Source organism: Vicugna pacos, chromosome 8, assembly GCF_048564905.1.
Source record: "Vicugna pacos chromosome 8, VicPac4, whole genome shotgun sequence".
NCBI classification, from domain to species: Eukaryota; Metazoa; Chordata; class Mammalia; order Artiodactyla; family Camelidae; genus Vicugna; species Vicugna pacos.
In genome coordinates this window covers 47,579,537-48,732,969 of record NC_132994.1, presented here as the reverse complement: position 1 = coordinate 48,732,969, position 1,153,433 = coordinate 47,579,537, and the positions used below count along the sequence as shown (strand labels likewise).

General features: G+C 35.6%; 5 protein-coding genes, 1 long non-coding RNA gene and 3 pseudogenes across 17 annotated transcripts; 5 read left to right on the top strand and 4 right to left on the bottom strand.

Moving 5' to 3' along the window:
- The first annotated feature begins 240,647 nt into the window (after positions 1-240,647).
- On the top strand, positions 240,648-752,581 carry PTPRK (protein tyrosine phosphatase receptor type K). 3 transcript variants are annotated; one of them, XM_072965854.1, is made up of 32 exons: positions 240,672-240,999; positions 354,717-354,839; positions 429,653-429,924; positions 498,007-498,088; positions 500,610-500,725; positions 519,258-519,432; positions 545,821-546,114; positions 636,515-636,817; positions 644,034-644,143; positions 645,186-645,387; positions 649,453-649,558; positions 659,193-659,466; positions 662,114-662,150; positions 710,384-710,522; positions 718,453-718,613; positions 720,439-720,474; positions 722,347-722,358; positions 724,682-724,866; positions 726,549-726,636; positions 727,708-727,784; positions 730,359-730,395; positions 731,688-731,785; positions 732,202-732,318; positions 737,219-737,373; positions 739,526-739,661; positions 739,894-740,043; positions 740,935-741,108; positions 743,995-744,126; positions 744,266-744,391; positions 746,960-747,123; positions 748,036-748,171; positions 751,098-752,581. In XM_072965854.1, exons 1-32 carry the CDS (start codon positions 240,903-240,905, stop codon positions 751,149-751,151), a joined length of 4,368 nt encoding a protein of 1,455 aa, XP_072821955.1. In that variant the 5' UTR covers positions 240,672-240,902; the 3' UTR covers positions 751,152-752,581. The 3 variants fall into 3 exon arrangements, with proteins under 3 accessions (XP_006200100.1, XP_006200101.1, XP_072821955.1); XM_006200038.4 differs by lacking the exons at positions 720,439-720,474; positions 722,347-722,358 and having other exon boundaries at positions 240,648-240,999; XM_006200039.4 differs by lacking the exons at positions 720,439-720,474; positions 722,347-722,358 and having other exon boundaries at positions 240,658-240,999; positions 710,387-710,522.
- On the bottom strand, positions 596,910-602,910 carry LOC140697720 (uncharacterized). The gene is made up of 2 exons (XR_012074989.1): positions 602,801-602,910; positions 596,910-597,040 (listed from the first exon to the last, which is right to left on the bottom strand). It is a non-coding gene; the product is annotated as an uncharacterized lncRNA (long non-coding RNA).
- Positions 739,253-773,432, bottom strand: LOC140697719 (ADP-ribosylation factor-related protein 1 pseudogene; annotated as a pseudogene).
- Positions 773,433-773,488: 56 nt separating this feature from the next.
- THEMIS (thymocyte selection associated) lies at positions 773,489-962,743 on the top strand. 5 transcript variants are annotated; one of them, XM_072965848.1, is made up of 6 exons: positions 773,489-773,548; positions 848,904-849,062; positions 870,502-870,960; positions 885,244-886,292; positions 948,890-949,043; positions 961,121-962,743. In XM_072965848.1, exons 2-6 carry the CDS (start codon positions 848,918-848,920, stop codon positions 961,135-961,137), a joined length of 1,824 nt encoding a protein of 607 aa, XP_072821949.1. In that variant the 5' UTR covers positions 773,489-773,548; positions 848,904-848,917; the 3' UTR covers positions 961,138-962,743. The 5 variants fall into 5 exon arrangements, with proteins under 5 accessions (XP_072821949.1, XP_072821948.1, XP_015091250.2 ...); XM_072965847.1 differs by lacking the exon at positions 773,489-773,548 and adding an exon at positions 799,077-799,192; XM_015235764.3 differs by lacking the exon at positions 773,489-773,548 and adding an exon at positions 813,047-813,299.
- On the bottom strand, positions 829,512-830,615 carry LOC140697901 (T-complex protein 1 subunit alpha pseudogene; annotated as a pseudogene).
- C8H6orf58 (chromosome 8 C6orf58 homolog) lies at positions 899,796-1,008,623 on the bottom strand. 5 transcript variants are annotated; one of them, XR_012074988.1, is made up of 9 exons: positions 1,008,321-1,008,623; positions 1,005,663-1,005,749; positions 1,004,015-1,004,199; positions 1,002,988-1,003,088; positions 998,400-998,638; positions 987,987-988,145; positions 921,027-921,094; positions 902,961-903,058; positions 899,796-900,262 (listed from the first exon to the last, which is right to left on the bottom strand). XR_012074988.1 is itself a non-coding variant. In XM_072965852.1 (8 exons), the coding sequence occupies exons 1-8, from the start codon at positions 1,008,619-1,008,621 to the stop codon at positions 907,868-907,870; spliced, it is 1,155 nt and encodes a 384-aa protein (XP_072821953.1). In that variant the 5' UTR covers positions 1,008,622-1,008,623; the 3' UTR covers positions 907,835-907,867. The 5 variants fall into 5 exon arrangements, 4 of the variants coding, with proteins under 4 accessions (XP_072821953.1, XP_031535940.2, XP_072821952.1 ...); XM_072965852.1 differs by lacking the exons at positions 899,796-900,262; positions 902,961-903,058 and adding an exon at positions 907,835-907,882; XM_031680080.2 differs by lacking the exons at positions 899,796-900,262; positions 902,961-903,058; positions 921,027-921,094 and adding an exon at positions 909,104-909,229.
- A 50,431-nt stretch (positions 1,008,624-1,059,054) lies between these two features.
- On the top strand, positions 1,059,055-1,095,353 carry MTCL3 (MTCL family member 3). The gene is made up of 6 exons (XM_072965844.1): positions 1,059,055-1,060,314; positions 1,060,773-1,060,997; positions 1,062,794-1,062,952; positions 1,086,595-1,086,666; positions 1,092,655-1,093,821; positions 1,095,243-1,095,353. The coding sequence occupies exons 1-6, from the start codon at positions 1,059,220-1,059,222 to the stop codon at positions 1,095,351-1,095,353; spliced, it is 2,829 nt and encodes a 942-aa protein (XP_072821945.1). The 5' UTR covers positions 1,059,055-1,059,219.
- Positions 1,095,354-1,106,813: 11,460 nt separating this feature from the next.
- KIAA0408 (KIAA0408 ortholog) lies at positions 1,106,814-1,122,778 on the top strand. Of its 2 annotated transcripts, none has more exons than XM_072965846.1 (6): positions 1,106,814-1,107,044; positions 1,112,324-1,112,564; positions 1,116,497-1,116,859; positions 1,116,947-1,117,026; positions 1,118,469-1,119,792; positions 1,122,183-1,122,778. In XM_072965846.1, the coding sequence occupies exons 1-6, from the start codon at positions 1,107,013-1,107,015 to the stop codon at positions 1,122,354-1,122,356; spliced, it is 2,214 nt and encodes a 737-aa protein (XP_072821947.1). In that variant the 5' UTR covers positions 1,106,814-1,107,012; the 3' UTR covers positions 1,122,357-1,122,778. The 2 variants fall into 2 exon arrangements, with proteins under 2 accessions (XP_072821947.1, XP_072821946.1); XM_072965845.1 differs by having other exon boundaries at positions 1,118,469-1,119,801.
- Positions 1,122,779-1,123,884: 1,106 nt separating this feature from the next.
- Positions 1,123,885-1,139,324, top strand: LOC102533058 (iron-sulfur cluster assembly enzyme ISCU pseudogene; annotated as a pseudogene).
- The last annotated feature ends 14,109 nt before the right edge of the window (positions 1,139,325-1,153,433 follow it).

Sequence of the window (1,153,433 nt, the reverse complement as noted above, 5' to 3'; positions counted from 1 at the left end):
CAAGCGAAAGGAAGGCCCACTCTTTCTCACAGAGTCTAGAAGAGAAAGTGGAGGTTTAACTGTATAATTAGGGGAAGTCTACCACAGAAGAGAGGACAAATTTCAAAGAATAATTAATTCACAGTTATTAATATAAACCATAGAGCATATCTTAAAAATTTCTACTATTTCAGAGGAAATTTGTCCGTTTCAGATTTTGCTATGTACTTCTGCAGTATGATAAACTTAAAGCCCTTATACAAAACAAAAAATCCATGATAAAGCTTGACTTAGAGTTTTAAGAATATAGAATGATCCCTGAATCAGCAGTCCTCTGAGCAGACAAATAGGATTGAAATTTATATCTTAATATAAAATAATGTTCTTTAGGATCAAATGTCCCACTTACCTATTAAGCCTCACAACATTATCATCATTTAACTGAGATCAAAATAGTTCCATAATCTACATGAAGGCAACAATCATAAAAAGGAATATATAAAGAATGACAAAGTACTTGTAGGTTCATTATAACTAGTGGAGTCCTACAGGAAATTTCCGCTGAAAGAATATTTACATCAAAAGTGGCATTCAGAAAGAAAACGATTTGACAGAGTCTTAATTTTGTTAGTGAGCAAAATGCCCTTACAAAATTCAAACACTTTGTTCTTCTCAGGACACACAGTCTCAAAACACTCTTAACCAGAGAAATTTGGGAATGACTAGAGGTGATATTCAGAATAAAAGGTTATTTTAACTTTTTTATTATTTGATCTTTTCTACCCCTTCCCACATTAGAGAAATGATCAACTTAAACTAAAATTCTTCTCTCCTGGCACATTTTTAAAATATTTATTTATTTATTTGTTTGTTTGTTTGTTCGTTCGTTCGTTCATTCATTCATTCAGTGGAGATACTGAGGATTGAACCCAGGACCTTGTGCATGCTAAGCATACACTCTACCATTGAGCTATACTCTCTCCTCTCCTTGCACATTTTTGATGCAGGCCTACAAGGATTTTTTCAAGGCCTCTTTTAGTTGTATTTATGATATGAGTGTTGCAAAAGATATTCACTGACCCTACCAATGTGGGGATTACACCTCCCCACTGTGCTGAACTAAGGTTTGTTGTGTAACTTGCTTTGGCCAGTGAAATGGGATGTGTGATATTTGTCATTCTGTGTGCTTCGCCATGCGTCTACCCAACTCTGTCATGAGGATGAGCAATGCTCCAGATAAGCCAGTACCATTGGCCTGGGTCTTAGAGTGACATACAAGATAAGTGAGATACAAATATTTGCTGTTCTAAGACCTTGAGAGTTTTGAATTGCTGTTGACTCGATTAGAGCATTCCTATTCCTTCAGATACCAAGAATCATCCAGGAGAAAGAAGAAGAAAAGCCTTCAGTATTTTTTCCTCTTCTGTGTTAAAAGTAAGTAAAAATCTATTTTTTTAAATTAATCTTTAAGGGGTTGAACTGACTGATTAAAACAAAAAAACAATCACTTGGTCTAGTAATCTACAGACTTAATCCCTTGCCATTTTTATTTCTGTAAAAACTTGCAACTGTTTACTAAATAAAGATGTTTATTTTAGTCCTGTCTTTAAAAAAAATTATCATCTGATAACCGATCTGGAATGAATGGCCATTTATTAAAAGAAAACAAAGTAATCTAACTTTTTCCCATTAGGAGAAAAATGCATTATTCTCTAATTCCTTAAAGAAACAAACTTCTATTTATTTTTACTGTAAATAAGCATACTTTAAATTAATAAGAGAATGAATAATGATAGTGCTTTTAGAAAGCTATGTAATTTTCAAATGAAAAACACTAATCTTAGCACTTTCTTGGGCAAAGAAGATTATGAGCTACTAAAGAGAGCATGATGCTTTCAATTAAAATAACACCACTGAAAAGGGTCTCTACCACCTTTATTTGAATAGTACTTCTGTTGCAAGAGAAAAGCTGCCAAATGTGTCCAGAATTGATTAATAAGGAGAATAATTGCTTCCTACTAATTTTAATCTTTTTACAGCTTTGCCTCTCATGGGATAAACATGAGGACTATGTGGATTTATCATCAAATCTGAATCTAACCATCCCCTTGCCAGCAGCCAATGAGGTGCAAATACAAATTAAACTAGATTGAGGATTATACTGCTTGGCTGTTTGAAATTTTATATTACTGTGAAGCATGCAGGCGAAGAGTAGCAGATGGGCAATACTGAGCAAAATTTTCTTTCTGGATATTGCCCATCTGTTTTCCTTTTTTGCATTTCTACTTCAAACTATTCTAGATGTCCTAATTTTTCTTTCTTTCTTCCATTTTCCTTTCTTTCTTTCTTAATGGTGTCATAATTTGTTACTCAAATTTTCAGTGGTCAAACAAGTAACTAGAGCTGATGATTTCAACGTAAGCAGTAATAATAATTATTAATTTACACTATGTTCTTGCTAGATTACAGTCACTCTCCTAAAACTTTTAAATGTCTTACCAGTTTTTCATAACCACTAAATAGATACATTTATTATCTTCATCTTACAGATGAGAAAATTGAAGAGTGAGTTCAAGACAATTATCCATTTTACATTGTTAGGAAGTGGTAGAATAGGGATTCAATGCTGTTTTAAAATATCAAGTGTTGGGGAAAAATACTTTTTTGCTCTAAAATTTAATATACTATCATTGACACTTAAATTTTATGTTTATAATCAAACTTAAAATATATTTTATTTAATTTCTCTCAAGTTCATCAAAGAATACAAAGTATTTCACATATTTCAAAAAACTGGTTGCAAGTGGTAAGATTTCACCAAACCATTGAATTTCAGATTTGGAATAGACATGAAACATCACCTTATCTAGTGCTTCTCAAAAGTCTTTGTTCAATGGAACCCTTTCTTTAGAAAATCTAACATAAAGACCAGTAATCTAATATATAGAACCAGATCAAAGTGTCTGAACAACGATTGGGTGTGGTGGAAGTGTTGCCATGGGAGGGGAGAGGGAAGAGACTTGGCCCCTGCCCCCTCAAATAGTTCTGTATCCTTGACCCTCTTTATCCCTTGCCCACAGTATTTCTTTTTGGACATTTAGTGCATCATGTGTTCCTGAGTAAAATTAATGAAAGTCTCTAATGATAATATCTGCCTAATGAGAAAGTGTTTATTTTACAGGCCTCAGTTTAACTAGAACTCAATTTTTAGATAATCTCAAAATGTAATCGCCTACTTTTAACCACTGTCTCCATCCTCAGGTTTCTCCTGGGCCACCAAAGGAAACTTCTGAAAAACTTTAAATTTTTTCGAATGATCTGTGTATTTAGAAATGGAGAAAAAAAGGACCTATAGAAAGTAGAAGAGCTTGAGTGAACCAATCTTGGGAGCAGATATACAGGCAGAGCAGCTTACCAACAGGGTGTTTCATGAACCCAGATTGAAAGCCTTCCCACATTCACATGCAAGCACAGTAATACAAATATCAGTGTAAATTAATTTTTAAAAAAATAGATAATTTTGGAACATGGGTCCTTTAGATCCCGTAGTAAGGTTGGGTCAGTGCTACACTTCAACAACGAGGTTAGTAAATTAGGTTCAGGCAAGGAAGTAGAAGTACAAAAGAATCAATATGCAAGATGTGAAAATTTGTTTCATTCTGTTTTGTTTATAAGACCTAATGGCAGGAGAAGGCTTTTCTTTCTTCTACTGCATTTCATGGCTGTCTTTCAACAGGACCTAAAATCAATAACATACTATCATACTGTACCTACTCTATAGTCTAATAGGACTAAGTTGGCTTTTTGGGCTGGCCTAGTAACCAATCTGATTAAAAATATAATACACTTTCATCTAGGAATATCCAAAACTCAAATAAACAACTTGTAAAGGAATTGTTAGAAATAAATCTGTTCCTTTATTGAGGCTGTCTTTGCACACACTTACAAACACACACAAACACTCACACACACAGATAAACATGGTGGCTATGATTAATCAGGCTCTCAAATCTAAAAAACAATTAAGGACACTGTTCTGACTCTTCGCTTATGTGTTTGCAATCTTGACCCTTATCTATGTTCATTCTCTCATACATGCTCTATCACAGTATAGCTTGAGGGGATCTGGAGCAGCTGGACTTTTCAGAGAACAGCATAATGTTTTCCTCTGTATCAATGACTTCATCCTAAAAGGGCCACATAAGCAGTAAGAGGCAACTACCTCAGAAGTCTTGATAACACAAATGGGTTCCCAAAGGGGAGAAATAAGCTATGAAAATTTGGGGGCCTACTCTATTAGTGAAATTTGGGGAACATGCCAGTAGATCCCTTGAAAGGACAAGGCAATCATTATTATCTTACACCTCCCAACATTATAAAGGAATCACGGGACTTGGTGGGCTTCTTGGGGTTCTTTCAACTCTTCGATGATGGTACTGACTTCCCCAGGAAGAGGGTATTGGTTTCAAGTTATTACCTTGCTAGGAAAGGAAAGCTCCAAGGAATTTCACTTGGCCCTCCCCACCACAGTAACCTACATTTTACAGTTCAGATGTGCAAATAGAAAGTTTTGCTAGTTACTAAATATATGTACTCCAGTCATACACTCAAGATCTGGTAAAATAAATAGGGGACGATGTGGCAGAGTTTATGGGATGATAACATCCAGTTCCCGTTTCATCCTTGCTAACATCCTCACTTTAATTCAGAGAAGCAATGTGACCAGCTCAACTGAATGCATTTTTCTTACACTTTCTTATTATCAGGACAGACACCTGTGATACATTCCTAGAAATGATCTCTTATCAGAATATGTTAGATAGATGTCAATTCTTTGAAAATTACTAGCTTTATAAAAGGGGAAATTGGCAGCAAATTTGGCCTTTTTTCCTTACGTTGACCTTCCCATGAGCGTGAATATACAGGCAGCGATTGCAGGGACTGTCCTTTCACATGAGAGAATGGCAAAGGGAAACACAACCATAGCCTCTGACACCACAGAACTGTTCAACTCATTGACAGCTGCTATGTCCACACCGCTTGAGACAGGTGCAACATAAATGCTTGCTTATTTAAATCACACTAGTTGGATTTTCTACTATTTGCAGGCATACATAATCCTAATTAATACAGATAGATGCATCTGAGCCTAATGGGAGGTATACATGGGTCAGAATTCCATTTATCAACCAACTTCCTTAAATCTTAACTCTTTCCAATGGCTTATCAGCATACTTATTCCCCTAAAACCAGGCTGTGGTCCAATCATTCCTGATTCATGTGGGAATTTCTCTATCCACAGTGCACAGTTATCCTGGCTAATGGTATCCTGAGTATCACACTACCACTAGGAAGTCCTCCTTCCACAGACCTAACCTCCCTTAACCGTCCCCTCCAGGGACGGTGAACCTGTAAAAAGACTCAGGTTTTGTGAGTTCAAGTCAGGCCATGTTTCTTCAGATCCAGAGTTTTTGGTACATATAAATCAGGTAGGACCTTAAAAAACTGTCCATCTTTTTCAGTGACAGAAATTCCGTGGTCAATTAGCCACTTCAAAACAACCATCAAAACACCTGTTTGTATGACCAATACAATTTCTAAGATAGTCCTAAAGCCTTTAACAGTAACCAGTCCTATTCTGCCTCTGAAAATGAAATATTTCTATTGGCTTCTATAGATTTACATGTATGGAGAATGTGACAAATCAGGGAGAGAAGTGAGTGCTTCGTATATACTAAATCCACTCCAAAATGTCTAACATCTTTAATACTGGGATTCTTTTTCTTCTCTATCATAGTGAGGAATTTCTGGCACCTATCTTAATGTAGAGTCTGTCGCTACTGAGTCTAACGCAAAATAAAAGAAAAAAATTGAGATTACTTCCACCAGATCAAGAAGCACATTGGCTTCAGAATTGCCAGTATTGCCAACCCAAATCAGTCAGTTCAGGCCGACTCCAAACTTTGTTCTCTTCTCGTTGGCCTAGACTGAGAGTCAGCAGACTTTTTCTGTAACAGTCCAGATAGTAAATATTTTTGGCTTGCATGTGGGAAAGTTTCTATCACAACAATTAAACTCTGCTATTGTAATGATAAAGCAGCCATAAACCATATGTAATTAAAAGAGCAGAGTTGTGTTCCAATAAAATTTGATTTATAAACAGTTACTTGAACAGATTTTGTACACAAACCACTTCTAATCTTCAAAAACAATCCTACATACGTTTATCATATTTTTACTCACATAAATTTATAAGTCCCTACAACATTTTATGTGTGTGAGTATGTGTGTGTTTGTGTGTATGCACATAGCTTTGTAAGATTTGACCTTGTAATTATGCCCATAAATCATGCTGGGATCTAACTTTTCTGACTGATTTAGAGATGAGGAAACTATTGGGATAGGACATCAGTAGAATTGGCTTCCTCCTACCAATTCCTTCCTTCCTCTCTTAGGTTAGACAAGCAAGAGGGGAAACCTCATCACAACAGAGGAGTGGTGGCTTTCTGGAGGCAAAAAAGGCTCAGAAAGCACTGGAGGCCCAGGCTTCTCTGAATTTTCCAAATATCTCAATTCCAATTTTCACAGGCATTTTCTTTTTCAAAAAGTGCTCTCACTTTCATCAAAGAAAGTCAATGAAGCAATGAATTCACTCAATATAATTCAGCAATGCACAGACTCAAACTTATGTTTAGTTTCCAGTATATTTGCTTTGTGCAACAAAAGATGATAGGGTTTTTTTCTTTTAACACAGACATATAGATTCTCTTATTTGCAATCTGTGCCTTAAGCCAAGAATTTTGAAACCTGAGCAAACCATTCTCTTTTTCTTTTGAGATGTCCATGCATTTAGAAAAAAAAAATCTCTCATACTCATTGAAATGCTCTTCATACTTCACTGTAATAGCCACTGCATCCTCATAGCCTTGCTCTGAATTGTTATTTTACAGCAGATGACCCAAAGGGATAATTTAATTAGTGGCTCAGGCCACATACTACTAGTTACCGAAGTTCTACCCTTTAATATTTGCTAGAAATTTTCTGCCTTTTAGCCAGTTAACAAATCTCAGACTTCTCAAGACGCATGTGTTCATGTGCTCTTTTGCCACCCCACTCCCTATTTTCCCTTAAGCTTGTTGATTTCAAACATTTCTGGTCCTAATTTTATATTAGTCAAGGATCTTCACTGAAAGCAGTAAACACTGACACTGGCTGATTCAAGATAAAATAATGTTTTGAAAGAAATGCCAGTGGGGTTGGAGAACCAGACCCAGAGGCCATGCAACCGGAGCATCAGCCAAATAGTACCCTAGAAACTGGCCATTTCTTGTGCCACTGTCACGGCCACAGGAAACACTACTGACAATTCTGGAAGTCACTGTCAGGACTCCTGCCCTGAAAGGTGGTTGTTGCTGCTACAGTTGTCTTGGTCTTTTAACAAACAGATTCACTTCTGTGTATATTTCTTTGTATTGATATCTCATAATTTAAAATGTTGGTTACACACAGTTAGTTTTCAAGCCTAAGTGCAAAGGAGGTTAGACATGCAAGCATCATAAATACTTGCTATTTAAGCTTCTATTCACAAAGGTTTTTAGGTGGGGAATTCCCTGGGTAGAGGAAGATGATCTGAATGATAGACAAACAAGCAGAAAGGCAAATATTCAATACAAATTGTTAACATTTATCAAGTCCTTATCATTGCCAGGCAGTGTTATGAGTTTTCTATCTTCTAATTTATTTAGTTCTTACATTATTCTATTTTTCCCATTTTTGGAGAGGAAACTATAATACAGTGCATTTAGACAACTTCTCTGAAGTCACACTAATAAGTAACAGGAAAATAAAAAGGCCTGTCAGATGCTAAATCCACCCTCTTACCAGTTATGGACGTTGTTTATAATTGCATAATTAACTTCTTACAAGGTCAAAAATGTATAGTAATTTTGACATATAATATTGCTTATTGTTTGGAGAAAAGTGATAAAGTACTAAAGAAATGTCATATGAAAAAAGAAGAATATAAGAGTGTGATTGAATTTTAAAACTGACTCATTAGATTAAGACTTTTGCCAAAGGCCTAAAATTTCTTAGGATTGTGAAATTGGGTCAGAAAACTCTAGTTACAAAATTACACTTTACTTTAGAATATATTGTAAACCTCTGTGCAAACCTCAGTAGACATTTTTATTTTTTGCTTTGAGACAATGACTCAATATTCGCTTTATGGATAACATCAGCAGAGATAATAAAGAAAGTGATATTGCCAGAGGACTTTTCTCTTTACTGGACAACAAAATAGCAAAATAGCAGATTCTGACATTGATAGCAGCTATATGTTATGGTGGAATACTCTCTTTCATGACAATTTTTGAACATAATTTTTCTTTATTTAACAGTATTTTTATATTTTACGTGATAGTATTGTTTTTATGCATTTTGAGGTAGCTTAGCCAAAAAATTAGAACAAAAAGACTAATAAAAGATTACAGGTTTGTATTATTTATCAGATAAAATGGTCTCAGTCCTGCTCAATATAGGACATGAAACGTAACAGGTGCTCTGTAATTGCTTATTGATTGGAGAATGCCAACACTTTGACTCATCACTAATTATCTGTCTACACTATTCTTACTGGGTTTTCCAAGCCTCTTTTCCACTCCATTCAAGCCGAAAGTTTTCCTGCCCCTTTATCTCAAGTTTTAATTTCTTCTTATAGTTTATTGAAAAGAAGAGCATCTAACATGAACTCTCAATATTCTTCTCCATTTCAGTTTTTTCCCTTTTCTTCCTCTTGTTCTTGTTCTTCTTCCTCTTCTCCTCCTTCTCCTTTTATTTCTCCATCTCTCTCTCCTTCCTTGCTTCCCTCTATCTCTCTCCTCTCATTCTGTTCCTTCTGTCTCTCCCTTTCACTTTCTGTCTTTCACTTTCTTCCTTCTTAATTCCTTTCTTCCTTCCTTTTTCTTCCAGAAAGACCAGACAGAAAAGCAGAATCAGAAAAACACCTATGGCTTTGCTTTCCAAATTTGGATTTCCAGGACAAGATTTTGGTCCCTGAAGGAGAAGCTTAAGGTCACTTCAGGGTTAAGTATTTCACATTTTTTAATGAATCAAAGGACCAAAAAAGGTGATTAAGGGATTTTGATGGCACAAAGGATAATCTCTGTTTATTTCAGTAGAGATCTATTATGAGCCAAGTTCAGCCCAAAATCATGGAAATACAAAAATAAGTAAAATATAGCTGTGACTTTAAAATACAAATTGGGATTTTCCAGGCAATAAACAATGTGAAATCATTCTAAGGAGAAAAAATGAGGAAATACGTAGTTGGAGCATACAGTATGCACCTACAAAATAGCATATAATTTAGAGTAGGCAGAAAATATTTATAAGGCATAGAGATAAGCCTGGAAATGTAACCTGGAGTTGCTGTGAAAATTCTTGTGTGCTGTGGTACAAATATACTCTGGAGGTTAAAGGAGAATTATCATAGGGTTCAGATCAGAACTCTGTTTTATGACAGGCAGCATCACAGAATGCTTTCTTCTAAGTGCCTCATATATATTTTCTCTCCTATCCCTCACAACTAGGTTCTACTATCCCCATTTTATAGAATAAGAAACTGAGGCACAGAGTGGATAAGCAACTTACTCGAGATCAGGCTACCAAGATAGGGCGGGAAATTTAGCCTAGGTGATCAGACAGCTGGGTGAAAACTCTTTGCCACTTCACATATTAACTCCAACTCTTACAGGAATGGTTTAGAAAATAAATGGTAACCCATAATGGAAATCCAGAAAAGCCAATACTGAACGACCAGACAAAAGAAAGATGAGACAAAAGATGATAAAATTATTTGGGAAAATACAAGTAGAGGTGAACAGTTGAGACTAGCTTTTGAGGTAAAAAGGATAGAATTTAATGAACAACTAAATGAAGGGTAATTCCAAACTTTCTTACTTGGATATCCATGTTAGTGGTGTTACTGAGATAGTGAATTTGAAAGAATATGTTTCCACCTATAAAAAATGAGTTCATTTAATTAATCCACACATCCTACTAACAGGAGCAAGCAGAATCCCAGCTTTCAGAAATAAAAAGGTGAGAGGGAGATTGGAAGCCATGTCTATCAATAATGCTGAACCTCAATCTACTGAATAAGCAATCCGTACTCTTTCTTCCCTTGTGTTTAAACCAGTTCTAAAACAAAGTTACTGTAGGCAATTACTGTGAGAGAAGAAAAATTGTAGAGCCTGGAGAACCAGTTCAACAGTGACATCTAGTTTAATACTCTAAAATAATACAATTAAAGTTCTATGTGTCTTTCAGCAAGTCCATAGAAAACAAGATTCATTTTACTTCATTGTTTGTTGTTCAGGACAAGGTTCTTGGCTGAATATCAAAAACTATTATTTCTATTATAAGCAGAACAAGAAATACATTGAAAGGCTATTGGATAGCCTTTAATATACCTGAAATTTACTTCACCAAAAATTTTCTATTTAAATTCATCAAAAGATATCCAAATTAGGGCAATGGTAGAGTCACTTATGCCAACTCATCAGACACTCCATGTATTTCTCATAAGTAAATACTTCTGAAAACACTGACATTTAGTAATCTGAGAAATTACTCTCTAAACATTTCCAAATGTAAGGCTAGCCTCCAACATTATAAGAGAGATCTCTGAGTCTTCTTTTATTCATTTAATTCTTCATACTTCAGGTGATCAAACTAATCTCTAAACTTACAGTAATAAACTATCATTTACACAACTGAAGTTAGAAGTAACCACCACAGAAACAAGGTAGAGGGGAAACAGCTCTTGAAATACATAGCAGAAAGAGAATATACCATTCTTTGCCTTGATATTCATTAATCATCTTTGTTTTGGTCATTTGTTATTTAGTTTTTTAAGATCATAGTGTTAAGAAATGAGCTATTGTCGCATCTCTTACCAATATGAAATAATCCTGTTAACAACAATACTTCAAATATCACTGGATGATTATGCCTTCTGTCTATGAAAAATACTCAGCACCTCCACCCAGTTCCTCAAGCCCTGTTATTTGTCTCGTATGTGCTCACAAATAATTTTCTACTCTTAGTCCAACATTTCACTGAAGTTTGCTGTCTACCAAGGCACTCTGAGTGGGCACGCTCATACTGCTGCTGCTGTCTGTGCCCTTCATGAAAGTATTACTTCAGGACAAGGGTAGCTTCTCTTGTTGCTTATAAAGCAACAAACTCACTAGAGAACAAAACGATACTGAATTTCCTTCAGTCTTCACTGTGTCTGTGTCATGCTGTGTTGCCCTAAAAAAATGAACAAGTAGAATGTGCTTCTCTCTTGGCACAGTTTAAACCAAAGCACTGAAGTGCTTTGCTGGAGCCTCCCTTGGTTCATGGAGTATTTTATAAAAAGAGCCCATAGGTCTATCTCTGTACCTCTTCACATTCCCACCCCAACCAAGCACAAACCACCTCCAAGTCCTTTCTCCTGCCTGTAAATAATCTCATGAATGGCCTGACTAAGCAGTAATTCTCTTAACATACAGTACACAGTGCCTTGACTATTGGATTGTTGGTTAAACATGCTTTTCTGGAGGATTTTAAGAAATAGTAGAACCATATCTTTCTGAAAAATTTTAAGACTGGTTTGGTCTGAAGATATGTGCACTATTGAGATGTCCTTCTTAGAACTCTTTTCTATGCTAAGTAATGTTTTCTATATCCCTAATCCTTCTAATTCTCTCCTCCAAAACAGTTATATACAAATTCACGTTTATTTGTTCTGTGTAGTTGTTACATGTGGTTTAAAATGTATTTTTAAAATACTGAAGAATTTTGGCTCTAAAACCTTAAAAGGTCTGGAGCAAATCTTTATATCTATTCACTTAAACTGTAAACAGAATTGCCTTTTTCAGTTCCTAGAGAACTTTTAACACAAACCATCCTGCACTTGTACTGCAATATTCGCCTAGTGTTCTCAAGCTCATTCTAACTGGAGCTTTGCCTCAGCTCATCCGGAGTGATTTGCTAAAACCAAAAAGACAGGAAAAGAGTGTTAACTCTTCTTTCCCCCTTCAGACACAGTTGTCAGTTCTGGAAGTCAATTTGAAATAAGGCAGTGTCATTATTGCTAGCATCAGAGAAATGGGAGAGTGAAATCATTACAACTTTGATGTATACTACACTCTAGCATTTTAAAAACTGTTCATTATTTAACCAGATCTATAAATGCAATATTATTCATGCTTCCACGTGACATTTGGCATGTGGTTCCATGCATGATGGAACCACATGACACGTGTCTTCCAGATGCCATCAAGAGCAAGTTATCAGGAGGCTTATTTTCAAAACAAGAGTTCAGTTCCCATATCTGACAATGCTCTTGGTTGGGACACATTACCTAATACTTACAGGCATAGTCATTTAAGACTCTTAGATTTCAAGATCCCTAAACTTCAATAAAATCTACATAAAAAATAGATAAAACCTCTGGGAAAAAAAGTTCTATTTGAGGAAAAAAAGTCAAGGGATTACTGTAATAGCTGTAGGTATGTTCTTTACATGTGCTTTTATTTATCTTATATATAATTTAAGATATAAAGTTAAAGTTATATTTACAAAATCCCCATGATTAGTTTTTGTGATTCTTTTTGCTGATTTTGATAAAAATGCCTATAGTGGATTTGCTGGCCACCTAGTCAGCTCTATTGTCTCCTCTCTCCTTCCTAAAGGCATTAGTATTTTCAGTTTGGGTATCTACCATTTCACCATGCAGCCCATGTGTTCTGGGGAAAGTTAAATTTGGTAGAGTAGCATCTGATTGATCTAAACCAATAAACACATTTCCATTCTCTAACACAGTGATTGGTTCAGATGTATGTGACCTGAGCCAATCTAACCAGAAGCTGAATTTTAAAAAGTAAATTTTAAGACGCTGGCTTAAAACCCTGAGAAAGAAACACTTCTGTTTCTGGGGGATGTGTGTTTACAAAGACTGGAATTGCTGGAGCTATTCTGTTAATATAAGGAAACTTCTAAGATGAATTTGACCATGGAAGGAAGAATGAGAAAGAAAATTGGGGTTTTTAAATGTATCATTAAGTTGCTGAATCATGATGAACTCAGCATGCTTCCAGATTTACATATTTATCAAAGCCAATAACTCCTATTTAATATTTAAGCCACACTCACTGGAGGTTTTTTGGTTACATGAAACAAAAAAATACAAAATACAGTATCAGATAGTATAGTATCATAGCGTATAGACAGGACAAGGTATATTAGCTATGGAAATGATTGCTTCTTCCCCTGGAGGGTCTACATTTAAAATATGGCATTAGGCAGAAACAAATTTAATACTCTGCCATTTTTATGTGATAAAAGGTAAAATATCAATTACTCTAGTTACTTATCCTCCATTTTAAAAATATTTCCACAACTGAAAATTTTATAATTTATTTTAAATTCATATTAGTATTGTTGAAAGCCACATGATTTTTGCTTTACTTTGGAGATTACATGTACCACCTGCTTCACTAATAGTGGAAAGAGCAGATGGAGTTGTTAATATGTTAAAATAGCTTAGAATTTGACTAGAGGCAACTCCTAACATTCAGGAATTTTTTTTCCTCCAAAATCTCATCCAAATTATTAAATTACTATGTGTTTTGATAAAAAACAAACTTCTTAATATTAAAACTTTTTTCTCAAAAGTCATCAATAATAAGTTACTTTAAAAGGTCAGTAATTATAAAAGAAATATCGTCTTTAAATTATTTAATTTACTATTATTCTTAGGAATATCATACATTAAATTATGTAACCATGTCATATTCTAAAGTATGAGAATGTTATATATTGCATCATGATTGACAATATTAAATTACATAAACATCAAGAGGTCTGATACTTATGAACACCTAAATCTTATAATTAGATATTTTAAATGTCTATAATACAAGCTGCTTGAACTACTAACAGTAATTTATTTTTTTTTATTTTCTGATTAATCAGGAATACATTCTCATGTATTCTAATTCTTGGGGGTTATTATTCCTTATTTACAAATAAAGAAATTAAGGTTTATAGAATTTCAACAACTTGGTCAAGGTAAACAGCTAGCAAATAGAGAGCCAATGCTCAAATCTATGGAATCCAACTTCAAGCCTATAGGACTAATCACTGCAAAATTCTTCCTAGGATATCAGAACTTCGCCAATTTAAAATTTAGCAAAATAAGAAATTTTAAATTACTACAAATATATGACAGATGATAAATAGGCAAATTAAAGAAAATAATTAAATCTATCAATTAAAAAGGGTAATTATTTCCAGTAGTGATGTATATTTTGTGCAAATGATACATCAAGAAAATAATGAATTACAATGTTTATATATTCATGTAGATTGAACCGAGAAACATTTATGAGGGGATGAAGTTTTAGAAACTTTTTAAAAGATGAATTTTGTTGTTAATCATATGTTGCATTTTAGAAAGCCAGGAATCTATGCAGAGATGGGAGTAAACGATCAGATGGTAGATATCTTATTAATAAGTGTTCCAATTATTCTGACAAATTATGTGAAAATATTTTTTAAACTATTTATAGTTTTTGCTGTTTTACGTTCATAAATATTTGGTGATTTCCTATCATTCTATCAGAATTCATCTACTTTATCACTTAATATATTTCATGCTCACCCAATGTCCTAAAAATACTATCCAATTATGTTGAAACCATGTACCACCCAGCTACCTTAGCAGTTTCTGAAAATGTACAACTCTTTCCAAAGATAGAAAGAATTTGTCACCATAGGAATGCTGTCAGACCTTACTGTCAAAGCCTTCTCAAAAAAATAGATTCCAGTAGGGCATAGCCACAGCATGGACTGAAAACATCTTACATCAGCCATGGAGTTACCAAGACACTGAGCACAACATCAGGAAAAAATAAATAGGTCACTATTAAATAAATTGGTCAACTGCTCAAAATTGATTTTTGATAAAATGTAGGTTTGTGACCTCCTCAGTGATCTTTCTCTTTGCCTGAGCCTCCACTTTTGGTAAATTACTTAGCTCATGATTATTTATTATTCCTAACGGCACTGTAGTTTTTTGCATATTTTACTTAGTCTTCTCCATAATTTGATTTCAAATGCAAAATATAAACTTTATTTCATAACAACAGTGCTTGATATACAAGTACTTCTTGTTTGTAAATAACGTGTCAAAATGGCTGCTCTAACTATAATCTTAGGCCCTCTGCATCCTCTGTGCTGGTGATTTGCTATTATCTCTGGGACCTCCCCTCTCCCCATCTATTCTTCTCCTCTGTTAATCCCATAGACTACATCATTCAAGTTCCCTCATTGACTTCCTGTAGGATTTAGACAAAGGAAAGCACTATCAAAATAGAGAGCAGGATTTAAATTGAGATATTTTATTCTAACTACTTCTTTACTTCCTTACTTTGGGCCATGTTTCTGTCAGTAGCTTTCCCTCACCCCACCCCCACCCCCAGCCATCCACAGCTCCCGCTGTGTGTCCCTTCCTTTATTATTTCTATTCTTGCTGGGCCCCAGTATCAGGATTTTCTTACTTGGACCCTTCAGACCTAGGCATGGAGAGAAAGATACCAGGAATGCTCCAGAACTGAGAAAAGGCAGTGTGAGGACACAGTGAAAAGAAGAAGCCAAGAAGAGAGGTCTCACAAGAAACCCTGCCTGCACCTTGATTTGGGACTTCTAGCCTCCAGGACGATAATTTTTTGTTTAAGCTGTGGTATTTTGTTGGCAGCCCTAGTGAATTAAGTATCTCAATCTACTACGTATAAGATCTTCAAAGCTATCTTGCTTTTCAGATTTAGTGAGGTGGCTTTAATTTAGATCCATCACATTTTATTTTAAGTCGAACTGTCTTAATTTGTTAAACATTTTCCTTATAGAAAATATATGAATGACGTAAAAATAATGTGGAAACATCAAATTGTAGGTAGAAGCTAAACACTGACAATAATCGTGGATATAAAGTGAATCTAGACACTCTTTAGAATTTATTCCCTCCAGTAAAGAAAATGGAGCTTTTCTACTTTTTTTATTCCCAGGTTTCATCATATAGTAGGTATCAAGATTTTTACAGAATGGTTGAATTGATAACTGAAAAAAATCATATTTTACAGTAGTGGTTCTTAAAGTGTAGTTCCTGGGCCATTAACTTCCATGTTACCTAAGAACTTCTTAGAAAGGCACAATCCTGAGTCCAACTCTAGACTTACTGAATCAGAAACAATCCGAGTTTTGAAGGCTCTCAAGTGATTCTGATGCAGGCTAGTGTTTGAGAACCACTGCTTATCATTACAGTAATCCAAATGTCTCAACAATAAATGGGTAGCTTTGAAAAGGTGTGTGAGGAGAAAGAGTCCTTATCTCATAAACTAGTTGAATTATTTCTTCCAGATGTTATTTTACAGAGATAAGGAAAAAAGTGAGTACTAGTGAGAAAAATAAGTTTGATTTAATATTCTAAAGGTAGACATAATGGACATGCACTCAGAGTCCTGCAGGAGCTTCTCAGTGGTAGCGGAAACAGTTACCATAGTAAAAGACAGCAAGGACTCTCAGAGAATGGGAAAATGAAAACAAACACATGAACTGGCAGAGTGACAGGAACTCCTGCACCAGTGACAGGGGAGAACTTAGAGACTGATGCCTCTGTTACTTTAGCTCTAGACTTAGCCTGTTCTCAAGGCCGGTGTCCAATTCCTGAAGACAGACTAAGAAATGCAAAGAAAGTAACAATAAATTATCAGCACCAAAGTGTCTCTCACAGACCTTGATCCTCATATCAAAAAAATCTCTTTTGTGGCTTCTTTGAATCCATAAACAGGAAGTTGGCCATTAGAAAAGTGATGTGATTGTACTTTTAAAAAAATGATCAATTCATAACTATTGAAGAGTTAAATGTTAACAATACAAAGCATGTGTAAGTGCACCACAAAAAAAGTCTAGCCATAAACGTCACTTCATCACATTTGCCACTGCAAAACACCAACAATCAAAACTAGAACTGTACAGGTGTATCATATTGAATCTTTTTCCTTTTAGGGTTCTGCCTCATTTTATCATATTTAATCAACTTTAAATAACACTTACAGAGCATACAACTGCACAATGGTCACTCTTAAATTGACCTCACCAAGTGTTTCCAAATAGTCTTTCTAGCACTGACAATTTTTTATCCTCCTCAATTTCAAGATAGGAATCAGTAGAAAGGTATTAAGGGAGCATAGCTGAGGTGTTAGACCTGAAGCACGGTGGCAATGCCCATGGGAAAGGCTTCACTGACTCAGAGCTCTCCATGGCTTTTGAGAGACTGGCTTTTTTGTCTTTGAGAAAGCTTATAACTGGAGAAGAGGACCCTTAGGCAACTTCTCTTGGGGAATAACAATTACAGAAATTGTTAGAGAAAAATGACTGTCTCTCCTTCCCTGTCACAACCCTGGAAGAAAACTTTTGTCATGGTCAGTAGAAGTAAAAACAAAGCTCTGTCTGAAGAAAAAATGCAGAAAATACATCATCTTGCCTTTCCTAATATTCTCAGTTACTCATTAGGAAAATAATGCAGTTAATTAAATTGGCAATTAATTGTATACATGATTCTTATTTGCTATTTAGAATAACTTAAAAGTTATGTATTCAGAAAGTTCTGTTATAAGGATATTGAAAGGAATAACAATTTTATATCAACAGTCCAATTTACTATACAGATTTTTTGTGTAATACTGGTATCTTTCATAAATGTTCCAGTGTTCTTATTTTTTTACCTTTATAGAGCATAAAAAGTTCATCCAAGTACTATTCCATTATGCATTTATATAACAGCAAAATTCTTATGTATCTGATAACAGTTGACTAGACTTATCTCCAGTGTCCAGAGGCACTGGAAGTAAGTCTAAACTTAGTTGTTACATTTTTATATAACAGAACAAAATATGAGCAGCTATTTGTGGTTACTGCTTCATCAATTCTGAGAATAAATTTGTAAAGTCATGTGTGCATGGTGTAACTGTTCCATTTTTGTTGTGTTCAATAATATACCCAGAACATTCCAGTGATTAGGGAATTGCCGTATCATGTTACCTCATGATGAGCAACATCTCTTATTCAGTGATATGCAACAAATTCTTTCTATGCTTACCTCATGTCATTTTATAAACATAAAGATCCCATAGATGCAGAGCCAAGAAAATCATTGATGGCTGAAGTAAAATAGTAGAATGACAAAATGAAGGTCATAAAGATGTCTGACAGGGAAGGGAAGTGGAAGAGGCACCTCCTAACACTGAATAATCCTCTATCCATTCTCTGTTAGGAAAGATCCAAGTGTTTGTATTGTCCAGAATACAAACATTTCCTCTTGTTCAAGAGTCCTTCCTCCACCCACATGTGGCCTCAACAAGCACAAGCATTTAATGAACATCTGCTATGTTCTTATCTTGGAATTTAGTACTATTTGGGATTCAACTACACATCAAGACTTAATGGGTAAGGAGCTTACAACCTATTTATGATGTCATAGCTGTCACAAAATCATTAAGGCCTAATAAGTAGTACTCATTTGAAGGCAACAATAGACTGAATCCGAACAAACTCAGTAGGGCTGTGGTATCTTCATGGACTAATAAGTAGGGCCTGTGATGGGGCTTAAAGCATAGGAAATAAACACTCAGGATTAGAATGATATTAGGTATCCTGATAGAGATGATCCTCAGATTCCTAATGGAGTTGATTAATGTGGTTATTGGAGAGAATACGGGTAAGGATTCTAGGGTACAGGGAAAAGAGAAATAAAAATTGTCTATACAAAGGAAAAAATCAAAACACTAAATGAGAGGTTCCCTGAGACAGAGCAGTAAGAGACAAATAAATACTTGTGACGATGGGCGTACTCAATGATACAGCGTAGAGGAGATAAAGGCAACTAATATTTATGCATGACTCCTATGCCCACGCAATGTGCTAAATGTCTTATTTAAACTACAGCCGAATTAGGTATTCATAGCTTTGTTGCAGTATCCTCCAGATATCCGTGACAGTATCCCGAAGTATTGTCTTAATATTCTACAGTCAACAAACACCAGGTTATAACTTTGGACATGACTCCCACTAAAGACTTTGTGACAATGGAAGAGATTTCTTGAACAGTAAATAACTTACACTATGATGTAGGGTAGCCCAAGCCTAGGAGCTATTTACCCTGACCTGCCTCCCTGTGTCCATAAGCAACTTAGACCTCACACTCAAAAACTCTCCTGGCACCTCCAAGTGTCAGAAATTTCTCTGCCCTGATTGAGGTACCCGTTCATACCCTGTCTAAACCAGATTTTTAAAAGTTTTGAAAGTCATTTTCTTCAAGAAGAAGATTTATCTTCCATTATCTCCTTTTTTCTCCACCTTCCATTTCACTTCCATTATCTCAGGAAACATCCATATCAAATCTTCAATATCCTCCACATTTCTGATCCATCTAATGCTATGACAATTGCCTACCTCTCCAGGCTCTTTAGACTTTAGAGACTTCATCTCTTCCTACAAGGATTGGCAGCCACTAATGGCTGTTGACCAGATAATCAAGCTGCTTCTGTGCCATTGGGCATATTGGTATGTTGTTTCCCTGTCTTTTCCAAAGAATCATCACTTCCATTGTGAAATTTAGCCTAACACCCCAAAGCAGATTTAATTTGTTATATTCTTTTAAAATATTCTGAGTACACTTCTATGCCAATCATTATTCCTGGAACTGGAAATATAGTGTTGAACAAAACAGGTAAGATCTCTCTCTCCTCTTACAAATTGAGCATCCATTCTGAGAGTCTGAGACATAAAAGCTCTTTCGTCAATATTTCATGTATGTACCAAGCATACTTCTCCAAACTACATGGCAGTGTACTTTTGTGTTTCCACGTCTCTTTCTCACCATATTATAAGCAACTTAATAGAAGTACATTGACTGTCACCTGAGGGTCTCTAGTTCCTAGCAAAGTGTTTGGAACATAGTCCTGCTATTCAACACCCAAGGGCAACGTTGTCATCAGCCAATGTTGGTGAAAAGTTTTAATTAACCAATTTTTAATCAATTAATATATTGACCTTTTTATATATCAAAAGGCTTTTAAACATTTTTATTATTATTTATGATAGCATCTTCTCAAAAAACAGCTCTTGTTATTTTCCAAAATTTGGATGATAAGCATCCCCTAAACTCAACATTAAAGAATTTGTTGTTTTTTCCTAAGGATATATACCCTCTAAAAATACTTTGAGAATTGTACAAATATAATAAACCTTTTGCTAAATGATTTCTTAATTTCATTTTTTGGTTAGATTTGATTCTGCCCTCCTCAAGTATTTTTCTTCATAAAAACACTGAGTTGCTTTTTTGGGGGGAAGGGGGCTGTAGGTGGTGGTTTTTCACTTTTGCTACTGTTTTGCTTACTTTCTAACATACCTATCCTTCATCTCTGGAAACTGGGAAATGACCAAGAGAGAACAAAGAACATCAGTAATCCTAAAACATATTCATTCTTTATCTTTTTTATTTTTCACTCCAAGTCAACAGTTTCTGTTTGCCTCTCCTCTGAGGTTTGAATCTTTAGGCTTTGAACCTTCTGTTTCTTAGTTTATATATACTAACTTCTGAAAGAAAAAAAATGACTCTTATTTATCCAATTGTTCCTCCACCAATTTTCTATAACTTCAGCTGTCGCTTTCAGCTGCTGAATCAAAAATGTTCTGCAGGGATGATAGCAGCTTCTGCTCATCACCTTTTCTCTGGCACAGGCAGGGGGCCAAATTTATTGTGCAAAATATAGAGAGATTTTAGGACATTATTTTTCTGGGGCAACATAACTGATGTCACTTTGTATTCTCTCTCATCAATTTACAATCTGTATGTTGCAATATATGGGTACTATTTTTTTTATATTCCAGTATATGGTTATGGCATAATTTCTTAACTAAAAATAAGCACTTTGTCTAACGCTCCTTTGAATTCTCTAAAATCTCAATAATGAGCCTTTATCTCCTTCTCAAATATCATCCTCTCATTGTTTAGGTGTCTCACTGTGTACCTTATAGCTTCCCAGAGTTGCTCCTACTGTGTTTAATCCAAACCACCAAACACTGAGTATTAGAGTCATCTTGTACCAGTCAAAATGCAGCTGTCCTGGGCCAAATTCTCCAATTATTAGACTAGGTAGCTGTCTGAAGTAATAATTTGCATTCAAGATTCCATTTGTAATTTTCAGTAGTAAAACTTCATCGAATCAGTCTCACTAGTCACTATCATGTGATTGCCTCTATTGCTTACTAGTTACAAATTTCACTTTTCCTTTAAAGCCACTTAACTTATTTATCTTGAATATCATTACAGTATTTCTTTTACATGATATAAATATAATTTATTGCCCTCTCCTTTATCCAGCCAAGTATTGCTGTGTTTTTTTAATTCCCCTCCATATTACCTGAAATGCACTCAGAAATTTTCCTAATTTCTTATTTTAAAATATTGCAGGAATGCCAATCCTCTCAACAACCACATTAAGGAATTATAGGGAAAGCAGTTGTCCTGCCACTTTAAACAGGGAGAAGCTGGGCTGCAAATAAAAGTGTGCACTTTTTATACAAGTCAGTCAGTTGTTGGTCTGGGAAAGGAGCCCGGGGAATTTACCTCCAATTTTAGCATATCAGTAAACAGACTGATTTTTACTTTCACTTAAGGTCAAATCATAGGACTGGACTAAATTTTATTTTCATTTAGGGTTAAATGATAGGACTGGAAGGGACTAGTTTCCATTATATACTAGGCAGGATCCTATCAATGCTATGCCAGAAGAAAGTTTAATTTCAAAAATATTCATAGAAGAATTCTCTGTAACATGATTCAATCAGTTTTTTTAAATGTTAAAGTCAGAGAACTGTAACTCTGTGTCTCAAATTAGAAGCAAGACTAACCAAGAGAAAATGGCATAGACTTCTTTTGGAAGAAATTAGTAGTCATTGTCATTATGATATTCATAAACCCTTTCTTTGAGCATGCCACTAGGTCCAAATCTATCTTGGTCGTAAGCTGTCATTTATTAATCCATTCAATAATTATTTACTGATATTATATGCCCACCCCAGTAAAAAAAAAAAAGTAGACAAAATTCCTTCCTCAAACACAGTTTACAATCTTTGAGAAATTGTTTACAGTGAGTTAACTCTTACCGTAGAAAATGTACAAAGCTCAATGAGAGCACGTGGTCAGGGCAATTCCATAAAATTTCAGGGCTCAGCAAGGCTCTCTAAAGGAAGCAGTATCTTAAAATGAGGCTTGAAGGGTGAAAAAAGAGACAACTCAGTCAAATAGGAGATAGCGTGGTTAAAGAATATTGTAGGTACAATATGTAGAAAGCCACAGATGAAAGACAGCATTGCACATTAGATGATCTATAAGAAGTTTGACATCGGGAGTGGGAAGTGACTGAGATGGGGCTGATAAAATATCCAGAGCCAGTTGGAAAATAAAATAGAGCGAGTGTTGACAAACTTTCTGTAAAGGCCTGGGCGGCAAATTTTTTTATGCTTTTAGGCTTTGTGGACCATGCAGTCTCTTGTCTCAACTACTCAAATCTGCTATTGTAGAGCTAAAGCAACCTTAGACAATTTATAAATGAGCATAATTCAATTGATATATAGATCAATTTATGGAGAACTGACATCTTAACATCATTTAGTCTTTTGACCCATGAACACAGTATATCTTTTCATTTATTTAGCTGTTTCATTTTACTCAGCAATGTTTTATAGCTCTTATTGTACAGGTCTTGCCTTTTCTTTTTTCACGTGTATCCCTATTTCATATTTTAGATGGCATTATAAGTAGCATTATTTTACTTAATTTTCCTATTGTTTGTTGCTGGCATGTAGAAATATAATAGATTGCTATATATTTATTTTGTAATCTGCAACAGCACTTATTAGTTATAGTAACTTTATTGAGATTCCATAGGATATTCTACAAATAGTCACATTCTTATGCAAATAAAGTGACTTTCTTTCAAATCTGGATTAATTTCTTTTATTTACCATATTGTACAACCTGCAATATAAAATTGATTAAAAGTGGTAAGACGGAATATCCTTGCCTTTCTCCTCATCTTAGGACAGCATTTAGTCTTTCACAATTAATATAAGGTTTACTGTAGGTTTTTCATAGGATACTTTTATCAAGTTAAGGCGGTTTCCTTCTGTGATGGTTAATTCTATGTGCCAATTCTCCTAGGCTACAGTGTCCAGTTATTTCATCAAACACAAGTCTAGATTTGCTATGAAGGTATTTTTTAGATGTGATTAACATTTAAATCAGTAGACATTGAGCAGAGTAGATCACCTGCCATAATATGTGTGAGTCTCTTCCAATTAATGTAAGATAGAAGACAAAGACTACCCAAAAAGGAAGGAATTCTGCCTCCAGACAGCCTTCATACTCAAGACTGCACCATCAACTGCACCATCCCTGGATTTTCAGCCTGAGAGCCTGCCCTGAAGGTTTTAAACTTGCCAGTCCAAACAATTATATGTGCTAATACCTTAAATATTTCCTTTTCCCTCTCCCCTGCTCCCTCTTCCTTCCCACTCTCCCTCCTTCATCCTGTCTCCCTTATCAACCCATCCCACTTCTCCAGGTAGATAGATATAGATGATGGAAAAACAGATAAAAATATAGGTATCTCATTGATTCTGTTTCTCTGTAGAATACTAATATACCTCTATTCCTAGCTCACTGAGTATTTTTACCAGGAATAGAAGCTGGATTTTATCAAACGTTTTTTCTGCATGTGTTAAGATGATCACATGATTTTTCTAATTTAAGTTTTTCATTTATAAATCATATCATTAATTTTCAAGTGTTTTTAAAGTAAGCTTGTATTATGCACATGAACCCTACTTGAACATAATACTTTATCATTTTGTTATATTGTATTTGATTGGCTAAAATTCCCTTAATAATTTTCACACCTGTGTTCATAAGGGTTATTGATACCGTGAAAAATGGGGCATGAGAGGATGGTCATGTCCCAGGTCTCAGATGAGTCCCTGGGATGCACCCCACCAAGTGATGGTCCTTGGCTTCATGCAGGAAAGAATTCAAAAGCGAGCCATAGTTGAGTAAAAGTAGATTTATTCAGAGATGCACACTCCATAGACTGAGTATAGGCCGTCTCAGAAGGCCAGAGTGGCCACAATGCATGGAGGGCAGGGATGGTAGTTAAAGTAAAACCAGATATACACTCCACAGATAGAGTGTGGGCCATTTCAGAAAGCAAGAGAGAGAGTGACTGTGAGATATGGGGTTTTTAGTTTTTATGGGATCAGTAATTTTATATGCTAATGAGTAAGAGGATTATTCCAACTACTTAGAGGAAGTGGCAGGGACTCCCAGGAATTGGGCCACTCTCACTTTTTTTTTTTTACATTTTTTAATTGAAGTATAGTCAATTTACAGTGTGTCTATTTCTGGTGTACAGCATAGTGTTTCAGTCATACACATATATACATACATTCTTTTTCATTATAGGTTAGTACAAGATATTGGCTATAGTCTCCTGTGCTATATAGTATAAACTTGTTTATTTATTTTATATATAGTAGTTAATATCTGCAAATATTGAACTCCCAATTTATTCCTTCCCACCCTGGTATTTATCCTTTCCCCCTGGTAACCATAAGTTTGTTCTCTGTGTCTGAGTCTATTTCTGTTTTGTAAGTAAGCTCATTTGTGTCTTAACTGTCCACTTTGTGATCATTTATGGCTAATGATGGCCTCAGACCTGTCATGGCACCTGTGTGAGTACAATTTTGTATGCTAATATATTACAGTGAGTGTATAATGAAGCTCAAGATCTACTGGAAGTCAAATCTCCCGCCATCTTGGGCCTCAAGGTCTATTGGGAGTTGAATTCTCCACCATCTTGTTGTTAATTGTTCTCATTCCTTTAATGGCTGTGCCCTGCCCTCTTCCTTTCTGTCTCAATATTAATCTACAGTTTTTTTTCCCTTGTAATGCATTTGTTTGGTTTTGATGTCAGAGTAAAGCTGGCCTCAAGGAAAGTATTCCTTCCTTTTCAACTTTTTGTCAGAGTTTGTGAAACCATACTAAATTTATTCATTAGTTGCAGTAGACTTTGTTTTTTGTTTTTTTTTTTTTTGTAAACTGCATAAAGTTTATTAAGTACACAACATGTCATCCTCAAATAAAGTTTTACTTCTTATTTTATTTTCTTGGTTTTTTTCTTCTTGCTTTATTTTACTGGCTAGGACTTTAATTTCAATGGTGAATAAAAGTGAGACTGATGAGTCTATTATTATTCCCCATTGGGGAGATGTTCCAGTCTTTCACCATTATATGTGTTGTTAATTGTAGTGTTTTCATAGATGTCCTCAATCAGGTTGGGAAAGTTTCCTTGTATTCTTATTTTGGGAGAGATTTTTTTTTTCAATCATGAATCAGTGCTGAATTTTGTCAAATGATTTTTTTGCATCTATTGAGGCGATCCTATTTTTTTTTCTTTTTTTCTGTTAATGTGTTCAAATTACATTGACTGACTTCCAATGTTAAACCAACCTTGTGTTCATGGAATCAACTGCATTTGGTCAAAACTTATTATCTTTGTTATATATTGTTGCATGTGATTTGCTCATTGCTAGGGCTACCAAAACAAAGTACATTACTAAGTGTTCAAAACAACAGAAATTTATTGTCTCACAGTTCTGGAAGCTAGAACTTAGCAACACTGAAACGGTAAACTCTTTTTTTTCCTAAGCAACAGGCAGCAATGAAAACCTCTTCTCATTTTTTCAGCCTCCAAGCTTCTGCTTTCCTTTTGGCTCTTTGGAGTCTTGCTTATCATATGTACATTTTAGGAATCATCTAAATAGTTGAAGGCAATACGTATGCAGAATTTGGAGGTAGGCATCCCTTCTTCCTAGCTTCCTCCTTTCTGAGATTATTCCCTTAATTTCCAACTGCTCCTGTCTTTTTCAACCTCTGTCTTTTCAGTCCAACACTGCACATTTTTATTTGAATTCTACTATTCTACATGTCTCAGGAAACTGGGAAGTGACCTCAGGGGGAAAATCAACTAAACAAGAATATCATCTTGTTTACTTCTTTTCTTTAAAACATTGTGTGTTATGCACTTTCTGATGCTTTTGATTGCTTTTAATATCACAAACAGTTTTTTTTTCCAGAGTTACAATAGTCATCAACGAGAGAATAAGTTTGATAAAAGTTACTAGTACTGGAATGCAAAGCCTAAACAGTGTTCTGTTGATTAAAAAAGAAGTTTCATAATGTAATCTCCTTCATGATTCCTATATATTAATTTATTATTTATATTTGTGTTTTAAGTTTGATTTTATTAATATTTTAATTCTATAATATAATAAGCAAAAAGCATTTCTAAAAATAACATTTAATACTACTAATGAGGCTCAAATATATATTCTTTATTCTTCAACATGATCTCATAATTTTAACATAATAGTTTAATGTAATTTCTTAATTCTTAACATCATATAAAGCATAACTTAAAATGTTATAGGCAAGAAAATCCTCACTGTCCATGTTTTCATTATCATTAGCATCTCTTTCTTCTCTTCCCTGCTTTGTATAAACAAAACAGTAATGTCCTTACATTAGCTATAACTTGATGTAATTAAGAGAGGTCCAAAATCATTCTGAATGTGGAAACATAAAAGACTAGAAATCAGCTCTGGGAGAAGGTGAAGGTAAAATGAGCTGCTAATGAGCTAAATTCTATACCCCCAAACGAGAGACTTCACTGGTGACTACTGCTCCCTTTTCCTTCCCTCAATTTTTTATTGGTACTTTCAACTATTAAATAGACTTATCCTAGACCGACAATAAGTAGGACATAGTAATCACAAACTTAAGAAAAATGACTAAGGAAATGTTTCCCTTTAATATATAGGACAATTAAATCTGTAAATGATTAATTACATAGTATTAATTTTTCACCATTTTTTACTCAGTTGGGTTCAACACTGCATTCTCATAAAATTTTTTCAAAAGAGACTAATATATCACTACATTGTGCTGAGTACAGGAGATGCAAATATGCACTAGATGTAATCCCTACCCTCACAAAATACATGATCAGTCAATAGCTCATTTGCCTTCTCAAAATGTCTCATGCTTATCTCTGCCTCTTTCTTCTCTTTGCCGAATCTCTAATATATATTTTATAACACATCTAACGTATAGTAACTTCCTGTGAGGCAGAGCATGATGGCAGAAAGAACATGATCTTTGAAGTCAGAGAGACAAATTCAATTCTTAACTTTAACACATATGAAGTGTATGTTTTTGAGGAAGTTATTTCAACTCTCTGGGCTTAATTTCATCATTTGTAATATATGGGCATTAACATCTGTATCAAAGTGTTTTTGCAGGGAGTGAATGAGATACAAGTTGTGCAAATCTCCTGGGAAATTATCAAGGGTAAATAAGTCATTATTTCCTATATTCTACTGGCATTGAGAAAGCAGATGTAAATGCATATTATAAACTGTGAATTAATCTACTAATTTTAATTTTGTTTTGAATCTATCAAGCATATTGCAGATAACCTAATCTCCCTAAGCCTCAAAAACCTTGATCAGCTTTCTGTTTCTTTTCTCAAGTAGTCCAGGTCCTCTTTCAAAGTCACCAAAGTCACGTGATCCCTATTCAATCATTTCCCAATTACTTCCTGAGGTCTACTGGAATTTCTAAGTCCTCTCTTGACAATTTGGACAGGCATGCATATTCTCTCCCTTCTAGGTCTTTGATCTTACTTCTAGGACTTCTAGCCTCTAGAACTGATACAACACATTCTGTTGTTTAAGCTACCCAGTCTATGTTACTTTGTTAAAGTAGCTTAGCAAACCAATACATGTCATCTTTAAATCTTTGCAACTGTTCCCTTAAAAACAATGGAACACTCAGAGCAGCAAATCAAAAACTGGAAAATCTCTACCTCAATACTAGGTGACAAGTTATTCCCCACAAACCTTAAAATGTTAATAGGAGATCATGCACACCTCAAGAACAAGACCCAAATAGTCCTGTTTGGATGACTGTGCTGGAGGAGGCAGAGGAAATTTTCAGAGCCATAGAGCTAGGGAACCCCCAAATCATCAAGCTCTGAAAAGCTAAGCAAGCAAATACAGGAACAGTAGCAGATTTAGGACAGAACTTGACAGGTTCCAACTTGTGGGTACAATGTAGGAAAACATGGTAAAATCATACAGTGTTGGAGTAGTCTGAGCTCTGTGAATTCTTAAAACACAAAGAAAACATTAAAAGCTCCTTCCAAAACATGCTGGGGATAGGCACAAAGAAAGAAAAGGGTATCTAATCTTAGAAAGGAGAAAAAGCCATACGATCTCAGAGAGTAAACTCTTCTCAACACTTCACTAAACTAACAGAAGAGGGAGGTCTAGAATCTTGAAGCTAGAAAATATAATCTTACCCACTTTTCTCTCCTAAAAATGTAAGAAAATTAATCTCAAGCATGAGCAATGGAAAGGATTATCATCAAACCACAGATAAAATTATTGTAACAAAACCGAAATTAAGGAGAAAGTTTATGTCCCTTCAGAAAATAGAGGTGCACTACAAAGATATTCCCACAGAAGTCACCTACTCATTAAAAATTAGTCCAAAAAAGTTAAGAAATTGTTACAAACTGTGAATTAATAGCTTAAATAAGAATTATACAAACTCATAAATGTGATGACTAGACAAAACTATATTTGGAAAGATTGCTGACAAAACTTAGAAAGAATGCTAAACAAAAATAAATAAATAAAAATCACTTCAGAAATGAAGTCCAAACTGGAAGGGACATGGACACATACACACACACAAGCATGAATAATGGCTTAGGAGAAAGAAAAGATGGAAAGGAGTTAATGTTTAAAAATCAAAATAAAATAAAGAAATAAAAGAGGATTGGAAAGAAAATTATAAAGATCACTAGAAGATAGGCAAGATTCAACATTTGAAAGCTATATTCATAAAACAGAACAAATACGAAAAACATAGTTCAAAACACTCTTGAGAAAATGAGAGGTCGAAAGTACATACTGTAAGGCACATTGTATATGTGGCTAAATGAGCCAGAACAGGAAATGCTCAGTCATATTTAGGAAAACTACTGAATTTTAAGAAAAAGGAAAAAGGGGTGAGGTTTGAGCATTTAGGCAAAAACATCAAGCTATCTAAAAGAGAAAGAAAATTAGATTACTGTTAGACTTTTTGACACCAGCACTTTATGCTTCATAAGACAATTGAAAGAATAGATCTGAGAAACACAATGAAAGAAAATGTAAGCCAATAATTTTTATATTCAGGCAAATTGCCATACAAGCATACTACAAATACAAGCTGAAAAGAAAGCATCCAACTACTAGGAACATCAAGAACCCAGAGAATATTGCTTCCATGAGCACTTCTGAAGGAATCTATTAGAGGACAAGTTTCAAGCAACCTAAATAAATGGGGAGCTATCAGCATGATGTCTGGAAGAAGCTTTAAGTATACAGTTATCTGCAGGACTAAAACTAAATGATGGTTATAAAGAAAATAGTATAGTTACAATAACCATATTCGCTGAAAGTATAGATACACTACAATTATTTTACACTGAGTATGGGGAGGAAGAACCTATACTAAATGAAGTAGTCCAACAGATGGCACCCCAAAATAATTTGAACCTAATTCTAAGCTTCTGCATATAAATAGGTAATATTGCAGATAGAGAAACAAGTTAAAGGATACTATAGGAAGAAATATGCCAAATCCAGAATTCCTCAGAACATCTGACCCAGGTTCTTCAACAAGTCAATGGCATGAAAAACTAAAGGAGAGAAGACCATTTAACAGTAGAAATTACTTTAAAAAACAATAACCAAATGCCATGAGAGTCCTTTGCTTGGATTCTAATTCAAACCAACTGTAAAAAGATATTTGTAGATAATTGGGCACATTTGAATACGAACTGGATATTTGATCACAATAAAAGTGATAATTATATATGATGTGACAATGGCACTGTGGTTATGTAAGAAAATGCTTCTCATTTTTGGGATGCATATTGATATATTTAGTGGTTGAAATGACATGAATTCTGGGAATTGCTTTGAAATACTTTAGTAGAAATAATTGGAGGACAGATAGAGCAAGTTTGCCAAAATGTTGCTGGTTGGGTGATGGCTTATTTTTCAAAATAAAAATTTTAAAAGAAAAAGAAAAATGGCACCCAAAAGATATCCACATCAAATCCCTAGAACCTGTCAATATTACCTTACTTGGAAGAAGAATCTTTGCAGATATAATTAAGTTAAGAACCTCAAGTTGAGATCATCTTGGATTATCTGAGTGTGCTCTAAATCTAATGGCAAGAACCTTTTAAGAGACACACGAGGAGAAGAGACAGAAGAGCAAGGAGGTAATGTTGCCATGGATACCGACATTGGTATGATACAGCAAAAAACTCAAGGAATGCCAACTGCCAACAGAAGCTGGAAAGGGCAAGGAATGAAGTCTTCCCTAGAGTCACTGGAGGGAGTTTGATCCTTCTGACAGTTTGCCTGCTGACAGTTTGCATTTAAACTTTTGGCCTCCAGAAACATGACAGAATAAAATTTCATTGTTTGAAACCACCAAGTTTGTGGTAATTTGTTGTGATAGTCCTAGGGAAAAAAAACAACAACAACACTAAATTCATTACTATTCATAGCATGGCAGGGGAAACTTTGCTGGGCCTAAAGATTAGAGACTACTCTGTGTTCCATTGTCTGAGTGGCTCAGCAAACATTTGTTTACCAAATATTTGCTTTTCATATCCATATGAATTGCCTTCTCCCCTATGAAGTCCCAATCCACTACCCTCAACAGCTTCTTTTGTCTTTATATGAGAGTAATATTTAAGATGAGGATTTTGGCCCTTTTGGTGAGTTAGTCAGTTTTTCTGGGTCTCTCCTATGTATACATGTCATTAAACTTTTGTTTGATTTTCTCCTGTCAATCTGGGTTATGCTAATTTATTTCTTAGACCAGCCAGAGGAACCTAGAAGGGTAGAGGAAAATTTCCTCCTCCACACATAGGAAACGTATTGCTTGTTTGAACTCAACGTTCTGAAGGCAACACATTTCTCATTTAGGAATACTGATCTGGTTTATATACTGGATACCATGAGATACTGCTATCTCTCACTACAGCTGGAGCAGATAGGTGATATAAAATGGGTTCAGGCAAGGTCAAGAGCCTGCTGCTTAGGCTATACAAGTTAGCAGACCCTTTATTAAAATCTCAGTGGTATTTAAAGACAGTGAGGGATTTATGGAAAGCCACAGTAGGTGAATCATAATGCAGGCAGCTGGAGTCATCACTAGGAGTAAGGTCATGCCACCTGAAGTGGAGAATTATACACTTGTTGAAAAGCAGCCCCTGTTAAAGATGAAACAGTTGTCAGTGGAACACCAAGAGCACACATACAGGACTGCCTATCATGAGCTGTGTTCTGTTAGGTCCACTAAGTCATGAAGTCAGGCAGACTCAGCAGCCATCCAGAATTCAATGGAAGTCATATATCTCAAATCAAGCTCAAACAAGACTAAAGCACATTAAAGAATAAGACACTTATGCAGGTATCCCAAAATTCTGTATCGCCCATCATGCTTGCAGCAGTGCCACTCCCTCAACTCACAGATGGTCATATGGGAGAAGAAAGTTCCAATACAAACAAACGAAGAAACAGGAAGAAACCTGAGCTTAGTTTACAAATGGTTGAGATTGCTTTGTCATTGTATTTGTAGATGACATGATGCAACGTTGGAATTTCCTTGAAAATAAGCAGTAGTGGATAGCATACAGTAATGAAGATTGGTCATGGATTGATAATTGTTAAAACTGTATGATAAACACATGGAAATTTATTATATGATTCTCTCTCATTTTTTATATGTTTGACTTTTTCTATAATAAACATTTTGAAGTAAATTAAAGGTGATTATAGGTGTGACAGGAAAATAAGGAAGCCCTTGGTAAAATCCCATAATATTAAATCTTCAATATGAAATATAATTTCTTGGAATGATAGTCCATATTTTTCCATCACCAAGCCAATTAGCCTACCAAGAAATTTACAGTGATGAACAGCAGTGCATTGGAATGTTGTGGTATTCAAAGGATTATTTTGTATGGAAGGGGTCATTTTGTGCTTATCACACTGGAAAGATGCCGAATGCTGAACTAAACTGTAAAATGAATAATGCCTTTATATTCAAAATCAAAAGCCCACAATATATTTATTGTCCTGTTACTACAAAATGTTCAGTTTGCAATCCAGTTTCTTTTGCATTTTACTAGAGCGAATCTCTTAATTATACAGTCACATAAATAGAATCATAGTGTTTTAAAACTTAAAGAAAATTGGAAGATTATTTACTCTAACTTTTGTGTATTTTACAAATAAGAAAACAGGATCTTTTGAAGTTCCCAAAGTATTACTGACTGAGCTGAGACTAAAACTCGAAACTTCTGTCTCCCAACCTAGTGCTTCTTCCACTACCTAAACTAAAAACATGATACGTAAGATAATGTCCCTTTCAAAAAAATCCATTCTGATTGCTGCTAATGGGAAGTTTCCCATGAATACGGAAGAAAGCTTTCTCTCACACCTTTCAAATAGCTCCATCTCTTATGCTGCCCTAATAGACAGTGAATGTCTTAAAGGAAACTTTGTATCTGTTATTGTTAACATTGATTAACTTTGAGAATCAATTAACCTTAATTCCCCAAGATCTATCACAGTGCCTGACATAAAACAGGCAGTTAATAAATGCTCACTGGAGAATAAAGGATGTGGCAGACCTACATGTTAACAATTGCAAAGCTTTATCTGAAAGCAAAATGAGTGCCACTTTTTTCAATTAGATGACAGAAGTGATGTGATGTATTTCTAATATACAGACATAGTTAGGTTTGAAGGACTATTGTTGTTGTGGTTTTTTTTATTTGTTTTTGAAATGAAATAAAACCCACTTTCACTAGTGCAAGTTGGTATAAGCAGTATGTAAAGTGTCTCTTGATTTATGTGAGGCTCATAAAAACACAATACACAACTTTAAATAATGAAGAAACATTGATAAAATCTAACATAATATATTAAAGTTTTATAGTTTACATTAGAATACATGCTAAAATCTCATCTCTATTTCTCCCAAATAATTAAAAATTCTTTTTAGAGAAGGAAATTATCTTCCTTTCTAATTATTTCTTTATTCCACATTTCTCTAATTATAATTATAAAATGGAATAAAGAGATAATTCTAATTATTTTGCATTTGTTCACAAGTATAAATGTCTATATAAATTAGATAATTGAAGAGGTTCATAACAAATCTGAAGATCACTGAGGCATTTTAAATAAATAAAATCAATATTCAAAATTATCTACTGTATTAATTATCAAATTATATAAATTTTTTTAAAAACTTTACTGAAGTGCAGTTGATTTAGGAAAACTAGTTTTTAAATGTCAAAGAAAATTTTTTTAAAACTTGATAATTCATTTTCATGCCTGAAAATGAAACAATTTTAAAAACTATGAAACAATTTTAAAAACTAATAATTAATTATTATAAAGAAATTCTTATCTGTTGTATTTTATTGATAAGGGGAATTCATTTTTTGCTCCTATGCATAGAATTTCTAGTAATGTAGGAAAGTTCTTTGAGTATGAACATCTCCATGTGAATCCAGTAGAAACATTTTACTGTTCTGGATAAGAGTTATAGTAAATTAAATAACTGATTCTTGTGTTTATGAGGGCTTCTTAGTGCACCCTTGTGGTCAAGTAATATGTTACAAATGTGACCTTAAACATTTCTGAGCATAAAGCCAGACTAACAGAAGCCACTGTGAGACATCTGTTTGGTCCCTTCTGAAAGTACCAGCTGTTATATCCTACCTGGTTCTGGGAAAAAAAGATTTAGTATGAGTTTTGCTTTTCGAAAAGGAGATACAAGATAAACAATTTGAATAAAAAGGTTTAAGAAAAAAGGTAATCTCAAATTGTTTGCAAGAGAGGCCACTGAAAATGATGTTGAATAATATTAACAAATATCAACACTGAACAAATATCAGTGGATTCATTTACTGCAGTGTGCTTGATCAAACTTCTGTGTTCTGTCATGTGAAAAAACGGTATTTGAACAATGCTTCCTAGTTTCTTTCAATTTGTCAAATGCAGTCACAACTCTTGCCTTACATTTTTTTAGTTGAACACAAGAAATCATTGTTCTGGGTAGAAATGGATGTTTTGTTCAAATCAACTGATAAACTAAGTGAGATATAACATAGTATTTATCTATTTTAAAAATTTAGCAAAAGAGCACTGTGTATACTTTTGAAAATAAGACAATAAAGAAAAATATTTGCAGAATGGACAGCAAATTTGAGATTTCTAACAAAATTGACTTTCAAAAAAAGCATTAATATCATGTTTCTACACATGTGTTTATTACAATAGATAGAACTTGTCTTGGATACGTAAGTTTATATAATAGCAAAATACAGTCTAACACATTTTTATTTTTCCTGGTAACTTTCAGGAAACTTGTGGTTAATTCAGATAATTTTATATTAAAAAAATCTCAAGCAAAGGTAAACTAGACATATATACAGAATATTTATATTGGTAATGTTTTGTTTATAATAGCAAAATTTTGTAAGTAATCAAAAGTACAGTGACAGGTAAATGGATGAATAAATCATTCTACATTCTTAAAATGTGGTAATGTCAAATAATGAATGAATAAATGTTACATGCAACAACACCAATGAATGTAAGCAATTTAAATTTAAGTGAGAAAAATAAGTCCAAAAAGTTAAAATATTGCATAATATATTTTAATAAAATAAAAAAATTAAAGCAATCTACTTGTTAAGGATACTTAGCAATGACTAAGACATATATTTAAAAGCAACATAATATCCTTATATGATCCAAGGTAATAGTGACTAGAAGGCAGTAAGACTCAGGCTGGGGGAAGAAATGGCAAAAACCAGGTCATTAGATGTTTTATTTTTTATATTGGGTGTCAGGTTAATTGGTATTGGTTATACTATTGTTCGAAAACAAACTAATGTATAAAAACTAAAAATAATGTATGCAAGAACCACTGATGAGAGTGTGTGATAAAACAAAGATAAATATTAGTCCAATTCTATGTCCCTGGAACTCAAACATAGAAACAACAGGATACAAAGGAAGACAAATGTTAATTAATATATCAGTTTCTACAAAGTACAAAATACATAATAGGTATGTAATATAGTTAGGCATTATAGATGTTCTAAAATTTTGTAGTTCATCTCTGAATCAATAACTGGTCTTTGAAGAGAGAGTATATAGCTCAAGGGGTAAAGTGCATGCATGGCATGCATGAGGTCTTGGGTTCAATCCCTAGTACTTCCTCCAAATATAAATAAATAAATAAACCTAATTACCTCCCCCTCATTTTATAACAAATGGACATGTGATTCAAAGATTAATCCAGTGTACATTCATACGCTCCAAAAATTAAAAACAGAGAAAAATAATTATTTTCTAAAAAAATAATCATACACATACTTTAAAATCATTTAAATAAAAAAACCCTTTGAAACACATTCCAAGGTATATGTCAATAATTAATATTATATTTTTACGAGAAAATTCTCTTGAGGATCTTTATCTAAAGGGTAGAAATAAAATTTTGCCCTTTATTTTCATCCTTTATTATTTAAAAAAATTTAAATGCCACATTTGCTTTCTAGTTAAATAATTTCTGCTTGGTGGTTTGTAATAAGACTTGGAATCTTGCCCACCAGCAGTCAAGGTAAATAGGCTTTGCCTTATTAGAGAATCTGGTGTGTTATGAGAAAAAGCCAAGGCAAGAATAACCTGGAACAAGAGACAGGCTACGAATATTGCAAATGATTTTAAGATGCCAGCTGGCCTGAGGAAGAAGTAGAAGGGCCTTTCCTGGAATAAAGTGGAATGATTATGCCAACCTAGAATTGGGTGAAAACAGAGAGCCCTGGAGAAAGGCCAGACAACTCAGTAGGAGAGATGAAGGAAGAGAGAACAAGTGGAAAAACTCCATTGCAAACTCAAGTGTTGCAAACAGCCATACTCCTAACTGCTCACCGGAAATGGAAAGAGCTTAAGAATATAAAAATTAGTAACTTAATTTTACTCAACATTCATTTAATTTTTAAAATGTCACAAATATACAAGATTAATCTCTATTTTCAACATATCCTCCCCACACTAACCACAGATAACAATATGTTAAAGGAAATATTTATTATGTGCCTGTTATGTGTTAGGTACTTGAGTTAAACCCAGAGAAAGTATACTTTAAATGAAGAAGTGAAGGGTAAGCAGGGCACAGCTAGGAGAAGGGGGCAAGGGTGTGTGAACATCTAAAGATGCAAGATTCTCTCATACCTTTGACGAACTTCAGGTTAAGTGCAGTTGAAGAATGGGAAGGTACTGGATTGAAAGGATTAAGGCTAGATTTAGACTCTAAATCATATTAAACTTTCATTAGATTTTATTCCACATGCTAAATGCTGTAAGAAGCCATTTAAGTGTTTTAACAGAGTTCTGGATCAACTATGTATTTTAGAAGAATTACTCTGGTTGTAGCAAAAGGAAATTATTAGAAGAAAGTGAAATTGAAGGAAAAAAAAGATGTAGGAAACTCTAAAGATGTCCAGGTAAAACAGAATGGTAGAACTTACATATGTGGCCCAAAAGGAGTAGGAGAGAATGAATTTACCTTCCTACTTGAAACGACTGAAAAGATAAGAAAATATATGAAACAACATGTTCAACATATCATATGAAGAGTAGTGATTCCTGAGATATGGGACTCAGGTGAGTTCTACTACTGTCCCAGCTTACTGCCTTAAAACAATTTCCAGGCTCCTGTGCAGGGAGTGGTTATACTGGAGGAGACTAACAGATTCCCTGAGTAGAAGAAACAGCTGAAAATCCAGAAAGACCAGGGTGACAAAGTCAGAGGAAAGAGTGTCAGTGAGAAGACAGCTTTACAGAGATTGAACCCCAGAGAACTGTGGCAGGTTCCCCTCAAGTAAATAGGCAAGTATTCATTGGAACATCAATGTGAGAAAATCACCCAAGGCCAAGGGGGAAGAAAAAAACACGAACACTTGAAATAAATAAAGGGAGCAGTACCTGGTGCCCCCTCCTCCAGACCAGAAATAATGCCTCTTCCCTCAAGCCAAACTGGATAAACCTCATAGTTCAAGGTGCACTATGTAGACTACTCAGTATGGAGTAAAATTAGGCTTAAATAAAATGATGTGCTTGTCCCAAAAATCAAATTTTGAAAAATAAGACCAGAATGAATCAGTTTCCAAGTAACTTAACTCCATTGATAATAAAGTTCAAGAATATTTCTAGAAATACAAAAGCACATAGTACAAAAGATGAAAAATTCATATTTCCTGTCATTCAATAAAAAAAAATCAAGAAGCACCCAAAGAGGCAAGTAATTATGTTAGGAGAAAAAGCAATCAACTGCAGCTGACCCAGAACTGGAATAGATGTTAGGATGAGCAGACAGAACATGTAAACATGTTGATCATTATAACTGCTTCTTGTATATTCAAAAGCTAGAAAAATTGAGCATGTTAAATAGGGCCATATAAAAAGAGACATAGAGATCATACATCATAATCAAGTGGGATTTATCCCAGGGATGCAAGAATGGCTTGATATCTGCAAATCAATCAGTGTTATGCACCACATTCACAAATTGGAGAATAAAAATCATATGAGTATCTCAACAGATGCAGAAAAAGCCTTTGACAAAATTCAACTTCCATTTATGATAAAAACTTTCCAGAAAATGGGTATAGAGGGAACATAGTAAAAGTCATATATAATAAGTACACGGCTAACATAATACTCAACAGTGAAAAGTCGAAAGCACTTCCTCTAAGATCAGGAACAAGACAAGGATCCCTACCCTTACCACTATTTTTGAACATAGTATTGGAAGTCCTAGCCAGAGGAATCAGACAAGAAAAATGAATAAAAGGAATCCAAATTGGAAAGGAAGAAAAATAATCAGTTTGTAGATGACATGATACTATGCATAGAAAATCATTAAGATGCTATCAAAAAAGTCATCAATAAATTCGGTAAAACTGCAGGACACAAAATTAATATGCAAAAAAAGTTGCATTTCTATACACTAACAATAAACTATCAGAAAGAGAAATTAAGGAAACACTCTATTTATCATCACATTAAAAGAATAAAATACCTAGGAATAAACTTGCCTAAGGAGGTAAAAAATAAAAACCTATACTCAGAAAACTATAAAACACTGATGAAAGAAATTGAAGATGACATAGATGGAAAGACATACTATGTTAATGTATTGGAAAAATCAATATTGTTAAAATGAACATACAACTGAAGACAATACACAGATGATTCAGTTCAATCCCTATCAAAACACCAAGGGCATTTTTCATAGAACTAGAACAAATAATTCTAAAATTTGTATGGAAACACAAAAGACCCTAACTAGCCAAAACAATCTTGAGAAAGAAGAGATATGCAGGTATCACACTCCCTGATTTCAAACATTATTACAAGGCTACAGTAATTGAAACAGTACAGCACTGGCACTAAACTAGACACACAGATCAATGGAACAGAATAAAGAGCTCAGAAATGAATCCACACTTATATAGGCAATTAACCTACGACAAAGAAGGCAAGAATATACAATGGGGAAAAGAAAGTCTTCAATAAATGGTGCTAGGAAAACTGGACAGCCACACACAAAAGATCAAACTGGACTACTCTCTCATACCATGTACAAAAATAAATTTAAAATGAATTAAAGACAAATGGAAGACCTGAAACCATAAAACTTCTAGAAGAAAACAAAGGCAGTACTCTCTTTGACATTGGTCTTAGTAATATATTTTTGGACAGGTCTCCTCTGGCAAGGGAAATAAAAGCAAAAATAAACAAACATGATTACATAAAACCAAAAACCTTTTGCATAGTGAAGGAAACTATCACCAAAACAAAAATACCACCAAATGAGTAGGAGAAGATACTTGCAAATAACATACCTGACAAGGGGTTAATGTCCAAAATACACAAAAATTAAATGTGGAATCTACACACACACACACACACACACACACAAAAGACAAGTGAATTTATTTGCAAAACAGAAACAGATTCACAAACATAGGAAACAAATTCATGGTTAACAAAGGGGAATGGGGGTGAGAAGGAATAAAATGTGAGTTCAAGATTGGCAAATATTAACTACTATATATAAAACAGATAAACAACAAGGTTCTACTATATGGCACAGGCAACTATATTCACTATCTTGTATTAAACTATAATGAAAAAGAATATGAAAAGAATGTATGCATGTATATGTATGACTGAAACATTACACTGTACACCAGAAATTGATACAACATTGTAAACTGACTATACTTCAATTTAAAAAAAAAAAGCAAGGTGGAGGAAATGGGCAAAGGATCTGAATATAACTTTTTCCAGAGAAGACAAACAGATTGCCAACAGGCACATGAAAAGATGCTCATCGCTAATCATCAGGGAAATGCAAACCAAAACCACAAAGAGATATCACCTCAGATCTGTCAGCATGGCTAGTATCCAAAAGACTACAAATAACAAGTGTTAGCCAGGATGTGAAAAAAAGGTAACCCTCATACACTGTTGGTGGGAATGTAGGTTGGTACAACCACTATGGAAAACAGTATGGAAATTCCTCAAAAAATTAAAGATTGAACTACATATCATCCAGCAATTCCATTCCTGGGTATTTATCCAAAGAAAACATAAACACTAATTAGAAAGATATATGCACCCCTATATTTACTGCAGCATTATTAATAATAACCAACATACGGAAGCAACCTAAGTACCCATCAATAGATGAATGGATAAAGAAGATGTGGTTATATACATATGAAATGTACTGTGTGGAAACAGTTAACAACTAAGTAATGTCTTTGGTGACATGTCATAACTAGGCTTATTGTAGTGACCATTTTGAAAGGTATAGGAAAAAATCACTATGTTTGCAAAAGGAACTGACATAGCGTTGTAGGTCAATTATACTTCAAAAAGAAATGAACATACAAACAACCTCATAGATAAAGAGATCAGATTTATGGTTACCAGAGGCCAGGGGTAGGGTAAGGGGAATTGGATGAAGGCAGTCAAAAGGTAAGGTAACTTCCAGTTATAAGATAAATAAATACTACAGATGCAATGTACAACATGATAAATATAATTAACACTGCAGTATGTTATATATTAAAGCTGTTAAGAGAGTAAATCCTAAGAGTTCTTATTACACAAACAATTTTTCCTGTTTCTTTAATTTTATATCTAGATGAGATAATAGATGATCACTAAACTTACTGTGATTGTCATTTCATGATGTATGTAAGTCAAATCATTATGCTGTATTCCTTAAACTAATAGAGTGCTGTATGTCAATTATATCTCAATAAAACTGGAAAAAATTAATTAATTAACTTATTTATTTATTTATTTATTAGAGACATAGAAAAATATACATTACGGTGTATTAAAATTAGGTAGTGAGATTCCTCTAGCTTTATTCTGTTTTTCAAAACTGCTATTTTAATTCCTTTGCCTTTCCATACTTATTTTAAAATATATTTACCTAAGTCTACAAAAAAACTATTTTTGAGAATTTCATAGGTATTGTGTTTATAGATCAATTTGTGGAGAATTGGCATCTTTATTATGTTGAGCTTTTCAATCCGTTAACATTGTTTTCCTCTCCATTTATTTAGATAGTTTATACTTTTTATCACAGTTCTGAAGTTCTTTGCATACAGATACATTAGTGCATTTTCAAGTGTTGAACTAGCCTTGAATAGCTGGAATAAAATCTACTTGGTCATTATGCATAACTTTTTTAATATACTGCTGATTCAATTTGCTAATATTTTGTTGAGGATTTTTGTGTCTATGTTCCTGAGAAAGTAGCTTTTTTTTTGTACAATCTTCATCTGGTTTCGGCAGTAGCATAACGCTAGCCTCAAATAAAGTTTTGGGAAGTGTTTTCTTCTCTTCTGATTTCTGGTAGAAATTATGTAAAATTGATATTATTCTTTTTTTCCCCAAACTTTATTCTTTAAATTTTTTTTTTTGGTGGAGGGGCGGTAATTAGGTTTATTTATTTATTTGTTTTTTAGAGGAGGTACTGCGGATTGAACCCAGGACCTCACGCATGCTAAGCATGTGCCTTACTACTTGAGTGATATCCTCCCCCCCAATATTAATTATTCTTTAAGTACTTGGTAGAATTATCCAGTGAAACCATGGGAATGTGTTTTCCAGAAACCTTTAAATTATGAATCAATTTCTCAAATAATTACAAAAGTATTCAGATTATCTATTTCATCTTGAGTGAGTTTTGATGGTTTGCAGTATTTGAGGAATTAGTCTAATTCATTGTAATTTGCCGGTATCCTGGCTTGGACAATGTACTATGAGAGATGCCAACGATGACAGAATCTAGAGGACGGGTACATGGACTCTCTCTGTACTATTCTGCAACTTCTAATGAGTCTATTAATTTTCTTCAAAATAAAAAGTTGAATAAAAAGAAATACATGTATTTTTCATAGTAACTGTTAATTTGTAAATTGTATACGTTAATGCAACTATTTATTACTATGAGAGAAATTTTACCCTGTGATTCTTAGTTTGTTGTTTACTTGATTTCAACCCTTTCTGGTTTGAAATAGAAAAAAAAAAAAGAAAACTCAGACTGTTTCATCCTTAAATTAATTTAGTAGGAAAAAAATCTCTCAATGCTGCTCTCTGTGCTCACTTCTTATACGTAGTATACCATGTAATTGTGATAGGTAAGCTCTTTCAGATTGGAAGAAATCTTTTAAGTTATGCTGGTATTATTTCAGTTGACAGGAATTTATTTCACTTATAACCAGTATTCTCAAGCCTTAACAGACCGCAAATTTAAAAAAATGTAGATATATTTAATTATGACTCATCAACCTCTTTCCTACCTGCCTAAGCAGGAAATAAGGTCCTCTCAACTTGTTCTCTAGTTTGTTTCTTTGTTTTTCTGGAAGTGCTCAAACTATGTTTCAATTATGCTTAAAAAACAATCTGTCAAGATGCAGTCATCATGTCACATTTATACTCATCTTCAGCTCTTCTTTCGAGTTCACATAAGTTCACAGCCCCTGACTGCAGAAGCCCCTGGAAAAGAGTCGCTGCTTCTAGAAAACTCCCAATGCCCCATGCTGTTAGACTCTAAAGGAACAGAAGGACAATGCATTCAATGCAGATGTGGGAAGAATAGCCTTCCACTAACTTTGAGCTGTACTTTGTGAACATAAACCCTGCTCTGCAGGGCCCCTGGTACATAGCATCTACACAAACAGTTTCATCAGATTTGGTCTAATCTCTTGCCTGAATACCACAAAGTTCTTTCAAAGAGATAGAGGAAATGACATCTCTTTATAATCGCTGTTGTTGTGTTTAATTCCCTGTTAAAGGATAATAGGTTCAAAAGTAAAATAACCAGCTTCTCTATCCTTCTGCTCTTAAAAAATCCGTATCCTAACTAAAATTCCTCCCTCTTTTCCTAATTAGGAAACAAAATTGCTTCACATATGTGGATACTGATATTCATGGCAGGTAGAATTAGAGAAAAGTGTCAGCAGCATCTTTGCACCATCTTAGCTGGTCAAAATGTCCTGTTCCAAAAGGGAAGAAAGGAAAATGTGAACACAACATATCAGCCATTGAAATATGTCTGAGAAAGCCTGAAATCAGTGTTCATTTAATCACCTGTTATCCCTGTTTGGCAGAACTCATCAAGCAACTGATCATTCATTCTTGGGTCAGGCACTTACCCCTGATGTAATTAGCCATGGAAAAACCTTTAAGACAGCATTCTTAGATATGCCAATTTCCCAGAACATAATAGATTCTTCTTCTGCAATTGAGATCTTGTTAGCAGATGGTCATGTTCAATGTCTCAAGTATCTTAAATGAATACAATAAGACTGTTAAGCCCATCCACTGCTGGCATAAGCTTCAGAGTCAGACAGGCCAAAATTCTACTGTGTGTGCCATGTACCTAAAATACAAACCTGATACGTATGTTTTGCCATGTGAATATTTGCTGATTAAATGGAACAATTTAATCTATGTCTCAGTTTGCTTATCTTTAAAATAAAAATAAATGTTAGTAGTATAGCTGTTATAGACTAAATGTTTGTGTCTTTCCTAAAATTTATATGTTGAAATCTTAATCTCTAATGTGATGATGTTAGGAGGTAGACCTTTGGGGAGTAATTACTTCATGAGGATGGTGTACTTATGATGTGATTAGTGCCTTTATAAACTGAGAAATGGAAGCTTGCTTCCTCACTCTCTGATCTCTACTGTGTAAAGATACAAGGAGAAGACAGCCATCTATAAGCAGGAAGTGGGCCTTCACCAACACAGGATATACCAGCACCGTGATCTTGGACATCCTAGTATTCATAACTGTGAAAAATAAATGTTTTTGTTTAAGCCACTCAGTCTGTGGTATTTTTTAGAGCAACCCAGGCTGACTAAGACAAGAGCTCACACACAACCAGCATTGCAAATTAGTCAATGAATGATAAATACTGATTAACAACAAGCTACCAGTAGGTACTATATTTTAAAAAAAGGATATCAAAGTTAAATCATAATCATAGATCTTTTGTGAGCACTTATATCAAATACTATTCAAAGCACTTGACATATACTAATTCATTCAATCCTCAGAAGAAATTTATGAGTCAGTTGTTATTATTCTCCCCATCTTGTAGATAATGAAACTGAGAAAAACAGAGGTTAAGTAATTGGCCCAAGTTTCACACAGCTGGCAAATGGCAGAGTCAGAATATGCTCTTGAGTTGCCTGACCAGAGACCTTGAGCTCCTAATGAATGTACAAAGCAACCTTTCAAAAATAAATTTGGGAATTATTATGCTAAGCAGATTTCTATGATATGAAAGAAACTATTATGTTTCAACGCATTGAATCTATGAGATGAAATATAGTTTATACTTATTATACTACATTTATTAGACCATAAAACCCTTTGTGTTTTCATGAATCATCCCACAGGTTATTCTGAGGATCTTGCCTTAGGACCTGCTGCTCAAAGTATGAAAATTTATTCCATAAAAATGTCTCATTATTCCTTTACAGTCAATTCCCACTTATTAAATTCCTGAAATTTTAAAGTGGAAACATTTTATGCATGGTACCAGCACTGTGCCTTTACAATGTCTTTCACGTGAACAATACATACTACCCACAGAAACCAGTAAGAGGCAAAATTCCAGAAAGGTAGCATTAGAGCTTTAATTGTTTATGTGCTATTTCAGAGACAAAGACTCTGTGATTTGATACAAAGAAGAGTATTCCAAGATCACTGGGACTGGAATGAGTTCTATCAGCACCAAAAAGAACATAGGGAAGGGTCACAATATCTGTATCGCAGGAGATAAAAATAATAATTTGGGATGGAGAAGGAGAGCATAAAGTCCCTTCAGAGTGACACATTTAAATATGAGAGCAAGCTAAAGATTCTCAAAAAATAAATAAGCAGTGTACCAGACTGTCAATGACTGTCTAATCAAGGACAGTGGGATACCTACTTGGTTTTCTCTGTTAATGCTTATGAGTTCATGAAAACAATACAAGCCTACTGTAATGAAGACTTGGATGGATGTGTAAATATGTAAATTTGATCTCTGTTGCATGCAATCCTTAATTACAATTTGTCACAGAGAATCAGTTTCTTGTAGTTACCTTTAAGGAGTGCAGTGGAGAAACAGGGGGTATAGGGCTTCTGTGTAATAGCACTCCTGAGTCCCACTTCAACTGAGGAGGAAGCACAGATGTTATGAGGGTAAGGGAGGAAGTGAATGATTATGACAAGATAAAGGTAAAGAGGCCAAGTGAGAAACATGGCCCGTGAAGCAATAATATTGGTTTGAACTCCTGAGGTACACAGGAGGCATGGTTTCAGAATAGGATCTGTGTATTTAACTATCTTTAGCCTACTTTTCATGATTTCTCTTGCTCCCCCAGGAACTGCTTTCTCTCAAGCACTTAACCAGGTAGTTTTTATTTTCTAAGGTTTCACTGAAGCCCAGGGGAACAGAGCAAATTCAAAGAGACAAACTATAGTCCTTTTTTCTCATTGATGGAAATTGTGGTAATATTTGTGACAACTTTTTTCAGTTGTTAGTATTGCTAGGTTGTTTGCTTGGTATAAAACATCCAGCTGTAATAAAGCAATATTTTTAAAGCTGGAAAACATTGATCCTAGGCTAACATAATTCATAATATTAGCATAATTATATTAATGCTACAAAATTTATAGATCATATATCTATTCATTAGGAGAATATGTACTATATATCTATATTATCACTTTTAACATTTGTATAAAAATTAATTTGATCTTTATGAACATGTGATTTCATTGAAGTTAGAAAGTCTTACATCATTTTATATTCTCTCAATAAGTAGTAATGTGTTATACTGCAGATGCTAAATAAGCTCAATAAATGTTTGTAGATTGAATAAACTAATGAATAATCAAAGTTAAGTTCTTCTAGAGTCAAATAAACAATTTTTCTCCTTTCACATGTCTCCTGCATTTACATAAGTTTTTTAATATTTATGTTTCTTTCTACAAACTTAATTTCAACTGTAGCTATCATATATGAACTGCTCATATCTCTATATAATATTACATTCACTTTCAAAAGTTCATAGTTTTATTGGAATTTTGGTTTATTTACTTAGTTTTAATTTTGGAATTAAATTTTGTTTTATTTACTTAGTTCATTTCAGTATCTTTGATAAGTTACTCAATCTTCAAAAATATAATTTTATTGCTATAAGATTGAATCAAATTAAATTCTCAATTTCTTATGTAGATTGCTCATCTTAAACCCTTTGATTACCCTTAATATTTATAAATTTAAATTATTAACATTACTTTGAATTTATGAGTTTTCTTACTAATAGCTCAGACATGCCAGTTCATTCATTTATCTACCACATAGCACAGAGAAAATAAAACTGTTTTTAATAAGGAATAATTTCTTCAGACTAATCTTTTCTTGTCCATCAAATCTGAACATTACTAAACAACTAAATTCAGAATAATAGTTTACCAAAATAAGTTTAAATTATATTTTTAATAAAAGAAGAAAAATTCTATGGATTAATAACATATTAAAAACAAATATACAAAATGTCACATTCCTATTTTCATCATGGCATATCATATACAATTAAGTACAAGAAAAGAAAGATCATTAGAGGGTATTGCACTACAAGATTCTATTTTCAACTTCATGTTATTGAACTATTACTTTCTTAAGTATAAGCAAATGTATGAATGGAAGAGAATATCAAGTCCAGAAAGAGATATAAGTATAATCAAGAATCAACTGTATGATAAAGTTGGTATTTCAAAGCAGTGGATAAAGTTTTAAACAGTGCTTTGAGAACTCATTTGCTAATTAGAAATTAAAGATGTTTAATTATTTTCTTATTCCATAACATACAATGATTTTTAGGAGTTCTGCTTCTGATCAAGGTAGAGTAACAAATAATCCAACTAGCTGTTTCATCATCAACAATGAGAAAACTAGACAAAAATGTATGAAACAACTGAGGGACAGAAAACAAGTCAGTGAGATTCACATTGCCCACACAGTCCAGATGTAAGTTCATGGAGAAGATTCCAAGGAAAACACAATGACTTTACTGAATTTAAGAGTGAAAAGCTGGATTGAGGGAAGTTTAGGTAGCTGGATATTGCAGGGCAGTCAGCATTCTACAGATTAGGAGGTTACACAGGAAAAGAGCTCCAGAAATATTCACAGTGATACCCTTAATTCCTTGGCTAAATATATGACAAATTTGTATATTAAAGACTTCAAAATATTGTTGGACAATGTTTTAAAATGTCTAAAGAAATGGAGATATATACCATGTTCATGAATTCAAATTGTTGAGATAATTCTCCATAAATGAAATATAGCTTTAATACAATTCCAACAAAAATAGGCAAGCTTCTGTGATAATTAATAAATTGATACTAAAATTATATAGAAACACAAATGATCAAGAATAGTTTTTAAAAAGAAAAAAGTTGAAGAATATGCATTACCTGACTACAAGACTTAGTATAATACTGCAGAAACTAAGATAATTTGTCTTTAGTATAAAGATTAAGCTATGGATCAAAGGAAGAAAATAGACCTACACATGGGTGGTTAATTAATTTTTGACAAAGGTAATTTAATGGAAAAAAAAGTAGTCTTTTCAATAAATGGTACTAGAACGACCATTTATAAATATGGAAAAAACATAAACCTCAACCCTAACCTTATAGCATACATAAAATTTAGCTCAAAGTGGATTACAGACATAACCATAAGAGCTAAAAATACAACATTTCTATTAAAAAGCATAGGACAAAATCTTTAAGATTCTGGAGTACGCAAAGATGGGGGAAAGAAAGCATCCGTTTAAAAAAAAAACTGGTAAACTGATTTCATTAGAATTTAAAACTTCTGTTCTTTAAAAGACACTGTTAAGAAAACAGAAAAAGCAATCCACAGATTGAGGAAAAAAAAGTCCTCAATATGTATGTTTGGAACTGACTTTTATCATTGACATATAAAGAACTTTTACAACTAAATATTTAGAGGACAAGGCACCTCCCCACCAAAATAGGCAAAACACATAATTAAGTACCTTACCAAATAGTGAACTCCTACAGGAAAAAAAGCTCAATGTGATTAGAAATTAGTTAAATGACAATTATAACCACAATAAGTTACCTCTATGCTATAAACTGAATGTTAGTGTCCCTCAAAATTCTTATGTTGAAACCTAATTCTGAATGAAATGGTATTTGGATATGGGCCCTTTGATTAGGTCATGAGGATGAAGCCCACATGAATGGGGTTACTGCCCTTAAAATAAGAGACCCCACACAGAGCTCTCTTATTCTTCTCCTGTCATGTGCAGCAAGAGCACAGTCATCAATGAGCCAGAAAGCAGGCCCTAAGCAGACACAAAATCTTTGGGCGCCTTGATCTTGGACTTCCTATCCTCTAGAGCTATGAGAAATACATGCTTGTTGTTTACCCAGTCTATAGTACTTGTGTTACAGCAGCTTGAACTAAGACACACCCATTATTATGGCTAAAATAAAGCCTAATGATATCAATATTTATAAAAATGGGTAACCCCTGGAACTCTAAATCATTACTGGCAGGAATATAAAACGATTTAACCACCCTGAGAAACTGTTGGGTAGTTTTTTATAAAGGTGTACACATTCCATACAACTTATTAATTCCATTCATAGATATTTACTCTGTTGAAATGGAAACATATGTTCACATAAAAACTTATATATGAAGATTCTTAGCAGCTTCATTCAAAATAGCTAAAAAACTGGAAGGATGCAAAAAGTCCGCCAGTAGATAAACGTATTAACAAGTTTTGGTATATCCATATAATGGGATACAACTCAACAATAACAAAAATAATGAATGACTGATAGATACTAAAAAATATTTAGCTAGACAATCTTACACCAAAGAAAGATTCAAATACAAAGAGTACATTGTGTATAGTTTCATGCAGGACATATTTATAGTGACAGAAAACTAGTGGTTGCCTGTGGCCAGGGGTTAAGAGAATTTGTGTTTAAAAAGGAAGGACTCATAAGAAAAAAAAAATTCAAAACTTGCAAATAGGCAAATGGATGATTGCATGTCCTTTCAATGTCATGCTAGATATTTTTGTGGCAGGTTTATCTGATAAGGATTAGCTAATGCCTAAGGGCATGTGCATTTGATTATAGCATTTTGTAACTCTGTAAGGGTAAGTGTTGGTGAGTAGAAAACTGACGGTGATGCAGATGATTCTATTTCTATAGCAATGCAGATTAATTTTGTCCTGTAGAGATGCAAATGATTTTTATGCCATAGGAAACCTTACATATCCTGTAGGTCACTGATTTTTTTGTATGCAATTTAGAAATCTTAATTTAGCATTCTTTCTTTCCATGGCTATAAATAATTCTATCTACCCTATAGTGTTTTTTAATCAGCTTTATCATTTTATTGATTCCATCAATAATGAGTTAAATATATCTCTGATACATATCACTTTTTAAAAATAGCCTTCTCCAAAGATTCCTGTGGGTTCAAATATTTAGATTACCACCTCATCCCTGCTGCATATTACTATACATGTACCTGTTTGTCTCTGATCCTATTTAACCATAAACACTTAGCTTCAGTCATTCTGGATCCCAGCACTCTTAATAAAATCAAAGAACATATCTCACTGGCAGAATCTCCTGTGGTTATCAGGAGCCTACAGAAGATAGCCATCACTGGGTTTTTTAAGGACCCTGGTGGTCAATGCCTTAGTTAAATAAGGATTTTAGGTCTCTTTAGAAAATATAATGATAAGGAATGCACAGGTCATATATGATAAATATTCCAACATTCATATTTCCTAAGACTTTTGGATTCCTTCCTTTATACTATGTTAGGGAAATTCTGGATATCAACCTCTTTCAATCTAAGTTTCCATCAACAACAAAACAAATTGTTAAAGCTATTTCCAGCTGTTCAAGTTAATAAATAAAATCTAGAATATCTAGTAAATTTACCCATTTCAAAAATTGATCCAATCTAGTGTACATTCTGTTCTCCTTGGTCTAATGCTCTTAAAAGACAATTCCACATCTTTTCCTCAGGCAACTGCAACATGTATTAGAAAAAATTTTGCAATTTTTTCATAAGTGAGCTATTTCTTTCCTGCTCAGATTTCATACTTGCCACTGTGAAACATACTGATAAATAACCATAGCTATGGATCTGTTGCCGGTGGATGCAACCAGTGTTTCAGGTTCTTGTCCTGTCCCAGAAAGAATTCAGAGACAAGACGTAGAGGTTAAAAAAAGTAAAGTGAGATTTATTAAAGGATGGATAGTACACTCTTAAGGGGAGAGCAGGCAGGCTCAGGTGAGTGGCTGCCCTGTGTGTCTATGGCAAGTTAATTACATAGGGTACAAAAATGAATGGGCGGAATATTCATTGAGGAGGGAAGGGCTTGGGGTCGAATTTCCTGAGTATCATCCCAACTCCACCTTCCCAAAAGGAGGAGGGATTTTTGTTCTTATTTAGTGTGGATCAGAAGTGTCATGGTGTCGGTGCATGATGGGTACTTCTGATCTGCAAGTCTAATTTTATTGAAATGAGGGCATAATGAGCAAAAGGTTACATTTGGACCCAGGAAATTCCTGCCTTTTTTTCACCTTTCTTTTTTGGTCTCCAGGCCAAAAGGTGTGGCTGGCCCCTTATCAACCCAAAGATTCCTGCTTTTCTTTCTCTGCCCAGGGACCCCTGTTGCTTACATGATGTATGTTTTCCTGCATTTGGCTTGTGCCCCTCCTTTATGCCCAATTCCTGCCATTTAGTCTGTGTCCCCCTTTCTCTGCTCATATCTAGCTATCTGCCTGCTCTAACAGATTCAGTGACAACAGTGGTACTTGAGGTGTGTGGTAGGCAGGGTAATGGTCCACCAGTGATGTCCACATTGTAATCCCCAGACTCTGTGGGTATGATACCTTAAATGGCAAAAGACTTTTCAAATGTAATTAAGTTAAGGATCTTGAGATGATTATCCTGAATTATTCCAGTGAGTCCAATGTTATCACATGGTTCCTTAAAAGTGAAAAAGAGAAGGGGAATGGGAGGTCAGCATGATGGGATATAAGAATGACAACCTCCACTGCTGGATTTGAACATGGAAGAAAGGGATCATGAATTGAGAAATACAGGCAGCTAGAAAAGGCAAAGATGGATTTTCTCCTAAGGCAGCCCTAGTGACACTTTGATTTTAGTCAAGGAAGACCCATGTTGAGCTTCTACCTACAGAATTGTAAGATAATACATTTGTGTTGTCTTTGGCCACTAAATTTGAGATAATTTGTTATGGTAGCAACAGGAAACTAATACAGGGTGAGGAGATTAGGTACCCATTACCAGGCAACTGCCTTAGATGAGAATATTGTAAGAGATTCAAGAAAGAGGAGGCTAGTCTACTCAGAACCAAGAAGAGGAAACTCTGTGTTGGTCAAGGGCATATCTGAAAGACTCCATTAAAGTCAACCAAGTCTCAGGTCTTCATTAATGGCCAAGTAACATCACTTTACTTTAAAAGTCTGTATATTTAGGTTGCCTTATACTTCTGCAAACTGCTCAATTCAGTTTTGCACCTGATTCCAACAAAACTGTCCCAGAAATAACTACCAGAAATCAGGTATTTTTTAAAGACAATTATAAAATAAGCTTTCTAGCATCATTGGGTAGAATAATAGAGTGGTAGCTTAAGCATTATGGGTCAGAGAAAACTTTTTTTAATGTTAATATTTTGAACATATTTAAATGTCAATGCTTACAAATAAGTGAAAAAGGAAAAGCTGATAACAAGGAATACAATACACCAAATGAAGAACCTGAAAAAGTGCAAACAGGCTGACTCTGGAGGATAAAGAGATAAAGAGGTGGAAGATCTAGAGCACAGATGGGAAAATTAATAACTGAGATGAAAGAAGAAAGAAAACATGAATGTGACAAGATGAATTTGTTGGCATGGTGGCTAACTGAAGTTCTTTCTCGAACTTCTATTTTTCTCTGAAAAAAGCAATGAACGCAACTAATAAAAATAAGAATAGACAGGGAAGAACTAGAAGAATAAGAAAAGTGGAGAAAATTTCTTATAGCTACTGTGGAGAAGAGAAGAAATAATTGATTAGGAATCGATATAAAGAAATCTTAGAAAATGGTTAGGGGTGTAATTGTGATTAAAGATACAAATTTATGACTATATAATTTTCACTAATAGTTTTTAGCTACCTATGTATAGGTGCAATGAGGGAGCCAATTGGATTAATATAGGCTTGGTATGTCAGGCACTGGCCAATGGACTTCCAAACACTTCTCCTGTTTGGATGAAAATTCCCATTTTATATGACTTGGTAGGATTCACTGCCTCATCTTCCACTACAAAAAATGAAGACAAGGATATAGACGGTTGAATCAGGTTCAGTCTAACACACTGAGATGGAAAATTGTATATTTCAGGAACGAGTTTAAAATAAAAATTCCAAAAGAAAATTGAAAATATTCCTACCTTTTGAAACTTGCAATTTTTGTTTTTGTTACTTATTTTCTTAGACTAAGTGGTGGATTTGGTTTGAAATATCTGGTATCATACCATCATTCTATGGAAAAAAAGACAGATTTCTATAGAAGCCAAGCATGTAGGATATTAAAAATAGAACACAAAATATGTGTCATTACCAGGAATGTTGCATTCTGGTGCACTATTGTTTACTGTATTTACCATATTATTTTTAAAAATATAGTGTCCTCCAGCAATAAATTATCCTGGATTCTATGAAATGCAAACGCAAATATCAGAAAGCACATATTAAGAAAAAAATCTATTATACAAATTTGAAAAATTATGTTTATATATTGTTTAAAAGTGTTCTACTAAGTATCTTGTTTTAATCTTATTTTTTATTGAAGTGTAGTTGATTTATAGTGTTAGTTTCAGGTGTATGGCAAAGCGATTCAGTTATACATATAAATACGGAAGTATCTTTTTCCAATCATGCTTTTTGTCTATTTTTCTGTCAGTATAAGAATATCCATATACTAAGTGATCCCAGAGTTCTCTCTATTCTCAGAATAAAATCAATCAATCAATCAATCAATCTTTCCCTGCTAATTATAAGGAAAAGTTGAATCAACTTAATTTTTAGCATTTAAATATTTGTATGGATTTAGAATCCAACCAAGGCAGGGAAACTTCTCTATTTCTTTTATACTAGCAAACGGGTTGTGAAGTCAGGGACTCTGTGGTAAGGCTGATATTTCTATAAGCTAGTGGTTTTTTTTAGGCCACTCCTAGTCCCTAAAGCCACTTAAGTAGTCATTGTTTCTGCCTGTCAAGCAAGATAGTTATTAGCCTCTGTGAATATTTCCCTAATAGCTCCACCAATCATTTTTATCTCTCCTGCCAACCTGAGCTTTCATTAGCAACTGTGAAAAATGCTCACAAAGTTAACATAAAGAGGTACTGGACCAATGCAGTCTTTTTGAGTTTTTACTTATACCCAGTGAGAATTGTTACACTCTTAGGAAAGACTTTGGAAATCACTACATATCTAATATAATTTTTTTTTCTCTCTCAATAAAATAGTCATGTCAGCTTTTCCAGGTTTTCAGTCCAAATTCATGGAGTCAGCTAATCTTCTTACATTCCTTATGCAAACATTAGCAAAGCCTGTTGGTTCCATCTCTGAAATGGACTGAGAATCTCCTTCCTCTACAGATCCCACATCAGTCCAAGCATCACCAGTCCTTACCTGTACTACTCTAATAGCTTCCCAATGCTTCTGCCTGCCTCTACAATTAGTTCTACTACAGTCTATTCTTTACACCACACACATAGCAGTTTTTTAAAACATAAGCTAGACTATGCCCTTCTGCAAATCAAAACCCTTCAGTACATGTTCATTTTACAGAGAAAAAATTCCAAAGTCCTTATTTAGGCCCACAAAGCCCTGCATGATGTGGCTCCTGACATCTCAGACCTCATCTCTCACTCACCTGTCATGGTGCTCCAGCTACACTGCTTCTTTGTAATTTTGCAGGCATACAAAGCAAGCTCCTCCCTTGGCTGAATTGTTTTTTCCTCTGATATCGCCCTGGCTTACTCCTTCATTTAATCTATGTCTATATTAAAGTGTTATTGCATTAGGGAGGCATTTTCCTACTAGCTAAAATAGCACCCCTGTGAATTTCTCTGTCCCTTTACTCTCTTTATTTTTCATATAGCATGTATCAACAAACACACACACAGATGTACACATATATATGTATGTAGGCATGTGTATATGTGTGTATGTAAACATATATGTGTGTGTATACAAAATCTTTGCCAAGCAGACTACAAAACTGTAAGTTCCAAGCAGATTATAAATTCCATGAGAGTAAACACTTTAATTTATTGATTGCTCAGTGCCTACGACCTAGGATAAAGTCTCTCACATAGTAGAGTTTTTCTTTTAAATAAATGAATGATTGTCTACTAAAAGAATATAATCTGGATAAACAGTTTATACACATACGTACTTAAGAGAAAAAGAAAGAACAAGGCATAGCAGAAAATAAGAGTATCATGCAAAGCTCAGCCATTGAATTGAAGGACATGTATGAATTTGCATAGAGATCATGTGAATAAAAGAGGATGAATTACTTTGACCTGATTAGTTCATTTCTGAATTTATGCTCCTGAAGATTCACCCAAGAAGCAGGAACCTTGAGCAGGGGCTAACATATTCCAGCTTCATAACCATGCGTCTTTTCATCTACTCGTCCCGAATACCAGAAAAGGAATATGCATCAACACTGTCTGCTGTCTTCTAAGATTATTCTGCTAGTTATAGCACTGTCTGAACTTTTGAAATTAGTGAAACCATAGTATGGAAATACAGACCAGATTGTTTGGATGAGTTAATCAAAATTGGTCATTAGGGCAAGCTCTGACATTTTTCATCCTTGATAAAAGATTCTAACAATATGTTCCAAAATCTAAAATAATAAAAGATGACAAAATCTGCTTAAAGAGTGGTAAAATTGTGTTAATATCTTCGAGTTCATCAGTAAACATTAAACTAAGACTAACTCACGCAATTCATATTTGAGTATTTCTCTGCCAGAGACCCCTGTTTTAAATCAGTTAAGAGAAGACAATTTAAAACAAAAACAAAAACAAAAAAAAGAAGGATCAAAGAATACATGTGTGTTTGTGAATTAAATTGATAAATCATTACTGACATTAAAATAAGTTTGAGAGGTATTGTAAAACATGAGGCATTAAAAAGAGCATTACATTTGGAAATAGGAGACATGGATTCTAATTCTAACTCCTCACCTAATTTCTGGACAATGTTGGACAAAGATCACTTTCAATTGCCTTATTAAAAACAAACAAAAAGCTATATTAGATAACAAGATGTTAAAGGTATTTACCCCAGAGGGGTGATAATAAGAATTCCTTTAAAAATTGTCTGAAGTTGATAGCTGTCTTCCTGGTTTATACACTCTCCAATTACAAGTATTTCCTTATATTCAATGTAACTATTGTTTCGGCTATAATTGAAAATCCCTATTATTCCATAAAAATAAAATGTGTACTTAAAATACTAATAAAATTCCTCTTAGTTTACTTAAAATCATTTCATAATTTCCTATCTCCTCTTCTAATATTAATATCCTTGAAAGAATCAACCTTAAGTATAAATGTATAAATAAAAAAGTTCCCGTAAGTTCCAAATGCAAAAATTCATCTAGTTAGATGAATACTTTAGGTAGCAATTTACTTCTTTTTTTTTTTTTTTTGCACTTTTTTTTTGAAGTAGTCAGTTTAGAATGTTGAGCCAATTTCTGGTGTAAAGCATAATGTTTCAGTCATACATATACATACGTACATATATTTATTTTCGTATTCTTTTTCATCAAAGATTACTACAATATTGACTATACTTCCCTGCGCTTTACAGAAGAAACTTGTTTATCTGTTTTATACATAGTAGTTAGTATCTGCAAATCTTGAGCTCCCAATTTATCCCTTGCCACCCCCGCTTCCCCTCTGGTAACCATAGGTTTGTTTTCTACATCTGTGTGAGTCTGTTTCTGTTTTGTAAATAAGTTCATTTGTGTCTTTTGTTTTTTTTTTTTAGATTCCACATATGAGTGCACATATGAGTGCTATCATATGGTATTTTTCTTCCTCTTTCTGGCTTACTTGATTTAGAATGATGATTCAAAATGGCTTAAAGACTTAAACATAAGACAAGACACTACCAACCTCCTGGGAGAAAACATAGACACAACATTTTCTGACATAAATCTTAGCAATGTTCTCCTAGGGCAGTCTACCCAGGCAATGGAAATAAAAACCAAAATAAACAAATGGGACCTAATTAAACGTATATGCTTTTGCACAGCAAAGGAAACCATAAGCAAAACAAAAAGTCAACCTATGTAATGGGAGAAAGTATTTGCAAATTATGAGACTGACAAAGGCCTAATTTCCAATATATATTAACAGCTCGTACAACTTAGTAACAAAAAACCAAACAACCCAATCCAAAAATGGGCAGAAGACCTAAACAAGCAATTCTCCAATGAAGGCATACAAATTTTCATGTGTCAATAGGCAACACGATCCAGCAAACTCACTCCTGGGCATATATCTGGAGGGGATTCTAATTCGAAAAGATACATCCACCCCAATGTTCATAACAGCACTATTTACAATAGCCAAGACAAGGAAACAACCTAAATGCCCATCGACAGATGACTGGATAAAGAAGTTGTGGTATATTTATACAATGGGATACTACTCAGTGATAAAAAAAATAAAATAAAATAATGCCATTTGCAGTAACATGGATGGAACTAAAGATCATCATTCAAAGCAATTTACTTCTTTTTAATGCCAATTATGTTCTATTTTATTTCCTGATTTACTGCTTAATTTAATAATGACATACAAAGTTGTGATATTCAGTAAATATGTTGATCTGGAGAGAAAAAATACTGGTGATGTGAGTAATTTTATATGTTTAATACCTGATTTTAATATTTTTAATGATTTTTCACCAAATTTTTAGAAACTAAGACTGCAGGTGATCATTTGGAATTTTTTAAAATTCCAAGAAAATTCTTTCAAATATTTTTATGTAATAACACCAAAAATTTTTTTTCAATTACAGTTAAGACCAGGTAGCAAATAATCACAAAGTCTATATGCTAATAATCTCAACAAGCTGGAAGTGCTCCTTCTAACACAGGTGTTATCAGCGGACAAATTATGGGTTGTTTTGAAGACAACAAACTACTCCCTCACTTCTTGGAAATATCTTTGTCTCTGGTTTAAAATTTCTATTAATAGATTCACTTATACTGAATTATGACACTGACGTCAAAAGACCACTATTACCTTGGGAACATGCTGTGTGAGTTGAAAATTGGGAAACCCACTATTTTTCTTCCATAAGGAAAAATAGGCATGTATCATGCACAAAGGAAATTGCTCAGCTTTGGGCGGTATCCTTGCTTCTTATTGTTACATGCCTGAGAACATATAGACAGTTCAGTGCAGCTCTCAGTTGAGGCCTGTATAATCCTCTTACAAAGCTGTAATGTTGCTTCCCATGAAGGAAATAATATTACTTGTTTTTCCCCAATTAACTTCTATTTTGTTATTTTAATTCTTTATCTTTATTTTTTTCTTTGTATTGTAATTATGGACATCGAGGATCTCATCAAATCAATTTAAAGATGAGTGTAAAAGGAGGAAAAAAGTCAAAATATTTTTTAAAGATCTTAAAAAAATGCCTGTGTCTCGCAGGTCAACAAGAATGTATTTATTGTGAACATCTGTGATACATGTATTAATAAATAGAGTCATTACCAAAAACTGTATACATTGGGGTGCATGTGTCTTTTCAAATTAGAGTTCCCTCCAGATACATGCCCAGGAGTGGGATTGCTGGATCCTATGGTATGTCCATTTTTAGTTTTTTGAGGAATCTCCACACGGTCTTCCATAATAAGCTGCACTAAACTATATTCCCACCAACAGTGTAGGAGGGTTCCCTTTTCTCCACACCCTTTCCAGCATTTATCATTTGTGGGTTTTTTAATGATGGCCATTCTGGCTGGTGTGAGGTGATATCTCATTGAAGTTTTGATTCACATTTCTCTGATAGTGATATTGAACATTTTTTCATGTGCCTATTTGCCATTTGTATGTCTTCACTGGAATTAACCCACTATTATTCACCTACTACACAGCTCAGTTTTGTCAATTTGCTAACTGTCATCTTGAAAAACAGGAAAAAGAACGCTAAGGGAAATTATCCTCATGAGAGACGTGAGATTGAGAGAGAAGGTCTAGGGTATAGGGTACAGTGCAATGAAGATACACCTGGAAAATGTTCAATGGTGGGGCTCTGGGCATTCATCATAGTTGTAATGTGAACAGTGTTGACAGATAAAATATAAAACATCTAGGTAAATTTGAGCAGATATTGCAATTTGGGACATACTTATATTTAAAATTCATTCCTTGGTTATCTAATATTCAAATTTAACTAAATTATTATTATTGTTGTTGTTGTTGTTGTTGTTATTACTACTTAATAAGTCTGGTGACTATAGGGTGAAGGCAGCACCACTTAGGATAAGTGGTTTGAGAAAAAGACCATTGTTCATTTTCTTCTTGCCTTTGCATTTATTCTTGTCTGCTGCCACAACTAAAGGGAAAAGAATCTTCAAAATTTACCTTCCCACAGAAATGTTTTTGCTTTTACTTTGTTTAAATTTTTATCCACCTTATTATAGTCTTCATACATCAACTTTTCCCTTGGGTGTATAGATTATGCAATGCATTGCATTAGGCATACACTATGATACAAAGAATGTAAAAAAATCCCTTTCTTTACTGATCTTACACTCTCATAGTACAGCAAGAACAAGCATGCAAACTAGCAATGGTATATAGCACAGAACATGTTATAGATATATAAAAGGGGAACTGAAGAAAAATAATATTTCCAGATTGTTTAAGTGAAAGGTTAAAAGCTATATGAAGGCCTCAGAAGTGACTTATGTTTTCTATCAGTATGACACACTAGATATTGTCCAACCACAGAACGTCTAGAAGTGCTGGATAAAATACAGAAAACAAGCTTTTATAAGCACAATTTATCTCACCAGAGGGTAAGGAAATTCCCAATGGTTGCTAAAAGAGTGAGTGAGAGAAGAGAGAAAGGAAGAGAGAAAGCACTGACAACCTCTATGGTATGCTAAAACCTCAGTATGAGTCTTCATAAAATATTTATTGATTTTAATGAACTAAAGGCTTGGATTTTAAGGCATAGATAGAAGAGACAAGATCTTGGACATAACTATAAGCTGGACCCATGCAAAAAGGTTTAGGGAAAAAAAATGGTCTGTCAGCAAACACAGACAATTGGGATAATTCTGTATCTCAAAAAAAGAAAAAAAGAAATAAAGAAAACACAATATAACATAGTTGAATTTCTACTTCTCAGTAGGATGCAGAAAAATTAAAAAATATATATTTTTCATGGTATCCACAAGAAAAATGACAAATAACAAACCTATACCTAATATTCTACAGGAATATCAAAGGTTGATGGATTCATGGAAGCCTTGAAAAGCTAAACCCCAGCAAGAAATGAACCATGCATAGAAGAGTAGTGAGTCAAGACAGCTTCCATGCCTAGGGCACATGCCTTTTCTGGATACAAGTGAGTTATAAGCAGGCATGTCACAGATAAGACTTTGCAGAAATGAGGAGAAACCAGCCCAGCTTTTTAAAACAGTGTAGACTGGCAGAGAGGACTAAAATTTGGAAAAGCCCCAGATGTGAAAAACAAATCAATGTGCCTGTCAGTTTTTCCCACAACTCCCTGAATTTTGGTGAATAGTGGCAGTGAAAGAGTATGAAACAGAATTCATGCAATTTTATGCCTTCTGGGGTGTACGGTTTCCAGAGCCCTGCTGAAAATGAATATTCAGAGCCATACCGGACAAGGGCATTAAAAGAAAAGAAAATTACAGAACAATATCTATCATGAATATAGATGCAAAAATCCTTAACAAAATATAAGCAAACTTAATCAAGGAATATATAAAAAGCTAACATAACTTGACTGAACTGAATTTAACACAGAAATGCAAAGTTGGTTTAATAACAGAAAATCTGTCAATGTAGTCCACCATATTAACAAAATAAGTCATATAATCATTTCAATAGATGCAGAAAAAAAATTTGACAAAATTTAACACTCACTCATGATAGAAAGCCATAGCAACTAGGCATAGAAGACAACAAAATCAATCTAATGAAGGATATGTACAATAAATCTGTAGTACTTAAGTAAAACCTCAAATGCTTTCAGCTGATACACGAAACAAGACAAAGATGCCCACTCTCAACACTTCTACCCAAAAATTTTACTGGAGGTCTTAGAGGTACAATAAGGTAAGAAAAAAGATACTTTCTTAAATATTAAAGGTATGAAAACAAGAGATAAAACTGTTTTTTCACAAATTGCATCATAATATTCAGACTTAAATAATCCATAAAACAAACTATGAGAATGAATAAATGAATTTAACAAGTTCATAGAATACAAAGCCAATATAAAAAAAATTAATTCTGCTTCTCTATATTAGCAAGAAACAATTGTGCAAAAAATCTTTTTAAAATACCATTTATGTAGGCATTAAAGAACACAAAATACTTAGGAAGAAATTTAAGGTGAGATATACCAGTCCTACATACTGAAAACTACAAAAGCCATATTAGAGAAATTAAGGAAAACAAATAGAGGGATATTGCATGTTCACAAAAGGGACCAGATTTGTGAGAGGCTGCTACAAGACCTTTTTCATTCAACTCTCAGGTTTTGGAGAGGAATGAGATTCTGCTTCCCTCTCCCTCCTCCCTCCCTCACTTCCTTCAGTACAGCTGCAGGCTATAAAACTGCTTAGCTATAGTCTAGATACAAAAAATATCTAAGACATAGTTGTTGCCCTCAAGTAATTTATAATATTTACAAGAGACCAAAATTTCCTTGATTCTAGCAATGAAATGTACATATTAATTTTTCCAGTGTTGGCCCTGAAGGCAAAATAAATACCTCACAGGTGGGTCTTCATCTATTTTGTCTATTAAATTTTTTTAAAAATTCCTGTATTAAACAAGAGAAAAATCAACAGGTTGACTGCAGTCTTAATGATTATTATGAAGCTGAAACCACTTCATTTGCTACCAAGTTAAAAAAAATGCAACTACCATACTCAGTAATAAATCAAGGGCAAAATGAACTACAATAAAATTTTAATATGTATTTGATCAGGTCTAATTAGCAATTAATATGATGTTTAAAACTTTTTAATGGTTTCTTTATTGTGTCATACTGGAAGGTGCCTTTTGAAGAGGAACTCAACTAGAGTGAACCTGATCTCAATGCTTTATAGACACAATATTTCAGCACTAATTTAATAAGACTATTGAAAATGGATAACTGATGTGAGGATTTCATTAAATCTAAATGGGTTCTACAAACTAATAGAAAGCATAAGCTTGGTGTATAAGATTAAGCAGTTTCTAAACAGCCATCTGATTTGATTCTAAGTTGCAAATGAATATATCCATGGATGAATGTAATTGTTTTAAATGTTACTATCTATAAATTAAAATCTAAAAAGTAGTGCTTCCATATTAAATGAATAATCAAGAGTAGATATTTAATTTAGGTTTAATGTTATAAGACATATTTTTATGTGTTACGTTGTTATTGCATCTCACAAAATATGTTCTCCAATTAGTCAGGCTTGATGCAGTGGTGTGTATCTAATATATGCAAATAGCCTGTGAGTTTGAACTTATACTGTCAGAATAGTCACTTCTTGCATCTGGAGGTATGGGTTTAGGTCACAAATGAGAAGACCATAATTATCACTTGTTTCTTCCACTGTTAAAGTATGAGTGACTTTGAGAAATTAAGCATTTCAGCACAGTATCTTAAGTTGTACACATTTTTATTGTTTTATTCTCTCCCGTGTTTAAGAAGAGCTAGTTTTGAAAGGCTAATCCAAATTTTGAAAGTTTGTATAACTTCAGGACCCTATTGTAGGCAGAATCAAAGAAGGATTTATACAATATGCACATATAAAATGCTCTCATCAATATGTTCTTTTTATTTTAGTGTCTTTAACTAAGTTAATTAAATTCGTTGTGGACAGGTTAAAATTCACAAGTATTCCTCTCAAGTAAAATATGTGTATTTTTTTAAATGTATGTATTTTTAAACATGTAATAGAGTGACTGCATGATTGTTTTCAACATTTGCTTATCATTTTATTGATATATACTACTAGATAAGTGACTTAACTGAAAGTTTTTACATAACGGCACAAAATACATGGCATTTCCATCCCCACACTTTGATACTTCACCAAATCTATTTAAATTTGAATGTGAATATAAAGTTATTGTGATGAGAGGTAAACTTTGTTAACTAAATTTTTAAGCAGACGAATCTATTAATTAAAAAGAACTGATTGTGATCTCTTAATTTTAAGGGAAAAGATTAGGATTTGGAACAATCAAGATATAAGTGACTTTTCAGAAGAAAGCATATGGTACATTAGCCAACTTGGGATACCATTATTTTACCTTTAATCCAATTCCTTTTTTCCTTTTATGTTTTGAATTCTAGTAGTCAAAACAAAAGGGAAGAATTTGAAAATTAGCTCAAGCAACAGTATGAATGAGAAAAAGTGTTATTAAGTGAAGACAATAAAAAACTGACAGGTGAACTTGATAAGGTGAATGATTCAATCTCATATTGACTGACACATGCTAAATGTTCAGCACTATGATAGAAATTATAGATACAATTTTATATTTGGTGTACATTTTTAGTTTAATATTTCTTCTTATAGATAAGAATTGCCTCTGTGGTACAAGCAATTTTTCATTATACCAATCTGTACAGGAGTATTCTGGAAAGAGGACTTGGCTATCTTATTCTTTGTCCCAATTATTTTTGAGCTCCTATTCTTCATTTCACTTTTCATCTCCTCTTTTACTCTTTTCTCTCATATTCACCACTTAAATCTGTCATGGCTAGCTAAGTTAAAGCTGGTCTTTGTCAAGAACAGGACCATTCAGTTTATTTATTCAAAAAGGCTTCTGTGACAAGACTGTTTAACTGTCCAAAAAAACTCTCATCTCTTTTCACTAATATAAGAGTTCCTGTGGAAACCTCTTGTAAATCAAAGTTTACAATTCCAATTCTTTACCATCTTGAGGCAGTGACACCAATGTAATGTGAGTCAAAGTGATGCCACCTGAGGTTGAGAAAGAGCCCTGCTTTATTTATACTCTCTTTTCTTATTTACCAACTAAATGCAGAGGACTTCAAGGTCCTAAAGAATGGTGGCAACATAAGATGGAAGGAGGCTGAACTCCTGAATCACTCAATGCAAGACAAATTATCAACCAAGAGCACCTATACTGGATATTACTTGAGCAAAATATAATCTTCAGTCATATAAACCAAAATTTTATTTTGTTTGTGTTGTTTGTCAATTTTACAGCATCTGGCATTATCTTAATTAATGTAGATATTAGTAATTTGAAGTGGGGTACTTCCTTTAAGAAATACCATGCAGTGTCGCACTGGCTGAGTAATCAGGCAGGAGACAGTGAGAAAACTGATATTAGTAATAGAAAAGATGGCTGACTATACTATTCAGTGGAAAATATTTGGTAAAACTATCAACATCAAAACACTGAGAGTCACCCAGCTTGTAGCTCCAGGGAAGGAGGTTATAAAAAGTCAAAATGTTAATAGTATAAATTGGTTGTCATCCCCTCCATATTCTGTATTGTCATGTGTTTTAATTCTTCACATATATTAAGCACTACTAATCATTACTATTATTGTTGTTGTTTATGAACAGTATAGGTTTGGATTTACCCATATATTTATCTGGCCTCCTGAATTTCCGTACTTCTATATAAAATTATTTTACTTTTGTTTGAAGAATTCCCCCGCAAATTTCTGTTCATTCAGATCTGCTGGTGATTACTTCTCAATTTTTGTCTGTCTGCAAATATTATTAATTATTTTATCTACATTTTTGAAGGATTATTTTCTTCATTATAAGATATGTAAACAATCTTATGGTTACTGGGGGTAAGGGAGTGAGAAGGGATAAATTTGGGAGCTTGAGATTTGCAAATGTTAACCACTAGATATAAAAATAGATAAAAAACAAATTTCTTTTGTATAGCACAGGAAACTATATTCAATATCTTGTAATAACTTTTAATGAAAAAGAATATAAAAATAAATATATGTATATATATGCAGGACTGGGGCATTATGCCGTACACCAGAAATTGACACATTGTAACTGGCTATTTTTCTACTGAAAAAAATAATAAATAAAATAAATAAAATTTTTAATTCATATAGGCATGTCTTTTCTCTAGCATTTTTAAGACATCATTCTATTAATTTCTGGTTTCTATCATTTCCACTGAGTAACTGGCTGTCAAGCTATGAAGATGAAGTGTTTTTTTCACTTTTCCTACTTTTAAGATATTCTCTTTGTCTTTGGCTCTCACAGTTTTGCTATGATATGCCTTGGTATGATTTCTTTCTATGATTTCTGCTAGGGGTTTTTCTAGCAGTCTTTCATGTACTGTTTCTACTGAGTCTTTCATAAATTTTAGGTAATTCTTGGCCATTATTTATTCAAATATTGCCTCTGCCACATTTCCTCTCTCTTTCTAGAACTCTAGATCATATCCATGTGTTCAACGTCTCTGACATTCTTTCTCCTTCAAGGATTCAAATTAGAGATTTTTCATTGAATCTAGTCTTCTGTTGTATCTCATCTTTTATAGAGCTTTTAATTTTAGCCCTAAAATGTCAAAAAATTTTAAAGGCCATTATATGAACTCTGGCTTTTACACTAATTAAAATGGGAAACCAGTGGAGCTTTTCAGCAAAGAAGTGATATGAAAATTCATTATGTTTTAAATGGATCACTCAGTCACTGCAGTGGGAATAAACTGTAAAGGAACAAGGCAAGAGGTAGGAAGAACATTTAGAAATCTGTAGATGGTGGGTCAAACAGAAAAGTGGTTAGATACTATACATACTTTGAAATTACTGCAAACAGGATTTCCTGATGATATGATGTGAGATAAGGAAGAAAGAGAGGAGTCAAAAATGAATCCAAATTTGGGGGCTAGGGCAGCTGAAAGGATTTAGTGTATCAATCAAGATGTAGATGACTTTGATGGAGTTTGGAAAGAATGAGGTGGTAGAGGAGTGCCAGACTGAGAATTCAGTTTGGGATTCACTAATTGTAAGCAGATAGATACACAACCTGATATTCAAGGGAAAGATCTGGTTGGAGACAGAAACCTGTGAGTGGTATTTAATCACTGAAATTGATGCAAATAAAACATGAAGAACCCCTAAATGCATGGAATCAAACTGAAAATTGAGAATATTTTTGTAAGATTTTTTCCCTTCATTTCTGTCATCATTTTAAGGCCATGTTGTCTATAAGGAGTTGTGACACCCGCCTAAATTCCACTAAAAAGAATGTTGGTTTTGCCAGAGGAAACGGGCTTATCAGTACTCAAATGAAAGAAATTTTGAAACTTTCAACATATATTTTTCAACTGTCAGTAAGGCCCAGGCTTAAGCTGATATAAAATATGTTCAGAACATTCAAATTTCTATATAGGAAAATGACTGGATTTTACCCCCATGGTACATTCACTCTCTATTCTGTATTCCCTTTAATCATTTCCATCTGTCTTTTTCATTACCACATCACTTCTTACAGGCTAAAAAATTTCAATATGTCTTATGTCAGTAGAAGGCAATAAACTAGTTATGACACAATTTTCAATTGTTTGGAATGAAAATAGCTGCTATAATGGAGATTAGGGTGAAAGACTGAAAACAAAAATACCAGATACCTTCTTATAACTGGGAGTCAAAGATCTAGAGACCAGCTATATGTGAAGTTGAATGATTTTGACAACAATGTTAAATAGGTTGGTGACACTTAATTTGTTTTTCAATTTTTTACCAGAACTGGCATTTAGATAAAATGAGAAAAATGTAAGATACATGCATAAACATTCAAGAATGTCAGCCTCCTCATTTCAAATAAGTTGGTAATAAAAGAAAAGAAATTAAGTTACTAGTTTATGAAGGTCTATTTAAAAAGATAAAATATGTGTGATATATGTATACATATACCATTTTTTAACTATGGTGCCTATTTTGAAAATAAATTTTTAAATTAAAATTTAGAATAAATGACAGTATTTCTATAATTAGTAGATAGGTTTATATTAAGGGCACTGAGAAATGATAGAAGAGCCAAGTTTATCTTCAAAACTAATCCATGTATAATCTCTGAAATATATCTCTAATCATCTATCACTCCCACTAAAAAAATGTTTTTGTGTATGAGCAAAAGTTAGGTAGACATTCAAATTCTTTTCATGTTAAAGAAAAGTAATAAACTGTGTCTAGGAATGTTACAAAGCAATAATAGAATCTTTCCAATACATATTTCCAGCCTATGGCAACAAAAAATACTTTTTAAAAAACCCACAATAATACAAATCCAAAGCTCTACCTTCAAAGTATATCCAGAATCCAAAACCTAGAGTCTGGATCACCATCATTTCTCATCAGTTTTATTTTAATAGCCTCTCAACTATTCTTTCTACTTTGTCCCTTGGCCACATACACTTTATTCTCAGCACAGCAACCAGAGTGATCAGTGAGATCATACGACTCTACTGCTCTCACTTTCTAATATTCACTTCAGTCACTCAGCACCTGCATCCTGGTCCCCTTGTTATCCTCCATCACCCCAGGCATACTGCTCCTCAGAGACTCGAGTAGTTTCCTTTCCCCATCGTACCTACAAAATCTATTCCCTTCCTCTTTCAGGTTTTTGCCCAAATATCACCTTCCAAATGGGGCTTATCCTGACTCCACCATGCCCCTAATACTTCCAATCCTCCTAATCTCCTCTGCTTTCTTTTCCATGGTGCACTTTTCTTCCCTGCTAGGAAGTGAGCTCTAAGACGGCAGTAATCTTGGATGTTTTATTCACTGATACATTCCAAATGCTTAGAATCATACCGGCCACTTAGTAAATGTTTAATAAACACGTCACTAATGAATGAACAAAAAGTTCAGCTTCAACCTGAAAATATTATCAAAAAAAAGTTTCTGAAAAAGAAGAAAATTAAACAACGTCCAATATTATAAAAAAAAAATCGAGACATCACACAGCATGTTATAGCTGTTTCTTTCGTATTCCAAGCTCATTTTACCACTTAATTCCCATACATACAAGTGATTCTGTTTCTTCTGCTTTGCTTAAAATTGCTCCAAAAGAAATCATAATAGCAACAAAAGGAAAACTACAGTTAAGTTGAGTTTGTTTTCGTAAAGAAATAGGAAGAGGCAAAGTTGAAAAATAGTGTTTTGTTTACTGACACACAGTGGGAGTATTCTAATGTATGCATTATCACACTGTGTATGTTTAGTGTTTGTGTTTATTTTAAAAGAACTATAGTCCTCTCTTTTCTAAATCTTCTTATGACATTGCTGAAGTACTATTATAGTATAAAAGAAAAGTACTGAATAGATTTAATAAACAAGTCATTGAAAAGAAAAAAAACAATTTTGGAAAGTTAGTTTGTGGTACTGACAAAAAAAGTTATAAGTAATCATATTCCTTATTACTAAAATATTACTTTTTAGATAAAATAATAACAATGTTGACATTATCAAAATAGGGTAAAAACAGCACCATTTATATTTTCTGAAGGAAACATTTTCAACATGCTAATCAGAACAAAAATAATAACATGCTAATTGTATTCCTAACCCTTAAATCATAATGTATTAATAAATACATATGAAGATTCAGTCTATGTGATTGACTCAGCAAAGTTACTCCCTCCATTCCCATTATAAAGATACTGACTGGTGTCCACTGCATCCTGAATGCTGCCAATTATTATCCAAGTACCCTTACACTTCTGCTCAAAGAGCTCATGCTGGAGAAAATCTTCAACCAGAATGCACACCTTGCTCAAAGTAAAAAAAGAAGTCATAGTGGGTGGAAAAGGAGAATGAAAAGACTGGTCAATATTCAGCCAGGTCACATAATCTTTCTCAGTCTTGGAGAATTAACACTAGAGAAAAATCCTTTGAGTGCACTGAATGTGGGAAAGCCCACAGTAATAACTTCTAATTTAAACATCAGGGACCTCAGGCAAAGAAAGGACCATACATACATTGTGAATGTGGGGTGTGCAGGAAGAGAACATCTCTGACTTATACAAGAGGTTATAGTTATTTACTAATAACTATTTATTTACTTCTTGTCTAATCTACCTTTCCATCCTGGCAGGGATACTTATTTATTTTATTCATTCTCACATCACCAGGACAAAGCATAGAGCCTGGTACACTTAAGTACTGAAGGGGTTAGAACATGCCACCCCAAAATATACCATGTTATTAGCACATTGATTATTTTAAGTTAAATGCACTTAAGAAATAGAAGATATAGGAAAGGAGGTTAGAGACCTAACCTCCCCCTTTCTGTGTAAAAGCAGGTCATAAAATTTTCCATGAGAAATATGTGTTCCCTGTATCAGGGAGAGAAGAACACTCTTATCACCAGAGACTAGGAGCCAATAACAAAATGAATCTATACAGTTACTCTCTCTTGCCTTTGGAGACAGCCCACACTCTGTCTATGGAGTGTGCATCTACTTTTGCTTTAAACACCTCCCTCACCCCCCACACATCGTGTTCTCTGGCCTTCAGAGATGGCCTGTACTCTGACTATGGAACGTGCATCTCTGAATAAATCTACTTCTACAAAAAAAAAAAAAAAGAATCTATGCAAACAAATCTGCTAAAACAACCCTGTATTTCCATTAGTTCCCCTCTATTATTCCTAGTCACTGTACCACTGTCCCACTAGCCCCTAAGACCTTTTGTCTTGTCATATCCCCACAATTTATTATTCTTTATTTTAAAAGATATGAGCTTTTAGACCTAATGGCTTGTTTAAGCCTTCATTTTTCTTTTAAAAACTCTCATGTACATGTACAAATATGAAATAAAGCTTATTATATATGTTTTTCTCCTATTAATTTGTCTATGTCTGTTTAATTTTTATACCCAGCCACAGAACGTTAAGAGGACAGAAAGTTTTCGCTCCTAGTCAGTGAATTTTTTTTTCCACTGGATAAGCTTCCACTCATAGAGTTGTATGTTTACCAAGATACAGTTAAATTTCCTAAACTCTTTATGCCAGTTTTACTTGCTAGTATAATTATGTAATTAAATTAAATTTTATGCAAACTGATGAAATGTGATTGATGATGGGTTTGTGATGTAAACTAAGTTAAATGCTAAGATATCATAATTGTGAGTCACTAACATATATTCCCTGTTGTATGAAGTACAGACAGTAAAATTGTTAAAAGTTGACACAGACAAATCTAGAAGGAATATGCACTTTTTTTTTTTTTGGAAGAGCATGGTCTCTAGGTCTAAGTTTAAGGAAAGTAAAATCAGAAATTACAGAGTGTATTGCAGATGTGTTTCTATAAGAAGGAAAAGTAGAATTTCTCTCAGCAGATCCACCAAAGTAAATGTCTTGGATCTCCATCAGCAGATTGGCAAATAAATACAAATTTACTTTTTTAACTTAGAGTAAGATGTTGAAATATGTACCTATATTTTATCCTGATACTCAACTTAAAACAATTATTTCAGTTAGCTTTCTACCTCCCAGTCCTGAATTCAGTAGAAGGGATATTATTACATAACATATAGAACACGTAACTTAATATATACTTTGGAAAGGTTTTTCGGTAATTATTTCATGTTGTTGATGAAAGTAACCAAGTTTTGCTAATCATAATGAAACTCAGCATAAAAATATAATAGTTTTAATTCATGCTTTGTCTGGGACAAACTATTAATATTTCTCTTCCTTTGGAAACATTAGCTCTGATGAAAACATTGTTTATGTTATGTTCTGTTGCTCCAGACAACCAAAGTTTCCAAGGAAATATGCTTTAAATTTTTCAGTATTCAAATGAAAACCTCTTTTTTGTATAAATTGCCTCTGAGTGAGGGACAATGCCTGAAACAATAACCCAATTCAAAGTTTAAAAAAAAAAAACTGGCAAAGTGACTCCAGTGGTTTTGTTCAAAAGCCATGAAAATCATTCTCCTTTGCTTTACAGATTTTACTACCCAGTATCAATATTTGCCTATTGTCAACTGGGGAGAGATTAAAAATAAGTTGGGTTTAAATGCTCTTGAATTTGCATGGTGGTTATCTTTACCTCTGAATGATATTCATTCAGTGAGCTGATTATTGAGATTAAACTGCCTTGTAGTGCAGTTTGTGACAGTTGTTTAGCCTTCTTTCTACAGCTGAATTCAATGTGACTTCCCTGATAAAAAATGGAAACAAGAGACTATTAAAAAAAAATTGAGGAAACTGGAAAGCTCTTGACCCTTGTAACATTATAAGCTAGTTATATACCCACAATATATTTACAAAGATTTATCATTTGACCCATTAATTAATTATTTTATTACTATAGAAAACGAGGAGAAAGAGAAGAAGTAGTAGTGGTAGTCCTTGACCATTGCAAGCTTGTCAAGATGGCAGAGCAGTAGGACTCTGAGCTGGCCTCCTCTCAGGAACACAACAAAACCACAACTGACTGCTGAACAGCCATCAATAAAAAAGACTGGAACCTACCAAAAAAAGATTTTCTTCAACTGGACATAAAGAGAAAACCACAGTGGGACAGTGGGAGGGGCATGCTCACAATATAACTGGGTCCCACATTCCCCAGTTGGGTGACCCAAAAGCAGAGAAGGATTATATTGCAGAAGTTCTCCCACAAGAGTGAGAGTTCTGAGCCCCATGTCAGGGGTCTCAACCTGGGGATCTGGCATCAGGAGGAGGAACCCCCAGAGCATTTGGTTTTAAAGGCCAGGAGAGTTTAATTGCAGGAGTGCCACAGGACTAGGGTAAACAGACTTCACTCTCTTTAAGACTACACACAGAATCTCACATGCACTGGGACCAAGGACAGAGGCATTAATTTCATAGGAACTTGGGCCAGACCTTCCTGCTTGTTTGGGGAAATCTCCTGGGGAGTGATGGGTTGGAGAGGGTGGCTGTGGCTCATCCTGGGGGCATAAAAGATAGTGGCAAACATTCACGGAGTATTCAGCCGCATGAGCTTTCCTGGAGGCTGACACCTTGCATGGGTCATTAGCACCAAGACCTTACCCCACTCATCAGCAGACAGGCTGCCTAAAGACTTCCTGAGGCCACAGCTGCCTCTAGACATGCCCCTAGACATGGCCTTGCCCACCAGAGGGCCAGGACTCAGCTCCACCCACCAGTGGGCAGTCATCAGCCTCTCCTCCCAGGAAACCTACACAAAGCTCTAGTCCAGCATCACCCACCAGGGGGCAGACACGAGAAGAAAGAAAACAACAATCCCACAGCCTGTGGACCTAGTCCACAAATGCAGACCAGACTCTACCCTGGTATCAGTTGGTCCCTGGCCCTTGGGTGATGAGAGGGGCATGCACTACTGGCACACATAGGACATCTCCTATAGAGGGCTGCTTCTCCAAGGTTGAGAAACATAACTAACCTCCCACATACATCAAAATACAAATAGAAATTTAGACAAAATGAGGTGGCATAGGCACAGGCACCAGATAAAATCCCAGAAGAAGAAATAAATGATGAGAAGATAATCTACCTGAGAAAGAGTTCAGAGTAATGATTGTGAAGATAATCAGAGAACTTGGGAGGAGAATAGATGCACAGAGGGAGAAGTTTAAAGTTTTTAGCAAAGAGTTAGAAACTGGTTCTTTGGTAAAGAAACAACCAAACAGAGCTGAAGGATACAGTAACCCAAATGAATAACAGATTAGAAGAAACCAAGAGTAGACTAAATGAGGAAGAAGAACAGATCAGTGAGCTAGAAGACAGAGTTGTGAAAATCACTACCACAGAACAGAAAAAAGAAAAGAGAATGAAAAGAAATGAGAATAGTTTAAGAGACCTCTAGGACAACATGAAGCACATTAATATTCACATTATAGGGGTCCTAGAGGGTGAACAGAGAGAGAAAAGCCCTGAGAAAATATTTGAAGAGGTAATAGATGAAAGCCCCCCAGTCACCCACATCCAGGAAGCTCAGAAAGTACCAAACAGGATCAACCCCAAGAGGAGCACACTGAGGCACATAGTAACCAAATTAACAAAAATTGAAGACAAGGAGAAAATATTAAAAGCAATAAAAGAAAAGCAACAAATAACATATAAGGGAACTCCCATAAGGTTATCAGCTGATTTTTCAGCAGAAACTCTTCAGGCCAGAAGGGACTGGCATGGTATATTTAAAGTGATGAAGGGGGAAAAACCTACAAGTAAGAATACTCTACACAACAAGTCTCTCATTCAGATTTGACAGAGAAATCAAAAGATTTACAGATGAACAAAAACTAAAAGAATTCAGCACCACCAAATCAGCTTTACAACAAATGCTAAGGGAACTTCTCTAGGTGGAAAAGAAAAGGCTACAACTAGAAACAAGAAAATTATGAAATGGGGAAAGCTCACCAGTAAAGGCAAACACACAGTAAAGGTAGGAAACCATGCATACACAAGCTAATAGGGAAGTTAAAAGACAAAAGCAGTAAAATCATCTGTAACTACAATAAGCAGTTAAAGAATACATAAAACAATTAGATGTAAAATATATTAAAAATAGTAATCATGAAAAGAGGAGATTATAAATGCAGAGTATTTAAAATGCATTTGAAACTAAAAGATCAGCAACTTAAAACAATCATGTATATACACAGACTTCTACATGATCCACTCTCACCATTTTTATTCAACATAGTACTGGAAGTCCTAGCCACAGCAATTACAGAATAAAAAGAAATAAAATGAATCCAAATTAGAAAAGAAGCCATAAAACTCACTGTTTGCAGATGATATACTATACATAGAAAATCCTAAAGATATTACCAAAAAACTACTAGAGCTCATCAATGAATTTGATAAAGTTGTGGGATACAAAATTAATATACAGAAATCAGTTTCATTTCTATACACTAACAATGATGTATCAGAAAAAGAAATTAAGGAAACAATCCAATACCACCACATCAACAAGAATAAAATACGTAGGAATAAACCTACCTAAGGAGGCAAAGGTCCTATACTCTGAAAACTATAAGGAACTGATGAAAGAAATGGAAGATGGCACAACAGATGGAAAAATACACTGTATTCTTGGATTGGAAGAATCAATATTAAATATTAAAATGGCCATAATACCCAAGGCAATCTATAGATTCAATGCAATCCCTATCAAATTACAAATGGCATTTTTCAAAAACTAGAACAAAAAAAGTTAAAACTTGTATAGAAACACAAAAGACCCCAAATAGTCAAAACAATCTTGAGAAAGAAGAACGGAGCCAGAGGAATCAGGTTCCCTGACTTTAGACTATACTACAAAGCTATGTAATCAAAACAGTATGGTGCTGGCAAAAAAGCAGACACACAGATCAATGGGACATGATAGAAAGTCCAGAAACTCACATACTTATGGTCAATTAATCTACAACAAAGGAGGCAAGAATACACTATGGAGAAAAGACAATCTCTTCAACAAGTGGTGCTGGGAAAACTGGACAGCTACATATAAAAGAGTGAAACTAAAACATTTTCTAACATCATATATAAAAATAAACTCAAAATGGATTAAAGACCTAAATATAAGACCAGACGCTATGAAGCTCCCAGAGAAAAACATACGCAGAACACTCTCTGACATAAATCACAGCAATGATTTTTTGGATCAGTCTCCTAGAAAACAAAAGCAAAAATAAACAAATGAGACCTAATTAAAAGTTTTTGCACAGCAAAGGAAACCATAAACAAAACAAAAAGACAATTTATGGAATGGGAGAAAATATCTGCAAACAATGTGACTGACAAGGGATTGATTTCCACATATACAAGCAGCTCACACATTCAATATCAACAAAACAAACAACCCAGTAAAAAAAAAAATGAGCAGAAAATCTAAATAAACATTTCTCCAATGAAGACATACAAATGGCCAATAGGTACATGACAAATGCTGAATATTGCTAATTATCAGAGAAATACAAATCAAAATCACAATGAGGTTTCACCTCACACCAGTCAGAATGGCCATCATCAAAAAGTCTACAAATAATAAATGCTGGAGAGGGTGTGGAGAAAAAGGAACCCTCCTTCACTGTTGGTGAGAATGCAAACTGGTGCAGCCAGTATGGAGAACAGTATGGAGGTTCCTTAAAAAAAAACTAAAAATAGAGTTATCATGTTATTCAGCAATCCCACTCCTGGGCATATAGCTGGAGAAAACTCTACTTTGAAAAGATACGTGCCCCCTCAATGTTTACAGGAGCCCTTTTTACAATAGCCAAGACATGGAAACAACCTAAATGTCCATCGACAGACGACTGGATAAAGTTGTGGCATATATATATATTCAGCCATAAAAAGGAATGAAATAATGTCATTAGCAGTAACATGGATGGACCCAGAGATTATCACACTAAGTGAAGTAAGCTAGTCAGAGAAAAACAAATATCATATGATATAATTTATACAAGGAATCTAAAAAATGACACAAATGAACTTATTTACAAAACAGAAGGAGACTCACAGATACAGAAAACAAACTCATGGTTACTGAGGAGGAAGGGATAAATTGGGAGTTACGATTAGCAGATACAAACTACAACTACTATGTACAGAACAGATAAACAACTAGATCCTACTATAATAACACAGAGAACTATATTCACTGGCTTGTAGTAACCTGTAATGAAAAAGAATATGTATACGTATGTATAACTGAATCACTATGCTTTACAGCAAGAACTAATACAACATTTTTTGCAGATAACAAAGGCAGGATTGGGGATGGATAGATTTCTGGTTTAGTGGATGGTCAAGCATGCTCTATGCATGGACCCTAGGCACAGACCCTAGCTGAGAGTCTACTTCCCAGTTCCTTAGTAGGAAAGTTTGTATGACTAGAGAATGACAACAACTAGGGGGCAGTACTGCCTAAAACCACGAAGGATAAAGTGGTGGGGAAGAAAAGCATTGCCACTGGCCATTCCCTGCAATTTACATTATACCAAATACACAGTCTCAGAGAAAAGAGGAAGATTTTGTACCTCCACCTCTACACCCACACTAAGCACCACAGCCTCACTCTGCTTATAACAGACTCTCATGTCTTCCTGCTCTTTGATGTGTAACAACCCAGAGGCCTCCCTGTGGCTGGGAGGGAAGGAGTGCTACAACTGGCTGGGCCTGGGTCAGCAGCCCATTCATATGATTTGGGAGATTCAGGGACTGAAAGCACTGAGACAATCACCCTGCAAAGTTGGGGAGCAACAGCTTTCCAAAGGAAGGGAAGCAATGTGAGGCTAGCTCAAAAACAAGGAAAGCTAGTGTGCAAACTAAAGCACTGAGTGTCAAACAAGTATTCACCAGTTCTGTAATATATGTATATTTTTTCCAGTTCATGTAAAATTTTTTTTTCATTTCATGCATCACTTGGACTTTTATCTTGGTTTATATTGTCTTTTGGAATAACATTTCAAAATTATGTAGTAAATGTATCCAATTTTTCTTTATAATTAATTTCTTATATTTAAAAATACATAAATTAGTTAATGAATGATGTCTTAGGCCAAAGCAGAAAATGTAAAACTATCATCTGAAGTACTTAACTATGAGATGGAATATGGTCATATTTTGAGGCGGGATGGTATTTCAGGCGTGGAGTTAGTACATTGACAGTACCTAGGCCTGCTCTTGCAAACAGTTCAAAGAGTTTTCCATTTTCTCGTGAGTTGAAAGAGGTATGAAGAAAACTCCAGTAGGAATGGGAAAGACTGGTGGAATGGAACAACTGGTCCTTGAGAAAAGAAATGCTGGAGTAGTTTTTAGACACTTATTTAGAGTAAAACTTAAAAGTGAAATATTTATACAAGAAAACCTGTTAGACACAGAGGAGATACTCAGATTCAAAGAAGGACTGGAGAAAGAGGAGAGGGAGAAGAGCCTCGTGAACCTCTCCTGAAGCCTTGAGTGCCACAAACAGAATGAGAATCAGGGAGTCACAATGTGTACACGCAGCCTGCAAGTAGAAATGAAACAGGAAGGGGGCAGGGCACAGCCATTCAAGGAATGCTACAGCAATTAACATAAAACTGGTGAAAGATTCAACCCCCAGTAGGCCCTGAGGCTCAAGATGGTGGGAGATTTAACCTCTAGTAGACCTTGAGCTTCATTATATGCTAATTGTAATATATTAGCATGGTGAGTAACATGCCTGCAGGCACCACGGCTAGCCACAAAAGGTAAAAGAGTGGGAAATGGTCAACTTCCTGGGAATCCCAGCCCCTTCCCCAGGCTAGTTAGACTGGTCGTTCCACTTATTAGCACAGGAAGCCACTGAGCCCATAAAAACCGGCAACACCATGCCTCACGGCCAGCCTCTCCCCCCACCACCCCCGTTTGGAGATGGTCTGCACTTTGTCTGTGGAGTGTGTATCTACTTTTACTCTAATCTGAGCACTCAACCCTCTCACCTCATGACCTTTCTCTTGCCTTTCGATGTATCTCTCTAAGTAAATCTACTTTTCCTCAACTGTGGCTCGCTCTTGAATTCTTTCCTGCGCGAAGCCAAGGACCCACACTTGGCAGGGCACGTTCCAGGGGCTCAACCAAAGCCTGGGACACGGCCCTCCTCATGCCCCATATCCGTTTTTCCTGCATCAGAAAGATCTTGGTATATTCAATGCACAACAACGTGAATGTACTTAATGCCACTTAAAAATGATAAAATGGTAATTTTTGTTAGATATATTTTGCCACAATAATAACAACAAAACAAAGGCAGATTCTGCCATTTACTGGATAGGTGGCACCGGGCAAGTATCTTAACAATGTGGAGTTTTAGTTCTTTTTCAGCATATTATCACAAGTCAGAACTTGGTTAGTGCGGCATTAAAATTGAACAGTTTTACCTCAGTCTTCTGTCAAAGCCCTTACACTGCATATCAAAGTCAGGTGTAAGACCACCAATGAGATTTGCAGAAAATGGTGAGAGGAACTGATTTTGTGAGTCTTCAACTCCCACTCCCACTGAGTGTATAAAACGGCTGGAGAAATCTGGGGAGAATTTTGGGGGAGTTGGTATGCTGAGCTTCTCCCCTAGGAAAGGGATTTAGGGGTTCATTTGTCTTCATGTCAAAACCAAAGAGAAGGCCTTGAAGAAACCATTTAAGGAGAGTGATACATGTTTAAATATGAAGGTGAGACAGGAATGAAAGGAGGGGAGGCTGTGAGGAACCTGAAAAATGCCTTATGAGAAATAGGTAGTTTGAAACAACATCAAGTCCCAAGGAGCTCAATGCCAGCTCACGAAAACATCAGTCAAGAAAGAACCTTTCTGCTCATTTCTTCTTTTCTCTCCACCAGTTAGCTCTAAGGCCACAGGAGGAAGGAAGAAGGATTCACTCAGAGAAAACAGGAAGGAGAAAGTCTAAGGACAGACAGAAGTTAATATAAAGGTGGGCATGTGAATGCCTTCTATGGCCTCCTCAGTCTTAAAGAGAGTTTCTAAACTCAAAGAAAGTATATTGAGTATGAGTTAAAATTTTGTGGCAAACATGGGAAACTGGCAGATTTCATGACCTGATTGATTCAGAGTGAACCTTAGCAGCATGTGGGGATGCAGTGACAGAGATGCCTCAGTGGGCTTCTAGATTTCAAGAGGATGCTTGCTCAGCCCCCAAATCAAGTTTCAGTCAACTCTGAAAAAGTGAAGAAAATTTAATTTCCTATACCAAACTCAATTTTGCCAAAGATTATTTTAACCTTTCAAGTACAATATACAGATTGCCATCTAGAAATTGACACAGGACAGCTATCTTCATCTAGGAATGGGGTGAGCCTCATCACCTCCTTTCTCTTTCTGGAAATTCAATTTGAGCTTGCTCTCTTTCCCTTTCTGTCTCCTAATCACCTATTACCTGCTGCATCTGCCTAGCAAAGCATCCTCATATACCCCAGCCCCAATCTCCATCTTCCTAGTGTTGAACAATATGATAGCCTCATATTGAAAAATATGGCAAGAGTCCTTTAAAAATTGAGAGTTCATTTCTTTACAATCATTTTTTCAGTTTCTCATATGTCTGACAATGTGATACGTGTTGGGCATGCTACAAAGAATAAGACATTGTCTCAGCTTCAGTGAATTTGTAGATTAGGTACAGAAACAGGAAACTCAAGACATATTTATGAGCTAATAAGAAAAGTACAGTAAAAGATATATACAAATTGCTAAAGGAGCACAGAGGAAGGGAAAATTTGTTCTTCCTCTGGATTTAGGAAAACCTACATATAGAAAAAAGACAGCTAAAGAACCAATTAAACATAATTGAATCCCCTTTAACCATTCCCTGTCTTCTTGTTCAGTACACTGGAACGTCACCATGAACAAGCAGCAGGGGTGCTTCATCTGCTTATTGCCATGGAGACTGCTGGTCCTGCTTAACCACCTGAACAAGACTCTTCCCTCCAAGTTGATGTGGCTCCCTTTGTAGGGAAAATTTAGAGTGTTGTATGATCCTCACTGTTCCCAAATAGCTGCCCTACTAATCACTCCTTTGAAATTGCATCACTATCTTTAGATGGCTACAGATAATTGTATATTTGTTACCTAATGTTTAAACGTCTCTTTGGGTGTTTCTACATGTGTTCTGTGTAACTGATATACAATTGTGTGGTCAGCTGGCAAACTCAGCATAATCTAGAGCTTAGGAGCTTGATTTCTGCAGTCAGGCAGCCTCAGTTCAAAGCCTACCTCTGGCACTCTACATAAACCACTGTGCCTCAGTTTCTTCATCAACAAAATGAAGACATTACGAATACTCAATGCCTAGTACATAATAAGCATTTTATAACTAAGAGTATTGTCTTTATTATCTGGGAACCCACTGAAAACAAGGAAAAAGGGAGAACAGGCCAGAGATAAAAGTTTCTAAAAGAAAAAAATAAGACTGTTGAACAGAATTCTTGGAAGAATAGCATTCTTTGGGATTCTGAGTGATCTCTTTTATTGCCACATTATGTTTGAAATATTCCAGAGAGATACATGCTTCTTAATAAAACTGTAAAATCTATCTTCAAAGTTGAACTCTGGAGTAAATCTTGAGCTAGTGATTGCTACTCTGCAAATTATTTGCATTATTATATATAGAAATATTCTTTCAAACAGAAACACCCATTAGAGAGTGAACAGCATTGTATGGTTCATTCAGCATACACTTTTATCTATAACTTCATTCTCAGATATTTTTTATAAACCCATAGTTATGATAGGCATAACCATTAATTTTTAACTCCTCCCATTTCATTTTATGAAGATGTTAGTACTATTTTATTAAGCAATATCATTATCATATCTATAAGTAAATTATTAAGTGAAAAGCTCATTTTAAAATTTAATGGTTTTAAGTAATACACTATATGTTACACCCTAAAATGCTTATTGTCTTAAGAGTCCTACTTCAAATCAAGTGAGTTAATTTTTATTCTCAAAATACTTTTTGCCCAAAAGAGCTCAAAGACATTTCCTCATTCATAAAACTCTGTTACAAATTTGGTCTTTATGACAGAGCAAGGACAAAAAGCAAAATTACTAGCACTCTTAGTGCTGAAAGTCTTTTGCTTTCCTTAACAAAATTACTTAGTTTCTTCTGAGATTAATGGACTGTCAGTGGGTTCTGGGCAATGACTAAAACTTTAAAATAAGGAAGGGTGACCCCTAGTGTTGGCCTTTAGAAACCAAATTCATACAAAACCACAAAGCTTCAAAAATGTGAGAAAGAACAGTAGCATTCGTTATAAAACAAGTCAAAATACCTAATTTACTTGCCTTAATTGTCTATAGACACGTAAGTCATTATTATTTAAGATACTATTAAAATGCTTAAAGAAAATCTTTTAAATGACAACATAGATCCTCCCACATAAATTTCCTTTCATTCACGGCAAGTGTACAAATCAAAAAAGAATAAAATAAGAGGAAAAGGCACAAGATTTGCTTGAATGAGCAAGGAAAAAACTAGCCAAGGTAAAAATAAAGCATAAACATTAACTCCATATTGCACTGCAGATGACAAATTATACTTAAGCCACAGCATTAGGCTTGTGTGAAGTATTTAGTAAGGACATCTTCGGAGAATAATTTACTTCCTTACTAGTTTTTGCATAGAAAGATTAACCTTCAACAAACTCAAAGTCACCAGTCCTGCCCCAAAAAAAGGAAAATAGTTCAGCTTAAACACCTATCACTTGTGATAAAATGAAATGAGAGGTCAAGAGTGACTTATTGCATCCTTTGAACTCATTGTCACTCAACAAGAGAGGCTTTGGGGGAAAAAAAATGTTGGGACAGGGAAACCTTTTATGTGCAGGGGAGATCTTCCTAGAGAAAAAAATACAGTATGTAGAAAAGTCCGGCAGTTCTTTTCTATTAGGTTTTATTCCCATTATTTACTAAGGTTCCTGACTGGAGCTGGCTTGACACCAGAACAGAGCTAAGCAACAATTAGACATTTAATGTTCTCCTTCTGAGTTTCAAGTGCCATAGTGACATTAAAAAGTCACTTCATTGCCTAGGCAAAGTTTGTGCTGAGGACAGCACTGCCACCTCCTTTTACTCACATGGACTCAAGAAGGAAAAGTACAGAATGATTGGGGAAACAAGGAATAAGAAAGAAATTGAATATGGTGATGAAATTGTCAATATAATATGAGAGGTAGAACTTAAAAGGACAATGGAATTTCTGCTAATAGCAATGACTGCTGACAAGTCGCCCATCACTTATACAACACATTTTGTTCTTGGAATATGGCTTCATTTTCTTGCTGTTTGAACAAGTCCATGAAAAGAGAACCTTCACAACTGGGATTGTAACCTTTCTGGGCGCCAGTTCTACCAGCATACAATTTCTATTAGTCATTTAAAACCTTCAGACCTTCCTGAAGTCCCTAAATTTTGTTCAAAGTGCGTTTTTCTTTGTATTTTTCTCTCATGCCCTCTGATTTTACACTGTAGGGCCCCTTCACCTTTCTTAAGAAAGATATTACCTTTTATGTTTCACATAAATGGTACCTAATAAACATCTATTCACAACTGTAAATTATTTAGATTGCACATTAAATTATTTAAAATAATGCTTTAAAATAACTGTTTTTATAGTAATAAAAGGAAGATGTTACTCTCTAAGATGGGAGCACTAAATGATTTATTTTATTCCTTTTATGTTTCTCATTTCAAACATTTGGAAGAAAGTAAAATATCCTTTTTTAAACTGCATTTTCAATATTTTTGTAAAAAGAAATCAAGCAAACAAGCGGCCTCAAGTTTCTATTGTTATTATACCCACTTTCGATTACAAGCAATATGTCTCATAAAAAAAAAAACTTCATTCACTTAGCAAGAAGGCAATTCTTAATAGGTGCATACGTAATTTCATTTTGCACGACTGATTCACCTGCCTACTGATGCTCATTCTTGCAGAGCCTTAGCACTCTGTGGGAACTTTTGTTTCTTATAAAAGCTGCATCAATTCCTTCCAGTGACTAATTTCATAAGACACTGAAACGGTTTCTGTGAAATTCAGCTTTCAAAAATGTATAGAACTCTAGGAAGGAGCTTATGCACACATTTTGCTTTCTTTTATACATATTACTCCTCCATGTAAGCATATCAGGCTCCTAAGAAATGTTAGAAAGGCATTCTTTTTTTTGCCAAATAATAGTACAAAATAATTCCCTATTCAAGTGCACACACACACACACAAATACAAATGCATATGAAAGTTAAGTTGTAAGTACTGTGCTTTGGAGAGGTGGTATTCAAGGAAACATGAGAGTGATGATACTAACAGAACACATTTTCTTGGAGATGGGGAATCAATTTTATTAAAGATTTGGTAGAATAAATGATTCATTCTATTTCATATTTGAAGCTATAATTTCATATTAAACATTATGAAGTGGAATTTAGAAAGACTTAAATTATACAGATAAAACATGGAGTTTCAAGGAAATTTAGTGTTTCCTGGTATGCTTTAAGCTATTGTCCCAAGTCCTTTAGGTTTACAGAGATTTTATTTTTCTATTTGGAATATTTCTATGGAAAATCTCATGGTCAAATTCTCTGTTCAAATTTAGACTCTCCTGGGAGAGATAACATATAAAGCTGTTAAAGGGAAAATGTGTGTTTATTATATCCACGTGAAAGTCAAGGGTAATATCTGTACAGAAAAAATAGGTGATAGAGAGACTGACAGACAGGTGAGAGAGAGAGAGCTATGAGGAAAAATTGGGGAAGAATGACCATACAATGCTTCTAGGTGGGATCAGGTTGGAAGACATGACTGGAAGACAAAGCAACAAAAAGAAAGACAGAAATGTAGGAACATGCCAAGGATAAATGGATGTCATCACAGTTTTGTGAAAGTCTACCTTTCTTTTACTGACTATATCCTTGAAATAAGGAGGTTTTGATACTAAAACTCAGACCGTATATCCTCTCCTTGCTTCTATGCAAGGAAAAGTTTTTTTATATAATTTAGATATATATGTAATATCTCATAACCTAGGAAAAAATATGTTTTGTTTTAACTACCAAAAGTTCCCATACCATTTGGATTATGTGCAAAGAAATGGTCTAAATTAACAAGATAACATTAAATTAGATAAATGTAAGGTCTTGAACTTAGGTCTAAACATTTGACTACAAAAGGAGAGTGTGATTTAGATAAAGTGACAGTGAATCAGGTTTCTAACACGGATCTGCTTCCAATTACTAAATTAAGAAGAGGTTGTAAGGAAATTTTTCTGAGCCTGACTTTGTCGCATCAGTCTATGTCTCTCTGTAATTCCAAGCTAAGCAACATGTTTATCCTATAGCCACTGCCAACCTTATGATTTTTCCTAACACTTGACTTTTATTTTAATTATACAAGATTGTGTTTTTGCTGTTAAAAAAAAAAAAACCCAATGTTACAGAACTGTATGCAGTACGTAGTAAAGCACTCCCAGTGCCTCATGAGTTAACATTTGGATGTGTATTTTTTGAGATTTTTTTCTATATACCCAAATGTATCTAAATGTATAAATACAGATTTTTAGCCAAATTAAATCATATTAAACATGGTTTTTCAAATTGCTTTCTTCCCTTACTAATATCTCCACCACTCAACCAATCAATATCTACCTAATTGCTAGATCAAAGAATACACAAATGCCTCACCTAGATATATAATGCCATATTAGCACCCCCCCCAATACTGTAGCAAATAACACTCCCAACAAGCATGTCAAGGTATGTCAAGCATTTATTTGCACATATTGATTAATTTGAGATAAAATTAGAACCATGATTTCATTGAAATTTTCATTTGAATTATACTCAATTTATAGATTAACTTAAGGACAACGGATACGGTTCCATGCTGAATTTTCCTAAGAACATCCTATATGATGGTATTTCTCAGGTCAGCTCTTCTCAATATAAATAAGTGGTATGGTTTTTCCTTAATCTCATTATAGCAGTAGTTTCTCTAATGCTTAAGCATGGCTGTATTCCTAAACTTTGAGTTTTAAATCATATTTTATGTGAGATGTGACGTGTGTGTGTGTAAGTAAATGGGTCCTTTCTGTGACATGTTTTGCTAGTAGTATAGTACTACTATAAATTTAGCAATTTTCACCTTGTCCTACTTGGGGAAGCAGTTTTTAAAAACCTAAATATCTTCCATAAGTTAGAAGAGTTTGTTCATAAAATCATCTAACCCTACTACCTTTCTTAGGTACTAGTTTCTTTTCTAATTATTGCTTTATTCATGTTTCCTACTTTATATGAGTAGAATTTAGCAATTTATATTTTCTTAAAGATAAATTCAATTAATCCAGTTTTTCAGTTATTTTGTCAAATACTTATCTAAAGTATTCTACTACTCCCTTCTATACCTTTAATTAAAGACCATTTCTTCATTATACCAACAATAACTAATATTTCAGATTCTTAATGTATGCCAAGCACTGTATTCATTAAATTATTACAACTTTTGAGATAGGTAGCCTATTTTTTTACCACTTTTCAAAGGAAGAAATTGAAAAATAAACCAGTGTTACTTATCTAATATCACACAGAGAGTAAGTGCCCTATCAAGGGTTCAAACTTAAAACCAATGTTCTTAATCTGTATACCATAAAAATCTAACAATTGTTAGGTTCTTTTGGTTGCAAATTGAACTTACTTCTGTGAAAGGAAGAAAGAAATTCTCACCAGACCAGACCTCTGCAGCACAAGTTTCAGGGGTGGGTTTTCTCTTTAAGAGAGGTCATCAAACATTTTGCTTATATATCTCCATAAGAATTATTTTTATTGAGATATAATTGACATATAACATTTTATATGTGTCAGGTATACATGTATTGATTTGATATTTGTAAAGAATTTTTAAGTTGAAAATTAAATATTGTATTATAATTTAAGTAGCTGCAAAAAGATAATTTTTTGTATATTGTAAATATATGATTTAAAAAATGAAACTGCTCTATCACTTTAAAATGGACCCAGTGGGTCCTAAATACCATAGTGATTGGACACCCACCAAAATTTCACAACATCCCTTGTTTCCTTTTTATGTTTCACTTGACCCCATAAAACTTTATATCAAGGTGATGCATATTTTTATGCTTGAGCATCTTTATTATTTATATTTTTCTTTAAGAAAACTATGCACATAAATTTAATTTCCTTTGACTACAAGTTTCCAAGTGTTAAATTATTTTTTTCTTTTGTACTGAATTATTATTGTAATTGCTAGTTATTATCTGTTGATTTAAACAAGTTCACAAATTTTGACAATTATCAATCATTAAATGTAAACTTTAACTAAAAATGCATTCCTTGTGAAATGGAAGAGACTAAAGATTTTATATGTTTTCATTTATTTTTATTATCAATTCATATATTCATTGATGAATGTTAGTAGTGCTTGAATGAAATTGGACTTAATGTTCATATGATCCCTATTTTCATTTTCATTGACATAAGTGCTGAGAGAGTTTTTTCATATAAATTAACAACTGGTCCTAGAAGGAGTTTTTATATAGCAATGTTATGGGATTCTTAGAACTCGTTATCAGTTACATGACAAAAATTACCTAGTGATATTTCTTTAAAAAATATTTTTAATGATTAATCAATGGAAATCTATTAAGTTCTCCTTAAATTTTATTTAATTCAAAGACAAGAAATCTGATTTGCAAGAGGATTTATAACCTAATCATTAGGCCTTCCCTTCAATACCAGCATCAGTATTTCCAAATGTTCCTTCTTTGGCAGCCTGGTGTTTTTTATATACTGGTACAACTCACTATTATAATATTCAAGAAGTCTAAGTGAAGTATATGCCTTTTTTTTTGTAAAAGAGAAAGGGGCTACTGTGAAAATAAAAATGAGAAAAAGCATAGAGTACAGACGGACAATAAAGTTGTGGAAATTGATTCCCTTAATCTATCCATGAGTCCAAGTAACTTTAGAAGAGTCTGCACATATGTGCAGAAGCACAGTGAATCCCAGATGATGACCATTTCTCATATGTTCTAACCACTCTCAGTCTATTTCTCACAATCTTAAATGTCAAAATTCCAGGGGGGGTGGAGGGGGATAATTGGTCCAGCTTGGGTGAGTTCTCCAGCTTGCTCAATGAATGACGGCTACTGGAAAGGATCACATACTATAGATGGGGACAGTAAGAATCTGTCACTGTTCATTAAAGGCCAATCCTAGAAGAGGTAAAATTGTGAGCTGTACCACCCTCACAAAAGTTACCTACAACGGTCTCAATGTGCTTCTCTTTTTGTTCTGCTTCAAACTGGCCAATTTTCTCCTTTTTATTTGTCTTTTCAAAGAACAAGTTCTTAGTCTTATTTTATTTATCTTTAATTCCTGCTTATAGCTTTCTTCATCCTTTCCACTTTGCTGTCTTAATTCTACTTTTACCTAAACGTTTATTTTCAACATATGAGTTACAAATTTCTCCCCAGCATCATTCTACCCATACCCATTAAGTTTTAATATGTAGTAATGTTATTAATTTCTAAGGAATCTATAATTTCAGTTGATTTGAAACATCAAGACACATTTAAGAAAGTGTTTTTATGCCGAGACTATCTTCCCTGCTTGTTCTGTACTTGTCTATTGTCAAATCTCAATGGAGTACTATAATGGATATTTTAAATATAAGTATTCGTGGTATGCTCGGCTAAAAATCCTACAATAAACGTTTAAGTTTTGAATAAATTTCAAACTCCTTACCATGGCTTAGATCACTTCCTTGGTTTGGCCCTATACCAAACCATCCTCACCTGCTGTGATCTCATCCTCACTCTCCCAATCTGTCTACAGTGACCACCTTGCTTTTCCTGGAGCACAACAAGCCTGATGCCACATGAAGGACTTTGCAATTGCTGTTTATTTTGCCTGGAATTTTCTTTCCCCAGGTATTCACTGGATATGCTCAGTCATTTCATTAAGATTTCTGCTCGAATGTGACCTCCTTAAGGACAGCTTCATCACTTCCTTCATTATTTGTATTAAAAGGGGGTAAGGGAAGGGATGAGAGAAAGGTGTGTGTGTGTGTATCATATATATATATAAATCATATAATATTTGTTCATATATAGAACATCTCTGGGAGGAGAGAAATGGGGAACTGCTAAGGGACAGAGACTGTTTATGTTCCATGGTAAATTTTGAATCTGATACTACCTGACTAAATCATCTATTCTAAAATTGACTATGTAATGACATTAAGAGAGGGGGATGATTAATGAGAAGAAGAGGGAAAATTCATAGGGGAGTGAAAAACATTTGTTGGGTCATGGAGTTTCTGTAGATTTATGTAAGGTGATGGGAGAGGAGACAGCATTCCAGGAGACTTGAACAGCATATGTGAAAGCATAGAAGGTGAAAGGAAAATAAGGAACATGCTACTGAATATTTTATGCAAATTTGTATCTTCAGGGCCTAGTTTACTAGAGACAAAAAATATACCTGTCTCAGTAGGGCAGTAGAAGCTTGTTAAGGAATAATGGAAAATAATATCGCCTAGGAAGAGCAGGAACAGATGGAGGATTTTAAAATTCAAGGCAGAAGGTTAGCTTTGTTGTACTAGGAAAAAGTAAGCCATCGAAGGTTCCTGAACAAGGGAATGGTATGGTCAAATAAGTATTTAAGGGAGATTATTCTACGTCACTGTAATGAAAGGATTAATACAACTAAAACCTGGAGGAAGGTGTCCAAGTAGATGAAACTTACAGTTATTCTCAAAGGAGATTGGGACTTGGTTAGGCGAGTGGCTTGGGGTTACAGACTAAAGTAATAATGAGTTTTTTTTTTAATCAACAGGATTTGGAAAGTATCTGTATATGAGAAATGGAGAGGTGATATCAAAGTAAATTCAATTCACAAACAACCACAGACTATTATATATAAGCCGCTCTGTTATACATGTTTGTTCACGTAATTCATGTTTGTTCAAGTAATGAACAAAATGCAGAGATGTACAAAATCTGACTCTGTTCAAGCGCTTGATTTTAATCATGATTTACATTTTACCATGAATCTTATAGTTTATGAACATCTTCACAAAAAATTTCTCATCATATCCCACAAATACTCATTTGAATTATAATCCATCCCACTGTATAGCAAAAATAATAAAAGTACTATGAGTTTAGGTGTTATGACCAAGTCACAGTACTATAAAGCTGAAGGGCACAAAAATGCAAACTGAATCTTCAAACTCCAGGTTCTGCTTATTTTCATACTATTATGCTTTAGGAGGTGAGTTAGCTAGTAATTTTTTGAGCACTTACTATGTTCTAGCTATACATATTATTATCTCATTTAATCTGTTTAAGTATCCCACAAATTAGGCATTAAATTATTATTAACATTATTTACCAGTAAGGGAAATGAAGCTTCAGAAATGTTAAGTGATTTGCAACAAGTCATCCAGCTTGTAAGTGACAGCACAAGGATCAGAGTACAAGCCTGTCTAACCCAAGAACCTGAGCTCTGATAGACAGTATTCAGCAGTATCAGGTTGGGAGCAAAAGAGTGCCCTAGGAACAATGTTGTGAGAAGGTTCCTAGGAATCTTGGGATCAGGTGAAAGAGTTGCCATTTAAGTGGGCTTTTGAAAGATGGGTTGACAGGTAATGGTGAAGACCACTGTGATATTGTGACATAATATGAAATATATACTTGGTTTTCATCCCCAGTTCCTGGAACAGAGCTCCTAAAATCCTTGAAAATTCCTGAGTGATCAAGATGAGGAGTGTCTTTTGTCATTCATAATAAGCCCCTTTCAACCATATCTGAGTTTATATTGAAAAGGTGATCCTTGATGGGCCCTTAGGTAGTGGGTGCTGGTTGCCAAAGGAATCAACCATGTGTTTGGAGGGTTGGAACTTTCAATCTCACTCTCTAACCTCCCTCTGAGGAGGAATGAGGGGGGACTGGAGGTTGAGTTAATCAACCCTGGCCAATGATTTAATCTATAGTGCCTATATAATGAAACCTTCAGGAAAACCTTAAATAAAAGTGCTTGGGAAGCTTGTGAGTTGGTGAATGCATCCTTGTGTTGGGAGGGTGGTACATCCCAATCTCCATGGGGACAGAAACTCCTTTTCTCAGTACTCTTCTGGACCTTGCTTCATGTGCCTCTTCATCCGGCTGTTCATTTGTAGCCTTTATAATATCCTTTATAATAAATTGGTAATATGAAGTGAAATGTTTCCCTGAGTTCTGTGGGTCATTGTAGCAATGTAAAGAGGAAGCAATGTGAACCCCTGATTTGCAGCCAAATTGTACAGCACTGTGGATAACCTGGGAGCCCACTACATGTGACTAATTTCTGAAATGGGGGCAGTCCTGTGGGACTGAGCTCTTAACCTGTGGCTCCAGGTAGTTAGTGTCAGAATTGAATTAAATTGTAGGCAATCCAGTTGGTGTCTACAGGGAACTGGAGAATTTCTTGGTGTGAAAAACCAACACAATTGATGTCAGAAGTGCTGTGAGTAGAAACAGATCATTGTAGCCACCAAGAGATGATAATCCAGGTTAATCCCATTATAAGTCTGTAATGTTTGAAATCAAATTTAACTCAATATTTTGAACTAAATGACCTGGCTAGTAGTTGTATTTTTAACCCCAGTAGGGAAGTTGGGAGGAGACACTGGATGGGACAGAAAAAAGATTGTAAATTTAATCTTGAATATTTTACTGGACTATATTTAAATGCCTAAATAAAACACATGTCAAGTTGTATTTCAGAAAGTGGCCAGGTAGTGGGAAACTGAAAAATATGAATTTGGAAGTCTATAAAATGAGTATAATAATACCTACCTCATAGGTTCATATTAACAATTAAATATAATTAAATACAAACAAAAACTCTTTAAAAATGAGAAGTCATTGTTTTTTAAAAATAATTTGTCACACAGACACAGGGACAGCTGCAGTTCTGGGGGAGATGAGATCTCTGAGGTGTATTATTTAACAGAGAGAACAACAGGGGAGTGAAAAGGAATATTTGGGAAAAGATTGAGCATTTAAGAGAAAGGAAAAGAAGAAAAATTTAAATATTGCAGAGCAATGAAATGTTTTCCCAGAAGTCAAGGAAACACAATTTTAGGGAGTGAAATGCATTAAAGAATTAAGTGGATTGAGAGTGAATAAATTCACTATTAAATTTATTAAAGTTGACAATAAGTAGATCTTGAGAGGTCAATCCCAATTGAATGAGAAAGAAGAAAAACAATTAAATGAATTTAAGGTCACATGGATAGACATGAAAGGGACATTGAAGATGATTAGCAATAAAGTAAAAGAAGGAAAGAGGACAGTAGCTAGGGAAGGATGTGAGAACAAATGTGAATGTTAAGCAGAATATAAGATTCTAGACTGGAAAAGACTATCTGTGAAAATAATACTGCTTATGAAACAGGAAGAACTGGGTCAAGGACAAAGAGACAGTTTGGTTTTATAGTATAATCATCTCTTTCTCTAAAATTGAAGAGAATCACAAACTGACAAGCCGAGAAGGAGGGAGAGTGCCCTGAATCTTTCCAAATAAATAAGAAAAATAATCATTTGATGAGGAATAAGGATGGAACTTGAGGAAGAAGGGAATATGGAATTGGAAAGATGAAGGGAAAGAGAACGAAACATCCACAGCAGCTACACTTTTGAATATTTTGTGAGAGAACCAGTAAGAGGTAGATAAATATGTAAAGAAAGAAAGAAGGCAGTGGTATGGGCTCAGTTAAAATTGGCATGAAATTGTGGTAAGCTAGAGCTGAACAATTTCTCGTTGTTTTGTTTTGTTTTGTTTTTTCTTATTGAGTTGTGTAGCCAGGGATAAGAATCAGATTACACAGGCAAAGCAAAACTCTGGTAAATCAGAAAATCAAGAGTGCTTTAAACCATTTGTTTTTCCTGCAAACAATGCATTGAAGTTGGAATCAAGATATCTACACTTCAGCTTAATTATGAGATAAACAAACCAGTTTGTGGATTATTCTTGGACTGTGTCCCACTCCTTTAATGTTGCTGCAGTAAGAAAATTACTTCCAGAATTTCTAAACAATGATCTTATAAGTGAAACTTTTAAAATCTCATTCATAAATCACTAACTGCCTGTGCTCAAGTTAATTTTTAACTGAAGACTGTGTTTAATAAGTAGTTATGACGTTTTCAAATTTGCAGTTCCATAAACTGGAACATTAAGAAAAGTAGGAAGTAGGAAGATCTACTTGTGGCTATATTTCAATAAGTCAATATAGATATTTATAGTAAATAAGAAATTTTAAGGAAAGACTGTATCACAGAAGACTCTAAACTATTTACTGTAATTTGTTTCCAAAACTACATAGAATTTTTATAAAATGTTAGGGAAAAGAGAAAGATAATAAAATTAAATTTATATGTAAATTTTTCTTAGAAAACAAACTTCTACCACACACACACATACACACACTCCTTGAGCTTGCAAAACTTAATGTAAGGATATTGGCATTCTAAAATTCTCAAAATGAAATCATTTCTTGTTTGTGACAGAAAAAAAATTTTGGTGAAAAAAAAGGAGAGAAAAGAAACAAGGAATGAGAAGGGAGAGGAGAGAAGAATAAAAGAGAAAGGAAAATGAATAAAGGGAAAACCAGATTTAAAAAAATTACAATCCAAAAAAATGTATAACACTTGTCAAATACACATTAAGTTCAGTGTTGGTCATAACATTTCTCTCACCTCTAACTTTTTTTTTCTCAATTTCATTTTTTTCCTAAATGGTTCACTAATATTCTCACATTTTTCTATGCTGTATCTATCTTCCCTATAGAGCCAGAGGGGGAAAATGCTTAGAATATAACTAATTATCCTACATATATATACTTTGGGGGATTTAGTACATACTAGTAAAATCCAGTGATTTATACAGCATAAATATTAATTATGAAGCTCTTTAAACCACGCAGAGTTCTAAAGTTTGAAGCTTTGTAAAACGTAAGTTCAGAACATTATCTTACTTCAATTCCTATACTTATTTCATGTATAGCAAATAGAGAAACATTTCCTAAAGCAAAAAGGAGGGAGGGAGCAAGGGAAGAAGGGGGAATAGCAAAAGGGGAAGAGAGGAAGAGAGGAAGAAAGGAGGAATGAAGGAAGGAAGGAAGGAAACACAGGCTGTTACTCTCGACTTTTAAAAGTTGTTAAATGTAATGGAAGCTTTAAATACAAAATATTAACTATAAGTCTAATTTTTCTTTTAATCTCAACAAAATCAAATATTCTAATTTAATATAGCATCCAGATAACTAGCTTATTAGCAAATGATATAAAAGCAAAAAGCTTCAGGCATACCCCAAGCCTTCTCAAATGATACTCTCCTTTCAGATGGTTATTAACTGTGACCCAGATGTAGTTTTCAATTCAGTAAATGAATCACCTCCTACCTTTCCTGGCTTTTCAAAAAATAATAATCAATTAATCCTGCACCCAGAAATGACAATGAAGCTTGTTTTTATTCCTTGATTATGAAGTCTGATTGCCTTTAAGCTGTTGATATATATTTTTAATCATATCAGCATTAAATTTTAAACAGGAAATTTTCTTTATTGTGTTATTTTATTTTTACATCTTTTCATGCATACAAGTTTTGGAGGATTGGTTGTTGGTAATTTAATAGCTTTAAACTGGTAGTTAAGAAGTCACGATTTACTAAGACCACAAAATGCACACACTCACTTGCAAAAACTAGTGTTAAAGGAAAGCATATTTGTAGATACAAAATTCTTGCCCTAAAGGTTTTATTTCTCTTACTGTTTCTTTCCTTCTTACTTTCTTTTTCTTCTGTATGAACAATTTCAATCTCTCCTGGCTGAAAACGTTTTTCTCCACATTCACGTTATTATTGGAATGTTATTAACTTATTATCCTGTCACAGGGCATCTTTGTTAAAAGGCAAAATTCCAATGGCATACCTATGACCTAAAATAAAGGGTAGGGATAAGAATAAGAAGCTCAGAAGATGATATGGCTGGCACGTGTTACAAGAAGCTATTACTCAAACAGTGTTATCACTATGTCTAGGACTTGGATCCCGACTTAAACATTCAGCATCTTCTCACTAGTAGTAACTTGCTGATATTTAGAATTTCATCTGTTTGAAAGAATTGCATCTATTTTTTAAAATATTTATATATTTATACATTTATATATATGTAAATTTATTTTACATTTAAGTTATACCATACACCATACACTGCTTTATTTTAAAGATCACTTAAAATAAGCATTATATTTTATGTGTTGATTCCCTGTAAATATACAAACTTTCAAACTAAATTTAGTCTGTTCAGTTTTCCAGTCCATTAATTTTTGTTTTATGGTGAAGACTTACTGTCTGACCAAAATATGTTAGAAATCCTAAAAGAAATTCATATTGCCCAGCGAGTTTGCAAATTGGGATGATAATTTTCAGTTATACTTCCCGTAATTTCTTTCTTTCATAAAAAGGAAGTCATGTATGTGTTGAGCTACACATTCTTTCCGTCCAGTGTATGCAAGAAGACTTTCATACTACATACCTGATCCAAAGAAAGAGACCCAAAGGAAGGGTCATTAACATCTTTCAAATGCCAGTGAACCTGAACCTCATCCTGAATACTCAGCTGTCTTCTCCATTTCCTGCATTTACATAGGCAGAAATACTTAATACTTTGACATTTTAGTGGCTGGTTTCCTCTCCAAGCTTTGATTGTTCTTAAATGTTCTTCCATGTAAACTAAGCTTATATCTCTGCCCCAATATGCTTAAAAATGGGCCAGACTGGCAACATCAAGTGACCAACCAAGATTTTCCCTCTTTCCCTCACTTTTTCAACTGAAGATAAGGGAGTGGGGAGTGGAAGTGATTGTTTTCATTGAAATATAAAAGCATTAATGTTCTTTTAGATTTATAGCCTAAAAGTAATAATATGTATGAGGAAAGGATTATGAAAAAAATATGAAAGGAAGGAAAGATGATTGTTCAAAAGCTAAAATTTTAAGCACTTAAAAATGACTTAAATGAATTATAATGAAAATATTGGTCAGTAATACATTGGTCAAGGTACTTTTTTCTTCATACTCTATCTTTCTAAAATGAGGATTCTTTTGAAATCCCACAACAAATAATTTACTTCCCTGAACTTAGCTTTCACTGAGTACATCCTATTATTTTATAAGCTGTGCCCTGGATAAGTTATTAAAATCCACACACTTTGGTAGTCAAATAGAGGTCAGAATAATTAAAAGAAAAATTAAGTCAAATTCATTTCCCTGTGTCAGGTTGACCAAAAATTATATTTGATTGATTTAATGCTTTGTTAATAAATGAATTTATTACAGACATACACACATATATTCAAGGTTTTCATCTTAAACCACACAAAGCAAAATAGACAAAATAATATATTGGGAAATCATAACAATAATAAAACAACAATTGTTAAAATAGACAAAGGATCTGAATATACATTTTTTTCTAAAAGATATACAAATGGCCAATAAGCACTTGAAAAGATGTTCAACATCATCAGGGAAATGCAAATCAAATCACAAGCTATCTCTTTATTCTCACTAGGATGGCTATAATCAAAAAGACAAATAAAAACAAGTGGTGGCAAGGATGTATAGATATCAAAACCTCATACTGGTGAGAATGTAAAATGGCACAACCTCTTTAGAAAACAGCCTGGCAATTCCTCAAATGATTATTCATAGAGTTATCATAGGATCCAACAACTGCACTGCTACACATATACCCAAGAGAAGTGAAATATATATTCACTTAAAAACTTGTACAGGAACGTTCATAGCAGTATTATTTATAATAGCCAAAGGGTAGAAACTACCCAAATGTCCTTCAACTAATGAATGGATAAATAAAATGAGGTATAACATATATCTCATTAAAAAACAATGATACACTGATATATGCTACAACATGGATGAGCCTTTATGCTAAGTGAAAGATACCATCTTAAAAGACCACATATTGTATGGTTCCAATTATATGAAATGTCTAGAATAGGCAAATTTATATAAAGACAGAAGTTAAATTAGCTGCGGTCTAGGGTTAAAGCAGTAGTGGTGTGGTTGGGAGAAAATGGCAAGTAGTTGTAAACGGGTATAAGATTTCTTTTGAAGATCATGAAAATATTCTAAAATTAGATGTGCCGATGGTTGCATAACTGTGAATAGATTTAAAAAACATTGAATTGTATACTTTAAGTGGGTGTATGTATAGTATGTGAATTATATATAAATAAGGTTGATAACAAAAAATTATTAGAACAATAGCAACTGAGAATAACACATCACTTAGTATTCATGGAAAAGGTCCTGGCTTAACTCACACTAAGTACGTAACAGTGTCATCTAGCATTCTTAATACCACCAATTGGTAAACAATCTTTCTCCTTCCAAAAACAAAGACGAAAGATGACTTTTAGAGTAGCTAAAAGTTAATCTTAAAGTCTTCTTGCTCTGCTAAATAAATAAGATTTTTTTCTTTAAAAGCTTTAACTAGGTATCCCTTGTTTCACTAAAATCCAACAGACAATCAAGGATTTAATTTACAGACTACTTTCAGTAGTAGAAATATGGGAATGATGTAACACTTCTGCCCTCCATTTGTAAGTATGACTTCAAACCAGCGTTAACCATCTCTGATGAAGTACTTTGGAGCATGAAACAAGACCGGAAACAGAATAAATAATAAACGCAAATTTATTACTTATTTAATAAATAATATATTGAAAGAATATAAAATTAATAATTAATTGCTATCAAATTCCTCTAGCCTATTTCCCAGAATTCATGTCTGCATGAGGATACTTTATGATTAGTTTATTAAGATTAGTTTATTTTAAATATTCAATATATGGTTCACTTTTCTTATTATATAGAGTAATGCTGTTTGTATTTCCTTCACCCAGCAAAAATCAGTTTTACAATTTATGATGAAGTAAAGCAAACTTAATAAACAAAAACACAAAGGACTTATATTCTTTGTTCTAAAGAGATACTAAGTAAAGAGACCAATGTCACAATTTATTTCACACTGAATATAATTTATTATGATAGGAAGAAACTCATAAAGGACTCTATTAAATGCATATCAATGTTTTATATTAAAAGCTGTGAGTCATTTAAGTGATTAAAGTAATTTGAAAGAAAAAGTTGAAATTTTCACCATGAGTAGTGTCAACTCTTATTGAGTTATATTAAAATCACCCATCGGTATAAGCTTGGACATACCTGCCCTTCAGGAACATAAAATTTACCTACCAGCAATATTTTATGCAAATCAGACTTTGAAACAGTTTCAGAAGTATCTGGCAAAAAAAAAATCTAATTTCTTGCCGTTGTGAAAAAAAAAATCTAATTTCTTGCCGTTGTGATGTAAGCAACTATAACTGATTTGAAGTCATATTTCTGAGATGTGAACTAGCAGAGATCTGCAGAGTTAAGTCTAATGTGCAATTGAAAGAATATTAAAATAAGTCTTTGTAAAAAGTTACAAGCATCTATAGAAATTTTAGTACACATTAACAAAGAACTGTAGTTTTCAGATGTCTGAGAATTTATTTAAATAACAAATTTTTTTCCTTAAGAAATAATATAGCCTTTTTATTTTTATGCATTATGTACAATAAAAGAAAGAAGCACTATGCAGTGATATGGTTGAAAGGTTATTATTACTCCAATGACAGAAACAAAAGTATATTATCACTTGGATGATGTCAATGAAAGGGTATCATTACTTTTTCTAAGGAGAACATTCTGGTAAGTAAACACACAAGTACAGTATTTATTACATTTTATTCTACATGTGTCTCCAAGGAAATCAGGAAGAAATGTAATTAGTTTGTGATGTTCGGGAAAAAAAAAAACTTTGGTTTCATTTGCTCAACAAAAGTCTCTCAATCAATTATACTTTTATCAAATGTCCCTTCATATCCTAGCATTCTATTTTCCATCCATTCTGTATTTCTCACACATATCTATCTCAAAAGTTATCTTGCTAGAGAGAGTGAAAAACAAACATCCAAATTCTACAAGAAAATGCTTAAAACTTTCAATGTTAAATCTATCCACAGTTATATATATTAAACAGAATCATGTCTACTGCATTGTTATAAGCACCTGAAAATAAACATGTATGGTAAAAAAAAGTCATTGTGATATATAAATACATTTTTCCAAAATGTTAGATTATTGTAAAGTAAAATTAAGCTAATTTGTTACTTAAATTACTTCTTACAAGCTTCTTAGAAATCAGTGCTTCTTATTCTTTGCATTTGTCCAAGCAAAGTGTCAGGTGTAGAGACTTAAATACTACTGATGATGCTATATAGGTGCAACAGGTAACACCTAGAGGAATATAACTCAAAAGCAGAATTATTTTTGCATAAAAAGGTAGCAGCTGAATGGTAATACATATTAACAGCCATGGTTCTCTCACCAAATTTTTCTCTCCAAATCTACATAATAACAATCAAAAATATTAGATAGGAAACCACAAACTTCAAAACACATGCATGTCTTACTTCTACCATCAGGGATAAAATATGCAGTCTCTACACAGACAAAGCTTTCACCATGAAAGTTAAGGAAGATTCAGCTGGGCATGCTGGCTACCTGATATTTTCCAGATGCTTACTGCAGTTGTCATTAACTAGAGAGAGTGTCTATATAACTAATAGTCAGGAAGAAGATATACTTAATTTTGCAATCTGTAGACTATATAATTAACCCATTAATCGGTGGATTAATTCAGAATAATCACCTTTATATTTCTTTATCTTCTTTTGGAGATTTCTTTTTTTGAGTTTTTTACCCCTACATAACTGATAATTTATCTGTTCTTTTTCTTTCCTTCACCTCAGAAATCTGTCATTGATATTTTGATTTCTTATAGTTAATTCTCATTTGTTTGCAATTCTCCAGGACAAAAGTCATGGTTATTGTCCCCCCTCTATTTTAGGGTAAGTTTATTCTCAGCTTTCTTCACAACTCCTGAAAATGGATCATCATTCACTGTAATTATGGCAAAAATGAATTCCCAGCTTTCCCCCCTAATTCTAATTTGAATACAGCATCTAAGTGGTAGGAGACAGTTGACATAAGTGATTTATACCTCATACCTGTTAGAAGGAATCATGCGTTCAAAAGTGTTTGCCACAGTGGAATATAATTAGTATAATAATATTAGGACACCAAATTTTTGTAATCATCCTTTTATATGTATACATTTCAGTTATTTTGTTGATAATACAAAAGACAGATTTCCTTGTTGACAGTATTAATGCATATGTTTTGAGATTCAGATGGCAGAATGAGGACCAGTAGGTAGTAAAAGATTTTCACTCTACATGAAAAAGACTTTTGCAGCAACTAAAACTTCCAATATTTTAGCACACATATCCTAAAAAGGACATGCTTCTAAAAAAAAATACAATACAACTTCTAAAACTAAGACATACTAATAACAATTTTATAATGTCATCTAATTTAGTTGTTATTCAAATTTCCCCAATTATGCTCAAAATATATTTTATTATTTTAACTCCAGTATCCAAAGAGTCACATATTGCAATAAAGATTGTTATGTCTCCGAAATCACTTTAAATCTAGAGAATCCTTCAACTCTCCTAGAGCATTTCTTCTTTTCTCTTGACTTTGACTTATTTAATTTTTACTTTCCCTTGTCTTTGACTTTTTAAAAAGTCCAGACCAGTTGGCTTTGAGAATGCCCCAAGTTACAGATTTGTCTGACTGATTCATAATAAAGCTATTTAACTTGCTTCTCTAATTCCAATACTTCTTGTAAAATGCAAATCAGATAGGTGTTTTATTAAGAATAAACATTTTTGGAAAATCACTTTATTGGCAATGATTTATATATGTTATAATACATAGCAAAGCAGACACAAATTGTCGTATAATCCTATTAATAGCAGATGCTAAAATTGTCTATTTGGTTGAGGTAGTGCCTGCAGACCTTTTCATACGAAAGGTACATTTTCCTTTTTGCAGTTAGCAAGCAATCTGTGAAGTGATGTCTTATCACTGTGAGACTATTGTGTTCCCCAACAATCCACTGGTCAAAGGCTTTAGCCTCCATTGACATTCCTGCCTGAATCAGGTATTATATTGATGCTGCAATAGTTTTTTTTTTTAATCTACATTTCTCTCTTTCTCTCTCTCCTTTGGAATATCTCTATTGACTATGAATTTTGGGTTTGTTTATTCAAATTTTTTATGATCATTTACCATCATTGTTATTTGTTCTTTCTTTTAATGTTCAAGTTTTCCCACATTAGACCAGTGAGAGACCTTTCAATGTGATCTCAGAGTTCTTTTAACATAATCCCATTAGTCTGATCACTTCCTGTATTTCTAGCATCAGAGATGACCTGGACTTGATTTTATTTTCCTGGCCACAACTTGTAATCAGCCATTTCTCCAAGGAGCCTTGGTTCCTTTTAGAAGTTAATGGTATTCAGAAACCAAGATCTGTGCTCTAGGTGTCTGCGAGTGGGATATCACTACTTTCATGACAGTACTCTACTATTTCAAAAAAAAAAAAAAAGATTAAGAAACTTAGTGCCCATCTTAAAAAACAGAAAATAATTTTAAAACATAGTAAAAAGACAATATAAGTATTTCAAGAAACTACATGAGTCTGGTAATGAAAAAGACTTTCTTAACCAATACTAGGAACTACAAAATATAAAAATTCTTACAACAACAACAAAAAAAAACTAAAAGCAAAACCAATACTCAAACAATATGACTGGAAGAAATATTTGCAATCCATATCGCCAAAGCTAACATCTATAATATCCAAACACACTTATATTCTGAAAAGAAAAAATACAAATGACCAAATGAAAAATGTATGATATTTTAAATGGGAATTAATAGCTGAACAAATCCAATCAACTAATAAACATGTGAAAAGTGCCCAAATTTGTTAGTCATCATAGAAATGCATATGCCCAGTCACATTTTACCTTCCTCACTGGCAAATATGTTTAAATGGACATTTCTTTGACTTATGTGTTATGGGAGAAAAGATGCTCAGACATTTGGTAGAAACGTGAGTTATCACACTCATTTCAGAAAGCAATCCAGCAACATCTATCAAAGTAAAAAGCAAATGTAAACTTTGTGTTAAAAATCTTACTCCTGAACCTCAAGCTATAGAAATGAGGCACCAGGACTCCGAATACATAGGTATGGATATGAGTGTGGTGGTTGTTTCACTGGTTATTGTTTCACTGGCTGTTGTGGAGAGAAAAACAAAAAAAAACCTAGAAACAAACTGAATACTCATCAATAGGGAAATAAATCCATGGACTAGTACACAGAAATTGAAAATAATAAATTAGAAACAATGGAGGAATTTCCATATGATATGTCGTGTGAGAAAATAAAGGTACTGAAAGATATGAGGAGTTGGATTTCCTTTTAATAAAACCAAAAGACCAAATAAAATCTCTAATGCACATGTATATTGATAAATATGTTTATGCATCCATGGCTTTAAAAGACATCAGTATGAAAATGAAAAGACAAGACATAGGCTGAGAGAAAATATATGCAAATAATATCTGATAAAAGTCTTATCTCCAGAATATAAAAAAGAATTCTTACAATCCAAAAAGATGTCCTTATAAAAAATGATATGCAAATGTACAACCCCCCCCAAAAAAGGCGTTCAACACAAGCAGCCATTAGGAAAATGGGATATTAAACCACAATGTGATACTACTCTATATCTACTAGAGTGGCTATAATCAGAACAGCTGACAATAAGGTATTGGTAAGGATGTGGAGAAACTGGGTAAGGTATTGGTAAGGATGTGGAGAAACTGGGACCCTCTTACATTTGGTGGTGTCAACATACAATAGTACAGCTACTTTGGAAAAGTGATAGTTTGGCAGTTTCTTAAAAAGTGAACTGTATACTTAATGTATAACCCAGAAATTTCAGTCTTAGGTGTCTACCCAAGAGAAATAAAAATATATATTTACATAAATACTTGTGGGCAAATAAGCATTATTTATATTCCCTTCTTTAGAACAATTCATAATAGGTAAAAACTAGAAACAACACAAATATCCATCAACTGGTGTTTGGATAAACAAAATATGATATATCCAAACATGAAATACTGCTCACTAATTAGAGGAAAAATGTATTAATACTTACAGCAACATGGATGAACCTCAAAAGCATTATACAAAGAAGCTAGATACAAAAGACTGCATGTTATATGAGTCTATTTATACAAAATTTCTAAAAAGGGAAAAATTATAGACATAGAAAAAACATAGATGATTTCTCTGGGGCTAGGGTAGGAGCAGGGTTAACTGCAAAAGGGCACAAGAAAAATTTTTTTAAGCAATTGAGTCTTATAAAGGCAGATTGTGGTGATGGTTTGCATAATTATATAAATTTAATAAGCTTCATTGAAATGTATACTTCAAATGAGTGAATTTTATGATATGTAAATTATACCTCAATAAAGGTGTTAAAATATAGGAACATAGGTTACTAGGGGAGGGGAACGTGTTAGGTGATGCTGGTGAATTGAGGAAAAGAAGGGTTGGGACAGCAACTGAAAAAGAAAAAGCTTGGAGATGATCAAATTCGTATCTTCAAAAATAAAGTGTTTTACAATATCAAGTTCTCAAATATTTCTCTGAATGCATCAGACGTAAGACACTATGAGAAATTTTCTGTTGCTTTCTATTTTCAAAAAAATATATGAATAACAGACATTTTAATAATCAGAGATGTATCATTCAGGCTGAAAACGTTAATATTTTTTTAATTCTGTAGCTAAAATAAACAATGGCCTACTAGTAATTTTGTTATACAACCATTATTATAATCCCTCAGGGGGACATTCTCAGTTATTAACTTATAGGAAATGCCAGCTTTGTTAATGGAAAAAATAATAAAGATCCCTCTAAGTTGACCCGCAGAAGAATATCTCCTGATGGGAAAAAAATCACTGGATCACACCAACCACCCTCATTTTGTTCTGAGATTCACACTGGTCTTTTGTTATCTTACAGATTGCTGCTGTCATCACCATGCTAGACAAAGAAGACCCTTCTTTTATCAGGTTGGATAAATGACCTATTCCTTGGGTCCCCATAGCACAGTTGGAACATAGCTGGAAAGTTCATAGAAGTTTATATAAAAATCCTTAAAGGCAGGGTCCATATCTTATTCATCTGCATATTTCTAGAATTGCTGGTAATTACTGGCAAGTTTGCTGCCCAGTGAATATAAATTAACTTAACTAAACAACAAAAGTAAATACAAAGATTATCTTTATATAAATTAAACTGATTTGTTAAACAGACACATTTTTTTCCCTCTGGAGTGTATGCCTATTTCATCCAAATGGGACCCTAGGACAAAGATGAGATTTTGCCAAAGTCTCTTTATGGTCTCTGGTCCCTCTCCATGTGGTACACACAATCCACTATATGTCCTTCTTGATGTTAGAGATACTTTAAAGATCAAATGAAGGAGATAGAGTCCCCGCTTCATTCTATTTAGGGTCTGACTTTGAAGTTCAAGTTTCCCGTAAGAAGACTCACTTTTCCTCCAGTTAACTGACACCAGGAGTTACTTTCACCATTAACTGAGTCTCTGTTTATCTAAAAGATTATTGTCATACTTGTGCATGTTAATGTCATCTCAATAAAACTCTAACCCCAGTAATCATATGAGATAAATACGATTTGTACCTATAAAGGAATTGGGGAGCAGAGTTTGTTTCTTTGCATCATGTTCTACATTTTCATTATCAGCTTTCTGTACGTATCTCACATCAGCCTTCTACATTATCACATCCAATACATGTTCAACTACTGTCAATTATACTAGTACAATTCCTATTTTACTGTTACATTCCCTGTCAATGCTGAGTCATTATTTTGACTTTTTAAAGTATTGTCTTTATTTCCTGAGAGTTAGAAAATAAAGGAAAACTTGAGGAGCAAAATATTAATTACTCAGTATTGACTATGCATCTCAGTTGGTCTCCTTCCCTCCTTTGCAATCCATCTCCCAGAGTGCACAGGTTTTTTTGAGCCACGTCACTTGTCTAAAACCTTAAATTTGCTCTGAAATCAAATATACAAAAGTAGGATTACATACAAAATATCAAAATGGTTCTGCGAAACAGCCTAACCGCTGAGGTGTGTCTTACTTAAAAATATGCAAATCAATAAATAAGCTAACAGATAAATTCTCCAATAGATTCTCATAGGTCATAATATAACATTTAAACTTTTCTGGACTCTTTCTTTTGCAGAACTCTTTTTATAAGCAGCTACCATATGAGCATTTTCCAAGTCATGTGTTTCATATATAGAAATGAGGCCCTAGATTGGGTAATATATGGAAAGCTTAAAAAGGATTTAAACATGTAGACAGGTTCATAAAGAGGAATAGTGTAGAATCATAAGGCTTGCCACAGGTGAGGAGAACTGCCAGCCCAAGGTCTGGAGAGAGGATAGGGATGAGTTTATAGGACTGCTAGAGTATAGCTTTATGAAAAGGGCCATCTGAAAGGAGCTGTGGTCCTCTGTTAAGGGATGCAGCTAATCTGTGGTGACCTGGTTACTTAGGAGAAGAATAAATGCCCTAATCATTCTCTCCTCTCACTTTCACCTTCTGAAAGTACAAATGTCTCAGTTGGGCTAAACACAACCAAAACCAAACACAAGGGCACTCAAGCATGAAATCCACAAACATCAGCATCCTGGGGGCATGGAAGAATATGGAGAATAGTAGGGAGTGAATCTGGAAGGGTCAACAATGGAAGCTATCCAACACATTACAGATTGCTAATCGCTAATAGATGTTACCCCAAAGGAACAAAAAGGTATGTTGGCAAAATAACTGCTGGCTAAAATAAAGCCAAGTCCTAAGGCATGAGGAAAGATACGGTATATAGTCTTTTCAAAACTTTATCTTTAATTGAACGATTTTTAAAGACCGTAGAATTGTTGTTTCACAGAAGTCAAATGCAAAGATTCACTAGACATTCAGTGGCTGGTTTACCTGCCTCTCTCTAGTTACACTGTACAATTGAGAGCAGAAACTATGTTTTTCATTTCTCCGTCCTCATTGCCTGAGATATAAATGTTTATTGAATGAATAAGTAAGTGAGTAAGTGAGTGAAAAGAATGAATCAACTCTATAGTCTAACCTAATACTCAAGAGTCTCCTATTAACACTTTCTTTTAAAATTTTTTTAATTCAAATATAGTTGAACAAATTATGTTAGTTTCAGGTATACAGCTTAGTAATTTGACAATCAAATACATTATGAAGTGATTAACATAAGTCTAGTAACCACTGGTCACCATACAAAATTATTATAGTATTAATAACATTCTCAATATTACCTACCTCTGTTTCTCTACTCGTGTCAAACTATTCCAAATATCCTATACTTTCTCCATCGGTACCTTTGATAACCCATTGTTTTCAAAAACAGAATTTCTCAAGACTGGCTCTATTGTCATTAAGGTCAGATTATTCTTTGTTGGGGTTAGGGGAGGTGGTTATTCTGTACATTGTGGGATGTTTTAGCAGCATCAAATGCCAGTACAAACTAAAAATCAACAGTGTCTCCAGACACTGCTAAATGTACTCTCTGAGGTAGGAGGGGGAAGTAGGAAAGGGGAGGATTGCCCCCATTGAGAACCACTGTTCTGTAGTATCATTCTTCCCTCCTTTACTAATAAATAAAAAGCTACCTCTAAGATGCTAACTTCACAGAAATTTTGTATTTCTTGAAACCATCTATCTCCCTTTCTCAACCACTGAAATAATGAATGACATTTAGCCTTCTATAGAGAAACTATCGCTTTCCACCTTGAATTGAATTACTTGAATTCTTCTATTAGATGCAATTTCTGTATTTCCCAATGTACTTGGTGATTTGTCTTTTGTAGATTATAGTATATGCCCAATAAATATTTTTAAATGAATGAATAGTATTATTTATTTTTCCATATGCAGAATTGCCATGATATAGTCACACTTGCTCTTTGCATTAAGTTAAAGACTTTAGAGGTAGGTGAATCTTAGAGGCTTTAACATGGCAAATTTCTTTTTATAATAAGGAGGTGGGAGCAATACTTGCTCACTCCCTGAGATATGAAAGAGGCTTATGACCATGAGAAAAACAAAATTCAGGAAAACAAGTTATCAATGATTTCACAGTCTAAACATCAAGATTCAAACCAGGATTTCACATCCCTTTTATATGTTTTTTTTTAAATTCCTAATTAACATAAGGATCCAAATTAAGCATTTAAAAAGAAATTGAGGAGACCAAATGAGTGACTTTCATTGGTTGATATTTACCATAAAAATTTACCTTTAATAATAAGGCCTATAAAATTGTTTTCATCTTCAAAGTGCTTTAAGACATTAATTATTGCAAGACTCCTGTGCAATAAATTATTAAGTATTATTATCTCTCCCTTTATTGATGGGAAAATGAAAATTGTTTAAGAACTTTTTCCAACTTATTTAGGTCAGCTACAATGTTAAAAGTCTAATTCCTCTCAGCACATCTTATTTTTCACTCTAAAACCTGATTTAAGAATGATTCTTACAAAATATATTTTATGAGGTTTGGTAACAGAAACCTCAAATAATTTCTAATATCAGAGATATAAATAATAAACTCTCCTCTTCCACTAAATATTAAATCAAACTTCAATCTTCAGTATTCCAGTTTGAACTATAAAACTTTAACAAGTGGTAAGTGATTTCCATAAATTACATTTCCATTCCTTCAGCATCATTATTAGTAACTGGATGAACATTTTCTTCAAGAGAATATGTAACCTTTTAAAATTCTAGTTCAAAAAGAAAGTTCAAAACATAGTTTGATAATATTCCAGGATTTACAAACCTAACACTTCCCTTGGGAAATAAGTGCCATGAAATCTACTATGTTCTGTCATTTTATAATGTGTTCAGAAATAAACTGTTGGAAAGGTTTACATATTTCTGTCAATATTCTGTTTGTAAATTTGCAGTTTTAGATAAATTATAGGATATGTTCACAGATTTAAGAAAACAAATTGCTTGTTTTCTTAATTCTGTAGAGTATGGATGTGTCTTTATATTTGCACCACTTACTCATAATGCAGGTATTCAAAATGTCATCTACAGTCGCCCACTAAACATAAATGGATCTTTTTCCTTGGGATTGCCAAACATTTCTGTGCCTGTTTCCCAAAGTGGTCATTTAAGCAGCAACTTCTCACTAAACACCCAATTTCTACAATCCTATCTTGCCTTCTGCTGAGTAGTACTTACTTCTATATAACAGGTCAACCAACAGCAATTTCACTTCTTAAGAAAATACAAACTAACATATTAGTTTTAAAATTGTATGCATTAGCTGCTTAATAACTCAGTGTTACAATGTACGAAGCATTTAAGAAAGAAAGGAAGCCAATAGAGCTGGATGGTGAGAGAGGAAATGTCAGTGCTTAACATTTCAAATAAAGGCTGTCCACTCAGTGTACAGGAAGGTGAGGAGAGGAAGCAACATGATGGGGAAATACAAAGAGTTTCTACAGTAGCAGAGAGGAGAGATTTTAGGAGCAATCATTGTCAATGCTATTATTTCTTCACTAGTGGAATGATTTAACTGCTAACTATTATGGATGTTCTGAACTCTGGCAGGAGACAGATATGGATAACACCCACAAAAACAGCCACTTCAATCTGCTGCCCTGAAATAGCCTTTTTCTTACTATTTATACATTTTTAGGCACCTATATGCTTGCCACTCCTATGACATTAATCAGAATGTATCAGTGAGGGAAATCAAGAGTAGAATAAGAAATACCCCTGAGAGGATAAAGAAAGCAGGCAACGCTAACATTTCCCCTAAATTCACATAGAATATGCCAGTATAAAAATACTCACAGTCAGAAATATTTTGTTTGTCCTTTGTTCTTACAGAAGTTATCTGAATCTGCAGTGACTGAATAAAAATTTGGCAAAATGTGACTTAAGAGGTATACTAAAGTTAAAGCTTATATTAGGATATTGTTGTCTTTAGTAAAGTACAAACATGTTATTTTGGAGCGATGGAGGCCAAAACGGAGGGAGAGAAGGATGGACAAACATAAGAAAAAAAAAGAAAGAAAATCTTCATTGACTACCTACCAACTCTGTAAGATGCACCTGTTAACAACTTTTATATGCACCATATTTAATTCTCACAGTATGCCTATAACATGTATTTACATACTAATTTTTGTAAATAAAAAAATCATACTCAAAGCTATTAGGTAATCTGTCCAAGATTACTCAATTAATATGAGTAGCAATTTTTAATCAGATCTGATTCTGAAGAACAAGCTTTTGTACTTCACAATGCTAATACCTTTTTACTCATTTATACTACTAAACATTTAAAAATCTAAAATCTTTGTGAGAACATTGGAGAGAAAAAAAGTGGCAAAGAGAAAACAGTGAGGGAAGGAAAACAGACCATTCCAGAAAATAGGGAAAGAAAGAAGTTTTGGAAGAAAGGTATGTCCTCTCCAAAAATTTTTAAGAATAAAGGAAACCATACAGATCAGGCGTCTGGAGGAGGAAAAAAAAAAAAAAAAACTTGCACCCACCACATCTATGAATGCAGCTTCATGAAAAGCAGATATTAAAATAAGACAAAACAACCAATTCATGATCAATTCATCAGTAAATTATAATTAATCAAAATTCTTAGGGAGCACAACAGGCCAACATGTTACATATGTTGATTGATTAGACTACTACATAATATGATCCTTTCACAAGACTAATAAAAATATGCTGAGAAAGAGAGACACAAAAGAGAAAGAGAGAGAAAAAAAGAGAGATTATCATAGCACTGACTTGTTTCTGGATAGCTCTGCCAAAAATTAATGCTATGGCATTAATCTTACCATGTATTTATCACCATCAGACAGTTTTCAATTCACTCAATGCCACTCATTTGTCAGCTACAATGACAGCGCCAATTAAAATTAATTTTTCACATATTTCTTCAGGTACTTTTAATGGTTTATTAAATTTCAGAAACTACATATTGCATCTACTATCTTTCTTCTATTCTCAAAGTTTGTAAGTTGACATGAAGCTATCAATCTTAACATAATTTATCCTTTATAAGACCATGTTACTTGTTGTTCATTGATTCCAGTGCCCTCTAAATTTTCCAAGATGCTATATATATAACAGTTTGTAGGAAGAACAGGTTTACCAAAATCAATTAATTTTTTTATGATCACATACTCTTTCTATTTCACCTTCCATAGTATCTACATATTTCACATAGATATAAAGACCTAAAAATAGAGTACTTTCTCTTTTCTTGAATAGTTATTTTCTAAACATATTGGTTCCTTCAACATCTAGAAGATCAAGTTGGTTATCTCACAGAAAGGAAAACAATAGATTTTTTTCCTGCTAAAATAGACTATAATTTTGAGTAGTTTGAAATGACAAAGAGTCAGAGGTTACATTTTGTATTGATTTTTTGGTGCTTTTGCTATCATAAAACTCTAATACCTATCTGGAAAGGATCAAATCCATAAAGTATCAAATCTAGGTTCAGTGGGCCATGGAGTTATTTGTGTTAAATATTGGTATCCCTTGATATATCATTTAGAATTTGGACCCACTGCATGAGACAGAAAACAAAAATTAACAGTGACTTGAATAAAATAGTAGTATAATTTCCTCTCATGTAAAATAACTTCGGCAGAAGGTAGTCAGAGTTTTCAGAGACCCAGACTTATTTATGTCTTTACTCCACCATCCTAATGCGTGCTTCTCATTCTGAAGGTCAACTCATGGTTCAAAAAAAAAGGAAAGGAAAACAAACAGCATATATCCTCTTTTTAAAGAAGATTTTGCTTAAATCCCTCATAACACTTCCACTTATATTAATGGAAAGAAGTTAGTCACATGATCATACCCAACTATAAGAAAGGTAACAGCCTTTTAGCTGGGAAAAAAAAAATCAGGTTTTTCACAAAAGAAGAAATGGACATTAGGAGGCAATTAAAAGTCCATGCCACAATAGTGTTCCCTCTTTGTCCCTCATTTTTAAGAGCACTCTTTAAACATATTTGAAATCATTCGCTATTTTCTTTCTTTGGGTAATGGCTTTCATTAATCCAATATCCAGCTTATCACTGATATAATTATCATTGTCTTCAATGCTATATTTATTATTCAGTCCTGTCTCCTAAGTTCCTAATTTCCAAATGCCTGTTGTCATCTCTACTCAGATGTTCTACAGTGTGACAGACACAATGCTATGGACTCACCAAATCCATTCTGTTTTTTTGGAGGGATACACACAAGAAGACTACATTTACCAGCCTCCCTTACTATCAAACTTAAACCGTATGACTAAGTTCAGGCCAATGGAACAGTGGAAGAAGCGATATATTCTTAAAAGGTCCCATTTGATTGTTTACTCTTTCTCCTGTATCTGAGACAAAGAAAGATGGACTCCAAGATGGGAGAGCTACAGAACTGAAAAAGTCTACAGGTGTGAGTCACTGCTTAGCGATAAGCAATCCAGGAAAGACCACTGCACAAACCCGTATCAGACTTCCTGTTAAAATTATGATATTTGCAAGGTTATTTGTTCCATAAAGCATTAATTACACTGATTAAAACAAACAGGTATCAATAATTTAGGAATTCATTATATTTTCTAGTAAGTCAAATACAGTTCATACCAGATTAGTTTGGTAAAGTAGACAAATCATGTTTAGAGTTACAGGTTTTCTTGATATCAACCAGACAGATTAAAATCGAATGTTAAATTATAAAGGTTAGAGGAATTACATATGATAGCATAAAGAAAAAATCACAATCAATTAGGGCAAATTCTGGGGACTTTGCAAGAGAGTCTAATGATTTTGATTAGCATTCCTTCATTGCTGTGTATAGCTACTGTAGCTACTCCTAGATTATATGACCCTGTGATGAGAGCTGTTGTCTAATCTCTGTTTTAGCACAAACACACAGCATCTCACTTTGTATGGAATAAATGTTCAATGATAATGATGATAATATTGATGATGACAGTAATAATGATATTGATGAAGTTGATGTAAAGATTGTACACTGGTGTCATTTTATCAAAATTAGGAAATATATAATAAACACTAATTTGAAATAATAGGTTTAGAGTTGGAAGAGTTAAAACTATTTCACCATCATTTAGTTTTTTCAATTCCCAGTGTATAATTTCTAATAGTGCTAAATTCAGCTATTTTTTTCCTTTAATTTTTGGTTACCCCACCTCTTGAATAAGTACCAAGTTTTATCATATGATCACTTTCACAAAAATGTTCACTTTTGAGCTTTCTTCTAAATTTGTACTTGTGAAAATGAATCAACACATTTAAATCCTAATTGGCACCCTCACCTTTCACTAAAAACAAAGTGTCTTCCCCTGAAATCTAAATGTCAACACTTGCTACATCACTTTTTTCCTTGTTGACATGTGAATATTTAGTCTTCCAATGTCTCCACACCTTAAAAAAGTCACAAGAAGGATTCCCTACCCAAATAAGGAAGAATTAGAGAAAATAAGCAATAGTGCTGAGACAATGACCTATGTATAGTTTTTGAACATTTAAACATGAACTGCAATACATTTAAGTGCTTTTAGATAACAAGTACAGTCTTTTTCATGTTGCATAATCTATGAAGAAATAATGGTGATATTTATTCTAGTTGTTTGAGCAGAGGTCACAGTAAAGTCATAAGGAAGATATGATGAGAGGGATGAAGAGAAACTTTTACAAACATAATGGGACCCCTTTTAAAGTAGTTTTTAAAAAAACTTCAGTAAACACTTGTACTTAATTATGACAAGAAAGACAAAAGAAAAGAGAAGAATATTCAAAAGAGAAAGAAAAGCATGGACAAAAGTTTGGGTTTTTTTAACTGCAGAAGAGAAAAAAATATGAGATATAACAAAGAGCACTAAATAATATGGATTTATCCTATTCTACTTTCCTGCAATTTTCCCTGAAAAAAAATGGTAATGAAAACAGAAAAGAGACAAGGTTATCCTAGGTAGGAAACCATTCAGAAACAAGCATATGGAGTAGAAGGACAACATCAACTATGGAAAAAGACTGTTGCCAAGTACAAGGGAGAAAATGATGTACTTGGTAACAACTACTGCCCGTCGCTCCAAAAAAATGATTTTAAAATTCTTCATGTTTAAATAGAAATATGGTCAGATGATAAGGAATTTAAAAGGCCTCAAAGTGCCTTCTTTTTGAGTGTTTGCACTTCTGTTCATTTTCATGTCCTCACCACTAGTCCCTAGCCTGAGCTCCCACATTACATACAGTACCTACCACAGAGTGCAGTTATTAAATGTCTAAGGAAATTTTCATGAATTCAAAATGCTGTTCTATAGAGGGGTACAAAAAGCTTTCTTTATGCCCAATGATATTTTATATGTTGATAACTGCACTGAACTGATATTACATTTATGTACTTGATTTTCATATCTTTGATAAAAACCCTTCTGTATCTTGGAAGGTGTCTTAAAACTGTCCAAGACTGCAACTTGGTAAAGGACACAAGTCGAACAGTAGAGGGGAAAGATGATAACCAGAAAAATTAATTCAGCCAAATTTTCCTTGGTGATTAATGGACTGATGGATGTCAATGCCAAACATCCTTATATTGCTTCTCAGGAACTGTGCTGCTGCTAACATAAATATATTAAAGAACCAATCTAGATGATCACAATACAATGACTTTTGACCAGCTGAGAGTGATGTGTAAGCATGAAATAAATATTACAGTTAGCAATTCTATCAAAAAACCTACCAGTTCTATGTGATATGCTCTTAAAAACTTAGAATGTCAGCACACTTGCTGATCAGACATGAAGGAAGATAACAGAGAGCTATAGAATTTTTTTCCTTCCTGAAATAGATGATAATCTTGAGTGGTTTGAGAAGTGACAAAAAGTCATGGGCTACCTCTTCTACTGATTTTTTATGCTTTTGTTGTCAGGTACCTCTGATGACTACCTGGAAGAAGTCAGAAAATTGCAATATCCAGTCTGGTTTCAGTATGCCATGGAGGAAAGTTAAAGGAAGCACAAGATTCACAGAATTTAATCTTTAAATTTAGAAGAACAATGTGTGGGTAACATAAGTAAGAAAATACAAGGCAAACCATAAAGCAGTAGATAACAATATAAAATGGTCTATTTTTAAAAGGAAAAAGGAACAAAATCTAAACCAACAAGGACCCCAGACATAGGGCTTAGGGACTCTTCAACCTATCTGGCTCACAGAGAAGTCATAATTACCCACTGGAGAGATGATCTTGCTGTTCAAAAGGGCAGGGAAAGGTTGTAAAATGGAGTTAAGGGAGAAGACTTTCTCCCTAAAGAAACAGATCAGAACTTAAAAGGGGACAATTTCCACTGACTTGTGCCTATGCGAAAGGAATTTTTGAACCAGGACTTCCACTTCTGGTCCTACCTTGTGTCTTCTCCCCTCTGATTTTTTCTGAAATCACTGCAACTTATTTCTATATCTACTGTTCTATTGACTGTGTTAAAAAAAAATCAACAAATACCTACTATAAAATGTTTTTGTGAAATACTTGCAACAACAACAACAACAACAACAACAATAAATGCACTTAATGACCTTACCATGATGAGTTTTATATAACAATCTTGTTCTGCAAAGGATGTTCCTGGACTCAGTACTTTTAACTATTATCCTGTAACACTATACAACTTAAATCTGTAAAACACTTTTTATTTTTCAAGGCTCTTTCTTTCATATTAATTTGCTCTGTGAGATAAAATAAATATAACTTCTAGTTTTAAAGGTACAGAAAATGAAGCATCAAAGGGGCATGTGACTAAATCTAAGTACAAAACACTTCCCTGTTCTCAGCTCACTGAGAAAATATATAAGTTAAATTCTCTGCCTTGTATTTACCCCAACCCCCTCCAGCTGTACATTTCAACCACATACTTAACTTAGTTTTTAATTAAACATTAGTGAGACATTTTAATCTTATCATCCTAGAATAAGTTCCATTAAGTCTTTTTTGTTCATCATCATAACTCTCACAGAAAGTGTGGTCCCTGGCACATTAAAAATGCTAAACAGACAGAACTTGTTGTATGAATGGATGCATGATTTTCTTTTCATCAAGTGGTACCTAATTTTTGTTCCTTCATCTAATTGTACTTCAACTACACCACTTGCACCTCTTATACTTGGTTATCTCTGCATGTACACATCTATTTCCTTCTGCTAGACTGTAGATTCTTAATGACCTATGACCATCAAGACCTAATATAGGTCTCTGTCCTGCAGTGGTATCCAATAAATGATTGAGAAAATGAAAATTTTCTCCATGCAACCTAGGTAGTTTACTAGAACAATTATATCACTTATTAGAGACAAGCCACCTACCCAGTAAGCCCCTGATGAATTTCTGGGCATACAGCATTTTCCAAGTGAGTGAATAATTCTCTCTTGGTCTAGAGTCGTGACATATTTTATAGCAGCCATGACTGCTGTCTGTCAATCCATGTGAGATCACCTTCTTCCTTTAAAAGATACCCTTTTTAAGCTAGTATCAGAGAGCAAGTAAAGTAAAAATTGAACACTTAGACTGGCCATTTGAACTCTGACATTTCTTGATAACGTGCTAACACTGCCACTAATTGCTCTCAGTTGGGGACTGAATTCCCTAATACAGGTTGTGATTTTTTGCAGGTTCTGTTTCTTGTTTTTACATGAGCATCAAGCCCTTATCCTTGAATGTGAGAAATGCCAACAGTAAAAAAAAAAAAAAAAAAATTTGACCTAACATTCTATACAAGTAGAAGTTGTACTTGATGAAACTAGAAAACTGAACATTTCTAAAATATTTCCCCCACACCTCACGCCTCAAAGGGAGAAGTGACATTTTCAGTTCTTGCTTCTCAATCAGGAGTAAGTTCTAATTTAAGAAAAGAAAACAGGAGTAATTCAGAGACATTTTTAAGGTCAGTAATATATGACACAGAACTGAAGTCTGTGAAGAAAATCACTACTTTGAAAGGATAAAACTATCCACTCAACCTTCAAATATACTAATTAAAATGATATCTTCCTAAAGAAAAAATGCTAAGTCAGATACTTCACCAAAATAACAGGCTAGTTTCACTTAAACTCAATTTCATATAACCAAGAGGATCTTAAATGTCATTCAGATCCCTACACAAATGATATCCACAGTGACATAGAGACATTTTACTGATCATAGGATTCAAATCTCTGAATTTCCTTACTCCTAATCTTTATTTAAATGGATTAAATTTTGTCTCATTTATATGTCTTCTTAAAGGACAGCTGGTAGTTCTCCACTACCTTAAGTTTCCTACAGAAGTGCATTTATTTTTATACCTGAAAAATAGCTGTCTGTCTGATCCGTTGCTAGTTCTTAATCACATGATTTTGGTCTTTCTGTTTTTACTGTTAGTGATCATAAAAATAAGAGAAGTGTCTTAATTGTAAACTATTAAAGCCTTTAAAATCTGCCTGTGGATTTTTTTGTAAATCACTTTAGTTTTTTGGGTTTTTTTTTTCCTCAACTCATTTATCACCTCAACTTTGCTCTAATGATGCTTAAGACTTGGTTTTACTATAAATGTAAAAATTATAAATTGTAAATATGTCTAACATGAAAACAAAACCCCTCCAATCTGCTTTAGCTCCTAGAGAGCACACCAGCCCGAACAAAAGGCTCAAGTTGAACCTCTGGGAATACAAGAGTGGTTGCCTTGGTGAGCCCAGGCCACTATAAAAAAAAGCCACAAACTAGGTGGCTTATAAGAACAAAAATTTATTTCTTATAGTTCTAGAGACTGGAAGTCCAAGATGAGGGTGCCAGCATGATTGAGTTTTGGTAAGAGCCCTCTTGTGGGTTGCATACTGTCAACTTCTTGTATGGTCCATATGGTGAAAAGCAGAGAGGAGCAGCAAGCTCTCTTGTGGCTCTTACAAGGGTACTAATCCCAGTCAAAAGCAGCACCCTCATGACCTCATCTAATCTTAAATACCTCCCAAAGTCTCCACCTCTTATTATATCATTTTTGGAGGTGGGATTTCATGAATTTCGAGAGGATACAGCATTCAGTCGTAACATGAAATAACTACTACATGATGTTGAAGGAATATACTACTGCAAAATATGTCACTTGGAGTAAGGATTATTTTGAGCTGAAGGCAACTGAGAAGCAGCAGATGCAAGAAGAACCCCCTACACTCCCCTCTTTTCCTAAAAGCACAGCATATATTTCCATTTGTACACGTGTTCCCCTCTGCAGGAAGAGGAAAACAACTCTTATCTGCATAACAAAGTACACTCAATGACCCTTATCTACCATACATTTATTTTCTAGTCATCCTCCCCTAATTTAATACCCCTAGTAACCCAAACCTCCTTTGTTTTGGCTAGTCATTTCTCTGCAATTTATGACTATTTGTTTAAATGATATATGTGCCCCAAATCTAACTCCCTCTTTGTGTTTTCTTTTTCTCTGTGTGGTCTGAGTACACATATAGATATTAGTATCAGTAAAGAAACATTTCTCCTGTTCATCTGTCTTTTGTCAATTTAATTTGCAGGCCCCCAAATGTTGATACTAAGAGGGTAGCGGAAAGTTTTTCCATCCCAGCAATGTTTTTAGCTATAGGAAAGAGAAAAGCCATTAAAACAAAACTGGCTTCAGTAAAGACATCTGTTATGTCATATGGGGATTCATAGCTATTCATAGCAAGGTAGGAATGGTTAGTTGGTTAATTTATCAGACCACTATACCATGAAGAACTCAGGATCTTTCCATCCCTTCCATACTGCCATCATCAGAATGTAGACATGTCCTTAGGCTTGTCTTTTCCTGATAGCAAGATGGCTGCAGTAGCTTCAAACATTACATCCTCACAAAACAACAGTCAAAAGCCAGAATGAACAGGAGACATATTCTCTTCATATCCCTAAATAAGAATGGCTAAACCTGTCCCAGAAGCTGTCCAACTGACTTCCCTTCACATTTCACTTGCCAAAATTCTGTCACATGCCCGTGCCAGAATGAATCACTTGGCAGGGATATGGAATTACCATAATTGGCTTGGACTAATCAAGTTTCACCCCTGGAGTTGGGGAGGAAGCCAAACTCTCCTGATGCTCAACATCCCTGGGCAGAGCATAAGCAAAAATCAGTGAATGTTGACATGTAGGCCCCCAACCAACACTATCTGTCATGTTATAATGTTATCTCTTTGATCTACTCATGCATTTCTTTCTCTTTTACTTTTATTATATACTTAAAAACTTACTTACTTGTTTTATTTTTCACACCCCTAAGTTTGTAGCACCAGCTAAAGAGTTCACACCAGACCACTTTGTGACATGTCATAAATAGGCTCACATTCAGTTCACAAAAGACACACTTACAAGCACATAAAGAAATGCAATTCTCCATTAACCTTCCTAATCTTTGAAGATCAGCAACATAATTCACTCAAGATACCTGGGGGACAGAAAGTAGCCACAACATTACTCAGCAGATTCTATTACCTCAATTCTTCAGACTCAAAGACTGTGATGTTTGTGGTAACTTAAAAACTCCTCAAGAGCAAAACTGTCATCTCCCACAGTGATGACAGTCCCATAGCGTTATGGGCACCTAATAAAGATTAATTGGGATAAATTAATTAATTAGTTATCCTTTCTGTGACTCTCTTTTACAGTCTGACTAGATGAAGATTGCCTTTTAGAAGCTCATTAAACATCCTCTATCTATTTATGGTTTGACTCTCCTTCACCCTGGAAAATCTAGATTCATTCTGCAAAAATGACCACTTGCTTTACATTGGACTACACAATCCTATTTCACTACACTTCAGAGATCTGTGTTATTGCTTGACAAAAAATGTGTATCTGGAGATTGTAATGACAGCATTATTTCTTCTCACATTACAGGGCTTGAAGGACTCCACTTTAGAATACTCTAACACATGTTAGTGCTCAAGGCCTTTCATGAGCTGACTTTTGCCACAATCCAGGGTCATGTAATGCCTTTTGACAATTCCACCAATGTTCTACAATTCAATTTGCAATTTCCTCAGCATTCTCTACTTTACCCTCTTTAGTGCATTTGCCTATAGAATTTCCTATTCTTGAAATGCCCTTTTCTACTTGGTCTAACTTTGGAGCTTATCTTGAGATTCACTCTTCGGGCATAGCTTGCTAGATAACCTCAAGCAGAATTAGATGTCCTTTTTCTAAGCTCCTTTAACCATGTTTTATTATAACTTTATTTTGGTTTGTTTTGACTTTTAACATGCCTGTTTCCCTATTTAGATGGTGAATTTCTTGAAGGCAAATTCTTTTATTCTTTATAAAAAATTTTTCCATTGCCTTTTACAGTAGCTTGAACATAGAAGGTACTTATTAAATATTTGCTAAATTAAAATTTTGAATTTCACATAAATCTAAAACAACCAAAGAAAATTTCTAATATCATAATAGTGCTGGTGTCCTGTGTGCCGTGTAGAGACTTACTGTCAATCCTTTCTCACTGTTTAGTAAGACTATAACTAGTCAAGCCTCACTGACAGAAATACTATTGAGGAAAACGTATTTCTCAGACTTAAATCTCACTATTACAAACATGAATGAAAACTGCCATATATTGAAGACTTTTTGTTTTATAAGACGTTTAATACCCAGTTGATTCAATGCTGTTTTCTGGCTATCCGAAGCACTTCAGATCTCTAATTCTTTTTCTTTATCTTTCTTTTTTTTCCTGTCTTTTTCCTTTTCTATCAGGTCACGTAGAACATTCAGATGGATAAATTATACCATTATTCTGAAATGTTCAATATAAATACTGTTCAGTTACTTTATTCTTTAGTTCAGATGGAATATTAATGACAAGTAATATTGTCTCTTTCAAACTACAAGGAGCAAATTTCTTACCTATTGTTTTAGCACAAAAATTTAGAAATACCTCCATTACTTTGTAGCAGTTTCCCCTTTCACAACAAGCTCTTTGTGGTGCCATAATTGTCCTATTCACTAAGGATTTCTACATCGTCCCCTAGAATGTAAACACCTCAGAAGCAGTAACGTTGCTTTGCTCACTGAAGTATCTGAAGTCCCTAGAACAGTGCCCGGCTCACAGAATAGGGATTCAGTCATTTTTTTGGTTAAGGTGAATTAATATATGTATAGCTCTTATATCCATGCACATACAATTACAAAGACCTTGAACGATTTTTCCTTATCATTTTCTCTCATACTAGTTTATAGTTTCTTCCTCATATTAAATCTTACATGAACTTCTATATGCTACATTAAAAAAAAATCTAACACCAACTTCATCTCTTTTCACTTCCCAGGCTGTTTTATATACCACAATCAATTTCAACTTTCAAAAACACTTAAAGATCCCATTTTACCAATAATACCTTAATTGGAATCCAAAGACTTCTATAATTTGGCCTAACTTAATTCACCTCTAATTCAGCTTGGCTGCCTACTCATTATTTCTGAACAAATTTACTTTATATTTTCCTGCCTTAAATCATAATTTGTACTCCTGACCTCTTAAAGGATGTTCTCCCTTTATCTGTATGTATCACTGCCCATAGGCATCTTACACAACTTTTAGGTGCTAAGTTTATCTTACCTCCTCCTCCTTCTTACTTCCTCCAAGAAACCATCCCTGATTATTCCAACAGATCACCCAACGATGAGAGCAACTATGGTTTTAAAGTTTGAGGAGAAACTAATAGGCATGTATGAATCCTTTCTTCAGAGAACTATGAATATACATATCTGCCCAATATCCTCCTGAAGAGTCAAAAATGCCTTTCATATCCTGTGCCACTAGCAAACTAGCTTGTATCATCACGGTGTCAACATTTTTCTCTCCAACTGAATTATAATTCCTGGAGAGTATGGAACATGTCATGAACATGCATACATTCTTATATAAGTGCTACAGTTTCTTAATTATAGCTTAAATTTAAAAAAAAATACTTAAAAATCTGTGGTTTATTAAAGTCCATCTTATAAATAATTTTAATAGAATTAATGACAAATAAGCTTGTACAAATTTTCTACTCATGCTACCTACTGCACAGTTACTTACACATGTGCTCATAACTACACTTTGAAAAATCTCCAAATAATATTTAATACCATTCCAATTCGAGAAATTCTAAAAATCTAAATATAATTTTTGATAACACTTTGATTATACAGGAAGAAAAAAAGCAATTTTCTGGATAATGTTGTGCCTTTGTTGCTCTGTATCTTCACTTTGCCCTATATTTTATGTTCCAATATCAACCATCATATATATATTTCATAATACATTATGAAAACAAATGGATATCTTTATCAATTCAAAATTATAATCAAATGCTTAAGTGCCAAAGTGCAAAAATGTGATGAAGGCCAGAGAAGAGAATCAGAGAGCGAGAAAGGATCTCTAGGAAGGAGAAAAATAATTTCATGTCTTTAAAAGTTTCATAGTAACATGCAGAGGAAATATATTTTTAAGTCCCCAAATGTAGTTATTTTATGTTATGAAATACTCCTCTCTAGAAGAAAATAAAACCCCTTCTCTATTATAACTTGTTTCTATAATCTCATCTCTGCTATTAAAGCTATGAAATACTGTAGCTTTTCAATATATAGCATTCAATTTGTAGAGAATTCTTACAATCAAAGATAAAGCCAATTTCAAAGGAATACGTAACCATATTAGGATTCTTCTGCAAGAATGTACTTGTTTCACTCAGATTCTCCAGAGGAAATAAACACATTTCGAATATACAAAGTACCATTCATCATTTTGTTAAAAGTATAAATAATCCACTAGGGGGAAATGTGGAGGAAAAAAACTCAAGAGCAATATGTGACTCTGGAATACAAAATTAGTTTGGACAGATTATTAGAAAACACACTGTAAAGAATAATACTTCGCTCTCCACAGACTGAGCAAAGTGACAAAGAGAAATTCACCTTTTTTCACCCAATAGAAATCTCCTCCTAGAATAACTGAAAATATGAATCAATCTTTCAACAGGACAATTAATCATTCCTTAATTTGCATCATTTTCCAGCTTATGCAAAATATGTTCACATTTTTAGGACTATCCAAATGGATATATCATGGATTCAAAGATGGAATAAGACTTTCAAACGTCAAAAGTCTGAGGTGCTACCCACAAAATAACTATGCAAATCACAAAAACCAGCTATTCATAAATGAGCCAAACTTGTGTAACAGCCTCTGAACCAGCTCTAAAATCCTTTCAGCTTTTGTGTTTGGTCTGTTTATTCAGTCTACAGACCCATGTGGACCAAGTGGTATGATATTTTTATCAAAAGCCCCAAGGTTTCTAGCCCTGAAGATGATTAAGACCCCTGGAAAGAGAAGTTTGATCCAAATTTTGTTAACTCAAGAGTGGATTTGGGAGTCTAAACAACTCTTGTCCCTTCAAGTAAGAATTTGAAATCTTAAACTCTTTTAATACTTATATGATTGAACTTACAATACATCTAGACCACCTTGGCATGTCTGGGCAAGAACTGGATTGTCCCTGTAAAACTAGAGGAAATAAATTCCAGATCCACTCTTTCTTTTACATACCACAGGCCACATTTCTAGTTCAAACTCTAACTGCCTCATGTTTGCCTTTTTCCCCCTGTAATGGTAGTATTTACAATTTCTCTTATAAGCTATTCATGCATACAGCCTTTATTTGATTTTTAACCCGTATTTATTTTAATTTCATAAAATAACTGTAATAAAATATATTTTAACAACTGTTTACTTTAGCCAGTCATGATTCTAACGCTTTACAAGTATTATTTCAATTAATCCTCAGTACAATTCTATGAGATATGTACTATTATTTTTCTCATTTTAAAGATAAGAATGCCAGAGCACAAAGAAGTTAATTTGCTCAAGGCCACGTAATTTGGAAGTAGTGAAACTGAGATTTGAATAGGCAGTTTGACTCCAAAGTGCATGCTCTTAATCACTACATTCTCTGAAATAGTCTCCTTAGATACAATTTTGATTCTACAATTGCCACATTCCTCCCTCAAGAAAAAAAGGGGGGAAATGGAAAGAAAAATCAGCCAATCAATGTAAACTACTACTCTTGAAAAGGGCCCCATTCTTTTTGGCCAACTCCATCATGGTCCAGCTAATGTTCACTGATGAAGACAAAGGGATTTGCTTTTTCTTATAATGAATTTGTCTTCTTTGACAGCACAAGTCACTACTTGTGCCTTCCTCCTCCTTACAGTCCATGCTTTTTTTCTGCATCATGCACCTTTCCCTCATAAGGGGCTGCTAAAAGGCCATGTGGATCTGTAATTTGTTTGTTATTTCCTTACCTGAATTATCGTCTAATGGAACCTCCCCCTGCTAGCTGGAACATGACCTCTTGCCTGCTAAACCTACAGTACCTAAAAGATTCCTTTTACTTAATGAACATTTGGACTTGGTCCTAAACAGTCAATTTTTCCCTGATACAGTCATTGCTCACTCATGATATCATCCTTCCAAAAAGTATGGTTCTTTCCTTCTTCAAATATTGCTCAATATTCAGCTTAACAGTACGTTTAATCTAAGAAATACCTGCATTTTTTGTATAGCAACATATTTGCCAGTACAGTAACACATTTTATACTTAGTAAGCTCTCAATATATATTTCTGGAAGGAAAACAAGTTAGCAGAAGAAAATAATGGAGGTGGGGGAGGCAGAGGGCAAGAGATGAAGAAAGACATGGAAAAGCTACTCACTTAAGGTATTGTTTAAAAGGATAAACTTAAAGCAAACTTCTTGTGCCCTTACATTTTTAATCTAAACTTTGACCCCCAAAAGACAATTATAACAATTAACTCTTTAATTATAACTATGGCCTAACAGACAAAAAAATATATATAAACTAGGATAATACATGTACCACCAGTCCCACCCATAAAAACTTTATCTAATAATCTTGAATTCCATTTTTAAAGCCCAATCTTTTAAGTAATGATTTATTTTTTATCATTTCTAGAAATGTTACTCCAGGGGGAAAATGAGACCCAAAAAGATAAATGTTAGCAATTAAAGTAGAATCTTCTATCTTATGCTAGATGGTGCATTTATAAAGCCACATAGAAAAATATGAATCATCTTTATGACAATTGTTAGAAGAATCATTAGTACTAGTCTTGCATTAAGTAAGGAAATAAATTGCTTCGCTCAAAATTTAATCCAACTATTCCTTTACATATTTGCTAAAGTGAAGAACACTTTACATGCTAGAAGGGCAGCTAAGGGCACTAAACTCTTTGAAGCAAACAATTAATATGCTCTACTATAACAAAATATCTAAGTGCTGATTGCATAATTAGACTAGATACAATGTAAAGGCTTATTTCATTGTTTTGATTGACCTGACTTGTCAAATCAAGTCAAAGCCATCAAACAATACTTGACATAGACAAACAGTCCCAGGCATGTGAACCCCATTTCATAACCTATTATAGTAGTGATTTTGAACAGCATAAATAGGAGAATAGAATTTTTTAAAAGACATCTTATATAGAAACAATAATTTTCATAAGAGTTCCTACCTTTCAAAACCCATGACATCTTTTCAACTTTCAACTACATAAGAATTAAATTATCTTTTGGTATGTTCCTTATTCACATACTTTCTTCTTCCTCTTTAGTCAGATGCCTGTTGGTTATTTATCTAATAATTTACATTATGTCCACTTACGAAGAAGAGTCAAGTTAAGAAGGCAAAACACAAACCAGTTCCTTGTGCTTTTTGGATATCTTTAAAATATCGATAAAGGAAACACATACTTAATTTTTTTTTAAGAATAGTTTTTTGTGTTACAATGAAGTTAATTCATCAACCTACAGACCTCTCTAGCAATATATGTCACTATCATTTGTGTATAATTGGCTCTGCTGCCAGTCTGTTCCTGTTTGGTACTGCATTCACACAATTACTTTTTAATCTACTTACAAAAATTCATTAATTCTTGTCAGTTCTGTGCTTTAAAATACTAGCTAGCTCTCCATGCCTACAGAATAATTCTTTATCATGGCAATAATACCCTTAATAATTTGACCTAAGATGAGGTCTAGACCTTTTTTCCTATGTCTCCACCATCTTGTTCCCTTTTCCAATTCTATGGGCCTCAACCAAGCTCAGCCTTCTGTTAATTCACTATACTCTTCCATACTATTTTTTCTGTTGGAATGTTCTTCACTGCCTCATAAATTCACGCATCCCTCAAGGCCCAGGATAAATGTTACCGTCTTAGTGAAATCATTATCTACTATTCAAGGAAGAGGGGGTTGCTTTCTTCTCTGTTTTCCAAACAGACATTTATTCATAATTATTATATCATGCATTAAGTTAGGCCATAAGTATTTATTTACATGAGAGGTATCGAAGTATATTGACAACAGCTTGCCATCTAGAGTCAGCCTAACTTACCCAACCAAGTTTTTACAGTAGTTGATGTAGGTAAGTAGTCAGACCATTATACATGTGTTGTTAAATTAACAAATGATAAAAACTTTCACTTCTCTCTATATGACGTGATAACCTAAGGATATACTTCAAATACATAAAATATTTTACTTTTAAATATTTTTTTTAAATAAAGCACAAGAGTGATTATATGAGTCTTGGTTTATTTACATGTTCAGAGTTAATCTTTATAAAGTAAGGATTCCATATCCCATATATTGACAATAATGTCACAGATTTTAAAAGTGTAACATGTCATCCCTAATGGCTTTAAAATAGTTTATTTTTAAGTGCTAATAATAAGTCCATCATTGGCAATCTTAAGTCTCTTTTTAAAATTTATTTTTTCAGATTTAACATTTTAAATTTTGTATCCAGCCTTTTTTGAGACCTATGATTTTAAATAAAAGGCAAGATAAGCAATAAAGCTAGTAAAATATGTTCTTAGCTGGAGGAATATTTGTTATTTCAAGGAGAAACCCCCATAGGTGGCATGTTGAAAAGAGTAATAAAAGGAGTATAAAAAGAGGAGTAAAACAGAGGATATGAAAACCAACCCCCACATTCCCTACCACTAGTGATGAATAAAACACTAAACCTAAAATAAGACTAAAATAAGAAAATCTGAAATAAGCCATGTCTCTGAAATAAGTGGATTGAGGTAAGGTTACGTGCAAAAATTACTACTAATATTCAATATGTTTGGTTTCACGGATCCAGATTGCAATATAATCCTTATGAAAGTTCTTTGAATGTGTCTGTCCCGAGCAATTTGGGAAGTTTCTACTGTAGAGAATTGGAGGATGGGGGACAAATCTAACTTACATATGCAGGATAAATACAACATTTCCCTCATAAATTATATTTGGATTGGGGGTCCATTATTGAAGCAACATCACTTGAAATAAATATCAGAAAGCAGATTTCGTGTTTTGCAATAATTTTACACTGACTGAAAAGCTACAAAGATTGGATCATAATCACTGAGACCCTGGGTAGAGCAGATGGATTATTATCTAAGCACACAAGCTCAACCAGCAGAGCTCAAGCGTCTTTCTACCCACGGAGCTTTACCTTGTTAAGTAGGCAAATTTTCTGTATTATTCACAATAAAATGTCCTCACAAACAGCATCATAAACAGGGGCAAAATAGATGTGCATTTATATGTGTATATTCTCTATGTATAACATTTCAAACCTACAAATCATTTAGAGAAAAACTATAATTCCAGATGGCTGCTTAATTTTATCATGAAATTTTTTCAAAATCTTCATACATTTTACCACTGATAAACTATATTGGCAAAGATATATGTGATTGATTAAAATTGATGTTTATAGCAGGTGGCCAAATTACACAAATCTGCTTTGCTGTGAAGCAGTATTAAAAACACCACTCATAAAACTAATCTGCCATTTTAAGGAAACAGTTCAAGCCAATCCAGTAGCTACTGCTTTTTTAAAAAAATTTGACCATGCCCCACCAATATGCTAATACCCATCTGGAACATAATCCATTAAAATAATCCAAAGATGCCAAATGAAATGATGACAAGACTCTTTCATTTGATGACCCAAAATAAGCTGAAAACATTCCTAAAGCCTTATTTTTCTCACTTATATTATATCAAGTTTTATATTATGTTGGAAACTTATGAGCAAAATGTCATACTGATCACAGAAATATCTAAGTCCTCTTACACTAGGATCTGTTATACACTTGAGTAAAACTGAATATTTTCCAATATGCCATTTGCCTACTGTAGTTTATATAACTCAACATTATTTATAAAGATCTTATCTAGGGGGAACTAAATTATACAGATGATAATGATCAGAAAATAATTGACTCACATCTAACGTTTGGTAACAGTGTTGATGGGGACAGTGTAGCCACAGAGCTGGAGATCAAGATGTGTCTTCTACAGCTGGCTGGTAATGTGCTGACATCAGTTGTGCCACGAGCACAACCAAGTGGACCGTTTTGTTAGAACTCATTACTAAAAATGAAATCAAAATAAAACAAATCAAAAGAAACTAAATAAAATAAATTGGTTTATACTTTAAAAGTCATAGATCTGACTACAGGAATTACTTATAAAATCTGGATTCCTATCAGAAACTCTGATTGTTGGGAGTAGAAGAAATGAGTGAATTTCTATTTTTGAATTTTTTAGTTAAAATAAATTGAATTTTTTAAAAAAACTCCAATGAACTAATATTTTTCCAAGTTTTCAAAATTTCACCATATAGAATTTTTAAAAACTACTTAATAAGGGTGTGTGCATGTGTGCACAGCATTTATATATACAGCTATATGTATCATTTTGGTGTATATATTTACGTATTTTTTTTTAGATGGCATTTTGATTTTATCACCCTAGTAGTAGTTGATATTGTCACAACACTTTCTGGTATGATTTAAAGTATTTAATGTCACAGAAAACAGTGTTATTAGGCTTTGGGAAAGATGAGCTGGTTTTATTCATAGGATACTGAACCACTAAATTTATACCCAATTACAAGATTTTGAAGTTTCTTTACCATTTATTTGACTGAGTCCTTCCAGTACCTGTGGGCAACTTCATATCAATTTAAGTATGTACAATGTCGAGCAGGGTTTTCTCTTTAAAGCTAAAAAGTTCTTTCAGTTCCCACCCATCTAAGAACTTGCAACTTTGTTCTATCAGAAGAACATTAGCATTTCTGGTCACAAAGTGGGAAACAACTTAAACTCGTGATAACGCCTTGGTACCTACAGGATGAAGATGCAAATCCTCCACTGCAAATTCAAGGAGTTTTTTCATTTATTCATTCAACATTTATTTAGTACAGTTGCATCTGTTGCTATGTAAGACTATCTACAATATGTCCAATTTAATGATTCCTACCTTATTCTACACCTGGTTTACACACACATACACACAAACATTCAATTGGACTGACCTGTCTACTCCTCCCTCAAATACACTCTATTCATTGCCATTATTGTTGTTTTCCACACATTATTTCAAAACACACACTCAGAATCCCTATCTGCAAGGAGACTGCAAGCCTCTATGGGTAGAGAGCTTCTTTGTTAAGGAAATCACCCTCTCAACAGTTCTCATTAGTTCCCAATAATTACTCATTGGAAGAAAAAAATACCTGTAATATATAGGATTACAAGAAGCTAACTTAATATGTTGCATGAGTGTCTTCAAATGAGCTCTACATAATAAACCATGGCACTACTACATAAAAATATTTTGAGGGTTTTATATAGCATAGTATCTCTTTAAATCCGATTAAAATAACTTCTCTGAAAATTGCAAAATCCATAGATTCTCACTATTAGTGTTCGTGAGATTATTGTTCAATGAAAAGAGTAAAATATTATTTAAGGCACATTTTTAAAATTTGAAATTTGTTTAATGCTATGAGTTACTGTATAATATAGCATCTCTAGTTTTAACCCAAATCATTGCTCCATGCTTCTAAAAGTCAAATCTCTCCGATATCCCACCATGATATGTAACATCTATTAGTTTGGGAAGGATACACCTACATGTGTAGTAGGTTCTGTTAAACATTCAGTATTCTCTTTGGCAAATGACCAAGAGATTAGTTTATCATACTCTGAAACCTGGAGGAGCCAGCAGTACATTGGAATGACCGTTGTTTCAAAGCAAGACACCTTTTCATTTCACTTAACCTAGCCTTACAGAGCACACACTGGATGGTGCTCCTGGACTGTCTCTTAACCTATTTACATGTGTCCAATTTCTTCGCCTCAGAAGGCAAGTAGAAAGTGCCAACAGAGGTATGTACTCCTTAAAGTCTAAATTGGTAGGGATTAAGTGGAGTTTAATAATAAAGTAAGAGACTTAAAACGAAGCCCTTTAAAAGACACATTTCTCTCCCTATTTTCTCTTATTAAGAGTAAACCATGGAAGTTATGGAGTAAGGCAAGAGAGAAAAGAGAAAAGGACAAGACTGCTTCCACCTTGGCCCTTCTCCCAATGGCTATTGCAGGTGCTTACTTTATCCAGACACCCCAATGGCAATCTTATAGAATGCTATACAGCTCTTATGACAAAGTCTCTTATGTCATCCAACTGCAAGATTGAATATTTAATATAAAAAATTTTCCAGAGGTAATGTAGAGTAGGTAAGGGTAAGTTCCTGTGTGGGTTGCGGGAAAAATAGGTACTGCTGTAAAAGATATTCATGCAGTTTCAGGCTTAAGTCCATCCATGGAATTTCCCTCACATTTCAATAGGCCATTCTGCCATTTCAAGTCTCTGCCAATAACTAATCTACAGTTAGGATGTGTAAGAAGACAGGATGGCAGTTATCTTTGGTAAGTAAGGAGATACACAGTGACTGAGCAGAGGAGTTTGGGGTGCTGGTCATGTTGTGTTTCTTGATTTGGATGTTTGTTATACTGGCATGTTGACTCTGTGGGAATTCATCAAGCTTTTCATTTATGATTTATGCAATTTATGTGATATATATTTTTAAAATTTTCTAAAAGTAATAAAATCTGATGCCAAGTTAGAAACCCAACATTTTCCCTACTGTCAAATGACTTTGAGCTTTCTCAACTTGACATTTTATCTGCCAGTACAGAAATGGCCTTCACGCTAAGTCCTGAAAAGAAAAAAAATGATGTGACAACTTGAAAATCAGCAAAGAAAATGTGACTTTCTGTGTTCCAATATTACAAATGATGCATATTATCTAATATAATTAATGTCTAGAGTTATGAATCTACTTATTTTTATTTAAACCACCAGAACAGTATTGTAATATCCCAGTTTCTCATAAAAACATTCCCCTTCAGAGAGTGAACTCAACTTCAGATATCATAGACCATAAGTTTTCAGTGGAAACTATTTCTGTCTCTTATCCTTTTTTTTGAAGTTAAGCAAGAACCAGTAATTAGCATCCCTGATCTTCTGTACCACTAGCCTGGCTAGATGGAAAAAAGATTATAAGGCAACAATTTCTACATCAGGATTTCAGTTGGGCAGTCTAGGAAATAGAAGTGTCATTTTGTTACTTTCTCTTTGCAGCCTCTTGGTCAGTACTAAAGGGTATTGTTAGTGGTCTCTCTTTTAAAAAAAAAATCAGCTTTTCATTGCATTCACTACAGAAAAAATTCTAGTTTAAAATAAGTCCACCTTGTTCCTTAACAAGAGAAGGAAGTATTTATTATTGTTGTCAAACATAAGAGAGATGACCCATGGCAACCATTTGTATAGTGTTCCTAGCTGGCTGGCCACCCAGGCAGGCCTGCCTTCACTGTCCTCTTTTCAGGTGGTAAAGCAAGTTAGAAAGGAGGTGGATTCTAGGTAGAATTCTCAGCATTTTAATTATAGAAGTACCCAAGCCCCTCTATGGGTATAAAAGCAAAACACATTTTATTACCTAGGACTGTTCTAGTTCTGAGTAACAGAAAAATGTAAGTCATGATGGCTTGTGGGAAATAAAAAGGGTAGGGTAATCTATAGGCTTAAGAAACTGCACATTCAAAAGGCACTATATCCAGTGGCTCAAATGACATCAGTAACGACTTGGTCTGTTAGATCTGTTTTTTTCTGCAATGGGCTTCATTCAGTTAAGCTTATCCTGAGGTGGGAAGCCCCATAAAAAGACCAGCACGACCCGCAGGCAGGGCCACTACTCTCCTGCCAGCACCATCCAGTTCCCTGGCCCAGCAGCTCTCTCTCACTTTTTACCTCTGAAAAGGCTTACCTCTAGGAAAGTGGAACTTACTCCTAAAATTCTATTGGTTCCCTAAGCTAACTCCTGATTGGTCCACTTGTAGTACTTCATTTGCATGGAGCTCACTCCTGATTGGTTATTTTTCTCACTCCTGATTGGTCCATTTCCCTTACTCCTGATTGGTTATTTCTCTCCCTCCTGATTGGTCCATTTCTACAAGGCTTGTTCCTAATTAGTCAACTTTTGTTATACCTTATTTGCATATGATGTTGCAAAGCGTAAACTGGCAGCCTATAAAAGCCTGTGTAAACCTACAGACGGGGTCCAGAGCTAGGAGTGTTAACTCCTCTGGGCCCACTGGCATAATAAACCTGAGTTCTCCAACTCTCCGAGTGCTGCTTTGTCTCTTGCCGGGATCCAAGTTGCTGTCACAACTGAGTCATAACACTGAGCTGTAACATTGAGCTATAACACGTTTTTCTCCAACAATCCCAGGGAGTAGCAAAACAGTTTCTAGCAGTTCTAGGCAATGCTTTCTACCTTCAGCAACTGGAATGGGAAAAGCTCCTCTTTTTCAATAGTTCAACCCTAGGATTGCTCTGCAAAATGTGGTTCCCACTACCCCTCAAACCTGCTCTGTAGGCACAGGAATTGAATAAACTTAGTATCTAAGCCTGGATCACAGTCATACCTGGATCTAGGTAAGTGGTCATCTCTTTCAAAATACAAGCCCTAAAAGTGGGAGCAGGATAGTCTTCCAAAGGTTGGGGGGGAGGATCAATGTAAGAGAGAAAGGTAATGGATTCTAGGTGAAAAAAAGAAGTAGATATCCAGTAGTAACTATATTCAGATGAGTATTTTAAAATAAAATGTCAACTTCCTAAGGACAATGGAGAAAACACAGTCAGTTTACAAATTGTCACTTTACACAGCTATGTTCAATGCCTTATGCCAGTTTGAATTAATGTTCCCAGTTCACTGTCTCTGAAAAAGACACAAGTCTGCCTCTCCAAGAAGCCTCCTCTGAAAACAAAGTCCCTTATTTCCCTTTTATTTTAGCAACTACCTACTCAAGCCCTTTCCCACTCAGCCTAAATTTCTCATTCAACTTTAATTCTATTACTATCTAAATATCCTCTTTCATTATTGCTTCTAAACCTCGTCTAAAGATGAAAGGAATGCTACATAGAATACAAAAGAAAAGACATGATTGGGGTATACAAGTTTACACTTTAGATAAAATTAAGAAAGGAAATTTATGTATCATTTCAAAAGAATAAGCTGATTCTCATCCTCCCACGGGTCTATTAGTTAAAGTACCAGAATGACATGATAATAACATGGGCTGTTGAAATTCTGTTCTAGTACCATATTAAGAGGAGACTTGGAAAAAGTGTAATCTTTGAAAATATATTTAAAAATAGCCTACCAATTAGATGCTGTCCAAAGAGCTTATAAAGGAAATACTGTGGCCTCTCCTTCACAAAAGATTTTTAAAAACCAAAAGAGTGATGTTTTTGGTTAGTTTGAAGGCTACTGGGCCTGGAGTCAGAAAAATAGACTCTCTATAAGCCTTCTCAGCCTATGATTCAGGGACAGCCAAACTACCCAATAATGGGATAATCTACAAACCAACTGTTATATGAGACACTCAGAAACAGGCTAAATAAAAACCTAAAGACAAATTACAGGGTTAAATCCTCAACTGCTAAAAGATGGAGTATTTTGTCTAATTTTACCTATTGTTTTTGTTTTAGTAGTTGTTATGTTGTTCTCTCTTTGAGAAAAAAATAACTTTCAGTATGAAATATTGTAAAAATAAAATGTCCCATAAAATCTGTATGATGGAATCCTTATTTCTTTAGGGATCTGAACATTCTAAGCTTTTAGGCTTTTGTGTGATTTTCTAACATAAATGTCTCCCCTTTACGACTGTTTCATTAATATCTAGACTTCCTTTTTCCTTTTGAGGCATAGTTTTTATGTTTACCCTTCTGCTGTAAGGTAGTTTCCATTGATTTCCACTTTTACTTATCGATATTTTAAAATAATTTTTAGCCTCATTTTGACTAATTTTCTTTTCTCAGATTGTTGTTGAATTTTGATTTTCCTTTTCTCAGGAAGCAAACCTGGATTAAGTTTTTTCTTCATTCAGAAGGAATTAGTAAAAACTCTCAGTTCAGCAACTGTCATCAGAAGATTTAAACTATTTCTTTTACTATAAGCTAATGTTTTAACATCCTACTTCATCTGTTTGGGTCACTTTGTAAGTTTTGTTCAAATTACATTACTAATAAATTTTACAATATAAAAGCCATTATATTTATTCTTCAGTGCTCCTATAAGACCCTATTACTGCCTCTATATTATCTCTCATGAGCAGTATTGTAATTATTCTTCACTTAATTTCCCTACTGCTCTGTAAATACTTTGAAGGTAGACACTGGATCCAATTTGTTCACTGTGGAATACTAAGCTTTGGACATAATTCTCAATATATAGTAGGTATATACTCTCTAAATGCAGTTTTCCTTTGGTATATATATATTGAATGTAGTTCCCTGTGCCATACGGTATAAACTTGTTGTTTATTTATTTTATATATATTAGTTAGTATCTGAAAATTTTGAACTCCCAGTTTATCCCTTCCCAGCCTCTTCCCCGCTGGTAACCATAAGTTTGTTTTCTATGTCTGTGAGTCTGTTCTGTTTTGTAAAGTTTGTTTGTCTTTTTTTTTTTAGATTTCACACATAAGTGATATCAAATGGTATTTTTCTTTCTCTTTCTGGCTTACTTCACTTAGAATGACAATCTCTAGATTCATCCATGTTGCTGCAAATGGCATTATTTTATTCTTTTTTTATGGCTGAGTAGTATTCCATTGTATAAATATATCACAACTTCTTTATCCAGTCATCTGTTGATGGACATTTAGGTTGTTTCCATGTATTGGCTATTATAAATAGTGCTGCTATGAACATTGGGGTAAATGTATCTTTCTGAATTAGGGTTCCCTCTGGATATATGTCCATCAGTGGGATTGCTGGATCATATGGTAAGTCCATTTTTAGTCTTTTGAGGAATCTCCATACTGTTTTCTATAATGGTTGCACCAAACTACATTCCTACCAACCGTGTAGAAGAGTTCCCTTTTCTCCACAGCCTCTCCAGCATTTATTGTTTGTAGACTTTTGAATGATGGCCATTCTCACTATGTGAGGTGATACCTTGTTGTAGTTTTGATTTGCATTTCTCTGATAATTTGCAACATTGAGCAGTTTTTCATGTGCCTATTGGCCATTTGTATGTCTTCATTGGAGAATTGCTTGTTTAGGTCTTCTGACCATTTTGGATTGGGTTGTTTGTTTTTTTCTTATTAAGTTGTATGAGCTGTTTATATATTCTGGCAATTAAGCCTTTGTCAGTCTCATTTTTTGCAAATATTTTCTCCCATTCTGTAGGTTGTCTTTTTGTTTTGCTTATGGTTTCCTTTGCTTTGCAAAAGTTTGTAAGTTTAATTAGGTCCGATTTGCTTATTTTTGCTTTTATTTCTATTGCTTGGGTAGACTGCCCTAGGAGAACATTGCTGAGATTTATATCAGATAATGTTTTTCCTTTATTTTCTTTCTATACACTAACAATGAAATATCAGAAAAGAATTAAGGAAACAATTTCATTTACCACTGCATCAAAAAGAATATAATACCTAGGAATAAACTTACCTAAAGATGCAAAACTCCAGTACTTGGAAAACTATAAGACACCAAGGAAAGAAATTGAAGATGACACAGATGGAAAGATATACTGTATTCTTGGATTGAAAGAACTAATATTGTTAAAATGATCATACTACTTAAGGCAATCTACAGATTCAGTGCAATCCCTATCAGATTACAATGGTACTTTTCACAGAACTAGAACAAAAAATTTCAAATTTGTATGGAAACATGAAAGACCTCAAATAGCCAAACAATCTTGAGAGAGAACAGAGCTAGAGGAATCATGCTCCCTATCTTCAGACATACTACAAATCTATAGTAATAAAAAACAGTATGGTACTGGCACAAAAATAGACATGTAGATCAATGAAATAGGACAGAAAGCCCAGAAATAAATCCATGCACTTAAGGTCAATCAATCTACAAAAAAGGAGGCAAGAATATACAATGGAGAAAAGACAGTCTCTTCAACAAGTTGTGCTGGGAAAACTGGACAGCTATATGTAAAATAATGAAATTAGAACACTTTGTGACACGATATACAAAAATAAACTCAAAATATATTTTAAAGACCTAAATGTAAGACCAGATACTATGAAACTCCTAGGGGGAGACATAGGCAAAATACTCTTTGACATAAATTGTAGCAATATTTTTTGAATCCATCTACTAGAGAAATGGAAATAAACATCTTTGATAAATATAGATGCAAAAATTCTCAAGAAAATATTAGCAAACTGAATCCAACCACACATAAAATAGATCACATACTATGATCAAGTTGGATTCACTACAGGGTCACAAGGATGGTTCAACACACATAAATCAATCAATGTGATATACCACATCGACAAAAATTATAAAAAACATACGATCATCTTAATAGACGCAGAAGAAGTATTTGATAAAAATTTAACATCCCCCCCAAGCAATATTCAACATCCATTCATGTTAAAACTCTTACCAAAGTGAGCATAGAGGGAACATATCTTAACATAATAAAAGCTATTTATGACAAACCGACAGCTAACAGAAGACTTAACGTTGAAAAACTGAAAGCCTTCCTGGTGAAAACTGGAACAGACAAGGATGCCCACTCTCACCACTTCTATTCAATGTACTACTGGAAGTCCTAGACAGCAATCAGACAACTAAAAAAAAAAAAAAAAAAAAAGATCCAAATTGAAAGGGAAGAAGTAAAATTATCATTATCTGCAAATGACATGATACAGAAAATTCAGAAGACTCCATACAAAACTACTAGAACTGGTAAATAAATTCAGTAAGATAACTGGATACAAGAAATTTGTTGCATTTCTTTACACTAACAATGAAATATCAGAAAAGGAAATTACAAAAACACTCTCAAGGGGAGGGTATAGCCTAGTAGTAGCGTGCATGCTTAGCATGCACAAGGTCCTGGGTTCAAATCCCAGTACCTCCATTAATAATAAACAAACAAATAAACAAACTTAATTACCCTCCCCCATCAAAAAAACAAGGATAAAATAGTGGGCTTTAAAGAAAAAATATATAGAAAAATTTTTTTTTAATTTTTAAGTTTTAGAAAAAGAAAATCAAATCAAAAAATTTTAGAATACTTAGGAACAAACCTGACAAAGAAGGTGAAAGACTTATACCCTGAAAACTCTAAAACACTGATAAAGAAATTGAGATGACTTAAAGAAATGGAAAGGTACCCCATATTCTTAGATTGGAAGAATCAATATTGTTAAAAAGTCCGTACTACCCAAGTAATCTACAGATTTAATGTGATCCCTAACAAATTACCCAGGACATTTCTTCACAGAACTAGAACAAATAATCCTAAAATTTATATGAAATCATAAAAGACCCAGAATTGCCAAAGCAGCAGTGAGGAAAAAGAACAAAGCTGAAGGCTTAACCTTCCCAGGCTTCAAAAAATTCCACAAAGCTACACTAATCAAAACAGAATGGTATTGGCACAAAAACAGACATATGGATCAATGGAACAGAACAGAGAGCCCAGAAATAAATACACACACCTATGATCAATTAATCTTTGACAAAGGAGGCAAGAATATATAGTAGAGAAAAGACAGTCTCTTCAGCAAGTGATGTTGGGAAAACTGGACAGCAACATGTAAATCAATGAAGTTAGAACACTTCCTCACACCATACACAAAAATAAACTCAAAATCGTTTAAAACCTTAAACATAAGTCAAGACACCATAAATCTAGAAGAGAACAGAGGCAAAACGTTCTCTAACACGTCATAGCAATGTTTTCCAAGGTAAGACTCCCAAGGCAATAAAAATAAAAGCAAAAATAAACAAATGAGACCTAATCAAATGCATAAGCTTTTACACAGCAAAGGAAACCATAACCAAAATGAAAAGACAACCTACAGAGTGGGAGAAAATATTCACAAATAAAGTGACTGACAAGGGATTAATGTCCAAAATATACAAACATTTCATACAACTCAGTAACGAAAAAACAACCCAATTAAAAAATGGCAGAAGACCTGAATAGATATTTCTCCAAAGAAGACATACAGATGGCCAATAGGCACATGAAAAGATACTCAGTGTCACTAATTATCAGAGAAATGCAAATCAAATCTACAACGACTGATCAAAATGACCACCATTAAAAAGCCCACAAACAATAAATACTGGAGAGGGTGTGGAGAAAAAGGAATTATTCTAGATTGTTGGTGGGAATGTAAAGTGATGCAGTTACTATGGAGAACAGTATCGATGTTCCTTTAAAAACTAAAAATACAGTTACCATATAATCCAGCAATCCCACTCCTGGGCATATATTTGGAGGAAACTCTAATTCAAAAAGATACATGCACCCTAATGTTCACAGAAGCACTATTTACAACAGCAAAGCCATGGAAGCAATCGAAATGTCTGTCAACAGATGATTAGATAAAGAAGATGTGATATATATATACACACACACACATATATAACAGAATATTTACTCAGCCATAAAAAGAAATGAACTAATGCCATCTGCAGCAATGTGATGTACCTAGAAATATCACACTAAGTGAAGTAAGTGAGACAGAGAAAGACAAATATCAAATGATATCACTTATATGTAGAATCTAAAAAAAATGATACAAATTGATTTATTTACAAAACAGAAATAAATCAACTATACTTTATAAAAATAATAATAATAATAATTTGCGTAAGGATTGTTTAATTTGGTTGAAGCTTGCAGCTGGGCTACTGAAAATTTAATTAAGTTTTTACAAATTAGTTAATGCCCAAGAAGTCATTCCACAAGAAAAAGTTATTTTTCCATTATTTTCCAGTAACCCACTCAGCCCAACTCAACCAGGCCAAAGGAGAAAAACACCAGAGTATTATTTCCTGCACTTGAAGTATTTGTAAGAACTTTTGGGTGGTAAGAAAAAACAAAAACCAAGATCAATATAAAATACTCAGTAAGTAAGCTTCTTGCTTTAGAATCTTGAACTCTTCAAACAAAATATGGTAAAAAGAAAAATAACAAAACAGTGTTTCCAGTAATTAACTAATGAAAGATAAATAGAGAATTCTTACCTGTACAAATGATATGTATGATATATAAGAAAGAAGGTGTAAAGCTAAAACAGGCAGCTTATCTTTCCTCCAAAAATACACCTTTATTACCTTCCTCTGGTAAGAAAGAAGCTTTGGGGAATACATTGTGTTCATGTAGATGAACATTGTTTAAATGTTGTTCATGCAATACAGGTCTTTTATGTGATAAAATACATCACATGAAATACAGGTCAATACAGGTCAGAAATGTGATAAAAATTTTCTTATAAGGAATTTAAACTTAGCTCTGTTTCTAGAAATACTGTCTGAAAGTGGAACCCAATCTCAAAATTCAAGATAATTACTTGTTACTGGTTTGATATAGAAAAAAACAAAAAAAAACCCCAAAAAGACTCAATTTCAGTTTCAGCCCAGATTATAATATAAAGGGACATAACTATAATCTTTTAATTTAAGATTATTTTCACAACATATCAGTTTAAAAAAATTCTCTCTGCCTTCAACCTCCTTAGCTTGTTTATTTCTTCTGTCCTATTAATGCCTATTAATAGAGACAGACATTCAATCAGCATTGGGGACTTCAATCAAAATCTTTACAATAATTTAAAGAAATTAAAGCATATGTGCTTTTTACTTGATTATTTCAATCCATTTTATTTACGGCTAGTCTTTTCTATTATATTTACTTTTTCATTTCAATTAGCTTCAATATAAATATGGATACTGGGTTACATATATTACTTTTAAAAGTATAAAAGCTACACAGGCACTTTACTACTATTTTACTAGTGGAAAAGCCATTCAATAACTCTGAGTTAATATCTATTATCTCCATTTTATAGATGACATAACTGAGACTAATAAAGAAATTACTTTGCCCAATCTACATCCAAGTCTCTCTGATTTCAAAGTACCTCTACTGTGTTTGAGATTCTAAAGCAGAACAATAAAAAATTGGAATGCTTTTAAAATGTGATAGGCATTATTAATCATATTCAGTTAAAATAACTGTTAAAATTTCATTTGTCTCAAAACTATAACCCTTTTAGGTGACAATCAACTTGCTGTGTATTTCTTCATTAGTACTCCCCCCCAACTTTTCTCTTTTCTTAGTACCTTTCTTTTCCTAATGATTTATACTTTGTTTCACCTTCTGTAATGCTATATTTCCAAAAACTCATCTTTACCCATTCTAATCTGTTCTTTTCACTTGGACATTCTTCATCTTCAGATGCTAAATTTCTTCCCACTATAATTTATATAACATCATCACTTGATTAGACTTGACCTTACTTGTCACAACTGCCTTTAAATACATTTTTAATAGGCCACAGATAATATTCATGTTGTAGTGCTCTGTCACCAAGTTAAAACAGTTATAGTTCAGAACTTCTTTAAGTCTGGTGTTTGCAGCAGTTTATGTTGGTGCAATACTGTGTACATATAACTGAAAATCAATAAGAAGTTAACAGAAAGTAAATACCATAGGGAGAATCAGGCACTATACTTGATGTACTTATAGAGCAAGAGAGAAAACATTTCAAGCAAATGTATAAAAATAAGTTTGGAAAGTTGAAGAAAAAATGGATCTTTTGTTTTATATGATGCTTACCTTTAGGGAATCTATAATTTGGCCTTAGGTTCAATATGCTTTCACTTTTTCATCCTATAAAAAACGTCTGACTGGGACACCTTGAGGGACCCAGATTAAGATGATTCACCGGGGTTTGCTAGGAGGGTCATGTATCTTCTTATTCTCAGAATTAGAAGAAATGAACTATCAAAGGCTTGAGTATCACTCAAATGATAGATGTAATGAAGAGCTAAAAACAAAAAGCTAAGTTCAAATTGCTCCAGCCACTGACACCTATCCAGGGAGGAAGAATTAACTCCAGCCTCCTGAATATTCCTGTTGACCAAAATCATGCCCTTCAGAAAATTAAGAATTGGCTTCTAATAAAAAATTCAATTTATAATTAAAATATGAATTATTCGTAAGAATTTTCTGAGCACTTCATTTGTTCTCCACATATACCTGGCTTGGTGTTACATATCTCAATCATTCATTCAATGATTTATAATGAAGAGGCTGTATAGCACAGTGGTTATGACCATAGGCTCTGGAGTCAGACATAGCTTGATTCAAAAGTTCATTCCGCCATAAAAGTCTAGTTCATAAGGTTGTGTGGGAACTAAAACTAAAAAAGAAAAAAAAAGTATTTAGAATATTTAACCAACTACTTTGTGCATAGTATGTGCACAATAATGTAATCTAATGTTATTATTCTACCTGATAGTGTATATTAAGTTTCTTGTTATCACTGTCACAAATTACCACAAATTTAATGACCTACAACCATGCAAATTTAGTTCTAGTTGAGGAGGGTACAGCTAAAGTGGTAGAGTGCATGCTTAGCACGCATGTGGTCCTGGGTTCAGTCCCAGTACTTCCTTGAAAAATAAGTAAATAAGTAAACCCAATTACCTCCCCAAACCAAAAAAAAAAAGGAGTTCTAGAGATCAGAAGTTCGAAATGGATCTCAGTAGGCTAAACTTAAGGTATCAGCAGGGTTGCATTCCATCTGGAGGCTCTGGGGGAAATTCTGTTTTCTTGCCTTTGCCAGCTTCCAGAGGCTGCCTGCATTCCATCTTCATAGCCAGTAATAGTCTTGCGAGTTTCTCACATCAAACCACTCCGACTCTGATACTTCTGCTTTCCTCTTCTGCATTTTAAGGGCCTTTGTGGTTACTCTGTACCCACCCCTCCCCCAAATTCAGGATAATTTCCTTATTCTAAAGTCAGTTGATTGGCAGCCTTAATTTTATCTGCAATCTCTTTCCCCTTTGCCCTGAAGTTATGCCAACTTAATTTATTCACAGATTTGAGGATTAGCAGGTGGATATCATGGAGGGGAGCTATTCTTCTGCTTATCATATACTAAGTAGTTAAACAATATTATTTAATTTGCTAACTATAACATTTTTAAAAGTTAGGCATAATAAGAAAAGATTAATATTTGTAAGATCCCTTTTCAAAATAACCCAGTGATATGAGATAGTAACAAATTCAACAAACTGTACATGTATTGTTCATTAAACTAAATATATTTTTACCAATAAACTTTTCTGTGAATAATAATCAAATTTACTTTTAAGCTATAGAAATCTGTGATGCTAGATGAGTTTGCATTAGAATTCAGCTTTTATCATTTAAAGAAGCAATGATATTTTGTGAAGAAATATGTTATTTGTGAAGAAAAATTTTAATTAACTTTATGATTAAACCCTTGTGCTAGAAATAAAAGGGAGATACAAAAGGCATACAAGAACTATGTCTCTTGGAAATTTCTATCTGATTTGTAAGAGAAGACATTCATTTCTCAAACCAGTAAGTAGCATGTGAACCAGTTTAGTCTTTCAGAACTGCTTCTAGAGTGTGGTCAATTTGGGCTAGAGTTTTCAGGAACAAGGCAGGATTTTGAGCAGCTACCTAACATTTTGACTCACTATTTTCTCTTAAATCTGGTAAATATTATGGACTTGCTTCTCTTGCCCAATCCCAACTCTGAAATACAATTCTAAGTTTTTACTAAGTCCTTGAAGCCTATACACAAACCCCAAAGGTGTCTGCAGCCTGGGTGAAAAAGTTCTGTTCAGCTAAGAGAATTAGACATGATTAGACTAATAAGGAAAAGGATAGCTTTCAAAGGACAAAGAAGCAGCAAAAAATGGCCAAGCACCTCCTATATTATCTGGCACATAGTTCATGCTTAAACTCTGGTTAGTTCTATCTTCTTTCTCCTCCCAGTGACTGAAGATTTGGAGAAAAGTCTGAGCAATATGAGTTGGATAGTAGAAAGAAAACAGTCTTCCGGAAACAGTTTAAGGAAATATATACAATAGCATTAAGTTTACTTGATAGTTAAAGCCTTTTCACTTAGAATGGTAAATTTCTTATGCAGAATAATTCTTTGCATTCACTGCACCCCTCTGACAAAGCTAGGCAACTGTATTATTCTCTACATTTTAAGTCACAAGACTAACACTTATTTCAAGAAGAAGATTAATGTCAAAGGCATAAAAAAAGGACTCAGAAATTTAAACCCATACACGTTTACATTTCTGCCACTTTTTTGTTACAAGTAATTATGAACTGATTTTTCTTTTTAATCCACAGGCCTATTGGAACAAGTATGCCACTTTAACATCTGGTTTAGAAAGTATATACAAAAATGCTTTATTTTAGTTGCTCAAAGAGTCATGCTATGTTATCCAGTCTTGATCAAGTTCCTTCTCTTAATGGTTCTCCCGAATAGCACTCCTCTAATAACAACAAAGAAAATAAATGTGTAATTAATTATTTAATATCTTTCTCTTCCATCTCCACAAGAATATGAGATCCACAAGGAAAGGGCAGTGTCTGCCTTGGTTTCCGCTATATGTCCAGTGCCCAATGAAAAAATTAATGAGTAACTAAACTCCTTATCCTTGAGATTCATCCTAGATTAATTCTGCATGGATTATCTCATTTTCCTAAATGTTACTTCCAACCTTTTCCTATCACCCTTCCATTTGCTTCTGTCCCATCTCCAGATCTAAAGTTTTGGTACTTAAACCTCCCACAAAGAATTTTTTTAAACCTGGCTCAAGTCTAATCTTCCTCTTAGAAATTACAAAATCTGATATAAATCTGCATTATCAAACTCTGTCTTGACCTTATCATCTTTCTTCTGCAAACGCCTTCATCTGCTGCCCAGAAGATAGTATTAGAGTTTGTGTAGTTTAGGGTGGATGTTGGATAACACATCTGACGGTTTATACCGAAATGTTTACTAAAAAAATTCAACACTTTATTAGTTAGAACTCCTACCTTATAAGCATTATAAACTAAATTTAGCTAGATTAAGCAAGAGAGAGAGAGAGAATTTATTATAAGGATATAGGTACGTTTTATTAACGACTTAGGATAGGAGTGTAGGTTGGCTTTAGAGAAACACTGAAACTAGAAAAGTAGAAGACATCAAAAACCCAGAACATTCCCTTTCACCTCCTCTCCCTTCTGCTTCTTGCTGAGTACTAACTTCATCTATTCATCTCTCTCTGAAGATTACAGGATACAGTAAACAAAGATGCCCATCTTCAAGCATCCTAAGATTGCATGTTACCCATTCAAATGGCTCCCCTTGTTTTCAATTTAAATTTTAGAGCCCAGATTTAAAATTTCAGAAAATAATGTTAATTAGACCATCATGATTCAGATGGCCATTGTGCTACAATAAGCTATCATCAAAGAGGAAGAATCAGATTGTCCCAACACGCCCATCATGGACTTGTCCCCATGATGCTACAGATTAGCCAAGTGATGGGGTGAGGGCAGTCAGGAAGGAAAGGACTGACTAGCTTCATCAGAAGAAGAGAAATATGTGAGATGAGACAGCCTTCCAAAATGTCTGCAAATATAAAATAAATATTCACCAATCTAGCAGAAAATAGGATTTAATGATTATCAAGTCTCTGCATTAGTGATTAATTCATTCATGTGCACTGAAGTGAGAGAAAGAACAATAAATGTAAAGATTAATTGTTTTTCACTTACAAGAATTTAAATTTTGTAGACAACAAAATATGACTAAAATAAAAAGGGCAAAAGAAAACTAGAAGATATTAAAAATAAACGATAACTCCCCTAAATCTAGATATAAAGAAGCTCATACAAGTAAGACAGAAAGCCCCAGTAAAGATTTTTTAAAATAAAAATATGTTCCAAGATCCTTAATTCAGAATAACCGTAGTCACAATTTTTACAATGGAATTGATCTCTAAAAGTAAAACTAGTAAAAACATATAATTACTGAATTACTCATTTATGGGAATAATTCATGTGACTATTAGTATATGTAAGTAAAGACTTTTGGAAACACCAAGTCAGGAGACTAATTAGCAAGACTGCAATGTGACTAGGACTAAAAAGGCTACAAAAATATCACCAAAGAGAGAGGGTTTATCAAGGAAAGATTATGTCAGCAAGCAGCAAAGATAAAGGAGAATAAGATGACCAGATTCACAGTCACAAGAGCATTTCATTTCCCCAGCAGTCAACATCATTTCAGAGCCAGTGTACCCCAGTCTCTGACAAACTCTTCAGCTCTCTGTGAAGAAGGCTACATTTTGCTGGTCAGAAGGCCAAAGAGAAGAGAGTTGCACACAGGGAAGGATTCAGATGTCTTCAGGGGATCTCACTTCCCTTGAGTCTTTGACTGAATAACGACCAGTGACTATCTGTGAGGAAACTCGCTGAGGACAGAAAAAGAAGAATCTACGGGGAAAATTCACAAAGTTCTCACAGGGCCAGGAATAGTTTTTCTACCTACAGGCCAGAGTGAAAAATAGGGCATTGGGTAGAATACATATACTGGTTTTCCCTAAGCACTGTGGCAAAATTAGCCACTCTGATCCCCACTAAAAATGATTAAACTCAATACCTGAAAAAGCCAATCTGTTTCCAAGTAACTTAACTGTGTCCCAGAACAAAGCTCAAAAATACTTATAGTAATACAAAAATACCCAGCACACAACAAGGTAAAATTCACAAAATCAGTCCTCAAAAAAAAAAAAAAGCAAGAAAATAAGTTTCAGAATGAGTAGAAAAACAAAACAATCAAAATGATCCAATATTATGAAGTTGACAGAGTCTGTAAATGAGGACATTAAACCAGTTATTACAACTGGATCCATGAGTTCAAAAATCTGGAGAAAAGATTGAGCATTTTAAGTAGAGACATGGTGATACGGAAAAGACCAAATTAAACTAGAGATCCATGAGAATTAACAGCATATGTTTACAGAAAGACTTGTATGTGACTATGCATCACGTTGATTGGTAAATAAATTGTGGTATATTCAAACAATGAATACTATGAAACAAAGAATTACTAAAACATGCAGCAATTTTAATGGATCTCAGAACAATTACACAGGGATGTATATAAATGTCAAATCACTATATTTTATACCTGAAACTAACATAACATTTTATGTCAACTGTATTGCAGTTTAAAAAAGAAAAAATAGAGAAATATTAGACAGTTGAATGAAGCCAGACATGAAAGTCTACATACTGCATGATTCCACTTATATGAAATTTTATGAAATAGGCAAAACTAATCTAGGGTAAATCAGTGTTTGTTTGGAAGGGAGAAGTGGAGGTTCTGACTGCAAAGAAGCACAAGAGTATTTTTTTAAATGAAGGAAATCTTCTATATTTACAGTTTTGTGGAGGTCATAGTGTACACATTTGCCGAAATTCATCAAATTATATATCAAATTATCCAGAAATGAATATATTTGTGTATAAAAAGTAATGCATTCAACTGTTTACTACTTAAAAGAGATGGCCGACCTAAACCATGGAAAATGTATAACAGTTTCCCCATTGCTGAGGATTTTGAAAAAAACAAAATAAAGAATTAATAACATGAATATCTGAATAAGAAGTGGTAAACTTCTGGGCATTAGTAAGCTTGAAATTATGTGTTGTGTGCCCAAGTAAGTGCTCACAAACAGGTATCAACCACAGAGAATTTCTCCAATAATAAAGTGGAGAAAATAATACTTTCTATGGATATTAGCCACCCCCTTTCCCCAGGCACTCCAGCTTGACCAGTGGGCTCATAAACAAAGTATTCAAGGCACCAGGGATAGAAGCTATGCATAGGTTAAAAAATATGGTTTGCCCTTCAACAAGAATAATTCTGACTGTCATTATTGCTAAATACCTAACATGCCATCAGCTGAGTCTGATGCTGATCCCCTTTTGTGGCACCGTACCCAAGGTGATCAGCTAGCCAGGATGACTACCTCATCACAGAGGAGGAAGCAACATGTCATGAGGAGAAACACAATAGATATGGACATATCATCCCTGTCTGCACTGTTTTGTAAGCACCGGTACCCATAGGCTAATGGAATTTCTGACTTTCTATCATGATACCCACAAAACTTTGCTTCTGGCCAAAGAACACACTTACTAGCAAAAAATGAGGGAAATGTTCACACTCATGGAATTTATTGGTTTTATGATGTGCCACATCACCTCAAATTTCCTTGCCTGACACAACAGTGGAATGCCCTATTAAAGACAAGTAATAATACCTTATTCAGTTAGGTGCTTTTCTATATTACTTTGTGGATATATTAAACCAGCAATCAATATTGTGCTATTTCTCTCATAGCCAGAAGACACGGACCAAGGAACCAAGAATTGGGAATGAGTGTTTTCTCTCACTGTTATCCTTAGGGACCCAATCACAAAAGCTTTTCTTCTCATTCCCTGTCTTTTGGCTTTACAGGTGTAGAGGACATAATTCCCGAAAAATAAATGCTTCCACTAGTAGACCTAACCATGAGTCCACTGAACTTGAAGTTTAAACCTTGAACTCTTCATGCCACTAAGCCAATAGGCAAAGAAGTGTTTGCTGTACTAATGAGAGTAATTGATCCTGTTATCAAGGAGAAAAAGTTACTGCTACATAATTAAGGCAGAGAAAATTCAAAGGATTCTCTGGGTTGCCTAGTACTGATATGCTCCATGAAAAAAAGGTTAGTAAAGTAGTGGAGCAAGTCAAAAAAGCAGGGCCATTAAAAACTCCAGCCCTTCAAACATGCAGCTTTGTGTCATCCCATCAGGTAACCATGACCAGCTAAGGCGCTTGTTGAGAGCAAATGGAACAGGTAGGAGAGAAGGAAATTATAAATACTGACTATGGCCTCTTATTTACTTGTGGGAATAAGGGAGGTAGAAGCTAAGCCTATTTCTTTTTCTGCTTTATGATATACATATTTGCACAATCAGTTTGTTTTCCAACCTTCCTCTTCTTCTACCCAACATAAAGTATATTAGTAGAGATTAACCTTACAGTTCAATCTGTAAGTTAAAAGCTATCAAGGGATAATTGGAATTAAGTTAGAAGAGGAATGGACATAAGCCGGGGATAGATAGTATTATTCATGGAATTGTGTGTCTACGCTTTTGTGGAAAGGGTAAGTTATATGTGGCTGTATGTATATATCATAGCAGAGTTATATATCACATCATGTAGAAGCATGAAGTTGAATGGCTATTGTTTTTGAAGTTAAAATGTAAGTGGAAGGGTATATATAGACTTTGAGTTGACAAAGCATGAACTATGCCAGACTGTGTTCAACTTGGCATCACTCCTGTTCCCATTTGCTTCGGACTGAATGTTAGTGTGAATCTAAAATTTGTATGTTGAAGCCCTAATCCCCAACATGATGGTATCTGGATATGGGGCCTTCGGGAATTAGCGTTAGATTAGGTTATGAGTGTGGGGCCCTCAGGAAGGGACTAAAGCTGCCTTTATTAAAAAAGAGACACGAGATTTCTCTTGTTGCCATGTGAGGACAGAGTGTGAAGATGGCCATCTGTAAACCAGGAAGGGCCCCCTCAACAGACACTGGATCTGCTGGAACCTTAATCTTGGACTTCCCAAGCCTCCAAAATGGTGAGAAATAAATACTTGTTGGTTAGGTCACCAAGTCTATGGTATTTTTGTTATAGCAGCTCCAATTGACTAAGACAGCATTTTATCTTTTAGTCTGCTTCAGAGGAGAACTTGAAATATCACTCTCCAGATCCCCTTTAACTGGGTGGTTCCAAGTTAGTCTGCAAATGGCAAACAAGCATTAACATGCAGAAAATAGCAAAGAAAAAAAAAGCACTATTTTCTGGCAGCAATTAAAAGAAATATGCACAGGTAGACATGAGATTCTGTATCAAGAACTTCCAAATCATCCACTTTGGGTGTCTCAGACAACAGAAACATTAGTAGCGACTTCTTGGAGATTCTTAAAATTCACAGCTTTCAGACAAACTCTTGAAAATCCTCTCCGGGTCTGCTGGCTTCCCTATCTTCACTCCCCAGCCATAACAATGGTTATGCTTGCAATTCTTGTGTCAAACCCCTTCCTACTGAATATTCAGAAAAGCTTCTGCTTTTAAACTGAAACCTACCAATATAAGAAAATATCATGTTTGGAATGGCCAAAAGTGATTGAGAGATAGTCCTTTAGAAACTTTAAAAAGGAAAAAAAAAAAAAAAAAAAACTACAACCAAATCAGTTCTGATGAAGTACAGATCAGGGGTTTTTGCTATGTAATAGTCTACCCCAAAAGCTACTGGCATGGGAAATAGAAGGGCTATTGTTAGCTTCATTTACTGCCAGAAATTATCCAAAAAATTTTTTCTGGTTATGCACTTTTTGATAGGAAATGGAGGAAATGTAGTTCACTTCATGACTATGAACTCAAAGCTTTGGTTAAAGGAATGAACCATCTTTTTGGTTCTTACTCTAAAGGCAGAATAATTTTTCACAGGCATATCTCTCACCTAAATTTCAGTTAATCTCAGCAAATTTATTATAGATGACCACTTATTACTATATATAATCTATCACATTTAATGTTATAACAATAGATTGAACTATTTTATAAATTATGCATCATTTTAGATCATTGAAAATATGGCATTTAATATCAGAGGGCATCAAATTATGAAGGAGTTAGTGCTCAAGGAAAACAAATTCTAATTTCCTGCTCCAATTTCATGCCAGTGATTAAAATTTGAGTTTTTTGTTTCAAAGTTAATCATAAAACTAATGTTGATTTAGAAGAGATCTTTATGCATGCAACAGTTAAGTTAATCTGAACAAAGGCTCACTTCTAAGTATTAAAAGTTCAAAATGAAAGCTTTCTATGTTTGTGATTTTACGTTTAGCTTAAAAAAGATTACTGTCACTTAATAGAAAATACTTGTGGTTGTCAAAAGAAACGTTATGGTCGATTAATGCTGTTGGTAAGCGTATTTAAATATTTCACTGTTACAGAAAACTCATCATTCAAATCACTAAATATTTATTCCCTTTTCATGTGTTAAGAACAAGGCTAAATTAAAGAAGTTATTCATTAAATATCTATTTAGCCTATAAGAAGTAAATGAAGCTTCTCCAACTAAAAATAATCCTGGCCTCTTGCTACATTTTTAGCATGCTAACAAATGACATACTGATATTCGAAAAGCTAGACAGTTACAGTGAACCCAATGTGCTTTTGGCACAAAGTCAAACAATGTTCTATCAAGCAACACTACTGTCTACTATATATTATGACACCTAAATCTATCAGTAACATCATATTCAGCTTCCAGATAAGTTTCACTGTTGACATGTTCCTCTTAGCATCAAGTGACAAGAGAAAGTGTCCAGTAAAAAGTTCTGAACTTCAGGCACTCCAGAGGCATGACAACCAAATCTACATTCAACCAAACATTCTGGTCAAGTGATAAAATGTAACAAGTGACAACCAATTGTAGAAGAAGTTGATTCTAAGGCAATTGCACAGAGGGCAGAATATCTGAAATGGTTCCAGAACATGTTACAATCCAGTCTGAAACAATGCATGAACAGGACAAGAGCCAGAAAATTATAATAGCAGAGCAGCCACAACTGTCAGAGATGGAGCAGAAGAAAAAAATGTAACTTTGAGAAAGACTGAATAAAGCTACACTCTGCAAATGATCACCAAAGAAGGAGTTATTTTCTAATGGGCAGAAATTGGTACAGGAAAGACAAAAGCTGATTTTTAGGCAATATTGTTTAGTCCTCTGACAATGTAATACTATTTATGAGAAAATAATGATGATAATTGCCAATTGTTGACACCTATTAGATGCCAGGTATTGTATCAGGCCCTTTATTTCTTCATCTTTAATCCTGGTGAAAATACTTCAAGATAGTCATCATTATCTTCATTTTATAAATGAGGAAATTAAGGTTCAGAAGCTCAGCAATTTGCCCAAGATCGCACAGCTATCAAGTAAAAGAGCCAACATTTGATCCCAAATTTATATGACTCAAAGTCCAGGCTCCTTTCCTACTCAAAATTTATGACTCCCATATTTATGAATGCTATGTACATATATAAACATACATGTAGAGAGAATCCGAATACACATATTCTTAGTGTATCATTCATACGTATATCTTACTAGGTGCTAAAAGGGAAAAAAAGCTATGTTTACTATTTCTCTGTTCATCGTATTCAGTACTTTGAAAGACCGAAAAAACATAACAATCACAGGGAAAAACTGGAAAGCTTTACGAGAGAAATGGTTGTTAGTACTGTTTAAGAATACATAAAATGATGTTAGTCAATTTTCTGGGATTTTCATAGTACTGAAAACAATCTCCTTAGAGAAGTTTAAATGTTAAATATGGGCTTTATAAGACATAGAAATAAAGAGATTTTCATAAGGATTCTTTTAGAGGAAAAAGCATCAGCATTCAGTGAAATTTGGGGATAGCTCAGAGAAAATTTAAAAATTCTTTATATTATTTGCCATAAAATAAGCAGCTTTGAAGGTGCTGCAGAGGATGGAGTAGGAGGATGAAGAAAAGGGACAAAAGGATTCAGAAACTGAAGGTTGATTTCCTAGAGAAAGAGCTAAAAAAAAGGCTCTCCTGTATTAAATAAAGTTCTGAAGATTGTAAATACTCTATTGCTATGTTTTTGTTATCATGTTTTTTCCTCAAGTTTGAAAGTAAGAATGGAGTCCTCTTTAATTTACTGAGAGTGATGATTCAGTCACAAACTATCTTTTCATATAATCACCTTAGAAGGCTCTCTTTAGCTGTCTTCTATTTTTTTAAATTTCCTCCTTTGCTTTGTTTGAGTCAACTTAGCAGGAAGTTCAAAATATCTAGGATGTGTTTCCCTGCTAGCTTACAAGAAAAATCAGATGAATAAAAGCATCTGTATATTTAAGTAATATAAGAGAAAAGCAAGATCTTTCGCTAACTAGTAGTGTAAACTTCAACAACTCAGTATCTTTGTGCTTCATTTTTCCCCCACTTTAAATAAGGGAAGTGGACTGGATAACACCTTCAAATTTATCAGCTCTTAATTCTACAGTTTTGTACACCAAGCTGTTAACCATGGCTGATTCCAAGGAGTGGACATTCATGGGAATGTCTGCCTTTATTACAGCCCTTGGTTTTTGTTTTTTTTTTTCTTTTTTAATATTATGCAGTACTTTTGTAAACTAACATTGATACAGATTTTTCAATCCATTATTTTGTGATAAGTGATATAACAGAATTCTGTTATCTTTGGTGCATACCACGGCACATATCCACTAAGTGTCTTCTAGAAATAATCCTCTGTACACATATTTTAAATACCTCGCAGAGTATCCTCCCTTCCTTCTTTTACACTCAGAGGGGATTGATTTCATTGGTCCTTTCAGCAAATAAATACCCCATTCTTTTCAATCTCTTCCTTTCTTTCCCAAATTTATTTTACTAACTCTAACGAGTGACTTGACTGGGCCCCTCACACTATCTGACCAAACTCAGTGTGACCCGAACTCTGAAAAGAAAACCTTTGCATTTTCCTTTTGATCGTTTTAAAGGTACGTCAATCTCTGAATATCACTCTCTTGTTCTAGCAAGACTAAGTCTGGTCCCCACTGCCAGGCTGTTATCAAATTTCTCTTGCTTTTGTGATAAACGTTTGGGATTTCAACTAACTGAGGGAGGGCTCCCTGGGACTGCGGCTATAGCTGGATTCCCTGAATTATCTTCATCTGTCCCACATCTCCATGCATCAATGGAGCTAAGGTCTGACAGCTAGATTATAATGTTGCCTTTGTGTAACATGAAAAACTTTTCTTTTGTCTGTCAAATGTAAATTTACTAGGTCTGGCATCCACAAGGTAGTTTTGAGGAATGAATGCTTTGGAATGGATCCAGTTTGAGTTTTGAAGCAGCAGTTATTTTGGCTTTGTTTTTTTAAACAAGTAATTTAAGCCATTTCTTTAAAACTAACTGTTCTTCAGGTCCAGAAAGATGAGTTAGGCAATTTTCCTTCTATTGGTTTCCTTGCTGATAAACTACAGCATAGATTCTATTTACGCAGCTATGCAATTTTAAAGGATAATCCAGGACTTGGATGGAAAACAAAACAAAACAAAACAATTCTCATCCAGTATTGCAACTAAAACAACTTCATCCCATCTAGGTGGTTAGATTTAATGTTTCAACTAAAAGGGAGATTGGGACACTCAGAAAAGAGACCCTTTTCCTCTTATTCTCCCCTCCTTTCATGCCCCAGTCCTCTTACAATAGCAAATGTTATTGCTGCCACTGTACTGCTAGATCCCTCCCACCACTGCCTACTTGCTTTTCAAATTTTACCTTTTACCATATTACAAGCACACTTAAAGTCATCTTTCTCCCCAACCAATTGCAATGAAGATGTTTCCCAATGTAAGTTATTTAAGCTAATGTATCCATTTCTTGGGTTGCAATAAAAAGTTACCAAAAATTGAATGGCCTAAAACAATAGGAATTTATTCCCTCATAGTTGTTCTAAATACCAGAAGTTCAAACTCAAAGTGTCCACAGAACTTGATTCCCTCCAAAGGCTCTAGGGGAGTATCCTTCCTTGACTCTTCCACTTTCTGGTAGCTCCAACTATTTTCTTGGCTTATGGCTACATCACTCCAATCTTTGTCTCCATGGGGACATTTCTTCTCTTCTGTGTGTCTGTGAGGAGTCTCCCTCTTCCTCTATCTTATAAGAACATTTGTGATGGTATTTATAGCCCAGGGGTCAAACCATCATAATCTCATCTCAAGATCCTTAATTTAGTCACATCTGCAAAGGCTTATTTTTCCAAATAAAGTAATATTCACAAATTTGAAAAATTAGGATTTGATATCTTTCAGTAATATATGCCACAGAAGACCTGAGCCATAAGTAATTGTACTTCTTTAAATCCTTAGAATAAATAGTTACAACTTATTAAAAAATTGATATCAAGTCTCTTGATACCGGTTTATATATCAACCTACAAACTGCCTCTTAATTTTCCTTATAAACTGTGAATATTCGTCACAAGATGAGGCACTTGTCCCTAAACTGTCCCTACCTCAGAATGATTTCTCTACTCCTTTCAAATGTCTTCTCTACTTTCTATCTATTCTCTGAAAACAGTGTTTAGTCTTTCAACTAATAAAAATATTTATCATATCAAAGGCTACCTTTATCTCCCCCTGTGTTGCTTTTTTTAATCATTTATTTCTTGAGTCCCCATAACATTCCAAGGTCTGTGAGAGCCAGTGACTTTTAATCCCAAAATCCTTTATTCTTAATTTACCTAGAAGTCCTACAGATTTTCATGAAAGCATTCTTTTAGACTGTCCTGCCAATAAAGTCCTCAAGTAGGTGTGTAGACAGCTATAGTCAAGCCTCTGAGGACTGCTAGATATCTCCCATTGACATCCCAAAATTTCAAGTACTTGTTAAGACACTCAGTACACCTCCAGAAGTTGTAATACAGTACCTTCAGTAAAGCATGAAGCTGACCAGCATGTCAGTGAGTAACTAAAGGTGGAATGAAGTAGTTTACCATTTTCAACCTAAAGATCCCTTCACCAAAGGGAGGTGCCACAATCAACAGTCTGCCACGGGGAGTGGTTTCTTAAGAGGGAAAAAACTAAAGTACTCAAAGTCCAGAAGAAAATAACTAACCTGGAGATCCAAAAGTTAGCCCAAGGAATTATCATATGAGAGGAGATCCCACTGACAAGGTAGCTGAGCAGGGAACCAGATGAAAGGACTCTTCCTGTGAAAAACCAAGAATTATATTATCAGAAATTTTTCTAAGCTTATTTTTCTAATTATAAACTTAATGTAAACTTGCAGAAAATTTGAAAAGTGCAGAAATGTATTCTAAAAGACAGACTAAAATTATTCATAATTCCCATCACCCAGATAAAACCATAACTAACATTTTGCTGAATTTCCTCTGTCTTTTTATTAAAATGCATGTTTATCATTCATTATAATATTAAACTTGCTTTTTCTCAATCTGTCTAAACCAACATTCAAAAAGGTTCCAATGCTCAGGCAAGCTCTCTCTAAACCACATCCATTAAGGCCATGCTGTATGTAGGTTACATTTTCTGAAATTTGCGGATAAGGCAGACTGAACTGATACTCAGAACTGAATAGACGGCATATATATTCACTTCCGAAGTTTGGTATCTTTAATGAATAGCTTTCTACTTTATCCAAGCCTTTTGCACTGAGAAACTACCAAAGTTAATTTTCTATTTCATAAAGCACTCAGCGTATTGTTACTGTGAATATTTGCTTCTCTCTCCCCTGTTTTGAAAGGCACTTTTGGTTTAATACATGGAGTTGTGCTATAGTTGCCCTGCACTTGAACATAAGGATGATTTATAAAGGTTTCTTACAAGTGTGTGCTATGCAATCTGAAAGGGCTGACCTTTAGCCACTCTTAAAATTGGGAAGAAATTAGCTCATTAAATGGCAATATCATATCCCTTATTCAGCTGTCATGAAGTTCAACCTGAAATACAATATATTTTAAGGCTAGGCATATATTCTATCCAAGTATGAGTTTGGTATTTTACTTCATACCATTGTAGTAGTTCAATATGTTTTGTGTAATTCTCTAAAATTCCACCCTAATGTTTCTTAATAATAGCAAAGATTCAACTGTACTGCAAGAGAAATCATGTCCTCTCACTTAAAGGTTCATCATGAATTTCTCTCGCTTTATTACCAAGTCTATATGTGGCCATTATCCAAGTCTCTCAGCACCACTATTCCAAGTGAATTTTACTGTATAACATCATGAGCTATACACATTACATTGATTAGAATAGTCATTTCAGTTCTGGAGTCAGGAGTGGGGTTTCTGCCCATGGGCACATAATTCTCTACAGCTCAAGCCATGTGTTCAGCACCAGATTCATATTTTAGAGTATGAAAATCTGAAATTTTGCAAATGATGAGTAATCAAGATAGACTGGGTAAGGACAAATATTAACCTATGATCCCAATGCACAGTTTGAGAACTTCATTTCGGCAAGAAACACATCTTATCACCATTATAGTGGGTGCTTATCATGGGGCACATAGAGGTTGTTTTGTAAAATGAAGGTAAAAAGGCAATGAAGTTAAGGAAAAGGGAGGACAGGAAAGAAGGGAGGGAGTGAAGAAGAAAGGGAGACTGAAGTAACACCATATGCAACTGCTTATTGTATTTCAATCTCCTATTCACATATTTTTGGCCAATCTGTCCTTAAACTTTGGTGCTATAATTATTTGTGTTGATTATGACCATTGTCATTCTTGATCTTGACTTAGTCACCTGGCTTTGTTTTCTTTTACTGTTGATTTTGGCTATATAATACAACTTTACTAGGTGTTTGTTTGATTGTGATCTCAAGGTCCAATTACTACCCTGGTCTGCTGTTCAAATGGATTTATTTTTTTGTTCCAGAATCTTCTCTGTGCACCAATAATTTGCTTTGGAATTTTCTAAACTGGACCTTGGTTAAATTGGCCATTTAAGTGGGAAGAGTTGAATTCTCTTGTGCTGAATATTAATCTCACCAAAATTCTAACTGGTCCAGCTATTCCAAGAGAATATATCCAGTTTTGCTTAGAATCCTATTTTTTAACTATTCTGAAGATGATTAGAATTATCTTTGTGACTATGTGGTAGCAGCCAGTAGAACTCAAAAAGTATCCTTATGTGCAATTTAGAAAGGACTTTAAGAGCTGCACAAAGAATAATTAGCATGAAGGTAGTCTAACTTAAAGAACAACCAAAAGCAAGCTGAAACTTTCTGGTTCTCTCTCTCTCTCACAGACACATACGCATACACACACACAGAAACAACACATCAACAAGCATTTGAGTGTTTTTTCATAGACTTAGTCTATTTTTTATCGTAATGGAAAGAATATAATCTTATATTTCAAATCTGGAGCTCTGATATTTATAGTTGTGTTATTAGGGTTTCATTTTTTAGTAATAAAATATTTTTTGTAAAGAAATGTACTTTATAGTTACAATTAGTTTTATAACTTTCTTTCAAAATTATAAAAGTAGAATTATTTAAAAATTAAATAAATTTGTTTATTTAAATAAGATACATTAATGTTAAAGACATTGTCATTTTTACCATACATATTTAAGTTTTTTAAATAACTAGTTTACCCTCTTACTAATTTATTTTGAAACTTTTCACTCATTTTTTTATTTCCTAAAAACTATGGTACAAATCATCACAGAAAATCCCAAGTTTCCTCATATCTTTAAGAGCATATAAAATCAGGGAATTTGAGGGTCAAAATTCCACTTTCTGGAATTTCATCACCTTTGCTCTTGAAATTCCATAAAAATAAATTCTCATATTCTTCAAATTTAAAGTAATCAATTAATTACTTTTACCTTGACTGTGAATTTTTACTTGTGAATGTTGGAAGTTATAGTTAATTAATAATCAAGAAGATAATAAGCCAAGTTTGAATGTTCTGGACTACATTTACTCTATGTTGGGATCATTAGAGAAGAAGAAGGGTCCCTAAGAAGACTTAAAGACCACTGGGTGTAGCAGCAACCATCAGACAACTTGAAGGACAAATACAACAGCATGAGTTATGTGATAATAATCACATAAACTTAGGTAACACTTAACAGCAGTCAAATTTATTTTCTTCTGTGCCATTCCTATACCCACCTTTTGCTTTAATCCAGTAAAAATACCCAAGAAGAACTTTACAAAAGATCATGCCAAGGTTATGACTTACTAAGAGGCAGGACTGGAACAGCCAAGAGACATTTGGGACTAATGGATGATGCCAAAACTGATGGAGCTGAAGGTCCCAAAATGGAGTCCAAAGTGGAGGTAGAAGTAATAAACAAAGGCCAATGATCAAAAATGAACTAAATAGTTGACTAAAAGTGCAGTGATAAGATGCTATTGAAATTGTGACAACTTAGGCTTCCATAAGTAAACTGCTAAACATTTTCTGCTCTGGCCAGATGAGGATATGATCATTCTAGGACCCAGCAGTAGGTGGCAAGTGAACCAAGATAAAAATATAATACGCAAGCTATTATAACAAGAGTTAAAAAAAAAAATGCAGTGACCAAGAAAGAGCTAGTCATGACGTAGATTGGCATAATGCTTCCAATTGTAGGTCATTAGTGTGCTGATAATAAAGATCTTTTTGACCAGAGTATCTTCTCTCTGTCTTTCTAAGCCCTTTTGTGTCTAATTACTCTTTCTCTATATAATTTTAATTTAAAATAATATATTTAAACATTAACTATCTATCTATGTGATAGTGGGCTAAGGAGACAGAATACAAAGCAGAAGAAACTCTACGCCTTCAAGGAGTTTACAAAATAGTGTGGCAAATGAACCAATTAAACAAATAAATGTAACAATATGAAGAGTGGAGAATTTTGTGAAGTCAGAGGAAGGAGATAATATGTTCAGTTAAAGACTCAGGAAAGGCTTCACAAAGAAGTGACATTTGAGAAAGAAACTTAAAATGATTAAGATTATTGTCAAGTAGAGTTGGGAAAAGAGTGATTTGCTAGCAAATAGCAGTCATTGAGGATATTTCTGAACAAGACTGGCGGGCATTGAAAGTCAGAAAGATGTCACCCTTTGTAGACAGGGTTTGTTTGACAAGGAGGAGCTAAGGAATTGCCCCCACATCTTCAGTGGCAATTTTATTCATTCTGAAGGAAGATTTTGATACTCTTTCAAACACTCTTTAATTTGTCCCAGCAACCATCACAAATTTAAAACTGGTAGTAAATTTTATAAAATGATTAGCCATTCCTGTAACATTTCACAAGATCATAGAAATTTGAACAATGACCTGTTACTAGTTGGTAACCTTTGGTTATCACTTGTTTGATAACCTTAATAGAGAAGTGTATCTCTTTTCTAAAGCATCTTTGTATAGTTTATGAAAAGTTACTCATTTCTAACAAGATAGAAATTATACTATAGCCATGAATATCAGGACTTGAAATCTTCCACTGCAGAGTGTAATTTCACACTGAGTCATGCATTGAAAATCTTGTGTGCATTCAGATGTATGTGATCCATGTGCTTATATGGATATATACAGTGATTTTCATAGGTGTCTTAGGTTGGATGTACAGTGCTAGAGTATTAAAATATTTAGGTAAAAATTCTAATTCATTTTCAAACTGAAAATTATATTCCAAATATATGTAATTCCAAAATTATATTATTTTAAAACATTTTATATTATAAGTGAATTATAAATAAAATTGGTGCTTCCAGATACAGCTCCATGGGGGATTTCTGGAAAGTTTCTCTGCCTCTAACCCTCACCTAAAGCCTAGAGTGCCTCTCTGACTCTGTAGAGACAGGAGCTCTTCTGACCCTCACAAACTGGATTAGAGAACATCACAGCTCTGTGGATGTTCTGAAGGCCAAGGGTTCCACACAGTTCTGCTAAGTTTGTTGAGAATAGAAATTCTCTTCATCAGTCTTGTCTTTGCCTGTTGTATGAACAACAGATCACAGAAGTAAGAACATGTCTACATACTCAGTAAGGAGACCCTGACTTAGGAAGTGTTACACTTTCTGGAACTTCCCGTTTTTAACTGTAGACATGTTCTATTTATAGAAAAATGTTTGCACTGACCTGGAATGAAATCAGTAATCGATTCAACTTCTCTGAAATTCTTAACCATTTACATTGTGAGTGCTAAATATTTAGGAAACATAGTTCACACAATCCTGTTTCAGGAAGTGAGTAGCCTCCTGGAAATATCCCAATCTTTCATATGCCCAAAATGTTATTCCTGCTGCCATTTTTCACCTGTTCTCTCTCATAATATTTCATCTCTGGCATCCAGGTCAGTGTTTTCTCTGCTCTCCTATACTGTCCAAGGCTATTTTGAGCTTTTGTAATCACTCCACTTTGAAGTAGAAGTTGTTTACAATACTATTAAGTAATGCAATTAAGTATTTCTATTTCTTTCCTCTCTTCTGTCTTTCTCACCAAATTTAAATTTCATGTAGTGTTTCCCATATTTAAGGGCTAAACTGGAAAAACTGAATCAGCTGGAAAGCAATCCAGCTCTGGGCATAAGTTTTCCTTGATCCAGCTCTGGGCATAAGTTTTCATATGATTACATAATATGTAATTTCCTTACATATTAACTTGGGTAAGCCCCTCTTCCTGAGAGATTCTATGGGGTTAAAAAAATGTTAAACATTGTCTTAATTTCTTCCAATGTCAAAGTTGTATTTTACACTATACACACACACACACATATATATACATACATATATATGTGTGTATATAGTAGAGTGTTAGAATGGCTATTATCAAAAATACAAGAGATAAGTACTGAAGACAACATGGAGAAAAGGAAACCCTTGTTCTCTATTGGTGGGAATGTAAACTGGTGTAGCCACTTTGAAAAACAGTACAGAAGTGCCTCAAAACATTAAAAATAGAACTACCATATGATCCAGCAATTCTACTTCTGGGTATGTAAAAAGGAAATGAAATCACTATCTCTAAGAGGTATTGCACTCCCATGTTCATTGCAGCATTATTTACAACAGCCAAGATATGGAAACAATCTGTGTCCACTGATGGATGAATGGATAAAGAAAATGTGGTATATACAGTTAACCCTTGAACAACACAGGTTTGAACTGTGCAGGTCCATTATTTGTGGATTTTTTTCAATAAATGTGTACTACAGTATTACACAATCCACAACAGGTTGAATCCAAAGATGCAGCACCAGAGATAGAGAGTGCTGGCTGTAAAATTAAATGCAGATTTTTGACTGCCTGGAGGGTCAGCGTCCTTAACCCCCAGCTTGTTCAAGGGCCAACTTTATATACAATGGATATTATTCAGTCAAAAAAAGAAAAATTCTACCATTTGCAACAATATAGACGAAACTTACAGGCATTGTGCTAAGTGAAATAAGTCAAAGAAAGACAAATATTGTATGATCTCAACTGGAATCTTAAAAAAAGGAACTTACAGAAACAGAGAGTAGATTGGTGGCTACCAGGGTTGAGGAAGGTGGGGGAAATGAAGATGAAGATGATCAAAGGGTAAAAAGTTATAAGTGAGTAAGTTCTGGGGTTATGTATAGTATGGTGACTATATTTAATAATACCATATATATACTTGCAAGTTACTCAGATAGTAAACCTTAAAAGTTCTAAGCACCAAAAAATTAGAAACTATGTGAGGTGATGGATGTATTAACTAACCTTATTGTGGTAATCATTTTACAATATATATCAAATTATCACATCATACACCTTAAACTTACACAATGCTATATGTCAATTATATCTCAATAAAGCTGGAAAAAATTGCATATTTAATACCCATGTTATGAATTTAGAATCATTAGTGCTAGTCTGGAAAATAAAATTCAGAATTACTATTTAAATCAATAAAAGGGATACAAATAATATCATGAAAAGAAAGAAATAGAATCTCAAAGGCCAATTTTGTCATTTTGATTTACTAAAATCAACAACTGACTGAATTAATAAGGATGATGAAGGAGCAAATATAACTCCCCTCTTTTCTTTTAACTAAATGATTAAAGGGGCTTGTGACATTTAGAAGATGAAGGAAATACTTCTATGGTATCAGAGTGGGGTTTGTTTTATTTGGTTTGGTTTTATCCTTCCAAGATAAGTCCTTTTGCTTAACAAAAATCCTTAAAATGTCACCTGAATTTTCACAAATGAGGCAATGGCCACCCTTGACTTTTTAACTTTTAAACTGAGTGAACAATTGCAGATCCTCATCTTACTTGACCCCTCAGTAACTTCTGACACAGTGACTATTTCTTCTACCTTGAAATTATTTCCTCCATCACCTTCCAAGTTTCTACTATGTCTTGGATTTATCCTTACTTCTATGGTAGTCTCTCTCAGCCTCCTTTAAGTTTTATTTTCCTCCTTTTCCTGTAAATACAGTTTTTTTCTAAAATTTCTTCATGTGTACTCTTCTGATTTCCATTAACCCTTTGTCCTGAAACATCTTAGCCAATCCTGTGATTTCAACTACTATTTGTTCAACAGTGAGTTTCAAATCTGACAGTCTCTCAGATCTCTCTCCTGAGCTCCAAACCATGTATCCGTATGTCTATTATACACCATTCATCTCTAAATCAATAGATTACCAACTGAACTTACCATTTTTCTTACCTCTTTTCCATACTCACTCCAAAACTCTCTGATGTGCATCACCATCTAACTACTAGGCTGAACCAGAAATTGAGCAATCAACTTTAAACATCCTATCATTTCCATCCCATATTTGATCTTTCACCCTGTCCTATCTATCTGACCTCCTTAGTATCACTTAAACCAACTCTATTCTCTCAATTCCTATCACTGCTACTTCAGCTCAGGCACTTGTCACTTGTTACTTGCAATACCCAATAGCCTCCTAACAGATCTCCCAAGTTTATTCTGAAACTTCTCTATCCACATTTCATACTGATCCTAAAGCTGTTATTCTTAACTGAGTGACTGGAAGAAAATAACATAATACTATCTAAATGTTAGGAAAGGAGTAGGATGAAAGATGAGAGGCTTTGTTAATTAAACAAAGCATGTTACTGATACAGTAATGTGGAAAATCTTACTGTAAAGTAATAATTTTTATTTTGAATTTTAAAATCTTTTAGATGAGGTCATATTATTTCTATGTATATTGAAAGAATGTATTTAAAAAGGAAATAAAGGGAAAAAGAAACTGTACAGTATAAAACTCTTCAGAGGGGCCACATTATCCTTAGAATAAAGAGCCATTTGTTTAGCATCTTTTGTAAAGTTCTCAGTGATCTAGTTTCTTGTTTATCTTCCCTAGCTTCTCATCAGTGATCACTAAACATAAATACTATATATAGTACAAGTGATAAAGAGCTATTTGATGCCTTAACATCTTTGCACATGCTGTTTTCTCTATCTGAAATACCCAGACTACAGGTGTGCACACATGCACACATACACATACATTTCCTTCTGGCTGTTATCTTCTTTTCCTTCAAGAACCCCACCAAGTATAACTGCCTTTAAAAATTTTTCTTTGACAACAAAATAAATTGTTTCTAGTGTAAAAAAATGCCTTTCTCTGCTCTCATCTTTACATATTGTGTGAATTCTATTATATTACTCATCACACTAGAATGAAATGCTTGCTTTTCTTATCCATATTCCCTACAAGACAGTGAGCTTCTTGAGAACAAAGATTACATTTTCATCCCTATATCTCCAATATCTAACCTTGAATAGATGTTTTCTGAAACCACTGAGCCTTTTTAAAATGTTTTAGTAAATAAGAGGTAGTAAATAAACACCTTTATACAAAATTTTCTTGAATAGCTCATATTTGAAATTCTTAAGCTTATAATGTAACACCACCATAACATTCAGAGAATAATCATTAAATGACCCCATTCTACAGATTATGTAACTGGAAAACTGAAGTCTAAAGTACTCAGTGAAAGTCACTAAAGGCAAAATCAGACATAAAATTCCGTATTTTTTTAATTCTGTAAAAGTAAAAGCTAGTCAGTTAAATAAATTAGGCTTAGTTCATTTGGTAATTTTCTCTTTAATTGGCTTTAAAACTCAAATTTATAAGCCTATTAACAAAAGAAGACAAATTGGTTCTAGCAGTCAGAACATAAAGAAATTAGGTGAATGCAAACTAGCCTGAATAAATTATACTGCAAATCATTTTGGGAAAAAAAATAGCCCATTTAAGGAAGATAAGCTTGCTATTATTAGCTAAAATGGTCCTTTAATGTCTTTATTATATGCATTAATTATTATACAACCAACTAGTTAGACAGGTCAGCTTAGATTTGTTCCTACTGAACATACAATTAAAAGTTACCATGAAATTTGAGGAATTACAATAATGATGTATTCATGACCACCCTGAAAATATGTTTAAAACATCTGACTGCCTGCCAAAGTTGCTTATCATCTCTTATGCTAAAGAATTGCACAGGGAGTTGAAGAAATGAAAACAGCTTTTGTTTACAGCTCACCTGGCCTGTTACACAATTACTGTGTACACAGTGTGTAATTAGAATCCAGAGAAAGATAACAGCTTTACTGCCACCAACACAATCAGAAAAAAGAATCACCTCTAGGTCTCACTATGCTCCCTGGGCATGGCCAACACCTGGGCACTCAGGCCACCAGTACCCAACAGGCTGTAAGGGCAGAGTACAGAACCTTTAGTGTATTATTCAAGGTCAACTCTGCTGACTTTCTGTTGTATCCCTGGTCTTACTCCCTTCATTGTCTAACCCTCTAACTATCTACTAGATTCATTCATTCTTCTACTCATTCATTTACTCTTTCACAAAAAATGAATTAAGTTCTTACCTTGCACAGGCTCTGTGCATCATACACAGTACTTGGATGATTGAAGATGTGGAAAATGAGCAAGGTTCCTGCCCTTATGGATTTTTTTAGTTTATCTGAGGAAATAGGCATTATTCACTTAAATATATATAATTCTTACCAAAGTGTCATAAGGGAAAAATAAATAGGATAATGAAGGTATCTTATGAGGAAGTGAGAAAAGGATCTCCTTTAACTCCTCTTAGTCGTACTCCCCTGCTCAGAAATTGTCTAGTAGCTCTCCATTGACCAAAGCCTTATTTCTCAAACATCTTCATGGCTCCTTACCTGGAGCCATGAAGGTGTTTGAGAAATATTTTCAAGTGACAGGGACACTACTCAGATGTACCAAATGTTTTTAAAGTATTTTTAAGTATATGTCTTTAAATTCCATATATATTTTCAGCTTATGCAATTTCTTGGAGTAATGATATAATAAGCTTACTGTCCATTCTGTAAATGTAGAAAAGAGATCTTTTGGTCAATTAATGGCCTTATAGGAAGCTTTTGGATCTATTCCAAATGCTGAAGGTTTGATGGAGTTGTCCAAAAGTTATGGAAAATATGAAAATTCAGTTAACTCCATTTCCATTGGAGTTAGACAAGACAGAAAACAAAGAATAGTATCGAAAATCTCATGGTTATCTTGAAGGATAATAATAAAGTTATCTTATAGGAGATAATTACTGTGCACTAAAAATGCCCCAGCACTCATACTACCACAATTCTATGCCAAGGTAAGATTCAGTCATACGGGGATGATATTTAAAGCAGCAGAAATTGTAAAACAATGTCCACTGTTTAACAATGAGCATGACTGGTTTTACATATGGAATAAATTCTGTAAAAATATTAATTTGACAACCACATATTCAGAGTTAGTGTTACATAAACTGTCAACCAGTCAGGCTGAAGTGGGGGGTGGATATACTCTGGGGAATCTATCTTATCAGTATGCCCTACATCATTTTTTAAAATAAGGGAGCTGAAGAAGTCAAGGGCAAAGTAAGCAGAGCTGCAGAGTTTATGAATGTCTCAGGTTAGGATTTTACTGCTTAAGTATAGATGCATCCTTGGCTTTAAGAGTTCCCCTTTCACTAGCACAAACTTCTCCTGTCCTCGCACCAGGGATGACTTTATCACTGAGGACAAAGATCAATAACACGTTCTAATTCAGGACACAAAGACTTTTCCTGGGGGACCAAAGATACGATATCACTTCCAGGCAACAGGGCTTTTCCAAAATTTTTGAAGCTATTTAGACTGAGAATTCTACCCCATGGGAGAGTGAAAAAGGCAAAGAACAACAGAACAGCCCTTAGTCAAAAAAGATTTTAGAGGTCAGGCATCCCCTCTCAGAGCTACAACTTCTTGGAGCTCTTGTCATGCCTGCTTCTGCCCCACCTGTCTGACCTACTTGACTCTGTGCCAGTTCCAGTCTTTCAGATCAAACCACCTGCTTAGTCCCTCCCCAGCACCTTGATCTAGGCTGACTGCAGCTTCTCAGCCCCAGGCAACAGGGTAGGCCAGCTCTTTAGCCAGAACTGGGGCGCCGCTGGCTAGTCCAGTGCTCCCTGTTGTCTCCTGCAGCTTCCTATCCACTTGAATCTGTCAAAGCTGTGGGCACATGAGCTAGTTCTGGCTTTGAAAACCACAAGTATATACACAGTCACTGCTTTTTGTAGAGCCTTATTTTGGGAATTCCTACTTCATACTCATTGGATCCGCTCAAAACTGCTTAGAAAGAGCTCCCAGTTTGTATTTTGTGCCTATTCTTTCTGTCAAGGTTATTTTTCAGCTGCATCTTAAATTAGCCTGCATAATTTTTATTTATTTTTGCCAATTCCTAATGAAGATTTCCTACCTCAACCCCACAGAATAGCTATTTATATATCCTGAAATTATTAATTACCCATATCGATCCTGTCTAACAAAGTGATACTGCAATAGCATCATTTTTTTGCCCAAAGAGTTTTGAAACTGTTAGTTTGATCATTGTATATCAGTTAATATTAATTGTGGTTTGGAGATGACAATGATTAAAAATGCAGTATATTTAGCAGATACAGCCTACTAAACCACAACCAAAATTGGAAAGTACATATCCAGCCTAAGTGTTATTTCCCTGCATGAGTGGCTATTTGCAAAGCTGATTTACAGTGTGGCAAATAAGAAAATGGGATGATATACAGCAGTAGAGATGCTGCAAGAATTGCCATGCAGGCAGTGTTCTCAAGTACCACATACCATAAATTCTCACAAGATAAAGTATATACAAGAGGAAGCAATGAACCATTTTCTTTACACTTCTTCCATTCTGCCAGAACTCTAAAATTAAAACAGGAAAAGTGAAAAAGAGCTTCGACTTTGAAATCAGGCTGGACAGCACCGAAGAGCAGATCTCTAACTGGCTCCAAATCTGTATGGGTTTAGGTGACCTTGGGAAAGACTGAATCTCAAAATTCTCAGTTGCTTTCTGTTTTTATTTTCATTCTTTTAAGGAACAAGTATCCTCTCTGTTGATTACGGATACTATAATATGAAATTGTCATGTCTCACTAAAAATGATATATATACATGTATGTGATAAAACAACGTAATTTGACATGTGATATATAAAGAATACATATAATATCACAAAACAAATGCAGTAGTTGCATATATCTCGTTACTAGATATGCATAAGGCTAGTTTGACACAACTCTAGTTCCTGATACTATGAGCTCCCTAATTACATGAGAATTCTAAGTAGCTAAGGGAATGTATTATCTTTTCTATTTACTTTAAAGAAGGCAAATAATTTTAAAATTCTACTTTCAACTGGCAATACTGAAACGGATGTAAAAGTCAATCATTTGAAAATAGGTCTGAAACCAGTAAAAACATACAAAACAACAGAGATGTGCAGCAATCTGGTATCATAGAGTCAACTGTCCCTCAAATGACCCTGATAAATCTTTGAGAGGCTCTTGATAAAAGAAACAACCAAAGATATCTTCCTAATCCAAAGTGGTAAATTTACAGTACATAAAAGCTATTAATATTAAAGATGTTTATGAATTTTGATGCTCATTTATATTTTTAAAATTTTATCATAAAGATACAGATAAACCTAAATATTGGGTAGAATTTTATTTTTTTTAGTTCCTAGGGAATAACAACAAAAAATCATCAGTCTTACAGCAATATTTCAAACAAATCTGAGAGCTTTTCAGGATATTTTGCAACTAAAAAGATACAGTAGATAGAACAATACAGTTAAAAGTACGATCAATGAAATCAAAAGTTACTTCAGGCTTTCCTCAAAACAGTGAATCTTGGCAAATAAAAAGTATATTTTATGAGTAACTTATTTGAGAAAATCCTACAAATACTAAATGCCTAATATGTACCAGTCAAAATATTAGATGCGGGGGATATATTAAACAAAATAGTGAAGTTTCTACTTTCTTAAGAGTTTATACCAGTAGGAAATACACAAACATAATTTAAAGAATTGAATAAATAATTATAAGGGTAAAAAGTGCTGCAAATTGAGTGGCTGAAATACATATAGGATCACTACACAGAAAATGAAGTTTTAATTGGATGAAGAGAGTTAATAATAAGGACTATGAGTCACTTGGGATTCTTGATTCATGAGATGAGAATTACACCATTAGGAAAAATAAAGATCAGCATCAGTGTGTAAGTGAGACTGGCCAGTGGGAGCACAGACCTTTTCAATTCAGGCAGCATTTGAGTCTCTTTTCAGTAAGCCTTGTTAGATTCAGAAGCACAGTGAAAAAGAGTCTGTTGTCATTTGTATCTCCAGATTTATGTTACTATGAATTCCTGAAACTTAGTGATTACAAGGTAAAGCAGACATTTCCTGGACACTGAAACTTTTATGTAGTCATTGGTCCTTAATTTATCATATTTTTCTGAAACTGATAAACTGATGCAAGTGTACCCATTAAAGCAAAACATAAGATTATTTTTTCCTAATAGTAAGCATAATTTTATATTCTAATGAACATATAAAGAATGAAATGAAAAGTTATATAAACTAAGATATAAGTAGAAACTTCAAAGGAACTACCTTCCCAGACACTCCCCAAATACATGCTTACACACACAATTTCCAGTGGGGACATACTTCTACTCTCCTCTGATTTTATAGAAACTGTAATCAGAAGGTTTGGGGGCAAAACTTTGCAGTTTATATCCTAGCTTTGCAACTAAGTGGCTTTCTAATCTTGAACAAATTATGTAAATTTTTTGAGTTTGGGTATCTTCATTTGTAAGATGGAGTTAATATTATCTCCTTGACCCATTTGTGAGATTCCAATTGTGAAATGCTAACCCTCGCCTATCATAGAAGAGGTACTCAGTAAAGTCTTTCAGTTTTTTTCTTTCCCAGCCTCTATCCTTCCCACTTTACTAAAACTAAGGAAGAGAAAGGAAAAGGAGAGAGAAGAAAAAAGCTTTCCTCTCTTTCCAACAGAATTAAAGATGACTTCCAGGCACAAGGAGAAATTAGTGAAAACAAATGTGCATTTTAGCCATGAAATGGTGACTGAGTGAAGAATCTCTGCCCCTATTTCAGTGACAAAGACAAAGTAGGTACTTGATAATTATTGAATTAACTGAATATAATGAAAAGAATGACTAAACTGAATGCCTGAAATGAAGGAATAAATAAATGAATAGACTGACATCCATCACATCACAAAGGGTCTTTGCACCTCTACAGAAATTTTTTTTTTTTTTTTGGTGCTATTTCCTCTTAGATCAGTGGTTTTTCAACCTGGACTACATAACGGAATCACCCGGTAAGCTTTTAAAGTCCCTATGCCCAGACCAACGGTATCAGAATCTTGTAGGAGGGGAACAGTAGTACTTTTTCAAATTCCTCAGGTGATTCCAATGTACTGTCAGCTTATTGAATCTTGGCCCTTCTAGTAACTAAGCCAGATGGGGAATGGTTTTTAATACTAAAGACTTTACATAGATTTGAAATGGATTGCAATTCTACAATTCTACCTGAGCAACAGAATGGCCTGGGGAGTTTCCCTCTCTTTATCTCTATCCTTCTATCTCAAAAATCCAGCCCGTCTCCCCATATCAACCGAAACAGAACCTTTGTGATTGGAACCCAGGAATCAGAATGTTTTTTCAAACCTAGGGAAACTCTCTGCAAAGGAGAAATTTGTTCATATCCCTGCTTATAGGTGGCCACTTGCTATAATCTTCGATACAGTTGGCTCCAGCTGTCAATGGAGAAGGCAAAGCCCAGTAAATATGAGGCCCTAACATAAATATCCTGCTGGTTTCTCTTAAAATGGGTAGGATTTCTTTCTTTTGGAGAATCCAAACCCTCAAGCCATCTCTGCTGTTCCTGAGGCAAGGTCAGGCCAACATCTTGCCTATACCCTGGTCTGGTCTGCAGGAAACAAGTATAGCTTTGTCACATCACAACCTTCTTAAACCCAAATTATCCATGTACTTCCACATTTTTGGAGCCTGATATTCTGATACAGTGAGGCTGACAATTATTGGAGCTTTTACTGAATGTATAGTTAAGCCTAGTAATGGTTAAATATCAATCTATTTCTTCTAGAAAGCATAAGACAGCAGAATACTAATTTACATAGATGCACACTTGGATCATATCTTGGACATTTGCTTTTTCTTTTAGTCTGTTATTATTTGTTTGTTTTTCCTTTTCTTTATTCTTGATATCACCTTTCCTCACCTCTCTTCTTCATAACATTTATTCTACCTTTCCACTCCAAGAAAACTGTTGAAATGTAATAGCTATTCTACCATATTTTACATGCATAAATATATGTAATTTTTTCATTATTTGCTACAAACCCTAAATACTATATACATTTTCTTCCTTTTTCTTTTCACCCAATACCTCATGAAAATTCTGCAAAGTACCTTAACATAGCTCTAATTTATTTTTAATAGCTTCAGAATAATTCATTATATGCAGCTACCATAATTCAATTATTATAATGGATATGCAGTTTCCTTTTTTTTTTTTTTTTTGCTTGAACATCCTTATATATTCATACTTATATACTGGTGCTTTTAACTCTATGGTTTAAATACCCAGGATGGAATTGATAGGCCAAAGGTTATATGAGGTATTTTTCCTTTTTTATTATAATAGCTAACCTAATCTGAAAAAAAGAAATTCACCAACAGTTTTTGAAAATACTCTTTCGGGGAGAGGGTATAGCTCAAGTAGTAGAGCACATACTTAGCATGCACAAGGTCCTGGTAATCCCCAGTATGGCCTCTAAAAATAAAGAAAGAAACCTAATTACCTCCCCATCTCCATCCCTCAAACATACTCTTTTCTTTATATCACTACAAGCAGTAGAAAAACATCAGTGTTTTTTATCTTGGCCAATCTAATCAGGCTACAATGACAGCTCATTGTTAATTTAATTTGCATTTCTCTGACTCAGTGAGTTTGATCATTTTCTTTTTTGTTGTTGTTGAACTTTTAGATTTGCTGTCCTATGAATTGCCTATTTGTGTCCTTTGTCCATTTTTTTCATTTGGAAACATATGCACCATGATGTTTTTAGGGATTTTAGTATCTTACCATCTAGAAAAGAAATAAATTTCATCTGTTTTTGGTAAATGGATATTTAAATTTTAATGTTTTTTTCTGGCTTTTTTAAAGTTTTGAGAGAAATCCATGATTAATTTTGAGAATGCTATTTTCATCATCTATTGATACAAACATATATTTATTCTCTTTGTTTTATAGTAAATCATGTATTAAATTCTGGTGGCAGATTTCCTGATAATGGATCGCTATTCATTTCTCAAATGAAACCTTTATCATAATGTATTAATCGATAAATTGTAACATTCTTTTTCTAATATTAAGCTTATTTTTATCCTATATGTTAAAATGTTACATTGATCTAGAATATTTTCTCTACTTAAGATGGGATATAAAAATATAATATTTAAGGTCATATACATGTATATTTGTGTGTACATGTATTATTTTTTTCTATATGATTTTTATATGATTTTAAGGATATAAAAATATAATATTTATGGTCATATACATGTACATTTGTGTGCATATACATCATTTTCTTCTAATGCAGTATATACTCCATTGTTTGCATAATCATAAATATCTTTCCTATACCCTGAAATATTAATATCTTTTATGAGTGCATTAGGATTCCTGCCTTGAAGTTTTTTCCCCTTCAAGATGTTATTCCACTCTCTTCTATACTACATGTTACGGATGAGAAGTCCATTGACAGATTCTCCTTCCTTTGTAAGAACTGTTGTGGGCTTTTTTTGCTTTTTTTCTTTTTTGGATAAAGTCTTATAAGGACATTTAAAAAAAAAATTTTACCATGAAATCCTTAGGTGGGTGTATTTTCTTATCAATTCTGTTTGAACATCATTAAGTTCTCTTCGGTCTCTATCTCTGGGAAGTCTTCTACTACTATTGGTTTAATCATTTCTCTATCTGTTCTTTTTTCTCCTGGAATTCCATGTCTTCATATTTTAATTACCTTCCAAATGTCTTACAATTTCCATAAATCTATTTTTTATAATGTATACATTGAGATATTTATGTCCTTTGATCTTTCAAACCACTAATTTTCAGGGCATTGATTCATTAAGGTATACTTAAGGCATAAAAGATAAACTCAGTTGCTTAACACAATTGCGTTGCATTTTTTGATCACATGAAGTTTAAGTGGTAAAAGTCAGGGGGAGTCAGCTGTGTTCAATTAACCTAGCTTGATGGGGCCTCCAGGTCATCTTAGACATCTCCATCCAGTCAGCAAGTGTGGAGAGAGTGGAGGGTCATCATTAGAAGTCTGTCAGCTCTGGAGTTAGTGTACATTATCTCTACTCACGTTCTATTAGCAAGAGCTCTACAGCCCGGGCATCTGTTATGGAAAAGGGGGCTGGGGAATATAATCTACCTACATGCCCAGGATAAAGAGGGGCCAGGTTTTGTGGAACATATAGCAGTCTCTGTCATCTTACCAAAGACTGTCACTCCTTCAGTTCTGGTTAATTTTTGGTTAAAAAATCATACTTTTTCTTTCTTGGCGGGAAGAGGTGGATTTTATTTTTGTTTGTTTCTTTGTTTTAGCTTTAAAAAGACTTCTTAAGAAATATTTGACTCTCCTTGAAAACTCTGTATTTTAGTTCAAATTATTATCTATCTCATCCAGGAGTTCAAGTTCAATTTTGTTTGGCATGTGTTTTGTTTTTTTCTCATCCATCTTCCTCCCTGGTTGCTGGGCTCTTTTAGATGTTTGTGTTTTGATTCATTTTTTTCTGCTCAGTGGCACTCTAAGATGGTTGTACTAAGTGATGAAACACACACACACACACACACACACACACACACTCTGGAGGCCTCTTTGGTGATCCACCAGGAGTTTAGAAATTCTCATTAAAGCACCTGTCATTCTCTGAGGATGGTCCAATTCTCTTTTCCTTTACTGAAAAAAAAAAAAGTGTTATTTCCCTTGGGAAACCAATGAAAACCAGGCCCACAAACATGTTGATCTTCCACTGGCTTTTCACTCATCTCTAAGTGCCAAGCTCTCTACAGATTTCAGCAATTAACAATCTAGACCAAGGCTCCATTGGTGGTCCTGGGCACTTGCCCCACCAGAGTGGGAGAAACAAAGGCTTCCTTTCCACCTAGCCATTCCACGGGTCCCAGAGCAGCCATTTGACTCAGGAAAGACAGTTTGGATGGAGTTGGTAGGTAGTGGAAAGGAAGAACACTTAGTTTAGGTCACCATCTTCCCAGAATCTCCTGTTTTTAATCTTTGCACATTAGTTTGAGGAGACATTTCTTCCCCAACAGCAAAGATTCAATGTTAATCTTTTAAATTCTATTTACCTGCCCCTTTGTAATGAAAAAATATATGAACAAAATGTAAATAACTAGGATTTTATGATATTTTAAAAGGAATATAGTTGCATCCTCCCAAAGTAAATATAGTAACATAAACTTAATACTGATTAATCAACATTCTATTATATGTACCTTGGTAAATGGCTATGATTTCGTTGTAATTAGTATTAACTCTATAAAGCTTACATATGATATATATTTCAATAAAAGAATTTCATGTGAATAAAATATAAAACTAAGTCTTTTTCTTTCTTTAAACACTGTATGTAGATTACCAAATCTTCTAAAATTTCACTTTTACCACCAACATTTTAAAACAGTCAAATAAAACAAACTTCACACTACAATGTTTATCATAAGTCCTAAATGTCAATTCAAATTAATAAGATTTTAATCTGAAAATAAAGTATAAAATAAGGTTCTACGTAACAGTAATATTCAAGTATCCTCATATTAGATTTTTGTAACCAGTACTTCCTAGATCTATTTGCACTAATTGTTTTATAGAATAATCCTGAATAACAAAAGCATCTTCTGTTCTCTATGATTTTAACAATCACTGATTATAATTAAAGTGGATTGAAAATATCTTATTTGCCCTGGAATGAAGAAAAAACTTAGAACTTAAAGAGCTATGATTTTGACTTGAACAACAATTACCCTTTTGCTCCCTTCACAACTCTTAATTCCAATCCAGGATTTGGTAATTTGGAAAAAAGAAGAGACAGGTATTGAAAAGAATCATATGAAACTATCCCTTTTTACCACCAATTCAAAATCTCACTTTTAAAGGCCAAGTGCTACTGTATTTATATTCAATAAACTTGTAATTTCTAACAATGATGCCAAATTTTATAACAGTCAGGCTATTTGTTTTTCCCAGGAAGATTGCCATAATAGAATTACCTTTCAAATTGCATACTGTTATTATTCAATAGTATTAAAACACTCTGACTGTGAGCGTTAATTTGCAGAAACTACCATTGAACTTACTACTGATGAAAATACAAATAACAAATTACACATTTTAAAACTACATTTGAATTTGAAAATATGTCCAACATCACTCATTATCCCAAATAGAGGAACTGGCATGGTAACTGGGTAAAAATATGACTGCTTACATTTTATATGTTTTCCAGTAAGAGAATCTTATGTGCATAAAATCTACTTAGTTATAATTATGAGGATGGTTTTTTGTGAGCCATCCTCTTCATTTCTCCTTTGAGAAAAAGCCAGTACAGTAAATTATGGCTCTCCCACAAAATTTAGGATGTATGTTTGTAAAACAACACCTAATTTATGCTAGAAACCAGGAACATTGATAGAGACTAGGTCAACAGGACAGGCACAGTCTAGTGGAGCAATAGACACATCCATCAACTATTACAGTTTAATATGATGAGTTATAATGGGGCTAAAAGATGCAATGAAAGCTGTACTCGTTAAGATTGAATCAGTGACTATAATGGATAAATACCAAAATTTCAGTGATTTAACACCTGAAAGTTTATTTCTCAGTCCTACAATGGTCCCATGTAGGAGGTGCTAGTTGGGCACTTCTCCAAGCAATGACTCAGGTACCTGGGCTCTCTTTTTCCAATAAGTTCTACCATCTTAAAATACACAGTTCCTGGGATCTCCTTGAGGTGTTCTTTAAACCAGGCATCTGAAAGTGTAAAACAGTGTGGAGGATGTCAATTGGGAGGGATTTACAGCCAAGCTTGAGTCTACACATTGTTTCCACTCACATTTTATGGCCATGTCAAACAAGTGAGGCTAAGCAATGCTTCCTTGTGCGCCAGAAAGAAAAAGAAACGTTATTTGTTATTCAGCAGCAAGGTCTACACAGAAGTAGGGAGATAAAGGGAAATTTCACAAGGGTGTTAATTCTACTACTAACTTTTCAGAGACATGTCCATTTTCCAGATGGACAATGCACTACAAAGACATTTGATACAGAGGCAACAGCTTATGTAAAGGCAAAGAAATGTAGAATCGTATGGAGTATTGGTGGAAAAGAAGACTGTACAGTGTGTGTGGACTGTAGGATGCAAGGGGAGCAGGACATGAAACTAAAAAACCAGGGACCAGATCATTCAGTTCATATCCACAAAACGTACTGCATATTATGTTTTATATGCTTTTAGGAGTTGAAATAAGGACAAATATAAAGAATAAGCCTCATTCACAAAAAGCTCCCATTTCAGCAGAGATCACAAAAAGAAATTTGATGAAGAGAAAAGACAGACGCACAACATATTTAAGTGAAGAATCAACAGGACTTTGTATCTGATTGGATGGAAGATGGCAGGAAAGATAAGAAGAATAGACCGGGATGAAAAGAGAAGTATTACAAATGGGAGTTTGGGATTTGAAGATACTAACCACTATATATAAAATAGACAAACAGCAAGGTCCCACTGTATATAACACAGGGAACTATCTTCAATACCTTGCAATAGCCTCTAATGAAAAAGAATATATATTTGTATAACTGAATCACTGTGCTGTACACCAGAAATTAAGATAACACTGTAAACCAACTATACTTAAATAGAAAGAAAGGAAGAAAGGAAGGAAGGAAGGTATAAAATGACTTCCAGACTTCTCATTTGGGAGACTGGGTAACTAGCAGAGGGAACGCAGAAATAGGTAAGATCAATTCATGAAATTAACTTCAAACTTTCTGACTTCTAGGATATGCGGCATTCAGCTCAAGACAAGCAAGTCTTAAAATTCACATTTTGTGTGATTAAAATTTTGCTCAATCATGGTGCAACACACTGAAGTTGGGGGAGCAGAAACCTGGAGGGCCTGTGCGCTGCACCTGGAGATCTGCCTGAAAAGCCCTGGAGAACCACACTTGCATTCCCATCTAGAAATCCTACTGCGTCGTCTAGTTCCACAAGACAGTCAGCGAGGATTCGAACGTGCTGTGCGGGTCCAAGGCTCCCAACAAGCACAACAGAAGTACGGAAAGGCGCAGCCCTTCCTCGACTCATCCGCTGAGGACACTGACAAGAGCGAGGCGTCCGCCCGCCGGGAGCTCAAGTAGCGGGCCTCTGTCTGGCCCAGAAATACTAGTGGGACACGGCCAAGGCCCGAAAGATGCGGTGCTTTGGGCCCGCCTGCATCAGCCCTATCACCCTCCCCAACGTCACCAAGGGCGCGGTACCTCAACGAGATCAGGACAGCACAGTGGCTGCCTCCAGCGGGCCACCAACAGGGGCGCTGCGTGGGGAGAACACGCGGAGCCCGAGCTTGGGCGTCCGCGACGTGACGCCGCGCACATCCATCCAGGGCATCGTCACGCCAGGAGTGGCCTCAACGCCGCCCACGGAGCCCATGTCCCTGGGGAGATTCGGTGTCCGCAACGAGGGGTCGGTCGCTTCTACAGGGTCCGGAACGGAAAGCGGAGCCACGTCTTAAAGGAGCTTCCGGTGACCGGCACCCGCACGTTTATCCTCAAGGCCTGTCGACGAGTCCTTTGCCTTTACCTTTACCGCCGACCTGAGGCCCACACCGGCGGCCCAGCCTCCGCGGTGCGTGTCTGACCCCTGCCCGGGGACTGCTTCCATCACACCAGCGCCCCAGGGGAGACACAGCAAGCTCAAAGCCTGAAGGAAGGCGTCCCAGCTCCGGGCAACTCTCGGGACAGATTGCAGGCGGCCTCGCAGACCCTCCGCCCGGGGAACTCCAGCCGGCGACGACCGACCGCAGCCACGAGCGCTCGCGTCCTCCTCACGACACCTCGCGAGACCGTGAAGACCCGGGATGCCGCGCCTGACGGGCTTCCAGGGCTCAATCTGTGCCTTCTCTCAACGTGGATACTTGATGCCGTTTCCCTCCTTCTCCAAGATTTCAGAGGCCGCAGAAATACCCTCCCGACAGGTACTTCTGTAGTTGATGGAGGTGGGGGAGGGAGTGAGACACCACTTTTTTTTTCTTTTTTTTCTTTCCTTCAGAGGGAAACTCAAATGCCTACCCCCGCCAAATTTTAAAATAAACGCATTAAGAGACTTATTTGTGTGAAAAAAATTCTCAATCTCAGCTCAATCTAGAATCACGCTCCATCTGCTGTTTCTGTGTCTTGGCTCAATTTGCAGTATCTCCTATTTGAACTTCATCCCAATTGGTCAATAAGCACTTTTTTATTATACAATTTTTTTTAAAAAAGCAACCTTCCCATAAAGCCCCATCTACCTATTACACTATTAGACAAACGACTTTTCTAAGAAAGAAAAGGATTTCCTCACTTTCTCTGTCCATTGTAGATTTCTGCCCAATCACAAGAATGAAACTGCCTTCATTAATGTATGATCTTTTAATTGACAAAACTAGTAGATTCTTTTCACCCAGCCTTCCAGGAGTCTTTGGGAAGGTGGCATTATTTGACCACACCCTTCTAACACTATCTACCACTTTGAGTGTGATGATAATACTGTCTTGCCTTCTAAGTACTCTGCTCGGCTACCATTCCAACATACACCAAATTGTGATGGTTGAAGCTGAGGTTCAAAATTTTGAACAATTTTGATAAGAAATCTATCATAAATAATAAATTCTCTTTCCAGAATGGTGCTGTGAATTCATGACCTTTGAACCAAGGCAGATTTGGTTACTCTCCACCTATGGGGACATCAGCAATTATGGTATGTCCAGTATCACTCCTTCCTTCTTCAAGTCATGATACCTTTCCTTTTCTCCTGAGGACTGCTTGTCTCCCATTCTGGAGTCTGTGGTTCAGTGGATGATCAGACACACCTATCCCATCACATTTGAGGATTGGAAATGTGTATTCGTTTGCTAGGGCTACCAAAGCAAAGTACCAAAGATTGGGTGGCTTTAAACAGTAGAAATTTATTTTCTCACAGTTCCGAAGGTTAGAAGTCCAAGATTAAGGTGTCAGTAGCACTGATTTCTTCTGAGGCCTCACTCTTTAGCTTTTAAATAGCTAGCTTCTCCCTGTACCTTCACATGGTCTTCTCCTCTGTACATGTCTGTGTCTAAATTTCTTTTTCTTATAAGAACATCAGTCATACTCGATTAGGGCCCACTCTAATGACCTCATTTTAATTTAATTACATCCTTAAAGAACCCGTTCCAAGAAACAGAGTCACATTCTGAGTTATTGGGGGTTAGAATTTCAATATATGAATTTTGAGGGAACACAACTTTTTCTCTAACTGCATGAACCAAAGTTGGGCAGTCAGTATATCCCACACCCCTACATAGAGAGGTTGGTCCCATGTGGGGGGATATTTTCAAGCAAGATTAAGCAGTATCTTTTGAGGACTGATAAGGGTGGAAAAAGGAAAGTCATAACCTACTTTGTGAGATTCCCTAGTTCCAAGGATAATGTAGGTTTGGAGCTTACCTATAAGTTTACAAAGGTTGTCTTTTTAACCAAGTAGAGAAAACCTGTCAAGGATCAACATGAAGAAGACAGATACGAGAGATGGAGAGAAGGAGAGAGAAGTCTGGTATTATTTGACCACACATGTCCAGTATGTCTAAACTACGGAGCTTCTGTAAATTTTACTTGAGGCCATATATTTTTTACTAAGCTAGTTTGGGTTGGAAGTCTGTCACTTTCAATTGAAAAAAAAGTTCAACAAAATATACCTTGGAAAAATAGATAGTTTTGGCAGAGTAACTTAAGTAGACTGACTAATGTTATATTGCTGTAAATATGAATCAGTCATATTTCTCAATCATGTACTCTGAGGTGAAGCCCCGTAATAGGGTTCTCCAGAGAAATGGAACCAATGGGACATATATAGATATTTATTTGGGAATTTATTATAGATATATTGTAGGAATTGGCTTATGTGGTTTTAGAAGTAGAGAAACAGAATGGGATCATCAATCACATATAGAAAGAAGTGAGAAGTTTTAAAATTTGCAGTTTGAACCTTGGGGCATTTCATTAGATTAACATGTTATGTAACATATTAGGAAATACATGAGCTAAAAATGGGATTGGCAAGACTATATTTTCAGGGATCATTTCTGTAGTTCATTATTAGAGAAGAGCACTGATAATAAACCAGTAATCTGGTAAGTAAAAAAAGGGGGGATTGGCTATTATGAGAGTTATCTGTTTTGTTGTATTTTTATATGATTCATCTAGAGGCACTTTTGTTTGTTTGCAAGACCCAGAGCCTTTAGAATAAGAGAAGAAACTCTGGAATTTGCTAGAGTAGTTTAAATTAAAATTTTTTTCAGAGGTAAATAGGGTAGTAAACTGTCCTGAGTTATTGAAATTGTATGGTAGGTTTGTTATATTAGTCTCTATATTTTTGAATGTTTGAAATATTTCATGATAAAAATAGTAAGATTTTTTAAAAATTCCAACCTTGGGCCAAGCCAAGTATCAAGATATTTGGTTTTAAAAAGCTAATGGCACCCTTTTCCCTCTCTAGTTCAGAAACAATTGAGAAATAGACACAAAAATCAGATGAAAATTATAGCATCATCTTTATCATTTGTGAAACAGCTTGGAGAATGTTGCTTTAGGTCTTGAGCCAAGTAACTTGATAGTCCTGGCTCCCAAATTGATGCATTCATCCAAGCACTGGCATTACACCAGTGCTTGACAGGGTTACACCTAGGTGTACCCTCTCTGCAGGCAGGAATATATGAAAATATGGGAACAAGTTGCTAAAATGTGTGAGGAGGAGAATGAGAAACCTTCCTTGAGTAACTGAAATGTTCTATTTCTTGATCTATAGTGATTTTATAAACACTTAAATATGTAAATGTCTATCACGCTATCAAATCTATTAAAGATTTGTGCAATTCTCCATATGTATTAATCTACCAGGGCTGCCATAACAAAATAACACACACTGGGTAGTTTAAACAACTGAAATTTATTTTCTTGAGGTTCTGGAAGCCAAAAGTCCAAAATCAAGGTGCCAGCAATGTTCTCCTAAGGCATATCTTCTTGGCATGCAGATGGCCTTCTTCTCCCTGTTTCCTCACGTGGCCTCTTCTCTATGCACACCCGTCCTTGGTGACTCTTTACCTTCTTATAAGGACATAGTCATATTGGAACAGGGTCCAACTCTATGACTTTATTTAACCTTAATTACCCTTTTAAAAGGCTCTGTCTCCAATTCAGTCACATTGGGGGTTAAGTCTTGAACATGTGAGTTTATTGAGGGGACACAATTCAGTCCATAGTACTATGTATATGGTGTACGTCAATAACAAAATTAAAAGAAAAGAAGAAATAAATGTCCATAGAATGGGAATTCATTAATATGTATGAAAAGACTGAATTCACTGTAAGTTTAAGACATCCCAAACTTTCCAAGAAAAAATTTGATAGCAGAAAAGGTACATGGAAGCCTTCGGAAAAGAAAGGAAATGGGAGAAAAACTAAAGGTTGGTGGGAAAAGTACTCTGGAAGCAAAGACCAGCTTTTCCTGCTTTACTGCTAAAAGTTTGAGAGAGGCCAGACTCCCTTGTCCTGGGACCCACTGTTGCACACAGGAGGGGCACATCAGCTTCTACTTCCAGTGACAGGGAGGGAGGGAGAAGAAAGGCTGGGTGGGAGTAGGCTTGCAGGGAGAGATGGGAGGCAGATGAGGACAAGTAACAGGAAGGAGGTGAGAGAGAAAGAGGTATCGGGAGGGAGAAAAGAAGGGAGAGAGAGGAGAGAGGGAAAGAGGGAGAGAGGTGAAGGCCAAGAATGAATTCCAACTCCGCAAGAGACAAATATATGGCTGAATGTTTAAGTAAATGAACTCTGGAGGCCAACTGCCTGCACTTATGTCTTAGCTCAGTCACGTAAGAGCTGTCTGACCGCAGGGAAATCACTAAATCATTCCATGCCTTAGTTTCTCAACCTGTCAAGTGAAGTAGAGAATATACCTACCTCATATGCTTATTTATGATTGAATCAAATGAGCTAATACATGCACCGCTTGGCATATGTTTAAGCAAGTGCTGTATAAACGTCTGCTATTATCAGTCAAGTTTAAGTCTTCCACCTGGGACCCAAAGTATGAATAAGAAATAAAGACTTGCCTACTTTTGTGAAGATCCAGTGACCATACATGGCTCAGGAAATAGTTTATTCCCTTTTTCACTCCCATGCTTGCTTCTCCTTGGGCCTAGGTTTAAATAAATAGGCAGAACTAGTCAGATTGCTCCACTGAGCTATGCCGAAGTGGCTGGGATGCAGTTCTCATGTGATTTTCTTTAAGCCTGATATTTCCCAGCATAGACATAATTTCCCATCTAGGAAATGCTGATATCCTGCCTTTCCATGTTAAGGCAAAGTGAGTAATCTGCAGTCCTATAATTTTTCTGCATAGGTTATCTTGCTTTTTTGTTTTTTTTTTTTGCATTGGAACATCCAAGGGGGAAAAAAGTGTACTCAGCAAAGACCATTTTATTTCCCTCCAGTTCACTATGATACAGGTTGATAGACCACACTAACCCTGAGGAGACTCTGCTGAAATGTGAGAATGCAAGTGTTTTGCTCATTTTCTACACAGGCACTTGCAGAGACCAAAACACCGCGCAGTAACTGGGAGCTGGAAAACCACAAGTAATGTTTACTGTGTGTGTCTATTAAAAGGTGTTAACAAGTAATTGCATAGCATCACCCACTTAAACATACTTCAGATGGTATTTTTACCCTGAGTCTGAGGAACGTTTCCTTGGCATAGATTTTTAAGAGCTTTTGAAAAGAATATGGTTCTATGGGAGATGCCAAATTTGTGGCTTCATCCAGTGCAATTCAGATGGCAGGATGTGGTTCAGCAGTTACGGGGGTTGCAGTGAGTCAGCTATGGAGACAAATGTTTCCATGGTGACCTTCCCCATTCATTCAGCGTGAGGCCTCCTTACACCCATGAGAATTAATGACATGGCATTAACACTGATAATCATAATGAAGAGAGCTGTCTGAGAGTGGGGCAACTCCACCCTGACATTTATGAGGAAGTAGGATGGAGGAATTTAGCCAGTGCGTCGGGGAGGAAAATACTGAACTACAGAGAAAGGAAATCCATTTATTTTTTCTTTTATAGAACAGTTTTCCTGCCAGAATAGACCCTGCTGCTGACAGACGTCTATAGCCTCCCCTCTGGGAATTCTCTTAGTGGTACAACAAAGTGCGGGTGAAAATAAATAACTCAAAGAAATGATTCACTAATGGTCAAAAGAAGCAGGTTGAGGGAATATGGAAGGGACACAGGCTTAAACTCTACTCTGTTTTGTTTGTTTGTTTAAATACTTTAAAATGTTCCTTAGGAAGTCCTTTTAGGAAAAGCCTTTTTCTTGAAAGACTTACCTTTTTCTGTAGCTTCATGGCAAAACTTTTGTTCCTTTCAGGGGAAAAGTACTTTTCATGTTGTGCTAATAGCAGCACTTTATTTCTGTGTACAGAGATGTGGGGCATTGCACAAACATTAGGAGTCTACCCTCTAACTCAGATGCCAGCCTGGGTAAAATTATAGACACAAAGAGAGATTATGCTTTCCCAGAGCAGGATGCAGATTTTCACAGGCTCCCAAAGGATCACGCCTTGTGATTTAGTTAGTTGTTTGCATGGTTATCTCCTTTGTTAAATTTCAAAGTTCCATAGAGCAGAAACTTTATCTTATTCATCTTCAGCGTTGTCAGCTCCACTCCCAGCGCACACACACATGCAAATATATACAAGTACACATGCACACACAGGTAGTAATCTAGCATCATTCTTTACACACCACACGCCACATTACTACGTATCTGTTAAATGAGTGGATTTGATCAGCAACATAAAACCTCAGGTGAGGCAATTAAGCGCTTTGTATATGAAGTTTTAGAAATCCATAGGGCGAAATTATAACAGTTTTTAAAACTATGTGGCGCTGTTCTGCTTTTTCCAATGTTTAGACGAGTGGATTTGACACAAATACAATAAAGCCTGAGAGGCAGTAAATGAAAAACATGTGTGAAAAAAATCAAGAGGTTCTCAAGGCAGCTGGACTGTTTAGATTGATTAAATGACGTCTGCAGAATGCTGATGGCTGGACCTACTGTGGCATTTATTAATCCATCAAATATTTATTAAGAACCTACTTTAATAGCTGTTTGCTCTGTGCCAAGCACTGTCCTAAGTGCTTTATGCATATTACCTTATTCAATCTTCCCTAAGAAGTAAACACTGTTATTAAAATACCTATTTTTCAAGCAAGTAAACTGAAATATGAGTAATTTAAGTAAGTTGCCTAAATCCACACAGATAGTAGAGGTGGAGTCATAAACTGAACCAAGGAGCCTGGCTGCAGATCACAGGTTCTTAACTGCTGCGTGACACTGCCAATCCCTGGGCTGGGAACTCAGAGTCAAGCCATAATCAGGAAGTATGTACATTTACTTTGTTTTCATAAAGCTTAGTGTTTTGAAGGGGAGGTATGCTGAAAACAACCAAATACAATCACAGGTGACAAGTGCTAAATGAGAGCCGAGGAAGAACTCTAAGGACAGGGCAGTATAAATCATCCTAACCTAAGGATGTGAGGCTTCTTATAATGCAGAAGAGAGAGAGTAAAGGAGGTCAGTGTCATTTTGTACTCACGTTGTTTCCTGATGGTCTCTGGTGATGAGATAAGAGTGGCTGAGCCAGAGGTGTTGAGTCATGCTCAGGAGGGAATCTTTCCAGGTGATTCCGAAGGTCAGCTGATGAACTCTGAGAGACACACCTCTGGTAGGTGCAACACAGGACAGAAAGATAGCATCTGACTAGACAAGGGACAGTCATACCAGGTGAAACGTGTCATCAGAGACTGTTGGAAAGGACAGTATTTCCATAAAGCTAGAAGTGTAGATGTGGACATTGTAGAGAAAAACACAGTCAATAAAGGAAGCTGAGAAACTCTGCTAGGGTTAGAGAGAATGCTATAGACATGAGAAGCTTTGGGGAGCCAGGCACCTGCTAGAAAATTCCTCTAGAAGTCAGTCTAAATCTTGACAATTGTTAACAATTTTTATTCATCACCATAACAGTTAATTTATATTGAGCACTTCCTATATACCAAGCTTTATGCTAAGACTAGGGGAAAAGTATTATTATTATCATTACTGCTACGCTGATCAGCTATGACATAATAGAGCTGAGCACTTGACCCCTGATCATCATACAACCCCCAGAAATATTTTATCACTTAAAGCTACTGATTACCACCCTTTTTGACTTTAAAGGTTGATAGTCAAATCTGTGGGAGCACATCGAAACAAATGCAAGATTTTTTTTCACTTCAAAGTTTTTATGAAGTATTGCTTGATTAGCATTTTTCATACAACACTAATTACAGCAGAATGTGTAGGGGAAGGGTAAAGTGGAGGTCAGAAGAAGCCCTAAACTGAGGAGAAACACATTTTGAAACATCAGGGAAATGAATGAACAAAGAATCAAAAGACAGACATGAATATTGTTAAGTCAGAGCATGTCAGGAGTTTTAGAAGTCCCAGCAAACAGCTTCTAGATGATCAGCAGAAATAGAAGGGATGAAAGCAAAATGTGTGACCAACAGGCAGGCCATCAGAAATTGTCAGGAGAGCCAAAGAAATGTGGAGACAAGGCAAGACTTGTTGGAGGTGAAGCCAGGACAGGACCCTGAGCCCAGGCAGCCTGCTCTCCTGCCCCTACTTCTTGAGTCCCCGCCATCCTGTTGAGAATGAATGAGCCGTGGATAACCACATATGGGGAAAGCAGAAGGCAGTAACCAGGAGTGAATCTGTGAGTGGCAGCAGGAACTGCAACAGCAGGGTTAGTTTAAAAGGTTAGTGGTTTTTCTCTGTTTCTTACGTCTTCCTCAAGTGGCTGAAGTGTTTAAGATTAAAATACCATTAATTTTTAAGGAATTAAATTACCATTAAATTAAAATACCATTTATTTAAGGAATAAATGACTGAAAAATCATTCTTAAAATCTTCTAGGATTAGAAGGGTCTTATTTGGGAGGTACAGAATTTTAACGCTTTCTAGGACTTTCCTTCTGCAACTTTGCAATCGCTGTGTAGGCTTTCTGCATCCTCTCCCAACGAGGGCCACTTCCATGCTCTTCAAACAGACCAAAATTTGGCATATTTGGGCATCATTTGAAGTATATATTGTTCCTGATATCCATGTTTAAAGCATGTTATGCATGCCCTGAATTTTACCTTTACATTTGTTGAAGTTACTTTACTGAATATTTGTCCATCTTTTGTACATCATAGCTAGGACTGCTAAATAATGCAAAAAGGGATTTGAACATATCCTTTATAAAATATGGCAATGCTTAGATAAATATATTTTCAGTATCTAGGCACATTACTTAACCATACTATTCCTTTTTTAAAATATAGGTTCAGCATAAAGTTGTTGAACTCAAATAATGTACTTATTTGAAAATCTGTACCTGAATGAGTTGCAGAGAGTTCTCAAAATCTAACCAGTTCACTAGTATTGTGGACTAGGAAGTAACTTCCTTATTTTAACAATAGGAAGTATATTTATGACCTGTAGTACCTTGGGTGGTACTTTGGGGAATGATGAAGCAAGAATTTCCTTCCCTGCTTGCAGACCTCTAGCTACAAGTTAGTGCCCTTGGTTGTGATGCTGCTGGCTGGCTTACTAAGGATTTGATGTATTGTCTTTTGTCCTTTTGGCTCCTGTCACTGTCTTCATTTTCCTGTCCTTTTTGTGGTATCTGCTTGGTTCTGGAATCTCTTTTTGGTTGCTTTTTCTTCCTTGTACAAAATGTTGTCTTGTCTTTTCAGCATTTCAAAAGGTTTCCCCAGTGACTTGAATTTGAAGAAAGCTGCAGGGTCGTTGCTCAGTGGAAAGCTTAGAATGACAGTGAAATCCCTAAGCAGGGACCACTCTTTCTGAATAGGGAAGCCTAAAAATAAAAGCTGTCTGCAGCTGGGACTGTGTGCTAAGACAACTGAAATGCAGAGGAAATCGAAAGTATAAATAAAAAAACAACCTTGCTAGAAAGGACTAAGGTGTTAAATTGGTGCCAAGGTAGAAACCTGGAAAAGGCCAACTTCATAGTAGGTGGTTTATCACCCAAAGATAGTTTAATGTGGTGAAAGTTTGATTCATCCATGAAATGTCAGCCCCAAGAATGCAAGGAGATAGCAAAGAGGCTCTAAGTCAGCCTAACTTCCCCCAAACAACTGGAGAGCTCCATGTTCCTAAGGCACCACTTTCTGTTTTCCTTCCTTCTACACAGGCATCCCTAATTATTTTACTGATGTTCTCGTCCACCAGCTCGCTTCTTTGGAATGGCATTTTCTCTTCTGATTCATCAGTGCCAATTCCAAGTCTCCCTTTCCCTAACCCCATTCTTGCCTGGACTACAATTTCACATCAGCCCAGTTTGGGGCTCCTGTAATTTCCCTCTAACTGCTGTTTCAATGCATTTTGAACTCCAGCTCTTTAACCCCTCACTCTTAATCCTGTTTGTCATCCTTCAGAGTTTCACTTCTTTTCTCTTGGAAGAGTTTAGACCAACTCCTTGGTTATCACTTGTTTGGGATCAGTCAAATCCCAAATACCTACACCGAGACTGTGATAATATTTGAGGACAAAAAAAAAAAAAACCAAAAACAAAAACATACACATGTGCAGCTAGTGCTACTAAAATGTATATTCATCTCTTCAGCTGGACTATCCATGCTGCTTGGCAATCCAATGTTTCTCTCCTTCAGCTCCCTAACTGTGAGCCACAAATGTGATTTCAAGTCTTCACCAGGCTTTGCAATCCTCTTTACTGTGTAAGTCTCATTTTTTCTTAGCATATGACCTGTATGGAAAAAAGTGTGGTTCTCTATAGCACACAAGACTGCAAATTATTTCTATCTTCATGGCAGATCATGTAGTTTCTACCAGCAAAATTGAAAAAGCACTCCTTCTAGTACTTTCTATTTGATCACCCACTCTTCTGGCTTTTCTTTAGATTATAAAATCATGCTTATTTCTCTTAATTTAACAGGAAAAAAAATCTCTCAAATCTGTGTTCCTTTCTAGCTACCTTTCCTGCATTCTCCTTCCTTTTATTAAGAATGACCGTCACTTATCATCTTTACTTACTCATTCTCTTCCCCATATTTCTTTTATTTTAAAAATAATTCTTTAACATCATCATTAAAGTAATGCATGTACCTATTTTTAAATGAAGAATAGTAATGTCCAGATTTACCACTGTCCACCTCCCAATTTGACTACTCTTGGGCCCCTCTTTTAACACTTTATGCCCCCTGAACACTACCATTTTAAGAGTTCTGTTCACCAACGGATGTATTTTCTTTTTCTTCCCTTATTTTGATAAAGTAGATTCTTCAGTTCTGATAGAGCTTTCTGAGTTCTTATGTATCTAAAAATATTACTTTTCTACCCTCATGCTTGATCAGTGGGTGGTTTGGGCATTGAATTCTTTGTTGAACAACAGTTTCCCTTAGAATTTTGAAGTCACCGCTCCTCTATCTCTAGCATCTAATGTTACTGTCAAGAAAGTTTGGTGTTATTCCAATTATTGTTCATTTTTTAGTCAGTTTTAAAGTTTTTAAAAAAATTCTCAAATGTACAGAAAAATTGCATAAATAGTACAAATAACTCTTTTCCTGTTCGATTTGAAAATAAGTTATCAATCGGAAGCCTCAATATTCAGATTACTTTAGTATTTATTTCCTCCAAAGACATTCAATATGTTCCTACATAATAAAATACAGCCATCAAAATCAGAAATTAACATTGATGCAACACTGTCATCTGCTTTAACTCTTTAGGCCACTTCTTTGGACCCTATTTAAGTTTGCCAATTGTCCCAATAATGTTTGCATTTAAAGGATCCAGTTCAGAATCACCTCTCACAGGTCTCTTTAGTCTCCTTCAGTCTGGAACAATTCTCCAGTTTTTCCTAGGCTTTATAACATTGACACTTTTGAAGAGATAGGTCAGTTATTTTGTGGAATGACCCTTCGATTGGGTTTGTCTCCTGATTAAATTCGGGATGTGCATTCTTGGCAGAACTATAACAAAAGTGGTGCTGTATCTTCAGTGTATCATAACAGCTTTCTAATGCACAGTACATCTCTTTCCATTCTTTAACTTTAAAACCTTTAAACGTGTGTCATTATATTAAAAGTGTCTCATGTTGACAACATGTAATTGGGTACTCCATTATTTACCTATTCTGACAGTCTTATCTTCTTAATTGGTGTATTTAAATCATTTGAGTTGATGTAATTATTGATATGGTTGCATTTAAGCCTACAAACTTACTGTTGCTTTCCCATTTGTCCCATTTCTTTTTTGTTTGGGGTTTTTTTCCCCACTCTTTTGCTTCTTTTGGATTATATAATTATTTTGTACTATTCAGTTTCATCTCCACTGTTGGTTTATTAGCTATATCTTTTTGCTTTATATTTTTAGTTGTTTCTCTGTGGTTTATAATATACATCTTAACTTTTCACAATTTGCCTTTTTAAATTATTAAATTATTTAAATGATTTATTCCATATCAAAATAATATATGTCTTTATGTGTAATGTAAGGACATTACAACTGAAAACTTACATCTCCTCCACCTGGTACTCTTTTTATTATACACTTTACTTGTATATATGTCATAAATCACAAAATACGTTGTTGTCATTTTTGCTTTAAATAGTATAATATCACTTAAACAAGTGAAAAATAAACAAAAACAAAATGAACAAAAAGAGTTTTGTGGAAGATGAAAAAGGTTTGGAGATGGATGGATGGTTAAAATCTGCTGACAACTCTTCCAGCTTTTGTTTCTCTCAAAAAGTCTTGCAACAAAAGCAAAAATAAACTTTTTTTTAAATGATGCATTGGGACTACATCAAACTAAAAAGCTTCTGCACAGCAAAGAATACCATCAACAAAATGAAAAGGCAACCTACTGAATGCAAATTATATATCTGATAAGGAGTTAATATCCAAAACATATAAAGAACTCACTCAGCTCGATAGCAAAACACAGTCAGATTAAAAAATGGGCAGATGATCTGAACATACATTGTTTTCCAGAGAAGACATACAGATGGCAACAGGTACATGAAAAAATGCTGAATATCACTAATCATCAGGGAAATGCAAATCAGAACCACAATGAGATATCCCTTCACACCTGTTTGAATGACTGTTATCAAAAAGACAAGAAATAACAAGTGTTGTCAAGGTCGTGGATGAAAGGGAACCCTTGTGCACAATTGGTGGAAATATAAACTGGAAAACAGTATGAATGTTCCTTAAAAAAATTTAAAATATCTCTACTATGTCATCTAGCAATTCCACTTCTGGGTATTTATCCAAAGAAAACAAAAACACAAATTTGAAAAAAATACATGCACCTCTATGTTCATTGCAGCATTTTTCACAATAGCCAAGACATGGAAACAAACCTAACTGTCCATCAATGGATGAATAGATAAAGAAAATATAGTATATACATATCATGGAATATTATTCTGTCATAAAAAAGAATGAAATCTTGCCATTTGCAACATGCCTTGAGGGCATTATGCTAAGTGAAATAAGTCAGACAGAGAAAGACAAGCACCATATGGTCTCACTTACTTGTGGAATTAAAAAAAAAGACAAAACTGAGCTCACAAATACAAGGAACAGAGTGGTAGATGCCAGAAATTGGGGGTGGGAAGGTGATTGAAATGAGTGAAGAGGGTCAAAAGGTACAAACTTCGAGTTGTAAAATGTTAAAGTCCTGAGGAAATAGTGTACAGCATGGTGACTATAGTTAATAATATGATATTACATACTTGAAGGTTTCTAAAAGAGTAAATCTTAAAAGTTCTCATCACAGCAAAAAGCATTGTATAACTATGCATGGTGACATGTTAACTAAACTTATGGTGCTGATTATTTTGTAATATATGGAAATATTGAATCATATTGTACACCTGAAATTAATATGTTATATACCAACTATACCTCAAATATTTTAATAAATAATAATCTAAGTAAATACATAATTTTAAAGTCTTTATTTACCTGCTTTTTTGGAAGATATTTTGTTGTACATAAAATTATTTTAGCATTTAAAAAATACTGTTTAATTACTTTCTGACTTGCATGTTTTTGAAGAGAAATCATTCTCATGCACCCTTTTTGCCTCTGGCAGGTAGGGCTTAACCCACTTGTTAAGACTTACAGTGCTCTGCTATCTGTTGACCAGTGTCTGAAAATAATTGTTTCGTATATTTGGTCCCGTTTTCTAATTGTTTACAGAGAAAGGGCATGTCCTGTACCAGTTTCTCCCTCATAGAGGAAAAAGAATTTGCCATCTATCTCATAAATTATGTTAGATATGAATAAATTACTTCTTTGTATTAAAAGACAGATTCCTCACCTGGATTTGAAAGCAAAACAAGACAAAAAGAAAAACCAAGACCAAATCATAACTTTCTATTTGTCTCATCTGTTTATTTGTTCCTGTCTTCTTGCTTGCTTGTTTTCTTTTAGATTAACTGAATTATTTTTCCTTTAAATTCCTCTATTTAAATATACATCTTTGCATTATTTTTGGTGGATGTTTATGGGATTACAATATGCATTATTAACTTACCATGATCTAGTTAGAGTTTCTTTTAAAATATTTTAAGTAAAATGTAAGAACTTTGCAAAAAAAAAAGAGCTCCTTTTATCCACCTGTCCTTTTTACTACTGTTGGCATGTATATTATATCTACAAATATAGAGTTTATAGTTTCAATTATATAGTTTGTTTTCTCAATCATAGGTTTATAGTTTTAGTTTTCATATGACTTTTACAGAAACTAATTGAATGTAATTGTATGTTTACCCACATATTTACCAAGCATAGGTGAAAGAGATGAAGTTAAGAATGTGTTTGGGTCCCCACATTCTCAGATTTCTGTATTTCATCCTTCTTGTCATTCCTTGAAGGAAAGCAACTTCTCTTCCTCTCTTCCATACTTCTGTTTTTACTCCACTGTAATGGAGTCTTTGTTCACCAGAAGCAAAAGCTAGATTCTGAAATGTTTTATTTCTATTTCTTCCAGTCTCTGGTGTGTTCTTTCTGAATATTCAAGAAAGAATATTCTGCCTTGTCTCTCATTCTGCTTTCGCCAGACTGAGCTCCTTGTTGTTTCCTGAATTCACCCTGCTGTTTCCCAGCCTGTACTTTTCCTCTGGTTCTCCTTCTGGAGCACCTTCATCCAGCAACCATCTGGAAAAACACCTTTGAACATTCAGGTCATGCATCATCTACACCCACAAGGCTTCTGTTTCACCTCCCTTCTCCCAGGTGGTAAGAACCAAAACTTCCTTCGGTGCCCCAGCACACCCTACATATCCTACTGCTTTTGTTCTCTTAACATTTAAATGCACTTGTTTGTTTACCAGGCCTGTATAAGCACTTTTGGATCATAGAACACACCTCTTTCCTCTTTGTTTCTAGCACAGTGTCAGCACTGGAAGTTGCTGAATGAACAAATAATTAATTGACTAAACATATGAAAGAAGGAATATAGGTTTGTATGTATTAAGTTGTAGTGGGTAATTTTAAGGTGGTAAATATTTTAACAAGGAAGTAGTATCTTAAATTGAAGAAGTTAAATTGAGATGAAAATGTAAGGATTATGTCACGAAGAAACAGTTAAGAATTGACAAAAGATCCTATCTGAGATTTCTAAATATAAATTGGATCTCTGTGTGTAAATTTTTCCATTTTTCCCTTGAGAAATATAGATTGGCATGCAGTCTCTAGCTGATTGGCATAGGATGCTCACAGACATCTGAACAAGCGTAAGAAGCCAGCGTAAGAGAGTCCAAGAATAATAATATCTTCCCTAGAAAGACAAAATTCAAATGCAAATGTGCTGGATCATTTCAGGAACTGGTAGAGGAATGTATTTAAAATTCTAAAACTTTAAGTCCAAGGCAGAAAAAAAAAAACAGTCTTTTAAAAATCAATGTTTCAATGATGAACAATTTTGACCAATTAAAGTTTAGACTAATTGCTATGGTGATTTTGGAAAAGAATGAAGTTAATGAGTTTCTGAATGTCAACTGCAATTTTTGAGTACTTTTAATTTGCAATCTCTTTATTGAATGGAGAAAGCATTGAAAACTCAGTCTGAATGTATTCAAACTACATTTTAGTTTTTACAGCTGTACTTTAGCATAGGAATTATATTTTGCTATAATATCCACTCAGTTTTTGGAAGTAAAGTCTTAGATATATCTTTTAGGAGTGTCAAATCATACACTCTGTCAGATTCCAAAAATAACTTTGTTCAGTGTTATACAGAATAAGACTCTGGCCTGATATACTAATCCTCTGATCTAGAGGAAAATAGTTGACAGATTGCTTGACCTAGCAAATCATTCAGATAACTCTGCTAGGAGCAATGGCCCTGCCATTTTTTTTAAATATAAATTTTTGATTCCTATCAATTCTCACTGAAGGAAACTTTGAGAAAAATGCCCAAGGATTTTGGAATTCACTGTAATTTAAATGTCTATTTCAAGTAGATGGAAAGCAATCCCCTGCCTTTCCTACTTTTGCAGAGGCAATTGGGGAAAATAATAAGAGGGACAATTTTTCTTTTCCTTCCTACTTTAGATATTAATTACAATAAATATAAAAATACATCCTAGCCACCTACACACTGAAATCCTTCAGCCTAGACATTTACTTGAAGATTAACTGTTACAAACCTTTGCAAACTATGTGCATACATAAATAATTAGTGCTTTTACTCACACTTTAGAATTTTGCTTTTCATTTCCTAGTATTGATATCTACAGAGAAAGGAATGAAATGACACTACAAAGTCTAATGTACCAATCACATGAGCCCAGTCATACACGGGAGGGAGAGAAGTAATGAGCTGATTTTTCTCATTTTTCTGCCTGCATTTCCCCCTCTTGATTTTTTAGCACCAAGGTAACATCTGATATCAGAAAAAAATGCAGCAAAATAAAAACATGAAAAGCCAAAAAAAGGCATCAAACCAAGGGTGACTTTCTGTGTCTGCATTTCAGGATCATGCTGCCAATTATTTCAGGTCCAGGAAACTCAGAGGCAAGAATTACCTACTCCTACAAAATGCATTATTTTCCCCTCATTTGTCCAGGTGGCAAGCAACACAAAAACAAACATGAAAAACATGTATTGCAATGTTTTTATATTCAGTTAATGGTTTACTAGTCCAGCATTCACTAAATCAAACTACCATAGAAAATGCATGTCCTGTGGTGTCTCTATTTCCCTCTCTCCCCCTTGCAATTAAAAGGTTCTAATGAGAAATACGACTAGTTCAGAGGCTTTTAATTGACATACATAGGACTGATTTAAGAGCTTTGACCTGTCCCTGACTAACTCAAGGGCACTGATCTTTGAAATAAACTTTACTCAAGATAAACACACATACACAAATGAGGGGTTCAGTACAATTACTTGAGTGCTAGAGGGCATTAAATTTAACAAGTAATATGTAGGTAATGGTCCATGATATCTACAGATCTATTATGATAAACTATATTTAATTGTCTGTATTTTTACAATAGACATTCATATACCTTTTCCTCCATCAGTATTTAAGGCAAGTAAACAAATCCTCCAAAAGAACTTGTACTTCTCTCCAGTCGTGGTCAGTTATCAAAGCAATGTTACATTTAAGTGATTTTTTTTTTTTTTAGACTCTCTCATCATAGTACCTCCGTGTGCCTTCAAAATGTTTTTCTGTAAACATTTAAATAATTTTTAAAAATCATACAGACCTCTTCCTTTGACATAGGAGATACAAGGCCCTGAGAGATGAAGTGATCTGCCCAAGGTCAAACCTTGAGTTCGTGAACAAGTCAGAACTAGGAAACAAAGATGTCAAATGTGAGATACATTCATCAGCACTAATTCATGATGAGATGTCAGAGTACTTCCACTGTCTTTTTTTTTTTCTCTAGCAGTTTATACTTACAAAAGCTGCTTCTAATGGGTTATTTCTTCACCAAGTCTCTAAAATACAAGCTTTTGTTTTTTTCAACTTCACATTTCTTTTTTTAATTAAAAAAAACTTCGTATTAAAGACTTAAGGGTTTTGTCCATTATGAAAGAATAACTTAGAATTTAGAAACTGACTTTAGAACTTTAGAAATGTTGTCAGTTTATATGTCCCCTGAACATGGATTTAGGGGTACTTCATTTTACAGTGCCAAAAGTTCACATGCATGATTGACATCTGTTTCTGGTTTTTTCCCTTTCCTATTTTAAGCCCAGTTGATATTTGATGACAAACAGAAGACTATAAACTCAGTGAGGAAAAAATATCCTTTGAAAATAAAGAAGTTAATAACTATTCATATTTCTTCAGGGGTTTTTATAGACTCTTTGAAGGAGTCACAAATTTGTATTTCTGGAAACTGAATGGTCCATTGAACTGATTTGTGTAGTTTTTTGTTGTTGTTGTTGTTATTTTTTTAATGTGAGCATCTTTGAAAATCTTATAGTTTAATTTTGGAGAAAAGTGTTTTGTTCATTCTGTAGTACCCTATGTCTAATGATTTAGCAGACACTAAGCAAATGATCCTGGAAGTTATTTGAGACTATGGCCTGGGACTTTTTCATTGTACAAAATATAAATTTATTTTTATTTATTTATATTTTATTTATTTAAGTTATCTTTATACATGTAAATGCCTCATCACTTACTGTGAGAGAAACAGATTGCAGATTTCAAAGATCAAACCATAAGACTGGCAAAGCCATTCAAGGTCCCCAGTTGACAGATTTATCAATTGATCTTTTTTATAAATGAAGTTAATTGCTATTCCCTTTGTTATAGATTTAGAAGTGAATTACACACATAACACACACACACACACGCCTGGTGTTCTGTATTGAAAGATATGCATAGGTTATTGTTTTAAAGTGAGTAAATCATCTGTCCCACCCTTACACAGAGTATACCTTATACAGAGTGGTTGCTCCGTGACAGAAGCTGCTCTCCATGAGACACAGCTTTGTATGTAGACCTCTAGTCTAACAGTTATAATAGGGCATTAGCAAAATGAGAGGAAATTAAGGAGAAATGCATTTTTTTTCCTGGAATGTTTTCTGGTATGGACTAACATATTTTAGTATCTAAAACCTGCAATGTTAGAGTCATACAAAATACATCAATATGTAAACTGATAAATATTTTAAAGGCTATCACCCCCTGATGGTAAAAGCTTTAAATTCAGTCTTTTGAGCTTGCTAACGAGGAAATGAAATAATTATAATTATACAAAAAAAGTTTGCTGTGAAATAAGTATTATAATAGTTTCAAGTTCTCAGTTCTGCCTTAATGAAACAAAGGTGCTTCTAAAAATCTCCAGACCATGCAAAAGAATGCAGTTAAAACCATAGGGGTTGGGGCATGATACTCCAAAAATTTGTCAATGGAACATTAAAAAGAAAGGAAGCAAGAAAGCGAACAAGCAAGCAAGAAAGAAACCTAATGAAAATGGTAGCAGTTTTACACTTGTTAAATGGATAAGAAATAGGTAAAGACTACAACAAATATGGCACTTCATTCTGAAAAGGATCTGAAGTTTGTTTGTGGAAGGGTTGCAGATTGTGAGTCATTGTGAAGTGTGGAAAGAAGGTTTTCTGAGTCAATAGGAAGTGAAACATCAGATGTGAATGAGTGTGAACTACTGATTGCCCTTGTAAGATGTGAATGTGTGTATGTTTTGTACATTCCTATGAGGCTTAGCTCAGAAGTGTAGTTTTCTGTGTTCACCTAATTTTTCTAGCAGATGAAACAGTGCATAAGCAAATGCATAATTTGTTGTATGCTAAACTTCTTTCTTAATAAATCAATCGCACTGAAACAAATTTACATTTTTTAAAACCATAATTATAACAGAACTGACTGTACAATGTTAGTTTAATTTAAACTTTTATTGGTATGTGCCAGAACATAACAAGAAAATGATTTATCTGGGACTCAGTTATCTGGTATACCCCAATCTCAAATAGCAATTAAATGAGAGTAAATGATCCTATCAAGTATATATGAAAGCCACATGATAGTGACACTTGAAGCAAATGTTCGACCAGACCAGTGGTTCTCAAACTCTAATGTGGTCAAAATCAACTGCAGTGTTTCCTAAAACTCAAACTTGCCCCACTCCCAGAGTTTTTGTTTCAATATTTGCATTACTGAATATTCCCAGGAGATGCTGATGCTGGTGTCCCCCAGACCAGGGTTTGGGAACCACTTGTTAGACCATCCCAACTAGTGCTGAAAGCAGTTGACAACACTCTGTCTCAGTACTTACAGAGAGGAGAAAGTTTGTTTCCATTGTGGTTACCATTAAGATTGTGACTTTCTCATCAAAAAGATCCCAATAGACTTTCTCTAACTTTCTTTGCTCCACTGTTAGTGGGAAAAAAACAAACAACAATAAGAATAAAGACAAAATTAACATTTAGGTTCATGTTGTGTGATGGCATTTTGATCACCACCTTACAAGTGTTTGTCATTCTCCATTGTACAGAAACCAAGCATTTGTGGTGCAGTTGGCCTCCACCAGGTATGAGCCTTGATTAGAATGAATCAGTTAAGTTAAAAATCATTCCCTCTGGGCATCCGTGATTGATTCACTCAGAGAAAATTTAGAACTTCAATTCAACAGTTTGGGAAGCGATGGTTTCTTTTCTACAAACTTGAATTAGGAAACAGGTCACTCCAGAAGCTGCTGGCAGCCATTTTATAACCATAAGGCAAGACAGACTGAGGGCAAAGCTAAAACTGCAGGAGACCAGAGCCAAAAGAATAACAGAAAAATAGAGCTGGATTCTTCACTGAACAGAGCCTGAAGCCCAAACTACCGCTAAAATTCTCAGTTATATGAGTGGATTAACCACTTTAATTTTTAAGCCAGTTTAAGTTGGGTTTCTTGTTACTTTAACCAAAAATAAAACAAACAAATCAAAAGGAAAAAGAAGAAGAAGAAACTCCTACCTAAATAGGTACAAAGGCAAGATAAGACCAGAGCTAATAAGTAAATCAAGCAGTGAGCATATTGGAATGATGCAAAGTCTCCATAAAAGTATGACAAACGTTCCACGTAACGTGGACTTCGGCTATTTATACATTCAAGGACTAAGATCTTGTTGGTAAGGATTTCTGGGGGCAAAAAAAATCAGTTCCAGGTAGTAGAGCCTGGAGAAATCCCCAAAAGGATCAAAGGAAACAAAGCATCTAGAACAATTAAACATAAAAGCTATTTCCATGGCCACCCTCTCTAGACTTCGCTTACTATCCAGAAAATGAATATAGACCCCATTGAGGAATGCAGTTAGTCATTCTTAATAATTATTTTGGTCAGCTTCACAAAGTCTCAAGTAAAAGAATCTTTCTAACCCATTGTCACATACAGATATCTGGACTGAGCAGACTACTGATTATATTATAGAGTTTTGGGCAAAAAGAGCAAACCTGGTTAGACAGTGTTACTCTCACTCAATTTACAAAAATTCACCTTAACTAAATCTACCTCTGCCTAAATATGTTCCATTTTTACCAAAAACAACAACAAAAACAAACAAAAAATAGAACCGTGAAAAGTAAGACTTGGGAATTCAGGAAAAATAAGTTTAATTGGCCAGTTTGCCAATCAGAAGAGAAATTATTACTCTTTCATTTGGCCCAGGAGCAAATTAATCCCAGTAAACCAAATGACAAGCAGAAACAGGATTATTTTAGGAGGGAGATAATCTGTTGAAATCCTCTGTCTGCTGTTTAACTTTGGATAAGCTATTTAACAGTCTGGAGTACCAGATTTATCATCTGTAAAATGGGGATGATATGTAATTTATAGAGGGAGTTTTCTGGTATGAAAAATAAGACAGCCTATGGAAAGCACCTCACAGCACCTGATAGATATTATGTGCCTAATATTTGATGGTTTCCTATCTTTCCCTTACCCTAAATACCTCAATAGCCTCTTAGAACAAAATATAAAATAGCTATGTTTCACCAGATTGTTTAAGCTATTCATGGAGGAGGGCATTCTGAGTCCTGTGACCACAGAAGCCCTGAGGGCACAGCTGTATTGGAGGGGTTGTCCAGGATTTAGAGGATCCCCAAATCCTCTAAACAGTATTGGACAAGAGGAAAACCATAATAACATCCACGGCAACGTTCAAGTATATATAAGCTGGATAGCGATCAGTTCCATAGAAACCAGATATACAAAGTGTTTCCTATTAACAAAAAGGCAGAAGCTTTTTATGTACCACTTAACCAGCAGCTTTCACATTTGGCAGTGGGACATGAAACCTAAGGATGGAGTGTGTCCATGGAAAGTAAGTCATCAACAACGAAGCTGCAGGAAAAGTATGTGACATTTTAAGGCTCATTTATAAACACAGTCTCCTGGAATACTTCTACGAAGCTGGTGAAATTGTGGTCCAGTTTACTCTTGCTTGCCAAACAGTGATAATCTCAAACTGCTGAGTTTAAGAAGAAAAAGGATACCTTAACAGCTTTTACATGTACCATTTCCTGCTGATTTTTATGTACTAAAACCTGCACTATTGGAAATTCTGTCTGTCAAAAATAATGTACATTTCTAGCTCTATATTTACCAGGTATGTGTTAATGGGTGGGTGGCTAGAGTTTTGTTTTGTTTCCTTGGTTGTTTTAACCTTATTTGGGCACCAGTAATGTACTTTTTTAAAAGCCTTGTCTTAATGATAGGTTCACCCAAGAAAATCATAGAATACACTCTGAATAACAGAATGTGTCATATAATAGTTTTGTGATTTGGCTGCCTACCACTGTCACCTCATTATTCAAACTGTATACCTGCGTGTTATGCAGAATATGTAATGAGAAAATTTAATTTCATGGGATATTAGTTCATAAAGAATTCAAAATTTCCTGTCATATATTTGATGACTTTTTAGGACTCTGTTTGCCTAAAAGAATATAGAAAGATTAAAGAGAATATTTGTCCAGTGTTTAGCACATAGAGATGACTTTTTCAGTGAACCTGGTTGGATTCCCAGGTCCACCATTACCGGCTAGATGACCTTGGACAGGTATTCCAACAATTCCACACCATCAGGTACCAAAATTAGAGAGAGATCAGTAAGTACCAGATAGATCATTGTGAAGAAGAAAGTGAAAACTGATTACAAAAATATTTTGTAAATTAAAAAGTACTGAGGTAGTTCTAAAATATTTAATTGTTCTACATGCAAGCCGCTTAGCTACTTATACCTGTGGACCTTGAGAAGTAATTTATTTTGTCTAAGAGCCCAAGTTTTGCATCTGTGTATCACACACACACACACACACACACACACAAACGGTAATAACACCGATCTACCTATCTTATCTGTGAAATTTGAAATTGTATTCTCTGAAGGAGTGTTGTCAACTGTAAATATTACAAAATTTTTAATGAGTAGGCATTCTTGTCCCAATTTTACTGACATGAATTCCTAAAATAGAGAGACACTTCAGTTAAAAACATTAGATTATAAACTCCATGAAGTTAGCAGTTCTGTTTTGTTCCTTGGTATATCTTGAACTCCTAGAACAATGCCTGATACATAGCAGGTGCCTAATTAAATACTTGTTCAATAAATATCAACATAAATATATAGAAAATATATTGAAGTTTCTATGATAATAGTGACAGTTTGGGAAAAAAGAGATACTGATGTGTGTGCTACTAAGAAATCAACTGGCAATGAGAATGAAGAATTTTCTGGAAGGTAAGGAAAGTATTTGAGAGAAGACTATATAGTTTTATTCTATGATTTACATTAGGAAAGAATAGTCATAACACATTCTCCTTGGGGCCAAGCAATACATTGATTTTTCTTCCACATATATGAGAAAGAAAACAAATCGATGAAAATAAACTAGAAGCAAGACATTCAGCAATCTAGGTATCTTTCCAAGAAAGAAAATGGGGTGTACCTCCTCATATTGCTGTCCATTTTTCCCTACATCCTGTATCTCTATCTGCATGTACACCCAAATTTGAATTAAATAATTATTGCTCATAATCATGACCCTGAATTCTCAAAGAAATGATGTCATTTTCAATATTATTCTAATACAGAGAAGTATGTATTATGTTTCATAAAAAATCATTACTTTTTAAAGTTGTGGTATTTTCTTCTTTCCTGTAAACATGATCATTAAGAATCTATTATGTGTCATGAAATGTAGATAATTCAAAGAAAGAATAAATATGACCCATACTATAATGGAGTTTGTAATTCAATAAAAGATAAAGAGAAATTTAACTTCTTTTTAATTTAAATTATTTTATTCTGTCAATCTATTTTCCTAGACCACCAATAATTATGTATTAGGTTTATTTTATGTAAAATTAAAAACAACTAAGTCATATTCATATGCATCTGGGTTGATAGTCTATATTTTCTTTTCTGGGTAGCTTTGCTATTTACTATTTGTTTGTTTGTTTGTTTGTTTTTGTGTATTTTCTGTGCATGTGAGTGTATAAGCCAAGGTACTATAATGTTATCCTGTATTATTTTCTAGCAGTTTGCAATATATATTTCTATCCAAATATTCATCCACAATATACTTTAATTATTAATTTACTTGTCTATCTCCCCAACAACTATAGTCTGAGTTTATTAAGATATGGATTATTATTTAGCATTATTTCTCTAGTATGTAGCACAGTACCTGGGATATTACATACACTGAAAAAATGTAGAAGGAAGAAAGGAAGGAAAGGAGGAAGAGAGAAACATTTATGTAAATACATGCCACAGTTTACTCCACATGATCACATGATCTGAACATGGAAAAGTTAAATAGAAGTGAATATATTGATGCCAAATTATGCTGGAGATTTAAGAGCATGCAAAAGCAAAAGAAATGAGGCAATAGGTTACAAGTTTTGAATCAGGAGTTAGATCATGTCTATCTACATGTCCTAGTTAACCTTGTATATTCTTTATGCCACACAGAGAAGTCATAGCGTACTGAGCTGGACAGTTTACTCTAGCAATGTAAGTCAGCTTCAGCCACAAGAGGTTCCAGTTTCCACAGCCAGACTAAAGCAGAACATTTTGGTTGTTACCTCAGTGACTCAAGCAGGAGGTAGAGGAAGTACTTAATCATCCTCTCTATTTTTACCTTTTTGCCTAAACTAGCTAGATAATTGGCTGAACTCTCCATTCTGCCTAGACTGTGGAGAGCTGGCAGAGCTGCAAGAGGAAATTTGCCCAGTCTTAAAACTATGGTACCAGTTTCTTCATTATTACTCACCCCCACACTCTAAATAAACAATAAAACAACTAGAAACTCGCTGAGAAAGGTTCTGCCAAAATTACATGCCTGCTGCTTCTAGACTTGAGAAACAAACTCGAAAGTGATTTGCAGGAAAACAAAAGCACAAATAAAAATCTAGCCCAATGCAGTCCTACAGAGCAGGTTTTACTGGTAGAGCCACAATCTCACTACTACACTAGGTGAATGCTCTGTGATCCGCCCCAAGGGCATTTCCCTGGGGGTCTGGGATGCTTTCCACCACCATCCTTTCCACAGAGGACACTTCTCACTGGTATCTGTTAGGACAGCTGGAAAGATATTATTTTACCAAAATAAACTTTTTTATTAAAAGTTATGATTGCACCTGCAATACAGCCCAGCATGTAGCTTGTCAGCTTTGTTGTACATTATTTTTCTATTACTATTCCAGGAAAGATCTCTATCAGTGACTGCCTGCAGAGTAGGAGAAAAAAATCCAAAATGGAGCATTATAACTTATAGCCCAGAGGATACAAAAAGAAAAGAAAAAACAGAAACAACAACCTGAGATCCCATATCCTCCTTTCCCTTAGGAAAGGGAAAGATTTACCTGATTTTGAGTAGCTTGGTTCACATATGCAAGAATATTTTTGTAAGTCTACAAAAAAAGAAAGTGCTGCATTCAAGCAAATTTAAAATGTGTTTAAAATGTAGATGAAGATTGCCAAATTACATGCCAAAAAATGCTTTACCTATATTACCTCTGCAGTCTTAACCCAAACCACATGTAATTCATCCTCCATACTGGCTTGTGTGCAGGCCTGGAAGGCTGTGTTTTTTCCCTATACTCTCTCCCTGTGCCATTCTTTGTCTTTCTAAAGGTTTAGCTTAACTAGTCTGTACTCAGAGACACCTTTATTCCCTACTGGGTTCCTTATGTGCTTTTGTCATTAAATTTTTTACAAATTGTAACTTCTTACCTATCACCTTGCTTACATCTATTTCCCTCCGTAGAATTTATGTACCTAAAGGGAAAGGAAAGTACCTTCTCTGTTTTGTTGATCGTTGGATTCCCAACACCTAGCTCTCTGCTTGACATATATTAAATACTACTCAGATATTTGTTAAATGAATGAATTGTGCAATCTGGTGTTAAATAACCATAGTTAATTTATTGGCCTTGCAATTTATTTATTGCATAATCTTGAGAGTTAATTACCTCCGTAAATACCTTTTGATTTCCTTAGTTTGTAAAATAATAATTATTCTAACCACATAGAGATGTGAACATTAAATGAAATGAGTAAAGAACATCATGTGTAACAAAAAAGAATTCAAAACAGCTACCTGTTATTGCCTAAACTGGAATGAGGGGCAGGGAGATAAGTGAATGAGTGAACCCAACTCATTGGGAATTGTATACGTACTCATGGCAAGTGGAGGCAGTTTGAGTTGTTTGTTGGTTGGTAGTTTCCTGGAGGCAGAAGACTACCATCTACTTGACTGCAGTTTGACTAGAAGGTGCATTCATGCATCTAGAAGGAGGAAACGGTTGAGGATGCTTCTCCCTTAACACATTCAAGGGATAATATTTCTGCGAATTATTTCTATTTAACTCCTTCTGGATCCTGCAGTGTCTTCTTTCTGTAGCTCGCCTCTGCAAGGAATCAGCGGCGAAACAGTTTTGAGAGGGATAGGATTTTCAGAACTTAATGCTCAATGCTATCCTACAACCACCATCCATTACTGCATAGCTAGAGAAAAGAAAAGGTTGGGAGGAAAAATCTGAAGCAGAATATCGAGTTACTCTATTGTCTTTATGAAGGAAGCCCAAAAAATGTGTTGGAGGCTCCTGTTTGACTTGTAACATCAGAGATGAGATTTACTCAAATGGAAAATGTAGAGAATTTTTAAAAACCTAAAACCTTCTACTTTGATATATATTTGTATGTAAACTATCTCCATAAAAGTAAGGAATGTTTTGGTTATGAATTCTATTATAAATCACATAAGTGAAATTGAAAATGTCACAAAGAACAATACAATATTTATTTTAAAACTTTGAAAATGTGTGCACATTGTTATTTGGTAGTCAACATAAAATTAAGACAGATTTTAATTTTTTTACCTAGAAAATTTTAAAAACTAGACCATTTTTTATTTTAAATTCTTTAATTTGCTTAATCTTCTGCTATTGCTTTGTGAAGCCTTTAACAAAGTATATTACACAAGCTCTATTTCGTACTCCAGTCAAGTTCTTTATAAAACTAAAATGAATGACGTACCAAGGTCACTATTTCACTGACAGTGGCTCTAGACCTGCCTGAATATCCAAAGTATTTGGAGGTGTGTATTGGGACTGGGTGGTGTTTGTATGGCTTTTTGGATAGAACACTTCAATTAGCCTTGAAGAAGTTTCAGTTTATTGTTCAAGGAGTCAACTTCCTACTTCTAATATAGTGACTCTCAGTCTTATGATATCCAACCCTCCCATTTTATTGTAATCATTTTGTTACAATCTTTTTATGACCCCGAAATAAAGTTATAGGTATGTAACCTCTAACACATATAATTTCAAAAAGGGAAGAAAGGAAAGAAGAAAGTATGCTCTAACAGTAAAATTAAAGAGTCATGAAAAGAAAGGAAAATAATTTGTATTTCAACATGTAAGAACTTAGGCACAAGCATGCCAGAAGACGTATTGAAATTGTCAGATGCTTGCACCTATGTGAAATGAATAAGATATGATTTTGATAAGCAGGATGAGATGAACTCATTTTTTTTATAACTATAAGAAAATGAAAGGGGAAATATGCATAGACACTAGAACAAAAACTGGTTTCACAAAAAAAATGTAGTAGGCGAAATAATGCCCCTGTCCCACCCCAAGATTCCACATCTTCCCTGGAACATATGAATATATATATTAAGTTGTATGGCAAAGAGAAACTAAGATCGAATTCAGATTGCTAATAGGGAGATTATTCTGAATTGTCTGGGTAACATGAGGGCCATTAAAAATAGAAGAGTCAAAGTCAGAAGAGACGTGGGGACAGAAGCAAGTTCAGAGTGATGGAATGTGAGAAAGATAGGGCTCACCTTTGCTAGCTGTGAAGATGGAGGAGTAAAGGAATGCTGGCCGCCTTTGGAAGCTCAAAACAGGAAGGAAATGATTTCACTCCTTGTAGCCTCCAGAAAGGAGCACCGTCCTGTCAAAAATTTGCCTTTAGCCCAGTGAGAACCGCGTTAGACTTCTAACTCACAGCCATAAAATAAGAAACTTTTGTTGTTTAAGCTACTAAGTTTGTGTTAATTTGCTGCAGCAGTAATAGAAAATTAATACAGCAAGTAAACACACCAATCTTTTATGATAAAAGAAAGAGGGACATAACTTTAATTAAAATAAGGATAAATCAAGACAAATTACAAACTGTCATAAAGGAGAAAGAAGGGGGCTATAAATGATACCCTCACAAAGAACCTGTGATTTATAAATATGGAGTCAAAATAATTCCTTATTTTATGGCATGGGATAAGACAGGTGTGTCATCAGGAAACATGTCTCATTTCCTGATAGCCTACTGCATGTCAAGGCACGTTTTGGGCAGTGGTACTTAAAACTTGAAGTGTATCCCTCTGTTGGTTTGGGGAAATAAAAGATGAATTGAGAAGAAATAAACTTTTTAAAACAAGAGCCTATATAGAGAAATTCTATTTTTTAAACTCTTTTTTATTGAGTTATAGTCATTTCACGATGTTGTGTCAAATTCCAGTGTAGAGCACAATTTTTCGATTATACATGAACATACATATATCCTCCAGGACAGTATCAAAGTTTGGAAAACAACCCAAAATTATATAAATAATTGTACTGTGCTTTTCCACAATAGATTTCTTACTAATGGGTTACAAAATAAATTTAAAACATGTAGGTTGGAAAGGTTATGGACTAAACTATATTACTTGAAACACAATTTTTTGATCTGTAGGTATATAGCTTTCATCAAATTTGGAAAAATTTTGGCCATTATTTCTTCAATATTTCTTCTGCTTCTTGTCCTTTAGAGACTCCAAATACATGTACGTTAGGCCGCTTGAAATTGTCTCAGACCTAAGTGAGACACCATTTATTTTCTTTTTAAATCTTTTCTCTACCTGTTTTATTTTGAATAATTCTATTGCTGTATCTATAAATTCAGTATTTTTTTTCCTGCAGTGAATAGTCTCCTGTTTTTCATCTCTGTAGTTTTCATCCTTAGAAATTCTGTTTGGTTCTGTTATATCTTCCAATCTTACTGCTATCATGTTCAATCTTTTTCCAGCTACTTTAACATATAGAACAGAATTACAAGTATTTTAACATCCTTGTCTGCTAATTATGACATCTTTGTCAGTTCTTATTGATTAATTTTGATTGGCTGATTTTTCCCCTTATGATGGGTTATACTTTTTTTCACTTTTTTATGTCTGGAATAAATTTTATTAGATGTGAGGCAATACAGATTTTACCTTGTTAGATGCTGGATATTCTGCATTCTAAAAATATTTTGAGCTTTTTCTATGAGATAAAATAGTTTGATCACTTGGAATCCTGCTTTAAGATATTCTATGCAAGACTAGAGTCGTGTGTAGTTTAAGTATTCCCAATGCCAAGACTAGACCCTACTACCCAGAACCCTGTGAACTGTGTAGTTTTTCCAGTGTGGCTGATGGGTACAAACACTACTGCTCAACCTATGTGATTGTTGGGTCCTGTTCCCTTTAATCATTTCGGGTGTTCTTTCTCCCTCAATTACTGTTGAGGTAGTTTTCTTAAAAGCATGCACTAATCAATACTTTGCTAAGAGGGTGATTCTCTGTAGTTGTCCAGAACTATTTTTGAGTGGTTACCTCCTCTCTCATACTCCAGCTGCCATATGAACTTAAAATACATTCTTCTTGGATTCTTAACTCAACCTCCTCAAATCAGGAAGTCCACTAATCTCTACTTGAATTTACCCTTCATGTGATCTGGACAGTCTCTTAAGGTTGGAAAAATCAGAGGGCTCACCTCATTTGTTTCCTATCTGCCAGAGATCACTGTCCTTTGTTATTTGAGGCCAATGTCTTGAAAACTGTCCTTTCCTATATGTATCCAGATTTTTAATTGTTTCAGATTGAAGGGTAAATCCTGTTTTTCTTGTTCTATTTTGGCCACAAGTAAAGTCAATGTGCCTTTTAAACAGTCCCTCTCCCCTTCCTTCTCTTTCTCTGTGTGTGTGTATTTTTAAATACTCAGTTTTTAAATTGAAGTTTAAATTCATGAGTCTAATCTATTTACATTCATCATTATTACTCATGTACTTGAATATGTTTCACTAACCTTATTTTTGTGTATCATTTCTTTAAATGCTTTCTTAAAAAAAAACTAACTAATTTTCCCTATTAAGACAAGAAATTAGGACATTCTTAAATTCCTTAATTCTCTTCCACAATAATTCACATCATGTAATTTTTTCCCTAGATTTAAAATTCTAGGTTATTGTAGATGTATTTCCTCTTTTTTATTTGATCTTAAATAAGTGGTTACAATAAGAACAAACTTCACCAAGCTATTCAGTCACCTTTAATTCACAGATCTTTTGCAGCATCTCTATTATTTTTCTCTCATCCTGCTTTACCTAAAACTGTTGTCTCTGTGAATCATTGCATGGCAGTTCTCTTGAGGCTTTCCATGCCTGGGATTTTTTTTTTTTTAATTATGCTGGCATATTTGAAGAAAGTTTGGCCTGAAAATTCTATTTTGAATTATTTCCCTTTAGTACTTATAGAATACCTCTTCATTATCTTCTTCTTGTGTTTATTGGAAAATCTGGTATCAATCTGACTTTAGAGTCTTTGTTACTGTTCTGCTCTGGAAATTTTTATGTATGTATATGGTGTTAATTTAGCTACCTACACTTAACTATTTATTTACTTTGTCTTCTTTTATCTTTCAAATAACTTCCCTGATTTTAGATTCACAATCTGTTTCTATGGATATCTGTAATCCAAAAATTTATTTTCAAATGGCTGTGCCCCTCAAGTATTATGTTATATTCTGTGAGCTCTTCTTCATTAGGGCTAGTTCCCAAGCTTTGCTACCCAGAGAACCACCTGTGCAACTTTTAAAATCCCCAAAGGCAGGTCCCAATCCATAGCAATTAAATCAGCATGTCTAGGAGTGGGAGCCAGGTATTAGTGTATTTTTATATCTCCAGGTGATTCCAGTATGCAACAAAACTTGGGAACCAGTGTTTAGAAGCATCAGCCATGCTGTCGGATGGCGTGTGTTTCCCAGTGTATCAGATTAATGAGTCAGGGAGTACAGGTGGGGGCAAGGGTGGAAGACTCCTGAGATAAATAGCTCCAAACATCAGAAAAATCACTCTTTACCCTCAAAAAATCTCAGGTCAGCTCCTCATCTTCCACCACTCTTGGCAGAATCAGCATTAGAGGGAGATACTCCTTAGATTATAATTCTTTAGTCCTAACTGTGTAGAGAACCACTTAAGAATCACCAGGATACACCCTCCACCAGTTAAATCCAGAGCTGTTTAAGGGTGGGACACAGACAGTAGTATTTCTTCAAGTTCTGTAGATAATTTCATTGTTGGGCTAAAATTAAGTACCACCCTTCCAAAAATTTGGAGAATGAGGGGTGGAGACACAACTGCCTGAGGTCAGATTGTCTCCACCTATTTTTCTTAGCTCCTCAGAAGGGAAGAACTATTTTACTGACTAAAATTTACTCTTGAGGATACTGGGACAAGAGTTCTGAGCAGGGATTTGGAGCAGGTGCTATTTGTACCAAGATAATAGAGGGCTGGAGAGCAAGGACAGAACTCCAATTCTTCTCTTTCTATTTCATCCTCTAACTGCTAACTATTGAGCTACATCCTATCCCAGACTAAAACCGTGAGCACGCGCGTGTGTGCGCACACACACACACACACGCATACACATAAACCAACAACAACCAATTGCCTAGAGGGGTGAAACTTGCATTCTCTCACAGTGTTCTTCATTTTCCTCCTCTGGTTCCTGAAGGTTGAAAATAAAAGAAGATTCTAGCAGTTGGGCTAGTTTAGTACCTTGGGTGAAATTAGCATCAAAATCAGTGCATATTAAAACCATTCCAAAAAATTATATAAAATAAAAGCTTTGTATTTAATGCAAAACAGAGCTAGGCTCTGGTTTCAGATGAAGTTTTGAATACCTTGTGGGCATTTGAATGTCATGTAAGATTTCTTGTTACATAATTCTTTGTTATATAAAACTACCCTTGCACATTGCAAGGCATCAGTCATCTCTGGCTCCTGCCTTTCCCTCCAAATAATAATATATTGTGCCAAAATGTAAAGGATCTTGCAAGCCCTGATAAATCTGAACCTATCCATAAAAGACAATGAAATATGTAAAAGGCTTTTAAGGAAGGAAAATAGAAGGTTTAATTGAACAGTAGTGAACTAGACTAGGCTGTCAGTTCTGTAAGGGAAGCACCACTTTGGCATCACCACTGTATCATCAAAGATTATTCAAGAACTTGGTGAATAGTAGACAATAAATAGATGAGCAGAGAGATGGATGAGTGGAGAGAAGGAGAGAGATGGGGTCAGAGACAGAAAGGAAGAATATAAGATGCAAGAAGTCCAGTTAGGGAGCTAATAATTATTTAGTTAATTATTAAAGAAGACCGAAGCTAAAGTAATAATAGTGGAATAGTGACAACTGAACAGATCTGAAATATTTAGAAGAAATAATCAGTAGGTCCTATGAGATCGTGTAATGTAGTAGCCAGAACAAAGATTCTGTAGCACAGATAATTCCCTGATTTAGGTAATAATTCCTTTTAAGCACAGAGAAAGCACAATAATGCAAGAAGTCCAGAGATAAAACTACTAAAGTGTTCATTTCTGTAAGACATGCATGGTTTCTCAAACACATCTGTATTTTTCATATGTAGGAGCATACTCAGGTATACAATAAAACTTCAATAGATACCTGTTGAACTTGTATAAATAAATAAAGCTTTATCTTATTCACATAATCAAGCTGCTCAAATCCTTATCACTGTTGTAGCTTCAACAATGGATCTTTCTGACATTAGCAGTAATTGAATGAGCAGGGTTTGTTGCACACGTACAACCATTTTTAAATTGTTTTTCCAATTTTGCATTTTATACTTGTGGATTTTTGCCAGTTCTTTTTGGATTGATTGTATTTTTTAAATACCTACTTAAACACATCATCAATTATCAAAACCAGTAATATGTATATTTAAAGGAAAGTTTAGGGTATGGCAAAGGAGTTTGAAGGGTCTTAGGTATAAAGGATATACCTTGCTAATGTAGAAGTGAATTGAACAAATATAGCAGTTTATGAGAGGATAAAATCATTTAGAATTGGGAGATTAAATGGATTAGAAAAAGAAAAAGGAAAAGAGCAAGAAAAATTAAAGAAAAGGAGGTCATCGATATCAGTGCAAATAACAGGAAGCCTCTAACAACCAGAGTGGAGAGGGCTACGACTGAGTACCAGATGGAGAGAAAAGCAGAGTGGATTTAGGGGGCTTGGAAAAGACAGAAGAACAAGAATGAATGAAGGCTTGATCATTGACTGATTGGGGTGACATTGAATATCTTACAGAAGGATGTAAAGAATAGGGGTTTAGTGAGGAAAAGAAAAAAAAAGCACAAAAAAATCTATTGTAGTATTATTCACAAGACATAGAAACAACCTAAGTGTCAGTCAACTGATGAATGGGGTGAAGAAGAAATGGTATATACATACAGCAGAGTGTTTGTTATTCAGCCATGAGAAGGAAGAAATGTGCCATTTGCAACAACATGAATGGATCTTGAGGGCATTATGCTAAATAAGTCAGAGAAAAACACTGTATGATATCACATGTGATATGGAATCTAAAAAACCTGAAATCATAGAAACAGAGAATAGAATGGTGGTTACGAGGGGCTGGGAGAGTAGGGGGATGGGGCAGGGGGGAACTGGGGAGATGGTCAAAGAGTAAGAAAAAAAACACCCCACAAAATATAGTGACAAGAAAACAAGTAACCAAAGACGTGTTAGTAAAATTTAAGTCACTGTGTGAAAGTTATTGAGTGAAGCAACAGTATTGAAAGTTGTGCTACAGAGATGATAACTGAACTCAGAAAGTGAAAAATCTTTTAGAGAAGAACAGCCAAGCTATGATAAAACCCAAAAGGAAAACACAAGTATTTACGACAAGTTTTTCATATCATATTTCCAATTAGCACATTTGTTTAATGAGCACAGAACAAACAAAAAGCTTCCAATGGTGCTATAGAAAAAGTATACTGGGAGGACACTGAACAGGGCAACCTAACTGTGCTCTCAAATCTAATGTGCAGAGACTAGATTATAGCAACAGAAGAGAATGAAATATTGAATATTCAAGTAATTATGGCAAAATTATAGACAGTGGGACAGTGGGAGCCCTTCCGGTTGGTAAGACCATCAAAATGACAAGGCAGTTTGTCCTCAGTTCCTACAGTGTGTTCCTCTTCCTTCTAACCTCACAGGTTCTTTGCCTTCTTAAGACTCTCTTTTTCCTAGGGCCTGCTGTAGGATAAGCATGGATAATCACCATTAAAATGTTGGTTGAATGTAGATTAATATGTCTTGCATTTAAGTGGAAAACACTTGCACAAATTCTTTTAGACAAGTAGAAAAAAGCATGTAACACTGGGTGTTTAAAAAAAATGGGAACAGTCAGATGTCTTCCCTAGGTCCTTAGATGCACACTTTTTTTTTTGCATGTATTCTATAAAGAAATATACATATGCAATGCCCTCCTGCCAAAATATTTTATATCCTCATAGTCTAGAGGAAATTAAGGAAATTTGAATTAAACCTAATATTCATCATCCTTTATCCCCACCCTTATCTTTATGGAATTGTAAGTAGTGGGGAGGATTTTGACATGATGGACAGCATTCTAGGAGAAAGAAAAATGACTACAAAAGAAAAATGAGGTAGTATAAATTAATGCGGACTGTGATAATGTGCATTTTCCAAGCTAACAGTACTTTGGAAACTTACTGACATTGAAGGCTAAGGTTAACAAAGTGTAGAAAATGGAAAATAATTGAAACAAAGGGGAGAACAGCATAGATAGTAGAAAAGCAAATAGGAGAGAATAACTTTATAATAATAATGTTTATTTTTAAATAACTCACTGACTGTAGATCTTGACAAATTATGAAATGTTTCTTCCATTCCATTCTCCTCTTACATACTTTGTCCCTCTTATCTATTCACAGCAGTAGATGAGCTTGTCCTCATCAAAAGAGTAATTGAGCGTGAACATTATTTGAGCAGAAAGGGCTGTCTGAAGAAAGGTGTTGTATTGTTTATTGGTGGATACTGTCTCACACACAGTGCATACACAGATCTCTGATATTTTATATCACATTTTGTGAAAATGATTAACGTATTTTATGAACACTAATTAAGTATCATAGAAGTGCCTATTAATAATATCTAAAGGGAAAGAACACAGTGAAACTACCAGTCCTGAGATTATCGGACAAGCATGTAGAACACTAATTCAAGAATAGTGTTGTGACTTCTTAATATCTCTTCTCCTTATGGTTCTGACAAATCTATTATAAACCTCTCCAATCACATATTTGATTAAAAATAAGTTGCATTTACATAATTATTTAGTAGTTGTTTTGAATCAAATTATCATTTTATAAAGATATTTGTTAAGTTATAATCCTATATATTATTCTAAAATATTGCCCTCAAATGCAATTTATGTCATTTTTTTCTGTCTCTAATATTGTTTCAAGCATTCTTGTTTTTCCAGGGCACTGTCTGTTTCTGATTCTTCCTTTCTCCTGCTTCCTTTTCAGTGTTCACTTCCTCTCCTTGATGTAATGTACTATCCCTTAATTATTTTATTTCCAGTCCATCGGTTAAAGTTCTGCTTCTATCTTTTTCTCCTGTTCTCTCAATCTAATACATTATTCTCTCTGGATCATCTGTGTTTTGCTCTCTCAGTATTCCTCATATTTGCAAATAATATCACAAGCTGATGCTAGATTAGAATAAACCAGGACCAAAACACAGAAAAGCAAAGGCCAGGGAAAGAGTGCAACAAAGTAATAAGTTAACAGGATTGATGCTAAGACTTCTAGCCCTAAAATTATTTGAAATTTTCATTCATTGGTCTGCTTTATATTTGAAAATTCTCCACTTTGATAATTGCTCAAACAATGTTTTTAAAAGAGAACATCAGCTGTGCCCAGTAGTTGATGAAGTGATGGTATACACATTATTTTTTCACTTTCCAGAATTTCAGTATCTGAAGAACATCAGAATGTGTCTTATTATTTTAGCATAGCTTATTGACTTCATCAGGTGTAGGTAATGCTCCTCTTGTAATTGTGCACAAAAGCATGTAAGATATGTCATCTCCTGCAAACTGTTCTCAGCATGGCCTGCCCTGCATTCCCAGCCAAATCATGTGGTGTGTAGGGCTTTAAGTGCCCTAATAAATAATAGAATCTCCTTGGCTTGAGAATACTGTATTAGTTTCCCAGGGCTGCTGTAAGACAGGACCACAAACTCTGTCTTAAGACAGTAGAAATGTATTGTCTCACGGTTCTGAAGACTAAAAGTCTGAAATCAAGATATCAGTAAGACCATACTCTCTCTGAAAGCTTTAGTAGAGGATTCTTCCTCACCTCTTTCTAGATTCTGGTGGTAGCTGGTAATCCTTGGTATTCCCTGGTTTGTGGCAGAATACCTCCAGTCTCTGCCTGTCTTCACATGGCTTTCTTCCTGTGTGTCTCTGTGTCTCTGTTTTCTCTTCTTATAAGGACCCCAGGCATTAGATTGAGGTCCACTTTAATCTAGTATGGCCTCATGTTAACTTAATTACGTCTGCAAATATCCTGTTTCCAAGTAAGGTCACATTCATAGGTCCTAGGGTTAAGACTTAAACATACGTTCTTTATTGACACAATTCAATCCATAACAAATACTTTTCCATTTTTTTTTTTACCACTTGAAATCATAGTGATGAATGATCTAATACAATGTTATATATACTGGAGATGTTTAATTCACATTATTTGATTTTAATTTCTACACATATAACGCTTTTTACTATTAGTTATACTGGTGGTAATGGTCATAAGAAGAAACTCAATGACAAAGTATTTTCTGCTTTCATCTGTAAAAAACAGATTGAAATACAAGTTTTAGTAATGATATATTACTCAATATTTTATGTGTTGCTCAAATAATATTTTTGCTTTTATCTTTAATACGTTTTTATAAACACAACATCCATGTAAAAATAAATGGAACTGTGCTAAAATATCTAGGAGTAAGTTGAGATACTCTCCTTATATGAAGTAAAGCTAAAACTACTTTAAAACAAAGTAATGCAACTCAGGCTTCCCTTGAATGGAAAGCACATGTAAGATGTGAATATTCAATAACTACTGAGCAGGAAGAATAAACCTCTATTTTTTGTTTGTTTCAGTTAATTATACTAATTAAAACTAGAACTTCCACCATTAAAATTACCTGCAGCCGTATGGTTCGTGTTGCTATTGTTGGTGTACACTGAAAATATTCCAACAAAGGGCACCAAGAATTGCTTGTGATCAAAACACCCGCACAATCTTGTCACTTTGGAAAGATTGCAGACAGCATAACTAATAAAGTTATTGTGCGCTTGTGAAAGAATAATAGCATGTTTGAAAAGAGTGTATTAACCTCGTTGTAAAGTATTGATTGCACTCTATATTAAAGGAAATGAAAGAACAAAGATAAATTGCTTTTAATTCTTACCCTGTTTGCTCTTGCTTGTTTTATTCCATTTCAATTTACACCTATATTCAAGAACACTAAAAAATGTATCACCCGGCCTCAAAGGCAGTTTTATTTTTCTTACACACTTTTGTAACAATTTGATGCTTTAATAAAACAGATGTATAATTTAACTGAGAAAGTGATGAATAAGAAATATCATCTAATCTCAAATAACTGTGAACTCAACTTGCAATGTTTACTATTACAAAAAGAAAAAAGAGGAAGAGGGGGATGGGAGGGAGGGGAATAAAGACAGAGAGAGACAGATGAAAAGAAAGAGAAAGGAGTTTTGTTATTTTGTTTTATTTTTTTGTTACCTTCCAAAATTCCTATTTACTAGATAACAGTAACAGGTTAAATCCTGATGGTAAACTCCTAGAGAATATAATGATAAGCAAACAATCAGTATTTCTGAAATCCCAAGTTTGAAATTAGAAATGTTCAATGTTGTGCTGATCTTTATTAAAGACTATTTATGCCAATAATATAATATGTTCACAAATATGAATATTCATCCAAACCAGCAACCCTTGTATATAAGGAACAAGCTCTTTGGAAGGTGGACAGAGTGAGATACAGAAGTAATAGAAATCATTTGAATATTGGGCTTTTTTGTTGTTGTTGAAAACAGGAAAAAATTCTTGAAATTTTAGTTTCAGACCACAGAATTTATGTTTACGACATTGATGCTACTCCTTTGTTATAATACTTACATAAAACAAGATATGCATGAAAATAAGTAATATTTACATATTGATTGCTTCTGTATTCATTGTGGTGTAACAAGTCTTCAGAGCATAGCTCATGAGCATTGATGTATAAAAATAAACTGGATTCCAAATAATTTTTTAAATGTTCAAAGTTTAAAATTCGAAATATTTTTTAAATGAATAAAGCATAACAGGATGAAGCTCCACCGTGTTGAGTGGCAGTTGATGGACATTTCATGCATATTTATTAGATATAAACCAATATTTAAAAATCAGATAAAATTCTCGTTTATTGTTAATGACCATCATCTGAAATCACCCTGGTGTGGTGATGTACTAAGTATAAAATCAGTCACCTTTTTTTGAACTACTTCTCTTAAGAGCAGAGTTCCTGTAATTGCATTCCCATCTCTCTTTCTTTCTCTTTCTTTTTGAGATGTATCTGTAAAGACATTTGGCATCTCATCAGCAAAAACAGCAGCTAGAGAAAGGCCTTCCTACGTGCTCTGTCAGGGGAATTGCAAGTTTAGGTGGAGTTTTAATAGACATCAAGGATTTACTGACATAACATAGATTGCATGCTTTCATTCTATCTATTATTTGTGCCTTTCTCTTTTAATGGAAATGAAAACAATTATAGAACAGAAAAAGATAAAGCTCCCTTTTGAGAGTACTGTATTATAGTCTGTGAAGAGGTATAAAGTGACAAATATACGCACAAGGTAGGTATTTTCACATCAGATGACATTAGTTAAAATTAATTTCTACTTTCAAATTTTGTAGGAAACATCTGTGAAAATCAACCCAAGCCAACGAATCAATAATATTCTATGTAAGTTATGGAAGGATTTTATTATTATTTTTATTCCAATTCACATGTTTTCTGGAACTGCTAGTGATTACCTGGCATTTTTATACTTCTGATGTTGTTAATAAATTGTTTCTTTCATAAATTGCCCACAATCTGGACTTTAAAAAATACAAATTAGACAAAATTCCCTGAATCTAGCCCTGAAGATTTCCTTCAGAGTGTGCTGACAGTTCTTCAATGTCCAAAACCCCATCCTATATGTTGTGGCCCTACATCAATCCGAAACTGTTCAACAAATCTCAATCTAAAAAGGAAAAAGGAACCATGAAAATATACCTGATAGAGCTGTGTTGAATATATGGTATGTGGACATTATAAAATAGTCTTTTTCTTCTGTGTTTGATTCATAATTAAAGAATCATAGAAATACAGAGATGGAGGCAGTTTCATCTGTCAAATTCAACATCCATTTTAAAGTAATATTTTTAATTACAAAATTAAATCATATTTATTGTGATAACTTTAGGAAACAGATTTCATTTAAGCCCCATAGATTGAACTCTTGTGTTTATTTCCACTCCCCCTGGAAATGAAAGGAATGAAAGTAATGGAACGTAATACTTATAAAAGAACAAACCTTCAAGGACAAAGAGAATTAGAAGACAACAGCGAGTCAGAGATGTGAACAAATTTTTGAAAATAAAAAGCAGTTGGAGGGTAATCAAATTGGCAGAGCTAAATGAAAATGAAATCTAAGACCTTCAAAGGAGAATTTTGAAGATTAGCTAGCAGATTCACAGAGTCCTGGAAAGACTTGGAACAGCAGCTCTCAGTACTGGTTCAGGCAGAAGTGGGCCTTGGAGCCTACGGACACTCAGATCTGTTCTCCCACTCCAGCAGAAGACCTGAGGTTTAATCAGGGATACTGAGGCATTGTACTGGCAAAAGAAATAGATTAAGTGAAAGACTAAATGCTGAATACATGTGTACCTCATTTTATTGCACTTTGCATAACTGTGCTTCACAGATAGTGGGTTTTATAAAAATTGTAGGTTTGTGGCAACCCTGAGTCAAGCAGGTCTATTGACACCATTTTTCCAACTCACATTTGCTCACTTCCTATCTCTTACATTTTGGTAATTCTCACAATATTTCATATTTTTTTCATTATTGTATTTGTTATGGTGATCAGTGACCTTTGATGTTACTATTGTAATTGTTTTGGGGTTCCACCATCCACATCCATATGACAGCAAATTTAACCTATAAATGCTGTGTCTGTCCTGACTGCACAACCACCTGTTTCTCCATCTCTCCCTCTCTTCGGGTATCCCTGTTGCCTGAGACACAACTATACTGAAATCAGGTCATCAGTAATCCTATAATGGCCTTTTAAATGTTCAAGCGAAAGGAAGAGTCACATGTCTTTCTTTTTAAATCAAAAGCTGGGAATGATTAAGCTTAATGAGGAAGGCATGTCACAAGCCAAGATAGGTTGAAAGTTAGGTGTCTTCTGCCAAACAATAAGCTAAGTTGTGAGTGCAAAGGAAGAGTTCTTGAAGGAGCTTACGAGTCCCATTCCAGTAAACACATGAATGATAAAGTGAAACAGCCTTATCGTCGATATGGAGAAAGTTTTAGTAATCCGGATAGAAGATTCAAGCAGCCATAACATTCCCTTAAACCATAGCCTAACTCTTTTAAATCCCTAACTCTTTTCAATGTTATGAAGGCTAAGAGAGGTGAGGAAACTGCAGAAGGAAAGTTTGAAGCTAACAGAGGTTGATTCATAAGGTTTAAGGAAAGAAACCATCTCTGTAACATATAAGTGCAAAGTGAAGCAGCAGCTGCTGATGGAACTACAGCAAGCTATTTAGAAGACCTAAGATAATTAATGAAGGTGGCTGTACTAAACAACAGCTTTTCAATTTAGGTGAAACAGCCTTCTATTGGAAGAAGATGCCAACTAGACTTTCACAGCTAGAGAGGAGACGTCAATGCCTGGCTTTAAAGCTTCAAAGAAAAGGTTGACTCTTGTCAGGGGTTAATGCAGCTGGTGACTTTAAGTTGAAGTCAGTGTTCGTTTACCATTCCGCAAGCCCTAGGGCTCCTAAGGATGATGTTCAATCTACTCTGCCTGTGCTCTATAAATGGAACAACAAAGCCTAGATGACAGCATATGTGTTGACAATATGGTTTACTAAATATCTTAAAACCAAAGTTGAGACCTACTGCTTAGCAAAGAGTTTCCTTTCAAAATGTTACGGTCATTGACAATGCACCTGGTCACCTAATAGTTCTGATGGAGATGTACAAGGAGATTTGTTTTCATGCCTGCTAACACAATATCCATTCTGTAGCCCATAGATCAAGGAGAAATTTCGGCTTTCTAGTCTTGTTCTTTAAGAAATACATTTCATAAGGCTATAACTGCCTTAGATAGTGATTCCTCTGATGGATCTGGCAAAGTATATTGAAAATTTTTTGGAAAAGAGATACTATTCTTGATGACATTAAGAACACTGATGATTCTTAGAAGAGGTAAAAATATCAACATTAACAGGAGTTGGGAAGAAGTTGAGGGTTTCAAGTCTTCAATGGAGAAAGTCACTGCAGATGTGATGGAACGTGCAAGAGAACTAGTATTAGAAGTGGAGTCTGAAGATGTGACTGAGTTACTGTAATCTTATGATAAAACTTAAATAAATGGGGAGTTCCTGCTTATTGATGAACAAAGAAAGTGATTCCTTGAGATGGAATCCACTCCTGGTGAAGAGGCTGTGAAGATTGTTGACAAGAAAGGATATTACATAAACTTAGTTGATAAAGCAGTGACAGGGTTTGAGAGGATTGACTCCAGTTTTAAAAGTTCTCTTGTAGGTAAAAAGCTATGAAACAGCATTGCACTCCTCAAAGAAATCATCTGTAAAGAGAATTGCCAATTAATGTGGCAAACTTCATTATTGTATTATTTTAAGAAATTGCCACAACCACCCCAACCTTCAGCAACCATCACCCTGATTATTCAGCAGCCATAGACATCGAGGCAAAAACCTCCACCAGCAAAAAGATGACTTGCTAAAGGGCTCAGATGATGGTCAGCATTTTTAGCAATAATGTATTTTTAAATTAACACATGTACTTTTTTTAGATATCATGCTATTGCACACTTCATAGACTACAGACTAGTGTAAACCTAACTTTCATATACATTTCGAAACAAAGAAATTCATGTGACTAGCTTTATTGAAATATTTGCTTTATTGTGGTGGTCTGGAACCAAACCTGCACTGCATCAGACGTATTTTTGTAGTTATAACTCCCACCCCACTCACTCACTCTCTTCCATTGCCAGTGTCCAAGGACATCAGCAACAAACTACAAATGCAAACACATTTGAGGAAAACCTCCAACACAGAGGACAAAACATGAAATTTGACAATTTACTCTCTTATCAGCAGTGTATGGGAATACCTGTTTTTTCCCCACTCTTTCTTCAGTCTTGAATATTTGTAATCATGTAAAATAAAATAATCTTCTGCTAAGTATTTTCATTATGGCAAATAAATAAATAAACAAACAAACAAACAAATAATAGAAGCAGAGCATTCATGTAAGTGGGCCAAAGCCTGTAAGTACTAAAGTGGTACAAGTGGGATCTGAACTGGGTCGTTAGGCTCCAGAGCTTATGCTTTTAGCAACCTACACTCTTGAAAATATTAATTAGGCATATTACTCTCCAAACTGTTGTTTCTTCTCTGAACTTTTATGTTTATAAATGTGCTGGTTTACTGCTGTTTAGATGACTAATTTTTGGTATGCGAATCTGCTCATTTTTTTAAATGACTATTTTTTAAAATGATAAATTTTCTACATCAGGACTGTATCAAATATAGCAATAGTTCATCCCTTTTTATTGTTGAGTAGTTTTCATGGAAAGGATATACTTCTGAGGGACATTCAGCTGTTCAGAGACATTTTAGCCATTTCCAGCTTGAGTTATTCCAAATAAAACTGCTAAATGATCCTATATAAGTTTTTGTGTGCACATTAATTTTCATTTCTCTGGATAAATGCTCAAGAGTACAATTGCTGGAATATATGGTAAATATATGTAGTTTTTAAAGAAGCTGTCAAACCATTTTCCAGAGTGACTGTAACATTTTATATTCCCAACAGCAATTATGAAGGATTGAGCTTTTCCACATCCTCAGTAGCATTTGGTATTGTCACTGTTTGTTTGGGTTTTTTTAATTAGCTATTTTTAAAACTGTTGAGTAATATCTCATCATGGTCTTTATTTGTATTTCCCTAATGGCTAGTGATGCTCAACTTCTTTTTGTGTATTTATTTGCCATATGTGTATCCTCTTCATTTGTTTTGAAATGTCTCTTCATTTGTTTTGTCCATTTTCTGATTGATTTTAAGGGTTTTTTGTTTGTTTGTTTTTTACTGTAGAGTTATGATAATTCTTGAATATTCCAAATATGTGTCCTTTGCCTGATGAGGTGTACAAATATTTTCCCTCAGTCTGTAGCTTGTCTTTTTTTGTTGTTACTTTCAGGGGGGCGATAATTAGGTTTATTTATTTATTTTTAGAGGGGGTATTGGGGATTGAACCCAGGATTTTGTTTATGCTAAGCATGCACTCTACTGCTTAAGCTATACCCTCCTACATTGTAGCTTGTCTTTTTATCACCTTAACAGGCTCTTTTGAAGAGCAAAATGTCTCATATTAACAAAGTCACATTTATTGGATTGCTTTTCATCTGGAGCTCATGTTTTGGCGGGGGTCCTGTCTAAGCCCTAAGTCCTAAAGACTTTATCATACTATATAATCTTTGAAACATTGTATAGTTTTATATTTTATGCTTAAATCTATAATCCATTTTGAATTAATTTTTGTATAAAGTGCAATGTTTTGGTGATGGGCTTTTTGCCCATGGTTATCCCGTTGCTCCAGAACCATTTGTTAAAAAGACTCTCCTTCCTCCATTGAATTGCTTTTGCATAATCAGTTAGGCCTACTTGCTTACGTTAAGTTCTACTAAGTTCTTTATTCTGTTCTGTTGTGTATCCTTGAACCAACACCACACAGTCTTAATTACTATGGTTATATAAGTCCTGAAATCAAGTAATTTCTCCTACGTTATTCTTCTTTTTCAAAATTATTTCCCTGTTTTAGTCTTTTTGCTTTTCCGTAAAATTTAGAAAAAAATCTTGCCTATCTAAAAGCAAATATTGCTGGAATTTTGAAAAGAATTGCATTATACTTACGTATCAGTTTGGGAAAAATTGACATCTATACGTTGTTGAAACTTTCAGTCTAGGAATAGATTACAACTATCCATTTATTTGGAAATTTAAAAGTGTCTTTCCTTATCATTTTGTAATTCCAGCATACAGGTTCTTTACATGTTTTCTTAGGGTTACACCTAATTTTTTGAGTGATTGTAAATGGTATTATACTTTTAATTTTAGTAGTCATGCAGTCATTGTTAGAATATAAAAATGTAATTGATTTTGTGTCTTGATCTTGTTATTTTATGACTTTGCTGAACTCAATTATTAGTTTTAGGAGTTTTTTGTAGATTCCTTAGGATTTTTTTATGTAGACTATCACGACATCTGCAAATAGAGACAATTTTGTTTCTTTCTATTTCATCTGTATGCCTTTTATTTCTTTTTCTTAATTTGTAAGGCTAGCTAGAACTTCCAGCACCATGTTGAATAGCAGTGGTAAGAGTGACATACTTGCCTTGCTCTTGACTTTAGAGGAAAAACATTCCGTCTTTAACCATTAAGTTTGTGGTTGGAGGTTTGTTAGAGGTTTTCTGTAGATGTTCTTTGTCAATTTGAGAAGTTCTGATCTTTTCCTGGGCTATTGATACAAAGTGTAATCGATACTCTCTTGTGATGATGGGTAGTGGTAGTGAGCTACAGTTCCCAGCCAACGCATGACCATGAGGATAAACAACCAATACACTTACAACTATTCTCTACTCACACAAACATTCTGTTTTTCACTTTCAGTACAGTATTCAATAAGTTACGTGAGATATTCAACACTTTATTATAAAATAGGCTTTGTGCTAGATGATTTTGCCTAACCATAGGTTAATATAAGCATTCTGAGCACATTTATGGTAGGTTAGGCTCAGCTATTATTTTCAGTAGGATTGGTGTATTAAATGCATTTTTAACTTACAATGGATTTATGGACACGTAACTCCATCATAAGTTGAGGAAGTTCTATATACAGTTTTTAAGTGTATGTCTTTGTACCTATTTCTTGGTGGCTATGCTATTTATCATATTATATGTGCATAACATATAACAGTCTACTGGTGTTGATAATTTACTAGATCAAGTAAAGTGTAGAAACCTTAGCTCCCTTACAACCCTTTACCCATCTATAATATGTGTCTTAAATATTTTCTCTGCATACATTTAGAATGGCATCACATAGTATTATAATTATTCCTTCAACTGTCAAACACAATTTGAAAACTCAGAAAGAGAAGAAAAAATTATTGTAGGTAAACCTGTTTTTACCTTTCCATTTTTTTCCTTCCTAATGTTTCCAGATTCTTTTTTTTAATCATTTCCTTCCTGTTTGGAAACTTCCTTTAGCCATTATTTTAGGACTGGTTTACTGGCAACAGATTCTTTTAGTTTTAGTTCATCTGAGCGTTCTTGATTTCCATTGTATTCTTAAAGGATATGTTGGTTAGATTTAGACTTCTGAGCTGATAGACTTTTTCTCTAACCACTTGAAAAACATGCCACATCCTCATGATCTCCATGGTTTCTAAGGAGAAATGTATGTCATTTGAATTGTTTTGTCCCTTTGGGTAAGGTGTCATTTCTTTCTCTCTACTTTGAATAGTTTGTCTTTTATTTTCAAAAGTTTGACATTCATGTGGCTTAGGGTGGATTTCTTTGGGTTTGTCCTAGCCAGATTTTATCCACTTCTTTGAATCATTCTATAGTTACCTGAAAAATTGAGTTTGCAGTTAAAAACTTTTCCAGAAAGAAAATTCTAGTCCTAGATGACTTCAGTGATGAATTCTACCAAACATTTATTAAAGACATAATACCAAGTCTTCACAAAATTTTCCACAAAATTGAAGAGGAAGGAATACTTCCTATGTCATTCTATGATACAAGCACTAATACCAAACCAAATATTTATGATGGACATATATGAAATAACTCATAAAATTTTAGCAAAATTGAAATCCATATATATATATATATATATATATATATCAACCAATGTAATTCTTCATATTAACAGACTAAAAAGGAAAATCTCTGTGAACATCTTAATAAATGAGGAAGGAACACTTGACAAATTCAATATTTACTCCTAATAAATCTCTTAACTGACTAGGAATAGAAGGGAAAATCTTCAACCTGATAAGGGCCATGATCTACAATTAACCTACATCTACTTAAAGTAACAGCATGGATGAGTTTCAAATTAGTTAGGCTAAGTGAAGTAAGTCAGTCAAAAAAGAGGTACACATTGTATTATTCCAATTACATAAAATCATAGAAAATACAAACTATAGTTAGAAAAAGCAGATTAGTGGTTGTCTGAGGACAAAATGGGAGAAAAGGTCTGAAGAAGTAGAAGGAGAGAGTGACAAAGAATCTTGAAGAAACTTTTGGGGATGCCAAATATGTTCATTATCTTGACTGTGTTGATATTTTCACAAGTATATACATACGTCAAAATTTATCAAATTATATACTTTAAATGTGTACAGTTTATTGTATGATATTCTTACCCTTCTGAGTTGATAGAAATTTTACCAAGTTAAAGAAGTTTACTTTCAAATTCCTATTTTTATATCCAGACTAAATGCATTAACATATGGGCTATTTTGCTTATTTCACATGAGCATGTTATCACTTGATCAAGTGCTATTTAACAGCACTATCATAGTAAAGTCAAAAGTTCGTTACAGTTGTTTTAAATAGGGCAATATTTACATGTTTAACTTCCATATACAAAAAAAAAAGCATTGTATTTCAAGAGAAGGGCTCCACGTGCATCAAATTCTTTAAAGACAATATTCATTTGAAAGAAGAAAGGGCAAATGAGAGGAAAGCAGAGAAGAAGGAAGGGGAGGAATAAGGGAAGAAGGGGAGGGAGACGAGCAAAGAAGAAGGAAAGGAAGGGAAAGACCTAACAGCAAAAACATGCATATGTTTTCATTAATAACTTGACTTTTGAAATCCCAGATATAAAAAAAAATTAAATGTTTTCTTTTATCATCAAAGAAAGGAAATAGAAATACTCTGGGTATATATGAGATATGGTACTAAATGGGAATAAAATGGACTGGCACAGTAAAGATGATTCACAGAGCAGGATTGCAGAGCATCAAGGGTCATCTATCAAAACTTTGAAAGCAGCTGGATTACGGTAGATAACCTTGGGACTCTTAGCAGTTAGTATACAGTGCCAGGCATGACTTTTTGAGATGTGTTAATAAAATCAAAACTCCTACATTTAATAAGGTTGCCTAGAACTTAGCATTCTATTTCCCCACTATGATAAAGAATCATATTTTTTTGTTTGTTGGTTTTCAAATGTATACTCGTATTTAACATCTAGTGTTCTCCCCTGTTCTCTAATAAAAGTAATTTCAATTCCATTTTTAATAGCTCACAGAAGAGGCTCTGAATTATTAACCCCTGATCAATTTCCAAACACAGCTGACCTTTAACATAATCCAAGTTTATTGAATTTTTACAAATAGAAATAAAGAAGAAAATTTGAGAGCAAGAGCAATCCTAAAGGAAATCTACATCTACAGTCTCTCTCCTGAAATTCATAGGGCAAGATGTGTACAAAAGTTAAGAACTTTTAGAATTTTAGAACAATGATGTGATGCATATACCATGTATCGCATACATCTACAGTGGGGTTTGTGGAAGCACTGTAGTCAAAGACTTGGCTATTTTTGCAGGGAAATGTGTTAACATCCATAAGTGTGTAAAACAGAGATCACAGATAACCTCATGTTCAGCTAGATTTTGCCACCATATAAATTTCAAGACACCTTTTTGGTATTCGGATTATTTTGGACTTCAGATTTGCAGGTAAGTTGTTATAGACCTGAATTTCAATATGTTGAGAGGAAGAGAAGACAATTGTGGCATAAAACCGGAGAAGAGAGCCTTAAATATGAAAAAAAAATATGCACACATTTTAACAGATTCCTATTAACTTTCAGAGTGCTGATAATACAGATATATGGCTGGCAGATTTCAGCTACTGTATTTCAGTTTCATTTTTCTAGCATTTTAACAGAATGACCATGTATTTTCTGAAAATTGGGGCTATGGATCATGAAACCAATGTGATTCTTTCAGAGGAAAAATCTCATGAATTATGAATGGTGTTGTAGGCAGAACTGTAAAAATTATACCACATTTAAGATAGCACACTTGATATATTTTTGAATATACTCATATTAAATATAAGATAGTAAATTTTGTTCCTATTACATTGGAACTTCACTAAGATACTATCATCAGGGTCCGTGTAGAATAACCTTATAGATAAGACTATCATAGTGAAATCTTTCACATCTAAAATGTAGTCCATTGAGACTGAGGGCCAACTGACTTCTGTTTCATCTGAAACTTTTTAATGAAAGAAAACAAGAAAGGAAAGGAAGGAGAGATGGAAGGAAGGAAGAAAGGAAGAAAGGAAGGAAGGAAGGAAGAGTGGAAAGAAGAGTGGTAGGAAGAACAAAAGGAAAATGTATTTCATTTTGGTAAATAATACGTTAGACATTTCATGTGTGATGACAAAAATAGATCAGGCTTCCTGCTTATATTAAAATATGCACTTAATTTCAGCATGGTTTTCATATGTAATATTGTTTTTTTAGAAACTTGATTTTTATTCAGATTAGATTGGACTTTGATAAATTGGAAAGAAATTCTGAGTGCACAGAGTAGCCTGAGTATTTATAAAACTGATACTATTAAAATGTCATGTCCCTATTCCCACTCCTAAGCAAATACGAACTCTAATGTTATTCTGTGAGTCATCTAATGAGTAAGTCTTTCTCTTCATTTTTAACACCTTCTCTCTCAAGTTTCAAAATGTTTACCTATATAAGCAAAATTATTATGATTAATTTCAAAATACAGCTTTCTCTTAAACATGATTACCTAAGTGTAGTTGAGGTTAGATGAAGGAAGAGAAGGATGATGATTAAAACAACAAAACCACTCTGTTCCAGGCCCCATGTGAAGTCGTTTTACATACATTACTATTATTAGCCTTTATCACAACCCCCTCAGACGTATACTATGGTATATTTTACAGATAAGTTAAAGAGATTTCCCCAGGTCACAGTTATGAACAGTTCATCTGTCTCTGGATTGGTAACCTTTCTTTACGTCAGACTACTTCCTTTTTTCCCGTCATTCTGCAAAAGATTACATCCATAGAGTCATGTAAATATTTTCCTGATGCCAACAGCTTGATAGAATTCTCAACTAAATTCTCCTACAAAACATCAGACTATACAGATTCCCCTAACCAAAGTTTCTGGCAATAAGCCTATCTGACCACTTTAGAGCTACACAAAGTAGAATATAAGAAATTGAGTCAGGACCTCAAATGCTTAATTTGTACTATTATACCCACATATCAAGCCTCCTAGTTGTTTTTAGCTTTGCAAATTCCCTAATCTGCAATCTGGGGCTCTCAGCACCTATTATCTATGTGTCTTTCTTTTGAACTAGGGCATTTTAAGACTGAATGAAATTAGAAATGCTTCAAAAACAGCATCTCTGAAACACTGTTATGCCCTATTGCAACCTGCATTTCTGTCTCTTTGTGCAGAATGTTCAGGGAAACTTCAAGTAGTGCCCAGATGTTTTTAGACATTTGATTAGCAGGAGTTATTCCTCTGAAAGTGTGAGGGATTTATTTTGAGATGTGTGCTGTTACCCTGACTGCTGCTATAAAGCCTTGGGTTGTTCTTTCCTTTTTGCCATAGGAGTACTTTATAATTTCAGTAAGATTCTCTCTGCATGAAATAATGTACTTTAATGTAGATTTCCTGCAGCAATCCACAAATACGTCTCTGTGGGATTTTACATTTCAACCAATTCAGTGTACTCATATCACTTTTAAATTCATTTTTACTTACATTTTTATAATGTTCACCCTGACTAATAATTTTAGCCTTACCATAGATATTTTTGGTCACGTTTCTCTCTAAATCTTAAAACCCTACAACTCTGAAGCACAAAGCAAACAGTTCTTGTGTTTTTGTTTGTTTGTTTATTTGTTTGTTATTCTTGGATCTCCATTCTAATGTGGAATGACAAGCCTTAGGTCATAAATATTAAATAAAAATGAAAAATTTCCTCAATGTTAACATGATTAGCTTGGATTAAAAAATAAAAGTCTGGCTCTTGCTAACTTGCATTACAGTCTGGTGAAGGTAGAGGAACATTCTTACTTGGGTACAGCCTACATATATATTTTTTTCCGACCCTTGGACTAGTTCTTTTAGTTTAAGCTTTTTAATTCCAATTCCAATTTCAATAAACTTTATTGGCATGGCAAGGAATGCAAGCATGGCTAGAATCCATAAATTATGTTTGTGACTTTAGGGCAGCAGGTTTCACAGAGGAAATGGGATTTTTTTTCTTGCATCTTCATTTTCCATTAAGTAAGGGAAATGGAAGAGAATATTTCAGTTCTAGTAAGACAGAGCAGAAGAATGAAAAAAAAAATGGACTTCTCTGGGGGCTGCTTTCTGCAATGAGCCATGAGCTAGAAGCAAACATCTTTAAAGAAATAAAAGAAATACCAATTCAGTATTTTATGTTAAAATAAAATGTGTCTATAGGAGAATATGTAGATCCTGTGGGGTCTGAAGTTTAATAACCAGTTTGTGGAACATTTTTCAGGAAAGAAATTAAAATTAAAATTTAATTAGATTCAAAAGTGGGTATTTAAGGTGATAAGAGAAATCACAATAAATTGTGTATTATAAAAGCTGACAAATAAAATAAGCATCACAAAATTTAAAAATATATATATATTAATTAACTGACCACTATATCTGTGTAATACTTCTTTCTTTATGTGACAATTTCTGTTTTCTGTAAATGTAATAGAAAGATAATTCAGTCTGTCTTCTAGCCTTGTAGTGCAAATGAGTTTAAATTAATCCTAGTTTAGAAAGCTTTATGTCAGCCTCACAATTTGTGGTATTGTTATGCCAAGACATGAAATGCATAAAATAGATGCATTTCAGACATGTATGGTGTTAGTAGCACGGTTTTAGGTGTGTGCCCTACAATCTGAAGAGTTCTGTAAATTCCATTTTGCATAATTCTCATCAAAAAGAGAAAAATGTATGGTGCATTTATAATTGTACATGCTGCATTATTTAGTATGTTTTCAACAGAAGAGGACTTTCATTTTGAGTAGGCAGCCTCCTCTTGATTTTAAATATTCAATGTTTGGAAAAATTATCTCAGACTAGCTTCTGGCTCCTTTTTCCTCTTCCACCACCACCAGAATATCTGTGGAAGCCATTTCTACACCAGGACAACCAGTAATAACTTAATTATACGTGAAAGTGACTGCAAACCACAAAAATGTATTCCACTAAACTGGGATTTCTCAACTTGGCACTATTGACATTTTGGGCCCAATAAATCTTTGTTGGTGGGAGGGAGGGGCATTCTTTGAATTCCAGGTGTTTGGCAACCTCCTTGGCCTCTATATACCAGTAATATTCCCACTTCCCACCCCAGTTATGACACCCCATAATGTCCCCAGACATTGCTGAATATCTCTTGAAAGACAGAATTGTCCCTAGCTGAGAATCAATGTGTTAAGATGATCAGTTGCAATCCAAACTTACCTAGTTAACTGAATATCAAAAAACACCACTACTCCAGTATCTCTCAGTAGGGCAAAAACGTGGCACAGGGAAAGTTGAAGAGGAAAGAGACAAAGTCTTAACAGTTGCAGGAACAGTATCTTTTTTTCTTATTTGGTATCACAAAAAGCTTATGATCATATGAACACATTGTGAGGGACTTCCCATGCTTTTGGAAAGGGTCAATGCAAGGGGGCTTATAGATTAGGCTTCATTAACCTTAAATCATTTCTATTTGTTCTTGAGACTAATAAGAAAATAATAATTTTTAGTGTTTTTATGCACTATTGTTCAAGGGGGTCCCTGAAGTCAGATAAATGTTCCTAGTAGGCAATGGTTGTTTAAATTATACTGAATAGGGAAAAGCCTAGGTCAGTGACTGGCTCCTCACTCACTGTTACTTGCCTTGGTCTCTAGGGTGATGCGGCTGAAAGTCTGTTAGTGAAAAACATATGTATTATGTCCAAATAAGAATAAAGAACTAAGCATTTAATTAAGTTAAATATGCTTCTTTCCTAGACAGTAATGTTTTCCAAGCATAGTTGGCAATAAAGCCTTTCTTCATGGAATACTTATCTCACTGGACTCTCATGTTATTTAGAAAAGAGTTTGGTGAATGCTGCTGTTATGGTAAGAAGATGGCATTTGGCATAAGGCAATTTGGGGTCCAAATTTTGGCTCAACTCTTTCCTAGCAAATGGTTATATAAAGTCAATTAACCTTTCCTATCCTCTGAGATCTTATCCGCAAAACTGGGATTAAAATACCTGCCCTACTGTATTATTGCGAGGTTTAAAGATAGCATATAGAAAGTACCTTGTACAGTGCCTGACGCATAGTACACACACCATAAATCACAGCTCCTGTTAATGGTTGAGTGTGTTCCTTGAAAGGACTTTAAGAAAGCATTAATCTGAAATCACAGAGAAGACAGTCGTATGGAGTTGTAATTCTATTAGCTTTTACTTAATGTAGGTTGATTGACTTTCTAGGGAGAATGAAATCTCCCTGGATTTGTTGAACGCCATGAAATGCTCAATAGTTATTTGTGTAACAATCTCTCAGCTCTAGAAGAAGCAAACAAACAGCTTTTTCTAGTAGAGAATAATTCATCATTAATTTAACATGGTCTTACCTAAAATAATAGTATTCTTGGTGAGATTATATACTAGGTATTAACCCTGGTTGTGTCTAAGTGGGTAGGAGTTGTGATATTTTTGTTTTCTTCTTTCTAATTTTGCTGTAATGAATGTTATTTTTGTAATGAGGGAAAAAGTTACTTTTAAAATTTGAAATAGTAAACCCCTGAGTTCTTTGGTGCCAATATTCTAGTGATGCTTATGCTCCTAGTAGGAGGAGATTGTATCTATTTAGATAGTGCTATACAAAACATGATTCTTCCAAGACCTAAAAATAATCATATCCTTTAAAATTAAAAGCAATCTTAAGGATCATCTTTTCCTGCGCTTTCCCGTGGAATACAAAAAAAAAAAAAATGGATTCCTAGAAGTTTAGAGTACTTGAAAGCAGTTAGTTAATGATAGAACCAGGACTCCTCTGCTTTTCAAAATGTTTCTGTATAGCAAACAATGCAGATCCTAGGTGACTGGGAGAAGGGCTGATTGAAAAGAATGTTGGCGATTCATTTACTGTCAGTTCCATTATTCGTATTTTAATTCCTTCCAAATTATCCTACTAATGTAATCCCAACTGCCTTGTTCCTTTGCCTCTTAAACAAACTCTCAGTAGCAGAGGTCTTAAAATAGTCACAGACTGTCTTATAATCTTCCTGTATCCCCATCTCCCTTTTGGCATTTTCTCCCAAATTCTGAATCTACCTCCTATCCCTTAACCACCATGTCTTACACTGTTACTGGCTGCTTGAAGTCTCCATCTTGGCTGTCACCCAAAACCTCCCCATTTCAAAGTGTTTATGATTCCAGTTTTTCCCTTGCTTCCCAGCTCTGGTTAACTCCAACATAAACTTCAAGATTTACCTCAAATCTGTTGTCCTGTCACTGAAGCCAGTACCCAATTCCCAATGCAGCAAGGGTGCTTCTTCTGTACCTTTACCATTTATTAAAATTGTGATGTGTTTCTTTCTGAACTGATATATGAGTCAGACAGGTCTTCTCCATTTTTGTAACAAGTTAACCTGGAATAGGATGCTAAATAATTAGTGCCTGAATGAGTGACTCAGCCTCCTGAAGGTAGCTCATGACTGCTAGATGTTTAGAGAAAAAGGGTATGATAAAATAATTCAAACTGAAGTATAAATGACTGATAGACCTTCTAGTCTACCCTCACAGGAACATTTGAATGTTTGATAGGACACTTAAAATGATGGCATTTTAGACAAAGTGACTCTGGAGATTGCTTCTAAATTGATAACACAGAGGCAGTCAGGTTGTCCTGATACATAGACTGGTCTGTATTTGAAGCACACAGTGGCTAGAATAGTCAGTTATAAGGAACTAGTGAAGAAAAACATTGGGAAATCCTAGGAAGACATTAAGAAGTGGAGGAGAGAAAAGAGATGAGAAATCATGGCTCAAACAACTTAGTATTGCAGGTCCTAAAGCAGAAACTGGCAACAGGAACCTTGGATCATTGTTCCTCACAGAGATTTGGTCACCAAACTGCTCTTTCACTATATTAAGTTAAATACAGCCTCCTGTGCAGCTGACATCAGAATAAATTTCATCTTCCAGTTTCACATTTCAGTAGCAGAAACTGACAACCCAGATCCTAAATTGTCCCCATTTGAAGTGAGAGAAACAGATGGGAGGGGAATACACTGAGTGAAGATATTTGTCACCCATCCTTGCCAGAAAATGACAGGAATTAATTGCTTTTCTATTTGTGTTTTCATAGCAGGTTGTTTGTACCTCAGTTGTGCCTATCATTTTTGCCTTTTCTCCCAATTATTTTTTCACATGCCATCTTCCATGTTCCCATGCTCAACATTAGATGGTACCTTAAGCTCTTGGACATGTGGGACCGTCCTATGCTCTATCTCTTTACCTTTCAATGCCCAGTACAGAGCATTAAATATAGGAAGAAAGGAAGAGGGAAGAAGGGAGGGAAAATGCAGAGAGGAATTGCCTTTTTAGGACGGTATTGGTTAGTATCAAGTGGATGTACAGGGTGGGTGTGGAGGTAATTGTATGTGCTGGAGTTGGAAAAATAGAGGTTGAAGAAATAAAGAGGAATAAAAAGGAGATGGAGATGGTGTACCATTTGTAAAACCTAGTTTCAAATTCACTTGCATTTTCTGTGATTACTGCTGAGAGTTTTGCAGAGTCTGGTGTTTCAATTTGTTTTGAAGTAGTTAGGGCCAACTTTTCAATTTATTCCATTGCTAAATAATTAATCTACCCCTGGGCTCCTTAGTAAACTGATCAGCAGCCGTATTACTACTGGACAAAACAGTTCTGTGATGTGTCTTGTCACTTGCCAACTCAGGTATAATTTTTCTTTGTTGAGAAATCATACCTTTGGATGTTAATTACGTACTTTCTTTTCAATGGAGGAACAGGTTGCAATAATTTAAAGGCATTTCTAATGTCTCACCTGGTTTCTTCAAACTTGTCCATTTGCTGAGATTTATGGATCCTGTACCAAGATTTATTTTTCTTGACAGTTTTGTTAAGAATTTGGAAGACCTAGTAGGTCATCCTAATTTTTTTCTCTCACCAAAATCTGAGGATAACTGGCAGAATGTCACATAGAGGAGATAGAAACTTAAAAGCTAGTAGAATTCTGTGATTTAGAGATGAATAAACTTAGATTACATTTTAACCAATAGCCTTTCACAGTGTAGATACCATCCCTGGCCTCATTTCACCTTGACAATTGGTTAATTAGCATATGCTTGAGGATGTACTCTAAAGTCTTGTATAGGGCACCTTAACTTCCTGTGCCTTGGCCTTTTCATCTAAAAAGATTTAGAAGGTAGAACCTCTTGACCTATTCAGTGAGTCTACAAAACTTAAGTACCCACTCTTCTCGGGTAGTTTTGCTTATTTATTGGGAGATTTAGCTCTTGGTTTACAAAAATGAAACAAATACATGAAAATATAAATAAGTAAATGTATCAAAGTGAAAGGAAAAGCAGGGTAGAATAGTAAAATAAGACCACTAGAAATTGAGTATATTAACAATGTAGACCAATAAGTTGTACATAATTGCTAAATAATGACCACAAATTTAGCTCTGAGTTTCCCAGCAGCCAAATTGAAAAAGGAAATAACAGATAGTTACACAATTATTCATTAAATATAAATAGGCATGATTTTGAAGAAATTTTTTCTTGTCTATTAACCATTCGGTCTTTTCTTATACTGAGTCAAAGTTTTACCTTTGATAATATTACTACCAAAATGAATTGGACCCAGTTTTGGTTTCAAAAGCAAGATATAATAAAATTATCTCTTTTTACGATTTTTTTGAGATATTACAATATTAATTGTAGTGATGGTAGTTATTTCTTGGCCATCTATAAATTCTACCTATTTATCATCCATCTCCCTCTGCTAGAATATAAACACAGTGCAGAGATTTTTGCCTACTTTGCACCCTGTTGTATAGGCCATATCAGAATAGTACCTAGCCCTGTGAGGCACACAGTGAATATTTATTTAATAAATGAAGAAAACATTAGGTTGTGTGGGGCAGGCCAGCAGGAGGCATATCTTTAGTCACACCACCCTAATTAAGGGTACATAAACAGTCACTGGATCCTAGGCTATCAACCTGATTGTGATTTGTTTACTGAGCTATTTTACAATGGAAAGACAACATTCTGAATATGACATGTGAACTTAGCCTTCCCTTCTTGAGGCTATCTAGAAAGGGGGGAAAATCTCAAATATTCAGATCTAAGATGAATTAAACAGCCCTAATTGTTTAAGGTGCAGTCTCACTTTATTTAGACTCACAGCTCTCATTGTTGCAGTAGGAACTGAGTTCTGGGTATCATACAATGAGTTGTAAACAAAATCCCTTAGTATATCTCGATATAAATAAGTGATGTTGACAATTGTTTGTTATGCACAAAAGAAAATATTTCACTAGCAGGAAGAACACAAAAAAAATAGACTAAAAAGTCTGCATTCTTGATCAATATTGTAACTATAAACAAAAAATCTTAGAAATTAAAGAAAAAATGGGCTTCAATATCTTGCATCAGAATAATACTTTTAAACTTCAATGGCCATAAGACTTAAGATTTTCTTACTCATATTGTTCTTCAACTTTCTCTCCAGGGGTTTGTTCTTTCATTATTTCAGAATTTGGTGTCTTCTCCTGCCAGACCACAGGGCCACTTGACCTTGAAAAGTCTTTTCATTCATCCGCCCATCTACCCATTCGTTCATTCCTCAACTGTCATTAATTGAACAACTATGTGACAGTAACTATTTATGGGTGAAGATACAATGATAAACAATAAATAGTCTTTGACTTCCAGGAAATTAGAGTGACAGCCTATGTGCTAACGAAACAAAAATTTGAATTCTAAGGAGGCATTGATCCTCAGAATTAATGACCAATTGATTAACATAAAAAAGATTAAAGCAAGTAGATATGATGAAATGGGCTGTGGGCCTTGTAGAAAATAGAGGAGATAGAGTCTCATCCCCTTCAATAGCTTATAATATATAGAAGACTATATAGAGATAATTAGCACAGGAAATATGTCAGTCTTCAAGATAACTACTGATAAAGGCTATTTCCTAGTTTATGTGTTCTTCCAACTAAGTAATATAGTTATACCAAACTAGAATGTGATTACTAGCATTTATAGTGAAGGATTTGTAACAGAAGGTTAAGAACTGTATTACTTGCAAATACAGAAAATTACAAATACATTTAAAAATTTTTATAAATTGTTTATCACAATGAACCTTTGTGTGGTAATTCAATACATTTTCGCCGTTCAAAATTAGTGGAGTTTTCTTGGAAGAAAGTTTAATTTTTTCTTCTAGTTTCATTGAATATAATTGAAATATAGCACTGTATAAATTTTAAGGTGTACAGCATAATAACTTGACTTATATACGTGGTGAAATGATGACCACAGTAAGTTTAGTGAACATCTATCATCTCTTATGGATACAAATAAAATAAAAAGAAAAAAATATATTTTCCTTGTGATAAGAACTCTTAGGACTTACTCTCTTAATAACTATCATATATAACATACAGCAGTGTTAATTATTTTAATCCTGTTGTACTTGTTTCTTTCATATCTGGAAGTGTGTAACTTTTGGTCACCTTCATCCAATTCCTTGCCCCTTCTCTGGTAAACACAAATCTGATATTTTTTTCTATGAGTCCGTTTGTTTGTTTTGAAGTATAATTTGACCTACAACACTGTGTTAGTTCCTGGTGCACAGTATAGTGTGATTTGATATTTCTATACATTTCAAAATGATCACCATGGTAAGTTACCATCTGTCACCATACAAAAGATAGTACATTATTATTGACTATATTCCCCATACTATACATTTCTTCTCTGACTCATTTATTTTATAACTGGAGGTTTGTACCTCTTGATTTCCCTCACCTATGTCACTTATCATACACCCCTCTCCCCTCTGGCAACCACCTGTTTGTTCCTTATAGCTATAAGTCTGTTTCTGTTTTTTTCATTTTTTTTTTTTTAGATTCTACACATAAGTGAAATCATATAGTATTTGTCTTTCTCTGTCTGACTTATTTAATTTAGCATAATATCCTCTAGGTCTATCCATGTTATCACAAATGGCAAGATTTCATTCTTTTCAAGGCGCAGTAACCTCCATACTATTTTCTATAGTGGCTGCACCAATTTATATTCCCACCAACAATATATGAGGGTTCCCTTTTCTTCACATCCTCATCAACATTTGTTATTTGTTGTCTTTTTGATAATAGCCATCTTGATAGGTGTGAGGTGATAGCTCATTGTGGTCAAAATAAGTGTTTTGAAATAGCCTATTTCTTAATACCGCGGACGCTGGAGTCAGAGTGCCTGGATTTGTGCTTTAGCTTACCACTTAAGCAAATTGCTTAATCTATTTGAGCATAAGCTTTCTTATTTTTCATTTGAACTTGTAAAATGGCTCAAATAATAGCTTTAAGGATCAAATGAGATAACCCCTGTGTATTAGCTTCCTATTGCTACTGTAACAAATTATTACAAACTTAGCAGCTAAAAATTATACAAATTTATTATCTTACAGTTCTGGGGTCAGAAGTCTGAAGTGGATTTCACTGGACTACAATTAAGGTGTATATAGGGCTACGTTCCATATAGACGCTCTAGGGGAGACCTTATTCACTTGACTTTCCCAGCCTCTAAAAGTCACTGAATTCCTTGACTCCTGGCCCCCTGCTCTGTCTTCAAAGCTAGCAGTGTAACATTTTCTCTCCTCACTCCTCTCTGCTTCTATCCTTCCATCTTTTCTCTCTTACTCTATTGCTTCTCTCTTATAAGGATCCTGTGGATAACACTGAGCCCATCCAGATATCCCAGGATAATACTTCCATCTTAAGATCTTTTACTTAATCACATCTGTAAAGTCTCTTATGCCATGTAAGGGAATATATTCACATATTCTCAGCTTCCAGGGATTTTTTTTTTTTTTGGCGGAGGGATGTGGAGCTTGTTATTATTCTGCCCACCACTCCACGTAAACTGTTTTTTAAAAATTAGCTAATATTATTAGTTACGTACATTCCTGTTGTCCACCAAACTTCTCTAAAGTTTATGTAAATTAGGTAAGTGGTGTTTTACATTGCAGAAACTGAAAGGAAATGGGGTTTTGACCAACCCAGTCTCTGATTCTTTTCCCAGACTATTGTACTTTGTCATCTTTGACTTTCTGCTGAGATCAGTGGACCATTAGTTTAAATCAGCTCAGCTGTAGTTGTCAACAAGTAAAGAGCTAATTGACTATTTCATTATGGCCCCAAAGAAATTACTTGTGATTTTAATACTCCACTGTGCTTGTATAGCTATTTCTTAATGAATTCTTCTCTGAGTTTATTTCGTTTAGGCAGTTGTGAAGCTTTAAAAGCATATAAACTGATGTTAGGACATATCTGTATTTTGTATGTCTTCCAACTAGGCTTCTCAGGTGATTTGAAAACATTCAACAACAAACTAAGAACTTGCTTCCAGGATAGACAGGTATTGCAGTCAACAAGAGTCACATTTTGGTCAGTTATCAAGTGCAAACTACTTCACAGAAAGTCTATTTAAGGAAGTTCAAGCTCAAAAAAGTAGTTTACAGCTCGTGCCTTTTTTCCCTTGCCAGTCATAACCATCACTTTCCTTAAGATATAGCTCAAAATTGGTCATCCTCCAAAAGCTTTTCCCTCCGACTGCACTTCACCAGAACCTAACACTTTGCTTCCTATTCCTTCACATTTCGAATATATTATATGTCACATACATACATATGGTTTGTTGTCTCTTATTTTTTGGCTATTAATCTCAAATGCAAACTGCTAATTCTCCTCTATTCCCTATAGAGTAACTAGCACTGTGTTGTACACTTAATAAACACTTGCAAATGACAAAATGAATTCTTTGCTTTGGTTAAAGAGGACTTCAGCACTGAAATGAGCCCCTGTGTTTGTGTGTAGGTTTTACTGGTTCATTTTCTTGTCAGACTTCCCTGGTTATGAATGCGGTGGTAGCACCAACAGTGTAAAGGGAGGATTTTATTGGACAACATTTGGAGGATTAGAAAAATCTCCAGAGCTTTGGAAGCGCCACATTTTGTGTTCAGAATCCTACTTCATTCTGTCTCAAGACCAGAATAAGCTGGGAAGAAAGATGGCAAGATCCACAGGGTTCCATATGTGAAGCCAACAGCCCCATTTCCCTTCAGAAGTAAGTAGGAGGAAGGAAGAAGTGTGATCATTAGAGAATTTCTCATTCAGCTGTGTTAATTCTCCTCAGGCTGAAACTTTGAATCTGAATTCTTAACCCTGCAAAATGTATTATTGAATACATGATGCATTTACTTAGTTTTAAGAGTTATCCTCTTTCCTACTTTTTGCTAAAATAAGGAACAAAAAATTACCTTGGGATAATTTGTCCATTCAGACCAAAAATAATACAAACAGAATTTAATAGGATGCTATATAGCTGGTGCTCTTTATACCTTTTTTCCTATAGTGAGCCATACTTTTTTGGGGGGGCTGGGGGCATGGAAATTACTCACTAATTTAAAGTTTAAAGGGTGAGTAAGGCACCATATAGTGTCCCAGAGAAGGTAATTTATCAAACACATGTAGGATACCATAAAGACCAGACATTTTTTCCCTCAGAGTTCAATCTTTTATTAACGTCATTAGACTAGACTTTTTGAAAATGGGGAGAGACTCCAAAGCCAGAATATACCAGCTCTGTAAGTGACTGTCACTATCCCGTCCCTCCACCTCAGTCCAATTCACACTTTTATGATTGGCTTCCTTTTTGACCCATGCTTGTTAATTATACCCAGCTGTAGGCAAATTGCTCTTCCAAATTGGCAACACTGAGCTCTCAAGCTGCTCACATTTTTTTTTTTTCTCTTCCCTGGATAAAACCTTTGGAGCGTGCTTTATCTTGACTAGTGTTTTCTGAGTTAATCCTCAGTTATGGATATTTTAAAGGGATCAAGGGACTCACAAAATAACTCTGGGTTTGAATACAGTGCACTTCTTCCATTTGATCCAAAACTGTCTAAGAACATACAGAGAGGAGACGTTCCTTAGAGACTTAGACTCATAGCCATCACAATTCCATTTGTTTCTGGATGCTCTTGTGTCAAGATCCAAGTAGTAGCTAGCCAGCTCCCAGCACTACTCCTGGGATCAGTGGGCTTTGCCCTACAGTCAAAGACTCCCAACATCCATCCAGAACAATAGCTTTCAAAGGCATAACAGGCACCTTTTTTTTTTTTTTGGAAGTCCCTGTTCTGTTCAAGGACTTTATTGTCAGAAATCCCTGCTGCCCTTCCCTTCTTGGAGGGCTCTACTGACAATATACATACCCAAGCAAGACTGTGACTTAAGGAAGTGCTTTTAGTTTTTTTTTTTTCTTTTTCCTTCTTTTAAAAGAAGAAATAGAAGCTCATTTCCATCCAACAGCCCAAGAGGCTCTGTCTGATGAATTGGCATTGAGAATTTTGTCACCTAATGCAAATGAAAGTTTTTAGAGATGAGAATTAGGTACATAGGTATTGGGGGGATGGGAAAAAATGAGATTCAGGATCAGAATTTGCAGGTCAGAGTGACAGCTCTGCTATTAACCAGCACTATAACTTTGGCCAGGTATTTTAATCCCTCTAAACTTTGGTTTCCCTTACTAATTCACAGGGTTGGATTGAGGATGGATTGAGATTGTGTGAGTGAATAGACATTACAAACTGAAAAGCATAATATAAACAATCAGTTGTTATTAACAAGATGAGAATATTATCTAATTGGTTATAAATGCATGCTGTGGGTATCCTTATGGTTTGTCACTGGATAAATAAAACCTTGCTTCTTCTGGGTACAGGTTTGTACATAATCCTTCAGTAGAACAAGAAAAAGAAAAGAACATTTACTCAGCAATTATTATCATTCAGACCCTTTCATACTTGTACCTAAAACTAAATTTACACCCATACAAAAATATATAATGTACCATAGTCCATTTAATCGTCTGAAAAAGTCTGATTAACCTCATTTTCATATGAAAGAAATTGAGACACAGAGATATTAAATGTTGCTTAATGCGATGCTTTCCAAATTCTGTTCTCTGGAACCCTAATCCTGAGAAATACTTCTCTTTTAAAGAGTAGTGTGGTCCGAAACTTTGAGAAAAAGTGCATTCTTTTCCTCCCTCCAACAGATTCACAGTACACAACACCGTATTAGTAATCATGGAACAGTTCCGTGGTAAAGAAGTCTGCTACAGTAAAGAAACCTGTTTAACTTTGCTCAATCCAGAGTTCTCCAAGCTTATGTGATCTGGAGATCCTGTTGTCCAATTATATTTGCTAAATTTCGATAGAACTGGGATTGTACAGAAAACATTTTGCCAAATGGAGATCTAAATTCGTGATTGGAGTTACTATGTGGTAAATCTGCAATCACAATACAAACCTATCCTCTTTAAAAAGATATCCTACAACCATATACCAAAAACCATAGGAAAATAGTTATAAAATTGTATTATTTTACATTTACTGCTAAATATATCAATATTATAGTTTGTGGGGTTTTTTTTTCAGTTTTTTTTTCCTTAGTTGTAATCATAATGTATGTTGACTTTGTCTTACAGTTATTTTACTGTAGTAAAACATGTATAACATAAAAATTACCACTTTAACCATTTTTAAGTATACAGTTCCACAGCATTATGTACTTTTACATTATTGTGCAACCATCACCACTATCCATCTCCAGAAATTTTACATCTTCTTAAACTGAAACTCTGTACTGTCTTCTGATTTTTTTTTACCCAACATTTTATGAGAATCATTTTTCCACTTTGCAACTTACTCTTTTTAATACCTTCATTTCTAGTGGCTGTGAGATATTCAATCCCAGACAATGCTCATGAGTCTGCCCATGACTGGACTTTTATATCATTTCCAGTTCTTCCTTTTGTAAATGATAAATATCTTTGTGTCTATAACACTTTCCTTATGTTGGGTTATAAGAATACCAACATCTTAGTGATTTTTAACACATGTTGACAATTTTTTTCTGTTATGTCAAATTTATACTTCTATTTGACTGATACATTCATCCATTCTTTCAAATAAACAAAGACCTAGTAAATTCCCAATATTTGCCAAGTACTATGTGGAAGCCACACATACTCTCTGCTCAAATGATTTCAGTACACTATGGCCAGCATTAGATATTGTGGCCAGCATTAGTGGCAAATAAGGACAAAAAACACTGATTTACTTGTCCAAAAGTTTTAATGCATTTCTTTGACTTTTAGTGAGAAGTCATCCTTGCTAGTTTGTTAATTCCTTTTGAGAGTTTCCTTGTCCCTCTTTGTTTCCCCTCCCCTACTTCTTACCCTTATATGTGCTGTTGGGCAAATTATTTAATCTCTAAACTTGTTTCCTCGTTTGTCAAATGGGAGTAATAATTGTACCAATGTCATAGGATTGTTGTCTGAACTCAACATTGTACACTTAAATGTCTCAGTGAGACATGATATATCTTAAGTCAGTGCCTAGCATGCTGAAAGCACTCTGCAGACATTACCTGTATTGTTATTACTTCCCAGAGAAAGTAAAATGAATCTTCTGTTAGTTGACCCAAGGAATGGGCAAGCTAGAACTGTGCCCACTTTGCCCTGGCACTGCATGTCAATTTTGAACAAGCTTTTTGTGTGTTTAAACAAATAAACCTAACAAGTCATGAACTTCCTTCATCTCTCAGGAATAGAACACATTAATTACTATATAGATGGTGAGATTTTGTTTGTTTTTCCTGAGACATACTGCTGCTAAGTTTACAAAGTTCCGCCTAGTCCTTTAAAAGGAAAACATATGTCCTTTCATTTTTTTTTTGTTACTTAGGACTTAGTAATGTTCCCCAATCAAAGAAATAGAAATAGTGATATGTTAACAGTTATAAGTCAGTGAGTTAAAAAAAAAATTCTACATTGTAGTCTAAGGAAGAATGACCTTAACTATGATGAACTGACAAGTGTTTGGCTAGTTAGTGTGCTAATAAGCCAGTTTTAAGACTCCCAGTTATGTTTAATCAAGCATCTATCCTTATCAAATTTTTAAAGAAGTCAGAATTACCCTTGCTGATTATAAATTGTGATATATATATATATATATATATCACAATATATAATATACATATATATAACCAGTTCTATCATAAGCCTGGTCATTAATACCATTTATTAATTGAATATGCGTCCTGGTAAATTGTTAATTAATCTGAATATGTGTCTTGGTAAATTGTGTAAATGTTATATTACATTGAATGTCCATTGTGTTGATTTACAAAGGCTAAAGACGTCTGAGTAACTGACAGATGCCAATCAAGAGATTCTATTGTTCTGGGAATTGTATATGTGACGTCAAAATTCTGAATAAAAATTGTTTATTCATATCTATTTTACTTGCTATTCTACAAAATGAATAAAGTATTCACTATACTATCTTTTCACAGAAGCAAGTAAATGTGGCATATGGTGAAACCACTTCAAGCTGCTTAAGTAGCAAACTGGAAAATACTTCACTGTCATAGCATTATTTTCTTCGGGATGAAATCATTCGTTGCTGTTTTCATTGTCGGCGTAAAGTTCTTTTGTTAAATACTTCTGTTTCTTAAATACCTCTTAGGTATTAAAAACAAATCAAAAAACCTTCCCCACTCTCGCAGACCTACTGAAAAGCAAGGATCATAAGCCCAGCTCCTGGGTTCTTCCTGCGGGAAGAAGTGGAAAGAGGCCGGAAGGTTTCAGAACAACAAGCAAAGTCAATGAAGCAGAGAATAAATCCAAATATTCAGCAAATGACAAGCCAGAAAGAAGACATGCCAGCTGTTCACGCTGGAAAGTTACTGAACGTTTATTTTGGTTCAAGTTTTATTTTTATATGAAGAAGGAACAATAAGTTTTCAACGGGGGTGGGATGTCTTACTCTGTATTACATGAATAGGGAACAGAGAGTTTGCAAAGCAGGTGGGTGTTTTATCTGGGCGCTTCTACACTCCCCCTTCCTCCTACCGGCCGTCGCTCTGGCGGGACATCCGCCTTGGGCACAGAAACGCAGGGCGCCTCTGCTCAGGCAGTAGGGTTTCTCTGCGATCGTCCTTTGGGGTCCGGCCACACTGCTTACCCAACTGTCGCATGTCAAACTGCCGTTTCTGGAGTAGGGCAGCCAACAGCGTGAGGCCCCCTTTCCCGCCTGCTGCTCTCGGGCAGCGGCGGGCGGCAGGGCTCCGGCGGCGAACAAAGGCGGCGCGGAGCGCGGGGCGCGCGGCCGGGGTTGGCGCGCGTCTCTCCGGCAGGAGGCGGCGGCGGTGCCGCGCCTGAGCCTGCATTCCTCCGAAGCGCCAGGAGCCCGCGGGGCGACGTCACCCCCGGCTCCGCCCCCGTCCCTCCCCGAGCAAAGTAACTCTTGACTAACAGGAGCAGCCTCCGCCGAGCATGGAGAGCTGCCGCCGCGGCCGGCCGGCGACGCGGGCGACGCTGGCGCCCCAGAGGTAGTTTGGCGACCGCGGGGAAAGAAAAAGTGCGGGCGGGCGGTCGGCTGTCGACTCCCTGCTGTCACCCCGTCAGGCCCGACCGTCCCCTCGGCCTGGGATTTCGCTGCAATCCCCCAGCAGCTCTTTGCAAAGCGGCTTGAAAGTTCTCCCAAAGTCGACATGGATACAGCGGCGGCGGCGCTGCCTGCTTTTGTGGCGCTCTTGCTCCTTTCCCCTTGGCCTCTTCTGGGGTCGGCCCAAGGCCAGTTCTCCGCAGGTGAGTGGCCGGGGGGCGTACGGATCCCCGACGAATGTCCCCGGCCCGGAGCTCCCCAGGAGTGGAGCCGGCTCCTCTCTAGGGCCGGGGGCAAGGGTTTAGGGGGGGAACTTTCGCGGCCCGGGGCAGGGGTATCGGGCACAGGGAGAGATGTCCCCAGACTTTGTGCCAGGTGGGACGCGGGGTCCTGGGCTGGGAGCCACTGGTGCAGGTAACTTTGATCTTTGCGACCCATTGTTCCTGGTGGAGGCTCGCTCGGGGCGCAGGCGGGCAGGGCTGTGCGGGAGTGTGCGAGACAGTGCTTTTCTTGGGAAACTGGTTGCCTCGGCGTCCCGCGCAAGCTGCACGACGCCGGGGTAGAGAGAAAGAAAAAGTAGTTACGACTGTGAGGACGGCTACTCTTGCTTATGGTGCGGGCTTGTTGCTTTCTGCTACTAGAACGTTCAAAGAAAATTTCCCCGGGAAGCCATTGTCAGAAATGTGGAGACTCGAAGGGACTGACCCCGGCGCGCTTTGCCAGGTGCTTTTTGTCCCGGGAATAACCTCCTCTGACTATTGTCTAACTACTTCCCCGTCCCTCCCCCAGCGTTGGGCTGCTCCAGGATTTGCCCTGTGGGTTAGGGCACTGCGCGGAGTAGGTTCTGTGTGTGCTGGCGGAGCCCGTAAGGCGTTTTGAAACACGATTCTGAGGATCCAGGCTGAGCCGTCCTGGGCAGCGAGATTTGGGCGGCGGGTCGCGGAAGCCTGACGCGCGGTGTGGGAGCCCGCTCCCCCGGCATAGCCTCCGAGAAGCTGGCCCAGCTCCTCCCGGAGCCAGCCTGGGTGATGGGGGCTGCAAACGACTGCCGCCGGCCGGGAGAACCCAAAAGGAGGCGTGTGGTGCGGTCTCGCCGTTAGCCCTTTGGGTTCTAGTGAAACCACTTAGAAAAGTCCGTGAAACCCGTCTCTCCCAGTCCTGCCCTCCATTCCCTTCCAGTTTTGTCATCCTTCCTGTCGGTTGCTTCTTTCGTTCCCTCCTCTGGGGGCTCTGAAGTTTCACCAGGTGGACGCTGGGGAGCAGGCTCCCGGGAGATCGTCTGCCTCCCGCTGGTCCTGACAACTTTTCTGGCCAGCCCACCCAGCTCAGCTTGGCTGGCTAGCGCATCTGCTGCCTTGGTTCGCGGTGCAGATGGAGACGGAGAGGTGGCCGAGGGGTGCTGGAGAACACTGGGGAAGCGACAGCCGCTATCCTGGCTGAGGCCACAGGACGCAGAGAACCAACTTACTATGCACTTGTCAGCTTCTCTCGTTGTTGTGGCTACCTGGTTTCCTGGGAATAAATTCAAATAGTTGTTTTCCGGAGTAATGTTTATTTACCTTCCGTCGGCTTTCCCCCATTTAGAACTCTATAAAAAAAGTTAGACAACAAATTCAGGTGGCAGCATGTGCTACGCACTGAGGCAGATTATAAAATTCAGCGAGTAGAGGAAAAGTTATGTGTATAGGTGATGTATGCAGAGGACAACAGCTCTGTGCAATGGATGATCCGATAGCTTAATTTTAATTCTTTCTGGAGCAAGCATTACAGCATGCATCTCTGACACATAATGCCCTTTACTATTGGAAGCGTGCTTGATGTAAGACATCAAGTGAGGCAAGTGAGGAGGGGGCTATTGATTTCTGCACAGTGTTTGTCACTACACGGAGAACCTATGCTTGATAAGGCATGTAGTTTGTTAATTGAAAGTTGAAATTCTACTAGTTGCATGATTAAACTTACATGTATTCAAGAGTTGCAACTATTAAATGTCTCCACAGCTGATGGATATATTTTCATCAGTAAAGAAACTTTTCTTTTTCTCTTTTCAAATGTTATTTACCCCTTAATGAGCAAGTAAATATTAAATTTCCTCTAGCAGAATGCAGATTAGCTTTCCTGATCCCTAGAGTTCAGATATCTCTAATGAACAGTTGTGTTCTTAGACATCCAGTTCTAAGTGATTTAACAAAATATGCCTGGCTTTTCTTTAGTGACAAAGCAAAACACTTGACTTTATTTTATATTTAATTAAAAGAGTGTGCAGTTCTAATCAATGCAATTCTGGCAGGACTGTATCTCAATGTTTTGCCATTCAGGAGATAGGTAGATAGATATCCAGAAATGAATGCCTTTTATTCCCACAGTTTAGATTATGAATCTGCCTTTCTCCATAAATTAAAAGTTTGTTTTGTAAAAATTTCCATTTTCTGCCTATCCTGTCATTTGTTATTCTACTGTCACGAGATTTTATGGCAGAGTGTTGCAAAGACATGGAATCACAGATTGGAGGTGTATTTTTCTTGCATTTTTTTTCTTGCGTTCTACTTTAAATGATGCACTTTCATTTCTTTTGAGAAATTTAAATAAAAATGCTTTAAAAGTATAAAACAAATACATGTTCAGAATTTTAAAATAACCTGTTAAATGTTTTAAAAATCATGCTCTTTAGGCCAATTTACCACTTTCAGATATTATGTGGTTCCTAAATGTAGTAAGCTTCAAAAGCAAAATTTGAAAGGCTGCAGATTGTTGGATCTTTGATATGTCATGTACTCATCCAGTCTACTTTGTTTAAACCACAATTTTAAGAACATTTGCATCACTTGCGACTTTTTTCTTAGCTTTTAGAGGTAAAGTGTAAAAATTCTGCATGGTGAGCCTCTTTAACATCTGAATTTCCAGAACTTCCTATGAATCTCAACTTATATTGTTTCAGTTTAATTGTTCACTGAAAATGACAGCTGTGTCAAATCTCTATTATACGTGGGAAAGTTGAAGCATAGAAGCAGAAAGATGTACTGAAGTTTGTTTGCTGGGTTGTGTGGTTGTTATCTCTTGGTATCATAATGTGAGGAAGTTTTCTGTATTAGGACAAAACCAGTCACAGGTGAGGTAATTTGGAGACTCAGCTTTCTCATCTGTAAAATGGGGATAATAATACCCATTCTGACCTTTCTACATGGTTTTTATGAGAATAGTATGAAACAGTTTATGTGAACTGACACTGTAAACTGTCAAACATTATGCAACTATCTGGGGTGTAATCATCATACATTAAGGTAGCTAAGTGCCTTGCAGTCTTTCCTTGCTCCCACACTCTCTCCTAGTAGGCAGGCTGTTCAGGATTTGTGTGTGTGTGTGTGTGTGTATGTGTCACTCCACCAGTCATTCATTTTAATCATTGTTAAACATAAATATCCTAGATTGGCCAGATGATAATTTTGTCAGCACAGTGAGAAACATTTTCCTTTAAATTTTTTTGTTTTGTTTTTCACTTACCTCGTGTAAATCCTTACTTGAACTAAACCTGTAGAAGAGTCACTGTTAACATTCATAGTATTCTAACCATAGGAAAAATTTATTTTTAGTCATTTTCTTTAGCTGTCTGTTCAACTCTTGATTGTTCTGCTTTTACATCTCAGTGGGAGAAAAATATGCATCTTTTTAGATGCAGTCTTACCAGTGACCTAGAGAGGGACTATTGTCTCTCTAGTATGTTGTGAGCCTGGAAATGCAACTCCAGATCCTGCCTTGGATATAGTTCTTGGCATGTCACACTGTAAGCATTCACTCACTTGATCCCTTACAACCTTGCAGCTCATCTAAGCAGTGCCACTTTCCCGGAGTCTCACTCCTTGGTGTCTCTGTAGGTGAATTAAATTTCTCCTGTATTTTTTATCTATTAGGAAGATACATCGGAGACAGCTTTTTAAAGCTTTGCCTGTTGGTTTTCTGGTTTTGATTGGCCAGAATCTCTCCATCCCTCAATTCATTGGAACTCCAAATCCTAAACTAGTAGTAATGTGTAACTGGACATTTCCAGGACTGGTTTTTCTCTCACTTGTCTCCGTATATCTGCTTCTGTTGGTTTTCCTAGATTGCGGGATGTCGTATTGTGTCTGGCCAACCAAGACGGGAAGAGGCAGTTCTGGCTGCTTTTTGGGCTTTGGCAGTGTGCTGCTGACAGCTCTTCTCTTTGTATTCATAAATGTGAATTTGAAAAATAAATCAACCCCTCTGCCCCTCTCCCACACTCCTTCCCACTCCCCTCTGGCAACCACAAAGCCCCACATGCACATACACAAAATCACAGCCTTTTTGTTTTCGCCAAATATCTTTTGGTGCTGGTCATGTTCTTAAAAATTGGAAATATAATTCAACCATTACCCAGAGCAAACACCAGTCCTCCCACTTAATCTCGTATTTCTGGCAATGATGGTTTACTACACGTTTTTATGGCCTTTAACAAACATTTAATTCATGTGATAGGGTCCTATATAGAGAAACTAGGTTGTTGCCTGATAATGCTTTTGAAGTCTTGTGTTCTAGGTCTGCTCAAAGTGATATTAAGGACAGTGTAAGTCATGCTAAATGTGGATCTGCTTCTCCGAGGCATGGAAAATGCTGTCCTCATCTGCCTGGTGCTCTTCCCATTTCCTCTGCTTGCTCCTCATGGAGGGCAGGAAGAGGAATGCTGGAAGATTGAGAGCAGGAAACATCAAGGGAGTTCACAGATTGTTCCTAAAGACAAAACAAAGAACACTCTGTGTGTGTGTGTGTGTGTGTTTGATCTTTTATTTAATTTTTGAAAGAAGGAAAAAAAGCCCTATTTTTGATTTGTTTATTGGAATCAGCCTTTGCCTTTGTCCAAGCACATTCATTTCTTATTCTGTGGATGTAAAAACTTCCCTCTGTGTATTCCTCTCAGACTTTACCCTTTGATCATGTGTCTGGCTTGTGTTCCTTTATCAAATGGTGTTTCATTTTGCCTAAAAAAGGTTATAATTGCTTTTGAACATGACTTTTTTTTCTTTTCATCAAAACACACTGTCATAGTTCTGAATGATGGTGTTTTATCAGTTCATGATGTTAAACTGGTATTTGACATCAATCAAGCTAATTTTTATATATATAAACTTGTGAATCCATGAAGTAATCTTTTAATGTCATAGAATATTTGTGCTTGTATATCTCTGGAAGAGAGAATTTGAGTTCCTTTTTGTAAATGGGGATAGAAAAAAAATTTGAGTGCCATACTGCCTGTTATTTTGAGATAAGTGAGATAAGTTACATATAACTGGGCTTTGGAAAACTTTAAAAGTTATGTTTGAATGTGTGATATCAGTGAGAAGTCTGGAGGTAGATAGTTTACAAACTTCAAACTCCATCTTAGCGGAAATGTGTTTTTATGAAAAAATGCTCTTAAAGAAACATAGTTTCACATAAAGGGTTTTATTCCATGAAGATTCTGTTGGGAAAGATATGTTTATTTTCTTGCAGTATTCTTGTGGGAATTCTTTTGATTTGTAGCTAGTATTTTAGTAATAAAAACTGACTTTACGCAATTAAAAAAGTTAGTTTTGTGAGGTTTGCAGATTGTTGAGCTCCTGGGAAAATGTTTGGCTTGAGATCTAAGAGTCACATTGATCCTGTTGTGGAACATTGCCATTTCCCCACTTAACTCCGGTTTGAATTTTTTGGCATTCTCCTCTGTGTGTTGATAATCCATAAAAATTACAAGTAGCTTATTTTGTCACTTACAGTTGTTTTAGGAGCAAATTAAGCAGCCCTGAATGAAATAATCCGTGTTTCCACTTTATATGATTATGGATAGATCTCTGTTGAAGTAAAAGTGATGAACAGAGCAATGCTGGCTGAATCCTTTTACAGGTGTCCTTCTAGGAATTATTTTCAAGAGGAACTCAGAAATAAAGCCAAATGAAATAGTATCTAGAGTTACTCTTTGCATTTATTTTGTTGAGAAAGCTGAATGATGTAAATATGTATTTGTGTGTGTGTGTGTGTGTGTGTGAATACAGACACACACACACATATATACACACATATCTTAACAGTGATATAGAATTTCATTGTCTCCAAAGGTTCAGGTGAGAAGGAAACTTAAGGACATCTACAGAGGGAATCAAACATCTATATTTATATTCTGGAAAGGCTATTGAAAATACATAATTGTTTTGTCTATTCATAGATGAAGAAACTGAAATGGAAAAGTAAATGGACTATATAGTATCTAAGATACTGTACTATGCTATATTGTACTTTAAAGGAGGAAATAAGAAACCGTCCTCCAGATTGGTGTCTATTTATATAACCCTTCCCAGTGCAGCCTGCTCCTTAACCAGCTGCTTGTAGGCTGATTCTCCAAACCCTGCCCAGGCAGCAGCTGATCAGCTACAGAAATTCCCCTAATCCTTACTGGGCGATGGGTTGACCTAGCAGCTGGTTAAGTGGCAGACTGGCCAGAGCTCCTTGATGTGATTTGACTTAGGTCGTTCAACAAATTTGAGAGTGGAGAGGAAGCCTTTCTAGCGCCCTCACTGCCATTTAAGGGCTGATGGCTAATTGCTTTGTGGTCATTGGATTCGTCAACTGCAAGGTGCCCTAGCATTTTGTTACTTGAATTATGGTCGATGGACCAGCAGCATCAACATCACCTGAGAATTTGGAACGATCTTGTTTGTGATCATGTGTTGGAGCCCACCTAAGACCTACTGATTCAGAATCTGCATTTTAATAGTATCCCCAGGTGATTTGCTTGAACATTTAATTTTTGAGAAACATTGCCCTAGGACAAAGAAAGCTCAGCTTGAAAAGATTTGCCACGTGCACTTTGCTGTAGAATTGTAAGAGTATTGTCAAAGAATTAATTACAACATGAAACAAATTTCCCTGGATTTACATTTCTGGTGAGTATTTATTTAATTATAATATAACACCCCAGGCACATGAAAACAACAGTACTGTTCAGGTTTTTTTTTTTTTTTAAAGAATCCTCAGACAATTTGGAAAGAAATATTTCACAAGAGAATAAAAATAAGGCTACATAGTTTTGGTTGTGAACATATTATATAAGAATATTTAGAGGTAAACATATTATCTGACGAACCAAACATGATATATGCCAGTCATTTTTACTTAGCATATTGCCATGTTCCTATAGAAAATGATATTCCCTTTTTTTTTTAACTAGTAGCAGCAGTTTCTTGTTTTATATTTCTTTTTCTTCTAAGTGTAATTCAAGTAGCTTTGTAATAAGGAGCTCATTTATAGGATAGTCAGATTTAATGAATGGAAGTTAGGTAGAATACATTAAATATCACTAGTGTTCTTTTATTATCTTTTGTGTTCATATTTAAGAACACAGATTCTTGTCAGTTTTCTCAAGAGAAAAATTATGATGTAATAGACAGTGTACACTATTCATGTCAAAACACAGTTTTACTTGCATTTTATAGCTTGCTTTAGCATTCTTTTAGAAAATGAATTTTCCCAGAAGACCTAATTGCCTTCTTATTAATGAGCCTGTAAGAATGTTTTGCTATCCATTTACTATTCTAAATGTATCTACTTTTGCTGGCTGTTTCAACAGTGAAGTCTCTGATTAAATCACGACTGCTCTATTTGTTTTTGCCATTCACTAGCGACACAGAAAATACTGGCATAATGACATGGTTATGGCAGAAACTAATGAAAAACAAGCGATATAAATTAGTGTTTACCGATAATAGTTGGTTGTATTGTAATATTAGTAATGGAGTTTGGGGCAGTACACAGCAGACTTCTCTACATGTTTTATACTGTAAATGAAAGTCTGCTTCACCTGTATTGTTTTAAATACAATATTGGTTTAAATAGTTGCTGGATTAATGAATAAACTGCAAATCAAGGATCTCCACATTTACTTGTTTTAGACACTAGTGTTCAAAGGAAGAGGTTTAATTTTGGACAGATCAGTGTTAGAGGAGAAGTTAGTGATGGAGAGAAAGCCTGATAGTTACTTCCATACATCTTGGAGAGCTTTAGAGTGTGAAGCTCTCTGATTTGTTACTTTTTCTAATTTTATGCTGAATTCTAGAGCTTGACTTTTGTACTAGTTCGATTTTTATTCCCATCAGCAATAATTAGGTTCGTTTATTCCCTCACACATTCGAGGGGGCAGATTTCCCCAAAGCAGTTGCAGAAACAACAATAGGAGTTGCCATTTACTAAGTGCCTGCGACCTGCCAGGCCTTATGATCAGTGTTCTGCATCACTTAAAATCCTTACCATGATCTTCTAAGATTGGAATTATCTCCATTTTGCAAACTGAGGCCAAGAGAGGTTAAGTAATAACTTGCCACAGATGACAGTGTGACGAACTAACATAGCCAGGATTCATTATTGGATATATATACAGATATAGCAATTAGACGTTTTTTGGGTTACATAGTGGCAGAAAATGCAACCTAGACTGGCTGCAACAAAAGGGGAATTTATTGTCATTTCTAACTGACAATTCAGGTGGAGCTTGACTTAGGAGTTCACATAATTCCATTGAGATATGGTCTTTCTCTGCCTGCTCCATTTAGCTTTGGGTGCTCCAGAAGCTTCGTTCTTGGCACCACATAGAGGCAAGGTAGCATCGGCAGCTCCCAGATTCTGGTCCATTAGGAAAATGTAAACTATCTGCTGGGCGCCTGAAAAGGCCCTGAGGTTCACTAGGGTTAGATTCAGTGAATCACATATCCAGCCCCTGAGGAGAAGTATGCTGATTGTCTTAGTTTACTAGGATTCTGGGCTCAGCCCTGCATCCCCCAAGAGGTCATCTGGACTGATTGAGGGGAGTGGACTGTGGATCAAATCAGAGGTTGTCAGCAGATAGAGGAGTGGATTCTAGAAAAGTAGCCAAATCTCAATGTAGTTGCTTGAGATAGAATTAAATAAGGCGTGAGCAGTAAAATCAAAGAGAAGGGTGCACCTGTGTGTGTGATTATAATCCTGAGGGAGGTGGTGATAGTTGGTGGTGGGGGAACATAGTTGGATCTGATGGTTCTCTGCTCTGTACCAGTAGATGGTAACATCAGGAAGACGTGGTGGTCTAAGCCTTAGTCTCTAAGGGGAAGGGAGTGGAGGAGGAAGAGAGCAGAAAGAGGCAATCCGTTTGTGGTACGTTTGTGTGCATTGCAAATCAGCTGTTCATAGTTTAGGGAGAATTTCTTTTTTGGTCTTTAAGCCCTACTTTTAAGCATGCATTTTATTATTTTCATGACTGTATCCTCTTTGCCTCAGTATTGAATAAGTCTAGTGTTCAAATTTGACAGAATTTTGAGTGCTAAAAGGGACCTTTTAAATTAACATCACTTGATTTGATATAACGTGCCCAAAGTCACATGACTTGGAAGAACTTGAGGTCAAAATCAAACTCAAGATTTTGATTTTTTTTTTGGTCACTATTGTTACAACATATGCATTGTTTTTGCTTAATGGTAATTTATATAGATACCTATTATTTAAGATTTTCTTTAATTATTTTGGTTTGTATTCTGAAGTTCTAAAAACAATGTTTCCAAAGGCAAACCTGATTTGGCTTTGCTCAGAATAGTAATCCAAGTATGAGGTGATAATAATTGGTATGTCTATGAGAGAAAGAGAGCATTTAGATACCTGCCTGTTTTTCAGTTATCCTGCAGGATTTATTTATATATATACATGCTTGAACAGGTATTTGCTTGTATACATTTATTTATTTTTAATGGATGCCAAAGGATAAACTAAGCTGGGTAAATGATGCTAATTCAGAGAAATAAAACCTAGTGACTCTTCACTTTGGAAACATATTTTGAAAAACTCAGAAAGTGATGGTGAACTTTTTTATAGTTTTGATCTTCTCACCTCTGCTGCCTAGCTGTATAATGCATATCTGAAAACATGGACTGTTCCACAGAGTTGCTATGAGAAGGTACTGAATAATGAATAAAATGTAGAGAAGTAGTAGCTGTTTGCTTAGCCTCCCTATCTCACAAGGAGAGAATTGTCTATCTGGCCTGTGTTAGGAGGCCTAAAGTTGGATGTGACTGAGGCTCGGGCCCAGCGTGGCTGTGCCAGTTTAGAGCAATGTCAGCCCTGGGCACTTCTGCCATCTGTGTTGGCCGTTTTTTGGCGAGGGCAGCTGGCCTGGCACTGAGGGGTGAAGATGATGATTGTGGAGGAAGCTTACTGATTGCTGTTTGTGCACTGTGCTTTTCCTTCTGTTACTGGAGGTCTATTTTCACATACTTTTTTCTGTTATCTTAAAGATCTTAATGAATTATTATTGTCTTCCATGTGTGTTGCCTGTTTTCTGTGGCTCTTTTTTACCCCTTATTATATCCTTATCAGGTGTGATAACTGTAACTCTTGAATGATGAAGTTTGTAATAAGTTGCCTAACAACATGGTGGGTTGAAGCAGAGTGCTACCTATTCTTCACCCATTTTTGCACCTTTAACTAGACTCACATTTGAGTACTTAGGGAATATATGAGGTGAAGAGCGTAGCAGTGACCTGCTTCAGAGAGAGCAGAAGGATTCTTTGGATACTTTGGAGATCTGTATACAAAACATTTTTGTGCACAGAACATTGGGCAGCTGTAAGACAGTTCCAGTCTTAGTTGTGTCACTTTCTGGCTCTGAGATTTGGAAGTAAGTCCTTTCTGCTTGACCTTAGTTTCCTGATCACTAAAATGGGACTGTTACACTGAAGAGTGATTTTAATATCTTTAGTTACTCAGTAGGAGACTTTTAAAGGTAAAATGAGTAATATATGTGAAAGTACTGCTATAATTGGAAAGTACCATAAAATGTAAATTATTTTAGTTGTGAATATAAACTTGGATAATAAAGAAATTATTGTTGATAAAGGCACAGAATACATGGTGAAGATGAAAATAAAAACAATAGATGGTTTGTATATTTGTGCAAGTTATGCGTTACGATCTAAGTTGTTTACTTATCTCAGTGTTTGGGGAAAGTGGTGTGCCAGAGAAGTCTGTAAGGCACTTGTGAATAGTGAGTAATTTTGTTATATATCATAAAACGTAGCCTCCCAAATTCATTTTCACTTACCATATTTCATTTTATATATATGTAACTTTTACTCTGTAATGCTCCAAAACAGTTTTTATATTTTCACCAGATATGTTAATAAAGATTATGTGATTATAAAATATTGTAACTGATAGTTTTAAACTTATGTTTTAAGGACTGTGCTCATATATAGCAAGTTGTACATCCAGTTTTTCTTTTTGAATATTTTCGTGAAGAGATTAAAAATGCTGTTGTTATCAGAGCTGGTCTGCCTAATTGGCGAGAGCATGTTATTAAGGTTTGTCTCACTTAAGGTTTGTTTATTCTTCCACAACACATTTCTTTTGAGTGTCTGCTATGTGTCTGTGCCGTCGCAGGGCCTGGGTATGCTGGTGGGAACAGATGTGACTTTTGCGACAATTAAGGAATGTAATCTTCACATAGCTCCACATTTAGTGATTCACGGGTCAAGCCTGTGGCTGTTTTGTGACTGACTGTACCCTGGTGGCTTGGCAAGTCTCAAAGCTCAGTCTGTCTCTCACAATTTGCTGGTCCATTTTAGAGCTTGACGGACAATGCAATGTGTCAGCAGTCTTTCCGTATCCTTGACTCTGCAGACAGAAAGCTAGAAAGAAGCCTACCAAAAAAGAATTATGCAAAGATAGGCCACAACGATAGTGAAATTCCTCTAAGTGGAATTTCCCAGAAGTTGAGTAATTGGAAGCATAAACAAGTCGGGCGGAGGAGAGAGAATGTTTTCTGGAAGCTCACTTATACTCCACTTGGGGGCAGGATGAGGAAGATTGGGGGCATCCTCATAGTGGATATAAATATGTACATAAATGTGTTCATAACCTGAACATTTGGGCACAGAGGCCCTGGTTTTCCGGCTGCAGATTCGTACTGGCCGTGACCTACAACTGCTTATCACCTGCCGCAGGTGCCTGGACTCTGATCTGTTCCCTCTCTGCTGCTTCAGTGGAGCATGATGTCCTGAGTAGTGAGCCACCTGCTACCAGAGAGGGGAGAGATCCAGAGAGGCAGCCGGGAATGAGGGTAGACCTTGACCCTCCCCCCTTCACCCCTGCCTGTTCCTGCCCTGCCCCTGCATCCTAAAAGCAAAGCAAATTCTATTCCTGGTGCTTGGGTCAGTCATTTTGAAGGGTTTTGAAGAGGGTGACAGTATTGTCATTTAATACACCCATTGACCTACTAGGACATGGAGATTCTGAACATCTGTATTAAGGGAGGCCCACCGGACTTGTAGTTGGTGAATTAAGGAGAAAAGTAATTTTGGAGATGTGTGAATTTTTCCTAAGCAAAATCAAAATTGCCAAATTACATAGACCCAAGATTCAAAAATAGAAATTTAGAAAGCTGTTTTGTTTTAGTTGAGTCACTAATATTTTGTGCCCTTTTCATGGTTAAGTAAAGGGTACTCACAGAAAGATAGCATAATATTTAAGATCACAGACTTTTAGGAACTGACTGTCTAAGTGTGACTACTTTCCTGCATTTTTTCGCTATGTGACCCAACCACATTCCTTAAGTTTCCACATCTGGTAAAATGGGATGATTCAAGTACCCATCTCGGATGTTTGTTCTGAGGAATACTGAGTTAAAGTGCTTAAAAGAGTGCCTGGCGCTCTAATAAAATTCATCCACTTTCGCTTTTATTATTATCATCATCATTATTACTGGACTAAATTAAACACTGTTTGCAGAATATCTTGATACCATGCTGTTATCTTTTAAAATGTCTAACTGCATTATCTTTCACTTTAATATAAAACCAGCAGAGAGTAGGTAACAGGCTGCCTGAAATAGATCAACTCGTATGCGGATTAGCAAAGACCACAGCAAGCACTATAAAGAATATAATTCAATGTTTATGAAAACAAGAGGCAAATTTACATTGATTCCTAAGGATCAAAATCTTAGAATGAGTGGCAAAAATAAACAAACAAAAACACCTGTAAAAGTCATGAGTGGGGGAGCTAGAGTGAATGTGTGAAAAAAATCAAGTTTTTGGTATAAAATACCTGAAACAATCTTTGGAAAATATGTTTCACATTTTTTAGGGAGCTTGGAGGAGGTGGGAAATATGGGGCATTGGTGAAACTGCTTACCCCCTGGAGAGATTTAATCTCAGTTAAAATATGAAAACTCTAATTTGGGAATAGGATTAAAATGGGAATTGACCAGAAAATTGAGGAGTGAGATCTATACCATTTCAAGAAGTGTCCGTCTCAGTGAGACTGAAATCCTGCCTGGGAGCAGCACTTGGATTTAGAAATGAGATCATTAGAATTAAGCAGAGATAAGGGAGGCTTCCTTAGCTCCTAAAGAATGTTGTTTCCCTAAAGGGTATAGAAAAGGAAATGTGTACTGCTTCATTTGCATTTGACACACCGTAAGTAAATGCGGTACTGGCATTTAGAACAGCTGTTTACCTATGAATTCTAGATAACGTTTTTTGTTTTCTTTTTGAAGATTGCTGTTGATATTTAATCGTCCTTAGCCCAGGTAGTTTCAAATCCTTTTAAAACCCCAGGCTTTTTCAATCATTGTCAATGGGGGTAAAGCCATTTTAGAGTTCTGCATGGGGCTGGGTGAACTTTTGACAACTCTTAGCTCACTTTCAGAGCTCACTTTGGCAAGTCAGTGTGGAGGAAAGGCTTTTTAAACTTGAACAAGGCTTGCATGTCCAATTCAAGCTTCAGATTTCTTAGACCCTTTCACCTTCTTACTGCATCTCTTCTAACTTTAACTGAAACAAACTTCCCTTTTCCATGGGTTATAACTGTGAAAATATTTGCTCTCCAGATGATATAATTAAATATTCCTGTCAGCTTTCTTATCAGAGAAGCTCTTTGCACTGCGGGCTTGAATCTCACTAAAATAGATGCTCTTATAATATCCAGTTTACTATAATAGTGCAATTTTGTATCCTGACTGGATGCTCCTACTGACAGGGGTCTTTGAGATTCTGGTGGCAGCAGGTGCCTTCATAAGCTTCTCTCCATTTACAAAGTAAGTTTCTTAAGATGGTGTCATTTTGGTACACTATTTGGTCAGGTTCATGTCTTAATAAAAAGGAGCGTTACAAAACAAACTTCTGCAGCACGTGTGATCTTAAATATGGATCCATTCGAAAGAAGGGATATGTACCTGGACTGTTTGTTCTATGCTCCAGAATCATGACCCAGTTATTTGGAAAGCTGATGGATCCTCTATATTTCATAACATATAAGGTATTGAATCAGAAGATTGAGAATGGCAGACCTATGTATGAAATGAAAACACTATATAATAGACAGTATACTTTAATATAATAGTATGTATAGGAACAATAAGTTCTAACTAGTGTGGTTCAGACTGTGGCTTCCAATCCTTCTATATGAGGGATTTGGAGAAACCCATGACGAGGAAGTGTTGGAGCAGATATCTCTTGAAGAACTAGGTGCTCTGTCTCCTTGCTTTTTTTTTTTTTTTGACTTTCAATACAATTTTATTATTTTTTACACTAAGGTCTTATATATTTCTAGTTTATTCCTAAGTATTTCATAGTTTTTTTTAAATTGAAATATGATCAGTTTACAATGTGTCAATTTCTGGTGTACAGCATAATGTTTCACTCATATATACATATATTTGTTTTCATATTCTTTTTCACTATAGGTTACTACAAGATATTGAATATAGTTCCCTGTGCTAGTCAATAGAAACTTCTTGTTTTGTCTCCTTGCTCTTAAGGCAAAGTCTGTTTGATTCTGCAGAGTGGATTGTGTCTTTTCTGGTCCATTCTGATCAGGAATGCAGATCCTAGGTAAGGCCTGGGAATTGCTTTTGAGAGATGTTGTTTACTCCTTTAGTTTAGGTACTAGAACCCATAGGGCAGTTTGGGTTGCCCACAGGTATGTGCTGTTCAGTGGAGTGATCCATTTAGGATCTTTCTTGGTCTCTTGGCAGTTTGCTTGCAGTTTGGAGTCAGGATAGCAGTAGGTAGAAGCACTCCATCCATCCCCATCCCTAATTTGTAATTATACCACATACTTCCCCAGTTGCCAATACATTTTAGAAGAGCATTGGATTTTATTAAGAGTGTCTCATGTTGCTTTCAAATATAGTCATGTAAAGAGGAGGAGAGAAAGAAGGGGCAGGATGTCATACCAGCATTTAATTTTTCAGGTGCTAATGCCTTGAAAGTAGTAAGAGGTTTCTGTTGAGGTGGAGACTTACTGTTGTTGACACCCCCATCTATTGTTGGGATTTCAGCTACACCAAGCATTGTCTTTTATGTGAGCAGTGACAAAAAGGATATATCTATTCTGTACATTATGGCAGTAGACTTAATCTTTAATGACAGCATGTCAAATATAATATCCTTTTGAGCTTGTTAAAATTGGAGGTACTAGTCTAAATTATCAGCACGTTCCTTTTGGCAATACCTTGCTGGGGCAGACAGCAGTGCTATGTGTGTTCATAGGATTGGTGGAGATCCCAGCTAGGGAAGCTGGTGAGCTAGTGGCCTCTTCATCCACTGAGATGTGCGTAGCAGAGCTTGTCTCAGTTCTCTCATGTTAACTCAGTTCAGTTCACCAGGCACTTAGTGCCTGACCCTTGGGTGCCAGGTAGTGTGTTTAGCCCAGAGATCAAAAAGATGAAAAAGGTCCTGCATTTAAGGACCTCACAGACAAGTTGTGTGGTCTAGAAATAAATGTTACAAATCAGAGTGGGAGGTACAGTGAGAGAGGGACATGGGGAAAAGACCATCAGGACATGGGGAAGGGACAGTCATCACTCCTGGGGTGATTAGTTAGGCCTTTCTGGATCAGAATGCCATCCATGGCAAAATTCCTAAGAATGGGCACACAGTGCTCATGGAAAAAGGAGGGAGTAGTGGTGATGATGGTAAATGTTTAACAGTTGATTCCAGAACACACAAAAAACCCCCACCAAAATTCAAATTTTAGCATTTGCCAGTTTCCACCATGTAAATACTCCCCACTATGGCTTATTACAAATTACTGATGTGATGTCACCGAACACAAGTTGGGAAGAGGTGCATAGTTGCACAGCACTATATAGCATTTCCACCATACAGATACAAGGGAAGTAAGTAACCTCAAAACATAACAGGACATAAAAGAGTAATAGTAAAATATAATAAAATAATTGGGAAGTGGTGAGTTTTGAGTTAATATCTCTGTATTCAAATGTAAGTTTCTGTAATTTAATGTTTCCAATGACTGTGACTAACAACCAGCTCACAAAAATTGCTGAAAATTTTAGTAAATCACTGTCAGATGGTGGTATGGGCTTGCTCTAGCATATCACTCAGTGTATTATAAGCTTGAATATGGGTGTGAGGGGCCCAGTGAGTGACTCCTCTCCACTTTAATTATGGGGTCTTTCTAGAACACTCTTCCCAAAGATCAGAATTTAGTGTGAGAAAGGCTAGTCCACCTTGAAACCCATTAGTGAGAATTTGGTTATCGGCAAGGTTTGGATTCACAGATACAGAATGCTAATGTCAGAGGCTTTGGAGCATCTACTGTGGAGCCTTATCTTAGGAAAAGTACCAAGAAGACTGTCTTTCTGCTTAACTCAAGTTTCCTCACCATATAGGGTGAATATCTTTGGTTGTAGGTGTTGATGTTAGTAGTCAAGCTCTCCTGAAGGACTGTTAACTTAAGAGTCCTGCTAAGTCTACTTGAAGAGTAAGCTTTTCAATACATTTGAATTATGTACATTTTCATGTTAAGCACCATCTTTTCCAGAATATTACACAGTAGGTAGTGGATTTCCAGCCAATATAACTTGGAAATTATTATATAATCCTTGTAATAACATGCCTCTGTGGCCCACAAAAGTACCTCACATTTGCAATATTCAGAAGTATTGGAAGAATGAAAATGTCAGTGAAAGTGAATGGGTCTGCGTCGCATTCTGCTATACATTATTGTTTCGATGGGTTTTTTTTGATGTATATGAAATTAACATCTTCAAAATTACCATTTTTATGTAAAGTATGTATTTCTTGTCTTGAATTTATTTGGTTTAATGATATTTTATTGTTATTTTCCACTGACTTATACAGTTAGCTTAAGTTACTTCTGGTTATTTTACTTGATTTAAACATTTTTTTCTTTATTTAACCTCTATCAATGTCACATACAAGTGAAATGTTTAATATACGCTCTTATACATTTATTTCTATAAAACAACAATAATCCATGTTCTAAAAAAATGTCCTGTAGATTAAGCCTGCAGTGTTAAAGGAAAATTCCTGTGCCCCATATGCCTTTGGTAGGCTCTGCCCAGAAGGAAGTTAGTATCTAAAAGTAAGATATGCATACTTCAGAGTATATTGCAAGGTATTTTTGCAGCTTGTAGAGATTGTAAATATGGCAGATTGTGACTATGTTGTGTATGTATGTTTTTTCCCTTTTTGTAGGAGAGTGTGTATGTGTGTATGTGTTCACTGAGTTTGCTAATATATGATGAAATGCTGATAGTGCCCAAGTGACTTATTTTGGCAAAACAGATTTCCCTGTATGATTTTTCTCTATATATTTTATATAAAATATTTCATCTCATACTTGGGAAGAAAAATCTATCTTCCCTCATGTAAGAACAATTTCAAGAATTTGGAATCATTCCAAAGTTTACAATTCGAAACTAGATTTCATAGCAGAATTTTCCCAGTCTGTTCAAAACAAAATATAGATTTTAATTTTTCTCGATTAATGGTCTCTCCTCCTTGAAGAAGCCAAGTGGGAAAAGAGAGATAAATGTTATTTAGCATTAATGAACACGTACAGGCACACCTCAGAGATATTGTGGCTTTGGTTCCAGATCAATGCAATAAAGGGAACATCACAATAATGAAGAGTCACATGAAGTTTTTGGTGTCCCAGTGCATATAAAAGTTATGTTTACACCACACTGTCATCTATTAAGTGTACAATAGCATTATGTCTTAAAAAAGCAACGTGTATGCCTTAATTAAAAAATAATTTATTTGAGGGAGGGAATATCTTGGTGTTAGAGTGTGTACTTGGCATGCACGGGGTCCTGGGCTCAATCCCCAGTACCTCCATTAAAAAAAAAACCACACACACACACACACACCTCCCTAAAAAAGACCCCCAAAATAAAAAAAAATCCAAACAAAAGAAATTTTAAAAAAGCAACACAACTGGTTGCAAATATTAAAAAAATTAACTTTATTGCTAAAAAAAATGCTATCATCTATGCATTCTTTGAGTTGTAGTAGTAACATCAGGGGTCACTGAAAGCAGATCACCATAACAAATGCAATAATAATATAGAATTCTGAAATATTATCAGAATTACCAAAATGTGACACATCGTCACAAAGTGAGTAAATGCTGTTGCTCAAGGCAGGGTTGCCACAAACCTTCACGTTGTAAAAACACATTTTCTGCAAAACACAGTGAAGCAAAGTGCAATAAAATGAGGTATGCCTGCAGTGCAAAAGTGACTGACATTTTATTTTCTGTGCTTATACGGTTATGGGAAAGGGGTATATGTTAATATAAACCCTCAGGGATTTTATAAAATCAATTTCTGCTGTATAACCTGGGATCAGTAGAATTTAAAGTCAATCTCTTATCTTTATTCCTATAGTACTCTAGCTATTAATTGATATTTGCAACGATGACTGAATTAGCTAAACAGAATAAGAGATTTAATTATGCTAGGTACACTGTAGTCCATAAGGCTGGAAAGCTTACCAGTAGTGGTCACAGTGACTGAAATGAAAGACTCCCTCCTGTACAATTTGAGTTAGTTCACGTGATTGTATTGCCTGGGACAACCCATTTGAGAGCATGTGTTTTTGAAAAACAGCTTCTACTTTGTATTTTTGTATCTCAACACGGTTTATTCAGCAGGTCTTGATCAAGATCTGTAATTCATTTCTCACTATATTTAGCCACTTTTCACCAAAGACTGATGACACGACACAACAATGATCTTACCTGAGGATCAGGATTTTACCTGATCCTGTGTCCGTAACTGCAGCCTTTAGTGTGTGTTTCCCTGGGCTGTTTGCATGTCTTGTCTAGACTGTTATTTCAAGGGCAAAATATATATCCTTTTTTAATGTTTAGGTCCACTAACCTATTATGACATTTACTTTAAAAATATTATTTTCAGTAACTGACATTTTAGTGTTTACTAGGTCTGTCACTTAACTAAGAATTTATAAGCCTCAGCCCAGTATTTTCAAAATGCATGTGGTCACCCATTTTGTGGGTACCAAATTCAATTTAGTTGACAGCAACTAGTTTTTAAAAAAATGAAATAGAGAATATAATAACATATAATCAAAATAAGTATGCATCTCACAGAGAGAATATTGTTTCAGAAAACTTTGGTTTTACTTAAATAGATTTTTATGTATCTTTATGTTTCAGTGTACTGAGTCAGAGTGTGAAATGAATTTCTCTCTGTGGGTCTGACCAAAACGTGGGAAAGCCGCTATACTTTGTCATATAGTGCTCACTACATTCCAATGAAGTAATCCAAGGTCTAGGATGCATCCCAGATCAATGGTTTATAGACTCCAGGGATATCCTTTAGCTATTATGTTGTGGCACTTCTGATGGACTGTAAACAGCACAGGGGTTGCTTGATTGGGTAAATGACTGATTTGACTTACCTAGGACTCCTTCCTTATCCTCAGTTTGGGGATAATGCTGCCATGAGCACCCTAACTCTTTACAGGGTTGTAAGGATCAAATAAGGCAATTCATGAGAATATGCTTTTCCAACCTTAAAGGAGCTGTACCCATGTAGGCATTTTTATTACAGTAACTTGTTCTATGCTTTTCACTTAATTGACTACCAGGTTTGACTAGAGATAGTTGGATTTAAATACCTTATAAAATATTTTTCAAACTCAGAAGTCTACAATTCATTGCTTCATGAGTAGAGATCACTCTTGGTGAGTACTTTTTATGATTTTTTTGTTTCTTGTTTATGACAAGATGTTGTAAATAAGGCAGCTATGGTTTTTACTTATATTTATGTTTCCTATTTTGGTGTTACTCTTGATAAAAAAGCAGAAGGCAAATGTACTTTGGACATACCTGTACAAGGCTCATTATTCACATTTATCTTCAAATAAACCTGCACCTTGGTTTTAAAAGAAAAATAACACTGTAAATTAAACTTGATTTTCAACAAAAATTTGAAATACCAATGGTGATATTCAGTGGAACATCTAAAAAGTTCTAAATAAAAATATATCCAAGACTTTTAGAAAAACAACAATAATGGAACAAAAAACAAAGACAAACCTCCCATTGATTGTAAAACTTTTGAGTGAAGGTATTTTAATAAATAGAAGTAGCCAGCAAAGTAGCTAGTGGTCTGCTGTCTGTCTTCTATTCTATCTCTGTCTCTTTCTTCACTCTCACTCTTTCTTTCTCTCTCGCTCTCTCCCTTCCCTCAATCATCTATCTTTCTAGCTATGTGGCCATTTGGTCAAACATCTCTCTAAGATACACATTTTTATTCCATATTTATTCTGTGGCCTGCTTTCAGGATATAATGATTGAGACATATGTATTTTGTATTTTCACGTCAATATGGAGTAACCTTATGATTCAGTATACATCCTGAGGCTTAGGGTTAGGAACATGATTATCATTAAACATACTTCTCAACATTTAGAGGAACAGGCAGCTCTCTGGACAGAGGAGCATTGATGCCTCTTCTCCAGCAACCCCTTAGTCTAGCCCTACTGAAAGCATAGGAGGATATTGGGATGCAAATTAGGTGGAGGAAGGCTCTTTGCCAAGTGTTGTTTATTGAGCTGAGTAACTGTCTCCTAGTGGTTCGGAGGGAGGTGGTTAGTTTAAGTGGGCAGGAAGAGCCCCCATACTCCCAAATGCTGAGATTTCTCAAAGAGATTCCCCAAATGTGGATTCCCTGGGCCCCTGCACAGGTCTGTAGGCTCCTCCCCATCCAGGAGCTCAGGTTAAGACCACCTGTTTGGAATCGGGAAACTGTCTGTTTGCACTTTGGAAATTAGGATCCTTGGAAAGCAAGTGAGGCTGTGATTTATCTTTTAACAACCTGACGAAGATGAAAGTGTTAAGGAAATAGGATGACTACAGTTTCAGGGGATTTATTTACAGTTCCTAAGAGAACTAATTGTTTTTACTTTTCACACTTCAGATATAAACAGTATGCTAATAACAAAGCATCCATACCTATTCATGAGAAAAATTCTCTGGAGGACTTATGTTAGTCAACATGTTAAGAAACTCTTACTGTTAGAAAAAAAATATTTTTAAGTTAAAAAAAAATCTTTTAAAGTGTTTAGCAATCAGACTTTAAACTGATTCACAGAATCACCTCATACCCACCTCCAGTTAATGAGATTTTACTGTTTTATATGTTAGCTACATCTGATAGAAAGGGAAGAGAAAAAAAAAACCCTTCTGATAAGTGATAATGACTTAAACTTTGGATCTAAACTAAGAGAACAGGTCTCTTCAAAATGTGCATGAATTAATCCTGGGAGAGAGTGGTGGAGTAAGAAATGAAGGAGGGGGAATGGGAAGGATTCAGAAAAACAGGAAAGCCAAGGTATTTAGTGTACAACTCATTTTTGATGTTTACTTGTTTAAGGGTGAAATTTTTACATTTACTCATTTCTTTTTTTTTTAACATTTCTTATTGATTTATAATCATTTTACAATGTTGTGTCAAATTCCAGTGTTCAGCACAATTTTTCGGTCATTCATGGACATATATACACTCATTGTCACATTTTTTTCTCTGTGATTTATCATAACATTTTGTGTATATTTCTCTGTGCTGTACAGTGTAATCTTGTTTATCTATTCTACAAGTTTGAAATCCCAGTCTATCCCTTCCCACCCTCTACCCCCCTGGTAACCACAAGTCTGTATTCTCTGTCCATGAGTCTTTTTCTGTCCTGTATTTATGCTTTGTTTTTGTTTGTTTGTTTGTTTTTGTTTTTGTTTTTTTAAGCCAGAAAGAGAAAGAAAAATACCATATGAGATCGCTCATATGTGGAATCTAAAAAAAAAAAAATACATTTACTCATTTCAAAGCAAAATTTAAAAACTCAAGTATTTACAGCAATTTTATTTCTGTCTACTTTGTGTTGAAAGTATTTTTTCAGTGTAGCACCAGGGCTAATTAAGTTAAAATATTTTAAAAGGGAGTTTACTAACATTATTAATTTCTCCTGTTCTTTGGCAGCTTAAAACTATTAAGATTAGTGTTCTGTTACTGATTAGCACTTACATGTGTTTTTGTACCTCTGAAGTGAAAGCTTACTTAACTGCCGGCAGTATAGAATACAGTCATCTCCAATTTGGACAATTAACATAAGGCAGTTTTATAAGTGATGAGTCCCATGCTGTTGTATATGTGGGAGGATTATGGCATCGAGTCATTTTGTTACCCTGTTTGGATGTTATCCTTTTTAGTTTATAAGTAATCTAATGTTTGTTACCCATAATGTTTTTTACTGATCCCAGAGCCACCCTGGCCTTCTTTAGTTTACTGTGATGCCAAGCACTATAAAAATATTTTGAGTAAAGATTTCTGAGGGAAACTATCATCTCTGCTGTTTATAAAGAATTTTATTATAAATGAGAGCAGGTCCACAAGCCACATCAGAAAATGTCACATTGTGTCATCATTAGACCATTATCATGCCTTGTGTAACATTTATGCTTTCTATAAATTTAGAAGCAGTGAAAGTTGTTTTGTACAGTATTTATTCATTTAGGAGATAATGAATATCACAGGATGGTAGTAATTTTAAAGGCTGTGTATGTTGTTATTAATGGTCAAGATGAAGGAAGTGGCATTATTTCAAAGATTTCTGTCTTTCTGATCTTTCAGGACAATACCATGTTAGGATCAAATCTGGACCTGATCTCAAATCCCACGCCCTAAATTAAATTTAAATTACTTTATTTTGGCTTAATATTTTATATTAAAAAATCAGCGGTTAAATACTAACTATATGTTCAGCATTTAGTGAGAAAGTGTTAAGATATAAAGTATGTGATAAAATCTTTTATAGATGAAATACATAATACTCATAGGAAGAATTTTATAATTGATTTTCTTTGTTTTCACTTTACTACCAGACAGGGTTTTAGGACTAACTCCTTCTCTGTCTGACCTACTTTTCAACCTTAAGATTTAAGAAGATGTTTTTTCCATCTATCTAATTGCTAGAATCTAAGATGAGACTTCCTCGTTAGGCCTGCTTCTTCTCCCAAGATTTTAAAGGACATTCAATGAATTTTTAAATATACATTGAGCGCCTTGGCTATAGCATGCTTTAGGGACTGAGAACACAGTCCTTTACATCATGGACCTCTAATCATGGTCCTTACAGTCTCGGGTAGACAGATGTTAAACAGATACTTAAACATAATTAAGTAATCATAAGTTTGTAAAGTTCTGTAAAGAAATATAGGGAGACATATAAGGAGAAGTTCTCTCAGGAAGATTGCCCTTGCCTTGGGGTCATTGAGAACCAAAGATTGAACAGAATTTCTTGACATGAGGAAAGCTGGGCAGGAGATTCTAGGCAAAGAGCACAACCTTCGTGAAGGCTTGGGCAATCTGGAGAGAAGATGATGTGTTGTAGCAACTGACAGAAGCCCACCACCTTTGGAGAGGAGACTGGGAAGAGGAGCTTGGCTGTAAACAATTGTGAGGATTTTGTCATAAGGAAAAAGGACAACCAAAGTGGGAGAAAGTCATGATCAGATTTCCACTTTATAAGGATCACTGAGCACAGTATGAAAAACGGTTTGGATAAGGCCATGTGGACTTTGAGGAGACCAGTTAGGAGGACATCATTGTAGTCTGAGGGATGATAGCGGTTGGATGAGGCTAGGGTGGGAGAGTGGACAGGCGGGAGAGGTGTTTGGAAGGTGGGACTTAGAGAGCTTACTGATAGGTTTGTGGGGACTTCGTGAGAGGGAAGGATGAGAAATGCTGGCCTAAGCTCCTGGTTTGATCTGTAACACTTACTGAGATAGGGAACATGAAAATTGGGTGTTTTGGACCTTTGCCTCCCTGCATGTTCCTTTCCCCTGTGTAATTCTGTTCTAGGTATCATGACTGAATATTCTTACTTTTCAAAATGGTTTCCCTTTCTGTTATGGTTTAAGGTATGTGTGCCTGTGTGTCTGTTGAAAACGTAGTCATTGAAGATTACCCATTTCGGCTCCAAACAGCTGGCTCTTTACCCCAGGCACTTTTCTATATTGATTCTCTCTTCTTTATACTTTAGCTTCCTTGAGTGATAACATTTTCTCTTTTTGAAGGTCTTACCCTGTTAAAGGCAACATTTCTTTAGAATATGTGTAAATACACATATATGTATAAGTATGGCTCAACGAGTCCACATATACACACAGTTTTTTTTTTCCAGATTGCACTGAGTTGTTGTATAATAAGATATGGAGAAAGGAAGAAAACCTAAAAACAATTGCTTCAATGCCTTGTCTTAGATAATGGACACATACTAGAAGGTTGAGAATTGAGGGGTTTTTTTGTTTTTTTTTTTTTTTGGTAGTGGGGAGAATAGATTTTACCATTTGGCTGCTTACGAACATCAGAAAAATGAGTATGACTCTTGTTTTTCCCATATACTTTCAGGGCGTTATGACAGTTTTAACGTGGATTGTAAAGTGTAGGAGGTATACTCTAATTCCCTTTCATGCACATAAATCAAGTTTCAGGCTGTCTCGGAAATGTTTACTAGAAAACATCATGGGCAGACTTTAAAATGCTTTTGGATTGCATGACGGCATGGTGCCGCTTCAATTGAAGGCTTGTAATATTTTATTTTCTTTCCCAAAGAGTCAAGCTAAATCCTGTAAGCGTTTTTTCTCGTTTTGTTGTTTCTGTTGTACCATTGTGTTTGGCTCTAACCTTTTACCCCCCAGGAAACAAAAGTGTTTTCTTACTCTGGTGCTCCTGCTGAGTCCTCCAGCTGTTGGGCAGCAGTTTCAAAGTTGTTCCTTATTTACACACTGTAATTCTGGCTGATCAGAAAACTTCCTAAGTCTTGTCTGAAGTATAACATACAAATTGTAAGGGATATATTTTGAAGGGAAATCTTCATCAAAACTTAACCAGAACACAGCTCATCTTACTATTTTAATATAAAGTCTCATTTAATTAAATTTTTATATCCTTTTAGAAAATGTTCATGATGAACTTCAGCATAAAACCTAGTCTACAAAACCTCAAGAAAATTCATCAGTAGTGGGTTCTAGCAGCCACTCTGGATCATTCACCGTTAAAAGTAACAGCAAACGTGCAAAGCCGCGAATGTATGCCAGGCACCGTGTTGGGATCTGTTGAGACTTTGCCCTCCAGGAACTTCAGTGTGTTAAGAGAAATGGACATGGTGATAAACGTTCTAACCTGCTTACGCATGAAGTACTGGAAGACTGATGAGGGAGGAGCTGTCTCTCCCTGGAAAAGTTGAGAAAAGCATCACAGATGAGGGAACAGTTGTGTTAAGTCTTACCCTTGGGGTTTCCAGATGAAGAGCAGGGGAGTGGCTTAAATCTTTACAGTGTAACAGAATGATAAATTCAAAAATAGTATTAAGTTTTGGCATTGTGGGAACTGAAGAGGCAGATTACTCAATTGAGGGGGTTGGATACATGGAATTTACCTAGTGAAAAAAAAGTGATAGCAACTTTGAGATCTAAAGACAGGCAGGCATTAGAAGGGTAAGAGAGCCAAGGAGGATATTCTAGGCAGAGAGAGTAGCCTGTGAAGGACCCAGAAATAAAGCAGTAAGAACTGCCACTGGTGTCTGTGAAGACACTAGAGATGAATGTGGCAATTTGTTAGGGCTAGATGGTAAAACCTTTGGGTCTCGTGCCATGGAGTGTTGACTTTATCTTGGAGGCAAGCTGATGACATTGAAGGACTTTAGGCAGGGGGATGATAGGATGGGACTTCCACAATTAGAAGATTATGTTAAAAAAAATTGGGAACATTGGTGAATCAATTCCCAGGGGGAAGCTTTATCACCTAGAACTCTTCCTGCTTTAATGCTTGAACTCTTAGTTACCTAGCAGCCTTGCCTAGCTTTTAGCATCCTGTGCTTGTGGTAATTTTTGCTACCCTTGTCCTTGCTGCTATCACCCATTCTCTTCTGTATCCGTCATGTCTGTGATACACAGAGCCCTGGCCAGGATCATGAAGGGCAACTGAAAAAGTAACAAGATAAAAAAATTACATATTAATGTAAGCCTAAGGTTTAAGTTGGTGGCAGATTTTGGTGTTCGTATGAGTACTTGAGTCTGTCTAAATTAATCTGACATTTTCATCACTGTTTCCCAGCTTGAGAATTGACCTCAGGTAAAATAATTGGAAATTATTGGTATAACCCCAGCTACATTACAGCTGCCAAGTGTGGATACATACACGGGAGCCAGGCTGCTTTTGTCTCCTTCCTCATAAACATTCTTTCCGCATTCTTTATCAGCACATAATCCTGAGACACAAAAAGCCTTTGTGTCCCACTGGGAATGTGAGAAAATCAAGTCTATATATTGGTTTTGCCCCTGTTTTGCTCCTGGTTAGGAACTACTAACATTTCCATGTTAACCACCCTGGTTTTGAATTGAGGTAAATGTTTTCAACAAGATATCTCCTTCATTTTCTCCAAAGATATCACCATTCCCATAGAAGACGTTTTAAAGACAGATTGTTTCAGTGTCTGTTTTCATCCGCCTGATGTGTGACTTGTGGGTACTTGTTAGAAATGTAAATTTAATGGAACTTAGCCCAATAGTAAGCACTAATATAGCACCTCCCATGTGCCAGACACTATGTAAATTAACACACTTAATCTCCACCCCAATTACCTGAGGTAGGTATTATTGTTAAACACTCTTATGTACTGAATCATGGTCCACCCCCAACCCCCAACTTTCCCAATTCTCATATTTAAGAACTAATCCTCAATGTGACTGCATTTTAAGGTAGAACCTTTAATGAGCTAATTAAGGTTAAATGAGGTCATAAAGGTGGGGCCTTAATCCAATAGGAGTGGTGTCCTTAAAAGAAAGGAGACACCAGGGATGTACGTACACAGAGAAAAGGCCATGTGAAGACCTAGGGAGAAGGCAGCCACCTGCCAGCCAAGGAGAGAAGCCTCAGGATAACCTTGTCAGCACATTGGTCTTGGACTTCCAACATTCAGAAGTTTAAGAAAATAATTTTATTGTTTAAGCCATCTAGTCTGCAGTATATTGTTATGGCAGCCCTTGCAGATTAAAACACACAAATTTTGCATATGAGGAAATGGAGGCACAGAGAGATTAAGCAACTGGCTCAAGGTCACACAGCTAGAAAATGACCAAGTCAAGATTCGTACTTGATAAGTGTGACTGTTCAGTCAGTGTTGTTAACCATTATGCTATATTGGTTCTCATGTAGAGAGAGCTTCCCACTACCTGGACCTAGGTGTGTGACTACATACTGCCTCTGGTATTTTCCCTTTCTTCCTTTCCTCTGCCCACCTCTTGCTTTCTGGTGCACAGTGCCTAGGACCTCTTCACTTTAGGCTGTTCTGTACAGGAATGTTATATCTGCAGGATCCCTTACTCTTATCATGGTTAGTAATTTGAGTGGCTCAGGCAATTTCATGGCTCAGAATGAGCAGGGTCAGCAAACACTGTTGAAATTTTTCTTGTCATGCATTAACTTTTCAAATGATAGCAAAACTCACCTTCATTTTTTCCCAGCACTAGTCTGATTATTTCTGTTAAAGGCTGCTTTTGTGGTATATCCCTGACTGCCATCTTATGGAAAGGAATTTCTGGAAAAGGACAGGAAGAAGAAGTCGAGAAATTAGAGAATTTGCTTGAATTAAAGTATGATCTAGCTGATCTAACTGATGAATTGAGACTGATCTAACTGATGAATTGAGCACTTTTTAATTATTTTAAAATATATTTAATATGCTCTCTGTTTTAAAACAGTCTTTAAAATAGGATAGTGTTTTTGGTAGCTACTTACACCTCAGTAAACCTAAAGAATTGGTGCATTTGTAAAAATGCTGTGACTATTGAGGGTACATTGTCGAGTCTTGCCTGAAAATACACATAAGAATGAATTACATACAGAACTACATTGGGATTGGTCTGGGAAATAGTAGTTTAGTTCTGAGCTTATTAACCATTTCCCATGAATTTGCAAGTGTGTAGGTTGTACAGGAAAACAAAACTAATAAATACTTGGACTCTTGTCCTGATCCTCCTTTTAAGATGTAACTAAAAGATGTTTGAATACTCTGTCAGGTGCCTTTCATATAAATATAATTTGATACAGGTTTAGAGACAGATAAAAATGAAAAAATTACATTATATTGATTAATCTTTAGATTTTATATTTTACTTAATTTTGTATGGTTGACTGTTACATGTTGAGGATACTTTAGTTTCTGAAACCATGTTAATATCACTTGACTTGTTATTATGCTAGAGGCTTGAGAATAGGATTATTTCCTTCTGGTGTTTCTTCCAGCTTATAGACCAACCCATTACCTTCTCTGTGTGCAGAACTCTTACCAGGATTAGGAGAAACAAGAGAAAGCAGAGTGCTTTACTTTAAATGTGAAACTTTAAATATAAACTGCCTTTAGAATGACTTATGAAGTTTTTTTTTTCTATCATGGAACCACTTTGTTATCTCTGTATTTCTGTGTATAATTTTAGTAGAAAATATATTTCATTTTCAAAATAAGACATTTCTCTTTTTAATATAGTTATCTTATTTAATACCTGAATGTAAACTCCTCAATTTATGGCACTGAAATTGGTTGCTGTGGAAGTATTTTCAGAACCCTAGGCTTATGATTTGTGGAAAGTATATTAGAGAATCACATAAATTTTTCTTTTTTTTTTAAAGTATGCTCTTTTCTCAAGCCTACTTACAATAAAAATAAAAGGATGAGATTTATGAGAAAAAGAAATTGTTTTTACATACGTTAGAGTTTTTTCTTTCCCATTAGAGATCAATGGCTTTATGACAGTGTAAAATTATTTATGTCTGTAAACTTGTTCTAGTTTTAAACTATCTTAATTGCCAGTGAAAGGTGAAAGTAATTATTGCATTTTTCATTGTAGCGGAAACCCACTTTTAAGAATTCTCATTAGATTTTAAAGAATTAAATGACATTTAAATTTATTTGTTGAAACACTTCATTACCACTACACCAATACAGGTGTAATGATTTTCTTCTTGAACAACATTCCCTCAATACCCACTCTCAGAAGTGCTAATTCCAGGCTACCTGTTGGCAAAACTAACAGTAAGTAGGGTTTTTCTCCCCTCTGCATCCAAGCAGTTTTAACATGGAATTATCTAACATGCCTCTGATTCTGACACCAATTCCGATATGCATTTTTTTCTAACACAACCAAGCAATTAACTCAGTTCTGACACTGTCTACCTGGAAATAACATCAGACTCCACAGGTTATGGGCTCAGTCCTAGAAGACTGCCCCTCCTCCTTCAGATGCCATTTCCAAGTCAAGGTTGTCACCTGTGCTTCTGATAGACTAAAGATAGGTTCCCACAGCCTCCTTCTTGGCTTCAATTAATTTGCTAGAGCAGTTCAAAGAACTCAGAGAAACATTTTAGTTATTAGATTACTGGTTTATTATAAAAAGATATAATTCAGGAACAGCCGGAAGGAAGCATGCACAGGGAAAGATATGGGGAAAGGATGCAGGGCTTCCATCCTTTCCAGGTGCCCCACTCTCCCCAGATCTTCATGTGTTCACCAACCTGGAAGCTCTCTGAACTCAGTTGTTTTGGGTTTTTATGTAGGCTTCATTACAGAGGCAAAATTGGTTAATTCATTGGCCATTTCCAATCAACTTAACCTCCAGCTTCTTCCCTCCCCAGAGCTGTATGTGTTGTGAAGGGGTGGGACTGAAAGTTCCAACACTCCAGTCACATGATGGGTTCCTCTGGCAACCATCCCGCTTCCCTAGGTGCTTTCCAATGATCATCTCATTAACATAAACTCAGATGTGATTGAAAGGGATTTGTTATGAATGTCAAGACCCTGTTGCTCTTTTCACTTAGGAAATGCCAAGGGTTTTAGGAGCTCTGTGCTAGGACAGGGATGAAGACCAATACATGTTTCATATTTTAAATCATAATATCACAGTGTTCAACATGAAAGGTGAGGTGGAACCCGTGTTTCAAGGATAATTATCTGCTTTTGTTCAGGTTCCCAATATTTTATATATATGTATGTGTGTGTGTGTATTTGTATATATGTATATACATATATATATACACACAATAAAATCTTTAAGATATATAATATATAATATATATATATTTAATAGACTTTTTTCTTTTGATGCAGTTTCAGGTTCACAACAGAATTGAGCAGAAAATACAGAGTTTGCACATAGCCCTCCCCACCCACACATATATACTCCCCTACAGCAACATCCCTCATCAGTATGCCATATTTGGTACAATTGATGAGCCAACATGGGCACATTGTTATCAGCCAAAAACCATAGTTTACATTAGGGTTCACTCTTGATTTTGTACATTCTATGGGTTTTGACAAATGCATAATGACATGCAGCCACCATTATAGTATCATAGAGAATAATTTCATTGCCCTAAAAATCCCCTGTGCTCCATCTAGTCATTCCTCCTTCCCTCCGTCTCCCCAAACCCCTGGAAACCATGATGTTTTTATTGTTTCTGTAGCTGTGCCTTTTCCAGAATGTCATTTGGTTGGAATCGTACAGTTCGTAGCCTTTTCAGACTGGCTTCTTTCATTTAGTAATATGTCTTTTATGTTTCTTCCATGTCTTTCATGGCTTGATAGATCTTGTTTTTTTTTACTGCATAGAGATTTTTAAATTTATATATATGTGCTGTTCATTCTTTCTAAGAACATTTAGAGCTTTAGCTTTAAAAATTACATAGTTATCAAAGGAATAAAGCCAACCACAAAATAAGAATTAATTCCAAAATATACATACAACATTATATTATATATATTTTTTAATATTATTTATTTTTTGAACCTAGAGTAGGTAGTGGTAGTTTGTGGATGCCCAGCATCTATTCCCTATTCTGACAGGAGCTTCCAGATTCTGCTTTGCGAGATTACACCTCCTCACTATATGCAGTCTTGAAGGGACTTTTAGTCAGGGTGTCCCTTACCCAGGGCTGGGTGGCTGAGACACACTTGGAAAATGAGTCCTACCCTAGGATTCTTAAAGTGAGACAAGAAAGGGATTTGCTAACAGCTGGTGAAATTTGTAAGATTTAAAATGTGAGAGCTCATGACATCCATCTTTCCTGCCTTGCGGAGAAAGCAGTAGAAGAGTACTAGAGAGAGGAACTGAAGATTTCACACCATGTTAAAAATCCCTGGTTTTAACTATTAAAACAAAGTCAACAGACCCAAAATGGAGTTGCTTATTCTAAGCTTCAGGTCACCAAAGCAAGATTTAATCAGTTTTATCTCCCAGAAGTGGAATCTTAAACCAGTCAATCAGGAATGCCTGGTCACCTCTAATTAGGTAATCTGCCTGATAGACCCCTGCCAAACCCTAAAGAAAAGTAACCTTGCAATTACCATTCTGCTTGTTTGCCTAGTATTCCTTGTTCCTGATAGGAACTATAAAAGTCTTTCATTTTGTACAGGTCCTTGGAGCTGCTATCTGTCTGCTAGATTGGGTGCTGCCTGATTCACGAATTATTGAATAAAGACAATAAAATCTTTAAAATTTACTCAATTGAATTTTGTATTTTAACTCAACTATTTATGAGAACTAGCTTTTTTCCTTGCATATTCTATGGCTTAGTATTTAAAAATTTTCTCTGATTCCACAAATCAATACATTCTTCCTTTTGTCTAAGCTAGTTTAAGTCTCACAACCAAACTGATAATCACCTCAATTGAATTAATTTTTTCTGTGTTCGTATTTTGCCTCTTTTTTATGCATAAATCATTTTCAAAAGTTATAATCACAGTATAGATGCAGTTTTGTTTTAAGCTTTTTTTCCCCAAATAAGTACATCTAATAAATGCATTTTTCCTAAATATTTTCTTTTTATTTGTCAGAAAAATCTGTATGATACATGAATTTGTGCTATAGTTTGCCATTTAACCTATGTTAAATGTTTAGGTTTCTTTTCACACCTTTAAAAACTTTTTAAAACAATTAAAAATAACAAGGGACTTTGTGTATTTTTAGTAGTACTCCCTGGGTTAATGTGTAAAAGTTTGATTATTGAAAAAAAGGTGAGGATTTTAGTGTTTAATTCCATATCGGATTCCTGAAGGGATATTTCACATTTGTAGTGACAATAGCAATGTATGTTTCTACCATTTATCTACAACTGCATCAGCTTTGTTTATTATAATTTTTTAAGTTAACACAAATTTTAATAATACATTCTGTTTTTAATTACATGTCAAATCTTAACGTATTTTGTTTAGGGTCTGTGATCTCTCCCTTTTAATTTTTTACTACATTCACTCTATTTCAATCCTTTATCAATTTACTCATGTATAATTGCAATAAATTCCTAGCCAACATTTAATATATCCACTCTCTCCTATTGCCACTCATATTTCATGTCCATCATTTATTAAGTGCATAACTTTGAGCAAAGTATTAAATCCTCTATTAACTCATCTAGATGGGGTTAACAATGGTACCTATCTTAGAATGGTATAATGTATGCAGAATACTTAGCATGTATCTGGCATGTAGAATGTTAGTTAATTATAAGAAGTTTATGCACTGGATAATATATCCTCCCCTTGAAATCATATAATTTGCCTACTTTAGGGAATTTGTCTTTGCTGACTTCTTACTGGTTTCATTACTCCTGGGAGTGTCTTTTCTCTCTAGGCAGGATCCTTACATAACTCTTTGCATAACCCTTTTTGAGTACACTTAATTCATAGTTATTCAGAGGGTAAAGAGTCATTGACAAAGAGAATATAGAGACAAATATTAAATTTTTAGAATAGTTTAAATTCTAATAGTCTGACAGAATATTTATTCACATTAGGTTTGTTCTGTTGACTTTAGAGAGAAAACCAATGTGTAAGTATAATGGTGTTGGAGGTGGGGGGCAGATACTTACCGATTTTTGTCACAAAATTCAGAATAATGAAAGAGCATGGACTTTGGAGCACAAATAAAACTGAATACAAATCCAAACTCTGCCAGTCGCTGTCTAAGTTACATTAGTTACATCATTGTTTGCCTTCTTCTTGGTCCAAAATGGGGATAACAATACCTATTTTCTGCCTAAGTTATAAAGATTAACTGAAAAATGATTACCTAGATTTTATTTAAAATATGTTCAGCATTCAAGAAAACCTGTTGATTCTTCATTCTTAGAAGCTATTTTCCATTATTGCGTGTCTGATTATTGCTATTCTTTAATAACATGTTTCTAGCAGGAACACTGTTCTCTTTCTTCTTGGACTCTGTCAACTTTCCTGCTCTGCTTCTGCATCCTTTCTGTGGTCATTGTGTCCAGTCTTTGTACCCGTGGACGAGCTCCTTCCAGTTGCTACAAGGGATCTCTCTTTGTTCACTAGGATCCCTCACTGTGACAGCAGCTGCAGCTTAAGTAGTTCTCTTTTCTTTTATTGTCTTTCCTTCTTCCTTTGTTTTACTTCATTTTATTATAGCAACATACATGAGTTATCTCATGTATGTCTTCTCCATGAATGGGACTTTGTATTTAAGGTGTACAGCATGATGATTTGATACACGTTATACATAGTGAAATGATTACTACAAACTAATTAATATATCATCTCATATAGTTGTCATTTTTTGTGTGTGTGATAGATGCACCTGAAATCTCCTCTCTTAGTATATTTCCAGTATTCAAGACAGTATTATTAAGTATAGTCATCTATGTATTTTTAATGAATGAATTGTTAGATAAAGCATTTTAATGGTATGGATCTTTATAAGATTACGTTAGTATTGGATGTCAGGCAGGTTTTCTCCTTTTCACTTTATTTTTCCCCCAATGAAGGAAATTGTTAAAAATTTGGTGGTGGCATAACTGAGTGAAGACTTATGAACATGAGCACTGGTTACTTGCTTAGAACCTGACAATAAATGTGTAATGTATGCTGTTGTATACAATTGTTCTGAATTTAGAATGTCATTGCTTAAGTTATTTTTTTTAATGTCATCCTGGGTTGATTGCAACAAAGCCAAAAATATACTACTGGGTACTTAGGATAATTTTCTTGATCGAAAAGTTGAATTGTAATTATATAGCTTGTATTTATTTGTGGGTAGCATTAAAACTTCACATAATTGAGATTGTTATATGTAGATCATTCTCCCTTTTTATTGTGGGTTCTGAGACTCCACTCTAATGGTTTTAATCCTATGAACTTCCTGTTGAGATTGTCTGCTAGTTAAAATGGAAATTTAATTTTTATGAGGTTTGTATGTGTTTTGAAGCAAATTAAAATTACAGCAGTTAGGGTTGTAGATTTGATTTGTATTTTCTGAAAGGAAGGAAACTGTTGGGTTTTAAAATGTGATTTGATTTGAACAAACTCTGCTAATTAAATTTATTTTTGAGTACACTATTAGCAGAAAAAATATAAATGAGGATAATTTTCCATTGCTTCTTTCTGCATTTCTGAAGTATAACTCAATATTTTCTTAACATTTTGTTTTTTAAATAGAGCATTAACAAGAAGTCATTTACAAGTGACTTATTTGTGTTTTTAAAGTTTATTATACAAAGGATTACTCAGGAAATACTTTCTTCCCTAGTTTACTTCTGACCCTGGGAACAAATATGTGTTAGTATTATCATTTGATAACTGTCTCATCAACAGTGAAATTAGCCTCACAGACTCAGTCTTACTTAAATTTGTTGAAGCTGGTATTAGATTGTTTAACTTGTTAAAACTAGAGGCATATGTTTATTGATGGTTAATAATACACTTGAAAATGTAGTTAAGATTATAAACAGCTTTGAAAATAACCTGTAGAAAGTCCTCATTTAAAAAGAAAAGGTTTAGATTATAATTTTTCTCTTAGGAGTTTAAAATGTTGCTAAGCATTTACTGTGAAGGCTTCTATAAAAGGAAGTAGAAAGAAGAGTTAGTGGAAATGAAACCTACTATTCCTGGGAAAAACTAACTTTGATACAAGATTACTGCCCATTAAACCTGTTTTATGCTGCCTTGGAAATAATTTAAGACAAAGGGTGATGGATAAACCCATGAATTCTACATGAGAATAACCAGCTTTTGTTTTCTTTGTTTGATTTGATTTGATTTGATAAGCATGGCCATTGTAACATGTGTATATCGAGGATTCATCAGTTACTATATTTGAAGAGCACTTTGGTCAGTAGTCAGGATATGTTTCTGAGGAATCAAGGGACACTGAGGATATATAACAGAACCATGAAGAGGGGAAAATAAATTGAAAAGGAAGTGACTGACCCTGGAAATTACCAGGACATCCTGCCCAGGATGTCATTACCAAATCTGTGTTCCGTTATTTTTATAAAAAGATAAAATCTATATACACCAGAGGACAATGGCAAACTAAGACATAATTGGCCTGTGATGATAAAGGACATTTCATATTGCATTAGCCTAGTTCTTTTAATGAGAGTTTCAGTTTAATTGCAGTATATTTCTCAATTAGTTGTTGGTACTATCTGATGATAACAGAGATTTTTACTTAAGACTGGCTCTTTATATCAAGTGCTAGCCATGACTTCATGCAGAATGATATTGAATGCACAGCATAGTGTCCATGAGCTGAACATCAGGGAAGTGTGTGAGTTCCTTTAATACATTAGACTTCCGTTACTATGTTGTTTTCTGTCCCCTTGTTCATCTTTATGAATAAATAGGTACTCAGAAAGAGAGGCAGACTCAATAGTACGACACTTAAACTACACTCATTCATAATATGTGAGGAGAAGAAGATGAGAAGGAAAAGGAAGGAAAAATCTGAATTGTATTATATTTGAATTATGTTAGTTTTATGAAAGACAGGCTGCTTTTTTGCTTTTAAACATTCGGAGTAGTAGAAAATAAGATGTCAAGGAGTCAAAAGGGTAAAATATATTGGTAGGAAAAAAAATCCTGTCTTGTAGGGTTTGATAATGTAATATATTGCACAAGCATTCAAAAATGACTAAACAGAAAAATTGCTGGTCCTAGTGTTGGTGGCATTAACCACACTATTCAGAGCCCATGTCTAAATATTTAATAATTAGATATTCAGATTAGTAAAGTTTTATTTTATCAAGAATCTTGCATCTAAGGAAGTTAGCCCTAAGTTGGCTCAGCTAGGAAAAAAGTGTGATGTGGACGCATCAAGTGGTTTTATGAGCAGGATACCACCTGGTTCCTCCTTGCTCTGACTTCATTTGTTGTTGTCTGGGATAATGAGAACTGTTCATTGGCTCAATGCCTCTCCTTGTAAGAGACAGATGCTATCTGATCCCTCCTGTCAGAAGAATTCCCAGAATAAGCCATTCAACCAAGAACAATCGGCGTCTTGTTGATAGCAAACAGTAGGGAATTCTCTGTATTCTCTTGCACCTTGCTTTTTCGTTTGTGTTTGTCTGCTGGTAGCAGAAACTGTTCATTGACTGACTAACTGAAGGAGCACATCAGTGGCAGAGAAGATACTGCTTTTCGGTGATTTGGCTGTTCTTTATTGCTGTGCTGTACCCACTCAGTATCCCAAAATGTCCACATTGCCAGTTCACTTTTAGCATTTCTGTTGAGCCTATCTCCTGCTGTGTGTTTCTATTTGTCTTTTCTGGTATGTACACTGTATTTTAAACAGGTCTCTATTTCTAGTCCTTCTTTTTCTCCACCTCCTCCTCCTATTTCTCATCCTGTAATCACGCGCCATTCACAATCAGGATTTTCTTTCAGTCTATTCCCATTTCAGAATAGTTTAAGCCATACATTGTAGCTAAAAACAAACAGTGCAGTGTAATATGAATGATGAGAAAAGGTAGATACAACCAGACCACAACCAGACCACAAGGAATTTATTTTCGATTTCACTCACAGCCTGGGATGGGTATTATAGCCCTCGTGATGTCACTTTGTACTTCACGTCTTCTGAGGGCTGGGGAATATTGTTCAGTGTCATCCAGCACAGGTCTTATTAGGGCTCATCATTAACTTGTCTTATTTGATGACAGTAAGAACATGTTTCTGTCACTAAGAGTGAGGATTGAAAACAAGCAAACAACAGAATATAAGAAACCCTGTAAACTGCTAATATGTATTAATACCTGAAATCCATGCAGCAGGATTTATTTATTCATTCATTTATTTTTGTGTGTTTTATTTTGGGGGAACAATGATTCGATTAAAACAAAATTATATTCTGAGAAGAAAATGCACAGAGGCCAGATGGTCTATTTTAGAACCTCGCTTGTGTTAGTTAACAAGCCTTTATTGAGTGCTTGTCTCTGGAAAATAGGATGCTGTATAGTCTCGGAAAAGGTAAACGACCTATACCCAGTTCCTTTAAGTTTGTAAATCTTGTTGGAGACCCTTGAAATGTATGTTTATAAAAATTCTTGGTAGAAACTGAAGACTTGCTCACACTAGCTTAACAGTAAAACAGTTTAAAGCAGATGGACTGTATGACATGTGATCAAAATATCTGTAAAGTAACTGAGGAATGACTATTGAATCTGGTTGAAAGAAGGAAGTAGATTTAGAAGAGAAAAGGTGTGAAAGTGTTTCTTAATAAAGGGAGCCTTGATACCGCAGTCTCTGCAATACAATGTTGCAGATGTTGCATGGGGAAACAGGAAAATAATAAGTTAATTCATCACTTAAAAAGTAAGCCCCCATTCATTCATCTTATCTTAGCCCACTGTCTCAAGGTCTGGCCTTGTTAGTCTCTTGGTGATTGTTGTAGGTTATAAGCATTCAACACTATAAAGCAATACAAATACAAAGCATTTGGCATACAGAATTGTAAAATTTTAAAGAAATTAAAGATTTTGTGTTCTAAATCTTTCAGATATATTGGTACATGAGGTAAGGTAAGTGATCAGTTAACAGTTGAACTTAATTAATTGGCTATATATTAATGGTAGAATAGAGTTTAAAAATATGTATGAGATGATGAAAATGCATTTTCAGAATTACTGCAAAAGATAAAGTATAATAAAAGCTTTTAAGTAATTTTTTTGAAATTGGAATTGGAAATGCAAGCCTATTTGAGTCCCATATTTGTTTTAAAACTGTTGTCAGGACTCATCCATGGATCAAAAATGGAAGACTGTCTTTGCAGGATGTTGTATACACACTGACTCAACAGCGGGGTTGGAAGTTATGTTGGTATGGATGTGACAAAAAGAGTGACTTAGAGAAGAGGGGTAGAATGATGAGTAAGGAGAAGTGGGTTTGGAGAAGCAATGAAAGTGTGTTGAAGGGCTTTGAGTGGACCAGTGTAAAATTTTAGGCCTTACAATGTGATGCATTAAGACTGAGAGTTGACCTGGCCATGGTGGTTGATGTTATTTTGGGAGGCATCCTGATACAGTGGGTAGAACACTGGACTATGTTCTGTAGCCTTAGCTCCATCTCCCAACTGGATATGCAAACATAATTGTTACTTCACCATTTTGAGCCTCTGTTTTTCATCAAGGCAGTAAGGGTGTTAGACTTGATCTTTCAGGTGCCCTCTGTACTTTGTGAAGGGTATTCTTATGGTTCAGTATAGTAGAAGACACTGAAGGAGGGTGGATGTGCTAGGGACTTACTGTTAATTCCTGTGTGAGGAATGAGGGCTTGGGCTGGATTGATATTTAAGAATGAAGAGGAAAGGAGAGATCAGGGACATATGGTAGAGGCAGAAATGGCAGAATTTGTAGACAGGTTGAGCTTTGAGGATGAAGATGGAGAGAGTCAGAAATAACTACATTTTGGAGCTGAGGGGATTGGGAGGACGAGTGAACACTGTTGACAGTTACGGGAAATTTGCAAACACTTCCTTATTGTTGGGGGAAGAAGACAGAGCTCAGGTTTTCGCATGACAAGTTTTAGTTGACATCTGAGTGAGAAGTCCTGTAGGCATCTGGAAGTACCAGAGTGAAAGAGGAACCAGGGAGGTCAGGCCTGGTGGTGGCTCCTAGGTGTCAACCACAGACTGTCTTCAGAACTGAGAGTAAGCTCATTGAGGAAGGAAAAAAAGAGCATGGACCTAAGGCTGGAAGCAGGGTGGAGGAAGATCCTTACTGTAACTTATAGCCAATAGTGGGTGTGGAAGTTAAAGACAATAGCAATTGGATAAATGGGAGAAGGCCCAGGGGACCTGGGAGGTTGAGAACACCACTGAGTTAGCTTTTGAGGTAGTGGGTGGCCTCGGGTTGTATCCTTGTACTATTTCCAGAATATCAAAGTGTAAGAAAGAATTTTAAAGTGTAAGAAATGATAAGAAAGAGACTCCTTATTTTAACCACAAGACAGAGTATAGATGTTCTAATAAGTAGGAAAATAAATAATATTAAGTAAAATTCAACACACTCAATTTAGTGTGCCAAGAAAAAAGAAAAGCGTTTTTCTCCCCTTTAACTCTGTCTTCAGTGAGCAATTAACAATCCTTTCTAATCAGTCCTCTTTCAAATCATCCCTAAAGTGCACTACCGTCTATCCAAACAAAGCATATCCCTTGCAGGATGGCAGAGAGAGAAAACCTATGTGTGACAACTACTGAGATTAAAAACACACCCTCTCCCAACCTGTTTACTACAGACAGGCCCCATGCCAGCTTTGTTTGATCACCCATCTTTAAACACTACATGTGAGTTAGGACAGATTTAGTTACAGTGGAATTTGGACAGTGGGATTGAGTCAATATAGGACTTTATGATGCTGTTTAATTTGTAAATAAGAACTTAAAGCAGGACTTCCAGTGAAAACCATCTATCTGAGGATGGCCAAGATTACTGTTTCCTCCCGCTAGTTTTTAGTGTCATAATTTCAGAAGTAAAATGCAGATTTTTTCCCCCTTTTGAGGCATCTAATTAGTTTCAACAACTCAGCGCTGGAACCGTACAGTTTTATTGAGGCTGGGGAAGAAGAAGCTGGACTACTGAGTACACCACTAACATTGTGGCAGGACCAGAAGTCTTCTGGATCTCAGCTGGGCCAGTCGCTGAGCAGTGTTTTGTTAACTAGAACCTTACCAGGTCCATTTGTGTACCATCAGTGTTTGCTGAATTTTCACCCCAGCCTCAGACCCACTCCTTTTACCTACTGAGAATACATGGCTTTCTCTGTGGCTCTGCTGGAAGGAATGGGAACCCTACTACCTTGGGTGAGGAAGATTAGCCTGGAGGATGGTGAAAGTGGAGTGATATGGAGCTGAATGTGCAACTTATCTGTTAGTCCAGAGAGAGGAGGTGCTGTAGGGAACGGCTGCCCAATTTTGTATTCCAGGAGTTTTATTCCTAACAATATATATCTTACAGCTGAATGTACTTCTTAATTTGCCTGCAAATTAACAAAACTTTAAAAATACTATTTTACTAATTTTTTCTAGATATAATACTTCTTTTCTTTGGTGTGGGCAGAATTATGAAAATGTTCTTCTAACTGATAACCCAAGGCACAATTATTTTTCCTTTTGCTGAAAAACAAACAAAATCCGACATATATTTGAGATCATCTCTCTCCTAGAGTGGCAAAAGCATCTTAAAAACGCAGAATGGGCTGTATCCACTCTTGTTTTGCAGAATTATTTTGTTTGCCTTTGTGAGGATAAAGGTCATGTTAGCTTTCCCTGAAAACATGTGTTCCAGAGGAGACAGGTGACCAAGGGCACGTGAGAGCAGTGCCAGCACAAGTATCTTAAATAAAATACCACGCAGTGCTACAGGTACGAGATGGTTCATAGGGAGGGAGAATAAACAAGGATCTGCCTCTGATGGGCGGCTGTGTCCCTTTGCAGCCACCAAAGCTCAGACACAGTGATGGCTCTGGACTGGATCCAGTGAGGAGGGAAGAAGTGAAATCCTTGGGTATATCTGGTATCGCTATCAGAAAACTATGACACAGGGAGGAGAGATGTGGGTAAGGTGGGAAGGAATCCATGAACCACAAGTGAAGTTGTGCCAGTTCTGAAACTCTTGGATCTTTGTTTTACTCTTCTTTTCTTTGAACAGTGATATCGAAACAGTGTCTCCAAAGATCGCCTACATTCATTAATTCCAAGTAGGGAGGAATGTCTCACCCCTTCTTTCAGTTAGTTTTAAATAGCATCAACATATCTGCCCTAAGTATACTGCTGCTTCAACATCCCTTCATATCCCAAGTTCTTTCTCTAATTTAATGACAGTGACGATGGCATATGGAGAATGATGACGGGGGTGGGGCTGTTAACGCCTCAGAGTTGAGCTGTTCTCTTCTCAGACCTAGGGAAAGAGGATGGTGTTTGAATAGGAACTTTATGATCATCAACTTTGCTCTGTTCTTAATGGAAAAAAAAATTGTCAGTATTTAACTTGTATATTTTAATATGTTCTTTATGTGTCAAGTTTACATTACAAATATCAGCTGCTTTTTTACACGAAAGAGTTTTTCATTTCTGAGTGTTTTAGAAAGAACTAGAAAAGTGTAGCCTTTTCTTTAGTGCTTTTAAATAATTTTAGTTGATTTATGGTGGCTACTTCTCTTGAAGTTTAGCTTTTAGACTTTAATTTGTAGGTTACAAAAAGGAGATTGCAGCTTCGTAGTAAATGTTAAATGTAACCATGAAAATAATGGTGTTACTTTTTTTTTTTTTCCTCCTCTCTCTCTCGGCTATAATATATATGCTAGAGATTCCTAAGTGTTACTGTGTGTGTGTGTTTTTTTTAATATAATTTGTTATATTCCTGACATAAAATTGGCTTGCTTTATTTGTCAATAAGTGTTTTACTTTTTCTAACATTTAATTCAGGGTAATTTCACACCAAAATGAGTAAACATTTTTATTCTTTCTAGCTGTCTTGCTTGCTTTACTTCTTTGTACAATTTGGAAATCACATTGTAACTTTTTTTGCCTCTTTATTAAGTTTTTGGAGAACTAAACACATGGAAACATCCTTATTTTACATACTGGTAGCAACACCCTAGTAAAATTAGATTTTTTTTTCAATTTCAAGAATTTTTTTTAAAGTAGTTTACAAAGAACCCATGTTTGTTGACATTTATCATCATCTAGACCTTAATTTCACATGGTCTAGGTTCCTCAATAACTATTTGCAGGTTTCTAGAACTTAAATAAATGATAAACTATAAACCTGAAAAATATGCATTCATTTGCTGAATCAAATCCAAATGAACTGACATTTTTGTTTTAACTATGAGTGAAACTAAATTATTTAAACAGTCTACCAAATCATAGTAAAATGGGTATTGAAATAAAACTAAATCTACATATTTTATACATTATTAAACCAAACCTATTTTATTAAAATAAATGATCCTCTAGTGTATTATTTATACATACTTTATCCAAAGATTTACACCTGCTTGATAATACTGCGTACATAGTTTTGGATGAGTTGACCTCAGGCAAAAAAGATGCTTCCCAGAGCACAGGACGTGCTGGACATACTGACGACCAAAATGCTATATGAGATGTTTTTGAAGGTCTGTTTACATGACCCTGATGGGAACAAGATCACCTCTTGGTGTGAGAGGAAAGATGCTGGTGAACACAAAGATTGCCATGGGGAGGTGTAGCTCTTGGGCAGCAGAATTAGATCTGTACTGTGAGTGCCCTTTTTCAGGAATTACAGAATGAAATAATGAATGAAACATAACAGAAAACTTGTGTTGGTAAAACATCCTTTCTCATTTTTAAAGAAAAAGACTTACTTGGTCTGTCAAAACCCAGTGCTGATTTTCAAAATGTGATGCAATGTTGATGGGACAACTTTAATATAAGTATAAAATTTTTGTACAGAAGTACTTGACACTGAACATTAGCCACACTGGGATGTGGCTGTATACACTCTTTTTTATTAGGAAGTGCCATCTGTTTCTTCTCAAAAATCAGTTTAAAATGTTTTGCTCACCAGTGAAATATGATCAACTCTCAGTCAAAATGGTATCCCAGCTCAGTCTTTACCTCTGTGCTTCAGATCTGTTTAAGGCAATAACCCACAAGAATGCCCAGGAGTATATCTTAATCTCAGTATGTTTAAAAGCAGCTGCATTATTCACTCTCAAGTATATACTTCATACCAATCCTTCAGAGTTCCAGTTACCCAGTTGATTTTCCCCTTTCCCTCCTTACACCAAAACCTCCACTGTCTCTTTAAAATTCCCCATACCTGCACCTCCTGCCTATTTCAATACCATTTAGCCGAGATGCTCAGAATATCTTTCCTGGACTATTGCAGTAGTCTCCTTATCTGCTCTCCTGCCTTGGCTGCATAAATGACCTCCTCTAACGAATCCGTCTTTCACTGTGCTCTCAAAGTGATTTGTCTGACACAAAAATCTGATTGTGTGAGTCCCGTCTTAAATGTTCACTGCTTCCCTGTGGCCAAAGGTATACAGCTCTGCCTCTTAAATGGTCTCTATGGTTTCTATGTTTGAGGCACTCTTTAGATATAGTATCTTGTATAATCCTCACAGCAAGTAAATGAGGTACTTACTAATGCTTATTATCTCCATTTTACAGATGAGGAAACAGACACACAGAGTTTAAGTACCTGGCCCAGGGTCGCGTAGCTGATAATGTCCGGGCCTGAATTTGGCCCAGGGAGCCTGATGCTAGACCCACTGTCTGTCAACACTATGCTGTGATGCTTCTAACTTCTTAGCTTCTCATAAAAGCAGGGTTTGACATCCAGAGTGAACAGAGAGAGGATATACTCATTTTATATCATCATATTCCCGTGTGTGTGTGGCCTGCCTTGCCGCTGCCTATAAAGGGGATGTTTTAATTTTACATGTTAGTGTGGGAATGCAACCATTCTTGGTCTGAGAGCTAGTATGTCATAAGTACTAATGGTCTTAAACTATTAGGTACATTGTATGGCTTCAGTTTTAGTTGAGGTATTAGGCATTTAAAATGTATTTGCAGCACTGTTTCCCTTTTACAAGTGTCTTTTTCTGCCCTTCAGTAGTTGATAGTGTAGCGTATACATTTTGCTTCAGAGAAGAATATAATGACACTGAGCCTTGGTATGAAGATACTTCACTTCTTGCTCCTGCCTGAGGCTATCATGAGTTTTCAGTTGTTGCGGGAGTTCAGAAAACTTAAATTTTGATGGCCAGAGCCATTGAAAGCTTTTCTGTCTCAAAGTTAAGTTTGATTTGAGAAAAGGAATATACAGGTAAAAATATACAGTTTCATTTTGTCAACTGCTTGCCATTCTTTGAATCCATAGTTTATTCTAAACATTTATTCTATCTTCTGAAGTTATTGATTTCCTTGTAGTGTCAGGTTATGTTAGAAAGATCATTTTTTTCTACTGGAAAATGTAGTGTTTCATAGTTCAGACTTTTGTGAATGATCCCGACCAAATAAGTCAGTGTCTAATGTATCTTCCATATGAGAGCCCTTCATCTATTTGATGATAGCCATCATGTCCCCTTGTGTCACCTCTCCTTTAAGTAAATGTTAGGGTTCCTCCCACAACATATGACTTTCAGGTCTTATTTTGCCACACAGGTCCCACTTTGAATTAGAAAACTCAAATATATAATCAGTAGATATGGTTTAGTGTCATCTAGAATATCAGTGGCAGAGATCTTAAATGGAACCTAGTTATTGGCCCTGTTACGGTCTGAATTGTGTGCTCCCAAAATTCATGTTGAAGTCCCAACCCTCAGTACCTTAGAATGTGACTGTATTGGGAGATACAGCCTTTAAAGAGGTACTAAGGTAAAACGAGCTTTTATGGCTGGACCCTAATCCAGTGTACTAGTATCCTCATAAAAAGAGATTAGGAAAAAAAAAAAAAAGGAGATCAGGCAGACAAGTACAGGGGAAGACATGTGAAGACACAGTGAGAACGTGGCCATCTGTAAGTCAAGGAGAGACGCCTCTTTAAAAACCAAATCTGCCACCACCTTGATCTTGCGCCTCTATCTCTAGAATTGTGAGAAATAAATTTCTCGTTTCTTAGTCACACAGGCTGTGGTATGTTGTTTTGGCAGCCTTAATAAACAAATATAGTCCTAAACTTTGTGCCCTAATTCCTCAAGCCCGAAAGAGCAGTTATCGAACCACGTGGCCCTGGTAGGTTAAGTGGAAAGGAATGGTTTACGCACGGACTCACAGCTGAGATTATACAGAATGCTGGATTTGGTTTTTGTGTTATTTTTGTCTTGGATGTTTCTTCTCTACTTTGTACTGCAGAAATGAATGTTCATTTTTGAATGACAACAAAGGAAGTTAAAAAAATCTAGTGTTTTAATCTAACTGGTAGCTTCACAGGATAGGTTTTATATAACATAAGTGGTAGCTTCTCAAGATTTTGTGTGTGTGTGTGTGTGTGTGCGTGTGCTTGTGCGTGTATGTGTGTATGTGTGTGTGCGCTGATGAGCAAGGAATTCTGATTATTTGAGTCTTGAAAACATTTGCCTGAATTGATATTCTGGAGCTTGAGATACTTTAGGACCATGAAAAATTCAGTTTTAAAAGTTTGAAATTTCTCTAAGAACTGCTTGAAAAATAAGTAGCAACTGATGAGTCATTTAGTATTTCTGAACATCTAATTTCTGGTCATAAACTGATACCATCTTGGATTCTGTGATACCATAGACAGATTAGGAAAATTATTATTTTGCATCCCTAATAGTGAAAAACTGACTTGGGGAAGAATCATTAGTTGATGTTAAATTGAGGGCAAAAGAAGTTTGATGGAGAGCAGAATATTTATGTGGTCTTAGAGCATCACTCTACAGATGTTTTACTAATTACAAGAAAAAAAAGTACTACTATAGTGGAGAGATAGAACATCAAAATTAACATTGTTAAGGAAGTGCACACAGATACCACATGCTTCTGGGTAGGATACCATAAGAAGAACACACAAATTTTTTTTTGTATTTTTCTGACAAGTATATTACCTGAATCTAATCCTGAGAAAACAGCAAATAAACCCAAATGGAGGAAAATTCTACAAAATACCTGCCTTGTCTTCTTCAAAATGACAATGTCATGAAAGACAAAGAAAGCTAAGGAATTGTTCTTCTGGATTAAAGGAGACTGAGAGATGTGAGAATTAAATATAGGTAAAAAAGGACATCATTGAGGCAACTGACAATGGAATATGAACTCTGAATTATATCAAGACCAGCAAAAGTTTTTGTTTTTTTTTCTATAAGGGACAAAATAGTAAACGTTTTAGGCTTTGCAGGCCATGCTGTCTCTCTTGCGACAACTACCCAACTCTGCTGTTGCTCACAGTGCTGCTGGGGACAAAACAGAAAAGAATGGGTATGGCTGTGTTCCAGTAAAATTTTATTTACAAAATCACTTGGCAGGTCAGGTTTGGACCAAGGGTTTGCCGAACACTCCATTTTGTAATCGTATTGTATCAATGTTAAAGTTTCTAAATGTGATAACAGTATTGTGGTTATGTAAGAGCGTATTCTCGTGGTTTGGAAATATATACCATGAAAGTACTGGGGGGTGAAGGGCATATTGTATGCAACGTACTGTCAAATTGTTTAGGAAACGTAAATAAATTCTATAGACTTATATAGAATAACTATGAAATCTATGGAAAGAGAAAGCAAATGTGACAATATGTTGAAAATTGGTGAGTCTGGTTATTAAAGGATATGCAGGAGTTCTTTGTATTATTCTTGCAACTTTTCTGTAAGTTTGAAATTCTTTCAAAATAAAAAGATAAAAGCAAATTTCAGAGAGTTCCTTATACTGAAAGGGGGGAGTGAAGCAAAAAACGAAAGTAACAATCAGTGCACACTTGCCCACACACCACTCGCTGCATTTGGCTATGTTGTACCATCTGTGACATGCAGAATCATGTGAATAAACAGAAGCTACAAGACCAGACTTCTGGGGGACTATTCAAATAAAAGGCAGAATTCATGAAGGGAAAAAAAAACCCACAAAAAACAGAAATACGAACAAAGGCTCAGCAGAACCTCCTGATTTCACTTGTTTTTTCTGCTCTCTGGAGGGACGGAGCCTTGGGGAGAAAGCGCGATATGGAGGTGTTGCTTATGCTTTTGTTCTGCCTTCCTCATCCTCCTCCCAATTTCTCTCTCTCTCCCTGCGCCCCCCTCCTCACCCTCTTTGTTTCTGTTGTTGGCCTTTTAGTCTTCTCCTTCTCTTCTGCTCTTCAGCTCCCTCTCCTAACGTAACATGTGGATTTGCTTCTGACATGTTCTTACACATTAACTCTGCTAAAATCATTGTGGAGAAACCACAACCAGCACAACTATGTTCAAAGCTTGTTTGAAACCCAGCTTCAAAACTGCAACGTGAAAATATCATGTGTTAGCCTCACACACTCTCACGTATACCTGCTGGACTTCTAGCTTGTGATTAAAAATAAGAAGGAATGTGGTTCAACTGTGAGTCCATTAGTCTGGTCCATTTCACAATCAGGCCACTTTCTCCTTATTGATGGGCCTGCTTTTGGTGTGTGTGTGTTTTGGAGGTTGTTTTGTAGATAGTAAGTGCCTCTCTGATTTCCAGTTTTCACTCATTTGTAATTGTTTCTCTTTAAAACCTCTTTCTTCCCCATGAACATAGTTCTTATCACATCTCTATATCCATTTGTGCCTTGCCCCGAACTCTTCCTGTCAGCTTTCTTTCCTTTTGTATGTAAAATGGTGTTTATTTTATTTTTTAAAGGTGTACAATGTGATGATTTAATACACATACACATTGTGCAGTGATTACCACAATCAAGTTACCACCGTCTCCCATGGTTACCATTTTTGTTGTGTATATGCTGATAGCACTTAAGATCTACTCTCTTAGCAAATTTCAAGTGTACAATGCAGTATTATTAATTATACATAATCACTATGCTATACATTAGATCCATGGAACTTAGTCATCTTACAGTTGAAAGTGTGTCTGCTTTGATCAACATCTCCCCATTTCCTCCCTCCCCACTACCCCCATCAGCCCCTGGAAACTGCTGTCCTATTCTCTGGTTCTGTGAGTTTGACTTTTTGTTTTTAATCATTATTGGTTTTCTTCTGGAACAAGATTGTCCCAACCTTTTCTGCTCATCTTCCATAATATCTAGAGTGCTCTGCCCAATTCATTTTTCTTTTTCCTCTTTCAGTTCCTGCCCCGATTTTTGCTACGAAATGAATTGAAAATCAAACATTTTAATTTGTTCAGTAAAATTTCACATACACACACACACACACACAATCACACAGTTATCAGAAAACTGGATATCCTGCAAATACCTTTACAATTTGACATATTTATGACAGCGATTGGGAAAATGTTGCATAAATGTACTCTCTGAATGTTTTCAACTACTGGCCTAAATTGTCAGTTTTTCTCAGGCATACTAAATTTATTTGAAGCCAAGAGAACATTGTTGCATAAAATTTGTTTTTAAATGATGTCCTTCGGTGGCATTTGTTGAAGGCACTATCATGTATTCTCCTGATATTTTGACTCCAACTTAAAGGAGGCTTAAGTTAGCCCTTAATGTAGTTGGTCTTAACTTTCCTTGTCTGATTTCTTTTTAGTTTAGTGGCACAGTCTCTTTTTTAAGAGAAAGAAATTCACTATGTGGTTAAATGCAGTGAAAATGAGTATTTTTTTTTTTAACTGTGGATATTAAGCAATATAACCAGGACTTGTAATAGTTTACAGGAAAGGCTTTTTAGCCATTAAAAAAAAAGATATATTGTTTCTTCTCTAGATAATGCCTTATTGAACCTGTAAAGATCTGTATGTTAAGAATTATTTAAAAGCAAAATTCTTCACTGTATTGATTTTTGTTTCTCCTTGCCTCTTCTAAGATAACAACAAAAAGAGCTGCCTGCAACTCCTAGCTGAAGCATTCTTTTACTTGAACTTGGTCTTTCTTAAAGATGAGAGAAGTGTAAGAGTAAAACAGAGAAATCGTTAGAGACCTAAAGTGAAAAGCAGTAGTTACAATGAATATTTTTGTGAACTTACATCAGATTTACTTTAACATGATTACTTTTGTTAAAAAGCTCACTAGAGGTTAACAAACTGATTTCTTAGGGGGGAAAAAAGCTCAAACAACACTTATTAGCATTCATGAGACAGGGAAACAAAGAACTTTATAGAGTTCAGAGGCATCTTAGAACATCTCAATAAACTCCATTGTATTAAAAATAAGGAAACTGAGGCCCAGGGAGAAGTAACTTAACTAATTGTTTTGGTGAGGTCTGAAGTAGACCATGAGTTTTAGCTTTTTTAACTCTATGGTGTAAGATAAATGGTTAGTTTACTGTTATGCAGTATTGTTTACTATTATACATTCTAAGAATGACAGAATGCATAAAATATTTTGTTGGTTAGCTGGGAGCATTTATTCTATTAATTTTCCATGGCTGCTGCAACAAATTGCAACAAATGGCTTAGAATGAGAAAAATGTATTAATTTATATTTCTGGAGCTCAGAGGGCAGATGGGTCTCACTGGGCTAAAATCAAGACAGGTCTGGGTTTCTTCTGGAAGCTTTTGGAAGAGATCAGTTTCCTTGCGTTTTCCAGCATCTAGAGGTTGCCTACTTTCCTTGGCTCATGGTCCCCTTTCTCTGTCTTTAAAGTCAGCATGGTCAGGCCAAGCTCTTGCCATTTCTCTGGTTCTCCCCTTCTGCTTCCTTTTCCAAATTTAAGGTCACTAATGGCTACACTGGGCTTACCAGGTAGTTCAGGATAGTCTCCTCATCTCAAAGTCAGCTGATTAGCAACCTTAATTCCTCTTTGTCATGCCATCTAACATATTCACACTTTCCAGAGATTAGGATACAGACACTTTTGGGGGCCATTATTCTATCACAAGTGCTCATCTAAGTATTTGTGTTAAAATAAAAATGTGACCAGAAACTCCTAAATGCTGATCTGTTTGGAGGCACAGATACAGACTGATTTGATTGTTTAATGTTCCTGTTTCGTCCCATATTGTCAGGCCTTGTGTTAGAACATCTCCTTAAAGGTACTCTGGGTGTTTAATAAATAACAACAATATAAGAAATGGCCAGCATTTTGTTTTATTGGATTTGAAGTGGCCTTCCAGGTCAGGATATAAATTATTTTGGAGGCATTTTCAAGTTATTGGAAGTTGAGCGAATCAGGCATGCTCTCCTTGTGGCATTCTTACCTTAATAAATTGTAACAGCAACTTCCCTTGGCATGTATCTACAGCTAAGCACACAAGATAACCTTTTGTATCTTGATAGATGGCTTAATATATGCTTTCTAGCTAGATAAAATAAATGGAAGAAAGCACTCATTTATAGTGATCATTTCTATTCTTTAAAGGTTAGATACTGGTCTGGTTTTGTTAATCTTGCCATGGCTATTGTGATCTTATTTTTTTATAACTGTGAAAAGTACATTTATCATTGTTATCAACAAACTACCTTGTTTCAAAGTTGTGAGATTTATTTATCAAAGGGAACTTCTGTGAGAAAGGAACATTAAGACTTTCTTTTTTTTGGGAAAAGTTGGTTAATGTGTATATTAAACTTCCCTAGCCTGAGGCAGTGCTTCTGTTTGGTACATAGATTTTAGAAAATAATTTCAGATTTAAATAGAGCTATTTTAACTTTCAAAGATTTGATGAAATCTTGATTAAAGGAAAGTGACAAACACTAGTTAGGTGGAAGATAGGAGAAAATAAACAGAACTAGTAGCAACCTGTTTCTTGGTGGGAGGCTGGGGTGAGGGAGGAGGGTGGGTGTGTCTTTGAGTGATCAATGAGGAGGTTTGCGTGCTGGTGAGTTTCTTGGGAAATCCTTTTCTTTAAAGCTATTCCAGAGCAATTTTGTACTCATGAAATTTTGTGTCAGAGATAATAGATTAAACAGTATTATCAACTTGAACACTGAAAAAATAAGGAGTCAGTCTAAATGGAGAGTAATTACACTACTTGAAAATAAACTTTATATGAAAAGAAGTGTCCAGTTGTGGTACTGACAGGCTGTTAAATGAGGGTCCTAATAAACTCCTGCTGAAGAGTGCAGTTAACTAAAAGCTTGGAATTCAAGATTTGTGAGATGCTGCCAGACTGAAATTTGTCCAAGATAATGTGTGTGTTTTGCATGTATATTTAGTAAACAGAGGAATATTGATTTGTTAATATTCATAGACACTGTGAATCCCAAATTAGTTTGTCCTGATAACTCAATCACCAATAAAAAAGACTTGTCCTCTTCATTATCAAGTGAGATTTCTCAAATTAGAACAGTCTTTATTTATTTGTCAAGAACTTGAGTGTCTACTGATTGCCAGGTATAATGCTAAATGGTAGATGGAGGATAGTGAATATAAGCAAACTTAGTCCTTGACCTCATGAAGTTTACAGTCTAACAGGGAAGATGCATGTTAATTAAGATACATGCTGCTATGAGGACCTAGAAAAGCTTCCTCCAAAAGGTGAGTTGTGGTCTGAGGATAAACAGAAGTTAACAAAGTGAAGAGAGATGAATTGGGGGAGGGCAAAGCATTCTAGTTTGAGGGAACAAAATTTACAAAGACTATGTGACTAACTGAAGGTGCTGGAGTCTGCAAAGTGGGGAGAAAGTGTTCTTCGTGTGAGATGAAGAGAGGCAGATGATGTCCAGGTTAAGGACAGACAGTAGGAAGTCATTCAAGGATTGTAATAAGGGGTGATAGTGGTGGTGATAAAATTGGGTGTCCATTTCAAAAGATCCTTTTGACTACAATGTAGAAAGCAGAATGGAAATGGGTAGCAGTGGCAGAGAGAAGTGAGTTGAGACCTCTGCAGTTATCCAGGAGAGTGAAGTTGGTAACTTGGTTAGTCCTGGAGCATATGGAGAGAAAAGGGGATGGATTTGAGAGAAAATTAGAAGGTAAAATCTCAAGATTTGGTGATGGATTGGATGGGGAGATGAGGGAGAAGATGGAGTCAAAATTGTACCGTGGGTTTTCTGGGTAAATTTGGATGAGAGGAGATATTATTTACTGAGAGAGGGAGCCCTGAAAGATGACCACATTGGAGGGTGAGGATGCGGATGTAGGTTATAAGCTTGGATATGGGTATGTTTGAAATGCCTTTGTGACAGACAAGTTGAGAGATCAGCTAGGTGGTTGAGTATATGTCTAGAGTGCAAAGGAAATGTTTGGATTAGAGAACTTTATAAGACATCTGCTTTATTTTATAATTGAAGCTATTATTGATAGTGATAATAAATTCCAGCATTTAACAGCCAATAAGATGACAGTGAATCTGCAAAGAAAACCTTGGAGTGGCCAGAAAGGTTGGAAGAAATAGTAGTTCCATATCATGGAAGCCAAGAATGTGAAGAGAAAGGAGTGGTCATTGATATTGAATTTTGCTGAAACATGAAGAATAGTAAGGGCTGAAAAATGTGCATTGCATGGGTGATGTGAAAGTCATCACTGTAGTCAAAGTGGATTCGGTGACATGAACTTGCAGGATTTCTTATGGTGGGATGTAATTCTTCTGGGAGTAGATACTTAAACTTACAAGAAGTGGTCATTTGCTATTTTATAGAATTCTCATCTGTATGCAGGGTTTACTTTCTTCTTCTTTCTCCTCCTCCATCTACCTTACCCTCTCAAAACCAAAATAGGATTTGTCCTTGTTAATTAACAATATACTGTTTGCTCTTATATGAACATAAGTAATTTTTGTTCCTCCTGTGCAAAATATAATAGTAAAAGCTTCTTTTGTTATTTTTAGCATCTTTTAGGAATCATAATTCATTCTCAACTTTAGTTCTCCAGACATTATTTGGAGGGTGCATTTCATTTGTATAATTTTATTCTCTTAGTTTTATTTAAATTTTGTGGTATATTGAATACCTTAGGCCAAAGAAAGTACTGTGTGCATTGCTTTTAAGCATACTCTACCTTTTCTAACTGATTAATTTTAATCTCATATTCAGTTGTTAGAATGAGCCGCATTCCCATTTTTCTGTACTGGTAAAATTGTTAACTAGTTTTTTTTTTTTTCCCTGACCCCTAATTAAAAATAACTTATTTAAAAATATCTGTATATCTGACCATAGCTTCTATTCCCCTCCCTGGTTATTTGAAGGAAATTAATTCTCTCCCATGTTTCTAGTCACTTTGCATTTCAAAGATTTTCAAAAATTTAAAAAATTTCTAGTCATTTTATGCATTTCAAAGGCTTGAAATGCAGCTACTGCCAGTGGTTACCCTAGGGCCAGCAGGAGCCTTGTACATTATGCATAGGAAGCCCTTCAACTGTAATTGTTGTATTTTCTAGATTTAAAAAATAATCTCTATGTTAGTATATTTGCAGTTCTTGCCCATACTGTTGTCTTCTTTAAATTTCAGGACTAACTTGCATTGCAGTTAATGTGGATTGTCTGACACATAAATTGATAGATAAGATATTGTATATCCAGTGTATTTTTTCTTCTTGTTAGATATCTCCTATTTGTAATTGTAGCATTGACAAAGACTTGGAGCTAGATTATGAAGACAGATTGAACCAAGTAAAGTGGCAGTAGCTGCTGCAAAAAAGAGTTCAGTAATTTTTTCACTTTGAATCATAGTTGTTAGGCTTACTTCATGCACAGGCAAGCAATACAGTCACACAGCGCCTCAAATTTAGAAGAGGGCACACATTTGGGATTTAATTCCCTGTGAGTATGGTCTCAAAATTCATATTAATTTTATCTTTGATTTGAGTTTTGTAAATGAAGCCTGATGGGACCAGTGGAGCAAGACACTAAGGCCTGGACCCTCAGCTCACGTGTGGTCTACCTCCCATTGCCTCCTGACCCTTGGGGATGGGTTCTCAGCCACCTGTTCTCCTGCTCCACCTCGTCCAGTGATTTGTCGCTCTCTGTCCTTGATGGGAGCTTGGTGCTGGTGGGGGGAGGGCTGAATCTAGTGCGTGCTCCTGCTTTTGAGTAACAGTACAGGGCCGCAGGCGTCTCTGAGGGCTTGTAATCACCCTGTGAGTCTTCCCAGACCCAAGAGAGCTTCACATTCAATAGCAAATAAAAAAATATCATGACAAGTTAAGATATTGCAGAGGAAAGAAAGGTAAAGAAACATTCCCTGGTGTTTGAACAGGAATCCTGCATTTTCATTTTGCTTAGGGGTCAAAATATATAGTTGGCCCTGACTACTGTTAATAGTGAACTAATGCCCAGAAACGAACTTCACCTTTGCAACTTATTGATTGTATTACAATGTTAGAAATGAGGTAAAACATTTTCAAAATTTTTCCAGTTGTTTTTTTGAAACATAGTATATTAATGGATTTGGCTGTACTTAGGACCTAAATATTTTGTAATAGTTGTTGTTTTTCCCCAGATCATACTGTTAGTCTTTCAATTTACATTTCATTAAGAAAACAGATTTTTGAAAAGGAGGGTGTACATATATACCCTCACAATAATAACAAAAGGAATTTGGATTTAAAATGTATATTTTCAAATTTAACACCAAACATTGTACAATTATGTCTATCTTTTGTTGAAGAAAAAGCTGTTTGATAGTAATGGTTTAATAAAAAGTCTTTGTCATGATTTTTTTTTTTAAATTATGACTGCATTTCATGACTTAGTATTGGGAGACTTAGTTCTAGGTTGAGTATGATCCCTGCCCCTCCCTGGCCCCCACTGTGCATTACACCATTCTTTTACCCTCAGTTCACTTAAGTGACCAAACTGCTTTTGCTGGAAATATAGACTTTATTTGTTTTACTGAAGGTCATATTTGCTTTGCACAAGGCCTTTTAATATAGATAAGGGTGGTGTGGAGCTGCCCATGGCAAATTCTCAAACCCTTTTTCAGCATAAAAATCAAACCCAGGAGAAAGAGAAAACAAATTGGATTTAATCTTTCCATCCATAACTTGTGTGACTTCTTTATTCCCACTCCTGTAGACATCAGTGTTTTTGATTTTTGGGTTTTTTTTTTTTTTAACTTTAATGACTATTTCTAAATTTGAAAAATATTGGTGTTTCTGTTTGGATTTTCTCTTTGTCATAAGTTGGAAGAGTTGATCCTGCTGGTGTTACAGGTTCTTACTGGGAAATGTGCTGGAGCCATTGGGTGGCCATCTGTTGTATTTTTTTTGTATTTTTTAAAAAATAAAAACAAAGCTTCTAAAGGGCTCTTTATGAAATACATAATAATGAGATATTCAAAGATTACTAGTATACTGCTTTTTTCCTTAGAGTTGTATCAGCACAACTTTTTTTTTTTTTTTTTTTGGGATTTCCTAGATCTGCTTTGTTGATTTTATACAAATTAACTTCTAGCTTCCTTTAATGCCTACAAAGGCAGATCACACAAATGGATATTTTGGGCTGTTTACGCGTGCCTTTCTTTCTCTAAAGTTCTAGGGATCTTAAGGCATTTACTTTGATTTCTATGCCAGTATTTATCTAGTTTATGACTTAGCATTTTCTTTCCATCTAGAAGTTAGATTGCCCCTTTGACTTAATAGCTTGTGATTTTTTAAATGATTTCACAGTTGAAACAACTGTTCAGCTATGTAAAGATACATAAAGCTTTTGTGTTGATTGTAATTTGGCTTTTTGCCGAAAATATTATGCAATAATGAATAGGTGCTTGCATACCAGGCATAAGTTAGTCTGTCTCTAAGTTTGTAATAGAATTCAAGGCTGAAATCATTTTTTTTAAAAGCAAAGTTTGACTTTTATAGAGAAGGCTGAATTATTTTGCAGAAATAATAATAGAATTTGAATTAAAATACAGCCATTTTTGCTTTCTAATAACTACCTTAATTTTATGTTATAGTTATCTAGAAGGGCACTTTATTTAACTTTAATGTGTTAATGTGTTCTATGTAAAACTACTTGAGGTTGAATACTAGTGATCTAGGACTACAGATCAATAAAAAATCTAGAGTAGTTGGTGGATGTTGGCTACATATGGCATGAAGGTACAGTTCACATACAGGTAAATTGAGGCTTATAAGTAGTTTGAAGAAGTGAATGTACATCAGACATGCAGTGTTTGTACGTAAGCAGAGCACCCAATCTTAGACTGATTAATAACCCTGGGAATCACATGGTAGAGTCTACTAGGTGATGAGAACACCAACATCAAGCAGACTTTTAATTTTAACTGTCCTAATACAGGCGATTCAAGGGTAAAAGAGCACAGAGTGAGTATAGGACAAACTTGGAAGGACAGTACTGGATTCTCCCAGTTGAGAATACATTCTATCACTTCTAAGCCATTTCCAGTCACTTTGTCTGCAATTTTCATATAGGGAATATTGCCTTCTAACTTAGAGCTTTAAAAAGTCTTTATTTCCCTTTCTTGGTGGTATTTTATTGAGGACAGACATGTATTGTACCTTTCATTCGGTAACCCAGTTAATTAATTCTACTGTGTGTCATACACTGTGGTGAGTACAATAGATGTGGGACTCAAAAAACGTTTCATGTAGAATTAAAATATGCCTGTTTCCCCCCGATAGTCTTCTGTTCTCCACTCTGTTTTCACTTTATGTTCCTCATTCCTCATTCTTTCTAACTATTCTCTTTTTTCTCTGATGTCCCTCTCCTGTTTTACTCCACTCTCTAAATCTGTGCTGTCCAAGTGGTAGCAACTAGCCACATGTATCTTTTGAGCCCTTAAAATGTGACTAGTCTAAATTGAGATCTGCAGTAAATGTAAGTCTTACATGGTGGCTATGTTATGAAGAAAAGAATGTAAAATATCTCCATTTTTATATTGATTACATATTGAAGTGATAATATTTTGGATATATTGCATTAAATAAAATACTGTTCCAATTAATGTCATCAGATTGTTACTTTTTAGAATGCAGTTAACCAGAAAACTTAGAGTCACATATATGGATCTAATTATATTTCTATTGGAAAGTGCTGCTCTAGATTCTTTCATTGATTTTTTTTTTTAAACTAATCCTCTTTTCACACCTTCCTTCCTGTTTTACCATCATTCTCCTCCCTCAGATATTTTCACAGAGGTTGGAAATTAGAAAAATGGCAAATCTCCTGAAACTGTCTTTAAAAATAAATGTTAGATGGAATATTCGGCAATAACAAGCTATTGAGTACGGATACTGATACATGCTACCACATGGATGAACCTCAAAAACATTATGCTAAGTGGAAGAAACCAGTCATAATAGTACGTACACTAAGTGAGCTCAGTTATAGGCAATGTGTAAAATAGGCAAATCTGTAGAGACAGAGTAGATCTGAATTTTATGGGATGTGAATTACATCTCAGTAAAGCTATTAAAATAACATTACATCGTTCTCATCACATCCAAGTGTCACAGGGCCAGTCATTTTGGTGTTCTGCTTTCCTTTCTCTACTTACTAGGGCAAATTTGCCTTATTCTTCATTAATAAATTTATCCTTCCTAGAAATTAAGTGTATGCTCTTGTTTAATGTTAGTAGTGATCAGGTGCTTTTGTCTTAAAAAAAAGGAAAAAATAAGTCAAAGTGTGTTGGAACTTTTGTAAGCAGTTACAATCCCTTTTTAAAATTGATGTGTGTGCAGAGTAGTTATTTTAATACAGTTTTCCCCCACGGGGACTTGTTAGGCAAATGTACTTAAGTGTCATTTTAATGCATTTGTATAGCTTTTATTTATTCCTTTATACCTCCTTGATGTTCCAACATTTGATGAATTGTGGCTTTTCACTAGGACATCTGGATTTCTTAACATGAAAAAATAACAAAAGAGAAAAAAAATTTTTCCACGATGGTTACACGTATCTATTTATACTATAAGTGAATAAATACGTATTTTTTTCTAACAATTCTGGACAATAATGGGTGTGTGTGCTAAAGAGAAACATTTTGATTAAATTAGTCCATTATAAAAAATGAAAAAAGATTAGTGTGAAAGAGTAGTTTTTAAACAATTTCTTCCAAGCTGCATTTTTCCTTTCACCATTTTCCTTTAAAGATGGCTGCAAATTGCAATATCTTAAGAAAGTTTTTTTTTATATTTATTCCTGTAAATAGTATTTTGTATCTGCTCTCCATTTTTAGGTGCTTACTTTTCTAACCTTCAAAATAAATATGTAAGTAAACAGTTATAAAACTAATATAAATGTTGACAGATGGCACCTGCCCCTTTGATCTTTTTGACCTTAAATCAGAAAAAAGTGGAGAAATTAAAGTTTGATAGTTCAATAATTTCTTACAGAGGCTTGGTGTCTTTAATGGGGAAACCTTTTTCTTACATGTTTTCCCTCAGCTATAGTGGTGTCTCCACTACATTAGCTGTGCTTTGTTTCTCCCGAGTGAAGAATTTTATAATCACCTGAATTGTGCCAGTTACTTACTGAGCAAGGGAACCCCCAAATTTGCAATTTATTCATCCTTAATGATTACTTTTATTTGGAAGGAAAAGGACGTTCTCCATGATTTTCAAGCCAGTGTTGGGCCATATAATAGATAAATAATCAATGATGTATTGTGACTCTCTACCTCTTTGCATCTTTTCCCATTAATTATAGACTACTTGTTAAATGTTGGTTTCTCCCCAAAATATTGATATGTTGAAACCTAATCCTCAGTGTCATGGTATTTGGAGGTAAGGTCTTCATTAGTATTAGGGCACAAGGGTGGAACTCTCCTGAATAGGATTAGTGCCCTTATGAAAGAGGTCCCAGACAGCTCCCTTGTCCACTTCCACCATCTGAGGACAACCATCCATGAACCAGGAAGTGGGCTCTCACCAGAAACCAAATCTGCCGGTGCCTTGATCTTGGACTTCCTAGCCCCCAGAACTGTGGTAAAGAAATTTCTGTTGTTTATAAGCCACCCAGTCTATGGTATTTTCTTACAGAATCCCAAATAGACTGAGACACTGCTATTATCTTCAACATAATGTTGTTATTTTGATAGATAAGCACCGTTATTGCCTTAATTATTAGAAATGGTAACCAATTAAAGTTTATTACTTGGAGGAACTTAATAATTGTAACGGACTACAGGTATACCTCATTTTACTGTGCTTTGCTTTATTGTACTTCACAGATAGTGCATTTCTCACAAATTAAAGGTTTGTGGAAACCCTGTATTGAGCAAGTCTGTCGGTGCCATTTGTCCAACAGTGTTTGCTTACTTTGTGTCTCTGTGTCACATTTTGTTAATTCTTGCAGTATTTCAAACTTTTTCATTATTATTGTATTATGGTGATCTGTGATCAGTAATCTCTGACATTATTACTATGACTTGCTGAAGGCTTAGATTTTTTTTTTAGCAATGAAGTATTTTTTAATTAAGATATGTACTTTTTTAGACATAATGCTATTGCACACTTAATAGACCAGTTTAGTATAAATGTAACTTTTGTATGCAGTGGAAAATCAAAAAAAAATGTGTGTGACTTGCTTTATTGCAGTATTCACTTTATCTCGGTCGTCTGGAACTGAACCCCTGGTATCTCTGAGGTATGCCTGCACTGGCAGCTTCTTATAGTCTGTAGGCAGAGGAGCCAGCCTAAGGGTCTGTGCTTTTTCACTGGACCAAATGAGTCTGTTTGCTGTTGCTGTGGGTGTCAGCTTGTCTTTTAATAGCAGCCCTGGGTACAAAGGTTTCAAAATTATCTTTTCAAAGTCCTTAGAACAGACTCAGATGGTGGGAGGATGGCCTGTATCATTTGCCTCCAAGGTGGAACATGGTGAGGTGGAAAAAGGTGCACTGATAACTGTGAATTCCTTTCCTTTTTCCTAATAGTGGGCTTAAAAACTATAGGGTATGGTGAACTTTGCCGTGTTTTGGTACCATGTCCTGACTTTCATAGAAACCAGGTATGTTAATTAGTGTGATAATCTAACTACAAGGAAATATTTTGATTTATTGGATATTACAACTTGAAGGAACACAGAGATAATGATTTTCTTGATGAGGAGTCTATCAAACATCGCTCTGCACTTAGCACCCCCTTTCTTCCTAATACACTCCTGATAATTTTAATCCATAGTACCCATCTTTAAAAGTTCCACTTTTCAAAAAAAAAATTCCACTTTTCAAGCTGTGAGGATAGATTTTTATATGCATTAGATTTTAAGATAATGCATGTATTTTCAAAATTCAGTGGGCTTTAATAATCAAAGGAATATATTTATATTTAATGGCCATGAGAAAAGTATTGATCATATGTATTTGCCTTTTTATTGATGATAGAGATGGGTTTAGGGAACAGTAAGGAGAAGATGAATACAATGAAATTCCTTCATATGTTTAACAAAGAATTACATTTAAAAATGCTCTGGTTCTTTCAAATGGTATTTTTTTTTTTTACTATGAACAATTTAAATAAGATAACTGTTTATTTCCAGTCAACATTCAGATATCTAGTGTGTGATCTTTTCTGAAGTTATATTTTTAATTTCTTAGTATGAAATTTATCTGTCTGTCTTATAGGTATATGGCTATACACTCCTACTCTGTGAAGAGATCTGTAGCTTTTTATTAACTTTATTTTGTCTTTATTTTATGATAAAGACAATAAACTGTTTGGCTTAATTTCAAGGATAAGCAGTGCCTGTTAGATGAGTTACTCTTTTTTAGAAAAAACTCTCCTCCTTTTCCTGGCTTTGTTCCCACCTGTTCCCCAAGACATTTACATCTTTCCCAATTTCTAGTTTTGATGAGGGAAGGGGATTGGTTTTTGTTGTGGTGGTAGTTGTTATTGTTTATCTTTACAACTCTCACCCTTAGACTAAGGTGAGTTGGAGGGGAATTGTCCAAAAGCTCCTGCCCCTGTGGAAAGCATAGTGTTGCCCTAGTAGAGAAAGTTGAGAGTAAAATTGGGGAACTGATTTGCTGGCCTTGTCTACTGCTCGTATGTTTGACAGTCTAAGGTGTTTGAGGGCAGTACATGTGGAAATATTAAGGAGTTAACATTAATAGTACTGTGGCTAAACAGATGGTGTAATTAGCCCACGATGGGGAAGAACAGCATTTTCATGTTTGGATAAAAAGGGCTCTCTGTGGGTGGTAGAGTAAGAGGTTCCAAATGACAATGCCTTATAAAGATTATGAGACAGACCGTTCCATACTTTGTGGTTTGAGCATATATTGTGCATACATGTAGGTATACATAATCTCTCAGCCTGTTTTATTTTAAAATATACTAACCCTTGTTAGATTTAAGAAAAACTGTAAGTGAATTCAGCTTAGTCCAGGAGACATGGCCAAGTACTGTGGAGAATCTGGAAATGAATTTGGCCTTTATATTCAAATAACCAATTTTCTGGAACAAATTCATGGGACAGTGGCAAACATAAGACCTGACAAACATTTTTATAGCAAAATTACATTGTAAGTGGTTAGTTGTATTCAGTTACTTAGCCAAGTTCAGTATTTCTCAGATGGAGAATATTTTCAATAAGATGGTGGAAAAAAGTTAAAGCACTGAGTGTGTCTCTTCATCATCTAACATTGTCACTGCTTCTCTACGTGGAATAGTTTGCTTTTGTCAAATTTCATTTATTCTGAACTTGTTTATATATATTTTTATGTAGCACAAAAGTGATGCAACAAGCAAGAAAACACACTCAAATGGATAAAAACACTCTGATGAGCCCTTCTGTTTGTATAATGTGAACATGTTTTCCTCAGTAAAAATTCAGAAGTTAAAATTGGTTGTATTCAAATCGATCTTACCCAAGTATAATAATGTAAATTTAAAATAATACCTGATGCTTTGGTTAATTATTAGAGGGATATTTGCAAAGATTTTTTCCCCTTGTCAGCCCATCTGCTCCTATGGTACAGTCGTAATGCAGAAACATTGACATCTCAATTATTTCCATGGCAACAAATTGATGTCAGGATCTCACATTTGACTTCTCTGCAGGACCAGATAGAATTTGGATTACAGGAGTGGATTGGGAGTTCTTATTGAAGCCCAGGTCTTTAAGAGACAGAATTAAATATTTTTAGGAAATAATTTCAAGCTTAAAAAATGAGTGTACTTTTAAAGAGGAAAAGTATAAAACTATACATGAAGTGTATGACTATGGTTCTATCTTTCTGTATATACAAAGACATAATAAGGGCGTTTACTCTCTGACAGTTGAAAGTAAGAGTTTGCATCTGATTTAATATTCACTCAAAAACTTAGAAGACTTAGAGATTCAGGCAGTTGTCAGTAGTACAGAACAGTAAAGGTCCAGAACCGTGTTACTTTTAGTTAAGTAATGTGTATAAACTAGTCATGTGGTACCTTAGCTTCAAGTTAATTCCTCTGTCTTTGATTTAGGATATCATATAGATGATCCTTCACACTGTAGGGATGGAGTAACTTCAAAGATTCTGTGGTACTTTGCCTTCCTTCTTGTGTCATTTTGTGCTCCAGTGAGTGAAATATTTAGTATGCTACTACTTAGTGCAGATGTGAATTTTACCCATTCTTTATTGCTAACTCTCAGGGGAAACAACTAGATTTGATTCCTATGAACAGACTTCTGTATTGAATGTAAAGTTATTTCTGATACTTCCCTGTTCCATACCGCTTTGTATGTAACTCGTTGTAAGGCTGACCTCGTTATATTCAAGTGTGTTTGGGCTTCTGCCCTCTCTGACTAGATAGTGAAGGCAAGGACTATGTCTTTACATTCTCAGTGTCTGGCACATAGTGGGTACTTTAAGTCTGTTTCTTGAAAAATAGATGTGATTGTCAGGGTATTACAGATTCTTAGACCTGGGTGGTGTCACTCCATTCTACTGCTGGATCTTGAGTTTTACAAATTTAAAATTTTGGTTTAATTGTTTTTAGGAGACTGACTCATCATAAGTAAACTGAAAAGAGACTGAATTATGATGTGTAATTGAAGATAATTCCCCAATTCTCTCTATTAACTTCTTTTGATGACCAAGTCCACAAAAGGGATATCATTATAGACTAGATGGTTTCTAGGTGAACCAGTCCTGGAACTTGGTGAATTAGGTGTTTAGAAGTATTTTTGAACTGGATAAATTGTCTCTGGACATTTCTGTCCAGTTACCTGATAACCATCCCTAGGACAAAAGAGTTTCTCACTCTGAGCTGTACTGGATTAACACCACTGTCACTGATGGTTGATTTTGTATGTCAACTTGACTGGGCTGAGGGTGTGCCCACATAGCTAGGGAAAGATTTCTGTGTATCTCTTGAGGATGTTTTCAGATGAGATTTACCTTTTGGGTGGGTAGATTGAGTAAAGAAGACCACCCTCACCAGTGCTAGTGGGCATCATCCAGTCCTTTGAGGATCTAACTAGAATAAAGAGGCACAGGAAGAAAACCTTTGCTCTGTGCTTGAGCTGAGAAATCCATCTTCTGCTCTTGGTCATTGGAGCTCCTGGTTTTTGAGCCTCCCAATCAGTCCAAGACTTATACCATTGGCCTCCCAATTCTCAGGCCTTTAAGCTCAGACTGGGACATTTAACATTGGCTCCCCTGGTTCTGAGGTATTCAGACTTGAACTGAATTACACCACTGGCTTTCCTGGTTCTCCAGCTTGCAGATGGCAGATTGTAGGACTTCTTGGCCTCCATAATCTTGTAAGCCGATTCCTATAATAAATGTGTGTGTGTGTGTGTGTGTGTGTGTGTGTATAATGCATTGCAATATTATGCTATTTGGTATATGTGGTATATTATATTATGTACCCCGCTTGGCTCTTTCTTTGGAAAAGCTGACTCATACAACCACCAATAATTATGTTCTTCTCTTTTCCTAAAATGACTTGCACATCTTCGCCCTTCCTTTAATTATTACTTCAGACAATAGAGTTTGAATAACTTGTAATAGTTGGCTTATGTATCATGTTCTAACTTTCCAGAGAATACACTCCGGGACCCTGTGATGATGATTGCCGATATATGTCAAAGGTTTACTCTGTGTGTGGCGTTTATGTGCATCATCACATTCAAATTGTTTTAATAACTCTAGGAGATAACTACTCTTGCTTACCTATATAACAAAGTGGGAAGGAGAGGTGGAGAAATGTGCAGTGGAACTTGCTTCAAATGACATCCTGGAATAAGTGAAGGAGCTGGGATTTGAATCTGATTCCAGAGTCAGGGCACTTGCCATTGTGCTTATATATACAGATTGATAGTTTTTTTTTTTTAAAGATGGGATGGCTGCTTATGTTTTAATTTTTTGTTGTTTTCAGTATTGGAAGTTGAGCTTGTTTCGCAGAAAGCCTCACTGTAGTGCCGAAGTGGAAATGGTAGTTTCCTACATGCAGTTTCCCTGCTTTTAAGGTCACAGAGGCAGAGAATTGGCATGAGGCTAAAAAGAAAATGAGTGTATTTAATGATAAGAATTTATAATGAGATTTCAAATGAGCAAATATACCCATTTTGGGATCATTTAATTTTTTTTTCATGCAGCTTAATAGCATTACAGTAAAATCTTGCTAATTTAAGAATGGTGGGCAACACCTGTCTCAAGTAACAAAGTCTGAATCGTAAAATAATTTTATAGAAATTAAGTTTTATTATTTTTCTGATACATATAATTAGCCTATCAATTAGGAGCTGAGGAAACTAAGCTGAGTTACTTACGAGAATAGTTTATTTTACATTAGTAGTCTGTCTTCAATCTTGTTTATGCTATTAATTGCTTTTAAAGTTACTTTAATATTTTCTACATAGAGATCAGATCTTTGTAAAAGGCTTTCATATACAGCATCACATTCGATACTCACAAGAAATTTTGCTTTTCAGTCTAGTCAATTTGTAGTGAAAGAAGAACAGTAAAATGGTTTCTTCAGGACGATGTGGCTGGTTAGCCAGAGCCTGGTCTAGAACTTGGGTCATTTGAGGCACTTTATTGTCACTGCACAAATCTATACTCTCTAGGTAATCCTTTTTGAATTATCAAAGTTTGTTTAGCAATATCTGAGCTTGTGTTTTCTCCCTCCTTCCCTGTCTTCCTTCCTTCCTTCCTTCCATCCTTCCATTACCCATTAATCAAGATTTATATTTCTGAAATATGCAGAGCATGTTTATCTCAAGCAGATTTTCTGCTTTTTAATTTTTTGTGGCCATTTAAATTTTTCATTTAAGTTCTTGTTACAATTCAAATTTATGCTCATTGGATTGAATCATTTCAAAATGTGGTTAAGTTTTTTATTGCATTTGTTTTCTAGTGTTTAGAAATGTCTAGTTTGTCATTTGAGATATCTATGTAGAATTAATCTGAAATAGTCCCTGTGATTGACTATTACTCTGTTTTAAGATAGCAATAAAGTAGATCCCTGTTCTGTTCTCTAAATTCTACTTGTATTCAGAACTCTGAAGATTGTACGTAATATAACTGACATTGGCTGTCTTGAACAAATAAATAAAAATCATTATAAGAAAACTGGGGTGCCTGGTTACTAAGGGACAAGAACCTGGTGAGTTTCAGTATCAACTCGAGTCAGGACTTACGTCTGTTTATCTTCTTTGCAGTCTATGCTTCCATCATACGCTCTCTTTTCTGCTTTCCTCTCCCTATTAACACTTTCTCCTCATATACCCCACTCCTTCCTGCTCTCCCTTATTCTGCTTTCCCCGTTCTTCTTCATGCCTTTTCTCTGACTGCTTTTTCCTCTTTCTCCTTTTCTCTTTCTATTCTCTTTCCCTTTCTGTTTTTCCTCTTCTCCTCTTCTCAAATCTCTTCTCTTTTCCTATTGCCCCCTTCCCCCTCAAGTACTTCTGCTGCATCATATCTCAAGGGATATAAGGACAGATAGCCTCATATTTAGTGGTGGTAAGATTGACCAATGCCTTCAGGTGGTAAAAGCCTGATCATTTTATTATAGAATTTCTCATCAGCCTTATCCCTAATGGTTTTGTCATTCATTGATGACCATTGCCTTATTCCATTAAAGGCTGAAAACTGGAGATATCTTTATTATATCATTCCTTCTCCGTATATTACCTAGAATTATTTCCTATAGAATAACTTTTTTATCTGCTTGGGCTATTTGGTTACCTTGAAATAAGTTCTTAATGGGAAGGTGGGACAATTCTCTTCCTTATATATCAGTTTTCAGCATACTAAGTTGAATCCTCAGTACTTATTGTATTTAAAAATTCTCTCCCTATGATTCTTAAGTGCAACCAGGGTTGAGAAGCACCAGTCTAGAGCTTGGGTATATCTCAGATCCCAGACTTTTACTGCTTCTTATAAAAGCAAATTTACGAGATAACTATTGCTTTTACTATGAGATATATTCTTTTGCCAAACTTTATCACAGCATATGGATTTCATTCGAAGCAATTTATGTAGGAGTGTTCTGGGAGGTGCTTGTTTATTTTTGTTAAATTGCAAACTAAATGAACCATAGAGGAAGCACTCTAAAGGCAGCCTGAAAATAATAATATACTAGCTAACATTTCTTCAAAGTTTAGACTGTGTCCAGCTTTGTGCTTAGCCCTGTACAATCATTAGCCCATATGACCTTCATAGCACCTTATGAAGTAGAGAATCTAATTCTTCATGCAATGGAGGAGGAACTGGAAGCTGAAATTTATCTGTGTAAAGTCATGAGATTAGCAAAGGGTGGGGCGGGGGCTGAGGGGTGTGGACAGCTGGGAGACCCAGAGCCTGTGCGGTGGAACCCAGTTTCTGCTCCTCTCAGAGTGGGGTATTTCATGTGTTTAATCCCATTCCATCCTTTTTGTGGATTTTTCAACTTTTATTCTGTGTCAGGGAAATGGAATGACTATGTTTTTCATCTTCAGATTCTGCCATAGAAAAATGGTCATATGTATAGTTGTCTATGATGGTTGGAATTTTTTCTAGATCATTATAACTAGCATTTTTCCAATGGTTATAATGTGGTAACTTATCTTTATGATATCATTCAATCATAAACTCTGCAGACTAGTTGTTTTTAGCTCTTTTGTATGTCTAGGGAAATAGGCTTAAGGAAGTTAAGTGCTCAGTGTCACACAGTGAACTTTGAACCAAGGCTCCTCTGCACAGTGTTTATTCTTAACCACCTTATGCTGATGAGGCAGAAGAAGAGTTAATAGGAACTAAGAGTGGTTTGGAGAGTAGCACATAACCTTCTCCAGAAGCCATTTAAGGTTGTTTTTTGGCCAGTACAGGAGACCTACATAGCAACAAACAGCATGAATTTTAGACTCTTAACTGTTCACTTAACTTTCTCCATGTCAGAACTTGGTCATAGCCCTGTAGTCTTTTTTCATTTTTTAATTATTCCCTAGAGTTGAACAGAGAAGGAATAGGGTATTAACTAATCATGATCAGCTCAGAATTCTACTCTGGTTTCTCGGTAGTGTTGCTCATTGTTTGGAGGTGAGCACTCAGTAAGAGGTCTTGTATCTTATTCTTCAGCAGCTTGCCTCATTTTAGAGTTTAAATTTAAGAAAGTATGCTCATATTATTTTCTCCAGTGACTAAAGCTTAGGTTTTAGAGGTACATAATTTTACCTTATCTAAAGTTTTTAAAGTCTAGAAGCTCATAAAGAGAATACAGTGAATTCCTACAACACTCTGAGGTAGCAAAGACACAGTTAGTAACCAGCAGCAAATTAACCTGGGGGGAAAAAGTGATTTGAAGGTTATACCAAACACACTTGTGTATACTTTAAGTAAAAAGAAGGGAAGACTCGGATGGATGGCCTTGTCTATTTAAAAGTGGGGAATGGGGGCCCTTTATGTGAGAGATGGAAAATCTAGCAAAGTGAAAGGAGACCAAAACAAACAAACAAACAAAACCACAGGAAATATGATAAGGAGAGATTAATGGTGGCAACTTGAACTGGTAACAAGCATTCTGAACCGGCAGAATAGTGATGCCGACTTTGAGAGTGGATTCAAGCTGCCACATGGCCTATCCCCAGATAGTCCTGTCATGACTAGGGTATCTCTTTGTGAGACTATAAGTGACTTGAGGGCAAGAACTAAGCACTTTTATCTTGTATCATGAGGAATCAACACAGTGCTTGGCATTTTATAGGCTCTGTTGAGTGTGCATAGGAAAAGTGTATCTTTATTAGGGGTTTGGTAAAAATCCTATTGAGAATCATGTTATAAAGAAAACAATTAGCCTTCAGATTAGGTCAGTGGTTCTTAAACTTTTTGGACCCATAAGGATCCATTTATGATCTTGAAAACTGAGGACCCCAAAGAACTTTTGTTTATGTGGATTATGTCTACCAATATATTACATATAAGAAATTAAAACTGAAAAGTTTAAAAAAATAATAATTTAAAAAATCCTTTACATGTGAACAAAGTATATTTTTATGGGAAAAAACCCCCTACATTTCCAAAAGTATTTAGTGAGAAGACTGGTATTTCTCTATGTATTTTTTGTCCCATTTTGTAACATCATGCATTGATTGGTCAATTGGTCAATTGGAAAATGTTGATTCACTAAGTTATGCAGATCTTCCAGACATTGACATGTTTCATTATATGTATAACCAAACAATAACGTTTCTTAATATCAGAAGATGTTTTAAATGCTGGAAAGCTGTCAGGCTCAGGATGGTGGATAAAATTTTCAAGATACTAATTTTCACTTAAAAGTTCAATTTTTATCATTGGCAGCAGACACTGTCAGTTATTTTCCTTACAGTGACAGGCTCACTTGCTTTTTCCTGAAAATGTCAGTCATACCCAGTTCTGAATAGTTTGTCTTCAGTCATTCATTCAAGTAAAAAAATGTTTCATGAGAAGAGTGGTAGTTCACCCCGTATCTGTTTCATAAGGGCTCTTCCCATTGTATTTTGATAATGGAGCGGAAATGCTTTACACAATACTTCCCTTCCTTATCATGTAGAATATTAGAATGGTATTGTGATTTTAAAAATTAACTAATTTTACAGATTTATCAAAGATCTTCTTTAGTGAAACTGCACTCTATTTACTGTGATTACATATCAATGAATGACTGCTAGTAAAATTTAGTGCCCATTTTGGTTCATACTAATGGCCTCCACAGCTTGACTTACCATTGCTTCTGCACCATGGGTGAAAAGGATAATAGTTCTTAGTATGATTTTGAAAACAGTTTTGACCTCATGATTGGGTCCTGAGGAACTCATCCTTTGAGTTTATTACTTGAGGGATGTGGTTGTCATATACAAGTAAAGCAGTTTTTCTCATATGTAAAAAAATTATCTTGGTATGTATTTCTAAGAGTAGAATTTCTCCCATGCATCAGGATAAATGGTTTTGTTTAATTGGTTCATTAACAGCTTGAAAAAATTAAATTGCTATTACTGAGAAGAGGATAATTTGTTTTTAATTTTCAAATAAATCAAGTACAATAATGCCTCTCAGTGCATTTCTTAATAATGATCTCGCTTATCATTATCACTGTGTATGTATCCTTAGAAGCAGATATGTGTTGAGCAGGTGACAAACTTCTCCACAGTCAACATGTTAATCATTTCTCTGCTTGTAAAGTTCTTGGTTTGATTTTTATTCTACTGCAGTTCAGTTGCACACAGTTAAGTGTATGGACAAAAATAAGGATAAATGTGTTTGACTCCTTGGTTATTGCATTTCATTCACATAGGGTCTAATCTACACACAAGTATTAAATATTTATTCCTGATTGTGGTCAACAGTCAATTTAAAAAACCACCTTTGGGGGAAAAGCCTATATTTTTAACCGAGGAAACAGATCAGATTATATAAGTCTTTCTAGTATTTTCTCTTTTTGGCCCTTTCCTTTCAGGTTTCCCCTGTCGAGGGAGAAAACAACACTAAAGTATTAGAACCAAGAGAGAAGTGTCCTTCTAACAATAGTAATGCCTACAGTGCATTGCAATGCAGAATTTAAGACAGTTATGTAGGATGATATCAAACACCAGAAATGATCAAAATAGTAACTTATAATGAAATAATAAAATATAGGTACTAATCTGTGTTTTAAATAATGCAAAGTTATGTAGATAAAGGACTAGTTTGTTAAAAGTGTTTTAAAGGAGCTGTTTTCCATGTACAGTATGAGATTTTGTGAAGCCCCTTTCTGATGCATATGCATGTTTATGTTTAAAAATTGCTCAGTATAAACATTTAAACACGTTGTAAAACTGGGATGGCATAAGAAAGAAACACACAAGAAATTGACATGATCATTGCCACTTAGACAAAATAATTTTAAACATTGTGCTTGGTTAATGTTTTGTGCAATAGGTTAATGATTAAGGTTTAAGTTGTAAATGATATTTGTAATTTCTTGCCCCTACCCCACTCCAAACATACAGAGTAAAACATCTTTGATTCCTGATGGCAAAGAGCTAGCATCTTAAAGAGCAGCACACATAAATAATTTATTTTCAATAATTATTTAGGGCCTCATAGATGCCATGCTCTGTGCTGGGTGCCAAAGATAAAAGAGGAGCAGGATCAGGTCTTCATAGTTTAACAGAGGGAGACAGTGGGGAAGGTAAGTGAGGAAAAAGTGGTATGAGGTCTATAATAGGAATAAGTACAGGAGACTGAGAGTTTAACTTTATGGAGAAGAGAGTGTGTGAAATGAAAAGACCAGAAAAGTCTTTGCAGAACAGGTGACCAACTGGAATTATATGTACTCGAATGACATAATAATTATAGATAGCAGTAGCTTATTGATTCTCTAGAACTGTAGAACCAAGGTTATTAAAAAATTAATAGTTTAGTCCACAAAATTTAAGCATCTGTAGCCCATATTATGTGGCAGGCCCTGGTGATGCTGGCTGGCATGAGTGGCATGGCCCTTATCACTGACTAGGCCACAACCTAGTGGGAGAGTCATGTAATTTCAGGTCAATATAGTAAGTGCCCTGAGGGTGAAATGCTCAGAAGGGCATCTAACATGGCGAGCAGCTGGCCAGATCAACAAGACATTGGTGTTTGATAACAGGTAAAGACAAATGTTCACTGAGTTTCGGAATATTTTCTTATGTGCGTGGCCCCAACATTTCTAAATAAAAAGAGGGGCTTTGCTTTTGCATATTTCTTATCATAAAAGAGCATGGTCTTGATTCTGCACACCGGAAGATAGCCAAGGTTTTCTTACTACCTTCAAGCACCCATAACAGGTGAAGCCTGCTGCAAACCCTGATCCCATCAGTAATTAGCTGTTAGGTTCTTGGATCAGTTATGTTACCTCTAAACTCTACTTTATTCAACTATAATAAGAGATAAATAGTAGTTAACTCCTTGGGTTTTGGTGAGCATTTAATGACATAATCTATACACAGTTCTTAGCATGGTGGTGCCTGGCATATGGTAGATGCTTGTTATATGTTAGCAATTATTATTTTGTCTTAAAACACTTTAACAAATCACATAGCCATTAGACCTCAAAATAACTCTGAAATAGACTTCTTTTTTATTTCCCAGTTCAGGTAGAAATTTTGGCATTCTTGCCTAGCCCTGTGCTACCAACAAGAGAAGCTTGCCTGCTCAAACTAGTGTTGGTAATGATTTCATAGAGAGCAATGCTACCAACTCTTTTCCATTAAAGTGGGATAATAAATATTTTCTAATCTCACACTGTGTATATAGTGCTGTGCTAAATATTCTAGAGGTAAGAAACTTGAAACTGAAATTATCTTTGTCCTTAAGAAGCTGACACTTTATCATGATAAATAAGACAAATATTTAAATAATGATGCATTGAACATATAGAAAAAAAAAAAGGAGAATCAAGTATTACTTAGCTTTGTCTCATTTAAGCTTTAGATTTCTGAGGGGTAAAAAAACCTTAAGATTGTAGTCGTTAGAAAAGGCTTTTGTTAGATGTTCTGAGCACTTTTCCCTACTGTTTTCCTTAGTTTTATTTGCAAGCTGGAGCAGGTATTAAAGATGAAGTGTTCTGGTGGGAGCGGTAGCCTGGAGCGCTTGAAGCATTGCTAATTTCAAACCTTGTAATTTAGTTAAATTGAAACATAACTGCATTTAGATGAATGGGCCGCTAGTTTTCCTTCCCAAAGCAAACATGCCAACCTTTCATTACTTCTTGTCTGTGTTATGGCTTCTGTGCTTATTCAGATCTGCTCGTTTACACATAATTGACATGTTATGGTGGTGCAGAGTTTTTATTTTGAAAAAAGAGCTTCAAAAAATTAGAGATGCGTTCCATAGCATACTGTATCAGTCATTTTATGTTCTAAAGTGAGAATGAGGGAGTTCCAGGTAACTTTGTTCCTGTGGAAGGTGGTTTGGCTCAAGCTTTTACAAACGAGGAATGAGTAAGTGACACAGTAGGTCTGATTACAAATACAGTTTATCTTCATTTGGAATCCATGACTTCTATTAAATTTAATTACTTCCCCCATGGCTTCTATTAAATTTAATTAATTTCCCCTGCAGCTGGCATAGTGGAGGTGCTGCTGCTAAAGGAAGGTGATTGCTAATTGAGGGAGTTTTCTGTAAGAGGTTGTTTTTTTTTTTTTTTAACTCTTTCTCTTGTTTATCTGGAAATCTCTTATCCAGCCAGACATCTTGGAACATTAGTGAGAAGTTGCAGGTTGCAAAGTAATACATGAGTTCATCACCATTACTTAGGGGAATCTGTAGGTTTTCTGTTTTGTTTTTTGGTCTGATCCTTCAGTTAACATGTCTTTTTGGCGAGAGGCCAACCTAGGATTCTAAGCAAAGAAAACCAGCCCAGTCTTAACCTAGACAAGATGGGGCGTGTTAGGCCCAGCTACATAAGCATGGAGGTTTCCGGCAACTGTCCCAAGGTCAGTTGCTGCTCAGTTTTAAAAAACACAGGGGAAGAGAGGCGAATAATTCAGCACTTAAGGGTAGTGTATTACCCATCTAACAATCATTGGGGGACTCTCTCAAATTAGAATTAACAACTTATTATTAATATAGTTTTTCTCACTGGGGCCATACTATAGTGATAATATAATCATCAATATATATTCTTAAGGCAAAACCAAAAATTTCAAAGCATTTTTAAAAATCAAGATATGGGAATGTTACATACCTGTTGCCCTTGCTTTGTTTCTACAAGTCGACCAAAGGAAAAAAAATGTAGATCTATACTCATTTAATGTATTTTTATTCTCAGCCTTGCAGTTTTTAATAGAAAGGAACTCTCATTTTTGAGCATCAATATATGCCAAGAATTATTTATACATTATATGCACACACAGACTATGTATATACACACACACATTTTCCTATCAGCCCAGTGAAGTATTCTTTACACATGAAGAGTTGAGGCTCGAATTCTTGTCTTTTCTGTCAATCGCTACCTGCCCACGTAAGTGGTATTGAAAATTTTGACTTTGGAGGACATTCTGCCATTCCTTGAATGGACAATACTCTTTTGGCAACACGCTCCTTCGAAAGCTATTTCCTGTGTTTTTCATGATCTTACTCTCTGTTTTTTCTCCTTTTTGGCCACATCTGCTTAGCTTAAACTGGGAAGCCCATTATCTCCTCAAATTTAAATTTTTGTTTGATGGCCTTGGGGCCTCATGATGGCCTGCTTCTCTTTATTCTATACTCTCTCCTTGATAGTTTTATCTAATCTCTTGGCTACGTACCATCTATAAACCCATTCATTACCCTAAATGTATAACTCCAGTCCTGGTCTCACTTCTGGGACTGCTAAAGAAAACCAGAGCTGGACAGTAGTTAATGTGATAAAACGGATTTTATTCAGGAGGGAAACAGAGACCTCAGTCTAGAACTGGACTTAATTAGATTATAGCATGGACAAGTGGAAATTCATAGTCAAGGAGCAGGTGGATGTCAGTGGATGGAAAATTACTAAGAGGAAACATCAAGGGTAAGTGGGGGATTCTGGTTGAAACTACATGACAGGGGGATTCTTGCTGAAGGCAGGCCGGGGAGATCAGATATCATGAGAGGAAATGGTGGGAGATGAGGAATTTGATCCAACGTTGAGGTTGATCAGATTTCCCAAGTTGGGGCAGGATTTTTGCTCAGATTGGGCTATGCAGATCTGGCAAATGTGGGACCTAGTGGAGAAAAGGGCTTGGAGGAGCCTGTCTAAAGTTTGGTCGAGGAGATAGTCCTGGTCAAGCCCCAGGACATTCCTTTCACTCATTCCATGTCTCCATTTGGTATTTCCTAGGCATAATACATTGGAGTAATCAAATTCCTGAACAAATTTGTGTTTTCTTCCGCAGCCCTCCCTGCTAGCCTTGGCTCATCAGAAACCTGGGAGTCATTCTTCATCTCAACTTCTTCCCTCATGCCTTGCCTTCAAGCATTAAGAGTTATTTAGTCTCTTATCTAGTCTTTCTACTTTATTACATTTACCCCAACCTCACCATTTTAGTCTATGTCATCTAGACTACAGTATTTGCTCCCTAATTTATTTAGCATTCCCTCAAATCCATTCTTCATAGAGCATATAACTTTGAATTGTAATTATGATCCTTTTACTTTTCTTATTCCCTCCTTCTCTCCACCCCTTTCCCTCCCTTCCCTTCTCGTTTATCCCTGTCCTCTATCTCCTCCTGGATCCTCGTCTTTCTCTTCCTATCCTCTTCTTCACTCCTCCTCTCTCATCTTCTTAGCGCTCCCTTCTCCAGGTACCTGGGCAAATGGAATGATAAAGATTTATGTGTTTAAGGCAGCTGTGGTCCTTATTCATGACTTAGACTGAGTTTATTTAAAGACAAAGTACCAGTTACCTTTTGTTTGTTATTAGAATGACCAGAATGTTTTTCTCTGCCACCATTTTTAAGAAATTAATCTATTTGTTTCTTATATTTTTTCTTTGTGAAAGGTCGTCTCTCTTGCTATGTTATGGTGTTATTACAACTTGATTTGCCAGCTTAATTTTAAAATTGCAACCAACTTCTAAAGTTTTGAGCTTTACAGTTCTGCTAAAGATGCACATTTGTGCGCTGTTCACCAGTGCTATCAGAATTTGAATTGCTTTTTACAACAAATCTTGATTTTTCTTCTCAATTAGTCATTGAGATTTCTGATTGTTACTTAATGAATACTGTATTAATGTACTGGCTGTACTGATTAGAGCCATGAAAGTGCAAAGTCAATCAATGAATTAGAGCTTTTCTCTTATCCCTTTATGTGCCTGTGACTGTCCTCTTTTGTTCTCAGGACACAGTGGAGACTGCGCTACCATTTTGGCATAATTTTAGTTTGAGTATATGTATTTTTTACCATATATGAAGACACATCTTTTATTCCTTGAAATCTCTTCATTGTGTAGGAGAAATGACATAGGTGATTGGTAGGGGACAATTATCTCGGGTTAGGAACAGGTAGGTATATTTTATGGGCACTGGTGGCCCAGTTTTCTCTAAGGGAGAGGCACATGATTGGCCATATGGTTGTGGGCAGGAGGCCAAGGGGCTTGTTAGGAAGCTGCGTTTGATAGCAAGCTCATGTTTATTTACTTGGAATGTAATTTAATTGGGGTGCTTTGGTGGGGATTAGAAGGGGAGGGTGGGATGTTAGACTTTATATTCCTAGTACACTCCAGTCCCACCAATGTTGAAGGAAAGGACGAGATAAAGGAGAGAGAAAATAATGGAAGAGAGACGTACAAAGGGGACATAGTACAAAAGAAGGTAGACAGTGCACAGAAAAGTGAGGTGACTGTGAACAGAAAAGTCAGGCTAGGAGGATTCTATCTGGCAAGGCAGAGAGAATTCAATGAGGAAAGTCCACCTGCTCTGTTCATGGTTCTAGAACTAACTTTTGCTTATTTACAATTCTGCATCGCTCTTGAGAATTGTAAGTAGTGTGGTAGTATTAGGACGTATTCTGAGGGCATGTTCAATAGTATTCATCTTTGCTGTCTTTTTTGATACTTACTCAAGCATCTTCTCAGTACCTGAGATTTGACTTGGTTGGTCTAGATTTGGAAGTCTGAGGACTCCGAGGGTTAGCTGTGCTTGTTCTTTGGATGTGGGACTTGTAGCTACTGAGTGTTAGTGGTGGCTGTGGCCCCTTCTGTGCTGTTTCTAGGCTTTCTTTTCTAATGGATTCTCTTTAGGTTGATGGTAGAGGCCATTTGTGCTTTCTTAACCTTTTCTTGTTATTGTAATCGTGCAGAACCCTAGCTGCCTAGCTTTCATGTGTAACCACCCTATACATGTCTGCTTAAATTACCAATCTGTGATTACCTTTTAGGAGGTCAATAGTAGTGAATCTGCCTTGTTAATTTTAATTTTTTTTGAACTGTATTATACCTTTATTATTTTATCTTTCTTCATGAAAGATGGATCTGCCTGACTCCCAGGCTAACACATTTTTGTGCTTTTCTGGGTTGTCTAGAGGAGAAACATAAGGCCTTAATGTAGGAAGGCCAGGAGTGACCCTTGGAAGAGTAGCCTTGAGTGTTGTCCTCACTAGCATGAAAATAAATGTTTTTCGTCAGTTGATTTAATTTTCTAGTCTTCGATTTTCTTATTCATAAAAGAGTACTTCAGAACACCTAGGCCAGTCTGACCTAGCTCTTTGTTGATTACTTCTGCCCAAGAATATGTTCTTCCTGCACTGCCTGAAATTTTCATTTCACATTTGCATGTTTTCTGAAACAGCACCACTTAAGGGCTAATGTGGATGATTAAGTCTTCCTAAAAAAAAATCAAATGCTTTTCAGGGGTTTAAGTGGCTACCCAAAATTCATTTTGTAGGTAAAATGTGAACAAACTGTTTACAGTAAAGGAAATACACACTTTTAAATAGATGAAAAGTTAGCCTTATAATAAGGAAATGCAAATTAATATTATAGAGAAATGCTATTTTTTTAATCTCTCAGATTGGCAGATATTCTGAAATTTGGTAACACTGTTAGCAAAGGTTTTGGAAGCAGGCTTTCTCCTACATGCTGTTGTATGGTGCATAAGTTGGAACACACACTACAGATGGTGATTTAGCAATGTCCATCAAATACAGATGAGTATATCTAATAACACCTCCCTTGGGAATTTATTAAAAATATCTGTGTACAAGATGCTCAATGCAGTATGTTTTTAATAACAAAAGATTGAAAAGCAGCTAAATGTCTACCAATAGGGAACTACTTAAATCAATTATGGTCCATTCATACAGTTGGCATCCTCCCCAGCTGTTAAGAAAAAATGAAATAATGAGGCAGTCCTTTATATACTGATATGGAAAAATCTTCGACATTTTATTAAAGATAAAAAAAAATTAAAGAAAGGTGCCTGACAGCATGTATAGTTTGCTAGCTTTTCTATTAAATAAGAGAGAAAATAAAGTGTATTCCCACTTGCTTACATATACACATACATACATATAAAACAAATTTAGGAAGAATCCAGAAGATACTAATGGTTGCAATTACCTGTGGAAGGGGAAATTTTCACTACATTCTTTTAAATTTTTAAAAAATTTAAAACATGCATATGCACCTATATTATCTATTGTAAATTAAACTAAAAACTGTACTTTAGTATGAATTAATTTAATTACATTGTTTCCTTCCTAACACTTACCTGGGATGAGTTTCCCTGAGGTGAAGGAAAAGTTTTGAAAGTTTGGAAGAGGAGGAATTTAGCAGTTGCCTCACTTTCAGTCCTCAGGTGAGGCAGGATACCACCTGTACCCTACAATGGGGACACCTTGGAGCCCTTGGGAGGTTTGAAAATTATGTAGTAGGAACTTTGCAAGAAAACAGAGGTAAAATGATGCCAAAGGCTAGTTTAAATTACTTTGAAAATTTGCCTGCAGCCAGCTAACTTCAAGCAAAGCAAAAACTAGGATGGGGATGTTCTTCCTTACCCCTTTGCCTGCTTCTTGCGTGAGTCAGAATTTAAATCAGATTCAGAACCAAGATTTAAAGCACAGCTTTGAATTAGCACATGGTTAAGGTATAGTACAGGCCAAATATATTTAATTAGCTACTCTGGGAACCTCACTAATGTTTACAGGCCTGTATCTGGTTGCAATGAGTTTTCACTTTCAATAAACTCACTCTCAAACATTTAGACGAGTAATTAGGAACAGCATGTAATCATTTGCAGGGTCCTAGACCCTGTCATTCATTCATTGTGGACTTTACTCTTTGCTGTTTGGCCTGTTTTTTCTATAATTTACCCCAAAGCCTAGATTTTAGGAACCTGAAATCATACTAGAAATCATGAAGGTAATAAATTAAAGGAGATTCTTTACTGTATACCTACTGTAATTTTTTCACAGTTGAATTACCCCTGTGTACTAAGGCTGATCATTTCAGTGTGAATAGTTTTTCATTTTTCTTAATTAATTTTTTTATTAAAAAATATATTGACCACTTGCCATGGGCCAGAATTTATTTATGGCTCTGGGAATTCAGTGGTAAATCAGACAGAGTTTTGGTGCCATTTAATTTGTAGTTTTATAGAAAAAGAAAGATGTTTATCTACTTCGTTCCTTTGTGACTGCTTCCCCATGATCTTTGATAATTTAATTGTAAAATATTGTGAAATAGGAGGAGAGAGGAAGATGCGTAATTGCTCAGCTGATGTTTCTCTCTGAAATAGTCAATTCACATTTAGGAAAGAACTTTATCACCATTTATTGGAATCTTGATCTCTTAAGAAATGTTTCTCATTTTTAAAATGAGAATTAAAATTAAAAATAATTCCTTGATTGCTGCTAAGTACTTTGTAAGCAAATCTCAGTGTGCCCCTTATATTATAAATATATCATTATGTAATGGAAAGAACATAAGAGTTGGAGATCTGATTGGAATACTGACCCATAACTTCCAATTATATGGTCATATTTAAGTCATTTTTTTCCCTCTGAACTTCAGCTTCAGTGGGGAAGCAAAAGCTACCTACCAGAGTTGATGTAAAGATTGGAGGTGTATGTTGTATGCCTGGCATACAGTAAGAGCTTTGTAAATGCTAGCCATTATTTTATGATTAATTCAAAAGCAGTTTGCTGATCACTAAGAGTTTAAGAGATCGTACTTATATTTGGTTATGTGTTCAAGTTTCACTTTTAGAGCCATCTCTCCTTCTTCAGGCTTTTTTTCCCTCAGCCTACCTTGGCACCTGGGGCAACCCTAGATCACTATTTGTATCTTCTCTCTGTAAGTTGATAATGCATTGCACAGAGGTGGGCAACAGCTCTTTGATTTGATCCCCAAATCAAAGGAGGTAAGATGAAGGCAGATGGAGAGAGCTAGAAGTAGTTAGTTGGACAGAGGTGGGGAGATGAATGCTGTTCTCTCTTCTTTCCCTGCCTGTGGCAAGCAGCCAGCTGTTTCCTTAATTCAGACTCCTCTGTGCCCTGGCAGTGATAGAGCACATTCCTCTTAGAGAAATCCCTTCTGGCAATTGCCATTTCAAAGAAGAAGAAACTTAGAGTAGAAGAATCATTTTGATTTAGAGTGTTAATGTGTGTGTAGGAGTAGGTAGAGAGAGGAGCCAGGGAGGGGCTGGCAGCCATTTAAAAGTCACATGCCATGACTGGGACATTGTGCTGTACACCAGAAATCTACACATTGTAACAGACTGTACTTCAATTAAAAAAAGGAAAGGAAGGAAGGTAGAAAGGAAGAAAAGGAAGCAAGGAAGGAAGGAAGGAAAGAAAATTTTGTTTTCAATAAGTGGCATGCCAAATCTTCATTTATTCCTTCACTCCTGAGCAGAGCTGGAAGTGTTTGTGGGGGCCACCCAGAAACAAGCCTCTCTTGAAATCCCTGGGATGTGAAGTGGTTCAATACAATGAATCAGCCCTAGCATGTATTCTGTTGAACCCTGCACTTCCACGAATAGTGACGCCTTCTGGCCAATGGTGGGAAATGTCTGTTTCAAGTTCCACTCATTCTCTCTCCTGGTGGCCCTTGGGCTGTATCTCTGTGGCCCCACCCGATTGGGAACAGCATTGCCTGTACTGTTGCTTTTGGGTGCGCCTTTGCTATTTCTCCCCTTGCCTCTCATTTAATTTTATCTCATTCAGTTTCTTTCTGGCAAGAACTTCTTTATCTCTATTCTCTCTTCCCATTTTTGGTCAGCTAAATTTTAGGAAAACCTTTCACAAAAGCAGTATGCATAATGGTTAACGCTGTGGAGTGTGACGGCCTGGATTTTGAATCCCCTTCCTACCTGGTAATCTTGGGCAAATTAGCTTGTACTCTGTACCTTTACTTTCTATAAGATGGGGGAAATAATACCTACCTTCCAGGGTTGTTTTGAGGCTAAAATAAAATAATGTATGTGAAGTTCCCAGCATATCATTTTATGCAGAAAAGTTACTCACTGATTGTTAGCTTTTGTTATTTAGTTGCCAATGTGCCCTTTCATTTATGTGCCAGAAATAATCTCAATTGATGAAATTAGTGTCAGTATATACTCAAAGCATGGAAAAGAAAAGGTGTTTTAGACAAAGTAGCTTTACAGCAATTTCTAAAGTGAACAGAACTGTCAAAAGTTGTCTTCAGAAACTTCATATATCTCCAAATACTCCTCCTCCACAAATTTTCAAATTTGCTTTCTTTAAGCTCCAGCAGGTGAGATATATTTTGAAAGATTCCTTCAGTTGGATTCTTTTACCATTTTAATTGCTAATATTGCTACTTTATTATTTTCTGTCATTTTCTAATTAAATGCAGAATTTAAAAATTATGCTTTAAAACTGGATTTAAACTGCCTACCAATCTTTAGGGGCTATCCTGGGAAGGTAATCACGGTTTTAAACAACATTTTGGAAAAAATGTTGGTTGAGACCTCAAAGAGTAACTTACAAATGATCTTTTTGTGTATAGCCTAAGGGGTTACTTTACCTGTGACTCTCCAAAACTTCTAAGAAGTCTAATTCTTGCCTTTTATATTGTCTTTTTTCCCCCCCATTTTGGCAAGACAATTAGTTGGCTTCTCTTCTTAAACTACCTTTAGTCCTAATGCCGAAATATTTCTTTCTGGTTTGGTTGATGTGAGACCTCAATCGGATGACTAGGAAAGGCAGGTTGTTTTCATTCTATTAAGTAGTGGCTTTTCTGGCCGTTTTTGTCCAGCTTCACATAGTGGCCAAGCTATTACAATACGGAAAGGAGTTTAGTTTATTCCTCACAAACAGTCATGATTGCACTCCTGCCCCTGATCCATTAACTCTCTGTGACTTGCACCTTGAGAATACTCTCTAGTCATTGTTTGGGTCAGCATTTCTCTTTCAAGTAACAGATAAGAAATTACTTTAACATCACCCACTCGCAGGATAGAAAACAATCATTTTTCTTCTACTTTCATCAGCTGACTCAGGCTGTTCTGTGCGGCTCTTGATGTTTGCCTAGCCTCTTCCTAAATGCTGTAGTAAATCCAGAGCTAAGCCATTGGTTAGTTATGTCGAGATCATTTCCATGTCAGGAAAATAAAATTATCACTATTGGTGATAGGTGTATATTATACCTGCAGTCAAGCTGTTTCATCCTTCGAAGACCGACTAACCTAGGAGAAGCTATTTAGCTATACATTTGTGGGACTCATAATACTAGACCCTGTCAGAATGGCCATTGCAAACCAAGCTTTTGGAAGTTTTAGGCTTTTGGAATTTTCTTAAACAGCTGTGGAACCTATTTGGGAGAATTTTAACCATAGGCATTTTCTCTATGTTAAAGACACAAGAGGTTTACACATGAGGAATATTTAAATTTCTTTCTTTGAGTGAACTAATTCTTTTTATTTATTATTTTGGAATGGGCCAGCTTAAGAGAGATTCTAGTACTTTAGACTTGATTTTTTTAAAATAAACTAGGTAACATTTACTGAGTTTTTGAAGTGCCTGCCAGTCATGTTGCACGTGCACAATCTCATTTAATACTTCCATGTATATATATGAGGCAAGTTCTCATAGCAAGTAAATAAACTGAGACTTCAGGAGTTAAGCAGTTTGCTCAAGGTCACATAGCTAGTAAGTGATAAATTGACCTTGCCGTGGCCCACAAACTTTGCTGTACTGCCCTCTGTATTGTATATCTCTCCAAAAAAGGTGGGAGGGAGGTTTAGAAGTATCTCCCTACATTCTAGTATGAGTAGTTTCGAAACTAAGTAAAATGACTTATTGGGAAAGCCCCATATGCTTTCTTGTCTATCCTGGCTGGTTTGCTTAGAAGAAAAAGCCACATCCTGTAACTGTGCTCAGAGACTGTGAGTTGTAGTATATCTACCTGCCTCCTCAGAGAGCTTGTGAGTTGTCCCAGAGACAAGATAATACTGTCACTTCAATTCATCTGACCTGTTTTGTAGGCTACTTTGTCATCCCTGTAAAGGAGTGATTTTTACTCCTATACCATGCTGTTCCTAGACTGTTGTCTAAATGGGTTAAAAAATAGGTGTGTCAGCCCTTACTGTCTAATGATGGTTAAGATCAGGCGTCTTCTCTAGGATTACCTGGAAGATCTCTGACTTGAGAGGTCAGTGGCTCTATGCAAAACTTCTCAAAAGAGGGATGTCCTTCTGTCTTCTCTATTCTAGTTTATGGACTGTGTTCCTGTGACTTTATCTGCTCCATTCTAGTGCCTTCCTCATATCTATTCAAAAGAGGATAAAAATTTCTTAGATCTTTCGAAAAAATATTAAAACATGCTATGGAAGTTGAATAATTAAAGAATACAAGATAAAATACTCAAATACTTAGAAGATAAAATACTTAAAATATTAAAATCTGGATAAGATAAAGTTACAAATTCAGCTAAATGAATTCTTTGATTAAGGAAAGCATTAAGGAAAGAAAATGTAAAGTAACGAGATAAATACTAAATGAAAGTTTATAGTGAAAAATCTAAAAGTAAAGTTGAATAAGCTGCACTGAGTTAGATATGTATGTGTGTGTGTGCCCGTGTGCGCGCACATGCGTGTATCTGTGAACACAACATACCTATGTGCTAAAGTTAACATTGGTTTAGACTGACCTCATTGTGCTTTTGGTCAACTAACTCAACTGAGTTCTTTGTGAGAATATTACGTAGACTTGGAAAATCCTGAATTGATGACCCACCTTAAATAGTTTCATCTTGGGAGGAAAACAGGCAGGGACATAGGCATATTTTTGTGTGGTTCAGATAAGAGCTGATGATCTTATGGTTTGTAATGGGTTTCAGTGGTTCTACAGTTTTATATAAAGCATGTTTGATCTTCAAGCCCTATCGCTACATAACTATAGTTCTGCAATAATAATACCTCACATTTGTTTAGCCGTTTGTCTCTAAGAACTGCTCTCAATTATATTTTTGTATTTGCAAATGCACCAAAGGTGCATTTTGATTTTATGTATTGCAATAGTAATTCCTAAAAGGTTTAGTTTATATCAGCATTTTTTCTTTTAAACAGAATCCTATTTAAAAGATACCAGAGTATGCGTACAATCAAAAGTTATCACAGTTTACCAATTTTATATATGAGGAGCAGTGTTTATTTTTCAGTGGGCTTTTTCGATTTTTGCTTGAGCTTTTAAAAACAAAATCCTTTGAAAATAGTAGTTATAAAGGTGGTGATCTGTGGTGGTTTATGACAATTCTAACAAATTATATTAGATAAAACTGGAAGGAGCTATGTTTTCAAAACTTTCTCCTCTTTCCCCTTCCCCTACCCCCACCTTCCTCCCTACCTCCCTGCCTTCTTCCCTCCCTTTCTCTTCCTTCCTTCCTCCCTTCCTTCCTGTATCAAAGGTAAGAATATACGCACTACATTTTCCTATTATTTCTACAAGGCTTGGGGGTGGAGAACAGTAGATTTTTTTCATAAAAAATGTCAGGGTACCCTAATAGCTCTACCCCTTCCTTAAGCTAAGTCTTATTCATTTGAATATTTCTCTTGGCTTTACAAGGAAACAGTTTTACTGTTGAGTATCTGATTTAAAAGGAGATCTCATGTAAAGTTTTAGTGAGCACTTAAATTAGATTTTATAAGAGACTCTTGCTTCATTAAAAATGAAAGAAAGAAAAACAAGTGATTAGATCCAGCAGGATGCTAGAATATTTGATGGTTTAACATGAACATGTCTTGAGCTTTTCCAGTTCATAATGAGGCTTGCCTTTCTGTTGATACCCTCTTGACATTGCTTATAGCACTGAAACATTTCAAAGCATATATTAAAAAAATGATTTCATTCTGATATCATCAGTCTGACCACTAGTTGAGCTGGAGAGATTGGAATCTGTTTTAGTAATTTATTAAATAAAATGTTTTTCAGACTGCCCAGTATTTACTTGCTGTTTCTGCAGGATGCCATGTGTATTCATATCTCCAGACCTCTGTTTAGGCATACTTGGTGCCAGTCCAGGGCCTGGCACACTCTAGCCTGCTTAATCAGTATTTACTGAATTAATGTCTCCTCTTTTCCTGACGTGCCCTTTCTTGTCTTTTTGCTATGACAGAATCTTGCTTATATGTCAAGGTCGAACCTAAAAGTCACCTCTTTGTGACTCCTCTTCTCTTTTTTTCAGCAGAAACAAATATTTTATATGTATTTTGTTACACTCTCATGATCGTGTCTACTATGCTACATTAGTTATTATGTCCTTTCTATCTTTTTTACAATCATTAAAGGCATGTAACATGTTTTAGTTACATCTCCAGCTTCTAAAATGTTCCCTGATATAACAGGCACTCAGTAAATACCTGTTGAGTCAAATACAATCTAACAGGATTCAAAGGAGGGTGACTTGGAAAGAGAACGAACATGTACTGATTGACTAATATATGTTAAACTCTTCATTAGTTACTTGAAAATTCCATGGTGTATAATGTTTCATATGATCCTGGGAGAGAGGAGGTACTGTCCCTGTTTTACCCATTTTACCTTCGATGAGAAAACTACGTGGCTAGCGAGTTTAGAACCAGGCTTTCTCCTCTTCCGTCTTCTATCAAAGCTGTATTAAGCTGTCAACTGAGAATTTTTTCGCAGCTTTTTTCCCCCTTTTCCTTCTTAAATTTTTGCTAAACTCAGATGGTAGAATCTGCTATTTTCAAACCAAAATTCCTTCACTTAAATTGCTCAGATTATAAAAACATACCCATTTCACACTCATTTACCAGGGTGATTCCATTATTCTTACAAGTGACCATTTTATCATCGCAATCACATGGATCTTGCAAGCAATTGCTGTTTGAATTCTGATCTTTTATGACTAAAATACCTTAGAAGGGAATCAAAAATGAAAACAACACCCTCAATTTAAAATAAACTTTCTATAGAATTGAAAATTATGAGACGTATCTCATCATTGTGGATGTTCTCAGATGTATTTTCTCTCTATTTTTGTAAGTCTCTCAGGGCAGAAGTCATGCAGTTAGTAGTGCATACTGCATTGTGTAGAGTAAGTTTATAATCTGAATCACTAAGACAAGCTCCTAGAAGGGCCTCTACTACATATATATATGTATATAGGTGTGTGTGTGTGTGTGTGTGTGTGTGTGTGTGTGTGTGTATTTATATATTTATTTACAGTGATACCTTTCTTTAAAATTCTTCTCTGCCCCTGTGTCTCACCACTAGGATGTACTGGAATGCATTGTAAGGGGATGTATCTTACAGATAAGTTGGATGGGGATATGTGTAGATGTCAGACTTTATTTTGCTATTCTCTTTGAAAGTGGCACTGTGACCTTTATTTCATCATAGTCTAGCCCTTGCTGTTAAAAAGGTAGGTTTTAGTGCCTTATTTCCAGATTACTATTTTTGAATTAGTAGGACAGGATCAGGGAATATTTTTATCAGAAACCCAAGGAGGTTTTCATTTTCATAATTACCTCAGTTGTTTCAAATAATATAGTAATCAATTTGAAGTCATTGGTTTGTTGCCTGATGGACCACTTGGTGGTTCCTGAAAGGTTGCTTCTACCTCAGGCATTTTGTATGTGATGTGATGTTTGCTCTGCCTGGAATGACTCTTAACCATGAATCTTCACATTGGAATCTTTCGTCCTGTCATTCCTGCTCCTCCTGTGGAAGCATGCATCCCCACTACTGTTCTGTGTTACATTTTACCTGCCATTGCTTGTGGAATGTAGATTCTGAATATTTCGTTGTGTTGTTCATCTCGGAATGCTCAGAACAGTGACTGACATTTAATAGTAACAGAACAAATTGGAAGTTTGTATAGATAATTAGGCTTACGATCTTTTTATGAGTCTGCTGACGATGTGTATGTTTAGAGTGCCAGGCTTGCTTTCCCGTAGCCTAGGGGTGCGATGCTCAGCGATGGGCTTCATCCTGCGGTAGAATTCCAAGCGTCTTCAGCTGATGAATAGGCTCAGCGTGAGCCCCGAGCAAGTGGATCCTTAGGAAGAAGATTCATCAGTCCACAGTGTCCACAGATTCTTATATGATTCTCTGTTTCACTATGGAAAGGACAATGCGAAATGTTTTGTTATGTGTTGTCTTGCCAGCTGATCGTGGTAGTTGGTACAGGAAGTAGGGAGGCTGTTGGAGAAAGAGGTCAAGGGGAAAGGACTGATTCTGGTGTGACAATCATCTTAGAATTGACAGAAGTTTTTTCAGTTTTACTTTGAGGAACATAGAGGTAATTAAATTAATGAAATCTATAAACAGACTAATTAATTTTGAAAAATTTTGAAAATTGTGTTTGTGTTTTGCACTTTTTCCTACAGAACACATTTCACTTGTCTAGAAAGGAGTACAGAAATGATAGCTTTCCAGTATCTTTGACATATCCTCGGACTGTCAGTAACGGCAGGAAGTGTGCTGGTTGAGAGGAGTGGCTCTCCAACCAGGAATGGAATTGCAGAGAATTCCTTGTGTGCTTAATAGAAGGCAGGTAGGAGGAGTGGTGGCTAAGAGTTTGGTCTCTGGAGTCAGATTCCCTGTGTTAAAGTTGCTAACTATGGTTAGTTAGTATCCAAGCTGTGTGAACTTGGATGCATTATGCGACATCTCCCTAGGTTTTCTTATTTGTGGAGATGACAGTGCTTTCTTCACAGAGCTGTGGTGTTGGGTACGTGAGGTAATGTATGTAAAAGTAAAGCACATCAGCATTCCCCTGGCACATCGTGAGTAGCAATAACTATTATTATTAATACAGTCAGTGCTAGGTCTACACTTAACATGAGCCTGTTTGGTACTGATGCACAGAAGAACACATCATGAGGAAATGCATTAAAGGATGGTCATAATCTTTCAACTTATCGGTGTTATAAGTTTTGAAAGGATAACTTGTGCTTCAGCTGTTGCAGTGCTGGCTAAGTGGAGGGTCCCTACGGAAGGTTGGAATTGATGCATACCTGAAAAAGTCAAAGCTCTGAAATTGTCAGAGTGTGATCATTTTATAAAAAAACCAAAAACGTTTCCTTTACAGTACTAATTTGAAATAGGAATGGTATCTTTAATTTCAGGTAAATCAAGAAAAAATGGCTTTTATAAGATTATCTTATGCAGGAACAAATGCTTTTCTATTGTTTTCGCCTCCTCCCTAAAAACATGGGTTATAAAATCTTTTTAGTGACAAACGACAAAATAAAATGACAAAATGTTCAACAACACTTTAAAACTACAACCTTTTCTTTTGAAGACATTAGATTTTGTTCCTATATAATTGTAAAGATGTGATGATTCTTGGAAATGCTGATTCTTTTTATTCATTTTTCTAAAAGCAGAAGGCATTTGCAGGAGCATGGTGACAGGGGTCGGGAGTTACAAGAAGTTATAAGGATTAGGCTACATCTGAATTTTTCACTTAAGAAATAATTAAAACCCACTGTTGAGTGCTGAGAAGGTTAAAAAAGGTGAATAAGGCCCAGGTGGCTGCTTTCAAAGGGATTACAGGGATTGAATAAAATACTAGAAAAATAGCTTTAATAGAACATAGAAGGTGGTAGACACTGAAAGAAAGGTAGAATCAGTGTTCTCCGGGAGGTATTTCTTCTAGCTACGGACCTCAAGAAGAGCTTCAAAAATGAGCTGGTGTTTCTATGGTGAAATTAGTTTGGGAAACTTCGGATACTATATATACCTCCTGGCGATGTTCAAACATTAAAAATTCTGAGAAATCTTCTATTATAAAATGTATTTATGTTATTTGTAGTAGTTTATTTAATCAAAAAACCTTTACTAGGAAAGTGCACAAAAATGCTATGAAACAGTTTCTTGGAGACCCTTACTGGGAAATGTTGGTCCGTGAAGGTGGAGGCAGGTGGTGGGAGGTGTGAACATCAGTAAGGCTTTCTGATGTGGGTGAGCCACGATCTGGCGTCCCCTCTAGAGGAGATAAATGGAGACTGTGTAAGATGGGATGGATTGGAGAGTGGGAAGAGATTTGTGGAGGGTCTTCCAGTAGTTAAGTCTTTTTAAGCCAGTAGGTTGGAAGTCATGTAGGTCTAACCTGAGGTGACTGTGGTGGTACTTTAAGGAGGAAAGATTTGAAAGAAAAGGGTCTTATAGAAGTAGAGCCAGCACTTCTTTGATGTCTGTTAACTGTGGCATATATGTGAGAGACTTGAGACTGGTTTTTAATTTTAAAATACACCCCCCCCCCATTTTGATACCTCTGAAATCTGGAAGTATTTTAGTTTTTGGTCATTGTTTAGCTGCGAGTGACTTTCATTTTTAGTGGTACACCAAGTTCAAAGGTAGATTGTTAAAATACCACTGTTGTCAGGAATGCTTTCCAGGTAAAGGAATAATGAATGTAGCCTGAGAGTAACTTGGGGCTTAGCAGTTTGTTAACAATGTGATGTTCTTTAGTCCTTTTTGGAAGAGAGAGGACACTGGAAGAGTCTCCTCCAGTCATTTGGATGAAAGGAAATGCAGATCTGATTGAGAGAAAAGGAGTGACTGAGTATCAGAACCAGCATTCCCTCAGGGCTTTTGCTGTAGGCTTTCTCCAGCTGTCAGTACAAGGGAGGGAATCCTGACCTTCCACCAGTATCACTTACTTTCTAAGTCTGTTTTATTTATCCAGCCACTGTCAGCAGTGTGACTTGAGAGATGTGGATCTTACCTTGTCTTCTAGATATTCACTTGACAAAATAAACAGACTTAAACTTACTGTCTCAAAATGATTTTGGTGGCCACTCCTTCTCTTCAGAAGATCATTACTCTTGCTGGAAGAATAAAAATTTTGTACCACGTTTTATTTGCTAGAGTTCCCTTAGGAGGAATTTAATTTATGGTATTTTTTCTTAAAGATTCAAAAAATTTAAAATACATGCTCACTGCTATACATTCTATTCTTACAGCCTAAATAACTCAAGAAATGTTTATTAAAGAGAAAATACCAACCTCCCCAACCCTAACAGAAATATTGATCCAGTAAATTATTATGAAAAAACATAAGGTTTATTCAATATTTAATGCTTAAATTGCTCTGAATACATTGCTTGCCTCTATATACCCATGTAAATGTTAATGTCATGAAACTCATGGTTGTATTTTTTTCTTTTACTCCCCTGCCACCTCAATGAAACAACAACAAAAACTATTAAAATCCCAGAACTTGTCCATAATGGTTTGATGGAGTTAAGTCATTTTATAAAACATTAAACTTTTCTTTCCCCTTTTTTAAATTTTTAGGTTGACAGTGTTCCTAGGTCATGAGAAGAAACAAAGTTTTTAGTCATTGTTGGTCATAGCTGTTATCAGTAACCAATGATCAGATTCTCATTAAAACAATGAGAAAAAATTCAGTTTCCTTGTTTTAAAGAAAAAAAGCTGGACTTCTCAAGGTTTTTCAGCCAGACATTTTAATTTGATCTTAGGTACTCAGAAAAGAACACACCCAACATTACTCATCAAAGGGTTTTTAATTGCCAGAGGGAGCTGAACTTGTTTTAAGATGACTGTATACTAGTCTTGAGTTTGAATACAATAGATTAGGGAACACAGAAGAGTCATTTTGAAGATTGTTATTTTAGCACAGTGTGTATACCTCAGATTGCCCAGGTTATTGTTAGTCTTTTAACCTGTTTTCTAACATTTTTAGAGATCAAAAATGTTCAGTTAATTTTTTTTAAAACATCTGTGATATGTTAAACTATTTTGAGTTCTTTGGGAAAAAAATCATTCTCCCATGCTGTAATGAATGGGACCAATATTGTGTTAGTTAAGAATCTTTCGGTTTTAGACAAAGGTCTGACTGTTTGAAGGGGAAAGAGAATATGTTAGAAAACTACACGGGGATCTAATGAAGTCTAAGGATAAGCCAAATAATAAACAACAAGCCACGAGGAGGTCAAGCCTGCAGTCTGACCTCCGGAACAAGGACTGAGACACAGAACCCCTCGGACTGCCATCTTCATTTCGTTTCTCTATTTCTTTGTGTTAGCTTCATTTTTCTTTATTTGAGGACCATTCTTTTTCTCCATGCAATAGTCTGACCATTGAGAGTTCTTAAATTTTATATCCTAATTTCTAGCAACAGAGTGAGCCTTCACCAGGTTCAAGACTCCAGGCAGGGAATTCTGATGTATTGGGTTTGGTTCCACCCTTGTGCCAATTCACTGCGGTAAGGGAATGGTCAGCGTCACTGACTGCAGTTCCCTGAGTGACCGTGTTCATTAGGAGTAAGGATGCTGCAAAGCCTAGAGACAGGCAAAAATCCCACATGTGGTCATTGCAAAAATAATGACTTGCACCTGTTACTTGATTTGAAATTTTCTGAATAAATTAACAGTTATTGTATCTGGGTGAATTTTCTTAGTGGCACTTGTTTTGTTTTTCAGAGTAAGTATAAGACATTTTGGTGGTACTTCAGATCTTTCATGGAAAGAGATATTTGTTGGGAGAAGAGCAGTGGATTTTTATTTGAGGGTGATTATAAGGTATTAAAGTCAATTTATATACACACACATGCATACATATACACATGAGAACTACAACCTTAAATTCATACTTTAATGACATTAAAAATGTGTGCATGAGGAAAAATAATGCTCCATGAAAAATTAAACCTAACCTTTTATCAACACACTTAAAAAATCTACAGTATAAAAAAGGGGTTAATGTGGTAAGACACCAGAAACTGACACATTGTAATTGACGGTACTTCAATTTAAAAATTTTTTAGAAAAACAGGGTTGCAGGCAGGGGAAGCTCTGAGAAGAGGCACAAAGCAGCTCTGTTGGCTCCTGGTTGCTGGCCTGGGCTCTGAGGTGGGTGAGCCTTTGTATGTTGCTTAGCAATGTGTGTTTTTTGTTTAAATGGATCTCCCCTCATGAATCATGAATTGTTAGTTTACAAGAGTAAGGTGTTCTTACAAGCCTGCCAGAATGGTAACCAAACTCAGACTCTTTCTGTACCAGAAGGCTTTTAAGAACAGGATTTTAGCTTCTCAGTTTTATTGTGGAACTTGAAGAAATATTTGATGATAATTCTGTCATTGTAATCAGCCTCTAACTCTAATTTTGTTTTTATATAAAGATCTGTGTGATCCCAGCTGAAAAAGAATTACAGGACTGATTAATTCTACTATTTAACAATTCATTTTGGGTATATTGTGTGGGGTGGAAGCAGAGAGGTGCTTTCCTATTTAGTTATTTGAGTCTGTCCTTTCTGAAATGGATTGTAACTCTGAAAGGGTGAATATTCAAGAACATGGTCTTGAATGCTTTGTAAAAAATTCTGTTCTTACTGTTCAACAAGGTTTGAATCTCTCTCAAAAGAGCTTTTCTGTTCGATTTAAAAAAAGAAGAGAAAAAAAGTAACCAAACAATAAATACTTCTTATTTCCCCACTCATATCTCCTCTAAAAAAAAAAAAGTGTGGGAATCCACTTTTTTGAATCATTTTATCCAAAAAATAGCTAATATTTTCTTCCCTGAGCACCAGTATTCTTTTAAAATACTAACCGGACGATTTCTGCCAACCATTCCCCCTCTTCTCTTTTCATCCCCGCGTTTGGTCCCACCTTTCCTTTTTGGTCAAAAATTCTATTTTCCAACTTTATTTTACATGGTGAGATTTCTCCTGTGAAACTTTGTTGCTTTAGTCATTTTTAAGTCAAAATATTTGACTAGTTTTCTTTGCCAGTTAATGTACTAAAAATACAATAAACATTTATTTGTTTAAAAATGACAAGTAGGAAAAATGCTTGATTTCATGAATATTGATTTAAAATAATCTGAGAATAAATGCTTGTGTGTGTACAAGCAACTGCAACCTGATGTAGGAAAGGCTGTGTGAAAGTTTGGGAGAGGCAGATGAGCCCTTGAGACAGGAAGGTAGGGTCTCTCACCTGGGCACAGAAAATTGCTTCCAAATACCAAAATTGGATTTTATCATTTTGCCCAGATTTATACTAAGAACAATCACCTGATTTTTATCTTTCTGATTCAAATATAAGCTACACACCCTGTGGCTCTTGGGTCTGTACTGTTCAATCTGAATGTTCTCCTTCAGTGCTAGCTGGCCGGACCTTATAAGGCTTAATCTCAGTGCTGCAGTTTCCATAAAACTGACCATAAGAGGCAAATGGAAAAGTGTTCCTGCTTTCTTCTAAGACTTACATGATTTTGCTTGTATTTTCTGTTGTAATTACTGTCGATTGCCTGTTGTTGTTCTGCATCCGTGCCCAGGCTTCTCCATGGGACTCTAAGTTCTCTGAGGGCAGCAGCAAGGTCTCATTGATCAAAACAAGGTCCACATGTCAAATGTAGGGTCTTGGATTTAATAGGGGGTAATTAAACATTTATTGATTCAAGACAACAGTTGATTCACAGATCAAAGAAGGAAAAAAAGTACATTTTAGCTTTTTGTCAGGAAGACTTTCAGGCAAACTTTGTGCAAATTTATAGCTTTGTGTTTAAACTTTGTGTTAATTATAACAATTACTTTCACTGTGTTTGGAAAAAAGATAATTCCCAGAATTCCAACTTCATTGAGACAATTTATATTTTTATCTTCTAATTTGATTTAGTCATTTGGGATGACTACTTTTCTCTGTAAACTTCATAGCCAATGACATCAAATCCCTTTCCTTTTTTAGGGAGAACAGGTAGTGATATTTTAAGCAATAGGTAAGGTAAACTGAGTATGCACAAACAATGTTTGGAAATGTAATGGCATAAACTCACCATGAAGTACATTTTCTCACACATGTTCAATGTTATACATGATTATTCATTTGCTGTGTATTAACTGGGCTTCCTTATGAAGCATCTGTTGTGAAGGATTTCACATCTAACTAAACCAACCTCCTGAGTTTCCACAAGGGAAAAGGGTTATCTCGGGGGTTTTGGAAGCACAGTTTTTGGATCCTTTGGTACTTCTTTTTGGAGGGAAGATTTTGGAGGAACAGATGTTCTTCTCACCATTTTTGCTTAACATTTTTTTCTTGAAAACACAAAGAACATGTGATCCTTTTCTACCCCAGGGCCATTCTAATCCTGGTTCTTCAGCACTGGCGGGGAGGAGTGCCCAGAGCAGCAGGCTTATTGGAAATTTCAGGTCTTCAGCAGGTTCTCAGATTCGTTTCCTATTGAATTTCAATGATCTATTTTTCCACTTTCTGTTATTTGAAAGAGGCAGCTAAAGGCCACATCTACTCCTTTTAGTCTCCCTTCTTCCTTTCTTGAGTTATTATACATAAATTGAATAGATTTTTTTTTTGTGTTTCAAATATCCCTCTTCCCCCAAATGTCTTTTACTCTCAAATGTTTTTTTGTTTCACATAGTACAATCAAAAAAAAAAGAACCCTGATGCTACTGCTCATACTTTATTTGGGATTATTGGATACTAGTTATTTGAAGATTTCTCCCTACAGCCCTGATAAGAATTTCAGAAGGGAAGGAGGATTAAGGCTTTATGTAACTGACTGGGGATACTGAGGGAGCGGTGTGGACTGGTGACATGGCATAGTGCTTTATAGAGCTGGAGGTAATCATTAGTGAGCGAGGGAGGCATCAAAAATGGGGATAGGAGAAGAGAATGGTGTAGGCAAGAAGGTGGTTTGATTAAAAAGTCACAGACACTCTGTACAGCATTTAAACTGTGGCAGAGCTGTGCTGTGTCCAAGTTGGTTTCCTGCTGCTGCTTTTTAGTAGTGTTCTCGTACTGAGGCTGGTAGACACCTTTGCAAAGACACGAGTGCTGCAGACATATGCTTGTGGTGCAAGATTTAGGACATAACACAGAAAAAATGTTTTAGTAAGGACTATGGTCTTTGGTTCAAACCACATTCTTTTCCTAAAGGAAAAACTTTATTTGGAATATTTGAAATTTTGAGGAGGGAGAGTTTGAAGAAACTATGACTCTGTTAAGAAAATGACACTTGATGGATTTTAAATGGTCAGAATTCATTAAATGTAGTATCAGTAAAAGTGCGTTTTAATTATTTTTCTCGTGACAAAAGATAACAGTGTCTTCTGGAATGTTAACATCTATCTTATATGTTTTTTATAAAAACCTTAATTACAGAACAAACACATCCACTTGCACCTGATCCTCGTTTACTCTCCTCTTCATCTCGTGGTTATGGGTGGGAAGTAATCGCAGACGGTGAAGAGAGGGAGAGGAGTTGCTGAGAATGTCTCTGGAAATGAGATGAAAAGGGCATGTTCTCTTTGCTTTCTCATCCCTCAGGTGAATAAGATTTACTGTGGAATGAAGTTTGTTTCTCAGGGAGGAATGGTGAGCTCTGAATTCATGACAATATTATTAGGAATGAGAAAATTAAAGAAGAGGGTCTGAGTGACAAGAATACTGCTATGATTAAAGAAACATTCTTGCTGTTAAGCAAATCAAGATGGAAGGTTCAGTGTTACTGCCTAACTATTAAATATTTGATAGTGAAGTTGGAGTGATTTATAATAGTGATAGATCTGGAAAGAACCTCTAATGATCCGTCAACAAATGAGTTTTCTTGTATTAACGTGATCTGTGCCTATTAACATTATTAAATGACTCCCATGCTTTCCATTATAACATTATTGTTTTTTTAATTTGCATTATTAACCATTATATTTTTCTGTGTATAAACAGCATGTAAATTTCTCTTTGGAGGTGCTGATATTAATGGCCTATCCTTGTGTAAGTCTGCAGGGAGAATTGTGTTATCCATAGAGCAGTTTTGAAATTAGTTAACCCTCTATTGTCTTCCTCTGTATGACCTCATGATGGCGCATCTTGTCTTAATACTTTAACTCCTAAGAGCCCTTACCCCTCACACATACCACACCTGTCTTTAATCCTGGGCCACTTGTTAAACCTAAACAGTTTGTATTCTGAAAGTGTAAATGTTAACCGAATGAAAAAAAAGGAATTATTTTTTTTTCTGTATGTCAGAGTATATACAAAAAAAAAAGAGAAGAAAATAGGATTTTAGATAAAATTTCTGCTTCACCGGATTTATATATATACACATATATAAGACAGATGTAAACATATTATATGTCTTTACTTAGTTAATATTTACTGAATGATGTGTACATTCTCATTTGTTTTAAAAACTTTTTCTCCCTTAATTTGGAGAGTGAAAATGCTAACTATATAACATCTTTAAGATAAAGAAATTTATAATAAGGAATTTGGAAAATAGAAGGAAGCTGGTAATCCCACTAGTCTGAGGGAAATACTGCAAAATAGTTTCATCTATCTTTCCCGTCTTTTTTTTGCATGCATCTATGTATACATGCATAGGTATGTTCTGGGGCATCTATGCACTCTCTTTTAATTCCAAAGGAAAGCTGAGATACATTGAATATGTAAACTTTGTAATTAAAAAATGTTTTTCAATTTAGTTTTATATTATTATTATTTTCCCTAATCGTTTGCAAAAAGGAAAGTATCTATGCACCATTGTACTAATAGTAAATCTGATTTTAAACCTCTGTTAGTTCAGACCTTCACCAGCTCTCACCCAGACTGTTGCAATCACTTCGTCACATCTTGTCTTTCTCCCTGGTGGGTGGCCCTCTACAATCTGTCCTTTATACGACTGCTAGCATGATCTTTTTAAAACACAGATTTCAGTGGTGTCCCTCCCCTGTAAGGTAAGTCTGGGATACTTGGCATGACACACAAGGCCAGTTGTTACTGACTGTTGTTTTCATCTCCAGTGCTTCTCTTAGGATCCCTCTCTAAACCTGATACTCCCTGAAAACAAAGTTAATCTGATTTTAGTCATCCTTGTTTTTGTACCTGTTCTTTTCTTTATCTGGCGGTCTTCACTCTTCCTTTAAAACTTAGTTCATGTGTCAGATTTTCTGTGAAGTCTTTGTTGACGTCCTACCCAGGGATAGTGTTTATTCATCTCCTCTGTTGCTATGCACATGGTGTGTATTTCTCATACTGTAATTGCTTACTTGTCTTTCTCCAGCCCTCTCTTATGGCAGCCAGTTTTTTGCCTCCACATGCCCAGTATCTAGTGCAGTACTGATACTTACATCAATGTTTACTGAATTGAATTCTTTATGGGTAACTAGATTCATTGAGTTCTGATATCACCTAAGATGTTATCGGCCTCAGACATTTAATCCCAGCCATCACAAACTTAACACAACCAAGTTTGTTTTTTTTTTTAAATCATACATGTAAGAATAAAGATTTTCATTTTATATTTTCAATTATTTGCAACAATTTTTATTAAAACCTTCCTATGCTTCATGTACCTTGCTATATTCACAAGTGCTACTGTGACTGAGTAAAAAAAACATCAAGAGCCTTTGCTAGATGGAGACTACTGTTATTTTAATCATAACAATTGTTGGGTTTGGTTCTTTTTTTCATGGCGTTATCTTCTCCAAGGCTTGTCTGCTGCCTCGGGTTCAGTGCTGCTTCTTAGCTCAAGTCTGTTCTCTCAGAAGGAAAGGGGACTTGACAACTGGAAATTAACCTCAAGAGTCATCTCTGCCAAAGTGGTCTGTGAGAGTGATTTGTGAAAATGTTTTTTTTCCCCTCACTCAGTGTGCATCTCAAATGGAGCCCTTTTCACTACTGAAATATGAGTGCAGTTTTTTTGTGTTTATTAAAATAATAAGCTATCATTCATTAAAAGGAAACACTCTCTTTAGTTGTGGCAGTTGTCTTGTGGCCCTGGGCAGTAAGCACAAATTAAGATTTTGTTTGTCCTGATGGACCTAGTGACTTACACAGTCGCAGAAGTGCAATAAAACCCGGATTTCTCGACTCCCAGTTTATTTCTGTCTGTAACAAATACAGAAGTCAAATAAGATGTTTGTGCAGTTTTTCTACCTTGAAATTCAAGTGGTTTCAACTGATCTGCTCCTCGACTTACCCACCTTTCACTATTTACAGATACTTCTTACATTGTTCTTCCTGTATGCCATTTCTCTCATGCAATGGTCATAGATACCTTAGAATAAATTCAATGTTATTCTAACAAAACTTTAAAAAAAAAGATTTTATGTGATGCCTCATCCAGATTTTTCTCGAGTAAAAAGCTACATTCTTAGAGAAAAATCTCTTTTCCTGTTATTTTTCACGTAGAAGACTTGCCACTGGAGAATTCTAAGGTTGCTGGGGAGGAGATTTGAAAGGTGACATGTGGAGAATAGCTCTACCAGGCTGTGCTGACCCTTGAATCATGTGAGCAAGTGAGCAGAAATTAAAGAAATTCTATCGAAGAAAAACCAAGATTACCTGATTTAGCAACACTTACTAATCTCGACTGTGTGTTTATGAAGAGTTCTTGCCATTTCCTCATTCTGCTGTGTGTGTCCATCAAGACCGCAGTTGCTTTGTTTTTCAGATGGGTCGAAAAGTATACAAACTTTTGAATGAAAGAGATAGAGATTTCCACTTACCGATTAATAGCTATATGACCTTGGCCAAATCAACAAACTGTCAGTTTTCTGAACTATAAAATGAGAACATTTTCACTGACTCGATTTGTGAATATTAAATGAAAAGATTATAGAAGTTAACATTTGTAAATTTTAAAATAATATAAAATTAAACGAAATCTTTGTAAATATTAAATGATAGTACTGCCCACAGTGTCTGACATGCTGTGATTTACAACAAATGCTTAGGTTTCTTTCTTTTCTGAAAATTTGATCTTGCCTTGACGTGTTTGGTTTCTCATATTCTAAACTACATTTGGAAAAGTTCACAAATGGCTTTATTACATTAGATCAACTGGACAGAGCAGTAAAAGAACTAATCTCCTTCAGAAGATGAAGTTTTGAAAATAAGTAGTGGCAAAGCAATCCAACCTCTTTCTATTTGATTCATTTTTTAAAAATTAGGTGAAAGACAAACAATATCTGCTATCTAAAAAAGTCTTGCATTCTGAGGAAATTTCATTTTTGCACAGTAGCAAAAAAATACATGTTAAAAATTAAATTGGCTGGCAGGGGCAAGCTGAACAATAAACATTGCAGAGGGATATGTAACAGAGGAAAAAGAATTGTTGGAGAAGGCGAGAGGGGCCCTGGGATAGAGTCTTTCATCAGTTACTGAGTCTGGGAAAGTCAATTAACCTTAGGGAGTCCCCAGTGTGACAGGAGGCTATGACACCTTTCTACGTGGAGGAAGAGAGCTGGTGCAGGTAAAATCTTGATGTCCCTTTTAGTTCTGATTCTTACATGCTGGGAGTTGGACAAAATGGAGTGTTTTCCTATGAGCATTCATTTTACATAATGTTATAAATATATTTAGTGCAAATAGGCCTGTGCCTTAGAGTTTGGAGAGTATCACATAGAATCTGTTTCTCCATGTGCAGTTTCTCTTAAAGGCTGAATGGATCCAATTTCATTTTTTTCCCCAAGTTGTGACCCGTGGGGCATCAGAATCTCAGTACTTGTTGTTTCTGCTTCCTTTAGGGGCCTATTAACTTTTATTAGTTTTTTTTTTAATCAGGGTTTTAAGGTCAATTCAATAGGATGAAAAGAGGAAAATTAAGAAAGAAACATCAGTTTGAAAACAAAAAAGTCAACAGAAACGAAGCTTTGTTTTGAAAAGTTGGCTCAGTAGAGGAGGGTAATCCTTATACGGTGATCGTTGTAGGCCAAGCTTCACATATACACACCTGTAGCCCTCCTACTTAACTAAACCTAGATTACAGTCTAGGTTAAACAAAAAGTGATCTATGCCTAAATGATCCTTAAAGTCCTTCCCAATTCTGAAGTCTAATGGTTGTAATTGCACACAATAGGGTGTAGCCTTTGGGGAGGTAAACTTTCTCAAGAATGTCATGTCATTCCATCTGAACTGTCAAGTGATTTCAAAGCCATCACGGTGCCATACCATTGATACCACAGAGGTCCTGCCTTAAGATGAAGGATGTGAAAATATCCAAGCAGATGCAGAGAGGCCATCTGTCCTGAGGCTCTAGAGGACATTCCTATACTGGGTGGAGAATTGTACTCATTGGGCTTGAGGAGCGTTTGCAACTCCTCACATGCTCATATTCATTTTAAATAAATGAGCTTTTAGAATAAATGGAGCCCTGCATTTTCCTCAAAAACTAGAGTAGACTTCATTGAGGTGAGGGACTGATTAAATATTCTTTTAATATATTGGCCTGAACTGCACTCTGTGTAGATACACACTTGGCAGATACCTCTGATATTTTATTTCTCTTTCTTTATGGGATTGCTTTGAACTCTGTCAGGAGTCAGGTTAGAATGTCACTGCCTTGTCCTGCTTCAGTGGTATGTAGGCGGGCTTAAATACAGTCACCATCCTCAAATAGCTAGTTCTAGTAAATTAAATGCCCTCTGCTACTGAGGAAATATATGGGTTGTAGATGCTGAAATAAACTGGCTTGAAAATATTTATTATACAAAAGAGATGGTAACGGAAGGAAGCACGTATCCTTGCTCTCCCAACAATTTCTCACTTGTAAATGACATCCCTGAAGGGATGTCCAGATTCCTGGTGCGGGCATGTAGAGTAGACAGCTGAGTCACAGCTGCTAAAATGAGACCATGCCTCCTTCCCCCTTGCCAAGAGAAGAAATGAAGAAAGAGGTGAAAGAGAACTCTTGCCAATAGTTTACTTAAAGTTCACTGGCTTGAGAAGTCTGTGTGGGTCTTAGGCCAAGAGGAAGCCATTGCTTGACTACATGGGAGTGTTTGGAGCATGAAATCTGCTTTACCTAAGGGAACTCTTATAATTGGTCATAGTTTGTGCAAAAATGTATCTTATTTCTCCAGAGATCTTTCCTGCGTTTGTAGGAATGCTTGTGGTATCTGGCATATGGGTTGCGGGCTGCTTGTTTAGTCTGCGTTTTGATTCCGTAATACCTGGTTTGCTTGTTGGCTTTCTCCTTGAATTGATGCTACATTTCTTTTTGAAATACATCTTCTCATCCATTTAAAGAAAGTTCCAAAATGCCAACTTTGCTTGGATTTGGATCCTGGATTGGTGTCTTAGTAGCAGGGACCTTTAAGAAATCACTGAAGCTCAGGTAAATTAAGCTTACTGTGGCTTCTTCATCTATAAAATGGAAGTAATGATAGTACCCATCTTATTTGTGAGGATTAAGTACATGACTTCCCATGAAGTGTTTGGAACAGTACTTCACCCATGTAGCCACTTGGCCATTGTTAGCTGATACCAGTGCTCTTATTGCTGCAGTGTGCACCCTACTGTAGTGGTGTCTGTTTCTTTTACTACTTCGGACACATTTATACTTCTATTGCTATTCTTCCTGTGTGTCTAAAGAATGTCCTGTAGCATTGGAAGTAGCGTTGGAGATAAATGGAGAAGGAGATGAATCCACCAAAAAAGTGAACACTCCAGCTAATAGAAGAGCACCAAGAAATTAATGTCTGTTCAATATCACCATTATAAATATTGTTTTAGAAATTCCTGTGGTTTTAAACAATTATACACACACAAAGGAGAACACACTTTGTGTTGTATAGACATTATGAATTTATACTTAGAAGTCCTGGTAGCATGAATTGTAACATTATTAGATTTAGGGCATTGGCTAAATGGCTGGGTACCGTAAATTTTAAAAAAAGTCTGGTGGCTTTCTTAAATTTTAGCAATAAGCTGTAAGAAAATATAATGTGGGAAAGCCTAGAAAGAAATACGCAGTAAATGTTTTTACTGATTATCTCTGATTGGTGGGAATATATGTCATTTATTTTTAATTAAAAAAAACCCTGTGATTTATTTAGTGCTTACTATGTGCTGTGAAGTGTGTTCAATGTATTTTGCATGTAGAAAGTAACTATTAGCTTTACATTGTATTCTGACCAAATATTTTCATTAATCCCCTCTGAGATCCATAAAGCCTTTCTGAGTTTTGTTTGTGAATCCTACTGCATCTAAAGATTGTATATGCAAAACTGTATACCAAAACTTTCCTGTTACTCTTGTCTTCTTGAAGCTGTCAGTACATGGAGAATAGTTTTGATCACAGGATTGAAATGAAGCTATTCTCAATTTAGGCATGGGAACTTGAAAACTCTCATTTCTTGGTGTGAAAATACATGTTTATATGTTCTAATGTATAATGTATACAGTCATGTTGACTGGTTTAAGTCTGACTTTTCTCCATGGTAACATTGAATTTTTGGGGGAAAAAAGATATGGCTGACATGCTGGGTCCTTAGAGAGATTTACTTGGTGTCTTAAATGTTTAAGAAGAGGAGTGTGTTCATTTGGTTTTCTTGGGAGGCTGTGGTTGTTATTGTGATTATAAATTTAAGTCTGGGAAGAAAGTTTTACCACTGAAGGCTCAGCCAAGTTACTGATTGGGCAGGAAGTCAACTCTACTGCCTTCAATTACTTACTCTGCGGTTCCCTTCCCCTGCGACTTCTACACCAGTGTTTTATAGTACTATAAAATTTTATTCCTTGACTCACACAATTCTCACTTCACCTTTGGAGGTGTAATTAATGCCATCGAGTCAGATTCAATAGTCTTTCACTCATTGAGCTTTTGTGGACTTTAAAGAAGTCACAGATAACCCAGTTCGAGATTGCATTTTGTAGACATTGCTGCAGCCTGGGGCAAGGCCAGATGACAGGTCACTAGCTTTTAATGACTTTTTACTATTTTGGTAGAAATAATTTTTCTTGAGAACACAATCATGTTATTGCCAATATCTCCACAGCAAAAATAAGTCTTTTGGTCTGTTTTACAAGATGCTTGAAATACATGAAACACAAATCCTAATATGAAACATTGCAATTCCTTTTTTGGTTTACTGAGGGAAGAAGTGGGAGTGGACTGCAGAATCCTATAAATGGATAATTCTCATCTTGTGGGGAGATATTTGCTTATAGACCTGATCATAGCAAGGGGAAGGTTTCCAACCTCACACATTTCCTTTTAGATGTGGCAGTCCATAATAGGTTGGAGGTTAAGACCTTGTTTAGCAAGAATCTGAATACCTCCTACTTATCTAACAGCCTTCTGTGTATATACAGGTGGCTCTTAAAGAGATGCAACTTGATACAATTCATGGTATCATGAGTGGTTGGCCATTTATTAATTATGACTTTGCCACTTGGACTGAGTAGGACACAGACTCCACTAGCACATCCATCTAGGCCTCACCTCAATGGTCTCTGCCCTCAACCATCCTTGGAACCATCAAGCTCTTAGTCTTTAGCAAGCTACCCAACTCTGACACCTCCCAAGTGTCTCCTGTTTCTTCCCCAAGAGATGCTTTCATTCCTATGAATCTCTGTCACTTACTTTCTGTAACCCAACAGCTCTTCTCTCTGTTATTACCCACTCTGTAGAGCATTTCCTGAAAGAATCTCAGTCAAATACAACTACTTGGAATATCAGCTGATTACTTACGCTAAACCATGGTTTTCCTGCCTTAGTTCCTGCAGCTCTGTTTCCTCCATGCGTCATCTGATCTAAGTAAAATCTATGTTAACATCCGACTTGTAGACTAAAATTAGATACAAAATGGAGAGATAAGAGGAGGGGTTAAGAAGATACTTGAAGTTGAAAGTATTTTCCTTTTGCCCCTAATAAGGTTAACATGTGATTTCACTAGTTGAATTGTATTCCACTCATTGAAAATATTGTTTCTGGGAATAGATTTTATTTTACTACTATCATATTATTAGAAAAAATTTGAGTTAAATAGTAAGTAATAGCCAGATAGTCGTAATCATGGTTCAGACATTTTGTATGGAAATACGTCTATGTATGCATTCTCTGACAAAGTTATTAACCATTCCTTTGCAGGTGAAGTAGCATCAGAAATGCTTTTGACATGGTTAGCTCTCTGTTATGGTTTATTCTATTTGCATTCTGGTTCTACCTTCACATGAAGCCTGCACTTACTGAAAGATAAGTGAAAAGGAACTAAGTAATGTTATTAGATGTCAGGAGAATACAAGGAAGTTATACTCAAAGCCATTCTTTTAGATAATTTTATTTTGGGCTGATTTACAATACTATGGCTGTAATCAGTCTTATCTTGAGTGGTTTATCATAAACTGCTATTTCCCTTAAGTAGTTTTTCTTTGTTTTCCTAATCTGGTTAAATAGCCTGTTGAAAGAACTGGTGGCTAGGGAGGAATACTTCTCCCTCATTGATCTTCCATGACACTTATTTCTTTTCTTTCCTGCGCTTGTTTCAACAATTCTTTACCTCTATCTTTGGATCTTTTTATTGTCTCAACGTTTGCCAAATACTTGCTAGATTCTATATTGCCTGTTAAAATATGCTTTGACTTTATCTTCACAGATTGATAATGTTGAACATTTATGTTTCTCATGTGAATTATTACAGTACCTTACTAGCGTTCATTAGTGCAGACTTTGTGATTTTATATGTGAAAAATTTGCTGTAAGTGCCCTTCAAGATTGAAGGTAGTCCTTGTCTTTGGATGTTATTGAAAAGACCCATACAAAATTTATTTTAATTTTATTTTTTTGTCTTTTTGGAAGTTGGTTGCCCTACCTTGTGTCTGTAGGACTCAGGACTGCACATATGTGAACATTTGTGCTGGATAGATTTCTAGACGTGTGATTGCTAGATTAAAAGGCGAGTGATTAAAAAGTTTGATAAATAAAACCCCACTCCCAAAATGTCACTTGCCCTCCTATTGTTACCCTCTTATTGTGACCATGTGTTTTCAACACTGTATATTATTAATTCTTTGCAGTTTTGCAAATGATATGGACAAAAAAATGCTCACTTTTGTTGGCATTTGCTTATACTTGAATAGTGAGAATGGCAAACTTTTCTTAAATTTACTGAGACGTTAATTAGGGGCAATTTGTTTTTACTAATTATTTGCCAAGATGGCCTTGTCAGCTTCTTGTTGTAACAATGTCTTTTATTTTGTCTATTTTTAGAGCTTTAACAATTTCAAAATATATACCATGGCTTGAGGTGAGAAGTGAAGCAGGAAAGCTGTCCTACTGCACAGCAAATACCAGACTTCAAATGCTATCTTCATACTGTTACTGCTTTTAATCTATTATTCAAATCTTATGTGCCAGCTTCTCGCCCCCTCATATTTGAAAATAAAAACTTTCCAGGTTATGTTTCATCCTGAAGAAATGTGTTTGCCTTTCATCTGTAAACTGTATAGTTCAATAGATTTACAGTCAGTCATTATTTTTTAGAGCAAGAAGTGGAGGGAAAATTAAAGTATGTTAAATAAATGGGATATAATGCTTCAGCCAATCGTCTAAATTTGATGAGATGAGGATATTTCAAGTCTGTAGATATTTTTATACCTATTATTCTTGGCAGCCACAAGTCCCTGATAATGCATGGAGTTTGCAACAGAAGAAAGTTAACTTTATTAAATTATTCTTCTAGGCCCAGACCCCTTTTCTGCACTGATGCATTTTTTTATATTTTTGAATTTCATATGAAATTCTAATATAGGCAGAATCAACATCTTTAAAATATTTTTATTATGTAAGAATGGTTAAATTGTGGTAGTTTACATTTTAGGAATTCTACTAGGGAGTGGAGTCAGTGGTGGCATGAATTTCTGACATGTAACTGAATTTTTTATCGTACAACTGCTTTAACTTTTTTATAAAGGCCCAGGAATGATGGGATATTGTTGTAAGCTCATCTTCTCTTTTCTAATCCTTCAAATTTTGGTCATATTACTTTAAAAATTTCATGCAAATATAAAACAATAATAAGGAACTCACCTAGATGTTTTCCTAACTAAATTCCTAACTTAATGATGCCTTAAATGTGCATAGCATGTAGCTTTACTAGTTATAGGATATTGTGGAGAGATTTTTAAAATTAATTGGAACAGCATTCCTATATAGTAGGTTGAAGTAGGATGGGGAAGTGAAGCCAAATTCTTTTTTTCTATTGGTATAGAAATGAGAACATGAGGATACAGGCAGTCCTGAATCTTGGTGAGGTCCTGTGTAAAACCCTATTCACCATTCTCCCAATTAAGACTCTCTCTCCATTAGGTTAGAGTGGCTGTGGACTTACATATCACCTAAATGTCTAGGTAGAGCATAATTTTTTGCTAGTTGAGAGATCTTTATTTTACATGGTGATTCCACTGCCTGGTAACCACACGCATTCTCCTGAGAAAGGAAATTTGAGAAGAGAAAGTTATTGTTAATACGGACTTCAACACTGACTTGGTCAGAGGTTGATGTCGTCAGAGGCTAGTAGCAGTCTCACCAAAACTTTGGTTAAAGCCCAGACTACTTCCTTTATAAGAAAGGAGGCAGAGATCCCTGACAACATGGTCTGTAACATCACTCAATATTAGTGTAATGGTTTGCTTGTGTTTGGGTGAGTGGATTGTTTGCTATGGACCTCTGGTAAAAGGCCAAACTGGCTGTTTAAATGATGCTTAGAGTGAAAGAACTGGTTGATACATCTGAAATCAGTAGTTAATATAGTGATTGAAATGGTAATAACCTTTTTTTTTTAATAAAGAAAATGGCAGAAAGAGTCCTAAGTCTTAACTCTTAAGAATATGTTTTAAGAACTCTGGAAAACCCAAACTTTGGCCTCTATACCTTCACATTACACCAAGTCTAGAAACATTTCAAAAGGAAAGGACCTTCATATTAATGAAAAAGATAGAAAGATAATTTTTCTTTTATTCTCAAGATGCATATTAATTATCTAAATTAGTTGATTATCATTTCCTTGAAGGGTATTTCAAAGTCTTACAAAACTAAATTGTTGACCTTCTTAAAATGTAGCTGGTAATATTTAAGATTCCTTTGCCAATCTGATATAAAACTTTAAGTTCAAAGCCTCAAGGCAGATCTTTGCCCTTCCTCTAGGAGGTTGGGTTATGGAATTCTGTTTTACATGGCTTCAGCAGTTTGCAGAACTCCCTTCATAAATGAAAAATCATCTATCACCCATCATGCTTGAGCTGAGTCAGGAGCAACTGCTGAAATAAGCCAGAATGTGTCTGATACGGGTGAAGTGGAGCCCACCAGGAATCCCTCCATGAGAAACAAAACAAAACAAAAAAAGTGTTTAAATGTAAGCTTGGATGGTTTCCAATTTTACCGAGATGTAAATATGGCTTCAGTTGTGAATTTTATTTTTCAGTACATTTATTCCCTATTACTTTGTTCAGTGGGTTTCTCTGGATTGTGTATCTAACACTAAACCAAAAAAAAAAAAAGGTGAGATTTTACTGGAATAGATAAAAGGATAAAAAATAAGAAAAAAAACTTGAGTAAATACACTCATGATCTTTGCAAAAACACCTGGTTTCTTATCATAGAACTCATGTAAGAGCGACGGCAAAGATTGCCATAACAAAATTGCTTTTGATTTATGTTAGTATTTTTATTTTAATGTTTTTAAAGATAGAAAAGCTACTTGTTTATACATATTTTGGAGGAAGATGAGGTGAAAGTGAAGGTTTCCAAGCAAGAGAGATAAGACGGTGCTATCTGTGATCATACGCGTTCTGAGCCCTAAGTCACCCTATTCAAATAAAATTCTTTGCTGAAATTACTAGTTAATCATTCAGGCTTTTACAGTTCTGTCCAAGAAAGAACCTTTCCTTTGCTGGCCTGACGCCTAAGAGACTTTGACAACTGATGTGTTTCAAAGTTTACTAATGTTTTATCCACAAAGGATGCGACACCATCACACCATCACCTGAGTGGGATGGGTAATGCTCTCTTTGTTGAGTAATAGCTTGAGGTTATGCTGGTTGGAGGGAGCTGTCCCGGATGATTCTGAAAATGTCTGAACACACCTCATTTTGAGGAGCTGTCTTTAAATGTTATGGTCAACAGTTAAAGAACCTCTAGTGCCTGGATTCAGATCCTGACTCTGATACTTTCTTGCTCTGTAACTCTGAGCCATTTTTATTTTTTCTACTGTGAAGTCCTTTCATTAATGTATCCCTTTTACATATTAATAAAGCTTTTTTCATCTGTGAAATCATTTCTATGGCTGTTTGGCATGTAATCAACCATTAGCTCCATAATGAGGGATGAAGTCACATATGTACTGTCAGGACTGCCCAGGTCTCAGAGGCTTATTTTTGGATTTCAACTTGTGCCTGAGACCTGAAAATTAGGTATAGAGACTTGGGTTGCTCACGCCTGTCTTCTGGGTCCCCTCCCAAATGGATATGTGCTTGTGTGTATTTGAGGCAGTGGATTGCTGTCCTGTTTTCTTTTCTCATCTCTACTTCCCTCATTCACACAACTACTCTTAATTTTATTTTACTTATAGAAGGAGCACCCATAGTAGAAGATGATAAACAAACACCTAAGTGAATTAATGTATTTGTGTTCAAACATACTATGTATATAAATAATTGCATGCATATATGCATGTATATGCTGGGTCACAATGTAAAATACATTTCCCTTTATGGTCTTAAAAGCTTGAAGCCCAGACTAGAGGACCTTGAAAATGTCTTCAGTTTTCTCATATTCTCACTTCCTGATTTAGACCTCCGTCCAACCAATCTGATTTAGTTTTGGGCATATTACTGTCATTCAGATCCCATTTTCAGTTACGTTTCCTGGCTCCAGCCTACTGCTACATGTCTTGATATATGGGAAAGAAAGTCAAGGCATATGGAGGTAATGGAGAAATCAAAGACTCTTGGTTGCAAGCTTTTAACCAGACTGTGTACTGCTTGTAGTTCTCAAGAATACTTAAGATCAGAGTGATCTAATGGGTTGGTGAACCCACAGGCCAAATCCAGCCCGCCACCTGTTTTGGTAAATAAAAGTTTTGAGCACAGCCGCGCCCATTTGTTAGATATTCTCTGTGGCTGCCTTTTTGCTACCATGACAGTTATGTAGTTGCAACAGAGTTGGTAGGGCCTGCAAAACCTAAAATATTTATTAGTTGGCTTTTTATAGGTTAAATTTGCTGACCCCTGATCTAAAGGAAGGTATTTTCTTACTGAAAGCATAACTGATAAGTGTTAAGGGAAAACTGGTTATTGTAATATGGTAATACTGTCTTTATGGGAACTCTCTCTAGTCTTTCTGGATAAACTATATGAAAACCATAAGTTTCTTTCTTAGACTTCTGCTGTTAAATATGTGCTTAGGTTTGCATCTATAGAGCATATATACAGAATACGCTGTTAAGACTGGTGCATGAAATAATAAGGGTAGTGTTAAAAAAAAACTTTGGAGTGTTAGAGGCTTTACATGCATTATCATTAATCCTCATACAACTGTATTGTGGCTGTTGTTATCTACATTTATTGGGAAGGAGATTGACTCACAAAGAAACAAAATAGTAAAGCTGTGTATGTACTTTGCCATCTCTCCATGCTTCATCTGGAAACGCTGTCTCTTTCTTCCACCACATAGGTGGCATTCTGGGCCAGTTCCTTAAAATTCCTTAAGCCTTATTAATTGAAGTTGAGGAGATTTTAATATTGCTTCTCTGCAAAGATGGAGGGGAGTGAATTTGGGCTTATTTTTCCATTCTGGTTAATTTAGTCTTATTAAAGGAAGATTATTCAGTCAGTTGGAGTATAGCATTTGCTTCAAATCATAGACAATTTGAATAAAGGTCTTATCGGCTAAATAATCTTGGATTATATATATTAAACATAGATTCTTGGCTAGAGATGGAACTCTAGGGATGAACAATTAGATAATTTATGGGTGTGTTTGAAATGAGCTCTTCTCTCATCATTAAGAGTCATTTATATCTATCAATAAATGATGGGTTTGGATTTCCATAAATGTCTTTCGACTTCCTTTTCCTTTATGAAGGAGCTAGGCTAAAATAATATTTTCTTCTACTAATTAACTACTAGCAGGGCAAAAAAATTTTTTTTTTACTGGATCTGAAGTTATCATCTTTTAAAGAACTCTTACTGATTAATTTTCTCATTTTTCTTCAATAGATCTTCTTTGGTATAGAACCAGAGTGATATATTATGACCAGTGACTCATACTCTTGTCCTCAAAGGCATTTGTCCTTTGTGTCTACTTGGATTTTCTTTTTTTTTCCTGTTTGAATTTTAGTGTTTAAATTGAAAAGAAGCATTGCTTATCCTTAGACTGGAGGTAAGCTATCTAAATGTGGATTATGATACATCAATTTTTATTTTGTATCTTCAATATTCCCAGAAGTTGAAAGGAAAAAAAAACTATTAAGATATCCCAGTAGATTTCAGAGGAAATATGAACTTTATTAAAAAGCATCAATTTTTACACTTTTTCCAATAATCTTTTTCTGGAAATAGACTATATTGATTCATTATAAATGGAATTACATTTAAGATATTCAGTAATAAGTTATTTTTCTCTTCTTTTGATTTTTTTTTTTTTTGGTGAAATGTGTTTATTGGCTTCTTTGCAATGAGTTTTGGGGCTTACACCAGTAAACTTATGTTATAGTTCTGATTAGCATAGATAAAGATGATCTATTCAAAGTTAGCTTAATTCAGTATTGCATGTGTCCTAATGTGATGTATATTAATCTTTCTTTGTGTTCTTAATGGAAGAAAGATAATTTCAAAGTTGATCACCTTTGTGAGCAAATTTGTGTGTCACAGTTTCATTCGCAATTGGGAAAGATTAATTTATCCATTTTTGAGGGTCATAGGACAACAGTGTTAAGGATATTACATTTTGCAATATATTTTTCTTAGGAGTTTCCTCTTACTTTTCAAAAGGATGTATATTCCAATCGATTTAGAAAAATCAAAACGAAAATGGTCTGTATCTTTAGCTAAACAAAGCTTGCTCTTTACAATTTGTAAAAAACCTTAAAAGATAATTCTGCATGTTTCTTGCTATTTTACTCAGTCAGCGAATTAAGACTGCATAGGTGGGGAGAATGTGGAAGATCCTTGGATAGTATCTTTTCAAAGACTGTCCTCCATAAAATGTTCAGAGTTGTCCAGGGCTCTACTGACTTTTTTTTTCCTTCAATTCAACTTTGTCCTAAATTAACCCAACCCTGCGTTTTATTGAAAAGTTTGACGTCAGAAAGGATTTAAGTCTAGTATTGATTCTTTTTATGGTTCCACAGAAAGGATCTCTATTACCACGTTCTCGCATAGAGCTACCACCAACTGTTTTAAATAAACACTCAGGAATCTAACTGCTAGATATTTAGGCAATATGGTTCTGGGGCTAGGAATACTTTTAGTTTTTGTACCTGATGTTTCTTAGTACCAGTCCTTTCAGTGAGCTGCTTAGAAATGGAAAGAAATTCAGGCAAGTCCAAGTTAGCTTGATTTTTATTTTCAGGTGAACAGCTTGCAGAGCCCTATAGATGGGTTGCCGCAGAGGAGGCAGACCTTTGCAGCGATAGATCTGTCCCTTAGCTGATTGATTGGCAGAGAGGAATTAGTGATTTGTGAAATGGCTCTTCAGAAGTAATTTTCCTCCAAGGGTCGAGGAACTTTCTGTTGCCATTTCCTCTGAAATGATTTTCCCGCTGCTCCACGTAGTCTTATCACCAGTAGCAAATACAAAAACTGAAAATGTAGTGTTTCCTTGTTCATTTTTCATCCCCTCTGCCTAAGTAAATTTCCTGAATATCATTTCAGTATTGTCTCCTTTTGTCTAGCTCAGTGAAACTTTGAACTCACGAGTTATGTTTTTATTTATGAATTAGAACCTTGCTTAGATAATTTCTCTTTCAAATACATTATAAAGATGTCTTGAACAGAGAAACATGTGTATAGAGGACTGTGTATTAAAGGAGATATTGTTTTTAGGGCTTTCTAGTGAGCCTTAAGTGGTAAGCTGGGATTAGGTAAAATGGAATTAGCCCAAGTTGTATTACATGCTGTCTGTTGAACGGTTGAGCCAAATTACTTACATTTTTCCCCATTCCTCTTTAAACTCTACATAGCTGCCAGAATTGTTGTTATTTTTGTGTTTGCTTTTATTATTATTATTATTATTATTATTATTATTATTATTATTATTATTATTAATGTAGCTTAAATGGTGTCATACTCCTGTATAAAATCCTTTAATGGCTTCATATAATTTTAGAATAAAATCTAAATGTTACACGGTATCTAAAAATCTTTCAAACTTAGTTTTTTTTGTTCTCTACATACTTTTAATGCTCATTACACAGAATTGTTTGAGATTATTTGAGATTCTCTAACATCTCATATTTCTTTAGATCTATATGCCCTTGCTTTTGCTTTTTCTCTGATTTCAATTCTATTTCCATTCTAGCTTGGCATATCCTTGCTTGTCTTTACAGGCCTGTCTCCATGAAGCTACCTAACCAACTCAGGTGTAGGTAGCGAATTCATTTGTCGTTTGTGTTCTTTGTGACTTTGGTCATACTGGTATTACCCCTTGTAACACACTGTATTATATACACTCCCTTACTCATGTCTGCTTATACCATCCATCAGGCCAGGAGTAAGCAGTACTTTTTGTATTTCTTATTAACTAGTCCAACACTGTATTAGACCTTAACCTTGGAATACAAAATTCTTTACAAAAAGATTCATAAACACCTTTTACCAAAGATTTATTCATATGCTATATATGTGGTAGATGGATACATTGTACCTCTTAGATTACAACTGATTGGTAATTATAAAATAAAAAAGTCCTCTTTTACAGTTTTTCTTATCACTCAAGTCAGATGGACCAGGAACTTTTCCTAAGACCCCTGACTGATATGGCAATGATGTGCAACAAATAACAGGGGTTGACCCACTTATTTTGTAGAGCTCCACCTAGTTGTTATTGCTAATAAGAATCCTGGAGGCTAAAATTAACAATGGCTATGAAGGACAGCTATTAAGGCCATTTGTCTTCCAAATGAGCCATTGTAGGTTCCACTGGTAGTTTAAATTTATATACAGAGGTCACTCACACTATTATGAAGGTCAGTAGAGGCCCTGAAGGTATGTGTTGCAGAGCATTAAGTCATTTTAGGGTTGTGATGGCAAATTACATTTTGAGAAAAACGTTCCCCTTGCTATGCAAAGACTTATTTCCTAGCAACCTCTTTTCATTGATTAATTTTTAATTAAAAAGCACATCATTTTTCATGAGAACATTTATATAAAAGCTATTTTAGACATATTTAAAAGGCAGTATTAAACTTTCAAGCTGATGAAGATGGTTATTTTAAAGAACTGATGTGGTCGTAGCGTGATTCAAGTTCACCTGTATACATATTCTGTTTTTGAAAAAGGTTGTTTGGACATTTCTGATATTGCCTTCCTCACCTGTGATGCTGACTTGTCTCTGCCATTGGTGAGGAATATAACTTTTATTCAAATTCAGATTGACAAACTTTTGGTGAGGAAAATGAATTCTTTGTTTACAGAGAAGAATTTATAGGCCTGAAGTTTACCACCCCCCAGCCTGTTGTGTGGTCAAAGAATTCACTGAGTTTCTTCAAAAAGATCCCCATGGAAACTAAGCAAATAAGCTACTTGAAAGGAGAAAAGTTATTGGTTTTTCTCATTAAACCCACTGCTGGATTTTCATTAGTTCTAATCCATTTTCTTTCAAGATTAGACATATAGGCCAGTTCTTATTTTCATGAATTGAATAAACTAAATACGTTGAGTTGTGTGTGCCTGGATAGGTAGGCTGAGAAGCAAAAGTAATTATTCTACTTCTGGCGTTAAAATTATCCCAGAAAATAAAGCCAGGAGAAATGACTGATGTAAAGGGGAAAGGTTACTGCATTTAAAAAAAAAAAAGAGGTTATTAAATAAAGTGGAAATGGTGAGAATGATTGTAGGCTAATCTGACTGGTTTTATGCTTCAGTTTTTTTCCCACTTTAAAGTCATAATTGTGTATGAAAGTAATCTAAATAAAATATGGAAGTGTGTTTTACTGACCTCAAACACTTTAGGCCTAATGAAGCTTTAAGTATTTCATTTGCTGTTATAAATAGATTGCAAAGTGTTCTTCAAAAGCAAGGAATTTGGTAAAACTTATATATTAACTTCACCTTTCTGAACTTGCATTATAAAGAAAGACAATTTTCACTCTTTTCCTTCCTCCCCTCTTCCCACTAAAGTTGTTAACAATCATTTAGATTCCAGGTGGTTTGTATATTTCTGGAAAGCCTCACTATTACATATGTCTTCTAATATTTTTCGTATTTAGAAATATCTGCCTCAGCCTTACTTCTGAGGCTTGAACCAGTCTCTTATTCAAACAAGATACTGGTAGAAATTTCATTTTATGTGAACATTTAATAAAAATAGTGATAAATAGGAGTACCATTTATTATCAGATTATGAGTTCCACATTACATATTTCAATTTAATCCTTTCTTGTCCAGTGCATTCTTCATTTTTAGTAAATCCGTTTAGAATGTAACAGAGGTCCTTCCTTTCCCCTTTCAGGTGGCTGTACTTTTGATGATGGTCCAGGGGCCTGTGATTACCACCAGGATCTATATGATGACTTTGAATGGGTACATGTTAGTGCTCAAGAACCTCATTATCTGCCACCCGAGATGCCTCAAGGTAAGAATCATTCTATTTACCCAGTGTTGGAAAAATCCCTTTGGAATATGTAGCATTTTCTTATGTTAGGTATAATACCATAATTTAATTCTTATGGTAAACTAGTGTGGTCAGACTACTTGACCACATCACAGACTCTCAATATATTCCTTGTTTTTCCCTCAATAACTGTATATAATCCTGTGTTCCTCAAGGATGTTCACTATATCTTCATGATCTCTGACTTAGGAAAAGTATATGTTAGTGTTTTTGCCCCCCCCCCCCCGTTTAATAAAAAAGCAAAATGGAAATGAAACCAAGAAATAACAAAATAAAATGAAGAACGAACAAAATACTTTCAAAACAGTCTAAAAAGTACGATCAGCTCACTTACGACCTATTCTATTAAATCATAGGATTTGATCTAATCAGACTGAAGGGAAACATTTTTATTTCATGGTAGAGAGAGAGCTTATCTCATCCCACTGGTCGTGAGCAATGCCAGTGGTTCTGAGAAGAGGCAGCCTGGAGAGCAAGCCATCAAGTGGAGAAGGTCTTTCGTGAGTGGACCATAGGAAAATAAGGCTGAGCCCTGCTTTTTCAGCTTGGCCTTGTTACACCCTTTGAATTTTGGTTTTGTGAAATAATACATTTTTCTTATTGTTTAAGCCAGTTTGAATCGTGTTTTCTTTTAACTAGCATCGGATATTAATACATATATACCATGTTATAGACATGTAGACTAATATTTGTGCCTTTGATTCTACATATTAGTTTGGAATTAATTCTAAGCTCTATGCATATATGTTTAACTTACTAAATTTTAGAAGTTGAAAATGCAAATAGAAATTTAAAAGTACTAAAGACAATGAATTATTTTTCTAATATTTAAAAATAAACAAATATGTTGCATAATTATATATAATCATATAATACACAATATAACAATATATACTGTATAATACTATAGAATAATACAGAATCATTTTATTATAGTATATAATCATATGTAATTGATGGGCTGATTGCCTATTACTGGTAACTTAAGTTATAAAATTTTAATTATTATTTTAAAATACTTCATAACTTATTTTTCTGAATTTTCTAAATTCTTTGAAAAGTTTTTTGTTGGTCCACCCTGTGGTATGCTATTTGAGAGTAGGGAGAATTAAATTTGCCTTCTGCTCTAAATTGTCACTCTGTGGCTGAGTAGGCAAATGGATACTTCTGAAGCTGAATTGAGCCATAATTTCCTTGCCAGAGGAATGAATTGGTACTTGGTGGATGATACCCTTAGATTCTTATGTTTGACTCTTATGGTGCCAGCAGACTTATTTAGTTGTGTACATAGGTTTGTATTTTTCTTTTAAAAGTACAAAACCTTATTTTCCTGGTACATTTGAAGTAAGGAAACTCCTTTAATATTTCACCTGAGTTTTCTCTGTGGTATATTTAGACTGAATTTTTTAAATATAAAATTAAAAGATGTTGGCTGGGATGCACATATTTTGACTGCTTATCATCAGAGAATAATCAGAAAGATGTTGATTTATGGAAATGTTACCATTGTTAATTACCATTGAAGCTGAGTAATGAATAGCTGAAGAGATACTGCTCAGATGACCTTGTTGGTTCACCTTTGATGAACAGCTTAATCGGTGGTTACAGTACAGGATGATGTGCACAGAAGATGAAAGTGTTTGAAATTCACCCACATCTTCCAATTAATAGGACATTAAGTAATTAATCATGCAGAGGAGGGAAAAAGGTCATGGCCACTTTATTTTTTACCAAATGTAAGTTGTGTTTGCTTTTCAGAGAAGGTGAAAGAAAGCATTCATGTATATATTCTTCTTTCACTGTTCTTTTTTTTTTTTTTTACAATCTACACTATTTTTTCCCATTTTCCTTCTGATATTCCTTTAAAATGCTCACTGAACATTATCTGTTCATAAATTGGAAAAAAGGAGACATTTAGATACATCCTATTAAAATTTTATGAATGATTCATTTATTTTTAAATAAATGGTCAGGCATGCTTACCTTTTTCATATTTAAAAAAAAAAAAAGCTCAAACTTCTGGCAACCCTAAAGTAAAAAGGCTGGGTCTCTGATGTACACCTGTTATTCAACTATTGAACTCTCTGTATAGTACTTGGACATTGTTAATTGGCTTCTGTGTATTGATCTTTTTGGACTGGAAACATAGAAGGGAGGAATAAAGACAGAGTGAATAAATAAATGAGATTAAGAAAAGAATGAAGATGGGTAGAAAAGAAGGAAATTATCTCACCTCATTTGAAGACATAATGCTATCAATAATTGCTTAATGTTCTTCAGCAAAACTACCTTTGTCAGGTGACAGTGATGGTGGCTGAAAGGCCTACTACATACATTTAAAATAGCATTCAAAAGAATGAGTGTATTCTAACAGCCAAACATCATTTGAAAATGTGAGCACCTGCTCAACTCAGTGATTAAGGGAATGCAAATTAAGACCATAATGAGACACTATTATACACTTAGCAGAATGTTGGTGAGAGGCTCGAACAAGTGAAACTCTCATATACTGTGCTACGATTGGGTATAAATCTGTACAGATGCTTTGTACAATTAACTACTGAACAGATCTGTTTCTGGGTATAATCCCAGAAGAACTGAGTACACATGTTCTCCAAATGACATGTACTAGAGTGTTTAAAGCATTAATATCCATAAGAGTCCCAAACGGAAAATAGTCCAAATGTCTGCAATAGTGCAATGAGTTAAATAAGTGGTGATACATTCATATAGTGGAATATAACACTGCCTTATAAACGAATAAATTGTTGCTATATATGGTGTGGATGAATTTCACACACATAATCTTGAAGGGAAGAAATTAGACACAAAAGGGTATGTACTGTATTTCATTTATATAAACTTCAAAAACAGGCAAAACAAATTAATAATGTTATAAGTCAGGGTATTATTTCTCTGCAGGAGGGGATAGCAGGGGTGGGGGATGTTAGTGCTTGGAAGGTGGCATGAAGAGGACTTCTGGATACTGGTAATACAGTCTTTGTTGAGCTGGATGATGTTTTCCCAGGTATATTTAAACTGAAAAATCATTGAGCTGTACAGTGATGAGTTGTGTACTGTTTTCTGTGTACCTTATATGTTAATAGAAAATGGCAAAAAATAGAGTAAATAAAACCAGTGCTCACAAGGATGCTTCGGGGGAACTAAACTAAAAATTAAAACATATTATAGATCAGAATGAAAGATACAACATAGGAAACCTCAGATGGACTCAAACTCCTTTTTTTCTCACCAACCTGGACCCCTCTCCCACATTCAAAGACAATATGCTCTTTGACAACTCTGAGTCTTCCCTCTGTTTAGAAAATTTTCTGTTCACTTATCCACTCACCAAACTCCTACCCATTCTTACTATGTCTACTTAAGTTCCATCTGCTTTGGGAAGATTTTCCTGGCTGGCTTGAAACTTTTATATAATACTTCTATCTTCACATTCAAACGCTACCCACTGTACTTAGTATGTATTTCAATTGCAGGCTATTATAGTGATTTTTAAAATATATCCTTCTCTCCACTAAACTATAATGTCCTTGTGAACATAAATCGTATTTTTCATCTTTGATTTCCCAAGACACCATTTCATTTTACTTAGGGAAAATGTCAATTTAAATAATGTGGTTTAAAATATTTTGGTCAAGGGTTAAACAAAAAAGGTCTTTCCTTCTCTTGCTAAAAGATTAATTGAATTAAAAAAACCTATTTCCCAAGCATTATATTTAGTTCAGATTATAATATAATTAGAAGACCTTCATGTACTTACTAATATTTAGCTTTTGCCTTTATAAATGATTTCACCTATTTCTTTTGGATATGATTTTAAATGTTATTAATACAACCAAGAAGAAACTCCCTTTTAAGATCTTTCTCTGTCTCTTTTGTCTTTTGCTTATCAAATTAATCCCAGTCTTCTACTTCTGAAAAGTCTGGTCTATAAAAATCAAATCTAGAGAGAATGGGACATGTTACAGTGAACTAGAAATTGTTCTTGGATCTCAAATACATCTGTGCCCATGAGCTTGTTTGTCAGATATTCCTTTATACTTATAACATCATGAAACAAATTCCCTGGACTGTTTTACCATGTGTTCTGTCCTAGCTCTGAGCATAGGGATCACGGCTGACATCTCAGTACATTTATCTTCAACTGTAATTATAACTGCTTTTTCTTTTTAACAGGTTTTTATAAAATGACTAATTGAATTTTAATTTAGAGTCTCTAGAGTACTCATTTGACAGTTTAAAATTACACTACATTGTATCCCACTTTCAATCTGGTACTTTTCACTGACAATACTGTAAATCACTATACAGAGTTCCTTCTGTACAATGCACTCTTCCTTCCTTCCTTCTTTCCTTCCTTCCTTCCTTCCTTCCTTCCTTCCTTCCTGCCTTCCTGCCTTCCTGCCTTCCTGCCTTCCTGCCTTCCTGCCTTCCTTTCTTTCAAATAAAAGCCCTCTGTCATTAAATTGATCTGAAGATTGAAGTAAGAAGCCACTCATCCTCTGTTGTAAAACTTAGGTGTGATTCACTAGTTTAAGGTACTACTAGATCTCAATTCTACCCCCTTGTCAAATCCTCAAACTAAAATTTAGAGAGCAAATGACATTACACAGAGAAGAATGAGGAATGAACAATGTTGGTAAGAATGATGTCTTTATAAAGGGGGCAGAATTTTTTCTTCTTTTTTTTTTTTAATCTCAGAGTTTAAACATGAATTATTAGCCAGTTTGTTAAAATAAGGTTTGCCTTCCTCACATATTTATTTGGAATGACTAAATGTTTTTTGTATTCAAAAGTGAACATGCGTGAGTCACATGATTGTGTGCTTGGCTTTCTTCTGATAGTGAGATACAGTGAAAATCAAATAAAATATTTGATTTATATGATGACATTTAATAGTGTTAATATGTAACACAATTTCAGCTAAGTTTTCTATGTAATGATAATGGTCTCTTAGTTTCTAAGAGAAGATTTAGTAACGATTTACTAAATAATACTAGTAGGCAATGTATCACATTTTAATATATCTGAGGAGAAATTTCAAGGGAGTTTTTGTGTTATCTTACCATTTCTAACCTATAGTCTATCTCTCTGGGAACCTTAATCACTCATTAAAATGAGCAGGTCATTCTCTTATAGACAGTTGATAATAAGACATATATTTCTATAAGATCATAATTACTAAATTCTCATACATCTGAATTAACAGAATTATTTGACAGCAAATCTACCAGAGTCAAAATATGGCAGAAAGTGGTGCATATAGTGTTAGTTGAGAGAGAGTTGTAATGTTATGGCTAATTTTGTCATGTTAGAGGATTGAACACATCAGGCCAAAATGTTGGTTTATTTTCTTTTCGTCATCTAATTCTTATGGTCTGTTAATACTAACAAAGATAGTGATGTGTCAACCTGTGTGGTTGTCCTGGGGAGAACGGAGAGATGGGTGGTCGTGGGGAAAGGAAGGGAAGACAGAAGGAAACAGAGGAGAAGAAGAGAGTATAGCTTAACATCAGTTCATTAACACAGGTGGGAAAACCTGTAAGTATTGGATACAGGCATTAGATTCTAAGAAGGTGACAGATCCTGAAAACCTCAGAAGTTTAAATCTGGAAGGTTATGCATCATTCAATGATTTTCAAATTTTTTTTAATAGTAAAATTCTTGTTTTGAAAGCAGGAGTTCTCAGCACTCAGATGTGTAAAATTGATAACAAAGAGCCACTGGTCCCAGAACTTGCTTACTTTCTACTCCCGCCATCCCACTTCCTACCGCTTTCCTCCCTACTGCCCAGCTGCAGCAAGATGGCTTCTCTGAAAAAACACTTAGAGAAGTAAGTGCTCTCCAAGCTCCAAAGGACGGCTTGAAAACAGTGGTTAGATGCACACTCAGCACTTTCAGATAAACAGCTCTGAAATGAAGGTACCTGCTACCATTAGCTATGACTGACGGTAGTTTACCAGCTTTTACTCTACCAGGGGCATGATCTATATTTTTAATACTCACATGAACCCTACAAAATTAGTGACATTCTAAAGATAAATAGAGTGCTTAACTTTCTTAAAGCTGCCTAGGGATGGAATTTCAACTTAGGTTGATCTGTCTAAGATAGAAGTTACTCTTGCCATAGTACCATCCTGCTTCATAATTGTAGTGTAGCTGATGAATTTCCTTGACTTGGTCTTGGATCTTTAAGTCTGCTATAAAATGAGCTATATATTAGATTTAATCCATAGTGATTAAATCCATACTACTTCATGTAAAATACTATTTCTTTCCAAAATTTGAAAGCTTTAAATGATTGTCTCTTAGTCTTCACATGAAATGGAATCTGAGACTCACTGTTTAGAATTGCTGCCGAGCTTTGGGATCTCCTCCATGAAATTCTCACCTGCTACGGAAATGCTTTGTCCTCTTTTTGATTTACCTGTATGTTATTTTTAGTTATTTGATGAAAAGTTGCTGCATGGCTGTCTAAGCAAACCCTTAGAAACACATCTATTATCTGTTGTCTCATTAGAGCATGTATAGTAGAAGAAAAATTTGGGGGCTAAAGAACTCAGACTAAAGATTAGGGTTTGAAAATAATTTTAAGACTTTGTTTGCAATGGGGTATTTTAGGACTAGAATTATGGGCTTATTTCAATGTACTCTTCCAAACCATATTATCATGTGTCTGTTGGTGCTTTTGCCCTCGGCACAGAGAAGATAGTTTACCACTTTTGAGTTGCTTATTAAAAACAGTGGGAGTTGGAGGCAGTGTAGGGTCACAGAGTGAAAGGCTGTAATGGACTGCGTGAAGGGTGAGCCACTTCGTAAGGACTGGTTTTTAATGTGAGTACTATTACCCTTGTGGACATAAATGCACCATGAAGAATGCCTAAATTACAGCAGACAGAAATGGCATGCTGAGACAGGAATATTTTTCTGTTATTTCAGGTACATAATATATCTAAGTTAGATATGTCCCAATATATCTCAAGGGGAGAAAACAGCCCTGTGTTAAAAAAAAAAAATTAATATTGGTGTCAGTGCTAGAGAACTTCTAACCTCCTAAATGAATTAGGGGTAAGAATACAGAGTAATTTCAAACACTATACAGTCACCTTTACCATGTGCCTTAAAATCAATACATAGTCCAAGGAAACAAAATTACTTTTCCTTGAGGGGAGTGTGACTGAAAGTACAGTTATGACCTTATACTTTGCTCTTCAAAAATAAGCTTGCCTCATGATGGCTAAAGAACAGTCTCAGACACTCAGTTTAAAGCTTTGTCTTTCAAGCACAAGAAGACTGTCAGAGGAGAAATTATACAGAAATCGCAATGGAAGCTAAGTGATTAAATTAGAGAGTCTTTAAAAATAGGTTATGTTAATTTTCTCATATAGTTAATATTGTGAAAAATATAGAACTATGTGTATATATTTATCATTGCATAAAAAGATGCTTTGAAAATATTGGAAGACTGTCCGTTTTCCAACCTTACTTCTATGGAGAGTACAATGCTATGTTGTACAGATCTCTTCCTCCTCTCTCAGAGAGGAAATTATTGATTGAGAAATATTTCTCAATGAAGTGAAATTTTTGTATATTAGAGCACATGACAACTTACAAATGCCAGCTACATCATGAAGTCTTCACCTAAGGACATAGATTAAAATGATATGCTGACTTGCTTCTTAGTAGTTTATGAGAATAAATTAAATAGGACAATTCCACAAATTTCATCAAGTCAATTATATATTTCTGCACCTTGCCTCCTCCCCTCAGTTCTGATGTAGTTGATGAATTAGATAGAAAAGTGGAATGGTAAATCTGACTATTTAAAAATTGTATTTTGAGTGTATGACTTTTATCCAAGCCAGGTTAGACTTCATGGATCATTTTAAGAAATGCTTTTCTATCTATTCCTAGGCCTTTTTTAAATATGTCATTTTGCTTAATTCTCGTACAAGCCCTCTCAGGTACATATTAACTCATGCTATAGGTGAGGGAACTGAGTGGTTAAGTAAATTCTAGAAGTTTCACGTCTTTGGACAGCCAAGATTGAGAATCCAAGTATGTAGAGCTATAGGAGAAAGATCTCACTTTGGGATTCTATATAAGCAAATTTCAGTTGAGGTCCTTCTTTAGAGACTACAGAAAAGGAAAACAAAAACAAAAACAAGAACAAAAACAAAAACAAAACAAGTCTTGACGGCTGAGTTGGAAGTTTGGCAAAAGATATCTCTCATGATTTTTCCAGTTCCAAATAATGGAAAGCGCAACTCAAAATGTCTTTAAACCATAGTTGTGGAAAGCTGCTTTCACATAACAAGAGGTCCTGGGTTGGTTACTTAAATGGTTTAGTGATGTCCTCAAGGTTCTAGGTTCTTTTGTCTCTCTGCTCCTTCACTTTTGGAGGTCATCTTTTAACCTCAGGCTAGCTCTCCTCATGGGTATAAGATCTGCAGCTATTCTAGGTATTAATTTCAGATATGAAGATAAAGAGGTTGTCTCTTCATTATGCCTGTATTTATTTTTTAAAAATAAACATAAAAAACCTTTCTGAGCTTCCCATCAACAGATTGGTCTTCTTGTCCAATTGGCCAAAATTAAGTCCCATATCTATGCCTAAACCAATCAGCAGTTAGCAGAATAAGACATGGTTGGCTTATGCCTTCCTCCCGTAGCTGAAGCTGAAGCTGAAGCTAGCGCCAGCTTCCCCTGATGCACATGGCTAGCCAGATTGGAATGGAATAAGGATGAGGAGGATATTGGTTAGGCAAACAACAGTGCCTATTACAGAACTATTTGGTATAGATATGGTAGGACGGATATATAGGTAGTAGAATTCAGAAGCTTTGGGATTTGGAAGAGTTAGACAAAAAAAGCAATTATTAAAGTAGCATGAGAGTCTCTTAATGCATTGTCAGCCTAGTATCAATTTTTTCTTCTATTCAAAGTATTTACTGTATCTGTAACTTGACAAGTGGGAAACCTTCATGCCCTTAATAAATTTATTTTAGTTTTCTGACCTGCAAATGTTACTACCCAGAGTTTTTGTAATCTTGTTTTCCTCCTGAGTTTTATGACATAGAAGAAATAAGGTAACATACTTTATATAAACTCAAAATCTAAAAATGTGTCAACTGTTATGTAATGTAGATGACCACATGCTAAAGATATGTTTAATTCATTAATGAGCGGGATGGTAAGGCTGGTTCAAAAGATTATGGAAACAAGGGAAGCATTTGTAGTCACTGAAAGGAAGAATGCTGGAGTAAGATTCCTAATTTTATACTAAGTAAATGAATGTCTAAGAGGGCAATGCATTTGAAACCTTTGAGGTTATCTTTACTGCTAAACAGAAGTTACTTGCCTCTCTCCAAGACAAAATTTATTTGAAGTGTTATCATTTAAATATCATTTGTATTGCCATGAACTTTCTGCAGATTAACACCTTCTCTTACAGATTTATAAAACATCTTGATCACCAATAAGTAGTGACTCAGACAAAGGTACATACTATTAAAGAATCGCATAATCCTTAGGCGAGGGATATGTAGTCATTCTTTCCTCCTAGTTCCAAATTTTTAACAGGTCCCCCTTATGATCATAAATACTCTCCAAAGATAATTCTTGTTAAAAACAACAAAAGATTGTTAAAATACATGGAGCACATCAAACAAATAATGCTATTTCCATGGTCTCATAAGGTAAGAGAACAACAGATCTTTGTGTTTGTCCAAAGGCCTATAGGAAGCGTCACAGTTTACCAGGAAAGACTTCTTGAAATGTTTATTTTTCTGAATTTAGAGTCTTACCATTCAGGCAGAATCAAAAGACTTATTGCAAGAGATTGATCACTTGACTAAGGTAGTAGCATAGGTGCCTGAGAATAAGGAATAATATCAGTATATTACTAATATAAATATTGATTATGCTAGTAATTATATTAACATGTCAATTGCTATTAATATTTAGTATTTAAAAATAAAATAGAATGGAACACAATTGTAAGAAAACTCTTCTAGAAGTAGTAAAGTTGTGCTTGTTTTAAATAATCAAAACTAGAATAAAACCAACTTAATGTACAAAAGATATTGGAAAGATACAGAATCTGCTCAAGTTACACAGAAGGCTGGGAATAATTTTTACAACCCTTTCTTAAGAGGAGATTGGAATGGCTAAGATCAATTTGTTACTTTAACAGAAAGAAAACATAATTACAATCTGGCATTAATGTGATATTTGGCAGTAGAAGCCAAGAAAAAATTACAAAAAAAGCCTATCAAAACTGAGCCAAAGTTTTCAACACAATTCATTGCTTCTTTTTAGGGCTTATAATTTGCAGATATTATACTCCAAGATAAATAATTTTTCTCTGCAAACTTCTTAGAATTTCTTATAGCCATTGAAATTTTATATGGATTAATTTCTTTCAAAGTTCTGAAATAATCATACTTTTTTTTTTTTTTACTGTAAGACAAAATTACTCTCTTCCTTGGCATATAACAGGTTGTCCCTTGGTTCATGGGCACCTCCCACTTAACATCAAAAATCTGTTTCTGAAAATCAGATACTCTGTTGAAAATGCTAATAAGGAGTCAATTTCCTATTATTTTAAATGGGAAAAATTGTAATGTGTTGGATTGCCAACCAAAATGCCCGATCAGTTAGTTAAAATGTAGCTAAAACATAGCATACATGATAGATTATCAAAGTAGGAGCAACAATATTTGAAAATATTTTTCCTGATCCAAATAATTAATGTGATTCAAATAATTAAATTTATTAGAGTTGCTTTGCATGGAATACAATGCTCTGTATTCATTATATCTGCAAACATACCACTTGTAGTCACTCTGAGCTTTTCAAAATGTTTATACAATTCTGATGTTTTACTAACTGTATTTGAATGTAGCCCACAACTCTTGCCATGCATAGTTTTATTTATATACCATGTTGTGTTTCTGAGTTGTGAGAAAAATATTTCTTCAGATATACTTGATTTACAATGTTGTGTTAGTTTCAGGTGTACAGCAAAGTGATTCAGCTATATATATATTATTTTTTAGATTTTTTTCCATTATAGGTTATTATAAGGTATTGAATATGAATAGAGTTCTTGAAAATAGAGTTAAGAGTTACTTAACATTAAAGTATTAAGATTAAGAGGAAACAATACCACCATTCACTTTTGTGCACTGTTTGGTACATAGACCTGCAATAAATAATTGTTAAATATAAGAATGAGCTTTTCTCAATTTTTTTTTATTGAGAGCATGTATTAATTACCTTGAAATTTAAATTTTTTTGTATGAATAAGTAGAAGAAATGATAATGTTGATAAAAAAGAGAAAAGGAGGTATTTTAGAAAGTGATTTAAGCTAACTGCTGTTAATGTACTCTGCCATTGCTAAATTGGGCTCTTTGAGCTTTTCTATATAGATGAATGGGATAGGTCTACTTAAAAGATGATCTGAATGGATTTAATTCCAACCCTGTTCTAGTTTCTTCTCATTCTGTGTGTAGAAATGATCTCTGGTGCTTTTGTTACCATTCTTATACTAATGGTTAACACTATAATAATATTTCATTGTGTTTATACTTTTTCTGTGTGCTATATAAAATCTTTGGAATTTTAGACCATTGCAGCAGTTTTGGAAGATGATATTTCATGTTATGTTTTATAACTTAACTTGGCTATTGAGAGTACATTAATTGTGAAACCTTGCTTTATGTGATAACCTCTGCTTTTGATTTTTTTTCTTTTTACTGAATTACTCAGGTAGATTCATTGCCAGTGAAATCAAGAAAGGGTATCCTTAGCTTGGTAGAGGTGACTATTTCTTCTGTTCTCTTTTACTCAAAACTAAAATCGATGAAGACAATAAGCCAGTGGGAAGAGCTGACTATTGCTGTTATATGTCACATTCCTCATCCTAAAGTCCCGGTTTCTCACTAGTCACAATGTTTATATAAAGCCTTTGTACAGAAATCCATTAAAAAAAATAGGACAGCTTTCATGTTATTGTCTTATTTGTGCAGGCTGAGGAGTTTTTTACTGGACCGATGGCAGTGGTCCAAAAGTTACTTGGAATTTCAAATGCTCTATTTCTGTGTTTAGAAAGTGAAGGCCTATAGGCCCTAAGAAATCATTAGAGTGGAATGAATAAAGAGAAATGCATGGTAAACAGAAATGATTTATAATTTTCATACAGGTTCCTTTTATGCTGCTTTTAAACATTCACTACCCTTTTTTATGGACACAACTATACTTGTTTTTACTGTAATGTTATACTATACTACTATAATAACAATAGTATACCATAGAAGGAGATAATTTCCTTTGTGCTCAATTTTCCTGTATTTCCTGAATCCCCAAGTTCAATGCATTCTAAAAGATATTTGAGTAGTAGCACCAGAATAGTACGTATAACATCATCAAAATGAGTTTCCATTAAGTCTAAAAGAGACTTTGGAGATTATATCTAGTCTAAACTTTCATTTTACAAATAGAATAATGTAGAAATAGGTAAATTGACACAGTGGTCAGAATAACCTGAATTCAAATTCAGCTTCTATTGTTTGCTATTTGGTCATGACATATAACCTATCTAAGCTTCCATTTTCCCATCAGTAAATTAGAAATAGTAAAATTTATTCTCTCTCTCTCTCTCTTCTCCATCCCTCCCTCAATTTTGCAATATCAGTGAAAGGAAATGTTTGTGCAGCATCTGGTAGTGTCTAGCATGTACTTGGTGTTTAATAAATATTATTTTTTCTCTTCCCATGGCCCAAGGTGACATGGCTGGTTAGTAATCTCAATAATCTGTAAGGAATTGATTTGGATTTCTTTCACTTACTTTTTTTTAGCAAGGAATAAATTGCCTTTCCCCATTATACTTTTTTCAGCAACTCACTAGAAATTATTTTATGTCCAATTCAGAAAATTACCTTTCCTACATAATTGTTCACTGAATACAGGTGCTTTGCACTATGACACATAATGATATCTGAAAATGATCTCCATACAACAGTATTGTAGGTCAACAGTATTGTAGGTCACCTTGAACTTTTCAAATATTATTCTTAACAAGGATAGAATAAGACAATGGAAATAATTTTGGAAAAGGTTTATTACTTCTCAACTTTTTAAGACTGCGTAATTATTTTTCTGTTTAGCTTACTGAATTGTTCTGTGATCATTCTCATTTCAAAATCTGAAAAATGAAATATATTATTTTACTTTCAATTTTATTTAATGTTGGGAACAGCTGCAGCCTATAATGTCATAAAGGCATAAGAAGAAGATATGCAACAGCATTTGAAACATTGAGAAACTGAAAACATTTTAAAACAGTTTCTTTTGCTACCAAAATTGTGTATCTGTTATTTGTATACGAATAACTTTAAGCAAGCACCAGTAAATATCTAGAGTTGAAAATTTGCATCTGATTCTGTCTGATATGGTTTATTGTTACTATTTTTTAAATCAGTTTTCTATCATGCAAACTGATTTTTTTTTTTTTAGCTTAAAGTAAAACTTGTGCAAGTACTTATTCAGCACCTACATATTTGGGAAAAATTTGAACCTTTTATCAGAGACTAGAGATACTCTGAGGTTGCTAGTTGTGTGTTCTTGTTCTAATGAGAAAATAGATTGTGTTGGCTCTTCAGATGCCTTGGTTTCCTCTTTTGAAGAATGAGCGAAAGGTAGGTTCAGTTATCTCTGCTCTTTAGATACCTCATCTACATATGGTGTTAATAATGAATTTTAGGGGCTTTATGAACCTTTTAAAATTGTCATATAGGTGGTGTTTGTATGTTTCTGTGTATAGATATGTATGTGATTTTCCAGAAAGATGTTAGATGCTGAATATCAGAAGAATCACACATAATAGTACAGAATTCTTTAGATTCCCCTAAATTGGACAGTTCTCTAAAGCACAGTTCTTAGGGGAAAGTTGAGTTTTTAATAGGGAACAAAACTCACCCTTTGCTCATCTCTTGGCCTGTTATCTTGTACTGACTCAATCAAAGATGCTATCTTTCTACAAAGTCTCCTCTATGTCTTTTTAATTCCATCTTGACTACTTCAAAGAGAGTTAGTCATATCCAGAGTTTAAAGGATTTAAAAATCCTTTATTTTCAAAGGATTTTTCTCAGAATTTTTTTTCCTCCCAATAATATAATGTTTGTAGGTTATTTCTGTTACCAGATGAACTCTTTTTTGATGTTCCTCTTGCCACACAGTGTTGGGATTAAAGCCTTATTTTGGGGGGTTTATATACAGGATGAACAGGAGTTGGAAATTCCCTTCCCTACATTTTCTTCCTCATACTTGTTCATGGAAAAGCTTAAATAAATTACTTTATTGTGTTCTCCATTTCCTGCAACTCATTATTGCGGGAAAAACCATAAATAAAAACAAGCAGAATAACTAAGAACAAAACATCATCAAACAACAAAATATTGGATAGCAAACATTATTAAACAATAAAATAAACACTGAAGGGATTTGTGCTCCGCTTTATGCTGTGAATACCCTGGACTCAATATCTTGCATTCAAAGCTTTTTCTCCCTGATCTGTTCAACCAGTGTTAGAGAGGACCATATGACTTACTGCACATTTCCCAAGGGTGAGAATATTTACAACCTGTAAAGGATTTAGTGTTTTGGGGAGATACACCCAATAACTTATGCAGAAAAAGGAAGCAATCGAAGCATCTTTTATTATGAACTTATTATTTTGGAAGACTCAGGCTCTATATTCTAACACTTATGACTTGGACCTAAGTGTACATGATTTGGGCAAATGATCCTATCTTTAAAGGTAACATCGGGACATCAATAGTTGCCCTTCTTTTTCCAGAGGGTAGCTGTAAGAATCAAAGTAACACATGGTTGTGAACATATTGTGAAATGGTGAAAGCACATTTTAATAACCCCAGCATTAAGTACTAAGGATCTCATGTTAGTAAAGTAAATGATTTGGCCTTGTATCTTTAATTATTCCATGTCATGTTAATAGCCAGTACTTCAAAGGAGAGAGTGAATTATGTGGTTCACAGAAGTGCATCATATTTCATTTCATTGGCTCATGATATTTTATCCCATGACCGTAGGTAGCAACGGCAAAGTGGAGAGAGAGAGTGGGAAGCAAGGACCAAGTACCCTGAAGTATATGGAAATAAAGTGGCTGAAATAGGAGTTGACCAGGTTCCGAAAAGAACAGAGTAGCTTTTAGTCAGAAACTAGACAGTCAAGTAGAAGAATTTCAGGGAGATGAGACAAATGGCCAGTAATTAGTACTGTGTTTTATTTTCTTTTCCTAATAGTGCCTACAGTAGAAGTTTACTGTGATAAACATTTAGTGATTAAAATTGCTTCTTGCAGTTTAGTTTCTGAGGTCATTTTAGTCATAACAAATAATTCATCATTTCATTCTGTTATTTTCAATCTTATTTGAACTTTACATAGTTTATGTAGTAACAATTATACTGAAATGGAGGTAAAGATAGAAGATAATTATATGTAGGTAATAATAGCATTTTAAAAAGGAAGATAGAAGACACCAGAAAGGGACAAAATTCTGTTCTGTAAAATTTCCTTCCCCCGAGTAAAATATGTATAATTTTTAGTTATATAGAATATTTCATGAAATTACTTCGGCTTCTTTGAAAAAGAGAGCTTCTACATATATAGTAAGAGTAATTATTTTGAAAAATTGTCTTTGTTTTCAGATTCCTGAGAGATGCTTTTCTCAACATTTCTTCTTTATTTTATTTTCAGTAGAGATTTGTCATGCTCATTTTTTCCTCTGATTTTATAACTAGTACATGTATAGTGTACAAAAATTTAAATAACTCAGAAAACCATAAAAATCACAAATAAGTCTCATAACCAAGAAAAACCACTGTCAATATTTGATGTTATTTTATTTTCCTCCCAATGAGAGTCTATATACACTCTGTATTATATGGTGTGTATGTAGTGTTTATGTGTATGTATATGTATGTTTATATGATGAAATAATGATCCTGTAGGATATAAGAGTCCTTCTGTTTTTGTTACCTAATACATTATCAGTATTTCCTCATCTTCCAAGATAATTTTGGGATGGGTAATATGTAGAGATTCTTTGTCATATAAAAGTAACATATATTTTAAAATATTTCCACAATATTAGGCATATCTGATATCTTTTCTTCTTTTTTTCCTATTATAATTAATGCTGTATTGAGTATCCAAAAACTTATATAGTTTATAATTGTCATCTTTGGGAAGACTGATTCAATAGGAACTAGTCAGTCTTGTCCGGAGGCAAAGCAGAACTTATGTTTCATTTACTTACTTTATTATATTTACCCTCTACTGTAAAACATAATAATTTCTATATATATAAGAAAGTAACTTATATTTCTTATTTATTGAACTATAACTCTCCCTTTAATATGTGTAGTTAATTTGTTTTATTTCTGTAAAGATTTGTGAAGTGCTAGATCCAAAAAGGCATACTGTGTCCACAGATTACACCTGAAACATATTTCTTGACTGTACTGGAGTTAAACAGAGCAAGAAACAAGTCTTCTTTTTCACGTTAAGAAAGGAGGAGTTTTAATGTGTTTAAAATACAACCTAATTTATATGCTTATAACAGTTCTGAAGTTGATTAAAGTCTGTAGGGTGAATGGAAATTGCATGTAGTTCTCATTTTAGTTGACCTTCCATGTTAATTAGGACACTTTTTTTCTCATTTATTTTGTAGTTAAGTACATTTCTTTGTCTAGTAAACTTTGATTCTGTTTTTTTGGCTTCTTCTTGCTTTAATGAAGTTGATCACTTTCAGATCCCTTTTGACCTTCCTCATGATTTTGGATAACAAATCAAAGTACTATGATGAAGATAATTCAGTCAGTTCTAGTGATAATCTATTACCAGCTCATTCATTCAATCATTCATTTAATAAATATTCATTTAATAGTATATGTGCCAGGCACTCTTTGAGGCACTTGAGAGAAATTTATGAATGAAACAGATGACATTCTTTACCCTCAAGGAGCTTAATTTTGATGAGAAGAAAGATAATAAAAAGTGAGAAGTAAAATATACAGTGTTTCTGAGTGCCATGGAGAAAACTAAACACTAAAAAGATTGTGATTGATCAAGCCATGCAGATATCCAGAGGAAAAGCATTTCAAGCAGAGGGATCAGCCAGTGGGAAATTCCTAAAGGAGGAGCATGCCAGCATTTGGGCTGAAGAAGAGTGACCGTCAGGGTTTGTGGTAGGAGAGAAGGTCAGGGCAGTAATAGTGATTCTTTGGGCCCGTCAGCAGGACTTTGCAGGGTTTTGAGTGGAGAGACGTGATTTGACTTAAATCTTGACAGGGTCAAACTGCCTGAAGGATGTGAAGAGTGGATACTGGGATGATGTGTAGAAAAAGGGAGACCAGTTAGGAGCCTGTTGTCATAATCGATAAGTGAGAGAAGATTGTGACTTGGGACCAGGAGATAGTCAAAGGAGGTGATTAAACATTAGGGTTAATGGGGTTGAGTGATAGATTGGATTTGTGGTGTCAAGTATGAATAAAAAGTATTTTGGCCTGAGCACTCTGAAGGATAGAATGGATATGAACTGAGATGGGGATGAATGTAGGTGGGACAGATGTTTGGGAAAGAACTGGTGTTAACTTTTAGAGACATTGAATTTGAAATACCTACTTGTTTTCCAAGTCTGATATTTGGGAGAGAGGACTGTTTGGGAGTTTTCAGTATATAGGTGATATTTGAAACCAGGAAAATGAGATAATAACCCAATGGTAGGTATGAACAGAGGGCAGAAGAGTTCCAAGGACTGAATCAAGCATTACTCCAATGTCTAGAGATCAAAGATGAGGAGAAATATGCAAAGAGAACTAAGCAGTAGTGGCCTGTGTCATCAGAGGAATATGCACCATGCTGACAACTATAGCAACAGATACTGAGAAAGATGCAGGTGAATTTAGAGTAGAATAGAGTTATAAAAATCTGTGCTTTTCTACCTTTATCAATAAAAGAAGGAAAATAGTGTGAAACAAAGTGTGAAATTAATATTAAAATGCACACTGGGGAGGTCCTGGAAAATCAGAAGATGGGTACTATATATTTGTTTCTGTGGCTGTCTTCTATCTTTTTTATGTATCAGGGGAAAAAATGAAATAAGTTTAATTGCAACATATGATGAAATATGATCATACCTGCAGTAGAAACATTTTTGCTTCTCAGGATATGGTTCTTGAACTGAGACCAGGGGATACCCATAAGCAGGTGTAAGATTTGTCTTATAAACAAATTTGGAGTGACCACTAACACAAAGATAACTGGATGATGGAAGAGCCCACATCCTTGATCACTATACATGGACACATATTTATTATATAATTGCCTTTAATAATTTGTAATTTTCTTATTAGCATAATGGAATATTAGGATACTAGATCTACAAGGGAAGGTAATTTTAGTAACATTTATGGAATGTTTTAAGACAATTATTGAATGCTGGTTTTCAAAGCTCTCTGCATTTTAAAATAACTGGGAAAAAACCAAACAAGTTTCTTCTGTATAGCACAGGGAACTGTATTCAATATGTTGTAATAACCTTGAATGGAAAAGAATATGAAAGTGAACATATGTATACATATATGCATGACTGGGACATTGTACTATACACCAGAAATTGACACATTGTAACTGACTAATTAAAAAAATAAATTAAATAACTGGGGATTCTTTACAAAAGACCAGAGCCACACCCTCAGAAACCATTATCTGATTGGTTTGAGATAGGGCCAAGGCATAGATATTTATTTAAAGTCCTACAGGAGAGTCTAATGTGCAACATCAAAGTAATAAACATCAAGATAATGGAAGCAAAGGACATGTTTATGTATATGTTTTGTGAAAAACATTTCTGTCCTTTTGTATTACAGTGGCTCATCCTGTTTTGCTTATAGGTGTATTGAATATGCATCATTGCCTGATTGATGTCTATGTACTATACATCAAAATGTGAATTGATATGGCTATGTGGGGAATAAAGTCAGGGAACAAAGTTTAAGGCCCAAGCCTTGGAATTGTATTTAAGCATATCATCACTTGGTGAAAAAATTCTAAAAATAACACTTGAATATTAGGAACAAATTGAATTGGTTAACTAGCAGCCTTAGTACAGAAATTTTGGTGGGAAATTATGGTGTGCCGTTGTGCACCTTGCTTTTATTTGGACACAGTAACTAAAAATATTGGAATGTTTCCAGTCTTAGATCACAGTTTCCTGTCTTGAAATTACTTCTCTCATTTTGCAACATTTACAGTGTATGGTGCATCCTCACAGGGCTGTATACACACCCAAATTCATATGCACGTATATGCCAGTCTTCTCATTCACTTTCCCATTCCGTTTCTGTTCAAACATTAGCAAGGGGAATTGAAAAAGCTTATGACACTGACTTACTAGAAATGTGATGTATCAAGAAGCTAGACACACTTTTTTGAAAGCAGGGTAAGGGTCTATTTTATGCCCCAGGGAGTAGTTTTTCATACCAATCATTCACACTCATCATAATTATCATGTGTGATATTATGCAGTTAAAATACAGCCCAACTAAAATTGTTTGTCTTAATTATCATTATCTATCCTCAAAAACTTAAATTCAAGTGAAAAAAGACCAACTCCAGGTAGCTTTTATTTGTCCTTAGGTTTCTGGCTTACTCTTCACCTCCTAAGAAATTCATTTCAAGGATTAAATGAATAATGTGTACAACATGCCTACTGTTCCTCTGTTACTTTTTCTTTGGTTTTCCTGGATACAATGAATGTTGGAATTGATTGAAACCAGAAGTTTGGTCTGATTCTCTTATTCTTGGATGATCATGTGGATGTGTGTATGAACCACCACATTTAAGCATTTAGAAAATCTTTTCCACAGACTCTCCCTCAGTTTTGCTTCTTTATTTCTACTTTGAGTTTATCACCATCTGTTACCTAGCATCCTTATGCCATGCTTCTGAAGTCCATTCCTTTGTTATTATAGAGATACCTGGTAGCAGAGCTATTCCTAAGAGGCCTTATTTGGCAGTTTAAAAGTTAATAGTCGTAACTTGGAAATAGAATAAGACTTGGGCTTAAGACTGGGTAGACCACTTACCTTATGTGAGAGAAAGGAGTGCTAATTGGAAAGGCCCAAGGTAACAGGGACAGACCTAGGACCACTAGGACAATGTATCATTCCACGCAGCTGTGTTTTGTCTCTAAGCATCTTTCCTCGCAATAAAATGTCATTGAACTCATAGCTTAAACACTTTCATTAAACAACTGAGAATTTGAATTAAAGAACGAAATCTGGAATGACCTGCCTTCCTTGGGATTAAGTACGTATTTACTTGTTATTCAGGGAAGCAAAGATCTGTGATTGGTTGGGTGAGTTAGTGGTTACGCGGTGCTCCCAGGATCCAGTTTTGACCTTTTGGAAGGAGGTTGAGTAGCAAAGAAATGAGCTAGGGTGGAAATATGCCGATGAGGTGTAAGAAGGACAGTGGCAGATTGTAGTGGATTTTGAAGTGTCCCAAGTTATAGTAACTACCTTGAGATCTATAAGAGTAATGACAATGTTATAACTGTAGTCAAAATCTAAATAGATTGCATTAAAATATTTTATGAGAATATATAAAATTAACATATGCTAACAAGCTATCCAATTTGGGTTAGAAATGCTTTGCAATAAAAGCGTTATTTCATGTGATTGATAGGGTAGAAGCCATTTATTTTTACTAACTCCACATTATAGTACAGAGAGAGGACCTACTGATTAAACAGATGTAACTAATAAAATGAATTGTCAGGATAATAATGGAGAGGGGAAGTATCGAAGACAAAGCAAGTGTTTTTTGACTGTCTTGTCTTGTTGATGGAGGTGATGGGAGGGGCAGTGTAGAAGAGCATGGTATAATTCATAGACAAATCCCAGTATTTCTGTTTATTCAGTTTCAATTCACTGAGTTGTCTGATTATAATTGAGTTGTTCATATTGTGCCTGAAATGTTTTGAGGCAAATGAAATCTTCTAAGAATTCAATTATACTGAAACAATAGCCACAAGACACGGGAAAGTTATTGCCCATGCTAACAAAGGGCAAAATGGGAAAACTCGATGTGTATTTAGTAGAGTTGGTGCGATTGCTTGGAACCAAATACCTAAAATTATTTCCAAGGCAAACAGGCTTTAATTTAACAGTGAATTTTTTTTGCAATAAATCATGAAGGTAATCTTTTTATCCTTAAAGTCATGTTAAAAGTTCTTTTTAATGTAGTCAGTGGATTTTTTTTTTAAATATGGTAACAAAAGTCTAAAACTAGTTTACAAACTGATGATTTTTTGGGGGGGGTGGGACTTTTATATAGGAATTTGAAATGTTTAGGTGATAACTTTTTGCTTTTTTTAAAATCAGATTATTTTTTAATACAGATCATTGTTTATACTTTGAAAATGTGCCATATACTGATTTAATTTTATTTATTTTATTTATTTTATTTATCTACTAGGGCACATTTTATTTTAATTTTTTTAATTCAGGTAACATTGATTTGTAAGATTATGTAAGTTTCATGTGTACATTACATTTCTGTTTCTGCAAACCCTGCATTGTGCTCACCACCAAAAATTAAGTTTCCATTTGTCACTATGCAGTTGATCCCCTTTACCCATTTCACTGCCCGCTCTGTCCCCAGCCCTTCTCCTCTGGGAACACTACTCTGTTCTCTGTATTTATGTGTTTGGTTTGGTTTGTTCATTTATTTTATTTTGTTTTATTGCTTATTTATTCATTTTTAATGTATCTATCACATATGAATGAAATTGTACAGTATTTGTCTTTCTTTATCTGACTTATTTCCATATGACAGTTTTGAATTGAAAACTTCGGAGTTTTCTCATGGAAAGTTTTCATCAGAAAAGTACTGTCCATTTAAATAGGTTTTAAAGTAGAAAAATGCAAACTTGATATGATGAATTATCTTGATGTTAAAAAGGCACTGCTTTATGAATAATATTACTATGAAAAACTATTTAAGACCCCTAAAGACCTATAAAAGAGAAATATTTTATTTAGGGAATGAAAAAAAATCTGGAGCAATAGCTTAGGGAACCCTTTGTTCTATTCCCTATTTTACTGTTAATTCTGTAGCTGTGAGCAACTAATTTAACTTTCCAAAACCTTTTCCTCATTTGGATAAAGAATGAATAATACTTTCCAGCTACATCAGTAACAGGGATGCCCTGTTGGATAATAATGTTTATTTAATACATTAAGCTCTGTAAGTGGGAAGGCAAGTACTACAATATGAGCTCAAGCTGTTATCATTGAATTGCTTGTTTCTTTAAATGTGTATTTAAAAAGATATTTATTTTGGGTCTGTTACGTGCAAGGGACCTAGTGACATGTCCTTCCTGGTATTTTCTAAGCCACTGAAATGCAACTCCCATTTTTTTACTCACTATTGTATCCTGTCTGTTCAAGACCTTGCTTTGAATTTTCTGCATGGGAATAATCAGCAAATGTTTATTCAGACCATAAATATGGATGATGTAGTCTTATAAGTATGCCTGAAGACATGAAGTATGTGTTTGTGTGCGTGTGTATGGAGGAGATGGACTGAATTAGAAGGGACTTCTGCTTTGAACAAGAGCTCTAAACTTTATTTGCCTTTACTGTTATTTCCTTCTTGATTAAGCTGTTTGCTTTACCCTCAAGTTTTCAATCTCTTTTGTGCTTTTGTTTTATTCCAAATTGTATTCCCCCTAATTTTAAATGGTTTGTTCCTCTACAGGACTGTCAGCGTTAGACAAAAGGGACTCGTGTTCCTTACTTTCTAGTTATCTTCCCTTGGCAGAACAAAGTGCCCAGTCCTGGAACACATTTCAGAAACATGACACCCACATCTGTATGGCATATGTCACATTACCATATTCTGAAATCCAAGAGAAGAGATGTAATCTAAATAAATTTTTAAGAATTTCTAAAGCTTGTTTTTTGTTTAAATTTATTAAATTTACGTAATCTAACCAGCTTCTCGATAACTGTATGTTGAGTTTGGAAGATAGTAACTTCTATAGGTTTACTAAAATTTAGTCTACTGAATTTAATCATTTGGAAGTGGAATACAACTAAATTTCTTCTAAATATCCATCCACCTCTATGTCAGGAATTTAAGGATGAAGAATAGTCAGTTCTCACCCACAGCATTTTATTTCACCAAATGAAAGGCAAAATTAAATCTAGATTTATCAGACCAGGGCCTGAATATTTTGAATGTCTTATGGGTGTCTATCTATACTGTGTTTATCTAGTGAGGTTCTACTTAGAATCCTTAGTCTTTGGAACTTACTTACATATGGAACCTTTTCATTTTCTCTTCAGAGCTCTTTAAAGCTAAACTGTACTTTGGAAAAGAGCGAGCTTTCTAAAATCATTAGTGCACTTCTGCAAACTGCGAGTCTTCTTCAGGAATATATCAGTAGGAAATAATTGAGTGAAACTTTGGTTAAAAGTGGTGGGACACTGGGGAGGCAAAATCAGTATATAAATGTGCTTTCCGATACCTTTTGTTCCCACGAGTGAAATGCCTACTGTATCTTAAAGGCAGAAAGCTTGATTTGTGAAGTGGTGGAATTTAAATTGCATACGAAGCCAAGGCTCTTTTAAAAAAAGTAAATTAAGTCAACTGTACAGGTTAGCTCTTTGGTAATTTTTGTTCTTCTGGAAAAAAGTGGAGAGTTTCATTCTTCTATATTCTCTGAATAATGGAAGGATTTTCTGGTATGTGAATTTTAAAAACCATTATTGTAGTGTGTAATCTTACAGTACTTTAGAACTAGGGAGTGCTTTAGAAACCTAGCTCAACTTCCTTACTTTACAGACAGGAAAACTTAATTCCAGAGAATTAGCAAAACTTGCTTGGTGAAGAGCATAGAACTACTTAGAGTTAGGTTATAATAGGGGTGGCTGGCCCCTCACCCTGGTCCTGTGACCCTAAAGAGTTAAAGAAAATGACTTCTGAGTCAGATACTCCTCATTCCAGTTACACTTCAGTGCAGCTTACTTTGTCTTAAAAATAAATTGGAAGTAACACGAAAATAAAGATAAAGCTTCATTGGGGGAACATGAGGATTACTCAGAGGAAGCTACAACTAGTCAGAGGAAGCAACTGGTAAAGACAGGATCTTGCTCATTGGCCTTGTCACAGATTCGCCTGCATTTTTATTTTATTTTATTTTTTAACAAGAGAGTTAGTTGTTAAGGCACCTCTCTCCCTCTAGTGGAATTGCTCTTACATTAATTGATTTTGTTTTGTTTGTTTAATTAGAGTCAGTGCGGATCATGGCCCTGTCCCTTTCTTTCCATCCCAGATCCTCATTCAATTTATTTTCTCTGCTCTCTGTCACCCTAAATTCAGTTATTCTTCCCTTTGGTCTCTGCTTCCTGTTTCCCTGCCTACCCTCAACACCCTTCCTCTTCCATGTCTAAATTTCGGTAAAATTGAACGTACAATTTCCTGACATCTGTAGATTTAATGCCAGTGACATAAAATAAGCTCAGCAATTCTGGAGTGAGGTGGCATCTGTGCATTTTGCATTATTTTTGATTGTGGAAGTGGGGAAGGGTATGCAGGCACATTCGACAGTCAACTTAAAAATGAGGCACTGGATTTGCTTCATTTTAATTGCTTTGTAAAACTGAAATAACATTGCAGCCCATTAAAGTGAGAAAGAATATTACCCACCGCCAAGGTTCTCTCAAACTCTCAAGTAGGGCAGTACGTTGTATTTTGTTTATAGTAGTTAATGGTTTCCATTTTAGCCCTGCTATTATGTGCCGAGAGACCTGTGTTTGATGTAGGGACCTAGTATTAATGAGGCCCAAGTTAGGGGTTTGATTTACATATGAAACAACCTAGAAGGAGAGATACTCTTTATTGCCATACTTACTATTATCGTTTGTTTTAATACAGGCCTTCTGTCAGCACAACTCAGAAACTCAGCAAAAGGCAGTGGTGATCAAATCTGACTGCTTAGACTCTAAGGGAGCTTGAAAAAAATACCTGTGCTGGTTCCACCTAAGACCAATTAAATTTAGTTCCAGGGATAGGGTTAGAGTATTGGTGTTTTTAAAAGTACTCCAAGGTATGTCAGGGTGGGGAATATTGGATACACTGGGAGGATCTCTGAATTCACCAAGATTTGGATTTGAGAAGTCTCCTATTTTGGGCCCAGTGGGTATTCTCATGAGTGTGTTACAGATCTCTAAAATTCTAGAATCCTGTGATTTCTATGTAATCTTTCTTTGAGTAAATGTTGTCAGAGTGGGTAGATGATAGAAGGGCTGTGGGGGGCCCTGGATGATTCAGTATCGCTTATTGTCAATGCTTGGAAAAACAGCATGAAGACCACCACATACAGTAGAATTGCATTTAATTTAACCATACATCACATCAACAAATATTTAGGACCTGTTGTGTACCAGACACAGAGATTAGAAAAGTGAGTAAGATAGTAAACTATTCTGCACCTATGGAATTTAGGTCCTTGAGGAAGATGCCACATAATGACCAAGGTGCTCTCATATAGCAGGTCCAACACGACTCCCATCCCTTATGCCCCTCATCCCCGACCCTGCTAGTGCTGTAACAGTTGAGCATCAGATAAGTAGTTTGCTTGGAGTTAGAAGTCCGCTGCTGTGAAGACATGTATCTTCTGACACTGAGATCATCCTCTGCATTTAAAGAAGCGGATACTATGAGAGGGAGCAAGCAAATGACAAGAGGAAAAGGAAAACAGATCCTTGTTTGTTGACTCATATGCACGTTCATTAAGTCTAAAAGCAGGCAAACCACCACCATGATTCTAATTCACTATCTTTTCTGGTTCTTGAACCCACACAGTTAATTTGATAAAATTTAAGTACATACATGAGCTGACTCCACATCCTCATTGTATGTTATTATTATTGCTGTAAATCTGTAAGACATTCTGAACACAAAGTCTCTGGGGTCTCAACTCTGTCTCCTATAGTTCTCTTAAACTTCTTTAAGCCTTTATTTCCTCAGCCATAAGCTGATAAAATGACATGCACTTTGTAGGGATCTTGTGCAAGTTTGACATATGGAAAGCCCTTAGCTTGGGACTTGGTATGTATAGATGCTTAGTGAACAGAAATATTTGTGTTATTTTGGAAAGGAGCAGCAATTTTTAAATTAATCCTTAAAATGGAGAAATAGGGAAATTATAAGAACTTTAATGCACCATAGCAGAGAAGGTGTGGGATATCCTTTGTGTAAATCCTTTAGTCCAATGTCTGAGTGTTTTAACTAAATCTTTTGTATTGGTTAGAATTGCTATGGATAGCTACAATATTTTTGCCCAAGTGATTCAAGCTTTCTTTTTCGCAGACTTTTCCAAAAGAGTGCTCTAACATCTATAATTTAGCAGCCAAAGAGCTGGTCAGAGTGATAAACCACACAGAAGCATGTAGGGGTCATTTCACTTCTGTGCTTACCTTGGGCTTCTTTGTTTGACCCCTATACTGACAAGTGTCTCTAATGGTAAGGGCTAGTCCGTCAGGTTTACTCTACGGAAAGCCTTATCTGTCTTCTACTCAAATAACTCATTTCTTGTGACTGATGTGAACACAGAGGAAATCTCCTGGCTCAGTTCTTCCACAGTGTTTGCAAAAAGATTCAGAAACTAGGGAAACACTACTTTCTGTGGCTGGAGATATGGGTAATAGGTACCAAGGTACAACACTGCTGATAGTTTCTTTGAGAATACTCAAGAATGGCTTGGCATTTAGATACCAAACCTGATCAGGGTTTAAACCAATCTTATCAGATTTTCTCTGTTCTTGATTTCGCTTCAACATTACACAAAACCACTGTCTTGGAAAACACCCAACCCTGGAACTAGGAGAGGGAACTGTTCTTTCTGTTCTAAAAGACTGATATTGATAAGTTATGTAAAAACCCCATAAGCACAGTCCCAAAGTGCCAAAATGCTATCAGTAGCTGAAGGTAGGCCCACCATAGCTGGTAGGTATGTACTGTTGAGGCCCTGGTGGTCTGTGAGTGTGAATGGCCACTGACTAAAGCCATTTCCACTTCAGGTTAGTTATAAATGGCTTTGGAGGGGTTTTCCTAATCTAATTTTTGACCCTTTGAAAGTATTTTCATTTTGCCAGTAAATTTGTTCTTAGATAAATATCACCTTAAATTTCCTTTCACCTCTACCTTATTTATTCAAATGAAACAAACTCTCTAATAACAGTTAGGCCCTTCAACTTTAAACCCAGAAATGACTTTTAAACTGACTACGTATCTTTGATTGTTCTGGTTATGGAGATTTTAGCCAAGATTGTTAGGAAGAAGAAAATTGAGCATGTGGCTTATGTGCCCAATTAGAGCGTGAATTTGGCTTAGGGTGCCTGCGAGCTTTTATTCTTGTCTGTGTTTACTTCCTGTGGCCTATGCTAGGTTGTGTAAGACACTTCCAGGAAATTGGAGCTAGGCTTGAATCACAGTGTTCATTAGACATTCTTTGCCATTTTGGAAATATATCTAATACAGAGATAATGTAGATACAGTATATTTATAATAACCTGTTCTCAGATTTGCCACTAACAATACAGAAATGTGGCTTATCACTGTTATACCGTGACTAGGAAAAGATGAGATCATTGGTTCTACTACCATGGTCCTGTTTAATAAATTCAGATATGAGATGGCAGGAAGAGGATTTAAATTGATTCAGAATGTTAAAGACTTTATAGGGCTGTGGGTCACCCTATTAGGAAAACCAGTATGCGGTAGAAAGGATAGAACTATTCATTACTGTATTTAAATTAAAATGTGCACATGTAAACTGTGTTTGTACAGGTGAAATGAACAGGTGAGGTAATGAATTGTTATCCACATACCTTAAAGGAAGTTAACTAAGCATTTTGCTTAGGAAGTGTTATTTATTTGTCGGTTTGTTTAATTTGTTTTGAAGAAGTCAGTGATCATTATTGATTCTGTTGAGAAGCTTACTTAGTAATGCTTTCACTTTCCTTTTTGAACGTTGCCAATAGCTTGTCAAAATATGAGAGATATTCATGAGAATAAATTGAACCTGTTTTCATGCAGGTGAGAAATCAGTTATGTGTTTCTAATGATATGTTTTCATAGTTATCCTGTATTTACCACACAGTATGTGTTGAATTCAGTAAAAGTAATGCAGACCTCTATAACTGTCTGGTAAGTTTATGTATGGGTCATTTGACCCCCATAATAGGACAAGAAATAAAATGTAATTGTTTAAATGCCATTTGCTTCTAAGAAATATATCAAAATGTAAAACTCAGCTTTGAAAATGTTTGAGAAAAATTAAGCCTTAAACAAATCCATTGTGACTCAGAATCACGTGTTAGACTTTTATTATAAAACACAGTATAAAATAAGTTTCTACATTGAGTTACTCTAATTACATAATAAATGAGGTGATAAAATGTAAGTAGGTCTGTTTATTGCATAAATTGCTAGCTATCTAATTTGCAGGTTACAGTAACACCAAAAAATTCAGATTTTTGCTCTGTTCATTGCTAACTGAGGGGTTTGGTTTCCTCATCTATATAATGGGAGGGGGGCTAACTGATTTGTTCCTTGTACTTCTGAAATGCTATTAACGTTGATGTGGTAACGAACTGTGACTGTCAGTATGGCATTGTCATTTGGAAGAGTATTGTCTGTCAAAAGGGGAACTTCCTCTTTGTTGGGCTTTTTGGGGGATGACTGTCTGAATTGCTTTTTGAATATTTTTACTTTCCCATGATTTGACCAGACACCAGTGGTAAAAGTGATAGATACAAATGAGTGATCAGAAAACTGATCCCCATATAAAGAAGATGAAATGTCTATGCCTATTTCTAGTAAGATAAATTTTTGAGCCCAAATATAAGGAGGGACCTGAAGAAGCCTTCCAGATGTGCAGATAGGAATGGAAGCAGACACTATTACACCAAGTAGTTTACAACAGTCCATGTTATGACTATCTTTTTTAATTTTGGAAGGTCTTTTGGTTGAGCTAGAGTGGATTATGTTGTAGTTCCTAACTAACCATGGCATTCAGAGACAATACCAATTTATTTCTTACTTATGTCACCGTCTGTAGCAGGTCATTGGGAACTCTGTACCCTGTAGTCACTCAGAGACCCATGCTCACTGAGGCTCTGCGTTTTAGTAGTAGTTGCACCATTTGGAACCCTGAACTTTCTCTATGTCAGTGATATAGCAGTGACTAGAAAATCTTCATGGGCTTTCTGCTGCTTCTTTCATCGGTCAAAAAAGTCACATTACACCACCTAACTGCAAGTGGGATGGGAAATGTGGACAGCAGATGGAATGCTTGATACTCATCAATGCCTGGGACACAAAGAGATGCTATAGAGTGTTTCCTACCCCTTTCTACCTTTTTAGACAGTTGTATTTAGCTGAAACAAATCTGACTTCTTATTACTGTATTCACAGTAATTCTTTTCCTCCCTATCTTGACTTCTCTGTTTTGGTACCAGTTCTCTTTGGTTTATGATGACCTATTTTATGATAGTTCAATTTCTTATTTACACTGTCATTAGCACACTAACATCTCTGAAAGGAAAGTGTATATATATTTGGTATTTATTTATTTATTGTCATGACCTCTATTTGGTGGTCTTTGTAGAAAAAAGTTTACACATGTATTTATATTTATCCTCTTAGTTAGTAAATTTTCTCTTTGCAGCTTTGGCATTAAATGTGATTTTTACCTCTATTTGTAAATGCAATTTTATTTGATACCGGCCCTTTAAAAATTTTAGTTCAACATTTAAAATTCTTTTCAGTAGAATTGGAAATTCAAAGGTCTTTAATCTGTCTTTTTAAACGTAGGAACTAGGATTTCTATTATTCTTTAGCAAAAAGCTAAACAGCCTCATTCTTTCTCTTAATTCTCCTCAATGATTAATGAGGAATCAAAAGAGTTGCCTTTATAAATGACTTTAAGAGTATAATTTAGATCCTGTTTATAAATCCTCTCCAGAATAATGTATACTTAAAATGACCTGATTATATCTGTGCACTCAATTTTACAAATTAGGTACACAAAATATTCCATTCTGTGCTCTAAGATATTAAAGATGGATTTATTTTAATAAAATCTGGTTTATATCTTACTCTGTTAAAATGTCAAGACAGTGTATGAGGGGGTGGGTAAGCTGGAAACTATGCAATGTGCTATTTGCAGGTCATTTATTTGACAAAACTATCTTTATTTAGATGAATTAAATAACTTCCTTAATATATTATTTAAATATATAAAATGTTCTATATTTATTGAAAATTATACGTAAGTTAAAGGATAATCCACTGTGTTTAATAGTCCTCATAGAGTCAAACCTGTGCTATAAAACAAAACAAAATAAAATAATGAAAAGTAGTAACTAGACTTTTTTTTTAAAAAAATGGCAAAATAGAGGTTTAGCTTCATAGAAGAAGACAGTAACCAATCTGAGGCAAAAATGAGAAAGTAAATTTTCTTATATGTAAATATTTTTCTTTTTTAAGACAGTTATTTTATGTGTATGGTTTTGTTCAGGGATGACCAATATGTAGAGTCATAAATTGTATTGTTGAAAGAACTTCTGGAATCCTCATAAACTGTGCTAATTATGAAACATTCTAAATCATTGAAAAGTTAGTCCATATAGATTTAGATACTTGATACTTAGCCATATTCACTTAAAGTAGTTAATGATTCTTAATATGCTCTTAATTCTTAAGTGTGGGAAAACAATAAAATAGGGGTAGTGGGTGTCCATGTCCCATTTTTAATATTTCAAAAAAAAAAAAAACCCTGAAGACTATTGTATATTTACCATTATAAAATGTGTTCATCCTAGCAAAATATTGAAACTCTATTGATTTTTATTGAAATTATATTGTTTCAGAATTGTGAGAAAAGTTATATTATGTTACTCAGAGCCCTGGATTGGCAGTATTTATATATCTGAAACTAAAGAATATTTTAGTGCAGTAATGTTATCTTAAAAACAAGCTCAGGCTAATTTTGGTCATTAGGGGTGTGAAATAACATTACCATCCAGTCCAACTTTGTTTCTTAGCTGTTAGTTTTATCAGTGTTTATTGATACTCAGATCAATATCAAGAGAATCACATGAGAGTTCAAAGGATTATGAACATTTTGGAGAAGTAGTCTAGGAGTTCTGCCAAGGGAAGTAGAGGACAGAATGAATTTGAAGGTGAGTAACTGGCTTCATACTTACCATTTATATTAGGTTAATACTCTGGATGTGTTTCTCAAATGCTAATTAGTGATTCACCATGACATTATGTAATAGCAGTCATCGTCACATCTTAATGTTCTCTGAGTGCTTTTTTTGACTCTGACTGATGAAATTTCAAGAAGATGGTGTTGAATAGGGCAAATGGGCAATGGCTTTCCCTTGATTCTAGACTAGAGGATAATGCCAGCTGAGCAGTCTATTCAAATATTACTGTGTAGCCTATGGCTAATTCCTCATTTATCAATTGAGCTAGTTGACAGACACTCACAAAGGTGTTATAGACTTTTTGTTGAACTGCAGACACACACACACACACACACACATTTTCACTTTTGGATTGCTACTATATGTTATAAAAATTTTATTCTTTAGGGAAAATTAAATTCCGCTACTATGTAGGGAGTAACATTAGATTATACTCAAAGATAGAAAATACTCTTTTTAAATGAAATAGAATGAAAATGTTAGTAAATTTATAGAGTAGAAGTACCTATTGCAAATTTAAAATAAGAATTTTTGCAGGCAATTGAAATGCATGATTCTTAAATATTCGATCATGTGTATATAATAATCCACGAGGCACAAAGTTCAAGCATAAAATAAGTTAAATAATATCACGTGGCAATCAGACTGGAAAATGGAAACCCATTTCTAAAATTAACTGTTTCTTACTTGCTAAAACTCCCTGACATTCAGCAAGATAATGATTTTTCTCTTGTTGTATAAGTCACTTTTCCTAAAACTTGCTTTAAGTTATCCATCATTTATTTTCTTGGGCTGCCAGGGATGGAGAGGGTACAGAGTACTAGGAAATCATGTTGCTCCTTTTCAAAGTGTGACCCAAAGACCCCATACATCAGAATTTCTTTAGGTGCTTATTTTAAAAGGGAGACTTCTGGGCCCAAACATCAGCGTGTGGTACCTGAAAATCGTGCTTATTAATGAGCAACCAGTGGGTTGTGTGCTTGCCTTCCAGTTGGAACCCTGTGCCACATTTGAGTACCAATACCATGGGGAGTCTGTATCTTAATGAAAGCAAGGCTAGGTAGGATTTTGTTGGCATCACAAACATCCTTTCTAACTAGCACACGTGATAAAAACCCTGAGCATAAATATCACATAGGTAAAGACTTTTTTATCCATATGTGTATCAGTCTTCCAGCTTTTCTCCTTCTGCTTTAAAACCCGAGCAGTCTATTATAATTTCAGGAACTACTCTTCCGAACTGAAATATATTGCTGCTTTCCAGCTGCTGCCTGCAGATATTTAAAAATTGAAACAAGCATCTCATTTCATATTATCTTTCTTCCTACCCATGTGCTGAGATAATGCATTGGATATTTTTGTCATTCAGCTGAACACGAGTTCTATTTGCAAGATTTGTCAGAATAATTATTTGCCTTGAAACAGCAGATTGAGAAAGACATCTCACTTCCAGGTAATCTGCTGCTGAGGATAGCCCAGTATCGTTGAGTTATTCCACTGTCCAGTAATAATTTTTGTTAGACTAAACCTCCCAGCCTTTGGAAAATGCACCAGAGCTGTGCTCGAGTTTTCCCCTTTCATCTTTTTCTCATTCTTCTCTTGTGGCTGAAACGTAGGGAGGTGTAGCCCCTCTCCTAACCTTTCCTTGTGGTTGGAGCAGTGTTTTCATTTCTGCTACACACAGCTGGTTTGTTCTGAATAGGTAGCAGGTATTGAATTCTTCAGGGGCCACAGAAGCCGTGAGCTGTGGTGCAAAGAGAGGTAGGGTCAACTTGCACAGAAAGGTGTGTGAGAGGACTGCCAGCCCCCTCCACTGCCAGTATCTGTACGGAATTGGAGATTGTAGGCTCTGATCTGAATACCCTCTCTCCTTCAGGGCTAAGGACTGTTAAAACAAATAGTGATTATTATGGATCAAGTGGAATTTTGTCTCTGCTTTATTACAACTGCTTAGATTATCATTGGCTTCTCTTACCACTCTTAACTTCCAAATAAGTAAACCTGTTTTGATGTATTTGAGTATTAAAGACTATAAAAATACTTTGAATTTAATTTTGAGAAAAATGTACAGGTCTGAAACAAAATTGTAATTGACGCAACCTCTTTAAGGGGGCTTATTCTCTGTAATCATTCATGTGTTTCACAGAAATTTAAGAGTGTAGGCATGGCAACGAGGTGATTGAATGGCTATACAATGTCACTACTAGTTGTTATTACAGTATATCAGTACTTCATATATTCCTAAATGTGATGCTGGATCTTACATTTCTAGAAAAGCATGCAGTGATAAAAGAGATGTTTATAGTCAAGTTAGACAGACAGACATAAACGGTAATTCCAGCATAATAAGATATTAACCAGTATAATATGATCAATAGTAGGATAATTATAGTAGAGTGCTTGAAATGGAAATATTGTATCATTTTTCTATCATTTTGAAAAATAAAGACAGTTGCTCTTGAATATTTATAATTATTTAATTATAATTATGAATGATAATTATGAATATTCATGATCATTCATCTAAGCATGAATATTTATAATTATTTGGGTGGTGTTGATCTCTTTTTCTGGTTACAGAGAGCTAGCTGTTCTATAAATATAAATAGACTGAGGCTGGGAATGGTGTGTACTGTGACAGTGGCCAGAAATGCTGAATTCTTAACACACATGGTATCTGGATGCTGGGGCTCCCCAAATAGGTGGTGAAAGACAGACCTCCTCTCCATACTTATTTTCTACTCCTGCCTTTCTTGCCCTGAAAGGGAAAGGGCTACATCTTAGATCATGTTATACAACTTGTTAAAGGCAGTAATCAGAGGTCCATGATCTCTGTCTTTGCCTTTTTCCTGCTGTTTAATTTTGTGATACCAAATGAGACTATTAAAATGTGAACTCTGATCCATGGCTGGTTAGTTTCTAAGTTACAACTACAGGATGCATGCATTTGAAGCTCAGATTTAATAGCATGACAGACGCTACCTCACTTTGTTTTACTCTGTAATGGCAAGTACAGCAAAAGAAAAAATGGAAGATGAAAAAAAACTCAGTTTCTTACTTTATACGGTATGAATCTTTATATTCTCTTTCATCTCCTAACATTTCCAGGCTCCATCTCATTCTTAAATTGTGTCTAGAAAATTTAAACATTCTTAGTTTCTGAGTCTCAGCTTCACCATGAAGTCCTACCCTTATGTAAAGTCCTGAAATTCACATCCCTTCTACTCCTTCTTTGAAATTTAGCATTTCCTCCCTTGTAGAATTAGAAAAGCTACACACCACGTAAGAAAAAGCATAGGGCTGAAGTGGAGGCAGGAGTCATGGTTTACAATTTCAGCTCTGATCCTGGTAATCTTCGTGACATAGAATAAATTGAAGTATTTTCAGGCTTACATTGTTCATACTAGTTTGGAAAGTGATCTGAGGTATAAATAGAGATTTGTGCATCAACAGCAGAAATTGATGACTGAAGCCATGATTGTGTGGTAGATTGTCCATGAAACATTGCAATTTCCGATGTGAAGAAAGAAGAAAGATTTACATAAGGAAATTGAGGAGGGTCATCTGGGAGGTAGCAGGAAAAATAGCAATAGTTATGTTGTTGCCAAAAGATCGGCCCCCGTCCCTGACGAGCCAAACTGAAACAGGGTCTTAGAGCATAGAAGAAAACAGACAGCTTTATTACTCTGCTGGGCAAAGGGGACTCACAGCAGGCTACTGCCTTCAAAACTGTGAACCCACGTTGGGGATAGGTTCACATCCCCAAGGGGATGGGGTAGGGTGATTATACAGCCATAGCTTAAACAATAAAACATCAATAACAATCAACAGAATTGTATTCTTCTCATAAGACTCAGAGTGGTGTCATGGTGTCTCCAGGTGACCAGTTCTATAGAGGCTAGTGTTTGTCCCACTCTTTGGATCTCTCTATCTTGTAAGTGCCCAAGCGTGCTCTTATTGGTAATTCAGGCTATTTTGTAAGGTTACAGTCCCTGACCTTCTTCCTGGAGAACAACTCAGAAACCAAATATGATTATTGCTTTTGATTACTGAAATAAAGCAGAGACAAGTAAAATTAATAGCTTCATTTTAACAAAGGGCCTGGAACAGAGAACAGCAACCGGTCAGTCAGGTTAGTTGGCCAGTTTAAGAGCAAGCATAAGAATAAGCAATCTGTTAGCCTAAGCGTGGCCATTTTATTAATTATCCTTCAGTGTCAGGAAATACAAGAGTTTCAAGAAAGTAGAAGAATAATAAGTTGCTGTTGTTTTAAGTAAAGATAAACTAAGATGAGAAAGGAAAAATGCCCGATAGATTCATTAACTAAGGACTCACTGGTGACCTTGGTGGAACTAGTTTCACTCACAGAAAGGGGTTAAGAGCAAGACTGCATGAAGTGAGCCTGCTGTGCAAACAAAGAACCCCCACTGACTGTGCCTTCAGTAAGCTTGGATGGAGGCAGGGAGAAATACAAGTAACCGAGAGGAATCTGGAATCTGGACGGAAATGAGGGACTATTGTTGTGAAGATGGAGGGGATTATATGCAGGGGCTAATCAGTCAAGAGGGATAGACTAAAGAGACAAGAGGGAGTGGGTTTAACTGTTGGTGGGGGGGGGGGCGTAGTGAGGCCCTAAAACTAGGGAGAAAGCTTAACCTTGAACAGGATGAGTAACACCTGTGGCTTAGACAGTTCTCCACTTGGCTCAGTTAAACACATGGTGTGGACTGATTTTTCTCTGCTTACTTTGCCCAGAGCTATTTGCCTTTTAGTTGGCTCACTGATTCTTAACAACTTTAGAGTGGATGGTTTGAGAAAAACTGCATTTAGCAGCAATCTCAAATTAAATGAAATTCTAGTAGAAAAAATGTTTATGTGTAGAAAAATTGGGAACTTTAGTGAAAATATTCTTAGAAAATATACTTACATCCTTTTCTTTCCTCTCCCATTGGTAGAATTTTACAATATGATATGTTCAAACACACACACACACACACTCACACATTATTATTGGTAAAGAGAGACTGTTCTACACACACTAGGCTCTCTATGAATATGTGTGGATTGTCCCTTGTTAAAGGCATTAAAACAACCTTTCTTTGGATAAGAATGGAAAGAGAAAGTACAAGACCGACAGTATCAAATTTGAAGTATGTCAGTTCTGCTATTTTAAATTTCAGATAATTTGTGCATCATGGATAGAAACGTACTTTTCTATAAACTTTGGTAAAATGGTTGGCTACGCAGCTTCAGCCTGTACTCTTCCCTTTTGGACACAGTGTAATTTTCTGAACTCAATTGTTCCGCATGTAGGTATAGGATAACTCTTTTATCTTTGCAACATAATATTCAGACAGTAAACACTACTAAAGAGAGAATGTATAAATAGTGTACAATAATAAACTCAATATACCTTTAAGAATTTTAGAAAAACAGCTTTTTATTTCTGTAAAAATAATCTTAACCCTCCAGTAAAGCATCAAATTCATTACAATGTCTACGGTGCTTAATTTCTGTTAAATATTTGCCAATGAAATAACTGTGTTTTAAAATATGCTATAATTTGGACTCAATTAATTCAGACTGACCTTGAATGGTTAAGGGTTGACCATGAGAGACTGATAACATGCTGGTTAAAGGTCAGTGCAGGTGCAAATGGTCTGGGCTTGAATCTGAGCTCCATCATACATTAGCTGTGTGATCTTAAACAGGTTAAACTGTCTAGGATTCATCTTTCATATGAAACAGGACTTTCACACTGTCATACGAATTGAATGTGTTAAAATTTATAAAATGGTTAGCACATTGCCCTACTCTTTCTAATGATGTTAGCCATTCTTATTGCTATTTATATTGATTCCTGTGTTAGGCAGTAAAAGAAAATTGAATAAAAACCATAACACATCCAGAATATATTATGTAAAGAAATGCACTTTAAAAGAATGAGTATCCTAGGAATCTCATTTTGTTTTGGGGAAAATCATTTCCATATATAGAAAAAACAAATATGTTAAAATGTAAATAAACAGTGATTATCTCTGGTGATATAGTTATGAGTGCTTTTAATTTTAGCTTTTTGCATTTTTCTTATTTTCTATGAGTAGTATGTATTACTTTTGTAAAATGTATGTAGCAAATGTTATGAAATAATACAGATCATTCTAAATATGAAATATTTGGAAATTAAATGCAAAGTTAACAAGAATACAAGATGAGTCTTTTTATATTTGGAATGCAATTCCCTTCTAAGAAATTGAAGCACTTACTGGATTTAATCAATGAGCATAGTAATTAAGTGGACGTTTTTAGCAGATTTTACATCCTGGGATAAGATTCTTTCACTACCCTGCAGAACACTTTTGAGATGGCTCATCCTAATGTCGGTAGGTATCTGTTCAAGAAGTGAAAACCAGCATTTTAGCATGGAAATTGCTGGGTGAAAAAGAGTAAAATTAAAATAAGACAAAACAAAACAAAACCAAAACCTCCAAACCATGTATAAATTATTTCTGAAGGTTTTTTTGTTTCTTACTTTATTAATAGTAGATAGTCAGTCATGAGACGATTTTAAACTCCAGAATTTGGATAGTTTTCTTTGACTAGAGTTCAGTGTTAATATGGCTATTAATACCAGCATGATTATTATGTGATATCTTTCCAGGCTTATGTTTTCCTATTAGTTAGTTAAGAGAGTTCACATTTGTTGAGAACATACATCGAAGCCTCCCTTAATATCTGCCTAAGGAGAAAATAAAGAATAGGATGAAGAATTTTTTTGGGCAGAATGCCTAGGAAAGTAGGGCATCATATACTAGTCAGTACATGAAACAAGTTCAGGCAGTCTACTGCTGTTTACCAGTCCCCCAGCAACATGGTTCAAATTTCAGTGACTCTAATCTATTAACTTTGAGTGACTGCATAAAACACAAAACTTATTGCTCGGTATTCAACCCACAAGTCACTACATAAATAACACATGCACATCATTATCAACAACAAAGCACATCCCTTCTTTCAAAGTCTGTTGCTGAGTGGTTGCAGCTCATCTGTCTTCAGTTCAAGAAGACAGCAAGTGTGTAGTTATGTTTCCTCCTTGTCTCTCTGGTCAACCTACATGCTATTTTATAAACATGGGTAATTTAAAGAGAAAATTGTGTGGCAACGATGAAAGTGCAGCAAAGAAACAAAAAGTGGTGATGCTGGAAGTAAAATTTGAATCAAAAACCTAAATGAAGTTAACAGAAGAAATTGCTGACCATGGGAATGTTAACCTTCCAGCTCTTCAGGAGACTAGATATGTGGTCAGAGAAACTTATTGAAGGTAAACATATCATCGTAAATGAGGAAAGGAGTTGCGACAAAAAGGAAAAGATGTCCTAGATATGACACTGGCAAAATATTCAGATTAAAGGAATTCTTGGAGTTATTTCATGACACTGAAAGTGCAAAGGGTAGAATGCTGGAAGTTAATCCAGATTTAGATAGGAATATGACAATTTAGGGAGGCATAAAATACGTGCTAGCTCCATATATAAGATTTATGAAGAAAAAAAGAAGGCAAGTGCTGTTCAAACTACTTTTGTTAATTTTTGAATTCAATTTTTACTTTTTAGATAATGGTAGATTCACATGCAATTTTAGGAAATAATAGATCTCTTCTGCTCCTTTCATCCAGTTTACCCCAATGATACCCTCTTACATTTTACATGTAAGGTACCACTACCTGGAAAATGATACTGATACAATTAGACTTTATTCAGATTTCACCAGTTTTCTGTGAATTCCTCTGTGTGTATGTGTGCATATGAGTGTGTGTTCATGTACACACCATGTATGAAGTTCTGTGCAATTTTATTAGTTCTGCATATTCATGTAACCATCACCACGGTCAAGATATTGAACAGTTTTGTCACGACTAGGATCCCTTGGGCCACCTTTAATAGTTCTGTCCACATCTCCCTGCCTCTTTATCTGTACCTATTGGAAACTACTAATCATTTCTCCTCAGTTATTTTATCATTCTAGAATGTTACATAAAAGGGAATGTGTGTGTGTGTGTGTGTGTGTGGTAAGTACTTTTTAGTTTGACTCTTTCAGTCTGCATAATTCTGTTGAGAACCATGCTCATTATCAAGTGTATCTATAGTTTGTTTCTTTTTATTGCTGAGAAATGTGCTGTAGTATGTATGCATATACCAGTGTTTCTTTAATCATTCTCTCATTGCAGGACAATGTTGTTTGTTATTTGGCTATTGTGAGTAAAGCTGCTACAAACATTTTTCTACATATTTTTGTGTAAACATAAGTTTCTTTTCTTTCTTTTTTTTTTTAATAAATGCTCAAGAGTGCCACTGCTGTATAATATGGTAGATGCATGTTTAGTTTGTCAGTCTGTTTTCAAAGTGTCATCTATTTTACATCCCTGTGAGTAGTGTATAAGTAATCCTTTTTCTCAACATCATCTCCAGCATTGGGTATTAGCACATATTTTTTACTTTAGCCATTATGATTTTTTGTTTAGTGATCTCATTGTGGTTTTAATTTGCATTTCTCTAATGGTTAGTAATACTGAATATCTTCTCATAAGTTTATTTGCTGTCTGTAAAATATCTTCAGTAAGGTGTCTCTTGGCCCATTTTTAAATTAAATTGTTTTTTTAAATGTTGAGTTTTTAATGTCCTTTATATTAATAAGTTTTCTCAACATTTTAATGCTTTGTATTTAAGTGTGCTAAATAATTATTGGTTTTATTTTTTTTCATTTCCCTGTAAATTTTTAACTGAAAATAAGAATGTTTTAGATTTTTGACAAAAAATTTTTAAAGATGTGTGAATAATCATAAATTTCCTCATTGATTATAAAGATTTATTTGCACAAGTTTAGCTTGCATGCCCATTTTTACAGCCCCACATTGCTGAGCAACGTGAGGACTGTCTGTAGTCATTATAAAATATGCGCTTTGTTAGGGGGCACACAGGATGCTGTGGAAGCTCACAGCCTTTGCAAATGTGATGTTTCAGGTGGGATCTGTAATAAGTAGGAGTGAGCCAGGTAGAGAAAGGTGGGAAGGCTATCTTCTGGGCAGAGAGAACTGTATATGCAAAGAGTTGGAGGTATGAGAGAGCGTGGCACTTTAGAGGAAATAAAAGAAGTTCAGTACAGCTTAAGCACGGTGCAAAAAGAGCACTAGAGAAGCTGTGAAGATAAGAGGAGGCAAGGTCATAAAGATACCATAGTCTGTGTTAAAACCTGTGGTCTTTATACTAGTATCCTGGGAGAGACCCAACTAAATGTGAAATTCACAGAGATCCCTTTGACCACAGTGTGGAAAATGAATTGTGGGACAATACAACTAAGGCATTCAATACTTCATAAAAGGGTTTTACATTCAAAGATGTTTAAGTGTTTGTGTTTATTTTGGTGTTTCTATGCAGTGGATGATTTTCATTTGAAGGATGATTCAAATGATTACATACTAACTTGAAGGAAGGCCCACCAAAATGTAAAACTGGTTAAAGTTGAACTACTCTGCTTGAAATCAAAGTGAATAGTCTAGACTCCAGAGCACCACCTGATTGTCCATTCCTACTTCTAATCGGATTTTGAGTGCAACTCTTCAAACCTTAAGCACAGAGTAGAGTGCCCCTTGTAAGTTGGAGTGCGTGGCAGAGAAGCTGCTCACCATTTCAACCATGACATTTTATCGCTTACTTGTTTTGTATAAGTTTCATTGCATGATTTTAGTTTTATTAAAAAATCTCCATGAGAAAATGTTTGAAAATCTTTACTGTAAAGGTTTTGAAAATTCAGGTTGGTAAATTCTAGCTTAGAGAAGGGAAATTTTAATCACGGGGTTACATTTTTAGTAAGAACTAGGTGAGAAAACAAACTATCAAGAACTTTCATTTAATCAATTTGACTAGTGAAAATTATGTGAGAAGCTGATGAGCTGTCCTAAGATTTTTTTTTCTATTTTTGAAGTTTTACATTCCCATGTCCTTTACAGTTATCCATCTTCTCTTAGATCTTTAAGGGATTATGGTGATGATTTCTCTCCATCCTGCCTGTCTGAACATGTTGTGTTTAAATTCACACCTCATTTTCTATGGCAGAAAACACACCAATATAAAGGAGCACTACTGTTGTTTTTGGACCTGCAGGTGTTTTTGTTTTATATTTGTATCAAGTCACCACTCATTTTGACACAGCGGTGCTACAGCCGGGCTACCTTTTGTTTCCTTGATGTTCTGAGATTACTTATTCTTGATCAAATTCCTCACTCTTCTGGCCCTTGGACTTGAACTAGTAGGATGTGGTTGAAGTTACAATTTCAAGATTGAATGAGTCATTTTTCAGCCATCACACATTCTTGTATTTATGTAAAGTTCCCTAGAATTGAAGAAGTAGACAGAGTTGGAGCTGTCTTTTCTCTTGTTTCTTTTTGTTTTTCAACTTCTAGGTTAGAGAGTAAGGTGCAAAAGAATACTGCATTAAACTGGGAATGAAAGACTAGCTTTCTGGGTCATAAGGAGTTAATGTGGTTTGCAGATTTAAAGATCTGCCAGGCCAATAGATAGTGAGAGGTTAGTGATAACTTTTACACTGAAGTTTAAATATTAAAGAATATTCCAATTCCACAGCTGTTTGTTTGTTTGTTGGCCATGCTGAAATGTAGGCCCAGTGTTTCTATTGCTTTCAGTTAGACCAAAGAAGCTTGAAATCTTGATTTTTATATTAGTTTCTTTTTTTAAAAAATTGGCTTAAATGTTTATAAAATATTCTGTTAGGCCAAACAAAACATTTCTGTGGAGAGATTGTACTCTTCATCTATCAGTGTGAAAACCTTGATCTAGAATACACGTTACTGGACTTTCTCAGTGTTATGTTAATCGATGGATACTTCTCTGGGTACTCATCCTTTCCCTCTGTCCTCTTTAAAGGCTTTTTGATGCTGTTGATAAGTCTTGTGCTTAAATTTTATCAAGGTTAGCTTCCTCTCCATCCTCCACCATTGCACTCCCAACACATATAACTGCTGACTAGTTTTTTACAACAGACCGACACCTCTGAAATGTAAGAACATTTTGATATCTGACCATGATTGGTACCTTCAGTACCTTTTTCCTTGACTATGAGCTAGTACATAAATATCTATAAAACTTTAGTGTCTTCGATCATCTAACGACTCATTTTGGCCTATTATTTCTGGCTCCTCTTCTGCTGCCTGGAGTTGTTAGTACTTACTTTCTGCCTTCCCCATCAAGTAGATAGTGCATGGGGAGGTCCACCTATGTGGACGTGGTACATGGTTTTCTCTTGGGACTGGCTTCAGTGAAAATACTGCTTCATTGTCTGAAACTGGTGGGTAGATTGCACACATGTCCTGATTTTCCTGGTTCAGTCCTGGGTTATACCAGTAACCTGGGCATAATTATAGTGCCCCATTTCACTCTGTGTTCCTGTTAGGAGGAAGACTTAAATGATCACCCTGGACCTTTTTCTTCTACAATCATTGCCAAGCTTCCACTGTTGGAAACCTAGCCCAAACCCCACCGCTCAAGGAGATTTCAAATGCATACAATTTCCATACTGCTCAAGTAAAACAAAACAGACAGAATAAAACACCTACGTCTTTTCAACAGTACTTCTTCTCATCAAAATTCGCCATGTATTTTACAAATAAAGCCTATGATGTCCACTGGTTTTTGCTGAGTAGTGTGAATGTAGTTGTGTTATCTTTCCCTCTTAGGAGAATCAGCTTCTAAAGATATGCTTATTTGTTGTTAACTAAGGCAGTAAAATAGCAGAAACTCTTTTACCTAAATTGTCTCAGTGGGCCTCTCACCGCATGTTTCATTTATTCATTTATTTATGTTTGATAGAATAAAACGAAGATAAGAAGGCAGAAATCATGAAAGCATAAAGCTAGAGTGAATTTGTTTTTTTCCCTGTTGTTAAAAATCTCTCACTCATCTGCAGTTGTACGTTCAATCATCTGCAGTTGTACATTCAATTATAAACCACTGTCCCAAGGATTTAATTCTTGAAAAAAAAGTTCACTGGGGAATATTGATGGGGAAGTTTACTTCTGATTTTTTTTTCCCTGCTTACATTTGATTAAGTGAACGAGCCTAAGAGGTAGAGGAATAGTAACGTCTCGTGTTTTTAGGTTTGCTGTAATACTTTCCATTGCCTTGGTTGACTGTGCGTTTTTTTCGTTTTCTGGATTTCACTCTTGAGTACTTTGGGACTTTCATAAGAATTTTCTCTTATGCCTAGTTCTTATTTCTTTTCATGATTTCTTATTTGCCTTCATCTCTTTCTTTACCTGTAATTGCCTTCTTGTGTCGAATAAGGGAGAATGGGGTGGACGTGGTATGGAAATCTGTTTGCAAAAGCCCATAGCAATTACTGGCATGCTTAGATATAGTTGGGTTTTCATTTACTTTCTTACTTAATAAGAACGTAGTCATTCCTATGCTGTGGTGCCTCATACTTTTATTCATTGGTAGCCAAATTAGTGATTATTTTTCTTATCAGTGTTCAACAGGATGTTTGATTTGCTCCACCTCCAATTTAGAAGTTAAACAAATTATTAACCTTCCAAGTTTTCATACATGACTTATTAAAGACATAGCTTAAAATACTTAATAACTAACTGAAAAGTAATTCTCTTCAATACGATGGCTGGGATTAAGTTTCCAGTAAAATGTCTCGTATAATGCAAGTAGGAAAAAATAAAAAATTGATTGTATATTTTGTCAAAATAAATGGAAATATTTCAATTTACAAAGGGACATTTGGATTGTAGTTCTCATAGAAAATTTTTATAAATTGTTATGGCTTTAATACCATGAGTAAAATATAATAAACATAGTTTAAAATTTTTTTTAAATAATTTTTTTCCTCTTTTTTCTTTATGGGGGGAGGTAATTGGGCTTATTTATTTATACTTGGAGGAGGTACTGGGGATTGAACCCAGGACCTCGTGCACTCTACCTCTTGAGCCATACCCTTCCCCCTAACATAGGTCTTAATTGCAATCATATTTTAAAGACTTGGGGAAGAGTCTTGTTATGTAAGTGTAACTAAGAGAAATTTTAATATTTCGAGCAACCATTAATTATTTGCAACTGTAAGGTGTACTTTTTTACTGGACTGAAGATGGTAGGTTTGGAATTCAAAACTTTATTTAGAAGTCTTCATCAACATTTGACTAAAATAACTCAGTTTTGGAAAAGTTTTACTATTTAGGGCTTTCTTTAATCAGATGTGTTAGTTAATATTACATTATTTTTCATATGAGTTAATTGGAAGTTTCAATTGTAAATTATGTAAATAAATACATATTTGGAAATAATGTAGCTTAATTGAATGTCTTCATACTAATGCTTGGGCGGCTTTTGAATATTATTACTTGTCAGTTTTTTTAACCAAAGCACCTGTGTTTGTGTGAAATCTACAATAGATGATCTATATTGAGAACCATGTCTTCATATTTTTTATCATAATCTTTGCATTATTGGCATAATCTAATTCCTTCTGACAAGGCAAGATTTCAAGAATTCAGAATCAAATTTTGAGCAAAAATGAAAACAGCTAGTTCATGATGCTAATTCATGGAATATTATGTTTTGATGCTGGGTTGCACTTTTAAATTTCATTTATAATGTAGAGATTGAAGTGATGTTAATACATAAAATATAGGAAACTTTTCGATTTCCTAAAAAAGTTTATTTCCAGATAAAGGAATTCACTAGCTGAGTTTCTTCTGGTTAAATATTAGTACACATATATTTAACTATTATTTTTTATGAGAATAAGAACAGTCATTAAGCTTAAAAATTATATGAGGTATGGGATTGCTTTACCTTTGCATGTATCTGTTGCCCCCTCCATCTCACATACATACTCACGGATAGACTTACAGATTGAATGAAAAACAACGTTCTCTGACATAGGATGGACTTTTATGCTTCTTAAAAACAGAATAAGCAAACAAATGAAAAATAATGTCTGTATATTATATTGACCTTTCTTCACTATAGACTAAAAACTCCAATTTCTACAAGTTTAGAAATACCTCAGAATGGTAGATACTGGCTTGCAATGAGTTTAGTCCATTTTTCAGTTGCCTGAATTAGTAACATTTTTATGGCACCACCTTGACAAAGAAGAAGGTCTAAAAAGTTCATTGATGATATTTTCATTGTCTCTAGGAGACAAAGTCAGACTTCCCTTTGAGTCTGTGTAGACAGTGCCACCATGATGGTTTAAATGATCCCTCTTCTCTCTTCTTCTCATTGCTCCCACTGTTCCCCCAAGCTTGCTGGTGAATGACTAAAATTTCTTTCACAGTCACAGATCAAAGATTAAAACAGTAATTTATATTATTGTTTGTAGTGAGGTAACATTTTAATTATCATTTGTTCGAAAGCGTCATTTACTGTTTAATGTGCTTGAGAGTCAAAGTAGTATCATTTAAGGTCAGACTTTTGATGCATGTAAGCTAATATTTTTTTTTTTATTCCTTTTCTATTGTTGTAGGGATAGCAAGCATGGGATTATCATTTCTCATAGATTTACTGTGTTCCAAGCCTCATACTGAGTACTTTGTTGATACTTCCTGAGATATCTTCATGCCAGTCCTGTGAGGCAGGCTGTGCTATCTCTGTTCCATAGGTAAAGCACCTGTGTTTTACAAAGGAGGAATAAGAAATAGCTCAAGGTTACACATTAACATGTATTAAACTGAGTCAGTCTGACCCCATCTGTATGTTGGGAACAGTTTTAAGCTTTGTAAGTGTTTTGTCTTTCCCTAAGTTCTGTTTATTGAGAGAACTAGAATCTGCACTGGATTAATTTGTCAGGCAGCTAAGAAGGAAAACAATTCTATTTCACATAATTTATGAGGTGTTTTGGATTGGGACTTTACAGCAGACTATCTATTAATATTATACTCAGGAAATTAATTGAAGTTTTATTACACTATAGGATGTATCAGAAAATTGGCTAAAAAGTTCAACTTTTTAAGTGACAGGATTACTCACTGTCAGACAAAAATAAAAGACTACTTCTCAGTGTTCATCTTTCTCTTCTCCTTTGCTTGCTTGACTATTTAAAGTATTTGCCATTAAATATGTCACTTAACTTCAGTGTTTTTCGGATTTTTAATGTATAAAACATAGAGCAAAATGAAATGATCTCTAAGGTCTTTTCAGGACCTGAAAACTTCAATGTTGTGACATTGCAGCCACTCAAAGCCTAACAGGAAAACATCAGCAACATAATATCCTTATATTTCCCTTTTCTTTCCTGCTTCTGATTGTTATTCAAAAAATATTGGAATATTTTTGAGACAGCAGGTATATACTAAGGTGAAACTGCATTCTTTTCTGCTTTTCACTAAAAAGGTGAAAGTAGATAAATAGGACATTTATTGCCTGAGATATATATCCTTTTTAAATGTAGCATAAAAAAATAGATACAGTGGATATTTAAAAAAAAAAAAAGAACACCAGCTACTTTCCTTTGTAGTTAAAATTGAGTGCTTCTATTTTGAGGATTAGATACATATAATTCTAATGGAAATAAAGTTCATACATTTAGATTCATAATCTCAGAGCATTTGGTATAATGGGCAAGGTTGTCTTAGACACCTTCATGGAAACAAGATGTATCAGTGAGAAGGGATACAAATGCAGGCAGTGTATACTTCCCTTGCATGGTGATTAGCACATATATTATCTCTCCAGTCTGAGTTACATCCTGAGGAGGAATCCTAGATAGTGTTGGAAGGAGATACAACTTGGAAAACATTCTTGCTTCCCCTGAAGCTGACCTGCACATCATAACTTAATTATTTGTTTCTCAGATGTTGGGATTTTCTCAAATGTCAGTGATTCTATTAGCTGATACTTATTGATTCTTGACCTCTTCTTTAGTACAATGCTGGATGTCGTGGCTTGAAGTAGGATAGGATATTGTCATCAGCAAGATGACTTGTCTTCTTCAGGAGATGGCAGACACACACAAAATAATTAAGCAAGAGACAACAGGATGAAAGCAGCTACCATTCACTCGATACTTCCTTGGTACAAGTCTCAATGTTTAGTGTTTCATGTATATAATAGGGACAAAAATGCATCTTCTTGTCCACACCTAAAGGCTTAATTCCCTTTGGTGTCACATCAAAGAGAAGCATATATTCAATATCAAAAAGCATTTAAAATAGCATTCATACATTCACTGAAGACTCCTGCAGATTGATGTGTGTATATGTGTGTGTGTGTGTGTGTATATCAGTGCATTTGTGTGTGCATGATATAAATGGAAAAATTGCTTAAAAAATGCTTTATTTGGCTCTTCAAAGTTCCACATCACATAATGGTGGTTCTAATTTTGTGCATCTCTGCAAAAAAATAAATTATCTTTATATTGGCTTTATATTTAGAGACCTACCTTTCGCCCCCAATCTTCTACATTCAGGATACATTTTTGTCTGTTCCCCAGATACCTTTCGACCTTTATTAAATAAATGTATTTATAGTTTCTCTAGCTTAATTTAAAAATTTCCTCCTTTATTCGTTCCCTGTCTATGGAGGTATGACAAAAGCTGAGAAATACAAACAAAAGGCTTCCTTAGAAATGAGCGATGTTTGGAGTGAGTGGAAGAAAGACTGCGAATAATCATAGTTTAATTTTGTTGAGCCTGGCTGCATATATCCTACACTGTGTTGTATCACCTTGTGTTTTACAGTATTTTGGTGAGCATAGACTTCCAATTGTTATCGAATTTAGGGTAAGGATCCTGATATAACTTGAACTGGTTTTTGAAAGATGAGCATGATTTCTTCAGCTGAGTGGTGATGGGAGGATTTCTGAGAGAGGGAGGGCCATTCGTGGATGCAGAGAGGCTGGCATACAAGACATGCACCGTGGTACTGTTGATAAGGATACAGTTGCTGACTTGTTTACAGCGAAGAATCCATGTGAGGGAGTTGGGCTTTTTGGGAATCAGGGGGGTGTGAAGAGTGAGGAAGTGTTTTTGATACAAGAAACCAGCATCGAAATTTGTTGTTGCTGTTTTTTTTTCCTATGTAATATTTGAAACATTTAAAGAGATAAATATATTCCGTGTATATTCTATAAAGCAGGTGGTGTCATCTCTCTTTTACTGACAAGGAGCTCAGTTCTCTAAAAGGGGAAGCAAGTTGTGAAAATCACTTAACTTTTAAGTGGTAGAGCCCAGACTCAATCTAAGTTTGATCTGAGTTTGGATTTCATTCTCTTTACTATATGCTGAAAAAAATAGACAACATTGCAGATGTTTCTTTGTTTAAGATCTGTCCTGTTTATTTCAACTGAACTTGGGAGAAATGAGAACTTTGCCCTGTATATTTTGTCAAGCAGCTAAAAATGCAAACAACTTTGTTTCACATAATTTATGAAATGTTTTTGGATAAAGCATTTAGCAGATGAATTTCTATTTAATTTTTAAGGGAATTTGTAGTAGAAGTTTTACTGTACTATAGAAATAGCCTATATAAATAATCTTTTTATGTAAATCAGATCTTCTATTTCTTTATTTTATTTTTATTCTTAAAATGTTAGAAAACCTTGTACTAGTTCCATTAATGATAACAAACTATCATTGACTTTAAATATGTTTTATATAGACATTTATATCATGTGTCTTACTGTATTGTCCAGATATTCAGAACAAGCTAGGGGAAAAGCTAGGGGACATCTTTCTTACATTTGGATTTTCAAAGGAATATTTGTGAATTTTTGCTGATGAAAATGATGATTGGTATAGGTTTTGAGAGCTATGATTTTTCAAAATAAGAAAGATTTCTTCTAATCAAGAGATTTCTTTGAAAATTTGCTAGAATGAACTTTCTAAAATAAAAAGATGATTTTTTAAAGTCTTCTTTGAATTTGTTACAATTCATTCCTATGGTTCTACCATTTAACTTTTATTCTAAATTTGGGTAACTGCTTTGTTAAAAAAGTGGGGATCCATTTACAATTTATAATACATTTTTATGCAATTTATAATGCCCTATTCTATAGCCAGCACGCAGCTATTTAAGGAAGATGAGGTGGTGTTGGGGCAGAGGTATAACAACGTGATGGGCATTATTTTCTTGACATAACTATGTTCAGTTTTTAATATTGAGAAAAATAACCAGCAGTTGGTTTTATTTCTTTTTAGATTTAGCTTAGCAAGCAATCACAATTGACTGTCTTCTTTCACAATTTTAGGTAGCATTGGCTTTTGGGGGCAAAGTGATATAAGCATGTATGGAAGACGATCTTAGTAATAAGTAGGGGCTATCTTCGTTTACTAATCATTTATTATTTAATTTATATACCTTCATATACCTTTCATTGTTATGCAGATAATTAGAGGTGACTTACCCCATTGGCAGAGACAAATAAGGGAAAAAGACTCCTGCTATGTATGATTGCAAATATTATTATAAAATCAAGTTCACAGCCAATAAAGCTAAATTTTTCAGCCACTGAGGCCTATGTTGCTGTTCTAGTTGAACCTCAAATTAGAGGCAAGCTTCCTGGCACTAACTTGAAAAGGAAAAACAGTTATTTAGTTTTTACTACTTTGAGGGGAAGCAAAGCCTCTCCTAGTATTAAATTCTAAAGCTGGAAGCAAAGAGGAAGCCATAGAGCATGAAGGGGTAGTTCTTGTGGTGGTTCTTATTTTAAAGGGATGAATCCTTCAGGGTACGTTTTTATAAAATATTTTTCTTCAGAAAAATTAAAACATGCTTTTTTTCTCCAAGAAAATGTGTATAGGCTTGTACACAGTTTTGTTCCAATGTGCTTTTTTTAAACTTGTTTTCTCACTCTACAGTTACCTGTATTGTAAATGATAAATCTTTGAGACTGAGTTTGTTATTAAGTGAGCTCAGGCAGTGCTTCTCAAACTAGTCTACAGGCACATTCTTTGAATTTTATAAAAGTTTAAAAAATTATATGTTTTAGTGACACTAAAATTAATATGATACACATTTAAGATGATGTGGATGATTAAGAAATAATTCAGAGACATTGTTTTTAGTTGAAATATAATCAGTAACAATGTGTAAATTTCTGGTGTACAGCATAATGTCCCAGTCATGCATATGTATACATACATTCATTTTCATACTTTTTCATTAAAGATTATTACAAGATATTGAATATAGTCCCCTGCTCTATACAGAAGAAATTCTTCATCTATTTTTATATGCAGTGGTTAACATTTGCAAATCTCAAACTCCCAAATTTATCCCTTCCCACTCCCTTTCCCCGGTAACCATAAGATTGTTTACTATTTGGTGAGTCTGTTTCTGTTTTGTAGATGAGTTTATTAGTGTTCTCTTTTTCCTTTCTTTATTTTTTTTTTTATATTTTTGGAATCCCCATATGAGTGATATCATATGGTATTTTTCTTTCTTTTTCTGACTTATTTCACTTAGAATGATGATCTCCAGGTCCATTCATGTTGCTTCAAATGGAATTATTTTATTCTTTTTTTGTCACTGAGTAGTATTCCATTATATAAATATACCACAACTTCTTTATCCAGTCATCTGTCAGTGGACATTAGGTTGCTTCCATGTCTTGGCTATTGTATATAGTACTGCTATGAACATTGAGGGGCATGTATCTTTTTGAATTAGAGTTCTCTCTAGATATATGCCCATAATTGGATTGCTGGATCATATGATAAGTCTATTTTTAGTTTTTGAGGAATGTCCATACTGTTTTCCTTAATGGCTGCACCAAACTATATTCTTACCAGCAGTGTAGAAAGGGTTCCCTTTTCTCTATACCCTCTCCACCATTTATTGTTTGTAGACAGAGGCATTATTTGCATTTGTGTTGATGTTATACTTTGCTAAGGGAAAGTGCAGTTGCATCACAATTTAGGGCACAAATGAAGGTTTAACAGCAGTTCGCATAGAGAAGAGTGATGGGAGGATTTAGTTATTATGTGGCAGATAATACATGCCATGATTAGCTGATATCATATAATTTTTTACCATATATATTGTGCTGCTCCTAAATTTTTACATGTTAGCTTGAAAAAGCTAACAATAAATACAGTAAATTATCAGAAAAGTACTTATTATAAATGACTTTAAGTTTCTCTATTGTATTTTAGGAAGTATTATTAAATTCATTGGTCCAACAAAAGCATGAGTTAGTGGCTAAAAATCACTATCAAAGAAAAATAACAAAGATATGATAACACCGACTCAAATGATGTTTCATTGTGATCAAAATCAAGAGTCAAATCCAAAAGTGAAATGTAAAATCTACAACAAAGTATATATGTTTTCACTATTAAATGTAATATTTGCAACATTGATTCTGCAAAACATAATTTATTATGTTAAATTAGCGTTAATTTAAATTTTATTGATTTTTACATTTGTATGGGTAAGAGTATGATAAAGACTTGTCATAATAAGTTAATACTCAGAGATTATTCTGTGCTTAGTTTAAGTTAACACTGAGGTCTGTGAGAAAGTTTTCCTTTTTAAGGATTGGTGTTTTACTCTTGTTGGAGAAACAGTGAATTAGGGGGTTTACTCTTAAACTGTTTCCTGCCCATAGGGATTTAACAGGTCTTGATTTCTTGCACATTTGAAGGTTCTTAAAGTAAAAGTAATAATACTTACCCAGTTGCTGGGTCTGCTAGAATGAGGGGATTCCTTATGTGATTGGCATACTGAGACCGATGTTTGAAACAAGTGTTTATCAACAAAGAAAGTCTTGAAACCCTATCTGGTTGCCATGTTTATGTTATGAGCCATATGGGTTTACTCTGACAGTTCAGATCAGTGAACTCTCAGCTATTTTTACTGGTTTGTTAGAGAACCAACAAATAGTTTAAACTTAGACAAAATGACTTATGTTAGTAGGAAATTCTCGCACTGGAGAAATCTTATCCCTCTTGTAGGTCATCTGAACAAATCTATTTAGTTTGTCTGAGAATTAGATTTCTCAGGCATCTGTATCTCTCCTTTGCTCACCTCCTTAGCAGTTTGCATTTCTCCCATCACCACCCTCCATATCTCGTTTTGTTTTGGAGAGGGGCAGTGGTAGTAACTTTGAACTTTGGATTTCATCCTGCATCTGATAATGGGTATCTAGAAAGGTGGGTGGAACCATTCTTTCCATTACTTTCTAAAGGAACTTGATTGTGAGGCCATTGCAACCTATAAAAGAAAAATCAGACTCCGTGTGGTAAAACGAGTGCCTTTCATGGGACCTTTTCTAAGTCTGAGGAAGTCCTGAGCCCCATGTCCTTCCTGGAAGCCCAAGGTTGATCTCAGTGTGAATTTCTTCATTCAGCAAATGTAGCTAGTTTATCCAAGAACTTGTTTGAGCCCCATTTACTTATTTCTTTTCATTTGTTCAGGTGTAGAAGGATGTTTATGTGCTTTTCTGTGTTCTAGGAAGCAATTTTAGGCCAAAACTATGGTGGAGGGGAGAATCACAATGGTGTTTCAATCACGATTAGTTCCTATTTTCCTTCTCCGGATATGTTTGTCTGTTTTAGCATCATGTCAATTTCTTCTTCCTCAGAATACGTTGTCTTTTAAATTGAATACCATCAAGATAAATATACAACACACTCAAGAGGGAATTTTGGCTTTGTATTTGAAAAAATTAAATCAGGAGACAGCTGTTCAGATTTAAAGATGGGTTTATTGAGGATAAGAGGTGAATATACTCGAGATACCCAAACTAGTTATGTGTGCTTGTGAGTGCAAGGTTCAGTAACTTTCATCCAGCTGCGGACAGAGTCTGTTGGGAGGTCTTGGAAATCACCCAACTTGTTAATCGCTATTGAAATAACAAGAACATTCTTAGTTATTAGAGCTAGTATATAAGTTAAATATTTACAATGAATTTTTCTCCTGTCTTCTGTAGTATTTCTGTCAATATTAGCAATAGAATGATTTGCAATCAGATTATTGTGTTCCATGTTCCATAGTAATATATGGTGTGACCTTAATTTGATTAATTAAATTTACTCTGTAGTATCATGTTTATAAAATATTTAAGGCTTTGTTAAAAATTTTATAGAAACCAAAAAAAAACACAGTAGGATTATGGAATTTACTTACATGTGTAAATATATGTGGAGATAATTCACAAACGTGTTTATATCCAAGATCTTTCCTCTAAGATACAGAATCATATATCCAATTTCCTACTTGACAGGAAATCTCTGTAATGTTTCAACAAAATTAATGCCCCTTCTTCCTTAGATGATGTTTATTATTCTTTTTGGCAGCCTTTCCTATATTTGGTGATTTTCTTGCCTGATGACTTCTCGTGACCTCAGAAAGAAGTCAGACACCTTTAAGCCATCTTTATAGCTTAGGATATTGACAAGTGACCAAATCTGCACCATTCAGACCACCTAGAGGAGATTTGATTAGGAAGCTATTAGGAAACTGCAAAAAGGAGGCATCATGAGGATTCACTTCTGCAGAGAGTGGAAGCATAGACATCTGAGGATAGCAGCGTGTGATTCAGCCTAAGTGCTGGGAGCAGTGTTGTTTGTGCTCAGCAGTGGGTCTCCACTGGAGAGGTCCTGGGGTATATTTTGGTCATTGTTGGGTTTTCTGATGTTCTTTAATAGGATTCTTTTTTTTTTCTGGAAATGATGTAGTAGATTTCTGTCATTTATAATAAAAAAATCAAACTGAACTTTCCCCCCAAATAGATCTTTGTCCTATTTACCAAGACTCGGAATTTCACCATGGTGTATTTGAGTATATGGGCAAGAAACATTGTTGTACATTCTGGACACCTGTCTCGTCTTCACTTCTGTTTCTTGTACACCACCAATTCTTGTTGGTTTTTACCTCTAGTATAGGTTTTGGATAGTTACGTCAAATCATCTTCATCATCTACTACCATAATTAAATACAATTTTTCTCTATGAGAATGCTACACCTGTTTCCTGACTGGTCTCTACACTGTAGCCAGAATGATTTTCCAAAATGTAAATCTGATTTAGGACAGCAACCTCTGCTTCCCCATCTTAAATCTCTTCTATGGCTTTCTGTAACACTTAAGATAAAGACAAAAGTCCCTATTTTGCATATAAGGACTTCTTGGTCTGTTTACTTCATTCATCTCCATCTTTGTCTTCTCCATTTTCTCTTACCCAGCCCATCTTTCAGTCTCTGTTATTCATTATAATCTGTCCTGCTCCAGGTCCTTTGCACAAGTGGTTTCTAATGTCTTAAATGATCTTCCATCCTCTCTTCAGCTGTAGCTCTCATTCCTCAGATCACAGATCTTTCTTCAGATTCCTTCCTCTTCCTTTTTCTGAAAAGAAGGACCCCAGTATGTGATCTCATAGCCAACCTCTCTTTTAAAGAGGTTACCAGGGTTTTGCTTTGACATGTATTTGTGGTCATTTGGTCTACTTCATCAACGTAGAAAAGCCCTATGAAGGAAAAGTGCCGAAACGGTATTTGTTAGAGCATTTTAATGACATCTCACTAGGTCTTCCAAGCAATTAAAATATTTAAATTATATTATTCCTTTGTAACTAATCCACTTTAATAGGCAGTATAATGTAGAGGCTATAGAAGATGGTTTTAGTACTAGATTTGGATAGAGTTCTGACCAAGTTAAGTTACTTAACTTTTCTAAACCCCACATTCTTTCATGTAATATTAAACACTTTATGTACTCAATATCTTTCTCACTGGAATATTCGATGAATTAAATAAGATATTTTTACTGTTTTAAATACTTCTGTTTTATATTTCAGTTAGCCTCCAACATCATTCCCAGTAATGGGCTATCTGCTATGTGTAGATCACTATGCAGAAAGGCATAATCACAGGCAGTAGTCCTTAAGAAATTTATAGTCGAGTTTGGAAAATACTGTACATTATAAACTACAAGGTAGAAAATGTAAAATTTGTTAATTACCTGCCAAGTTATCTGATTAATCATAAGAATTCCTGGAGAAGGTAGGAACTGGGGTTTGCAAGGGAGAAAAAATTCTGCAGTTCTTCTAAGCAAAAAGGAGGGGGTAAAACTAGACAAAAATGCACATTGTATCGTTATGAAATGTAAGCTATGAGTTCATGTGGGTGATTCATGGCAAATGAGCATCACAAGGTTTGCAGGAATCACAACTGTGAGGATTTTCAGGACCAGAAAGAGTATGTGGTATTATCTGTGTCTGTGCATGCACTTGGTTGTATCTAGTGAATGGGTATCACCATGATTGGAATGATCATTCCCATTTCATGATACTTGCAGTGTTTAGTCACTACTTGTAGGACCATTTAAAAGCAGTTACTTTTTTTTTTTAAGTCATGTAAACCGTTCCTAGGGAGATATTTGCAAGTACTATATTTAGAAGAAACCAGTGTTGGAGACATATCTTTATTTCTGGTTATTCTCCAGGGAGAAAAACTTGACCCTATTCTGTGTCCTTCTGTTTAGCTTATGAATATCACTGAAATCCTGAAAGTACATCTCATTAGGAGAATTGAGTCAAATTTTTGAAATCATTGAAAGTTTCCTCTTCCCTTCCCCACTTTCGCCCTTTGAGGGGAGGTGGGGAAACACTTGTGTTTGACTGTTGGTCAGAATTCCTACTGTTACTTGTTTTGGCTGAAACTGTTTTCTATTTTAGCTTCTACAGTACATCCCAGAGGGAAGCTTTGAAAGTTTGTGTGGGAAATGAAACTCTGCAATTTCTCAATGTTTATATTCACCCATTGAGCCTTAAGTTAGCATTTATGTAAACAAAGTACAGTCCTCAGTTGCTCTCAGGGCAGCAAGAGCGCTGCTGGAATGGGGGTCACTTGCTCACTTGCATCATGCAGCTTTTCTGGTTATGTTTCAAAGGAATGTTTTGTTGAAGGAATATCCTAGGGAATGATTGTTCTTTGCTAAGAAGAAGTTGAATAAATTGTATATCAGCAGTCAGAGAAGTATTTACGTCCTCTTCTTTTCTTCACCATTGACCAGTATGGCATTTCACAATTGACCCGGTGTGTTTTGGTGGGTTTTTGTTGTTGTTGTTGTTGTTTTTAAGTAACAGCTGAATTTGTAGCATTGGCGGTGGAATAGCTCTTCCTAGAGAACAGTAATATGACTCAGTATTATACTTTGTTCTTGTATTGGGAACCACTAATTCCACCAGAGCTATCTTAAATTAATGTAGGGTCAGGAGACTTCAAAGGATCTTGGATTTTTTTTTTAAGTTTTAATCAAATCCTTGAATTATAGAAGATTAATTATCTTGTGACCAAAAGCGTCTTAACATTTGAGGTGATGGTACTATTCTCTTTTGGTTTTCAATTTCATAGGAACTCAGTTTCTTTTATCTTATTTGGACGGTTATGAAGCTACTTGAAGAGACAGAAAATAAACATAACCCCATTTTATCCACCACCCTGTTCCTCCCTCTTTTCTCTTGTCTTCCCACATTGTACATCTAAAATGTAAGCACTTATTTCTTCTCTTTTTCTCCTCTCACTTGGACTCTTTTCTTTATTTCTCTTTACTCATTTTCTCATTTTTCTCTCATATTCTATATTCTACTTCTCTTTTGCTTTTCTTTTCCTTTGTTTGTCTTATGCCTTCTAAGGCATGTACTGTTTTCAAAAACAAGTAGACAGATTTTTGGTTTAGATAATACTTTGTAAGTAAAAAAAGTAAAAAATATGTTTTTACTTTGATAGTTCCCATTTCTGTAATCCTTACAACAGTCCTCTCAAACAGTACTTTTATTATATCTATGACACTTATCTTTTCTGGGGCTGATTTTCATCAGTAAAATTGCAGAGGAGAGGTGGATGGGATGGGGTGAGTGGTGTCAGAGCCAGGCTGCAGAATCACGTCTCTGACTTCAGAGCCTGCATTTTTTAACCATTTCATAGATGAGAATATGATTTCCCTTGGATGGCAGTGGAATAAGTGTTATTTCTTCCTCTTAAATCTTTTATAAAGTATCTTCTATTGTAATTTGGAACTTCAGGCTTTAATAAAGGAAGCAACTGTTGCCAGTTAAACTCCTGTAGCCTGATTATCCTTGAACCTGAGAACTCAGTTGAGAAATTTTGCTCAACCTGAGTTCTTCTCTTATTGATCATTACTTGCCATTTGCTTATTCAAGAATAATTGCTGACTCTTGTTACTTAGTTTTGAGTCAAAATAAAGCCTTGTTCTTCTGGTATGGTATATTAAAATTTTAAAACAGATTTTTGGGTATCTCTAGACATACTGTGACTGCTGGGTAGAGCATTTTGTCTTTGGAAATATCCATTTATATGGAAATAGAGAAATATTGTACACTCATTCTGTGCTGACCTTAAGTTCTTAACAGAATTAAGATATATCCAAACAGCAGACTAGAATTGTTAGTATGATGTTCAGTCATTAGGCAGGTTTCAGAATCTTCAGGCTGTACTACCTTCTGATACCTTTCAATATTCTTTCCAATCTTGGTTCCTTTGAGAGGGTAAGTGAGGATTCTAAAATTGGCTTCAGAACAAAGACTCTCTTGCCTTTTGGAGTAATGCAACTCTAATTATTCTCTCTGAAGTTGCTTTTCATTTTAGCAGCTGCTTCTCAAAACATTTTAGTACCACATAACATAAAAGCTGTGCAGGTTGGGGAGCCATAGAGGGAGGGCCAGGATTTCAGAAATTAGAGAAATCATAGAACAAGAGATCTTAAACTTAGAGTTATGAGTCTTTTATAATGTTGGTAGTTATGTGTGTATATGTGTTTCCAGTGTGTATTTACACCCAGTTCCAAAGATAGAAAGAGTGAAGAAGGGCAGATTAGAAAAGAATAGGAAGGAAAGAGCTGGGAAGGAGGGTTCATTCACATGATGATGAGAGGGGTTCGGTAGAGTTGTGAAGGGAAGGGTTGAGAAAGATTTGAGTGCCTCAGAATTAACTAGAAGTCTGTAAGTTTACTACTCTTTAACACTGTCATCTCATTTCTTAATCTTTGAAAATGTTCTTTTCATGCATTTTGCAGTTTGATTCTCTGTACTATTTGATAGAGAAAGGAATGATTACATCAAAAGGAACACATAATAGGGACCTGCCTAATCAGTGTGATTTAGCACATCATTGAGTCCAACCTCATTTAGACCCAAGGGGTTTAAGCATTTCAAGATAAAGAAATCAAGGCAGAGAAAGGTAAAATTATTTATCCAAGGTAGATAGTTGAGTAGATGGGTGGATGGTAGGGAAAACTGGAGTCCTGAAATATGCTGATGAGAAAAGCACAGCGGATTATAAAATTAGCCTTTTTAAAGAGGAGGTGGGTGATATTATTCAACACTTTTAATAATCAGATTGCACAGATTTTCTGCATCATACAGATGGAAATGAAAATTTTGGTGATCATAGTAAGGGCCAATTAGATCTATGCCTTTGCTTTCTTAAAATGTTGTAGGGGAGGGAGGTTAAAATGTAGCACAATGTTTGGCCCAGTTCCTAGCAGTTAAACTTCCTGAAGAGTCTAGTCTACCACAGAGAAATGTGATCATTTTACTGAAACCTTCTTCTTAGAGTTTTGTGTTTTCTGAAAGTTTTAGACACTGTTCTTTGAAAATAAAGTATATTTTATTTTCAAGTGTAAGTTGACTACCTGGAACAAATACAGAGCCCTCACTCAGGGATTATAAGAAATTTTATTCCTGCAGAATGTAGATGAAAAAGTTTTCTATTTTGTCAAGACAATGAAAGGGACATTTTAAGGAGAGTAAATCTGTTGTATTCCTGTTGGAATAGAATCCTGTGAAGTTGCAAGTTCTGTCCTGTTGTATTGGAGTTTGGGGGACAAACTCCATTACATTACATTACTTTTTCTAATTTGACACTTTATAAATAGTGTGTCTCATTCCATCATTTAAAAAACAAACTGCATAATGTAGGGGGTGAACTCCAGTAGAAGGCATTATCTTAAGAAATAATAGAAGGTAGAAATTTGAAGAAATAATATTAGAGCATGCCAAAAAGCAAGGGCACCTATGTCAACCCTACCAAAATAATGAAATCTCTTGGGGAATTGTCAACATTAAGAACAATTTATTTATTTATCTTTTGAACATTGTTTAAAGTTGTTTCAAAGTCCATGATTTTTTTTCCTTTTTGTTCTACCTTTGAAAAAACAATATTGCTATAATGTTTGAAATTCTTTATTTTTGCTTCCCTTTATTGAGTTCACCAAGAATTTACAGGTATGAAATCCCTCTATTAGGTGCTAGGAGGAAAAAGAAGTTTCTGCTCTTGAGAAGACTGTATTAGGGCTGGGAAGACACACAGAGAGGTCTGGTATACCTGGTACACAAGACAGAATGATAGAAGTGCTGTGGACATGCAGAGCAGGAAACACAAATAGATGGTTGTCAGATGTTGTCATAAATACATTCAGCTCTGTGCTGAATGCTCCCAACATTGTTCTAGATTTTTGAATTAACAAGATGGATGAAGTACAAATTTTTTGTGGAGTTTGTCAATCAAGTAAACAAACAAATTAGATTTGGTAAATGGCAAGTGCTGTGAAGGCAATAACAAAGAATGACATGTTAGAAAGCATCTTGGAAGGAACTACTTTAGTTAAGAGACCAAAAAGTGCTTTGCCAATAGATGGTTTTTGAACTGAGACCTGAGTGATAAAATAAGCCAGCCAAGGAGAGAGCATTCCAAACGGAGGAAAATCCGCTGTTAAAACACTGAGACAGACATAGGCTTGAATTTTTGAAAGGCAGAGAGAAGCCCACTGTCTCTGAAGCAAATTAAGAGAAGAACAGCATAGGCGTTAATGTGAGAGAAGAAGACAGGGACCAGATTATGCTGAAGCTGATAGGTTAGAGTTAGGAGTTGGGATTTAATCCTCACTGTAGTGTGGAGATGGGAAAAGATTGTGTGTTTTGAAAAAAAATATAGCTGCCTATAGCAAACTATCGTAGAGCTGCTAGTGTGGATGGAATTCATGAAACCTGTTAGGAGCCTTTTCTTCTTGTCTTCCTGAGAGATAATAGGAGTTTGATAAACTAGTGAAGGTGAAGACATGTTGGATGGATTGAGGGGAACGTTTGGAGGTAGAGGCAATAGGGATTGCTAATGGATTACAAGAGAAAAGGGAGGGAGAGGGAAAAATCAAACTGATTCCTAGGTTCTCAGTTTTAGGAACTTGTTATATTGTGTTGCCACCTAATCAGCTGAAGAAAAGTGGGGTGGGGAGAAGCAGTTTTGATAAAAGGAAATGAGAAGCTGAAAAGTATTATGAAAAACAAGTCAAGACATTGCCTTCCGCATAAAGGTGACAGCAACATAAATGCTTAGAGATACTAATTTTGCAACAAAGAAAAATATCATCCCAAATGGACTGGGACCCAAATCGTGATTTCAACTGTCACTAATCTCTCTATCCAGTGGTCCTGATTATGGCTTCTTAAGCTGGCTGGGCATGAAACTCTATCACTGTACAGTGTCTTTATTTTTTTTCACATCAACAGTTTCTGGCATGTTCTTTGTTTCTACTAGGAAAATCTCACTCAATGCCAAGAACTAACTGTTTTGCACAGTGTGTTGGTGCTTTGGTAGATTTTGGTAGCTTTTCAAAATGGTCTTCAGAACACACAAAAATGCTTTTCTTATTAAGATAGACTGTTATGTAGCCTCTGGACTTGGACTGGAACTGTACCATTGGCTCTCCTGGGTTTGTACATCTCAGGATCTGTAATCACATGAGCCAGTTCCTTCTAAAACATTTCTTTCTTTCTTTGTGTGTGTGTGTGTGTGTGTGTATCCTATTTCTGTTTTTCTGATGAACCTTGATTAATACACTTTGATATTTATACTGGTGTGAAAAAATATGCAGCATTTTCTATTCTCCAGACATCCAACATCCCAGTAAAGACTTTTGTTTCGTAGAGTACATCTTTATACCATGCAGTGACTGAATGAGTGAAGTGGATTCAATTTTAATAAGTGCAAGATAATGTTCTCATTGTAGCATGAAGTTAAAAAGAATTATGCATATTAAAATCTAGTGCTTCTTTACATGTAGTCCAGAGACTGCTGTGGGTCCCCAAGACAATTTCAGGGGACCTGTGAGGTCAACACTACTGTCATAACAACACTAAGCTACTCTTTTTCCTTTTTTCCCCCCTCTCATTTTCTCATAAGTGTATGGTAAGGTTTCTCAGAGGTTACATCATGTGTGATATTACCACAGATTGAATGAAGAAGTAAAAATGAGAATCTAAGTATCTTCTATTAAGCCATACACTAAAGATATTTGCAAAAATGCACAATGATGACTCCCTTCATACTGTTTTTTGAAAACAGTAATTTTTTGTAAAAAATATTTTGTTTGGGTTAGTATATAATGGATTTATTATTATTATTATTATTAACAACTGAATTAGTAAATGTTTTTGAAATTTCTTAGTTTGAATTAGTAATATGGTCAATATTGATAGAACTTACAGAAACAAAGGCCCTTTGATGGTCTTAATATTTTTTAAGAGTGAAAAAGAGGTCCTAAGACTAATATGTTTGAGAACCATTGCTCTAATAGAAGGTTTTGTATCTACATAAGAATGGCTCTGACAAATATGTTAAGTGTATACTTCCAAACTTTATACTGTTCCAGCAAATGATTCTGTTTGGAAGCAGCATAAATCGGTATACTTGTTTGCTTTATTTTTATTGTTTTCTGATAATTTATCTCACATATAAGTAGAGTTGGTACTGCCTCAACAGTTATATGCTGTTATATTCTAAGAACTAGTCTCTTGTCTCCTTCTCATTCATTTACTCATTCAACTAACCAACCAACCAAGTGTTCTTTGAATTTCTGCTATATGAAAGGTCCTTGTCAGATGCTGTGTCAATTCGCTGCCTAACTGCTCTAAATTTGCCCTCCCTTACCTGCTCTGTGATAGTGGAGCTTGACCCTTTGAGCCTTTCTCCTTTGTAACTAGCACAGTGTTAAGCTTTGTTGGTAGAGGATACTGAAGGGGCATTTTAGTGGGAAGGAGATTTCACTCATGATTGAATTACGTTTCTATTTTAGTTTCTTCTTCCTGGTCCTACATAGCTGGTTTCCCAGTGCATGTAGTTCCTCAGTGAGCTCGCAGCCCCACCTCTGCCTGATGACTACCTTGCTGTGACCCTTCCAGCATTCACACAGCTCACCCCAAACCCTGCTGCATGTGAATGTTTTCTACTTGCCAGACAGATGTGGACCAGCTCTGGCCTGAGTGAACCCAGCAAACGTCTTCACCAACCAGTGGGCTGTAACCACACCTTCTAAGGGGATCTGATTCTTGCCAACCTCCCTTTCCTTTTCACATTTTTTTCTTCCTTGGGTATTGTGGTTGTTCTTTAGGACTCTCTTTATAACTTTGAAGTCTCTACCCTCTTATAGTTAGTAATTATTTCTATTATATTTTTACTGTTACATTTACTGTGTGAATTCTCTCTCCTGATTTTGACTGGACTCTGCATGAATCAGGTGCTTTCTAAGAGAACATTATCATTCCTCTGAGGGAGATAAATGGTCCCTATATAAATTATTTAAAAACTGTACAAAAGCAGTATATAATTAAGGACTAGAACCAGAAAGGCAGAGGTTGTGTACTGAAGGCAGGAAAACTCAGGGTCGGCTGCTGCTGAGGAAGAATAGTGAGTAAAAATTGGCTAGGGGCTGAGATGAGGGGAGGCTTTCTTAGAAGAGCACGAGCCCATGCTGAAGGAGAAAACTGGCATGGTATGTGGACAAAATAGTAAGCACTCTGTCAGGCTGGGCAAGCTGGTTTGTGAAGAGAAGTGGTGGGGGGAAATGTGGCCGTAGTCTTTTGGGGCAAGATCGTGGAGAGTGGTCAGTACTAAGCAGAAGAGTGGAAATTTCTCTCAGTTCGCTTTATAAGGCACATTCAGTGGATTTTTTGAATAAGAACTGAATTAGTAAAATATTGTTAGTGTATAAAAGGATTTATATAATATATATATAGGATTTATATTATATATATATATATATAAAGGAGTTTCAGGATGAAGTATAGAAACCTACTTATCACTCATTGTTTTCTTTGCAGTTAATCCTATTTTCTGTGTTACTGCGTTTTTCCTAGAAGTATAGCTTAAAGATAAAATTTTCATTAATATGTAAAATCCATAGGGCATTATTTGTTTATCTAGATAATAGACTGTGGTGTTTATGAATATGGGACTTGCTTTCTTTGGCTGTTCTTTTAAAGGAAAACCGCTATTTAGTCTAAGTACTCGCTGCCTCTTTTCTTTTTTTTTTTGTTAACATTTTTTATTGATTTATAATCATTTTACAATGTTGTGTCAAATTCCAGTGTTCAGCACAATTTTTCAGTCATTCATGGACATATACACACTCATTGTCACATTTTTTTCTCTGTGATTTATCATAACATTTTGTGTATATTTCCCTGTGCTATACAGTGTAATCTTGTTTATCTATTCTACAATTTTGAAATCCCAGTCTATCCCTTCCCACCCTCTACCCCCCTGGTAACCACAAGTCTGTATTCTCTGTCCATGAGTCTTTAGATTCCACATATGAGCGATCTCATATGGTATTTTTCTTTCTCTTTCTGGTTTACTTCACTTAGAATGACATTCTCTAGGAGCATCCATGTTGCTTCAAATGGCATTATGTTGTCGGTTTTTATGGCTGAGTAGTATTCCATTGTATAAATACACCACTTCTTCTTTATCCAGTCACCTGTTGATGGACATTTAGGCTGTTTCCATGTTTTGGCTATTGTAAATAGTGCTGCTATGAACATTCGAGTGCAGGTGTCATCCTGAAGTAGATTTCCTTCTGGATACAAGCCCAGGAGTGGGATTCCTGGGTCATATGGTAAGTCTATTCCTAGTCTTTTGAGGAATCTCCACACTGTTTTCCATAGTGGCTGCACCAAACTGCATTCCCACCAGCAGTGTAGGAGGGTTCCCCTTTCTCCACAGCCTCTCCAGCATTTGTCATTTGTGGATTTTTGAATGACGGCCATTCTGACTGGTGTGAGGTGATACCTCATTGTAGTTTTGATTTGCATTTCTCTGATAATTAGTGATATTGAACATTTTTTCATGTGCTTTTTGATCATTTGTATGTCTTCCTTGGAGAGTTGCTTGTTTAGGTCTTCTGCCCATTTTTGGATTGGGTTGTTTATTTTTTTCTTATTGAGTCATATGAGCTGCTTATATATTTTGGAGATCAAGCCTTTGTCAGTTTCACTTGCAAAAATTTTCTCCCATTCCGTAGGTTTTCTTCTTGTTTTATTTCTGGTTTCCTTTGCTCTGCAGAAGCTTGTAAGTTTCATTAGGTCCCATTTGTTTATTCTTGCTTTTATTTCTTCTAGGAGAAAATTTTTGAAATGTATGTCAGATAATGTTTTGCCTATGCTTTCCTCTAGGAGGTTTATTGTATCTTGTCTTATGTTTAAGTCTTTAATCCATTTTGAGTTGATTTTTGTATATGGTGTAAGGGTGTGTTCTAGCTTCATTGTTTTACATGCTGCTGTCCAGTTTTCCCAACACCATTTGCTGAAGAGACTGTCTTTATTCCATTGTATATTCTTGCCTCCTTTGTCGAAGATGAATTGACCAAAAGTTTGTGGGTTCATTTCTGGGCTCTCTATTCTGTTCCATTGGTCTATATGTCTGTTTTGGTACCAATACCATGCTGTCTTGATGACTGTAGCTCTATAGTATTGTCTGAAGTCTGGGAGAGTTATTCCTCCAGCCTCTTTCTTTCTCTTCAGTAATGCTTTAGCAATTCTAGGTCTTTGATGGTTCCATATAAATTTTATTATGATTTGTTCTAGTTCTGTGAAATATGTCCTGGGTAATTGGATAGGAATTGCATTAAATCTGTAGATTGCCTTGGGCAGTGTGACCATTTTAACAATATTGATTCTTCCAATCCAAGAGCATGGAATATCTTTCCATTTTTTAAAGTCTTCTTTAATGTCCTTCATCAATGGTTTATAGTTTTCTGTGTATAATTCTTTCACCTCCTTGGTTAGATTTATTCCCAGATATTTTATTACTTTGGGTGCTATTTTAAAGGGTATTGTTTCTTTACTTTCTTTTTCTGTTAATTTATCGTTAGTGTAAAGAAATGCAACTGATTTTTGAACATTAATTTTATAACCTGCTACCTTGCTGAATTCTTCAATCAGCTCTAGTAGCTTTTTTGTGGACCTTTTAGGGTTTTCTATATATAGTAACATGTCGTCAGCATATAATGACACTTTCACCTCTTCTTTTCCAATTTGGATCCCTTTTATTTCTTTCTCTTGCCTGATTGCTGTGGCTAGGACTTCCAGGACTATGTTGAATAGGAGTGGTGATAGTGGGCATCCTTGTCTTGTCCCAGATTTTAGTGGGAAGCTTTTGAGTTTTTCACCGTTGAGAACTATGCTGGCTATAGGTTTGTCATATATAGCTTTTATTATGTTGAGATATGTTCCCTCTATACCCACTTTGGCGAGAGTTTTTATCATAAATGGGTGTTGAATTTTATCAAATGCTTTTTCTGCATCGATTGAGATGATCATGTGGTTTTTGTCCTTTCTCTTGTTGATGTGATGTATTACATTGATTGATTTGCATATGTTGAACCAGCCTTGTGTCCCTGGGATGAACCCCACTTGGTCATGATGTATAATCTTTTTTATGTGTTGTTGGATTCTATTTGCTAAAATTTTGGTGAGGATTTTGGCGTCTATGTTCATCAGTGATATTGGCCTATAATTCTTTCTTTGTAGTGTCTTTGCCTGGTTTTGGTATCAGGGTGATGGTGGCTTCATAGAATGAGTTTGGGAGTATTCCCTCCTTTTCAATCGTCTGGAAGAGTTTGAGAAGGACTGGTATGAGTTCTTCTTTGTATGTTTGGTAGAATTCCCCAGTGAAGCCATCCGGTCCTGGACTTTTATTTGTAGGGAGGTTTTTAATTGCTATTTCTATTTCCTTTCTAGTGATCGGATTGTTCAAGTGTTCAGTTTCTTCTTGATTCAGTTTTGGTGGACAGTATGTTTCCAGAAACTTGTCCATCTCCTCTAGGTTATCCAGTTTGGTTCCATATAGTTTTTCATAATATTCTCGTATGATATTCTGTATTTCTATTTTGTTTGTTGTAATTTCTCCATTTTCCTTTCTTATTTTGCTAATTTGTGCTCTCTCTTTTTTCTTTGCAAGTTTGGCCAGAGGTTTGTCGATTTTATTTAATTTTTCAAAAAACCAGCTTTTGGTTTGGTTGATTTTTTTCTATGGTCTTGTTAATCTCTATTGTATTTAATTCCTCTCTGATCTTTATTATTTCCTTCCTTCTGCTGCTTTTTGGGGCTTTTTGTTCTTCTTTTTCTAATTGATTCAGGTGGTGGGTTAACTTGTTTATTTGAGATTGTTCTTCTCTTTTGAGGAAGGCCTGTATCGCTATAAACTTCCCTCTTAGCACTGCCTTTGCTGTGTCCCATTGGTTTTGAGTGGTTGTGCTTTCATTATCATTTGTCTCAAGGTATTTTTTAATTTCAGCATTGATTTCCTCATTGATCCATTGTTTTTTCAATAACATATTGTTTAATCTCCATGCTTTTCTTTTTTTCTCCTTTGTTTCTCTGTTGTTGATTTCCAGTTTCATGGCATTGTGGTCAGTAAAGATGCTTGAGATAATTTCTATCTTCTTAAATTTGTTGAGGTTTCTTTTGTGTCCAAGTACATGATCGATCCTGAAAAATGTTCCATGTGCACTTGAAAAGAATGTATATTCTATTTTTTGGGGGTGTAATGTTCTGAAAATATCCACCAAATCTAGTTTTTCTATTGTAGTATTTAATTTCTCTGTTGCCTTGTTTATTTTCTGTCTGGAAGATCTGTCTAGTGATGTTAATGAAGTGTTAAAATCTCCAACTATGATTGTATTCCCATCAATATCGCCCTTTATCTCTGTTAGTAATTCTTGTATGTACTTAGGTGCTCCTATATTGGGTGCATATATATTAACGAGTGTAATGTCTTCATCTTGTATCACTCCTTTAATCATTATAAAATGTCCCTCTTTATCTTTCTTTATGGCCTTTGTTTTAAAATCTATTTTGTCTGAAACCAGTACTGCAACACCTGCTTTTTTGGCTTTTCCATTTGCATGAAATATCCTTTTCCATCCTTTTACTCTCAATCTATATGTGTCCTTCTCCCTAAAGTGGGTCTCTTGTATGCAGCATATTGAAGGTTCTTGCTTTATTATCCAGTCTGCCACTCTGTGTCTTTAGACTGGAGCATTTAGTCCATTAACATTTACAGTAATTAATGATAGATGTGTGTTTATTGCCATTTTGAACTTATCTTTGCAGTTGAATTGGTATATTCTCTTTGTTCCCTTCTTCTTCCTTTTGTGGTTTGGTAATTTTCCTTTGTATTATCATGGATTTTATTTAATTTTTGTGACTCCCTTGTAAATTTTTGACTTGTGGTTACCCTTTTTTGTAAATCTATTAACCTATACCTGTTTTTATTAAACTGATAATAACATGATCTCAAACCCATCCTGTTAAAAAAATTTAAAAAAGAAAGAAAAAAAATTCTATATTTCCCTGCCTCCCTCTCCCACTCTCAGTGATTTGTATGTCTTCTTTTATAATTTCGTGTTTTCTTTATTTGTAATTCATGAGTTATCACCTTTCCAGTTGTGAGTTTCTCATTTCTGTAGCATCCTGCTGCTTTTCTATTTAGAATAGCCCTTTCAATATTTCTTTTAGCATGGGTTTAGTGTTGCTAAACTCCTGCAGCTTTTTTTTTGTCTGTGAAACTCTTTATTTCTCCTTCTATCCTAAAGGATAGCCTTGCTGGATAAAGTATCCTAGGCTGAATCTTTTTTTCATTCAGGGCTTTGAATGTATCTTGCCACTCCCTTCTGGCCTGTAGTGTTTGTGTAGAGAAATCAGCTGAGAGCCTTATGGGGGTTCCCTTGTAATTCACTCTTTGCTTTTCTCTTGCTGCCTTTAGAATCATTTCTTTATCCTTGACTCTGGCCATCTTGATTATGATATGTCTTGGTGTGGGTCTATTTGGATTCTTCCTGTTTGGGACCCTCTGAGCTTCCTGTACTTGGATATCTGATTCCTTCTTTAAGTTTGGGAAGTTTTCAGTCATGATTTCTTCAAAAACCTTTTCGATCCCCTTTGATCCTTCTTCCCCTTCTGGGACCCCTATTATGTGAAGATTGGGACGCTTTATATTATCCCATAGGTCCCTTATCCTATTATCATTATTTTTTATTTGCTTATCTTGTAGTTCTTCTGAATGGGTACTTTCTGTTGCCCTGTCTTCTAGATCACTAATTCGTTCCTCTGCATTAACTAGTCGGCTTTGCACAGCTATTAGATCATTCCTCATCTCTGTCAATGAGTTTACCCATTCTGCTTGGCTCTTCTTTATAGCTTCAGTTTCATTTTTGACATATTTTGTATCTCTAAGCACTATCTCTTTTAATTCCTTCAGGAATTTGATCACTCCTTTTTTGAAATCTTGATCTAGTAGGCTATCGATGTCTATTTCATTGATCTTTCTTTCAGGGGATTCCTTTTGTTCTTTTAATTGGGAAAGGTTTCTCTGCTTCTTCATCTTGCTCATACCTCTCTGGCACTGTGGTTTATGGAGTATCAGTTGTCTATTTTGGATCTTAAGGATTTTATCTATCTAATGCCTATTTAGGAATAGAACTTAGGAAAAAAAAAGAAAAAAAAGAGAGAAAGATTTTTAAAAGAAGGGAGAAAGAGGGTTTGAAAACAGTGTATAATGAATAATAGAAGAGCGAGTTGAAGCAGAGTATTAATCGGGTTGAGCCGTCCTTTTAAAACCTTTAAAAAAAAAAGAAAAGAAAGGAAAAGAAAAAAAAAGGGTGGGGAGATGAATAGATGTATTTGAAGCCTTTTGTCTAATCAATAACAGGACATCAAAACTCAAGAGAAATAGAAATGAATTAAGAAGTAAAAATTAAGAGATTAATTGAAAATAGAACAGGTAAAAACATTTAAAAAAACAAAAACAAAAACCAAAAAAAAAAAAAAGGGGGTTGTCGGTGTTCTCCTGGAGTCTGTGTGCTTTTAATGTGAAGTTCTTCTGTCTTCGTCCTGTTTTGGAAGCTCAGCTTGTTTTCATAGGCCCTCCGTTGGCGCCCTCTTCTGTGCTGCTCCCAGCACCTGTCGGCAAGCAGATCACGCCTCCTCCTAACACGGGGTCAGATGCAGCTCTCCTCTGCTGCGGGCGGGCGGGTCACTGCCCCTCCGGATGCCGCAGTCAGATGTTGCAGACTGGCCAGGCAGGAGGGCGGGTTGTGCCCCCTCCCAGCACCTCGTCATGGGCTGTGTTCCTGCCGGACAGGCGGGGGGGGGGGGGGGGGGCGCTCTCCCTCTACCTGCGCCGCTGGTAGCTCCGCTGCTCTGTGCGGCTGCAAGCTCCGCCCTGGTCGCGCTCCGCCCTGGTCGCGCTCCGCCCTGGTCGCGCTCCGCCCTGGTCGCGCTCCGCCCTGGTCGCGCTCCGCCCTGGTCGCGCTCCGCCCTGGTCGCGCTGTGCGGGTGGGCTTGGGGAAGACCGAGGTGCATGCAGCCTCCTCCCTGCTCCGAGCCAAGACCTAGCTCCTTGTTTGTCTTTGTGGAGCAAGTTCTCTGAGGGACCAGGGTGGAAGGATCCTATCTGCCCCGGGCTGTAGGCCCGTCTCAGTCTGGCCCTTGAGGCTGCTAAGCCCTTCGGTGGGGATGCAGGTTTCGCCCCTGCCCCCACCTGGGTGCTCAGCGCCGGAGAATATGGCGGCTGTGCCTGGGCTCCGCCTCTCTTCCCCTGAAAAGTTTCCGCGGATTTTCAGAGATGGGGTATGCACCCTTCCCCCGAGAGCACATCAACCTTGCTGTATTATGGAGGGCCCAGGTTGTTCTGTCCTGTACACCCACAGCCACGGCGCCCAGCCCCTTGCAGTCCCCCGGAGCTGCCTCCGTGCAGCCGCCCCCGTCCTCCGCCCGGCTTGTGCAGCCTGGCCCTGCCCGCTGCTGCCGGCCCGCGTCTCAGGCTGGGTGTCGGGGGGACGCTCTGTGCCCGTTTAACTTAGTTCTGTCAGACAAGGGCTGCTCTGTACAGATCCGAGCCTCGGAGGCTCCCCCTCCGTCCCGCTGGCCTCTCAGTTGGAGAGGGGAGACCCAGCGAGCGAGCGCCAGTCCTCCTTTGCCGCTCCCTCCCCGCGGGACCCGTCCCGCGCTGCTTTGCCTTTTGTTCTTTCTTTTTCCCTTTTCTCCTACCAGATTTTTGGCGTCTTTATCTTTTGAAGAGGGCCATGTTCTGTCGGAGTTCCGCAGGTGCTCTGGTTGGCTGAGTGGGTCTGTAGATGTGGGTCTTGGTGTATTTGTGGGAGAGGGTGACTTACAAGCGTCCTTCTACTCCGCCATCTTGCCTCTTCCTCCCTCTTTTCTTTTTTAATGAATTGAAACACAGAAGAAGTTCCTGATTTTTGTATTGTGTTATTTTGAAAGCCAAGATGCTGTTAATCTGTAGGATGCAAATAGGATTTATTTTTAAAAGGCAAAAAAACCTGTGTTTATGTCTTAAGTATTAATCATTATTCATTTGATGTTTCTCATGTAAGAGCATTCATGTAGTTTTTCTTTTTTTTTAAGTACAAATCTAATGCATGTTCATTGTAGAACATTCAGTGAATGTGTATAAACAAAAAAAGAAGACAGAAGAACTACAGGTTCCCCCCTGGTAATACAGTTAACATTTTGCTTTGTAGTTTTTGGTTTTTTTCCAATCATACATACATGTGCATATATGAATACACCCACACACTTACACAAGTGCATTTATTTAATACAAATATATATATTTTTTCATAAATGAATATACTGTTTTGTAACCTGTTTATTTTACTTAATACACTGAATCTTCCATTAAATGGTTTTATTGGTATCATTTTTAATGACTGCATAATTATTAATCAAATTGATTTACCATAGTTTTATAAACTGCCTATTATTGGGCATTTAGCATATTTTTAATTTAAAAAATTTTAAACAATGTAATGGTAAGATGGACATCATTTTTAGGCTGCATCTTTGTACATATGCATGATTATTTAGTGTGCATTTCTAGATTTGGAATTCCAGACCAGACGACATATACCTCTTTTAAGGTTTTTGATTCTCATTGTTAAATTGCTGTCCAGAATGGTTATACTTTTAAAATTATAATTATAGGCATATATATTTTTCTCCCCTGTCTTAAATGGTATATGTGAGAACTCTGTTGCTCAAGAGACTGCAAGGAATATCTGTAAGGCCACACTTAAGAAGTTCTCATAATTAAAAGTTAGTACATTATATGTGTGTGCACACAGATGTTTCATTATTAAGCCTTGAGATAGCTAACTCACAACTGAATAGAAGTAAACTCATTAGAAATCTGAGGGATTAGTTAGCTGATGGTAAAACAATAGTGAACAAGCTTAAATTATAATAAAGAATGAGGGAAGTGCATATTGTAGACTTACCTGACTCTAAGGGTTGGCAGCCAGTTCTGGGAGACTGTGGAAGTATTTTTAGACGTTGATAAGAATAGTTTAGTGTTCTCTCTGTTTGGGATGTTGGAGGAGAATCCTGAGTCAAACAGGCAGCTACCTCCTTGGTGCCTATGGGGTAAACTACCACTATATGAAGTCCATTGGCAGAAGGATTTAGATGGCCTTTTGATACTAGTGCTTGCTTCTTCCTTTCTGGAACTGTGAAATAAATGCATATTATTCCATAGCACCCAGAAAATGTAGCAATAGTCAGCTTGCATTGAAAGAAGCCCATTTAGAAGAAACATCTTATAGAAATGAATGAGTACTTTTAAAAATGTATTTAACTTGCCTTAAGTGCCCGTGAAATGCTGAAGTAGTTTGGACAAGCTTTTTTGTTGTGACTTTTGTCTTTCTAGTGATCAAATGGGTTTAATTCCTACAAATTAATAAACTTTGCTTATCCCATTTCCTTAATAAGAAAATTATTGTAGCTTAAAAGTGCAATGGGCTGAAAACTGCTAGATGGTCTTAATGGTAAATATCATACTATATAATTAAAATGTGAAACAAAACATTTTATTTCAAAGTTTATTTTATGAAGGAAGAAAATAATCTATTTGAAAGCCTCTAAGACATTTAGGCAACACTACTTTAAAACTGACAATCAGAAGCCATAGTTGATGCAGACTTGTAAAAATAATTTAAATCCACTCCAGTCATAATGTATCACTGAAAAAACTGTGATAGCCATGGAGAAATAGGTTACTAGGTTTGTGAAGAAGCTGAGGCCCAATAACACTAAGTAACTAATCCAAGATCTCATGCCTGTTCCTACTTAAAAGCCATAATTGATCTGTTTTGCTGTGGTGAATCTGAAAGATACCTCTGCAATTCAGCCATGGACTTCAGAATGTGAGTACAACCAAGAATAGAAACATCCTGTGTCTATAAATTGGGTAGGATCCCGGATATCCTATTTTTAAAAAAGATACAATTTCTTCAAAATGTACATGGCCAATTTATCCTACTAATGTGCAATCTGTGAGAAAAGAAAAGAAAGGAGAGAAGAAAAGGAAAGGAACAGAAAAGGGAGGGGAGGAGACGAGAGGAGAAGGAAAACAAAGAAAGAAAAGAAAAAGAGAAGAGAAGAAAAGGAAAAAGAAGAAAAGAAGAGAATTTCAGGTTACAAGAGAAGATGAGAACTGGGGAATATGAAGGGAAAGTAGTAGCAATAGCAATCACTGTAATAAGCTAATGCTGTAATTGGCTTGAAAACTCACAGTGTTATCACATGGAATCTTCACCAAGGCTCTGCACCACAGAGTACCAATGACTGGGAATTGGTCAGATTTGAAGTTTTGATTTTCTACGTGGTTGAAGCCCTCTTATCTGCCATGATTTGAACTTTTTGTTGGGTTAATTGAACTAGTTAGACAGGTAGTCAGTAAGTATATAGTGTGTCATGGAAAGTTAGTATGTTTTAAGGAGGAGACAGCAGGTTGATTAATTCTTCAAGTTCGTCGGAAGGAGAGCTCCAAGTGTAACCAACCCTTGTAGCACTGGGTTCTATAACACTACATCTAATACATTTTGGTTAAAATTACACTCCAGGGAAAAATATTTTACAATAAAATTTCTGTTCTACCTTAAGTGTGATAAATGATACCCATTTATCATACTTTTTATTTACTTAAAATGTAATAAATATTTACATTTTTGTGATATATGTCTTTGTCAAAATCCACAATGACCTGAGAAAAACTGGTTGTTTTTCTGGAGAGGTCCTTGGACTAGTATCAGCAGCTAATGTTCAAGTCCCATTTTTATACTTAGCACAATATGACCTTTGCCGACCAGGCAAAGATTGTGTGTTTGAAGGTGGAACTGTGAGGTGCTGTGAGCTATGCCTCCTCATCACTGATTACCAATGAACATTTATTAATAAACCAAAGGTAATGGCACAGATTAGTGGTTTTCAACCCAGGCTTCTTATAGCTTTTGAAGAGTATCGATACTATTGCAGAACTAGGGGAAGTAGCAACATGATCAGCTGACAGCTTAGTGGATGAGGCTCCAAGTAGGTGAATCTACTACTTGTCAGATTCTCAGCTCTAGAAAATTTGGCATTTTAAGCTTCAGTCCTCATACTCATACTGCAGAGTATCCTTATTCCCTGAACAAGTCCAGAGTTGTTAGCATATTACAAAAGGTCACACAGCTCGCAGAAATGATGATCTTGGGATCTGAAAGCAGAAATGATTCCAGTGCCCACACTCTTAGCCCTTCTCTGCATTAGCATTATGAACGGGGAAAAGGGAAATGAACTCCTTTGTAAGCCAGGCCAGTAACATATTTTGTTCGTTTATCTTTTTGTTTGTTTGATAACAGACCTCTGTTGAGCGAGATTAGAGATTTTTTAGAGTGGGATCTGGATTTGAACCAGGCTCTACATGATCTGTTTGACTTTAAGTTACTAATTGTGCCTCAATTTCCTAATTTATAAAATAGGATTAATAGCATGTTGTGAAGGGTAAATGAGTTTGTACATGTCATGCACTCTGAACGATGTTTGTTATCCACTATGAATTCAATTCACCTACTGACTAGTTTGATATCTTTTTATAGCTTTGTTCTGGAAGACATAATTTAGTACTCAGAATAGATTGGTATCATTTTTAGTATTCTTTCTATTATTGTATCTTCCCTTTTGCTTGTATATCTACTTAGCTTTATTTTATGTAATGTCATTTCAGGTTCCTATATGATAGTGGACTCTTCAGATCATGACCCTGGAGAAAAAGCCAGACTTCAGCTGCCTACAATGAAGGAGAATGACACTCACTGTATTGACTTCAGTTACCTGTTATACAGCCAGAAAGGGTTGAATCCTGGCACCTTAAACATATTAGTTAGGGTGAATAAAGGACCTCTTGCCAATCCGATTTGGAATGTGACTGGATTCACCGGTAGAGATTGGCTTCGGGCTGAGCTAGCAGTGAGCACCTTTTGGCCCAATGAATATCAGGTAATCATATGTTCTTTTCTGGTTTATGCTTTGATGTGATCGGCTCTCATCGATTGTCATTGTACATGTGATACTTAGAGGTAATCTAGCCCCATAGGAATGAGAGGTCGTCTCTTCAGTCAGTCCTCTTCTACTGCTGTTCTTGAGGAAATGTTCAAATACACTGGCACAGAATGTTTAAAGTGAGAAAATATTTCAACCTATGGTAAAAGAGGAGTTTAGGTACAAAATTTGTTGGCTGTTTGGCAAAGAGCTGCTTTTGTGATAGATATATTTCTATGTCTCTGTTCAGGAAGAAGTAGTATTTTTTGAGTTGAGTGTAATATTCCCATGGGCTTGGTTTACTGACTACTTGAAAATAACATTTGGAAAATAAACGTGAAATAGTGTTTCATGGAATTTGTTAGAAAAGGGGGAGGCATTTTCAGTAATTTAAAAAATATTTTTGTAAATCACTTGAAGTATGAAAATAAACAAGTGAAACCAAGATTAGATAGGTGGACCATTTTGGCTTCAAGATAGTACTAAAGAATTTCAGTGAGATTTTCGAGTCTTCATTCTAGCAGCTAAGTGACTGCTTCATTCTATTGCACTGTCACTTAACTGCCCTAATTACTGATATTACTCATAAGCCTCCCTGTGCATGGCCTATCATGGTTTCTTCAGCCCCAGCTATAAAACATATATGCAAACAAACCAAAAAAGTTGTCCATATGTCTTTGAATTTTTTTTCTCCCAGAAATGCTTGATTTAATTATGATTAAACTAGGCAATGAATAGTGTCAATACCTACATTGTGGTTTGTGTGACTCAGTTTATGTGGGTTAACAAAAAAAGTCCATTTACCAGTTTGGAGAGTTGTTCATTAATCTTCACTGAGGTTCAGTATCTAGTAACAGAAGGTTACCTCTTCTGAAAGTACACTTTTGTGTTAGATCTTGAGATTTAAACTTTTAAAAGACTTGCCTATTTGCAGCTTATCAGAGAACCTAATGAGAATGAGTTATGTAAAAGTATATATTTCTATAATTGTCACTGAGTAATTTATAAGCTAAGAACAGTTTTATTTTTGCTTTTTAAAAAAGTATGTTAGGCTGATTTTCATTCCTGGGGATGAGGGAGAGGAAATCAGTGCACTCTTTTAATTGCTTTGTTTTGAGTTGATTTTTTATTTTATTAAAAGTTGCTTACTTCATAGACGTGATCCCACAGGTAAGGTTCTCCGTTCAGGGTTATGTGTCTATGGAGATTTCAGTGGATTTTCATTAGGGACTAGTTGTTTCCATTGTTTTTGAACAGAAGGGTGTTTCGCTTCATCTTAGATAGCCATCTGCTTCCTTCAGAGTCCACAGCTCGGGGAGGGCTGTGTATGTAGTAGGTGAGTGGGTGGAGGTGTGTGAAACTAATGCTAAAGCACTGAAGCAAGATTAATGGGCTCATCCCTGACAACAGTGTGATGGCTGTTGTCGCTGGGTCACCCTCACAACACATTGCTAGTATAATGATTTCCCTATAATCTGTTATTGGAGTTTAACATAACACTAAAAAGGAAAAGCTCTAATTCAGCAAAATAAAACTATCAACGAATTCAGTCTTCTTAAGATAAATTAAAGCACAGGTAACAAATCTAGCAAAATTGTTAAAAATTTGGATTCTGGAGTCAGGTCACATACATTCAATGCTGTTTGTTGTTTGTTACTCATGTAGATAGTACATTAAAGAATCAAATTGCTGTAGCTTTGAGGAAAAAAAACCCATAGAAGTAGATTTTGATAAATCCTATAAATAATAAACCTATGGCATCAAACTGCTGTTCGTTTTTAACTAAGAAATGGCATACATATAATTACTTTCTTCCTATTTTTTGGTAAGATCTATATTTGAATCATTGATATTAATAACATTTTCTTATGGCACAGATTTCTGCAATGTTAATTTTAATGTTGGGTTAGAGTACCAAGAACTTGATGAATGCTGCTTTGTTCAGTCTCATTTTGCATGACAAAGCTGCCTAGGTTACATGTACCTGTGGTATTTTTAAGCAAACAGTGCAAAAAGTACTTGTGCAAGTTTTAACCTGGCCAGTGAGATCTTTTCAGAAATCTCTTATAAGAGAAAATGACTGCTAAATACACAGAACCTGTGAGTGAATGCCTCTTTGTTGCAGATTGAAATTTGAGCAATAGACCATTTCTTAAGTGATTACTTTGCTTCCACATCTTTTTCCTTAACTTGCAAAACTTAACAGTCAATGAGAGCAAACAACAGAGAAGAATTTTTTTCTTTATGTACTTAAACGCTCAATAAATTACTTAATTGATGTTTTCAGCGATTTTGTCACTTAGATACCTAGTGGTACCTGTATATCAGTTATTAGAAACAACCATATTCATGCAGCAGTTTTGCTATTAGGAAATAGCATGAAAAACTTTTGACTATTGCTTAATGCAGAATCTTTATGGATTTTTAAAAATTAAAATATAGCCATTGCAGTGTGCCTTGTCAGAAGCCTACTCTTTCATCCTTAAAGAAACCGTGCATCTTTTTTATTTTCCCAGACTCTAGATTAAGAAGAGTTATGATATGCACAGAAATTGTTCTCCTTAGTTCCAGAGTTTACTCAGCTTCCCTTCTCCAGAGAATTACACACTCCAGACTTCTTCTTTGACACTTTTTTTAGCCTTCTCGTTTTTCTGACTCTCCTTTCTTTTGTATTTCCAGTGAAGACTCCTATCCTGTCTTTGCTTGAGCCGTTCCTTATCTGACCACTCCTCTGAGACACCTCCTTCTCTTCCAGCTTTAACAGTAACACCAGAAAGAGTCAAAAAGAAAGTAGCCTGCGAGTTCTACTACCTTTAATTAGGATAGGATCACTTCTGTATGAAAATTGTGATGATGGAAGTGAAAACAAAATACTTTTCCCCAGCTAGCTCTTCTCTTCCATTTTTCTGTTGAACAGAAATCTGAAGAAGATACAGCATATCTTTGGTGTGATTTTCCCTTCCCAGAGGTTTCATCTCACCAGATGGCCAAGCATTAGATTGATGTGGTGATTTAATCACATTTGCTATGGACTATACAGTAATGAGGGGATACCAGTTTTTAACCCCAAGAAACTTAACCTCTGATTCGAAAAATTAAAAAAAAAAAACCTGTGAAATTGTGAAATAAAAGCAAAAACGATTCTCTAAGTAATGAATTTTGACTACCTGGCAGATCAGGATAAGAGCCCATGGACTCGGGGGCCAGTCTTTCCTGGTTGAATATTAACTCTACTATTTCGCAGAAGTGCAGCCTTACGAATGAATATCCTTAATCTCTTTGACTGTAGTTTCCTCATTTTTCAAATCCTACCTACCTCATTGGATTGTTCTAAGTGAGTTAATACATGTAAAGTGTTTAGAAAAATGTCTGACACATAGTAGGCGTTTAACATAAAGTTAGGTTAACATTATGATGAGTAAATTAAAAACCTATGAACTATTGGATTTACTAAGTGCTCAGCATTTTCTTCTGCTGTGAAAGCATACCATTCTTTTTTTTTTTTTAAGACTTTATTTTCTTTAGAGCAGTTTTAGGTTCACAGCTAAATTGAGAAGAAAGTAGAGCGATTTCCCCGATACCCCAGGTCCCGACACTCGCATAGCCTCCCCCATTATCAACATCCCCACCAGAGAAGTGCATTTGTTACAATAGATGAACCTATATTGACACACCATAATCACTCAAAGTTCATAGTTAATTTTAGGGTTCATTCTTGGTGTTGTACATTCTACGAGTTTAGACAAATATGACATTTATCCATCACTATAGTGTCATATTATACTGTCATACACTGCCCTAAAAATCCTCTGTGTTCCACCTATTCATTCCTCCTCCTCCATGCTCTCTTCTTTTCAGGTTTTTTATTTATTAAAATGTCTAATTTTTTGACACCTTATTAGCATGAGGTCACACCATGCTAACATCTGGGGATATATAGGTGAATATATAAACCTTACTGTCTAGCTTGGCACTATGGGAGATAAAAATGTAAATCAGATGTGGGATCTACCTTTAAGGAGCCTATCCAGATAGGAATGTGAGATATATACATAGATGAAACTTGAAACAACACAGCAGTTGTTAAACAAATGACTTAAGAGAGATCTATATAAAGTGTAGTGGGGAAAATGAAAACAAAAGATTTGTTTCCCAAGTAATTTGAGGCAGAAATGGGATGATAATTTTTGCCTCTTGATTTTCTATTCCTAGATTAGTATGCTTTCCACTCATCTTTTTTGTTAAGCCACATTTGGAACCAACATTTTCCATAGTGAAACAGAACAAGCAAATGTAAATTTTATGACATAAGCATCAAAGTGAATATGTAAGGAACTCTTTCTTACCTGTCTCTTCAGAACAATAGATGGCTTTTCAGCTTGGTGTACTAATTATAGAAAGTATCACATTAATATGTATTTTTATTTGCCATGGTTACAAGTTGCTAAATCTGCCTATTTTTATAGGCCTTAAGTAAGTACTGTAAATTTTTTTAATTGCTCACTAAACAGAAGTAAAAAGAAAAAAATCAACAACCCAAACCTTATGAGATATTATTTCCGTGTTAAATTTCAACTGACAATCAGCACATCTCTAAAAGTGTAATTTTCTCCACTCTAGAAATCTGACCTGTCTTGTATGTGTAAAACTAAATTCTGCTTTGGGATTAAATCCATTAGTTTCTTACTGAACAGTGAGGTTGTTACCAAATGAGGCAGGCAGACATAACTTCCGAAACTATTAGTGGAAACCTAATCTGCTGTTTTCCATTAACTGGGTGCACATCATTAATCACAAAAATGATGCGTGATGAAAACTACAGGGGTTTGGCCAGAAATTGGAAAGTGATAATATAGCAGAATGTGCTTTTTTTCTTACCCCCCAGTTCACTGAGAAATAAACACTGAAGTTTTGCAACCCATTTTCTTCTTAACATTTTCAACTGTTTTAAAAAGCTGTAAGAACTGGACAAGCATAGGATCTTTTGTTTTTGTCTCCCTTTTAAAGGTTTACGTTAACATGTACTGCGCTGATATTTTGGCAATGGAATGTTTGTTACACTCCAAAGATACTGCTGGCTTTGGATCCAGGAAGATTGGGACTTAAACCAAATGACTGTTTACTTAAATAAAAAGTCTCTAAAAGATTGATCCTGGGGAACAGGAGCTGGAGTAAGAGTATCCTCGTGAACCATCCATGCAAAGAGTGAGGGAGAGAGGATATCACTCCTGTGTCATAGCTCTTGGAATGCTTCCAGTTTATAAGGGTCCTCATTCAACCATGTAGAGCCCAAATGAAGAAAGAGGAGTGGCAGGACTTCTCTTTCCTAGATGTATCAGTCTGCTTGAGCTGCCATAGCGAAATACTACTGTCTGGGTGGCTTAAACAACAGAAAGTTATTTCTCTCTTGGTGTGAAGTACAACGGTCAAAGTGCTGGTCTCCTTAGTTCCTGGTGAGAGCTCTCTTCCTGGCTTGCAGATGGCCGCCTTCTCCGTATGCTCACATAACGGAGAGAGAGCACACCTGTCCCATGCTCTTCTTGCCAGGGCACCAGGCTTGTGGGATTCGGGTCCCACCCTTTTGACCTCATCTAACCTTAATTACCCCCTAAAGACCTTCTCTCCAATACAGTCACACTGGGGATTAGGACTTCAATGTGTGAATTCTTTTTGAGAGGTGTGACAGTCTGGTCCATAGCAGTAGGTATAGCTTCTAGCTATAGCTTCTTCATTTATAACCATTGTAAACGATGCTGGCTCATTATCGTGTATGACAATTTTGCCGATATTATTAACTTTCTGTTCAGTAGTCCTTCTACTCACTTTTTTTCACATTGGCCAAACTCCCTCCCACATTACTTACTTTCCCAACTTAATTTGTCGGTAGGAATGGCCATGTGATCAGCTCTGGCCAATGAGTTAGGACGGAAAGTCAGCTGGGAGGCTTCTGGGAAAGGTGTTCTTCTCTGATAAAAAAGAGAGATGCATGTTGTTGCAGGAGAGTGTGATGCTTGGCACTACTGCAGTTATTTTATAATTCTGAGGAAGACCATAACAAATTGAGGGTAACAGAGGAACGTATGGAAGAAGCCAAGGTCCTACTCTCAGACAAAATAATAACAATAATAATAAAAATAAGAACTATTTTAAAACAACTTTTAGATGAGTATTGCCCCAATACAGCCCAAATCATCCTAATATCCCATGTCATATTTTTGTTGAGCTTTCAAGCAATACCCCCTCTCAGCACAGTTTGTGGTTGGCCCATGTGAGACATATGGCAGAACTAAAACCGTACAAATCTGTCTATGAATGAAACAGTTCATATTTTTCAGTCCAGTTGCAGAGAGAAGACAAAGCTATATACCTGAAAATGTAAATAGGGCTGTAACACAAGAGTTAATGACTGAAGGGAGCAGAAGGAAAGGAAGGAAAGGTCATTTGTTGAGTGTCTTCCACTTGTAAGACACTGAGCTGGATACTTCCTTCTTCATCATCTTTACTTTGTTTTACAGTTTGATCAAGAGCTAAGTGGATGCTTCTTATCTCCATATATGGACTAAGTTGTTGACTATTAAAGGGCCTGAATTATTTTTCTTTTCCTCTTTACTAATTTAATCTTGCTTTTAAAATTTTGGACTTCAGCCATATTAATGACTTCTGAATTTAGTCACAACTAAATAGGCTTATTTTAGTTATGGCAATGGTAACTGCCCAATACGGGTATTTTGGCTCATTTTTAACACTGGCACCATACCTTCTGCTTTGTTAACAAAGCAGCCTTTTGCTGCAGATTTTTACTCTTAATGAGTCCCTATTTGTTTCATTTAAAGGTTTGAAAAAATTTCCATGTTATCATAGTCCTTGTTTTCTTAAAACTTATCTATCCTGCGAGGGTGACTTCTCTGTGGTTCCTGACAGTGATTTGCTTTTATTATAAAACACCTGCTTTACTTTTCCTTTGGACTCTGTTCGCATTGATTCGTTGATGAAATTTACAGTGTGTAAACAAATGTAAACAAATGAAGAAAAGAATCCTGTTAACAAAATAATTATTGCAAGTATATGACAGAAGTCTTTTGTTGTTCTACTCAATCATGCCTGATTTCATTTAGCGTAGCAGGAGCTGTCAAGTGTCCCTTCACTAAGTCTATTGAGAAATATTTCCATGAAATGAATTCACTTCCCTTTTAATAGCAGATTAAAAAATGATGAGGAGTAAGGAGAGTTAGGCATTGTTTGTTCAATTTATGACTTTTGTTTCTCAGGAGTTTGTTTTTTCCAAAGGGACTGGGGAAGACAGATGCTCCAAAGGGTGAAAGAGATGCCAGTGCTTTGCTGGCTGACTCCCTGGTGTTCAGCCCAGCTTGTTGAATCTGAATTAATGCACTTCTGATTCCTTGTTTTCCATACCTCTGTATCCGTTATTTATATACATTTAATGGGCTGATCTTCATGTACCAAGAGGGAAAAAAAAAAGTATCCTACCGGGGCAGGATTCCTAGCCAACCCCCCAAAATACAAGAACCATTTCCTTCTAGTCCATTTAATCTGACAGTGCTTTATCATTTATTAATATAATATTATATCAGTAAGAAAAATATAACAATTTAAAATCAACTCCTTTGTTTATTTTCTCTGCTGACTTTGGTAGTTAATTGGAATTGGTCTTTTTTAAAAGGGTTTTTGAGTTTCTGTACAACTTGAATTTCTCTGTGACCTCTTTGTCCATTTCCAAGTCAAAGGCTGATTTTTTCCCTCATTTTAGATTGCAGGTGGTGTATAATAAAACGTTGCCTCTTCAAGGGAAAAACAAAACTAAACTGGGTGACGTTATGTTTTTATCTAAAATTTAACTTTTGCTGTGGTGATTTCAGTTTCCATTCTTAGAACATAATGGAAAAAAGAAAAGGTTGTAATTATCTATTTTAGTATATGCTTTTCAATTGAAAGAGTGTGGTAGGGAGGAAATATAAAAGAAATGTCAGACATATTTATAGTTTGTGTCTATTTTACTGTTTCTTTTGAAAATACTATATAGAATCTAATTATTCTGTTGTTAGTAATACAAACTGGAGTTTAAAGGAAAACAAACTTTGAACACTGTAAATTAAAACATCCACTTATGTAATCTAGTGGACAATTTATGGTTAATTTTAACAGCCTGATTTTCAAAAGCCTTTTTTAAGCTGTTAATATAACTAGCTGCTACATGTTATTTCTGCATTTAGTTATATAAATAACCATTGCACACACCACTGGAATTCCCTGATGAGATTTAGATCCTTAGTATTCTTTGAATGATCTTGTGAAAAATCATTCTTCTGAGCTTTCTGGGAACAGTAAATCAATTCTCATTTTATGTTTAAAACAATAAGGTATATAGTCATAAATTTATACTGAGGAATGATTCAAATAAGTAATAAAGAATGGAAAATTTCTAGCACCTAGAGATCAAAGATTGGTTTAAACTTAAACATCTTTAGATCTTGATGTTTTCGAACAACAGCACAAATATAATACTTGGGAACAGATACAGTGATCCTTTAGGTTAATATTCGTTAAAAGATACTTTTGGTTTGGTTGTGAACTTCCAAGGATTATAAAGGAAGGAAGTCAGTTTAGCCCCATAGATATAGGAGTGAATTTCTATTCTGATGGGGGGGATTCTCTTTGTTTCCTTTTTCTTTCATGTTTTCCTTTTTTCTTATTCACCACCCCCACCACTTCTTTTGGGGAGGGGACTTTTGTAAGCAGATCAGTAAACACATATACAAATAAATATTTTTTGAGTATCTCTATTACGTTAGGTGTTGTGACATGCTGCATGAGAATTAGAAGTAGGTGATCTCATTTTTTTTTATGCTGGTTAGGAATAAAGTTGAGGTATTTTATATATTTGGGTAAACGTTTAGACATCTTTTGGCCTGTGTTCAATCCCAGGTCCTTTGGTCATCACGTCCTTGTTCATTGAGTGATTATTTTGTGGGGCCTTTTGAGTTTCAATCCCTGTAATATGGGATGATAGCTAGTCTGCTCAGTATACATGTGTTTTATGAGGTCGGAAAGAGGTAATGAAAGCCTCAAAGCAGTCTATTTAAAGCTCTTATATACAAATCAAAGACACCACCTAAAACTAGCAAAGTCAAAAAGAGATAGAATTGAAAAGCTTTGGAATTCTCTCACAGCATATTAGGGAAATGGAATATCCAAGCCTGAAGAAGATAGGGGCCCCCGGAATAGACTTTATGTCTGAAGGTCATTATGAATGACTCATTAATTTAGCCATTCCACGAGTAATTATCAAGCAACCTAATCTATGCCAACCATTAATCTGGCTGCTGGGGATGTATAGCTCTGAGTAAGTCTCAAGGTTCCTGTTCTCCCAGGAGCTCTACTCTAGCAGTGAGAGTGGGGAAAACAAATAAATAAATGAGCAAAATATCAGAATGCAGTAAGTGCTAAGCAGATAATTTAACTAGAATAATGTGAGAATTAGAATCTTGGAAACCATCTTGCACCAGGTGGTTCACAAGAATTGTTTGAGAAAGTGACTTTCCCCCTGGAGATCTGAATGGCAAAAAGGACCTAGGCACACAGAGATCAGAGAAATGCAGCAGAGACAGAGCAAACAGCTAATCCAAGGCCCTAAATCTGGAAGGGGATTAGTATCATGCAGGGACAGAGAACAAGCATAATGGTCATAGGAGAACTTTTCTAGAATGAGATGGGCAGGTTCTAGTTATATGGAGCTTTGTTATCCAAGGAAAGATTTTGAATGCTTAGAAGATTTTTATCAAGGAATTTTACTTACTAGTTTTTGGTCTCATCTTGTACATGTTCCGAATTTATAGTCTTTTCTTTGGTCTTTTCGCTGCTTGCTCTCTAGTCACAGCTCTGATTGTGTCCCATCTTGATAATGGTTAACAATTCCCTGACAGTTTTCCTTACCTTAAACTCTATTATAAATCATTTACTTGGCACGGAGGGGGATGCTATTTTGCTGACACTGACCTCAGATTTTGCCAGTGTTTCCTTTAAAGTCAAAAGGATTAGCCTTCATTTGAAGTCCTTCATAATTTAACCTCAGTCAACTGCTTCAACCTCTCTACCATTTTTTTTTCCAGACACTCTCTGCTTTAGGCAAACAACAAACTGCTCTAAGTATTCTTTCGGCAGTTTGGACACTGTGTGTGTGTGTAAATTTTAATATGATATATTTAATCTAATCAAATCAAAACAAATGCCTTTGTTTCTTCCTCTCCCTTACCCAAGTTCTGTTGATCCTTTAAGACCCAGCTTTATGCCCACTTCTACCATGAAGCCTTTGCTAGCCTCTTCACTTTTCTTCATATCCATATTGCTTACATTGCTGTTTAGACATTTAGCTTGTAATATTTCAGATTGTTTTATGTCATGCGCCCCCAAGTGGATTACAGAACCTCTTTGAAAAGGGCCTGGGTGTCCCATAAAGACAGTGTAATATTTACATGATGCTTTGTATTTTAGAAAGCAGTTTGACAAATAAAAAAAAATCATCTTCAAGATAGCACTGTAAGGTCACTAGGAAAAACAACTATTTTTCTTTTATAGGTAAGGCCTGAGGGGAGGATAAGTGACTTGCTTAAGGTCATGCTGCTAGCTAAAATTAAGTCCCCTAAAGGTAAATTCTAGTTCCTGTCTAATGTGCCAGGTTGTTTGTTTCTTTGTTGATAATGATATTTTCCGTCTTGGTCTCAAGAGAAAATTTGATTTGCTGATTAAATGTTAACTGATGGGCTTAAGAGTAAGGTTATAAGTATTTCACTTACATATAATATTTCAGAAAATTTTTTCTTCTTATTTGCTAATATTTCTTCTAAAAACATTGACTATTTTTATGGTTTGTCTACCTAAGAATTGATTGGATGAAGAAAGGTGTACGTTTAAGGGCCAGCTCAAACTTTGGTGGACTGGATTTCACTTCATTTCCACAGCCAAGTGTTAATTGAGTTGTCACTGCATGCTTAACACTAATCTAGACTCTGGGAAAAAAAGCAAACAAGTATGAAAACAATTTCATACCTTTCTTTATGGAATATAAAGTCCATTAGGAGTTGGTCATGTGTTGACAAGCTTTGGTGGTAGGTGATGGTTAACTGGAGTTTTGTTGTACAATTATCTCTAATTTTATGTATGTTTGAAAATGCCATAATAAAACAATGGGAAAAAAACAAAAGTGTTCTGCAGGGGGCTAAAACATCCATATTGGTTCTCTTCTATCATTATTTAATTAAATGATCAAAGGAGTGAAGAAAATACTATTAAAGGAGCTCCAAGAAGGAAGCAACACACGAGCTCATGGTCAGACAAAAATGAAGTGGAATCTGGGTATGTAAAGGCAGAAGTAAAAGGATGGTAGGTTTCTCTATTAACAAGGCATAGATGGAGTCCTCAGCTGTCAGAAATGAGAATGATCAGGGGACAGCCATGCTGGTCTGGCCCAAGTGGAGGGTTTTGCCATGAGGAGGAGTGACATTACATTGAATTGGTTGGACCCTATTATTAAGAAGCTTCCAAATCCACGTCATGAGATTTGTTTGTTACTTTGATTCTTAAACATTTGTGGACCACTCAGAAGAGTCTAGTCAGCAAAGCAGCGTGATGACAGTGGTGATGTTTAAAGTCATTCCTTTAAGGCTGAGCTCAGCAGATCAAAGATGGGCCTTAGCTCAGCATTTGCTCCTGTCCACACACTGCTGTTCTTCAAGCCCCATCTGCTCAAGCTAAACTCTGGAAGTTGTGACGTTCAACATTTTTGGATGAAGTCCTGTAGGGGGCAAGACATATTTTTGTTATTTAGTTCTCTTTCTGCTAGGTAGAGACTTATTTGTTATAAGAGGTAATCAGGTTTTGGCAGCCAAACTCGCAATAAAGAAATGTCTATTCAAGGATTCTGCCTTTGTCAACAGAATTGCTAAATTTTGTTCATTTAAGCTTATTCTTTCCACTGGGATTGCGAGGGAACTTTCCTTTATTATAAAGGATGAAAGATGTCCAGGTGATGCTCTTCTTCTCCATCTGCCCGTTAAGTCTTTAATCTCTTACACCTGGGTGGCTTCTAATCTTTTATTTGCTTTATGTACCAGAGGTTCCAAGTTGGACAAGTTCTGTTTCTCATATGCCAACAAAGTAAGTTTCCTTGTGCCATAAAAGGGCATGGTACACCCCAAGATCTCCTGGAAAATAAAGTGGGCTGCTGTTCATAAATGGGCCTGCGGGTTTTAATGCAACCCGGTTAGTAAATGGCATTCACTCCCCACACAACCTGGAGTGCCCTATTGATTGGCAGCAGAAAGCTCCATGTTCACATTGAGAGCTCCTTTTGCAGGGCTGCTAGCCTCTGAGAATTGCCAGTGTGCTGCCTTTGTGATGCAGTAAAAGGACCTTTCTGCTTTTTTTTCATTGCTATTTGCTTCTCAGTTTGCAGCCCGTTGAGTTATTTAGCCTTGGGCCTGAGTTGTAAGGTGCAGAAGTTTTAAATGTTTGTTTTTGGATCTTCCTTGGTCAGGGTTCTTTTTGGAAGAAAGCCAAGCAAATAATACAGGAGGCAGAGTTATCTGCTGCATCGTAGTTATCACTATACAACCTTGAATTCAGTGGGCTACCTTGTCAAGAGGTTGTGCCCTGAATTGAATTTCAGCCTTGAACCCCACTCTAGTTCAGGGAAAGCTCATGTTGCAGAAACAGTCTTCTCACTTCAGTCATGTAAACCTTCCTAACAAATCATCTCTACACCCAGTGAGATCATGTATTTATCAGCCACCTTATGGGATAACTGAGAATCAAAAAGAAAGGCACAATCCACTTCCTCTGTTCTTCGGGGAAAAGCCTATAAAGAGTGTCACTAATTTAGTAAAGGACAGTGCTTGTTAAGTCAAGACAGGGTGTATAGCTCACTAAACTTTAGAAAAGGACAGAAAAGAGTTGTTCATTGTCTGGTGCTTTTGCATCTCTGATTAACTGTCACATAAATGGTTTGTAGAAGCAGGGGCTGTAACTTTTTATTTTATTTTTTCAATCTCATTGCCTCTACTAGGAAGTCAGTGAGTAGGGAGATTACTTAAACCGTAATTTGTGATTATATTGCCTAGAGGGAGTGAACTGGTATCAGTCTGAAAATGGTCAATTTTCTATAAAAATAGTGTTTGTTAACTTTGAGGAGCAGGAGACGTTTTTTTAAAAAAATTATGACTATTTTAATTTGGAGGGAATCACTTGGTAAGTGTGGTATTAAGAGAGACGTTTGTGCGTTTTATCACAACCTAACCATACAAAAATGCCTTAATTCCTAAGTGGTATCACAGCTCTCTCCTTCAGCAATACAAAGCAGTGAGAGCTAGAAGTTAATTACAGCTTCTGGTGTAAAAGACTTTGGAGGCAGTACCTCCAGTGAGAGGAGGTTCATGCTGTTTTTCAGAGCAGCCCCCACATCCCAGTATGGCTGTTGATTTGCTTAGGGTCCGAGCCTCGCTTTACCAACCAAGGCTGCTGTGTCTGGTCCGTGGCACTTCCCTACTGTTTGGATCATTCCCAAAGACTCCTGCCTCTTCCCAGACTCTGGATTCCCCCACCCCTCTCTGCCTTCAGTCTTGCTCCTGGAGGCTCATTAACACCTACTATCCCTGTCCCAAGGGAAACAATTATCCCTCTTAGAAGAGGATCTGTTCCTTGGACCAGAGAACTGGGGAGTGGGAGAGGTGATGCCTCTGTCATACCCTTTAGTAAGACCCTTTTAAAAAGTCCAGGGGGTGCTCAGTTGGATGAGACTTTGTGGTGAGTTAACAGGAATGAGAAAGTTTAACTCTCTGAACTAAGAAACCGTGTGTGGCAGAGGTGTAATTTATAGCCTACTGACTATTTCCTGACTACTGAGTGAGACATTTAATATAGGGACTAGCCACCTTATCATTTTTTGATGCCCAAGATTATGATATTGTTTATTTAAAAGTGGCATATAATCTCTACAATTCCCTCCTTTCTCCTGTGTCTTTGGTTCCTTTCCCTAGGCCCGCCCCCGCATGTACCACGTGCTTGCTGCTGCCTGCCTCTCTCCCACTGCGCAAACATGCAGAGTTTCATCCTGCTGAAAAAATGTGCACTGGACTTCCATGCACACCTCTTCTTCCTAGTCCAGCATCTGCAGAGGGCGGCTGTCACTGCCTTCTATTCTCAAGGTGTTCTCTTATACCTTTTAGCGTGGCAGTTCTCTCTGTCAGGCACCTGAAATTGCTGTCTCAAGATGATGAGATGTCCCTGACATTCTTTTTCCGATTCCAATTCTCCTTGACTTCTGTGTAACATTTGACATTCCTGGACTTGCTTTTTCTTCCTTAAATCGAAAAGCCTGTATTTATCCTTTTTTAAAAACTTCTCTGACCAAATTATTTATTTACTCACCTTTCTGCCTTTCTGGTCTTGCTTCTTTCTCATTTTTCCAAATGTAAGCAGTTCTAAGTATTTAGCCAGTTTTCTTTTCTATGTATCTATTTTTTTAACATTTTTTATTGATTTATAATCATTTTACAATGTTGTGTCAAATTCCAGTGTTCAGCACAATTTTTCAGTCATTCATGGACATATACACACTCATTGTCACATTTTTTTCTCTGTGATTTATCATAACATTTTGTGTATATTTCCCTGTGCTATACAGTGTAATCTTGTTTATCTATTCTACAATTTTGAAATCCCAGTCTATGAAATATTTTATAAATATATAACTATGTGCAAGATATAAAGAATAGTAGAAGTACCCATAAACCAACTGAAATAGTATCACCAAACTCTTCTGAGAATCTCTTTCTGTTGACTTTGTTTTTTTGTTGACTTTCTAAAACCAAATATTTTATTAAATTTTTAAATGTTTTTGAAATATAATATAAATAGTATGTTTTGTGCATTTTTGGACACTTAATTACTACTCCCAGCCCTGCCACATTCAACATCCAAAACATCTGTGTTTTTCTTTTAATATTTCCTTTAAACATTAGTTTTTACCTGACTGTTTTTAATTCTGCTGCTGCCCTTTTCACACAATGTGACCTAGACTTCAGATCTCTATACTTTTCAAGTAGACTTCTTGCATCACTGTTTGTCCTGCACTGATCACGGGTGGTGCTGACACTATATTGATACTAATCTTTTAAAGTAAGACTTTGAGTCTTTCATATGTTCTCATGCCAAAAGGTCTAGTCCCTAAGGCTCTCCAGCGTTTCTTATGTCTAGCCCAACCTTCTTTACCTCATCTTCCACTGCAAGATCTGTCTTCTTCTAAATTAGTTTCTCTTTAAATTGTCTGGTGGTTTTTGTTTTCATTTATTACTTCATTCCATTGTTCTACTTCCTGGAAAACCTAAATCACACCCTTTCTATCACTCTTTTGGCATTCATGATTCACTGACGTAACTTCCCTGAATGCTCTTGTTGAATCAAAGGTACCGATTTTATATTTTATTGTATTCCCTGTAGCACCTATCACAATACTCAGCACACAATAGATGATTAATAAATATTAATGGGTTGATTAGTGGAAGGATACTAATTTTATGCAGTGCAATTTTATTTGGATTGTCCTGGGTGAGTTTGTAAAATTTTATTTGATTTGGGTAGTTGTATTTTAAAAATTTCTGTATCAAAAGTTTCATGTAGGAAAGTCGACAGATTCTGTGTTTTTCTAAGAGATCCAATTTTTCAATCTCCATGGAGAGTCTTTTCTTTCTAAATTACAGGGTTTTTTTTTATGCTAACTGTAAGTGGTTAATTTCTATTATTTTCCTTGGTGTCTTTTTCTCTCTCTCTTTCTTCAGTTTTTCCCTATTGAAAGAATACTTCCACATTCTAATAGACTTATTTTCTTTCCTTTCCATTTTCTATAAACAGTCCAAGTACTACTGAAAAATGTCTAGACTAACTATTCAAGCCAGATAGCGGAGAACAGGAAACTTTAAATCGTCTAAACTACTAATAATGTAGACAATGAATCTAATATTCTTTGGTGATTCATGCAAAGTAGGGGGGAAAAAAAGAAAAGAAATGGAAAATCTCTTCAAGACTCTCCATTAGTCAAGTTTATTTCAGCTGTTAATTGTTCTGCACCAAAATGACAGTGATAAATCAATGAAATATGGTGGCTTTGAGAAGGGGGTTCTTAGAAATCTAGTGAAAGGCATATCAACCTTTCTTTTCTTCCTTTTCAGACTTACAAAAGTAAGTCTTCTCTATAGCAATCAAGAAGAAAATGCTTAGAGGACAGGAAGAATGAGGAGCTATTTTTATATTCAGAAACATTTTTATTTAAGAAAAGAAATACAGAAATAGCAAAATAGCACAGAGCTGTGCTATCCAATTTGTTCCTTAAACCACTATGGTGAATTACAATGATTTCTCATAATTACAATGTTTCTCATAAGTTTTGTTTTATAAAACACATGTTTCCTGTCTTTTTCCTTTCTAGGCTGTCAGCCTACTACCATCCTAAGAAGAACAGGGAATGTATATTGATTGTATGTTAAAATGAATTCCCTGGGAATTTAATATGCTTCTCAATTCTCTTGAACAAGTAAATCTTGAAATGCTTTTTTTGTGTGTGTGTGTGTGCAAGTTGCATTTCTTAATGGAAGTAAAGATGGCTTTTAAACTTAGTAATTGGTGAAGTTATACATGTTTTCAACTGAAAGGCTTTAACGATTATTTTATCCAGCCCCCTGACTGGCGACTCATCCAGGCTACATGATGTGTGCATGTCACACAGAGAAAGTGTCTGAGTGGGCCAAGATTTCCTTTCTGTTCAACTACTTTCAAGATAATTAGCTATTTTAAGCATTTCACAATCAAATAACTTCTGCCTCTTAAAGTCAAAGATTGTTTTGTGTATTTTTTTTATCATTTGCATACCTTGAAATTACTTGTTTTATGCAGTATAATGAATCAGGGATAGTTAAATAAGTTAAAATATATTTGTTCACATTTTGCTTCCCTGATGTTGAATGCTGCTACCTTCAATATTGACATAAGAAAACATTACTCTGAGGGTTATCCTAAAACATTTTGTTTTTATGAAGAAGTTGTATTCTTTCTTCTTACTATTATACTTTGGTTTTGCTTGGCAAGATTATGTGGAAAGAGCTCTTACATCACCCCCAGTTTACCACGGAAGAGCAGAAGGCACTGGCGCTGCTCTCTTAGTCTTTTAAAATAAGCCACAGGCAAAATATGGAACACACTTAATAGTGATTTTAATGCTCCAGAATTGCATAAGTCATGGGCTGTGATAGGATCTTCCATGACTGTGTTTTATTTTGGCCACAGTGCAGCTTTTGTTTTTTGACGGTAAACGCCTCTGTTGTTTCAACAGGTATCTAGACTTCAAATAATTGTTGAGTGTTGTAATTGAGATAATTGACTCTTAGAACTGCAGTAACAGTGGAAATCTTTTTGCTCTTTAAATTTTGTGTAAAAATAGTCCAAGTGGTTTAAAGAAAAACTTTCCAGTTTGCAGAGAGAAATTTCCTTGAACAATTTATTTTAATGGAATACAATTAAGTAATGAATCTTCATGTCACAGCTTTAACTTGTCTTCTAGTTTAAGAAAATCACTTTATTGGAGAGATAGGTTAACCTCTTGAGGTAGTTTACTTAAGAGACTACATGATTCATAACAGAGTAATATGAGTGAATTCTGAAAGGTATCCCACCTGTATTTAATCTTTTTTTTTTTTAAGTAATCCGGGCAGTGGCATGGAAGAGAACTGATGAAAAATATAACAGGGCGAATACACTAATAGATGTGATCTCCAAGTGTTTATTCCTGTCCCTCTCTTCGGCCACAGGCACATGTTCACCCATATCCCCTTCCCACCCTCCTGTAAACTGACAGGTACCTCAGTTCCTTAAAGAACAGTCAGTAATAGGGATCCGTATTAAAAAAAGTCCCAGGGTATCTAGAGGTAGAGTTCAGTGGACAAAAAAGAGGGCTAACTTTGAAAGATATACTTGGAATGCAAAGCTGTATTGGCAATACTGGCATTAGCTTGCCGATTTCAGAGGTCTTTTAGTAGTTCAGGTCAGTCAGAGATAGAAACAGGACTGGAAATAGGTTGTGACTGACAGTGCAGACTTGAAGGAAATCAGCTGATTTCAGAAATGGTTTGGAGATGAAATTGGTAAGAGTTGAAGGTTGACTTGGCATGTGGGATGAAAGAAGGCAGAGGTGATGCCATAACTGCATGTGGAGTGGAGTGTGATGCTGTTTATTGTTATATGGGTTATTTGAGAGGAGGCAGATTGCGGGGTGTGTGTGTGTGTGTGTTTGTGTGTATGTGTGTGTATACTGGGAAATGTGGAGCTGGGTGATGCTGATTTAGTTACTGTGCATCATCCATATGGCATTGATTCATAGTTTGGATCCTAAAGGTCAGAAGAAAGATCTTAACTAGAAAAACAGATTTGGAGGTCATCAGCATGAAGATGCTGATAGAAATCAGAGAAAGCTTGTCTTGTCCAGGATGCAAAAGTTGAATAAGAAGAGGAATTTGTAGAAGAGTCCAGCAAGTTGAGTCTGAAAAGGAGACAGAAGGGAGGTACAACAAATGAAGAGAAAACCATGAAATTGAGTGACAGGAAATTTAAGGGAAGAGAACGCTTCAAGAAGGGAAATGATAATATCAAATCCAGCAGAAATCTCAAAGAAGATGAAATAAAAGGGGCTTATTGACTTTAACATGGAAGACTTTAGTTTTAACTTCTTCTAAATAAATGTTTTGAGTAAACAGAGTACAGAGAGCCAAAGGAGCATAAACAGTTCTGGTGCCAAGGATATTCTTTTTTCCCCCCGACTTCTTATAAAATGGAGGGATTTAGGGTTTGTTTGCTTTTTTCTTTGTGTACAATTTTTAATTTAGTAGCAGGAACTTAGAATGACTGAAAGTATCAGCATAATCTGCTGTTCTTGGTAGATGTTTCTGAGTGTGCTATACAGTAACCTACCTGTGGGCAGGCAAGACAATAAATGTAAATCATTTTATTTTAACTTAGAGCATTGAGATAATATCTTTATCCTAAAAGAAGCATAAAATAATATAGTTTTCCAGCAGTAGAAAGAAGGCAGTCGAGTTATTAAAGAATACAGTGGCAATGATGATTCTTTCTCTGACCTAAAGTGGACTCAAAGAGTATATATATGATGACAAAATTACATAAGTTGTACTTATAATAGTTAGATGTGCATTTGCTAAATGGAGGTTTCTTCTAAAAAGAAGAAAACATAGTTTTTGCTTTTACAATTAAAAAAATCAGTATTTGTAAAATGCAGATATTGTATGCTGGGGTAATGTGCTTTTGTGTTTAACATTTCTCTTCTTATGTTTTATCTTCTTTTTGCAAGTAGCTAACGATTAAAACACAAAATTTACCTACACTTGAAATGTGATACATTTACTCAACATCTTTAAAATATTAGGAAAGTGATGAAAAATGCTAGTTTTGTTTCTGTACTTAGCATCAACCATCAGCACACTTGAGAAAATTGACAAGAAAATTTCTAAATTTAAGATCTGAAAAAGATAATGTGAGTAAAAATATTGTTATTTTGGGAAATAGAGAATTGTATTAAAAGTGATGCTAAAATTATTTATAATCATACAATTGCTATATTTTTTATACCTGCATTTTAAAAAGTAGTGATATTTACTTTTGATTATGACAAACATTAATTCATTTATCTAACAAATATTTTCAAGGGTCTTCTTCATGACGGTACTGTTCTGAGTACTCAGAATGTACCAGTAAATAAAAGAAACAAATAAATCACTACTCTGAAGAAGCTTTTATATTATGGGAGCTCACAGGAGACAGTAAGCAATTATAATTATAAGTAAGACTGGAAGGTTGTAACAGCTATGGAAAAGAAAATACAGCAGGATGGTGGGGGATGTTGAGAGTTGAAGGGCAGGGATAGGTTGTAAATTTTCATTCCATCTTTTGGGTAGGTTTTACTAAGTAGGCTCTTGGACAAAGATGGAAAGAAAATAAAGGGATAAACCCTATGGTTATCTGTTAGAAGGCCGCTGCAGGTAAAAGAAGAGCCGGGGCAAAGGCCATATGGTGAAACATGCCTAGTGTGTCCAGGAGCAGCCATTGTGGAGGCCATTGTGACTGGAGGGCAGTGATCACGGGGAGAAGAGAAGGAGGTGAGGTTGAGAAGGAAGTTGGGTCAGCTCACTTTGAAACTTGTAGTGCCTGAGAAAAATTTGACTTTTACTCAGGGCGTGGAGATTCATTGGAAGCTTCTGAGTAGAGGAAATACTTGATTTTGGTGAATTTAACTATTTTTCGTATTCTTTAGCACACAATTTATAAGAATGTAAATTTAAAATTTTTATTAGTGTTTTTAACAGTAAATAATTGCTATAGTGTAGCCTACTGGCCAGGTATGGAATTGCTGTGTAACTCCATAGGGTCCTGAACTTTAAGGCTCTGCATATGCCTTGTTTTCAGAATCCTAAAAGTTTAACTTTGAAGAATTAAGATTTATTTAAAATAATTACCTAGAGCTAGCATTAGGGTTTAGGTTTCCTGATTATACGTGAGAATGAGAAGCAAGAACCCAAAACTACCTACTGTGATTGGATTTGTACTCAGTGCCTTACTTATTTTCTACTAATCCCAGCCATTTTCCCCACTTAAATTACATTGCTGCATCTTTTACACATGTCTTTGCCCAGGTCCAAGTGTATTATTGTTTCTACTATTGATCTTTCCTATTAATTACTATATCATAATCAATCCCTCTTTTTCCTCCTCAGGACCAGTTTTTAAATATTCTTGCTTTATCGTATAGTCCGTATCTTGTATGCACCTTGATAGATACTTATAATCCATTCCTGCTGTATGGTTTTTGCACATCTTGCAGCAGAGGTTGGAAAATTATGACCAAATTCCCACTACCTCCTCTAAAACATAAATAAAGAAACCTAATTACCCACTCCCCCCAAAATAAGCAAAAATAAATATAAAAATTTGTGCACACTATGTATTGTACTCTCAACATATATCTGGGTGTATTTTAAGTGTTGTTTTTTGTTTGTTTGTTTGTTTTTTTTTTTTGGAATGGAGAGATAATTAGGTTTATTTATTTGATGGAGATACTGGGGATTGGACCCAGGACCTTGTGCATGCTAAGCATGCACTCTACCACTGCACTATATCCTACCCCACATCTGAGTGTTTTTTAAGATAAAAATATCCATTCCCCTTTTTTCTACTCTGTCCTTCCCACATAAAATCTTTTATATGAACTCTTGTTTATCCTGACACTTTGATGTCTTTGCACAAACTTCCTAATTGTCTTATTTAAATGACTGTGTTAAACTGCATGGTTAATCACATTAATGGTATTTTACATTTTATTTTTCTGACTTTCTCATCCTTCTTGGACTGGCCAAGGTTTCTTTTGTGTTTTTAAATAGTAGATACTAATCGGTGCTAGAAAGTTTCTATTAAATTATTTTAAATTTGAAGAACGGTAGTTCAAAATATTCATAGGGTGACACACGTAGTTTATTGTATAGTCTGTGTCTCAGGTGAAAACTAATCACATGGTTAACTTGTGGAAGAAAATCCAACCTTAATAACTTAAGAATTTCTATGCAGTATAAGGAAATCACATGTGTAGGCATACACCTGCTTATGTCAGATGTTATATACTTCCTGTTTCATCCTGTGATTCTGTACAAATGTATGTTTTTTAACTTTTTTTATTGAGTTATAGTCATTTTACAATGTTGTGTCAAATTCCAGTGTAGAGCACAATTTTTCAGTTGTACATGAGCATGCATATATTCATTGTCACATTTTTTTTTTGCTGTGAGCTACCACAAGATGTTGTATTATTTCCCTGTGCTATACAGTATAATCTTGTTTATCTATTCTACGTTTTGAAATCCCAGTCTGTCCCTTCCCACCCCCTGCCCCCTTGGCAACCACAAGTTTGTATTCTATGTCTATGAGTCTGTTTCTGTTTTGTATTTATGTTTTGTTTTTTCTTTTTTAGATTCCGCATATGAGTGACCTCATATGGTATTTTTCTTTCTCTTTCTGGCTTACTTCACTTAGAATGACATTCTCCAGGAGCATCCATGTTGCTGCAAATGGTGTTATGTTGTCAGTTTTTATGGCTGAATAGTATTCCATTGTATAAATATACCACTTCTTCTTTATCCAGTCATCTGTTGATGGACATTTAGTCTGTTTCCATGTCTTGGCTATTGTAAATAATGCTGCTATGAGCAGTGGGGTGCAGGTGTCTTTTTGAAGTAGGGTTCCTTCTGGATATATGCCCAGGAGCAGGATTCCTGGGTCATATGGTAAGTCTGTTCCTAGTCTTTTGAGGAATCTCCTTACTGTTTTCCAGTGGCTACACCAAACTGCATTCCCACCAGCAGTGTAGGAAGGTTGCCTTTTCTCCACAGCCTCTCCAGCATTTGTACATATGTAGTTTTTAATGACTCTAGCTTTCTTCTCAGAGGTATATGATTTCTTTTTGAGTTGTTCAGCCCTCTGTCATTTATTCATGTTTACAGAATTTTAATAATTTCTACAGTCATAAATTATTTTACAAAACTTAATTGAATTTAGGATAAAGCAGAGGTAGGATATATATTACATAAGTATTACATAAACTCTACCTTTATCATGTCTTAAGCCATCACAATGGATAAGCAAAAATTAGGCTTCTAGCCAATGTGGTTTTTAGCTAAATCTAAAAATTTTGTTAGTTACTGCAGATATACTCCAGGTTCAAATATACTCTCTACCAAAATGAGAGAGATGAAATGCAATTAGCTTTATGTCTTGCCCCAAAACATTAATTTAGTAACTTGACTTAATAAAACTCATTATGTAAAAGGTAAGCAAGAATTTGCAAAATACACTAATTATAGACAGAAACAGGGAACTAGAGTCTGTGAAATCCATGAGAACCTCAAAGAAGACCAGCTTGGTAATTCAAGTGACAGAAGAGAAATAGACATCAAACAGCCTTTCTACTTCATGGTGCACTGAAGAAAGAAAAAAGGAGCGGGATATTTTATATATCATAACAAGAAAAGGAGGGGAGAAAACTGTGTTTTGAGGAAAGGCTGTCATTTAATCAGAGTTGGACACACTAGAAAGATTGATTATTAATACCAGGGTTAGGAATAACAAAATGTCTGCACATGTAACATGCACAGCAAACACTTATTGTCTCTTTTTAAGATTATTTGTTTACATATACTTAAATTTAGTAAAATAAACAAAAGTTGCAAAATAAATGTAAGGAATGTAATTAGTACTATTGTGTCAAATAGAAAGATTTTTGTCTTTGTAGAAAATATGTAATATGGTTGAGACTGGGAAACGTGAAAGCAAGGAGTTGTTTTTTAATTGAAGTATAGTTGATTTACAATGTTGTATACAGCATAGTGGTTCAATTATACATATATATTCTTTTTCATTATAGGCTATTCCAATCTATTGAATGTAGTTCCATGTGCTATACAGTAGGACCTGTTGCTTATCTATTTTATATATAATAGTGTAGTACTTTGTATCTGCTAATACCAAATTTATCCCTTCCCTATCTTCCCCCATTGGTAACCATAAGTTTGTTTTCTATGTCTGAGAGTCTGTTTCTGTTTTGTAAATAGGTTCATTTGTGTCACTAAAAGCAAGAACTTTTTAAAAATCCGTCCACATCTACGTGCACAAAGGCTGATCACTGGGAGATCGAGTAGGCTTTTCAGATACGCTCAGTTAACATTATTGTCTGCTAGAGTCCACTTGATCAAAATGTGTAGGCTGAGAACTGAGTCTACCTTCTGTTTTTGCGTCTACCCTTTGCTTTTTGCACATGAGTTACCTGTGCTAGGCAGTCACAAAACGACTGCTGAAATGAACTGAATTATATTTCAGTCAGTGGGGTACCTTCTCTTTCCTCAGATAGTTTAATGATTATTTAATTTTAGTAGAACTAACAACTTGTAACTTAGATAATTTCTGGAAAAATGTTTTGATCTGTTATATTGCTGTGGAAGTGGTGTGATTTTTACTTTCCCTAATTTTTATGAGGCACTTTACTTCTGTTATGAGATGGGCTGGTAGATGATGTTTGGTATTTCTGGTAAGGTTTTAGAAATCTCAGCCCAGTGAAATAAAGAATAGATCTATAAAAGTCTGCAATATAGAATCATTTTTTGTAACAGCAAGCTACCTCTACTTTATACTGGTATCTTTACTTGCATCATTTCCTTTGACTTTCACAACAATTAGATGAAGTGAAATATTATATCCAATTTATGAAGGAGGAAACTAAACACTTGGTGTAATTTACTTAACCAGGGTCACAAAGCTAGTAAATTTCTCTTATGTGTTGAACCCAAAACTGTCTCACTCCAATGGCTATTCTTTGACCACCAAGACATTTTTTGTTTCTTTAATAAAGGTTTTTGGAATTCCTTCTGCCAGATAGGCATTATTTTAGATGTTGGGATAAAAATATGGATTATCCACTGCTATACATTCAGAACATACAGAGGGGCTTAAATAAGTTAAAATTTTGAATAGGTTAACATTTTTGAGAGCTTAGAAAATTAAGTTGTAAAGCATCCTTTAATTCTCTATTCTATTTCCTAGTGTTCCTATTTCACAAAACTCTACACCACTGTTCTCAAACTTGAGCAAGTATCAAAATACCTGGAAGGTTTGGTAAACTTAGACTGCTGGGCCCCATCCCCAGAGCTAACTCAATGGAACCAGGGAAGAACACAAAAATTTGCATTTCCAACAGGGCCCCAGGGGATATTGAATGCTGTTGATCTGGAACCATTGCTCTTTGAGTACCACAGCCCTAGAAATAACGATGAAGAAAATAGGGTTTATTTGGCTTTCTTCCTTTGTGCAGTTAACTGTATCTCTGTGTTATCTGTTTCGTTTTGGTTGCTAGCTCCTTAAATACTGATAAGATATGGGTGGTGGAGGAAAGTATTAATTTTTAATGGAAATGCATAAGCATTTTTTTTAATCCCAGAATGCAAATATGTTCTCTAAAACATTGTTATTTGGAGTGAAGCAAATTATAACCATGGAAGAGTTATAAAAAAATCTGTGCCTTTATAGCCAAGGAAGACTGTTTGACCAGGATTCATGTAGATGTTTTGTTCGTTTCCCATCTTTTTTTCAATTAGTTTAGCAGGCTGTTTTTCAGTTGTGAAAATCATAAAACTGAATGGTTCTCCATTTGATTGTGTTACTGCTTCACAAATCAAGTGTCTTTTAATAATACTGTCCTGAAGTTGCTAAATATAGTGCTATTATTTTGCAACATGATGCTTATGCATGAAAAATAAAATGTTAAATTAATAATGTTGTTTGACATATCCTTGAAATTGTCCTTGAGTTATAGTACTATAAAATACCTAACAATTTGTGCCATGTTTAAACTCAGATTTACTTTGATATAGAATCCTACAATAAGTTTCCAAAACTTATTTCATCTCCATAAAGTATATTACAATGGCATAGGTCAAGTTTTTTGTATTTATCTTTGTGGTAAGAGACTGGTATCTTAAAGGGAGGGAAAAGACCTCAAAAAAGTCTCATTAAAACCTTCAAGTATTTTATTTAAAAATTTAGCCCCACAGAATCAAGTGTTCTCTTTAAAGAAAACATGATTTTTTAAAAGATGTTTAAGGTTATTACATTGATTGGACAATAAAAAGAATCAAATGCATTGTTGAAATACTTTGAACTTTTGGGTGATTTAAACTATTAAGTCAAACATTCTTTCCCAATACTTCTGAACTCAGACTGGAGTTGGATTTTATAAATTTGATTTCTGGCTTATTTCCTAGAAGACTGCCCCTTAAAATAGATATTAATTCATTGCTAATGAGTTGTATTTGTTGTAATAGTAATGCTTCTTGAAATATTTTAGTGAGACAGCTCTCAGAACTCTGATGCACACAAAAATCTCTAGAATTTAGGGTCTACACCAGTAGTTTGTAAATGTCAGTGTGCCTAAGAATCACTTGATTTGCTTCTTAAAAAAGCAGGTCCACGGGCTCCTACCACTTAGAAATGATGACTCACTAGATATTCAGTAGAATCTAGAAATGCTCATTTATAGCATTTATTTCAGATAGTTCTGATGCTAATTATCCAGGGACCCCACTTTGAGAAGCACTGATCTAGGTTATAGTGATGGTGGGCATAGATTTGATGGGAGAAATAATGGATCATTAAAGATAGAATTCAGATGAACAATGCACAAGGCCAACATGTTGTTGAAAGGAAAGAAGAAAGGTCAGGAGTGTGACCTAGAGGGTGTGTGTGTGTGTGTGTGTGTGTGTGTGTGTGTGTGTGTTTACACGCATATGTATATACAGAGAGAGAAAATGGGGAAGGCCAAGAAATTAGTCTTGAATAACATTGATATTTATGAAATAAATTAAATAAGAAGAGCCCCAAAATAAGAGCAGCCAATGAGTATACAGTGAACTAGAAACTTTCATTGTTGTGAATCCAAGGCACTTCAGTGTCAAGAAGCAAGCCAGGCACTTGAAGAATGACCTTTGTATTTAATAATTAGTCTGCTTCAATGAAAAAGGCAGAGTAGAGTTTGGGGTGAAGCCATATCTCAGTGTGCTGATAGTTGGTGATTATAAAATACAGAAAGTAAGTAGAGAGTAGAAATTTGGATGAGAAGAGTATGTTTGAACAGTAGTCACAGGATAATCATGATCAAATGAAGGGTTTTAAAAATGAAAGCAACTACTTGAGTGTATTTATAAAAGGCTAATGGAAAGGAACAAATACAGAGGAAATACTAAAGATAACAGAAGGAACTGATGACAGATGAAATGAGATTCAGGAAAGCAAGTAGACAAAACATAAAGTTGGCCATGAAAAGGTGAGGTGAACTCACTGTCCAAGAATGATGAAAAGCAGTAACAATGGGATGCACAGAAATTTATAGCTTGGGGACAAGAAATTAAAGGAAATGGTGTCTTCTTTCTTTGACTTTTCTTGATATAGTTTGAGAGAAGAGGTTTACTTCTGTATTTTAGGTTGAAGAACAGAAAGTGCAAAGGAATTAAGGTTACAGGTAAGAGAGGAAATGTAGGTTATCACCTGTGGGGTTTAAAGTAAGTAAAGCATTGGAGGTCTCCCTGAGGTGAAAAAGCAGAAGGTGAGGGGAAATTTAAAATTACCATCCTTAGGAGAATCCCTGTTTTTGTCCATGAAGGATTAACTGCTGTAGGACTTGTCCTCCTGAGCAAGAGTTTTTAGACATTGGACATCAGGCAACAGAGTACTGTAATCTCTGATAGAAGAGGAACAAATGAGATGACCCCTAAAGTTGTCCCAGTTTACAGCCTGGAGGTAGCATCCGAGCCTGGCACAGGATAGAGAACCTAAAGAGTATCCGACACTTTCACTGAGATCTCTCTGATCCCAGGAGACTGAGATCAGAGGCTGAAATGGTGAGATCTGTGGGGCAGGGAACTGTAGGAAAAGATACAGAGAGAGAGAGAGTGCCAGGGATTTGCAGAAGGGTCCTTTCAAATTGGCATACCACATACCAAGTGAAACTCCAAGAAGCAGGATAAAGAATCACTGGAAAGCAGCAAGACAGATAATTCTCAGAATTCACCCAGAGCTAGGACTAATTTCCATTCCCACCAGCTAGAATGGAGAGCCTTCATTATACACAGAGCATTGCGTAGAGTCCTCAGGATGGTTTTGCCTTATTAAAGGGAGTAAATTGGCCTTATTTTAAAGGCTGCTCAGGACCCATCATAACAAACCTTAAAACCAACCTTTGAGAGGATCATATTGAATTGCACAGAATAGTGTGCCCCCATCCCCCAAGCTCAATACTCTTTAAAGGGATACAACAAAATGCAGCACCAAACATAGTAAAACCCACAATGCTTAGCATTCAATAAAAAATTACCTTGCATGCCAAAAGGCAAGAAACTATGAGTGGTAACTAGCCTTTTGGAAAAAATAATCAAAGAAACATACCCTGGAAAGACAAAGCTGGTGAAATTTGCAAACAAAGATGTTAAACAGCTACTATATGCATATATACCATCTGCTCAGGAGAGAGGAAAAGGAGAACATGGTAAGGAAGGAAATGGGAGATACAGAAAGGAACCAAATGGAGCTTCTAGGAAGATTCCTATTGTTACGAAGTTAAAACAATAGAAACTATCAAAAATGAAACAAGAAGAGAAAAAAAAACATGAAAAAAGATGAACAGAGTCTCAGTAAACAGAGTCTCAGTGAGCTGTGTGGCAGTATCAAGCAGTCTAACGTGTAATTCGGGTCCCACAAGACAAGAGAAGGAGGACAGAAAAATATTTGGAAAAATAATGGCCAAATATTTTCCAAGTTGGATAAAAACTATAAACCCACAGATTTAAGAAGACAGTGAATTCTAAGCAGAATGAATGTAAATGAAACCACACCAAGGTATAATCATAATGAAGTGGCTGATACCACTGTACCAGTGATAGAATGAAAATGTTAAAAGCAGTCAGAGAGAAAAGGCACAGCCCCACCTTCTGCTGTGGGGAGGGGGTGTGCACATTAGAGGCTACCTGGACTTGAGTTTCACCCTGGGGTGGGTTGAGACAACCAGCAACATTCAGAGCTCGTGACTCTGGGTCCCACACAGAAGGGAGTTTAACAATGGCAGGGATATTCCAGAGGGGGATATGGAATAGTGATTGGGGGGGGGGGCTTGGGGGGGGAAGGAAGGGAGTCACTGAGATTGAGTAGAACTGTGAAAACTAAGAGGGACCCTCTGGTGTCTGAGGATTACCAGGATTGTAATGAATAGCCTCACTGTTCGTAATTGAGTTATGACATTCTGATGTTAGAAGTGGCTGAAAATCTCAGACAGTGACCAGTGTGGCCTCTGGACAGTGAATTGCTTTGCTACAACATTTGCACAGGGGTGGCAAAATTTAGTTTTTGCAGCTGTTCTTATAAAATTTTGGTGGGAAGAAGAGAGCTATCTTCCCCTTAGTAGTGTGTATGAATAGAGAGTATTTGTAGGTAAACTCAAAGTATAGGACTACATTTGTTTTATTCAACTTTGTATTCTCCTGGCAGAACACAGTGCCTGTCCCATAACTTAGGAATTAATAAGATATTTAATGAGCTTTTCCCGGCTCTCTCTTAATTGGTGACAGTTCTTTGATACCAGAAACAAACTGAGGTTAAAAGAAAATCCACAACTTACTAGCCATCACAGTGGTCTGAAGTTCTCTTAAATCATTGTATGGTAGAGCTTTATGGAAATACTATTTGCAGTCTACTTTCTGAGCTTTAAAGGCAAGATGATGCTTCTGACCTACTTTGTATGTATTATGAACAATAATTATAAAACATCATGTACTTTATAAAATGTTCTATAAATGCATCTCTTCTATAGATACCATTTCTAAAAGTAGGTCATTGTGTTTTTGTCCTTCCAAACCCTAAAAAATTTGAGAAACATCTTTAGGAGTGTCTTGTTGAAAAGTAGAAACATTGATTGCTGCATTCTACACCATTCATTGAGTGAGCATTTTAAGCAGGGGCCACCTGAGGCCTAGAGCTGTAGAAGGCAGAGTTTCTGTCCTTTCAGAACAAACACATGGGGACCAGCCTCTCTGGTCACATCAGTATATGGAAAGTATCACATGATTAGTGCCAGATTCCTGCTCTGACTGTGCAGGAGGGAGCTTGGAGATGGGCACCTAATCACATTGATGTGGAAAAATTTTAAGGATTAAGGAGGCATTTGGATGGTTAGGATTTACTCCTAGGAACAGGGAGTGGCATTTAAAAAAGGTGTTTAGGAGTTGAGAGATGGGCATTTTCAGTGAATTGTGGAAGTCCAAACTAGTAGAGTATAGGATGAGTTTGCAGAGAGCAACAATATAACACGCTGATTGGGGCCAGATTGTGAAGACCTGTGGATGCTATGCTAACAAGTTTGGGCTGTATCCAGGAAAAAATAGAGAACCACTCTGAAGTTTTACCTGTAATGAATATCTTCCTATCTTTGCTTTGGGGAAATTTAAATTTTTGCCATGTGGTCATAGTCGACTTTACAGAGTCATGTGGGCTTGTTTATTAGTGGGCTGTTGTAGTGGTGGAGGTACAGTGTGCTAATGGCCTAAGGTGTAAAATACAGCGCGAAAGAGAAGTGAAAGGTGGATACCGGAGGTATTGTTAGGAGCTGCTTATACTATGCAACAAAATGAGTGAGTCCTTGGTGTTGCTGCTTTGTTGATTCTATCAAGGGCAGTTTAACTATTTCTGTAACTATTTAGTCTATTTTTCCTAATAAGTGCCATTGATTTTAATTTTTAGTGTGAATATGCACATTACTTCTATTTATATTGTTTTTTCAGTATCCAAAAATGATCATTTTGGAATAATTTATGGAGTAAAACATGGAAAATTATTTAACTTACTAGGCAATGTTTATGAATTTACAGTAATAAAGTAATGATTGGCATATAATAACTACACACCTTTAAAATGCTTTTCCCCCCAAAAGCAATATATTACAGATATTAGAGGGAAGAACTATCATATGTGGTTACATAACTCCTTTCATAAATCAAAAATGTACTAATTGTATTTTTAGCTCTCCTAAATGACTTTTACTCCTAGGGTGATACATATTTCTGACTCCTGTTTGCTGGCTAGATTGGGCTCTTCTGCAGAGCTTTTCCTTTTTGGTTCCCTGTCACTCTTGTCATTTTCTAAATTGATGGGGGCACCCCTGGAGGAAATGGTCTGTGAAGGATGTTTGCACACTCAGGACTCCGTAGCCAGTGCAGGTAAGGAGGGAGTCTTGAGGTGAAAACAAGTCAAAGACAAGCTGTACTTGGCTCTGGCTGTACTTGCCTTCCAGGAGGAATGGGACCCTTGGCCCATATGAATCCCTTGTGGTGGGCTGGTTTGTTGCAGCACCCATATAAGAAGCACCAGCCTTTGTTGTGTTTATTTGTAGGACGAATATACCCGTATTTCTTATATTTAGTGTCCCTTCTAATCTCTTTCAGCAGTTATCTCATTCATGTTGTTTGCAACTGCCATTTTTATTTTCCTCTCTTAGCTGTATTATTGTCTCTCCTTTCTTTTCTGGTGTAGTAAATACATGGTGTCTGTAAGGTATTTTTGGAAAAGAACTCATAGCACTTTCTAATTAATCTTTACAGAATCCCTATGAGGTAGACAGGGCTGGGTGAGGGTATTCAGCACACAATTCGCTAGACCATGCTGTCTCTCTCTTATGATAGAGGAATATTATTATGTTAAAATGTTTATACATTGGGTACATAAATTTGTAGAGATTGATATAAACCAAATCCCTTGGCAAAAATATGAACATGCCCTTGGCATAAAATTGCAATTGTAAACCATGCTTTATTAACTTCTGGTGTTTAAAGAATTATTCCAGATCTGCACACTTAACCTCTTTTGAATAGGTTTGTTTCCTTTATCTTGTCTCTTGGGGAGCCATGAGTGGGCAGTGAGCTACTGAAGTGGAATTCCAGCAAGTGAGAAACTCAGATTTGTGACTGCATGATTTAGAAATTACAGGAAGCTCCTCTGGCATGAGCGTGGCTGGTATACATGTATTATAATAGCTTAATTGACTTATACAATGCGTATTTCTATGTTGATATACTCATAATATTTTTTGAAACCAAGGCAGGTTGGTTATGCTTTTACGGAGTTTAATGTGGGTCATCTGGATCACCCTTTCTTCAAAACAAAAAACATGCTAGTGATTTTCCACCTTAAGGGAGGAAGCTTCACTATGTTTCTTAACTGAAAGCAAGAAATAGTCCTAAGATACCTTAGTGTTTCCCCCACTATAGCGTATGGGTTCACGTGGGAAATGGCAAATAAGTGGAAAGGGAAGGCTGAAGAGGGAGTTCTTCCTGTCTCTTCCCTCCTCTTTTTGCTCAGTTTCTGCATTCTGCCCTTCTCTTCCCGCTCCTCCTTCTACTTTTTACATCTGTTCAAGAAGTAGGAAAGTACTGCTCTCAGATTCCCATTCTGTCTATACACACAAAGTTAGTAGATTAATTCTGTGGGGATTTGGGTGTGTCAGAGAAACTTGGTAGCTGTAAGAAAATTGAGTCTGTGTGCAAGTACAGGGCCACTACTCTGCACCCTCTGTCCTGTATTAGGGTTACAACAGAGAGGCATGCATGGTGGGCTTCAGATGGGGAGGAAACAAGTGCAGAGAGGTTATTTTGAGACAGGATGGAAGGGGGCAGGGCACAGCCATTCAAGGAATGCTACAGCAATTAACATCAAAATGGTAAAAGATTCAACCCCCAGTAGGCCTTGAGGCTCAAGATGATGGGAGATTTAACTTCTAGCAGAGCTTAAGCTTCATTATATACCCACTGTAATATATTAGCATGATGAATAACATGCCCACAGGCACCTTGGCAGTCCCAAGGCTAGCCACAAAAGGTCAAAGAGTGGGAAATGGCCAACTTCCTGGGAATCCCAGCCCCTTCCCCAGGCTACTTGGACTGGTCCTTCAACTTATTAGCATATGAAGCCACCAAGCCCATAAAACCCAGCAAGACAGTGCCTCCCAGAGGCCTCTCTCCCCGTTTGGAGATGGCCCTCACTCTATGGAGTGTGTACCTACTTTTAATCTGAGCACCCAACCCTCCACACCCCGTGGCCTTTCTCTTGACTTTCAATGTATCTCTCTGAATAAATCTACCTTTACTCAACTGTGGCTCGCTTCTGGATTCTTTCCTGTGCGAAACCAAGGATCCACACTTCGCGGGGCACGTCCCAGGGGCTCAACTGAAGCCTGGGACACGGTCCTTCTCACGCCCCACATCTTGTTTTCCTGCATCAATTTTAATCTGTTGACACACAGGCTCCAGATTGATGCGAGGTGTTCTCTTACCACGGAGGCTGAAGGGAAGTGCTCCTTCCTGGAAGGACTTATGGGAAATGGGATTCCAATGTGATGTAAGGCCCTGAGTCTGGACCACTCAAGTGCCAGGCCTAAGGGAGTTCCCAGAGCTTTGTAAGAGGGAGAGTAGGGTGATAAAAGTGAAATTAAAGGAAAATTAATTTATTGTCCATTTAACCTCAGAGCCTTCCTGTTGGCCTTCTGAATTCCCTTTCATGTGCATTTGGAGGGAATGTTTGGAGCAGAAGCAGTGGGGGTTATCTTCTTTATTAAATATGCCTAAGATACAGATTATTTCTGATAGACAAAAGACTAAAGATTGTTTTCTTTGCCATTAGACCCTAAAGCTCAGTCCTCACCTCCTGTCTTTGCCTCGTTTGGGGAAGCCCGGTTTGGACAGGCCCTGTTCTCCATTCACCCTCACTATCCCCTGCCTCTCCCCCAGCCCACCCCCAAGCTGCCTTGGCTTTGAGCAGCCATTTGATCCCTGACCAGCTCTGCAGGGTTCTGCAGAGTGGATCCTGTGAGTGGGGTCAGCACAATGTCAAACTGTCTTTTTGTGTTGATGTAGAGAAAGAATTGCTGCTTTGTACTGTAAGATGGCTGAATAATTGCAAATATAGATTTCTTTTACTTCCTCTAATTCTCTTAAAGAGATAAATATGAAATCACTATTACCTAGATTTTTTTTGAAACTTTGATTTGCTTAAGTAGCAAAATATCTTTTTTTTGAGAAGAATTATTCAAGTAATTTGCTACAAAAGAATGGAAAATAGATTTTAAAATTATTCTGAGTCCCAAACATCTAACATAACTGCGATTACTGTTAGCATTTTCTGGATTTTTCTAAGTTGTTTTTAATGAAGTTGTAATCAAAGTATAAGTACACTATCATATCCTGTTTAAAAATCTAAATGTTTGACTATAGTAAAGTTTCCCAACATCATTTTGACATTTTTTGTGATTGTAATTTTAAGATTGGAAATCAAACTTAAGAAAATGTTATAGTTGACTTAGTAATTCAGGTGATTTTATATTTTTCTCTTAAATTTTACATATATATATTTTATTTTACTACATTTTATATTATTTCCTTAGATCTTAATTCCTCCAGGATGGCATTTGAATTCAAAAAAGATGGCTCATGAGCTATATTATCGTATAATTGCTTTCTAAAAAGTACTGTGCCACCAAAAGTTATTTTTTAAATTTCTGCTTTATTAGGTAGCATTATTTTCTTCTTTCATAAAATTTCCTGATACTTTATTCAGAAAGAGGAGAAGGACAGTGACAGTTTTATGGCTGTGAAGGTAATATATAAAGTGCTTTAAAACTTTTTCACTGACAGTGAGAAGCTTCAATGCGCCTGTCCCTGAGATGGGCTCCAGGCCCCTAGGGATGACTGCAGAGCCCTGCCCCTAATCCTGCAAGCCCAGAGGAGACACTGGCCAGAGGAGACCGATTTAACAGATGGAGATGAAGCTTTTTTTTTAAACCTTGATATTTGTCATAGATACATGATTTTAAAAATGTTACTGCTACTAATAAAGGTAAACATCAAAAGCTTTTCTTTCTTTTTCTGTTTCTCTGTCTCTATCTGTGTCTCTATGTCTCTATGTCTCTGTGGCTGTTTCTCTGTCTCTCTGTCTTTCTACCTCTCTCTCCTTGTCTTTATGTCTCCATGTCTGTCTCTCTGTCTCTGACTTTCTCTCTCTGTGTCTCTTCTAGTTAAGTCAGTAATCAACAAACTCTTCACTGCCTGATCATGGGCTTTTCCAGCCTGCTGGTAGCTATTATTTACAAATGTGCTGGTAGTGAGATATTTGGAAATGATGTGGGATGGAACCCGAGAAGTGGTTAATAATAAAGGCTTTAGCGTTTTAATTCTTTCCTCCACCCACCAACTAAAATTTGGGAGGGAAACATGTAGCAGAAATCATGCATACTATTCTCAGAATACAATAAACAGTATTTTAATAGGCACTTTAGGGATGCATTTTTACATTCTTTTTCTACCTAACTATCTGAAATGTTTTGAAAGAAACTTGGTGAGAGTACTTTCTTCCAATGGTTTCAATTTAAAAAAAGAAAAAAAAAAACACATGGCTTTTTGGTTTACTGCTAAAGTATATATCTACTTGGCTTCCAACTGCATTGATCCCTATCGAAATGGCTTTGCTATACAGATTTAACTGATAAGCAATTCTGGAGTCTGCTAAGGAAACCATTCATTGGGGAATGAGTCCATTTACTTTGTGTTTTTAATTAAAGGTGTCTAATGCTGGAGTGCCTGTTACTTTCCCATTTTTTCAAACATCACAAATCAGTTCTTTTTTGTTTTTCTTAATATAGGGACTGATTTACATTATTTTTGTTGTTGTTGTTAATTAGAATCAGTCTGTTAACACATTCAAAGAATGGACTTAAGCACTAAGCAGTTTTTCCAGGCATCTTTTAAAAATCTGTCCTCAGAAGAAATTTGGGGAGAATTCCTCAGAGTGGTATGATTTCCAACTCTGAATTCTGTTCTATTCAACTTATAATGGCTCACAGTGTGAGCTACTTCTAGTCTAAATAAGTGCTTTGGCCATATCTCAGGGTGATTAATGACTGAGTGGGAAAGGTAAACACAGCACTTTGTGAACTGAAGACCAGAATAAACCAGTCTGATTCTATTCCCATCCCTGGCCTCTTGGCCCAGGTCCCCTTCCTGGATTATTCTTATTACTGATTAGAAGGCTCCACTCTTTTTTTATATATGAATATGTTGAGGTGTAACAGGAGCGCTGACCTGAGAAATCAGGAGGTTTGTGTTTAAACCAGTAATTGTACATTGTCTCTAATACATTTCATCTCGTTAGATGTCTCTCATTATCACAGCCTATAAAGAATTTTTTTACTCTAATTTTCTCAGCCAGGGTATTAGGTATTCTCTCCGATGTTGTGTGTGTTTATAAGTAGTTACATTCTCTTTCAAGTGCTTGATAATAATAATAAATAGACCTAGGCTTTGTGCAGAATGGCTTCTTCCTGCTTGATAACAATACATTAATCAACCCTTTTTCCAGTGTAGAGGTTACACTAGTCAGAAGATGACATTACTGTGTTACTATCCATCCCTCATTTCTGCATATTGTCCATAAAGGGAGCACGAGAGATTTTGCCATATGCTTTAGTGAATATGGACAAATTAAGAACTGCATTATTTCCTTTATCTATTATTCTGGTACTTCTAGTTTTTCTTTGGTATTACTCAGAAAACATTTATTTAAATATTAATAGAATTTCACTGGAAACTTGGAAACATTGGCTTGTGGGATTTTTTGAAAAACTGAATTTGTTCGGTTTTTAAAATAATAGGACTGTATTTGTCCTTTTGTTCACATATTATTCTCACTTTCTCAGTGTTAGCAAATAGCACATTGGATCATCCAGCCATTCATTCAACAAATAGTTTTAAGTACTAGAGAGGAGATAGGTACTTCTCCAAGTTTTCTCCATAACTTAAGGGTATCATTTGTTTGGACTAGGAGGCTGGAATTAATTCAAGATAGCTATTAATTTAAGCCTAAACGACTGACTGAAATTTCATAAATCGTGCTGGAATGTTTTTCTAACCACACAGAAAGTAATGTCTGTTCTTTCCCCAACCTTTACTTCTTTTGGCCAGGAGTCTGTTAAGAGCTAGGCTGCCAACGCTCAACATAGACTCCCCACCCCAGTTACTGATCTCATTTGAGAATCAGTCTCTATATTACTATTTCTAGAGACAGGGTCAACGGAATATTGTTTTGAGAGATCAGGTCATGTATTTCATTAGGGTAAAATATGATTGTATTCTGACCTCTCTTTTCTTTAAATTGGTTCACAGTGTTTTGACAGAGCTCTTGCAAGCCTGTTCTCTAATAGAGGACAAAAGATAACCATTTTCTTATAGATAGTTTTTCATCGTTTTGTTATCTCCATTAAAAGTGGCATACCTCGACAACTGCTCCTACTGCAAATGTGTTGTTTTCTTTTGTCAATGTACTATGGCTGACTTTCATTTGAAGGACTCATCCAAGTTACCTTGGTTTATACTTCACAGGTAGTATTTCTTAAGCTTAGCTCCAAGTTAAACTTCCTATGTTTGTTTTATTGAATTACTTTTCTTTTTTTTTTTCAATCAACTGACGCAGACAGCTGTCTTCACATTAGTGCAAGTCTTTTTTTAGGCTCACACTGTTGTGCCACGCTGTAAGGAGTAGACTTTCCAGGCAGCAGGGCATGCGGTGTCTTTCAGGTAGATAAGATTTAGAAACAATTGTCTAAGGAAATCCCTGATCCTGTGGCGTTGCCCTCAACAACGGAAGGGTACTCTTGTGGACACGGTCAAGTTTTTTCATGGCAAGATTCCTTAATTCTCATTAAAGAATATGAACCCTGTGTACATAATTTCTTAAAATTTAGTTTGTTGGAATATGTGTGACCGCATGTAAATGGCATTGTTGAATAGTTTTATGCCATAGCCTTTTTCAAGGAGGAAACAGTCTTGAACTCATTGGAGCCCAGAGTTTGAAGAAACAATATTTGGGGAAGATTACTTGAAAGATATGCGATCCTTTTTTCCTCTACATTCCCCATATTACCTAAAAATCCATCTCCAGATCAGACCAGATCTTTAGACTAGCACAAGGAACACATCAATTTCCCTCCCCATGAAATTGTTTTACTGAATCAAATTACACCAGGAGCTGCATGCCGCATTTATTGCTAGAAATCTTTGAACTAATTTATGGCTCTGTAATGTGAAGTATATAAATGTTTATGGTAAACATATTTGAGCTTTATTTCTGGCTCTAACTGATCTCTTCATTCTCATTTTTCTCCTTCTTTCTCTGATTTTACACTTATGGAATTTTCTTGTGGTTAATGTATCCTTTCAGCTGCCTTTAGTCTTTTCTAGAGAGGAGGCAGATCTAAATAAATAAATGTAAAGCATCCAAAAGCAGAAAAGAATAATTAGGAAAGAAAGAAATTTGTTTTCTTTTTGAACTTGTTTTGAACTTCTGTTCTATGTTTAAGGACAGTATTTTTGCTGTCTTAAATAAGATGTCCTAGTAAATGTTATTAGTAGACATAAATAAAGAAATTTGTGTTTACATTGCTTACAGATACCATAAAACTTTACATATGTTGCCTCGAGCAGAATTTTATACTCTTGTTTATCCAATAATTTAGTACATTGACATTTATAATTAAGACATACTATCCTATATTAACAAATTATTTTAATATTTAATTAAATATTTACTATTATCTTATGTACATAGTTAAAATTTTAAAGGTTTATATGTACCATCACATTGATTAAATTCTATGAAGTAGGCATGGCACATATATAATACCCCCGTTTTAGAGGCTTGGTTGGTTTTGGTTTGCCCACCAAAACAAAGAAAAGTATATCATCTGGCAAAGAAAAATAAGATACTCAATCTTGAACGAACCTTAAGAGTTACTTATAATTCATCAAATGTAACAGGTTGTCTTTTAGCCTCATGAAATATTAATTCTTAAAGAGACCTTAGAAAGCACTTTATCCAGCCTTCTCATTTTATGGGTGAAAACAGTTGGGGTCCTAAAAGTTACCACTTGTGTGATATTATACAACCAGTTATTATTGATAGTGGGATTTAGAGCCATAGCTCTTGGTACCCAGTCCTCTTTGTGTTGTGCCGTGTCTCCCTTTGCTGTAGTCCATTCTCATTCCAGAACACTGGAATGAATATTAAGCCCCCGTGTAAAGTCTGCTCATTGAGAGCATGCTTGCCCCCTTCAGTAGAGTTGAGCAGTCGAATCCGTATTCCCAGTGAGTACCACCAGGATCTTCAACTTTGGGCTCAGTATTTTTCTCCTTCCAGACCCTTATTATCCTAACCATTTCTAAAATTAATGCACTGCCTTCACTTATCAATTCTTTAGCTCTTTTCTCTTTATAGACAGACCAAGAGGGGGCTATAGGTCCCTGAACTCTTTCTTTACTCTTTTCAAGTAACATTATGAAGTTTTCCTACTGGTTATAAATAAACCAAAAACAAACAAAAACCCCACAAAGGAATAAATATATAACATAAACCATCTCAGGACTCGGAACATTCAGTCTCAAACTGAGGAAAGTGAATAAACACGTATAGAAATAATTCCCGTGGTGTTGCATGTAAAAGAGGACCGCAGGCTTTGGAATCTTTTCAGTTCATTTACTGTGAGTTCGGTGAAATTAGTCAACATCTGTGAAGCTTAGTGTCTTCATCTCTAAAATAAGGATAATACCTACATCATAAGTGTGTTGTTATGGATAAAATGAAGCAGTGCCGTGTGCTGCACCGTGCTGTTGAAGCTCAAGGTGATACACATGGTAAGTGTTCACACTAGTGTCTGATGAGTTGCAGTCACACAGATTTACTTCTTTGCTGTGGGTACAGGAGCATAACTTGGCTTACGGTGTAATTGAATTGATAGTATTGCAAAGTGCTTTCAAATGTGATTCTGTTGAATAATTTTTAGTTGTCAGACCTCACCAGCAACAAAAAGGCTTTGTTCATTCATATCGCTTTTTGTTGGTTAGTGTAAACCAGAAATTTGCCTTTTGACTTTTTCCATGATAATTGGAAATAGTACAGACAGACATTCGTTTTAGCCAGACCAGGCTATTTCACTTTATACTTATCCATGAGCTTGCCTGCAAATGTAATAGTGAGACAACCTACTTGTAACTTCTAGGAGGTATTTCTGAATCATTCGTCTGGACCCAGAATAAAAGTGCTTTCAAGTCTATTTCTGCGATGACCAGTGGAACAATCTGGGCTTTTTATCTGGAGGTAAATGCCAGTGATTTCCTTTGCAGATATGTCTGCCTATGGGGCTGTGACATAATTTTAAATTTATTTAGGGGACCTGTAAATCCCAGGAAGCAGTTTATTATGATTGGGTAGTAAATTTTAAAATGCTCTCAAAATATTTTCTAGTTATGTTTTTAATAATTACTAAGGTATCTTTATAGGCTCATAGTAATAATTTACTTAGTCAAATATCGATTACAGTTGTGGTTTTCTGATTTTTGTAGAATGGCAGTTTCTTTAAGAGATGGAAGATGTGAATTTGGTTATTGGACACAAAGTTTAGGCAGGGAGAATGGACCATGTGCCTTATGTTCTAGAGTGCAGTTCTTCCAGGAAAATAAAAACAGTAACAACAAAAACAGTATAACGTTTTGGTATTGTAACTTGTAAAAATCTTACTTATTTGAAATAGTGGGTCATTATTTAGGCTGCTATTCTATTGGCCAACAATTTTTTTTATTATAATTATATTAGAAAGGTAGAATTTAAACATTTTGAAGAGGGGAAATTTGTACATTGCATAATGGGGTCTTGATCATTTAGTGATGTTAATCTAGTGGTTTCTGCTGTTTTCACTCTTACTATGATCAATACATTATGGTCACTAATAATAAGATAAAGGAACCCTAGCTTATCTATATATGTATGTATTTGGGAAGGGGGTGATGTAACTTTATAATGTTTTTTATTTGCTGAACGTTTATTTGATTTCGATAGTGAGAAGAAAGCTTATAAAACTCATACTATTATGGGGCTTTTGAGACTTTACAGTAGTAAATTGCTACTTCTACATTGACTAGTATTCCATATATCCTTACTGGAATGCTTCTAAACTGGGAATCCCATGAGTGTATTCAAGGGAGACGACTCTAGCTATTTCTGTATCCAAAAATAGAAGAATACCTAGGTCAATGGCGCCTAGACATGCTTTGGTCTAGAGTTCAATCTTGAAGGGTTACAGCAGAAAACACTGCATGTTAGAGTGTAAATTTGAAGGAATTTTGAAAATTCAGGTTGATAATCTGGGATCTGTGGATCACTAGGTTGTCCAATCTTGAACTTTAACTGCTTTTAAGCTTAATTTTACATACTCCATCACAGTGGACTATCTATGGTTTTCATAGAATGGGTTCTGGGACTTTACAAAAATTAAATACTTCTGCTCTCTGTAAGTGTTGATATATTCTTTAATGTCATACTGAAAAATCCATCTTTTATTATTTTTACCTTTGTTTTAATGGCTAATCCGTATGTGGATAAATCCATTATACTCACCACCTATGAAACATTACAGTTGATATCAGGGTTCTTGTTTTAGGAGATAGAATTATTAATAGAAGAGTGCTATTAATATGATCATATTTATTTTCCTGATAAACTTCCAACTAAGTCTTTCAATCTGATATTAATTTTAAGTGAATTTGTTGCATCTCTCCCAAATAAAGTGAATAAACCAGTCAGATTTGTTAAGGGCACAAAGGGTTGGCCAGAGATTATGCAATAATAGTCTTGGAAGAGGACCAGAGATATAATCATAGTTTGCCAAGTTTGAGTAATGATTTCTTCAAAGTTGAGAACATCATTGTGCTAGTGTTTTTTTTCTGAGTGCTTTAGACTTTGATCGAGGAGTAGGGCTTCTGAGCTTAGGCCGGGGTGCCAGTGGAGAGTTGCACCTGATCAGACCTTTCTTTTTTTGAGTAGATAATAGCTGCTTCTGCCAGAAAACTAGATCAAAGTGTAGCAGGGGAGATTAGTACATTGGTTTTATCAACCTTTTTCCAGCAGCAGCTCTTATAAAGCTGATAACAGGGTGGGGGTGAATAAAATCATCTGCTTTCAACCTCCCTGTGGTGCTTTCATCATGATTTGTTTAAGAACCAGGGAGGACCATGTCTACAGTGTGAACACCTGAACAGTCCCCTCTCCATCCCTGTCAAAGTTTAAAACACTCAACTAGTAATCACTGCTCAACTGTGGGGTGGTAGGGTACCATGTTTCCTTTGCTTTTAACTTGACAACTGCTGTGGCTTCTTCAGCACCTGGTCCTCTGCCAGTGATCACAGTTCCCTTGGATTGACTTCAGATGACTTTTTTTCCCTTTTTTTTGAGGTTTGTGTTTCTCCTACTGTTATCGAGGCAAAGGGCTGCAGTTTCTATTCCCTCCCTCCATATAGGCCACAGCACTCAGGCAGCCTTTTTTAAATTTTTTTTTTAATTTTAAATTCCTTCAACACTGCTCTTGATGTTAAGGATCTGAATAAGTCTTACTTTCCACAAGTTGACAATTGAAGTAAAAAACCTAGTCCAAAAAAAAGAAAAGAAAAAAGACCATAGCTACCCAGTCCTGTCCTCTTGTTTTATATAGCATATGTACTAAAAAAAAAAAAGCAAGAGTTAGAATCTTGGCTCCTAGGAGCCTGACTGATTCACTTATTCCTTTGTGACAAGATGCTACACTCACTACATTTAAGCAGAGTGTTTCCTGAGATGGGTGGTTGGTTGGTTGGTTGGTTTTGGTAGAGAAATGAAAATTTTCTTGAGTAGCATTTTAAAGAAATATGCACTATCTAAATAGTCTTCAAAAGTGCATCTAAAAGTTAAAACTCCTGGGTGCTCATGGTATACACTCCATAGAGACACAGGTCTGTGTCATGTTTCTAAGATTTCTAGCATCTGTACCACATGTAGAAAATACTCAGAACTGAATAGGGTGGAATTGTCTGTTTTATGTGGAATATGTTTGCTTTGTAGCACATTGGCTCTCCACTTGTAGTCAATATGTACTACTTACTTATCGCCATTGTATATGGTTTTGTAAAGCTGGGGAGTGAAGTATAGTGTAATGTTAAATACCTTGACCTTTGAACCAGTAGAACTCAGTTGAAGTCCTATTTCTGTCTCTAATATACTGAAACCTTTGGAATCCAATTTAACCTACTGTGTCTCTTTTCTTATCTGAAAAAAAAATATGATATTGCAATTTAAACACTTTCTAAGGTTTTCTCAGTACTGAAATTTTAGAAGATGACTTGAAATACAATTTTACTTGTTAAAATGATTGTATTTGTATATGGATGTGTTTGCATTTTTCTTTTGTTGTCAAAATGTGTGACTGACTTCATCACAATTTACTGATGTCAGAAACTCTACCCAAGTCATAACATCATTCCTATGGGAAAGCATAATCCTTTTTATACCTTTCTGTAAGATGTGGTTCCCAGGAAACCATCATGGCCCAAAAGTAAGGAGTTTTTGCTCTGGCTTAGGGATAATCGACTAGAAAGTACAATCAGCAGAAGAGAAAGTTAATTGGTTTAAAGACTTTCTTGCAGCCATGGAGAATGCTAAATTGATTTTACCTTATTATATAGAAAAAGTGCAGCACATTCATTATACAGGAGGAGTTATTTTTGGAGAATAGACTATCTTCTGCAGACTACACCAATGATTTTAAGATACTTAAAAACAACTGTCCCATATTTAACATCTGCCAGTTCTTAGCCCTAGGACTTACACAGGTGGTAAAATTAATGCATGTAAATAGAGATTTTGCATAAGTATGGCAGGATATTTTATGTTTTCAGGGATCAATAGACAAACTGTTTATATTTCCTCTTTTTTTATGTTTACTCTTTATACTCTAACTGTGTCCCAATTTCTGTATTTCTGTCAGTGACACATTATTCTCAGAACTTCTCTGGTTAGAAACTTTGCATTTAGAACTAACTCAGCTTTATCACACCCCAAACTGCTCCTCATTTTTTCATAATAAAATCAGTTCATTAATTACATTGTCTTTATAATGTGTTTCATATCTGGGTAACATTCTGTATCCCAGCATCACCTAGATTGCTGTATGCCACTATCCTGATTAACTGGCCTCTCTGGCATCAGTATCCAAAGTTAGGGCATCTTGGAAACTAACTTTGGGGAATCAGAATCTTCTGCCTGGTTTTCTGGCCTCTCTAATCATACCCTTTTCTGCTTTTATGCTCATTAGAATGTAACCTTCTTTTGAGCCTCACCAGCTTCTCCTAACATTTGTCTCTTCTCTAAGTTTCAGCAGATGTATGTAGCCACATCTATCAGCCCATTTGATGTCATTTTGTTACTTTCTTCATTTTCACCAAGTCTCTGGCCTCTTGATTGTTAGGATTGTCTTTATTCCACGTGATAGTGGAAATTTAGCTTTTCTTCATGTATTTTCAATGACAGATTTATAGCATTTACTTGTGGTTGTTGGCTTACAATTAGGCAATTTCATTCTCTTTATTCCACGTGATAGTGGAAATTTAGCTTTTCTTCATGTATTTTCAATGACAGATTTATAGCATTTACTTGTGGTTGTTGGCTTACAATTAGGCAATTTCATTCTCTTTATTCCACGTGATAGTGGAAATTTAGCTTTTCTTCATGTATTTTCAATGACAGATTTATAGCATTTACTTGTGGTTGTTGGCTTACAATTAGGCAATTTCATTCTTATTCTAAAAATGGAGAAATTGATGAAAGAATTTAATGAATGGATTAGTTACATTTTTGCAGGATACTTAGATTCCAGTTTTCTTATAAGATTGATAAACTCTGGACTTTTAGAGCTGAATTTTAGAGGATATTTCATTAAACTGCCTTTATTTTATCAATAAGAATAAATTCTTGCCCTCTGGGACTTTTCTGGAACTAATTAGCCCTTAGCATGTGAGATATGAGACACTTATTACCATGTTGTTCTTCTGTCTGAGTTTAACTTGACAAAGATATTACTGACTGATGTGCTCTCTCTTTCTGTCTCTGACATGAGAGATGGCTTATTGCATATTATTTCACCTGGCTCCTTTCTTTTGATGAGGGTGATAGTGCTGGAAAGGACTGAAGAAGCTTGCATAATAGATGAACAGTCACAAGTCATCTTCAGTGAGTTCATACTTACATTTTACTAGTGGAAAGCAAACGATAAGACTAATGATTATTTCCTTCAGGAATGTTAAACATATAGTTCTCTCCTATCAAAGCAAGGAAAGAAACTGGAAAAGTCTCTCTCAAGGCAATAGATTAAAATTTCTACTTTTGTTTTTAGACTCATTAATAAGTACTTTAATTGTCTTATTTTGTCTTAAGAAAATATCTACTTAGCAAAAATTAAAACAGTAAGGATGGGTTCAATATACTGAAAATATTTTGCTTTGGATTATACTTAAAGAGGACTTAGTACTCCAGATAAAGAACTGATTTAGGGATAGATGATCATATTATTGTACAGTAATTTAACTAGAGCCATTGTGTTGTAGAGATTGTAAAATAAATGAATTGTTAAAAATAATTTTACTGTTCACTGGGGCACAGTGATTATTATGGAATAATGGTAATTTCTATCAGTAATGTAGTTGATGAATATAAGTAAACCACTTAACTCTTTTTGTCAGTCTTTGATGCTTTGTCTCTCTGAATATGGACCCTGTTTCCCAAGAAGACTGAAATCATAAGTATTTCTGATAGTTCTCATACGTAAACTTTAATTAGTGGTTCTCTTAACTTTCTTTGCGTTTTTTGTTTCCTCTCATGTAGGAAATATGTCTTTTTGTATTCGATAATGAATAACCCTCGGAATTTAGTGACAAATGCGGGTTAATTGAAATCATCATCATCAATTTAACAAATGCCTCTGGTAATATGTTTTGCATTTTTAAAAAATTATATCTTGACGCAAAATGTGTCTCTCTGGGGAACAGCAGTGATTATATGATAATCACACACCTCTGGGCATAAGAATGGGAAAGGTGCAGACAAATGTATCTATTCCTTTGACATAATGATTATTTCATAATAACTGAGTGCTTCTATTCCAGTCTTCCCTGCCACCGCTATCCCATTTTCTGCTTACTCTATTAGACTGAAAGATGAGTAATAGAATTTTTCTTGTGTGCTAAAATATAATGCTGGTAGCTTTATGATGGTTTGGTGTATATTTCAGCTGAACTGTACATTTCCTTATAATCACTAGGAAATCAGAATGATCTATTAGCCCAAGTAGTTGATATAGTAGAGAAAATAGACTTTTTTTTAGCCATTTTGTTCATGACTTTCTTAATAAGACTTACCAGATCTCCCCTTTTCATAAATCTCAAATTTTAACTTACATTCCATTGCTACTGACAGTGTTGATGTACATTCTTATGTATGTGGGTTTGCACTATTTTTGAAATATTTAGGCTAGAAGTGAATATTTTACTCAGTGTTTTTGGGACTGTACACAGCCATGGTTCCAAGCCCATGGACAAAGGAGCTTTATCTGATGCTACTATTAACTGTGGAGCCTTGTGAGTTGTTTGGTCAATTACTTAGTATCAACTTCCCTGGGGAAGCTGAATTGTTGGTAGTAGCTAAATATTGGAGGAAGAGTTACACGGTTTTAAAAAGCATAGGCTTTAGGATTAAATGTAGTTATAGTAAAATCCTAGCTGAATCACCTTCTATCTCTTTCCTTGTACAACTTATTTGAGTCTAGGCATCAAATTTGTTCAAAAGTGCCTAAGGCACTGTCTGACAAATAAGTGCTCAATGAATAGTAGTTCTTCATTTTTTTTCTATGTCATGTTTGCCATCATGCTCATAAATTTGGATGGATGATGTGTGTTGGATGGGTGGGTGGGTTTGAGGTGGTGTTAATACCTTTGTATAAGAAACAAGGATAAGGACACACAGGCATTGTTCCATTCCTGGGGGAAACATGAGTTACTCAAGAGACTCCTGAAATCCTGCAAGGTCATTATAACTGTTTCTTGTCAACGTACTGAAGGGCTCTGCTGAGAGCTACAGGAAGCCTCCTTGAAGCCATGACCTTTCTTAATGGGACTCTGATATGGAATGAAGAAGGTATTGAACGCCTACTCCATGTTAGGACAGTTCACATTGTTGTCACATGTCTTCTCAAGTCAGCCCTGTGTTTCAGAGAATGAAGAGGGGTTGGGGGAGACTTTGTGATATTCTCAGAGTCACACAGTAAGTGATGACCCAGGATTCCAGCCCAGGTGGGTCAAAGCTGAATTATAAACTCAGTCGGAAACTCTGGCTTCATTTACAGGGTCAACTTTAAAGGTTCCCCTTTTGGTTAGGATGTTTTAGTCATTTTAGAATTTACCTCATGTATTAAATTACTTAATCATAGCTATTTTTGGTTTATATGTTTTACATATATATGTGCCCACATGTTTTATTATCTGGCTTTATTATCTGGATGTGAAAAACAAATTTAAATAAGGGAGAAATAAGGGAGACACTCCCCACCCTCCCCCATGAAACATGTGAGCTTTAAATGATACCAGAGTCAGTAGGTTTTGGTGAAATAAATGATAGAGCATTAAGGGTAAGGACATAAAATAATTCATATTTTATTGACTCACCTAGTGACTTCTTTTCTTATAAATTGGTTTAAGAAATGGATTACATTTTTGCCTGTTCAAAGATGAGTTTATGGCATGTAGATGAATCAGAATTTCCTCCTTTTTCCACTTACTTTTTACTCACTCATCACTGATACTGACTTGTTTTCTGGGTGAGCATTAATATGTGGCTATTTTGTTTCTATATATTCCTGAAAACCTAAATATCAAAAGTACATTTAATTAGCTATACTTTTGTAAGATTAATAATAGTCAATCTCATAATAAATAATAAATGGTTTATTATGGTATTTGTTGATAATTTTGAGAACAGAGCAAGATATAATTTCCAAATAGATTGCTTAGCAATCTTCCCCTCAAATTACTCTCTTCTACATACCATCCTATTCTCTTTCAGTTTCATGTTTTCACTTACTTAACACATGCAAGCCTTGTTGGTTAAACAAATTTGGAAATGCTAGGAATCGTGGTTTCCGGGAAGCACATCAAAGCTTCTGAATTGAGACCTGCTTTAAGCAGGATTGTTTTATATCTGGCACCCTGTATGCTTTGCTTGAATTCTTCCCTTTGGCATCCTTGTGTGCTTAGCTGTGTAATCACTACCCTGGTCTTCCAGACATGTTGCCTTCCCTGTTGGTGAAATAGAATCATGATTCTAGCAGAGACTTTACAGTTACTACATTCCAGCGATTTAATTTTATAGAAGAAAGAATTATGGCCCAGAGAGATTAGTAGACCCAGTATCACCTGTCAGTGGCATAACCAGGATTATTAGATCCTGGGCCTGACTTCTAAAACCAGTGTTCTTTAGCTCATACTTAACTGTGGAGGCCTTTGAATGTATTCAAGTTTTGACTTTTAAGTGAGCAGGTCATTTAATTTTTCTCAGCTTCATTTTTAGTATCTATAAGATATGACTATTAATAACTGTCCTGCCTACCTTGCAGCTCTTTTGTGAAGATCAACTAAAAGAATGTGCATTAAGATACTACAGTGTCACGGTTCTTAATAAGGATGACTTGCATATTTAGGGCACTTCACAGCTCTTCATATGTGATGTTAATCTGTCATGGGGAAAAGATGCCACATAGAAGCACTACTGCATGTATCACTGTTTTCATATTATCATTGTTTAAGATAGCAGGTTGTTTTCTTCTTTAAAGGGGAGATTATATTTTAAATCTTGGTTTTCTTGTTAACAGTGGATATCTAAGACGATATTCTAAATATCACTACCTTCAGCATACATGTAACCAGTTTGATTACACCATTTGAAACCACCAGCCATTATTTCAGCTATACTTTGGCAATTTACTCTTCCCTGATTCTCAACAATATGTTGAACAGATTTCATAATTTTTGGTCTTCTTCAGTTATTAAAATCCAGGTCAGTCCGTTTTCAGTGTACATGCTCTAATTTTGCCTTCTCTCTACTCACTGCCACCTAGACTTGCAGTTGAACTTCTGAAGGAGTCAAGCCAGTATACGGTTGGCTGTTTCTTTTGTCTTCTTCCTTAACTGGACCTTTGTCAGATGTGGGGAGGAACCCACTGATTTTCCCCTGAGTTTGCTGCTTTTATAGCTTTTAGCTTTGCTTCAAAGCACCACTGATGAGTGTGGTCTTTGCTCATAGCTGCTATGGGGGTGATTTACTTCACATGGTTTCCGTGTCACATCCGCCCCCTCTATCCTCAAGGACCCCTTTGAAAAGAGGCTATTATGTCTTTCCCAAACTTCTACCAATGGTCCACCACTCTGACCTTTTTAGCCAGAATGGCCCCTCACTTTGCTGCTGCCTGGGGAGACCCAGAGCTCCCAGTACCACCTCTCTCTCTACAGGGCACTTCTTCATGTAGAGACGGATGAACCACCTCTGTGTCCTTAGGGCTGCAAGGAGACTCCTGTCCACCTTCTAGACACATGAGTAGTGTGCAAGAGCTGGCTTGTACTGGCTCAGAAGAGCCGATGTTAAATTTGCAGGAATTTTGTGATCTTCCTGTTAACGCAGCCATTACTAATTACATTGTGTAAATGAATACTCAGATACATTATATTAAGAAGAAAGTGATAGATACTCAAAAACATCACTTCCTAGTTAATTTACTGTGTTTTATTATCTACATTCTTGATGCTGTTTGCACCTGTTGTCTGTTCATGGTGGAAAGTACTGCATAATAGCATGCTACTGCACATTTCTTCCCACTTCGCATGCAGGAACTGCATCTGTAGGATGAAACTGGACATGGTGGGAGGATGTTCACCACTAAAATAATGTGTCACAAACCAGGGTCTGTTCCCAGTTGGTTGTTGAAAGGTAGATATTCCTGTTGTCTAAGGCTTTGCTCTTAGACTGATTTTCTAAAGCAACTGACTGTTTGGATGGTTTTGGGTAAAGTGACTGTTACTAGCTTGGTCTCCTTCTCAGCCCCACCACCTCCATAGCCTGTAACTGGGGATAATTTTTAGGGTTCTTTTCTTGGGAAGTTAGTATTCTCTTTGTATGTGGAGAGTTTAACACTTTTCAAAGAATAAATTAAAAAATAAGTCCAAAAATTTAGGATTGTAGGACACTGATACTGTTGATCAATATTTGTATTTTAACTTAAGACTCAGGCTCTCAATCTGATTCCCTTAAGATAAAAATCCACCTTTAAGAGAGTATAGTTTATAATGCATTTTCACTGCATGAGCTTGTTTGGTTTCTAAAATTTAACCTTGAGTTTGTCTCACGCTGTTTGAATCTAGGGAGAAGGCATGTTGGAAACTGGACATAAAATCGGCGTATCAACAATTTTGTGTTGTAGTATAACTCTCACCATACTGTTTAGCTTGTCATCCATAAAATTGGGATGGAATCTAAACTTGGAAAGTAATATTTGACCGAAATAGCAAACCGTACAGCATTGCATGATCCAAGTGAAGCACCCTTGATCGGTTTTTGTCATTTGCACACATGAAGAGACTTGTCTCAGGTTGAATAACTTCTGGTGTTGGATTCTAGATTTAGTCGTGTCATTCTTGCTTGTTGGTATCATTAAGTAATTAGTTCACCATGTAAGGGCCCAACTCAAAGCTTTCCTTAAGGGTAGAACCCACATTCTTCATTCTTACGGAATTTATATTATTCTCATTAGAAAATTCACTGTGACACTCTGTTTGCATCTTTTTACTTTTGATTTTTCTGTCATTAATATACCTCCTAAATGCTGTCATCTGAGTTTGTTGAAATGCTTATCTCAGAGCTCTACTGTCCAGGGAGGTAGTGACTGGGCAGATATGACTACTTAAATTTAATTAAAACAAAAAAATGTGGACCTAAGTGCCCATTGATAGATGATAAAGAAGATGTAGTACAGATATATAATGGGATAAGACTCAGCCATAAAAAAAGAGTGGAATCTTGCCATTTGCGACGACTTAGATGGACTTAGAGGGCATTATGCTAAGTGAAGTAAGTCAGTCAGAGAAAGACAGATACTGTGTGATTTCACTTATATGTGGACTCTAAAAACCAAAACAAATGAACAAATATAACAAAACAGAAACAGAGTCATAGATACAGAGAACAAATGGGTGTTTGCCAGAGGAGGTGGGAGGGTGAGAAAAATAGGTGAGGGAGATTAAGAGGTACAAACTTACAAAATAAATGAGTCATGGGGATAGATACAGTATGGGGAATATAGTCACTGATAATGTAATACCTTTGTGTGGTGACAGATGGTAACTAGAACTAGGCTTATCATGGTGATAATTTTGTAATTTATAGAAATATAGAATCACTATGTTGTGTGCCAGGAACGAACGTAGTATTGTGGGTCAATTATACTTCAAAAACAGACAATCTCATAGAAAAAGAGATCAGATTTATAGTTACCAAAGAGGGGGGAGGGGTAGTTGGATGAAGGTGGTCAAAAGGTACAAACTTCCAGGTACAACATAAATAAGCACCAGGGATGTAACATACAACATGATAAATGTGGTTGGCACTGCTGTTATAGATGGAAGTTGTTAAGAGAGTAAATCCTGAGTTCTCATATATATATGTATTTTTTCCTTTATTTTATATCTGTATGAGATGATGGATGTTCACTAAATTTATTGTGGCAGTCATTTCACGGTGTATTTAAATCACGTCATAATGCTGTACACCTTAAACTTACACAGTGCCATATGTCAGTTATATCTCAGTGAAACGGAGAGGGAAAAGCTTAAAATAATTGCTCCTCTGTTTCAAAAAGAAAAATGTATGTCCTCAGTCATGCATTTGAAGTGCAGAATGCTCACGTGTTGCTGAACCACCACCTAGGATGGATAGAGAATATTTCCATGGGTCACACAGTTCTGTTGGATGGTATTGCTCTAGACTCTGAAGTTCCCCATATAGTACTTGTCCTTTAATAACTGTAGATATGACTAGAGTGTATTGGATTTTAAATATTTTGCTAATTTAAAGACGGGGACAAAAAGCATCTTATGAGGAAAGTAATAAAATAAACTTTTGACTAAAACAGCATAATATTTTACCTGTATCCTAGACTAAAACAACTTAAGGGCTAGCTTGGAAAATTAACTGTTATTTATAACATTCTTTATTCCCCTCTAGCAACATTATCTTCAGATTTTTACATCCTTATGACCTACTGAAATTTTTACATCCTTATGACCTACTGAAAAGTCTTTATGAATATTGATTTCTGCTTTTATATCTTTGATCATATGAGCCAAAGGATACAACGCAATGAATATTTTATTATGTTGAAACAGAAATTGAAGTTTTGTCTCGAATTTTTTGTTTTAAGGATTGGGTTTGATATAGAGTAAAAAAGGGAAGCCAAGTTGAGATTTGTCTTTGTGCAGGTGAAATAGAAAATGTAGTTCACAGCTGGAGAGAGTGACAGGTCAAGTGGGGTGAAAGAGAAATTACAGATAAACAGGCTCAGGATGAAAAACTGATCAGAGACCTCAGCCTATAACTAAAGAGAGAGAGATGGGAAAGCTTAGAGAATGCCAATCAGCTTTGTAATTCAGGTTATTTTTTTGTTCAGATTTTAAAGAAGAACTGTAATATTAAATATTAAGCTATTAAAGGACTGTTTCTTAGGCGCCTTTCGAGTAACTTGTTATGACATCCTATTTTTCGTAACATCTTCTAACGTACTTGGAAGTTCAGTGACAGCATACTCTAGTACTGGCATTGAACTGAGAAAGAAGTTTGTTTAAAGTAATTTTTTAAAATAGTGGCTATATAAATCTTTAATTACTTAGATTAATAAACTGCCTTCAGAAACGGACATTATTCAAGAATCTCCAAGGAATATGTTCCACCTCTCGAACCTGAGTTAGACAAGCAGTACTCTATAGCCCTGTGACTGGCTGGCCCACCTGACTATCTCTTTTCCTTGTTTCTTACCTGAAGGCCTGTGTACCTGCATGTGGAAGGCATACTACATGCTACTTGCTCTGCTGCTTCCTGGGGGTGGCAAAGATAGGGCCATTTTCTCCATTTCCTATGGGTCATCCCCATCATTAATACCATCGTCATCCTTTCCTTGAATAAAACAGTGGTCTCGTTCATATTGTCTCTGCTTTTGGCTCTTGCTTTCCCACAAACCACTTCTCCCTGCAGTTGTCACAACCGGGTTCTTTAGATCATAATTCAGATTGTCACTCCTCTGCTATGAGCTAGTTCTACTACATGTGGAATGAAATCCAGTCTCTTTTTAAAAAAAAATGGAACATTGTAAACTGACTATAACTCAATAAAAGAGAAGAAAAAAATGGGCTTCCTGTTTTTGAAGAAGCCTTTTCGTCAAAAATGTAGTTCAGAGAATAATAATATAATCTACAGGCCGAAAATTTTTTTTCTAAATCACACAATCAATATATTGATAAATCATAAAAATTGAAATACAGAAGTTGATAAAAAAGTGAAACTCCTCTGTCATTATTTCACCCCTTCCACCCAACCCTTCCCTCAAGGTAACTACCATTGGTTGGGTCTACCGGCTTTAAGAACTTTTCCTATGAAATTACATCATGTTGCACATTTGCTATCTACATATGTGTGGATAGATAGATAGTGTATAGATAACATAGAGAGATACATAGTGGATGTATAGAGATGTGGAGATGATTTTGGTATTGGGACAACGTAGCCTACACGCTCAAGACTTGAGCTATGAACAGCGTGTCCATTTACTCCAAGATGTCTTATAGATACTGTAATTTTTTTTTCTATAATGTGAAAATGTTTGGGAAGCACTGCTGAAGTCCCAGCTTCCATCATCTCTCACCTCAAACATTTGCCTTCCAACACTTCTCCCAACTTCCCTCGTTGTGCCCTTAGGGCTGTTCTCGCAGAAGACTGATCTTTTCAAAACATATGTCAGACATTAAGGATTCTACCCCAAACCCTCCCATGGCTTCTCAACACACTTAGAATAAATTGCATATTTTTTACCATGGATCTGACTCCTGGCTATGTTGGCTGCCTCCCTCTGCCTCCCTGGCTCTGTTCTGTGCTTCTGGAATATTCCAAGGTTGTTCCTGCCTCAGAGTCTTGTGTTTGTTATTCCTGCTGCTTGGAATGGTGTTCCCTCCATTTTCGTGTTCAGGGCCCTTCTCAGAGGTTTCCCTGATCACCGTGTCTCACCATCTGTTCTTTAGCTCTGTGCCTCAGTAGTACTTTGTTGCTAGGCTGTGTGTTCGCTTACTGTCTTTCTTCCATATTAGAATTTTTTTTTTTATGTAAGCACCCACTTTTTCTATGTTGTTCATCTCTTGTACATATTGAGCGTTCAATAGATAGTTATATAATGTATAAATGCCTATTCTATGCTAAAAGGGTTGGTAGACAATGAAACCAGTATTTTAATTCTATAGTTATCTCCTTTATTTCCTTTTTTCCCATTGCCTTTGATTTCTCTGAACAATTATCTCTAGTATTAGCATGGGCATTTCAGGAAGAGGTAAAAGAAAATATAAAATCAAGACCTAGTTAATTTATTAGCCAATTAAACCATGCATGATTAACTCAGTAGTATCATTGTGTGTGTAAAATATTTTGATCTTTTAAACATAATCAGATGAAAGTTTTAATTATTACCTTGCTCAATTTAACATTATGTAGTGGTCTTATTATAGAAATTTTAAGGGGCTTCCCATTACCGTCATCTTTTTTAAGAAGAAAATAGGCACAAACAGTATAGTTATAGCTAAACTAGTATTTTTAAAAAATGAATAATACTATAGTTTAAGTAAAAAGGAAATGATTTTATTTCCTGTAAATTCCTCCCTGTGCATCTCTGCAAAATATCATATTTAAAAATTCTCTCTGGTCCTAGTTGATTTCTGAATAAAAAATATATTCTGGCTATTTTTCTTTTTGCCAAGATTATCACCGGTAAACTATCAGGCTCTTTATAAATGGGAGGACACTCTGATTTTTGAGAGTTGAAAGTTTGAATTTGTTCATTAAGTTGTTGGTTTTTTGGGACAAATAGTATGGAGAAAATTAAATGTCCTTCGCAAATCAGCCACATCATAGAATGAAAGGAATAAAAAATTTGCATTTTATTATACCACCTTTACTTACTGTTTTATAAATCTTAGAGTGAAGGCAGTGTTTCTGACATTATTTTTAATCTCATATTACATTTAAATAAAGTGTGTTTAAGATTATTTACCTTAAACACTGTTGCTTTGTTAGTAAAATTTTAGATTTAAAAGAAAAATAAACAAACTGCACACATGTTTTTCCTGGAGATACAATGATACATACTTGCTCTCTCCATAAAAATATATATGAATGTAGGGATAAAATCTTCTCACATCATTGTACATAGTCAGCATGCAATAAATATGTCGTGATTTACTGAATAAAATCCCAGCATATTTATGTTTAATTTTAGATGTTTAGTTCTTTCTATTGGGATTCCTGTCCTTCAGTCTGCTTGTTGCTACCACAATGTCCTTTGCAAATCAGTCACATCATCTAATTTGTAAACCCTTCAAAGGCATTATACCTTCAGGATAAAAGGCAGACTCCTGCTTCTGGCATGAATATTTCTGTAAGATAAGGTCACAGCCTTCTGTTTCCCCAGCTCTATCGCCTCTGTTCTCTTCTTCCTAACTATCCCTAAAAGGTCTATAGATTGCTTGTGCCAATAGGTCAAGAAGTTTCTTATTTTCATGTTTTTGCAGATGCATCTTCTTTACTCTGTGATACCTTGTTTTCTCTTTGTTTGCCTTATGTTTTAACACTGCTTTGTAATCATTTCCGTTTTGAATCACTGCCTTCCCAGATAGAAAGCGATTTGGAAATCCTTTCCTTTGCATGTTACTACTTTACGTAAGTCATAGACCTTTACCTCTTAGGAGCTGTGGCTGTGCCTTGCATCTGTCCTTGTGTCCCTCATGCCTGGGATGTTTAGTGTGTGCTCGCTTCATGCTTGGGGAGTGCAGGGTGATTTCTTGAGGAAAGAATCCCTCAGAAGTCAACTTTCTCTGAAGTTGTTTGCTCTTCCCCGAGGTGGAGTCATTTTCTCCCTCCTCTGAACTCTCTCATATCTCCAGCTCTGCTTTGTCACAAATCACTGTGCTATAGTGATTTCTTATCATGTCCATCTGCCACATTGTGACTCTCTTGAGGACAGAGATTAAAAATTAGGTACTTCTAGATTTCTAGTGACTATCAGATATTATGCACTGTATTTTTTAATGAATGAGTAGCCAGTTGTTTAAACTTTTTAAAATTAGTACTTTATACAGGGGTACATATATTTTAATTTTACCTGGGTATCTGGAAAAGAAAACTCTTGAAAGTAATTTGCAACTTTCAACATGTATATGATTTGCTAAAATGTTAATGTCAATATGTAGAATCAGTGCAAATTTTAAGTAGGTTGGTATCTCCTGATGTCTCTGGAAAAGGCCTTTGATTTTTCATAAATTTCAAATCTACTTCTAGATTCATTAGAGAGACTCTTTTAGGTCACCTCAGTCACTTTAGGTTGGTTTCTATTCTTTATGTACTATGTTCTTTAAAGAACATTTGGTCATAGCAGTATCTGTCAGTTCCCTCACCCTATCTGTCTCTCCCTATCTATCTCTAAAGCCCAGTTTTATTCCATTCCTTTTGTCTGCTGTGGGTAACAAAAATGGTTTATGAATCAATCACATTTTTACATAGTTTTAGGCTTTTGTAATCGTACAAAGAGTTCCAAGGACTTCTTTCTCATCAGTATTGTAATTTCTAAAATTCTCTGCCTCAGAGAACCCATTTTTTTTGATTGCCAGACACCCAGAGGGGTTATGAGTATTCTTCAGAAATAATACTGATTTTATAACATGGAAAGGGATGTCCATTTTCCTACTTTTTTGATTGAGATTTCAGACTTTAGGACTAGCTAACTTCAGGTCTCAGAATATTCTAGGTAACAACTTTTTATTTTAAAATGTTATCAAGAAAGATTCTTAAAGTAAAACTATGTTCTTTGCTGATGTATGACACATGATTATTGTATTAATTTCATCACCAAGTATTTGAATTGATATTCCTCTAAGAGTTAAATGAAATGTATGCTTTTAGTTAATTGACCTTATACTTTAAAAAAAAAATCAAGGCAAATGTGGGTGTGCCCATTTCTGTGTATACATCAATTTTTTTAGCAGTGCTAAGATGTCTAGCACTATTGTCATGCTAGGATTTCTTCTTAAGTCTCCCATTATTTTCTTCTTTGGAAGCTGACTGAAATGAATTGTCCAGTTCTTCTCCATGTAAATATTTCTGAATGTTCACTAGGCTTTTTAATTAGCTAAAGCATGAACATCTGAAATTATATAATAATAGCTAGTATGTCTGCACTATTTAATCCTTAGAACCAAAGATATCACTGTACTTGCCCATTTACTTGTAAAATAAAGTGGGAAAAAAAATTCACGGGTGAGTTATCCCTACATTCAACTAAGAGTACACAAATTGGTTCCTCTAATTAATTTTGTATAAAAATCTCTCCCTACCTTAACCTGTTTCTGCAAGAGGGAAAGGTTACAGGCAGTACCTTTGAAATTACTTAATTCTTAAGCCAAGATGAAGAAAACAAAGAGTTCTCTTCTTACATGTGGTCTTAACAAAGCAATTACTTATTAATATGTTTGCGTTTGTGATATGGGGTCTCAGGTTTAACATCCAACTGAACTTGGCCTTGATGTAGACTGATCTGGTTATACTGCCTGTTGAACAGCATTTAAATACCTGGTTCACTTAAAGCTTGCTTTTCTCTGTAATATAAGTGCATACTTTCAATAGATTTCATATGGTAGAGTTTTAGTATGATACTGTGTATAGGTTGCACTGCTCATGTTGACTTTCCTAATTGAGTTCCATGATGATAAAGTAAAGTTCCTGAGAGTCGCTGAAGTTTGGTGAGGAACAGACTTACTGTGTTAGTTTGAAAGCATTTTTTTCAGATATAGTTGTGCAAGTGAAGTGATCTACTTCTGCTATGTGTGAGATTGGACTCTTGGTGCTAAAATTTAAAAGGTTCTGCCTGTGGATTGTAGGAAGACAAATGGCACATCTCGAGAAGCAAGGAAAAATAGTACTGTAATTCAGTGTCATGTTGATAGAAATAGCAACCTTAACCAGTCATCTTTTATTTTTGGCTCAGACAACTAACTATAAAATATAACCCAGATGGTGGAGCTATGATAGTAAAGATACAGAAATGACATTTTGCTGATGAATTTGCTACCCTTTGCTTCTCCACTTTCAGCTTTATATCAAATCTTTTATGATGTAAGTTGCTTGCTTATGTATTTAAGGACAGACCATAGGATGAAAAATGTGATGAATGGCATTTTTAGATCTTGGATTATTTCAGTTAACTTTTGTTTCATTTCCCTCTTCTAATTGAATTGCCTTTTTGACTTTTTCTCTCTTTTGCTAAATTCATATTCTTAACATAAATTAGGCTGTGCCATGAATAGTGGGCCCTGTTTCAACTTATTTCTGAATACGTATTTAAAGATACTTAGCATATAGTTTCATGCTCGGTCTGTCTGCCCATCTTGGAATTGGGGCTTCTAAAGAATGGAGGGCATTGGCATATTTTCCTGTGGTCTCTGGTCTTAGCTGGCTTCACCACAGTAGGCTTGAATTGAGATGAAAATGGTATCGCATAGGGTAGTTTAGTGATGCTGGTGTATGGTGGTTCGAAACGTTTTTTGCATTAGAGGCTGGAACGGGGAAGGTCGTGGGCATGTGGTGCTGAATTTGCTGCAGTCCTGAAGAGGAAAGAGTTGTTTCCTCATGGTGTCTGGCGTCAGTGCCACCTGAAGCTGCCCTCTTGACTTATTGCTCAAAGGCTGGGGTCTTAAGGTACTTACTATGCTGAATTACTCCCTGGAGGTCAGGAAAGGGAGGAAGGGGTTAACATTTATGGAGAATCTTCTAAATTGTGCATGATCGCTTTTAATCCTCCCAATGACCCCATGAGGTCAACACGGGGATTTGAGTTAAGGTCTGTGACTCAGAGTTGGGACTCTGCCTGATGCTGGGGTGTCCTTCTCCGATCTGTCTCTCCAGTATCATGAAAGATTTACAGCAAAAGCTTTCTGAGAAAGCAGTATATGCCTTCCCCCTCCCTCAGCAGTATCCTAAAATAATACAGAGAACAGAGAACACACAAATCCCTCTTGAATTTATTTTGTAACTTTATTCTTGGTTCAAATTTTAAGTTCATTTGTTTTCAGAGATGAAGTTTGTCTGGGTGTCTTTTAGCCACATTACGGAGTCATGTGTTTCTTATACATAGGAATCTGCATCAATATCTATTGAAATTTTAAAAAGACCATTGACAGTTTTTACAAGTGTGTGTTTCAGAAATGAAAATTTATGTAAATAACTTATGGACTATGATTATAAACTTAAACATTTGAACTTAAGCTCTAAAAATGATTATTGTTAGCTCCTTTATGTAGCTCTTCTAGGTACTTTGGGTGATTACATTAGAGATAACCAGCTCCCAGGGCTGATGTGAAGCATGGAATGTACTGTGCTTGTGTATTCATTTTAGTGTGGAGCCTTCTGAAACAGCCTTCTTTGGGCTTTTCTTTTCTATGGTCTATTTTGGTGTGAAATCTCTTAGGTTTTATTTTCTCCTTTTGATCTGTGGTCCTACGTCCTCACTATTTCCTGGACACTGTCGTGTGCTTTGACTGATGTTCTGTTGTTCATCAGGCAAACACAATTCCACTCTGAAAAGGGCTGCATTTGGGTGGAGGTTGTAGTTGTTTTTGATGCACGTGCAGTCTTATTATACCTAATGTTGTCGTGCATGTAGATAACAGAGCAGTCCCCCTCATCACCACGGCAACTGGGAACGCTAAGCCTCAGTGTATTTTTGTAACACTGACATTCTATTCAGGAATACTTGGCTACACTCTACATAGAATTTGCATTAAAAAATCAACTTGTCACTGTTACATTATTATAACTGTGTGTGGATAGAGAGAGAGGACTGTGCGTGCACGTGTGAGTGTGTGTGTGTGTGGAGGGGGTATGTATGTGTATGAAAGAAAGAGAATGGCTAAACCCATCCAATTGCTTCTGTTGTGTGGCGGACCTCATAACTGTATGTACTCAGGTAGTGGAATAGGGTTTAGAATCTCTGGAACCCTCCTACTCTCTGCAGGCTGCATAGTCCTAATGTTAAGTCTTGACCAGATTAGTCCTTCTAAGAAACTGGCCGTTTCTCAGAACCTCTTAAGGAAAGTAACTGAGTTTGAATTCTTATGTACCTGTAAGTCAAAATATGAAATATGAAAGAGTTTTAGATGAAGAATCAATTTGGGCTTTATTGTATTCCATATTTAGTAGGTGTTATAATTAGAATCCTCTAATTACACTTTGCAAGCAGCTTTAAAGCCAAAGAATATACCAGTTTTTCTTTTGCTTACGTATTTAAACTAGGGACCTTTTTCAGTTGCAGATATTTATCCTTTTCCGAAACTAAGTAAACAGGTAAGCAACCAAAAGGCAAGGGCTGTTAAGAATGCATTGGGTTCAGAGAGCCCCGAGGCCTTTACTAAAGGCATTTTCACATGTTAGACTCTTAAAAATCAACTATTACAGGACACAGTAGGCGAGCTAGCCTGGCATGCAGGGGTCTAACAGAGAGAAGCTCCTTTTCTATAATACTTTCAGCAAATCCTGACTGAGAAAGCAGAACCCCAGACTGACAGTGCCCAAGAGAGGCGCTGCAGGGTGGCGGCAACTGCCAGTTATATGTTGGACTTTTGGCATCGCCCGCCAGTTGTGTGTGTGTATTCATCTCTAAGTGTGAACAGAAATAGAATACTTTCACATTTGAAAAGAAACTATATTCTAGATTTTAATTTTCCACATAGATATTTGACTTACTCAATATAAGATCTTCTGGGGCCTATACGCAGAAGTCGATCGCTTATAGCATTATTTAACTATTGAAGGGAAATAATTATGTTTTCATGATTTCTAAATTAGCTTGGGAGAATTATCTGGAACTTTCTCAAGGGAGAGTCATTTTATTATGTCAACAAAATTTTATGAGTTAGATAAAAGTGAATTAAATACCTTATCCTGTAATTCCCCTTATGGCAGAATTATTAACTAGAGTCACCTGATGCACTGTTGTTTTCTGTAACATGCTGGCACTCTTTTCAAGCCCCAATTTTCAGCAGGGTTCTTGTGGTTCACTGATGCTGTGGGGAATAAGACAAGTCACTGTCTTCAATGAGTTTATATTTTCGTAGGGGAAATAAACCTCAAAAATTTATTTAGACAATTAATTACATAATAATAATCATGCTCTAGACTGAGGACACTTCTTTTCAGTCTCTAAAAGAGCATATATTAATTCCCATGTAACTTAGGATCAGGTTAATGGATAGGAAACACCCTGCCCCTTTGAGTTTGTTTCCTTTCAACCATGCCATCATCCTCATTACTGCCTTCCACTGAACCCCAAGTCAGTTTCTTCTATATATTATGAACATTAGTACCAGTATCAGACTTGCTTTCTTCACTCCCAAAGCCCACCTGACGGCTTCACCATCTTTGTGGAAAATCCAAATGGCTTCAGCATCTTTGTGGAAAGTCCCTTGATAGTTCACTGACTTTATTTTAACTTGCTGCTCCTGTTAAACAGATCTTATCTCAAGTGTTCTAACTTTACATATAAACATCTCACTTTCCGATCATAACATAAACTCATCTTTTACGTGATTAACTTACTTAGATCATCCATCAGCCTCATGGGGAGTACTCATTCATCCAGCCATCTGTCTTTGCTAATTCATCAGCTTGCTTATCATATCAGAATTTGATTGCACCGTAACCTTTTTTGTGATGTTTGCCATTTCCATAAACTTGTTGATTCCTTTTTTTTTTTCCCCGTCTCCTTATTATGGGCTTAAAACCAAGCAAACTCTATTTAAAACAGAATCACGCTCCATGATAGATTGGAATCAGTAGAAATTCACAATCGCCAGCTTCAGATGGGCCCACAGTATTCCTGGAAATCCCAGTACACTTTTCAGTTCCCTTTCTCCTCTCCTCTCCATCCCACTCTATTCAGCTCTCTCCAAAGTCCAACCACTTCTCCTTTTCTCCTGCCCATCCCTTGTTGCAGAGAAAATTGAGGCCATACAATAGAAATTTCCTTAACTACTAATCCTACAAACTTATTCATACCTTCATTCATCCTCTCCTTTGATTTGGGTCCTGTGCTGTCCTATCTCACACTGACAGTTATCATTTCTCTCATGTACACTCAGACATTCCCTATCATATTGAATCATCCTCATCAACTTCTAAACATCTTAGTGTTTTTAATCTTAAAAATAATAATAAATAAAAAGTTGAACACTTCCCTTGATCCCATGTCTTCTTCCATCCCTGGTTAGATTTCTCTACCTTCTCCACAATTCAGGCAGACTTCCTGCAGGAGGACTTGTCTGCATTCCTCTGCTCACTTCATCATTGTCCAGTGTGGTTTCCATTTCTGTTACTTCATACAGATGGCTCTTCCTTTGGTCACTCTTAATCACAATGGCACATATAAGGTGTGCTTTGTTCCAGCCTTGTTTAGGTATAATTGACATATAACATTGTGTAAATTTAAGGTGTACAATATGTTGATTTGATACAAGTATATATTGAAGAATGATTCTACTATAGCATTAGCTAATGCCATCACATCACATAATTACCATTTCTTTCTCTTTTTATTTTTTTTTTTTGTGGGAACATTTAAGATCTACTCTCTTAGCAACTTTCAAGTGTATAATACAATGATGTACATATAATTATTCATGCTGTGTATTAGATCCCTAGGACTTATCCATCTTATAACTGGAAATTTGTATTCTCTGGTATGACATCATTTATAGGTGGAACCTAAAAAAGCCAGACTCACAGATACAGAGACTAGAATGGTGGTGGTTACCAGGGCCTGGGGTTTGGGGGAAATGGGGAGATGTTGGCTAGAGTGTACAAACTTCTAGTTATAAGATACATAAGGGGATATTTTTAATCTGCATTTTACTTAGCATTTGATCAGCAGTTGGTTCTGACATCTCTTCCATTTCAGATATTCTTTTACTGACTTTTGTGATGCCATGTACCTCCATTTTCCTTTTATGTCCCTACATTTTTTTAATATTATTTATATACTCATCTTTTTGCAGGCTCATTTCCCTTTATCCTATCAGGGTAACAAGTATGGCAAAAAGAGAGAAGATGACCTAGGATGGATGATCTAGGATTGAATACTAATTCAATATTTAGAGTTTACATGAGGGAGAGAGAAGTCAGTTATATTTAATGATGTTGACATACATGTATGTATATAATTTGTTGTTGTTATTCAGCTAACATCTGTTGAGTATCTACTAGGTGCCAGGTACTGTGAATAAGCTTTAAGGATGCAAACCTGAATCAAGCACAGCTCTGGACTCTGAGGCCTCATATTGTCATTGGAGATGTAGACGTACATGATTTACTAGCGCTGATGTGGATGGACCTGCAGCCTTAGCCATCTTGGGGGTGTCACAGATGACTGTTTTATGCATGATCAATATTTGGATATGCTTATTTAGAAATAGGTTTTGATTTTGGTACATGTATTCTTTGAAGGCAAATGTGTAATTTACTTTGATCTTTACGTGAACAATATTTAAAATTTAATAATTCAAATCACAAAAACACATATTTGAGGAGATTGATGGGAATAAAATACTAATTTATTATAAGTTTTTTTTTCTTCAAGTTCAGGGCAGGGAGTTACATTTTTGAAGAGAGAGAAGGGACTGGGAGGACAGTTCATTTTAGTCCCTGTCCCTTATGCGTGTTTTCTTCCCATGATGGCACTAATGCCCCCAACCTAGAACGCTTACTGTGCCAGGAGCTGTGCTGAATGGTTCACGGGCATTATCTCATCTAATTCTCCCTTAACCTTGAAGTGGATGCTCATAGTTTCCCTTTTTTTTTTTAACTTTATTTATTGAGTTATAGTCATTTTACCATGTTGTATCAAATTCCAGTGTAGAGCACAACTTTTCAGTTATACGTGAACATACATATATTCATTGTCACTTTTTTTTTTTCACTGTGAGCTACCACAAGATCTTGTATATATTTCCCTGTGCTATACCATATAATCTTGTTTATCTCTTCTACATATGCCTGTCGGTATCTACAAATTTTGAACTCCCAGTGTTTCCCTTCCTAATAGTTTCTTTTTATAGAAAAAGAAACTGAGGTTTAGATTTTATGTAAGTTAAACTCACATAAGTAACTTTACATATGTTTTTCCATAAGTTAAGGTGAACACTTAAAGAAGGTGAACTAAATGAGTATCTGACTTTTGGAGCTGACACTTTTGACACGACGGTATATTGAAAGAAAATGAGGTGCAAATTTTTATTTCACATTTTTCTCATATCCATAGTATCTTACATGGCATTTCATGTGTCACTAAATACTTTTATACATATAATAGCATCTGTAAAAGTGCTATATAAACCAAAAGGGTAAAATTATAGACATTGCTAATATAGAACGTTTGTGTAAGTGTATCTCAGGAAAATAATTTTATATATCATTGAATTATTTTACATATACCATTCAGTCTTCACAACAAATACATGATATAGGCAAGGCCAGTAATGCTCATCTGAGGCTATGAAGACACAGTTAAATAAATTTTATGGGTTGTATGTGACAGCAGACCACCTGACTTTGAGTTTAGCTTTCTATTATATGAGGGACCTCTGCATTAATTCTGTTTGGCAAAGGATAAAGTTGTTCTTGTTCTTTATGGTTCGCCTCCTCCCCGCCTTTAATTCAGCTTTATTTCACTTATTTAGTTAATAATCCAAGAATGTTGCTAGAGTAGCAAAAATTTGATTAGAGTCATCACCTTCAGTATTTTAGGTAATGGAGTAGAGTGGAAGCAGCATGAAAAGCAGCACCCTGCATTCCCAGGCCGGCCTCCTGGCTGGGTTAAAGTTGACGTCTGGGGCGGCTCCTGTTGCTCTCTTCTCCTAGGAAGCCCTGTTTGACTACTTGACACCAGGCATTAGCTCTGACCCGAGCAGTAGCACAAGCATGTCGTGCGTAATTAAGCTACCGAGATTGGTTTTCCCTGAGTGGACAGACGAGCCTTACAACGTGAGAGCTCTGTTGAAGTGATAAAGCTGATTAGATCCTTCGCAGTAAAGGAATCTGATCTTAGAAATTTCCTCTTGCTCTCATTAATGAGGCAAAGACAATACTTAGCAGGGAAAATGAGGACTAAAAAGAGAAACTTTCTTTTTTCTCTACTAAAGAACCAATTCCTCCACTCCCTTTTAAATCAAGGTCTAAATTTATTGTCCAGAATATAGCTCAATTTAAATGAACAAATAAGAAACTTCCTCAAGGGTGTAGTAAATATGTTTAAACTTATCAACTACATGAAGCAAAGGAAAGAAAACAGTTTGAGAGAGTAAAACTAAGAAAAGCTTGGAATTAAAATAATTTAATTAATGCTGACTGCAACAAAACCGAATAACAAACTGATTAATTATACAGATGTGTGGTCTAGTCATAAGAATGTATTCTTTTTCAAAAATAATTTCCTCATTTTTTTCTTTCTGTACCTTTCCTTTCCTTGAACTACCATTGAAGCAAGTAAAACTTTTTCCCTGGGATACACTTATACAAACCTCATATATTAATGTCTGTAATCTTGCCCTTTTGGTTTATATAGCACTTTTACAAATGCTGTTATTAAATTCTCATAAAAGTTTATAATGAAAGCTGCTTTATCTCCATATTATGGACTTGGGACTTGGCTCTAGAACATTATGTGATTTGCTCAAGAATTTGTATAAAGGAGAGTTGGGAGTCAAATACAAGTTTTCTCACCCCCAAGAATGTGGCCTATACCACGACTGCTTCAAGTTATTCATTATTTCAAGTCTCTGAGTCTCCCCTCTATTTCTTGCTAAACCTCTGTTCCAATGTTTAGACGGTGTAGACAGTGACATGACAGTTGTTCTCATATCGAGTACATTTACATGAAAGGCAGATCCTATGTATACACACACTCACACGTACGCATTGATTAGTCCTCCTTTTGTCTTGAAGCATTTGCCTTCCTACAAAGACTGGTTCTCCTGCTTCTCAGCTTTAACGTATTTTAGTGAAATTAACAGTCATAAAGGGCAAACTTGAAGCAGAAAAGAACTAACGCAGGAGCTGGTTTGTGAGGAGAGTGATCCGAGGGCAGAGGAGCCATCTGCCCAGCCCACCGCGTCCCACGGCCGTTGGCTTTGGTTGGATGTAGGACCGAGTAAGAGACTGGAAAGGGTGTGATACTGATGACACCGCTCTGTAGTCAGTATAATATCTAATGGGTTTGCTATTTAAAATAACACTAAAAAAATTTAAGTTTAGATTTTTAAAGGAACTTGAAAACCCATTTAAAGGAAATGCCCTTACTGTGTGTGTTTCTTTTTCTTGAGATGAGGTGTAGTGAAGTTAATGGAAGATCCTGGAAGAACCTGGAGTTTGGCTTGGGTCCATCCCCAGCTTTACCACTTGTTAGCTCTTAGACTAGTGCAGTCATTTACCTTTTCTTTACATTGAGGATAAAAATGATACCTACATCATATGATTGTAGTGAAGATTAAATGAATTTATGTGTGTGGAGGTGTGTGGTGGTGTTTGGGGGGGGTGCAGAGAAAGGGAAACAGCACCCCAAACTTGTTTCTTTGTCCTGTCAATTCCTCACAAATTTATTGGTTTTTTTTTTTTTTTGTCTAAAAAATATAAAAGCTGCCTGCTTTGGCTACTTTTTAGGTCCCATTTCTATAAGACCTCTCTATGTACAATTAAAATTTTGTTTCTTTTTCTCCTGTTAATCTGTCTTCTGTCAATTTTGTTATTAGTCCAGCCAAAAACTCTAGAGGGGTAGAGGGAGAAATTTTCCCCTCCCTGAAAATAGACAACAGCATTATTGACTTAGGGATCCGAGCAAGGAATCAGAATTGTCCTACTGTTTCTTTACAACTAATGAATCAGTTAAGTTCTGTTTTGTTTATTTCCTTAACATTATTTCTTTCTCTCTCCTTTTTCTTCTCATCTCTTTTCCACTGCTACTAGCATATTATCTGACTGTCTGTTTCTAGTCTTACCTTCTTTGGGGCCATCTTCCACCTTTTAGCCAAATATATTTCTAGTAGACCAATTTGACTATATTTTATTCCTACTTTAAACATCAACTTCCAATACATTTTCTAAAATATTTTGCAAAAATACTCCAAAAATAACCTATGCATCTCCACAAATAAAGGAGCCCACAGTCAAATAAAATATTTAAACGTGGCATGCTAAATCTGTGTTCTCTTGAAAAGCCACAGCATGTGTTATTAAGAGAAAAGCTTTATGGAGTTCTGTCAGTGATTGTAACAACACAACTCTATAACTTGAGCTTTTATTTGAGCATGGATTTAAAAAAAGGATATTTATTGTTGGGGAACCATGGACAGGATATACTTTTGACTTCACTCCGTGGTATTCAAGGTCTTTCATGCCTACCTCTTTAATTTCATCTCCTCCTTCTTGAGTCTTTGTAACCATACAGATTGCATTCATTTAGTCTCCCAAACATCACATTCTAATCTATTCCATTGTATATAGTCCTTTTTGCCTGATATACCACTAATCTATCTGATGACCTCTGTCTGAAAATTCAGCTACTTAAAAGCTTAGATTATTTGCTGTCTTCACTGGTTAGGATACTGCTTTGGCACATTGTAGGTTCTCAATGTATGTTAAATAAATAACAAAAATGGAAAAAGTCAATAAGGGAAAATTTAGGGATGTGAGATTTTCTATATCTGCCTATTCATTCTGCCTGTATATTGCCCATTCAGAAAATCAAACAACACTTAATAGTCATTGCTTAAAAAACTTGGTGAGAGCTTCTTGACCTTAATAATTTAATTGCTCTTCAAAAAAAATTATTTTGTTTACCTGTACAAGGTTTAGGAAATTACAGTATAAGATAAAATTTTAATTCTCACAGGACAAAAATTAAAGTTTAATTTTCTTAAGTGTGTTATAGCTATTCTTTCACTGTGAAAATTCCTTAAAAAAGGACTGTTGTAAACGTTTTTTGTTTCTTCCTGACAGGTAATATTTGAAGCCGAAGTCTCAGGAGCAAGAAGTGGCTATATTGCCATTGATGACATCCAAGTCCTGAGTTATCCTTGTGGTAGGTTGTGATTAAGAATTATTTTTTTCTATATCCTTTCAACATTGGTCTTAACAGTGGTAGTGACTGTTGATTGCTTATCACTTGGTCATTGCTGTTTCTTTTGTTATTGTTGCTCTTAGCCTAGCCTGCTGTTCAGTTTTAAAAGAATACTGAAATATTTCTAGAGTTTTTGAATCAAGTATTTTTCAGACTTGTAACTAATTGCACTGCACATATTGAAGGACCCTTTTAATTATTTAATTTCTGAAAACTGTTCAAAAGAAAACCAGTTCCAAAATGGCATCACTTGTGCTAAAAGCCCATGATACAAAACCTGATTTATACCTGAGCTAATTGCGGTTTCAACCTCTTCCAGAAATGTTATCTTAATTGACCAATCTTTGTTTTCCAGTTAAGCACCAGTAAGGTAATCTGTCATGTGGTCCCTCTCCATCCCCAGAGGAAGAAGAGAGATGATCTGTGTGATAAAACCCTTGCTGTTTCTTTTCCTCCCCAAAGAAGAGGTCCTGGCCTAACAATATATATATTTTTTTCCTAATAGCTCCCTTGCCCCACCCTCCTTTCGTTTTGTACAAGCCCTTGGACCTGTCTTCTAGTTGCTGGAAATGATGCTGCCTGATTCATTGATCTCCTAATCAAGTCAATTAAATCTTTAATTTATTTAGCTGAATTTTTTTACCAGAACAAAATACAAATATAAATGAAACTCTAGGTAGAACTTGTTACATTTTTGGTAGTATTAAATTGTCTAGGAAAGCAAAGAAGAATAACAAATCAGAGTTCAATGGAAAGAAAACAAAAAACAAGCCTCACTAACTTACTTGATCTGCTGAGTTGAAAGTTGGAGTGAAATGAAGAGAATAAATTAATTCGTCTTATTCCAAACTTAATTTTTTTTACGTCATAATAAATATCTGGTTTGTTCACAGTAAACAATGGAACAATAGAAAGCAAACAAAACAAGAAACTCCATTTGTTAACACATAGTTTTGTATGTCCTTAGATGCACATCGGTTGGTCTTCAGATGGTGTGACTAAATTTGTGTTTACATCATATCCCCCGAAAGAAAAGCATTGCATGCATTCAGTAGAGCCAGGCATAAAACAGCTGGCATAAATTCAGAATTTAGCTGTATCTCCCAACAGAAGCATTTTATAGGACCATGAATTCTAGATGATCTGTTCAGTAATCGTCCTAGTGGAAACTGTCTAATACGTTGTAAGCAGCATGCACAGGGCACACTATGCCAGGGGCCAAGGTTTGTGCTACTGCTGAGTGGTTTTCAAACCCTGGATTGCTTGGCCCTTCCCCTGGTTCTGATTCTGTAGGGCTAAGGTGGGGCCTGAGGATTTACAGTTCTAATAAGTTCCCAGGTGATACTAATGATGCTGGTCTTGAGTTTGCAGTTTGAGAACCACTGTCTGGCTCATGTTCTAATGTAAGCATTCTTTTTTCCAAAGCATCCAAAGATGAGAGGCCCTGGAGAAAGATGTAGCAGGCAAGGGTCAAGTGATTTATTCCATGTGGTGTATTCTAAGGAAAACAAAGGAGAACAAAATTGTCTCATTCAAAGTTCAGATTGGTTTACTAAATTCCTTCAACCTATTCATATACGAGAGCGGTGTTTCTGTCCACTGTTCATTTACACTTCTTGAAAGAGAGATGTTAAAGAAAGGCTCTCATGATAAACAAATTGAAACTGTATATAAACTGAGCACAGCAGTAGTTTCATTGTGATATATATAGTCCTTCCTGAGCTTTCTTCTACTCTGAGACTTAGCATTTCCTGTTTATATTTCCTTTCAGTTGAAAATATGAATAAGCTTCAGTTTTAAAAGGTAATTATAGAGAAGACTTGTTTGACAGTCATATAACTCACGTATATTTTAACTGCAGTCATCATTTTTTTGTTGGTCTAATATTTCTTTTGGGTAACTTTCCTAGAACTATAAAGGAATAGGAGGTGGATTTAACAACAGTTAAGCTGATACTCTATTTGAGAGAAACAAGAACAGTCCCTTGTTCTTTGAAGTGCTAGAAGATTATAGTCATTGAAATGAAAAAAAAGATCTAACTGCTTAGAGAAACCGAATAGTTCACCAGCCATGTATATATCAGTATTTGAGATATCATTATATGTTTTCATTATGTTTCTTTTATGCTCTGCTTTGTGTCGGTTTGATCTCTCTTGCTTGCTTTGACTTGTAACTATTTTATTATCACCCATATGCAGCATGCTACAGGGGTCCTCCAGCAGTAATCAGCTGTATTCATTGGGTGCTCACTCTACAGAACAATGCTTTAGCAATTAAGGGACAATAAGTAATAGAGCTATTGAGAAAAAGAGAAATGAGAGTGAGAGAGGAAACTGTCTTTCAGCACAAAGAAAATTCGGTTTTCTTCCATATGACATTAGTCTTGGCCAAAGGTGAGGGTATTAACATTATTCTGTTGGGAAAAAGTAACATGGCGTGTTTTCTTCATGTGAAGAAGATAATTTTTTTCTTGCCTTCACAGATAAATCTCCTCATTTCCTGCGTCTGGGGGACGTAGAGGTCAATGCAGGGCAGAATGCTACATTTCAGTGTATCGCTACAGGCAGAGACGCTGTGCATAACAAGTTGTGGCTTCAGGTAAGGCCAAATCGGCAGCTGAGCTAAAGGGTATATACTTCATTTAAAAAAAAAATCACAAATGTACTGTTTGTGATCTCATCCTTTTTGCCTGTTTGTGTGTGTTGGGGAGGGTGGGATATGTGTATGACAGGTTGTCTTTTGTGTAGGTTTGATTTAATTGGCTGGCAGATTCATTTCACATATTTCCATTTGCCCAGTATGAGTGAAAATATAACACTGTATACTTAATAAGTATTTGGGTTAGTTTCTCATGAAACCTAATGATTCTCTAATGTCATGTCCAAACTGTAAAAACCATTTTTCGAGATCCATTTCAAAATAGGAAAAAAAAAAGAAAATTGCCTCCTTTAGTATTTTGAAAACCCAACTTACAAGAGCATAGTACTTAAGTAGGAACTGTCATACTCTGATAAATTTTTAAAGAGTATTTTAAGAAACCTTTGGGAGCATTTCTGGAAATGTGTATTGGAAGAGAGCCAATTAAATTCGTTTCAGGATTTTTGTGTATAAGAGTTAATCACAGATCTGAGGACAAGATATTTGCCTCGCACATATTAAATCTTCAATAAATGTGTATTTAATGAATTGCAGTTTAGCATACATGTTGGGGAAATGTAAATGGTGCATATAAAGAGCTTTAAAAGACTCAGTGAGAAAACAGTGACTAAGGAAGGAATGTGCCTTGTCTCAATGTGAATGTCTATCACGCCTAGGGTGGGGGTGGGGTGGCCGGGATTGGGAATGAAACTAAGAGCAGCTCTAAAGCCATGAGGCTGGATTTAGGACAGATGACTTTGAGCTAAATATCTGAAGCTAGAATGTAAGTAGTAATATTCTCAGAGCACCTTTATTGTTATTTTTATTCTATTTGCCGCAGAATGGGGAAAGGGATTTAATTCATTAGAATTTTAAATTCCTGAGAATGCCAATAGAGACTAAAAAGAAAAATCATTAGCTTAGTTTCTTGAGCATAGACATCAGACTTCATTTTACGATATCTTTAGAGAGGTAAAATTAGAGTTGAGGACCCACATTAGGCTGCAGGAGGTTGAGGTAATGATTATAATAAATGATTATTAAAATCATACCTATAGGATAATGCCTGATATTGTACTGGGTGTTATGAATGTGTGTGTGTGTGTGTGTGTGTGTGTGTGTGTTTATTCAATTCCCACATCCAGTTGGATAACAGATGTATTTCATATAAATCTAACTAATTATCACTACTTTGGTAATTTATTTGATATGTAGGTATCAGGATACACCAGCCTGAATATGTGAAAAGGAAATAAAGTCCCTCTTTTTTTCTGTGATTATGCTGATTTCCCCTATGGATATTGAAATATAAGATAATTCTTTCTGGAGAAGGTATTGTGTAAAGTGCAGCCTGTTTCATCAGTCAAACATCAAGTCAGAATCTCTCTTACTTTCACTCTCAGCCTAAATAATTTGTGTTAAAAATGTTTTCTGACATATTTTCTAATTATTTTGCTAATTATTCTTCACTTAGATGGAACATTTTTGGCATTTGATTTTAGCTGTGGTCTGTGCAGTCTTGTCCTGCAGAGCCAGAGCCTCTGCAGTCAGCCCCTGGTTTTATGCCCCAGGATTTAATGTGACGTTGAAATAAAAAGGGTTTTGTGTACTTAGACACCAGCTGCCTTGTGGCAACAAAGACTTTCTGGCCCTGCTGGTCTGAGTGGGTTGCAGTCAAAATAGTGCTCATTTATTGTTTTTTTTTTTCCTATTTTGTGGATTGGCTCATTTCATTCCAGTTTTTAAAAAATTTTTCTCTTGCCATTTTTCAAATAAAGATGAGAGCTAAAAATACTCTGTTCAATTCCTATTCTGCTTTTTTTTTCTCTTCTTCTTTCTCTTTCCATTTTCTTAGGTGCATTTGTGTATTTCTCTTCTATTTTGACATTCATATTGTCCAGTCGCTCAGTAAAGTACCTATTCACCTTATTTGTGAAAAAGCTTTCCTTACTTTTTCAATAATACCACTTAAATTACCTTAACTTATTCTCTTAAATCATTCTTCTCCATATTTAAGAAATTTTGAAAATTATTAACTGCCTGGTTTAGGAGTGTTTGCAAATAAATAAGACTGAGCTATAGAGATATAGATACATAGATACAGTTGATATCTGTATCTACAGAATGAGTGAATCAAAGGTGGCCAATGATTAAAAAAAAAAATGATCCATCTTTTGCTGAAAGTAATGGAAACATAAAGGAGGAAGAATCTTGATTCCACAATGGATCTAAAAGCCAACCCGTACAAATAGATGTCAAGTCATTTTTGCTTGGGGAAGAACAATTTCCTAAAGATCAAGAAGCCCAGTTCTTAATTCTAAGCTTGTTTAACCTTTTAACTCTTCTAACCCAGTTAATTGTATGGGTTTAGAGAATTCATTGAATGCTTCCAGGCCTCAATTTCCTTATCTGTGGAAGATGTGGATTGAGACTAAACTTCCTTCCAGCTGTATGATGCTAAACTAGGTCTTTACATATTTTTGATGGTCTGAAACATAGCCTTGATCACATTTTGTTTGTTTGTTTGATGTAAGAATGTAAAAATTTTAAGTTATTAGTGTTTTATAGGGAAAAATGGTCCCTTAAATTAAATGTCATTGTGAGAACAACTGCTTAAAATATCTTCTGACAGTACTGAGAATGAATGTCCTGTGAATCAACTCAAAATGAAAGGTCTTTGCATCTTATTACAAAAGTGATGGCATAATTGGAGTAGCTGTTACACCTGCTATGGTCAGGTGTGATAAAAACAGCAACCAACTTTTTATGTCCTTTACATAATTTGTATTGTATAGTGTTGAGCTTCAATTGGTAAATGTTATTTAAATATGAGGTGAAAGAACAAAAACTATAAAAGCAGCAGCTAGTTTTCAATTTAAAGGAAAAATGATACACTACAACCACCATGAAAAATAATTATCGTAACACCTTATATTTAAAGTAATTTATGTATATAAATACATTTAGAGAATACCTTCTCTTATTGTTTATTGTCTTTAGCTCACAATTGATATTTCAATCATTTTTATTGTTTAAAATGACAACAAATTAGATAAGTTAAAAAATGGAGTGCAAAAAAGCAGACACTTAATGAGTTACTTGAGATAATGCAGGATAATCCATAAGGCATATCATAGTGGTTCTAACGTGTCTTTATGGAGTATTCTTTCCTATAAGGTCTCAGATTATATAGTCTCAGAAGTAGGTCATTCACTCTAGACATTTAGAAAACAATGATAAAATATATACACCAAATTAACCCCCCTGTACATGCTGAGTGAACTACTGATGTATAAAACAGTATGGATGAGTGTTTTTAGAAGTCTGTTGAGTGTCAGCAAGCTATGAATATGGTGAAATTATGATGCTTTGTAGAACAGAGTTTTAAAAAGTACGTTATGCAGTTAATTCATGTTGGATAAGGGAGTTAGAATAATGTCTTTAGTCGCTTATAGAGAATTTGCAAATTCTTTTTCTTTCATAAAGCTCAACAAAGTAGCGTATATTCTAGATATGAACACAGTATTATTTTTCAGCTTACAATTTGCAGTTTTTTTTCCTCACATGAACAGATGTTTCTCAATGCTTACATCAAGTTTTAGAACCAAACCCCCAGTGGTAGACAATTGGTGGTTCATAACTTAAGGCTTATGGTAAAACGCAGGTTATAGGAATAAGATCACAAGCGAAATTGTAATGTACAATTTATACTGAAATAAAATAGTAAAAAGTCTGGTTATGTTCCTGAGAAGAATAATTTTCTCACAGGAAAGACAGAAAACTAGGTTATATATTTTTGTAGGTTGAAAGTGTTAGTCATGTCCTTTTTATTGCAACTCAGTAATACAGATAGTAGATACAGTGATGGCAGGAAAAAATTCAAATTATGTAAACAACTACCATATATGACACAACAGCTCCACTTCTAAGTATTTACATAAGAGAAATAAAAGCATGTGTTCACACAAAGACTTGTGGAAGAATGTTTAGAATAGCTTTATTCATAATAACCAATAATTGTAAAGAGCCCAAATGTCCATTAACAGGAGAATGGATAAATAATTAGTGGTTTATTCAAGCAATGGAATGCCACTCAACAATTAGAGTGCACTGCTGATACATGCACCAGTGTGGATAAAGCTCTGCAGTGTTAACATTTTCAGAAAGAGGACTGACCACAAGAGTGCATGCCACATGACTCCATTTATGTTAAGTTCCAGGAGAGGCAATGCTGATCTATGGTGATAGACTTTAGAATAGTGTTTGACCGTGGGGGGTGAGAATCAGCTGGAAGTGGACAAGGAAACTTTCTGAGATAATGTCAATGTCATATACTGGGGTTTTGGGGTCCATAGGTATATATACATTTGTCAGAAGGTAAGATTTATCCAATTTGCTGTAATAAACCACAAATGAGGGAAAAGTGAGTCTGTGAAATATTTTATCAAAGAACCAAACAAATCATTGGCAGTACAAATCAAGTCAGAGATGGCATACAAACATTTCCTGCATATTTGTCCATCTTGTCCATTTGAAGTCATTTAATTAGGTTCAAAGGTAGTTTTTCATCATGAGTCTTAGCTGAAATATAGAATAAAGCATGTTCTAAGTCCTCTATTATCACAACATGTTACAACATTTGAGGATGTGAAGAGTTGAAACAGGGGTTGGACTGTAACTTATAAATTAGCATTCTTTCATGAAGGTCCAGTGTAAGTGGACACCTACATGGCAAATCAAATAGAGCCCATGGCTGGAACATCTGTCAGACCATATGCTTTGGCTTTAGGTTCAGTGTAGAAACTAAAATGCTAATGACTCCATCCGTCATTACAGAGCTTGGTGGGCATGCATCATTGAGTTGGACAGAGAAATTCACCAGTGGAGTTATTGAACGTAGGGAATTGTGTGGGGAGATTTGGTGGCACCATTTGTTTTGGTGAATTGAAATGATGCTGTTAATGTGTGACTGGTAATCCTATGCAGATTGCCATCAAAGCTGTGGCAATTGGGCCAGCCTGTCAGTGATCTCCGCAGGTGCTGGCACTGTGCCTCCCGTGTGGGCTTGCCAAAACAGGAAAGTCAGCCATCGCTTTGCCCTTGGTGAGGCCCGTCACTGCTAATGTAGTGTGATACAGCTGGTTTCTCAGCCAAAGGAAATGTCATTCCTTATGGAGCAGTAGATAATTTAAGCAATAGATTGAGAGTAAAATTAGTACAATGAGATGCAAATTGCTCTAAAAAAAGACGAGAGAGAGGCTGACCTTTTGCAGTACCAACTGTTGTCAGCTGAGGGTCAATGAAAATGGTCTGAAACTTTTGGCTACATAGTGTTTTATCTATACAGGCACATGTCATAGCCTTGTTCCTGTACTACAAGTGAACATCGTCACACAGCAGTGGAAATCAGAAGCATGATTGTTTAAAAAAATGAATTAATTTGAAAGTACAAAAATTTTACCTGATGAAATATATCACTGCAATATCTCACATGCCAACTGGTCATTGCTCACAAAGCACTTTCTGGTGTCCCATGCTATAGTCTTTTCCCATGCTTCTTTATACTGCCATACAGAGTGCCTGGATGTTTGTAGCCGGTTTGATTTTCACAAGAGATTTTACTATCCTTGAAACTATTTCTTTTTTGAGAAAAAATTCTGGTAAGCTTTCCTTCATTTCAATGAAGGGAAAAGCTTGGAAGAAATTAATCTATGTCTAGAAACATGCAGTTTACAGTGGGCAATTTGTTGAAAACTAATTTGAGAGAACTATTTCAAAGCCAAAGTGATTAAGCATGTAATAGGTGATTAGCTCACACTGGGTACCGTGGGAAGAGGGGGAGAAAGGATTGAGGTTTAGTGAAATTGTCCTAATGTCTGGACTTGATGAAAATTCTGATATTTTCAAGATTATTGGCCCTAAGTGTAAATTACACATATCCTTAATATTAGAAGAATAAAAGGTTGTATATAATTATCAGGATAGTGGGTAAAGCTGAAGACATGATGTGAGATGGGAAATGGTATAAATATATTTTGAGATTTGTGGGAGAATGGATAAATTTATTAATATCTTAGAATATTGGGAATGTACACAAGGGATTTAATTTGTTTTTTATAGATACCAAACTACAGTAATAACTAATGGTTTGAAGCTATTTGGTGAGAGATATAAGCTGATTATAAGGAAGAACTTTGTAATTGTAGGGCTGCTGAAACCTAGATTGAGTTACTCCAGGAGGTAGTAAAAGTACAATTAGTGGAAGTATCCAAGCATCATCTGGATAAGCAGTTGCTAGAGAAGTAGAGGACATTCAAGTACGAGGCTGAATGCTTTTCAAGATCCTTTCAGCCCTGAGAGATGCTTGTATAACTGAATAAGAAAAGACCATATGGAATCAACGCGCTCTACTGTTTCAGAGCTGACAGAGAGCATTTGAGACTGGAGTGTTTGGTGAAATCATCAAGGAAGCTTCGACTGAACCACGTATAGGATGTGGATAAGCAAAGATCAAGTGGGCTTTGTTATCACTGCAGTTTAGTGTATGCGTGTCGGGGGTGGAGAAGTCACATCAAGAGAAGGATGTTCTTGAAGTGGAAGGTTCACAATGAAGTAGAGATAGATATGGTTTACGGTAGGGTTGGGCCTAGGCCTTGATAGAGACAAAAGCAAGAAAGGGGCCTCTGCAAACAGTACAGACATCAGGTCGTGAGGGCCTAGGACTGGACAGTGCCGGTGGATTTGGGGGAAAAAAATGTGAGGCGGGAAGGAGAGGGACCAATGAAAGAAGACAGCAGAGTTTGGATCTGGTTGGTACCAGGTGAAAGAATTTGGGAGAATGTGAGAGTGAAACAACAGAGAACTTTAAAAAAAAATTCTTCCTCAAACATTTATTTTTTACAGCCAGTTTGTGAGTTTTTCTCGTTTTCCATCTTGGAATTAATTTGTCTGTTGGACTCCTTCATTTACTTTGTTTCCTTTCTGCAGTTGATAATTGCATATAAGTTTTCCTAAATAGGAGTGAAAGATGAGGAGATATTCCCATTCCTTTTGACTCTTTTTAGCCTTAAAAAATGTTTACCAAGACAGTTTGAAGCTTGTGGCCAAATTAAACCTCTGGGTGGTCCTGATTTAACTTAGGAGAGTTCATCTAGGGAGGCTGTTGGTGCTTTCAGCCTTGGCTTCTGTGTCTTGTGGTTCACTCAACAGAACTGGTGTCAGAGAGGAGTGGTAACGTGTCTGTTGTGCTTTCCTGACTTCTTGTAAAGTTTTTATAAACTGATAGATGGACACTAGCCTGCTATTTCATTCTAATTTTCTCTGTTTATCCATAGTTCAAGCATTTGTGATTTTTTCCTGTGACTATGCTGATTGACAATTAATTCTGCTCCACTTAAGAGACCATGGTCTATTTGGTAACTAGTAGCCATCATTCTTGTCACTCCTGCTTTTCTTCAGGACGTTGGTTTATTCGAGTTTGTGGCATTATATTCATCCCTTCATGGCTTCATGGAATGAAGTGTAATCACTGGATGTGAAATAAAATCACTGACCAAGTGTTATGAATTATACTTGTTTATCGTTTACTCTCGGCATTTGTGGTGTACGTGTATGTCAAGAAGAGCATCAGAAAACTTAGCTGTGTTTAATTCTTAGAATTGCTAAATAATCCTGAGGTCTGTGTGGTTGGCTTTCTGTGGCTTTCTACCATGCCTTAAAGATAAGTGCATTCTTTTCCTTCTTCAATAATTTATAAATTCTGAATGTGTTTTCTACACATTACATAATTGATTATAAATGAATAATGTGTGGAATATTCCTTATATTCTTTGTCTATCCCTGGAGCACTACTGTAAAAGCCTGGTAGTCATAGAAGCTCAAGGGTTTCTTCTTATCAATATCTATAAATAACAATTTACTGCTTTCTCTGTGCAGGAATAATGCACTCTCCTACTGTTCATAGAGCTGTCTTTCCAGTGTGGTTTTCAGGTGTGTCACGTCAAGCACTTTTCCACTGAGCTCCTGTGATCAGAATTACAACGTGGGTGCTCTGGCAGGGGGCTGGCTTTCTTCTTTATGAAAAGCAGCCTGATTTAAAGATCCAATATTTATAAAATCATGTTAAGATAAAATATAGAGATAACCTCACAAAAATTGAGAACTGTGGATCAATGAGTTTTTATAAGATACTCACCACACAGGTCAGGAAAAAGGCTTTCCCAGTCCGCCTAGAGACACCTTCCAAGGGCTCCATCCCAGACACAACTGAGCTGTCTCCTAACCCAACAAGTAATAATTACCATGACTTTTAGCCCTTGTAATTTTTTCATTGTTTTTTTTTTCACTTACATATATAGTGTCCTTAGGCACTATAGATTAGCCGCTTGTCAATTTAAAAAAATATATCTTTTAAAGTGTCTTTTAATCTGTGTGTTTGTCCTCTACCCCTTTTTTTTCTCCCTCACAATTTATCTGTTGAGGAACCCAGGCCATTTGACTTGTAGTTTTCGCACAGTCTGCATGTTACTGATTGCATACAAATGTCCTCTTCAGTTCAACATGTTCCTTTCAATTTCCTGAAAATTGGCAGCCAGATCTAGAGTCAAGTTTGATCCGCTGGCAGTGCTAGGGCTGCTGCTTGGCATGATTACAGGGGGCACAGAATGTCTCATGTCTCTTTTTGTGATCCTGGTACCTGTTGATGCCTAATGTTCATATCCATTGCTCTCGGTTGTAAATTGTGATATTCTAAAAAAATTTTATTTTATTATCTTTTTTAAATTTGTTTAATTAATGAAGAGACACTTCTCCTTATGTACTATTTGGCTACCCAGTGACATGATTCATATGAGGGGAGGGAGAATTACTACTCACATCTTTGCTTGAATTATAGGTTTTCAGTACAGTGAGTTGGTTCCTATCATCCTCTGATGGAGACTGATTCTTCTTCCTCTTTTTTTTTAATATCATGAACTCAGAGATTTAAACATATTTAATAGACTTTCAATTCATTGCAATTACTACTATTTTTAAAACTCCAATGTTCCCATCTTTGGCCATTGGGAATCTTTTCAAGTTGGCTCCAGTCCTTTTGACATGACTTCAAGCTTTCTTGCTGTCTGGTTTTGCTCTCTGATGCCAGTGTCATTTTGCACATTTTCTCCTCCAGACCTGGTGCCCTGGGCTTTTTTCAGTCAGAAATTGTATTTCAGGACCATTATGTGGATGCTGAGAGGTACTTATTGCTTGACCTTTGCAGTGAACAGAACTAAGAAAAATATGCTTTATATTTAAAGGTAAAATATCTATTAGTTTATTTTGATATTTCAAATTGAAACCTAAAGATGTTCACTTAAGGTTTTCTGTATAAGTTTGTCAGTTACATCTTCTTTTTACCCCACACTAATATTTTTGGTTCTCAATGACACAGAGAAAGAGAGAATTAGAATATCCTATAGGCACTCACTTTTTAATCTCATGTTGATTTGAATACTTGTACCATATCTCCATTGTTAGCATACAGCCATTGCATACGTACTCTCTCCCAGTTAGCCCTTATCTGATGTTAGTGTAACATTTGTAACTATCTTTTTAATGTTCGCCATCCGTGTGTATGCCATGTCTTCTTAGTAATTGTGGTTGTTTGAAACTCATTTTCTAGTAGATTCCTCAGGAATAGCTCATGGAATTAATATTGCCTGAGTTCTTGGATGTTGATAGTAGTTTATATGTCCCCTTGATTCTCAAGTCAATTTTGCAGGATATGAAATCCTTCATTCACATTTTCTTTCCTTGAGTAACTTAAATATGTTACTTCATTTTCATCTGGCATAAAGCCTTGCTGTCAAAGTCTGATAATAAATTTTCTTTTCCTTATAAGTCTCCTGCCTGCTTTTTCAAGATAGTGAAAGGATTTTTTTTTCCCCATTTCTTTAAAGATTCTAATTTTGTCAGAGTATGTGTCACTGTGGGTCATTCTGGGTTATTATTCCCAAGTATGTGGTATGTTCTTCCATTACGTATTTTAAAGACATTTAAATTATTTTAACATTTTAAAATTAAAATTTTAGAACTTTCTCTGTTCCCTTTCTTCTGTATGGACTTCTCATTTCCATGTTTGATCTTCTTGCTTATCACCATTATTTAGCCACTCTTTCTCAACGCCTTTTTATTCTCCTTATTTTTAAATTTTAAAAGACTCTTTTCCCATTTTGTTTTGTTTAAGATATCTGTTGAATTTGCTCTAGTTACTCATAATTTCTAAAATGATTTTTCTTTCATTTCTCATTTTTCCTAAGTTCTGGCTTATCATTTATGAGTTTTATGAATTCAAATTCATATTGTTCTTCCATGTCATAAATCATTTTTTGAAAATGTTTTAGCAAATCTTGACACATTAGGTTGTTTTGATCTGCTTTGTGGGCATGTTTTTCTGACTTACTCCCATTGACTCTAGGGAATCATTCTCTGCTCCTTATTCTCTTTTAAACTTATAATAACTTTATGTTGGATTTGACCTTGATACTTTTAAGTTGTTTGCTTCTTTGTGAAATAAGTTCTTGTTTTCATAGATTTCCATTTTCTGTTGCTTTGAGTTGTGTTTAAAAATATGGCCACTTGCTTTCTGAAATTTCTTGATTTTGTTTTCACCTCCGCTTTCTCTGATCCTTCTCTTTCCTTCCTCTCTTTTGTCATTCTTTCTGTTTTTATGTGGTAGATTCAGAAAGACTGAAAACTATGCAACTGCCATCAACTTTCTAGAATCTCCCAGATGTAATGATGTAATTGTGTTGGTCTCCTTGCTCTACTCAACTTCCTTCTTTGTACGGTTTTATCACTGTAAACTCACATGATTTACATTCCCCAGTTTCCCTAGGGAAGTCTAAAGCAGCCAGTCAATCCCATTGTATTCCTTAGTTTGTCTAAAATCTGTTAAGGTAGCAAATACATGGTCACCCAGAACTTAACCTTCTAATAGGTATCTGATTAGGAATATCTGTCTAATGGTGACATTTTGCATATCTCTATTCCTGAATCGTGCTATGCACTGTGTCTTCTTTACCAATGGCAATAGTTGTTAGAGCCTTTATATCCAACTGAATTAGAGAACCAATTCCAAAAAGCCCAGAAGCAAACCAAATCAAAAACTCATCCCTAAAAACCTTTTCCTCCAGAATTGTTTCTGGTAACAGAATCATCTCTGTCAGTCAAGGGTCAAACATGAAAAGCAGACCGGTAGGAGATATAGATAGATAGACAGACAGACAGACAGACAGACAGACAGACAGATTGACAGATTTCTCCCCCCACCCCCAAGAGATTTGTTGCAGGCAATCAGTTTATGTGATTGTAGGCCTGGCTAGGCAAGTCTAAAGTCTGTAGGGCAAATACTTGGAAAGGGCAGGCTGGAGTATTCAGGCACAGACTGAATTTGCTATTCACAGGTAGGATTTCTTCTACTTCAAGGAGGCCTCCAGTCTCCTTTTAAGACAGTTCAACTGACTGAATCAAGTCCACCCAGTTATCTAGATATTCTTCTGTGCTTAGTGTCCGTTGGTTATGGACTTTAATCCAATCCCATCTACAACGTACCTTAGTAGAGACACCTAGGTTAGTGTTTTGATTGAGTAACTGGACTGTAGCCTAGTCAAGCTGACACACTATAAGACATCACAGTTATCAGATGTATCATTCACTTAGATGTGGTTTTGGTTACTATCTTCACAATATTGCTATTAGCAGGATTTGCAGTTAGAACTTTTGCACAGTTATCTCACCTAATATTCTCACTGTCTCTATCGAATAAGCAGTTACAAATTGATATCCCGATTTTTAGAAGAAAAAGTAGAGATTTGAGAAGTAATGAGAAATTGTGAAGCTAATAAATAGTCATTTCAGGACTAGAACGTAGTATCCTCTCCCAGGGCCCAGTCTCTGTACTCACGCCCTCTTTGTGTGGCTCCTCATATTGGTCACCTTTTCCCAACATTGCAAAGACACCTATGCTTCTTAAATTAAAACTCCTTTTTTTGCTTAATAGCTGACTTTATTATTATTTTTGTTAAACTTGGCTTATGATCCTGATTCTAGTAATTTGCTATCCCCAGCACGTTTTTACTCTGCTTTATGTCAGAATTATATCTGCCACTTCTCTCTTTTTGTGTCAGGTATCATTCACTTTGTTCAATTCTTTCATTGCCATGTAGTAGATACTTGGTGAACTTAGTATTGTCATTTTTTCTAGAGGAGTGCTATTTTCTTATTAAGTGTTTGAACTATTGAAATCAATAATGCTTTTCTCAAAATAGTGACATGTGTCTAATTTTAGAAATTTATGTTTCTGAACCTTTAAGTTTGCCATGATACCCTTTCATGTTTCTAAAATTCTTTGATTTAATTGTTCAATAGTAATGATGCTGATGTAGCTTTATCATGCCTATGAGAACGAAAAAAATTTCATGTGGCAGACAAGCCCCGGGAAGGAACCCTCAGGTTCTCGGAACTAATTTTGCTGGATTTTCATATAATTCACTTCAACCTTACTTAATTTTAGTGTACAGATTTACATTGGGATTAATTTTGGGAAAAAGGGCAAGTAATGACAAATTATATGCAGCCCTTTTGGTATTATTCAATAGGAACCAAAGTACCAAACATAGGAAAATAGTCTCCAGTTTTTCCAATTCTAAGAGGATGGAGGAGAAATATGTCATTATGTGCTCAAGGAAAGGCAGTAAAAAATAAATAAAACAGTAAGTGTAATTTAATTTTTCGTTCAAGTCAATAGAGTGAAATAATCTCTGCAAGTGTTCTAAGTGCCACGTTATTTAATTTAATGTTAAATTGGATTAATTTTATTCCTCAAGCTTTGAAAAGAGAAGCTGAAATAAACTGTTCCGTGGTTTAACCATCTGGTATTAACTTTTAGGATTTCAAGCTGAAAGTAATAGAAAACCAAATGTGTTATATCACTTAACAGGAAGTCCAGAAAGAAGGGGGCTCTAAGAGCTGTTGACACCATTTCAGACACGTGATCAAGAACATGATTCTGTCTTTCTCCTCGATGTGCCACCCTCAGCATTTTAGGCATGACATTGAGAAAAAGAAAAGGGGACCCAATATATCTTCTCTAGAAGTGAGGAAACCTTTCTGGAAATGACTTAGCCTTTTTCTATTTTGTCTCATTGGCCAGAATCACACCTGTCAACTCTTCATGGGCACAGGACCCTCATGGTTTTGACCAGTGTGTCTCAAGCTGCAATATCTTGGTGCATAACCTAGGGATCTTATAAAAATGCAGATTTTGATTTGGTAGATCTAGAGTGATCTCTGAACTTTGTACTTGTAACAATCTGACAGGTGATCCTAATGCTACAGGTCATTATAGCTTTTGGGAATTAACCAGTATTACCACTAAACTATTTTATGCCACCAGCTGAACCTGTCAAATAAATACTGCATGCACCCTACATGACGAAGCTTACTTATTTTAATAGAGTGAGAATGCTCAGGAATTCCAGTGACTTGCCTAGAGTTTTTTGGTAATTGATGGGTCTCTGCAACCTGTATTGGAGGCAAAATAAATAAGAACACGTGACAAGGATCTGGGGAAGAGGGTAGAGAAATGAAAAAAGCAAAGTGCTAGGTTGTAATCCTTGGATCATATAATTTTGTGGTTCATTTCTTACTATTTCTCAGAGATGGGGATTTTGCAATGGAGAAATCACATAAAAATCTCAAAGCAGTATATAAAGCCTGGAACTGAAGCATGTAAAGGCAGAAAACTATATACAGACACGTCTGCATAAGAGATATATTTACCAATACTTATTTCCTTCTTTCATAGCCCTGCCTAATCTGCTAAATTGATAGCTTGTAGGCAGGCAAAGACCTACTATTTTGGCTTATAAAAGAAAAAGTTACCATTATTTTTGACTTCTGAAGTGTACACATCATGAATTGTTACTTTTAACTATAATGCATTACTGGATGTTCGGTAGATACAGCGTTGTCTAGTATAGCAGATTACATTTTTTCATGGGCACAATACATTGATCAAAGCTAAACAACAAATACTGCACAAATCACTGGACCTATGATACAAATGAAACAAAAAACAGCTTTGGTTTATTTTAGAGGAAATAACTGCTGGATTTTGCATTTTTCAATTTAGTTTTGAGTTTTAATCCTGCTACTAATAGTCTGTGTATCACATTTCTAATCTTTCTGAATTCTGATTTTATAAGCTTTAAATGAAAATGGCTATTACAGAAAGTTTGTAAGAGAGAGCAGTGACAGAACCAAGATAATAGCTAATATAACATGAGGTACATGGAGGTACTTATTAAAATAATTTTTGAAAAAAAACCCTGAATATTATGACTCTGTAATTATTTTACTGTTGTTTTACAAGGTAAATAGCACCTGTTTATTGTACTCATTAATTACATGAATAATATATACCCTGTATAAACATATATAGTTTGTAGTTACATTAGTATATTAATACACACAAATATAAATATAATGTAATGTAATCAACTTTGTGATCTCCTCATGGGATCACCTTAAGCAGGGCCCTCAACATCTCTGAGCTGCGGTGTGGCTCAGAAAGAGCTTGACATAAATGATCTAGGTGCCCTTGAGTTTCTGTATTTATGTAGCTTCCTTTTATTATTAGCTTTAATTAATGATTATTGTATGTTTTGTTACAATAATTTATGAAAGCCTAAGGAGACGTTACATGATTCTTGCCTCTAAAAGTAACAACAAATTTAGTTCATTTTAACAAAGAACTTTGGTACCTGCTGAATAATGATGACATGCTATACGTATGATGCTGTGGAAGAAAAAATATTAAGATTTGAAGCCGTACCTTCAGGGTGATTTTAGCACACAAAAAGGCAAAAAGACATATATAGAATATATTACAGAAGAGAGTCAAGATAGAAAGGCCTGTGATTACATTTTATGATAATCTTTGAGTTGAGACACACTATTCATGACAATTTCAGTAGGAATGTAAAGTGAAGAGTATGTATAGGTTGGTGAAATGTGAAGTTGAGTCAGAGGAAGTAGTTAGACTTTATAACTCATATCACAGTGGGTGGGAATCAATATCTAAGAGTCGTTGATCCCCATTGTTGGGTTATTCATATTTTTCATGATGGCTGATTCTAGCAGAAGTCCATAGCAGTCCTGGAATTGTTGCAAAGAAATAGTGCAGATTCTGTATTGGCAGTGCGAAAACAATGGAAAGTTAAAAAAAAAAATCCAGAATTCTTTCAGGCTAGTGAAAACCTCTGGAATGACTGGTTATAAAATAAAGAGTCAGCAGATACTAACTATTATGTATAAAATAGATAAAAAGCAAGTTTATACTGTTTGGCACAGGAAACTAAATTCAATATTTTATAGTAACCTATAATGAAAAGGAATATGAAAATGAATAAATGTATGTATATGTATGACTGAACTATTATGTTGTACACCAGAAATTGATGCAACATTGTAAACTGACTATCCTTCAATCAAAAAAGGCAAAAAAATAAATAAAACACACTGTTGTATAACAATGAAACAAAGCTATAAAAAAATAAATAAAAGGTCATAAAGTGAGTTCTCACTGACGATGCAGAGGATTGAAGGAATAGGAGATACGATCTCATGGGCAGTTGTGATTCCAGAGAAAACTATCTTAGCACAGGAACAAGGTAGTGAAGAAAGATGTTGAGCATCACTGAGACGGGGTAAGTTTTGGGTCATTGAGAATATTCACAGAACTGCAGTGGAGAGGATAATCTGACCTGGTAGGTAACTGCTTGGAAGGCTCTTTGGGCATGCTGGGAATTCCAGAAGTTGAGAGGTGGTTTGAGTGGGTTAGTGAAAGAGCAGTCTGCCAGTGAGGAACCAAGCTAAAGGGTAAGATAGTAGAAGAAAATGTGCCCTCCTTTGAGCAAAGTTTGGGGGAATGGGTTATTGTGAGATGAATGCCAATTAAGATGGAAAAATGAAATAACGATTACTGAGAGGGAAGCATTAAGGGTACTAGGAGACTCTTCACAAAGAAGGTATGTTTTTGAAAGAGGCACGATGTTGAAAGACTTGGGTGTGTGTGCGCACAAGGAAGATAATTTAGAAGGCAGGGTGAGCAGCAGGAATTGGCTGGTCTTGCTGCAGAACTGGGAAATATCAATAATGGTAAGGAGAAAGATGGCAGAAAGTGGAGAGCACAATTGGAGGGGGAAATTAGAGGAGCGTAAGGGAGGGCGTGTAAGGAGTGCTGAGTCACGGTCTGCCTTCCAGTTAAAAAGATGGTATCAAATGCTGTGATAATTGAAACAAAACGCAGTTTGAGATTAGCACGTTTAACAATTTTTATTTTTGTTCATGAGGTTTGTAGGTAAAAAGAATTTAGTCTGGATTTTGTGAATTTATATTTTAGGGCTTTTGAGTATAAGCTGTTTTTTCTCTTTATTATTATCTAGGGGAATGAGCAAGGCAACTTGGTGCAAAAAAAAATTACAGAATGGGTGGGTCAGGAAACAATAAGGTATCTACTGAGTGAAAAATGCTGAAGTCATAATTGGGACTTCATGTCCTTATGTATATGTGCATATATATATATATACACATGCACATATATACTACATAATATGCACATATGTATCATTTCAGATGTGTAGAAGGGCGATGAAAGATACAGTGGATTTTGGGATTTAAACAATTATTAAAGTATTAGAGTAATCTCTTTATTATTTACTTCTTTAAAAATTACTAAGTATTTCAGACATACAAAAAAATATAAAAAACAATGAATTGACCACTAAGGTACTCACCAGTTTAATTTAATAAAAGTTGATATTTTGCATTTTTGTCTCATATCTTAATTTTTGTTAAGGATTTTTGTTTGTTTGTCTTTTGGTTTCTGTTTTTGAGATTTAAATATGCCTATGTATGTTTCAGTGGAGTGTAGGAGCTGTTCAACAGTTTTTACCAGGACCCTGCTGGTCTTCATTTGCTTGGTTTCACTGCCACATTGAATTTTAGTGAATGGATAAATCTCAGTTTATTTATCTATTACTCAGGATTATTTGGGTCTTTCCCATATTTAGGTATTACAGATGATTCAGAGTTCAACATTCTTGTACATATCTGTGTGATCACAGATACAAGAGTGATTCAGATGTGGACATGTGAAAGTGGAACTGTTGGGTCCTAAGTGTTATGCATCTTCAAATCTATTAGACAGTAACAAATTATTTTCTAAAATGACTCTAACCATTGACACTTCCATTAGCATCTTCAAATCTATTAGTAACAAATTATTTTCTAAAATGACTCTAACCATTGACACTTCCATTAGTAATTGTAGGGTTTTGTTTTCCATATCTAGCAGATGAAATATTTCAGGTAGTGTGAAAGGGTACCAGGGACACAGCATTTTACCAACAAGAAGTGAGGTTGAGAATCATGACCAATTTTTTTTCTCATAGTTGTGGTTTTTCTTTGCCCTTTGAGCTGTCTTTGACATAAAGAATTTATAAATTTAGGTTGAGGATCTCTTTTCATGGTTATTAGACATACACATTTTCTCTTTTTATAGCCTGTCCATTTTGTGATAGGGTAATTTGTCTTTTTTCTTATTGAACTGTGGAAGAATTTTACATAACCTAGCTATTTATCTTTTGATGGTTATTTCCAGGGCAAATATCTTATCACAGTTAGTGGCTTGCTTTTTTTTTCCCCACTTTATTTACGATGTCTTTCAACCTATAGAAGTAGAAATTTCATTATAGTTGAGTTTTTCAATCATTTCTTTTGTGGACTTGTGTGAGGCACCCTGATATCGTAAATATGTTTTCTAGTATTTCATTTTGGAAGTTGACAGATATGCTTTTAACTTTCAGGTTCTTTTGATTACTTCTTTTAAATGGTATAAATTGGCTGTCATTAATGCCAAAGAGATAAAAGTTTGCAAAGAGCACAGATTTGGGGATGATTGTAAATTATTCATTAGTATTTTATAGTCATTCTGTCATGATCGCATGCTACACATTTAGAATACCGAGATGCATTGGGCATGGTCTCAGTCTCCTGGAGGGAACAAACCTATTAAGCACCTGCAATATGGTATAAAGGCTAAAAGAAGATTTTGAATATATAAACTCTGGAAGAAGGGAGGTGGCAGTGAATCATTTGCCATGGAGCCATTAACTGTCCTGCTAATTCATTTACTCTGGGCTAATAGCAATTTTATGGAAAACTGAGATTACTATTATAGTTTCAGCACACCCTCCTTAAAAGATAGCAATATTTACTTACATACTTTTCCTGATTGAAAGACAATGGTAAAAATTTGTGGAGGTACAGGGATATTTTCTTCCTAATTTAATGATTGAGAATAATTTATCACAGATGTTGGTTGCCAAGATGCTTTAGATTTATGGAAATGTTAAGAACCTGTTTTTTAAAGATTGGTTTCTGTTTGCAGAGACGAAATGGAGAAGATATACCAGTAGCCCAGACTAAGAACATCAATCACAGAAGATTTGCTGCTTCCTTTAGGTTGCAAGAAGTGACAAAAACTGACCAAGATTTGTATCGCTGTGTAACTCAGTCAGAACGAGGTTCTGGTGTGTCCAATTTTGCTCAACTTATTGTGAGAGGTAAAGTAAAATTGCTTTCAACTTCATGAAATTGTGTAGCTTTGTTAGAACAAAAGCAACTTTGTAGCTACTTGGATTGATTTTTAAATCTAGTGCTCTTCATCTCAAGCCACTATAAAACCACATCATTATAAAAGTTCTGAAAATATCTTAAGGTCAGATTAAGACTGTAGTCGTATAGTTTGTCAAACACGTTTTCAGTAAGTGATTTCCAATGAGAGGAATCTAGGTCTAGAAGCTCTAATAGAGCCAAACATATAAAATACTTTATTCTATATGGCTGTCATCTAGTTTGCGTTTCACCTTTAGGTGGTTTTTTCCTGATTACAACAGTTCTACAGAAACTACTTTAGTTCTTCAAAGCGTTGTGGCAGCTATGTCAAGGTCAAAGTTTCTATCTCCAGGTACACCTATAAATGTTACCACTGTCGAAACCCAGTGTTGGATGTGCACTAATTCTGGCCCCTGTAGAGTCTGAGGAATAGCGACTTGCTAAGAGGTCCTCAGTATTCTTGGATGCTAAGGCTACCAGGGGAATTGTGAGGGATTGTGACATGTCAGTGCTTACCTGTAGTGAAATACTGGAAAAACCAGTACAAGTGCACAACGTGTATTACATTCATTCAAAATTGACTGAGTCCCTGTATATGCCACAGTTCTAGATTATGGAGATACAGTGGTAAGTAAAATACAAACACTCTGCCCATATGTAGCTTAACACTGAGTTATGTTTGACACAGTTCATAGAAAGATGTTGAAAATATCCTATCAAGTCATGACATGTGTCATGAATGAAAATAAACACACAAAGTGATGGGGATTGATATCTTAGTTAAGATGATCTGGAAGGTCCTTTTGAGAAGGTGACAACTGAGCTGAAACCTTAAAAAAAATGAGGGCATCAGCCATGGGAAAATTTCAAGGAAAAGCAGCTTTACTGAATAGAGTATCAAGCATCAATCAATAATGATGCAAATGAAAATAATTATAAACTATGTAAATCTCTTCAGGGAGAAGTTTGGGAGATTTTAACAAAAACATCTTAACTGGAATGAGATTTGTCAGAGGCATCAGAGAAGGCCTTTGTCAATGAATTTCTTTGATATAGAATTTAAATCTGAGAAAATGTTGCCCAGATGATGTGGGGGGAAAGGGGTAAAAGACAGAAGGATCAGCAGGCGGAGAGCAAGGCCTATGTCAAGGCTTGGAGGCTGGAAGGAGAAAATGAGATACATCCTTAGTCAAGCTTCTGTATTTTATAATGCTTGACATCGAATGTCTTTTATATGTATTATTTCATTTTAAGATTTACTTGATTTTAATACTTTAACCTTTAGTACTTTTAGTGAGAAGAAAATTGAAATTCAGACTATTTGATAATTGCCCAGAGCCACAAAGATCTAATAACTGGCTGAGCCAGAGTTTTAACTCCGTTTCTTAACTCCTGATGCTGGGCTCATTTTTTCCCACCACCTTTTTCTCACACTGACATTATTAAATAATGCTATTAACCTCTTGTAATGTTTTTGTCTTGAGAGATTCTGTAGCTCATCAAAAATAAGTTTATCTTTGTAAATTGGATATGACTCTATTAATAAATAAAACTTCTCTCATGTCTCTGGGGTTAGTTTATATCATTGGCTTAAGTTCATGAAATCACAGCCTCAATTCATTGACTAATAAGAAAATATAAAATTTAACTCCAGTGTTTAGGTAGGGAGACAGTTTATCTTATGTTCACACGTATGTATGTTCATCTTTGCTGAGCCCTGTTTCTGCATCTTTCTTACTTGAGCCTGCTTCTGAAAGCCTGAAAGTGTCCTTGGGTAACCTTCAGAGTGATTAATATGCTATGGATAGGGAAGGTGGGTGTGTACTTGAGTCATCATGCTCACTGTATCTTCATGGTACTGTATGTGCATTCATGATGTGCAGCCCCTGAAGGAGATGGTGTCTTTTAATAGCACAGCCTTTGAAGGAGTTGGTGGCTTTTTACAGTACAGCCTCTGAAGGAGATGGTGGCTTTTAATAGTGCAGTTAGAGTGCTTTTAGGATGGGGGCAGTAATTCACTTTATTCATTCATTCATTCATTCATTCATTTAATGGAAGTATTGAGTATTGAACCCAGGACCTCAACCATGCTAAGCATGCACTCTGCCACTGAGAGTATATGCTCCCCACCTAGAGTGCTTTTGAATACTTCATGGTTTATATACGTATAACTAAATGTAAATAAAATAGGAATTTTTCTTGAAGAGATGGTCCCCGATGTATGCAACAGTTTATAGAGTTAAAGAGTTGAAGCTTTTGTCCAGGTGCTCCCTTTAAAGATAAATTTCCTTCTTTCATATAATCATCTGATGCCTGTTTATTTTAAAAGAGATTTATTTTGAAATTACTAGATCTCCCTTGTTTATCTGAATTGAAAAGTACATTGTATCATTTTATCAAAGCTTGGTTTTCTTTACCTGGAGTAACTCTAATTATAGCTATTCTAAGAGTGTTACTTGTGGAGTAAAATAAATATTTCAGTAAGATTTGTAAAAGGAGACTTCTTGAATTTCATAAAAATGTTTGACTTATTATTTTCTTTTAAGAAAGTCCTGGCATTTCGCCTATATTTTGCTTTAGATTTTATATTGTACCTATTGGGTTAAAATATGATGATGCTTTGAATGTGCTACCCAGAGTCTGTTGACATTTTAGAAATATAATTTAATAGTTGTGGCAGTTTTCTTATTCTTTTCAATTTATTTTAGTTTTTTTATACTTCTAATACTTACAGGTGATACTTTGCTTGGTGTTTTCTTTGAAGACTTTAATGTAAAGCAATAAATTTTCTTGTTTGTCCAGATAACCACCAAATAAATATTGTTAACCAAAAATCACACCCTTCGGGGTCAGCTGTCCCGGTGTTGAAGTAGTGCTGAGAATTAACTATGGTGACAGGTCTTGTCTCTCACTGGCACTTTCAAAGCTGACATCCTGTTACATGAATACAAAAGATGGTAATTTTAAAGGAAATTTTTGGGGCAGTGATATGAATAGTCTTTAATGAGATCTGACATAATATTGCCTGTTGTCAAAGATGACCCAAGGGTAAGAGTTTATTAGTGCATTTTCTCCTAAACTGAAAGTGACAGGGCATGCTTAAGGCTTTTTGGTTGCTGTTTGTTACAAATGAAAATTTCACTGCAAAATTCTCATGTTGAAGAGTATTGATCCCCGTGTTTCTGCAGCCAGAGGAAGGAAAAAAAGTATGCTGAAACAGAAGTTACTTTATCATGACTTTAGCATTGCTTCCAGATCATTTTGAGTAATGATAACATCTTCAGTTTGTGGAAGCCAATCTTTATTGACAAAGAAGTTTTTACAGGGATGAGATGAAGAGCAGATGTTTTGCTCAATGTTTCTACAAAATTGAAGTGTAAAAACGTGAAATACACGTTGAAATGGTATTTACAAGCTTCAAACTAAAAGCACCAACTTTGTAGTCTAAGTTATGTTTTAGATTCTCATTCTTGACCTCATTTGCAATCTTATCTTTTCTTTTTCACTGTTCTGAATCAGACCCAGCTACATTTCTAACCAACTGACCCACAGTAAACTTCTGTAAAATCCTCTGGTTGCTACAGCCAACACTCCATTTCTGTTCCCATTTGTTAGCTATGCTTTTCTATCATTGTTGTCTCTTAAATTCCAGTTACATTTTTAAAGTTCTTTAATATGAAAAGGACAGTGTTTTGTCTTTGTTGTTGGTTTGATTTTTAAATTTTAGTGTCAACTATTAGCCACTGTCAAATGCTGTGGACGTAAGTATTCAGTTAATGTTTTTATCTATTCCTAATGAATACGGTCGATCTCTAGCTGTAAAGTGGGGAGGATGTCAACACATGTACCAGTGTAGGTGGGCCTGTGAAACAGATTTTGGTGTTTAAAATCATAAGGACTTTGGATTGTTGTAGATACTTCCCTTTGTAAGACAGTACAAACTAGTATAAACATAGGGGAATTTGCTGACTTTTAATAACAGGAAGGTACAGAAATAGGCTTCAGGATTGGTTCATTTAGTCTTGAAGGTTTCAGATTCTTTCTAATTCTTCACACTGTAGTTCATAGTCTTGACTTTTATCCTAAGCCAGAATCTCATCATGGTCATAGGAGAGCAATATGGCTACGTACTTCTTTGGTCTTATCCAGTTGGGGATAGAGAGGTTACCATCTCCCACAGGGGTCAAAAATTGCATGGTTGTGTACGGAGAGACAACTAGAATGGCCAGCAGAGAACTTCTGTATATGGGACTGCAGAGTCTAACATAGTTATTCAGAGACAGTCAATTCTATTCAGTAAGATAGGAACTGAGGATATTTTTCAAAGGAAGATAAAACTTTAACTTTAACTTAAAGTTTGGAAGTTGGTAATATGGGGGAAGGGTGTTACCATAATAAGTTAGGTAACAGCATGAAGTAGGATCATAGCTTATATGGGGAATGAGGAGCTGTTAATGGAATCCTTTGCTAGTACCAGTTACCTACTACACAGGTGAAGAAGGAAAGCCATCCAAATTAACAGTTTGTGTTTGAACTTTTCAGATTTTGCTCTCATTGTACTTATTTGTAGTCTGTGTTTCATCAGAGCTTGTGTAGTTCATCTTTGTTTGCACCTTTTTTATATGAAGACAATTGGTACTTTTCTAAAAATTCGTAGGTAAAATATAGTTGAAATCAGAGCAGTGGGGCTGCCCCCAAAGGATGCAGGAACTAGATGATGAACCACATTCCATCCTTACCTACAGCTGGAGGGAAGACTGCTGGCATACAGGAGAAGATGATGACGGTTGTTTTTTGCAGTGTCTGAATTACTCTCTTTCCTTCTCATATGAGCTATGAACTAGCTAGGGTGACTTTATGTTTAGCATGATTTTTTTTTCTCATATGAAAAACAATCTTGATTTAACAAATTTGTTGTGTTCTAGTCTTTTTTGTATATACCAGTTAAAAAATCAGATCTGAATACTTCATTTTATTATTTTTGTATTAGAGGCAAGGACACTTGGGAATGGAAACATGACGTACTAATAACTTTGTTGGTTGGTGGTTGAAAGCCATGGGATTTCTAGCTTGAGTCCTTTAGGATTCTGCTTAATATCACTAAAAATCACACTACTGATTTTAACTTTTTGTAGCACAGCTGTCAGACTCATGAATTCATATAATGGTGATTTGAAGATCCCTTTTCTTTGCTTCTGTTGTGAAAACTGGTCAAGGTGACAGGAAGTTTGGAGTTATCTAGGAGAATTCAATTTAAACACCTACATTTTATAAAATCTGAACTATAATGAAAGTCTAAGAACACATGGATAATCACATAGTAAGTTCCCTAACTGCCCTGACATCGTCAGTCAGGGGATACCAAATGCCTCAAATTTGGAGGGGACCCCAAATGCTGCATATCAAAAATTTTTACATTGCTACCCTTGAGTATGATAAAAGAAACATTTGGAGTCTCCTCTCATTCATAGCAGCTACTTGTAATTCAGGTGATTCAATATACAAGATGTCTGGTACATTTTTAAATTCTAAATGAGCAAAAGGGTACTAGATGTCCTTATTTCAGATCGTATATCATTACTGAAACTCTGTTCTAGTCACTTTTGTGCGCCATCATTCCAAATACTTTTTCCTATTAGTTTTCTTCTCCTCAGAGTTTTCTTATGCTGCTTTATGAAAATGGTAGAGTGTAGCTCTTGTCTTGCCCGAGTCATTAATTTGATGTTTTTTCTTGCTGGCTTTAAAAATAACAACGCACTATTTGCATAGGTGATTCACATGTAGAGCTCTACATAATGTTTAGCAGTTGAGGTGCTGGTCACTTTTTTTTGGAGTGTATCTTTGGGGGGTTTGCTTTTGTTGGAGCTTCTGTCTTAAGAATTTGAGAAGGATCCAAGAGGAAGCAGAATGATCTGCATGCCAAAGAACGCTTTCTGTTGAACTCTAGGGAATTTGTTTTCAGGGCACTAATAGCAGGTCTGTACTTTCCTTCAGAGTCTCTCAATTCTGTTCTCTTGGAGTTTGTGATAAATGTAACGTGGGCTCATTTCTTCCAGAGGATGTATATCAACTTCCCAGACTAACAGTGCTTTTGTAATTTATATTCCCCTCCCTGCTCATTCCTTTTCTTTTTCTTACCCTAAACCAAAAAGGAAGCGATGGAGTCAATTTATAACTTGAATGAAAAATCAGCTAGCAGCCTTTATTGAGTACTTAAAATGGTAATAGTCACCAGGAAATTACAAAGAAACTGCAGACATATAGTCCAAGCTCTCAAGCAATTTGCAATTTAATTAATTATATAGGAAAATGTAGAATTTTTGAATATTTTTGGCATGGAGTTTGATTTCAATTTTGGTCACCTCTTTAATTCTATGGGGAAAAAAATAAGATCCCCTAACAAATAGAAAATACCTTCCCAACAGGTATTTACCAAATTTATTAAGCATTATTTTGGTAAATAATGTTGTACTGTGAGAGTCTTACAGAATGTTAAACAGAAGCTTTATAGCTGACAGATTGAAATCAATCAGTGAAGCAGAGAGGTAATTCATAGTTTTCAGTGGTAGAATGAGTATAGATGGTGGTATAAGTGTTGTGGTGGGACGTGTCTTCATTAATTGTAGTCCTTGAGTTTCGTCCACTTTCCCACCACTTCATCTTCTAGAGAGTTAGTAGTAGCAGCTTCCCAACTAGTGTATGATTGACAGGTGAGCTTCTGTGTTTAGCTTTTTGGCAGTTAACATAAACTATTTGCCAGTTAGATGCTCACATTTTTTTAAAGCTAGCTAATACAAATCCTGCTTACTAGTAACAGAGCATCAGGAACCTGACTTCCTAAGTCTAAGCTAGGGGGTACACAGAAGCAGAAACAGAGAACACTCACGAAATGTTAGGTAGAAGCTAAATATTAGGTGAACCAGTCAAAGCCAACTTGTTCAGTGAAGTTGATCATATTACTGTAGAAAGCACTTTCCTGTCCATCTGGGTTAATATGAATCATGTTATCTCCTTTTCTAAGAAATACTTAGTCTAGCGAGGAATAAAAACAATCATAAGGTCAACACAAGTAAGTACAGATAAACATTTATATTTTGTTAGTCCTCAGCGTGGATTGTGTTTAGTTCATAGTTACTAGTTTTTTAAAAAAGGAAAAAGTTATACCATTTTAGTGTTAAAAGTGAGGATTTGGAGACTGGGGAGTGGATAGAGATTAAATAATTGTGGCAAAGTGTGGGCAACTTTTCTCAATGTATAAATCCATAACAACCTCTCCTTGTACAGCTTTATCTTATCTCAGATGTTTGTTTTTAGAGAAATTTTGGCCTGCAGATGTGGTCTCATCTCTTATGAGCTAAGGGACAGATTACTTTTAACTTCAGGATATAATTTGGAAGATAACGTTCTCCATTTTCTGCTTTCTGTGCCCGAAACTAAGAACATATTTGATTGTTTTTTTCTGCAGTGGTGCACAATTTGGAGTCATATTTAGTTGTGGATGGCACAGAATCTGTCCTTGTGTTAAAACAATGAAGAAATAACAAATGAACCTGCAGGCTTTTAGGAAAAAATTTTACACACATAGTTATTTTCATCTTCCTAATTGCGCTGGTGTTTTCTTTCATCTTCATATGCATGTGGAAGAAACCACTGTTATCCTCATGTTGCCCTGTTATCCCCTCCAGTGGCTTTCCTTCACATTAAGGGAAAAAAAAAAAATCACAACCATTTCCTGGTCCAAAAGACTGTAAGTAAAATATTCCCTGGGTACCACTCAAAATTTATTTCCTGTCACTCACCTCCTTCCTTATCCACAGCAAGCATGCAGACTCTTCCATGCATATTCCTGCTTTGGGGCTGTTACACTTGCTGTTTCCTCCACCTGCACTTTTCTTCCCTCAAATACATGCATACTTTCACATTCTTATCTCATTCGGTTCCTCTCATTTTTTTTCCCCCAAAATACCTTATGGGCCAAATTTTCTAGTACAGAAGAACATTCATCAATTTTGTTTTACAATTTTTTCTCTACAGTTATTTAGCTCCAAGTTTTCAAAAGATCTCTCCATAATACCTACTATTAGTCTGTGCAGAACAAATATTTCTATAGTAGTCTCAAGTATTTTCACATTGTTGGATGAAATACAGCGAATAGGAATATGTATGTTAATTGACTGCTTCTTTCATTTTCTGAATTTTATGACAAACCCGTGGCTCCTCAGCAGTCTCTTTACCTTCAGTCCCAGTGCTTTCATCCATGTCACCATCTTCTTTTCACTGCACTTCTGTAAAAACTCCTCACTGGTCTCCCCACATTAGCACTTGCCTCCTCCAAGTCAGTCTTCACACAGCAACAGACTGACTGTATTTCACAAAGTGTCAGGATGTGCTCTTCCTGGTTCTGATGGCTTCTTGTTCACGTAGTATCAGTTCCAGATGCCCCATCACAGCCTCCAAGGCCCATCTTCATCTGATCTGCCCACCTCTCCACTCCTTCACAAGAGTCTCCTTTGCTCAACAAACTAGCGACACTGACCTTCTTTCACCTGCTTTAATGCACTGTACTGTCTTCTCCCTTTGAGCCTAGGAGTTTTCTGCCTGCAGCGCATCTTCACAAGTCTTCAGCATATTCCTGCATTCCTAACATCTGCCTCCACCACTCGATTGACTAAGTCAAGGACTCTTCCCTTTTGCTTGTTTACACTTGTGCTTCTGTGGCCAGCACCATGGCCAACACCTGCGGACATCTGGTCAAGTAGTTGCTAAAGAAACAAAAACAGCATGGATTGCAAAGTGCCATGTGAATGGCATGGTCTTAATGTGTGGGACAGAGAGGGAAAGCCTCATGCTTGACTTTAGTGGTCAGGGAATGAGCTGAGGGAGAGGCAAAGTTTTATCTCACCACTGATGGATTTGGGTAGCTGAAGATAAGCAAGGGCATTTCAAACAGAGGGTGTAACATAGGAAAACACATGCTCTTGGGGACTAGTATTAGATATGGACCATGACACAGCATTTTCCCAGGGAGAAGTCTGAGATGAGCCTGAAAGTGTACTTTGAGGCCCAATGGTGGAGCAATATGAATTCCAGACTAAGTAATATAAATTGGTGATGTTATTTGATTTGGGAACTTTGAGAGTTTTGCAGTAAGTTACTCATGTCTCTGTAACTGTCTCAGAAACCTAGGATAAGAGATGATTTGACAAATGATAAGTGTGTACGGAGTAAGTTTATGGCGCTCTAAAACTTAAAATCTTGATATGTTGAGGCATCCTTGAAGAGCATGTGATAGAAAGGGCAAGTCAAGGTTGAGAGATTACAGTGGAAATGTTGTTAAGAACGTTGTGGAATGACAGGAGCAGTAGTCAGCCTGGGATACTAAATGAAATATGATATTATGGACAAAAATTTGGAAGGTTTGTAGAAGAACTTATTTGAGAACATACTAATTTCAGTTGTAAACTCTAGATCGGGATACTGGAGACAGGTTTAAAATCTTAAGGCATATGGGAAAGGCTTCAACTAGTTGAAGGGTATTAAATAGGTATTCGACACAAGATAAATTAAACAATAGGTACTTAGTTTATAGAAATTCTTTGAATTTTATAAGCTTCCATTTCATAGTCTTTAGCCAATGTTATTAGAATTTTTCATATTGTTAAACTTAGGATAAAAGCAGATGTATGCAATTAAATGGAAAATTTAGAAAGAGAACCTTGACATGGTTAAGTGTCTGTTTTTCATTATTCCTGACGTTTTTCACGTATAAACACACATGGAAGATATATCCTGTGTAAATAGTTTTCCCTGCTATCTTCATGTAGATTCCTAGTTGGGTTTGAGGCTATCCATTAAGTGACAATATTTTTTCTGTTCTTTGTAAAAACTTTTTCTTCATAGAAATAAAGCAAGCTCTCCAGACTTCTCCACTTTCTCTGCTCTTCAGAATTTGAGTGCCCCTGATAATGCTCCTAGATAGTAATGCTCCTAGATGTGTGTTTTTCTCACATGAATTTTTTAAAGCACTGGAAGAAGGGAGATTTTCTTTCTAAGACTTTTGGCTAACAGCATTTCTCAACCCTCAAAGAGTGTCATTCATTACAGCAGGTCATTTAAAAATATTTACTTAAGGATAGATAAAGAGTTCCCACCTGCCATAATTTTTCTCTGTTAAACCCCCACTGGGTTTGACATTTCTTTGTATATTGTGCAGGATTGTTAAAAAGTCGTTACCATGACTGGACTAGTTGATGCATGGTAATGATGAAAAGCAGGGTGTTTGGGATTCGACATGGATGGTGGAAATGCAAGATGTCAGAGGAGCCATATATTAAAGAGAATTTGAATTGGAAAACGAATCCCAATCTGCCACTGGGAACATTTTGATCATTTTGATTTATTAAACTTTTATAACAGCATTCACATGGAGCGGAATTAAAACCCTTTAGTCCTGGATAGTTTATGGTACACCAACCACTGTGTAACTGGTATCATTTTTGAAGGTCCTCTTAGCAATCAGTGAAGAAGGAAAAAAATGTGTTGGCGAGAGATTTATTATAAAAGGCAATTTTCACAAATATTCTTGCATCCAACTTTAAATCCCTCTCTTTTGTTTGCATTGTGTTAAGGATAAAAACACTTTTTGCAATTTCAACATCCTTAAAGTTCTGAAATTTACTAATAAACATATTTGAAACTCTGATGAATAGTTTTTCAGATTGAGGTATTGTGTTTGTGTACATGGTATAGGATATCTGCTCTTTCAGGTGTGTGTGCCTTTGCACTTAGAGGCATCTAAGTCTGCCTAAGTTTGTGTTTCTGAGTCTTACGAATAAATATTCAAACAGAAAAACTAATGCAGTTCTAAGCCCAGCTTGCAAAACAAAGCAATGCATTTTCTTTCAACTACTAGAATTCTGTAACTCAGATCTTTTAAAAATCATCTTTCAACATCAGCAAGCATGAGTATTCTTTTCTGAACAGTGGCTCCATAATAAAGAGAAATCAATTACTATTAGAGAGGCACTGTAGGTTAAAGGCATTACAGGTTCACACTTGGTTTTGCAGCCGGGAGAGGGTACTTAGCTGTGAATCAGGGATGATGCAAAAGATGGATGAGACAGAGTTCAAGGAGCAGTAATGTGAGGGTCCAGGACTATCGTTTCAAGCTGTCTGCACTGTAATGATGGATGGTGTGGTGGCAAAAAGTAATAATACCAGATGATGAAAGATGCATCTCAGCCTCTTGAGCCACAGCATACCAGCTACCTGTTGGAGTTCTGGGGCATAATGATTCCTTATTTGCAGCCAAACGGTTTTGCTGCATTTAGCAACCCAGATTTTTGGCAGCTGTGCAGGAAGCAAGTAGCATATCAAACACTCCTGCACATTGTAAATTTAATTACCTCATATTTATGCATAGTCGTTGTTGACAGGATCTTATAAGCTATGCTAATATGGTAGGTAATTTGTTACCTCCAGAAATCGCTTTCCGTGTGTCTTCTGATCATTATCATGAAACATGATAAATGATCTAGCCCATGAGGTATAAATGAAAATGAAATGGATAATTGGATTCTATGTCTAAATTGTGGCTGGGATAGTCACAGCAATTATAATTGAATTTATCTCATAAAAATGTGTTTGGCAATATATTAATGACCTTTCATGATCTTGAGCCTATGGTGTTACATGAAACTATTCTTAAGATGATTATAACAAGTTTATTATAATTATTTTTAAAAATTCTCCAACACTTTAAATTTTCTCTTTTCTTGCCTTACTTTGCCTATATTTTTAAAGTAGTATCTTGTTTGTCTACGATGGTTTTAAGCAATTGATACTGATAATCTTTTTTTTGATACTGAAAATAGTGTTTTGTTGTTGCCAATGCCTTGACTGAATGGCTTAGGAACAGAGCAAGGTATAATTGAAACTTTTTATGAATACCTTTTATCATTAGCACATTTCTTTCTGCTACGTGATGAAGTGTACCCTCTCGTTGAATGTGTGTGTTTTCTTTGATTCTTATGAGAGAATTTTTCTGCAATACCAAAGTAAAATAGAGTTTGTTTTAAATATCATTAAACTTTTATCTTTTCTCTCTCACCTCTCTTCAATCACTTTAAATAACAAAAAATTATTTTATTATAAACATAGAACTCAATTTATTCATTGATTTGATTAACATTTTTTGAGCAGTTGCCATAGGTTAATTATTGTAATCGTTGCTAATAAAAATAACTAAGACAAATGATCTTTAGGGTCTTATAATTCCATATGTAGCTATGGGGAAATCTAGTCTTTAAATTATAATACATTATTATACTTCTTTGTACATGATACTATAACTCCTTTCTCTCCTCTAATTTCTCTCCAGGAGGGACCAAGAAGCCAATAAAACTTCTGTTTATGCCTCTTCCGTTTCATTACCAACTGAAAAATAACTGTTCCAGATTTAGTTAATAACAAGTATATGAAAATTAAAAAGTTATCTGGAAATGTGACTTTTCTTTTGAATGAAATGTGTCAATAACGAGAGCATGTCTCTAGGGACTTGTTTCTCCTCTTGAATTTTTGCACTTGGAATTTTTTCACTTTCCCTTTATGTTGGTAGTGAACGTAGCTTAACATCAACTTATAAGCTTGGTTAGTAACTGGTTAAAGTAACGGGATGATGAACATGAGTAAGCCATTTATTCTTTCTAAGTGAATGTAAATTTAATAAAAATATATAAATTTTTAGAGTAACTTGTAATAAAAAAAGCCTATTTATAGTAATTTACAATGTGTCAGTGCTATGATACATGGCTTATTACATGCATTATTTCTGTAATTTCATATTGCCAGCTTTTAATATCCCCATCTTACCTACAAGGAACCTGAGGCTGATTGGTGAAGTTGCTCAGATCATGGGGCTTTTAGGGGCTGGCCTTAGATTGTAACCCAACTCTGACTCCAGAGCTCAGGCTCTTTTCATTATGGTAGCACTTTGCTGTACATAAACAATGTACTTACTTTAAGCTGCTTGGCTACTGTTTTTAACTTACATCCTGTCCTGTCAAGTAACATGATATCTATAACCTATCATTTTATAGCAGTGATTCTCAACAGAAGAGCAGGGGATATATGATTCTTTCTAAATCAAATACAAAGTATTCAAAAAACCATGACCACCACACGTGCCCCTTTCCTAGATTCTGATGTACTAACATAAACGTTTGCATGCCTGTGTGTACACACGTGCGTGTGCGTGCTCACTCAGCCTAGATTCCAGCAAGCCTAGGAGGGCTTTGTTAACATCGAAGCTGCATCTTGCACACCTGGGCTTTATTAAAAGCTAAGAACCTAACTATTCTGATATTCCTTTTGCATTCTTCTTCCTCTCTTACCTGGACATTCTTCTTGGATTTTATACCAACAATTATGAATGACCTTTGGAGCTCTACGAAAGCTTTGGAAATATTTTGTGTCTCTAATAAGATTCTCTGGATTTCAAAGCTTTCCTGATTGTGGAAAAAATAAATCATTCAGAATTCGATAGCTTGTCTTTTTTCTGAAGACACAGGGCTTGGTAATCAAAGTTGATCAGCACTTAGCATTAATTTCATGAGAATATGAAAATCTTGAGACTGCTTCCTGGATGACACTCAGCTAGGTGGGCTTTTCTTTGGTCCAGTCATCTTTGATCAAGTTAGATGAAAATCTCAGACTCTCTGGCTTGGTTTTTTGTTTTTTGTTTTTAATTTCTTCCTTTAAAGACTACCTCTATCGTCATTATTTTCAGCTTGGTGAAACAGGATTAGAAAACTTATAATGTATGCTCTGGAGGAAGTTTTCTCCTCCACTTATGCTATTTTTGTATTCAAGGTAGGGATGTGCTCTGAGTAACTCTTCACATTGAAAGTCAAATCATGAACCATATTCTCTTTTTCAAATTATTCACTTGCAGAGTAGCTCCATTTCTGTGTTTGTTACCTGAGTAAAAATCCAGAGAGGTGCTATGAGATGGCCTCACAGAGTTTTTCTGTGAACTAACCATATTAATGCAGTCAAAGTTTAAATAATGTCAAGACACTAATGACCTAAAATTGGCATGATTCCTGAGTAATGTTAAATAATAGTACATTTCAATAGAGAGGTGCTATGGGAAATGTATGAACTGTGTAAAAAATAGTATATTATATACAGATTAATTCAAATAAGACATTCTCAAAAGCAGAACTAACTTCACTTGTTGCCTTTATATGATGTAGTCATCTCATAATATGTTTAATATACAATGATGACTATAGAACTCAACTGTTCCCTCCAAGATGAACTTGACCTAGAAAGATTTTAATGCCCAAACTTCTGCGCGTAGACATTCCTCGGTTCTTCTGAGCTCAGAGATTCTCACATTTTGTAAGTCAGAAGTGCTAGTATAATGATGTGTATAAGGAAAAAGATATAAACCAATTTTTGTTAATGATTTAGGAATTTTCAAAAGAAATTTTGGCCTAATTAGAATTTTACCATAGATGCTGACTTTAAATTCAAAATCTCAGTTGAGATGAGATTCTAATTGTATTGTGTTGAGTTGTGTGTGCAGGGGAGTGTTTCTGAGCAGGAGTTTGGGACCAATTAGTTACCTTTCTCTTTACTAATTTTAAAAATTTCTTGCTTAAGTATAGTGTAGACATGCAGAAAATTGTGCATTACACAGATAGCTTGATAAATGTATATAGCTTGATGAATTTTTACAAACAATATACCCACAATCCACATCAAAAAATTGAATATCACCAGCACCCCAGTGGTCCCCATCACTCCCTTGTAGTTGCTAACCCAACTGCCCTAGAGCAGTCATTGTCTCTGGATTCTAATAGGAATAAACAACTTAGGTAAATGGAATTCTTCAGTTTATACTCTTTAATGTGTCTTCACTCTCCAACATTATGAAATTCATTCGTATTGCTGCATGTATCTGTAGATTATTTGACATTATTGTTGTAAAATGTTCTATCTGTGACTGTGCCCCTATTTATCCATTTTACTAATGATAGGCATTTGACTTTCAAGGAACAGATGTACTCATTTTGGGAGAGCACCTACCTGGAAGTGAAATTGATAGGTAATAGCATATGCTTATGTTCAGCTTTAGTAGGTATGGCAGTTTTTCAAACTTGTTGTGTCAATTTACACTCCAATAAGCAGCTTGAAAGTTCTTGTTGTTCCATACCTCACCAGTACTAGGTAGTACCCTACCTTAAATTACCTTCTTATGCTCAATTTTTCATGATGCATTCATTCAACAATCATCAGTTGATTGCCTAATGTGCTAAGCACTGAAGTCTGAAGTCACAAACTTAAAGACAAATAATATAAAGTGTTTGTCTTCAGAGCTCAGTAACTAAAGAGAGAGAAAATATAGAGAAATCTTTTACAAGAAAAGGTGCATTTACTTCAGGCTAGAGAGGGTGTGCTGAGGAAGGCTTCCCAGAGGCAGTAATAAATGAGCTGGAATTTGAAGATGAATGGTTTTGCTAAGGCTATAAATGGTGAAAGGTCATTCCAGGCACCATATAAAGGGTGAAGGTAGATGAATATAAGAGAAAACTTTTCCATAGAAAATACAAATTGTTATATATGAACATGTGATTGGAATTGGAGAGTGGTAAGACATGAGGCTGGACAGGTAAGCAAGGGACATCAGGAAAGAGTGATGTTTTTCTGTTAAGAAGTTTGCAACTTTCATCGACATCTTCCTGAACCTCTTAATAAGACATAATTTTCCATTCATCAACTGCTGCATGATAAAATACCCCAAAACTTACTGGCATAAAACAACAACCAGCTTTGGGGAACCAGAAATTCAGAAATGCACAGCAGGAGCGGCTTTTCCCTGTCCCAGGATGTTTGGGTCCTCAGCTAGGAATGCTCAAATTGAACAGCTGCAGGTGACGCAAACTCCTGGAGGTGAGAATCATCTAGAAACTTCTTTATGCACATGTCTGGCACCTGGGCTGTGATAACTCCACCAGTTCACTGAACTTTTAACATGGTGGCTGAGGGCTCCAAGAGCAAGGGTTTCAGGTTCCAATGAACAGAAGGGATGTTGCATAGTCCCTTGTGACCTAGTCTCAAAGTCTCATTCCACCATTTCCTCTGTGCTCTATAGATTTAGGCAGGTGCAGGATCACCCAGATTCAAGAGGAGCGAACATGAACCCAACCTCTCAATGGAGGCACTCTCAAAAAATTTGTGGCCATGTTTTAAACCACCAGAGTGACTTATTTTATGTCTTTTTTCATTGTCCTGTGTCTCATCTATAATACTGTGATAATCACAAAAACTATCTAGTATTTTTCCCCTAGCCATTCTGCCTATAATGTGAATATCTCCCAGCTGGCACCGTGGCTTGGAGAGCATACAGTTGACCTTGGACCTCTTCCTCATCACCTAATTGACATTTGATTTTGTAAAACTAATATAAATTTACAATCAGTATAGTATCTCTTTAACATAGTTTGCATTTGAATATTAAAATGAAATAACTTTTGAAACCAGATAAAATATACAGGCACAAATAAATACCTTTACATTTTAAACATATCATTATACTTTATAGGAATAATACATCTGGTATAGCTCTATGATTAATTTCCAAAATAACTTTCTTAACCTTTGTTTAATGTCAAATCCTCAATTTAAAACCTAAACACAGACATAGACATATACTTCTAAAGATGAAGTTGCATGGCTTTGGAACAAGAAATGGCACCTTTCAGGTACAATAGGGGGATCTCTCAGCTATCAATTTTTGTAAGTGTCATTTTACAAAAGTTCATGCTAAAAAAGCTTGATACTTTTTTCTCCTCTTTATAATACTTAAAATAGTAGGCTTCCTTACCCATTTCTTAATCCTCTTAAGTTCACTCATGGAGGTACCGTTTCAAGTTTCTTCAGTGCGTATGAAAATGTTTGCACATTTTATTTATGTCTGTCCCCCCCCACCCCACCCCGAACAAATTTCCAGTTGATCTAGCTAAAGTTGCAGAAGGATGGGAAATTGGAAGTTCACAGAAAGAATATATGAACAGTTTGGGTCAGTAGCCATTTTTTGCCCTTACTTTTACAAGGCATGATATTTATCAAAGTAGAAAAGGGAGGTTTCCTGTCACTTAGTAGCAGGAATAGCGGCAGAAGAGCCCAACCCTTTAGCTGTATAATTGCGTTACTTACGGTCTTGACACCCTTTGTCTTACTCTTCTAGAAACTTTCCCTTGCTGTACTGATGGTTTATAAGTTGGACTGCCTTCTAATAGTTTATATGTAGATGGTTTACTTTATTTTGATATTCTGAATGTCTAGGTCCCCATTATGGTGTGGAAATAGGGGCGGTCGAATAGAATGGAAATAAAAGGTCTCTTGCTGGCTGAGCTGGCACACTAGTATAAAACGTCCTTTGGAAGGTAACTGTTTACTTGGTTAAATATCTTTAAAGTGTCACTACCTTGTTGTTTAATCAGATAGGTCTGTATTTTTTCTCGTCTACCACCTATTTCCATCTGATTATAAAACTAGGTGTGGTGATTTTATTTTTGATGGTATTTTGAGTAATGGGGACAGATATTTCTGGCCCCTTCGAGGAGTACTAATAGAACTGGGTGATTAAAATAATTATTCAGAAGTCCTTTTATTATGGTGACCACAGGGACGGCCCTATTTTAATGGCATTCACTTTTGTTCATCATTAAACCTATACATTCTTGAGTTACCCATAAAAATCTGTTCTTCTTAGCTCAAAGATTTAAATAGAAGTGCACAGGAACCTGTCCTCTGGTCCCCTGTTCAAATCCCCTGACTCTTTTACGTAGTTGCCATTAGGAGTAGTTGGTCTGGAGTCACTGACCACATCTGTTGAACCCATTTCACACGAAAAGTTCTCTATCTCCTGATTTAATCCAGGGCATCTAATAGGACACATAGTTGTTTTTTGTTTTGTTTAATCCCAAATTGAGGAAATGTTCTATAATTGCTAGTTTATGTCATTTGTACTTTGGAATGAATGCATATTGGGAATCTTTAAGTTACAAAACTGACTCGGATCCGTATTAGCTAATGACACAGTTTCTTTGATGTGAAGATTTTTAAAGTCTCTGAAGATTTATGCTTTTTGAGCTGAAAAGCATCCTGAAATTGTGACTCTGCTGGAGTTAGTAGTGCATTCATAAAGCCTGTTATCTAGAGGAGCTATCAACATGACTGAAGTCTTATTTAATTGTTTTTCTATGTCATCAGAAATTCGTTTTCATAATAGAGTAACTATATCACTTCTATGCATAGAGGGATATGCCTGGCTACATAATGGTCACTCTGTACTTCCAGAGTCATGTAGAAATAACTGGGAAATAATAGTTTCCTGTTTAACTTGGAGTAAATAAAGGCTTAGATTTTTACATCCCTGGGAACCAGGATCATTGAGTAGGGGGAGTGAATAGTGTTCCCTGATTCCATTGCTTGACTAAGTCATCACACTTAAAAAAAAAAAAAAAAAAGGCCTTCTGTTGCTGGCCACACATACATGAAAACTTCAACATCCTTTTGAATGGCTTGGAATAATCACAAAGTGCATATTCTTATGTATTATATTACAATGAGTCAACACAACAGAGTAGACTCAAGACGGCCCACTTATATAGTGTTTAGTTATGAATAAATTTTGGAAGATTCTTCTAATTCCGTAGGTTTAATTTTTTTTTTTAATTTGGAACTTAGACTCATGAGATTTTTAAGTGTTTTTAATATTCTAGATGTGAAAGATTCAGGATATTTTTAAATAATACTTTTTTCTTGATTATATTATACATGTTACATATACATGTACGTGAACATGGATATATGTGTGTGTATATATATATAGAGAGAGAGAGATTCTAATCTTGTTATAGAGACTTTGCGGTGGAGTTTTCCTTGTAATTGCTTGCTGTCTCTTGGTTTACTGGAGTAGCCATTTTGTCTTAACATATATTAATATAAAATGAATATAAACGGTGCTACTCCAAATCCTTTGGCCTGTGTAGGCATGTTTTACGTGTTCCTGGGGAACATATATTATCATTGCCAAACATAGTTATCCTCCTTTCTCCTACCATATTTTTTTTTATTCTCTTATCTCATAAAGGTGACTGATGAGATGGTGATGTGATTACCTGTTATGACCCTAGACTTGAGGGGGCCAAACATAGAGTTGAAGGCTTTCCCAGTTTTACTACTTACCTGATTGTTATTCTTGGAATCAACTGCATGTTCTTTCCTCGAAATGCATGAACAGTTTGAGCTCTGACCAAGCTGAAATGAGGGATTAAATGACCATAAGAGAAATCTTCCATATTAGTTTATGATTCAATCAAATGGATCTGTAATTTTCATCATAGCATATGTGGTTTGCCACCATGCCATATGGATTGTGGCACTGGTGGAGGCTTTTGTAAAGTTGTTGAATTATTGCAGTAATTCATAATTCTGAATGAATTCATTGCACAGATATTAATCAGATAGCATCATTTGGGGACAAAATGAAATGAAATTGTGTAGTTATCTCACAGTTAGATTACATGGGCTAAAAAGCAAATCAACTTCACTTTTTAAAATCCCTTCACCTTTTCATATACCCTAATTATGAACCTAACCTTGTTTTTAGTTTCTATTGGCAGATCTAACATCGTGTGCTGCTGCTGCTCTGCCTTTTTATTTCAAGCAGGTGATAAAGTTATTGCAGCAGTGTTTTCAAATCCAGATGAATAAAAGGCCATGGTAATGTATAGGATGTAAAATTCAGCATGCAAAATTTGCAGTTTTGTTGCTGAAATGGTTCTTCTTATTTCAGCCCATGAGGCAGCAGGAAAGAGCCATGTCATTGAGATTAAATACTGTAATTCCACAGATTTTGGAGTTTTTAAAAAATGAATACATATTACACGGGGACTGAAAGGCAAAACAGCTTTTCAATATTTAGTATCAGAAAATTTTCCTACCCTGGATTAAATTTTTGTTCAAGAAACTCAAGTTATTGGTATACATTCTAGCACTATTAGTGCAATTGTATATTTTGATAAAATGATATTCATATATACATATATGGGAACTTTTTCTTCACATGGAAAATCTTTTAAAAAAATAATTGATTTGATTTGACTGAAAGACAAAAAAGAATTATTACATAGGTTTGTAGCTGTGCCTTTTTTTACAAGGTGGATAAATCATTTGATGCCATTTGGTCACTAAGCAATTGCCTAGAAAGTGTTCTTTTGTTCCAGTCAACTAACTCCTTTAATTAAATAGTAACATTTTGTAGGTGCTGTGTATCACTGTCAGAGCAATTGGCTAGCTACATGGTTCAGAGCTCAAGGTGGTAAATCTTACATTTTGAGGAGTTAATTTCACCATCTGAAAATAAATAAAATTCACACAGTTTTACTATTGGCATCTCAAGATTTTGGTTCTCACACTGGAGATGTAGTCTAACTTTTCTTGTATAGAACAAATTTATGGAACAGAATTTATGTAGAAAATTGTTTTTTAGAGTGGCATGGATAACTACCCCACCCCCCACCCCAGGGCATTGGTGAGCCAGCCGCTCATTCTGTAATGCTGTTATTGAACTTAGGCACCATGACAGACACTGAGAATGTGATGATGAGAAAGTTTTATGAGCACATTACAAATTTTATTGGAAAATAAAGAAAAAAAGAAAAAGGAAGACCACTTGTAGGCTCATAGTTCCCCAGTCACTGCTATTAGCTTTTTGGTGTATTTCCTTCTGGTGGTGGTGCTTGGTGGCTTTCTTTTTACCCCCTTCCCTTCCCTTCCCTTCCCTTCCCTTCCCTTCCCTTCCCTTCCCTTCCCTTCCCTTCCCTTTCTCCTGGATGCAGGAGAAATCTTGTTAAATGAATCTGAAAATTTTCAAATATGTACTTAATGTTTTTATATCTAAGGAAAAAATGAAACATTATTGTGCCATACATATGATATTAAATGTCCAAAGACAATATTTCTAATTATCTAGCCTGCCTTCCATTTCTTATGGGAGGAAAGGCCATCTTCCTATTCATCAGTGTTATTATTTTAAATTTCTTGAAACACCTCAAGTACCATGAAATTATATTGTTATCTTTTTAAGCCACAATTTAAAATCATTTAAAATTATTATAGGGTAGCTGATAAATAAATGCTCGAATTATTTTGTACACTGATGTCATTCTTCCTGCTTTCAGTCTCTAATGTTTTTTTCCCGTTTACTTGAACATTTGATAGGTGACGAGGGAGAAGATTAAACAACATGAAGCATGAATGAGTGAATTCTTTTTTTTAAATGGAACTGGATCAAAATTTTAATGAGAGGAGTGGTAAAGAAATAGAAAAATACTGATTTGAAGTGATCTGTTCATTTAAGTAAACAAGTGGTAGCAAGTAGGAAAATATCTATCTCCAAGGCAAATATTCTAATTTGATTTTTACAGAAATTCAGACATAGTAAGGGGACATTGATTCTTGTAGCCATTTTGAGTAATAATTTTCATCATCTCTATTTTCATTTCCTTTTAAAAAATAAATAGCAGTGAACAGACAGTGTTGATAAATATTGCCTTTTAAATAATTTCTGCTGCTCTGAATCTAGCTAGGATGTTTTCCTAGGAGAATTATTTTCCAAGCTTCCTACCACCCAGAGAAAAGGTGGAGCTGAGATGTCTCCTAGGAAGAAGGATGAAGTCATAGTTCATGTATGTGATAGGCTGAAAAGAGGCCCCAACGAAATAGGATCCTAATCTCTGCAGCCGAAGACTATTACCTTATATGGGGAAATGGTCTTTGGGGATGTGATTAAGTTAAGAGTCTTGAGATGAGGAGAGTATCTTGGATTATCCATGGGGACCCTGCACATGGATATAATCGCAAGAATATCCTTATAAACAGGGGGTAGAAAGAGATTTGACTACAGAGAGAAGAGAAAAAGGCAGTGTTAACAGTGAAATAGAGATTGGAGTGATGTGGTCACCAGCCAAGGAATACCAGCAGCTAGCAAGTGTAGGAAAAGGCAAGGAGCTGACTCCCCCCAGAGCGTTTGTGGGAAGTGTGGCCGGTGTCACCTTGATTTTGATCCTGTGATACTGATTTGGAGCACTCGGCCTCCAGAACCTTGCGAGAATAAATTTCTGATATTTAAAGCCTCCACATTTGTGGTCATTTGTTATAGCAGCCATAGGAGACAAAGCACTGTCTGCTTCTGCTAGTGAGAGGGTGATCTCAAGATACTTTTTGTCAAGGCTTCTTGGACAAGTAAATAAAACAATTTGGAGGGAGATAGAATTGAGAGGTTATTTATTTCTTTGGAAAGATGAATGTAGAGGTGTCATTTGCCTTGATACTTACTTTGTTAAGTGACTTTTTCTGGCTTCGTAGCTTCTACTTCTGATTTTGCATTTTATTAATTAACTGAATGTTGATAAGTGACACATATGTTTGTAAAATAGCATTATAACAGGAATAACTAGATGAGAATATACTTTCATAATGACTTACCTTGATTTCAAGACACTTTTAAAAATCATTTGAAATAAAATACAAATAAAGCAATTTGAATGTATAATTGTGATTTTATAATAGGTTTAGCTCTAGCATAATGAATGTAAGTCATTAATTGAAAGTTAATTGGTAACATTGGCAAGTTTATCTTGTATTTTGGGGATTGCATGCTTCAGCTGATACCTAGTATACAATTGGGATTTATTCGCACCACACCTCTGGGTCTGATAGTGTATTAAGTTATGAAGAATATTAATATTGCTGCAGAACAATTACTTGTTCATTTGCTAACTGATTAAAATTCATGAATAATTTATTGAAATGAATAGAGATTTTATAAATAAGCCTCCTTGTTCTCAAGGGCCTAAAAACAAAATGCGTATGCTAATATAAGGCTACTTTTTCCTTCAAACATAAAACTTTAATATGTAGTGGTATATTAGTCTCATTAATGGTAAGTTTCACTTATAATCATGCTGTTAATCAATGTATATGCTGCTAAGCCTCTCTGAACACTGCCACAGTTCTAAATTTGAGCTGCTGCTTTGATTACTGGACCACCCCTTTTGTTTACTCGGCTGTGGCAAGTGAGATATAAAACTGATAGGAGTGAATTGTGGCCCTTTGAGCCAAGAACCTGATTACATCAAACTTAGTTTTTGATGTACACAAAACACTAGTGTTGAATATTAATTTTTGATTTTGAAATTCATACGTTCTCTGGCAGAAACAAAGTAGCATCAAATATAGGACTTACGTACATATTTAGAAATGTTAAGTCTTTTAAAATTCTTAAAATTATACCTAGTTTACCAATGAGGAAATTGTAATGCCAAGAAGTTAGATAACATATTCAAGTTTACTCAGCTGTCAGTGTATACAGTTTTTAAAACCAGATCACTTGGCTTTATATTTTGTTTTCTCTTACATATCATTTCTTTAGAGATAGAAATGATAGAAAAAATGTTATGCTTTACTTTTTTTATTTGTTTCTAAGAATATGTTTGGTTGTAGCTTTTCCTCTCTCCTCTCCCTCCCATCTTCTGCTCTCCTCTTTTGTTTTCTCCATATTTTCTGTGACAATGATATGCAGAATTTTGATGGGTGAGATTTAACATTCAGTATACACTTATTAGGTCAGGTTTAAGGACACCCATACATTGATAGATTAACCAAGGTTTGTTATTTATAGTTCCTGTGACAAACTGTTCCGTCATGTTAAATATCAGACCTCTTCAGGTTGTTGTTCAGCTGTAATGTGAGTGACGCATCACTGCTCTGGGTTAGAACCCCAGTAAGTTGTGAATTTAGCATCATTTCCTACTTAGTCAGTATATGAGCCATCTGGAATGAAAACAAACATTGCATATATGAGGCAGCTCAGTTTATTTGCAAAATCCAGACTACTTAAAATATGTGCAGCATTTAGATAGTCGGGGAAGACATTTGCATTTTTTCTATTACATTCATTTCTCTCTTGAGCTTCATTTTAGTTTAAAGTTTAGAAAATACGTCAACTTTCTATTTCTCTTTGTCTACCAAAACTTGTTGAAATACAGAAGTTGTTAGACTAGTTGGTAAAATTTCATGATATGAAATGTCTAGCTCTATCTTTCTTTAACTGATAAATGAAAATTCTAAACTATTTTGGTTTTATTTAAACTTTCCTCTGTAACTTCTCAAATGAAGTCAGTTGTAAAATTGGAAATAGTTCACCATCTACTCAGTGTTGACTATATATTGTTTAAATAATTTTCAAACCATAAAGGAGAGATTTTGTAGTTAAAGTTTATAAATCATGTGTTAAGAACTGCTTTTCCAAAGAAATAGAAATAATTCTAAATGTAAACAGTTTATATAGCACATAAATTGTCTTATTTAACCTTAGCTTTATTTTCACTTTAAATCAGAGCAACACTGAAGCACAAGTTCATATGACTTTACTGATAACTAATTTGAAAGCTATTGCCATAATGAGCCAGGATTCTTGACTGGAGTAACTTTATATTCTTCAAGTGATTTTTGGATAGAAAATACTAGTGTTACTCACTAGATACTTCCTTCCCCTATCTGTTATTCTTTATCTCAGTATCTGTTTTCTATATAATTCTCAATTTAAAACAATGAATTTGTTGATTTATTGTTATTATGCCTCCCTTGCCGTATTATATGAATACCAAATGCATAGGGTAGCTTAGCAATGAGTAGTTACTCAACAAATATTTGTCATATGAATTTGGGAGGAAAATTCTTAAAAATTACTTTAGCCTGGATAGAGATCTAGGCCAGCTAGTCTTATTCCTTATGTCAGGGTTGTTTATAACTGAGGGACTCGTGAGGCAGAAATTGTACTTTGGAGTTTAAAAGTAAATCCTGGGCTACAACCGAAACCCTGCTTCATTTATACCTTTATCAGAAGGCAGAACCTGTCTATGAGCTTTCTCGTATTGTTGTATTCTAAGCATGTATTGCTATTAAAACAGAAAATCCAGTTTGAAAAATATTGGCTGTCTCTTCTTAACAACCCAGTACTACCTGGGGATGGAGGAGGGTGACAAGAAAAGTGTTGTGTGGTTACATTTCATAGTTTTTCTTCATATAATTTTTTGTCTATAATAATACAGCATTTATTCTCCGATTTCCTGTCTTTAACTAAACCTTTGACTTAAATGGGTGGCTCTTTGGAAATGGAATTCTTCTTTTGCTGTTACTGTGTAATCTTCATATAATTTGCTTTAAATCTTTTTTTTTTTTAAAAAAGCCTTTAAAACAATTTTGGGGCAGTTATGACTTTATTAAGGTTAACACTTTCGTTAAGTCTTCTGGCTTCCCCACGAACTGTTCTTCCAGAGATTCAAAGAAGATCCCACCTGATCACAATGTACTAGTTAGAGACATATGGACAGAGCTAGAGCTGTGTGGTCCTCCATAAAGTTCAATATCAAATTTCACATACATTGTTGTAAAGGGGGAAAAAAGTGCTCTAATTCATCGTTCATCATTTCTATAAGTTCAAACATTGAAATAATGTTTCCCAAAGTTTCTTTCAAGCAACAAATATCTAAGTATTCAAAATTAAATTGCAGCGTATCTTTGACATTTGAGTTTAATATTTGATGCATTGCCTTATCACATGCTACTCCCAAAGGCCACTGATAGGTAATGATTTGTGATTTCGTCTCAGTGTAAATTTCAGCTTCTTAACGCTGAGGGATGGGTGTGTGGAAACGAGTCAGCACCCAGCGTCATCTCCTGAGTTCAGTTTGCTGTGCTTTCTTTTCATCTCATCTGCAGGAGTTCTGCAGAAGTAAAGAAAAACACAATAAAAACAAAAACACTACTTGACCATATTTCAGGAATGAAATAATGAGTTAAAGTAGTATTAATTAATTTGGGGATTTATAAAGGTTTTAGGACCTCAAGAATGTCAAAGACCAACTGTACTCTGTTTAGCAGCTAATCAGAGCTATTCATCTCTAAATATTTTCTCCTTATTTCCCTTGGTTACTGCGCCTTTACAGATTTATCTCTTGGAGAGGCATGTTTTTAATAAAAGGAAACTTGTGGGAATAGTGTCATATACCATCTGTGAAAGTATTTGCTCTTTAAAAGTCCAGTTTCCAGAACACTCATTTCCAGTATTCTTTTAAGTTTTTATTATGAAGTCCTAAGTAAATTCTTCCTAAAGCCTTTAGGCTTTCAGAGGCATTAATCTGTATATGATAGTCTTTGGATTCTAACTAATGAGACTGCACATTCATCTCTCCTAGAACCACCAAGACCCATTGCTCCTCCTCAGCTGCTTGGTGTTGGGCCTACATATTTGCTGATTCAGCTAAATGCCAACTCTATCATTGGCGATGGTCCCATTATCTTGAAAGAAGTGGAGTACCGAATGACATCGGGCTCCTGGACGGAAACCCACGCAGTCAATGCTCCAACTTATAAATTATGGCATTTGGACCCAGATACCGAATACGAGATCCGTGTTCTGCTTACAAGACCTGGTGAAGGCGGAACGGGGCTCCCAGGACCTCCACTCATCACCAGAACCAAATGTGCAGGTAAGACAGAGCAATCCACTCTGCCTGGGGAAGGAATCTAGCATAAGACACATAATAGACATACAATATTAAAAGTTCTAATTATTTGGTACGTGATTAGTCACACTATTCTAAGAGTTTCAATGAATTTGGTGAATTGTCGCCTTAATTATGTCATAAATTTGACTGATTTAAGGGCAGTGTGAGTGTTTATTATTGTTCAGTGTTATTATGAAGCTACAATCTTTTCTTGCTTGGTAATTTGACTCAACTTGCTTGTGTTTAGCCCAAAATCTCTAATAGATGCAGGTGAAGCTATTATTGAGAGAGAAAAACCTTGGCAGTTGAAGCAAATGCTGAATACCTTTGTACTATGTGGAAATTGTCCTCGATAATTTTATTATGGTCAGTGCAGAGGCCATATCTGATAATACCAATAGAAAAGTTAACTCTGAGCAAATCCTTGGTAAAAGTACTCTTCTATTCAGAAAATCCTGTTTTTGAGGATTAATGCAGCAGCTCGACGACCAGTTGTAAAATATAGAGAGGATTTCCTTATGTTTTTAAGACTTGCCATTGCCCTCCTCATGCCTGAATCAGAGTGGTGAAAATAATAGCACATGGAGAAAGCAGAAAGAAAGAGTAAAAAGCGAAATAAAAGTAATATATAAACATACATCCTTGTTCCTCCACATTGTTATAATGGGAGAAATTGTTAGCTATTTATTAAAAGCCACTGGAAAGTTTAATTGTCTAGGTTATCAGAGTGCACTTTTAGTGCACTCTTTATTTTATTGTTGAAAATAGTTTAATTTTTTAGTTTAGTTGAAAGCGACCTTTTTTTATCCATCAAGCATTATGTTGAAACACCTGCAGAGTTAGTACCTGGATCTATGCATCTTAAACATTTAAAGATTTAGGTTCTGAAAATTGAAAACTAAGACTGTGGGGATCTATGAAAATGTAAATGCCTGTGAAATGTCTTTTGTTTCTTTAACCTCTGTTTAGCAATCAGTATTCTGAGGCAACTCACCAAGGGTACTGATCTAAGATCAAAGTGAAGTCCCTGCAATTGCCTGATGTACTGTCATCCCTAAGTATTTTTTAATCTGGCTCAATTTTTACATATTAATATATACAAGTTAATTTTAAATAGGAATATATTTTGTGTATCAATATTGAAAGATCACTAATAGGAGGTTTAACTGCTCAATCATTAGTCTGAGACTTGGACAATGGAGTCTGCTAATTTGCTGACTAGTGTCATACATTTATCCTGTGGTTGAAAAACAGCTTAACCCACAAGACTTTGGGTGAGTCTCCATGGCCCAGCCTGAATCACACAGTTTGCCTTTCAAGTTTTCCGTGTAGCTAAGTCTTCTTATTCTAGGTAATGTGACACATTACTCTTATTGTAGTAGTTGAGCCTCCTGGGGGAGAAAACAAGTTGACTCTACAACCTCAACGAATCAGAGAAATAATTAAAGACAAGACAGTGTGGAAACTATGAAGTAGCTCACTCTGTCTTCCGAAATTAATATCCCAGGCAAACAGAAAGAGATGAACAATAGGGTCCATTTTACTGCCTACACATTTTCTGATGAGATAACCTTTTTCCCCCTACATTTAATTTTTAGAAATACATGCAAATTGAAATAATAAATGTTAATTGACAATTCCAGTGGATCTTCCTCTTGACTTGCTGTGTCCGAACTTCTTTCTTCTAAATGTCTCATCTGCCTTCTAATTTTTTATTTTCATCAAAATAGATCATTAAAAATTAACAGTACCACACAATGTGTTGTTAATATGTAATTTTTTAGCCTAGGAATTATTTGAAATTAGCCTTTGGTATGAAGGCCAATGGAGATTGCAAATAAATCAGAGTGTGTTTTAAAGCTAGTTATGCTGTATTAAGTGGGTGAAAACAACATGTTAATGAGCATTGATTTATCCCTATTGAACGCTTATGTTCAGAATGCGTATTGAACTGCAATAAGTAAAACTATGACTGTGAAGTGCTTTGAGGTGTTTTATTTTGAGAATAACCTTATTTGTGTGGGAGGGGATAGGATAAAAATAACTTACATTCATATCTGCTTTCAAATTTATAAATGTCTTGACATTTTGAAGTTATATTGGTCTTTTTTTCTGATATGTTATTTGAGAAACATTTAATTGTGGGCTCTGTGGCATAAAATGGTATCAAGCTCACTCATTTGTAGTTTTACTTCCAACTGTAAAAAGTTTATTTTAAAAATATGTCTCACATGTAGTGAGTCTTTGTCACATATTTTTATTAATTTATTTATGTCCTCATAAGGTGTGTTTGATGCGGATTTTTATGGTCAAATAAAAAGCACCTACAGATTAGATTTTTCAAGTACATTGTAGGTTGAAGAGAAACTGGTTTTTGTTTCATTAGGATGTCTACTAATCTTGCTCTATTATTAGAAAAGGAAGGAAACCTTATGAATTTTATATTGTATTAATTTTTAAATAATTTCTGAAAAGCAAAATTTGAATATAATTGATAAACATTGCGTGTCTAAATAGAGTCAGTGTTGGTTTAAATGATGATGTCCATCTACTTTCCCTCTTCAAGATCCTTTTCCCCAAATTTAAAATCCCTCAGACCCCACCAGCACCGTCACTGGTCTCAGCCTGGTGGTTTATAACAACAACATAGAACACAACATATGCTGACTATGATATTATCTGATATTTAGTACAAAAATTCTTCATAATCTGGAGAAATGACCCCATTGAGATGCTAAATGTAACCTTTGGAGAAGTTCCCATCTAATTCTGTTAAATTGTGCAAGCTCTGAATACTGGTTGTGTAAACCATTCCATTTTAATGAATACTGGGAGAATGCCACATTGTAGGGTAGTGTTTTACCATTAATATCATCTGACTGAATAAATATTTACTGTTTTGAAATAACTGTTTTAATACATCCTGTATGTTAGACTACCAGGAAGCCTTGAAAATAAGTATAAATATTTTTGAGCTATACGTATGTGTCTGATATCAATTTCATAAGAATTTCTTATAAGTAACAGGCATAATGATTACATTCTCTCTCTCAGGAATTCTTATTTTATTTTGGTGGATCACAGAGGAACAATTTTTGACTAAGTACCAATCAGAGAGTAAATTAGTTACTATTTACTGTCTTAAAAATTCCATTTTAATGTCTTTAAGCCTTTGAAATTTTACTTCTGGCAGTAATAAATTTTGTTTTCTTGGCAGAAATCTGTCAGTAAATAATTTTATAGCAAGTTAATTAAATGGTTTTATTTATGTGTATTAATGAGTAAATTTTATATTTTAAATACAAATGTAGATTTTCATAGTTAAGTATTGTTTGCTACTGCTTTATAGTTATTTGGATATTATTATCCCCATCTTGTAGCTGGTGAATCTAAGACCCAGAAAAAGCAAAATAAAAAACAGAGATTTGTCTAACCTCGGCCGGCTGGGCCAGTTGGGCTCACACCCATTTTCTGGTACTTGAAAAGCCTGAATTCTTTCCCCTCTTTCTCCTACTATAGGTGATCTTTTCTTCCCCCTTTCAGAAGAGTATAGCATGAGTAAATGAAAGTACAGCAGGTAAAATCTGGGAGACATTTAAAAATAGGATCTGCATGGGTAACTTATTCTTTGAGAAAACATAGCTGAATGTTTCCAACTCAGCTTTTATTGAAAGCACAATTGATTAGTGTTCTTAACACTCAAGTATATGCCGTGTTTAAAATATTTTAAACAGGTAAAGCAGTGTTTCATTTTATCCTTTTCTGAAAATGTCCTGCGTAGTTGCCAAAGCTATTTCTTTGTTTTCTTTCTAAAGTACATTAAAATCATGTGGTAAGTGCAATTACCTGCTTCAGGGTCACTCAAGTTAGGAGAGGTGGTAATTACAGCCTCTGGTGGCTGTAGCCACCTACAATTGCCTCATGCTTCTCTATGTACCTGAGAGGTATGATTATTTCACTGTTAGTTTACAGCCTGACCCATGTTATTGTTCACATAATGCTTCTTCAGGCATTTTATACATTTTAAAAAAAAAGGTATAAATGTGAAGTTGTCTTAAATGGGCAGTAATTCAAAAACTCCATTGAACAATCAAAGAAAGCATGCTTGTTTTTTTCCATGTGTCTATTTCCTCTGGGTATACCATCTGGTGTATAGAACCTAAGAAAATACAGTTTTCTCTTTCTCTTATTAAATGGAAATAAAATATGCCATCATCAGAAATTGTCTGCATTGCATGCTTTGGCAATTGCATGTTAAAATTGCTCTTTTAAATTGCCTTCTGCTTCTGGGTAACCCATTGTGGCACTGCTTTATGATTAACTGACATTTTAGCAGCATCTCCCTCATAGGGAAGGTCAAGAGTTCAGGGTGTCCAGAACGTAATATATTTACACAGTTGGGAAATCTACTCTCTGCTCTTATATTGAAGTTCAGTGCTCTTGGCAAGTTTCATTGAGACATGTAGATCTATGAAGCATTGAAAAGCAGAGTATCTTATTTTAAACATAAACATTTACTAAACCTGCATTTTTTTTTTTCTCTTCAAAATCCAAAATGGAAGAAAGCAAAACAGAACAATACTCAGGCATACATCAGAAACCACAATGTGAGGAATTACATTTTGGCCTTTTGGCTAAAGCTTCATCAGCAAAATGGAACCATATATTGGTTTTTCTTGTGGTCTAAGATAGTTATCAATCACAAAGACTATTTATCATTAAAACTAAGTTAAACAAAATGAACAATTGTTTTAAGAAGTGATGTGGCTTAATAGTGTAAGGATGCCGTACTAATTTGATTTCAACTGAAGGCTTATATCAGTGCCTGTTTTAAAAATTGTTTAAATGTATTAATCTCTTATATACTACCTTTATACGGCTTCTTTATTATTTTTGAGCAAGAGTTTTAAAAGACAATGCTGTTATTATTAAAGTAAAACAAAATCTAAAGATAAAAAGCCATAAGAAAAGTAATGGAGAACTACAGATCTTCGATTTCCTTAAAAATCTATAAGAAACAAGTTCATACTGTATAGCACAGGGAACTATATTCAACATCTTGTAGTAACTTATGGTGAAAAAGAATATGAAAAGGAGTATATGTATGTTCATGTATGATGGAAGCATTGTGCTGTACACCATAAATTGACACGAAATTGTAAACTGACTATACTTCAATAAAAATATATACATATATAAATATTTAAGGAAGAAATGAAAAAAATCTAAAAGAGAAAACACTTTTTTAGATTTTTTTTTCTTTTTTAGTGAATAATAACCTGATTTTGTTTTTAAGATCCTATAGAGAATATTTCAGTTTGAAAGACATTTATTTATTCAGAAAAACTTTTATTGGCTTTTGGTTTGTTAGCTGCACTGAGTTAAGTACTAGCTCTTCAGAGTTATTTACACAAGCGGTGTCTTGCATTTTAGTTTCTAGTAGTCATGAGGGGCAGCCCTGTAAACAAAGAGTAAAATGCAAAGTAAAAGGAATTTAGAGGAAGAAGCTCTTTTTCATTTTCAGAAAAGTGTTTCAGAGAAGCTGTCACCAGGAAAGGATGGCTTTTAAACTGGATCTTAAAAATTGACTCTGAGTTTTTAAGGCAGAAAGAATGAAAAATTGAATTAAAAGCAGAGGAACCACATGTTTATCCCACTTGTAAACATTGCTGATGTTTTTTGGGTTCTGAAAATAGATGGAGCATTGGCTAACTCTAGGCTGTGGTGGAACTGAAGCTGCAGGTGGGCTGTGGCCAGGACTAACATAACCCAGGCTGCTATGCTGTTGTTTGTAAGAACCAGACTAGCATTACTAGACTTGCTTATAGAAAGGTCATCTCATCTCTGTGGAAGATAAGTTAGAGCTAAAGAAAGACTAGGAGCAGAAAGATCATGAGAACAGGCTTATAATAATAATAGAATATGCTGGCTATACTCTTCTCTACAGCATGTCTCTCTTATTTTAGATCAGAAACAGGAAATCTATAAATTCCTGGAAAATATTATTATTTCTAATAATCGAGAAAGTTCCTTTGGTTAAAGTGATTTTAAAGACATTTTATAGGTGATCTAATTTACCTCATTGTTTGATTTATTTTTCTTTTTCAAATATGTGAGTCATCCAGTATCATCAATACACATGCGAAATCCATGGGATAAGAAAATTATGAAGGATTAGAGAGAAATTCAAGAGCTACTATGTATTTGATGGCATATTCGTTCATTTTGTACATTTTATTGAGCTCAAAGTTGCATACATTTCCGTATTGAGGACTGCAGAAGATACAGTATTAGTAAGACAGGATTCCTACTCTAAGGAACTAACAGTCTGCAGTTAGAACCGTAATAACAATAAAAATGTAATACGTGACATTATAAAAAGACAAAGCACTTTGGAACTCCAGAGATGAGAGGAATAATTTCTGACCCCCAAAATAATTTTTCTCAAGCAACCTGTTTGAAAACAATATTAACTGTTCTTTTCTGAACACAGCTGGATTAACAGTTCTGTTGAACAAACCCATAGCCTTACCCCTAATTCCTGAACTGTGAAATAATGCAGAAAACCATGTGCAGCCAGGAGTCACCGTAAGGATGATTTGCCTTCTCTCTTTCCTTTCCACCAACACATAGGGAAACTATATGCACAGATGGATGCATTAAATTGAAATATAATTCACATCCTAATTTAAATTTTCAAAGTAATTTGTCTGGTTCCTTTTGAATTCTCTGGGGCCCCTGGATTACAGAAATGTTATTCCAAACTTCAGTGGAGAGTGGGAGAGAAAGAGATTTATTTATAACATCATCAACTTCTGTTAACTCTGCTAATGTTCTTTAATGCTAGGAACCCCTGGCATAAGAGTCATGAAAGTTGAAAAAACATGAAATTATCTTTCCCACTGCCTGTTTTGTTTTTTACCTAAGGCATGGGGTGTTCACTTAGCCATGTATACAGTTCATGGCACATTTTCTTATAGCTGTGTAATTAACTAAGTAGAGTTGGGTTGCTTTTAGCTTAAAATTATCTTCTTTTGACTTATTTGGTTGCTAGAAAGCATTTGGTAACCAGTAAAAATGACACTATTTTAATTTATCCACAGTACTTTGCTACATGCTAAGTCTGTTAACAGTATCATTAAGTACTCTTTTATTGGTTTCATTTGTTTTTATTGAATTTTGCATACTATAAGGCTGACAGGTGGAAGTGATTTGAATAACAGCACCAGTCCCATTAAATATCCTGGATTTCCCCTCTAGTCCTAGGTCTTTTATTTGATACCAGGAAGTAGAAATAAAAATAAAATGATATATTAGTAATATCTTAAATGATAACAAAAGAGTGAAGAAGAAAATGACATAGGTAGAATTAAGAAGCTATGGATGCAGATATTAGACACTAAGGGGATATTTTAATTAGAAAGGATGGACATAAAAGGCCACATGTGAGCATTCGACCTCTCCTCGATGGTGCCATTGTGGTTACAATGGTGCCCAGACTTACCCATGATTTTCTGCCTGATTTTACCCAGATAATCTACTTCTGTTTTAATCATCACTGCCTGTTTACTTCCTTATTTTAATTATAAATAATTTTCTTTGCTTTGGAAATTAAAAAAAAACAAAACTCTTAAAGTCAGACTTTGGCCAAAAACAAAATTGCAGTCACGTTTTCTTGGGCAGTGGTTGGTGGGGGCAGTACAGCTTATTATTTTTAGAACTCATTTATTTAGAACCATTTTAGTTATAATTAGCATTTTTGGAGTGTTGGGGTCTCTATACAATTTCTTGAATGGAAAAATTCCTTTGTAAAGATGTATCTCGCTATTTTCATAATTTAACTTTCTTCTTAACTAAATCTGAGGATGGAATCATCATCTTGGAATCTCACTTTCTGATCTTTACTGTCTTTCTACAAGATATGGCCTTATTGTAGTTAATAATTGTTATGAGGTTGACTCGTCCATCTTTCTTTTTCACCAACCTATGTATAAACTACAGAGGGAAAAAAGGCATGTTCAAAGGAAAGATATAATAAGTGAATTCTAGTCTCAAGTATTGTAAGTTATATTATAATTTGTGAACCTAATGAAAAATGAACTTCAAAGGCAGAAATTCATGCCTTTCATGTCACCCTAAGTGAGATCTGTGCAAATTCAGCTGTCACTACTTATGATATGGCCTAGAAATCATTCAGTGATGTCCATTTTAATTGTCTCAGCCAAATAATCTGGGTGAAGTTTAAGTTTAAATAACTCAGCTTTATTCTCTGGCTTTGTTACTGTTTCTTACTTCTGTGTAACTCTTCATAATAAAAGAATATTACTCAATCAAAAAAGTTTATTTTTACCTTTATTTTTAAGCAGGTACTGTTAAAATATGTAAACATCATATTTTTTCTACTAATGTTACATTCATGTGACTCTATAATACTTTCTTTTCAAAACATATACCTTTGTTTTAATATGCATGCATTATATAATAGGCTCCCCTTTTAATAGTAATTATAGAAGGAAAGTGAAATAATTTCTGTCAATTATGAGATATTTCTTAAGTCAAGAGCATCATAGAAATAAAATGCTCAAAATTCAGGGTAACATTTATTGGAAATCATAATATAATACTTTGCTAGAACTTCTTCTTCTCCAAGATATATCTCACAAGTGAATAGAGGAATGAAAGCTAGTTTTGAAATACAAATGGCAGTAATCTTTGAAAAGCTCCTTTAGATACTTCACTAATTTTTAGCTCTTTTTTTTGCCATCCAATCAATTACAACAATAAGTTTAAGAATATGTTTTAGAGGTTTAATTTCTTCAGTACTGAACAATATCTTAAGCTGTTAGTCACTTTATCACCTTTATAGGATGGCATTTTAAAGTTTTGGAGGAAAAAAGTGAACATAACTTAAAAACAAACTGGTATGTTGATGAATTTATGATTTTGGGGTAAATATTTTTGCAGCTGTCTCTAGTGGTTTAAGAACTGCAGGATGAAGATGACAATAGTTGTCCCCTCACCACGTGTCATAATGAGACAATGATAGTGCTGTACAGCATGAAGCTTTGTTTTTTTTTTTTTTAAACAGAAGCAGTTGATATAGACCAGAATATTAATGTAGACTCTCTGGTGGGCTGAGCCAGCTGTCCTGTTTTCTTTGATGATTTAGTTGATGAATTTTGAACTCCTCCCAGCACTATGATGGAACCAGGTATAAAGTGGTGAAAAGACAACTTTTCTAATTTATCTTGTATTTAAAAGTAAAATTAACAGGTAACTTATTTAACCTCTTCTAACAAGTGACAGAATGTGGAAACTAACTCATCATTCTATTTAATATCACTTAAATAGATATTTTCTCCTGTGTTTCCACCTCACATAAAGTACATCAGTAGAGTACAGAACTCTGCTTGTTTTCAAGAGCAACAGGGAGAAAAGTTCTTCCCTGTGTCCTCCCTTCAGCTGGCTCAGATAGTCATGTAACTTCTGCCTCCTCTTTACTTCAGGCTTACTCTCCACCAAGGGAAAAGCTCATTTTTCAAAGGCTAAATTCCATCAATGAACCAGTTACTTTTAGAAAAGGTCAGCTCATTGAGTTAAATTAGTATTTGATTTTTTCAGCTTAAGTGAACCAGTTTAGGTTTTCTTTTAAATTTCTACAATCTATTTTAGCAATTTGAATACCACATTAAAATTATATAACTGAGGAATACTGAAAAGCAGAGTTATTGTTGCCGAGTTCCCTTTTGTGTTTCTCCATTCTTTCCTCTGGCGAATTCTGCACCGTAGGTATGTGTGTGCACTGTGCATATGTCTGCTCTCTGAAACACCAGCTTTGCTCTGCTTAGGAGGAGGAAATGTGCCAGGGCTGCACTTACTATCCCTAAGTTTAATTTTTTTTGGAGATCCCTTGCTAGAAGTCCCAGATTTTATAAAGACCTCATTAGAATTCTAAATAATCTTTTTTAAATTAATTATACCTAACAAAGCATTATGCCAAAGTTCACAAATAGAATTTTCACAAATAGAAAAAGCAGTTTTAATGCCACAATGTTTATAGAACTATTGTCATTTTTGTCAGTGTAGTATTATTTTTCTCTATGCCTGTGCTTTTTTCTTTAAGATGAAAGTATAAGATATACACAGATTTACATTCTGCTTATTTTACTTGCCATGATATTAATTCATTTCTTGTGTCCCTACAGGACATTCTAACCATCATCTTTAATGATTGCTTAATATTCTATTGGATATACATACTAGAATGTATGTAGCCATTCTTCTGTTACTGAAAGTTTAGGCTAACTCCAATGATTGTTGTCCATGTTGCAGTGAGAATCATGCATATGTCTTTTTTTCTACATGGCCAAAAAGTTCCTGACAAAGTACTGTTCAGTCACTTTGCAAGTACTGTGTTACTGTTTATTGGACCAGCAAAGGCATGCATGCAGTCATGCAGGTTTAGCACAAGAGAGTACTTGATAATTAATCAAGTCCATCTCCTTTATTATGATTTTGGGCACTTGGACTCGATAGTGAAGTGATCTGATCAATATCATACAGTTGTATGTATTTGGTAAGAAAACCAAAACTATGACTCAACATTGCATTTTCTTGTTTTCTTTTACATGAGTATCTTCTACATGCCAGATACTGTCTTAAATGTGAGATTTTCTAAAATGAAGATTCTTTTCTGCAGCCACTAAGAGTCTAGGGAATCATAATCATAGGAGTCCCCATGTGTTGAGTACTTACTATGCACCAAGCACTAGTGTAACCTCTTAGATTCAAATCCAGGCTGTCTGAGTGCATAATATCTATGCTGAGCTGCCCAGAGAGGTTAGCAGATAGACATGCAGGTAAACAATGAGACTAGGTAGTGGTATAATAGATGTGATTTTAGGCTCTACTGGAGCACAGAGGAGCCTCGAAGTATGAGTGGAAAAAATTTCATCAAGCAGCAGAACATGAGAATTAGCAATTACGAGTTGAGGTTTCTCAGTCAGTGAAGTATAGAGTGAAAGCTGACTCTAGTACTTACTACTGGGCCAGCAACTTGATCTCTCCAATGTTTCGTATTGTCATCTGTAAAATAATGATCAGTAATTGAACCTGCCCAACTTGATACGTGTGAGCTAATCAGTCAGGTGCTAAAGCTGAGAATTGATTGTTAAATTTTCAGGAATTTTGCCAGCCAGTTGTTAAATTATTATTAAAAATAAATCATACACACAATTATATCAGTTCTATATTAAACAAAAGTAATGCATACTCAAAACTTCCTAATTATTTTAATATATTGAATTGTTATCCAAGTTCTTGAAGCTATTTGTGTCTATTTTATCTTTATGTTGAAGGTACTACATAATGATACACCAGTGCTTATTTCTTTCAGTTCTGTCTTGGGAAGCTTAAACCTGTACTGAGAATATTAGTGAATGGTTTTTTTCCCTTCAGCACTTCTTCTGTATTTTGGAGAGCCAAAACCATGTTGAAAGTGTTAAACATTTTCCTGCACACCCCTAGAGAGAATGCATGCAAAATGCTTACTTAGCACAAAAGCAGCCCACAGTAAATATTAGCCATTACTGAGTAACTAGCCATTTCATTAACAATAACTTTTCTCTGGTATTTAAAAAATTACAGACATGCAGAAAATCTGAAAGAACATCCATCTATCCACCACTACAATTTTCCTTTTGTTATATTTGCTATGTCACACGTCTGTCTTTCTTTCCAACTTTTTATTCATCCATCAGTCCACCTTAGCTTTTTAACATTGTTTTTAATATGTTAGAATAGTTTGTTCAAGTGAGTGAATTTTAAAGAACAATTAGTTTGAGTGTTATTTATTAAAATGTTTAGAATGATTTGTTTTTAGAAATATTTCTCTAATGGTAGTTTAAGAAAAGGATTGAAGTATTTCAGGAGATATAGAAAGCTTCTACATCAGTCTAAGCAAAAATTGATTAGTGCTTGAACTGAAGCACTGGAGATAAGAGTTTCAATGCAGAGGCAAAGTTGAAAGAGATTTGTGAGGTGAGGAATCAGAATTTTGTGACACATTGGAACAAATTCCGGCTTGGAAAATTAAGATATAGTGACAGGCTTTAACTTGAAAGGGAAAGTGTTAGAAGGGAAGTTGCCATGCTTAGTTTTAGAAATGAGATATTGAGTAGGTAGTTACATTCACGGGTCTACAGTTCAGTAGAGAGGATAGAGAGCTGGATGTACAGATTTGGGTACCATCACCATTCCGTTCATGGTGTTGGAGTCATGGATATGCTTCCCTTGAATTAGAATTTCATGTAAATTTCATTCAACCACATTTTAAAAATCATACTCTTTTTAGGAGAGTGGAATTATACTGTATGCATTAGTATCTTTGTGTGTGAACTATCCAGGTTACTGAAACTGTTCATGTTTCTATGTAGAATCAATTTTTAAAAAGTGCGGTGGCTAATTTTATTTACAAATGCATTAAACCTGTTCAGTATATGCTTTAAAAAGACTAATGTTTGTTGAATTGTGACATCCGTACGTGCATTTTAAGTGTTCCGCATAATGGGTAGCTTACAGCATTATGCCAAGGGCAGAGTCACAATGTGATTTAGTGTTGATTTTCACCAGCGGATCCTGGGTGAACTTGTCCTCTGTTGAGTACACTTCTATCTTCTTTCTTATCTGCTCTCTGACCTTCTTTGATACCTCATCTCAGAGATTTGTGGTGCTTTTATGCAGAACGCATGCCCTTCAGGTATCCCCACACCATGAGGTGAGAGGTTCGTGAGCACAAGTACCAGGGATTACATGTGCTCATTCTTTGGGATGCTAGTATAGGACAGACAGTTGTGTTTGCACTGACACCCCAGTAGAACTTTGAGTTATGACAACTTATTTTTTCAATTTTGTATCAAATTCTACACCTGAGTGCTTTGCAAATGAGCTAAAATAATTATTCTGAGTCTTTCAACCCACAAATCAGAAGCCTCTATAAGACAGACTTATATATCTAGACTTTCCAAGGATTTTTGCCAGAGCGGGCAAAATAAAGTACCTATTTCAGTGAAGAGCCGAAAATAAGTGTTTCTTTGTCAGGTTTTAGTGGAATGTTCTTATAAGCTAAAAAGTAGGTCAGCAAGACTGAGATTGTGTTATAAAACAGCAGTACAAATATCTTCCTAAGGAAATGACTCTGCAATTACCTATTATTAAAAAAAAATGGAGAGTTTTTAGTGATTTATTCCTTAAACTATTCCTCAGTCTTTGAGTATAATGCTAATTATATGGGCTAGGTTAATTGGATTTCTCCTTTTTTAGCTGATCACTTTTTCTCTCGGTTAAATTATTTTTATAACTGTAATTTTGTAAATAATCAGTAATCGCCTTTAATAGCTCTATTTAGACTAATCATTTATTTAGTTGTGTACCATTTCAGTGAAAGAATTCTCAAAATACACTCTAAAGTTGGTTAATCAGTTCTTTTATTATCTTTTAAGAAGATGTGTATCACGTCTATTATGAATGACTCAAAGAGAAAGTGTCAAAGTTGGAAATCTGCTAAGCTCCTGGAAATGTATTTTGACAAAAACATGTGTACATATATTTGTAACAATAAAGTTAAACTGGATAGTATTACAGTTATTTTAAATTTCAAATCATGAATTGATCTGATGAAGAAATCTTTGAAAGTTAGAAATATTCTTTTAAAAATAAGAATATCATCACAGCCTTTTAATATACCTGTCATCAAATGTCTGAATAATGGAGAAATATACATGTGCCTGCATGCAGCAGAACAGTGGACCAGAGCTGCTCCTCTATTACAAATAATATGTAGTATTTAATTTTCATGGGACTAGTGAAGCGTTATGGTATCTTATGGTATATTATGGTTTTTTGCAATGAATAGTGCACATGTCTTCAGTTAAAAATATATCCTCCTCTTGGACAGGTGGTATTTAAGGAGTTTAGAATGAGAAATGGTTTGGCTGTGTAACAAGGCATGTTACAGGTGCCTACCTTGAAAGGAAAGAACAAGAGAAGACGTCTCCCATTACCACCTCCTGTACAGGTGTTCACATTATCACCTAAACAACCTCATACTTGTGGCAATAATCATGCACTGTCGTTTTTTGTACTAATATGAAAGTGCGATTCAGTCTTTTTGACAAATACTGCATCACTTCTGGCTTAGCACATTTTCGTCACTCAAACCCAGTTGATGTATATGTAGCTTGTGACACTCTAGCTGTAATGACTTTGGATTAGCCATGTTGAGGAAAGTAAAATATTATTTAAGGTGTTATTTTTCTTCCATTATCCTTTTCTTCTCTCCCTACCCCACCCTACCCTCTCTCTTGCCTCGATCTCAGATTCGTCCTACTTCCTTGCTCCTTTATAAGGTATATCACTATACCAAGAAAATGTCTTATTGTGAAATTAAAGGCTACTGTCTGTGGACTTGCGTAGTTTGCTTCTTTGTTTATATTTTCTCAATTGTATGTTTGTGCATCTGTGTCCACATACATCAGTGCACATTTCTAAGGGATTCACAAAATTGTTGCTTTATTACTGGGGCTTTATTTCTAAAAAGACCTGTTATATAGTTTCTAAAACCTTAACCTCTTAGAGTCGTTCATAGTCTTTGAGTTGGTGTGAAATATGCCCCAAAAAAAACCCCACAGCCTTTTTGCTTTGACAATTTTATAGTTACAAGTTTTCTACTCCTAAAGTGTCCTTTGCAATCATGCTTGGTTTGGAAGTAGTTGTTTTAATTTTTTTCTTCTTTAGTCGCTACATCTATATCTCTTATGGAGAGAAAGTGGAAGGTTTATTACTTTAAAAGATGACACATGAATTCTCAGTGACACAGCTAATTCCCAAAGTGGCCCTCCTGAGAAAGAGGTCATTTCTCTGGTAACTTAATATGCCAGGTAAGATCGGTCTGTATTTTAAATAAAGTTACCAAGTCAGAAAATATTAACTTTAGAAAATGCAGACTAAAATCAGTAGTTTTTTTAAACCCTCAAATAAGATTGCAAAAAATTATCTATGTCTTTAGTGTCTTTATCCTTCTTTCCCAGTAAAGTAGCCTATGTTGAGTAAAAGCATAAAAGTTATTGGTAGTAGTATACATAGTAGGATACATAGAAATTAAATGCAGATACAGATTTAAAGACATAGATACCTTCCTACCCGTTTATCTGTGACCCTTTCCCAATACTCATGGACTCCTACAGGTAGCATTTGGGAGCAGACTTGGTCTCCTTTTAGTAATTGTTTCATGAAGTTTCTATTTATATGTAACTTTGGGTTATTCAAAATTGAAGTTTTACTTACGATATCAGAACGGATACTTAAAGAAATGTATATTGCCATTTAAACAATTTGTTCACCATCTAAATAACTTTGAGGAATAAAGCAATTAAAACAGAAGAAACCTCCTACTATAACTTGAAAATATACATTCACTAGAATTTCAGCATTTATTTTGTCACTGCTAATTTATTTTTTTTTCAAAATAAAAGGTAAAGTAGATTATCCCATATTGTTTCAGAAGGTGCATGGTGTTTATTATAAAAATGTTTATATTGATTATCTCAATTATGATATTAGCCTTAAAATCACACACACACGTGTACATACTTTAAAATTAGCACGGTATATAGTAGCAGAAATTGGAAAGAAAATAAATGATCAAAAGTAAGGAAATGGTTTTATAAATTGTCATCTCTGTGTTAAATATTGTGTAGTCACTGAAATTATGTGTATAAAGGCTTAATGTGAATATGAATGCAAATATAATGTTATGTGAGAAAATCAAGGTATGATGAAATAAGAACTTTTTTAAATCCTATCTAATACTTGTTAAGATCCAGTAATAATTTTATAGGTAATTTTCTCATCTCTTAACTTTCTTTAAAGTCATTTCATTTATAAAATAAGTATTCTTTAAAAATTTTATGAAAAACAAAGAATGCATGTAAATTTAACTAATTTATGGTTCACTTAAACTTTCTGACTTTGGTTGCTGTATTTCTAAAGTTAGGATGACTACAGTAACATAAAGTGTCCATAAAAGGACTCAGTTTGCTAATGATATTGCAAGTTAAATATTGAAAACTGAGTTCAGAATATACACACACACATATGTGCACACACACAACTTTTTTTTAAGTAGGTATAACTGAAGATTTTGTAAACTCATTTACTTTGAACTAAGCAGTAAGTTTAGACTTCGAGGTTGTTTTTAAACAAAATTCTTTTTCTTTTTCATTTTAATCAAAATACATGAGAGACTGGAATTGAACTCTTACTTATTAGGGGGCTGTCACAAGTTTTCCTCCTAAGATTGTGCTCGTGTGAGAACACATTTTTTGGCACTTGAAGATCATCAAGCAGCTTTTTCATTCCAGTCACTTAAGTTAGGAGAGGATTTCGACTTCTGAGTGCCATTCTCTGTTTTTCAGGTTTAAAAAATATCATTTTGCTCTACATTTAGACTATTGTCTTAAATTAGATTCTTAAAAAATTCAAAACTGAAAATATTTGGCCCTAGACGAGAATCCAGTTAAACTTTTAAAAAAGTAGGTTGTTGGGGACAATAAGTCCACTGACAAATCTTTATTTAGGACTTAACACAGTAAAATGCTAGGTCACATGCAGTGGGTAGAATCAGTTTGTAAACTGAATTTGGAGAAGGCATAGAGTAGGAATTATACAAAAAAGTGAAGCATCAGTTGTGAGATGGGGATATTATTAATAAGTTCAACATATGATAATAGCAAGAATCATGTTTATTGACTGTTTATTCTATTTTTAAATTTTGCACTACTAGAGTACTTAATAATAGAGGATTGTACTAGTGTTGGATTGCTTGGTAATGCAACTTCTCTAAAGATTACCTAGGAATAATTTCTTTATAGAAAATCTCGCTAAAACCCACCTTGTTGTATGGCCCATTTACCTTTGGATAGTAAACAAGTAATGAAAAATACAATTTAACCCTATTGGAGAGGAAAGAGTAACATGGGAATACTGAATTTATATTAAACAAAGGTAATGCCAAAATATTTCAGATGAAAAAAGACGTCAGAATAACACACAGGAAAATAATTTTATAAATGATTTTTTGTTTAATTTAGAAATTAATGACCACAGTCTTTTTTCATAGCAAATAGCAATGTAATAAATTTTTTTTTGGAAAGCTTTGGGTATAGCTTTTAATTTAAATTCGTATGTTTAAGATTTATTTTATTTGTTAGAGTGCTTAATGTAATCTTTATTATTAAAATCGGATTATTTTTTCCTGGCTGTGTGCGTGTTTCTGTGCCATTTTGCTTTTCTCACTAACCAAGTTGTAGTAGTAGTTGTGTTGTGGTGAGGTTTGGGCGTATATTTATTTATAGGACATAGCACAGGCTGTGTTTCAGTTAAAGCACTGGACTAATTCCAGAAAATTTTTTTGTTAATGTTGGTTAATTTTGGAAAATTGGTTATACTTTATTCCTAGTTGATGTTTAATGATACTGATAACCTAAGTGAACTTAGTAACATAATACCAATGTTAATTTTATAGGATATAAAACATTCAAATAGTTTTTATTTTACTATTTATATCTTTTCATACGCTTATATATGTTATTATATCCTTCTTAATTTCGGGGACAATTGGAGATGGTTTACTGTAGTATATAAGATTGAACAGAAGAAAAGGAATTGATAAATAACTTAGGGGGGAAAAGGGACACTAGGGGAAAAAGACAATACATTTAGGGGATAATAAGAGTAAACAAACATTTATGTCATAGAATCTAGTGTTATTAGAGAAGACCATAGACTTGGTTCTAAATTTATTAGTAGTAAAAGCAAAATCTGAAACAAGTAGTAATTACAATATCTATTATTTATAATAAAAAGTTAATTATCAATCGCTTATAGCATTCTATGAACTCTGCTCAGTATTTGACACATAATTATGTTATTTAATTATTGCGATGACCCTGCAAAGTGGTGATTTGTTAAATTTTACATATGCAGAAGGACCATCTCAGAGAAGTTGAGAGTTTTGCCGGAGATCACATAACTATTACTTGGTTGAGCTAGGATGTGAATCTGATACTTCTTTCTGACTCAAAGATCCGTAGTCTTGTCCAGAGAGGCCACCGTTTCCATAAGATAAAATAAGTCAGTTGCTTCAGAAAAATGTACCTTGTCTTAATTCTGAGGATAAGAAAAAGAATCTCTGGAGATCAGTTTTGATTTAAGGATAAAATAGAGCCCATCTAGAGAAATGTCTGTAATGCTTATTCTTCCAGCAGTCCTTGTATCTCTTTCCTCTTTGTTGGTACCAAATTATTTTGTCTTGAAGCTATGAGCAAATTGATTTTCTAAAAGCTATGTCTTTTATGAACAGTTAATATTAAAGCCACAATGAAGACTTGCTGGTCAGAATTTTAGTAGATCGAAATCTAGAAAAAAATGCTCATGTGATTGAGACATGAATCTAAAATTTCAACTATCATGCAGAATTTTGATAAATAGCCAATGCTATATTAAATGGCCTTAAACATTTTTACATATCTGTTTTGCTTTTCTGTCATCTTTTATCTCACGGTTGAACTACAATTGCTCTATTATATAAAGTCTTACAAGGAGGATAGAATGTTTTATTTTCATTAATTTTTAAATAAATACTTGAATGTTCATTCATATACCATGTGAATTTATAAAAAAACTTTATTACTGCTTTTATTATAGAAGAGATTTTTTTTTAAAGTTTGTCTTACTGAAGACAATGTGAAGAAATTTAAAAATCATCTCATTATGAGTTATGGAAATCTCAATTATGTTACTTACCTTGTTGTGTGCACTTTTGAAGTCTGCTTTGTATTACTTTATGTATGTCGGTGTTTTAAAAATAAGATTTATATTTCCTAATTGTTTTTAGTGCTCATGAAGTTAGTTTGATTTTTCTGTTACAATACCATCATAGTTTTAAAGGTTAAAATGAAGTATACAAAGAAAAAGAAAACAAAATCTCCTAATCATGCAGGACAAAAAAAAGATCATTAACTTTTGGTGAACTTCATTTCATGCATCTTTTATATGTTCATGTGTGTATATGTATATGTTTATGTGTAAAGAGGAAAAAAAGGCAGAGGAGGGGCTAATGGTTGGATAAAATAATTTGCAAAATGTATTCCATATGCACTAGTTCTTCACAATATACATTTAATTAATTTTTTCATATAATAAAATAGGGAACTAGGTAAAACTAAAATAATGACTGTCAGGTAAAATGTTTCCATCATAAGTATTTTTTTCTTTCCATTCTTTCTTTGGTTCCTTCCTTCATTTAAGTTTTGTTTAATGAAATGCACCAAGAAGTCCTGGGTGAAACAGAAATTGATACAACATTGTAAACTGACTATACTGCAATTAAAAAAAATTGAGAAAAAAAATCTTTAAAAAACCTAAAGAGAAGCCAAAAAAAAAAAAATCCTGGGTGATTATATAGCAGCTGTAAACATAAACTTGCCCATATATAATTTACAGGTTAACCATGAAAACATAAGTAGAATTGCTTCTGTGAGATTTGTGTGGAGTGTTTTGTTTGTTATAATGTTAGAAAACTAATTTAGTCAGTGAGGTCAGGTGTATTTTAAAGATCACATGAGGTAAGAAAATTGTTTATAAAAATATTGAGTCAAAATGGTTTATCTTTTGAAATTCAGTTTTTATTTTGGATGATAACTTGACTTTTGCTGCAAACATGAAAACCCTAGTTCACTACCACTAATTATTAATTAACAACATATTAGAAGCATTATTTTGCATTCTGATCTTATATAACATTTGTATTCCATTTTGTAGCCATAATTCTTACTGCTGTCTCATCTTACTTCCACATTTAAGTGATTATAACAAGTAATTTTAGCATGATTTATCTACTCTGGTAGTTTCATTTAATATATCCTTTTTAGCTGGATTCCAGTAAATTGTTCTGGAAAATGTGGTGTTTTGAAGATATGTTTTAAATGTATTAAATTTATTTAAAACAAATATTTCAAGTAACCTTTTCTCTTAGTTGTAGGTTTTGACAATATCCTTGTAGTACTATGTTAATCTAGTTGATTCATTAGTTCATGGCTGAAAAATTATTTCACTCTGTGACTTGTCATTTAGTATTATTCCTCTATAGATAGTCATATATTTGTTTTGTTTTTAATTTTGAACAATGCTGTTATGAACATTTTTGTATATATCTTCTTCTAAACATATACAAGTTTTCCTGTGGTATATAACTAAAATTGGAATGATAATGTCAGGTGGTAAATCCATCATAAGTTTTACTAGAAATTGTCAAAATTGTATTCTGAAGTCTTATACTTGTTAATACTTTCACCATCAATTATTAGACCCAGTTTCTATACTTCTTCTCTAATATTTGATATTGTAAGACCTTGAACTTTTGGCAGCCTGAGTGTAAAACTGAATTTTGTTTTTTGTTTATATTTACATATTTAAATTATTTACCTAATTATCCCAAACTTGAACATCTTATTTGGTTGTTTGGATTTTTTTCTTCATGAATTATGGTAACTTTATTTTCATCTCTTTTTTGTTTTATAGACCCTTCTTTGAACTTTCATTGTTTACAATTAGAACATTTTTATTCTCTGAAAAGTCTTTGAAAATATGGAAAACACTTGGATGTCTCTTTTTCTTCAACTAAATTCATTTGTATGTATATTGCCTGATTTTTTACAAATATTCCTTTCCTCTGGCCTTCCTCCTACCTTTGGTGATTTGTTAGGTGGTTTCAATCTTCCACCACCCCCAACTGTATGTTTATTTTATGCTTTATTTAAAGCAGTATTTATTACATGCCCATCAACAAACTAGTTCATTCTAACTGATTAAAATGCAGAAATTAATTTAAGATCTAGCTCTGCATTTAATAACTTTTTAAAAATGGAGATAATAATTCTGTATTAATGGTGTCAAAGCAGAGTCATGTCATACTTTTTATCACAAGTTAAAGGTGTTGAAAGTTGTAGTTTTACCAGAATAAACCATAGCATACTGCTCAGCCAACTTCATATAATATCATATACAAAATCCTTAGTCTAAAGCTACTAGTATTCCAGTATAGCCAATGGATAAAGATTTTCTTTTATGGAGAAAACGGCTGAGAAATAAACATAGTTACCATAACCTCTGATAAAGACTGTAGGATTCTGCTTTATTTTATGTTATTCTTACAAAAGAAGAGATGTGTTCTTTCTCCATGATCAGAATGACACCTCTGAATTTGAACAATTGTCTCGGAGTATTGCCTTTCTCTGATGCATCATTAATGTTCCTTTCCAATATCTTTATTTATACACAGATGTCTGTATTTGTGTGTAAGATGTGCCAAATAGCAGCTTCAGCGATGGCCATTACTGAGAGATGTGTAGAGTTGGTTATAGGGTGTCCTCCAGAGATCATGAGGAGTGTGGGTTTTGTGTGTGGGTGATGGGAGTGAGCTGGAAGGGAAGACCATGGAGGAGACTGGAAGGTACTCCTTTGAAACGTGGGTTCTTCACCTGGGTGTTTTTGAATTGAACTCAAGCCACTGGAGAATTTGTACATGAAAAATTTACATCTTATTTCCCCTAATTCATTTAGTATGTCCTTCAGTTGTGAATAAAGGCCACAACCTATGATAGTAACATCGGTGACTTTGTTTCCAACCAACATCACAGATTATTTCATATCACATTACAGGTGCTGTAGATAGCCTGAAATATCACTTACTCTTATCACTGCTTTGAAATTGCAGTCATTTATAGAGCTGTTTCTATTTAATGCACTACTAAATTAACACATTTATTACTGGGTTACGTATTTAAAAGATAATTTGATACTTGTTATTCATTATAGCTCGTTTCCATTACAATTCTCTATTTTATGCGTTTGTAAACCTTATTCTCATAAGAGGACTGGACTGTAAGACTGCCAAAGGGAGTCCTGACATTAAAATGTGTAAGAACCTTTGCTATAAGAGGTGAGCTCAGCTTGCTTTTAACCTTCCTTCATTTCCAAATATGACAGCATGTCTTCATTTTCTCTGCCATCAAGCATAAAGTTCTAAGGAAAACTGAGAAATATTTTCAACCAAGCTGTTTATCACATTGTCTTATTTTTATGGAATAAATGGACCCCATATGATGGAGGAAAAGAAAAATAGGTAACTTATTCAAGCTCAAGGGCACTTAAAATGTCACAGTGGAGAAAAAGGAGAATGACAACCGCATTTACAAAAAATTCTCATTAGAAAAAAAGGATTTTGTTTTAATAAATGACATAGAAACATCTTCGGTTCTATTCCTTTATCACCTTAAGTTTCATTTTGAAGATCTGAAATAATTCTAAGAAGAATTGCTGATACAGTGATAAAGTAATAAGGACTCCTAAATTTGTGCTAATCACATAGAAAAGAAAACAGAAAAGCCTGTGGGTGTTTTTCTCCACATAATTTTTTTTTTTTTCCTGGGGTCTTGATCACCATCTCAGAAGAACGCTGGGCAGAGCTTGCTAATATTTGCAGATTTCTACAGTTTGTTCACCGCTCAATTTTCAACGTTAGTGGACCTCACCCAGACAGCGTTAACTGGAAAGAAAGAATTTACTCTTTCTTATACTAATTGAATATCTAAAAACATATTTGACCCATTCTTGAATTGAAAGGCAGCCTTCACCCAGGATTTGACAATTAATTATTTCTAAACATAATTGGATCTCTTTCTCTCTATGTAAGAAGTTTAAGACCGTTTTAGTGAGTGTATCACCTATGCCCACATTCCGGCTTTCCCACCACAGATGGACTTGGTAAAGCTTAGAAAGATCTGGGCCATTCTCTTTTCCCTTTTTTCTCTCTCTTACACACAAATTCACAAACACACACACAGAAATAGAGGAGAAAACAAGATAAAATGAGCAAAATTAGAAAAAATGGTTAGGATTCAGTTCATTGGTAGCTGTATTATATATGATATATTTTTATTCACGCATGTAAGATCTATGTTTTGAATAATATCCAATATCAGTTAAAATGCTTGTAAAACATCAGAGTCTTGCAGCCCTACATAACAGATAAACATCAAAACTAATATCTCCATTATGTTGTATAATAGTATATTTTCACTCACAGTTATTTAAATGTCATCCCCATTTCCTTTCTGTAGTGCTGATGTTAACCTTGTGAGCTCTAAATTGTCTGGAAGTTAATGGCCTGTTATATGAGTATAATAGTTCTTAGTGAAAGAATATTAGATTATATTATGCAGTTTGAAATGTAACTTGATCTCTGTCTCATAATCATAAATAATGACATAGTCTTGGTTGAAATTAAGGACATTTTTTTTTTCTGCTGATGCTATTCTTAGTTTAAATGAAGGATTTTTTTTTTATCTGGATAAACACTTAGTTGCCCATCATCACACCCTGGTTTAGAGTGAAAAATGAGAGCGTGGAAATGAACATTTGTCCTAAAGGGTGGAGTGTTTTTTTGTGAAAATCAAAATTTGAAAATTGTTGTATTAAAGTTAGTAAATTCAGAAGCATTATGTTCTGTCAGGACCCATATATGCCCTTGTCATACTTTTTGAGAGTTTTATTTTTTTTAATTTTATAAGAGTTAAATTTGAATTGAAGCTAATGTAACTGACAAGAGGGAAATAGAAGCTATTGGCTTGCAGTAAACAAGTTTGAATGGTTGTTAATGTGAATGACTTTCAGGCAGTGAATGTCAGAGAACAGTAGATTAGTTTCTTTACCTCAGGCATTTTAAGCCATCTCCTGTGGTAGACTGACATAATTTCTCTCCCTCTCTCTTGAGTCTGGGAAGGAAAGTAATTGGAGTCTGGTAATTTTGGCCTATGGCTGATGAAGATAAATCATAACGAGCTATGGAATACACACTGACAATTCACATAGGGCTCCTAGAACGTGAACTTCCAGTAATGCATTAATCAAATATTGTTTCCTTCTGATTTAGACTCAAGAAAGCCCTGGAACAGTTTTTATTTTTTGACAAAAATTTTTTATTTTTTGACAAAATTTTGCACGCTAAACAAATTGTTTGAAGATGTAAGCTATTGTGTCTTTCAGAACATGGGGTAGAGTCTTAGCCTTTCCATTGTATCCATTATATATGATTTTAAGCTAACATATTTAGCACAGCCTCTGTGAGGTTTGAAAATAATGGAGGTGGAAGAGAATTCAGGACCATCTGGTCTAGCCCTTCTCCTTAAGGCTCATGAATGTATAAATCATCTTGAACAGATGGAGATGTAGTCACCTAAAACTTTATAGAAATAGAGGTTCTAAAGCTTCCTTCAATAACTCATTTCTGAATTTGATCACTCTGCTAAGGACATTTGTTCAAACTATTTTAATTAAAAAATCCATCTTCTAATGTCATTTTCTAGGCTCTTGAAGACTAAACAGCTTCAGGGTTTCAGTTGGTCAATATAAGTTTGTTAAACTGTTCATTTATTAGTATTTATTTAACAGCGTGTGTTGATTATTTTCAGTGCATTAGATGCTGTACTAAGTATTCATTTACATTATTGCATTCAGTTCAACAAAGGAAAGTAATGTGGACAAGACACATGTCTAATGAAAACACGAGCTGTAACTTTAATCCAGATTTTTTTTACTCAACTCTTTTCTTTGAACTGTCTCCTCAGTATGAGAGGCCAAACTCCTTCCTCCCTCTCTGAGTTAAATTTCCAAATGGCTACTCTGAATCACGTTACTGACTTCTTTCCTTAGCTAATGGGGGTATGTATATTCAGTATTTCCCAACCCTTTTTTCATTGTCACCTACTCCTGCTAGACCCATTTCAGAATTTTTCTAAAATCTCCTCCCATGAAATTTTAATTCCACAAATATACTGTATAACTGTTTATATCCTGTATATAAAAAAAAGAGTAGTAGTTTTTGTCCCCTTCAAGAACCAATTTTCACCCCTCGAGGGCAAAACTGCTCCCCTTGAAAATGAATGTGGTGTATCTCTGCTTACCTATTTGATTGTATGAATGTACATTTCTTTTACTTGACTTTAATGATGTGTTTATTTGTTATATGTGGAGTAATAATAAATCGGTAGTAATCTGTATCTTTTTTTCAAATGTGCTTTTCAGTGTCCTGAAATAAGAAAAATGATTTTGAGTAATTTTATATATGTCAGGGCATAAGTGAACTTTAATACCTCCTTGACAATATATAATTTGTGGTATTGAAAAAAAAATCAGGATGTAAGTAAATGCCATCTGGCCTATTTTGTCTGTTCTGTAGACCTTAGGCCAAATTTCATGTTTACCTATAAATATCCCATTCTTAGTATAAATCCATATTCTTCTCCATTTTGACATCACAGGCTCTTGCCATAGAAATGATTGATACCTTACATTTATCTTCCTGTCTCCACAGTAGGTTCATAAGGAGATTGTCAGGAAAAAGAACAGACTTCATTGGCACAAGCAACTTTTAAAGATAATGTACCTCTTTTTATGTTCATCTTCATTTTCCTTTAAAATTCAAGGGTTACAAATTGGTGCTTTAGAAAGTGCATAAGTTTTGTATTTTATTCTGTGATTTATTTTAAAAACCATATAGGATTATGATGTTTTGTAAAGAGTTCAAATAATGGGTTTTACACAATTTTAATTTACACTTTAAATATAAAATTAGTTTGTACCACTGGCTAAGAAACTATTAACTAAGTATATCCAACTTTAGCATGTTCTGCAAGAATACAGTGGTTAGGAATAAGCCTCACTGGTAACTGGGCAAGGAACTGGAAGATGACAGAAGTTACTTGGCACTTCCAAATGTAGTCTGTGGAAAGTCTCTAGTCTGGGACTTTGATCTACTTCATTGGATCAAAAAGTGAAAAACTGAATCTTGAAACATTTTCATACTTTTTTGGAGGTACACTCTATATGCAATTATTCACATAGATGAAACTAACAATTTATGTCTTAGAATCTCTTCCTTTTATGATAGTATCCACTTCTTTGAAAGATTTTTTGTTGTTGTTCTCTACTGAATTTTGCAATGCTTTATATTTAAGAGAGGCATTTCAGTAGTGTCTTTTGTCACCTAAAACTAATTTTGATGACCTCACTGATGACCCCATCTATGTTCTGAAATTTAAATGAATACTGTCTAACCAAGAGCAGTACATTTGGCCCCTGAAATGATTTTCCTGTATATTAGTCCTGAGGCGTTCAAAGGAACTTTAGAAATTGTCCCCTGTGAGGGGAGACTTTTGCCAGCTATTGCAGTTTTCCGGATTCATATGGAAGAGAAGGATAGTGTATATCTAAGTGAATGAAATGGAAGAATTAAACAGGTTTCCAGTTGAAATGAAGAGAAAGGAAAAAAAAGTTACATGACTATTTGACATAGGTCTCAAAAGAAGAAATGTAAATCTGAAGTGGCCACTGCAGATATGTTTCAAGTTACTTGAAGAAAGAGTCAAGTATTTGAGAGCATTGGTCCTTCGTGTGGATTTAGTTGAAGAAAAATAATGAGAAATGGGAAATAGCAATGGGAAATTTATGCAGACCTCTGTAATTTCACTCCTGGCGCTTTATTTTGAAATATCTGTGTGTTGTGGATAAGGGGTTCACTTTCTTCACGTTTAACAGGTCCCTCCCCTGTTAAATGTGTTCACTTTCCAGGGTGAACACAGCTCAGTCAAGAACTACGCAGAGAGACCATTCATTTAAAAAGTTGTCGTTGTATCATAGATGCATTAAAAATTATTCTTCTTCAATATTTAGATTTAATGCCTTTGGATGAGAGACAAAATTAGATATTCAAATGATTGTGGAACATTTTTGGCCATTCACAAATTGCATAACAGCCCAAAACAAATAATCACGTCACTGATACTGAAAAATCTGTAGTGCTTGTGGGTTTTTAAGTCAATCATGATGTACTTTATATGTTTACATATATACCAGTTAATATAATAAACATGTATCAAAAGTGATAATAAAGAACATGATATAATTTATGTTTCAAGAAGTGGGATAATCCCAACAAGTCTTGAAGTACCTTTCCCTTTTAAAAAGAAGAAGGGATAGAAGATGTTGAAAGGAAGCAGTAGTATTCAGGGGATTTAAGGGGACTGTGAAAAATCTGTGGCCTATGCTCAGAGCTGGAAGCATAATAACTCTCCATGGGACCTAGAGCAACATTCTGTGATTAGACACATTAATACCGCTGCAGAAAACGAAGAGTGATAATCAAAAACAATAAATTGCTTCATCGTAGTTTAGAATTTGGATAAACGATTATAAGCCTGTGTTAACTCATTTAAATTCTCACAATTTCAGGCTTGAGGTATTATCCCCATTTTAAAGGCAAAGAAACTGAAACAAAGAGGAGTTGAGTGACTTCTTTTGAGTCACACAGTTATTAACCAGGAGTTAAACCGAGGTAGCTTGGCTACAATAGTCTATATTTGTAACCTTGTTGCTCAGCTGCTTCTCTAATATACATACATGCATGAATACATACAGATAGGGAAGCTTGCACATAAGCGAGCAATTAGTTAAGAACCATTTACAACACGGTTCAAACTAACATAAATGATCAGTGTTGAAAATTCTGATTATTTATGTTGTTTTAAATAAAGTTTATATTCTTATAGTAATTATTTTATGTTGCATTTAATTTTTGTTGCTAATGGATATTAACTAAGTTTTAAAATTCTCTATATTAATAGATATTATTAAAACTTGTATATATAACTTATATTTAGTTTGGCTTTCTGGAAATTCCACATTTGGTTTTTTATTTCAGGTACAACTTATAAAGTATTAATTTATACTAGGAATTGCAACTTTGTGACTGTTAGATTATAGAAAATACTTGGATGACCAAAGACAAAACACTCATGGTAAATGAGAAGAAAAAAACATAAACATAATCAAAACTATAAAATTTAAGGCTTTACAGTAATTGCTCCATGGACATAGAACTTAATAGTTCTTAAACCTTGTATTTGTACCCAGGGATATATAGACTGACAGCTGAATTATATTTATTGATGTCCACCTCAGCACCTAAGAATGTTTTGTGACATTCATAGAGTCTGTTGTAATATTTTACTGGTGTTGCACTTTTTAATTTATCCAACTCTTGTGGCCCTCTGAAGAAATGACTGATACCACCTCTGGAGCAGGAAATACACAGATTGAGCCTGAAACATCTTGTAACATCAGAAAGTAAGAGCTGTCAAAGGGTACTAGGGTTGTATCACAGTGACTGAAGAGCCAGCTTGAAGTCTCCCCCACTGACCAAAACTGGGATATTTTGAGCAAATGAAAAAGGAAGGAAGGAAAGAATAATAAAAGAAAGAAAGGAAAGCACTCTAATGGATTGAATCATATGAACTATGTTAAAATTCATAAGTTCATAATAATACTTAAAATGGATATCATTAATAACCTTTGGATGATTCTAAGAAACCAGCATAATTCTCTGAAAACTTCTGAATACAGGGAAAACATCAAACATTTAACCTGTCTTTCTTAAACTATGCTCAAGGTAACTAGCTAAAGAGAGAGGGCTTTCTTTATAGAATTATTCCAAATAATGAGTAAAGATGAAATTGTAGAATGATAATATATCCACTTTGTAAAACTCAATAAAATAATTGATTTAGTTGATGATTATTAATGACTATTAACATCACAAAAAGAGACTGTTGAACATTCTTTATCTGTGATGGATATACACAACATCTATGAAATATTCTTGCCCCCAACTTCAAGCCTGAATCTGATTGAGCTTCTACAGCTATTCACTAGTTCATAGGAAATTCTGGGCATTGAGAGATGTATAAATAATACTAAGCAGAAAAGTCTACAATGTAAGAAACTCTATAGGATGAAGGACCTAGTTTCTTTAGTTACTAAAATGCACTATGAAAAAGGGAGAGAGAGGATTTATAGATTAAAAGGGACTTAAAAGACGTAACAACCAAATAACTGTGTTAGAATTATTTAGATCAAAATTTGAACAATCAGCTAATAATTATTGAAGCTAGGTGTATGAGGGTTTGTTACATTAGTCTACTTTTCCATATGTTTAACATTTTCCATAATAAACATAAAAATAAAATATAACTGTTCATCTAATTATATTTTCATCCAGTATCACTGCTCAAGTAACAAATTATGAGAATTTCTAATAGCCAGAAATTAGGTTATAATTTTCATTATTTTTGAAGTTATCTCTAATTGCATTTTTACTTCCTCTCTGATGCAGTAATTCCTTAGGTGAATCACTTATTTGTTTTTCAGATATACAGTTAGTTTTAATTATTTGTACTGCACTGTGGTCAGAAAATGAGGTAGTGCAAATTATGCCTTTTCAGAACTTACAGAACTTTTTTTCATTAACCAAGTAAATGATTTTTTTAACGGATATGTGCACTGTTAAATATAGACATTTTCTTTTATAATGTGGCATTTCACTATCATTCAGTCTTTTTTGTTGTTTATTAAATTCAGCTATGTCACTTTTGGTTATAGTGCTCTTTTAGAGATGCTAATGATAGAATTGTAAATAAAAACAAATTGTGATAATTTCCCCCATTTTAGTAATATATTTTGCTGCTGATATTCTAATACTGTAGTCTTAAATACATATACTTTCACAATTTTATCATTTATTATGAATTAAATTGTCTCTCTGTCAATATATAGTATCTCATTTATTATTAACATATTGCTTATTTAGTAACAAATGCCTATAAGACATGTGACATGCAGATGAGATCACTAAATTATACATAACAATGGTGACCCATTTGTTAAGTCTTAGCAAATAACCCTGACTCAACTCTCTCTTTCCTTATGGAATTTTTCTATCACACCCATAGCCTGTTCCAGTCATAAATCAATTCTTAGTTAAAGAATACATGCTTCCAAATTCCTAATCTTTCATCATCATTATTGATGGTATTTAATGGAATTTCACTTTTTTCTTGGGACCATGGAGATTGAAGCTTATTTTGATAAATGGAGGCCCTAACTACACCTTTATATTGGTTGTCATAAACCCTTTTCAGCTATTTTAATATTTAGAGGAAAAGGCCATTTTTTATGGAAATATTGAATGAATAAATTTCCGTCAGATGAAATGATTAACAAGGCCTTGCTGAATTTCCTATTTTTGACTTAGCAGTCATTGTATCTAGAATGTTGTCATTGTCTGTCAGAAGAGCAGTGTAATGCCTTTATCTTCAATTCTTTCTAAACTGGCTGATTCTTAATGGGGAGGGGGGAGCAGTGTATTTACTTACGAAGTCACTGTAGCCTAAAAGATGGATTTCAGTCTGTAGAGCTGTGGTGAAAATTTAATGCTAATTGTAGTTTGAATGATCCAGTCACCTTCTGATAGTACAGTTTTACACCCAAGTAATTTAAATCAAATTCTGAAAAACACATTTTCTTTCTTCTGATAGCAAATGCATAATATGCCCTAACTAATGGGAAAACCCACATGCTAGAGAAAGATGAACATGATTAAATATGTTTAATTATTTTTCTCATACTATACATTAATAGCTTTCTCAACCATGTCCCAGTGGCTACAGCACATTGTGCTGTGCACCTCACTGAGAAGCTTGTCTCATTTTATCATACAGTCTTCATACCGTCTTGCCCTTTTTCACCTTTGCCATTTTAACTTACTACAATTTTGTTTTCCTCATGCCTCTGATCTCCTTTAAATTTTGATTTCACATATTATATATACCAATTATTTATCAACTAATTAACTAATTTCTCCATGTACTTTATTATTTTTTTCCCCAAAGACATTCTGTGGTCCTTGAAGGCAAAAAATGCCCTAGATTCTGGGCCATATTTCTTACTGTATTCAGTTTTAGAGAGATGGAAGTTGTGTGACAAATTCTAGTTTAACTGAATTATTTAATTTAAAAAAGAGCAATTGGTGTTCGGGGGTCAGTTCTTCAGAGGCATTTGAGCTCTGACCTGTAACAGGCAGGTTACCAAGTGCTTCCCCGGAGACTTAAGTGGTGTCTATTGATACTTCTATCACCTTTGTCTCTTCCCTGAGTCACTCCCTCTTTATGAGTCACAACGCTTGAAAGCTGCTCTCTTTATCCTGCTCCGCCAACTCTAAGCAAACTTTTCTATTTTTAATCTCCATTTTGCCACCTTGGTCATGCTTTTTCCCCTTATCACTCTACCACCACTTTGGCTGCCTCAACTAGCCAGACAGGTAACTCGTTTCTTAGAGTATTTTCCATACATGCATTCCTCAGACTTTTTGATTTCTAGCATTAAACTCATCTTCCTCTGTACTCCCCTGATTTCTGTTTTTTGTCCCATTCTGAACCCCAATTCCTCAGTCTCCCTCAGCCTGTCCACCATGCTGCCCCCCCCCAATCGTATTCTGTTACTTGACTATTTTACCACTTAACTCACTATGGCTAGGTTGCCTCTCCCTTTTGTCAGGCCTCATCCTTGACTAAACCTCACCACCCCCCTTTGTGATACCACAAAGTCCTTTCACCGTCCTGACTGGCTGTAGTACAAGCCCAGTTTACCATCAGTACTTCCACTAATCTCTGTTCGACTTACTTCTGAGAGTAACTGGTGGCCATAATAATGTCCATTTCTTTCTTTTTTTGTATGTATGTATATATATATATTCTTTTATTGAGGTATAGTCAGTATATAATGTTGTGTCAATTTCTGGTGTACAGCATAATGCTTCAGTCATACATGAACATACATATATTCGTTTTCACATTCTTTTTCACCATAAGTTACTACAAGATATTGAATATAAGTTCCCTGTGCTAGACAGGATAAACTTGTTGTTTGTTTTATATATATTAGTATCTGCAAATCTCAAACTCCTAATTTCTTTTAAACACCTGACTACTCTCCTAACTCTCCTTCAAAAACTCTGACCTTTGATTTTAGTAATAAAAGTCAAAGCCATCTGATCTCAACTCTACAATTGATAACTCTTTCTTCCCATTTCTTTCCTGAACACAGTTTTCAGAATTTACTACTTCCAACCTTCCTCCTGACCCTGTGGCAGGTACATCCTATGTCTTTTTCAGGTATAATAACCGTCTTCCAAGTCCTTTTAATCTTAGCTGCTTGTATCTTTCTAGAGACCTTTTCCTTCAAATAATTCATCTTACGTGTTTCTCTTCATTCATTACATCAAATATTTCAAACAGCCCACAAATATTCATATTCTAAAATCTCTTTATCAAAAGAAAAAACCTTTTATTTTGACCCCAATTTTTCCTCATTGTGGTCTGTCCTTTTCTTCCTTCATTAATAAAATTCTCAAAAGAATTACCTTTTAATACGACACTTTCCGTCCCTACAGTATTTACTTGTGCATTCATCTGTTATGCTGTTTCTCTGAACACTACATTGAAACTTTTCTTTTAGAAGTTTATAACTTTTTAATAGACAAACCTAAGTCATTTCTCTTAGATACCACCTCCCTGCAGCAGAAGGTTTTGTGTAAATTACAATAAGCATAATTTTATAGAATATGTATATCAGTTGCTTATATTTATGCCACATCTGAATATACATTTTTGAAAATTTGATTTAAGATTTCATCTGTAAAGACTTTGTTGTCTTTTCTACTGCTTGTTGGAGATGGGCTAATTAGGTGAATATTGATCTCTGTCTGGGTTCTTTTACATTTATGTTTCCTTTTCATATCTAATACAACAAGATAATCTACTAAAGAGGTGCCTAAAGCTACAAACTAAAATGAAAGATTTTCTTTAAGAATGCCTTAATTTGTTCTTTCTTCCCTTCCCTCCTTTGCTTAATTACTTTTCAGGATTGTATAAATCCATAGAATTAAATAGTAGAGTAAGCATATAGGATGTCCTTGATTTGTTATAGGTCAGACTACCTGACAAATGGACAGAAATAAAGCTGAAATCTGTAAGATTGGTGGAAAAAAAACCTCTTCCTCCCTATTTTAGCTTTTCAAAATTCTTTCTGCCTTTAGTTCCCAATTCAGTTTCCAACAGATCACGATATTCAAGTCAATTTAACAAATATTTATTGAATTCCTAAATGATATGCTTCATACTTCCAACACGTCAATCAAAATTACTTTTTTACCTAATGTTCCATTATTAGTATTTTGGTTTTCTTGTACCAAAACACTTATCCCATGCTATTCCATATTTGAGTTATTGACAAGAATTATACTAACTGACATTTTAACATAATTCTCTTTCCCAAGTACTGTGCTAATCACTGGACATACCTTATGTCTCATTCTCAATGCAAACGGGAAAACTTGATGTTATTGTCCTCCTGTAATGATGAATAAACATAGAAAGTTTAACCGAACTCTTTCCGATCATATAAATTACAGTCGGGATTTGCCCTTGAATTTGCCCTTTTTTATAGCCTGCATTTCTTTCTTCCCATATTTGTATATTTATAAACTTATGACCCCTCAATAAAAATGTGAGATCGAGGAAGGAAGAAAGGGATAGATAAATGGATTTTTTTATGTTATATGATAACAGGGCACATTTTCAAAGCATTGATAGCAGTCAACTGTCTGAAAGTTGCAGTGCAGCAGGGAAGGCTGAACAGAAGGAGTGGCATTTGGGATGCCTCCGGAAAGATGAGCAAGGCAGGCAGGGGAGGGGAGCGGTGTTGTATTCCCAAGAGAGAGAATGGTGAGTGTGAAATACGGACCCTTCCCAATCCAGTGACTCTAGAACATAGGGCATATACCAATTTAGTTGTTTTTGTCTATTTGTTTCTCAAACAAGGGAAGGGTTACATAGCTTCTCTCTCACATCGAGGTGTTTTTTCTTCTTTTCAACACTCAATTTATTTGGCTTATTGCTGCGTGTGTATTTGTGTAAGTCAAAGGAGCAAAATCAAAAATGATTTTATGTGATATTAAAAGCTTTAAAGAGCAACACTAAGTCCAGTGCAGTGATTATAGATCTGTTACCTCATCTTCACCTCAACCTCTGGGGGTATTATTTTTTAGCTGGCTGCTAACAATGATTGTAGCAAAAATTACAGCCAAATTCACGGAATTTCTTGGCATCCCCAGTAACCTAAATTGATACTAATCAATGTCGTACATCCTGCTTCTAGTCCAGGAGCGTGCGTTCTGACTCTTTCACCTGGTGGAATGGTAACAATCACTTAGGAAGTTACCGAGGAAGCTCCCATAATTCTTGTGAAATCCTGGCATGTTATAACTCCCAGACACCATTTCACATAAGTGAACCTCTACAATTAGCTGAAAGTGATCTCAGTTTTAAAGGCATTCAACAATGATCATGTCTTCTATTATCTCCATGTATTTGCACACAAATCCAAAGCTGTTCGAATTTTGGCAAAATCGAAGAGGGAGAGAGAAGTGCTGAGAGTAATAAAAATGGGCTTTGGTGTCTCAAAATAGAGTGGTGCTCCCAACATTATGTAATCTTCTATTTCCTGAGAATTTGCCCTTCCCATTTACTGAGACTTTACTAAATGCTGGTTTCCTTACCAAGTATCTGCATACCTTATCTAGTCTAATTCTCACAACTACCCCAGAATGTACAAATTATTAACCCCACTTAAAACAAATGAAGATATAACCTTAGCAAGATTAGGCAAGTGTCACACAGTGAATGCTAGATTAAGATTAGACTTTGTGCTTATCAGATTCCAAAACTGTCTATTGCAGGTGCACAACACTGTTGCTACTGCAACATAATAACTATTAAAAATTTGAAATACTGTTCTTAAGTCAGACAAACCTAAAGCACCATTATAGCACATTTCATATTTAATATATTTATACTATTTTCATATTATTATTATCAATGTTATTATGTCATTAGCTCTGCTAGGTCATAAAGATTTTGTTTAATATTCAGTGACAGCACACACCCTTTGATTAAAATGCATCAGTCATTTTGTAAGGTATGGTAGATGAATTCCCCTTGAAATCGTGGAAACAGGTAATTAAATTCTGTCATTTTCCGAAACTTTGGCTTTGTTCTTTTTCTGGAAAGACATTATATAATCTTAGAGTAAACCAGGTCTCATTCCCCCAAAGTTAATTAACATGCAAATAAATTTCTTACACGGTAGTGATTGTTCTAAGTACATCAGTGTAGTTGGAAACATTTTTAATCAGAACTTTAAAACATTTTTTCATAACTCTGAAATGTTTTGGAAAATTTGCAAAGATAAGAAAAGAATACATTATTATTATTTTTTTTTTGTACAATCAACCAGTTCTTGGCTTCTGCTCTGATTGGTACATTGAAGAAATGCTAATAGTATATTGGTAACCTATTAAGGAATATCAAGTCTTCTCGAAATGATTACTTAATGCTGATGGTTAACATTAACCATTTGAGTTGGAATGGATTATAGAGGAATATTTGTATATTCTCCCTGCCAAGGGATAGCTGCCTTCTATAGTTATCCAACAAAGGAGTTACTGGTACCTTCCAGATCATTTCTGGAGTAGAAATTCCTTGAGGGAAGAGCTTTTTTGGTTGTTGTTAGTAACTGTAATTCCATACTGCCTTGCATAACCCTTTGTATAATACATTCTGATAAAACTTCTGAATGAATATTTTACAATCATCAAGATTTTCTTCATCACAAAGCAACCCTTTTTACTTTTAGACAGCATCTACCTACTTAAGAAAATGGCACTAAATAGCAACACCCTAATTATTCGTCCCTGATGGTCCTGCAGATGTTCATCATTCAAACAAGTTCATCAGCATCCCTCTTAAAATATGCAGTAGTTCAACCAATGCTGGGTGGAATGGGTTTTTTCCTTCCTTTTTCTGGTCACTAAGATTACATTGCAATTCTTGGCAGCCATTTCTTGGCTCAGGTTTAGCAGTCAATTCAAATTCCTATGTGTTTTTTGTTGTTTCTCACCATTGTGTGATCATTAGATAAATTGATCTTTTAACCTTCTCCATCCACCATGAGGAAGATTCCATACATTGTAAGAGCGATGAAGTGGGGGGAAAGTGAGCAGGCAGAGCAGCCTTTGTTTTAGTGAATAGAGATGGAGAGGGGACAATTTTAAACTTACTTTCATGGTTTTGGTCCATCAGATATTTTCTTTTGCAGAGCACTTTCTCACTTCTCAGGTTTTGTTGTTTGCTTTGTCTGTTTTTTTTTTTTTTTATTTTATGTTGTTTTCGTGTGAACTGTTGTTGTGCCAGGGCATACACACATGTGTTTGTATGAGAGAATTTTTAAAACACAACTGTAGTGTTCTGTGTTGAACCTTTGCAGTCAATGAAGATTTCTCTGTATGAGTATTGAAAACTATTGACTTTTTGTTCAAGTACATCCATTTTCTGAGGTTTGGTGTTTATTCCTAATGATACTATTCTTCTTCAACTGTATAGTCTTAAGTCTACAAAACTTACAGATATTTGGAAATGGCTCTCCCCTGGAAGAGAGGCACTGATAAACTTGTTTGCGTGATGAGCATCTGAGAACCATCCTGGAAAAAGAATTAGGGTTTTGTTATTTAGTGCCAAAGGGATGAATGCTTTCTCTGCAAACATAAAATGCCCCTTGTTTCTTACAATTTTAAATACAAAATATATAGAAAAAGTGTAACTGTTTAGCCTTAAGCAGATTATTACTTTATCAGAATGTTTAAGCATTTTTAAATGTTGTCATTTTTTATTCATAAATATTTCTCATATCTATTTACATAAACCATGTGTAAATTTTGTGTTCTATAAAGCATACATTTTTATATATGGTTAAAAAATAGTATATTTGCTACTTAAGCAAATAGTTAAAAGTGGAAGTAATACTCTTTTTATAAAAAAAGCAATACCTCAGAAGATAACGGGAGAGCAAACTAAGGTAGAAGAATGAGCTAATTAGACTGGAATAAGAGAAATGTTCCCACTTTAGTTCTCAAGTGCCTATTTTTTCAAACTATTCATTTGTAGTAAAACATGTTCCAAATTAAAGCAATTATATGATGCTTATAGATTGTGCAAATGAGATATGAAATTGTTGAGTACTATACACTGCTTCACAGAATGATATTAAAGTATTAATTCTAATACCTTGTCATGGTCTCTTATATCGTATTTGCAGATTAGAATGCAGAAAAATATCATTTTCCTGAATTGTCTATATAGTAAAACACAATTCCAACAAACAACACATTATGTCAAGCAGTGCATTAGAATTTTAACATTTTAAATCAGATTAATTGAGATATAATTTAGATAGAGAGTAAAATTTCCCTTTTTTAATATATAGTCATATGAGTTTATCACAAACCACTGCCATAATCAACTTATAGAACATTTCCATCACCCCCAAAAGTTTCCTCATGCCCCTTTCTGGTCAAATTTCAATGTCAGAAGCTTTACTGTCTTCCCTTTTGCATAGCCACACCCAGGAAGGGAGTAAACCTCTAACCCCAGATCCAATGGAAGTGTCTGACCTAGATCAGGGACCAGCCCTCCATCCATAAGCACATGTTGGGGGCCAGGGTACCACCCTGACCCAGCTGTGGCTAAGGCAGGGTTTTTGAGGAGATAGACCTTCCATCCAGTCATGTAGAGAGAAGGACCATTTCTCAGAAGATGCCTTGTGTTCTCAGACGCACAGTCTTGGAGTGCTGAGAGCATAAAATAATGAATGTCTATTATTATATTAATTTGGTAAAAGTTAATTAACATAATCAAATCGTTGTAATTGATTTTTAAAATTAATTTGTTAATATGTTAACTAAGATATCTATGTTCTAAGGTAATAGAATATACCATATACCTAATGTAAAAGAAAATTTATTGATGATGCAATATAATCTGAAAGGCTTTATGTTTACTGTTTATTTTAAAAAGGTAACCTTTTTGATCATGTTTAACTCCTTCACATAAAAAAGATTTTTCACTCTTGCTTCTTTACTTCAAGAATAAGAAATATATGACTTTTTTCTTTAAATTTATCTTATTAGTATTCTGAATCTCACCTAAATATATTTGCTATTTAATGTAATGAGTACACAGTAAAATCAGCTTTGAACCACAGTCAGATAGACTCAGGTCCAGGAGGGATAATTTTGTGAATTGACTTCTAGTTTTGTTGAAAGGGAATGGGGTTTGATTGTTCATGACTTCATTTCATTAGGCATTTCTTCTATATAAAAGCTTGTTACAGGTGATTTCATCCCAAGCACCTTAAAGCAATTGTAGACACTTGTTCTTGTGTAGCTTTTGTGAAATATACTTTAAATATGTCTAACAGTTAAACTGTATCTTCCGCCACAACAGCACTGCCCTTCCTGAGGGACAGAGCTCATGCCCGTGGTTTTTTCCTGATTTTGGAGTACAGGGTTAAAAATCATTAAAAGTGTATTATTGTGAAAGAAACAGCGCATCTGTATTTATGAAACCGTAGAAAGCTTTCTCCATTTCCAGATACCCGTGAGAATACCATGCTAGTTATCTTTGGTTATATATTTCGTGCAACACAGGCATTCATTAAAGACCACTGGATGCCTACTGTGTGCCAGGTAGAATGTAAATGCTGGGAACTCGGCAGCAAAAAGTTAAGTCATTGACTTCTTGGAACTGAACTTATATTGGGAGAACAAATAATACAAAATAATTATGTAAGAATATATTAAGTCAAATATAAGAGCTAGGAGGGAAAATAATGCAAGAGTGTAGAAAGTGGCGGCAAGGTTTTATTTTGACAGATAGCATACCTGGTCAGGGAAGTCCTCTCTGAGGTGGTGGCAGCTGAGGTGAATAAGATAAGGAGCAAGCCATGTGGCTCTCTGGGGAAGAATATTCCAGCAAGAGAAATAGCCAGAGCTAGGCCTGCAATGGGCAGTGCTACTTAAAGGGTGCTTGCTGGGCTGGTGCCTGTGACAGGCTGTTTATCACTGATGCACAAGATAGGACAGAACTTGAGAGGGAGCTTTCATAGCAATTTGATGTAGTGACTGTAGGTGTTGCTGAATCTGATATCTGTTGCATGGTGGATGGCTTTGCTTTTTATTTCATTATCAATAATTTATTGTATTTTACTAAAGTTTAGGCTCCATTAGATTGGGGTGTGGGGCTGGTTTTAAACCCCAGATAATTTGAGATGCACTGTGTTTGAGGAAGACAGGGAACCACTGGGGTGAGGAGAGAGGGCCTGGGACCACTGAGTGCTATAGGACAATGAGGAGGTTCTCCTGAGTGAAAAAGAACCACACTCATCAGCTTAGAGTGAGAGTGAGGATAGAAAAGATGTGAGGAGAGACGTGTGAAATCGTCCTCCAGCGGAGTGAACAGACCAGGAAAGAGAGTAGTGACCTGGCTGTGCTTCGGGTCCACCTCAGGTTTGTGGTCAAAATTGAGTGTGAAACTAGTCATCGTGGTTATGCAGTTTTGTCTTTTTACCCCCTTGAACAACTTTTGGCTACTTCGTTACAAGTGCAGAGTGCCAGAAAATGGAATTTAACTGGGAATTGGGCTTTCTCCAGGAAAGTATTGAGGAACAAGAGTTGAGAGCTTACAGAAGGATGCAATTACGATCATGTGCCTGGAATCTAAGCTGGATAAGGAGAGAAGAGGAGGTCATAAGAGGATGATGGTCAGTGACAAGATGGTTGGATCAGTGGACTAGATGTCCCAGTCAGGTCAAAGAAGTCCCAGAATGGGATTATTGGAGAGCATGAGCTGAGAGGTAAGATAGTAATTCAGTGAGAGGGATGCCCAAATTGGTGTATAGGAAATGTTGCAATTATTGGTAATGATTGAGGTGGGAAATTGGTCACCATGATTATGGTAATATGCTACAACACTAATGGAGAGAGCCTCATTTTCAGACTCATGTAGCACAGCATAGTGTTACACTGCCATGTTTTCGGTGAAGTCTAGCACCATTAAAAAGAAAAATATGTAATTGTTCTAATGCCATTTAATGTTTCAAATCAAATCGTTTAAAAAGGTTTTCATCGCATGCTTTTACTAAGCGAGTCTATAGTTCCCTTCCATTTCTGTATCTGGTGAGAGGTGAAGACTGTTTTGTGTTTGGTGATAGTCAGCGTACTGGAAGAAAGGGAAGAGAGAGGGAGGAGCTGAGTTACAGTGTTTTGTCTGCTAGCATGTAGCTCAGTTTGCTACTCTCTTGCTTTTTCCTTTAGTTCCGCTACATCTGGGCATTGAAGAGGAGGCATTTCTAGTGGAGGGATCTGCATAATAGGAGAGAAAGGGAGGCGTGTAATACATTTCAGGACCAATCAGCTTTGGAAAAATAATATGGAATGTTCTGAATCATCTTTAACATGGATAGGTTTTGAAAAGCATTGGGGAAATAAGTCAGTATTTTAGATCAGAGACCATAAATGTCTTGAAAGGTATATAACAATAACAGAAAATTGTATTTAAGAAGCAATGCACCAAATTGTCTCTGTTTTGCTGTGGCTTAGTATACAATAGTACCAAAGCTTCCTTGTATGTGAAAAATGCATTTATATGTATAATGTCAGGATCCTTAGATGATGAGGTATCGTGTGACTAGAAGAACATTTACGCCTTCTTAGACTTTATTTTTTATTGAAAACTAAGATTTACTATTATTTTCTTTTTATTTACACATTCTAATTTTCTTGAGCCCACTTCTCTATACAAAGAAGCCTTTCAAATTTTCCTCTTTGTTACCATCTCTGTAAGAAATATATTTGCATTTGGAAGACACATGTCTGTGAAAGCAATATATATACGTTGTGGTATTTGTATTCATGACTTCCAATGGAATGTTATATTCATAACTTTCCAATGTTTGACTTGCCTGGATGAGAGTTGTGGTGGATTTGTTCACCTTAGATGGTATTTATTCCTTTTACTTCATTACACATAATCCACCTGTGCAAGATCTTAAGGTCTGTGGTAGACGTTATACTCCACTAGACAGCTTATCAGCTTCTCTGCAGGCTTCTCAATTTGAATTTTAAAGTAAAAATGAATGAATTTGTGTTGCTTGTTGAGCCCATGTTATGAGCCACGTTGGCTCTCTGGTTCTGGGATGGTAACTAAAGAATGGAAACCAAGTTCAAGATTGTCATTTACAATGACTGTGTTATATCTATGTGGTCTTTATATATACAGATACATATATGCTTATATATACATGTACTTATATGCATAGATACACACATTAATAATATATCACCATATGTATACGTATATGTTAGTGTATTTTTAGGGTGTTTAAGAAGAAAAGCTGGTTATTGATTATCAGAAAAAATCAGATGCTTGGAAGAAAAAACTACCTTAATTTATATGGTGCAATATACTGTTATGCTTTCTGCTTTAAAAAATGAACACTCTTTTAAGATTAAAAGTAAAACTGGAAAACATTGAAATGTTCTCCTTCTGGCTTCTATATGAAATAAGGGTTAAACAAATTGTTAAGAAGTATCCCAGTACATAAAAAAGGGCAAAGCATCAAAAACCCAAGGCCAGAGTGAGATTCAACAATTTTATAATCAAAACAAATAAATACAAAATGCTTTTGCAGCCAAAATTGAATTAATACATCTCTAGCCACTCAAAGCTATTGCTTTAGCATATAAAAAAAGCTTTTTAAAAGGTTGTACCTCAGGTTTGTACCTTTTTAAAAGGCTGCACCTCAGGTTGCAGACTGATCTATGTCTTTCTGATACTGTGTTTAGCTGTTGAGAACTCCATTCCCCAAAGCTCTATGGGACTTTAGTAGAGGTTTTCTTCTCTTTGTTTATGTTTTTGTTTCTAAGGTATATGTTAATGACTAAAAGTATTATAAAATTATCCTCTCACATTTACTTCTTTTAGAAGAGCTTAGTATTTAATACGTTCTATGTAACTTTTACTGTGGTAGTTGAAGATATAAATAAGAATTTGTCCCGTGTTTGTTTATAATATATATCTCTCAACTTAAATAGAAGAATGTTATTTTATCTTCGGAGATATGGCAATAATAGTGAATAATTTGTACAGAAATTTTAAGTTTCTTTGTTAAGATTATCCTTTGAGCTATAAAAAAATTGTATTGCTATAACAAACAGTAAAAGGTTAGTTATATATTTTCAAAGTTTCATCTATGGTACCATAATTTGACATACTATTTAATAAGATATTGAACAAAATGAAATAATCTAGATCTTCCTTTGTAGTTTAATTTCATCAAGAATCAAGGCTTCATGTGCTTAAAATTTTCTCGCCAATCAAGAAATCACGTTGTGTTTAATAGGTGGTAAAAATGCACTGAGGGTAGAAGTGATATGAGATAATTTTGAGTTTTATATGAATTTAAAAGTATTTTGAAATGCAAAAGCTAAAAAAGAAATTAAACCTGGAAGACCAACTGCATTTATCTACTTGCACCATTTGGATCTGGTCTTTTCTCCTAAAAATGTTTATCTGTAAAATGGGCATCCTAACTTCTGTCTGTAATAATTCTGAGAGCAGTCAGTAGCTCAAATAATCAATTTACTCCTTTTCTGAAAAAAAAATTTTCCCCTCAAATTGTTGAAAAATTGCATGTATAAGACTCAGTAGTCAATGTATCCAAATCATTTTGTTCTAAGCATCATGGAACCAAAAGACACCATAGCAATAATTCAGGCTGAGGATGGGTCTGGTAAAGTAGAAATACCTTAAGTAAGCTCTTGATATTTATGGGATATTCAACTGCTTTTAAATATACTTTGACCAATTGATTTCAAAGGTAATGTTTGAAATTAAAGGGAAAAATGCTTATATATTTTTTAATTTACCAGCTTCAGATGCCCCTCTTACAGATTATATTTCATCCCTATAGGATTCTATATGGTCTCCTCATTTTGTTTATCTGAATCTAAATGATACCTTCCTTATATTTAGGGTTATTCTTCAAAGTGGTGTGAACAATATATTTAGCTTCATAAATGTTACTCATTTACATCTGGATTGCCAGGTATACAGTGAATTCTACCGACTGCCAGTGTTAAGGAGCCAGAAAGCAACATATACATTTCGATGGAAGAAAAGGGTGCAGTAGCATTTTAAACAGGAACTGAGGAATGTCTTCCTCCACTGCAGAAAGGGGCATGACGGGATGGCAGTATATGAGTAGTCGTGATGGTTCACATCATTTGTGGGCATCCTGCTTTGTGTTCTCTCGGTTTTATTTTTAATTACTCAATGCCAGTTTATTTGGGTTAAAAAAATGTTGCTAGAGAAATAAAAGCAAAACTGCTATGTCCTCGAGTACAGAATTAAAGCCAAGCGATTGGTATCTGACATCAGTTGAATTTGGAGAACTAAAGCAGTCAACTCTCATGAGTTCTTCAGTACCCGTAGTTGACCCAGAGCTCCTGGATGTTGATTCTGAAATCCAGAAACTGTCAATGAAGGGCGACCTGGATTTAGGTATGTGTATATATTAGGATCCGTGTTAGAAAGAGAGAAAGAGAGACAGAAACAGGGAAGGAGAGGAGGGAGATTTATTGACTGCGTTAACTTTATGATCAAAAGGAAACCTAATCATTCAAAAGGCCTCTCTGAGAGTTTAATGTTTCTTTGTTAGTGTAAAAACCTATTTTCCTACTATGATAATCTCAATAGGGGTCCTTTAATCGGAAAAAGAAGATAGGAGCTCTTTAAACTATAGTTTTGTGAAATTTCACATTTTACGTTTTAGTGACGTATCTTTCTTATGACAGATCTTTTTTTGTGACATTTTATTCTCAACACGTCCGAGATAACTATAAATCTACTCAAGCTCCGATCACTTCACACATACACCATGCAGCTGCTTCCAAGATGATCTATCTTTTCCCAGGCTTTCCTGTGGGGGGAAAATCTATTCTATACACCAACAGATTTTTTTTTCTTACACTGTTTTTTTTTTTTTAAATCATACTTGCTTTCCATGCTCAAAACTTGCAAAGGCTTAACACTGTTTGCAGGAAAGTCCAGATTCTTCATCTAGTATTTAAGATTCTCAATAATGTGGCTGTTCTCTGTATAGTTTTACCTCCCACTGGTCTCTGACCAGAGCTTAACCTCCCACCAGGTATATCTTCTTCATTCCGCACTGTCCCCTGACCACAAGGTTTGTTCCTGCTGTTTTCTCCAGGCTGCTCCAGCTCACGTGATTCCTCCTTTCTCTGAAATTTCAATGATAAATACCACTACATGTGTTGCTTACTTGCCTGCCCCTCACCCTGTTTGATTGAAGTCTCATGAGGAAGACAGAGGCTTTGTCATTTCTTTTGTATTTCCCACCTTGCTGCTGTGAAGAGGAGGGCTGTCTGCAGAGAAAGCACTCAAGTGATAAGAGAATATGTCCATTAAGTTTCCCCAGTGCAAGACCCTTGCTTTATCCCCCATTATGCTTCCACCCTGGAAACTAAACAGAGGCTCTGAAAGGCTCGGGATCACTGGTACTCCAAACACGGGGTGTCTAGTTCCCTGAAGTTCTGAATAATGAGTGGAAAAATCATTGTTTCAGTATAAAAATTAAATTGATTAGCAAATCAAATGGTAACAAAGGAGAATGACAATGATTTCACTTAATTGAAAGCAAGGTGAAAAAGATCAAAACTAGTACTTTCAAAAGAAAAAAAATCAAGCTGGTTAAAGTACCAAGGAGAATGTAAGAACTTAAGGGTAAGTCAATTGGACAGCAGTGTCAAAGATGTAGAAAAAATGTTGGCTCATTTTGAATCAGAAAAGAAATTATGGAAACTTTATACAAATCAATGAAGTTTGGTGAGGTTTCCCCATCCTCACTGATCACTGCTCAGAAATCTGTACTCGGATTGAATATCTGTTCCTCCCTATTGAAAGGCAGAAAAGAATCAAAAATGGAAAATGAGATGTGTAATTTAACTACTGTATGTGGTGTATATACTCACTTTATATTCATATGGGGTTGGCCAAAAAAAAAATCTCTACCAGGCAAGATAAAATTATTCTGGCCAGTCTCTGGTATTTACAGGGAGAGTACATGTTCAAGATCTCTTTTATGCTTTTTAATAACTAAACAAGAAGAAAATGTAGATGATTTCCATTTTTAATTTGAGGACTGAGTATATATTAGCTCTTTTAAAGAAAAGTAATTTGGCCCAGATCCAGAAACACATCTTCCCTTGATAATAATAAGCCTTTATTTTTATAAAGCTATATATGTAGAAAATGAAATATCACTTTCTTAATGAATTTGTGGCAGGTGTTTATGTTTCAGATGGGTAAGAAGAAGCCTGAAGTGGGAGATACTAATTTTGTGGGATGATTCTCCTTTGTTTTTCTCGATTAATACTTGGTATTTTTTTAAAAAATAATTCATAAGAGATGTATAATCTTTGTATTCATTGCTTAGAAAATTTCATATGATCTACTAAATTTTGCTCTACTATATTATTTTAGCTTGTGGGAACATTTAGTATAATTGCTTTGGCTGTTCTTCATTTGATAGTGAACCTCCCTAGCTTCAAAAAGAGTATCTTGGATGTTGTTTGGGTTCAGTAAATAACTATTTGTTACTGTTAAGCGATACTGAGATTTCTGTTTTAAATGGCCTTCTTGGCATGCAGCCCTGGACATAACATCTCTAAATTTCCCATCAAATTGACTATGAAGACTCAGAAAAAGATGACATTTCATGATATGGAAAATATAGACTGATGGCCAACTTCCAGAATTTGGGAGGAATTTTGGATTTTTTCCCCCTATATTTAGTTTCAGAAAACTTCAAGAGTATGGCAGTTAAAATCATTTTGCAGTGAACATCTGCAATGCTAACCACCCCGATTTTACTGTTGTCATGTTACTCTGCTTGTTTTGTCATAAGTACATCCATAGCTCTGTTACTGGAACTGGATTTTTAAATGCAGTTGATGGGTTACCTGTGCTCATTAGAACTTACTGAGCTTGTCTTGAAGCAAGAAGTAAAAACTGTATTGAACCTGACTTAACAGACGTTTTCCTGAAAGTGAAAAACTGGACAACTACTCCTGTGTTTGCTTTTCCAAGTAAATCCCATCTTCAGGTACTTACCTATTGGTTTAAAAATCCATTCACGAAAGTAACTGAGAGTGTAAATGAGAAATAGGGAGAGAGGATATGTGGTTATATTTCGTACTGTGCAGAGCACATTTCCTGCAAGCGGGACACTGCAAGCAAAAGAGGAGAAGGCCAGGTAGCAGTTTATGCTGGAGCCTCTAGTTTTTAAATTATTCAAGCTGTTCTGAGCATTAGACAGCTGGGAGTGGGAGTGGAGTAAGATCCACCTTGGGGCTGTGGAGCATCACCAGATGTAGCCTGCTAGAGTCTAGAGCTTGGATACGAAGCACGCACATCATCTAGCCATCCAGTTGTCCATCTGAGAAAAGGATTCAGCCATCACAGAAGGACATATGGAGTGGAGCAAAGAGCAAGGATGCACTCATTTTGTTAGCTATCACCCCAAGTTCAGTCTAGCTTTAGACTTGCCCAAACATACATAAAAAGAAGTGGCATAGGGACCTTTATAAGTAAAGATACTGCAGAATTACTCTACAATAATAGGTACCTGTAGAAAATGCAACAGCATTTATAGTGTTTTGAGGAGGAGTAGTGAGCCAAGAATTTTATTCCGGTCCAATTAGTATTCCTAAGAGAAAGTTACAAAATTTTAGGCATTTTTATTAAGCAGGAGTTTAGAAAACACACCCTCATACAACTTGCATGACGAAAGTGAGACCCTAAAGAGGCCATGCCGTTCCATGAGTTCCTTACACATTTGGATCCCAGATCCCAGGAACTTAGCTGGGATGTATGCTTGATAGGTAGATTGTGAGGCCCAGGAGGAACTTGAAGCCCGGTCTGCAATGCCTTTCTCAGATGTTCTATTTCCTCATTTTCTGATACCATATGTATGAGTTTGCCAAGGCTGCCATAACAAAATACCAGAGACTGTCTGGCTTAAAGAATAAAACCTTATTTTCTCAGCGTTCTAGAGGCGGTAAGTTCAAGGATCAAGGTGCCAGCAGGTTTGCGTTCTCCTGAGGCCTCACTGCTTGGCTGGCAGGTGGCAGCCTTATTTCTGTGTCCTCGTGTGGTCTTCCTTCCTTGCAGTTGCGTCCCTGCTGTCTCTGTGAGTCCGAATTTCCTCCTCGTATAACACTCAGACCCTAAGGGTCTCATTTTAACTTAATCACCTCTTTAAAGGCCCTCTCTCCAGATACCATCACATTCTGAAGGACTGGGATTTAGAGACGAATTTGGGGAGGAGATACAGTTCAGCCCATAACATCATATTTATTCAGGTGTCTGATGACCTTTTAAAACTCGACCAGATGTTCTTCTTTCTTGAGCACTTGATAGCAATGGCCAAATGCTTTACACGAGTGTAGACTTGGTTTCACTGTGACAAAACAACAGCACTTGAAAATTAGCAGCACTGAGAGACTCAGAAGTCACAGCGATATCCTAGATGCAAAGTTAGCTAAGAAGGCCTTGCTCCTAAAGGAAAGTGGATGGCGCGGTCCCTAGTGCAACTCCACCTGAGTGTTCACTTTGAAAGTGCGTTAGGGTTTCAGTGGGCTAATGGGCATCGCATCATTCAGGGTCACTTCCTAGGTGGAATCTCAACAGCACTGGAAAGCCATTCTGAGAAACCCCAGGTGTCACGTGGCTGTGTTAATAAGCAAAGGGTCAACAGGGCCTTTTTTTGGTTGGAGCAGCAACAAGTGGCTAAGACACCAGTGGCTTACACGTGGGAGAGCCTGAGCCAAAATGAAAGGTGGAGCCTGGCTTCACAGTGGCTTCACCAGACCAAGAGGAAAGGGCACCAGACCTCTGGCTCCAACTTTTCCATCAACAGCCCTCTGACCTATTAAAAAACAGAGTTCAGTAGCAGTTTCCATGAATTGTGAGAGTAAAAGAGGAGCTCATACGGGCTTTGTGAACACACATCAACCATGATTAGACCTTGCCCCTCATATTTAACACTAAATAAAGAAAACAAGATGTGATAATGTATTAGTCAGGGTTCTCCAGAGAAAAGAACAGTGTGTATGTGGAGTTGGGGGCAGACAGAAGGGAAGAAAGAATTATTTTTAAGGAATTGACTCATAGGGTTGTGGAGGCTGGTAAGTCCAAAATTTGCAGGGCAGGCTGACAGGCTAGAAAATCTGGCAGGAGATGATGTTGCAGTGTTGAGGTCAGAGGCAGCCTGGAGGCAGAGTTCTTTTTCAGGGAACCTCAGTCTTTTCTCTTAAGGCCTTCAACTGATTGGATGGAGCCCACCCACATGATAGAGGTTCATCTGCTTTACTCAAAATCTACTGATTAAATGTGAATCACATCTAGAAACTTCCTTCCCAGCAACATCTAGATTGGTGTTGGCCAAACAACAGGGCACCATGACCTCATAGCTAAGTTGACACTTAACATTAACCAGCACAGACGACTAGGAATGGCTCCAGAAATTTGATGAAAGAAGAATACCACAGTCACAGTGGAGGAGGAGAGCATAGTGTTGACAATATTATTAAAAAACAAACAAACTTCAGAAAATATGTTTTTATTATTAGTAGAATTTTTAAAAATAAAGGCTCTGAGATAAGAGCACCTAGGACTCAGGAGTATTTTTTCAGGTTATGCATGCCTAAGAGAAGCTATAAATATGCGCTTATGTTTGTTTTCGCATCATAGAGATGCATTTGGCTGTGAAAATGGAAATGTGTGCATCACCACAAATAGCGTTTACTCTGGACTAATCACTGGTGAATAGTTTTGTTAATGGGTATTGCAATAATATTATTATTAGAACCATTCAAAGTAAAAAATCAGAACCCGTAGTTTGCTAAACTGTTTTGCCAATTTCGTTGCAGGGGGCAGTGTTTGAACCGAAATATTTGGAATTTTATACCGTTCAAGTGATTTATAGATAGAAAAAGCTAGAATGTTTGGCATTAGGACCATTCCAGGAAATAAAAGACAGAGTTGCCATAAATAGTTGGGATCCCCAGCATCACATGTATTATTTTTCACTTTGGAAATTGTCCTTTACTCATTATTCCATACAGACAGTTACTTTTACTTGCTGGTGGCTTTACTCTTTAACAGCATACTGGTTAAGATATCCAGTTTGAATTTCACATTGTGAAATGCGTAGCCTCAAAATATAAACTCTTGTCTTTTTAATCCTCCAAAAGAAGTTTAAGAATGTTACCTCAGATACAATTTTTCTCATTAGTTGTGGGTATATAACTTGAATCAGGTGTAATCACTTCAAACGAAAATCTGAAGTGTCTGCATGTTTGGTTTTTAAAATTTTGTCCATGCAAACGGGAAATGCTAAGATTCCTAGTAATCTTAAGTTTAGCTCATCATCTGTGTGTGTCATGTACAAAAACATATTTTGTTTTTGTTATTTACTTTAGATATCAGAATGATAACAAATTTTAAAGTGGAAGAGATCTTTGAGGTCTGTTGTGAGGATCATGTCTTATAAATCACATAATTTTTTTCATATTTTTTGAAGGAAAGTTATTAGATGGAGCAAAGGAAATCAAACTAATTTGTAAATTATATGCTTAAGTTCTTAATGTTCATTTTGCAACATTTGATATTAAATAGCTGTTTTTAATCTCTTCTTGTATAAACACCTTGAGCAAAAAATTTCAGCATTTTCCTCTCTTGCTTAAGATTGAACTTTTGACTAATGACATCTGTTAGAAATGTATCATACATAGAATGTATCCACTTCATTTTGGAACTGGTGTGATGATATGAGTCAATCTCTTGACAGTCTCAGTAGCTTTCAAGTGTGTCTCTATGGAGAGTTGTTCTTTTACTGGAATGGAAGGTGTTGACATCCAGGTGTTCAAATCTGGCTGATGGGAAAATCACGATCATTCTCTAGTTTATGTCATCAGGCTTTACCAGATGACATGAAGAATGGTTGTTAACGTCTGCTATTTTATCAATTAGACTTGCAGCAGCATAGGTAGAACTCTGGTTGTGCGTAGTGGGAAAATATTTGTGGAAGACAGAATGAATATGATATTCATGTGCTACATGAAAATTATGCCATAAATTTAATTAATACCAGTTATATTTTGTCCATGTAGTAATGGTGGCATCTGTGTAATTCCAGAAAGATCTATGATAAAGCTCAATATTAGTAATATTCTCCAGAATCAGGGAAGCAGCTATAACTGATGACACTAGATCTTGTTTTAAAAATGCACAACCTGTAACTATTTCTATTCTTGATCTTTTTTATCTTATATAGTATTTTTGGTATGTGCTTTATTTCATTGCTTTGATTATATTTTTCAGTAGAGTAGTTTATAATTATTTTTCTGAAACAGCTTTTGGCCTTTGAAGGCAGCAATGGCAATAATTATTTAAATATTTTGTACACAAATTTTTAACCAATATCATATTTTTCTTTAGTGCGAAGATCAGAGCTAAAATAAAAAACTCTAATGACTCAGTTTGCAAATTTTGAATTACATTATCATCACATTAGTTACCTCTAGCTTAACATTATTAAATAAAAATAGTAAAAAAAAATCCTAGAAGAGTTAACCATGCTTTCTTATAAACTGTGAGATGGTGATTTGGGGACATCCCTTTTAAAACTAAGTCTCATTAAAAGGAAAAAAAAAAAGCACCATTATAAAACTGCACTTGACTTGAAGGAGACCATTTTATTCTGCAGGTGTCCTAATTTCACTTCTGGCTGGAGGGGCATTGTAAGGTTTTCAGCCAAAACGACAGTGAGAGTTGAATATCTGTTCTATACTGGGATGCTGAGATGCCTGGGAACAGAAAAGAGCTAATCTTACTGTTGAGCAGTAGTTAATAGGCTACCCGTGTCCAAATGCACACCTCCCGTCCCCTGACAAACAGATGCAGACTAGAGCATGCTTAGTGATGGTCTCTCACCTGACGTGGCTCCCTATCGACTTTTATTAGGTCCTGTGTCCTTTGTTCAGCCCCCCACCTGACCACCCATGTTTTCCCACCACAGATGTAGTATTTCAAGCAACACACAGCTGAGATTTCGAAGATTGCCAAAGTCACAATTGCTGCTTTATCTTCCAGTGACTTTGAAAGCTACGGCATGAATGATCAGGACTCCGTCCCTGCACAATCTATAGTACATCATTTCAGCTATGCTTTTTACTGCCTCTTAGGGAATTGATTTTTCTTTTCAGTGTACCACCTTTCCCTCAATTCTCTCCTCTAAAGATGGAAGAGAGAAAGAAAAAAAATTTAGTGCACAAGGTGATTGGAAAGAGCAAAAAGTAGGCATTTACAATCCCATGAGGATGTCAAATGGATGGAAATTATGATAGGCGACAGTCGCCCTTTCATGCAATAGCAAGTTATATAATTCTGGAGTGGAGAACTGGCCCCAGAACCTTGTACCTTTCAAACCAAGTTCCTTAAAATATAACTCAGTTATTCAGTTGTTTGAATGTGTTTCATATCAAATGTTTCCTTATTTGTTAATCTTGGGTATCTAAATTAGAGGTGAACTCTCCCCATTTTCATATACTTTCCGTACCAATGCCGTCCTTTTGTTTGTGAAAAAATAGTTCAGTGTTCAAATAGTCCCCCAAGCATTTAATTGCCAAATGAATTTTCAAAATGTGACGTGGAGAGTTAAAACGACATTAAACATATTCAATGCTCAATAGGTCTTAGGGTAAATAACTGTATTTAATTTGTTTAATCCAGTATTACCTAAATTAGCAAAGTAAAAAACAAACAAAAAAACCCTTTTCCCCCATGATACCTGGTTTAAGCTCACCATTTGGTTAATGTGTAGATAAGAGAACTGAGTAGAAGCAAAACACACGGAAGAAGAATTGATAGGACTTGATGTGGGAAGGATACACAGGTCAAGGGAGCCAGGTTCCCAGGTCCCCAACTTGTAACTCAAGTGGTTGATGGTGCAACTCAAGGGGATGGGACACTGGTGAATGTCATGACGTTCGTATGTGTCCTGGCAACAAACTGTGCCTGTTGTTGTTGCTTTGAAGGAAAGCAGGTCAATCGGTACATTGCAGGATTTATTATGGAAAGCCCATCCTTAGAAGTAACGTAATGTTTGCAGAGATAGATTTGGTATTCTAACTAGGTGAGGAAGTTGAATTTGAAAATATGAGATAGAAAAATTATAGCCAGAATAATTGGAACAAATTATATTCCACATTAAGATGCCTTAATCTTTTGACCCAAGCAATTGTTTAATTTCTGCATTATTGTCATCTAAACATGTTCCATGATTTAGACAAAATATACTGTATCGTGACTCTTGCTGTGTTCTCTTAAATCTCCTCACCCAACAAGAGGAGCAGAATTGTGCATTCAGGACTGGCAAGATGATTGTCTGAATGTGACATTATCTGATGGCACTCAGAAAGCCTTTAAACATAAAAGATATAGAGAATGCTTCATTGCTTTCCTTGGATGGCAGTTTTTTTTTTTTTTCAGTGAGCCTAAGCAAGATTAATGTTCTCAACTGACATGATGACACATCTAGTCATGAAATGACAATAAAGTGTATACAAAATGGGAGTAGGGACATGCCTAATAAAATGCACTACCTTAATTTTTTTCTAAATACTATTAGTTTGAAATTGTTCTGAAGGTAATGATGTTCAACTTGTAAATGGGTTGAATATGCCATTATGTTTTTACATTTATGTGCATGCACTGGTTTTGTTAGCAGTGATAGATTGCCTCACTTCTCCTTGACTCCTGTGTCTCAGAAAAGTGATGGCATTTCTTATTCCCTTCAGTTCAATTTAGCAAACATTTATTGAGTAATTTCTCTGTTTAAGGTACTGTGAAACTGCCTCTTGTATGACTATAACAAAAAGGAAAAGAATCTGAGAGCATCAACTTAATTTAGGCAAATACTTAATTCCTGGTGATCAAAGCTAATCGGTGATGGAATCAAGAAAATAACTAGCAGTATTACATTTAAGCAATAGATTCTAGTGCAGTAAGGCAAAACATGATTTTGTATTTTTCATATAAGCCAATTTATTACTAAAACATGTACCACACATGAATAATACTGGTGAATATTATATCATTAATAGCTATGAGAAGTATGGAAAAATCATTTGTGGAGACATTGAGCTTAAATATGGAATAATCAGAATGACAAGGAATACATAGATGTAGGCAGTCATGAACCAACTAAAACAGATAAAAGATAAATCAAGTTAAGGCAAATTTTATAATTTCCAAAGCAAGGATGAAGACCCATGTTAAACCAAGATCTTTGGCTCTATAAATCATGAATCAAATAAGCATGACATGCAATGATTGGAAATATTTCCTGGTGGAAATATTTCACTTTTCAAAATGGTCCTTGATAACATCTTTGATAGAAAGAACTCCTGTTGCAATACTTGATTGAAGTATTAAAGTATCAGTTCATGCCATTTCTGTAGCTTATTTAGCTCTCACTTGTCAGCCATTCCAAAAACATCTGTTTGGTACTTTATATCAGCTTGTGAATATGCAAAAGTAACTTAACTGACAGACCTTTCCATCAAAGAACTCTAGCATTAGAAAAGGTGGACTGAACAGCTCTGGGAGAGATGTGGCTATAGTCTGACTTTATCCCCAACAGGACAACTCCTTTGAAAGGTTTGGCTAGATCTTAAAAATTCATGTGAATTTTGCATTCTTCTGGCATTTAAATGCAATTTCTCCCCTAAGTCTTTGGAATCTTTGGAAGGTTGGCCATAGTTAACTTGTGGTTTCTCCTGTTTCCTGTGGGCACACACATATCCTCATTTGAGACACACAGTATCATGTAGCAGTATCATGTAGGTGTTGCTCTTAAGGGCTTTACCATGAAGTTTTGCTCCAAAATGTGGGAAATGTTTGCTCTGAGTACTGTGGGAGTTCTGGAAAGGGAGGTGATGGCTGGGCTGGTGTCCTTTGAGAAGGAAAATTTTCAGCTGAGCCTTGAAGAATAGAAGTGCTTTTGGTAGCCAGAGGTGGGAAGACCTTCCAGTCTGACAGAAGGTTCCTACACTTGTGTGAGCAGCGTGACTGGAAGATGGGGTGAGAATATCTAAAATGAAGATGGAAGGAGGAATAGAGATCAGCTTTTTGGCTTGCTTTGAAAACTAAGGATTTTGTTCCTCATATAGTGAACTATTCTTAAGCTTTGAAAGCCATTTTTTAAGCAAAGTCAATGTGAAAGCCCCACAAATACTTCTATAAACATATTTATTTGGAAAGTTTGTAAACTTTCCTTACAAACCAAGAGTATTTTGATAAAAATGAAAACTGAGCTTCTTTGGTTTTGGATGAGAGCTGCTGTCCCCCTAGTTCAAGATTCAGTTGATTTCTGCACTTTGTTTTGGTTTCATGGTGTCAGGAAAATCTTGATTCATGTAGATAATTCATGTAATTGAAAAAATTTATTTTAGTAGTTTATTTTGCAATCCCAGGATAATCTCTTATAAAGCTGATCCAGAGGCTTAAAAGAATAGTTGGAAATTGTTGTTTCAGTGCTGAATCACTGAGAGAATTCATCTGCTCAGAATGCTTACTAGCAAAGAGTTCAATTTGGGTGAAACAAACCAAAATGTCGTAGGGTACCATTTCAAAATGATCTCAGTTGTGTCGGTGTTCTGCTCAGTCAAATATTCATTACAAGTTTGCAAAGTCATTGTTATCGTACTTTGCACTTTGAGTCTAAATGGCAAATTTTAGTTTCATCAAAGACACATTCCCCACAGGTTAAATTTTGACTCCGCATCAAGAAAGTGAGCTTGTACAGCTAAATAAAATCCAAAGTCAGAAGCAAGCCAAAACATTGCATCTCTGTTCTTGTTGGGATCTTTATTTAATCAGGTCTCTTCAGCATCAAAAACAAAAAAGTAATTGTTCCTCTTATTACCAGTAGTTGATTAACAACTTTCCTCACGACCGACAGTGAGCTTTGGTTTGTAACAAGAAATCCCGAAAGTCACTGCTGTCATTTATTTAAGCACTGTACGTGAATGAAATGCAAGTTGGAGGCCATTATCTCACAGCATTCGGAAAGATGCTGTACTTACTAAACAGCGTGTGCCTGGCAGGACAGCACATCACAGCTGGCTGCATGTAGCTCAGCCCTCACTTTTGTACAAGCTGCCACTGAGCTTGCTCCCACCAATGCCGTAAGCATTCTCCTGCACTGCTGCCCTGTGTGGCCTTGGGCAGACCTCTCTATACCTCAGGTCCCTAATTGGATAATATGATGATCCTAGTCCTGTTTCACAATCTTAGTACTATTTCATAGTAATAATTAGGAGGATTAAAAGAGCTAACATCTGTTAAATAGCCTTGCGCTTGGCAGATGGTAGGCTGTAAAGAGTTGAATTGTATCCCCCCAAAAGATAGATTGAAGTCCTCAGTCCCGCCAGCGGTGACTGTGACCTTATTTGGAAAATAGTGTCTTTGCAGATTCATTAAGATGAAGTCATACTGGATTAGGGTGGATCCTCAATCCAATCACCAATATCCTTGTAAGAGGAGGACAGACACACAGGCAAGGAGGCCATGTGAAAATAAAGGCTGAGATGAGAGTTACGTTGACACAAACCAAGGGAAAAACACCGAGGATTGCTGGCAGCCACCAGAAATTAAGAGAAATTAAGAGAACAGCGCAGAACAGTTTCATTTTCAGAGTGTTTAGAAGGAACCAGCTCCCCTAACACCTTGATTTCAGACTTCTGGCCATCACTACAGAAGTGTACATTTGTACTCTTTTAAGCTACCCATTTGTGGTAATTCGTTATAGCAGCCCTAGCAACTAATACAGTAAGTAATCAACAAATTGTGGCTATTATTATCAACATTGTTATTAAAACTAAGTGCATATTAAATGTAACGCATAAATTCTGTTTGCTTTTAATAGCATTTCATTATAGAACGTATGCTAAAACAAACCCAGGACTTCATTTCATCTCATGGTCATGTTGTAATTTTATTCCCCTCCAAAACATAATTTTGCAGATTTTCACTGCATTCTACACACTGAGGTCTCAGACCCTTGTTATTGCCACAAACAGTGAACCCAGATGGCAGGAAGTAATCATAAAATTGTCCACCTTAGATGAACCTTTGCTTCTGAGTGATAATTTTGGGTATCTTGCTTTTATACTGTTGTCAATATTGTCTGTGCCAGTTGAAAAATTACTTTGTCCAAATATAACTTGTCACTTGTTATTGATCCTTACAAGCTTGACTCTTCCATCATCAGATTTCTTCAGAAATTTTTTAGTGGTAGATAATTTATTTCAAATCACCTGAAATGTTTTAGTACTAAAATTTAAGTAAGCAGTATCCAAAACTGAGCCCAAGTATTTACTGGGTCCCTGATCTATGCCAGAAAGTTGTTCAAGGTATTCAGAACATGTTGGTGAAAAAAAACAAAGATTTCTGCCCTTTGGGGACAATACTATAGTAAATAAGTCAATCAAATAATAAGCTAGAAGATAATAATAAGGAAAAAAACTTCACCATGACAAGAACATGGAGCCAAAGATACATACCTCAGCTTGGTTTGAAATTTAACTGAATGCATTGAAATCAAGTAAAAATAATATCCTTCCCTTAAGATTGAGAGAAAGGTAAAGATGTCCTTTCTCACCAATGCTATTCAGTATTTACATCTGTCCCCTTTTATTTGTGGGGGGATACATTCCAGAACCCCTAGTGGATGCATGAAGTCACAGATAATATAGAACATTATGTATACTATGTTTTTTTCTATACATACATAGCTGTGATAAAGTTTAATTTATACAATCAGTAATAATCAAATAGAGCAATTATGACAATATAATGTATTCATCCTTCCTCATCTTGTGATAATGTGAGATGATAAACTGTCTATGAGACTGGATGAAATGAGGTGAATGACATAGATATCATAAACATGTTAGGTTCTTATTGACCTTCTGATGACACACCAGAAGGAGGGTCATCTACTTGGGGTGATCCTGTATCATTGAGCCATGATGATGTCAATGGTTGGATGTCAGGAGCAGACAGTGTCAATGATTGGGAATCCCAAGTGGGATGGAGTGAGATAGCACACGATTTCATCATACTTCTCAGAACGGTGCACAATTTAAAACCTATCTCTTGTTTATTTCTGGAATTTTCCACTTAATGTATTCAGAGAGTTGACCATGGGTAACTGAAGCTATGGAAAAGAGAAACTGTGGACAAGGGGGTTTTACTATACTAGAAGTCCTAGTTAATGCAGTAAGGAGAGAAAAAGAAATCATACATATACAGATTATAAAGGAAGAAATAAAGCTGTCCTTATTCAAAGATAACATTATTTTTTACAGAGACAATCCCAAAGAATCTACCAAAAATCTCCTGGATATAATAGTGAGTATAAAAATGTCACATGATACAAGGTCAATATAAAGAAGTCAATTGCTTTTTCCTGTGCTAACAGTAAATAATTGGAATTCTGAGTTAAAAAATACCATTTAAATAGCACACCCTACTCCCAAAAGAAAATGAAACACTTAGACATAAATCTAACATAACATGTACGGGATCTGTATTTGGAAAACTACAAAACACTGACGAAAGGAGTTTTCAGAAGATCTAAGTAAATGAAATGACAGTCTATGTTTATGGAATAAGAAATTCAATATTGTTAAGGTATCATTCCTTCCTAACCTGATCTATAGGTTCAATATAATCCCAATCTAAATCTCAGCAAGCTATTTTGTAGATGTTGTTAAACTGTTAACTCAAGTTTATATAGAAGGGCAAGAGACCTAGAATAGCCAACATAATTCTGAGGAAGTTAAAGAAAGTTTGAGGACTTCCACTATCCAATTTCCAGAATCAGTTTTAAGCTATAGTGGTCAGGATAGTGTTGTACTGGCAAAAAAACAGACACAAAGATCAGTAGAATACAATAGAGAATCCAGAAATAGACCTACCCAGATGTAGTCAACTGCTTTTTGATGAAGGCACAAAGAAAATTCAATGGAGAAGTCATGGTCTTTGCAACAGTGCAAATTAATACAAGATACCACACCTATTAGAATGGCTAATATCCACCAAAAAATGAAAATGCCAATTGCTAGCAAGGATATGGAGCAACAGGAATTCTCATTCATTACTCATGAGATTGCAAATTGATACAGCTACTTTGGAAGACAGTTTGGCATTTCTTACAAAGTTAAACATAGTCTTCCCATACTATCCAGCATTTATGCTCTTACTATTTGATTAGAAAACTTACATCTGCACAGAAACTTGCAGGCCAATATCTATAGCAGCTATTCTTAATCACCAGAAACCAGAAACAACCAAAATTCCCTTCAAAAAGTGAACAGCTATAGAAACTGTGGTATGTGCATACAGTGAAATACTATTCAGCAATGAAAAGGAATGGCTGTCAAGTCACACACAGGCATAGTTTAATCTTAAATGCATATTATTCAGTGAAAATAGGATTATTTTTAAAATGATAATTATAATAATAACTAATCATTACTGAGCTCTCACACTTTGGTAGGCACTGATGTGAATGCTCTACACATGTATCTCGCTTAAGCTTCATTCTTCAGTTATCCTTGATTTATAAATGATGAAACTGGGGCACTGGGGAATGAAGAAACTTGCTTAAAGTCACCCGGTGTCAATAACATTTATTGCACTTAAAATACTGCAAACAAAATGTATATCAAACATTTGTAAATGTTCTGAATCTTTCTGTGGAACATGAGGCTCCACTTTAAAGGCTTAAAGCCATCGGAGCCATTGAATGTTTTTGCAGCTGCTTGATGTGTAGATCAACAATCCCTTTTGCTGGGATTTCCTTGTGACGCGATTAACAGTGCTTTTTTAATTTGTAGAATTTCAGGTGGGATTCCAAATCAGTTATTCAGCTGTCTTCCAATCAACTCTGACCTTCTCTATTAAATTTCTGTTCTCATCTGAAAGTGATTTACTTTCTTACCTGGATTTCCCTCTCGCTAGTACAGTTTTTACCCCCCTCTTTCTGCACATGCACACATAGGCTTTTTTATCCATTTAATTTGTGGTTTCCCCCCAAAACGTAAAAAACCCATCTTAATAATGTAAAGACTTATGAACTCTGCAACAAATAAATGTAGCATTTCTAGAAGCTAGTCAAAGTAGGTAGTTGCCAGGTAAATATATATAATGAAATAAGTGATTCAAGTAGAACAATTAACAGATGGTGGGAACAATTATATATTCATATTCCTGGCCAACAGCATTTGGTAGATATAATTACCTTACAGGTGTTAACTGCCCTTCTATCATGGAATGAGACATCTCTGAACACTGGAGAAGCACAGTTAAATGACTGATGGACACAAATTAGTAAAAATTCTTCTGGCTCATTTTTTCAGACATGAATCAGAAAGCTAAATTCAGTTCTTAGAGTCTAAAACGAAGTTCAGAAAAAGTGAAACTTTAACAGGAGAGCAGGTGTGGTATAATCTTAACATTGATTGCTGGGGTGGGAAAAAAAACCCTGAACATTAAAAGCCATTTAAAATTCATTCAACATTTGGAAGGCACAAAGTCCAAAAGTCAATCATTTTGGGAAAAGGAAGCAGCTGTTATGAAGTATTCCTTTGCTTTTTAAATAATTACCTGAGTTTCATATGCAAAATAGTATTGGAATACTATTTTCAAAAAAAGGTTCTGTGCAGATAAGTTTTTATGTTTCATTATAGTTTTAAAGTATTACACTAGAATGAAGAGAAAATATAATTTTTAATATATAGTCATCTTGACCAGAAATATTTGAAAACAAAGACAGACACATACATACGCAGATTAGGTCGATCGAGCATTGTCTTTTTGTTTTACTTGTATATTGTGAAGAATTAATATTTGGTACTTCCACTTAACATCCCTGTCAGTTGCAGCTATCAGTCCAAGGAAGTATTAAATGAATCTCTGCCCCCACCAGGAATGATATTGTCTGATTAAAATTGGGAGATTTCCTTACTTCCTTCTACCTTCTTCTAGTCAACATTGAATCTCTGAATTTGATCTATACTCAGCATCATCGTTTAGTACTTGTTTATATCAATGTCATTTTTTTCAAGTTACACTTTTTTAGTTGTTGTTTTTATTGTTTTGCAAAGCAGTAGCTTGACAACTAGTTTGTGAAGTCCTTGACCATAAATATGACTCTTTGCAATTATCTTTTTTATTGCTGGACAATAGTTATTACTGAATAAATATTTTTGACTGATTAAAAAACATTCTAAATAAACTGTTTTCATTGTATTTCTTCTCTTTCAATTCTGCAGAAGAAAAACAGAATAGAGCTTTTTCTCTAAAAATTAGGAGGAAAATATTCCTCTAATTCATTTAGGACTTTAAAATACATATTTTTGGTAGCACATTTTTAAAGTTGCTAAGTTTTCTATCTAATATATAGATGCAGATTGTTTTGAGGGAAAGTATTTATTGTGCTATATTCCTTTTTTATTGTAATGAAAAGTTTAATTTTTAGTAACATAAATGTTATTTTATTGAAATATCTCATAATTTTCCTTTATATTCCCTATGATAACAGTTGAAATCAAGTATGTGTTGAAATCCTTAAAAAAAAAAAAATCAGGTTTTGACTTCTGTTGTCTAAAATATCCTTCAACAAACCTGATGCTTTAAATTTCTCCTTTTTCTTGTGCAGTTAAATATATTATACTTTTCTCCCTTCATCATGGTGAATAATCAGTAAGTAAACTTTTCCAAAAGCAATTAAATATGTAAGGTACAATTATTAGCACACAGCTGCTGTCTTACTTGGTGTCTAGATTATAAGTTTGGTAATACATTAGTATTAAAAAATTGTCATTCCACCCACATAGCAATGTGTATTTAGTGTCTTTTTGATAGATTTCAAACAATGGAACTACTGTATTCAAAATAAATAATCTGAAATTGAGGTAAAGATTTATGTTGAATGACACTCTTGCTTTAGGTTGGAAACAGCTCAGAAGTTTCTGAGTTGGAAATTGTTAAAAAAAAAAAAGAAGAAGAAGAAGAAGAAGAAAGTTTTACTCCAAGTAAAAGACTTTTAAGAATAATATTTCAAGTATTTCTTAATATTAAGAGCAAAATACCAAAATCATTATTGGGAATCTAATCTTAGTTTTTAACCACATCTGTGAGAAGAGATTGTATAGGAAAGGAGTAGGATTTGTATGCAAAAAAAAAAGAAAAAAATATTGGTATAATAGGATTGAATCTAAAAATTGTATAATGAGAAGAAAATATTATAAAACTGAAAAGTCTCTGGTAAATTAGTTAACAACATTTATTTCAGTTAACATTTTTTCAGATTTTACTGAATTATACCATTGAAGAATCAGAATTCTTCCAGCAATACTGTGATCTTGGACAAAACATTAAACCTTATTTGTAATATGGTTGTGACAATAGGAACGACCTCATGTTGTTGTTGGAATTAAAGGAAATGTTATATATAGCACTTAAATAAATTCTTATTTAGATCCACTTTAATACATGCTGTCATTAGGTAATTTTTAAAATCTGCTCAATAATTCAATTGAAAATAGGGAATGTCTAGCAGAAAGACATCAGAAGCTTTTCTAATAAGCATCGTAGTTGTTGATTTTGTATTATACTTAAGCCCATGATGGTGTTGCAAAATTCATAGGGAAAAAGGCAAAAATCATGATTGAGAAACTTATGTAAAACTAAGGTCTTTCTCTTTTGGGATAAAGTCAATTTAGTCCTAGAGTAAAATTACTTTTCTAGCTATTATGTTATCATTACAGCTTTAGCTTATTTCTGGAAATAACTGCCGAAGTCAGCAGCACTAAGCACTATTAGAAATAAATCCTTTGAGAAAATATTTTCAAGCTACTATTTTATAGTTCTGAATTTTTTAAATATACCTAAGGAAGCTTGTGAAATGTTTTTAACCATCAGGTAAATACTCAAAATCTTTTATGTTTTAAGAAACTTTATATTCTTCATCTGGAGAATAAAATTGATACTTAAGTAACAATCCATCTAAAACAGAATGTCATTTTGATTTTTGAAAGTTTAAAGGAATAATTATCAAAATGTATAAGTTTTTAACAGATCCACAGCTTTGCAATTTTTTTAGTTATGTTTTCATGCTAAAAATTTTTTAAAATATGTTCTTATTACTGGAGAGAATCAAACCCACATAAGTATGCTTTACTAGCACAGTAGATTTCATTTAATTAATGGATTATGTATGAGTCTAACAGATGGGTGAAATTTAATTTTACTCATGTCACTTTAATTTGTTTTCCTGGCTTTTTTGAAGCAGCTGATTTGTACTATTAGAATATTTAAATAATGTTTTTGACTGATCTGCTCCAAACTAAATGGACCCTTACCTTAGAGAAATAAATACAACAAATGAAGTGGATTGCCAAAATTATGTATGGGAAGGAAAATGCTAGTAAGGTTCAGAACTTCTGATAAAGGTCTTTACAAGACAAACCTAAGAAAAGCTGATGACCAAGGATTAACAGGAAATTTTCCTTCTCAGATATAAAACTGTAGAATTCATAGAAAGTAAGACCAGAAATAAATGGCTGACTTCTCAAGTGGAAAGAGGTTAACAGTGTGTGCCTCAGGATCAGTTTTAGTACTACTGGTATGAAATCTGCTAATGATTTAGAAGATGAAATGGGGAAGTTTTGCTAAAAACAGGGAAAGATTAAGAGCACAGCTAAAAGAAATAGTGCATTTAAAAAATTCATAGATAATTATGAACATAAAAATCAGAAGAAAAAATTCCTACCTTTTGGTTGTCCTATACATTGTGTTAATGGCTCAAAGGAGATTGTTGAGGGATAACTTTTTAAGCTTTACTGTTAACATAGGAGAAGTCATGTGTATTTCAGCTCTCTTCTTACTTTTCTGAATTCTGTTTCCCCTATTCATCAAAATTTCTCCATATTAGAGAAAAAACATTAAGGGAAAATAATATATACATACACACCAAAATTATATTTAGGGCAAATTGCTTATTTCTTTTAATTCCAGAATTGAAACTGGATAACTGACACTGAAGCCATTGTATTTGTTCAGCACAGACTTGCTACGATGCGAGTCTCTGGTAATCTAGATTTACCGCCATTGGATGCATATCAAGTCATAGATCCCTTTACTGGAAAGTCTGATGGGTAGAAGAGTTAATGGAGTTATTTTAAATCATAGGTCACTATGATTATTATTTATTAGCATCACTTTTGTTTCCTTATGAATGTTGTAATTGAAAAAAACCTTTGGATGATATGTGGACCCATTCTACTCTTTGCATGGAGACAGCCTCCTTACAAAGTCCGTGAGTTTTCTGGCTCTTGGACCATATTTACTCAGTCACAAATAAATAGCTTCATTATGAAAACATGAGAATCTTTAGAACTTTAGAACAAGAATATGAATACTTATATCCCCCATACTAGACAACATTTTTTTAAAGCTGCGTCTATGTTAATGGATAAAAATAAATTAGACTGGAGATTTAAAACACTGAAAGCTGCAGAATGTAAATATAACAGATTAAAAAATGTCATCTTTGGGAAATACTAATTTTTACAGACAATGCAGTCAAACTTATTAATTTGAGATTCTTCCTTCTAAAGCTTGAAAGGCTTCACAATTAAGAATGCTATACTCCTTCCAGCAGTACTACCTAATCAACTTGTTTTTGCTCAATTGTTATTGAATATATATTGATAATTACCCCGTGTTACAATCACACAAAGCTTAGTACAGAATATTGGTTTTTAAACTGCATTTAACAAAACTGTGTCTTCCTGGAGGAACTTTGGGGGATCATGAATACTGTCATCCATAATTGAGGAATTCAGATATACTCGTTCATCAAAACACCTTTGCTTTTCCCATTCATTTATACTTAAAATTCAGTGTTATAAAATTTGAAACTGGGTTTTAATAATAACAACTTTATCTCTTATTTCATTGTTGCTCAACGCAAGATTCTCTTTCTATCAGCATTTTACAGATAAGTGAACAAAAGCTTGGAAAAGTTGTGTAACTTCCCCATGGTCACAAAGCTGATTGTGGATCCAGATTTGAGCTCAGCAGTCCAACTCCAGAGACTGCTCTTACCCATTGTGTCATATTGTTGTTTGCTAGTTGGGGTATTGAGTTGTTGATTTCTTTTGCAATCTTAGAGAAAATAATTAAATCATTTTTAATTCAAGCTTTGGATTCATTCTTCTTTGCTTGTACCACATCTTATCTGCCACATCTTACCTGTTTCACTTTGGTTATGCCATGTCTTATCTGTTTGAAAGATTATTGTCGAGAAGACTCCTAATATTTTCCCAGATATAATTATCAGTAGATTAATGTGTACTTGTAGCATGACCTTTTCATAATCGAGGAATAAATCAAATGGCTTGATATGCTAAATAAGGATCAGATGATATTGTTACTACATTTCGAATATTAAGTATGGAAAACATTAATTATCAATTAAATAAGGAAAGACAAAAAGCATATAAAACTTCTAAGAAGTTATGGATTCTAAATCTAAATTCAGATAGTTCTATATTCCTGTTAGCCCTAATCCATCTCTTACCAGTTAGCAGGTAGTGTAGATACAAGAAGACAGATGAGGACATCAACTATCGAAGATACAATTAAGCATCATAGATTCCCCCAAAACATAACAAAAAATAGAAAAGAAAAATCTTGTGGAAAGCAACAGATCATTGAAACAAGCTGGGCCTTGCAAATATATTCGCAGTAGTCTGTGATTAGGCTTGGGGAATAATGTTGAGGGAGGGTAGTGGTCAGAATTCAGAGAGTAGAGGGGGATTTACTTGTGATTGCATACCATTCTGTGTATTTGTTTTGCAATTAAATTTTTTTTTAAGATTGTGGTTAGTATGTATTAAGAATGCAACAGTTAAAAAAAAGGATATGCATTACATTACATAACAAATTCAATTATTTCCTATCTATATTATTTTTAAGGAAAGACTTGATCAATATAAGAGCACTTAAACATTCAGATTTTTAATTCTAAGCTCAAAACTAACAAACTACACTTTTAGACATATATATTTTTTCCAATCCCTTTCTATAAATATAATTTAACGTTGTAATCATGTCAACTTTGAGAGCTGTTGTAAGAGAGGTGTTCCCATTTTATTGATAGAAAAAAAAAGCTTCCGTGAAACTGTAGTATGAAATTGCTCTCTTTATGATTTTAATTAATTTTAAAAAGCTTCTATTATATATCAGGTGCTTCCAAAGTTTATTTTTTATAATTCATTTTTCTTGATAAAATCATTTTTCTTGTAGCTGTATGCATGTCTATGTTTTTTGTCACTCTGCACAGATTTACCTCAGTGTATGTTGAATTCTGCCAGGGAGACACACATGGGAGAATAGAGGCAGAGGTGGAGAATCCTAGTAGTATATGTGAGTGCATATGAAGTGTTGCCTGGAGGACTTGCTGTAGGAACTGGGACCTTAGTTCTGATTGTCCTACATGGATGAGCCAGAGGATCTTGGGAAACAAGTGTGTTTGACTCAGAGACACAGGGAATAAGTGATTGTGTCCAGTCGCTGAGCCATTCAGGTTGGCTAGAGTCCAGCATGATTGTGGGACGTGGTGAGAGGTGCGAGCCAGCAGGCAGACCTTGACCTCAAAGCGGAGTGTGTGTGCTTTCGGGGCTGTTTGACAGTTATCCTGAATGTGACAGGGAGCAGAGGGGTGGCATGAGGACATTACATATTAGGAATATTACCCTTGAGAACAGTATCTCCATTTATTTGTTTCAATCACAAATTAAAACGCACCCATAAACAGACGGGTGATTGCGGAAAAACATAAAGGCTGCAGTCTTTATATCTGTGGTACAACATAACGTGGGCACCTCCTCTTTCACAGGCCTCATCGCCTTCCCTCCTACAGTCCTGTTTCTTTATTGCCACCACACCCGACTTTATTTTCACGGCCCCCATGGGCTGCCCTGTGCTCTGCCTCTGGGCCTGCACGTTGAGCTGCCTGCCTGAACTGCTCCAACTCTGACTAATCAATTCCTATGCGTCCTTCAAGCTGCAGCTGACATGGGCCTTCTTCAAGGGAGCCTTGATGCCTTATTACCAATCAAATCTCCTTTGTTGTATGTTGCCATAATTCCTTTCAGTTTTCCTTTATAACATTAATTGCAATTTTAATTAAATAATATTTGGTACCATTAGGATATGCATATTGTTAATAAGGATACTAGGTATATGTGTGTATTTACGTATATATGTGTATATCTGTTATTACATGTGCACAGAAAAGCAATTAGCAACAACACTTTGAATTTTTTCTAGATGTTTTCCTCCTATCTGTGTACTGTATCTGGGTGTGGTTAATTGAAACAATTCCATAGGTATTAGGTATATGTCGTGTCCATCACTGTATGACTATTATACTAAGGGTATTTTCCTGTGTAATTAGAAACAAAGGGAAGGCAGATGGAACTGGAGGTAAGGAGGTTTGTTAGGAGGCTTTTGCATTGTTCTAAGTGAGACCTGGGAGTAAGAAGGAAGGGATGAATTTTAGAGTAACAAGTAGTAAGATTTGGAACTTGGTTTGTTGTGAATGTATGGAAGTTGGGAAAAAATTAGTTTATACAAGGTGACTATTGGGTTTGAGCAAATGAGTGAGTGATGTAGGAGGAGGAACCAATTTGGAAAGAAAGAGGGAAAGAAAATTAGTTCAGTTAATGACGTGAGTTGCTTGTAAGAAATCAAAGTGCATTTACCCAGTGAATTAGGCTATTCTAATTCACCACTAAAGTGAAAGCAAAAGAATATGGCCTTTGAACTCAATGTGCTAAACTATATTTAGGTACCATGTTTAAAAAAAGCCTTAGTGAATTATTAAGGGAGATGATGACTCCTCTTCCCCTAGAGGCATTTTTTAAGTACACAGAAGCATTTGTCTGCTGTGTTTTGAAAATGATCTCACCAAGTCAAGGGAATTGCCAGCCCAGATAACCTGTCAAGAACTCTCATATCCCAGAGCGTTGTATCTCTGATATACTTATCTTTATGTTGACTCGGTTACATGTTCTAGTATACCAGTTTTAATGTTTTCCCTTTGTTAAACCAATAAGAATTCATTGTGATTTAGTAAAGTATGTTCTCTCCATCATAAAATGAAATGGCAAGAACTCATATTAAATTAAAAAGTACTAATTCTTCATACTTTGGCTTTCTTTCTAATGAGTTTTCATCCAAAAAATTAAAATATATACTAGTCTTAAATGCAGGTATTTTGGCATGTTTTTACCACATTCTGTTCACTGAATTTCTTTTCAGTGTGATCTAAACTAAGTGCAAAAAGCAAGGGCTTGGTGTCATTTAAAAATACAAATTAAATATGGTACACTAAATTTTTTGAATGTTAAATTAAAGTCAATTTACAAAAGTAATATTTTTGTTAAGCAAATCTGTAAGTACCCTCGTAACCATCTGTCTGGCTCATCAAGATTTACTTCCCCGAGCTCAAACATGGATAATGGGAATAGTGATTAGAAGAATAAATTTATTAAAGCTGTAAAACTTTACCATTACCCTCTCCTACATTCACAGAGGTAAAATCGAACATTCATTCAATCATCAGTCATTTTTTGATACACCTAACTATGTGTGAGATATTGTGTTAGATTCTGAGAATATAAAAATTAAAAAAAATTAGAGTTGCTTACATTCTGGTAGTAGAGATAAACGTATACACTGATAACTTAAAAATATAAGTTCCGTGATACCAGTATCACAAAGCATTATAAATGCAGCTAACTGAGCAAGGAGATGTGGGATCAGGGAAGGATTCCTGGAGAACATCTAAGCTCATATAAAAATAAAGCAGCCAAGTGATATGAAAGTGATATTATTGAGCTAAGTGATATTAAAGGGTGGTTGGCCAGACGGAATGTTGAATGAAGGAGGGGCTATCAGAGAGGGAAGTATACTGGGGACACTGCAACATAAGAATTGCGGAGGTAAGAAAAATGCACGCGATATGAAGAACTATAGATAGTTTAGTATTCCAAAGACATGACGAGGGAGACACTGATGAGAAGACATTGAAGAAGTAGATGGAACCTGGATTAATAAAGGTATTATTTACTTAGCCAAGGAATTTGAACTTTACCTAATAGGTCAGTTTATTCACAACTTTGATGTCTACAGATGGCATGAGGAAGTTTTATGCAATTTAGAAAACGCAGTTATAAGTAAATTTTTAAATAAAACTTTATTTTAAATTAAAAGTGGTATTTGTTTCATATCAGAAGAAAAAAATATCATTGTTAATTTTCATTGTTACTTGTATGTAGATTTAGGATGAGTATTCCAAGAAACATGTTAAGTCTGTGTTTTCTGTTTTTTTATTTCTTCTAAGTTAGTCGGTACTAACTCATAATTTAGGCCAGTGGGAATGATTTCCAGCTTAAGTGGCGACTGTCAGTTCTGGATGTTTAGATCTAATATGGAACCAGAGATGATTAATTGATATTTACTGGCAAATGCTTTTAGCAAACTGTCAGAGTCTAAGTTGGCAAGTATATCCTACTCAGAGGCTAGAGAGTTAAATGTTCAATTAAATCTTTTAACTTAGGACATAATGACAAATTGATTTCAATGTACTCTGCTGTTGAATTCAGGACTAGAAGTTATTTTTTCATATTTTGTTGCAACATTGGATATGTTTTTAAATATGCATACCGATCAGACACCAATCTCTTTCTCTAAAAATACAGGAAACCATGATGTGTTGAATTAGATTAAACTTGGAGTGACTTTGTCATTTGTATCGCTATTCAGTCATGTCTTTCTGACCCTCAGAATTAAATATGGTGATATTTTGATTCTGATATAAGTTTAGACTATCATATCATATATGACATATTCAATAAGTTGAATGTATTGCTGAAATTGGGTTATTTGGGTATGCCATTTGAAATCACTGAAGTGGTCTTTAATAGCATAATCAGTGGAAGAAGAAATATATTTATCATATCCTTCATTTTGAAAATGTAAGTGGGCTTCTTTCCCCTCGATAGTCAGCACACAGCAGTACGGCAAGGCAGTTTTGTATTCACTGCTCGTTTCTTTACTCAATACACAGAAAATCAAGGTGATTTTATTCCCCATTTTATTTCCTTCAACACTGAATCAAGATCAGGTAGTATTATATGCTTGACTCTTGGCTGTTCTCAGTGAATAAAATATCTGTACTGACATTTGAGTTTTATTTAATTCTCTATTCAGAGTGCCAACTTTCCCCTCTGCATACTTAGCTCTGTTCCACCAGTGTTGAATTCACTGCCTTTTCCCCCCGTCTGTGTGTAGCCCTGGTTTCAAGGAATGACTGGTACTGAAATTTATTGTGCCCTCAGTTTATTCTACACATCGATCAAGAGTGTATCCTCTGCACATCAGTGATTTGTTCAACTATTGGATAGAATGTCTGCTACTACTTCCAAGAAATAGGCATTGCTTTTTTGCATCGTATGGCTCCTCCATATTGACGTTACGCCTGTCTAAATGTTCATTGGTATAGACATTTTGTCAATTGTTATTTTCTTGATTTTTTGAGTATATAATATTGGTCATTAATTTTCTCAGTGGCTTTATGAGCTTCTCAGAAATAGTGTGAATCTGAAATCTGCTTTTGGTCCCTTCTCATCTTTGATGACTAAAGTTAATCAATTTTGTCATGGAAAGCATTGTTTTGCTCTCATTCTGTAAAAATTTCTTTGGTTTACTACAGAGATCACTGAACCTGTTTCAAAAGTGCTGAGAAACTGTCAGTAGATGTAAGCCACTATTTGACAATATCATATTACAGACAGTACAATGAGGTCTACAGATGAATGGATCTATGATTTTTTAAAAATGCAGGTTTCTAGTACTCTATTGTACTTCATTTTTTCTTTTTTTGTCTTTTTTAGTCACTGTTCATTCCAACACAGAGATTTACATTATATTTTGACATTTGAGTCTTGTTCACTTTTTATGTTAAGGACCTGGGTATGTTCATTACTACTTTTAGGTTTTGATAAACCAATTCTGAGACATTAATACGTTTTTAATTGTTGCCATTTAGCAACAAAAAAGTAACAGTTAAAAAAACCACATTTAACATGTGTGAATAATAGCACACACAGCTTGAAAGTAAGTTAGATGAGGGAACTGGACCAGCACAATCTTTATGGCAGGTGTGCACCATTAATAATGTAACAATTATTAAGAATGGAAGTGGGTTACATTGAAAATCATAATTAATTTTACATTTCAAACTTTTGACACATGTGAAAAATGGCAAGGATGCGAAGGATGAGCTCATTTAGAAGGCTAATTTGGCTATCCATTTGCATTTAGCTACTCTGATGTTATTTAAAGAACTATGGTCACAATAGTATAAATTAAAAGTAACTCCTGGAACATAATAGGTATTTTACATTTAAAAAATATCATTGTAAATTTTAATCCATTTCGGTGAAAAACTTTATATTACTTATGTTTTCCAGATTTCTTAATACAAATTCTCTACACTGTTAGAAACGAAGTACTATTCTAAGTCTGCCAAAATAGATTTGATTCTGGCTGAACCATCAGTAAGTTACTCAGCTCCCTCCTAATCTCAGGTTCACGTTTTATAAAATTTGCGGGTAAAAATATCTACCTCTTAGAGCTCCTATGAACATTAAATGAAATATTATACTTAAAGCTTTTCCCATAACACTCATTAAGGTTATGTATTTAATGCTTAGATGCCTCTTTTTTTTTCTATGCTCCGTAACCACATCAAAAAGTTAACTTCTGTTTTGCTTCCTTTGTCATTTTATTGAGTTTTTATTGAGCATGTTTAAGCTAATTTTTATTCAGCAAAATGACTAACTTGTTACTTTTAGCATCATATGGAGGAAGCAATAAACTTCATATAATTATTAAATAGTCCAGGATTGACATTAAAACAATATTGGCTCTTAAGAATGCACTTTAGAAACAATTAATTTTGACTGATGTGTGTTTTTTGCTATTTAGAACTAGTTTGGTTTTGGCATGGCCTGGTGATATAATGAAGCAGTTGACAGATTACTTTCAACTTCATGCAAAATTAAAGGAAAATTGCAGGGATGAGATGGTTGACAATTGAAAAGAAATACAATTGTGTCCAAGAAAAAGTAGAGGCCTCTTGCTGCAGGGTCCTTGGCCTGTGCCCAGGAAGAGGGCTGCTGGCTTGCTCAGCGGGTGATGCCATCTCAATTACATCTCTCAATGTGAGTCCGCAACCAGTGATGCAGAACCACAGTGAGGGGACCACGCGTTCTATGGAAGCTTGAACATCTTTTTTTCCCAAATTGTCACAAGTATTATTATTTAACACAGATATTTTCATCATATTTTTAAAAGAAACAGGATGAAATAATATGTGTGTGACTTAAGTAAGGCAAATTGATATACTATTAACCCTTTTCTTTTTTGTTTCAGTTTTTGATAAAATAACTAATGATTCTTTTATTTAAAATTGTATTTTATACTTCAACATAAAATTTGAAGATATGGATAACTACTATTTATTTCCTTATCACTTTTTGCATCATAGTCTTTGGGCTAGAGGTTCTGTTATATAGTTTTGCCTTCTCAAGGGACATCCGTCAAAAAGGTGAGATGGTTGTCTTTAAAGGAAACAGATTTAATGGGTTCATTACTGAAGCCTGATGAAGTTATTCATTCTTTCATTCAATAGATTAATTTTAAGGAAACATCTACTTTATGACATTGTGCTTGAATCCATGATGAAAGCAAAGAAACCTGGCATAATTCTTGTTTTCACAAAATGTATAATTCCCTTGGAAGAGAGAAAGCATTCTAAAAGCCCAACAGATATTCACATTAGAGTATTAACGTTAACAGGAGAGTAACATCAGAAACCACAGGCATGATGATGAGCTTGATTGTTTTAGATAATATTTTCAATACAGTGTTTAAGATGTCAGGAAGGTATGGGTGACATTTTTGAAAAAAGATCCTTTAAATCGTTATAATAATCAAATTTGTGAATGCTTTAAGAAAAATGTTTCAAAATATCTTTAAAATACATGTTTCTGATGTACTTCATTCCTTGATGAACCAGAGAAACAAATTATGCTTTATTTTAGAGAATGCACACAAAAATGCATTCTGCATGTATATAAAAGAAAAAGAAGGAATGAAATGGAACTGCCAAACCTCAGTTACTGAGGACTAACTACATTTTAATGATTTTCTTAAGGCCCTTCCCTTATGGTATAAATTTTTTTTAAACAAATACACAAACATCTTACATGCTAGTGAAGTTCAATAACTTTAATTGTTGAAGTAGAATTATTTGACTACTTATATTTGATTTATGAGCATTTATTAGTAGATGACTAGTTATACAGTTTTATATTCAAGACAAGTTATAATTTCAGAAAAATCCAAAAATTAACCATTTAATTTCATTAAATTAATCCAATTTTGAAGAATTCATAGTAAAGTACCTTGTATTAGGTGCTCAGATAGTTTGGACTTACCAAATTCTTTTTTTCTATTAGCAAAAGACTCGCAAAAATGTTCCAAGAAAGCATTAGAGTATATTAGAATATTATGAAATGCTGACGTTTGATAGTGACATTTGGTTGCTGGAAACATCCCTAAGCAATGAGATAGATATAGATATAGATATGTATATAGAAGATAAATAAACAGCAAAACTTCTTAAACAACTCTCCCTTTAGCTTTACATTCAAACCAAGAATTCTTGGTATTTTCAGCCCTAGTGTTTAATGATGTATTCAAAACTTCACTTGTAGAGAAAGATTTTGCATTCGCATGTGAAAATGAGTGGGTAGACTCCAGGGATTTCATTTATGTTCAGCAGCATTATATATCCTTTTGTAAAAATCTGTTCGATTTTTTTTTTCTGTTTTTCTGATTTTAGGGCTGCTTTTATTTCTAGTTAGATGCTTTCCCTAGTATCCAACACACATATTCTCCAAGAACCTGAAAATGGGCCGAGTAACTCAGAAAATATGCTTTTTTTTTTAAGAAAAAATTATTTAACTTGACATTTTGAAAATTATAAATGAATGTTTTTACTTTCCACCTGGAGAGCAGACGATGGATAAATAGCCACAGGAGACAGGTAATCCAGTTTTAGGGGAGAAAAAACTTATTTCCAAACTTCTCCAGGCCTTTATCCCTGTAAGTGATAATGTTAGTAGATCATGAGCATGGAATTGTAATGAAATTAATACCCGCATTTTATTCATAAAGTGTGCCAGGTATTTTTTTAAGGACTTTACAGTAGCATCTTATTTTATTCTCATCACTGTTCTTTGAGGTAGGTTCTATTTTTTCCCCAGTTTGTGGATTTGAGAATGATGCATATAGATGGTAAATAACTTGCACTTTAGTAAGCGGAAGTCTGATTCCACAGTCCATTCTCTTTAACCTATTTCATACACATATTTGGTCTATTCACAAAGGCAGCTCTCTGCGCTCCTATTGTGGCTACATTCAGTAATTTAAGAAATAAATATACCACATACAGAAACACACAGGGGCTAGTAAATGGTCTTGTGACACTTGTTCTAGGTCACTAAAATAAACAGGCTAGTATAAATAAAAGCAGTGCCCAAAGGTACTTGGCCCCCAGAATCAGCGAGCGTGATTGACAGTAAACTCTTGGTAAACAATACTAATGCTGGCTCTAATTAAATAACCAATTATTTAGGTCTCCATGCAAATGAAAAATATGTTTAATATGCATATAATGACAGCATCTGTTCTACAGTGGACCCTAAAACAAGATCAATTGTTTATAAATTAAACTCAATCTATGTAGAACATCTAATTTTTAAGTTGAAATATCAAATGATCTAAGATACCAGAAGTATTCTTCCTGTGCTTTGAAAATAACATCCATTGACTTCAGGGAATTTTTTTTCTGTCTTGATGAGGTTTATTTTGATATTTAATGTTCAAAGCCCTTAGATTTCATAACAGTTCCTTTAGGGTAAAATTGCTTAAAGTTAACATATTCATTGCTTTCCTATTCTATGCTTAGCACTGAATAAGAAATAAGTGAAGTAGTAAATACGTTTTCTTGCCCTGAAGAAACTTGCTCTCTAGCTGAGAAAACAAGAAAAATACTTGATAGATCAAAAAACAATGAAAGACAGTTCAGAATGAGTATCATTAAAGCAGCTTGATACTCATGATAAATTTTTAAAATACTTTTCAAGTTTCTGACATTAAATATACACTTACCTTCTGTCAAAGATATTCCACCTTAGTTTCACAAAGGTCTGCAATAACCTTTTCCCTCCTGTCACTTGATTTCTCCTAGTAATTTGACACTTTTGTTATTCAAATTGAAATCTTTACTTTGCTTTTTAAGCATGAAAACATTGAGGCTATTTCTAGAGGAAGCATGTTGGTCAATAGTTTGAATTTCCTTTTATAGCTAAATTCAGACACAGAATTTTTAAAGTTACCTTCAATCAGCAAAAATTTATAGTTCATTAATTATGTCGCAGGAACTTACTGACTGCAGAGGATCAAAGGTCCATTCATTCATTCATTCACTCATCAACACAAATATTTATTGAATGATGATTATGTACAAAGTATTTTAGTATGAAAAGACAGGAAATAATAAAGGTAAATAAAATGTAAATGATATTATATGGCAGTAGGTACTTGGGAAAAAATGAAGCAGTAAACAAACATTGGATTTTAAGTAAAATGGTCAAGGAAAGCTTCACTAAGAAGGTGACATTTGAATAAAGCAGGAGATAGTGAGACAAATGGCTATCTGGGAGGACATTCGAGGCAGAGAGAAGAGGAAGTCAAAGTCCCTTCCAGTGGCAAGAATGTTCCTGGCTAATTGTGAGGTGTCTACTGAATCGATTACACCGAGAGTAGTGGGAGATGAGGCCAGACCAGAAGCAAGGGTGGGGAGAGGGGAGGTGGCCAGGAGAAAGTGCAAGACCCAAAAGCCCATTGAGATGACTGACTCCCACTCTTACTCTGACCTAGGTGGGCATCACTGGAGGGTTCTTCAGGGTCTCTCTAACAACTCTGTGAAAGAGGAGCAAAAGAGGAAGAAGGGGTTCATTCCAGTGTAGTTTGGAGACAGTTTCACTCATTGCAGCCCCAGGTGATAGTGGCTTAGATCAAAGAAATAGCAGTAGTGGAAGTAGTGATCAGTGGCCTGATTCTAAACATGTGCTGCAGAGAACTGATGATGAAAGTGATGTGAGGTGTAAGGTGACTCCAAGGGTTTTGGCCTCGATATCTAGATATGGGGATATTTTACCGAGATGGGGAAGACTGCTGGAGGCACTGAGAGGAGAGACTTGTATAAAGTATTTGATGATAAATAAGCTCTGGAATAGCAGTATCTCAGTTTTGCAGATTCTGTCTGAGATGCCCATTAGACAATCCAGTTGAGATGTGTGGTAGGCAATAGGATATATGAATCTAGAGTTCATGGGGAGATCCAGCCAGAATTAATATTCAAAAGTGTTTACCTTTCCCCTAAACACTTTGCTCCTCCTTGCAGGAATGAAGACAGTGATGGAGAAAAACTGGAAGTGTGGGTGGAAGTTCTTCCTTGTCTGAAAGGGTGGCGAGGATTCTCTGCAACCTTGGTCTCTCTCTTTCTTCCTTTCTTCCTTCCTTTCTTCCTTCCTTTCTTCCTTTCTTCCTTCCTTTCTTTCTTTCTTTCTTTCTTTCTTTCTTTCTTTCTTTCTTTCTTTCTTTCTCTTTCTTTCTCTCTTTCCTTCTCTTTCTTTCTTTCTTTTTCTTTCCTTCCTTCTTCCTTCTCTCTCTCCTTCCTTCCTCCCTTTTTTTTCTTTTTTCCTTGAAGGCCCTTCACATTCACTCCCTTCACAGTGAAAACACCTAGTCATCCTTTCAAAAATGGCTTGATTGTTACTACTGTGGTGAAACAACTTACTGTTCCTTTCATCAGAGTTTTAAATTTTCATTTACCTCTTTGGTCTAATAGTGCCTTATTCTTAGGACATTAAAATACAGTTTACCTGTGTGTGGGCCTGTACCTTCACCACATTGTGAGTTGTGTGAGGAAAAGTGTAAGATCTTATTTATTTTTTTATCCTAAGGAACTAGTCTGACCCACTTGTATTTACTTGCTAATTATTTGTTAAAGTTATTTGTTTAAGTAGGAGTTGATTTTGAAGTTTATTCTATATTTTAAAAATTGGCTATCTATGGCAAACATATTAAATGATTAATTATTTTAACATTTATTTATTTAGCATTATTTTTTCAAGGCCCATTTTACATGTACTCTTTTTTTTTAGGATTATGAATGATTTTTATTTATTTCTTTACATTTTTCTATATTTTAAAGAATTTTATAATGTAAGTATATTTACTTATATGATCAGAAAACTGGATTCATCAATGTGAAGCTATAAATATATACCAAGCATATCCTTAATATCTGTGTCATACATATTTTGCTCAAGTTTACCTTGGTCCAGTGTCACTCTCATTCGTATCCAGATTGAGCTGTTAAGGTTTACTAATCTCTTTATGAGCAGCCAGTTCTCTTGAATTAAAAACAGCTTGAGTTCTTAACCAGAGTTTTGGCATCTTTGTCTTTCAAAGAGGGTGATGTTCTGTCAGGATTTGGCGGGTGCTCTGGGTGGCTGAGCAGGCCCATAGATGTGAGTTTTGGTGTATTTGTGGGAGAAGGTGAGCTACAAGAGTCCTTCTACTCCACCATCTTGCTTCTCTCTCTGTACTCTATGTCTATATAGGACATAGTTTCTGATTTCAAGTTTCCATAATAACAAAGAAAACTAGAACACACAGACACACAGAGTGAATGAAAGATATGGATTAAATGCCTTAGTATGGGTACCAGTAAAATTTCTGAGAATTAAAGATCACTTACCACTTTGTCAGGCTTCCTGGGGCAAGCTTTCACTGGGAGGGTAGTATATTTCTAACTGGACACTGAACTACTTCAGTAGGGAGAGCTGCAGAGGGAAGGTATTGTAAATAGATGGAATGGAATGGACAACGACATATGTTGCACAGTTCTACTGACTTTGGTGTCTGATGAGTAGATCTGATGAGTAGATTGGCTTGAGTGCAGGGAACTGGGAGAAGTATATGATATAAAGTTGTATTAGGAAATTTTATATTAGGAGATCTTTGAATCATAGGACAAGGTTGTTTTGTTTTGCATGGGTTTTTTGTTTTTGTTTTGTTTTTTTCTTACTCTATTTGTTTAGCCTACCTAGGAAACCTCCAACAGTGTATTTTTATGTCTATCCTATTCTTTAAATTGAAGTGTGGTTGATATACAATATTACATGTTACAGGTATACAATATAGTGATTCACAATTTTTAAATGTTATACTCCATTTATAGTGATTATAAAATATTGGCTATATTCACCATGTTGTAAAGTACATCCTTGTAGCTTGTTTCATACCTGATAGTTTGTACCTCTTAACCCTCCAACAGTGATTTGAATAGACTGGTTATGTAATTAGAAATGCAATTTGGAAGATCTGGATAAAGAATGCACTGGAGTATTGGTAGTACAGGAATTTCCAATAGTTCAGATGAAAGAAAGGCCCTGGAATTAAAGAGAGGGACAAAGAGATGCCATAGATCTTATGAGGTGATGTGGTAAATAGATTTGGGAACTGATGAGGGGCTATGTGAGAAATAGAGGAATCAGTGAAATTGTCAAGGTTTTAGTCTAGGTACTAAAGCCTTTAATAGAAGCAGGAAGTTTAGAATGAGACACTCAGGAAAGGAAGATGGTGGATCCTGTTTTAAATGTATTGTATTTGAGCATCCAGATGGAAATCTACAGGCAGATGAAATTCAGAGTCAGCAAGAGACAGTTTGTAACTGATCATATGAACTTGCATACAGAAAAGAATGTGATTACTAAAGTAGCTTATGCACAGAACACAGAATAATTCCTCAGTGCTTTTACACCTTTACACACTTTCTCTTTCATTTGCTATTTGTGAATATGTGGAAATTAGGAATTTTTGTAATACTTCTAAATGTAACCTTACTAGGACTTATTTTGCAATCTCCTATGTTGTCATTTCTATATGTTGTCACCACTATATGCTATTCTGTGGAATCATTTGAAAATATTAGCAAAATTTAATAGAAAATATCTTTATCAACTGTCTTGCATAAAGTAATGACAAATAGGTTACATTTTTATTTTTATAATTTAAGGGGATTTCATTTTTTTCAAGGCCAATATAAAATGCAGTGGAATATTTGCCTAACCCTATAAACTGGCACAAGGCAGTCCATGCTCTAAAATGAATTGTTGAATACCTTTTCAAAGGTAAGAAAACAAATTCTTCAGGATGCACATCAAGATCAATCACCTTTGACTTATTTCTGCTTTATGTGTCATCATACATAAGAATTATGCAGATCTAGGACATACTCAATTAGAATAATGAAAGATATTTCACAAAGGAATAAAAGTGAAATAATATTTAACAAAGCTGTAATAAAATATTAAAAGAGAAAAGTAAGATTTTGATGGAAAATATTGCTCCCCATCCCCATCCCCAGCATTTGTTGAGTGTGTATAATTCCACTGATTTTTTTTTCTGGAAAAATCTCAGACCTTAACATAATAGACATAAAATATACAGCAGTTCCTTAGAAGTTTTTTTAGGGTAGGAATATTCATAAGGCATATTTGGATATGAAGTTTATAGTCACTAGGTTATTTGCTAACATTAAAATAATTATATTTATTTTTCTAGTAATTAAAAAAAAATTAACCTCATTCCTTTATCTTAAAAGAGATCATGAATCTTCAGTATAATATAGGCACAGATTTTCCAGGTGGAAGTTAAGGAGTTCATTATTTTTATCTCTATCAGTTTCCTAATTTACAAATGAGCTGAAGCAATTAATTCTTGCAAGTCTCCTGTATTAATTATAGTGTTAAGCAGATTTCCTTGTGGTTTTGTAATTCTTTGTGTCACATTTTCACTGTGTTTACTATCTCAGCTTGATGGCTGTTGACATGCTGATTCATGTCTTAGTGGACTAGATAGGTTTTATTCATCTGGAGGAATGAGTATAAAGAGGTCACACCTTATAATCACACTGGCATTTCTAGTGTGTGTAGGCCATATATCTCCTTTTAATTTAATCTCAGAAAAATGTACAGGGATTTCTGCAGCTAAGCTGTACAAATCGATAAAATTTATAATCAAGGCTGTCTAATCTCCGAGACTAATATAAAACTTCACAACTATTGATTACATGTGAAGGATCTGCTAGCTGTTAATCACGCAGGAAGGCATAGAATAAATGGTGGCTTCAGAAAAGGAAATGGACAAATAGCCATCACCCCACGGTCCTCAGCTGTCTTTCTGTTCCTCTGAAGCAAGCATGTTACTGGACACTTGGTTTTATGAACTTAAATGATGTGTTAAAGTGGACCAATAGCCATGAATCACTTTCAAAATTTGTATTACTATAGCTGTTTTTAAAATATAATTTAGAAATTTTCTGTGTTTTCTTCAGCAATGTGATCCAAAGCTAATTAGTCTATTTTATAAGTTACCAGAAGGAATGAAAGAAGGACCTACGTTGATGTATTAAACTCATAATCTTTGTAAGGAGCAAAATGAGCCATACATACGAGGAATATCATTATGATGTAATTGTTGTCTTTATTTTGGGAGGATTGTGGGGAGGCTTCATGTCGTAAGATAACCTCACTTACAGTGGGCCCTTTAACCTTTCATTAACTAATACACTTAATAATAATTTCCCTAGTTTGAATTGACCGATTCATTCAAGGACAGATGTAAGATGTTTACAAGGGAGTTATGTCATTGAGGAAAACATGTACTATTTCTACATCTAAGCAGTGTTACAAGGGTCTGAATGAAAATATGTATGTAAATGTCTTTTTTCTGTTAGACCTATCCACTCAAAAATAACTTATTTACTTTTATATATATACATACAAACTTACATTGATATAAAAAATTAAAATAGTTTAATAAATATATTGCAGTGATGGAGTAGGGCACCAGAAAATGACTCAATTGTTATAGCTTAGAATATAATATTAACATGTCTTATCACTCATAGAGTTATTAGTCCAGCATTTAATATATTAGTATGCATGGGAGCACAGTGAAGAAATGAACCTGCCCTCAAAGAGCATACAGGAAGTGAAGACAAAAACATATTCATTTAAAGCCATTTACCACAATATCCGGCATATACCAAGTCCTTAATAAATAGCTCCTGTCAGTACAAAAAAGAACACTAATAAGCATGTAGAGGCGCTCAGCACAACCCACTAGTAGAGAAATAAAATTTGTAAAGTACTGTTCTATGGAGAGATGAGTGATACAATCTTCACACAGATGTTAAGGTAATTTACCAAGTGAAGTAAGGGAAGAGATTATGTCAAATTGCTGAGCAACAATTAACCACAAAATCTCACCAGAGGCAGAAAGCAGGCGTGTGTTCCTCACACTTCTGGAATGGTTGTCTGAGAGCCTCTGATGAGCTTGGCAGGCTCACAGATATGCTGGTGGACTGGCTGTTGGCTGATCTAGACTGACCTTTGCTGGTACAACTAGGTGGCTAACTGAGCTCTGCTCCACGTGTATCTCTTATTCCAGAAGTGGTGGTGGAGGTGTAAGAGCCCACAGGACCTCACAGGACTTTATGAGATATAGGCTGAGAATTTGTGCACCACCACTTTTGCCTCATTCTGTTGACAAAAGCAAGTCACAGGGCAAGACCAAATTTAAAAAAAAAAAAATGGGTGTCTAGACTCAACTTCTTTGGTATAAAGAATTGTAAAGTCACATGGACAACAGCATGGTTACAAGGAGAGGCGAAGAATTGGAGCCATCACACAGTTGAGTTATTAAGTTCTATTTTCCTTAGCTCATGAACTTCAGACACATTAAAATTAGTTGCTTTATTCAGAAAATAAAATTCCTAAACATATACTATGGGCCAACTACTCTGCTTGTCATACAAAATATTTATCTCATTTTTTAAAACAACCTAAGTGTGTCATATTTCTTCTTTTTTAGGGCTGAAGAAGGCATTAAAAATTTCCTCCTAGAGTTTTGTTATTGCTATATACAACTCCTCTACGTCATATACTGTATATTACAAAGTGGTGTTTTCCATATTTTTTAGGATAATATACAAATCACTCTATTTTTTGTGTCTGATTAATGCTGTTGCTAAGTAAACATTTTTATGAAAAATAAAGTTTGTTTTTACAGTAGGAGATTATTCTCTTATTTTTTTCCTTCTATAAATTTAAAAAAATGCCTTTATTTTACACTTTTTCCAAGTATAGATAGTTATCTATAGAAAGTAGTTTACTTTTTAAGTGTTATTTAAAGTATAACACATATGCGAATATGTAATATGAGATGAAGTGCATTGACTGACTATAATTCCATGTTTCTTCTAACACAGTTAATATTATTACATAAAAATTTAAGAGAAAAACACTAAAGAGTCTCTAAATTTTCAATTCCCCATATTTTGAGAATTAGGTTTCATAAGACATTCAGTAGGACTTATCTATTGGAAAAATGGTTATTTTTGTCTTTCTTTCCATGTCACTTTGGTATTATGTTCTTTTAAAAATCAAACAATTTCCTTAGCATTATTGTAGAGAGGATGCAAATATTATTAGAATTATCTGATGAACTTCAGTCAGACTCTTGAGAGCAGTGGAGATGATATATTTTGGTTTAATTTGATGATGTCCTCAGTATTGTTCTGATGGTACTGGGTAAATATTACTGTGACTCTGCAGGAGAGCTGAATGAGCCACGCACCCCCTGTCATTCTGTATCCCCTGAGTCCAAGCATGTCATTTGAACAACACAGCCAGTAAGCCAAAAGAGCTGACAGTTGGTTTGTGATTATTCCTGGACCTGAGGCTCCCTCATGTTACAGTACTAATCAAGTCATCTCACCAACTTATCATTAACTCAATCTGACCCGTGGGAGCAGAGATGAAATCTTTTTGGCAAGACTAATGATGCTGTAAGATTGAAAAGATGTGCAGTGTAAAACCTTGATTATCCTCAGTCATTTCCATGAGGAAAAGAATAAAAAATGCAAAGCATCAATAGAGAAAAGTAAAGACAATGTCTTCCAAAGACCTTAAGTTTTTCCTCCCCCAAGGTATGCCAATGTTTTCTTCCTTTTTTTAAATTCACCTTTGTTCAGAAATTTCATCTCAATTATTTTTCATTTTACACTAACAAATATTTTCTCTGGCAGTCAGGAAATTCACTTTCCTTGCATTTGTTTTGATAAATGAAATGGAAATTGTGCTTTGCAGTCAGCTTTTAGGATTCCTGATGAAAAGGCAGCCAGGAGCACGAAGCTCCCTGTCATGCTTCAGTGTTCTTAGTTTGTGACATCTTTGACAAGATTTCCTTTTCTTCTTGGCATGAGCTTTGGGACATCTTCTGTTTCTCTCTGACTGACAGCTGGATAATAAGTTTTATCATTAAAAACTGATTCTAGGGAAATGTGATCCCTGCCCTTGATTCTCTTCTAGCTGCTAAAGCTTTTATTTTCACAATGCTTTCAGAATAACTAGAGATTATTGCTACAAAAGGACCTGGATATTGACCTGTCATGTTACGTGTTGTTTAGCAAATTCCAAAAAATTGAATTCCCTTTTATCTGTTATCTAGAACCACTTATTAACCCATCTTGTTGTTGAGAAGTGTCAAAGTCAACAGATCTGTCTATTCATGTTGCCTTAGTTTTTCTTAATCTTCAGAAAATTATTACATAGTTCTTCATTCTGTCCTATCCAAGTTGGGTTAAATATTTGACACAGATACTATTAAAGGCATATATCCCATTCTTGATTCTGTTTAGAATTTAAGTAAGAAGTAATATAACTAGAAGTAGAAGAAGTAAATAACTTCTTTATTTACCTGGTAATTGTGTATTACTGGTCATAGATTTGATATGTAAATTTTCTATTTCCTTTTATTTCTTCTTGATTTCATGTGGCCTTTCTCACTTTAACAACTAGGAAATAGGTGAATAATAAAAGGAAAATGAAATGGGAAAAGTTAATAAACCTGGCTGATCAACATTTGGAAGGAAATATAAGGACAACCACCTAATACTGATGATTCTCAATACATCCTAGGAATATTGGAAGTCAGTGAATTGAAGAGAGTGTTATGCCAGTTTGGTTGCACATCTTTCCACAGGGCACTTAATAAAAGAAAAGATTCATCAGCCAAAAAGTAGAATCGAAAATGAGTAGACATTGCTTAAAGTTTCAGTTATTTTACCTGCTTCTTAATGTTCTCTCTGCCCACTACTCCCACCCACTCTTCTCCACATGTATCACCTGTGGCCTTAAACCTTCTTAATTTCTCTGCTGGTGTCCTCAGTTTTTATGTTACAGATTTCACCTAGTCTGAATCCACTGATTGATGATTTAAGAGGAAAGTTAGATTAGGGTGTGTCTGAAAAACACAGATTTTTGAAAAGTAGAATGACCTAGAATGTTTGACTTTGTGGTTTTTCTTTTACCATTTTAACTTTAAGCTGTTATTAACTCACCAGTGCCCAACCTGTAGCCACTCCCAGTGTCCAACCTGTAGCTACTTCCATTGTCTGTTGAAGTCACACTCCTTCTTAGCCCTTTATTCTCCTTGACACATTGCAATCATTGGATTTCTCTACCTCTAGTGTCTGCACACTTGACAGACCTCCAAATTAATTTTTCTTAAGTAGCTAATTGATTATGTTAATTTCCTGCTCAGTTAATTTCCATATGCTGTTGGATCAAGTTACCTCTTACCATGACATCCAAATTTTTCTATTCTTTTCCCAATTTTTCCTACATAATCTCCTATAAAATAACTTGGGATCATATATTTTTTCCAATTGTGTTCTACGTATTTATTCATCTTGTTTCTTCTGCTTTTGTATTACTTATCCAAACTGTGTCTGGAGATCTTCTTGCCTTGCCCATTGAGACCCACTATAAATGTCTCCTCCATTTGACAGTTGGAAGTTGTTTCTCCCTCTTGAATTCCTATAGTATTTTATTCCATTTATATACCATTTATATCATGCTGTTTTAATTATTTTTTTCTTAGTTTACCACCTTCACTAAATAAATGTTAAGCTCCTCAAGGCCCATTATTGTTTTATTCTTTATAGAATCCTCCACAGTGTCTGGTATCACATACTTTATATATTAAGCAACCTGTTATCCTACACTTTATGTAATAGGCAATCTAGTTTTGTTTCATAGTAGATGGACAGCTTGTTCAAAATATGTCAGTATGATCCTTTGCTGCATGAAGATCACTTCCTTGCTGTATTTCTTCCCAAGTTTCTTCCAAAATTTTGCCCCACAACATTTTTTAATAAACATATGTATGGAATACCTAATAAAAATTTGAAAATGGAAAGTAAAAAATTGGGAAGAAGAAAAAACATTTAGTAAATTTTCAAACACTTGCCAGATAGTACATTGATGAATGTGATCCCCATTGTTGTATCATCTTTCTGATGACTTGTGTTGTTTATTATAAATACTGTTTACTGTGATGCCTCTGTGTGCCATTCACCATGCCACGCCATTTCTTTTAATTATTTAATCCTTAAAACAGCACTTATGCCAAGCTTTATATAACGTAGTGAGTCAGAAGCAATATACTACTTCCAGTTGTTCTATGTCAGTTTAAGTAATTATTCCAATTTTAAGTTAAAATTTTAATTTATGCATTCAAATCCATATGAAATACAATGCAGTTATTGATGGGGCACAGGAATAATGGGTCAGGGTGAGAAATTTAGGTAATTTCATTGTTGAATTCTCTGGTAGACTTTTCTTTGAATGAATTTCACAGAAGTATCAAGTACTTGCTCTTTATATTCTGATATAAAATCTATGTGTACGTGGTTGTCAGCCCATGTCAGACCTAATAGACCTCAGAGGCTTTGCGTAGCAGAGTGACAATGATATGTGTGTATATGTGTATATATATACATATATGTGTGTCCATGCATGAACACATATGTGTGTATAACATACATGTTTATACAGCTGAGAATGTCCCACCTCAATAAAAACTGAAAAAAAAACTAAGCACATGTCACTTGAGAATAAGTGTAATTAGACAGTGGCTTCCTCTGAGTTGCTGCAGATACCTTTGAGCTCAAAATAACTGAGTTTTTACTTTGGATGTATTTCTGTGCATGGGTATGTGTGTTTACTTTGTTGTATGTATGTGTCGGAATACTGCCCTAGATGACTTATATTTTAAGTCACTATTTTAATGATAACAATACAGTTTTCAGCATTTATTCAAGCCATTGTGGAAAATGTGGATTTTAAATACAATATTGACCTTGTAGGAAGATTCTTTGCCTCCTAGAAGAACATTTGTTTTTTCACAAATCTGTTTTTTATACCAGTTAATAAAATGTTGACTGTTGATACTATGATTGTGGTATATACACACATGTATAGGATTTATAAAATTATACTTTCCAGATTTTTAAAAATCTGGTGTCAAATTCAAAAAAAATCATTGCCTAGTTTTTAAACATAATTTATTTGAGTGTCAAGGTAAATAGCATTTAAATACATTAAAACAAAATTCTCGCTGAATGTGAACGCTGTGTTTTTTTACATACTGTATAATAAATTTATATTTTGCCAACACTTAAAAATGTAAGAATTGAGGATGTTCAGCTACTCTGTCTTCTTTCACAGTGTCTAGGTATGCTTCTGTTTTAAAAATTAATTTTTTTTCATATATGAGAATAAAAGAGTAGGGGATAGTGAGTCACTCCTGCTTTTGACAGTGAGTCCCTCAGAATGCACACATTTGCATCTCTTCTTGTTCTTCCAAGCCTAGAGAAACACCAGGTTCATGCAGACCTTGCCCTAGCTCTAGGGCGACTCAGGACGTCAGTCAGTTCTAACGGGTAGTCAGCTAGCTGCAGCAGCTGCGCAGAAACTGAGTAGCACGTGCATCCCCTGTTTTCAGTGCTCCATGAAGGGGTTGAATAAAGGAAGCCAGAAGGCAAAGGAAATTGGATATAATGAGATTAGTTAGGAGAAGGAATTTTCTATTTATTTTTATAATTATTTAAGTTTATAAATAGAGAAATTAATTTTAAAAATTATTTTATGATTTAGCTTAAGAGAAAATGTAGATATATAGTCAGTAATATAACAGGCAGACTGAAGAGGCTTTTCTTAAGGCTTGTAGTCTAAAAAGTGTTAAATAGCTTTTTTCTTTACTATTTTGCATTTCCATTTTTTAAAGAGGCTTCTAAATTTGCTGTTCAGAAATGTAGTCTCTATGATGACTGCACCCTAAAGTCATGTGTACACTCTAAATCACTGCTATGAATATCCAATTTTTTATTTTTTGTTCTTTTTTTTTTGAGTTTGATTGGTTTTACAGTCTCTACTCACCTCTAAAGTTACTTAGGGACATTTTTCCCCCATTCCTATCAATGAAGTTACATCATACATCTGTAACACAGATGCTTTTTTGAATTTTATTTCATTTTATTTTTTGATATATTTATACCCCCTTTACTCATTTCTCTAACACTCCATCCCCTCTGGCAACTGCCAATCTATTCTCTATAAATAATCTGTGAGCTTTTTTTTTTTTTGATTATTTTTTGTTTTTATTTTTAAGACCCCATGCATAAGAGAGATTATATGCTATTTGTTTCTCTATCTGATTTATTTCATTTAGCATAATGCTCTGGAGGTCTATCCATGTTGTTGCAAATGTTAAAATTTCATACTTTTCCATGGCTTTATAGTATTCCATTGCATATATACATTTATATAACACATTTTCTCCCATTCATCTCTCAATGGACACTTGAGTTGTTTCCTTATAAATAATACTGCAGTGAACATGGGGTTGCATTTATCTTTTCGAGTTAGTGTTTTTATTTTCTCCAGATAAATACCCAGAAGTGGAATTGCTAGATCATATGGTAGTTCTATTTTTAATTGTTTGAGGAAACTTCATAGTGTTTTCCATAGGGGCTACACCGATTTACATTCCCACCAATAGTGCATAAGGATTCTCTTTCTCCACATCCTCATCAACACTTATTTCTTGTCATTTTGATGATAGCTGTTCTGATAGATGTGCGGTGATATCTTGTGCTTTTGGTTTGTGTTTCCCTGATAACTGCTAATGTTGAACATCTTTTCATGTACCTGTTAGCCATCTGTATGTCTTCTTTGGAAAAATGCCTATTTGGATCTTCTTCCCATTTTTTAATCAGCTTGTTTGTTTATTGCTACTGAGTTATAGGAGTTCTTTATATATTTTGGATATTAACTCCTTATAAGATATATGATTTGAAAATATTTTCTTCCATTCAGTGGGTTATGTTTTCATTTTGTTTATGTTTTCCTTTACTGTGCAGAAGCTTTGTAGTATGATGTAGTCCCTCTTACTTATTTTTGCTTTTGTTACCTTTGCTTTTGGCATCAGATTCTTAAAAACATTGCCTAGACCTGTGTCGTGGAGCTTACTGTGTTTTTGTTGTTGTTGTTGTTGTTTGTTTTTTTAAGGAGTTTTATGGTTTTAGGTCTACTTTCAGATCTTTAATCCATTTTGAGTTAATTTTTGTATATGATGTAAGATAGTGGTTATGTTTCATTCTTTCACATGTGACTGTTCAGTTTTCCCAACACCATTTAATGAAGAGACAGCTCTTTCCCCATTGTGTATTCTTAACTCCTTTGTCATAAGTTAATTGTCCATATATGTATGTATTTATTTCTGGGCTCTCTGTTTTGTTCCATTGATCTGTGTGTCTGTTTTAATTCAAATATCGTACTTTTTAATTATTATATCTTTGTAATATAGTTTGAAATCAGGGAGTGTGATGCCTCCAGCTTTGTTCTTCGTTTTCAAAATTGCTTTGGCTATTTGGGTTTTTCTGTGATTCTGTACACATTTTAGGATTATTTGTTTTATTTCTTTGAAAAATGTCATTGGAATTTTTATAGGGTTGCATTGAATCTGTAGATTGCTATGGGTAGTATAGCCATTTTAACAATACTGACTCCTCTAATCTGTGAGCACTGAGTATCTTTGATTTGTATCTTCTTCAGTTTCTTGTATGCTTTTCTGATGCTTTTACAGTTACATTAGAATGCACAGTAAGTGCAAATTGAATACCAGAATAAAATGAAAAGATGGATGAGAGAGAGTGATCAGTTGGAAACAGAAATTTTTAAAGGGATAAAATGTCAGAGTCAAAATGAGGGGTATGTGAAAACAAGCATAACTACTAGATCTAAAAAATTAAAACAGAGGAATAAATAGTTATTAGTGTTTTCTCTCATTACTGTATGGAATATTTTCATTCATATACATCAAGTATTTTCTGGGGAAGTCTTCTCATTCTAGACACTTTTAGAACAAAGTATGGACGAACTGTAACATAATGCCTCAGTTCTATGTGATTGCCAGCTCTCAGGCAGCAAAATCACAGTTTATCAAGGAATTTTAGGATGATCCTACTACAAGTGCCTGGCCAGCTTGTGGGCAGTGGTGCCAAAGGCTGTGTTTTCATTCTAACTAGACTGAAATGGAAGTGTCTTCACCTCACTCTTGTGCTTGGTGGGGAAAATGTTAACATAGTGCTAGACGTATAGAGAGATTTTTTAAATAATTAGAAAGCCACATCTTTCTTCCAGCCTACGTAGAGTGTTTTAAGATAAATACTGAAACAAAAGTGCTAAAATAGGGGGAATGGATATTATAAACAATCAGAAGACCAGTAGACAGCATTTAAACCTAAGCTTTGGATTCTACCAAAGATTAATTTGCATATATACATATGTGTGTGTGTGTGTGTATATATATATATATATATATATATATATATATATATATTTATAGTTTTCAGGTTTTAAATTTAATGACCACCAGAGTGTATTTCAGATCGCACATTAAATACATTGAAGTGGAATCCCAATTCGGGCTTGCCATCTGTGTGCCATGCTGATTATTTTTACACAACTAAGATTTTAAACTCAAAAATGAAAATTTATAAATCCACCCACATTGGACTTTTTTGTATTACTTATTTTTCCTCATCTGTTTTCCTACTGATTTCTATTTTGCAAAGGCATTAACTATCTTTAGTGGGTTAATGGAGGTACCAACAAGGCCTTGACCTTGGCCTCAACTTTAATCTCTTTGTCAAATCAATATATTTAAGTTTTGCTGTGTATTGTTTTGCTTACTGTGTAGACTTTGCCATGGCCATGACTTTCATAGAGTAATTATTTTGATTAAGTTAGATGATTAAAGTTAGTTTTGCATGAGGAAAGTATACACTTGGAAAGCATTGATGGATGGACTCCAGTCTTCAGAGTGTTTAGTTCTGCCAGCATTTTCCAGTTGAATGGAAACTCACCTCCCAGTTTGGTTTGGATGACACTGAATGGACCTAAGTGTTTCCTAGAGAAGGATAAAAAGAGATCAAGAAGGAGAGATGACAATCTGGATATCCACATGTTTCTTGCAATTTTTCTCAGATATTTTTCTGCTTTGATGAGCAACATCATTACCGAAATAGTAAATGTTAATTAATATCTGCATCACTTTTGTAAATGATAGTTTAGTGTTACAATTAGACTAATTAGAATACAGCATAGCTTGGTGACATGACAAATCATAGAGCAGAACGTGTTGACTCTTATCCATTATGATATATTAGCTAATTCACTTGCTCAATAATGACAAAAGACAGGGAATTGGACAGTAACAAGAGAAACAACTACGAAAGCATTGTGGCCACATTGGCAGGTTTTTATTTTTCTGCCATGTTCCTGAGTGCCGTGGATTGTTGACATTTTACATTTCATTTCTTTTCCCATTGGTAAATCATAGCCCCTGATGGAAACCTTCAAGAGTAAGATTATGACTAAATAAAGAAAATGAAAATAAAAGATGACTTCCAGATTTTCCTAGGTTTACACATGCATATGTCATGCTCAGTGTTATATTTTTTCACAACTATTCATGGTGAAGTTGACGGCTATCTGTGTCTTTGATTTATTTTTCAGAACCTATGCGAACCCCAAAGACTTTAAAGATTGCTGAGATACAGGCAAGACGCATTGCCGTGGACTGGGAATCCTTGGGTTACAACATCACTCGTTGCCACACTTTTAATGTCACTATCTGCTACCATTACTTCCGTGGTCACAACGAGAGCAAGGCAGACTGCTTGGACATGGACCCCAAAGCCCCTCAGCATGTTGTGAACCATCTGCCACCTTATACAAACGTCAGTCTCAAGATGATCCTAACCAATCCAGAAGGCAGGAAAGAGAGTGAAGAGACTATTATTCAAACTGATGAAGATGGTATGTTCATACTTATTATTTTAACGAGGGGGGGTTATATGACAAGAATTACATACTTGCTTACAGTTTTACCTAGAGTATGCAAAATTGAATTGGATTCTGAATCTGCTAAATACTCTTAACAAGGTTAACTTAGTAAGAGTTTTAACAAAAAGCTTAATATTCTTCAGGGTAGTTATCAAATATTAGATGAAGTGTTCACCACCTGTTTTCTGTTTTTATACAGTGTTAAAGTAGCAGCTACACTTAGGGTCTAAATAAAGTTTTTATCAAATGTTCAAAAATAATTTTCACTGTTCATGGCATAACATCAGTTACCTATTGGTGAAATGCACTTAGTTAAAAATTTAGTATTTTGCATTTTACAGACCAATAGTAATAGATTTCATTTTTCCTTAAGATTTCTAAGTAGTATTGTTTACCTATTCTATTCATTTTTATTTTTAAAAATTTTTTATTGAGTTATCGTCATTTTACAATGTTGTGTCAAATTCCAGTGTAGAGCACAATTTTTCAGTTGTACATGAGCATGCATATATTCATTGTCACATTTTTTTTTCGCTGTGAGCTACCACAAGATGTTGTATTATTTCCCTGTGCTATACAGTATAATCTTGTTTATCTATTAACAATTTTGAAACCCCAGTCTGTCCCTTCCCACCCCCCGCCCCCTTGGCAACCACAAGTTTGTATTCTATGTCTATGAGTCTGTTTCTGTTCTGTATTTATGTTTCGTTTTGTTTTGTTTTGTTTTTTTAGATTCCACATATGAGTGATCTCATATGTTATTTTTCTTTCTCTTCCTGGCTTACTTCACTTAGAATGACATTCTCCAGGAGCATCCATGTTGCTGCAAATGACATTATGTTGTCAGTTTTTATGGCTGAACAGTATTCCATTGTATAAATATACCACGTCTTCTTTATCCAGTCATCTGTTGATGGACATTTAGGCTGTTTCCATGTCTTGGCTATTGTAAATAGTGCTGCTATGAACATTGGGGTGCAGGTGTCATTTTGAAGTAGGGTTCCTTCTGGATATATGCCCAGGAGTGGGATTACTTATATGGTAAGTCTATTCCTAGTCTTTTGAGGAATCTCCATACTGTTTTCCACAGTGGCTGCACCAGACTGCATTCCCACCAGCAGTGTAGGAGGGTTCCCTTTTCTCCACAGCCTCTCCAGAATTTGTCATTTGTGGACTTTTGAATGATGGCATTCTGACTGGTGTGAGGTGATACCTCACTGTAGTTTTGATTTGCATTTCTCTGATAATTAGTGTATTCTATTCATTTTTAGATGGTTTTTATGGAAGTATAAATATAAAAGAAATCCAAAGTTTATATTTTTAAATCTAATTAAAGATCCTTACCAGATATTGGCAAGCTATCATCTTTTATCCATCTTATTACCACCCAAGTAATTGAGTTATAACTTGCCCAATTTCTATGCATATTACTTCTAAATTATTAAATAATAGGAATAAATATTTATATTATCATTTGCACATACCTCCTATAGCACTATAGTATGTCATTAATGTGAATACATCTTCTGATTCAAGAATTTATCCTAGACAAAAATGTGTAAAAATGATAATCTAATAATAACAATAATGTATTATTTCACTGTAAGGCATTTCATTTTCAAAATTTCCTTTTATGAATGGAAGCATGCCGGGGAGAAAAAAAAAAGTGTTCTATATCGTGAACTGAGGCAAAGCTGAACTGGGAGTCAGGAATCATGAGTTTTCAGTCCTGGCTCTAATAACTCTGTAACCTTAGCAAATCCTTTCACCCCTCTAGTTCTCTATTTCTCAGCTCCATATGAAAAGATTAAATTAAATGATCTCTCAGGTTCCATCCCATTCTAAAGTTCTCCCTGAATAACTTGTCAGGAGGGCTACACTTTATTTGGGTTTCAGAAAACAGGATGTATTTCATACCCAAGTGTTCCCAATTGCCAAGTTCTAAACTTGAAGCTTGGATTATATTTTGATGCCTACCAAGTATGAGATTGCCATAAAATAGGTAAAGATACCATAGTTTCTAGAAATTCTCCTTATCACTTCAGGCTTCTTCACTCGGGAAAGTGGAACTGATCTTGGATTGTTCTGCTGTTTTTGTTACAGTCAAGGGAATTGAAAGCTTTTTAACCTCATTTAGCTCAGATTTTGAAGGAAACAATTAATAAAGTCTTAAAATTATGCACATTTGTAAAATTTCAAAGAATAAACTTTAAGACTTATTCATGATAAATGTGCTTTTGTCATTTTTGAGGTAATCAAACACAGTTAACTCAGCTATCATGTTTGAACTTGCACTTAAGCGAAGCATTAATATCTTAAAGAACAAACCCTGCTCTAATACATAAACACACAAACATGCACAGCACATGCTTATGAAGGAAAGAATGGCTTGAGTGTAGTTGTTTCATGAGTAGATTATCAAAATGGGAAGTCTAAGCTTAGATTCAAAAGCTCTGGAAAATCTCTATCTCATTTTATGAAGTGGGATAAACATTAAAATGTCTCTATTACACTAAACATTTTTAAAGTATAGTTGATTTACAATATTGTGTTCATTTCAGGTATACAGCAAAGTGATTCAGTAATTTTTTTCAGATTATATTCCATTATAGGTTATTACAAGATATTGAATATAGTTCCCTGTGCTATACAGTAATTCCTTGCTGCTTACCTATTGTATGTATAGTAGTTTGTATCTGTTAATACCATACTCCTAATTTGTCCCTCCCTCCCTTCCTCTCCCCTTTAGTAACCGGGTTTGTTTTCTATTGTCTGTAAGTCTTTTTCTATTCTGTGTGTAGATACATTTGTATTGTTTTTAGATTCTACATGTAAGTGTTTATATCATATTTGTCTTTCTCTCTCTGACTTACTTCACTAAGTGTCATATTCTGTAGGTCCATCCATGTTGCTGCAAATGGCAATATTTCATTCTTTTTTATGACTGGGTAATATTTCATTGTGTATATATATATATATATATATATATATACCACATCTTATTGAGTCAGTAGTCTGTTAACGGACACTTGGATTGCTTCCATGCCTTGGCTATTGTAAATAGTGCTACTGTGAACATTGGGATGCATTTATCTTTTCAAATTAGAGTTCCCTCTGGATATATACCTAGAAGTGGGATTGCTGGATCATAGAGTAAGTCTATTTTTACTTTTTTATGGAACCTCCATACTGTTTCCATAGTGGCTGCACCAATCTATATTCCCACCAATGGTGTCTGAGGGTTCCCTTTTTCCCACACCCTCTGTAGCGTTTATTATTTGTAGACTTTTTGATGATGGCCATTCTGACCTGTGTGAGGTGATACTTCATTGTGGGTTTGATTTGCATTTCTCAGATAATTAGAACGTTGAGCATCTTTTCATGGGCCTGTTGGCCATCTGGATGTCTTCTTTGGAAGAATGCCTGTTTAGGTCTTCTGCCCATTTTTTGGTTGGGTTGTATTTTTTTTATATTGAGTTGTATGAGTTGTTTATATATTTTGGATATTAACCCCTTGTTGGTCACATTGTTTCCAAATATTTTCTCCTACTCCATAGGTTGTCTTTTAGTTTTGTTGATGATTTCCTTTGCTGTGCAAAAACTTTTAAGTTTGATTAGGTCCCATTTCTTCATTGTACACTAGACATTTTGTAACCCATGATTTTAGAGATAAGAATGTACTTACATGTTTTATTGCCTGCCATTAAAATTGAAAAAAAAGCCCACATGATTTCTTAAATGGTAATGTTAGACTCAGTTATGTGAGGTTTATGCTTTTCTAATCAATTACTCCCCAACAGTATAACTCAGTTTGATGGTATTCTTTGGTATGAGTTTTTAGTCTGCCTTTCTTTTCCATAAACCAAAGAATGCAGTCAGGCTTACATAATCTTTTTCATATTGCATTAAATTTTTAATGTATTTTGGGGTACACATATGACTAGATTATTAATCAGGAAGTGAATTGCTGTGGAAGTTTAAATTATGTCCTAAGTTGATCAAACTCATGACTGTGATATTCATTTAATCTATAAATAGGTTTGTAAAAGTACAATGGCATTAACTCTGTTAGTCTAATTTCAATATTATTTCCTATCCTTGTTCTGTCTTAACCTTTGTTTTGAAAATTTTTTTACTGTTTGTAGTTATATTGAGTTGCGTATTATTATTTCATAGTAACATGATAAAGTACTTCCTACTACTATAAGGTTTTTTCCTAATATATGTAAGACTAAATGATTGAAATACAAGCTTTCTCTGAAGTATTTGCAAGTAATTCAGTCTTCATATCTGCTCATTATGAGCTCCAGTTTCTACATAGTGTACTTGATGTGTCTCGGTGTCCCTGAAGGGAGGACAGAATATCTACATCATAATCTATTGTTGGAAGATCGATGGATTATGATGATCCAATTAAGTCAGTCTTATTAAATTATTGTTGCCCTATATACATAGAAAAATAATAAATTATCAACCACCTAATAAAAGAATATAGCTTCATGGAAAGAATTCTGGGGACGTCCATAAATCATGAGAGCAAAGCTAGAATGGTTTCCCACCAGAACCCTAAGGTAGAATTTATACTTAATTTATTGCATACATTTTTTAGTGCATGGGTAGAATTTTTTGTATGAGACTTTGTTTTCATTTTTTATTCCAGCATTCACAAAAAATCAATATTATGAGGTTAGCTCAGCAGAAAAGCCTGGTTTGGGGACATTTTTTGTCTAATACAAAGCTATTTTAAAATGTACATTTAATATATTTTAAAGGCTGTAATGCTTATTTAATGTAATCTTGCCCCACCCATTTTTCATTTTTCCTTTCTCTTCCATTTTGAGAGTTATATCTTAAGGGACTTTCTTATGTGCAAAAAAAAAAAAGTTAGCTGAAACAGCTCTCAGATAAATTATAAGCAGGAGAATAAGAGTCAGCATTCTGTCTCTAGTAAAAGTTGTTGATGTGGAAATGTGAGGTGACATTTCCTGCAGTATGAAGACTGCCATGATGATGGTCTTAGTGACTTCATGTTGTATTCACACAAATCATATGTACATATAGATGTTATCTGTATATAGAATTGTCTTCCTTCAAATGTAGAAGGTTATGGAATGTAATTTGTGCCTACATCCCCTTCCCCTACCTATTTTGTGTGTGTGTTTTGTAGTTCACCTAAGTGTAATTCTTTCTCTCCTCCACTATACCATTCCCGGTGCAAGATCAATAGTGTGGAACTCTCTTGGCCAAAACTTTCCCACAAACCTTTCCATAAGTGTATGAAGTGAATCTTTATGATAAAGTAGAACATGTATAAGAAGAGCAGAGAAATACTCAAATTCTGGGAAGGCTGCTTCCTATTTCTACCTCTCTCTCAGTGCAGAATCATGCACACATTTAAAACTATCCCTAGTTGTGAACAATCTGAAATATATCCATGCCAATTCATAGTATTTTTTGGACAAATCATGTTTGGTGAACACAGGTAGTGATTATAGTGCCATCAAATAAATATTTACTCACTAATTGGGGCTTTACCTCCTCCTCCCCACAACAGCCACCTTCTATGAGAGATATGAAAAGGTGAAGAAATGCTTTCCCTTAATTACAGTTATGAGCTTGTGTCATTTGGGTGGAATGGAAACAACAGACACTCCCTTGGAAAACAAACTAATGCCCCTCAGTAGATGCCACATTTTATGCACAGGAGCCATCATGGACCCTCTGCCTTGAAAACTGCATAACCTGTGCCAACTCTGTGGACCTGGGGGTCAAGGGGAGTGGACATCTTTGGTTAACTTTTCCCCTGAGCCCTTAGCTGTCAGATAATGTGAACAATTCTTCTTGAGTTTAATCCTAGCATCTCTTCTGTTTACTGTGGATTTCTTCCTTTATGAATTTATTATTAATGTGCCCAATTATGTTGAATGTCCCAGAGGTCATAACATCATTCATCGTCTCCTTGTAGATTGAAATAAATCTTACTCTTTTGACATATCATTCAGAATTTCTTGATGCTGTTAGCCACGATGCAATGCATTTCCTTTGATCCAGTGATTTTTAATTTATTTCAATCCTTACAAAATTGCTGTATATTCTGAAACTACATTTCTAGATAATGTCATGTGTGAAGTTCACTGAAACGTTAGATTAAGGAAAAATATTAATTAAAAACGATACTTGCCCAATATTGGGTTGGCATTTTCAAAAGAAAACATGTTTTTAAGCAAAATAGGGTGGATAGGATATATTTTTAAACATTAAGAGAACAAGGGAGTGGACATTTATGTGAATAAATAGCAACTAAATATTTAAATAAAATGTATAAAAAGAAAACACACAATAGCAAAAGCATCTTGCATCTTGTATTTTGTCAATAGAAGCTGACACGTGATTCATTGCTTCCACTGGGTATTGTCAATTATATGACATTCGCAAATCAGAACTAGAATGGTTTCTCAAAGTTTGTCATACCTGGGGACACTTCAAAACTAGTTATGCTGATTGTTGAGTTCTAAATAAGTCTCATGTTATAAAATGGTTTGATTTTTAGCTTTGAAAAAGAGAATTTCATATAAAAGACTGAAGAAATGATATTTAAACCTATTCATCTTAAAGAGTTTTTTTTTAATTGTAATAATCAATGCTTTCTTTTTTTAAATTATAAAAATGTAAAAAAGTATAGCTATAAAAATCAGATTGACTATTAATGAGCATTTATTCCCATCAATTCAGTACTATATGGTTTAGCTTTTGAGTCTATGGAGTGTTCATTATTATTATAATTTATTATTTTATGAACTTTTTTATGGAGACACCTTAGGGGCTTATAATAATCTTCAAAAATCTTTCAAGGAAGTCTTTCAGGGAAAGCTCTGTTCTTGAAAGAAATTACAAATGAGATCTTCATGTTATTAGAGGTATACAACAGAGAAAACTAGACTACACAATTTATTCAACTCTCTAAGGTGATAGAATATTCTTTTGAATAAAAATAACTTTGTAGTTGTACATAATCTGCATTAGAAGCTTATAAATTCCCATGTATTAAAGCCAGAAAGCTGGTCATACAGATTATTTTCTTTTATTTTTATTTATTTTATTCATTTTTAATTTGTTTATCTAACTTATATGTTTACTTTTTTGTTTCTGATATGAGGATATTTATAACCAAAAATATGTATATTTGTAGTGCCTGGCCCGGTACCAGTCAATTCTCTTCAAGGAACGTCCTTTGAAAATAAGATCTTCTTGAATTGGAAAGAGCCATTGGATCCAAATGGAATCATCACTCAATATGAGGTATCAGGAGAAAAAGGAAGTTTAATGAAATGTGGATTGAAGGGGAGAATAAAAGAAAAAGTTTGAGAGAAATAATGGAAATGAAGTAAATGAGAATTAGGGGATTAAAATCATTATTACTTCTTCTCTGTTTTAATGTATAAATTCCTTGATCCTAACAGTACATATCAAAACAAATATTGTATGGCACCTAGAATTTTCATATTCTTAAAGTACATGTTGTTGTTTTACAGAAGCAGAATGAGCCTTGTCAAAGAGACTTACTGGTGGTTGTAAAGAATAGATTTTTATAAAAAATTAAGGTACTCATATTTCATACTGACTTAGGCGAGGCCATTGAATGTCAGTTGTTTCAGAGTAACAGAGTAATACCTAAAAAGCAAAATGTATCATAAAGCTGACTATTCCAGAGCTTCATCTCAACTTTGAATACAAATCATAATCTTATTTTTAAATATGGGAAGTGAAAAAGAAGAAAAGGTCATTTTAATTGCACAGATATGTAGATCTGTTTCTGCATCGTCAGTGTTGATTAGGGCAAACAGTGTTTACGTTTCTATTGGCTACAGAGTGCATCACCAGAATAGGACTCTTATCAGCATACTTGAAATTCATTTTGTAACTTGGACAAGAAATAGAATAACTTTAATTATAAAAACATTTGTTGAACACTTTCTGTGTTTCATCTGCATTACAATATATACAACCATAAGATTTTATATATATATATGTTTATATTTATATTTAAGTATATTAATTTATATTTTAATAGAAGAAAATAGATGTGTGTTGATCCAGCCAGATAGAACTCTAGGTTTATCTGTGGATGAAGAGAGAGAGAGAGAGAGAGAGAGAGAGAGAGACAACAGGTACAGAATGACAGTGAAATAACCATAACAAAATGAGAAGGAAAAGAAATGAAACAAATGTGATTCATCCCACACAGATGCTCTTGAATGCTAGCTTATTTAAAAGGGAGTTATTTAAAATGTATTATGACTTAATATTGGATATATAATAGTAAATGTATTTCTTAAAACAGGTCAGTTACAGCAGCATAAGATCATTTGATCCTGCAGTTCCAGTGGCTGGACCTCCCCAGACTGTATCAAATCTATGGAACAGTACACACCATGTCTTTATGCATCTCCATCCTGGAACCACCTACCAGTTTTTCATAAGGGCCAGCACAGTCAAAGGCTTTGGACCAGCCACAGCTATCAATGTGACCACCAATATCTCAGGTATGCAAATAAATAAAGTGCAAACAGACTGGTTTATAATAGTATACCCTAAAGAAGCACATATACACTGAGCATGGTTCATTTTACTTATTGAATCTTTACTATAGTTATGAATGATTGAAGGCACTTTAAAGAATTATTTGATACAGATTATTATTGGTTATGTGTCCAAATCCGAAAATCTCAAGTAGTCATTTTTAATTGACAATGGTCTTTTAAAAAAACTGTTTTATATTTCAATTAGGAATATTTAAGTGTTTGCTATAAATGTTCGTATTAAAGACCTATTATGCTTTTGAGGAGTTGGTAATTATTATGGTATCTGATCTTTACTATGAATGATTTTATCAAAAGCATGATAGAAGATCCTTATAGTACCACATGCCTTGTCTCTGTTCCATTTTCCCTGACATTCTGATAATTTTAAACAAATGTGAGTTTTTCTTCCTCTTAGAAATCTCATATAAATTCATGTAATCTCATAGAAATTTTAGAATGGTAATGTGTAGGAGAATCTTAGATTGATTAACATACAATTAAATTTCACACTATGTTTTGTTCACAATTTCATCGTTTGCCAGGAATTAGCATTATAATATGCCTTACACCTACTCCAGTGTGTGTGTATGTAATGTTTTATCTTAATTAAAATTACTAAAATGAGTATGTTATGTAACTGAAGAGGTAAATTGAAAAATAAACATTTTAAAGAGTCAGTTATTTAATATATTAAAATACTAATTTTGGAACAAAATTTTGTTCCTTTATGTTCATTTTTATTATAGTTCTACATAGCATATATTTGTGGTATGTTATAATACATCATTAAAAATTTTCTACCATTCTTCTGAATCTGTATCATTTGCATCAGAAGGAAACCACATATTTCTAATTTAAGTCTTAAAATTTTATTTGAAAATGTTTGAATGCAATATAAAGCTTTAAAAATTTATATCATGAAAAAAATTATTCTAATATGAGCTATTTTCCTTTTGCATAACATTTGATATATTTTAATATTCTAATAAAAATGAACTATAAAATAGTATTCATTATATTAAAAAATAGCAATGTATTACAATTACCAATTCATTTCTTGATGGACCAATTCTAAACATCAATTTAAATACCTATTGAAATTATTTTACTAAAAAATATGACATAGTGATATGATATAGTAAAACATATTTCCTACCCTTTAGAATTAGAGGTAGTGCTATAAATAAGTTCTTTCAACAGGGATATCTAAAAAATTTACATCAACTTTATAAAACTGAGAACATTGAACAAATGAACATAATTGACAGCCATAATTTATTATGGTTCAGACACATTTTTTATTGAATAAAAAACTTACAAAGACCAGGACACCCATCTAGCATTTTCTTTGAATTATTTAACTATAATTTTACTTGAAGCAGCCTGTGTGCATGGATGCTTGATTTAGACTTTAAAACTTGGTTGCAATCACTGTACCTTAGGAACACATGGTAATTGTGCTAAGGCTGATGAAATTTATGGTTAATGTGGTTCTCAGGCTCACTTTAACTTCTAAGGTAGTTTATGGTTATTAATCCCTTGAATCCAGTAATTCTATTCCTTAGCATTTTAAAAGCAATTTAAATAAAAGAGTAATCCAATTATTGGAGGCATGATGTTTGGCAGGATGATGATGTATACATGTATGTGTACAATACACATATGACATATACATACATGTGTAATAATACACACATATATAGTGCATATTTAATATCTTGATTCTACTTCATAAATAAGTCTCAGATAATTTGCCTCTTTCTAATGTCACTGTTCCTTCCTTTCCATGTGGACCATATTCTAAGCAGAGCATTGAAATATCTTTCTAAGCAATATCCTTGCCTTTAGACTTACCTTGCTTTGTTTTTTTTTCTATTGATCTTTGTACAACATACATTTATTTCTTAATTTTTTTCAAAATCTAATATATTATATCCAGTATGCTAAAGCGCAAACATCCAGGCATGATCAGCATTCACAGCCCTTTATTTTATGGCTCCTCCCATCTTCCACTCCTACCCATGTGTGGGAGCCCATGATTGGGTTAACAAATTGTAACAATCCCAGCCACTTATCTCCTTAAAGAAGATGTGCTTAGTAACTGCCTTGAGGTTTTAGCAATGACCCAGGGCCGCCCCCGCCCCCCCCCCCCCCCCCCCCCCCGCTATAAACGCTTAAACGCTGGGCGTGCCTGGTGTTAGTCTTCTATCCCCAAAACAGCCTTGGGCTGGAATGGTAAAAAGCTGCAGACTCAGAGGGGGCAACCTAAGACAGGCACAGTCGCCTGAGTCCAAGAAAAATCTTGTTAAGCAGCTGATTCTCATACATTCCTCCCTGATAAGCTGAAAGGCTCAACACGATTATGATTCACCAAAAAGGGTCTTCTAACCTTGAGCCAAACACCAACAATAAACAAAGCCTTTGTACTCATTGTGATCCCACCCTGTCCTTCCCTAAATTTCTGCTTCCATTGTACTCAAAAAATATGAGAGATTTGAGAGGCTCATGGCTTTGGCTCCCGACTCCCTCTCGCTCTCTTGACTTCTCCCTAGAGTCTTGAGTAATTCATTCTGTTTCTTGGTGGGACTTCTGCTGGTCGGAACCCACAACTTGTGATGAACCCACACCCATGAATCCAGAGTTCCAGGCATAGCATGCTCTTGTAGCTGTTAGAACAGTGTCCTGTCATGTGATTATATCTTCAAGTATTCTGTTCCCTACCTATGAAATATTCCATGCTTTCTCTTTCTGATGAGTTTTTACTTTTTTTTTTTAACTTTCATCTCAAGCACTGCCTCAACCCTGAAGTCTGCTCTTTCATCTTCCCAACTCCCAACACTGGTTTAGACAAGTGTGGACCCCAGATCAACAGCACCAACATCACATGGAAATGTTCCAGAAAATATGTTATGAGGCCCCCTCCCCACAGCTACTGAATCAGAAACTCTAGGGGAGAGGCGTAGCAATCTGTATTTTAAGAAGCCCTCCAGATGTTTCTGATCTCAGAAACCACTGCATTGGCTAATTAACTGTCCCCTTTTGCTCATCTAAGTTTTGCTATAGTTTATTTATTTGTTTTTGTTTATGAGACTCTCACTCTCAATAAATGTGAATTCCCTACTTTTAATTCTATAATTGTCAGAGATCACACTTCATTTTTAAAAATGTTTTAATTATTTTTATATTTATGGCACTTCTCATAAAATTTGACACATATTATATATTCAGTAAATGCTCAAAGAATGAATGAAATACTTTAAATCTTTATCAGACATTTTTTGTTCTCATTTTTTCTGATAATACACACATTTCGCTGGTCATGTACTCCTTTAAACACCTTTCTACATGGAAATAATCAAAAGCCATTTGAGATTACTCACCCAGTTCAAGATTAGAAAACCTCCTCTCCCCCAAACATTATCAAATATTTTGAAAAATTTTAAGTTTCTTCTTTTTAAGAAACTGGCAACGAATGCTAGTTCATGGTAAATAACAGCTAACGTTCCCATTCCCACTCACCATGCTTCCTAGATATTTTCCTTTTGTGACCATGGCAGTGAAAGCGGTCCAGGCTAGTGCAGTCATTCCACATCCATCAGGTCACAAGTAGCACGACTTCCCCCTCGGCAGCCATTTACCTCGGTTCCTGCTGTTTCTGTCTCCACATCTCCATGTGCAACCAGAACTCTCCAGAGTCTGTGCTGTTACTACCTTCCTCCCATCCCATCAAGGCTGATTTCAAGGTCTCAGGAAACTAAAAGCTAAAACATCTTCACAAAGTATTTGGAGTGTGTGTGTCACAAATCGCCAGATTATAATTTAAATTTCAGCAACAAGTCTTGGCTTCACATCTGCTGCTACTTTAGGTTCCCCGAGTTAACATTCAGTGGCATAAGTTAAGGTACAGTTTCGATCTAAAGTATTAAACTGATTTTTCCCTCAGTCAGGATAGTTAATTGATCTTAAACTATGATATATTCCTGTCAATTGACTGAAACTTTTTTTTCTTCATGAATCACTTATCAGCTCCAACTTTACCCGACTATGAAGGAGTTGATGCGTCTCTCAATGAAACTGCCACCACAATAACTGTATTGTTGAGACCGGCACAGGCTAAAGGTGCACCTATCAGGTAAGGAGGCAGGAAATAATAGTCAAAGGGAAAAGCAGCCAATAGGAGAGATGTTTTCTCATCCCTGCTCAGCAGCCAATACTGTGGTTCATCTTTAAGAGACACTCATTTGACACTTACCATCAGGATGGTTTTATTTTTGTTTTGTTTTGTTTTCGTGTTTTTTATTTGGACAAACCTGTAGAGAGAATTTTAAGAGTAAAACTCCAAGGGGACTTTTGAGATATTCAAGAACTCTGCGTTGTTTGATTTCAGAGCTTTGTTTTTTGATTTTTTTTCCCCTCTAGTCCCATTTCATTTCCCTTCCTCTGTTGGTATCTGTAGTATATGAGCTTTGAAGGTTTTTGTTGGAAATAAAATGAGAAAATAGCTCCTTTTCAATGTGTTAAATCTGTTATTAATAATTTCGTATGAGTGATTGAAACATAGGAAGCTATGAGGAAATAAAAGGAGAACAGTTAAAATGAATGCAGCCTATGTGAGCTTTTAATTCCTAAATTGTTGCTAATCAGGAATTCCATAGTAAATATTAAAGTTCAGTTTGCCATTTACTTTTTCTCTCCAATATTAAAATCTCCTACATTATCCTCATCTTGCAGAAATTATGAGCTGTGCTATTTTCAGGAATTGAGTCAAATTATTCTAACGATTTTAATTCCTATGCATTTGTAACTAGATAAATGTCCAAAACTTAAGCAAGTTTCCATTTGAAACTGGTAGACTTTGTGGATACTTTTGTTTTCATACTTCTATTGAGAAATAAATCAAGGCACAGAAATCAATGCAGATATTTTATAACTGAGTCATTTCAAATTGTTTACATATTCATTTAAAAATGAACTTAATGCTTGTTCTGTGTAAAATGAATACATTTGACCTTGTGAGCACATATTCACCATTTAAAGAATTAAAATAATCACTGGAAAGGAAGAAATATTTTTGTTAATTAGAAAACAAAACTGTATTGATGAAAGAACTTGAGTCCATAAAGGAAACTCTTATGTCACGTCTGTCTAAAAGCCACAGTAATACCACACCGGAGAAAAAGAGTAATATCATAATATATTGTAATATAAACACTTGTACAGCACTGGCTACTTGAAAATGCAAAGTATATTAGTGCTACTTATAAATCAGCAGTCTATCAGTGGGTATGATTGCTGATCCAAAGGAGAAAGAAAAAAATGCCTGCATTCAGCATCTTTACTATTGACAGGTAATCAGGATCATTCACATGTTCCTACCTGTGAGAAAATTTACTTTATAGTTGTTCAGTTCTGCTACTGTTGTCTAAATGAACTACCACATGCATTTACCTTTTAAGAGTTAGATATCTGAGTGAACTCAGCTTTGCTTAATGTAAGTTGCACCCAATATATTATTATTGCACAATAGGGCTACATAATATAACTTACACTGTTTATTAATTAAATAAATGTATTATACTAACATTAACTGATTATGTACTATGTGCCAAGCACTGTGCTAGGCATTGTAAATCAAAAATAAAACGATCTGGACAATCAGAGAGGTCCACAGCCTTATAAATCCTTTGCTCATAGTTGGTGTTCATGAACTTTGTTGAATTAGTGAGTAAATTATTGATAACATGTTTTTAAATCAAAAGTCTTTCTTTGACACTATTTACATTTACTTACGACAAAATTTCCAATTTCCAAGAATACTACAAGAAAACATAATTAAATGATATATAAACAAATAAAAAGTATTTTAAAACATTGTTGCTACTGAGAAAAAATATCTGTTTTCCAGCTGATATTGTAGTCCCATCTTGTCTATCTTTAGTTTTTTGCTAATGGTTTAGCCCAGCTATCTGGGATCACCCATAGGTGGGAGCCCTGAGGCAGGACCAGGCTGGTCTAGCCAGGCAATTAGGCTTCAAATGAGCCCTGCTTCCTTTGCTGTTTGAATCATCCCATCAGGTAATCCTGTCTTCTTTCTTTTTATCGCTTTCCTCCCTTCAATATCATTCCCAATAACTGGAGCTTGATCTTGAGGGTTCTCTTCTCCTATGCTCGAATTTCTTTGAAAATGGGGGCCCAACTTGATGCAATCAATTTTCATAGCACTGTATTTATGGCCTGGTGCTTCAAATCTTTGATTGGATCTTCATCAATTTTTTCCAGTTCTAGAAACTATTTGACTTTCTGCCCATTTTCTTCTTTATTTATGTCAGTCTTACAGAATCTCTTCTCTGCTAATACGTGTGGCCATTTCACTTTGTCTGTGGCCCATCTTCTCCCCTCCGGATAAAAGCCAGACTTGTTTACCACCTAGCCAAACCTCCCCAGAGTATCCGTCTGTTAGCTTTGTCTGCTATCACAGGCCCCAAATACTAGATTCTATCTTTCCCTACTTTACAGTATTCCTAGCCTCTGCCAAAGTACATTTTGCCATCCATTTGTCCCAAATCCACTGAAAATGTAAATTTTTCTCCTTTGGCCCTCCAAACAGACTCCAATTTCCAAAGCCTCTGTTACAGCACATAGGATACCCTTGTTACATAAGGTTTGCACATTTCGTTTAGTTTAGTTTTACTAAGAAAGCTAGAATTGGTCTCTATATAAATGTATTGATTCAGTAACATTCAATATGTGCCAGAAGCTGAGCTGGATACTTGGAATAGAAATCACATAAGGGATTTAGCATGTTCCCTCAAATAGGGGATGGTAGACGTGTAAATCAATAAATGCTAACAGTGTGAACAAGTGACAGCAGCTAGAAGATGTGCTACTTAAGCTGAGTTTTGAAGGAGAAGTAGAAATGAACTTAACCAAGGGAAGGGAGAGGTTGCTCAGAAGAGCCAGGGAATGGGCCTTCCAATGATCGCAAAGGAAGGGACTGCATATATGACATAGGGTAGTGCATTCCAGAACTACAAGTATTTTGGGTCATTGGGAAGGAAGGGTGTGCCAGAGAAGTGACAGCTGCTGAGGCTGGAGAAATAAGCAGTGGCCAGAGCAAAAGGCTGTTTACGATTCGTCTAAAAACTGAAGGTGGTCAAGGGAGAATTTTAAGTGGAAACTACCTTGAGCAATTGTACATTCTTAGAAAAATCACTCTGAAACTTAGAAGATGAACTGGGGTGAACCAGACTGAAGGCAGAATGGTCCCAATGAGAAGAACTATTGGGCCACACTGAGATGAAAGCATTGGAAACTCAGGTGAGGCTTGCCTCCCAATCATGGTTTTACACAGCTAGTATGTATAAAGCTTGGTGAGAAGACGGGTGGAATGGACACTTTGGGTGAGAGATGATGGTATCTTTTCTTCTAGAAGTGGTAGCAGAGCAAAATGTCATCTAAGAATTCAAGATAGTTTTTTTTCGTTTGAAGTTTTTAAGTAATAACAAATATTCTTACTGTTTTTATTTGATTGCCACCCCAAATCAAACAAAAGACATGCTCTTTATTGAAAATGAGTTTTTCTGTAATTATAAATTATTTTATATACATAATTTTTTTATATATTTGCCTAGCTTACCAATGTTTTAACCAAGCTTTCTTTCTAAGGTGCCATGTAATGTATATGGAACAAATAATGTACATCCCAGTGAAAAATCCTGTTCTAAATAATATAGCACTCAGTATCACCAAGTACTTTGTTCTTCATTATTCATTAAAATTGTGTCCATACACTAATGAAAAACATGTGCAGTGCAGTTCTGGCAAGTGTGGTTCTTTGACAAAATTAATTTTTGAATATATAATCATTCTAAAGGTTGAAAGTTGCTTCCTGACTTAACTTGAATCTCCTTACCAACTTTTTGAAATCTGTCCTTAAAATTGTCATCATTTGACAGTCGTTACGGTGATTCAAAATGAACATTACCCACGTTTGGAACCAATTCCCTAGAGTGCATAATTTATTTTCTTTCTTTCTAAGACATTTTATGTTTTTCAAAAATGAACTCAAATTCTAACCTGAGTAGATATAATTATAAATCAGAATGCAGAGAATGTCCCATTTATTAAAAGATTGACTCAAGGAAGCTATGTTTTCAAATAATGAAAATAGCAGAATATGACAAAAACAGAAAGAAGAGTTTCTCAGTGGTGAACTCAGTTTATTGTAAGTTGTAGTAAATGAATGTATTTTATTGTAGCAGTTTCCAAATATAAACTCTACCTATTTTAAGCTGGAAGGAAGCTACATATTCTAGGGTATAGCTAAATGTTTTTTGTAGTTAAAACGTAATTTTGCATTTTGAAATATTAAGTATCATATATTTTTAGTTAGGTAAATTAGGATATAGTCCAGAAATGCAGTCAAAACCATCACTCTTCCACAATTGCATTAGGAAAAGAAATTGTCTGATGCTCAGTGATAGCTTAACAGAAATACAGATCAGAATATAGACTGAGTTTGGTTGGAGTTCAGACCTTGTATATTAGAGTTATTCCCTGGGTCAGCTTGTCACATAGACACAACTTGAGACATTGGGACTGCTGTCCTTATCCATCTGCAGAATATTTGTTTCCTCCTAGAAATTTAAAGAGATCAAATAGTTGCTTCTGATTTTTCTAACCACTGTCATGACACAGAGCTTACTTGAATTCCAGATAAAAATGCTTGAAATTTAAACAAAGATGAAAATAATCCTTTTGCCTCATTTTATGGGCACACAGGTCATATGTTCCAATTAAAATCAAATAGATGTTATTTCAGCTTAATGTTTATTCTATAGAATCATAGTAGGTAGAATTTTTTTCTTACAGAAACCATGATGTATGCCCTCTTTTAAATCTTCTTTCCAGCCTTCAGAGTTCTGTGGTCACAGCCAAAAACTTCACTGTGACCTTGAGAAACTCTGAGCCAGAACCTCTAGCTAAGCCACTCCCAAAATCCTGACCCACAGAAACTGGGCGATAGCAAACGTTTGTTGTTTTGAGCCACAGAGTTTTGGGATAATTTGTTACATAGCTATAATACAAGCACCCACATAGCTGAAATCTTTCCTTCCTTCAGGTTTCTGCTTAAACACATAGGTCTTTCTTGACCATTGCTTGTGAAATAGAATTCTTCATTCCTTTCATTCTCTGTGCCCCATCCAGACTTATTTTTCTTTAGAGCATTTATCCCTTCTTCACATATGTGTGGCTTTTAAAAAATGTATTTGTTTTATTTGTATTTCCCTCGTAGAATGTAAGCTTCTTGAGAGGAGGGACTTTTACTACTGTGTTCATTATTGTAACCTCAGCACTTAAAATAGTGCATAGCTAAAATATATACAAAATAGTATAATACCAGATAGTATTTTTAATGTAGCATGCTAGTGATAACAGCAAAAAATGTTATAAAACGGTGGTTCTTGAGGGGAGGGTGTAGCTCAAGTGGTAGAGCGCATACTTAGTACTCACGAGGTTCTGGGTTCAATCCCTAGTTCCTCCATTAAAAAATAATTAAATCAATAAACTAATTACCCCCCCCAAAAATACTTTAGGGAAAAAAAATCCCAAGACAGTGGTTCTTGGCCTTTTTTCAACCCTGGAATTCCTTATGATTCTCATCAGTGCATCTGTGGCATTATAATTTATGGGTGGATTAAGGGCTAAATTGAAAAGACATCCCACATGAGCCTGCATCCTACCCACACTTCATCCTACCCACACTTCATCCTTCAGTTACCTCTGCCTCAAGAATTACCTCCATTGGCTTTAGAATACAAAATAATTAGTGAGTGAACTAGTCAGAGAAGGCTTCATGGCAGAAGTAGAAAAGCTGGAAAAGGAGAAAGGAGGATACTTTTTGACAGTATGTCTGGTATGTTTAGGGGACAATGGTCCTACAAGCATGAGACAGATAATATACATTAGGAGATAGTGAGAGCAAGCATGGAGATATAAGGACATGGCGAGATATTAACCTCAGTATAATGAGCATAGATTTTGACATTTGGAGAGCTTCACATAACTTTGACAGTGGAATGTTAGAGAAGAGTTGTTAATGTCCAAAATGATGTTTTAGGAAAAAACAGCAGAAATGTTCAAAATAATTCTCTTTTGCATTCTCCATGAGCAGTTCATGGCATAAAGAGAATACTCAAAAAATAGTGACTGAATGGGTGAAAAGATGAGTGGGTGCCTGGATTACATGAAAGAGAAACTGAAGGAAAGAAAACCAGACTGGGAATATGAATATAAAGTTATAAATATCCTCCCTAATGGTGGAAGCAATGGGGATGAAAAGAAATGGTAGGTTACAAGGAAGATAGTACATGGTTAAAATAAAATTTGTTAAAGTAAATGCCAGCATTTTGAGCTTTGATTCAGAAACTGGTAGTTCCTCTCCCAGAAATAGGGATGTTATGAGAGACCTGGCTTGTATGTTTAAGGAGTGAAGAGATGGGGAGCCAGAAATATGATGGTCACCAAAATGGTACTTAAACTTCTACTCTGTGGATAACCAACATGTTGGCATTGAGGCAGTATGAGCAATAGTGGCTGTGAGATCTTGGGATGTCTGTTGATAAGAGGAATTGCAAAACACTGGAGCTGGGGAATTTCTCCTGAAGCTTTAAGGAGACATGTTAGATTAAAAACACAAGGAAGTATACAATTATATAATTTATTATTCTTATCACCAAGAAGTTGTACAAGCTACAACTGAAACCAGATTCACAGAGGGTTTACTTACTGATAGGTTAAAAGAAAAATCCATGGCAGACTGTTAGAGGTAATGCTGAGTTCATCTCCAACATTTTTAAGCATGAAATCAGGAAGAATATCTACCATGTCTATCATTAATTAATTGCTTTGAGCTAATGGCAAAATTCCTGTGTGTATTTTCTTACAGTCTTATAACTGAAGGGAGATTGTACGATGAGAAGTCGTCATTTGGTCTTCTAAAAAACTAAAAATGACTACATACCAATGTTTAATCAAATTAAATTATAATACAGTGAAATCATTTTTAGTTTTTTAACATAAATCATTTTTGACTATTGAGTGAGGATTCATGATGCCAGTTTGTTGATTTTAACTTACTTGTAGAAATATTTTTAAAATGTAATTAAAAGGAATGAGGAAATATGAAATATGAGTCAAGTGAATAAAACTATTCAGGTGCCTTTGGAATATTTTATTTTATTTTTATTTATTTATTTATTTTTTGGAATACTTTAAATTGCTAGTGTACTAAACTCAAATAATATTTAGACCTAGCTAGATTAAGTATCTATTAGATAATTAGACACCCCCAAGGATGAAAGAGCAAGGCCCATTTCATGTAATCAGTCAAATCACTTCTAATTTGATTTCTCATTCCTTATTTTCTGTCCTTTAATTAATTTGTGTTAATAAATAAGAAAGTAGAAGGAGAGGGGGGAAAAAAACCTCAGAAAAATGAGAAGTATGTGGTTAAAGAAAGGCCTGCTCAGACAAATTGAGCAATGAAGGAAAGATAATTGCTTTTATAAATGGACTTTATAATGTTTAATTTGGGGCTCCATCTCAAGTTCAATGAGATCTTTCCCAAAGAACAGATTGTACCTTTTCTTCCTTCACTCCTCTCCAACATTGGCAGTCTGCTTTGTTCTTAATCGATCTGAGAGACAAGCTGTCTTGTGTGAAGTTCCTTAATTTGGAATGTAAAACCCATGTCAATTTAATAGAATTAGTTAAGACTGAATGTTCACTAGATGTTCTGGATTTTTCTAGAAGTTGGGATAATTAACAAGAAATTTATTTTTGAAGATTTGGTTAAATGATTAACAAGGATGGGTAATTATCATTATTGTCCATTAGAGCTAGAAGATGAGGTTAAATTTACTTGGGGAGTGTGCATGGATGAGTTTATTTATCTATATATCCACAAGTTATGTAGATGTATAGCATACAGATATGGATTCTAAATTGAAAATAAACAGAAAAAGAAAAGACTAGATTTGCTTAACATACCATATGTCAGCTATGATCTCTTTTTTAACCTCTCCAAGGGCAATGCTTATGTATTTCCTATATTTTAAAATTGACAAAAAAAAAATTTACAAGTGCCTGGTCCACAGCAACCCCCCCCAAGAAAGCACGTATATTGTCAATGGCATTCCTAGGAGCTTAGAGACCCAACTTGGCAGAGGTACAGAGAATGATGCAGTACATATAATTTTAAAGAACACAGACTTCTGCTGTGGTTACTTGCCCATATCTCAATTTCTGACATTAGTACAGTTTCTGTCCTATTTCAAAAGGAAAGGAGATGGATACTAACCTACCAATTTCTTAACAATATATTATTGGAAAATGGGAACTTGAATAATTAGGAAGAAAAAAAATCTTTATAAAGCTTCTTTCTCTTAATCTATACAAGTCTTCTGTTTGTAGATATATCAGAATTTATACTGTTAGACTTTTATACTAGATTCTAAACTGGTGTAAAATTTAATGTTAATTGTCTTAGTTGCAAATTCAATCTCTGTCTCCCTCCTGTCTTTATTTTTATGTAAATTTATTTTTAAAAAATTCAGTTGCTACTGGAGGTCTACTGAATAGCAACTGTTTTCTCTATATACAATGAGCATATTTGCCTGGAAATTTAAGATTCAAACACACAACCATACACACATCTTATTTATATTCAATTTATATGTGACCACAAAACATTTTCTCATAACTGTCAGGAATTTATAAATATTTCTTTTAAATTCATTATATATATAATATACAGAATATATGCAAATATGTTAGCAATGTCAATATTCTAAGTTGTACATTACTTTAAAAAAGTTTTCCCAAAGAATGTCCTACAAAGAAAGATTATTAATACACCAGTTTCAGAAATTGATTACAAAATTTCATTAGTGATCGGGCAGATCTTTATTTTTAAGTTGCATTACTTTCTCTCTCCTTTCCTCTGTAAAATATTAGCTATTGGAGAAAAGTTTTAAGACTTTTAAGAAAGGTATTAGAAGGTTTAGGTTTGAGCTTTAATAGGCCAAGTGCCATCTGTTTATACAATTGGTAACATTTTATTATTAACAGCTCTGGAAGAAGGATGCAGTCTATTTCGGTGGTGAGGACAGATTTCTGTCCATCTGTGTGCGTATTGCAGCATGTCACTTGTGCTTTAGATCTGCATAGCTCTGAGCCAGTGCTGATGCCATGGCAAGGTCAAGAGGTGGAGACGCCTGTCAGCACATTCTGTCTCTAACAGGGTGACAACCACAAACTGGTGCTTCAAGCCCCACCCTGAGGCAGTCATTCTGTTGGGCCTCGGAGCTGGGCCTTCCACACTACCATGTCAAAGGAAAATGTTAACTTTAAACATTTAAAAATACCAGACGTAGAATTTAATCTGTGATGTGTCTCTGGTTAATGTCAGTTTCCTTATTAGGGTGGCTCATTTCTCAACATTTAAAAACGTGTACAGTTCTGTGGTGATTTTTCTTCCTTTTTTCCAGGTCCTTAGTGATTACATGAGGGTTGGCAGGAAAGCACAATCCAGGTGAAATTCTATTTTATTGCAAAATAGCTAGAAAACCAAAATACAGGGAGTTAAGACTGACTTTAAAGACTGCAGTGCTGCGTGTTGATATTAACACCCTGTTCCTTGTTTGAGAAATTTCAGTATCTAGAATCTCTAAATGTGTGTTTTCCCTCCCTCTTTTTCCAAAAAGTGCCTATCAGATTGTTGTGGAGGAGTTGCATCCTCACCGAACCAAGAGAGAAGCTGGAGCCATGGAATGCTACCAGGTTCCTGTCACATACCAAAATGCCATGAGTGGGGGTGCACCGTACTACTTCGCTGCGGAACTACCCCCAGGGAACCTTCCTGAGCCGGCCCCATTCACCGTGGGTGATAACCGGACCTATCAGGGCTTTTGGAACCCCCCTTTGGCTCCACGCAAAGGATACAACATCTATTTCCAAGCAATGAGCAGTGTGGAGAAGGTGAGCTCCCTCCAAGATTTTGCTTTTTCACTGCCCTGAGGAAAAGCTGCAGCCGAATTTTATAAATACTCAGTAACATTTGTCAGGGGGGAAAAAAAAATCGGTGTGTAGGGGGTGTTGTTCCTGTTCCCAGCCGCCTGCACGGTTTTGGGCCAACCGTGGGGCTGCGGCTCCATGCCAGGTACATTGCGCAGGATTCCTGTCTCCTAGTAACTGCTTCTACTGGAGCCCTCTTCAGGAAAGCCCACAAGAGCAATTGGGAATAAAATGATTTGAAAAGGTGGGCTGCTGCTGGGACTCCAGCCCCAGTAAATACCCAGCATTGTTCTGTCTCTTTCGCTCAGTCGTGGCACACTTCAGAAGATTAAATGGACTGCAGGATAAACAGAATGCGTGTTCCACAGCAGGCTAATAAACCCTTATAAACTTTTAAGGGGGCACAAGCCAAATAGTAAGTAACAAGTAGCAATCCTCTGATTACAAAGTAATAGGGCGCCCGTGGTATATCTGACTGAACCCAAACAGACGGCTGCCTGGCAACGGCTGGATGCTGTGCCCTTAGAGAAATCTGTTTTCCCTTTCCCTTGCTGCCCCTCCTTTTCCCATTTTGGACACAGTTGTTTTTGCACACTGCCCCTGCTCCCAGATGAATATTGAAGAGGGAAACACAACAGGAAGTTGGAAACTACCAGTGGTTCTATCCGGGAAAATAACCTGGCCTTTCATGCCTCATGCTGTCCTCTTGAAAGATTTTCTTTCTAAAACATTTAATTTTTTTTTTTTTTTTTGCAGGGAGGGGTAGGAAAAAAGATGTTGAGAATAGAAACCTTCTACAATTTAAAATTCAATAGAAGAATGACATTTTTATGTACTGGTAGCTCTGTAGGAAATTGCAGGGTTTGGGTAATTGAATCCCCCAGGTGGATACCTAGGAAATGGTGTGAAATACGTGATATCCAATTGCAAGAGCCATATTATATCTTGGACTAGTTTCATTGGAAGGCGTAACAATCCATTTGCATTTCTGTAAGGGGATATGAGAACTTAGGGTATCGACTGGCTGTTATTTTTTTTTATTTGACTGGCTGCTTTTGAATGACAGCTTTACCTTTGTGCTTACCTGCATGATTGGCTTACAGTACATGGAAAGAAAAATGCCACAGCATTTTCTGAGATGTGCTCCAGAGCCAGAGGCTGCTTATGGTTAAAAATGATCTTGTCATCTTCTAGTTTATTTTTACATAAGTGGGAGTCTTTGGAGGCAAGTCGTCTGCCCACTTCCCACACACATCATTCCTTGCCACTGCCATGATGGGGCTGCTCAGAAAAGAGACAACCGTGGAAATTTTATTCCAGTCTGGGTATAAAGTAGCATAGTTCTGTGTTTTTGGTATTCATCCTTAGAGAGGTGAGAGATTCCAAATTAACTTTTGTTACTTGCTCTGTGGTATGAGAGAAGTGTTAATGAGTATCTGTTACTTACGAAGAATTTTCTCTGACACTCTTAAAAGGCTTTGATATGAATTTTTCTTCTAATTATTAATATATCTACATGTGGTTTAATCAAAGTACAGTGTAGCAGTAATGTATTTCACAGTTATCTTGGCAAAATGTTTTAAAATTGTCATGTCTCCTACCAGCAGAAGTTGGTAATCCTGATAGAGGTAACAGAAATTGCTTTTAGGAAATCAAAATCCCTTTGGGCCTTTATGAGAATGTAAAACAGTCTCTTGGAGCTTCCTATGAAGGCTTCAGGTCACAATTAAGTAATAGAAGTGCAGATTTTCATATTTAATTATGAATTTCCCCCTCAATGCTCTAATTTTATTTAATTCAAAAATAATAGATGCTTAAGAGAAAATTACATACACTCGATTTATCAATATATAGAACTACTCAAGATGGAGTTACAAATCCATCTTGAAAACAAATAGCCTCTGTTTTGTTCACTGTCTTTAACATCTTTCCCAACCTCTTCTGTATTCAAAGATATAAACCAAATGAACTAAGTCCTAGAGGAATAAGGTGCAGACCTGGAAGTGTGTTTCACCCCCTATTACCACCCCACAACATCTGAAAAGAAGGAAAAGATTTTTTAAACTTTGAAATGTCTTCTCCTTTCCGCTTTCTACTTCTGCTTCTTCAATCCCACCTATCTAGCAAGAGGAGGAAAGTAATCCCACCAAGAAACACTTGACCCAACGAAATTAAAAAGGAAAAAAGAACAGATAAAATATTCTGCAACTGTGGTGCAATTTTTGGATGATCTTTCTAACTTCCACCATTTAGCACTTTTGTCTGATTTGTATATTTGGGTCTGATTTGTATTAGCTTTGCAAATACATTCTTCTTTCTGATCATTCAAAAAGTACAATAAATGCAATAGAATGACATGCTACTTGTCCCAGACAAGACAGCCTGTTTCATTACAAGGTGAACACAAATACTTAAATCTTTAGAAAATACTAACATTTTTAAGTTAATTTAAATTTTTAAAAAATCTCTGGGAGAACATATAAAAATAGTGTCCTTAAAACTTTGGTTCTATTCTTTATAAGCCTAGATTGATCTTGATAATAGTTGTAATTTATGAAACAGGAAACATAATCTATAACTGACTATCTTCTTTCGTTTTTCACTCCATCAGGAAACTAAAACCCAGTGTGTACGAATTGCTACCAAAGGTAAGAGGTTTGCCTCCCCCCTACACCCCAAATTCCATTGCCAGCTTTCTAAAATGAAAGAGCTTTGTTCCCTGCTTCAGGGCTAATTAAATGTGTCATTTCTATTACAGGGTATTTGTAGCAGGGCTCAGTTAAACTGCCAGCCAAGTTCTCTGCCTCACTCGGGTGTCTTTAACATGTAATGGGTGCTACTTTCCATCCTCTAGTACTTGACTGGAGGAATCTTGTTATGAGAATAGGAAGGATTTAGAAAACCTTAGAAGGGCTTGTTTCTGCCATTTAGCGTCTGAAAGGTCTTGTGCTGCTGATCAGCGACGTATTAGGAAAAGCTTAGCAACATCAGCTCAAAATAGCAAATTGCTTATTTAAAAGCCTCTGTTACTTTCTGTGGTAGACAATCAAACATAAAAATACTGAACCAGTGCAGGCATGTGTTTAGGGGATAGGTGTGGAGAAGGGCCATATCAGTAGTGCAGTTTGATTGAAGATGCTTTCCTTTATTTTTTTTTTCAATTAAAACAAATTTAAATCAAACTGATGCCAAGAAATTAGATCTGTGATGGCTAATAGGGCTGTTCTTCCTGATATCACATATTATGCTTTAGTTGCCTTGTTTCTTTAAGAGAAAACATTCTCATCTTTAAATGAGTATTTAGAGTTCAGAGTGGGAAAAAGTCTCCTGTATTCGCTATGTTTGTAATCCTTCATTTGAGTTATTTGACCATGCCAACAGGGGAGAGAGAACTACTCGGTATATGTATTCTAGCAAGAGAAATGAGCAAAAGCTGTCCACATGCAGACGTGGGGCTCTGCAGAGAGTTGTTGCTCTGGGTGGTTTGCTGCCAGAATTAGTATTAGGCCCACATTCGTGAGCAGAAGTTGATTCATTTGGAGTAAAAATGAATGGCCATATTCTGCTTGTGCTGGCATCTCTCCTTTCATCATTTTTCTCTTTCTAATCATCAATCTGCTCAATTAAGCATTTGTGTTATACCCTTGATTTGTAAAGTCAGTAATGAAAGACTTTTTCCTTGACTCATGAGAAGTAATAAAAAAGCTTCACAGAGGAGAAAAAATATAAACTTTTTCAATTCAAGTATTAAGATTTCTCATGATATTAAAAAAAATCCAAAATGAAGGAAAAGAAAAAATATATACAGATGCATATAGTATATAGGCATTTATTTTATTTCAAAAACTTACCTTATGGATTAAGAGTTAAAGTTTTTAGAAGATAATAGCAGAAGGCATTTAGGACGTATGCTTTTCCAGATTTAAAATAGAGCCAGAAATGTGAAATGGTCTCACGTCAGCCTCCAAGATTCTTTTTTAGATACGGTCATGCTGTGTTTCTATAACACAGAAAAGATAGCTATAAATGATTCTAAAGTTTTAAATTTTCTTACTTGATTACTTAATTATTTGCACTTGCATGAGCTTAAGTGTCATTTTGTTCCTTGCTCAATACAAATAAAATTATGATGACAAATATCACATGATATTTTGACTGCAGGAGAATTGAGATTATGGAAATCAGATTTATCTTGTGGTATAGAATATTTGCCAGAAACTCAGAGGTGGTTAAGACAGGGTCCGTGTGTGGTAGTTTCCTCCTTGCCTAATAATCTAGCCCTGCTCTACTTCCAGATCTCAGGTTGACAGTATGGTTTAATGAGTGAAAGAAATCAGGCCTAGGGGTGATCTGGATTCAAATCCTGAATCTGCCCCTCCTTACTATTCTTTAAAGTTCAGCAAAATATTTAACCCCTCGTTCTAAGAGTAATTGAGTACCTACCTGTTACTATTTTTGTGAAGAGTAAAACAGTTTATATGAAATGGTTGAATAATGCCTAGTATATTGTGACTATCAGTTGAGTTAACTGCTATTTCATCATCATAATTATTATAATCATTTTGTATCTTACTTCAGAAGGACATAACTTGTGTTACATAGTAATGAAAGAAATACAAATAAAAACAAAACTGGGTTTTCATGATAGAGATTTCTTGGGGAAAAAAGAGGTTTTGTTTTTATTTTTTTAATGTTTCTGTCCAGATCTAATTTAATATCTTCTCTGAGCATTCAGCATTTTTCTACATAGAAAAACCATACTAAGATAAAATCAGCTTATTGCCTGACTATATTTTAAACTAACACCATACAAGTATCATCGGCTTTGGTATAAAATTTTTCAATATGAAAATAAAAATGTTTCTGGCAGGACATTTTGAAGATACACTGACTGAATGACATAACTGTATTGACTATGAAGGGATGAAGGAAACTTACGAGCAAAGAATGTTTAACTATTTCACAGGTATATAGAATACATAAGCAAAAACCTATTAAACTATATACTTAAAGTGCATGCACTGTACTGATTTAGAGTACTGAAAATTCTTGTGGGGAATGTGAAAGAATTTAAAAGCCAAGAGCTACTAGCCTACACAGTAGAGTAGTACGATCATTTTGAAAATATTTTGACTTGTGAAAATTAGTCTAAAACCTTTCCAATGTAATAGATTGTTTCCTGCCTTCTTGGAAGTCACACCTGATGGCAGCCAACACATAAAGAGGGTATAGACACTGACTTGACTGTTAAAAAAAAAAAAAACACATGGAGTAAGTAAACGACATTGTTAACATCTAAAAGAAATGATGTGAATGTACTCTATGAGACAAAAGAACTGTTCAGGGAGTTAGGTTCATTGCAGCTGAGGTCAATGGTCCTGCTCTCTGACTCACACTTAGGTTAAGAAGTTATTGAGAAGATACATGGAATGGAGGGGTTTATCTAAATTATACCAGAAATCAGGAAAATCATACCATTTTTAAAATAGCATATCCAAAACCAGAATTGTAAACATATGAAAAGGAATTCAGTCCACTGTTATCTTTGAAAAGCAAAAAGGAGAAGAAACCTCAGGAAAGGTCTCTGTGGTACATCAAGAAAAAGGGGCAACCTTCTAAAGTCACTTGGCCAGTGAGGAGCATCATGCAACTTACATGCTCGACGTGTATAGCGCATGTCTGTCTGACCACTGAAAGAACACTGTTTTAGGCTGTTTGATACTGGTTTGCTTTCTGTCTTTTTACATATAATTTATAACAGTGCAGCAAACTGGTATACACATACACACAAATATTTGTAAATTAGCAGCTAAGAATCTTGTGCCATGAAGAATTTATACCACGGTAACTTCATTTTCTTCTCAAATTATTTCAGTGGGTGATATTTTAAAGGTTAAATTTAAATATGAAAATATTATATAAAGAAAGTATAATAGAAATTATTCAACAGATTTTCAAAAGTGCTTCTCTGGGAATATGCTGTATTCATGTTAAATTAACAAGGGGTGCATTTCAATTGAATTTTCCTTTTATCCTGTTCAATAATATTTAGCCTGTTATGTCATTAAAATGTTCCCAACATATAAATAATCATTAATGGAACGATATACTCATTTACATAAAATTATTCCATAAGAAGAAAGCATTGATCAGCAATAAAGATACCAAAATTCCCTAGAATAAAACTAAGAAACAAGACCAATAGTATATGAAAGTGAAAGTATTATGATCTGTTCATGTAAGTAGCTTACATTTTGAAATTACTTTGATTGTGTCCAGTTTCCCCTCGTATGAATTTCTGGGTTTGTGGAAGAAAACTAGTTACTTAAATTTTTAATTTTGATGGAAATTTCTGTGTCGGTCAACACAGAAACGTCGAAGAAAACAAATAAGCCAACTCGTAGCCCTAACAATTCTGAGCTGAGCTATACCCATTGCTGAAACTCCTGAACTCCAGACATTTATGTTTGAAAAAAGTAAATGTCCTCATTATGAAAACCAGTGCTGGTGGGTAATCCATTACCTGCAGCAGATAATGTCTGAACTGACGTTAGGTTTTTATTTTCCCCTAGGAATCATAGTGAAAAACAGTGGTTTCTTTCCAAGATGAGGCGTGAAGGACCAATTATTTCACGGAATGATTAGAAGAGAGTGCTCAGAGTCCTTGTAACCTAATCAGTGACTTTTAAAAACAGGGAATCTTCTCTAAGGTGTCAGGCTAGAACACCAGGGACCCATTTGCTGCTTTGGCATTGGTGCTTTGGTAGGATTTACCCTCACTGGGCCCCAGACAAAGCTGGAAAGGCAGAACCCAGATGATTCTCCTAGAAGCCATCGAAATAAGAGAATTCCAAACGCTGAAGTGTGCATATCTCCATTCATCCATTCATTTCATACCGGCTTATTTATCCTTTTGATAAATCCAGCATTGACATGTGATTGTGAAAGGTGTTGGTTTAACTCTTTTATGTGCTTCCATCCTAGAAATAATCCAAATCAGATCATTATTAATTCAGGATGTACTTATGTGAAACAATGATGATATAGGTCCTTTCCAACCTCTCAGAAATATCTTGACTTCAGTGATAGCATGCATTTTTAAACATGCATTTCCAATGTTAAGAAAAATTCACTTGTTACAAAAGAGTAGGTGTACGTGGAAGATTTTATCCAATATATATGATAAAACATAAATATTGGTAATATTTTATTTATGTTTTCTTTCCTCCTTTGCATCTCTTCCCTAATTACTGGATAAAGAGGTTTTTAAAAGCATTTTCTTTATAGTTTAAGTTTTGTCTCAGCTGCTTTTGTCGAATTTTTCATTGGTGCCCTTTTCTCTGAATGTGCGAATGGATAAAAGTACCTTTTGAAGGGATCAGGCATTCAAAAATAATAAGCATGAGAAGAAAAAGAATACTTAGCCAGAAATTACAGTAATACCATGGAAGCTCCATTTGATTGCACTGTGTGTACATGTGTGGCTGAATTCATTTCCATCATATTTATCACACATGAACTTGAACTTGAGTACCTCTCACCAATCTCAACTCTTAAGTTGCACTCTTGACCTGTATCCTTTACAGAGCTTACAGCTGAAGTGGAGGAGGTGAAAGTAGGGGTGAGGTCTAAAGAAAAATATATATTTCATTGGGCTTCAGGCTCTAAAATCCTAACCTTAATTTCTTAAATTCTACTAAGATGCTTTATATTTTGCCACCTACATGTTGAAGGAAATGCTAAAGCATCAAGACAAAATTTTCGGATTCTTTCATACCGCTTTTTTTAAGCTGACGGAAACTGAGGTCAACTGTGATAGTTCAGTCACTATTAAGAAATTCTGGGCAAGGTCAGGGCTTTTGTTGGTCCCTAGGATAGAATTAGCTTTGAGGAAGCTGCCAGCTCTTCTGAAAAATTGTAATCAGAATAACTTTGTCGTTCTTCCTCTGAATGCCTAAGTGCTCTTGCTGGTACTCACACTTTTCTCCTGCAAGGGGGGAAAAATGTGCATCATTCTTCTTGCCAGCTGGATCTATGTACTAGTTTTCAAAATTAATCTGATTTGGGGTTTCATTTTTCTTGAACTCAGAAGGGAGGGAATTACAGAAAAGTATATTAGTAATAGACTACAGCCTGAGGAAAATGAAAGTATATCTAAGTGAAGCCAAGCAGGAAACAAGTACAGTTTTAATAAAGCTTATATCAGTGGTTCATGGCTTGCAACTAACCTCTTTTAGGCACCAGTGTTTCTTCTCTTTTTTTTTTTTTTTAACATTTTTTATTGATTTATAATCATAGGCATCAGTATTTCTTGATGCTCTGTCAAGGCCTTACCATCTTAAAAAAAAATCTTTTTAAATATAGAGAAAGTTACTAAAAATTAACAGCCAGTACGTTTTTCTAACTTATTTGCAACACTAAAATATCCCTTTTCTTTTGAAAAAGTAGAGTAGAATAAAAGCGTAGTATTTCTACAGCAGATTCAAAGGCTAATGATTCTCCAAATTCTTTATTATTATTCAGAAAATTCTTAGGATGAAGAAGTCTAGATAGACTGCATGGTTTATGAGGGTTGGGGTGACATCTGCTTATATTTGTTAAGACCATGCCTGATATTTCATATAAATGCAGTCAATCTCTTTGGAATGAATCAATACTGTTTTCCAGAATTATTCCACTTTTCAATGCCCTGAAGATATATCAGTTGCTATTTTTTCACTACGTCTTTACTTTATTGATATAATTTAGAATTTGAGGTGTTTGTTTTCTTTTTAGTCTTTTATAGAAAAAGAAAAAAAATAATGAATAAAAAGTTTGCCATCTTGGTATTCCAGTCAGCTTTTGCTTCCCTTCCATCTAAACTACACTACACTCTCAGAATGGAAAAAGAAATGCAGAAAGAAAAGTTTTGCTTAAGTTATTAGTTTCATTATTTCTTATATTACTTTTCACCTTTTTTCTTTAAGAGGAGAGTAGGTTTAAAAAGTAGTTGAATTCCACACCTCTCCTCTTACTGGGTAGAGAGGATTTATGTTGCTATCAACACAGGCAGTGAATGATGTACAAGCCTTGACTCTGAGAAGCTTATGGTCCAACTCATGACATACCAAGACCTGAGAAAAATTAAAGACTAGAAAAAATACAAGGAACGTTGTATATGTAATATAAGCATATATACTATGTAAATATTCTGCTAAAGTCACGGGGAGTTTTCAGAAACAGCAAATTATTGTTGGGAAATTTCTGGCTAGTCATGATTTTTAATCTCTGTTTTAAGAAGCCATTTGCACCTTATTTATTATTATATTTATTTCTTATTTTATTATTTTTAGCAATTATATATTAAGAAAATGTTACTACTTTATTTTGCAAACATTTTAGGAATTGCAAGAGCATTTACTCTAATTTTATAAGAAACTGTTTTAAAAATTGAAAACAATGCTTACATACACAAACTTGTTATATACAGAATATTAAGAAACATCTTTCCTTAAGTTTTAGCATTAAATTTACTTCTGAGAAGATATAAAAATAAAATTTTCCTTCTACCTCTATTTCTATCTTGACATTGTGAAGTGAGTCATTGCAATGATAGTGTCATTTGTGATTAAATATATAATGTGAAACCAAAACTACCAAAAGAATATTAAAATAAATTGGTTCCTAAAATATTGCAGCTATCACTTGTAACTCCTGATGTCAAATCTGCCACCCAATAGCTCTTATGTTTTTGCTGATTGGCTTTATAATAAGTAGTGGAAATGGTATTGGTAATAAGCCAGTTTGAACTTATAAACATATTAATAAAATATATTCCATTTAGTATTTTTTTTTACAAAATGATTTATGCTAAAATTTAGAACCCCTGATTCAAGTCATGCTCTTATTTTATGGATAAGAAATCTGATGGTCATTAATGATTTGATTTTTCCAAGGTAGAATAGACAGTTGAAAGTATGAGACCAGAAACCAATTTCTCAAACTTTGATATACCACACATATTCTACGCTGCCTGTCTAGAATCACCAGTTTGATAGCTAATACATGTTCAATCCCCATCTTCTTGTCAACCAAGGCAATGAGATTACCAGAGGTCTACTATGGAAATCATTTCTGCAATGTGATTAAAGATCAATTCAGACATTTTATTTAGTAGTTAGTATATACTGATAGCAACAAACTGAGGATGCCAATTGTTTGTCAGGGAGAGTTTTATAATTTAGCATTTCATTAAAATAATATGAACAGCAAAGTAATTATTGCCTGTATTTCTAAAAATATTGTCTTAAGAGACTAATGATAACGAAATAACTCCATGACTAATGTAACATTTCATAGACTTTTATGAGCAAACATCAGAAATAACATTATCTGACAAAGCAAAGATGGCAAAACTCTCGGTGATAGAATTATCTCTTCCTGTAATTCCTTTTTGAAAACCAGCAATCAAAACTGAGCCTGTTAACATTTCTAGATAGTCATATTGTATTAAATAGCTAATAATTTGTAATCATAGTCATTCTTGGCTTGGGGCGCTGTGGAAGCTGAACAATGGCTCCTTCAAATATATCCATGTTCTAACCCCCGGATCTTGTAAATATGTTACCTGGCATTGCAAAGAGACTTTACAGATGTATGAAGTGAAGGATCTTGAGATGAAGAAATTATCCTGAATCATCCAGGTGGATTTAGCATAATCATGTGTCCTTATACGCCGCAGATGAGAGGGACAGAGTCAGAGAAGGGATGTGAGGACAGAAGCAAGGACTGGACTGATACACTTTGCAGAAGGAGGGGTCCATGAGCTAAGGAATGAAAGTGGCCTCAGGAAGCTAGAAAAGACAAAGTACTGATTTTCCCCTTTGAGTGTCCAGAAGGAACACAGAACTGCCAATGCCTTAATTTTAGTCCTGTAAGATTCACTTAAGACTTGTGACCTCTAGAACCATACATCATACATTTGTGTTGTTATAACCCAGGAACGTGTGACAATTTGTTGCAGCATAAAAAGTAATACAGACTTTGGCACCTGGAATTGGGGTCCTGCTATAACAAATAACTAAAAATGTGAATTGAAACTGGGCAGTGGGCAGAGACTTGGAAGGATTTTGAGAAGCAGAGCAGAAAAAGCTTAGATTGCCTTTAGCAGACTGGTAGTAGAAACATGAATGTTAAAGCATCTGCTGACGAGGGCTCAGCAGAAAAAGAGGAACATGTTATTGAAAACTGGAGGAAACGGTATCCTTGTTATATGTCAGAAATTTAGCTGATTTGTGTCCTGCAGTTATGTGGGAAACAAAATTTGTAAACCATGAACTTGGATATGTAGGTGAGGAGATTTCCAAGCAGTGTTGAAGGTGCAACCTTTCCACAAATACACAAACATTCACACACACATATATTATTGGTTGACAGAATTATCTTTATGTAATGGCAGTACAGATTCCCTATTTTTATCCTTTGATTTTCAAGAAGGCAAGTGGTAAATGATAGAGAAATTAATTTTACTCTTAGCAATTAAAAACAGATCTTCAGGGTGAATCCCACATCAAAAGGATTGCATTAGTTTCATTGTGGCATTATGGTAGCATGAGCTCTGCCTCTTTTTTTTTTCCTCCTGTATTTATCCGATTGTAGGGAAAAAAGATTAAAATCTAGTTCGGCGTCATTGAAAGACATTTGCAGGGTGTTAAAGAGCATTGGTTCATGATTATTGCTCCATAATAGGCAAAGTATGCTTTATCCCCTATCAGTTTAGTGTCTGAAATTATGCATTCTATTCAGTTTTTAATGAAATGTGGATTAAAAATTATCTCCCTGATTTAATAAATGACATTAGAGTAGTAAGTTAATTGGATCTTTCTTGAATAAGCAGTGACCACTATGTGCGATTGATAGGAGGAAAAGACAGTACATGACATATATTTTTAATTTGTTTTATGTGTTTAAAACTTTTAGATTAGTGAAACTTTTTGTTTTTTTTTTTTAATGTGTAATCAGTTTTCTCAAGTAAATTATGTAGCTCCTATTACCCTTGTAAAAATCATGGAAACATTCTAATTTCTTTTAAAAATAAAAATTTCTCAGATTTATAAAACTGAGATATAAAAAATGCCACATACTTGATTGAGCACATATATAGTTTAGTGTGTTTTCATTTTAAAGACAGAAAGTGAATGTTATCACCCCAAAATGTAAATAGTTCTAGATTTGTCACCTCCTGTTTTTTACACGAGTTTTGACAGTACTTTAAAATTTGGAATCTTGTTCACTTCTTATATTGTCTACTCTTCATTCAAGAGCTCCCACTGAAGTTACTGGCAAAGAGATTATCATATGCACGTCCTTGTTTAGGAAATGCAGAAATTCATATTTGTAAATACAGTGGTGGAGGTGATGATGTGATTGTCAGCACATTTTATATATCCCTAGTGGTTGCAAAAGGAAGTTGACAGGAAGTATCACTGGCCTTTAGTATACAAATTGTCCTTTTACAACAGTGCTGTTCTCCCTGATAGCTATTTGTATGTGCAGGTGTACCTTCCATATTGTAAATTCAGAAAGATGGTGTCTTCCTGACTGGCTATTGCTATTATTTACAACATCTGGCTTTACATCTGTGCCTCTTAAAATCTCCATTTTTGCCATTGAGGAAACCACCAATTCTTGTAAACCTCCTGTTTTCTTGACCTGTTTACTCCTGTTCTTTCCCTACTTTTGACGTAGGATTTCCCTGTACTAGTAGAGCTTTCATCTGCTTATCCTGATAACCATCATCTCAGTTCTAACTCCTTTATAAAAAGCTGCTTTGTATCGGCCAGTTATTTTTCTGACAAGTTCAGCCAGTGAGGGAGATAATTTGAAGTAAACATGGTTCATTGATGGTTGTCTAACAGTGTGCTAAAGACTGGAGCAAATAAGAAAATCTTTGTAGAGAGATAGGAAGAAAGAAAATTAAAGGTCCTAAGAAGTATGTAGCTAAGACTTCACTTCCTGTAATTCAGCTTTCCTTTAGGCTACCCACTACATCATTTTCAGAAGTGATCGTAGCAACAACTACGTTGTTGGTCTGTGATTTTTTTTAAGTTTTACATCATCATAGTGAACAAGTCATTCCTTCAATATATTTTTGTCCATCGCTTAATTTCACTTACCTGTTCCACCAACTGCTAAACATTGGGAGTTTGGTCATCCATCCAGAATGTATTTACTGTATGCTTACTATCTGTCAGGTACTAAGCCAGATATCAAGCATCAAGGAAAACAGATGTGGGATGAAGGACATGACACCTGTATGCAGTTACTATGCAGAGCGGGTTTGGGGTAAAAATAGTCATTGGCTACATCTGTCTTAAATCATGACCTATGGTCTTCTGCATGGAGATTCCTCAACTCTGCCAAGATCTATTCTTGGAAATAGGATACTTCCCTTTTCATTTTCTTAGAACATTTGCAGTCAACGTTATAGACTTGCTGTAATCTAGAATTTGCTAATAACCTCCATTAAACAAATATCTTCCTGTCTGAAAACTATGAAGGTGTTTTGGTTCAGAGTTTTATATCACCAATCTGATGCTGTGTTGTAGGTGCAAAATTCTACGTATTTACCTAAAGTGGGGATCTCTTTCCAGACTTGTTTATGATCGTAGAGGCATATACATATTTCTGTTTCTACCTAGAGATAGAAAAATACACAGATTTTTAAAAAAAATGCTATCATCCTAAAATAGTGGTCTGAAGCTTGCATTTTTTAACTTAAAATGTCTTGGACATATTTTCAAGTTAGAAAATACAGATATTGCATTGTAAGAATGTATGTTAATCCCTCCTCTATTGATGGATGTTTAGATTGTTCAAAGGTCTTGCTATTACATACAGTAATGAATTAAACATCCTTGCTAAGATGTTTACATTTTCTGTTATAGGACAGATTCCTAAAAGCAGTATTTCTAAATTGTATGTATATATTTCAAAATAGTACAGCCAAATTACAGTCAAAAAGAATTATACAAACATATTACAATGCTTGTTTCTCCATACCCTTATCACTACTAATTGGTACCAGTCTTTTAAGATTTTGCTTATCCAATGGGCAAATCTGGTTAATGTTTTATTGTTTTATTATTAAGTTATTCACAGGATACCACTGATGGTTGTTTTAAAACCATGCCGTAGTGGGGAGGGTACAGTTCAAGTGGTAGACCGCATGCTTAGTATACATGAGGTCCTGGGTTCAATCCCCAGTGCCTCCTCTAAAAAAAAATAAAATAAAACCTAATTACCTCCCCCTGCCAATTAAATAAATAAGTAAATAAAAATAAAGCCATCCCATAAATGAAGAGATGATCACCTGAACAAAGTTAACTATTCAATTTATGTGATGCATTTTGTTTCAAGTTGATGAATGAAAAATTAATGAACATTCCAAGCTTTTTTTTTTTTTTTTTTTTACTGAAGTCTGCTGCTTCAGGAAAGCCTGGAAATACTTCATTTTGCTTTGGAATATCTTCAAGTGCCTAGCGGTCTGTCACGTCTCCTGAGCTATAGTTGATTCTAAATCATCTTGGTTTATGATATGGTTTTGTCTGATTTCAGAATTCCTCAGACATTCTCACACTGAGTGGGGCCGCATCCCTACATGTTGTGAAAACTGTACCTTTTATTCTTTAAAAGCAAATGAAATGTGTCAAAAAATAGTCAAAGTGGAGGGTAGCATGATTAGCCACAGGAGTAAGTTGGAATTCATTAGGTAATCCAGTTGGCAGGGGCAAATGTGGAGAGTATTTTTAAATTCACTGCTAAAAATAGGTTTTTTTAAATCCAGTTTAAAGTAGTTATTTGAAAAAAATCACACAATAGTTTGCTGAATGACAAGACAAAATGTCACAACAATCATGAAAAAAAATACATAAAGTACATTAGTATCTTAAATTTCTCCTGGAAAAAATAGTTATATCTCTTTTAATATATATAACCAAGTTGAAAAAAGTTAGAAAAATGGGCCCATCACCAGCTAAGTTCAGTTTGACTTCTGTTTACCAGATGTTTTGATAGAACTCTTTTTCAGTGTTTAGTATAATGATCTCTGTGAAACATTGCTGAGAAACATCTAAGCTATATATCCTGTTTGTTGATAAAGAACATATGGTTTGGGGAACTGGTGTTAAAACCACATGGAAACTTATTGTAAAGCAAAAATTACGGTTTTTATTCTCAGTATAATAGCTGTTTTATAATTCTTAAAGAATAAAGACAAATTTTACCACGATACGCACAGTCATCTAAAGTAAAATATTGCAGAGAAAATAGAAGAATATTTCACATTGCTAAACTGTGGATTAGTTCTGTTTTAATTTCAGAGGAATTCAGTTTTAGAACTGACCAAATAACCTGTCATATGCTCGTCTCCCTAATCTACTGCCATCATCACTTGATGTTTATTTACCAAAATGATACTAAAAATGATTTTGACAGATACTTTAAACATGTCTGTTCTCCTCTCCATTTTTCTTTATATAAAGACTTCATTGAAATAAATATGTAGTAAAATCCAAATTAGGCTAGATGTACATGTGTTAGTGTCATATGAATAATAAAATCTAAATTTGATTTTCTTAAATATTTTAAAATATCCTTAGGCCTTGATAGGCCAGGGTCCACGAGACTGCGGAAGTCTAAAGCCTCTTTTGGAGAACTCTCTCAGAGGACTGGCTTGCCCCAAATTTTCATCGTGCTTTTTTAAATTTGGATTCATTCACGGGAACAGTTGCTCATCATGCAGGGTATTGGAAAATGACCTAAATTAACTTTTCTGCAGGAAGTAGAGGGACCTCAGGATATGAGACTCCAGTTTCAAATTTCCCCTGAGATGTAAATTAATTCAGTCTTTATCTGGGATGACTTAAATGACTTAGTATATAATGTCTCTTGTTTCTCCCGGAGAGGATCTATCAGCAACAGAGACCCAGGTCTAGTGATCAAATACACAGGACTGCTTACTGAGAGGAGGCAGAAAAATCTGATTAGTTCATAATAAAGGGGTAGGGGGAGAGGTGGCTGTACTGTGAACAAAACTCACTCCCAAACACAACTAAAAGAATGAGCTGGGAAGGAGACTGAAAAAAATCAAGTCATTTATTTTGGGGAAAAAAAAAAAAGGCGAAGGGATGACTGGCAGTTCTTTTCAAGGAACCTTTGTAACTTTGTGATGTACCTATTTTTTTTTTGTCATTTTGTTAATTCTTTATTTCCTATATTTATTTCAATATGTTATTAACAACTTGTCACACTCTGTATTAAGTATAAATAGTCTCAGGGGTACAAAGATGAGTAAGATACATTTCTTGATCTGTAGGCACTCATATCCTGCTTTTTGACATTCTTTTTCTTGCCATTTTCCATTAATGAAGGTTATTTATCTTCTCTCTTTTATTTAAGGCTAATAACTATCATTTCCTCCTGTGAAATATTTTTTGGTAATAATTTTTTACCTATAAAGTTAGTGTTCTCTATATGATTATGTTACTAGCAGCCAACTTAGGAGTTAGGTTCTCTGAAAAATTATGTCTCCAAAGATCTCTTGGAGCTGCTCCTGGGGCTACATTGTGGCCACTACAGAGTATTAGATCTTGTAAAGCTCAGTGGTTTTGTTGGGCTTCTTATTCTCCCACGGCCCTTGGACTCCTTATGCCTCTTGTTGTCCATATTTTGAGGCATTTTTATGGAACAGAGGTTCCCCAAACCCTACTAGTCCTCGAATATGACAACTATTTTGTAAGACCTTCTTTACTGTCAAGAAACAAAATCCATTCAGTGTACCAACATACATAATTTAAAGAAGTAATCAATAAAGTTTTCCAACCTTAATACAGAAAAGAGCTAGAGGAAATAACTTAAAATAATATGTACATTATTACCCAAATGATTGGACACAACCACACAGAAGACGTAAGGAATACTCTGATGTATTCTTAGAATCATAAAATGCAACAAGTATTAATGTTGACTGCCCCACCCTTCCCCCATTAAATATTATAGAGCCTCGGCTCTAACCACTGGGAGACCTAAATGTCCCTACACATTTTCTGGATACCTCCAGAAGTCACTATCTGTCCTGCTGAGAACCACTGTTATAGAACTTTAACCTTCAATACCAGTGCTTATTTTTGGCACATGTCTTTGTTTGGTTGCTCTGAGGAAGATTTTGCCATGGAGCTTCTGAGAAAATAGAATCTCAGAATTTTTTTTTTTCCTAGTTCCCAAAATAGAGCCCAGATGTGCCACACTTGAGCATAGAGTATTTTAGTGAGTGTAACTTCAAGTGGTAGAACATAAAGTGAAAATATAAATTTCCTTGTATTATATCATTACCATGTTGCCATCATGTGTCCAGATAATACTGGCAGAAACCACTCACTGAAGGATTTGGTACTGTTTCATAAAAAGAGAATTAATTTAGTCAGTTTTAATAAGTAATGTCCTTTGAGTGGAAAGACAACATTTTAAGCAGCAGAAAATGAGAACTCTCTGAATTTTTTTTAATCCAGTAACAAACAACATTAAATAGTTTCAAAGAATATGAAAATGAATACATGTATGTATATGCATAACTAGGACATTGTGCTGTATGCCAGAAATTGACACATTGTAACTGACTGTACTTCAATTTAAAAAAAAATTGAATAGTTTCAAAATCTTCATGTCTATTTCACTTTCACCTTTCTCCTTGCTATTTCTTTGTCAAACAGCTGCATAGTTGTGAAACACCATTCCTTCAGAAATGTGCTTCTTCACCAAATTTTTCACTGTACACCACTTTGATTTAAACATTTCATGCAAATTAATTCACAGATATTTATTAAGAAATTATATACTTTACATAATAACCACATCAGATCTTCTGATTTCCCAATCCTTTTCTTCAGATTAAAAACAAAACAAAAATAGCATCTGACACAACTACTCTACTCTCCAAAGAAGAACTGTAAAATATAAAACTTGAACAGTTTTCAATGTTAAAACTGTTAACATTGAAAACTGTTAAAAACTTTTTGGATGGCCTGTTTTTAAATCTGTGGACACTATAGGTTTCACAAAGCTCAGAACCCTTGTTTTCTTCAGTATCAGTCTCTGTGCTATCTCATTTACTTCACAGTACCTGGGATATTTACTGTTTCTGTACTGGCCACATGAATGAATGAATGAATGAATGAATGAATGGTGTGAATGAATACAGCGTGTCAATAAAATGCAAATAGAAAAATCTAAACAAAAAAATTTCTCCCATGAAGATTTTAATGATTCTTTTCCGTTTATCAAGGGGAAGCTTGTACTAAACACTTTGGTTGAAATGCTGCTGATCACAAATTGGTCATCAATTTGAATATGTGGTATAGTTCTTCTGTCATATTGGATTATTTCCTGGAAACCTAAAGGAGAAGTTGATTGCGTTGCCTTAGTGCCTTTCTCCATCATGAGGTGCATTTAGATTTTAATTACTTTAACTCTGCATATAGTTATTTTTTAATGCATTGCCTTTTATATAAAAAACATAATAAGGATAACATAATTCTGAGGATGGTTTAGTTAACCCTGTCTACAATTTGTACTGGAAAACCCACCTGGATTCAAGGAGCTGGTCCTAAGTGTAAAAGAGAATTTAATTTTCTGTGGAGATGTGTGATACCCGAGGGGTTTAAATTCTCATTGGCATTCATTGGACCCTAATCAGATTGAGTATTGTGTATAAAATCATTCCTGACTTGTGAGATTAACCTTTAATCACCAGTTACCTTATAATGCACAATCTTTCATTAAATATAAAACCACCATTTCATTTAACTTCTAAATCCTTGTGTCAGTAAAATAAAACAAAAATTTATCTTAATGCAGTAATAGCAGACATATGCTGTTCTATTCTAAAATCCTCAGAAATCTGGCAAGGTGAAAATTGAGAACATAGCTATGATCTCGTGGAGTTCGAATATAGTCCTAAACTTTTTGGAAAGAGATTTGTCAGCTGGATTTTCAGGCTCTAAATCTGACTTCAACAATTGCTACCTTCTACCACAATTTAGCCAGTTATACCTCAGTATCTCCAGACAGTCCCCAGCAAAACCCACTTTCAAACTAAGAGCAGAGCTCTGGCTTCTGTGCCAGGCCCCAAGTGCTGTCCTCATCTACCAAAGTCAGTAGTGCTGTTCAAAGTTACTCATCAGGAAATACAGATAACTGGAAAAGTTCAGACAAACTGAACATGTGTTCATTCTTTTCCTGCCATCTTCACATCTGCCACCTCTTCCACTCCCCAGGAGCCCCCTATTGTCTTCACCTACGTTCCCATCAGGTGTTCAGACATAAAAACGCAGCTGTTTTCTCCCTGAAAACCAGTTCAGGTAGCTTAGAACTGGTTCAGGATACACCTCTGGGTTATCAAAATTAATCTTTTAAAAAATATTTATCATCTCAGGGAATGAGATGTGATGTCAGGTGCAGGCAGTCTGTCCTGACTGTGCGTCTGCTCTTCACGTGGCGAACCTCCCTGCTGTTGCTACTCCTTCAGCAACAGACCTACATATGTGCCAGACGCTGCCAACTCCTTTCTTCATGGGACTGATTGAAAATGTAAAAACGTGTAGAACCCTCAGAACCTTTCCACCCCTGGAAACCAGAATTACTGCATCTACTTATCCTCTTAAAGAGGTGAACGTTTTCACCGTGGTAGTTTGACTGTTCATATATGATGTTTGATGTTTTGTATCTAATTATAATCAGTTTAGAGGCAAGTAAGACATTATAAATAAGGACCATTATATGTGGTTGAAAATTTCATGGATTATAATCAGAATTTAAAATTACTCTCTTAGACGTAAGACTTGAGGAAGCTATTAAAGCTGTGGTCTTTACTAACCTTTTAACAAAAGAGCAAAACTCATGTAACTGATCTTTATGAGGGGACTAGCTAAGCTTGTGGGAAGCAGCATGACCCGTCACACAGAGCCAGCAGCCAGGAGGAAGAAAACCACAAGGAGGCTGAAAACAGCACAGAACCCAGGAAGAGGGGTGGGGGGACGGGCAGGAACCAACCAGCACTGACTCGGAACAGAAGGTTCAGTTGGGAGGCAGAACTTTACAGAGTCTGGTGGTGAGAGGTGGTAGCAGCAGAAGGAAGCCTCCACAGTCTGCCTTATACAGAAGCTGGAAACTAGGAACAGATCAGAGGTCAAAATCAGACAGGATTTTGAAATCAGAGCAGGCACAGCAAACAAGAAACACTTGAACTGCTCAAGTAACACTTGAACTGCTCAAGTAACCCCTGCCTTCCACCGGAAGTCCTCGTTCTGTGACTGCTGTTAGACTGCCGCCTGCTGGAGGCCAAGACAAGTGCAGCTTGGTAGTTTGTCACACCTGACCCCGGGGGAGGGTGCAGAAAAAACAGGGCCTGAGACTGAGGACCTTGATTCAGACAGGTCACTGGACCAACTGCTCAGGTGCTTTTCTAATAGGGAAAGAAAGTAGGGGGTGAGACATCTCTTTGTCATTTTAAATTTTAGTGCTTCTTAAGCTATCAAAGTCCACAGATTGAAAGACAAAGGAAAAGACAAGGAAAGAAGGCCAGGCTCAATTTGATCACAGAAGCAGTTAGGGGATGGGTTATTGGGGAACAGAAGCACAGGTGATTTTAAAAAATGAAATCGAAGCATTCATTACTTGGCTTTTTCTCATTAGCTGCCTCTTCCCCACAAAACCCCCACAAAAGGTAAATACAAGTCTGTTCTTACATAGAACACTCAGAAATTTTACACTGACACTGAAATTACTTCAGTGTTTTTTTTCTTCTGAGATTGACTCAGGAGAGTTCAGTTTCACATCTCTCCTCTTCTGAATTTCCAACATTTCCTCTGCACCTTTTGTATAGTGTTAACGTCACGCAATTTGTATTACTATTTTGTGCATTTTATTTCCAGACAAGGGGGAAAGTTTCAGAAGACAGGAATGATATCTTTAGCTGTGATGTGAAAGGGCACGTACCAGGCTTGGAATCAGATGACCTGGAATCTGTGCATCAAGTTGTGTGGCTTTAGCTGAATCACCAGTCAGCAGCACAGCCTAGACTATAAATCTAGTTAGATGAGTGGTTTTCAAGGAAGCGTGGGGCAAGATGAAGTTAGAGGATTCAAAGCTTAAGTTCCTTTTCTCTGCTTCAGCTGCTATGTCTGCTCTCTCGTTTATGTTCTTTCTTGGGCTTCAATATTGGATTTTGGTTTTTTTTATTTCCTTGCTATTAAAGGTTTTAATGATATGGTGATGTCTAATATCACTTGCAAACTTGGAGTTTCATTTAATTTACCTGCCAGACATTTTTTTAGTGTCTTTCTTTGGACCTAGTAAGTGTCTAATAAATATTTGGTGGGAGAGAAAAATGAATGTTGTGACTCAGTCATGCAACATTCAGATGTTCATAACAACTTCTATGTGAAAAGTTTAGGATAGCCTGTAGTGAATGACATTTTTGACTTTTAAGGAGAACTCTTTTTATGTCAGCTTGAAATTTTTCTTGAACATGATCACTGACTTAGGGAAATAAGAAGCAAGCCTGATGTGCACATGCTTTGTGTGGAGAATGAGCCGCTTTTAGGAGAATAATCCAGCCAGTATCTGGTCAGCCATGTAGGACTCATTCTGTGGAAATGAAGAAACTTTCCTTTTTCAGTTTGAGTCACACATATGAAGGCTTTGATAAGACTAAAGTCATCCAAGGAAGCAATTTCAAGATGCACAACTAGAAACAAGAACCAAGAAGCATCCATGTCTCACATAACACAGTCACCCTCATGGAAAAATCAGGTTTTAAGGACCTTCTACAGATAATGTCAGGATATACAGATAAGTATGAATAGCTGCCGGGTGAGCGAGAAACACTGCCGGCACAGTTAGAAATCTTATGAAGGGTATCTTTCAAAATGTCTTTTGCTGCTTTATACTCTTTTTTCTCCTGGTTTTTTAAATTTCATTTTTGTCTATTTATTTATTGAAGTATGGTCAGCTTACAGTGTTTCAATTTCTGATGTACAGCATAATGTTTCAGTCATACATAGACACACTTTTTTTTTCATATTCTTTTTCATTATAGGTTACAGGATATTGAATATAGTTCCCTATGCTATAGAATGGAAACTTATTACTTATCTATTTTATATATAGTAGTTAGTATCTGCAAACCTTGAACTTCCAATTTATCCCTTTCCATCCCCTTTCCCCTCTGGTAACTATACGTTTGTTTTCAATGTTGAGTCTGTTTCTGTTTTGTAAATAAGTTCATTTGTCTTTCTTTTTAGATTCCACATATAAGTAATATCATATGGTATTTTTTCTTTTTCTTTCTGGCTTACTTTGCTTAGAATGACCATCTCCAGGTCCATCCATGTTGCTGCAAATGGCATTATTTTAGTCTTTTTATGGCTGAATAGTATTCCATTGTATGTATATGTGTGTGTGTGTGTGTATCTCACAATTTCTTTATCATATCATCTATTGACAGACATTTAGCTTGTTTCCATCTCCTGACTATTGTAAATAGTGCTGCTATGAACATGTGTCTTTTTGAGTTAGAGTTTCCTCCAGATATATACTCAGGAGTGTGATTGCTGGATCATATGGTTAAGTATATTTTTATTTTTTTAAGGAATTTCCATACTGTTTTCCATAATGGCTCCATCAAACTACATTCCCACCAGCAGTGTGGGAGGATTTCCTTTTCTCCACACCCTCTCCAGCATTTTATTATTTGTGGACTTTTTAATGATGACCATTCTGATTGGTATGAGGTGATACCTCATTATAGTTTTGATTTGCATTTCTCTGATAATTAGCAATTTTGAGCATTTTTATATGTGCCTATTGGCCATTTGTATGTCTTCATTGGAGAATAGCTTGTTTGGCCTTCTGCCCATTTTTGGAGTGAGTTGTTCTTTTTTTGTTGTTGTTGTTAATAAGTTGTATGAGCTGTTTTTATCTTCTGGAGTTTAAGCCCTTGTCAGTCGCATCATTTGCAAATATTTTTTCCCATTCCATAGGTTGTAGTTTTGTTTTGCTTATCATTTCCTTTGCTGTGCAAAAGCTTGTAAGATTAATTAGGTCCCATTTATTTATCTTTGCTTTTATTTCTATTGCCTGGGTAGACTGTCCTAGGATAACATGGCAAAGGTTTATGTCAGAGAACATTTTGCCTGTATTTTCTTCTAGGAGGGTGATAGTATCTTGTCTTATGTTTAAGTCTTTAAGCCATTTTGAGTTTATTTTTGTATATGATGTGAGGGAGTGTTCTAACTTCACTGATTTACATGAGGCTGTCCAGCTTTCCTACACCACTGGAAGAGACTTGTCTTTTCTCCACTGTAAATTCTTGCCTCCTTTGTCAAAGATTAGTTGACCATAGGTCTGTGGGTTCATTTCTGTCCTCTTTATTCTGTTCCATCAATCCATGTGTCTGTTTTCGTACCAATACCATGCTGTTTTGATTACTATAGCTCTGTAGTATTGTCTGAAGCCTGGGAGGGTTATTCCTCCAGCTTCATTCTTTTTCTTCAGTATTGCTTTGGCAATTCTGGGTCTTTTGTGAAATCAAACTTTTAGGATTATTTGTTCTAGTCTGTGAAAAATGTCCTGGGTAATTTGATAGGGATCACATTAAATCTATAAATTGCTTTGGGCAGTATGGCCATTTTAACAATACTACCTCTTTGTTTAAAGAGCCAATTACACTGTCCCTTGGAGGTCGTGTTTTGTGTTACTCCTGCCACTTTTGGTGCCCTGTCTTTTACCAAGATTGCGGACCCGGTCCCCAGTTTCTGTGAGTTAGCTGCTAATGCCTCATATCTCCCCTCTTCTGTTCAGAATCACTTATGACTTAAAAGCATTTGCATTTCCCACAGTTTGTGTGTTCACCTCCCAACTCTGTCAGCTTATAGCCAATGACTAACATGGAGATACAAAAACCAGCTCCCTCATTTCAAGGTGAGGTCAACTCTGGAGAAGTTATGCTCCAGAGCTCCCCCACAGGATCAGGCTGAAGTGAAGAGTCCAACTGAGGCCACAGTCTTACCTAGCTTATTTGTCTGTCTTAGCCTGCTTTCCTCTCTCCTTTTCTCCTGAGAGCACTCCCTTAAATCATGAGCACCCAAGCCTTTGTCTCAGCCTCTGCTTCTAGGGACCCTAACCTGAGGCAGTGATACATTTAACAGCATAGATCCTGTCATCTTTTCACTCTCACCCTCAGTCTCAAGCGTATCTGGAACACAATGCTCACAAGTTATTTTGAAATGTGGGCAAAGGAAGAAATTTGACCTTCCATTGGCCAGGTCCTCACCGTGAAATATGGATGATTGAAGTCACAAGCAGTCTAACACAATTCTAACCATACTTTGATTGGAATTCTTAGCTCACTAAAGAATTAGGAAGTTGGCAGAAGTGGGGAACAGAATTATGGTAATATCAAAGTGGAATCCATTTACCATCCTAACCTGCCTCAGAAACCATCAAAACATCATATCAAATAACAAATATTCTCACTTGTGAAAGCATACAGGAATATTTAATTAACATCATTATGTTTCACCCCTACTCTCTGCCACATTGGAAAATAAAAATAAGATGTGGCTCATGCTGTCAAGAAATTGTGAATAATGAGAGGGACTGACAGATGAGTTAATAACTGTGATAGAATGTGCCAAGACGTACAACAGACTGCTGTACAAAAGGACGCTTGAGATCAGCTGGTGGAAAGACCAGAGACATTATCTGGAATAGGGAACAGTCTGAGCAAAGGAATATCGGCATGAAGAGTTAATGGAATGTTCGGGGAAGAATATGCAGAGAAATTAGGCTTGAAGGTATGTTGATGTAGGTTTATGAAAGGACTTAAGACTCAAGTTTAAACTTGATCTTGAGAACAGGGCCCAGCTATCAGTAGTTCAGGGTTTCATTTTCTCCTCCACTTAAAAAATTGTTAAAACAATTGTTAGCTGTGTACAATTGTTTTAACAATTTTTTAACATAAAGTGTTTTGAAATAATAACCTAAAACAATTATTGACCTTTTTGCTTTTTTTCTTTCTCTTATCAAATGCTTACATATTTTCCATAATTGTAGCAACTGTAATTTCTAATTACTTGTACTCTTATATCTTGAGCTGTTCCTGCATTATATGATTTCATTTTAAGTGGCTAAATACTGTTGTAAATAGTGTATTTACTTTACATTCCCATTTTCATTTTCCCTGAATGTTCCATAGGATGTTAAACAGGATGATAGTAGGATCATATTTGGGTTTTAGAAAAACCACACACAAAAGCTGGAGCTAGAGAGAGAGGAGTGGGACTTGGAATAAGAAACTGCAGTAAGGGAAGCGCTGCAAGGTAGACTAGGGAAGAGGTGATCCCAGCCTCTGCGTCCTCATCCTCACCTGGAAAGGAAGCTACGAATACCTGCCTCACAAGCCTCATGGGTGCTTGTGTAAGTTAATTGAAATAATAGATGAAAAGAATGTAGCATTTTTGGAACTCTTTAAGTAGTCATTCATTCAACAGGGGAATTGGCCAAAAAAAAAAAAATTTAAAAAGGTGACTTTGACTTTTAGGCACACGATTCCCTAGAAGACTCATTGAACTCTTTGAAGGCAGATGCTGTCTTATTCATTTTCATGTATTCACTATACCATTTGTCTTATATTATTGCCCAACATATTTATTTCTTCAATGAATCAATTAATGAACAGCCAGGCAATAGTTACCTGTCTGCTAGATGGACAAACAGTTCTGCCTGTTGGGAATCATGCAGGTAGAGACTGCTTGTAAGAAAAATGATATATGCACTATTACAAGAAACAATGAGTGAGTTAAACTACCTCAGTCATCACATGGTGACAGTTAGGCATTTTCTTCTCTTGCTAGTGAAAGTCTGTGCTAGCTGTGTACTTTCATGGGGCCAAGCAAATGATTGTTGTGAATTATGAGACAAATGGAGGTCCCTCAAGAATCCAGAGTTCTCTGGGCACTGTGGAATATAAGTCAAGTCTGAAAAAGGAATGAATTGTCCTTTCCTTTGTGGCATTGAACTCGGTTATAATTTTTCACTTAATGTGTTTCCCCTTTTGGACTGCAGGCTCTCCTAGGGCAGGATTTGGGTCACCCTTGAGTCTGCCCTCAGCAGCTTTCAAACAGTTATTGAATGAATTACTAAATACAAACTGAATGATAGAAATGGGGCAATGGTTAGAGTGTTGGGTAAGCCACAATTTCAGCATGAGGATATATGTTCTGTTTATTGGAAAGGGAAAGGAAATAATATAAAATGAGTAATAACTTCCTCATCTACTACTGAATCCCTGTTCCATTTAAAAAACAATTTTTAAAAGATTTGCATGAGACACTCTGCAAAAGAATGCTAATATTTGGCAAAACTATGTAATCTTGCCAAAGTATAGTATGTGTTGCATGCTAGCAGTTTTTTCACTCCCTAATATTATATATTTACTCCCTAATAACTACATATTAAGTTCCTGCTATGTGCAAAACACTTCCAGATACTTTAAATTTACATTCAGTGACCTTCAAAACAAACCTAGAGACCAGGATTTATCCCATTTTAAAGCTGAGAAAATTGGATCTCAGTAAAGCAGAGTAACTTGCCCAGAGTACACAGCAATTTTTCCTGCCGCCTCTTTGATCTGTAAAACTTTATCATACCTGATTCTTTGGCTATTCTAACAATAGCCAAACGAACCCATAAACAACTTCTAAGATACTTAGAGAGAGATTTTATAGAAATCCAAGCTGGACATAATATGATTTTCATCATTGTAATACAAAACCACACATGTAAATGAAATTTTCCTGGACCATAAACTTTTGGAGAACTATTGAAATTTATCACTACTTTTCCAGCTTTGTCCCCAAAACGTCCCATGTCAATTTGTAGGTGCTATCTATAAGTGGGTTCTAGGCTTTAATTGTATCATGCTTAGTAACTTAGTCAGTGCATGAGTTTTAAAATATTTTTTTCACTGAACAAAACTTAAGCCTCTTGTACAATTTGAAAATGTCCAAATAAATCAAATAAACCTATTTCTTGCCCTCTAGTTCTCAGACTGAAAAATAACGATTAAAAATAGCTTTTTGGGTAAATAGTTCCCCTGTGTAGCTAAACTTAGGACTAAACCAAGAGTTTTGCTTTCCTTGGCTTCTTCCATAATAACCTACTATCATGTGTGTGTGTGTGTGTGTGTTTTTTTCCATCCACAATTTCTTAGCATGTTTTGCTGGCCTTTACTTCTCCTTGGGCATTTCTCAAGACTTGGATATGGGCCCTCTACTTCTCTTACTTGTCTTCTCTTTACACGACTTTACATAGCTGCAGTCACATTCTCTATTAGGATGGCTTTCATACCTGCATCTCTGATCTCAGTTATCTCTTCCGAGTTACAGCCCTGTAGCTGCAATGTCTCTTTTTCACTAGCATGTAAACTCAAGAACTTCAAAACGAATCTGATTTTCCCTGCTGCAACCTGCCTCTATTCTAGTGTTTTGTTTTGTTTTGTTTTTAAATCTCAATTTATATCACTGCCATCCCCTGAGTTGCTCCAATACTTGGAAATTATGATTGACTCTTCTCTCTTCCTAACATCCCCCATCCAACCAATCATCAAACAATATTGAATCCACGGCCTGCACTTCTTAAATCTGTCTGCTTCTCTTCCCCACGTGCCCTGGTCCTAGTTCAGTCAGGCAGCTCCGTCTCTTGCCTGCACCACTGTTCTGTCATCGCAGCTGGTCCTTCCAGTCTGCCATTGCCTTATTACTATTGATTCTTCATATGCTGGCCAGAGAGAGCATTAAAAAATGCAAATCTGTTATGACACTTGTTTAAAATTCTTGTGGTTTCCAAATGCTTTTAAAATAAAGGTCAGAATCTTTAGTCTGGCCGACAAAGTCCTGCGTTCTCTAGTTGTAACCTAGCTCTCAAGTGTGGCCTTGAGTCACTTCCCACTAGTTAGCCACCCTAAGCTGTCTTGAATTGTTTGTTGCAAGGAGGCCTTTGAACCTGTCTAAAGTGTTTACTCACCCTGTTACCTTCATTTTTAACCAGTTCTCAGGGCTTGAATCTGGGCCCTCTTCTCTTCCTTGCACTCTTGCTACAAGATGTCAGCATGGCTACAATTCTCTATATTATGCTACACTAGAGTTCTATCTGAGAACGGCTTGCAAACCTGTTTCTCTTATCTCAGACCCCTCTTGAGAGTTACAGCCCTATGACTGCAGTATCTGTTCATTCAGCATCTTTGTCTTGCTCGCTCACACCCTTGAGTCCTCAGTATAATTATCCTTTCCTTATTCCCCAGACTAGATTAGAGTCTTCTCTTCTGTCTTCTCATAATGCCTTGCTTTTCTGTCAGAAGATTAATCACAATTAGTTTTAAAGTTTTGTGCAGTGTGTCTTTTCCCCTCTAAGCTAAAAAGATAGTTTCTAACTTTTGTGGGAGAATACATCCCCAGTGCCTGGCATGTAAAAGCATTCAAGTATTTGTTTAACAAATAAATATTCTATACTTCTTGGTTTGGATAAAATAAATTTATGGTCTCCTATATTTTGAATCTTTAAAAAAAATAACATACTGTGGGGAGGGATACACTAGGAGTTTGGGATTAGCAGGTACAAACTATTATATATCAAACAGATAAACAAGAGGGTCCTACTGTACAGCACAGGGAACTATATTCATTATCGTGTAATAACCTGCAATGAAAAATATGAATATGTATGTATAACTGAATCACTGTGCTGTACACCAGAAACAGCACTGTAAATCAACTATACTTCATTAAGAAAACACAATAAGAACATGGGGAAAAAATGGCATACTGTTTGAATAGTACATACCATTTAAATATGCACTTAAAATTAGTTTTGTTTTCCTAAAGAAATCATATCATTTGAAAGACTAAAGCATATGCTATAATGTGATACTTTAACAGTTATTTCTCTTCTCTGAAATGATAGTTTATTCTGGGTAGCTATTTAAAATAACTAATTTCAAGTATAAAGTTTACCCCTCTTTAGGAATTCAAACCCTTAGGAAACAGATAGTATGTGTCATACGGTAACTGTCCTTTTTACTAGAAAGAGGTCATCTTTCTTCTTTATAATTTGACTGGGGAAGCAAAGTCATTTAGTCAGAACTGCTTTGCCCAAAGTAGAGAACAAGCTTGCTTACTTGAACAGTTACTGAGCCTCAGCCATGTGAGAGTCTCTCCAGCAAGATGTGGATGGATAGGGATGGGGATCAGGGCAGAGAACGCTGACTTGGAGTAAGGCGGTCTTTGCCTTTCAGGAGCTGACAGTGCAATGGGGGAAACACACATGTATTTAAGTATGAAGCAAGGAATAACCAAGACCTTTTTTAAAAAGACTGTGAGTAGGATTCTAATTTTTTAAAGTACATTAACACCACCAACAAAAAGACCATGAGAATCTCATCTAGAAGTGGTTATTTATTACAAGGGTAAGTGGTGAAAGCTTTATGGAAAAGATGGAAAGACACTGAAGAAACAAAGGAGATTGGACTTGAAAAAAGGGAGAGGGCAGGACAGCAGCCCCATTAAAGGCTGGAGACGCAAATGAGTTTTAAACATGTGAAGCAGCAAGAGGAACTGGGATATTGGACTCCTTTCATTATATTAAGGGCTTTGCGGAAGTAAGATTGGAGAACAGGAATGATTCTCATACCTTTTGAAAATGTAGCCCCTCAGCTGCTGACATACAGCTATTATGACTAGACTGTTATCTTACCTGATTTAAAGGAAAGAGCATTTTGGTACAGATACACATAGAGTAATAAAGTTTTGAAGCAAATTGCAGGGCCTTTTGTAGCTACTATGTGCATGAGTATGTGGAGAATGAGAAGAGTTTCTGTCAGCAGTAAAAGCAGATAACAAAGAGTGAGGATGAAAAGTACTGATAAGAACTGTCAAAGGTGGCAAACGGTCATCTTTGTCTTCCCTGTTCCCCACCACTCAGTACCATCACTTTGGTTTCTTTTCTGTGGGATTCTCTTGATTACTTACTGCGTGTATCTTGAAAAATACTGTTGTAAATATGTTGGAAAGCACATAGATTTTAGTAAGCTGAATAATGGCCACCTAAAAATATCAGGTCCTAATCTCTAGAACCTATAAATGTTACCTCATAAGGAAAAAGAGTATCTGCAGATGTGATTAAATGAAGGATCCTGACTGGAGGAGATTATCCTGTGTTAACTGGGTGGGCCTTTATCCAATCATGTGTGTGTTATTAAAGAGAGAGGCAGCAGAAGACTTGACACACAGAAGAGAAGGCAATGTGACCACAGAGGCAGAGACTGGAGGAGATTGGAGTGATGTGATGCTGACAGCCAGGAGCTGGGAGGGGCAGTGACCCTCTTCTCCCCTGGAACCTTTGAAGGGAGCACTGCCATGCCTATACCTTGATTTTGACCCAGTGATACTGCTTTTGGACTTCTGGTCCCCATGTTACCCAGAAAAGGGAAATAAGAATTACCTCAGTTCTTAGTCACCCAAAAAAAAAAGAATTTTTGACGAGAGACAAAGTGTGATATAAACAAGATTTCTGTTAGTGAAGTAAAAAAAACAGGAAAAGCTAGTACACTCCCAAGAACTGGGAGCACGCCACTCCAAGAGAGGAAAGATGGCGCCGTTCCTTTGTTCTTCCTGTTTTCGTATCCTGGTTTGTGATTGATTGATTGATTGATTGACAACTCAGGTTCCCTGTGCTCTGGTTGATTGACAGCTCAGGCTCCTTGTGCCCTGGTTGATTGACAGCTCAGGTTCCTTATGTTCTGGATTGTTCCTTTCCCCTTCCTCTCCCTCTGACCAGTGCTTATTTCTATCTAAACTACCTAACACCCAGAACTGTGAAAAAATAAATGGGTGTTGTTTTAAGCTTCTAAGTTTGTAGTAAATTTGTTACAGTGGCAGTTGGAAACAAATATGTAGATGGAAAATTATTTTATGAACTTCTCTTTCAGATGTACCTGTTTACTCAGCATTTTATCTTATTTGAACAAGGATATAACCAGGGTTTTCTAAACTACAAACCATTGATTTACATCTTTACTTAAATGTGTTTACTTATTCTTTCTCTGTAAGGTAGAACAATTTAGCAAAAGATTTATAAGAATGCCTTGTCTCCTTTGAGGTTCAGCTTAAATAACTTTGATATTACAAAAGTTGGAGAAAACAATCTGTCTGAATCAGAGACTTTGGACTATGAATTCATAGAAACTAATGAAGAAAAACAAAACTTGGCCTCATAGGGAGAGAATGTCTTATGCAAATCTTTGTTGTTAGCCAAGTTCATACAGGCAGAATACAAAACTCTGTTTCACTGTTTGTTGGGGATTTGGAAATAGCTTGAGATAATCTCATTTAAAAGGGTTGGTAAATTCCTTTAGCTTTGTAGAATTTATTCCACGTGTCAGAGATATACTCATTGTACTGCAAAATAAACTAGCACTGTGTGTGACCTTCCTGGAGAAGGTAAATATTGCCGTTACATTTAATCCTCTCATATTCATTTTATTGGTACGTGTTAATGAGCTGCAAAAATGTAGTGGTAATACTGCAAAGTCTACTGATAAATTTTGAGAATTATCAGAGATTAGTTCAAATGTAGTTCTAGTTTTATACACTACGGAGTATTAAAATATTAATTTCCATTCTTGCTATTGAATTTATATTTATTGTAAATGCAAACATAGAAGAGGAACCGTTAATATTTTCTTTTCCCTTAAAAATATTCCAAGTAGACAAAAGGATTCGTAAGATCTTGGTTTGCTGGTGCAATAGCAACGTAATCTTACATTGAGAACATCATCTGTTAGGCTGCAAGTAGCTGTGGTCATGTGCTTAGAAGACTTTCAGTTGCTGCAGTACATGATGATTTGATGGAATAAGATTTATCCAGTTGTTTACACAGCTCTTACAAGGAAATATTTTAGTCTGTTCCTGTGGGTTGAAATGTTGTGTACTTTAAGGATTGAGTTACTGTTATGACTTGGAATATTTAAGTAGCTTTGAACTTCAGGAGTAGGTTAAATGCCTGTTTTGAAAAGGAAATGTGGGTGGACAGAGACTAAAATCTGTGAATTATCTGATTGCCCTAGAGATTGCCCAAGTTATCTGATTGCAAAGTTAAGAGATTAAGTGGTTCTGTTTTAAAATATACTAGGTCAGAAGTGAATTTTGTTTTCTTTTTTAGTTTTTATCACATTTTTGAAAAGAATACTTCCCAGAAGAGTTTTAATAGGAAACTACAGTAAAATACAGAACATTCAAACACACTGGGGACAAATTCAGTACTGAAAATAATATGAATGGTAGCATATTACTTAGGGTTCTCCAGAGAGATAGAACCAAGTAAGTAATATAGATTTATTATAAAAAATTGGTTCACATGATTATAAAGGCTGAGAAGTCCCACATCTGCTGTCTGTAAGCTGGAGACCCAGGAAAGCCAGTGGTGTAATTCCGTTCTGAGTCCAAAGATCTGAGAACCAAGAGAATCAATGGTGTAAATTCTAGTCCCAGGCCAAAGGTAGAAGATCTGTGTCTCTCAGCTCAGCAGTCAGGCAGAGAGAGTGAACTCTCCCTTCCTCTACCTTTCTGTTGAGGCCTGGATAGATTGCGTGAGTCCCATCCACATGGGGAGGGCCAGCTGCTTTAATCATTCTTCTGATTCAAATGCTAATCTCATCAGGAAACCCTCACAGACACACCCAGATAACGAGGCACCTGTGGCCCAGTCATAGTTGGTGCGTAAAATTAACTGCAACAGGTAGGACAAGAAAGGTGGCAACACCAGGTCTAGGGCTGGAGAAAAGTGGTGAAAGTAACAAGCTAAAAACCAACCTCCAAAGAGTTTTAATGGATACAATTTAACTTTAGCAAGGTGTAGATTCAAGGTCAGAAGTTAGTAGGGAAGGACTACAGAACAATGTGTCCAAGGTTGTCTGGTGGTACTGGTACTGGGGGGTACTGGTTTCAATATACATTTTTAGGTCACACTGATTCCCAGGAGAGTGATAACCACTAATCTCAGATAGAGGCTCCCTGCCTTCTTCTCTGTGTTTAATTAGAACACTGATTATAGCTGGACACCCTCTCTGTTTCTGTCTGGAAGTGGGTCTCTTCACTTAGCTATGCAGAACAGTCAAAAATGTTTATTCTTACTGTGGTGTGCTGCCTACAATTCCCTGTAAATTCTCCGGTAAATTCTAGTCGTTTTTAGCTATCAGTTAAAGTGTAGTTCTAGTTTTATACACTATGAAAATATCGCATGTTCAAACTTGTTACTAAATTTATACATTTATTGTAACACAAACATAATAGGGAACCATTAATCTTGTCTTTTTCCCCCAAAATGTTACTAGGAAACTGGAGGAATTTTAAGATCATGGTTTGCTGATCCATTTTAAAAACCAGATGGCTTTTCAGATCCAAGAATATGGAGCAAATTAGTCCGATCCTTTCTCACCCATATACCCACCCCATTTTGTTCCACCAGATTAAATAGTTTACATGGGACATGGTTCTTCAAGGTCCTGTCCTGAAGGAAGACTGTATGGTGAAGAAGGGATGAATAGGGGACTTCTAGCCGACTTAAGTGTACTTAGTTCCTTTACCATCAGTGAGAAGCATGCAGGCTAGGCTAGTCCACTCAGACCTTCTGGGAGAGGCTTCCTTTAAGGACACTCCCCCTCTCTTTCCTTCCCCATTCCTTTCTTAGAACTACCCTGAGAGTTTCAGACTCTGATTCCTTCCTTCAGAAACCGTCAAATATGCCCTCAGAAGAATGTGTCACTCACTCTTGGCATCTTTCTTTCACGCTACAAACCTGAGCTCTCAGTCCTGGGCCAAACGTTCCATTTCTTCAGGTCTGTGAGGCAGGTTAGAGGGTGTTGAGAAGGTAAACTGAGGTGTATTATAATATCATGACCAGAGGAACCTAATTCCAGTGCAGTTTCCTTTCCAGGGAGAGTTGTATTGTGGCTGGTTTCCTTTATTAAATTCCGTATGGTGTAAGGATACCTTACAAAGAGAAGAATATTTTTTCTTTGAATGCAGCACAGTTGAAACCCATGATAGATTCTGTCTCCTCTCAGCATGTTTTTGGGCTCACCATTTAGTAAAATCAGACCTACCTATTCCTAGTATCCACTAGTAGTAGATAAACGTGTCCACGGTGGATCAAATAGTTTGCACTACCTGAGATCTGCATGTTCACGAAAGAATTCACACTCTCCAGTGCTCGTTCATTTTGCTACCAGGGAGAAACAGAACAGGTTTCATGGCCTAATTTGGATCGAATTCCTTTGACCTGGGTCTACTTTCGATGAAAGAGTAGTGGGTAAAATTTTGCGAGTTCACCCTGTTAAATGCATCCTGGAAATCACACATGCAACAGGGGCGTGCAGGTGAGAGTGGGGAGCTGGTGTGAGGTACCTCCCCCCCACCACTCTTGATTTCTGTAGAGTCAAGACTAGGTTTTTTGGAGACACTCTAAGATCTAGTATGATATGGAAAGGAGATTGTGGAGCAAACCGAGGGAACCTAATCCAGAGGAAATGAAAGGAAAAGTTGAAAGAAGGAAATGAAAGAATTGGAAGAGAGACTAATGTTTATTCTTGCAAAATTGAAGGAATTTGCAAAAACTGCTAAGAAAAATAGAGTGGAGCCTGTCCTTTCACCTGATTCTTCACTTTTAATCTTGCCTTGTTTTTGGTCAAGGCAATTAGAAATCAATCTTCAGCTAAGAATTTTGAAATAATTCTTAAAATGCACATGATGTTATTATCAACAGTTTATTGAATATCTTTATGGATCTCAGCTTCTCACATTATACTCTCCAGTGGCTAAGGTTAGACACAAGATGTAGCACGTGATCTGTTAAGTATGTGTAAACGTTGTAAAAAAAAAAAAGCACAAATTTCCCATAAAACATTTGGCTTTCTATATCCCCAAAATATAAAAATCATATTAAATTGGGGGGACTGAAGAAGAAATATGCTTATAAAATCTAAGACTCAGCAAAGCCCAGGAGGAAAAAACAAGTTCACATAGAAATTAATGGAAGAGAAGTTGATCAACATCTTCCAGGAAGAGCAGGTCTGCCAGGGAGTATGGAGGACGGGGAACTGAGCTGTGCACCTGGTGATATGGGGGACAGTGCCTCAGAGATCTCTTCAGAATAAATACACATTTTTCTTTTTCTGCATAAACTAGGAGTCCTTGACAGTAGCAGAACTCATTTGCAGTGAGGTGTTAGAAACCAGTTTTAAGTAATTTAGAACAGTGTGAACAAAAAATACTGCAAACCATATCAGTAAACAAAGAATCCTGAAACCATCAAGTCATCAGCGGCTGCCGCCACCCACAAGTGAAGACAAGCCTGCAGCCCAGCCTCTGCAGCCACTCACAATGGTGCACCCTGAAGGGACTCAGAATAAGAAAGGACAGGATAATGGCCCTAGATAGCTAGGTGCTTGTCAAAGGAATGAATTAAAAAAGCCTAAATATTTGCTTCCTCCCATACATAGAAAAGCGCTATAAATTCTTTAACTTGAGATGCCTGGTTTTCTTTAGTTAACAAGTAATCTTTTATTGTTCCAAATGCCTGGTCTTTGTTGTAAAACTCCTGTATATCCTAGCTCCTCCCCTACCTCATCGGAGCAGTCCCTCAGAGCGGTCTGAGAGGCTGTCATTCCAGCTCGAGTCCTCTTGCCAAATAAAACATAACTTTCAACTTTTAGGCTGTGCATTTATTTCAGTCAACAGCAGTAAAGTGGAAGAAGTTATGTGAACAGTGGATTCAGTGAACTTGGAGGTAATTGAAAAAGCAAATATACTAAAGGTCAAAGAAAAATGAAGCCACTTGTTTGAGGACTGCTGAGAATTGGATTTTTAGGGAAGAAAGGTAAGGGATGGCCAAAAGCAAAAAGAAAAAACACAAACAAAATCCCACAATGTTTTAAAAATTGTTCACAGCTTAATAGGAAGCAGGAATAAAGGAGAAAGAATATTGCTCAGAGTACGGGAGAGCTGAAGGGCACCACTGACAGACATTCTTCTTCTAAGAAGGAATTTACCCCAAATACATACCTTTTAAAAAGTAGGCAAAAGGTTAAGTAGCCTATTTGCATTTACACTATAAAACTCAATTTCCTAGTGTCATGCAGATTATTGGTGGTTAAATCTATAAGGCAAACGAGGGATTAGGAGATCAAATATTTCCTGAATCCCTGCTCTTTGTTAGAGAAAGAGATGCTGTTGTATGCCCTCAAAGAAGATACGGAAAACACACAGGGTACAAATCTTGCTGAGCTTTCTTTAGGATTATCTCATTTAATCCTCAGAATATGTATGAAAGAATATGATTGCCCTGTTTCATACAAGAAACTGATATTCAAAGAAGATATCAAACTTCCCCAAGTTCATATAATCAGTGAATGGTAACCTGGTTCCTCTTAAAACTCCACCCTACCTCAATGAGGCTGTGATTTACAGGACAGATAAGAAATAGAACCAATAAGTGCATAGAAATTCAGTTAAGAGATTTAAGGACTGAGGAAGGCTTCATTGAAGAGATAGAAATTTTTTATCGAAAGGATCCTGTTTACACAAGAGGAGGACTTTGAGTATAAAAAAAGGTTTATTATCTAGAAGTGGACAAAAATGTAGTTGATTAAAATATCTTGGATGTAGTTCTCTGCTAGATATTTTGAGAAGTAGAAATTGTGAAATATAGTCGGTGCTTAGATCATTTTAGCCCATCAAGAACCATTTAAAAATGTGGCTCCTATCTGTTCACTCAAGGCCAAAAGATGTTTTAGGATTAAAACGAATCTCAAATTCTAAAACACTTATTAATAATTTAGACTTTATTCTAAATTATCTTGGAAAAAGCTGGAACTCAAAATCCCTTTTTAATCTAGCTCCTCTGTACAACATTAAGTCAGTCTCTAATTTAGTAAATAAACACCTGTGAAAATTGCACTGCAACCTCTATTAATATGACTTAAACCATGTTGTGTGTTCTCCTGAGATATGCCAGATTAATGAATTTTCCAAGCCTTGCTGGAAAATGACCTGCTGAAAATGAAAGTAGAATTCATAACTGAAAGCAGCCAAAAAGCAGCTAATCTTAACCCCACTTTACAAATAAGGAAAATGAAAATAGGTTAAAAGTAGGTCATATTTATTTTAGATCACATAACAGCCTTATAATTTGAGCACTATATTAAAGATTTTGTTTGATTCATTTTCTTTCTCTGATATTTCAAAATGTTACATTCGTGTGTGTGTGTGTGTGTGTGTATCTCCTGTTTGTCCTCTGAATGGTATATTTGGATGACTAGGCCATTTCTGTCACTTTGAGTTTTGTGCCAACAAAAATGTCAAGTGCATTTGCCTTTTAATTAAATGCAATGCCTGTAATTTTATATTCCAATTTTTTCCCTGAAGAAGAGACTTTCCTGATTTTGTAGTTCATAGGAGGAAAAAAAAAATCACTGACATTATCGTGAAGCTTTTCTCCTAACAACTCCAGATATCCACATTTATCACTTTATAAACATGTCACTTTAAGGTTCAGATTTAGTTGTACTGTAGCCTACTTTGCTATAGACACTGTGTGTGCATGCGTGATCCAACATTGTTTGTTTTAACCTATTCCTCTCATTTCTCCATAATCTTCAACTCAATCTGTTTTACTCTCCATCGGCCACCACTACTTGGATGTCCCACATGTAATAATCAGTCTGTGGAAAATATAGTTCCTTATCATTTACACTTTCCTTTCCACTTCCTTTGGTAGGTGGGCTGGCTCATTTTCCCTAGGGTTATAGTGTTGTATCATTCGTCTTCTTATTTTTCTACTTCCCCAAGTTAATTTTAATTCCACTCTATTCTTATTCTCTTATCTCCTTTATTACTTGAGGTTTAGGGGGAAAAAAACCAAAAACTTTTTTGGTCAGCTAGAAAGCTCCATAATCTCTGAACTCCTAGACAAGGCATTCAAAGTATTTTGCTATTAATATAATACACTATTCCTTTTCTCAGTAAAAAGCTGTGCCATCCACCTCCAGGTTTTCTTAAGAGAAGTCTTCCCACACCTTCACATCTAAAGAGGTCACCATGGTCTTCCATCTCATTCCTTATTTTAATTCGTAGTATAGAACTTCTCACTATCAGATGATGCTTATTTACTTGTGTCTCATCTGCTTGTCAACTCAGGGATGTAAACAGCATGAGAGCAGAGATATTCTCTGTCTCGTTCAGTGATGAATCTTGAGAGCCTAGAAATGTGGCAGGCACATGCCACGGACAATTTATTAATGAAAGGAAGGAAGCCCATGCCTTCTTCATGGATGTAAGGTTCCATTCATCTATCTACTCATGGCTGCTTTTTTCTAGAAAGGATTTGATCTGACTGCTAGTTTATTTGTACTTCTTGCTCTCTAACTTTATTCCTTTCTTTTTTGTTTAGGTAGTGATTGAAGTTGATACTTCTCTGATCTCTCTGAGTTCACAGTGGTAAAAAAAAAAAACTATTCCTAATATAAGTGGCTAATCACATGTCTCCCAAGTAAAGGTGCTAGACAGGAGTCAGGAAGCATGAACTATGATTCTAATTGTGTCAGTAGCTAGTATTGGAACCATGAAAAAGCCATTTACCTGCTCTGAGTTTTTTTCCTTATCTAAAAATGAGTTGGGCTTTGATGTTGAATGATTCTAAGAAATGTTTTAGGATGGCAGCAAACCAGATACGGTTTTATGCCACTGTTCAGGAACCTGGTGGTTCCTCTTTTCGGGACTTCGCATATTCTGCTACTAAGTACAATTATTTAAGTACTTATCTTTCTGCTTCTAAATTATATAGTCTCTGAAAGAAGAGCATTTGTTCATCTTCCTGGTTTTTAGCCTAATCCAGTCTTTTGCACCCCTGAGGTATCACAAATATGGGATAAGTGGTGAAGAGTAACATTAATATCTCTGTGTTTTTAGATACTAGGCCTCTCTCCATTTGATGCTTTTATTTGAACCTATATTGGCTCTGGTTCAGGAATCTAGATTTGAGAAAGTTTCATCTGAGTTTAATTATATATACCCTAACAATTACTGAAGGCTTCTGCACCAGGTGTTGTCCTAAGGACTTTATGTGTTTTAACAATCATCTTTTCATCAACTTAGAACACAAGTATCTCTATCATTTTTATTTTACTGATAAGAAAACTGAGGAATGCAGTGATTAAATAACTTACTGTAGGTTACCCAGCTGATGAGTGGCAGAGCTGGGACTCAAACCCAGATCAGTGGTTTTGCTATAACAAAAATGTAGAGCTGGTCCTCTTGAGGGATGCGGGGGTGGTCTGAGTCCTGTGTCACCTCCTGGTTACTGGCAGAGGCTGATGCAAGTTCTCCTTTTTTAGATGAAAGCGTAATCAATTTAGGTCTGCAGGATTCTCACAGACTAACATAAAACAATTAACTCACAATCAAAGGTCACCAAGCATTCACGAAAGTAAACTCACTGTGAGAGGTAGCAGAAAAAACAGATCTTAATTCCTAGAGGACTGCAGGGATTGGGGTTGTCAGGTACAGAATACCAAAGAGCTAAGAGCTGTGCACAAAATATTTAAAGAAACAAAAATAAAAAAAAAATAGCAAGATGCTATCAGGAGTACCTAAATAAACAATCATTTGCAAAGAGCCAAATGGGACTTTTAGGGAGAGATGCACAATTGTTCAAATTTAAAAATAACTCTTTTCCTGGACTACTTTGACAGTAGCTTTGACGAAGTGAAGAGATCATTTATTAGCTGGACTTTAATCTGAAGAAGTTACCCATAGCAAAATATAAAGACCAGCCAAGATGCTCACAGAGAAAAGGACTAGGCATGGAAACATGCCCATTGTATATTACAACATACTATAGAGCTATAGGAATTTAAAACTATCTTATATCAGCACAGTGTTTGCCTCTTGGAAAATTCGGAATCTGAATTCTTGCATTTATGTAATTTGGTTATAGGGCATATGGTTTTGTAGACCATTGGATCAATTGAAAAACTGTCCACAGATAACTAGGTATTTATGTGAAGGGGCGCAGTACAGTAGGGAGCTCCTACAAATGTAGGAGAGGATGTGTAGGAAGGAACCTGCCACCAAAAAATTTTGAAGGTAATTTCAACAAATTGAGACATCTGCTTCCCTAAAGCCCCTTCCACCTTTGGCACTTTCCTCTGGTATCAGGGGCACTCTGACCAATGAAAGTCATATTCACCGTGTTTAAATTCTCTGGGGCCTTAGGGTCTATATCTATATATGCCTATAGGCTTTAAAAACCCATTCTAACAATTCTGAAGGATTTTCATTTGGCTTCTTTTTTTGAACCTCCTGTTCTTTATCAAGGCTTCTTTGTGTTGGTGCCCCTCTTCACAATCCCACAAGAATTTCATCTTGATAGTGTTCAGGGTTTGGCCTCTCCCCAGCATTGCATCCCAATTAAGACCCACTGTTGGTCCAGCTACGCTTGCAGCAGCCTGTGCCAGGGCTTCCAGGGTTTCTGTATGAAGCCCATCTGCCTCCTCCCTGTGTCCTGCACCATCCTACGTTCTTATGAAGTGACGAGGGTATTTAATAAGTTTTGAATATCTACCCAGGTCAGGTTATGGGTTGCAAAAAATCAATAAAAAGTTTTTCCATTCTCTTTGGGTCATCTCTATAAGTTGGCATATTGTTCTTACAATTAAGTAAATCTGAAGTTGAAAAGAGGGAGTGGACCCAGATCATCAGCTGCCCAGTTTCATCATTCACATGCCTGTTACTGGGAAAAGGAAAATGAGAATTACCTCGGTTCTTAGATACTCAAAAAAAAAGAATTTTTGATGAGAGACAAAAAGTGTGATATAAACAAGATTTTCATTAGTGAAGTTAAAAAAAAAATTAGTGAAAGCTAGTACACTCTCGAGAATTGGGAGCACGCCACTCCAAGAGAGGAAAAATGGCGCCATTCTGTTGTTTTTCCTGTTTTTATATCCTGGTTTCTTGATTGATTGATTGATTGATTGACCGCTCAGGTTCCCTGCGCTCTGGTTGATTGATAGCTCAGGTTCCTTGTGTTCTGGATTGTTCCTTTCCTCTCCCTCTCCCCCTGCCCAGTGCTCATTTCCATCTAAACTGCCTAAGATGCCCAATCGGCACTTGCCTTAAGGGATATTGCCCCACCTGAGCTTGGGTAGCTCCCTGGCCAAATCCAGTATCCTGGCAGGTATGAGGGGGAGACCATCCCTAGCTCCTATTACTTGACCCTCCGAGAATGGCAGCAGGCGGGATTGGGGGAAGGGTTTGGCGATGAGCCTGAGGCTGTGGCTCAGGTGCTGTCTGTAAAAAGAACACCGTATGGGGGTGGGGGAGGAGCAGGCAAGAGTGATCGATGGAATTAAAAGTAAGTCTCCCTCCTTTTCATTAGAATCAAGTGAAACAGGTTTCTTCCCTTCCTGTTGGGCCATAATTTTACATCTTATTTGCACAGGTTTATTCTGACACAATAGAAAACTGTACAAAGTGTATTTCATCCCATTTTTCTTCCTGTTTACAAAATAAATCTAATTGCAAAATTGTATTGTAATTTAAGGATCCATTTTCAGGCTGTTTTGCTCCTGAGTCTGAAGGACATTGCATCCATGCAGTATTACAAAAAAAGACCATCTTTTTCTTTCTTTTCCATGGATTCATAACTGAAAGTCACCCAGTTTTGGAGAATGAAGCCTAGAGGGCTGCAAGGAGGAACTTAATTAACATTCCCTATTTGGTTTGCTTCCAGGTAGCTGCAGCAGTAAAATCTCCCTACAGGTCCTCTCTCCCTGGTGTTCCTTGGGCACCAAGAAGCTCAATCCCCAGTAGCCAATTCTTAACAATTTAGACAATCAGACATAGACAGACCTGGACAAACAAGACCCCAAGACAAAGCCCCAGGCCTCTAACCCAGGAAGAGAGCGCCTCCGCAGTTGTGACCGTTCATATTTGCCTGCCCAGTCCCGCCAGGAGGGCCTCCGACCCACGACCTGGTCAGGATTGCATTTCTTTAATGAGGTTACTCCCCCAAAAGATTTCTTCCAAACCCAGTCCCCCAAAGCTGTTTTTTTTGTTTTTTGTTTGTTTGTTTGTTTTTGCTGCAAAATGAAATTAAGTGCCAAAGGTCGGTGACACCTCACTAGGGAAATCCAGGGGATGGTCCCTGGAGCAAACAGACCAGGCCGGTGCTTGGAATGTACAGGGTCTCTCAGGACTGGCAGGGGGCCCACGAGCCATGGGCACAAGACTTACCAACTGGCTGCCTCGACTTGTTGGACGCACAGCCAGTCAGACTGCTGAGACACCAAGGCTTGCAGCAAAGATATGACTTATTTGCAATGCAGCCAAGTGAAGAGATTTCAGGACAAATCTCAAATCTGCCGCCCCGAAGGCAAGGAGCTCGAGTACTTGTGGGGTAACCAGTAAAGAAGCAGGGAGGTCTGAGGTGTGCGGAGCAGTAATGTCATTCTGTGCAGGTGTAAGTAGGCTACAGTCCTGTGCACGTTCAAAAAAAAAAAAATTCACACATGCACATGCCCAGTTGAAGGGTCAGTGGTCCTATCCAGTCTTAACTGGCTTAGCTTGAATTAGATGCAGCTGACTCCAAGTTTCTTGAAAACAAGTCAGGCAAACATACTGTTGTTTGGGCTACAGGCCACTTGGAGAACATGTTAAGCCTTAAAACGACCTTGATTAGTGAAAGCAGGTGAAATGGATTAGACTTATGGTTTCAGGCATCTACATTTACTCACTAAATCTGGCAACCCTAATTTATGAAAAATGAAAACATCCACACAAAGGATTGTAGGTAAATGTTCATAGCAGCATTGTTCATCATAGCCAAAAATGGAAGCAATCAAAATGTCCACCAGCTGGTAAATTGATTTTTTTAAGTGTTATAGTTAGTCAGTGGCTTACTATTCAGTGATCAAAAGGGATAGGCCACTGGTACTTGATGCAGCATGGATGGACCTCAAACCCATCTTGCTAAGTGAAGTAAGCACGACCTAAAGACTGCAGACGACACCAGGGATCTTTTTGTAATGATGGAGTTGCTCTAAAACTGAATTTTGGTGATGAATGCACTAATCTATAAATTCAGTAGAAATTATTAATTATACACATATAATGGGTGAATTATAGTGTGTGTAAATTATACCTCAATAAATCTGTTTTTAAAAACTCTTCTGCCACGCTTCCCATCCGGCATGCTTTCTGCGCCGCCAGTCCTGCTGAATTACCCCCACCTTCCCCAGCCTGCCCTGCTTTCTTGCCACTTCACTCAGGCTCTGCTGGCTGCTGGGACCTCATTTTCCCTTCCCTCTGCCTTGCTAACAGAATGATCCCTAAGGCCCAGCTCAAAAGCCATTTCCTCCACATTCATTCACGCTGCCTGTTGGTAGATCACTAATCCCTGGCAGTATTTCCAAGTCACTAGGCTCAGCTTCTGATTGCACTTCGTTCCTGATTTAGCCCCTCGGGGATTTTGAGGACTCTTTCCCTCTTCACCTTCAAGGAAACAGATGCTTTTCACACCTTTCCCTTTCCAAGGACCTACCATCAGATCTCACAAAATAGGTACCAGGATTATCTGGATGCTGAGTCCGCTGGACCCTGGGCTTCTCAGGGAGCATGGCCTGAGCTGGGCGCGCTGCCCTGTCAGAAGCACAACACTGCTTCTTCAGGGAGTCTCCTTGTGTCCCCGCCACACTCTGTGTAGGGAGCCTTGTCATATCACATAAAATATTACTGTAAACCAATAAGAAAAAGACAAAAACCAAATGGAAAAATGGGTCAAAGTTGTACACCAAGCCCTTCAGAAAAGAAGTGGTATAAAAGAAGATAGGTATAAAAAAGAAAATAGGCATAAATAATTTAAATAAGCATCTCAAAAGATAATTTTACTAATCAAAAACATACTATATATCATTTTCTAGCAGGGGATTGGCAGAAATTACAAAGGTCAGATAATACGAAGTGTTAAGATGTAATTTAAATGGATTTTACATACAATGCTGGTGGGTATGTTGAATCAGTAACAATTTGGCATTGTCTGTAGAGTTGAATACTTGCAATCATATAATGGTTACAGTCAAAATCTCTGGATACAACCCCTGGGGCCACAGTTTGCCAAACCTTGGATTAGATCGAGGAGTATTTGAGTATTTGGGGAATGGCTAATGCTTTTAAATGATTCGAGCGTATGATGCCCTAAAGTAATTGTCAGCAGGTGAGATTGAAAAGGTTGATTAGAGCCTAGTTTTGAAAGGCCTTATATGTCATACCAAGAACTTTTGCTTTTCCTTTTGAGTAGAAGGCAGTTAAAGGAGTCATTTAACCATATTTACATTTTAGAGAACTCATTTATGTGGCAATATACAGGGTAAATCTGAGGAGGCCTACGTGGGAAGCAGAAAGCCTTAGTGAAAAAACAAGATAACTGGGTCTTGATCTGAGGCAGTAAGAAGATGGGAGAGAGATTTAAGGACAGATTTCAGGGATAACTTGGCCGACAGACTCAATTGTATTTAAGAACTAAGAGAACACGCTAAGGCTCTATTTACCCAATTGATAAATTGAAATAGGAAGTTTAGTGAAAAATTTGTATATGTAATTAAATATTTACCCTTCATTAAATTACTATGAAGGAAAAAATAGTATTTTACATGGTTTTTGACTTTTAAGTACATTCCTGAAATGTGATACTTATTTCTTTTGCTTTTTAAAAAAGTATTTCTATTACTTCTTCAGGATTTTATATAACATTTTGAACTGTGGTTTAAAAGGAATTTAGAGAATCTAAGACTACAAGAAGATGCCTGAAGCAGTGTGAAATTAATTTTAAATATTTGTAATATTAATCTATACTGTTATTTCATAGTTGTTAAAAGCCTTCATAGGCTTCTGGACTGTTATTTTCCACATCAGAAATTTTCAGATAATATCCATATTTTTATTAAACAAGAACAGAAACTATATTCTAGTTACCATTTAAGGAAAATGTGTGACATATAGCTGTCTTCATTTTTCACTGGTATTAAACTCTGATAGACCCTTTTTTTAATTCAGTAATCTAAAACTAGACAAGTTTCATAAGATCATATGACATGATGAAGCAAATGACTTCAAAGGATCCTTGAGTTAAATAATTCATACTTCAAGATGCCCGTAAGGCTTAGACGTCCACCGCGGCAGACTGTTTAATTAATAACCTGTACTTTACAAAACTCATCATTATATATTTATACAATAGACTGCTAAGATTTTTTTTAACTATTTTTCAATAATGTCAGTTCCCCTAGTCACAATTTTTAATTTTCATATGATGGGCCCAAGGGGGCTAACATCTAGGACATCTCCACCCAAGGCAGCAGAAACTACTCCTGCTTTCCACTACAAATGATTCACAGTTTATAAAAAACATTTCCCGTCATTATGTCACTTGCTGTTTCTAGAAGCTATGTAACATAGGCACTGTTATTATTTTTATTTTTTGATGAAATATTAACTCTAAGAGATGCTAACTACTATTGCCACACAACAAATAAGAGAAGGAGCTAAGAATTAAAATAGAGTCTTGCTGATATCAAATCTCTTGTACTTTCCATAATGCTGGAATGTCCCTGCCCTTGGGTTTGGTGGTAGATGGTGGTAGAAAAGGTTAGCCTTGTGAAGGAATGGTAACAGAGGGACTTGAAGTTTCTAGAGGCAATTTAGAAATGTGTGTACCATTTTATACCAACACATCCCCAAAATACAATATATGTCTGGTCAAATATATCCTTGTGTTTTTTTAAGACAATTGATTTTCTTTATGCCACTATAATCTACCATAGGCAGATTTAGTTTTGTTCTTTCATTTATTCAACCAATACTTTGTACTGTGGCTCCTTTCCAGGTCCTACTAGAAATATAATGGTAATTAAAATAAACGTGGTACCTGCTTTCATGGACTATATCTTAACAGCAGTGGGAATCTGTTGGAGAGTTCTAATCAGTAGAGTAATGTGATACAGTTAAAGTCTTAGAATTACTATGTGCTGCAGCACGGGGGTTTGGTGTAGATGAGGCAGAGAGTGGGGTCAGGGAGCTAAGACGGGTGCCTGCTGTGTGATCTGGATGAGAGACAATGTTGACCTGAGTTAAGGTGGTAGCAGCAGGGATAGAAAATGTAGAGACAGGAGATATTTAGGAAGAACTAAGTACTTTGTAACTAATTGTATGAGAAAAAAAACAAAGTGATCATACCAGTTTGCCCAGGACAGTTCTTGCCTTTTGTCCTGTCATGATTTTTAAGAGTACCCCTCTTCGCTTTTAAAAGCATTCTAATTTGGATGATAAATTGTATGCTAATCCTAGAGGTAAGAAGAGAGATGAACACTGTGTAGAAAGTTGTGTCATTTTCTGAAAGGGGATACACTGAGGGAAGAATTGGTGTGAAGGTAAGAATATGAGTTCAGATTTGGATATAGTGTGTTGAAGGTGACTTTCCTATGTTGAAGTGCAGACTTGTAACAGGAATCAGATGACTACATGGGTCAGGAGTTCAAGTTGCAGCCCTTGGTTAGAGATATGTAAATGTAGTCTCTGTCACTCTCTCTCTATTTCTCTGTCCCTCTCCCTCCCTCTCTCTTTTCCACTCTCAAACTATTTTATTGTACTGTACTCACCTTCTTCTTATAAAATGCCTACCTGATGAGATGAAGCCAGGTGAATGGCATAGGCATTGTGTCTTGGCATTAGGCTACTGTTGATCTTCTAACCATGTGTCAGAAGTAGGGTCATCTGCTTCTGTTGATCCTGGATCATTAAGCCATGACAGTGTCGATGGTTGGCTGTCAGGAGAGAGATGATGGTTGGAGATCCTGGGTAGGATGGACTGGGATGGCAGGAGATTTCATTATGCTGCTCAGAACAGTAAGCAAGCTCAAACTTATGAATTGTTTATGTCTGAAATTTTCCATTTAACATTTTCAGACTATGGTTGACCACAGGTAACTGAAACCATGGAATGTGAAACTGGATAAGGGGGACTACTGTGTGTAGATTTGAGGGTGTTCAGCATGGATGGCAACTGAAGTGTTGGAAGTGGATGAAATCACCAAGCCAGAAAGTATGGAAAACAGTGTCAAGAGGCCCAGGTCCCTGGGAAACTCAAGGCAGCACCTATTTTTAGGGGAAACAAGGAGGGGCTCACAAAGATCTGGAAGGGAGAGGCCAGAGTCATGGGAAAACTGGGAGATGGCCAAGTAATGGAAGCCCCAGGGAAGAAGCGTTTCAAGAAGGAAAGAGTGGTCAGCAATGTCATATGCTGTCAAGAGGTCACATGAAACAAGAAAAGTGTACATTGAATTCAGTAACTAATAAGTCATTAGAGACAAGGGTGATGGTGGGTTGGTGGCTTTGCGGGGCATAAGCCTGATTACAGGATTTTAAGTAGTGATTGGGAAGCGAGCATGAATGATCTTCCAGAATTTTAACTGAAGAGGAAAGAAAGCATTAGTGAAATACCTGGAGCATTTGCAAAATCTGCAGGATGATGATGTCTCTAAAGCTGCTGTGAGATCACCTGATACCTTGCACTTAGAGGCTTCTATCTCTAATCTCCATCATGAAAAGGAAAACTTTTTGTATAATTGTAGCTAGTAAATAATTTGAATATTTAAGTAGATCTGTGTCTTTTTAAAGTATTTGTATATTTTTACCTAAACTTTTTAGGTAAATTATTTTTAAGTAGTAGGAGCAAGGACACAATTTATAAAGTTACTTTAGCTATTTTTGCCCAAAAATGCATCTCATAAATTTGTTCTATAAAAATAAAATACTACCTTAGTTTTTTTCCCACTGTCTAAAGAATTATGCTGCTCTTGGCTTCAGAACACTGGGGACTCTTTGCATATTATTTGGCAGGTAAAAAAAGGTAAAGATTTATGGCAAAGGAAAACATTTCTGAAAAAGGTCCTCCACATTGCCTTTGTGTATGTGCATAAATTATGAACAGGGCTCAGGGGTGCAGTCACTATAATAGCTTTTTGCTCTCTTTGAAGAAAATAAAAAATGCTTACTTAGGGGCTACTGCTTGTGTTTCCATTAATGAATCTTCTAAGCTTGAATGATTTTAAACAGGATATTTATGTTCCTTGGTTTAGCAGGGCAAAAATTTAGAGAAATATATGTGATTAAGGTATCTTAAGTAATAAATTTATACAGACATTTAATAAAATTTCAGTTAGTAATAATAATAACAAAATAATATAAATGACAGCTGAAGACTTTGAAAAGGATTCACAATCAAAGAGAAACAACCACCAAGTCACGTTTCTGGAGAACGTGTTTAGCCTTCTGTACTCAAGATGTGCAATGATTTGAAGCATTGACAAACAACTCTTTTGCACAAGAGTTGTAATCATGACAAATAAACACCCTTGCCCAACCCAAATGAATGAACTTGGTGTTTTTTTCTTTCTTAACCACTTTGTAAATATTAATTAAAGTCCAGGGTTTAACAAAGACATATAGACAATGACTTTAAAGTAGTAACACTGTTTTACCTAATAGACTATAAACGTCTCACGGCTTTGCACCCTGAATACACCTGCAAGGTTATCAGTATCTTTGGTCAGAAATTCACTTCTAGATTTGGCTTTTTATTCCTGGAAATATGTTTAGGTTAATTCATTAGCAAATCCATGTTTTTAATAGAACTTTTAATAAATAATTTGTCCTCTGTATTTGGAATTGTTTATCCATCACCTACATGTCTGTTTTGTTATAAAATTTATGACTCCCAGTTAGTATTAAGGCTGGCTGTTCATACTTCATGATGATAGTTTCCTTTGCACCTGTGTATACTCTGAGAGCTATCTGCCTCTGGTGCAGCCTAACAATTCTGAAGATTCTAATGAAATATAATATATGCTTCTTACAGCATATTATCTTTGGAAAATTATCCTGTAGAAGTATGTGTTTGATTGAATTTAAATGGTATATTAAAATATATTTACCTCATCTAACAAGAAATGATTTTCCAAAGAATTTCAGAAAGTTTAATTCTGTGAGATACATCAGAAAATCACAAAGGAATCATAACCATGGCCCTCTGAAAGCCAGGTGTAATGTAGAACCTTCTGAGAGTAAGCTTTCAATAGTGAATGATGATCTGTTGCATACCCTAAAGTTTTTCTAGAGATTTCTACATCAAAGATTTTCCCTTTTCCAAACAGTAACTGTACCAAACCAATGCAATTTGAGAATTACAAACAATCAATATATTCTTTTTAGCTTCATATCCAACTTTGAAATGTACTCCACCTGTTTTTATTATATATGATTATATGCATACATATGTATCCATACACAAACACACTGTTATATGTATGTATTTCTAAAGCTGCTCTCGGGAAAGAAGAGATCTCCAATGTATTTAATGCATGGTTGTTTCTTTTTAATTGAACCATTATACGTAGTTTGAAATGTGGTAAGCATTGAACTACTTCTATTCATAATTAGTGAGACTGGAAATTCCCTGAATCTTAGATATACAGAGTGTCAGGTCAGAAAGGAAAACCCACTTGCTTCCCAGAAGAAATGAACTGAAGGCTTGCTCTTCCTTCTTGAGAATGATAGTTACCGAATACTGGTCCATGGGGAAGTTCTGTCCTGTCCAATTGAAATAAGATAAATGAAGACAATTACAGTAAGTTATTTTACAGAGGTAACTATGACCTAATACTTTTCTTCAAACTATGTTTCCTACCAGTTTACCTTTAAATTACCATTTTGTGCAATGATATCAATATTAGCTATATCAGTACATTTTCATTTCCTACTTGGGAAAATTAAAAGTTAACTTTGTGTCCCCTCCCTTTGAGGGGAGACTGTGGCTGGTTGGGAAACTGGAGCAGATATTTAAATATTCAGAACTGAGGGTAAAAACAGAAGTTGGGGCTAAAGAAGCCAAGAGAGAGAACAGATTGAAATGTAGAAAAATAGGTAATTCTTTTTAGGGAATTAGCAAATTATCCACGAGGAATTTATTTTTTAAATATCTTCTTAAAGTTCTGTTTCCTAAGTTTATTATCTGGGTTTTATTTATTGAGAATGTGAAATCCCTCTCGATGTGAAATATACCTTGATACCTTTGTTCTTTGCTCACTCTTGCCTTCCTCAAAACCAAATGTTCGTCTCAAATGTTTTATATCACATCCTAAACTCACACCCCAGCACTTAGACTAAGCATTTAATCTAACCTCTTGTGTCCCAGACAAGTGTCACTGACACCACCTTAAAGGGCCAACCACAGCACCTTGTATTTGAGTGGAGAAGTGCTAGTTGAATAAAATGATAAAGGAATGAATCATTAAATCTGACCCCATCTCTTTCCACTGTACTATTTGCTAAAAATTGTGTGTTCTGACTTTAAAGGACATTTGGAGAAAAATAGTTCCATTTGACAGTTATTTCTAGGTTTTTCTTTTATTTTTTGTGTTAACAAAATCTTTCTTTAAAAAGTGTTTCCCTTATCTGGACCCTAAATCTCTCATGCTGCAGTTTAGCTTGCTACTTTATTTTTATTTTCCAGTTATTTTTATTCAAATAAAGTAAGTTGTGTTTTTGTAGTAATCTTTAGCTGGGAATAATTTTCCTCTCTGAGATAATTAGCTGCTTTCAGTAACGTATTTTTTTGATTCATTTAGCAGCAGCAACAGAAGAACCAGAAGTGATTCCAGACCCAGCCAAGCAGACAGACAGAGTGGTGAAAATAGCAGGAATTAGTGCTGGAATTTTGGTGTTCATCCTCCTCCTCCTAGTTGTCGTATTAATTGTAAAAAAGAGGTAAGACCTGATTCTGTTCCGTCCCACTCACTTATCATATATGTCACTGTCACTAGTTTTCCAACACTTTTTTGTTTCCCTGAGCTCTTTTAAATTAGAACAAACAACAAGGATTGAATCTGAACAGTGTTGCCAGCATCTGAGTCTATTTCTCATGCTTTGTAAATAAAATAAAAATTTATTTATTTGCAATTAGTTATTTGCAAGTTTATTTTGAATATAAACGTGTATGTTTTGTCATCTTAAACTTGATATTAATGAATGAATTTAAATTCCTCAAATGCAGAGTTATTTGAGATATTAATGTATCTTATATTTTGAAGTATTATCTATTAAGAATGGCAAAGTAAGTTTTTTTATGATACTTGGGTTATGGTCTATGAATTATTTTGTACTCTTACTCTATTTTTCTAATGTTGGCTACAAATAAGATATGAGAAAAATGTAACATTATTTTATGAAATTGTGTATTAAATATTCACTGATTTTAGCACTTTAATATGAACAGTCAGTGTTTTTAAATTGAGCGTTAGTCTTTTTTTATACTGTATCAACCAATATCGCCATCTTCTGGAATTATATGAAGATATTAAGACCTATGGGAATTTAAGTTGAATTCTATTTGGGAGATTAAGGTATACACTTACCAGAAAACCTTTCAAAGTGAATGGTTTTTATAATTTGAACTTTTTTCTATTCTATAAAATGTCATTATCTATAAAGCATTGCTTTCTAAACTAATACAACTCTCCAATCCTTCCAATCATATGTTTTAAATAATATTACAATTCGGAAGGACATTTTTAAAAATTCTTTGCAGAGTACAGTCCTAAAATCATTTGGTGAAGTGTTTGTAGTTCATGAATTATACTGAATATAATAAAAGATGTTGCTTACATTACATTAAATCATATACTATTATGCTGGTTATTTTGTACTCAAAATAAATCATTAACGATTTAGATAAGACTCATACTTCATGTTTAATGATTCCATGAGAGTTTATTTTAATGTATTGCCTCTTTACAATTATCCCCTGGAGATATATATGTTGGAGAAGACACATCTGCATTAGAAACATTAGGTATGCATTATAGTGTTTTGTGTTAAATTAGCTACATACGTGCTTTCCCCTATAGTGCTTTCTCTTTTTGCTGTTGTCTACCTCTGTGGTTGGAAAATACATCACATTTGAGATGGGAAGATTTAAGTATTTTAGTAATACAAAGTTGCTGATCAAGATCAATAAAATCATTGAATATGACTTTCAGATCTTACGTCTATATTTAGTTTAAATTTATATATTTGGAGAGTTAACCAAATGAAACAGTTTAGAGAGTTAATTCAAGTTTGCTTTACAATCAAAATTATTTCAGCCACTTCAGATGGGATACGAGAACATGAAAATGGCCTCTGATTTTGTCCTCGCTCAGTTAGAATTGGGTTAAACTTACTGTTTTTATCTGTTGCTTATTTGAAAACACTTATTTGTTACTGCCGCCTTCCTTATCTATAAGTGGCCGTCTGTTTTAAAAATTACCAAAAAATTGAAACATAAATTTTCTAAAGTACACCAAAACAATCTCTAAGCATGATTTTTTTATGTGGGTAAACTGCTCTGACAACTCTCTAAAATTGCATAATGTATCAAATTCTTTTTCTGGTTCATATTGTAAATGGTTGGATAAATGAGCCTCTCTATTAAATGCTTAATGTTTGAGTTTTCATAATTATGCTTCAATTGGTTGTCTTCTACTAGAAAGTATGCCAGGGATTTTGTTTCTCTTCCTCATCACTACCTCTATGACTAGAAAAGTTATAGTTTTATAAATAGATAAATTTACACATTTAGATACATTGCCTTTTGATATAGAATATTATAACTAAGAAACCCTTATTTATCTAAGAAACTTTGTAATGACTTCTACTTTTATGTAGTGTGTCACACATATATTGTGTATGACTTAATCACAAATATGTTTATTATAAATACACAAAAGCATGGATATTACAACAGTATTGGATAGTATCAAAGTTAAACAGTTTAGTATATAATATAGTTTCCTCTTAATACACAAACTTGTAATAAAAATAATGGAAAAGGAAAGTATTTTAGCCTCTTATGATCTTTATTTTTATGGGAAATTGTTAAGTTTCTCAAGACTTTATCCCTCACTGGGAATAATATATGTAGGTATATTTCTCATGTTAAGAAAAGTTCTCTGTACTTTTGGTTGTTGTATAAAGAGATGGTTTGGAATTTAATATTAGTAAAATTCTATAGCTGAGGGTATATATAAAGTAAGTTTTTAGGCTAAGAAAAGGGATATTGCATCTTTCAAAACGCAATGCCATTTTAATTTAATCACTGTTGAATTATTTCCAGATGTATGCCATTTTTTCATTGGTTCTGTATTATTTTAAATGCGCAGCATGAATACATTAATAATTCCAAACTCCAATTTGACATTCTTTTTCAGTACAGTAAATGTTTGTGTATGATATCATGGTCACATACATCTACTGTAGAAATATCTTTGTGCATATATAGTGTATGGCACATATGTATATTCACATAATATATGTATGTACCTGTGTACCAAGAAGATATAATGACTTATTTATAGAAATTTAAGTGTCATTCTGCGTATATTCTATATTAACCTAATAGATCTTTATGTTTTGTATCTAAAGAAAAATAGTCAATTTAGTATAGAAGTTCTATACACAGCTGTTCCATCTGTCATGACATTTAGATGGTAATGGATGATATTATGCTTAACTGCATGTTGAAAATACACAATCCATTTATTTTTCAATTTTTTTGGCTATAAAAGAAATGTCAGCATGTTATTTTTTCCAAATTATGTATTTTAAATTTTATTTTCTATTGCGTATCTGTCTGTTTAATTGCATGGCGAAAGATATCTAACCAATGCATGGGCAAATTGAAATACAAACCAAAAAAACATAAATTTTATTTTATTTTGTTTTATTTTTTAACGCACATTTTTCTGCTTTATTGAATGTGACAGAGTCACGCTTTTCATTCACCATTGCTTCTCTTTTTCCACTGTCTGTGATTTGCTTGCCAGGAGGAGCTACTATTCTTACTCCTACTACCTGTAAGTAGAAAATGGGTGATATACGACTTTACATGTGTTAAAGATGCAGTATCCCTTTTCAAAAAAAACAAAAAAACAAAAAAACCCCAGAATGTTTGCAATTTTGGCAATGTTTCAAGAATATATTTTTTTCTGGACTCTAAAACTATAACGTTTACTTATTAACATATTTGTTAATCTTTTTAAAAAGGGATATTGTATTTCTGTATGTTCAGCTACTTTTAATTTTTCTTTACAATTTTCCATAAGTAGCTATAGACTACAGCCCAAAACATCATTTATTTACTTAAGTCAAACCTGTACCTTATCAATATGATACCTCACTCATCTGATAAAGTAGAGATAGTGGTTGTAATTCACTAATCCCTGTCTTTACATAACACTGTTATGTTGGACAAAGTGACCCAAGTGATGTATTCATAGAAGAACATTCAAAATGCCTTTGCAGAATGCAAATCAGGTAGGTCTGGCTGTGATAACATCTCTCTTCCCATTTCCAGGAATCCAGGATGGATTATAACTTCAGAACACCTTTGGTCTGACCATACTATGCTCTTGTGGAAGTGGATAAAATCATAATGTTGCAGTGACAAAGAAATTAAAAATTATTTTTAGAGAATAAATTTTGAGTTTGTTTATAATAAATAGTGCAAACCAAGACAAAAAAAAAAAAGGAAAGAAAACCTGTCAGCCTACACAAAACAGTATATAGGTATCACATATCTCCTTTTTTCTCTTCCAATGTCTTAGCTCATCCTATACTTAAGAGATGCTACTTTGAATAAGGAAGGAGAGTAAGGGAAGGAAATAGAGTCCACTCTATTTCCCTGGTCATTTTCAGTTTATTACCTTAAATTCCAGGGTATTCATTCAATCCAATGGGACATATAACCCACAGTATTTATTTCACCAGGTAAATTTAAGCTAGCTTTACAACAAAATTTGGTAAGAGTCTCAATGACTATAACAGAATTCTGCCAACATTTTAAATATTATAAACATTTGGCTTCTTAAAATCTACTAAAACAAGCAGGTGTAAACTAACAGCACTCTAAGCTTATTGTGATGAATCATAATATCCTTGTTAAATCATGTGTGATGAAGCCAGAGGTAATTAACTGTACCATTTCATACAGTGATGGAGCACTTTTCCTCTTTATAGCCCATCCATATATCCACCTGCAGAAGTTTATGCTGTTGGCTGCTTTGATAATGAAAGTCATTTGCACATCTGTCAAAATGAAGTAGTTGCAAAATGATTTGCTTAACTGTCCTGTACATTAAATATGCCGGTTGCTCAGAGGGAGACAAAACATCAAACATACAGGAATCAATAAATATTTAATTATGAGAACATCAATAAGCTTACCATTATCCATCCATTTATCTGTAATATTAGAATGGGATTGCCTTTTTAGTGGATGGGTAGCATTTCTATATTCTAGACTATGTAGTAGCTTTTGATACTTTGTTGTAATACTTAGGGTTACTGGAATTATCGATCATAATTAGACAAAATGTCACATACATATGTTTTTAAAAGCTGCTTAAACAGATCTAGTAAAGCTAATCTGAATTAAAGATTTTTTTAAATAAAAGTAGAAATAAATTAGAGTAAAACTTAAAAGAAAACCAGATGTAATCTTTGAGCTAACATTCATTGGCATTGTCATAGTAACTGTCAGTTCTTGATCAAAACGCTTAACTGTAATGTTGATTTTTATTTCTTTTGTAATAGTGTGAATTAAAGCCTACCTCACAGGGTTGTTGTGAGGATTAAGGTCTAAGAATTAGAGCCATGCATGGTTGGCAGATATTAACAAAGGTTATATATATTCTCCCATAATTTGTCAATTAACAGGTTTGTGAATCTGAAAAGTAAAAGTCCTTCATTGCCATGAAAAATTTTACCTGTCATGTATTTGACAAATTCATTACTTCTTGTTTTTCCTCAATCACAAATATTTTTAAATTATATGTTTTAAAGTACAGCCTCTAAATTTAAACACGTCTTTTCCATGTACTTCAAACTGCCCATCATCAAAATTTTTACATTATTTTTAAACCAAAGTTCAAGTTGCCTTATTTTTGTCTACTGCAGTCCCTCAAATTTTTTGAGGAATGAATTCATTCTTTCTTCTTACCCAAGAAACAAAGATTGGAAGTTATTTCTTAAACTTTTTTTTAAACTATTTTAAAATTTTAAAATGGCAAAACATTTGTGCTACATTCACATTCTTCTCAAATTTATACAACTGGTGTTTAACTCCTAGACTGATGAGTGCTTTACATTATAGTACAGACGGTAATGTGACAATTTAAAAAAAAGGTCAGCAACTGGATATAGTATAAGGGCTTAGGGCTTGGAACTGGGTCATTCTTTACTGCTTATTAGATAAATTTTAATCTTCGGCACATATTTTACCTTGTCTGAGCTCAATGAGCTCATCTGTACAATTAGAATCCTCATGTCTTTTTCAGTGTGCTGATCTGAGAATTAATTGAGTTAACAAGTGACAAGTGTCAAACATGTAACAGGCCTCATTCATCCATTCAACAAGTATTTACTGAGTGTCTGCTTTGTGCCAGATACTGCTCTAAGTGTTAGGTATATACAGATGGTCCTTCCCTTTGTGGAACACATAGAGGGGAAAACAATTTAAAGGATATGTGAATGATAATGTGATGAGTGTTATTATAGGCAGAAAACATGGTGCTATAAAAACACCTACCAGGGAAACTTAACCTGAGGCAGATTGTATTGGGTTCAGCTGGAAAAGTCTCTCTGATGAGGCAGGACAGAATGGAAGTTAACCAGATATTAGAGGTGTAAGAACATTGTAGGTCAAAGAACAGATATCCTATATGATAGCCTAAAGGTAAGTTTGGAAAGTGAAGCCTCTAGACGAAAATACGATGTGTAACTTGCCCCATACAGTAGTTCAAAAAATAGAACCACTTGAAAGAATAAGGAAATTTGACATGAACATTCAGATTCATGGCTTCTCTTTAAAAATAATTTAAAAATTAGAAACTGAAATCTGGGACCAAATGCCAATAAGTCACTTAGGCCCGTTGCCCACTGAATTGCTCTCCCGTTCTCCACAGTCCCTACCCTTCCATGCTGTGTCTCATCACTGGCAGCAGCACTATTTACGTTCCTTGTCTGACAACTGTAAGGGTTTTATGGTGTTCTTACCCTCAAGCCTAGAAAAAAGAGAGAAGAGAATGAACATGAATAGAGCAGATATTGCTACTATGTGATGGTGTTGGTGATAGTGGCTGTGATGGTGGTGGTGGCAGTGATGGTTGTGGTGGTAGTCTTGTTGCACTTTTGTCATTGTCTTCCTATTGATAGCACTGTCATTATCATTATTGTTACTTCTAGAAAAATTAATGCCATTTCCATCTCTAAAACTTAGTTTATGACTCTCTTACTTAGGTGTGTGTCAGATCTGTTGTGTCAGTCTGTTGGTTGTTGTTCGGTATGAACCCCTGAAGCCAAGAATATAATTCTCAGAGAAAACTATCCTACACATGAGTATCTCAAATCACTAGATTAATTTTTAAAGGAAAAGCCTTTGGACATAAACACAATTATTAAATCAGTCTTTTTAAAAAAGTATTTGTAGTATATTGACTCTAGTACAGATACTGATGAGAATCAGAAGAATTTGTCCAAGCTAATAACCCAGCTGAGAAATATTATTCTTAAAACAACTAGAAAATATTTCCAAGGCAGCATAAAGTGCTGCCATAAATTTAGAATATAATATAATCTGGCTACTACAAGCTTTAGAATGTCTTTATTTCTTTTTAGAGTACCTTATTAATGTGGGATAAGTGTTTCATACACCTTTAATAGTTTTTTATTGCATGTTTCATGTGTAACATTGAGAAAGAACAAGAGTGTATTTCACATCCTTGATATGTAAGATAAAGATGTCAGTGTTTGAGTAGCTCAACAGTCTAACTCTGCTAATTTCAAATCCCCTAAGTCATTTGCCCTGCTGCATTTGTAAGCCCTTTTTGTAGTTGGTACTCTCTAAAACACATCTTTAGGATCTGACCATGTCTAAATCCAAGATTATGATCACTTGTATAAAACCTCTACAAAGCATTTTTCAAGCTTTTCTCAAAGTGCTTTTCTTACAGAGCATTAAATGTTCTCATATATTCCTGAGTTTTTGCATTATATCTAGCTGTGGCTGATTCTGTAAGTTTCCAGATTAGGTCTGGATTAATGTTATATATACATTGCTAAATATGTTAGTACTACACACTGCATCTTTTCTCAATAATAAAGAGTGAAGAATGGGATTTCTTTGTCTGTTTTACTTGGATGACAGTAGTAAAATAAACTTGAAAAAGTAGTCATGTTATTCCCCAAGAATAACTTCTAAAAGTTGATCAAAAGTATTAATCACCCAGGAGGAAAACCAAAATTTAGCGTTTGCTTAAGTTTTCCTTGAGCAACTCTACTAGGATGTATTTATTTACTATTTTAATAAAGTATAGTTATGCTTTATGATAATTTATTTTAATGATAAAATACTAGAAGTGATGAGGCATTTAAATTGACAGCTTAAATGTTGAAATATCCATATGACAAGTAAAACAATTATATAGCTATCAGCAAATATCGTTTTAATGTCAAACTTAATTCCTGAAATTAGGACACGTTCTTAGAGTTTCTCAGACAAATCTATATCCTTATCCTTGGGCTTTCCTGAACTACTGACTGCTGGTGTCAACTCCCCTTCAAACCTCATACTAAGGTTTCCCATTTGTATTTGTCTTGGCAGCAAGCTTGCCAAAAAACGCAAAGATGCTCTGGGGAACACCCGGCAGGAGATGACTCACATGGTGAATGCTATGGATCGAAGTTACGCTGATCAGAGCACTCTGCATGCAGAAGACCCTCTTTCCATCACCTTCATGGACCAACATAATTTTAGTCCAAGATGTAAGTTCTCCATCAAAATCTTAATAAATAATTTTTAACACTTTTTAATTCCTCTCTGAATTCAACACATTACCTTTTGAATAGTGGGAGGAAATAAGAAAGAGACATGAAAGAAGCAGCTAGAAAGAGAAAAGGTGACATAGAAAATTATGGCATTTATCAGGAGGCTTATCTTCAGTCTTGAATCTTCAAACTGTATGAAATGTATTTTTATGTTATAAGAGATATTCATATAGCATCCAGAATGAATCATTTGTTATTGCTTTAAGTTAAAATGCTTGATTGTCTATATAAAATTAGTTCCTGTCAAAAATTATTTATAATTATTTTGCTAGTTGAGTCTTCTTTGTGTGAAAGAAAGTTCCTTTTGAGATAAGAAACATCATAATTCTTTCTGGGAATTACTGGCATGGGAAAAGTTATTCTATAGACTCCTGGAGAATTTCAGTAATAAAAAGTTAACAAGGGGAAAGAGGAATCTACATACTCTAAAGTATCTGATGTGAAGTCCAAAAGTTTACTTGATTTGAGGGGTTGGCAGGGCAAGGTGAAATCCATCCGTCTATCCATCTATCCATATTAAGAATTCCTAATGTTGATCTCTGAAGGCAGATCTTTTAAAATATTTCCACTGAAGTGCCGTTTAATGGCAGACAATTTGAATAATTGCCCCACAAGCAATGTTATTGCTTATCCTCAAATTTTCTATGCTTTTTAAAATACCATGTTCTTTAGCACTGTGTTTATTTTTTTTTTTACTTAAATTTAAGTTAAATTACCAGTCTCTTCAAATCCCCCCTGTAAAATTGATACTTGAGGCAGGCAAATCATATTTATTCTTGGCCTTTTGTATACAGAGTCATTCTGCCACAGATCCTCGAGGTTTACTTACTCAGAATGGGAAGAAACACATGTGTAATGAAAGAAGTAAACAATAGAAGTATTATTTTCTATACAAATTATAAACATATGTAGTGGTAAGGTTGAGAAAATAAAGTATTTGCAGTCTGTATGCATTTATGTCTTTTCAGAAAAGGAAGTTTTTTTCTGAAATGTTCAGCATGGAGAAAACTTTTAGTAATTGTTGACCATCATTTTCCCTGGTACATATCTACACCAAATTATTAGTTAGAAATGCTGTATGAGTCATTTTGGAATTTAATTTTAATAATGATAATTTGATCTATTTTATTTTTATTTCACTGTAAGATAAATGATAGAGAAAAACATAAAATACTATTATTGTTGAAAGTAAGTTTTGCTAAAAATATAGATGTACATCTCTCTAACCACTTGATTTAATAATCGATCAATTAAGGACTTGAAAGGGTTTTTGTTTCCCAAACTTTTCTGTCTATTGCTATATTAGCACCTTATTAGGAAGCTTGAATTTGGTAGTCTAACTACAAATATCCAATTATGAACTTGGAGAAAGGATTAAATCTATTTCCCACAGTTAACTAAAAAAATTTATTTGAATTGAATATGAGATAATTACTTTCCTAAGTACCTCATGCTTGTTAGATCTAAAATGCATGGATTTTCTTCCCCTAATTTCATAATCTTTATAATGTCAAGTTGAATCTTCTTGGGTTTTTCTATTGAACTAACTACTACTGACTTATAATTATAGATGCACCTTTCCTAGTATTTTGAGATAACCCAAGCTGAAAAAGAGAATTTTACCCTTCTAGTTTATAGTAATCAGAGAAAGTTCAATAATTATATTTCTTAAGGAATGATATCTCTGTTTTAAAGGGGAAAAAGGAGTGTAAAATACAACTTTAGGGCAATATATTCCTTCATGAGCTTTGTTTTCCTACAGTGCCCAATGATCCACTTGTGCCGACAGCTGTGTTAGGTGAGGCCCTAATTCTTTGTCATCTTTTTTTGCATGGATCACACCTCCTTGCATGGATTCTAGCTTTGCCTATACAGTAATTATTTACAGTGCAAGAAGCAGCTTGATCTCGAAAATATAGTCTTGGTTTTTATCAGAAACCAACTATGGTCAACCCAATTAGATCTAGTGCATTTCAAATTAGTAAGATGTGCTTTTTCAAAACAACATATTCTATAATTATTGGTTCTGTTAGATTTGAAGTGAAAGTACAATGGCCCTTGATATATGACTAATGGTTCCACATGCAAGTTAGTAGAATGAACCCAAATGCACACACGTCAGGGGCCAGGGCTATCTGAATAATTTGTTCATATATAAAAATCTACCTGATTGTAAGGGATTGTCTAAGTCCTCCTAATTATATAGCAACTAAGGAATATATTTCCAAGTGAACATTAGGAATGTGTGCATTTGCTGTAGGTTTGTCTTTGCTAAGAATTTATAAATGCAGATAAATTTGCTACTACATTGATACAGAATTTTGCATTATATATGTACCTTTCATGATGAGTGTTATCTTTTAAAAAAATTTGGACTAAGCCAAGATTTACCACTGTATAACATCTAAGTCAACTGGTATTTGCTAGTGATGAATAAGACCTTTTCAGATCTAAAATAAATTAAATTAATTTTAATTTAACTATATATTTAAGAATAGAATGAGTTTCATTTCAATTTGTACTCAGTTCCTTGACTAATTATACACCAATGATTCATGATCATCTTGCTTGTACATTCACAAGTTGTCTTATCCGTTTGACCCCAGTGCTTATAATATTTAGGATTTAACCAAAGACATGTAGAAATTGCCAGATAAATGCATCTTTAAAGTTCCCAGTTCTCATGTTCTATATTTAAATTTCTTTGAACATAAAACTTTAGCTTACATTATATTCATGTTTTTATTATCCATGTATTCAGTATTTAATTATATTTTTAAAATATATTAGAACAATGCAACTAACTCAGTTAAGTAAGATATACTTCTTTTCCACTAAAATCATTACTTAAAGTTATAATTGTTTAATATAAAGATATATTCTGAAAGAATCTATAAGTCAGTGTTTCCTGTTTCTGATTGCTCTCCTTTTGATGTCCACACCAATAATGGCAGGGAAATGGGCTGAGGAATTTGCCCCGAGGGATGTAGGGAGGAGCCAGGAGTCATGATCTTTGGGAGGCATCAGATGCTTCTGAAGATGTCATCTGCTGTTTTGGGCATTGTAGAATGCTGTCAGCATCAAACTAATAAGTTCAATTCAACTCAATTATTAAAAATTCAAGAAAAAATTTAGTTACCTATTAAAATTTCATTATAGTAATATACAAAGAACATTCCAAGAACAATTTTAATAATTCTTACCATACCGTTTCCACAGAATTTTGTAAAGGGAAGATGAGATAATGCATAAAGTTTAAAAGATTACTGTAATAATTTTTCCCATGAAAAAGTATATTTATGTTTAAGAAAGGCTAGAGTTAACACAATAGAGCTATAAAATCTGCTTATTTAAACAGTCATTGTACATTTTGTATCATTTTGAAAATCAAACTGGTTGATTTTTCAAAATATTTGTCCTTTAAAAGCTAAATAGCTCATTAATCATACCAGATTTAGAAATGGTTTCTTGCATTTGTCATCATTCTTAGAGTCACTGTGTTTACAGTTGTTTTGCATCCAGTTGATTTTGTATTTATAAAGCAATCTTTGAAATCACTTCAAGGATTGTTTGATATTAATATCTGCTTACTGATTTAAAAAGAAGTTAGAAACTTTCGTATTGATTCATATTTTTGTTTTCTGTGTTTTACTGCTTCATTGGGTTAAAGTCCCTATAACTGGTAAGTGTATTGCAAAGGACTCTAGAAAACCTTTCCATCAAGGAAATATTTGAAATTATTCTTAAATGTATAATAAGGATAATGATTAGTACATGTACTCTTAACTTCTAGTCACATTATTAGGTAATTTAATGAGGCAGAAATGTATTGAGATTAATAATTCATGTGTGATTATTTTAAAAAAATACTGCTCATTGTACTACTGTATTAAGCTTAATGCAAAACAGAAGGCACTGTCTATTTCATATTGGTACATAATAATGTAAGATTTGGAATATGGGTAATTCTAGGTTTATCACTGAGCCTTTCACAAATGTAAATATTCCACTGCTCCAGCAGGTATGATGTGAGCTCTGGGGCTGCTTCATAGAGCACTGACTACCTTAATTCCAGCTTGGGTGATTGCATTTTTGCCTCTCTGACGTTCTGTTCTCTTTACATCTCATCCTGAGCTGTATATTCTGTGATAGTGCCCAAATCAGTGGCTTCTGAATTTAATTTTGCTGGGGAGATGTATGTAATCTTTATGTCAGTCTACTGATTGCAATATTTTAGCAAAGGTAAACCAATTGAGTGTAATCTCATGGATAAAAGAGGAAACAAACACTCATGAACCACGTTTGCTAGCAAATGCTTGGGTGTAGAGGGATGGGAAACCAGAGTAAAGGGCATTAATTCATTTGGGTGTTTTTAGGTCACAACAGAATCCAGTTTTAATTTTTTTAATACAATGTGGAATTTTAGAAGTGAAAGCAAAAAAAAAAAAAAAGAAAAGCTTAATTCAGCCTAATAAGAGAAAGTTAAGTAAATGCAATCAAGCTAAATTATAGAAGGACACAAATCTGATTGTGGGGTTCTTTTTTTTTTTTTTTTTTCCTTCTCCAGGAAGAAAAAATGTTTATCATGGGGACAACAATTCATTTTTTGCCATATCCTATTTGTAGAGTTGGTGATAGAACAGGCAAATGTACCAGCACTTGAAATATGTTTAACTGTCAATTAAATGTCGTTCTCTACAGTATGCATTATCATTAAAACAAAAGTTCCCCTAAGAGTGTACTTTCTCTTCTGTTAATGAGTATGGCAGTATAATGTTTTCCAGAGTAACACGACTTAAAACATTTGTTTTTTATTAACATGGTAAGTTTAAATGTGATAAATATTAGCATGCTTCTTCTCATTGTAATGATTAGTACTATGGTCATTAAAATAATATTTATTTTTCAGAGGTAAAATGTTCTTGTTCTTTTCTTCCTTCTAATGACAGACTTAAGAGTTTCTTTTCATGCTAAGCTAACAACGCTGCTGGGATGGGACCTACACTTAAATGTGGGTGGTGAGGGACTTAATGGATTTTAACTAATTCATTCATTAAAATATTTATTGAGTGACTGCTTTGCACCAGGCACTAAGAATAAAAAGAAAAATATGACTCTGTCTCTACACCCTAAGCATTCAGAGTTTAGTGAGGAAAATAGATCAGTAAAAAAATGATTAAAATCCAGAGTTAAGTGAAATGAATGTAGGAGAACAGGAGGCCATGGGAACATAAAACAGGAGCTATGTATATAGTCAGCCTGGATGGACTAGGGAAGAATTCCAGAGGAAATATCTACATACTTTGCCCCAGAGACATACCCTGGTTTCTTTTATATAGTAGCCAGAAGAGTCAAAAAATATCAGCAATAAAAACAACAACAATAATAATCAACCACGGGAGTGGAGACTGAGTACAAACGTACATGTAAGCTGTCTAGCAGGTGTAGTGGGGACAGGGGATGATTCTGTAGAGTGTTTATATTTCCCAGTCTGGAGTGTATCATGCTAAAAAGCCCCAGGTGTTAGAGCATATTAGGATCAAAATGGCAAGGACAGCCCTGTGGGGATGGGTTGCCAAGAGGGAGGCTGGGATATGTGTGAGAAAGAGTTTATTCAACTTAGTCAACGATGAAAACACCTCTCCAATTGACAAAGTGATCTTCTGGTCCCACTCTCTACCACTGTAACTGGAGATACAAGAAAAAGTCAGAACTCAGCAAAATCTCCCTCTTATACTTTTTAAAAACAGATCAGATGTCTCTCTACATCTCGCAGCATCTGTTGTCTTCTTCATACACAGATAATATACTCTGACCTCCTGCCTTGAGCTGAATCAAAAGGCTTTGTCTTGATGGGGATGCTGCCCTAGGTCTATTCTATATTTCTTTCCCTTCTTCCTGTTATCAGAAAGATCTTAAGATCTTAAAATCTTCTTTGCATAGATATATATTAAACAAGGTAACTTTGTCTTTTTTTTAATCTTCTGGAATCTGAAAAATGCCAGATGAGAACCACAGTGCCACAGCAGAGTCCAGTCGTCTTCTAGATGTACCTCGCTACCTCTGTGAGGGGACAGAATCCCCTTACCAGACGGGACAGCTGCACCCAGCCATCAGGGTAGCCGACTTACTGCAGCACATTAATCTTATGAAGACATCAGACAGCTATGGGTTCAAAGAGGAATATGAGGTGAAAGTTTCAATATTATGTTGAATTTTATTTCTAACCATGATACTCAGTGGAATTTAACAGTTTTTCCTCTCTTTAACATAGCAAGGACTGGAATACTCTGTAGACTCTAATCCTTTGTCTGTGAGTGTACAATCAGGTGTGCATAGGAGAACGTGGGTAGATGGGCTGAAAAAAATAGATACTTCCTGGGGCTATAGCTGGGTCTAAATTAATTTTAAGAAATAAAAAGTATTGGATTCCATAATATATTTTACTATGTTATTTAAAAGCCACTTTGTTAGACCTTTTATTTCCCCCTTCAAAAATCCATAATAGGATGCCTCGAGTCCCGTTGGATCATTAGATGTTCTACCATTTGAATGCCTTAAGCAGCAGATAATTCTCTGCCTCTTTGCTTATTGACCCTCTGTTGAGAAATAAGATCAAGCTTTGTGCCCTGAATGTACAAATTTGTCACTCTGAGTTTTGTTTTGCGGTTTACTGGTTGAGAGTGGCTTGGAAACAAAACAGAGCACTGCAAATCCGAACAACAAAAAGAAGCCCCAAAAAAGGACATGGGAAATTCTTTTTTCATCTATATTTCCCCTTCCTACTCAAACCAAAATACCAAGATTTGTACTACAAAAAAGAAGTGGTTTAAACTAAACATCCTAATAAGCATAATATAGCAAAAAGGAAGCAATTCCTTTGCCACTTTTCACTTACTGAGAAATATCAGTCAGGGGCATAGCTGGGAGCCACCATACACAACACACCATTGTACGTACGCATTTAAAGTGAAAGAACGCAAGCAGTATTTGAAAGACCAGCTAACATACATCCAACTTCATAAGGAATCTTCAAAACTCTACATTTTATTTACAGATTCCTTGTATACTTTAGTTTGGGAGTGAGTAAAATTATCTTTGAATTGTGAAAGTCGGTTTTAGATATATTCCGGCAACATTATGCTGTGGTAACTAAATAGTACAAGGAATGACAGTGTTCTGCCAGAGCTGGTTCTTTTTGTTCGTTGCATGTGTATTCCTTTGTACCTCACTTCAAAGATCGCTGATTCTTTGAAGACCCCATTTCCTGTGTTGAGCAAAGTTTAAGTTTTTCTGCAAAAAGAAATCTATACCCATGTTTTAAATTGCTGCATATGGTAATTAAGCCAATCAACAAATTCATCTGTTCCAAGATTCTTGGAGATGGTGGCTCTTCAATTTTATATAGTCCCTTGTTGTTGAGACTCAGTCCTTTTCATAATCTTCAGATAAACTGAAATGTGATGTATTGCACACAATTTAATGAATACTTATGGGGGGAAAACAGGTTTTCTTTTTCCTGTTACAAATGCGAAAAGAAGCATATTTGAAAGATGCTCATTAAAAGTAGTCCTGAAGTTTTTGATGTTTTCTCTACTTCCATCTCACGAAGTTATAGCAATATTAAATTTGAGATACTCTCAAGGTCCTTTTTTCCCCTAAAGTTGTTTCTTGTCCTTAATTTGAACTCAATCCATTCCAAGATGAACAATAAACAAGCTTTGAGGCCTGAACATTGAACTTGTTTACTGTTATAGGACTCCCTTCCTTTCTGAGAAAGTGCCTTTTACTATTTTGGTCTTCAGAACAGACAGACCTGATTCAAGAAAAGGAATTAAATTCAGTGTGCTTGTTAATTTTGTTTTTTTCTAGAGCTTCTTTGAAGGACAGTCAGCATCTTGGGATGTAGCTAAAAAAGATCAAAACAGAGCAAAAAACCGATATGGAAACATTATAGCATGTAAGTTCTCATACAATTCTTGGTGAATGTAAATACTGTTTGTAGCAGACAGAGTAATTTGCAATTCCTCCTTATATTAAACTTCCAGAAAATCCCAGAAGGTGGCACATCTGTTTATAAAGTAATCTATTTAAGATTAAAATAGCATTGGCTATTGGCCATGACTCTGAAATTGTCATTATCCTTACTAACTAAGTTGACTCAGACTCTTCACCCTGTGAAGATAACGTGCTGTTTGATTTTATGTTTGCACATAAATGCATGGGGGTGTCATTAACAGCTGAAAATATTGAAATAATGGAAAAGAAAGATTTTTCTCAGTGATAAATTGCTATTACATTTCCACCAAGCATATTCCAGGTGGAAGTGTTACTCTTTCCACATACTTTTATTTCTTCCTTGGAGCCAGTGTCTGAACCCCAGTAGCTCCAAGTTATTTATTATTAGGGACTTCCTCCTAATTAATTCTTCAAGATGTATATACATGATATAAATAAATTGATTATCGTATGAAACCATGGGAGCAGTAAGAAAAGTAACAGTTTAGTTTGTTAACTAGCTACTGATTTACTTAGACCACTCTAGTCTCAATTTAAATTATTTTAAAGGATCTTACGAATACATCAAAATTTCACCTTGACTCTCATGACATAAAAAGTTGAGTTCTGTGGGGTTTTTGCTGTAATGTGCAGGAGGAAGGATCCTACCCGTTTAAAATCATGCCGAAGAAACAAATTTAGGAGTTAAAGCCAGTTTGGTTCTATATGGCTAAATGAAAATGATAATTTATCAGATGATGGTTTATCAGACATTATCATATCCCCTAAAAGCTTCCTAACTATGAAGATGCCAGTCATTGATCTTTATTAACAGAATATTATCATTGTAATATGCAATGAGCTCATTAAAGTTCTTGTGTGACTTCAAATAATCAGTATTTAAGGAAATTTTGATAGTATACTACGGACAAGCTACTGTTAACCACTGAATTGTTTTTAGTCTCTACTAGGGTCATTGTCTCAGAATGGGGCAATATTTACTAGCTTTTATTTTATCATTTGAAAATTTTAGATGATCACTCCAGAGTAATTCTGCAACCCGTTGAGGATGACCCTTCTTCAGATTACATTAATGCCAACTATATAGATGTAAGTATTTTTACAATTCAGTGTGCCCAATTTGTTGGCTTATACATGTGAATCTTTTTGCTTGTTATTACCTATAAAGTGATTGCTAGCTTTTTAAAATAAAGAACAAACTGTACACTTTTCCTTGTTCTACGTCCTAGTACTTACTGACGTTGTTGTGCTTTCTTTCACACCTGACTTTGGTTTGGGCTGTAGATTTGGCTGTACAGGGATGTAAGTACCACTATATGTAAATAACAGCACCCTATGATAAATATTTAGTGTAACTACTCTTAATTACAGTTCTTACTAATGCTTACTACTAGTTATCTCTGCATGCTTCACCTAATTAGCCTCATACAGTTTATCTATGTTCATTTTTGTAACTCCTTTACATGTGTAAAGATCTATTTTACCTCCTTCCCTTCTATGTTTAGAAAAACAGGACCATTTTTAGCTTTTGACAATTTATTATGTACTTGAGTTTTATTTGTTGATGGTTTCTGTTTCTGGCTTTTATTCCTACCCCTCCCCAAACATATGTGAGAAGCTGGATAGTATGATGTGTATTAGTGTTTCTGAAATTTTTACTTTTTTACATTTGACTTCTGATGTTAAAAATGGGTAGGGAGACTATTTTGTGGTGTGTGGTATTGGTTTGTAAAGTATTAAAATTACTTAGGCAAAGTAATTACTAAATTGCATTTGTAAAATACACATATCACACATATATATTGAATCACACAGATCAAAGTTTGTTTTGATCATACGTTCTGCTGTTCAGTTTTGGTTACAAACATATCTACATGTAAATTCCTTATTTAATGGAAAGTAATTATCAAATAAAAATATTATTAAGGAGGCAATATATATTATATATAGAAGGACAGATTCTGTTCATACTTCCTGGTTCAAAATCACACTGGAAATTGTGGGAATGTTCATTCATCTCTCTGTGCTCACTTCCCTCATCTTTACAGTGGGGATAATGATAATACTACTAACCTCATCATTCTGTTGTGAGAGTTAAATGAAGTAATGCATGTTGAACATTTAGCGCATACGAAGCACTCATTAAACCATCTATTTTTAAAAAATAATAATTAAAAAATAATTTAAACCTGGGTGTGCTGAAATTAATTATGCATTAATTGTAAGGCAAAAGGTAGAAATATCAAGTATTGCAGTATATACACTTATATATAAAAGATATGAAAATTAGTACCCAACTTTTTCTAATTCTTATAAATAGGAAATTATTTTATCACATTTCCTAAGTTCACATTTTACAGTTATTTTGTGAATTGTCATTATTTATATATTTGAACTAATGAATTTTGTTAAGTATATTGGTTAAATATATTGGTTAAATTCCTGATCATCATTTTACTCTCATTCAATATTTTAAATTTATCAGATATCTCAACATGGAAAACTAAGTCTACTCTTTAGAATTAAAAAAAATCAGCAGTTCTCTGACAAATTTGTACTTGTACTTCCTTATTTAGTTTAACTGGTTTTCTGCCAGGATCCTGGCAGGTCATTTTGTCCTGTCCAAAGTGTCCATGAAGACATTTGGTCCATGCCAAAAATCCTTGATATTTGGTGCTGTCCAAAACCATTTGGCATGAAACAAGTATGCTTATGGACATTTTGGACAGGACCAAATTTCAAGGACCTTTCGATATGGACAAAATGTCTTACAGACGTTTTAGATAGGACCAAATGTCTACTAACTCAGGCTTTTACTAAAGCCCTTTGACACAACAAATTCAAAGCTTAACCCTATTATACCATTAAAATTTTAGCTACTCAAGATCTACTGGAATTCAGACCAGTTGAAAGCAACTAACAACTTACTCCTTATCTGGAATAATTTCTTTTTTGAAACAATATAAAATGCTTAACTACATAGAACTCTTGACACACTAAAAAAAAAAGAAAAATACTAAACCTTCTGTTCAGGATAAGATGCATTTAAAAATTATTTCCCTATATATGTGTGTACCTGTAATTATGTGTGTGTAAATTAACATTATCAGCACACACAAAATAGTTTTGGCAGATTCCTGAACATATTATAGAACTGAAATATTCTCTAAAAAAATCTCAGCAGGACTTTGACTTGATACACACATGCATTGTCCAGCTCTAACATTGGAATGTTCTGTTATTTTTTTATGGTTCTAATATGTCGTTGTCCATTTGTAATGCAGTGTGTTGTACTTTTGGATGATAAAATGAGAATTAATATTTTTGAACACAATTTTGCCAGGAATGAATGACTAAAGAGTAACATGAAGGCATAAACATTTTAGTGAAACCAAACAAAATCTATGAAGTTATTTCCTAGCAAACAAAACTCAATTATGAAATATATATTCTAATCAGAGCCCTTAAAATATTTAATTTTTGTTTTATTTTTACCTTTCAGATAACCTAGGTTTGAGAAGTGAACTATGAGTTCACCTCTCATTTCTGGACTTTTTACTATAACTTAACCTTAACAGGTGGTTGTCTTCATCTTTTTATGCCTTCATTCATTTGTTTCTGACACTGATATAAAATGATGACCAATTTGTTCTCCTATTTTAGGGCTACCAGAGACCAAGCCACTACATTGCAACTCAAGGTAAAACTTTGCCTTAAAAAATGTAATAGAATAACCGAACTTGCTTAATTATCCATATGGCTTTTTTTTTTTTTTGCAATTTTATCTGAATTAATGGGGGAAAAATCAGCTCTTCTGATTAAACTGTTCTTTATTTGTATGATACAAATTGTTTTATCTGGTTAAAATATGTATAAAGTAAAGCTTGATTTATTTTTTAAATTAAAACTAAGAGAGAAGCTGCTGGTACATTTTGAGATTTGGTTCTTTGTATCCTGATGTCCCAGAGCACTAATCAACAGTGCTGGGCAGAGAAATTACTTATTTTTGATGAAAGCATGTGAGATCTCATCTTGTCTGAGGTGCCTGTTTTCTGTTGGCCTGGCATGTAATGGTACCCAAGACCAACATTGTTTTAATGAGATGCTGGACTGTTTTGCAGCAATTTTTTTTAAAGCCAAGACTGAGACAAAACAAACAGCTAAAGGGAACTCAGTCAAGTTCATTCTTCATGGAAAATAAGAAGTAAAGAATTCTTGTTATAGTGGCACATTGGGGAGTAAAAGTATCCTGACAGTAACACCAAAACCACCTTGAGTTATCTCTTGAAATTGGCCACTGGCCATCAAAAGAGGAAACCTGCGTATCTTATTTTATAAAAGAGGAAAGTAAAAAGGCTATTTTGCTTTTTTTGACAGAGGTCATTTTCTAAGTGTTTTTCACATATCTTTGGAATAATTGAGTTTAATTGTAAACTCTTTACAGTTAGAAGGATCATCTATGAATAACTAGAATAATATTCTAGTTTCATGGTATGGGGTAGGGTATAGCCCAGTAGATGCTTTTGCACTTTGGCAATGATACTATAAGATTAGAATGTATCCTTATATATCTGGTAATTCTTCATTAACCCCTAAACATGCACTATTTATAAATGCTGTGTGTATATTTAATTGGTAATACGCACTGCTTGGTTGATGGTGGCATGACATTTCCTATTCTCACATTTATTTTGAAAATGGATTAAAGTAATTTAATGATAGATATAAGTACCCTAGAAACTAGTGATATCTTCTGAATTTTAAAATATAGAAGTCAAATGGAAAAAAAAAAAACCAAACTTATACATGCCTATGTTTTGCCTATAGTGTGAATTTAGATACAAACTGAATTTAAGTACTTTCAGTGACATTTTGTGTTAGACCTTTAATTTTTTTTTCTGTAGTTTATATTGCTTTTTATTTTATCTAAACTTCTTACTAACTACCAAATTTCTCTGATAACATAATATTCAAAAGAATTTTTCTTCATAGGCCCAGTTCATGAAACAGTATATGATTTCTGGAGAATGATCTGGCAAGAGCAGTCTGCCTGCATTGTGATGGTTACAAATTTAGTTGAAGTTGGCCGGGTAAGAAGAAAAAAAAATCTGTGTGTCATAAAATATGACTATAAGTTGAATAGCAAAACGTAACACACTTAAAATAGAATATCATTTAAATGTTTGAAAAAAATTCATAGGCATGGCATTTCAAATGAGTGCTCCTAAGTGAGTCTTTGATGGCCCAGAAGTTATTTGATTTCTTATTTACTAATAAAATAAGCTTTGATTTTATACTAGAATCTAATTGCATTATCAGGCTTGTATAATTTTATGAGATTACACACAGTCTTTCTATTTATTGTGAAACAGATTCTTTTATCTCATTTATGGATTTTTAAAGTGTCTTTTAACTGTGACCTGAAGAATTATCACTGAAATTAAATCATTTTGGTTAATGTGTATTATATACTCAGGTCCACCTGTATATACTTTCTGTTATTTAGGTTAAGTGCTATAAATACTGGCCTGATGATACTGAAGTTTATGGTGACTTCAAAGTAACTTGTGTAGAAATGGAACCACTTGCTGAATATGTAGTTAGAACATTCACCCTGGAAAGAGTAAGTACCCTGAAGTTCTGCAAAAATATGTATATATTGAAATTTTTTTTTTCCTTACTGTCAAGATTTGTTTTGATGATGCTATAAAATCCATCCATCCATTCAGTCATTCATTCTATAAATATTTATTTGAGAGCGTAACATGTGCCAGGCATGTTTCTAAACCTCCAGACACATTAAATCCATGCTCTTTGTCAAGCTTATGATCTAATGAGGGGAGACAGGCCATAATAATAAATAAGCAAGGACATCATATATTAAGCAAAGTACTATGGATAAAAATTATGCTGGGAATGGAAGTGGGGAACATTGCTGCGGTAGAGGAAGGAAGGGTTTACAGTTTTAAAAGGATGGTCAGGAAAGGACTCGTGGAGAAAATAACATATGAGTAAGGGCTTGAAGAAAGTGAGGGAGTGAGTGATATAACTATATCCCATGGAAGGATTATATCGCAGTGAGGTGCTCCCAGATGGAGAGAAGAGTCATTTCAGAGACCCAGAGGCATGATATCCCTATCATAACGAGAAACAGCCAGTGGTCTGGGGTATTCAGAAATGGGTATGTGAAGAGAAAAGAAAGATGAGATAAAGTCAGAGAAATCACAGAGCCAGATAAGTGAGACTTTGTGAGCCACTGTGATGAGTTTAGTTTGTATTAAAAGTAAAAGTAGGGAGCCACTGGAAGGTTTGAGCCCAGGAGTAACATGATCTGACTTTCATTTTTAACAGGATCAGGAAGACTTAAGCAGAGTGGGCAGTGTAAATGCACAGAAGTAAGACATAGGAGCAACAATATTGTTGCAGAAAGTTTAATAAATTTGACTACATAAAAGTATGAAATCATCTGTATCAAAAAACTTAAATTTAAAAAGTGCACACACAATAAAAAATTATAATTATTTAATATTCTTAATTCATAGCATTAATACAAATAGAAAGGAATACTAGAATTCCCAAAGAAAAGCAACTGCTAAGATGCCTATTAAAAATGTTTAACCTCATATACTGATACACCATTTTGTACTTTCAAATCAGCAGGCTCTTTTTTAAAAAAGAATAATAATTCTTAAAAAAGAATAATAATCCCCATTGATTTTAAGGGTATGGGTATTTTAAAAGACAGATGTTCTCATATGTTGCTGATCTCAGTTAAATTGCCATAAACCCTCTGTAAATCAGTAAAGCGTATATAGCTACAGAGCTTTAAAATATTGATGTCCTTTGACAAAGAATTTTACCTTCCATGAATCTCTCCTAAGGAATTTATTTAAAATATAATGACTTCATATATAGTCCTAAAAAATTATAGATAGCCATAAATATCCAGCAATATATAGTTAAATTATACATCTATGATCTAGAAATACCACTCTTTACAAATGATATTTATAAGTGATTTTATCAACATAAAAATTAGAGGAAATATTAAATGGAAAGTACCATTATACAGAACAACATAATTATGATTATCACAACTATGAAATATGTATGAAAATTTCTTAGACAAATCAAGTACAGCAAAATAAGCAAAGATATAGGAGATTTCAAGAAAAGACATCAAGTTTGATTTAATGAATAACTATATCCCATTATTATGGAAAGAGAGAATATAAATATGCATTCTTCTTGTAAGTTAATTAAGCTCTGTAAAAATCAGTCATGAAGTTAGTCATAAAGAAAACCTGAACATAGAAAACAAATTCAAGATGTTTCCAAAATCCAATGGAAACTAACAAATCACTAAGCAAACAATCCCCCACATTAGTCTCTTAGAAATCACCAAAGCCTTTTCTGAATAATCCTTGAATGAACTATTGCCCCAAAACTAAAATTAAATTGTAAAGACAAACAATTTTATATCAAAATCTCCCACAAGTTATCCTATGAGAAAAATATATATCCAAAAATGATTCCTTTTTTGAAAGGCAGGCTAAAATCTTGTGGAAAAAATCACTGAACTAGAAAATCAGGAAAAAAACAATAAAAGAAAGGAAAATTAAATATAAAACAAACACAAAGATGAATACATTTAATCAAAAAGCTATTTCCTTGAAAAGATCAATAAAGTAACTAAACTACTGTCAATTCCAAATGAGGAACAATCAAAACAAATTATGTAATCTCAGACAACACAAAAGGAATATAACTACAGTTATACTTGCTATTAGGAAAAAATGTGAAAATATTATGTGCAAACTTAGAGATAGGTATTTTAGTCTAGATACACAGATATTCTAGCAAGTTGTAATTTCCATAATTTGTCCCAAGGAGTTAGAAATCTGAACAGATGATAGAAGAAACTAGAATGAGTGTTAAAACTGGCCATTAAAATTGCATTTTGGTTTCATAGTTGAGGTATCCTTAACCTTGAAAGTAACTAATGAATACCTAATTCTTAAGTTAAACTATTTAGGCTATAGAAAACCATTAAAACCAACTAGATATATTTTAAAGCTAGCATAATTGTAACAACAGAATCACATAAAGATAGCACCCTTAGCTCTTCTTTGTCTCTCACCTCTTTCTCTTTCTCAAGTATGCACACACATACACACACATTGCAGACAAGTTCCATTCAAGAACATGTATAGCACAGGGAGGTATACACAAGATCTTACGGTAGCTCACAGAGAAAAAAATGTCACAGTGAATATATATATGTTCATGTATAACTGAAAAATTGTGCTCTACACTGGAATTTGACACAATATTGTAAAATGATTATAAATCAACAAAAAATGTTAAAAAAAAAAGAACATGTATGAAAAAAACTTCAAAATAAAATACTGAAAATTTGAATCCAGCAGTGAATTAAGAAATGATCACAACATGATTGATCATGATTATTTTTTAAGAAGGCAAGGATATTACAACTGTGGTAGGAAATCTAGCAGGATATTTCATTATCTCAGTGAATTAAAGGAAGAAAACCATATGATTTTATTAATAGATATTGTAATGCACTTAATTTTATTTAAAAGACATTTATAGTAATACTCTAATTATATTAGAAAAATAAGGAGACTTCCTAAACATGATGAAGATAATGCAACAATAACTAGTAGCATCCACGTTAAGGAGTGAAAAATTAAAGGCACTGCAGTTATAATCAGGAACGCAACGTGGATAATCATCCTAATAGTCAACATTTTTGGAAGTTCTAGCAAATGAAATAAGACAACAAAAGAAACACATGGAAAAACTATTAAAAAGGACAAAATTATTTTTAGGTGTAATGATTTTATACCAAGAAAACTAGAGATAATATTTTTTAAATGGAACTAGTAATTATTTAAAGTGACTAATTCAAGATACGTATTCATGAATCTTAGCTTTCCTTCATGTTAGCAATAAACAGAAATAGATACTAAAAATCTCTTTCACAATAATAACAAATTCTGAAGTAGCTAGACTATATTTAATAAGATGCAGATCCTAAGTGAATAAAGCCAGTGTATTGAAAGGCATAAAATAAGATGTGAATAAATGGAGACAGGCACTGTGCCCCAGAACTGGAATACTTGGCATTAATACTACTTTATGGATTTAATGCAGTACTAATTGTAACATCATTGGGGCTTTATTTAAATTTTGTTTTCTTTCTTATTTAGAAATAATAAAATGCTAAAAAAGAGGATTTTTTTGAAAACCACATGTTTGAAAATTACTCAAGAAAATTTAAGTTAAAACAAATAATAAGGGAATATGTACTGTCAGATAGTAAAACTTTCTAAAAAGAGCAAAGTCTCTTTGTCTAAAATCAGATCTTTGAACAATTATGGCCTTCCTTACTAGAACTGACTTGAAAAGTAGTAGAGAAAGTGATTCTTTTTTCATGTGCGTGATTTCATGGTGATGTTTATCATAGTCACGTCTATACTTCCTTGTTGAGCCCTGCTTCGTGTAGGGTATTGTGCGAAGAACAGGAATGAAAAAGAATCGTAAGATGTGATTACTGGCTTCCAAGGTTTTGGTGATACTGGTCTATATAGGATAGACTCTAAAGATAAACTTGCTAAATTTAGCTCATTTGTTTCATGCAATCTTTCTACCTTTTCTGATGGAACAAGTGAGATTGAGATTTCACAGAGAGCTCACAGTAGAGCTGAGAACACAGAGATTATAGTGGGGTTTTGGGGACTACAGACTGCACTGTTACTACAATTTACAGGCTTCTTTTAACAAAGAGGATGGGAAAAGCTTTGAAATGTGCATTTAAAGGGTTTTCTTAAATTAATCCAATAGGAAAGAGGCACAACAAGGGATGATTTTCTTCTTTCATTTTGTATTTTCTTTCTTTCTTTCTTTCTTTTTTTTTTTTTTTTTTTGCTATTTGCTATAAATAATCCTCTGTGTGCTGAGACTTTGCACAGTTAAGAAAAATAGTCTGCCCGAAGAACAGCTTAGCTGTCTGTATAGTTTTACAAGCCAATCTAGAGTAGCAGTGTTCTGGAAAATCCCTACATGCCATGCCTCAAAACCATTTTCAACATGGATAAGCAAAGCATTAAAACCTCTTTGTGAGGTGAGAAGCTAGAAAGTTGCTTTTATACACCACTTGAGAACTCAGTCATTGGGTCAATAGGGCAGCATTTTAACTTCCCATTTCTTCCTTTTCCCCTAATAATTTTATATATTGTCATTCCAAGTAAGAAACAGACTGTCAAGGTAAATAAAATTTACCCAGACTTATAGAACTGAGTAAGACTTGTAATTTGCTTTCTTTGGCAGTTGTCTGAAGATAAAGGTAAGCTCGCCATGTCAGCATCCTTTTTCAGAAAAAGTATGATCTTTGATAAATTTCTCCTTTTTTTCATGGTCAGTTAGGTCAAGTACCCATGGTTGTCTTTAATGGCTTTATTTTGGTCCTCTTGAAAACACTTCTTTACATGTTTGCACAGAGAGGGTACAATGAGATCCGTGAGGTTAAGCAGTTCCATTTCACCGGCTGGCCTGACCACGGCGTGCCCTACCATGCTACAGGGCTTCTTTCCTTTATCCGACGAGTCAAGTTCTCCAACCCTCCCAGTGCTGGCCCCATCGTTGTGCACTGCAGGTGAGTGGTGGTCCAAATGGCATTGACTGTGTGCAGCTAGCTTTTTTTTTTAAGTATCAAGACAAGGCTTTTAGGACTCTACTTCAATTTAAAAAAAAAAAAAAAGACTAGGCTTTTAAGCACAAAAATTAATGCATGCTTATGAGGTTCCAGCTTGCCTGTACTACAGATAAGGTAAAACAGCAATGAAATAAAAGTTAACTCTAGGGAGGATATAAAATAAAAACTTCAGAAATAAATACATTCATCCTAATGTGTGTAGTGTTGTCCATAATTGCAAATGTAGAAACTCTGCCTTTTAGTGGCAACATCTGTGTGTGCGTGTATTTTAATCACTCTTACAAATCCCATATTGTATGGAATGGTAGGTAAAGATAGAGATTTCTTGCCAATCTAGTAAATTCTCAATAGAATCCCAGCTTTTAAAACTAAATTTGAGACATACAGAGTTACTAAATGGCCTAAATTGCAAGAATTTGTGCTGTAAAACAGCTATTTAAGAATTAAAAAAAAAAAACCATCCATCAGAGGTCCTTGAAAACTACATCAGTGAAATCCAGCAAATATATGCCAGGAAAAATGTGAGTATTATCCAGACTTTCTTCTGATTAGAAATTTCTCTTAAAACAAGCATTCAGAGACACTAAAAGCAAATTACGTGGCCTCATTTCAAGATATGAACAGAAAGATATATACTGAATCTGAAAAGCTTGTCCTAAATGCTGCACACCGTTCTCAGTCAAATACTATCCCCTCTAAGCTACATAATAGATGGTTGTGCTTAAGCGTTTTTTTTTCTTTCTGAAAATCCAGCCTATTCAGTATTTAAATGACCACATATAAAAGGGGAAAAATAAAATGCAGAGAATGAAATAAAAGTAAGGCATCTCATTAGGATCGGATATTGTGTACCCTGAAAAAAAAAATCTACAATTCAGTCCTCAGTCTTCCTCAAGAAATCTGATGTACTCTTCAATTACTTTCCTGTCTCAAACCCTGAGAACAGTGATTGAAAAGATGGTGGGCAAAAGAAGAAATAGATAGCCACATTACCTTTTACTTATATTTCTTAAAGAACAGCGAGTTTAAGAGAAGTGACCAAATCTAGACAATAAAGAAATAATGTTAATAGTCTATCTATGCATTTAGAAAATGAGATAAATGGGTTCTTAATCCTGGAATATCTTGACATATCATAGAGGTTTACATTCCTATGTATTGCTTGCTTCAGAAGTGCTCCAAGATTCTCAGATACTCTCTTGAAAGAGAAGTGTCATTTTCTATTTACACTCGGGTATCTGAATTTATGGAAAAAAGGAAGCTGACTACAAAGTGAATTTTGCCCTAAAAATCCCAACTACATCTTGTTTGCCCCATTGACTTCTATATATAAAATTGGAGAAATATTCCCAATGAGTAAAATAATTGACAGTATATTATGATTAAACTACTGAATTAATTACAGTAAGATAGTGCATCTTTGTGACCTGTTAAGAATTATGTTTTATACCTAACAATTCAGTTTCATTTTTATCTTCAGATCACCACTCAAATATTCTTTCCACTGTTGGTCTCTTCCCCATTGATAACTACCATTGTCTTCCCCACGCTCACTATTAGCACTGCCCCTGAATTGAGACTCCTCAGATTTTCCATTTAAAGGTTTTGGAGTTCATGTTCTTTTGTCTTGATATTTACAAGAGTCTGTCAGACTAAGAGAGTGAACTGGCATTCTTGCATTTTGCCAGAGTACCCATCACTACATGAACATGAGTCTTTCAATCTCAGGTTAAATTTTAAAGCATGAATCCACTCCTTGGTCAGGTCTATGAGCTTGAAATTTATGTAAAACAAAGACTGTTTAAGAGAGCTATGGAACTTGAGCCACATGGATACATTTATTTTCTAAACACAATTTGATTTACAAAGTTATGTCTTTTCACTTGGAACTCTTGTTCCAATCTTCAGTTTACAACAAAGCAGATACTCTACATGAAGTTATTTGTTCATTAATAAGTGTTTACACAGTACATACAAATTATATCTTGTACTTTGTTTAATCAATTTTATTCCACTTATTTGAAAATCAGAAGGATCTTCAAGTTTGCATAGACATGCTTCCTGCGATTCTTCAGATATGTTTATTTTTCAGTGCTGGTGCTGGGCGAACTGGTTGTTACATTGTGATTGACATCATGCTGGACATGGCTGAAAGAGAGGGAGTCGTTGACATCTACAACTGTGTCAAAGCCTTAAGATCTCGTCGCATCAATATGGTCCAGACAGAGGTATACTGAGTCATCAAGAGTGGCTTTGTTTTGTTTGCCTCCCAACATTTATCAAACTAAATAGTAGATGTTTTTCACATCAACTCAATATAAGCTCATCAAGTCATACAGAAAAATATTGGTGTTTTTATTAATATCTTATATGAAGAAGATTCTTTGTATTATCTACCTTTGATGATAGAAAATTTTTATTAAAATATTATGAAATTTTTTCTTTTCTTTCTTTTGATAGGAACAGTACATTTTTATTCATGATGCCATTTTAGAAGCCTGCTTATGTGGGGAAACTGCCATACCCGTCTGTGAATTTAAAGCTGCATATTTTGATATGATTAGAATAGACTCCCAGACAAACTCTTCACATCTTAAAGATGAATTCCAGGTATGTACTATGTCTAGGACTTCTTTTGTGAGCAACTTATTACAGTTTGTTCTGGGCATTCTTAATTCTTCTAAGGAAGGTCTTTCAAGTCAAATTTATAACCTCTGACCCTATTTTAAGTATAATATAATACCCATCTCTTTTATTATACATATTATGGAGTCACTTCTGTATTAATGAGCTCATATCTGCTGTATCTTGAAGGACAAATGAGTTCAGAGTCAGGGAAAAGTATGGGGGAAGGTATTATAAAAGTCAAGTTTAGTGATAATTTGTGTGTATTTGCAACTTTTTTTTAAATGCAGTCTTACAGGTTTTGACCTTCTGTGTCACTCACAATGTGAGATCAAGCACATTAATAATAATTGCCAAAGTTTTTGCTACACATTTTCTCTAAATAACCCAAAGGTTTTCAGTGCCCTTAAAACATCCCTAAAGCTGTGTGACTATGAAGTCAAGAATAGCTCTAGAAAAACCTAATATTTGATTCTCTGCCCAGTGCGGTTTCCAACATGCCACACTCAGCACGTCTTCAAATATGGCATGCCAAAGTGTTGTTAAGAATGATACCTTTGATGACGGGCCATCATTGTGGGCCACTCTGATTGTATTTACCTTGGTGAGGCAATACATTTTGCAGGTAGCTATTGTGTTTAGCTTCCCTTTTCTCTTTAAAAAGAGGCACACTGAACAATGTGTGTATTGTTTCTTTGTCACTTCTCAGGCTTCATTAGCTTTAACTACCAACTCTATCAGCCTGTCATCGTGGCAAATGCCATTGCCTTGCACAAATCCTTCACTTTCTACTTGGCCTCCTAAATACTTGATGGATCTGTGTTATGCTATTAAATGGGTCACTGTCTTTTAACCTGGGTTTGCTTTTCTTTTTAGACCTTGAATTCAGTCACCCCTCGACTACAAGCCGAAGACTGCAGTATAGCATGCCTGCCAAGGAACCATGACAAGAACCGTTTCATGGACATGCTGCCACCTGACAGATGTCTGCCTTTTTTAATTACAATTGATGGGGAGAGTAGTAACTACATCAATGCTGCTCTTATGGACGTAAGAGACTGCTCTCTTTGTTACTGTAAAGTGTTATGAAAAGCTGCAAAATCGATGAACACTGGCTGGTTTTCTTTTCAAGAAAATTAAAATGGCCTAAATGGAAAATTGTCAGCTTTCACTGAAATGCAAAAAAAAATTTTGAGGGTGATTTTGAATTTCCCTTACAGTGATTCTTAAGCACTATAAATTTTAGGCTTTATTATAAATTTGATGCTTAATTGTCATTTACTATACCCTGTACAGGAAATATTTTCAGGTGATATTTTTCATCCTATTTTCAGGAAAGTGAATCATGCTTATCTATTTTGAATACAGTTAGTAATGAATTTTTAAAATTACAGAATGCCATATTCTACTGAAGTTGTGTTAATCTGAAGATTTTTATCTCTGACATTTAATATTCCACTAATTTATAGCTAATTTGTTTTATTGGTTATTAATTGAGACTATACATAAATAACTAGGGAAGGCATGGAAGATACCATGTTAACACATTGATCATAATGAAAGAGCTCTTTTGCCCCACCCCAAACTTCATAAACTCTAGATGGTAGAGTGTGTATTCAGCATATTAGCATCCCACAGACAGAACAACATGGAAAGAGAATTTTAAATTAGTCTTTGATGACCTTGTTCTGCTTACCTTGGGAAGAAACAGGAAGGATGTCAAGTTCAGAGTCCTTTTAGTTTATCGCCTTCATTCATAAACATTTCCAGTTTTTGCCCGTTAGCCTATGAAACCATAGCAAGGAGAAATTAGATGTCAGGGTTCATTCCTGGGTGACTGATAATGAAGCTTTCTAAGTTATTGCTCCTATTGTGTTTTCCAGAATTAGCTTCTGATAGTAGAGACTTAGAAAACCCCACATTACACTTCTAACTTTTACCAAGTTGCTTTGTTCCTTTTTATTCTACAGAGCAGAATAGTTTAAAGGCAAGCTCAAATGGAAAGTTGCCATTCTTGCTGTGCCCAGAGTCTTGCCTAGTCATTAATCATATCCTCTGAAACCTCATTGGATCCTCATTTTACTTCTTCCTATTTTAATTGTCTGGAAAGACAAACATACTAAATACAGAGAAAACACACAGACCTTTTTATTTCTGAGTCAGTCTAGATATGGGGTGAAAAAAGCTGTGTGAAAAAAAAGAGAAAAAGAAAACTTTAGGAGAGATATTGATGATGCATGTGTTTGAGATATTGTTTGTCTTTTGGCATCTTTTTCAAATTTTTCTTAATTTCCAGGTTGTTTTTTAGTTGATATGAAGACTGAACCTTGCATTCTACCCATTCCTATTCTCTATGTAATTCCCTGTGATTCAACAAAGATGTATTTTATAGTCGAAACTGCTCTGTGGGTTTAGTAGTGTAGTTGGGGCTTCAGAAGAGTCAGGTTTGGCCTGGGTTATAAGAATAGGGTTCATTGGTCAACACCCCCCCTTCTGCCTCCCCTCTATCCCATCATATGTGTCCTGCACCTTTTCCCATGCCTGTGAAGAATTAGGAGTTAAGGCCAAGGATTCTGCAGATTCAAAGCCTTAGATGAGCTCTTGCACTTAAGAAAGGAATAGGAAATCTTCAGTTTTTCCCATACCATCATCTCCTCGTCCATCTCCCCGCCCCTGTGCCTCAGAAAATGAATAAAAAGCTTTTAGCCTCCTTTGACTTACTTTCTCATGGAGCAGACATTTAATTGCAAGGAAAGCTTACTTCTATCTTCTGATCCTTTCTCATGAGCCTTCATAACTTTCTGGGGAGGGCACTCACCCCAGTGGCAGGTACAACTTTGTGAGGTTTTAAGATCATTTAGAAGCAGCTGGTGAATTACCACCTCCTCAGATTTATCCCGTAGTCTTCCATGGAGTGAGATGCTATGTTAGCAGCATTTCCCAAATGGTGATAGGATCTACGAAGTTCAAAGACCAGTTTCTACACTGATGTTAAGACCCTTGAAAAACTAAAGAGTAGTATGATACAAATGTGTTAGGAGATCACAATTTTTATCAGTCGGAAATCTATCTCGGGCAACTGTCTAGTATTATTTTTTTAAAAATAATTAGTGTAACTTATTACACGGAAATGTTTATTTCTATTTTAGTGTAGATCATTAGTCTGTAGAATGACAGATTGCCCAGGACAGGTAAGTATATCCCCTCCTTCTAGAAAGAGATAATGTGTTGTGTCCCAGGCAATTAGCATTTAGTAAACAAGGGATTATTTCCTCTTAGGTGGGGCCAGGGTGTGCATTGGTTTTACTCTCTGGCACTTGAAAAATCCTAAATGATTGAAAACTATCATTCTGACCATTGATATATATTAGAAATGCACAAAAAACTGTGGGAAGGAGATTGCCTACAAGATGTGCAGAATATGCCAGTAATATCCATGTAATATAAAAACAAGAGTTTGAAACATACTTGTTTTTTCTTATTTGGAGTGGAGGAGAGCCAAACAGTTACATAACAGTGGGTAGAAAATAGACAGATAGACAGAGATATACACACCCCTCAGGGAATTTTATGCCTTCAGCTCGCAGACTGATTTCCTTTGGAAAACTGAAACATGAAGGATCTTAATCTCAAGAAATTCTTTAGTCTCTTCTTGTATTTGTCCTATATTTACTTTTCTTCACAAAATAAAACTTAAATTCTTGGCTTGGATTACTCCTGGGGCATCAAGGTCATACCATTAGCCTGACTACCAGTTGCAGTGCATTCTAGTGGTCCAAATCTTTTATGCTGTGGCTCAAGTAGTAGGTTGGCTCCATCTCCATGTGAAGTTATGGTGATGTACTGGTTCTGCATTGAAGTGTATTGAGTCTCCTTGTACAATTGATTACTCATTTTAAGTTCTTATGTTTCTCCATCTCCCTTGTATTTTCACAGAGCTACAGGCAACCAGCTGCTTTCATCGTCACACAATACCCTCTGCCAAACACTGTGAAAGACTTCTGGAGATTAGTGTATGATTATGGCTGTACCTCCATTGTGATGTTAAATGAAGTCGACTTGTCCCAGGTTAATGGTTATAGGTTGCTTTTGTGTACTAAAACATATCTTAATAAAGTAGTGATAAAATGCTAAAATCTGCTTTTTATTACCCTAGTTAGAAAAAAGGTGCTCATTTTCTTTTTCTTTCAAAACATTCATCCTTTAGGGCTGCCCTCAGTACTGGCCAGAAGAAGGGATGTTACGATATGGCCCAATCCAAGTGGAATGTATGTCTTGTTCAATGGATTGTGATGTGATAAACCGGATTTTCAGGATATGCAATCTAACAAGAGTAAGTGGTTAATCATTTTAACTTTGCTGATCCAGAACAGGTGATGATAACCATGATAGGGTATAATTCCATTCAGACAAAAGAGAGAGAGTAAAATTAATTGGCATTGCGTAATCAGTCCCAAAGCTAGTAATTATCTTATGCCTTAGCACTAGAATAAAAATGCATTCTAAAAACAGGAAAGCAGAAATGCTGGAAGCTAGGTTTACTGGTCCGCTACTAGCCTAATGTATTCCATCTGGAAATCTAAATTCAGATGCCCTGGTTCAATTGAGTTTGATTGGGCCTGGCCCCTGAGTATGTGTAGACTTATCTCAAGGTTGACTGTTTTATTAGCATTGCTGTCCAGTCCAGAAGAAGCATGCAATTGAAAACCAAGAATATAATAATAAGGACAGAGAAGAAACATATGTCAGATCAGTCATTCTAGAAGGGTTCCAGGTCACTATTCCAACTTCTGTGTATAAGAGAGAGCCCCAGGCATGAAGGAAAAAGTAAATGACAGCCATCACTGATGCTCCTCCTACAATTCATCTACAATTTGATTCTAAGTGTCCCAGCGTCTGGCTCTGCCCAGATGTATACCTAGATCGTGTGCTGCAACCACTGTGACTTTTCTCTGTAGCAAAGCAGCAACTGTGTCCCTCAGGAGTCTTTCTTTCCTTGACTCTTCATGTGTTTTGCAATCAGTGACAAATTAAATGTGGGGTCTCTCCTTCAAAAAACCAGAAATTACTAATAAAACTGTTTAGATTATGTAACCTCATAGCAAGCAGAATTTGAAAAGAAGACATTACCAACTCCCATGAAATTATGCTCATATTAAAGAGAAAAATTACTCTTTTTTAGAGCAGCAGTTCTATGTATGTGTATTATTTTAAGTGTGTGAATAGGACTGTCATGTTTCAGTGTTTCGCACATCAAAATGGCTATATGTGTTTCTGGTTAATAAGTCTATATGTATATAAGTAGAGAATAAAATCATATCCAACTCTATTGCTCATTTCAGTAGGAAAAAAGGATAACTTCAATCATGTCATAATATTCATGCATATCTTAGATGTTAATTTAAAAGGATCTCATTATGTCTGCACATCTGTTACAGTATGGTTCTAGTAATATTTTAGGTGAGAAACCATAGCAGCTAAACTAAGAAAGTAAGGCTTGTCTGTTAATTGAACTGTTTATATGAAAAATATTCTAGAAACAGAAACTGAAATTTATGTTACATTTTTTGGTCAGCATATTTGTTTATCTTCCTCTATATTTGATATTCTGGACCTTATTAGTGCATGATTTTTCTTTGTGTTCCCAATCTCATTATTTAATGTCATTCACCTTACCAAATATTTAGTATGAGCCAACTGGAGGCTGGGGGTTATACCAGGCAGTTCCTTGTTCTATCAAAAGATGTGTATGTAAGCCCTTGCCATGTGGATGCCTAGTGATATGACTCACTCACACATTACAAATTCTTCTTTTCATTTTCATTTGAAGGCTTAAGTTCTCCATTCATTTATTCAACAACGCTATTATTTAGAAAGTATTTTGCTAGGTTCTAGTGATAGAGATTTGAGGGGAAAAAAGAGATTTTCTTGTCCTTAAAGAGTTTATATATTATCAGGGAAGACAAACATTAAACAACTTGTATAATTATTTATGTACAAATATATGAACTTTTGTAGAGAAAAAGTACAAAATGCTGAGTGTTTGGGTGACCTGACATTGCTGGGTGATCAGAGAAGCCTTTGAGGTAGTGATATTTAAGTGATATTAAATTTGAAGAATTAGTAGGAGCGATTTGGGCATGGGGTAGCCAACTATCCTGGTTTACACAGAACAGAGATGTTTCCCAGAACACATGAATTTCAGTGCAAAAACCAGAAAAGTCCAAGGCAAACCCAAGTTTGTTAGAGATTGAGGAGGACAAGCAAGAAGGAAATGTCCAAGGCAAAAGGGAGAGTATGTGCAAAGTCCTCAAGGCAAGAAATGACTTGAGAGATTAAGAGGCCAGTGTGTCTAGAACTTGAGTTGAGTGTTAGAATAATGGGAAGTTGGAGAAGGAGGTGGAGCCTTATCTTATAGGTATTTTTAAGCCATGGCAGCAATTTGGATTTTATGCTATGATCATGTGGAAGCCATTAAATGAGGAGACTGACAAGATCATATCTGCATTTCAAAATAATCATGATGTTTACTGGAAGATTGATTTGGAAGGTAATCAAAGTTTGTTCAGAGAGATCAACTAGGAGTAGTTATTATGATTTGTGATTGGGAGTAGTGGTCAGTGGTAATAAAGAGGAGATGAATTTGTAAGTTATTTATGAAGTATAATCATAGGAATTGATTATTGGATATGGGATGTGAGGGAGAAGCTTGTGAAAGGATAATTCTCATTTAAGTTAAAGTGTTTCTGCACTGGTATGTATATATTTTGAACTTACATCATCTAGACTCAGTCCAATGTCAGTATCATTTATGTCAGGTGTAAACTGCTATGAAACTTCTACTTTGTAGTAAAAATTCTAGTCCCACTTTATTTACATAAAAATGCTTTTCCCTCTACAGCCACAGGAAGGTTATCTGATGGTGCAGCAATTTCAGTATCTAGGGTGGGCTTCTCATCGAGAAGTGCCTGGCTCCAAACGGTCCTTTTTGAAACTGATACTACAGGTGGAAAAATGGCAGGAGGAGTGCGAGGAAGGGGAGGGCCGGACGATCATCCACTGCCTGTGAGTATGGCGGCTGGACGAGGCCACTGAGGGGCCGTGGTGCTCATTCCCACCTGAGCCTTTTTCACATTTTCCATCTTAAGAGAGTAACTGAGTCACATCTTACAGACCCCAAGTCAGTATTATTTTAAAACAGTCTTCCTGTTTCATGATTCTACAATTCACTATTAAACTTTTGTATTTAAAAAATTATTATATAGTTATTATATGATTTAAACTCTTCTGAACACTACTCTGAACAACTTTTCTGATTTACACTGTGTGCAAATCTAACAAAAGCTCAAAGCATCTAAGTTGCAACCCATATGAAGCAAAATTAAAATACAAAGGGAAAACTTCAAAAGGTAATGTTTTCTTTTTTCTTTTTAATTTTTTATTGAAGTATAGTCAGTTACAATGTGTCAATTTCTGGTGTACAGCACAATATCCCAGTCATGCATATACATACACATATATTCGTTTTCATATTCTTTTTCATTAAAGGTTATTACAAGATATTGAATATTGTTCCCTGTGCTATAAAGAAACTTGGTTTCTTAAAATCTATTTTTATATATAATGGCTAACATTTGCAGATCTGAAACTCCCAAATTTATCCCTTCCCACCCCTTTTCCTCCAATAACCATAAGATTGTTTACTATGTCTGAGAGTCTGTTTCTGTTTTGTAGACGAGTTCATTAGTGTCCTCAGTTTTTCTTTAGAAAAATTTTTTTTTAAGATTCCACATACGAGTGATATCATGGTCTTTTTCCTTCTCTTTCTGGTTTACTTCACTTGGAATGATGATCTCTAGGTCCGTCCATGTTGCTACAAATGGCATTATTTTTTTCCTTTCCCAAACATATATGATTGCATGATCTATGGTCACCAAAACCTTCAATCTAAAATGCCTTTGCTTTCTTTGCTTTCAGAAATGGTGGTGGGCGAAGTGGCATGTTCTGTGCTATAGGCATTGTTGTCGAAATGGTTAAACGGCAAAACGTTGTTGATGTGTTCCATGCAGTCAAGACACTAAGGAACAGCAAGCCAAACATGGTGGAAGCCCCGGTGAGTCACAGAGTCTTAGATGTAGAAAGCAGTGTAGTGATTAGTCAGTCATATACCTACTTGTTGATTTGACTTCATACCCACATTCTAGAGAATCAGATGTGTAAATGAGTCTTTGTGGTGACTCTCCTGCTTAATTGATGAATTGCCAAGTATTCCTCTCTACCCATATAAACTCAATTACATATCATATAAACTGCTAATGGTGAAGAACACTGTTTTCCCTTAATTTGGGAAATTTCTAGGATTTTTTTCTGTTGTGGGCAATAAATACTTGCTACAATAAACTTTGGTAAATGGCTTTATAATAAGAAAAATCCTGCTATCTAGGCTTTATTCTTGTTCATTTTTATTTCTTAAAGCATACTGAGTTAACTAGTGAAACGTCATTTTGAGGGATATACACCTAGGTTGCATTAGCACTTTAGACAATGTTTTTAAAGGGCAAATGAAATTTATTTTAGTCATTATCTATAATTATTTATTTCTGGTCAAATTATAAAATTTTTAACTATTGAGATCGACAGTTTTCAACTTTTACCAATTATAGAGCATAGTCCATATGATACAACTTGAATTTGCCAGGTCTCATAAAAACTGGACATGACTTACAAAATAAGAGCTGGTAGGTATACGTATGTAGGAGCTTTTCTGGTTGAAGCTATATGTAGAGTAAGAAAGAGTTAAACTTCTCTAGCACATTTGACTTCTAAAGCAATGTCTGTGGGTTACACACATGTGCGTGGTGGGATGGGGTCGGGAGCAGCTGTGTAGTTTATGCTCACACAAGAGTAAACCAGAAAAACCAAGCATTATTGTTGCTTCCCCTACCTTTATCAAGATGATCAGATAACTAAACTGAGCAATTCAATAAACCTTTAAAGTATTTTTACCACTTCCTGCTCATGGATTGTTCACACAAGAGGTGCACTGCTTCCTGAGACAAAAATCTGAAGAGTTACATTTACGTTGTTTCACTTTTAAGAACAGTCACAGGCTTCTTCCCCGTCTGCAAGTCCTCAAACCCCCTCTACTCCAGCTCATACCTTAGGTTACTGCTCTTGTCCTGATAAGATGACATTGGTTTTTTTGCACGCCGGGGGGGGGGGTGATGGCAACAGAGGTGGAGACAGGACAGATTTGAGCAATTTCTAAGGTAGGACTCTCAAGTCTTTTTACAAAATGGATGGGTAATGATAAGTCTTTAAACTCTCTGCTGTCTGATGATTTCTTAATGTAAACTCTGCCTCTATCTCTCAGATCAGGTCTTCTTAAAGTCATCAGTGAGATCACTACTGGCTCAGAATTCAAATTTTACCTCCAGATTTAACTCATTTACCACCATTCCTTTTTTAAAAAAGTCTGTGGTTAAACTATGCCATTCTAGAACTTTCTAAAGAGTTAACTGTTTATTTTCATATCCATATCTCATGAATCCAGACTAAATGCCCAACACTCTGATTTGTGTTTAATCAGGGTTGATGATTAGTTCAGTGTGCTGTTGAATTGAACTAAGTTTGGTAAGGAAATTTTGAGTGTAAACCAAATTGCTAGAGACTGATTAAAGAGACATAGCTGTTTGCAAGCACTTCTTGGTTCTGGAGATGCATTTGCCACAGTGGTAGGCTAATTTAAATCACACCTACACCTACTTGATAATCAGGGTAGGATTGATAAAGACCTCTTGGGGAACGTTTTTATTATCCTCATTTATTGCTCGAGATACCTGAAATTTCTTTCTTGAAATAATATGCATTTTTAGATTGTTCTCTAATTAACCTGAATTTCACCCACTTGGACTGAGTTGGGAAATTTTTAATACATATTGTTAAGTCATAATTTGCCATGCAGTCTCTCAATTTTTCTGAATTCTTCAAAGTGGAGCAACATACAGATGGACTCAGAGGAAAGTCAGTTTTAACTCAAAAATTTTATTGCCAACCAAGTGTCAAACAAATAAAGGCAGGAGAAATAAACTGGGTAAATAAAAGCTCAAAAAATTTAAGAACCACTAACCATTCTTGAAAAATTTACTTAAATACACTGATGAATGAAAAACAGTGTCAAATATTAAGAATTTGGGATCTTCACTAAACTTATGAAAATCATTTCATGCTGTATGTACATCAAATCATAATACACCTTAAACTTACACAGTGCTATATGTTAATTGTATCTCAGTAAAGCTGGAAGAAAAAATTAAGACTTTGGAATTGTGAAGTGGCAGTTTGAAATGACTAGCTTTCTTTTTTTAATGCTAAGGAAAAAAATCTGAAGTGTGGAGAAGAATATTTGCACATGTTCCCTCCAGGATTATTTATAATAGAGAAAAAAATGCAATCTGGTAGTCAAAAAATCCCTATGTTAGACTTTTATGTAGTATAGAAAAAAGTGTTCAATAACATGAGAAAAAATACATAATAATGTTAAAAAACAAAATAAAATATAACATTATATCCTCAGATATATGTATGTAATTATATTTATTCTAAAGTGGTTATTATTTCAACCATGCATAAAAATGGACCAAAGTAAAACTCTGGTAGTATTTTAAAAGTTGCTTCTGATAACAGATTCTTAGAAACTCTCTTTCTGTTCTTTATATTTTTGTACACTGGAAAAGTTTTCTGTAATTATCAGGTATTACTATTATGATCAAATAAATAATATTGAAGTTTATTTTAATTTGGTATAAAGTATGAGGCAAAGACAACATCTTTTTACATGAAGTTCCCTTTTCTTAAACAGCAATCATTAGACTCAAATGTAAAATATGTGTGCCTAGATGTTAAACTTGGATATAAAATACAATTTTTAATTCTTGAATAATCTAAATTGAATGCCAAGTAATCATTTGGTAGCCGTTGTTCTTCATTATTCTCCTTTTTTTTAACTTTGCTCAACCCTTTTGTTTGAACATCCTCAGGAGCAGTACCGTTTCTGCTATGACGTAGCTCTGGAGTACCTGGAATCATCTTAGTTGGGTGAGACTTCAAAGCACATCCAAACAGAACCTGTTCGTCTGCTGAGCCAGCAGCTGTTGTACCTGTGACACCTGTGCAGAAAGATTTTCATGTGGGGGGTGGGAGGCTTTTACATTCGAGAGGTAAAAGTATTTTTCTTATGAAGTTGTGTATCTTAATAAAAAGGACTCAATTAGTTTCTATTACTGTATGAAAGCATCAACATTTCATGCCACATAAATTATATTTAATAAGAAGCAGATTCAAATGAGAACTTATCAGTGTTTGTACAGTGAATATGCAGCCTTTTCTCTCCTGGTTTTGGTAGAGCAGCCACCACATGTTGCATGAATTCATACTTTCTGTGGCATTTTTCTCCCTTCTTTTAGGTAAAAGATGTTAAATCTTTTAAAGGAAAAAGAAAGAAAAGCTGTGCAAATTCATAGTAAAGTTCTGTTTTTATATGTTTCAAGTGTAGCAGATCTCTATATAAATATATAAATATATATAACTGGCTTATTTTCTTTTAATGTGCAATGATGGCTGGATCATTTGAAGTTCTTTTTTGAAAAAAACCATAAGCCAAAGATTCAAGTGTAAATATGTCTATATGGAGAAAGCACATTATATTTATTGGTTACTTACATTCCTTTTTTGATGGCTAAAATACCACCACAACACAATCATTTTTCTTTTCTGAAGAAAGCTTTTTCTTTCACTAAAATCAATTGTAAACGATTTTTGTAGATTATTTTTTGTATGTTTAGGCTAAGTAGAGGATAAACTTTTTATTCATATACCAGGAAGCAATGTTCTTTATAGTGATTCTCTTGTGTACATGCTTGTGAATTAAATTTATGTAAAGCACCTTGGCAATTGGGTCTTTTAATGTAGGACCAAATTAAAACATTTTGCTGAAAATACATAATTTTTCATGATTTCATTAGGTCGGTAATGGTTTCGTGATCATATATGGGAACTGCACACATTCAGTGGCCTTGCTGATGACTTGTGTAATGTTGAACATAGCCTTTAAGCAAGCATCATTTAAATTTTAAAGGAATTGGTCTTTTCAGCCTATGACCAAGTACTGGTCAATAAATCAAGATGGCAACATTTATGCTTTCAGGGTCAAGTTTTAGCAAACTGTAAACTGTCAGGGTGATCTAGTGTTTCTTTTGATGTTTACATGCACAGGCTTTGGGCTCTGAGCATAAACAGTGTGAACAAATTAATGCCAGATTCCTGTTTTGTGCATTGTCACAGGATTCTCAAGTGAATCTTTCTAAATGTGGTCTTGTTCACGTGCTTCACGTAGCTATAGCTTCGCATCATCAGCTTGCAGTTTGTTATTGACTAAAGTATCCTCTTACTAGATTGCCAGTTCATGACATGGTGCTTATGAAGATTTAATTAAAGTAAGAGTGAAATAAAATTTTTATAATTACAACAACAGTCACTGTTTGCACATCATTTTCTCCCCCTTAGTTTTCATGCCTTCACTTCCAAATAAATAACCTAATCTCACTGATACTAGTAGACCACAAAAACTCTATTAAAAGTAAAACTGATGTCCAAGTACTAATTTCATTTTTGTTCTTTAAATTGAATTTCAAAAATTCCATATGAATGGGGAGAAAGAAAAAAGGCCAGAGATTGACATCCATTTTTTTGAGTTGTTGCATTTGTATGTCACTTTTATGTAATAGATATTTCCTATTTCTTCCTTGTAACAAAGTTGACAAAGAATAATTATAATCCCTATTTTACTGATGATAAAATTGAAGCTAAGAAGGTAAATGATTTGTCAATAGATTCAAATCTGAGTCTGATTTAGTAGCTCACTCTCTTCGACTAAACACACTGCTTCCCCAGGGGCATGGCCAAGAAAATTTGGCACTTCATTCTTACTGCTCATTAATTGATTTTCTCACAAAGTATTATCATTATGGGTATCTTGAGACTTCCATTTGCTATGTACATTATTAGAACATTTGTGACTTTCATTAGTAAGAATTTAGATAAAGAGAACTTACCTTTTCCTAGGAAGACTAATTTTCATTTAAACATGGGTGCATTTAACAAAAAATCCACAAACTCACCCAAGATTTTGTTACCCAGTAATGTTCATGATGTTAGCTGGAGGATTCTGCAGGGCCCTGATTTCATTTCTATTCACAGGATTGCAGCCAAAATCACCATGAATACTGGTGAACACAAAGCTCAGAGGTCCGTGTGATCTCCAAAATCCAAGCAAAGAACAAAAAGTCCTCTTTCTAACAGGAAATAAAAATGTCATGCTTGCTTCATTTGGGCACCACAGAGGCCAGTCCATCCAGAGACAACTGGGTTGGGGGAGGCGAGTGGGGCGCTAAATCTGTTTTTCCCAAAACTCTTATTCAAAAAGTTACACTTCATACCCTTGCGGAGGTCCTTGAGTAGTCCCATGCATAGCCATGTCCCACTCAGCTGTGGCCCTTGAGGCAGGAGATGTCCTGGAGAACTCTTAAAAAGTGGTCATGCTTTTCCCTGTTAAAGACTTCCTATCTCTGTTAGTTTTGAAACTAAAATTCCTTAAATGGCTGTCATGACACTGAATTTCATAGATCCCTTTCCTGTACATTATCACTAGGGAAATGTTGGAAGTGTGTGGGCAGAGACACACAGCAACTGGGAATTCGAGTTTTAATGAGTCTTGAAAATAAGTGTTAACCTTCTTGTCTGAGCTGCCTAGCCTTTTTATAATATTTAGTCTTTATAGAAAGGGAAGTGTTCTGCATGACTGTGTTGCTGTGTTGCACCCAACTGATCTCTAACATTCAGAGATAAACAAAAAAGAAGATATTTTTTGCCTGGACAAGGAGGGAGAGGAGACATGTTTACCTCTATACTGATATGCTTGTTCAATATTCACCTTATTGAGATCTCTTGGGTTCCAGTTACACATGGCTTGGAAGTCAGACATCAACAGCTGCTCCCTCTCTAATCTTCTCTGTTGCCAGAAAATGCTGTTCGTAAAGAAAGTTCCTGGCATCTAAAAAACTTACAAGACACCTATAAATATTGAAATGAAGGAGGAGAGAAATAATTGTAGCTCAACTGGAAATATGAGATAGTCTTTTAGCTTTGGAAGACAGCCTTTGAGATTTGCCTAACTTTCACAGAGGTGTGACACTTGTACATTTATATTTAATCTCTATGCATTTGAACAAGCAGTTTTCCATAACAAAATAACCAGAAATTAATATAATGTCCCATACTCATTGTAGTATGTAGAATATTTACTCTATAAATTATGTCCATGGGCAGAAATTCCACAGCATTCCTAAATTCACTTCGGTGTTTTAGTAAACACTCCTTTTAAATGTAGGAGCAATATGCTATTTTAGTCAACACTATCCTAAGTGAAAATAGAAGATAGCTGACTGTGCATCCCATAACAATTTCTACCTATGTATTATTTCATAAAGTCCTCTCCTCCTACCCCCCCACCAGCTTAGGGAGGCTTGGAGAGGGAGAGATATCTGAATTTGTTCACAACTCTGGTTTATTCAAGCAGTCTTCAGAGTACTAGAATATTATCACTCTGAAACTAAAAAGAAAAGCTCTGTCTTGGGATCTACTTTAAGTAAGCTATAAGTGGCTTCTGGAATATAAATTGTCCAAAAATCAATGGAAATGTGGATATATAACACTTCTGAACTTCCAGCTTCCTCCAAAGTGAATTGAAATGCTAACCTGGAAGATAACAAACACCAGAGAGACACTGTTGTTATCAAATCCTGAAAGAAACCAATGGAAGGGGTTTCTAAACTACTGAAGCAAACGTAAAGTCTCTATTGAATATCAGAAAGCTTTTTTTAATGTTAAGATCTGCTCAGGGAGGGAGTGGTAGGGAGATTTTATGACATACCATCTCTCAAGATGCATTTGCCAATTGTAGGAAGTGAGCTACAGTACCTGAAATCTAACGCAGAAAATTGTGTGCTGATTTATTCTGATGTAGCTGTGTTCATTTCAACGTAGCCTTATTAATCTTATAAATTTTATCAGTCTTCATTCAGTTAGAATATATATACCATTTAGAACAAAAAAATTAACAAACCCTCAGTACTTAGATGCAGTCTAAGTAGATGTAGAACAAGAATGTCTAAGTTGAATCACCAATAAGTTATATGTACAGACAAAGACCATGTATTCCCACTATGTTGCACCATCTAAGAGACAAAAATCAAGCTGAGAAAGTAGAGAAAGCAAGATCATGGCAACCACTTGCTATTTGCTGAAAAAGAGATGCCTGCAGGACTGGCGGGTATCGTGAGTGAGAGAAGTAGGCCAACTGTATTTCAGAACCGTCATTCAGGTTGTATTATTACAACAAAGCTTATGCATTTCTAGTAGGGATATTTTTCATCTCTACAAAAATATATCTGCCTCCCATTTTTATTAAAGTACATATTTCTCCTGGCCCATCTTGCATTTTCCCACTTTTGATTGAAAGATGGATACCAGAAATTCTGCCACTTCAGTTCTACTACAAGAAACAATAGCACAAAACTGATGATAAATGGCAATTGCTGCTGGACATGAGGACCAGAGGGAGCGGTATGGAGAGGTTGACTCCACTTGGACTTGAAATCACATGTGATCCTCAAAGAGAATGGCACTCATCTCCTAGCAGTGTTTGCTGCTTGGGAATACGGACCCAACAGTCTTATCTCTCAAGAGGGTGTGGAAATCCAAACTTTCATGTGAACTCAAAAATTTTTAGTATTAGCAACCAATTAAATTCAAAAACAAAAATATACCTCTGGCCCAACTCTGTACAAAACAAAACCTGTCAGGACGCTACACCTGGTCATCTAAGAGCTGCAGCCTCCCAATTTGTGATGTCCATCATAGAAACTTTTTTAAAATGTTTTAAAGAAATATGAGTTTCAGTTATGTTTAAATAGCTATCACTATTTTTCATACTTATTCTTGGTTTCCTATTTACCTATTTTCTCATGTATTTTCCTGTTTTAAAAATATACGTAGATGAATCTTGACTCTTAAGATGAAATAAAACAAGGTCAATGTTTCTGCTCCCTCCTACCTGGACTTAATTCATTAGAGTGTACTTCAGAAAGCAATTCACACATTTCACCTAAATAATCACCCCCAAAATGATGACTAGAAAGTAATTCTCCTGGAAATAATAGCATTGAGAACTCAAAACAGGAGCCCTTGTTCTGTGAGCCATGGGGGGATGGCCTGAACTGTTTTAGTCCCAAGTGCAGTAGAGCATTTGTGGAAGCACCACACTTCCAGATTGTGATGGTACATTCTGACGTCCAAGGAAGGTGCAAAACAGTATGGGCTCTTGCCAGCCCACAGTGGGAACCTGAACTCCAGTTCCATAAATCTAATTACCTGAAGCACAGTCAGCAGACTGAAATTGATTTCTTCTCACCTTCATGTTATAATCTTGGCATGATAAAGTAAGTATTTGTTAACTTTTTGCTTTCCAATATTAAGTTCTGTGTTTCCTGAGTGCTCAGATATGGTCAGTGAGGAAAAAACTATCTTCACATAAGAAATTCTCATAATATGATAGATATTAGAGATGATCAAATCTAATGCCCTTATTGTTGAGTTTAAGAGATTAAAACCTAGAGGTGTCATGTTTATCAGTAAAGGGTCAGATAGTAAATATTTTAAGCTTTGCCAGCCACTAGACTTTGTTACCTTTGCTGTTAGACATTCCTTAAAGGATGGCTAGAGGAAGTTTTTCAAACAAAAAAAGAAATAATAAAGAAGGGAATTTCAAGCATCAGAAAGAATGAACAATGGGAAGGGCAGGATTATGGGTATATACAGTAGAATATCCTTTTCCTCATATATATGTTTTGTAAATTATATTTGATAATTGAAACAAAAATTACAATGCCATCTGACATTCAAGAAAATAATATTTAAAAGTGGAAAAGAAAAAGGGCTCTAAATAGAAGATTTCCATACTTTACTGCAAGTGGTAAAATAGCAATACCACTAGATTGTAATATGTCTCACACACACACAGTAATATACATACATATACATACTGTAATGCCCAGAGAAACCACCGAGAAGATTCTAGCACAAGATACACTCAAAAAATGAAAAATAAATGAAGATGAAATCTTGAAACGTTTATACAATGCACAGAAAATTAGGGGAAGAAAAACTAGAATAAGAACCAGAGAAAATATAAAGAGAAAAATAATAATAAAATAAGTCTAACTGCTAACATACAATAATTACCTTAATGGTCTAAATATCCCAAAAAGTCATAGATTGTCATATGGGATAAAAAATGACATCCATAGACTATAAACAAGAAACTCACTTCATATTAAATGAAATAGGTAGGCTAAGAGAAACAGGATTGAAAAAGATACACCATGCAAGCATTTGATTTAGAAAATAATGATTCGCTATAATTAACATCTGATAAAGTAAACTTCTGAGCAAATAAAATTACTACGTAACGGGACATACAATGATGGAGGGAATCAATCCACAAAGAAGACATATGATGCTAAATGCGTACACACAAAACCACAGAGCCTCTAAATGCATGAAGCAAAACCTGAGATGAAAGGAGAAATAGACAACTTCACAATCACAGCTGGAAACCTTAATGCTCCCACCTCCCCACCCCCTGCCAATAGCAACTGATAAAACTAATAAGACAGAAAAGCAGCAAAGATATACAAGTTCTAAACAACAAAATCCATTGACAGTGTCTAACAAAAAATTTTGAACACTACCCAAACAGCAGCGAAATTATACTTTATTCAAGCACCTATGGAACATTCACCAAGGCAAATTATATCCTGGGCCAGAAAACAAAACCGCAACAAATTTAAAAGAATTCTGTAGAGTACGTTCTTTGACTATAAAGGTGTCAAACCAGAATTCAATAACAGAATGGCAACAGGAAAATTTCTATAAAGGTATGTAAATTAAGCTACACAGTAATAAATAATTCATAGGACAAGAAGAAAATTTTTAAAGAAAGTTTTGAAAAACAGACCTGAAAGAAATGAAAGTACAGCATATCAAAATAAGTGAGATGTAGCTAAAGCAGTGATGAGAGAGAAATATATAGCACTGTAAAATGAGATAAGGTCTCAAATCAATTATCTAAGTTCCTACCTCAAGAAAATAGACAGAGGAGAACAAACTAAACCAAAAACAAACAGAAGAAATAAAGATAAGAGCATAAATGAATGGCAATGAAAATAGGCAAATAGAGAATATAATGAAATTTAAATTTGGTTCTAAAAAAAATCAGTAAAATTGATAGACCTCTAGCAAGATAGGCAAAAATAAAAAGCACAAGAATCGCCAATATGAGGATCGTAACAGAGGATATGATTATAGATACTGCAGCTATTAAAAAGGCAACAAAAAATAGTATATAAAATAAAATGTATACTCATAAATTGGACTATTTACAAAAAATAAATTCCTAAAAAAAAGGCAAAGCATTAAAACTCAATCAAGATGAGATCAATATTCTGAATAATCCTATAACCATTAAAGAAATTGAATTCATAATTAAAAACTCACAAAAAAGAAATAACTAGGCCTAGATGATTTTGCTGGAAAATTTTATCAAACATTTAAAGAATTAACACCAATTTTACACATTCTCTTCTAAAAACAGGAGGAAGGAGCAATTTTCAGCTCATTTTATGAGGCTAATATAAACCTTTCATCAAACCTAACAAAGACAGACAGTATAAGAAAAGCAAAATTAGCGAGTAACATATTTCATGAATTTTACGTAAGACTTTTCAACAAAATATTAGCAAACTGAATCCTATAAAGTAAAAAGAAATTATGCACATAACCAAGTAGGATGATTTCCATGTATGCAAGGCTGGTTCAACATTTGAAATTCAATCAATGTTATACTCTATATATCAACAAGCTAGAGGAAAAAAAGAAAGCAGGTGATCATATTGATTGAGAAAAAGCATTCAATAAAATCCAACGCATTCATGATAAAAACTCTTTAGACGGGAACTTCTTCAACCTAATAACATCTAAAAAATTTACATCTAACTTCATACTAAATGGTAAAACTGAATGCTTTCTCCCTAATCCTGGGTACAAGGTAAATATGTCCTCCCTTACCACTTTATTCAACATAGTACTGGATTTTCTACTTTGCAATAAGGCAAGAAAAAGAAACAAAAGTCATACAAATTTGAAGGACAAAATAAAACTTTTACTTTTTGCAGATGGTATGATTATCTATGTAGAAAATCCCAGAGAATCTACAAAAAAGTCCTAGAACACATAAGTGAGCTGAGTAAGTTCACAGGATACAAGATTAACACAAAAATATCAATTGTATTCCTGTACATTAAAAATAAATGTGATGAAACTGGAAAACACAACGTGATTTGCAATTGGTCCAATGAAAATGAAATACTTAGGTGTATGTACACTTATCAAAACACATACAGGATTTACATGCTAAAAATAATTACAAAATGCTGATTAAAGGAGTCAAGTATACCTAGGCAAACGGAGAGATATATTTGTTTATGGATTGGAAGATTTAATATAGTAAAAATGTCAGTTCTTCCCAAATTGATCTATAGGTTTAATGTAACTTCTATAAAAATCCCAATAAGAATTTTTGTAGATGTAGAGAAGCTTCTTCGAAAATCCATGTGGAAAGGCACAGGCTTTAGGATAGCTAAAATAATCTTGACAAAAAAATGAATAAGTGGGAGGAATCACTCTACCCAATTCTAAAGCTTCTATATTGATATATTAATCAGAAAAGTACAGTATTGGTTTTAGAAAAAAAAAGAGAAAAATTTCTGGATTTAGGGCTAAGCAGAGTTCTTTTACTTAGCCCCCAAAGCATGGTCCCTGAAACTAAAAATTAATAGCTCGGGCCTCATCACAATTAAACACTTTTGCTCTATGAAAACCCATGTGAAGAGAATGGACAAGACTAGAAGAAAATATTTGCAAATTACATATCCAATAAAAAGACCAGCATATAAAAACATATGAAGAATTTCAAAACTCAACAGTAAAAAAAACAACACAACTAGAAAATGTGCAAAAGACATGATCAGACATCTAACTGAAGAGGATATACAGATGACAAGCACATTGAAAACATGTACAACATCATTTGACATAGGAAATGGATGTCACAATGAACTATCACAATACATGCATCAGAATGGCTAAGATAAAACTTAGTGACAACAGCAAACACCAAATGCTGGTGAGTATGTAGACACTGGACCAGGCATTCATTGCTTGCTGAATGGTAGAGCCATTCCGGAAGAGCATGGTAGAATTCTCGTAAAACTGAACATCATACAAAAACTGCAAAAACATACAACTCAGAAGTTATGCTCCTAGGTATTTATCCTAGAAAAATAAAAACTTAACATTCACACAAAAACCTGCACATGAATATTCATAGCAGCTTTATTTGTAATAACCCCAAACTGGAAACAGCCCAGAGTTCCTATACCAGATGAATGGTTAAACAAACTGCAGTACATCCATACCATGGAACACGACTCAGCAATAAAAAGAAACAAACTACTGATACAGATGACAACTTGAAAGAATCTCCAGGGAATTATATTAAATGAAAAAAGCCAATCATAACAGGGTATATGCTGTATAATTCTGTTTATATAACATTTTGAAATGACAAGAGTTTTAGAAATGGGGAATAGATTAGTTATTGCCAGGGATTAGGAATGTAGGTGGTGTGGGTGAATAGGAGGTGGGTGTGGTTATAAAATGACAACACAAGAGATCCTTGTGGTGATGGAACTATTCAGTATCTTGTTTGTGGTAGATGCACAAACCTACATATGCAACAAAATTGCACAAAATTAAATACACACACATGAGTAAGAGTAAAACTGGATAAATCTGACTAATATTAGTGGATTGTATCAATGTCTCTATACTGGATGTCGTATTTTAGTTCTGAATAGAAGGTTTAAGCTTCTCTGAAAGATGAGACTCAAAAAGAGATAGTCTTCTACTGACCAAGGATATGCCACAGGACACATATCACCCACCAGGTGATCCAACGATACCCAGCATACAATTATAAAAAGTTTCAACCAATCTCCAGCGATAAATAATCTAAGGCCATCTCTGCATTTATTAAATCTAGCAGAAAATATTAGGAATTCATTAACTCCTGAGTCCATAATCTCTTCTTCAAATGGCAAAATTACCCATTTCCAGCACATTTTTTTTCTTATACTGTTGGATTGGTAATAGCATCAGAAAGAAAGGGAATACAAGACTGGATTTTAATTCAAATCTAGTGCTTGTCCAGAACCATGCCCCAAAGAGTGAAATTAGGTAGAGAAGACAGAAGGACAAACAAAATATAGAGAGCAAATAAACAATCAAAACAAATGCATAATGATATGTTCTATGCAGAGGATTACAATGGATGATGTTTCAAGTGACCTGGCTAGCTGCAGAGAATAAGGGAGAGAATCCTTTCAATCCAAGGCCCCAAATAGGAAGAAGCTGGATGTGTACAAGGAGGAGAAAGTAGCCAGTGAGGCTGGCACACACCAAGCAGAATAGCATAATGTAAGGTCAGCAAGAGTGGTCCACAGCATGTGTGCTTAGTAAACTAAAGCCAAGAGTTTGGATAAATTATTCATCTTGATCCTCCATTCTCTCCACACCTCACAAGGTAAAATTCAGGGATTAAGCCATTACATTACACGGCAGATTTCAATAAATGTTTGTTAGATATAATTTAAGCCAGACCTAGAATTGAAGCTTCTTTCTGTTTCTCCTGTTTTACCCACAACATCATACAGTGTCTCTGCTTCTAAAAAAGAGCAGACAAATAAATGAAACCCAAAGGCATCTGCTCTTGAGAACTTTCCAGGATTTTCTTTTGAGTACACTGGGTAGCTCATTCCCCTAAGTACTTCGGCACTTCATATATAGTATTCATAAATTCAGTGAGCTGTTTAGTGAGTAATTTGACTCTGGACCATGAGAAACAAAAAATAAATCTGGGTCTAAGGAGACTTCGGCAGTTCATCCAGTTCAATATCACTGATAGAAAAATCTTCTTCCATTCCAGTTGAAACACGTAAATGACAGCAACATATAAACATATTTCACAAACACAGAGCCTACTATAAAAACTGGAAATAAAAGCCTCATCAATAAGAAATGGAGAGGCTTTCCTAAAAAGTGTATAGAAGGCACAGCAGTGAGTTGGGGGTGTCAGGGAAGATGGAAAAGATCAGAGCCTACCTGAAATCACAGAGCTGCCTGACACTAAGAGATGTGCTGGGCTCCTGGACCACACTGTGTTTGCATATTGGAGTCTGGACCATATCAGGGGAGAAGAGATTACCCTTGACTAAAAGATGGAGTTGCTCACCTATACCGCCTATATCTAACAGGGACTAATAGTCTAGAACCATGATTTACTGTGGGTAAGTCTGAGATTTTATTAGATTCTTAGGGCTGCTATAACAAATTACTACAAACCAGGAGACTTAGAACAACAGAAATTTACTGTCTCAGTTCTGAAGGCTAAATGTCTGAAACTGAGGTGTCGTCAGGGCCATGTGCTCTCTGACACCTGCAGGGAAGAATCCTTTGTTGCCTTCTACAGCTGCTGATGGTTTACTTTGGCATTCCTTGTCTTGAAGCTGCATTACCCCAATCTCTACCTACATCATTCACATGGTATTCCTCCTGTGTCTCTTCTCACTTATACCAGTCATGTTGGATTAAGGGCCCATCCTACTACAGTATGATCTCATTTTAGCTTAACTAATTGCATCTGCAATGATTATTTCCAAGTAAGTTCACATTCTGAGGTTCTGGGGGTTAGGACCTCAGCATGTCTTTCTGGAGGACAAAATTCAACCCATAACACATAGCAATAGATAACCAACACACCCAGCCAAACTATGCAAGTGTGAGGGGAGAATGAAGATATTTTCAGACATATTCAACCCTTAACAATGATGTATACAGAACTGCATTCCCAGCGGTTACTGCTAGAATACCATTTTTCTACATATTTATGTACCCATGAAGTATGGTTTTATTGGATTTGAAATGTTATATAAATGTTATTGTATGGGTAACCTGCTCCTTTCTCTTTTTCATTTATTGTTTTTGAGATTTACTTACTTTGGAAACCTAGTTCAATTTTTAAAATTTCTGTATGGTATTTGATTATAGAGATGTAGCCCATTTTATCAAAACTTTCTCTTGTGGAGGAATGTATATTATTCTCTATTTGCATTTCAAGAGTGTGTATTTTTCTCTATTGGCTTTTTAAGAGTCATCCTCTGCCCTTCTCTGACTGGCTGTGTGTCCTGGGAGGCTGACCTCTTGAGACTGCATCACTAGGACTCCCGTGCTCTTGCACTTAGGGTTAGGTTTGGCCAAGGCCAACACCAATGGGAGATCAGTCAGCAGGAAGACAGAGAGGTTGTGCTTTCCACTCACTAATTCACATGTTTACAGTGGCTGCATTCCTTTACCAACCACCTGGAGGGCAGCCTCTCACCTCTGACTTTGCTCTCCAAATTCCAGTAACACTGCTTTATCCTCTTCTCCCTTCAGGTCTAGGGGTAATAATGACTTTCAGCCTTTGCTACTCCCTGGGTGCTTTACTAACCTTTATTGGTCCCCTAAACTTGCTAAAACTTGTAGTCTTTTCTTTAAAGCCCTCAATTTTACCCTAAGACACAGCCCATCCAATTGGATTATGGGATTATGTCATCCATACATTTGATGAGTGCATGGATGGACTCTGCCAGGGGGAAGCGGGACCTTGGTAATCTGAGGCAAGCAATAGCTGGTATCTTCACTAAAACAAATCTGCCTCTGGCATGTGATATGCGCCTACTGCCCTAGCAAATGCTTTTCCTTTAGTTTCCATCAGTGAGTATAACCTGCAACATCTCACCTTTGCCCAGCAGTTCAACAGTACACCTTTGCTGTCTTTTATCAAAGCCATGTCTGATCTCTGTCATATTATAGTCTAGACTAGGGCAGTGATTCTCAAAGTGTCACCTGTGAACTGGTTTCTTGTCCATGTTTCTTACTTGTCCCCAGTGACTTAAGAAACTTGCACCAAAATGTGAACTATGTCGCTATGTACACTGTTCAGTTAAGCTGATAATTCTTTTCTTAGCAAGGCTTTTTGATGAGGGAGCAGTGACTGATTTACATTCTGGTATAAGTGCTTTACTTTGCTGCAGACTTAGACTTTGAATAGTTGGTATTATGGTCTGGAGAGACCTTGATTATCTTGACATGCAACAGAATATCATGTTGGGGCATCAGTAAGAAACTAAAAACCAGATGCCTTTAGGAAGACAAAGCCTGAATGAGGAAGGGAGGCAACCACGTGAAAATTCACAGACCTCTGATACTATAAAGTTTCTAGTAGAACAATGGTGTAAAAATGTCAAGATATTCCCTCTTCAATGAGAGACAAGTTGTCTCACTTTGCACAGACCACAGCAGAAAAAGTCCTCAGACTTAATACATCTAAGGCACTAGATTTGGGTATATTGCTCTGGATCATCATCAGGCAACCCGTAAGGCTTCCTGTTCCAAGAAATATGTGGAGCAAGAGAGGGTCTGCAGCAGGTCCAGGCTTTGCACGAAGTGACCTGCTACTTAATGCCTATGACACAGCAGACTGTGCAGTCCTTGAAGAATTTGTGGCAGAAAAGGATAAAGTATGAAGCCAACAATAGTAGCATCAAAGTAGATCCCTAAGGTTTTTGAAGAAAGGCTATTTCCTCTTCTGCCAACCGTTGTTTTCTGGTGGTAAAGCTGTTTTGGGTTTGGTACGTGGCCCTAAAAGAAAAGCAACAGCTCAATATTGTATGGAACACTATGTGACTGTAAGAATGGACTATAAGAATGGCTACCATAAACAGCTGGGCATTACCTGACTGAAGACATTAAGAAGTTGGATGTATGCAGCAGCCTTCATTCTCTTATGAAATGTGATAGGTGTGTATGTATGTATAAGACTGAGCCTGAGCAGATCAGGAAGTCAAATAAATTTCAGGAGTGATGGCTCAGATTCTCCTGACATTTGCTCCTACTCTTCACTTTCTCTTCCCTAACTCACATCTCTGGCTTCACAGATACCCTAAAATCCTCATGGTCTTATTAGTTAGTGACTAGATTGTCTGCTGGCATGCCAGCACCATTTCCACCCTTCTTGTTTTATGGGGTCTAGGAAAAGGCTTGGTAAACAACTGCAAAGGACTGGAACTTTAAGGCCAGAGGAAGTGTAATAGGAATGAGAGCCAGTATGCAAATAGTCCTTTGGAGGAAGAATATGGTGCTACAAAGAGAAAAATGCCAATATGGCTGAAACTCAGAGAGCAACATGCAAGAGAAAGCTGGAGAGGGAGGGAGGCCATATAATACAGGAGCGTCTAGGCTGCATTAAGGATTAGGGTCTTTCTCCCATGAGCTATGGGAAACATTTTCATGACCTCTGAGGGTCATGAAAACTTTATGAAAGACATGACATGAGAGATGGGGTTGACAAGTGGGACGGAGAGTGGTGAGAGAGGAGCACTCAAAAAAATGAGACAAGATATGTTAGTAAATTGTGTATCAGCCAATTTACCTGGAACAGAGTATAGAGGAGATTAATTTAAAGATGAAATGGAGAACCTAACATGGCAGGGGTTTGGATTTTATTCTGTTGTTGATGAAATGTTATCCAGGCAACCATAACAACACTTCTGGAGATGGCTTCTGTAGTAAACTTAAACTGAAATATCAAATTTGAATTTAGGTTGAGAAATACTGTTGGCTTTTGTTAATGATAGTGTTTTGTGGTTCTTGAAATGAGACAAAGAGGCTTAAAGATACAGGAAATCCGTGGCTTTGTTAAAGACTTAACATTGTTTCATATTAAAAGGAGCTGCTGCAGGGTTTTTCCTCATGCCAGGGCTGTAGAAATAGAGGAAATAGATTATGGCACTTTCGAATATTAGATGAGTAAATGCCAGATCTCTTAGGCTGTGTTTTCAATACCTAGCTCTAGCAATTTTATCTTGTGAAGAAGGCAAGAAAGGGATCTTTATTCCCTCAATTTTTGCTAGTCACTTCTCACTAACTTATTACTGTTTGATGACAAAAGAATGGTGGTGCAACAGGAGTAGATGACATGGTGGTCTGCACTATCTTATTGTGTAGTTCACTTGTCTTCTTTAACTTGATCCAGATCCCATTCTCATCTTATGATGAATTGATTATATCTAGACCTATCTGATCTTATGACTTGGTGGGTCCAAGAAAATTCAACTCAAAGTGTGCAACTATCTCTTGTTGCTATGTGTCTATGGTCAGATGCACCACTTCTACCAGGGCCCAGTAGCACACCAAGAATTGTTTTTAGAATGATTAATTCTTTGCTGTAGATAGCATGGTATTACACTAGAATTCATGCTGCGATTCCTGTATTAGGAAATATCACAAATGCCACATGGTACCTTTTCCCAAATAACCTTAATACAAATGGGTCTGCCAGGTTTCAGGGATCAAGTAACAGGAAATTGAACTGCAAATTGGACTTGTTTGAAAGCCCTTTCCTGCTCTAAAACACCTCAAAGCCAGCAGGCTTCCTTATCATTCAGTAAATAGGCTGATATGGTTTCCCAAGCATAGAGTACGCTGTCTCCAGAACTGGAAGAATTCTACTAAGTATTGTACTTTCTTCTACTTGGGAGGTAAAAGATATAATCCTTTGTTCTTTACTTTGTATAATTCTTTGATCTTTACTTTTGGATGTTTCATACCTGCCCTAGACCACTGTACTTATAAAAACTTCACTGATGTGGCTTGTCGCTGAATCTACCACACTCAAGAGTTATTATTTTTTTCGAAGGTCTACATTGTCTTTACCACTTCTTGTCCATTAGGTCTGATTAGCACTGTTTCACTGAATAGTGAGCCAATTTGATCTTTTGCAAAATGTCCAAATGCCCAGGTCTTTTTAGACTATTTTATGACAGAGAATGGCAGAAAACTGCAGCTCGAGGGCAAGACCATAAGTACATGCTGCTGTTCATCCCATGTGGATGTGAACCACTTATGGTCTTCTCTCTTGATAGGGATGGAAGGAGCTAATTTTCCAGATCAATGGCCACATATCACATTCCTAAGGCCATGTTTATTTGCTCTAGTAAAGATAATATATCTGGAGTGCACACTATAATTGAAGTTAATACCTAACTGAGTTTGTGGTAATCACTGTCACCTAGAGGATCCATCTGGTTTCTCTAGGCATCAGATTGGTGAGTTAAATAGGCTATGAAATGGACCACCACCCATGCAACCTATAAATGTTTGAGAGTGGCACATATTATGTCTGCTGTTTCCAAAAGTTGCAATATTTTTTCAATAGTCTTAATGAGATAAAATTAACATAACATCAGTTTACCCATTTATACTCCACAACTCAATATTTTTAGTATGCTCACAGACTTAGGCAATACTGCTTTATGCTGCTTTTTTTTTTTAACCATTGTATTAGGAAGTTTCAGAGGATTCCCCTTGGTTTTCTCTGCTACAATAGTTCTTACCTTATAGATCAAGGAGCCAATGTGGAGATTCTGCCAACTCACAAGAAACCCATATGAGTCAGACATTTGGGGAAAGAGAAATGACCACGGGGTGTGTCTCTAGACATAGTGAACTGAATTTGGGCCAGGACTCCATTTATCACCTGACCACCATTAGCCACCAATCTAACAGGGACAGGGAATGAGGATGCTTCCAGCAGTCCTCTAAATGAATGTCTGAGTATTCCCCTTTTCTAGTATACAGTAATAAACGTCATGGTTCCCTTTAGGAAAGGACTGGGGGGATTACTATATATATACCTGTCATGGTACTACAGTCTCCTTTCTCATGGTTGATCAGCCTCTCCTACAGTCAATGGGTTCCTATCTCTGAGACTAGCTCAGGCCAGGAAACTGGGTAGTGAATCATATCTTATTATTGGGTGGCCTTCTGATAGTGAACCATTGATTTATTTTAGTTGCATAGATTGAACACACTTGTAAACTGTACATTTATCTTGATCTGATGATACCATGTTTTATTTTTCAACTACCTTTATAGCTCTCTGGGTCAGGCCTCTGTCCACCCTCAGTATATCTTACCATAGCTCTGGTCTACAGAGACCAACACCTCCCCCCAAACTCCCAAAACTCTTAAAATGTCATTGCCCCATTGTAAACCAACTATACTTTAAAAAAATGTCATTACCCTTCTCCCAAGCACATTATCATTTTAGTAAATGGAGTTTTCTTTGGATCCTCCAATAGAGTATAATCATCTGGTGATTTTCTTGGATTTATGTAAATTATCAACTCTAGTATATCCATTTTTGTGCTCTTTATTTTTTTTTCATCACCATTTGTCCTGACAGTCTTGATATTTCCACTTCACTTAGTGTGGGACATCATTTTCCCAAGCATCCTGGAGCCCATCTAGTGTAACAGCACCATCTCCCAAGTTCTTGCCAGTGTAATTAATCCTATAGTAATTTATAGTGATCCTATAGTAATAAAAATGTCCTTATCCAAATTCATATTCTATCCCTTTGTTACAGCACTCTCAAATGTAGTTTCATAAATAATCTCAGAACCCCCAACCATACATGTTCTTATGTCCTTCAGTGCCTTTAATACATAATAATAATACATAATACTTTCTTCTCTTAGCAGGTCTAGCACTTTCCTTATCTGGTTCTGTTATGACACAACCCTAGCTGTTTTTCTAGTAGCAGGAGAGAAAGTAGGTATATACCTAGAGCAAGGAATCTGTTATCTTTCAGATCAGACCTATGGTTTGTGTTCAAGCAAGGAGGAATGATAACCACTTAGGAGAAATGAGATATTTCCAGAGTCCAGGGGCTCAGAGGATTCTGGAGAGTTAGGATTCCTTAGTACATTTCCTCATATGTATCCATTCCAAGTCACAGGATCCCACTCTTTCTCAATCCCTGACCTTGGCATTTCAGACCTGCCAGGGTAAGAATTCAAATTGTTCTGGAGCATGTCCTCCTATTCTAAGTCAAGTCTGATCCTCATCTGCTCTCCAGAGCAGGAAGTGACAGTCTGTGTATGGTGTCAAGGAGACTCACTGAATTTACCACTCTACTTAATGTTGGTGATTAACCACTTTTAGCTTGTCACTGCCTTTTCTCAATATGTCCATTGTCCCACCAATAACCACCTGGATTCCATCATTCTTATGATTATTATTTCCCCCAAATCTTCCAAAACCTAAGATATTGCACCTACCAGTTTATTCCATTTCACCAGTTTCTCACCCCAGTTCACTACTGGTAAAAATTCTAAGAATTGCACTGTGGTGATGAGGTCCTTATTGCCACATGGCCAGCACTGGATCTAGCTTCAAAATTATACTTCTAAATTTGCTTCCTAGGTATACTCCTAGTACCAACTCTGTTAGGTTGGATTCCCCAGTAAATAGACTCTTAAAATTCTAGGATCTGCATGCAGGTTTCTTCGGGAGTGCCTTTACTGGGGAACAACACAAGTGAGGGATAAGGAAGGTAAAACAGGTCAGAGGATGAAATTGAACTGTGAGTAGTTGCAACAGACAACTCACCTGATCCTATGGAAGTTTCTAAAACTGGAAAAGCTCTTCAGAATTTTCTCAACTGAGTCAAAAGGATCAAGAACTTTGTACCCCAACTTTGACTACTCAATAAATTCAAGCAGCCCTCAAGGAAGTGTTTTAATATTGACTGAGGCTACTTCTTTCAACCAAGGTAATTTCTAGGGATGAGCTCTATTGGGAGCCACTGGCAGCAATACTCCTAGTAGCTAAGAGAATGAATGCATTACTTTTGAGCCCTTCACATATTTATTTCAACTGAAATGTTACTAAAATAATAATCAAAAGTATGAAACCAATACATATTTAGGCTTTAAAAAAAGAAAATATGCAGAAATATGTAATCTCGTAATATTTGTACTACAAGAAGTATATGGAAAGATAAAAGAACAGAAACACTAGCCTTTGGGACCAGTCTAACTTTAATGATTAATATTTCCCCTCGAGCTAAATTTGACTTTAAAGAAATCCCTGCCCACCATACTGGGTTTGAAGACCCAAAAAGACAAGCACTGAGAATTTTATAATAATGCTATAATCAACTTTGGGCAGAGATGTTTCAAAACTGATGCCTCTGACATTAGAAGCTCTGGGTTCTTAAAGAACCACAGGGGAACTCTCTTATAATTTCATAACCACTTTTTAAGAATTTTTACTAGTTCCATTTTGCCACTTGAGACAACTCTTTTACATAAATTAGAGGAAGCACAGACTGCATGCAAAATACTTGGTTTGAAGTCCAGTCTGCCACCTACTAGCTGGATGATAAACAAGTTTTTAAATCTCTCTATGCCTCAGTTTCCTCATATTTAAATACATGGGAGTGATAATGAACCTATCTCATGTGTTGATAGGATTAAATAAGTTAAGTATTTTGTACATTGACTGGCATCACTCAATCAATGATTGTGGTCATTATTTTGTCCTCCAAGTAGGTGATTTTCTTGATATATAATCTTGATAATCTTACAGTCTCTTAGCAAATTAGATTCGCCACCGTATCTGCTCTATTGTGTTGCATTCGTCTTTACTGCATATTTCAGATTCTACATATGGCTGTTGGAGAAGATGCAAACTGGTTGAGATTAATTGTGGAATCTGTGTCAAAAATAACTCATTTATGTCAGGACTGACACTACAAATCTAGTCCCTTGGTACCAATATGGATTCTTAGCCCAGATTTTGGCATACTTCACTGTTTTGAGAGATCATGAGGATTATTTTAGATCCTTTTTTATTTATTTTCAAATATATTAAGGCTATATAAAACATAAGTGCTATCATTGTAACTTGCTTATGGAATAATCCAATCTTGGCAGGGTATAAGCAGGACAGTTTAATTTTTGTTTACTACTGCTTTCAACCTGTTTGGTTTGATCTAGTCTTCTATATCCCTTGATGACGTCTAAGCAGAGAGATCTCACAGCTTCCTGAGAATGTTCAATTAAAATAAGTTTAGGTGTTACAAATTACAACATGATTTACATCTTAATCTAGTTTTAAAAATCAACTCCCTTCCGGATCCTAACTCATGCTGACCTGGGGTTTATGGTCTTGAATTAGTGGAGAGCCTATTCATTTATTCCTACCCCCTCTCACCTGACAGAAAAGAAATCTGAAGCAGCACAGTGAAGAAGAGATGAGATCAGAACCAAAGTGTAAATATTTTACTTACTTTTTATTTCTTGGTCCAGCTACTGTTGATAGGTTGTCATTGACTGCTCTGGGACAAACATCCAAACGCCAGCTTGTGCTGCATTTCATTCGTTGGAGTATTTGTGGGGTGCATTGTTTAATCATATCGATGATGTCCTCTCTGGCTGACATCTGGTCATGCCCAATCAGATCCTACACTTGGTGGGTTTATTCCATAGTATTTCAATTTTGCGCTTCCACTGTGCCTGCAGTACACCTTCATAAATGGGGACCTTCAACAGAGATTCACCCTGGCTCTGTCATGGCAAACTGTTGGGAGTTGTGGCCTGTCTTCAGGCCCTGCAATACGGGGCTGCTTCATTTATCTTCAGTGTTATCCACCTAACTTCAGCGTTATCCAGGTAAGCGGCAGATATCTGATTCTCTGCCCATGCATGCTCCCAAACTCCAGAAAACACAGGTGAAGCTACCGAGAATTCTCTCACTGCACCCCACCTTGTGCAGTGAGCCCCGGAGGATCTATGAGTTTCTGAAGCCCAGCAAGTATGGGAGTTAGATGATCATCTCTGGACTCTTCGCTTAGGCAGCATAGCTCTTGAGGGGAAGGGGGATGTGAAACAGAGAAAGGAGGATGGGAAAAGCCACAGACCTTTTCTTCAACCTAGTAATGACTATCTGAAAAGACAACGATTTTACTTCCAAGAAATCTTTTCCAAACTTGTAGACTTCTGCCCTATATACTTTAGACATGAGTGATGGTCTGATGATGGTAGGATTGTTTTGACATATCTTAAAAAAAGTCCCTCAGAGACGTATATATTGGCTTTTCCTTAGGCTGAGTGAATTCCTATCACTGATGATTTATAAGTTGATAATTTAGCAATAATTCTAAGAGATCAAAAAAAGTTTATCTCTGCAGGATATTGATAATTTACTTAATCTCTTTGTTCTTTAGCTTTGTCACTTGCAAAAGGGGTAAGATAATAGTACCTACGAGAGAGTTGCTGTGAAGCTTAAATAAGGTAATCCATGTAAAACTTACAGCTGTTCAACACAGCTTTTTTTGTTTTGTTTTGTTTTGCTTTTCTTTTCCTTCTTTCTTTCTTGAAAAAACAAAGCAAACTAAAAAACCAAAAGGCAAAGCAAACCCACGGTCCAGGGTGCGTGGCACGGAGCCAGCAGGATGTCCCCGGGTCCTCAGGGACGATTGGTGTGCACCAGCGGGTGCTCTCGGCACCCATCTGATGTCCTGCTGCTGGCGGCAGGTGAAAGTTTGGCACCACGCACTTCACCATCCACTCAATGCAGTCGCGCACCTTCTTGCCGTGAGGAGAGGGCACAGTAGATCAGGGTCAGGCAGCAGTCGCGCCTGCGCACCTGCCAATCCTGGAGGTGCAGTCAGTGAACGCAGCCTTGATGTTGAGAACGAGAGGCACGTCTCCACGTCCTGTTTGTTGGTCAGCACCAGGATGGGGACACCGTCCGGCGCCTTGGTCGTGACCGTCTTCTGGAACGCTCGCTTGGATGCGCATAGCCTCTCCTCGTCCGCGCACAGCCGTTCTCCTCGTGCGTGGAGTTGATGAGGTAGACGATGCCGTGGCACCCTGTGTAGTCCTTGCCCCACAAAGCCTGAAGCTCTTCCTGACCAGCTTAGTCCCAGAACACGAGGCGAGCCCTTCCCAAGTCCATAGAGGCGAGGTTTAGACCGCGGTGGCGGTGGCTTTGGATCGACTCATCCCCTTTGTAGTTTTTGTTAAACCAGGTTTTTGACTGCTCCAAGAAGTTCGGATTCTGGGCATTGTGCAGACCCAGGATCAGGATGCTGTACTCCTCCTGACAGCAGCGTTTACATCCGGACCCAAGAGAAGCTGGAACCGCCAGGGCCACAGGAGACACCGGTCGCCTGACGCGCTGACGCCGCGCTGACCCGGCGCTGACCCCGCACTGACGCCGCGCTGACCCGGTGCTGACCCCGCGCGGCGCCTGCCGGGATGCGGACGCGGACGCAGACTGGCCGAGACACAGTTCTTAGTACACGGTAAGAATTCAATGTAAGCTACCCTCGTATAATCCGATGTATTTATTAACTATAAATAAATGTTGGTGGAGTATATTTATTCATATGGTTAACGTATGTTTACCAAATACTCAGCTGTCATGGGCACTTTGCGAGGGGTAATGAGCAAATCAGCCGGCTGTCATGAAGCTTACGTTCTAGTGCGGGGAGGTAAACAATAAACAGTCGAGTAAGATTTATAATGCGACAGATAAAGATTGGCCCTAGGAAGAAAACGAAACAGGGAGAGTGGTCCAGGAGTGTGGAGGAGTGCTGCTCTTTTAAGTGATGTAAGGACTCACTGAGGAGGTGACTTTTGAGCGGAAATCTGAGGTAAAGAATATTATTCAGCATGTTAGCAGAAAAATGTGTTGATTAAATTCAGTATTACAATCTTCACAAGTTTGATACAATTTATAATTCAAGCAAGTAACTAAACCTTATGCCCAATGAAGAAAAAATTACCTCAATTCGAGTAGATTAATCTAGTTTTTAAGGAGACAGTTTATACTATATATAAAAAAATATGAACTGGTCCAGCCTGGAGAATCTTCCTTCTCTTGGCTTTTAGCTTGCCTTGTGATTTTTTTTTTTTTTTTTTGTTTAAGATCAGACATGAGGTACTAGGAACTGAGGTAAACAGGCCCTTAGTGTGAGGTTCTGTGTTAATCTGGCTAGAAGTTGGTCTGTGTTTAATGTTTGATATAGCTATAGATGCCATTGGCTTCAGATTCCTCTAGTGTCTTTGTTTTTGTCTCCCTGTTATTTTAGGTACATCCGTAAGAACTCCTCTTTAGGTGGAGTCTGCACATTGCAGCTCTTTCAGTGCTATCTGTTGTTATTATACTAGAGTCCTGTTGGTGTAGTAGTAAGGTGTGTGCCTGGGGGTAGGGGGGGAGTGATCTATAATCTCATGATTAAATCTCAGTCGTTTAGTGGGCCTATGTCCCTGGGCTTTGACTTTCTTAAGTGTCTCTTTACTTTCTTCTTTCCCCCTTACAAGAGACAGGAAGGCTACAGGAGCTGAAGTGGGCTGAAGGCCCTTCCCTTTACCTAGGGTACAGTGCTGGTAAGGTCTTTTCCCCTGGAGAGTAGGTTTTTGTTATAGAGAATGCTCTAGAGGTATTTCAGAATGGTTACTTTTCCTTCCCTTGCCGGAACCAGGGTGGGATCATTCTTAACTCTTTACTGAAATGCTGGAGGGTCCCCAGAAGTAAAACCCATGAAAGTATAGGGGCAAGATCTTATTTTTTAAAATAATTATTTATTGAAGCATAGCTTACAGAGAGATATGCACAAATCATAAATGTAGAGCTTGATAAATTTTCCCCAAGAGAAAATACCCGTATAACCGGCAACCTGATCAAGAAATAGAACATTTGCAGCATCCCAGAACTCTGCTAATGACCACTTCCAGTCACTTTCCTTTCCAAGGTAATCATTAGCCTAACTTCTCACAGCATAGATTAGTTTTGCCTATTTTTGAGCTTTATGTAAATATAATCAAACAGATTTCATTGTATCTGGCTTTATTTCAATGAACATAATGTTTGTAAGATTAAGCTGTGCCATTGCATGCAGAAGCCATTCATTCACCCTCATTACTGCATAATATTTCATTGTATGAATATAAGATCACTTATTTATTCATTCTGCTGTGATGAACATAAGATTTGCCTCACGTTTTACTCTATTAAGGTTATTCCTACTATGTGTTAGCGTACATGTCTTTTCATGAGCCTGTGTAGTTGTTTCTGCTCAGTGTATATCTAGGAGTGGAATATACACATTTACACTAGCAGATATTGAATGCCAAATAGATGTGCAAGGTGGCTGTAAGTTATAGTCACTCCACATGCTCACCAATACTTGTTATTAATCAGTCTTTTTCAATTTAGCCATTTTTGTGGATGTGATGTGAAAAGTGCAGCTGATAAAATGTAAAACCTATATGTTAATTTGAATATAGATTGCATGGCAGTCTTGAATTTCAAGTTTTGTCTCTTCACAAATTCTCTGGGTTCTCTGCCTCATTGCAATTGCCCCCTGACTACCATTGTCCAGAATCCCTTTCTCTCACTGTGCTCCAAAAATTGGCACATGCCCTGAGGGAAGTATGTTTTCCATGTCTCCTTTATTTTTTCCCCCTTTTTGTGGCTTAATACAGGACTCTCATGTTATTATCTCCCATAATTTCCATGGGTAAAAAATTTGAAAAGGTTCAACTAGGGGTATTCCATGAAGTTGCAGCCATGCTGTGGAGCTAGAACAATGGATGCTGGAACAGCCAGAGATTGGCTTTTCATGTAATCTTGTGGCCTCTCTCTTTATGCAGTCTTGATTATCTCCATACAGATTCTACATGTGGTCTAGTTTGGGCTTCTTACAGCATGGTGGCCTAAGGACAATTGAACTGCTTATGTGGTGGCTGTGGAACCTGGATCCTCATGTTTTGTGTTTCAGCAGTTCCCCCAAACTTTCAAAATTCTATGCATGTGTGTCTGTGTGTATATATACATATATAGTATGTATTTATATAGTGTGTATGTGTGTATGTATATATCACACACCATAAACAGAAGCAGAAGTCTTATTTGATGAGTTCTTATTTATTTAGTCTTAGGAACACTTACAAGGGTTTCTCTGAAACAAAAAATGATTTTTACTATTTTGTTTGTTTGCCTTGCTTGTTTTTTTAAAGAGAAAATTCTAGCCAACATAGTCTCTAAAGATTATTTCTTTTCCACAGGATAATCAATATAGAATAAGTGACTCTGAAATTTGTGGGTTTCCAATTCTAAATAGAGTCTCATGAATTCATGTTTAAAGCTTTTGGTGTAAGCCATTTTCCAAAGTGTTGAGGACATCACTTATAACCCATGGTATACATCAAATACCCTGCATTGATCTACAATTTAGTAGAAAAGCAGATGGATAAATGTGTGGACATTAGTTTGCCATCCACAAACATACCACTAAATGTATTTCTGAAAGTGTTGAAAAGAGCAGTGCATACTGTCATTTTATGAAATGCAAGTACTGTACTTGCATTGAAAACTGATGGGATAAAGAAGAAAATAATCCACTGTAAATGTGCCTTAACCAGGAGACTGAGTTTTTCTAAAAAAAAAAAAAGGCAGAAAACATTGAAGTACTTAGTTTGCCTTACGGTCACAATGCTCAGAGAAATAGTGAGTCAGCCGAACAAAACTAAGATGAATCATCTGGAAGAAGTAAATGTTGAAAGACAGATATAGAATTATTTTTGTTCTCATGTTTTTTTATTTTTCTAAATAAACTCTTTGGCATTTAAACAAATAGTATATTCAAAGGGTAAAAAGTGTTCTATAATGTTTTAAACGAGCAAACATTATACACTGCTGTTATAAAACTTTTAACCCCAGCCATATTTAAGTTGCTAACAATTTAAAACATGCTTTACTGCGTGAATGAAAAAAACTTAGTCTATTTTTAACTTCCAGAAACTAAGAAAAAATGGAGCAGGTCCTGAGAAAGGAGATGTAGGGGTTGTGTCTTTTCTCTCTTGATCAAAATGGAAAATATAAGAGGCAGTTTGTATCACTTATTTGCAGGCTAATATATATTGTTCTTTACCCCAGTGATGTGCATCTTTTTGCCCTTCATCCAAAAGTATGTCTGCTCCTTACAGAAAAAAACATTTGATGCTATTACAGGTGTACCTCATTTTCTTGTGCTTCATTTTGTTGAACCTCACAGACAATTGTGTTTTTTTACAGATTGAAGGTTTGTGGCAAACTTATGTCAACCAAATCGGTTGGCACCATCTTTTTCAATAGCATTTGCTCACTTCATGTCTCTCTGTCACATTTTGATAATTCTCACAATATTTCAAACTTTTTCATCATGGTTATTTTTTATGGTCATCTGTGGTCAGTGATCTTTGATGTTACTATTGTAATTGGTTTGGGGTGAAATGTAGTATGCCCACATAAGACAGGGAACTTAATCGGTAAACATTGTGTGTATTCTGACTACTTCACTGATGGACTGTTCCCTGTCTCTCTCCCTCTCCTCGGGCCTCCCTATTCCCTGAGACATAGCAATATAGAAATTAGGCCATTAATAATCCTACAATGGACTGCAGGTGTTCAAGTGAAAAGAAGAGTCACATATCTCTCACTTTAAATCAAAAGCTAGAAACGATTAATCTTAGTAAGGAAGGCATGTCAAAAACCAAGGTGGACCAAAAGCCAGACCTCTTGTACCAAATAGTTAGCCAAGTTGCAAATGCAAAGGAAATGATTTTGAAGGAAATCAAAAAGTGCTACTCCAGAGAACACATGAATGGTAAGAAAGCAAAACAGTCTTCTTGCTGATATGGAGAAAATTTTAGTGGTCTGGATAGAAGATCCAAACAGCCACAACATTCCCTTAAGCCAAAGTCTAATCCAGAGAAAGACCTAACTCTCTTTAATTCTGTGAAGGCTGAGGGAGGTGAGGAAGCTGCAGAAGGAAAGTTTGCAGCCAGCAGAGGTTAGTTCATGAGGTTTAAGGAAAAAAAACTCTATAACATAAAACTATAAGTTGAAGCAGCCAGTGCTGATGCAGAAGCTGAAGCAAGAAGATCTTAATAAGATGCTTCATTGAAGATGGAGACACTAAACAGATTTTCCATGTAGACAGCCTTATTTTGGAAGAAGATGCCATCTAGGACTTTTATAGCTAGAGAGGAAAAGTTAATTCCTGGCTGCAAAGCTTCAAAGGACAGACTGACACTCTTGCTGGGGGCTAACACAACTGGTAACTTTAAGTTGAAGCCAGTGCCCATATGCCATTCTGAAAATCCCAGGGCCCTTGAGAATTATGCTAAATATACTGTGCTTTTTCTCTATAAATGGAACATCAAAGCTTGGAGGACAGCACATCTGTATGCATCATGGCTATAGCTGCCATAGATAGTGATTCCTGATGGATCTGGGCAAAGTAAATTCAAAACCTTCTGGAAAGGACTCACCATTCTATATGTCATTAAGAACACCCATAAATTATGGGAAAAATAAAAATTTAAGCATTAATAGGAGTTGAAAAAAAGTTGATTTTAACCCCCATGAATGCTTAGAGTTCAAGACTCCATTCATTAGAGGAAGTAAGCATGGATGTGGTGGAAATAGCAAGAGAACTGGAATTAGAAGTGGAGCTTCAAGATGTGACTGAATTGCTGCAATCTCATGATAAAACTTGAACAGTTGAAAAGTTGCTTCTGTGGGTAAACAAAGAAAGTGGTTTCTACTTCTGGTGAAAATGCTGTGAAGATGTTGAAATGGCAACAAAAGATTTGGAATGTTACATAAACTTACTTGATAAAGCAGCAGGGTTTGAGAGGATTGACTCTAATTTTGAAAGAAGTTTTACTGTGGGTCAAATGCTATCACATGGCATTGTACGCTACAGAGAAGTTGTTTCTGAAAGGAAGAGCCAATTGATGCGGCAGACTTCTTTGCGGTCTTATTTTAAGAAATTGCCACAGCCACCCCAACCTTCAGAAACCATCACCTCATCAGTCAGCAGTCATCAATACTGAGACAAGACTTTCTGCCAGCAAAAAGTTTACAACTTGTTGAAGGTTTAGATGATGGTTAGCATTTTTAAATTAAGGTATGTCCACTGTTTTTTTTTAAAGATATAATGCTGCTGCACACTTAATAGACTACAGCATAATGTAGTCTTTTGTATACACTGGGAGACCAAAAAATTTGTGTGACTCACTTTATTGCAATATTTGTTTTGTTGTGGTAGTCTAGAACTAAATCCACAATATCTCCAAGGTGTGCCTGTATTTTCTGCACCTAATAGGATGAAGAGTATCAAAACTTGAGATGGTAGCTGAAAACATAAATATCAAACAGATGCCTGCCCTCATCAGAGACTTCCGCTTCCCCTTACATGTTTAGGAATCCTTGTGTGTTTAGCATTGTGCTGTTCACTCCCTGGTCTCAGAGCTGGTACCAGCTGCTAGGGCATGCCCTGAGAATATTATTGGTTTGTTGCAGTGCTCTGGCACTCTGCTGGACCATTAGGCCTGAGAATTGGTGTCAGAATTATAGAGGTGGGCTAGAAGAATTAAGTGTTCCCCCTGTTATCCAGGATAGATGGGCCTTCAAAAAGGGAAACTCCCTTTCATTCCCTCAGTGTAGTGTCAGAGAAGTCCAAAGCCAAAACTGTTTTGGTTTCCCAAGGCTAAAACTTCCTTAGTTATGATTAAATGTTGTCACTGCATAATACAGGGTCTACAGTGAAAAATAGGTAATATTAGCAGTAAAAGTTTATTATATTGTTGTTTAAGCTTAGCTTGTACAGCAGGCATGACATAGGTACTACTATTAACTCCATTTTACAGATGAGAAAATAGAGGCATAGAGGTGTTGTAAAATAGAACAGTTGTCCACAGTAGATAAGTACCATCACTGATGGTAAAGTTCACAGAGATGTAGTTGGATTATTCCACTTCTGTTGCCATGCTAATGGTTGCTAGTACAGATTCCTGGCCTGGGCAGAGGGGATTACCACACTCCTCCAGACATACTGTGTGAAGAGCTCTCTATGCAGAAGCTGACCAGGGTTGTCAAGGCCATGTTCTTAGGATGTATTTACTTGCCCAGAGTCTTAGTCTGTTCTGAGTTGGATCTCCTTCCAGTTTTTCTAGTTCAGAGATAAAAAATTTAGTTTTTTCCTTTTCCTCTATTCCAACTCACTGCTTCTGTCTCTTGTGGTAATTTTATCTCAGGATTTTCATTGTCCTTCCCTGTGACTAAACCTTAGTCAGGCCTTCTCTTGCTGTCTCCAAAAGATTTCCTTAGTTTTATGATTTTTCTCACTGAATGGAATCTTAAAGATTGATGCAGTTTGTAAATAGGTGTAACATGATGATGATGAAGAAGAAGAAACTTTCCTGCTGTAATACAGCTTTGAATAAAACTTTGGCCTGTAGTAGTTAATACTCCAGATATGCTAATATCCGTCAATTCTGTCTGTTTAGAACTTCATCATGAATCAGGGAGTAGTCATAATATTTACCTAAAGCTTGGATAAGTGGATTTGAAGTTTCTTCTGTTTGTAGAAGAAAATGGTTGTTAATTTCTAAGTTGCCAAACAGCTACACAAAGTTCTTGCTGCTTCATATTTGCTGTGTACACCATTTGCTAATCGGTTTCTCACTGCACAAATCTTCCCTCTGAAGGACTCCTAAGAACCTTTTTTTTTAAAGAATATATAGTTTTATTAAAGTATAGTCAGTTTACAATGTTTTGATTTCTAGTGTACAGCATAATGCTTCAGTCATACAAGAACCTTTGACTGCTGTTTTGATTCTATAAGCATTTTTTGGGGAGAGCCCACATATGTTATATATATAATGTTGGGAGACACAAACATGAATGAGACAAAGTCCCTTTCTCCAAGGAGCACTTTTGATCTGTTTGCATAATAATCACTAGTTCTAAGGGTGGGAGATACATCTAAAAGAAGAACATATTCTTTCTCTCAACTAAATTTCACCTAACAAATGAAGGCAGAAGTGACAAAAGGCTAAATCTCTGATTTTCAATGGTTGGCAAAAAAGAAACAGTGTTTCAGGTTTAACAACTTTGTCCTATAGTATTTAATATTCCAGATTGGAATGATTCCACTCAGGTTTAATAGCTAAAACTATATAAAGACACTGCCACCTAATTACAAAACACCCAGTTAAATTTCAGATAGACAATGAATTTTTAAAAAATTTTTATTTGTTAAATCTGGCAACCTTAATAAAGTGAGAATGTGTGTTAATTCCTGTGTATGGTAAATATTTTTGTGTTTTTCCAGAAGACATGACATAGTAGAAAAATAATGAGGTTTAGAATCACCTAGATGTGGATTAAAGTCTGACTTTGTCAGTTTCTTGCTAGTGACAGTGGGAAAGAAATTTGTTTCTGAACCTCATTTTCTCATAGCTATAGTAACATTTATGATCAAATATTGTTGAATAGCTCATTAGTAAAATATAAAAATGACTGGCATGTATTGGGGACTGTATTATTTTTACTTGCCAGTGGTGGTAATGATGATAACAACAACAACAACAACAACAACAACTAACATTTATGCCAAGACTATGTGCTAAGGACTCTACATGTATTAACTCTACATGTATAAATGAAACACAGAAAGTCACATAGCCAGTAAATATAGAAAACAAGATTTGAATCCACTCTTAAATGTTATGCCTTTGTGTCTTTCTTCTATATATCATTTAGAAACAATGATTTTATAATTGCATTTCTTTACAGTAACAAAAAACTATCAGAAAAAGAAAGTAAAGTAACAACCCCTGTTAAAATTGCATCAAAAAATTGAAATACTTAGGAATAAACCTAACCAAGGAGGTGAAAGACTTATATGTGGTGAAATACAAAACATTGATTAAGGAAATTAAAGATGATTTAAAGAAATGGAAAGATATCTGATGCTCTTGGATTGGAAGAAATAACATTGTTAAAACGGCCATTCTACCTAAAGCCATTTACAAGTTTAATGTGTTACCTATCTGATTACCTAGACATTTTCCACAGAACTAGAACAAACAATCCTAAAATTTATATGGAATCACAAAAGACCCAGAATTGTCAAAGCAATACTGAGGAAGAAGAATGAAGCTGGAGGAATAACCCTTCCAGAATTCAGACAATACTACAGAGCTATAGTAATCAAAATAGTATGATATTGGCACAAAAACAGACACATAGATCAATGGAAAAGAATAAAGGGGCCCAGAAATAAACCCACAGACTTAAGGTCAATTAATCTTCGACAGAGGAAGCAAGAATATACAATGGAGAAAAGACAGTCTGTTCAACAAGTGGTGTTGGGAAAACTGGACAGCCACATGTAAATCAGTGAAGTTAAAACACTCCCTCACACCATACACAAAAATGAACTCAAAACAGCTTAAAGACTTAAACATAAGACAAGACACTATCAACCTCCTAGAAGAAAACATAGGCAAAACATTTTCTCACATAAATTTTAGCGATGTTCTAGGGCAGTTTACACAGGCAATAAAAATAAAAGCAAAAATTAACAAATGGGACCTAATTAAACTTATAAGCTTTTGCACAGCAAAGGAAACTGTAAACAAAACAAAAAGACAACCTACCGAATGGGAGAAAATATTTGCAAATGATGTGACTGACAAGGGCTTAATTTCCAGAATATATAAGCAGCCATACAACTTAATAACAAAAAACAAACAACCCAATCCAAACATGAGCAGAAGACCTAAACAAGCAACTCACCAATGGAGACATACAAATAGTCAATAGGTTCATGAAAAAAACGCTTGATGTCGATAATTATCAGAGAAATACAAATCAAAGCTACAGTGAGATATCACCTCACACCAATCAGCATGTCCATCATTAAAAAGTCCACAAAGGTTAAATGCTGAAGAAGATGTGGAGAAAAAGGGAACCATCCTACACTTTTGCTGGGAACGTAGTTTGGTGCAGTCTTTATGGAAAACAGTATGGAAATTCCTCAAAAAACTAAAAGTAGACTTACCCTATGATCCAGCAATCCCACTCCTGGGCATATATCCGGAGGATATTCTAATTTGAAAAGATACATGCACTCCAGTGTTTATAGCAGCATTATATACAGTAGACAAGACTTGGAAACAACCTAAATGCCCATTGACAGATGACTGGATAAAGAAGCTGTGATATATTTATATAATGGAATACTACTCAGCCATAAAGAAGAATAAAATAATGCCATTTGCAGCAACATTGATGGACCTGGAGATCTTCATTCTAAGTGAAGTAAACCAGAAAGAGAAAGAAAAATACCATATGACCTCATTTACATGTGAAATCTAAATTAAAAAAAAAGACACGAATGAACTTATTTACAAAACAGAAACAGACTCATGTAGAAAACAAATGTGTGGTTACCAGGAGGGAAAGGGAATGGGAAGGGATAAATTGGGAGTTCGAGATTTACAGATACTAACTGCTGTATATAAGGTAGGTAAACAACAAGTTTATACTGTATATCACAGGAAACTAATATCTTGTAGTAACCTATAATGAAAAAGAATATGAAAAGGAATATATGTATGTATATATATATGACCAAACTATTATGCTGTACACCAGAAATTGACACAGCATTGTAAACTGACTATACTTCAATAAAAACAAATGGAATAAAAAAGAAACAATGATTTTAGACAGACTAGTGTGAGTTACAGCAATACAAATTTTGGTAGCTGTTAAAGGTCAGAGATGCTCCAAAGAACATTAGTATGAGAGGCAGAGGGTAACCATGGACTCCTCTCCCACCAAGGGCCAGCAGAACTAACATGGGAAAATTATCGTTTTTTTCAGTTATATCTTGGAATGGAAATGCTTGCCACTGCTACCGCTGCTGCTGCTGCTGCTGCTGCTAATTAATAATAATAATAATAATAATAATAATAATACATATTGATCAATAACCATGGACCAGACTATATGCTAAGCATTTTACATGATTAATCTACTTAATCCTTACAAGATTTACAGATAAGGAAACTCAGTCTCAGAGAATTCAAATAATTCACACAGTGCAGCTCACCTCTCCCTTTAACTTAAACAATGAATATTTACAAAACCTGACCCTAGGTATAATCAGTCCTTTACTCCTCTATGTTCCTGTAGAATTAGTCACTTTTAACTACTTCTCATAATGTTAATTAAGACTTTTCTACTTTTCCCTAGGGAGAGGGATTCTTGTTTTACTTTTCTCTGTGTCCCCCAGCATTCTGCATTAGATATGGTGGTTCTGGTTGTCTGTTGCTATGTATAGTCTTTTCCAAAACTTCATTGTTTAAAATAACATATCTTTTATCTATTCTGGGTGTTGACAGGCTAGGTGGTTTGTTGTTAGGGTCATTCATGTGGTTGAAGCAGGTGGCCTGTGGCTGAAGTCATCAAAAAGCTTCCTCATTCACGCATCTGTCACTGGGGCTTGTAGGCCATCTCTCCACATGGCCTCTGCGTGTGGTGAGCCTGGGTTTTTTCCTACCCTGGTAGACTCAGGGGCATTAAACTTCTTGTAACGTGACTGACTTCCCCCAGGACAGGCATTTCAAAAAATTAGAAGTAGAAGCTCACAGTTTTTTAAGACCTGGCTCAGAAGAGGGAACAATATTAATTCTGCCCAGTCAGTTATTCTAATTGGTCAGAGCTCTTGCAGAGCGCACCTAGACTCAAAAGGAAGGGGAAAAGACCCCAGCTCTCAATTTGAAAAGTGTCAAAGAATGTGTAACTATCTTTAATCTACCACACTAGCATTTCTCAGTAAGTGTTGGATGGATGGATTAAATGGATGGATAAATGAAAACGATCTTGGCCAAAGAAAGCAGATGGAAGAAATGAGGGATAAAGATGAAAAATAAAAATGTTTACAAAGAATACTACTATTTAAAGTTTACAAGTACCCGGGGATATGTATCATGATGTAGATATTACAATGGAAAATAAATAGGTAAAATGTACAATATGTATATATGTTAACAATTAGATATGACACAGATTCTTCCTTTTCATGCTAAAACATTGGCATGGAGGTGTTTGGAAAATTTTAATAGGCATAAAGGCTCTTGGCATTGCCTTTTGATCAGATTGGCTTATTCTTCTCTCCTATTTTCATTCAAGTGTTTCTTCTTCACTTAACAGAATTTAATTTTGAAAGGTCAGAGACTTGGAGTACTGTACCATTTTCCCCCATGTCATTCTTACTCTTTTAAGAAACTCAGACAACTCAGAACAAAAGCAAAACCAAATAACCCAATTAAAAAATGGGCAAAGGACCTGAATAGTCAGTTCTCCCAAGAAAATGTACAAATGATTGGCAGATATATGAAAAGATACTCAACATCACTAATTTTCCTAGAAAACTCATGTCAAGACCACAGTGAGAGATTCTAGACCTCAGCTTCCATTTTATTTTGAGGACTGCTACATAGAGGGTAGAAGAATTCAGTTATTTCATAGCCATCATAACCAGAATAAATTTCCCTGCCTCCTGATATCTTCATCAGTTCTTCTATCCCAAACCCTCATCTGTCCCCGTCTCAGAGAACTTGCTTTTTAAACTCACACAAATTATTTCAACTTTCTCGCTGCTTCCTAAAGAAGAGTAGAGAAAAATATGGGACATGAGCAGGGACATAATGAGAGAGTAAAAACCACCAGGACTTTAAATGTTAAAATCAACAAAATATGCAAAATGCCTTGAGGCAATGTAATATCACTGTCTCACAGAAGGCAGAAAATTACTAGGAGAAATTTAAATGATGTGCTGGAGAATGTCAACTGCATTCAGAATGGAGCTTTGGATTTTTATAGGAATTGAATACACATTTCAGTCATTAAAATGAAACACTCTGAAATTGTTTCAGATTGAACTTTACATAGGCCGAGGAAGAAATTACAATTAAATATATCATGCCAAGTTTTTAATTTATGAAATGAGACATGGGGTTTCTGAGAAAGGAAGTAAAATGAAAGTTTGTTTCCAGAACCCCTTCCATTCCTAAGATGTCAAAGTTGGGGACCAAAATTTTACCTCCTTATTCACCCCATTATACCCTGTTGGAAATGATGCGTATATGACCTTCAGGAGCTTCTAGAGGGTGAGTTATAACCAGAAGCAAGCACAGAATAAATCCTTTTTGCGATAATTTGGTTTCGCGTGTTCCTTCCTAATAGCCCAGGAACAGAAATCGTGATCTTCCCTCTGCTTCACTGCTGGGGTTATGGGCTCTACTTGGTTGCTGCATTCTGCTTTTCCATTCCTGATCTCACTGTGGGTCTATATTGTTGATTTTGCTTCTCCTCAAATACAGGTATCTGAGTTTCTAACCTAAATCCAGTTCCTCCTTGCTCCTTTGATGATGTGGATGCAGTGTCCTTGACCTTGGACAGTAACTAGCTGGACCACCCAGTTAATATAAGGGGCCCAGACTCTTTCTGAGGAGTCTCCTGGGACATTCACTCATGAACTGGGCCTCTGTGTCCCCTGCTCAGAAATACACAAAATGTCAAAGGACTGCCAGATGTATCACTTCCTTTGCCCTGAAGATGGTAGGGGCTTCTAACCAGCCAAACTAGAATGATCCTCTGAGGATCACAGGTAACACCAGGATTTCTTGACCAAAATGATGTGATCTCTTATGTCCGATTATCCTTCTAACATACCTCATCTTAAGAATTCCTTCCCGGATACTCTTTCAACTTTGTTCTTCCCACTGGTACCACCAAACTTCATTTTTATCTCAGGTTTTCTTTAGATTCTACTCAGCATTTTTTTTTAATATCCTTTCTTCCCAATATTACAACCCACAACAACAATTAGTGATCTTTCTTCAACTGTGGAAGGTGAATAAATCTGTCAGTTAAAAATAAAAATGTGTAGTTTCTCACACAATTATGACATTAGAATCTGGATACTTTTAAGGTAATAACCCTACTTCAGAAAGAACTTAGTTCTTGCTATGCCTCTTCCTTTTCTCAGTCCTACCATTCTTTCTGATACCTCTAATTCTTTCTCTGATAGGAACAATTGAAGATTATATCAACAGTAATTTAATAACACAGAAATGTTGCAGATGCAGTAAGAAATCCAGCAATAGGTAATCCTGAATTGGTATAAAAACTCTGCAATGCCCTTAGGATGATCCAGTTCCTTCCATAATTCCTTTTCTTTTAAATAAACTTTTTATTTTAAAATAGTTTTATATTTACAGAAAAATTACAAAGATCATATAGAAGATCTCATATATGTCCAATTTCCCATTATTAACACCTTAATTTAGTATGTACATGCTACAGTTAACAAATCAATATTGATACATGTCATTAACTAAGCTCTAGACATTATTGAGATTTTCTCAGTTGTTTCCTAACATTACTGTGCCAGAATCCCTTCAAGGACACCATATTACATTTACTTACGATGACACCGTAGGTTCCTCTTAGCTGTGGAAATTTCTCAGACTTACTCCATTTTTAATGATCTTGACAGTTTTGAGGGGTGTTGGTCAGGTATTCTGTAGAGTGTCCCTCAACTGTGATTTGTCTGATGTTCTTCTCGTATTAGACTAGAGTTATAGGGGGAGGAAAATTCCAGAAGGGTTAGGTATCACATAATATCAAGGGTACATGTGATTAACATGACATCACTGTTGGCTTTGATTACCTAGTTAAGGTAGTGTTTGTTAAGTTTCTCAACTATAAAGTTAACCTTTTAGGAAGGAAGTCATTATATACATAACATAAAGCATGAGGAATTACGCTCTATCTCCTTGAGGGGGAGGGATATCTTTATAAATTATTTGGAATTCTTCTGCATAAGATATTTGTGTTTTTCTTAATTTGTTTACTTATTCAAACATTTGTTTATATTAATATGGACTTATAAATATTTATTCATTACTTTGGGTTATAATCCAATATTATTCTTCAATTTGTGTCTAGATTTGGCCATTGAGATTCTTTCAGTTGGTTGGTTCCTGTGTCCCATTGACCTGCTCTATCATTTTGTGTGTGTGTGTGTGTGTGTGTTTTGTTGCGTTTGAATATTTCCTTTCTGGCTCATCTTGTATGATTCTTGCCCTAGTCCTAAAATTAGTCATCCATTTACTTAATTATTCAATAGCAGTATACATGTATAGCAGTGTCAGAATTGTAATCCATACCCCCAAAGGGAAAAGTTCAGTCGATGGTAGTTGTGAAAAACACTCTCTCCCTGTTGGTGTGGGAGGTTAGAAATAAGCAAGAGGAGAAAGCTAGAATGATCCATGCAGTATAGATTAGCACTGAAGACAGCACTATGAATTTATGTGTAGCTTAATATAAATACAGATATATATAGAAGTATTTATAAATATGCATGTATATACAGAATACTACACATACAGATATATTTGTTTGCTCTGTTGTTAAAAAAAAAAAAAGCCTAGAAACAATGACACCTGAGAGGCCATGGGTGCACCTAGTACTCAGATCTTGGCTTCTAGTACCATCTTCCAATCAAAGGAACTAGGACTCCTTGGAGAAATGACTGATTGTCGGATTGGAGCAGGAAATAATACAAGATGAATGTGGAGCCTGTGTTGCATTTGATTAGTTTTCTCATCCTGCTTTCTGTCTTTGGAAATTAAAAAGCCCAAAGCCCTCTTTTAATTTTCAATATTCTTGAATAAAATTCTTTCAAAATGTCATAGGCTTCCTGTGTATTAATTTCTAATTTACTTTATTAGACAAAAGCGACACGCACAGATCTCTTCAAGATAAGCCCTCTTCTACCTGTGAGTTTGCTGAGGGACATTGCTCTTAATGGTCTCAGAAACCTTTTTGTTTAACTGAAAGGTATTCCCTTAAAGTCCTTTTTTGGCCTTTTTGTCTGTCAGAAAGTTCTTTCTGATAATCCTCAGTCCCATTTTGGATTTGATCTTTGGCTTGAAACCCTTTCTTATTTTGAGAGGCTTTTGCTAACTGAAAAGACTATTTTGAAGGCCTTTGCATACTCTTCAAATCCAATTCAAAACTTGAATAATTTGGTTTTTAGTTCATCTCTTCTCTCATTTTACGATAAGCAGCTCAAAGAAAGCAGGCATTACCCTCAGCACTCTGCCTGGAAATTTCTTTAGCTAGATCACCAAGTTCATTGGGTACATTTTCTACTTTCCATGTTACTTCTGATGACAGCTCCGCTCAATTTGCTGTCACTACATAAAAGTATGTCACTTCCTTAACCTTCTAATAGTATTTTCCTTACTTTCCTTCAGGCTTCCACAGACAGTCTCCTGGAGATCTTTTAAAATTTTACTGAAATTTTTCTCCAGGCCTTTAAGGCTGTTTAGTAGTCTCTTCAAGTCTCTTCCAGTTTCTGCCTGGTCCTAAATCCAGTGTCATGTATTTTTGATTTCTTTATGGCACCCACTTTCAGGTATTAAGTTCTGTTCCAGTTCTCTATTGCTTCAAAACAATTTATGAGTCAGAGTTGACAACGATCATTTTATTACCATCTTGTGGTTTTGGTGAGTCTGGAATTTGGGAGGTGCTTGAGTGTGGAGTTCTGGTTCAGAGCCTCAATGCGTTTGCAGTCAAAGTAACTGAAGCTGAAGATACTGAGGGCTGCATCTCTCTTCCTGTGGTCTTAGTGCTTTGTCTGTTGGTCTCTCTGTGTGGGGGTTTGGACTTCCTTACCACATAGTGGCCTCAGGGTAGTTGGACTGCCTGTGTGGTAATTGAGGGAGCCAACATGATAGTTTGAGCAAGCAAGAAAGAAGATGAAATGCCTTTAATCGTCTATCTTCACTATTTACACAACATGCTATCTCCCACATTCATTTGGTTTCAAGAAAGCCATAAGCCCACATATATTCAAGAGGAAATTATATTCCATCTTTTGAAGGAAAAGGGAAAGAGTATAAAGGCACAGTTGTATTTTGTATACCTGTGATTAGCACAAGAAGCCTTTGCTTTTGGCATGCAAAGATACAGAGATGGTGGACCTATTGGGAAAAGAAGGCCGTACCCTCTCGGAAACAAGCCCCCTCTGCTGCCTAGGAAGAAGGTAGAAATAATTAGTTTTTTTGTAGTAAAATATACACAACATAACCATTTACCATTTTAATCATTTATAGTGTAGCAGTCACAGTGTTGGCATTGGGTACCTTCACAATGTTGTGTTAACTATCACCACTCTTCAAGAGAGTTCATTGTATTTGGCAAAGGACCAGGTTCATGAAGACCTGAACCAAGTTCAATGACACGGAAAAAAACACAGCTCCTAAAGAGGGGCTGTGCTAAGACAGAAAGATTTGGAGCTGGTGACCTAGACGTACTGCAAGGGTTGTGTCAGGGCTTAACTGAGTGCTTCTGTGTTGCCCAGACACCCTGCTGTTAGCAGCCGTGATAACTGGTGCTGAGCTTTAGAGAAGAGTAGAAAATTAGTGGGAAAAATAAAGCCAATATGACTACATTGCACTCCATAATTTTGTATAACTCACCATACCTGTTGCTTAAAGTTAAGACTGTATATACTAATCTTCAAAAACTAGAAAAGTTGACTTTGAATTTAACTTTCAGTTTAATATAGTCTTAGAAACTGTATTCACTGGAGTGGGGGTTATTTCATTTCTGACTCCTAATAACTCAGACATTAGAACAGATAAGAAAAGTGACAAATCCGTTTTCATTCTAGTATTATTATAGCTCTTTGCTGTCAGGAAAGCCAGGCTGTTTTGCTTCCTTTCTGTAGGAAATTGTCAGTTGATAGACGAAACTTCAAGAATAATTAAAGAAATAGGATATGTTCACTCCCTTGAGAAAATCAATCTTTTGCAAATGTATTTAAATGAATTCAGTATCCTTTCCTTTTAATAGAGCTTATCTGGGAGAAAACATCTATTTTAGATTTTATTATGGCACCCAGAAAACTATGATACCTCTTTAAAAATAAATTATAGTGTAAAAGTCGCAGAGGAAGCTGATTGAAAAGAAAAAACCTGAGAAACATTCCCTCTGTATCTCCTACTGTCTTACGTGCACTTACAATATGCCTGATAAATCTCAAAACACTTCCTGTTACCTGAGACTATCTTGAAGTGTCTCAGTAAATATTTAATGCATCTTTATCTCCTATTCAGCGTGCCAGAAGGAAAAAGATTTGTTTTCGGCAGAGGTTGGCTGTGGCAAATGCCAGAGGTTAATTCAGCAGGTGTTACTGCATCTGTGTAAATCCAGGAGGTTTGACAGCTGCCCAGAAATACTGGCCATTCTCTTTGGGAAACCAGACTGTGAAACATGGATTAGGTCACAAATAAATGTCACTTCATCTGTTCACCTCACCTCTTCCTCCATAAAAACACTAAAAGATTGTTTTTATCAATATAAATATCCCTGCTTTGGCAATGAGGTATCATGTCACACTGGTCAGAATGGCCATCATTAAAAAAGGATAAATGCTGGAGAGGGTGTGGAGAAAAGGGAATCTTCCTACACTGTTGGTGGGAATGTAAATTGGTGCAGCCACTATGGAGAACAGTATGGAGGTTCCTTAAAAAACTAAAAATAGAGTTGCTATATGATCCAGCAATCCCACTCCTGGGCATATATCCCAAGTAAACTCTTAATTCAAAAGGCACACGCACCCCAATGTTCATAGCAGCACTATTACATCAGCCAAGACATGGAAGCAACCTAAATTTCCGTCAACAGATGACTGGATAAAAAAATTGTGAGATATATATATACACACACACACACATGCACACATACACACACACACATACACACAATGAAATACTTCTCAGCCATAAAAAAGGTATGGAATAATGCTATTTGCAGCAATATGGATGGACTTGGAGATCGTCATACTAAGTGAAGAAAGCCAGAAAGAGAAAGAAAAATACTTTATTATATCACTTATATGTGGAAGCTAAAAAAAAAAAAGACATAAATGAACTTATTTACAAAACAGAAACAGACTCACATAGAAAACAAATGTATAGTTACCAGGAGGGGAAGGGAATGGGAAGGGATAAGTTGTGAGTTCGAGATCTGCAAATACTATTATATATAAAATAGATAAATAGCAGGGTCCTACTATATAGCACAGGGAGCTATATTCAATACCTTGTGATAGCCTATAGTGAAAAGGAATATATGTAGATGTATAACTGAATCACTCTGTTGTACAGCAGAAATTAACACAACATTGTAAGCTGACTTACTTCAATAAACAAACAAACAAACATATCTCTGCTTTGAGAATGCTGTAAACACAGTGTTGTGTTTAGAACTGGAGATGAGGTGGCAGAGCTGTTTGGAGGACTGTCATGGCAGTAGAGATACTAATAGTTCTAGTACCATCAAAAGGGTCACCGTGTGCAGGTGCACTATGGGTGTCATGAATGTGCAGTATCTCACTTCACTCTTACAGCAGTATTCTGTGGGTGATACAATTACTATCTTGTTTTAAAGATCAGAAAGTTTAAATGACTTGCTTAGGGTCTACCTTTTGAGGTGCAGAACTGGAACTATGTGACTTCATGGTCAATGTAACTACCTACTATACTATGTTGGAAAAGAGGCAGACAGGAGGGAGGAAATATGTGGACCTTCGTGCAGCTAGTCAGCCTCATTTGATATGCATTCGTTTAGTGCAATTTACCAATTGTAAAACATGGAAGGCATTAGATTTGCATAGCTGATTATAGTTGCTTTCAAAACAGAGAGTAAAGTGAAGTAGAAAATTGCTCAAAACCAGAAGTCAAAAGATTTGGATTTCAGTTCCTCTGTTACAAACTAGCTGAGTGAACATGAGAGGGTTACTTAGACTGTTTTATGACATGCAGAGAAAATAAAAATGAAAGATGAAGCGAGAACACTTTAAGTTCCAGATGGCTTTTTGATTTGTGGCTCCAGTTTTTACCTGATCCCCAGCTGTAAGCTTGACTTTAAACAATTCTGAAAGCTTATAATAATTTTACTCTTCAGATTAATCTAACTAGAATTGGTTGCTGTTACTTTCAGCTAACACAGCAGGAAATACTGAGTCTGGTCCAATCTGGGTTTAACCACAGCAAGATTTAAGAGCTCCACCCTTCTCTGTGGATACACGAGGATCATATTTTGAAGACTCAAGGCTTATATTTACATTTATAAGGTTTATATTTACATTGGTTTCCTTTGCTGATGTAGGGGTAAGGGCCCTTTCATGGCACCTTTCTTCTCTGCAGGAGAGGAGAAGACCTGGGCTGCTCTAAGGCCCTTATGCACATAATAATCCTTAACATCAGCCTCTGTGATGAAATGTACAGCTCTCTGCAGAATAATACCTTCTGTATAAGACTTCTGAGGGCCATAGTTATCACCAGTTATGTATATACTCTCAGGGTTTTCTTCCTTCAAGTGTCCAATTATAGGCACAGTTTAGATAAGAATTTCTCTTAAAAAATTACCATTACCAGCAGAGTAAGATTAATAATCTTTCTCTTTCTTTAGGATTAAAGTGCTCATCATAGGGCATGTGTTATACATGGATTTATTCATTTATTTTTAATGGTGAGAGTCTGTCTTTTGGAGTCATAAGAGCCAGCTTGGAGTTAATGATGAGGTACTCTCTATACTGGCATTAGGATCTGTCTAAGAAGATGGCCAATGGGCAATGACTTCTAAGTTTAGTCAAGTCATGCATGATTCTTAAAAACCACCACTTAACTTTGCAGTGGGGACTTTATATAGTGTAGCAGTGAGGGTTCTCTAAGAATTCAGTGAAATAAGCTGAATCATGCTAACTTCAGCAGAAAGGAGAAATGTATTAGAAACATATTATGAAACTGGTTAGAATCCAAGGAAATGTAAAACCATTAGGCCTTTGGAATGTGGAAACCAGAAAAGGCTCAGACAGGAGTTTGTGGCTAGTTCTGCAAAAGTTCTATCTTTAATGACATTTAATATGGTTGAAGAGTCACATCATTCCAAGAGTGGGAAATGGGCAGACAGATCAAAAGTGTATTAAACAATGATCATCCTGAAAAGCTTTAACACAGGGAAACATAACTGCTGATTTGGTGGGCTAATGTGAAAGACTAGGTACAGTACCAATACGTTCCAAATTCTTCTGCCCTGGTTCCGTCTCTTTTTTAGCATCCTGTCTGTTCTGTGTACATTATCCCTCTAATAAATTCCCTCATATTGCTTTAATTAGCATTCATATGCATTGCTTGCAACCAAAGGACTCTAGGTGATAACAGAGATTGGCACTAGAAGCAGCTATTCTGTGTTACAATCCCAAAGTATAATGAGGACTGATTCCTTTCTGCTCATGTAACTGACTTCCGGATCATATCTGAGATAGCTTTGTGGAGGATTTGGGGACCATCCCACTTTTGTAACCCTTCTCTTATAGTTTGTGAGATTTGGGATTATTTTAGAGTTTGGGTAATCCAGTACTTTGTGATTTAATAGGATTTGTTTTCTCTAGGAATAGAACTCTTTAAAAATGTTTTGATCATTTGCTTCTACTTCCATTTCCTGGAGTTTATATGGGCTATATTTCAAAACCAGTGATCTTGTAGAATCAAACTCTTACAGTCTCATTCTGGCCCGAGAGTCTCAATTTCTTATCAGTGAATCTTAGCCTAAGTTTTCTGACATGTCTTTCTCTTGGCCTGTGCCTTGGGGCAATCTGAAACAGTTGTCAGGTAGTATGATATTTAAGGTCCTTGGCTATAAGCAACAGAAATCGAAACTGGTTTAAGCAAAAAGGACATTTATTTTATGCATATTAGAGAGTTCACTGACTACTAGAAGTTGAAATTATCAGATTTAGAATCTAACAGTGCAGCAGGAAGTAACTATCTTGTCTTAGAATTGCTAACCACTGAAATGAGTGAACTCCATTCATTTTATTTTTCTTACTCTCTTTGTCTTATTGTTTTCACAGACAGGATATGATTCTAGCTTTGATCATTCTTCTATCTCTTTCCCTAGGTTTACTTTTTTCAATAAAGGTATTTAATTGTAATGTAAAAAATATATAGAAATTCTTTCTAACACGTTCTCTAGGTTTCAAAATATGAAATATTATTTACTTACTTACTTACTTATTTAAATGGAGATACTGGGCATTGAACCCAGGACCTAGTACATGCTAAGCATATACTCTACCACTGAGCTATAACCCCCTAAAATGTGAAAGAATTTTTAAATTAAACAAATATAAGGCTAATTTTCTGACTCTCTCCAGATTCCATTTCCCATAAAATAGGAACTTCTGCAGTCTATTTTAAATGCTGGAAAAGAGTTTGCCTATTTGTCTTCCTTATTTGCTCCTCCTGGAGGAAAAGCTCCTTTTCTGGTAAGATTTGGATAAAGGTTCAAGTATGATTCAGTCTCTCAATCTCTCTCTCAATCTCTGTCTCTCTCTCTCTGTCTCTCTCTCTCTCTCTCTCCTGCTTCGAGCAGACTACTTTATTTTTCTCTGTCCCGCATTTACTTAGTAAGCACAGCTATGTCAGAGCCCAAGGCCTGTTTTCTAGAGATAGGCCTGGAAGTCTGACTTGTGAAGGAGGTTGTGAATTTTCTAAAGTTTAGAATCTGAAACTTTAACTCTCTCAACTGTCAGTACCAAGCTCTGGACTTGAGAGAACATGATTAGAGACTCTAATTTTAGCCAATATTCACAGATCTGTTCTCTGCCCTAACTGCACCAAACAAAAAATAGATAATATACCACCATCATCACTTTTTTCCTATATTGGCTTTCAATTTTGTTTGTTCCCAGAAGGGAGGTATGATAAGCCCCTTCAGCACCCCAATAAAAGTTTTAAACTTTTTTCTGTGGTTCTTCTAAAAATATGTTTTCTATAAATAGGGCAAAAGATGGATCCATCAGTAATGTACTGTTTATATTGAGACTTCAATGTATGTAAAGTTAAAATAATATAGAGTTGAGGATAGAATGCTGAGGAAAAAAATTTAACCAAGGACTTCAAATATTTGTTCACTAAAAACTATAAAACACTGATGAAAGAAATTGAAGAAGGCACAGATAAATAGAAAGATACACTGTGTTCATGGTTTGGGAGAATTAATATTGTTAAAATGTCTGTTCTGCCCAGTGCAATCTACGGATTCAGTGCAATCTCCATCAAAACTCCAATGGCATTTTTTACAGAAATAGTAAAATTAATTTTAAAATTTGTATTGAACCACAAAACACCCCAAATAGCAAAAGCAGTCTTGAGCAAGAACAAAGTTGGAGACATTACACTTCCTAATTTCAAATATTACAAAGATATAGTAATCCAAACACTATGATACTTGTATAAAATAACAGACACAGAACAATAAGAATAGAGAGCCTCCAAATTAACCCATGCATATATAGTCAACTAATTTTTGACAGAGGAGCCAAGAACACACAATGGGGAAAGGATAAATGGTGTCAGGAAAAGTGGATAGCCACATGCAAAAAAATTAATTTGGACCCTTACCTAACACAAAAATAAACTCAAAAGTATTAAAAACTTAAATATAAGGCCTAAAACCATAAAACTCCAAAAAGAAAATATAGGGAAAAAGTTCCTTGATACTAGTCTTGGCAATGATTTTTTTGGATCTGACACCAAAAACGCAGGTAACACAAGCAAAAATAAACAAGTGGGACTACGTTAAACTAAAGAGTTTCCGCACACCAAAGGAAACCATCACAAAATGAAAATGGAACCTACAGAATGGAAGAATATATTTGTAAACCATCTATTGGATAAGGGGTTAATATTTAAAATATATAAAAAACTCAGACAACGCATAGCAAAAGCAGAATCAAATTTAACATCCATTGCAAATTACCAGGAAATGCAAATCAAGACCACAATGGGATATCACCTCAAGCCTGTTAGAATGGCTACTGTCAATAAGTCATAAGATAACAAGTCCTGGTGAGGATGTGGAGAAAAAGGAAACCTTATGTGCTGTTGGTGGAAATGGAAATTGGCACAAATGTTATGGAAAACAGTATAGGTTCCTCAAAAAACTTAAAATAGAACTACCATATGGTCCAGCAATCCTAATTCTGGTTATATAGCCAAAGGAAATGAAAACAGGATTTTGAAGAGGTATCTGCACTCCCAGCATTATTCACAATAGACAAGATATGGAAACACCATTAAGTGTCCATTAATGGATTCATGGATAAAGAAAATATAATATGTAATGGAATATGATTTAGCCTTAAAAACAAAAAGGATATCCTACCACTTGTAATAACATGGTTGGACCTGGAGGACATTTTTGTAAGTAAAATAAGCCAGACACAGACATAAAAACACCACGTAATCTCACTTATATGTGGAATTAAAAAAAAAAGTTAAATTCATCATAAAAGAGAGTAGAGTGATTGTTACAGGGGTTGGGAGGCGGGATAAGGGGGAAACTGATCAAATGGTACAAACTTTCACTTATAAGATGAATATGTTCTGGAGGCCTAAAGTACAGAATGCTGACTATATTTAATAATGATGTATTGTATACTCGAAATTTGTTACGGCAGTAGATCTCAAGTGTTCTTGCCACAAAAAATTGAAAAGTTAACTATTTGAGATGATAGATAAGTTTGTGATTATGGTAATCATTTCACAATGGGTATGTTTATTAAACATCATGTTGTACAGCTTAAATTTGTATTTCTTGTTAATACCTCAGTAAAGCTGGGAAAAATATTACAGAGTTGGGTTCACTGGTGATATATAAAAGTCATGCTGTGTTTCACGTCAGTTGTTCTTCTGATAACCAAACCATGTGCATTTATAAAGTACTCTGTGGAATTTTATCTGTAATACTGTTTTACTTCAAACAAAATAGAACTTTGTAGAGGTTATACAGCTATGTCCTGACTTCGTTGTAGAAAAGGATCCTTTTACTTTTAAAATTCTGTCATTATATGAAATGACACATAGCATAAGAGATTCATGCCATAAGGATTTCCAAAGTGACAAGAAAAAGGAATATAAGTTTTCCTTAGTATCTTCACAGATATACCCTTGTAAGAACAACAATATAAGAATTAGCATCTACCATTTCTCTACTATTCAATAAGGGATTTAAGAGCAATATTTCTTCCAGATTAGGTACTAGGAAACACATAGTCCTTGATTGTCACTACCAATTCAATACCGGTAGTCCAGAAATATGGTACATATGACTGAATCCTAAGGTATGAGCTATAAAATCTTACTCAGAAGAAAAATATTTAGCCTCTTTGCGTGGTTGATATTTACTTCAAATTCAGATTAAATAATTCTTTGGGGATTCAAAGCCTGGATTTATGGTCCTACTTCACCTCAGAGTCTCTGAGTGAGACAAATGTCCTAGCCTTGGCTTGTAGCCAGGTCTGGTCATGACCTTACTCTGTCACCTTGAGGAAAAGAACAGGAGGGAGGATAGAAATTAGCCTGGTTCAGTTTCCTATTACTCAGTGCAATACATCAAATATGTGACGGTTGTTTGTTTGTTCTTTTAAAAAGTATTTCTTAGCACAGTTGCTTGGAACTATGAAACTACATCAGACACAAATACTTCCCTTAGGAATTAACAATCCAAAAACAGAAAAAGGTATGCAAAAGGCCACTTAACAAGAGCTGTTCAGCTAATGAGACTGCTATGAAAAAAGAGGGAATTTTGAAAGTGCTTTAAAGATCAGAAAAGACTTCTTAGAGGTAACAGAACGAGAGCTGAACCTTAAAAGTTGAGCTTGAGAGACAGTATTATTTTCTTCTCACCCAGCATCTTTTCATCTTTCCTTGAGGAATCACTTCCTATTTCACTCTCCATCAAGGTGTTTGTCTCCAGTGTCAGAATAGGCCTCTGACCTAACCTGGCCGCTGAGTTTGCTCAGAGATGGATGCATAACCCAGTCAGACTGCTGAGAAAAGCACAGAGTAACAGTCTTTTCCCACTGGATTAGCGGCATGTTCCTGGATGAATGGGTTCCGTGTGTGGGTTAACACTTCTGAAACCTCTGTACATGTATTCTGGGATTCATCAAGTGAGTAATTGAATGGCAGATGGTAGAAGATAGATTTTTCCTGTTTGGAGTGGAAGGTTACAAATGAGCAAGGGGGAAGGGCTAGAATAAACCAGAAGTACTGGATTAGAGTTGGAGACATCAGTATGAACTCATGTTTAGCTTAATGTATATACAGACAAATGATATAGTAATATTTATAGATAAGTATGTATACAATGGTCAAAGATGGAGTAGTTTGAGCTGCAAAATTTATAAAACAAAGTAGTATTAGATTATAACCCAAAGTATAAAATAAATATCCATGAATCCATATTGATGTTATTACATCATTGAATTAATAAATAAATGGAGAGAGAAGGCACAAATCTCTCATTCAGCAGAACTACAAATTTCTTATGTACATACTCCTCTCTCAAAGAGCTGGAACATAAATGCCACCCCTTAAGAGAAGAATATGCTCATTACTTGCTTCCAAAAACAATGGTATGGAAAGAAGGGAAGTGTAAACTGAGTTTGGAGAAACTTGGTAAACACAATAACTTAGTCAGATGGTTAGTCAGATTAACCGCATGGACCCTTGATATGGTGGAATGGAATAGTATTTCATATCTGTGGTCTTTCTCCCCAACCTATCACCTCAGTCTAACAGTGAGAAAAAGTCAGACAAACCCAAATTGAGAGGCATTCTACAAAATACCTGACCAGTACTCCTCAAATTGCAAGGTTATCAAAAACAAGGAATGTCTAAGAAGCTGTCACAGCCCAAAGGAGCCTAGGGAATCATGGCAAGTCAATGTGAATAGGTATCTTGGATGGGATTCTGAAACAGAGAGAGGACGTTAGTGAAAATGTAATAAAATTCTAATGAAGTACAAAATTTAGTTAATAATATCTCAGTATTGGTTTCTAACTTGTGACAAAAGCACTGCAATAATGTGAACTGTTAACATTAGGGGAAATAGGTGTGGGGTGTACAGGAAATCTCTGTACTAACTTTGCAGCTTTTCTGCAAATCTACAGCCTAGTCTAAAATTAATTATTTAAATACAAAAAAAAAAAGATTGTTGCTCTGTTTTATAAGCTCCATTTAAAATGTGAAGCCCTCTAATGACCTGCTTTGAGGCATAGTGATAGTAGGAAGTGGCTCCCCACACCTCATTTGCTTCAGACAGTTTTATTCTGGGAACAGTGTTGCAGGAAATAGATAAAAAATATTAAATAACTTTTGAATACATACCATCAGAAAACAAATACTTACATAATGTGGTTGTAACTATTTATGATGTCAAGAACTTTCTTCCCTGATAGCAAACTCTCGAAAATACATTCATGATTCCTAAGAATGAAATAAATACATCTTCTAAAACAATAAGCTCACAAAATGATGAAGCTGGTTGCAATGCTCTCAGAGTTTAATTAGAAAACATAGTCACTGAGAAGGTAATTTGAGCTATGACTATAAATCTTTGTGAAGAGTCATCGTCTATAACGAGTCTTTTACTTCATTTATTCTTAGCTATTTCATGTATGAAAAAAATATTTTTTCAAAGAAGTCGAATGCACTAGAAAGTGATGAAATCTAAAGTCATTCTTTTTGTACAAAGTGAATCTGTAGATCTCTCCAGTTGCTACCCTTTTTGTCTCTTCCTTGGAGATTTTTGCTTGGCAAGAGTGGGGTGAGGGAACGTAGTTTCTCAACAAACTGACTTCTTTCCATAAGGAATTCCTGTGTCAGATTTTCTTGTCACTAGATCTACAACTTTTCCAGCTTTGAAATGATTTTGGTCAAATTGTGTATCATGTGCTTGCTTTGTAAAATAGAGGAGCTTTGAAAAACATAATGACCTTAGTTATGTACTGCTTTTCTGCCAAGTGAGCAAAGTAAGTTCTTCAGTTATTAAAATACTTCAGGAAATAGGAATCATGGGTCATTCTCTCTTTAGCATACATATATGCAAAAAAATACTTTTTGTGGTGGTTATTTTATGTTTATGTATTTTTGTTGCTATCTCTATCATTTTCCCCATAATCAATTGCTGTTGATAGTACCGAGTTTTTGTCACTTGGTACCTCCCAGCCTGACTTAGTCTGGTGGCACCAAGTGTAAAAAAGTTGTTTATAATAAATAATTATATGTGTGTGTGTGTGTGTGTGTGTGTGTGTGTGTGTGTGTATATATATAGATATAGATATAGACATATCTGTCAGGTTAAGTGAAAGGTCTATTGCTCAAGAAACTGATTTCAGTTAAAGAAGTACATGACCTAAGTTAAATTTGCCAAACAAAACAATTTACATTTAACATATATTTTAATATTTTATTTTTGTAGTATCACTTATATCTAATTTTTAAAAATTTTTAGGTCTGAAATTGAAAAGGACAGTCCTGACTTTTTAAAGAGGTTGGCAACCTATCAGTGTTTAATTTGTAATGAAAATTATTTTTGAAAATTTCTGTTTTTTTAATAATTATTTCATTTTTTATTAATTGATTTATTATTGTATTATTAGTTTTGGGGGACAGAGGGTAGGTAATTAGGTTTTATTATTTATTTTTAGAGGGGGTACTGGGGATTGAACCCAGGACCTCGTACATGCTAAGCATGAGCTCTACCACTTGAGCTATACTCTCCCCCTTCAAGTTTATTTTTATTAATACTTAGGACCAAATTATTTCTCAGGTACTCTAAGATGTTACCACACTGAAACATAAATGACATCCTTGATTATCTTTCGAATATAGCAATTGTATGAAAAAAGAGCAAAACTGTCAAAAGTGGGAAATTCCTTCTACAGGCATATTGCAGTTAAGGTTTTAAATAATGTTGTATAAATGTTATGTATAAATGTATAAATGAAGAAAATGTTAGAGTTATGTCACAGAATCTCCACCATTTGGAAAGAGAAGATGGAGTCTTTTATTAAGGAAGGGATTTTAATTTTTGATTAGTCATTATGGTTCTATGGAAAGAGGGGTTGAGTTCTATGGCAAGGAGACATGCCAGCACAGGATTCATGGTGATGCCAACATCCGTATCATTCCTCTTCCCAAGATTTACATTTCAACCTGTGCTCCTGCTCTGTACTATCTGGCAACAGGCAGAACCCCATGCAGAAAAATCCGTTCTTTTGAATAAAGCCTACACAGGGTGAGCAGGCTTAATCACCAAACTGCCTCTTAACCTCAGGAACATTCTCCCTAAGGAAACCCAGGTTTAATTCTTCAAGTCTCTGGGCAGGTGTTCCTCCTGTGTGTTCCCATAAAGTGGCATGCTCATCTTTATGGAGAATTTGACACAACTTTCTACAGTGGATTGTGATTCTTCACTTGTGTGCATGGTCTGCTAAAATGGAACTTCTCTAAGGGCTTATTTATATTCTCAGTGCCTTGTTTAACCACAGGTTCAGAGGAGAGGTCAACAAATGTAAGCTGAAAGAACAATTAAGCATTAGGGTAGAAAACCGGGTGACCAGAATGATAAACCTGCTTGGAAGAAATGTGAGCCCTGCCTTGAGCTTCATCCAAAAAGAGAATAAAAATACTAGGAGGCACAAGCTTCTTTGAAAGTGGGGCCATGATGAATGTTGTGAGGTGATTACTCAGAGAGTCACTGGGGATGGTGAAAGGTTTTGATTTAGCAGTCCTTTTAGAGACGTGCCATTTTAAAGATGCTCATGTGGATTTTGACAAGATCAATAGGTTGTTGTAGAGCAGATTTTAATTTTCTTCCTAGATTATTAAAATAATTCATACTTATTCTCTAAATTAAAAATGTACATAATTATATCTCCAATTAGAGCTGGAAAGCAAGGTGATCAAAGTACAGCAAACAGGGAGCCATTTATGGCACTGGGAACACGTAGTACACATACTATGATTTTGCTCCTGAAACACCGATTTCTCCTATTTTGGGTAATGGCACACTGATTTTTCTTTGAGAACTTCTCTCCCAACTCTGTTTTTGTGATTTAACTGGGGCAACTGCCTAATAAAAGCTGAAGTAGAGCACATGAGCCTGACCTGGGCAACTAGCATATTCTATTTCCTCAGTCACAGTAATTGGTTGAGAGATAAACATGCAATCCAAGTTGAATCAATCAGAGTTTATCCTGGGACTTTTCCTGATATAAAGAGAAGGTATATTCAGTCCTCTCTATCCACAGGTTTTGCATCCACAGTTTGTTGAATCTGTGAATACAAAACCCACAGACAACAGAGGGCCAACTGTGTTCATTGTACTGTGCCACTTTATATAAAGGGATTTGAGCGTCCGAGATTTGGATATGGCAAGCAGGGGCTCCTGGAACCAGTTCCCTGCTGATAATGAGGAATGACTGTAGTTTCTTTTCATTACACTTGGATCTGTGAAGTTAGAGGTTTTGCGTTGCCAGGGGTCAACACAACAGCATGATCTCCCTGAAATGCAATCCATGCAGAAGAAAGTTGAGCCTGATGCCCTGATAGTATTGTGTGGCTCTCCAGAAACAGCTATCCAGTAGCTAGAATTACTTTTAATTCATCAGTGACTTAAACCAATAAATGCCACATTATAAGCTAAAATCAGGGGGTGATTCCTATTTTCTGGGCAAGGCCTAATTTTTGATTTTTCAGAATAGACAATGAAGAGAAAGTTTTAGAAAATGAAGAGGTTTAGGTACCAGTCAAAATGATCTCTAAGCTTCAGTCATTACTCAAAGGAATATTATGTCATATTCAGATATTAAAATATTGGTTTTAAATTCTTGCTTTGTAGTTTATGAAGTGAGTTTTTTTTTTCTAATGTTCAATAGTTCTGCTTACTTTTTGACAAAGTAGCTACGGAGTGAATGTCAAAGAAATAGGCTTTTAATGCAAAGCTTGTTTTTCACTTTTATAAATTGTCTTGTTTAGTTTTCTTTTTTCCCTCTTTTTTTCCAGCATTACTCTTCTTAGGACAGAAATCATTGGCAATGCTGACATTAACTATAACTCTGTTATCTTCTTAGAGTTGTGCTGATGGGCAGGTCCATCTCTGTTCTCTAGTAAAAGCATTGAGGAGCAAGCTCAGAGAGTTTTCTTAACAGAAACAGATTCTTTTTCAACAGGAACTTTTGAAGCATGTTAGAATTATTGGAATGATGTGAAATACACCTTTCTGAGAGAAATGCCCTTAGACAATTGATGAGGTTTACCTGGAAACAAAAGCTTTCAGTCATAAATATTTATTCCTTCTTTTCCTAATAGAAAGGACCAAATTTCATGCACAGGATGCTTAATCTACAAAGGGGTCAATTTTGGCCACGGGTCCTGTGGAGCAGACTGTTTGAATTGAGTCCCTGTCACTTGCAATTTATGTATTGCAAGAGAGAGACTTCAGATGATAACCAGTGAAGAATAAACTGCTGAAGAGTTTTAATAAGGGGAATGACTTTGTCAGGTTCATACTTTATAATGATTACTCAGGCCTAATGGTGAGGAGGGAGGTTGTAAAAATTTTATAATCTAAAAGCTTTTTGCCTAATATTGGCAGGAGATGGTGGTGGCCTTCATTACATAGGCACAGTAGGCTTGGGGAGAGGTAGAGGACTTGAGAAATGTCCCAGCAGTAGACCTGGATTCCCTCAGTGATCATTTGGTAGAGCGGATGGCTGAGAGGAAAGTGTCACTAATAAGACCCAGGATTCTGGCTTGGAAAGTTGGATGGAGGACAGTGTTATTTACTGAGATAGAGAATATAGGAAGAGGAGACAGATTGTGTGTGTCTGGGGGGTGTGGAGGATGGGAATGGGGATATCAAAAGGAATGAAACATCAATTTGAGGCATGTTGAATTTAAGATTTGAAAAATATCCAAAAGGTTTTATATAGATCTGGACCTCAGAAAATAGTTTGGGCCAGAGACACAGGTTTAGAAGCCATCATCATACTGGTACAGGTCAGAGGTCATAATGGGAAGCCCTTTGATTTATTTATTTTGGGCTAGCATTCCTTTTTCTGAGAATAAATTATAAATATTTAGTAAAGATAAGGTAACTCCACATAAAAATAATAATTTGGCCATCATGTTTCTAAATGAGTATTAGTTGCAAACATATAAAGGTGATTTGACAAGAAAAATATCATCTTAAATTTTTCTTGAAAATTTTGAAAAAGCAGCTCTTTTGGACTTACATTCTTTCCTGATAACAAGTGGCTGGAGATACAACAGCCTCCTTTTCTCGAACTCAGCCCTTTCAGTGCTTTATATTACCTTTTACATTACTTTTAAGGTAAAACTTGCATTTGATTACTGAAGACAAATGTTTGAGTGAGAACACCACAATATTTAAAAGGCAGAGAAACAAGAGGCTGCAAAAAAGACCAGCAAGTGGCAGGTAGAAAAGCAGAATGAAAAATGAGGAAAGCCAAAAAAAACAGAGTATTTCAAGGAAAAGCATGTGACCATGAATATGAAGATAAGATAAGGAATAAAAAGTATCCACAAGATAAAATAAAGAGGAACAGGGTAACAAGTGACCTGGGTGAAAACAGTGCAGAGAAGGTGTTAGAAAACACAGAATTTTAAAAAAGAAACCTCTATTTGTTCAAGAGAAAAAAAAAAAAGCTTTGTCATTCATTGACTTTTAACCTAAATTTTTTTCTTGTAAACACACACACGTTAAAAACATAAAATTTGATTCCTACTTAAGATGTTTTCTTTGCTGCTTCTTCTCTATCCTCAATTTTTAGCCTTATATTGTTAGTATTTTCTCAAAACAACTTTTTCTTTGAAAGTATGTTTCTTAGTGGCAGTGTGGTATCCTTATGTGGATAATTGATGTAAATACTTCCTTCTTATACTTTAGATTTCTTTCCGCTTTTTTGGCCATCGAAAATAATAAATGCTTCAATTAGTGGTATAATAAATCTTTGTGTATATCGGATTATATTTAAAGATAAAGTTACTAGATCAAATTGATTTCAAAATAGATCACATCAGTTTTCAGTTATATGAGCAATATAGCAAAATAGATCTCATTAATTAAATATTTGGTGGTTCTATGAGCTATTGAATGTAAGTGTAAATGTTTTTTAATGTGATAGTGGATTCTATGTCTTTTTTTCATTTGATTAATTTTTATTTAGATACTTGAAGCTATGTTACTTGGTTTGCATTACAGATTTAGAGCTGACATCTTCCTTGTGAATTGAACAGTTTTTCATTGTTAAATATACCTTTTATGTCTAATAATGCTTTTTGTCTTTATATCTACTTTGTCTTACATTGGTATAGTTTCCTGAGCTTTCTTTTGGTTAATATTTTCTTGTTATATCTTTTCCCATCCCTTTACCTTTAGACTTTCTGAGTACTTCCAATTAAAGTAAATCTTTTCCAAGCAAGATATTTTTAAAATGCAGTTTGCCAATATTAGTTTATTACCTGTACTATTATTATTTATTTGTATGCTAATTTATTTTTAATTAATTCAACAAAGAATATATTTACATTTATTTCTATCACCTTGTTATTTGCCAGCTAATTTGGTGTCCTTTTCTTTTTTTGCCTGTTTTTGGATTAATCAAAAAATAATTTTATTATTCCATTTACTGTATTTTAGTGAAATTAAGAAATTATAGCATGCATCCTTATTTCATTCTAATGCTAATGATTACTTTTACAACTTCTCTAGAAAGCTAGAAACAGAATATTTTAACTCATTTACTAGTTCTTTCTTTTGCATTATTGTTATGTATTGCAGTATACTGCATGAAGTATAAATAGTTCACCTATATTTTAAACTTCTTAAACCATTAAAATTATTGTTTTGTACCATCAATATTTGTTCAATTTACCCATGTATTTACCCTCTTCATTCTTTCTTTCATTTATAATTTTTTTATCTGGGATCATTTTCCTTTTGCCTGAAAAACATCCTTTAGAATTTCTTTTAGTGCAGGTCTACTGATGACAAATTTCCTTAGTTTTTGTTTGTCTGAAAATGTCTTTATTTGGCTTTAACTTTCATAGATAATCTTCTCTGGCTGTAGAATTTTAAGTTGATAGTTATTTTCTTTCAGCATTTTAATTATGCTATTCCATGTTTTCTGACTATATTGGTTTTTGTTATGTTGCTGAGAAATTAATCAGTCAATCTAAGAAAGAGATGGAAAGTTTGATTCCAGCCAAATTTAAGGATTATAGCCCAGGAAGAACATCTCAGAAAGCTCTGAGAACTGTCCTGTCCCTTTGAAGTGAACTGTGCCTTGGCACAGTTATACAAGTTTTTGAGACAGAGGGCTGTACATTAAATAATATATTATTGCCAGTTTACATAATCCAGATCTAAGCACCATGTGACCCCTTATCAAGAAAAATGTTATCTTTAAGGAGTCGTCTTATTGATGCTAGAAGAATGTTGCTTTTTAAGGTTGAGCAGGTTTTTCTGCCAATGGGGAAGTTTTGGTCAATGCATAATACAGATACATGATGCACAGTGCAGGGAGAGAAGAGGCCAAAGAGCAGAGGGAAGTTTTGTTTGAATTTCTCCTGTCTTGCCATAAAATATGAATTTTATTTCACAGTTAATAAGTCAGTTATAGTCTTATTGTTGATCCTTCGACAGTGATGAGTTTTACCCCCTCATATTGCATGTGAGATTTTGACTTTGTTTTTTAAAAGTTTTACTATGATGTTCCTTTTTGTGTTTTTCTTTGTATTTATCCTCCTTGGTGTTCTTGGCAGTTTTTCAATCTGTGGATCGATGTCTTTTTCAGCTTTGGAAAATCTCCGGCCACTTTCTTGAAATATTGCTTCTCCCTCTATTCTCTTTCTCCTTTCATGTTAGGATTCAGTTTACACATAAGTAAAGACCTTTCCAATATGGTTGAAATGTCCCTTATCTTCTGTTTTTAACAGTCCATTCTTTTTATCTCTCTGTAGATAGAGTGTAGGTATTTTCTACTTTCTACTTTCTAGTTCAACAGTCTTCTCTTACTACATGTCCAAATTGCTGTTAAATCACTATTGAATTCTTAATTTCAATTATTGAATTTTTCAACCCTAGAGTATTTATTGAATATTTTTTATAAATGTCAGTTCTCTTCTGAAATTCTCCTTCTTGTCTTACAGTTTTGAACATATTAATCAAAATTATTTTGAATTACATACCCAATAATTCCTATATCTGAGACATTCTTAGATTCATTTAAATGCCTTTTTTTTTTTTTACTGTTTTCTCACATATTTATTCTCTCCCTCTCGCTCTCTTTCTTTCTTTTTTTTTAAATCAAGGGTGGATTACTTTTGCTTTTGTCTGGCATCTAAAATGGGCAGATCACCTTAATCCATTCAGAGATTGAGCTGAATTTAGTCTATGCTTCAATTTTTGTGAAGCCTGTTCTATTTATAGTCAACTCTATCTTTTAGAAAGTAGTCTTTAGGAGCCGTGCGGGACATTTACTGAAGCTCTGTCCTCCTCCCCTGCTGGCCTTGTTTTCACATCTTTAGGAGACTCTGAAAAGCACTGCTGGCTTCTTCAACTTCTTATGGAAGAATATTTCTAACTGCTGTCTCTAACCCTGTGCTGCCTTTAAATGGGCCAAACCCAAAAGGGAAATGTGGTGCTGAACAACTCCTTTCTCTGAGTTTCCCTGGATGCCCTGCTAGCCCCTAACTTCAATTTCTGTCTCCCTAGCAATGTTCATCTGCTAAAGACTCAACTAAACTTCCTTCCTCCTTAACCACCACTTTTGGCTTTGTTTCTCAACCTCCCTCATGATGCCAGTTACTAAGCCACAAATACCAAGAAGGGTAAAGAAGTGTAGAATATTGCGTTCCTCTTACTGTGTTTCCCTGCTTTTCAGCATCTCAGTCTCTCAAATCAATGAAGTTTGAACACTCCCTCATACCATAAACAAAAATGAACTCAAAATGACTTAAAGACTTAAATATGACAGGACAACATACATCTCCTAGAAGAGAACAGACAAAACATTCTCCAACGTAAATTATAGCAGTGTTTTCCTAGGTCAGTCTACCAAGGCAATAGAAATAAAAGCAAAAATGAACAAATGGGTCTTAATTAAACTCATAAGCTTTTGCCCAGCAAAGGAAACTATAAACAAACAAAAAGAGAACCTACCGAATATGAGAAAATATTTGCAAATGATGCGACTGACAAGAGCTTAACTTCCAGAATATACAAACAGCTCATACAACTCAAAACTGAAAAAACCAACAATCCAATCAAAAAATGGGCAGATGACCTAAACAGACGTTTCTCCAATGAAGACCTACAGATGGCCAGTAGGCACATGGTAAGATGCTGAATATCGCTGATTATCAGAGAAATGCAAATCAACACTACAATGAGCTATCATCTCACACCAATCAGAATGGACATCATCAAAAAGTCCACAAATGATAAATGCTAGGGAGGGTGTGGAGAAAAGGGAACCCTCCTACACTGCTGGTGGGAATGTAGTTTAGTACAGCCATTATAGAAAACACTATGGAGATTCCTTAAAAAACTGAAAATAGACTTATCCTATGATCCAAGAATTTCACTACTGGTTGTATATGCAGATAAAACTATAACTTGAAAGGATTAATGCACCCCAGTTATTGTAGTAGCACTGTTTACAATAGCCAAGGCATGGAAGCAACCTAAATGTCCATTGACAGATGACTGGATAAAGAAGCTATGGTGTGTGTGTGTGTGTGTGTGTGTGTGTGTGTGTGTGTGTGTGTGTGTGTGTGTGTGTAATGGAATACTACTAAGTCATGAAAAATAATAAAATAATGCCATTTGCAGCAACATGGATGGACCTAGAGATTAACATGTTAAGTGAAGTAAGTCAGACAAAGACAAATATCTTTTCTTTTTTTTTGGTGGGAGGAGGTAATTAGGTTTGTTTTTAAGTGGCAGAACTGGGGATTGAACCCAGGACCTTGTGCATGCTAAGCATGTACTCTACCATTGAGCTATAGCCTCTCCCCAACAAATATCTTATTATATCACTTATTTACAAACCAGAAGTAGACTCACAGACATAGAAAACAAACTTCCAAAGGGGAAAGGAAGGGAAGGATAAATTAGGAATTTGGGATTAACATATACTCACTACTATAAGTAGATAAACAACAAAACCTACTGTATAGCACAGGGAACTATATTCAATATCTGTAATAACCTATAATGGAAAAAAATCTGAAAAATAATAGATACACATATGTATGTATAACTAAATCACTTTGTTTTACACTTAAAACTGACACAACATTGTAAATCAATTATACTTTAATTTAAAATTTTAAAAAAATTATTTAACAACTATTTGTTGAATGAAACATTTTCCCCTAGTGCTTTGGAATTTCAACTTTTTCAATATAGTAAATTATTATTTATACTGTTGGTAGAAATAAAAACACACAATGTGAGAGCTGTGAGTTTCAGTTTTACTTGAGAACTTACTGAGAACTATAGCCTGGAGACAGCCTCTCAGATAGCTCTGAGGCACTGCTCTGAAGAGATAGTGGGGGAGGTCAACATATGATTTTGGAGAAGGGGTAGGTGCAATCAAGCACACATCTCAGTAGAAGGTTGCTGCTAATCATAGGAATAGATATCTCAGTAATTTTAGTGCTTACCTAAATATGAGAGGATGCAAGTAATTGGGTTCTTAAAATTTTTTCCTGAAAATATCCATCTGAAGGTCTGTTCTGCCAGTTTTCCCAGTGCCTCATTCCTGATCTCTGCCCTGAACAATTTTCAGAGTGTGTTGAAGGTCAGTGACTGAGGTGACTAATGACTCAATTCTTGTAGAACTGGGTGGTGAGGGGCTGTCTTTAGTTGGCAATGCTTCGGTTGATTGCTGAATTCTCATTCATCTGACTATTATTATACCTGACTGTTGTTATAATCTGCTGTTTCAATTATTAAACTTCGATCATTGATTTTTGTTACCTAGTAGTTTAAGTACTGTCTCAATATTCTTATTTGTCAATTTTATCTTGGCTGTTCATGTCAGGATTTCTTTGCCTACAGTGTCAGAAGTCATTATGATCTGGATTAAAGCAGTAATGATGGAGATACAGAGCAAGAACAGAGTGAATGATACTGAGTATTGCCATCCATAGTGCTTGAGGGATTTGAAGGCTAGAGATGGCATCCCCTATCATACAGCCTTCTGGCTTGAGAAACAGAGAATGGTGTTGTCATTGACTAAGATCGGGAATATAAAAGAAGCTGAATGTAGCAGAAAGGATTATCTGTTGAAAGAACAGAAGTAGGAGTAGCAAAAATAATTGTAGGAGATTGGTAATATTTTGACATGGCTTCTTTGGCTAGTAGGATAGAAAGTCGACTTGAGAAAATTTTTTAAAAATCAAGTCCAGTTTGTATTAGGTACCAAATGAAATTTGATGTGGCACCAATTCTAGCAGATGTATGATTTTTAAGAAGCAGCCCACAGCAGCCCTTTTCATATATTCAACTATGTGAGATACACTGTTAGGCTGTAAACAATGTTTGCGGTCATTTGAGGGGCCTAAGCTTGGGGGAAAGGATGCAGAAATCACACTGTTCAGTTTGGGAGATTTTTGAACAAAGAAGTTGCAAGTAGGGAAGTAGAAACTATTGGTGAGAAAACTATTGATGTGACCTTACAAATTTTAGTTTTGTAAAGAAAGAAATGAAGCTAAGCAGTTTACTGTATCAAATATGATTGTAAGAGACAAAAGAATTTTGTAAACTATATCAAAATAAGGCAATGTTTTTATTCCTAGGTCGTTTACATGAAGGATATGGTGGAGCTGGAGGCACCCTGACCCTCCCTATCTGGCTATGCTCTCTGCAGACTAAGGCTTAAACAGTTTCTAGACAGGGAGCCTGGAGTCCAATTTATAAGGAGAACATGCAGCTTCTTATCATCTTTCACCTGTATTTATACCAACTGGTCTTCTTTTAGTCACCCTTAAACAGACTTAGAAAATACCCCCTTGAATTGTGTACTCTAGCTGTAAAACATGGTCTCATCTAAATACAAAGAATAGAGAGGGTGAGGATTTTTAAGAGGTTTATTTTTATGAGGCTTCTCTTGTTTTCTTTGACTTCAGCATCCCCAAACTGCCACCCAACAAATTTGGACCTCGTGATGAGAATTGTAGAATTTTGGCCTTGGAAGAAATTGTACAATTTATTTGACTCTAACTTTTTCTCCATTAAATAAATGAAACAAATGAGGGACAGAGAAGATAAGGCCGATGTCACTTTTAAGTCAAAAGCAGAGCTAAACCCAGGACATTCAGGTTTTCTAACAGCAGACTTACATACTTTCACTATAATGCAGTGATTAGAAAATTCATATTAATTTACTGGATTTGTTTACTCTATCACTTTGCATATTGCACCTCTCCCCCACCCTCTTTTAAGATTCAGCAAAATTTTTAATGTGGAAGAATAAAAAGTGGTTTCGATCTGATCCTCTCCCAAGTATCAGATTTCTCAAAACAGCTGACACAAAGCACTTTTGTAACTAAATTTAATATAAAAGCACTAAGAGTATGCAAATAAGGCACAAAGCCAAACTTCAGAAATAAACTAAAGAGATAAAGAATTAAAATGGTGCCCTTTTTAAGATTAGACTTTAGTCCTATATTCCTGTTCTTTTGCAGTTGACAAACCACAAGCACTCTGACCTCAGAGCCTAGCCCCTGCTGTTGAGGCACACCTGGATGAGCAACAGACAGAGTGAGCTACTTGTCAGTTGTCATTTTTTTTGGCAATGTCTGTTCAGACATGCTTACCCCACCCCCATCCTGTCCTACTTCAGTGTTAGAAGGAAATGAAGCCACAATGAGAACTAAAAGGAGCTGTAACACCTTTCGTCCCCTGCCTCCTCCCTCCCTCTCACTGCCCTCCGCACATAGAGCCACTCCACCCTAGTTGGGCTCCAGTGTGACATCCCTGCCTGCCTGAGAAAGGAATGATGAGCTGGGACTGCAGTTGCAGAGTGACACCCAGAAGCTAAAAGCTTCTGTAAGTACCAGATCTGCACAAGACCCAAGCCAAAGCAATGGCATTGTCACTGGAAGAATTTGTCCATTCCCTTGACCTCAGGACCCTCCCCAGAGTCCTAGAAATCCAGTCAGGAATCTATTTTGAAGGTAAGCACCTTTCTATCTCTTGGCTGACTAGGAAGTGTTCAAAGAGTATCTAGTCTTGGGAATTTTAGGGGAAATTTTTAATAGAGAATATACGAATTCTGTTGAAGGAAAGGTGGTCATCTGAGAAGGTAATTAACTGAAGAATGGTTGAGACCCAATAGTGCTGGAGAAGGGAGAAACAAGATAGGACTCTGGGATGGATAGGGACAAGGAACTGAGTGAACTTTCTTGAGGTTTTTTTAGGCCTTCAGATAGCTCAACATGAATGGTGAATAAGTTTGCCTTTTATTTGAAACTGATTGTAATCTAAGAGTGAAAAGTTAAGTTATCCATATTTATGTTTCTAGAATATAAAACTATAGTTTTTTTTTAAAAAAGCATCTATTAAAAGCACAGTGTTTAGAAAGCAAAATTCACCAAACTCTTAACCACTTTTAAATATTGCTTATATCAATGCTTCTCTCACTCCTTCTACGGTGACTTAAGTTCTGATTTCTTAAATGATGGCATTCTTATTTGAAGGTATAGAAATTAATGTTTACTAATCACAAGATACTTTTTAAAGAATCTATGTTGAAAAGTCAGAGCTCAACTAAGATTATTGAATAAATTAGTGTACTTTGATGTAACTTACTATGTTAATTCAGTAAAAGAGCATTAAGACCTATAACATATACCCTGGAATCTTTAAGCAGTGGTTTGAATACATACAAGGCAGTGTTATTTTCTAGGCAACTATAAAGTTTTGGTTCCAAGAGTAGTAGAATTGAGGCAGTAACAGAATTAGATCCAGACACACTACTAGGCAAATAAAGAACTGTTAGTAGGCAAATCTTTCCCTTTTACAGATGAAAGAATCTTTTAGATACATTATTCTATGAAATAAAATAAAGATGGACAAATGTCAGATCCAGTTCACACACACACACGTGCGCGCACACACACACACACACAAAGACACAAACACACACGCACACTCTTCCATCAATGAATTGGTGCAGGCAGTCATCAGCTAACTATAGATAGTTTTATTTAATTCATTTTTAAATTGATTATTTTGAATCAGACCATATTTTTCCATATATACAATATTTTGAAATGTATCTTTGTTCCTAAGCCAGCCCCAAGTCATTTTTTTTGTCTCTTGTTTTGTACTTTTGAGGTTTTGCATAAGAAAGTTCTTCTTCATGTTCAGATTACAAAGATGTTTTCTTATGTTACTTTATATCAACTTTACAGTTTCACATCTCACACTTAATTTTTAAACTGTGCCATGAACTGCAAAGGGATCTAATTTTAGTTTTTTCCATATAATAACCTTGATTTCCCAGCACCATTTACTGAGCTAGCAACACAGTTGAGAAATTTGCATTATTTTTGAACCTATGGCTCTGGAATAACCGTTAATCTATAGTTCATACATAAACCAATCCCTTGTTATTACTCCTTTCTTCTCTAAGTTGCTGTAGCTATTCATAGACCTTTCAAAAATGTTTTTAAAGAAATCTGTTGATTACTTTAAAATCCAACTGAAATTTGTATTGGATTATATTGATTTTATAGATTAATTTGGGAAGAATTGACATTCTTACATTAAGTCTTATAAGAATGTTGTATGTCTCTCTATGTGTTCAGACTATCTTCATCCTTTAGTACTTTAGTACTATATTATACTTCAATTAAGAGAAAAGGGCATATACCTTGATGAACTTTCATAAAGTAAGCACATTCATGTAACCACAGTCCTGGTCAAGAAGTAGAAAATTACAAATATTCTGTAAGTCCCATTTGATGCCCTTTCTCTATCATTATTCACCATATTCCCCATAGGTAACCATTATCATGACTTTTGTTCATTTATGAGCTTCATATTAATGGAAAATTATAATATGAATCCTTTTTGGTCAGCATATATTTTCAACATTGTCTTTGTAAAATTAATCCACACTTTTCTATATAGTTTATTTTCAAAAGTACAATATTGCACTAGATGACTATATCACAATATATATATCCATTCTACTGCTATTGGGCATTTGGATTATTTCCAGTTTGGAGATGTTAATAGTAACATAGCCATGAACATTCTTGTACATATGTGTTCATGTGTATTTGCATTCAGTTGGGTATATAAGTAAGTGGAATTGCCAGGTCATATGGTATGCATATATTCAGCCTTGATAGGTAAGGAAAAACAAGCTTCCTAAGTAGTTATACCAATTTCCATTCCCACCAGCAGTATATGAGAGTTCCAATTAATCCATATTCTTGGCAACATTATCAGTCTTTTTTTAAATTGAGATATAATTGGGATTTAATTGAGATACAACGTTGTATTCGTTTTAGGTGTGTAAGATAATGATTCAATATTTGTATATATAGCAAAATAATTGCCATAGTAAGTCTAGTTAGCATGTGTTACCACACATAATTACAATTTTTTCTTGTGATGGGGATTTTTAAGATTTACTTTCTGAGCAACTTTCAAATATACAATTCTGTATTATTAACTATAGTCACTGTGCTATACATTACATTCCTCAGAGTTATTCATCTTATTACTGAAAATTTATCTGTTGACTTCTTTCATCCATCTTACCCCTGCTTCCCTACTTCTTACAATCATCAATTTCTTCTCTGATCTATGAGTTCCTTTTTTTTTTTTTTTAAGATTCCACATAAAAGTGAGATCATATGGTATTTGTCTTTCTCTATCCGACTTATTTCAGTTAGCATAATGCCTTTAGGGTCTACGTATTTTGTTGCAAATGGCAAGACTTTCTTTTTTTGGGGAGTGGGTGGTGCTGAATAATATTCCCTTGTGTGTATATATACTGTGTTTCTTTATCCATTCACTCATCAATGGACACTTAGGTTGTTTCCATGTCTTGGCTATTGTAAATAATACTACAATAAATAAGGAACATGGAGATGCATATATCTGATAAGTGTATAGAAGTATAGTAGTGGCTCATGGTTTTAGTTTCCATCTCTCTGGTCTCTAATGAGATTGAACACTTTTTCATATGTTTATTGGCCTTTTAGAGATGCTATTTTATGAAGAGATTATTCTTTTTTGTATTTTTTGTTGAAGTATAGTCAGTTTACAATGTTGTATCAGTTTCTGGTGTTCAGCACAGTGCTTCAATCATATATGAGCATACATATATTCATTTCATATTCTTTTTTATCATAAGTTTCTAGAAGATATTGAATATAGTTCCCTGTGCTATACAGTATAAACTTATTTATCTACTTTATATATATTAGTATCTGCAAATCTCGAACTCCCAATTTATCCCTTCCCACTCCCTTACCCCTCTGGTAACCATAAATTTGTTTTCTATGTCTGTGAGTCTGTTTCTCTTTGTAAAGAAGTTCATTTGTCTTATTCTTTTTTTTAGATTCCGCATTTGTGATATCATATGGTATTTTTCTTTCTCTTTCTGGCTTACTTCACTTAGAATGACGATCTCCAGGTCTATCCATGTTGCTGCAAATGGAATTATTTTATTATTTTTAATGGCTGAGTAGTTTTCCATTTTATAAATATACCACAGCTGCTTTATCCAGTTTATTCTTTTTTAAAAAATTTTTTTATTGGTTTATAATCATTTTACGATGTTGTGTCAAATTCCAGTGTAGAGCACAATTTTTCAGTTATACATGAACATGTGTATATTCATTGTCACATTTTTTTCTCTGTGAGCTACCATAAGATCTTGTATATATTTCCCTGTGCTATACCGTATAATCTTGTTTATCTATTCTACAATTTTGAAATCCCAGTCTATCTCTTCTCACCCCCTGCCCCCTTGGCAACCACAAGTTTATATTCTATGTCTGTGAGTCTATTTCTGTTTTGTATTTATGCTTTGTTTGTTTGTTTTTTTTCACATATGAGCAATCTCATATGGTATTTTTCTTTCTCTTTCTGGCTTACTTCACTTAGAATGACATTCTTCAGGAGCATCCATGTTGCTACAAATGGTGTTATGTTGTCGGTTTTTATGGCTGAGTAGTACTCCATTGTATAAATATACCACATCTTCTTTATCCAGTCGTCTGTTGATGGACATTTAGGCTGTTCTCATGTCTTGGCTATTGTAAGTAATGCTGCTATGAATATTGGGGTGCAGGTGTCATCCTGAAGTAGGGTTCCTTCTGGATATATGCCCAGGAGTGGGATTCCTGGCTCATATGATAAGTCTATTCCTAGTCTTTTGAGGAATCTCCATACTGTTTTCCACTGTGGCTGCACCAAACTGCATTCCCATCCAGTTTATTCTTTTGCTCATTTTTCTGTTGGGTTTTGTAAATTTTATTATTAATTGGAATATAGTGTATGTATATAGATATGTACATATATATAACTGACCATGTGTCAATTTTCTATGTTACAAATGTCCTTTCTCAGTCTACAACTTGAGATTTCATTTTTTTAATGATGTCTTTTGATGGATAAAAGTTTTAAATTTTAGTGTTAGTATGGTAAATTTATAATTATTTTCCTCTTTGTGTGTTATCAAAGAAATTTCTTTATACCTTAAGTTCATAAAGATATTCCTCTATGTTACTTTCTGGAGGTTCTGTTTGTTTACTCTCTCCTTCAGATCTGCAGCCTACCTGGAACTGATTTTTATGTATATAACTTGAGATTGAGATCAATGCTTATTTTTTAACTTGGAGCCAATTGGTGTAATTACATTTATGGAAAACTGCATTTTTCTTGCTGCCATACCATGTTACATAGTCATAAATAGTGTCATGTGTGTCTGAGTCTGTTTCCACAGCTTGTCTTCTGTTTCATTCATCTAATTCCTATCCTTACACCAATTTCACCCTGTCTTAATGGAGATTTGCAACAATATATAATATGTAATTTATTATATATAATAATATGCTACAGAGCTGTAGTTCTCAAACTTGGTTGCTCATTAGAAACATCTGGGAAGTTTTAAAAATATAAATGCCTGGCTCTCTCCTCAAAAGATTCAGTTTAATTATGTAAGTCATAAAGCATGGAGATAGTGCATCATCAAGTTTTTTTTTAAAAAAAGTCTCCCTGATGATTATAAATGCAGCCAAATTTGAGAACTATTATGATAAAAGAAGTTCTCCCAATCTATTATCATCTGTGCATTGGTTTAGAGAGAATTGGCATCATTTTAAATCCATGAACCTGGTATAGCTGTCTAATTATATAGTTAGATCTCTTTCGCTTTTGTTAATAACATTTTATAATTGTTTTTGTGGAGTTCTTGCACGAAAGGTTTATTTTTTCAGATTTAGTCTTTGTCCTTTGATTTTTTTTCGAATGTAAATGGCGTCTTTTGAAGTTTTCACTTTTTCTTCGTTGTGTTTGTTGAATTCTAAGATTATATCTTTAGATTATTTTAGATTTGTTATATACACATTTATGTTTTCTGTGGATATGATTGGATCTTACTTCTTCTTTCCAGTGACTGTACTTTATTTTTCTTCAGTTAAAGCACTAACTAGTGCATCTAGTATAATATTGAGTAAGAATAATGATGAAGAGTAATGACAGGTTATAAACATTTCTAATTTTCTATCAGCTTTTAAAATGATGAATGTATGTTTAATTTATCAAGCATTCTTTCTATATCTTTTGTGATGATAGTATGATTTTTACACTGTTTTTTTTTAATGTTAAGTCTTTTACTTATGGAATAACATCAATTTGGCTATACATCACTGAATTCATTTTATTGATTTTTTTTAAAGACCTTTTGTATTTCTTTTGGAATATGAAATTGGCTTATAATTTTTATTTCTTGTAATGTCCTAGCAAGGTTCTTGTATCAAATTATATGAACTTATAGAATTCTTCTGTAGAGACTTATTCTGTTCTTCTAAACATAATGGACAAATTAGGTGTTATTTCTCATTTAAATATGTAGTAGAATTCCAAATGATACCATTCAGAGCTGGGATTTCTAATGTAAGTATGTTTCTAATTATGACCTCAATTTTTTAAATAACAAAGTCTTCTCATCCATAAGCATAATTTCTCTTATGAAAAAACAAAGAAGAACTCATCTTATAATCATGTATTAGAATTTTTTTAATGTCTCCCCAGAGATCTTGTGTATTCTAAGCTGGTTCCTACAGTGCACACATATACACATGCTGTATTGCTATATTGACTGTTATCATATTTCCTCTGTTCTCTCTGGGTATCACCAAAGTGGAAAAATGCAAGTAAGTATTATTAGCGATACTGATGAACTCTCTTATTAATTCTAATAGTTTATCTTTTTTATTTCTCTGGTTTTCCTAAATAGATATTGATATCATTAGAAAATATCAGGAGTTGTGTCTCTTTCCCACTTTGACAACTGTTTGCTTTTACTTACCTTTATAGTATAGTCCAGGGCCTCCAGTACTATGTTAACCAATTATGGGAATTCTAGATCCTGAAGAAAATGCATCTAAAATTCCTCCATTAAGTGCAATGCTCTAAAATTGGTGTTTAACCTTCACTAAATTAAGGAAGTTCTCATCTATTCCTTGCTTTCTAGGTGTTTTTGTAATAAATATATATTGAACTTAATACTTTATCATTGATTGACATAATAATGAACTTTGGCTTCTTTAGTCTGCTAATGTAAATTACCTTTAAAGATTTTTATAAGTTGAAGAATCTTTTCATATATATATATATAAAATACACACACAATGTCAGAGTTTGATATTAGATTTAAGATTTTTGCATTTGATCATGATTGAAATGAGCTAATAGATTCATTTGCTTTAGATTCAAGATAACACTAACTTCATAAAATGAGCTACATAGATTTTGTTTTCTATTTTCTGAACATTTGCAAAAAAAGAAGGAGGCTGTAAACTCTTTCTTGAAAGTCTTTAAACAAAGGATTGCCATTAGGGTCCTATTAAATATGACACTGTGTACATGCTTTTAAAAAGTGCTTTGATTTAAATACAAGTAGTCAGGATACAGCTTTTCTGTAAAGCAAGGTCTACTCACAAAAGGACAGAGCCTTTTTTGGAGACCCATAGAATCATAAAAATAAAAAAAATAAACTCTTCCTTAAAAATTTGGCAGAATTTCCGTGTAAGAACTACTGGACATGGAATTTTTTTGGAGGGAAATCAAAATTTAGTTAAAATTTTTTATTGTTTTACTTCTCTCATTGATTTCTGACATGATCTTCATTATTTTCTTTTCTTGTTTCCTCTGTTTACTCCCTTGCTCCCTTTCTAGCTTCCTAGGTTAAATCACAGTCATTTTAAAAACATTTTTTATTTCTTGGTAAATGTATTTAAACCTATATTTTTCTCTTAATACTTCTTTGACTGTTCCCCATAAATTTTGCCATGTAGTATTTTCACTATTACTTGGTTCTAAGTACACTTTTTTCCTTTTTAAATCCAATGGCTATTTGTTTTATTCATTCACTGATAATACAAAATTTTTTTATTGCTTATTTTATTGTATGTTCTTAGAGAACGATGGTCTATATTATATTGTTTCTTTGGAATTGACTGAGGCTTCCTTTATGGTAGGAAGCATGTCCTACTTTGAAAGTATCTCATATATGTTCTCAAAAAAGCAGTTTTGTTATTTGGTACAACATCTCTATATACCAAAGAGCTTAAGTTTTTAATTGTTCTGTTCAGATCTTGCACTCACTGTTTATTTTTCTCCTGTTTTACCTATCATTTTCTGAGAGGGTTATGTGAAGTAGTCCTTCAACAATTGTCCATTTTTCTAGTTCACTCATTTATATCTTTGTATTCATCAAATTTTTGAGGTTGAGTTGTTGCATGTGCTGACATTAATGAGGGTTATGTCCTCTTACTGTATTATCATCATCCTTTTTCCTATATGATTTTTAATTAAGTTCTATTTTGCTAGATAATGATATTACTACTCCAGTTTTCTTTTGGAATATTTTTTGTGAGCATTTGTTTCCATTGACACCATTATTTTGGTGTCTCTTGTTTTAAGTGCCAGGAAATATATTCTTCCTCCTCTTTCTGCTTCTTGTGTCAGAGCAAGCAGTGGAACCAGGTTTCCCTTGTGCTGTAGTGATGACTCCATGACAGGAGATTTGAGGGGACGGAGGTTTGAGGGAACTTGAGAAAGGCAACATGAAGTCATGGAAGGTTCTGTGATGCTGGATTGAGTGCTCCCAGTTTACAACAACAGTGATAACAGGCAGCATGATACTCTGAACAGCATGTTGCTCAAGCACTTAATAAATTGCCCTACTGAGATGAGACATAGATCTGTGGATTACAGACTCAGGACTTGGCCTCCTGGCTGTGACACATGAGAGATGATTTCATGGTCGACTTACAACATTCAGCATTTGCTTTGTACCCCTCTTAAGAAAAACAGGCTTCACCATAACCCTGAAGGTTGATGTGAAGATTAATTGAGCTATTATATATAAAATAGTTAGGCTGGCCAATAGAAATCTTACTGTAAATCTTTATTATTATTGTGATTACCATATTGTTGGCATTAACCATTTCTAAAAAGTCAAACAAAACTAATTTCAATACCACTACTACATACCCCAGCATAAGTTAAATATAGAGAAAAAACTATTAAGAGTTAAAATAATAAAAATAAAAGTGCTCAGAGAAACCACAGAACAATATTAAACTAGGGATGTTAAAAAATGAAAGAATTGAACTTATGAAGTAGAAAACTTCCTTATTGAAAAAAAATACATAAATGTGTATGAAAGATAAACTACAAACTGGGAAAATACTCACAATATATAGAGCAGATGGAATGTAAATATCCTAAGTGCGTAAAGAATTATTAAATAACTATAAACATGAATATAAAAGTTTTAAATGGGAAAAAGATATAAAAGGCAGTTTACATGTCAGAATCATATAAAACATTTCAAATTTACTAACAATAAAATGCAAATAAAGCAATAAATCATTCTTAATCACTTCTTAGATCACAGATATTAAAAAGATTCACAAGGCTGGAAGGTATAGCTGAGAAGTATATTGCAGGCATAGCATGCACAAGGTCCTGGATTCAATTCCCAGTACTTCCCTTAAAATAAATAAATAAACAAATAACAAATAAACCTAATTACCTGCGCCCAAAACAAAACAAAAAATATAATGGCAATTTGAAGTGTTGTTCATAATTACACCTATAAAAAGAGATTCAAAAGATCCACTGTAAGCACAGTTGGTGGGTGTGTAAACTGTAACAGATTTTCTAGGTCTCAAGTGGGCAATATGCCTCCACATACAACATGTGCATAAACATCTGACCTCTAGAAATTAACTTAAAATATAATTACAAAAAGCAAAAATAATGATTATATTACAGTGATCATAGCAGCATGTTTTATAGACAAACAACAAGTGAGCCTCAGCATGGAATAACATATGTAAATTACGATAAGACATTATCAGGCATCGTTCAAGAGGCTAGAATCACAGTGGGGGAAAAGAGCAAAGCCCCTACCCTATTGGAGCCTATATTTTGGTGGATGGAACAATTGACAAATGATAGATTTAAAATATATCCAAGTGCCGTAAAGAACTAAATAGAGAGTAAAGTAAGGCAGAGAGAGGAGGTGATCTTTTGATTGGGTGATGAGACGAGATTTGTGCAGAGAGGGCAGAATAAATTGAAGAAATGAACTTTGCAAATACCTGAAAGAACGTTTCTGCTGAGGACAAAACAAGTGCAAATTATGTAACAGCTTTCTTCATCTAATTAGGAAAGGAAGAGACCAGTGGGGATGAAGCAGAGCGACTGAGAGGAAGGGTGGTGGGAGATGAGGACATGGGGAGGGACAAGTTTCATAGGCCTTAAAGGCCATAGTAATACCTAATGTGGTACAGAATAGGGCTGGGTAAGTGGGTAGGGGGCCTGTAATGTAATTTGATCAGGGAAGGCCACTCTAAAGAGCTGATTTAGGAGCAGAGACCTGAATGTTGAGAAGGAATCAGCCAAAAAAATATCTGGGTGATGAGTGTTCCAAACAGAGTGAACAGCTGGTGCAAACATTCACAGACCAAAAGGGGCTAGGTCTGTTTGAGGAAGAGAAAAACATCCCTGTACCACGAACATACAGAAGAAAGCCTGGGGAAAAGTTGTATGAGAAGAGGTTTAAGGAGCAGGCAAGACCATTTCAAGGAGTTTGAATTTTATAAGAAATGCCAATGACCAGTTTGAGGCAGAAGACTGACAGAACCCAATCGCCATTTTAGAAATCATCAGCTGCTTGGGGAAGGATAGGCATTAGTGGGTCAAAAATGGAATGAGACACATTAGGACCATATAATAACCAGAAGAGAGTCATGGAGTCTTGATTCAGTTGGAAGAGAAATGACCAATTTAGGATATTCTTTGGAGGTAGAAAATGTCAGGACCTGCTAATAGATTTGATATGGAGGAAGAAGACTAAAGGATGCATGCAAGGACTTTGACCTAAACCACTAGATAGATGTTTGTGCATTTGGCAGAGCTGTGAAGACCAGAGGAGGAAGAGGTTCGGCGGAGAAAGCAAAAGCTCTGTTATGGACATGTTAAATATAAATATCTGTTATTTATCCAAGTGGAAATTTCAAGGTGACAACTGAAAAATCAGTTTTGGCCACAGTAAGTGAGTTCATGGCTGGAATGCCCCATCCATAACCTAGATCAGGACTTTATTTGATCACAAACCTTGTGAGTTAAAAAAAAAAGAGTATGAATTAATATATTGATTTCTTTATTGATATTTATGGTAATTCTAAAGCATACACAATAATAAAAATTGTAAGATGATCAAGTAAAGATAAGATTAATAATATTTTAAACAATTTAAATTTTGTCAATAATACTCATTTTCCTCTCACAGAAGTTGTTGAATTTATTATAATATGTTAACATTGTTGAACATTATTCAAAATATTAAATATTTCCATTACTGAATACTTCAATATTTATAAAAATATTGATTTAATACCATGTGATAGAGTGATTCAAGGACAGGGTTCTAATGTATTTCAGTACTTATTTTGAATAATATCTTTTAAAGATACCTCATAAAGGTTCAATACACAGCATATATACACCATATAAAATATATGCTTAGGGAAGATTTATCATTGATGTTGGTAGCCATCAATCCATGTGTGAAATATCCTTCTTCATAAATCTGATTTTGGCAGTTTCTTTAGACAGCAGTTGTATGTAGCTGATGACAAGTTTGTATTAGGAATAGAAGTGTCATTCTGCCGTTTTCTTCTTGATAGGCTCTGCAATTTTCAATTCTCAGCTGTCTTTGTGGGCATATTACAAAGTTATTGTCTATTTTGTGAGAATGTGATTAAAATTTGATTATAACAATTCTGAAAACAACTTAACTTGACATATATAAAATCCATTATGTGGATGTATTGGAAGTAAATGAATGAATTAGGATGATTTTTTAACTCTTGCTTTTTGGAATTTCCAATCTGTCTCAGTATATTGTGGACTAAACATGTCATGTGGCGATCTGATGTAGGAAGAAGTTATGATTTTTTTTTACTATTAAATACTAATAAAGTTTAAAATTAAATTTTAGAAAATTTTAATATTAAATGTTAGTATAGTTTAATTGTATTTGTTTTATGTAAAAATGAACCCGAGTTGAAGCTCCACTATTTTCTTCTCTTATCTCACATCTTGTAATGCTCTATGGGATATGTAACCTAGTTTACAAATCCCTGTTGGGAGGTAACATAATTACCATCACAAATCCCATATTAAAGCACTGGGTAATTACAATGAATAATTATAACATACATCATATATTTTCTTTCTTTTGACTACATCAGAGAATTGAACTTCCTGACTCTTTTGTGGCCAGAGGACTTCCATTGGCTAATGTAATGAGAGCATAAGTAAGGTGTATCATTTAGGGGCAGATGCTTTAAGAGCCAGCTAATAATTTAACATATTTCATACTGGTGGACCATGTCAAAATGGAGCTTTTGACAGTTGGGGTCCCTAAATACCATAATTATTAGAGACTCTGCCCTCGCCCACTTCAATTGGACATGTAGTGAAATAAGTAATACACCTTTATTATTTCAATCTCTGAGAATTTGAGGTTTTTGTTATCTCAGCATAACAAGCTTTACTGACTGATACAAGTTACATATATTATGACTGGAAATGCACTTATTATCAATTAAAAATTAGACATTAGACATATTCTGGAAAGAGTCATATAATGCCAGGAAAGTTAGTTGGTAATAAATGTTACCATGTGTTTATGGAAAAGTGAGTTAACTGCTCTGTATTCAGAAAACATCTGTTGCTTCTTTGACTACTCTTCATGTTGCTAACAATATAGTTTATCACTATTTACTTCATATATGTAACCATTTTGGTGTTGACTTTACAGAATTGTCAAAAAACCAAGTTTGTTTGCATTACCATCTTGTTCAATGAACTAGAGATTGAAAACAATTCTGTTTTACTCTATAGAAATAATACATGCAAATGGCTGGAAAGTTAGAAAAAGCAGAGGCACAAATATCCAATAACTTCATCACACAGTAAGAAATACAATTAACATTTTGATGTGTTATCTTCTAATTTTTATGAAAGTATGAAATAACTTTTAAAAGGAGAAAAATTGATGTCAATTTTGTCCCCAATGCTCTATCCGGAATATCACCACTCACTACAACCTACCTTGGTTCAAACTATTATAACATATTGCCAGAATTATCAAAATAACCACCTCACTGGTCTCCCTGCTTCTGCTCTTTCACTGCTGAAGTCTGTTTTCATAGCATCCAGAGTCATGGAACTTTGCTCACGTTCTTCCTTTGGGTTGGCAAGCTCTTCAACCAGACGTGAACTTGGTGAACTCCTTTCTCTGTGAGGCCCACCCTAACCACCCTACTTAATACTGTACATTTTCCCTTCCCCCTTCCCCATATTCCTATCTTTGTTATTATATGTTCTATATCTTTTGGTACCAAAACACTATCTCCTTCTTATATAGTATGTAAGTTACTTATTTATTGTTTATTTTTCTATCTTTTCCCATTAGATTTTTCTTACAGCTTAATTGAGGTATAATTTTCTAAACCATAAAGTTCATCCATTATAGGTGTATAATTGAATGATTTTTAGTAAATGTATAGAGTTGTGCAACCACCACCAATTTTAGACCTTTTCCGTCACCTCAAAGAAGCCCCATGAGCTATTTGCCAGACATTGTCACTTACATTTCCAGCCCCAGACAACCATTGGTCTGCTTTCTGTTTATAAATTTGCCTTTCCTGGACTTTTCACATCAAGTAAATCGTACAGTGTGTAATCTTTTGAAACTACCTTCTTTTACTTAATGTTTTTGAGGTTCATCTATGTTGTAGCATATATTAATATTTTGGTGTGTTTTTTGTTGCTAAATAGTACTTTCTTTACCACATTTTGTTTATCCAACACCAGTTACAGGTCACTTGTATTATTTTCCTTTTGGAGATAACGAATAAAGTACCATTTAATGTTCCCATTTATAATGTATTTGGATTCCAGTTTCTCCAGATCCTTACTAGAACTTGGTACTGTCTATCTTTTCTATTAAGGCCAACAGTATCTCATTGTAGTTTTAATTTGCATTTCCTTAATGACAAATAATGTTGAGCATTTTTCCCTGTGCTTATTAGCAATTTATTTGTCTTTTTTTTAAATAAAATTTCTCTTAGTTTTTTTTTTTCCCAATTTTTGTCTTCTTGTTACTCAGCTATAGGAATTATTTCTGTATTTTGGATATTTGGCCTGCAAATATTTTCTTTACTTCTGTGGCTTCTCTTTCCATTTTCATAATGTTTTGAAGCAAAAAGATTTTAAATTTAGAAGAAGCCCACTTTATCCAAATTTTTTAGGGTTCGTTCTTGTTATCATGTTACCCAACCCCAGGTCACAAAAATTCCCTCCTGTTTGTGTTGAAAGTCCACCAGATCACTCCCAGTCTTGTTGATTTTCTAGAAATACAGAACTCAGAAAAGCTGTTATCCTCAGAGTTATGGTTTATCACAGGGAAAGAATAGAAACTAAAGCCAGTGAAAGAAAAAGGCATATATAGCAGAGTCTATGAGAAAATAGGCACAAACTGCCAGTTATCCTCTCCCAGTGAAGATAGATCGATAGTGCTTTATTCTTCTAGTGATGATGTGACACAACAGAACAAAGTATTTCCATTAGGGAAGCTCATCTGTGCCTTCATGTCCAGGGTTTTTATTGGAGCAGTCAACATAGGCATGGAAGATATGTGTGACTGACCTTAGCTACTGAGTCTCCAGCCCCTCCAGAGGTAAAGTGGTAACAGTATGATCCAGGACCCTAAGTGAACAAAAGCAGGCATTCACCATAAATCACATTGTTAGCATAAACTATCTGGTGTGGCTCAAGATCCCAGATATACAAAAACACTCTTATCTGGCAGGATATCCCAAGGGCTTAGATGTTATCGCTCAGAAGTCTGTCAGGGGCTAGTCCTTTCCTTGATAAGTGTGGGGTTTGAGCACCCCCCAGCCCACACAGTTAACCCTTTACTGCAATTTATTTTACAAGAGTTTCATCTCCTATCTTTAGATCTAAGATCCATTTGAGTTAGCCAGATTTTTCTAAAGCCTTAAATCCAAGTACTGGAAGAATTAATCAGCTTTCTACACAGTTACAAAGCATGCTAGGGATACTCTGGTACAACAAGTTCTCTGTAGCCAAAAGAGGTGAGGAAGTTAACCAAACAGATTATTTGGGTGAATGGCTTTCAAAGCTGAGAGAATATCTTTAGCAAAGTGTTATGGTAGCAATGTGTTGGCGTATTTCAGAAAAAATGAGAAACCAATGAGGCTGGAAGGAAGGGGAGAGTGAACAGAAATGATATGAGAGAGGAAATGCTGGGGAACCCTATTTGGTCCTCTTGTACATTGCAAAAGTTTTACTCTTAGAAGAATTGGGAACTTAGAGATGCCAATCTAAATTAGCAAAAACAACTAAAATAATGCTAGAACTCTTCTCTTCACAATGAATTTAGTCTCCATTAGCCATTTCTTCTCACTGTTAATCAAAAATGATACTGATGAAACCACATATACATCTGCAGAAATCAGAGCATAGTTTTTGTTAAATGAGCCCATAAATATAATGTTGAAAAGTGTTTCTATAGTGATTTTTAAATACCATGAAAATATTTTTCCCTCTTGGGAAAAGTAAGATTTGGGGGAGGTAAGATTTTTAAGTATTGTGTTTTGACTATATTAAATATTATATTTCTTTTTCCTGCCAAAATATGTTAAAACCATGGAAATTAGTCATTTAAATTGTATATCTAGTGCTTTCATTTCTTCCTTCTATCATTCCTTCCTTCTACAAAATGTGTAGAATATGATTCTTGCCCTTAAGGACTCCTTAAACCAGTAAAAGAAGATAGATTTAAAAAAAAAAAATCAATGTTTGTGATACAGTGTGAAGGATGCCCTAATAGGCATAAACTGTTTTGAGAACACTAGGAAGAGCACAACTTACCACCCAAAGAGACAGAGAAAGCTTACCAAGAGGTGGTGATACTTTTTCCTGCAACCTATATAGAGGATGAGCAGGCAAATAAGAAATTTTTGGAATGAGGGAAAAGTGTTTAGAGTGCTATAAAAGTTTAAAAATTCACAATATGGTCCAAGAACAGCTCAGGGAATAATAGGTAATCAGGTAATTTGTGGTCCTATTTTAAATGGCTTCTAAACTGTAATAAGGATATTGAATTTATGCTGTAGTCAGTAGAAACCTATGAAAGGATATTATTTTTATAGTGTGTTTTCCTGATTGTAAAAGTAAATCATGTTCATTGTAAATAACTTGAAAACTATAGAAAAAGCTAAAGAATTTCTGAGATGTTTAAGGCAGAAAAAAATCAACCCAGTTGAGTGGATTAGACATCTATCCCAGTAGAGATTTACTAGAGGAATATGAGACAAACAACAAGGAGCTAATAGCTGTAGAGAGAAAGGAAAAGACAGGACCCATGGTCTTTTGGAATAGAATATTATGAACTTGATTGCTTATGAGAAGCTGTGATTGAGAGGGAGGAGTTGATGAGAGACCAGATGTTTCTGGACAAAGGAAATGCGGTAGGTGATAAATTTTTTTTTTTTTGACGGCTTGTTGCACGTTAATGTGTAATACTTGAGCTACAAGAAAATTGCATCTACCATTGTTATAAATAAAAAAGACCAGTCATCAAGGGCCCCAGAGTGAACAGCATCTTCATACCCTTCATGCTTTTAACATCTTTGCTTTCTGGATGTAATTTGATAAGATCATCAATTCGAAGAACGGTGATTTCAGCTTCAGTTGCAAATTTCAAACTCTTAACTTTAACTGTGGTTGGTTCAGACACTCCTGCTTGTTTGTTTGTTGTTGACCAAATCAAGACCAATCCATTTTAGATTTTTGCACTCTGAGTTAACTTGAGCCTCATTAGGAAAAGCTCTTAATTTTGCAACCAGATTTGTGGAGTCTTGGGCAGCATTAACTGCCAGAGTATTAGGAATAACAAGAAGTTATCTTGCAAACTGTGCAATAGCAAGCTGTTCCCGGTAGCCCATGCTGGTTGCATAGTTTTGAGGTACATGACAAGGGCTGCTTCTACAGCACCCCCATCTGCAACCACAAATTTTTGACTCCAAAACTCTCTTCACCACACAAAAAGCATCATGTAAAGTGCACTCCATCTCATCATATGTGAAATCATTTGCCCCACATAAGATGACTGATGCAGAGGTACAAGCCTTAGTGTTTTTAATCAAGATTAGTTCATCATCACAAATTCTCTCCTGCACCACCTCTTCTGCTAGCCCCAACATTAATGCTTCAAAAGTTTCTTCACCTTCCAAATTGGCTGCGGTTGACAGAATAGTCACTTCATAAGCTTTAGCAGTGTGTTTAAGGTCCCTTTTTAAAACTCTCCTATCTGCCATAGCACCAGTCTCCACAAAGTACTTTAGGCACATACCGTCAATCCTACCAGCTATTAGAATAACATTGGCACCAGTTGCCGGGATCTTCTGGATTCACTCGTTGGTGATATCTGAATCCCTCTGTCTAATCTGGTTCCATTTTTCAGGGTCTGTAATAACCCCTTGTACCGCAAGCTTCATTTTTGTTTTCTGCAGGTTAAAGTCAAGGCAGGCAATTTTTGCATTAATTATTCTCTTGGGCATGCCGTGGCATCCCACCACACAATTGAGCACAGAGCTATTGATGAGCATACTCTCCATCTGACTTCTCCCATGGGTGATAATATATTAAACAGAAGACTTGCCTCAAGAGCAGCAGTCCTTTTGGAGGTGGAGGCATGATTCAGTTACATTGCAAGAAGTATGAGTACATTCCAATGAGGCTCCTATAGGACATTCAGATGCCAATTAACATTAGTCCACCAAAATGTACATCTGAAGTAAAAAGAGTAGTAAAAAGAGTTGCCAAGTTTAACGTTACAGAATTGTAAGTGGGTGAAAGAAACCTTGTTATTTCAGGGATTGCCCTGTAGTCCATGTGTCAGGCCAGAAGGAATATATGGCTCTCAAACAACATCAACATGGAAAGCACAGATAGAACAGTTAGTCCAGCCAAAAAAAAAGTCTCTGTTGGAGGAGAAACAGAAGAAAGTGGGCTAGTTTGTCAACAAAAAGAAATGACTGGTAGCACTAGGTTGTGAGAGTGTTAGAGAGAACTGTTTGCTATCAGCACACAGTTTATGATAGATTATTAGTTATGAATATAGCCTTATATTCTGAAGGCTTATAATGGGCTAAGTACTGTGCCATATCCTTTGTATATAGATCTGGGTGTGTAAGCATATGTAATACATGTATAAGTGTATTTCACATATGTAGATGTCTATACATAGATAAACGTGAGTAAATCTAACACAACACATAATTAAATAATATTTTATATATGCTCATCTATGCACAAATTTAGTATTTATATGTATATATGTACACATATAAATCTAATCTTAATAAATTATTTAATTCATTATAGTTATAAAGATATTTAATCCTTGGAGGTATGTGGTAAAATTATTATTAATATTATTTCCAGTTTCAAGGTCACCTATTTGCCATATCACCCAACTCTGCCCCAGGAGTGAAACATAGTGAAGTTTATTCTTGCTCTGCCCAAAGTTTATGAAATTCTATAATGAATCCTCTCATTATAGAACCATCAGTGCTTCCAGAAATTTTATAACTGTTTACTGATGGCAGTTTGAAATACAAATTGGGTTATGAGGTAAACACACATAGGAAATAACTAGTGTTAGATATATATTTGTTTTTTCTTTTAATAGCTTATTACTGATTACAATTGCAATTTAATAAGCATGACATTAAAAAATTAACTCTAAAACTGGTTAGATAAATATATTGAATAATTATGCATAGTGAATTATGCGTTTTATGAACATGACTTTTATGAACTTGAGGCATATGTAAGAGTTCATATGGCAAAAAATTGTGCCTATTTTAATGCTGACGTAATTCTCTTACGACTAATTGAATTTAATTTTCTTCAGGCTTATTTTAATCAGCTAGGTATACGATAGTAAAATCAGGGAAAATTTGAAAATTATAGCCTTGTATTCAACTTGCATTTATTTGTATATTATATATTTTAAATGTTGGGACAAAACAAAAACTTATTTTTACTTTTTAATAACAACATTCATATTGGTTCATACACTCAAGAGAAATGAACTTATGTAGCAGTTTAATGAAATATGACCTGTCACATTTTTTAGAAAGAGTTTTAGCTAAATGAAAACAGAGCATCGGTATTTCTCTACATAAGCTTATATTTTATAAAGATTTACTGAAAAGAAGTGTTACATTTCTAAAGGAGAGTTCTCTCCATTTTTATAACATTTTTTGTTGAGTTTCACAGGTTGAAAACTGCTTTTGATTCATGACAACTTAAGTTCACAGACAGTGAAATTTGAAAATTTTTATATCTAAGCTTTAAAATTAAGTAAAACTTATTCTATTCCAACATTTGAAATTGATAATATAATTTTAAAGTAAATATAAATTTGTGTCAGTGACATATGGTTGGACACTAAAATGACTATCAGAATGGAATTTGGCAAACCTAAATGTTCAGTTTCATTTGAAAAATATATTGGAATTATATTGATTTGGTAATATGCATAAATTACATTCTTTAAGGCATAATCTTATCTGAAATGATGTTGAATTTTTTTTCTATAAAAACTTTGGAATCATTTCCAAATCAATTTTGGAAAAAAATTGACACTTCACCTACTGTATACTTTAGCTCCTAGGTTACCTTTAAGCCATACTCTGCACATTTGAGTTACCCTTTCAGTGTAATTAAACATTATATTTTAAAAAATGAGCATCAAAATATTTGAAGTTCAAAAATGTCAAAGAGTTTTAAAAGTTTAGTGCATTTCTGTGTTTGTGCTTGAATGGAACACATTTTCCCCCTAAAACTTAGCTCAACAGGCCTTATTTTAGAAAAAAATTCCCCAAAGTAGGTACATTAAAAACAAGCAAGACAAGCTCAGATAAGAGTAATTTCAGTTTTATTATTTTCAAAAACTGTAGAGGAAAATAAGTGCCAGAAAATTTTTTGTGTTGTTTACTTAAATGGACAATTTCCAAAATGTGGATATTTTTGTACAGTGACACACATTTTCACATCTATTTTAGAGTGTTAGTTCACACTTAAAATTTTCTAACTTATTTGTTAAATACCGACCTTGACTATGCAATACAAAGATAAAAAAAAGTAGAGCTGTCATATGCTTTTAGATATAATCATGTAAATATAGATTATTCATATGCTTCCTTCATTTTATATATATAAAGAAGTGACTAAGCCATAGATTAAGTAAAAATTGTATTTTTTATTGACTGCTAGATTTTCAAGTGCTGTGAAATGGACATTTTGGTTAGAGTCATTAATTACTTAAATTCATTTTAATAGGTACTAGTTATTGACAAATTATTTAGCACTGAAAAGCATTTATTAAAGGAAGAGAAAATAAAAAGCTTTTGCCTTAAGTGTAGTAGTTTGTACTTTTGCATATTATGATACTAATAAATATTGTTAGGCACTGCTAAATGACTGATGGGTAAATACTGAGAATGGGAGAGAAGGTAACTTCAAGTAATGTTAAAAGAAATCTAAAACAATATTTTTAGAAATGTCTATCTTTGATGCAATATCCAAGATCTTGAATTTTAATATTTTACATTTTAATTGGGACATCTACTTTGTTTTACTCCTAATAAATATTTGGGATCTTTGCACCTTTTTGAAACTTAAGATTTTAGCAAAAGCCACGAGATGAAATTTATTTAAATGAAACAAAGCTTTTTCACATGAAATAATATTTTTAAATGGCAGTAGGCTCATTATTTGAGAAGATTTTGTTGTTATTTTAAAGAAAAATAATTTATTAGGACGTGGGGATGGTTTCCACTAATCTATGTAATGAAATTAATTCTGATTTTCCAGGTTCTTATGATTAGGTCTAAAGAGTTTTACTCTAGGTTAGAAGGGTTGATTTTAGTGATTCAGCACTTGTGTCAGTTGAGGAAAGAACACCTGCCCCATAAACAATGTGTGAATTCTAACCACAGACCAAAGTACTTTTTTTTAAACTTCTCTATTGACATCAGGAAAAGCCTAAAACATATTTAAAACATTTTTTCCCAGAACTTGTGAAATCAAATCATGTGAGGTTTGAATTAACTGTTCATTGGATACCACTCTGATTTTGAATATTAGTAAAATAGTTACTAATTTAAATATATTCCTATTTAAAGACAGTGTATTATTTATTCCACTAATTTAAAAAGTCAGCAATGATTTAGGATGTTCAAATAGTTTATAGACTCTTGACAATAATGTAAATTTCAATTTGTGTTAGAACAGACACAGTCTGGCTCTTTCCTTTCCTTTCCTCCCTCCCTTCCATTCGCCTCTGTATTTTAGTTAAATGAGATTTGATGCATTTACAGATGCTCTTTGACAGTAATGTACTTTCAGTACCCATTATGTGCTCTAGTAAAACCTGGTTGAGGGGAGCATATAAATAAGACCCATTACTATCAAGTTTTTCATTCAAAGAAAGGACAAATAAGAGGACAATAATAGAGATGGCATCAAAAAAAAAAATTCAGTTCAACTGTATGCTCATTGCATGCTTTGAAGCATCAGGAGAACGAGGTAGCTGTGACCCTAGTTACTGAGCTAGGAGCGGGCTCCGGGGTCTGGTGCATCTCAGGGCCGCTCGAGGAGGGTTAAAGCAGGCGTACCTCCTGTCAGCTGGTCGGAAAATATGCTCCAGTGGAACCGACCTAGAGAGTGCGGGCTGTAAATTCTGGAAGGCCAGCTTAGCAAGACATGCGAATCAGAAATGCAGTGGGAAGCTCCAGCCCTGAAAGGCTGTGTGGTTGCAATGCAGCCGCCCCCACTTCTGCCTCCCCGCGCTCTCACCACTCTGGCCTTTCCAAGTACATCAGAGTCACAACAGCAGAAGCAGCTAACGGCCTCAGTGATCCATTTCCTTTCTTTTTTTTCTCTACAGCCTGTCCTCTCATAATTTGTTCTTTTTTTGTTTTTAAGCAATTTTGTACATTTCTAGTAAATCCTTTTTTTTTTTTTAGAGTAAGACAGCAATCTGGATCAACACAATTAACCTCCTCTTGTTATAGAGGCAGAGACCGATCCACAAAGTTTTTGTGCAATTATTACATCCACTGATTATTAAAAAAGAGAGGAAGAAAACTTTGTTTTACAAATAACAGTATCAGCAGTTACCTTTTTTACTGATGCTTGTATAGAAGGAAACAAGCAAATAATCAAATGATTAAATAACTCTCCAAGAATATCCATTTATTCAGCTAACACTGAGTGGCTACTCAATACCTAGCAGTAGGCAGGACGCTGAATTCACAGCAACAAAGCTCATCAAATCATTGTAGCTCTCTCGAAGAAGTCATGGCCTCCTCTTGAAACCAGATGTAATAGCTACAAAGGTGTGTTGTGTAGTGCTTCTACACTACAAATGCTCGACAGGTTATGTGATCACTTCTGGATTAATATATGATACAGTTTTTGTCAACTACTAAATAGAACATCTGAATTTTCTGGTAATATAGCTAAGGAAATTGTTTTTAGTATACAGATAACATTACTTTGAAGATGACTTTTTTTAAAGATGATATTTAGTAAACTGCTTCTTGCAGCATGCTTTAAAGCTTAAATGAGTATTTTAAACCACTAAAGATAGAAGTAAGAATGGAAATTTTAATTTCTGCTTTAAGAACATTCTCTTCTTGCTTGGAACAATAAGTCATTCATTTGCAAGTTCTCATTAAAATTTTGACAGTGAAATTATCTACTGATAGATGCCATTCATCTGACAAGTGACCTGCAGCATTGTATATTTACTGTTGGGCTTCATCTAGTTGTTTTTCTAATTTAGATTCCTTTAAAAAACAAAGCAGAGTTATTCAAGGGGGCATCGTGTTTTTAAAAACCACAGGCTCAATGCTCAGTGAAACTTAGCAGCTCCTATTTATTAAAATAAACCCATTGATGAATATTAACTTCATCCTATTCATTAAGAGTAACTGAAACAAAAAAATCATGCCAGACTTTCTGGAGAAAATGACTTTTGTTACCAACTGACCAGAATTGGTTTGGTATTCTCCATTATTGGGTTTTTTTGGGGAGTAGATATTGGTAGCCTTCAATCCTTGGAAGTACATGGTCTTAGACAATGAAATTTTGTCAAATGTAAAACGTTTATTAGAAATCATGGGTAAAAGAATTGTATGACCTGTGCTTCAGCTTGTAATCCGAGCTATTTGTCTTTTTAGATGCTCTGATAGCACCTTGCATGAACGGTTCATCTCATACTTCTGCAGCAGTATCCTAGCTGCAGGACACAGCTGCCCTTCTAGTTAGATGACAAAACTGCTTTGAATCAGCTGCTGAAGCAGGACTGTGAAGCCTAGGGCCCATATTGAGCTGACTAGGTTCTCATACGCCTTTGCAGAAGTGCCTCTGTTACATATGAAGCTAATCAACACATTTTGAACACCATGCATTTCACCAATAAAGTGATCTTAAAACTTATATCCATTGTTCTAATTAAGAAAACTATTAATAGATAAGTGTGGCTGACACAAGTGTAGTTGTTTTAAGAATACGAACTTCTGATTAATCTTTTTTTTTTAACTAGTCACTCAGAGTTTATATTTCTGATTAGTGTACTTCAAATGTTAACGTTTTCCTCATCCTTTCCCCAGGGCTATAGGTTAAAACTACTGAACACCTACGTATGTATCTCATTGTCTGTGCTAAATTATTTTAAGTAAATTACATGCACATTGTAATATTAAACATTTACTTTCACGCATATCCCAGATACTCTATTCTCACTCTCATTGGAGTAGATCTATCCAGAGTTGCTTTTGTTTTGTCTTTATTCGTGTGATTTTAACTAACTCCCAAATTTTTATGGATTCCCAGGTTCACATATGTAGTCCTGACTTCCTTTTACCTGTTTAGTGTTTTGTAACAGTATTTCTCAAAACTAAGTAAACATTGGGATCTACTAGGGAACTTTAAAAAAAGAAAACATATACTGAATTCTACCCTGGAGAATCTGATTTCGAGTTTCTGGAGTATGAGCCCAAGAATCTATATTTTTAAATTTCCCCCAATTAACTCTGGTGCAGCAGCTGGCAAACAGCTGTTTAAGAGGTAGTAGATAGGACCACCTCTGCTTAAGGGTGACCATTTGACATTAGAAACAATGTAGCAGGAACTGAGCTTGGTGTTTCCTCCCCAGCTTTTCCACGTTAGTACACCAGGTTTCTCTTAGTGCTCTAGTACTGTGGTCTGGAAGTCATCTTGGTCACATTCTTCTACTTTTCTTTCACCAGTTCCTGGAGGGCCATTTCAGTGTCTGCAGTTACCATGCTATTCAGACTCGCCTTGCAGCATACTCACACCACCACTGCACTTGCTAACACATCTCCTCGCCTCTCCTGCCTTTTGTTACCCTGCAAGCAGCTTTTAGAAGAACTTTCTTAGAACAATAGCAATATATTGCCTACAGTTCAAATCCATTCTTTTAAAGTTTTCTCTGACCATTGACTTTTTTATTTTGTATTCAGATCATGTTGGAAAGACATCTGATGTCAGATAATTCTTTAATACATGTTAATTTGTTTAAATCTGAAAAGTGGTATTTTTACATTCTGGAATACCTGTCCCATTGATATTAATGATCGGCCTTCCAGATCAACCCCATTTGGCCATAATCATACATCACGTACTACATATGTAAGAGATTCTACTTTAAGTTGTGTCTTGCTGACTTCATTAACATGAGAGGACAATCAAGGTGTTGTAAGGATGCCCAAATTACCAAAGTTCTGAAGCACTTAATGAATAGGAAAACCTAGTCTCTCTTATAAGCTTCCTTTTCTTTTTAGTAGAAAAAGGAAATGCTGTTCACTACAGTAGCCACTAGCCATTATGTGGCCATTTAAAATTTAATTAATTAAAGTAAATGCATTTTTAAATTGAGTTCCCCATTTTACCATCAGCTATATTTCAGGTGCTCATGAGCCCCATGTGGCTATTAGCTACAATGTTGGACAGCTCAAATTATGTTATGTCCATCCTTGTAGAAAGGTCTAATGGACAATGCTGCTCTGGAGTCCCTCTGGGAGTCCCAGTGGTAGGAAGAGGCTCTCATCTTCTCCAGTACCAGTATAACCTACTGTTTCTGTCTCTCCCATCATGACAGACTCCCATAAGGATTTGCTGCAGTTTGGGGGTTATACATTTTCCTCAGGCTGCCTCCACTGCTCCTCATCCACATGTGTTCTTGTGTTTGGCTCAGGCTTTCTCAGTCTGTCACTGGTGTGAGAAGTTGCCCTGCAGCACACACATACACACATTTATTTAAGTTAATCCCTTTCTTTTGAGATGACTGTGGACCCACACAATTATACACCACAATACAGAGAAATCCCATGTCTCCTTCACCCGGTTTCCCTCAGCTGTAACACCTTATAAAACTATAGTATAGCCAGGATATGGGCATTGATACAGTCAAGATACAGAGCATTTACAAACATTACCGAAAAATATTTGGTTCCACAACCACCTACACCTGGGAAGGCTGAGTAGAGACTAGAATCTCATCCTCAGGAGTGTAATAAGATACTCATCCACCCTTTGCTGAGGCGGTGTCAGAAAAGGCCGAGATGAGAGATGGGACTTGCATCTTTTTGAGCTAATGAGCCCCCACCTTGTGTCAGGGAAACCAGTTGGGGAATCTGGACTTCCAACCCCATTCAGCATTACTACAGTGTACTTTCTTCTCCCTCCAGCAGTGCTGTCAGAGAACACTCAGTGAAAAATTAGGACTTCCTCTATTGCCTAATGAGGTACCACCCCACCAGAAAGTGTAACTGGAGGCCATGTGTGCAAGAGAGATGAGACACTAGTATCCCTCCCATCAAGGGTGGTATCAGTGCAAGCCTGGTGAGGAGCCAGTGCTCCCACTCTGTTCAGCAGCAAGGAGGATCCTCTCCCCAGGTGTCAGCAGAGGCTAAAAGGAGAACCTGGGCTTCTAATCCCAGCAGACAATAATGAGGCAGTGCACCCCCGCTCCCTGCTGGAGAAGCAAAAATCAGAAACCAAGTAATTTCGGTGAAGTTTGACTTGAGTAGAGTGATTATTGTCAAAAAGTTTTCTGTTTTACTAGGCTGTTCCTTTCCTGACTTTTTGGCTAGAGAGAACAGGACTTATTGGAGTTTTTTTTGTCTATACACATCGGCATTTCTAGATTGCCAGCATCTTTACCTTTAAGTCTGGAATATATGAGGTTAGGAAAATGTGTGCCTACTCCATCTTCCCAGAAACAGAAATCTGAATCTAAATTTTTAAAAAGAACTTCACTGTAAACTTGGATTAATATGGCTGGCACTTAATATTTATTTGTTGAATAGGTTAATAAATAAGTATAGTACAGTTGTACTATTCATGGGGGTTAGAAGCCCAGGCCCTTTCTCCTGGTGCATGCAACTTCTTTCATAGTAATTATCATTTTGTAATTATATATTTGCATGATTCTTTCATTAATACCTTTTATTTCAGTATGTTAAATGTTTCATGAAGGTTAAAGACCACGTATCAATTGGTCACCGTTGTATCAGTAGTACTTATCATAGTTCTTTTCTTTGGCACATAACATGCAGTCAGTTAATGTTGAATAGCTTAATGTGGAACCACAGATACAGAAAGCTGACTATAAAGTATAGGCAGTTTTTCGATGCCTGGAAGGTAGGCACCCTAACCCCAGTGATGTTCAATGGTCCACTGTATTTGTTTGGTTGGGGTGCACAGACAAGGTAACTTGCAGCCAGATGCCACCAGGCAAAGCCACCAGTCATCCCAGACATATCTGAGTTGGTCATCTCAAGGAAGAAGGAGTTCAATATGTTGGAGTACTTGAAACCCATTTGTGGCAAACCAAGGTTTATTGATAAAAGCTGGGGGGAAATGACCTTTAATGTATCTTTATTCCCAGTCCAAGAACATCTTCTCAAGTTTCTATTTTCACTTCCATCATTTTTGCCTTCTTAGGATGATAGACAAAGAAAATATCAATTTCTTTTATTCAGGCAAATCACCATCCTCATCCATAAGAAGCCATTTATCTTTCATCTTGACCGAGGAAATCATACCAGTTTATATTATACTGAATTATTTAGTCTTAAACAATATCATATGAAATAATAATAATGACATTAACTATGGCTAATATTTATTGAGCCCTAAACAGATGCCAGATTTTGGCCATGTACTTAAAAATTATCTACTTTGATTCTCAAAGCAACTATCTGAGTTAAAATTACTATCCTCATTTTAAAGATAAAGAAATTGAGGCACCATCCCCATTTTACAGATGAAGACATTGCCTGAAGTCACATATTTATTAAATGTGGACCTTGGTTTTGAAACTGACTTTGGAGAAGGTATTCTTATCTGTGATTTTTACCTACTTAAATGCCTACGAATGAATGGAGAGAAATGTGTGTGTGTGGGTGTATGTTAACAGTTGTATCTCTTTAGGGAGATAAAGTTCAACCCTGAAATTTCATCTTGCAGTCTCAATCTCAGCAACAGACCTCCTGTCTTTGGTGTTTCAAATAAAAATATACATTTTTTTCTTCATAAGACAATGTAGTTTTATAGACACATACAGCCTAATGTAAATTATGAAATATACATGCCTTTTCCTCACCTTTTGGATCAGAGATCATTAGCTGTCCCCCTAACTATATCCATTCTCTCTAACTTCTGTGGTAGCGGAGATTTCAGCTGTGAACACAGCTGCCCAGCTAAAGATGTTGCACAGCCCTTGTGAAGCTCAAAGTGGCACCTGATTAAGTTTTGGCCAATGGGTTGGGACAGTATTTGACATGTGAAATTTCTGTTGCATGCCACTGATACAAAAGGAGTGTTTTCTACTCTTCATCTCTCTTACTAGCTTAGAACATCTCTGACAGGCACTATCGAATCTCTTCTGGAACAGTCAAGGGCATGTGTGTTTTTGAGAGGCATGATACCTTGTTGCACAACTCCAAGAATGCCTTTGACATCCATGTAAGTTGTGCTTCAAGCAGTTTTATAATGGGCAACCTGTGCTGTAAGCAGTGACCCAGAACGTATTTCAGTTGTTTGCCAGATTGATTTGTTATAGAGCACAACTGGTGACAGCTGTCTTCAAACATTTTAAGGCTGCTCTGTAGAAGAATTAAATAGTTGCTTTCTGTATGATTTCAAGGGCTAAAAATAGTTCTAATGTGTATATCCTATAGGAGCACATATTAAACCTAATGAAATGCAGAGCTTTTTAACAGTAAGAATTACCCAAAAGTAGAGTAGGTCACCTTAAAATAATTGGAATTCCATCAAAGAAAGTGTTCAAATACAGTTTGGACAACCAGTAGGTAGAGATATTATATAAAGACATAGCCATTTTAATATGTTCATAGGAAAAGATGGTATTTAAGCTCCTGACACTAAGACTCAGTGATTCAAGAGATCATTAGAATTAATGGCACTTTGCTTAGAAATATAAATGAAGTTGAAAGTCATCTGACAGCTGCCACTGGGCTATATAAAGTTGTGATTATTATCAGGTTAGATGTTTTATGCCTCAATTCAGACAGCTGCCTGGAAAAAAATGATGGATTGAAGGAGTCTATATTCTTCTGCCAGATTTCTTTTAACTAAACCTTTGAGAGTACATTAGCCCTGAGGATTAAAATCTTTACATTAGCCCTGAGGATTAAAATCTGAGGATTAAAATCTTTACAAATAAATATCACCCAAGGGGGCTTAAAGAAAGCAAGAAAAGTCATAGAATAGGACTGGGCTGGGAATAATTTATACCTGGCATACCATCTTCAATTGATGGATAGTCACTTGAAGTTGAGGAGGATGATTTGACCTCATCTGGATTCAGCTGGAAATGTGCCATGGATGATTACTGATGGGAGGGAAAAATGGTATAATATAGTTTAGATATTTGCCATCTCTCTCATGGAGAATACCTGGCATGCTAGTTAGATAGAACTCACAAAATTCATCTCCTAGGGAATTTCACCTGCTCCTGGATTTGAAACTTTGCTGTGTACATTCATCAACTCCAGGCTCAGTTAGGTTCAAGCATTGCCTCATACAATGCAGAGGAGCATAATGTACAAATCAGAATGCCAATGCAATAATTTGTAATTAGAACTATTACTGTCAAGTTGATTAAAATTCCTTTGTCTTTTAGTCAGGGCGCCTAGGCTGCTGTTGACATTGAGATAGATGAGTTAATAATACTGATTAGGACTTTGTGTATTAGATTATAACTTTCCTTTTTCCAGTGTGTTCAGATTTTATTCTAACTCTTTCCTGAGACTACACCCTGATTCCTTGCACTGAATGTGGTCATATTTTTGTACTTAACAGTTTAGAGAAGTGCTTCTCAAATTATCTGTAGTGAAGGTCTAATTTATTTTCTTTTTCCAATCCATTATAGACTGGTACTTCAATAAAATGCAATACAAATTAACTGTTATAAAAATAAATTTTAAAAAAGAAAAAGAAAATTAAGCATATTTTTATTATCTAATTCAATGAACATAAGATAACTTCAGTCTTCATACTTCATAAACAGAATGGTTAATTAAGTGATCAGTGCTAATGAACTTAGGAAAAATTTATAATATAGTGAAGTTTTATTTTTTATGCATTGCATTATAGTGCATTGGAGCCCATGTATAATCAATTCAATCAGCATATTTATATTCATTAAATGAGATATGGAGAACAAGTTTAATGATTTTAAATGGCTATAAAGGTCTGCAGTAGCTTTATTTAACATTTAGGATATAAAACATAGGCAAGTATATTAAAGTATATAAAATGTACTTGAAACCAAGTCATTCCTAAAACAATAAACCAACTCTCAATGCACCATTGTTCACATAAGAAATTATAACATTATTTATAATGGTATTTTGAGAGTTAAAATTTGGGTGAAATGTGGGGAATATTTGATCAATAATAGTGTTGAGACATGTAGAACTGCCAGTTTGCTCCACCATCATCAGGTTTTATAGATATGTAGGGGGATATTCATTTCACATATCCCAAGTCCCTTTGCTTGTTAACACAAAGAGCCACAACAACTTCCACAATAACACCAGCTTGCAAACCCTCTCAGCACAGTTTTATTTAATCTATTAAATCAATTGTACTAGTGAACAAACATCGAGTTTTTAGCTGGTGAATGAAACCGTGACTCTTTCTCAACCCCTAAAACTTAGTCATTTAAATGCCACACTCTTTACTCAGAATGGTTGAAAAATTGGACACTTTGTGGTTTCTGGCCTCACTACTATTTTAATCTGCTTTATTGACTCTTAGGCTCCAGCCTTTTCAACCCGTTGTGGCTTTTATTGCTTCCCTACATCTAGGCTTAGACTCACCGACATTCACTGTAGTTTCTAGAACACTCCTGTCTGCAAGCTTGATTTCTCAGATGACACTTAAACACCCAACGAACAAGAAAACCCTCATATCCTTAGAAGTAAGAGAGATTATGCCTTAGCTGTACCTGGTGTTGGCCTTCATTTTCCTTAATACTTGGTGCCACTGTTTGCCCTTCTTATATTGGTATCTTGGCAAAGGGGAAGAGAGTCTTTGTGACCTTGAAAGAGCATTTGCTGTCAATATTCAGATGTATCTCTCAGTGGTGTATCCAGTACCAGCTAGAATTCATCCCTAGCAAGCTTGCTATTTCATGCTTATTTATTTACAAACTGCATTCAAATATCATGTTCATCTGTTTTTAGATATATTCTTCATGCAGTGAGTGGGAATGACTTTGTCTTTGCCTTACAGGGGATGGAGACAGTCTCTTTATATGGACGACTGACCATGTAATAATAATAATAATAATAACAACAACAACAACAATAATAAATAATCACAACTGTTTATGAGGAACAGCAAGCTCAATCTGATATGGTTCTTTTATTTTTTTTGAAGTACAGTCAATTATAATGTGTTAATTTCCAGTATACATGACAATGTCCTGTATATACATATACATACATATATTTGTTTTCATATTCTTTTTCATTAAAGATTATTGCAAGGTATTGAATATAGTTTCCTGTGCTAGACAGAAGAAACTAGTTTTTTTAATCTATCTTTTTATATAGTGGCTAACATTTGCAAATCTCAAACTCCCAAATTTATCCATTCCCACCCCCTTTCCCCAGTAACCATAAGATTGTTTACTATGTATGTGAGTCTGTTTCTGTTGTATAGATGTGTTTCTCTATACACTGTCTTACAATATTAATCCTTTACAGAGTAAATTCCTAACTCCTCCAAACCTTTCTCAGATCATTTTATGAGCCTCACCCTCAAGTCTAGCAACATAAAAATGGTAAACATAATGGAAAAGTGTCAGAAATTCATATTATAGAATTACCTGCTCTTAATGTTCATTGCCGAGGGAGTTCACAAGGTGGCCAGCTAATCTCACATATGCTTGTGCATTTCATACTGGACATACCAAATGATGATATAACCCATGCCAAAGCCTTGTGCTGACCATGCTTTAAACTGCTGATGTAGAAGGACTTGTACTATATTCACAATAATTTATTGTCATTTTACAGTAAAGCTAAGTTATAATTTAACATTCATTAAGTACCTACTAGTTGACAAAAACTGTATTAGCTGTGTGTATGTGAAGAAGTATATAAATATGGTTAAGGTGATGTTTCATCTCTAGGGACTCAATAAATTCTAAGATATTCATAATATTAATGGTCAGAAAATAATATCCTAATAGCAGGATGGGATAATAATCATATAAGGGCTATATACATGCAGAGTACTGTTAGAGCACAGAGGAAAGAAATCTTACTTAGATGTGGAATAAAGAAAGGCTTTGAAGAAGACAATTAATATGAGTTGAATCTTTAGGATTGGTTGAACTTTGACAGGCTGATGAGAGGATAAGTGGCTGGAATGGGGGTATTGGGAGTGAAGGGCATGAGTACCTGTTGAGTAAAGTGAAAAAAGCCTTCAAATGATGTGAGTTTTCTCTTCCCTGACTGTCACACATTTTTAACTTTGTAGAGGAAATGGAAGAAAATCTATGGAACCAATTGTTTTGGCTTTTTCGAAGTGATCACAGCATTGCTTATATGGATTGTCAAATAAGGGATGGGCTCATAAAAGGATATTAATGTGTCATTTTTATTGAGCAAAGTAGCATTACAGAAAAGGTGATTTCAAAGGCACACGGCTCTTTCATTACAGCCTTCAGGGGCAATGTTTGATCACTGAAAACAGGCTGCTTTGTTCCAGCTTTCTCTGATGTTTGGCATTATCCTGAATACATATGCTCTGACTTGGAAAGAATCAGTCTGTAAAGATTTAATAGATTCAAGATTTGCATATTCAAAATACATGTCTTGTGGTTAAAAATGAAATGAAAACTATTCTTATGTCTATGTATACACAAACGCATAGTTCAGACACATCTCAGCAAATTTTAAAAAGGCAATTAAGCACATTATATGCACTTGTTCTGAGATTATGAAAGTTGACTGTTTTGTAAATTAACCATTTTATATTTTCACTGAGGAAAAATGTATTTTAAGAGACATTATAATGATAATAAAGTACAAGCACCCTTCAAATTTCAGGGATTTGAGACTTTCTGTATGTTCTTGTCACCTTTCATGGACATAACTTTCTACAGTTGGGTGTCACTGACCTCTCTCTTTATTAAAAATAAATTAACAGCTTTCTTGCTTGGAGAAAATTGGAAGTCACAAAGAATTAAAGATAAGTGTTAAAGGCTAAAATTTCCTTAAATGACTGGAAAAAAGTGATTTTCTTTTCTCAAAAGGAGAGGGATCCTTAGAAAGAGACCTGAAGTGTCAAAAGCTTTTTGTGTGGTGACTAAAATGCACAAGATTTTCTCTTAGAAGTCTCTGGCTTCTATTCCTTGTGAATTGATACATAATCTCACAGAAGCCCATCTTTTAATTTTGAATTCCAATGGAATCTTTGAAAGAAAAATGGCATTCCAAACAAGTCAGTTTGCTATACATTACATCTACAATTAGATATTCGCGTTGAAATTAAGCTAAACAGACTTCAGTTGAAATGTGACTCTGGTAAAATCTTAACATGTCATTTTGCTCTCTAAAATCCTTCCCTTTCCCTACTTACAACATCCTCTACTTCAGTGATACTGAGTGCTTCCTCTTCATGACATGCCCTTTCTTCTCTGGTGAGTTTTGAAACAATCTCTGAAACAGAGACTTTTTTCCATTATACATTTGTTGCCTAGACCAGTGCTTTCCAAACCTTAATGTACTTATGAATCATCTGGGGAACTGGTTAAAAATGCAGGTTCTGATTCAGCAGGTCTAGGGTCTGGGCAAGATCCTAACAAGCTCCCAGGTGATGCAGTAGACCACACTTTGGATAGCAAGCACCTAGGTACATACGACTTCTCATTAAATTGGTATTAGTTCCTGGACCCTGATAACGGACAATTTAAATGCCCTGTCTCTGAGGATGCTTCATACTTCTTCGATTGGCTTTTCTGTTTACTGGTGATTTTATAAAGACACTACATGATCTAGACTCCCTCTACTTCTCTAGTCTTCTTTCTTACCAGTTCCCCCTTTTTACTTTATATTTGAGACAGCAAATTATGTGATGTTTCCAGAATGTATCAGGCTCTTTCACATCTCACTGCCTTGTCAAATATTCTTTCCTTTTCTTGTCCTAACATCTTGTGATGCTTCCTTTAAAGATTGGCTCAGCTATCATCTCCTCCACAAACCTTTCCCTAATCTCTTTCCTATCTAATTGCTTAATTAAATGCCTCCAACTTACCCTACAATGCCCTGTATTTCCCATATTATAACTTTCTCATATTCTGTTGCAATTGTCTGTTGACTTTCTGTTGTCTTCGGAACAGTGTTTCTGTCAGGGAAGACATGCATTTTATCTCTGATACCTACTGCCAGTTACAGTGCCTGACACATAGTAGATGTTCATTGAAGTTTGGGAAATGAATGAGGAAGGGAGGTTGATGATTTGGTAGTTATGCAAGAATGTAATGTAATGGGTTTTTTTTTTTCCCATGAAGCTTAAAATTGAATTGGGAGTAATAAAAACTAAAGTCATAGAAAATTAAGTACAGAATGAGATAATACTGAAGGTGTAAAATGTTAGTATGTGATTAATTGCCAGATGAGGAGCATAGAAAATAACTATTCTGAGTTCACTGGAAGAAAATGTCACTGTGGATTTATTATTATTTTTAATATCCCAGTTTGTTCCATAAGGGATTTGAGATGGCTGACAACACAATGTACTGGAATTAATGAAAGTATGAACACATGTAGCTACAGGAATAATATGAGAAAAGGAGGGAGTTGTAGATGTATATGAGGAGCAGATATACAAGCATGCCTGCAAAAATAGCCCTCATTAAATAATGGACAGTAAGGTTTGTGTGCTAGATTTCCACTTCCACTTTTTGCCTGGGAGGCTGACTTCTGTGGAGGATCAGCAGCTCCCTGGTCCTCTGGCTTCTGGCTGGGTTTGGGCATTGGAGTGCCCTGGCAAATTATCCAGTGGAGAAAGAGTGAGATCAGGACATCTACGTTTTCTTGTGCTGCCTAGAACTGTCTGTGTCTGTGTGCAAATTGCCCCTTTGTTAAAACTTCCTCAAAGTGTTCTAATTTGCATGTACCCCTCCTGCTCCCTGATGAGACTCTAATATAATCACAGAGTTGTTTAAAGCTAGATTGGATGCCAGGCTTAATAATTTTTATAACCATTAATACTATAAAAAATATTTTCGGTGCCTGCTATATATCAGGCAGGATCCTATGAGGAGGAGGTTCAGCAGAGGAAATTTCAGAAAAAACAACCAACCAACCTAAAATCTTGTGCTCATACTGTTCACACTTTAAGGTGGTAAAGAGGATATAAATCATATTGGGGTAAGGAAAAAATGACGTTTCAAACTCCACAGTTTTGCAGTGTTTATTTACAACAGCCTTTAGTTTACTGCTCCATTGTAGAGCGGTAATATGCCAGAGGTGCAATTTGAGGATTGTTCCCTTTTTACCGGAGGTAGATTATCCAGAGCTTTTGCTTCTCCTCTTTCCTGTTGCTCATCATCCAGTTATTTCACTGCTCACTGTTCTTCCGTCAAGAGATATAAAAGGAAAATACATGGATGAAAAATCTAGCTTTAGCATCTATGATAAAAGGTTTATTAGAAAGGAGACTGAAATTCTGAACCAAAATGAAGCTTTTCAGTTTGTCTGGATTGGTCTGCCCCCTATTGCCTTAAAGATATTGAGAGTTGTTTCCAGCTTGTCAAAACAAGAGATTAAATGGACAAAAAGTTATATTCACGATGATGAAGAGAACCAGATCTTATAAATGCTCTTAATATGAAGCCCCAGTGTGCAATCCCTCTGTCTTTGGATGTTGGATTGTATTACAACCTTGTTTGCCGTACTTACTTAGATCATTGTTGACTCATGTAAGCTTATTCTGTGACCCAGCAAAAACAGACCATAAATCCCGGTTGGGGAAGACTTGGCTGTAGCTTGACCTTGGAAAGATGAACTAAAGGTGCTGAGGAAACCATAAATTCAATTTACAATAAAAACAAAAGTAAGATTGTTTACACTTTGCCCAGTGGATGAAGTGAAAATCTAATATTTTTCTTGGTACACGCTGTACATTTTGCCAAGCTTGATTAAATTCTTGTTTAGTAGGCAGCTAAGAGAGGAACTGAATAAAAACATTTCATATGAGCCTTTTGATACCTACTTTGTTCTTCATTATTGAATTCTTTTTTAAAAGCTTTTTTTTTCTCTTCTTTTTTTCAGGTTCTATTTATGAAATGTTTGGAAATGAATGCTGTTTGTCAACAGGAGAAGTGATTAAAATTACTGGCCTCAAAATTAAGAAGATCATAGCTGAAATGTGTGAGCATGTTGAAGGTTGTGAGTCTCCACAACCATTTGAACTGCCTATGAATTTTCCAGGTACAGCATATTGCAGCCATTTCTCATTTGTAAAACTGTATTGTTAAATGTTACATACATCTATACAACTGAAAACAATGGGAAAGTTTTTTTCTTTAACTCTAGGGCAGTGGGTGAAAAAACCAAAATTCTTATAGTTAAATGATTTTAAGGACTAATAGAAGGCAATTATTTTCTCCCCATTTTAGTAAACATTTATTTAGGACTTAATATTTTTGTTAACAAATATTTAGTGAGTTCCGACTATATGCACCATTAGCTGTGCTAGATGGCAGGAAATAAGAACTTAAAGGTATATTTTCATAAGTTATATTGAACTAACTAATATTTCTTAAACATATTTACTCTCTTAATTCCTATTGCCAGTATTCTGCCTCCTTGGATCATTTCTAAACTTGATGACCTGGTCTTACTGATAGGTCTGGCTCATCTTCTTTGACTATTAACTCCACTCAGCCTTCAAAAATTAGCTCAAATATCATGTCTCCTGGAAAACTTTTGCTGACCCTCTAATCTAATCTAGATCTCTCTCTTTTATGTTCCCATAGTATCTTGGGCACCATAGCATGCACTTTATAGGGTAGTAATTGATGATTTTGTTATTTGTCTTATTCTTTAGACCAGGGTTGGCAGACTTTTTCTGAAAAGGAGCAGATAGTAAATATTTTAGACTTTGCCTGCCAAATGGTCTCTGTAATGACTACTGCACTCTGATGTTGTAACATGAAAGAAGCTACAAATAATGCATAAACCGATGAGCTGTGGTTCAACAAAAATCTATTTATAAAAACAGGTGGCCGGCTGAATTTGGCCTGTGAACTATATAGTGTGCTGAACTCTGCTTGAGACTAAAACTCTTTGACAGATGAAATATGACATATGTGATTTTATTTTGAGTAACAGGCATATTTTCTGGCACAAAGAATGTACTCAATAGTGGTTTATTAAATGAATAATTGTTTATTGAATGTATCATTAGTGGAACAAGAAAATCTAGTAAGCATTTTCAATATACTGTGATCCATGGAATGACTGAAGTATACATGGATTCCATGAGAGTCTTGATAAGGAACATCTAACTTCAGTTGGTCATGCTTCAGAACATGGATTTCAGAGTCATTATGTTTGAATCCCAACTCTGTCACTTTTTAGTTATGTAACCTCTCCAAGTTATTTACCCTCTTGTGTAAAATGGGAATAATAATACTATCTATTTCCTAGTGTTGCTGGGAGGATTAAATATTGAAATATATTTAAAGTGTTTGGAATGATACTTGTTATATAGCAAAGGCTATAAAAATGTCAGCTTTTATTACCATTATTAACATTATTATTACCATCATTGGTGGAGTCAAGGAAGGCTTTTCAGACAAAGTTATATTTGAATTGAGGTTTGGAGAATGAAAATAAATTTACTATATGAAGAGAAGATTCTTCCAAGTGTTCCAATATTTTACCCCTTTCAATTGAAATCTGACTAATTGCTTACCTTCTAATTATTCCTTTCTTACCCCATCCTACATAGCAATAGATACCCAGTTAGATTTTTAAACTGAAAAATTCAATTTATTTTTAAAACAACCTTCCTTATTTGTGAATTTTCCAATTTGGGGGATTATAACATAATTTTATTTTATTGTGGTCAGAAGACATACTTTGTTTGACTTGTTTTATGTCTTAACATGTGGTCTGTCTTGAAGAATGTTCCAGGTTCACTTCAGAAGAATGTGTATTCTGGTGGTATTGGGTTCTACAGAGCGTTCCACAGATCTCTGTTGGCTTAGAGTATTGTTCAAGTCTCCTATGTCCTTGTGGATCTTTTATCTAGTTCTATCCCCTTTAGAAAGTATACTATTGAAGTTTCTGACTGTTATTGTTGAATTGTCTATTTTTCTTTTCAATTCTGTCAGCTCTAGCTTCATGTATTTGGGGACTCTGATATGAGGCGTATATGTGTTTATAATTGTTGCCTCTTCTTGATGGAGTTTCTCATTTGTCATTATATAATGTTCTTCTTTGTCTCTAGTAACAATTTTTGTTTTAAAGTTGTTTTTCTACTATTAATGTAGTCATTCCAGTTTTCTTTTGGTTACTATGTTCATGGTCTATGTTTTTCTATTGCTTTACTTTCAAACAATTTGTGTCTTTGAATCTGAAGTATGTCTCTTATAGACAGTATATAGTTGGATGATGTGTTGTAATCCATTTGCCAATCTCTGCCTTTTAATTATTTAATCCATTTATATACCTACTATAATTATTGATAGTGTGAGATTTACATCTGCCATTTTGCTGTTTGTTTTCCATATGTCTTAAGTCTTTTGTGTTTCTCTATTTATCCATTTTTGCCTTCTTTTGTATTAGATATTTTCTAGTGTACGATTTTAATTCCCTTTAAAAAATAGGCTTTATTTTTTGAGCTGTTTTAGATTCATAGTAAAATTGAGTAGAAGGTACAGAGATTTCCCATATACTACCTGTTTCAAATTTATATAGCCTCTTCAATATCAAAATCTCTTTATGTCTTTTCATGGTTTGTAGCTCATATCTTTTTAGCACTGAATAATAAATAGTTCATTGTCTGGATATACCACTGTTCCTTTAGCCATACCTACTGAGGAACAACTTGGTTACTTTCAAGTTTTGGCAATTATGCATTAAAAACCCATAAACATTCATGTGCAGGTTTTTGTGTAAATATTAATTCTCAACCCTTTAGGGATTTGCCAAAATGAAGGAACATGATTGCTGGACCGTAGGTAAGGATATATTTAAAGAGCCTGCCAAACTCTCTTCCAAAATGGCTTCACCATTTTGCATTCCCACCACTAATAATTGAGAGTTCCTGGTGCTTCACGTCTTTACCAGCATTTTGTGTTGTCAGTGTTTTGCATTTTGGACATTCTAATATGTATAGAGCTATGCTATCTTATTATTATTTTAATTTTCAATTTATTAATGACATATAATGTTGAACATATTTCCACATGCTTATTTGCCATGCCACTTTCTTTGGTGAGGTGTTCTGGTCAGGTCTTTTGCCCAGTTTTTAATCAGATTATTTGTTTCCTTATTGATTTTTAAGAGATCTTTGTGTATTTTGGGTACAAGTCCTTTATCAGATACGTATTTTATAAATATTTTATCTCAGACAGTAGCTTTTCTTCTTATTCTCTTGACAGTATCATTCACTGAGCAAAATTGTTTAAAAATAAGTCCAACTTATCAGTTATTTCTTTTGTAGATTTTGCCTATGGCATCATGTCTAAAAATGTATTGTCAAACCTAAGGTCTTTGCTCCTTTGTCAAAGATTCATTGACTATATTTCTATGGGCTCTCCATTATGTTTAAATGATTTGTTTACTCTTTCACCAGTATCACACTGTGTTGATTACTGCAACTTTATAATAAGTCTTGTTGTTGAGTAGGTCAGTTCTCTGGCTTTGTTCTCCTCTTTCAATATTGTGTTGCTGTAATAGGCTTTTTGCCTCTCCATATATACTGCAGAATCAGTTTATCAATATCCGTGAAATAACTTACTGGGATTTGGTTTGGCATTGCACTGAATCTATCGATGAAGTTGGGAAGAACTGACATCTTAACAGTATTGCATTTTCCTGTTCATGAACATAGAATATCTCTCCATTTTTTTAGTTCTTTATTCCTTTCATCAGAATTTTGTAGACTTCTTCGTATAGATCTTGTATATATTTTGTCAGATTTATAGGTAAATAATCCTTTTTTAGGTGTTAATGCAAATGGTATTTTTTTTAATCGAAGTATAGTCAGTTACAATGTGTCAATTTCTGGTATACAGCATAATGTCCCAGTCATGCATATATTTACATACATTCATTTTAATATTCTTTTTCATTAAAGGTTATTATAAGATACTGAATATAGTCCCCTATGCTATACAAAAGAAATTTGGTTTTTTATCTATTTTTATATATAGTGCTTACCATTTGCAAATCTCAAACTCCCAGATTGATCCCTTACCACCTTTTCCCCAGTAACCATAAGACTGTTTACTATGTCTGTGAGTCTGTTTTTGTTTTGTAGACGAGTTTATTACTGTCCTCTTTTTTCTTTTTTTTAAATTCCACTTATTCACTGCTAGTATATGTAAAAGTGATTGACTTTTGTATATTAACATTGTATCTTGAAACCTTGCTATACTGATTAGATCTTGGAGGTTTTTGTTGATTCTTTCAGATTTATAGTTGAATACATTGTTGATATTATTACCATGAACAAATTTTATCTGTTAGATTAATTAAGAATAAGAAAATAGAAGTTTTTAATTTATTCTCACTCATTCCTTTTCTAATGCTCTTCCTTTCTTTATGTGGTTCCATGTTCCTACTATCATTTCTTCTCTTTGAAGAACTTTTTAAAAATATATTTCTTTCAAAGAAGATCTATCAGCAGCAAATTCTCACAGTTGTTGTTTGTCTGAGAAATCTTTAATTCTCCTTCACTTTCGAAGGATATTAATGTACAGAATTCTAAGTTGGTGGGGTTTTTTTCCTCAACACTTTAAATATTTCACCCCACTCTCTTCTTGCTTACATAATTTCTGAGTTAAATGTAATTCTTATCTTTGCTCTTCTATAGGTAATATAGGCCATATTTTATTACTATGACTTCTTTCAAGATTTTTTTGTCTTTGATTTTCTTTAGTTTGAATATGGTATTCCTATGTTGGTTTTTCTTTTCTTTCTTTCTTTCTTTTTTTTTTAATCCTGTTGAGTGTTCTCTGAGTTTCCTGGATCTGTGGTTTGGTGTCTGACATTAACTTGTGGGAAATTCCCAGTTACTGCTTCAATTATTGCTTCTGTTCTTATTTCTCTTTGCTTTCTTTCTGGTATTTCCATATGTTGCACCTTTCGGTTTTATCCCACAGTGCTTGGAAATTCTGTTCTGTGTTTTTGTTTTATTTTTTCTTCCTTCTCGATTTTCTGTTTTGGGAAGTTCAATTGATATAGCCTCAAGCTCAAAGATTCTTTTCTCAGCTCTGTTCAGTCTACTAATGAGCCCATCAAAGGCATTCTTTATTTCTGTTGCAGTATTTTTGATATCTAGCAATTCGTTTTGGTTTTCTCTCAGGTTTCTATCTCTCTGCTTACATTGCCCACCTGTTCTACTGTATCCACTAGAACCTTTTGCATATTAGTCATAATTGTTTTAAATCCTTAGTCTGATTATTCCAACATCCCTGCCATGTCTGTGTCTGTGTCTGATTCTGATGCTTGCCCTGTCTCTTCAATTGTCTTTTTGTTTTGTTTTTGCCTTTTTTAGTATGCCTTGTACTTTTTCCCATGATAGTCAGACATGGTGTACTGGTTAAAAGGATCTGTAGTAAATAGGTCTTTAGTAATGTGGCAATAAGGTATGGTAGGAGGGGAGACGTTCTCTATTGCTATTATTAGGTAATGGTATTTTTGTGAGCCTGTGCCTCTGAACTGTGAACTTTACAAGTGCTTCTCAGTCCCATTCCCCACCCATTAGGTGGGACAGGATGGCTAGAGTGGGTTGGAGTTGGGTATTTCCCATCTCCCATGCCGAAGACCGGAGCAGGCAAAAACTGGGTATTTCCCTTTCCCCAAATGGAAAGGTGAGAGTGGGCTTTTGTTGCATCTTTTCCCTAAGTGGAAGGCTAGAGTGGGTGTTAGTTGCACATTTTCATCCCTCCACGTCAATGAGCCCCGATAAAACACCAATAGTTTCTCTTGAGGGCTGATGTTAATAAAAAACAAGATGCTCTGGCCTATTTCAGAATGATTTCTTTTACCCTCCGCCTTCCAGGAACATAAGGGGATTTTTCTCTGATATTCAGTATGAGAGCTGGGTTAAGTTTTTGGAGGTAAAACTTACAAAATTGTGGGAGCCCTTCTATGACCAGGACGCCCTGGAATTTTTTATTCTCAGACTAGTCCACTCTAAGCCTCTAGCAATTCATCACAGTTCAGATTGGTCTACCCTGGTACTGGTTTCTGTAGAGATTTCTTCTCTGGTAAATTGTGATTCTCTGTACTTGCCAGGGTGTCTGCAGTTTTGGAGGCAGTAGTTTGTCCTCTGATCTCCCTTCTCTGATGGATCGAAGAAGAGTCGCTGACTTTTCAGTTTGTTCAGTTTTTCACTTTTTTTTAGGACAGAGTGACAATTTCCAGGCCAGAAACCCCAAGTCCAGTGCTTTTAAAAAATGGGTGTGTATGTGTATATGTATATATATATATATATAAATTTAGTTTTTCAGTGGTAGCCTTGGGATTATAAATAGTGTCTTAATTTATAACAATCTAGTTTGGGTTAACAATTTAATTTTAATAGTATATAAAATTTGTCTCTTATATAGCTCTATTTCCTACCCCTGGTTCAAATTGTTATTACCATTAAAAACTAAATCTTTATACATTGTGTGCCCATCAACACAGATTTATAATTACTCTTTATGCAATTGTTTTTTAAATTAAGATAGAAGAAAATAATTGAAAACAAGGCATACACTTAAACTTTCTTTTATATTTACCTTTATTGATAACTCTATTACTTCACATAGATTAGAGTTACTGTCTTGTATCCTTTCGTTTCAGCTTGAAGAACTCCCTTTAGTAATTCTTGTATGAAAGGTTTGATAGTGTAAGTTCTCTCAGGTTTATCTGGAAATGTCTTAATTTCTCCTTTATTTTTAAAGGATTTTTTTCTGAACAGAATTTTTGGTTGATAGTCCTTTTCTTTCAGCACTTTAAATATGTTATCCCAGTGACTTCTGGCCTCCATGGTTTCTACGTAGAAATTCGCTTTTAATCTTATGAGAAACCCTGGTACACGAGGAATATTTTCTCCTTTCCTTTCTTTCAGAATTCTCTATTTGTCTTTGGTTTTCAAGAGTTTAATCATGATGTGTCTAAACCATGGATCTCTAAGTTTATCCTACTTTGAATATGTTGAACTTCTTATATGTGTAAATTATTTTTTCATTGAATTTGGAAGTTTTTGCCATTATTTCCTCACATATTATTTCTATACTTGTTTCTCTCTCCTCTCCTGGGGCATTCATTGTTCACATATTGATGTTTAATGTGTCTCATAGGTCTTTGAGACTGTTCATTTCTTTTCATACTTTTTGGTTCTTAAAATGGATAATATCAATTGATCTATTTTCAGATTTGACTTATATTCTCTATTTGGTAAGACTTGATTTCTATACTTCCTTTTCATTCTATAGACATAGTTTTTGTTTGTTTGTTTTTTTGTTTTTGTTTTTTTTTTTTTTTAGTTCTTTGAACATACTTAAAATAGCAGATTTAAATTATTTCTCCAGGAATTCTAGTGTTTGGGCTTCCTCAGAAATAAGTTTCTATTGATTGCTTCTTTCCCCTTGTTTATGGGCCACACTTTCTTGTTCCTCTGCCTGTCTCATAATTTGTTGTCAAAAACTGGATATGTTATCTTTAGAAGTTGGATTCTCCTTACTCCTCAGGGCTTGCTATGGCTGATTGTTCAGTGACTTTTCTGAGCTAAATCTGTGAAGTCTACTTTCTTTGTAATGTGTAGCCATTGAAGTCTCTGCTCAATTAGCTTGGTAGGCAGTGAGTGTCTAAACAGAGATTTCCTTAAGCAACTGGAACCAAAAAGTCTCCCAGTCCTTGTTAAGGGGTTCTGTGTTCATTTAGAGGTGTTCCTTCAATGCTCAGTCAGCAATTGAAAATTCCTGTTTAAGCTTTTACTTCTTGCTCATGTAGAATCATCTGTAGTCAGACAGAGTTGAGGACCTTCTTAGATCTTTCCTGAGCAGGCACACAGTTCCGGGTATGTGTACAGTCATATACATGTATGTAGTCTTATAAATTTCAGGAATATGTTGAAACTTCTCAATGTCCTTATGGACATCTCATTCCCAGCTTTTCCTTTTAGGCTTTTTGGTTAACCTATTGTTTTCCTGACTGTTATACACCACTGCAGGCAGCCACAAAAATTAAATAATTGCCTCTCATTGTTTTTGACAAATACCCTGAGGGAAAATCTTTTTGTACTGAGTGAGCTCAAAATGAGATCAAATAAAGACAGCATTGTAAGTAGATTCTTCCATGGAGTCATCAGACATGTCAAATAATGACAACTTTCTGAGAATGAGCTTTGAAGGAAATCCGATTTCTTTCTGCTCCATCTTGTGAATGCTAGGCTGCTGGCTTTGCCATGATTGCAGGCTGTTGGTTTTAAAGCCTACCGTGAAGTTGAAGGGGGTGGAAGAAGTGAGAATACAGCAAGTTAAAATGCCACAAAGTTTTCTGTTTTTACCAAAATTCAGCTGTTTGGTTTTTTTTCTCCCCATTAATAAATGCTCTCCAGGTTGCTGCAGTCCTTTGCTTAATTTCTGGAGTTCTGAAAAAATTAATTCTGACAATTTTTTAAAACCAGTTTCTCCATTGCTTTCATGGAGGAGACAATTTTCAAGAGTCTTTATTCCACCATTTTGCTGACATTATCCACCCTTCTATACTACAGTATATGAATACAATCCTTAATTTCTCATGGTAATTCAGAAGTTTTGGTGAAGATGTCCATAACTTTGACAAGGGTACCCAGGATACCCAAGTTACCCTTTCTTTGCAAATAAAGATGCTCTATTGAAGAAAGATACCCAGCCTTTAACCAGTAAACATAGCTTTATAGATGCAGCTATAGCAAATGAAAACTTAAGCAACAGTTAGGAAAGGAAAATTTTGTAGGGATTTTGCAAGGACTCTTTCAGAGGAAAAACTGAAAGTTGATTTTTTGATAAAATGTGAGTAGGGAACTAAATTTGCAATATACATAACTGGTTGCATCCTATATTAATGTTATGTTTCCATACATCTCTATTATGTCCCTCAAAAAATTTTCAAGATATTAAAAGAAATAGAAAGCAACCATTTCAATTCTTTATGAAAATAAACACACTGCTTTATAAGCACAATTTGTTGTTTTAGAACTCAGCTCTCTTAACAGAGACTTTTTATGACCTAGAAAACATTGCCATTCTTGCCAAACACAACAAAAATATATTCTGATATTTTGTAGTTGATTGTATTGTCCACATAGATTGGTAAATCATGTAATGTTTGAGTTATCATGAAGTTCCTAATTTCTGGGTTACTTCTTGGAAAGATTTGTTCCTCCTTTGTAGTGTTATGAAGCATGAATAATAAATGCTTTCCCTTTAGATATAAGAAATATCCTGAAAGAATGTGTTTCAATACATTTTTTTCTGATGAATAGAGTTTTTTTTTTTTTCCAAACAGCATGTTTACATAATGTCTCTAAACCATATGTTTAAGGAAGGTTGTGGTTGCATCTATAAAACCACCATTAAAATTACAAGGCTAGATTGAAGACATTTTTCTGTTTGGATTTTTAGAGCAAATTTTATAAATTTTATTACTGCGTAGGAATTTTGTTGCTGGAGGTATGTAAGAAATGTGATAGTACAACTTAGACATGGAACATTCTCTCCTACCCTGCACTCTATCCTGCCACATCACTCTCAAATGAGAATCCTGATGATGTGCTAGACACTATTCTAAATACTTTTACATATACAAATGTTCTAAACACTTTTATGTATATGTAGTTTATTAATTGAATTCACATTTTACAATATGAGAAAACAGAGGTACAGAGAGGCCAACTCACCCAAGATCACACAGTTAAGTAATTGATTACGTTAAATCAACATGAGCACTATCTTACAGAAATATAATGTGAGACTGTAGATTCATGTTTATTCATCCAACTTTATTTATGTAGCTGTTCCAGGACACTTTAGTTCTTTGACACGTGGTCTACTCTGTAAGTTTACCCCAAGTGAGTGATCTGAGCAAGCCCAAGACAGAAACCATAGTCTTCTATAACGTAATCGCAATGGTGACATACCATCACTTCTGCTATATTCTTTTGATCACACTGACAAATACTGGTACAATCTAGGAGGAGACTGCACAAGGGTGTGACTACCAGGAGGCAGGGGCAGAAATCACTTGAGCCATCTTGGAGGCTACCTAGCACAGGTATTTTTTTTAAGTTTTTTTAAAAAGTCAAATTAATTTTAATAATTTTTATAAATATATATCTAAAATATTATACTTTTAGTATTTAATCAATATAAAATTATTGAGATATTTTATTATTCTCACGGTAAGTCTAAAACCCAGCATGTATTTTCTACATGTTACACATATCAAGTCTGGCTATGCAAATTTCAAGTAGCCATATTTCAAATGCTCAATCAGTATGATGCTCCAACTGTGGTACCAGTTGTATTATAGGGCACCAATACGGATCTAAACTGGCTCAGAGTCTGCGCTCTGAAGAACCTTTTGCTTAATAATAGGAAAAGAGTGAGATGATCTTTTTGTCAGCCAACATCATTGTTATAATGAGGATCCACAAATCCCCTGGATATGCGACATCCTTTCTAACTTTTCTGTTATGTGTAGTAAGCATTGTCATGCTAAAAAATCCAAGTTAATGCTACTGCTAATATAATGCGAAATAGGAATTTTTAGATGAAAGAAAATTTACTAATATAAAATTTCCTTGATATGTTTAACGGATTTAAATCATGCTTTAAAGACAAGCTTCAGGCAATGCTTCCCATATAAATTAATTTCTACAAGATAAATGGATAAATGGATGTTATCTGTCAAGAGGTCAAGCTATCTCTAAGCAGCCGCATAGCTGCGAGGTCGACTTGCCACACTTCATAAATTAGATCAGTAAGAAACAGTAAGCCCATATGAATGTAGTAGCTGATTTTTTTTGCACAGCAGACAGCATGCGCCTCATGCCTTAGTGGTTCCCCTTGAGCCCTGTGTCCCACGGGTGAGATAGAACAGGGCCGGGTGGGTGCCCAGCGCACCGTGGAGGAACCTTGGATTTAGGAAATCCTGAAAGTGTAAGAGGCTGCTGGCAAACCTGCCCATCTTTGCCCTTGAAGAAAACATTGTCTTTATTACCCTGGAATGTAAGAAAATCTCCTTAGGGGAGAAGGGGAAGACTTTACTATCCCAGAATGTCACTCAGGAGGGAGATATTTCTCTATCATTTCCATACTGATCAGGAAACAAATCTTTTACCTCTAGTTTCTGAGACATGTAGAAATGCCATGGAGAATTATCTCCCAAGATATCTATATCCCTTAACAGTAAGACTCTTTTCAAAATCATTTTAATTATAAATGTGAAAAATATAGGAAAGTATTAAGGGTAACAAATGACAAAATTGGATTAATAGAACAACATTGTAAAATGACTATAACTCAATAAAAAAAGTTTAAAAATTGGATTAATAGAATTATTTCTCCAAGAAATTGATTGTTAAATGATTAAAATTTATGAAACTTGCTCCTTTATGTATAGGTGCCAAAATACCTAATACATTAACATTTTTCGAAATGAATTTTCTCAATGTTTCATTTGGGAAACTGTATACTTATTGATATAAAACATATAATATTACATTCAATGGTGATTTATTATGTTTCATCTATCACTGAAATGACTAATCTTTCATTTTATGGTTGAAGCTTTTTTTTTTTTTACTAAAATGTCAGTTTCTAAAAGGCTCTGATAGGAAAATTGTTGTGCAAAAATATTTAAAATATATTTAATAGCTTTATGTGAGTAACTTTTTATCTTTTTTTTTTAAGGACTTTTGCTTAAAGAAGCAAAATATAGGGTGAAATTTGCTCCTATTTTCCATCTGGATATAGCATTATGAAGACACATGGTTCAGAAAAGTCCTAAGTAGGGCTCCCTGCTTTTTGAACAATTTTCTATTCAAGGATACATAGGCCATTCTTCGAATTTGCTGAGTCAACTTCTCTTAAGGCACTTCTTCACCACTGTGCCCACTTAACACAAAATAAATTCATCTATGTCTATTACACAAAATATTTTCCTAGACAAAAAGGGGTATTCTGGATATACTAAGCAATAAAATGTGAAGTAATCTAAATGCAGGAAAAAATCAGGCTTTTACACTAATTTTCAGTTTCTTTTTTTTTTTTTCTTTACTCTGTGTTTTCTTCTCCTCTAGTACCTGATCAGGTTTTTTTCTCTAAATCCTTGGTCTTTGGATAACTAAAATGGATACTATCTGACAGCCAAATAAACTGCAGTTCTAGGTCAAAATATTCTTTTCACTCACCTATGTACATTAGCATCAGACCCAAATTCTGTCAGAAAAATCATTTTAAAAATGGGCTTTTCTACATCTGGTGCTGTTCTATAAATTTTCATAGTATTAATATTTTAGGTTAATAATTAGGTTAATATTAATCTTTTTGCTCTTACCATCTCCTTATATGCATAGTTCCTCTGAAACTCCTTATGCCATTGCTTCAATAGTATCACCATGGAAGGACTTTCATGAAAGGAACCAGATTGTCCTTAAAATGTTGTTTGCTCAGGTCTTCCTTGACTCTCTGAACTGGACATTGGTAAAGCACATTAGCATATTTATACATAATTACATATCAGAGATTTACATTCTGCCACTGGAACAAAGCTTTTTAAAAATTATGCTTTATTTTTTAGAGCGGTTTTAAATTCACAGCAAAATTGAGCACAAAGTACAGAGATTCTCCATATACGCCCTGCATAGCCTTCTCCATTATCAACATCCCCCTCTGGAGTGTTGCACTTGTTACAACTGATGAACCTACATTGACATATTATAATCATCTAAGTTCATGGTTTACATTATGGTTTACTCTTGCTATTGTAGGTTCTTTGGGTTTAGGCAAATATATAATGACATGTATCCATCATTATGGCATCTCCCAGAGTATTTTCACTGTCCAAACAATCTTCTGTGCTCAGCCTGTTCGTCCTTTCTCTCCCTCCAACACCTGGCAACTGCTGATCTTTCTAATGTGGCCATAGCTTTGCCTTTTCCAAAATGTCATATAGTTGAAATCATAAAGTATACTGCATTTTCACATTGGCTTCTTTCACTTAGTAATATGTGTTTAAGTTCCTCCATGTCTTTTCATGGATTGATAGCTCATTTCTCTTTAGCGCCGAATCATATTCCACTCTCTGGATGTACTGCAGTTTATTCATCACCTACTAAAGGACATATTGGTTGCCTCTAAGTTTTGGCAACTTGGAATAAAGCTTCTGTTAACATTCATGTGCAGGTTTTGGTATGGACATAGCAGCACAACTTTTTAAAGTTATAAAATGTATTGATTTTTCCCAATGTTACAAATGCCATATATATCTTATAGAAAATTAGGAAATGGAAGAAAATGCAGGGAAGTAAATTAAAGCTCCCTGTAATCTCATCACCAGAGCTATCTAGCATTAATGTTTAGTACATTTCCTTCCATTGTTTTCCAGTACATTGTGTGCCTACATACATACGGACACATGTTTTAATATTATGTAAAATAAACCTATTTTTTAGAACTTTCCTGTGTCATTAAATATTCTTCAAAACATAATTTTATTTTGTATATAATAGTCCATTATATGCATATACCATAATTAATAAATCCATTCCAAAAGTGGTCATTCAATCAAATTATGCTGTAACGAGCATCTTTTTAACTGAAGTTTTGTCTGTACTTCTGTTATGATAATTTAGCATACATAAAAGTATGACTTTAAAAGTAAAAATGTTTTTAAGGCTTTTGATGCATATTACAAAGTCACATTCCATAAACACTCTGCCAATTTACTACCAGGAACTATTCAGAGGGCCAGTCTACTGCTTTTTTGAAGATATTAGCTGTCCATCCCTCCTCAGTCCCATTATTTAGATTAATAGCTTTATTGAGCTTTAATTTATGTAGCATAAAATTCAGCTGTTCTAAGTATACAATTTAATGGGTTTTAGTATCCCTGTCTCAGGTTTTTTTTGTTTGTTTTTGTTTTTTAGCAACATGAGTTTAAAAACCTTCAGAATCCTGGAAAGTGGCAGGAGCTCACACCATCAGCAGTGCACTGGAGTCAGGTCATAGACATCAAGTAGAAAGGCCCAGCAAACCAAACAAAAGAAGAATTGTTCTCAGAAGGGTGTTTGTTTTTACTCTTATTTATCACCATTCTAGAATTTTAAGTAAGTCATTGTGACCAGAAACAAATGATATAGAAAACTTTTAGAAATGAGGTGATGATAATCGTTATTTGCAGTAAAATTATCCAGAAAAAAACAACAGAATCATATGAAACAAAGATTTTTAATTTGTTAGAATTCACGTGAGTTCAATAAGATGACAAAATAAATATATTAAAAATAAGCATATATAAGAAGTATATTAAAATTTGTACATAAATATATATTTATACATAGAATATTTATGTATATTTATAAGAGTATTTATCCACATTTATATAAAGAAGAATATATACATAGTCATAACCTTCCATTTATAATCATTCAGAATATTTACGGGTAATATATTTAAAAATAGCAAGGTAAAAGCATAGAACAGCAAAGCTTAATGTCTTTATACCTAGTATAAGGACTATTATAAAACTTTAACTCATTATTTATTAAAAATAAACAGGAGACATTTTAACTGCTTGAATCAGAAAACTGGATATTGTGCAAAAATCAATTTCACAGGAATTAATTTGAGATTAACACAATGATAAACGTAATTCCCATGTTATAATCGTAATTATTATTATGTTGGCTCTTGAGAAAATTATTCTAAAGTTCATTTGGGAGAATAAACAAGTGAAATATTCAAGCAAATATTTAAAAAAATACAGTGAGGGTGTATTTGTCCTGCCAACATTAAAACCTATTCCAAAGTTATAATAAATTACACTGTATGTTGCTTACAGAAAATCAAAAGCTGAATCAATAAAATAATAATAGTAGTACCAGTTTTTGTAGAAGCATCAGAACAATGCTTTGAATTTGACTCTAGTGCCCCTGAACTTAATCAAACATTTGTTTATAGTTCTAAAATAGACCTTGATACAGAACATAACTTTTTATTTGGTAAAGTTAGTACTACACATCTGGGGTTAAAGGAAGAATATTTAGTAAATTGTTATAGTATAATTATCAATTTAGAGAACAGTATCTAAAATTGGATCAACAACCTTACACCACATAGCAAAGGAAATTTGAAGTAGATGAAAATGTTACATTTTAAGTAAAGCGATTTAATATTTGTATTGGAAACAATTTTCAAATTATAAATTTAACGAAAACTCATCAAGAGACAATATATTTGACTATATAAAATGGAACTTTCTGTACATCAGAAAAGTAAAAATAGGAAGAAAAGTTTAACAGCAAGATTTTACACTAAACTGTAAAACAAAAAATCAAATAGTGCAGAACACTAACTGGGAAATGGACAAAGGACAGAAGTACTTCAGATGGGCTTATAACCACATAAAACTTAGTTCAGATTCATCAATGTAAATTAAAACAATGATGATAACTTTTTCACACTTTGATTACCTAAGCTTTTAGAACTATGATAAAAAGTTAAGAAAGGTATTGTCAGGTGGTGGCTCTCAAAACCAACTGAAGTGGGTATAGAATGCTATAACCTTTCTGTAAATAAATTTGATATTATATTTCAAGAGCTATCTGCCAGTCAACTGGCAAATATTTATTTTGTTCAAGTGCAGAGATAATGATTGATGACAGTGGTACACTTATGTCTTGGTCCCTGCTCTCCTGGAACCAGCAATCTGCTGAGAAAAGGGCCTTTAACTCAGTGGTTCACTTATTAGAATAAACTCTAAGGAAATACTCACTTTAGAAAAGTTCTTCTGGCTTTTGGGGGCAGTTGATCTATTATTTTAGTTTTTGATGATGTGGTAAATTTTCATCTTTTTCTAACCTTTTGTGTCTTTTGAAACCAATTTATTGGGAAGTCAGAGACTGTCAATATCTAGCCTGCTAGATGGTTGACATTTAAACCCCTTTTGATAAGATATAAACCATATGAAACTCCAGTTCGTTTATCTGCAATGTCTGAAGTGATCAACCATAGCAAATCTAGCCTTTCTGATCTTTCCTTCAAGCTACTGTCAGGGCCAATTTCTGAACAGTCTGAATTAATTCCAAAGACATTACCTGTGCCAGATCTCCCAGTAATCTAATGAGTCTCATCTCAGACCTGCTCATGTGCTCTTACTGACCAGGTACCGGCTCTGATCCTCTGTATGGAGTCTAGTACACTGTTTTCCAGAGTAAATCCAGTGGGAATGGTGGTGAGCTTGCCAGTTGAGAAGCCTTTGCTGACTTTAGGTGGGATTTTCAAATTTATGTTATTTGAGTTAGTTTTTTTGTTGCCTAGTAATATGGAATCAAAAGGACGTGCTTAGGAAGAAAATGTTTCTTTTTATTTGCTGGTGAATTTAGAAAAAAAAGTTTGGTTTTCTTTATTGTGCAAATCAAAATCTATTTAAATCATAAGCTCTGAAATCCATTTAAAGCTTATGGTTACATTGGAAAATTATCTCTCTTCCTAATTTGAATTTAATGTAAACTGATTTTTAATTGTTTTGTATAACCATGGGTAACAGATTTTTTTGAACACTGCATAGTAAAAATCAGCAAATATGTCAGACAAAGCACAACATTAAAGGAAACGCCACAGCATATGTTGACAGTTATAGAAGAATTGCTGCTGTTTTCACCCTTCACACCAGAATAATTTTTTCAATATTTACCTCCCATGTGTAGAGAGGCAGACATATGGGGCTTTACATAATCATAAGCATAAACAGGTGGCTACTTAGGTACATTTAATTTGCAAGCAACATCAATACTGAACAACGCAATCAACACCACATGGCTCCCAAACTCTTTGCACTAACATTCCATTAGCAAAATTAAGATCATTAAAATAGAGGAAAGTTATACTCCTCCCTCAGTTGGCTTCAACTACCTTTCAGAGCCATGAATAAAACACATTTTCAAAAATGCCTTGACATTTTGCTGCTTCTTTTGTTCAAAGGAACTCCAGCAGCTGTGTATAATGTATACCTTGTGAATAACTACAATCAGCACAATATTTGCATTTAAAGTGTACTTACACCTCCCTATAATCTGCTTATTATGGGCATAAAATTATGGTGGTTAAATTCTAAGCAATTTATCAAAGCATGGAGTCAGACAGACTTCTCAAAGCCACCTGGAAATATTTATCCAAAGGCAGTCCACCTAAAGAGGTCACCTGAGGCTCTCTTTTCCATAATCAAACACTCTGGTGGAATCTGTGGATGTTATTGTTGCTGGGATTATTTTGTTCAGCCTGTGTCAGATGCTGAATTGTGGATTCTATATATTTTTGCCTCATCTAATTTGATCCTAATTGGAATGCCTAGTGTGCCTCCTTTGGCCCTATAGGTATTCATCTCTCTGATGTTATAACCATCCTGCAATGGCTTAGAATTTCAGAGTGAAAGAAAATGAGAAGAAGGGATAACGTTATTTCTTGTATTTTGTTTTTTACTGCTTGCTGTGTGTTAAGTACTATCTAAGCATATTACATGTATTGACTCATTTAATTATCACAATGACTTTCTGAAGTAGATAACACAATTTTCTCCATTTTATAGAAAAGGAAATTGTAGCTCTGAGAATTAAATTTCTCAAATTTACACAGTGAGGAAAGGGCTGCGGCCAGAATTACACCCAGGCTACTTGAATCAAAAATTCACACTTTCAACCACTCCACTTTACTGTTGGAATAGTATGTTGTTGGCCTTAAAAAATTCTATTGTCTAAGTCACCCAGGGCCAGGTAGTGAATGTATGGTATTTTGAAAATCTTCCTAATAAAGCATCGTGAGAGATTTTGGTGGGACATAAGGTCTGTGGGGATTCTTTCCAGTCCTGATACATTGATGTGTCTTCCCATAACACAAGGGGCAGTGCTCCTCAGGACTGTGAGAGTCCAGGGAAATGTGATCTTGCCAAGGTTTATAAGAAGGAGAATTTCTCACATCCTCTCCTCCTCCTCCTAGGTCTATTAACTCATTCTCACTGCTTGGCAGAGAGAAAGCTTTACCATGAACAAGTATGTATAGCACTTTTATTAATAAAGCTATGATTATAAGAGAGCTTTAGGCATAGATGTAAAATTATATCATCTGATTTCAAGATCTAACATTATTAACGTAAATTATTTGTTAAACATCTCAAATGCATTAGATATTGCATAATCACTCCTTTTAAGGACTTATTAGGAAAATAAGGTTTTTTTTCATGCAGTGGTTGAAACAACAAGGTAAAAATGAATAGAAACGTTTTATGATTTACTCTTTTACCCTCTTTTACAAATAAAAGAACTATTAAAAACCATTAATAGGTATTATAGACTATTCTGGCTCCATTATAAATGTAAAGACATTTGATTATAGGAGTTTCACAGCCTCGTTTAGCATCTAACATTAAACAAACTTGGTCACCATCTTTGATGTTTCTTCTCCCCTCCCAAATACTCCGTTCAGTTATGCAAAATTTTCTTATCATGATCCGTGACTTTCCTCACATTCCTTGTTTCTGCTCTTGGAGACGTCTATCAAGATTGTTTGAATCACTCATTAGTTGATAACGTTCAATAATCCTATAATTGACTCTGAGAAATCTGGAGAATCTTCTCACAGTTTGGACATTATTATTATTATTATTATTATTATTTTATATTTCAATACTTGCTGAAGAATTTTGAGGGATTTGTTGTTTCTCTAGTGACATTCTCTTTATGAACAATTTTTCCTAAGTAAAAATAGCAATAGTATCCATTGAAATAGGTGGAAATCAAATTTGGAATTAGAAATCTATTTTCTTTCTGCTTTCAACTTAAATTGTGAAGATTATGTATTGGCTTATTTTATAATCACACTAATGATTACTCAGCTCTTGAAATGTGTTTTATTTTGTTTTGTTTTGATAAATAAAAAAATATATTTTTTCCAGTATAAAACTATTATTATACTCTTTGTTAAAAATGTAGAGAAAAAATCGGTTGAATTTAAAGCTGATCAGGTCTATGGTGTTTCGGTTTACTGTGAAATTGAAGTTCTAATATGATACCATTCACATGTATATGCCCTACTTTATATGGTTTTAAGTGGCTGTTTATCAGAAAGAACTCTTTGGACTGACTGTAATAATATATAAAGAAATAAGTTAATCAAATATTTTTCCTGTACTCTGGCACTTAATATGCTGAACTGCGTACTTAATCATTTTTCTAAGGGAAAACAGACTGATTCATAGATAAGATTTTTTTCCTTGCAATAGAGACATCCAACAAGACAGCTCTGAAGTGTATGATTAACTTGAAATAATGGTGTTCCTTAGGGTTTCAGGCTTTTTCTACTTCATAACATTTTAGGTTTGTTATTACCTCAGGTGAGCCCAATTCCCCAAGAAAGAAGATGCTGAATTAATTCTTCTGTGACTTATGTCATCAGTATAGCTAGGGTAGAAATAAAACTGTTTCTCTACATTTATGAGATTCTAGGTAGCTGTTTTTTTAAACTTATTTCACAAAAACTGCTGATTTTTTTTATAGCCTGGTAGTGACTGTGGACTCTTAGAAATGAATCTTCACATGCAGACAAATGAGATTAAACATGTGCACGCACACACACACACACATGCACACACACACAAATTCAATTACTGTGGAGAACTCAAGAATACTATTTTATTGGATTTTCCCTTATACAAGACATAATGAAATAAGAAATTCCTTCAAAGTAAATGTTTCTTTGCCTTACTGTCTTAAGGCACACCATACAGTGGATGAACACTGTTCAATTTCTAAAGGTTTTCAGGACAGATTGCACATCCTAGCTTACTTAGTCTTTGCCAGGATTGCATCACTCGTACTTTTTCAGTTTATATTTAAAAATAACCAAAATCCTGGGGGTTTTTTTTGTTTGAGTAAAGATCGACTACAAAAATAACATCATAAATCTTTGTACCATAACCCAAAATATACATAAAAGACATAACCTGGTTAATAATAATTTGATATATAGAGAAATGTTAATTGGACTGTATTTTTGACTAAACTAGTAAGTAAATTTTCCAAGCTATATCATTCTAGTAAGATTCTTTATACACTGCCTTCTTAGTGCATGCTATTATATAATATTGTCTTAATTTACTTTGAGGTTAAGAAAGCAGTTACCTAATTTTTCCTTTGTTCTTATTTTCCCTGTAATTTATTAAAATTATTCAATAATTTCATAATAATTTAGTAATTTCATTTCTGAAAGTGCTACAAAGCAGATATGCCCATAAAATAAAAGTAAAATAATTCAAAGAGAAAAATTAATCAAACATGCAAGCATAAAAAGTGATATCGTAAAGAATAAAAATTCACTGTGTTAGTGACTATCCCAATAGTATTAGAGGGAAAAGTTTCAAATAGTGAAACTACTGAAAAATTATAGAGAAGTAATGAGAAGGAATAATGACATATAATCAAGAATATTCGATCCAGAACAACTATCTAACTTGGCGCATTTTCCACGGAGAGTTATGTGGAACACTAATATATCATGAAATACTACATTGTAATTGATTAAGGGATGTTTCCCCCAAGAGTTTTATAACTAAAGAAATCTGGGAAATTTTACACGTTATATTCCCCTTTTGTGAGTCACTGTGCATCTGAAGTTTCTGAGAAGTCTTAAATTATGTGGAAATATGTAGATACTTTTTATTGTGGTAAAATATACATAACATCAAATTTACCACTTTAAAGTATACAATTTAGTGTCATTAAGTACACTCACAATGTTGTACAACCCTCACCACCATCTATTTCCAGGTAATAGCTTTGTAATTGTTACTTTGACCATGAAACAGTTTCCGTCTGGAATATCTATTAATTTTGGTGTTTCCAGAGAATATATTTATGGAAACACTGATCTAATCCAAGCCTTTCATTTTAAAAATTAAAAATAAAAAATATTATCTTGAGAGATTAAGTGCCTTGCTCAAGATCACACATGTAGTCGGAAGATAGCCAGTATGTCATGCAGATTTCATTTCCAAGAACAGGGCCTCTTCTTTTTCAAGATATTTTCCCCTTGTTTCCATTTATGTGACCTGGATCTGATGATTCAGTAATCTACAGATAATACATTAAGATTTTACCTAGAAGAACTCAGGATTAACACAAGTATCTCTAATCTTTAAAGAATACTTTTAATTTGTATTTTTGGGGAGGTGGAATTAGGTTTATTTATTTTTAGAGGAGATACTGGAGATTGAATTGACGACCTTGTGCATGCTAAGCATGAGCTCTAGCGCTTGAGCTATATCCTCTCCCAAGTACATTACTTTTAAATGCTACATTATACTTGTTTTATAACTGTCTCTGTGATTTTCTTATGATAACTTTCATTGTAAGAACTCTCGTTAATTCACACAATTCTGTTCTTAGGTCTTTTTAAGATTGTGGCTGATAAAACTCCATACCTCACTATGGACGAAATTACAAGAACCATCCATATTGGACCAAGTAGACTAGGGCATCCTTGCTTCTATCATCAGAAGGATATAAAACTAGAGAATCTCATCATAAGGCAGGGTGAGCAAATCATGCTCAACTCAGTTGAAGAGATCAATGGAGAAAAAATGGTGAACTGTGGAGTGCTAAGGGATCATCAAAATCACTCATTTACTTTGCCTTTGTCACAAGAAGGAGAATTCTATGAGTGTGAAGATGAACATATTTATACCCTAAAGGAGATTGTCCAATGGAAGATCCCCAAGAACAGAACACGAACAGTGAAACTTACGGATTTTTCGGATAAGTGGGACTTAATAAATCCATTCCCTAAAGGCTTTCATGGTTCTCTGATTCTCAAGCCTGTTTATGAAATTCAAGGTGTGATGAAATGTAAGTATCCACTGAGAATGAGCTTTATGGGCATGAGCATTGTTTGTGAAAGAGAAAGGCTTTAGAGTCTAAAAAGTGGGACTCTGTCCCTGACTTGTCTATTAAACCCACTGAGAGTTGGATTCTTATCTATAAATAAGCAAACCATGTATTTGTTGCAAGGATCAAATAATAATGTATGTAAATGTATATTGTAAATTGTGTGGCGCTATCCAAATGTAAAATGCTATAACTATCAGGTATAGACAGATTAAAATACCTGTTTTTATCATTTCCAGTTAAACATGGTCAGAAACAAACTACTTTTTAGAATAGAACTTAATTGTTTAGAAAGAAGCTTTCTTGTATGGAAGTGGTCAAAAAAGAGGTAAGAATGTAAAGTTTCCTTAATGTATCCCTTACTCCTACTTTTGTGAGATACTTTTTTTTTGCTTTTTTTTTTTTTTTAGCCATCCATCACTGGTCATAAATCTTCCTATTAGCTGGGAGTCCCTCTAACTTAAGGGAAAATAATGTGACAGATCAATTCACACGTAAGTGTGGTTTAAAAGAAAATTTGTTGAAATATAGTCGATTTCCAATATTATATTAGTTTCAAGTATAGAGCATAGTGATTCAGTATTTTTAGAGATAATACTCCCTTTAAAGTTGTTACAAGATAATGGCTATGTTCCCCTGTCCTGTACAGTATGTCCTTGTAGCTTATCTATTTTATACATAATAGTTTGTATCTATTAATCCCAAACCCATATCTTGGCCCTCCCCCTTCCCTGTCTCTTCATAGTGAATTTTAATATATAAGCTTCATAAGATTTTTGCATTTTAAAAGAAGAATCACTGGAAAGAGCATTGCTATTCTAAAGAAACTAGTATCTTGACTTTTTAAGATTACGGCACATAAGTGGGACAAGTATGGAGCAAAGAGTTCTGTATTTGCAGTTAACAGTCCTGGATTCTAACTCTGGTCAAAAACTTAATAGGTGGTAGTGGCTCAGAGTAAGTCATTTAAACTGTGTCTGTACAAAAGGTTTAATGATACTCCTTTTGCCTACGTCTTGGAGTTGTTTTGAGAATGAAATACGGTTCTATTTACATACCTTACATAATACATATGTGGAAAAAAGCAGTATGTAAAAATGTTTGGTCTGAGGATACCCTTTGGATATCTCAAATTTTATTTATCTCTGCTTCCATTAATATTGTTGGTCACTTATATTATGAAAAAATTAATGTGACCTTTGGGTACATTTTAGAATTGTGTGTTAAATTTTGTTATATATGAATATTTAACCAGAAATCAATTAATTCATTTGAACTAAAGGTACAGGTAAGGAATACCACTCAAGTAGTGATTTTTTTTTTTTAGTACTACAAAAAATTGAGGCCACAGCATTATTATTATTATTGATTTTTTAGTTTTTTTCTTCTTGGGGGGGAGGGGGAGGAAGGTAATTAGGTTTATTTGAGGTTCTGGGGATTGAACCCAGGACCTAGTGCATGCTAAGCATGCGCTCTAGCACTTTGAGCTATACCCTCCCCCTGATTATTTTTTAACATGACAAAAAAATTGAAGTTACATCAAACTTCAGAACTCACATTAGTGTTCTGTTAGCTATCCCAGAATGAGCAAAGTTGATAATTGAGTTTTCCTCAATTTTCCTAAATAATGGATAGCATTTTCTCATTTTAAAATTTGTTAATTTTCTAAAACCATTGTCATCTCCTATCACACAGCTGCAAATAAAGGCCAACCCAGGATCAAAGCACATGAACCTGGTTGTTACAACATTTAATGAATTTAAGTTAGGGATTGAGAAAAGCTTCTCTAAGGATATGGCATTTAGAGTAAAACCGGAAGGGTAAATAGGAGAGGGCAAGTGGAGAAAGAGAGGACAACATTGGAGAAAGTGGTTGCAACTTGTGGGAAAGCAGATAAGCAAGAGATTGGAGTTCCAGTGCAGCTCGTGTGAATAAAGAGAGGAGAAGGCAGGTTGAGACATTGAAACATGCAATGGGGTTGGTGGGTTGTGTGTAGAATCAGTCAGGGAGAGACTTGAACTATATGTTAAGGGTCAACATTTGTTCCAAAAAGCAAATTAATAAAGGTTTTTCAGCTGGAGGAACAGGGTCAGAAGAGTAGTGAAGCCATTGGTTCCGTGGCAGGGTATTGGAGAGTGAATACAATAGTAATATTAGATGGATAGCTGGTCTTATTGGGTATTTAAGAAGTAAAACCAGCAAGATCTGAAGGTCTTTTGGAAGGGGGAAAATGTCCAGCTAATTCTCAGGCTTCTGACTTGATCTACTGGTTGGATGGTGGTGCAGTTTAATAAATATTAACATTGACAGAAGAGCAGGGGCTATTAGAATTGCTTAGATGGCCTTAAATTTGGTTTCCTGCTAATTAAGGTCCCAGAAGAAAGCCTTTGGTTGAAATAAAATCCTTCCCAAAATGTTTTAGTCAAATTTCCATTCTTTAATAATATTAAAATTGAATTTTGATTTTAATTATTTTGGATTATTAGGGATTATTTTAAACATTAGTTCCTATTGTATAGCGACTTCAGTACAAATGTTGTATGAAACTGCTTTTCATGTGTAGTGCAAAGTGTTCCCTGGAAATAGAGGATAGGTATCCAACACAAAAAGCCCAATTATTAAAATTAAAATTATTGTTATAGGCATTTTTTCTTCTAAATATAAAATGTACACTTAAAAGAATTGTGCTCTTGTTTTACATTATTCTTTCTTATACTGATGACTAAACTTGCCTTGAAGTCAAGGGCATGTTGCCTGCTAAGTTGCTTTTCAGTGGCCTTGAATGTCAGGCACAGTTCAAACTCCCCTTGGCTTGAGTCCTTCCTTTCTAAAGTGACAAGAAAAAGAATAGTTCTGAGTCAGGGATAGGCAATTTTAGAGAAACCTTAGAGGAAAAAGCAAGATGAAAAAGATTGAGAGCTATTCCTATAGCTATGAAATATTGATTTGCTGAAAATAGAACATAGTAAATAAATAGAGAAAAGGAGAAATATAAAATATTCTATTCTGAGTGCTAGTTTTTAATGTTACTAATGTGAAAATGTATCCTTCATAAAAAAGAAAAGTAGCAGAAAATGCTTAAGTGAAATATTTGTTCCTAGAAACTCTTGGTCATATTTCCATTATAGGCCAAACTCCTCTTTTACTACACATTTAATGATTTTTTTAAACTATATCTCTTTGGAAAAGATGTATAAATAACCATCCAAGACCTCTAACTACTGCTTTGATATAAGTCATAGCAAAACCTGTTTGTGTCTTTCACAGAAAGAAAAAAAATTCGTCTTAGTGTAACAAATGCAATGTATAGTATTTGAAAATGAAAAATTGAGCCAGCTTTTTAAAGTTACTTCAAAAAAGCAGCAATCTTGATTGTTAAAACTCTTTATTATAAGTGTTATGTTTTGATGTATCAATTAATTACTTCCTTCTTAATGGATATTTATTTTAAGTATTGGAAAGTTATATTTTACTTTAGAAGGAAAACTTGGTGCCTTTCAAAACTTGGGGAAAAGTTTCTGCTCAAACGTAGGACATACTAGTTCATTTATAAACAGAGAGCTGAAATCATATAAGCAGAATATAAGCAGAATAGTGATATCAGAAAGGCAGTATATGAATTAGTTAAAAGTTTAAAAAGTCAGATAGTGGTAAAAAAAAAAGACAAAGTTATCAACAAATTTTGTGCCCTTGACCATTCCTAAATTTCCCCTCACCCTCTGCTACTCCAGGGTAACTCATGTAAATATTTAGCTCCTGCCTTCTTATATTTCCATTCACATTTCCAGATAATGCAGGGATATTGCTATTTTTCAAGTGATCAACTTTAGACAGTAATAACTGACTTCCACACGTGTTGATAAAGATTTGATGTCCTTATATTACTACTTCCTCTTCCCTTTCCCCGTTCTCTCAGTGTATGATAAGTTATGATTCAGCATTAGTAGTTTTATTATTGTGACAATTCGTTGCTGAATCAAGTAGTAGATAATGGCTATAATTCTGTGTAATTCTTTGTTTTTCTCTAATAATGACCTTATTATTTCATTGCTTAGTTTTCTTCAATCTTCTTCTAAGTCTTGAAGTATTTTCTATCATCTTTGTAAAAAAAATAAATAAATAAAGTCTTTCATTGCAGTTTTCCAGAGCCCAAACTGTTAGGAGTTCTACATTTTCTATTATTTTTCAGCCTGAAGTATTCCTCATGGAACCCTCCAACCTCATGCTCCGATCTGAATTTGTGGCTCTCTAGACCTAATGCATAGGTGCTTATCTTAGCTTGTTAATGATATAATAAAAATCCCATAGACTGGGTGGCTTATAAGCAACAAATTTATTTCTTGGAGTTCTAGAGGCTGAAAGGTTGAAATTAGGGTGCCAGCATTATCAAATTCTGGTGAGGAAACTCTTCTAGGTTTTAGACTGTATCCTCACACAGTGGAGAGCAGAGCTGGGAAGCAAGGTCTCTGGTGACTTTTATAAGGGCACTAATCTCATTGATAGGGCTCCATCCTCATGACCTCACCTAATTCTAATCACTTCCCAAAGATGCCACTTCCTAATACCCTCACATTAGGGAGCAGGGTTTCAACATGTGAATATTGAGAAAACAATCATTTAGTCCATAACAGTGCTGTCCTGGGACTTCCATTTAAAACCATCCAAGGGGTTCCACTTTGACTTGCTTCTGTGTTTACTAGCAATTTCTGGAATCAAATAACTTATTCTTTCTTGGTTTTCTTCCAGTTTTGAGGAGCCCATCCCAACTTATTTCCTGAGAAAGGTGTAGAGGATATTTATTAGTTAAGTAGAAGACTAGCATCTTAAAAAATATTTTACACTCAGATAAAATTGAATTTGGCTACTTCTAGAATTCCAGGTTGAAAATTACTTTTCAGAATTTTGAAAGATTTGCTCCCTTATCTTCTACCTTCCAATATTGCCTTTGAGAGATTATCCATAGTATTCTGAAGTTTCAAAGTAATGTGCTTTGTGGTAGGTCTGTTCATTCATCATGAGGGAAATTTTCAGTTTGGAAATTCAGGTTCTTCATTTCTAGGGTAATGATTCTTTGACAATTTCCTCTCAACAGTTTTTTCTCTTCTCTCTTTCTATAACTTCTAATCTTGTGTTGAAGCATCCATACTGATCTAGGACTATTTTCTTCTCTATTTTATGTCTCTTTGTCTTTGGTTTACCTTCAGGGGAAGTTCCTTAACTATATTTCCAACTGTTTTAATGAATTTTTAATTTCAGCTGTCATATTTTTAATTTCCAAGAGTTATTTCTTATATCATTTAAAACTGTTACCATGTTCTTGTTTTAAGGATGCAATAATATCTTATCTCTCTGAAAATAATGTACTATTCCTTAAAGTTTTCTACTGTTCTTTGCATTTTGTCTGCCTTTTTTGAGCCCTTTTTTTTTTGAAGTGTTGGTCTGTCATTCTTCCTCAAATGCCTCATAATTATTTACCATTTGTTCATATTTACATGTGAGACATATTTTAAGATTTAATTTACAATTGAGGCACTATTTATATACCAGTTCTTTGTTTCTGAATTTTAGGTTTCATTTTGTCAGCTTTTCTTTGCAAAATTCCCCCAGATTCAGCTCCTCTGAGTCTTTCTTCCAGGACTTGTTCCATTTCATCTGAAAAGAGTCTTCTTGATACCTTCTGGGGTTTTTGGAACTGTGGTAACTGTGTGGGGAAGTTGCTGTGGGTTTCACCATTCCCCTTCAGGTTCAGACTTACCTCCTTTGCTTTCAGTCCTATGCTTCTCCCCTGCTCAGCCATGCCTCGTTTCCAGATTCTGTGACCTTATACTGTTTCCTGCAAAGAGAGAAGTGGAAACAGTCATCTTGCCTTCAAGACTTGAATAAGATTGTCTCAGTAGATTTCCAATCCTATACTGCTAATTCAGGTCCAGTTGCAAAGGATAGGTCCTCAAATGCTGAATTGAGACTAGTATTCCAGAATTAAATATTAGCTGCCCAAGGAAACATGCATTGTCCAACATTAACCAAGCCTAACTATTTTCTCTTTAAAGATCATTTCTAGTGGGGTCCCCCAAATTCACACTTAGCTAAAAGAGTTGTTGCAATGGGAAATGAAGAAAAGCACCACATTATGATTAAAATTGGCCCTAGCTGTAAAGGGACTTTCCCTGAAAGAAGAGGTAGATGACAACTTTTAATGAAATGACTCAGAAGTGGAAAGAGGGGAGCAGTGTTAGGTTTTTAGAGAAAATGGAATGGAATTTTTTCACAAGAGCTCCCTTTGGATAACCAGAAAACATACCTAAGCAAGAACAATTCAAGTTCTCCCAGAAAGAAAATTTGGGAAGCCTAAACTAAGGTCTTATGAGTATCTATTGTTTTTACTCAGATTAGTTTGAAATTAACACCTCCAGGACTATCTCTTGTGCTCTGAGTTGCTGTCTTCTTATCTCTTTCTCACTTTTGAAGTCAAGATAGCTTTTTGGGGAAATTTTCTAGTTCACCTTGCTCTCTATAGCCATTTTTTTTTAAGTTGGGGGAAGGGAGGATTATATTTTTCAATTATAAGATGACAATTGTTTAAGTAATTTGTAATACACATAGACACATACACACACAGGAATTATATATACCAGAATGTGAGCAATGGTAGTCTAAAGCAGATCAATTTATAGAAGATTGTAATGTTTTATCTCCTCTCTTAAAAATATTTTTATAAGAACATGTAACTTTTTGTTTTATAAGAAAAGCAAAGCAAAAAAATACTGATTTCTGTATCTTTTTCTTGGACACTTACTTAGATATAATAAAATATGTCATAAAAAGTTGATTAAGGCTATTCCAGTTTAAAAACTTCAGGATATCACTTCCAAATTCTAGGTAACTTTATACAAATATAAGTTGGTTTTTCTCAACTTTTGGTTATGGAGAACTTAAAACATGCAAGACTAAAGAGAATAGTACTAAAAACTAAAGAGGGTTTGTTTTAATGTACTGACAGACATAAGAGCAAAATATATAAAATGTGAAGCTGATGCAAAAGTAATTAGGCAGAGTGAGTTGTTGGTATACTGGGCATTTATGGGCTTTGTGGCAGTTAGTAGAGAGGTAAATGCTCTGATTTCAGCTGCGCTTACCATTGAGCTATCAAATTAATCTGCCAAAATTCTAACTTCATTTGGTCATTCTTAATCTCAAATATTTTGCTTTTCTCGTGAAGTAGCTGCGCATTCCTCTGCCTGGCATTCAAGGGGTCGATTCGTCTTTATAGTCTTTTCAGTGATTCTCCTGTCCAGACTCAATGCCCTAGATTAAAATCTCAAGGCTGACTACGTATTAATCCCTGAGTGTACCTTACTTTTTTTCTTTTTCTTTGTTGTTGATCATAGTGCTTTGATCATCTGGGATATTCTCTCTCCTATCCTATCTTGACTTGTAATTTTCTACATCCTTAAAGACATTATTGTAACTGCATCTTTCATAATATCTATCTTTATCCCCATCCCCAAACTAGATGTGTTATTTCTTCCACTCTTTTTCTTCCTACTGTGGTCTTAACTGAGCCTTTCATGTGATTCCATTTCTGTCTTCCTCAGTATATCAATTATACTTTAAAATATTTTTAGAATTTTTTTAGTTGTTGCCTTAGTGTGTGCAATATTCATTTGTAATCTAAGTCCTCTTTCAAATACACTATACCACTTTGTGGCGAGTGCAGGTACCTCATAACAAAGTATTCCAAATTCCTCCCTCCTGTCCCTTATAACATTACTGTCATTCATTTCATTACCCATGAGCTATAATCATCCAATATGTTGTTACTGTTGTTATTTTGAACACACTATTATATCAATTAAAAATAAGAAAAACAAAACATTTTATTTTTCCTATATTCCTTCTCTAATACCCTTCCTTTTTCAATGTAGATCTGAGTTTCTGATATATCATTTTCTTCTCTCTGAAGAACTTCTTTTATGTTCCTTGCAAGGCAGGTTTACTGTTGACAAATGCCTGAAATTTTTCTTTGTCTGAGAGTGTCTTTATTTCTCCTTCACATTTGTAGGGGAGGTAAAATTTTACCTTTCTCCTCTCACAATTTCTCAGCTAGGCCTGAGAATTAAACTAACATTACATAGATTAAGAAGAGAAAAGCATACACATTTATATAATTTTGACACAGGAGCTCTTTTAAGAAAATGAAGACCCCAATGAAGAATGAATGCTTTTATTTTAGGTTGAACAACTGAAGCAACTGTGGAAAAGTAACTAAACTATGTGGGGATGCTAAAGGAAGATGCAGATTCTAACAAGGTCTGTTTGTACAGAATTCCCTTGGCTTTGACTACCTGTAAAAGAACGTTTCCTTTCTTCTGGTACAGGAAGGACATCTTTCACATGATTTTTTTTTTAATTGAACTATGGTCAGTTTACAATGTTGTGTCAATTTCTGGTGTACAGCATGATATTTCAGTCATACATATACATACATATGTTCATTTTCATATTCTTTTTCATTATAGGTTACTACAAGATATTGAATATAGTTCCCTTTGCTTTACAGTAGAAACTTGTTATTTATCTATTTTATATATAGTAGTTGGTACCTGCAAACCTCAGACTCTCACATGAGCATTTTTATCTCCTGTTTTCAGGAAGAAAGGGAAAATTAGAATGTCCTTCTTGCATCTGCTGTTTTTCAAGTAACTTTAGCTTGAAAGAATCTTTTAAACCAAAGTGAATATATTTTGGAACAGTATATTCTGCCACTCTTGTCATTTAAAGGATAATTTTGCTACATACAAAATTCTAGATTGGTGGGGTTTTTTTTCCTTTCAATACTTAAAATATGCCTCTTACTGTCTTTTTACTTTTATCGTAAAAATGGTTTCTGAAAATGAGTCCAATGTAATTCTTGTCCTTCTTCCTCTGTAGGTAAGACTTTTTTTCCTTCTGGCTTCTTCAAGTTTTCTCTCTTCTTTGATTTTCTGCGGTGTGAATGTGACATGCCTTAGTGTTGGTTTTTTGGTATTTATCCAGATTCTTGTTCTCCAAGCTTCAAAATTTGAAAACTTCTCAGCCATTATTACTTTATTATTGCTTCTATTCCTTTCTCTCTTTTGTTCCTTCTGGCATTCCCACAGTGGATATATTGCATCTTTTGTGATTGTCCCACAGGTCTTTGATACTCTGTTCCATTTTTTTTTTTCACTGTTTTTCTTTTGCTTTTCAGTTTGGGAAGTTTCTATGGACATAGTCTTCAAGCTCACTGATTCTTTCCCTAGCTATGTCCAGTCTAAACCCATGAAAGTCATCCTTCATTTCTTTTCCCACATGTCTTTAATTTCTAGCACAGAGAAGATAATATTTAAGCAGATTAAGTTACCCATCTTTTCTTGCATTTTCCTTCATTAGAGCCCTTAGTGTGTTAATCATTTTAAATTTCCAGTGTTACAGTTCCAAAATCTCAGCCATATCTGAGTCTGGTTTTGATGCTTCCTTTGTCTTTTCAGACTGTGCTGTTTGCCTTTTAACACACCTTGCAGTTTTTTGTTGAAAGCTAGGCATGATGTATTAGGCCAAATAAACAGGTAAATGTGCCGTTGTTATGAGGTTTTAGGTTTATCTGGCTGGGAGTTAGTTCACTGTTTGCTGTACCTGTAGGTGTCAGAAGCTAAAATTTTATGTAGTGTCCTTGTTTATTGTTTCCCCTATCGTCTTTCCCTAGAGACCTTTTAAAATAGGGGTTGTAAATGCCATTCTTTCTACTGTAATTTCCTGGTATTATTTAGAAATCTTCTTGATATGGGTGGTGATGTTTAGGGGAGGGGAAGCATTCTGTAATCCTGTAATTAGGTCTCAGTCTTTTACTGACCCTGCTTCTCAGCTTTATTGCCCACATCCCCTTGGTGAGACAGAATGGCTGTCATGGTCAGGAGCTATGTATTTCCCTTCCCTCGTGAAGAAGGATAGAGGAGGCTTGAGTTGGGTATTCCCCTTCCCCATATGGAAGTCTAGAGGTAGCTGGAGTTGGGTAATTCCTTTCCCCCACATTAGTTAGACTCTGGTAAGACCCAAGTTGTTCAGGCTGTGGTAAAATTGTTTTCCTTGAGGGCAGGCCTTTTTTTAAGACAAACTTGGTGTGATCTGGGCGTATTTCAAAATGGTTAGTTTTCCCCTCACCCTGCCCAAAGCATGAGGGGATTTTTCTCAGATCTTCATCCTGAGAAGCTGGTGGGGTTCCTGGAAGTGAGCTCAGGAAAGCGTAGGGGATCCCCCTAAGCCTGGTCCTCCATAAGTTTTATCTCTCAAGCTTGTCCATGCTTAGTCTCCAGCAATTAGTTACTCTTAAAGTGTTCTTACCTGTTTTGGCTCCAGCAGTGGTTTCTGCTTCCCCAAAGCTATAAATCTCTATATTCCCCCATTTCTCCAGTTTTGAGGGTGACAGTTTGTCCTGTAACCTCAATTCTCTGATGGATCCAAGAAGGATTTTCACTACATGTGCTATTACCCTGTACTGAATCTTCTCTTCAGGTATATGCATCATGATTATTTTCATACCCTAAAATGTCAAGATTATTATTTTGTAGAAATTAAACAATACAAAAAAATTGTATTGAATAAGATAAACTACAACCTGAAATGGCATGTTTTAAATGAAATACACACTACCTTCTATGATGTACAATAAGAGTTTTAGCAGTAGAAAATGAAATTTTACTAGGAACTCTGCTTGTTTATGAGATCATAACCTTTGAAGCTCAGTCAAGGACATTATTCCTTCATTTGTTTTTCACTCATTCAGTTTATTTAATTATTGAGTACCTACTGTGTGCTAGACACCATGCTAGACACTGGGTTGTGTTGTTGAACCAAAGAAAGACTCCTATCCCTGTGTAGCTTGTGCTCCATATGGAACATATTCCATTTTGGGCAAACAAACAATAAACAGTGGTCATAATAAATATAAGCAAATTGTATGGAATGATTGAAGGTAAAGGGCAACATGGAACATAGGGAAGTAGAGAAGGGCAAAGGACAGAGATAATTGCAGTTTTAAATTGAGCACTGTCTTAGTCCATCTGGTGGCTAAAATAAAATCCCGTAGACTGGATGGCTTATAAACAACAGAAATTTATTTCTTATAGGTTTGGAGGCTGGGAAGTACAATAGTAAGATGCTGGCAGATTTGGTATCTGGTAAAGGTCTACTTCCCAGTTCACAGGCAGCCTGCCGCCTGTTCACTGGGTCCTCACATGGCAGAAGGACAAGGGAGTCCTCTGGGGTCTCTTTTATAAGAGCACTAATCTCGTGACCTAATCACCACCCAAAGGTCCCACCTCCAAATACCATCACATTGGGGGTTAGATTTCAAAAAACGAATTTTGGGGGAACACAAACATTCAGTTTTTGGAAACAACATTTTCAGTAAGTCTCATCGAGAAGTTAATATTTAAGTAGAGTTGAAGAAGAAGGAGAATTAGTGGGAGTGTTGATTGTAAACATATCTGGCTGAAGGATGTGGCAGGCAGAGGAAACAGACCATGCAAAGACCTGATTAACAACAAGGGAGGCAGCAGTAAGTTAGAGTGAAGCAACCCAGTGGCACATGAGATCCAAATGGTTCCTAGGACCTTGGTAAGGACTTTGACTTTTATTCTGAGTGAAAAGGACTGCCACCGTGGGGCTATGAACAGAAGAAAGACATTATCAGTTTCACGTTTAAAAAGACTATGTGGCAGGATACTGGTTAGGAAGCCATCGCAATAAACCAGGCAATAAATAACGTGGCTGAGATCAGAGTAGTTTTAATGTAATGGATGTTGATTGTTAGGAAAGCGAGAGAGAAGCTAAGAATGTCTCTGAGATTTCTGGATTTAACAAGGAGAATGGAGTCCCCAATAACTGAGATGGAAAAATAGATAGATTAGGTTTTGGTTGGAAAGAGTAGAATTTCAGTTTAAGCACGCTTATTTTGAGATATCTATTAGACATCCAAGTGGAAATCTTAAGTAGATATTTGGCATACAGGAGACTTCTTTGGCTGGAGATACACTTCAGGGAATCATCAGCATACAGATGGTTCTTAAACATATAAGACTGTAAGATCATGTGGGTGTGAGTGTAGACAGAGAAAGGAACAGAATCAAGACACATTAAAAGGTGTGTGGTGGGTGGAGAGTGGGTGGTGTGTGTAGAGAAGATACTAGCAAAAAAAAAGTTGAACTATAAGTAAGATAAGGAAATAAGTGAGGAAAATGTAGTAAAGGGGAAAGAGTTGTACCTACTCTGTCAAATGCCTCTGATACATCAAGTAAAATGAGATATACTGGCATATCTTCAGTGGATTTGGTACAGAAGTATTTAAAATAGGTCAGAAACTAGACACATAAAAATTTAACAGTAGTTAGGTAGCCTGTCCCAGAGGCTTTTTCTGGCAATAAAGTCCTCCTGGGGTATTAAAACAATTCCTTTCCCACTGTACCCAGTGCCCAAATATAGATTGGGTTCTCGCTTGCATTACAGTCCCTTTGTTATGATGAATCAATTTAGAGCCCTCAGAAAGTCTTTAATGCCATCTATTCTACCAATGTCGAGCTATTCCCTCCATTTGAAAAATGAATCTATGAACCTGTCTAGTTCTAGCTCTACAGTTCTTAAACCTAGTTTATTTTGATCCAAACAAGTGAGATTTTAGAGTTTCTAAAATTATCTTGAGTTTCAGGGAAGCCTGTGGCAATGATTTCAAAAGTTAGGGTTTCCTAACTTCATAAAATGAACTGATAAATAATTTTTAGCCCCTTTCTTTCCTCCAACCCTTTTTAAAATGGAGAATCTTTACAATTTTTACGGACCATCAGCTTTTGGACAACCATTGTTTTTTTCTTTTTTCTTTTTCTTTTTTTTTATGTTCAAGAAAATAAAATAATGCTATTTGGTGCTATATTTTTAGGAACTCTGATACACCACATGTACAAATAATAAGACATGAATTATAGTCTCCAGATGCTGCATAAACAGTTAATAATAGAAAAATTAATAATATAGATATTATTTTATAAGAAAAAATTTGGTCTTCTAAATTAAATTATTAATTTTTAAAAGCATATGGAGGAAAAAGAGTATCGACAGAAGGGCGTCTAGATATACTGGGAAGCAATTGTGGATCATGAAAAGGCTATACAACCAATATTAGGTTTAGAAAACTGTCAAGAAAATATAAACTATTATAAAATCCTGTTAATATTAACATATAACTTTATTTTTTTTAATGTAAGACCATTTATAAGGTGGGACATTTATTATGTAGGTCAGTGTATAAAAAGTGGATGGTTTCAGGATAGTATTTTAAGTATCTCTGTAGTCTCCAAGAAAGACTTCTGAGACAGTGGCTCTTGGAAAAAATACAGAGATTCATTAGTCTCCAGTGACACATTCGCCAAAGAATACATCGGTAAGCACCCCACCAGCACACCAGGGCTCCTGAGTGGCTCCTTTAACTGTAACCCATCCTGTGCCATTCCTTTTCTATCAAGGTATTGATGTAGCACCAACAGAGAAATAGTTTTCACATTGGAAAAAGACTGCATTTTGGTATCTATCCACTTCCATATATTAATCCTGAGTACTTTATGTCCCCTGATATTGCAATACAGTTGTACCCCACAGGATAGAATTTTGTGTGCAGGATGTATATTGTGGGCCTTACACAGAAAGGGTCTTATTTGAAGTACCAAAACTTTCTTCTAAGATAATTTTACATACAGTGTCAGGACTTCAAAAGCATGACTCAAAACCATGTAATAAATTTTCTGGGAAAAAAGCACACACATATATATACCTTTAAACACATATATATGTGTTTAAAGGCATATATATTCGTGTATGTTATGTGTGGTAAAACTATGAAGGAAAACAAGGAAATGGTTAACATTGAAATCAGGACAATGCAACCCTTAGGTTGCAGTAAGGAGGATGTGATTTTGGTGAGGTTTGTAGAACTCCAAGGTACTGGTTTATGTCTATCTCTGAAGCTAAGCAGAAGCGGATATATGGGTGTTGGTTTTGTTTATGATCTATTTCATTTTTAAATTTAAAAAAGGAAAATCATACATAAGAAATGTTATATCATGAACATCTGAGTTTTTTTTAATGAAATTTATCTCTGGTACCTGGAGAGATTCTAATATTACTTTAGAGCAATATTTTGATGCACAGAAATGTCATAGTCTTTTTTTCCTTTTCCAGACAGAAAAGATATAGTCCGTATCCTCCCCAGTTTAGATGTTGAAGTTAAAGACATTACGGACAGTTGTGATGCCAACTGGTTTCTTGAGCTGTTAACAACACAAGATCTTTTTGAAATGACCAGTAAGGAGTTCCCCATAGTGGCTGAAGTCATAGAAGTTCCTCAAGGAAACCAGCTACCCAGAAGCATTTTACAGCCTGGGAAAACCATTGTGATCCACAAAAAGTATCAGGCATCGAGGATCTTAACTTCAGAAATTAGAAGCAATTTTCCTAAAAGACACTTCTTGATCCCCACTAGCTACAAAGGCAAATTCAAGAGGCGACCTCGGGAGTTCCCAACAGCCTATGACCTCGAGATAGCAAAGAGTGAAAAGGAGCCTCTCCACGTGGTAGCCACCAAAGCTTTTCATCCCCCCCTTGATGAGCTGTCATCTGTATCTGTCGGGGACCAGTTTCTAGTGCATCACTCACAGACAACTGAAGTCCTCTGTGAAGGAATCAAAAAAGTGGTAAATGTTCTGACCTGTGAAAAAATCCTCACAAAATCCTATGAGGCAGCCCTGCTCCCTTTGTACATGGAAGGAGGTTTTGTAGAGGTGATTCATGATAAGAAACAGTACCAGATTTCTGAGCTCTGTTCACAGTTCCGCTTGCCCTTCAACGTGAAGGTATCTGTGAGAGATCTTTCCATTGAAGAAGACATTTTGGCTGCTATACCAGGACTACAGTTAGAGGAAGCTATCACAGACTCGTATCTCCTCATAAGTGACTTTGCCAACCCCAGGGAGTGCTGGGAAATTCCTGTTGGCCGCTTGAATATGACTGTTCAGTTAGTTAGTAATTTGTCTAGGGAGCCAGGATCATTTCTAGTCAGGACTCTGGTCGAAGAGATCACTGAAGAACAGTATTACATGATGCGGAGATATGAAAGCTCTTTCTTGCACCCCCCACCTCGACCTCCCAAACGTCCCTCAGTGGAGGAAACAAAGTTAACCCTGCTAAACTTAGCAGAGGAAAGGACAGTGGCTCTGCCCAAGTCTCCCAAGGTAAGGCTATGATTTTGCAATTTTTCCTCTTAAGTGTTTTTCTGGAGGCAGTTTATTTCAAGTCTCTTCTGAGTTTGGTTTTTGCTTACTTTTCTTCCTTTCATGCCATATTTGAAATGAGCCTTTCTGATGCACAGTAGATGATTGAACATCAACAGAGCATAAGCTGTTACAGCATTTTGTATTTTGATGCTTAACCAGTAACTGACAAGAAGTTTATATGAAATTAGAAATAGCAGGGATGACATTTGATTATTGCTGTTTCAGTGGGTTTTGGTAATTAGGAATGATTTATAAGCTGCCTCAGAAGCAAAATCTCTTTTTATTTTGGAAGGACTGTTCATTTATTTCTAGGTGGAGTTGTTTTAATACTTCATCCAGGAAATGAATGCACAATAAACTCCTTTCTTGTGGGGGGTTACCAGTAGCATGCATCTATAACACATGTCTTCATTTTGTTTCATGTGCAGACGGATATAAAAATAACTTGGCAGAGCTGGGTGTGTGAGAATACGCGCGTCTGCCCAAGTGCTGCCTATTTGAGAATTGTCATCTTTAACGGTTCTATTGAAAAACAAAATCAATAAAATTGCAGACAGTATGAGATCATTAAACAATCAACAACTCCATAACCACTCTAAAGATTTGGGGAGGGGAGGGGCTACAGCTTCATATCTGCTTGAAATCTTTGCCTCTTGAAAATAGCCTGCTGAGTGCCTGGAGAGCACTTGCCCTACACCACGGAGCACGGGTCGTTTATCTGGGCAGCAGTGGTTCTATGGTGTGTGGAAAGAGTGCATTCTGGCCGGGCAGATGTTGTGCCAGCAGCTTGGGGAAACAAAGCAATTAGTAAAACAAAGAGAGATGCTGTGTTTACTCTCTGTACTCAAGAATGGTAGCAGCCTCGGGCTTCAAGGATGTGAGTATGGAAATTCTGCTTTTCAAAGATTGCATTCTGATTGTATGCTGGGGAAATCCAGTAAAGATCTTCATTCTCAGGAAAACATAAAACCAGCAGAAATTTCCTTTCTAGAAAAACAATTCTGAAGAAATCGTTTTGAATTAAACAACTGTTTCCAAATAATGTTGATTAACAGGCTGCTATTAATGTGGAGAGTGTCTGGCTTCTCCTGTTTAATATATTTTTATTACTGAATTGAATGCTGTGGGAGATGGAATGCTGTTCTCATTTTCAGTGGGAGGCAGAATAATGTCTCAGCCCACTACCCCCATTCTTTCACCACCACCCAAATTATCTATGCTTAAACCTCCAGAACTATGAATATATTATATGGGATGGCAAAAGAGACTTTCAACATGTGCTTGAAATTAAGGACCTTGAGATTATCCAGGTAGATACAAGTTAATCACAAGAGTCCTTAAAAGACCCTCCTTCCTCAGTTGAGGTCGGGGTCAAAGAGATGTGACTGCAGGAGAATGTTAGAGAGATGCAGGGTTGCTGCCTTTAAAGATGGAGGAAGGGATCATTGAGCCAAGGAAAGCAAATGGTCTGTAGAAGCTGGAAAAACAAGGAAACTGTCTTCCCTAGAACCTCCAGAAAGGACCACAGCTCTGGCAACACTTTGATTTTAGCCAATGAGACTCATGTTGGATTTCTGACTTGTAGAGCTCCAAGATAATAAATTCATATTTATTATCATAAAATTGGGAGGAAAGAATAAATAAAACTTGAGATAGAAAAATCTGTATTTATGTTAGCACTTGTTTTGTTGGAAAAGTGGCTTTTTTTTTTCTTTTTCCTTTCAATGAATTTATTAGCTCATGTACCCTTGGCAATCCCAAGGGTATAGCTAAGCTTCAGGGACAATTAGAAGCAGGATCTAGAACACGGCCATAGTGTCTGTTATAGTCAGAGAGGAAGAGATCAAAAATCCGATAGTACTAAGAAGGCATTCATAGAAAAAAAAATGCTTACAAATTTTTTAAATGCCCTTTGACAGAATTTCAGGTGAAAACAATCTAAGTGTTTTATTAGGAGTGAAACTCACAAAACAAAGTTATGTGTAGGTTACTGCTTGGAAAAACCTCCAGTCTTCCCCCTGTTTCTCCTTTACTCTCACACTACTACCACACTCACAACACCTCTGACACCAGATGTGTGTAAATGTTCCCTCAGCAAGCAATTCTTTGACAGCGCTTGGGTGTCCACAACTAAACCCAATTCTGACACTATCTACCTGGAGATAGCGTCAGCTCCCACGGGTTAAGGGCTCCCCGCCTATGATGCTGATTTCGTAGTAGGTCCCTGGGTTACCTACAATTTCTGTCTGACTTGGCTGCAAATCAGAGGTTCCCATGACCCCATTCTTGGGTTCAATTAATTTGCTAGAGTGGCTCACAGAACTCAGGGAAACACTTACTTACATTTACCAGTTATTAAAGGATATGATAAAGAACACAGATGAACAGTCAGATGAAGAGATACCATACATAGGGCGAGGTCTGGGAGGATCCTGAGAGCTCAGGAACTTCGGTCCCATAGAGTTGGGGTGCAGCATCCTCCTGGGTACATGGATGTGTTCACCAACCTCCCAATTCTCTGAACTCTGTACTTTTGGGATTTTTATGGAGGCCTCCTCACTTACGCATGATCAATTATTAACTCCTTTTTCAGTCCCTCTCCCCTCTCTAGAGGATAGGGGTTGGGGCTAAATCCAAGCTTCTAATTATGGTTTGGCGTTTCTAGCGACCAGCCCCCATCCAGAGAGCCATCCACAAGCTCACCCAAAGTCGCCTCATTAGAACGAAAGACACTCCAATCATCCAGGAAATTCTAAAGGATTTAGGAACTCAGTCAGAAACTGGGGTCAAAGACCAAATATTAGAACAAAAGATACCCCTAATGCTCATCACTTAGGAATTTACAAAGACTTCAGGAACTCTGTGCCAGGAACCAAGAGAAGAGACCAATACATATATTTTCTCTATTACCTCCAGCTACTAAAACAGCACAGGGAAATATAGTCAAGATCTTGTAGTAGCTCACAGTGAAAAAAATATGAAAATGAATGTATGTATGTTAATGTATGACTGAAAAACTGTGCTGTACACCAGAAATTGACACATTTTAAACTGACTAAAAAATAAATAAATAAATAAATAAATAAATAAATAAATAAAGTAAACACCCAATTTCTGAATGTCCAAAAAATTTAAAGACCATAAGACATAAATAAAAGCAGAATGGGTTGACCAGACTAAAATAAAACGAATGCAATTTTTGACTAAATTCATATGTAAATAGAATTCCAGATGAACTTAATAATTCCTAGCTGCTTATTTACCAGTCAGACCCCACATGGAATTCTTGTGTCCCTCTTCTAAAGAATGGTAAGTAAAATTGACACAACATTGTAAAATGATTATAAATCAATAAAAAATGTTAAAAAAAAAAAGAATGGTAACTAAACTTTGTTAAAATGTTAACAGTTGCTTGTTAAGGGGTTAACAGGCTGGGCCATTTTCTTCTGTGAGTGATTGAGGAAAGTGATAGTCTAAACTTGAGTGACTTGGCACTAGATGGTATTAATTATTTTAAACATTTAAAGAGCCATTTTGTGGCAAAGAGTGCATTCTTATTTTCTATTACAACATTGGTTAAGAGTGAAAAAGATGACAATTTTGGTCTAATATGTTGGAACAGGTTTCTTGTCCGTGAAAAGGGTTCAGCAGAGGCTAGGAAACCCTAGGTCAGTGATGTTGTTAGGAGATTCTTGCTTGGTTGGAAGTTTATCAGTCAGTTTAGAAGCGTCTATGATTCTTTGTTTATGATTAGTTTTATCATTTCTGGTGTGGTAGATAAAGAACTATATTTTCCCTGAAATCACTTTAACATGTCAGAGGGTGCTATAATTTGCCTGTGTTCAGACCTACTGAACTCCTCATTTTCAGCGATTTTTCTCAGCATGAAGATAGAACTCCACTTAGTAGACTGATTTTGGAATTTAAGGGGAAGCTCTGTCAGTTTCTGCATAATGAATTCAAAAAGTCTTGCAACCAACCATTTCTTATTATCACAATGTCATCCTTTCATATATTTTTTATGTCTTCTGATATCTACATTAAAGCTCTTGTCTCTGGGTATGCTTTTGAAGTGATTGGATAGAACATTTTTTCTTATACTCTGCAGGCAGGAAGCAGCCATTGAAAACAAGCCTCTAGGATTTTGGATTGTATGTGGAATATTGCTTTAATTTCAGAGAACAATTTGTCAGGTGTTGAGGGACAAGGTGGGGCCGATGTTGAGGGCAGTAAAAGAATTTACCAAAGACAAAGGGTGAGAATAAAAAAGGCGTTTATTAGGTTACACTGCCGTAGACAGCAGTGGGCCACACAGAAGAGGGGTGCCTGTGTGAACACCGAGGGTCAGTTGTTGCGGTCTTTTATAAGGTAGGGTCCCAAGGTGCTTGATTGGCTTGTGCACAAGTCTCTGATTGGTTGTAAGTGAGGTAAGAAGTTTAGGGTCTGTAAAGGGCGGTGGGGTTTATGACTCTGGTAAGGTGGGCTGAAACAAGCCATCATGAGCTATTGTGAGATTAGGCATTACCTAAGGCTATTAGTTTCTTAGGGCGAACATGGCCAGTAAAGTATGTACTTTATCTGTTGAGAGATCACAGGCAAATATCTGAGAGCCCAGGATTGGGGGTCCTTGGACTTTGAAGGACATCAGTTGGCCCCACATCAGGGTTATTCAGAGTTTAAATATTCAAATTCACTTAACTCATTAAAATATCTTATTACATATATTGAGAAGAGTATCAGATGCTTCATTATATGTTTGCTTTTGCCTTCTCAGTGTCAGTAACTTTCCTAGATCATTTTTTGCACTGTTAAATAACAGGATAGTTGTACGAGCTGTCTAATAATAAGAAACTAAATATACTCAGTATTAGCCAAATTCACCCATAGTAGGTATCTATTGTCAGTTATGAACTCTACATATTCACCTGAGAAGTTTAGAAATGAAGACTGCCTAAGGACAGGTTATAGGAACCAGGATAAATAGCATTGTTTTCCAAGGTAAGATTGTCAGCTGTTCTCTAATACATAAATAAGAAGGAAAAATCAATTATAGCATAAATTTCAGAATTGGGGTTTAGATATAAGCAGGGGCAGGTGAGTTAGGGGATAGATTTCAGCACAGATGACCACATCTCTCAAAGCTCATGAAGTTTTACATTGAAGGGTTTTTTGTTGTTTTAACCATTTGGGAGAATAATGTATGAGATCTAAAAAAGGGAATGAGAATGTACCCAGTGACCCCTCAAAATTCCTTTTAGGCTTATGACAATGTAGAAATAGTATCTCTAAGATTTGTGCATTCTGATTCTTAATCAGATGAAAACAGTCTATTATAAAGTGACTAAATAAATGAGACTGGGCCTGAAATTCTGTTCTGAATAAGAATGCTGTCGGGTAAACTCTCCTTCCCCAGTGGTTAGTTTCTATGTCAGAAGTAGTTTCAGATAGTCTGAAAGAGCATATACTCACTGGGGTTTTTGCCTGTCGTGGATATATATGGCTATGACTTCTGAGTGCCACATAGGAGAAATGTAACTTCTGTATTCTGATGAAAAAGCCTATAACCAGATAGAAAAACAAACCTTTGGTTGAAAGATGAGATATTCCACTCCTTTGGAGACTGCAACTGGGACCAGAAATCTTGCATTTCACTAACTCTGTTTGGCCATTTAATGCCCAAGTGTCCACTTTGCTGCCGGAATTTCTAGATTTCTGTCGGACAAGAACACCCATAGGAGACATTAAGGCAAAGAGCAAGGGAGGCAGTAATGGCAAGGTACTGTGAATTGAGCAGAAAACAAACCCTGTACCAGAATTAGAGTGAGGGCTGAAAAAGGCAGAAGGAAAGCAATAGTTTCTGGGAGGTGCAGAAAGAGAACACTTCAACAGCTGCTGCTGGGTGCTAAGACTCATTTCTAATCTAGCATAACAGAATGGCTGAAAAGTGTTAAAGAAATCCACACTCCTAGGTTAAATCTAGATCATTAGAGAATAATATTACATCCACTCATTTGTTGTCTATAGGATGTAGTCACAAACGGTGTGATTTGTTTTTGTTAACCTTATACATTGTAAAGACATTAAGAATATTTGGATTTGTAATCAACTCTGCATCCTTGGAGATTGATGCTTGCCCATTCTTGGTATGTCTTCTTGGTCTAACACAGAAGCTGTAAGTAAGTCTGTTGCCATGTGAATAAGGAAAATTAATGTTTCAGCTGTTTTCAAAGACCAAAGGCAAAGAATGCAGAATACAGACATACTTTAAAAATTGGAGTTTTAAACCTGAAAATGAGAAAAATAAAGGGAACCTATGATCTTCCTTTAAAAAGTTGACAAATTTAAGCTATGAAATGCAATTTTAGCATATTTTTTAGCAGATATTTGAGATATTCTTAGGGCAAGATACGTTCAGATTAACCCACACTGTGGTTTTTGAGTTGCTTGAGGTTTGTAGTCTGGTAAATGACATTTGCCTGTTAATAGTTGACTATAGTAGGAGGAAGTGAAAAAGATGGGAGAAAAGGGTAAAGGATGAATAAAGGAAGTGCTGAGTTGAAAATAAGCCAAACTTGAGTTCCAGCTGAAACCTCACAGTTAGAAATCTGTGTCCAGTGCAGCGTATTTATAATTCTTTTGTGCTTCTGGAAGTGGGAGAGTAACCAGAACTTTTCAAATTTTACTCTAGTTGTGACATGTACTACATTAGTACTTCTAGCTGAAAAGTTGAAGAATGGTTTAAGTGAGTTTTGAATGAAAAATAATTGATTAGAGTAAGGCATTAGAAAACATTGCCTGATTTTAAGGGAATTACAAGCCAAAATAATGAACAAGTTATCAAACTAATAATAAAATATTCATTTTCTGTACAGAATTTATGTCCAGAGAACATTGTTTTCATTCTGGGATGGTTGAAGTGCACTCCTGCTTGGAAATACTTTAATGAACCAAGAATTTGGCCCTTTTTTTTCTTGTTCACAATTTTAAACTTTTTTTTATTGAATAATAGTCATTTTACAATGTTGTGTCAAATTCCAGTGTAGAGCACAATTTTTCAATTATACATGAACAAACATATATTCATTGTCACATTTTCTTTTTTGCTGTGAGCTGCCACAAGATCTTGTATATATTTATCTGTGCTATACAGTATAATCTTGTTTATCTATTCTACATTTTGAAATCCCAGTCTGTCCCTTCCCACCCCCTGCCCCCTTGGCAACCACAAGTTTGTATTCTATGTCTATGAGTCTGTTTCTGTCTTGTATTTATGTTTTGTTTTGTTTTGTTTTTTTAGATTCCGCATATGAGCAATCTCATATGGTATTTTCCTTTCTCTTTCTGGCTTACTTCACTTAGAATGACATTCTCCAGTAGCATCCATGTTGCTGCAAATGGCGTTATGTTGTCAGTTTTTATGACTGAATAGTATTCCATTGTATAAATATACCACTTCTTCTTTATCCAGTCATCTGTTGATGGACATTTAGGCTGTTTCCATGTCTTGGCTATTGTAAATAGTGCTGCTATGAACATTGAGGTGCAGGTGTCATTTTGAAGTAGGGTTCCTTCTGGACGTATGCCCAGGAGCAGGATTCCTGGGTCATATGGTAAGTATATTGCTAGTCTTTTGAGGCATCTCCATATTGTTTTCCACAGTGGCTGCAGCAAACTGCATTCCCACCAACAGTGTAGGAGGGTTCCCTTTTCTCCACAGCCTCTCCAGCATTTGTCATTTGTGAACTTTTGAATGATGGCCATTCTGACTGGTGTGAGGTGATACCTCATTGTAGCTTTGATTTGCATTTCTGTGACAATTAGTGATACTGAGCATTTTTTCAAGTGCCTGTTGATCATTTGTATTTCTTCCTTGGAGAATTGCTTGTTTAGGTCTTCTGCCCATTGTTGGATTGGGTTGTTTGTTTTTTTCTTATTAAGTTGTATGAGCTGCTTATATATTCTGGAGATCAAGCCTTTGTTGGTTTCATTTGCAAAAATTTTCTCCCATTCCATAGATTGTCGTTTTGTTTTACTTATGGTTTCCTTTGCTGTGCAGAAGCTTGTAAGCTTCATTAGGTCCCATTTGTTTATTGCTTTTATTTCTATTGCTTGAGTAGACTGTTCTAGGAGAACATTTTTGAGATGTATGTGAGATAATGTTTTGCCTTTATTTTCTTCTAGGAGGTTTATTGTATCTTGTCTTATGTTTAAGTCCTTGATCCATTTTGAGTTGATTTTTGTGTATGATGTAAGGGAGTGTTCTAGCTTCATTGATTTACATGCTGTTGTCCGGTTTTCCCAACACCATTTGCTGAAGAGACTATCTTTATTCCATTGTATATTCTTGCCTCCTTTGTTGAAGATTAGTTGATCAAAAGTTTGTGGGGAAATTTGGCCCTTTTGAGCTTTCAACCAACTGAGAATTTTCTCACTGGGGTTAGTGAGGAAGGAATGATGAAAAACATTAGTTAATACTGTTCCTTGCTTCTCTCTCCCATCTGTGGAGTCAAGAACTGAAATATCACCAAATATGTGATTATTTTATTTTCAGTATCAATATTGCTTTTAACTGCCCCCCCAAAAAAGTAAATTAAAAAAATATTTATTTTCCCAGTGGATTTGCAAAAAAAAAAATTGAATAAAATTTAGAGTAAATTATTTCACATTCGATTTCTGGATTTTACAAAGGTTAGAATGGTTTTTAATTTTCTCAAATGGCCATAACCTGGAAATCCCATTTAGAAATAAGCAACTAAAACAGAAGAATCAACAGTTTAGAGTGGTTAATGCATAGTATGTCTGAAGGAGGGCATTTGAATTGCCAACTTCTTATAATTCCCTATTGCAATTTCAGTGCCCAGAATCATTGAGCTGAGTATGGGCTCACTAGGTATTTAACTTATGTTTTTTTGAGCTCAGTACCTTCAGGGGTTTTTTTTTTTTTTTTTCAATTTTAAAAATCCAAGGAGTGGTTGGAGAAATCTAGAGAAGGTAAGTTCCAGCTGGCTTTGCCATTTCCTAAACTGATTTATGTGAGATTTCCATTACTATATTTATCAGTTCTGAATTTATTTCAGAATAAAAACCCTGCCTAGAAATAAATTGATAAGACATAAGCTATATATTTGAGCAAATACGTTTTGCTACAACTCCCCAGTTTCTTGCAAGTCAACCGTTACTTTTAATCTGTGATGTCAGACCTACATAAGTGAGAACATATGCTTTGCTTTGCAAACCAAATTTCCTGTGTAAATGTTAAGATAGAAGATGAGCATAAGATGGCTCTGAAAGAATGACTCTTTAGGCTTCCAAAAAATTAGTATTTTTTCAAGAAATTCATAGAGAAAGAAATGATTCATATAAATGCTTTATTTAAGGACAAACTTTCAGCCAGGCTTTTACAGCATTAAGCTCTTTTTCATTACACTTCATCCAGACTCTAACTTCAGTATGATCATATGTCATGATCATGATGATCATGCTGAAAAACACTTCTAATAAAACAAATTGCTTTTAGCTATTTTATAAGATATGCCATTATTTAAGACTTTTACCATGAACCAATTACATAGCTAGTTTTAAATCAGATGAGAGAAAATTAAGGAACTCTTATAAAATCAGATGGCCGTTGACTAAAAATTTAGCCAAACAGAATAATTTTATGTATCAGAGACCACAAGAACTGTATAAGAAGTCTATTACCATTTATACAGACGCAAAATTAAAAAGGGCTGATTGTAAAATTATGGAGTTAGGCAATGTATAAAAAGCAAGAAATATTCGTTATCCTAGTATGAGAAAGAATGAAATTTTAACTGATGACATTATGCTTATTTAGATCACTAAACTTTACATACCGTTTGTCCTTAATAGATGTTTGCTATTGTTTTTTTAATTAAAAACTGCACAATTATCAGTTGTGAGATAAGACAAAACATAAAGTTATGTGAAGGGTGTTCCTTCAATTGTTATCCAAGAATAGGATTTGCCCTACCTAAGCTATTTTTCTCCTCATTGTCTCTGGTTCCAGTTTCTCCCCTGAGCTGTAATCATTTTTGTTCTTTCCATTCATCCTAGATTCTTCCCAGCCAAATTGTCTCTCACAGAGTTGTCAGGTATCCTGTATTCAATAAAATTTCTTAAGGTCTATGATAGAGACTGGGATCAGTAATTAAAAAACCTCCTGCCCATTACTGAGCTTTTCCTCTGTTGCTGGCATTATGCTAGGTGCTTCCATGTATTATTATCTTATTTAATCCTTCATGAAATGGGTGCTTTATGAAATGGGTGCTATTATTTTTTACAGGGGAGGTGACTGAGGCAGAGAGGTATGCAATGGTCATGGTTACAAGTGACACTTGGGTTGCCAAATTTTATGGTCAGTCCTCAGTCCTCATTTTATTTACATACTAAGTGGTGAATGCAGTTGAACACCCCTTGCTTTTAGAAAACCTTTGTCTTCTGGAACATCATGCCTTCCTGGTTTCCTTATGCTGCAGTGGTTGAATTTTCTTTTGAACTTTTGTAGGTTCTTGCTCTGGCCTTCCTTACCTCTGCATGTTCAAATACCTTAGAGCTCAATCCTTAACCTCTTCTCTCTCCATGCTCACTTTTTAAATTCCTATCTATACTCACAGATTTCTTATTGTGTATGTATTAAATGGCTCTCAGTAGAATTAGTCATGCATATGGATTTATTAAGGAAAGCAACTGGAAGTGATCTCATATTGTTTTTTTAGAAATCTGTTTGATTGTCCTTGGATGTCATCTTTTAAGGGAAGTTCAGTCTTTGATAGATGCCAGCCTTTAACACTAAGTCTGGTCTGTGGCAGTTACACGGTTTTCATCTGTATCTCTGGAAGATAGCAAAGGTCAAAGAAGTAATCACGTGAGAAAAGACATTTCCTTCTAGCATGTTATTCTTACAAATGTGGGTGTATAATGCTCAGGATTTTTCTTTCCTGATCCAGTAAGTGAGAAAAAGCCAGAGCTCTCCTTGAATTGAGACGTTAGAATTTTAGAGAGGGTCTAAGGCCATTCCTGGCATCAGCAGAAAGATCTTTAATAACAATTCAGATTTAGCTGAAATAAACTTCAGAAACTAAAACTAAGACTAGACTAGAACTAGTAATTTTGGAATTTCCCTTGAAGTAAGTGATAACACAGATACAGAGAGGATAAGAAGCCGTTTCTTCATTAAGACCTATAAAAGGAAAAAAACTAATAAAGATGAACAGGTTAAGGAGCTCAGAATAATGGACACATTCTTAATAAGCCAAGAAAAACCAGAGCATATTACTGCTACATAGAGAAAAACTAGAACTATATAATTGCAATAAAAGATTGAGGAGAAAGACTTAAAAATCTGTTGGTTTGCATTTCTTTAAATGTTACTCTAATTGTACATTGTATGTACAGTGCATTTAAATTATTTATATCTATAATTATTTTTAAATGTTGAATATAATTATTTTAATTTTTTACATTTATTTTAATGCCTTAATTGTGTGCCATTTACTTTGGTAAGCACTGGAGACACATTTAGTGAATGAAATACAGTATCTATGCTCAGGAGACTCTCTGTCTAATGGATTAGACACAGGAAAACAGACAGTTAGAGTATGGAAACTGGAGAGAAGAGTCCTGTTAGGTGGCGAGTACAGGGATTTTGAAGACAACTTATTAAGATCGCCTATTAAAGTGTGAGGATGAGCTCAGAAAAGGATATTTAATGTTCAGGTTGAAATATGTACATTTAGACAAGTAGAAGTAATAAGATGTAGAGTAATGTTTAGGGTGATTTAGCCAGAAGGAGTGTTGCCCAAAGAATGGCCCCCATCCCTGATGAGCCAAATTGAAACTCAGAGACAAGGTCTTAGAGCTTAGAAGAAAAGAGACAGTTTTATTCCTTTGCCAGGCAAAGGGGGCTCACAGCAGGCTAGAGCCTTCAAAACTGTGAATCCACCTTGGGGATGGGGTGAGTGATTATATAGCCATAGCTCAAACAATAAATCAGTAACAATGAACAGAATCATTTTCTCGTCATAAGACTTAGAGTGGCTCATGATGCCTCCAGGTGACCAATTCTATAGAGGCTATCCGTTGTCACTTTTTCAATCTCTTTATCTCATAAGTGCCCAAGGCGTGGTCTCCTTGGTAATTCAAGCTATTTTGTAAGGTTACAGTTCTGTGACCTTCTCCCTGGAGAACAACTCAGAAACCAAGTATGATTATTACTTTTGATTACTGGAATAAAACAGAAACAGTAAAATTGATAGCTTTATTCTAACAACGGTCCTGGAACTGTAAGTAGCAACTTGTCAATCAGGTTGGTTGACTGTTTTAAAGGCAAGCATAAGAATAAGCAATCTGTTAGCCTAAATGTGGCCATTTTATTCTCCTTCAGGAGCATCTCCTGTTGGTGGTAGTGTGAAGGCATAACTCTATCAAGATCTAGGAGCAGTTTAAAATGACTGTAGCACAAAGTGGTAATATCAGGTTGGAAGAGCAGAGAGGGTCAGATATAAAAGGTAAATCATTATCAAGTGTCTTAGCTCAGGGTTAACAAGTTGTTCAGTTCACTTCTTAATCACTCTGTTACAGATGGAAAATGGACTTTCTCAATACTAACTTATTAGGTTTCCTGTCACACCACACTTTCCGTGGTCAGAGCTCAGTTTTCATGTGACTTGACCTATCCTTCCACCATCAGGTGATTACGTAATTGTGGACCCCTCTCTGCTTTTCTAACTTCCTAAGGATTGTTACTATGTTCTTGGGGACCCCACCTACCATTCCTTATCTTTCCTCCCTTTAGTCATTTATTTTTTGTTTTTCCAAAAGGTAAATTTTTTTGTTACTTCGTCCCTTCTTTGATAATAGTTTTGGTGCCCCATTTAATCCACAGCTCTAATTTTTAGCTTCGTACCTGATACAAACTAGTTCATTTTCTCCTTTTCCTCCTAACTGATAAAAGAAATAGTGCACTTCATTCTTCTAGTACAGCAAAGAATGAAGAAAAACAAAATCAGTTATTCCATATTAAAAAAAAAAAAAAGACTGGTCCTTCCTAAACTGCTCCATTTTTTAAGGAATTTGGACTTCTAAAGAGAAAAAAAGTGACTCATTGCACTGGAATTATACCAGAGGCCCAAAACCTGAGAACTAAATGTGACTCATGAAGCCCCACATACTTTAGAGTGAACTGCTAGACTGTCTATGCAGGACTTGGAAGATGAAGTTCCTACAGTCAGTGACAACAGCCTTTTGTCATATCTTGGAAGTCAGAAGCAAATGTTCTGTAAGTGCTAGGGCATTTCTCCTCACCTCAGGTGAAGAAGGAGAAAAGTTGAGAAGTTAACGAAGTGAAGAGAGAAGGTTTATTTTTCAGGGAGTTGACCATATTCTCTGAATTTTCTATATCCAACATTATAGGTAAAGGAAGTTGGGTTCTTCTGTCTCAACTCAAGTTGTGTGATGAGGTCTTCGAGTAGTTTACTTGGAGATCTTGTCATTGGGCTATGAGAGTTTGAGGAAAATAAGAACTAGCATTTGACAGGTATCTACAAAGTCTAAAGGTCAGAGGATATGATTTCAGAATCTCTCTTGGGGTAATTGATATTGGGAATAAACTACACTTTCATCGGTGGCTGAGCATATGTTCTCTGGAGACAAGATGTGAACTTGAGGGAGGGGTAGGGACCTTGACCAATGGACATATTTCCTGAAGCTGAGGGTACTAGGTGTAAGTGGCTAGCCTTTGTCAAGGAAGCTATTCTGTGGCTCCCAGTTAGGATGATTTCCAAGTAATCTGCAGAAGTATCCCATGAATGAATGGGCTGGTTTTTAACTCTTGCCATGTCCAAATTACAGAGATTATCAGCAACACAAGACTGTGTATCCTTCTCCTTATTCCATTTCTCCCTGTGCTGGAGAAGTAAAAAAGAGGTTAGTGAGTAAAGGAAGGAGACAGCAAAAGGTAATAATTTAGAAGTTGACCATATTTTTTTCTCTGTTGTAGATTTGGAAGCCTCGTAAGGGCTTAAGCAACTACAGAAAGAAGCCTTAAATTAGGGAAGGACTCTGAGATTTGGTTGTTATGCTAAACTGGACTGGAGTTAAGTGGCTTTTACACAGATGTGGGTTTTTGTGAACTATTTGATCAGTAAAAGTTATGGTATTTCCCCAAAGTTTTATGCGGGATTAGAACAACTACTAGTTCACAGAGATTTGAAGGGATATAAAAGAGCAAGAATGAAAGTTGGTTTTGCTTATATTCTATCAAATCCAACTAGTTCAATAAATTTCTTATAAGTGTGTGTTCAAGTATGTGTTTGTGTATGCTGCCATGTGTGGGTATCTCTGTGTATGAATATTTATGTATGAGTATATATAATGAAATTATCTTCTCCTTTTAGATATCAAGTTTTCTTAATGTCTAAAAATCAAATAAGCCCTCAATTTCATGTAATTTTTGTCATTCCAATGGCCTTTTCTTTATTTCCTAAAATTTATGTGGGATCTTTATATTTTCTCCTTTTGTTTCTTTTGCTTTCTTGGTCATCACTCTTTTATTCATGAATTTTTTGTTTTATATTTTTTGATGTACAAAAAGCTATACTCTCTCTCCTCTCTCTATGCACACACACACACACACACACACACAGATATGTAACTTGTTGAATTTGGTGATAAGTATACATCTGTGAAACCATCAACACAATCTATGTCGTGATCCTTATTTATCACTTCCAAAAGTTTCCTCCTTTCTTATTCATTATTATTCTTCATTCTTACATCATGTTTATTTTTCAGTCACCATGGGTCATCTCAATACAGGTATTCCAGCTGCATCAGATTGCTCTGGTCTTTAGTGCCCTGCCCCAAACTATGAATTCAAATTGTTCTCTTCGACTTTTCAAGGAACCACTAACAATGCTCTTTTGAGTAAACAGGAATTTACTGAGGGTCTAGTGATAATAGCTAGGAACAAGACGTGAAAGTTCTAAATCCTAATGCCTAATGATTAAGCCTTGACCCTTAACCCTCTTCAAGTTTTTTCATCTCATAAAATCGATGCTTTTCCATCCAGGATTATCTATTTTTTTAAAACATGGGGAAAAATCTGGAAATTAGGAGAGTATGATTCTTGTCCTGGCTCTGTTACTAGTTTGTCATGTGACCTGGGGTAATCTTAGCATCCTTGACTATATAATGAGATTGGAGTAAATAATCAGTACTATTTCTTTGAGCTTAAATATACTACCAATCTATGATTCTGTATTTATACACTGGTCAGTAAAGAATTAAAAGTAACTGAAAATCTTCATTGAGTTCCATGAAATATCATCAACAGGTTGCTTTGTTATAGCTGAAGAATTTTAAGAGAAGAAACAGAAGTATCCAAAAATAAGCTTATGGCATTTTGGAAGGATGGTGGTCTTCCTGGTGACATTGCCTGTGAGAGGAGCCTTTATTTGTCATGCTTGATTTAATGGAGTCTGTTTCATCTTCTTAATTATGTGTTTAGTAGGATTTGGCCTCCATTTTTTCCTTTCATACTTCTCTGGGAAGATTTTCCCAGGAACTGCGTCTTTTCAGAATCACCATTCCCTCGTCAGTCCCGCCTTTCCAAAACCTGTTTTATTGTGGTTGTGTCACTCCATTAGATATGCACGTGGTAATACCCCAGTCATCTTTTTATCTACTTCACCTTAAAGTTTCCTTGTATTTTACACGCTTGAGATTCCTTTCTAGAGCTACCAATTCCATCTCCATGTTGCCGATTGGAACCCATTCTTCGTGTGTAATTTGTCTGTTCTCACCTAGATAACACAGGGCATCTGATTCTGTGCAGTAGTGCATGCTAGTCCTTCCAGAAGCTAACTCAGTTTGTTTTCAAAGGAACATAACAATATTGTTTTCACTGTCTCAGAGGTGTTACATTTGTGACTCTATTTGGTATTGAGAGAGCGGAATTAAGACACTTAAGAGGCAGTGAAATGAAAGGCAGAAATAGCTTGTTCTTGAAAATGGAACGAAATCTATTTCCATTTAGCTAAAAGCACAAGACCTTTCTAATCAAACATTTAACATCATGACCTGGCCAGGGAAAAAGTGTATTTGCTCAGTTATAATTGGTTCAGCTCACAGAAGTGGATTTCTCATTGTCTGCGCAGCTACAGGAAATATGGTTAATAAAAGCACATGTCAGCCTGACTGAAGCTGTTCTATAAAGCCCTGCCAGACCACTCTGTACAACTGTTATTTCCTATTATTAGAACTAAATCTTGAGTCATGGTTAAAATGTAATCAGTGTTCAAGAGAGTGGTCTGTAGAGGTAAGCAGTAATTCAGATTTGATTGGCAACATAGGCTGTTCAGGGAATAGTTCAAAATGAGAAGTGTTTTGAGAGAGCCAGAAACACAATTCAAAGTGATGATTCTCAGAATTTTCCTAACATTGGGTTGTTGATAAATATATTACCAATTTTTCAAGTTCTGTCCTTCCTAGCAACTGTAATAATAATACACGGTGGTTTTGTGTACATGATCTCATTTGACCCCTAAAACACAGCCTTGTGATATAGGTATCATTATCACTATTTTGGTAGTTAAGGAGACTTACCCAAGGTTCCCAGGTTTGTGGTCAGTGTCAGGATGAGCCTTTCTCCCTGCTCACCTGCCAGCAGAGCCCAGGCATTTCTTATGGTCCCATGATGCCTCCTGGAAAGGTGGTATATGAATATCTCTATCAATTTTCTGCTCTATTGTTGCTTGCATGGAATCCATGTTTATTGTTTCCATCATTGGCAAAACAGAGCAACAGCACCTTCATCATAGGGTGGTTATAAAGACAAAATCCCAAGAAATAACCTGTCTAAAAATTAACATGTCAAAAGGGAATTAATATGGCCCATCTAAAAGCTCAATTTCAGTTGCTTTATATGTAAATTTCATAATTTGAAATAAAGTTATTTCCTTTAGGTAAAAGGCATTATGATTAGGTACATCAGTAACATAAGTTTAGAAACAAGTACATTTATCTTTTTATATAAAAAACGGTGTTGTTGACACATTGTTAGAGAGAGGGGTATTGTAAACCATCTTCCTCTTTCGATCTGCACTGATTCTGAAGTTCTGTGTGTTAACCAGATGAGCAAAGACTGTGTTAAGCCAATACACTTGGATTGTATACAGGCGTTGCTACCAATTTTGCTTTGAACTTTATTTGAACATTATAATTAATGTCTCTCTACTTGTATTCTGTCTTCCTCTCCCATAGAGCAGATATAAGTTTCTGGATATTCCTCACTTAGGAGAATTTTCCAGTTTGAATCAACTACGAAGCTATCTTGACCGCAATTTCTTTGAAATTCCTTAGTATTTTTTTTCTTTACTACCTGATAAAATTAATATTGATGTATCTGTCTTATCTCCTTTGTTAGACCAGCATACACCAAATACCATGTTTTAAATGAGTGTATGACTAGTCTCAAAAGATGCTTATTAAGTCTTTGTCTAGGGTTGAACAAGAGAATAAATTTTCACAACACTTAAAATATCTCCCAGAGAAAAACATTTGAATTATATACAGATCTCATGTAGTTTTAGTACAAAGCTAAATAAAGACTTATTTCTAAGCAATATGCTAATCATGCTCAATTGTTTATCAAACCGTCTATCAATTGGTTGGAATATGTAGATATAGCAAAACAACACAAAGCAGAACAAACAAAAACAACCATTACCCAGGATGTGCAGGCCTTGTAGGTTATTACAGAATATTGAAAGGACTCATTTTTTTTTCTGTGACTGAGAGAGGGAACCATCACAGAATTTGGAGCAGAGATGTAGTGTGATGTGACTTATGCTTTCAAAGAATCACTGTGGCTGTAAGTGGGTCCCAGATTATTAATAACAGCAATGCTCATGACACCGAAGCTTTGTTTATAAAATGTAACCCAAGATATTATGACCATTTTATTATTATGATTTTGAAATTTATTTGAAAATATTTTTTACTATATGAAAGCAAATAAAGTCAACTTTATTTCTCTAATATTTTGTCATATTCTGAGCAAGTGGGCAGAGGATAATGAGAATTAAGTGAGGTAACCTTGTCTGAGCAGAATTTATAAGATATAAAAGTGTATTGCCTATTCAGTGATAAAACAGGAGAATCTCTGCTGGTATGATTATTTTTGTTGTGTCTTTTCAAGAAAAGACATGGGAATAAAATGTTAAAAGAACTTATTTTCAGATAGGATACTACACTCTAAAAATATACTTTAGTACCATGTTATTGCCAGTAAATGATTACTCTCAAAAGTTCAGGTAGTTCAGACTAAAACGATAATTATGAATAACATTGATTTCTTTAATGAAAATGTCAATAATGGTAAAAAAAAGCATTATTCTTTTTCCCCTTTACATTAGTCTCCTAACCTTTCATTATTCAACAATAGAGAGAGCTGTAGGATAAGTTAGGAGAGGTCACAAGACTGTTTAGCCTCAACCCCTAGATCTAATTGTTGGAAGGCAGTTCTCTGTGAATGCTTTTGTGTCACCACGGGGTCCAGACTTTCTAAGGAAAGACCACTGGTAAGCTTGGTTAAAGGATGGTTGAAGAACAACCATGTCCTGGAATAATACAGAGACAGTATATTGCTTCAGAGGGATTTGGAGACTTCTCTCTCCTGTAGATATCTTGCACCCCAGAGTAAAAGTCTCCACCTATTCAGAGTGGCAGATGGGCCACTGTGCCAGCCAAAGCTCTGAGTGTCATGCTTTTGTGAGTTTGTGGTACAACCCTTCTGTAGGTGGAGTAACGTCATGCTGCCATAGCTTCACCAGTGCTAAGATGCTCCATGAATAATAAACTGCATTCTGACCTGTAGACTTTGTGTTTCCTGTCAGGATATCCATCTATCTGTCTGTCTATCTATCTATCTATCTATCTATCTATCTATCTATCTATCTATCTTCTATCAGTCTATTGATCTACCTGTCTACCTACCTGTCTGTTTCCCTACCATCTACTTACCTACCTATCCATCAGTTTGGCAGTCTGACTTCTCATTGTATAAGTAGAATAATGTCTCAGATCCTTCACAATTTCAGATTGAACACCGATGTGTTCCCTTCTTGAGGCTCATGCCATATTGATGTTTGCATTGTTGAGGAATGGGACTCATTATATGATATTAGTTGTCAAGATATTCTGTGTAATTTGTTCTCCACGATACATTAAAAAAAAATCCCAGAAACAATATGTGTATAAACATTGAGTTCTTCTCACACACATATTTGCAGGATAGGTGAAAGCATTTCCATGGCTGTGGTGATGGATTTGAGTTTCACTGAAACACAGTAAGTTTAAGGATGATGTCATCTAAAGAACATGATGACATGAATGTAGGAGAGTGTCATGCTGGCATACTCAGAGGACTGATTGGTGATCTCTGGAGTTTTTTTTACCTGCATGAGTAGATATGCAAGGTTTTTGCTTTCTGGCTGGAGGAGGAAGGTGATGAGGTATGTGTCGTATTCAGTTTGTGTGTATGCAAGGGTGCTACAGAGAGCCAGAAAGTTGGGGGATTTAGAATATGAAAGGGATGACTTGATATATCTTGATTTGCCACATCAAGGATCCAATCAAGATATTTTATGTCTTAATTGCCACAACTGTTATGCAGTGTTGAATAGTTGCTGCTGGTTGTTTTCAATAAATGTCTTAGTGATAGGGCTATTCCCAGAGAGTGTGTGAAGTCAGAGCAAAGAAAGGCAAGTCCTACAAAAGGAGCTTTTCCAGGGAGCTGCCACATTGATATAATAGTGATAATGCTCTAAGAATGAACCTTTAAAAAAATTGTTTTATTGTGGTAAGAACACTTAATAAGAGAGCTACTACCCTCTTAACAAATTTTTAAGTGAATAATACAATATTGTTGAATATAGGTGCATTATTGTACAGCTAATCTCTAGAACTGACTCATCTTGCTTAACTGAAGCTTTATGCCCACTGATTAGTAATTCCCACTTTCCCTTCTTTCTACTAGCAACTACCATTCCACTCTGATTCTATGAATTTGATTACTTCAGATACTTCATAAAAGTAGAATAATGCAGTATATGTCCTTCTATGACTGACATTTCACTTAGCATAATGTTTTTCGGGTCCATCCACATTGTCACAATTTCATAGAATTTCCCTTCTTTTTTAAGGCTGGATAGTATTCCTCTGTGTGTGTATGCCGTGTTTTCTTTGTTCATTCATCTGTCAATGGACATTTAGCTGGTTTTCGCTTCTTAGCTATTATGAATGGTGTTACAGTGGGTATGAAAGTGCTTATACCTCTTTGAGATCCTGATTTCAATTATTTTGGATAAATGCCTGAAAGTGGTATTGCTGGATCATATGGCAGTTCTATTTTTAATTTTTTGAGGCTCAAAACCCTGTGTGCCCCTCTGGTGGCGATAAGGTTGCTGATTTTCACAGCTACTGTGATTAGAAGGCTGCTGGGGTTCAAGGCTACTGCAGAGCTAGGGAGGGAGAAGGGGCTAAAGAAAGTCAAGACCCTAAAAAGATCGCTGTTCTCATCCAGATTCAGTCATTTTTCTTGAATAAAAGCTTCTTGAATTGTTGCAAATATTTAGTTAATCTCTAGAGTTTTTAAAAAACTGATTCTGATGATTTTTGCCAGTGTTCATTGCTTTTTTGGATGAATGCAGTTTGGCGGTTCATAGACCACAATTCCTAACTGTTGATCTTGGGCAAATCAGTTAAAATCCATATATCCTTTCCCCCCCAGTTTTTACCTTTGTAAAACAAAGGTAATAACATGCCTCAGAAAAGTTGTTGTGAATATTAGGCAAGTCCATTTAGGAAAAGTACTGAGAATGGTATCTGGCACATAGCAAACACCCAATAGACACCAGCCAACAAGATCTGTTAAATTCATTTTAAATGCGTAAGTTCAGATATTAACAAACTTATCTTTTTTCAAAAAATGTGATATTATATTCACAATATAAGCCACATTTTATTTTTTCTGAATTAGTTTATCTCAGTAGATAGATTTATAGATTATATTATACAAAGTTTCAGACCACAGTAGTTGATAATGTTTTATAATCCATTACATTGAATATTCCCTAAGGCTTTTTGAAACAATAGCAGATGGCCAATCTGTTGTAGATATTATGATTATACTTATGTTCAAATATGTATGCTGGAAATTTGCACTAAAACAAGGTACTTTTGCCTTTTGTTACTTTAGAAAAATAAGCCTGTTGTATTTATTTATGTGCTTTTTTCAATGTGGTTTATAAAGTTGTACTTTTTGAGAGGATTATCTCAGGATGAAAAAATAAAATGTATAACATTTTATGAGATACATAGAGTTATCAAAGTTGTTCATGTTTTTATGAAATATTTTAAATTTTAATAACAAACAAAAATGCTTCTTTAAGAGAGCTCCTTCCTAGGGTAAGTGGATATTAGACGATGTGGCTCTTGCAGTGCCTTAAATGTCAGCAAGCTTGAGCCTGTCAGAGAAAGTAAATGGAAATTACATGAATGGGTTTAAAATACATTCAAAATGACTAATTTAGAGTATTTAACAATAATAATTAATTGTGAAAATCAGCAAAATCTTGGGATTTCCCACTAGCTTCTAAGTTATTTTTCATTCTTTAAGTCATGCAAAAAGCAATTTAAAGGCTTTTGGTATTTAGTTTGAATCAGCATATCTTTGCACACACATGGACATTGAATTCTGGAACTTATCCAGTACTATCAACTTGGTTTAGCATAACTTCATTTTTATGCTAAGTAGCTCATGACTGGCAGAGCCAAAGAAATCTAGTAAATAAATTTCACTTTTTATGGAATAAGAATTCCTTGAAGACAGTTCTCCTGCCTCTCACCTTTTAGTGAGTTACCTCAATGAAAAATTTGGACTTCTAAATTATTCACTAGAACTTCTTACATTTTTAGATTTCTCTGAGACTGTAAACATCATAATGATGTTAGTTTAAAAGTTATTGCCATTGTTTTCAGGAAAAAGTCATAGGAATTAGAATCTTTTGGAAAGTATACTTATTAAAGAGAAGAGTGTCATTTATGGAATGACAGAAATGGGAAAATATTTGAGTGATTCTGGCTGTATAGAAATGAACTATCACATCCAAGTTCCTTCCAGAGTATAAACTCAAGAGCTTACTCCTTCGGCAATTAAATTATAAAGAAGCATTTTATTAGCTCAGATATGAGGACTCTTTCTTAAAAATCCCTAGTGAACAGGTAAACAACTCTTTCTGAAAAATGGGCAAATGATGAATTGAAAATTTACAGAACTACAAATGACCAAACAATATGTTGAAACACTTTTTAACCTCACTAAAAATCACAAATACGCAAACTTTAAAATAAGATATTTTAATTCATCAGGGGCAAAAATGGGGAAAGAAAAAGAAAGATAAAAGTTAATCAAAAAATGTGAAGAAATAGTTTCTCTTATATCCTGTATGAATACCCGCCAATTCCACTTATCATTATCTGGCTTAGGAAATCCTCCCAGATGTGCATTTATAAGCATAACTAGTATTTCATTGTTTCAGGTAATGAACATAGGGAAGCAATATAAATGTCTATTAACAGGAGATGATTATATAATCTAAGAATATCCATAATGCATTTTAAAAGAATGAGACAGATGTAGATGTATTTAAGATATTAAGTGAAGAAAGCAAATTGTAAAACAGAACTACACAGTATTTTTCTGTTTATTAAAAAAGATCACAAAACAAGACTGCAGATTTCCATATGTTCATATATGAATTCTGATGCATATATTTGATGTGATACATGTGTACCATGCTGAGTACAATGACCTTGAGGAGGGAGGAGGGAGAAATAGTGAAATAAGGGCTGTCCATATATTAATTTGTAATTATGCAGAGATAAAAAGAATGGGAAAAAATTAAGGTGTAACGTGAAAGAATTCCATCTTTGATTTTGAACTATGCTTAAGTGAACCATAAATTATCCAATACTTTCATAGTTCCAACTTTCAGAGTGAGGTTAGTGATTGCTATGGAATATAAAGATAATTTTTAAAGTTCATTACTTAATGGGGTAGAAATAAAGTCTTTGTAATCCAGAGCAATAACCATGATAGGCAGTAGACGGGAAAGCCTGAGGATATGGACTTAGTGACATTGAACATGTTGCTTCCCCTCTATACCTCTCTTTTTTCACTTGTAAAATGAGGAGATGATATCTACCTAGTAAGTCCCTGGGGGACATCAAAGAAGATACTGTAGGAAAATATTTTATATGCTACCAAGCATGTAAGTCCTCAAAAATTGGTACCTATTTTAATTTATTTATAATAAATAAAATATACTTAGAAGTTTAAAACATCTTCAATTGCTGTTTAGAACAAAGTGAAGAAAGCCAGGGAGCACTAACTCAAATGATTTACTCAATTTAATGGAATCCTTTAAAACATTAATTTTATTCCAGTCTATTCGTTTCCTCATTAAACTTTTCATTTGAAGTATAGCTTTAGAAAATCAAATAATTCTTCCGAATAAAATTAATGTTTCCATCTCCCTGAAGAGCCTTAAGTTGACCAGAATTCAGAGTGCCACCTGGTAAAGGAAGGTCTGCAAAGTGAATTGGAAGGGAACATTGTTGTATGATGCTGTTTTATACACTGTAATATTTGCATTTTAGATTGAACTCAACTTTGTATGGTTTAAGGTTAAAACATTCTTCATGTTTAGCCATATGATAAGCAAGAAAGACTGATTGTATGCCACAGGAGCTAGGACCAGGACTGCCAAAATGATTAGAACCTATTAGTACAGAGGAAAGCCAATAAGATGAACACGAAGTGATATTTTATGTTCAACACTGAGCTTTATCCAGATAACTTTGTAGAAACGATGAGTAACTTGGGAACTTTTGTTTAGAAACATTTTAATATTATTGGGACTGTTAAATTTCTGATCTGAAGAATTGTCTGAATATGTAAATAATTCAACTGATAATTATGTTGTATAATTTAATATTCTGAATTTTTAAAATATAATTAATACTGTTTGAAGATCTCTTTTACACTTTGCCTTTATTCTTTCAAAAGAGAAATCTCCGTTGTCTTTTTCTTTTTGGAGAAAGAACGCATACATATTTTAAAAGGAAGTGGTCATTAGCATCCCTATTCTATTGTTTTCACTGGAAAGTGTGGTTTCTTTTTAGGTAAGCCAACTCTCCCTTCAGACTACAAAACTGATGATGAAGCAAAAATATTCACACTTTGAAGTCAGAAGGAACAGCTTGCTGGGTTGACAGAGGCAAGTGGAGGGAAATGTGCCTGGAGTTGTTAACAAATCCAGAAACACAGCATGGCATTTAAGTTAGTTAGAAGGAATGGAAAATGAATCCCTGGAATACAAATAATGTTAGTTAACATTTATTTTGCTTTGAAAGTACACATCTTTAATTAAATGAAAGAAACATCATATTCCACTACCAATTTATAATCTATATGAACGGAAAAATCATTAAATAGCTAAGCTCAGAACTAAATAGACCATTGGGTGTTTGTGTGCATGTATGTGCTACAGCTCAGAGGAGATTGTAAGAAGAAAGAGGAACATATATTTATGCACATTTGGAGGTTCTATTATAAACCATTAATAAATAACTCATCTATTTATTGGACCTGTTGAACATATCTTACATTTTTTACTCACCTGTAGAAGGAAATTCTCTTATTTCTGGAAGTAGAATAGAAAAGGCTATGTATCTAATAACAACTATTTGTACCAATAGTATAAATTAATTTTTTTTAAAAAACAAAGATTCCCAAATGTTACTAAGTTCATGGTTCATGCTACATTCAATGAAACTGTTGGTTACTACAAAAAAAGCTACACAGAATGTGTGAAATTCACTTTGGGGAATCAAACAAAAAAAGCTACACAGAATGTGTGAAATTCACTTTGGGGAATTTGGGTGGGCATCACAAAGATACAAGCTCTTAAAAAGGACTAAGACTGCCGTGTAATGGGCCCATTGGATAATGATTCAGAGTTTATTAGAATTCTCATATTAAGGTTCCATGGACAGAGAAAATTAAACAGTAATTTCAGATATGTACTACAAATTGAGAGTTATGAGGGCAGATACTCTGAATTTTGGGGGCTAAATTTTAATGTTTGTTTTTACATTAGCCACTCAATAAAACTTTGCTCTAGATTGTGTATCAGTAAGGATTTATTTAAGAATAATTACAAATTTTTTCAAGGAATACTGAAATGGTCAGATAGCATTCAAATATACTCAATACAATTTTGATTCAATTGCTTGAGTAATTCTTTATTTTGGCATTGTGAAAGTCTCTTGATGGTTTTGCTGACAATCTTTAGCCACAATAATATGTAATAATTTGCATTTTACCACGGCTGAAATTGAATCTCTCATGCTTTGAAGCTGGTGAGGTAGAGTTAGCTTCTGCATCTGTTTTTCATAGTTGGCCATCCATCTCAACTTGGGCTTTTATTGTTCTCTCTTCGTCATCTTCTACACAGCTACCCTCATGACATGATAAAAACTTTGTTGCTTTGTGAAATATTTCGCGGAAAATAGCCAGCTGGTAATGTTGGTGGGCAGTAAAGAGAACTAAGAAAGTATCAATTCTTATCCCTCAAATAGCTTTATACATGATTTTTGGCCTTGTGTTTGTGTAGGTGGTAAGAGTATGAAGAAATCACTTACCTTTTTTTTTTCCATCCTGCATTACCAGATTTTTAAGGAAGAAATCATGTGCTATAATAGTATTCTTGACTTTGAAAATTCTTGAAAGTCTCAGGGGGTATCCCTTGAGAATGCTAGGGTCTCCTGTATCAGGATTAGATTTATGGGACATTTGTAGTTTACATGAAGCTTTGAAATTCAAAGTTAATGAGGTTTCCCCGGTGGTGGCCCATACAAATGGAGATGTCAGAACAAAATGAAGCATAAGCGCCTACTGCAGTTGCGGGCTTTAATTTTATTATAATGTGGAAGAAAAGAGACTGGGGCCAAAACAAACAATAACATTTATATTAATCTCTTCAGGAAAAGCAGAGTTGGAACAACTTCTGGAGATTTTAAGTGAGAAGTAAGAAAATACAGATACTCGGAAATCAAACGAGAGAATGGGAAGAGTGAGACAATATGCAGGCTGTTACTGAGAATCACAGTGTGATTACCAGTGATCGCCAGTGCCTTCAGGTAAAGCTAGCCTTCAGCACCCCGCCTTGGGACCTGTCCTGGATCCCTACCAAGTGCATTATTTTAGGAAATAAGGGGTTAAGTAGTCAAGGTGGGGTCAAGGGAAGGTCTTAATGAACTAGTGTCCTATTCAGTCCCTCTCTGATGCTACGATATCTCTATAGACACTTAATAAGCAGTTTATTTTATATTTTAATCTTGTTGATCACAAGATTCCCCTGTACACATACATTTTATAGCCATTTTTACTTTTTTAATGTTTTAAATGTTTTATTTAGTATTAATTCTGTCTCAGAATTAAAGGGAGGCTACTAGAGTGAAAAAAGCCCCAAGTTTGCAGAGTTCAGCCAAATGAAAGAGAAAGACAAGCTAATTTCTTTTTGGCAAATGACTATGGAAAAGTATACCGCAAATGGCTTTGGCCCTGAGTGGTTTTATGAATATTAAATGAGATAAAGCATGCACAGTCCCAGGTACCTACTAAGCACTCAGTGTTCCCAGTCACGAAGGACTTTATCAGCCAGTCTTCCTAACTACTGGTAATAGGTACCTTTGTGCTCTCATTATCTCTTTCTTGAATCTAATTGAACCAATTTTTAAGAATGTATAAGATTTGTCTATTATGTTCTCTCTTAGAATATCTGTCCAATAATGATACAATGTGAGCCACAAATATGACTCATATATGTAGTTTAAAATTTCCTAGTAACCATACCAAAAAGAATAAGAATAAAAAAGTGAAATTAATTTGATTTATATACTTTAGTCCAGTATTTTAAAAATATTATTAACTTCATTGATTTATATGTAATCACATAAAATGATTAAGGAGATCACTTACATTCTTTTTTGAGTTAAAAAAACTATATATAGTGTATATATTACATTTACACACATCTTGGCTCACATTAGCTGCATTTCAAGCATTCAGCAGTCACATGCTACCAGTAGTTACATATTGCATAATGCAGATGTATGTAAAAAGAATAAACAAAGCTAAAGAAAGTCATCTCTAATTATCTATCTTCAATCATTTGCAAGTGAATGAGGTAATTTTTTTCATGAGTCATGACATGGTTAGGGAGAGTGGCAAAACTAGGACAAAGGCCATTGTTTGTTTTTGTTTTTAAATCACTTCTAATAATAACCTACTTTATTATATAAAAGCCTAGTGTTGCTCAGAAACACCTGCCTCACACAGCCATCAATTCCATCAGTTCTTTTGGGTATTCAAAATCAGATTTTGTCTGAGGTCATGTTAATTAGTTAATCAAGTCACAGCCATAATACGAATCTTGATTTTGATGACCAATAAGACTATGTATATGAAAGCATTCTGTAAACTGTAAAGCACTATATAGTGCATATTGAGGGTCAAAAGTATTTTAATCACCTGGAGAATTGATTGGTGAGTGTATTTAAATTAATAATGGTCTTTCTTTTCTTTCTAAGTGGATTCTGTCTTTATGTTATTCATGAAAATCAGGTAAATTTTTTTCTTTCTCAAACTCTTAGGGATCAAAAAGTCAGAGAACAAACCCAGGTTGGGACTGATTACAAAGGAGTCACTGGAAAGCATCCCCCTTGCATTTCCATCCACCTCCTCCAATCTAGATATTTCAAACTTCTGTAAGATTCCATGATTGTCTAGTCATTAGAAGTTATCCATACCTTTTTTTTGTGCAATAAAGAGCCTATTAGATTTCTCCGTGATTTTTATAATTTTAGTAAGTTTGGTGGACAACACTGAATGTCTTACTTTAAAATTTATTATTTAGCTTAGAAATGCTTAGAGAGAGCAATAGCAGCAAGAAGAGATAATGTAGGGAAGTCATAGAAATGATATATTTGGGAGAGGTCAAAACCATAGTCAATCAATGCTGAATATAATTTTCGGTGCTTGATGAGTACTGAAAATTGTTTCGATAGAGTTGAGAAAATAATACAATGAGGGGGAGGACAGCTATTTTAATTAATTAGAATGGTCAGGGAATGAAGTGAGAAGCCAGTCATGCCTATTTCTGGGAGGTCAGTGGCAGAGGGAACAGGTAGTGCAAAGGCTTTGGGATGATAAAGGTCTTGTTATGGCTGGAGTGGAGATAAGAGGTAGAATATTAGATATGAGGGTTTGCAGGGAGCCAGATCAAGCAGGCAATGATAAGAACTTTCAATTTCTATTCTGAGTAAGACAGGATGCTAGCAGAGGGTTTTGAGTAGGAAAGTGATCTAGTTTACATTTTTTAATGATCCCTTTAGCTACTCTGTGAAGAGGAGATTGTAAAAGGGTAAAGACAAAATTAAAAACCATTATGCAAGAAGCCTTTTAAATAGTCCCAAGAAGAGTTGGTGGTGGCTTAGAGCAAGGATATGAGGATGAGTGTGATGAAATGTAATTAGATGCTGGATACATTTGAAGATAGAGCCATCATAATTCAATGATGGATATATGAGAGGATGGCAACCAAGGATGACTCCAAGGTTGTAAACCTGAGCAGTTAGAAGACAGAATTTGCCATTTTGGGTGTCTTTAGCCTACATATGTGTGACTGAGGACTGAGAAAATCTCAAAATTTATTTACAAATATTATTCATTGATTAATTTGATCAACATTTATGAGAGCACTGCATTATGTTGTAAAAATTTAGTAACGATAAACAGAAATGTCCTTAAATCAAATCCCTTTATTTTGAAGTGTTAATTTCCCCGTATAAATTTATACTTACATATTAAACTCCTTTTCTTTACTAATTAAAATAAAGGCACTCTTCCTAAATTCTAAAAATATAACCAATTTCTGTACATAACACATAGTCATTTAAAAAGAGAATAGCCAATATGACTTCAGTCCTTTAATATGTATCTTTCTAGACTTCTTGACGTCTCTAGCATTGAGTTCCTTTGTTAGTGAAGTATCTTGTGAATTCTTATGCTGTGCATGGAACTACACCAGCCACCTAAGTATCTGCTTTAAAGTATAATATTTAGATTAAAAAGTCTCATAAACTTTTATTATAATTCTGATCATGTTACTTACCCAATAAAGAACCAGTTTCACTTTCCATGAAATTATCCAATAATACTTTCTTTTAAGAATAAATACTCTAATGGATCCATAGTCCATTCATTCTTCTGTATACTCTAAACTTTTTCTTTGTATCATGTCACACAATTATTTATATATTTGCCTTTTTGTAAAAGATATCCTACTTTATAGAGCTTTGCTGTTACACATTAAGTGACTACTTACATTGCTGCAACAGGATACTCAACATTCCTGTCATTTTTTAAAAAATTCAATAAATATCTACTGAAAGCCTGCTAGGCATTGAGCTTTTTATTTATTGTAGTGATATATATTTATAATATATATTTATTTCAAGGTAATTGTTAAGGAATTGGATTTCTCATTACCATGCAGAGTTTCATAGATTGTACCAATAAAAGCTATGTTTCTCTAAACTTGATTTAGTTTTACCTTATGATTAATGTAAGTGTTAGAATCGATAATGTAGCCCTCTTCTGGTATACTAGGAAGCTCAGAACCCTCTTTACAGTCCAACTCTATCAATTATAAAGGACCTATTATTTGATTTTGTATACTGTCTTTTTTGACTCTGTCTTAATTTTGTCGTATTCTCAATTTTTAATTTTTTGTATTCTATTGGTTTTATGTATAATTGTATCAAATCAAATCTCTTTTGTAATGGAGCTAAGTATATATGTGTGTGTATACATGTACATATTTGTGGATATAGCTACATCTGTATCTATATCTATGTCTATTATGTACCTATAGAGAAGAAGTTGTATTATTGTCAAAGTATTTGCTGCCCTTCTCTATCTTATTGTTCTCTACCAGAAGATGAAAGAAGGTGATATTCTCAACACAACTAATCGGTCCATGTGTCTTGACTTGGCTGATGAAATGTGTTACATGTGACATAAGCCACTTCTAAGCAAAAGCTTTTAGAGCTTGTACTTGGTTCCACCATTATTCTCTTCCCTCTGTCAAGAAATTGATAAGTCCTCGATAGTAGCCACTCCATCTTAGTCCCAGAGCTTAGCCACAGCTGAACCCTAAATAGCTTATAATAGAAATAAGAAATAAACCTGTATTGTGTAACCCACTAAGAGCTGGTAATTGTTGATACCACAACTAACTAATTTAAACTAATATACTTCATACATATATATGTATGCATGTATGTAAATCTCTATCTGTTATCTATTTATCTATCCATCTATCTGTGTATCTGTCTATGTGATAAGTGAATTGATGTCTCTCTACATATAAAGTACCTAAACATATTAGTGCCTTTAGAGATTATTACATTTTAAGTACGTTTTTGTTTGAGAACAAATTTATATATATTTTCTATTAACATATATAATTCTAGTATTATATATATATTTTAGATACATCATCAGTAACTCCAATTGTAATTGTAGAAACCAGTAAGATATTACACCATACATCATGGCTCATACGGCTACTAGCCATGTGGGGCTATTTAAATTTAAATTTAAATTAGCTCATATTAAAAGTATAGTTTCTTAGTTCAGTTAATCACATTTCAAGTGCTCAAACAGCCACATGTGGCCACTGGCTGGTGTAATGAATAGCACATATATAGAACATTTCTGTCATACCAGAAAGTTCTGTTGGAAAGTTCAGTTACAGAATAAAAGAATGTTCTTTTGACTTGCAGTACAGTTATTTTTGATTTCCTACTTTTCTTTCTAAATAAGTTGGTAACCATTTTTTTATTACAGTACTATTTTATTATTATTTTTGCCACAAAAATCACAAATTGGCAGAAACATTCTAATGAGGAAATGCCTGAATTGAAAAGTTATTGTATGTTGTCCACTTAATAGGAAAAACCCAAGATGAATTGTTGTGGCATTTTCTATTAGGTTATAAATAATTGGACTGCAGAGCAGGCACATTTTGGAGTTCAAAGTGACATTACCACTCCCTCATAAGAGCTAAGCAATGAGCCACTCTGATGAAATTCTCTTTTGGAACTAATTTGACTGGCATATTAAAATATTAAAAAATACACTATCACTCTAGACTTCATTTCTTCAGCTAAATAAAGTAACTGTCATTTTAGTAAATAGTTAATAATTATTTAAAAATACTAGATGTTGCAGTTGAGTGACAGTTAAAGGAATGAGAGGAAAAAGCCAAAAGCTTCATTTGTAAGTGCCAGAATGCTTTCTGAAATGTTTTGTATACTGATCATTTTCGTCTTATTAGTTTTATTTTCATCTTGTCAAAAGTAGCCATTAGAGGCAATCGGTATTCAGCCATGTTGAATAAAATTGAATTTGGTCATAGAAGCATTCTGCTTAAGAATGTCATACAATAGTTTTGTGCTTCTGCAAAAATGAAATTGATTGGTAATAATCTTAGGTATAGTAAAATATGTCCGTGATTTTATAGTTGCATTTGTGGGCTTGATCTACAAGTTAATGAGATTTTTGTATACTACCTTTCTAAACTGACAGCTGCTTTGTACAGTTGTTCTTGTGAAGTCATACAAATGAGTACCTGCTTGCAATATTGATAGTTTCACATGTAGATTTTTAGGAAGTTACACTGAACGGGGTTGAAATGAAACTTCTAATTTTTTAAAGACAATGATGATAATGTTTTTCTTTTTTTAAGAAAAAGATTATTTAATGACGTACATTGGTTAGATACCATACATCCTTTTCCATACTTGGCTGAGTCAGTGCTGAATATTGAATACTAAAGCATGACATGTAGGATGTGAATGTTGCTGATTTTCTGCTTTGTGGACAATGTTTGTACAATGCACAATTATAAGTTATAATAAGTTGATATCAAAGTTTAAAAAAAACTTTAAAAAATTGTATCTTGATATGCCAGATGGTTTCTTCCAGCATTCTGTAGGGTGATGGAAAAAGATCTTTATTTTGGATCAAAACATGAAATGTTAAACATTTTATTGGAAACCTCACAATTCTTGTTAAGTGACATCTCTGTTGCTGTTTCAGTATAAATCCAAAATTTGCTTAGACTGGGAAGCCAAACTAACCAGTCCCTTAGTATAACATTTAACCTGAAAAATATTTAGGTCTTTTTAAAATTTAAGTTGTCAGTACCTCTCACCTCAGATTGTGTTGTCTGAGTCTAATTGGTGATGATGATGATGATGCTAATGCCAGATAATGGCATTATGAGTTCCTGGCAAATATGTGTTCTGTGGTTGCTGGCAGTTTTAGAGGAAAGATGCTTTGTATATCAGCAGACCAAGACTTTTCTTTAAAGAATTTATTACCAAAATAGCAACTGTCATACAGTTTTTTTAAGGAGGTCTTGAAAAGAATGGATGTGATGAAATTTTAAGATAATCCCTAAACTGATTTATTGGGAAAATTCTCCAATTCGTTGTAATAATTTTTAGAAGCATAACCCTACATATATATTTCATTATGAACATTCCACAAATTATCAGTAGATAATTTATAAACAATTCACTAATTTGAATAGTTGTCACAATTCATCATTCTTTCCTCATCTGTTTTTATTGTCTCCTGGGCTGTCTTTCCCAAATCCCTAAAGCAGCATTCTGAATGCCCAGAATGCATTGCTGCCTTCCTTCTTTCTAGTATAACCCCCTTTTTTAAAACCTCTGTCCCAAGCTCCAAGGTTATTTTATGATTCATTTAACACAATTTTCCTGTCAGCTGTTATTGATCTGGAGATGTATCCAAGTTTGCCCAGTGAGACGGAGGAGAGGAAATTATATTCCTTAGCTGAGAGAGAGGTTTCCCTGTCTTAGAGTGGATGTAAACAGAGAAGCATTTTGTTAGGTTACTATTGCTAGTAGCTATCTTGTGACTGTGACCACAGTTGGACAGTGGACAGAATTGACATGCTAAGATTGGTAGAGTGGAGAGAGCAAAAATCTGGATCCATGACAGCATCGTTGGGCCACAGCATCCTGAATTGCAACGTCATACACATTTTACCATAATAATTATGTATTAAATATCAATTTTAAAATACTATTTCCATTAAAGTTCAACTACATTGAAACAACTGTTATGAGAAAGTCTGGAAGCCTAGACATACAGTTAAGAATACTGTTATAGAAAAATTTTCTGAATCACTTTACCCAAGTATAGGAATACAACCCTTTGTAGGTTGGGGATTGCTTGTATAATCTATGCATTGTAAAGCATTTAAATAATTAAATAATGTGCAATGAATATTAAGCCACTTCTTTATTATGTTTTAACTTTTCCATAAATTTCAACCATTAATTTAAAATTGTGTCAGTAATTATCCAGTCTTGGAATAAACAGATTTTTCCTGCCTCAAATCAGATAAAAAGATCAAGGTTGACCATGTGACCATGTTTTGTGCTACTGTTTGAGAATCTAAATCCAGACATTTACTAAGAGAATAGCTTTAATATCAATGATATATTGACATCCTGATTTAGAATTTGTGATTAGGCATAAATAAAATTGTGCCTATAATTTAATGAGTTATTTTGGGTTTTCTTTTCCAGATTGACCATACAAAATACTATATTAGGTATATATAAAAGTAAATAAACAAAATCAGTACTTGAAGTATATATGAAGTGATAGTTTCCATGTATGCCAAGGCTATGACAAAAAAACTATGCTTGACCAAAAGGATGCTTGACTCAAAACCATAATATGTCCTTGTTTTTTCCCCCATTTAAGAAAAAAAACTTTTTCCACTGCAAGTGATCAGAATATGCTATTACTTGGAAAATGATACCAGTAATTTTTTTTCTCTCCCCTGCAAGGACAGCTTTCTCATTATAACCCAGATTCAATAGTTAGTTGAATGAGACCTGGACGGAAGTGTGGTAATACCCCTTAATAATAATGATTAAAATGAGGCCAATGACATTTTATTTGTGTAGGACATTTTTGACAAGCATTTCCAAATGCTCTGGGAGACAGTGCATCCATTTTATGAAGAAATGAGCAGGGGTTAGGAATGGCTTTTTATTAGTGTCCCAGAAAAGATCAAGAAAAGTGCTTTTTTATTAATGCCTTGATCTACTCAAAATTCCAAATCTATTCTTACATTCTGTAATACTCAGTGCATGGTGTTATTATGGTCAGTGGAGCTGGCTGCAATTCTCCATGATGTATTATGCTCTAATAAACTTCCAGTTCAGCTGTAAGTCCAGGGGATAAGACCTATTTTATAGCTTAAACTTCATCTTCAATCTAGTAAGGTCCAGGAACATTTAACCCAATGGCCCAGTAATGTTTTGTCGGGGTCTTTTGGAATAAGATTACTTAATTGCAGTCTTAACCTCCTTTCAAAAATTCTCTAAAAAAAAAAATCTCTGGTCCTATCATAGCCTCTATTTCAGACTCACCTGTAAGTTTACTGCTACATTAGAGATGCCACTTCCAATGAAGGCATATGAAACATGCAGCAAAAATCCTGAGGGAGAATTAAAAATATGATAGGGTCTTTTTATGAATATAAATCATTCTTTTCTGTTTCAAACATTCTTTCAAAATATGCTGCTGATGTGCAATGCTTCATAGCTAGTTTCATGAAGACTTTTCTTCCCCATTAACTTGACACTAAGAGCATCAATCCTGGGGTTTGAATAAATATCGAGTTCCGTTGCTTTGCTTACAGTTTATAATCACCACACATCTTTATGCTCTTGTCATATTTGAACAATGGAGACTAAAGAAGTTGCTCACACTGTGAGGGGCATAGACTGAATAATTACGTGCTTTTCCAGATAAAGGAAAAATAACTTTCCCCCTGCAGTGAGCTCTAGATTCAATGAGGCATAATATCCTCAGGGCTGGACAGGTTTTACATATGAGGAAATTTTTGCCACTGGCAATATTCTGACATATGAAACTATTATAGAGGCCATACTCAAAAATCATGGAATGTTAAACTGAGTGAGACCTTCAAGTTCATCTTACCCTACTCTTTCATATACAGATATGCTATTAGCTCCTTTTATTGGACTACAGAATGTTATATAGAATGTTATTTTTAAAAATTTCTTTTTTTATTGAAGTATGGTTGATTTACATACAATGTTGGGTTAGTTTCTGGTGTATAGCAAAGTATACATATATATTTTTTCATATTATTTTCCATTATGATTTATTACAGGATATTAAATATAGTTTCCTGTGGTATACGGTAGGACCTTGTAGTTTATCTATTTTATATATGGTAGTTTGCGTCTGCTAATCCGCAAATCCTAATTTATCTCTCCTCCATCCCCTTTCTCCTTTTGGTAACCATAATTTTGTTTTCTGTATCCATGAGTCTGTTTCTATTTTGTGAATAAGTTCATTTGTGCCATATTTTAGATTCCACATATAAGTGATATCATATGATATTTATCTTTCTCTTTCTGACTTAATTCACTTAGTATGATAATCTCTAGGTCTATCCTTTGCTGCAAATGGCATTATTTCATCCTTTTTCGTTGCGGAGTGGTATTCCATTGTACATGTACACCATATCTTCTTTATCTGGTCATCTGTCGATGGACACTTATGTTGCTGCTATGTCCTGGCTGTTGTAAATGGTGCTTCTGTGAACACTGGGGTGTGCATATCTTTTCAAATTAGAATTTTCTCCAGATACATGCTCAGGCTTGGGATTGCTGAATCATATAGTATCTCAATTTTTAGTTTTTTAAGGAATCTCCATACTGTTTTCCATAGTGGCTGCACCAAATTACATTCCTACCAACAGTGTAGGAGGGTTCCCATTTCTCCCCACTCTTTCCAGATATACTATTAGCTCCTAATACATTGTCTAGCCTAGACTCAGTAAAAAGTTAGGAGTTGAACCAAGGATGGACCTTTAATCTCCTGGCTTTCAATCCAGGCTGCTTTCACTATGAAACAATTTGAGGTATGAATATCAAATTTTAATTTAGTAAAGCATCTAATAATTATATTATCATAGAGTAATGGGAAACTGAGTTTCTGAGACTTTCTCAAGGTTATGTAGTAGTAGTAACAGAACTGAGATTAATATCCTAGTTTCTTATTTTTTAAATTGAGGTGCAATTAACATATAACATATTAGTTTCAGGGGTACAACATAATAATTCAGTGTTTGTATATGTCATGAAATGGTCAACACAAAAAGTCTAGTTAACATCTGCTACAGTACATTCAATTTTTTGTCTTGTCATGAGAATTTTTAAGATTTAGTCCCTTAGAAACTTTCCAATGTGCAACACAGTATTATTAACTGTAGTTAACAAGCTGTATATTACATCCTCATGTGTTATTTATTTTATAACTGAAAGTTTGTACCTTTTGATCCCCTTCACTCATTTTGCCCAGTTGTAAACCTCTGGCAACCACCAGCTGTATCTTTGAGCGTGGTGGTGTTTTTAGTTTCTTTTTCTTTGTTTTTTAGATTTCACATAAAAGTGAGATCATACAACATTTGTCTTTCTCTATCTGACTTATTTCACTTAAAATAATGCCCTTAAGATTCACCAATGTTGTTCCAAGCAGCAAGATTCCATTCTTTCTTATGATTGAATAATATTCCATTGTATATGTATATCATAATTTCTTTATCCATTCATCCTTTGATGGGCACTTAGGTTGTTTCCTTATCTTGGCTACTGTAAGGAATTCTGCAATGAACTTGGGGGTGCATACATCTTTTTGAGTTAGTGTTTTCATTTTCTTCAGATAAATACCCAGAAATAGAATTGGTGCATCACATGGTAGTTCTATTTTCAATGTTTTATGGAACCTCCATACTGTTTTTCACAGTGGGTGCACCAATTTACATTACCACCAACAGTTCACAAGGGTTCCCTTTTCTCCACGTCTTTGACAGCACTTGTAATTTCTTCTCTTTTTGGTAATAGTCATTCTAACAGGTGTGAGGTGATATCTCATTGTGGTTTTGATGTGCATTTCCTTGATGATTAGTGATGTTGAACATATTTTCAGGTACTGTTGAACATCTGTGTGTCTTCTTTGGAGAAATGTCTGTTCAGATCTGCTCTATTTTAAATCAGATTATACTACAGTTTTTTTTCCCCCCATTTAGTTTTGGTTCTTTGCTATTGAGTTATATGAGTTCTTTACATATTTTGAATATTAACCCTTTATCAGATATATGATTTGCAATTATTTTCTCCTATTCAGGAGGTTGTCTTTTCATTTTGCTGATGGTTTCCTTTTCTGCACAGAAGCTTTTTAGTTTGATGTAGTCCCACTTGTTTATTTTTGCTTTTGTTGCCTTTGCTTTTGGTGTCAAATCGAAACAATCACCTATTAGTTTGGACAATCTTTGACAATTCTACTTATATTTATAACTACAGGATAATAGGTCTATACAATACATTAAAAAATTTTCCCTTTAAGTAACATAGATGAATATGTTGAATTAGAGTTGGGATCCAAAGTTCACCCACAGTATAAAATACTGATATATTATTTTCATACAGACAGACCAGGACTTGTAGTTTGACACAGTACTGTAAACACATTGTATAACATACTTGCACTATTATTTCTTTTCCTATGAAATGATAGCATAAAGATATTTATAAGCATTACAGATAATATTTTAATGTCTACCTTATGTATTCACCACAGTTTCACTACTTATTTTGCATTATTTGAGATTTGTCATTGGAATGATTGTTTCTAATTTTTCTCTATAAAATATTTTATAGTTAAGATTAGTCATTAGGTGTATTTCCCACAAGGAAAATTGTTGCTTAGGGGTATAGTAATATTTAAAAGCCTTAATATGTATATCCAAATCACTCTCCATAAGAGTCAGAATAATTTAAGATCTCTCAAGTTAAATATTTGTGAGGGTCCTTTTTTGGTCACCTTGTCTGATTGCTTTGTGAAATATAAGAGAGGATTATATTTAAATATCTCTAAAGCTCAGAAGCCATCTTGGCATAAATTCCACTGTGTTTTATTTCCTTATGTTAGTCTTTTCCCTCTCAAACTTTTCAGCTGTACCGTTAATACAGCATGAAGGATCTCGGGTAATTTAAGGATATTAAAGGGAGTTGGGAAATTGAAGGAGGGAGAATGAGCAAAAAGAGAACACTAAAGACAAATTTTGTTTCTGCTGAAAATTTCCAAAGGATCAACTGCTCTTTAACTTCCTGAAGAAAGTGACCGGGTGATTCTGGCAAACCCAATAAAGATATTTTTAGCTTCTGGAACTTAATGGAGAATATTTGCCTGGAGCAGGCAATGAAAAGTCTGTTCTGGGGGCAACCCTGAGTATCATATCTGATATCAGATTTCAGAAAGTTGGTCAATTTCAGTGATTCAATAAAAGTTTTATTTCCAGATCTCAGTTATTTGTCTTTACTATCTAGTTTTTAAAAAATCTAGGCCAAACACAATTTTCAAAAGGTAACATATTAAATTGTTGAAAGTAACACCTAGTGGGCAGTTGTACTTTTACCTAAGGAAACAACTGTAGGCATAATACAGAAATGACTAGAATAATACTTAAGAAAGTAGAGTAGCTTTTCACTATTTATTCATATTTTTAGCTCATTCTAAATACAAGAGTTGCTTTTATGATACATTGTGTACCTGAGAAGTTTGAGTTAAGATTTATGAAAGGAATTGATTTAACCACCATCCTTTTCATCATCACACATGGTTATTGTGAATAATACTGCTGTGGAAATTGATGTACAATCATTTATTTGAGTCCCTGCTTTGGATATATATCCAGAAGCTGCATTGCTGGATCATATGGTAATTATATGTTTAATTTAAGAACCACCATACTGTTTTACAGAATCCTCATTCTCCACCACCCCCTCCCCCGCATATTTCATGTAATTCTTTTGACCGCTGTGCAAAAACACTTGTTTAAATTGTTTTCATTTACCTGTTCTGCAGCAACTTTTTTTTTTTTTTGGTCATTTTTCACTGGTGTTACTTTATTATTATTTGCTTGGGGATCAGCTGTCACCTGATGGGAACGTATCTGTGTTCCAATGATGTCTTCTGTGTTTGTCTAGCCTGAGCAGCCTCATGTAACCTTGACCTTTATCTTGGCCAGCCGGTAACAGTTATTCCCATTTTGCTGATTAAGAAATTGATTAGATGAGCAGGTCTGTTATGAGAATGAGTTGGCATAACAAAGAATTAACTGAAAAGCAGAGTAACCATAAATGACTTCCACAGATTAGAGAAGCTGGTTATAAAATCAGTTTCTAAATTGCTAGGTGAATACTTTATGCTGTGTCCCTAGATTTTCATATGCTTTAAGCCTTAACAGTTTATTCTAGACCTGTCATAAATCCTTAGTCGGCTTATCCTCCTCATTCACTCCATTTTGCATTTTTATTTTGTTATGGAAAAGATTGCATCATATGTCTGGGAGATAGTTCCTCCATCTATTATTTTAAGACTATAATATTACAGATAAAATTAGATAAGCAACAGCAAACAGCAGTATTCTGGAGCTGTTTTCAAGATCAGAAGTAACACCAAAAGAAATAAACATAATTTTATACTTAAATGAGGTGTAGATAATTTGACCCTTAAAAGTACTGAAAACATGACAGAAAACTTAATAGCAAAGTTTAAAGGAAATGGTAAGCTTATCCACGTTTATAATTTATGTATTGTGGACTGTTATCTTTTGCTGCTTCTGTGTATATTAACTACGCGATTGTTGAGAAATAGTCAAGTTGGATAATATGTTTGCAGATTTAAAGCTGATTTTCCTACAGAGTCACAGTATCTGTAGGGTTTTATTGGTTCTCATAGATGGTATCTATAAAATTTAACTACTTTTTAGGTGTGGGCAAGCAAATATGTACAAATGTCTATATATACAATGAGGGGAAGAAGAAGGTGAAAATATTTTCAAACATGATGACAAATGCAAAAATTTTTTAAAGCTTTTGATTTTTAGAGCACTTGCTGGTAATAAAAGAACATCTATGTATGTACATGTGCATATATATCATAAAATGCCTCCTAAATTCTTGTTTCTTAAAAAATGTTGTAGGTAATGGTTTATAGTTTGTATCTTGGAATTTTAGTAACTCATAAATGCTCTCTGGCAGTCTAATGCTGTGTCCATCACGGATTGCTTCAATGAATAATTATCCCTCATCTCCACAGCCATTTGTAAACACATACTAGCTTTATTTTTCCATAGCAAAAGAAAAAAGCTGGTCAGGTTGTTAATGCCCTGACGTCTTCATATAGCATCGCAGCAAAATAAAGCTGGCCTTACATATGGTTACCATTTTTTAATTCCATTGGGAGGTTTTTAGGCCAAACAAGAGGCACTTTGGTGAGAATCAACTGGATTGGCTATGCAACTGAGTTTTACTAAAATCACCTTATTAATCACTTTTGTTCTATTTTGTAACCACTAGGCTATGGCTTTGAACAATTTGAACTTTACATCCAGTAAAGATTTTTAGCAATGTTCAAATCCGCTAGAGGCTTCCAAACTTCTGTACTATTTTGTCTGACAAGATACTTTCATTAACAGGGGTTACAAACTTGTAACTTCAACCCTGGAGTCAGTCACAAATATTGTCCATTTCAGAGCTATACAAACGTCTAGACTTACATCAAAGCAAGAAAATACAGCGCTTGTGATAGATAGTCTGAACCCAGCTTGGACTTCATGTTCTAATATGGTTAATTATTTGCCCTCTGGTTGTGGTGAGCTACATGTGGCCCCTAAAATGTCTACATATAAGTTACATGAAATTTTAACCATGATTTTATATGGCAGAAGAATGAGTATTTCCTTATATGGCAATGATGTGATTAAGTTAAGGATATCATGAGGAGGAGGTTATCCTGGCTTAATTGGTAAACCATAAATGATATCTTACATATTTTATAAGAGAGGAAGTGAGGGACTCTAGACACACAAAAGCATAATGGAAAAGGCAATACAGGAATGAGGCAACCATGAGCTGAGGACCACCAAGGAATGTCGACAGCTACCAGAAGCTAGAAGAGGCCAAAAAGCTTCTCCTCCAGAGCCGCTGAAGAGAGCATGGCCCCGCTGACACCTTGATTTCAAATTTCTGACCTCCAGAACTTTTAGAGAATAGATTTCTGCTGTTTGAAGCCAACCAGTCTGTGAAAATTTACTATAGCAGCACTACGGAAATGAGTATCACACCCAGGTACCCCAGGGCTTCCCAAGGATCAATGAATAGGAATAGGCATGTATTTCCCAGACATTCTATTTTATTCTTTTAATGGAGGTACTGGAGATTGAACCCAGGACCTGATGCATGCTAACTAAGCATGAACTTTACCACTGAGTTATACCTACCCTCCTCCTAGGCATTTTAGAATTTTGCAGAAATAGCCTAGTTAGAAAACGAACCATGAGTTAACTAATTGATTAATTAGTCCATCACATATGTATTGAGAACTCACTGGAAATTTCAAAGGAGAACAAGCAGACAGACTGCCAGGAGCACACTGTGTAGCAAGAGTGGACTTGAAAATAAGCAGTCAGGGCCTGCTCAGGCAATTACAAAGCAAAGCATGGAAGAGGAGGCATGAAATGGGGCTGGGAAATAATCTTAAAGGTCACAGAAAGTAGTCTGGAATTTATCCTCTGGGCTGTAGAGTGGTAGTTATAGAGGAATTTTAAATACCAGAGAAGTTAAATTGAAAACTCCAATTTTATATGATAAACCTGTGACTCTTTGCTATTGAAATAAAGTAGAAATTTCTCTGTTTTCAACTCTCATGAACAACACCGTAGCCCCTCCTTGTTACATTGTTTCCCTATATAATTTGCTCCCCAACTCCCCATCCATAGAACATTTTCCTTTTCTATGCATGATTATATCCACATATGCTATGTTGTTTGGCAACTGAATTGCAGTCCCATTCTCTGTGGATGACTGTGAATTTAGTTCTGGATAATGAGAATTTTTTTACTTAAGTTTATACTGAATTCTAACACTTGCTTCATATTATACATATGAAAAATAGTTTAAATTCTCTAGATGTGCAGTAGACTGTGTTGTGTGATGAAATGGGGTGACGGGAAGAGAATGAGAATCTGGGGCAGGGTAGGACTTACCCATAGCTTTGTTCCACAGCTGAGCTTTTTCCCTGTTATGTATGAATAGTATAGAGGAGGAATAATTTTTTCTCTACCTTTCTGGGTTCTTGGTTGAGACTCTTGTAATAAAAGGCAGATTAACAAGAGGAAAGCAAACAGAAGTTTATTAGCATGTAGACCTCATGTGCACATGGGACATACTCAGGGAAACTGGGTATTCCAAAGAGGTAGCTTTAGAATTTAGATTTAAATAGCACCTTAATCGAGAAAGTGGGGGGTGACATAGGCCTCTTAGGGAAGAGTAAATGATTTTTAGGAAAGATGAAGGAGCCCTTATAAGAATAGATGGTTTATGACAAAGTAGGTCTGAATGTGGTGTCAACTTCTAATCTCTTCTTTGATAAGAACCAATCTCCATCTGGTTGATGAAACTCCTGGGGAGGGGAATCTATGACAATTAAATTCCTTTTGGAGAATCTGTCTTTTAGGCAAAGAAGAGAGTTCAGAGACAGTTTCTCCCTGCATTACCTGTTTTCAAGTACCTAGAGCTCAAACAATCAATATACTACAGCAACATATTTTGGGGTGTTAGGTCCTGAGCTCCTGTGGAGCAGTGGGTGTGCATTGTAGAGTCAAGGCTGTGAAGGGTGTTGCGAAGCTGTGGGCACGCATCAAGTTCAATAACTCTGTGCTAACACTTTTCCCAAATAGACATGTTACCTATAAGCAAATTCCAGCCCATGTAAATGCAGTGCCAAGGCAACCCTATTTGTATTTTTCCAGTTGACATGTATTTTATTGACTGTAAACTCATTCACATGGAACTTTTGACATTTTTGACCCACTGCCATATTTTGAAATTACGTGTTCTGCTACCCCTCAGTAGGAAAGAGCCAAGGTGATAAGGACAGAACTCTACCTCAGATTGGCTCCCTTAGTCACCATCATGCTCTTGACTGAGAAGTTTCTTTCCTTCAGGCCCCTGTGACAGTGTTCCTAGCCTATTATTTATACAAAGTAAAGGCAGCGTCCAGGATTGTATCAATACCCATATTGAAAAAAAAAATAGTTCACTAATACTGATCCCTATCTGGAATATGAATTTGTTATAGGTACAAATTAAAGATAATTTTAAGTTGGAAAATGCATTAAGGTTCTTGCTAGCAATAGAAAGATTAGATAAAATCTCAGTTGCCTATAATTTCTGAATGCAAATGTCACTGATCATTGAGATAAGCCTTAGTTTGTGATATATTTGTGCACGTGTAGTTAGAGGGTGAAACTCTCAAACCTAACACATTAGTCAAAATGTCTCAAGGACACATGTATAAAGGAGGTAAAATTGAATGTATTTACATAGCTCCTTGCCAAGAAAATGAAAATGTTTTAAGTAAACACTCTAGGAGCTGAGATTAGATGAGAATTCTTGAGATACGGGTGGCATTTGAATACTTCTTACTTGGCTCTGCTTTAGGAAATACAATACTCTGAAACCTCCACTAGTGTATTTACCAGCCTCTTGGGAGTCCTGAGCATCAAGAAAAGGTGCCAACTGTGATCCTGGGAAGTTCAGTGTAAGTCTGGAGTTTATGTAAATAGCCTTTGTCCTGAAGATATACATATCACTTGAAAAACTAAAAACCTCTGCCCGTGGCAGTCTCTTTTCAAACAAGAGATATTTAATCCTGGAGCCACGGAGTTCTGGCAGATTTCCCATATTCCATCCGAGTACATAGATGTAATGTCACTGCTTTGTCAGCAACGAATAGCTAGACTCTGGAAACTAGCTGCAAAGAGTCAGGGAAGACTGCCATCTGGTGGGAATATAAAATTACTGCTAAAATACAGTCACAACCTCCCTGTTGCTTCATCAAGTATTTGTTTACAGCCTAACTTTTTAAAAGCAAGAATGAAACGATGTTTTCAATCAAACATCTTTTTAGCAGTATTTTAGTTAATAAGCATAAAACTGTATTGTTTCGCAATTCCCTTTCTGTTTTTTTTTTTGTTATTGTTCTCCTGTTTTACCTTTTTTGTGACATGTGAAAAAAAGGCACTGGCAGATATTCTTCTTTTATTCTATTTGATCCTTCAGTTTTCCCTACTCATCATTTTCTAGCTTTTAGAAACTGAGATAAACTTTCTAATTACAATAAGGGGATGTAATGCACAACTAAAGCTGCATTAGGAGATCAAGAAGCGTATGGAAGGGTAAATAAAAGTGATAAAAGTAATCTGAACATAGGTCTGAAAATGGTGAGCCTTTAGCCAGACTCTCTCGCCTTGTTTGCTTCTGAGGCTATTGTTTAATCCTTTATCACTTGGGTTTCATTTTTCAGCTTTGGTTCACAGTTTCTCTTGTCAGTTGAGTTTCAATTTGGTAGATGATAATGACGAATTATGTACCTGTGTAAAGATTTTAATGTATTTAAAGTGCTTATATGATCCTGGGTCTAAATTTTGATTTTATAAAACCCTAATTAATAAATACTCAGCTCTTAAATATCCCTTATCATCAGTTTTACTCTCTACTGAATTTCTCTCTCTTCAAAGTAATGTGAAAGTGAGTTGAACGTTTTCTGTAGAATTTCAAATGGTATGTATGTGTGTGTGTATGTTAACTATACTTCATATTCAATATTTTCTCAGTATGAAATTAAGATCTCTCCACTTAATGTACAAATTATATACTATGAAATTAATTTCCTCTCAATGTACTACTTTAGGCACGAACTACTGAAATACCAAAAAAGATACAACATGTCTAAATTTGGGATTTTTTTAAAGTGAGAATTTCGGATATAGGTGGAAAAGACATCCAGATGCAAACATCCTTCTCTACTCTCTTTTATTCACTCGACTTAGCCAAAAACACATGCCATGATAGTTGGGGAGCTTGGCCACATTGGAGGATCTGGTCTGCATTACTGTCCACCAACACATCCTTCCAGGGAGGTCCACAGCTTTATGATTGGGCTTACTGATGATTTCATTAACCATAAATGTATGTAGTCTGATGACTGCCTAGAGGATTAGTGCCCCAAAAATCTTCAAGAAGGATGCATACTAGCTGATTTTCTTGCCATTCCTTGGGAGAATCGTTGATCGTTGAATAAGTCTTCATGCCCCGCATCCTAGAGCGGGCGACACAGAGTTGCCCGTGTGAGAAGCAGCTTCATTACCTATTAACGCCTGCACTTCAGAGGAGCTGCCTTGGCCACTGTCATTGAGGGTTTTCCAAGGCTTTCAGTATGCAAGGCCCATTGTCCTTGGTCTACATCACAGGGCCCCTTGATTGCAGTGTCACCTGATTCAGAAGTGATCTGGCTTGTTCCTTGAGTTGCCCCTCGTGATCCCCTATGTTGACTTTGAACATACCATGCAGCCTGTATCTATTCATTTGCTCATTTGCTTGTTGTTAGATTGCAACCTTGCTCCCTGACCCCTTCTCCCACTCCATGGAACACTGTCAAACTGCACCTTCTTGTGTAGCTTCTAGAGATGTCGAGTCAAGTCTCTGGAATTCTCCTCCTCTGAGACTGTAGATCTAACTATATCATCCTAGCTGAGTTCTAACTGCCAACCTCAGCTTTAGGCAGATAAGATGATTTAAGAAACTAGAGCCTATTTTATGAAATCCAGGATATTTTTTCACTGTACGTGTCTCTTACTGTCCTGATCCCAAGTTAGGCTAAACTATTTTTTAACTTTTCATTCTGGAAAATTCCAAGTACACGGAAAAATAGAATAGCATAATAAACTTCCCAGTACCCTTCACCAGCTCCATCAACTACCAGCTCAAGACCAATTTTGTTCACCTATGTCCTTCACTCTTCAGCTTCATTAGATATTTTGGAGAAAAAAAGAAGCAGACGTAATTTTATTTAATTCCATCAGCAAATGCTTCATTGGATATCTCTACAAGGTAGGGATTATTTAAATAAACAATATAATTGTTACTATTATTAGTAATAATTCCTCAATGTATAAAATATCAAGTTAGAGTTCAAGTTTGATTGTCTCATCAACGTTTTCTTACAGTTTTAATTAGGATCTAAATAAGGTGAATATATTGCAACTGAATGACATGTTTTAAAGTCTCTTCTAATCTACACATTTCTTCCTATTTTTTCTCAGTTTGTTGGAGAAACTGGATTCATTCTGTAGAGTTTTGTCACTTGTATCCCTGTGGTTGTCAGTGAGCAGGAGTGGAGATGGTTTGCCTTTTGCCAGTTGTATAAAGCACCTTGTGCAGAAGCTGGAATTAGCTGTGATGTTTAAGTGTCCTTTGTTGTTTTCCCAACACCTTCTGCTTTTAGATTTCTTATACTTCACAAAGGCTCTCTGTATGTCAGTTTCTTTCTTGGTCTACCACGTGCCGTGTGTACTTGAAAGAATGTGTTCTAGATGGTCATACATTCTAGGATGTCTTTGCCTGTGAGTGAGCTTCCTTTCAAGATGTTCTTTTGACTTGTTTTCTTGTGAATTGATAGTTAAATCTTGACGTTTGAAAGATTCAGATTTGATTACTTGGGAAGACAACTCTGTAAAGGGTGCTGTATATTTCTCTCAGGAGATAGATAACATCTGGTTGTTGTTTGTTTTCTTTGTTTTGTTTTGTTTTTATAAAGTTAGCAGCTGTTGATGATTATTGTTAACTCAAATTGTAGAGTAATTCTGGCCACTGCATCTTGTTTCTGAGTATCTCTAAGATGGGACCCTTCCTGTACCTTGCCAAGCTACACAGTGGCACCCTCGATATAAGGGAATTGCACTACACCGCAGATTTGATAAGCCTGGTTAAGGTGTTTAAAAATTGTATTTTCTAGTTTAAAGAAAGCCAAACCTAACAAATTGGACAAATTTTTTTTAATTAAGGGAAAAATCTCTGCTGATTAAAGATTATACTACCAAGGACACTATTAAACAAGTGAAAAGATAAGCTACAGAGTGAGAAAGGTTATTTACAAAATAAATGAAGGATACTAAAAAAACTTAAATTCAGAATGTATGAAGAACTTTTTACCAATCAATGACAAAAATACAGACAGCACAATAGAGAAAATGGGCAAAACCCTCGAATGATTACTTCACAGCATAGGTACTTAACAATGACCAATATCACATTGAAAAGCTTTTTAATCTCATTAATCATCTGGAAAGTACACATTAAAACCACAGTGAGATAATGCTATAAATTAGAATCACAGAATGGTTAAATAAAAAGACACAGTACCAAAGCTCAGCAAGAATACGGAGAAACTGAAACTCGTACACTCCTTATTAGAGTCTACTCTGGGAATCGTCTTACAAGATCTACTAAAGCTGAGCACACCCTATGACCCAAGGAAATGTATGCATATGTGCATCCAAAGGAAATGTTTATATGTGTGCATAAAAGACACACATCAGAATATAGCAGCATTATTTGTGACAGCTAGAAATTGGAAACAACTCAAATGTTCTTCAATAATGGAGTATAAAAGTAAATTTTGGTATATTCATACAATAGACTACTCTATGAAGCTATGGATAAAAGAAAGAAGCCAGACCCCAGAGAGAATATACGCTATTATTCAAAGTATATAAAGTTTCTAAGCAAGGAAGAAAGCTAATCTGTGATATTAGAAGTGAGGATAATGGTTACCTTTCAGGGAGAGGGATTAGACATGTGAGTGGGTTGGGGCATGAGGGAGCTGCTCAAGTCCTATGAATAGTCTACTTCCAGATCTGGGCAGAAGTTACTTGGGTGCATCCAATCTGCATAAAGTCACTGAGCTGTCCTTATTATTCCTGCATTTTTCAGAGAGTTTTATAAACTTCAATATATACATTTATTAAAATACTGTACTTATAATGTAAACAAAACAAAAAAATAGAACTGACAGTTTTCATACTTCTGATATTTCTACATCAGCCACATTGAGAGAAAAAAAAGCCGAACTAATCATGCCCATCAAGATGTCAGCCAAAAAGTTGAAATTATCAAAAAGATTGAAATAAAGATTTACAAATACTCTAAGTGACAACAAACTTCACCATATTTTGTACTGTGTTATATGACATTAGCAACTGAGAATATGAAACCATGGTGATTAACAATATATGTTAAAACTAAGCTGTAAGAATATGAAGACAATTGTTTATAGTTTTTCAGTGCTGTCTATAATTATGTTATTCTAATACAATACTTTGTCATATTTAAAATTCACTAAAATTAACGTTAAGTCTTTGGAATTGCTTCAATAGTGGTAAAGAAAAAAATGCATATTATTGAGTAAACTAGCTCTTCCTAAAAATGAGTAAAGTAAACAAAGAAGCAATGTCATGACAAATTAAAACCAGTTCATCTTCTGAAAATACTCTTGGAACATGTATAGGAAAAATGCTGAAGATTTCAATATGCTAATACATGTTAACAGGCATAGAATAGTGCCTGGCACTTAGTAATCACAAAATAAATGTTAGCTATTATTATGATTTGTACAAACAAAGGACTCAGTGAGGGAGATTGTCTGTAAAGTTCAGTTTTTTTTCCTGACATATGGGTTTATTATATTTGCTAGATTGTATTTCAATAATGAAATTCATGAAGTATTTTTAATGCATTGGAGAGGCCATTGTCCTATCCCTAAATGATTTCTTTAGTGAAAACATTGCTTTATGGGTGAACTGAGTAAGTACAACTACTGGTAGAGTAGCAACATTGTCTCGAATTTTTAAGATTGATCCTATAGGAGGGTTAGGGAGATGAATCCACATATGAATGCATTCCCAGTGTCATTATAGGCCAGTTACTGCAGCAAAGAAATTGCAGCCAGAAGTTTACAAAGTTCTGCAGAACATTGTGAATATAATTGATTTATAAAAACAAAAGTAAAAAATAGAGTAGGATCCTTATTACACTCGGTGAGTGGGGAATGATTATGGCATTCTTTTGTCCCATATAAAGATTTATTTACAAATTATGGCAAATCATTTTTTCCAAAGTTAAAGATGTATTACTATTAAGATTTATCTTACAAAAAGCTGAGTATTCAAATTTGCCTGTCTAATCCATGATTCCAAGTGCCTGTCAGTAATCAGTCTGTAACCTAGAGGAACACACACACACACACACACACACACACACACACACTTGAGCTAGCCCTTCAATTAAAAGGGCAAAAAAAAAATCATAATAAAAGAATCATCTATAAGAAACATTTAAAAAATGGATTGTTTCAAAATATTTCTGATGCTGTGTGCTTTCATTCCTGAAACTACTGTGCAACCTATAAACCTCTCATCTTGCAAACTTTAAAAACTTAGAAATAAAATTTTTAAACATTTATAAATTTTTCCAAAGATTTCAGTGGGTTTTGAACTCAATAGTTAAAATATTAATTATCAAGTCAAATCTATTTAGTTTTTAAAAACTGTTGTATATTAGGGAAGATAGGGCATTACTAGCCAATTTCAACTTTATCATTGAAAAGAAGTAGACATTGTTGAAAAATGTGCATCATGATTTAGTGAGAGCAATTAACAGCGTACTTTTTCCATTTGGATCGATCTATCTTTGTGAAGCATCATTTTTAGTGGTGACAGTAATTTAAACTCAGTATACAGATTAACTCAGTTGTGAAGGAAACAGTTGAACTGCTGTATCACAAAGTGTTAAATCAAGATTTAAAAAATGATGAAAGCTATTCAACCATTTTTCTCAGTATTATTTATAAATGAAATAAATTTTGCTTAAAATATTTTTACTTCAACATTAATTTATTATTATAAAATTTCTATGCATATCGTATATTTGTAGGGTAAATACACATAACTACATATATGTCAGTAGAGTGCATACATACATATAATTTTATGTTTTAATGCATCACATTTGTGTTTTATGCTTAAATTTTTTATTGTTAAGAATGGTTTAGTGATCACTGATTTAGAGGTTAGTAGGAAAGAGAAAAGACGGTGAAAGAGATGACTGATTGAGGATCCAAGAGAGAGAAGAAAGACGAGAGTGCAGTATTACTAGAGGCTGAGGGGAAAACATTTTTTTAAAAAATGATGAAGTGGTTAACAGAGTTATGTGCAGCTGAAAGCTCAGGAACCACAAGGTCTGAGAAAAGGCCATGGGATTTATGACTGATGATTATAAAGTTATTGGTGAAAATATTTTTAGTCAAGTGGTAGGAACAGAAACCAGGTTCTATGCAATAAATACTAGATAATACATGAGTGGGAGGGAAGGAAACGGAGCAGTAAGAATAGATGACTGTACAAAATTTGGCAGAAAATGAATGAGGCAATGGAGAAGCAGAGTCAGAAAATACAGTGGAAGTGGGCTGAGTAATTACGTCAGGGGAAAAGAAGGAGCAAAAGGGTCACAGTCAGAAAAAGAGGGACTTACTTTAGAAAGAGGACAGGACACTTTCTAAGTCAGTAAGAAAGAAGAGAAATTAAGTGCCTTTTTAAGAAAAGACAAGGAAAGCTGTGGAAATTGATTTCAAATGGCCATGATCACGAAGAGTTAAATAATGAAATAACTTCCTAAGATTGAGGAATACCAGGATGAAACTGAGCTTGATAAAGGAGGAAAAGATTAGAAATATTGTATATGGATGCCTCTCAAGGAACTAAAGCAGAGATCTTCAGATTGCTGAACAACACTGAGGACCCAGATGTCATCAGGCAATGTGAATTTATGTCAGAGACAAATAGGAAAATTACAAGACTTTTTTTTTTTAAGCCCAGCAATGAACTACTTCTTTAATAAGGACAAGAGAACAGAACATGACTTTTAGGGATTGGCAAAGAGAGTAGAACGGAAAGTGAGAATCTTACAACCACAGTGAGAAAACTGTTAACATGTGGGTTCTAAGGACGCCTGGGGTAGGAAAACAAGTGAGGCAAGGAGGAGGCTGATAAGAAACGAATTGAAGACTGAGAAGGAAGAACAGAGCTAAGTAAGTGTGAGCACAGAGGAGAGAGCTCCAACCTAAGATCTGATGATGGAGAAATTCTGAGGGACAATGAGGTCCAAGTTCTGACTGTACTTACAAGAGACTAAAAAAGAGCAGAAAATAAAGTTCCGCAGAGGTGTGAACACGAAAGTCCTGTAATGTTGCGTTGGTAGAGGGATGGCAAAGAGCAGGACAGTAGCCAAAGAAGGCACTATGAGCAAAGTGGGAGAGGATCCAGAAGATGATGGATGGATGAGTCATGCCAGGATTCTGTAGATGGTGGTCCAGACAATGCCTTCTAAAGGGCCTGGGGAATAGGGTGTATGAGTAGGAAGAGGTCAGAAGGGCAGCCTTCCTGGGAAAGGATTTCAAAGAAATGTTGCCAGGCTTCAGGTGAGGAGGTGGGACGCAGCCTTCAAGGACTACATCATATGTTGGGCACTTATTGACAATAGCATGAAATTTTTACATTTTAGCAATACTTTAGTGGCACAAATGCCATTTAACATCTCATATAATGTGAATACTTGAAGAAATAGCAAAATGACTCATCATCATCGAAACTGTTTCTAGCTCAAATAATAGTATAGCAGTGTTTTAAATCAGGTTGCCAGGATGGATACTTTTCAAAGACTTATGTGAAAGGCTGTGTTTTAATATGCAGAAGGTTAAAATGATGTCAAATGTAATTTTTAAGAAATGAATTTAGAATTCTCTCCCTAGTTGCAGAACTATGGTGCAGTGCACCGCAGTTCCCATCTGCCATCTGCAGCAAGCATTGCTCTGCTGGACACTTTTCAAATGCTATTCATATGTCCACTGATTCAAAACTAATTTCACCAAAAACTCAACTAAACAAAAAATGTGTCACATACTTTCTGCTGCTGTAATTTCTGTTTCTATAATTCAAATTAAGATGAATTTTCCTGCCCTTTGGCTACAGATTACCCTTACAGAGTCTGAATTATGGTTTTCCAATTAAAAAAGAACCCATGAAAGATATAACAATAACTGTGTGAATTAATAATTTTAAAATTTGCAGGAAGGCAAAATAAAGAGAAAAAAGAAAACGTATTGCTACACAAAGAACTATCCCAGGGTTTATAATATCAATATTGTAAGTAAGAAAACCTTGGTATTTTGTGGGGGGTGCACTTGTCACAGCAGCTCTAAAACAGCAAATGCTTTTGTTTGCTTGTTCATTATCTAATGAGGCTAACATCTCTGAGGGCAGAGAGACTTCTCATTTATCTCCTTAACAATAACAAATACATAGATTAGCTGTCCCTTCTGGCTGCATTTTAAAATAAAGGTATGTTGGTTAAGCAATGCCTCAAGTGTCCATTTCATCCTTGGCTAAATTCATAGAAGGTTAGAGTGGCAAGAAGTAGATTGAATTGAGCTTGACAGACAGTGAGTGTGAAGCAGTTCTCTGCCCTGAGACTCCAGAGGAAAATTCTTAAATTTCTTTCAGTCAGACGAAGTATATGATTATACTGAGTTCTTCTTGCATCTGTGAGCTAAGATTTGATTTTTACCCAGACAGTGGCCAAATCAACATCAAATCAGGATGGCAGGATTTCCAAATATCAAATTGTCTAGTTTCCAGTTTTCAGCAGAGGAAAGAGAGAACAATGCAACTGAAATATATGAGTACTTATAATGTCTTCCTTTAATACACAATATGTTCTGGAAACATATCTTTGAAAGTAGGCGTAAGGGTTTAAAGTAGGCTTAATAGTAAATGAAGAGTTTCTTTGCCAGAGAACCTGGTATGATCTTTGATTTATGATGCAGGTTAAGATCTCTAATCACAGTTCCAGCAAGGATAGTCTTCCTTGGATCCAGTCCCAGGAAGTCCAGGAAGAAGAGGAGGTTCCTTGAAGGGTTGAGACAGAAGGCTCTCTTCTCTTATCAGGGCAATTAAGGAGGCAGATAGAGGCATCTTTCTTTTCCATGGGCCAGTTGCCTCTTCTTTGACCCAAGGGGAAGGGCAAGGCAAATAGAACATCCTAACACTTTAAAATGTCTGAGTTCTGGTGGCACTTGGAGCAGGCTGGGAAAAGAGGCTCTGTCCCACAATTAGACCCAAGAGCATCTATATGTCAAGCCACATGCATCCACCTGGAACCACTGCTGAGGCCCCCAGTCAGCTGCCAGCTCAGAGCCCAGCCAGCATGATTCCAATTGAAGAAGGTGTGCATGGTTGGGGCAGGGGGAGACACCCTGGCTAAGGGTTTCACCCAAGAAGGCCACAGCCTAAAGCTCTGGGAATGGGAGCGGCGGAGATGGGTTTCTGGTGGGCTGATGAAGTGAAGCCTGCCTGCCACAGGCCTAGGCAAACTCCCTGCGAACAACCTCAGGTTGGAGGGGACAGGAAAGGTGTCAGAGATAGCTTGTCTTTGAAATTGGGCGGGACCAGCTCAAAATCATTCTCTTTCAATTGGTATAAAGAACATATTCTTTGCAGAAAAGGCATTTAATTTGTATAAATGGACAATTATATGAAACCTCAGGTTATTGTCTGAAGGAGAGGACTGTTTATACGGATGATCAACTTTAAGATTATTTTTCAGTTTATAGTCTTTCTTGTTTAAATATTTTCCTTAGGAGAAAAAAAACCAAACATTTCCTTCCATTTAATTGGATCTTTGTTGTGCACAATGAGAAATTTATTACTTTTTCTAAACCACTTGATAACCTTCTAAATTATTTGTGGTGATCAACCATATAACAAACAAAAGAGAAAGCACACATGCACACACACACACACAGAAGACAGGCTACACAGAGGGTTGCATGTTCTCCTCGAATGATAATTTGAATGTGCATAGCAAACCTGTATTTCTTGTGATCGGATTTTGATCCTTAGTTTTTTATTTTAATGTATAGGCTCTGAATTCTTGTTACTGTTGTTTTTGTTTTAAGTAGAATTTAATTCTGAGGAAGAAAGTTCATGAGAAATTTCTTCCTAAATATCACTTGAAGTTTCTTTCCCCGTATCCCTAGACTTCACTACTCCGAAGTGAAAAAGTACAGGCAGTGGAAAGGAGCAGTTGTTTATATAAATGGAGAAGGAGGTCGCTTTTTTTTAGTCTATGAGGAGAGTGATTGATTTTCTACAAAGTGAAAAGCAAAGTACATTATCTGGGATACTTCATGTTGTTTTAAATGTGGATGGTGGTTAGTCCCTGGGCCAAGACAGTCCCTATGTGGCTTTCTAAGGAAAAGCAAGCCTTCTTAGCCCCTGGGGAGAAAAGACACAAGTGAGTATAATCGTAGACTGGGAATCTCAATGAATGGTTTGGAAAAGGGTAATTTTTACCCAACAACATCGCCTGAGGTATGAGATAAAAGACAGATTTGAAAAAGTCAATTTTTTTTCAATGGACATCTGGGTTAATTTTGGGGGGCAGTGTTTATTTGTTTCTTTCTTTGTCCACAAGAAAAATATTCAGTACCTTGTAATTGGATCATTGCTTTCAGCAGGAACACTAAAAGCAGTATGCAAACTACAAGCCAAGAGTAACATGAAACATAATTTAACAGTCATTTTATATTAGCAGATAGGATGCTAATGACTCATTTCTAATGAGAAATTAAGTGGAAATTACACAAAATAAACAGGATTTGTTCTCGAAGTACTGCAGAGTGGTCACTAAGCCCCAATGCCTACCAGTCCAAATGTATGTGCTCCTCTCTATTCTTTGCACACATCTTATTTTTCCCATTTTTCTCTGGGCTTGATCTTCAGGTTGAAGGTTTAACATCAGTGCAGCAGTGCCTGACAGAGGGTTTTATTTCTTCTATTATTATCAAGCCACAATCTCATGCCTCGGGAATACAGGGCCACTGTTTTTACACACTCGGTTCTCAAGTGCTCACTTTCCCTGACATCAGCGCTATTTGATTTATAGTTTCCATAGACAGAGACAAACCTAACTTGAATCAGAGAACTGCCGTTAGGACATGTGAACGTGTGACTGTGTATTGGTTAGTGATGAGCTGGCCTCTGCTTCTTTAAACCTCATAAAAATTAAGTCTATATTTTACTCACGCATTTCTCCATTTACTTAATATATAAGTAATGTATAGTTATTTAATACTTACTATATTTAAATGCTGAAATAAGTATTGAGAACAGTGAGTAGGATGAACATTTAGTCTTTATTCTCAGTGAATTTCTATTTGAATCAAGAGATAGACACTAAACACTAAACCAGGTATTATTTCATTGTATTTGTGAAAATTGTGTTGCAGCAGTACTACCTGGTGAGGGAGAACTTGCAGAAACTCCGAATAGCAAAATCAAAGAGGAAGAGTGTGAAGAATGTTCTGCGTAAACAAAAGAGCCGAGCCTTAAGACAGGAAGAAAAGAGGAGTAGGATTGTAGGGTTAAAGGACTTTAGAATTGAGATCCAGAGTGCTTGTCATGGCATATAAACCCCTGCCTCATCTCATTTCATAAATCTCCCTGACCCCTGCAGTCAGAAACATATACATAGTAAATTAAACCACATGATTGTTGGGATTACATAGGGATGATAGCAAGAAAGCTGGGTCAGTAACAAAACCTTGAGAAGCATTTAACTGTCAATGTTTAAGTAAAGGAAGTTGAACCTGCAAAGGGGACTAAGATTGAGTGGTCAGAGTGGTAGGAGGGACACCAGAAGCCAAGGAAAGGGAGGAGACTAGACACAGCGAATGCTGCTGAGGGGAAGAAGAGATACAGTCTGACAGGTTACTGGCTGGACTGAAGTTTTAGAACTATAATGGATGCTGTGTAGAGAGAAAAAAAGGAAAGGATTCTAGAGGGCTAGTGGATGTAGAGAAAGTAGAGGGATCAGTGAATCTGAGTTTCCAATTGTTACGGAAATGACAGGCCAGCCAAGAAACAAGCACCACTCGGAGGGTTGGAGTACTCAGATTTATTACGCCGGCGGGCTCAGAGGGGCTTCTGCTCCGAAGCTCTGAGCACCTCCAAGACGTGTACATGAGGTTTTATAGGGTTAATTACAAGTATGGGGCTATTAGCCAATAAGGTTCAAACAACAAAAAGCAAGGAATCAGTACACTGGAGCTTATCAATTTGGAACAGATCACGTTACTGACGCTTGTTGAGCTTGGATTTACGAGTTAGCTTGTTAGCCCAGTAAACTGACACTAAACTTTAGATTTACAAGTTAGCCCGGCAGAACTTATATCAGTAAACCGACACTTATCACGCTTAGATTTGTGACTGAGCTCGTTAGCCCAATAGACTGACACTGAACTTCAGATTTATGAGTTAGCCCAGCTGGGCTTTTTCTTCACATTCCCCCCTCTTGATGCTTTCACAACCCTTGTTGGAGTAAGCATCATTATTTACCTGTTGCAGGGGCTCATAATTGGAGGCTAACATCTGAAGTTTTATAGCCTCTATCCGCTCACTGACAAAGCGGGTCAGGAAGTTTAGGACACAGGGCCCAAACAGCAGAACTGCAAAAATCAGGAGTAAGGGACCTATGAACGGTGTCAGCCAGGAGGTCCAGCCCCAGGGGCCTGTCCATGGGCTCTTATCTAAAATATGTTTTCTCTTTTTCACTCGGTCTTGTAACTCTTGAACCATTCCTCTGACAATTCCTGATTGATTGGCATAAAAACAACACTCTTCGTTTAGGAAGAGGCATAGTCCCCCCTCTTTGGCCGTGAGTAAGTCCAGACCCCTCCTGTTTTGTAAGACCACCTCGGCCAGAGAGTCAGTCTGATTTTGTAGAGTTCCCAGGGTTTCTGTTATTTGTTGGAGATCGTGGCTGAATTTACATTTAACAGCTGTATTGAGCTTTTCTCAAGCTTCGGCCGTGCGTTGACTAGCCAGCTTCCGGGTGTGGCTAGAGCAGGGCTCGTCGATCTTTTTCTGGTCCCTCTTGATCTTGATTTTGAGCGGGTCTCCCGGGACGTTTTCAATTTTTTAGGGACCCTCTGTCAGAGGTGCAGTCGCTCTCTTGACCCTGGAGTGGTGGATCCAAGGGATGATTTTTGCAACTTTAACAGCTGTAGGAGTAGTTAATACCACTAAATATGGTCCCTTCTATGTTGGTTTGAGAGGTTCTTTTTTTCAATCCTTTACCCATACCTGGTCACCTGGTTTATGGGGATGCACTTGAACCCCTAATGAAATGGGGGTTTTCTCTATTATCTAACCCCAAACTTCTCATAGTACTTTTTCTAGTCCCAACAGTTGTTGGTGGAGCCCTAAATTTTCTATTTCTGGGGTGGGATTTCTCATCCTGACTAAAGGTGGCGGTCGCCCATAGAGGATTTTAAAGGGAGAGTACCCAATATTAAATCTTGGGGTGCATCTAATTTGCAACAGAGCCAGGGGTAGAATGTCCACCCAGGGGAGCTGGGTTTCTTGGCTGATTTTAGCTATAATTTGTTTTAGAGTTTTGTTTATTTGTTCTACCTTCCCTGAGCTTTGAGGCCGGTATGCTGTGTGCAGGTTCCAGTGGATGCTCAGTGTCTTTGTCACTTACTGTACAATTTCTGACACAAAGGCGGGTCCATTGTCAGACCCAATGGAGGGAGGCATTCCAAATTGAGGGATAACATCCCTGAGAAGAGCCTTTGTCATTTCCCTTGCTCTCTCTGTCCTGGTGGGGTAGGCCTCTACCCACCCTGTGAAGGTGCAGACGAAAACCAGCAGGTACTTATATACCTTACTGGGCCCAAGTTCAGTAAAGTCCACTTCTAAATCTTCAAAGGGAGCCAATCCACATCGTTGTATTCCCATTGGCCCAGTGAGCCCTTGTTTTGGATTGTTTTGTGCACAGAGCAAGCAGCGTTGGGAAACTGATGCACGTAGAGTAGGGAGATGAGAAATTAGGAAATATCGCTTTAAGAGGGCCTCCAAAGCCATTTTTCCCATATGTGTGGCTTCGTGCTGTTGTTGGACTAAACGATAAGCTAGTCGTTCTGGGATGAAAACCCTTCCATCCGTCATGATCCACCATCCGTCCTTTCTTTTTTCTCTTCGTTCAGCCTGTGCCCACTTGTTTTCATTGTGACTATATTCTGGGGCAGTGGGTAGCTCTGGCGCTGCCATAACTTTAATTACTGAGTGTTCCCAGGCGGCTGCTTCTCTTGCCTTTTGATCAGCTAGCCTGTTCCCCTGGCTCACGGGGTCATTTTCTCTTTGGTGTCCCTTACAGTGAATAACGGCCACTTCCTTTGGATCCCATACTGCCTCCAGTAACTGTAAAATTTCTTCTTTGTTTTTGATTTCTTTTCCCCAGCAGTCAAAAGTCCTCTCTCTTTATAGATGGCTACATGTACATGCAAGGTTGCAAATGTATATTTGGAATCAGTGTATATATTGACTCATTTTTCTTTTCCTTCCCTTAGTGCCTGGACCAGTGCCCAGATCTCTGCTCACTGAGCAGACCATTCTGGGGGAAGGGACTCTGCCTTTATTACCTCTCGGGTTGTTGTTACAGCGTAACCTGCTCGCTGTTGTCCATCTTGGATGTAACTGTTGCCGTCTGTGAAAAGTTCCAGGTCTGGGTTTTGCAGGGGCTTGTCGGTTAGATCAGGCCTGCTTGCGTACATCTCTTTAATGATTTCTTTGCAGTTGTGGTCAGGCTGTCCTTCCCCCTCAGGCAAATATATGACTGGGTTTAAGGTTCGCACAGTCTCTAGACGGACTCTTGGATTTTTATATAGAAGCCCCTGGTAGTGGGTCATCCTTGTTTTAGTTATCCATTTGTAACCTGGGCCGTTCATCAGGGCCACCACAGAATGGGGCACTTTTACATTTAAAGTCTGTCCCAGTTTGAGTTTGTCTGTCTCATTGACCAGGAGGGCTGTGGCAGCGAGGGCCCGTAAACAGGGTGGCCATCCTGATGCTACAGGGTCCAGTGTTTTAGATAAATAGGCCACAGGGCGCTGCCATGGCCCCACATTCTGAGTTAGGACTCCAAGAGCAGTTTGGTCTCTTTCATGTACAAACAGATTAAACTCCTGTGTTACATCTGGTAAGCCTAGTGCTGGGGCTTGAGTTAGCAGTTTCTTTAGTTGCCTAAAGGCATTTTCTTGTTTAGTTTCCCATTTGAGGGTCTCTTTTCCTGATCCAGCAGTTGCTTCGTAGAGGGGCTTGGGTATTTTTGAAAACCCGGGGATCCAGATCCGGCAAAACCCAGATGCACCCAGGAACTCTCGCAGTTTTCTTTTTGTTTCTGGTCTGGGTATGTCGCAAATAACTTGTTTTCATTCTGGTCCTAGGGCTCAGTGTCCCTCTAAGATAATAAATCCCAAGTATTTGACTGTCTTTTTGGCCTGGACCGGCTGAGCTGCTAATATCTTGTATTGTCCAGGTCCATTTGAGCAAAACCAAATCCATGGGGGTAGAGTCTGGGCAATATTTAGCCAGGAGTCAATGTAAGGGAGTTGATCTGGGTGGCCTGGGGTTCCAGTGATTATTTGATAGACTGCTCGCACTGTTGCTAGGTCCAGAGTTTCTCCTGAGGGCCACCCAACTCCAAAGGCAGTCCATTCAAGCTCACACAAAGTGTGGAGCCTGCCAGGGGTCATTCGAATTCCATAGTCTCCTGAGAACCCCTTTTTGAAATTCTTAATCATGCAGTCTACAGTGGTGGGTTTTGACTTAGAGCCTCCCATTCTTTTTAGATATTTAAGGATAATAGTTCTGTTGCTTTAGATGTTTGGGAAGGTAGCCTTTATATCTTTCTTTTCTTCACTCTTCAAAACACCGGAGTTCCCAGAGAGACTGCTCTCTTGCTGGGTCTATGAGTTGTTTTAAGGCTAACTTGGTCAGGGACTCTGGGTTCCAGTCACAGCTGATGTCTCTGGATCTCAAGGCCTCAAGCAGTTTCAGGGACTTTCTTCATTAAATTCTCTCTATATTCTGAACTAACGTATCAGGGGCATGGGACTGACGGCAGATGGCAAAACAAATGGACTAGAAAAGGGACCTCCAGGGCCAGGCAAGCCCGGTCCTGAAGGAATTTGTTTTCTAAACTTGAGTCCTGGGGGTCTGAGGCTAGGCAAAAGGGGCACTACTTGGGTCAGTTCAGTAGGGGAACAATAAGTCTCAGGTGTTCTGTGACAGAGTCAGGTAGGAGACTTTATCAAAGAAATAGCATCCTAGCCTCCGAGGGCACAGGGGCGATGACTCATTGGCTGTCTATGTCCTTTTCCCTCCCTGTGTAGCCACCCTGTGCTGGTGTCGCAGACAAGACAAGGGAGGATTTTCGTTGTGTCCGCCTGGCCACTCCCCTCGCGGGGACGAAGGTGCCTCTTAGCTTTGGCGGGTCAGTATAAGCTGCTGACTCCGATCGGGACCCTGAGGGACCGATACCGCCCTGAGCCGTATGAGGTCACCACGGAACCACAGGTTGGGACTCACTCGAACTCCGTAGCAGAATGCCGTGGAGCTACAAACTCCAGCCTGATGGCATGCTTCACAGGCTGCTCATTCACTCTCTCTCTCTCTCTCTCTCTCTCACACACACACACACACACACACACACACACACACACACACACACACACACACACAGAGGTTAATAACATTCCTCCCACCAATACCAATATCCTGTTTCCTGTAGGAGGGGATCAGCCTCCTCTTCTGTCCACTGGGACAGGACCTGATTCCTGACCTGATTCCTGATTTCCCCATCTGAAATACCATCAGATGGAGAGCCTGTAGGAGGGGATCAGCCTCCTCTTCTGTCCAATGGGACAGGACCTGATTCCTCCCGGGGGATCCTACCTTGTCCGGACGGCCACCTGGTGAGTCTTATCTTGGAAGACTGGGTGACCTGGCTCTGCTTTCTGTCCTGTTCAACCTCCAGAAAGCTAGTCTAGGCATGTTCTCATGGCAAAGTGGAAGGACAAGAATGAGCAAAACCAGTTGTGCAAACATCTTTCAAATCTCTGTGTCACACGTGTCAGTATCCTCTTGGTCCAGAAGAAGTCACGTGGACAAGTCAGAAGTCAGAGTAGGAAAGCACTGCAAAATTGCACAGAAAAGACATGGATACAGAGAGGAGTAAAGAAGTGGGGCCATTAGTGCAGCTGGCCCACCACATTGAAAGAATAAATGAGCAAATTGATCACAGAGTGATGGAAAGAGCACTGGACTAAGGGTTGGGAGACATATACCTGAGACTTGGTTGGCATTGTTTATTCTGTTAATTTGGGTAAATTATTTAGGGTAAGTTATTTAATCATTCTGGACCCTCATTTCCTTTTTGGCTCTTTCCAAGCTTTAAAAGCCTTTGATTCAAGCTTTTAATTAAGTTTTTAATGAATTGAATGCTGTACACAGTCTATAAGAGGAACTTAAAGGAAAATTACTCATTTCCCTATCCTTTAGGAACCAAAATGGCTAGTGTTGATGGCCAAAATTGATTGGCTACTTTTGACTCCATTAATCTTTGAATATTTTGTAATCATATTCAAACTTAAAAACTTCTGATCTGAATTTGGGTATGAAGCAGCGTGCTGAAAGTTCAGTTTCCTATTTGGGTCTTTTGCGTTTGCTCATATCTGACAATTCTTTTGAAGCATGCAATATGTCAGCACAGCATCAAACGTTATGACATCTCTTGTGTGTGAGATGTGTTTTAGGATCCATTGATGTTGTGCCTTAATAATTCATTGTTATGATGAATTATTATTCTTAAATTGACTAGAGGAGATTTGTCAAATTTGCATAACGTTGATAAAAATGTGGGTTATTTTAAAGTAAATGTTATGATTAGTTTTTTAATACAGAAAGTACAAATAATACAGAAATGAATCCTGTACTTCATTATATAACACATAATTATGTAATATACAATGAAATGCTGGATTATTAAACTATAAGAATAAAACCAAGGGAAAATGTTCTAAGTGAAAAATATTTTTAAAAGTTTACAAGAAGAAAGTAATACACACAAGTGGTCTTTGAAAACGATATTCTGTGCCTGAGATGACTTCTTATTCTAGTCACTTAGATTGCCTCAAAACTTCGACATCTGGATTACCAAAATACGTTGATGAAAATAAAATTTGTAACTCACTTTGACATATAGACTGTTCTGTCTCATATCTGTAGAAATAACTTGCCATATGATAAATGTTTATCCTTGTCATATCTCTGGGAAGCATTTATTTTGGACTGATAATTTACTTGTGAAATCAATCACTCTGGCCTGTGTCGTTTCAGAGTCTCCATGTAGATAGATCCAAGAAACTGCACTCAAATCAAGCTGGCCTGGATTCAAAAGTACCAGTTGGTTGTCAAAATGATTCGGCTGATCTGGAGAAAGGCAAGAGAAAGACTGGGACAACTGCAGTAGCAGGCACCAAAGTAACCACAGGTCGGTGATGCCTCATGATACTGGTTTTAACTGCCTCCATGACAATGAGCAATATACGGATTCTTACTGCCATTTTGTTCAGGGTATACGACTCAGTCAAAGTGCAGATCTCACTGAAATGTAGTTTTAAGTGCAGCATAATGTTAAACACTTAAAATGACGATAGGTCTGTTCATTGTTCTCTGTTATTAGATTTTTCTTCTCATTTATGGTTTTGAGGGCCAAGGAAGTGTTTTATTTTAAGATTGTTTGTATTATCATGACAATATTCTTTAACATTCTCTAGAATTAATAATAAGGATTAATGACTTGAGAAGAGGTAAAAATAATAAGGTACTTTTAATTTAAAGAAGTGTCAGATAAGTAGCCTAACTTCGACTTGAATTGGAATATTTTGGTTTATAGAGATGGTGATCTGATATTTTTCATCTCTACTAAAAGCAAAACAAGAGCAAATGGGCTTGTGGAGAAGTTGATAGCATTCAATTAAGCTACCCAGATTAACTTCCATATTGTGGGAATCTGGGATGAGTTAGCAAGGGAAATGAGAATTTTCTTTCTTGGCAATATTTTAACACACCAAAGCAGCTCAATTTCTATTACACTTTATCTTTGAAACTTCACAGTTCGTTTGTAGAAAAATTGAAACTGTAATTATTCTTAAGCATATGGTTTGTTCCTTTCCCCTCCTTATTTGGTCTTGTAGCCAGCACTCTTTTTTCCTCCAAGGGCATGTAAAAGTCAAAATACTAGAAATAAAGTCTCTGAAGTGTTTCTGCTGAAACTCTGTCTGCACAATCTGGGTTCTTTCATGTAGTTAACTTACTGGCTTCTGACACTCCTATAAAAATATCCCGTAGAGCTTTTCTTATTACCTTTTCATTGACTCTTTCTGAATGATAAAAGTGAAATTCTATAAAGGGCTTTGAAAACCATGCATATTGCAATTCCTCCAAATTTCAAATACTAACCAAGTGTGACTATAAAAGAAACAACTACTGCAGTGAAAATTGGTGCAGCGTGTTGAGTCTCAAGCTATTATTAATTCATTGGAAACTCTTTTTTTTCCTTAAAACTATGGATCCTAAAAAGTACCAGATAGCACAATTGCTGAGATCAGACTTTTGGTTTAAATCATAGGAAAACTTATCTGATCTTTCTCTGTGTGTGCATCTTCTTGGGGTGGTATGTGGCAGCCCCAGCTTTGTGTCCTGAATAAACTGTGCAGAGTTTGTTTCAACTCAGGAGCAGGACCTGCTTTGAATATATTTCACATTAGTGGTAGTTTAAGGAAAAAGAGGACCTGGAATTAAAGTAATAGTTCTAAGCAAGTGAGACTAGCTTTACTCAAGAGAGTAAAATGAAATCTCCTTTATTATGTTAATTTCAATATGCATTGATTTAAAAATTACCTACTATGCACATCTGGACCATAGTTTCACTTGCTTTCCCATTCATATTTACAATGAATCACAGAGTCTGTCTTCATGATGAAGTATAATTATATAACAATTACATATATAAAAATACAAAAGTAAACTAAAGCAGAAATATAATTCTTCAAACTTAATTTTTGTCTTGTGAAATATAGTATGTTTTTTCATCATTAAAAAAAGACTCCTTGGATCTATACTTAACATTTACTGTACTTGGAATGAATAGCTCATCTGTGAATATTCACCAACTGCCTTGGAGTTCAGGATGGGCAAATGATACCCTTTCTGAGCTTTCACCTCTTTTTAATGCTTAGACATAAGTCAGTCATTTCCTAAATTCTCTTTGGGTGAGAATGGCAGTTGTAGAGTCTTTGTAGCATACCACAGAGAAAACAAAGCAAAACAGACAAGGGAACTGCTTCTCTAGTTTTGCTCCTTTTGGACACTCAAGTCTTGTTCTTTCAGCTAGATGAAGTGGAACCATTTCAGATATGTATCTAAAATTATACTAAAGGGAATTCTTCATTTTGAAATTCACTGTTGACAGCTATAAGATTCGCTGTCAGTGGCTGAACACATGTTGTGTAATGAAGAGTTTATTCCTTTGCAGCCAGGAGCACAGTAAACTCTACTTCGGGATCAGTGTTGTGAGTCCCAGCTCCCCTTTACTTAAGAAACTGATGAAAATGCTTCACCAAATCTCGTGGGTAACCTTCGTCTCTGGGTCCTTGATTCACTCCAGTTGCTCGAGAAGGCCCGTGTCTTATTTTGGGAGCATTGTTATTAAGTCTGCATGTTGTTTTGTCTATAAATTACTAAAAGAACAGTTCTCTGAAAGTAGGATGATTAAGTGGTTAACCTTTGGAGTCTGAACTTAAGACTGCTGGGTTTAAACCTTGGCTCCCCCACTCCCTAGCTGTATACCACAAGCAATTTATTAATTCCTCTCTTTATTCAGAAAATTGGGTTAATAATAGTGCTACCCCATGGACTATTTTGATGACTACATTAGATAAGATAGGTTAGAGTTGGTATGGTACATAATAAACTCCAGTTGAATCATAGCTATGATGATTAGCTTCTGCATCTTTTTGAATTGATGGCTAAGGAAAACGTTGCTTCCTGCCAGTTTATTTTGCAAAGTGCTGGCTGAGACCTCCTGATGTGGCTCTTGAACTCACTGAGTTTCTGTCTGCACTTTTTTTCTTCGAGGAGTGTATCCTCTTGAGAATTTCATGGCCTCTATGAATCCTATGGATATGGGAAGTGATTAGAAATCTTTTGGAGATGTCACTGAATCCTCAGAGTCCGAGAAACACTACAGTTGTGCAGGACATGGAAGCCCTGAGCCTCCCTAACGGACCCCTTCCCTGTTTTAGCTCAGCTGCAGGAGCTCAGAAAGAGCCCAGAGCCCCACTGTGTAATCAGGTATAATGCTAGTTTTGGTAGATAATATGTGTTAAGTGCAAATGTTTGTTTTAAGCTGTTTGTTTCATGTCCAGTTCCCAGGGTGGACTTGTGTGTAGAAAGTTTATTGAGAAGTGCTTTCAGGAACAACACATAGAGCAGAGGAACAAAAGCAGGTCTGGACAGAGGGAGAAGTTGAATCATAATGCAGTCACAAGAAAGACCTCAGCTGACACCAGGGAGCTCTGGAGCTGGCCTGGCTCTTTAGAGTTGTCCTGGATTGGGATGAGGAGGCCAGATTTTTATAGCCTCTGCCTCAGTCAATCAATCACTGGGTGCAGCTGCCTTTGAGCCTCCCTAAAAGGTAGCATGACTATGGGCAAGGTGGCTCCCTTCAGCCCAGGGCAAAGTCACGTGGTATCAGAGGATTGTCATTTGGTTGTGAGGAGGAGCTGGCTACTATGTAGGTCACACATTAATTGCAGAGATTGCTTCTGGTGACCTGACTGGCTAAACAGGGGGCCGTTTTCTTTTTTCCTCTTCATGTGTCTCTCTAGAAGCTACCATCTCTGCCAAAAAGGAAAGTCTTTTAAAATATGCCTAGTTGCACAAATGAACTTATTTACAAAACAGATACAGTCTCACCAACCTAGAAAACAAACCTTTTTGTAGTTACTGAAGGGGGCAGTTGGAGGGCTAATTTGGGAGTTCAAGATTTGCAGATACTAACTACTATATATAAAATAGGTCCTGCTATATAGCATAGGGAACTGTATTCAATACCTTGAAATAGCTTATAATGAAAAAGAATATGGAAAGGAATATATATATACACAAAATCACTATGCTGTACACCAGAAATTAACACAACATTGTAAACCAACTATACTTTAATAAAAAATAAATAAATAAATCAAATTAAAAAATATATATCTATTTGGTTTTGCCCAATATAAATGTTCTCTACTGAACAAATTTAATAACTCTCCTGATCAACCTTCTCTAATGGAATTTCCTTGCTTTTGAAGCTTCAACTATATTCTAATTACTCCTACATCTTTAGACTAAACCCATGCCATGACTCATCCTCTATAAATCAGACCTGTCAGGTAGTGAGAAGACTCTCGGCCAGAAAACAAAATACAGGTACCATAAGGTCTGATCCCAGGTCAGTACACCCTAGATGTACAGCCTTTCACAGGCCATTTCACTTACTGAGTTCTGTTTTCCTCATCAAAATAGGAGGTGAACCAGGTAATCTTTATGACGTCTGTTCTGAAAGCCTGTGATTCTATGGCCTATTCCAATGTCATAGTCATGACACTGTGTTCATCTTTAAGTATGTCTCATGGAGAAATGATTCACCACATCTCGGAACATACTTAATATATAAGCTAAACAAAAAAGAGGAATAAGCTCAATGAAAAGCTCTTCCCCAAGGTCGAGGTGGAAGCTAGAAAGAATGAATGGATTTATAGGAAGATAAAAAGATTTGTATTGAACTTTCTCTATCAAAACTATTTTGAGAATTAGACAAGGTGGGGGTTCTGTATTAAAACTTGACTCTGAATGACTGAATACATGCTCTCAAGAGGTAGGTACTTTAGAAATCATAAAACATATTCTTGCTTCTCAATTTTAATAAAGGCACACAGGCACACTTCAATAATTCAGTGTTATTCTAGATAGTGAGTAATTCGAAGCATAATAATTACTTTTACTCCCAAAGACTAGAAAACCTCTTATTTAAGATACTGGATAATTTCCAATGGGTAATCCAAAAATCTGGTGTGTCTTTTATCCTTCTATTTAACAGCAATGCAGATTTTTCATAATATAAACAGAATAATGACACCAGTGGAATTTCCCTTACATACCCAGGGAATACTGCTTTCAGTTGAGAAATACTGACAGCCTAAAGTAAAATGTTATAAGATTGCTCTTCACTTTATAGCAACCTATTTCCCTCGTTTTGGGAAGGTTTAAATATTTAAGAATATGCTGGAAGGAGAACCGCAGTCATTTCATTCTTTGAACAATTCTGAAATATCATTTCCTATTAGGCAGTTGTGTGAATACTGACAGCATTGCCCCTCTTCTTCCCTAGAGATTAATTTATTTCCTGCAGTGCTTGCTCTTCGTGGAAAATCTGACTCATCAGCCTTCACCAATGGGAGATCTCATCAGCAGAATGTTAATTATAAAAGCAAAACTATCTACCATATTGAAAGGGAAAAGCAGTTCTCCAAGCAAAGCAACCTTTTTCTTTTCTTTTCTCTCCACTCCACTCTCTCCTGAATCTGTGACTGACAGGAAAATTATCCACTGGGGGAACATTCTGTGAGATGGTGGGATACAAAGGAAATGTACAAACTTTGCCACCAGACAGACCCAAGACTGATCTCTAATTCAGTATTAGGATTTTGTTCCTTTAGCTGTAAAATAAAGATAAAAATATCTGCTTCACATGAAATTGTATAATGAGACTGGAACAGAGTAGACACTAGAAAATTATTATCATCATTAGTTAGCTTTTATTTAGCACTTACTACTTATTGATTATGAAGGCATAATATTAATCATGTCTCATGTTGGTTTATAAAGCAATCTGTTAGATTTTGGAGAAATATCTTTCAGCTCTTAGGAGTTAGGCAAGACAGGTTATTGAGATAGGCTGTTTGAAGTCATGTCTTACTCTTCACTTCCTTCCTTGTCTCATTACAACTCATACTTTTCATAGTGGTTGCTAGAGACTTATTGATGTATTATTTTTTTCACCAATAAGTTCTTTAAAAAATGCAAAAGCAAAAAAAAAATACAAAACCTATTCGCTAATAGTTTTAGATCCATCTATTCAGACTTGAAACTGCATTTGAGCTTATTTAAAAATTATTTTCTCTATAAGTTATCCATTTCTATTTGGTTCAGTCTCAGAAATAAAACTTTGGTGAATTAAATCTTGAAACAACAAAGACAATAACATGGCATCAAAGTAGAGATAAAGTTGAGAAATACTTACAGAATACAATGTCAATTATTTTAAGCTCAGAATGATTACTCTTTCAATAATGTTATTATGATTAGAAAGTCCAAGTAAATTCACTTTTTTATTCTTTCCCCCCATGTGATTTTATGATTTGAGTGTAACACTAGGAAGAAAAGCAACTGAAGCATTAGATGATAAAATAGAAAAAGAGGAGATGTCATGGTGCAAACCCTTTACAACTGAGACCTGACACAGGGCTGCTCCAGCAGACAAGAGCTGTGTGCATGGTGTGCAAATTATGATAGATAATAGTCTTTCATATGACAAAACAGTATTTTTCTTAAGACCATTGGCAGTATCCTAACGTGGGTAGAACAGAGGACTTGATCTATATAGTAATCTCTGCCTTTAACTTTATGGAGTCATGTGCAAACCACTGATTGATTTTTTTAATGTTAAATGGATTTTTTTTTAACTATAGAGTTTTCTTCTAAATAATAAGCTTTAGAGTCTCTCCCCAGTTGAATAATTTTCCTCATGAATAACTTTTAATCCCCCTTTTTCTAACCTCTTTTCTTGTTGGCAGGTGACGATCTTTCTTTTATTCATTATTTCACACCAGTTCTCTCTTATTTCATTCAGGAAGCCCATCTTTATTCTGATCAGTGCATTAAGCAAAACAAAAAGGAACAGATGACAATAACTTTCAAAATTTATCTCAGGGAGTCTCTAAGTTATAGTGCATAAAAAAGTCACTTGGTAAGCATGTTAAAAATACATATTCTTGGGATCTGATCTCTAGAGAGATGGGCAAATTCTGGTGGTGGGTCAGATGTGTCTCATTGCTTGTTGTACTGCTCACAAGCTTCTAATAGTTGTTTTTAAATTTTTAAATGGTTGAAAAGAAAGAAATATTTTCTGACACATGAAAATTATATGAAATTCAAATTTCAGTGTCTATATAAAGTTTTACTGGAACACAACCATGCTTACTCATTTACACATTGTGTGTGGCTGCTTTTATGCTGTATCAGCAGAACTGAGTAGTATTGACAGAGACAAAATGGAAAGCCTAAAATTTTTACTATCTAGCCCTTTAGAGGAAAAGTTTGCTCTAAAGAGTCTGTTTCAGAAGTTCTCAGGAAGGAACTGGGAATAGAATCGATTTCAACATGGTTTTTGGATGATTGTGATACAGGAAATCGTTGGGCCACACTTTGAAAGATAATGCATTAGAGAAATTATGAACACATTTCTCTTCTTCCCTTCTCTTCATCACACCCACTGCATCGGCAAATCCTATTGGCTTTATCCTCAAGCAATATCTAGAATATGTTCATTTTTCACTGTGTTCACTGCTATCAACCTAGTCCAAGCCATCATCATTTCTCATGTGGATTCCTTTTTAAAAAATTTTTTGATTGAAATATAGTTGATTTACAATGTCAGTTTCAGGTGTACAGGAAAGTGATTCAGTTTTTCAGATTCTTTTCCATTATTATGTTATTACAAGATAATGAATATAGTTCCCCGTGCTATACAGTAGGTCCTTGTTTATCTATTTTATATATAGTAATGTGTATCTGTTACTCCGCAGCTTCTAATTTATCCTGCCCCTGCCCTTTCCCCTTTTTACCTGAATTCTTTTATTGGCTTCCTAACTAGTTAATCTGCTTCTGCCTTTGCGTAACATTATCCATTCACAACACAACAGCCAGAGTGAATACGTTAAATCTTAGTCAGATCAGGTAACTCTTTTGTTCAGAATCTTGAACAAAAGTGGTCTTCTCTACTTCTCTTTTCTCTCTATCCTAGCTATATTGGCCTCCCAGTTGTTACTCAGAAATTCTAGGGGTGCTCCATCTTCAATGCCAACCCAGGCTATTTTTCTCTTAGTGGCACAGTCTTCCCCAGAGATCTGCATGGCTTTGGGCTTTGTCTCATTTAGGTCTTTCCTTAGCCACTACCTTTTTGGTGATTCCTTCTATAAACATGTTATTTGAAATAGTAATCTTTTTATCTGGGACTGCTTCTCCCCCTTATACCAAGTAACATGCTACACACTTTGCTTCTTCATTTTGATAATGGGTCATCTTCCCCACTTGAGAGCACCATGAGGACAGGGATTTCTATCAGTTTGCTCTATCCTTAGATTCTAAGAGTGCCTGGCTTACTGTAGGTTCTCATAAATAATTTCTTGAAGAGAGAAACGGACCCCAGACTCCCATTCTGTACTTGACAGATAATGTATGACACCTATCAAACATATTCTGTATGCAAAAAACAGTTGCCAGGAGTATAAATATGACTCATCTTTGAAAAATGATGTAATATGGTAACCACCACAGATGAGAAGAGGAATAAGGCAGCTATTAACTTATATCATGTGTTTTTTCAATCTCAACCAATAACTTAATTACAAAAGATGCTAAGGAAACTAGAGGATGGTATGGATATTAAAATGGGTACATGAATGAAAATTCAGTTGAAAATATTTGGAAGAGATTCTAGGAAGCTTCATTTCACAAGCAAGCTGCTTCCCAGGGTAGGTAGATATGCTTACTGCAGGTTTTACTGTTCACCATCAGGTTGAGCAGTTTAAGGCAACTGGCTCTCAAAGTTTCCAGAAGGGAAAATGCAGGGTGTGACTAACTTCAGTTCAGTTATCTCTTTAGAAAACATCAGTTTTACAAGAGAATGTAAAGAATTTTTAGATATATCTGAGCTGGATTCCTCAAAAATAAGAGAAAATAGAGATTTTCTTTTTTTTTAATTGAAGTATAGTCAGTTACAATTTGTGTCAATTTCTAGTGTACAGCAGAATGTCCTAGTCATGCATATATGTACATGTATTTGTTTTCATATTCTTTTTCATTAAAGGATATTACAAGATATAGAATATAGTTCCCTGTGTGATACAGAAGAAATTTGTTTTTTATCTATTTTTATATATAGTAGTTAACATTTTCAAATCTCAAACTCCCAAGTTTATCCTTTCCCGTCCCCTTTCCCCTGGTAACCAAAAGAATTGTTTTCTGTGTCTGCAAGTCTGTTTCTGTTTTGTAGATGAATTCATTAGTGTCCTCTTTTTTCTTTTCTTTTCTTTTTTTTAGATTCCACATATGAGTGATATCATATGGTATTTTTCTTTCTCTTTCTGGCTTACTTCACTTAGAATGGTGATCTTCAGATCCACCCATGTTGCTGTAAATGACATTATTTTATTCTTTTTTATGGCTGAGTAGTATTCCGCTGTATAACTATACCACAACTTCTTTATCCAGTCATCTGTATGGACATTTAGGTTGCTTCCATATCTTGGATATTGTATATAGTGCTGCTATGAACATTAGGGTGCATATATTTTTTGAATTAAAGTCTCCCCCCCCAGGCATATGCCCAGGAGTGGGATTGCTGGATCATATGGTAAGTCTATTTTTAGTTTTTTGAGGAATCTTCATACTGTGAAGAAATGGAGATTTTCTTTGACTGTAATCCTCTCATTCAAAAAAATTATTCATCTAATTTTATGTCTTTTTAAAGCTTCATTTTGTGGACTCAACAGTAGGTTATTCTTCAAAGATATAGATTTTGACTGTTGAAGGACATTTTGACTCTTGAAAAAAACATTTAAGGGAGAAAAACAAAACAAAGCAAACCAAAACAAGGCTACATCCTGTATCTGTTCTTCTATGGCTGAAGTGTTCAACTTGATCTCTGAGGAACATGATTCCACACCCCTCAGTTAATATGATCATCTAAGTAGTTATGAATATTCAAAAGTAATCAGTCAGTATCAATTCAAAGTAAGAAACACCCCCTCCATATTAAGTTTGTGACATTTTCCAAAGGAATGTTTGATAAATACCAAAGGAGTTGAGGGCTTTAAACCAACTTGAATGTTAAAACCTAAATAATTGTCAGAAAAAATAATTCTTTCTCACTTCGAGATTTCTTGAAAGTTAATGCAATAAAGAACACAGTTCCTATTCAGTGTAAAATCAGCTCTGTCAACTTGAGCTGGCTACTGGAGCACAGGTGTTATTTAGGGCATGCCTAACCTGGGTGGAAGATGGGGATAGGTCAGGCAGAGAGAGGCAACTTATAAGGTCCCTTCCAAAACTGAGATTGTTTAAATCCTATTATTTTATATTGAGATCATCTAATTATTCTAATTCCCTCACCTCCCATTTTTCTGCTTAACTCTATACTATCCCAAATCAGTTTATTGACAAGGGAGAGTGAGACTAATAACTGTCAAGATGACAGATTGAACTTACAAGCCACAGGCTTATAACAGTTTTATGTGAATATGAGATAGTAATAGCAAGTAATATTTCCATAGCACTTTATGTTTTACAAAGCACTTGCAGGTCCATTATTTCATTTGATGTTTCCTCAACTCTATGATTCAGTTATTACTACCAAAATTCATTCACTGGTAAGAAAATGGAATTCAGAGATTCCTCAAGACATACAGCCAGTAAGTCTTAGAATCAGGAATCAGACCGAGGTCTTCAGATTGTTTCTCTGTACTACATTATATCTATTTCATTTGCCCTCACCCTACTCTCCCCCTAGGAAAAGCGGCGCTGTGAGGGAGAAATGTGGTTGTTATCCCTTTTTACAGAAAAAGTCACAAAGATAGTAGGTGGTAGAAGTGGGAATTAAATCTGGGCGTACTGCCCAAAAATCCTGTGTTCTTTCATCTATAATGTATATTCTTCAATGTGTAGTTTTACTGCTGTTTGTGATAAAAGGAAGACCTAAAAATCTAACGGCAGCCACTGGGGGCGGTGTATGGCGAGGAGAGCAAGTGAAATGAGGGAAAGCCTGGGATCCAGGCCATCTGCCTCTCATCAGACCCCACCTCCCAGCCCCCAGCCCCACTTAGCATTAAGGGGCAAGTGGACAGAAGAAAATAAATTCAGGCTGTTAGGGGAATGGATGCGGTGTACGGAGAAATTCCACTTCTTTCTACTTTAACATCCCCTTTCTTCTTTCCTAGTTAGCCTGTGAGCTCCTCAGAGTCACGAGTCTGTGTATTTTGTCTTTGTATTTCACATATATAATAAAAACAGCTAACAGTTGGTGAGACAGTAGACCTCCTTACTGTCAAATGTAAACTCTCTACATTTATTAACTCATCTAATCTTTGTCAAAAACCTTATAAAATAGACATTATTATCCCCCTTCTTGCTTTTAAAGATGAGGAAATATGGCACCTAAGGGTTAGGTAACTTCCTTAAGGTTGTATGTAGAGCCAGGATGTAGGAGAAAAGGAAGGGGAGAAGGAAAGAAGAAGAGAGGGAAGAGAGAGGAAGGGAGAAAGAAAAGAAGGAAGAAGGGAGGCAGGGAGGAAGTCATAGACTGATGTGCACTCGGGAGGAGAGCCTCAGAATGTTCCTTTCCAGGTCCATGGGGGCTAACACTTAACAGATCATAGTACTAGTGAGGTGTGGGAAAGTGAAAGAGATGATCAGTTTTCTGTACTTCTTGACTGTAATAGTACATGCTTAGTTTTTTTTTTTAAACCACCCATGCCCCATGCTCCACGAAGCCATATTTTCCCTGAAGACTGACAGAATTCCTATCTGCAATGTAACTTGCTTTCCTTGAGAGTGTGACACGATGTGTTAATGTCAAGTCTGTGTATATGTTCATTAGAAACTACAGATTGTACAGCTTATGCTTGAGACCTGTTGCTTTTCTTCAGTATAACATTACAGGTACCCTTTTCTGCTCTGCTGTCTTTAGAACTCCACTAGGTTTGAGCTTCCATCTGTAGGCATTGTGTCCCAGCCAAGGTGATGAGTCCGCAAACATTTTTTAAAAACACAATCAAGCTCCAGTCTCTTACTAGCTGTGTGATTGCTGCGCAAGTCTCTTAACTTCCCTGTGGATTAAGTTTTTTACCTTACATTACCTAGATAATAGTTTTTATAAGGATGAATTAAAATGCAAAGAAAAGCACTTTGTAAACTGAGAAACACTTTGCACATTTAAAGTGTTACCTCATAGAAATATCTACCTTGTTTCTGAAGAGTTTACATTAGTTCCTTGTTTTGTTTGGGGATCTTCTTATTTTGTTCCTAGTTATTTCTCAAAAAAATTATATATATATATATATATATATATGTATATGCAGGTAAGTGCCCTATAACTGTGTTTGAAAGAAAATAGTTTCTTTCCTGACTATTTCTAATACATATTTCTGATGGACCCCTCTTAATCTCTTTCTCTTACAGAAATCTTCAAAAATTAAAAACATCAAAAATAACAAGATGTGACTAAATGCACTTGGGCAGTGAACATAAACGTTTCAGTGGAAAAGCAAGTCTAGTCTTCTAGCTGGAAACACATATTCCCCAGTGGACCCTAGAAGAAACTTGACTGGCTATTGCAAAGGAGAAAACAAACTTAAAAGTTTTAACAGATAAAACTTAAAGAGCAACCTATGATGTGGAATTCACATAGTCTATTTTGTGGTGCCAAAAGCTATATATTTTGTTTTATTGTTACTTAGGACATATTTATTTAACGTGCACACTTTTTGTGGTTCTGATTTCCACTACCAACATTTAAGCAATTGAAAATTAATTTTGTATTTCAGTTTCTGAGTAAAACCAGTTGAAAATAGGATAAAATCTCACCAAATATTTTCATTTTTCTCAGCATTTGTTTTGACATTTTTCTAGTGTTATCATCATTCCCGTTAAAAATAACAAAAAGTAATTGTATCAGAGAGTGATCTAAAATACCCAGGTTTCTTACCTGATTCCCTTGGAGCTGTGGAAATGAGTTTGACTTCACATTTTCAGTTTGTTTGAGAAATACACTGTAAATAAGTGTGTTTGCGGCTTAACAGCCAAAGCCATTGAGTTACAGGAATTCTCCATAACTCTCTCCCCTGCCACCTAATAACCAGAGTTCGTTACTGCAATATCACCAGCGATCTCATAATATGCCTTATTATTTTACGTAGTATACACTAGATAACCCTTTAGATGAATGTTTATTAGGATTTTAAGAAAGCTGTTTCATTTATGTATCACTGTATGTTAAGTATACAGGGACAATATTACATTGCCTCTAACAAAATGAAGAGACAGAGAAGTTATCTCGTTAAAATTATACAGGAATTTAATGGCAAGCTTTGCACTTGGTTCATAGGTCATATTCTATACAAAAGCTGTTAGCTAATCTCCTGTCTCATAATTACTTCGCATTATGTATAGAAATTATTCATTGGTTTCGTACTAAAGAGTTTCTGAAGGCAACAAATTATGAAACAACTTTTCAACAGAAAAAATTAGTTATAAATCTTTCATATGATGTTTATATTCTGATTTAGCTTGCTTCCTCTTATCTTTCTTTTCCTCCTTTTTAAGTGAAATGAATCCTGATTTCCAATACCCTAAGGATTGTTTAGTGATTTGATGTGGTAATATAGTTTGTTGTTTACAATTTCTGAAATGTTTTCATTTTTATTTTATTTTGCTTGTTTGTGCCTGTAAGAGCAAGAACTTTTAAAACATTTTGTCCCCACGTTTGGTTGTTGAAGTCCACTGAGAATCCTTTCTCAGCAACCTTGGCAAATTCATAGAACTCACAGGCCAATTTGTTACTTTTCAAATAATAATGAACAATTAGTATTTTTATTTGGTATATGAAAATAATTAAATCTGTACTTTTAGTAAGCGCAGATTTTAGGAAATCAGGAGAATGCATGTCTTAGTTTGGCTGTAAATCATCAAGGGCTTTCTAGTGGAAATCATATATCACATTTCTCACAATGTCAGTCCTTTTATGTACTGTGCTTCCAGCTCTCTTGAATTTGAAAGGCGTAGTAAACTTCATGAAAGATTTTAGGAGGTTGAAAACAAGTTTTCTTTTGTGTGTGTGTGTTCTCTGTCATGTTTAATTATGGAATAACTATCTTCCTGTAGCAACTAAGTTGAAATATTCTTTAACTGGGGTTGAAATCAATTCTTTACTATTAAGGAAGAGGCTCCCTGTGTTAAAGAAGCCAGGGGAGAGATATTCACCCCTCACCCTGCTCCCTGTAACCAGGGACCTACAGTACTGAGCACAGCGACCAAATTTCCCAATATGATTGGACTCCGTAACAGATGCCAAGACGACCAATTGTTCATGCTGCCCTCTTCCTGGCTGAATCAATCTAACATTTCTGGGAAAAGAAATGGAAAGGGAGCGAGAAGTGGAGAAAGGAAAGTGTTCTTGGAGATGTATTTGGCTCTTATAACCAAGAATTTAATATAAAAAGTGTTTGTTTTGAGATCAAAGTCAACATTAATGAGCCTTCTGGCTGTTTATCTAAAGGCTTAAGACTCAAGTTACTTCTAAGGGAAGAGGATATGTAAAATTTGTGGGAAAGAAGAGTCAGAATTAAGATCCAAACATATCCTGATGGACTGGAATACTGAAAACTGAATCTAGGAATGAAAATATTCTTTTGATATTACCATCAAAATACTCCCACAATTTTACCACTTTTTACTGCTTCTACTGCTGCCAGTGTGGCCCAAGTTCAATCATCTCTTCTTGGATTTCTGCTGTAACCCTGGAACCATTCTCCCCATTCTGGCGCTTGCTACCGATCAACCTACTCTTAACACAGTAGCCAGAACGATCTCATTAAAATACATATTATTTCACACCACAGTTACTTCCTACCTCACTCAGAGTAAAAGCCAAAATTCCTAAAATGATCTGCGAAGGCCTGCATTATCTGTTCCTGTTACTTTTTTTTTTTTTTCTTTTTACCTCTTGTCCTCTCACTCACTGCTCAAGTCGTGCTGGCCTGCTCACCGTTCATCAGACAGGACAGGACAGTCTTGCCTCCAGGCCCCAGCCTTTGCTTTCTCCCCACCAGGAAATGAATTTTGCTCAGATAGCCACACCGGTCACTCCCTCACTCCCCTCAGGTTTCATTCCAATGCCTGCCCTGACCACACTATCTCAAGCTACAACCTCAGCCTCACCTGGTTCTTCCTGTCTCCTTCCCATTTTATTTTATTTTTCTAAGAATTGATTCTATCTGACGTAGATCATCTTGAAATCTTTAAGAGTGGTGTTGATTTCTGTCAGTACACTGGGATGCAGTATTGTTATAATCATTATATTGGCCAGGATTGAGTGAAGGTAGTTTTAAGGGATTCAATTCAGCCTTTTCCACGATAAGAGCTCTTCTCCACAGACCAAGAGACATCACTATGGTCCCCAGAGCCACTATGTGTGTCTGTTTTGATTATAACTCAGGAAATGAGGAAATGACTGCTAGGAGGGTCAGTGGAACCGTGTACCCACTGTGAGATGGGCTGGGCCTGGAAGACTTTATTATTTGACCTACTCCAAGAAGGGCTGTATGATTTATGAAAAGCAAATCTAAGCACAATGTCCATGACTGTCATAATTGTTTATAATATCTATTCTGTCATTAATGTACTGAAGCAATACTAAAGAATGGCCTTTAGGTGAGACCAAGCTGAGGGGCCTTGCTCCCTGTAGCTTCCCTGTGCTGGTGTGACTCACACTCTTAACATTTTCCTATCATTTCTTGATAATAGTGCAGTGATTTGGCATATGAGATGCTACATCTGGGTGTCTGAAGCTTCCGGAATTCTCTTGCTCTGCATAGTGCTTCCTATCTGTTTTTTACCCTTTACTAAAGCTAAGGAAATAGTACTGGGTAAGCCTATTGTGGCTTGTAGTTTTGATTGACAATCTGAAACTGAAACTTATTCTAATGGTCTTGTCCTAGTAAGAGTACAGAAGAAATGTAAAAATGTTAGAAAATAATAATAATAATAAACTGGTTAGGCACAACAGAAGAGAAAGTTGTGGGGATAGTACATCTTAAGTCATCACCCAGAATATAGCAAAAAAAAGACAAGACAATATAAAGTGTAAAAGAGATGTAAAAAGACATTGAGATAAGTTTAAGAAGGCATGATACTTATTTAGAGTTAGAGCAGGAGAAATTGGGAGGCTGTGTAGGGCTGAGGCAAGGCAAAATTCAGAGTTGATATCTGAGACTTTCTAGAATTAATCAATGATACTGATTCTCAGATTTAGAAAATACTGAGTATCTCAAGAAGGATAAAAATTTAATTTCCCAATATATCACATAATAGTGAAATTAGAGAAGATAGATACAGAGATAAGGCTGGGACATCAACTGAGCAAACAGTAAACTTTTCCAAGTCCAAAACAGAAGTTGGAAGCTAGGGTGCTGAGGGAAATACTCTCAAGGGCTATGAATCAAAATAACATTTAAATATAGGAATAAAAGACTTTTACAGATAAACAGAAACAGAGAGGATTTATAACCAACTGAATTCTCAGTGCAAGACTACATAAAGAATGTACTCTAAGAAAGAAAATAAGTCCAGAAATAAAGATGTGAGAATCAAGAAGGAATAGTGTGTTAAAAGAGAATTTACAGAATGGGAGAAGATATTTGCCATATACACACTCAACAAAAGGACTGTATCCAGAATATATAAATGCTCCTTCAGTCATTAAGTAAAATGCAGACAACCTAATTTTAAGAAAGGCACTTCATAAACAAGGATATCCAAGTGGATAATGAGCATATGTAAATGAGCTCAAAATCACAGCAGTCTTTAGGCAAATGCAAATTAGAGCCACAATGACATACACCATTACAAATCCACCAGATGGCTAAAATTAAGAAAAAAAAATAACAAGAACAATTTTTGAACAAAGTGTGGAGCAATCAGAACTCACACATATTGCTGGTGGGAGTTTAAACTGGTACATGTACTTTGGAAGAAACTACAGTATCTACCAAAGCGAAACAAATACCTACTCTATTTCTACTCTTAAGTGAAAGTGAAACAAAACTGAGTGCATTCGCCAACCAATAAGACATGTACAAAGATGTTTGTAGCAGTCTTGATCATAGTAGCTTCAAACTGGAAATAATCCATGCCCATGAGCCATCGAATAGATAACTAAATCATGGAAAACAATACAGCAACACGAGTACAGTGATACATGCAGCAATGCGAGTGTATTTCAAAATGATAATGTTGAATGATAGAATTCAGACACAAAATGGTATATGCTACATGATTCCCTTTATCTTAATTTTAAGAACTGGCAACACTATTTTGTGTTAATAGAAGGAAGTACGTTGTTTGCACATGGGTTGGTAATGACCAGGAGAGGGTGCAATACAGCTCCCTGGTGTGCTGGCAACGCTCCACGTCTTAATCTGCGCTGTGGTTACATGAGGTAACACATAGATATAAAAACATTGAACTTTCCATGCAAGAGTTGTGCACTTCACTGCATGTATGTGATGATAAAGCAAAGGAATGACAAGCACAAATTTCAGCACAATACTTGCCCCGGGTGTAAAGGTTGAGGAGAAACTGGAACGGGAAGCTGAGGGGCTTCAAGTGTATTGCCAGTGTTCTATTTTTCATGCTTGTTGGTGAGTATGTGATTGTGTGTTTTATACAGATACATGTTTATATATATGAAATAATTCATAAAAAATAAAAGAAAAATGACATAAGGAAAATATTGCTATTTGACTTGGCCAATAGAGGAGGTAGATATTCAAAACACACATTATAATCCCCTGTCTGAATATTATCTTGTGTAACGTTATTATACATATACTTTAGCTCTACTTTCCTGTTGGGATGCACTTTTCCATTCAGATAATCTCATATTTTCTTTGTTGAAAAACTGAGGTATAAATAACATAACATTGTATTAGTTTCAGGTATACAGCATAACAATTTGCTACATGTATTCACTGAGAAATGATGACCACAATAAGTCTAGTTATCATCTGTCACCATACAAAGTTCAACAATCTTTTTCCTTCTCCTGAGCACTTTTAAGGTTTATTCTCTTAGCAACTTCCAAATATACAATACAATGTTACTGACTAGTCACCAAGCTGTAGATTATATCCCAGTGACTTGTTTGTTTTATAACTGGCACTTTGTACCTCTTGATCCTGTTCACCCATTTACCTACCCCCACCCCCAACCTTCCTCCCTCTGGCAACCATCAATCTGTTCTCTATGTTTATTAGTTTTCTTTTGTTTGTTCTTTTGTTTTGTTCTCTAGGTTCCATGTATAAGTGAAATCACGTAGTATTTGTCTTTCTCTGTCTGGCTTATTTCACTTAGAGTAATACCCTCAAAGTCCTATCCATATGATCCTTAGTGACAAGACCTCATTCTCTTCCCCCAACCCCAAATGGCTTATTATATTTCTTTCTTTCTTCTTCTTCTTTTTTTATTGAAGTACAGTCAAGACCTCATTCTTTATGACTGAATAACTTTCCACTGAATATGTATTGTATACTACATCTTCTTTATCCTGTCATCCATCTGTGGACAGTTAGATTGCTTCCATATCTTGGCTATTGTTAATAATGCTGCAGTGAACATACAGGTGTATATATCTTTTCTAATTACTGATTTCATTTTCTTCAGATGAATACCCAGAAGTGGAATTGCTGGGTGATATGGTATTTCTATTTTAACTTGTTCAGGAACATCCGTACTGCTTTCCACAGGGGCCTCACCAATTTACATTCCCATCACCAGTGCCCAACAGTTCCCTTTTCTCTGCAACCTTGCCAACACCATTATTTCTTGTCTTCTGATAATAACCTTTCTAAACGAGTGTGAAGGGATATCTCATATTTCTTGTTTCCCTGATGATTCATGATGTTGAGCATCTTTTCATATGTCTGTTTGACCATCTACATGTCTTCTTTGGAAAAAATGTCTATTCAGATCCTCTGCCCATTTTTAAATCAGATTGGTCTATTTTTGTTACTGAGTTGCATGAGTTCTTCCTGTATTTTGGATATTAACCCCCTATTGGATATATGATTTGCAAATATCTTCTCCCATTCAGTTGGCTGCCTTTATACTTTGTTGATATTTTCCTACACTGTGCAGAAGATTTTTAGTTTAACATAGTCCTACTTTATTTTTGCTTTTGTTGCCCTTGTCTTTGGAGTCAGACTCAAAGAAACATTGCCAAGACAAAAGTCAATGAGGTTACTGCCTATGTTTTCTTCTGGAATTTTATGATTTCAGGTTTTACATCAAGTATTTAATCTATTTTGACTGAATTTTTGTGCATGGTGTAAGACAGTAGTCTAATTTTATTCTTTTGTATGTGGCTGTCTAGTTTTCCCAGCACCATTTGTTGAAAAGATTGTCCTTTCTCCATTGTATATTCTTGCCTCCTTTGTTGTAAATTAATCAACCACATATGAGTGGGCTTTTTTGGGGGCTCTCTGTTCTGTTCCACTGATCTATGTGTCTGTTTTTATGTCACTACCATACTGGTTTGTTTACTATCTTTATAGTATAATTTGAAGTCAGGGCACGTGATGTCTTTAGCTTTCTTCTTTTTCAAGATTGCTTTGGCTATTTGGGATCTTTCGTGGTTCCCTAGAAATTTTAGGATTGTTATATTTCTGTGAAAATTGCTATTCCAATTTTGGTAGGGATTATATTGAATCTGTAGATTGCTTCTGGTAATATGGATATTTTAACAATATTAATACTTCCAATTCATAAGCAGGTAATACCTTTCCATTTATTTGTGTATTCTTCGATTTCTTTCATCAACATCGTGCAGTTTTCAGTGTACAGATCTTTCTTCTCCTTGGTTAAATTTACTCCTAGGTATTGTATTCTTTTTGTTGTAATTGTAAATGGGATTGTTTTCCTATGTCTCTTTAATATTTTCTCGTATTTATCCCACATACTAACAAAGTACAAGAAATACATTTTCTCCAGCATATTCCTTAAAGTGCCTCTACATCCTTTTGTTAACAATAAATGCTTTCTACATTGCATGTCAAATTCTTATCTTTTGCAATACTCAGAAGTAAAAGCTAAACATTTTAATCAGTGTTATCAAAGTACTTAATGCATGTAGTACTTACACTCTTTTAGACATAGCCCTGACATATAGTTATTTTTAATTATTTTTTTTTCTTTTGTGCATTCTGAAGAAATCTCAAGCTTACTTCCAATGCATGCAAAGATACATGAAGAGTTCTTAATTCTAAGTTAGAGATTAGTAGTGAAATGGTAGTAAAAATGTTTATAAGTGCTCATATGCTCAATAAGACTAACAGTATGCTATTGGAGAAGGGCTATATCATTTCTCTCCTCTCATTACATGAAAATAATTGTCTGATAATAACCTCATCTGGATTACTGTTTTATATATTAAAAGTGTTAAATGATAAAAGGTATCCACATATAGTTCTCATTTAGATACTAAAAGTCTGACAAATTCACCTTAGAATTTGTTACAAATAGGTTTCCCTTATGAGAGTAGGAATTAGACCATGTGTTTTGTTTCATGTTACTTCTGGTAACTTTTGTCCTTGTGGTTTGTGTTTGAGTTCATGATTTCATTTTGGTTTGTGTATAGAATGATGTGATCAATATACTGCTACTTCCCATTCTCACAACAAAGTTGTGGAGAGGAGAAATTTTGGACATGAATTTGCAAAATTCTGGACAAGTTGGTTTGGCAGGTCAAATCTAAATCCAGGGCTGATATCTCAAGCTATGGAAATTAGAAATAAAGGTAGATTTTAAATAAATGTGTAAATCAGGAATTGTTAGAGTGGGAAATAAATAAAACTGCTAACAAGATTTTCAAAATTCCCTATAGATATTAATCCTGGGGCTTTTCGAATAGAAAATTTGTAGGGAATCTGGAGAATTCTCCAAATCATAAGATTTTCCTACATTTAAAAATAATCATCTATTTATGTATTTTAAAGTAATAATGAGTGCCCATAATAATAAACAGTGAATCATTTTGTGTGACAGAACTTTAGTTTCAGAGGTTTTCAGTTAAAAAATAAAATATGATCAAAAAAATCTTTTTTTTTCCTTAAGAGCTAGTATATTGGGATAACAGGTAAAAATGTTGTTTACCTGAAGTAGGTACTTGATATTAGAAAACATTTAAAGAAGGGAACGTTAACAAAATAAATGTCAAGTAAAAATCATTAAAAATTAAATGTTAAATAACAATGATTATTTAAGAATTATTTTTCTTAAAATGAAGTTTTGTAACATTTGAAGCAGTAATTGTCCTAAACCATAACCTTGGTCTTTGTTCTGAGACAAATATTCCAGACTTAGCACATGTTGCTTTGATGTTGGCTGAATTGTTAAGATTGGGTATTAGTGTACATGTGGTTTCCCACAGACTCATTTCCATTTAACAATGACAATATTTTGTCTGCTTGATTCTAGTTTTGAGGTTGGTATGCTTAGGCTGTATTCAATTTTAGATCAGTTTCTGATTTCAAGTCAGAGTATTTAACAACAGCATTCCTGTTCTCTCTTTGCATTTGTTCTGTTACAATAGTTACAAAGAGCTACAGCTTAGAGCAAATCCGTCATCAGAGATGGAGATGCCAGGCAAGGTTACTAGGAATCTGTGACATTCCAACCTCTGAGCCAGTTAACAGTACTTCACAGAGTTACGGATCAAAGTCACCAGACTCAGGGTTCTTTTGCTTCTGACACTTGCTATTTTGGGAAACACTATGCATCAATTTGTGTAAACTATCCATGTAAACTTGTTAATTCTGATTTTATTTGCAAGAATACCTCACCATTAACAGCAGCCCGAACCACAAACACCCAGTTGCAACATGGCAACAGCAATAAGAAAAAAAGAATGATTAGATTAGATGATGCTTTTCTCTCACGTGCTCCTTGAACTGAGCAGGACCCTGTGGGGCCTTCCCAGGACAGACCCCTCCCCCATATCCTCTGCTGTAGCTCCTCTCTGAAGTCCCCAGATAATAGTATCTTATGTATATTTCTTGATGTATTGGACATATATTTGTATCCATAAAACCATCACCTCAATTGACATAATGAACAACATGATGGTCATCTTACTTCTCTTTGTCCCTCCTCCCTGCCCTTCGTGTGACTACTTTCCATCTTCTTTCTATCACTGTAAATTTAGTTTGCATTTTCTAGACTTTTTAGTAAGTGGCATCATGGAGTATATAGCTTTGTCTGTCTTCTTGTACTTAGTGTAATTATTTTGAGTGCCATACATGCTATACTGCATATGAACACTGTTAATCCTCCATTTGGCTGAGTGGTGTTCCTTTGCATGGATAGACCCCAAGTTGTTTATCCATTCGTCTGCTGAGGGACATTTAGATTGTTTCCACATTTTGGCTATTACACATAAAGCTACTATGAACAATTCTGTACTGATTTTTCTGTGGAGAGATGCTTCAGTTTTCCTTAGGTAAATATCTAGGAGTGAAATATTGTGGTCATATAGTAGGTATATGTTTGACTTTTTAAGAAACTACAAAATGTTTCCTGTAGTTGTCCTATTTTTCATTTTAATCAGCAGTGTATGAGTTCTCCAGTTGTTCCACATCCTTGGTGTGGTACGTCCAATGTGTGTATTTATGTTTGTGCGTGTGCCTGTACAGGGAGTTCTTGCCTTGCACAGTTCCAACATGCATATTTTCAGTTTCTGTGCTTTAGTTAAAAAACACCAAATAACACCCACCCCCCAGCAATACAGTTCAAATTTCAGTTTCACAGTAAATTAAGTAGGTGTACAGAGCGCAAAGCATAGCCTCCAGCTCTTCTGTCCACAAATCCCTGTGTAAATAACACATGTACATATTGATCAGTGACTAATCACATCACTCGTTTTAAAGTGTATTGGTGATTGGTTACTCACTGTTCATCTGTTACTCAGTTCACATAAGAACAACAGAAGATGTAGTTGTGTCTCCCAGTGAGAGGCTCACCTGACATTTTACAGCATTGGATAATTGAAAGGGGGTATAAAGAGACCAACCAAAGTGAAAGTGTAGCAAAGAAGTGAAATATGATAACCCTGGCAGTGAAATTTGAATCGGACATCAATGGTGCAGTGGAAGAACAGCTGCTGAGCATGTTGACTCTGTGGCCATTCGAGAGACTGGAAGTGTGCAGACAGAGAAACTTGGTAAAGGTATAAATGAGGAAAGTGGGTGTGATAAAAAGGACGCAGAGGTCTCAGAGGAGGTGGCAACAGCGCAAAGTTTCATCTTACAGGAACCCTGTTGACAATGTTGAAAGGATACAATGTTGGATGCTGATCCAAATTTAGAAGAGAGTGTGACGACTCACCAAGGTACGCTTGCTCAGTATTGTAAGATACACCATGAGAAGAAGACGGGGACTGTTCATACTATTTTTCATGTGTGTTACAAAGAAATATGACCCTTTAATTCTCAATGTTGCCAACGTTTCAAATTACAGTGTACTGGGTGAATCTTAGTTTTACTATTCTTTTTTATTTGCTTGCACATTTATAAATTACAGAAAGCTCTTTTAATGTTCAGATAAAATTCTTGAAGCCTATGGGACAATTTTACTAGTTCCCATTGACTATCAGGTCACTGCACAATTTCAGCTCGCATAGTCCATTTTTATGGTCCTTTGCTATCATGTAAAGCAAGGAGTGAGGACAGTTTGACTTTTTGGCAATAAATATATTATAGTTTTAAAAATAACTAAGAGAAAATGTTACAACTGTATTAAATAGTAAGTGTTACCAAAATAGGACATGAATACTTAGTGACTGGAAATGGTGTCAGGGATAGAGAGTATTTAGGTTCGAGCAGTTAATGTGCAAGAGTCAGCAGCTTCTCTTCACACCAGACTCTCCTGCATCCTAGTGATGATGCATATTTCCCATTATCCTAAGGCCATGGGGAGTCATTACCCTTGATGTGTTATTACTTTCTAAATGTGTCTTAAATCCATCTACTTCTCTGTACCTCTTTCTTGCCTTTACACAGACTCCTTTGTCTAACTGGCATGATCTTTCCACCCACCTCAATCAAGCTAGTGAACTGCAGAGTCCAGACATCTCCTCTGTGAATTCTGCAAGACTGATTCAAGCAGACGCCATCGTTGCCACCTCTCCTCTATGCCTCTAGTACATAGAGTGCAATAGCAACGCATCTTCAGTGCTGTGAATGCCTATTGCAAATATATTCACTGAGTTCCTTGGTCTTTATATTTGCAATGATACACTGTAGGTATGTAATACATGGATTTTAAATGAAGGAATCTCTAATGATGTATAAATTTAATTTGCTTTGCCGCTTTTAACATAGATTTTTATTTTAAGTTGTTTCTAGTCTCATACGTGCCTAACATAATAGTTGAATAAAAGTGTGAAATGAAAGACTTTGTTCACTCATGAATGAATAAAAGTAAGACTTGACCAGTGGTGTATCTTTCAAGACAGCATTTGATCCTGGAGCCATTTTTCTCCCCCAAGGTTTGCAAAACAGCGAGAAAAAAAAAATCAATACTGTATGTAAAACTTTTTGCCTAAGGCATAAATTTAGTATATGCACATGATGATTTGATAAGCACTGAGAGCATTGATTTTGGAGTCAGACTGACCTGAATTCAAATCTAGCTTTGTAAAAAAAAAAGAAAAAAAAATCTAGCTTTGTCACTTACTAGTCACCTGGTCACAGAAGTGGGACTCCACTTCTTTATTTATAGAATAGAGTGGAGGCAGGGAGCAAATGACATCTGTTTCCAGGATTGTCATGGAGATGAAGTGTGATGACAGATACATGTGAAGCACCACCCAGTGTCCGGCACTTGAAATGTGCACAAATACATATGAATCTCTTTCCTCCGTTTCTTCTCTCTGTTTTTAGATTGTAATCCTATTTATGTTATTGGTATTAGTACCATATATTAGATTATCAACATTTGAAATACTCTTTTAGAGCATTTGAATTATGTTACTAGGAATCATATATTTTCTGACAGTTTTTAATCTGTATTTAACTCTTGATTATTTATTTGTAGACTGGCCATGAGAAAAAAGAAAAAAATAACCCAGACAAACTTTCCTTTGTCCCAAGTAATTATTAGCTATTATTTCTTTACATGCATGAGAGCTGTCACTGCCAGGTGGCATGTGTTCAAGGATTAAAACCTGTTGTTCTTATGGCCTGATTTCAAACAGTTGAGTAAAATAAATAATGGTTCCAAATCCACACCAATTCTATCAGTTAAAATAATAGAGAGCTATCTATAAAAGGAGTTTTTAAATATTAATTTAATTCTTGGGGTTAAAGTTGGTAAAATTAAGTCCTGTCTCCTGCGTCTAGCAAGGTCACATCCCTTCTTACAAGAAATAAAGCAGCTGAACACTGCTTAATGCTCAATGTATTAAATGCTATTGCTCATAAGCCAAACAGTTGTGAATAACAGTATGTGTTTTTTATTGTTATATTATAAATACATTAACACTGATGCTTAGATTTCAGTTTATATTGTTTACTGCATTTACTTTATTTTCTCTTTACCTCATTCAAAATACCTTTCGGCATGTGACTGACTTCTAAGCAGCAATGGAAATGAAGAGAGGGGTTGATCATAGGAATGACCACTAGATGTTGCTAGTGATCTAGTTTATAAATCTAAGCAGGCATTTTTCTCAAAAGTTTGCTTCTCCCTTTTCTTCACTAATGCTTTTTAAATATCATATGTAATTCAATGATATAACTGTCAGTAAAATTGCAACTTATAAAAGGCAAAAATTTGTACCATTCAAGTTTTTAAAAAATACTTCTAACTCTCCACTCAATCTCTTTTCTTTACATCCTAAAAGAAAAGAGAGAGTTTATACTTTCTAAATCTAGAATTTAGTTATAATATCTGAAAAGTTATTCTCAATATAATTTAAAATGCATAAATAACCTGCTTCCTCGCATGTCCAAATTAATTTAGATATTTTTACTGTAAGGACTACAAATGATTGAATTACAGTATGACTTGTTTCAACCAGGCACATTTATTCTGGAGCTAGTCTAAAAGAGTAAGTGTCATATTTTCAATTATAGATTGCTGCTTCTTTTGCTGTATAACCTAGGAGTTGGGGAAGGGCTGGAGCAGAACACTAGGATTTGGGGAAAGATTTTTTGGCTATGCTTGAAATCTACAGAACTGGATAGGCAAAATTCTGGTAAGGCAGTTTTAATTATTCCTTCCATTAGTCAGGCAGGTTTTTGTGTTTAATGTTTTGTTTTTTGTTTTTTGTTTTTTCTGTTCATGAACAATAAAGAAAGCAAAAGTAATGAGACCCAGGAACAGAGAGGCTTCATACTGTCTCCAGGTCAAAGGACATGTTACAAAGGATCTGTTTCCTGAAGACCATGTGGAGAGCACAGGCCAACTGTGTAAGAGACAAAGATGTCCAGTAATTGTTGTTGCAAAAACGCTGGACGAAATTTTTAGAAGTCACACTTCTTTTTTTGGATCATGTCTTGTAAAGACTTTTATCTGTGATTGAACTTGTAATTATTTACCTATCCATGCCATGCAGTGTAAAATGTATCAAAAAATCTGTAGAACCCATAGAATTAGGTGCTTTGTGGAGAAAATTTAAATCAGGCAACAGTGTCCAGTAAGTTAGCAAAGTCACTATGAAGGGGTCTTAATCTCCAGTAATAGGTGTCCACTGTGATAGATCCTTTACAAGATTTTGCATCAAGATTGTAGGAATGAGAGATGCAATCCACAAAGGATTCCCAGCTTTTTGCAGATTCTGCTTCATAATATTCAAATCTTAAAAAAAAAAAAGACTAGGAATAAATGCAAACTGAGTTTTTTCTGAGTCTCACCTTCCCTAATTTTCAAGGGAGATGATTAGATATTATCTCATAATGAACCAAGTGCAGGCAAACGTCCTATCAAGCAAGAATGGAAGGACACACCATTTCTAACACACATCGATCTCAGTCTGATAGTTGATGGCGTGCTTTAGATTATGTCTCTTATCAACACCCACTTTTGACAGCACATGTACTTCCAGTGCTGTCGTTAACAAGCAGTTTTGTCTTGTGCTTATACATGCATGTTAGGGAGTGATCTTCTAGTTAACCCTGTTTGGCTCCTGTGCATTGTCTCATTTGTCGTATCACACTGTTAGTTGTTTTCAGCCAGTGCTCTGATAATATATGATTCTGTGATCCACTGTTCAGGTACGAAGATATTTACTTTCCATTACATTTTCAAGAGTTATGGGGAGAAATTGGGGATAAATGAACTTTTAGCAAATGTCCTTATAATTTTTTTCTTTGGGCAGGAGGGTATATGCCTGCTTTTTCACACATTGTTTTCTGGCTATTTTAGTTTATAAATACAATATAATATTTTCTGGGTTTTGCCTCCTCAACAAATACTACATTTAGTGATATTTCTGGAGGAAAAAGGTAAGACTGAAAGTGTGTTTTTACATCAAGTAGAATAAAAGTAATAAGAATCTCACATTATTCATCATTTAAAATGTTGCCAGCAACTTCCAGGAAAAAGCTATATGGCCATCCATCAGTTCTTTAGTAGGACATCAAAGTAACTAGAAGATGCCTATGAATGCTAAGGGGGAGGGTCATTAATATTTAGGCAACAATAAAATTGCTCTGACTGAAAATCAATTTTATTTATACATATAATTTTATAGTGTTATAAATGAGAGAGGAACACCATTTGTGGTTATTATATATACGTAAAGCCTTTTATGCTTAAAACACAGGAAAAAAGCTTAGATAATATTAGATATGCATCTGAAATGAGCCAAAATGCTTTCAAAGTGTATTATAATGCCTAGAATCAGATTTTGGGTATATGCTTATGTGTTTGTTTTTTTGTTTGTTTGTTAGAATGATAACAATTGTGAGAACTGAGGAAAAAATATAGCATTTACTCTAATAACATCTAAAAACTAAACTGGTTTTATAACAATGTAATAAACTATATTTTCCATAATCAAGCTTAGACCATGTTTACTTTCTACAATAAGCCTTACTTTTGGCCAACAAATGCTGTTTTAAGTACCACCGAACTGCTTCTGATCAACTCTACAAAACACAATTCCACAACTATATCGATACAAAGAGTTGGTTTTGGTGGATTGAAATATCAATTAACCTAAACACCTCCTTTTCCATCCTTCAAGATGTGACTGTATCTTTAACTTAATTTGTGAAGAAAGGAACAGATGAGTATGTGTCATTACTTTGTTGAAGAGAATTAATAATGATACATATATAATATATGCATTCATGCATATTCTATATATCTACACTCTGAACATTATTACAACAATAATAATTTACATTTTTATTTTAGAGATCTTGATTCTTAGACAAATGTGAAGTGCAATACACAAAATACCTTACCTATTTTTAAACAGAAAAAATTGTCCTTTTATATCACAAAATAGTTAAAATGCATTTTGATTTTTTATTGCTGTTAGGAAGATGAATGGCAGCTGATTTTTGTTATAGTCTTGTTATGTATATATAATTTTGTTTTGTTATACCATGCTAGAATTCATCTGATCCCTTGATCAAAACTGTCAGTTGGTCTGAAAATACCTCATTATATCAGGATCAACTGAATCAAGGAAGGGTAATTCAGATAGGTAAGAATTCATGATTGTACAATGACAGCTGTTATTGCAATTTATACTTTTTTATGTAACACTGATGATTTTTGAAGTATGGTGTTTTGTTTAGTTAAGTCTAATCTATCAACATTGTAGAACAGCTTCCTCATATTTTATGCTTTATTTTATATTACACAATTACTGTCGATAATATATGAATAATTGAACTTGATACTCACAAAATTTAATTTTTAAAACATCCACTTGAAGATAACCGAGTTTAGAACATCCATTATTTGGGGGTTAGTTAGATTTTATGCTTCTATTGATTTTCATGGGAATTTCAGAATATTTTTATTATGGATAAATATGGCTGATTTTGTCACTTCAGAGTATATTTCCATGACTAAAGACAGGAAGTGAGGGATCTGAAATAGCTCATAAAAATCAAGCTAATCTGAAAATGGAGTCTCGATTCTAGATGTGGGCTAAGTAATAAGTATCGTCTCATTCCACATTATTCTTTATCTAAGAGGTTCCACATAGCTTGTGGTTCAAAGCACCTTTCCAGCAGTTCTGGCCTGCAGAGGCCTGTTATCCTGTGCAGTTTCAGAGACCACTTCTTTTAAGGAAAACTAGGAAATATCCTAAAGGAAAACTTGATTTGTGATATTATTAAGGCCTAGGATATAAAGACCACATAGGAATAAACTATGGCAGTTAGGTTTTTAAAAAGTGTTTGTTTCCTTTTGTTTTTGTAACAGTATTCTCAGTTGAATGGATTCTTTGTAATAAGGTTTTAGTTGGATATTTTATTATTTAATTGAATCTAAGGACTCATCAACTGTCAGCTGATAAGCACAAGCTATCTCCAGATTCATGGAGAAGGGAAAGTTCAGAAAGGCCATTCACAAATTTGTTTAAGAACTTCTGGGCATACGTCATCCTGCATAGGCATAGATCTTGTTCCAATTAGCATAAGATTTTGAGAACTTAGCTAATAACTTGGCTTCCCCACGTCCCAAACTGACATCCAAGTAGGGCACACGTGGGACAAATTCAGTAGCACTGTGACACTGCAAAGGCTTTAAAAACGGACTGGACATTGTGCTGTACACCAGAAACTGACATACTGTAACTGACTGTACCTCAATTAAAAAAAAAGCCAAACCTGAACTGACATTGAAACCACAGCCTACAGAAGATGGGTAGAAATTGACAGTATGAAATTTACTGGGTAGATTTTCTGCTAAAACAAAAATGTCAACATTCTCCATGGGATTTAAACAATTCCCATTCATAATGTAATAGTCAAGATGTCCAAGATACAATCCAAAATTACTCAGGATAGGAAGACAGATGAAAATGTCAACATTCATGGGAAAAGACAATCAACAGAAGCTTATAATGAGATGACACAGATGTTGGAATTGCCTGACAGAGACTTTAAAGCAGCTGTCATAAAATTGCTCAAACACATAATCATGAACACTCTAGAAACAAATGGAAAAGTAAAAAAGTCTTAAAGAAACAGAAGATATGTATAAATAGAAATTTCAGAACATAAATACATAATAATAAAAATAAAACACTTGGTACATGAATTCAATAGCAGAATGGAATTGACAGAGGAAAGACAGAGCAATAGAAATTATCCTTATGAACAACAAAGAAAAAAGAGATTGAAAATTCTATATAACTCTTCCAGAAAACAGAAATGAGGTAAACACTTGCCAAACCATTTTATAAGTCCATCATTACCCTGATACTAAAACCAGACCAAAAAAGTGAAGCAAACAAACAGACCCACAGACTAATATTCCTCATGAATTTTGATACAAAAATCCTCAATAAAATATTGGCAAATCAAATTCAGCAATATATAAAATGAGTAATACACCACTACAAAATAGAGTTTATCCTAACCATACAAAACTGATTTAAAAACCAATGGATGTAATCCACATTTTTAACAATCTAAAAAATAAAATCTATAAGATTTTATCAATGCAAAGTAAGCACTTGACAAAATACAGATTCTATTTAATAATTTAATAATGCTCACAATGAGGTCATATTACTACTTCTTTTCAACCCATCCTTGGTTGGAACAAATAACTCAGATACATCTATGTGAGCCACAACACTGTGCTGTCAAGTATGAATCGGTGGAGGTGGCTAATTATAAGATGGGCAATAAATAGGCAAATCTTTCTTATCCTTGTGTTCAAAACCTTAGTCAATGTGGATATCTTTTTGACAAATATTACAAGGGTAAAAACCCTTGCAATAACTTTTGTTTGTAGGTAGTTTGGGTTTTTTCCTCCTAAAGCTGTTGAATCATATTGGTAAGAACTCTTGGAAAGTAGTCGTTAGAAACACCTAATCATGCTGCCCTGCTAGCTATCCATCTACAGATCATCATCTACGGCCTCAAAGAGGTTTCCTATTTCACACTTGTTAAGTGACCTTTCTACATGACATGCTGATAACACTCAGAAGCGGGCTCCTGCAGTATGATTGCCCCACTGAGATGGGGACCTGAAGGACAATGGGAATGGGAGAAGCTTGAGCAGGGCATCTGGCCATGCACTTTCCTTGGAAGAAGATGTGACCCGGGGTATTGTTCTTCACAGTTTCATTTTCAGTGAACAGAGACTTGGAAGAGCTCAAATAGTGATTGTAACATGAGGAAAATTATGCATGAGGCTGGAAGACTTAAGTTTCCCCCTTCACGACCGGCTATCATCATAGCTGAGTGTTCAACCCACAGACGACAGGTAACTACTCTGAGCCCTCAACTGGGTAAAATCTGGGAGCATAAACCAGTTTACTGGTAGCAAGTGGATTGTAGTGTATTCCTTCCACCATGAAAGGAGCTGGAATTTGTACTCGTTGAAATCAACAATCACTTTGGATTAGGATTTGCATTACCCATTTATAAAACTTCTGCCTGCTTTTATGGACTGTCTCAATGTCTGAACTGCTGTCAAGGTATAACAGACAACATTGTTTTTTCACTAAGATATTATTTGTGTAGCAGAAGAAATTTCAAAGGGATTCTGGTCTTGCTGTGTACTTTTAGTGGAAAGGTGTATGGAAGTCTCAATAAATACCACCTCGTGAGATTGTGGGCTATCTTATAAGATACAGCATATGCTCATAAGCAGAGACTAATATGTGCTGACTTTTCTCACATTGCTAGAGCAGATATCTTGTGAATCAAGGGGAGGAAAAATGGGAGTCGTTCCTCTAATTGTTTCCTCTAATGGCCCACTCACAATTTTTCTGTTATTATCTCCTTAATGTGCTTTGCTGATTAAATACCATAGTTTCCAGGAAACACAAAAACATTTCTATTAAATCAGAAGAGGGACCTTCACCCAGCTATCTTGGGCTCCTTATGTTACTGAATCACTAGGAATAGAAGTAGGTTACTGAAGGTTTAGGGTTATTAACCTTATTTATCCAAGTGAATTATGATTCCTGCTATATAAAAGGAAATTAAGAGAAATATGTGTGGTATCAAGGGAATTCTCTGGCCAGTTCCTTAACACGTTGGGAAAAAAAAATATTGGAAGTCTGCAGCAACTTAGTACATGCAGGGCTAATAATGGCTTAGACACTTTAGGAAGAAAGTCTTGGGTCATTCTGCAGAGACAAGAACTTTGAATGGATTTAGAAGAGGAAAGATAATTTTTCCCTAATGAGTTTCAATAATGGCTACCATTTAAATAGGTTTATTTTCTTCTTTACTTGAATATTTATGTTTTATATCCTTAAGTGGCTTATTTTCTGTTCCCTATTATTTCGTATAAATTTTACCCTAAAATTTTGTTGTTTAGTTGTAGAATGTTAAAGGGCATTTTGATTGAACCTAGAAGGGGAATGATCATGTCCCAGAGTTGAGTACAGAGTTAATGACAAAACTTGGGTTCCCCACTTACTGGACGGTGCCGCCATGTGTTGATGGACCATGATGTTGATTTTATTGTTGAATTTGAAAATTAAATAAGGAATGAAGGATGTTTATGTATGCTGAGTTAACAGAGGTGTGGACTGTGCCAACTTGCCTACAGTGAGGTCATCATCATCTTTTAGCCCTCAGGTCTGGCATGGGAGTACATTTCCTTGATGAAGTTCTGGATTCAATTACCTCAAAAAGAGGTACTCATGCAGGATCTGTGGTGTGGAAGACAAGAAGAAGACCCTCATTCTTCTTTGACAGATGAGGGCAAATACTTGGGTAGGTTGCAGATGAGGCCTGCCTCAGACTCTGGGAATTCCCCTATGGAAAACCTGCTTCAAAATTGAAGGCATGTGGTAGTGGTTTTATTGGTGTATACGTCTGTCAAAATTCATCAAAATAAATGTTGTATTTGATAATGAACAAAATTCTTTTAGGCCCGGTATGGAGAGCTCAAGGTAATGTTTATATTGACAATCATCCACTTCAATTTGAAGATTAAGATTAAAAGTAGAAATAAGTGGAATGAGGTCACCTAGTACACCAAGTTTCAAATAGTGAGAAAATGATGTTATCTAAAGGCTTGAAAATATTCTTTGAAACATCTATCTATCATTTGTGATTTGTTTTGTATCACTAGTTACACTGGCTTCTCCTTGACAGCTAGATTAACAATCAAAATAGTTCTCTGGTTATCAAGCAGGAATGAGGGAGAATGTGTTTCATTAACAGAAGTTATGAATTCATACCTGTGAGAAAAGCCAGGCTGAGAAGTAGGCCTAGGAATAACCCAGGCCTGGGAGTGGCCAGAATCCTAATAGACAAGATGAACACAGGACTCAAGAAGTAGGTAAAATTGTCCAAAGATAGAATATGCACCAATACTAGAGTGAGTACTTGGTTGAAATGAGTTAGCATCAAGAACCAATACCAAACTGAAAATTAGGAAAATGTATGTGAGGTTGACTGGAAACAGAGTTGGTTGGGATTCAGAACCATCCCTGAGAGAGCTGAAGGGATAGAAACAGATATTTAATTCGAAACCTCTTCCTCAATTTTGGCAAAGAATCTCCACAAGTATATATATTGAGCATCACCTCCGTATATACCAAAACTGAAGTAAATGTTTTCCTCAGTCAAATCTTATTTTTCACTTTCTCCTTGAGGGGTGAATCAATGTAGGACATGGGTAGTTTGGAATTGGGATATGTTAGGTGGATTCATCACGCCCCTGGTGCAGAACGTCTCCTGACTATGATTAACCCTAAGCTCTCATAGTCCTAAGTGTTCCCTAGGGCCAACAAATTCAACATCATGATGTGGAGGATAAAGTGGCTAAATTATACAGGCTAAGCCTCAGTAATTTTGCTAATTCCTGCTTTGTTTAGACAGTTAGTGATACCTTTCTTCTATTACATTACAGGCGTTGGCTTCTATGTGATTGTGGTGTCCTTCCTTGCGGCAATTGAATCTGAGTTTTTGAGGGATTTACCATATGAGGTAGAGTTAGTATCTCAAGAGGAATACAGATACAACTTCTGTTATTCAACTGAGGAATGCTGTCATCCTATCCACAAATTACGGATTCAGCCAACAGGTTTTATAAGGTAAAAGAGTGTGATGATATTTGTATGAGTGGAATGAATGAAGTCACTGAAGGTCTTCTGTTGGATTTATGATTTAAATATAGACTACACTTCACATTTTTATGCATATGAAATTGTAAGTTTAGAGTTTTGTCCCTACCCACTCAAATTGTTCCTATTAGTGTCCTGAAATGATACTGAATAATTAGTTAGGAGCAAATTGGTATAATTTTGTTCATAAGAAAGTTTTTTCAGTGGAATTGATTTAGTAATTACCAAATTATGTTTGTCTATGCATATAGATTAGCATAAATCTGCTTGTATAGCAAACAAGTAAAGTTAAATGACATCTTTAAGTGTTAAAATTTAGTTTAAAAATAAATTTTATTTTTAATCAATTAACTAGATGAGTATTTCACGGTATTCTATTTCAGGAATTCATGAAATTTATTTTAATTTTATTTTACAGTCTTTTATTGACATAGATCATATTATTTATTCTGTAGTATTTGCTGTCCAGAAAGATGGTTTCCACTGTCAGTGATGTTCCTAGGTACAACACAGATGAAGACACAGCGATCACAGAGGGGGTTGATGTTGGAAAACCGAAACTTGGTGATGTGTAAGATAATTGCTTTATGTGATACCATTACACTCTTGGTTTCTTTCTAGCACTGTAAAATATAATGTGTAAACTTTTGCTTTTGCCTCAAATGTTTATTTATATTTTACAGAATGTATCAGGAAATACTTTTTCCATTTTTATTTGCAATTCATTCATCTAAGAGTCATCTGGTCCGTCAATGAAGATTACACATGAAAAGATAGCTGGTTATTTACACTTCTTCCAGGAGAAAGTTTCATACATTCTTTGACAGCTCATAGTAAAGTAGTTCTTTATGTCCAATCAAATTTTTTATAGATGCAGTATGAAATTAATTTCTATTTTTAGATTCTGGATGCTTATATAAGGTAGCTATGCAAATAGTGTGGTAAAAGATTCTATGTCGAATTTCAGTTAGCAGCACCACCTCTCATCCTCAAAAAACAAAAATGATTCAAGAGTTATTTTTCAATAGGTATGTGAGTTGCAGTTATTTAAATTATGTAAGTTCAGTCATTAAGCATGAGATTTTTGTCTCAAAACAGCCTTCAACAAACTTTTTGGTGTTGCTGTTCCTATAAAGCAATGCATAGATATTAGAATCTCAGAAAACCCTGGATGATAAATCTTTTAAATTCCTCACTGGCCACTACCTTTTGTGAAGTATTTTATATTGACTTTGTGAGGGAAATGTATTTTTTATTTAGATAGGTAAAAGTATATACTCAAAGGTGAATGGTCTTGGCAAAATCTCCTCACCTATTCACAAAATACCCTTTTGCTGTTTTCCTCTTTATCATTGCAGACTCCTTTTCCTCCATCTCCCATCACTGTATGCCTTTTCCATTGTCTTTCAGTATTAAGGTTGTCCACTCATAAAGGTGGGCATAAGTGTAATTTTTAGTCTTAGTGTGTCATGCCCATTGCCTCAACATTTTCTTTAATCAACAGCTCCAAACTTCCCTTAAAAGTATCTTCACAGTGACAATAAATTAGCCTCTGCTGTCTTTTATGGTAACTTGCTTACTTTTGTTGAGTACTTCTATGAACCAAGTACTGCTTTGTAAGCATTATCTCATTTAAGCTTTTCAAAAATCTGATTTTAAAGAATTAAACAAATTTAGACATATGTGTGTGTGTGTGTGTGTGTGTATGGTATGTATATATCTACCACATCTTTATCCAGTCAACTGTTGATGGACATTTAGGCTGTTTCCATGCCTTGGCTATTGTAAATAGTGCTGTTATGAACATTGGGGTGCATGTGTCTTTTTGAATTATAATTTTCTCCAAATATATGCCCAGGATTGCTGGATCACATGGTAAGTCTATTTTTAGTTTTTTAAGGAACCTCCATACTGAACTCCATAGTGGCTGCAGTGATTTATATTCCCACCAACAGTGTAGGAGAGTTCCTTTTTCTCCACCCCTTTCTAGCATTTATTATTTATAGACTTTTTAAAAATTGAGGTATAGTCAGTTACAATGTGTCAGTTTCTTGTATACAGCGTAATGTCTCTGTCATGCATATATATATACATATATTTGTTTTCATATTCTTTGCCATTAAAGGTTATTACAAGATATTGAATATGTTTTCCTGTGCTATACAGAAGAAGTTTGTTTTTGATCTATTTTTATTTGTAGACTTTTTAATGATGGCCATTCTGACTAGTGTGAGGTGACATCTCATTGTAGTTTTGATTTGCATTTCTCTAATAATTAACAATATCAAGCATCTTTTCATGTGCCTTTTGGCCATCTGGATGTCTTCCTTGGAGAAATGTCTATTTAGGTCTTCTGCCCATTTTTTGATTAGGTTGTCGGTTTTTTTGATATTAAGCCGTATGAGCTGTTTGTATATTTTGGTAATTTCCCTTTCATTATTTTAAATATATCATGCCACTTCCCTTCTGGCCTGTAGAGTTTCTGTTGAAAAATCAGCTGATAATCTTATGGGAGTTCCTTTATATGTTATTTGTTGCTTTTCCTTTGATGGTTTTAATATTATCACTTTATCTTTAATTTTTGACATTTTAATTATAATATATTTTGGTGTGCTCCTCTTTGGGTTAATAATCTTGTATGGGACTCTCTGCACTTCCTGGACTTGGGTGACTATTTCCTTCCCCTACTTTGCCCACCCCAGCCTCCAAAATCATCTGTTTGTTCTCTGTATCCATTTTTTCTATATTCCACATATAAGGGATCTCATAAGATATTTGTCTTTCTCTGACTAATTTTGTTACCAGAGTTGCCACCAGATCCTTACTTAAAACCCCCCTACCCCACCTCGAACAAGAACCCTAACATACATCTTTAAGTAAGTAGAATTTAATTTTTATAAAGTTTTGAAAATAAGCAATAACAGAGAATGACCAAAAAAACCCCAAAACAAAACAGAGTAACAGCTAATATTTATGGAGCACAAATTCACTGCATTGAGCACCGTGGATTTCCATCTGTGTTTAACACTCCCCAAACCTCTATGAGGTAAATTAGCCAGTATCTCTCTCATGTAGTTTAGAAAATTGAGGCTTGCAGAAATTTTTTATCCAGGGTCCAAGAAGATACCATAAATGGAATTGTACTATGTAGTCTTTTTTTTTGTAGTCTTTTTTTTTAAGATTGGCATTTCCTCTAAGTGTAAACCCATGGAAGTTGTTGCGTGTATCAACAGCTTGCTCCTTTTCATTGCTGGTAGTATTCCATTTTATGGATGTACCAGCATTTGTTAAACCATTCATTCGTTAACAGACATTTAAGTTGTTTCCGGTTTCTTTTGTTATTAGAAATAAATTTCCATGAACTCAATTACAGACTTTTATGTGAACATAAATTTTCATTTCCTTGGGATAAATGCCCAAGTTCCTGGGTTCGATGATAAGTGTACACTTAGTTTTATAAGAAACTGTCAAACTGTCTTCCAGAGTGTAATCTCTTGCAAATAAATGCCAGGATTATCACCATCAGAGAAAGAAGATACAAGTAACTACAAGGGTGTGGTAGGGTCAGGGGAAGTCTAGAATGAGCCATTGAAAAATCGACTATGAATAATGATGAAATTTTTTAGATCATCACTAGATGGTAGTATACAGCCTATTAAATATAGTCTATTCCCTCTTTCTGCTGTTGTTTGGAATCTACTCTCCTCATCTACCAGACAGTTTTTCTTGGTCTGCCTCTGCTTGCTGGGATTAGGTCAAAGCCTGTGTTCCTGGGGCACTGGTATCTGTTGATTTTTCTCTATTTACTGGTAGCTATTTTGTCTTTTTAGCATTGTCTGTCTTCAAGTAACATTGAGGGTTTGGTTTTGTGTGGACATTTCATAAATGTATAGTTATCTCACATCATTTGTGGTAGAAGATTTTGGGATTTTACAACACAGTCTCTGTTGTCCACAACAACCAGGAAATCCTCTGTGTGCTTTTGGATTCAATAAAAACATATTCATAGTCCTCGGTCCCATCAAAGATATTTTTACTGCCCCAACAATATAGCACATGTTATCAATTTCTGAGCACAATTATTGTAACAATTGCTAATTTTTCTGGATGCCTACTGTGCATTGGGAAGAGTCCTAGTCACCTTATGTTTTTATTGACTTCAAAATAATTCTGCAAGTAGGTTTTACAATCTCATTTTAACAATTACTAAACTGAGGCATGGAGAGGGTTAAGAAAATTGCCCATGTTCATCCTGGAAAGCAATAGAATTGAGATTTAAGCCATTATCTTTTCTATTCTGATGCGCATACTATTCAAACCAATTTACCTAATTTCTTTTTCCAACAGTTAGTGGGTAGATTTGGTCTATGGATGAACTCAGGGAAACCTTCAAATAAACACTTTATCTCAACTCTGAAAGTCACCACCTCTTGGCCAGTGCATTTTCTCCTAAAAAAGAGAAACCTTGACAATTTTGATCCTTGCACTCATTAAGTGTGAACCAAAGGAGGAGAAATTTACCTAATTGCTATAAACTTGTCGTCAGTGAAAACATACACCAAAAAACTGACAAATCAGTTGTATAGTCGATTTGCCAGCTCAGTTTTATAAGTTCTAAAATTTTAATTGACTGTCAGTATTTTATTTTAAAATGATCCGAACTTTGGTTATAATTCAGCAAGATATATTGCTTTAAATTGCATGAAATCAGTTTACATAGGATAACAAGAGAAGAGCCATACAAGTTTATTGTCTGTTGATTAATTTCTTAGTGATTTATGATACTTTAGTACAGTCTTCTTTAGATCCCATAAAACTTTAAACGCTGATGAATGCAAAAATCAAGAATTATTAATTGAGCAAAATAATCATAGTGTTAATTTGAATATAAATTAGGAATGCTTGGACAAAATCCTAACAAATAAGCATAAATCAAAAACAGCAGAAACAAGAAAATTATATGGTGGGGATAGTGTTAAACTTTGAACTTACTGTTTCTCAACAAATTAGAATTGTTCATTCCTCGTTCATTAACCATTTCCAGGAACGTTGGATTAAAAATAGCAAGGATTGTTTCAAAAAGCTCTAGAACTAGCATCCTTGCAACATGTGTCTTCATTAAAATTTTCCATACAGTCAAAGATAATGAATCTGGAAAAGATATAAAATTATTACATGTAAATTTAATGCCCATTTGCTAAAATATTTATTTTAAACAAAATTCCAAGTATTTTGGATACAAATATATATATACATTACATGATAATTATGCACATAAAGTTTTTGAATTTAAAATTAATTGACCAGCTTTTCATATAAAAATCAATAAGATTAATTAACCAGAAAACTGGGAAGAGCACATGAACTCATTCAAAGAATTTTAAATTCATATAAGAGTGAAGTACCATTTTCTGCATAATACACTAACACAAATTATAGAAATTGCTATATGATATATATTGCAGAAAACAGGAACCTTAACTAATAGTTTTATGACAAAAATGTAAACTCCTGATAATTTTTTTGAATACCATTTGGCAGTATATGACCCACCAAATTTAATTCATTTCCTTTTGACAAATTTATTGGTAAAATAATAAATAATGGCGAGGAAAGTATACATAAAATGCCATTGTTACATTATTGCTAATAGCTTATAATAGAAAATAATATCCCCAGTTATGGTATGCTTATTAAACACTACGTATCATTTAAACAGAAGGAGTTGGATCAGTATGTCCTAATATGGGAAAAGCTCCATGAAAATTTCCTAGTAAAAACTATAGTGCAGAGCAGTGAGTATGATTTCATTTGTACAATGTAAGTTTTTATTTATTCATTTATTTGCACTGTTTTATGTATTTTAAAAAATTATGTAAATTTGCACCAAAGAGTGACTTTTAAAAATTGGGTGAAGAACCAAGAGATATAGATGAAGAAAGATGGTAACGAATAAGACATATTTTCATTTAATAAGTGTCATTTAGGGGAAAGGGAGGGGTGGGATAAATTTGAAATTTGGGACTAACAGATACACACTACTATATACAATATACATAAACAACAAGGACCTACAGTATAGCACAGGGAACTATATTCAATATCTTGTAATAACTTATAATGGAAAAAATCTGAAGAAGAATACATATTTATATGTATTATAACTGAATCACTTTGCTATACACCTGAAATATTGTAAACCAACTATACTTCAAGAAAAAAATAGAAATAAAAAATTTAAAAATTTTCTCTAGGAGATAAGATTGGTGGGCAAGTTTCTTAAATTTTCTTTTTGCAATTCCTAATTTTCCTAAAAGAATATTATGTGATTTATATAACAAAAGTAAAATATTTCAAAAAAGTGTCACTGACTTTTTAAGTTTTAATATATTAAATATATTTTTCAATAAATCAGTAAAAGCTACAATGAAAGTGCATTTTGAAAAAAGAGAAAATAAGTTAAAGTTTTAAAAACAATTTTTGAAAAGAAGAAATATTTTAGGTTAGATCTGTTAATGTATAAGAGGTAACCATTTAGAAGTGTCCAGAATCTTTGGTCCCAGGTATACTTCTTTTTTTCCCCTAGACTCTTTGGGGATGGGAGGATAATGCTTAATTTCCATGAAGAGCTATCTTCATAAATATCCTTTACTCCTTTTCATGGAGATACAGCATGTTACCTGATTGGTGGGTGACAGCATTTGGTTCATGCTTCTTAACTGGCTAGAGCTAACCTACTAAAGTCCTAAGACCCAAGAAAAGCTCTTCTCTTCTATCTAGACTAGTGAGGAAGTGATACTAGGATGCTAACCTACTCTGCAGACTTTCCCTTGGGTGGCCTTTCCCAGGGCTAGAGAAGAGGTATGCAGTAGGAAGAACATTGGTGCTGCATATCTAAATCATATTCTCCAACTGTTTTCCAGTATTGAAGCTGAGGTTCCACCTCCATTCACTCTCTCCTTTGCCTGTGAGGCCAAAAAGACTGCTCTACTGATCCCTCTCAAATACCAGTACTCATTCCTTGAGGGATTTAACTCATATATATGATGTTGATCATTACTTATATTAGAGACTGCAAAATCTAATGCCTACAGAGGACAGGATGGTAACATAAATGTTGGAAATCAGATAAATTAGTAGTGATGATAGCTATAAAACTATTTCAAAAAGAGGCAAATGCTACTCAACTTCAGGAGTTTGGTGATGTGCAGAAATGTAGACCTACCATACCCTGTATTATAAAGCTTTTTAGAAGAATCTCAGAAATTTAGATTTTTTTCATGAAATTTATCATTACTAAATTTTCACAAATAATTTTATATTTTAAATATTGATATTTGCAGACCAAACAAAAATGCCATGATCCATTCTTGGGTCAGTGGTTTGCCAACTCTGATAATCTCCAAAATACTCTTTGATCCTAGATGTTTCCTTATGGATTTTCTCTCTGGATGATCTATCCATTGATAAAAGTTGTGTGTTGAAGTCCCTTAGTTTTATTGTTTTGCTGTTTATTTCTCCCTTTAGATCTGTTGATATGTGCTTTATATATTTAGGTACTCTTAGGTTTGGTGCGTAAATACTTATAAGTATTATATCCTCCTGTGGGATTGACCCTTTATCATTATATAATAATGATATTACAGTGTTTGTCTTATTACAGTGTTTGTCTTAAAGTCTATTTTGCCTGATATAAGTATAGTTAACTCAGCTTTCTTTTGATTTCCATTTGCGTGGAATATCTTTTTCCATCCTTTCACTTGAAGTCTGAGTGCCCTTAAAGCTGAAGTCAGTATATTGTAGGCAGTATAGAGCTGGGTCTTATTTTTTAATCCATTCAGCCACTCTGTCTTTTGATTGGAGAATTTAGTCCATTGGCAGTTAAAGTAATTATTGATAGGCTTGGACTACTGCCATTTTTTCCATTGTTTCCTGGTTGTTTTATGATACCTTTGTGCCTTTCTTCTCTTGCTCTCTTTCTTTGTGATTTGATGATTTTCTGGAGTGGTATGCTTAGATTCCTGTCTCTTAACCATTTTTGTATCTACTATAGATTTTGGCTTGTGGTTACCATGAGTCTTACATAAAATATGTTATATGTGGGAACCCATGATTGGGTTAACAAATTGTAACAGATCCCAGCCGCTTATCTCCTTAAAGAAGATGTGCTTAGTAACTTCCTTGAGGTTTTAGCAATGACCCAGGCCCCCCGGCTATAAACGCTGGGCGTGCCTGCTGTTAGTCTTCTATTCCCAAAACAGCTTTGAGCTGGAATGGTAAACAACTTATAAAAAGCTGCAGACTCAGAGGTGAGAAGGCTGGCTAGCCAATGACGGGTAAGATCCCCTGAGGTGGGCAACCTAAGACAGCCTACTGAGTCCAAGTTGTTAAGCAGCTGATTCTCATACGTTCCGCCCTGATAAGCTGAAAGGCTCAACATGAACATGATTCACCAAAAAGGGTCCCCTGACCTTGAGCCAAACACCAACAATAAACAAAGCCTTTGTACTCACTGTGATCCCACTCTGTCCTTCCCTAAATTCCTGCATTCCTCCTTTGACTGTACTCAATAAATATGGGAGATTTGAGAGGCTCATGGAGTTGGCTCCTGACTCCCTCTCGTTCTCTTGACTTTTCCACAGAGCCTTGAGTAATTCATTACGTCTCGGCAGGACTTCTGCTGGCCAGAACCCACAACTGGTGATGATCCCAGTCGTATTTATAACAGTCTACTCTCAGTCTACAACTTAGTTTGAACACATCATAAAGTTCTACATTTTTACTCTCACACCCCCTCCCAAATTTAATGCTTTCAATGTCACAATTGACATCTTTTGTCTTGTGTACCTGTTAACAAATAATTGTTATTATAGTTATTTTTACTAGTTTAGTCTTTTAACTTTCATACTAGATTTATATATGAATTACCACCATTATAAAATTAAATTATTCTGAATTTAACTGTATTTCACCTTTATCAATGAGATTTATATTTTATGTTTTTCTATTACTAATTAGCACCCTTTATTTCAGCTTAAAAAGTCTTTTACCATTTCTTGTAAGACTGCTTTAGTGGTGCTGAAATCCACCTTTTGCTTGTGCACAAAACTCTTTCTCTCCTTCAATGCTGGCAAACACCTTTGCCAGGTAGAGAACAACTTTTTCCTCTCAACACTGAATATGTTTTGCCACTTCATCTGGACTGCAAAGCTCCTGCTGAAAAATCTGCTGACAGTCTTATGAAGGTTCCCTTGAACATAACAAGTTGTTTTTCTTCTGTTGCTTTTAAGATTCTCTTCTTGTCTTTAACTTTTACAAATTTAATTATAATGTGTCTTGATGTGGGTCTCTTTAGGCTCTTATTATTTGGAACTCTCTGGGCTTCCTAGATCTGAATGTCTGTTTTTTCCCCCAGGTTAAACAAGTTTTCAGCTGTTATTTCTTCAAATAAAGTTTATGCCCTTTTCTCTCTCTCTTCTCTTTCTGGGACTCATATAATGCAAATATTGGACTACTTGATGTTGTTCCATAAGTCCTTTAAGCTACTTTCACTCTTTTTCCCTTTTTGCTTCTTTAATTGGATGAATTTCACCACCCTGTCTTTGAGTTCATTTATCTTTTCTTCCACTTCAACAGTCTGTTGCTGAAACCCTCTGCTCAATTTTTCAGTTCAGTTGTTGTTCTTCAGCTCTGTGATTTCCGTCTGATACTTTGTCATATTTTCTATCTCTGCGTTGAAATTTTTACTTTGTTCATGCATTGTTCTGCTCTCGGTGAGCATCTCCAGGACAATTACTTTGAACTCTTCATCAGGTAATCACTTATCTTTGTTTCATTAGGGACTTTTTCCTGAGGCATTATCTTATGCTTTCACTTGAAAATTGTTCCTTTTTTCTTCATTTTTCTGGACTTTCTGTGTTGATTTCTATGCATTATATAAAACAGCCACTGTTCCCTCTCTTAAAGGAGTAGCCTCATGTAGGAGATGAAATTCATCATTCAATCCTGCCTCAACTATTGGTTGTTTCCCTATCCTTTGTGATAGTCCAAGCAGGTTTTTATTCTTAGAGGCTCCCCATAATTGAGGGTGTGCCAAGACCTGTCAGTGTGCCAAAGGGGAGGATCTCAGTTAGTACCAAGATGTAGGCTGATTGTAAGCTGGACTGTCAGGCAACAGCTTTTTGTTGTTACAGTCCTGTGGGACCCATGAACTTAAGCTCTCCTGGGAAACAAAGCCAGGCATTCAAGAGGTATCCCCCGCAGAGGCTGTTAAAAAAAAAATGGGGGCACTAGATGGGGACGCAAGCTCCTTTCCAGGAGATATCAGCAACTTGAGTGAGGCTGGGGAAGAGTGTGAAGATGGCACCCACTGGGTCCCCAGTCTCTGAAGAATATTGTAACCAGCCCCTTGATGTGTGTTAAATTAGAAGCCTGCCCCTCAGTTTGCAGCTTTATGATAAGCAAAGAGGTCTCTTTCATGGAAAGACTGGGCACGTTTCAGTCTGCTGCCTCTGCCCTTGTCTCTGATGTGTTTGCCACAGTGAGTTTGCACAAGCTGAGTAAGAAGTGTCTCTTAGTTCACTTTAGTCATGTGGGTCCCATGGATGCAAGCCCTGTTGCTTTTCAAAGATAGATGTTTCAGGGCCCCGTCTCTCAGGTGGAAGTCTTAAAAGTTGTGATGTCAGATGTAGGAACCCGACCCTTCACTACTCATGGAAAAAGTGGGAGTTCTGAGATCCCTTCCAATGTGTGTCATTGTGCCAGGGGTGGGGTTTGTGGCAAGACTGTGCTGCAGCTCCTCTGTCTTGTTTAGGTGTGTATTTTTGTTTTGTTTGTTTTCCCCCTCATTCATCTGATGTGTAGGAGTCACTCAGCTAGTTTCCGGATTTCTTCCAGAGAGAATTATTTCGTATATAGCTCTAGATTCAGTGTGTCCATGGAAGCAGGTGAGTTCAGGAGCCCCTAACGTTTCCATCGGAACTGAAGCTTTTGAGATGCCCAGGCTCATTTTCACCCACCTCTTCACACATCGCACTTCAGCGAACAATGGTCCCCATACAAGAAAGAACAGGTGGCAGTAACTGCAGTGGGAGAGGATGAGCCAATGATCTTCTTGGTTAGGATGGGAGCAGGAAAGGAGTTAGCTGACCTTAGGCTTGAATCATTGAATTCAAGAAATTTTCAAAGCACTTTGAATTATATTACCATGAATCCAGCTTCTGACAGTTTTGAAACTTCACTTGGTCTTCATTTTAAATATCACCCGTGGAAAAAAGCATAAAACCTATGCAAGTTTTCTGTTTTCTACTTATTTATTACCTAATATTATTTTTCAACTTTAATATGAGCTCTCTATTGTTAGAATATGTGGAATAAAGATTTAAAAGCTGATAACACTGTAGATGGAGAGGCTGTTGAGTATTTACTTAATTAGAAATTAAACACTCCAGGGGACCCCAATGTTCATAGCAGCACTATTTACAATAGCCAAGACATGGAAACAGACTAAATGTCCATAAACAGATGACTGGATAAAGAAGATGTGGTATATTTATACAATGGAATACTATTCAGCCATAAAAACCAACAACCTAACATCATTTGCAGCAACATGGTTGCTCCTGAAGAATGTCATTCTATGTGAAGTAAGCCAGAAAGAGAAAGGAAAATACCATATGAGATCACTCATATGTGGAATCTGAAAAAAAAAAGAACATAAATACAAAGCAGAAACAGACTCATAGACATAGAATACAAACTTGTGGTTGCCAAGGGGAGGGGGGTGGGAAGTGATAGACTGGGAGTTCAAAATTTGTACATACTGACAGGCATATGTAGAACACATAAATAAAATTATTACTGTATAGCATAGGGAAATATATACAAGATCTTATGGTAGCTCACAGCGAAAAAAAATGTGACAATGAATATATGCATGTTCATGTATAACTGAAAAATTGTGCTCTACACTGGAATTTGACACAACATTATAAAATGTCTATGACTCAATAAAAACTATTTAAAAAAAATAAAAACAAAACAAAACAAAAACAACTCCGGGGAAGGACACAGCTCAGTGGTAGAGTACATGCTTAGCATGCATGAGGTCCTGGGTCAATAAACCTAATTATGTCCCCACAAAACAAAACTAAAACAAAAATAAATAAATAAATAAATAAATATTTTTATAAACAAAACCAAATAAAGGAAATAAAAAACTCCATGTCAATTCTTATCATCCATAGAAATGTTAAAGAGCTTACCTGAAGCCCGAAACACTTGATTTTATTTATTTATTCAATGAATTTAACTCAGGTTCCTTGTGAAAAGCATCATAAAACATTTCAAGAGACTAAAAAGTAGTTAAATGATAGTTTTTTTTTTTTTAAATAGAGTTACTGGGGATTGAACCCAGGACCCTGTGCATGCTAAGCACATGCTCTACTACTGAGCTATACCCCTGCCTCTAGTTAAATGATATCTTGAAAGGATTTTTGAGAATGTAAATGTGTATTTCTATTGAATTAATTTAAAATGCTCATTTTTAAATATCAATGTTTGTATTTTACCAATTGTTTGCTTCTTATATATCTTTTTTCTCTGTTCTCTACTTATTTGAAAATCCTATGGCCTTTGTCACTATGACTGAATTCTGTGTGTCACTGGGAGCATGAGGAATGGTTGGCCGGGAATAGTGACTAGATAATAGTAAATGCCTTGTTATGTGATACCTACACAATTATGCTATCAAGGTCACTTTCTTTTAATCAGTAGTTTCCAACATTTAATCTCCAATTTTTTTCTTGTGAAAGCAACTCAAAACCACATATTAAATCCAAAGCTAAATCTCAGTAATAAAATCTGGTAGTATGGGCCTTCCAAGCTTTCAAGACCTTCCAACTCAACTCAGTTCTTTACCCTTTACATCCGAACAGGAAAGAGCCAGCTTATAGGATCCAGGTCTAGAAAACAATCATGCTATATAATAATTTGTCAGAGATGGCTAGGTGACTCCCAAAATTCAGACATCTCCTTTCATGGTGTAGATTTGTCACCCAAGAGTGGTTCGTCGGCAGCCATTTAATTCCTTAACCCCTTGCACCCAGACTTGGGACAATATGACTGTCTCATACCAATAGAGTATAGGAGGAAGTGAGAGGAGTGTCCAGGCTGTCTCCAACACTATAGTATTTTTCTGCTGGTGAGATGTAGGTAATATAAAGGCCAGGGGCTGGAAGGACTACAGATGGAAGGATCTTCAGTCTGCTCCTCCTTGTGTGAAGGAAAGATACCATGACTGAATACACTGCCCTGGAACCATTACTGCAGCAGGAAGAAACTTCAATTGCAGGAAGCCCTGAGGTGTTTGGGTTTATTTGTAACTAAACCTAATGCAAATAAGATTTTAAAAACATATATTTGACGTTTACTTTGGGTTTTTTTTAACATTTTTTTATTGAGTTATAATCATTTTATCATATTGTGTCAAATTCCAGTATAGAGCACAATTTTTCAGTTATACATGAACATATATCTATTCATTGTCACATTTTTTTCTCTGTGAGCTACCATAAGATCTTGTATATATTTCCCTGTGCTATACAGTATAATCTTGTTTATCTGTTCTACATTTTGAAATCCCAGTCTTTCCCTTCCCACCCCCTGCCCCCTTGGCAACCACAAGTTTGTATTCTATGTCTATGAGTCTGTTTCTGTTTTGTATTTATGTTTTGGTTTTTTTTTTTTTTTAGATTCCACATATGAGTGATCTCATATGGTATTTTCCTTTCTCTTTCTGGCTTACTTCACTTAGAATGACATTCTCCAGGAATATCCATGTTGCTGCAAATAGCATTAGGTTGTCAGTTTTTATGGCTGAATAGTATTCCATTGTATAAATATACCACATCTTCTTTATCCAGTCATCTGTCGATTACTTTGTTTTATGTCTTTTAAATCTTTCAGATTCTTTTTTGTTTTAAAAATGTCAATTTTTAAAAGTTGAAGTACAGTCAGTTTACAATGTTGTGTTAATTTCTGGTATACAGCATAGTGTTCAGTTATACACATATAAATAAATCCTTTTCATATTCTTTTTCATTATAGGCTATTAAAAGGTATTGAGTATAGTTCCCCATGCTATACTGTAGGACCTTGCTATTTATCTATTTTATATATAGTAGTTAGTATCTGCAAATCCTAACTCCCAATTTAGCCCTCCATCTTTCCCTTTCCTCTTCTGGTAACCACAAGTTTATTTTCTATGTCTGTGAGTCTGTTTCTATTTTATTTATATTAGTACAAAAATACTAATATTTTAATTATGTTTTAACTTTGATTCACTGCATTTAGAGCATGTCTGGAAAATTAGTATGATATGGTACTGCAAACTTGCAATTAAAGATTCCTTCTGTTTTTCACTCTGGTAGGAAACCCTACAATTGAGGGGCTGGAGCAGAATACTTCTGCCAGACTACGAAGGCTGAATAGAGGGAACTCACATATGTCAATTTGCTAGTTTTTTCATTAACTGTGGCAGGTTTTCTTTTGAGATTCCTTTATTTTTTTCTAAATTTAAGAGTGATACTAAGGTAAAAGAAAACAACTACAAAAAGCATGTATCTGGGTTTGGAGATGAAAAAAGTAGACCTGAAGCAATCTGGTAGCTTTGTGGGTCAACAAGGACCTATATGGCTGCTCTCTTGCTATCTGTACATCCCCTGCCTGACCTGACCCGGCCTTACCCTTACCTTATGTGCATAACTGTCTCCCCATCAAGGGCTGAAACTTTAATCAGTAACTGCCTACATGATCAGCCCTACTCCCAGCTGAGGATTGTTCTAGCCCTTGGACCAGGATGGCTCATGTATGTTTGTTATCAACAGGAAACAAGCAGCCCTCACAATGGTTGCTAACCCAAAGATCTGGAGGGGAGGGGGAAGGAGGGCAGGGAGTGTTCCAGCAGTCCCCCTGGCAACCAAAGAGCCCTTTGGACACCATGCCCCCTATAACTGACAGCCCCCTCCTCCCCTGTGTAGCAAAGATTGCCATTGGCTATCCACGGTGGGGTATCACTCTAGGACCTTTGCCTCTGACTTGTAAGATTCCCTGTCCAATAAATTGCTGATGTCTCCATTGCTGCCTCTGGATTCTTTCTTTGGTCTCAAGAAAATAGGGTTAGTTGCAAGGATTGCAGGACTGTGGGATGCTGCCCAATGGAACCCATTAGAGAGGACAACCCATGAGTGGAAGGACCAAAATGTGCGGGATGGATATCTGCAAGAAATCATGACTTTCTTTGAGAGTATGTGTTATAGCAATACATACCTCTGATATAATCATTATTCCCTCCTTCGTTCAAAGAGATACTGATTTTCTTTAAGGTATTGTTTATAAGGCTCTTACCTGTAGCGTTATCCACTTTGTGAAGAAGATTTAGACCAAGCAGGACTGTGTTCTGAAGGGCGGTAAAGTTGCTGATGAAGGGGGCTTTATCCCCACTGACAAGCACTCGTGGTGGCAGGGCCTTCTGGAACTCAGACACTCTAATAAACGTTGTAGGAAAGAGGGATGTAGCTAGATAGTCCACAGCCACACACCAATCTCTTCCAAAATCTGCTTCTGGTTCAGAATAATATTCCAACCTAAAAGACGAGTGGAAACATGTACCATTATAATTAGTCCACTCGGAATTTCAGCCTCATTGTTTTCTGGAAAAGATCACTTTCTGCTGACAAACTAAGAATGTAGTTTTTAGTTTTAGGATGTGATGGTTTGAGGACCTACCTTTGAAGATATGTAGATAATTAAAAGTTTTAAATTTGGAAAGGATCATCCCATCAATTGTTTATATTTTACTTTGAGTGAGTATCTCTTTTAATCAGATACCTTACAGTTGGAAATCATATAATAACCAGATGTTAGACCATAACTGAGGACTAGAAATATGCAGATAAAAATCAAATGTTCCAAGACAAAATTCTTCCTAAACTCGGACATCCTTTGTAAACTATTGATTCTTTGCGGGGAGCCGCTCGTGATGGAGGGCTGCCGAGCACAAAACTTGGGCGTAAAACCCCAAAGTGCAGGGCGCCAGGCTCTGAGATTGAGGCTGCCGAGCACAAAGGTTGGGCCTAAACTCCCACAGTGCGGGGCGCCCGGCTCAAAGGTCAATTGAGTCAGAACAATCTCTGTCCCGCCACCCCTTTTACTAAAGAATGCACCAGATGCGCCTATGCCTGAGGAAATATCCTTGAGCTACTAAGTCACAAAGGACCTTCAGAGGGAGAGATACAATCGGCACACAAATCAGTAATCTTTTTAGAGAACAATCACCTGAGCTAAATATACACGAATCACGATGTTAGCCTAGAGGAACAATGTCTTAGCTTATCATCTTGGTTCCAGGAACTCTAAATCTTAGTTTTACAAGAACTGTAAACAATAATGATGTCTGTAACAATATACAAGTTAATGGTTTTAGTACACGCCTTAAAACAATACCTTTGCCTACAGGCAGGAATGTATGAGCTAATGGGTTAAAATCATATAAATTAACTGCAAGAAATAAACTCGTCGTCCACTCTTGACCTAGCGTCTTGCGGGCTAGAGTGAGACCCTCTCAACCCCAACTTTTCTTGTCTTGTTGTCTCTTTGTTACGTCTTTTCTTTTCTCAGTCCTGTAGCACAGGTTTCTGGACCTGATCGATTGTCGGCTGGCTCCGACAATTCTTGAAGTCAGAAAGCCCCAAAACACTGAGTATCCTAGAGAGAAAGATGTCTGATGTTCTTGTCTGATTTTCCAAATAAGTGCTTTTTTCCTAGTGGAGCCTCCGCGGTAGCCAAACCCTCTCACCTATTTAGGGAACAAATTATTACACTGGAAAGGTTAAGAGTGTAATAAATAGTTTTATAACTATATAATTCACAGCTCCTGTCCCCCTCTGGTCTAAGCATGCAAAAGAACTTGCAGGTTTTGACAGTTACTCCCCTTGAAACGTTGTCTACTCCACGCCTTCCTCACCAGCTATGTTCTCTTTTAAGTCTCCTCATAGATGTCACCTCCTTCACAGACTTCTCCAGCCCAGCTGAGGTGGAATCAACTATTTCCTCTTTCTCTATATTCCCAAAGCACTATATCACTCATACATTAAAAATTTTGTTTTCTCACTAGATTATATTGAAATTTTTATAAATTAGGTTATGTTATAATTTCTCTGTTTCCACAGTACAGTGCATATGGAGGGTCTAATAAGTAGAAAATGCTTGCATTATGTTTCTCAGTGTTAATCCGTAACATAAGCCAGAGGAGAAAACTTGCTGTGTTTGGCTCCCGTACACATGGGCTTCTCCCTGCCTCCCACACCCAGAAGTAGAAGACTGGGTACAGTGAACGCTTGATGAGAGAAGAGTCTGGTTCGGATTCACAGCTGATTGCCTTTAGTCACATCACAGCTGACAATGAACTAAGGAGTAACAGCAATGTGAATTCATAAGGATTTTGACCAATGGCCAACTAACCCTATTAACAGTGGATTAAACAAATTACAAGGGAGTCAGCAACATGAGGAGACGAGGAAAGGAATGAGGGCACCAGGTCAAGACACAGAGGGCATATGAGCACAAGTGGAATTTAATGGAAGCCTTTCACGTTGTTCAGCTGAATGGGTTATTGAAAAATTCAACCAATAAGTCAGTTAAGATGTGGTCAAAGAGAAAGAAAAATACACCCTTAAAGGCTCATTTTAATTTGAAACATTTAAAAACATAAACCATGGACATGTACCAGCCAATCTGACCATCCAGGACCACAGAGTTTGACTTAAGTATATGTAGACTACACAGAGCTCAGTTTTGTCTCGTGTGAATAAACAACTCCTAGTATATTTTTTACCTAAAGTAACTATGCATGAGATTTCAAGGAAGGTCCCCAGGCTGAAGCAGACTGCAAATAGGGCCTCAATTCTTCAATACTCTCTATGTCCCCCAGAATCAATTCCCTGTCCTCTGCTCCCCTACATGGTATCATTAGAGCACTCATCACCCCGAATCCTAGTTAAGTACAGGCTTGGCGTCTCCCCAGCAGAGTTCCTTACAAGCACCTGGCTCTTCTTAGTCACGACTTCAGCACTCCTCTCTATTTTTTTGGCGTGTCATTTTCCAGTGCCCCTTCCCTGCTACAGTGGAATATGGCAGGGGAAGAGAGGATGTATAATTTCCCACCCCTGGCTCAGCCATAAGATTTGATTTGGCCAATATTAGCCCACTTGACACACCATAAGTTTAACATGCATTTTCACATTTGGTTTCTCAAGTCTCTTGCCATTCTGTCATCACAGTGGAAAACACCCAGGCTTGCCTGACGGAGAGGGAGAGAAAAGTGGAGCAGAGCCAAGCTTCCCCACCCACCTCGTGGAGCCAGTCAAAATCAGCCAACACTCTGTGTGCTCAGGAAGGATCAGCAGAGCTGCCCAGCCAAGCCTCAGACAGTGAGCAATAAATGCTTACTGCCATGTGACACTGACATTCAATGGCTGTTGACTGTGTGAAGAACTGGATGCAATACAGGGCCACATTCCTAATTGCAGAGTCAGGATTTAAACTCTAGCAATTTGGCTTTCAAAAAGCTCATGTTCTCCACAACTGCCCTCTACTGACTCTTGTTGTGACGATAATAGTTACTTTATATTGAATGCTGCTTATGTGCCAAAGGCATGTTAAGCACGATGAATTGATGTATCATTTAATCCCCCAAATTATCCGATGTAGCATGTACTGTTATTATTACAGGTTCAAAGATGAGAAAACTGAGTTTATCGCTGTTTGAATTGCCCAACTTAATACCAGTAAGTTGTTGAAGCCATAACTAGGGGAGGAAACATGCTGTGAATCTGTGAACAGGTTATTTATTTACCTCACTGGATGGATGACGGCATCTGTGAGCAAGACAACAACGAATGGTCTAAGAGGTACCCGACATTCTTGCTGGATTTACAAATTTACTTTTACAATACCAATGAGCCCTGATTTTTTGTTGTTGCTGTCCATGTTTTAAACTATACGCAGATTTCTATCCCATATGTCACTCTTGCTGGTTGACTCCACCCCCTAGACAGAGCCTATGATTGTTGATTTCATGCACCAACTTGACTGGGCCACAGGGTGCCCAGATATTTGGTCAAACATTATTTGGGGTGCTTCAGTGAGGGTGTTATTGGAAGATATTAACATTTAAAGCAATAGACTGAGTAAAGCAGCTTGCCCTCCATTATGTGGATGGGCCTCATTCAATCAGTTGAAAGGCTGAAGAGGACAAAAAGTTAATCTTCCTGTGAATAAGAGAGAATTCTCCTTCCTGATGGCTCTCAAACTGGGACGTAGGCTCTTCCTGGTACTACAGCAGTTACAGGCTTTTTGCTTAAACTTGACATTGGCTTTGCAAATTATGGATTTGTCATCCTCCATAGTCATAGGAGCCAATTCCTTACAATGCATATCTATCTGTCTACCTACCTATCTATGTATCTACCTATCATTGCCTATGGGCCTGTATCTCTGGAGAACACTGACTAATACAGTGCTATTCACATCTTAGCACAAATCATTTTTACAGCTTCACATCTAGGTGTGCCTGTGGAGTGGCTTGATAATCTTCTAGGCTATTTTGTGTGGTAATCCTGATGCTAGTTGATTTTTTGCCCCAAGTATGTGCCTATCAGATTATGTGCCTATGATAAAATTAACATAGATAATTTTTTTTCATTAGAGACAAATTGGTTGCATGTTTTGTTTGTTGGTTGGTTAGCTGGTAGGTTGTTACAGGGTTTTTCCCTCAAATTTTTGCCCATTCTTCATAAAACACATTTTAAGCCTGATCATACTAAAACATTTATACCTTTTCATAAAAATCCTCGATGATTAAATATAATATTTAATAGGAAGATTGATAGTCACTGTAGAAGGATAAAAAACAATAAATAAGACAAAAAATTACCTATCTTCAAAAACTTTGTAGACATCTTTCAAGCTTGAGGTATGTGCGTCCCATAAGTACTTCAATAAGTCATCAAAGCTACTAGACGTTAACTGCAAATGCTATAGCAAAGAGAAGAAATTAATGTTTGAACAGCTATAACAATTTCTCTCCCTACAGTTTAATTTTGTTCACATTTACAATTTAGCAACATTCTACATGAGAGGAGAAATTTTTTCTATGGATTAATTTAAGCCATCAGTGACTAACACCCTGTAAAGACTATAATAATGATCTATTGTCAGTAGTAATATTAAATGCATTTATGAAACAGATGAATTTCACATGTTTTCCCGTAAGTCCATATTTTATACTGGCCAAGAGAACGTTATTTTTTGTTTATCAATTGTTCTTCTGTTACCTTAGTTGAACTTACCACAAAAGTTTAAGATTAAGAAAAGATGAAAAATACTAGAATATTTAATTTAATCATACTTAAAATAATGAGCTAATAATTTATAGAACTAGCAACTCTATCTTTTTGCATTGATTTTGGCCCATGTCTATGCTTAAACAATGTATTTTATTTTGGTCATTGAATATTTAGTTTTGATTGCCATATAATTGTTTAATTCTACCAGTTTATGATCACTGATCAATTCAGTTGAAATAAGTTAACTGACTGTTCTAAAACCAACTGAATAATTATAGTTCTCCCAAGTGTTATCCTTCAGTTGACCTGAAGGTTCAATTTACCAGAGTCATCTTTTCATCCAGTGAGATAACCTGTCTGCTCTCACATTTACATATGGTTTATTTAGGGTGAGGTGAGTGGATAGATTTTGTGTTAATGCTATGTTGGTTCAGAGGGTGTTAATGACATGCAACGCCCTGCTGTAATGTAATGATATTACTATAACTTCCATAAAAATTTAGATTTTTTATACTGTATAATACACATTAAAAACTAAACAAAAACTATTATACAAAAAAACCCGAACTCTTACCACCTCCTAAGAGAATAAGTTATAAAACTTAACAAAAGCACCTTGTAAAAGGTATTCCACTTGCTCATTGTCTGAGGAAAGGATGACTGACAACTAGAAACATCAAGACAAAACTTCGTCTGATCCGTGGGTGGTGGTGAAAGCGTTACTTGATCTGATGATATCCCCATTATGCCAGAATCAACCGCACCAAGGAAGGGTAATGCAGATAGAAAGTAATTCATATCTGTAAAAGCAAAATACTTACTATTGTCATGAGCGCTAAATAATGTGATAGAGGATGTTTTTAAGGAATCTGTAAACCATTAAGCAAAAACTCAAAGATTCAGAAACATATGAAAAAAAAGTAACTGCAAAAAATTTGAAAATCTCCCTAAGGATCATACAGAAAACTGCAACATGCTTCTGTCAATAACCCTACAATCATAAAAGAATATGGGTTAAAGTAGTTGATGACAATATTTTAAAACAAAAAGTAGTTTTAATGAATTTGGTAATAACTCATTCTTTCACAGAATGATATAAAAATGGAAGAAAGGTATCTACTTATGCACAGAATGCTACACCACCACTGAGGTTTTACCATGAAATGTGACATTTTTTCCTAAATTATCTTAATGCAGTTATAGTGTTAATATTTTGTATTTTCTTTAACCAAGTTTAATGTACAACCATGATGTCACAAAGTCATTGTCTTATATTAGGTCTTTAAAGCAAAAATGTTAGATAAGTGTTGATAATAGATCTTTGGATAATTAAACTGAAAATAATTTTAAGATTTTTAAAATTTCTCTCTAAATATAACCTATTCTAGCAGATTGAGACATTGTGGTTTAGTAGGCTGTAAAGCTTATTATACTGATTCCCATTGGTGAAACACATTTATTATTGTAGACATGCATTTGTGAACACAGCCCTGCGCCCCCAGTGTAGCAGGCTGATACTGCAAACTACAAAGTCAATCTGAGAAAGGAGAACCCTGAATTCTGGATTTGTGGCCAAGACTACTTGTGAGTCTTTGAAAAAAATCAATTGGTATCACATGAGAAAAATATGCAAAGGTGGGTGTCATATGTGTCACTTCAAGAAAGTAAAACTTAATATGCTTTTGTCTCTAATTATTGAGAAATAGCTCTAAGAAATTGTGTGTAAATTAGTTTTGCTACTAAAACACAAAATAAAATTAAGGAATTAGAAAATACTTTCTGGCTGTTTTGGTATTGAATGTCTGTCTGAGGCCTTAGATTACTGATGGATAGAATGATTTGTGGTAGATTAATCTCTGACATGTTTACGAGTTACAAAATGAAACACATTTAGTCTGAGCAAAATGAGAAAAAAGTAGTATTTTCTTGTTCTCTCATTTCTCATCCTTCCCCATCCTGGAGACTCTTCTCTTCTGACCAGTGGGACCTCCCACCTGACTGCCAGTTCTAGTTGTCTAGAGGCCATTGTCCTTTGCAGGTCGTTTTCCCAGTCCCTGTGTGAAACGTGTCGGAAGGAATCATTATTGAGATGGTGGCCATTAAATCCTAGAATGTGACATAAAGCCCACAAGGTATAAGATGAAGTAGGTTCCTTTTTACAAAGGAATAGTGCTGCTTTTGTTTTTCTCTGTCCCTAAGATGTCAGGTTGAATAATTTGGTGGAGGGAGGTTATTACTTATTTTGCTATTTAAAGGAACATACCAGCCCACCAACTGTACGCAGAGATGCACAAATGATCTCCAGTTTCATAGCCACATTCTGTCCTTCCTCTGGGATCAACTAATCTGCCTGGAAAAGAGAGTATGCATAGATTATTTATTATGCACATTTTGAAACTGGTTATAATTGTCGCTTACCTAGGTGCATTTTGTTTGCAAAGACGCACACACATTTATCTTCTGATGACTCGTTTCTCTTCCTATCACTCTTTACTCTTCATTTCCCATCACAGAACCAATTTCTCTTCTTCTATCTAACATCACCGCAATATTCTACTTTTGAATGATCTGTTTTGAATATTATTTGCTTTTGTAACCATTTTCTCTTCAACTCCTTTTTCTACTTCCCTTCAAACTTAGAGAAGCAATATGCATACAGATTGAAAGAAACCTGGAGTCCAAATCAAAACCTTGCTCTGTAATTTACTAACTTTACTTTAGCTAAATAAATAATCACTTATGCCTGAATTTCCTTATCTATACAATGAGGATATTAATGTTAACTAATCATAACCAACCATCATAAGGTGGTTGTGTTAAGTGATAAAAGAAAACATGAAAAGTGTTTCTTCCAATGAGTATAGTCGTTTCCTCACAAATGACAATTGATATTTTCTCAGTCTCTCTCTGATTGTTCATGTTCATTTTGTGTCATTTTGCCATCCCTCTTTCTGATCTTTTGTTCATCCTTCTGATTCTGATTTCCTTCCTCTTGTCAGCTGATGCTCCCAGAAGAGTTGTTTTGTTTTGTTGCACTTTTTCAGTGTTTTACTGGACTCATCTACAATTTTTTCTCTCCACTCCTGCTAACGTCCTCTTTTCCCTGACTTCTGCCTGAAGAAATCAGATTCATTCTCCCTTGATTCTTCAGTTGCTCCCTGGCTGTCACACCTCTACTGACCCATCTGTTGCATCTTCTACTTTTGTTTCTACCCCTTTTCTTGCGCACTTCCCTTCTTTTCCTTCCATTTCTCTATGATTTCATCACCTTCCTTCTTTCTTTTGTTAGTTCTGGCCATCTCTTTTCCGTTCATATCTTCAGTTCTTTTCTTTTTCATCTCATTATTCTCCATCACTCAGCCTTCCTAATCTGATCATTCTCAAAGCAATAATTGATAAAGAATGTTGAATCTGTTAACCTGCATGAATATTAGGAGTGTGAATTTTCCTAACCGAGTATTTCTCAGACTGCACACACACACACACAAAGAACGATACCCTATACTCAATCACGTGTACCTATGCCATGCTATTTCCAAGCTCAAGTCTTTAGCTTAATTTTCCACATTATTAGAATAGAATTTCTGGTGGTGGACCTCTGCACTGATGTTTTTTAAAAGCTAGGTAATTATTTTCAAGATGCAGCCACGCCTGAGAACCAGTTTCCATTCATTCTTTTATTCTCTAATAGATTTCATTTCTTTTTTCCCCAGTGAAATTCTGCCCACATTTCAAGTCTCAGTTCAAATCCATTTTTTTATCTGATTACTCCAGCTGACTCTACTGTGTCCCCTGTTTTGCACTTCTAACTTTTACTTGAGTTGTTATTTATTGTTTTCTGTTTCAATTGTGTTGTAACACCTTTGATGACAAGAAAACTGTCTCAAATACTTATCTACCCCAACCCCAGAGCTGCTTTTAGAAAATGCTGGAAACATCTAAGCCCATTATTAGATGAGTTTAGTCAGGCTTAATCATGATATGTGAGTGTAATGAAAGAGTAAGAAGGGTATTAATCTATCAGCCCACTCAGCCTCCATCTACTGCTGGCCTCCAGGCCCCCTGAGACTGGCATGTCCCCCACAGTGGACTATATATTAATGATGTCTCCTGGACCTCGATCTTTCCAATTCTGAGGGACGTTGGATAAAACAGGAGTCAGTCTGAGTCTCAAGACATCCCCTGACAAACGTGGATGAGTGGCCATCTCCAGTAGCTCCTGTACGTGACCCCTTCTCAGACCTCAGATAAACCTTAATCTTCTCCCTATGTGTTTTCCATCGGAATAGAACAAACTTACTTATTGGTGGTGTTATCAGTGTGGAATGAAGGAGACACTACTCTCTTTCATGAGCTTCTCTGTCAGCCTAAATATCCTGTAACTCATGAATCTTTTGCCGCAACATAAATTCTAACTAAAGCCTAGAGTGCACTTTACTTTCCAAGGGAAGCAACCATTTGCAGAGAAACAGCCTCATGAACAAGGTGCCACTCCTTGCCTGTCTCCATTTCCATGTACAGGTAAACACAAGTGGAACTTTAAGACATTCCAACTAATTTGACATCATCTTCTGTTCTTTAATGCTTATCTTCTCGACAGTTTTGTTCTGCCCAGTGCTTAGAATGAAGACTGGCACCTGGTAGGAGTTCAATAAATATTTGCAGGATGCCCAGTAGGTTAGATATGAAGTCTCTTTTGTTCAACATCTATGCCATATGTCCCATTGCAGTTTCTAGTCAAAACAGGCAACACACAAAAGAAGGATTTATGGAAGAAAAAGAGAAGTAGAAAAATAATGGTAATGGGAGAAAAGAGGAAAAGTAAACTAATCAGTTTTTCAGAACATAGTCTGATATGCACAGAGTCCCAGTCCCAGTTACAACCTGGCTATACTGGAATGAAAACAAGAGTCGTTCTTACCTGTAGTATATTGCCAGCCATGCTGCAAAGGCAATCCCCATAAAATATTTTGTTCATTATCTGGTGCAAATTTTTCAAAATAACTGGCTGTCTTGTTCATGAGGATTTTATACATCCCCATTCTCTCAGGGTACACCCAGGGATCGATAATGTGCTTTCCATTCTCCACCCTGTAGTCACTGAACTGACCAGGACTCTCATTCCACAGTGGAGGATACAGATCTGAGAGATTGAACGCTCCTACTAAAGAAACAGAAATGCAGCTGACTAGCACACAGGCCCAAGGGTGAAGGAAAGCCATCACGCCAGAGCTAAGGGTTGAGGTTGTGACAGGGCTTTTATTGGGAAATGGAGGAAGAAGTCATGGTATTTGCTTCTACACTGGCATAGCAACACTGTTCTTGCGCCTAGGGACAGCCTTACCAATGAAAGCAGGCTGCTTTCTCAAGAATTGAGAAGAAACTAGTGGTTACCAGGGGGAGAGGGGAGACAAGGGGAGGAGTTAGGGGTAAGGGATTAAGAGCTACAAACTACTACTTGTAAAATAAATAATGGACAAGGATATATTGTACAGCACAGTACATATAAATACATACATAAAATAAGTCTATTATTTTGTAATAACTTTAAATGGAGTATAATCTAATAAAATGTTGAATCACAATGTCATACACCTGAAACTAATATAATATTGTAAATTAACTATATTTCAATTTAAAAAATAAAGAAAATGATGAAATAAATTAGGGTACTTCCCTTGTTTAATAACATCATCAATATAGTTTGCTATTCACATGATAATTGAAAAACAGCTGTTGAAAATTTTAATGTTGAATGAGTCAATATTTTGAACACTTTCAGAAACTGCTACTATATTCACATTGTGTTTTTATGCCTATTAAAGTACACTCCTACACATCTATCTTGACCTTATTCATCTAGAAATATAAAGATATGAGCATTTACTGATCTTTGCAGAAAAGAATTTATAGCAAGCCTGAGATTGGTATCATTAGAAAAATCTGCTTGAAAGGTTGTCACTTGGCTGTCATCTGTGTACTTGGCTCTCAAAGTTCCCAATCTACAGTTAAATGACAAGGGTGATTAACTCAGGGCAAAAAAACACCAAAGCTAGAAAATGACAAGTAGTCCTTGAGATGAATAGCTGAAACTATTGAATAGTTACCAGTTTTTGCTTGGATCTGGGCATACCTTTCCTTGCATTAAGCCTGTAGTGTAGAGGGCTGTAAATCTGGTTGAGCACAGTGTGGTATTTGTTTGGTTGCTATGATCACAGTAAGTGAACTAGAGACTTCAAATTACTCTAATGATGCCTTGTGTTTTATACTGGGGCCTGCTTTGCCAGAAGATTTAAAAAAAAGATCTTCCCTGCCTTTATCTTTAGATTTTAGCATACGCTTCAGGTTGAGTCTCTCTCTTTGTCTCTTTCCCAGAGTATCTCACTCTTGTTTTCCTTGCCACTGTTGGTCTGGTGGAGGTTAAGGGAGGAGGAGTCCTTCTCTGATTTAGCTTCCAAGTTAGGGAGGTGCCAGTCAGCGATGGGCCAGCACAAGTCCTGTTTACCTTCCTCTTGTTCTAGTCTAGGGCTTCCTGCCATGTACTCTTGCCCTTTATCCATGTTTACAGAGTTTTTATCTTACCTTTGTGTGGGAGCACAATCATGGGTTAGCAAGTTGTAGGACCACATTGCTGAAATTAGCTGGGCATGCTTTGCTCGTCTAGAACAGGCTGTCTCTGATTCATGAGATTCCTACGCTTCCCTGCCCTTTCATTATCTCTTAGCATGTCGTAACCTAGAACAGTTTAACCTTTTATTTAAATTGCTTAAGATTTATGACTGATGCCTTACTTTGTTCAAATTCCCATGATATATGTCACTCTGATTGTTTGAAGATTGTGCTCAATAAATTTGAGAGTCTAAGGGGGTCTCAGGGAGCTGGTCTCCGGCTCTCTCTCATCTCTCTTGACTTGACAAAGTCTCAAGTAATTCTTTCTTCTGCCATGGGCTTTGCTGGCCAAAACCCACACCTTCGTTCAGCTGCACTGGGCTTTCTACAGTGTCCTTAGAGTGAGAGCTGGTTGCCATATTATTCCCAAATACAGAGTTTAGGGCTTTTGTTCCATAAAGGAATAAGAGAGAAGGGTCCAGGAGGAGTTTTAAGTCCCTCCTCCAGGAGTAGCTACTCCCCCTTCCCTGCTTGTTTTAGGGAAGAATCTTTCTCAAGATTCTCTCTGGTCTTCTCTGTAAGAAACAATTTTTTTTTTTTTAACTGATGAACTGCATGTGAGGTGGAAGGAAAGAGGAAACTGAAAGGTGACTTTCAGGTATTTGGCTCAGCCTGAGACACACGGGTACAATAATCCGGTCACAGGGGAAAAGGTGTAACTCTTTCCAGACATCCTTAGAATGGCAGCCACCTCCCCCTTTCCTCTTCAACTTAAGTCTTTTTCCAGCATCAGTGTGTTCTTACCCTGGGATCTCCGAAACTATAGTAGCTCAGAATTAAATGCAAGTCGTCCTTGTACAAAAGTAGATTAATATTTATTATTCCTTTTTGATATGTTGCCAGGTCTAAGATGCCAGGTCATTGAGTTGATTTATTTTTGTACAATGATGTCTTAATTGCCCTTTCTTTATTATCCGAACAAAAATTTTCCCCAAGGTCTCATATCCTTTGTTGATCATGATCAACAGCTAGAGCCATGTCACTCATTAAAAAAAATGAGGTTTTTTTTAAAAAATAATTGTATCAAATATTCTCAAGCTCAGATAGTTTCCTTCAAAATACCTGAACATAGACTCACCTTTCTTTTGTTACATCGAACCCTCTTTGAACTTTTTCCACTGTGTCTTCTGCTCCACTTTAAATAATTGATGAATATAACTTTCACCCCCTTCATAAACATTCCCTCCATTTCCATTGCTTTGTCTTTTTCCTTTGACACTTGTTTTTCCCAGGAGAATAGCTCCTGGGCATCTATATTCACTTAAAGCTCAAAAACCACAAAGCAGTCTTACCAAGGTGGAAACTACCCCACTAAACACCCTATTCACACGGCCCTATAACACTGTCCTTTCTATTTACTTTCACTTCCATTTCTCCATTCTCTTGGTGATTGCTATAGATTTTTAACAATGTTCCTCCTTGTTTAAATCACTTATTTAATACCTCACTCCTGGTGTTTTCCCTTATCTTCTATCATTCATTATGTTAGAGAATCAAAACTCATTCTCAGAATTAGACACTCCAGTAGAAACAGGACTTTTTTTCCTTGATAGTTTTGACATTTGCCCTCTTGTGTAAAAGCAGGTTCATAATCCTGTATGGATAATATCACTGTGGTAGCTATAAAATGCTGCAAAATCTTTGCAGCTCCACCCATGAAGGGACAGAGTCTATTTCCCCACTTCTTCAGCTGGATGTCTTGTGATTTGCTTTGACTGTAGAATGTAATGAAAATGATGCTAAGCAACCTCCCAGCCTTGACCTTAAGATGCCTTGCAGTTTCTACTCTTGCCTTTTTAGAAAGCACACACCATGTGAACAAGCTTCATGGAGCTTGCTGAAGATGCATATGGTGGAGAATCAAATGAAAGACAGCCAGTCACCAAAATGTAGGTCATTCTATGTCATCCAGCCTCATTGCAGCCACCAGATTATAAAATCGCATTAGTGAGTTAAGGCAAGACCAACAGAAATTCTGCCCAGTTGAGCCTAACCCAAATTGCTGACCCACATGTTGTGAGTTCATGGATGAATTTTGTTAAGCTGCAAATTTTGGGGATGTTTTGTAGCACAGCAATTTACAACTGATACAATCAGACTAGCAATTTAGAATGCAAAAGTGATTAAGGTTTTGGAAAGGTAATATATGCATGCATAACCTCAAGTAGAGTCTAAGCCGAAATCTGTTATCACACACATTAAAGTTTATGTAAAGAAATATATGAACACTCAAACTCTAAGAAGATAAACAAGGATTATAAATAGTGTTTATTTATGTAATCCTAAAACATTAAATGAAATGGCAGGGTAACTGTTGACTATAAATATTACAGTATTTTTTATTTCTTTAATAAAAAACACAATTCAGGTTTAATCTAAGATCGACACACACAAATATATGTATGCATTAAATACTCATTAAACCTGAATGCTTGAAGACATTGAGGAATAGAATTCACCAGTGTTGACATGATTATTATCATCAGACTGATATTAGACATCTGATGATGCATCAGGGACAGGACTTTGGAGCAGCACTTGATAAGCAGTGTTTTTCAAAATTTTTTTCAGCGCCCTCTATCTGTTCATCAGCACAGGTTTATGTCCAAGCAGTCTTTCTTCAAATAAAGTTCTATTACTGTTTTCTCACTAATAAAAGCGTATTTTTCAGGGCCAGCAATTAAAACTTTATACACATTCATAATGGAATCTACTCAGTTTTTTCCACTTTTTGTTAAAGAACAATCACAGTCCTCATCATCAAAAGTAGCTTCGTAATTACCTGTATTAACATTAACATCACTTCAGGACTTTTCCTCTCAGTTACGCAACTCACAACAGAGGTATGACTGCAATCTTATGTGATGGTTGTCCCACTTTCTACTGGTGGTAACAAACTTCACAGTAATGTATGGGAGCCTTCTGGAAATAAACCGTTTCATGCACTAATAAAAACAAATATGACTTTTCTCACAGTTACTCATAAGATTATCTTTAGTTGTCAATATTTATATTAAGCAGTTGAATCAAGGTCACATAATAACAAAGCTATCTGGGTGAACTCTAATCAGTCTTCTCATACGTATTATGTTACTGAGATCATGCAATTAATAGGAAGAGGACCTAATCTAGACTGGGAGTCGGGGGAGACGTCTTTGAAGATTATTCAAGGATAAGCAGGCATTAACCAGACAAACTAGGGAAGAACATTCTAAACAGAAATTGCAAAACTCTAGGATATTAAAGACTGAATACTGCTGTGATTTATTGTTTTTTTTTTTTACCATTAAAATAACCATAAACTATTTGGAAAAGAGTGAAAAGATTTACTAGTGAGTCACTTTGGAACCATCCCGTAGGACTATGATATCAAAGTCATTTTCCTTAGGACTTCGAGACTTTTAATCAACTATAACTCCCAGTGTTTTAGGTTCACATTCAGGAATACCGTCATCTGAACCTTAAAACTTTTGAAATCTACCTCTCGCCATCAAAGGACGCATTAGGTTTTTGTAGATGCTGAAAGAATTCTTTCCTCTTGATTAGAATACTTGCTCTATGTGGGATTTTCTTCCTTTCTGTTCACCATTTTAAAAATGTCAAACCACCTTCAACACACAGCGCAATCCCTTCTGCTCTCTGAAGTTTTCTGTATCTACATAGGGAACTTCTCTTCTTCTAAGTTCAGGTAATTTTACCACCAGTTGAGCACTTTGAATATCCATTGTTTATATTTCTATACCATCTGTCTTTCATAATATTGATTTGATGTACAGTCATCATAAATGAATAAATCCATGTTCATATACAATCCCAAGCATATTATCGAGTACGGTTCACCAAGTACTGACATTGAAAACCTATTGTATTTACTGCATCCCATGACTTGTCAGGCCTTAATTAGATTTAATTATGTCAAAAATTTCCATTCCACATACAATATGTATTATGTACAAAATCATGTTGTCTGAGAAGAAAGCCGATTTATTTTTTGTTTTCCAATTGGCACAGTTTTATTTTTCTAATTTTAGTGTACTTCCTACAATCCCTAATAAAATATAAAAATGTTAATAGTGTTTTGATTCTGATTGTAAGTGAAATGCAGTCTTTACCATTAAACAAGTTACTTATAGTTTTTGCAGAGGAACTTTTTCATTTTACAAAAGTGCCCTTCTGTTCCTAATAAAGTTTTTTTTAATCAAAAAAGGTGCTGTATTTTGTCAAGTGATATTTCTAAATCTATGGAAACAATCTTACTTTTTTCTCCCAAATTCTGTTAAAATAATGAATTCTATTGATTAACTTTCAAAGGTTAAATTAAGCTTCCATGCTGGGATGAGCCATATTTGTTCATAATGTAGGATCCGTTTTATATACTGCTGGTTTCAATTTACTAATATTACAATTAGAGGTTTTGTTCCTGCTCGTGATTCACGTTGGTCTGCAACTTCCTCCCCTTAATTTTGGTGGTGCTAATAGGTAACGTAGGCTTCATAAATGACTCTAGAATCGCTGTCTCTTCTTTTATTTTCAGAGAGAGTTTGTAAGATTGTATTATTTTTCCCTTGGATGTGTGATAAAATTCACTGATGAAAACATCTGAGTCTGGAAACTTTTTATTGTGTGTAGGAAAAGATATTTTTTTAATTCTTTATTTACCATATGACTACTTGAATTTTCTATTTATTTTAGTGCCAGTTTTATGTCTTACTCTTACAAGAAATTCATCAGTTTTATCTGTTTCCAAACTTGTTGGTATAAACTTTTTCATGTTATCTTTTAAATGTTGGTAAAATATTTAGTGATATTCTCTGTCCCATTGCTGATACTGATCATTTGTATCTTACTCTTTTTTTCTTCATCAAACTGCATATTTATCAATTATATTGGTTTTTTTCAAAAATCATCAATTTCATTCATTTTCTCTGTTGTCAGTTTATTTTATATTTAATTGATTTACACTCTAGCGTTTTATTTTTAAACTTACTTTGTATTTAATTTGTCCATTTTATAGTCTCAGAAGACAACTTAAATCATTAATTTTGGACCTTTAAAAAAAATACATATACATATATTTTCTCCTAAGCTTTGTTTTAGCTGAACCCCACAAATCTTGATATATTTTATTTTCATTTTCATTGGATACAAAATTCTTTCTAATTTACATTCTGTTTTCTTCTTTGATTCATGGGATATTTAAAAATGTGTTTTTAATTTTTTGCATATTTAAAAAGATACCCTTTTTATTGATTTTTAGTTTAATTCTGTAGTCCCTTCAATAGGCTATCTTAAGGAATACATATTGCATATTTTAAATCCTGTTATATATATTGACTTGATTTTTTTTAATTGACCATATGGTCTATCTTAGAGAATATTTCAGTGCACTTGAAAAGGGTGTGTATTCTGACAATGTTGTGTGTACTGATCCAGGACCTCTGCAGCAGCATGACGGGGGTCGACTTCAACACCAACGGCTTCTGTTTGTTCTTCCATCCAGCTCCCTAAATGTCCCAAGTATACACTGTAATTTCCATGGTCATCACTGAAAGACCTGGAAGGTATGATATAGGAATTCTATATCGCTCTGTTAAAATTCCAAGTTGGCTTCCTGTTACAGAAGTGTTAAACTGAGTCCCCATCTTTTTCCCATCTGGGGACCGTTCTTCAAAAGCACATGAATCCAGGCAAGGTCCTGAGAGAGTATGAGCTTCTCTTTGAGCAGCTTTCACCACTAGACACATGTCCTTTTCATGTTGAGTCGTCAACTGCTTTAGACGAGCAGCTGCAGAAAGCCTGCACCAAAGATTACTACATGCACTTCTTCTGCAAACCTCTCCATGTTCTCACTCCATTGCTTATCCTTATTCCGAAGGTAAACAATATAGTGGGTAGTCATTCAAGGTACAAAAGAAGTTGAAGACCAGTTTGTAGCACACAGAAGTACATAATTTTCCTTAACTTTTAAAGCAAGAATGTCCTGACTTAGCAGGCAGGACAGCTTGGCTAGCAGCATCCACATGTTCCCAGTAACCAGAACTCTCCCTGTTGGACACAATCAGAGGACTGTCTATGGCTTGCCACCATCACCTGCAAGGAAGCACTAATCTCCCTAGTGCCACCACATTGTTGTCCCTCCTCTCCCTCTGCACCTGAGCCATATGTGACATGTTGACCAGCAAAGACTTCAGGGCCATGTAAGGAGTGAGGTAAAGGAACCGGACTTCATGTCCCAGCATGCCCCAAGCTTCAGGTCACAAGTTGGGTCTGTACTTCTTTCTCATCCAGCCTTGGTGAGGCTACCCAAGTCGGGTGGGAGAGGTCCACCCTCTCCAAGCCTTTGTGCTACTCTTGTCATACAGTTTATTTCTACATATGTTAGTAACCTTCCAACTATTACTATTTTTGCTTTAGTCACTAACACTTAAAAGAATTTTTTTTAGTGACAAAGCATGTCATATTTTCTGCATGAATGGCATGTCCAATGCCCTTTTCTTTGGGAATCATTAAGCTTCAGCTACCCGGAGTTGTTTTTGCCCAGCCTTTTGGTGTTTCACCTTATGCTTGCCTAGGTTGTATTAAGGCACAGACTCACAGATTTCTGGAGTGCTCTCTCCGAATTCTTAGCTGTGTGAGTTCCAGCTGTGTCAGCCTCCCCAAACTCTGCTCTCTGCTTCTCCACTCAGCTAGATTGTCTGCTTTGCTTTGTCTCACTTCTGTAGACTATGGTCAGGAAAACTCTTCATGGCAGGAAGCCTGGGCACCTTGAGAGCTCACTCTGTTTTGCTTTTCTTGGGGTTAGCAGTCCTGTGTTCTCTAGTGTACTATGTCCAAAAGCAACGTTACTGGGGTTTTTTTGTTTGTTGGTTTTTCCAGTTGTTTGCAAAGAGTGCATAAGTCCAATACTAATTTATCTGACACAGTTAGAAGATGATATAGTGTTTAATTTTTGGAAATATATTGTCAGTTTTTAAGGTAGTTTTTTAATACTCCCAGTCACTAAGTTTGGTTTTTTTTTTAAATCATAGATAGATGTTGAATTTTACCATATGCCATTTGTGCCTCTCTTTGGATAATTATGTTTTATTTAATCTGTTAGTATGATAAATTGCAAGCATGAATTTTTCTAATATTAAATAATTCTTGCATTCTTGTATATATATTTTTATATTGAAGTATAATTAGCTTACAATGTTGTGTCAATTACTAGTATACAGTACAAGGCCTCAGTCATACATGAACATACGCATAATTCGCTTTCATATTCTTTTTCGAGATTACTACAAGATAATTCTTGCATTCGTGAGATACACCTGAGTTGTGGTGTTATTATCTCCTTTTAACTCCTGTTTGACTCAATGATAATGTTTTGTTTAGGATATTTGCAACTATATTCATAAATAAAATGGGCCTTTTATTTTACTTTCTCTTAATTGTCTGGTTTTGTTATTAAGGTTGTGCTGATCTTTAGAACAGTATTGTCTGATAGAAGTTTCTGTAGTGATGGAAAAGTTCTGTTATCTGTGATATTCAATATGGTAGTCAGTAATCACATACAGCTGTTGTGACTGTGACTGAAATGTGACTGATGTAATGGGGAAATTAATTTGAATTCTATTTGATTATAAATAATCACATACTGTTAGTGGCTACTGTATTGGACAGTATCACTTTAAAATACACTCTGCATATTCCTACTTATTCCACTACAAAGTCTGAATAAACTCAGGATTACATGCTTCTTGAAATTTTTGTAAAACCTACTTTTACACTGTTAACTATCTGTAAACATTTCTAGCTAATTTTAAAATTACAAATCAGTAAAAGGATGATTGAAGCCTATAACTTCATCATAAGTAAGTTCTAAGATATTTTTTATGAACTTATCTATTTCATCAAGTTTTCCAGTTTGACTGAATAGAGCTCTTGAAGATATATTATTATTTTAAATTTCTTTTGTAGTTACATCCCCTTTTCATTCATAATATCATTATCATTCATAGTACTTTTCACATCTTCTTTTTATGAGTATGTCTTCTCTGTTTCGCCTGTTCTGTTAAAATGATTTTTGAAAGAATCAACTTTTGACTTAATGTTCTTTGTTGATTTTCTCTAGTGTATCTTTACTTTTTTTTATTTAGTCTCACTTTTATTTTTATTATCATATTTTTCCAGTTTCTTTGAGCTTTTTATTTCTTTTTACTACATAAGTTAGAAATAGTTGAAATTTTTATTCTTTCTGCTTTCTTGATAATAGTGTTTATAACCATAAATTTCCTTTAAAGCATTGTTGGTGTTTCTTGCCACAGATCTTAATATATTGTGTTTTCATTATCATTCAGTTCAGTTCTTTTTTCTTTTTTTTTGAGCATTTATAATTATTTCTAATTTAGTCCATGAGTTATTTGACATTTGAAATTTCTAAATAAGTTGAAACTTTATAGGGCTTTTTTGTAATTGACTTCTAATTTAATTACAGTTTGGTTAAGACTATGATCTGTGTGATACCTATTTTTTGAAATTTATTGAGGGTTCCTCTTGGCTGAGGTTATCATCAATTTTTTAAAATTTTCCTTGTGTGCTTATAAAAGTGTATATTACTTGTTGGATGCAACAAATAATTAGGTCTACATTAGGCCACATGCACTAGCATTTTAACTGTATTTTTCAGATTTTCTGTATTTTTCCCTTCTTTTGTTAGATTGCTCAAACTACCAATAATCAAGACAGTTGGATTAAAATATGGTACTAATGATAGTGTTTTCAATTTTGCTTCATATAATTTTAGGCTGTCTTATGAGATAAATATATGTTTAATAAAGATAAATTGTAAACTGAACCTTTTACTATCATCTGTAAGTTGTAGACATGTTGAAACATGATGAATCTTTATCATTATGTAATGACTGTCTCCTATCCTAATGATAATTGATGTTGTAGAGATTATTTTACCTGATGTTACTACAGATACAGCAGCTCTCTTGTTGATCCATCTCTACCATCTTAATTTTTAATTTTTTTCACACTTTAACAAAATTTTAGACTTCCTTCTACTTTGAAAAATAGCCTCTCCCCTGTGGAGAAAAGGGAACTCTCCTACACTGCTGGTGGGAATGCAGTTTGGTGCAGCCACTGTGGAAAACAGTATGGAGATTCCTCAAAAAACTAGGAATAGACTTACCATATGACCCAGGAATCCCACTCCTGGGCATATATCCAGAAGGAACCCTACTTCAGGATGACACCTGCACCTCAGGGTTCATAGCAGCACTATTTACAATAGCCAAGACATGGAAACAGACTAAATGTCCATCAACAGATGACTGGATAAAGAATTGGTATATTTATACAGTGGAATACTATTCAGCCATAAAAACCAACAACATAACGTCATTTGCAGCAGCATGGATGTTCCTGGAGAATGTCATTCTAAGTGAAGTAAGCCAAAAAGAGAAAGAAAGATACCATATGAGATCGGTCATATGTGGAATCTAAAAAAAGAAAAAACACAAGGCATAAATACAAAACAGAAACAGACTCAAAGACATAGAATAGAAACTTGTGGTGGCCAAGGGGGTGGAGGGTGGGAAGGGATAGACTGGGATTTCAAAATTGTAGAATAGATAAATAAGATTATACTGTATAGCACAGGGAAATATATACAAGATCTTATAGTAGCCCACAGAGGAAAAATATGTGACAATGAATATATATATGTTCATGTATAACTGAAAAATTGTGCTCTACACTGGAATTTGAGACAACATTGTAAAATGATTATAAATCGATAAAAAATGTTAAAAAAAAAATAGCCTCTCCCAGTAATATGTTAAGTTGTTCCTCACATGTTGATACTGTCTATCATTTTAGTTTTGGATATATTTTTAAAGTTATATTTATATTTAAATATATGTATATAAAATATGTGCATATATATATATTTATGTATTTGTAAAATATCTTTGGTATTTTTCTTAGAAGAAAAAAAACCTTACCAAAGTGTTTAACTTTATTCATTTGACCACATAAATGTCACAGATCCCTTGGCAATATCTCTGAGAACAATCTTTTCTCTTGTTTAAAAAGCTACATCCAAAATTTATTCAATGTTGGTCTTTGTGAAAAGTTTTGGAGGCCTTAGATTTCAGAGAAAAATATTTTCTTATGTCCTAAAATGTAAATGACAGTTTGAAGGAATTTAATATCCTAGGATCTAAGGTCTTTTCCATCAACATTTTGAAAACACTACTGCATTGTCTTTTTGCAGTTACTGGTGAAATATCTAAGTCATTTGATTATTATGTGTGATTTAATTTTACTTTGTAAGTTTTTAGAATGTATCATGATTTTTTATGTTCTTAAATTGACTAGTATATATCTAGATGTGAATTTCCTCGTTTTCCCCCTCCTCTTTTCCACTCTACATTGTTTTCCATAGCATTTTAAAAAATCTGGGAAATGTATACTTTTATCAAAGTATCTTCAAATATTTCCTATGTTCCGATTTTTAATGTGGATCTCCCTTCAAGAGAAAGTTCATTTTTAAACTTTTTTCCTATGTTTTCTGTTTTTTAATCTTTTTTTTTCTTTGCCTTTTTTTTTTAAATCACTGGAAGATTTCTATCATCTGGTTTCCAATTTCATAAAATTGCTTCTCAGGATTGTTTGTTCTATTTCTCATCTTATTTATTGAATATTTTTATTTCAGCCATTATAATTCTCATAACCAATATCCTGTTGATCCTTTTTTGTATTTTTTGTCATGCTAGCCATGTCTTATCTTGTTTAATATGTTTATAAACTAATTCTAAATTATTTTAGCATTTATTCTAATGATTGCCCTTCTAATGGAATCTATGATCCAAAATATCCATTTTTCTTTGAAATATCTTGTATTTTGTTCTGTAAGCTTACTTCCCCTGGAAGTTTGGCTTCTTCGTTAGCTAGGGTCTTACTAGTCCCAGTAAGATCAGTAGGTGAGGAGCAGATAAGCCTTAAGTAGATAAGCCCCAACCAACAGAAAATCCCAGTCAATTACTTCTTATCCAATAAAACAACTCTTCAGTTGAAGATTTTATCCTTTGTTCCCAAAGAGAAGGAGAATACAGAAGATATTCTCCTTAAATTTTTAAAACAAGGGTGGTCATCAGTTAGGTCCATTAACTGTAACTTGCTTAACAAATAATGAACTGGAAACTTCTCTCACCGATCAAGCTCACTTTATCTGATTTTACAAAAACTTTCATGTCCTTCTAAGCGTCATGTAGCCTAAACAATAAGGTGTTTGCTGAAGTTGTTTTTCAGGAACTTGGAGTCAGCTGTGTCCAGCTGTGTCCAGTTCAAGCTTGAGTTGGTTAAGACCAGTTGGGACTGCCAACCTTTCAGTCGGGCGATTGTGTTCATCAATCCTGGTAGTTTAGAAGAAGAAAGGTGAGGATGTGACTTCCAGATTCATCTCCTCCTGGTTTCCTTAGCTACCCCTAAGTAGGGGGCTTTTATGCCCTGATCTTCTTCCTTGGTAAGCAGCAGGAATTGAGGCAGGTTTTTGGGCTTTGTTTTTCTCACTGCCTGGCAGCGTCCTGTTCTAGGTCAAAGGCTCCCCTTCACACAGTCGCGCAGGGATTGCTCCAATTTTCTAGTTTTTCTTGGTGTTTTTCCTATGGGCTAGTCTTGGAGGAGAGAGTCAAGAATTATCCTAATTCAGCATTTTGGTCAAAAGAGGGAACAAAACTGAAATCCAATTAGAACTTTCTCCAATTTTCCTACATGCCATTCTATATTACGGCCCTGCCTCAATTGTGTTTCTTAAATATAATCCTATAATTGAGATTTCTGGATCCAAGTATATGTACACTTTTGAGGTGTTTGATACACACTGTCAAATGAAAAAATTTACAATAATTTACAACATAGCTGCTAATGAGGGTTTCTATTTTCCCACTCTAGGGCCAACACTAGACTGATAGTTTCTAAATTTTTTTTCTGATTTGCTAAGTCATAGTTTTAATTTTCATTTTTTATTCTTATGATGATAAACTTCTTTGTGAGGCTTATTGGCCATTTGTATTTCTTTACTATTGCATTTTCCCATCCCATCTTTTGACAACTTTTTCTATGGTTGAATTTAGCCTTTTTCTTATTGAATTTTATAAATTAGAAAGTAGTAGTATTACTTAATGATAATTTCTCTGCTTCTTCAGATTTATCTCTACAACTCTCTTATCAACAAAATACACATGGTAACACATGGTCTAATACTTTGAAATGTCTTTCATCTTAATGTTTGTTTTAACATTTTCATTTTTTGAAGCATTTGTTTATGTTCTATAAATAGACTTAACCAATTATCCTATTAAGTCCTATTTATAAAATATGTTATGATCTGACCTATTGGAAATAGTCTCTGCTTGACTTTTAAGTTGAACATAGATTTTTTTTTTCTCGTGCTTGAATTTATTGCAACTCTACCTTACATTATTATGTTCTATCATTTTTCACACACCCTGCTGTCCAGGCAACAGTACTTCTTTGTATTGTGTCCTAGCCTGTCATTGTGTCACAGGAAATGCCTCCACCGTCTGCTGTACTGTTCATGTTTTCATAACCTTCACTACCGGACATGTTTTGTTGATATGAGGAACTATAACAGGGAGAACAACGTATTTTGCCCTTTTACTGATGTCTAAAGCATGAAATAGTGGATGGCACTAGAGAAATAAGCTGCAACCCTCTATTTGAAATCAAACTTTTCTTTCTTGGATGAAGTAAGATAGCAAAGGTTTCTCATCCTTTGCTTGCCCAGAGAGAGTCATTGGTCCTTCCACAGAGCAGCTAGCAGACCATCCTTTCTATACCATTGAATGCTGAGAGATTGTCCGACCTCTAGAAGTTATATAATTCCACACTGCGGATGTTTTATTTCTGAGTCTCCCCATATAGCAATTGTTCTTTCTGTTCCCGGTGGGAAGTAACAATGTCTACCTCAGACACATCTTCTGGCCTTGTTCACACCACACCATGTTGGAAAGACCCTTTATGAGATTTCCTTCAGCACCTGCAGTCAGTTTTCCAAGTGTGCTGTCCCTCTGATGTTCTTTGGTTTCCCAGACCTTTAGATCTTAAAAACAAAAAAGTTAGGGGAAAAAATTATGGCAAATTACTTCCTATTGCTACTCTTTTCAAACATACATTGGGGTAAGAAAAAAAGGGCTTCAGTATTTTCACTTTTTCTCTATTGTGTGCTGTTATATCTTAGATAACACAGCAAAAGAGGTGACTTTGTTTTAACTGAAGTATAGTCAGTTTACAATGTTGTGTCAATTTCCACAATGCTTCAGTCATATAGGAACATACATATATTCATTTTCATATTCTTTTCATCGTAAGTTACTACAAGATATTGAATATAGTTCCATATGCTATACAGTATAAACTTGTTGTTTATGTATTTTATATCTATTAGTTAGTATCTGCAAATCTCAAACTCCCAATTTATCCCTTCTTACCCCCTTCCCCCTCCAGTAGTCATAAGTTTGTTTTCTATGTTTGTGAGTCTGCTTCTGGCCAAGACATGGAAACAAACTAAATGTTCAACAGGTGACTGGATAAAGAAGCTGTGTTGTATTTATACAATGGAATACTACTCAGCCGTAAAAAGAATAAAATAATGCCATTTGCAGCAACATGTATGGACATGGAGAATGTCATTCTAAGTGAAGTAAGCCAGAAAAAGAAAGAAAAATACCATATGATATTACTTATATGTGGAATCTTAAAAAAAAATAGACAAACAAAAAGAAGTGACTTTTTTATGCTACTTAATAACTCTGTGAATGGAGGTGATCAAGATACTTCACATATAAAAATGCAGGAGTTCTACTTAAGTAGAAGCCATGTAAGAGTATCACTCTCACACTAAGAAAAAAAGGCATGTAATACTCAATATCATGACTTTATTTCAGTCCATTGGAGAAATGCAAAGGTGAGCTGAATTCTGGAGAACATCAAGCTCTTCCAAGGAGAGATGAAACATATGAAGTTTTCTCTTTGGCAGAGCACAGGGAAAGAGGTGGCAGCCATAATGTGGATAAGAGGAAAACGAATGAAATTCTAACAAATTCTTAAAAGCTGTGTGGGGGCTAACATGGCAGTTTAGAATCCCTGGGCTCCCCTGACATAATAGGAATACAGATTTACTCAGTAGCTCTTTTCTTTGAGCTCCATCATGTGGCTCATGAGAATGATTTGCTACAGGTCAGGACACCTGCAGGACTTCCCTCCAGAGTTAAGATGCACAGATGGTGACTGATGCTGACAGGCACAGAATTTGGACCATATGAAGCAAAAGTGCTCTGATGCTTCAGGAGGACAGAAAACCCTCTTGTTTCCTGGTCCCAGGAAAAGATTGCTTGCTGCTGAGGGAGAAATAGAAGTAAAAGACATCTGCTACTGTAAGGGGCAGATGCCTCCTCATACCCAAGAGGCTGTACTGACACAAAGGAAAGAACTGCTGCTGCTGGAGAGAAGCAGTAAACTCACTCCCATATGAGACGCTCACCAGAATGTAAAGTGGTGCAGCCACTGTGGAAAACGGCATGGGGTTCTTCAAAAAGTTAAAAACAGAATGACTATATGATTCCACTTTGGGGTATATATCTGAAGACAATGAACCTGAGGGTTCATTTAAGTGTTGTTCACAATAGCCAACACATGGAAACAACCTAAACAGCCATCAACATATGAATGGATAAAGAAAATGTGATCTATATATATATATAATTAAGCCATAAAAAAGAGGGAAATTCTGCCATTCGTGACAACATGGATGGACTTTGAAGCTATTATGCTAAGTGCAATAACCCAGACAATGAAAGGCAAATACTGTATGATCTCACTTATATAGGAAATCTGAAAAAGCTGAGCGCATAGAAACAAAGAGTAGAATGTGATTGCCAGGGGCTGGAGGTTGGGGGAAACAGACAGTTGTTAGTCAAAGGGTACAAACTTCCAGATACCAAAGGGATAAGTTCTGGGGATCTGATGTACAGCATGGTAACTATAGTTAACAATACTGAATTATATACTTGAAAGTTGCTAAGAGAAACTATCTTAAATGTTCTCACCACAAAAAAAGGGTAATTATTATGAGGTGATGGATCTGTTAATTAACCTTTTTGTGGTACTCATTTTGCAATATATGTGTATCAAATCATCAAGTTGTACACCTTAAGCTTACAAGGCAATATGTCAACTATAGCTCAATAGAACTGGGGGTGAAAAGACCCCCCACCATTAAAAGGCAGAGTTCAGCTGCCACGAGGGGAGAGGAAGTGACAAGAATGATGAGAAAGCTCCCCACTCCACCTCCCAAAGCTCAGGCACAGAGGGCCCTGTTTCAAACTGAAACTGTTGTGGAAGAAAGGAAAACCGTGCCCACTCCCCACCAGGCTCTGTGCACCTAGCAAAATGCAAGGGCAGCCTCTGGCTGATAGAAAAATAGTGTGTCTGTGGGGTTTGCTGAAAGCTGACAATGGAGCAGGAGTTCTACAAAAACATGCCAACATCCTAGACCGTACACTGATCACCAGGGAGAAACTGTCCACTGCTAGAGGGATTTGAATTCTTCATTACCCTGAACATAGCTGTAGCAGTAACAAAACCAAATTAATTTAATTAGATCGAAAAGCCCGAAGACAACAGAGGCATACCAGTTAGGGAATATAAATACTATCGTGGTCAGTTGTTACTGGTCTTTTACACACGCGTCTGGCATTTTCTCAAATATTATTAGGCACACAAAATAATCAGGGGGAAACAAAGAGAGAGAGAATGGTTTTTAGAAGATAAAGTAATCAGTACAAACAGATCCAGAGATGGCACAGGCATGAGCGCTTCCTACAGAGACTATAAATATATTTGATTAATATGTTAAAGCATCTAGTGAATAAGATGCAGAACATGTATGAATAGATGAAATTTTATCAAAAGGAGGGAAATTTAGAAAGATTAAGTGGAAATGCCAAAAAATGAAAAACACTATCAGAGATGAAGAGATCCGGAAATGGAATTATCAGCAGGATGAACACAGCATAAGAAAAGATAATAATTGAACTCAAAGATAGACCAATAGAATTTTTTTCAAATTGAAAAGAAAATGAGGGGAAAATGAATAAAAATAAACCCATAGATCATCTAAGGGAGCACCAGAGAGCTCAGAGCATCACAGCCCACGGGCAATTAGGTGAATGGAATTTCAGACATTAAGTCTTTCTAAGGAAACAATTTCAAATGCTTCTCCATTTGCCTAACTGGAGTCTAAGAAGGAGAGAGAGAGATAAAAAGGAAGAAGGAAGATTTGAAGCGATAATAGCTGAAAATTTTCTAAAATTGGGGATATCAAACCACAGATTCAGGAGAAATCAGTGATCACCAAGTAGAGTAAATACAAAGAAAAACAAACCCAGCATGTTGAAATCCAAAGAAAAAAACACAATCTTTGGTTAACATTAGCTATTTTCAAGCAATTGTTTTCATGATGATAGTGGCGGGTAAACAGTGAATTTTTAATTTGTGAAAACTAGTAATTTGAGACATTAGGTTTGTTCTTTTCTCTGGAGGTCATGCAGATACACAAAATTAAAATGTCAGCTCTTCTTTCAAAAGCCGCTGGTCTGCTGTGAAACAAAAGAGATCCTCTAAAGGTTTAAAAGGACAAGACCAATCGCTCTATTACCACAGACTATATAAAATTAGCTCCAAAATGGGGAAAAGATGAACCATACTGGAGGGAGGTGGGTAGAAAACCAGTCCTCCCATAGCCCAACCTTTCCTATGGGGGAAGGCTGGAAACTCAAACTTGTTTCTAGGTGCTTCTCACCTGTAGAAATACTCTAAGCCAGCTGGGTGTGAAAGGGCTTAGCCATGAAGCCTTGGATAAGTGCCAGGTTGAGGTATAAGATGATTGAGGAACATCCCATCCTGTACTGTTACCAGGACTTCTCTATGGCATGGTGTCAAGGACAATTTGAACATTTTCTTAGCTTCAGTTAGACGGTTACATTGTTCTGAGGATGACTCCTTGTGCCAGCACTGTACTTGCTCTGTGAGGAGAGTGTCAATTTAAAAAGTGGTGCTACTTGTAATATTGGTCAATCCCCAGAGGAGACTCAGTATCTTCACTAAAGGAAAGTGGGGTGAGCCACACATTTGATTCCAACTTGCATCAAGACTAGAAGTGATAGTCGACTGGTACATCTGTTTGTATAGATCAAAGAAGCTAATGACTTCCACTAGTTTTCCAGCTGCCCTTGGAAAGATGTGGACTTGAAAGCTTTCAAGAATATACATTCAACCCTGAGATGACAAGGAAGAAGAGAAAACCTGGGAAGAATTTTTTTATCTGGATATTATCAAACTGACATGAATAAATTGGGCTGACACAAAACCTTGAGTTTACTAGATTAATTAGTTTGCCCTTGGCAAGGCAATTTTTATCTGTCTTTCCAATCTTCATTTCTTTTATTTTAATTTTTAATTATACAGACTAGGATCTCCAATATAATGCTGAATTTAAATAGAGTATTTCCATTATTAAGAATTATGTTTACTATAGGCCTCTGGAAACAACCTTTTATCATGAAAAGGAAATTCATGTCTATTCAGTGATTACTAAGAATGCTTGTATTATTCATTGAGGCTGAATATTATCCAATGATTTACATCTATTAAGATATTTTGCTCTTTAATCTACAAACATAGAGAATTAAATTAATATATTTTCTAATACTAAGCAACTTTAAACATCTGAGATTAACTACAGCTTTTAAAAGTGGCCTTATTTTATCATAAGAATATTTTCAGAAGTTACGATTAAATTTATGAACAAATACCATTAGTAAAATTGCTTCTAATAAAAAAAAAGATGATATTTTTAGGCAGGGCATCAACAAAACTGATTTTAAAACAGAAAATTTCATTTAAAAAGATTTATAAGCTAGGAAAAAATGCAATACAAAATGTAAAACAGAAGATATCACAGAAAAGAAAAATATTCTGGTTTAGCATTCCAGTTTAACTTCTGTCTTTGTAACAATATTTAATTTTCCTCTGGCAAACAGGCTGAGATGGGATGAAGGAAATATAAGTAACTATGAAATGGGATTGTAAAGCTACAAAAGTCAGTTAAAGAACACTTCAGTAGCCTGCAAAAAAAAAAAAAGGAGTTTAAAATTTTTACTTAACAAAATATGAATGTTTTATTAATTTCACAAATGTACAGGTTTATCTGGAATAACATCTTATCAACCAAAACAATTAACTTCTTTATTTGAATAGTAAATACTCTGATTCACATGATGTTATTATAAACATCTATCAATGGTAACTGTTGAGGTATTATTATAATTTTTATAGGACAGTCAGTGGAAACTCAAGAAATTACACATTTTTTAATATTTAGATCTTAATCCTCTAAGTAATGGGAAATAATTTCGGCATTTTAATCATGATTGACCTGGTCAAGTTTTGCTGTGGAAGAAATATTTTATGACATAAACTTAATGCAATCCAAATCAATCCAAAAATGATGATTTAGGAACTTGGCCAATTATTATAAAATTCGTGTTAAAGAAAAAACACATGAAAATAGCCAGAAATTTCTGAAATATAAGAGTGCTAGCAGAAAGACATTGCTTTTCAGTCTGCACTGGTAAAGAATTTAAGGTATATTTACACAGCACAAAGTAGAGAATATTTCTCTAAAATGGCAATAAAAGATTGTTTGTTTCACCTTTTCTCACAGAGTCCAGAATGAGGCTGAGTAATGGCAATGATTGATTCCATCTATTGGATGAAGGTTAATTCACACACACACACACACACACAAATACATTCATCCTGTGATCCACATGTATTATTGGTGATGAATCTCTATCCATGGTCTGCCTGTTAAAGAAAAATTATTCTAATACTTGTTGAAATGGTAAGGAAGACTTCGTTCAAGACTATTGCAGCAGAGAATTTGCAGCTGGGGAGAGACATGGAGCTTAGTTTTGAATATAGCAAAGTCAGCTGAGGATTTATTTCCAAATTGCTGAGTGATGTCAATGAATGGAAATTACTAAGTGGAGGCCAAGGGTAGGAGGATTCTTGCCAAACTGGCTTAACAGAATTCTTGTTAAAAATAGGCCAGGTACTCAGATATCAAATGTGAGGGACGAAGAACTTTATCAGATATCAAGGGTAGAGGATTCTTTCTAAACTGACTTAGTAGGACTCCTGCTAAAATCGGACTTGGCAGAAACAGATACCAAGGCCAAGGTGGAGGCTTGGTGGGCAAGAGGACTCAGAGGAGCCTCACTGAAGTTTGGCCAAGGGGAGAGTCTTTTTATCATGCCCCATTCATCATGGTTCTCCATCCTTATAAAACTATCTTCCTATGGTGCAGAAACCTGAGTTTTCCCACTTCCAGAAGTATACCCTCTAGACTGATCAAAGTACTAACAACCAGAGTACATTTTAAAACACCCATTGTGCCTGACTGTGCCTCACTTGTGACACTAAATGCTTTACATAAAAATGATCACACTGAATCTTCCAGACTGTATAGGACATATATTTTATCCTTATTTTGTGCATCAGGCAACTAAGTTTTAGAGAAGTTAAGTAGCTTGGACAAGATCATCTCAGGTGAGTAAAATTGATATTTAGAATATCTGACCAGAAGACATATTTTCTTATTCTTAATTGATCCAATGTTTTTTTAAAATTGATCTTATGTAAACATACAGTCATCTCACACAGTGCTCTCACTATGAAATTTAACAGGTGATACAAAAACTGTTTACTATAGCATATTCTCATACTGCAAACAAAACAAAACAAAACAATGTAAAGTCTTTCAAAATTTTTAATTAAATGCACGTGCCACAGATACTTTTAAAACGCAAGTACATTTTGGAAGTATTTTTATGTATAATTTTTAGCATCATTCTATGATGATATTAAGGACTAGTCAAAACATCAGTTCCAGGAAAGGTAAATCATCAGATGGTGAATAAGAAACCGTCATTAATTTATTTCTTCATTTCTGAATGGGTGCTAGGTACCAGGGAGGGAATGGTGAACGTGAACATTACATACTGTCCTGCCTATGGGCATGCCTACCTGGTGACAATCTAATTTCCTAAAACTAAAATATGCTGCCTCTCTCCCTCCCCTTCACCCTCTCTCACCCACTCACCCCCTAAAAAGACATGTATGATATTTTACCTTTAATTATAATAAGAGACAGCAGGAATAAATTAAGAATTAGGGTTACTAAACCTTTCTTTTCAGACAATAAGGAAAAAAAGCACGATTAACTATAGAAAGTATTACTATTACTGAAATATATTCTGAATGTTATTAAATTAATGGTAAAGTCTTTCTAAAAGTTAAAATCTTGCTCCAAAGTATGTGTAATTTTATACATGGCGATCAAATGTTAGATATTATTTTTTCAGTGACAGAGAGTATTTTTATTGGAAGGCATGACACAGCACAATAGTAGTCCTGGAGCGGGGTTGGGTGTTCTCACTTAGCCACGCCCCTATAATCCTACTGCACAGGTAAAGTTTTGCCTAAACCAGTATGCGGGCCCCGGAGGAAATGAGGCTCAGATGCTGCCACCGTGTGGTGAAAGTGAGCAGGTACTGGATCCCAGAAGAGCGTTAACGTGAGAGGCCAACTTAATTGCAGGTTTTGAGGAAGTGCTCTGTACCACACCCTCCCTCGCCAAGAAGCCAGCTACTTGTTAAATTACTACTAACATTTTAGGCTTTCTATGTTTATGGACTATTAAAACAAATAATAATTTTTATATGCAGAGGTTTTTCTATTAATTGTTTGCCTTAACATAGTTTTCTGATCACACTATTGGCAATAAATAAATAAATAAATAAATAAATAAATAAATATTTTGCTATTTAGAAAGTAGACAGTTAAATGTTTGGTAATCGAACCCTGATTAATTTCTTTCTGTGATTATTTATTCATTTAGACCAGTGGACCTAATGGTAATAAAAATAAAACCAACTATTTAACAATTTAGGGGAAAAATTCTGGTAGCTATCCTTCATATTCTTTCAGATATAGCTTTAAATTTCTTTTACCGAAATGGAATTATATGATACAGTTTTTCAATTTATTTTTGAAACATGTAATTTAATTCTATATATTTATCCAGAAATACTGATTTTTTAAAATAACATTACTTATATACTTATTTTATTATTTCTGAGATTGACATAATACTACATTGTAAGTATGTATAACCAGCCTCGCTAAGCAAGGAAATTTTAATTTGTTCTGAATTTCTGTATTATTTACCATTTTATTCCCAGTATTTCACATATTTGGCACAAAATAGTTGACAGTGAATATTTACTAAATAAAAAATGTATATCTGCTGTAGGAAACCTCTTCCTTTAGGTTAAAATATGTATAAATTTAAATTTTGAAAGATGTTTTACAACTTCAGGAAGGATACATGAATTTACACTACTAGTCTTATTAAGTAAATGTGCACACCTTAACAACTCTCAGCAATGCTATTATAAGTTGCTATAATTTTTGTCAATTTAACTGATAAAATTTTAATTGTTTTATTTTTTAATTTTTTTTAGTAAGATCAAGAACCTTTGACATCTAGCCGGCAGAGCCAAGGATGCTGCTACAAATCCTACAATGCACATGACAGTCCTCCAAAATAAAGAATTATGTGGCCGGAAATGTCCATTAGTGCCAAGGTTGAGATCCAGATGGAGGAAAGCAAGTTAACAGATTCACTGGTGACTCCAGGCCTTGTTGTTCCCATACAGGGTCAGTGGGAGGAGGATTGTCCTATGATTCAAACATGCCAACCACCATCCAGAATGTGATGTGATGAAACATGGCCTAGACTGTGTATCATTTCCACTACCCCTAAGGAAATTCATCATTTAGGTTTTACTAATGAAATCCAGCAGAAGGAAGAATGATATCTATTTTAACTTTTAACCACAGGGAGGTCAATAAATTGTAAGGTCTACAGAAGAGGAAAAACCCCACATATCTGAGCTAAGATTTAATTTCCTAGTAATCTTGAGTTGACAGTTACCACACCTGTCTCATTCCCCCTCCCAGGAGCTAGTGGGCCATGGTAGTAAGTTATAGGGATAGCACCTTGAGATGAATGAAGTTTTAAACTTTAGAATAGGAAGAACCATGAAAAGTTGTATAATCCAAACACTAATTTTATATCCTGAGGATCTAAGGTGCAATCCAGAGACACTGATTTGCCCCAAATTACATAGTGGGTCAGGAATAGAACCAGACCTAGAACCCAAATGTTGCAGTTCTTCCATCTGACACATTTATTTGCAGGAGATGTGCCCTGTGTTTAAAAGGCTGTAGCAATGGACCAGTCAAGAGAGTAAACTGGAGATGGTTCTGGCCTCAGGAAAGAAGAAACAGTTCTAGGATACCTGTGAGCCTTTCCATCAGCAGAGTGGCTATACCGTGAGGCAGGCTGCCAACAGGGGGCGCACAGCTAACTTCTTGAAAAAAATTTCAGTGAGCCTAAGAAAGTACTAAGTCTTACCGTCCACAGTCTGTATCATTAAAGACATTGTTTTGGGACTTCGTGAAATTTTAAGATGTTAACTTACTTCAACTTGACAGCTGTAGAAGAGGGAGATAACATTTGCAAACTTTTTTTTTTTTTTGAGGACACCTTAGTTGTGTATCAGCTTCACTATGGTTGAAAGCACAGAAATTTGTGTAAATATCCAGACTGTTCAGGGCAAAGAGTTGTCTGACCAAGTATTTAGTCCCTGAAAAATAACACAAACCCTTGATCCTATGGCATCTTTAATAGAGTCACAATAATGAGTTAATGTGAGATTGCAGCATAGAGAAAAAGAAGACAACTATGGCTGGATTTGGAATTAGTTTGACAGGTCAGCCAAGGAAGTGGATCACAGATATCAGAGATCTAGTTGAGTGAAAGAAAGGAAAAACAGGAGAGATTCTGAGCACGACGAGCTGGCAGAGAGAACAGATTTGAATTAGGGACCGAAGTGCTGTTTTCCATTGAAGAAATCAGTGTCTGGAGATGTCTGGGCACGAGAATGAAGGTGAGGTGCAATGGTATAGATTGGAGGCAGCATTACAATTCATTTTGAATTCTGAACTAAGTTTAAAAGCATATAGAGGGGAGGGAATAGCTCAGTGGTTGAGTGCATGCTTAGCATGCACGAGGTCCTGGGTTCAATCCCCAGCACCTCCATTAAAATAAGTAAATAAACCTAATTACCTCCAAAGAATAACTTTTTTTAAAGCGTATAAACAACTGAGACAAGAGCTTCTTGGTGTCACATGGTATCCCTTTGTTGCAAGAATGTAATTTTTAAATCAAGCATTACAGGAACTTTTTATGTCCCTGTCACACCTAGGGGCAAATTTGCTGCACACCTAAACAAAATTTCAAGCATAAGCTCTACAAATAAGAGTTGTCTCCCTCCCTTCCCAGCCTCCCATGATTCCCATAGATTGTATCAGAATACCATGCTGCCAAAGAGTGTGATTCAAACAATAATGACATTTCACTGAGAAAGGAACAATGAGACCTAGTGAAACATAGACCAGAGTAGTAAGTCTCGAAAAATCAGACATTGATATGCACCAACCTACAGTGGCCCCACTGGAAAAATACTTGCTATTCAGAGAGAATAATAAGGGAGTTTTTTTTTTTCAAACTAGAGTGAAGTGTTGATCTAAAATTCAGTGGTGTTTCTTAGGAAGATTCTTTGCCAATATAAAAAAAGGAAAATAATATATAGAATAATTTCAATTAAAACATCCTTTCAGGGGAGGTGGGCATAGCTCAGTGGTAAAGTGTGTGCTTAGCATGCACGAGCTCCTGGGTTCAATCCCCAGTACCTCCACTAACAAATAAATTAAGAAATAAACCTAATTACCTACTCCCCACCAAAAAAAGGCAAAAAAAAAAATCCTTTCAACACAGTGCTTTGTTTTCATTTCTTCTGGAAAGAGACACCTATTCATATTCATAGTTTCACTTTGGAACCACTCTTAATCCAGTGTTAATTAACCAGGATGACATTTTTAATCAAGCTGCCATCACTGATGTGTGGTTGGAGCTGAGCTTTAATGTATTATTTCCATCTGTGTTTAAGAGTTGAGGGAAGATTCTCTTATGTTTTGACACTTGAGAACTGAAAACAGTAGATTTTATTTTTTAAAGATCCATTTACCACCTCAAGTTGGTTGGCTGAGATGATTTGTTTACTTAGTACTCATTATCATTCCAAAGAAAAAAAATTTTTTCATTGCTAGAAATCAGAGACTATTAACCTCAAGCAATTTCTAGAAGAGATGATAGTTGGTAAAGACAAATCACCCAGCGGTTCACTAGCCCACCTAGAGAGTCGATGGACATTTGACAGAAAAAGCTGAAAACACAGTCAAGCTCCAATAAGTAGGGAGTTTAGGTAAGTCTACCTGAAGCAGGGCTGATGAGAGAGGGGAAAAGTTCTCAGCCTTACCCTACACTCATCTTACGGAAGCTTGTTCACACACAGTCACTCCTGTCTGGCACTTGGCGCAGATGGTGTACCAGTAAGTGAATCCAACAGCGAATATTGTACTTGATTGAAAAACAAAGCAAAAACAAACCCAGATATTCACATTAAAAGCATGAATAATGTAACAAAAGGAGACTGCACCATTGCTTACTATTTTCAGCATTGTTTAGAAAGTTTTAACTGAGAGACACAGAAAGAGAGAGAGAGAGAGAAAGGAAGAAAGAAAGGTAGAAAGGAAAGAAGGAAGGAAGAAGCAGGGGGAGAAGGGAGGGAGGGAAGAAGGAAGGAAATCAATAGGGTATACATATGTAAAAAGAAGGGGGTATAGCTCAGTGATAGAGCATGAGCTTAGTATGCACAAAGTCCTGGGTTCAATCCCCAGTACCTCTATTTTTAAAAAAAGAGCATAAAAAAAGAAGAGCCAAGGTTATGGTTATTTATAGGCAATAAGATCATTTACCTAGAAAATCTAAGAGAGTCAAATAGAACTGGCAGTGTAGGTGAGAGTTTAGAAAGGCAATGTTCTTCTGGAATAAAAGCAGGAAATTCAAGGCTTTCCTACATTTGAGAAAAAAAGAAAGAAAAGATAAAACCAAAGAAAGAAAAGAAAAAGGTAAACAAGACATTTGATAATAGTTAAAGAACAAAGGGATAAATGAAACAGAAAAGGAAGATGAGAAATTGGCCCTAATATTAGAAACAATTTGGTATATGATAAAAAGGGATTTCAAACCAGTTTTATTTTTGAATAATATATTGGTCTAAGTGACTAAGAACAAAAGTAGACCACTACCTCAGGAAAATAAATTCTACACTAAAAAATTAAAGAATTTATGAAAACATATCATTATAGAACCACTGGGATAAAATATTGGTGATTAATCCCAGGTTGAGAGAAGCCTATCATAGTATGTCACCAAAAGCAGAAACCAATAATGAACTTGTAAAGAAGATTCTTTTTTATTAAAAAAAATTGTTAAACATGGAAATAAAGTTCAAAATGGGGTATGGAAATTCACTGATATGCAGAATGTATTGAGGTCCTTCTCATTTCAAGTGAGTGATGACTGGGTTTCAGTTGGAGACTGAGCAATAGAGCAATTCTAGGAGATTCCTCTACGAATCTTCAGGTACACATTTCTCAGCTTCTCCTCAAATATGATACTGTTTTAATCTGCCCCAAAACATTTGGTCCAGGGGACACGTGAAGCAGCCTAGTAGAATTTATGATGTAGAGAAATGATGATTCAGAAGGTCACACAGAATCCAGTATGTCAGCTATCAGGAGAAATCAGAGCATGAAGGTGTCACTGGGAACTTCTTTTGCTCAAGAACTTCTAGAAGTATGTTTTCATTCATTTACCTCTTGGACATTACTGTGAGATCCCCTGTGGTCTGGCTTTGTGACAATCAGAGCATGCAAGAGTTGGTCTAAAAGAGGACTGGTGAGAGTTAGTAGTAATCTCTCATGGTAAAGAATTAAGGCTGATGAAAACATGCTAGAAACATGTTAGAAAATGGCACACAATTGACACATTGTTGTACAGATGTACACAAATAACAATGCTTTGATTCACATTTGAACCATATGTTCCAACCTATACATCTTTCACCAGTGGTAAAATATCAGAAGCAGTTTTTTCTGCCATAATCAAACTATACCCAAATCATCAAAGAGCCTGGGGTCTTCCATCTGGGGTCTCAGGGCTATGCAGTATGGCCACCATCCTTATTGTTAGCCGGGAATAAGAACATGTCCTTTCTGGGCCCACTGTCTCTTCTCTCCTCTGCTCTCAACTCTGTGTGTCCTCTGCTACTTCCCAGATTCATGCCTCTTCTCAGCCTGCCCGGGTTCAGGCTGTCAGGTGTTTCATTTCGTCCATTTCTAAGGACCTGGAATTCCCAGTGGAACCAAGAAGGCCCTCTTCCCTTCACGTCTCCTTGGGGTTATTTCGCTTAAATTCTCTCTGCCTCTTCCCCTGTTTTACACTGCATTTCCGAAGCTGACTTTGTATCTAAGATTTGCCTTCTATGTGGTCCTGGAAGGAAAAGTAGGTATAGGAAACATGGTCACCTCGGGCTCAGAGAGTGAGGTCAACAGGTTAGCAGAGAAGCTGGGCTCTCCACTGCACACTCCCTGGGTGAGGAAGCCTCCTACCCCTTGGTAAATGGCACTTAGAGAGGCGTCCAGGTGCCTGATGTGGGGGGAGAGGGGAAAGAGTAGTGAGGTGGGGTAGAAAAGTGTGGACCTGCAGGAAGCACGGCAGGGGTATGCAAACATATATGCAATTTCTCCCAGAGGTTTTGGACTGTGGGTTTCCAGGAGGAACCCAAGGACTGACGAAAATGTGGGAAATATATCTAGAGAACATAGCAATTTGGAGTTGATTGTATACAAGGCCCACTGAGGGAAGGGGAGAAGTTTATCAGTATGAGGACCTCCACCAGAAGGGACCCATTTAGAGAATCAACTCACTTGAGATGGTCCTACATGGAGAGGATAAAACGACCACATGGAACTAGAGACTTGGTTCACAAAACGGATTAAAGCACACCTCCTCTGGGGCCCCATTTCCCCTCTTCAAATTATCCTGCACGAGCTCTGGGGAAAGACAATTAACACGTCTTGTTTCATCTGGTTTCTATCAGACAGAAACCAACTCACTGAAGGCAGGGGTCCTGTCAGCAGTAGTGATGAGCCCAACCAAACTCTCCTTTTACAGACTGTCCTCGGGGAGAGTCATGGAGGCTGCTGTGCTTCTAAACCTTCAGCTCAGATAAGAGGCGGGGCCGGGATGAGCTGACCCAGGCAAGGACAATTGCACTGTCTACAGACCTTAGAGAAAGACCCCCGACAGTGTGGCAGAGATGAGCAGCCACCCTCTCATCCTTAAACACACTGCTTGGATCCTGTTCTAGCCGCATGTGAGCTGACTTACTTATAGGTGTCACTGAATAACTTGCAAAACTGTTCTGGGACACCACCAAGAAGAGCAGGCTAAGTGATGTCTTATCATGAAGAACTGGTGAATAATAGTGTTCACTCCGTTTTATTGTGCGAGGCTATAGGACATGCTTATAAGATGGCCAGGAATCCTGCATCCTGCTGGGATACAGAAGTGCTCTTTGTAGACTTTTCGCTGTCAGGAGAGTGTGACCAAATGCCGCTCTTTTCAGGCTCCCCAAGATTTTGAGCCCTGAGTGTATATATGGTGATGATTCCCAAGGAATCCTAGGCAATTTCTGTGTCACCTCCAAATTTCTCTACAAGGAAGAAATGCGGTCAAAAGGGAGATTCTGCAGGACATCCTGCTTTCTCTATAGCCTTTGTGAAACATTTTAAAAATTGTGGTTAATGTGATACATTTAAAATAATTATCAGGAAGCCAGATGTTTTCAATAAATATCCCAGATATACATAGTAAAATATATTACCCACACATTCATACCAAATAAAACATTGTAATGTCTGCAGATAGACATTTTATATTTCAAGACTCCATTAAAAAGAAAGACAACTTTTGCTTCCACGCAAAAGAGATTTATATTAAAAGTGTGTCTGATTTTAAATTTTACTCGGTCATCTCTTGCCTTCATCAACCCTTAGTTTACCAGAGCCCTAGAAACGATAGTAGATACAGGAATAGAAAAAATTAGACTAATGAACAAGCTGAACTAGCAGCTCTTTTTTTTTTTAACCTGAGGGAACGATAGAATGATATTTCCACACATCGTGAAATCTTGTTGCTTCAAGAGAAGAAACTATTGTGTCAAGTTACTTACTTCCTCATAATTTTTTCTCTTCCCCTGGTGGGTCATATCTGGATTTGAATGACATCATCAAATAACTGGAGAGATATAAATATTTACCTGATTTCAGTCTTACAGAGCATGGCATGGCGAATTCTCTGAAGGTATGTAAAATCTCTTGTTATACATCTAATGCTTTAGGGACAAGTTTATTGATCACATGCACTATGAAATATCATTTCTGCAATAGAAACTTCAGTTTCTACCAAAAAATCATCAAATTATGTTGAACTAAATATAATCTTAAAAATAGTCAAGTGGTCAATACATTTGTATAAGGCTATCAGCTTTCCTTTACCTAAAACTTGTATGATAGTAGGTAGAAATAATAAACGCTAGAATCATATTGTTTTAAACCACACATTTATAAAAGGGAACAGATTGGCTGCACAGTATCAAAATGGTTCATGGGGCATGTGGATTCAGAACCAAGCTCACTGGCCAGCTCTGAGCCCTGTGGCTCCCTCTGTGCTATCCTAGCAACAAACTGCAGAGTAGCACCAGTGCCAGCCTCTGAGACAAGCAAACACATCTCAAGAAAGGTCCTTAGCATTTTTACTTCATTCACAGTAGCAACTGTTTTTCCCAGAAAGAAGATTGTCTCCCTTACCAGACTGTCTGTTACAAACCTTGAAATCTGGCTCATTTTATACTGCATTTGAGAACAAATGACTGTTTTCTGCAAGAGAATTTATTCCAAAATTTTAAAAAATTTCAGTTAGTATGAGCACTACAAAGCTGGTTTCTTGAATACCAATTGGAATGATCTTTTAAATGTGGGCAATTTTCTTACTGGGTCCCTAAAATATATACTTTTGTGAATGTGAATATTTTTCTAACTTATGATACTTTTTTAAAACATTTTTATTGATTTATAATCATTTTACAATGTTGTGTCAAATTCTAGTGTTCAGCACAATTTTTCAGTCATACATGGACATATACACACTCATTATCACATTTTTCCCTCTGTGATTACCTCTGCTATACAGTATAATCTTATTTATTCTACAATTTTGAAATCCCAGTCTATCCCTTCCCACCCTCCGCCCTCCTGGCAACCACAAGTCTGTATTCTATGTCTCTGAGTCTATTTCTGTCCTGTATTTACGCTTTGGTTTTTTTGTTTGTTTGTTTGTTTGTTTTTGTTTTTGTTTTTTAGATTCCACATATGAGCGATCTCATATGGTATTTTTCTTTCTCCTTCTGGATTACTTCACTTAGAATGACATTCTCCAGGAGCATCCGTGTTGCTGCATTAAATGGCATTATGTTGTCTGTTTTTATGGCTGAGTAGTAATTTATGGTACCTTTTGAAGATTGCGGTAAACAAAATAAAACTTCCTCAGTTATTGCAGTGAAATGTGAATAGTAATGCAAGTCTCTATATGATCACTAGATGGTGCTATATAACACGTTAAATATTGTCTATCCGCTTTGTTTATACTGTTTTCTGTTTCAGGCTCCTTCCAGACGACTTTTCATGATTGCAAGTCCAATTTTAACTGATGTTTATTTAGTGACTTCTATAGATAATGATCAAATAGTATTGTACTAGTTCAGTAACATGTCAGCCTCCCTGTGCCTCAGTTTTCTCATCTGTGAAATAAGCAGAAGACTCTACTTCATGCAGGGCCCCAATGTGTGGCCTCTTGACCTCGGCAGAATACACCAAGGATAAGCCTATGACCTAAAAAGAGTAACTCAGAATCCTTCCCTGGACTTTTTCAAACTAGAATAAAGAAAAGCCAGCCAGTAACCCCGTCCGTAGTAGTGAGAGCACTAAGATGTGGGATTCAGGGGCTGGGAAAACAGGGCAGGAACTGGCTCTGAGTAGGAAAACACGCAACTGAAAGGCAGAAACACAGAGACAAGGGGCTGAGATAGAAAGTCCTGGCAGTGTTCCTGCCCCAGGGGATGATTAGGCATACTTACTTAATCACATTTGACAACTGGTTCTTGCCCCAGCTAATCTGATTTGGGTGATCATCACTTTAACCAGAGGAATTCTTACTAATCCAGGTGGTCATTCATTCTGTTCACTCAGAAGTATAGCTGAGCAGTTTAAGTTCTTACCCCATAAACCGTTCCAGTCTAACTTCCACAGTACTTGATAATACCCAGAAAGTGCAAAGATGGCAAAAGGCAAAATTAAGGAGGACACGTTCAAATTTGTGACCCATTAGGACCAAATAGAACCTTGAAAGGTTGAGCTTCCCCAGTAATGCCCACCACTTTGCAAATAGATGGTCCCTCTTATGACCGTCACTTCAGTCCTGAAGTCTGGGTGGCTCAGCTGTCCCAGACATTCTGCCTCAGGGGACTTCGGTGGTTTTGGAGAGAAGGTGAGTGGTATAACTTTATTCTGTTAACTATAGTGGTCCTGATCCCACCCTTAAGAATCAGCCTAATGGGATAAATATATATTTCCTAGATACTATGGTTCCAGTGCAGAACCTCAAAATACTAAACCAGTGTAGATTCCAGTCTCTTTCTCTCTCTCTCACCCTCTTTCTCTCCCTTTTTCTCACACTCTGTCTATCTCATAGAAAAATGTGAAATCTTGAGATCTATTATTACAGTGCACTGCCTAAGAATCCTACAGTGGGGACACTGCTAGGGGGATAGGGTCAGAGAGAACCTGGGGACTTATCTTTATTCGTTTCCTGACTTTTTAGACCCAGCAGGAACAAACCCTAAGTTAACTTGGAGCAGTTCAGACGCACTCCTCTGCTGAGTAGTATGAGGGTCAAATGTAGCTGTCTAATGTGTGGAGAAGCAATACAAAATATGAAAGTAAAACATGCATGAAAAAGTCCTTTATGACTGTAAAAATTTTGTTTTCATTCATCCTCTACAATTAACATCACTGCAATTAGGAGTACTGTAGGATCAAAGTGATTGAGAAAAAAAAACCTATCTATAAACTATCACCCTTCCCCATAACAACAGTGTCATCTCTTCCATCTTAACTTCCCATCTTCTTTCTTGTTGAAAGTGGCCCAACAGCTTCCAGCTAAGATCTCAGTATTATTAAGAATGTCCGTGAAATGCCACTTCCCTCCACTATAATTAAGTCAGCTGATTCACTTTTGTCGCATTTGAATTCATTACTTTTTCTTCATTTCTCTATGTTCCTAAACCAGATTCCGAAGACCTCAGACAGGATTACAGCAATCTCTTCCTTACTCTCTTTGTCTTCCTCAGATTTATCCTGTCTGACAGCAGGTATCCTCTCCTCCCTCCCTCAAGTGCACATCCTGTATCTCTGCTGCTTTGTATATCAAAGCAAAACTGTCTTGACTTTCGAAACTTCCATGAATTCTTATTTACCTATGCATCTTGGAGTTCCCATTCTAGAGTGGGGATGCAGACAGGAAAAAATCAATTATCACAAAATATGTTAAAAGGAGATAAGTTCTATGAAGGAAAAAAAGGCACAGTAAGGGAGATAGGGGCTGTTGATTGGGCACAGGTTCGTATCAAGAAGTCAGAATATTGGGACAGTCAGAGGTGACATTTGAAGAAAGATCACAAGAGATGCGGAGAGGAGGCAAGTGAGTCTTTCAGGGAAGAGCATTCTTGATGGAAGGGATACCATGCTTCAAACACCCTTAGTCATGAGTGTGCGTGGAGTGTTTGAGGAAGAGCGAGGAGGCCAGTGCGAAAGGGGAGAGTGGGCAAGAGCAGCACAGAGAGAGCGAGGAGTGAAATTGTGGACGGTTCTGTGAGCTGCGCGGGTACCTTGGGTTTGCTCTTGGGGGAGATGCCAAGCCCTCTTAAGGGTCGAACAGAGGAGCAACATGCTCTGACTTACCTGGGCACCATGTGGACATTACTCACATAGGAAAGAGAACCAGAGTAGAAGCAGGGAGATCCTTTTGGGGAAATCTTCTTCTGGATTGAGGCAATAACAACGTGGATGGTGAGAAATGTGTCTAGTCAGAAATTATTTTGTATTTACCGCTGACAAGACTACCTGATTGCTTAAGACTACCTGACTGAGCAAGGAGAAAGAAGAGTTGAGAATTTTGAATTAAATAACTGGAACAATGGAGTTAATACTAACTGATATTGGAAAACTGCCAGACACCCAGGTACTCATTAACAGAAAAATTCCATGGTTTTTACTTTGGCCCCCTCCTTTGCCTTAGTCTATACCTTTCATTTCTTTTGCTTAGACTCCTCTTCCATTCACAATATCCACATTCAATTCAGAATATTTTTGGAGCACTCATAGTTTGCCAAACCCTGTTCTAAACACTGGGAAATGTGTAAAAATAAGGAATCTCTTACCCCACACATTCCAAACGATCTCTGTGAGGAGAATAGTACATGCATTTGTGATAATATAGCAATAGAATTCAAAGGTGCAAAATTTTATGGAAACTTTTGTGAGCAAAGAATTGTGAATAGGTACAGAGGCAATAGGAATGTAACTATGAGCAAGGTATGGCCCCGGCTCCCAAGAAGCTTATAACATATGCTAAAAGTTTAATAAAAGTTCAATGAGAAATGGAAAGAATGAAACAGGATTAAGGCAGAAATAGATCACTGTCGGCCAGGGGAATTCAATAAATGGGTCAAACCTGCAGTTCTTTCAAGGCCAGCTTGAGTTTTACTCTTCCATGAGATTTTCCTTAACTAAATGCCTCTCCAGAAGGTTTCCTTAACTCCTACATAAAATCAGCATTAGCTTGATTTTCGCTTCGGTTTATGTTTTCTTAGAAGTATCCATGAGCTATACTCCAGAACAAAAACATGAAAGCGGAAGCTTCATCTTACTGAGTTTCCTTTGAACTTTATAAACACTGAGTAATGTGAAAACATTACAAAATATACCTGAATACTGTAAAATGTCCTTTATTACTTTAAAATGTTTTTAGAAAAGGAGTGTGGAAGGGTGAAAGAGGTTTGCCAAAGTTCAGAAAACTTCCTCCTTTAGGAATATATATATATATATATATATCTCATCCTAAAATAGGAATCCACTAAATGTTTACGGAATTAGTCAAACGCTTGATCCCTACGTTAAGTTCTTAGACTTTAAATCAAGTGATTGGATTATTTTCACATATTCTGTACAAGTGCTGTCAATCATGAATGTGTGATGTCAAGATTCCTTTTATCAGGCATTACATGTTACTTTAATTTCCTCGAACATTTCTGATCTAAAGTACTGTCACTCTGTGATAAAGATTTAAAAAACAATGTAAGGAAACACTATCGAGTTTGAAACATTCTGCAAAGGTAGCTTATTTTTCTAAACCACTAAAAGCTGATTATGCTAATTCTGTGCTTTCTTGGCAAGACGCTTTTGGCCAAACTAGGGCATTTCATCTAGAATGGCTGACACTAGTTTATTGCTTTGCTGATTTGTTCTCACTTTAGAGGGATATGTGTGTGTGTGTGTGTGTGTGTGTATTTTAAACAAAATGTTCTTGAAGTTGCCTCAGGCCAGCAATGACATTCACAGTAGGAAAGTTTTTTTTTTTTACATTTTTTATTGATTCATAATCATTTTACAGTGTTGTGTCAAATTCCAGTGTTCAGCACAATTTTTCAGTCATTCATGGACATATACACACTCATTGTCACATTTTTTTCTCTGTGATTTATCATAACATTTTGTGTATATTTCTCTGTGCTGTACAGTGTAATCTTGTTTATCTATTCTACAAGTTTGAAATCCCAGTCTATCCCTTCCCACCCTCTACCCCCCTGGTAACCACAAGTCTGTATTCTCTGTCCAGGAAAGTTTTTTTGTTTGTTTTGCCTTTGAAGGTGCTGAGGTTGATAAAACATAATGAAAGAAATCACTGCACAATGCTGATTTTTTTCACTTTGAGTCAGGTACTCTGTAGTTGCTTAAGCAAGATTCAAAATTATCATAATAATGTCAAAAGGCACATCATTTTTTCTTAGACCTTTTTATGCAAAAGGAAAAGAAAAAGCCAAAAAAGAAAAAAAAAAAAGACAGCAAAGAAAAAAATCATTCAACTGAAGATAATTGGTTCACACCCACATCGACTAGCTCAAAATCCACAAAATCCAGTTACTTTAAAGGGTAGAGTCAGGGAATGTTTATTCACTTATGTAACAATTTTATGTTCTTCATTTCTAAAGGAAATTCAGAAGGCCTTCATATTCTTTATCTCTACAAGAAATTTAAAACAGTAAATGAAAAACAATTAAAACTTTAATTATTCAACTACACGGCAGAGACGAAAATCAACTAATTATAGTTTTCATACATAGCAATAAATAATCAGAAAATACAGTTCAAAAGTATGCTGTTTACAATAGATACAAATATTTTGGAATACCTGAAAATAAAGCCAAAACACAAATGCAATTCTATAACAACAACAACAACAAATTGTTAAGGATCATTTAAAAATATCAGAATCAACAAATGGATTATGTTCCTTCCCATACAAAAGTACTCTAATATTATAAAGACACGAATTTTCCCAAGTAAATGTGTAAACTCAGATAATCACTGCAGGATTTCTGTAAAACTTGATAAGCTAATTCTAAAGTTTACCTAAGAGAGAAAATGGAACTAAGTAAACAAGAAAGGATTTAAAGGGAGGACATGCCCTATCAGCATAGTCGACAAATTTATTGTAATTCAAATAGCATACATTAGCATAGGAATAGATCAATGAACAGAGCGGATAATGCAGAAAATACCTATTATTATTGAAATTTAGAATATTTATAAAAAACAGCGTGATAGTTAAGAGCACGTGCCTGAGCCAGCACAGCTGGGTTCAAATCTGAGTCTGACTCTAAAATGTCACCTCACCTCAAGAAAATGATTTAATCTCACTGAACCTTGATTTCCTAATGTATAAAATGAGGATAGTAACAGAACCTATTTTTAGGGTTAAATTATTTAATTCATATACAACCTCTGAAAGGTTAGACTTTTCTCATCATCAGCAGCAGATGTTATAATCATCGTCATCATCACCATAAGACAGAGAATAACAAATACTATTATCAGGCTGGTGCAGAAGGGTAACTGGTTATTCATTTACTTAAAACATACTTAAATTACTATATCATGCCATTCACAAAAATAATTTCCATATTTATTTAAAATAATGAATTGTTTAAAATAAAAACCAAATTGTATTTGAATTAAAATTATACATGAGAATATAATTACAATTTTGTAATAGGAAGACCTTTCTCAGCTAGATCCAAAGCCTAACAGCTATAAATACAATGACTGAAAAATGTGTCTGCATACTAATTAAAAATTGTGTGCAAAACATCATAAAGTCAAAAGACAAAAGACAGTCTGGAGAAAATATTTATGAATAGAATCTAGAAAGATTTACTATCCAGATTATTAAAAAAGAAACTCTTAATTCTCAGTAGAAAAAATTGAATCCAATAGAAAAATAAAGCAAAGGAGATAAAGAGGCAATTCAAGTACAAGTGATACATAAAAAGATGTTCAATTTTTACTAATAATCAGGAAAATATATATATATTAAATAAAATGATATATAGTTATTTTATAATATACTGGCAATAATTAAAAAGATATCTAGTTTTGACAAAAAGGAAAAACAAGTCGTCTCATGCACTGTTAGTAGGAATATGCGTTAATAATGACATTTTAGAAAGTAAAAGGGCAGATAGTGAAAAATTAAAGGAACATACACAACTGAAAAATTGTGCTCTACACTGGAATTTGACACAACATTGTAAAATGACTATAACTCAATAAAAAAAGTTTGAAAAAAAAATAAAGGAACATACACTACAATCAATAGCCCACTTCTGGATATTTATTCCACAGAAAACGAAGGTATGAAAGGGAACATGTACAAAGTGTTTTTGTTTGTTTTTTTTTTTGTACAAAGATTTTACATTACTGTTCATAAGAAAAGTTAGACACAAAATAAATGTGCTAAATACATTGTAATATTCACAGTACAGTATACTAAGCAGCAACAGAGAATAAGGTAAATACATATGGCTTGTAAGGAAAGCCAGCCAACTCATATTGTTAAGTTAAAATGAAGCATTTTGCAGGGCTATACATATAGTATCATTATACTTTATTTTCTTAATCCATATATTTGTAATACAAATTCGTAAGAAAGGCCAACAAGTATGCACACTAAACTGCCAGCAATGATCACCTTCGTGTTGAAAAATGAAATGAAGGGAAGATGTGAAGGTAAACTTTCACTCTCTAGCTTATATATTTGTATATTTAAGAAATGCTTTATAATAATATACTTAGGCATCGATTATGTAAATAAAATACATAAATAATCCATAGTAGACCTTGCTATTCTCAAGCCTCCTTTTCAGCCATGTATATGATATTTTTGCTGCCCTACAGAATGCTCAGTGTCACTGATTTCTATCTCTCCACCTAAGATTTTCCACTACCCAGGGAACTTCAACCCTTTCCCCAACCACAATGCAGATCAGTTCAACTCTGCCCCATTTTGTACCTCAAATCCAATATGTAGAAATATGAACAGAGCTGTAATATAAGCCCTTTGTTTAAAGCATATTGTTGTGATGTGTCATATCTCCTCTGAAAGTGTTTTGGTACCATTAAAATGATGACAAGCTTATAATGGACTAATCTACCCTCTTCAGATCCTTCAAACCACTTTGTTTCCTTTTAGTCACTGTATTTGGTCCCCGTGGTGCTTTAAGCCAAGACAACTATCCTGCTACCACCAGAGTTAAAGCCAGGGGAGTATTAGAGGAAGCAATCAAAGCCTTCACACTGTTAGCTATGAAGTTATCCATTTCTAGTTCTGCCTGACTCCTGAAATCTGCAGAGAAAAGTATTATATCTAATACATGGATCACCACAACCAAACTAAATAAGTGAGTGGTATTTCCATTGATCAAACTTCTGGGCTTTATATGTTAAAGTTTCAAGTATTTATTGCTATTTTGTCTTATTCCTGCCATTCATGGACTAGAGAGTGCGAGAAAACTTGAAGTGTGACTCAGCTATCTTGGGTGGTCCCAGCCCCCTCATTCTGAAAGTCTCCACTCAGGACCCTTCTGACTAGCAGCATGTTTCATCCACTCCCAGACTCATGCTATCAGAAATTCAACTTGTAGTGGTGGTGCCAACTCCAGCGCTTCAATTCTGAATTGATATCTGAAGTTCACCCCTAGAATTCAGTTCTATTACCTGTGAGCATCCAATTATGTCTCCTTTCTTTCTGCAGTAAAAGTTTCATGCGTAACAAGAACTCTGCAGGTCCTTTGGATCTTTCGTGAAATCTAAACCTCCCTAGTAATAATTTGGTGTCAATTGTTCCCATCACTTGTTCCAACTGAGTTACATTTTCTTACATGTATCACACGGGGCTGTGATTCTTATAATACACAGATAGTAGTCTTTCCCTCCATCTGCTAATTTCCATTCAGAATCTAACTAAGCATCAAAGCATTTTAGACTCTCCACATTATCAACTGCCATTGTTAGGTATTTGATTCAGAAACAGAGTCATTGTTTACCTTCAGACTGAATTATACATCTATTGTTTCAGTATCTTAGCATCAGTAACCCATTCCTTTGGTAATGGAGCATTGACTTTCTTTTGGAAGACCATGAATCTCCCATCCTGTCCATGTGGACTGGTAGAATTGATCCTGTCACTTAAGCTTGAGCAGGTGACACATAGCCCAGACTTGCTAGTGGTATTGCCCATCTTCACAACCACTGCAAGGGTAGACTCAAGACCCAATGTAGAACAATGAGAGTGATGCTTGAAATGTCACCTGAACTAGAAAACAGATGTCTTTATTTTCCAGAGGTTGCTAAGTCTAGAGGTGCTGGTAGTCCCTGTAAATGGAAAGCCTACTGAGTTTGAAACCAACACAAAGGGAAGCAGAGAGACAGGAGAAGAAAAATAGGAGATATGCTTTGAGCACTAGAATCCAGGTAAATCAACTGTTCCTGAATCCAGTTCTACCCCTAAACTGCTTTTTTTCTTGAACTCAGAGTTAACCACTATTCTGAATTTTGTTTTCATTTCCTTGCTTTCTTTTAGTATCATTTCCATATAGACATCCCTAAATAATACATTGCTTTAGTTTCCCATTTTAAACTTACATGTGTAAATTTTTTGTGTATGTATTTTGTGATTTACTTCTTTTGCTTACCACTATATTCTTGAGAACCACCTATGTTTTTATTGGTGGATACAGTTCATGAATTTTCACTGCTCTACAGCAATCCATTGAATAAATATATCACAATTTAAATCATGTAGCTTCTAGGTTTTTGATAGTACAAATATCTCTATAAACACACATCCTGGAAAATATGTAAGAAATTCTATTCCTATGACTGGAGGTGCCAGATTGTACAAACTGCATGCCTTCAACATTTCTACGTGACATTACACTGTTTCTCAAAGTTATTGCACCAATTTGTAATCTTACCACCCATACCTAAGACTTCATATTGCCCCATATCCAATATTAAGCTTAATCAGACTTTTAAAAAATTTTAAAAGTATAGTGGGTATGATATGGTAGTCTATGTTTGTTTATGGTTCCTATTTTACTAATAAAATTGAATATGTTTCCTGTATTTATGAGCCATTCATATTTGCTTTTCTGTGATTGTATCTTTTGTCCATTTTTAAATTAAGCTTTGTAGGAACACTTTGGAATAGTCTGGAAACTAATCTTCTGTTGTTATACATTTGAAGTTGCTCCTGCCAGTTTGTGATTTGTCTTTTCACTCTTATTTTTATGTTTTTTTTTTGGTGAACTGAAGTCTTTATGTTTCATAAAGTCTAATGTACTAATCTTCCCATAAATGATATACAATTTTTGAACATAATTTTTAAAAAGTGCTTCCTTATCCCAGACTGAAAAAAAAATGTAGTATCCTAATCTTTCTTTTAGAAGTGTTTTGCCTTTCACATTTGAGTTATAAATCCATTGTCAAGTAGTTTTTGTTTACGATGCAGAAGAGTGATCTAATTTCTTTTGTTTCAATGGGATTAACTATTTGTCTTAATTCTATTTATTGAATAATCTGTCATTTCCCTGCTGATTTTAATGCCACCTCTGTTACTCATCAAGTTTGTTCCTTTGGTTGATCCATACCTACCCAATAGCATACTAAGTATTATAGTTTAAAGGTCAATATATCATAGTGTGTGTTAACTCACTTCATGTCATGGTTATTCTTGACCCTGACGCTTAACATGTGAAAACAGAAATCAAATTGCTGAAGTTCAAAGAATAGGCTTATGGGACTTTGACTGATATCCTTTGAACTTATTAATTAATCAATAGGGAAAATTGATAGGTTAAGGATACTGAGTCTTCTTATCAACATTTATTAACTTAAGTCAATTAAATCTCTTAATTGACTTAGGCCTTATATAAGTGTTCTGAATAAAAGCTTATCATTTTCTTCAAAAACTTGTTCATTTCTTATTAGATTTATTGATATATACGTTATATATTTTGTAGTTATAATAATATGTATCTCTTTTTATTGAAGTATAGTTGATTTACAATGTTGTATTAGTTTCGGATGCACAGCTAAGTGATTCAGTATGATATATATTATTTTTCAGATTCTTTTCCATTTTAGGTTATTACAAGATATTGAATACATCTCATTGTTTAACTTGTATCTTCTTAAATCATATTGTTTATTTGTTACTGGTGTAATGACATGCATTCTAAGTTGATCCTTTTATTATAAAACAATCTTTCTTAACACTAGGGCTGATCATTTATCCATATATATTCTTTAGGATTTGGGGGGTAGCTAATCATATCTATAATCATATCATCTAAAATGGTGAGCATTTTTGCTTTCATTGCAGTACTTAAATTTATTTTTTCTTTTATTGTTTCGCTGTATAACATCCACTACAATGTTAAATAGAAGTAGTGATGTGATCCTCGATGTCTTGGTTGTGATTTTCAATGGAATATTTTTAATTAATCACCATTAAGTATGCTGCTTGCCATGAATAACTTTTGTGGATAAACTATATCAAGATAAGAAAGTTCTTATTTATCCCCAATTTAGTAATAATTATTATCACTATTTCTCAATATTGTACCAGAGGTTCTAGCTAATACCATAAGACAAAAAAAAATTTTTAAGCAAAAGCATTGGAAATGAAGAATTTAATATAACTGTCTCCACATGATATAATTACCTACTTAAAAATTATTCTACAGAAAAATTATTAAAATTTTAGAAGAATACAGCAAGGTCTGTGTGTATAAAATCATTTTATAGAAAGCCAGTGCTATTTATACACTAACAACAAACAATATGAAAATGTGCTTAAAAAGAAGACACTTTTGATAATAGCATAAAATATTAAATACTTGGAGACAAATATAACAAAAGATGTGTAAGGTGTCTGGGAGAACAAAAAATATCATTGAGATTCAGAAAGGCAATCTAATTAAATAAAAAGATATACCATGTTAGTGTGAAGGTAAAATTAATACAGTAAAAATAATAATCCCTTCAATTGATTAATATGCAATTCCAATAAAAATACCCACAGAAAAAACTCACAAGTAGTATTGGAAGAAGGAAATCAAAATATATGTTTTTTTTTTCTGAAAGTAAAAACATTAAATTCACCACCATACATGAGAGATATAAGTTTGTAAGGGATGTGGTAATTTTAAAGTCTTTGAGTTATTGACAATATCGTTGCTTATACTGAATACCTTTCACTTGATTCATTCAGACCTGCTCTCCAACCAGGAGTCTGGCCTAAATGGATCACATCAAGTGGCTCGAGTCCTCTGGATTTAATTGGATCAACCAATGGAGAGCCTCAGCAAGAGACCAGGGGCAGGGAGGAGAGTGAGATAGATTTGGGCTATCACCCAGTGGAAAATCACTGTTCTTCTCAAGCTGGCATGTTCTACACTCGTCTCTTTTTCTGGGTTCCAGTGACCACTTGGTCCCTTTATCTTTTTAATACTATTGCCTATTGATATCATTTTTTTCTCTTTTCTTTTTTTAACCAAATGTGGTGCTAGGGCCTACCAGTTAATTAACCCCAGGTTACTGAGGTATCCACTGTGGTTTCTCCTACATCTGACCCACATCTCATAAACAATTCCATCATAAATAAATCCTCCTCAAATTATCTTAAATTGAGTGTCTCTGGATGAATACTTATATACAATAAATATCACAGAGTGAAAAATAAATCACTTCAAAGAAATCTAGCATCCTATCAGATAAAAGAGTACCTTGACCTTTTTCCAGCACATTATAATATCCAGAACTTTAGTCTAGACATTGGATTAAAACCACATTAATTTTTAATAATAACAACAAGAAAACAAGATATTGAAATATAAAATATAGATGGCACTTCGCTTATTTTTCTATAACTGGATCAAAAAATTGAATATTAAAATATTACCTTTGTAGTTTACTTTAAAAACATTCAGTATATAATAATGTAAAAGTCTGTCAGATTAATTTACAGTTAGTAAATCTTTTCTATATGATGCCTATGCAGGGGACCCTTGGACTTCTTTTTTTCAGACAGCATGGGAGAAGCTAGAAAGTAGAAATGAAAAAATTATACTAAGAGTTTCCAGTGAATTATAGAGTAACTTAGGATGCCTACTGTATTCAAATTAGGGCAGTTAATTATTGATGAAAGAGGTTTTAGAGTAGGTAAGATAAAAGATTATTAAAGCACTGCTATAGAAAATTTGACAGTTCTGAGTTATTAAACTAGTAGAATTAGGGGAAATTTAATTCCAACCTTAAATGTGTATAGCATTTACATAATAACTACTAGACCTGTTAAAAATCTTTACTAAGATTAAGATAGGGTTGAAAATGGTAGGGAGGGGAGTTGAAATCAGATGTCTGATAGTATTATAGCCATAATGAATGGCTAGACAGTAAGCTGGATTATCAAAGGTGGATATTCACGAGCATTTATAGAAATCATGCAACAGAAGTTTGGCTATGCAGTACACAACTGCAAACTTACACAACAGCAAAAGCATGAGTAAATAAAGCATCTATGGTAGAGTAGCAATTTCTGCTATTCACGAAGCAGTCTTAATCCCATACATGATTTAAACCATAGATTTGGGGGGAGGAGGTAATTAGGTTTATTTTATTTATTTGTTTTATTTTAACAGAGGTGCTGGGGAGTGAACCCAGGACCTCGTGCATGCTAAGCATGCACTCTGCTATTGAGACACACCCTCCCTCCCACAAACCATAGATTTTTGGTGCTAATGTTAAATTATAACATGTGTACATTTACTCCAAAAGATTATAGAATAAACTTTATTGAGATGCCTGAGATTAAGCTAAACTCAAAATAAAATATGGTTTAGGAAGCCTTCTTAGAGATAAAAAGATGAATCATGGTATTTACAACCCAAAGATTCTATGATTCATCAATTATTATCTAAAATGTAATCCAGAGAACAAATGTGCTATGTGACTGCATACATATGTCAGTAAAGGTCAAAACAATGGCATATATCCAAGCTAAATTACTCTCCAAAAACAGAGGATGGCTCTGAAAACAACTTTTCTCTCTCACTAGAAATCTACCAATCAGTCCTACCTCTGTGTACCCAACCCTCTGCTGGAGATAATGAGGGAAACAAGAATGTTGTTTTAAGATATTTACCATCTGAATGGACAATCATAAAATTATCCAAGACTAACCAAGTGTTTCTAACAGAGTGACATTTTTTATTAGTTCTATAGAAATTCAAGAATGGTAGAATTTGGTGTAAACTAATATAAGAATTTTCCTAAAATATTAACAGACAATAATAGCTAACATTTATTGACAGCTTACAGTGCCAGGTGCATAGTAATTATTATTTATTATTAGTTATGATCAGTGTATGTTAGATGCACTGTGATATAAATTCCTTTCATCATTTTATAATAATAATCACATAAATTAGGTACTATTAATAACATAAATTCAATAATATATGTTAAATGTATAAATAATGAATGAGTGGAAGAAACTGGGGCTCAGAAATTTTAAGTAACTTGCCTAAATTCATATGACAGAGAGATCTGAAACTTCCAATGAACCTTAAAATATGGGTAGCTTTTGGGCAAGAAAAGAAGACAGACATGCCAAGTATGAAAAATGGCAAGAGGAAAAGCACAAAACAAGACCACATACCTATGGGGAAAAGAAACAATAAGTGTAAATAGACAGAAAGTATGTGTGGTAAAGTATTAGGGAGTACATTTTGGGATAGGATGGGGACAGTGCAGTTCCTTAAGATCTAGGAAGAAGAGTGGTCACTACATCATTTGAATATGATGTGGTAACCATAAGCAGAGTGACATGAGGAAAATATTCTTTAATAAAGGTGCAAACTGGAAGCATTGGACAGTGTGTATTTGGCAGAAAGAATCTATCTAATATAGGAAGAATCTGCAGTAGTCTGAACATAAAATTATGTGGGTCTGGATTTTGATAGTGATTGTACAGGAAATAAAAAGGTCTAAGAAATATTTTGAAAGAAAAAATGGGTATAGAAGAAAAGGAAAATGATTAAACAACGAAGAAAACAGTGTTTAGTGAGAAAATATGTCAAATGATATTTTCACTAAAAGAAAAAAAGACATAGAATATAGTTTTAAAGAAAAATAGAATAGAGATCAATGGCACTTAGAGGAGAGAAAAAAATTTTGCATGAAGTTTGAGGTGATAGTGTTACCTCCCCATGTAGAGAGTCTGTGCATGTGTGAAAAGATCAGACTAGGATACAGGTGAAAAATCAGGCTTAGAGATAAAGGTTTTTAAGTCATGGAATGAAAAACAGACTTGTGGGAAGAACATAAAAAGCAGACTTGGTGGAAAAAAGGATCCAAGTTCAAGTTCTGATTGTGAAATTGAACTTGAGTGAGTCACTTAAAGTCTCTGAAACTCAGTTACTCCATGTTTTAGATGATGAAAATAATAGATAAAGAACTTTTATATAGTCAAAGTCATGAGAATCAAAGGGTAGGTATTTTAAGCTATGTATTTCTTAAGGGCTTTGAAGTTGATACTTTAGCCTTCTTCCCTTGATGGAAGAGCCACATCTTACTGTGCTATAGTGTGGATGATTTATTATTACACATATTAACAGATCAGTTGACCAGTCTGCTTCTGAAACACAGTAAAATAATACCTAAGACTTTCTAAATGCCCACAAAATCTCTGAATAATCACTTTTAGTGTTTGCTTAACTGGAGAAATATAATTTTAACTAGCAAATTAAAGAATAAGCCAGATAAATTTCCAATTCAAAAGTTCTTTTCATGGCATTTTTACATGAGTAAAGAAGCATAAGTATTGCTTATACTTAATTTTTATTATAAGTTTTCAACTTTGAAATTACATTGTATTATACTGTAAAATGACACATTTGAGCATATTGACTGCTTGATTTCAGATGTGTGATAATCAATTCTTGATTTTTATTAGACTTTTTAAAAGTTACTAACTTCATTGAAATAAATAATACTGCCTCAGGAAAAATTGAAACACAGATGCCTGAACAGCACAAGTCCTTAGAGAAACAGGACCAGGTATGTTTTGTGCCCATAGACTATGTTTATAATATCATTATTTGATTTGCAAATATTAATCTGCAAAAATATTTTTATCCATTTTCATTAAATGAATCTCTGTATTTCTTAAGGAAATCACAACTCAAGTTTGGGTACATAACGACAGTTTATTACCTAGCATAAATTCCAAGTAAATTGTGATTACAGATTACTTTTTTCCCTTTTTATTTTTGGTATGCTTGTCAAGGTCTGAGGTATTCATTGTAGATGTCATAAACATCACATTTCTACCTTCCAAAAGTATTTAAAGGATTACATGGAAATTATTCCAATTCTCATTAATATGCTTGAGCCTCCCCGGACGGGAACTATTTCTTAATTTATCTTTGCATACCCAGCACCTTGGACAGTGCCCGGTATTAAAATAGGCATTTATCTATTTGGGAGGAGATGAGTACATGAATTATTTTGTCCTCTTGCTATATTTGTCTTATATACTGCTGGAGATACTAATCATCAGGGCTCGAACATCTTTTTATTTTGCTGTAATGATACTGCTTGTATGCAAACCACTCCTACGTTGTTTTTATTTCATTTTTCATGCAAGATGTTACACTTGGAAAATAAAATCTCTTACTCTGAAATTTATGTTAGCATAAAAACTTATTATTTCAAGATCTTGACCTCATTTTACATACAAAACTACAATATTAATGTAAGAAAAATTTAAAACAAAAAATATCCTTCCAAAAGCTGGGTTTATTTTCATCTTCATGTTCAACAAAGAATTCTCAAAAGTAAGAGAGAGAACTTCATGCTCCCCCCCCACCAAAAAAAAAAAAAAACTGGGAGGAAAAAGAGAATTTTCCAGTCAGATTTTTAAATACTATTACTGTGAAGCAATGTGGATTATTGTATATAGTAAAGGAATATGTTCTGAATTCTCTTTTTTCCCTAAATTTCCTTTGAATTCATATCTTATAATAAATATATGATTTTTAATGGTTCTTATAAATCATGAATCTCATGAATCTTAATGATTCCTGTTACCCACATGCACTACTATAAAAATTTTGGATCCTGGCAATTGCTTCTTGTATTCACAGTGGAAACTGGAACTTAAGGAGAGAAGAAAATGTACCAAAGGCACACCCTCCTGTAAATAGTCGCTGTAAATCAGTATTTATTCGGTTTGCGGTAAATTAGTCGTGGCATCATAAGAACCCTTTGTCTGTGAGACGATGGTCTGGCAACCATTATCTACTCATGGAAACGACGTTCGTTGACTCCGCCCGGGCTGGGGGTGGGGAGGGTGCACCGCGTGGCGAGCTTGGCTGAGAATTAAAGTGAACGAGCAAAGAGAACTCCCAGCAGCCGCCCGCCAGCGCCTCGCAGCTGCATCAGGAGACGTCAGTCACGCCCGGAAGGCTGTTGGAATCCGCCTCCCTGAGAAAAGAGCTCAAGTGAATAATTGATGGCGATTGATCCCGTCCAGGACGAAGCTTTGCGGAAAACCAGTGCATCTGATTTCGAGCGGTTTCGGAATCTTCTGCCAAGTAAGGGGTATGGGAGTGCAGCAAGGACTTTGAGCGCGGCTTCTGATCTTCCATCTCGGGCGTGGCTCTGGCCTTTTTGTCTTCTTGCCACACGCCCTGCCACCCTCCGTCCCCGCCTTCTTCTCTTCCCTTTTGAAAGTAGCCTCCCTTTGGTTACTTTACCCTACCCTCCCGTGCAACCCCGCCCCCTCCCCTGCCCAGTCCGGTGAGGTCAGCTCATGAATATCAGCGCACTTCCTGGGGAGCGTCTGGCACGGCTTGGTACCTCGCGTGTTCGGCTGCTCCGAGCCTCAGCTGCAGCTCAGTCGCGGACTGCGGAAGAGTAATGCACTTTCTCCGCCGCTGATCCTCCACGTTAACGCCTTTGTTTGGAGAAACCGAGTGGGTGTGGAACTGGGGCGAATAGGCCCAAAGTCAAAGTGCTCAGCCAGAAAGTCGCATATAGTGCTACGAAGTTAAACTTTCCTCGTCTCTGAAAGACACAATAATAAACCCTGAGGTCCCCGGAAGATCAGAAGGGAAGCGCTGTTGATTTGCTTCAACTTCGAAACGTCGCCTCTGCTAAGAAGTGAGCAGTTCTGGATTTTCTAAAGGGAAGGGGTGAAAGATGGGATGGCCAGTGGGCAGATAAAACCTGAGATTAAAAGTGTTGGTGTGGGCCTTGCCGGGGTTGTTTGGTTGGCGATTTCCACGGGGGAAGCCTTGAAAAGACACAGCGTCTTGTCACTTTGTGAGAACCACGTGACAGCGGCCAGGTACCTTTGATTGTGGGAGCCGAGTTCCTGGAACTTGCGCTTTCTGCTGGGTTTAAACTATATGGGGGCCGAGTTCAAGCGTTCTTTTGTGGCTCTCAGCTTCAGAGTGCTTCTGCCTAATTCAAAACAAAAATAAGGTTGCATTGGCAATATAACTTATTTGGGTGATCCTCGTTAGTGAGACTCACGACAATGAACTAGACCAGACATTCTAGGAGCATGCTACTTCAGAAGAACATGTAGAAGATAAGTTGATGGACGACTCTCCCCACCCCCAATGTCTTCTTTGTTCACTATTATTTTCCAGTGTCGGAAGGAGATTCCCAGAAAGAGAAAGGGAGGTGGAAAATGAGCCTTCCAGTAATATTTCTTTCTAAAATGAGTAATTACTACTCATTGACTAAGTTATGATACTTAGACAATAACAGGAACAATGCTAGTAAAGTGATAGCAATCATCTCCTCTCCTAACAGGAGGAATTTGTTTTTAAGCTGAACTTTCTGCCTTGTCATGCTCTTTTCAATGCTTTAGAGAGAATTTACTTTTCTAAGGAAAAAGCACCTAATTGACTAGCTGACTAAGTAGCTGGATCACTAGGAAGAAGAACCCAGGAGGCAATGGGTTGTGAGTTGCTATTTTGCAGATTTTAAAAGCCAGTGATGGATTTCTTAGAAAAAACACACAATAGAAGTGAATGTACCACCATGAGTGAGGATGCAGCCTTATTTAGAGCAGGGTCATTTTTCTGTCTTAAAATTTGGTTCCATGGGAGGGACTGGGTGCTTTAAAAGTACAACTGTGCTGATGGTGTGCCATCTAAGAAGATGCTTAAGAATGAAAATAGATTCTATCTAGCAATTGCACTTAAAACTAAAATGATTCACAAGAACAATGAAATTTGGATACATGTAGAACAAGTTACACCTGTAATTTAAGAAATCGTGCAGAGCCACCAATAAACTTTTCCAAAAGTATTTTAAAATTATTTCTGAAAGCCATAAGTAAAGAAAAATTCCTTTAGTGTTGCTAACGATTAAACCATATAGAAGATTTAAAATGCCATCTTTTTTTGAAACTGAAATTTATTTAAAGTCATTCATGGTTTATATTTTCTTTCAGTTCTAGTCCAAAGGAAATTGGGTGCATTTCTCTAACCAAGAGCAATATTAAATGTTAGCGCTGTTTGAGAAAAGTGTCATTTATCCATAACAAAATTTCTCTAGGAACCGATATCATAACCCTTTTCATCTAATTGACACTTGGGAATATTAATTAAATATTTCTTCACTAAGCTAGGCTTTAAAATTCAGATTTGATAGTGAGGAAAACCAAAGTTGAAAAATCAGGGTATTAACAACTCTAGCACATGGACATCTTTTCCTTCCGAAGCTTCTTGACCTTATCCTCTTTAAAAACACAGAAACAAAAACTCTCTTCCCATCAGTTCCTTTCTGACTCCATATTGATCGCATCCTTGCCAAACCTGCTACCGTGAGAATGTTAGGTTCAGGAGCTTTCAGATCGTCATTTTACTGAGGTGGAGTGAGATGGCGATAGCGCCTTGCTGGGCAAAATGAGAATTGATAATTCTGCATCCTATTTCTAAAGTCAAGGTTTCAATTAAGCGCCTTCCAAATCTCATTTTCTAGGTCTTCTCTTGTAAAGAAAAATCACCCTTTGCTCTGTAACAATGCAGATATGCTATGTGCTTTCCTTCTTTTGTTTCTGTCCCAGATTAGAAAGGAAGTTTGGTGGCGGTGAGGAGGAAAGAGAATGATCTGGTGATGCACCATTGCAAAACGCATCCTATAGATTCTTTCTAGACGCCATGAGTCAGCCACCGACGGGGGGCGCTGCCCCCGCCACAACCGCAGCTTCTGCCGCCACCGCTGCCACTGAGGCTCGCCTGCACCCAGAGGGCAGCAGCAGAAAGCAGCAACGTGCTCAGTCACCCGCTAGACTGAGGGACAATTCGGTCCGACAGATAACCGCGGCCACCCGGTCCCCGGTAGGGACCGGCACTAAACTCAATTCTGTTCGACAGCAGCAGCTACAACAGCAGGGCAACAAGACCGGTAGCCGCACGGCGCCTCCGGCCACCTCTCGAGGAGGCGGAGGCGGGGCAGAGAAGGCCGCGCCCCTGGCGCCCAAGGGGGCAGCGCCGGGAGCTGTCCAGACCGCGGCAGGTGCTGAAGCGGCCCCCGCGGCAACCCTGGCCGCGGTGGGTGTCAGGAGGCCTGGTCCGTCCGAGGAGTCGCCCCGAGAGCTAGAGCCCGTGTCCTCTAAACTCGGGGAACCCCTTCCGCACGGAGAAGGAGGGGGAGGGGTTGGGGAAGGAGGAGGAGCCGGCAGCAGCTCCGGGGAAAGGGAGGGGGCCGCTCCTCAGCCGCCGCCGCCGCCCAGGGGCTGGCGAGGGAAAAGCGTACGCGCTCAGCAGAGAGGCGGCAGTGGCGGGGAGGGGGCCTCTCCTTCGCCATCCTCCTCCTCTGCGGGCAAAACCACAGGCCCCGGCAGCAGAAACTCCGGGATTGGCGTTGTAGGGGGTGGAGGCGGTGGCGGAGGGAGCTACTGGAAGGAAGGATGTCTGCAGTCTGAGCTCATCCAGTTCCATCTCAAGAAAGAGCGGGCGGCAGCGGCGGCGGCCGCGGCTCAGATGCACACCAAGAACGGCGGGGGCAGCAGTAACAGCAGCTCTCCGGTCGCTGGCGCCCCTACCATTTGTGAGTCCCTCGCAGTCCCTTCTGCCTCCCCAATGGCGGCAGCAGCAGAGGGCCCCCAACAGAGCGCAGAGGGCAGCGCGAGCGGAGGGGGCATGCAGGCAGCGGCGCCCCCTTCGTCGCAGCCTCACTCGCAGCAGCTTCAGGAGCAGGAAGAAATGCAGGAGGAGATGGAGAAGCTGAGAGAGGAAAACGAGACTCTCAAGGTGAGGAGGGTGGGGGGAGCCGGTTGAGGGAGGGAAGATGTGGGCCTCCGAGGATTAGGGCGTGTCCTGGCGGGAGTGAGAGGCTACTAACCTGTTAGGGAGCCTTAAAGAGAGAGGGCAACGGGAAACGAGGGGAGGGGATTCCTCGGCCCTTTCCGGATTTAAAAGGACTTGATATTAGTAGCATTAGGTTTTTTTTAAATCCAGAGCTGGGCCTTCATTTCTCCATTATGATTTGTCCCACTTTTTCATGGAGAGAGCTACAGTAGGAGAGCGAGGAAAGGCCTAAAGAGGGCCCGTTTTTCTAGTTTCTTCTTCATTCAGCTCCATGTCATTCCTGTCTCATGGAGAGGGGGCAGTAAAGCTGAGAATTTGGAATTAGGATGGGGTGTACACGGTGTATGTCCGAGGGGTGGGAGGCGAGGCTAATTTTGACCCGCGGCCTGTCACCGCCTCAGAACGAGATCGATGAACTGAGGACCGAGATGGACGAGATGAGGGATACTTTCTTCGAGGAGGATGCCTGTCAACTGCAGGAAATGCGCCACGAGTTGGAAAGAGCCAACAAAAACTGCCGGATCCTGCAGTACCGCCTCCGCAAAGCGGAGCGCAAAAGGCTCCGCTACGCGCAGACGGGGGAAATCGACGGGGAGCTGTTGCGCAGCCTGGAACAGGACCTCAAGGTCTGCGACGCCGGGGGGCGCGCGGCAGGGGCGGCGTTGGGGACTCTGGTCAAGGGCTTTTTGCGCTGAAAGGCCTTCAGCAGTGATTGGCAAAGAGCTTTAGGGGCACGGAGTTTCGCAGCGCGGACGACAAAATATCAAGGTCTCGGAAGGGGAAGAGGTAGAACAGACAGGTGGGTCTAAAGAGTCCAGTGTGGAAGGTCTTGCGGAGAATGAGCTCTCCTGGGAGGAATAGTGACTCTTACAGAGGTGGCGGGAGGAGGGCGCCTCATTTCTCCTCGGAAACCGGGGCGTGGCAGAGCGCAGGCTCTGGCCTGAATCTGGTTTCCAGAGACTGTCCTCGAAGTGTAGGCCAGGTAGATTCAGGCATTCAAGAGCAGCAGGATGAGGACCTTTTCAGTGGAATTGAAGCCCAGAATAGGAACAGCACTGGGGAGAAATTAAAGATTTCTCCCTGAAATTCGCCCCCGTCCCCATCGCCTTCTTCCAGAATGCCTTCCTTTCTGCACTTACCACTTAACTCCCAGAAGGGGAAACTGGCCAGCTTGTGGTCCCATTCGGAAAAGTAAAGGGAGAATGAACTAAATGAAAGAACCTTGTTCTTATTGTGAAGTTACTCCTTCAGAATCTCCCCCAGTGGAGAAATTTCAACCTTGAGATGTGATTTTTAGGCAGGTGTGGTTTGTTCATTTGGTTTGACTGTAGGCAGATTCACTGACAGTGCAAATCAAAAATTATCTTCATGGTCTTGGACACCAAAAGAAATATGATTTTAATTGTATTAATTTCATCAAGATATTAAAACCAACTGTAGTTATATTTGTTTTAAAGAAAACTATAGAAAACATTTTATGAAAGCCATTGTATTATTTATTTTTATTCCTTTTTCTGACATTTGTCCAATGCTCACTATGCACCAGGCACTGTGGCAAGCATTGTTACTTATTTAATTATTTCATTTAGTTCTCAAGAGAGAAAAAAAAAACAAACCTGTAAGGTAGGGATTATTAATAACATCATTTTACAGGTGCCTAAGCAGAACCTTTTACAGAAGTTAAGTACCTAGCCCTCAGCCCCGGGACTTGGCTAGTGGTTGGCCAGACTGGCTCCCTATCCAGTCTGAAACCACAGCCTGTGTCCTGAACCATTGCACCAGACTGCTCCACTTTTCTTACAAACCCTAAAATTTTCAAGGTAATCTCAAAGTAGGAGGCAAAAACGCACACCTTAAATAAAAACGACAGCAACAACAAAAAAACAAAACTTAATCTCAAAGGTTAAAATATTTCTTAAAACTAAGCACCTGGAATGATAGAATCAAAATTCAAGCTCCATACGTTACTTGGGAAAACTTTGTTTTCCAATCTTTAAAATAAGTGATAATGGATCTATCTCATAGTTTTGTTGTGGAATTAGAGAAATTTCTCTACACACAATAAAACACAACTGAACATTTATAGCCATGATGTAGTGTAGAGGCCAAGAGAACAGAATGGAGAGCCAGACTACCTGGCCACTTGCTAGTTGTGTGACCTTGAGCATATTACTTTATCTCTATAAGACTCGGTTTTCCTCATCTATAAAATAGGAATAATAACTGTACTTATTTCATGGGACTGTTGTGAGGGTTCAATGGTTTATGTATGTGAATGGCTTATAAATAAAGCATCTGGAATGATGCCTGGTGTATGGTAAACTCTATGTACATATTGGTTCTTAATACTTTTAATATAACTTTATCCCACTTGTTTTATTGTCTTTAATTACATTTTGTTTTTAAAAACATTTTAATTTAGGTTGCAAAGGATGTATCTGTGAGACTTCACCATGAATTGGAAAATGTGGAAGAAAAGCGAACTACAACAGAAGATGAAAATGAGAAACTGAGGCAACAGCTTATAGAAGTTGAGATTGCAAAACAGGCTTTACAGAATGAACTGGAAAAAATGAAGGAGGTTAGTGTTCGATGATCTCATTGTGTGCCATATATACTTAGCTCTTTATAGACGTGTATTAAAGACTAATATGACTGTTAAAATAATTTTATTTTGTAATGATTATAGGACTGTTTGTTGTTCTCACCCAATGTAGTAACAGACACATCGTTTCATACTAATGAATAAGTAGCAAAGAAGAAATTCTGACCTCAGCCCCGACTTTGACTCTGACTTGACGTATATGAGCTGTGACTGATGTTTCATATGTGTCATCTAAGTGGATGTTAATTAAATAAACTATGCAGCTATATCAAACACTAAGAGTATCAAGAGTTGGAAGGAATAAGCCTTCTGTTGGTTGAGGTAAAGAGCTAGTCCTATGAGATTACTACTAAGCTCACAGAACCAGGCTTTTAGGATGAAAAAGGCTATAATGGCCGTGTAATCTAATTTCATCATTACTTGAATCCTCCTTATAACAAACCCCCCCAAATGGTCTAATACTTAGAACATCGCCAGTGACTATCTTTAAGATTTTCTGCAGTAGCCAATTCTATCACAGTGTAGCTCTGCTTAAAGGTTTTCTTTGTTTTGAGTTGAAATTTATTTAATTGTTACTTTAAGAAATTCATCTTAGTCCTCCTCTTTCGAGTAGAAGAGTCAGAGTTCTCTTTCACATCAGCTATTTAAAGATTCCTACTGCATTTCCCCTGAATCTTCTCAAAGAACAAGCTCAGTATCAAAGAAAATACTTGGAAAATAAAAGAAACAGAAAAGATGTATCAAGAAACAGTTAGCCTTGTGATAAGTAACAATCTGAATTAAAATAATATTCTTCCTTGAAAACTGCCTGAAAATGTGCAGTGCAACTTGTAAAAACCATTAATGAGAATTAGCAAATACACAAGTGGTCCTCTGAACATTTCCTCTTCTTAAATTTTCAGAATTTAAATGAAGATCCAATTTTTTCCATGAACTAAGTGAGATATTGCACCTTCCACTGCTATGCTTATCTCAAAAAGTATATCAACCATGTAACAGTGAAAATATCAGTAGTTGGTTAAGAATAAATAAATGTCAGGAATTTATAGAAAACTGTTTGTCAGATAAACTGTTTCATGATCTAAGTGTCTACCTATATTATCCTGATTTTAAATATGTTTAGCGTGACAAATTAGGGCAAAATCATCTTGATGGTGTGCGATTCTTAGCTAATACTTAAGGGTGGCTGTGTGCTACAGTAGAAAAACATGGAAACTGGGAACCACGTGACTCTCTTCACTAGTAACTAATTGGGTGACTTGTAGGCCCTCTAACTTTTACTTGCCTGACTTTATTCAGTTGTGAAATATTACTTTCAATGATTATCAGCATCTCCTGAAGCTACCCTGACTTTTATCACGAAATCCAGGACACTGCCATTAAAGAGAAGCGTAAAGTATTTTCTGAAGTTAAGAGATCAAATATTAAATTAATATAGATATATGTTTCTTCAATAATAATGTACAGTTGAAGTTTGTCAAAAACTAAAATTTTAATTTCCAGGGAAAACATTAAATAAATAGCTGTCGTTTTCTGGGGCTGCCCTAACAAAGCAGCACAAGCTGGGTGGCTTAAACAGTAGAACGTCACTTTCTCACAGTTCTGGAGCCTGGAGGTCTAAAGTCAAGGTGTTGGCAGGGTTAGTTTCTTCTGAGGGCTGTGAGGGAAGGGTCTGTTCCAGGCCTCTCTCCTTGGCTGGTGTACAGTCATCTTCACATTCACATGGCATTCTCCCTGTAGCTGTCTGTGCCTTTTCCCCTTCTTATAAGGACACCAGTCCTGTTAGATTAGGTCCCACCATAACGACCTCATTGTAGCTTGATTGCCTTGGTGGAGACCTTATCTCCAAATAAGGTCACATTCTGAGGTACTTGGGGTTAGAACTTTAACATGTAAATTGGGGCAGGGACACAATTCAACCCATAACAGTAGCTATTGAATACCTTCTTATGGACCAGCAAAAAGAAAGTTCATTGTCAGCTCCATAAGGCTCCAGTCCATATTCAGACCTCATTTGCTTTCTTCCATATTCTTTATTTATGCAATTTAAAACATTCAAGTCAAAACAAACTTCGCTTGATTACAAGGGATAAAAAAGAAATGCCTGTACAGGTTTGGTATTATGTGAATGTTTTTCAAGTGGATATCTGAAATATTGGATTTAAGAGTGATTAAGAAATCATAAGAGCTTTCTGATTTTCATCCTGTGTCTAGGAAAGGGGAAAATTCCAAAAGACTGGCTGTCCATTAGCCAGACAGATGAGACCTCTTCCATCTTCAAATAAATGCCAAAATAATCTGGCTACCAAGAAAAATGATTGGAATCTGGGGATGAACTCAGGAGAATCACTGTAAAAATGCAGTTCCTTGATTCTGTATCCTGCACCTTTTCTTATGACTATTTCCTCCTTCAGGGCTCTAGCTCTGAACTGGGGATGTGCTCTTGCTGGCTTAGTCAGTGTGGGTGTATGCTCATGCCAAACAGGAAATTCCCATTCTCCTTGGAGTTATAAAAGCCAAACTCTAATTAGAGGCTACAGCAATAAAAGTATAAGGAATTTTGGAACAGGTATGCAGGACATTTTAAAGTAACCTTTTATTTTTAAAATGAGCTCTAAAATAGCATTCACAATTTGAGATGGTGAGTGGTAGTAGGGAAAAGAAGTGGAATCAGAGAGGAAGGGAGAGAAAGTAGAAGTTAAGACATCTGAAGAGTTCTAAATGTAATAAAGAGAAAACGAAACTATTCTGGTGGAAAACTTCTGTAATTATTCATTTGAAGTAGACCTTCATAGTGTTCAGAAAAGTGTCAGAAAAAGTACTTCTAAACTATGTTTAGAAATCAGAAATGTTCTGTTAAAATAAGATTTTTGTAATGGTAATTTTGTTATCCTCCAAAAAGATCAATATGAAAACTGAGGTGCAGTCATCTCCAGCTTACTTTGTGGGGTAGAGGCTGTGAGTTTGAAGCCTGACTTGGCCCCTTTTGACTGCAACAACTTCAGTTTTCTTGGTTTCATCTGCTTTCTTGGTTGTAAAATGAAAACATATTCGAGCCCCTACTGAGTGTTAACTGCACAACTGTCCCATTTCAGTGGCGTTCTACCAGTGGAGAAGATAGAACCAGGCCAATCTTTCCATTATGAAGAAAATGCATTAGTTATGGAGTAAAACCCTAAAATGTCAAATAGAAGATCCTAGAGGGAAGCAATCCTCCAACTCCCAGATTTTAGTTTCTTATATGGAGCCATATAGGTGTTGAACAGCACAGCTGGGACCTATAGGCCATCTGCTGGAGTTTGGAAGCCATCTACTAAGAGTTTAATGGGCTTCAAGGGTGTTGACCAATTGCTCTCAGGTCTGGTGACTGCACAGAGTTCTGTGCACCTGCTCACATCCGGCTACTTCCCTTCTCCTGAGAGTAGGGAATAGTCACCCGGGGGTAAGAAAAGTTAAGTAGAGGCAGGATAGAGGTAATTAGTTGACTCTACTGCAACTCGTTGCCTGTATTGAAACAGCTGATGTTCTGCCAACAGCAAACAAGTGGGACCTCTTAGGATACTGCCTTAGAATCCTAATGGCATTCTTATCCCAATTATACAACATTGATTGCTACTGGCAGTGTGCTTTCTTGCAGTAGAAAAATGCCTTTACCTTTATGTAACCTGGGAAGGATGATTTTCTGTCTCTCAGGCATCGCAAACTATCAGTGAGACAGAGATTTTTGTAAGTCATTTTGTGGAAACGATAACTAGCTCTGAATGCCAGGACAGGTTCATGCACACACAACATAAAGTGAGCTTTCGGAGGGGACTGTATACAATATGCAGGAGGCTCTGTGAGAGGTCTCTGCTCCAGTTAACTGAGAGTCTGCTGCCCTTCATGAAGTCCTGCTGCCATTGGAACAATCTTTATTTTCAAAGCTTTGAAATCCCTATGCTATTTGGGAGGAAGGCGTATGTCACCACTAGGGTCTGGTGCTTGGAGAAGCATTGATGACAGAAAACTGAGGAAAGAATTAACCAACAGAGTTAATCCTCCACCTTTGAAAATGGAAAAGAAAAAAAGAGTAACGAGATGATGATGATGGGAGCTGTGTTAGATCTTTTTCGTTTCAGAATCTGTTACTCTTTGTGTTGTCTCATCCCTCACTCTGACATAAGAATCTTAAAAGAAAATTCTCTTAACTTTTCCTGGTCTTTACTCTAGAGGGCTCTTAACTGGCCTACTGCAAAAGTACCATCTATCTTGGGACTTTTATTTTCTGTGCGCTTGGTTAATACATCCTATCTATTACAGTGAGCTTTCTTTCTAGAACACAAAATAATTAGAACTCTAAATTTCAACAATAGTGTCTCCGTTCTTTTAAAACATGTTTTCAAGTATGTAGAGAATGTATCTGTTTACTCAGACTGTTTTTGCAGACAGAACACTTTAATAAACAATGCTTATTCTGCATGTTTATAATTATTTATTTTCTTTTATAAAATAAAGAACTGATCGTAACTATACTTGGTTTGATAGGGCATGTTTAAGTTATAAAATGTGAAAAAGAAATCCTGAATGACAAATCAGCAAAGAAGCAGCTCAAGAGACAGTTTAAATGGGGACTTTCTTTGGCATTCAAGTATTTCCCCCTGGTTCTGGTAGTTAACTTATAATTTGAAAAATGGAATGGTAGTCATTGATCTTTTTTAATGAAATTACCATAAATATTTTGAAGTGCATCAATTAAACAGTATGGCTTTAGTCCTATCTTCTCAGAGGCAGTAGTTTGTTGAATAACATAGGCAGGAATAAAAGAGAATAAGTTAAAAGCAAAGAATAATGTGCCAGGTTAACATAGGAAGCTTGCCTTCCAAGTTACCAATTGTTGGAAATGCATTTTAAAAGATGTATTGATTTAGGAATTATAAACTTGATTGGATTTCTTTAAATGAAATTACATTATGTAGTTGTAAGCAGTCTGAAAAGATTCCCAAGACAAAGTCTTGGGCAGGTGGCACTTTTCTTTGACTCAGATGCCAAGTTCCCAATGAAATCAAAGTAGTAAGCAGATCAGAAAATCCCTGTTGGTGGATTATTTTGTGAAACATATTGAACTTTTATTATAAACTTCAAATTTCTGTATTTTTTACATAAAAGTACATATCAGTATTACACACCCTGTACAGTGTGGGTGAGATTCCAGTTCCTTTCTTGGCTGGAATTTCAAACTATGTTCTTGAAACAGTAAGACATTGTACAAATAATAGATTCTTACAACAACGGACTAAGGACCTCCTGTTGAGGACACATACAGTTCCCGTATAAAACATCTATTGATTTTGATGTTTCCAGTGTTGTGGTTTCATAAAAATTGTTCAATAAATGTATGTTGAAATGTTTGTTGCATTTGCTGATAAACCATACCCAAGGGAGCTAAGTCTCTAACTCTGGACTCTACCAGTTTAACACAGGACCTGGGGCTCTAGGCTGAACTTGGAGTGATCTGTCCCTGAAAGCTGAGCTTACCTGTGTTTCAGTATCTTCATGGAAGCATGTTACCTGTGTAGTTATTGAAGAGTTGTTTGCTTCCCCGGCTTCTCTATCCAACCTGCCTTAAAGAGGGGTTTGAAATGGTTCTCAGTAAGTCATAACCATTGAAATAAGGGTTTAAACATTTGGTTAAGTAAGAATTCTGGAAACATGAAGGAAAACTTAATCCAAGGAATGTACACTGTTGTCTAAGTTTAGTAGCAAATCAAGGCAGAGAAATATTGAAAGAAATTCTCAATGAACTATGACCAGATATGGAGGCAATACCAGGTTTCACATGAGGTCGCCAGAGCAACCATTAAGAAAATCAGTTATAGCACAGCAGAATGTGGACAATCATAAACAGCCTTTATATGATGATGGAGGGCAACCAACGGGTGGATGAGCCTTTGTAGTAATTGTCAGTTCTTTTCTATATAATCAGTAAACTAGGAATTTAAATTTTTCAGAAAATAAAATTAGGACATTTTGTCATTAGTTGTGTATGGTTTATTAAACAGCACATACGTCATGGAGTCGAGAAACTGGCTTTGAGGCCTCACCTTTCATTCCCTGTAATGTTGAGCAAATAATTTGAAATTTGTAGGCCTCAGTTTTTTTTTAATTTAAATGCAGAAATTAAACTGAATGCTTTCAAAGGTCTCTATAAAAATGTTATTTTCTGCTTTGTCAGTTATCCACTTATGTGCTCCTTGAAAGTCTGTTCATGGTCAGGATGCCAACCCATTTCACTACTATTATTTTATTGCTGTAATTATTTTTTTCATTTAGTCAGCCAACAGACATTTCTTGAACAGTAATTTTACTACCTGTTGTAGTATGGCTGTATGAATACCATGGAGGACACAAAGATACAGATGTCAAAATGTTGCATTAAACTCAGTTTGCACTCACTGAATGGTCCACTAAAAAGTTTTTAACCACAGAGACTGAGACCCACAAGGTTCTCTCTGGCTGTTGCTACTCTTCAGCGTTTAGGGCCTGGCTTAGGGTAGAAATCAGAACTGAACACCTGATGTGCGAAAACCCTGAGGACAAGTGAAACTTTCCGAATAATCTGAGCCCCACTTTGTATGTAGCCTTAGTTCTCCACCCCAAGAGGCCACTGAGACACCATCATAACCAAAGAATTCACCATCTTTTCCAATAAGAAATATACCAGAGTATTGAATGGTGGTACTGAGACATTCTAAATTGCACAAGAAGTCTCTGAGCTGAGGTCTTTAACCATATAATTCTCTGGAGTGAAATCTGCCCCCAGAAGGCTGCAGGTTCTCACCCTAGGGTGTGTGGCACATGAGTTAATAAGCAGTGGTCATTGGTTAAACTTCCAAACATTTATCTTTTGCTGTTATTTTTTAATTTTATTTTTATTTCAGAGTTATTTATTTGTTTTTTAGCTGAAGTATAGTCAGTTTATAATGTGTCAATTTCTGGTGTACAGCATCATGTTTCAGACACACATACATACCTATTTTCCTTCCCATAGTCTTTTCCATCTTCATTATAGGTTACTATAAGATATTGAATATAGTTCCCTGTGATATGCAGTATGAACTTGTTGTTTATCTATATTTTTTAAATAGTACGAGACTTCTCTGATTTTTTTGAAGATGAAAATTCTTTATGTTTCCAAGAGCATAATAAGAATCTCTCTGAGGTCACTTGGCTTTTGTGTGTGTGTGTGACAGACAAAAACCTCATGTAGAACAGACCCCATTAAACAACCTAGTCCCTTCCTTACGCAGGGGTGTGGCTGTCACCTAACTAGTCCCTGGGTGCCTTTAGGCTTTGGAGCAGTAATTATCAACACTACGCTCTACCCCTCCCCTCTACCATGGCCACCCTTGGCTGCCTGAGGACGGCTCTGCTGTCTCAGCCTTTTCCTCGAGGCTAAAACCCAAAAACTTTGATCAGACATTAGTTTAGGAAACATTTTTAAACAAACATTTATTGAATAGGTATATAGTGTGTATAAAGGGAATACCAGTTAATGTCACCATGAGAGTAATCCATGACCTCAAATTAAAAAGACAGCCTTATAAATGTTGTACTTCGACAGTAACCGCACATTTGCATCACTGTCCTGAATTCTTTGTTGTTCATTTATCCCAGTGTGGTGACCTCTATGAGGACAAGGCCCACACCTACTTTGACCACTGTCGCATCTTCAGCATCCAGTTCAGTGCCTGGCAAGTAGCCAGTTAGACCATATTCCATCATAGTATAACAATGGCTATTTCATATTTAATTTATCTATATCTTTTTACTGCACTAGAGTGTAAACTCCCTGAGAGTAAGGAGTAAGTCTGTCTCATTCATCATGGTGTCCACAGCAGCCAGAAATTGTGGACCAAAAATTGACAAACAATTTTGAGTGAGAGGATGAGTGGAAATTAGGAGAGGTGTTTCAGGCCTTGTTTTGCAGAGAGAACAAGCAGCCTGACTGGAACCAGGGCTCCTTCCATGGTCCGGAGGGCAGTGCAGACAAGATGGGGAGGAAGCAGACGAGTGACTCCAACCTTACCCCACTTCCAGAACTAAAGGTCTCTTGAGGCTTTGCTGGAAATTGCCAGGCCTCTTCTTTGCATCTCTCAAACCCTAGCTGCTTCTCAGAAGCAGTAAGTCTTCCCTGAAACAGGGTCTCCTAGGCTTCTTGGGCGGGAGAATGAGGACATGAGCTCGAAAATAAGAGGACAGCACTGACACCCTGGGAGTCAGCCCAGCAGTTTAACCTCTGTGTTCTTTGGTGAGAAAATGGGAACTTCAGATTTAGAAAATGAGAGACTTCAGATCCTGCCACTCCTAAATACTATCTAAATTTGCTTTCAAGTTTCAATGTCTGGAATAGTCAATTCATTGAATTTGGCTGGGGAGATGTGGAAAATGACCCCAGGGCTGCAGTTGCTCAATAGTGTTGAGTGCTAATTATAGGACAGTCACTGTACAAGATACTGTAGGTATCAGTATATTGTTAATAGTTTCATTTTAGAGATGAACACTCAAGGCTCAGAAAGCAGACCTGGTCCACTCCAGTCCATCTGCCTCCAAGCCCAGTGTCTCCACTGGCCAGGTCGGCCTCGCCCCCGAGACTCAGGCTGCCCCTTCCACAGCCACTTCCATCTTCCTGACCCACAGGTGACCTGCCCTCTGTAGGGACCTCAGTCCTTCTAGAATCTCCAAGTTCTGCACCTCTAGCACACATTTGAGGAATGCTCTGGGCAGGCATTGGGAGAATACTTCCAAAGTACCTTTAGGAAAAATCTATTTTATCACACCAAAAAAGGAATCTTTGCAGGAAAAAAAAAACAACCTTAAGAACATAAAGCTGGAAAAATGTTTTCCCATCTGTTGATCTTATCTCTTCTTTTTACAGACTTAATACCTGTATTATTTCAGATAGGTCAGTTAATACCTGACTCTATTTAATCACCTCTTAAAGGAAAATAAATACTTTTCCAATCCAGTCTATTCACAAGGCTAACAGGAGATATTAATATATGTGAATGTGTTTGGAAAACTGTAAGAGCTGATACAGACATCAGGGTTTTTTGTTAGCATAACAATATATTATTATTACTGTATTAAGAATAGTGTATAATAATAATATATTATGTAATAATATATTATTACTATTATTACATAACTCTAGGTTAACTGATAAAATTTAACTCCTAAAAAGAATTTTTAAGTCCATGAGATTAAAATTTTATTTTATTTTATTTTTTAAAACTTTTAATTGGCAGAGGGAGGTAATTAGGTTGTATTTATTTATTTTTTTTAAGAGGATGTACTGGGGATTGAACCCAGGACCTCAAGCATGCTAAGCATGTGCTCTACCACTTGAGCTATACCTTCCCCTCCATGAGATTAAAATTTTAGATCGATCTAGGACTCCAATTCTTTATATGGGCCTTTGAAACACTTTTGCTTTCTCTTTTCCCATGAGTGTCTAGTACTCTCTGAAGCTCCCCTTTACATCTAACTTCACTATAAAGTCATTCCAACTTCTTCCACCTGTCCTGTTCCCTCTTCTATGATGTCCTTAGTCCATGCTGCTCACATCCATTAGCTCACATTTGCAAAGGTGTAGGGGGGCGGTCTGCTGACAGAGAGGCTGCACTGTCTTCCCTGCATCCATCAGCAGGGATGACAGTGGTAATTTGTCTGGATTAGTGTTTCTCCTCTACTTTTGCTGCTCTATAAATATTCTTTTTAGAGAGAAACATTTTAGCAGGGAGAAGAAGCCTATTGTGTCCAAGCACAAGACTCTATAGATTGTTCTGTAGCTTTTATTGACTCCATAGCTAAATTCTATGCTCTCTGAGTTTAAGAATCATTTCTGTTGAACTCACACACAAAGACTATTATGCATACAAAAACTATTAATAAATGTGCAGGCAAGACAAGTGTTTCAGAAGATATGATTGCTGTCAGAGGAGCCCAGCTTTAGCTCCTAAAATTAGAATTTACTCGGTTCCTTTGTTTTCCAGTACTTGTGTTACATTTGAGTAAATATAACATGTGATTTCACTGTATATTAGAAAGTATATTCCAAATTGAAAATTCAGTCCTATCTCAAATATTTTAGACTTCATTGCATTTTAATGGGAACACAATCACTTGTTTGATGTCTGTTCCAATTCCATTTTTATATTTCAGGGTCAGTTAAACTGATCTTTATCCAGATGGTAAATGACATTTGAAGATGACATTTAGCTTCTTTCCTGACATTTTCCATTTTATACTTATATATTTCACTTAATGGGGTCATTAATATTCAGCATGATTCAACTCAGAAGTGCTTAAAATTAAAAATTCAAAGTGGCCTATATTCATCTTCCAGCTAGCTTAGTTATTTCCAATTTGTCTAGCCAACTAATCATAGTGGTAAATAAAATTAACTGCATTATTTTTTCTTTCCTTCACAAAGTAGGCATTCTTGAATTGGCCAAGAACCTTGAATAATAGTAGAAATAATTAGACAGCCCAATTGATTATTGCATTCAAGTGCATAATGAGCGACTAATATGTTGGTATGTGGTTATATTCACTGCCTTCTTGCACATGGAAGAAAGGGTTTTCATAGAGTTTTATGAAATGGTAGCTATCTGTTTATAGTTAGGATAATCTGTTACGTGGAAAGTATTGTCCTTCAAGGATAAAATACAATTATTGGATTCATTTATATAGAGGTATGAATAGATTTAAATTAGAATAATTATTCTACAATGATTCAGATGATAACTTCTTTATTTAAGATATTTCTAATTCTACTTTGAGATAAAACTTCAAAGTTTTTTTTTTTTTGGTAATACATGCACAATTCTCAGTTTTCCCAATTACCAAAATCAAGAATGAAACACAAAATTAATTCTTTTAGTTAGTACAATCCCTTGGATTACTGTCTGTATTTGTTAATTTAATATGGGGTTATAGACTAAGTTCGTTACTATTAAATTATTCATTGTTATAGTATATACTTTCAATTAAAAGAGCATCTTTGCTTCATATATAATTACATAGTCATATAAGCAATTCTGTATATTCAATTTCAATACTTATTGTCAATGATTTTAAACCATAACTTTTAGATTTCTGAGAACTCAATTTTGAATAATCTTTCGTTGATTAGATAATGCTCTTTTTTTCAAGAAACGTCTGTGGATGTTATATTTTCTAAGCTCTTGCACTTTTAAAAGTAGCATTTGGTTGACTTCACACAGGAGTGGTAGAATCGAATTTTTAGTCAAAAGTTTTTTCTCTCACATTATGTATTTTGTTCCACTAGCTTCTGGCCTTTGTTTTTCAGGGGAGAGTGTGATACCGGTCTGACTTTGATTCCTTTCTACATCAAATTACTTGCCCTCTGCATGTTTATGGATATTTTTCTTTAGCCTTTTTGTATCAATTAGTGTCCCTCAGTAGGAAATAAAATTCACCCTAGATGGGTCAAATGAATCGGATTACTCACAGTGGTGTGGGTAGGATTAAGGGGATATATTCTTAATTGGGTCTGGTGAGGCATTCAGAGAAGGCTAGCAACACTTGGAAACCATCATCACCTCTAGAGATGAGGACATTGCTGAGGAAATAGTGTTAAAGGGGCCAGTGAGAGCTGGAACTGTGGACAGGGTCCACCCAGTGGGAGCTGTCTTCTGGAGGGTCTTAGCTCCTACTAAAATGTGGTGGAAAAGTGAAGGAGCAAAGAGAAATACTCTGAACTCTCTCTGCTCCTACCCTCCATCCCTCAGCATTTCTGCCAGGGCCTTCTTTTGTACAAACCCAAACAGAAAGCAACTGCCTGCTGAGCTCAGCTTCCGGAGGTACAAAACAGGACAGAGAAGGGGAAAGAATGAATCCGGAGAACAAAAGGGAATAACCAGTTCAAAAACATTACCAGGGCATATCTAGGTGGTGGTCTTTGTTTCTAATACATCCATAATGCATAGACCCTTTACTGTGAAAATTAACATTTATTTATTATCTCCAAGGAAATTGTAGTATAGGCTTGATAATCACATACACTCTATTTTTTTCTTTATTTTCTGCCATGTCAGTCGTCTTCTTTAAATACTCCAGTGCAAAATTTAATTTTTAAATTGAATTTTATTGTCCTTTGTGAGTTTTCTTATTCCCAAAGGCTCCCTATTCTTCAGAGTTTAATCTCCTCTATGACTTTCTATTTTTAGTTCATAGAGGTCATAGTCATTGTCTTATTAAAAACTTAATATTTTCTAAAGCTGCTTTCTGTAGCTCTGAAAATTATTTCAAAGTAATATTCAGACATATAATTTTTGTTTTTTATTTTCTCTTTAGCTGAATACTTTTTTTTTTAACTGAAGTACAGTCAAATTACAATGTGTCAATCTCTGGTGTACTAGCACAGTGTCCCAGTCATGCATATATATATTCGAAGAATACTCTGAAAAAATTGACCCAACACATTTTTAGAAACTTTATTGAGGCATAATTTACATAACATAAATTCATTTGTTTTCAGTGTACAGTGTAATGTTTTTTAGTAAATGTACAGAGTTGTGCAACCATCTCCGTAATAAAATTTTAGAACATTTCTGTCACCTCAGGAAGATTCTGAGTGCCCACTGGCAGTTACTCCCTGTTATCAGTCCTACTCCCAAACAAGTTTTTCTGATCTATAGCTTTGTACTGTCTAAATATTTCATACAATATGCAGCCTTTTGCATCTGGCTTCTTTCACTTAGCCTAATGATTTTGAGGTTGATCCTTGTTGTAGTGTGTATCAACACTTCACTCCTTTTTATTTCCAAATAATACTCAATTTTATGTGTATATACACACACACACACACACACACATATGTATATATAAACCACATTTTATTTGTCCATTCATCAGTTGATGGACATAGGATTTTTTTCTGTTTTTATGAATAATGTTGCTTTGAACCTTCACATGTAAGTTTTTGTGTGGGCCTATGTTCTGATTTCTTTGGATAGATATCTAAGAATTTATGAGTCATATGATGCATTTATGTTTAACTTTTTAATGAAACTGCCAAACTTCTTTTCAAAGGGTTTACATCACTTTACATTCTCACTGGCAGTGGTGGAGGGTCCCAATTTATCAACATCCTCACCAATACTTACTATTTTTTTCATTATAACTATTCTATTAAGTATTAAGCAGTATACCATTGTGGTTTAAATGTGTGCTTCCCTAGTGATGTGGAACCTTTTTTCATGTGCTTATTTTCTTTTCATGTTATCTTCTTTTGTGCAATGTCTATTCAACTTTTTATTCTGAATTGGATTATTAATCTGCATATTCTTGAGTTCAAATTTAAGTTCTTTGTATATTCTGGATACAAGTCTTTTATCAGATGGTGTCTTTTGAAGTGCAAAACTTTTAAATTTAGATGAAATCTGGTTTGTTTTTCCTTTATCACTTGTACTTTTGGTTTCACATCTGAAACATCTTTACTTAATGTACAGGAAAACTGTCCTACTGTTTTTTTCTTCAGAGTTTCCTAGTTTCAGAAATTACATTCGGGTCTACGACCAGTTTTGAGTTAACATTTGTGTGTGGTGTGAGTTAGGTGTCTAAATTCATCTTTTTGCATATGGAGTTCCAGTTGCCCCAGCACCATTTGTGGAAAAGACTATCTTTTCCCTATTGAAATGACTTTGTCTGATACACCTTCATCTCTTTTTCTAATTTCTATTTCTTTTTAGAAAATGTTATCATTGAATGTCAGACTTTCTTTCTGAATTCAATCTTGGTCAGATACTGTATAACTACTTTCTTAGTCCCCCTCACTGCCCACTCTCAGATCCAAAGCTGTGGTGCAATTTGATATGTACGACTCCAGCCCAATTTCTGATGCTAGTAGACGTTCATCTTTCTGGCCTATTCTGGAAGAATACAGGAGAGTCTACTATTGCAACACTCAGGCACACTGACTATGAGGAAAACTTGAATCTCAGAAAAATTTGAAGCCGCTTGTACTTGTTCTTTGCCTGCCTTTAGTATATGAAAAACAGTAAACGCCAACATGGGTACTTCCAAGGCTGTTCTGTCTGTACTTCTACCCATGAAGCCCCGGATAAGAAAAGAATATGTCTCTTGATTCATTGCACAGTTAATTGTCTAGCTCCTTCCCTGCCTGGTTCCTCCTTGTATTGCAGTTTTAACAAGACAGCTGCTGACTGCAAATAGACCAGGCCAGTTCTCCAGATATGTGATAAGACAAAAAGGGCTTGTGCAATATTTACGCGTGGGAGAAAGTAAGGATGTAGATATGTTGGCTGCCTAGTTTTTTTTTTTTTTTGATAACTTTATTGAGGCATGTTTTACATATCAATTAACACAGTTAATTAATCCAAGTTGTGCAATTATGACAGTAAGTTGGTGTTAGAACATCTGCATCACCTCAGTAAGATCCCTTATGCCCATTTATTCTTCATCTCCAGCTGCCAATATACTTCCTCTGTCTACTGACTTGCCTTTTCTAGACATTTCATATAAATTGAATCATACAATGTATAGTCTATTTTCCTGGCTTCCTTCACTTAACATAATGTTTTTGAGGCTCATCTGTGTCATTTCACTTATCAATAGTTCATATTTTTGTTGCTGAATACTATTCTGTTACATGGACACCACATTCTATGTATCCATTCATCTGTAGATGGACATTTGGATTGTTCCTGTTTGAGTTATTGTGAATAATGCTAAGGATATTCTTGTGCAAGTCCCTGTATGAGTATAGGTTTTCATTTCTCTTGGGTATATATGAGTGGAATTGCTGAGTCATATGGGGAATTTGTGTTTAACCCTTTAAGAAACAGGGTTGTCTAATCTTGATTGGTTTGCATCTCCAATTCTTCTATTTCAGACAGTAAAGCTACGTACAAGATACATTATTTCTTTGTTGAATTCCACTGATGCTATTGAAGGAAAATTTCCCCAGATTCTGGCAATACTTACTATTAATCTTAGTTTCCAGTCTTACTGCATGTACATTTTAATCTTTGCCTTTAAGTATAAGAAAAAAAGTGCTAGCTTCAAGTTATATTACCCCTGAATTCTTTTAATTTGAATAATGATGTGAACAGGGTAAATAATACCATAGGAAATGAATCTGGTTCGTCTGTGTTTACTTTCCATAACTTCCTTGATATATGGAATATTTTCTTTCCATAACTTCCTTGATATATGGAATATTTTCTTCCTATTCCAGTGGCATCTCATGCTCTCTGTTCATGCATGTGTCCCCCAAGTACTTATTATTTATTAAGGCACTACTGTATGTGTAGCAGTTAAGTTGCTCTCATGTCTGAAGATGTGTGTGCCTTCTTTAGCCTTACATCAAGTGACTAAGTAAATTGACTCAGCTGAGAATATGGTACTTGTTTTTGTTCAAATTGAAATTTCATAAATTAGTGATTATTTATTCCCAAATAACTTTGAAATGAGCTAACTTGATCACAATACACTTTCAAAGGATATGAAGATACCCCTTAATATAAAGTAAAATCAGATTATAATTTATTTCAGTGAGCACTTGTTCTATTATCAGTAAGTAGATTTCAAATTATGAATTGGTATATGGATAGAGGTTAGGTTAATGGTGTATGGTTAGAGTACCATTGTGGTACTTTTCCACCTAGACTAGAAATTGCCCCAGAAACTTGCTTCTACTCCCTTGAAGTGCGTTTCAGGAAATGCTGAATACTATGACCTTTAAAATTTTATCACAAAATATCTTTAATGTGTGATTGTGTAAAGAATAATGTTAAAGCACCTATGTAATACCCACCCCTTCACTTCCTGTCATCTTGTAATGGTGCTTCAAGCATATTTCTTACAAGATTCTAAAGCTGATACAAAAATGATGTTAATATCACTGCCTTAATTAGATAGAAGTTGGTCGAGATCCAATATAAAAAAGACTGGACATATCATTTTAACTTATAAATGCTGGCCATGGTTTTTTTTTTTTTTTTCCATTTGACTCATTTTAGAGAAAAGCCATAAGGAACTTTCACTGCCCAGCCATAATTTTCTAAATGTATTTTAATTGCTAAATGCAATGGTGCTTAGAACTCAATTCATTAACTAGAGCAAATGAGAAGGGACTATACATCTGCATTTGCTGATGACATTCGTAGCTTAGCAAGCATACATTTATTGTAGATCGAGTATCTAATTTTTTTAAATTTATTTTAAAAAATTTTTAAATTTTTTATTTTTTTAACATTTTTTATTGAGTTATAGTCATTTTACAATGTTGTGTCAAATTCCAGTTTAGAGCACAATTTTTCAGCCATACATGAACATACATATATTCATTGCCACATTTTTTTCGCTGTGAGCTATGACAAGATCTTGTATATATTTCCCTGTGCTATATAGTATAATCTTGTTTATCTATTCTACATTTTAAAATCACAGTCTGCCCCTTCCCACCCTGCCACCCCCTTGGCAACCACAAGTTTGTATTCTATGTCTATGAGTCTGTTTCTGTTTTGTATTTATGTTTTGGTTTTTTTTTTTAGATTCCACATATAAGCGATCTCGTATGGTATTTTTCTTTCTCTCTCTGGCTTACTTCACTTGGAATGACATTCTCCAGGAACATCCATGTTGCTGCAAATGGTGTTACATTGTCATTTTTATGGCTGAATAGTATTCCATTGTATAAATATACCACATCTTCTTTATCCAGTCATCTGTTGATGGACATTTAGGCTGTTTCCATGTCTTGGCTATTGTAAATAGTGCTGCTTTGAACATTGGGGTGCAGGTGTCTTTTTGAAGTAGGGTTCCTTCTGGATATATGCCCAGGAGTGAGATTGGCTGATCATATGGTAAGTCTATTTTTAGTTTTTTTGAGGAATCTCCACACTGTTTTCCACAGTGGCTGCACCAAACTGCATTCCCACCAGCAGTGTAGGAAGGTTCCCTTTTCTCCACAGTCTCTCCAGCATTTGTCATTTGTGGACTTTTGAATGACGGCCATTCTGACTGGTGTGAGGTGATACCTTATTGTGGTTTTGATTTGCATTTCTCTGATAATTAGCAATATTGAGCATCTTTTCATGGCCTGTTTGTCATCTGTATGTCTTCTTTGGAGAAATTTCTATTCAGATCTTATGCCCATTTTCTGATTGAGTTGTTTGTTTTTTTGATGATAAGTTGTATGAGCTGCTTATATATTCTGGAGATCAAGTCTCTGTCGGTTTCATTTGCAAAAATTTTCTCCCACTCTGTAGATTGTCGTTTTGTTCTACTTATGGTTTCCTTTGCTGTGCAGAAGCTTGTAAGTTTAATTAAGTCCCATTTGTTTATTCTTGCTTTTATTTCTATTGCTTGGGTAGACTGCCCTAGAAGAACATTTCTGAGATGTATGTCAGATAATGTTTTGCTTATATTTTCTTCTAGGAGGTTTATTGTATCTTGTCTTATGTTTAAGTCTTTGATCCATTTTGAGTTTATTTTTGTGTATGGTGTAAGGGAGTGCTTTATCAAGTATCTAATTTTTAAATGGTTATTATTTCAAAAGTCATTAACTGGGCTGTCAAGTTTAAAAAAATAGTCTCAACTGAGAAAGCTTCCAGTCCTGTATCTTTTTGCTCCTGCAGGACTTTCTGAGGCCTTTTCAAGATACTTATCCAAGCATAATATATGATATAAATATCAGAGAATCACTATTTTCACATTGCCTTTGCTTTCTTAAAGCAAAGTGGTCTTGCGTTGGGATCAGTTTATTATTGATAATTTGGAAGACCTCCTACAAACCTGTATCTTGCTCCAAAAGAAGATTTCTACAATGATTGTAGAGATTCTTGTATTAGAAACTCTCACCAGGAGCCTTGAACCCCCAAATATACTAGAGTAGCTTAAAGAATGCAGAGACCAATTCTCCCTAAAGATCCAGGAGACGTTTTGACCATAGGTATAAAGCACACAATGAAAGGCAGGAATTACTGGGTCCAAATCTAGCTTTTAAAAGGGATGTTTTTCACAAAGATTTCATAAGCCCCAAGTATGACAGTATTATCTCCTGTTTCCTCCCAATTTTGTTTCCTCTAGTTCTATAGCAACCACATCCCATTAACAAGAGAAGCCTTCATTTTTTTGTCCTTCTGCTATCCCATACTCCTTCAGACCTTTTGGATTTTCTGGAGTTAAGTGCAATATTTTGCTTTTCAATTTTGGGGCCTACCTAAATTTCACTGTATTAATCATGGAAAGTGAGTTCCAATTTAAGAACATTTAAGCACTAGTAACAAGCAATATGTTTGGAAAAGAGCAGAAGAAATAGATCTAAAGTAATGATTGGTACCAAATAGTGACTTTTAAAAAGGAAAGACCCTATGTGACTCTAGAGCCATTCAAAGCCATGGTTCTGAGGAGATAGTCCCAATTCCCACAGAAGCAAAGGTTCAGATATTTTCTCTCTGGTTTGATAGCACGCTCTACAAGCGTCATGCATTAATATTCCTTAGCTATAAAGAATTTATACGACTCTATAGTCAGTGTACATCAGCACAAAAAAAAAGGAAGAAGGAATCAAGAAAAGGAAAATGCATTGGATTCTTTTATTAAAAAAACAAAATTTAAAATAACAAAGAATGTGATCCCAGCTATGTCAATTTGGTGCTGGCTCAAAGTTGTTAGAGCATAAGGATTTCAGCATACAAATTTGGGGCAGATACGATCATTCAGACCATAGCACAGCCACAGTTCCTGCTTCTTTCAGTTTTCCTTCAACCTTCAGTCAGACATCCTCATGCCTCAGTTTCAATGTTGCCCTGAAGTCCCAAGTATTTACAGGATAACTGTGAGAACCAATGAGTGTGTATGTCATGTTTGCTAACTCTTGTGTTGAAAATAGAAAAATACATTGCTCATGTGCAATACATGTAAACTAGTGCCCCAAACCCATGCAGCTGTGGTATAACAGCATAGGAAGGATATGCTCAGAAATAATATAACCTTGTACGTTGCTTCCTTTGGAGTAACCGGGGGATGTTGTTCAGAGCAAGAGCTGTGAAGCTGGGTAACTTAATTCTGGTTCTAACACTTACTAGCTGAGTGGTTTATCCTTTGTGTGCATCAGGGAATGGTGGCAAACTCCTAAGGATGTGAAAAGATTGAATGAGTGAGTACAAATTAAGTGCTCAGAGAAGTCCATGGCACACAGGGAACTATATTCAATACCTTGTAGTAGCCTATAATGAAAAAAATATATATACACACACATATATATGTGTGTGTGTATGTATATATATATGTGTGTGTGTTTGTATGTATATATATGTGTGTGCGTGTATGTATATATGTGTGTGTGTGTGTATGTGTGTGTGTGTGTATATCTATAACTGAATCACTATGCTGTATACCAGAAACTAACACAACATTGTAAACCGACTATAAGTCAATTAAAAAAAGAATTACCTGGTACACATTTAGTGCTCAGTAAATCCTGTATTAATACAGTTGTAGTTTCCCTCTTGATTTAATCATCATACAAATGGATCTCCCTTTAATCTTATAAAACACATAGGAGATTTGTATACAAATAATATATATAAAATAGCATGTTTTACAAATTCCTCTCTGTTATTTAATTTCTGAAGACATAAAGATGCAAGATATTCAGAAGTGGAGCAAATTTTAATTAAGGAAGAAAGTTAGTCTCAAAATATTTTAGAGCACAAATCCAATTTATATAATTGCTGTGCAAGCATAATTTTTGGCAAAACTCTAATTCATGGCTTTCATATGGATGAAAAGAACAGCAGCCTCTTTTGGACTAGTTGAGGATAGAAATGCAAAGAATTAAGATGTGGACAAGACATGTCTTCAGCATATTTATCAACAGAACCATCTGAAGTGCCTACTTTAAGAACAAAGATGAAAATGTGAGATTTAGTCCTGGCCTCCCAAACTGGTCCCTTTATAGAGGTTCCTGGATTTAGTACTTGAAGGTGGGGCAGGATGATTGGAAGGGGAGGTAGAGGTGATGAAATTTTATCCTCATGGGAAAGATACGACTATTTGAGCTTTCCTTATTTCTCCAGCTTTGTCTACCCAAATGAATTTCTCATCTTTGTTTCATTGGAGTCAGAAAGTTAATAAAAACTTACTGGAATATGAAAAGATGATTAAGTATTTATTGAAAATTTATATGATACCTAAAGGTATGTGTAGTCCTAGAGGTGCCTTAAAGGCAATATATTTTTATTCAAGGGAAACCTTTGCTCAGAGCTTTATTTGGGCTTGACACCCCACTTGAGTGATATTTAAATAAAAGTGAAATAGAAAATGTCTCTTAGGAAAGGATGGCCTATTTTCTCCTATGTTAATTTAGAGGGCTCATTTTAACATTACCCACTGGATAAAGTCTGCATTTCTCAGCTCCACAAGCTGACCTCAGTCCTTGAAGCGTCTTCTTCAATCTCATCGCTATAGTGTCTCTACCTCCATTACTTCTTTCAGAAGCCAGTGAATCGCTAAGGCACGCTTATTCCTCCGTCTTTGCTCCTGCTGTTTACTTGGTTTTCTTTCTGCTGAAATATTGTGCATCCTTCAAAGATTAGCCCTCCTGAGTGATTTTCTCTGCTTTCCCCAGATCTGGAATCATGGCTGTTTCTTTGCTCTCTCGGTCTTCGATTTGTTCTTTATTAATAAATGAAGTTAATTCTATATACTGTTTTAGCTAATTGTCTGCATTCTTTTTACCATCATAAACAGTTAACTCTTTGAGGGGAGAGGAAAACAGTTCTCAGTCAGATCTGTATAACCATGAAGTACTGTATATGTGCCAGAAACCAACAAATATCTATGAATGAATGAAAAGCAAAGACCTTCCAAAATGTTCTCAGAATGAGAGTGTATGTTCCCTCATTTCCCTTGCAGGCCATCTCCTTCCCTCCTGGTCATTTGGACTACCACCCTTGTGCCTTGTATTTCTTCTGTGACAGTCTGATTATGGACACTGTAATAAATTATTTAATTATCTAATTAAAATATTTTAATTTAATAATTTTATTTGTTTAATAATTTAATAAATTGATCATTTTATTTATTTATCTAATAATTTAATTTAATAATTAAACATTTTAATACTCCTAATTGACCTTAGAACAATCATTTGACCTTGGTGAGATAAAAATTAAATTTTGTTCAATGTCCTTCAAGGTGTGGTGGCAAATTCCATGTCACTCTCTCCTAACATTTTGTTACAGCCATCCCAAATTTCTTTATGTCCCAGAAATGGTCTTTCTATATGGAATGCTTTGTTCTTCCCTTCCCTCTCCTCTCCATCTTCCACTGCATTACTCCTCCTCTACCAGATTCAAGATAAGATGTTACTTCGTTCTGGAAATCATTACTAGCTTCCCATACCATCTCCAGCCCCAGATTGAATGAAGTCTTTCTTCTTTGCAATCTAGTAAATAATAAAAATCAGAAAGACTTAGGTCAAGACCTGGTTTTGCTACTTACCTACTGAGAGCAGTGCTTCTCAGACTTCACCGTGCATCAGAATTACCTGGAGAGCTAATTAAATCATAGCTCACTGGGCCCCACCTCCAGAGTTTCTGACTCAGTAATTCTGGGGTGGGTCCTGAGAATTCGCATTTATGACAAGTTACCAAGTGACACTAATGGTGTTGCTCTGGGGATCCTACTTTGAGAACCACTGCTTTAAATAATTTAACATCTCTAAGCTTTAGTCTTACTATCTGCAAGTAAGGCTAAGAGGGGTGTTTTAAGAATTAGTTGAGACAATGTATGTGAAGTGTTTGACGTGAATTAATACTTAATCAATGCCAGTTAATATTGTTTCTGCATTATCATCTCTTTCATCACACTGTATTAAATGGCAGACCAAACAGACCATTTGTCAAGTAAATCAGGAACTTGAAAATAAGCAAGGACTATGTTGGTTTTATTATTGTACCTTTTGAAGTGCATTAGTAAGCACTAAGTAAACATATGGTAGAATACATTCAAAGTAAAAGCATTTCATAAATATTTAATAAAATGAATTTAGGTGCTTCTTTGTAGATAGCCCCTACACAGAATGTTCCAGGATTCCCTAGTTCAGCTCACTATAGTCTTGGTTTTTTTGACACTGTTTTTGCTGCTTGGTTCTTACATCACTTCTGGTTGTGGTGAATCAGTCCCCACACCTTCTATTTCTAAGAAAATTATACAAGTAACATGAAGAACATCTTTCTGTGAACTAGAAATAAATAACCACACAGACTATTCATTTGGTTCTGTAGTTTCCATTTTATACTGAATGAGAGTAGTTGCAGCCTGAACATATGCCTGCATTTAACACAAGATATGGGTTAGAAATTAACATGTGAGGAATTTAATTTGCAGTTCCTGGCAAATTCATGAAGCCTCCTCTTTTGAGAAATGTTGTCAGCTTTTCCTGTCAGTCTGTACTCCCAACCTCCTCTCTGACCTCAGAACCTTATATTTCTTAGTCATTCAGCAAATATTTTTTTTTCAACATCAGCCATGTGGCAACTACTATCCTCATGGTGGTGATACCACATTAAGATGAAGCCCCTGCTTTACAGAACCTAAAGCATGGCGTTTACCAACTTGTACTGTAATTCTTTGCATCCCTGTCTCCCGTGTTAAATTGTGAGCTGACTAATGGTAGGTACATTATTTAATTGATCTTTGTGTATCCAGCTCAGTATTTGGTACATGATAGATATTCATACGTATGGATTATTATTCATACAGAGGGACCTTTATTTTATTGATGCTGAGAAATGGAATTGAGCACTGGAGATGGAATACTGCTGGTCCATGAGGGATTTGGCGTTAGATGTGTATTCTTTGACCTATCAAGTGTTGTTGGTTTGAATTTCAATTAGGGCCAATCAATAAAATGTTGGAGATTTTACATAACAATCCAGATCTCCAGCTTATTTTTAAAAAGCCCACATTCCTAATTCTCACTCAGCCTGCTCCTTTAGCTGAAGCGTGCCACCTTCTTTTCACTATAACCCCCACCATTGCCAACTGTGTGACACGTGTGTGTCTGTGTGTCTATGAATCATACTTGTTTACATGGATGTGTGGTAAGGAAAGAATGAAATTCTTCAACTTCTACATAAATCCACTGGAAGTTTGTCTTTATAAGCTTATAATAACCTAACTCCAACTGGAAATAATACCTTATTCCTTTGTTTTCCTTTAATGATGTGAATTCTTTTTTTTAATGATGAAGCTAACAAGAATTTGCTTTCATTTGAAATATATAGAATATTGAGTTATCAATCTAAATTTTCTCCAAGTTGGTTTTCTGCATTTTTACAGTAGGTTTCCTGTATTTCTCAAATCAACTAGATAATTAATTGCCGGTTACTCTTCTACTGTGATGTATATCCCCACCCAAAGTAAAATATATCTAAATCCATCTGGTTTGGGTTTTTTCCTCCATTATGATTATTAAACCAACACTTTTCATTGGCTTGGTTTTATCATAGGAGATCAGGACACTTAAAAATCATAAAATTTAATTAAATTTTTATTTCTCTATTCACGCTTTGTTTCAGCTATCCTTGAAAAGAAGAGGAAGCAAAGATTTGCCAAAATCTGAAAAAAAGGCTCAACAGACTCCCACAGAGGTATGTGGAAATGAAATTTCAACTGGTACACCCCACACCTTTAAGTGTATAGAATGATAAGGTGCAACTATAAATAGACATAACAGCCAGTTACACTCGTGTAAAATACAGTTAAATTATGCATATAATTATATAAATATAGATGCAAGCTGTATAAAGCATTCAGTATCCTTGCTTACAAAGCTAGCACTTAAATCCCTCTTATTATTGCTTTTGCGTTGTGATCACACAGCAGAATGTCATTAGTACTTTATGTGTTGCTGTATTTGAGAACTGTACCCATGGTGCTAATCTTGTTCACACATGATTAATAAGGTCAATACAATGGCTGTTCCTATAGTATCAGGAGAGAGTAAAGAAAGGAATGTTGTAGGAAGGGATGGCAGAGGGGAGAGAGCGGCTCCTGGTGGCTTTGGACAGTCCTGAAATGAAATAACTCTCTCTAAGGGGGGTTGGGGAAGCAAAAGACAGGAAATAAAGGACTAAAAATAAAACTCAAAGATGTCCACAATGTGGGCTGTTAATGTCTCAGTCATGCATATATATACATATATGGACATTGTGTTGTACACCAGAAACTGACACATTTTAACTGACTATACTTCAATTTAAAAATTAATTAATTGATTAAAAAAATAAAAACAAAAAAACCCAACATGAGCTTCTTAAGAACCTTAGAAACACAGCTACAGTAAAGACTGGCTCTGCTCTTAGGGTGAGCAGAGGTGCTCATGGACGTAGCAAAGGTTTTACAACAGAAGAGGAAATATTTAGGGACAAATATGACATGGCTCACTAAAAACACTGGCTAAATATGATTTTTAAATGTGTGAGTTGGAATCATAGTCCTATAGCATATGTACTTTTTTTTATTCTTACAAGATGTTTTCTCATTAGATAATAATTTTAACTAAAGCAATATTTAAGTATTCAAAAATTTTAGAAGATGATCTCATTCTTTTTTTAAAGGCATGACATATTAAATGTTTATTTTTCCTCTTCCTCTCTCTCCCTGCTCTCCTTGGCTTATTTTTCCCCTGGTACTTGGCATGAACATTTATAGGCCTCAGCAGCTCTAGAATCCCAGAGTCTCCTACCAGAATCATCTCCTATGTGTACTTTTCTCTGATAAAAGTTGATAGATGCCCTGTCAGCACAACTTCCCTGCTCTATCTTTGCCATAACTTTATCCACCTCACTGTACATACTGTGCTGTGCATGTATCAGATGTTACCATCAATTCTCTCCTCCACCTCTTTGAGGGAGAAGATGCTGTATGCTCCCTGTTCTAAAATCTTATGGCAGCATTAATCAGCAGTTTATTATTATTTTTTAACCACCATTTTCCCTATTCTTATATTTCCCATGTTAAATTTATTTATTCTTTTCAACAACATTCTCTAATCCAAGAATTCTTAACTGTTTGTTCCTGGCTCTGTGGACCCCTACTTCATGTGTACGTGGGGATTTTTCTGCAAAAGGCATACTTAGCTTTCCTCAATTTCTCAGTGGGACTGGGGACCTTACAACAGTCAGAATATGTTGCAATCCACCAGCTTCTATTTCATGGGCACAAACATCCTGGGAAATTTACTAGTTCACTGTTGTGGCCTTTGAAGTCCCTGCTATCACTTCAATTTGTTTATTTTTAGAGGTTATACCTATCATTTTTTCAAAAACCCACCTCAGAAGATTGATCAGGACTGTCTTGGATGGGAGAGCTCAATTATGAAATAGTCCATAGATGATTCTATTGCTCAGTCAAGGTTGAGGATGTAAGTTTACTCACATTCTTATATTAGGGTGAGCATCCCATTCTGTCTTAATTCAAGTTTACATATTCATCTCCCCGTACTTAGCCAGGGCATGTTGTTGGCAGGGACCATCTTATTCAGCTTTGGCTCCTCAGTGTCTAGTGTCTGGCATTCTGCAGCAGGATCAATGTGCATTTTTTAATACTCTCATGTCCCCCTTTTCTAAGTGAGCCATGTGAAATTGCCAGCATGCTGCTGATTCAGACCTATGCTAATGGCAATTTCATATGGTTCAACCTGCTATCATTTGTATCGCTTGTATTTCATTTTGTTCATTTGCTTCAGCTTCTTGCACGTATCCCTGACATGTTCCTCTAGCGGCACAGTGAGTTCATGTACTGAGAAATGGTATTGCATAGCAGTTACAAACTAACTTTAGGGCCAGGTTGCCTACATGGAAATCTCTGCTGCAAACCAGCTGCCCAGCCTGAGACAGGTTACTTATTCTTTCTAATGCCTCTGTTTCCCACTATAAATTGGGGATCACAATAGAGAATTGTTGTACAGATTAAATGGGTTAATATATATAATTTATCAGAGTGCAGTTTAGCTTTCAGCAGTAGCTAAGTCAAAGCCAGGCTCAGCTCACTTCTTTTGACCCTTCATCTTTATGTTCCCCTTCCTCTTATGTCATTTGTATCATCTTAAGAGTGAGTCTTTAACAGACACAAAAATAAGAGACAATTTGCTTCGTTGTAATGTTTCTTGCCTGGCATTCACTGTGGAAAATAGGAGCAGGCATTTCTGCTCTGTTACATACCGACCAGACACTTTCCATACAATCTCTGATTTAATGATTTCACATTTACTATGGGATTTCCATGCCTGGGTCCAAATGCCACCTACAATATTTAGGTTACAGGATGAGGTTGCAAGGCACATTGGCATACAGGATTCTTAAACTCTTGGCATTGCAGAAACTATCTCACTTAGTATCTTGAAGAGATTTCTTTTAAAATAAATAATTATCATGCCTTTCATCCTCCATCCCTCATAATGACTTTGTTACATGCATTAATGTGCAACTCTTTTTTTTCTTTTCCAGTTTTATTAGGTAGAATTATTACAGTTTGACTGCACATATACATTATATTGCATGTACCTACATATATACAATATATTGCACAATAATGTGCAACTTTAGAAATACTTTTTATGTTTTCCTTCCTTTGAGCAGGAGAGCTTACATATATACAAATCAGATAGCCTCTTCTTTTGTATTTGCTTGACATAACTCAGTATAATGTTATTCTGCTCCAATCTATGACTTATATCACATCTACTGCTGTTTTGGTTAGATTAAAACTGTATTATGCTTTTTTTTTTTTTTTTTTTGCTAGCAAATAAAGGCCTTGTCTTGCAATCAAAGACTCAACAGTACATGCAGCCCAGCCTGGCTTCTCAATTTTACCTACTCTTACTTAGCAGAGCCCAGCCTATGTAACAGCTTATTTGATATGTGTATTGCTGCTCACCTTTCTAACAAACACTATTTCTAATTATTGGTTTACTTGACCTTTGACTCTCCTGCTCAAGCCTTTATCCATTTCTTATCTGTCTCCCATTTTTTTCTTCTCTTTTATTGCCTCTGAAACCACTGCAATAGCTTCAACCATCACCTATATGTATCTCAGTCTCATGTCCTCCCTCTGAGCCTGAGCTGTCTACAGGTCCAGGGAGGGTGACCTTTGTAATCTTGAGCCTGGGACTCCACATGCTTGTTATAGGTGCTTCCACTGGGTATCCTTCCATGGACATACCTCAGAGAGAGCATTTTAATATACTTAAACCCATATTCTTCCCATAAGACTTGATCCTCTTTGTTCAGTCTCTATCCCTGTTATTGACCACGCAACCACCAAGACACCTTAGCTCAAAACACCAAGGTTAACTTTGACTCTTCTACAGATGTGATATTAGACATTGTGAATTGGCCTTGGGTTCATCCTCCCTGAATTAATGTGGGGGCCCCAACACAGTATCTTTTGGGGCAGCTTCTTTCTCCCCTTAAGAAATGGATTCTCACATCAGAGCTTTCTGCAACATACATTCTTATCCTTCTTCTCACTATACTCTGGTGTCTCTCATCTCTCTGCACTTCTTTCCTTTCTCCTAAACCCCTTCTAGAGGAATGTATATGAGCCAAAGCATCTGATTGTGTTATTTTACCTCCTTGCCCTATTTTTTCTTTATTTTTAGATGTGTAATTTTTTAAATTTCATTTTTTTATTGAAGTATAGTCAGTTTTCATTGTTGTGCCAATTTCTGGCGTAAAACATAATGTTTCAGTCATACATATACATACATAAATTCATTGTCATATTCTTTCTCATTATAGGTTACCACAAGACATTGAAAATAGTTCCCTCTGCAGTACAGAAAAACTTGTTGTTTATCTATTTTATATAGAGTAGTTAGTATCTGCAAATCTCAAACACCCATCCTGTTTTTTTCTTATGTTTCTTTTCTAGAGGCAACACATGCAGTGGGGAAAAATATGATTTTTGAAATCAGTCTGAATACAGATGTGCTCTGCCACTTATTAACTTGTGCTCTCCCATGTTACTAAACCTCTCTGAAGTGCAGCTGCTTTATCTGTAAAGTAGACGTAGTATCACTTCCCTTGTGGGGCTGATGTGAGGATATAAGGATATAAGGGATGTGAGATTCAGGCTCTGCATGCTCGGCAGCTCTCACACTCTTCATACGAACTCTCCTTATTAGATGGGAGGATGGGAGCCCTGTGCCCTGCTCTCCATCTCTTCCATTTCAAAAACTCTGGGCCATCTTTATTGAGCATCTCTGGCAGAAGCTCCTTATCCTCCTCACCTTCACCATCAGTGGTTGCTATTTCTTGGCCAGAATTCATCTCAAACACAGCTGACCCAGTGATGGGAAAGAAAAGCATTTTTATTCTCATTTTTTTTTTAAATGAGGAAACCAAAGCCCACAGAAGTTACATTATATGTTCAAAGTGCAAACTTAAAAGAGAATTTGGGGAAATTATCCTTGGGAATTATGTCCTTGGACATAATAATGTGTTTTTATATTAGCTCTCAAAGAAATGGTTGATTTCCATTTTCCTGTTTGTACTTTTCCATTTAGTTAATAATTAGGGTTTGAAGGTTGTCCTAAAAATGTGTGAGAAAAGTGTCTATAGGGTCTGCTGCATCATCCTTTTACCAGACAGAGCCAACTCTATCCATTTCAGACTGATGGAAGTACATCCAATTTAAAAAGTGATCTAGATGGAACACCTACCGGTTTCTTCTTGGAGGGGCCATACCAGTGTTAAATTTTCCCTACTTTGAAGGCCTTCAAAAACAATTCTTCCTTGAATAAAGGTGGAGGACAGATTACTTTCTGTATGGCAGAGTGGTCATGAGCCTAATTAAGGTTTTATGTCAGAACTGAATTCAAATTTCACTTTGTCCTGTACCACTCATTAGTTGTATAACCTTAAACAAGTTATTGAACATCTTTAAACCAGATATTTTTGGTTGTTTTGGTTGTTTTTGTTGTTGTAGGAGGAGGTAATTAGGTTTACTTATTTATTTATTTTTAGAGGAGGTACTGGGGATTGAACGCAGGACCTCACACATGCTAAGCATGTGCTCTAACACTTAAACTATACCCTCCCCCCAAACCAAGTCTTTTAATACCTACTCATAAGTTTACTCTGCACATTAAATTAGGTCATATGTAAAGAACTTTACAGAATCTGGCTGACAGTCAGAGCTCTATAAATGGCAGTGAGTACATATTAACCATGTGTTCCTTCCAGGGAATAGGTTTCGTATCTACTACAGTCAGGGGAATTCAAACCATGTGAAAAACAAAACAAAATGACCATTGTTGAAAATGACAGCCAAACAGTTGTGTGCAGTTAGAATATATAATAATCTCTGAATAGTGATGACCACAGTTTTTCTCTTTTTATATTGCTTCCTCTTTTTTCCAGGATGTAACATTGTCCTATTCTTTTATTTGCCAAAGAATTTAAATGATTTGGAGAAAATGTACAGCATCTACTTCTCTCTGCCTCTCTCTCTCTCATTAAATCTTAATTGTGAGAAAAGAGAAATTATTTTTGCAGGTGTCGCTTTTTGGGTTGTTTTCTTGATTTACATAAAAAATGATATCCTATCCCCTTCCCTTCTTTTTCCCAAATGAGGAGGACAACGAAGATCTGAAATGCCAGCTGCAGTTCGTGAAGGAAGAAGCGGCTTTGATGAGAAAGAAAATGGCCAAGATTGATAAAGAAAAGGACAGATTCGAACACGAGCTCCAGAAGTACAGATCGTTTTACGGGGATCTAGATAGCCCTTTGCCCAAAGGCGAAGCTGGGGGTCCCCCCAGCACCAGGGAGGCTGAGCTCAAGCTACGGCTGAGGCTGGTGGAGGAAGAAGCCAACATCCTGGGCAGGAAAATCGTCGAACTGGAGGTGGAGAACAGAGGCCTGAAGGCGGAACTGGACGACCTGAGGGGCGATGACTTCAACGGCTCGGCCAACCCCCTCATGAGGGAGCAGAGCGAATCCCTGTCGGAGCTGCGGCAGCACCTGCAGCTGGTGGAAGACGAGACGGAGCTGCTGCGGAGGAACGTGGCCGACCTGGAGGAGCAGAACAAGCGCATCACCGCGGAGCTCAACAAGTACAAGTACAAGTCGGGCGGCCACGACAGCGCGCGGCACCACGACAGCGCCAAGACCGAGGCCCTGCAGGAGGAGCTGAAGGCGGCGCGCCTGCAGATCAACGAGCTCAGCGGCAAGGTCATGCAGCTGCAGTACGAGAACCGCGTGCTTATGTCCAACATGCAGCGCTACGACCTGGCCTCGCACCTGGGCATCCGCGGCAGCCCGCGCGACAGCGACGCCGAGAGCGACGCGGGCAAGAAGGAGAGCGACGACGACTCGCGGCCGCCGCACCGCAAGCGCGAAGGGCCCATCGGCGGCGAGAGCGACTCGGAGGAGGTGCGCAACATCCGCTGCCTCACGCCCACCCGCTCCTTCTACCCGGCGCCCGGCCCCTGGCCCAAGAGCTTCTCCGACCGGCAGCAGATGAAGGACATCCGCTCCGAGGCCGAGCGCCTGGGCAAGACCATCGACCGGCTCATCGCCGACACGAGCACTATCATCACCGAGGCGCGCATCTACGTGGCCAACGGGGACCTGTTCGGACTGATGGACGAGGAGGACGATGGCAGCCGCATCCGCGAGCACGAGCTGCTCTACCGCATCAACGCGCAGATGAAGGCCTTCCGCAAGGAGCTGCAGACGTTCATCGACCGCCTCGAGGTGCCCAAGTCGGCGGACGACCAGGGCACCGAGGAGCCCATATCCGTGAGTCAGGTACAGTTCTGCCTATTGCGAGCCACGGCGATGGCGAGGCTGGTCCGCGGAGCCGCGGTCCCCTGTGGGGCGACTCCGCGCACCGCCCTCCACGCCCCGCTGTAGGGAAGTCCCAGCTCAGAGCCTCTCTGGGCTTGGAAGCCCCACGGCGCACTTCTTTCGCACTGTCCTTCTTCAGGCCTGAGGTTTTCATAATCCAGTCACTTAGTAACTATTCCCCCCTCTGTTCTGTGTAAAAGGGAAATTTGCCCTCCCCAGTTTTTGTGTAAAGATTAAAGGATTTTTTTTTCTAAGATGTATGATTATCGAAGGTCAACATTTTCAATATTACGCTACAAATTCTAATAGATTGAGCTGCAGAAAGATCCCGAATAGGAATCTTCAATTGTTGATCTGTTGTTTTCAAGCCAGGATTCAAATTAAGCTTAAAATATTTTGTCCATCACTAAATGATCAGGATTGATGCATAACTGCTGGTAAAAAAGTAGAAACCAGCAGTAAAGAGAGGTGAGACTATGTCCGGAGCTCTACCGAGAGGAGCAGGTAGGAGACGCTGCTGTACCATAAATCGAAGTAACATGATCTTTATTTCTAGAGAAAATCACTGTCAGCCCGATAGCGGAGAATCTCAGGACTGGGAAGGAGTGTTATACTTTAGCTTTAAGGCAACTCTAATTCAGAGAAAGAGTAATAACTATTCCCAAACAGGGAAAACCAGCATTTTTCCTTCATCCTAATTGGTAGAGGCACAGCCGATGAATTGGACTGATCTGCTCTAGCCAGGTATGGTGGCCAAAGACCGATGCATTTTGTCAGAGTTAATCACCTAAGAGAGAGCTTATACAACAAACAGGCAGTGCTACCCATCTGGCGAGCCTGGTATCTTGTGTCCATTGGAGAACCCACGGAAGTACAACAGCATGCATGGCTTTTAAGACACGCAAAAGATTTACATTTAAAAATCACTTGATACCCAAAAGCATGACAGTAGATTAACTGCCTGTTAGTTACAACTAGAAAAATTGCAACCCTATCGCTTATTTACCTGGCATGCTGCTTTGCTTTGCTATTAAAAAAAAAAGTTTTAAGATGAAATGTGCTGAATTTTGAAATGTTAAAGATTTCTTTCTCTGTCTATTATATCAAATAATTGGGTTTTAGTTTCCTCATTGCAGGTTTTTTTTTTCAACACTCTGAGCATGTGGTTTTGCAACGATACTCTCAGGGGAAGAAATAGAAATCAGAGTGAAAGAAAGCACTGTATATTATAAAAGGCTTTCAGATTTTGTAAATACATAAAGAAGGTTCTTTACCTTAAGTTAAATGAATGCTTAGATTAGTTGATATAAATGTAAGTTTTAAAAATTATTATTAATTAACTCTTCTCTTTGTCTTTGCATTTACCTTCCCAGATGTTCCAGCCTATCATTTTACTTATTCTCATTCTTGTATTATTTTCATCACTTTCTTACACAACAATATTTAAACTTGTCTTCCTTTTTACACTGTTTTTTGTACTGTAAATCTTTCATCATTTACCATTCATTGTAGTGTTTCAGTTTGTTTATTTTGTTCACCCTTCAAGACAAGAAGTAAAAGAAGTATAATTTCTGTAGTAACCAATGCTATAAAAACACTGAAGACTGCTTATTTCTTTAAAAAGACACATCTTACTACCACCAATTTCAATAAGAAGCCCAAGCATTAAAAATTTCAGGTAAGAGATTAAGTATGACTTCTCTTTTTATAAATCATCTTTATTTTTGCTTCTTTCCTCTACTCCTTGATTTGTACTTTTCTTGATAAATAACTATGAATGACTGTAAAAATTGCCTAAGTCTCTCATTATGTCTCAGTAGTTGACTGTTATGATAATTCAAAAGCTATACATTCACAAGTTGGTCACATTTTAGAAAATATATAGATTTATAAAGTACCTTTGCTAGGTTGCATCAGACTAACAAGATGATTTTGATATGAAGTAAATATCAGTGAAAATTATGGTGAACAAATGAAATGTGGTCATCATGGAAACTAAACAATTTATCGTGATGCTGATGGTGTTCTGTCTAAAGAGATGTGTTTGGAAGCAAGAAAGTGGATTAGGTTTTAGTTCGTTGAGAAAGGAATTATCCTCACCCTATTGCATTTGACCAGTTCTATCCATTCCAACCAAACCAGCCATTTCTGAATTTGCCTATTATACTTGGAGCCGTATGTTACTAAGCAAGTTTGTTGCCCAGAGTCCTGTCTGCTATAACAGGTCACCACACAGAACTGCTTTTGGAGCAAGAAATATGCTAGAAATATGGTGTGTGAGATATTTTGAGTAGGAGAAAAAAATAATCATTCTCTAGAATTTCATTAAATCAGTCTAAAGCCAAGAGCATCGTTCCAGTGGGAGCTGATCTGTAGACGTAAACTTACTCTGGTGAACCTGACCATTGCATTTTCTCCTCCTACCTAAAGTGGCCTGGTAGGTGTCATGTACCCAGAAGGCCCAATTCTATCCCTTTCATTGGCAGCTTACTGAGTGGAAAGCTGGGTTGCACCACTGCTACCAAGATTCAGAAATCTTGCACTCATTGAAGTCACGTACTTGGAAATTCTTGCAGATTGGTTGGCAGATATGAAAATCTGGGGTAAAGTCTCTTGCCCTTGGCATAAAGAATAATATATGTAAAATCTTTGCTCTAATATGAAAGTTGGTGCTGGTAACAGTCTTTTGAATCCTCATCGATTTCCCTTTGAGTATTAATTGAAAAAAAAACTACACAATGTTGAAAATTCAGTTTGTAATAACTACTCGTAATTTATTTGCGGTTTTGATTTTGTTTTGATTTGCGGGGAGGAGAGACCTGGCGTGAGGAGTGGCTAACCAACAGCTTGAATCTGTCACTATGTACTTTTCACGTTGGAGATTCAAAAGGCTTTATTGACCTTCATGACAGAGACAAAGCAAATAACAGAAATGCTATATTTAATCAACTATTCGTGTTAATTTTAAAAAATTTTCGTCTCAAGGGGAACAGCCACTATAAAAATCAAAATTTGTCCCTTGCTAAGCCTCTAGACTGCCATCTCAGAGAAACCATCTTGGCAGTGGACTTGGAACTGGAAGTAAATGTTTCAGGGCTGAAATTTATCTGAAATAGGTATTGCCTTTGGAGCCAGATACACCCAGCTAAGCAATGATTCTCAGCTATGTATGAGCATTTGGTAGTTTATGGCTGCTGTGGGTTGTCACAATGACTGGGAAGCTCTATTGGTATTTTGAGGAAAGGAGTCAGAATCTTATATAATCGTCCTGCCCAAACTGCCTGTGTGGTCCCTGTGGGGGAGTGTGGTGTGCAGTGCACTTATCCTCTTCAGAAGTATCACGGATCTTCACTCCCCTCTGTGGCTTTAACTGGCTTTAGAATTAAAACTTTCTTTACCACGAGAAGAGTAAAAAACTAAATAACTAGACCAGTGGTTCTCAACCCTAGCTGCACATCAGAATTCTTGGCATGTTTATAGAATTGAGACCCTACTTCACACTAATTGAAATCAAATGTATGAACCCAAGCATGTATATATCTTTTTAAACTCCCAAGAACCATTTATTTAGATGTTTGAATATATATATATATATACACAGCCTATACCAAGGTCACAATAAACTATGTGATACTAGCTGTGTAGAATTATCAGTTGTCTAGGCTTTAGCAGACCTTGAATTTCCAAGCATTCAGTGGATATCCATATCCTCTCTAGAGCATGTCCACCTTTGTCATACGGCCTTTGCCAGAAGACCTCTAATGACAAAGCAATTGTTTCCACACTGGTGGTAGTGTTAAAAAAAACTCCCCTTTCATTAATATAGATTTTTGAAACAAACAAAATCAAAGACGAATAGGAATAATACATGACAGGAAGGAGATCCACTATGAATAGTGTGTATGTACAGGGTCACGCACACACCTGGAGATACAGGCACAAGTGAGCGCTGAGTTAAAGCCTCAATATGATCCCCCCCTGCACCCTAACAAACCACCACTTCATCATTATACAGTTATCTCTGCCACAGAGCTTCCCCATGCAATCTGTAGAGAGGGTATGGTGTCCCACACATCCACAAGGAATGATGGATGCCAGCTGACTCTACCCTCCAGCCCAGATGAGAAAGCATACATAAGAGATGTGAGAATGGAGCAAAGAGAGCATGGCTCCTCTATTTAACAAACATTTTGAATTGTTGGCTGATAGAGGAAATTGAAGTTCAGTTTCTACTTTTTTACAGCTTTCCATTGGTTGATTGACCAGGACAGACAAGTAAATAGCCAACTCTAACATGTACTCTTACTGAAGTGCAAAAAAGGTTTGGGGCTGCAATTTATTGTTTGTTAGATACCTCATAGTGTGTTATGTTTCCCTAAGAAAACACAGTAAAATCCCTAGGCATTCCTGGATGGAATGATACCATTAATAAACGCAGGGCTAGTCCCTATACCTCAGTGGTAGCTTGAGACCTGAACAAGAAGGGAGAGGCTGACCAAGCTTTGGGCTAACCAAAACACAGATCTCCTGTGAGGAATTACAGTTGTCCTGGCAACAGGGGCATTAATCTTACTCATGGCCAACTGAAAATTGGCACTTGCCATCTCCTCTGCTTGAATTAGGCTATGAGCCTCTGCAGCCACTGACCTCCAACACACCCTGAAAGGAGTTCAGGAATGAGGTGCTCTGTGCTCTGGGAAAACTGGCGGAACAGGACTTCAGATGGTCAGATATTTTCAGGAGAAGATTTTATGGGCCCAAATTCTTGCATTTCCTCCTCTCTAGAAAAGCACTAAATTCATTAACAATGACATCTGCTCCTCGTGACTAAAGCAAGCCTCTGCCCGAAATGTGTGCTTCACTGCATGTACCCCCGTCACTAAAATATGTCATACTGAGTTCTCCCCTGCCTCTTCGGAGCCGCTCCTCAGAGCTCTCTGAGATGCTGCCTTCCAGGCTATAGTCCTCATTTTGCCCCAAATAAAACTTAACCCACAACTCTCATGTTGCATGATTTTATTTCAGTCGACACTATGGACTTCAAAGATGTTGATTTTATAGAAGAATTTTATGCAAATTCTGAACTCCATCCAGGCTCACCATATAAGGGTCCCCATTGGTGAGCAGAAAAAGGACTGACCTGGCTATTGCTCACAGATTCTAGGGGATTTGGGGTCACTCTGACAGCTTCTCTGAAGTTTGTGAAGCAACTTTACTCTATGGGCCAATTACAGGGAGGCTCTTTCCAACTCTGCCCTACCCACTGCATCCCAGTTTTGTGCCTGTCTGTAGGCACCCAGTTCTACATACTGCAGTGTACAGTGAGAAATTTATCCAGTGTTAGGGAATTCAGACCTACCTCTATCTCAGGGGACTGCTGGGGGCCAGTAGATGGAGGTTGGTCTCAGCAAACAGCCAGCTGCTTCTCCCTGGAAGTTTAAGCTGTTCTGTGGGCACCTAGGATCGCTCCCTTACACCACAGGACATAGATGTGGGAGAAAAGTTAACAAAGATGGTGCCCAGTGCCTTAGAAAGAGAGCCCCCGGTATCTCCTTCTCCACCCCTTGGTCTCCTTACTTGCACCATCTTTGTTGCACAAAGCTAGTTCTAAAAGAGGAACACTCAGGCTTCTTTGTGCATCAAAAGAACAAATTCCTCCAATTATTGAGACCAGGAATCTTGTCCTATTTGCACCTTTGAAGCTGTGCTATTTAAACATCATGCTGAAAATAAGTTCAAACAAACGAAACTTATTGAAGAAAAATTCCTTTGCGTGCACATTCCTGGGCATATAAAGGAGTGTCTTTGGTAATTTGGCCTAGATTTAAGAAAAAAAATTCAATTGGCTATTTTTAAGCAAAACGGGCTCAAACTCCTGAAACCAAGGAAAACTCAGTGTGGAGCCTGGAATGTGTGTTGGCCTGCGCTCTCGAGCCTTCCCTTGGGTTTGTGTGGTAGAGTGGGATATGGTGGGTCATCCGCTGCCAGGGAGGTTTGGAATATCAGTTTGGTAGCTAAGCTTTAACTCTAAATATTCACGCGGTGGTTGAAGCTGTACTCTTACAGAACCACAGCCCACTTTCCTCTGGTAGAGGCATGCTCTGGGTCAGATGCCCTCATTGGGTGTAAGGATTGAAGAGAAAGTGGCAGAGGAGAGTATCAGAAAGTGCGAAAAGTTGGCAACACTTTTCGGAACCACTTTCAAGTAGAGTGCTGTTGTAACCTCATTTGATCAGGGAGCAGGAGCAGCAAGGGCACCACTCACCTCTTAAACATTAGGGGAAACTTGGGAAGTTTCCACCTTTCACTGCCCGCTGTTAAGCCAGGCTGTGTTGCCCTTAAGAACCTCATCTTAATTTTATCCTTAAGATGTTTATGTTTAATAAGCTTAAATATACTGACATTTCTTGATTATTCCATTTCATTGTTACAATTATAGAGGGTTTGTTAGTTCACAGTTGTATGAGTTTTCCCATAGTTGTTTTTCAAAATAAGATACCATCAAAACCCAACACCTGGAAATAAAATGATAAGATTTTATAAATTCATAGAATTTACTGTGATATAAGAGCATATTGTCAGTGGTGTTTAGCAGTTCTTCAGCCTTTCAGAAAATATTCACATAACTGTTTGACTTAATGAATTAGAATGCTTCTTTGGATGTTGTCTAAACCAAAATTCCTATTTAGGGTGTTTCAAACGTAGTTCATAATATTTTGATTTTGTTTTAATTCTTTTTCTTTTAAATTATCAGCACATTTTTAGATACAGTAAATAAAGTTTTATATTGTACCAGAATAAATATTAAACAGGATGCTGGGGGATTGCACTAATTTACAAACTAGAGCCTTTCAGAAAAGTTTGGAAGACTCACTCATTACACAAAATGTCAAATGGCTCTGAAGTCTTCAGGAAGGATGCAGCTGTTTCAGGAGCTTCATTATACTGCCTACTCTGGAGATGGCGCTCTGGGAATTACTGATTCTGAAAAAGTGTGCTTTACTATTTATTTTCTGTGGTCTCTTCTGAGTGTTTTGAGTTGAGCGGCTTACATAATCTGTGTTAACAAGCAAGGTGCATAAGTGATCCTCAAAGGCTGACAAACATTTCTTTCCTGAGATTGTCCAATGTAGTGTACCTTTGAAGTCAGCCAGTCAGCTCTGTGAGTTCATGTTGAAAGTTTTTGCCTTAACCTGTGTGTTTGAAAATTTAAAGAGCGTGCGCGACAAAGAGAAACTCATCAGTTTGTCCACTTGCTTCAGATGATTTAGTAAGGGCAGAGAGTTGAAGAGCTTAAAAAAAAAAAAAAAAGACCTTAGAGCATCTTTTATTCCTTAAAGTCAGAAAACTCAATTTAGAGTCTAGTTTATAATGCCCTTTCTTTTTCATGAACATGTGCAGTTTTTGCACAATCTATTCCCTCTATATCATTAAGTCCTGGCCAGATAAAGCAGATTTAAACTATTTAAATAGACATCCTAAGTGTGAACCTAGATCAGCCATTGAGAACTTTGGAGGTGGGGGTTTCAGCAAAATGAACTGATTCTAGATTTTTAGAATCTGAGCTCCTTTACCTGAAAGGAAATATGCATCTCCTGAAGCACCAGGACCACTGTATGGAGGGTCTTAACATTATTCTAACTGCTAAGACTCCATACAGTGGAAAAAACCACAGTAAAGCAGCCAAAGGAAGAGACAGTTGAAGGAAAATGAGGTTCCCCCAGCATTGGGTCTTCAAATTTTGGCATGAGGAAGCTGTCCAGGAAGAGAAACTCATGCCTCTGGTCACACTCCTACTTTCAAAGGAATGTGATTTCTTCCTAAGGAGCTATTGGTTTGAAGTATTGATATTTGTAGAAAGCAAATGGATTAAAAAATAGCAGGGTGGAGGCAAAACAGTTGGAAAAGAGAAGGAAGCTGTAGGAATCTTACTGTACAAAATATTTCGATGGCAACAACAACAGAAGAATATATTGTAAGGGCCAAGCATAGCAGTCAAGACATTGTGTTTAGAGGACTTACTGTGGACTTACTGAGAGACCTTGGTGTGGAGGGTGGGTCCAGGTGGCTCTGCAGAAGTCCTCTGATCCGAGGGGACCCAAGGCTATGGTGAGGTGTGACTGTGGGCCTCCCTTTCTCTACCCTTGTCTCCAGATCCCTTACTGTAAACTCACATCACGATGCCACATTTCTTTGCACCTGGGCACCAAGATTTCTCACCTTAACCCCTCAAAATCTAGCACCCACTCATACAGTTCCTTTTTCTGATCTTCCCTCTCCCCTGCTCCATGGCCCACGAATGAGAGAGACTCCTTCCCCTGGACTCCTGTATTGACTGTTCCTTCCAGCCCTTTTTGGATACTAACTGTTCTTCTTTTCTGTGCAAAGTTCTGACTAGCCAGTAATTGCTTCCTCTGTCAATGGCATTTTCTTAGACAATGACAAAATATAATGCTTTCACCTATTGGTGATAAATCTCACATTTCTGGTAGAAGCTATAGGTGGACTAGCAGTGCCTTGGGATGGGGCAGGGCGGGGAGAGTAGGAATTAATTCCTGTGTGCTTCAAACTATACTTGCTAAATGGCCTCTCTTAGCCCTGCTTTACTGCTGGGACTTCTTATCCCGAAGACATGGCTCAGGGTGCCCTCTTGTGGTGGACAGGCATTCCCACGGCCCTTTTCTGGAATGAAACGAGAGGGAGCCCTACAGCAGTCCCTGTGTGACTTAGCTTTTAGCTTTTGTTCTTATCAACACCTGCCAAGTCATGAATCTGGAAATAACATAGTGAGATGCTAAAAACAAATTTGAAAACCGTAAGCAGGATCTGTCTCTAGTCTGGAATAGCCCACGTTTCTAAAATGTTTTATTGTTTTGTTTCTTCAGAATATAGAACAGTACTTAAAAAAATAGAACAGATAGTTTGAAACTGTTCTTTTCGAATATTTCTGTCATCTGGAAATGCCTGTACATAAGCCCCATGACAGATCTGCTCGGCTGAAAAATCTGTGGACATGTCACCAGCCCTCAGAATAGAAGAGAGAGCCAGCATCCCATGATTCTAGAAGGAAAGCATCCAGCACCGGGAGAATCAGTCACACACGAGCTGGAACACAGCGATGCACAAATGTGGCTTCCATGGATGAGAAAGACTCTGTGTGTGACTCTCTTAATTTTATAACCCAAAACAGATTCTAATAAGTATCAATATTATCTCTTTTACTAACACAGAGTCCAAGTTCTGTCGTTCTAGAACTCAAATTAACACAGGACCAAATTTGATAGAAGCAGCTGTGGAGCTTTATAAAAATTAGCAAACCTGGGCCTCACCACTGGATGGTCTAATTCAGAAAGTCTGGGGGAAGTTTCCAGCTTTAATCATTTTGTAAAAAATTCTTTGAGTGACTGCAGTGTGCAGCAAGGCTGGAGAGTTAACACTGAACTGAGGCCCCCTGGGTGGGGTGCTGCGGGGACTGAGAAGAGAGGTTCTCCATGTTTGTAAGTTAGTTCCAAAGTGGTAGACTAGTCAGATAGTGGACAGTCATGCTACAGGTCACATTTCAGGGATCTTCAGAGTTGATGGAGCTTGTTGAGGACACAGATTTGTCTTATTCTTCTTCCGATCTTCAGGATCTAACACTACACCTGGTAAATGTGTTTAAAGAGTAAAGGAAGAAGGGGCTGAAAGATTATACAAGGAAGAAGTCAGAAGCCACCCCGTCTCATCTATAGCCAGGGTTGGCAGAGCATAATGTGATTAAATCAATAACTGCTTTGCGGTGCTTCAAGATCATCCTTCAGACATCTATGGTAAATTAAATGTGCAATGGTATACTGAAGGCAAAGTTGGTGCACTTAGCCCCAGATTTTTTTCCATTGCCAAGTTAAAATTCTTCTGTCTTCATATTTTGACCCAGGAATTATATTATTTAGGGATACAAGCTTCTTCAGATAAGCAGCATCAAGATAAATATGCTGTTATAGGACTCCTGTGTTATACTTGGAAGATGAAGTATTATCTCCCTCATTTGAACTTAAAGGAAAATTGAATTTAAGATCTGACAAAGCCAGGAATCAATGTCTCACACCCCAAACTCTTATCCCTGGGTTCTATTCCCTCCCTTGAACTCCTTGGAATTTTAAATTTCAAGGTCCTCCCCCAGGAATGAGAAGACCTGGATTCTATTCCTGGCGTTGCTAGTAACTGGCTTTGTGACCTTGAGCAAATGACTTAACATCAGGGCCTCTTTCCTCAGCTGTAAAATGAGAAGCTTGGCTAGACGATGTCAGGCTATAAAAAAACTTCTTTCTGGCTATAAAATTCTATGAGTCTGGAAGCACCTGCTAGTGATGTTTTGCACCCAATATTCCTCTTTCTCCCTTTCCAAGATGTTTTAGTCTGTGGCTTAATATCATCATTTATAAAGACCTTTTCCAACCCTTTCCAGGATTTTCCTTTTTGTTTCTTGACAGCAGCTCATGTTTCTACATTTACTTTATGTTAAATACTCTTACATGCATTTTTATGGATATGTTATACATTGAAATAGGATTGGTATGACATCACACACCAATGATTCTTCCAAATTCTCTCCAATGTATAAAGCAATAGTTTGAGTCAGTTTCATATTTGAAGGTTTAAATATTTCAATGGGCTAAAAGTAACCTGGATTATGCACCAACTTGCATTTTCTCCATAAGGTTTTCAGCCATTGTGACACCTGCTTGAAAATATCAGGCACTTCAAGATGTTGAAATATCACTGTAGGGCTGAGGATACCAACAGTAGTCTTTAAAATCTATTTGTTTTATGTGTATAACAGTAGGAACTTTTCTTAAAACAAAGCTTTCTTAAAAAATTTTTTTTCTTGGAAAGGTTCAGAATTACCTGTACGGAATGCTTATTGCCTTTGTAGGCCGTCATCTGATTGTGTTACTTTATTTCTTTGGGGTATGAAATATGGAATTTTAGCTAATATACATTTTTACATTTAAAATGAAAGGGTTGGTAAATACGAGAGTAATTGGTAGACTTGGAGTGAAATTCTGTCAAAGTTGTGTCCCTAGTTTTTGATCCTATATATAATTTAAGGTCAACTTTACCGTGACAAGAAGCAGATGAAGCACCTGCAACAAATAATTACTGGGACATGCGTGAAAAGGGGCGTTCCTGTAGGTGCTATTGTGTGGCAGCATAGAGAATAGTGCAACATGAGTTCTTCTGTAATTAGCTACATATTATCCGAAGTTCTGATAGGATTTAAAAAGCAGTCTTAATTTGATTTACAAAGGACACAAGGAAATTAAGAGGTCTGGAGCGGAAGAGAGGGGAGGGGGAACAATTTTATTAGATAATCCTGTATAGATGCTTTGGGGGACTTACTCCCCCCACCCCCTGCCACCTCCCACCTCCAACCACCACACCAGGATTTCTCTCCTCTCGTGATAGGGATGGAGGCAGAATGAGCTAACATTTCTTAAATGCCTGACTCTATAAGTATCTCCTCACCCTCTTACAATAGCCTCATGAAGTAAATATAATAATTTCTCTACTGAAGTACCAGACTCAAAGTTCACACAGATAATTGGTGGCAGCAGAATTAAAACCAATGTCTCTGTGACAAAATTCCAGGATCTTCAGGTGGAGAAACCAGTTCCAAGATCTACTTCTCTTCATGGTCAAGTTTCTATGAATTTCAGGAAGATACCTTACCTTTTAGAGCCTTGGTTTTATCAGTAAAATTGTTTAAATATCTACAGACCGTTTCTGTGAGAGTGAACTAAGATAAAGCTACATTAGATATTAGAAGCACTTAGCACAGAGCCTTGCAGAGACCTGTCTCCATGAGTCATCAATTATTACTAGAATTACCGTTGTTATTGCTTTCAGGTTACGACACCAAGCTTTCAAAACACAGAGTATGATTTCATTTGATTGTCCTACATGTACTAAAGTCCTACTCTGAGCAAGTTACTCTTAGTAAACTTTTTAGCTCCCCATGAAATATTTATCTGGAAGCAGCCAAAAATAATATTACAGTATATACGAAATGCTTTAATGATCACACAGAAGAGCTGCTTCAGACTTGAGGATAAGACCTCACAAGTTAAACTTTTGTCGAGCTTATTTGCTGAATTAGACACAACGTTGCTCTTGATGCCTTTTTGAGCTCAGTCACACCAAACGTGAGCAGGTCTGTGTGTGTAGAAATTCACACACAACCTGGACATGTTGCTCGGGAGGCAAGGCTTCCTAGCATTTCCAGGGTAGATCGATTTGGTCATGGCTTAAGAAGCCTCTTCATGCACGTGGGATGCAGCACACCCTAACTGCAACAAGCACGTGGGCATCTCATTGGTTTTTTCTTCCTTCCCACAACAGTTATCATCCTTTCCCATGGGCTCTGATTTTCTCTAGCAGAAAGATATCACTATCACTGTAAATATAAGCAGCAAGCTGTCATAGGATCAAAAAGAGCTAGGAGGCTGGTCTTTATATATTCCATTTCTGTTTGATTTCAAGACAGACGTTTGATACATTTTCATAAATCTTTTTGAGGTTTTATATATATATCAAATTTCTGGACTTTTGTTCTACCACATCCAGACACCAACTTCCAAAGGCACCAAAAGTTGCATCCTGACACAAGCTGAAAAGGGGAAGGAGAGAGGTATGGCAGGAGGTGATTCTTTCCTGTGAAAAAGGAGTTAACTTTTCCAAATGAACGAAATCTAAACTTGGCTATTGTCATCGTGTGATCTTAACGCCAGCCCTTTTGGCAAGTTTGGAAATACTGGGCTCCCTTATAAAAGTTAAAAATGTCCTGGACCTGGAGTTGTTTACCCAGAGTGTGTGAGCTGCTCTAAAGTTACAGGGCTCTGGTTGGAAGGGGTGGCTTAAAGGCCGCCTCCGAGAAACTGACGTCACAGTGGCCTCGGCTGCGCTGTGATGCTGAGCTGAGCAGCTTTTTGATTTGTGAAAGTGGTAAAGGTTTCAAAGGGACTTGTCAGTCCTGCTCGGTTGAATGGTTGGACTTACTTTGCATTCGCATCTCCTGCAAAGAAGCAAGATTCACCACGCTGAGACTTTTCTCTTTGAGACAACCAGCTATCTTCCCTTTGCTAGACTGACCAGTGGTTGACCATGAGCATAGGATTTCTCCCCAGGGCAAAAAGGTATGTTTCTTTCTGGCAATTTGAAAGCAAGTGACTAATTGCGGCAAACTATAGAGATGCTGCTGCTGACATATTTTCAACTACGGAGACTTGAAGTGGAGGGTGATTTCAACATCTGCCTGATTCATTGTCTGTGTTTGGGCTTAAACACAGCGGGGCGGGGTGCGTAACGGATTTTACTGACTCCCAGGCAAGAGAGGGCTCAGCTGCTGTGTGTGGATTTCCTGACTCTGGACTGACAGTGCCATCCGCTCTCTGAGACGGTGTTTCTCCAATGCTGTTTCTCAGTACTTTGAATACCACTTTGCCTACCATAGGATTTCACTAAATTTATTTATTAAAATGCTGTTTTCATTAAGAGAAGGATTTTTAACTGTTGCAAAGTAGAGTTCATGACCCTTGAAATTGCTGGTATTTGAAAATTGCAGTGAAAAATGAATCAGTGTAATTGCATCCAAGATAATGGTTTGCTCACTGCATCAGTGTTTCTGCAATTTGAGTTGAAATGCTTGCTATTCATAATGGTTTAATCTGCAGTTTGGAGGGATCCTTACCTCTACATCTTCCACTGTTTAAGCTGGTTAATTTTAGATATCTGTTTACCCAGGCCGAGTGTGCCTTTCAAAGTTTTTAAAAGTAAGAGATGTAAAATCAGTGCGCCTGTGTGTTGGATGTTTTCTAGTTGGAGTATATAACTGGAGAGAAAACAAGGAAGGAGAAGATAATAAAATGAGAAGGCAAAATTGATTTCTTCAGAATTGCATATGGTAGTATCCCCTTGACCCAATTGGAACATAAGTAACATGCTGAAATAGCAAGAAAGAGAAATAAAAAATTTGATTGCACATTTTTTGCCTTGTAACAAAATCATATCATGGCTTGCTTTGGAAATAGGCATTTGCAGTGAAGAGTAGGGGAGGAATAATATCTGTTAATCAGTGGAAGTGATGCAGGTGATTCATGGTGGCCTGGAGAATCTTGGAGGCAAATGGTGCATAGCTTTGATAGGTATAGACATGGGAATTCCTAATTCCTTCAAAGTTAAGAGGGGACAAAGTATCTCCAAGGCAAAGGATTGTTCTAGGACTTGTGAGATTGACAGTACCTACTGTGTGTGGCATTCGTATTGGAATATGTAACCGCCTACAAATGAAAAATGTTTAATTATATGAAAAGTAGTATGTTTAGATAAAGGAAATCAGAGGACAAGAAACAAATACTCTGAATAAAGATCTCAGAAGAGAGAAGTTGCAACTGGGTCAACTCCCCTAAGACTCTTTCATTTGTTTGGCTGCAGTCCACTTTTCAGTGGGGCAGATGAAGGTTGAAATGGGAACCACCAAGGTGTAGTAAGAATGGAGCACCCTTCAGACGAAGAAGTGTTACCATGGCCAACTTGAGGCTAACCTGGGAAATGACAGCGATTTGCTGTGAAACTCCTAAGTTGCTCTTGAATTTTGCTTACTAGTAGGGCCGGAAGGTCAGCAGAGCTGTTTTCCTCCCATCACCTTACTTACGCAACCCACTCCCAACTCTACGACTCTGGCTTCCGGCAGTGGGAAAGGCGAAGTAGGTGAGAGTGGATTATGCAAGACTAGCTTAGAGCGGTTGAGGGGGTGAACAGAGCATGACTGAGGAATGCAGCTCACTCTACCCTTGTACATTTGCTCTAATAAATTTTTATTCTGAATGAAATTCTGGAGGAAGTAAAATGAAATGGAAAATCAGAGAGACACAGGGAGTGGGGCCGACAGCAGAAATTCTTCCTTCTCTCCCACAGAGATACCAACATCTGTGGGCGAAAAAAGTGCCGACTAGGAACAAAGAGAACTTTTGTATTTGCCTCAACAGAAAGCACTGAAATTGAGTCTTTGAATTGACTTAGCCACTGTACCCCATAACTTCTCATTATAGAACATTATGTCCCTACAAAATTGCCCTATTAGTTGGATTTTTTTTTAACATTTAAGGAGAACTATAATACAAGCAGTTTTATATAAGAGTTGGCTATCCAACTTTTTACAAACAATAAAAAAGTTTTCCTAAATATTTACCTTGCCGTGTAATCTTAAAACACTTGAAAACTACTGAGGGCAAAGGAAAATCATTAAAAACATGAGTTCACACGATTAGACTTGCTTCTGTCAATTTTCTGGTTAAATGAAAATCAAAATCATCAGTTTTATTCCAGAGAAAGATAGATAAAAATAAGGAGTGTTGCGGGTGGGGAGACAAGAAAAAAGAGGGAGGGAGACAGGGACAGAAGGAAGAAACCAAGAAACAGGCATTTATCAATCACCCATTGTGATCTAAAACAGTGTTACTCACTTTGATTAATCATTCTCTTTCTTCACATTTAATCCTCAGAAAACTCTATGGACCCCATTTTATTTTTAATAGAGAAAGCAATATATTCAGCCATATTATATCTGACATTTCTGAGAAGACATGGATACTAGGGAGGTGAAATAAACTCTCCTGCAGAAATTGGCAGAGATACTGCTCTATAGGAATTTTCTATCAAAGGCTTGTTTTTGATCCATAATCATTACACTTTCTGGCACTAGATATTGCTCCAACCCTGGAAAGGGGATTGGCCTTTTTCTGTATTAAGTGATGAGATTGACTCTTTGCAATTAAGTGTGGGATTCGATCTGCTTTGAGAACATTCCCTGGGTTCAAGTATAATCCTGTTACCAGGAACAAATCCGACTGAGGGTTTTCCTGAATGATCTTCAGATAGGTGAAAGAGAAAAGAACCTGGTGCCTTTTAACCCTGGTCTGGAAATGGTTCAAGAACAGTTAGGAATAAAAAGAAAAGTTGGAGCCATTTGCTACATAATTGTAGAAGAGACTTTCTGATGATTTGTGAACAGTTACAGTGTTTAAAAATAGGATGAAATATGGACTATCATAGCAACTCTTCCTGGTAGCTTGACATTAGTCTGTTCTCTTTCCATAACTCCCTTGATAAAATCTGCAACTGTCTCTTAATGTCTTAAACCACTCCATTCTTCCTGAGAAGTGTCAATCTTAAATACCTGCTAGTCAGCAAGGTAGTTTCAGCTCACAGTTAATTACATCTGGTTTTAAAGGAGTCTGCAGTCTCTGAAAATTAGCACTGCCTGCACTTCCTGTGAATAGTTACTTGATGAACCTAGGAGATTAACAGGAAATCGAGATCAATGACTGATTCACCAAAACAAACAAAACAGAAAATTCTTTATATTCTTTACTCTTCATTTTGTTAGGTCTTCATTGACACATTTATTTGGGGGCAACTTGCATTTGCTGTGGCAGGTGTTTGTGTTCACTGTCTCATAGGATTGGAGGGTAGCAAAAGGGACGAAGGATGACAGAGAGGATGGAAAATGAGTCAGAAAACTAGCATGGCTAAGGGCGTAAATTGAGACATGATAGCATTTTTAAGGGCTAAATCTGAAACTACTTTTTTTTTTTCTTGACTGAACTCGTCATAGTTTTGTGAGTACCAAAGAAATTGGTAAGAGTGATCAAGGAGTATCTGTGGCAGATTTTTTTGAGAGAAGAGTAGCCATATAGATCCTCATATTATCAGGGCGTTTTTGAAGGTGGAGCCCTGCATACAGATAGCAGTGACATTGTTATTCCTTATTAGTCTATTATAATTCATTAATAGGTTGCAGCTCAAAAAATATGTGTTCAGAACAGTTTATCAGTCAGATGTGCACATTCAGAAAGTCTGAAAAAAATGAAATGTCTTCAATGTTTATCTTATATTTGGGATATGAACTATGCAGCTGTCTTCTGTGATCGCAGAATGGGGCTTGCCACCTGGGTTGTGGGCTTCATTCCACAATGCCAGCACCCAGGTAGCTATCAACTTTTGAGAACTTTGCTCATAATTAACATCAGCTGCCACCTGGTAAGTTAAGGCATTTTGGTCATGGCCTAAAATGCTGAAGAGTAAGACTTCTTATAGTCCTGATTATCTTAGATGGAGAGTCAAACATTTTAAACATGTTTTCTACCCCACAAAAAAGTATCTGACTTTATTAATAAAAATCGTTTTCAGTGGAAATTTTTAAAAGCAAAAATAAGGAAAAATTTGAATTTCTGAAACCACTTTGCATTCCATATGTCATTTAATCTTTATAATAACCTGTGGATAGCCCCCATTTTAATGTTAAATAAACTAAACCTCAGAAATTTTAGATGACTTAGAGCTACCAGTCAGGTATCTTAAAGTACATCTTCAAATCCTAAATACACATATCCTAAATGCTAGAAACCTAATTCTTTCAGTCACTGATTAACATGATCAAGGATTTCCCTGAAAATGGATCAAAACATTTTCCTTAATTCTCTGTATTCAGTATTAATTCTCTGTATTCTGACGGTATACATCAGGAAAAAAAGAGCATAGATATGTTTTAACATATGGCTTCCAGGATAGTTTTTCTGCTCTTACGTTTTACTTGATGAAGTAAAATAATGAAATTTTTTTATGCTTTAGTTTAGTTTCTTGCTGATACATTAGTCCCAGATTGACTACCAATGCTGGGGTCTTATTAATACAGTACACATTTGTCATGGGCTTGAACTCAATATAAAATTGAGACTGTAGTCCAGCGCTGTCTCAAGAGTTTAAGTCACAGAGCTATATGATCTGGAACAGAAAGAGTAATTTTTTTTTCTCTTCAATGTTTATTGTAGCAGTAAATTAATATAGAAAAATTTTAAGCATAATAAGTGGAGAAGGAGAAACGAACCTGTCATTATTTACAGATAATGTTATTATGCACATAGAGAATTAAAAAAATAACCTATAAACAGCCTATTTGAATGTACCATGAAAATGCATTTGACATTCATCTTGGTGTGTATATATCTGTATCCGGAAGGAGTTATTCTGTTGCAGCAGAATATACCACAGTCGTGTAAATGTGACTATACAGTTGAATTTCATACTCCCACTCATGAAAAATTCTATCTTTAGATTAGGTGGTTAGTTAAAGGAACACTTCTGTCTCACACATGCATTTAGCCATCTTGTACACTATAATTTTGCTGTCTGGTTGCAGAAAGGGGAAGAAAAAAGTGTGGACAATACTTGTTTTTTCCACTGTGTTAGTTTTTCCTTCAGCAGATTTTTCTGTCATCTCTTCTCGTCTTTTGAGTCCAAGTTTCCTATAGTTTGTTTATGTCAGTGTCTCTTGACAAACTGATAAAATGTTTCCAGAAAGCACACAGATTTGGAACTCTCTCTTCTTATGTTTATATTAGGCTTTATTTTAAAGGCAAGTGAGACTGCTTCAAATAAAACAACTCCAAGCTTCCAAGAAACAGTTAAGAGAAGGCAGAGACGAGCAGAAACACCCCTTCGCTAACACTCACACGGTTGCCATGGACCTACATAAGCAGTGGGAGAACACAGAGACTGACTGGCACAAGGAAAAGATGGAACTACTGGACCAATTTGACAATGAAAGAAAGGAATGGGAAAGTCAATGGAAGATCATGCAGAAGAAGATAGAAGAGGTACGAGTTGATCTGTTTTGAATACATTGGAAACTTAAAACTCAGAATGAAAATTCTGTTGCTTGGCTTTTTATTGAAAACTATTTTTTCTTTTCCTTTTCCACCTAAAAGATGCATGTCTCAGTGATACTGATTAGACCCAAAATAGCATAACCTAACTCAATGGTATTGTAAAAAGACTATGGCTTATTTTATAATCTTGCATGAAAATTAGAACTTGAAATGTTGCTCTGAAATGTATTAACTTTTAATTTTCTGACTAGAGTGCCTTGGTATCAAAAGTGAGATATGTATGTTGCATAAGTTTTCAAATACTGGGCCCAGGAGGAAAACATAAGAAAAGCATAATGGTGGAATATATATTAACAAAATTATAATTGGGCATTAAAATATAGATCTTTCCTGACATGATGTATGACTAAGTCTACTAAAGGAAATTACATATTAGATAATCCAGTAGACTCAAAAAGAGTGTCATTTATCAAAAGGAAAATGGCAGTGGACGTGGTATTTACTCTGGCAAGGTGTGCCACATTTATTGTCACATTTATTAGGGAAGAGTGTGTGGAAAATGGTATACCATGACTCTGACTCTGATACAAATGGTCATATTATCCCTTCAGCCTATTGGAGCTGGAATAATTCCTTTAAGTATTTGCATTGATGTATAGTCAAGCTTATCCCAACCGAAAATTATTTATACTTACTTTGCTTTCTTATAACATTCATGCTATTGACTTATATGGTTTTGTGCACATTGCCAAGGCAGTTATTTTAACAGACTCCTTGGCCTTTATTCACAGACAAAGCTGGTGCTTTCTGTGTTTATAGTGCAAATATTTTTCTTATTAACGGACATGTAATTGGTTGTGAATAAAATACAAATTGGCATGCTTAAAGGAAAAATAAAAAAAAAGAGTAGCTATTAAACTATTCTTCTAAAATAGATCTGAGAAAGCAAGCATGTTGAGGATGACTAAAGGTGGATAGGAAAATTCACTTCTTATCCTTCTAGAGTTTGGAAAATGCCTTTTGCTTACTTTCTTAACTCCTCCACCCAGAGGCTCAGACTGGAGATGGCTAGGTCAAATCAGAATCCACAACTCCTGTCCAGAGCCTGGAGTCATAGGTCACTGGCTCACAAAGATCTGGAAGGTCCAGTTAGTAACAGTCTCAGATAATTCTAGCATCCAAGCAAAATAATTAAGAGAGGATCAGTCTAGCCAATTGTTTGAGCCACGTAGCTAAGACAGTCTGCTGTCTGGTTAAATTTGTTATTGCCAAATAATTATTCTGACAGCCCTGTAGATTCCGTCTATGGAAAATATTAGCCTTATCAATAAACAGGCATTAAACATGCTTTAAACATAGGATGACAGTCCATAAAAATACTGTCTCATTCTGCATCAAGAAGACAGGCGGACTGGAATATTTTTTCCTTATCTTGGGTAGTAGCTGTGGTGCTCCTTACGGCACGCTGCCCGCAGTTTACAGCACCACACCTGGAAATATGTTTAGATAATGTGCTTACACAGAATGCCCATGGATGATGCTCTTCAATACCTGAAAACTAGCATTGTGCCCCCCTTATCACACTAGTATATGTAGTCCTCCCTCAGTAAGCACGGAGGGTTGGTTCCAGGAGCCCCCATGGAGACCAAAATTCATGGATGTGCTCAAGTTCCTTATATAAAATGGCATGGTGTGCATTTTTTTCTACTTGCAGGTTTATACCTGTAAGAATTTATACATTCCTTCTTACGGGCTGCAAAGCTGAGAGTAGAAAAGATTGAGGACAACAGGAGGAAATTATCTTCACATGTCACAGAAAATCAAGACAATCTTTTTAGCTAAAATTAAAAATCGACAGTTGGAAAAAATATAACCTGCCACAAGCATAACAGATGATATTTGTCTCATATTTATCATTAAGTTCTGTATATTAAATCAGATACACTTATTAAGCCATAAACTAGAAAATTATAGGTTTCCAGGTACACTCACAGCTTCAGTGATTCCAAATAATGATATCATCTAGTGAAATCAGTGCTGGGTATTAAGATGCTAATGATCCTTTATTCAGCCACTATCCACAGTCATTGCATTTGCTATTGCAAAACCAAGAAGTACACACATGGATCATTTGAAACCTAGAATAATGCAGATAGAAATCCTGAATAGAGTTAATAATGCTTGGGAATTTTTTTTTTTATCACATTGCAAGCTTTCCTGTTTGTCTCTTTTGTTCGAATGATCCGATAACCACTGAAAACAGGGCAGGGTACCAAATAACACAGATTAAGGATACCAAATAAATGGTTTTCCATCAATAATATTACATTGTTTATTCATACTTCACTGAAATCCCTGAGAGAATTTAAGATGTCAAATGAAATTCTATATAAGGTAAAGTATGTCAAAACTAGAAGAAGAAGATGAAAGGAAGACAAGAGGGAGGCTCATATGTGAAATGCATGCAGCAAGTCTGTCTTTCTAGTAACTAACAAAAAATGATCAGATGCATCTTTCTCAGTATTCAGAAAACAAAAGCAAACCTATTTCCCCAAAATAGCACTTTCTTCCCTGACTTTGCAACTAAAGCAATTTTGTTTTCATCTATGGCTCCTCAAATAGAGGACGATGCCACCAACAGTATCCTTGGATTTAGCATGGTACTTTTGAGGGCTGTCTCTTATAATGTCCCTCAAGGTCAGCCAAAATTATAATACCTACAACAGTTCAGTACAGATAATTTTACAGGAGCCAAACAGTGGATTCATAGCTGCAATTTGATGCTATTCTGACTTCATCCAATGACAGATTTATAAGTATCTAGGGAAATAAATGCATATCCGTTAGGCATTAACTATTTATAGTGTTTCCCTCATCTGAGACTTGGGTAAATACTGAGCAGCAATAAATCTGTTCTCATATTCCTTGAATAATAGATGTAGTGCAGATATCAGTTGTGGCTGTAAAATGTAGAGTCATTTGCTTTAGTGGTTATCCGACAGTCGCTGGAATTTGGCAAGCGTTCCCAGAACTCTGGCCTGAAGAAAAAGCCACTTACTTTCACTATTCAGGGATGAGCTAAGTACTTGCAAGTTAAATTAAGTTCTCAAAGAAATAATTTGGGGCGCACTTCAACATAGACTAACAGATGATCAAAGACTATTAGATGATACTGTATTATATAGGACAGGGTCACATTTGTTTAAATCAGCACAAGAAACTTTATGTTGTTGTTAACGGAGGTACTGGGGATTGAACCCAGGACCTTGTGCGCGCTCAACATGAGCTCTACCACTAAGCTATACCTCCCCTACCACCAAGAAATTTCTTTTGAATGTGTATAGCTTTGGCATTAAAAAACATCTCAGTAATACCTGGCCCTCACCAACATAGCTTCCAAAGGAAGTATCTTTTGGTTGCAAAATGTGTACTGAGGGAACGGAATGAGCTGAATCACTTTGTGAGATGGTCAACTATTTGGACAGTTAAGTGTTAGCACACAAGTAGGATCATATATTGTAAAAGTAGAACCGTAATATTAAACTCTTACTTCTCTCTGCAAGCAGTGCGAGAGCATTGCCAGTAGTTGATTCTGGTCATTGCAGTTTTGTTTACAGTGCTTCTGTGTCATGACATCCATATAGAAGTACAGGTTTATTTTATTTTTGAATGAGTTGATTTCTACTCAGAAAGATAGAAATTACCATCCATGCTTTGGCCTACTAAAGTAATCTCTATAGTTTATCACATTGTTGTTCTGGCTAATCTAGATTTTAGAAGCACGATTTAGCAGCATAAACATTAATACTCTGGGGTAGTAGACAGCAATATGGCATAAAGAACGCAAAACAATGTACTTAGTGTCAAAAGTACTGACAAAGTGGATTAGGGAGACATTTTTATCTTTGTTTTCCTTCCAGCTCTGCCACGAAGTAAAACTTCGGAGGAAAGTCAACATGCGTGAACGTGCTAAGATCATTGATCTTGGTTGTGATAAGGCCATTCAAGATAAAATGGTGGAATCTTCTCCAAATTACCCCAATTCAGGACAATGTGAATTTACAGGGTTGAATCATAGGGATGATCTGGGAAAAAAAGATAACACAGAGCAAAACTTATTTCATGAAAGAAATCAAATGTGTAAGGAGCAAAAAGCAACCAAAAAATCCAAAGTAGAGTTCATGGATTCTTTGACCACAGATAAACAAAGGGAGGGTGAGGCCTGGCCTGACCTGAGGACTTCTGGGGGAGACAGTGGGAGCTGCTCCAGCGCCCTCAACACGGTAAGTAGGAGGGGTTGGCCTGGGACTGCTTCTAAAGAAACATTTACATTTCAAAAGGCTAACATGCTATTGCTTATATGTATAAAGGCTCTTGAAGAACTTGCCAAAGTTAGTGAAGAATTATGCAGCTTTCAAGAGGAAATTCGAAAGCGGTCTAACCACAGAAGGTAGGCTGGTACATCTCTGATGATTTTATGTTGGAAAATAAAAAAAAAGAATATTGTTTTCAGTTAATGAACCCAAATTGCCTCTGGCATCTCATTCACACTTTCTTAGGGAGAATTAGTAATGTGATTAAAAGCTGTCATCTTAGATAGGAGATAAAAATGTAAATTGAATATTTCTCTGTTCACTAATTCTTAAAGCAGATCTTCTAACTCTGTAATTTGACTCTGAGGCACACTTTACTCTTTTGGTGTTTAGTTAAGCTGTGCCCACCAAAATAAATTAGCAAGTATCCTGTAATGTAGTTTTTGTTTTGGGTTTTTTCATGTTGAGTATTTGGCCAGTGGAAGAGTATACTGGGTTAATCTAGTTAAATACATCTTTAAACTATGTCAGATTTAACAGTGTGGTGTTTTAATTATATAGTGATGTTCCACTGAAATATTTTGAGTCATTTATTTCTCATTCTCTTTATTGCCTACTGTTCTCTGTTAATGAGCATTTGTCTGCCCTTTATTGTAAGTGATCTCATAAGTTGAAGGGATATAAGTATGATTTATATTTATCAATATGATTAACTTTAATTTATGAATCCACATTATTGCTATATTTAGGTTTTTATTTTGATAACTCAGAAAATTATTACTTGTCCATTTTCTTCTATAAACCACATCACATATAAAGTTTTCACTGTCACTTCATGGTCTTTAGAAAAAAGCTCAAAATCCTTAATATGTAATTGAAAGTCATTACAAGTTAACCTAATGCACCTGTCTTACTTTCCATCATCCTTCCCATTCTTGCTTTATGTTCCATTCACAGCAAAGTACTCACTGTCCTCTGAATAGCCTTACTATTGTTTCTGAAGCCCCCTTTGCTTATATGCCCTTTACCCATCAACAAAATTGTCACTTTTCTTTCATGTCCAAATAACACCTTCCGTTTGGTATTGCTCATGTCTCTTTGCACTTTGATTCAGATTTCCATCCTACTACTTAGAATGTTATTTCAGATTCAAGGAGAGGAACTTGGGCTCAGAAGACATAATGAATAGGGATTCAGTAGGCAAAGAGGATATAAGGAAATGGCAAGAGAAAAACCTACAGAAATGGGAACCCCAGTAGCAGACACCCCAGAGACCACACACAGTCTAGTCTGAGTGTAGGCGAAGTTTCAGGTAATAGAAAACATGAGAGACGCAGTTGAAAAGATATTTTGGGTCAGACTATGTATGTTGAGTCTCGAATACAACATTGGGAGGTAGGCCTTATTTTACTGTAAAAGGAACTTGAAGTTTTGGACTAAGGGATTTATAAAAAAATAATGTTTGAGGAAGTTGTGACTCCTTTTCCTGTAACAGAATCCGTTGCTTCAGTCTCAGTGTCTTTAAGGGCTTGTCATAAGTAAAGTTATCACTAATATACCATGTTTTATAACTGTTTAGGATGAAGTCAGATTCTTTTCTCCAGGAAATGCCAAATGTAATTAACATGCCTCATGGAGATCACATGATCAACAATGGGCAGTGCCTTCCTTCAACCAATTTAGAAAAAGAAAAACAGAAAAATACAAAGAATCTGTGCTGTACCAAAGTTTTCCTAAACAATTCTAAGAACAAAAGTGGAACCGATGCAATTGATCTGCAAAGAAATGAAACTCCACCAGTTCCTCCTCCAAGAAGCACATCTCGAAATTTTCCCAGCTCCTATTCTGAGCAAGCCCATGGAAGTCTGAAGGGAAGTTTAGACCATAGCAGCAGGGTGGCCCAAGAAGGTCAAGGTGAACTGAACTGCAGTCCTCATTTCCTGTGGCCGCATGATGCAATGCCTACACTGTGTCTAAATGAAGGGAAGACTTTGAAAGATGGTATCATATTTTCTTCTTTGGCACCAGAAACCAAAATAGATAACAAGCCTTCATGTAATGAGAATGTTGGACTTAGCATGTGGTCATCTGACATTGGGACAGGTGCAAAAAATAGCCCCTCTACACTCTGGTCTCAGAAAACCTGCTCTATTCCCAATAAACCAAAATATGAAAAGGCGATCCCAGATCAGCCTGCTAAATCTCATCCTGGTCTTCATGTAGGCAATGACTACTGTTCCTCAGTGACACAGAGCACTGGCCCACTGAGAAGTTTCGGTTGTGGCTTTGAAAAGACTACTAGAAATGAAAAGCTGGCAGAAAAGACTGATGAATTTAACAGGATCGTATTTAGAACAGATAGAAATTGTCATGCAGTTCAGCAAAATCAAAGCTTCTCAGGATCATCTGAAGATCTTCAGCCCTGTGATACCTTAATTACTTGTGCAGGTAATGCTTCAGAAAGTGACACTGTTTCTGACATTCTGAAAACTAGCGCCCACGTGCCTGTGCCCAAGGAAACTGTGCCTGATAATTCCACTAAAAAATCCACAACAGGCCTCTTCAAACAAACACAGGAGCATGTAAGCCCGCGCAGTTACCGGAATATGTTCCAGGAGCATGACTGGAGACCAAGTAATTTGTCTGGCCGACCAAGATCGGCTGATCCCAGGTCAAATTATGGTGTGGTGGAAAAACTGCTGAAAACCTACGAAACGTCAGCAGGGTCTGTATTGCAAAATTCTAAATGCTTCCAGGATAATTGGACCAAATGTAATTCTGATGTCACTGGTGGAGCCACATTAAATCAGCCTTTAGAAAAGCTCCAGATAGAACAAGAGCTTCAGCAAAAGACAGCTATGTGTGGGGCACAGCAGGTGAAGCAAGGAGTAGATCGGAAAAAGGTAATAGAGGTGAGAAAGCAATTTAACATATTTTGGTAGAACTGAATCCGTATTCAGCAGTGGCCCCGAATTCAGTCAGTTGCCCATTCATATAAATAGAACATAGGCACACATTTTAACATCTTCTTAGTTCCTTGGCTCTTTGTTTGTGAACAAATAGAAACCTTAGGATTATAGCACAATATGAACTTTTAAACGTATAATTTTTGTTGTTTTTTGTTTGTTTGTTTTATTGAAGTATAGTCAGTTTACAGTGTTGTGTCAATTTCTGGTGTACAGCGTAATGTTTCAGTCATACATATATATACATATATTCCTTTTCATATTCTTTTTCGTTATAGGTTTAAAGTATAGTTTTTAAGTCTGAGAATAGCACATTATAATTTTTAAAAAAATTCTGAAATGGCACAAGGTAATATAATTAGGCTTAAGAACCTCAAAAAGATCAAATATTTGTTGTGAGCTTCCTTTGTGAAAAAAATATTCTGAATGTGCATTTGTTAATCTGTAGAATTTTATCCTATTGAAGTGTTTATATTTCTTAAAGTACATGGGAAATGTTTTAAAAATAACTTGCTCTTTTTAGTTATTTGCTATGATTAGGTCTGTCATTCCCAGAATTTGATTCGTGCTCTTCCTCATGGGATCAGTCACATGAATATGAGTATGGATTTAAAAAACATCATTTAAAATAGTGCCTTATGAAGTTCTCTTATTGTGGAGCTAAAAGGCAGTACATGGAAATATAAAAATGATGTTGTAGTGTAAAAAAGTTTAAGGTCATTATTATTTGTATAAGTTCTTTGCATGGAAATTGCCGTTCCCCCCGCCACTGAAAATGGGGATTTAAGTAAACTGTTAATCCTGCAAAAGAGTATAATCTTTGCTAATTAGAGGAGAAAAATTGGTTGAAAAGATTGGTATTTACAGTGAAGAATTATCCATTAGTCCCTTTTATGCATAATATACAAAAATTTACAGGGTGCTGTATTGTTATAATTAGCCAGTGCTAGTTTTACACAGCACATGTGTATGCAGCATAGTTTTAGATTATGCAGCTTGCCTCCTTCTTGTGTAAAAACAAAAAAAAATTGTATCATTCTTTCAAATCTTACAAAAATATCAGTTTACATCCGTTTTATCAGAAACTTTGCCTGTTTGCCCAAGGTACAAACAATTATCCTGTTTTTGTATTTCATTTTTCAGTTGATCCCCAAAATACCTGTATGATCCTGTGGTTTCAGATGGGAAATGGAAGCATATATACAATAAACAGCCAAAATTCTCATTAACTAACAAATGTTACTAAATAGTTACCATTTTTGCATTGATCATGGGTTTGGGAGGGGTCCTCTACTGTAGATCCTCAGGAGTTCTCCATTCCCCCTCCCCGGGGACAAGTGTGAAAAAATAAGACTCCAAGGAGAGAAAAAGTAGATGCAGGTTATGGTCATAGAAATAAAAGACAAAAAACAAAACAAAACAAAACAAAAAAAACAGTTAAAAAAAAGAAAGACCATTCTTACTGCCCAGCTCAAGTCAAAGACCACAGGCTTTGTTAAGAAGGTTGATAAGAACCAAAGGTGTAAAATGTGTCATGAAAGCTTTTTAATTGCTTTTTAATGGCAATGGCTTTTCTTCCATTAAAATAAAAAGGAAGCAAAACAGGAAGAAAGGAAAGAAAGAGAAGGGAAGAGAAGGAAATTGTTTTCAGTCATCAGACGATACCCAATATAGATCACAATTCTTCATTAGCAATTAAAATGAAGTTATATTTAAAAGTATTTTAAAGATTTCTTTAAAATAGGCCATGGCTCCTGGAAAAAAAAAAAGTATTTTAATGGTAATTTTGAAACTTGAGAAATAGTAACAGTGGTTCTTAAGGGGGAAAAAAAAGATAACATCAGGCAAATCATTTGGTGGTTTGTGTGCCTTTTGTTTAGGACCTCTAGAAGTGTCAGTAACTTTATATAAAATAACTGGACGTAAATGAATTCTTCTTTAAATTACTGTCTTTTTGTTTTTAAACAGCACTAAAATATCCTAACACCTAACACTAAGAAAAATCTTTAGTTTCGTCATATCAAAACTATCCTACATGAACTTTTGGATCCTGAACTCGTAGTTCTAAAAAGAAAGCAGTCGTATCAAAACTCGTCAATGTGAAGAGATCTACAATATTATCAAATGCTATTTTCATATTAAAAGTGAATTGCTTTGATTAAAACACTCAAGACCACAAACGCCAGACAAATACCTTCTTTCATTTTCAATGCTTTTTCTTGCTCATAGATATGGTAATACATTCATCCCACAGTCGGTGTCCACAATTTATTAAGCCCATTGTTGGTGCCTGAATCGTGAGATGAATGTTTTCATTTGTGTCACAGGAATCCCTGGCAGTGAAATCCTCACATGGAAAAGGATTTTCCCGACCTGCTAGACCAGCAAATCGCCGTCTCCCATCCCGATGGGCATCCAGATCTCCATCCGCTCCCCCTGCCTTGCGGAGAACTGCCCAGAGCATCACCATCTCTCTGCGATCTGAGGCATCGGTGGTCTGAGTCTCTGGCCTGGATTGCGAGACTACAAAAGTCCCAATTGCCAAACAGAGTATTCCGAGAGTTTACAACCAATCCTGTCTCTTCTGTATCTTTCAAGATTATTGGGACAAACAATTTAAATCTTAACTTCCCATCAGTCTTCAGTGTTTTTAATCTATGGAATAATTATCTTCCTGTATTTTGATTTCTTAGATCAGAATTTTTTAATGTCATCCTCATTAATTTGCCAATATGATTTAAGTTGAAACAATGTACTATATTGTATATTCTAACTTTCTTGCAAGTGGCAGAAAGCAAGGTTATGTGCATGGCCATGTGTTTGTAGGTGCATGTGTTGATATAGGAAATATCTTAGTATGTATTTAGATAAGAAAAACTTATGTGCTAGTGTTGACTTTGAAATTATAACATGTATACCTATATATTCTTTGTGTTTATTTAAAATTTTTAAAAATACACGGTATTATTTATATTTTGTATACCTTTTAATAGGTATCCACTTAAGGCTTTTGAGGTACTTATGTTAACTAACCACTTCCTTGGCTTCAACCACATTGAAAAATAGTTCTACGTGTATCTAACATTGGTAGCTTTCTATATAAAATTCATAGTTACTTAACCCATATAGGGATAGACTAATACCATTCATCTTCTTGTTTATCTCTTTTAAATAAGTAAAATTGTCACAGGTTTAACCGATCAGCCTTCTAAAGCAAACACAAAATGTTCACAAAAGCATTTATATATCATTCGGCAGTCTATTCTGACATTTAACTGTGTACTTAATCTTCAGAGCCGGTATCCTAAGACTGCCTTGTAAATGACATGACTAAACAATGAATTTATTCAGGCAACTTCAGTAACAAGCATTCCTTACACGGGATATGAAAAGAACTTCAATTATGCTGAATTCTACTTTTTGTTAAAACTATAGTAAGCTTTTTGTTCAGCTACTTTATTTGGAGTCATACATATTGAAAGGTAAGTCATTCACTTTCTCCTTTTTCTAATCTTTTCCCTAAAATTAGTAGATAATAGACTAATTCAATTTTTTATTAAAAAGGAAAATCAGGAATGGTGTTTCATTGAGAGCTGAATTATATTTCTTATAGTGTGCTACATAAAAAAAAAAAAGCCTTAAACTAACCTCTGACATCCATGAGTAGCATAAGAAATAGAAACTTTTTTTGGCCACAATTTGCAAAAAGTGAACATGTAAAATCTATACTGAGAACTGATAAAAATATGAATGTTGAGGTGCCTGGAATTTTACATGGAAGATCTTAGAAGCAAATTTGTTCTCCATTGTCTCTATATAAAACCAACTATGGTATTAGATATTAATTCTATTTAAGCTTTTTTTTAATTACCAAAAAAGGTTATGTAATTCTTATGACAAAAATATTCAGAGCCTTCTCCTTGTGATACATTCTAACAATTTAGAGAAATTTTCTTCATTACACCATAAATTGAGGTAAAGTAATTAATTTTTAAATCCCAGACTGCCTTAAAGGCTCAAGACTGTTGCATGGTGAAGGACAGATTCATTCTTTCCAGTAAAGAGAGTTTCCAGGAGATGAGAGGAATTAAGCTTCTAGAAGGTGAGGCTGGAGCAGACGGTAAGTAAGGGCTATAGATTGACTCTTTTAATTCTTGTTTCTTTCAGGAATCTCCTTTTCCATAGAAAGCCTATCAGAGAAAGTAACCTAGAAACCAAGTGATGTTGCTCATATAATATGCTTCCTATCTAGAAGGGAGGAAAACACTGGGGAGGCGGTAGCCTGTGGCATAAAATGATAGACCTGTTAGGAAGATGGTGCTGTGTAACGCTGGAGAGTCAGCCCAAGAACTGTGTGACGTAGCTGCTCCTCTCCTTCACTGTATACCAGGTAGTCCAATGTGGATCTGTGGTGCCTAACTTGAATTACAAGTCAGAATATTGAGAATTGTTTTTTAAATTAGATTTCTGACCTTATCACAGGATTACTAAAGCAGAATTTCCAGGGGTAGGGAGTGGGAATCTTGAATCCTTAGTAAAACAAAGAAAAACATTTGACGATTAAGGAGATGTGGAAGCAGTGACATTAACTGATACCTAATGGATGGGTACCATTGGGTAGTCATGTTTCTTCTCTGGGACTTGCCTTTGTTATCTGTAAATTAAAAGGGTAATATTGTCAGGTGTCACAATTTTATGCCACTTTTTCTATTACCATTTTAATGAACCAGTGGAACACATTTTAACATCTTATGTTGACAATAATCATAGACTATTAGAGCTGGAAAAAAAGCATCTAATCCAACTCAATTGTAAAGATGAAACTAAAAAAAAAGATTATTTGAGTATTTTGTTTTCTTTTTTTAAATATTTTACAATTTTTTATGGAAAAACCTATCAGGTAAATGGAAGTGATCCTTAAAAAATATTTTTGATGTATTGTGATTTTTAACCAGTAGTTTTTCTACTTTGGATGGGCATTTTCTTCCCAACAGCATACCCTTTATTACATCATCACTGCTAGATTTAAGGGATTTGTAAACATATCAAGAGTACTTGAGTAGAAGTTTTCCCTGGCAGACTTTTTGGGGAAAAAAATCTTCTATTATTTCAATGGAGGGTTATTGATATTATCGGCTGATCTCAGAAAGGAGTAAGAGTGAGGCAGAAAGAGTGTTTGAGTTTCTGTGCATGTGTGTGTATGCCCATGACCCTTGCCCGGGTTCTCTGTATAGCCCTATGCCTGAAGCCAAGTATAAATGATGTCGCATAATTCACTTTATCAAAAATTATCCGTAACTTTATTTTTACATTGACAGTGAAGGTGACCAGATATTATCATGCACAAAACATTTACTTCTCTGTAGAGGATTTAGCCAGACTCCATGTCACCCCAAGCAAACATCTGGACCTAAAAAAGAGAATCTGCTTCCCTAAAAAGATTTTTCAAATTATTTTTAGGCACACTTGCTGACAAACAACTACCTGATAATGAAATCTCCTTCAGTCGTTGGAAACTATCAAATAAAATAGGGGTGGAAACACTTGCTCTAGCATCTGTGTACATCTGGAGCATTTTTGTTTTCCACCTTTTCTACAATGAAAATCCAGCTGAGAGTTTTTTAAAGTCTAAACTCAAGTATGTATGTAGTTCAACCTAGCTTCTCCCAAAATATCTCTAGATAGTAGGGTCTAAAGGCCAAGCCTGCCTGAATCCCTGCACCTGGCCACACACACAACCCCGTCTAGTTTCTCGTATGCTGACACCATTTTGTGCCCATTTAACTACTTACTGAGTCTGTTTAAGTTTTGTTTGAAAAAGGAATACTCCTCTGAAATTTACTTTTACATGGTGAAATTTAGTTAAATTATTTTTAGGCAGATGTAGATTTCAAGCATAGTACTATTTTGCTTCAAATTCCTTGAGTAGCAAGTACCTTTATCAGAATCTAGAATTATGATTTACTCATTTTACTATAGCTCAAAAAATATGCTTCTTCAAAAACTGAGCTTCATAAAGTAAAAAAAAAAATTCAAAACAAAGAAAAGAATGATTGGGGGAGGAGCTTTAAGGCAAGGGTCTACTCAACATTTTTTACTGTGGGAATTTTTCTTATCATAGGAAATAATCTTTGTCTCAATGGGAAAAAAAATCATAAGACTTAAAATCTGATACATGTTATAATGATCTAATGAATCCAACAGGTAAGAATGGAAAATTCTGGAAAAAAAATTCTGTGTAATATGAAGCCATGATAGAGTCTAGAAATGAGAGACAAGTCTAGAATAGGAAGGACCTTAGAAGTCACCCAAAACAATCTCATATGGAGGAGAGAAACCTGCAACTTAGAGAGGCCTGCCTGGCTGCTAGGGTTACAGGGACAGGAACCCAGCTGGATTCCAGCATCAGTGTTCTGCCTCCCTGTATACCCGTGGGCATCTGAGAGCTTGCAAAGCACATATGTATTCCTTATTTACTTCTTAGAACAAATTACAAGGCAGCCATCATGATTTCTAATTACAGAAGGAAAAATTAAATAGCCAAGATAATAGAATAAATATTTCCCAAGACAATACTTAGCAATAAATATGTGGCTCTTCAGACTTAATTCAAGTTCTTTGCCCAAAGAAGTGAAGAGGAAGGCAAAGAGTGAACAGTTCCTTTTCACTTCTGTTTTATGCATGACAATGAAATTGTTTATTTTGCTTTCATTGAGAATTTCTCTTAATTTTGTCTTTTAATGATCTAAACCAAAATCGTCATTCATGATTTACATGGTTTCAATTGTTTCAAGAGATATTATTCAAGCAGTCATGAAGAAGTCACACTTTATCAAAGTAATTTAATTTTGTATAGAAGCCAATATTGTGTAGATTTTGTATAGAAGCCAATATGTTGATGGTAAAAACAATAAGTATTCCAGCAAGCAGCCAAAGCAATCCTCATCTATAGCATCAATTGAATCTGGACCTCCTCAATTTTCAAAAGAATCACAGAAAATGTTCACTCTGTATGACTTCAGTGTACTCCAGAATCACTACAAGCATTTCCCTTGGAGCATGCAGTTATTTCCAATTTTAAGTTAATTGTGTCCTGCCAATCTCTTTTTGAGGCTTTATTCCCCAATTAAATTATTTATCATGGAATTTTATAAAAATCATTAAACAAATCTAATCCAGCTATTTGGGATCTGAAGACTTTTTTTTTTTCATAATGCTGTTCAGCCTTAAAATCACACCAAATTTAAACTGTAAAATTTTTCTATTTCAGTCTTTGCAAGAAATTTTTGTGTTAAAATTAAGGCAGGAAAAAAGTAAAATAAATAAAATAGAATGTTAAAAAATAATTAAGCCAGGAAAAGATTCTCTGAATTAATGCTACCTAGAGTGAAAAAGTAAGTTTGCAATGAAACAAGAAAATTTTATTTTTAAAAGGAAGTTACACAAAGGAATAAAAGGGGGCAATAGTCTCTATATGTTAAAATCCAGGAGGTAAAACATCGGTGATAAAGATTCTTCCTCTGAAATCCTAGGCAAGAAGAGAAGAGCTGAGACCAGGCATGTCATTTGTCACCTCATTAAAAAGGAAACTGGTAGTGGTGCAGCCCAGTGAGCCAAAGCTAAGTGAGTTCATGACACTTCCAGCTCAACAGAAACAAACGCTAGGTTTTTCCAGGTGAACTGAAGGCCTGGGAAAAGCACAACACTAAGGACTCCAAGGTGGACCTGCTCAGGCGTCATCCTCAAGGAGATTCCTCATAAAACATCAGAGACCTGACACTGCGTCCAGAGCCGGGGTGGGAATGAAATGTCCAGAGGAGGAAGTTAACAGCAGCAAGATACTAGATCAAGAGGCCAGTCCTGGGGACAAGCATGCAGGACACTAAAGAGAGAAAACTAGAGGTTGGGAGGGAAACTTCCACTGGAAATAGGAACAGAGAGGTTTTCACCGGCATACCCGATCTTTACCAAAGTTGGGAGCCAAGAAGCCTTGGCTAGCGAGTGAAGGACCCATTTGTAGGCAGTGAGGAGAGTAACTACCAGGAAACTGAAACAAATGGAGGGTCTGTGCAGCCTGAGACACTTTGGGGGACTAGAAATGATGGGAGGCCATCAGAGGACCTCCCAGTGAGGGATTTAAAAAGACAGGCAAAGATGACGAGTTATGGGCTGACATCCTCTTATCTCCACCTTCCTTTTATTGTGACTGCCGTCAGAATCTTAAGATTTTATCTAGGTAACCTAATAAATAAAATAAGCCATCTACATCTGCATGTAGTAGACTCTAAGAGCAAAAATAGATACCCCAGAAATTGAACGTGACATTTTTCTTCAATAAAAAATAAAAAGAGTCCCATCATTAAAGAGTAGACCATTTTTAGGAGAACTTAGAAAATCACTGTATATATGGAGTAGACAAACATAGGCCAAACTGTATCCAAGAATAGAATATAGTCTCAGAGAAAAAGAAATGCAATGTTACATCTAAAGAAGGGGAAACTTCATTAGCTGCTTGAGCTCTGCCTGAATGGAAAGCAGGTGGGCTGCATGGAGCAGAGGAAAAGGTACCTGAGAATAAGCATATGTAGGGTTGATACACTGCAGTTCAGTAGAAAAGGCCAGGGTCTGAAAACATGATATTTGTGGCCAGAGGACTGTTCCATTCTGTCTTAGGAAGAGGAGGTTCCCCCAGACTGATCTGTGCCACACAGGGTTGCCCAAGTTCTATCAACTCATTTTTCCACACTCAGTGGAGCACCCTTCTGATTCTCAAATTAACTACCTAAATGTTTAGAGGAGTAGGAGAGCATCTAGACAGGGGTTCCTTGAGTATTTCCAGAAGGTTTTCTCTGATAGCAGAAAAAAAAGTCGCTCTCCAAAGGTCTCTGATGGTGTCTAAAATTCTTTGGATTTGGGGGGTTGGAACTCAAAAAATTTTACAGTCCTTAAACAAACAGGAATTTTGTCTGCTTTGTTCACTGACTGCGCCAAACACTTAAGAAAGTGACAGCAGATAGTAAGCTCAATAAATGTTGAATAAATAAACAAAAAATTTTGTTACAATTTAAAAAATTAACAGAATGAAGTGTTTTAGTCACTTGCTATCAGAAACATCAAAATAGGTTTTCCTCTCTGCCTCCTTGTTTAATCACAACTGAACTGAATTTACTTATTTCATAAAATTGAGCCACCTGAATTTACATCATAATTTCTTGTCGTAGTGTCACCATATTTTGAGAACTTAAAAATGCATTTGAATTGAGATAGTTTTTTTCACTGTTTTGTAAACTTTATAATCACTAAGATGGCAGGAACACTACCAAAGAGATAGTACACTGGAATGTTTGAATCAATTGCTGTTAGAAATTTTGTTAAGTATCTTCTTGCTGAAAAGTCAAGTGACATGTTATATGAAATATTGTAATTTTGTCTCTTTTACTATCTTAGGAGAAAAATAGTTGAAGGGCCTTTCTGAACGAAAAAAAAAGTAACATTATATGAACTAACTTTTATCATGTGTCATTTCATTAAAACTTCCAAAATTTCATTGTTGATGAAGCCAACTCTTCACAGCTCTCACACTTTAATTGTGCTGCAATCCTGTCACATCCAGTGAAAGCTTTCACAATTTCACCTTCACAAAGAATTCACCCTCGAAATGTTTTTGCTGAATAAGCTAACTTTGAGAAGAACTACTGTTTATCATTAGACAAAGTAGTGATTCATCATTAGCTACTTTTACAAGTTTTTAATTCTCCATTTAAAAAAGAATAATTCTACTGAATTGAAAATCTGATCAGCATATTTCTCTGCCTAAACTAGCACATATGCATGTCAAAGAGTAAGTTTTCAAAATCATTTCTCTTTTCTTTACAAGTTGATCTAAAAAGATAAGCATCTAAATAGTTGTTTCTGTTAACTGTCAACAAAATCCAGTATTTCTCTCCAGCCCATTAATACACAAAGAAAATCAAAAGACAAACTCTTTGAGGGAAGCTACCATTGATGCACTGCTCCAGGCCTGCTAATTCATGCAGGCTGTAAAGGGTGACCTTCCCCCACCAATGTCAGCGTCATAGATTTGCTTCTCTGCGTGCATTCATCAATATGTGTTTTCATTCATGAAAACTAATATAGTTTAAAAATTATTTTCCTGGTTATTTTACCCTAAATCATCCATATAAAATTAATGGGGCAAAGATCAACTCATTACACTGCTAAATTATTAGTGTCCGTGCTTTCCAATTTAAAAATAACAAGCAAGGTTAGCATTTATCTCTTAGCCAGTCCCAGGATATCCTTCCAGTGTGTTAGAATTATTGAATATCATTCAAGAAGTGTCTCTTTTTCATCTTGTCAGTTTCTTTTTAGGCCCCCAAACAGGTATGACCATAATTACAGCACAGAGCTTCACCAAGGTTGGGGGTTTTTCTTTAAATTAATCATCAGGCAGTATTGTCTTTTCAGTTGTGTTTTTCACTTCTAGCTAATATTTTTTTTCCTGTTGGTGCAACATTTTCTGGTTGTTTGAACAGTTCATTGTAATGTTAACCACAAGAACAGTGCTGGTTTATACAATTATTTTCAGGGTTTTATCCACTAAAAGAAATAAAGGGTTAGACCTTTAGCTTTTCTACAATATTCTAGCTCATATTTTAAATATGCCTCTAAATATATCCTACTGTTTTTAGATGCCAGCTACCTAGTAGTAAAGAGGATAGTCTAAGACCTTTTCACCATCAGTTTCGCTGGCAAAACTCATCTCTCCGACCTTTGCTGATTTTTTGGATGCACTAAAAATTTTAAGTCATCTGTTTTATTTTATCCAATATTCAGCTTGTGATCCAAACTTTCTGTATTAAGTCACAGGATGTATTTCCTATAGGAAATATCATTTTAAAATTATTACACTTTAAGTGTGTAAGTGAAAAAATAACATTACACACACAGTACAGATTTTTTTTTTAGTACATATTTGCTATTGGCAGGAAGTAGAACTAGAAGGAATCAAGCACTTGTAAACGAATCCATCGCAGTAATTGTTAGAAATTCTTTAACTCCATTTTGGAATCAGTGACTTTCCATGGGGTGTAATCTAAAGTTTGGAAACATTGATTCGTGCAGTAACTAAACGATTTCTCTAAAGACTGGCTATGCAGGTCTCTGAGGACACATGGCTAAATCACACTTCTCAGCTTTTCCACTCTAGCAGCCAGTGCCATGAGCAGCCTTAGCACACTCCGTTCTTCCCCTATTAGCTGTCCAGATCAATTTCTTGGGACTGCAATGCTGACAGCACTTAATTCCCCAAGGGCAGCAGTACCAAATTTTCCAGTCAACAAGCATGCATAAAAACGGTATGCTTTCTGGGCTCACATAAAAGCAACAAAATATTCACCAACAAAGAAAATCAGATTATCTTATTTTTGTTGAGTCAGCATATACCAAACACAGTTTTTTACACTTTTTATTTTGAAGTAATAACAGACTCATGGGAAGTTGGAAAATTAGGACAAAGAATCCCATGCACCCTTTGCCCAGCCTCCCCTGATAATGACATTTTATAGAGTTCAATCTTAAAGTCAAAACCAGGAAATTGACATTAGTACATTACTGTTTTAAAACCTGCATTTATTTGTGTGTGTGTTGCATAGTGTTATGCACCTTTCCCCTGTACAAATTTGTATAATCACCACCACAAAGTACAGATTTGTTCTATCATCACAAAAGAAATCCTTTGTGCTACCTCTCTGTACCTGTGTCTCCCTCCACCACTACACCTGGCCATGTGCCCTGGCAACCACAAATCTGCTCTCCATCTCTCTGGTTTTATCATTTCAAGGATGTTATATAAATAGAATCATACAGTATGTAATACTGTGAAATTAACATTTTCACTAAACATAATGTCTTTGGGGTCCACCTGGTTTTTTGCACATATATCTTTAGTTCATTCCTTTTTTATTGCTGAGTAGTATTCCATTGCATGCATGTACCAGACTTTGTTCAACCATACACCAACTTAAAGACATTTGAGCAGCTTCCAGTAATTTACTATATACACTGCTCTGAACATTCATATGCAGGTTTTTGTGTGAAATAAGTTTTCATTTCACTGGGGTAAATGCTCAAGAAGAAGACAACTACTGGGTCATATGATGAGGGTATTTTTTAGTTTTGTAAAATCTGGAGGACTGTTTTCCATTTTACCTTCCCAGCAACAATGTATTCAAAATCCAGTTTCTCCTTATCATCACCAATATTTGTTATTATTGCATTTAAAAAATTTTTTAGATGTTCTAATAGGTTGTGATATCTCACTGAGGTTTTTTTTTTTTTTTTGTATCTCCCCAAGGCACCAAAATGGAGAAAAGCAGAATGCCACTGAGCCCATTACATAGCACTTGTCCACTTTGATGCCAAGCAAGGGTGGAGGCTTGGCTCTCCACTGGGCCCGGATGACAACAGGGTGGGTGGGTTTACAGACTAAAGACTAGTCCAGCTTGTGCCTCCTCATTCAACTTCATTGGTGCCACACTGAGATGGAGGCTCAGGTTCCAACTGGACCCCACTAATTCTACTTTGTAAGGAATATCAGAGCATTGTTACCTTCCTCCACTTAAGAGGTAGAATTGGCTCTCCACTCATCTTAGCCAAAACCACAGAGGATGTGCCGTTTGTGGGGTGGACAGTGTATTGTGTTGTATTGGTATTTTGCTGGAGTACAGTGATTATGGTCATGAAGCTTTTCTGTTCTTTTAGGCTGCCTTTTTCCTGGTCCTTTAGCCAGAGCAAATCAGTTTTTCTGGGAGTTACTATTGTCTGTGCCTATTGGTGGTCCAGGTTGCAGGCTTCCCCGGTGTCCTGTCTGGGATATACTGACGGCGAAAAGAAAAACCAGGAAACTCAACCCTGTGTCATGCCTCACACCCTCGGGTAACTGGTCACTCTTGCATCTTTATCTGAGACTTTTGATATTTGTTAGTTTTGTTACATCCTGGGTGTTTAAAGAAAGAGGACCTGTTAAGAACTGGGCTATTTCATGTTGGCCAGAACAAGAAGTCCTCCCAAACAATTTCTTTTTATAACAGCTGTATTGAGATGTAATTTATAAACCATAAAATTCATCATTTTGAAGTCTATAATTCAGTGGGTTTAAATTTATTATAGGAGCTATACAACCATACCACTGTTTAATTTTAGAACATTTTCATCACCCCAAAAGGAAATCCTATGCTAATAGTAGTTACTCTCCATTCCCCTCACTACCCCTTCCTCCACCCCAACAAGACCTTGGCAACTACTAATCTACTTTCTGTCTTTACGGATTTGGCTATTCTGGAAATTTCATATAAATGGAATCATACGATATATGGCTTTTTTATAACTGGCTTCTTTCACTTAGCATAATATTTTCAGGGTTCATTCACATTGCAACAATTATCAGTACTTCATTTCTTGTATTTCCAAATAATATTCCACTGTATGAATACACCACATTTTTTCTATTCATTAGTTGATAGACTTTTGGGTTGTTTCCATTTATGAGTTATTATGAATAATGCTGCTAAGAACACCCAGGTAACAGGTTTTTGTGAGAATATATGCTTTATTTCTCTTGAATAGATACCTGGGTGAGAAATTTCTGGGTCATATAGTAAGCCATATGTCTAACATTTGAGGAGCTACCAAATATTTTTCTGAAGTGGCTTCACTGTTTTACAAACACACTAGCAATATACAAGTGTTCCAAATTCTTCACATCTTTGGTAAAATTTTTATTGAGACTTTTTAGTTTTAGCCATCCTACTGGGTGTGAAGTGATAATCTCATTGTGATTTTGATCTGCACCTCTCTAGTGACTAACGATGTTACACATCTTTTGTATGCTTCTTGGCTATTTGCATGTCTATTCAAATCCTTTCCCAATTTTTGATTGTGTTGTCTTTTATTGTTGACTTGTAAGAACTCTTTACATCTTCTGAATACAAATTCCTTATCAGATACATGAGATGCAAATATTTTCTCTTATTCTGTATGTTGTTCTTTTATTTTCCTAATGGTTTCCTTTGAAACACAAAAGTTCTTATGATGAAGTCCAATTTATCTATTTTTTCTTTTGTCACTTTGATTTTGGTGTCATATCTAAAAAAAAAAACCACTGCCTAATGCAAGGTCATAAAGGTTTACTTCTATATTTTTATAGTCATCTTGTTGTTTAGTTTACAGTTAGTTTTATGATGCATTTTTAGTTAATTTTTGTGTATGGTGTAAGGTAGTGGTCTGACTACATGGTATTGTATGTGGATACCCAGTTTCACCCGCATCACTGATAAAAATTAATTACCATATACATAATGATTTATTCCTGGACTCTCAATTCTATTCCACTAATCTGTATGTCTGTCCTTATCCTGGTTTGACACTCTCTTGATTACTGTAGTTTTATGGTAAGTTTCTGGGCTCCCTTCATTCCCACATAAATTTTAGGATCAGCTTATCAATTTCTGCAAAAGAAGAGTGCAACCATGTTTTTGGTAGGGATTGTATTAAATCTGTAGGTCAATATAGAGAATATTGTCACCTTATCAGTATTATATCCTCTGATCCACAAACGTGTGATGTCTTTCCATTTACTTACATCTTCTTTAATTTCTTTCAATATTGTTTTGTAGTTTCCAGTGTACAACTTTTGCACTTTTGTTAAAATCAGTTTTAAGTATCTTATTCTTTCCGAAACATTTGTACATGGAATTGTTTTCTTTTTATTTTCAGATTGCTCATTACTAGTGTGTAGAAGTGCAATTTATTTTTACATTTTGATCTTGTATTAGCGGTCTTGCTGAATGCATTTGTTAGTGCTATTATTTTTGTGGCGGGTGGGTGATAGGAGGTTCTTCAGGACTTTCTACATACCAGGTCACAGCAACTGCAAATAGACTTAGTTGTACTCTCCCCTTTCTCATCTGGAAGTGTTTCACTTTTTCTCCTTCACTAATTGACTGGGAAAGAGCATCCAGTATCATGTTAAATGGAAGCAGCAAGAGTGGACAACCTTGCCTTATTCTAATCTTAGGGGGAAAGCAGGACCATTTATTTATATCTCTCAGTAAAATCAACAAAGAAGATTTACAAGCTTAAACTGGCAGAGAGCATTACATAGAAAGTTCAAACTGCTAGAGAAGAGAACAAAGAAATTTGGTTTTGTGGGTTTTTTTTTTTCCAAATTATGCTCAGGATATTAACTCGTTTGTGTAAAGGAGAAAAACCAGGAATAAGTCTTTCACCATGAAAGTATTCAATCCATTTCAAAAAAATGATTAATAAACTGTTGAGGATTATTCTTTAAACTCCATTTCACATTTGTGCCCGAAGTAAGCACCTCTTACCCGAGTCATCCAAAATTAATTTACAAAGCCTGAAAATACATTCTTTCACCTAATATCTGTTTTCCAACTCTGTGGTTTATACTCGAAGATGGTCATGGCTTATTAACCAAAGCTTTCATAATTATTTAAATCCAAGCCCATTTCCAGAGAGAAAAAATACATTAGGGGAAAAATCTAATTGAAATCTTGACCTTTAAAAATAGTTCTATTCCTTAACAGTTCTCATTTCTGAAATTTTGTAAAGAGCAAAGGAAGGCAGCTCTGCTCACCACTGTACCACCAACACAGTACCTACAAAGAGCAAAAGGAAATGTTTAGAATGGAAAGAAGACTAACTTTCAAGAAGTGAAGTGATTGGATTTTCTGATTTCAGTCTGGGATTGGGGTCCAAGGCCTCTTGGTCCCATAAAACACAATGAAAAGCTGGATCTGGTTCTAAAACACAACCACTGTTAATGTCCCCAGATTCACACAGTACATGTCATGCAACGGGGGGCCCAGACAGGGGACCCAAACACAAAGGACACTAGCAACCAGACACAGAAAAGTAAAGCCAGTGTCCTGGGGAAACACGTAGTCAGGGAAAACAGCAAGGCACATGCCACGCCACTGCGCTGCACGTCCTGCACTTCTCACAGGGGCACGCTGAGGGCACGTCAGGGAAAGGGCTATAGGAGAAGGCTTTACCACATACTCTTATTCTACGTATTGACAGAAGAAGAAGAATAGGAAATGGCCACTTGATTTTGATAATGTACCAAGGGGAGCTTCTTTTAACAGTGTCATGGAGACACTGTTGAAAAAAAGCCTTGTTGGAAAGGGGAGCCCCACAGCTCAGGCTCTGCCATTAGCTTGTTCTTTTATCAGGCTGGCTCAGACCCGTGTCTAGATAGTTACCAGGAGGGGGAGGAAATGAGCTGCCAACACCAACCATCCCAAGGTGTCTCTCATGATATTTGTAAACTATAGCAACCGGGGGAGGAGAAAGAATTTAGAGAACTTTAGAGGACTTAGTAGCAAATAAACACTCTTTTGACTATAGGGCGAAAAAAAAAGGCATTGCTATACTGTAGAATGGAAAAAAAGTAATGGGAGCACTTACGTATAGCAAAATACTTCTGTATTTTCTACTCAAAATGTTATAGAAACAGATACGTGGAAGGAGAAAACAAATCTCAAAAGACATAAACAAAATATGACTTTGTGTCCAAATTGGGAGATTAACTTAATTTTCCCCTAAAGAATAAGAAAATATCTTTTTATCTTATAAATAAATCTTTCCTTCATTTTAATTACATACACACTATTTGTTAACTTCATTGTATTTAATCTATTAATTTTAAGTGATAGACTACAAAACACTAAGTTACTCACCTTGACTTGGATTAAGAAACTACTATCCATGAGAAAATGGTTCCAACCAGCATATTTATGATGACCATGGGTGCGGGATTGTTATATTTAACAATTATAAATACAAAATGACCAGTTGAATTTGAACTTCAGAGAAACAACAATCGGTTCATAATCACCTTATTGGTTTAGTCTACTCTGAACCAATTGTTAACACAGAAACAGAGTATAGACAGGTGATGATGGCAGGTGGACAGCTGGCTGTATAGATACAATGGTCGGCACATACTTACACTAAAACATTTGCTGCTGTTCTTTGATGCTCCTCAAGGAGCATCAGAAAATAGAGGAAAGAAAAAGGGAGTGTTTTAAAACCAGAAAGCAGAGACCAAGGGAAAGGTTGCTAATGATAAATTGGTTGCTTTGAAAAGCAGAAGAGGTTTTAAGTTGATCTACCTGGGAGGCTGGTGGAGCTCCTAGTAGCAGCAAGATAGCACCGATAGGTATTTGCCAATCTTGACCCCTGCAACATGCAGCTCAGAAGAAAATACAACAGTCGAAAGAATTCTTTTGACTTTGCCAAGTCAAAAAAGGAGTTACAGCTTAGAGTAGGATAAACTGATAAAGTATTTATAAACCGACTGTTAACAAAAAAGATAAAGAAATCAATTAAGAAGATAGAAGCTGATGATAAAATATTTTCCATTGTAATAAGGCTCATTATATAAAATTTAAAATTGTTAGAGAAATATAATTAAAAACACAATGTTTTCCCAGCCCAAATAGATAATAGAGAAATAAAGCATTTAAAAAAAAATTTTGAATAAGCACTAAACCAGAATATAATGCACATCAGAGGTAATCTGCTAAGAGGTTGCAAAAACAGAAGGGAGTCTCACCCTCTTATAGAGCCAAGCTGATACAATCTATTATACATTTGTTTTCGAGATAATAATAACTAGTCTTCAAGTGGGAGGATTGGACAGCACCATTTGTCACACATAGTTTGTCCTAAATTCACCTGGTAGTTGGGGTGGCCATCTGTGTTAGCTAACTGACCTACCCAGAGGGAGAACAAACTTCTCATATTTTTGTGACAGAACAAAATTTTGCAAATGGGAGCCAAGTGCCCACTGAAGTTAGGCTCCTGCCCTCCCACAGAGACTGGGAGAGAGGGCACTGTCTCCTTTAGTGTTCACATTTCCTTTTCGGGGGTGCAGGGGGCTTAAACAACAAGCATTTATTTCTCACAGTTCTGGAAGCTGGGAAGTCCAAGATCAAGACTCCTGACAGAGTCAACAGATTAAGTGTCTTGTGAAGACCCTTCCCGGTTCATAGACTTCCAGGTTTATTCTCAGTGTCCTCACAGGGCAGGAAAGTTTGATGTTTACATTTCAAAAAGATGGGTCCCAGATCTTTGAGAGAAGTATTCCTCGTTCATAAAGCTGGCAAAGGCCTATCTAGTCTCCAGAGGGATTTATAAATATTTTAAAAAGAGGAGAAAGTCCTTATAGTTACAAGGTTTCTAAAGGAAATGTTCTGAGAAAAAGGCAGAGAGGGGGATCTCTTCCATTATTTTCAACAGAAAGAAATAGCCCCTTATTTTTAAGTTGTATTTGCCCTTAAATAATATACAGAGAAGTTAAGTTTTAAGTTATCTTGAAACTACCTATACCTGGATATAACCCAATTAGCATTTTAGTATATTTTCTTATGATATTTTATATATCATTTTGTTTGTTTTTTATAGCTTTAATCAAATAATACAAACATAATTTTGTGTCTGACTTTTTTTTAATATTATCCCATGTTATTAGAAGTATCACTTTTACTGGCAGTGCTTTAATTGTTGGCATTATATTTCACCTTATACAATAGTTAATATCTTGGTGAATAAAGCTTTTATTCTTTCATACTTACCATTATTCCTTTTGAAAGAGTATCAGGAATAGGATTTCTAAGTAAATAAGAATGAACATTTAAAGCTTTTGATAGATGCTGCTGAATTTCTTAAAGTTACTTTTCTAAATAAGACAGTATGTTTTATCCAAAGGTTTTTCTCTCTCTTGTTTTTCAAGCAATTGCACGCCGTTCCTATGATGTTTAAAGTGACTTTAATAATTCCTTCTTGAAGCCCGCAAGGTGGCAGCGGCTGCAGTTGGCCGTCTGAGGCTCGGCGTCGGCCCTGCTGCTCCGGGCGCCCCGTCTGCCCGCCCGGGAGCTGTCAGCTCCAGCTCGGCTCTATCACAAGAAGGTTGTTGATCATTATGAAAATCCTCGAAATGTGGGGTCCCTGGACAAGACATCTAAAAATGTTGGAACCGGACTGGTGGGGGCTCCAGCATGTGGCGATGTGATGAAATTACAGATTGAAGTGGACGAAAAGGGCAAGATCGTGGACGCCAGGTTTAAAACATTTGGCTGTGGTTCTGCGATTTCTTCCAGCTCGTTGGCCACGCAATGGGTAAAAGGGAAGACTGTGGAGGAAGCCTTGACCATCAAAAACACGGACATCGCCAAGGAGCTCTGCCTGCCGCCTGTGAAACTGCACTGCTCCATGCTGGCCGAAGATGCCATCAAGGCTGCCCTGGCTGATTACAGACTGAAACAAGAACCCAAGAAAGAAGAGGCTGAGAAGAAATGAGCCCTCGGCAAACCTGCCCACAGGTCACACCTGCTGCTTGCCCACCCGCGGTGCAGTCATGTAGAAGCCCTCGCACTACAATAAAAGAGCTATGAAATCTGCACAACATTTGCTCTTCACGTTGTGACTCCAATGCAAGCAAAATAACACAGTCTAATTGTTCTGAATCCTGTGGTTTCTTTCAGTTCACTTTTATCGCCTTAACCCAGTTCATGTCTTTTTGAATTGTGTGTATGGCCTCAAAACTGAAATCGATAGTGAAGTCTTGCATTTGGGGAGGCATGAAGTGCACAAATATCTGATTTTACCTGAATCTATTTTGGGGAAGATTACCGATAGAATGCCTTGGTAAGATTATTTGCTAGAACCAAGTATTGTACATAAAACAGATTTGCATATATAATAAAGAAAAGAATGGAAGATTAACAAAAAAAAATTCCTTCTTCTTAATCCAATTAAATACCTGGTGCATTCAGAACTACTGGGAATCACAAAAAAGAATATGCTTGTCATTTTTTACCCTCTTTTAAGGGAGAGCCCAACCCTTTTTGCCCTCATTGGAGGCACAATGAGCCATCACTGACGAAAGAACAGCAAATTTCAAAGCTAAGAGGAGAAGGAATACTTTGAAGCCTTAATGAACACTTGTGATAATGTTATACTCATATAGAAAACAATTTGCTCAACCTCATATTAATAACTAAACGATGGCTTTTTAAATAATCTATTCAGCTGCATTCCATGTTTTTCTTGCTCTGCTCCGGACTGTCATGTTTGCCCTAGAGACCAACTCAAGTGCACCCTGGAGACGCCACTGATGTGAGTCTCTGAAGCAATCACTGAGGTCCTTTGATCCATGGATGAAGAAATAGATGCTTAAAACAAAGTTTCTTTTCTCGTACCCTACACCACCCCCAGCTTTCCCACTCTTGGCAGTTGTTTGAAAGCTCTAATTAAAGCCACCATGTTTTGAAACACAGCCAGCCCTCAATAGGTTGAATTACAGTCATCTTGCTGTCAGAGACTCAAAGGAGGGTCCCAGCTTTTAAAGCTAAAACAGCAAATAGGTGACATTTGATCAAATTCAGCATTGATTTTCTGGCAGAAAGATGAAAAGGAAGGGTATATAATTTTTTATTAAGATACAGAACTTACCTCCTCTTTGTCACAATTCTGTTTTATGTTATTCCTGTAATTAACAACAACAAAGAATTAAGCACTATTTCATATATTGCTAACCGATGAATAAGATACAAACATGAGATACTCTGGCAGCTTTTTATCACTGTATAAAATTCAGTCCACCAATTATCAATTTTTTTTTTCTCATCAAATAGAAAAGTACTTGGCCAGGCATACTGAAGAGAAAAAGTATAGGAACTATACAACATTCTCGAGGATTTCAGAATGAAGATGGAGAAATAAGATATTTACACATAAAATGGTAACCAGTATATTAATAATATATCATATTGAACAGAAATTATGATGTGTCAATATTTCTATAACTTGTTAGAGTTTGCAAAGTTTAGCCTTCACAACAACTCCAGATTTGGTATCACTGCCACCATTCAATGGATGAAGAAATTAGGATTTAGGGAGATAGGCACTTGCCCAAGATTTCACTTTTAATAAGAGATAAAGTCTGACATCAAATTTATGATTCTGAGTATTCCAGGCAATTAAATGTTTAGAAAATCAAAACTAGAGCATAGCCTTACCAGAGGAGCACTTCATGACAGATGCTGGATTTCACTGGGCCTGGGCACATAGGTCACATTAAGTGCAAGACAGATTTGTTGGCAAGGACATGGCAATGGGAATTCCCAAGAGCTTCGTTGGAATTTGAAGAACAGTGAGTGGACCAGCTTGCCTGGCGGGGAGGTTTCAGGCAACAATGGGATGGTAAGGCTGAAATATTTATCCTTTACTTAGTAAACCAATAGGTACTAATGAAAATTTTAGAACAAAGGAGTGACATTTTATCCTTGAAGAAAATGACAGTAGGATTCAATAAGGTACATAATTCAGAAGTGTTCTTTATTTTTTTTTTGTAAGAAATTATTCCTAGGAACTCAGGACTGCCATGTTATAACAGAATACTTTTTCAGATCACTAATCTTGGCAAAAATACTGTAGGTATCAACAATGTCAAAATCCCTTCATGGAGGCTTGGATTGATAATATCTAAAGGGCATCCACTCATGTCAACTATTTCTTTGTAACAGTGCCCCAAAACTCTGAGACCTATTTTTGGATAACAACGTTGGGTCATTATTATCGCTAATAAATAGTCTTTGTTTTCAAGGACTTTGAGCATTTTCTCAGGCAGAGTTGTTTCTCAAAAGCCTTGAGATTGCAGAAAACTGGGAAGAGGCATGGCAGAGAGGAAGTGAATGGCACATCAGTGACACTGGTTTGGAGTCTGTGGGATGAGGCTTTAGGCGAGCCAATAGATTCAGCTCTAGGGTTAGAGACCATTGCTTCTTTGTGTTTCTATCCTAAGTCAGAGCTGAAATAGTTAGCTTCTACCTTGCAGCAGAATAAAGGCATTCGTATACCCCTGGTACTTTCTCCACCAGAACTTTGCCCCTCCTCTAAAACTCTTTGTCAGTGAAGCATGGGAAGAATCTATGAGTTCAGAGGATTCACTGAAATTGTTCTTATGAATACTATACCAGTTAATTTTATAACAATATATGGAAGCAAAACACACCAGGATGAATAAGGTTAACTGGCATTCTGAAAATGTTTTCAATGCTTAAATAATTGGAGATAAAATTATCCTTTTATTTATTTCTTTTCTTGCATTTTCTGATTCCACATACCTCAATGTTTTAAGAACATGCAAGATTATTTGTTCTTATATAGATCTTGGATAGTTCATGTAACTGATACTCATGGATTCTGATTTTAATTTCTATGGCATTATTTGACTCAGAATTAAAAGTCATGTTCTCACCATAAACATGAGTCAATCTATAGTTACTGAGCCTCTGTGCACACCACCATTTTTGACATTGTAGAAACCTTACTCTTCGCCCTCAAGTTTTAAAACGTGATTATAGAGAAAAACATAAATGCTTTGAAGCATTTCCAAAGTTAGTGGTCAGTAAGCATGAAACATTGTAATAGCACAAATTTAATGCATATATGTAAGATAGAATCAGAGTGGAAATGACAGACTAGACAGATTAATAATGTTTCTGACCACAGATGGTGCCCATGTCCCACCCAACAGATGGAGATTTTTCCAAGGTCCCAGGCTTTGCCAAGCCTCATTCTATGACCTACAAGAAAAAGGTCATTTTTGTTCAGTCTAATTAAAACTCTGATGACATTGCCAGTCCTGAAAAAATAAAAAAAATGATTTTAACCCAGTAAGCCAAAATACTCAGGGTAATGAAGAAATTTCTCTAGATTCATAGACATCTCTAAGAAGGTTAACAATTACTTTAACAAACCCATATAATCCCCTCCAAAAAAATTCCATGCACAGCCATCAGAGAAGATCTCATTTATTTCATTCAACGTGTATTTACCCAGTACCTTACATATTAGGTATTGTTTTTGGTCCTGATGAGTACAAGCTGATCAAATCCCTTCCCTTGGGGCTTTCAGTCTAATGAAAGAAGAAAGGTCAAAGAAAAACATATAAGTAAAAGATTTTGGATGCCAGGTGGGAAGTAGGATGCTGGCAAGTGAGACGGAAAGGAGACAGAGTGTGCCGGGGTGGGCTTCATTTAACTAGCGTGATCATCAAGTCTCACTGAGAAGAGACCATTTGAACAAAGATCATAAGAAGGTGAGGTGGTGAATTCTATAGGAAAACTGTTCTAGGGGCAGGGAATAACATGGGCAGTTGTCCTCAGGTTGCAGTGTGTCTGGTGGGAAGGGGCGCAGCAAAGAAGCCATTGTGGCTGGAGAGGAGTGAGCAAGATAGAGAAAAATAGGAGAGACTGGAAGGGTCATGGGGAGCAGGTGGTGTAAGGCCACAGTAAAGCATCTCAGCTTTAAAGACTTGCACTTTCACTGCAAGTAAATAGAAAGCCATTGCAGGGCTTTAAGCCAAGGAATGACATGATCCTACACATGTTTTGAAGGGACGGCTCTGATGCTGTGTTGAGAATTTTAAAGGAAATGCTAAACAAAAAATTCTCCTTTGCTTTGAAAGGGTATTATCTATCAGCAACCCACAAAAGAATTACCTTGTCCTTTGTACGAAGAAGTGGTTCCTTCATCATCCTCTGGGTGTTTGGCTGAAAAATGGTGGTAAAGTTGGAGCTGAGCCATCCACCCCCTCAAACCTTGCCCCTCTCACATCCAGCTGTGCACACTGAGGAGCCAGCTGGCCAGGATGAGGTGCTTCCTTCCCACACTGGGGAATGAAGGAAAGTGTAGGTTCAGGAGCTTATCAGCAGCAGGTGCAAGCTGAACGATTTATCTCTTCTCCTGCTCCTACTAGGATCAAAATCAGCTAACTCTCAAGAGCAAATAAACAGTATTTTTATTAATAAAAATAGGTTTCTTTACTTCAATTACTTTCTCTAAAAAAATATAACGTGTAATCGTCAGATTTGATTGCAAAATCCCAAACCTGACATCCAAGCCCTCATCAACACAAGGGTGCCTTCCTTTCTCTTCCTTCCTTTCTTTTTCTCCTGCACACAGACAGTGAACTTGAGCCAAACCAAACAGCTAGTTTCATTTTCTGTCCTCATGCTCTTTGCTCTGCCTAAAATGCCTCCCTAACTCGCACTTCTTCTGGTGCAAAATGAGGCTACAAGGCGAAGTTGAAAAAGCAAGAACTTAAAATGAGGAGCCCTGGGCAGCTGACTGTTAGACTTTGGCCCCGTCACTTAACCTTTCTCAGCCTGTTTCCTTATCTGCCTTACAGAGTGTGTTTTACACCAACTAGATGATATATGTGAAAGTTCTTATAGACTGCAAAAATAAAAACATCATATGAATTTATTTAATCAAGGAATATTTACTTCACTGAAAAGGAAAGATTGAAGAGAAGAGAGGGAAGGTAGAAAGATATTTAGGAAGAAGACGGCTCAGTGATAAGTGCTCTCACAGGGAGGAGGGTGTCTACGGCTGCCTAAGGATACTCCCCTCCACTGCACCTGCTCATATGGTGGAGAGAAAGTCATCAGCCCCACCCCTAAGAGTGGTGGAGCCTGGGGGCAAGAGTCCAAGTGGAAGCCCTTATTCTATATGTCACATACCTTCATAACAACAAAATTGCAGAATACATGTACAACTATGGTTTCCATAGAACTTGAAAGTCTGAAAAATACCAAAGGTGGCTGAATTCAATTACTGTTCCCCATATCCAGTGTTCTGTTTATAGATGAGTGATGTGATGAGAGATAAGACAAACATAATTAATCAATAATCATACATTCTATTAAATTTATGTTTCTTGTCTTCATTTTGACCAAACCACTACTGATGTGCCGTAAGTATAAAATACATGCAGAATTTGATGACTTGCTACTCAAAAAAAAAGTAAAATATATCATTAATTTTTGTATTGATTATATATTGATATAATATTTGATGCATATTGGATTAAATAAAACACTATTCAAATTTTAAAAAGCATACGTAAACACACATTGACCTTCACATGTTTTAGGTAAAACTGGGCGCTGAGCAGTCTAAAGCTAATTTGGGATAAGTTCCTCTTTCCGTTTTATTTCTCGAGGCAGGGAAGGTGACAGAATATTTTTAGTGATTGTTGCTCCTTCAGTCCTTTCCTTGAACAGACATTAGAAGAACCAAACAGGAGTGAGGGCTGGAGGTCAAGATCCTGGCTCGGTCCAAGTCCACCTTTGGCTCTGCGGTGCCCTGATGGCTCCCTACCTGCAGAGTCACGATGAGCCTGATTATTAACACAGGGCGAAGGCAGGAGGATTCAATAACATTGGCTCCGTGAACAGGAAGGTGCAGCACCCGGAAGCTGGCGTGATCTCAGGGCTCCCGGAAAACCATGCCCAGGAAGACCTCCTTCCTCACGGAAACTTGAAATTCTGGGAAGAATTTCTTTCTAAAGTCACAAGAGGAAAGGGACAGCATTCAAACTACCTTCCCTAAAAGTATAGTTTATGTTTTGTGTAAGCTAAAGGGTATCTTGCGAAATCAAGGACTCCAGAGTTCCCAGAAGTAAACCTGAAAGTGAAAAGTAATTATAGGTGGCTTACAGTCTGTCAGATTGCTACTGAACAGGATCCTATTGTCATCAATGACCATATGGTTTTTGTAACTACTCAGCTGTATAGTAATTTAAAGGGTTTTTCTCCTGCTTGTGCTGACCAAGGAGGGGGGGATCTCGGGTGATCTGCCCATCCCTTTCGTTTTGCTTCCAACACCTCAGAGACAGCAGTTGGGTGTTTTGTGCATCTTGTTGCTCATAGCGTCACCCTGACTGCACATGTCTACCATTATTTTTAGCCCCTTATGGTTCCTTTGTATTCTGTTGTCCCAGCCTATGCAAACACTGCAAGCAAGATGTCTCAGGCCTCAGCCTGCCTAAAATGGCAGAAGTATATATCAACCTGACTTTAAACTGCAGAAGTTTTTCTCTAGAGCACTTTTCCGCAGACTCTTTTCCTAAGCGCCTTTGTTCTAGGCACAAGAATATTAGAAGAGTTCCAAAACCAGAGGTGAATGCAATGCCATCTGGTGCCTGTCAAGGCCCTGTGGCCCCCAAACTTCCAGCCCTTAGGCATCGACCTGCTCTTCTTCAGAAAACAAAGGCCTGACATGTGTTTGCCTTAGCAGAATTAACAGCCCTGGGAAATGGCTAGTCTCACCGTAGTTCAGGCTGACTTGTCACAGCCCAAGTTTTCCCCTTATCAGAGTCATATATCCCACTACCCGCTCGTGTCAGCCCACATCTCCACCTTACTAGAGTCGTAAATCCACTATCCTCCCGTACACCAACTTATGGCCAATAAGAAATCTGTTCTTCTATCTCTTTGTGTTCACAGCCCCTTCCTCAATAAAAGACCCGGCACGTTCACCCCGCTCACACAGGCACCTCTCATCTGTGTGGCCTGCTATTGCCTGTAGCAGCGAACCTATTAAACTTTTCCTTTGTTCTTAAACTTCTCCTTGCCTTTGGTAAATTCTTTTACCACCCGCAACACCAGCCTGCAGTGTGTCCCCCAACAGTGAACATCGTCCCCAGAGGAGAAAGGGGACTGTTTCATCTGCAAAAACAAGGACAACTTTGCAACAAGCTGTTACCCTGTATATGATCTCTATGGAAACCAGTGCCGCCCTTTGAACTCCTACTATAAAACCCGCTGCCTTCTCTCCCCAGCAGGCTCACGGTCTTGAAGGCATTGGCTCACGGTGACCTCCTTTGCCTGGCAGAAATAAAGCTGCCTTTTCTACTTCATCCATAACTCTGTCCTCGAGTGTCAATTTGGTAAGCAGGGTGCAGAGGCTGAGTTTTGGCAACACGATGAGTTCTGTATCTTTAAGCATAGCACGGGCATGAATTATTACCTGGCTAATTCAAGTAAAGGTAGCAGATTTAGATAAATCCAGCTTAAAAAATATTAAATCTTTCCCTTTTAGTATGGGCTATTTAGACTGTGGATTTAGAACATTCAGGATGTGTGGGCATAGGACAGGGGGATTGTGTTGAGGTATCTGTGACGTTGCCACTTCCCAGAGCGCAGCCTGGGAAGCAGGGAGAGGAAGGACCAATGCTTACTTCTCAGCATGGCTTGGAGCAGAGCAACAGGCCAGGAGGATAAGTAGCCAAAGATGTGGCCAATAGACAGAGAAAAAGAACCTGTTGACATTGGGTAGCTGACCAACTGTTTTAAGAGCATATTGTTTGTTCAAGCGGGAGACAAAGAAATCACACAACTGGTCTTCCAACAGGTGGGGCACAAGTCTCCTCTCCCTGAGCTGTTAAACCTGATGTGTAGCTAGCTCTAGGCAGGTAGAGAGACATGGAAAGGAAAAGGATCAGAACAGGAAGTACTGAAAAATCACATTCCGACTGGGATTAAATGTAACAAAAACATTAATATTGATATCAGTACTCAAATGGATGTTAACTTCAAGAAAAGGCAGGGCAAACCACTTCCCTGAAATTTTTTTATATCTTTAAATTTGTGTTATACTGTCTGTAGCAATCAAAGGTGGCCTGTTCTTTCTGGAGGGCAAATATGCAGATATATGTTGATACTTGCTCTTTTTCATTATTTATTCGACAAATGTCCATGGGTCTTTTTCTTCTAGTTAGATCACAATGAAAAACAAAAATAGGAAAATTTCGAATCTTTTGACCCATCTCTTTTTACCATATAAAGTAAAAATAATTCTTCTAATTAAACATTTCTCAGAGGTGATATTTGAATGAGCATTTTGTAGCCTTTGAATATGAAGAATATTTGTTTTGTTTTTTTCTTCCAGTAAAACAGAACAGTATGGAAAGTTATGTTAAAAGAATTTACTTACAAGATCATATTTGGGAAAGAGGTACTTGATAATTATCAAACTGGCTACCAGAGAGGATTGAGATTAAGAAGATAGACCATTCTGCCTATTATCATATGAGATCAAGGATCAGGGGCATCGGCCAATCATTTTTAATAAAGTATTTTGACTCTGAATTTTCTGCATACCTGAAACATATTTTTATCTTTGTAAAAGATTATTTTTAAATTTGAAAAATATACCTTTTTTATATATTCACTGATAAACATTATCTAAACAATAAAAACATGCATTAAAAAGGTGTAAATAATTATACTGAAGTACTACTGGTATGTTTGCTCAGGTGATGAGGTGTGTTCTTCTCTCATTCCTCTGTTTTCTAAATTTTAGACTTTCTTCTATGATTTAAATAATAAATATTAGAAGGCGAAGTTGGTACTTGCACCCAGCCATGTCATTCACCTGGAAAAATCTCAGATTTATATCAGTCCTTTGGTTTCTTTTCTCTTGTTGGCTGAGCAAGCTCGAGGATATCCTGCACCTCTGAAGGGCAGTGTGTTGCCACAAGGGGCAACCGTCAAGTTAATGGGGGCCTCAGCGCCTGCCACTCTTTTGGTTTTCCTAAGTCATCTGTCTTCTACTGCCTTATGGACATTTCAGTCTTACATTTTCCCCAAACTGTCTACTTCATATCCCCTCCTTTCTTTCAACAGTTTACCTTACTTCATTTTTAATCAAAAGAAAAGAAAAAAAAGTAATTCTGCAGGAACAAGATCATCTTTCTCCTCCTACTCATATCAAGCCATCCAGCCTTGACACTCTCCTCCTCTAAAAGGTTGACTCTTTCTCCTGTGCCCTAAATGTTGTCTCCTCCTCCTCTCTGAAGGACTTCCCCTCCATCCAACATCCCCTCTCTTGTTTCGGTATCCTAAATCTCTCCCGCTCTACAGTCTCTCTCCCAAGAGCCTTTAAATACATATGCCTTCTTTAAAACAGGTCCCCAACTCAGCATGCCCCATTCCCCAAGCCATCTCTTTTTTCTCTTTTCGCAGTCCTATTTCTTGTGAGAGTCATTTGCCTTACAGCCATTCCTTAATTCACAGCATTCTGGAGTGCACCTACATTAACCCTATGAAATTATTTTTCCCCAGGATCATCAATGGTCTCCTTGTTGGAAATAATTTTAAAAGTTATCACATTATACTCAACCTCTCTGCAACATTTAAAGCACTGACTTTGCCCTTCATCTTGAAAGATTTTCTTCCCTTGGCCCCCATGAGACGTAGCTTTTCTGTTTTCTTTTTTGACCTCTGGCTTCTGCCATTCAGGGGGCTTTTTCTTTCCTTCTGATTGTCCCTTAAATGTAGATGGCTCACAGTTTTCAGTTCTCCTCTTTTCACGCTTTCTATATTTTTCTCAGGAACACCCACTCACCACTAGGGATTTGCTTAATATCATTACTCCAGTTTTTAAAATTTTTGATTGCTTGCTATCTATCTACCATGCCACTTTACCCAGCTATTTCTCCGCACACCAGAGGCACAGAATGGAACGGCAGGTCCTGCAGTTCCACAGGCATCCAACTGGGTGGGAGAGGGGAGGTGGGGGGCTATGCTAGCCTTCCCAGGAGGAGGGACAGAGGAAAGGAGGATTTTCACTGGCACCCTAAAAACAATATCTCTTCCAGTCTCTACCTGTTCTAGACAAGGGGGACTGAAGAGGTCACACTCTCTTTTGGAAAGTCCTTTGTTCACAAATCTGACCATGAAGATATCCAGGATCGTCTCTTCCCAGACAGGAGCAGTCCCTGCAAGGAACACTCACGGGGGCAGGAAAGTGTCTCGGTAGGTACCTTCATGTTACTCATTAATTTACTTAATAAATACTGAATGCCCTCAGAAATGTTTGCAGTCAAGAAGGAGCATATATTAAACCAGTAATTACACAGATCATTATTTAATTATATTCTATTAAACGCTCTGAAGGAAAGCTATGGAATGTAGAGAATATGTAACAGGGCACCTTGTCTAAGCATTGGCGTTAAAAAGGCCTCTGAGAAAATGTCAGTTAATTGAGAGGTGGAGGATGAGTAGGAGTTAGTTAAGCAAATTGATGGGAGAGGTCTTTTAGGCAAAGAGATCACAAAGCCTGGCATAGAACTTAAAAGCTATGAAAACTGAAAGTAGGCCAATGTGGCTAGAGTTTATTGACCAAGGAGATGAAAGGCTAAAGAAGATGCGTCATAGGTACGCTGGTGGAGTCTGGTCTTATCCTAAAATCTTATTCTATGAAAAATGGAAAGCAATTGAAGAATGTAAATCAGGACTGGTTTTACTTGCATTGTTTTTAAATGTAGATTTCAGATTTTTTGTTACCCATACCAACTAAAACACTACTATTTTAATGCATAAAAATGCATACCAAATTCCAAGAATACATTTACTGTTGTGTTTTTCTTTCTGTTTCTCTAAATCCCACTCAGCTGCATTGCACAGCTCACCATTACTCCTCCAAGAAGACTTCTTTGAGCATTTCAGGGCTCAGTGATTTACAGCTTTGGGAATTCTTAGAGCCATTGCAGCTACAACATCAGGCTGAACATGGGATTCCTATCTGCTGCCTTTACTGATCTATCCCTGTCACATAAAACAGAGCCTGGCCAGAGTTAGTGCTCAGGAAATATTTGTGGAAAGAAAGAATGTACTGTCCTCAGTGAGGTTTTGGGATTCAGGACTTGTAATATCCATTTTTGAAATGAGTTATATTGAAGCATACTTTGGCTGAAAAAAAAAGAATTCTGGCAAAATATAACAGATACACATATTTGTTTAATATATATGTTTATATCTTCATCAGTGTCCTGCTTCACATATAATTTATATATAATATAGTAAACTACACATGTATGTTATATATATATGTATTTTTGCAAAGCATAACATTTTTAAAGATACAAAGTTACAGAACTGAAGGAAATGCTGAACAATCAGATTCCAAGAAATAAAGAAATCTGGGTATCTCTGGGGAATCTCAGAAACTCTTGGATGGTCTTTTTAGGGTCTTGCTTTCTGTGTTTGTGTGACTTCACTTTAGATACAGATTTTTAGGAGATGGTGATTAGCACAGTTTGGCATACATGTATTGCTTGCCACCCACCCCTTCGAGTTTGGGATGAGGGAGGGATGACTTCCAAAAGGAAGAATGAGGTGCCATTAACAGCCATCGAAATAGCTGACAAGGGAAACTCTGCAATGAATAACAGATGTCCAACACACAGTCGACCCTCCAAATCCGCAGGCTCCACATCCTCAGATTCAACCAACCACAGATCAAAAATATTCAGAAAAAGATTTTCAGAAAATTCCAGAAAGCAAAACTTGAAATTGCCACATGCTGGCCGATATTTAAATAGCACTTACACTGAATTAGGTCCTACAAGTAGTCTAGAGACGATTTAAAGTATACAGGGGGAGGAAGAGGGCATAGCTCAGTGGTAGAGCACTCGCTTAACACACATGAGGTCCTGGGATCAATCCCCAGTCCCTCCATTTAAAAAATTAAATAAATAAATAAATAAACCTAATTATAAGCAAATAAAAGTCATTGTTGGATAATGTGATAAAAAGATCATTCTAAGAAAAATAACTGGTGGTGCTTCAAATTGCTTAAAAATTGCTTCAGTGATGAAAGTAAATGTTTACTGCTGATAGCTGCAACAGAAGGCAAAAAGCTATGTCACCAGAATAGATAGGTGTGCCGGGCTGATGGGCAGCAGATGTCGGGCAGACAAACATAGATCTTACAGTTGCTCCCATCATTTCAGCAATTCTTAATTGTGTGATTAGCACCTCAGTCCTTGTTAATGTGCCCTAGGTGCCAAGGAAAATATTCTAATCCAGCATAATATTCTTTGATTTACAAGTTTGAGCAGAGATTTCTTAGTGTTAATTTTTTTTCAATCTGCAGAAATGTGATTATATTTTAAAATGAGCTGCACATTTGTTAAAAAGAGAACATTTTAATATTTTTCCTCAGTAGCACAGCAAGCAATAAAGAGGAATATATCCAGAATGCCACACTAAATCTTTGGATTGTGTTTTGAATGTTAAAAAGTGAAATATTTTAAATGGCTCTCCATAACGCTGATAAAATGAGATGAGTGATTCCAGGGTTGGGGCAAAGAAGGTATGGGGCAAAGAAGGTACAAAATGAGCCTGGAACCCATTGTTGTACCAGAAATTAAGGAAGTGCTCATGAAAAAGAAACACACACACACACACACACACACAGTGGGGGCACAGATAAATAATACAGAAGCCAGCCTGAAGTGTCTCCATTTTGGCAATCTGAGATATTTTAATTATCCACGTAAATAAAGACAGTAATATCATCAAATAACATAGGAATCCATGGATCCACAGTAGGGACAGATAAATAGAGGAAAGAGTCCTTCCCTAGAGCAGAATGACAACGTGGAACGAGTGCTGGAGTTGTGAAGTCGTCATTTTGCCTCCATTATAGTAAATACTGGTTTAGCAAGAATAATCAATAGATGGATATGAAGGCCAGGGCTAGAGGGTGAGACTGATGAGTTTGTTTCAGATCCCATAGATTGCTTATTAGTTTCAAGGGGGAAATTCGTAAGTATACAGCAGAGAAACCAGACAACACATTGACCAGCGATCAAAATTAACATCATGAAAGAGGGGAAGGTGGACATCCTGTGACTCTAGATGTGACACCCTAAAGAGGACTCAATACCATTTTTGTAGCTTTCTGTCCAGGAAGACATTGCCTGAATCTAACTATGAAAAAAAGTCAGACAAACAAATATTCAGAAATATTCTATGAAATAACTTGTCCATGGTCTCCAAAATATCACCCTTACTGGCTGGCAGACTATTCCAGATGACAGAGTACAGAAACATGGCAACTTCCTGTAAGACTAGTCTCGTACCGAAGGGAAAAATACTATATAAACGTTATGAGGAAATTGTCCAAATTGTAATAAATTGTATATTTGGCAAAACTATTGTATCAATGCTAAATTTACTGAGTTTAATGACTATACTGTGGTAATGTAAGTTACTCAAATTTTTCTTATAACTTTTCTATAATTTGAAACTATTTTAAAATAAAACATTTAGAAAGAAGAAAGCATGTAAGAAATTTGTTATACTATTCTATTCCAATAATTCATAGTACATTATAATAAATTATTTTGCACAAATACATACATAGAACAATAGATATTTACACCAAATTATTAGCAGAAAACCAAATTAATGATGCAAATCAGTTAAATTTTTTATATGTATGATGGCTGAATTTCCCCCTATCATGATCTAATTTATTTTTAATATACTTGTTCCAACTTTGTTCTGGTCCTATCCATCTGCATCCATTCTAATTTCAATTTTTTTTATAACTAGCATTGCAAGTTATGTGTGCAACTGTTTCAGTTAATTAAAAAATGGATAATACTGGAAAACTGGACCACACTTCTGATTAACTCTCCTGGATTAATTAAATAAATGTAGTAGAAATATGGTCCAGGTTTCCAGCATTATTATCAATAATAGGAAGTAAAGCTTTTTCTTTTTTAAAGCTAGTATCTGCCACTATATTGACTTGTTCTTTTATTTCCTTATTATTGAGAACTAAACCATCTACACTGGTGAAACTGTTTTTTAACTACTGAAAAGATAGAATAAAAGTTGTTCTAC

What these genes read in the sequence shown, in the direction of transcription:
- PTPRK (XM_072965854.1), top strand. Translation starts at nt 240,903, where the DNA reads ATGGATACAGCGGCGGCGGCGCTGCCTGCTTTTGTGGCGCTCTTGCTC. An exon ending in CCAAGGCCAGTTCTCCGCAG is followed by an intron (nt 241,000 to 354,716) that starts GTGAGTGGCCGG and finishes TTCCCCTTTCAG; the next exon opens with GTGGCTGTACTTTTGATGAT. An exon ending in GCTAAAGGTGCACCTATCAG is followed by an intron (nt 649,559 to 659,192) that starts GTAAGGAGGCAG and finishes TTTTCCAAAAAG; the next exon opens with TGCCTATCAGATTGTTGTGG.
- THEMIS (XM_015235764.3), top strand. Translation starts at nt 813,209, where the DNA reads ATGGCATTGTCACTGGAAGAATTTGTCCATTCCCTTGACCTCAGGACC. An exon ending in AATTCAAGGTGTGATGAAAT is followed by an intron (nt 870,961 to 885,243) that starts GTAAGTATCCAC and finishes TTCCTTTTCCAG; the next exon opens with ACAGAAAAGATATAGTCCGT. An exon ending in CTCTGCCCAAGTCTCCCAAG is followed by an intron (nt 886,293 to 948,889) that starts GTAAGGCTATGA and finishes GTGTCGTTTCAG; the next exon opens with AGTCTCCATGTAGATAGATC.
- C8H6orf58 (XM_031680080.2), bottom strand. Translation starts at nt 1,008,621, where the DNA reads ATGGCTTTCCTTCACCCTTGGGCCTGTGTGCTAGTCAGCTGCATTTCT. An exon ending in AGTGGAATACCTTTTACAAG is followed by an intron (nt 1,003,089 to 1,004,014) that starts GTGCTTTTGTTA and finishes TCTTTGCTATAG; the next exon opens with CATTTGCAGTTAACGTCTAG. An exon ending in TACAAAGTTTTTGAAGATAG is followed by an intron (nt 998,639 to 1,002,987) that starts GTAATTTTTTGT and finishes CTCGTCTTTTAG; the next exon opens with GTTGGAATATTATTCTGAAC.
- MTCL3 (XM_072965844.1), top strand. Translation starts at nt 1,059,220, where the DNA reads ATGAGTCAGCCACCGACGGGGGGCGCTGCCCCCGCCACAACCGCAGCT. An exon ending in GCCTGGAACAGGACCTCAAG is followed by an intron (nt 1,060,998 to 1,062,793) that starts GTCTGCGACGCC and finishes ATTTTAATTTAG; the next exon opens with GTTGCAAAGGATGTATCTGT. An exon ending in AACTGGAAAAAATGAAGGAG is followed by an intron (nt 1,062,953 to 1,086,594) that starts GTTAGTGTTCGA and finishes GCTTTGTTTCAG; the next exon opens with CTATCCTTGAAAAGAAGAGG.
- KIAA0408 (XM_072965845.1), top strand. Translation starts at nt 1,107,013, where the DNA reads ATGAGCATAGGATTTCTCCCCAGGGCAAAAAG. An exon ending in TGCAGAAGAAGATAGAAGAG is followed by an intron (nt 1,112,565 to 1,116,496) that starts GTACGAGTTGAT and finishes TTTTCCTTCCAG; the next exon opens with CTCTGCCACGAAGTAAAACT. An exon ending in ATCGGAAAAAGGTAATAGAG is followed by an intron (nt 1,119,802 to 1,122,182) that starts GTGAGAAAGCAA and finishes TTTGTGTCACAG; the next exon opens with GAATCCCTGGCAGTGAAATC.